At 42.3% G+C, this 1,138,372-nt stretch overlaps 12 protein-coding genes across 21 annotated transcripts in view; 7 read left to right on the top strand and 5 right to left on the bottom strand.

Annotated features, from left to right (window-relative positions):
- The first annotated feature begins 61,391 nt into the window (after positions 1–61,391).
- On the top strand, positions 61,392–93,030 carry PCSK1 (proprotein convertase subtilisin/kexin type 1). The gene is made up of 14 exons (XM_064438532.1): positions 61,392–61,726; positions 63,454–63,558; positions 67,028–67,138; positions 69,392–69,538; positions 69,979–70,055; positions 72,132–72,220; positions 76,254–76,426; positions 78,677–78,889; positions 80,065–80,165; positions 82,054–82,287; positions 84,012–84,169; positions 86,228–86,361; positions 88,195–88,356; positions 89,835–93,030. Exons 1-14 carry the CDS (start codon positions 61,544–61,546, stop codon positions 90,195–90,197), a joined length of 2,250 nt encoding a protein of 749 aa, XP_064294602.1. The 5' UTR covers positions 61,392–61,543; the 3' UTR covers positions 90,198–93,030.
- A 110,290-nt stretch (positions 93,031–203,320) lies between these two features.
- On the top strand, positions 203,321–244,707 carry ELL2 (elongation factor for RNA polymerase II 2). The gene is made up of 13 exons (XM_064438573.1): positions 203,321–203,430; positions 213,971–214,018; positions 224,666–224,787; positions 227,448–227,611; positions 230,239–230,498; positions 232,843–232,967; positions 233,109–233,196; positions 233,363–233,404; positions 234,732–236,076; positions 238,585–238,648; positions 241,164–241,335; positions 242,272–242,316; positions 242,455–244,707. Exons 1-13 carry the CDS (start codon positions 203,380–203,382, stop codon positions 242,596–242,598), a joined length of 2,670 nt encoding a protein of 889 aa, XP_064294643.1. The 5' UTR covers positions 203,321–203,379; the 3' UTR covers positions 242,599–244,707.
- Positions 244,708–270,566: 25,859 nt separating this feature from the next.
- On the top strand, positions 270,567–276,827 carry GLRX (glutaredoxin). Its single transcript, XM_064437992.1, has 3 exons — positions 270,567–270,836; positions 274,678–274,792; positions 276,610–276,827. Exons 1-2 carry the CDS (start codon positions 270,639–270,641, stop codon positions 274,783–274,785), a joined length of 306 nt encoding a protein of 101 aa, XP_064294062.1. The 5' UTR covers positions 270,567–270,638; the 3' UTR covers positions 274,786–274,792; positions 276,610–276,827.
- Positions 276,828–286,272: 9,445 nt separating this feature from the next.
- On the bottom strand, positions 286,273–335,831 carry RHOBTB3 (Rho related BTB domain containing 3). The gene is made up of 13 exons (XM_064439567.1): positions 335,767–335,831; positions 334,258–334,338; positions 331,349–331,667; positions 323,624–323,816; positions 320,718–320,869; positions 319,188–319,296; positions 318,005–318,361; positions 315,763–315,875; positions 313,984–314,095; positions 310,582–310,755; positions 309,250–309,416; positions 308,272–308,368; positions 286,273–289,852 (listed from the first exon to the last, which is right to left on the bottom strand). Exons 1-13 carry the CDS (start codon positions 335,829–335,831, stop codon positions 289,737–289,739), a joined length of 2,055 nt encoding a protein of 684 aa, XP_064295637.1. The 3' UTR covers positions 286,273–289,736.
- A 13,309-nt stretch (positions 335,832–349,140) lies between these two features.
- RFESD (Rieske Fe-S domain containing) lies at positions 349,141–352,851 on the bottom strand. Of its 2 annotated transcripts, XM_064438471.1 has the most exons (5): positions 352,400–352,851; positions 351,360–351,549; positions 351,235–351,269; positions 350,843–351,022; positions 349,141–349,323 (listed from the first exon to the last, which is right to left on the bottom strand). In XM_064438471.1, the coding sequence occupies exons 1-5, from the start codon at positions 352,526–352,528 to the stop codon at positions 349,264–349,266; spliced, it is 594 nt and encodes a 197-aa protein (XP_064294541.1). In that variant the 5' UTR covers positions 352,529–352,851; the 3' UTR covers positions 349,141–349,263. The 2 variants fall into 2 exon arrangements, with proteins under 2 accessions (XP_064294541.1, XP_064294540.1); XM_064438470.1 differs by having other exon boundaries at positions 349,141–351,022; positions 352,400–352,844.
- Positions 352,852–359,119: 6,268 nt separating this feature from the next.
- On the bottom strand, positions 359,120–384,580 carry ARSK (arylsulfatase family member K). The gene is made up of 8 exons (XM_064438671.1): positions 384,445–384,580; positions 377,802–377,931; positions 376,026–376,185; positions 369,399–369,681; positions 366,051–366,222; positions 364,391–364,615; positions 361,177–361,401; positions 359,120–361,095 (listed from the first exon to the last, which is right to left on the bottom strand). Exons 1-8 carry the CDS (start codon positions 384,565–384,567, stop codon positions 360,821–360,823), a joined length of 1,593 nt encoding a protein of 530 aa, XP_064294741.1. The 5' UTR covers positions 384,568–384,580; the 3' UTR covers positions 359,120–360,820.
- An 86-nt stretch (positions 384,581–384,666) lies between these two features.
- On the top strand, positions 384,667–439,198 carry SKIC3 (SKI3 subunit of superkiller complex). 3 transcript variants are annotated; one of them, XM_064438669.1, is made up of 42 exons: positions 384,667–384,785; positions 385,049–385,160; positions 386,566–386,660; positions 387,730–387,873; positions 388,923–389,014; positions 389,693–389,768; positions 391,136–391,276; positions 395,215–395,313; positions 395,410–395,518; positions 397,349–397,489; positions 399,174–399,275; positions 405,145–405,278; positions 405,884–405,970; positions 406,060–406,163; positions 406,276–406,402; positions 407,580–407,759; positions 408,572–408,696; positions 409,146–409,399; positions 411,812–411,914; positions 412,704–412,880; positions 413,842–413,986; positions 414,158–414,236; positions 414,363–414,424; positions 414,548–414,604; positions 415,694–415,762; positions 416,665–416,739; positions 417,366–417,507; positions 418,599–418,692; positions 419,260–419,337; positions 420,644–420,768; positions 421,615–421,738; positions 424,029–424,247; positions 425,066–425,138; positions 425,869–425,922; positions 426,034–426,145; positions 427,426–427,554; positions 428,186–428,307; positions 430,155–430,313; positions 433,010–433,162; positions 434,907–435,037; positions 436,703–436,826; positions 438,367–439,198. In XM_064438669.1, exons 3-42 carry the CDS (start codon positions 386,571–386,573, stop codon positions 438,442–438,444), a joined length of 4,689 nt encoding a protein of 1,562 aa, XP_064294739.1. In that variant the 5' UTR covers positions 384,667–384,785; positions 385,049–385,160; positions 386,566–386,570; the 3' UTR covers positions 438,445–439,198. The 3 variants fall into 3 exon arrangements, 2 of the variants coding, with proteins under 2 accessions (XP_064294739.1, XP_064294738.1); XM_064438668.1 differs by having other exon boundaries at positions 386,563–386,660; XR_010370655.1 differs by lacking the exons at positions 436,703–436,826; positions 438,367–439,198 and adding an exon at positions 433,803–434,090 and having other exon boundaries at positions 386,563–386,660; positions 434,907–435,029.
- Positions 439,199–443,200: 4,002 nt separating this feature from the next.
- Positions 443,201–465,749, bottom strand: FAM81B (family with sequence similarity 81 member B). Its single transcript, XM_064439566.1, has 7 exons — positions 465,435–465,749; positions 461,674–461,792; positions 456,213–456,342; positions 452,266–452,372; positions 448,530–448,665; positions 446,103–446,298; positions 443,201–443,307 (listed from the first exon to the last, which is right to left on the bottom strand). The coding sequence occupies exons 1-7, from the start codon at positions 465,747–465,749 to the stop codon at positions 443,201–443,203; spliced, it is 1,110 nt and encodes a 369-aa protein (XP_064295636.1).
- A 41,484-nt stretch (positions 465,750–507,233) lies between these two features.
- Positions 507,234–795,188, top strand: MCTP1 (multiple C2 and transmembrane domain containing 1). 2 transcript variants are annotated; one of them, XM_064438587.1, is made up of 21 exons: positions 507,234–507,948; positions 621,355–621,466; positions 638,890–639,032; positions 642,710–642,789; positions 643,338–643,446; positions 650,207–650,245; positions 664,108–664,278; positions 665,899–666,029; positions 677,353–677,539; positions 682,549–682,642; positions 694,596–694,698; positions 696,787–696,889; positions 697,240–697,341; positions 697,687–697,761; positions 699,567–699,686; positions 740,217–740,336; positions 756,154–756,207; positions 784,420–784,529; positions 787,627–787,736; positions 791,911–792,008; positions 793,112–795,188. In XM_064438587.1, exons 1-21 carry the CDS (start codon positions 507,361–507,363, stop codon positions 793,181–793,183), a joined length of 2,721 nt encoding a protein of 906 aa, XP_064294657.1. In that variant the 5' UTR covers positions 507,234–507,360; the 3' UTR covers positions 793,184–795,188. The 2 variants fall into 2 exon arrangements, with proteins under 2 accessions (XP_064294657.1, XP_064294658.1); XM_064438588.1 differs by lacking the exon at positions 650,207–650,245 and having other exon boundaries at positions 507,881–507,948.
- Positions 795,189–811,693: 16,505 nt separating this feature from the next.
- On the bottom strand, positions 811,694–851,394 carry SLF1 (SMC5-SMC6 complex localization factor 1). 2 transcript variants are annotated; one of them, XM_064439460.1, is made up of 18 exons: positions 851,264–851,394; positions 850,533–850,646; positions 850,302–850,377; positions 847,748–847,991; positions 845,425–845,587; positions 840,591–840,722; positions 839,108–839,161; positions 835,143–835,301; positions 834,402–834,568; positions 832,906–833,043; positions 832,010–832,175; positions 824,249–824,396; positions 822,110–822,255; positions 819,942–820,111; positions 819,321–819,448; positions 817,236–817,328; positions 816,664–816,846; positions 811,694–814,167 (listed from the first exon to the last, which is right to left on the bottom strand). In XM_064439460.1, exons 2-18 carry the CDS (start codon positions 850,644–850,646, stop codon positions 813,683–813,685), a joined length of 2,766 nt encoding a protein of 921 aa, XP_064295530.1. In that variant the 5' UTR covers positions 851,264–851,394; the 3' UTR covers positions 811,694–813,682. The 2 variants fall into 2 exon arrangements, with proteins under 2 accessions (XP_064295530.1, XP_064295531.1); XM_064439461.1 differs by lacking the exon at positions 832,906–833,043.
- On the top strand, positions 851,381–1,095,831 carry KIAA0825 (KIAA0825 ortholog). 4 transcript variants are annotated; one of them, XM_064439457.1, is made up of 22 exons: positions 851,381–851,465; positions 852,368–852,567; positions 861,713–861,806; positions 886,940–887,079; positions 898,213–898,381; positions 903,458–904,127; positions 925,404–925,574; positions 935,933–936,027; positions 937,752–937,979; positions 938,990–939,255; positions 940,495–940,645; positions 945,730–945,920; positions 948,060–948,242; positions 954,994–955,104; positions 960,256–960,395; positions 967,866–968,012; positions 969,585–969,818; positions 971,525–971,933; positions 975,862–976,018; positions 980,182–980,337; positions 984,317–984,411; positions 1,094,923–1,095,831. In XM_064439457.1, the coding sequence occupies exons 4-22, from the start codon at positions 886,949–886,951 to the stop codon at positions 1,095,035–1,095,037; spliced, it is 3,819 nt and encodes a 1,272-aa protein (XP_064295527.1). In that variant the 5' UTR covers positions 851,381–851,465; positions 852,368–852,567; positions 861,713–861,806; positions 886,940–886,948; the 3' UTR covers positions 1,095,038–1,095,831. The 4 variants fall into 4 exon arrangements, with proteins under 4 accessions (XP_064295527.1, XP_064295526.1, XP_064295528.1 ...); XM_064439456.1 differs by having other exon boundaries at positions 967,824–968,012; XM_064439459.1 differs by lacking the exons at positions 851,381–851,465; positions 852,368–852,567; positions 861,713–861,806; positions 886,940–887,079 and adding an exon at positions 901,168–901,256 and having other exon boundaries at positions 898,309–898,381; positions 967,824–968,012.
- A 13,567-nt stretch (positions 1,095,832–1,109,398) lies between these two features.
- ARB2A (ARB2 cotranscriptional regulator A) overlaps positions 1,109,399–1,138,372 on the top strand; it is a 282,286-nt gene continuing 253,312 nt past the window's right edge. The window contains exons 1-3 of one of the 2 annotated variants that reach the window (XM_064437772.1): positions 1,109,399–1,109,534; positions 1,133,102–1,133,224; positions 1,134,268–1,134,432. In XM_064437772.1, the coding sequence (XP_064293842.1) occupies positions 1,133,119–1,133,224; positions 1,134,268–1,134,432 (271 nt within the window). In that variant the 5' untranslated portion in view covers positions 1,109,399–1,109,534; positions 1,133,102–1,133,118. The remainder of the gene's footprint in view (positions 1,109,535–1,133,101; positions 1,133,225–1,134,267; positions 1,134,433–1,138,372) is intronic. The other variant, XM_064437773.1, reaches the window with a different exon arrangement.

Below are 1,138,372 nucleotides of genomic sequence, written 5' to 3'. Positions count from 1 at the left end.
GCGTGATTAATAACATGAAGCCAACCTCCCAGTGAAAGGGATTCAAAATGCAATAGTTGCCTGTAAGGCAGTACGCCCAGCTATGTTTGGTGCGTGCACACTCACACACAGAGATTGCGTGTGGGAATTGGCGTGGCTGACCAGCTTTGTCTCACTCAGGTCTTGTTTAAGTAACAGACATAGGCTGCTGGGGGATCCCAGGTTTAGGCTGGCTGGGTGGAACAGCCATTGGATGAGTTGTATTACACTCAAGAGGTCCCAGTAGCAGCAGTTCCTGGGCATGGACACATGTGAGGTGGCCATGCATAGCAGCAGGAGGAAGCAAAAGTGTCGGAGCCTGTAGGGAAGGCTCGCCACCTAAGCAGCTGCTCCCTGCTTCCTTTGGGGAAGAGGCAGGAGGACTAAGTCATTTAGTGGGAGTCTGTAAACCCAGTTAGTGCTTGTGCCCTCTCCTGTCGGATGGAGAGGAGACAAATTGGTGAGGGTGAACCCCTCGAGGCCTTGGGGAATGGCTTAACCTCCAGAGTGGAAGGTTAAAGCTGTCCCTGCCTCTCCTTTCTGATTAGCTCCACGCAGGTTTATGGCTGGCCTTTGAAGTATTTCAACCTGTGAGAGGTATGGGTTTTGAATTCCATTCGACAGGACACTGGCCTAAAGATCTAAGTACCCAGCCTTTACTTGAGCTCTGTATTGCATCTGGCCATGGAAGTGCAAAGCAGTTACATGGGATCAGCTTACAAGGTAATGCAAGGTGCTCCGGAGGAGACAAAGGGGAGGGATGGATGTGGTTAATGCACGACTTTCACACAAGGCTCTTGTGTGCTATTTTACCTGGGGTCACTCTGACAGGTCTAATGGATTGTACTGCATTCCTCAGCTGCAGCAGCGGACCCTCCCTGCTGACACAGTGCTCCAGGAAGCCTTCAGTCTGCTTCACCCTTCTCATTGCTACGTGCCTGATGACAAGCAACTGGAGCTGACAGTAATTGAAGTTGTGGGGTTGCACAGTAACAAGGCAGCAATACATGAAATCCTTGGTGTTGTTGGTCTGTATCATGCTGGGTGTTGAGGGTTCTGCTGACCCAGAAGCACAACATCAATTATAAGCCCCCCTAGTAAGAAGTTAGGTATATAGATGAGATTTGAATGCTGGATTGCTGCAGGAAGGAGGAGAGCCGTCCAGCCACTTGCTGGCAGCCACTGTGTGCTTCTGCAGTGTTTCGGAAAACGACTGGGCTCCAGCCTTGCAAGGAAATCTTGCTTTGGGGTGAAGGGCTTAGCACTGTTGTTTCTATTAGAAGGCTCCTCTAGTCTGCCACTGCTTTAAGAAACCATTGTTTCTTGGCAATTTCTGCATAGATTTATTCTTATCTAGTTGAGATTACTTTTATATGTAAAGGATGTAGAAAGCACGCATTTCCCAGGGGACTGAAAAGCAGATACTTGTTCCTCTAAAGAGTTGATCTCAGCTGACGGGTGCCTGAGTCAGCTCTTGGATTACTGCAGGCATAACCACCACTCCAACAGTTTGCTCATTTGGGTAAAAATTTGGGTATTCAAGTGAAGGAGTTGCTAGTAATTATCCAAGTAATTCTGACACTTAATATCTTTAATGAGGAAAAAAAAAGATTTTCTTGCAGCTTTCAGTAGCGTACAGGTGTGTAATTTGAAAGGCACATTTTGTTTTCTCTTGCATTTTCTACTTATTCCTTTACTCCTTTACTGCATCTGCAGGTGAACAAACCCACTACAGCTTGCTGAGATTTTATGTGGCATTGGTAGCAGAGTTCCTCACTGGGCTGATTAGAAACAGATTCAGGAGATGATGGATAGTCCAGACATATGGTTTGTTCAATGTATATTGGTTGGAGCAACGGCAGGTGGCCGCATCAGGAACACAGATTCTTTACTGTGATGATGTGTAACGCAAACAAGTATTTAAAAACATTTTGCATGCTTTTAATAGTCATCTAGAGATACGTTTCATGGATACATTCACATTTAATTCAAGGTATTGGGAACCTAAAATTGGAACCCAGAATCACAGGCTCATTTTTGCCCACCATACTCCATCTCCAAAGGGCACCAGTTGACGTCAAATGCCTCTGAATAAAAAGGTGCTCAAAATTCTGGCAGGATCGGATGAAATTTTTGCCAAGCATACATATTTTATTAGTATAACTTACATAACAGTACTACTGCAAGCTTATGAGTCATTCACCAAATTTACAAAATAAAGTTCAAAATCCCTTGTGTAATTGGATTTTTGTGTAGGGTAGTTTAAAATAAGTCTAAAAGTAAGTATAAAAAACAGTCAGACAAGTAGGGTTTTTAATCTCTTTCCTTTTCTTCTAGTTTACGAAGAAACATGTCACAAGTTTTCATTCTGTTCTCTTCCTCCCACAACCAAAACCATCAGGATTTACTTTTTTTTTAATCTGACGCATGCAGTCCCACCCTGTTCTAAAGCACCAACAGTAACAAAGACGGGCAAGTACATTTCATTTCTTCTTCTACTGTTTTTGTTCACAAAGTGTTCAGTAAATGGAAATTGGAATTTTCAGTTATGGAAATCCTATTGGTTGGTAAGATCAAATAGTTTTATAAGATCATTGCTCTATAAAGCAATAACTCAGATACTATTGAAAAGAAAGGTTTCTCTCTGTATATATCAATACCAATATTTTGTGCATGTTATAAATGTATTCTCTTTTATCATATAAATGGTATGTTCTCTGCTTGTTTAGTGTGGTTCAGAGATTTCCTGCTGGACTCCATCCCACTGCTGAATGGAAGTTTCCTTTCCCCAGGCAGAAATCCCAAGCTTTGACACCAAGCAAAAGAATATTAGATTTTCCTTGGGTTTCATTATTTTGTAAATCCTGAAGTACTGAGCTGGGCTTTAATTAAAAAGGTAACTTTGAAATTAACTTGAATAATTACCAGAGCTGAATTTGGGTGATATGTACAAAAGTTTTTACTCATCCAGATATTGTGTTTCATTACACTGAAATAGAACAAATACCACAGCTTCAGCAGAATGTATCACATAAAACCATCAGTGAAAAAAAGGTGTGCTGTAGCCTTCATCATACAGGACTTTGTTCCACCCCAAGCGTTTGGTCCTGTCTTTTCTCCACAGCCAGTTTCTACTGGGGAAGCCAAACAGTGCCGTCAGTTTTGGGACTTCGCAGAGATTCAAGGCAGGTAAGGTGAGACCACTGTATCCCCAGAATAGTTCTAGCTGTTGATTTAGGGGCTGTTTAGGAATGTGTGCTTTGAACCATTGATTTGTTTCAATACAAATTCAGCTTTTAGCAAATCACTGGCATTGCTCTGGACTGGTTACAGATGCAAACAGTATGAGGCTATGACTCCGAAGTAAGTTCCAAAAGGAAGCACAGCACAATGAGCTAGGCGTTACCCCGACGAATGTCAAACATCACAGCTATGCAGGAGTGGCTAACCTGCAGCTCATTTCTGTCTGCTGGTTTTATCTAAAAAGAACTTTCCTGAGATGAGGTATATTCTTTCAAGTGTACATTAAATTATTAAATTACAGCAAATAGTCTGTCCTGGATATTTCTGATTTTTATAAACCTGGAAGAACTCTGCTGCATGCAAAGTTAGATGTATGAAAATGACAATACCATTCCTCTCAGATTCCCAAACTGTAGGCTCAGATTGGTCTATAACTAGAAACTGCAGATAAAGAAAACTTTGGAGAACTTTGTGTGAGATAAGACAAAAGAAAAATCTATCTGTTTAGAAGTAAATTTTAAAGACTTTATACACCAGAAGGTTTCAAAATCGATAGAAAAGCATGGTAATAAAATGAAATACATAACTTTCAAGCACAGTTTACATTTTCAATATGCAGAATTTAGCGAAAATATCTTTGTGTCAGTGCTGTGTCTTCTAACTCATAAGACCCACGCATGAGATTAAAACTTTTGTGTGCTTCTTGGACATTGTCTTAATCTCCATTTGCCGCAGAAACAAGGACTTCCTCAGAGTAATAGCATTCCCTCCAGTCCAACACTGCACTTATCCCCCCAGGCATCAAGGTGCACGATGGTCCCCTCAGGGCAATACTCACCTTCAGGTGAAGTTAATCCTGAGATCCTTGGTATTAATAGAGGATTCACAGAGGAAGAGTTATGAAAAATAGCTGTAGTTTTCTAAAATGCATCCTGAAAAGAAGCTAAAAGTTGTTTGTATTGGTTTGCAAAGATGCAGTAAATCATTTATGTGGGTAACTTTTGATGAGTCATCCCAGGGTACCGAAGAAAAGGTTTTGCGTGACACCACAATCTCTTTTTCTGTTTTATATTTTCTTTTTCTTGGTGTCTTACCCATGCACAGGTACACATGCAACTCAGGCTGAAGAAGCCCAAGATAGATCAAAGTACAATTTACAGCTAATACAAAAGCAAAAGTAAAACCAGCACTCAACTACTTTATATACAGTATGTATATACATTCATACTTACATATATACTTGTATGTCTGTTTCTCAACTATTTGGTACAAGTATGTGATGTCATGCACTGTATTACTAAGCAGTATTCCCATGTTTCCTAGGTAAAATAAAAGACTAATGACTAAAGAATAATGATTTAAAGCAAAACAGTATTGAAAGATATCATTCATTTACACTGAAGTTACACAAGAAAATATTAAGCTTAAGACAGAATTTTGATACAAACTTAGGAGAATCTTTAGGGCCAGGAGAGGGAGAAAAATACTTCCTCCACCTGCCTCTGCTGAGCCTTCGTAAGGGGCAGGCACAGCATAAGCCTTCAGCTGGGAATCATCTGTAGCTACTAGTGACACAAGCAGCAGGCTGTGGCCATGACTCTTTTAATACCACAAAAGACAGTAATTTCTGTGGCTGTTCCTTGGAGCCTTATAGGAGCACGCAGCTGGGAGGGTACTGGACACTACTGCTTGTTAGACAGCACTGAATGCTGTTTTGCCAACACTGCTAAAAGATCTTTTTCGCTTCCTGCTAGTGTTTTGAAAACTATTCCCTGATGATGTGTTGGCTAGGCAGCGATGCTTCTTCTCATGTACTTCCAGCAGCTGCCTATGAAACAAGACATCAGTCATGGCAAGAGTACTTCCATAGTATGTCCCTTGCCACATGTGACAAGCTGCGAAAAAACCTCTGGCAAACAAGAAATTCCTGTTCAGATAAAAGAAGATTATAGTGCTGGTCTCTGGCAGCTCTCATGAGTTGTAAGACACCTACCATTCCTGCAGGGACGCAGCCCCTGCGTCATCAGGGTTTGAGGACCCCAGGCTTTCGTTTCCATTTCTTGGGGGGAGGCTGTTGCTGTTGCTGCTGGTAAGCTGAGGCTCAGCACCAATGAGGGATGTCCAGGGTTGCACAGGGTGCTTGTAGTGGATAAAGGCATTGATCCTCGGTTTTGTTTATGCACGGTCCTTTCAGTCACACCACATTTCTGATATAATTGTCGAGCTTAAAAATGGGGCTGTATCAACAATGAAGAAAAGTTATTATATAGCTTGTCCTTGCTGGTGTGCTGGCCATGAGAAACCTAATTAACTCTGGTTTTCATCTAAGCAGGCACTCATGCATATGGCATAATTATGTGTGCAAAATGTATTTGTATGCAGGTATGCACATTCATGCAATCATATACATATTTTAAATATATACACACACAAGTAAGTTATTAATTACACTCTAGAGTTAGAAAAAAACCCATACTTTGCCAATCACAGTTGTGTGATATGTCTGGAAGCAGGGATAAGGGCAGACAATACTCTTCATTCCTTAGGAGAGCATTGCATTGCTGAGTAATTGCAGATTGACTTAATCAGGTTTGGTGGGTGTTGTGCATTTAGCAGCCTTGTAAGCGTCTGGTTCATCCTGTACTTAACGTGGTTGACTAGTGCCTCATCTGAAAGTGAGACTAACATGTTGAAAGTTGCATGAATATTAATAACCACATCTTCATAAAATAGCTCTGCGTACAGTGTGACATCCCTGGATCTATTATAGCCATGTACTGCTTTGACACTACTTCCCTGCTCAGATGTTTTCTTGGTTCTGTAGTTCAAGCTCTTCTTCATAACTGGTGACTGCATGCTCTCTACAGTGCTGAGTCTTCACAGAATCAGAGAATGGTAGGGGTTGGCAGGGCCCTCTGGAGCTCACCCCGTCCCACCCCTGCTGGAGCAGGCACCCCCAGAGCAGGGGCACAGGGCCGCGTCCAGGCGGGGGGTGAATGTCTCCAGGGAAGGGACCCCACAGCCTCTCTGGGCAGCCTGTGCCCCTGCTCTGGCACCCGCACAGGGAAGGGGTTTGTCCTCATGTTCAGGTGGAGCTTTCTGTGTTCCAGCTTGTGCCCGTGGCCCCTTGGCCTGGCGTTGGGCACCGCTGGAAAGAGCCCGGCCCCATCCCCCTGACACCCGCCCTTCAGGTATTTATAGGCATTGATGAGACCCCCCTCAGCCTTCTCTTCTCCAGGCTGAACAGACCCAGGTCTCTCAGCCTTTCCTCCCAAGGGAGATGCTCCAGCCCCTGATCCCCTTGGCAGCTCTGCGCTGGCCTTGCTCCAGCAGCTCCCTGCCCTTCTTGACCTGGGGGGCCCAGAACTGGACGCAGCCCCCCAGATGTGGCCTCACTGGGGCAGAGCAGAGGGGGAGGAGAACCTCCCTCGCCCTGCTGGCCACGCTCCTTTCCATGCCCCCCAGGGCACCGCTGGCCCCCTTGGCCCCAAGGGCCCGGTGCTGGCTCAGGGTCACCTTGCTGCCCCCCAGCACCCCCAGGGCCTCTCAGCAGAGCCAGTCTCCAGCAGGTCCCCCCCAGCCTGTGCTGGTGCGGGGGGCTGTTCCCCCCCAGGGGCAGGGCCTGGCACTGGCTCTGGGTGAATTCCCCGAGGCTCCCTGGGCCCAGCTCTCCAGCCTGCCCAGCCCTCGCTGGGTGCCAGCACAGCCTCTGGTGCATCAGCCGCCCCTCCCAGCTCAGTATCGCCAGCGAACTTGCTGAGGGGACGCTGTGTCCCTTCGTCCAGGTCACTGATGGATGTGTTGAACAGGGCTGGACCCAGCACAGACCCCTGGGCAACACCGCTAGTGACAGGCCTCCAGCCAGACCCTGCCCCATTGATCACGACCCTCTGAGCTCTGTTGTTGAGCCAGGTCTCTGTCCACCTCACTGTCCTCTCATCCAGCCCACACTTAGTTTGTCTGTGAGGGTGTTAGGGGAGACAGTGACAAAAGCCTCACTGAAGTTGAGGTAAACAATATCCACTGCTGTCCCTTCTTAGCTTACTACTGTACTTTGTGCCTTTTAACAGGCACAACTTCCAGTCAAAACAACAGAAGAAAGGTCAAACTAAGACAGCCTGGTACAGAAGCATTTTGTGGTACATTACAACACTGCTTTGCAGGAAATCCTTTCCTGTTTAAGAAATGTGATATAGTAAGAAACTGGGATTGGTCTGAAGGGAAACACAAGTAATGTGGAAAATGTTCTACAGCTATATTCTGTTTGAAGGCAGTATACATTTTTCATAATTAAAAAAAAAAAGCAAATTGAACTAACATTGAGGAGAACCAGATATAAGTGAGCACCTGGAAATAGGACCACAACACTCACTGCAGCTTGGCTTGACATTTATCTCCAAGGAGGTGAAAAAAACCCCTCACCCTTAGTTTATTTCACTGTGTGCTAAATGTATTGCTCCCACCTGGGTAACTGCAGCTATTTTGTAGCTGCAAAATAGCACAATAACATAAACCATTGATTCGCCTAAGTGGCCAAGCGGCAGTGACAGGGTGAGAGCCTCTGTGGTGCATTGCTCAGGGACAACCATGTTTGCAGCAGCTCCTCTTCCTGCTCATGCTCTTCTGAAAACATACGTGGTGTTAATAGAGCCGAGGTGTGGGTAACTTCCTCTCAGCACACTGCTCTCTCTGGAGAGTAGTTCTTCTTTCTATTTTAAGCCATGCATTAGTTCCATGTTTGCCTGGACATGTGCAGTGAGGTAGCCCTGCACTGCAGCAAGACCTGTTTCTCTGCATGTTCAGGACCAGGTGTCAGTGCAGTAATGTGGAGGACTTGGGTTGCCGTGAAACTGCTTGGTAGAGCAACGCAGCACAATTTAAATGCAGCTGATGTGCAAGTCATTAATGAGAGGTCACAGAGTCCCAAGCACATCACAAAACCCTGACCCTGTCATTTCTACCTGGAGGAATGTGCTGCTTCTTCGAGGCAGGCTGATGGAGCCAGCTGGCCCCATCAGCTGAGGCGGTGCCCTACTGCCTCTGGGCAGTGACCATCCAAACCCTACGTGCAGGTGTCTGGGTGCCCCTTGCCGTGCAGCGCAGGCTGCCCTGGGCCTCCCAGGTGCGGGTGATGGAGGCTCCATTTGCAAACACACAGTGACTGTAGCAAATGTGGGTGGGTAGCACGTGTACAGGGGCTTGATATGAGATATGTGGGAACTTACATCAACTCCAAGTTTTGCAAAACCCAAAGTATTCCAAGTCACCATGGGGCAGCAGAGCAGTAGCATCTGAGGGGAAGTACTCCACTTGAGGAAATGCCTTTGTTTGGCGTGGAGTGACTTGTGATGACACTGCCCAGGGCAGCTACACCGTGCCCAGGCTTGTCCTGCTGAAACCAGCCTGGCCACCCCAGCTCACAGCAGCGGTGTGCTCTGCCCCTCCCCAGCCCCTTCCCCAGCCCCAGAAGTGCATCCCCATCCCATTTCCAAAACCCGAGGCATCTCAGGACATGGGGCAGAAAAGCCCCCTGGCAGGGAAGCGGGGCCAGGCCATGGGCATCCGTGTCGGGAAGTGGATCGCACCGTCGTCCATGCCTGCTGCTCCCCTCGTGCCTCTGCTGTGACTCACTGACAGTGAGCACGATGAAAAATCTGTCCTGCTCTGCTCTCGGGAGGCCCCAGGCCAGCAGCACAGCAGCTTCAGGGTGGAGTAATAAGCTAAAGAATTAATGTGTAGTTATTAAATGTGGCAAAAATAATAGCCTTGAGTGAGAAAATAAACTCTCCCTGCCATAAGACTCTGAAAACTCAGGTGTGACTTTTGTGAACAGTGTATGAGCACGAGTGCCCACCTCCTCTGCTAGGCTCTGGGGAAATGAAAACTGTCCCCACCACTCAGAATTTGGCATAACTGGAGGAAATGTGGTCACTTGCACTCCCCAGGGACCTGCTCCAGACCTCACTGTTGCAAGTAATGGCTTCCCACTGCCCCGAGTGAGTTTTAGATCAAGTCCAAAAAATATTATTTCTGCAACACTACTGCAACACTAAAGTATGCTAACAGTACTTTACGTGAGCCAAGTCCAGATATCTGCATCTGTGAAAATCCCCTTTTTCCCTGTAGGAGAAAAATTGGAAGAAAGTGTATAAATCAGGATACCAAAGTCTATTATCCTTTTAAACAAAAGTCCAGAAAGCTCTGCTAGCATTGCACACTGCTGTCAGAAGACAGTGGATCCTTTTTAATAGATGATTACACCCAAATCTGCTGTCAGCGCGTTGCTAGTGGGCTGATCTTCATGGTGAACAAGTAGTTAAGTGCTAGCGTGCCTGTATGGGTGCCTGGTGCCAGCGCATTTCCTCCACATCCTCTGCCCCTGCAGCCAAAGCACGTGGTTTGCAGCTAAAGGCAGGGGAGATGCTTCACATGCCAGGGAGTTAATCCCCTGTCCCTGGGGAGCCAGGACACCCGGGGAGGGCAGGGGGAACTAAATACAGCCCATAAACCTGGAAATGCTAAGGGCACCCCCAAAGCACAGAAAGGCTTGGAGAAATTGTGAGAGTAGTCTGAGATGGGGAGCAGCCTTGCTCTTTGCTCGGCCCAGCCCTGCTCTTCCAGGACGATGACATGTCTCTGGGGAAAAGTTTGTTTGTGCCCTGTTTCCAGGGTTTGCCAGAGCTGGTGTGTGGCTGCCAGTTGATTTTCTTCCCTCTGACCGCAATCCTGCTGTTCTCCTCTGCTTCCCTCTGTGCTCTGGCATGTTTACTGACGGTAGGGTTGCAGACCAGACCTTTAAGAGACGCACAAAGCATGAGTCACCCGCGGCAGTGCAGGGACTATCGCAGTGCTGGGTTGTTAAACCCGAAAACCTTCTTTCCATACCCTGACTCTGCTGGAGAGCTGGGCTCCTCTGCACAGACCTGTTGGTGTGTCTGCACTTGTACTCCTTGTTTTTCTTGTTTGTCTTCCCAGAAATCCAGTATGGAAAGGTTTGCTGGAGTAATTTGGGGTTGGCTCTGAATTTGTGAGCCCAGAGCAAGAGCATGTTTGGGGCGAGTCAGATACTGCTGCGCTTGCGCTGTTGAGGAGGGATCTCCTGCCCATCGCAGGGATTGCACTGCTTCCCGTCCCCTCTATCTCCCTGCCATGTGCACCAGGGCTCTGCAAACCACCCAAAAAGCCATCAGCTACACCACAGACCCAGGAAATCCCCACCTGAGATAGCAGGTTTTATACCCTTGTCTTTCACAGCTGCAGATGTCTGTTAAGACCCTTCTAGACTTCACCAAATAAACTTCACCACAGTGCTTTTCACCTCTTTTTGGACTGATAGGTGCTTAGAAATGTCCTGCCTGCAGTGTGGGTTCTTTCAAGGCGATGCATACCTAGGTTAGTGTTTGCTGTACATAGGCTTGCTGCTCTGCATCCCTTAAGTCCTTCAGAAGTGGTCTGTGAAGTACCCTGGTTTCAACCACTCCCACTGGGAATCAAAGCAATGTCAACTGCACGTCATTCTTTAATTTAAATATTATTCAGATTTTTTTTCTAATGCTCTGGTGACATCTGGGAGTCTCAAGCACACACACACACACACCCCCCCCCAGTAATGAGAAATATTCACAGATGTGGCAGAAAGACAGAATCTGAGGAGTTTAACCTGCAAGATCTAGACAGCTGTAAATGGCTCAGAACATCAGTGGCATGGTGGCACTGTGTTTTCCTTGTCCTGTGGTACTTTTGGGCGCAGCTTGCCTCTCCTACTCTTCAGGATGCCCCAGTCAGACGACAGGCTTTGATTTTTGCTGTCTCTCTCTCAGGCACTCCCTTTGCCTGCCTCGGGCCGTGACTCATTTCCTGGTATGGCTCATCTCATCCTGCCTGCTGCTGGAGCTTACAGCTTGCTCTTCACCTCTGCAGCAGCAAAACTTGTTACAAAAAGAAGAGAAGCTATCACGTTGTCAGAAATCTTGCCGCCTTCTTCTGCAGCATGCAGAGAGCCTTGTCTGTAGGAACCTCGGTGAGGCTTTGCATACAGTCTGATATATAAGTAAAGGTGGGGGAAAAATCCGGATATCTGCATATATAGAGCCATTTTATATTCCTGTGGTGCAAACACGCAGAGGGGCGCCAGCGACGATAACTCGATAACTCAAGAAGTAAAGTAGCCTCAAACTTCGGTATCAAAATGTTGGTATAACTATTAATACCTTACGTGCCGGAGTGAAGGCGGGAACCTCCGGGCTGGCAGTGCCATCTGCTGGGGTCCCTGCGGTGGGAGGCACGCTGCCCGACAGCGAGCTGGCACGGGCATCGGGGCGCGCGTTCTCCTCTGGGAGTGAGAGGCCCTTCCCTCGCACAGCAGAAATTCAGCAAAATTTCCTTTGCCGCGGAAACGAATCCTTTCTGGGATTGAAGACAATGCAATTTTAGTTATCTTCCTGCTTTCTTAGATTAATGTTCGCCCGTTACTGTGATACAGTTCGTGCCATTATTTATATCCATTTTAGGACAGAAGGCAAAGAAAACTGAGTGGTAGGAATCTTAAAATTGTGCAATCTCCATTTAGCATAACTAAACCCTTGGATTTGGCTTCCTACCACTATAGGGGAAAATAAGGATTTTTAGGGTAGATTTTTTTGCAGTTATTCACCAGTTTGAATAGCCCACTTGGTGATGTGCCAATGATTTTTTGTGCTTCTGTGAAAAATGATTAGACCTTGACACATCCAAAGCGATGCGCTCATGGATGCTGTGGCTGGGATTGAAGGACTGCTGACATGTTGGGCCTAATGCACGATGCAGAAGGATTGTGAAAGGGTACAGAAATGGAAGTCAGGCTGCGAAGTCGGTGTCCAGGCTGATCTCAGGTCGTGTTGAGAGAGACACCTGTGGAAACTAACTGCCCTATGGATGTGCAGTCCTTATAGGGAGACGGCAAACTGCTGCTGGCTCTTATCAGATGCATCCTGTTTTTCACAGTCTTCAATTCAGTTTTAACAGCTAAGATGTGGCACTATAGCAGTGATGGTTCACTGCTATAAATAAAAGCAGCAGAGACGTGTTCAGATGTGAGACTGAAGCAGTGTGAGCTGCCATACTGTGCTTCAGCGTGTGAGCATTTGTCGAACGAGCTGCTGGGGAGAATAAAGCTTTCCGGCTGGAACATGGGGCACTTCACTTTTTTAGGAATCATCCAGAGAAATTGATTAGACTCGCAGGGTGCCTTGGAGGTAAACAAACTGACCAAAACCAGACGAGTGCTTCTTAAGGTGGAAAACTCCTTGGAGGAGATGTTTGTGCTGGTGTATTTATCTGCAGGGTTCCACCTTCAAGAGAGATTGCAATTAAAATCTGATGCACAGAGAGAAGCAGTTCTCCCAGTACACATGAGAGGACACAGCTGAAATGCCAGTAATGCAGGCCCCATTTCATTTTCTTTTAATGTCTTTGCTACTAATTATAAACAGGAGCTAAACTGATAGAAGAGAGATTAGGTCCTGTTGGCAGAGTCTGTTGGTTCCTTATTTTCTCCTGAAATACTGAAATGTGTGCTGTCTGGTGAGGTCATGGCTTTTGTTTGCTTTTTTCTTTTTTTCTTTTTATTTCTTTTTCTTTCTCATTTTTATAATTTTCTTTCTAATTTTGTCTTTTCCATTTCCTTTTCCTTTTTTATTTTATTTTTATTTTATTATTTTTATTTTTATTTTTATTTTTATTTTTATTTTCCCTTTTCTTTTTTTCCTTTTTTATCTTTTTTTTTGTCTCTTTCTCTTTCTCCTTCTTTTTCTTTTTTCCTTTTGGAGGCAGAGCAAACAGGTAAAAACTAATCCATGGCCAAGAGGCTCCTACATGCAGCTATGTGTGTGCACACCCCATCCCTTATGCAATGCTTTCAGTTTCTTGCTGAAGAGAGCCAAGAAAAGCATTTATGCAGAAGCACACTCTGGAGCGAGGGAAAAGCTGAGCGTGCTGCGCAGCTGTGGGGAGCGAGGCACAGTTCTGTCTGGGGCCCAAGGAGACCCTTGCTGTGCTTCTGCTCCTGTGGTGCCCAGTAGGTTTAGCAAGCTGGTGGGCACAGGCTCTGCTCTTTCAGTGCCCGGTGCTAGCCAGGGAACAGGCTGCTTTGGGTGGCCGCGGGACAGGAGCCCTGGGAAGACAATGTAGTTTAAAGGAGCGCTCAGTTCTTTGTCTCTTTGTGTAATAGCCCTGGAGGACTTCCATTAAAACCTGTATTTCCTTCAGAATGGTGGCTGAGACACATCAAAAAGTTGTCCTGGCTTCTGGAAGGAGGATATCCTGGTCCCCAATCCAAACAAAAGTGATCGCTGGATCACCAGACAGACCTTTCATACTGACCTGACTGTTCTCAGTTACCATATTAGAAATGTGGCATTATACTCTTGGTCCTCTCGTGATCCTTCTTATAACTAATCGCTGCTTCAAACTGTGATTGAGTGATGGGGCCTGATGATATCTTTCCCATGTAATCAATGAAGAGAAGCCCTTGTGACCTCTTCTTCTTATCATTATTATACATTCTGTGTCAGGTTGAGCATCACAGCAGAGTGTGGTCTTTTCTAAAGAGCCTGTACTTACACCATAGCCTTAAAGGTAAAAAGATTATTAAAAGTCTAAAACTGAAAAAAAGCTTATTTTCAATCCATTTAAAAATATGTACAGATTATAGGTTGCTTTAAATGTGTGAATTCCTAGGCAGTATGGCAATAAGGAATATTTTTCCAGCACTATGCCTTCTGATGCATATTGCAGCTTGGTTTAAACATTTGGCCAACGTGACCAGCAGCACTGGAAATCCTCTGACTACATTGTCCTTCCTCTCTGTGTGCCTGCAGGACTTCTGGGGCTTTTTGCAATTCAATAATCAGCATTTCTCCGTCATTCTTTACTAATAGGTTGGGGGAAAACTGGCTGCCCCCAAGACCTGCCCCCCCCCCAGAAGGACTTCTGGGGAGAAGTAGTAGCTACGAGCTGTCCTGCAATCAGGCATGGCCAAAGGGTTTCCAGAAGCAAACAAGCCACAAGATGGCTAGCTGAACTGTCAGCTAGTGCAAGCCCAAACCAAGGAGTGCCACAGAGCATTAGTGTTTTGTTGTGATGCTTTGTCAAAAGCAGGAGACTGCTGTACTGAAACCTTTTCCCACCAGACCATTAGAAGAGTAGTGGCAGGGACTGTCTACATGACGTGAATACAAGTTCACAGTGGAAAAACCCTCTAGAAAAATGCCTGTTTAGGGGGGAAAAAAATCCTTTTGCCTTACCTCAGTGTCAGAGTTTCCCGTTTCTCCTGCTTTCTGCGTTTTGGGGATTACTTCTGTTTATGGGTATGCAGGGAAACATCTGCCCTGGGTCTGTTACTGCACTGCCATGCAAGCCACGGAGCCGGCATGTCTGGGTGAATGCAAGCCTGGGGAAGCACGGAATGAGAGATGGGGGTGCATCAGCTCCCAGCTCCTCCGGTCTCGGGGAAATGGGCAGCCAGGGCAGGAGAGGTGCAGCTGTAGCAACCTTCCTCCCCTAGACCCAGGCAGTGCTCCATGGGTGCTGCTGGCAGCTCTTTGATTTCAGGCGCACAACCTTCCCACGGGTTACACGCGTATATTGGCATCCACCCAGCCGGTGCGAGCCTTGCAACCTGCAGGAACAGGGGGTCTGCGTGAGAAATGCATGTTTTGCATCACTTGCCATCCTCCCTTCGCACGCAGCAATGTGTCTGTCACCTGCCTGCTCTGTACTCAGAGTTAATTAATTTCTAGTAAAATGAAAATTAAACACACATTACAAAAAATCTCAAGCGTGAAACAAATCTGTGTAGACTTTAATTTGACACATCATAAAGTTTTTCAGGCAAGACCAGGAAGACAGCATCTGATTAATCTAATATGCAAATGTAAGCCTGTTAGCAATTCATGTTATCAAATATGAATAAGACAGTGACAAAGCTGAGGTTTATTCCTGGGTGATGTCAAGTAATCCATCTCAGTCCTTAAGAAATAGCCAGGGAGGCACTGGCTCCACTGAGCAAAGACTTTGAGAGGGGTTTTCAGAGAGGAATCTCAGGGTTTACAAAGAGAATATTTGAAAGCAGCATACCCTCACCCACAAAGGACCAGCAATGGAGCAAGAAAATAAATGCCTGTGCATGCCGGAGGGATCTTTGCTTCCAGCCTGAATGGAGGTGGATGCTCGAGGAGATCCAGGGTCCAAATAACGCCTGGTTAGGAAAAAAAGAGAGGAAAAATAAAAAAAGGAATTGAAAAGCTGCTATGGGATCATAGCCATTTCCATTGCATTTTCCTTTCTCACATGAAGATTTCCTTAAGTTTTACCTTGTTTTTATTGCTGATTGATGGATGTTAGTCTTTAAATATTTCCCTCAAACAGTTCTGAATCCCCACTGCTGTAAGCTTGGTATCTTCAGTCCTCCACTTTCTGCCTCTTGCCTGCAGTGGAGTGGTACTGGTCTCCCATTGCGGCCCTTGGCCAGGGGGTTGGAATTCCTGCCAGGAGCCCCGGGTCAACTTGTGCTGCTTCATGGGAGGGCCAGGGGTCCCCGTGTTCAACTCCATAGCAGAGAGGGCTCAACATGAGAGATTGGGGTGCCCAGGGAAGGAGCTGAGGCAGAGAGAGGAAGGGTAGCCCCTGAGGCCCAATGGCAAAATATGCTGTGGTTTTCAGTCCAGGTAACACAGAGCAATTTTACTGATCTTTGGTAGGAGTAGGAAAAGCGGCATTTTTCTTTTGCCTTTCATTGGCACCGATGGTGTTTTACATTCGGCAGTGCTCCCGTCCCACACACTGGATGTGCCCGTTCTGTACGGAAACACTCCATGTGAATGCCAGGGCAGTTTTCATGGCACTCAAAATATTTTAAAAATGCAATATTAAGAGAAATCAAAACCACAACAATCTCAAATATATGCATTGGTGAAAAGTCAGCAGCATACAAGGCCTGGGCACCCAGCATAGGGAAGGAGCAGGCTTTTTGTCGACTTATGACATGGGGGCTGTTTTCCCCTATTTGTAGCATAAATTCTGGTGTTTGCTGTGAGGAAGACTGTGTGGGCTCCCCTTGCTGGCATAACTTTTCCTTGTCCCTTTTAAACTAAGTTTGAAAGGTTTAGGAGTGCATGTGAAGGAATGGGAAAATGAACTAATCTGATTTGAATTATTTTTTCCTAGGGCTCCCTCTGCCTGTGGAAATACACGTTCGACAACAAAAGCTGGAAGCCCTGGAGCTGTCAGCAGCTTTTTAAGGGGTCCGAGCTTTCCTTGTTCACCCCACATGAGGAACTACTGTGGCTCCGGCTCACTTGTAGGGCTGGCTGCCGACCGCCCTGCCACAGTACATCTTTTCCTTTTTTCCCCAAAGCGGCTCACCTTGTAGCCATGGCAACTCGCTGCCAGCCGCAGGCAGGCCCTGGAGCTGGCGCTGCCTGTGGCTTCCCACCCTTGGCGAGCTGCAGCATCCCCCCGTAGGCTGCAGCATCCCCCCGTGGGCTGCAGCATCCCCCCGTGGGACGCAGCATCCTCTCGTGGGCTGCAGCATCCGCCCGTGGGCTGCAGCATCCTCCCGTGGGCTGCAGCATCCCCCCGTGGGACGCAGCATCCTCTCGTGGGACGCAGCATCCTCTTGTGGGCTGCAGCATCCCCCCGTGGGACGCAGCATCCCCTCGTGGGCTGCAGCATCCCCCCGTGGGACGCAGCATCCTCTCGTGGGCTGCAGCATCCTCTTGTGGGCTGCAGCATCCCCTCGTGGGCTGCAGCATCCCCCCGTGGGACGCAGCATCCCCCCGTGGGCTGCAGCATCCCCCCGTGGGCTGCAGCATCCTCTTGTGGGCTGCAGCATCCTCTCGTGGGCTGCAGCATCCCCCCGTGGGACGCAGCATCCCCCCGTGGGCTGCAGCATCCTCTCGTGGGCTGCAGCATCCCCCCGTGGGCTGCAGCATCCCCCCGTGGGCTGCAGCATCCTCTCGTGGGCTGCAGCATCCTCCCGTGGGCTGCAGCATCCCCCCGTGGGCTGCAGCATCCTCTCGTGGGCTGCAGCATCCCCTCGTGGGCTGCAGCATCCTCCCGTGGGCTGCAGCATCCCCCCGTGGGCTGCAGCATCCCCCCGTGGGCTGCAGCACCCTCTTGTGGGCTGCAGCATCCCCCCGTGGGCTGCAGCATCCTCTCGTGGGCTGCAGCATCCTCCCGTGGGCTGCAGCATCCCCCCGTGGGCTGCAGCATCCCCCCGTGGGCTGCAGCACCCTCTTGTGGGCTGCAGCATCCCCCCGTGGGCTGCAGCATCCTCTCGTGGGCTGCAGCATCCTCCCGTGGGCTGCAGCATCCCCCCGTGGGCTGCAGCATCCCCCCGTGGGACGCAGCATCCCCCCGTGGGCTGCAGCATCCTCTCGTGGGCTGCAGCATCCTCTTGTGGGCTGCAGCATCCCCCCGTGGGCTGCAGCATCCTCTCGTGGGCTGCAGCATCCCCTCGTGGGCTGCAGCATCCTCTCGTGGGCTGCAGCATCCCCCCGTGGGACGCAGCATCCCCCCGTGGGCTGCAGCATCCTCTCGTGGGCTGCAGCATCCCCTCGTGGGCTGCAGCATCCTCTCGTGGGCTGCAGCACCCACACCCAGGGCCAGAGGTGCTGGATGAGAAGCCCGATTAAATTCAAGCAGGGGAATGGGACCGTTCTCCTTAGCGGGGCCATTATTGACATTTGGGCTTGCTGCTGTCGCAAACAGCCCTGTGACACAGTGCATATCCTCTCTGTCTCAGAAAAACTCCTGTTAAGATGTATATTCTGGGGTGAAAAAGGGATTCAGTCCTGCTCCAGCAGCAAGCTTAAAGGCATTAAAGGCATGGAGCCATGCAGCCTGGGATTTTGCTCCTAGGCTTTTCACAGTTTTTGTTATTACAGATATTTGTTATACTCTGCACTACTTGGGTTGTCTTCTTAAGACACCTCCTCATTAGGGCAGCAACCTTCCTTAGTGAAAACTTCTTAATGAAGATTCCTTTATGGAAACCATTGCTTAAGGTTTCCGCTAAGTTTCTCTTCTTCATTCATATGGGCAGCCCAGACCCTTTCCTTTAGTTGCTTTGAGAAGTCCTCCTCCTGAGGGCCTGAGGAAACAGAAGGCATAAGAGAAAAGCAAATTCCCGTGCTCTCTTGATCCAGACAGCACCTTCTCAGGGCTGGAGGGGAACTGGGGGCAGGTGCCTCAAGGAGGCCTGAAGCGGTGGGTGACAATCACAGGGACATCCTGACCCAAGCTGGTGTCAGAGCCGCCTCGTGTGAGGTGTGGCTCCATCCCTGCCACGCACCTCCTGTGGTTCATCTCCTGCAGCCCGAAAGCATCACTGTAATCAGGAGCTGCAGCTCCAGCAGGCTCCGCGTTGCTCCCCGGGGAGCCGTTCCAGCTTTGTTGGAAGAGGCAACGCCGCGCCTGCAGAGCAACCATTTCCAAAGCCAGCAAAAATGCTGTGCGGGAGCCTCAGACCTGCACTGCTCGTAGTCTGCAGTACTGATATTTCTGTGTGCCTAATTACCCACCCCTGGGTTTCATACCAAGCTCTGTTTCTGCTGGTATGGTATCCCTGAAAAAGGGCTAATCTCCAGATCCACGTGTTCATTATGACATCAGAGAGGGGAAGGGGAGAGTGGACTGGCTGAGAAAGAGGTGATACTTGTAAGAAAGATAGCAATCTATAGGATGATGTGATGTTATTCTGAAAAGAGGAGTCTGTGGATGGATTATCAGTGTCACCACATAGAGCAGAAGAGGCTTGTGCCTTCTGCTTTGGCTCTGTTTGTATCCTGTGAAAGTGGACAAATGAACTACCGTATCTCTGTGGCTGTAGTCACCAGAGGCATGCAGTAGTGTAAAAACATTTTCTAACTGTACCATGCCAGGAAATTAAGTCTAGTCTTTACTTAGCATAGAATAACTTCTTTCTTTAAATCTTCAGTGAGCTTGATCCTGTTCATATTTCTTCAGGAATTTCCTTTATACTCCTAGACTTTCTGTGGCATTACTTCTATTTAGTGACCATTAAGAGATATATCTGCTCAATGCTACGCAATAGCGAAGGGGAGGAAATCATAACCACATTTTGAGTGCAAATATATTGATGCAACTTTAAAGATAGGTGTCCAAAAATCGGATGAAAGCTGGCATTTTCCCTCAGAGGCATTTGAGCTCAGTGGGTACAAACGCTATGCCAATCAATATTGGTCCTTAATGTAAAAACGGAATTATCTCTTAAATTAAACCCTTGCAAGATGCTTGTTTTGTGAATAGTTCAAAGTAATTAATGTGAGATCATTTCTCAGGCATTTTTTTCTTGGTGAACAACAGAGAAAACAGCTGCAGTGATGAACAGCCACATACACTGTCAATACTGGGTGATACCAACACATTGCGGTACCACACAGGCTGTTCCCCAGAGTGACTGTAACTCTGGCTAGCATCACAGTTCTCCTCATTCTGCCTGTCAATGCTTTGAAAGTAAATTTGCATCTAATCTGCATGAAACAATTTACATGGAGTGATGAAACCGATTCTTTCATTCTGGTTGTTTTGTGGTTTCACTGGAAGCACCGGTGTCGTTGCCAGTGAGACACCTGGACTCCCGTGGACACATGGCAGCAGTAATGCGTCCTGGTTATACACCAACGGTTTCAGTGTATGCCCCTTTCTTGCAGTCCATGATGACATCTAATCTTTGATACACACTCCAGGCTTTTATTGTAACTATTCTGATGCTTTGAGGGCAAGGAAGAGTCGGAATACCTACGTAAGGACTTTTGAGCTCTTATTGCAGTGTTTGCATATTCTCCTGTAGAGGAGAAGAGCCGCACAAGAGCAAGCCAGCCAGCGATAGGGAAGGTCAGATTCCAACATGAAGACTACTCAGCAACGCAGCTGGTTCATAGCCCTTTCTAGCTCCTTACAAATACAACCTGGCAGAGTAACACATGGAGCAAGGGTGACACTCTGTGATAATGTAGGAGAAGTACAGGGCTTTTTTTTGGTTTGGCTATCATCTCCTTGTTGGTCAGGATGGTTACAAACCCACAATAGCTGGACTTTGTTCATTGTGGTTCAGGGCAGGCAAATGTCCTCCTCCCAGTGCCTGTGACTAGCCAGGGTCAGCGCTTCAGCAGGAATAAGCTGAGTCCCACAAGCAAGCGAGGAGGCCACATGCTGACCAAAGCACAAGCTCTTTTTAGCAAGACTGCATGCTCTCTTAAGGAATAGAAAAAGCCATTTTAAAATTTAAGACAAATTTTCCCAAGTAAAATCCAGTAAAACAATTTGCTCCACGATCCTCGGAGTGGAAGGCACATTATTCTCTACAAATTCGTGCCTTCTAGTTGTTTCTTTCCTACCAACTTATAATAAGGCTTCAGCAGAAGAACACGCCTTGCTAGATATTAAAGGATGCATATGCTGAAGATACCATGAGATGCATCTGGATACCAAAGTGCTTTTCTGAACATAAAAAGTTAAGAGAGAAACTAAGCAGAGGGTCCTCTAGTGCCTAACAAGTCACCAACTCTGAAGGAAAATTTCCTTTCAACTAATAACAGTTGTGACAACTGAAAACAGCTAGGTGTTATTCCTAGTGTGGACAGTCTACATGGCCTCTGTTACTATGTCTGTTCTACTTGTACCACCAGAAAAAAAACCCTTGAAACAGAATTTCACATGATTCCAAGCTCTTTATGGAACTAGGCTAAAAACACAGGCTAGAATTTGATTTAGGAAAATAATAGCCCAGAAAACATATACATCTAGTAGTGATCAGTGTCTTGGACAAGATTCAGCTGCATTTCAGCATTGCTTTGGGTATCAGATGTCTTTTAGAGGAGGCTTTAACTGGCATTTTTGCCATACATGAACGCTTTGCATCTTTAAATGTAGCAGGTCACAGAGTGTGGCTTCTGTGACCAAAGGTGTTGATGTTACATCTGGAAACTCAGCAGCCCTCCTAACCCTAAGGGTACGGACCATGTGTGCCCCCCAAAAAAGGGCCATGAGACTTCTCAGCATCCTTCCTGAGAAAAAGACCCTGAGCTGCTGCAGCTGGGTGATGATGAAGTAGAGCTGCTGATGTCTCAGAGCAATGAGAGTCTGATCTCTGTCCTGGAGCTACAGCTGAACGATGTTGCCTGATTTCTACCGTCTGCAGAAATAAGGAGGTCTTTCTGACAGACGAAGACCATCAATGTGTGGGAACTCCTTCCCTTGCATAAACTTAATTTTTGGGAGATTTTGTCAAATCAGGATGAGAAATCTGATATCAGTTCTCATCACGCCTTCCCCTGAAAAGCAGAGGCTTTCACAAATAATGTGATATTCATACTGACTGTATAAATAACTGCCATGCCTTTACTCTGTATCAGCTTTGCATTATTAACCCCTGCAGGTTTTATTGTGAAGCTTCATTGGTCATTTGCATCTCACAGAAGCAGCACAACCGGAGAGTAAAGTACTTTCACCACTGGTTCTGAAGTGATTTGCATTTTGCAGCTATTGGGATACTAGTGCAGAATAAATCTTACCTTGAAATCCTTTCCTCAGGACTCCCCACTGTTAACGGTACCTTCATCTCTTTCAGCACCAAATATTTTATTGAGTAATCCCAGCTGGTATTATGCTATATTTCCTTTCCAAATTCTCCTCCACTTTCAATATCACCCATTATATATTACTATTTTGAATGGCTGATGCCAAACTGTAAAAATTTTCCTTTATCTTGCCCTGGATCATTGCAAATGCTCCAGACTGTTGTTGGAAATGCACCTTAAACTATTCATGCTTTTTTATAGAAGATGTTATCCTGGAAGATTGAAGCTATTACCTCCCTACTGTCATATCTTTGGAAAGACAATCATTTTGCTAAGTAGGAGCAGAAATAATCTGTTCTACTCACCAGTCTTTTAATCAGTGGGTACGTTCATGGCTTGTTAGCAGAGCTCTGGCTGCCTCTCTGCAAGCTGTCAGCCTGCCACAGCGATTCCTTCCCCAGCCCTTTCCCTAAACCGCTGTGGGAGAGCTGTTAATTAGAGTGACCGGCCGCCCCGGAGGTTATGTGATGAACTTCTCTGCTGCGCCCAAGTCAAAGAACGTGGCTGTTTCACAGGGATTGCAGCAGCCTTGAATAGAGCCAGGATGATGTGCAAACAGCTTTTCTGTTAAAAACAGGCTGTTGCATTTGCTTCCCTTATACTGGCAGTCAAATATCTGAAAATAAATCAGACGGATCAGAGGAATTTCAGCAGCCAGCGCAGATCATCGATGATCTCAGGACAGCCCTAGCTGTACTCAGACTCTAAGGGCCAGGCTCGTCCTGGCACGAGCAGACACAGCACTACCGAGTTTCAGTGGGGATCTCTTGCACGGTGGAGGCACTTGGAGAAGCCCATGTGCAGCTATGGGGGTTGTGGTCCTGCCACCTTTTGTGTAGGGGTGAGTATAAGCACTGAGCAGTCTCGCTGGCTACAGCTGCATCCAGCCCTGATAAAAATATCATCAAAATCAGTTTCTACATGACGAGGATGACTTACCAGGCCCAGTTTGCTTCTTGCTCAGCCTGGTTCAAAAAGGGAGTTCTGGCCCAAGTGAAGCCAGTGAAAGGCTTGCTTCTGGACTCGTGGAGGCAGGATATTAACAACATCCTCCAGGCCACTGAGATATGCCTTCCAGCACTGCCTATCACCTCTGCTGCTCTTCTGTTAATATGCCTTTTACCCCAATTTCATTTAAGCTTTGTTCCTCTCTGTGCAGAAAATGTTTCTGCCCAGTAATCCTATTTCATAATCCCTTCCGTGCCTGTCTGATTTATATCGCCTCGGATCTCCTGTGATCTTCTGCAAAGCAGCAGTCAGATGTCTGCCGGCTTGTCCAACCCTATTCTCTGTTCTGTCAAGCTGCAAACATCTCAGAAACATCTGTGTCCTTTCCTGCCCTTTCCAGGCGCAGTTCAGACAGAGCTACACAATCTTACAAAGAGCGGCCAAATCGCACCGGTGCCATGAAACGGATGCTCAGTTCGTATAGCCGCGTTGCAAACCTTGAGTAAAACTGGCTCGTGACATCCCTAATGCACATCCCATTGCCTTTAGGAGGACCAGGAGGACCCAACAGGAATCACTGCTGCATTTCTGCTGATGTTTTCTCAACATTGCCTCGGAAGCATAGTAATGAAAGAGAGTTTTTAGTGTTTCGTAAAAATGTCTATAGAAAATTAGGTTAGGAAAGTTCTTATTCCACACGAGATGGTTTATTCTCTCTACACTTTGTCTGTGAAGATGACTCTGTGGCATTTTGGAGAACCTGGCCAGAAGGGGCTGAATTGTTTTACAGTCACAAATTTCCCTGATTTCTGCCTCAGCAGCACAGACGAGACGTCGGAGCTGTCTTTCTTCCCCAGGCTCTCTCCAGAGCGGGAAAAGCAGCGCCTAAGCAGCTGCACACCAGCTCTCTGGCCACAGCCCCCGCCCTTCTCGCCCAGCCTGAGGAAGGGGCTGCAAATCCAGCTCCCAGCTGCACCCGGGAGCATTGCTCTCCTCCGAAATGCAGTGGAAGGATTCCGGCCTCATTTAAATAATGGGTTAATCGGTGCTCCTGTGTTTAAAATTGCTCCATTTCCAACTCCATCAAAGTCTGTGAAAGCTTTGTCGTGTACTTTATGGGGATCAGGAGGAGGCATAATTTATATAAATTAGAAAAAATGAGACACGAAAGGGAGAAATTATTCCAGAACAGAAACAGTTAGTACGCGCAGTACAAATTTTTTTCTTCTATTTTAAGAATTTATACGTGTATTTTTGGGCCTCATTTTCTCTCCTAGCCCCACGCAGTGCCAAGGCAGGACCCGGCTCCATAACAGGAGGCACTGTGTGTATTGCACAACGGCTGGGGTGGCCTGGAAGAGGTATAATCACCATTAGCCTTTTTCAGGGCAGGTGGATGCTGTTGGGAAACGACGTCTGGCAGGCAGGGGGACAGCTCTGTGCTTTGTTTTGCAGCAGCTTCAGCAGCAGCAGAGAGGAGGAGGGGCTCTGTTTGAAGGGACTCTGTAGGTGGTAGGGAGAGCACATTTTTTTTCTCCCTGAGAAATAAGTGGAAATAAATAATTTAGCAAAAGAAAAATTACAGGGAGATGAATTTGTCACCGTTCCTCACAGGGCAGACTTTTAAAACACATAGTACTTTCTGCTGGGACTGGATGGAAACTTTCTGCCTAAATGCATGAAAATATATTAAGAGTCCAAGCACATGCATTTCTTGTCCAAACATTTTTACATGAAATTAAGCGCCAGTGGAGTCAATTACACGTTGCGGTATGGAAGAGACCTCATGAAGTTATTGCATAAATGAGGGCTGGTTAATTCAACCTGAGCATCTGCAAGGCACTGCCCTTGGGCATCGTGCAAGTGCAGAGTCTACGGGCAACCTAAGACCCCCCCCCGCCCCCCGCCTCCGCTGGCACTGCAGGCTCTGCAAGGCTGGGAGCAAACAGGAGGAGCCAAGGGCTCATCTGAAGGCACTAACTGAGAAGCCAGTATTTCTAAACACAGATAATTATCTGTTAGAGTCCAGTAACGATGTCAGGAGCACCTCTGTTAGTGTGAGTACTCGTGCCGTGCATGCTGGCCGTTCACTGTAAAAGCTATGCATGCGGCAGCTGCGCACAGGCAGCTGGGTGCGAAGGCAGCACAGCCCCACCAGGGTCTGTGGAGCCACCTATGAAGACAAGAGAAGGTGCTGGGCAGTGATTACCTTTGGGGATCTCTTGCACCAAGGCCCAAGTCACCCCCTGCACCAATGAGTAAGAGTGTGAGCTATCAGATTGTCTGGTTTTAAGGCGAAACATGAAAATCTGAAGTTAATTATTTTTTCTAGCCCACCTATGACATTTCAGTGGAAAAGAAGACCTTTGCAAATGTATCTTGGCACCATTTCTTTTAAAAAAATTGCTTTTGAACAGGCAGATAACAGCAACATCTTGGGTCGGATGGAAATTACCTGTGTTCCCAGGTATGACCCTGCTTCAGCATCTGATTATCACCTCTGCTGTTCCTTTTTATGCCGAGCCTATATACCACGCAAACTATCCAGGAACTTTGTCACGAGAGCAGATGTCCACTGCGGGAAAGGTAAAGCATATCGAAATGCTTTCGTCTTCACTCAGTTCAATTGGGTGGCCTTACAAGCCCACTTGTGCAGTCACAGCTGCAGCTGTACTCACCGTACTCACACATGGACTAGTTACAGCATGAAGAATTAGAAACAGCAGGGAAACCTCATCGTCTTGTCCACAGAAAGGGGCTGCGCGTGGTTTAGGGCTCCCTCCAGTCCTGGCTTTGTTGTGGCTGCCAAAACTGGTTTCCTTCTCTAAGGAGCATCTGCTGCCAGGCCGGGCTGCGTGAGGTGGGACCCTGGGCGGATACCAGCTGCAGAGCCGGGAGGATAAGCATATTAGTCGGAACAAGAGACGCAGGAGCACCTCAGTAATTCAACTCCCTTGACACGGGGTCAGTAACACAGGAGTGATCTCAGACAAAACCAGCTTCCATTACCTTGAAAACCCTGAAGTGCCAGGCTGAGGGATAATTCCTTGTTTGCAGAGATAATGTCAATGATTGGAATAATCATTGGCCTGATCCAGCTGGAAAAGTAAACACTTTATTTTCATGGCTAGAGCCCTGTTTGCTGAGCAGTAGTACCTGTGACACACTGGAGGATGAGCTCACACCCATGAAATATTTCTGTTCCCACTTCTATTGTCCTTTGCAACGGAAGCTCTCACCTTTGTTTTTACTATAAATCCCTTGTAGGAGAGAGATCATCCGCAGTTCTGACTCAGACCATTAAGAGCATATTGAGAAATAACTTAGGTTTCCCAGAAGGCTAATTTACGTCAGCAAGCAAAAAGATAATCACAGTCATAAATCTTTGTCCATGTCCGTATCTCCTGATTGCTTTAAAAATATCAGGACAATACTTTCTATACCTTAACCAAATGCAGCAATTTGACTTGTTTTTCCTAACGTCTGCAGTGCATGCTTGTTATGCTGTTTTATAGCAGCCTCATTTCCAGCATGCTGGAATTAAACGTGGTCTGTAAATTATGCATGACTTTTTAACATTCATGAATCCCATCATTTTACTTTATTGATCAGTTCTTTCCCATAATTGGCAACAATCCATGAGGAAATGAATGTTCTACATCAGGCAAATGGGAATTTTATTGATGTAATATTGGGAAAGTAATAGACATGCTTAGCAAGCTAAAATGTTACTATCCTTTACGTTTGTTTGAGAGTGGTACCGGTGTCCTGCCTGCATTTTGCCTGGCGTCCTTATGGGAGTTAAAAACCCTGCTCTACTTAAAATTTATAGGGAAGCTAGGATATCCACCTAGCCCCCTATCTCCATTAATATTAATGAAGGTAACCATATACCTTCCTTTCCTCCTATTAATATTAATGAAAATGAACACATATGTCAATGTAGGGATTCTAGAGTTTTTCATTATACCTTTGTTCTTAGGACTGGCACTGCCCCCGTCATCACTCCACGCATATAGCAAGTAGGCACGCACAGTCAGCTGCAACACGAGGCTCTTCTGCTGACCCCCCCCAGCCGAGGCACAGCAATTCCCTTCATTTCAGCAGAAACAAGCTACCGTGAATAATCTGGTTAATAAAGGCCACGTACTGAAATACAGCATTTGCCCTCGTGCCAGCCATAAAGACACATCAACAGCAACAAAAGTCAACAGCTGGGGGGGAACCACAGCCGTACCACCACCGTCCTTATGTTCATATCATAGGAGAAGAGAAACCAGTCCCTTCTTATCAAGAGCAAATCCAGCCCTTAATAAGATAAAATCAGTTTCCTGTAAAAATGGTTACTGGTTGGACATGATGGCACCATACCCCTTGCTGCTCTTAATTGTGAGGGCAGCCAGCCTTGCTGGTGAGCCACATAGCAGGCACTTTTAGATCCCACCAGGCTCCCAAAGAACAGTCATGATAACAAAACGGCTTCCCATGTTGATCATGACCTCTCACGACTCCATTTGTGCATCTGTGGAGATACAGACTCATAGTTCGAGGGCAGTTAAAGGAAATTTAATTCTCTACATGCACCTCCTGAATCATGTAAATGTGTGATTTGCATTCATTGCATTCTGCTTTGGGAAAAGGCCTGATTCCGTTGTATACTTTGATAAAAGTGATTAGTGCAAGAGAGTCTATTTTGCGTCAGTTATTGGGTGTACATAATGAGATCAATTCACTCATTTGATTTCCTGCTCGTCAAGGAACTTTATGCTTGTTGAGTGTTACTGAATTTGTGTCCACCAGGAAAAAGAAGAGCTTTAGATTTATTCTAATAAAATCTTGTACCAAGGTCAAATTAACCTGCAGAGAAAAATGAGAACTGCTCTAAATCACAATATTAATTTGAAGTGTGCGTATAGCAAAAACGCTCCTTCTTACAGCATAACTTCCTTTTTACTTTTCATATTTCTCCAGAGTGCACAGTAGAAGAAATAGAATGACCTCAGGGCTTTTTTTTTTTGAGGAACAGCTTCAAAATATTTGAAAAAAAAACCTTAATTGTGCTCTCGGAGGGTCTTGAGTGCTCTCACACATCATAAGAAGAACAAGTCCCAGAAGTTTGTATTAAAATAATAAAAAAGTTACTATGAAAAAAAAAGCCACTCCCCGCAAATATTCCTAAATGAAAAGTACACGGTGCATCTAGTAGCCGTGATGGCAGAGAAAGCTGGTGTTATATATCAGAGAGACGAAGAATTTCTTCAAAAAGCCTGGAAACCCCACAACATAGCAGATTATAATCCTAGCAATAAAGTAAAACGGCAAAGAAGAGTATAGTCTCTAACAGGTGCAAAACCTCTTTGTACTCTGAGATATCTTAGCAAATAAAGTCTAGAATCCAGAAACAGAGGAGGGCTACAAAGGAAACAAAGCAAATATCTGCCTTTGAATTGTGAAGTTTGCAAGCGGTTATTAGTAATCTCGTTCGGCAACCTGCCACCAGGCTATGAATGTGTGCAGTCCCAGGCACCAGAGCTGCATCAGCAGCCTTGTTGTGAAAATAGCATTCACGGGGGAGGGGGGCCTTTTTTGGGAGTCACGTAAAATACAACTTTGGCTTATGAGAAAAGGGATTCTTTATTACACGTCACGTAAGAAAACATATGTCTTGATCTTTGAATTTTTGGGTAGCCAGGGAATGCAGTGACTGGCTAAATAAATGAATTACCAACCATCCTCTTGGATACGGGGAATTAAAACAATTTGTTCTTTAAGAACGCTCCTTTTTCAATAGGACTACCTGACATGACACAGCCACAGCATCAGAGTGCCCTCACCACGTTGTACGCTTTTTCCAATATGTTTGATCTTTATAATAACTTTGTGGCTATGCAGAGCTCTTCATAAATATTTAATTCAAATTATTCTGCAGACAAAAGCACCGGGGAAGAGTCAGAAAGTGACTCACTGTTTCTTAATCAGAGATGAGTGACTAGGCAGCTCTGGCGTTGCAGTGGAAGAGAGTTATTGGCGTTGATTAAATCATGTGAGGATGGATCCCCTGTGAGCTCGTGGGTCACGTCCTGGCTCGAGCAGGTGGCTAGCTGTGCCGCGGCGGCGTGCGCCCAGCGTCTGGCACCTCCCTGCTGCAGTTCTGGAGCAAACTGCACAATTAGCCTTGTTCTTTGCGTGCAAGGCTTTGTGATTTTTAAAACTTTTTTCCTCCACTGCAGCAACCGAACCCCTCAGTTCTGGCACAGAAAAAGAGCAAGAAGACGTATGATTTCTTCCTAGTGTGCCACTTTCATTAGATAAATGCATATAGGTCAGAGCACCTTAGGCTCGAGCTGTCCTTATAGTTAACAGCTGACTCTGCAAGGCACTTAGCTGTTGATGCTCAAGCACCCGACTGCCTACCTTCTAGGCACTTGGTTTCACAAGAACAACCCACAGACTTAAACCAGACATGTGCTCACGTCCATTTAGGAAACAGAAATACATTTAATTTAAAAAATCCTGTTGGATAGAAAAAAGTATTTCTTGTACTGTCAGCTAGAGTATCTGTGAGAAAACAAGCACAGTTTGTGTACTCTAAACTAGCACAAATCACTTCAGTGGTAAAATAATGGTAAAAAACTGTAGGAGTAATTTACTTCAGCTTTCAAGAGCTTCAACCGTGATATCATAGATGGAAATAAGAAACGAAAAGTGGTCATACATTAAAATAACTGATGGCTTCTTAAACACTTTGAGCAAGGTACAGCCATTCCTGAGTTCTTGTGGTACAATTTAACTGACTTCTTTTTATACTCACACGCTTTTGGAATATGTTTTCATTGATTTGGTGGCCTATGGTAAACTTACCACATTTGGTTAATTGCAGGAAGGTTTTAACGTAACACCAAGCATTAGCTTTGCCTTTTGTGCTTAGCCAGTTAAATGAGAGTGGGTACACTGACAGCTACGGAGGTCCTGCAGGTGAGACCGGTGAAAAGATATTTGGCTGAAATGACACGTTCCAGCTACGGCTCCTCTGAGGTCTGGTTGTCCACAACCTGCCTCCCAGCCTGGAGGAAGCCAGCTCGCCCAGAGACTGGCTTGTACTCGTGGGTTCAAGCAGACTGGCTTTATCTGTTCTGTCTCTGGCTATCCAGATGTTCACGCTCACATTGGTGTCCTACAGGGGTAAAGGAGGCATCGGAGCTGCAGCTGGCATCAGCAACAGTGCAACAGGTCCTCCACCCACATCAGCTGCAGTAATTTCCTTGCACACACAATACCCCCAAGGGTGGACACATCTGACATACTCATGGTCACCTGGATGGTCCCAGGGTTTCTGTAAGAGGTGGAGTTTCCTCAGGACACGGGGCTTTGTCCCTTTGGATGTATATGGCGTTGTTGTTCTCCCGCTAAGAGATCACCAAAGCCTGCATGAGGGCTCCCATCCCATCCCATCCCATCCCATCCCATCCCATCCCATCCCATCCCAGGGGTGAGAAGGTTACAGACCACATTCACTTGAGCCAGACGCAGAGATGGCTGAGCTGTCTGTGAAACTACCTGGGAAAAGCTGCACTTACTATTTGTTTTAAAGTAAGAAAGAACCTTTTTTGTTTGTTTGTTTGTGTACTTAAGATACAGGTGTGCAAATGGCAGCAGGTCAGGGAGTGCTCCAGGACGTCGGTCACTGCTGCAGGGACAGCAAACCATCCCCGCTTAACCCTCTGTCTTGTGAATTGTCCTTTAAACACGCTTGAAAAATTACTTTAAGATGGTGTTAGCCATCTTTTTCCATAATTTGTGAAAATTTGCACTCTGTAACATAATAAAGATTTTGCTGAAAAGATGGCGATGCAAAGGACAGCTGAAAAATGACTAATCATTACATCAGCCTCCTTGGCTTATCCTCATTACATGACACTTACTTTTCCTGCATATGAAGATTTTCCTTACTTTTTGTACTCTTGTATCAAATTCTGCCTTCAAGGAAAAGTTTGAGCAACAGCCCTGGAAATAAATGAAACTATGGTCAGGTGTACCTTGCTAGAGTAACCACATATTACTATTTTCAGATAGGCTACATTTTGAGTTGCAACACTACCCTGGGAGTTATGGCTGTTGGGTGACAGTTATTGTTATGAATTGCTTTTGCAGGTCTTTCAAGCCCGCAGGATGCTATCAATTCTCAGAGAAAGCACTGAAGGGTAAATTAAAAATCAGTTCCCATTTTAATTTTAAATTAAAAGTATCTTCAGTGTGCAGAACCGCACGGCACATGAGCGTCCATGATTTCCATGTCTTGTTGGCCCCGCCATCATTTGTCCTGCACCTGCACCAAGGGCGGGCCACGGTCAGTGACGAAAGTTGACCCATCTCCGGGGGGATCCTGCCACGTGCTGCTCGGCATGATGTGAGTGCTGAACATGGGGACGCTCCTGGCTTCAGGTGGATGGAGCAGGCGTCTCCTCGCCAGAGCAGAGGGTCTCCCTGCCCACTGGTGACCAGCAGCAGGCTCCTCTGGCACATCTCTGCTGCCGGGTCCCTCGTCCCTGCTGATGAAGTCAGCCGAGCGTTGCACAGCCCATGCCTGTCCCGAGGGAGCACCGGGGAGCGAGCCGCAGGCGCCCGAACGCACCCCACCAGCCCCGAGAGCCTCGCTGGACACGTCTGGTAATGCTGCGGCTGGGCATCTCCACGGCACCCATCCTCTGCAAATCCAGTGCTAAAGCCTCTTATTTTCAGCGTACAGTGCTCCCATTAAGGTGGGATCACTTGGGTTTTTTATAGGCCCACTGGGCCACTGAGGTATCAGTCAACCAGGAAAAATGGAAGTACTTTCAGAAATAGTCTCTTCAATGTCCCCTCCAAAACATATCAGAAAATGTGATGATATGGTTCATGTAGCTCACATTTTATGACCCTGTCATTAACACTTATGGCTAGCGTGTCCTCAGGCTACCATAACAACTCAGATGGTGCATAAAGAGAAGTGCAAACCCTTCAATGTGGATTAATCCTTCACGTGCAGATTAATCCTTCATTTGTTTTATATCTGCTATAATCCTTACTTAGTCTGATGCTGTAATTCCACCAAGACTCGTTACATACCGCTGTATTACCTTGCCATATACTGCTATGTAACCTTGAGGAAACGGCCACAAATTCGGATGTTATCCATTTTGGATGCTTTGAAAAAACCAAACATTTCCTTTTCTCCTAACACTTCAGGAGGCAGCGGAGCCTTAGCAGCAAAAACCCCACAGTTGCCCGGGCTGTTTTACCAGCCAAGAGCGTGGCAGCTTTGGCAGCAGATCAGCGTACCACTTCCTGACAGGCCGTGCCGCTGCAGGGCACGACTGCTGACACCAGGACAGAAACTTTGCATCTGATTTGTAAAACTCCTGTCTGGCTCAGGACAGTGCAAACCCTGAGACGGAGGCGGGTTTGGAATGGTGACTTGGCTCCTGCGTGGCCTGAAACCTGCAAGGGAAAGCGTTCCCACGGCAGCCCGGTGACACCTCCCTGCCCGCCGGGGGGCCTGTGGCCTCGCTGCTGTCCAAGAGATCAAAATCGCATTTATTTTCCCTTGGTAAAGAGTGCTGTCTGTCTCTCTGTCTCATGCACATTCAGGCTTCCGAAGCTCTGCAAGATCTGAAGCAAGAAATTAAGATACAAAGCCAAGATTCTGCTGTTTTATTCCCCGAGTCATGCCAAAGGCGGAGGGGGGAAAGGCATTATAAATAGCTGCAGGCAGAGGAGAAGGCTGTTGTGCTCAACGCCAGTTTTATGATGCCGAGGTGAAGCTGGTATGAGTCACTCCTATAACTTACTTGGGCATGACACAGACTTCTGACATTCAATATTTTCTTTTTCACTTACCAAAAGTTATAATTACCCCTTGAAAGCTTGGATCCACTTTCTTTTCCTATCATTTAGTCTCTTTAAGTTTGGCACTTTGCCATTTTTCCAACACGCGTAGTCCATCCGTGCACTTTTCTGGCCCTTATTGCTCTCGTAGCTGAGTGCTCGCAAGATTTATAGATTTTTGTTCAGTCTGTATCTCATGTTGTCCTTGGCAATCAGAGACCCAGGGAGCCAACGCGCCAGGTCACCGTCACACAGACACTGTATGGCACAGCTAGCAGCAGGATCAGAGCAGGTGTATATTGTATTTCGGTTGCGGGATCAAGTCCGTGCTTAAACTCAACTTCCTTATTAACCCAGACCGCTTGTAAAGAACTGTGAGATCTCAAAAACAGGGTGGAGGAGAAAAGCTGGGCTTATTTCACCCATAAGGTGGTCCCCATTGCATCCCCATGGCTTGCTAACTTTTCTAAGCAGTGTTGTGTCTTAAAAATAGCTAACGTGCACTGCCTAGTTTTATTATAATGGCCGGTTCAAACATACTGAAGTGCAAAACGCAAAAATATTTTATGTTCTTCTTTTTTTTTTTTACCTGATCCTTTTTATACAAACCCTTACACAGAAGATACTTGCTAGGGTATTTTTGCTTTCTTTCCCTGTGTGACAAGTATACCTGTGCACGCATGTGCGCGCACATGCACAAACATATATATATATTTATAATGGTACATAGCATCATCCCTCGCAGGTGTACATCAGACAACATTTGGCAGACGAGTCTTGGTGGTACACAAAGACCGGTAGAATGTGTAGGGAGGTAAATCTTGGGCTCCTCTTGCAGCAGAGCCACGGTACTGCATGGAGGGAGAGGTGTGCTGGAGAGGAGGAGAGGAGCAGGTGGGACTCAGAACTGCATCTCAATCCGCACCGGGGCTTTGTCCTCTCCCACCCCTCGTAGGCACTGCCCAGGTCTTCTGATCTGCTGCCAACACTTGCAGCAACGCAACGTCCTCCCCAGGAGGCCCACGGCACCGCCCGCTCCCAGCTCCCTTGTGTCTGTAGGGCCCCGAGTGTCCTTGGGCTGCTACCGCCAGCTGCACAGAAACAAGCGGCAGGAAAATTGGAGTGACAAGTCACACGAAGGCACTGGGATCAAAAACCCCTGGACATGTAACCCCCTGGTTTCAGCAGAGAACTGTGCCACTGTATGAACCAGCCTGGGGTGGGTTTTACAGGTGTGGGGCTATGAGCTGGGTTCTCATGTCCTTTGAGGACCCTTACATCCCTAGAAAAAATGCATTTCCCCCATTTCTAAATGTATTTACTTTATCAGGGAGGTGCTTACTCAGTGTCAAAGAGATGAACATTTGAGCTTTCTGAGCTCAGAATCACCTTCCTACTACCTGCTTTGGGGGCAGAAGAGGGTCCTGGCCCAGGCAGAGCACCCAGTTGTTGCTTTCTTTCACAAGGAAACAGTAGAAAAGGGCATCTGAAGAGGATAGCAGTTTTTTGCTGCATGTGGAAATACAAGATGTTTCACTTACTTTGTGAGCCTCAAAGACTAAGCTTTCCAACAAGAAAATACCACTGGTGCTGAGGCAGCTCTTGATTACCAACAGACCGTGTATAGGTAGCCCATGCCTGGACTGCATATTGCTTTAAGACAATTGCCTGCCTCTCATTTTTAAAATTATTTTAGGAAGGGCCATTCTCCCTGAGAGAATCACATCCTGTGCACCATCCAACGAAGCTTCATTTCCTTCTGCTTGTGAGCACAGCTTCTCCCTGTGCTCAGGCGTGGACTGGGAGGACAGGCACAGGCGGGAAAGTCATTCCTTTCCAGCTGCTGGGGTGGCTCAGCTTTGTCCCACACCATCGTCCAGCAGCAGCACGGGGTCTCCAAAGACCCCCCTGGGTTTTGGTTTTCTGTGGGAGTGGGTGAGCAGGAAGAACGGGGAGCGCTGCAAGAAGCTGGCGAGTGCTGCACTGTGTGTTAAAGCTGCTCTGCAAAGACACTGAGCACGCTGCACAGCATCAGCTGATGCTTTTGCAGCCCCGGAAAAGTGACATTAATAAATTATGAAGAAGAAGATCTCAGGTGTGTCCTGGTGGGCAGAATCTGCAAGATGGACAGCTTGGGGGATGGGCTTTGGCAAAGCAGTTCAATTTTCTCTGCTCCTTTATCCATGAATGATGGATTAAAAAAATATAGTTCTTTTGTAAAATGCCTTGTAATACCCATTACTAGTAATACCTCTTACTATAAAATGCTCTGTGCGAAGCATGGTGTTTTGTAATCTATGGTTCTTTTTTAACCTAGGACATTCGCAATAATTTTGCATTCCAAATAACACTGCCTATTTTAAGGGACATTTAAAAGCTTCTTTTTTCTCATTCTCTATAAAATTGTCCTTTTAAAATGCTTCTTTCCCTACAACAGGGTATTAGAGTGCTGTGTGCACCAAGGATACTATTGACATATTCAGGAGGATATTTTTAGCATAGTGGAAAAAATAAAATCTTGAGAAAGGTCAGTTCTTTCACTGTGCTAATTAAATTGCTGTGGAAGGAGATTATATCACGACGGTGACCAGCAAGCTCGCCAGAACATCACATGGTAGCCTTGGTGAGAGGGCTGGTGTGAGCGTGGCTGGCAGAGATGGACAAACACGCTGACAGATCACCCGTGAGTCATTCAGCAGAAGATTTCTTTCTCTGATGTTTTCATTTCACAAAGCAAGGCAAGGAGGCGGATCTCTTAAAAAGAGATCATTTTCATCCTCTTTTTAATACATGTCCTATTAACTAAGTACAGCCTTGTATACACGCTCCTTAGCAGCCAAACGTGCCGACAAACGGATGCGTGCAGGGTGATGCCTGTTCATCACAGCCGTCAGCGAGCCCACACTTACAGACAGCGTGCAGCTGACACGGCTTCTGAGGAAAAACTGAGGATGCTCTGAATAAACCATGAGACACTAACTTCCCCCTCCGGTGTGGCGGTGTCACACAGCCTGTGTGCGGTTCACAGGAGCGGGCCGAACCCGTGCGTGTTTTCATACCCCACCTTTCTCGGGCTCGCTTGGTGGTAGCACACCCAGCTTCCAAACTGCTCATGACTTAACTTGTTATCTTCCCTCGGCCGCCTGTGCCGCTGCCTCCAGCACCTTACGTTGCCAGAATGGCCAGAAACAGGCTCTGGTTTGGGGGCTCTCATCCTCCCTTGTGCGGGGGCCCTGGCGGACAGCCGGCTGCTCCTCGGGAGGCACCTGCAGCCGTAGAGCAAAGCGAGCAGCTCCGCAGCCACCACCGGGGTTCGGTCGCCCACGGTCTGACCGGCCCGAACCGAGGGTCGTGCCAGGCTTTGCGTTTGTCTCTGCAATCCTCTGCGCTCCCGACGCATCCAAAACTATCTGCAACTCTGCCCAGCCACCTTCCCACCCCTGTGCCCACCAGGGACTACTCCAGCATTCATCCCAAAGTCCTGCTGCACCAGCGTGGTTCTCTTCGCTGTTTTTGGCCAGGGAACAAGCAGAGATTCCTTTTCTGAATGTGATCTCCCACAGAGCCGTGTGGTAGTTTAGCAAGGACCTTTGTGGCTAAAGACATTATTGGTTGGTGATCAGTTAATGGCAAAGGGGCCATTCACCCCCCAGCCAGGTGACTGTCACTTTCCAACAAGCATGAACACGTCTTACTCTTCCATAAGCAGATGGCGCAGGTTGCCTGGGATGAGTCTGTTGAGTGGGGGGATCCATCCTCCATGGTGAAACCATCACTGCCTTTCAAGACAAGGATTTTAATAAATATCTGCACAAAGCATTTTAACTCTAAACTGAATTACTGCTTTAAATAGAGCAATTAAGAAGATGAAGAGGGGGAGGGTATCCCACATATCATGTTAAGTGTCATATCCTTCACAAGAGTTCCCAGGGTGGATGTGATGAATCCACAAGCAAATGGGTCTGTAGAAAAAGACCAACAGAGTCAAACCCAGGTGCTACAGTCACGGACCCAGCAAAGGGAGGTTATGTCTGGGGATGCCAGATGGGTTGACCTGGATTTCATTTGGGAAGACTAGATTTAGGATCATAAATTACTTATGAAATCCTTGAACATATTGTATTTAAATACTTGAACACATTGTATTTAAATTTAAATCTGCTGTTGGTTTTCAGAGCTGCAGACGGTACGTCTTCACCCTTCTGGACACAGACATGACGGAGGCTTCCGAAGGAAATGTCTGTGGGTGAGCTTTCACCCCACAAACCGGGGACCACCGCACCCAGCATCACACCAGTGTCCCCTGTCCCCTCTAGACATCCTCTCACATACTTCATGGGTTGGATGTGCAGAGGAATCGCAGCCCAGCATTTCTGAGAACGTTTCACAGCAGCAATAATTACACGGTGAAATGCAAACTAACAAGCTGCATCTACCCAGTATTAAGGATTAATGATCTGAGCTTTAGTCTTTGCTTCCCTGCAGGGCAGCAAATTTCACCAAAATCATGCTTCAATAAATGCAAAAAGTGTGATATGCAGCCTATGCAGAGTGTATGTATAGAAATAAGGTTCTTATTCCTCTTCCCCATTATCTAAGACTAGACTGAATGCTCTGTAGCTTCACTTGCCCGAGGCAAAACAAAGATTCTGCGCAGACTTGCCATCACCTGTGACACAAACGCCGCTCTGCTGTCCCCAGGGGTGTTTATCCCATTTCTGTGACACTTTCACCAGCTCTTCCCCACCATCCTTCATATGTTTTTCATACGGGTGAGACGATGCTTCCTGGACGCTGTGAGCCACACCACACAAAGGACTTGCAACCCGACTCTTTCCTTTTGAATCCCCTCCATTGTGCCTCTTTTTACAGCAATGACGTGGTGCTTCATGCACCCCTGGTCCAGCTGTCTCTGCCTGGACCTTCCCTCTGAACCACGGGGAAACCCTGTCTATTTGCGCTTTTGATCTCGTTGGCACCCCTCTCCCGCCTGCCCGCTGATGGTGGGCTCCTCTCCGGCTCCCTGGTGCTGGTCGGATGGGTGGCAGAAGGCAACACACCCAAATGGCAGGGACTTGGCTGGCCGGTCTGCTTCAGTCCAGCCCAGTTCATTTTCACATCCAGGTTTTGAGCCTTCTTCAAAGCTACACGCAGGTACAAGGGTACAGAAGGGAAAATGAAAACAGAGCTGCTATCTCTGTGGAGTTTTTGATAAACCCACCTCTCCCACGTCACACCTCTGGTCGGCAATGTGCATGTAGAGGCTGGTTCAGGTTATCATCACCATGAAACAGAGGGGAGAGGGATTCATCCTCTCATTCAGTTTGATTTCAGTTTAAAAAAACTACCCACTTCATAGCAAGCCCCAATCTCTGTCTGGGGTCACTTTGGTCGGACACGTACCAGAGACAGCAATCTGCAGGCACTCCTGCAAACCCACGAGCTCATAAAACACTTCAAAGCAGAGTGTGAGCTCTAACCGTAAATGCAACTTAACCCTTCCAGATAGGGTTGTCCTGCATATTTTTGGTGAAATCTCCCTGAAAACGCTACTCTTTCTTACATTCCTTTCCTTGCCACTGCATGGAGCTTTTTATTTGCATGACTGTGGACGTGAAGTGAACCAACGGGATGTTTGTACAGGCATCCAACCAGACCAGCTTACCTGCACCAGCTCTGTGGGGAATGGTAGGCACGCTCAGACCTCCCCAACATATCCAAATTGATAATCTGGAGCCTGTTAGAGCAGGAAAAAAAGGGCAGGAGAAAGGAAAAAGTGTTATCTCTGAATGCAGAGAGGCCCGGGTTGTACAGGCAGGATGCACCAGAGCTGCCCTGGACTCCAGATTTTGGAGTCCCAATGACCACCTAAAGAAGTGGATCCCTGCTCTACTGGAGTGCAGACCCTCTTGCCAGGCTCCCTCCCTAGCTAGGATATCTGTATTCTGGAAATACGCTCAAGGTTTCTTATTATGTCGTTTCTGTGGCTGGTTGTGTGAGTAAATCTTGTAGTCAGGCAATGCGTGAATAGTTTGGCACATATAATTTACTCAATGTATTCAGATGTGGTGTCCTGAATACTAAGCACCGTGCTCTCATCAATGAAAAGCGCTGATTTTAAATGTTGGGTTTTTTTTCTTTTTCTTGGCAGTTGGGGTTATATGTAAATCTTTCACTTGCATGTATGTTTCAAATAAATTGCACTTTTTTTTTTTTTTTAAAAAAATAAATAATTTAGCCAGACTTGTAATGAGACAACTGGCCTGGCGAGCCAGACTCCAAGGGGAAATATGGGAGGAAGAGAAAAGGCAGCTCTGGACTGAAATGGGTATGTAATCTCTTGCCTAAAGGCTCGAAGAAGTGTGCTCTGTCCTAGCAGCCCTCGAAGCCAGAACATTCAAGCTTTTTTCAGCTTGTGGAAGGCAGTGCCGATTCTCTATCATTCACACCCAATTCTGTTAACCATTATGGGTGGCACTGCCGTTAACCTAAGAGTGCCCCCGGCTCCTTTCATTTGCACCGCTGTAAACCAGCAGCAAATCCACAGAATGAACAAAGAGCTAGAGAAGAGTACAAGAACCAAGCCACTTTTTATGAAAGCCTTGATCTTTCTGTTAGCCTACTCTCTCTCTAATTTCATTCTGGGATCACTCCCCTTAGATTTATACCATGGCACCGTGCGCTCCTCCGAGGATGCAGCGTGACTGCCCTGCTCTGGAAGCCTCTCGCTGTGGGTACCAGCAGCTCTGCTGGATGAAGCCCGTGGGCAGACCCTTTGTCCCGCAGATGCCCGAGGCACGATCCCCAGGCAACTTCAGACTCCGCTCCCACGGCCTGTCTGGCAACACTTCTGCTCCCCATCTCTGGTGAACAGCTAGAAACATGTTTGCATCCACGCTGAGAGATGGAGGGTGTTTAGTATGCTGAAAGCTTCCCTTCTTTTTTTTCTTCTTTTTTTTTTTTTTTAATTAGAGAGCTGGAGAGCACTGTAACACTGAGCAGCTATTATGCCACAGCCTGTCAGCTGTAGCGCTGGCAGGCGGGTGTCTGTGGGTTGCATCTTAGGTTTGCTGATAGGAACCTTGCACAAAGAATATCTCCTGCCTTCATCAGAACCCCTCTGAACCAGCCTGCTGGCTCGGGAACAAGGCTCAAGCCGTGATTGCAAGCCTCCAGCTCCTGCCAGGGAGCAAGGAGGGTGGGAATCAAACCCCGGGGCTGATTTCTAATTGGGAAGACAATGAGACATTTGAAACAAGACAGCTGCAATTAGGAAGAGAGGCACTACAGAGATCAAGAGAAATGCTTCTTCATAAGAACAAGCTGGTGCTTCTCTCAAGGGGAGCGTGCAGGGGAAAAGGTAGCCTGCTTGAAATGGACTCGCTGTATCAATTACACAGAAAGCTCAATATACAGACAGAAATCTTCTCATCCTTTGAGCTCGCAACTGATTTCAATGGAATCAGGGCTCACTGAAAAAATAAAATAATGTTATTAATGAGGCACCTTGTTTATCAATAAACAACTGTTATTTTTCTCTTACCTTCATGTTGGGAACAAAATCTTTAACTGCATTTATAATTTTCAAAGCTTCATGGAGGATCATGGGGCCAAGGCAACATTTGAGAAGGACGAGACAATATTTACGAATCCAGCAGTGGAAGGCAATGGTGTGTCAGGCAGCTGCCTTCCCGGGCCAGCAGCCCCAACGGCGCTGCTCATGGGGCGGCGGAGATGCCGGCGGTGACCCCACGTCACGCACGTGGTTGCCATCCCTGGCTTGCTTTCCTTCACCCGTGCCTTTCCTCTCAAAGGCTGCTCCACCAGCTTGGACGTGAAAGGGGCTCAGAGGAGCTGCTCACCCAGCCCTCACGCCTAGCACCAGGGGAGGAGGGTGAGTGTTAACTATTTAGCCATGGCAGATGACAACTGAGATCAGGGCTGTTACCAAAATTTCTGGTAAATAAACTCTTCCCAAAATTAGTGATAGAAGGTGTCCTCCATTAGCACACAGCTCTTACTGGAAATCTCACTTCACCTTCCTTATTTCCTCCAGTGGTAATTTTAGCCATCCATATTTAACACAGCCTGCAGGTTGCTGATATCTATAATTTTCTGATGCCACTTCAGTTGTAACACAGCTTGGATGTGACCTGTTCATCTTCCATCCAGGAAGCTGGAGATGAAATTTCAAGCATTTGAAGAATACTGCTTCAGCATATGCTGAATGCAGAGCAGCTGACATTTCCCTAGAAGTTACTTACAAGCAGCACTAATTATCTTATTTTTCTGAAATTTTATGAGTGGCGTCAATGCTTAAAAAAAATCAAGACAAACTGGAGGAGAAGGTTTTGCTGGAAATGTCAAGCAGAGCTCAGAGCTGTAGATGTTAAGGTCACAGGAACAGGGAGCAGAGAAGCTGAATTCCTTCTGACAGCCTTCCTGGCGCAGCAATACTGAGGATCATAGAAAAGCAGAGGTTTCCATCTCTAAAAATAAGTTCAGACAAGAGCATCATGAAAGCATCTTAGTAGCACAGTGCAGCAGCAGCTCTGGCACTTCCCTTGATCTCCCCAAAGCTCCAACTGGAAGGATTCAGGCCACTGCCTTTTGTATATTGTTTCAATTGAAACACTCAAAACAAGGAGCCAACAAACGTTTTGACATGAAAAAATTGCCTTCAGGACTTCTGCTTTTTCACATGCAATTATTTTTTCTTCCTTCCTACTTAAGCCTTGTTCTCCAGCCCTTATTAATGCAGCAGCATTGGATCCCCTCACAGTCAAGGAGCCAGAGAGGAGTCTCGATTTCACATCTATCATCTATTTCATCTATTTCACATCTATTTCACATGCTTTTTCAGGAAAACCTGCCGGTACCCTTGCTGCTGTGTCCCCAGGGGATGGGGAAGGGGGTTTCTGTCCTCTCCTTGGGGCACAGACCCACCCACATGGGCAGAACCTAGAGCCACCTAAGAAAAAACCAGGCAGGATTGCTGTCGAAGTGACGCAGCCGTGAATTTTCCCATTTTTAGATAACCACTTTCCTTTGCTTAAGAGACATACACATTTGGAGAGGTAAATCAAACCCAGCATCATTTTATCCCTGAAATGATGCTGCTGTGATGATAGACAGAGATGGGACTTGACATATCTCTAGTATTTTATCTCCTGCCCTCAATAAAGCTTAAAGATTTTTAAGGAGTCATAGAAATTATGATGCAGATATACCTAAATATTAATGAAAACTGGGTTTATGTTCAGGGAACGGATGCTCATACTCATACCCTGTGTGTGCGACCACCCAGGTACGCGGTGGTTCCCGCGTACGCCTGCTCGCCGCAGCACAGGGAAGAGCGTGTTTTAGTGACCTGGGCGATGGTGGTCGTGTGAACGTGAGCTGACCCAGATCTCTGACTTGCCCTCCCTTGGCCAGGAGCTGTAGCAGCAAGCTGTATTAACAGCTGTACAAAGGTTATTGTCCTCCTTCTCTGCCACTTTGCCCGCATAAACAAATGCTCCTTGCCCACATAAATATAAAGTCTGGCATTCCCTTCAGACATAGTCTCACCAGGAGTTTCAGCTGAGGCATTCAGCTTTGCTCTGAAGAAAGGCAAGAATGCATATTCCCCAGCGCCGGGAGAGAGGACCTCCACCGCGGGGCTGGGGCGGGCGGCTGGCGGAGGCACGATGCCCACCACCGCCGCAGCGAGGTTTGCAAGGTCCCCGTCCATCCAACCTCAGCTGCAAGCAGAGCTCAAGGGAAACACAGTGGTGTTGGTGCAATTTACTCTGAAGACGTGGTGTAATAAGAACGAGCTCAGGTTATATACAAGCTTTCTGTATGTCGTAACAGATTCTGTGTCTTTCTGCAAATGAAATAATCTCTTAACATTTTCAGTAGGTACTAGTACTTTTTTTTTCCCAGAGTAGAACTTATTGCTGCTGTTTTGTGGACATATGTTCACTTTTTTTTTTTTTTTTTTTTTGATACCAGCAAAGTGTACTGTAAAGAATGAGAATTAAAGCCTCTGAACAATGGTGATTGTTGTTTACCAGTAAACATCCACCTTCTCCTCTCTTTGGAGGGCAAAGATAATTTGCTCCAAAAGGAAAAATTAAGTACATTCTAAGTAAGCTATTTTAGCGCTTGAAAACTGACTTACAATGGATATGAAGAATGGAAACTACTCTGGATTTTTTATGTTAACCCGCTGGCCTGGCACGTGGGATGCCTAGACTCTGTCTGCCTTGCTGCGTGGTCCCTGGTAAGCCCCCGCTTCTCCCTGTTCCTCCAGCTTCCCTCTGCACAAAAAGAAATCACAATTCTGTTCCTCATTGTAAAGTGTAAGCTGGTGAATCATGCTGTTAGTGCTAGATCTGTTAACTTACCATTCTCCCAAAGGAAGTTATGTGAGAGCTTCAAAGTACATTTTTTTTTTTAAAAAAAAAAAAGGGATTTCTTCTTGCAATTTTCTTTGCATCTGTAGAATCAGAACATACGTCATTATTTTCTTCAGCTGAAACAGATCTTTGAATTTTGGCTTTCTTTCCAAACTAAGAGCTGACAATCTGGTGTTAGAAATGGTGGTGGAACCTCAGGTCTGAATAGATTTGGGGCTTTTTGTTTTTTCCTTTTAACACGCACACCAGTGTGAGACGTCTGCGCGGCAGCTTTTTGTTTTACTGCGCTTAGTCCCCTTGCAACGTTTGCCCAAGACAAAAGGCGAGGTGGCAATGGAGACTGACCACCTCCCCCGCCCCTGCCTCTCCAAATATCGTCACCTGGATGATCTGCAGCCGGTGAGGCATCCAGACAGATGGACACTGGTGGGTCATGGTACCAACCTCTGCAACCACGGACTGGGCAGGCGAGTGCCTGACGAGCGCGGCACAGAGAAACGAGGTCCTAAGCTGCCTGCCTGGAACCATCTATTGATCTGGAAACCAGATGGGTTTTCACTGGAGGAAGCAACTGGTAAAATATCAAGATTCTGATTCAAGTTGTTTTAAATTTAATCAGAAATTTAAGGGAAATTTAAGAAATTTAAGAAGGGAAGGAAAGGAAGGGAAAGGAAAGGAAAGGGAAAGGAAAGGAAAGGAAAGGGAAAGGAAAGGAAAGAAAGGAAAGGAAAGGAAAGGAAAGGAAAGGAAAGGAAAGGAAAGGAAAGGAAAGGAAAGGAAAGAAAAGGAAAGGAAAGGAAAGAAGGAAAGGAAAGGAAAGGAAAGGAAAGGAAAGGAAAGGAAAGAAAGGAAAGAAAGGAAAGGAAGAAGGAAAGGAAAGGAAAGGAAAGGAAAGGAAAGGAAAGGAAAGGAAAGGAAAGGAAAGGGAAAGGAAAGGAAAGGAAAGGAAAGGAAAGAAAGGAAAGGGAAAGGAAAGGAAAAGGAAAGGAAAGAAAGGAAAGGAAAGGAAAAGGAAAGGAAAGGAAAGGAAAGGAAAGAAAGGAAAGGAAAGGAAAGGAAAGGAAAGGAAAGGAAAGGAAAGGAAAGGAAAGGAAAGGAAAGGAAAGGAAGAAGGAAAGGAAAGGAAAGGAAAGGAAAGGAAAGGAAAGGAAAGGAAAGGAAAGGAAAGGAAAGGAAAGGAAAGGAAAGGAAAGGAAAGGAAAGGAAAAGGAAAGGAAAGGAAAGGAAAGGAAAGGAAAGGAAAAGGAAAGGAAAGGAAAGGAAAGGAAAGGAAAGGAAAGGAAAGGAAAGGAAAGGAAAGGAAAGGAAAGGAAAGGAAAAGGAAAAGGAAAAGGAAAAGGAAAAGGAAAAGGAAAAGGAAAAGAAAGGAAAAGGAAAGGGAAAAGGAAAAGGAAAAGGAAAAGGAAAAGGAAAAGGAAAAGGAAAAGGAAAAGGAAAAAGGAAAAAGGAAAAGGAAAAGGAAAAGGAAAAGGAAAAGGAAAAGGAAAAGGAAAGGAAAAGGAAAGGAAGGGAAAGCAGTGCACAGATGAAGGAGCAGTCACACAAGTCCCCCAAAACTGGGCACAGGGCACCGGGAGGGCAGCAAGGCTGGGGAATTGCAGCAAAGACCATCTTTGACCTGCTAAAGCAGGAGTGTGAAGAATCCCACAGAACTCGTTAGAAAAATATCCGGTGGCTGACACCCTGCTCGATTGCTTGAATGTCTCTGACACTTCACCCTGCTGCTGGAGAAATCCAGGGCTGTTTCCTTCACTTTTTTTTCCCCTTTTTTTAAATCTCAGAGAAAGGTGCCAGCCCAGAAACCCCTGCTCAGGGAAATGGTTTTAGAGCAGTCTTCTCTCTCTCATCTGCCTTTTGTTTTGAAATTTTCTCCAAGAACTGTTTATTCTGAGATGTGCAATAACAAAATGAACGACACGGTCACTTTGAATTCAGCAGCATCTTTTAACCACCCCCTCTTGTCTCTGAAGTCAGTTGGGTAGGTGATACACGCACTGCGATAGTGCAAACAAACATCTGCTTCAGTGGGTGTGCGCTTACTCACTCCAACATGCTCTTGAATCTAATTGGGAATTTCCAGGCATATATTGCTCACGCTCTTTCCAAAATAACTTTTATAAGTATAAAGTGTATGAATTAATCATCCTTTTAATCCAGCAAAAGCTGTGCTATATCTGCTCAATCATGAGATATTTATTTCTGTCCTGGGTATTCAGGATGGAATATTTTTGTATTTTCTTTTTTTTTTTTTTTTTTTCCCCACAAGTTCCAGGAGGAATTTCCAGCTTAAGGAAGTAAAGCAGTTGATTTTTGCACAGATTGGCAGGCAGCAGTGCAGAGATTTAGCAGCATGGTTGTGCTAGGGAGGGGGTACGCCGGGGCTGCTTCTGTTTGGTTGGGTTAGTCCAGAGCTTCACAAAACATCGAAGCACACAAGTACAACAGCACCAGTGTCCTGCAGCTCAGAGTTCGGATGCACACGCCAGGTAGTCAGGACTATTACTCCATTGTGCTTCCACCTTGGCGTGGCTGGGAGCGAGCAGTACGGCCATGCAGGCACCAGCCCAGGCGCTGGGATGCCATTGACCCTTCTGGCCATGCTGTTGGCCACGGTGCTGTGAATTTTGGCAGGTCATTTAAGACATGTCCACAGTGCAGAGTGCAGTGCGGAGAGCTTGTGGGTAAGGATGACCCAGGCAGGTGCCCGTGGCACAGCCAGTGCCATCCGGACGCCCCTGTCCGTAGGCATAAGCAGTTGGTGCACACCTTCTCGGCAGGGTTGAGCACAGGGTGAATGTGCCTGTTTGGTTCCTGTTCCCGAACTGCAGTCGGGCAGCAGCCAATTTGCCAGAGGGAAGTCAGCGATGCCATCTGACTAATGCACAAGTGTCAGAGGACCTCCAGGCCCACCATGGGAACCAGGGGTATGTATCCCAGCCCACTGACATGGACACAGGTTCACGTGCTCTGACTGCTCTGCCTGGGATGAGAGGGAAACGGCACACAAAAAATGCCCAATTCCAGAATTGCAGCGGCTTGTAAGAAATACAGTTTTGCCACTAAGGGACACATTGCTAAAGCTACTGCGGGTATTAGCAAATACACCTGATGTGCATGCCGAGCTGACCTGAGCAGGGCATCCCTGCTGGACCCACCGCAAGATGGATTAACCACCGTGAGAGAGCCCCACTCCTCTGCACGACCCTTCCCAGGCACGTGCCAGGCATCGTGAGCCCTCCCAGTCCCTTGCAGCTACAAGGCAGGAGATCGATCATTCACTGAGTCCTTCTTACTAAATAAAATGAAATGATACACAACAACAAGGAGTTTTTTTTTTCTTTATATGGAGAGTGAGGTTTTAAATGATTCTTGCAACAGTGAACATAAGGAATCTTTTACAATATAGCATTTCAGCAAAAGTTTCAGTTGCCATGATTTGACTGGAAGAAAAAGCCGTACAAATACTGGCAGATTAGAGGGAGGAATCTCTACTTAAAATTCAGCCTGTTTCAACTCATTATTCAGAGGTGGTCATTTAACAATGGAGGCTGTCTTAGCAGTTTCATTGAAATGGTACCTTTCAGTCAAATAGCAGAACTTTTTATGTGATATATTCTAGAAATATGGCGAAATACAAACTACTAGTCACAAAGTGATGTCAGATTTTTCCAGAAGAAAACTGTTAAAAGAAGAGCTTACAAGAAAGTGAAACGTCTACAGCAATTCAAAGATGAGCTGGTATGGCTTGCCTTCTATATTGATTTTGCTTTCTGCTTAGCAACAGGATTTCATGCTGGTTATATAAAAATACAGAGAAACCTGCAAATATTCACTTGCTGTTGCAAAAACACCCAACAGGTTTATTCAGGATAACCCAATCTAGGAACATTGCTGGTTTAATCTTAGATGGAATTGCTATTAACTTGGAAGATTTAAAAAATAAAATATAAACCCAAGCATTTGTTCTGTGGGGAACTAACTGGAAGCACTTGTTTGTATCTGAAAAAGGCTGTCTTTAATTTGATTAAATAAATATTTATATGGAGCTCTGTTTAAACATATCACAGACAACAGAAGATGGAAGACAAAGGAAATCGGGAGCTGGAAGGCAGCTTAGAAAAGCAGCCTGTCCATCACGGCATATTTCAGAGAAAAGCATTTATCAAACATTATATACATTTTCAAGATAAAACAAGTATTTCTGTTTATGTAGTTCCATGCAACTTCCCAGCAATGTATTGGTAGCATACCTTTTAGCCTAGATTATACTGATTATAAATAACACCCAATCTGATGGCTGTCACAGGACTACTGAAACATTTATTCGAGATGATTGGCCTGAAGTTGCATTGAATCATAGAATCATTGAATGGTTTGGGTTGGAAGGGACCTTAAAGATCATTTCATTCCCATCCCCTGCCATGGGCAGGGACACCTTCCACTCGACCAGGCTGCTCAAAGCCCCGTCCAACCTGGCCTTCAGCACTTCCAGGGATGGGGCGCCCACAGCTTCTCTGGGCAGCCTGTGCCAGCGCCTCAGCACCTCACAGCGAAGGATTTCTTCCTCATACTTAATTTAATTCTACCCTCTTCCCATTCAAAGCATCACCCCTTGTCCTACCACTACATGCCCTTGTAAAAAGTCCCTCCAGCTTTCTGGTAGGCCCCTTCAGGTGCTGGAAGGCAGCAATAGGGTCCCCCCACAGCCTTCCCTTCCCCAGCTGAACAACCCCAGCTCTCCCAGCCCGGCCTCGCAGCAGAGGGGCTCCAGCCCCCGGAGCATTTCTGTGCCCCCTCTGGCCCCGCTCCCACAGCCCCGTGTCTGTCCCGTGCCGAGGAGCCCCGAGCTGGAGGCGGCGCTGCGGGGGGGTCTCACAGAGCGGGGCAGGGGGGCAGGACCCCCTCCCTCACCCGGCTGCCCGCGCTGCTGGGGATGCAGCCCCGGGCACGGCTGGGGGTCTGGGCTGCCAGCGTACGCTGCTGGGTCACGTCCAGCTTCTCGCCCCCCAGCACCCCCGAGCCCTTCTCCGCAGGGCTGCTCTCCATCCATTCTCCACCCGGCCTGTATCTGTGCTTGGGATTGCACCGAGCCCTGCGCAGGACCTTGCTCTTGGCCCTGTTGAACTTCATGAGGTTCACACAGACCCACCTCTCAAGCCTGTCAAGGTCCCGCTGGATGGCAAAAAGTTACAAATGCATTTGCTTTGATTTCGCTAACCTTTTATGGCTCCTTTCTAATGATACTCGACTGAGTGTATTCCCCAGAAAACACATTTTTGCCTGTGGCTAGACACCATCATCCTGGAAGATGCTTAATGTTTTCAGCTGCCACTGGAATTAAGCCTAGCTTGCTGGGAGCTGAATTTTCTTTGCTTACACAATCAGCCTCATTTGCCCTGCTCGGTCCTCTCTCCCGTGTGCCCTGTCCCATGGCACTGCACTCTGCATGAATTGTCTTTTCTTAGAGGAGAAGCTGGAAGATTGCTCTTCCCTGGACCCAGCACTGGTAGCTAGGGAAATCACAACGCGCCTTTTGTATGCAGGAGCAAGAAATTTCTGTGATTGTTTGGCATGAGAAAAGTGATTTAGGGAAGATTGCTTTTAAGGCATGCACCCTTCTCCTTCTTTTGTGGCTTTCCCCAAATACAGGATGAGAATAAATCATCCAGTGACATCTGAAGCTGGCATTTTTATAAATTGTAACAGAAATAGTTCTTCAGATAACTGGCAGTCACCTTATGGCATTTAATATTAAAAAAAAAATGTCACTGAGCTGAGCTGAGGTTACATGCTCAATTCAGTAATCCTGATGTCTGTGCCTAGGGGTGGTTTTCCTGACTGTTTAAAGAATGCAGCATCTCCCAGCTCGTTGCTCCTTGGGTGATTACTGGTTCTGCATTGCTTGCAGGGATCAGCTTTCATATGCCAGCATGAAATGCTGTGACAGTAAAGGTGGGGAAGGGGTCTTCTATCCCTTCTTGGCTCCCCTGTCTTTAACTGCAAATGTTAAAAGTCCTAAATCTCAACATGTACAAAACTTTTGCGATGGTTTATATATGTTAATGGCACATTGTAGTGGGCTGGCCCTAGCCAGCAGCCAAGTACCCACCCTGCCTTCCACGCACTCCCTTTTCCTGGGCAATGGGGAGAAAAAAATCAAAATAAGGTGAAAAGACTTGTGGGTTGAGATAATGGAGTTTAATAAGGAAAGCAAAAGCTGTACATGTAAGCAAAGCAAAATAAAGAATTAATTCACTATGTCCCATCAGCAGGCAGATGTCCAGCTGCTCCCTGGGAAACAGAGCCTCAGCTCAGTTCATGGCTACTTGCAAAGACAAATGCTATAATCCCTATGATGTCCCTCATTCCTCCTCCTTTCCCTGAGCTTTTATTGCTGAGCATGACATCATATGGCATGGGATATCCCTTTGGTCAGCTGGAACATCTCCATGTCCTCTCCCAACCTCCATCCCACCCCCAGCCTCCTTGCTTTGGGGCAGGGTGGAAGAGATAGGGAAAACCTCAACGCCACGTGAGCAGTGATCATCAATAGCCTAAACCCTGATGTGTTACCCCTGACGGTTTAGCCACAAATGCGAAGAACAGCGCCGTACAGGCTGCTATGAGGAGAGTGACCTCCACCCCAGGCAGACCCAGTACTGGCACCAAAAAGGGCTGTGGTCGGTTGACCTTGGTTGTGTGACAGATGCCTACCTAGGCACTCTTTCACACCCCTTCCTCAATGGGGCAGGGAAGAAATGAGGTGGAAAAGCTTGTGGGTCAATATAAAGACGGGGATATCACTTAGCATTTATCATTGTGGACACAATGGACACGACTTGGTGAAAATTAATTTAACATTGCCAACTAGAAATGGAGAATGGTTAGAAACAAAGATGAAGAGTAAAGCCACCTCTCCCCTCTATCCTGGGCTCAACTTTGCTTCTTCATTCCTGACTCCTCTACCTCCTCCCACCTGAGCAGTGCCCAGGGATGAGGAATGGGGACTGTGGTCAGTTCCTAACATGCCCTCTGACACTCCTTCCTCCTCACACTTTTCTCCTGCTCCAGCATGGGTCCCTTCCCTCGGCTGAAGTTCTTCAGGATATACCTGAGCCAGTGTGAGTCCTCTCTATGGGCCACAGTTCCTGACTGCGAACCGCTCCCGCATGGGTGCCTCTCCCCACACCAAAACATTCCCCATACCAAAATCAAAGTATCATCATCACAACACCAACAGGTGAACAATTTACGCACACAGATAAACTCACCAGTTGACCCTTCAAAACATTACAACAAAAGATTCCCCACAATTATTCCACTCCCTGGCGATGTCCAGTCCAAGTTTTGTCCGCTATCTCTCCCAATTGCTGTCTTTATTTCAAATTCCTGATCAGACCCTTCCTCCTCCTAACTAGAGGGAAAGGGAGGCCCAGGTACACCCAGGTGCCATCCTCCGGTTCGTCCTGCTGACCATGGGTAGGACATGAGGAAGTCAGATGGTGAAGCCATCTCTAAGCTGGAAACCCACAACACAAACTGAGGGGGAAGGCAGCTGCTCAGAGGGGGTCACCTCTTCCTTACTAATCGATGGTATGGATCCATCCACCTCCGCACCCAGTGCTTCTTTGTGACTGCTGGGGAGACGACTGTAGTTGGGGCTTGGGTCGCTATCTCATCCATGGCATCCTCAGAGGTGGTCTGGGTCCCTATCTCAACCACGCTCCTCCGATGGTGCAAGGCCAAGCCTCAGCAGTGTGGTAAGAGGTCTGGGTCTCCCTGAGGTCAGCAGGGCCAGGGCAGCTCAGCTGGTCTGGCATGGGACGCTTAATCATGGGGTCATGGGTTTAAGCCCGTGGAGGGGGGAAGAAGTGTTTTACTTCTTATTTTTGCTTCTCACCATCCTACTCTATTTTCAATCAGCAATAAATTATTGCCAATTAAATTGAATTAATTAAATTAAATTAATTTTCCCCAAGTCATATCTGTTTTGCCTGCAGCAAAACTAATCTCCCTGTCCTTATCTCGACCCATGAGCTATGGCAGCTTGTTTCTCCCCACCACCCTGTTGAGGAGGATGAGTGAGAGAGCAGCTGGGTGGGTGCCTGGCAACCAGCCAAGGTCAACCCACCACACGTATGAAGATATTTATGACTTTGTACCCTTAATACTTAATATTCTTTTTTATTTAGGGTGACATTTTAGTTTTGTTATTTTGAAAGTATGTTTCCAGAAATGCAGAAGGTTTTTGAAAACCCGACTGAAATTCCTCTGGAGGAAGACTTCATCAGTACAACAGATGCAGAGCGTAGCACAGCAAGATCCAGGCATTTTTAGCAGGCCAAGTATGTGTATGAGAAAAGAGAAACATGTTACTTAGCATTCCCTTCTGGTATCTGGAAAAGTCTCTAATAAGCAGACAGTGCGGTCCCACGCAGCATGGACCAGGTGGACCTGTTGTTGGACAATATTAGATGGAAGGGGTGTGATCCTGTGTGAATCTGCTGTGGAGATACCCTGATTTTGCTACTGCATCTTTAAAGCGTTTTCTTAAATGCATTCCCTACCCTTAAAAACTGTATTTGCTTTGGCTACCACACTGCTCAGCAGTGGCAGAAGTGCTTCCAATGCCACGCACGACGCGCGTGCACAGAAGGGCTGGCTCTGTATTTCAACAGCAGCTTTGGTCAGGGTGGGTGATTTCCTCTGCCGTGCCATTGCTTTGTCATAGCTGAACCTCAGCTCAAAGAATATTCAAAAACTCTTATCCAGCTGTCAGTGGTGCTCCAGTAGCTCAAACACTTGCACCTTTCAAGCTGGATTTTAATCATTTGATCTAAATCAGCACTTGAGTTTTAGGTGCAAGTACACAGGTAGCCCTTGGAAGCATCCAAAAGCAGAACGTGTGGCTGAGGGTCACTCAGCAGTGCAGGATGCATAGCACAAACACCTGAAATACTGCCCCGAGGAGCAGCAAAGCACGGGCACAAGCCTTGCCTATCCAGAGCCTGGTGCTGCTTTGGCTGTATTGGCCAAACCAACGTGGGGACATTTTAGTTTCAGTTTAAGAACAGTTAGACGTAAATTTATTCTTCACTGACATAATGCAAGCCAAAGTTAAGTGTTTTAAGCTGAAATGAGGATGAGAGGAATTTTCTTGTTTGAACAGATCAGCCTGATTTCAGGCAAGTTTTCCAGAGGGTAGGTGCATCTTCCTGACAAGGTGACCTCGGACACTGACGTGGTCATCCCACCCGGTCAGGTGGAACGCAAAGAAATGCCCTGGGAAGATGGAGGTGAAAACCACATGCTTCCACTCACCCCACGTTCACCTGCGCTTGGGGTAACCGCCAAAAGGAACTTGGTAGGTGACAGGCACTGTTCTCCTCTCTGCAACAGGCTGACCATCTAACGTCAGCCAATACTTCCCATACAAAGGGTTGTCAGGCCTTGGAACAGGCTGCTCGGGGAGGTGGTGGAGTCTCCATCCCTGGAAGTGTTTCAAAGACGTGTAGATGTGGTGCTCAGGGACACGGTTTAGGGGTGGACTTGGCAGTGTTGGATTTATGGTTGGACTCGATGACCTTAAAGGTCTTCTCCAACCTAATTGATCCCATGACTCTATTCTGTTCTGTGATTCTTTTCCCTTAGGTGTGTACGTTATGGGCCCAGCACTGACTTTGGTAGGAAGCACCTGTAACTTAGTTTCTCCCAGTTTTCTTCAGTGAGACTACCCTTCCCTCACACAATAAAGCTTTCCTGAAATTTTAACCTAAAATCATCACTTATCGTCACTTTTTGTTACTCCCTCTTAAGTTCCAAAAAATAAGAAAGAGAGAATGACTAGACAAATTTTTCTTTATATAGCTTTTTATATAGCTCTGAGTGGGGCTTAATCTGTTTACCCATGTAATTTTACTATCCTCTCACGTATTTATGCTCTCTGTTCTTTCCAGTCTTTTCTCTTTTTCATCACACTTGAAATGAAACATGAAGAGGAAGAACACTGTATAAAAGCCATTTAAGAACAATTAATCAATGTACGTAGTCTTCTAAAAAAGACTTCTACAAAACCACCCCCTTTTAATTAAATGGGTAACGAAAATAGTAATTTTGAATTCTCAGCAGTGTTTTCATCAATGCTAAATATTATTTATGCTGTTATTAAAATACGTCAACAATTTATGAATGTATTGGTCCTTGCTTAGGGATTTATTGAAGAGCTTGCAAGTGAGGAACAACAAGGCCCTTTACTGTAAGTAAAGTATTATTAAAAGTATAACCCATAAATGTAGAATTTTAGAATGTTGGGGTTTATATCTCTGTAGCTCAAGTTGATGAAAAGTTCCCCTAAAATATTTCCTTTCTTTGATCACATCTGTTATATTGATTCCGAACAAACAGGATATGAACTTGCAACTGTGCTTCTTTCTATTGCCAGCAGTAAAATAATTTGGGGGGTACTTTGTCTCTTCCAAATAATGACATTATTGCTGTTTTTCTGGGGTTTTCCACCTCTCCTTCAGCCCTGCCTATGCATTTTCCAGGCTTTTTGCTTGAATTAGTTTGAGCTGTAGAGTAAACAGAATTAGCCGGGTTGCTACAAATGGATGGTTGTTCACCAACTGCTTCCTGCTTGCCTGAGAGCGTGCAGTGGGTAATGCGGGGTGTCATTAGGCCCCCATTTAACCGCACGTATGGCTGGGAGGGCATGTTTGTGTTTCATTTATACAGATATGATTAGCTGTTCTCAGTGTTCTTCTGCTGTAAAACTGAAAATGTGTCATGCGCTATTACCCAAGCAAATGTAATGCCCCCAAAATAAACATGCCCCACTAGTTCGCAGGCAGTAATTGATGGAAAAACAGGTGTTTCCCATATTCTATGTGATTGCCTACACATATGGCTTCTTTCATACTATCCTTCAATTACTTTGTAGTGTTGGCTCCTGCAGAAAAAGAAATAGTGTTGCCGAAAAAGAGTGGGTTTCAAGAGTGTTCTTTGGTCCTCAGCCAAATTAAATATAAGCAGCACAGCCCTTTTTAGTATTTAAATAATTAAACTACAGCAGCTACCACATCCACTTTAGCCATCAAACTGCGTTTCCAGCTACTCTCATTCTAAAATGTGGTGCTCTGACTTAGCAAATTAAAGCTACATATAACACAAATTCCCATTTGAACAGTGTTAACATTCTCAAAGTGGACCTTTCAAATAGCATCAGTAAAATAATATCGACCCCTGTGTAACCAGTTGGTTTCATACTTTACGACCTGAAGTTTCATCCTGCAAAAGCATTTAGTTCCTGACAGCTGTGTAAGATCTACTGATCTTGCGGTGTTAATAACGGGTAGATTTTATAATGAGACGCGGGCAGAAATATCAGCGGTCACTTTCTATAACAGGTTTTCTGCAAAGCGTTGTTCTTCCAGGCGAACGCACTTGGAGGAGAAATCGAAGAAGGTAGAAGGCATGGCTCCTCACGGATGATAGCACAGAGCTCTTCCTCAGCAGTCTGGGTGGAAGTTGGAGGTCTTCTGCAAAACTGGCAGCGAGCTTGGCCCCGGAGCTGCTCCCTGCACGCTCGGCCGGAGAACAGCCCCAGCGCCGCCCTCAGATTGCGGACGCTGGCGACAGGCAGTAGCCAAAACACTTTGACTAGGGTCGGGTTGATCTTCGATCCCGGTGTATCGAGCTCATCCCCCAAGCACGCGTCTCTGTCTCTGCACCGCTGTTTTCTCCAGAGCAAGACGTGCAGCGGACGGGTCTGCGCCGTCCCCAGCACCGAGGCCTGGGCTCACCTTTCTCTGCCGGTTCAGCGGAGAGCGCAGGCACACGGTAACACGTTCAGGACATGTTCTTCCTCCTTCGTACACATGCCTGGCTTCCCACAGTGATGGCTTACCCCATGAAGGACAACCAATATTTTAACCTAATTAAGTGTACATGTTGAAAGAAAGCTCGGTGGGCGGACAAAAATGCTTAGTGCCATTTTTCAAAACGAAATGGGTCGACTTCATGAAGTGAGATCAGAGATGAATTCGCTCTCTGGCTTTTACCTTGTGACTGAATTAAAATGAATTTTCATTACATAATGCCCTTCTTCATCAGGAGTATCCTTTCAAAATAATGAGATGATAAAATGGTGGCACTCCCCTTTTCCCAAATCTAAAAATGGTAAAGTTTTAAAATTATTACTTATTATCTTAAGTATATTATTTAAATATATATTTTAATGATATTGAAATAGTAATTTATAATTATTAAATTAAACATGAAATGTATGATGTTAAAAGTTCTAATAAAAATAAAAAACTTTTATTTTTTTTTCTGCAGACAAACTTAATTCTTCTACCTGCCTTTGGTTTTCCTTGTGCTCCCTTCCTATTTATCTGTGCTCTTTCATTATTTGCCTCAGCAAGAAAGACAATTGCTCCTCTCCTACAAGATGAAGGAATGCAACTTTATCTCTTTATAGCTTCCTAGGGTGCTTTCATTTCAGTGACAGCTTTCTCACTTCACGAGTTGCAGGGTTTCATGCCTGTGCTTCCCACCTTGCAATCAATATATTTCTCAGGATACCAGCTGCCATTCAGAGGGGATGAAGCTTTTGAACTCCCCAGCCTCCCCCGCGGGGCAGTCACCCCCTGACTGCCTGGTTCTGACCGACGGGACGGGTTTGTGGCCAGCAGGCACGTCGCAAAGCCACGCGGGAGCAGCTGCAGAGCCGTTCCCACGCCAGCCTCAGCCCCTCGTGCCGGTGCAGCCCCCTCCCCGCCACCACCTCCCGCAGCGGCCAGGAGCGGGTGTCCCGAGCAATGCCGCAGCAGTTAAGCAGAGAGCTGAGCTCAAAAGTATGGACTCGAGCCTTAAATAAGAATTGATCGGTTTAAATGTGTTAGCCTTACTAACGAGCAAGGAAATAGGGTGTTGTCGGTAAGGGCTTGGCTTCTTGAAACCAGTCCATCTCCCTTTTCATGGGCATCTTTTTTGAGGGATCAAAAATGCAGGTATAAAAACACAGCTATGGCCTGAAACCTTTACATGCCTTTTGACAACGAGGAAGAAAAAGCCCATTGGTTAAAGTCCTAGGCATGAGAGAGCGGGAATATTGCCTTTGGCTATAATGGGGGTAAGTTTTCAGGTGGGATGTGCAAGGACATCTCCAATACAATTTTCATCCAGATGTCCTGGAGCAAGTTACCGACTGTTAACACAAAGTTCCTCAATGTACCCCTGTGAGCTAAGTACACTACAGGGGAGGCACCCAGAACATAAGACAGGTGAAAATATCTTTATACTTGCTGAAGCAATACAAGTTTTAATGAGAGACTCCTGCCCTGTGGGTTCTGATTTTGAGTTCATTCACGCTGCTGTAATGTACTTTTCTTAATAAAAAACATTTTAGCCATTACTGCTGATTTACCCTTGTTAGGTCAAAATCAGGACTGGGGGGGGTTTCATTCAGGGCTACAGTCACAGAATCATAACGACTCACAGAACGTCCTCAGGTGGAAGGGACCCCGAAGGACCATCGAGCCCAGCTCCTGTCCCTGCACAGGACACCCCAAATTCACACCGTGTCTCTGAGGGCCTTGGCCAAGGCCTTCTGGAACATCGCCAGGCTGGTGCCGTGATGCCTCCCTGGGGAGCCTGTGCCAGGTCTCCACCACCCTCTGGGGGAAGAGCCTTTCCCTAATGCCCAGTCTAACCCTCCCCTGGCACATCTCCCTGCCGTTCCCTCGGGGCCTGGCGTTGGTCACCAGAGAGCAGAGACCAGCCCTGCCCCTCCTCCTGCCCTCGGGAGGGGGCTGCAGAGCGCCATGAGGCTGCCCTCGGCCTCCTCTGCTCCAGGCTGAACAAACCCAGGGACTCCAGCCGCTCCCCGTACGGTTTCCCCTCTAAACCCTTCCCCAGCTCCGTGGCCTCCTCGGGACACTCTCCAGTACCTTTATACCCCCAATGTCCTGCGGCGCCCAACGCTGCCCACAGCGCTCGGGGTGAGGCCGCCCCAGCGCGGGGCAGAGCGGGACAATCCCCCCCTCGCCCGGCTGCGATGCAGGGCTCGGTGCCCCCCAGGGCACGGCTGGCCCTCGGGGCTGCCAGGGCACGCTGGGGGCTCGTGTTCAACTTGCCGTTGGCCAGAGCCCCCGGGTCCCCGCAGAGCTGCTCCCCAGCCCCTCGCGCCCCAGGTGTCCGTACAGCCAGGGCTGCCGCGCCCCAGGGGCAACACCTGGCACTTGCCCTTGTTAAACTCCGTGCGGCTGGTGACTGCCCGGCTCTGCAGAGTGTCCAGACCCCTCTGCAGGGCCTCGCTGCCCTCGAGAGCACCAACAGCTCCTCCCAGTTTTATGTCATCAGCAACCTTAATTAGTATTAGTAATTAGTATTCCTTCCAGACCTGCATTCGAGACATTTACAAAGAGATTAAAGAGTACCGGCCCCAAGACTGATCCCTGCAGAACCCCACTAGTGACTGGGCGCCGGCCCGATGTAACCCCATTTACTGTGACCCTCTGAGCCTGACCCATCAGCCCATTGCTCACCCAGTGCACTATGTGTTTATCAGCTGCGTGCTGGGCATTGTGTCCAGGAGGAGACTCTGAGAGACAGTATTGAAAGCTTTACTGCAATCCAAAAAGATCACATCAACCGGCTTTCCTTGGTCAACTAGGTGGGTAACCTTGTCACAGAAGGAAATCAAATTTGTTAGGTAGGACTTTCCTCTCGTGAACCCGTGCTGGCTGGGACCAATGACTGTGTTGCCTTTCAGGTGTTTTTCAATAACTCCCAGAATAATCTTCTCCATAATTTTGCCAGGCACAGAAGTGAGACTGACAGGGCTGTAGTTACCGGGGTCATCCCTGCTGCCCTTCCTGAAGACTGGGACAACGTTTGCCAGCTTCCAGTCATCTGGGCTCTCTACAGATTCCCAAGAGCATTGAAAAATCATTGAGAGAAGTCTCGCTCTGATATCAGCCAGCTCTTTAAATACCCTTGAATGAATCCCATTAGGCCCCATCGACTTACAGGGATCCAGCTGGAGCAGCAAGTCCTGCACAAGTCCAGGGTTTATTAGGAGTTTATCATTCCCACAGCCATGGTTCTCTAGCCCAGGGCTCTGGGGGTCCCTGAGCCCACCACCGGTGTTGAAGACCAAGGCGAAGCAAGCATTAAACGTCTCTGCCTTGCCAATGTCCCCACTTGTGAGGTGACCATTCTCATCAAGCAATGGGCCAATGTTATTCTTGGCCTGCCTTTTGCAATTAATGTATTTAAAAAAGCCCTTCTCATTGTCCCTCACAGTACTGGCCAGCTTCAACTCTAACTGAGCTTTGGCCGCATGTATTTCCTCCCTGCAGCGGCGAACAGCATCCCTGGAGTCCTCCCATGTCACCTGACCTTGTTTCCACTGGCCATATACTTTCTTTTTTCTCCTTATTTCTAGAAGAATACCCCTGGTCTGCCAAGCCAGCTTTTTGCCTCGCCTGCTTGACTCCCTACACTTAGGGATTGCCTGCTCCTGTGCTTTTAGGAGGTGGTGCTTCACAAGCGACCAGCACTGACAGACCCTGGCATGTTCCAAAGCTTTTCCCCAAGGGACCTCACTAAGCAGTAAGTCCTTTGAGGGTTCGGATTTCATACTCAGTATTACACACCGTTATTGATGGACACCTTACCTATGTGCAAGGAAACATTTTGCTCTTGGTCTACAAGAAGACACTTCAGCGTGGGAAATGCAATGATTCCCACTCAGCTTCCACACACTGGAAAAAACCCCAAGAGCTCCTTTACCAGCAATTCTCCACCAGAAGCACGGAGGTCCTTACCAGAACACAGATCCCCCAGAAGCACGTCTATCCTGACTATCATGTTAAACTGAAGTGACACACTAGATATAGCACTTTTAGAGTAGCTCTTGTGTTTCTGATTTTACACACAGGCAGAATACCATTGGGCGCACCAGGGGCTAAATAAACCTTTCACTGATAAACAACAAACCTAAATTGTTTATGAAGCATGAAACAATTATCTTTGACTCCACCTGATGCTGTTGAGCAAGCTGTTCCTTTTTACTGTGCTATTATTAGAGGGGAATGTAGTGGGTTGGACAGCATCCTTCATTAATGGATAGGATGGCCAAGTTTGTGTGGCAGTTAGATCGTTCCCTAGCAGAGCTCAGGGCTCCGTACGCAGCCCATCTGACTGAAGTCCCGCACAGACGGCTATCCCAATAAATAAACATGCGAAAGAATTAATCATTTAGGATAGAGTACCAAGATTTTCAGAACAGTCTTAGGGATGTAGATGTTCTAACCACTACTTAAGACCTGGGAATATAAATTGTCATTATACATACATATAGCTCTCATTTCATCTCCGCACGCAGACAAAGTTTCTGCACAGTTGCTTAATACAAAACCTAAAATTGAAGCCAAATTGCAGTCTCAGTGATGAGAAATGAGAGGTAAAAAGCCCTTTGTGTTCTGAGTAGAACCGCAGCAGTGGTAAAACCGACACAGGAAAAACCCGCGTGGACCTGGCAGTTGCTTGGCGAGACAACTGCATTTAGAGAAAGCCTCAGAAACAGGGCTAAAAATGGAACAGTGGGATCTTTAAGGCTTCTGTCCAGGAAAGTGAAGAAAATAAATTTTTGGCAGCGTTCACTGAGAAAATCATGCAGTGAATACAATACATGAAAATGAACAGAAAACACATGTCCTAGCTGCCAGCTTGACTTTGACAAGCCCTGTCCTGTTGATGTACCATGTTGCAGAAAGTGCGTATGGGTGAACGCCAGCACGGTGCTGTGTGCCATTTTATTGGTATTCTATTCTATATAGACATTTATTGATATTCTATTGGCGTTTCCAGAATGCTTATTATATACTCATCCTTCTTCCTTTCCCTTGATCCACCCAGACTCCCATTTTCTGGGGGCTCCTGCACCCGCCATGGCCAGTACTTTACCTGCAGTGGTCACGATCCTGAGGGGAATGCACGGGTCCTCAGGAGGCTCTCAGAACTGCACCCATCCTGCCACAATGATGTCTGAGGCTGAGATTTCAGACACTAAAACACCGGCTTTTTACAATATTTCCCACTCCTCATTGTTTTGTATTTATGTTTTCCAATATCTTCCTATTTTGGAAGCCAACAAAGAGTAGGGCAGGCATACCTGTCACTCTGCACTACGCAGAAGAAGGAAAGCAGCATTAATTCACAGCTCTGATTCCTAAAAGCAACTCATTAAAATTCCCAGTTTAAAAGTTGGACGAGTCAAGCAGTGAAATATGTTAACTATAAACTGAAGCTGCTAAAAGGTTCAGTTTCAGAGGCAGAAGCAAGAGCATTTAGGGAACATGGGGAAATTTTTAGAGGCGTTTTCTGACATGTGAGGAAAGACAATGAAATGGTAGCAGGAAAGCTAAATAAAAGAGAAGGAGCTAGGGAAATGTGGTTGCAAAATGGAAATATGGAAATAAATGAGTACTTAACAAATTGCTGAGAAAGTGCAACGTGCAGACCACTGGAAGTGATTAAAAAAAAAAAAAAGAGAATTTAAAATATTTAAAAATGAGTAATTGTACTTCAGGATGAAGATATTTGTTATGTAATCAGACCGGGTAGCGGCGCCAATTAATGCCGCATACCTATGGTGTGTCAGAAGTATCAGGGGATGATGCACATTCATCAAGCGCAGTAGGTCCCGGGTTATTAGCTTAATTATTAAAAAAAAAAAAAAAAAAGAAAAAGAAAAAAGAGAAAAATATTTTACCCGCCCGGGTGTCCCCCCGGAGAGAGGCCGGGAGGCGAGCGCCGCTCCTGCGGGGCTGGGGGGCAGCACCCCTCCGCGGAGGGGTCGGGGGAGGAGGGGGGGGGTCCGTGCCTCGCCCCCGGCCCGGGGCGCGACTGCCGGCCGTGAAGGCGTCGATCGCAACGCAGCGCAAAGCAGAGGCTCCGCGCAGCCCTGCGCCCGCGGCACCCGCGACCCCCGGGCCGGGGAGGGGACACACGCACGGACACGGACGGACACACAGACGCGGGGACAAGTCCGCTAAGTTGCCGCCGCGGGGAGGGGCCGCCCCCGTCCCCCGGGACCCGCCCGCGCACGCCGCGCCCCCCCCCCCCGCCTCCCACCGCCCCCCCGGGGGAATTACCACCCTCCCCCCGGCTCGGGGGCCAGGTACACTTGACGTCAGGATGGCTGTCGTCGTTTTGACGTGTAAACACTCATTTCCATTCCGGCTCCGGAGGGTCTGGGCGCCGCGCAGCCCCGGGCAGCCGCGCCGCGCCGGCAGGCAGGGACCCGCGCCGGGCCGCCCGCCCGCCCCGCTCCGCCGCGCTCGCCTAGCAACGCGGCGCCCCGCCGCAGCCCGCCCGCCCGCCTCGCCGCCGGCCGCCCTCCCCCGCCGCCCCGCGGCCATGGACGGGCGACGCTGGGCCGGCCGGTGCGCGGCCCTGGCGCTGCTGCTGGCCGCCTGCTGCCTGACCCGCGGCGGCAGCGCCGAGCGGCAGTTCCTCAACGAGTGGGCGGCGGAGATCCCGGCGGGCACCGACGCCGCCAGAGCCATCGCGGAGGAGCTGGACTACGACCTCGTGGGGCAGGTACGGCCGGGCGGGGGGCGGACCGCCGCGCTGAGCCGCGCAGCCCCGGGCAGCTGCCCCGCCGAGGCTCGCTTCCCTCACGCCCTCCTCAGCGCTGCCCCGAAACTTGTGCCCGGCTGCCGGGCGCGGGGCTCCGGGGAGTTTGAAGCGCCTTCCCCGCCCGCCGCCCCCCCCGGCCCCGGGGACGGCTCTCCCTGAGGGGAGCGGGCAGGGCGCTCCTGCCGTCCCTGAGGGACGCGGGCAGGGGGGGCCCGGCTCTCCCTGACGAGGTTCACGCAGGGCACCTGGCTTTCCCTGAGGAGACCGCGCAGAGTCGGGCAGGGCCACTGTGCTCTCCCGGAGGGATCCAGGCGGGGATCAGGCGGGGCGACTGTGATCCTCCTGAGGGGACCGGGCATGGCCGGGCAGGCACCCTCGCTGTCCCTCAGGGACCGGGGAGGGTCGGGCAGGGCGCCCCTGCGCTGTCTCTGAGGGGACCGGGGAGGGTCGGACAGGCAGCCCCGCTGTCCCTGAGGGACCGGGGAGGGTCGGACAGGCAGCCCCGCTGTCCCTCAGGGGACCGTCCAGGCACCCTCGCTGTCTCTCAGGGACCGGGGAGGGTCGGGCAGGCACCGCCGCTGTCCATCAGGGACCGGGCAGGCACCGGGCAGAGCGCCCCGGCTCCCCTAGGGGTCCGGGCAGCTCTGCCTCCGGCCCCGCGCCGCCCCCAACCTGCCCCCCCGCACCCTTTCCGCCCCCGGCGGCTCCATCGCCATCTCGGGGCTGCTCTCCAGCCGGCCCTCCCGGCGCTTTTTTGGGATGCCGTGACGTCAGCGTTGTCAGGGATGAGTAACCGCCTTTAGGTAACAGCCTCGTCCCACCTCCAGACGAGGGTCCTGTGCCAGGCAGCACGGTCTGGCCGCGCTGGGGACCCCACTCCTCCACAGAGCCGCTTCCCACCCGCGCCGTGGCCCGCAGCACCCGCCGGCAGCAGACTGGGAGCGTGTGCTGCGGGTCACCTCTCCCCAGGTGTGCCCGGTGCTGAGGGCAACCCCTGCCACGCAGGTGTGCGGGACGCGCAGCCCCGCGTCCCAGGCACGGTCATGTCCTTCGGACTCTCAAACCGAGGTGCAGTCCCCCCTCCGTGCGTTTGGTCGTTCTGCCTTTGGAGTCAGTGGATTCTCCCCCACTCAAACCGTCCCTCCTTAGGAAAGAGGGGTGTTTAAAGCTGGCGGGGTGCACCCAGCTCTCAGGGTGATCAACCACTGCACCAGTGAAGACGCCACTTCAGTAGGTGCCTGTACAAACAAACCCCGCAGTGAGGTTTATGAAGCTACACGAAGCTTTTTACACCTGTTCAGCTGAACCCCAGGAAGAGCAGATAAAACTGGCATGTGGCCTTACGTAAAACCTGTCCTTTGAAATGTGTCGGTGTCAAGCCTTGTCTCCGAGTATGCTGGTCACTACTACAGGTACATCTTTACTGAGTTCTGTAGTAGTAACGACTGCTGCTTCACTAGCTTGAGTGAAATTATTCCCCCAGTTTCTTCCAGCAGCACACTGGCTGTGATAAGCACTTCTTACCTGAAAGAGTGTTTTTCAGATTAGATTACAATATCTAAAAGATAGTTTCTTGCTCTTTTCTTTCCTCTTTTAAGTAGAATGAATTTGGTCAGGTTGTGATTGTTGATGTTTGTTTGCAGTGGGGAAATACCTCTCGATAGTTAAAGTACGCCTCTGTCTTTTAGATTGGATCACTCAAAAATCACTACCTATTCAGACGTAAAAGCCATCCAAGGCGGTCTCGAAGAAGTGCCATTCATATCACTAAAAGACTCTCTGATGATGAGCGGGTGAGTGTTACGTTTATTCCTTTTCATGCCCTCTGTTTATTCTGTCTCCTTATTGCTATTGCTAGCTTTGTAATGAGGTCACAGGCAGGCTTTCCTCGTTTTGCAAGTCTAATATATTCAGCATCCATACTCGTGTGAATAATACTTTATTATTCTGTCATTAACAGGCAGAATCTGACCCTCTCTTACCAAATTTTTTTGCAAGTGCTTTCCAAATTAAGATTTAAGATCTGCAGCATTGCACAGGCTTTGAATTTCAGATGATGTGTGTCTGATGAAAATATGGATGAGGAGCCACAGGGCTCGATTCAAAGTAAAAATCCATAGATGCAGTAGGTTTAATCAGGCCACGTCTGTGCAATTACCAAGGGGATTAGATTTGATTTAAAGTGAATGAATATTTAAAAAAAAAAAAAAAGCAGCAGGGGAAAAGGCCTGAGGTTTTGCTGGACTTGCTTCTTCCTTCACAAGCCAAAACCCCTTCTGAAAGGATCCATCACAGGTTCTAGACTTGCAGCAGCTGGGTACACTGGGATCCCGCTGCAGTCAGAGACAGGCACACTGGAGAGCCGGGGCTCTGAGGTACGATCCGCTGGTGAAGCAGACTCCCCATCTATTTGCCTTTGCTTAAGAGAGAAGCATGCCTGTTTGTTAACATACTGAGAAAATGGGGTGGGTGACAGATTTAAGGAACAGACCAGAATGCTGTCAGCCTCTCTTAAAAACAATTTCTGGCGAACTTCAGAATGAGGAAATTTGAATTTCAAATCAGCATTATTGCAGCAATCATTGTAAAAATACGAGCAGTCCAAAACATGAAGTAACCCAGTTGTGAAAACCAGCAATTTATCACATACGGACAAATCACTTGAGAACGAGTAATCGGTTATCTGGAGGTTTTGGATGCAAATGTCATCTGGGAGGAAATATTTTATGCGTAGCTAGGAGACTTAAAGGAGAGGGATGAGGCAGGGTATTTGTTTTGCCTGTTCCGTTTCGAAACGGTATGCTCCCATCTATCTCCTTGCAAACGCTGGTTTAACAGTTAAAGTCCTCTAGGTGAAATAATTCTAAACTGGGGATGTTGAAAACCATAGCTTCAGTGTAAATTAGCGTTCTGATTTACACATACCAATGATCAGCTGTTCAATGCCAGGGAATGGAGTTTTGGTTGCAGTTCCTCCCTTTTTTGGACTTATTACATCGGATGCGTCTCTTAAACAGGGAAACATGACCATGTTTAATATACCGAATTCTAATGTTGTAAGCAGAATGGAAGCAATTGTGTTAACACACATTATTGCCAAACGTTATTGCAGGCTTACATGCTTGGATCCAAAAGCAGAGCTTCAAAGTGCTGCAGGTGATTTGCTAAATTTACTCTAATTTCCCTTTTATTTACCATCTAGTATGCAAACTAACTATGTGAATGAATGGGATGTAATTATGTCATTACGTAAGTATATAAACACAAAGCAATCATGTAATGCTGTGTAGTTATACACGCACCTTTGCTCCAAAGAGCTACTCTTGTGCAGCAGCAGCCTATTTAAAAAGATTTAAATTCAATCTTTAGAAAGGGAGAGAGAAGGGAATCCTGCATTTGTTTGTAACGCCTTCGTGAATTTTACGTTATGGTAAGTGTGAAAGCTGGGGTAAAACTTGGCTCTCATCTGAGTATTTATCTGCTTCCTATAGGTGTCCCAGTGTTTGTTGTAACACAGAGAAAGGCTGTGAATACATTGAAAGGATATAATTATCTGGTTTCCTAACCCCTTCCAGTATTTGCAGTAGTTTCTAAATCTACTTTCTTGCAAGAGACCTGAATCAAGATTTTTTTCACTGCTTTATATATCAGCGACTGGGGATTTGGCACAGGGCCTTCAGCTTTTGCCGTAGATGGAAGGTTGGAACCTCACCCAGCTGCTGAGTGACAAACATTTGGCTTGTTTGTCTGACATATGGGCTTGGTAGTTTCAGCTCATTTCCCTCAGTGCAGTTGTCCACATCAAAAAAAGTAACAAGCATGGAAGTCATTAATTGTTAATTACTGGTGGGTGATGAGGAGGCCAAGCTTTGCTCTGGGCAGGGAAGAGAGGTAAAGGTAATTGCTCGAACGTGCGCACAGCTATGTATGGCCCTGGATATCTATAGGGTACTTTCAAATACTTACACCTGCATGGGCGTCTTCATCTCCTGTGACTAACTATGGTTCGTAGGGGTTTTAGCACTAAATGCATAGCACAGGGAGCAGCGTTAGAGAGCTTTCAGTAAACATGCCTGGTGTAGCTATCATTTCTAAGTGCTTATGCTCTTGTAGTGAACTTTCATTAGACTCTCACTAAAAAATTATATTTTAATCAAGTCTACTTTTTTTAATCATAATTTCTGAGTCACTCATTATTGTTTCAAATATGGTGATAGATGTAAGGACCATAAAGCCATTGGATCACAGTGAAAAATAATGAAATCTATTCAGATGTTTGAAGTGAAAGGTTAGCTCCAAGGCATCCTCCACATGAGGCTTATAGCAGGATCTTGGCAATCTACGGAACCTGAGTTTGCTTTGCTGGGCTGGAATTTGGGATGAAAAGCACCGACTTGATCTGTGTCACAGTGACCATCCAGGTGCTAGCAGTGAACAGCGTTTTATTCCCCTTTCCAAAAGGAGCTCGCAGCACAGGGATGGGTTTCAGAATCAGGGTTTGATTTGAACTGAGTTTAGTAACGCATTCAAGGAAGCCAAGCAGGATATGCTTCTAAAACGCAGCCTAGTGACTTAGAGGTAGCTGTGTCCGTGCACAAACACTATGCAACTCATTGGACTGATGCTTTAGCAAAACACGCTGAAGCATTTTGTCTTTCAGTGGAAGTGCAATTATGCCAGTGATTAAGTTAATCCAATACTTGTAGTTTACTAACTTATCACACTGACTACTACAAACTTTGTAGCTTACTAACTGATCACACTTCAAAACACCACTGGGGAGGAGACTTGAAGGTCCAGCTGGGCTATGAGTAACAGCATCATTATGATTGTTAGAGTAAAGCCTGAGACAATCCTTCTTTTCTTTTAACTCCTGGTAGAAATAGGTGGGCATTAAAATGTAGGTAGGAGGAAGAAGCAGTTTTGCTTGTTTTGGTAACCACCACCGCCTAGATAACCTTCTAACCATACTACTCGTTTGATGTGAAAGCCTGCATTGTGTGGCACTCACAGGAGTTCTTCTGTCAGCTTGTACTTAATTAACTTCTATGAATTATTCTATAGTACTGTGATTTCACCAAGGCCTCTTCCCCAAAATACACTGTATGCTATGGTATAAATCATCCTCCTCTCTGCATCAAACATTGTTCCTTTTGCATTAGGCATCAAAATTCTGCTGTGTGAGGAAACCCCTTACCCTCTAGGCTAAGAGAGTCCTAACCTATAGAGGCTTACTTGTCATATTTATACAAATAATTATAGGTGTCATGGGCAGAGCAGCAATATGAAAAAAAGCGAACTAAGCGTGCCACCATGAGAGACTCAGCAGAAAATCTTTTCAACGATCCTATGTGGAATCAGCAGTGGTATCTGGTAAGAATTCATTTCATTGTGGAAGGGATGGTGAATTTCCGTTGTGCTGCTATCAGCTGTATTACTTCACTGGTATCAGAGTGATGGCGCTGAAGGGAGTAAACGAAGAGTCCCTCTCATTAGCATATGCTATAAAAATGATGGACCTCTGTGATAATATTTCCAGGCAACCTTCTATTTTCTTTGAAGTGTCATTTGTGCAGACTCTAAAAGCCAGTTCAGGCTGCTGCTTAGGATGGGGGTTGATATTAGAAAGCAGTGTAACAGTTAAATCTAACTTAATAGTAATTTTTAAAATATTTGCTGTTGGCATATAAGAAGTCCCTTACCGTGTCTGAGGCTGGCCATGTATTTCTTTATTAAAATTGGCAGTGCAGAGTGCACACTCCAGGTGAAAATAAAAGCATATGTGTGCACGTGACAAGCACCTTCAGCCTCTTGGACTAGGATTTAAACAGAAGAGGGTCTCCGTAGCTCACATGTTCAAAACCTCAAGGAAAAGAAATTTCCTGAGCTCTATAATTTCTGTCTGCATGTGACAACTCAGAAATACAGATGATAATTCATGTTTTATATGGTTTATTTCGAGAGCCTGTACTTCCACTATGCATCCAGCTCTACCTTCAGTCTGGGCTTCATTGCTTTCACTCAGAATAGGCAAGGGATTAAAGATGGGTACGACAAATCAAGAAGAAAGCTCAAGCTCAAATGTGGCCCAAGTAGCTGGGAATACCTTTCTCTTCTTCAGTTCAGCTTCGAGAAAACCGACCAAACTCTAGGCTTTTTATATAATGCTTTGCCCTCTCTTTCCTTTGTTTGAGCTAGGAAAAATAAGTTATAAACCACATAGGATAAAATATTTCCATGAAGATTCCTGCAGACTTCTTTTCAACATAAAAAATAGTTATCTTTAAGAATTTAACTTTTCTTTGAAGCTGAATATCTGTTTGCTTCTTTGCCTGTTTCCAGTAGGAAGCAGGAAATTTCCGAGATGTCTGTATGGGACAAGTACACAAACACACACGGAGTTCAGAAAAGCAGTTTTGTAAAAACAGCAATGTCTTGCTCTCCAGGAGACACAGTTTTCTACCTTTCTGTAGTTTTCACTTATTTTCCCTCTAGTTTTCCCATGTGAGAAACAGAAACATGATACTTACCCTTGTTTGTGGTACACATTGATTTTTTTCTGATTAAATGCATAAATGCATTAAATATCTTCTTCCAAAATATATTCCTTGCCTTGAAGTAATTAACTTATTATTACCTTATTATTATGATTTGATGGCAACAGTTTTTAGCTCTGTTCAGTGTAACTTCACACATCACCAGAAAAAATTATTATTTGATGGATTCTAGAGAACAAAATTTGAAATCTCAGATAATTCCCTGAGCAGCAACAGTCAGAAGAGAAAGTGTAAAATAAAAAAATGTCATTCCAATAACAAATTTGGTATTTTAAGCCTCATATTACATGCAACATTCCTTTGGAAACAAAGAGGTGAAAAACCTGCAATCAGCTAATGCAATTATGCACAGAGAAAGAGAAAGAAAATGCTTTTTTACATCTGTGTTTTTATAGGGCTTGTAAGGAAGTTTTCTAAATTAGATGTATGCACTGCACTTTCAATATTAGAGAGGAAAAATGACCCATTTAGGAGTTACTCTTCAAACTACTTGCTGTGGAAGAGAAGGCTATAGATGAATCATGCTTCCAGTTGATTTACCACAGGAACAGTAATGAGGGTAGTAAACAGAAAGTTGTGATTCAGCACAGTTGTTCCTAACCAAACAACTACCTTAATTGTTTTATCCATTAATTATTTTGCTCTGGCTAACTTGAACGTCAAAGGAGAAAACACATTTGGAGAAAACGCAGCTCACTGCACTGTGGGGTACTGCCTTGGCTTCTCATCAAGTGAAAAGCGCAAATATTAGCAGGTCTGATCATTAACTCAGTGTTCCAAGGCTCATCGGTACATCCCTACCATTTCCATGTTTCTGCTGCCTTCCTCCAATAAATACAAGGTGCTCTTTGTTCAGAGGTGGTCTTCAGGGATCTTCAAGTCATGGGGTAAACCTTCCAGTGCTACAAGGATTTGAAGAAACTAATTTTTGTTTTGTCTTTGCAAAATTTGAGCAAAATATACAAGTTCAGGCTGGGTTGTCTTAGAGCACCTTTAAAATACAAGTGTGAACCTGCATAGTATAAACGGATAAAAATGGTGATGTACTTTAATCCTTTCTGTCCCCCAGCAAGATACAAGAATAACTCCATCCCTGCCCAAACTGGATCTCCATGTTATTCCTGTATGGCAAAAAGGGATTACAGGCAAGGGTGTTGTCATCACAGTACTAGACGATGGCTTGGAGTGGAATCACACTGACATCTACGCTAACTATGTGAGTTCGGGCACTAGAATGATATGGAATAAATTAATCAGTTGTAAATTTGATATACAGACACTCTTCTGCAGCTTGCTGTCTGTTCTGTAAGTCAGCTCCTACAGTACAGAGACTGAAATATTTGCTCTGTGCCACAGGAAGCTGAATGTTACATAGCAATGACAGTGGGGGGTGTTTGTTTGTTTGTTTGTTTGTTTGTTTTTCCCCTCAGTGTATTTAGTTCCCAGGCATGTTCATATATAGTGGTTTAATGCTGAATTATTAAAGCTCCGTGAAAAATTTATGGAATTGTTAATGCCCATCAAATTCTACCATTTTGATTGCTGTCAACATGAGCCACACCAAATAAATAAATACAGACCCTAGAACCCATGTTGTTACATATTTTAAAATGCATTTTCCAGTGGTGCGAAATAATTCTTTTTTTTCTAATGTAGGATCCACAGGCAAGTTATGATTTCAATGACAACGATCACGATCCCTTCCCTAGATATGACCCAACAAATGAAAACAAGTGAGTAGTCTTGTTGTGTGAAGAGAACCAAAGTGTGTTATTAATTTGTGTGTTAGAACATGCAAATGCGGGAGTATCTATGTATGTTCCCTATGACAATCATATAATAAAAAGGAAGAATTTGTATAACAGAATGACGGGATGGTTGAGGTTGGAAGGGACCCCTGAAGGTCGCCTGGTCCAAGCTCCTGCTCAAGCATGGAGACCTAGAGCAGGCTTCCCAGGACCACATCCAGACAGCTTTTCAATATTTCCAAGAAGGGAGATTGCAGAACCTCCCTGGGGAACCTGTGCCAGTGCTTGGTCACCCTCACAGTGAAAAAGAGTTTCTTGGTGTTCCGAAGGAACCACCTGTGTTTCAGCTTGCACAATAGTTTACACACACCATTGGCACAAACACTGGAACCTAAGGAAATTAAGTTCCCAGATGAAGAGCTTCGTAACTGTAATCTGCCTATAATGTCCAAAGTTTCTTCATATCTGTGTATGTGTAAGGTACTGATATGTTTCTGTAAGCTGAAGGGAACACTCTCTTCATGTCACTGAGGTGTCATTCACCTCGCTAAGCAGATTTTGACTTTAGCTCTCTGCTTTGCACTGGGAATTTCAAAAGAAAATGTCTCCTATGAAGGGCTCTGGAAGAGACTGTGTCTTAGAGGAACCTACCAAGAAACCCATCCCTTCAGGTCAGCTTTTGTAGCTAAGGATGCTGTTTTCCAGTGTTGGCAGTACCTTTTGGGCCAACAGAATAGCTTCTAGCTCAGTGCAGGCAATCACAGGTGGAGTCATGCTTCTGATCTCCTCTCATGTGGGTATGACACTGGAGGAGGTTACATTCACTCCTGAGACAATCTTTCTGTCTCTTCTGAGAAATATGGAAGCTTTATTTAGACCAGATTTGGCCTAAATGTCCTCAAGGTAATAACCTAGGAAGTTTCAAAGGCTTGAACACGAGACAACCAGCCAGTTCACTTAGTGGACTTGTGGAATTTTCTCTGACACCCGCTCTAGAGCTACCTCTTTGATACTCTGTGGAACATCCTGATGCGTCTGTCACACCTTGGTGTAGCCATGGTACTTCAGGGAGGGATTTTGTCCATCAGAAAGGGAAGAAAATGGACCTCTTGAAAAGCTGGTACACAGAAGAAGTCAATTTCTTAAACCAATTAGCATGCAGCTACTCAACAAAGATACAGTAAGGAACTGATGCACTGGTTCCCTATTGTCTCTCAGACAATGCAATAGCATCCACAACACAAATCAGTGCATGGGGAAAAACCCCAGTCAATCACAGGTTAAATGTCCCGTGAATAAGACATTTGAAAAATTACATTTCAACTTTGTTACAAAGTTATTTAAGAGCAAGAAGCCATTATCCTCTTGTTCTGATGGTATTATCTCTTAAATCTACCTGTATTACCTCTAATCTTTATTAATAAGCAAATGGAATTCAGCCCAGAGGCATTCAAACACTTCATTGAATAACAATCTGTAGTATTAAGTAATATAACTTTTTTACAATTACACTTATGTGAAGGTTTTCTGTATTGTGGAATAAGAATCACCTATGGCAAAAAAAAATTGCATAGAAAATGGCTGGTTACAAGAAAAAATTAGCAATGGTGAGGATACTTTAAAGGCTGACTTTCTGAAATCTTAAATAAATGCAGTCATTAAAAAAGAGTATTTAAGTGTGTGATTAAAAAAGACTTGTCTCATATTTCTGTCTGAAGAAGTTTGGCAGCTTCTTAGCCCCATAATTTTATGCTACTTTTGCACTCTGCTAAAATACTGGTATCTAATAAATCTATGGACTTCAGTGTGACTTAGCTTAGGTATTTATCATCTCATCACAATGATCCCTTGATTGTTGATTAGGTAAAATTACATTGATTAAAGTCTAAAAGAAACAACTATTTTTGTATCATGTCAATAGAATTCAAAAGCTATTCAGTAGCTGCGTTGCATTCATTTAAAGGAAGACTTCCACCAAGTGAAGAAGGTCATTGATGAGTCTTTGTGTACGCTACACAAAGATGGTATGAGATGTTGTTTATTCCTACTATATTTATTCAGGCACGGAACACGGTGTGCAGGAGAAATTGCCATGCAAGCCAACAACAGAAAATGTGGAGTTGGGGTAGCCTACAATTCCAAAGTTGGAGGTAAGACAATGAAAATAATTAGATGTCTAATACGAATGGAAACCAGTCAGATCCTGTGAAGTGCTGAATGTTTTCAGCTGACATTAATCTGAAATATAAATGAGTGGTCCTTCTCAGAAAACACAAATCTTGTGGTATTAGGCTACAAAATCCTCTCTGTCCATAGTGCAGAGCGTTGCATCTATACAAGAGCATCTCTCGAATGTCAGCATACCCTCTGGAATTTGGTTATTAGTTGAATATATGTAGAATATACAACAACAGCAACCACAATATAGGTGGTGATGATGATAGTAGTAGTAGTAGTAATAATAATAATAATAATAATAGCAACAACCTATATTGTACCCAGAGGTAAGACTGTACCTTTTAAGGAATGATGGACTCACTTATAATTGGTTATCCTGTAATATCCTGGTGGTGTTGGGGAGGAGAGGGACTGAGCAGAGTGAAAGTAAGAATGTACAAATTTATAACCACCCTTGCTTGCAGCATATCTACGCAATTACATTTGAAAGGTCATGTCAGTCAAGATACTCAAACTGCTGTGGTTTTTGTTTCAACAGCTTACTTCTCTGCTATCATCATAAGTTAATTTTGAAAATAAGTAGGGTCTTGCTTGCCCGTCAATCAATATTGCCATATGAAGCAGTGACTAGAAGTTTAATCCATTAGAGGTTTATGAAATAGTCATTATCAAAGTATCAGTTGCAAATGGTTCTTTAGCTCAGAGGAAGATACTTGTACAGGCCCAGTTTTGGCATTACTCCTGTTTTCCGTTTAAACAAAGGGACGATGAATGGCAATTGACACCCATAACTGCTGTTCCCACTATTTTGGTCTCATGTTTGTAGGTTCCCATTTACTCTACTGAGCTGTCATAGATGTCAGCTTTGCAGTCTGCCTTTGCCAATATGCATTACGCTCTCATGCTCTGTTTAAATAAAATATCTCACTCATAAGACGAAGACGCCGCATTTTCAAAGCAGGGCAAAATGGATGAAGCTGCAAAGATGCCGGAACTCCCGCTGTGCCCGTATTTTAAGGCACTTACATCTACGGAGGAGATTCTTCCACAGCTATTTGCATATGCTCTGGTTTCATTTGCAAATGCAAACTACAGATCTGTGTGGGGTGATTTGTCTAGGAAAGGAAAATAACAGGAGGAGAAGCAGTCCAGCAATCCAAATTATCCAGAAAGCTGCTTATACCTGCATGGGGGGAAGGAGGAAGAATAGAAGAGTTGAAAGAAATTGTAAGCTGTTATTTATGACCAGCCTGATTAAGATAGGGATGTAACAAAAATGTGTTTAAAGAGCAATGGAAGATAGGAGAAGTCTTCAAAAGATTCAGATAAATTTGGAGTGGCTAAACATTGGAAGGCTTTTTTGATGTTCCAAGCTATACAAGATTCATTTCTTCACAGTTCTTTTTATCTCTTTTTTTTTTTTTAAATCCATGAAATGATGCATTACACACTTCTGTTTGACGTTAGTTAAGGATGACTTCTGTAAGTGGCTGTTTGCTTGTAGCAGTTGCCATACTGGATAAATCCAGCGGTCCACAGCCAACGCCTTCTCTCTGATACTCAGCAATAGCTGCTTTAGGGAAAGAAACCCTGACATCTGGAATACCTTGTTCTCTGATCTTCAGCATCAGGGGTTGGTTTAACTTTGCCTTGAGGGGTAAAACAAAACATTCAATGCAAAATTTTTTGTTTTCCATGAAAATACTGACTTTAATAATCCTGGGCATTCTTGCTAGTCACATCAATACCTGGCCTTATTCTGAAACCTTGATTAGTCTCTTCAGTACTTTGTGGCTCTGAATCCCATAGGGTTTTCTGTGTACTGTGTGAAAAAAAAAAATAATTCTTAATGCCAATTTTCAAAGTGACACCTTTCAGTGTCCTCTTGTTCTGCAGCCACCTCTCTCTTGTTCTGCGTAGAGCTAAGAAATGCGCGTGTATCAATCACCTTTGGAGTAAAGTGGGGTGAATATGTATATTCATGCGTACCTAACCATAGCACTGTGCTATGATATTTCTCTAGTGCTGCCATGGAAATCAAATGATTAAGAAGCTCCATTTTACAAAGGACTGGGCTGAGAGTTCCCGCACAGTGACGTGTTGCTAAAAATAGCCTACTGCCAGGCAGATACATGTATGTGTCTGAAATTACCTTGGGCTTTGCTCTTTGATTTTGTGGGACTGATGACGGGAGCAGACATGTGCAAGAATAGGAAAGAGTTTATGCAAGAGGACATAATTGGAGTCTGCTTAGGGAAATATCACTGCAGTCATCAGATCCCTGAGTTGACTTAAACAAGCAGGATTTTTGGAGGTCACAAAGACAAGACAGCAGGTGTTTTTCTTGAACTGTTTTCATCAGTATGTTGTCAGTGTTCTTCTTTTCTTATTACATTATTTATCTGTGGAGTTGTCTTTGTCTTCTTCTGTGGGAAATAGCTGCACACTACTCTCTGCATTCCCAGGATCTCATTATGTGTTGCAAGCTAGCACCCGGAGCTTGCAGTCGTTTCCACACAGGCAGATCTTTGCTCACAGCGCGCTGGTATGACAGAATCTCACCATTCTGAGCCAACTGAAAAATGAGTATTTAAAATGTTACGAGTTTAAGCCTATGCAGAGTGAGTGATGTTTTAGTATCTGAGGCTTAGCATGTACCTTGTTTCTTTTCCCAGCTTTGTGAGTGATAGTGGAGTAGCAGTGGTTGAGTGGATTAACTCCTTTGTCTGTTTTTGCCACTAATTAATATAAAATAATAAGCCCAGCTTTGTCTCAGAGGTATTACAGGTCTTAGAAGCCAGCTATTGGGAAGAGAATTATGCTCACAGTCTTTTTTTTCCTGCTTCATAGTATAGGAAAAGAACTAGATGCTGAGCTGCAGGGGCAAGGCTGTTTTTCTGGGGGTTTTGTTTTTGTTTTTGGTTTTGGTTTTTTGTTTTTTTTTTATAGAACAACCATATTCTGCTTGCCATGCTTTGGAAAAATCCTCATTTTGTGGAAAATACTAGAAAATGAGTACTCATAATTCACCAACTGCCAGTAATGGTGCAGCTGCTGTAGTACTAACTTGCCAAGTTCAAGACAACCCAGACATTTTTATTGCTTGAAAACACAGGCTGACTCCTGACTGCTGTGGCTCTTATATTGCTGCTGTTGCTGGGAGAGCCATGCCATAGTGGGAATTTTGCCAGACTTCTGCTGTTTCTATCCTCCTCCAGCGCTGGACAGTGGTAGCAATGTTACTGCAGAGCTAGGGATTTGCAGAGCAAGAGATCCAGTGCAGATGAACCGCTGTCTGCCACTGAATTTTAAGTACCACTGAGATCAGGCATGCTCTGAAGAAGATTAGATCATGCAGTTCCTAATAAAATGTTAATGGCTAGATATCTCTAGCATCTCTGGATTGCTCACAGTAGAAAAAACGTGGCAGTAAAACAACAGTGAAGAATATTTTGTGGTGAAGACAGAAGAGCTAGTCAAAAAGCACGTCACAAAGACAGCAAAACCTTAACAACTGTGAGGACAAAGTGTTTCAGTCAGAACATTCAGAACTACATATTTGAATTAAAACTCTTAAAACTCTTGAAGATAATGTTAATAAAAGCTATTTAATTTTAGTGACATGCTAGCAGTTTGAGAATTGTTTTTTACAGATTTAACAGAGAGGAAGAAAGAGTCAAGAAAGCTCAATGCAATAAGAAACAGCAGGAACAGTAAGCAAAACATCATCTTCTTGGCTTTCTGTAGAAGGAGGGAAAGAAGTAAATAAGAGGTAACTAAGATGTTAAGAGGGTTTTTTTTTAATGTTTATAGAGAGCACTGAGCTCTGCAAATAAAGGGTAAGTGTATTGTTTCCCACTGACATGGACTGTCCTGAGTGTTACATGAACAGCAGTAGGCTCTGGTTGCAATAGTTATTGATTAATTTTGGTGGAAACCTTACAAACAAAGACAAAGAAGAGGGAACAGAAAGTAAATCCAGTCTGCTTGTTTTCTTCTGTTAAGGTATACGTATGCTGGATGGAATAGTCACTGACGCTATTGAAGCCAGCTCAATCGGTTTCAATCCAGAACATGTGGATATTTACAGTGCAAGCTGGGGCCCTAATGATGATGGTAAAACTGTGGAGGGACCTGGGAGACTGGCACAGAAGGCCTTTGAGTATGGGATAAAACAGGTATGACACTTCGTAGAAAGATACCATAAAATGTGGCAGAGAACAGAATTTTAGAAAGGTTGATTTCAGGGAAGAAGTGAAAATGGTTTGTACTTTCTTTGCTCAAACATATTTGTAAAGGAGGCAATAGATTTTAATAGTACAGGTCACAGAAATTACCAGCCAGAGCAGGACTTTTAAAAAAGCACCATTAGAGCTTTCTAAGCTGGTTTTAAGGTGCCATTCTCCACAGATAAGCTTGCTTTTTCCAGCCTTACTTTTGCTGCCTTTGTCTCGCCCTACCCCCACCCTTCTCTGCTGCTTGTTTTGCACTGAACAGTAATTGGATTTCTGCACTGAAAGCCTATAAAATTTAATATAAAATTTCTGCTTTGTGAATATTTTGCTGTGTGAAAGAGTGATGCATTTTAGCACCCTGTGGATGGGCTTGTCTTACGTTAATTGCATTAGTTTATAAATTGGTGCGTATCATGATCCAGTTAAAATGAAGAGAGTGAAAATGCATGATGAAGAATATTGGAAACAATGTTTTTACAGTTCCTTTTTCTGTTATCCTCTTTAGATCTGTCCGGGTGATAAGTAGGGTGCAAACTGAGAGCTACCGAGGATGTGTTGATAGACTGGTCTTGCTTTTGCCAGTGAGGTGAAAAGATATCTAAAGATGAACAGGTACTAGTAGAGTGAGTAAGACTGAATCATAGACAGGAGAGGAGAGAAATGGAGGAGAGCTTGAAGGACAGAAGCAAAGAGAAAGAGGGTTTTGGAAAAAGGGCACTTAACGTTAGCAGACAGAAGGAGGCAAGAAGAAGGAAGGGTCTGACAGCTGGCGAACATTCTCTGAGGAAAGAATGGAGACCTGGAGGAGTGGGGTGGTGATAAACAGATCTAAGTCCCTAGGTAGGCAGCAAAAGAGGGAGAATTAAAGGCAATAATTAGGGGACTAAAGTTCAGTGGTCTTACTCTGAAAAAGCGGGCTGTTTGGTGAAGAATGTGTCACAACTTGTTTTATTTCTTAAGATGAGCAAATTTACCCATTAATTTGTCAGGCTTCCTTTCACAAGGATCTGGATGGTCTCCATTCTGCTTAAAGTCAGCCAGAGTTGGGGATGCCAGCAGCTTTCATCCCTGACACCCCGTAAAGCACTTAGGCGTATGCTTAACCTTAAGCATCTGAGAGGTGTTAGTGGCACTATAAGTGAAATCAAAGCAGGTGTTTACACATACCAGTCCTTTTCTGGACTGCAACAAAGGGAGATACTACCTCCTTCTCTGCAACTGACGTCGCTTGTCCTTCCCATTTTAGCAGTTGTATCACAAAGTGTACAGCTAACTTTTCTTTATTGTTAATGTTTTAAGTGCTGCAAATGTCTTAGCACTTGCATGAATAACATCAAATCTCTGCTGAGTGGGATGATAAAAATCTGTGTTTCAGCTGCTGTTTCCAGTGAGTGTACATATATTAATAATGAACAACATATGAACTTTTGCTATTTGCACAAAACAGATTTTTTTTCCACTGAAGAACTAGCACAGCTTAAGACTGGATAGGGTGATACGCCTTTCCTTTACGATAGCCGTGGTGGTTGACATGCTGTCAGCATCAGTTGTTAGCTGCAGCTCCCTCATTAGACTCTGGAGATCAAAGCAGGGAATGTCTGGAGACTGGTGGCGCTGGCCCACAGATTTGTTAGAGAAGGGAGGGTTTTCAGTCAGACATGTTTGCTGGTTCACTGTGTTTCAGCAAGTAAGTGCTAAACGTGAAAGGCTTCCTTAAAAAAAATAAATTGGTGGAAAAGTCACGTCATGCACGTCATTATACTGCTTACCTGTACATTGTGATTACAGGAAAGACAAATTAAATAAACCCTGATGAACTTGCCATTTCTTAAAAAAAAAAGGGCTTTTTTCCTAGAAATGTTCAGGACCAAAACATCAGCATGTGGGAAGAATTACCTGCTGAGCACAGACTCTGTTTTTAACTTAAAAACCTATTCTGAGGAAAATTGCTGTACCTACTGAACCTGGACCATGCAAAGTAAGAGATGTACTGTAGGGCATGAAGTAGGATACCCCAAGTAGCTCATTTTGTCTGTCTCTGTCTTCTACAGTACTCATGGAAAATTGTCCTTTTCTACCTGAAAATGTTGATATATTAGGTTTGGGTTTTTTTTGGGTGGTGGCGGGAGTTGTTACGAATGCATTACAGAGACTGAAATCTCTTTGATAACCACTCATTTCCATTTTCTCTAGGGCCGAAATGGAAAAGGCTCCATTTTTGTATGGGCTTCTGGGAACGGAGGCCGTCAGGGTGACAACTGTGACTGTGATGGTTACACTGATAGTATCTACACTATCTCCATTAGCAGTGCTTCTCAGCAAGGCCTTTCTCCCTGGTATGCAGAGAAGTGCTCTTCAACTCTGGCCACAGCATACAGCAGTGGGGATTATACTGACCAAAGAATTGTAGGTTGTTTTTACTAGATTCAGAACAAACATAGAAATGTATTATATATGCAAACAACAAGTGAGAGCTCTTAAATGCTTGGTTTCGAGTGCCTGCTTTACGTTATGTGTTACATGCTTAGTGCTTTTGCCTTGAAACACTGAGGGGTCTGTAATCCTAAAAGTGATTGTATTCCTGGAACACCTTCTACTGTAAAGCAATGGCTAAACAAAATCATCGTGTTAATGCAGTTAAATCCGCATGCTGAATTTGTCTGCTGTTTGTGCATGAGAGAGGGCTCTGCACGAAGTTTGATATGGTCCTATTCAGAAATGGCAGACAAAGAGATATTTAGAGTAAAAGGAAAAAGAACCTGTGAAGTTAGTGTACCGTATGAGTCAGTACATCTGATATACCCTGCCATTAGCTTTTGTAAGATTGTCAGCTCCTGAGTTCCCACTTACAACAGCAACGATAGTGTTTCCAAACCTGTACAAGGCATTCAGCAAGGAGGCAGAGCAGTCTGTACGTCTTCATTAACTGTGCAAGAAATAACTTGTACTGAAGAAAATTGCTGTGATAAAATAATGTTGAAGTACCTATAATTTCTGTTCAGCCCTGGTGGATGCTAATTTTATGATAAACTACATGGATGTGGATTAAAGCAATGTCATTCCAAGATAGCCAGGAGATAGTCTTTCCTAAGTGGCTTCTCTTCATAGCCGAGGTGTAGATACATGGGCAGATGAGTTTGGTATTTAATTTCCAAATAAAGCACGTGTTTCATTGCAAATTATAGTTCTTCTGTTGAAGTGGGAGCAGAACACCAATACTAATCCTATGAGTAATTTTCTAGCAAGCAGTAATTTTAAATGTTCTAGGCCCAACACAATGATCTGTTTTTATGATTCACCAGTAAGCCTAAAACACTTATTGTGAAACCTTAGAATAAAATAAGATATTCAGTGTGGGAGTATTTTGTTCCAACACAAAGTGTTTTGATACAAAAATTATAGTTGAAGTAAAAAGAGTGGATTGAAATACGAACGGATTTAAACATCCATCACTTTTTCTGCTGGTGAGGAATGTGTAATATGCACCAAGTAAAGGATACATGGTTATGTTTGTGAGTGTGGGCATGACTGTATTTACAACTGTTTATTCATGCAATCTGGTTTTTTTGTCTTTCTGTCAGACAAGTGCTGATCTTCACAATGAATGTACAGAGACTCACACTGGGACCTCTGCATCCGCACCACTGGCAGCGGGAATTTTTGCTCTAGCGCTGGAAGCAAAGTAAGATGTCACACAATTAGCTTTGAAACGCCTCTCTGTCAGCCACCCTGCCATCTTCCCCCAAATGTTGTCTATCTGAAGGTGGCACCATCTCATGCTGCTGCAGCAACGCTGCTTGTCAGTCAGACTTGCTCAGCCTGATGACAAAAATAAGCAGCTACTGGCCCCAACACCTTCTTAGTAAAGCAGAACCAATGTAAGTAAAATTGATGACTGAGGAATTTTAGTCCATTTTGTGCATTGGCAGCAATTGTTTACTGAGTTCTGGTCAACTGCACTTAAAAGCAGTGAGGCTGCATGTGTATCAGCAGAACATGGTTTGAAGACAATAGGTTGCAGGAGTTTAAGTCTTTAGTCAATTTACAGAACCTTTTCTGCCAAGATGAGACATAAAATGGAAGGTACCCAAGCTTGAGTGTTGGAGCAGGCAGGTTCCAGTCCTGTAGAGCTGATAGTCAGAATGTATGACTTAGAGAGGGTAAAAAGAACAGGACAGGACAGGAAAATGGCTTTTTCATGGAAGACACTTCAGGCATGCATTAGGGCGTAGGCTTAGTATTTGGTGTAGGTTCAGCTCCATGTTCTATTGCGCCCTCAGTAAGTTTGCAGATGACACCAAGCTGGGCGGGAGTGTTGATCTGCTGGAGGGCAGGAAGGCTCTGCAGAGGGGCCTGGACAGGCTGGATCGATGGGCCGAGGCCAGTTGTGTGAGGTTTAACAAGGCCACGTGCCGGGTCCTGCCCTTGGGTCACACCAACCCCAGGCAGCGCCCCAGGCCTGGGGCAGAGGGGCTGGGAAGTGCCCGGCGGAGAAGGCCCTGGGGGTGCTGGCTGACAGCCGGCTGGGCATGAGCCAGCAGTGCCCGGGTGGCCAAGGAGGCCACCAGCCCCCGGGCTTGTGTCAGCACTGGTGTGGCCAGCAGGGGCCGGGCAGGGATGGGGCCCCTGTGCTCGGCCCTGGGGAGGCCCCACCTCGAGTGCTGGGCTCAGGTTTGGGCCCCTCGGGACAAGAAGGGCCTGGAGGGGCTGGAGCGTGTCCAGAGAAGGGCAGCGGGGCTGGGGCAGGGTCTGGAGCACAAGTGTGCTGGGGGGCGGCTGAGGGGGCTGGGGGGGTTTAGCCTGGAGAAGGGGGGGCTGAGGGGAGCCCTTCTCGCTCTCTGCAGCCCCCTGAGAGGGGCTGGAGTGAGGGGGGGGCTGGTCTCTGCTCCCAAATCACCAGTGACAGGACGAGAGGGAACGGCCTCAAGCTGTTCCAGGGGAGGTTTAGGTTGGATGTGAGGGAAAATGTCTATACTGAAAGCATGGTCAGGCCCTGGCACAGGCTGCCCAGAGATGTGGGGGAGTCACCATCCCTGGGGGCGTTTAAAAAACATGTAGACGTGGCACTTGGGGACATGGTTTAGGAGGCCTGGGGGTGTTGGGTTGGCGGTTGGACTTGATCTTAGAGACCTTTTCCAACCTTAATGATTCTATGATTCTGTAATTCTGTACTCTGTTGGTGACATAAGCCAAGATACTTAGGGGCATATTTTAAATACTTAGGGGCATATTTTACTACTCTTAATCATGGATAGCATCAAATACCCAGTGAATTTTCGAAGTCCAGGTCCCATAAAGGCTGATGGGAAATACTAGTTTTGCTAGTTAACCTTAAATGCCTGAATAATTTTGAGGAGTTGGACTCTCATCTTGCTGGATACCCATCCTTCATTTACACAGAAATCTTGTCTACCTGGAGAAGTATTGTGAGGATAAGCATGCAACATGCTTTATATTTTAAAATAATAGGATGCCATATACATTCAAAGCATGTTCTGTTGCAGACTAATAATTGAGAAAAAAATGATAGATAGCCCTGAAACAATTAACCAGAAACATTTTCTCCACAGCCCAAATCTAACATGGAGGGATATGCAGCACTTGGTAGTGTGGACCTCAGAATATGATCCGCTGGCTGGAAATCCAGGATGGAAAAAGAATGGAGCAGGACTGATGGTCAACAGCCGATTTGGTTTTGGACTACTCAATGCCAATGCATTGGTAGATTTAGCTGATCCCAAAAGATGGAAAGGTGTACCAGAAAAGAGAGAGTGTATTGTCAAAGACAAAAGCTTTGAACCAAGGTAAGAATTTGCATCAGGAGTAACTAAGTTTAAGTCTATTTTAGTAAAGCCTGAAGGATAGTATTCTGCACAGATTGCTCTCAGCCAGATTCCATGATTTCTTCTGATTCATTTGGTTTTGCCTTCCTGTATTCCTCAGGGGCAGGCAAGCAGTGTTGGTTTGCTTGCTTTTTTTAGTGTAAGACTGATGGAAATTACTAGCATGAAGCCTTAACAAAGAATAAGATTATTATGTCTGCTCGTGCAGGCAGCGTATGGATGGATGCTGCTGTGATACTGAACCCGATCAGACAATTATGAATGTTTAGACCGCTATCAGAAGATGAATAAAAAGATACCAGAGTCTCCTGGTGATTTTTTTTAAAAAAAAATCAGTAATTAGTCTTAGTGTTTCTTTTCCTGTGACAGGCATAGTGTATTTGAAATCAGGGTGATATATTGAGCTTTACTCACATCCATAGCATGTCTCTTATGAGACACAAGTGTCTCAAAGGCCCACTGATAAGGCTTAGGAGCCACATTCACAAGTGCTCCCAGTGTAGTGTGAGCCTAAACTAAGCTTAGAACAGTCAACCCTTGGAATAATGTCCCCAGGGAAGGGGCTGACTCGGCCACGTTGGGCACCTTCAGGAGTCGGGTGGATGGGGTGCTGGGCCGTCTTGTCTAGGTTGTGCTCTTCCTAGAAAGGTTGGACAAGATGATCCCTGAGGTCCCTTCCCACCTGATTGAAGGGATTGAAGGGAATGAGTGATTCTGTGGTTAACATACGGGTAGGTTATAGTTAGTCATTAAGCTGGTTAATCAATAAGGATATCTATACTGTTTTTGTCTCCACTTGTTCACTTATGGATTTGTTGTCTAGGAGAAATACAGCTGTTTCAAAGATCGAAATGATACTGTATAAGGGCACCAAATATCTGCCTGTAGAAACATATTACAGTCTTTTGGAGTGTCACTGCTTGGTAACATTATTATTTATGCTATTTTACTGTCAATTTGCTTTTACGAGCTCTTTCCTTTCCACAGAGTGCTGATCCAGTACTGATGTATGTAATACTCGCTGTTTATGTATTTTTATTGCAGTTCTTTATGTTACGTTATAAAAACAAAGATCCCATTATTCTGAGTTTAGAATTATTTATGTGGAGATTTAGATACCCCTTTCTCAATAGAATTAATGAAAATAATTGTGCAGAGAAAGCTATGCATAGTAGCGGTACAGAGAATGTACAGAAGATACAGCTTATTTTTTCTTGAGATGGCATTGACTACAAAGGGTTGAAATGGCTGTGCCTGCTGCAGTATTTTAACTCCATGATAACAGCTCTTCTGGAATTCTGAATGAGGGAAAAAGGTATACCTTCTGATACAGTCCTGTGATGTAGCTGACAGCAAAGACTGGTTTTTTGTAACCTCTCTGGGACAATGAAGTATTGACAGAAACCCTTGATTATCAAACTTGCTTTCTTGCTTCCAGGGTGTGTTGCACAAGTCTGTCTTATGCAGCGTGTATCGCTTAGTCCACTTCGGTATTATCTGTGCTTCCAAAACTTCCCATGGTTTTTACTGGAGCATTAAAAAAAAAAACCAAATGTAGAATTGCTCTTTACTTCTTCTTTTCTCATCATTCTGAAATGGGTGTAAAAGTGTCATTTGCACTTAACATAATGATCCAGAATCAAAAGTGTCTGTGAGTAGTCAAAGAGCTCCTATAATTTTGCCAGATTATTAAGAGCAAATGAAGAAGTCATCATTGAAATTCCCACAAAAGCCTGTGAGGGTCAAGAAAACGCCATTGCATCTCTGGAGCATGTGCAGCTTGAGGCAACGATTGAGTATTCCCGCAGAGGGGATCTTCATGTCACTCTGGTATCTCCATCAGGTAGGTACAGGAGACAAAGACATGCTTTGTTTGTGTTGCTGTAGTGTGTAATTTTTATTTAATTAAAAACCACCTCTGTGTTCTTCAGTAGTTTAAAAAGAGCTGAATATATCATTGGACAAATCTAGTCACCTCCAACAGGTGAGTGTGAGGTCAAAGCATCCTGGGGACTAGAGAACTGGTTCTCTGAAACCCTTTTCCAGCCTCCATGTGTTCTGGGTTATTCTTGTGAGAAGAGGTTTGAAGATCATACTTCAGAAAATGAAGGCACTGTTTTTCCTATGTTTCTGTTCTGGCAACAGGACCTATGAAAATGGAGTTCTGGGCAGACAAAAAATTACAGTCCAATAGTGCTTATCAGCCTTACTGTGAGTTAAGAAACTGATGGAAGACAGGGTATCTGACTCCCTAGATTTCATGTGACTGTGTCTCCCCATTGGTGTATTTAAAGACACAGTGTCTCTTAGGCACTTAGTACAACTACAGTAAACATGCTAGGATATGGCAGGCTATCTTGGCAATGCCCTGAAATAACACCATAAGGAGTAAAAAAAAAAAAAAAAAGAAAAAAAAAAACAGAAAGGAGAATGAATATAAAGAACTTTGTAGAGAGTGAGATCTGTTAGACCAACTGATATCATTAGAAAAAACAGACAAGCTTTCAGGTAGGAATTTAAACATCAGGCTAATCTAATTTACAGAAATTAAAGGCTGATCTAGCAATTTACAGATAATAAACCAGTAGAGCCTTGTTCATATCATTATTGCAAGACCTCACTAGAGAGCAGGGTTAAGATACTGTACATAGAGTATATTTCCAAACCCTGCCTTGCCTGGGATTCCTTTTAAGCCTAACCTTAATTTTTAATTTTCTGAGTTTGCCTTTTGTCTTATGGGAGCAATGTTGCTGTGAGGTGTTTTACCCTTGACTCTGGGTGGTATTTTCAAATTTAATTCTGTCTTAGGTCAGTTTTAGTTTGGGAGTAAATACACGGACTGTCTCTAGGTACATCAAAGAGATGACAGCAACAGTAGCTTTCATTCTACTTTTATATTGGTATTCCCCTCCCAAGACACTGTTCTACTGCTAACATGTAGGAAGCATGGTTTCATCTTAGAAAAACTCCTCTTTTTGAAAGACTGACGACAGTAATATGTTCTTCATCTTTGTATGTATTTTTGTGGGTTTAGCTGAGGTAGCAACAGTCAAATGCTGCTGCCTGGGCTATTGTATCATGTTATCATGGTTAAGCTGTTCTTCCCTTTAGTTCTTACTGTTTTCCACTTTTCTGCAAAACAGTACTACCAAATGTATGTCATTCTTATTCTATATTTTTGGTGTTACTTTCAAATATATTTATAGCTTGTGATCAGGCTCCCTGGGCCTTCTCTGCTCCTTATTATGTAAATATAGCTCACTTGCTCTCTCCTTATAAGCAAACAAGCACAACAAATTTCCTACTGTGCAGTAGGATCTCTTCTGCTGCAGAAATACTTTGTGAACTGCAGCTTTTTTGTAATAATAACAACAATGCTTTTCACCCTGTTGGAGTTCCAGGCTGTAACAATTTACATCCACTCACCAAAAAAAAAAAAAAAAGAATACAGTCATGAAGCCCTTCCAACCTGTGATTCTGTGTGATTCTGTGAATTCAGGATAAGGCTTTGGTTTCACAGTACTGCGTGAACTGGTTTGCCTTCAAAATGTCCATCTCAGAAGGTTCCTCAATTGTTCAGTGGAAAATACTGTTTGTGTGTGACCTGTTTCTTGTGCTTCTTTATGTGCATCTCTACTTTTAGTGTTAGAGATCGAACACTAAGCAAGATGTTCCTTTTTAGTGGACCTAAGGTGTTAGCTTTTATGCTCTTAAATAGAGCTGTGGAAATAATTAAAGGAACCGCTGCTCAGAAATAGCATGTTTCCTGTTCCACAAGCGACGATCAAATAGTGTGTTTTCCAGGTTACCTATGCACTAGATGGTGTGCAAGCTGAGCAATATGAAAAGTAGAAGTGGGCATGTATGAACAGTCACTACTGTTGCTCTTGCACTAACACAGGGACCAGCACTATCTTACTGGCTGAGAGAGAGAGAGATAAATCTCCCAATGGCTTTAAGAACTGGGATTTCATGTCTGTTCACACATGGGGAGAGAATCCAACAGGCACCTGGGTTTTAAGAATTACTGATGTGGTAAGTATGTCTGTATGCTAACTGGCTATGTTTGGAAGCTAACTCAAAAAATTATGTCTAACCACTGCAAGGCATGTTGAATAGTGAGTCTTCTCATTAAGCAAGGTACAACAAGAGTTTGTTTACACAAATATCTTTCTGGATTAAAGATGAAAGAAAAAAGATAGGGTCAGATTTTCTTGCTCTTTTCATAAATGCAAAGGACCATCCTCATTTCACTGACATGTAACTGTCAAAAAAATATCATGCCTCTGTTTTTCACACGTTATATGTCACCGATAGAAATCACTTAATATAATTTTCTGTGATTCATGGAGTGAAATATGTAATTGAATTAACATACAATTAACTGCAGATTAGGATTTTCTGCAGAAAAGAACACAGGGTAGATCTAGCCTTCTCTTAGTGCATGTGCATAATTTTCAATAACACAAAACCTTTTGAATTAATGAGTTTCTGGTGACCTCAGAGAACTGTTAGATGTATACTTTTTTCCGTATCTTCTTTCTTAGAGTAATTACTGTTGAGCAACATTTAAGGATTAAAGTAAAAAAATCTATAGATATGAAATAGGTAAGTTTACTAGAACCACCTGAGGATATGGATTACAACAGTGAGACACCAGAATAAAGCTGCTTTATAGGCAACTGAAAAATAATTTTCTTCAGAGAAAGAGTAATCAAGCACACTGACCTCTGGAGAATTTCATTGAAGTTGTCTGTTAATAAGCTTGCATTAGGGGTCAGATCCTGCCAGAAACTTAACGCTTCCTATCGGATATGGAGCTTCTAACCCCTGTTGGCCTCAAACTGTAAACAGGAGGATAATGCCAAGTACTAAGCAGATGGACAAGGCAGTAGAAGTAAATATTATTATCAGGAGTGTAGTGTTAATACTGCAGGCTTACAGATAACCCCATGGTAACAGATACCCTACTCTTTGTAATTAATATATTGCATTTTTTGGAACTAAGTTAAGAAGGGCGTGTTGTTTGTAATTATCTCTCATTTTCCATTTTCAAGTGAGAGATTCCTGAAACTTACAATAAACCAAGGTTTTTGTCCTCAAGACGTAATGCATTCCTTCCTGAGCTTGCAGGGTTTGTGATTCCTGAAATAAGTTTTCACATTAATGACACTGACTGAAATCACAGACTCACATGCAGAGTTACTTATAATTTAGTTGCCGTGTAAGCTGTGTGTGTAAACTTTGGTGTAGTCTTCTGTTAGAAAAGGAGAGCTTCAGCAACTCTCTTCAGTCACTAAATGACTAAGCAAAAATTCTGAAAGAAGCATTGGTAAAATAAGGTTTCAGTGTTCTCTGTACTTGTGTCTTCCTCTTTACTATTTAAATACTGCTGCCAAAGCTAATGGGCAAAACATTTGTTCCTCGCTTCCACAAGCTGTGTTTCACATTGCTATTTTACACCACTACATAACATTATTCCTAATTACTTTTCCAGTGGTAACTTTTGTGAGGAAATTGCTGTGGAATGGCTTAATGGACAAATACTAACACAAAACACTGTTTTGGTACTTTTTAGCATTCTGTGTTATGACAAAATTCCAATGATGCTTACATGATTAATTAGTAATCGTGTTGCATCAAAACGTGAATATTTGGAGTAGTTAAGCCATTGTATTAAATCCCACATTTCTGATATATCCCGTCTCTAATATATCAGTCTTTTGGTGCTTACAAATCATTGTCTAAATTTAGATATTGAAAGCCTTATAATTTATTTTAGTCACCTTTGTGTACTTTACGATCAAGTGTCCTGTTCCCTCTTCTTATGTCCTGAGAACCTATGCTAATGCCATGCTTGTCCTTTAGTCCAGAAGAATAGAAAATGAAGGAAGGATTGTAAATTGGAAGCTGATTTTGCATGGCACTGCTACCCAGCCTGAACACATGAAGCAGCCACGTGTATACACATCCTACAATGCTGTGCAAAATGACAGAAGAGGAGTGGAGAAGATGACAGACTTTGTAGAGGTAGTGTTACACTATTTTTTTTTCCTTATGTATTTTTCGATTTATAAGAGAATGATATTTTTTCCTAGTAAGAAGATACATACTCATTCTGTATTCCTTTCGTCTAGCCCCCGACCACTTCTGAGTTGTGTATTGCAATTTTGTCCATGCCAATAACTGATAATTTTATTAGTCTCTGTTTTCATACACCAACATCTAAGGGCTTTAGCATGGGAAGAGGAAATTGCTACTAAAGCAGTGAACTCAGTAGCTAATGCAGTTGAGTGGTACAAGGAGGGAGGAATATACCTCTGACAGACAGAATAAATTGATGTAATTCTAGTGGGAACAAGCCTCGCATCCAAAAGGAGCTTTGCCTGCTGGAGTGCTTCCAGGGAGTTTGGAAGGAAGTTAGTAAGAGAAGACATGACAGAAGTCAGGGACTCACCAATTCAGAGGGTTTGGTTAAGTGGATCTGTTGCTGCTAGCTCCCTTGTCACCCCTTCCTTACCTTTCAGGTAGAGTGCTCTAAACATGCTCCGGGCTTCTGAGAGTGACCGTGGGTTTCTGGATGCATGGGGTGGTTGTATTTTACATTTCCACAATGCTTGGTTATGTCAGCATCTTCGGCATACTTTATGAATCACATCACATCAATTTGGCTCCCTGTTAAGTAATTAGGATGTCTATAAAGTATAGAGCGATTAACCTTCCTCAGCCAGGTTATGAAGGAGAAGATTGAGGGAGATGTGATTATGGTCTTTAAATCCGTTAAATAAGTGTCTGCAGGTGTGGCAGCCACGTGCAAGAAAATAAATTGGAAGAAAGTAAAAGTGGATTCAGGAGGTACTGCAGGACAATATTGGCGGACATAGTAAAAACCAGATGAAGATAAAACGAGTGTTCAGTTAGACTATCCTAGCGATGCAGCACATGCTACTGTGTCAGCAGGGGAGGTGTAATAGACACTGTTGAAACGAGGTCATGCCTCTCACCGACACTCTGTACATCTGTATCTGGCCTTAGTCTTCTAAGGTTTCCAAGATATGTGCCATGGCCACCTGTTAGCTGTAGACATCACTGTCTTTCTCTGGCTCCCTCCATTTCACAAGGGCACGTGGCACAATCAAAGCTGCCGTCATCACTGCATATACTGCCTTCAGTTAGACTGCTGAAGACCTGTCTCCCACAGTACAGCCAGAAATACCTCTTAAGATGGGGAAAAATCCTGCTGTAAAATGACAGGTACCATCCTGCCAATTGGAACCTGAATTTATAACTTCCTGTGCTGATGGGGGACTGCATATTTTATACAATATGGTCCTTTTGATAGTCTATTTTGGTGTATAATGGTCTAGTTTGTTCTGGATGGTAAGTGCCTGCTGAATGAAAAAATAGCATGTACCCACACATAGATGGAAATCACTAATCAGAGCAAATCTTAACCCAGTCAGTTTTTCATTGACACCTAACCTTTTTAATGCTAATCTGTATTCTAGGACCACACCACACAGAAGAATCTCAGTGAAAAACCCACAGTCACAGAAGATACCAGTAGTAGCAGTGACAAAGCAGAAGATAAAATTCCATCAGAAGCTATGCTACATTTACTGCAAAGTGCTTTTAGCAGACAGATGGCTCAGAAGCGACTGCCAAAGAAGACTGCAAGTGAGAAGTTAAATATTCCATATGAACACTTCTATCAAGCCCTCGAAAAATTAAACAAGCCCTCCCAGTTGAGAGACTCAGAAGAAAGTCTGTACAGTGACTACGTTGATCTTTTTTACAATGCCAAACCATACAAGCATAGAGATGATAGACTGCTGCAAGCCTTGGTTGATATTATAAATGAAGGAAACTAAACTATAGGGTATGACACTGAGTTGGAAATATTCATTCTCCCCACCCCACCTGTAGATTTTTTTCAGAAGTCTGTTGTATGCTCTAGTTGTGTGATTGCTGCTTTGATTGCTTCATATTTAATACCAATATCAAGGAAGGGAAAAAACGGGTGTGGGAGGATAAGGCAGTAAACGGATGCTTTTCAGTAATAGCTTTTTTCATAGCCTTTCTTCATTACCATCAGAGTAGATTTGCCCCCTCAGGCTTGAAATGCAATAGTATTCCCCTGAAAACCCTAATGCTCTATTTTAAACAATTTTCGTGTTACTTATTCTTCCACCCTATTCACTTAGCATGCAGTAGGATTCAAAGCCTGAATTACCACACAGTTTTGAACCGAACTGCCAAAGCTATGGGGAGATAGTCTCATCCCTGGATTTGTAATGAATATTGCAGTCTTTCTTATATTTGACATTTATTCTGATTTAATACTCACAGCCAATACTGCTTCCATCACAGGTTTTTTTGTTCCTTCTCCAAACAGCAATGCTCCCTTACCCTTCTCTTCTCCCGTTAAGGAGCAGCTGGGAGGCTGGAGTTGGATTGGAGCGTCAGTGAACATTGATGAAGTTATTCACGATCTAGGCTACAGACAGACATACAGTAATGTAAAAAAGCCCCAGATGAGGCATCCCAGACCACGGGATGTCATTCTCACCACCTAACTTTAACTACCCAAGTGAAGTGCCTGAATTACGAGCCTACTCTTGCTAGGCTGTACACAGTTAATGAATAGAGAGGGTCCTATAGACAGCTCTTCAGAGCACGTGGCTGGCCCTTACAATGGTTCTGAGTTACCTGATGGAGTACTGATCAATTTGTATCGACTATGTGAGCTTTGAGGGACCAACCTCCTGTCTGTGGAACCTCAGTTACATTCCTAAAGTTAAATAATATAAATGCCTCCTGAGGTGCCTGTGTCTGCAGTGGTCAGGACAACAAAGCTGAGATCACTTTGTCTTTTCCTTGGAATGGGACCAAAGTGGAAGAGAAAGGATAACTTTACCAGCAAAGTCCACTGACAGACTGGATCTTGGAGTGTCTGTGGTAGATTGTAACATTTCCCAAATGCTAGGAAGTTGAGGCAGAATGGGTGGGAAGAGGTGTGAGATAGAAAAAATACCCTGAGAAGGGACTCAGGAATGGAGGGAGAGAGTGCATGGGGTGTGGAGGAGGGAGAGGAACAGAAGGATGGGGAAGGTGGAAGAGGAGGAAGCAGAGGTGGCTGTCAGAAAGCCCCAGGGGTGGGCAGCTCCCTGGCATTAGCCATATAACAGGCAGTTTTCCACACATACCTCTTTAAAGTCACAGTCAGGAATGACAGGTTATTTTGCTTTTCATAATAATATATATAAAAAAAAAGCCAATGCAGTGTTTGATACTCAGAAATTAGAGGGGATCTAGAACAAGGAAATGAAGATTCCCAGGGGATAGTTATCTCACTGCAGATAATCCAAACAAGTGCTGACTTGTTTGTACTTTTCTTTTCCTCTCGTCTGCTATAGAAACGTGTTTTCTAGACATTCTAGAAATATTTGATTCTCCTTCACTGTCTATTCCTTAAAATGATGCAAGTGTCTCTAAGATGGGCATTCAGCATTTTGTTCGTAATTCATTACTTCGGAGAGAGATTTTTCAAACTTCACACTAAATTCTGTAATTTAAAGGTAAATCTATTTGCTGTAACAGTACTTAAGTCTTCTTTGATGGGAAAAGGGACTGCTTAAAGACAGCTTTGGAAATTGTCTTACCAGATTTAGGATTTATAATCTCTGCTTATTCATTCTTTGTGATGGGTTTATGCCTATCTTGGGCTTTGTCCACCTTTTTGCCAGCTTCAAATAGATTGAGCTTAGTTGATTTGAAGAATTCTTCCATATTTCTAGTCCATACTTCAAAGATATCAGCTCCACCATTGAATGTCTCTTTTACTGAATCGCTCCCTCTTTACTAAGAAATTTGCTTAGAATTAGAAGGGATCAAAAAAATCCCTGCCAGTGGTCCGAATCAGAAAGCTTTCTTGTGCTCCCTTCAACACACAAGCTCTGCGGCAATACAGAACTACTGAACAAGCAAAAAGTAAAAATTTCTAATTGCTGCTGTTGCAGAGTGAGAGCACTAACTTGTTTCCACTAATGTTTAATTTTCAGACCCAGGAGTTAATCTCTACGCTAAATATTCCCATCTGGTGAGGCAGGACCACTTTTAGTCCCGTGCAATGAGGCTCAGAGGCTGGTTCCCCCAGATAACGGCGATTTGAGCCAGTCCTCATTCAGGTGTGTTACAGCGGGGAAAGTACTAGGAACACTCAGTCAGCCCTTGAAAGAAGTTTTCAGGTTAAACAGGTGGAAAACATAGGACCCTCCTTTGTTTTAAGATCAGTTCCCATGTTTTAGCCAAAGTTTCATCAGAAGACAAGTTTAAAATCTCTCTTTTGAATGTTTCCAACCCAGAGTAGATTGTACAGGAGTAAATTATTTTTATTGTTAGTCTTTCCTTGGTGCCTGTGTGGGTTTTGTGAAAAATGTAAAAGGAAAAAATGTTTTCTCTCAGAATTTTAAATTATATTTTCGTTACAGGTATTTATAATATAGCAAAGATTTTATTGAACAGACAGAATTTTAAAAGGCATAATAATAAATTATATTAAAGAACCAGATTTTTCATGGGAAAGAGACAATTTCATCCAATAAAGGTATTTTTTAAAAGGCATGTTCCAACAGCAACCGCAACATGTATGTGATGTGATGTTAAAATTTGTCTACTAGTAGCATAATACAGTGTGTTGGCAGAGCTCAGAGTGTGTGGTCTTGACATTTGTAAAGAAAACAGTAAGATAAAGTCAAGCTGTTGACTTAAAAGGACTGGGAAATATAGTTTAGGATGGAAAATAATGGCTTGAGGAAGTCACGGGGGTTGGGTGCAGAATGTGTGATTTATTGAAAGTGAAGACTTGCAGAGGGTTTTGCCACCAGGAGCGCTTGCTTTTCACGGCCGCAGCCGAGTACGATTTGCTGCGGAGGTCGGTGGCAGCAGCACTGTCCGTAATTCAGATCCAGTGTCTCCGAATTACAGTATTCTGCCTATTTCGCATACAGGCGTGTGTGTCAGAAGCGCTATAATGAGATAATACAGCAAAATGGCTGGGGGTCAAGTGAAATAAGCAGGTCTTCATTTCCTTGCATCAAAGCACTGGCAGTTAAAATGTTCACTGGTTTTTTCCGTCCCACTACTCGCGTTTCAAGCCAGCGAACAAACAAGCCCTTACATACCCTTACATGCTGGAAATATTTGTGCAGAACTGCTTTTTAGCAGCAGCAGTGTGCCGGTCCGTCGCGAGGAGCGGGCTCCGTGGGGGCCGTGTAGCCGCGTGCACGCTTCAGGGTGTTCGCTGGGCTGCTCTAACCTGCGCTGGTGCCCAGGCGTGACCAGAAAGATGCAGCCGCCGCCGTGAAACCCCCTTCTCCCACGGCCAGGCTGAAAGGGCGTCGTGTCTGAGCGGACGCTGCAGAGGAGAATGGGTCTGCTTTCCAAAGCTGTAACTTCTTGGGGACCTGGAGATCACGCCTACATTCGGTTCGCTTCTCAAGTCTCAACTAACTGCTGCTCAATTAACAAAACCTGCTCTGTCAAATGCTCTAAGGATGATTAAGACTCCTTTTGTGCTTTCCATAAGCTACATCTCCATAGCAGGAATACTTTTAGTAAATGGGCATAGAAAATAGATGCTGAAGTAGCATAAAAATACAAATCTAAGCCTACATTCAAGCAATATTAACTTGCTTCCACCCTAAACGATGGACTTTCTCTCAAGTTGGCTTGCTTTTCAAATGTCAGGCTGCATCTGAACTGCCTAGCTTTAGCTGTTTTGAGCTATCCAAGCAGAGTTTCTGATCAGTCATACCTTGTAGCTCCAAATTTGGAAATATAGTTTTCAAAAGAAGTGTCCTTTCTATCCTCTCCCAGAGTCACTTCAATCTGAGAACAATCATAAGCTTTTTCAGTAAAAAGAAAATTGTTTCAAGAGAGAAAAGGGGACTTTACAAATACAATGCTAGAGCTATCTCAGTATTAGAAATCAGGAGTGGATGCAGTCTGTTCACAAAAAGAGCACATTCACAGGCAGGGGAAACACCTGAAGGTTACTTACAAGCAGCAGGAGGAGCAGCACTGTCCCTCCCTGCAAGGGCAAACCGATCCCTACCGCTACTGCAATCTTCCAGACATTACAAACCGAGGGGAAGCTGGCTCCTGCATTAGTTCTGTTCTGAAAATAATTAGTTCAGCTCTGAAAATAATTATAATTTAAAAATAACAGGGAACACTGCTTGTGTGTTTATGCGGATACAAAATGTCTGCACAGCCTAAAATGTCCCTGCCTGATCAAATCTGTCTTTTCAGGAAGGCCATTTCCAGAGCTCCCAAGGAGCCACGCCATCCACGACAGCATTTTAGAAAGGGACAACTCTAGAAATGTGTATTTTGCTCTGAACCAGCTACCCACCTCGCTAACACTTCTGACTGCAGACTGAAAGGGCTCAAACTCCAACCCTACCAGGCACTAATAGAGATCATTTCAGTAAACATTCTTCTATTTAGTGACACAAGTACTCATTAAAAATATTGCTTCTCTTATTGCAATTTATAAGGATAATGTAACCAGAAAGAACGAGAAATTTTGCTTCCAGCAATGCAGTAAATGCCCACAGGAAAAAATATATGTTGAATATGTTCCAAGGCCTACTAAGATACCAGAGAAAAATAAATAGATAATAAGCGAATATGGGTAGTTATCAGGAAAGCATATCTTAATGGTTATATCATTTCAGCTGTTTGACTACCTCCAATCAAAGGTAGCTGAGCATATATCTCTTTCTTTCTGATGTCATGTTCTTTCCCTAAAACAAATGAATCGGTTGCTGTTACATGTACCATGTTGTTTGACTATGCCCGCGTTATCAGTCAGTCTTTCAACCCGTAAACGTGCAGCATAATGCAGTGCCATATATTCTGATAAGGAAATGCACTTAGAGCTAAGGGTGCAGCTTCGCATACACTGACCCACCAAGCGCTCGTGTGAAGCAGACCTATAAAGGTGAGGCGAAGAGGAGAGCCATATGCCAGCTCCATTAGACCTGGCGGATTAGTCCTGCTCTTCAGAATAGCGACAGTGTGATGCAGAGCATCGCAAACAGCCAGGCCTTCAAGGCAAAGCCCGGTGCCACAGGTCGTGGTCGTGGGGATCTCAGTCACCTTCATGCTAGGTCACAGTTTGTGAGGGACATACTAAAAAGTGAGGGTTTAAAAAAAAATTGTGGCTGTTAGTTTCTCCTCTTTTACGCTGTATTTCAGTTGCCCCTCTTTAGAGTGGTGCACCACTCTTGAATGGAACTTTTCTAAGAATACCTGTAGATATCAAACCCCCTGCTTAACCAGTGACTTACGTCAGGCTGCCTGAAGTCAGCACAATTCATTGCTTATACCTTTACATGAAAATAATGTACGCCCATGTTTACATGACTCCGTGTAAGCTCTGCTGGATGGCAGAACATGAAGAGCAAGAAGATGCAGCACGAGCTTGCCATAACAGAGTCTGAAGTTAAATTTCAGCTAGGATTTTGCATCAGAGTAGCATGGATGATGCAGGTTGTTTTGGAGGGCGGTGGAGGAGGAAGGGAGATTTGTTCATTTGATAATCCTTTTAAAAGCTGAGGTACATTTTGCCAAAGAATTCTGTATTTCTGCAGTTGCACTAATGGAAAAAGAACCCTACAGTTATTGCGCAGAAAGTAGCCGTAACCCTGTAGGGAGCTTTGAGCAGTTTAGACAAGCAATGCTGGCTTTGTAAGACAACAGGTAAGTATTGTGTCAGGCACTGTAAATGCTGGACCTTGGGTCTCCTGTGAAAACACTGCAGTCAAAGTTCCTTCACGGCTTTGAACACTGAATCTGAAATTCTTTAGGGAAGGGTGTTCATAGTACTGTGAGTATTTCTTTAGATTTCTTTTACAATTAATAGAAACAGTCTCCTTTAGACCACCTGTGAGATTCAGAGGTTGTTCTGAGTCACACTGTAGAGGAGACTGTCTCATGAGGTACGTAGCAGCTCACTTCTGAATCACACGCCTAATTCAGGTGCTGAGTTTACATGTCCAAAGTCAGGCAGTGTGAATGCTGTCCTCGTCTCTTTCCCCCTCTTGCTCCCGGTCTGGTGCTGAGCACAGCTGGGTGCAGCTGCTCAGTGCTTTCGAAAAGCTAGGCTGAAGCTGTTAAGCATCTGTTCAGACCATGGGGACTCTCCAGGCCAGGGATCGCTACAGAAAATTTGCAAGGATCTCCCATCTCAGCCCAGGATTGTTCTCTGTAAAGACCATGCGTGACTCCCCAAGCTTGAGGAAAATCAACTCAGAAAACGATGGGCATTCTTCAGTTTAGCCAGTTATTTAAGCACATGCTGCAGGTGATGTAAAACTGTTAAAAGTGTGCTTAATCGTATACGCTTGCTTAAATCGCTCTCCTGCCCTGTTTAAGGCTATGTATGGGATCAAGTACCTGACCGAGCGCTTGGCTGAATCTGAAAGGACTGCTCCTCCAGGGTGCCTCTGCACAGAGTAAGGGGACGTGCTGTTAAAGTTCAGCTTAGCTATTGCAAAAGTCCGCTTGCAATTCTATATTAAGTGTCGTGAGTCATGCCTGGATTTCCATACAGTGTGCAGTGGAGTTTCATGAGTTGCTTACATTGCAGTGTACTGGGGCTCAACCTAGTGTGGTGAATCACTTTCCCTCGGGGAAGTGCATTTTCTCCATCAGGGAAACAACCTTTCCAGAGCCCCAGGCAAGCCCTGTACATTTGGAGACCTTACTTCCGTACAGCTTAACTTCATGTTCTACTAAATGTTTCAGATATTTAGGCATTTCGAACCTGTGCAACCTTAGTCTTCTTACAAAGTTCAGAGAACGCTAGAGCATCGGATATTACAATAATTAATTTAGTTTCATGTTACGGTGTGTGGGACTGAAGAACAGTCTGAAGACAGATGTGCTGATGCTAACTTTGACATAAATTTTGACTAACTCCAATGTCCTTGTAGGCTCACTCCAAATGTTCTCATGCACTTGAGAAATGAAACTACCTAAAAATAACTTGGGTTGGGTGTTATTCCGTACCAGTGGGAAGGAAGAGAAAGGAAAGAGATGACAGACTGGGAAAAGACCCAGACAAGAAAGAGTGCATTTTGTGCTTTTCTATTCTCTTTATTCAGGCAGTTTTCAGTTGCATTACCCTGGCTTCAAAGGACAAATTTTAAAGATCTTTCTGCTGCTCATGCTGATGAGTCAGATATCGTTTGTTTTGTAACAAAATTCATTGCTTTCTTGATCTCTCATGTCTCCATTTCCTACCAGAATTCTAATTATAAAATCCAAAGCCCAGCATTTCCAGTTATTCAAGGTTCATCAGCTCTGCAGTTTGTGTTAGTCAGCTCAGTTCCTTGACTTCGCCCCTGTAAGTTTACACCAACCAAGAGTCTAAGCCATTATCCATTTTTAGGAACATTCATCAGCCTTCAGAGATGCTTATGTTTACTTTTCTCAGCAAAGCTAATGGCAGTTGTGTCAGCTCCGCTTGTCACACCATTCAAACACCCTACACACACCTATCTGAGGCACGACCGCATCACATTGTTCCTGCAAAGGCGTGTTGGTGGAGGACTGTGTCATTGCTGAAACTTGAAAAAACAAAAAAGGAAGTAGGAGCCCAACTTCCTCTACCTTTTGATAGCAGCTGAGGACCTAAATCCCTTTGGGTTTTTTTAAACCCCAGCCCATATTGTCTCTCTGGAACAAAATATCCCTGCGTGCCTTGCGAAGTGTGGCTAGGGGATTATGCACTAGGCTGAGCATAATCATCCTCTGTTAGCACAAAGCCGAGGCTCAGCCTGCAAGTGTCTTCTGTTTGCCTGCATCTGCAGTGTGCAGAGTCATACAATTAGTTTCTTTGTGTGGGTGGAAGTAACAGTGGAAGAGGAAGAGATTTAATTTACTGTACTTCACCTTGCACATAAAAAAGGCTCACCCTGTCTCCTTACAGGGTCCGATCAGCTTGTCCTTTCCTGAGTCACGATGGAGCTGATCTGCTCACGCTCTTCGTTTCCATCAGGCAGTGCTGCTGTCACTCAGTCTGTTCAAAGAACCAAATCACAAAAAAGAGGTAACAACCCCATAGACTTTATAAATTTAAAAAAGAATGATCTTCTTGCTTCAGGGAGGCATCTTCCTTGCCCTCTATCCTCAGCGAATGCTTGAAGGTGATTTTCCATTAGAGGCTACCTGCGTGGAACTGATTACACAATGTACAAGAACTTAGCAAAAATGCATCTTTTTCCCTAACCTGGGAAAACTTGAATAACCTGTGAAACCTGGAGTAATTCTTGCAGTGTTGACAGAATCAGGCTGGTATTTCACCTCGGCTCAGCCCAACCCTGCCCAGGCTAAAGTCTCCTGCCAAAATGCCCAAATAAAAAGTCATTTCTCTCTGCTGATCTCCACCTATCTACGATCATAAAACAGCTGAGATTTCACCTGTGCTGGGTGGTGTTTGCTGGTATGCCTTGTCCAGGTGCACTTAACTATCAATGAAACAGTGATGCTGCCAGTATAATTCATACTGAGTCTCCAAACAGAACAAATTGTACCAGAAAAGCTCTTGTTTTACCGGTTTATGTTTTCACCAAGACATTCTAGCAGTCCAAACATTCCTCCTCTCTTTCACGTTTAAATAGAGACATGGTGTTTTGGATTCCAGGGCATTTCTGATGCAGTGAAATTGATGACAAAACACGGTATATCTCATGCATTTGGATATCATGACCATCAATAGGATCTACACGTTGTGTGTGAGCTTTGCGGGTCCCATAGTATGTGGGAATATGTTGGTTCCCTTGTGGGTACCAAAGCAGACTCCAGATTGTAACCAGCCTCAGATAAGGACAACCACAGGACTAGAAAGCTGTGAATTAGGCAAGAACTGTGAGATGTGAAACAGAACTACCCAACTTGAAGATAATGGCCATTCTCCTCTAGAATTATTGATAACATACACATACTAGCATGTATGAATCTATGTATATAACAATATAAACCTTAAACGGATAACCTTCACTAACTCCTCTCTTGGGTAGCATTATTTTTCCTCCAGTGACGCTGTTTCATGCTCCTTTGTAGGCAGCAACTGGAGAGCAGAGTGCCATAGCTGCCTTGTTCCACCAGCTGTCCTAGGGTTTAATTTTTCCCAGCCTGCAGATGGCCAGGAGAAAGATGAGCACTAGCACTTCAGCTAACCGGAAAAGTAACGCAGGAGAGGCAAGATCACCTTTTGTTTACCCTGAAAGAGCGGAAGGCTGAGTCATCTCCAGAGACATCACATGTTTAGTAGCTTGCTGTGCCATCTGTGTGACTGCTGTTCAGAAACCTTCCAATTCGGGGTTATTCTTGGCATGCCCTAACTGCTACTGCTGACAAGTAGGTTGCTTGGAAGACCCTCAGCCAGATTAAAATGTTATTTATGATGTTTTTTAGTTTAGGTAATATGTCAATCCACAGCAGTGCTTTTCCATGCTTAATAATACTTTGACTTCAAGATAAACACAGCCTGACCAAGATGAAGGTGTGCCGCATGAGGCAGCTAGCAGACAGACTGTGGGGACAGTGCCTACTCTGAGCGGGCTGGAGTCAGCAGAACCCAGTGGGATGAAGGGTGAAGGCAGGATACGGGTGTCAGACAACAGTGGGATGATTTGCAGAGACTTCTCTGTGCAGATAGATCCAGCCAGTCTGGCAGTAATCGTAATAATCACAACTCCTTCTCTCTGTCCGGTTACCCAACAGCTGTTCTTTACAATTTGGAGTGGCAAAGACCATGCCTGTGATTATGGCATTCACGTTTGGTGCTCTTGTCATGATCCTTCATTTTTTGTTTTCTGAAGAATCACCATCAGCCTTGGGAATTTTCTTTGCAAGAATGGCTTGCTTTCTTCTGCTGTGAACAAAAAGACTGCAAACTCTGCAGGGAACTGCCAGCTTCCAGAGCTCCTGTTCCCTGGGTGCTGCTCAGCACCTTCCTTGACACAGCTCTGCTTTCTGCTCAGGAGAGGCAGAGACACCCATATCCCACCAACATCCAGACACAGAAAGATCCTCACTGCCTTTGCTGCTCCTCTGCTAGGGCAGGGTCTGCCTTGCAGCGTCGGCAGTTTCAGACAGGCAGCTCCCTCCGCCGGCAGGTCTGCCTGAGTCCCTTCTCGCATGCAGAGATCATCTGAAAAAGGACCCCTGGGAACAGCTGGAGGTTTCTGATGACCCGTGGGAGGCACTTCTTGCCAATGCTGTGCAGCGCCTGCCATGGACAAAGGGGTTCCAGCATGTCCTGCAAAGAGGGTAAACTGGGGAAGAGGATGGTAGCACGGTGTTCACTTCCCCGGAGCCACCAGAGCAGCGGTTTTGCCCGCGGCCAGGTGACCATGAGGTCCTGGCTTGCACAGAGTCCTCGACCTCACAGCAAAGCTGGCGAAGACCCTGGGGAGGAGCCTCCCTATGGCTGTCGCTAGATGGGCAACATCTCCCCTCCTGCAGCGGCTGCGGGGCCGGCGCGCATCCTCGCAGGCAGCAAGCCGCCCGCTCTCGTCTGGAAAGCGAGGTGGGGAGTCAGGGCCCAGCAGCGGAGGGATGGCTGAGCAGCCACTGGGTCTGCTGAGCTCCACGGACTTCTGCTGTGGCAGCTCTGCCTGCTGACTGGGCTCCGCCTGATCCAGCCCAGGAGAGGGTCTGATCATTCCTGAGTTCCCCAGTTGGTCCTGTCGGCAGCCGAGCCTCAGGAACATCAGTGTGTACTTCTGACATTACAAATAACCAACAGCACCAAAGGATTTCTCCCTGCCCGTACGATGTGGAGGAATTAACTCTTTGCAGTACCTAATTTTTCCTGTGAATATGAATGGATTACTTCTTATCTCAGAGAAGGGCCACCAGGATGATCCAAGGACTGGGAAGCTGCCGTACGAGGACAGGCTGGGAGAGCTGGGTTTGTTCAGCCTTGAGAAAAGGAGGCTCAGAGGGGATCTCATCCCCACGTACCAGTACTTAAGGGGCAGCTACAAAGGAGATGGAGACTCCCTTTTCACATGGAGTCCCATGGAGAGGACGAGGGGGGGTGGACACAAGTTGCTCCTGGGGAGATTCCGACTGGACACCAGAGGGAAATTTTCCACGGTGACACAGTCAACCCTTGGAATAATCCCCCGGGGGAAGTGGGTGACTCGGCCACGTTGGGCACCTTCAGGAGTCGGCTGGATGGGGTGCTGGGCCGTCTCGTCTAGGCTGTGCTCTTCCTCGATGGGTTGGACGAGGTGATCCCTGAGGTCCCTTCTGGACCAACCTGGGATTCTGGGCTTCAATTTCTGTTCTATGAGGCTCCATTGAGATAAAAAATACCCTGTGGCCTTTCTGCCTTCTTTTCTAACTTTTTAAGAATTTTAAAAGTCTTGCTGCAGCTGCGTGGACATGTGGGGTGCCTGGAGAGGCGCTCCCTTCATGCTGACGTACTGCTATGGCCCTGCTGAAATTCAGAGCAGGGCAAGTAGAGGTGGGTGTACTGGAAATGAATTTGTGATACACCTGAATTACCTGACAGCGCTGTCAGGAAGCTGTTACTGAGTTTATCCAGGAATTTTTTTTCAAGTTTTTAACCAGCAGGTAGTGCTAATAAAATGGCAAAACAACACCTAATTCCTGCTGCAGCTCAAATAATGAACCGGCCCATTGTCCATGAGGTTTTGGATCCCAAATGCCCTTCCTTTTCCTGCTCATTAAAGCCCTGCTGCTGTCTGTGCTAGCCATGTGCCTGTGAAAGCTCATGCAGTTCACGAGTCTGTATTGAGGGATGCCATCGTTTGCAAATAATTAAGGTCCGACCCTGCAGAAGGTGGTGGCAGACAAGCTGAAGAATGGCACCAGTATTGCGGGGGGGGCTGCTCCCTTCATAGGTTTTCTAGAAGATTCTGGTTTTCCAAGGTATTCAGCAAGTGCTGGTTAATGGAAAGTTGTTCGTCTGGTGTGGCAGGGGGCTGCAGTCTGCCTCCAAGTCATCTGAAAGAGTTTATTATGCCTCTTGCATTACTTGAGCTATATGATCAGAGCCTGTAACCACCTATAACTGCTTGGAAATATTCTTTCCACGCTGTCACTCTGCCTTTCTTAGCTCAGATAAATCAGAAACCTTATTTGTGGAAGGCTGATCTTTTTCAGGCAGATATTAATGTTGAATCATGGCCATCTGGCTAACCATATAGGAATTTATAGGTTTTTGCCTTCAGTAGAATTTACTCAGGTTGCTCTTATATTCTCAGTGTGAGAATTTCTATATATGCTACGGCCCAAGTACTTCGGAAAGCCGCATCCTCCCAGCTTGACAGGCAAAGCTGTGCTTTCAGTGCTCTGAGCTGCATTTTGCCTTCCTACGCCTCCTCAGGCATCGGTGACGGCCGTGCTCCCCCGTCCTTTCCAAGCCGTGGCTTTGCCAAGCTGTGATGCAGCAGCGAAGCTGCAGCGCTTCCAGGCTTTTCCCGGAGACTGAGCCACCCGGGTCCTTTGACACCACTTTTATTGCGCTTTTCTGAAGCCTGGCAGCAGCAGAGATGCGCAGGACGGAGCAGCTGGGCACGATGGTGCCCTCCAAAACGGTGCTGAGACATGGGGGCGGCTGAGGTCCCCGCCAGGCAACACAGCCTTACGCGTCCCCGGCTTTTCCTGCAGCACAGCCTGGTGTGTAACCCATCTGCTCTCCTGATGAAATTGCTTCCCATGTCACTGCTTCCTAGGTTTCCTCTTACTGAAGTGATGTTTCCTCTGCCTGCAATTTCCTCAGGTTTCTCTTTATTAAATTTGTTTTCCACCCGCGTGCTTTGTGCCTTTTGTTGTTCTCTGCCCATGATCCTGGTGTCTGTTGCTTTGCATTAATTTGCAGCTCTCACCAGCGCTAACTAATCCTCCCAAGTATCAAATCTCATTACATGCTGCTTGTTTCTTCTTCTGGATCATTAATGAGGATGTTAAATAGAACGAGCCCTGACACCTATCCCTTTGCCATTGTATTAAACAAGCCCTCCCCACTTAGCTATATTGTCACTTATCATTTTTTTTTATAGTCTTTCAGCCAAATTTAAAATGAGAGTGTTCCTTCCAAGCCCAATTTACATTAATTTATCAGAAGGAAATTTCATTAGTGTGTCAAGTGTTTCACTGCAGTCCAAATCTGGTTGTTTTTTGCTCTCCTTCAACCTTGCCCTCTAGCGCTTATTTGGTGATACTTTCAAAATAAGAAAATCAATAACATTGTCAAGCAACACTTGTTTCTCGCTGCTCTGGGGGTTTTGGCCATCTAAATTACTGGTGGTGCAAATGACCGCACGTGACCTGTGTTTTATTTCTGTGTTAACGTTCATCTAGTCTTTCCAGTGACAAAGGTTGTCTGGTACCATAATCCGGTACATTTTATTGTTTCATATGCAAAACCTTTTTGTTGTCTTATTGTTTCTTACACACAACAAGATGCAGTATTTTCGCAGAAGCACAGCCGCAGAGGGCAGCATGGTTTTTGGGTGGCTCTTCATTTCTCAGCACGTTCAGCTGCAAAACCTTACCTGTGTTCCTTGCCGTGCCAGGTAACAGGGCAAGAAAAGCTGAGGTGGGAATGGGGAAAGGGTAAAAATGGGACCGTGGATGAGCAGATAGACGCAGGAAGGTTTTGCCTATGCACGTGGACATCCCAGTGCTCACAGCTCAGGTTTCGTGCAGTCTTTGCGGGTGCTACCGGTGTTACGTGTTGCCTTGTGCACGGCAGCTCGCGGTAACCAGCCCTTTCCCTGCTCCCCTTGCTGCTGTACTCGCTGGCAGCTAATCTGGTGGGAGTGACCGTGCCGTAAGCAAGGGACAAGTCGCCTTCCTCGCGCTGCGGACGAGCACCCGCCTTCCCGGGGTAGGCGTCCCCATCAGCAGAGCGTGCATCCGTGGGCGCGCGCGTGTACAGCACATCCGTGCTACCAACCGTCCAGTCTGAACGTTGCACCCAAAGTCATGGTATTTTTGGTGGTAGTTGTCCCCGCTGAACCACGCAGAGCTCTTTCCGCTGGGCTTTGTTTTGTCCTCTGCTAGGCACTGATAAATAATATGGTTTTTTTGGAGTGGAAAGTGAATTGGATAATGTTTGTTTTGTGTTCTGGTGTGTGAAATTGTGATGTCTTTTTCACACTCAGCAAGAAAAAACGCGCTCAGGTCTAATTTTCCTGGTTAGCAAGAGGACCGTGTATAATTATAACGCTGCCAGGTGCCTTCCTATTTAGCATGCTTACAAACCATGCAGAGCACCCAGGCTGCCTTGAAACTCACCGAGCTTGTTAAAACATAAAAATTGTACAAAATAATTGGACAATTACCAGTATTGAGAACATCCTTCATTTTACCACCAGAAAATTACACCCTTTACCGAGAAGGTAATTTTGATAAAATCAACACGTTAGGATAAGAATTTATTAAGCAAATAAAGGTTGATTATCACTACTTGATAAAAGCTTGAAATAGTCAATGATAAAGTACTAATAGCATGAAAACCTCTTGCTCTTTTTTATTTACCGAATCATCTTATCTATTGATGAAATAATTACAGCACACCGGTTCAATAGTAGTCTCAATTTTGCCATCAGTTAAATGGAGGAAAAAACAATATTACTGTGAAGAATTGCAAGATAATTTTTTAATTTTCATATCGCCTTGTGACCTTTGGAAAGAATTGCTCAGTAGCGTTGCTCATTTTCCTTCGGCTCTTCGAGACCATATGTTTCGTTTCTAATTAAAGCGTGAACTTGCAAAGAGGCTGACTGCTCCCTTGTCATTAGCTGCATGAAGTGTTTCTCCTCGCTTCCTGAGGTGCATAAATACCGTGATTTATTCAATCCTTCCGTATTTCTGTATAGCCAACAAGTCTCCTGCCAGCTAAAACTATTTTCCCTTCACCTTGGGCTGTGGTGCCCCACTCCTAAGGACATGCTATTTAAGTCTCCCTTGTCTCATAATAGTAAAATTGATATAAAACTTGCAGGATAGGGACTTGGGGGCTTTTTCTCCTTAGGTTATTGTGAAAATAATAATAAACTGTGGAAGTACATTTGAATCAATACCATAAGTCCATATTTATTTGCAATTGTTTGGTTGTGTCCGAGCTAAACTTTCAAATGCTTTCATCAGACCACAGTTAAAATGGAACCCCGTTTGCATGAGAGAGGGGAAATTTTGGGTGGACAACGGGGTTTGAAGGAACTACTGTGTGTATATGTTACATACAAAATGTGCTTCTCCTTTGAGCAGGATTTTCTGAGTGCAAAAAATTTTGTCCCTGCATGTATTAACATACTTCTGTTGGGAAAACTTCTGTTTTACTGACTAATATGACAGGTGTGAAGACGGTACTAATAACTTTTTGTCTCTGCCCTGTAACCTGTTATTCCTAAACAGGTGATCTCTTCAAGTACTATTAGATTATCTTCTCAAAACTTCGTCTTGGTATATGAAAAACAGGTTCATAAGTAAGAAGAATTAGAATTTTATGGAAGTTTTCTATACATGGAGTTAGGTTAAAAAAAAGGCTGGTATTTAGCACAACCACAAAAACCCAGGAATTGAACAAACAGAAAACTGCTAGCCACTGTTGCATACAAATTGCGTGAGGTTTTGTTTCCATAGCAAGACCCAGTTATTGAGAATTTGAAAGTTAATAGTCCTGTTTGTGGCGGCTCACCTTTACACTGGAGCTCAGCAATGACATGCCCTGACGATCACACTGAATACATCCTTCAAAGAAAAACAGACCAGAAGAAACATCTTCTTCCAGAGGGCTGTGCCACTGTGAATTGTGTAGGAAAAATAACGATTTGTTTTGTTCTTAACTTCGTTAGCTGGTAGGAGGACAAATCCTCACGAAAACAAGGTAGTTATAAATCGGACAAATTAGGGCTGCATCCTAGGTATTTGCACATTGAAATGCTCAGCAGCTTACTCTTCATCAGCTGGCTCCTGAGGCAGAAACCATCAAATTAGAGATGGGAGGAGAATCAGGGCAGAGAGGTCAGGTGTCTTGGGGTCATTAGACCGAGCAGGAACTCATGGAGAGGGGGTTTAACCTTAAATCCTGCTGCCAGGTTGCAAATCCTGGTCTAGCGGGAGGTGCTCGATGCTGGTCAGAAATGCCGGGACTTGGCACTGAGAAGTTTCCAGCCCAGAGCATGAATCCCCCTCGCAAAACGCAACGTAACTCAAAGCAATAAGCAAATACTCCCTGAAGAGCTGGCAACCCTTTGCTCTGTATTTATGCTCAAAGCCAGGAACTGCTGCTGTTCCCGCCGTGCTTTTAACGCCACCTGAGCAAAAGTTTGGGAGTGGGAAGAGCTGCATCGGTGAGGGCTCCCCTGCACAAGTTGCATGTTGTGAGTGGGATGAGCCCGGCCCAAAATAGTGGCAGACGGGGAGCAAGCCTGTCCCTGGGGTGAGGGCTCTTGCAGGTGGGATGAGGTCCTTCGCCCAGCCCCATCGGGTGCCATGGGGGGGGCTCAGCTGCTCTCTCCGGCCCGAAAGCAGGGACCCTGACCTGCACGGGGGTACTGTTTGTGAAACTGTTTGTATTGGAACACAGGGAAATAAATAAATGCATTTAAGGCACATGCTCCTCCACTAAAAGATGTAAACAGCCTTGGAGGCAGCTCAGCTCTCCAGCAGCGGGGGGTCGAGCCAGCGCTGCCCTCTCCCTCTCAGTCCTGGGGCTGAGGCACTGAAACTTGAACTGAAAAAAACCCAACGATAAAAGCAACATCTCTGAGGCATCATAACTTCAGCTGTTGGAAAGGAAGACGTTCAACCCACTGTCCTCTCGTCCCTCCCTCCCCTCTGAAGGCCTTGCCTGGGGAGGGGGCAGCCCCAAATATTGCTGTTTTGCAGGTGAATCGGGTTGTGGAGAGATCCATTGAGGTACAAAGCACAGGTATGTGCCTGAGATGGGGAAAATCCCCCTTATTCTGTCCTGCCCTGCTTAGGGACTGTGCCCCCTGGCTTGCCCAGCGCACGTCAGTTGTGCTCGCAGGGATTAAACCTCTGTGGCCGCTGTGAGTCTTGGGGACATTTAACCCCAGCTTGTCTCCCTGGTGCACATGGGGAAAGGAGCTGCTCTGCTCGCTAAAGCATGCCCTGCCTGCTAGCCTGCCTTCATCGGCATCACAGGTACGGGTACAGGTATGGGAATGAAGGTGCTGTCGGATTTGGTCACAGCAGCCGCAGGCAGCTTCTCGGTACCATTGCTTAAATATCACTGATCAATACTGAGCTTCAAGGTGTAAACACAGAGTGTAACTCCTCATTTAGAAAATATTTCATGTGTCTCAATCTTGAGATATGTATTTTATAAGATGTAGCATACAAGCACAGGTATGAGAGACTTGAGTGTCTCTTATACCCACGCTTTTAGCTCTTTGCCTTCCTTCTCCAACGTCCCATCCGGCTGATGTTATTCGGGGTTTTGGTGGAGGCTTTTTCAGCCCTTTGCTTACTTTTGTAGTCATGCCTTGAGCAGCTCTGAGAGGTCAGAGGCACAAGTCTCCGGTGCTTCGCTTCTCAAAGCGCTCCACCTCATCCCACACCTGTATGGGTGAGCTTGTACTGCAGAGATGCCTGACCCCCTCCTGACGAGTGCCTCCAGCCAGGGTCCGGCAGCACCAAAAGCCAGGCTCCAGTGGTGATTGAACTGGGTCCCTGAGGACTGGCTGAGCCGGAGGCATTCAGCAGGAGCTGTCGAGGTGCGAGTTATCATTCCCTGGCCAGAAACCAACCTTCCGAGCAAAGCACCTGGAATCAGGCACGAGAGATGCCAAAGGTCTAACCATGAGTGATGAGAGGGGTCAGAGCAAAATAGCAGCCAGCGAGGCGGTCTGGGCCACGCAGCAGGACTTGGGGTGAGAGCTGAAGCACCAGCTGAGGAGCAGAGGTCATTAGGTAGGATGAGAAGCCAGGGCACGAGAAGCAGCAGGTCTTGTCCAGAGGGCAAAACCTGCCCTCCTGCACAGGCTGAAATAAACTGTAATGTTTTCCAGCAGTTGGAAATGGAAGTGAATTAGCACCCTAATTGATGAGCCCTGATGGGAACGTCACCCTGCCAGTAAAGCTGCGGCCTCACGTGTTACTGCATTGCTTTGCCTCAGTGAGTCACTGCGCCCGTAACAGGAGGTCAGAGCCAGGTGACAGATACACAGCGGCTGTTCCAGCTGAAGGACTCACTCATCAAAAAGTGACAGGAAAATCAACATCTCTGTCTGAACAGCAGCAGAGGAATTTAAGCACATCTGGTGGGACGTACACCAGCGTACGGGGCTCTTTCAAGAGGCAGGGTTCTTGCTTCTGCCGTGTCCCTGGGGTGAGCAGGTCCCTGGCAGTGCCCCAGGGTGCTGGGCTGGCACTGAGCATCCCCGCATCCGCAGCCCAGCAGCCTGCAAGGGGCCTCATTCGACTCGCCTGTTTTTAATGGGGTCACGTGAAGGGTGACGGAGCTGAGCAGGGTGATGGTTACCCACCAGATTTCAAACCACATCTAATCAAAGTGGCTGTTATTTTGTTTTATATTAATTACAGTTGCCAGGAAAAGCAATGTGCTAAGAGTTTAGGACCTTGTCTCAGTGGTGTTTGAATGAGCAATATAATGTTACCAAAATGCTGACATTTGGGGTAGAGCCCACCAGGGCCAGCACCTTCTGCCCCAAAACCCACCAGGGTCCAGGCTCAGCGTGTTGATGCAGACCCCCATCCCCTCTCCGAACCAGTGCCGAAGGGCTGGGGTGATGGGCTCAAAGCCCATCTGCAGGGCCAGGCAGGCGCTGATAAAACAGGCTGAGCACATCTGCCTCATGCTCACGGGGCTGAGTCTCAAAGGTTAGACAGGGAGAGGGAGCACACGTAATATTGCTCATGGAAACACAGGAACTTTTCAGTAATCTGCAGAAAGAAAAATAACTTTCTGGCTTGCCTCTGGTGATATCAGCGCTGCTACGGTCAACCTGATGAGAAAAACAAGCAAAAATCTGAACAAACTGTCCCTTGTAAAGGTAGGTAAGATTAGTCTAATTACTCATTCTGCTTTCAATCCTTTAAAGTTACCGTGACCCGTTTGTGCCAGGGCTGCAGGAAAGACACTTACGTTCCTGCCACAATTACAGAAATTGGCTAGGTGGAAACTACTTAAAAATTTTCAGCAAAACACTTGAAATTCTTGAGCATGGTTCTGCCTGTGTCAGTTACCATTAACTGTCATTATCTACTGTCTGAATTAATCAACAATCTCTGCCTTCTGCAGCTTTCTGCATGAGAGGAAAGTGAAGCTGACCTAACACTGTTTGCTCACAACTGTGCCTCATTTTCTAAGATGACACTTGGGTTTGTATTTTGTATTTTAGAGGTCCTGTGATTGAACAAGAGTGCAAACTGGCAGTATGTAAAGTCAGAGAAACAGATGGAAAAGAAAACCCTCGAGGCTATTGTTTGAAATAAGCACTCATTTAATAAGAAAATGGATTACCAGCCACAGCTCCACAGTTCTGCATGAGGTAGGAGGAAGAAAACGCGTAACATGCAAGATGAAGGGTCCTTCCAGGGCTCATCGTAACGTCTGGAGCTCCACCTCGTGGATGCTGGTCACCCATAGCGGCCACTGGCCAAGGCTACCGAGGTCTACAGACTACTTCAGTAGCTGGGGCTGAGCCAGGCTGTCGGAGACATGGGCACGCTTTTTGGCGAACTCTTTACTATCATTTTTAAAGCTGATAAATGCAGAGAAGGTGCCATTAAATCGATCTTAAATATACACGTTGGAGCTACTGACAGACCTACCTCCGTGTTCTGGAGGATTGTCTGTTAATTCTTTCTGCTCTGTCATGAAACAGATGGATCAAAAGGGATTGCTTTGCCTAATTAAAATAGTTAATGTGCAAGCATTTGTCATCTTTAACTGAGGTGCTTACCTGGTCCTTCAAGGCATGTTTGTCTGCCTACGATGTTTTGAAGATGTGCACATGTCAGCTAGGAGATTCACTCCACCATATCTTTCACGGTGTTGTAATATATGCCAACATAATCTATAGCATTTGCTTCAGAGAGAATGAGGACAAGGTCATTGCAGGGTGTAAAATAGTCTCTGCCAGGTATGTCCATCAGTAACTACAGGGGAAGAAGTCAGTAGTGGGCTGTCAGATGAATGTAACATATAATGAACTGCTTAAGGTGCATCTCCTGCTGTACATCTTGGGAAGGGAGCGAATCCTGGCACAGCCTGTTGCGTCCTCGCCGACAGGCAACGCGGGCAGCACGGGCTCCTGGGGACATTCGCCTCAAACGGCTGGGGAGCCAGACAAGGATGTCCATGTTGTTGGGGCTCCTCTAGGTGAGAGGAGAACACTTGCAAAGAGAGCACACTTATGTGCTGTGTTTGCACCAGGGAACGTGGCAAGCAAGACAACAGAAGTCTGTAGAAATAAGAAATCTTTTGATGAAAAGAGATGTAAATAGCTGAGTTGATATTCACAACAGAAACACAGACTTAGTGGTGAGAAATGAGGACTTGGGGCTTTATGAACACAGTGAAGAAATTTTGTGCTGGAGAGAATGTATAATTTAATCCTCTGGACAGAGAATACCTTGTGGAGAGTACCTATTGCTAAACACAGTCAAGCTAAAATGGCTGTAGTTCTTTAATGGTACCTTTAAACAGATCCACACTAAACTACTTAGGAAAAAAAAAGCCACCCCTTTACAGCACTGACAGGGATGCAGAAGCTCAATGTTTTAAATGAAAAAATGGATTCATGGCAAATGTGTAGGACAGATCTAGCTGGCAGTGTCTGGCTGGCATCCCCTGGGTACGAGGGCCCTTCAGGCCTACAGAGCTGGGAGAAGATGCTGGAGCAAAGTTCACACACCAAAGCCCATGTGCTCTCTGAAAGCAGAGCTCTCGTTTTGCCATGTCATATAGATGTGTATGGCTACAGACCAAGCACTAAACAAAGTCCTTGCTGAACAGCCAGTTGGACCCTTTCCAAGATGCAGCAGAACTGATGTGCAAAACCCTCTGTGCAGGGGGAAATTCTAACAGCCACTTTCTCAGCCACAAAAGGTGGTGGGCGAGCTGGCTGACCTTGCAGGGAGCTTGCAAGACAGGCCACCTCACTGCTAGCTGTCAGCTTCCCATGGGCTGGATACAATCCCTGCTTCAACTCCATCGAGCCAACCTGGGAGCGAAAATATCTGCACTTTACAGCTGTTTTAGCAGAGACCATCGGCTCTGCTGGTACAAACCCCAGTGCCAACACGCCAGCTCCAAAGCGAACTGGTGTGGCAGCACGATGTGATTGATGTGCAGAAGCCCCAGATACATTTCCAGTAGTTCAATCACTTTTTAACTTCAGTCACACACTCAGTGTGGTCAGTGACGGGTGTGTGCTGGACATAAACTCTTGATCTGAACTAAAAACCTATTTCAGCCCAAATACTCTAGAGGGCACCGTGCTCCCGGAGTACGTTGACGTTTGTCACTCGTGCAGAGGACTCTGTGGCTGCAAAACTTGTAATTTAAAATCGCACTTCTTCATTCGAGATGGCTGGGAGATTCCCCACTGCTGAGACAGCATCAGTGCTTCCTCCTGAAGTACTTCAGCTCCACTGGACATCTGGCCTCATCAAAAGGTGTGTAGTACAGTGAAAAGTATATTTGCAGTTATGACTTCTATTACTAAAACTGGTTTTGCTGTAGTGCAGATCTGTGCTAATGAAGGACGAGCCACCAGCTGCAGGAATGGCCTTTGGGGTGGACACCTTCCCATCTCCATGTGTGAGCGCTGGTGCCCTCCCACCCCCTCGCCCTCTCCTGTGGCACCTGCCAGAGGTCTCTGCCTTGGCTGGCATAAGAGGTGGTTCATGAGCTGGACATAGGCAGGACCAGCTCCAAAGAAAGCTGGAGTCTGCTGGAGGCATCTTGGGAACCATTCCTCTTTTGTTTTGTTTTATATTTAAGTAACCAAGCCCTCAATTCAAACTACCAGCACCTACTTCTAGAATATCCTTCAAGAAAAGACTTCTGCCTGAGCACAGTTTATCTAAGTACAATGGAAAATTAAATGTTGGCTTCTTCTCTTTGACAGACCTTCCTCTGTTAACACCCTCCAGTGCTGCCTCCTAGCCCCAGCTGGGGCGAAGCACTATCAACAAGGCTTCACATGGTATCTTCATGCCATGTCCCTGTTTCTAACCCCAGTCCTGACTTTGGCACAGAAGAAAAGACAAATAATTTCATTAAAAATACTCTGTGTTTTTTTCTCTGTGATACAGGTGTGAGTTTTGTGCTCTGCATCTGGCAGAAGGCAATGAGCAGGTAAAGCACTGGGATTTTGTTTCTAAATCTCAGAGGAGATGGATGTCCAGGCAGTAAGGTGAGTTTTCTGCTGCCACCAGATTTATTTAGGCAAGTGTCTGAAGTCAGCTGGTTACTTTGAAAGTTTGTTTGGGATGGAATTATGAGTTAAAAAAGGAGCATGTTACAAAAACTGCTCTGACATTATTAGAGTCCACATAATTTTCTGTCATTTGGTCTATAGTTGAGCTATCGACTTGTAAGAGCTGTGATTTTCAATTGATTCACTGACAGTGGGTGCTTTGTTCACAATAGCTGTGTTCTGACACAATCAAAGTTGTCTTGCCTGGCTTCAATGCAACCTAGAGTGCTGGAGAGGTTACCCTGGGCTGAGTTTTCTCTCCAGTTCCCCTCGTTTATTGCCTGAAATGATCTATTTCTTTCTCTGGTGACATCTGAAAAAACCAATAATTAGCAGGAAGCTAATTTTAACAGGTAGATTGATTAGACATAGTGCCAGGTGAATCAAATGGCAGGTGAAATTATCTGGGTCTCAGGTGGTGGTTGACCCCCCCATGTGAGACCTTGTTAGGACAGGAAGAGGAACGGAGCTTTGGACAGAAGTTTTGCTTCTGGGAAAATCCAGGTAAACTTCCAAGTTTTGTAGACAAAAGATGTAAGCTGAATACCTCTTTTCCCTCAGCTAGTGGGAATTGAAAAGCTGGTTAGGGAGAAAAGGAGTGCTTGAAAGGGAAGCATCAGTGAGGCAAAATGAAAGAGATGCCAGGAAAGCCAGTGCATCTCTGTGATGTCCCATATCAAGATTCATATTTGTGATAATTGTTTGTTTGTGATAAAATGCATCCTTTTCTTAAAAGCAGTTCCTGAAGGGACGTCATCGACAGTGAATGACCCTCCACCAACCCTACTCCTGTCTGTGTGCTACAGCACCTTGCAGAGCAACTGGTCCAGCAGGGACCAACTCACCATACAGGACCTGCAGGTGTTTCTGTGCATGATGGTGGCCCTGAGCCGGGCAGAGCCAGAGCCCAGGCTGCGGGAGTGCTTCCTCCCTCATCCGTGATGCTCCTTGCAGCGCTTGCCCAGCCCCCTGCACCCTCCTGCTCCCAGGGACCTCCGCATGCAAGAGATTTGAATAGGTTGCCATGACACACACCACGTTGCCCAACTACCATCATCAGCAAATGCAGTCCAAATAAATATGTGCTAAGCTTAGGCCTTCGGGTAATTTCTTACAAAGGTGGGAAATGAAGGCTGGCAGGGTTGTCCGTGATCTGGTGGGGAGTCTGTCCCAGCAGGAGGACAGCCACCCGGCTGCCCATCATGGTCTGGCCCTGGGACAAGGCTTCCTTGCTATGTGCTGACCACTCCGCGCGGGTACAGCTGCGTTTGGCCTCGGTCCTGTGGGAACATGGGCAGTGCCAAAGGAAATTATACAGAAGAACTGTGGCCATCGCATAGCTCCATGGCTGGCAGAGCAGCATTCTGGCTTACTCTGGTCAGTGGAGTACCATCCTTGCACAGCTTTGTGTGAGAGATGGTTTTATTACTCCTCATTAAGTGACAGCTGGACGCTTGCTGGCACTTGCTGGCTGCCCGAGCCAGATGAGGACTAGGTGGAAAGCCAAGTGAAATGAGTAACTGAGGCAAACACAAGTTTGGCCATGTGTCCTCAAAGAATGGGTTTGATCTCAAAGTTTATCACTTAAAATCTAAACTGTCCCTATAAATACAGTGGAGCTAGAGCCCAAGATCCTGTTGTCTTTAAAACCACCTTGCTGGGATGAATCTGTATCATTTGCAGGATGGGATAAACCTTTAACAGTGACTTTGAAGTTTTCTCGGAAGAGCAGAACAGAAGCTTGCACAGAGCCATGGCCTTTTTGTCTCCTCACCGACCCCACCAGCGAGGGCCTGGGGGGGCACAAGGAGCTGGGAGGGGACACGGCCATGACCCCAGCTGACCCCAGGCATGTCCCACGCTGTATGACATCATGCTCAGCACATAGAGCTGTGGGAAGGAGGGGGAAGGGGGGATGTATTGGGAGTGATGGTGGTTTGTCTTCCCAAGTCACCGTTATTTGTGATGGAGCCCTGCTCTCCTGGGGATGGCTGAGCACCCCCCTGCCCGTGGGGAGGGGTGAAGGAATCCCTTGTTTTGCTTTGCTTGTGCATGTGGCTTTTGCTTTACCTGTTAAACTGTTTTAATCTCAACCCATGAGTTTTCTCACTTTTCCCATTCTCTCCCCCGTCTCACTGGGGGCAGTGAGCGAGCAGCTGCGTGGGGCTGAGTTGCAGACCAGGTCTAAACCATGACAAGGGATTAGGGTGGAAGCACCACACCACAGTCCTGTAAAGGGAAAATGTCAGATTTATAGACCAAGGAATAATTAAAATCAGTGTTTTTTCTCCTATAGGTGACATACGTCAGATTCAGCAGATGTCAGATTTGCGTACAGACGCTAAAGGCACCAAAACCATTCTGTGGGGTGATGGATGAGCTGGGAATCTGCTGAGCTGCTGCAGGGTGAGAGCTCATCATCATCAACAAAAAGCTCTGAAGGACTGTGGTGATGCTGCCTTGGCTACACTTCCCTAATCCGTGGCAGGTCAGAGCAGAGGCACCATTCAAACCACTGACATTAGCATGGTGAACTCTGGCAGCGACCAACAGCGCGTGGCAATGCTGGCAGCGGTGGCTGGAAGGGGATGACCTCTCTGGGAGCCACAGGCAGGCAAGGCTCTCTGCCTGAATCCCAACCATGCCCCATAGCTCGCACAGATGTGGGAAAAACTTCAGAGGAGGAGATAATTTGTTTGCCCAGGCAGCTGAGTAGTGCGCCTGAGTACTGCTCAATGCATTAATGGTCTGTCAAAGGGAAGATTACAAGGTGACTTGATTATAATCATAAAGTACTGATGGGGGAGGAATATAGGCATCCTGAAGGATTTGCTAATGTCACGAGCAGGATCACAGGAAGCTGTATATCATACATGGATAAGGAGGGAGGCAAAGGATCACTGAGGTCAGACGTCCAGAGAAAGGAGTGCTCCCCTGAAGTCCTGAAGTAAAGATGGAATCACTTTTTTGGAACACAGATAACTCAATAGAAATGTGATTATCTCTCTCAGTGGGGAGTAACTGGACAAAAGGGATCAGCCTGGAAGTTAGGCTGGATATTCTTGGTCTCCTTTGGCTTTGAGTTGGATGAATGCATTAATCCAGCATTAATCCAAATAAAGTCAGAAACCCCAGGAAAGGAAAGCCTAACCCTGGCAAGACAGAACTCAAGAAATTAACCTGCAGTTTGGCTTTTGTTTTCCCGTTCTCCAGCAAACAACACCCAGAAACGCTAAGCCTGTTCTACTGCAAAGTCACCCCATAGGTCGGATAATAGGCAGGTATAGGAAGAACTTTTTGGGAGATAGTGATCTTGCTCGTATCTGCACAGGAATGCAGAAAAGGCTGATACTGAATGTTGCAGGTGCTGAACCATCCAACAAGAACCAAAGCTTGTGCATGGACACAGAGCAATCATGTATGTCAAGATCCCAACATAATGTTCAGCTCCCTTATCCAGGTTCAATTACATACCTGTAGATGTTGCAAAGTTCCTACAGGGTGCAAGAAAGAGGCAGCCAAGCAGAAAAGCCTTTCAATGCTGCAGTTACTATAGAAAATATCAAACAGTTTTTTTCTAATACCCTGAAGAATTCATGCGAAAAAGACACATTATAAATTCTCTAGTGACAAGGCAGATTTCAAATGGAGCTCTTGCTTCCTTTTGACATCAAAGTCAATCATGCAAGAGATGCAAATCTGCAGGGAACTTGGCCTTGTTCCTTCTGGTGCTCAGGAAACTACTCTATTTCTTTAAATAAAACAAAATAATGGACGATGCAATGTATCTTGTGTTTAGGGATACCTTATAGCAAAACCCTTATCCACTAACAAAAAATACTTTGAGCTGAGCACGTCCACTGGGTTTTTAATTAGGGATTTAAAACAGGTAGGTCTGTGTGAGAGTTCTGCTGAAGTAAATCGATCCTGCTGCATGAGCAGCTCTCTACAGCCGCTCGTGAGCAGATGTTTCTTCCTAACACAAAACTTCCCAGCAGGAGTCTTGGTTTGACAAGTATGCAAAGTACTTCTACGTCTTGAAGCACACGAGTAAAAGCAGGGTGCAGAACTGATGTAGACTCATATGGGTTTGGTACAGGCCAGGGTCCAGCCTGAGTGGGCTGCCTGGGCACTTACAGTGGCTGAGAGGGGGTTTCTGAGGGGTTGATGGATGAGGCATCCTCTGACATGCCAGAGCCTGAAGTGAACATTTCCAGGAGCTTTGGGTTATACTTTCAAAAGTGATTTAGGCACTTTTTGACAGTCCAGCCTATCACCTCTATGCGTTCATTTTCATGCTCGGTGCCAGTTCCTACCTCCCCCTTAGTACCAGCAATAACTCTTTTGACTCTGAATTCACTTGTGTACAACTGAGTCTAACTTTCTATTTCAAAGTAGCGTGTCCACCACCAGCGCATCTCACAGAGTCATTAACCAGTTCCAGAAGTGCTTTCCTCATTTTACACCTGCAGAACTGAGGCCTGGTTCATCCTGAGGAAGGTTGGATGGGTGTTTCGCGGCATGGCTCTAGGCTGTTGACTCTGATACTTATGCCTGAGACCATCCCCTTCTTGTCACCAATCCAAGAGTGAACTGTCCACACGAACATCAGCGCAGTGTGAAGCCCATGCCTTTTCTTTAGGGCTGTCCTCTTTTGACTGTGAGTACCAACAGAAAGCCTCATGTGCTGTATTTGGGCTCTTACATTCGAATTACACCTGCTTTTGTGCGTGCCTTTCTCCGAGAAGTTGTCGTGTTGTCCAAAAGCTTTCCAGAACACCATGCCTTCCAGCCAAAGCTCTGCAACCTTTGGTGGCAGTGTTTGTTAATTTAGCCTCACTGTGGTTATCTGTAAAGGTAAGTAGGAACACAACTAGGAAGAGCTAGAGTTAGCCACAGACCTTCTGGCCTTCGCCGTGATTTTCTTCATGGAACCATCTGGGGCCCCTGTCCTGCCTTCACTTCATTTGAACCAACCGTTCCCCACAGGGCAAAGGCTGCTTTGCTGTCGGCATTAAAAAGGCTGCTCGATTCTTGGCATTTGGGGGGACATTTGTATGGAGCGGGGCTCTGGGCAGTGAAGAGCTGTGTCCTCAGATGCTGGAGGACAGGTTCAGGGAGCAGCTGGTACTTCTTTCTGCTCTTAAGGAGCTTTCACATGGCTTCATCTTACTCTTATCTGGACTAATTCAGGAGAAAACTCCTTCAATTAAGTGCTTCTTGACTATAGATGGTAAGGCAGTGGGTGGCTGGCTTCTTGAGGAGAGGGAAAAACACAGCAGAGCATTGTGATAATTTTGTATTCCTTTAATTTCTGAGGCTTTTGACAGCCACTTTACAAACTATGTCACGAGAGACACACAAATCCTTACTTCTTAACATGGTCTGATCTTGGCGGGTCTCAAAAACCAGAGCAATAACTTCTAATGGGAAAAGACTTGGAGGCAAAGTGGTGGGAGGGATGTGCCGCTGCCACCGCTCTCCCCTGCAGCAGGGTGGAGGCTGGGGCAGGGCAGGACCGTCTCCTTACCTCTCAGCACTCCCCTCCTGTCGCCCTCCTGCTCCCTGGGCCAGCGGCTGCCCAAGGCTTGTGGCTCCTCCTGCCCGAGGGGAGCAGGGATGAGGAAGCAGTGGTGGCCAGCGAGGAGGAGGAGGCTTCCGTGCAGAGCTCACAGAATCGGCTAGATTGTGCCCTGCAGTGTTGCACACAACATCCCAGGTGATGCCACCCTGGCTGGCGTGTGTCTGCCGAAAGACCCCCTTCAGCTGCCCTCGCTTGCATCCCGGCTGTGTCACCCCACATCCTTTTCACCACGTCTGGTTTCCAACGCCCACCTCGCTCGTGCTCTCTTCAGGGGTGACTGGGCGCTGACGAAATGAGGCTGCAGAGCTGTTACCTCTGCACTGTGTGCTGTATCTTTTATTTCAGGTTCCCCACTCCTCTTTAATTTACGTAATTTGATTACTTCAGTTCCAGACTGTGCCAGCAGCTTTTCTGAAATGAGCTATAAAAAAAAACAACCCCAAACCCTCAAGAAGCTGGACTCCAACCAGCTCCAAACACTGCACTGAGAGCTTGCCGTGTCCCATTTGGTTCAAATCCAGACAGTATCCCTTTCAGGAGCTCTGGTGTAAGGAGAACACCCCCTTCCATCTATAGCTAGAAATCCAAATACGTGGTGACTTCATTAGTGCCCAGCACTTCATCACATACACCTCAGTCTTCAGCTAAAACCATATGAAAGGATTCAAGGGAGAAAGAGGAGGGAAATAAGAGAAATTTAGAAGTTAGTGGCCTTGCAACTGTTGTTTTTAAAGGCTGCACTTTTATAACAAATGCCTGTATGACGAGCAGCTGTGATTAATTGCATTAACTGTGTGCTCTCTGCCTACTTTTCTGGAGGATTTTTGCTTTGCAATCAGTTTTATAGGTCTGTAGCGCAGTCGGCATTATTGCTAGTCTGCTTTCACAGCACAAAACACTGGTCCCAGAAGAGGCATTACACTATATACTGCCCATGAGGAATCATGCAGCCACTGCACAAACATCAACAAAGCTTTATATGCATGTGTAATAGTTCCTAATTACAATGAATTTCCATCATTTTGCAGGGTATTTTCATGCATCCGCTGGGCAGAGCAAAGGCCCTTTGAGAGGGAGAGGAGCGCAGGGACAGACCTGACTTCATCCCCTTGCCTGCCTCCCATGGCTGAAACCAGTTTGGCTCTTTTAGTGTTAATATTAGAAGGCAGAGCAACAGCCGGCAGACTGGAAGCATCCTGTTGATTGAATCCTGCTGAGGACAAGCCTAATTACACAGTGCTTAAACTGGTGTCACAGCATCCTGCCTGTATCAGGGCTCCTAAAGTTGCTGACAGCAGGATTTTAGTCTTTAATATCCCTCTGTAGACACGGCCCCTGCAACCTTGATGCCCTGTTATTCCTAACACAGCATCCACACTACATCACCTCATCAGGGTAAATCATTCTACCTATTAGAAATTATGCCACTCACAATTTTTTTTAAAGTTTCTCATTTAAGTGACAGTTTTAGTTTTTAAAAAACAGTAGCAGATAAATAATTTGTGGAGAAATTTCAGTGCAACCTTTTATTCTCCTAACACTTAAACCAAAAGTAAAACTAATACAATGCCAAGGAAGTTGTTGACACTGTAATTCTAGGGTAATCCAAGTAGTAAACTGGTAATATTCTTCCTATTATTGACACGATATATATGCATATATCTAAATACATTGATATATCTGTATGTAAAATAGCTATACAGATACAGGTGTAGGTATTGAGATACATAGATACAAAGATATATAGGTACATAGATATATAGATAGATGCTTTTTCTGAAATAATCATTAGTGCCACCTTCTTTAATAATAACCATATCCCATGGCAAATATAAATGAAGTTATTTTCACGTGTTAGTCTCCATCTGCTTTTGTTAAAAAAAATATAAGATTTTAAAATAAAGCAGAAGGCAACTAGAACTTATTTGACCGCGCCTCTCAAAACTGGCAGCAATGCCGATCGTCTGGAGATCCTTCTGATTTCAGTGGATTTAGTAGGTGCAAATCCAATTTGGAATGAAAGCAAATTCTACAGGATCGTTTCCAGCCTGTCATCCGACTCTAATCCCATGCTCTAACGCTGGAGCTGGCGCGTTGACCGGCAGCGCGCTGCAGACAGCGCCGAACTTGCTATGGGACAAGCAGAGAAAAGATTTATTGCACAGAACGACTCCAGGATGCTTTAATCTTCTGCAGCTGTACTTGAATCTGGCTGCTCCAGGCAACTTCCAGGCTCTGGGCTCCTGACCCTGGTCCTGCAGCGACGAGCGCGTTCTGGCAGGCCCTCGCACGTGGAAGATGCCGCGGTGACGATGAAGAGTTGCAGCCGCCACAGTGCGGGACGGAGAAGTGCCGTGTCTGTGCTCACGTTGGCCTCTCCGAGTTAGACAGCCAATATTTGTGGATCGCCGCATTCGATGATTTTGGAACGCACCTTTTGCGGTTGTTTCCAGAGGGTGGCCCCGTCATCAGAGGGGTCAACATAATGATTTTTATGGCCAGGTTTTCTTTTATGTTAACGTTTGACCTATAAACACAGTTTGTTAATTTTAAATGATTTAGTTGAACCATAAAAATCCCCGAGTGAACATCCTTTATGCAGTTTAAGCCTCTTATATCAGTTTAGCTTACATCATTACTTTCTTTTTACAAGCACAAGCCAAAGTCCTATGGCCAATTTCAGCCAGCACATGTAATTATTCACACAGAAGTTTACCCTGGTTTAACTACATCAACTTCAATTTTAACACCACAATAAAGCCTCACGATCCTTCTAAACATTTATGGCAATGGCGAATGAACTTTAGTGCAAATTAGGATCAAGTTCTTAAGTCTTGATTGAGCTTCATTGACATTAAACCAATTTAAAGGCATGTAAATTGGAATACCCCCCCACGTACACTCTTGCATGTGGCACGTCTGGTTTAGCTGAGTTTGCTCCTTGCTCTTCAGGGATTTGGGCTTTCAGCAGCTTCATCTAAACAGCATTCCCTTTCCCAAGAGATCAATAAAATCCTTCTCCGTGGGGAGCGGGAATCAATAGCGTCTTCAGGGAAACAAAACAAAGAAGTGCCCCTGAAATGAATTTCCTGCATGGACACCTGACACATGTGAGGAGCCATCTGGCATTGAGTCGGCACCTAAAGCAATTTGATAGGGATGGTGGGGAAGTGAAGCTAGAAATCCTGTAATTTATATTCGCAAACCTAATCCAACCATTAGCTCCTTTAAGTAGCAGCATGAGAGTGACCTCCAGCCTGTTGGAAACACCTTCTTTGACCAACTCTGAGAACTGGCAAAATTAGCATTCATGCCTCTCTTTGTTACTGGAGACTCCTATAAAGCACCAGCAGCCCTCCCCTTTGGCAGCAAAGGGAGAGAAGGGCAGGAAATTAAGTCTACTTAAAAAACAAAAGAAAAAGAGGTGTCAGCAGGAATCGTCCTGGTTGGGCTGTTTAAAGATGAAGTTACTTAGAGGCAGTCAAAAAAAAAAAAAAAAAGGTACAGAAATGTTCTTATGTCCTCAGGCAGAGGATTGGAAAGTCAACCCATCTTTGAATAGCTCCTTCCAAAGTAATTTCCAGTCATTTCAAAACTACAGAGTAACTACATTGCTTTCCCCCACCCAGGTGGCCTGTGGAACAGCAATATATGTCAATTCATGAGATCCAAAGTTTGTTGCTAAAACAGTTGAAAAGCTATGTGTGAACATGCTTATTGTGGAGAAGCACCAGGCTACAGCTGATCTGTGCATGGGCTTTAAAGGGCAAAGTCCCTTCCCCTGCAGAAGAGTCAGCTGCAGCTTCAAAATTCAGTCCCATAAATGCAAAGAACCCAGAACTTCAGTTCAGGCATAACTCACCACGAGGTGAGGAATAAAACTGCATGGATGGTGGGAGAAGAAGTGGTGCTGGACCCTTGGGTGCAACGTCAGCTACCATTATGATCCCAGAATCTCCAAAAAGCCCCAAACCTCTGTATTTCTTACAGCACAGCATCTTCTCCTGGCATGGTCCAGTACAGGTCACACCCACCAGACATGGGTAAAGCTCAGGGCCTTCAGGTGGAGACGCGAGTGGATCCCCTTCCCATCTCGACAGCGATTTCCTTGATGACCTTTAGCAAACTGGGAATTGCCGTGCCTCAGATCTCACCATCTGTAAAAAAATGAGGGCAGCTTTTCATGCTCATCTCGTGTTAAACAACATTTGTAGGTTGTTACAGAATGTACAGGCTGTCACAGAGGGTGAAATTCAGTTTAGAGGCGTCTTGTAAGTGCCAGGCAACAACTGGGGTTTTGTGTGTTTTAGCTGATGAGTATTGCTGCTTGTTAAAAGCAGTACTTAAATTTGCGTCTCATTTTCTCCTTCCTCAACTTTGATTTCTAATAGCAAGCAGGAACTTTATGTCCAATTCCTGGCAATTAGTGAACTTTTTTTGTCACGTATAATAATTCATCCTTAGATTTATGCGGTGAATGACCCCAAAGATCTGCCTTTAGTTGTGTATAGTTACAAAAGAATTTGACATTTTTTCAATAGGTTTACCCAGGGAACAGGATAGAAATGTAGAAAGGTGAAATCAAAGAACACGCACGGAAAGTACAAATTATCATATTTACTAATTAACTTTGTCAGCATTAATTCCTCGGCAGTCACGCAACGGACTTGGTCACCTCCCTCTGTCAAGACCACAGACCCAGATTTCCCCAGGTAGCAGGAGGCAGACTGCGTTTAAAGGACAGCAACCATTACCACAGGACAGCCCGGGGCTGTCACCGCTGCCCGGCACAGTGTGCGTGGTACGTCCTCGGCCGTGTAAAGGGGTGAACACTGCGAGCATGATGCTGTGCAGAGACGAGTGATCGGTGCTAAAGGGACGCTTTCGTGTCGTAGGCAGCACCTAACCCGGCAGGGTTTTGCTGCCACTGGTCCACCTGCATCTGCAGGATAAGGTAATCATTGTTCACCTTTCCCATCAGCTGCTCTACGTGTTCCGTTCTGTATTATCGTAAACTGTTGCTGTCAGGAGAGAGGAGGTAGTCTGTAATGATCGACACACGTGCTTACCCAGATTTCTTTCTGTGGTGTAGAAACCTGATCTTATGGAAATGCTGGGCACGTTCTGGCTCAGCTGCGCTAGGCTTGTAGCAGGTGAAGCTGTTTTGATAACTTTAATGTTCTTCCCAGCACGGAGAAAGATGTAATAAAGATAAAATCCTATGAGTTAATGAAGTTTTGGCTGAGCTTCCAAACCTCAAAACTCTGGGTTCATTTAAGCTTTAGATGGAGTTTAGGAAGGAGAGGTGCATCCCAGATTAACGTATTTTGCTTATTCCAAGATCTTACAACAACCGTTGTAGCCACTGAATTTTTGTAAAGTATTTCTAACAAGTGATGTCTTTGGTTCGTTAACATCTGTCTCTAGATGTGAGATTGTTTGTGTACCACTTTCTGTTCAGATGGTGTATTCCTGGATCTGAGTTACTACATTGGAGTATGAGATGAGTCACGCAGGGCCAGAGCAGCTGTAAGGTTTTGTGTTTCTTCCCGAAAGAGAAAGAGGGTTTTTTTCTGCAGACCTGGGCCAGCTCTTGTTCCAGAGACCCTGAACTGTGAGGCATGGAGGTGGCTCTCCAGTTTCTACTTCTTGTTTTCCCCATGACTTGTCACAATGCAGGCCTAGTTGTGACCATAAGCTGAACTGACTTACGATGTGGGCCCATGAAACAAATTGTTTGTTTGACCATCTGTGCTTCAGTTTCCCCAAGTGGGTGAATAATTATTGTCTCTCTCTTGGCTTGTAAACGTTCATTATTATAATGACTGTTTATAATGAAAGATGCCACAGAAGAGCAAAGAGGGGAAATACTTAATTCTGCAAATGAGTCTTCATATACTTCTCTCCCAGTGACATACCCTATAGCTCTGCTGGCCTTCCCTGTGCGAGAGTATCTAAGTGATTTAATGGGGCTGTTCCCAACATGCAAAGCGATAACCTGAAAGACTGCGCTCATGCAAACGCAGTTGTGTTGGTCGTGGTTGTAGGTCAGGCTCTTCTGCTGGCTTGCTCTTACCCCCATCAAAAATGCTTTTCTCGATATAACTTATGCCTGAGGGACCCATCCTTGTGTCTGTCAGTCAGCTTGATCTGGTTATGAATTTCCCAGATCTTTTAATTTCTGGAATGAAAGTCCTGCTGGAAGTGGGATGGTGGGGAGCAAGGAGAGAGTAGTTCCCTCCGTGGAGCTTTGTTGCTTCAGTGTGGGGGGTTTCTGCCAGCATGCCTTCATGTAATACAAGAATTGTGGGTCAAATCCATCACTGGAGGAAAGAAGAGGCAAGAGCGCAGAAGCAGAGGCCAATGCTGCCTCTGCAGGACCTATGGCTGCTAAATACTGGCTGACACTGACGCCCACCTCCCCAAACACCCACGGCCCTGCCTGTGCCCGGTGGTAGCCCTGCACCAAAGAACGGCCCAGGCAGAGACCCAAGCACAGCTCAGCTGTTGTTGGTCGCTCGTGCCTCCCTATAGAGCCCGTGGGAACAATGTACACACTATACATTTAAATCCAACTTGGTCGGATTCTTTCAGGGTTAACAAAACAGCTTTGTATGCTCCTGGCGGGGCTTTCCGACAAGCATTGGTAGATGTTTCAGCCCACAATATGTACCTCTAAAAGTGGCAGAGAGGGTTTCAGCTCTGGGTTTGGTCCTTGGTAATGCACTGTGTTTAGCTGATAAAGTGCTTGCGCAGGAACTGAGTAGAAACACATTAAATTAGACACGTCACTTCTGGGCGGGCCACACTTTTGCTCTCCCTTTGTGCACTAATCAATCCTTCAAGTATTATTAAATTGTTTACTATGCAAATAGCCCAGAGAAACATCTTGCACCCCTCCATATAAAAAGAAATAAAAAGCACATGCTTTTTCTGCTGTAATGTACAAAGGGATGCTAACTACGTCGCTGGGAAAGGAGCCCGGCTGCTGTAGTGGCCCTTTCTCCTAAAGGGTCCTATGGTGGAGGAGGCTTCTCATGCCTCTTCTCACGGGATATAAATCAAAATAGTGTCAAATAGCTGCAAGATGCCAGGTGGCAGCCATGCAGAACTTGGGCATCCCAACCCATATATCTTCCAAGTGGTGCGTCTCACTGAGGTATATCTGAACTCTTGAGAAACATCAATGAATTTCACCTCGGTTCTGCAATACACAGAAGGCAGTAAGAAATATCTCGGCACATAGACGGGGAACCTGAGTCAGCAAGAGAATGAGTAACGTAAGGGTCCTGAGCATATGGTGTGTGTCTGTGCTCTGACCACAGAGCTTCCATCCACTACACCCATCACAAAGTCACGCTCATCCTCTTGAGCCTTGACCGACCCAGGAAGGGATGCTCAGCCCAGTGCCACCTCTGTGGAAGCCACCGCTGAGAGGACCATGGGGTGGGCAATGCTTCTTCCAGGATATTTTCCTGGTGTTGCAGATTTGGGCTTGATGCCTTACTGATGCAGAAGTTTTTTCCTCTCCCCTGGAAATGGTGGCCTTTGCATTTCCAGAACCGGAGGGCACACGGTGGTAACGCTGCCCTCCCCGTCTTTCAGCGTAGTCTCCACTGACACCTCGTTATGAAGAAAAAATTATGCCTCCCTGTGAATGCCCGGCTGGTGTGCCTGCATCAAGGAATTCTGACAAATTCTGTGTGCTTGGGTGGGTTTTGCTGTTTTTTGATAACCAAAGAAAGAGGTGCCTACAATTTCTTTTACAAAAGCAGGAGCGCAGCTCGGAGTGATTGTGTGAGGTCTTGATGAAAAGCACCGCTGAGCACCTAAAATAAGGCTCATCTTTCCTTTTGGTCTGCTTCATTCATTACACTGTTAATAGACTTATTAAGGATTGCAAGCTACAGTATCTGTCCACTAGCCTGAATAACCAGCATGAGAAAAACAGATTTTAATAAGATTTATTTTTGTATGCATTCAAGGTCTCTCCAGCAAGACTAGAAAACAGAATATAATTAAATGAGATAGATTTTTCCTTTGTGTTTTTCTTTCGCTGTCATTTTATGTAAATATTTTGGCAACTGAATAATCTGTTCTGGAGACATTTTCCTTTCTTTTTCCTCCCTCTCCACGCATTGTTCTTACCTAAAAGTGTAAAGAGAAAACAGAATATCTGAGAAGGGTTGTTTTGCAAGGAGAGGCTTTCAAGGATGTTGCCTAAGAATAGCTTCTTATAATCTTTTTTAAAGCTGGTTTGAGCAACATGGGACTAAAGACATAAATATGGAGTAAACAGGGATTATTTTTCCTCTGTATATTTGTATGTTCAGATTTTCTGTCTTGAACAGAGAGTGATGAGAATAATTAGAACTAAGAGGCTGAAAGCTGAGTAATTGTGAAAAAAAAAACCCAACCCAAAATAAGAGCTTTTTAAACTCAATTTTTTGTGCACATATTTTCAGGCTCTATTTAGCTCCAGAGGTCACTGAGCATGATGAAGGAAGGCTATCTTTAAAAAAAACTTAAATTAAAATGCTGAAATTCTTAAATTAATGCTCACCAGGATGCCTCCAAGAAATTGTTAAGATATGAGCAGTGAGTTGGCCATATAATGCAACATTTCTGTTTTACAGAAGTTGTTACTGATTTCAGATAATTCCATGCAATGCAGGCCTAAAAAGATAGATGTCATTTCTTAAAGAACTTTTTGCTGATCTCCTGCACCTGCCTAATGCCAGTTCTGTCAAAATTGCAATCTGATCTCTTTTCCAAATCTAAGTGATTCAGTTTCAGAAGATGCTGAGTGACACCTGACATTACCACCCTGTGGAGATTCTGTGCTCTTACATTTTCAACTTTTACATTCCTGTTGACTTTAGTAATTCTTTTGAGATCTACAGAGATGCCTTTGGAAGGTTTTCCTGTAAAAGCCTCTCCAAAGATCGTCCTCCGAATCCTATTTCTAGAATGTCACCTAAGTTAGGAACAACATTTGAGAAATCTGCATCTTTCCACGGGCCTAGAACTCATGCTAGAACAGTTTTGCTTTTGAAATCAAATCAAATCAGGGCTTGTCCACAGGGCCGCGCATTGCACAGCACTTGGCATGACATTGCTTTTGGAGCAGATCAAAAAAAATAGACAGACACTCTTCTAAGTGGACGTCAGTAATGCTTCACACAGTCAGCCTCTACAGTTCACCAGGCAACTATAGAAACAACAGTTTATTCGCTGTATTATCTAGAAAAATTAAATTTAAATGATTGAGGGGTCAGAGAAGAGGCTCACACGTGGCACAGCCTTTCTCTAGCAGCTTGTCTATGCTGCCTATGCAGGAATCACGCCTGAATTACTCTGGTCACAAGTTTTCTTCAGAGATGCCTGCACAGAAGCCGTCCTCAAATAAAGCGGAGCAACACTTTCCAGCGGATCTCCCTTTCTCTAAATCAGCTGTGCACGTGCTTTTACTACGCAGGAAATGCAATGTAATGGCAAAGCTCCTGGTGTTTCCCTTAGGTGAAAAGCAGAGACAGTTGGTGCCGGGTAGCTGACATCCTGGGAAGTCATGCTTTACACTGCTCATCAGCAACTACCTTGCCTTGGCATCGGATTAATCCAGTTTGGTTATACCCGTTGCAAAGCAGATGGAGTAAAATGGGATGAGGGCAGAAGATGAAGAAGCATCTATCTGCGAAGAGCAGTTGTGGGTTTTTTCAAGTACGTGCACATACTCAGTCCTCATCTGCCCCAAGTTGTGTTCCCTGGGCCCTGTTGCTGACCTCCGGAGGACTGGTACCCTGCTCAGCCTCCATAGTATCTGCTGTGATGCTCTTCTCATCCACATATAACCTGTGATCACCAGCTGAATTAATGAGCTGCACCAGAACACACTCGTCTGAAATAAGGCTGTGACCAACGGGTTAAGGCCGCAAGTGTTCGTGCACAAAATCATTCTAGAAAGCCCGTGTCCGGTGGAAGAAATTGGACTACTGGAAACGCATTTCTTGAAGTACTTAATTACACAAAGTGAGTTAGACAGAGCGATACACACAATAGTGTAAAAACAGAAGCCTTGATTATGCCAGGTCTTCTACCCTGCTGCTTATTGTTATTAGTTTGTGTAGAATATTGCTTAACCTTAAATATTTTGTAAATTTCAAATAGCTTGCACACACGAGTGTGTCTTGGGCAGGTGCCTGTCTCACCACCACGCATTAGAATCGGGAAAGAAGAAAATGAGCTCAATGGCAACGGTTCATGTTTGGACCCATCCTTCCTTTCCTCTCCACCAGTATCCTGATTACCCATCCAAGAGGTTGCATTTCCACGAGGCACTTTACGTTTATCAATACTAATTGTAACTGCACAGAGGAGAATGCAGTCCCGATATTAGCAGCTGTTTTCCGCATCATTAGCTGTGCTATCAGTTCATGCTCAAAATGTCTAGCTGCACCTTGATCAGAGTGTGACTAATATTTGCTCTTTAGCAAGGCATCTGCTTGTAATGAAACTTTAAAAGCAATTAGTGACTCAGTGTGGCAGTGAATAGGCTTCGTACATCTGAAGAGGGGTTAAAATCTTGCCTATAGTGTAGTAAATTAAAAAGGTTTAATGGTCCCAGAACAGTCATCAATTACCTCCATTAGCCCATGAATTCTCTCTTGCAAATTTCTTTGCAAGTGTGGTGATCTGGTTCCTTAAAAATCAAGGCTGAGAATGTTTTCCAGGCAGCAACATCTGCTTCAGGAATGAACTGGTCGGCATCTTGTGGGAACATGCCATATCACAGGGCGCTGCTTATCACTGGGGCTGCCAATGTATTCCAGGTAGACCTAACAGGATTAGGAGGGGATTAGGAGAGGTGGTAGATTACTATAACCTGCCTTTACCCTATGAAATTAAAATCTCAGAAAATGTTTTGGTGCAGTTTGTGTCATTTTCAGTTTTGTCTTCTGCCCTTACTCTTCCTGAAAATGAACGTACCTTGTCTGTAGGGGAGATGGGCATAAATGGACGTGTGAGACCTTAGAATTAACTCAGGCCTGGCCTTACGGCTTGATGAGTATCTTGCACTGCCACTGTTGGCAGAGTTAGCCATTTCAGGTGGAAATGAACTGGAAAAGTACTGTTTCTAGAACACTAAAACCATTCATGCAAAGTGAAAAGCTCTGGACTCTAATGGTGCCTTTCCCATACATAGAGCTTCAGTGCCTGCATTGCACGTATTGGAAATGAAACTGCATCAAAACATACTCTCCCTTGTAAGAGTCCTTGCACAGGAACTGGATATCTCATAAGATTATGCCTTTTAAAGGAAACCTGGGGTTAGGCCACATTTTAAAATACTGTTTTTCCTCCTTTATTTCCTTTTTCTTTTTTTTTTTTTTTTAATTAATTTTTGGTTAAAGAAGACAACTAACTATATGGCTGGAGTTGTTTTATTGTTCAATTTTCCCCTTTTCAACAAAGAATTACTAAAAGCTTGAAGCCTGGGCATCTCTTAGTTCCTTAGCTGCAGTAACATTGGGGAATAATAAGGGGTAATTATTATTAGCACTTCACCAGAAGATAGCAGAATTGTGTCTCTGGCAAAGAAATCTTTTATACAATGCTGCTTGTCAGTGTACATTTTGAACAGATATTTCAGGGAAGGAAATAAGATGCAGAGCTGCACTTGTAACTAAAAATCCTTTCTTTTCTAAGTCGCTCCCTTTTGACTCTTTTATCTCTTGTACCATCACAGTTGCGATGGTGCTGGAGGCCATACAGGAAATTATGGCCCAGAAGATCTTGTATTTCTAATGCCAAAAAGAAAACAGATGGGTTCCCTTTACAAAGGGAAAGGCACTGACCCAGTTATCCCAATTATCCTCCCCACCCCTGCCCGGTAGTTCTGACTTGCTGCCAGCAGAAAATGGGGTGGATGTGAGTCTTGTGCTCTACCTGTCCAACATGCAGAAGTGCCACCGATTGCTAGCTCTTCCCGGCTTGCCAAAATAAAATCTGCTGAAGAAACTGCCGTTGTTACGCATGCAGGCAAACACCTGGCACATCTGTTTGCTGTACTGCTGCTAGGTACGCTTTTGTTTTGACTTCCCAGGTCACAATAGTCCCATGTGAAGCCAAAGTGGTGTAAAAAGTCACCGCTTGAAAGGTTGGAGGGTGGCACGCGCGGCGGTGGGAGCAGTTTCAATAATCTGCTTCAGTATGAATTCAGCTGGAGTTATTCCCAAACTGTTTTAAACCAAGAACAGAGGAGCACACGGCGTTTTCTTTGCCTGAAAAACTACTTCTAAAATTATTTTTGTTGTGGCTAAGCTGTTACTTGGCCAGCTGCCCCCTAAAATATCAGCACTATCAGAAAAGAGGGGAAGACACCAAGGCAGAAACGAGGGATAGAAAAGGGCAGTGTTTGTTGAGTCTGGTCCTGCTATGAGGAACAGGAGAGGGTGTCCCAGCCCAGTGACTTTCCACTAAAGCCATCGAGGAGTGCTCTCTGCAGCAGAAACAGCCTGTACTTGAGCAGAGACACGCTAGAGCTGCACGTGCCAGACTGTTCCCAAAACGGTTGTATGATGATAGTCCAATACATTCGGTGAGTTATTAAGGCAGAGTCCGTCCAGCTTTCCCCATTCTTTTAAACATTTCAAAATTGGAGTTATTAAGGCAGATTCAGTGTGCCTTTCTCCATCCTTTTAAAGGTTTTGAAATTGCATGGCTGTTTAGTACCCATTTAAAGAACAGCTGCATACTGCCATGTGTTAGGTAATTATCAATGGAAGGTACAAAATGAAAATATTCTGAATCTATATTGAATATAGAAATAAAACATACTGCCAGAAGAGATCAGTAAAACCAGGGAAAAAAAATCACACAAGAATACAGTAAGAATAACAGAATCAGAATCATAGAATTTTAAAAAACCTGACATTTTGACTCTTTGATTCAAAAAAGTAGTTTCTCCCTCCATGGTTTTACTGCTGCTTCAACCCAGCCATGTATTAATAACCTCCTGCTACTGAGTCAGGAAAACATGCAAGTTTGGGATCGCTCTTAAGGTGATGCTGAAGTGTTACTCTGCACAAGGTGAGATTTAGGCTCATGGATGGACAATTCCCTGAATCAGGAGCCGGCGTGATGCTACGACCGCACTTGGCGCCGGTCCTGTGTCAGAAATGCACGAAGTTTGCAGAGCCCCAGGTTAGAGGGTTTGTGCTCTCAGAAGATGCCCAAAAGCAGTTTGTAAGGACAGATTAAGCAGCCCCCAGTGCAGGAGTATTTTGGGGCTGCAGCGGCACCGCACAGTGCCGTGCGCGGAGCGTGGTCGTCCCGAGCTCTGCCTCGTCAGGATGGGTTTGTCAAGCTTCAGTGCGAGGAGAAAGTGGTTTCCAGTTATTTTACCAGAGTGGCGTGTGTGTGTGTGTGTTCTCTCCTCCACTCTGTGTGTGTGTGTAAGTGTTAGGCGTTTCCACCTCGCAGCCAAGACTTGGATTTTTAATTCTTTTCTTCTAGTTTTGACTTTCTATATGCTGAATTCAGCATCAAGATGTAACTCTTGTAGGAAGGTCCTCCCTCGAGTAACCACGTGGAGATCACTGACCATCCTCACTTTGGCTCAACGGACATGGATGAAGTTGTATTTGAGTGGCATTTTTAACTCTGAAAAGCAAGACTGCGGCAAAAGGCACAGGCACTCGTGTATTAAGAGTTTACATTTGTGATTGGAGCTACAGCTAAAGCCTTAACTGGAGGGTCTCCATGGCTCCAGGAGCACCCGTGCAGCCGTAAGGCTGGGCCGTGCCGCAGCGGTACCCCCGCCGTGGGAAGGGCTGCCGGAGCCCCCGCTGCTGCCCCGCCTGCAGACAAACCTGGCATTTCCAGGCCAAATGCTGGTGTGGGCTTGTGCCCTTCCCTGCCCGTCTCCTCACCTTGTGCAGCTCCCGGTCCCCATCCCCATCCCCATCCGGGGGGATCATCTGATCCTGGCGGTGGGGCATCGCGTGAGGCAGTGCTGGGCCGTGTGCCTCAGCACACCTGGAACCAATGCGATGGGAAAAGTTCTCTGGATAAATAACTATTCCCTTTCCCTCTTCACACCTGAGCTTGAGCAAAGATCTAACCTTTAAGGCTTGCAAGAGTTTGGTTAACTCCTTTGTTCCCGCCTTATTTCTTCGCATGCGTGTGTGATGCTGACCCCCAGCCAGACGCGATCTGCTGGAGGACCCCATGGGAGGCCGTTGCCTCTGGTGTTTGGAGCTTGGTCTCCTGCAGCTCAGAAAGGGAAGCCTCACGTGCCTGCTCTGCGAGCTCTGGGCTGGGCTCGCGGCCCCGGCAGCTCTGCCGACGGCTCTGCAGCAGCGCCGGGCAGCCCAGGGGAGAGGGGGTCTCTGCTGCACCCAGCTCCCCCCGGACAAAGCACCGTCATCCCCAGGCGCTCAGAAGCAGAGGCACATGCCACATTCAAAATGCTGTGTGAAAAATTAGTATTTCCCTTTCCCTGCTTTTCTTTCCTTCTTTGAAAGTAAGTTCTTTTATGCATCTCCTGACATCTCTTTTTCCAGCCTATTTGCTGTAACTATAAATAAATAAAAAAATTTCAAGTTAGAGTTTTTTTTTAGCTAATCACATTCCTACAGAAAAAAAAAAGAATATTATGAGCATAGAGATAAAACCAGCAGAGTTGATGACAATTTTGGTTTTATAAGGTCGCTGCCATTATGGTCCCTTCATCCTGACAGAGAGCAAGCCACAATGTATTAAGAGAGAGCTTGTTCCAAATATTATTTGCAGGGAAATAACAGAAAGGAAAGATGAAAAGTGACTTTGCCGAAGTCTCTCAGCAAGAAGGTGGAAAAAGAAGCCAAATATCCAGACACCCAGGCCTCTGCCTTCCCACCGCACCACAAGCAGATCATCACATTGCCCTTCATCAAAAAGAACTTTGATTTTTATTTAAAGAGGCTAGCTCTCTCCCTGAGGTTTGCTTGTGCTTTTTTTGTTTGTTTGTTTGTTTATTTTTCCCCAAACTCTGCAGGGTGATAAACATCTCCAGCTTCCTATTTCTGGAGTTCTTGTTGCAGTGGTGGACAATTGCTCTAAGACGTATCGAGATGCTGTTCTTATATGGAGTTCTTCTCCTTACCTTTAAGGAAAAGGATGAGGAAACACCAAGAAGAAAGATTATTTATTTGACTCTGTGAGGCATAAGTACGCAGCGACGTTTTCTGAGAGCTTGGGTCTACTTTCCCTTTATCGAGTGGACGTGGCAGCAAGCAACCCACCAGCTGCAGGTGGCATCAGCACCGAAAAATCTGTGTATAGGAGAGCTGGAATGGGGCAGAAATGGGGCAGGAAGTCTGCCGCTGTGGCAGGCAAAACCATATCGGCTGCAAAGGCTGGTGACCACAAATGGGACTCAAGGCATCTGCTGAGACGGGGGTTGGAAACCGAAGACAGAGGGAGACATTATTGGTGGGATGAACCCGCTGCGGGGTTGCTGCGCCGGGGTGGGGGTTGCTGAGTCATGGTTTACGGAGCGCTTGTTCCTGCTGTGCCCCAGCAATTTAATTACACAGGGCTCTGCCTCCACTTTTCTTTTTTTTTTTTTTCTCCTTCCTCCTACTTTTGCTCCAAAATCTAGCGATCTTCCGGAAGGAAAACACTGAGCATTGCACCACCATCACACGGCCTCGTTGCATCTTTCCTGTGGGTTGTTTGCTAAACAATCGGCTGTATAAAACTGCCAAAGGAAAAGAACTGGGCCTTGTGTCGTGCTGTGCATTTGAAATGTTCAGCGAACGCTGTGTACGCCACAGCACAAGGTCAGCAAAGAGGCACTGGGGCTCACGCATCTTCATTACTGAGGGTGCCCTTAGAGAGGGGAATCGGTCTGCTTAACGCATAAACGGTTTCCGACCCGAGGCTTCAAAAAAGCAAACAAGTTCTCCAGCATCGGCCATCCCTGATCAGGGTTACTGCACCAGAGGCCCCGATGCGGTCTCCCTTTGCCTGCCGCGCCAGGCGAGCATCCAGGCTGCCCTGGGGAGGGCTGCACCTTTCTGCGTCTCTGTTAGGCTCTGGCGCTGCTGGAGGCAAGAGGGTTATCGGCGGTCAGGTTCACCTTGGCAACTGCAGCACTGCCGCAGAACATACAACCCATCCAGAAAAGTGACCTTTAATTCCCAGGGGCCCTTCTCTTAGCAAAGAGTGTGTACTGACCGTGCGTGGGGGCAGCTGAAGCTGACTGTTCCCTTCTCTTTCAATACGGCAGGCAAACTGAAGTTTAACTGTGCACGCTTTGAAACAAAGTTAGTGGGATGGCACATGAAATAGAGTTTCATGCTTTTAGTGATGCTCCAGCTGCTTTGCATGTCTCTAGCAGTCGAATTTAATTAATATTTGTGAGTAAATGTGCATCATTTGATTCCGTTATATAGGCAGGCATTTGTTTCTGAGGTGGTGACCCACGCGTGAAAGGCGCCTGCATCCTACCTCCAGTCCTTATAGCCCACCTGGACAAGCCATTGGAGCGTCTAAGCTGTGCTGATCCCTCAGGTACCAATATTGATGACACTAGCCATTTTTAAAAGTGTTTTTAAAGAGAGCTGCCTCGGTATCCCACGACGCCGGAATTCTTCAGCGGTGGTTTGTAGGAGGTGTATAACCAGCACCAGAAAACAAGGTCAAAGCTGTAATGTGAATTGGTGGCAAATGGAGGAATGCTGCAGTTGGAAGAGATGAGGGAAAGCAGCACTTTTCCACGACTGCCAGGTGTGTTCATATTAAACGGATGCAGCAGGATAACAAAGGAGGGGGAAGGGGAAATATAGGGCCAAACTCTCCTTTGAATTGCAGGATGCTGTCTACTGCAACATCTCCGAGAGATCTTGGATGTGTCTCCTGGGGCTGGAACTGGGCAGGAAATAAGAAAAAAAAACTGTAAACAGAGAATTCCTTGTTCCCTTCACTTCCATGATAGCTCAGGAAAGCTTTGTCTGTGGCTCAGGTCACCCTGACTGTCGTTATCTGCACGCTTGCGACCAACGTGTGCCACGATTTCCATCAAAAGATGCACTCGTGCCCTCCGTACAGCCTCTGGACATGCCGTCAGCATGGCAGAGGGGCTGATCAAGCAGAAAGTAAACCAGCAAACGGGTCCATTTTAGTTCGTACCAGTTCTTTGAGCGGTTTGCTCAGTGGCCACAGTAATGCTGGCACCAGCACAGGAGGTACAGGATGGGGGACCAGGCATTAAGATTTCTTTATGCAGCACTACTGGCTGATGCAAAATTTACGTGCATGTGAAACTGCAGCTGGAGACCCCGGTCTATAGACAGAAACAGGAGAGGCTGAGCGTTCCTCGCGTCTCCTGCAGGCTGACTTACGTTGAGAGCTGGCCCCGTCTAACGGACACCCTGGGCACACGGGCCCCCTTCCCCGTGGATGGGGACAGGGACGCCACCGCACGGTCCCTCACCACGCCTCTGACGGCCAAGCTGCGACTGCTCCCGTCAGCTAAAGAGCGACAAGGAATATTTCCGTGCGCTGGAGCCCCACGGCCGACACCGTCAGGCTGCTCGAGCCGCCGCTGCGCCCCGGCGGGACCAGAGCATCCTGGCTGGCCCGTTCCTGGCACAGGCTGTCAGCAGCTGCTCTGCTCCAGCCCGTGTCAGGCCTGGGAACTGGCCTGCGTGGTTTTATTGCGTCAGTATGGATGTCATCTTCAGGTCTGCTTCGTTTGCCGCTTTGGGTTTTTTTCTACTACTTGCCAGGCAGGTATTTTTAAACCCTGGCAATGTCAGCTCTTTGGAAACCATCTCTTTGTCTATGGCGTATCTAAAATCCTCTGCTTCTCTGATCTGATAGATAGCTTCAGTAAAAACTTCAAAAAATAAAGTAGTAACCAAAACTTGCCTACTTGCAGACTGTGGCCCCCACCCATAATACATCTTTATCAAATTTAGAACAGCCGAACCAAGACAAGAGGCACTTTCTCCTTTTAAAACCACAACCAGTCTGATATAACCAGAATTGTAATTCCCACAGAGGCCCCACAAAGATACTTGTTTGACCTTTTTCCAGCTTCCCATATTATCAATAGCATGCACCTCTGCGGTGCGGCTTTTTCATTCCCATCTCCTTGGGACAGTGGGTACTCAACAACTGCTCCATCAGCGGCTGTCAGATCACACCAGTACATCAGAAAAACAGCAGGCAATGGGGAGAAAAAGGCACCGGGCAATGCTGGACAATCCTATTGCTGGCAGGGAGTTGCTTATAGGCATTTATAAGAGTATCTCCCAGAAATAAATGCTTAGAGGCAGATTTATTTTCCAAAGGAAAATAAGCACTTGTCTTTAGCAAACAGAGTTGCAACTTCTTTTCATGAGCTTTGTCCTTGCCTAGATGCTCTGCACCTGAGGCTTCCCCTGGTGACTGTGGGTGTAGGAACACACAAAACCTGTTGGGATCAGACCCTGTCCTTCACAGCAGGAAAGCGGCACCTGGGCTGTGAAATTCAGGCTATCACTTGTATACACTTGGAAATTTTCTGTTTGAAGGTCTCAGTGTTTCATTTCTGTACCAGCTCTGGACTTTCTGTTGGCCGGTTAAAGCTACCATTAACATGGCTCCACGTGCCTTGGCTTCTCTGTTCACAGCTACAGCTTTGGCGCTTTAATACAGAGAGTGGGTCGCTGTTAAATCAGTCTAATTGCTTGATTATTAAAGCAAACATTCTTAAAGCAAAAGCTGCCAAGGCTTTAACTTTGTTCGCTGTTTGCTTAGGACCTTTCTGAACATGCTTTCCTCTGCTAAAAGCAAGGTATGTTTGCCAGCTGCTGAGGTTAGCGAACACCATTTGTTCTGCCCGTTAGTTTTGTGCATTGCCGTCTGTTTTCATAAACCATCCATGGCAGGTATTCGCCAGCTGATTACTATTACTGAGCATTTGTACATGAAAACTTCCTAGCCTATGTGGCATATGCTGCAGTCTGACAATAAACTTGTGAAAGGCGGCATCTTCTCTACTGTGTGCCTCAACCACAAGGACCAAAAAGAAAAATAATTGCCATTATGATAAACCCCCAAAATGTATTCCACAGTCAGAGCTTTTAAAGCAGTTGGGTAACTTAAGGCTAAGTCCATAAGCAAGACTAACTTTCACCAAGTTCAAATCATTATTAAGCATTGCATGTTTTTTGTCCAAGAATGACAAATTTTTGCAAAGTTTTGCCTTTGTTAGGACTTTCGTTAGCCAAACCAGTCATGCTAACATCTCCCAGACTGTGCAGTGTGTGAAGAGGTTTGTCCTCTTCCTGGTATGAAATATCAGGTGCTCCAGCACTGATTTTTAGCTGCGTGCTTTTTCCTTTACATGTAAAGCAAATGCTGGTATCTTCGAGTATTCCTACAACTTCTTCCCCATGTCCTGAATAAACACTGCTCTTACAGATCCTGGAGTTGAGTCCTGAGCTGCTGTATTTCTCCTCCGCATGCCCCAAGTTAGGGATTACAGTGGAAACAAGTAAACTTTTCAGTATCAGTTTAAGATGGCATAGATATGATGCTACAGGCATAATGAAGATGAAGCAGGTAGACACGCTGGAGAGAAGGGATGCCATCCAGTGGGACCTTGACAGGCTTGAGAGGTGGGTCTGTGTGAACCTCATGAAGTTCAACAGGGCCAAGAGCAAGGTCCTGCGCAGGGCTCGGTGCAATCCCAAGCACAGATACAGGCCGGGTGGAGAATGGATGGAGAGCAGCCCTGCGGAGAAGGGCTCGGGGGTGCTGGGGGGCGAGAAGCTGGACGTGACGCAGCAGCGTACGCTGGCAGCCCAGACCCCCAGCCGTGCCCGGGGCTGCATCCCCAGCAGCGCGGGCAGCCGGGCGAGGGAGGGGGTCCTGCCCCTCTGCCCCGCTCTGTGAGACCCCCCCGCAGCGCCGCCTCCAGCTCGGGGCTCCTCAGCACGGGACAGACACGGGGCTGCTGGAGCGGGGCCAGAGGGGGCACAGAAATGCTCCGGGGGCTGGAGCCCCTCTGCTGCGAGGCCGGGCTGGGAGAGCTGGGGTTGTTCAGCCTGGGGGAGAGGAGGCTGCGGGGGGACCCTATTGCTGCCTTCCAGCACGTGAAGGGGCCTACCAGAAAGCTGGAGGGACTTTTTACAAGGGCATGTAGTGGTAGGACAAGGGGTGATGCTTTGAACGGGAAGAGGGTAGAATTAGATTAAATATAAACATGAGGAAGAAATCCTTCGCTGTGAGGTGCTGAGGCGCTGGCACAGGCTGCCCAGAGAAGCTGTGGGTGCCCCATCCCTGGAAGTGCTGAAGGCCAGGTTGGACGGGGCTTTGAGCAGCCTGGTCGAGTGGAAGGTGTCCCTGCCCATGGCAGGGGATGGGAATGAAATGATCTTTAAGGTCCCTTCCAACCAAACCGTTCTATGAATCTATGAATACAACACGTGAGAAACCTTGAAGCAAACTCCCAGCTGAACAGAAATGTCTACAACTTATATGCAGAACATACTAAACTGTAAGTGGCCAGTCCTTTAATAGGCACACCAAAAGGTACCACCTTTACCCGCCTTACCCATGCAGTCCTACACTCTTCTGTGAAAGGTAGGCTTTGCTTTCTGGGGGTGTTGCAAGTTCTGGATGGGTGCAAGTACTCCCAGAGCCCCTCTTGCTTCATGCCAGCCAGCTGTAGACACACTGCACCTTTCCCAGGCACGGAAAATTCAGGGTATCAGAAACTCCTGTACAGGAGGGCAGGCCCACAGCTTGATTTTTTCATGTTTCACAGCTGTTTCTTTATCTGACATTAATTTGAAGCTTCAGCTCTTACTGGTCAGATTTCTAGCACCTCTGGTCATCTTCAAGACTGATTCTGCGTTCTCCCAAATTCTCCCAAAAGACAGAGAGAGGTTCACAAATACTTTTTTGTGGTGCACAAACGAGTCTGTTCAAGGATCTCAGCGTGAGCCAGGTATCCACATAGTGGGTGTGGGACGGTGAAATTTTTGTTTAGCAATGGGCAACTGGAAGGGCTGGGGGGACCCCTCCGGAGGATGTGAGCTCAACCAAAAGCAGGCTGATCAAGTGTGATATTAGGAAAGATTCCTGAACATAGCCAGGTAAGCTCCCTCTGCTCGTGGGGGCAGGCATGGCTGGCTGAGCGGGGGGACACGCGCCGCACCAGCCACAGCCCCTGCCGTCCCCTCTGGACACACCTTGTCAGCTGCTCACATCCTTCCTGGGCAGTGCTACAGCTCAGCCATTAATCTGTTTTTCCTGCAAAGTGCCTCCGTGTGTTGCTCACGGCTCATGCTACAGGAGCTGCATTGGCCAGCACACGCCTGCTCCTGAGCCTGTCCTCCTTTTCTCAGTTAGGGCTGGTATTGGAGGGTGACAATGTTCTTGTGGTGCTTTTGTGTAAGTTACTGTCTGTTCCCGGGCTTGGGCAGCCGGTGAGGAATAGCACAAGCTGGCTCTGTGCGTGCCGTGAGCCCCCTGCCCCGGAGGTGGTATCATGCCCCAGGACACGCTGCCGTGCAGAGCTCGGAGCGGCGTGAAGGCGGCCACGCTGGCTCTGAGGGGCCACCGGGCCACCGGGCCACGGGCACTGTCTGTCTGTCTGCCTGCCTTCGCTCCACTGGGACACCCTGGGCTGCCCCTAGGCTGGCGGTTTGTGATGGGCGGCTAAGAGGAAAAGTCGAAAGGCATCGGTACTGCTCGTGGCTTCTTGCACCGAGTCACACCGCAGCGTGGGGGGATGCGTTTCGGTGCAAAGGCATGAAGGAAGGGGAATGAGAAAAGTTCACAAGTCCCAGGTTTAGGAAGGGTGATTCCTGCACACTGAATCTAGTGTGAATCCAGGAAGAATTGGTGCTGAAAGCATTTCTGTGAAGGACTGGGAGGGCATCCTGTACGCCACAACTCGCCTGCCAAAGCAGGGTCTCTGTCTGCCCTGGCGTCATGCAGCGCTGCTGCTGCTCGAGCTCTGTGTCGGCACGTCTCCCACGGGACGGACAGCCGGCAGCCCTCCGCCGCAGCCATCGCTCCTGCGAGCACACCTCCCCCCTCCCCGTCCTCCCTCCCAGCCAGGCTACCCCAGCTTGCACCATAATTTGCGTCTCATTAAGTACCAACAAGGATTTTAAGCAACTGCGAGGTCATTTTTGCCTCAGGAGTGAATGAATAAATAACGGTATTTAACATAATTAATGTGTCCGGATCCCAGCGCAAATATCAGAAGGGAGCTGTAAACCCACAAAGCCACAAAACGCGAATGCTGCGAGCCGCTCTGCTTCGCTGCCGCCGCAAACTCCGCTGCGCCGCCTTGGCCCCTGCTGCTTTCTGACAGCTCTCCTTTTCGGAAGCTGCTAAAATAAGTTGGTTTTTTTTGAAACAGCTATTCTATGCTTTACTCATTTAAAAAAAACCCATTTAATTCCACAGCAGCGTGTCAGGTGCACACACATGTGCAAGGCAAGCTTGTACCCCTTGGTGCAATGCGCCTACACATCCATTGTTCCCTCCAAGCGTTAAATACTGTTCTCCTGGCACAACATAAAATACAGTTATTTCCCCAAGTCTGTGTTTGCTGATGGTGCAGGTTATACGCCTGATAATTTTCAAAGATCAATGTTTATAAACTGATGAAAAGTCCCTGAGAGGCAAGTTTGTAATAATACTGATGTACCTTTATTTAAACTAATTTGGCTTGCCTATTTAATCATGATTTTGTGCCAAAATTTACTTTTCCACTTCACTCGCTTATGTATTATTAACACTATACTTTCTTAGTTAGCAACTGAGGACTGGATGACATTTCAAAGTATTAATTGTACAATATGTTTAATAATCTGCTTCCCCCCCCCCCCCCCCCAGTAAATACCCAAGAAATCTATTTGGAATATAGGCTGCAGTTTCAGGCGATTCAAGTCAATAACAAAGGATGAAATCAACAACCTGCGTTAACAATTTAGTAGTGAATTTTTATTCCCTCTTCAGTAGTTGGCGGGCTGATGTCCCTGGGGGGCTGTTTCGCTCCCTGCAGTCCTGCAGGAGGTGTCCCACAGCGCAGGTGTCTGCCGGACGGGTTCCCCATGTGCAAGGGGTCCGCAAAGTCGGAGGCGTGCAAAGGCAAACGCAACCCTCCACACAGCAGAGAATATCCCCTGCCTCTGAAAGATGAACTCATGTTTTGCAGAGGGGAAAATTACTTGCTTAACCGTGAAAACAACAGGTTGGGATCACTCCCCAAAGTCTACGGTCTGTAACCAGCATGAAATTGCTGATGGAGAAGAAAAAAAGGGATTTGGATTGTGAATTATTTTAGTGTGATATTCCTCTGTGCATTTTGGGTCAGAAAATCCGTCTCTCACTTGGATTTATCCCAGAACTACAACCACATTGGGAGAAATAGGTAACATTGAGACAAAAAAGTGTTTCATGCAAAAAAGCATGAATTATTTGGGAATCGTAAGACTTTTTTTTTAAAAGCCTATGCCATCTTCTAACACTCTTTGAAAAAACTTTAGAGTTTTTATTCTTTCTTACTGTATAACCGCTGTGTAAGACTAGTACTGAGCAGACTAAAGGCACCTTAGTGTAATTTTAATGTTATAGCGACCATAACATAAACACTTATTTCCCGGGGCCTGCTGCAATTCAAGGGCTGGTCCTTCACAGCATCCAAGCTTAGGTTTCAATATCAGAGTATCTCTTCAACACACTTTATTTACACGAACAGCAAATTGTACAATGATATGTGTGTCTTAACATTTCAATGAGTGAATTAATCTCTTCATTGAAATATCACTCGTATCAGGGAAATACCAGAGGATGTGGTTAGGGGAACATTGAGAGGTCTCCCAAACTTGGCTTCCCAGCAGGATGCCTCTCCTGGGGTACTGTGGACATGGTGCTTTGTAGACAAGAGCAGGAAAGGTACATCTTTTCCAAACCTCTGGCCAGTCTCATTGATTTTGTGAAAAGTATCTTCCTACAGTCCATATCCTTCTTGCATTTTCCGCCCAAAATATGGCACTTTGGTCCCAATGACACCAAATTATTGCCTCATATGTTACAGAAAGTGCATCTGTTTGTGCATTCTACCTTAAAGGCATGACTGCCAACCCCATACATCTCACACCACCTTATTGATTCTATCAAGAATCAAGAAAGCATCAGCAACAGCAGCATTTGAAATAATCAATTCAGGAGACGACAATGCACGCTGTCCGCATGGTTACCATATCCCACCTCCCGCAGCACGGGCAACTCCAGCACAGTGTGTTGTGAGAACCAACGGAAAAGAGGGAGCTGGGAGTCTCCAGAAGGATTATAGGTTCAGCTGTGGGAAACTTAGTGAAAAAAGCTGCCTATGGAAATAGCTGCAGGCATGGTGCAGAAAGGGCATGAACCCTCCGCTGTCAGGGTTAATTCCAAAGGGTGACATTAACGTTGCCTTGCATGATGCTAAACAGGTTTCCAACCTTTTCCTTGACTGTTTTGCTTTGATTTGATGTAATACTTACATCTGACAATGCTGCAGACACGGGAAGAAAATGAAATACAAGCGTTTCTCAAAAATAGAGTATAAGTTTCTGAGAAGACAGATCTTGAAGGGCTTCTCCGCCTTCATTTGAATAGTAAGTCATTGGAAAGGAGTGGTAGATATACTCCGAACGCAACAAATCATGAAGCTGTAAAACAGCAGGAGGAGAAGTCTTCATGGAGAAAGTGCAGAAGCAGGGCGGTCTTTGGTCTTTGCTCTCAGACACACTCAGCACGCAATATGGTATATATTTCAGTGTGGAAATTACTCCAAAAGGTATTCTTTGGGAAATGCCTTGTTAAAAACTGGGCAGACAGGACAGGGGACAGAAAAACGCAAGGAATGTCAAAGGAAAAGCAAATAAGGCCATCCTCTTTATATTTTCCTGTCCTTCAAAATGTGGGGGTTTTCAAATAAATTGCAAAGAAAAAATTGGTTTGCAGCACTAGAAGTAAACACCTTTTCAAGCAATCAGCAAATAAACTGTGAAGCTCATTACCACAGATATCAATCAAGAAAAAACCTGCAAGGAGGAAAATACTATATACGTAATATTACATTAGCATTTATATTAGGATAAAAACATGCAGATTATATGAATCCTGAACGTTCAAGGCAGAAGCCTTGATTTGCCCAGGGCACATCCTTCTGCTGCTGGGTTTCTAAGCCACTGCTTAAATTGTGGGTTGCTGTTTTCTGTCGAAACAAGGATGCCTCATTAAATGGGGAGCCCCTCTGAATTGCGGCCATTATACCTCTGTTTTTATGGGGGAGACAATGGGAAAACTTCTTTACAAAGTTTTTTAGCACAGTTTGGCTGCAACAGAGATGTCAGAATTAGGCCCATTTAGAATTTTTAGTGCAAACTACAGAAAACAAACAGAAAAAAACCCCTTTCAGACCAGTTATAACAGGCCTTACATATTCCCATCCAGGCAAAAGTTTCACAAACATTTTCTGAGAGTGCACAGTAACTTCAGCAAATCTTCCTCATCATTTTGCACAGATTAAGAAACAGTGACCTGCATTTCCATTTCAGTTATGTTCAGCTGCAGCCCCTTGATGATAGTGTCAGTCGTAGACACTTCTACATATTCTGAAAATAAAAAGAGTAAAACTTACTACAAAGAATTGTAAGCTAGTTTTTTTTTTTTTTAAGAAATGACTCAAATATGATCACAAGATGAGAGTAAGCAGTGGTGTTAGCAGCCCACTGGTTAGGCAAAGCGTTGAAAATTGAGTAGTTTACTTAGAATACATTAGAAAAACTTCTTAGAGTAAAACTTCTTGTGTACAGAAATGCTGGTTTTGAATATTTAATTTTTCTTCCAATGCAGTAGCTTTCAAAGCTGTCATATGAACCAGGTATTTAAGAGGTTTGTTGACAAAACACCCTCTCAGAAAAGGCTGCCACAGAGTTTACATGGATCATTCCACATTTCTGCACTGAGCTACCTATTGGAAAATTTTCACATCTTTTGGGTTTCATCTTCATAACCCTGGATGCTGTTTATTTTGGTTAGATGAATAATGCATTGCAACTTTAGTCTTGTGTCCTTCAGTTCAGCATATGTCAGAGCAATTTGCAAGCTAAAGTACAGAATCTACAAACACACGAGTTTAACATCGTGCATGAGGGAAGTAAAACAAAAACTCATGCTGCTTAGAAATATATAGAGGTGTCCTATCCAACAGCTTAACTAGTGTGCAGAAAAATGAAAGGTAACATGTTAGTATAGCCAGCAATGGCTCAGATACTCTACATCTGTTTTTCAACACTCAAGTAAAAAAGAAAAATAGAAGAAGTCTAGCAAGCATTTCTTTGTGTCACCCCTCCTCTAATCCTACACCTTATCATCTCCTTAAACCTGCCGCATCACGCCAGAGCTGCAGGAATGCGTTTTGCAGCTCTTCAGTGCAGCGGTGACACATGTTGGGTGTTGCCTGAGTGAAGATACTTCTTTTTTTTTTTAATGGTTTTCTCCAGCATCTTGAGATGAGCGAAAGAATTGTGGCTTCACGTGTCACCAGGCGAGGCAGCTCCCTCCTTTCCGTGTCAACTTGCCAGGACAAGATGCTGCTTGTTGAGACTGCACAGTGCTAATCTCGGCTTCATCCAAGGGTGAAGATGCCCCAACCTGCACCGCTCTGACACGGAGGCTGGCAGTGACCAGAGCACTGGGTAAGCCAGGGTGATGCCCACCACAAATATTTATGCTTTTCTTACTGCTAGTGAGTCCCGGGAGAGCTGGCAGAGGGGTTCCTCTCTCCTGGCAGGAGTATGCTTACCTGGAGGTGGATATGGCAGCTACCAGGCAACCTGAAGGCTGCTGCCTGGCTGGGGTATGAGAAGCTGTGGCTGTCTTCACTGAGCTCTAACGGTAGGGACACAGCCTGCAAGGTAGCTGGAGCGATCCTTCTCCCCCTGGAGAACCCTCTGTGGCTCTCGGTTCCGCATCTCACGCAAGTCGCGGGTGAGCTGAAGGGGTTCCACAATAAAGCCGCAGGCACAGTCAGAAACATAGAAAACGTGACTTTGAATGAAAGCCTGGAAGAAATGGGACAGCCTAGCCTAGAGAGTAGAGGAGAAATGGTTCCAAGCCCTCCAAGACTGTTGCGAAGGAGAAGACAGCGATGAGATTTCTCCTTCTGTGGCAGGCAGGATAAGAAATGCTGGATTCAGGGTGCAGAGAGATTTGGGTTAAACATTAGGAAAATCTTTCCAGCGGCAAGGTGCACTGTGAAACCTCTTCAACAGCAGGTCAGACAGGACCGACTTGTTTTGCTGCTCAGAGGAGACCCGGGAAGGCTCGACCTGTGGGTCCCCTCCAGCCTGAGCACTCTCCCACATCCCCAGGCAGGTAGGGACCCTGCAGCAGGAGGAAATCAGGCCAGTCGTTCTTCACCCAGGACGCCTGATACTGCACTAATAAGGGCACACGGAGGTACCCACCAGACACGCAGCTCCCTGGGACGGTGATGACCGAGCTGGCAGAGTGCTGTGCAAAGCTGTCCCGTCTCGACCCACGCTGCCAGGGCCAAGGCGGTGTGCCACCCGTGGGGTCACAGCACCCCTCTGGCGTGAGCATCGCTCTGGCTCCTCCCTCACTCTCTCCAGTCTGCTCGTAACTGCATCTTCACTGGCACCAACAAGTAAAGCCTTTGCCCCAACCCCTTTCCCTCCGTAATCTATCAATATTGCAGTCAGCAAGAGGCACTGATTTTGCTCAATTTGTTTTAAACAGGAAATTAATTTTTTAGTTGCTCAGCATAATTTTCTCTTTTATTGGGAATAGCCCTGAATTAATTCTATCAAATTAGGGATTAACCTGTTTCAGCTGTTGCAGAAGATGCTTTAGCACTGCTAACACGGTAACTTCTTTAGAGAACTATTGCTCTGGTGTGCTATCTGCCAAATTCAGTCGGGTGTACATTAAAAGCAAGTAGGGAGAATGATCAATGTTTCTTTTAAGACCTTTCTATTCTATTATCACTCTATAAAACATAGTGAGTGGAAGAGATCTTAGAGAAAATTAACTTTTTTCTCTGAACATTTCACTGACGAGTCAAAGAAATACAGTAACTTAGAGCTCAAAACTGTTTTCCAGTCTTCTATGACGTTTCACTTTTTATTAGCTATATGGAAGTCTATGAATAGATATGCAGTGTCCTCCCAAAAAACCACCACCACAAAGCAGCAAAAAAATGAAAACCCCAAAACCCATTGTATTCCCTTTCTATCAGGCAACAATCTAGATAAATGCCAAGCAGGCATACCAAAGGAGGAAGGAAATGTTCTATTACGCCTTGACTGCCATTGTAAATGAGTGGAGGTCTACTTTAGGAAAAAAAAAAAAGGAATTTAGATCAGCATATTGTAAAAAATAATTGAGGTGAATGCACATTCATGAGGAACTTATAAGCCTACCATGGGTTCATCTGTGCATACTTGAATTTGCACATCTAAATTATAATGATTAGAGTTTTGTAAACCATTTTTTGAGCATACACTTGCCTTGACTAACTTGTGAAAACTTACGTGCACAGAAAAATGTTGCATTCCGTCGCTTTTGTGCAAGGATGCACATTTCCGCACATAAAACCACGCTAACAAGCAGATTGGTGCCTGACATTGCACAACCCTGGCAGCCGATCTGGTGTTAAATGCTAATTATGGGGACATTTTGCCTCGTGTGTACAGTATCAGTATGTTGTACCCTTGTTTGGGAAGGGATAGGGACTCTTTTCCAACAGGGTCTGAGCAGCTTGATCCATCCCAGGAACAATCCCAGAGGTTTCCTCTGCTTCTCAGCCCAGCTCTGGGTATGAGGTGCATTTGACTGGTCACCCCCTACCACTCACCAGTAATCTTGTTTCAAACTCCCCAGGGAACATCCAGTCCTCTTCAGGGAGAAGTGGGACTATTGTTATTCAGAGGCTTCAAAAGGAAGGGAAAAAAGGAACGTTACAGATTGTTAGGGCTCACAGAATAACTTTCCTCCCCATGAAAAGAAAGCCCTCTGACACTGGCCAGCTTGATTTTGCCTCAGGGCGATAAAGGGAGACGGATGTTTGCTGGTGCATCAGCAATGATGTTGGCACATGTGTACAGTATTAATATGTACAGTCAAAATACATAACGTTGCAAAGTGCTTTAAAGAACTCTGTCAAGGGAGTATACTCAATCCGTAGCTACAATGCACAAAATCAAATGACGCCTCATGTCATGAAATAGCCATTAAAAAGCACATGGACAAAGCTCCATTTAAGGGACAATTTATTCCATAACTGCCTTTGCACAAAACCTGCACCATTTCTGGGGTGCTTGCGGGTGCCGTTGCAGGCTCAGGGTGCAGGACCGAGCACCCACCCGACCCACTTGGCTCTCCAGGATGTCCAGCTCTACCCATGGGCTGCGGCTTTCCCTCCCTCAGTCTCTTATACCCAACTCAACCTCATTAATCCCTTGTGGTATCAAATTATAATGCATTTAACATTAGGTGAGCAGCTTTTAAAAACAGTAAGGATTCTTTTAACCTCCCCATTGAAGTTTAAAAGAGACTGCAAATATTGCATAGACGCATTATGCCAATAAAAACTACAGGTGCCAAGAACCTCCTTACCCATAATGAAATGTTGGATTCTGATGGCACAGAGAAGTAGAACGGGAGCATGTCGTCATATGCAAAAAAGAGGAAAAATCTGGAGGAAAAACATTTAATGCCATCTTCTCTCTGAAGCAGATTTTAATACCACCTGTAGGCAGCAGAATTCTGGATGTGATCACAGAACTTCACAAACAGAGAGGAATACGTACATACTTTGTAATTGCAAATTTTTGCAGCGGTGCCGTCATTCAGCATGGTTAAAAGTAACAAGTGCACTTATTCATGAGGAGAATTACTCCAATCACTGCCAGCTTCAGATGACAGGGCTAAAAATGCCAGAGACATGGCACCATTCAAATCTCACCAAAGTCAGGGTGAATTTTTGGTGCTCGGCATGGTCTGCCTGCTAAAGTTGGTGAGTTGCCTTGTCAACGTTCGTGCAATTTCCTGGAGTTTGGCAGAACAGTTCTGGAGATGAGCTGAACTTACTTCATGCCATGTCATCTTGCAAGCAATTTAGCCCTAGTAAGACCACATCTGGGGGGCTGCGTCCAGTTCTGGGCCCCCCAGTGCAAGAAGGACAGGGAACTGCTGGAGCAAGGCCAGCGCAGAGCTGCCAAGGGGATCAGGGGCTGGAGCATCTCCCTTGTGAGGAAAGGCTGAGAGACCTGGGCTTGTTCAGCCTGGAGAAGAGAAGGCTGGGGGGGGTCTCATCAATGCCTATAAATATCTGAAGGGTGGGTGTCAGGGGGATGGGGCCGGGCTCTTTTCAGCGGTGCCCAACGCCAGGCCAAGGGGCCACGGGCACAAGCTGGAACACGGGAAGTTCCCCCTGAACATGAGGCCAAACCCCTTCCCTGTGCGGGTGCCAGAGCAGGGGCACAGGCTGCCCAGAGAGGCTGTGGGGTCCCTTCCCTGGAGACATTCACCCCCCGCCTGGACGCGGCCCTGTGCCCCTGCTCTGGGGGTGCCTGCTCACGCAGGGGGTGGGACGGGGTGAGCTCCAGAGGGACCTGCCAGCCCCCGCCAGTCTGGGGCTCTGTGATTTATCTGATTTTGAATAGGAGTGTTGCTGTACCTAGTTCACTAATAGCATATGATATTAAATACTATTTCTGCTACATTATTCCAAATACATGGACCTTCACAGTGATTCTCCCAGTGAGGGCCACAATGCCGTTACACCCTTGCCCCATAAAACTCTCAGCCAAAAAACCCACATTCATACAAGTATTATTTCTAACAGAAGTGTAAAGAACACATTTACCTTCAGCTGTATTTGAAGACATTCCACTTTCATTTTGAATGGTTTGATTCATGTGAGTGAAACAGTAAATACTATCTCATGTCTGAGCCTTCAGAAATAAAGCTCTTCTCTTTTCCTGGAGATGCTTGAGGGGTTGTGTTATCACATCGCCTCTGCCGCAGATAATTACTTCTAGGAAATGGGCAAGGGAGAAATGTTTTGTTGGAATCTGTATAGACTAACTTATTTTTACCTACCTGCTGGAGTTTATGTCCTTTCAGAAGGAAGAGGAGGGCTCGGGTTGGCAGAGTTGGCAGACTTCTGCTGGTGCCCAAAGCACACCTGCAGTTCACCCAAGCACCCACGTTGGTTTCAAACTAGCTGGTTTGGGCCAGGGAGCCTCCCCCATGGGTCAGCTGCCCAGGTGTATCCGTTGTGCCTGGGGTCCTCCACCCCATGGTGAGGAGGGGGCTCAGCAGCCAATGCCCTGACCTGAGCCAGCTGTCTCACCGGGAGTCTGGGCAATTCCACAGCCGCATCCTTGGCTACCATCAATGATGTGGTTTTTTTCCAATTTTATTTAGAATTTTTCAGTTTTCAGGATTATTGTTTTCAATAACTTTTACTCCAAACCTTCAAAAAATGTTCCCAGAATTTAAAATTGAGAACCACAAAAAAAATTATGCGTATTTTGTGTTTGCACGTGAAAGAATCTGTGCAAAACAGCTGATTGCAGAGAAAGGGTTTTTTTGAACAGTATCTCCCTTAGTATTTGTTTGTCAATTAATTCCAGCCTAAAAGGTATTCAACAAACTCTTCAGGTGATTAAATTACAAAATAAAATTATGATTACTGAATCTGTAAAAACTGAAACCAGGCATTCATTCACTGGAGGGAGAGCCTGAATATTTCAAAACCATCTAGCATATTCTTAGGAGACACTTCTGGCATATGCAAGAAAGTGTTTTTTCCACCAGCTCACAGTAACTCCAACTGAGCATCGCTTTCCTGAGCACACCAGTTCCTGCAATGTTCTCCTTTCACCATGTTTTGTTCACCCTGTGAATGTTGAGTAGACTTTGATGCCCTTTAGCAGTGACTTCTGAGGAGCCTTTAAGCCACCAAGGTGTAGGAGGTCTTCCAGATGACTGTCAGGTGTGGATGAAAGAGGTGTGCTCTCCCCGCCCCCTGCTACTTGTAGGTGGTTCTTCTTCAGGGATCGTTACGGGGTTACTTAATGATTAATTTGGCTACGAAAAAGCAAAGCCAGAAGCTGTTGTTTTAAAGAGGGGCTCTAAACCACAGAAAAAATATGTGCATAGACTAAAGCAAAGAGGGTGGCATGTCAACACCCAAACCACCATTAAAAGAAAAGGTATTTTCTTCATGTCATATAAAACACAGACATGCAGAGAAACCCTTCCGATGAGTACGTGGGTGAAGGGTTGTCAGTGGAATCATGTTTTGGAGGGTGGTCAATGGGTCTGGAGCTCTGCATGTCCATATCCCCAAGTAAAACCTCTTCTGCCTCTGCCTGGCTGGGGAGAAGGCGTTTTGCCGTCCAAGAGGTACTTGTCCCCTCTAAAGGAAAACCATTTAGACATTTAAGAAATGCTGGAACTGGGTGAACTGAAGGGACCTTTCTTGATCTCCCACCTGCTGTCCTCTACCCCAAAGCCAGTGTTGCCACATTTGGCGGAGAAGCTGGCTTATTTCCAGGAAAAGGAGACGTTGAAATCCTCCGTGCACTTAGTGGCAACAGAAACAGAATAAGTAGCAGAACAATTTGTTTGGCAAATGCAGATATTGTGAAACAATTCAAGTGAATAATCTGTTTTGGAAGCTGGATGTTGGTAAAACAGGTTATTGGCACAGCAAGTTCCTGTCGCGCACACACACACTTAATAATAACAAGTATATCACATACTTGTTTCTGCATGACACTGGATTTTTTTTCCCAAAATTTTCTGTTTTCCAGAAATAAGTTCTGCATTTACTATTGTGCAACTACAGTGTTGTGGCTGAGAAAGATCTCTTCAGGAATGTCTGTTTTTCAGACAAGATAATAGTTTCCGTGATGTAAAATAAAATCTAAGTCTATGTTTTAACAATAAAATAGTAATTTAAAAAACACCCTAAAAATAAATAAAATGCAAAATAGAACTAAAATAAAAAGTATGTGTATCCTGTAATGGTACAAATTGCAGTCATTATTCCCAAGAAAACTACAAGCCGCTTGGTCATATGGATTTACTAGAGCAGTGCGAGGTGGTTCTCAGCTGCCAGTAAGTGTGTCCAAGGGAAGCCAAGAGGTTACCCTCAGATGGCAGCTGTAGAGTTACGGCCTTGCTATTTTGTGTTTACTAGTTTGGGGTGTCTTCGTTACCAGGCGTGATCTCACCAGAACGTGGGACCGATCAATCTCTTCCAGTTTGGGGACAGCTGAATCCTACACAATGCTAGTGTGCAATTTTGCACTTTAAAGTTGTTCAGTGGCATGTGTTACCTTCATAACGTTTTCTAACTCACTTTGCCTCATCAGCTTCTGCGCACCTCTTAGAAACACCCAAAGATTCGTACAGGTTCACAGACAAAAACCTTGAAGCCACGTTTCTATAACTTTGCCTGGCTTGCGACTGAAGTGCAGATTACCCTACACGTGTGAGTACATTTGCCATGAGCTCTGCAAAATGCAGGTGTGACAGACATTCAGGCGAGCATACCCAAATCACCTCTAATGCTGTCGGCATCGGAAATAGGCTAAAAGCAGTGCAGACACTGCTGGCGTCCATGTCCCAGGCAGACACGTTGCTTGTTGCCCCACGTTGATGACAACGTTCCTGTGTATTTCACTGCTGGAATTTCATCACCATTTGCCGTGCAAACACAGCTTTGGATAGGGCTGTAGGTAAGGCTGTTTTGTACAACACTTACCAAAGCCCTCACATTAAAACTTTATGAAAATCTAGGAAAGCATTCTGCAGGCCAAAGCTGGACCATCTTTGCACTTCTTGAAGCTTTCTCTGTGCTAGAATTGTAAATCTTGTTATTTATTAGACATAAAGACAAAGACATATCTTTCCACTCAAGAAGAAATAGAAAGCAAAGCTTTATTTTTCTGTCTAAAATACTAGCAGAGAACACACATGGCTATTGTGACCTTGGCAAGGTTAATTTAAGTAGCTGGCTAAGCGAGGTCTAAGAGGCTGCCAGTGACACTGAGATGAAAGTTACTTCTATCTTCCTGGCTTTAATATTTTATATCAGCTTGCTTAACGTACAGATATACTTGTTCATAATTTCTTATTTCATTTCCAATCCTGCTAAGGCATAAGGATCCAAAACATTGCTTGTTTTAACTTAGTCCACTTTTAAGCCACTTCAACTTTTATTCTAACACATACAGCCTTTCTTTCTAGTGCTAGTAATTTCAAATTAGAGTGCTGAAGATTTTTTTTTATGAATCCAACTGTCTGAGAAACAAAGTTCCCATGTCACAAACACCGAGTCTGCTACTGACCTAGTGTTTTTGCATGTGATACCAGGAGATCCTACACCTCGTCGCTCTGTTGGGGGAAGTAGCACGTTCTGTATCCTCGCATCACTTCTGAGGCGAGGGAATAAATAGGTGTCACAAAGACTTCCAAAACCAGTATCTCCTCTGATGGGCAGATAAACACGTATCATCAGGTCAAGCCTCTCCTTCATGAAATGCTTCTGTTGCGCAACAATCTCTTCCCTGGTAGCTACATACATTTAATTACACTGAAGAACAAATATATTCCAGTGACTTCTGGGAAGAGGAAACTGAGCATGCACCTCACCTGCTAGTGCCAAGGAACCCTGGCTCTCCTGGTATGTCATTGCTGGACTGAAAAGACAAGGAGCAAGGTGCCAGGACCAGGTCCTTCACAGCCACAGGGGCACCAAACCTTGGTTCTCCTCTGTCTTTCAGATGAGGAGATTTTGCACTCAAGGGGAAAGCCCTGAGGCAAACACAAAGGCCAACCCAAGACAAAGGGTTTGCCCACCCAAAACAGTGCAGTTCGTCAAAGCCCACACTAAACTGACAGGAGCATAGCTTGTTCTGAACAGAGGAATGTCCCTTCCAGAGCAAATTAACTTCAATGAGACAAGAAGTGTGTGGGAGCGGGTCGTTTGTGTGCAGATGCAGCACAGTTATGTCCCATTAAAGCAAGGTTGAAGGTATTCTCTGCAGAGGAGGTTTCATGGCCGATTTAGGAGGAGATTGCTGCATCTACTGGTTTGTACCTGCATCTTATCAAGTCTAAATACATCACAAGGCAGGGCCACAACCAGCTGCTGCCCAAAATCCACGTGGAAATTTCCATGTTCCAGTAAGACAAAAAAGCAGCTGAGCCAAATTCCATTTTTTTTTTTTTGGTTGTTCTTTTTTAAGTGGATTTAAAACGAGGTGCTTATCAGATGTGCTCGAAGGAGAAGGCTTCCTGCATTTTGCAGCTGAATGAAGAGACAGGTTTCCCAGTGAGTCATGCAGCGGGGCTGAGGATTTTCAGTAGCAAACCCTGAATGCCTGAAGAGCATTGCACTGCTTGCCCGGTCATGCCATCAACACAGGTCTGTCTCTGGGCTTGAGAGGAGCTAACTTCATCAATACAGATGTCAGCAGGATATATTTGGAAACTCAAAATCTGTGCTGCCAATGGATCGACTTTGGGCCAACTTGCTGCAGATTGGGCTTTCCAGGGTTGTGATGCAAGAAAGCAGAGTAATGAGAAAAGGAGGAGAGGAGGCACTTGACTTTTTAAATGATGTTCCCTCTCTGCCAGATGTAAATATAGGGTTGCAAAGCATTTTCTGTTTGCTTTTCTTTTAATATGAAAGAAGTGCAGATGAAAGCCAGAGACAAACAGATATAGTAGCATTAGTCATTATTTTTTTTAAACTTTAAAGTCCTTCAGAAAAATGCTGTGATTTCATTTCCTGCATTCATTGGTCATAGGACTTCAAGAAATAATTTGGACAAAAAGATTTCTATTTCTGGGTTACTTACAAGCTGTTATTTTAAACATTTTCTATTTCTTCAGTGTAGGCTATTCAATATTCTGTGTTGCTTCTGCTCTCTTATTTAATAACTGACATAGTTTAAGCAAGAAAATAGCATCTGCATCATGACTATTAACTGATATAGTATATATGCTTTACACTCTGAGAATTTTACTTTATTTTCTTAAAAATCTTGAGAATTAAGGTAGTGGGAAATTTTCCTTCCCATAAGGAAGTGCAAATTCTTCAAAAAAAATTTCAGAAGCATAACAACTTCAGCAAAACCTGTTCTGGGAAAGGTTATTCAATACAAGCAGAAAATCTGGGGGAGAGAGAAAAGAGAAAGGGCTCCCTGAAGTTACCAGTAAGTTGTTAGAAGGGCATTCATGTGCTGTGGGGGGCACCAGGTCTGAGTGGCTGCTCTCCCTCATTAAGAGGAAATTTTCTTTGGGATTCCAGGCAAGACAGAGACAGCAAACACGTTACAAGACATCATTAAGTGTGTGTTTGCCATCTTGTGGATGCCCAAAATGAAATAAATAATAAGCAGCTTTCCCAGGCTTTTGTGTTGTCCTCTGAAAGATTACTTTCAACAACTTAAGCATGAGACAGAAGTCAAGTTAAAAAAAAAATGCTAGAAACATATGCAATGAAATATTGTATGATAATGCAATGCCTCTTTTTCATGCTCCTGAAGAGGCTGAAAATGGGATTTACCTAACAGCAAAATAAAAATTAAGCAGCTTTCCCAGGAGAAAAACACCTGCCTCTGTGTGTAATAATGTATGCATTACTAACAGCACTGGAGATATTTATTTTTGCACAAATTTGTACAGTATCAACCTCATTTTCAAACACTGGTGTTTTACAGTGAATTCTTAAAAGCATATCTATTCAGGGACATATTGGTATATCAAACTAAATATAAAGTCCTATCTGCAAAATTATCCATTAGCTTCTTATAGTTCTTATAATCCTTTGTTGTCATTCATGAGGAGCATGTGTGACAGAATGTGTCTTTTATTTGAGCGCTGGCTACGTTCAGCACATAAACATAACTATTGTTATTGAATTCTCCCTATTTAAGAGAAAACTGGGGGTTCTCACAAGGAAAAGCAGTTATTCCTGGAGTAAAGGACACACCATTTGGAAATTAGCTCAAAGTTGTTCAGTGAAAGAATTCCCCCAATGTGGAACAATTTCAACAGAAATAGTGGGTATCTTATTCTACTGTTGCAGACCAGGCAAACCATAAATGCTATATATATGTATATAAAAGCCAGCTAGGTTTCCTTATATTTTGCTTCTTTAGCTGAATATCACTTTTTCAGAAACTACAACATGCAATGCAGTCCCTATTTTAGCACAGTGTTCAGATTTAAATTTTTTTTTTTTTTAAAAAAAAAAACAAACCACAAACAAAAAAGAGAACATCATGGAAAGGAGGGGAATTCAGAGAGGAGCTATCTTTTGACAACCAAAGCCCACCTACACCATGCACATGTAGAAGGTTACAAGTCACGAGACAAGCGCCGAGGACCTTTCTCACCCCAAACCTGTCTGTGCTGCGATCCAAGAGCCGTCCTGAGCCTGCCTCTGCATCCGCTGCGCGCGTCTGGCGTCAGGCACATCGCGTGTGCTGGCGATGTGCTGAAAACACCGTCACTGGGGTTTTCCCCAGGAAGATTTTCATGCCTTCTGCAGGTGCCGGAAAATATTTTAATTTATCGCTCTCCTTGTAGATTTCTTTGCCTCCTTCTGAGGAGCAGGAGGGTCTCCTCCAAGGGTTACCTCCCAGTTACCGTGTCAAGCCCGGCGACACGGGCTGTGTGGCAGTGCCTCTGCTCCCTGGCGCTGGAGAGAGCGGAGGTAGGGTGGGCTGGTGCAGACTGTCCCTTTGGTCTCTGTCCCTGTCGCAGGCTGGGGACACAGACGGCCTTGTCACACCAAAGACCGTGATCGCACTCACCGGGTTGGCTTCACCACATTTTTGCTGTTGTGTTCTCAAATGGCAACAAACCTTGGCTAATTTTCCGCGAGTCTTAACCTTTTCCCATTGTGAGCACAGTTTGCTGTTCTAATGCTTGCCAAACAAAACCAGAGCTGTCATAGCAACTGAACAATTTATTTCACTTGACCCAATAAAAATTATCCATTAGTTTTGTGTACATGTACCCTGGCATCCTGTCAACCTACTAAAAAATGTTGCATCTTGATGAGCACAGGTACACCTTTTGACACACGTGGAGCGATAGCTATCCTGGAGAGAGATCAAAGGAAGGTAGAAGTAGACACAGAATTAGATAAAGACGATTGGGGTGACTCTGTGAGGCTGATGGATGAGCTTTTAACCTCTTTGCATCTCCTTTAAAGCAGTATGAAAGTGTTAGGTGACGGTGCACAAGTCTGGCATCCTGGGCAGCTGAGACAATGAGAATCTGGAAAATGCATGCTCTGTGCTGTCCTTTGTCGCTGCAATGCTTTCTTAGGTGGAGATGCCTTGTTTGCTCCTTAGCCTTCTCTTCTGGATGTTGGCGAGTCATTAGCTCTCACATTTCAGAGGACAGGTGATAGACAGAAATTAATGCGTTAACCAGTTCCACAATAATGTAAGCTAAGGTATCCCCACTGCATATTCTACTAGATCTTACATGTGAAAACCTTCAAGTGTTTTATAAATACGAAATAACACAGCCCTGCAGTATCAAATCTGTTTAAAGATTAACATATTTAGTCACAGAGGGGCGGATGCATCAGGCAAAAAGCGTACTAAGCCATTCAGCAGCAGTGCCAAGACTAACCCCACAAATCTCAGTTTCTAGTTCTGCACTACAAACCACGGAGACTTTCAGTTTTTCGCTGAAAGGTGAAAAAATTCTTATTGTGCTGTTGATTGCCTGGTGCAACCCCTACAGTCTGCTGACGTGAATATCCTCCTTTATGTGGGCAGTCAAGGATTTCTGTCAGCAGCTGTACACTTTACAATAAAGATAATCTAAGATGTTGGATCTTCCTTCTGGATCTTCCAGCTTCCTACATGATCCCCTCATTGCTCCTGAGCAACTTAACGACGATAACTGAGTTGCTAATGCCCCATTTAGGCCGCAAGTTGTTAATCTTTCCAAGGCTGATTGAAGGGACAACCCTTGTGACCTTGGATGGAACCCAGGATGTAGTGCACCCTACTGACCAAGAACTGGCATCAAGCTGCACTTCTGTTTCTTGTAATCTTATTTCATGTGGCAATTTTTGTCATCCTGGAGAAGTACATGAGGACTCTTGAATTACTTGTCTCTCCCGGTAAAACTTTATCTTGTGGGACCTTAACTTACCTGCTTCCAGAAGAGAATAACACTTTCTAAGAAAGCTGAATTAGTAAAACTGCACCTTGGGTTGGACAAGTAGTGCTTGCAGCAAGACATCATATTGCAGATCCAGGTGCTTGTGTCTTTGGGTAGCACCTGCAAGAAAGGTTGATTAGAGACACTTGGCAAGTCTCTATAACCCCGTATCAGTGTGTCCATGACTTTCTGTGAAGAGGAGATGACACCGGCCTGTTCCCAAAGTGAGATTTATTTTTCATCCATCTGAGAGAAAAATAACATACCTCCTTACAGAAGCCTAGTGAAGTGAATGGGGATGTTGGCAGCATCCAGCTGAGCACTGAAGTTCCCAGTCTAGTCCAGAGAGCTGGTGTGGTGGTCCTGCATGACCTTCACATGGCTGCTTAGTCCATGATGTATGAAATCCTGATGCGCTGGCTCAACTATTCTCAACAGTCTACTTGATTTGACTTATTCTGAGTCAGTGTAGCGATCCTGTAGAGAAGGGATAGGGAATTGCTCTGTGTCTCCTGCTACGAGACACCCCACACTAAAGAAACTCCAAACCAGAGGTACTATGAAAATATAGGGTGATCAGATGATGAACAGATACGTGACCGTTGCCTCAGCTGTCTACATGAGGTCTCTGAATTTGGAGGCTAGGCTCCTGTAGACCATGAAGCCTCTGTAAAGGGATCCAAAGCAGTTCAGTTGGAAGGCTTCCTCTCCCTGCCCACCAGATGTCTCAAACTGAAGCTAAGTGTCTAAAGTTAGGACATGTAGGTGTCACACCTCTCCCAGTGTTCACGTCGCTCCTATCTATACTGAGCACAAGTTACCTCTGGCACAGCGTTAGTCCATGTGACTCCTTCCTACCCGGTTCAAACATTGCCCCATTTCCGAAGATGGGCTCCCCAAGGCTGATTCCCATATGCCATGTTCGTATAGAATCTGCAGGAGTGAAGGTGGAAGATGTTGGAAGGCAGGAACGGATTTCTGCCTTTGTCATCCCTTGCTCTTCTGTCCCAGCCTGAGCCTTGAGCCAGACACCGAGAAGAGAGGCTCTGCCATTCCAGCCGTCTGAGCGACGATGCCCTTCTTCGCCCACCCGTCAAGCGCGCTCGTCCCCTTGGGTGCAGCGCGTGGCCCGGGTCTGTACTGAGATGGGACAACCAAGCACCACCTTCTCCACCACTTCTTCCCAACCCACACATCAGTCCTTCAGGTGATACACAGTCTTTGGTGAGGCCACCTGCAGAGTGGGGCAGGGGCAAGCAGAGACTCAGATTTCTTTGCAGAGGTGTAGGAGCTAACACAGGTGTGAGATGGGAGCACCGTCCTGCAGTTCCTTTTCCTGTGCTCTCCTCCTTGGGTCCTAGGACGTTACCAAAGGCCAGCCTCAGTCCTCCTGTTTGTGTTTGGTGTCTTCTGGATCGTAAGTTGCTTCACGCAGCCCATATGCGTGGACCTGTGCTCTCCGAGCTCCGCAGTTCTTCTTCCCGAGGAAATGCCATTTTTTTGACACCTGCCCGGAGGAGATGCCACCGCCACGCCACGGAGGTGAAGCGCGGCTGTTTCAAACAATCTCTCTGCTGCCAGAGGAGATGTGCGATTCCCTGCACACTCAGCTGAGAAAACCAGATGTGCACAAAGACCAAGCCAGGCAAGCCAGCGTGTCCTGGAAAGAAGCCTGCTCCTGCCTGGTGTGGAGGGAAGCCTTCTGCGTCCTGCTGGGCAGCTCCGACACAACATAATCCCATCAGCAGCTCCCGCTGCTGTGGGCTCCTGTAAGTTTGACGTAGGCAACAGGAAGCATCAGCAAACGTCTTTGCATCTTTAAGGCATTAGCTGTATCTCACATTTGAAAAAAAACTCTGGCTCCTCTCTTTTATCAGCCTTAATTGTAAGGAGATGCGTGTTGTAGGAGTTCAGCTCCAAGGTGTGAAACACACCGCTCCCCACCAGCAGCAAGGAAGGGGTGGTTGCTTTGTACCCTCTGTCTCCCTGAAGCAATGTTTTGCTCCAGTTTAGTCCAGTCAGCAAAGAAGTAACCCTCCTCTGCCTTGATCAGAGCCCCTGAATGCTTCATCCCCCCCCCTCTCTCCTCTGTGGCAGTGTCTGGTTTGGAGAAGAAATTTAATTCAATTTCTCCTGCCTCCTGTCTCCTTTGCCCGCAGACTCACAGACCTTCACAAGCAGCAAAGGCTGCTCGTTCCCAGAGATTATAAACCGTGGATCTGGAGTATAACACGGTGCTAATGCAGAGCGAGAGCAAGCAGCTATTTGCTGAACGGGACGTCTCTTGTGTCAAGCAGTCGAGTGATTAATTACAAATTGCATTCATTTTTTTTGGTTTTAGAGTAGGGTGGGTATGCATTGTACTGGAACTGAGTTCCAAACGTGTATACTTAATCCCATTCACCTCCTTGCAGCTCTCCTTTTCATAAATTTAAGAGCCTTCGTTTCATGCTTCTGAGAACGATCTTGATATCTTAAAATTAGGAACAGCAAAGACCATAAAAGACAAGTCAAAAACAGCCTCCAAACAACCCCCAAAACAGAATAGCAGAGTGGTTTGTGTTTCATGCACTCTTCAATTATAATCTCAAATCAGCCTTAGAGAAAAAAATCTGTCCTTCAGAAGTTTAGTGTCTTTTTCCAAAGAGTTTCAAATTCTGGTGCCGTGCTTATTGAGTGTATTTTGGGCAAGTAAAGGAGAGCATTTGTGCTTCAGAAATAATGCAAAAATTACTTTGGTTAGTTTTTTTTAAACGATGGGCTTTCTTAATACTTACGCTCTTATTGAAACTGAACAACAAAGCATCACAGCTTCTCTGATTTCTCTGCTTCCCTGCTCTCCTGCACTAAGGGCGAGATGTTGACTTTACCCACGTAAGAGACAGCAGAGCACAGTTTGGTCCTGCTACAGGATGCTCTCTCCAGCTCCTTTAGCATATTTCAGCTGAATTACATTTGGAGGACTTCAGGCTCAACCCACAATCAATGGAAGGATGCTGGGAGGGCAACCCTGTGTTGAATTAGGTTCAAGGCAGCTTTAATTAATGTTCCTTTAAACGTTTCTGTCAGGTAGCAAAATTATATTTTCTTCTTATGAAAAGGCCTTGCTGTCTTCAGAGGAAAATGTTATTGCCATTCCAGTTCTCTGCATACAGGATGGCACAATGGTAGCAGAAAAAAAATGAAAGCCTGCCAGTACCAAATTTTCTGAAACCGAACAGATGCAAAACTTCAGGGGACTGAATTTGTTTGCTAGACACTTATGTCTGTCATAGGCCAAGGATAGGGTGAGACAGGAGGATTTCATCACTGTAGCAGGACAAACGTTTTTGTCTGAGGATCTCTTCTCATTGTCGTACTTGCTATTCAGGCGCACGCAGATGGCTCACTTGGAGGCAGACACCAGGCTGCTGCGAACAGTCAGTCCCTGCTGTGACATAGCCTTGCAAATATTTTCAGTGAAATAGTCAAAATGCAAGCCATGGTTATTTAAAACATAGTTTAGTATCTAAAGGAGACACATAGATGTTAAGGTAGCACAGATTAAAGGATTCTCTGCTTTGCTTAGCCGCTTTGCACTTGCTTACAGTGGTGAAAAACCAGGACGCCCAGATTTAATGACGAGGAAGGATGAATCTTTAGTGGTAGGTCAGGGAGAATCCATCCGGGACATCTGCAGGAAAAGTCGGAGCGTGCAGCATGTGCCCCTCTGCCTCCCGCAGAGCGGAGCAGCCTCCACGCCTCTCGCTGGTGCCGCGGCCAAGAGGTGGGAACAACACAGAGCATCACTTCGTCTCTAAAACTGTTTAAGATCAGGATTTGCAGAGCGGAATCTGGGTGAGGAGTCTGTAGCATATCTGTGAAACAACCTGCAGAATAGTGAAAAAAAATAAAATAATGGATATGAGGTATTATTTGTGAGCTTAGGTTATTTCTCTTTGAACGCTGGGTGGATAGCCATGCTTATCAGCACTGGAAGACTCACTCATCCATACTAGCACAGTTACCTGCAACCTCGAGGGGACAGATGCAATACAGCCTGACCAGCTCCATGTCAAAGAACCTTTACAGAGCTCACAAAACTTGCCTTAGCCTCGTAGTTAAGTGCTTCCACTTTTTCCCCACTTCCTTCTGTGAAAAATGCCTGTCATTGTATCTGCACTTTGCAGATGAAGAATAAAACCAGTGTTTAACAGCAGACATAAAAGTGAATTTGGGGACAGCAGGGCGTGGTGCTCACGGCTGCATCGCAGATACCTTGTCCAGGGCTGCACGGAGGTGTGATAAAACGCCTGCTGTCCTGGGGCAGGTAGGGTCTCATCACTCCGTAAGGCACCTGCCAGCTACACCTGGAGCCTAATTTCACTTTTTTACAGGAAATCTGGTCTCACAGGACCCTCTGCATCCGTGTCAAAAAGGTGGCCCAGGCATACTCCTGCAGTCTAAATAACTTGTCTGTACCTGGGAAGAGGTGTGCTGCAGAGCAGGGGCACGGGTCGCCCAGTCTGCATCTCACAACCTCCCGCTCCATCTTTCCTCTCTTGTTTTTAATAGAAATTGTCAAACGAATGCTCACAAACCACACATAGTGTGTGGGAAAAGTGATTTTGCACAAGGTCCTCGGAGAAGGAGCACAGCTGTACGTCTCTGCCAGCCCCGTGCTGGCTGGTGAGAGCAGCTGTCTTAAAAATGCTAACTTTGAGCCAAGCTGTAGCACAGTTTCACAAGGGGCAGGTAGGCAGAGCCGAGACAAAACAAGCCCTTACACCACAGCCAGGCCTGCCTGGCTGGACCACCAGCCCCAGCTCCTGTAAATGATAGGCTGCAGTTTGCAGCTCCAGATTTAACCAGAAACCCAGGGACGCTGAACTGCCCGGGTCCGTGCAGCGTAGGCTGGAGCCACAAATACCTCTGACACCGGCTCAGCTGCACGTCCAGGGCATGAGGTGCCCGCATCGGTGCAGCTCAAGCCCCTCGCGTGCCGGGGGGGCTCCTCGCGAGAACTGCCAGCACACGTAGGAGAGGAGTTTGGGAGAGATGCGAGCGGCTTTCCTTTCGCCCGTCTGCTCCCTGGGCAGAGGGTCCCACACCTCAGCTGGCCGCTGCTTGCTGCCCATCACCTGCCACTTCGACGAGAGGGTCGCTGCGGAGAAGAGGCAGGCGGGATGCCCCGCACCCCCCGAGCTGCTGCTCTTCTGGGGAGAGGCTCAGCCAAGCTCAGAATATACTCTATTAATCCCTCAGGAGGCTGCTCAGATTACAAATGATGACTAATATGACTTGGATCCTTTAAAGCCTTAGAAACATTGTTTTATGAATGAGAATTAAAATTAGATGCTTTGATATTTCTTTTGAATGATGACACACTTTTTTTTTTTTTCATTAATCCTCCCTTTGTTTTTTTATTTTGTGGGTTGGGTGAGTCAGGCAGCTCTGCTGCGGTGTCAGTATTTGCAGGTACTGGAGGTAACTAACTTTCATGTCAGGCAGCTCCACTTCCAACCTTTTTTTTTTTGTTTTCTCCTCAAATGAAGTGCCGAGGAGGGGCATAATCAAGGGTCAGCTGCATAATTTACTCTGAGAGATCAGTTCATCTCATTAAAGAGTAAAAACTTGTACAGATTTTGTCCTGAGAGGGAAGGAATATCAAATAATTGCCAAGCCCTGCCTGTATTTCACTTGGACAGGCTACTAAGGTGCACGGCACTCTGGTGTAAGATTTATTCCATTAATTTCCTGGTAAAACCTGGAGGCAGCTTTACCAGTCTCCATCTCACATCTCTTTGAGCAAACCCCCAGCTATTTCTGCCTGCAGTGTGCAGCGGTGGTGAGGAGGAGCGTATCAGCCCCAAACGTGCTACTGGGGATGGCAGGGGTGGTTCCCCTCCCCTGCAGACACCACCTCGGACCATCCACATCCATAAGCCCTCTGGGTCCTCTCCGAGGTCGTTACGCAGCACCCCGGCTGCGACGTGGCCCGGGAGCTGCACAGGACAGGTGCTCAGAGCTGCTCCTGGCTCCCAGCCCAAAGGTACTCTGGCCACCAGAGCACCTACGTGTCCATCCATCTCACACCGTCTTCTGCCCTCCTGGCATATAACCCTGTATATTGACAGAAAACAAGCACACATCCTCCCAGCCTGCCTTTTCCTAGGCTAAACATCTAAACTCTCCTGCCCTCTCCTCCTGTTAAAGGTGTCCTCGTCAACTATCTAATACAAATATCATTAATTTCCAATAAAATATGATATATATAGCATGGGCTATGAGAATTCATGGGGAAAAATGCCATAGTATATACAAACCATGTAACAGGGTTAAGGGAAAAGAATGAAGCGCTGTCTCCTCACCGTTTCATTCTGAAACGAACAGCAAAAACTTTCTCAGCAGACTGGCAGTAGCACAATGCCCTGTCTCTTTTTATGGCTGGAAATCTGCTGATCTATTTCACTTTTACAATGAAAACGCAGCAGAGGTGCCACCTACTCAGCAGGTTCAGAGGTCGAGATCAGATAAATCTACCAACTCAGATGCTTATCAATAATGTGTCCAAATTTAGTAACACCACTTAGATAAAAAAAAAAACCAGCAGGAACCCTTGTGAGAACAAGTTCTCCAACAGATTTCCAGCAGCTGCCAGTCCCAGACAAGTTGGGATGCCCATGAAATAACGCATATTTTAGCAGCCAAGTGACAGGGCCATTGCTCAGAACTCCTGGGCTAAACCTGTCGCAGCACCACTCGCTCGCTCGCAACGCGCGGGCTTGGGCAAAACCTGCCCTGCCCTCACGTCTTCTAACGTGTTGACTGAGGAATGTGGAGAAGACGCTGGCGGAGGTGCACGGGTCTGGCAGGGATGGAGCCCCGGGACAGCCTCATGGCGGGGGGCTGACCATGGCATGCACAGCCCCGAGGTGTGCTGCACCATGTCCCTGTGAGGGCGCGTGATTGCTGGGGTGCAGTCCTGGGGGGAACCCCGCCAAATAAGTCTGTTCAGTTGTTATTCCCAAACAGATGAGCGAAATGCAGGTGTTACCTCAAGACATCGGATTCTCTGAGGTAATAAAGCTCAGATCAAAAAATAAAGCCCAGGAAGAGCAACCGTGCCCACAGGCAGCAATCCCCTGTGGAGCCGGTCTCAGACGGGACCAGGGTACCCTCCGATGGACGGGTCCCGTCCTCACCACTGTCAGAGGGGGAAATACACACAGGTGAAAACCAAACCCTGAGTTTTATTTTGCCAGAAACGTGCACGGAGACCTGCTCCGTCCAGAGAGCGCCCTGCTGCAAGGCAAGGCACCAGCGCTTCGCCTCCCCGGGGACGTGAGCCAGCGCCGGTGAGATGGGCAGGGCGGCACGTGCCGGCGTGGGGAGCGCGGGGAAGGACCGGGAGCGCGAAGCAGACAGGAGCCTGCGGCTGCGGCAGCTCGCCTCACCACGGGAGATGCCAAGCTTGCTGTTATTAAATGGCTATTTAAGGCAGAACGTGGTTTTGTTTCCCCCACGGGAAAGAAAAGTCTGCAAACAAGGAATAACCAACACGATCAGAGATCACCTGTTAAAAACCCAGAATTTGCTTTAAAAAAATCTGCCAAGAAAACTGGGTATAATGTGCAGCTGCAGCCTAAGCTGTACTCTGGCAGCTTTTGCTTTGCATAACTGCTGGTATTTATAGCGTTGTAGCACACAGAGCTGGGATCAGGAATACGTTGTGCTAGAAGGTGTGCCTGCCTCTGTGTGTGTGTGCCCTTGCCTCAAACAGCTCGTTAATGGAATGAGCAGAACAACACCCATATTTGACAGAGGAGTAAAATATAGGAGATGAAGACCTTTGCTCAGGATGAGGGTTGGATTCGAGCACGGAGCGGAGTGCCAATGCGCCGCACGCAAAGCAATGCTTGAGCGACCAGGTCTGCTCTCACCGCTCCTCCCATGCATGGCCTGGCCCCCTCACAAGGACAGGGGTACTTTTTCCATGGACCACCATGCAGGCAGCTGCACCCCTGCAAGACCTTTGTTGGCTGATCCCAGCAGGTCGCAGCCTTTAGAAATGCTGGCAATTATAAACACGTACTCAGAAGTGCGTGATGGAGAGAAACAATGTCCCTCTCTGCTGCTGGAAGCAAAGCACTCACCCTTTCCGAAGCAGAGGTTGAAGCTGATCCAGGTACCAGGTACCTCTGCAGGAGTCTTCCCACCCTTTCCAGTGACCTCCGTGAGAGCTGGATGGGGTTGAAAGAGAAGCAGGGAGAGAAACATCTCATATTTAAACTGTTCAAGAAAGAAGGTAGAAACATTTCTCAGTCTGTCTGTCTCTTCCTGGGAAATTTCTCAGCTCTGTTCTGTAACGTAGAGAAATAAGAAGTTAATGAAAGTTTTTGCCTGGCTTCCAAGCAAACCTGAGCTTTCTATCTGAAAATTCTGCATTTTCCTGCCCCTCACATCCTACCGACAGCCCAGCCCAGGCTCAGTCCAGCACCAGCTCACAAGCAGGTCACCTCACACCGTACAACCCCCTGCTACCTGGTTTCCTGCACCTTCCTCAGAAGCAGCTGACACGAGCTCATAATCCGGGACAGGAGACTGAATTTAACAGGTTATTGTTTTATCCATCCTGGCGGTTCTTCTGCTCCTACGCAGACAGTCTGTAGACACGTCAAACAAAACTCAGTGTACGCGCTTCTAAGTGCCCAGGCGCGCAAGGCTGTTCGTTAACCAGCGGCACGAGCCCGACCACCACCACTGCAACCTCCAAGGGTATTTTAGCAACCTCACTGGTGCTCCAGCTGATAAAGTACATGTTGGCTATTACCAGTACAACAGATGCCTGGAGCTGTACTTATTATAGCCTTATTAGCATTTGGCTTCAGCATCAGCTGCTGCCGTTTGTCATTGAAAAAGTGAGAAAGAAAACACCAACAGACATATGTGCAGGGGAGATAAAATGAGACAGGGGGCTTGGGCGAGGGGCAATGTGTATGTGCGTATGTATACGTGTGTGTGTGTCTATTGCTCTCTAAACTAAGGAAGGAAGGAGGAGGAGGCAGACGAGGAGACGTCCTGCAGTTCCTTGTTAGGAGAACAAGACTCTGAAACGCTGCTGCACAGTTATAGGAGTCCTGACCCAGAGAAGCCACCCTTCATCACCTCTCCCTTCCCCCTGGTGATTTTCCAGTTTATCACACCTGGGACGATGCCGAGACAAGACTGCCACACTGCGAGAGATGGTTTCTGATAAGCCCAGAAATGGCTCCTTCGTGCCCTCGTTAAACTTGGCTACAGCCCTTGTTCTTCTGCCATCAGTCCGTGCAGACATGCAGGAGAAGACGACAGAAGAAACTGGAACGTGAATGTAAGGATTTTATTTTAAGCCTTGTAACACTTTCGGGACATCAATCTGCATAAGCGGTGTGTTCAGACATTCATCTCAGCTTAAAAAACTGTTGCTATAGGCAAGGTATGGTGCCAGCCATACTACTAACACAGACATGATTTCAAAAAGCAGGCCATAAAGTTAATTTAAAAATATTTTGAGCAGAATACTTACCCAAGAAAAGTAGGAGTAGGAGTACGTGGTGTCTGTCCTTCCTGGGAAGAGTCATTCCGGTGTTCATATTACCGGATAAAAAGTGATTCCAAGTTTTTGGGCCCAGCTGCAGCCCTTGCCAGACACCACGTTGATGCTCAGGCAAGAGTTAGGAGACCAGTACTTAAACCCTGATTTAGGCTCTCCAAGAATGGAAGAAACGGTATCATCCAAAAGTCACAGATCATTATTTCACTGCAACAATGACAAATGCAACAGTCAGCGTCCCTGTAGTGACCAGTAAATAAAGGGCAAAGCAGACCGGAGGGTGGTTTCTGAGCAGCTCACTCCTGCCAGGTGAATACTAGTATGCAGCTCAGCCCGTCTTCTTTAGCTTTATTTTTTGTCTGCGTATTTTCCCCAATTTAGCAAGCACATTCTTTTTTCTGTGAGTGTTGCTGCTGCCTACAGAGGTACCGCCAGCCAGCCAGTCCTTGCTCCCCTGATGGTTCTTTTGCACAGGACTCCAAAAAAAAATAACCAAGGAAAGCCCAGAAGGAAAGGCGAGGGTGCACGGACACATTTCTTCAAGAAGTTCTGCTTGAGGCATAGGTCATGAACGCTTCCCGGAGAGCCACAGCAGCAGCAGTACGTCTCCAGCAGCTCAGACATAGGGCTGCTATTACAGTATCTGCCTACTCCTGTCATGTCCTGAGTGGTGGCTTGGCAGGAGGGCGATGAAGGTCACCGCTACGTGGTTGAACGTGCTCACTCAAGGCTGCCTATGACCCTCCAGAAGCAGCAAGAGGCGCGGGACATGCCTCCTTGCAGGGTCTCCCACCCCGGGCACCCCCGAAGTGGGTGAGTGCGGCTGCGCCGTGCAAGCCCCCCGTGCTCTCCAGAGGGCTCCTGCAGCTGCAGCACCATCGGCGATCCCAAACCCAGAGCGACCAGGACCCGCCTGCCGATGTTTCGTGCTCGTACGTGTGCATCTGGTGCCCCGATTGCTCTGAGCGGCTGTAAAACCGCAGAGCTGCCCGATGGCCCTGTGTCTCATTTCCAGCTCACCGGCATTTCACGACGCTCAAGCAGAGCGTGAAGCGTGTCACCAGGAAGTTTGAAATGGTTTTATTTCCCTTCTCGCTTCGATGGCCACTCTTGCAGAAGTGGCAGGTGTATGCAAATATTAACTTGGCAGAAAAAAAGAGTGAGAAAAGATGAACCTTGTGCCAAACGCTGTGCTGGTTTTTGCTCTGCTACGTGTCCAGCTAAAACCCCGGTGCGAGGACACCAAAGCGACCCTTTATGGCTATCCCTTGTTACAGCCATGCATTGAGGCTATATCTTCCCTGGCTCCCGTTTTTTATGCATTTGTGATGTTCAGTGGCTTTTGGGGCAGGCAATCTCCTGGCTGTGCGTCAGAGGGCAGGGCAACCCCCCACCCTGCCCAAAGCTGTACGATATTCAACCAGCAGAGCAGTATTTTGCAGCAGCAACACCTCCTAGCAAGCACCCTAAAGTGGGTGCTTCTAGAAAATGGTGCTACACTACACAAAGATGATGACTGTGCTTGTACCCCTTTGTATAAAGATGCCAGAGATTTTATTTTATTATTTACTAGACGGAGAAAACTACCAGTGCTCTACAAGACAGAGGTGGGGCCATTCCACTCCTCCAGGCTTTATCAGAATCAGGTATTAATAGCCTGAAATCTGGTGAAATTTAAACATCATCTGTATTTTGACATATACTAACTAGAGAGCCGGTCTTTGAAATGATGATCCCTGCTATCTCCTTGCAAGTTTTTCGGCTTGTCAGTAAGCCCATTTTCAAGTGAGTTAAAAAAAAAAAATATTGAAAAATAACTACGTTGAGGAAATCAGCCACTCTTTGGGACACATTCAAAGGCTGCGGGGAGCTGCTGGGACATACCTGCTGCCGAGCAGAAGCCAAGAGGCAAAGGCTGTGAAGTTCAGAAAGGCCATCACCTATGTCAGGGAGGCCACCTCCTCCCCTGGCCCCGCACGTGGCCGCCTGCTCCAGCATTCCCTTCCGAGCATCCGTGGGCGCGTCCCTGGGAGGTAACGGAGGTGCACCTCTCTTCTGGGAATTTGCTGGACGGGATGTAGAGGCGACCTGTCCTCCGCCTTCCACAGAAGCTCCAAAGCACCCGGGAATTGCAGTTACTTTGTGGGACAAGAGACCGTTTTTGGACTCAAGAGGCACATTCCTTCATGGTCTGAGCACAAACGCAGGACCCGGCTCCTCGCCTGGCAGCTTTCTGGAGGACACATTATCTGGTCGCCCCGCTTTAAATCAGATGCAGCATTTCACAGGAAGTCAGGAATAAGGGCTTTCCTGCTGAAAGTTTAATGACAGGACAACATTTGGATGCACACAGCTTCTCTCGGGCAGCAGGCGAAAATATTTTAAATGGAGGAAATGTCAGGAGCCATGAAGTAATGTATTCTCATAAAGAAAAAAAAAAGTGGCAAAATGCCACAGACTTTGGACTGTTTTCAGTAGCGTTTTGCAGAGCCTGTGCCCACATTGTAAGCTGGCTGCCACCCTCAAAAATCTAAGCTGACGTGACCAAGAAATACCAGAGAAAGTGCTGGTACTTGCTGACTGCTCTGACTGCATTCGACGGGCCGGCAGGATAAGGGGTTCAGTTTGGGGGACGTTTCCTGGCTGCAGCCGTTTGCTGGCCCGAGCAAGGACTGAGGGAGGAGGCGCACGTGCCGTAATTAAGTTTGCAATAATTATCACGAACCTATTGTTGCTTGGAGGCCAGGCACGTACGTCAGTAACGTCTAGAAGCAAGTGAGCTTCTATGGAGTGCTAATAATTCTTTTTGCACACTTGTTTATTCTGCTCTGTGGAAGTCAGCCCAAAGCAGAGTTTTACTCTGGTGGCACTCAGTCACACAACCTGGCAGTTCAGGATTTGGCAAGTGTTCACGGCCAGTTGCAAAATATTAAAACACAGGCTGCCCTCTCTGCCACACTTTCTGTATGCGTGCATTTTCCATCTTAATGGTATTTTTATGGGAATTCTTTTATTTTATTTTTTTTTCTTTTTTTCTAAGAGTCTGGAGATGAAAAGTGGCTGAGAGCAATAGGGGACAAACACACGACACAGGAATCTGACAGAAAAAAAATGCACAGCACGGCACAGCGTTGCTGTAGAGCTGAGCTACATTTTCAGAGAAAACCCTAAGCCAACAGGTGAGTTTCTGGAAGATTAAAGAGAATAAACACACCACTCAGCTGCTCTCCTCTTAATTCTAATGCTCGCTTACAGGAAACTGAAGCGCATGAAAGCGCATGCGAGGGGAGCCAGCGAGAACCTGCCGCCCCTGTGAGGCATCCGCATTTTCAGAAAGAAACAGGTGCCCTACCAAATATTGCGTTTGTCCCCTCTCCCAGGAGCAGAGGAGCAGAGAGGAAAATAGGTATTTTTTAACCGCAACAACTAGCAAGAGGAGGAAGGCATACAGCAGGCAGAAAGGGGATGACCCTGACGGGAACGGAGCACAGAGGTGGGAGCCGGTCGCCAGCACCGCGTTATCCGGCTTGCGTTCCAGTAGCCCTGATGCACAGAAGCCTTGCTCGCTCAAGGATTAGATAACTGAAGAAACATAACAAGTGGTGATCAAGTCCTCCACACTCTGCCTTTCATCTGGGGTTTATCTGGTGTGAAGGTGCAGCTGGCGCTCCCGCTGCGGCGTATTTGTGTAGGAAAACACGGGAGGTTGTAACTGTTTTAAGACATGAAGGACATGTTGTTGTTCTTGAGTTAGTTCTATTGTGAACAGCAGACTAGAGAAAACAGGAGGAGTGTAAGGAAAAAAACTATTAAACAGCAGGAGATGTTTCTGCTGCCACAAAAGCTGCCCAAATAATTGCTTAATTATTTCTGAAATGCTGACATCAGAAAAGGTTCAAAACTGTATGTGAAAAGGTAATACCTGATAGAGACTCCCCTGTCCCCAAAACTGCTTAACCATTTTTAAAGAGATCTGCCTTAGCTTTTTCTTCCTTTTTCTTCCTTCTTTAACTTTTTCTTCCTTTTTGAGGAACAGATGTGTTGCAACAGAATCCACCAGTCTGGCAGGAAAAGAGAACAGAAGCCATTGCTTTCTGTTTCAATGCAACGTGACTTTCTCTGGGAGTCCCACAGGCAAATTTGAATTTCGCTTCTTTCTCAGATATCTTAAAAATAAAAACTGCTTGAAATAAAACATAAAAACACATAAAGGGCAAGTTGCTATGAAGCTGCCGTGCTGCAGCGGGGATGGAAAGCTGCAGACAAACTGCAGCATGCCCTGCAATCCCTTCAGCCTGCAGTTTGCAAAATGCTACAGCGCTTTACAAAGTACTACAGCAGCGCAGCTCTGCGGGCTCCCTGCGAAAGGAGGTAAGCAAAGGAAGAACGACCACTCCCAAGTGCCTCTTACAACAGTTGCACCCTCAATTTTAACATGATTTCCATGAGAATCTTCACAAAAGACAAAGAGCTGAAAGCAGACCTGTAAGCCCAGAAGAGGTCATAAGTCGCTCAGGGTGCAGGAGGCTTTCTGAGACATGCTTCCAGGCACACACACTGCATAACTGAGTGTAACATCCCAGGCTGGAACTGGAAATCAAAAATGCAGGGACTGCCTCACAATCCATTTTGGCAAACTCCATTGCTTTATAAAAAATATAGTATCCTCTCATGTCGGGATGCTTGCCTCACTTTCCTTATACTCTGCCAACCCAGCCCATTTCCAGGCTATTAAAACTAGCCCTAAATTTATATTTTGGGGGTTTCGTTTTTTTTTTCACTCTCAGCCATTTTCCAATGTCAAAATGCAGTTTGAGGGATGCTAACACCATCTCTACGCAGTTCACCGAAGCGTTGCAGAACGGGGCTTACGGAACACGTTTACTGTGGGTGCCTTGGCACACGGCATTGCAGGGGTGAAGGCAGCACCCGCCCCAAAAAGGCTGCGATGTGAATTTGCTTCTCTGAGCGCTGCTGTGATGAAAGGACACCCAACCCTTTTCGGGCAAAGGATCTCCTGCAGCAAGAAAGTAAGTTTCGCAGATATGAAAACACAGCGTGCACACCTAGCTTCTTGTTGCCAGTGGGCGAGAGATCCTGGAAGAGACAGGTAGTTTTCTGAGCGCAATTTAACCCACTGCAGTTGTACATTTTCCTTCGGATCCTTGCTCTTGCATCAGCTGTACGCCAGCTAACAAGCGGCAAAGCCCCATCGGTAAATCTACTGCATGTGTGTGTGACAGTAACGGCTTGCAGGCATTTTTTCACATAGTAGGAGTTTCAGCTGCACTGAGTCATGCCTCGCGCAACTCAGCTCCTGAAACAAATAAATCTGAAATGTATGGTCAGGCAGGTTCAGCCACAAAAAAAAAAAAAAAAAAAGAAAGAAAGAAAAAAGAAAAAAGAAAAAAGAAAAAAGAAAAAAGAAAAAAGAAAAAAAGAAAAAAGAAAAAAGAAAAAAGAAAAAAGAAAAAAGAAAAAAGAAAAAAGAAAAGAAAAAAAGAAACATTTGGAATAGTGTAATTGATGAATGCAATGGAAAGTTTTAAAGACTTTTTTAGAGGAAAGCATAATGTTACTAAGCCTGTGCCACCCACATTAAGGCCAGCCAGCGCCGGGGTTGTCCCTTGCACGGTCTGTGCCCAGCGGTGCTCTTGGGAAGGGGCAGATAATGCTTGCGTGGGGCCATGCACGATGGCTGCAGCACACAGTCTGCTGGGGGTGAGGACTGGTGTCCCCTGTGCCCCCACACCAAAATGTCAAAGAAACAAGGTCACAGCCTAGAAATTTTGGGGGTGTTTGGGATGATTAGTGGGAAAGAAGGTCAGGGGCTGCGTTGTGGAGTGGTACCCATCGGTTCGGCAGCAGCTCAGGAGCAGGGGCCGGTGTTTGCGGGGACCCTGTGCAGGACGAGCCCATCACGGCTCCTCCAGGCTGGTATCTGCCGTCAGACCGTGCAAGGGGGAGCAGCCGGGCACGCTTGATAACTGCTTATCTCGGACAGACCCATTACGGCACAAACCCTGGGCTTGGCAAGGAATCTCCGTCAGAGACATCTTGGGCCTGCGGTCCTCTGGGGAGGCGTGAGGAGGAAACTGGGCAATGTCAGAGCTTCTCCCAGTGCTCTGCAGATGGCTAGAAAGGATTTGTGATTTATTAAATGTATGGTTTTTTGAATCTTGCATTTCACATGTAAAAAGATGCAGCCGCATGGCCAGGCTCTCGCAGCAGCAAGCCTGCGCAGCTGCCTGCTCCCCCCACTCTTTTTCCCTAATTTTTTTTTTCCAGTTTCTCCCTGCTATACTTCACTTTCAGTGATGCCCCAGTGCTACCTCTGCCTCCCACTTGGGGCCAGTCCAGGAAGAAGGTGCAGGTGCAAGGCCACAACTACAAAACTCTGCCAGGGAAAAAAAAAGTGTAATAAATCTCTTCTGTTTCTGCAACAAAGGTAGTGCAGCGGGACTGCAATTCCCAGCAGGTATTTTTGATCCATGCTAGTAAAAGCTGGTACATATTGAATTTTTAACAGCTGTGGCTTCATTTCCCCCAATAAGAGAAGCTTCTGGATACCCTGCTTTTTTTTTTATTTTCTTAGGAAAATCATTGTTACCGTCTTCCATCCTGCCTGAGAGTGCTTGTTCCTGATAGCTTGAGTAGGCATCGTGTGTCCCCAGCATCCTCTGGAAGCCCCACAATTCTTCAGACCTTCAGCTTCCTTTTTCACCTGTTTTTAAACTGGCTGGCTGACAGTCAGGGGAAGAGCTCAGCAGGCATTTTAATAAACATTTATCAGCATAACACCACGCTACGCTGTTGTTGGGGTGTGCACACCACCGTCGGTGGCTCGGGCACGCCGCGGAGGATCTGGTCCTCCTGATTTGCGCTTTCTGGGGATGCTTTGACTGGGACAAAGCAAGAGTGAAGTTTCACACTTCTCTCATGGAGCTGCCACCTCCTTATTCAGCTATTTGTATGGTCATGCAATTAGCTGATTGGGGCTAAAAATAACTGTTTTTACCACTGAACAGGGTTAAGTACGTTGACCTTTTCCAACCTGTATCCCATAAACAACTGTACCAGCAAAACTGAACCACTGACCTGGGGTGAGAGCAAGAAAAGGGAGAAAGGTGAAGCGGGGGAGGCTTTTTAATCCCATTTCACTACAGAATGAGATGTTCACCCACATACGGGCTGAACGCAAAGCACAGATGTTTCGGTGTGGTCATATTTGCCCTCCTTCGGACAGCTATGAGTGATGTTACAGCTTCTGCGTCTGCGTCGCTCCTTGCAACGCCGGATTTGTAATGTGCTGTTTTCTGGCAAGGCTGGATGTATGACCGAGGAGGGTCCCAGCACCACCATCCCTGGGAGCGCGAGCACAGCGCGGGTTATCCCCGGGCGAACCGGGGATGGGTGCTCTGGACCAAGGCTGCGCTGCTGCAGCTTCCCCTGCAGAGATGCTCTTGTACGCAGTGCACGGTAGCACACTCCCTACCTGAAAGAGGGGTAAGCTACCCAGTAAATAACGACAGGTAGGAGAACACCATAGGCAATTTTTGGAGCAGCTTGTGTGCTGGAACCCCAGACACTAACTTTTGCAATGCAACCCACCCGTGGGCCTGTATCCTCACTCAGCAGCAGGCAGCACAGCCTGTGGACATCTCTGCACGCGAAGGCTGCCTCGGAATACAGCAGTGTGTGGAAATAAAGTAACATAGCTGTGTCAAATTGATGTTCCTGTCCCCTCTCCGTCCCTGCAAAATGGTAACTGGTGCTGCTCACTAAAAAAATGCATAAGGTAATTTCAGGTACAACATTTTTTTTTTTCCCCAAATCAGAAGTCTAGAACCGTAATTTTTCTGAATTGCTCTGCAAAATTCTTTTTGTGTGTGTGAAATAACCTAAGCTTTAGGACATGTCGTGGTTTCCAAACTGGTGAGGACACTGCAGTATCACTGTTCAGAAGGCAGGCAGCAGAGAGGCGAATGGGATCCACCTGCTAGCTGTCCAGGAGTATGGGAGGAAAGGGAAAAGCGAGAACTGATGTGGCCCCATAAATCCGTACTCTTCCCTCATTTCACATCAGCTGATTGAATGACAGAATGAAAAAGTTAATTCACTGCTGAGAGTTGAGGCAGACATAAGCCTCAGTTGCAACCAACATGTGGATGCAAGTGTGGTTAGACTTGAAATTCAAGCCGGTTTTCGTTTTGTCTCTCTGTGACCACAGCTCATCTCAACTCTATTTAAGCAGATTGCTAAACAAACACTCTCTCCCTTTTAGCTACTTAAAATCAACATCTTAATTACTGTTCAGCCATATCTGCCAATTCCACCGAGAAGCAGTGCAGTTTTATTCATGAGTACTGTTTACATCGTTTCCAAGTAGAAAGTAGAAAAGACATTTTTAATATCTAGATGGTGCGCTGATTGAGAGCAATTAGTCATCAAGAAGTCAGTGTTTAAATACAAGCCTCACAATGACATAATCACAGATAAGAAACCTGCCATTATAGAAAGAAGCATTTTTAGCATAGCTTTTCCCTGCTAAGAACATCATGTCCTGTGCTGCTGCACTTTCAATGTAAGAGGTGATCTTCCTACAGCTCCCAATAGCGACCGCTCAAGACATGGCCCAAATTAGCACCGATGTGTTGATGTATCCAAACAGCCCAAAATCAAAAACTAAAGTAAGGTGGGAGCAAAGGCTGGCAATAAGTAATGGCACTCTTGTGGTCAGTTAATCTTATTCCATGCGGGGACTCACATTCACCAGAAAAAGTAGGAGCTGGAAATTTATGCACATTTGATTGTGAACCTGTCCTTCAGAGGAGAAATGGGCAAGTTATTTCATCACTACTTAGCTGATCTTGGCTAAACTCTACCTGCAGAAGTTTATTCACAGCTTATTAATTGGTAAAGCCTGTGACAGCCATCTGCCCTTCCGACTTCAGCTTAACTTGGTCTGAGTCATGGCTTTGGAGATTAAATAGCACCAAATCCAAATAGCATGACACCTTACAGGTTTGTTTCATGTGCATTTGACAAACATCCACTGGACTTCAAGGCACAGCAGCTCACAGTCCCTATCGCCACCACCCTCGTCGTAGCATGCCCAAAGCAGAAGGCGCACCTCTACCCTCACCAAGTTTACAGATGAAGCAATGCTGACCTTGCTGAATAAACAGCCCGTGAAGATGGCTTAGCATCGGTTCCTACAGATCCACTGCAGTGCCTCGCGGATTCAGGTAGATGCTAGTTTACGTGCAGGCACTCAGCTCAGGCTTGCACCCCTAAAATGGGGGGCAGGGCAGACCGGTGGGGTAGCAGTTGCTAAAAATGTGCTGGTGCACACCAGCACGAGGATGCGCACAGGGATGCACTGTGCTCCACCAGTCATGCCGCGGCTGTGGGCACTTCCAGGGTACCCATGGGGCCAGTAACTTCCCTCCACCTCTGCAGCCAGGCTCCCTCCTCTCTTTGTTCTGGAGTTATTTTTTTAGCTATCTCTGAATTCTGGCATTGCATTGCATATTTGCAGTTGCAACTGACAGCAGCCATCAACCTGCCCTTTGCAAGCCCTCAAGACTGTTCTTTCTTGACATAGCCTTGTGTTCTTCATCCTGCGACCAGACGTGGTCAGCCTGGCCCAAGGCGGATAACACAACGGGGCCAGCACCCCGGCCCCAGCCCGGCGGAGGGCGAAGCCCGGCTCCCTGCGAGCAGAGGCCGGCAGAGGCTCGGGGCTGCTGCAAACCAGCCGCGCAGGTCTCGTGCCGCAGGGCCTGGCTGCAGCGAAGGCGCTGGGAGCACGGCTCTGGAAAACCGATGCTGCACGGTCAGTATTTTACCGTGTGCCTGTCCCTGCGCCCGTATTCACCGTAATCATTTAAGCTTAGGATAAAGGGTTTTGACTTCTACAGCGGAGGAAAACTGTGGCTCGCTACTCCAACTGAAACTTAGTCTCTTTTCCTAATTTAGCTGGATTTTACAAAAGTCTCAGAGGTTTAGCCGTGGTCAACTGACACATTTTCTGTCACTCAGAGGGGGTAAATGGTCATAAAAATCTCCAAGTTAAAACATACTCTGAAGGGTAGTTTAAAGTGCATAAACATACTGCAGGCTGCCCAGTCAACATGTAAGCAATTTCTTTGCTTCCCAAGCTTTCTATTTGTGAACGTATGCAAAACGTATGGCCTCCAAGTACTTTCACAGCTCAGTACTTCCTGCCAGGTAGTAAAAAAACTGCAAAAACATCATGGCCACAAGTCTAGTTTACCCCTGCAAAGCATATTCATCTTATCACAACAGCATCTGATTTCTAGCCCATATCTCTGTGTCCTTGTCTCACGAAATACAGTTCCGAGGTGCTATGGAGGCAGCACTGAAAAGCAAAACCTGTGGCATTCCATTAATTGTTTCTGGAGGACTCCAGATAAATCACTTAACCTTGACTGGGCCAGTTTGGGGAGTTATCTTGAACCAACCAACCAAAAATCAGCACCAGAAAATCCGAAGTACTGTGGGTAGACTCACAGGGGCCTGAGTAACAGGCCTTTCTAAGGCCTTTGGCTTTCAAAACAACTACTGACCGTAATTCTCCATAATCAAAGCAATCAATTGCAAAGATTTGTCCCCAGTCAGAACCAAAAATATCTTCTGCTTTTTGGTCAGCCTTTGCTAATAATGCTCGCTCTGTAGCCGTGCTGCTGCTGGGGAACATCCCTGTGGTGTCAGCCAGTCTGATGCAGGCGAGGGAGAGAGAAAAGGAGCATCTTAAGGCTGGAATTTGCAAAGAGCCCTCAGCAAGCGCATGGAACAACTCGTGTGCATGGCACTTGCACAAGCACAGTTTTTTAGGACAACAGAATGATTTTTTTTTTTTAAATTGCAACACTTAGCACAACACCTTGTTTGGCGTAGACGAATACTTGTATTCAAACCAGTGTGTATCTGTACTCGGGGGAAAAGGCACCAGCACAGGATAAAAGTACAGTTCCCACTTGCAAAAAAACCAACAATCCAGTGTTTAAAATCAGAGAATAATTCAGGTTGGAAGGGACCCTTGGAGGTCAAATAGTCCAACCTGCTGCTCCCAGGCAGGTCCAGCTAAATCAGACACCTTGTCCAGGCAAGGACAGTTCAACCTATTGGACAAACTGCCAGCATGCTCTCCTGAACTCCCAAGAACGGCCAGCACGGCCCCGTGTTCACTGCCCAGAGGTCTCCACAGGGCTCACGATGTTCTCACAGCCAGCTCTGAAGGCAGGGCTCGTCCACAAGGTACGCAGTTAAACCCGGTGGCCGAGGCCGCTACTGCCCCACTGCCAAAGCTCCGTGGGCAACCCAACCCAAAACATATGTGAGCTCCTCAGAGAGACATTTCTTTTCTACTTTAGCCGAGGTATGTCTCACGACTTTTATAAAACGTAGTGACCAAATCCAAACATAAAAATTAACTTAGGTATTGGTTTTAGTGGGGCACAGACAGCTTAAACTGGGGACTCCAGACTCCAATCCTGCAATAATTGGAGCTACTTTAGGGAATAAGAGCAGTAATACAACATGCTGCATGAGCAGCTGCGGCCCAATTTATTTTTTAATATCCAAGGTCACTAGGAAAGCCTTGTCTACATGTTTACAGTTCAAGTTGACCCAGAAGAACACACAAATGGGTTTTTCACTTTCCCACTGTTTCCAGATGAAACTTATCACAGCTAATTTAAAGCCGTTTGTTCTTTTGCCAGCAATGCCCATTAGCTTAAGCAGCTCTTCTTCCTCCTGGACATGGACACTGATGCATTTATAGGGCATGATCCCTTGACACTGTGCTCAGCTAAGCGAGCGATTTCATTCACAAGGCTGCCACTCTGCTTCACAGAAGCAATTGCCACTCCACGCTGAACCTTTCCATGCATCTATCCTGACGTGACATTTTTATCCTTTTATCGTGGGCAACCAGGTTTTTTCAGGGCATTTTTCCTGTACCAGTTGTTCCAGTCCCTCAACCCATTCACTTCACTCACGTGACAGTTACAGCTACACTCTCCAAAACAACAACAGCTTCGAATTTTGCAGTATCACTATCACCAAATTTCGTTATTTCACTCTTCCCTTTTTTTGTGCCAAGACCATTAATGAAAATATTAAATAACCCTGCTTCCAAAACTAAGGTCTGTGCATATTTGCCAGTGGCAAATCTTCAACTCAATTTTGCCTCCAGCTCGAAGCATGCTCTCTCTTCTCTGCCCTATTCCTTTCCCATTTTACAGATCTTTCTACTAATCTCTGTATTGAACAGTTTGTTATATATTTATTGTGCCTGATTTTCAATGTATTATGATAGCCACTATTGTATTTAAGCCAGAAGAGGTTAGACTGACTGCATACCTTTTACCTAAATCCCAAACGTTTCTATCAGGGAAGGCTGCCAAGTAAGCCTGGCACAATCTGTCTTAGAGTAAAATCATGTTTCTTCCATAATTTTACATTTAATTCCATGCCCTGCTACTTCCGCTCTAGGGTCCAGCAAACGTTCGGACTGTGTGCCTGGAGTTGCTTGGGTAACCAGACACACTGCTTTTCCAGCCACAAAGCACCACTCCTCATTTCACGTCTATCTCAGCACCGCGGGTCCTGCAGTTTCATGTACCGAATGTCCTCCACCGTCCTGGGATGCAAAGCCGTGCGAGCCCCGGGTTTGCAGGTATTGTAATCTTTGAGTTTAACTTCAGATCTTTACGCAATTTCTGGGTATGTGCAAGGTCACAAATCTTATAATTCTCCCATTATTTATATATAATAATGCAAAATAGACAGGCAAGTCTTGAGTGTCTAGCCTGAGAACTTAAACAAAGCCACCAAACTCACAAATATTTTCATATCTTCTTAGCAAAACAGGATTTTACGGGTTTTAGCCGTTTCTTGTCCTTTTCTTATCACCTTCATGTTTACTGGATAGACTAGACAGTCTCCAACCTTGCTGAAGTTGAGAAGCACTTTGTTACTGATACCAGCAGACCCACCACAGGCATCACCACGATTTGACCCTATTGCTTGGGTTTTCCTGCAGCGCTACAAGGCTTCTCCATCTTTGTTTATCTCACTTCTTTTGTGCAACAAACAATGTTTTATACGTAGTTTATTTAGGAGGAAGGCTTTGCATAGTCAAAAGCATAGCTGAGGGCCCAGACAGAAATCTCATATCTGACTATTCCCAAACTTGATCTCAGGTTCAGAGAACCTTTTTCAAGGCTCTTTAAATTACCACAGAGAGCGTTTTTTCAAGTGTAGGTGAGATGGTGATTATAGGCATTACAAAAAGTGTACCATAAAAGAACACTGTAACTTAACGCAGAGGTCAGCATTTGTCATCCTGACCGACACTCAGAAAAACTAAGCAAAACTGTTTAATGGAGCAGGCATTGCTACAGTTCAGATCCTGACCTTAGGCTGTGCTTATGCAAGTCTGATTTCTTCAGCAGTACTTGTAGGAATGGATCTGAGGCAAAAGAATCATTCGAAAAGTAGAATGCTTTTCAGCGAACAGCTTTCCTTTGTGGTGAAAAGGAAAATATTTCAGTTTAAAACCAGAGGGGTTCATTTTGAAACGGTGCCACCAAGAGTCATCAGAAGCACAGTCTCATGTCTCTTGATCCTGCTCTGTCCAGGCCAGACTCAGCATCAGTGAGTCTCTACCTCACCCGTGACGGCTGCGACCTCACTGCTAGGAATTTGGAAGTCCCTGGTTTGGCACATCAGGGCAGTTGGCTCTGCTGAAGCACGGAGACATGGAGACATGACATACCTAGTTGCATTTGCCAAATCAAAATATTTTGAGTGCTGTGTAGTCAGTGGTTTTTTTCCAAACTTTGTTGAACAAATCAATGTTTCCCCTGGGGAAAATGGTTTTGATGGAAAATTTTCAACCAGGCCTCCCCTGAAGATACAGTTTCTCTTAAGACATCTAATTCTAGATTCCAACTAAAAAACTAATGGCCCACCTGAAGAAAACAGTTTTCACCACAGAAAAGCCCTGCGGACGAATATTAGCTTAGCCCTAAGAGGTTCAGAGAAACTTTCCTGCCTCTTTCCCACTAAGGAAATGAGAACCTACTGAAGATAGTAATCCACAGGCACACAGAGTAATCCTGACTCTATCTTAGGGGATATTGTGCAAACAGATGTCAGGAAAAATGCGTCTCCCAAGCAGGAGTCGTGCTGGTGAAGGACCATGCCTCCCAAGCACTAGAAAGCAGTGGCTTCCAAGAATCTCAGCTTTTGTGGTTATGATTTTTCTCCTCCAGTACGTGCTCTAGGTGCTTGTGGGTTCTTCCCCTTCATCATAAATAGAAATATTATTTGAAAACAGATTTTTTCTTTTAATTATTCAGGCTTTTCTAGTAGTGTACTTGTACAAGACCAAGATCAGCCTGGTCCACAGAAAGCCCCAAGGAACCGCATTCTCATTCTTCCATCACCTTCACTCCCAGAGGAAGGGGGACAGGTCAAAGCATCACCCTCAAGGCTCTTGCCAGCATTACACTTCACAGTAATACACTTCAGGCTCTAAAACTGTGCAGAGAGATGCAAACCAATTTCCCCACTGCTTATTAAGTCAGCTAGGACTGACAGTAAAACACTAAGGGACGAAACAGAGAGGCAAGGGAGAGCAAGAAGTTTTTCAGAAAGCTGGAAAAAACAACAGAGCATCCGGGCTGACAGATCTTAGGGTTTATTAAACCATAAAAATATCCAACAAATGACAGAGCAATTAATAAAATAGTGTGTTCAAGCTGAATTTAACCCTCCACACCTGTCCTAGGTGCCCTTTTTCCAGGAAACCAGCCTCAGCTGAGTGCTTAATAAAGTACTGTATTAAAATTAGTCCAGCTGTGCCATATTAAGAACAAACCAATATTGCAGAAGAATAGTCAGATACCTAATAATCCTAATTTGTACACAGTATATAACTTGCTGTAACAGAAGTACAGCACAGCTAAGGGTATAACCCGGCTGGATGTGACGGCTCAGCTTGTCCAGATCGTTTTTCCCCACGCAAACTGAATAACCAAGGCACTTGAAAATGCTCAAATGGACAGATAGGAGTTTCCGTTACTAAAAACCTTGCTAATTCCTGCTGAAGTCTTGCTACATTACGTATAAACCCGTTCTTCTACCTAGCCATCTGCAAGGCTCAGCACAGCCTGCTTGCATAGGAACGACACATAGCGCTTGTAAACCCCCTGCCAGACTTCATGGCGGGGAAGTTTTGCCATAAATAAGGACAGTCTAACGCAAAGTTCCCTGGGCTTCTGATGCAGCAAAGACAGGTAAGCATCTGCCTTATTTTTGAGTAAGGCAGGAGACACCTCACGTGTTAAAAAAAATTACTTGTTTTTGGCACTTTGCCTGTTAAACCTTAGAAAGAAAAATCCAGCCAACAGGGCTGAGCGTGCAAGAACAAACTACCCCAAGGCTGTGGTGGTCACTTATTTTTTCAGGTCTATAAGCTGAGACCAAAAGATGTGCTTACCATAGCTGGGACTCTAACCATGCTAATAATCAGTAAAAAAAATGCAACCATATAAAGCAGCATTTGAGTTTTACAGTGCAGGAGGCCTAGCTGGGAAGAAAAAAAAAAATGTTAAAAAGATGATCAGCTTTTTCATCAGGTTTAGAAATTCTGCTCACCAGTTGTGTACCTGTCAGTCATCTCAGAAACAACAGGTAGGGGTGGAACCTGCAGAACCTCCCCAGCTATGGTTCATAAAAGTTGATTAGTTCAGAGGCAGACCTTCAGTTGCTGTTGTAAACTCACCCTGTCTTTCTAGCACATATTAAACACCAGTGTCTAATTAATTACTTGGAGAAAAACAAGACAGAAAGATGAGAAAACATATTACTACTACTATTACTAGTATTAGTACTATCATCATCATCACCACCGTTATTATTTAAGACCCATGGTCTCTGCAGTGGGGGTGCGGAAGCCCCCCAGGCGGGTCTCTGACATTCCTCTCCCCTCGATCCCCAGGCCCTTCGGCAATGGCAGACAGGATGACCACCAGCAATCTCGCTTTAGAGGTATTTAGATGAAAAATAAGCCTACAAGAAGTCTTTCAAAATGTATGCAACACTGAAAAGAGGAGCATAAAGCCCCATATTTTTAACCCTTTCACTCACAGGTAGCCTCAGGCGGAAAAAAAATTAATTTGTACAGCAGCAAAATGCCTGAACAAGGGACTTTTGGCAGGCTGGCCTTCCAGATCTGGTCTGCGCTGGGAGAAGCTGCACAGTTTAACGCACTGACCCAGGCAATGGAGCGCGTTGACACGAGCCCTCCCAGGTGTCCCAGAGGAAAAGGTGGCCGTGCTGGTGATCCTCCCAGGGCAGCAGGTTTCAGCCCTGGGGCGGCAAGGCTTCACCATTCACCCTCATATCCCCTGGGGCTGAGGGCTCCTCAACATGCTTTTGAGCAGAGCCATTCCCAGTCCATCCCAGGACGCCCTGTACTACGCTTGCAAACCCAATGTCTCTCATTTCTCATACAGAGGGCTTTACACCCTGGCTGCTGTTGTCCCCTCTGCGATGATGCCCACAGCCTCCTTCGCTGCCCCAGACCACCTCTCCCCCGGCAGAGGAGTCGGAAGAGGCTGTGTGGAGCGGAGCAGCGGCGAGCGGCTGCCGGTGACCAACAGCAGGGGACCCAGTCTCAGCGCCTGCCCGGCGTGCAGCCCAGGAGGAAGCAGAGCCAGAAGACGTTACGGGGAAAGCGTCACCCCCTTGCCATCCCACAAAGATGGTGCTGTGTCAGCCCGAGGGTGGTGGGTTTGGGTGTGCCTCAGCCCCACTTCAGCTGAGGCAGTCTTACTTCCATAGGAGACAACACCAGGATAAGTAGGTAGGTTCAAAGGCAAATCTTGGCAGTAGAGGACAAACCTTTCCGTGCAACCAGCTACTTATTTTGCATTCCTATTTTCAAGATTTTCTTCACAATGGTTGAAAACACATGCTTTTCTTACAAAAAACTTTGTGATAACATTTGTTGTGTTGTTTGTTATGTGTTTGTATTCACAAGGCTGTAACCTTGCAAGGCGCCCAGTAGGCTCTGGACCCATAACTGCTGCTCCCAGCAGCTGCCCTTCTCCCGGTGGCTGTCGTCCCCTACCATGGTCATGCATAAAATACGTAAGCAAGCTTTCAGAAATATTCAGCATGAGTGTTTACATTTGGATTCTGCTAGGAAGCAAAAAGGACACAAAGCATTAACCAACATTTTAAGTTAAAGCCTCTAGATGAAGCTGCGGAGCCGCCTCGCTTTGCCCAGCGCTCCCCTCCAGCTCTGGGTGGGTGGCGAGCGGGGACAGGCTCTCCCTGCTTCGCTCTTATGGCCCACATTTCTGTGTCTCACTCCTTTTCCCAGCACCTCTGCCGTGCTGCTCTGCCCCTGCGGTGGGGATGAGTTACTTGCAGCTACTGAAGCCGTGTAAATAAAATAATTTCACACATTAGCCAGAAAACCGCAGCAGCTCATCTGCTGCTAAACCGACCCTCCAGCAACCGAGCTGGAGCCACTTAGGTTATCTTTAAGGAAGGTGTCCTCACCCATGAATCACAGTTCTAAGAGTGTCAGGGAAAAAAAGACTGAAAAAAAGTATCCGTATTTTTCAGTATAAAGCAAAAAGAAAAATAATAAGCCTTTATTTGGTTTCTTGTCTGACTACAGGGAATTATGAAGGCAGGAACACCACTGCACAGTGGTCTGCGTAAGCTGCCACAAGACAAACGGCCACAAAACAGCGAAGCAACAACTGGATGAATTAAATACAAACCAGAAGGATGACCTTCCAATTAGCCACATGAGAGCGCGCTAAGTCAAGTACTATGCACTGTAATGCTTTATAGCCTGTACTTCTAGCATGGAAACTGCCCCAAATCCTTCATTTAAGAGGATCTGTAAGGTACAGGTAGTCCACTGACATTTCTGGGGGACTCCATCGCCGCATCGATGCTGCTGATGCTGCAGGCAGGTAAGCAGGCTGAGTGGTGCATGGGAAGTCGTTAATCCTTGATCCTGGCTGCTCTAAATTCTCAGCCTGGTATTTAGCAGTGATCAAATAGCATCTATCTGCTATATTTTTTCAGCTGGCAAGCCAGCACAGTGAACTGACACCAGCTCAAGACGAGTGCCGTGCTCCACGCCACCTGCAGGAAGCCTGGCTTTGGTCCTTACAGTATGTTGCTCTGCTGGACGATGGGGTACAGCCTAACAGCACCATTCATCTGAAAAATCACATTCGTTTTGAATAGCTTATGTTGTAGTTGGAAAGCAAACATAAATTCCTTTGGCAACTGCTGCCAGTTTCAGCAATACTTTGAAAAATAAAATGGGATGTAAATGAATATAAACAGAAGATCAATTCATTTGCATGGAGTGTGAATCGTAGCATTTTTTTTTTTTTTTATTGTTGGGTTCTTTCTCTTCTCAGATACAGATCAGTATTGCCAATTACTGCTCCTGTCCCACCACATTCTCCCAGAGCTGCTCCTCTGGCCTCACAAACAGGACCATGGAAGGATGGGGTGGGATGTGTTCTTCCAACACTAACTGAAAAGTCTTACAACTCCTAAAAGCCTTCAAAAAGAGACGCCAAGAATGGCAGCACCAGGCACAGCTCTCTGTGAGTCTTTGCTTTGCTCTGCCCTGTCCTGTTTGCTCTCCCCAGCCTGGGGGAGCAGGGCCACCGTGGCCTTCCTACACCCTCTTTCCACCATGAAAGAGCATTTTCAGAGAATCAGTCCTGACTCATTTCCCCCTGCTGCAGACATCCAGCTCACGCACCGCCCACGGATGGCCCTGTCACAAATGAGTACTCAGGTGTTTGAAGATCCTGGTAAAAACTAACATCAATACAAACATCCTCTCAGCAAGCCCATCACCATGTTTCTTGCTGGAAGGAATAAAAATATGAACAAATTTTCTTAAGCTTATATTTAGCAATATCTTTTTCCAGGATGCTGCTGTCGGTTATTCACCAGGCTGCAATATAGCTGCTACTTATCCACTGTGCACATCACGACACGAACTGAATGAGGATTTCTGAAACATTTGTTTTAAGAGCCACTATGTACACTGCAATCCAAACCCTCATGAGCAGCTGGGATAAATTACTTTACCCAGCAAGTTTTAAAAAGATGATGTGTGAAATGGTTTAAAGCAACACAAGCCTTTAAAAAAGGTAATTGAAACATTAATGTAGCAAAGAGGCTCTCCAAATTCATATTTTACACTTTTTTCAAATGAAGCACAAATCACATGTATCATAAGGAATCAGACTAGCACAATGGAAATACTTGCAAAAGCCATACTATACCACTAATACCATATCGAGACAAGAAATTAGGTTTTTTTCTTTCTTTTTCTTCCCCCCCCCCCCCCCCCCCCAAGAGGCTGCAATTCCACAATTCCATCCTTAGCTCTGTGTCTTTAATTATTGCAGCATGAAGTATGTGGTATGTGAGATTAAACACTGTTTGAAGGCTACTGAAACCTCCGGCAAAACAAGTTAATCTTAACTCCTCGTTTCCTGGCTTTTTTTGTTCTAGATTAATCCAGTGAAGTTGATTTAGCAATCTTTCTGTGTATATTTTCTTTCTTGTTTTCGATTTTGATGTTTGAAATCCACCCTAAACGGACACTGCTGATGAACAAGGTCTATTGTGCTCTGTTTAGCCTTGAGACACAGTTTTCTGTTATGTATAACTTTTCTACATCCCAAAATACACCACTTCAACCTCCGCTGTTTTTCCATGCTATCTGTTCTTCTCGGTGCTGCACCTCCTCTCAATTTGCTCGTTTGTTCTGCGCGTACCAACGCAGACCCCGCTCCTTCCAGCAGCTATTCACATACCCACAGCTCACACAACTTGCGCGCAGAGCAGACGCAGCCCATAGGCACAGCTTAGAGGCCGACTCGCAAACCAGCGGAGCACGTTGCGGTACAGGACGTACGCACACACGCTCGTGTGGCACACGCACAGCGACCGTGCAGATGGTCGCCTTGGCGTTTCAAGGGGCTGGGGCAGGGAATGGAGGGGGAAAAACGCAGAGGCTCGTACTGAAGTTATGAGCATGTAAGGAAGCACCACGCCAGAGCGGGAGGCAGGGGATGAGGGCAGGGGAGCGGCAGGGAGTCAGGGATGCTCTACCCTGCATCCCACCCGCCGAGAGCAGCACACCCCTACGCCCGCTCCGGGGCTGCCCCGGCCCACAGCCGCCTGCCGGGGCTGCATCGCCCACCGACCCACTCTGCTGCTGCTCCTCCTCGGCAGGAGAGACCCTTCCGCGGTACCTGCCCTGCACCGTGAGCCGGGCACCCCTGTGCCCACCCTCCACAGCCCTGCGGCCCTCCTGTGCCCCCAGGTGCCCCAGAGCCGCTGCGCCGGGGCCATGGGGACGGCCGAGCCGGCGGCTTTTTTGCTGCTGGAAAGAACCCTTTGCTCTCAGACTGGGGGTTGTAGCCATGGGCCAGATTTTAGCTATGGAGCTGCATGGGTCCCAGAATAAGGGACAACAACAGATGCTGTGGCAGATTTGCAGCTCTAGGTGTGGGCTTCCAAGTTTAATAATGAGTAATAATACAATATCAGTATAATATAATCCTTTGGGGCACAGTCAGGGTGCTTAGGAATTTATTCCTATAGGCTTATACTGCTGGATCATTTAAAAAGTAACCATATTTTTCTAGTGTAAGCAGCAGATTTGCTTATGTCTAATTTGTAACAGTTTTGAATTGCTGATTAGATCACAAGACCTCACCTTTATGTACAACCGAAACAGCCCTCGGTCATGCTGATCTCTGTCATCTAGCACAGAAAGAGAGAGATATGCCTGTGGAGTGAATTTACAGCCCTGGGCTGGATCCCGCAATGCCGTCCGGCATGAGAAAGCAGGTCTGAGCTGGGAGGGCTGGGGGGAGCCGGCTGAGAGTCAGCCCAGGGCTCGGTTAAAGAGGTAAAGAACTTGCCTATTTTCTAAACAGAGCTCACTACATGGGAGGTGTAGCAGCACATTTGCAAAATAGTCTACTGTCCTTCCTATTAAAAAGAAATATTTGAATATATATTCGAAGTTAATTTATTGTATCTTGTATTTAGAGTGCAAAAGCTGTGGGCTATGGTGCATTTTCTGTTGGGACAGTGCTAGTTCAGTAAACCCTCAGCCCAGGGCTGCTATACAATCGCCCGCAGCTATCCCCAGCGGCAAGACATAAAAATTCTCCCATACCTCAAACCAAGCCGTAAAAATGTGACACGTTACTGGACCGGCCGCTGGGAAAACAGCCTGTGCCTGCCAGCTCCACCACGGATATTTGGGCAACTTTCCCCTGGAAGCCCTTCGCCTGCAGCGCCCGAGTCCGTCCCTGAGAGCAATGCAGGTTGAAGCACTGCTGTCTTTTCGTTGGGTAACCCAGCAGACTGAAACAACAGCAGCAGATCGTGTGGATTTCTCCCATACATGGGATTTAAGCTCTGCAGTCTAATCACGGCCACTTAATTGGCAATAACGTTAATCATTTCACAGCTTGGCTTCATTCCAGAACCAGTGTGCATTTGTAGGGGCTGGACTCATCTGAGTAAATCATGATGCTCCTTTCATTTGAAAAGGTACAAATATGCATTCGGAGGTTTTGGTGTAAGTTACAGAGAAAACAAAGCAGAAAAGGTTATAAAGTGAGGCATTCGCTACTCGTCCCTGCAAAGAGACTGGAGAATTCAGGATTCAAGACGTGTGGGCACCACGGGAGGTGGTGGGTTTATGTACATGTGTGTTAGTGGGGCAGAGGTTGTTCCTCTTCTGCTTAGAGGAAATAAGGAGATATGACATTCCCTATGATGTCGTGCGTATATTCACAGGTGTCTCATTCGTCAGCTCGTTGCACTGTTCAATTCCACCTCTGTTACCTAATGTGTTATTTGAATTTATTTAAAATGTCAAGAAATTAATAACCTCAACTTTCAACATACTAACTGGAGCATCACTAACTGGTCTATAACTTGCCATCGAAGTAACCTGTAATCTAGAGGCCAAAACTACAAGAAAGATCTGGTCTAACACTCGGATATTTTCACCCTCAAACAAAGGCTCAGCCTACAAATAGTCATGCAGGAATTTCATTATAATACAGCTACTGTAAGCTCTGCTGAGGAGCATCCACAGAGGAGCATGGAAGCTACTGCAGGTTTCCAAGGAACAGCTGTTTTGACTCTCACTCAGCACAGTTACGCACCATATCCCAAAAGGAGGACTTCACAGTTGAAAGGTCCATAATTGTACTTATATTATTTCCTGTATTTGCAAAGACGGTCATCTTTTTAATTAAACCTATATTTACTACTTATATCTACTGCTAATGGAATGAAGACTTCGGCACCCCAAAAAGGATTTAGTTGTTAAAAATACTAATGAACAGCTGGCAGTTTTGAGAGTCTGAGCATCCAGATGATTGACTTTTCTAGAGAAAGACCATTGTCCATATTAAAAATATTGCCAAGTTTTGCTGAATCACTCTCACACTTCAGTGCTCTCCTAAAAGAATTTCACTGTGATTAAGCTTACAAAACCTAAGCCAAAGACAGACTTTTCCTACAGCTGCGAAACCCGTGCTGTATCAATAGAAACCATCTGAAACTATCGCAGCAATCCAATGGTGGTGAGCTTGCAAGATTCTGACTTTATTGTCATAGTAACAGTATTCAGGTTGCTGTTCCCTGGAAGAGGTGCAGAGGTGTTTCCAGGGTTTGCCTAGAAGCCTTGATGCCAACCAAGAGACTGCTGCAGTTTGGTGCACTGGCAGGCTCCTGAGCTTTATGGAGATCATTAGTGGTTCAGACTGGGTCATGCTATGACATCAGCTGGGACTGTTGGGTAAAGCACACCCCAGCTGTGGGAAGAAGCTCCTTGCAACATCAAAGCCTTATCCAGGAGACCCGGGTGCAGTCAGCACAGTCCCATCCCAGCACGGAATAGGAACCAGTTTTGTCTCCTTCTCATGAGCTGCTCCCAGGTTTCCCAGAGGGTCTCCTATGTGCCTTGTGGTTTCAACCCTATGCAAAGACCTCATGAAAACCTTAAGTGTGGCATCTCAAAGCAATGATCACTCTTTGGCTACAGCCAGCCATCTGCCAGAATATCTCATACAACCTCTGAAACTGTTTGCACCAGGTGTTTCACAGGGGATCTTGCACAGGTGATAGGCTGAAAAGATAACCAGTGTCTACCAGCTCTGCACCAAATGCATACTTCTGCGTAGCAACACTAAAGTTTGGGAGGGTTTCTTCTGCTAGCCTAACCCCTGTTGATGCAATTGTCAGTGATTAGCTGGATGTAAGCTTGCCGGAGGACCAGACAAGGCTTTGGCCCACAAGCCACTCTGGTTCTGTGCGTGTATTGCACCCAGGCTCAGCACTCCCTACAAGCACTGCAGGACTTGCATGTTGTTGTTTTCTCCACCACACCTCTTGCCATGACCCCCTCAGGCAAATGTGGCTCCCCGAAGCAAGCGTACCTGTCCACAGTTTGTCTATTCACAGCAATCTATGTTTTTGGGCTTATTATGCTCACACGGACACTCGGGTTAGTTCTTTCGTATACAAGGATCCAGAGGGCTCTGCAAAACCTCTTGTGCTGAGATTGCAAATACATCAAGCCTGGAAGCTCATGTTTGTGATATGGAGTAACAGCACAAGGAAGAGAAAGTCAAGTGATGTTGCGGGAGGAAGTGCAAATGCTCAATCTCATTTATTCGATACCGCTTTCATCAAGTCAAGTGTTGTGGCTATTGTTCTTACCTGCTTCTTTCTGTGGCTGAGGTTTGTCCATTACCTCAACCCAACCCAAACAAGGGCTTTTAGAAAAAGGGCTGGATGCAATTTTTCTGCCCGGTCTCCAGCTGTAAATTCCACCATTTCTGTTTGTCTTTGCATTAGCAATCATTTACCCGCTCAGTCACCCAACGCAGCTTCCTGGCCTAAGTGAAAACTAGCACTTTTGGAAAGGTAGGTTTTCAGCGGGGTTGGTGAGCTGGTCTGGATGACCACGCAGTCACACTGTCATTGAGGCACAAGCAGTGTGCTGCTCCTGAAGACTTTCCCTCAGAAGAAGCAGATGGAAGTGGCTAGAGAACAGCTGATGACCGAGAATTCATGTGTCCACCGTGTTTTTCAGGTAAAACTTAATTAGACGTATGTATATGTGTACATCTGTTGTCATGTACAGCATTAATAACGTGAGGTCGCACTTTGCAGCTTCACATGCTTCAGTTAGCCTTTAGTTAGCAACTGGTGACTTTTCTCTGGCAACGTGGACATCACTGGACTGTTTCAGAGCGGCCTGAGTCAGGACAAAGCCTCGTAGCCGCGCATCCTGGCAGCGCTCACCCCTTGGCAGCCTTTCTAGGAACAGCTGAATGGTATCCAGAAAGGAAACTTCATTATAGGGAGATCATGTAGTGCTAGGAGCAATGTAAGACTACTCAGAGAGAAAAGACTTGTAAAAAAAAAAACCTCAAACTTTAAAAAAAGAGCAGCTTCTGGCGTCTGAACCCCCACTCCTCTGAAGAATGAGCTGGAAGGAGATTTGTTGCATGCCTGCTCACAAGGGCAGGATGGTTGAGCCACTCAAAAATGGACTGGAGAGTCTGTTCCACACAGAAAATCTTCAGATTGAGAAATCGGATGGTGCATGCCCGGCGAGGGCGGCAGGAGGCAGGAACTGGGGCTCCCAGCAAGGGTTCCTTCAGGACAGTGCCTGGCAGCGCCTGTGTCCCCTGCATGCCAGGTGTCCTTGAAAGGTGAGGACATTAATTTTATCTTGTCAGTGAAGCCTTTGGTCCAGAGAAAGAGCTACAGGGCCCTCCTGGTTAACACCAAGAAGCTAATTAGATTTGCCCCTAACTTAATGAAATCCTGAGCAAAGTCATTAAGGGTTTTGATGGCAATAAGTGACTTAGAAAGATGCTAATGAGATGCCACGGGGACACCTATGCAACTGAAGCTGCAAGGTTTATTCCACGGGTGTCCTGGAATCAGAAAGCATATATAGATACATATATAGATATCGGCTTTTAAACAAGAGCCTGCAAGCTCGACATCTCCATACGAGGCCCTTCCAAGGAAGTGGTCCACCACAGTTCTGGGGACTATGTCAGCCTAACAGTCTGATGGAGAGCTTGCCTCAGGATACTAAAGAATAAAGGTACTAGCAAATAGGATGACTCAGTGGCAGCCACTTACTAATTTTTCTAAGCTTCATTTTGACAATTCCCCAAGACGCTGCTTTTTAGTTCCTATAGTAGTGTGGCAATGACATCCAGCAGCGTAAGCTGCAGAGTGGCCTAAAAGGGATGTCTTATACCTTAACAGAAAAGGGCACATGTATTTTCCTTTCTTGGAATTATTTGCAGAATAAAACCTCAGGCCGCTTGTGAACGTACGGTCCTTCTCTGTGGGACAGCCCTCCCCCTGCCCCAGCACACACACCACCCGAGCAACACAGGCCTTTCAGGAACAATATTATTGCCAGAAAGTCCCTTTCTGAAGGCTGGCCCTTTCTTCATGATCATCTCGCATTATCTGGAGAACTAATTACTAATTTATCCCAATGTGGGCTCCACAATCAATGGCTTTCCAGCAATGAAACTACTCCCAGAAATGACAAATCGTACCTGGAAAGGTTTTAAGGGTTAAGGATAAAGCAATTACTGCAAGGCACAACGATACAGTTAATCCCAACCTCTTGTTCTCCTGTTTAGCTTCATAGTAAGGCAGACATTTTATAGTAATTGTATTTTTGCCTTTACAGAATAACTTCCATTAGAGTAATTCAAGACACTGCAAAGGTAGGTAAATCAGTGTTATGTGCCAGGAAATTATGTTCCTTGCAAGTCCCTGCCAGGAGCCGGAACAAAGCCCAGCTCCTTTTGCTATTTTATACTTGTATAATTGTAGCATCTACATGCTCCGAATCATAAGCCAGCTCTCCCTCACCCCAAGCGTCACTGAAACCTAGTCCCAAATTTGGTGTTTTCTTTTTGTTTGCTTTCGTCATTGAACTAAATCGCCTTTGCCTCTGCTTTCAGCCAGAAAGCATTTCTCCAGAGGGCATGGGGTGGGAGGAGAAAGGAGCAGAGTGGAGGGAGCCAGGTTTAATTTCCTTTGCCATGTCCTCATAGTCCCTAGGATGACACTTGTGTTCCTCTGCTGCCAACGGCACCTTTTCCAACAGTTTAAGTGGAATCGGAATTTCACCCCAACAGCGAGTGATGGCGGTGTTTGTATTTGGCCCCTTTTCCTTCCTCTCGTGTTTTCCGGTGTGGACATTTATCTATTTATTTTTTATTTATACAGTACAGTGTAATCAACTGTCTAATGCAGTGGATCACGTGGAGTACTTGATTTTTCTACCAAAACTCATGTCTTTATTTCAAATGCATGACAGAAATTTAAAGACCGGGGTCTAATGTGGAAGGCAAACATTCCAAGTTGTACTTAACTCTTCTGGATGAATGAATAAGCTTTACAGAGCAAATGTAAACCAAAACCAACTGAACATAAATAAGTTGGTTTCAGCAGTTCCAGCCTATGTCTAAATTTAAACTTCCCTTCAACAAAGTAGAAAAAGCTCCAAGCTTACAATTAAAAGAAGACAAAAAAGACGTGGGGGTTTGGGGGGTAGGGGTGGGGGGGAAGCTACTTTAAAATGCAAGAAAATAAAAAAAGAAACATTTTAAACAGTGCAACGTAAAATAGGAAGGGGTGACTAGCTAAAAATTACCTGATAGGATAAACAATAGCAAAGTGGGATGCAAAATCTAATTGTCAAAATTACAGTAACTGTGGCATTTTGACAGAGCTGGAGGCGTCTGAATGGTGACTGTGACTATTTCTAGCAAATGGATAAACAAATCTTAATACTACAGCAGTTAACAGTGCTATTTTGTAAAAAACCCTAGTGCTGTGTGTCCCTATTTCAAGAGCTGTATCTAAACATCTGGGAGAATTTATTTTTAAGAATGGTGCAAGGAAAGCAAAGAAAAAAAACTAAATCTCTTGCTACATACTAAGTTACATATAAATTACGGGTTGCAAGTCTCAAAGGAATTATAGTCAAGAAAAACATGTCTCTAATTGGTTTAATGATTCTGCAGCATAACAGAGGCATATAACACATGTATTATATTGCAAAGAGGCTGTATTTCTACTTATAGACTAAAATTACAATAAGGACTAAAACTACAATAAGGACTCAACCATGTATTTCAACAAGGAGCAAGTTTAGCAGCTGAACTCTTCCATAGGAAAGCACATCAAGGCTGGTGTGTTTCAAACTATGCAAAAGTAGTGCAGAGTAAAAAATCCTTCATATTCATAATTGTCTATATTTTATGCAAGCGATGAAACAAAATATACTTGATACGGAATATGATGAAAAGTGATATAAAAAGAAACTTCAAGAAATATGGGAGCTTTTTCTGAATCTGTAACATCAAAATAAAGAGAAAATTTGGAAATCAGGTGTCATTTTCGTAACAAAGGAAGTTTTACTTCTTACAGTTCACTATCACAGTCTGATTTTCCCCACTTTGAGAAAATTATGCAATTATAGTCTCTTTTCACCTCTAAAGCCAACAGCAAGGAGAGAAAGCAAAAGTCATGTTTATTTTCTTCTAATAACACTTGCCTTGTACTTGGCTATTTACAGAAAGTATAATCACAAAGAGTTCATTCATGAGAGAAACCAAGAATATTACAGATTATTACTCATATTTTCAAAGTGAATGGAGAGCAAAGTCAGGTTTGCCCTCTCTACTGCTCTTCATGAAATAACAAGACTGCTTCTGATTTAATTTTATGCCTATTTTTAAGTCTGGAAATACTAGAGAGGGTCCAGAGACGCTGGGAAGATGATCAGAGCTGTTTGCGAGGCAGAGGATGTGTAGACGCCGTAAGGTGAGCTCCTCTCCGCTCGGTGGGCAGGTAGCGTGGCCCAGGCCTCTGCGCTCGCTCGCAGCCGTGCCTGTGCCTCCGTGGACAAGCCAACCCTATAAACTCGGTCTGGGTGAAGCAGAAGTGGAGTCAAAAGAACACAGAAACAGTATTTGCAGCACTCTCACTGCTCATCCTGGAGCAGTGCTATCCCAGTGTTATCCCTTCTCTCCAATATTAAGCAATAATTCAGTTTAAAATCACTAGATAATTTCAGAGCACAGGCCAGCTTGTATTCAGCAGTTTGTATTGTTCACTTTTCCTCCCCGTGCAAGCGCTGGCACCACCGTACGGACAGACAGCCAGCAGACGCCGCGCGGGGCTGGCGCGGGCTCTGCGCCGGCTGCTGGGCACCCGAGCCAGCTCTCCTACAGAAAGAAAACACCATTTTCCTACACAGTTTCCAGAGCTGATTTCCCTCAAATCATCACAGTGATTTTATGTTTCGTTTTAGTGTGTTTCACCAGGGAGGCAGAGCGGGTTTGATTCAGCACCTTGGGTTGGGCGTAGTATTGCACAGAGCCACGAGGTGAGGATGAATTCAGCTGAACTGGTGCAAACCTCTAGGACCAGCATATGCCAGCTTAAATTATATTTATTTCAACAGCAATTAAGGTACTAAAGGAGATGAATTTTCATGACAAACGCTCAAGGATTGTAAACCACAGAGTGTGGCTCTTCTTACTGCCGCTGTGTGGAAGGGCAGCCACCTCCCAGAGGGCCGCCTGCTCTGAAGCGATGCTCCAGTCCTCCGCGAACAGCACCATGCCCAGAAAGCAGGGAAGTACGCAGACCACTGACCTCCTTCTCTTTGAGAAGCTGGGGAAAATGACCCCAGCCCAGGCAGGAGTGTTGTAAAAAGTGAATTCTGGGCAAAACTCATGTTTTCTAGAGAAGAACAGAGGGACGAAGCTAGGTGCTTTGCAACCTGCGGTTAACGAGCCAGGCAGAATTCAGTCGTGGGAAACCTGCCCGATAACAGCCCCGGTTTCAGGCACCGACCCGCTGATGCCGGCATTACGGCTGTGCAGAGCCCCTCGTGCCGCGGGCCGGTCCCTCCGCAATGCCCACCCGCGTCAGGAGTGGGAGCCGAAGCGGGGAGTCCCATGTGGGCTCTGGGTAGGGATGAGACTCTCATACGACAGCGTGAGAAGCAACGGGCCCCTGTCATGGCACCCACAGCATCCACACATGAATTAAAAAACATGACTGTTGTATCCAGTAAAAACACCTTAACCCTCTGTACTCCAGCCAAGGAGACAAATTTCATGCCTTCATGACTGACCAAGGAAATGGATGAGACTTGCACAGAAGCAACATGGTAATGTACAGAACATTCAGTTTGTTTACAGTTATACAATTTACAGTTATAAACAATTTAGATTATTAATTAAACTAAATTCTCACGTACTTGGTAACACTCCTGCTTTAGACATACAGGATTTTAGTTTGCCTTCCATCCTGCAAACACTTAACGTGCATACTGAACTATCAGCAGAAATGGTCTTTTGGGATCATGGCCTAAAATACAGAAACTTATATAAAACAGAGCAGCAACACCAGCAAAAAGAATCTTACAGATCTTTCTGTGAACTACTCTGTCATTCTATTCACCTCTTTCAAACATTCATATTAACATAAAGTCAAATCATAGTTCCTCCTGTCTCGGCCGTACACAGAATAAATTACAGCAGTGTTATCCCTTCTATGTAATAATAAGCAATAATTTAGTTAAAAATCACTAGATAATTTCGGAGGAGCACATACATTCATCCTTTTGCATCTGAAGCCAGTCCTTAACAAAAGCACAGCATTTGCTTCAGAAATGTCAGATTGTCATGACATGATGATGCTTGTGTATAATTGATTACAGAAGTGGATAATGTCCTACCACCAAACGAGTTACTGATTGGTTCTCCTACTTCTTTGTCCAAATCTCGGTTACCTTAGCAACTTCACATTATCCAGGGGAATTTAAAACACATCTCAGCCATGCAACTTCTGCTAAAACAAAGGCGGCATGCCGTGCTGTGGGCGGTGGGTGCTTCCCAGCAGTTACCATACCTGCGCAGCATGCCGCTGGTACACAGACAGAGTACATCCAACTCGTTCTTTGTACTTTTTTTTTTAGCAGGATAAAGAAAGGATTGTATTTAATAGCAGGAAAGATCACAGGATTCAAGCACAACTTGAAGCAGCATACATCGTGCAGGTATATTTCTGCCTCACGACTGCTGAATTTCAGCGGGAAAAGTAACAGTGATGACCAGTAGATTTAGGTTATTGCAAAACATTTTCCTGTTCTTGTATATTTTCAACAGCCTTTTGAAAGCAGAAGTCTTGCCTATGCTTTGGTATATATGGCACAGAAACAAATACCATATATATACACACATATATATAAATGTATGGATATATGCATGCAAACACACATAGGCACAAGCACCGGTTTAGGACTGATGGAAAACAGCATTACCATAAAACTCCATAGAGGTTAAATAAAATAATTCTACTTTTTAAAATGCTTCTCGATCTTCTCTGTGCCTCATATGGACCAATAATATGCCTGGAAATTCATCTGGCAATTTGAAAATGATACGCCTCTCAGCCTCACACAGCCAGTGAGCAGTAGTAAAAATAATCTACAGGACAGAAATTACGCCAGCTCAACGCTGGCAGTGCACAGAGGCAGAGGGCAGCTGTACCAAGGACTAGGACTGCACAGGAATTATGCGTCTAGACCCCATATCATCCCTGTGTGGGGCTCACGAGGAGGGATGGGAAGGCTTCGCTTTTTGCCTCAGAGACGAACGCCGCCGTACAGAACAGAGATTAGGGGTTACAGCAAAAGCTATAAAAACGCAGACCGTCTAATACGTAATTTGGCATGGCTTGTATGATAGACAGTATTTCACTAACTTACACTGACATTTATGAATGCAGTGGAAGAACCACATAAGTGGTTAAGTAAATTAAAAAGTCAATACTGCCCTGAATTTTAAAGCAGTATTTCGACGTTCTTATAACTAATTCACTGTTGAAAACTACCAAAAACAAAGTACAACCATTTCTTACGTACACTTAAAAGATTTTGTTTCCACTATCTGTGGGAGTATATTTTTAACCTGTATAAGGAGGAAATGGAGGTTTTTCTTGGCAGACCGCAGAATATGCCCGCATCATTCACCACTGCTCCAGGAGCATGAATTATCACTGCAGCCTCCGTTGCTCCATAAAGAGCTCACAGTGCATTAAAGAAGGAACCAACAACACAATTGGCTGCTTTGCAGCAGTAATTGGCTGATCCTCCCCAAACGCTGGGTATTTTATTTCTTATAAAAGCATGCTTGTTAGAGGAAGCGCTAGCCATAAGAGCTTGAGGGGTGCTGTTCATCCAAGCTGGCCACATGTTTCAGTGGGTTCGATCCTGCACCACAATAAGAGCACGCTGGACTGAAACCACCTGAACTTTGGTTATTGTGCCATCAGTTACCAAGCATAAAAAAAGAAAATCCCAAAACTTGGCAAGCTGGCTCACGGCAACCACCAGTGAGATCTGACCCTGCTGAGCAGGAGGAGTGGACGTCCTGCTGTTGACATTAGCGGGAGGAAGAACTTGTTGCTGTGAAAGTCCTTTGCAATTAGTTGTCTTCACCCGGCTCCTACCAGCCCACCCCGTGTCCCCGCCCCGCCGCACTCTTGCAGCAGCGGCACTCCAGGGGTGCTGAGCCTCCATCTACGCACCAGCACGGGGCTCTGGAGGAGCTCTTGCCAGAAACGAAGGGTTTCCAAAGCATCGCTATCTCCTTCCCCACTTCCTCAACACTGAGCAAAGCCATGGTGATTTTCAGCAACAGCCTCGCAGGAGCAATAGCCTGATGCCCGGCACTCGCCAGCTGAGCCGGTTACCCCAGTGGCATGCAAGCTAACGCACCATATGCCTTAAAACCGTTTACTAATGCTTGCTCTTTAATTTTGCGCGCGCATATAAATGCGCTACAGCGTTGAAACACCGCAAAGCATTTTTGCTCTTCTCAGTAAGGAATGAACTACAGGAAAAGCGGTGGCAGGAATGAAAACAGTCTGCGTTCACCTGCCATTTCCCCATGGTGGTTGTATTTTCTGTGAGCAGGATAGTGCACCTCTGAATCACACCTCTTTTTTTCCACGAGCACCCCCTGCCTCCTTTCGGCACACCCGCTGCTCTGTCACACCTCAATAGGCAAGGGGTGAATGACGCCGTTGCCCAGCTACCAAGCTTCTTCTTTTACAGCTCCTTTCTTCAGGCAGCTCTTCTAGGGCAAAGTAGACTATGGAAGAGGAAATAGTATACAACACCAGCAGTATGGTCAGCTCCTTTCTTCATACGCTCTCCTTTTCCTCTTCAAACAACAGCAAAAATCCTCCCAAACCTTACATATAGATGCTAGCCTCTGCTTGTAGGAAGTAACTATCAAAAAGAAGTGGTTCAAGCTTTTAAGGGTGAAATTAGGTTTCTCACCTTGCCATCTGAAAAAACTCCTGTTATCAGAAGGTCTAGAAATTGCACAAACATTCAAGCTCATCCAAGCACAGAATTTACTCTTTCAATGAGTGGAGAAAAGAAAAAAAGGCTTTCTTCCATACCTACCTGTGCCTGCGGGAGAAATGATTTCACTTATCATTTGCCACTAAAGCAGTTTGTGTCGACATTCCTTAATTCACTTTTGTGACACAAGCTTAAACAATTTACTGTGAAAGAAACCGCTGTCGTTAGCCTCAAGGTGTCCATGTGCAAAGCTGCACCAGTTTGAGTGGCTCATGCAATCACACCTTTAATTAACAAGGTGCAACTTCATACCTGGACAAGGCCACAGGTTGCTACAGGCAAGCCCCAAAGACCCGAAAATCCGCAGCGGGGAGAGCGCAGGGGTGTTGACTCCGGCGGGAGGCATGCAGGGCTGTCTTCTGGGGCGTTTTCCTGGGAATAGGGCCTATGACCTCACTTCGTAAAACCAAAGAGCGAGATGAGATACCGTCATCAACCTGGTACGCCGGCCATCATTTTCTTGCAAGTCTCTCATAGTCTCCTTGTTCGCTTTGATCCTGATCATAACAGGAGCTGGACCAGACCCTATTTTTCTAGTCATTCTGAATGACCAGAAATGTTTCATTTCCTACAAAAGGTTACTAACACTCTGCGCGTTCTCACGTGTGAAAACTAACAGCAGAAAGAAAATCTGCGAGTGAAACGAGCGTAAGTTAGGCTTTGGTTTTGCAATGGCTGAAAGTGTTTATTTTTCCACTATAAACTTTTGGCTTGTCTTAGTAAAGCTCCTACTTGTGCGTCTCAGGCGAGGTTCTCTCTGCTTTTCCTGGGGCTGTTGGCGGGCGAGAGGATCTGCCGCCTTCTTCCTGCGGTGATGTGTTTGGGAGGTTACTAACGGGGAAGCGGATGGGAAAGCCTCAGCTGGGAGCTGAAGCAGACTGCTCTGCTTTTATTCACCTGACACCTGAAAATACAGAGAAATATGTTATGTACACCACACACGCCCCCCAAAAAAACCAAGCAGAAGGAAAACAAAAAGCAAAGAACTCTGTGAAGGGCTAAGCAATGGCACAACGTGTTAAGGGAACAGAGCTCAGAGGAGGCGGAGGATGAACGCACTGGATTACTGAAAGCACGTGATATCTTCAAGGTGCTGATACGCGCATTTTTGCCTCTACTTTCTTCCTTTATTTCTGCCCCGACGCTGCATTACCACCTCCTGCACGCATTATGACCTGGTGAAAACTTCGAGACCGACAAATCGAGGCGTTTAGAAGAAAACCTGGGTGCCTGCTCTCCGTACGCTCTCGGTCCCTGAGATGTTATTTGTATAATAAAGTAGTCATGTTAAGAAAGATTCACATTCCAGAGAACCAGTCTTGCAAAGAAACGTACACGGGCAGCCTCGATTGCAACAGAACGCTGCACAGACGCACCTATAGGTATAACATTTATAGGACCCACTTAAGCCTTCCCTAAATAAGAAATCACAGAGTATGGGTAGAATTATACATTATATGGTCAAGAGATTGTTACCATTAGCTTCCTTCTTACTATATATTTTATTTGCTTAGTTTGGCCAGGAGATAATCGTCACAAAAAAGTGAGGCTAAACAGGTATATATTGAGAAATGACCTGAAGAAAGCGGGTTGCAGGAGGGTGTGTATATATATATGTATGCATATACGAGGGTGTACATATACACAGAGATAAGTGTGTGTGTTTACATATATCACAAAGATATTTTGGTCTAGGGCAGTATAGAAGAAAGAGCAACTGCTGGTGGAGGAAAGGAGCAAAACCAGCGGGGATGAAAAGCGAAGCGGTAAATTGCCATCTGAGCATGCCAGCGGGGAGAGCAGCCCAGGGCAGATACGGATGAGGTCTTGAAGGTAAAGACAAGATTTTAATTTGTGGCCTGAAAAAGGTGCTTTGGAAGGTAATACTCAACACATTTTAAAATAGTGTGCTTTTAAACCCTAACCCTGTTTTTTTCCAGTGCCAGCTGATTGAGATGGATCATGGAGCAGGAGTTAAGATTGGGTATGAGGAAAATGAAAGTAAAACTATTTTAAGTTGCCTGTAAAGTATTTTCCATGGATGTGAGTGACTTAAATGGCAGCCTGCAGTCAGCAGAACTGTCGGCCTATAATTTTGGTCAGCGCTAAACCTATCGCTCTTTCACGTCAGCTCCTCCAGCAAAGCATGTGGGAGCCTTTGGATGCTGGGGGTTTGCCTCTTTTTAGGGAGCCATGGGGTAAGAAAAGGCCTGGGAGGATTTTGCCAAAGAGACGAAATCTGAGCGATCATGCACCTGCAGTAATCCTCGCAGCCTGGCTTACCCAAATTAGGACCAGCCTGTGCTAGAAAGGCTATGCCTTGCTGTTCTGATTAGTGGGATTAAGCTGCTCCTTTAGCCACGAGACAATACAGCAGCAGGTCTCTACAGAAGGGCTCATTATCCTTGGTTCACGCTAGAAAGCCGCTTTGGCAGTTTGAATGGCCAGCACGCTCTTTTTTTTTCCTTTAAAAAAGCAGTAATTAGCAATAGCGGTGCAGCAGGTGAAGCCGGCGAGCCCACCCTGACGTACCAACACCCATCCTCACACACGATGTGTGAGACACCCAGGGCTGTGTGTGCCCCAATGTTTGCACACAAAATGGCTGGAGTGTTTTATTTATTTTGGGGCTTCTTTCTGGGCCTGGGTACTCCCCGTGCCTCCACCTGAGGTGGCAGGGCACGTGCGGGGGACCCAGAGGGGCAGCCTGGCGGCACTCAGAGCCCCCAGCACCCTTCATTACGCCTTATTTCTACTTAAAACCCTCCTGGCGGTGCAGTGTGAGGCGGGGCGGTGCGGGTCGGTACAGGGACGTGTGAGGCGGGGTGGTGCAGGTTGGTGCGGGACGGTATAGGGAGGCGTGAGGTGAGGCGGGGTGGGGTCGTGCGGGGCGGTACATGGAGGTGTGAGGCGGTGCGGGGCAGTACAGGGAGGTATAGGGAGGTGTGAGGTGGGGTGATGCGGGTCTGTGTAGATGGGTACATGGAGGTGTGAGGCGGTGCGGTGCGGTACATGGGGGTGTGAGGCGGTGCGGTGCGGGTCGGTGCAGGTCGGTACAGGGAGGTATGAGGCAGGTCGGTGCGGGTCGGTGCGGGGCGTTACAGGGGGGTGTGAGGCGGTGGGCTGCGGGGCGGTTCAGGTAGGTAAGAGGCGGGGCGGTGTGAAGCGGGGCGGTACAGGGGGGTGTGAGGCGGTTCTGTGTGAGGCCATTCGCTCCCCTTCGCTCCTCTCCCGCCCCCCGTGAGGAACGGCCGCCCCGCCCCGCCGCTTCGCGCCCAACCGCCGCCCTGAAGTCGCGCGCCGGCCCCGCCCCTAACGGCAGGCCCCGCCCCGCCGGTCCAATAGGCGCGGCGCGGCTGCGCGCGGCGGAGACGGTGGCGGGATGCGTGTAGCGGTTGACGGGGTCTTCGTCTTCGTCGTCGTCGACTGAGGGGGACGTAAGATGGCGGAGCTGCAGGAAGGGAAGCGGTACGGCGTGTCCTGCGGGAAAGAGGTACCGAACATCACGGTGGTGCACGTTAAACTGACCGAGAGCTCTCTGCGGGCTCTGGAGAGCTACCAGGACGGCAAGGTGAGGGGCTCGGGGCTCGGCGCTCGGCGGCTGCGCGCCGCCGCGCGGGTGCGGGTCTGCGTGCCTTCGCCTGCCGCCTTTGCGGAGCACGCATCCCCGCACGGGTCCCTCCCCGGCCCCGCGGGGTCCCTCCCGCAACACCCGCCGCGGCGGGCGTGCAGGTGGCGCGGCCGCCGCCGCCGCTCCCCAGCTCCGCCATCCCAGGGCATCGGCCGGGCGCGGCCAGGTCCCCCACTCGTGCTCCGTGGGCTCCCCGGCTTGCGGCCGCCCCACGGAGGACGGGTCCGAGGCGCCCGGTGGAAGTTGGAGGTTGTTTGCGTGTGCCCCGCGCCGTGACACTTGGTAAACTTCGAGCAGCGCTTCGGCGTCTCTCCCGGGCGAAAGCAATGAACTTGCCGCTGCACCCTCTCGGTGCAAGCGCTTGCCAAGCGCCGCGGTGCTGCCACGGCGGGGCGGCCAGCCCCGCGGGTGGGCAGCGGCAGGGATTTCCGTAGGGATGCGAAAGGCTCGAAGCCAGCCTGCGTCCGCGCCGTCTTTAAAAGTGACTCAGGTATTTGATAGTTCCAGCCGCAGCCGCGTTTTGCGGTGCCGGAGACCTTGAAACTAACCTAAAGTTATTAACTCGGGGTGAACGTGTTCTGTGCTCTCTAGGAAGGATGCCTTCCCGCGGCCGGTGGGATGCAGGTAAGAACGCGGAGCGCTTCCCTTGCCGATGGGAGCCGAGCGCCGAGGAGCCCAGCTCCTCACCGCCGGTGTCTGGCACCGTAGGTGGGAGCGGAGATCCCGAAACGCCGCGCACGCCTTGTGGAAGTGCGATCTGCGATGTTGCAGGTCGGAATCGCACGCTCCTGCGTGTTCAAACACAGGACAAGTTGGAAATTGTGCTGACTGTAATAAAACTGCCTTCTTTACTGCAGGTAAATACATCTTGGAAGAGGCTTAATTATTTCTGATTTATGAAACAACTCAGGTAAATTATTTACCTGTGTTTTTTTTTTCTAAACCATGATCAATTTCCAACTTAATGTAATTTTGCATGAAAATGAGTAATATGTGCCTAATCATCAGGATATTACAAACTGAATAACAATCTATTTGTAGTCATCGTGATCAGGAAAATAATTGAAATTGTTTTTCCTCTTTCACTATTTCTGCATCTCCCTAGCTGTAAGTGAGACTCGCAACTCTTCCTGCAGGTCTGCTTTCCGCAGCCGGGTCCTGCTCGAGCTTGAACGTGCTGTCTGCGCAGTGGCAAGCAGAAGGATAATAGAACATAAAAACTTCGTTATTCTAGCCTCTGTAATTTCTGGGTTTAGAACAGGTCATCTTTTAAACTCTTCAACCAAATCACACATTTCCTAACTTTTGTACTGGCAGAAGAAGCTCCTGTGGCACGATTCGGGAAGTAATCCTCAGAGTTATATTATTGCAGAGGCTTTTTTTCCTTGTGTTATTAATCTTTGACAAGAATATCAGCATCAGGGGAAGGAATGAGGGAAGAAGAAGAAAGTGTCTCTTTCTGTTCTGTCCATTTTAAATAGGTCTGGCTGTGATCACACATCTGTCCGGTGCCAGGGGAGCACAGGATTGATGGTCTGTACCCGGTGATACCTTCCTCCTCTCTAGCTTAATGCTCAGGTACGTTGCTGACCCATTTCGGTTCTGACCGCACAACTGAAAAATTTGCAACGAAGGTTAAAAGTCAGCATTGCCGAGACCCAGGGAATGCAAGTAAGGTAACCTACAGCTCTCCTGCCTCTGTTCCATGCTCAGAGAGCTTATCTGTGTAACACAGGTAATATCACAGAAAACGTGTAGAGGTGAGAAATCAAGGATAACCCTCCAATGACCTACTTATCCCATCACCTGTAGAATTTAGGCAGTATGTAATCAGGTGCTGTATACCTAATTGCTTAATGTTCAAGTTTAAACAGTCTGCATAAAGAATGAAGCACTCACTCTTTGTTCTTACCTCTGCTAAGGATTTTCTTAGCTGGAATGAGTTAAAGAAAACTCAAGAGACTCTTGAATTCTTACATTAAAAACATCTGACTTCAACTCCAGCTTCAGAAATACAGAACAGAGATTGTTTCTCTTCAGCAGGCCTGATCTCTGCAGCTGAGTGTAGGTGAGGGCAAATCCTGACTCCCTACTTGCTTTATGCGCTCCACAGCCGTGGCCTCGGGTAGGCTGCGTTGGGATGGTGGAGGACATTCTTCTTGCCTAGATTTCCTTCAACAGTATTGAGCAGCATGCTTTAAGATCCTTGAGCATCATCTGTAGCACTATTAATTTGAAGCATGGCTATTTTTTTTTAAATCAAATTCTATTTAGCAGGGTGTAATACTTCGGCTTAGTTCGTTTAAGTGCTGTGTGCTCCCCTCAGAGGCCAGAGTTGCACCTGCTCTGTAGGAGAGCGTGGCGAGAAGTGCAGGATGACCTGTCCTTGTGCAGTATCAATGGCCCGTACACAGGCAGGATGCCCGAGGTCCTGTTCTAAAAACAAGGCTGAGCTGTTCCTCCCCACTTCGGGCACAGCTGTGCCAGCTGGAGGGACCACGCTCCAGGGTTCAGTGACTCTGGTATCTTGCTGCTGCTGGGAGTAGCCCTCGTACCTCACCTCCCTCCATCCCTTGTTATTGCCTTCTGGGACTTTTTTAAACCAATTTATTTAGTTGTGGTGTTCTTTTATTTCTTTTTCCACACTGGTGGATGGAGAAGCATGAGAACTAATGCGGTGGGAGGGAGGTCATAGAGAGGACGTGGCTGGGATAAGCGGTGGGAGCAGAACCTCCCTTTGTCAGTGGCAGTTAACTGATTAGATTAGCTCAAGTTATAGCATGCAACTCCACCTGCTGTGCAGAAGCTTAGCCCAGAAAGGGAAAAAAAACAACAACCGACAAACCAAACCACCAAAATCACTTTCTGCTGGCTTAGCTGGAGAGTTGGCTCACTATGTGATCATCAGAACCAGTATAAAGGGAACAGGTTAAAGAGAAAAGGAGTCGTTTTATCTTGGTGCACACAGAGCTTCTCACCTGGCTTGGCTGCAGCACATAATTTCACACTCACTGGTGGTGGCCTGGCCTAACCTGCTGATTACTCTGAAGCAGATCAGAGAATACTGCATTGATTAGTGTCCACAGAGCAGTGGGGACCGTGCTGCCTTCAACTGATGTGGCTTTTTGCAGGAGTAGCGTCTTCTACAGTCATGTTTCAGCTGTGCTTCTCCAGGTAAAAGCAGCTGGTAAAAGGAGGTGTATATTTTATTCTGCATGCTGTTAAAGCAAAGGTTTTGGCCTGTAAAATCTGAGCTTCTCAAACCAAAGGGTAATAGTGACTCTTAGGAATCTGTTTTGCATTTAAGTTTTTATTCTTCAGTTGTTGGGATGTTCCAGCTGCAGAGCTGCTGAATCAGTAAGCATATGAAACGCAATCTTTGCCTGATATTTCCCCCACCCTAAGCTGTTAAAACAGAGTCATAGGGATCTGCCATCTTTCACTTACCAGGGTCGAATTTTCCCATGGCTTCTATCTGTCTCAGGTGGCCCTGGCTGGGGCTGGGGGTTAGGGAACTCACTTGTTTGAAAAGTTTGCCCTTTTGGGGAGCTCTGGCGGTGTCCTGCTGGGAATGGGGATGCACTTCTGCTGACAGATGGCAGCAGATGTCTTAGGCTTGGCTTAGCAGTGAGCAAAAGCATGCCTGGCAGAGGTTGCTGACAGAGACTGAACATCATCCTTAGGAACAGGAGTGTGCAGGAGAGTATGGCTCCTGCAGGGCACTTCCAGAGCCTACAGTGGAGCTGGGAGAGCCCAAGTCTTTCTGTTCTGCCCTTGGCACAGACACACTCTGCCACGAGCATGATTGCCACCAATACCCAAACTGCAGGGCAGTGATGTCCGCTTCTGTGCAAAAAAATGCATGTGCCTATGTGACATCTATGTGGTTTTGCCTCCCAGGTTGCCAGTCTAAATATACTCATGGAGAGTTGGTGGTAAGTTGTGTGTGTATTTTCATTTGATTTCTTGAAATCTAATATTACAGGTATCTTAATGTATGATGTAACTGATAATGCAGAGTTAATCGATTTGAGCAATACAAATACTCATTATAAATGCATTTGGATCAATGACCTGTCGATTGCAAGCTCTTTTGAAGCTGTTTTCTTATGGCAGCAAGGCCTGGATGATGTGGCTCTGTGTGTTTTTGTGTTGTCACTAACTTCTGAGTCTGATTTGAAACAAATCTGTTACAGGGGGAAAAAATCATAATCCCTACAGTTTCTTTAGGGCAGCTGGGTGGTAGCAGTAGTTTTTCCAGTGGCATTGATGCCTTACCTTCCCGCAGAATTCCTGCCTTGTCTAGTACACGGGACTGTTCCCTGGATAAATCAGAGGTCTTGTATGAAGTGACTAAGATGTGTATCCTGTTTAAGGTGTTAGAAGGTTGTGGCTGATGAGACATGGGACTGCAGGAAGAACTTAGGGCAGTTAAACACTTTCCTAGCAAACCTGATGGCTTGATTGTAGAGCCTTGCCTGTGCCCTGCACAGGTGATTGCTAGAGGCAGAACTGAGCTGAAAGTCCAGAGCAAAATTTTGGGACAGCTTGAACTGATTAGAGGTTTTGTGACTCTTGAAAGGTACAAGTCCTACTGCACTTCTTTCCATCAGAGAAAACTATCTGTTTAACTACTTTTTGGGAAATACCTTCTTCTAGGCTAGTGAGTTGAATGAGACTGTGGAAGAGACCAACAAGTGCTGGAGGGAACAGATAGCGGAAGAAGCCAGACCTTCCTCTTCCAGACACTGTGGGCTGTTGAGCAGTTGATGGCCATGCAGCAAGAATACAATTTTGTTTTCCAGTACAGTTAAGTAGATATTAAGTAGATATTTTTCTCACCTTCCCTAGGAAGGGCAGTCCCACCCTCTGAGCCAGCACCTCTACCGCTTTCCATCTCCTAAGGCTGCTCCTGTCTGGCCCGAGGGCTGCAACATCCGTGCTGCGGCTCCGGGAGATGGGGTGAGGTGATGAGGTGCACCAGGAAGGCCTCTTCCCCCCTGCATCTGCACACTGCTGCTGCTTTCCTTGTCCCGGTGCCAGTGCTGGCAGTCTGGTTTTGGCACTGGGCGGTTGAGCGCTCCCTTTGGCAGCACCGCTGCTGTGCGCTGGTCGTAGGTACAGTGAAGGGAACCTTGAGCCGCAGGTGAGAACGCCGAGTGCCAGTTAGTCTCAGTGAAAATCAGAACTTGGATTTTTCACATCTGACGCTCAAAACTGCCGGGGAACACAGATTGTAATCGTCTCTTTCTGTTACTGCTTGTGAAATGGTTGTCATGCCTGCTTACAGCAGCTAGGAGGATAAATGCACCAGTATTTGTGAAGTACTCTCGGTGTAATTGAGTGCTGTGTCTCCAGGGTTTGTATAGTAACCAGGTTGTGGAGCCCTGTGCTGTTCTTTTTCAAATATTCTGTGTTTTCCTGCTTATGGGGTACTGTCCAGATTATGCAAATACATTGTGTATTTAAAAAAAACTCACCAACAAAACAATGTAACTCCAAAACTAATCAGAACGGATGCACCAAAGGAGGCTAAACTCCTGTTGTACCTCCGTACACGTGTATCAAAATGGCTCTGCCACCCTACAGCATGGTTGTTCCAATACATGCCATGTCTGGGTATCAGCACTGGCCGTCCGAACTTCGCGAAGTGCAGCCTCGCTGGCTGCTTTGGTGCCTCAGTCCGTGCCGCCGCTGGGAAGTGCAGTGTGACTGATGCGCTCGCTGGAGCGTGTATGTGAGGAGGGATGCTGCGTGGCAGTGATACCCTGTCTGTGGTAATTTAATGGACTTTAGTACAGGTAGCCTTTCCTTCTAAATGCTTTTTCTTCTCCTTGCAAGGAGACCTCTATAATTCCTCAGCATAAGTTGTGCTGATACGTGACCATGCTCTGAATTGACAAATAACATTTTTGGGCTCCGTGGGTGGCTCTAAGCCCTGAGGCAGGGAAGAGAACCTGCCAAAAGGAGGAGGAGGTGATGGGGGAAATCCTTAGGCTGGCATTGCTAGAGAGTACCAGACTCTTGTCATAGCTTCTTTCTATATAATACAGAGCTCTTGAAAAATTATCAAAGCATATGAAAAAAATTTATTATACATCACAATTTCTAATGTGCTGATACTAAGGCATCTTCTGCTCACTCTGAGTCAACATGCCTGAAACACAGTAGATAATTGGCTTCATATACAAGGGTGGTGCCTTATAAGTATCTGAGTTATTTGCAGTGTGCCACGTGTGTGTGCAGATCTTGAGTCTTGCGAGCAAACACAGTTCCTGCCCAAAGACTTAAGCAAAACGGTGAACCTGGAGAAGTCAAGCCAGCTAGTTCTTGAGGTTTTGCCCCCAAATAACAGAGATTTAAGACCTGAATGTCACAGCTCCTCTAGCTAATTTTTCTTTTTAACCAGTCCTGTGGAGGGGAACTCATTCGTTTATCTTAAATGAAAGCTTCAGATGCAAATAAAGAGTAATTACTCTTTAAGTGAAGTGGGCCTGGAGCTGTTTGTAGCTTGGTTTTCAGCTGAGTTGATGCCTGATTACTCCTACTCTTCAGAGGTGATGCACACGTTGCTCCAGCTGTTTCTGGTGCTAACAGTTTTTCCAGGATCACTTCCTTTGATTAACTAGGTGGGACTCTGGAGTTTATGCCCTGGGTGTGGGGGCATAGGGTTTTCAAGTCTGTGCTGTTCCAGAAGTTTTGGGCCAACCTGGCGAGGGTGGATTGGGAGGAGGAGTCAGCTCAAAGTTAGGTGAGAGGTGATGCCAGTCAGGTTGGCACCAGAGGAATGATGTGCAGGAATGAGTGTGGCTTAGTGGTGGCTCTTCAGGGAGGAAGCAAGTCCACCTCTGATTTCCCAGATGTCAGTCCTGGAGCTGGTTTCTCTTAACATAATCACTGATGTCCTGGAGAAGATGCTGAGATGTCAAAGCTTGGAAGTGATACTCGGGTTTTCCAGGTGATCAGAAGCGATGCTGAGGAGTTCTGGAAAAACCTCGCCAATCTGGATCGGCGGCAAAAAGGGTGGCATATGGTTTTCATCATAGGTAAAATAACATTTAGGGGAAAAATAAGCTTTGCATAAAATGAAACTTGGAATAGGCAGTTGCAACTAGAAAATGAGAGATTGTGGAGTTGCAATTTCCCGTTCTCGGAAAGCATTCGTTCAGTGTGTGTCAGCAGCCAGAAAATCTAGTAAAGAGCTGTGTGCCATCTGGGAGGGTGTTAAGGGTGATGAGAAGGGTCCCTTTGGGACCCTTGAGCACCCACGTTTCAAGGACCCTGTGCGATCCTGGTGTTTGAGGGATGCAAGGGAGGAGGGCTGTCCTCTGCTCACGCTCTCTAGCTGTAGCAGCTGCTGTGCAAGGAGGCGCTGTGGTTCTTCACTGGAGAGTGAAGGACGTGGGGCTGTGGCTCAGGGAATTGTAGGTGATGTGGTGATAGAGCTGATACTGCTCGTGCCTTGCAAAACCGGAGCGAAAGGGCGCTTGATGGAGCCAGCAGATAAAAGTAAATCAGGTGGGTCTGTTCACCTGTTGGCTGGTGGACTACGGCACCTTGCTGTCATAGGAGGCTGGGGCAGGCAGTGACTAGAGTATTTTGTGGGCAGCAAGTGTGTGAGTGGTTGCAGAATGGGGCTAGAGAGGCATGCCTGCTCCGACACTCCTAACAAGGGGGGGTGGTGGGGAAGTTATGAGGGGAATGGGCATGGGAAAGTGGTGGGACTCCTGGGCTTCCCCAGGGAGCTGCTTCTCCAAAACTCCATCTTTCCTGTGAGAAAAGAAATGCAGGGAAACTGGGGGAGCAGAGGGGAGGGGGTTTGGAGAAGCAGTTCCCATACCTATCCCTGAAGCCTGAGGTCTGTGTAGTGGCTGCACAAAGCAGTCAGCTTGTTGGACACGGCTGGGTGACAGAGGGTTTGTCCAAGGTCCCTGCTGCAGCAGCTGGCTGCTCCAGACCACCTGCCAGCGGGTAGCTGAGACCTTTCTGCTTGATGCCCTGCTAAATTTGTTGTTTTTTTTTTTTTAAATATTTTTGAATGGCGTTTTCTTGTGCTGCAGTAGAGGTGGCTGGTGAAGCCAGCATGGTTTATCCACATCAACACCCAGCTCATGTCAAACTCTGTGAGCCACTGCACGAAGGTGATGGCTGCCTGCTGCATGGTCCTGTGCAGTCATGGCATCGCCTGCCTGGCTTGGTGTTTTGTGAAGTGCCTTTGTACGTTCATTTCTGCGCAGACCACTAAGCTTCATTCAGGAAAACCTCAGACAAGGGTCAGGATTCATAACTGTCCACTGAACTTTGCATATGTAACCCACTGCGTTTTTCAAATGAGTTTGCTTGTATCGGCTGGATAAGCAGATAGGTATGTTAAAATCTCAGCTCGCTCACTTCTAAAACTTTCTGGCTTCAATTCAGAAGGTTTGTGGAGCAGACAAATCTGCAGCAAGCCATTTCAGGGATTAAGGTTCTACCTGTTGTTGGCTGCTGTGTAACCTGAGATAGCGTGTAAGTCCCTGCTCATGGAAAAACAAGCATAGTCATTTTGAAAGACCCTGCCGCCGATTCGTGTTGGAGCTCCAGCTCTCCAGTGGTATTATTTCTGCCTGAGCTGCTCTCTGGGATTTCACGGTGTTGGGCGATGCTCACAGGTGGTGCGAGCACTGGCAAGGCTCGGCTTAGTGGCACGCTCTGGCTGCCTGCCCGCTGCCTGCTCCAGCACTCGCTGGCACCTGCCTGAGCAGCATCAGCTCATCACCAAGCCCAGCGTGGGGAGTTTTCCGCTGGATGAGCGAGATGGATTTTATTGCAAAAGGGTGACACAGGTGCAAGTGAAGGAAGAGGAACCTGTGGCTGGAGGGAGGAGAGGACAGGAGATGGACCTAACTCACCTTTCCAGTGATGCTGAGTCCTGAATGCTCCTGAATGGCATCTAAATTTTAAGTCCATGAGCACTTGCTTTCACTGGGATAATGTCTGTATTTATTAGGATTTCATCCTTTGGTGCAACCTGTTTAGCGTAAGTGTTTGCAGTGGGTTGGCAAACTCCCTGTAACACCCTGTGGACAAAGCCTCACAAACCGAGCTAGTCAGCATAGCTGCCCTATTTTTTTGTGTCCAGCAGCATAATTTCAGGATTCAGTAAAGCTGAGCAAAGTCAGCATTGCTGCTAAAATGGGATATTCTTATCAGGGGGCTCCTGCTGGCACTGGTGGTGTTGCTGTTTGGGCTGTGTTGAGGAGCAGATCTGACCAGAAGCCAGCTTGCAACAGGGAAAAGTAGTTTCCACCTAGCGAGCTCCTTGATTTCCCCTGCGCCTCCCTCGTCATAACACTTGCAAGTGTTCATGGACTGGGGTGTCAGCACAGAAGCAGTGCAAGACACATCCACCCTCCCAGGTCAGCAACAGGCAGCGCTTGGTGCATGAAATCATAGAAACAGTGGCTTTTGTAATTTTTGGCTAGGTTGTGTATTCCCCATAGCAGGTATGTAGCTGAAGAAGTGAAGATAGTTTGGGGGACCTCAAAAGTATTTTGGAGCCTGTCTGGTTGTGCTGAATCTCTTCTTGTCTTTAGGACGTGTGCTAGCTGAGGCTAGTTAGCTTAAGTTAAGAGCATAAGAGCAGAAGAGGAATGCTATTCCCTGCCTTCCTGAGGACAGTGGGGATGTCTGCACTGCTGGGAGCGGCACAAAAGCTGCTGTGGTGGCAGGCATGGTTACAAGCGTTGCAGGTGCTCCTGGTAGTCAGTACTGATGGGTGCATGGGGGTCTGGGCAAAGAGCGGGTCATCTGTGGTCGTGGGAAGCAGTGGTGGACTAAGCGTTGTCCTAACAAGGAAAGCCATCATTATCGAGTCCTTTCGAGAAGGCAGGTTGCCTGTGTTAATCATGCAACTTGAGCTGATACCCAGAACTCAAGTACATGTGAAAACAGTGTCATTGAATAGTATCTTCAGATACGAAGCCGGTCCCAATCCGTAAATGACCAGGACAGCGTGGTAGGGTTTGGAACTGGGAAAGCACGCTGTTTTGGACTCCTGTATTCAGTGGTACTTTGGGCAGAAGAGAGGTGCTTTTGTCTTTCCGTGCCAGCAAATAGCATTGCACAACTTCCAGTGTTTTCTCAGACACCCCGCAGCACCCATCCTCGCTGAGCGTGGTAAAGCACCAGCTCTCGGGCTGCTTGGCGCTGAGTGGAGGAAACCCTGGGTGCTGCAAGGAGCCCGACCTGGTGCTGGACCCCTGGCTGCGGCTGCCTGGCAGGGTCTGCGTCATGGTAGGGGCACAAGGAGCTCTCTGGCCTGCTGTGGGCGTATCCACCTCTTTCTGCAGTGAAATAAGTTCTGCCAGATACAGAGGTTTGTAATTTTGCTTACATTCTACTTATTTTCTTTCTCTCGTAGGATCATGTTTCTTCTCAACCTTCAGTTGAGTTTCAAGGATCCCAAGGGGTGAGTATTTTGTACTCTTGTTATATTGGAAAATAAATGCAGTTTAGACTAATCACTCTCACTTATTTAAAAAAAAACAATCCCTACAGACTTTCTTCAGGTCTGCTTAATGCCAGGTATGTTTCATTGTATATTTAGGAGTTGTAGCTGAAAGTGGAAGACAATCATGCTTTAGGTATGCTTCTTTTTTTAATCTTGTTTTCTTCACCTTTTAGTCTAAATTTGAAGGCAATGGGAATAACTTGCAAGCCATCAACTGAGCAGTACAAATTTAATATTTTAAAGTGGACTTCACGAGGTTGATCTGAAGGTGTGAAGCAGAACCGCAGTTTTAAGCGGTGGGGTTTTGTATAGCACAGACTGTTGATGGTCCTTGACCCTTCTCTGACACTCTACTAAAACAGAATATTTTGAGCCAGTTGAAGGAAAAGTATGAGGAAATGTGGCCTCCTAAAGGTCGCAAGCCCCCAAGTCCTGTTAAACAATCAATCAGTGCAGCAAATTGGAGAACAAAAGCTGAAGGTAAAATTAAATGCAGGCTATGATCTCTAAGTAGAATGATTTCAGATTTTGGGTTTAATATTTAGACTTTAAGGGATGGCTAAAAACTAATTTTTAAAGACTGAAGTATGGATTATCTGGGAGAATCATGTCTATAACATAGCTACTTGTACAGACAAAAGCCTCAACACTGCACTGGTAAGAAAATCCTTTCTTGTCACAGCTTATTTGCAATTTAAACTATACTGGCAAAATTTCCTTGCTAGAACGAATAACCATCTTAGTTAAGATGGTCAGCCAAAATTGTTGTGCCAGGAGGGAGTGGCTGGGAGCAGAGACCGACTTGAATTCATGCTTCCGTCAAGAGGGAAGTTGTACTTGCTAATTTGGCTGGGAAGTAATGCAGTAAAACGGACTGTCTGGCCCCACCGATTGGCTTCCTGACCCACCAGCTGTGGCTGCAGGCACACAAGCACTGCCAGGGATGGAGCAGGAGCTCAGTTCAAAATAAGCTCTCAGAGTACAAACAATTAACCTAGCTGTTGGTGTGAAGTTCTGCAAGTAGTACGCTGTGAAAGAGAAAATAGCACACTTGATCTACCCTGCACCTTCGCTTTCTCTAAAAAAGTTCATGTGCTGCTTTCTCCCACATTCTCTAGGAACAGCCTTAAAGCAGCAGTAGGTAAGGTGTGAGATGTTACTAGGCTGGGGGTTACAGTTACTCAGCTGTAAAAAAAACCTGGGGGTTTTATCAAAAGATGTCAAAATGTGGGGGTCACAAGACTGGTGGCACGGTAAGTTAAACCAGGACACGTGCTACTGCACGTGTGGCAGGAGGGAAATGGTTAGTTCTTAGCTCATTATTTCTGTATATTGTGCAGCCATGTTCTGAGTGTTTCCAGAGCACACGAATTGCGTGGCAGAGGACACCTGGCCATCCTGGCCCTTTGAAAGTCTGTCCTTCCTCTTCTGGACTGGTTTCCAGTTGGAGGTCTTGAGTGAAGAGCCCTCAAGGTACACTCATCAGTGCCAAGGCATTGCAGGTTACCTATGACAGCGAGATGTTCTTTCAATGCTGCTGAAAACAAGCAGATTTTTAAGATAAAATCTTGAAAACAAGACATTATTTATCTTTTGAGAATACTTCCTCTGCAATTCAGGCAACTATATAACTCCCAGCTGAGGATAAAATACTAGCATTTAAAAAAAAATTGGGGTTCTGTTTGTTTTAATATTCCATCTAATCACACACATTCTAGCCCCAGTCCTTTATGGATGATGGGGAGTGGAGACATAGAAGGACCTTTCTGGCTTGGGGTAGTCTAGGGTTACGTTAGATTTGGGATTTGAGAAAAGGAGCCTTATGCTGGAAGAGGCAAGGGAGGAGCCTTAATTTCATATATATATATATATGTTTAAGAAGACGCTAAGATTGGAGTCAAAGGGGTTCTGCAGTCACCTTGTGCCCCCCCCAAAAAAAAACCAAAAAGCAAGCGTAACTTTTTTGTGTTGTACAGTAGAGTTTCTCTGAAGGGGGTCTGAAAAGTGTTGAAAGTATATAGATGGTCTCAAAAGCTGCAACAGCAAATTCAGTAACACAGTAAGATGGTTCGCATTCAGGTATGGTGATAAATCATCTGTGCGTGCTGCAGGGTTAGCCTCTAGATGTTCTTTAGTACAAGAACCACCAAAACAGCGCTAGAACAGTTTGCACAAAACACAGCGAAGGACGCTGTGATTTGTGAATTAATGAAATATCTGTGATTGTTAAAACAAACATTTGCACCGAAGCACAAGTTGGCACCTGGGAGGGAGAACTTTTCCTCCTGGAACCTCTTACTCGCAGTCGACGACAATGCCTGCTGCTGTCTGTCATAGCTGGAGGACACCCAGGGACTGCGAGAAATGGATCATTATGGTGATACAGATTAATTTTTAAGAAATACCTTGTAATTAAACATTTTGGAATACACCGGGGCAGCCTGGAGAATGCAGCAGCTGTGCTGTGCTAGATACAGTAGCCCAGAGGAATGTGAATATTGGCAATGACTTGTAACACAATAGTGATATGCTTAAAGAAAAAAGGCTGTTCATAGCCCAGCATGCTTCCTCTAGCCGTAATAAGTTTTAAACAAGCGCGCTTTCCTTGCGGTGGCTTCCCTCCCATATTTTTAAGTCTCCTGTGTCCTGCTCCTTTCAAATACATTTCTTATACAGAGCTAAAATTTGCAAAGTGTGCGCTGTACCTGCAGCTGGTGACACCCTTGATCTCCCACTGCTGGGGCGGCAGCCACGGCGCCCAGCTCCTGTGAACACACAAAACCATTCACCTTTTCGGGGAATTGAGCAGCATGCTGGATCCCCCGGCTTCAGTGTCGGGACAGCTGTCGCCTGCCTTGCTCTCTGGCCCTATGCAAACCTTTGCTCCTTGCGCCAGAGGAAGGTGCCGCAGCCTGGCTGTTGGTGACAGCGCTCGCAGCTTCTGAGTGAGGAGCCTTTCTGCAGGAGGTTGGTGACAAATTCCTGCTGGGTGGCAAAGAAAGCAGCACAGTGCCCAGTGCTCGGATTCAGGTGGGAGAACTGGTGCCTAAAGGTGAACTGCATGGATTTGGGGGAGCAAATGTGAAGCTCTTAGAAAAAAAGGCTGGAGAGGAAAAGGAAGGAGAGGGGGAGAAGACTGAAAATCTCCCTTAAAGTTATCCGTTTGTCTACAGTAATCAGTAGAATGTAGACACTTGAAATGGTTTTTATGTTAGAAGAATATTTTTTTTTTGTGAGGCAGCCATGTGTAGTCACACTATTTCTGTAGAAAGGCATCTCAGTTTCCTTTTTGAGAGGGACGTTGGCCACTTTTTTCCAGCAGTGTAGCTATAACAGAGGAGGAGGTTTAGTAGTCGAAGCAAACAGCATTTTGCCAGAAGACTACTAGTCTTAAATTGAAAACAAAAAAAATCATTGCTGAGATTTATCTTACGATAAAGGGCAGAGTTTTTGAAGTTTCAAATTGGTGAAGCATGTTTCTGGAGCACTTTTGTCTCCTTCAAGGTGCAGGCTGGACATCTGCATTAATACAAAGGAGCAAAGTTTTAAGCTTGGGAGCAAGCTGGGCAGAAGCCACTGTAGCAAAGATCCAAGTGATGCTGTGGCAAAAATTGTCCCTCTTGTGAGTTGTAAAAGTGGAAGTTACATGAAACACAGCAGAATGTCCTGCTGAGCAGAGTAGTGCCCTCCTCCATTAGCAGGGGTTTGCCCCTTGGCAACAAATACATCTGGCCTGAATTGAGGGCACTATAACAGCACACGGTATCAGCAGGAATGTTGGAAAAGAGGAGGATGGAAGTGACAAGCCACGATCCAGAGAAATTGGAGTGAGTCCATGCAGGAGCTTCAGGAGAGAATTATGAAAACTGCTCTTACATTAGAGAGCCAACGAGGATGGTATGTCAGAGCGAGAGAGGGTAATGATAGATCTGGAAATCAATTACCAAGAGGCAGGGATTAAAGTCAAGGGTCTGAGTAGTTCTAGTGGATATTCTGTATTACTAAACCCATTAGATGGTAAGATATTGTGAGCCAGTTTGAGGAGGTAGGATTTAAAATGACTTTTTAAAGTAGGCTGCAGAGAGTCAAGAGCACTTGACACTCATCCTGAAGTGCTGCAGTCTGGCTGGTGGTGACACTGTGGCCAGGTCAAACCACAGCACCACATTTTTCACACATTACCTTTGACAAAGTCTATTAATCAATGGATTCACTAACAGGGTTTTTTTAATTTTTTTTTTCCTAAACAGGAAAGGAGGAGGGTGATGGTACAGATAGTCAAGTGATGTGAGAAGGCAGCTGTGAAGTATAGCAGAAACGAAATGTAGAAGGGGATGGTTTGAAACAAACAGCTGGTCACTACAGAGCAGAAAGTTTGGTCAAAACTTTCTGGTGGGAAAACTGTTGAGTGTTCACCTGTCTGTGCCTTAGGTGCATCGTAGCTTGTTTTTTTTTCTGCTTCAGTGCCTGCATTCTCCCGATACTATTTCCTGGCCATGCACATGCGTGTGGTACTGATAGCATTGAGGGGATGCTAAGACTTCTAGGCTTGAGTAGGCATTATTTACTGCTTTGTAAATCCTCATCCATCACAACTTATCTGTGCTAAGTTATCTTGTGAAACAGACAGGTGGTATTCTTCGAGTGTTTATCAGTTGTAAGCTTAGCTAGAAGGTAGCAGCTAAGGCAGGTATTAAGACCTGAGCTGGGTGTTCGCTGAAACTGGGTCACTTGCTGCTGAGCAGCACAGCGGCGGTGGGAAGAGCAGTGAGGGCTACACGTGTTGGGTGGGATGTAGGGGGGAGCTGGCACAAGGCTTAGCGCAGCTGCCTGCGTGGATGCATCTTCTGGTGGTGGAGAGAGCATTTTGTGTGATGGGCTTCTTGCATAAATGGCAAGAGAAACACACGCAAGGCTAAATGTGTTTGGGATGTGAGAAGACACATTTCCATGCTAGTACATGTTCTAGGAAGTACATAGGCTGTGGACTTTCCAACTCAGACCAGTTAGTTAACACATCTGAAGGTGGGCTATGTTAGGGGAAAGATGCATGGTTCAATTTACTAGGATGGTGCCTAAACCAGGGGAAGAGATTGTTGTGCTTTTAAGGTGGCCTCTTCCTCTGTCTGAACATGACCAGGGTGACTCTTTGGTGAAGGCGTGCAAACATGCATCTTCTCTTCAGGTCATCTTCTCTTCTTGTGTCCTTTCATTGCCCTACTTAGTTGGCTGCTGGTGAGGATGCAGTAGGTCTAGTGAGGGATTGCAGCAAGGGCTTCACTATTTCTGGAAGAAGAGTGTAGATCAGCTATAAATAGTGGTAGGTGTTTGCTGTTCAGAAATCTCCCTCTTTGCTGTAAGAGAATATAGCAAATTCCTTTTTAATGTATTGCACGCCACATACCAGCCAGGGTCCTCTTTCTATGTGGAAGGTTGAGTATAAATCAAAAGCAGCTTCTCTGAAACAAACATGCTAACAATGAGCTTGCAGTGCTGCTTCCTGATGCAAACAAAAGTTTATTTTCTATTATGGATTAATGTGGTTGCAATCTGTGCCTTCTTAATAAAGGCTTCTTGACCTTTTTCTGCAAGTGTTGCTCAAATAGGAAAAGCAACCTTTTTGCTACTATGCTTAACTCAAGCTGAATGCAGTATCTTAATTCTGATTAAGTCAAAAAGGCTTAAACTGCCTATTGCCTTTGAACTTTTCAGAACTGTATGATAGAAATTTACAGTGCAAAAACAGGACTGTTTATTCAAAACAGGAGGCTTATTAGCAGAAGTTGCTGAGACTATAAACTACTTCAAAGTGTTATTTTGTCTTGCAAGATACAGAAAGAAATGGCAAATATGTCAACAGCAGTAAAACTTGATCTTAAGTGTTTGAGGTGACAGTAGCTTTTGAAAACCTAGGTGTTGTCAACAAGTTTATCCGGTTCAAGTATTGCTTTCTCTAGGTTGCTGAAAATGTGGTGATATCCTAGGAGTACTTTATAGACTGAATATTTTCTAGCAAGAACCCCATGCTGGACAACCGTGCCTCTGTAAAATAAGTTTACTTGTTTTGTCAGGGGATCATAGACTTATAGAATCACTAAGGTTGGAAAACCGCTAGGATCATCAAGTCCAACCGCCAACCCAACACCCCCAGGCCTCCTAAACCATGCTCTGAAGTGCCATGTCTACACATCTTTTAAATACCTCCAGGGATGGTGAATCCACCGCCTCCCCGGGCAGCCTGTGCCAATCCCTGACAACCCCTTCAGTGAGGAAATTTTTCCTCACACCCAACCTAAACCCCCCCTGACGCAGCCTGGGGCCGTTCCCTCTCGTCCTGTCCCTGGTGCCTTGGGAGCAGAGACCAGCCCCCCCCTCACTCCAGCCCCTCTCAGGCAGCTGCAGAGAGCGAGAAGGGCTCCCCTCAGCCCCCTCTTCTCCAGGCTAAACCCCCTCAGCCGCCCCCCAGCACACTTGTGCTCCAGACCCTGCCCCAGCCCCGCTGCCCTTCTCTGGACACGCTCCAGCCCCTCCAGGCCCTTCTTGTCCCGAGGGGCCCAAACCTGAGCCCAGCACTCGAGGTGGGGCCTCCCCAGGGCCGAGCACAGGGGCCCCATCCCTGCCCGGCCCCTGCTGGCCACCCCAGTGCTGACACAAGCCCGGGGGCTGGTGGCCTCCTTGGCCACCCGGGCACTGCTGGCTCATGCCCAGCCGGCTGTCAGCCAGCACCCCCAGGGCCTTCTCCGCCGGGCACTTCCCAGCCCCTCTGCCCCAGGCCTGGGGCGTTGCCTGGGGTTGGTGTGACCCAAGGGCAGGACCCGGCACTGGGCCTTGTTAAACCTCACACAACTGCCCTCGGCCCATGGATCCAGCCTGCCCAGGTCCCTCTGCAGAGCCTTCCTGCCCTCCAGCACATCAACACTCCTGCCCAACTTGGTGTCATCAGCAAAATGACTGAGGGTGCCCTGGATCCCCTCACCCAGATCGTTGATAAGAAAGTTAAACAGAACTGGCCCCAGCACCGAGCCCTGGGGAACCCCGCTCGTGACCAGCCGCCACCTGGATTTAGCTCCATTCACCACAACTCTCTGGGCTCGGCCACCAGCCAGTTTTTTACCCAGCGAAGGGGACACCTGTCCAAGCCATGAGCCGCCAGCTTCTCTAGGAGGGTGCTGTGGGAGACAGTGTCAAAGGCTTTACTAAAGTCTAGGCAGACACATCCACAGCCTTTCCCTCACCCACCAGGTGGGTCACCCCGTCGTAGAAGGAGACCAGGCTTGTCAGGCAGGACCTGCCTTTCATGAAGCCATGCTGGCTGGGCCCGATCCCAGGGTTGTCCTGCACATGCCTGGTGAGCTCCGTCAAGATGAACTGCTCTATAATCTTTCCCAGCACTGAGGTCAGGCTGACAGGCCTGTAGTTCCCCGGATCTTCCTTCTGACCCTTCTTGTAGATGGGTGTCACATCAGCAAGCCTCCAGTTGTCTGGGACCTCCACTGTTCCCCAGGACTACTGGTAAATGATGGAAAGTGGCTTGGTGAGCTCCTCTACCAGCTTGCTCAGATGAGGTCATCTTTGCAAAGAAGCAAGGAGGGAGCCTTGAAATCTCTTCGGGTCAAAGCTGGTGGGTGGCATTTGGTAAAGGACGGTGCACTGGAGCTGGGATTTGTACCATCCGGCCGAAGCGTCATGCTTCCCTGGAGCAGTGTTGTGCGATGTGGTGGTGGGAGGGAACAAATGTGGTGAAAGCCTCTGGCAAGCCGTAAAGCAGATCAAGAGTGGCAAGACAGGTGTGCAAGTCTCACATCATTTTCCTGCAGTTCAGCTTGCTGTTTCTTGTCGCTGTAGTCACACTGGTGCACCCCAGTATCGCAAAAGTGTGATACCGCAGGCTGGGGTTGGCTGGAAGTTCAGCTGTGACCTGCAGATCGTTTTCTGAACAGCTGCACCCTGTGTTGGGTTTTTACTTCAAAACGAGGTACCTTGCACAGCCTCTTTTGAAGTATACACCTATTTTCAGGCCACCATTCTGGTTTTTCAAGACTGCTTTGAATTTTTACTCCATCCTTATGCATTTTGTCCCTGCCAGCTTTGTATTACCTGCAGATTCAATAATTATTCTTCAGTCTGTTCCATAAATGTTTGCGCTTTCACTTTTGAACCATAACATGGGAAATAGTCTTATCTGATTTAATTGCATTTAATATAACTTAAAATGCATTTTTTCCCCCAGTTTATTAAATGGAATTATCTGAATTATGAGAGACTTCAGTAAATCTTTTGACTGTGTGGATATTCTATACAGCTCCAAAAAAAGTTTACAAAAATGAAAGGCTTGTGTCTGCTGCATTACAGATTAAATAGTAAAACTTTGGAACTGAGGATGAAAGAGCTAAAATTTTATTCTCCGGTTAGTTGCACTGCCACTTTTGAAATATACCAGAGAAATATTCCCCTACCATTCTTCTGTTCTCTTCATCGAAATTAATGTATGCCTGAGGAATGCTCATCTAGTTCTTTTGAGGTTTGTGAAAAATATATCCTAAAAATTTGAGTGTGCAAGTAAACTTCTATACCTTTTCTTTGCTCACGCAAAGAAACCTGTCACAGTGATTGCAGTAGCTGGTTCCCTCATCATCGTCGGTGTCCTTCTTACAGAGTTTTTATGCGGTGGTGGGGAGTGGCTTTAAAACGTTCGGCGTTTCCATTCAAGTTTGCTCCTGGGAAATCAGTGTCTGTGATAAGCTTCATAGACGTCTGCCTGTAAGGAGGCAGGCTTGGTTTTCTCCTTAATTTTTCAGTGTCTTTTTCAATATCAGGGAGAAATAAGACCTCAGTGAAGAGTGGAACAGCAACAGACGTGTTTTAAAATGTGCTCTAAGGCCAGCTTCTGCCTTCATGTAATTGTATGAAAACACATCAAGCCACTCTGATTTAATACCCATGGCAATTCCTCCACAAATTCAAACATAAGTATTACGGTACAGAAATACCTAGTGTTTAAGGTGACTGCATGCATACATTCTTTAGGCTCATCAATGGAAAATAAAGATTTGCTCAAAATAAGCTTTGAGAATGAAGTCCAAGCATATACAGCAACAGTCAGCTGCTTCCCTCTGCTCGGCTGTATTGCTTGAGGGCCAGCCCTGGACTGATCATAGTATATATTGTTTTTTCAGAAAGTGTATCAAGCTAAAAAACATTACCTCTTTACAGTGGGTTGAATTAAAATTGTCAAATTTGTACATACACACCTGCTGTATTTATAGAAAAAACAGCATGCTGAAGCATTCGGTCAGTGGTAATGTTACAGGATGTAGAACAATTTTAGTGTCATCTGGGCCTCTTATGATCTTCTTAGGTTGATGGATAACCTTTATAATCGTTAAAAGTAAAGCTGCATACATAATCCAAGATCCTGTGTTTGGTAACTTACTTGGTTTATTTCCATTCTTATATAAATGCGCAGATTGCTCTTTTAAGCACACTAGAACTTTAAGTAAAAGAATTGGTGTCCAAGTGACTTGTCTTTCTCCTTCATGTCCAGTCACTGTCCCAGGCTGTTGGTAAGCTCTGCCGGTACTGATGATTAAAATACAAATGGCAAAGGAGTTGTTTTGGTAGCATTTTGTGCAAATGACATAGACATTTAGGAAGACAAGCAAAATATTGAGAGAAATATTTGTAATAAACTGTTGACTATTGCTTTTAAATACCTTTCTTTGTCAGTTGTATTTATTATTCCATTAAAAATTTAAGCAAATTTCAGAACAGCTCTTTATATTTACTGCAAGCTAATTCTACCTTCAGAATAAAGTAGTTGGATGGCAGTAGTTCTTTGTGCTTCAGTATTGTTTTGTATAGCAGCATATTGAAAAATGTGCTTATGCCAATGAATATTATAATGAATTTCTCGTATTTACTTTTTTAAGCTCTAGCAGAATGCTGCACGTTCTCTTCTAAATTATTAGTTCAGCCAGGAAAATCAAGTATTGTTACGTCTGACTAAACTTACAAGAAACTATTTACATTTCACATTTATGCGAATAACTGCATCTAGAGCTGAGTAAAAGAAAAAGGCTTTCAGCGCCTGCTGGAGCTGAAATTCATCTTTTATAGTTTAAGAAGTCTTTCTTTTGTAATTTGGGTGTTGCTGTTGTTTTTCTTCTTGGAGCTGGCTCCCATATGTGCTTCATTAGGACCAAATAAATCACAAAGTCAGGGCAGTGCCTGATGTGGTCAGTGCAAACTGCTCTCATCTGTTTTGTTAGCTGAGCTTTGGTCTGTTTGATTATACTCAGGCGCGTGCATTTAAACTTAAGCGTGTGCATATTAATTCCACTAAATGGGAGAGGATGACTTGCCACTTGAATGCTTTGCTGAACGGGAGGCTGTACCTTTTCCAGCAGTTACCACCGCGACAGACACCTAGCCAGCGCTGCGTTCAGAGGGAGTATTGTGCCAAAGCAGCCTTTTCACTGACATGGCTGAAATCATGTCAAAACTTTAAAAATACAGTTTCCCATTTAAAATTATGGTCATGGTTTATCACAAGCAAGGGAATGTAGACTGAAGTTTTTACATAAACTTTTTTTTTTTTCCTTTTAGCTTCTTAAAATTCCCAAAGTTGATTCGTCAAACGAAACACATACTTTTAACTTCCACATGACAAACGTTGGTAAAGATAATCCTCAGGGAAGCTTTGACTGCGTCCAGCAAATGGACTCAAGGTAAGTTTTACTTAACGTTTTCTTTCATGGCAAATTTAAGTAGATTCTGTGGCTTTGAGCATATAGCGAAAAACTTTAACAGAAGGTTAAGGCTCCTACTGATGAGCTGCAGTAGAAAATTAATTCCTAGCAGTAGTATGATTTCTTGCTAATTATAAATACTTGCTTTTACATAGAATTCTCTTTGGTTTTGCTCTTAAAAAAGTAACCTTTGAGTACTTTCTCACTTCTTAGTGCTATTTTTAAAAACTTTTGGAGTTCAGCATCGTCCAAGCTAGACCAGATCCATTCTACAGCCCTGTGTAAATATGATTATGGCTGGCAGCATGGTAGCACGCTGGCCATGATGGATAGTTGTCTTATTTTAAGAACCACATAAATCAGTGACCTTATCCATAATTGCACGACCATGGTGTTTCAGAACCCAAACGTAATACAGCAGTGCCTTGTCCCAGTCCTGTGAGTCAAAGTGAACAGTGTTAATGTCTACTGAAAAGGCAAGAGAATACTGTGCTTTTACATTAAGCTTGCTTCAGCTTCTAGAATATTATGTTCAGCGTAGCATCAGTGTAGTCCAGTGGTGCTGAATGGCTGTTTGTCCTATTTGATGAAGTAGGACATTGCAGGCAGAGTTTGTGTATTGATCTGAGAAGGTGATAGCAAACAGGCACACGGACACACGTCTCCAAAAGGCACTGCTCAGGTTCTCCATCACATGAGAGCTTCTGCCCTCAATTTCAAAACATGGATTCATCTGGACTGTGGGTTTTGGGAGCAATAATAAAAAGAGCTGATTTAATAGCTCTCTGCCTAACAGGAGATCGCTCAGCATCCTCAGCCTCCTCTTTCTCCCCTTGTGTTAGGTCTCATCTACTACAATACAGCCTTTCAGTGAACTCACTTAACAAATGGGATTGGCAAAAAGCCGAATGGTTTAGTGGCAGAACTGGGGGAGCCTGGGCCAGTGTGGGTTTTGGGTGGTTTTTTTTGTTTGTTTTGTTTTGGTTTTCTTTTTATTAAACTCTCTGAAAGGGGCTAGATAGCTGCTGAGGCTGGCAGAAAGCAAGCGGCAGGAGTGCGTGCCAGGGTGAGAGGTGCTGCCTCCACTCCTGCATTGCCTCTCCCGAGCATCTCCGAGGGCGCTTTTCTTCTTTGGAAGGAGCACCTTCAGTTAAACTAAACTGGATTCACTTTATAAATAAGATTAAATTTAAGCTGCTTTAGTTCTGAATAGTGTGCCTGGGTAGTTTTAATGTGGTTTTACTAATCTACTTCAAAATCTAATCTCAACTACCTTTCATGAGGTCCTTCGTAGCCAGCTCTCAGTTTGTGTAAAGTGCCTGCAGAGTTAATGCAAATGTAGTGTTACACTGAGTCGTTTTAAACCAGTAAAAGCAGAGAGGACCTCTGCAAGGTATCTTGTCTAACTTGTGCTCAAGGCAGGTCTGGCTTCAAAACTGGCTCAGATTTTGAAAATGCTCAGCTGAGGAGGGGGATTACACAGCATCTCAGTCAGTGCTCGGCTGCTCCTGCAGTGAAAAGCATATAAAGGCAGCGATGTTCAAGGAAATGGGCAATGGGGAAAAGCTATCCTTTTTAGGTGACAAGAGGGTCTTTTTTTCTGTTGTAAATGCACTGAATTTGGAGCAAGGGATCAAGATATATCTCTAGGCTATGGAGAAAACTGTAGCTGTATCATCTTGAAATCATCAGTGGCTTGGTCCAGCTTTGTGACTCTCAGAAACAACAAAATAAGTTGAGACATGAGATTCTTGACCCTTCTTCTTGGAACCTTGATGGGGACTTTCAGGGTGTTTAAAGTGTTTTGGGCTGGCTAAAGCCGGTGCCTTTCTCTGGTCAGAGCTGTTGCAATGGCAGGTTCCGTGCAGTGTACTCACTAAAAGCAGCGATAACCCAGTTTAAATGAAGCTGTTATTAGTCAGTCGAGGTGCCCTCCTGGATGGGTCCAGCGCACTGCAGGAAGGCATTTGGACTGAGCGTGGAGGGCCAGGTTCCCCCAGAAACACCTCATGAAGGCTAACGCCCGCGCTGACGCTGTTGAGGAGGCCTCGTGGTCCTTCCCCTCGTGCGGGGTTTCCTCCAAGTGCCTCTTCTCAAACAGGGATCCTCAGAAGCATGCGGGTGAAGCCCACGCACTCCTCGGCGCTGTCAAACGCGCAAAGCAGGTGACGAGGAGAATGGACATCTTTGAGGGACATCCCTTTGAGGGGAGGCTGGCTTGCCCACCCTGGGTCTCGCAGGGCCTGGGGCCACCACGGGCCTCTCAGGTGAAGGAGAGGAGACGTGTGCTGAGCTGAGAGCCAGCAGCCAGTGGAAAGCCTCCGGGGCAGGAGGTGCCCGCCGCTAGCGTGCCCGAGTTGTCCCCGTAGCCGCCATTGCAGCACTTGCCAGTGCAGCCACCAGCCTGAGTCTGCCTCTCAAGTACAGTTATGTGAGGAAATGTAATTACACTGACAGGTAAAGCTGATACAATTTGGATGTCTAGAGACAATTTGAAATATATTTCCAACCTAGCTAGCTGTCAGAACTGGAAAACATTATTCTTCACCCCTTAAGACAGGTTTTAAAGTTCCTGACGCAACCATACTTCTAAACCTGAATTGGTGCTTGGGCTCAACCTTTTTTCAATGTTTTTGTAGCTCTGGATCCTCGCAACTCAGTTGCCTGGGACTAATACAGAATAAAATTACGGTATGTGCAACAAGTGATTCCTACGCGATGACCAAAGAGCGTGTGACCCAGGCAGAAGAGGAGTCACGCAATCGAAGCACAAAGGTTATTAAACCTAGTGAACCATTTTTAGGTATGGTTGTATTTCATTTTTCTACTAGATGTCTGTAAGTTTTCAAACTCAGTAATTCATCTTTTCAGAATATTCTTGGGAAAGATGGTGTGTTCAGAGGTCTTGGGTGTCGGTACCTTGCCCTCATGTTAACCAATTTGCAGTCTCCTGGTGCTGCACTTAGACATTAGGTTTTTTAGACCCAGAAGGCCTGCCAGTCCTTCCTTATTCCCATATCACTTGAATAGCTGAAATTTTGACTGTTTAGGTGAGGGTTTTTACCACCCCATGCACTTAAATTCTCTGGTTTAGTAGCTAATGTTTTGGTTTTATAACAACACTTTTGAGTACCTGAATGCTGTGCTAAACCATTAACCTTAATTTGTAATCTGAAAAAATTAACATTGAAGAATTCTTATATACAAATTCATAAGCTTAATATGAAAAACATTGCTTTTCACACTTGCTAATGCTGATTAAATGTTATTTATTGTATGTCTTGGTCATTAATAACCAACTTGTACCACAAGACCATGTTTGTTTTTTGTTTTCCTAAAAAAAAAAAAGTTAAAGTAAGGTAACGTTGGCATCTTCCCATGGACTTCATATTTTTCCACAAAACAAAAAAGTGTTTAGGTGGTATAATTCATTATTAAACTCTTCTGGGGACTGTTTCCCTGAGGAGCCTGGAGCTGGCTGCAGATTGGCTCAAGGTGAGCATCCATCTCAGCGGCGGTCCTGCCTGCAGCAGTGAGCTGGTACCTCAATCCTCATAAAGTCAAACAGTCTCTCGCTTGGCTCCGGCTGCAGTCCTCCGCCAGCACGGACGTCCCCGATGGTGGCGGTGCAATGCTTGCTCTGCCTCAACTTACTGCAGAGCATTTTAGGCCAACACCGTCATGGCTTTTTGGAGATACAAAACTACGTGCGTGTGTCCTCAACACTAAGGGAGCTGGGCGCGGGTTAATACCAGGACGTGGAGCTTGAACTGCCTCCTCCCCCGGTATTGTCTAAACTGCTCTTCAGTGGCAACAGGAGAGGAGCCACTTTTATCCATTTCTAAGCTTCTTGTTGGGGAAGTTCTGTTCTGCATGTGAATGATCTGCATGGTTCTTGTCAGTTGTTTAAGCAGAACTTAAGTGAATGCTTAACATTCAATAAATGGGGTCTGAAGACTGGCAGTAGAACAGTTGTGTCTGGGGAAACCTCTGTGTCAGAAGCAGCATTGAAGAAGCTCAGGTAGGACAGCTCTAGTTGCTGGTAGGGCACAGGGGTGACTTTGCAATGTGCAAAGGAACTGGGGTTGTTAATCATGTTAATGCTTGGTTATGTTTTCAGGGGATTTTTTTATTTGGTTGGGTTTTTTAAGTACTTCAGAGACATGACTTTAGATGTTTTGTTTGAATGTTGCTTACACTCTCCACTGTGCTGGGAATTTGTGAATCTACATTGAATTTAACATGTCAAAACACTTGCAATTCATTCAATATACAACTGGCAAGTTCATACTGTTCTAAAAATGTAACGTAAGTACGTTTGCACGATCAGGTCTGTTCTTGAAAACCTGAAGGGCAAAGTCCAGGGAACATGTGGTGTGGAAAGGTTGTAAAGGTTTATCTTCCAGTGCAAAGTGAAAACAGATTTTTGCTATTCCTGAGGACAGGCAGTGCATAAGGACAGCCCAGTCTCCGCGTGTCTGACAGAAGAGAACAAGCTCCAGATTTTCTCACCAATACTCATTAAGTCTCCCTTACACATGTACCAAACATGAGTTGCTGGTTTCAGAAAAACACCTGGTTTGTGTCACATCCTCTGCTGGATTGCAACCAATGTTTACTACAATGATTTTCTGTAATATCCTGATATTTTTTTTTTAATTTGGTTTTTTCCCTGTCTGATAGCAAATGCTATTTAAAACCACAGAGTAGAGAAGTTTATGTCTTTTTCTGAAACGCTGATTTTCAGGTTGGGTGGTGTTATTTTTAAATTCTGGATGCATTGTTTGCAAATACTTGCATTGTTCCTCCAGTTGAGTAACATGTATTTTTATTGAGTTTGGTCTAAAATGCTGTGCAGGCCATGTTTTAAAACTACTCTGGCCAAAGAACTTAAATTTTTGGTGTATTGTTTCTGACAAACCTGGGCTTATTTAATAGAGGGGAACATTTCAGCTTAAAATGTGGTGTAACTTAGAGTAACTCAAGTTATTAACACCAAGCATTGGTAATTTCTTTAAGCAATGATGCAATTAATCATGTAGACTTGGTCTCCCTAGGCATTAATGGGGAATCTTTTAATTATATGGAAGATCTTTGCATCACACGTTAGTGTACTTGTCAGAAAAAGCCTGATTTTGGGTATTCAGTGCTTGAGCTTATAAACTGGAAAAATAATTAAAGCACCACCTATATAAATAATTGGTAAAGTATCACTTGTTTACCAGCTTTTTAAAATATTGAATATTTCTTTGTTAATGCCTACCTTGATGCATCTTTACTGCCTGTATACTCTTATAGAATATGAAATGCTAACTAAATACAGTTTTTAGAGTTTATTCAGCTTAGTAAATTCTTCTAAATCAACTTTCTTGTCTTCTCCCAACCTCCGGTGTCACACTTTTTTTCTTTTTTTCCCCCCCCTTGCTTCAGGAAGAAGAGCACAGGTCAGAAAAGCACCCCAAAGCAGTACAGATACTGCGCCTGAGAGAAAGAGGTCAACGCTCACGAACCCTGCAAACACAATACGAAAGAATCCCGCACGCAATACTGTTTTTCATCGACCATACAGGGACAGGGTGATTCACTTACTGGCCCTGAGGAATTACAAGAAACCTGAGTTACTAGCTCGCTTGCAGAGAGATGGCGTCAGCCAAAAGGACAAGAATTCTCTTGGAGCTATCCTGCATCAGGTGAGATCGTGGGGTTTGTGCCAGCATTTTTTCCCTCCTGCTATTCTTTTAGTTGTAATTTTGAGGTGTGTTACTCCTGTATTTAAATCAGAAAATAATAAACAACTTACATAATGCTCCTCGTTTAGGTTTTTTCAATCAACTTTTCACAGGTGCCAGGAACTGCAAGTCAGCATGAGAAAAGGAAAGAAATCTTAAAAAAGTTTTGGGGAGTGTTTTTGTTTCTCTGGAATGACAGACAATAATTAAATATTTCTAGCTTTGTTGTTCCTAATGTATTTTTTCCTCTCTCTTTTACTTAACTTCCACTTGCATTTCTTTATCATATCCATCAAAACTATTGTCAAGCCTTTAATGTTGTATAGGTGAAAGTTTTAAGCTATGTGTTCGTGTCGCTTACTAATTTTCTACTGAAACAGTTCAGAAAAGGCTTCTTAAAGTATTGTGAGATGCAGTGGCTCCTCCCTTATTTTTTAAATACTCCCTGAACCCAGAGACTGTGGCTGAATTATGCATGCGTTAATGTAAAGTAGGAACGTTGCCTATAAATCTAGGAAAAAAGTGGTTTTGAAACGATTAAAGGGACTAAAATTCAACATTTATACAGCTTTGGTTAATCCTACACTGACTTTTAAAAACTCATTTCTTGAATATGTTAAGTATTGTTGCTTTGTTTGCCCAGTGCAATGGTAGGTTTCTTTTATCGCGAAGACATAGACAATCTAACAAAAGCCATCTTCTTACATATGAATTGAAATAGTCAATTTATACTTTGAGTCAATTGTAAAATTCCAAAAGCTCAACTCCCTGGAGGAAAAAGGTGCAAGAATTGTGTCCCATTATGCTTGACAGTGTTTAAGGAGACTTTCCTGGGGTCAGTTTCCTGTACATGGTGTGAACTACCTCAAGGTACTGGTTTGTGTTCAGAGTGGTCACAGTAGCACCACTACAGCCCGAAAAGCCTTGCTCACATTTTTTTAGATTCATGATGAGGACTTTTGGTACAAATCTAAAATCAGCAGCCCGAACATGCTGAGATCTAATATGCACAGATTTGCTTCTCCGGGAATATGGCTTTAATTCTGTTTTAATAACTGAATTACTGTTTCTGGGTATCTGTTACTTTTAATTTTTTTTAAACTGGGGACAGACAGATGTGCCCACACACACACGGATTAGCGGTATTCATCCAACAAGTTTTGGAGTTAAAAATAGGCAAAGCTGCAAAAAGCAATGGTGGTATGTTGAGTTATTCAGCATTTTGTATCAGGCAAATTGATGGAGACTGTTATCTTTTTGAGGTTTTCTATGAAACTCTGAACAGGCGCCAGGGGATGAAGTCTAAAATGGAACTTTAGGTCTCAAGGTTTTACTAGCTAATTTTAACTTTTTGCACATTCTTTTTACTTAAGGAAGATAAAAGCTAATTCTGTTTTCAAACAGCAAGGCATGCACACGACCTGCTCATGACAATCGTTTGCTGTAAGGAACCCTGCATCTGCAAAATGAAGGGCGCGGCTAGGCCTGTGCACCTCTCCTTAGGTGTTTTAGCAATAAATCTTGTTTTCAAAATATAACTTGTTAGGTATGAGTACAGTTACTTTTTTTCCCAATCAAAACAACTTTGTTATGGCTTAAAACTAATGGGATAGATGAATAATTCTCTCTGTCTGTACTAAAAAATTTCAGTGCTAGTTAGGTTATCTTGTACATTGTTCAGCAGAAAGCTGTAGTTTCTTGTGGCTTGAGAAAGAAAAGGAATTCTGTTTATCGAGACAAATGACGGCATGCTGCAGTCATTCACGTGATGATGGAGAACATGTACTGTTCCAGGCACAGTCTGTGCACTGCCATCGCAGTACAGCTGTGCAACAGAAGAACAGCAGGTGTCCTCCTGAGGTTGATCAACTCTGAATTCGTATGTGGAGATGGTGTTCTTCGGTTCTTGAAAATAAATAAAAATAAAAACTAGGCCTTTCAGTGTATTTCATGCAGTGAAGATTTAAAGTTTTGGCATAGTTTGCTTTCATTCTCAGAGCTGTATTAAAAGACAAAAAAAACAGATACGTGGTGTGGAGAGAGGTTTTCCTAGAGTGCATTTTGTATGTGTTAGCAGCGGTTTGGGGTTTTCTTACATCCAAATTTCTACATCCTAAGTTGACCAAATTTTTTAAAATTGTTGCTCATTACCTGAGAACTGCTTTGATGTTCACACCTAAAAACCCTGGAAAACTGGTGTGCGATTTCATTTTCATCTTTGATTTAGCTCTGCAGTACCAATCTTATCTCTGTAGTTTGCATTTAGGTGTAATGAACACTTATTTTCTTAAATGTCTGCCTGTAGGTAGCCTGCCTGAATCCAAAGGATAATTCTTACAGTCTGAAGGACTATGTATTTAAAGACATTCAAAAAGATTGGCCTGGATACAGTGAAACAGATAAAGAGTCATTGGAGTTAATACTTTCTAGGTAAGTTCAGTCTCTAGGGGAAGGAAAATAGCCATTTAAAAAACAACTTATGGGAAATGAATGTCTGTCTTCCCTATAATGAAGGAACTATAACATATACATTTTTGCTTTGTAACCTAAAATGTTGGGTCATCCTTACAGAAAATTAAACCCACCTCAGAATGCCGCCAGCACCAGCCATTTGGACTCTTCTGAAACTTCTGATAAAGGCGCTGAATCAACCTCTCAGGTATTTTGGGTTTGTTTTTTTTTTACATTATTTACAGTGTATTAAGATTTGTCACACTTATATTGGTGTGAAACTTACGATGCTGTATTGCACTAATATTGTCTTTAACACATCAGAAACTGAAGTGCTTATTTCTAATTGGATTATTATTTCTTTTTTTTTCGAGATGGACGCTCTGCCAAAGACCACAGAAAACCGAAGGGCTCAGGTAGCTCAAGGACACATTACTTTCTGGTTAAATACTTAATACTGTTTTGTATTGCCACATAATTTGTTTACCTTGGTGTGTATCTTGTCTAAAGACAAGGTATGTGTATATTTTTGTTACATGGCTGCATATGTTCAAGGGTCTTCGTGATATAGTAGTTATGATACATAAAGTATGCACAAACATCCTTGTGCTACTGTGTAAATAGAACACTTAGGAAGGTCTAGAATGAGGACAAATTGCAGCAGTGATCCACTCAGAGGAATATTTTCTTTTCCTATAGGCATCATTTAAGCACCCATTTTGGTTCAGGGTAGCCCATGTGTGATAAGGCAGATCTGAATCGGCAGGTAGTACATCTCGCTTCCCCCAGCCTTTTCAGACTTAAAATGTGTACGTCCCATCTTCTTATCAATACAACAGGACAACGCAAACCCTTTCAAAAGAAGCTTAGGAAACCCTGCCTAAAAGGCATTACTTTAAGGGAAAGTTTGATAGTTTCTGTGACTGAAACTGCACTTCAGTAAATGCAACTAAAATCTGAAGAGCACGAGAGCTTGTGTGTGTGCAGCGATAAGCTGGGGAGTACAAAAAGTCTCTCCCCACTGAGATATTTATGTTTAAATAGAGGAGGGGGAGCACAACTCTGTTTTCCCCTAATTTCTTCCAGTCAGTGGGTGAAATGGTGCAGGTCCTGGGGACCTGCCTCTGTACACACAGAGTCTGGGTTAATTTCAGCAGGGTGGCACAGAGCCCTGCCTGGCGCTCCTGGTCCAAGCTGCCCTTGTGCATCAACAGGAGCAGTGTGTGCTTGCTAGAGAAGAGGATGTGAACCAGCATTTCAGCTGATGAACAGCTGGAACAACAACTGTAGCAAAACTGGGTGTTTTACCTATTCTTATCAGCTTTGCACTTCTCGCACTCTCATAAGCACACTGCTGCATGTTTCTTGGGGCTGCTTTAGCAAATGGTGTGGCTGTGTGACAGCAAAAGCTGAGTCTTAACCCAGTATGTCCCAGCTGAAGTCTCTATGTAAACAACACCAACCTCACCTCCTCATTTTGGTCAAGCCTTTGGTAGAGCTCCTGAAGAGAGCATCTTTCTCCCAAAGCCTTTTAGCTGTAGATTTGAAGTGCAACTTGTTAAATCATAAGATTAGAAACTAAGAATGGAATTAGCCATGTGTTTAGCTGCAGTAGTTCTTTGTTTGACAGCTATTTTTAGGTAAGATGTATTTTCAACTCTTGCCTGTCCAGAAATTCTTCTTTTTCAGAATGGGAGCAAAACTGAGTGGTTTTTTTCACTTTTGTTTTAAATTTTATTACAGAAACGGCCTTTGAGTTCCAATTTTATCGATCCTCTGATGAACAAAAGGCAGAGGATATCTCACCTGAGCAGTCGAGCCCAGCCATCGTGCAGCAGCCACCTGGTTGCCTCCAGCGAGAAGGCCACTGCTGACTCTCCGCCGCTGCTTCCCCGCCCAGCAGCTGCTGCTGCTCCCGCTTCTGTGCAGCTGCCTTGCACACTCCCTTCCACTTCCAACCCTCCTCAAAGTGCCAGCTCCAGCTCCCCCAGCACCCCTGAGGGGGGCGGGACACAAGACGTTCCAGTGGACAGCTTAGGTCAAAATAGCAGTAGCAAACATGAGGACCAGCAGCAAAGATGTGTCTTTCAGACTCCCACGTGGATCCAAGTGCCTGCTGCGTGGCGGATGAAACCTCCCAAGATCAAGGGCAAGAAGCGTAGTGTAACGCTGCTCCAGAGGCCCACGGAACTGTGCCAAAATCTCAAGGTGATGCCTGAGAAGCCCACGGGGATGTGCCGAAGGCTCATGGCGCTGCACCAGAAGACCATGGCGAAGTCACCGGCGCAGCCCCCAAAGCGCAAGGCAAAGCCGCCAGCGCAGCCCCCAAAGACCACAGCGAAGCCGCCAGCGCAGCCCCCAAAGACCACAGCGAAGCCGCCAGCGCAGGCCCCGAAGACCACAGCGAAGCCGCCAGCGCAGCCCCCGAAGACCACGGCGCAGCCCCCGAAGACCACGGTGCAGCCCCCGAAGACCACGGCGCAGCCCCCGAAGACCACGGCGCAGCCCCCGGTGCAGCCCCCGAAGACCACGGCGCAGCCCCCGAAGACCACGGCGCAGCCCCCGGTGCAGCCCCCGAAGACCACGGTGCAGCCCCCGAAGTTCGTGCCGCTGTCCCCGAAGATCAAGGTGCAGCCCCCAAAGTTCGTGCCGCTGTCCCCGAAGACCACGGTGCAGCCCCCGAAGTTCGTGCCGCTGTCCCCGAAGATCAAGGTGCAGCCCCCGAAGTTCGTGCCGCTGTCCCCGAAGATCAAGGTGCAGCCCCCGAAGTTCGTGCCGCTGTCCCCAGAGTTCGCGGCGCAGCCCCCGAAGTTCACACCGCTGTCCCCGGAGTTCGTGCCGCTGTCCCCAGAGTTCACGGTGCTGTCCCCGAAGTTCATGGCGCTGCCCCCGAAGCTCATGGTGCTGTCCCCGAAGTTCGCGGCACTGCCCCCGAAGCTCACAGCGCTGCCCCTGAAGCCCACGATAAAAGGGCATAAGGGCAAAAGCAAGATGCAGGACACTATGAGGCTGAGTGAGGAGGAGAAAGGCCCTGAAAAAGAAGAAACTGATAAGCTGAAAGAATTCTTCTCTTCGTATTCAGATGAAGGTATTAATGCTGCTGTTCCTATTACATGGGTAACCCTGGTGAAAAGGGACCAGTAAAACCCGGGACTGGAAATGGTCTATTTTTTGACTTGCTGTGTATTAAGTGCCTTGCCATTATCCCTACTTTATGGTCATGAAGAATCAATGGGGTTTTTTTTCTGCCATTGCATGATGCTGTAACTGTTGCTTTAAAATACAAAACAAAAAACCCCAACAGAAACCAAAAGCTGGTCTTGTTCTGCTGGAACCTTAGCTAAAATTAGGTCTGTTTTTAAGAGTTCTCCCTCTGTAGGTCAAAAATCAACAGAAAAAAGAAATCTTAGGTGGATTGCTATTGGGCAGAAACTGTTTACAAGGAAGAGCTAAGTACTAGAAAAACACAAAGAATGGATCTTATTTCCCTTGATTTCCAGAAAACTGACAGTTCACTGAAACTTACCGCACTTTCTCTATCAGCAAATTTCAAAGTCTGCATGCTGAAAACAAAAGCCTGTCACACTTACTTATTGCATACTAGTTTACTGAAACACATAGATCAGACATACATGTACCTCATCATGTATCACAATGTGATGTTCATCGAACTCTGCCTTTTCGTGGAAGGTCTAAAATCTACATAAAATGGCATGTGGTTTACTAGAATTTTGGTTTGAACTGTGCTGTAAGCTCCTCTCCATCTTAGCTACAGGACTTACGACTTTTGAGGGTTCCAGAGCAGGGGCACAGGCTGCCCAGAGAGGCTGTGGGGTCCCTTCCCTGGAGACATTCACCCCCCGCCTGGACGCGGCCCTGTGCCCCTGCTCTGGGGGTGCCTGCTCCAGCAGGGGTGGGATGGGGTGAGCTCCAGAGGGCCCTGCCAGCCCCTGACAGTCATGAAAAAGTATAGAAATGGTACACACTTAAAATGTCACTGAAAAGCTGAACAGAAACACACAAAGAATACTTAATTTCTTAACACACACACACACACACACACAATAGGGCAGAGTTCAGTTCCTTTGTTAAATCTGTGTGTTGTCTAATTTCAGAGGTTTGACCTACAAATTAGAAGTCAGGTTTAGCCCTTTCCTGTCACAGCCCAGAGGCATCTTTAGAGTATGCAGGGTGCCTCTTTGAAGTGGTGTTGTGCTTGTAGATAAGAGTGCTCTGAGACCAGAGGGTCTTTCACATTTACCCTGGACATACTGTGCCCACATGGCTTGGGATTGCTTTGAAAATATTCATGCTTGTGTTTATAAACCTGTTAGCATCTTCCTCCAGAAGCCAGTAACAAAAATCTGAACAGCTAGGGAAGGAAAAACCTGGACTATGTTTCAAGCTGGTCCTTACATTGAAGCTTTCAAATGGACCGAGCCATGCCAGCAGATGCACTTGAATTTTTGGAAATTAAATGCTCTCAGCAAAACTGTTCACATAAGTTGTATTGTATGTACTGTGAGTATCACTGTTTGCATTTCTCTCAAATTTTGTTCCCACTTTTACACTTCTTTTTATACTCCTGCTATACCACGTAATAGTTTTAATATTAAAAGCAAAAGAATAGAGTAGAACATCATATGATAGCTTTTTTTCCTCTCCTCATGACTTAAAGCTCAGATACCTTAGGAGCTGGCAAGAATGGCTGAGCTGTGGCAGAAATACTGTGTTAAAAAAATGGCAATGTAATATAATGATGAATATAAAGGGTTGTGTGTTTTTAAGCTTGCTGCAAAGCCCTAAATGAAAAGCAGAGATTACCAAGATCCTGAGTGCTCCTTCCTGTTCCAGCTAACGTTTCTTTACAGTTGCTATTTTTCTTATTTATCAAAAAGATAGGGGGCTCTTGAAATATTCCTTTAAAAAGCGGGATTAGAGATTAAGTGTGCTGTGCTTTCATAACGTCATTTAGAAGAGTGAAAGAGCAATTTACAAGTGCAAATAACTTTCAAACTCAGTATTGGCAAGTTAATGAGGAGCAAGTCTTTGTTGCAGGTTATTGAAGCCTGAATGCCAGTAACCCATATACAATGCTGTTGACTTTCCCGCTTAGAAGAGCGCTGAAATTAAATCTAACTTTGGATATCTGTAATCGGCAGGGAAGGAGGGATAAAAACATGGCATGAAAAGAACTTCAGCTTTCTACTCTATTTCCTGCTGGAAGCTGGATGTTGAGAGAGTGGTACATATACCAAGCTGTCTTCTTTTGTGCATCTACGTCTGTTGCTGAATAACTTGAATTGCTGTGCAGATGCCACATCATGTCTTCAAATAAGAAAAGCTGACCTTGGGTTAATATGGCAGTAGTGCAGAACCTGTAGAATAAAGTAGCCATGCCCCCTTTCTAAACCCCAGCACTGCCTACTGGGGGGAAGGTTGTGTGAGCACTATTATTAGCTCAGAATAAGCTCAATAAGTAATTTACTGTGAGAATAAAACTCTGAATGATTTTTTTCAAGCCCATTGGGTTGGTATTGTTTGGCTATATTAAAAATCTGTTTATCACAAGTGTCAAAATTCTGCTTTTTTGTAGGACTTCAAGCTTGCGCTTCCTCCGCAGAACCTCCTTCAACATCTGGACAACCAGACTACTTACTGTGAGTAAAATAACAATCACCAGTCTCCTGCCACTCATTGAAGCAGTTGAAAAATCACTTAGCTGCAAAACTGAAGAGTTACCAAAATACAGTTTTAGAATAATGACAAGGATTTTTCTCTACTGTTATAAAACAGAGAAATAGCTTCTTCAAATGCCCAGTGTCTGGGCCTTTCCCCGACTGTTTTACTCGTGGCCTTTCTTTTAAAACATGAAAGTCAAAGGAGGCTGCGGTGGAATAACTGGAATGACTTGGTCAGTGCAACCTGAATTTCTAATAAAATGCTTTCTTAGTGGGGAGTGGGCACAGTGGGGAGCAACCTAAAGCTCTTCTCGCGGTTGGAAGGGTGAGTTTGGGAAGGTTTTGGTGGCCCTTCAATGCTCTGAGCTGGAGCGAGCACCACCACAGGTAAAGGCAGGAGGCGTCTGACGCCCGCTAGCAGTGCGATTGCGCAGCGCTGCCCGCCGCCGAGCCCCATGCTCGTGTTTGCAGTGCGAGAGGGGAGCGAGAGCTCTGTCACGGCTCACCAGCTTCTGCCAGAGGAGTAACGTCACGGGGGGAGGCCAGGCATCCCCATAGCACTTCAGCTTTAGTGCGCCTTTGGTCTGCGTCGAAGCAGATGGCAGGGGAGTGCCCTGCATTGTATTTAATACAGTAAGTGATCCTCCACGGAGAGACTGAAATAGGTCTGGCCCTTCAGGGAAGCAGTTTAGTGCTTCGCTTGTTAGGCTGAGAACTCAAACCTACACTTAATTCCCAACCTCTGCTGGGTGAAAATGGGCAGGTTCAGCTCTTCACTGTCTGCTTCCCGATGAGCTGAGAGCAGTGATGCTGAGAAGTAAGGTATACGGTCATTCGATGTTATCTAATATTAAAGTTGGATGGCAATAGCCATTGCTAAAAGTTTAACAAGGCAAAACAAAAGCCTTCGTGCACGGTTTCATAAAGTTGGTTTAGTTCTCATTGGGAGTAAGAAACTTTGATGAAGAATCCTCTGTCAAAGGAACAACCTCTGGAACAATCTCACAGATAATCTGCTGGCCACAGTGTCCTGGGAAAAAATCAGGTTGTGCTGTTTCAGGTATGTGCCTGATCATTACAGAAAGATTGAAACCTGAGAGCACGTGAAGTCTGATGTGGTTTAAAGGACTTTGAAAGTTTATTCCATTTATTCAATTTATTTGATAGTTTATGTCTCTGAGTGCTACGTATTTCATGAGTATAATCACAGCTTTAGCATAAAGATACTTTACAACTTCCTATAAAGATTATAAGCGTAAAGGAACTGAAATTCTTTAAGCAAATTTTAAGCAAAAGCTAGGAAAACAAACCAGATTCACGTTTCTCCCCACTTCCACTCTCATTTCTCCCCTCTCCACAAACTTACATTGCAAGTGCTTTCCCGGGCTTGTGTGCTGTGCTAGGACTCATGCTGCGGGATGTAGCTGAGTGTGGGCCAGCGCTCTGCGCTACAGGTGCCTCCCAAAGTGTTGAAGGGCATCTTCTGTTTTCTTTTAAAAATTGTCTACCTGTGTAATTGGGTGCATCTGGCCTGGGATAAATCACTGACAAAAGTTGTTGCCTGTGTTGGTACAGACTTTCAACTTGTTAAACTTTTACTGCTCATTATAGTTAATCTAAGGGTGGTTTGAAGGATTTGTCCCCGCGTGGAGGTGCCTGTGTCATCCAAAGCGAATCGGGTCTTCAGGGTAGGAGGACCAGAAGTACTGGTGTGACAGCAGTGGGAAGTGCTATCTATTACTTGGCATTGCCGCTTCATCTTGGATTTGTATAATGAGCTTGTTAAATCTGCTCACATTGACTTGAGGGAGAGGGGAATGAAGAAAGTTTCAGTCGCATCAGTGACTTTAAGCATTTATAGGTTTTGCCCTCCTTCGGAGGTGATGTAATGGGCTGGTTTTAGTTTCAGGCTTCTCTGCGGTTTGTTTTTGCTGCTGTATTGCAACTGCCTTCGTCGAATGGACAGCAGTGGAACCGGTGTTCGCTAAAATAATCAATTTTTATCATTAGCTGTGCTTTGCTGCTAGATAGGCACAAATATAGCCAAAAAATTAAATTGCATCCAACTCCATAAATGCAGTCCCTTCCAAACATGTAATGAAAACTAATTTTCAAAAGTAAAGATAACTAAATAACCTGTCCCTCCATATGAAAGAGATTATAATCTATCAGTTTCTCTTCTCTCACTAAAGCTGATGTGTTTATCGGTCCTTCTCTATTTGAATGATTGCTAATGTTTTCTAAATGCTATGCTCTTTTTTTGCTCAGCTTCTGAATAAAAACTCTAAAAAGTTAAATATTAGCAAATAATGGTCACAAAAATATGGTAGACTTCTGTAATTACCTAAATGCCTTCTCTTGGGACACATGGGCTTGCACGTAGAAGCAAAGTCAGTCCCATAGTTAACTGACTTAAAGCTTGAGTGTCTGTGTTTGATATTCACTATGAAATGTCCTTGGTGTGAAATGGCATGTGTGCTTATTTTTCCATTAGAAAATACACAACTATAATCTCAGAAGAGCAACGCCAGAGTTACAAAAATGACTTCAATGCAGAGTATGAGGAATACAGGAACTTGCATGCTCGGATGGAGAGTATCACCAGAAGATTCACGATGCTTGAGGCACAATGGAAGTGTCTTCCTGCGGGGTGCAAAGAATATCAGGTAAAGAAGGATAAACCGTGAAGATTGTGTTTCATCTCCTTATCCCTTCCAAAAGTCCACATTTTCAGCACAGGCAGGCTCTTAAATATATTTATCTATAAAATTATATTGATGTGGTTTTAAAAGACTGGCCGGGCTCAGTATCTGAGACTAGGTAGCCAGTCGCATAGCTGGAGGTACCAGGCTGGCTCAGGCTCTGCTGACCGCCTCCGCCTCCTGGCAAGGTGCTCTACACAGGTGGGAGAGAAGATCGGAAGCGCATGGAAACCAGCGGCCATAATCCCAAGGCTTCCTGACCCTCTATTTCCCATGATCTTATACACTTAACTAAACCTACCGCCACAACTTACTCATCTTCCAGGTGGCTGATCCTAGCTACGATTTTAGCAGAGAAGGGTATTAAAACCCTGATATCCTGGCTTTCCAGCCTGAACTTATCTAATTTGGACATACAAATTCACCATGTTCAGCATCAGAATTCTTTAATTCTGTGAGTATACGGAGGATTTTTGGTTGATTTTATTTAGGTTTTGGCCAGATTGCAAAGGCACTTGTGAGCAGAAGTATTTTGCTGCTCAATCAGACAAGGGGTAGCCTTGCACACAAGCTCAACCCCTCCATGGGCTAGCTTTGATTTTTGTACCTTAACAAAACCCTGCAAAAAGTTCTTCAGCCCTCAACCCCCTGTCTCTGACTTCTCAAAGGGAATCTTCAAACGCATGCCTCTTTTCTTGCCTCTTTACAGATTTAATTGCAGACCTTGGGTGATACGGGAGGCTGGGGGTTTATTTTTGTAATGCTGGAGAGTGCTGTGGCTCATGGGTAATAAAGTTTCTTGAGTAAAACTGCGTGCATTTTTAGTGTTTTACATAAACTCGCATTTACTGGTAGTAGCGAAATGCTCTTCTTATTGTCTTCATGTTGTTTTTCTTGAAGGTCCTTCATGAAGAAGTCATCGAGGAGTATCAGAAGATAAAACGGGTATGTGTAACACCAGATTTGTGGGAGGTAGTAATCACTGAGACTGGCTCAAGGCTGTTTGTAGGCAAAGGACATGAAATATTAAACTCTGCAGAAATGGTTTCATGCCCTAATTTTTTTTCTGTCTCACCTTTACAGTCTGCTCCCAACTACTATGAAGAGAAGCATAGATGCGAGTATCTCTACGACAAGTTGGCTCATATTAAGAAACTAATAGGGGAATATGACAACAAGCAAGAACAATGGCAGTACGCTTCTGGTTCATCTGAAAATGGTGAATGAACGGAAGCTTATTTATGTTAAACCTTAAATCAGTTGCTTTAAGATTCTAAAAATTCACATCAAACTTTTGCATTACACAAGTTTCAGTATTAGCAGACTTAACTACATTTGTTGTTCTTGATGTTGCTTATATGCGTATATAGATATATGCGTATATATATATATAAGCTGCTTTTTCTGGTCCCTTCTTTTCTTCAAGTCTTATGTTTGTCCTTTGAAATATCAGTAGACATTGGGGATTCATTACCTTTACTATGAAGTTGTGCACAATTTAAGAAAATATTGTAGCAAAGGTAAATGCTTTTGGATAAGTATAAGGCTGTTTTCTGACCTTTCTTGTTAATGCGAACTCTTTGCCTTAAATGGTAGAAGATTTAGAAATTTGCACAAAATACAAAAAAAACCATCCCATTGTTTTGGAGGGTTAAAGAGGCATGAATATGTGCTGTATACAGCCCGTTCCGTTACAAAAGAAACTCACCTCTGCAACTTAAACCCTCCATTGCAGTGGTTGCCTTAAGGTGTTTGCTTGTGTGTATTTAGTGTAGTTAAATTATTAGCTGCACTACTTCCCACTTTGCTGAAGCACCTGGGAAGCACTACATGGCCTACCAGTGTCTGGAAGTGTGCACTTGTGCTCTGTGTGTGTGTTAATGAGACTCTGTGGGTGTGAGCATGAGTGATGGGGGAAAAAAAAAAAGCTGCTACTCTAACTAAGCCAAACACTCAGGTTAAAACAACTGGCGAGTGTTGCTGTAGGTTTTTTCCTATAGAATTGCTACTTCTGTTGTGGAAGATGAGAACATTTCCATTTCAATAGTTTGTCAGCTTTAATAAAATCGGGGAAATTGATACTTTACAAAAAAAGGCACAGATATATAGTTTTTGGGCAAGATTATAAAATTAAATATGTAACTTACCTATTTATATATGACTATAAAGTATTTTTTGAAGAGAGATATGCAAAGAAGCTATTGCCTACATGAAATGTATATTTAAAGATTTTTATCCTGGGTGCCAGGAATATAACAAAGACAAGATATATTTAACTATAAGATACTGTGATCACCGGACTTTCATTTCATGGAGTTTTTTGGTTTATTTTAATGTAAACCATTACTTACCTTATCATGTGAAAATGCAGGTTATTTGGTCAAAATTGAGCAACATCTTAGTGTGTCTTACTGTGCTTGTCTTTTCAAATTGCTGGCAATTGAAAAGGGAAGCATGGTAATTACAGATCTGATTTCAGACTTTTTGCCAAAATTTTGGTAGTATCACTAATAGATTTTTATCTCCAGCATAAAAAAAAACCAAAAACAAAAAAACAACCTGTTGTCTATCACTGTAAACCAGAAAATGTTTGATGCCCAGAAAACATGCAGTCAGGTAAATGGGAGCAACTGAAGTTTTGCCTTAAATTTGTGGGTTCAAAACACTACATCCATGCGGAGGGAACAGCAAGTGAGGTGACAGTGAGATTTGTGTTACCTACTTGAGACCAAGTTGATTTGGGGTCCCTTGCATTAGTACAGTTGTTTTCAACTTCACATTTCAAACTGGAGGATGTATCCCATTAAGAGCTGCATTCATCTGGGTTTGACAACCGAACTTGGTCCTTGGCGTGCACATGCGCTCATGTGCCAGGTGTCAATGCAGGGCTGATAAATTCACTGCAGCTCTGCTGCCGCTGCACTGGGTGATTAGCTTTCAGCTTTGAAAGAAAGTGGATGTTCAGATTAAAATAATGTGAAGTTGCTGGTATTGGGCACCATTTCAGCAGTTCTGTGCTGTTTAACTGAAGTGTGTGCCTGGATCTGACGTTAACTGCCATTGTGGGACACACGATGCTGCTACAGCTGTCCCGGTGTGTTGCGATCATCCCTAGCACTATCACTGTATCACTGAGGCCCAGTGCAGTTCATTGATTTCACCACCACCACCACCACCACCATCTTTTGCCATTGATCTGTATTCGCATGCATCTTCTGGTTTACAGGCTGCATATGTGTGGCAGCTGGAGGTTAGTGCTACTCCATGGCGTACCATCAGCAGACCTGACAAGCTGCTTGAGGGTTTTGTCCATTTGCATTGAGCACTTCTGAAGCCTTGTAAGTACACCGGACAGCCTAACACTGCTGTCAATGTATGCATCTCTTGTTTCCCTGGAGTTGACATTCCTGTTGAGCAAATGCTGAGATCTGAGATGTCACTGAAGTGGGGCCTCTGACGGCGTTACTGCCTTTCCTGTAAAACTGTCCTGCTCACTCAGAGAAACAAACATTGCCCGTGGGGGCACCTACTGGGGCTACACTACTACCGACCTGCAGCAAGCGACTGGTGTACAGAAGGGGGCAGCTGGGCAGCTGTGCATGTCTCCTTCATGGAAGCTGTGAATCTCACTGCAGTTGATATAAAAAAAAAAAAAAGATACATGGTCAAAAGGGATTCAATGGCCCTTTCCAGCTGGCTGAAAAAAACATAGGTTAGGAGGATTGGCTTCCAGGCTTGCTGGGGTTTGAGGGAGAAAAACTGCATCCAAAATAAATGTTTTTTCAAGTTGAAATATGCTCTGAACTGTCACCTGAAGCAGCTGACCTGAGTACTTGCAACCCTTCAGTTCACCTTGTCAAAAAAAAAAAGTAATATTCAGATTGTTTAAAAATGTTCTGTAAAACATGTAGACAACTGTTGGGGGTAAGTTACTTCAGGTATTAAACAGAAATTGGGCTGAAGCAGCAATATTGTAACTTTGCTCGTTTATTAGCTTTCTTAAAGACAGTGATGTTACAACCAGTCTTTCCAGACATGTGAGTGTTGATTTGTGCAAAGATCTATGGTCCTCTGAAGTATAGTTCCTTTTCATCAGTTTACTGTCATTCATTTATTTTCTTGATGGGGGAGGAACGTGGACAAACAAATCCATAACGTTCTTTTCAGGGAGGATATGAAGTGGCCAGTGGAGGGAAGTGTTTGGGAATATGAAGGTTTAAAACAGGGCTGTGAGTCCCCCTACTTGATTTTGAGAGTCTTTTACAACTTTTTTATTGCTTTGATTCAACTGTATTAAGTCTCTGTACGTGAAACGTCCTGGGGCGCTTTGTTAATGAACACTTGAGCCATTGCTGCCCCTCTGTTCTGCGTAAGTTTAAATTCAATAAAATGTTTACTTTTCAATCCTCAGACTTTGGTCTTTCCTTGGTTGGGGCAAGGGGGTCGTCCTACGTCCCTGCAACGAAGCAGTGCCGCGGGGGCTGCCGCTTTACTGCGAGAGCACGTGGGGAGCTCAGCCGAGGTGCAAGGGGTGGACCAGCGGTAGGTCACCCCGCCGTAGCGCCCTGCTCCCGACTGAGTGCTGCTGTCAGGTGTAGACAGAGAAATGAGAAAGATGCGCATTAAATGATTGCCAGTGAACAGGAGGTGATTTGCTCCGGCCTGTTCGAGCGAGCGTGCCGCTTCGGTTAGAGCGGAAGGCAAACGTATGTCGGTGGTTTCCCTGCAGCTTATCCTCTGTTCTGACCGCTCTTTCTCTTTTTGTCTCAAGTTTAATATCCTACCTGTTTCGCTTCCCTTTCCTATGCTGTCAGATGACCCGTGGTCCTTGTCTTACGGCCCTGGGGTCAATTTCTAACCTAAAAGAGCAGAATGTTCACATGCTGAATTCCACTTCTTGTTTTTCTCACTCTTCCAGGTGTTGTGCTCCTGTCTGTGCTTCTTTCTTACAAAGCTCAGGGCATAGTCATGGCAAACCGCTTTGATGTCCGGTGAATTTAAGTGTCTGGTACACTGTCGCAGGCCACAGGGGTTTTTCCCGTGCCGATACACGCGGCGCCACGCAGGGAAGGAGGCAGCGGCGCTGTCTTGGGCCCGGCTGCCAGCTGAACCGCCAGGGCTTTCTCTTCAACAGAAATTGCTTATCTCTTGCTCGCTAACCGCAAGGTGGTTGCACCACTATCATCAGTTAATTGTTGGTTATAAATATGAAACTGATGGACGGGTAAAGGCTTTACAAGCAGGTATCCTGATTCTGGTTCCCATTTCACCGGGCCCATAACCTATTTTAGGATGTATGATTTCCACACACTTAACAGGCTCATGTATTTCTGGCTGTCATTTCCATCCAGATCCCTAAAAAAACAAATCAAAACCAAAACAACACCTCCCCAGACAGAAAAAGAACCCACCACTCTTTTAAAAACCCTAAAGAGTAAGTTGTAGTTGCCTGAAAGGTGGAAAGCTGCTGAATGTCCCTGTTAAAAATCAGGTTTTAAGTGCTACACTGTTGGCTTCCGTTGGAAAGCACATTTTTATGGTGTTGTGTGTCAGGTCATACGTCACCTGAGGGTTAGCCTTCATTTGCACAACAGTGCCATGAGAGCTGTAGCCGTCAGTAGGCTCCGCACACCTTGGATCTAACTTTTCAAGCTCCTGAACCCCAAGTGCTCCTCAAGCACGTGTATTTCTATACAGTTTTCTATTTCAGCCCTAGTCCTGAACCTGGTTTACATTTTTTTTTCTGAAAGATATATGCAAAAGCTTAGGTGTCCCAGCTCAAGCAGGGGGTTGGACAAGCTGATTTCCAGAGGTCCCTTCCAACCCCTACCATTCTGTGATTTGATGCAGAACAGGTCTAGAAAGAGTCATATTTTTTCTTTGGACAAAGCCTTATGCAGGATTAGTGGATCAGCAGAGAGCAGAGGGCTCAGAGCAGTATGAGGGCAGTAACTCGGCCGTGCCTGGCTGCCCAGCTCAGTGCTGGTCACGCATCCCGGAGCTGAGGTCCCTGCCCCTGGTTCTTCATGGACTTGATGGCCAGCTGGGCGTTTCTACTGACACGTACGGGTGTGCTTGCGTCACCCCCAAAGGTGCCAAAGGCATCTCCATTAGAATTTCCTCTAAAGCCTGGTTGAAAATGCAATGTTAAGAAAATGTGCAATTATTCTCCAGAAGTCACACTGCAAGATACAGCTCTCCTCAAAAGCTTACTGTTTTTTAATAATGATTAAACTTTTCTACCTTTCAAACTCTGCCGATGCATGGTAGTAGCTGGGGAACAAAGCAGGAACATCCCTGAGGCTGCTCCAGGAGCAGCTTGTCCAAGCTCCAAGTCCAGGAGGCTCCTTGAGACCCCTGGGACCAGGGCAGAGTCCCAGGGGGAAGGAGGTGAGGGGGTTTGGCAGCCTGACTGTCCTGCTGGCACCATCAGGAGGCTGTCACTGCTCCCCTGTCCCCCACCAGCCCGCAGCTGGGGTCACCCGTGGTGCAAAGCAGAACTGCGCATCGCAGCTTGCAGCCCTGGTGGCGAAGCTGCTCCCGCGAACGGGCTGGTCCCAGCGGGCAGCCGGCAGCCTTGCAGCTGGCCAGTGCTTTAACAGCTCTGTCCCCCTGCCAGAGAGGTGGGGCTGGTTGTGGTTGTTGCAAAAGGCCAGCTAAGAGACGCGCTCTGGAGTTATTCAAATAACACACCGGTGCATTATTTGTTCCAGACTGGTTTTGGAGCCACAGGCACGTTGCAGGGCCTTCCTCGGCTTTACCCTGGGAGAGCTGTCAGACCGTGTGTGTTGCACACGCAGCTGGCAGTAAAACAGTGGGTTTTCTGGCAGGCTGATAAACTCAAGCCTCCGCCAGTTCTGGTTCTGCTCTGACTGCCTCAGCCCACTGCTTGAAAAATAATTACTGCATCCCAGAAAGAGCCAGGTGGCAAGACACTGATAAGATTTTCAGTGTAAGAGAAAGCAGATAGTGGCATGTACTTAAATAAAGACACCATGGTCTTTAGAAGTTCTTGTGTATGAACTTGAGCTTCTCTGCCCTTCACAGAGAAGGGGTCTGTCATGGTCCAGGCTCATCCACCTATTTTTTCGTGTTAACAGAGTGTGACTGGGAATTGAAAAGAACACATGGAGTTGATCATGCACTTACTGGCCATAACCAGCCCCTCAGTCTTTGTCCTGAGCAAAGAACGGCGAGAGCTTCATGTGTTCATCTTTGCCTTGAAGCTTCCAGGTGAATTTCCAGACCACACGGAAAATCTTTGAGCTTAAGAAATACCCAGCCTTCTCCACCCCCCAGCCACCAAAGTAAAAGTCAGGGCTGGCTTTCCTCCAGCCAAGTCTACCTCCCTGGCCCACAAAGGACTCATCCAGCAGCCAGCACAAGATGAAGATGGTTGCAGTGATGCTCTTGTTAACCTCAGCCATCATTTTTAGCTCCACCAGCCAGGTGTCCTCCAGACCACAGCTCTGCTGCTCCCCTTCCCTGTTGAAGGCTCTGTGCCTCTCAGAGCATCCTCGTGAGCATGCAGCTCCAACTTTCTCTAAAGAAGACAAGTACCAAAGCTCACTTACACGGTACCCGCTTCCTCTGCCTGTGCAGGGAGGGTCGGAGACGTGCCATCCTGCGAGCTGTGCACCGTGCTGCTCGTACGAAGGGCACCCTCCTCAGATGAGTCCTTCCCCTCCATAGAAAGTCGCACGGCTGCTCGGTCCAAGCCCTTGCTGATGCCCTGAGAAAACCCTGCTCAGCAACCTTCCAGGTGCTGAGAGGGAATGGGGTGAGATACACCGACCCCCCACCCCGACCCTCCCTGCTCAGGCAGCTCTGCTTTAACAAGCAGCTGGGACTGGGGCAGAACTGGGAAAAGGGAAGGGTCTCAGTACTGGAGGATGGTTTTTCCATCCATCACTAAGCCTGAACTTCCCCCTCCTTTCTGAATATGATGGCCATGTGCACCGGCTAAGAACAGCTTCAAGACTTAATGAAATACACGCTTTTAAAGTAGCCATTTTACCTGTAATAACGCTGAACGCTAAACCCAAGCAGTAAAAAAACTCTGTGAGGACAACTCCTCACTGGAAAGCCAAACGTACTGACCTAGAGAGGAAGAATAACTGGAAGCCTTTTAAAAACATAGCTTTGACTAGAACTCGGTTTTCCAGCCCAAAAAACCTGCTATACTTGGGTGAAGTGTCGCTGCCTTAGGGTTTTGTCTTCTCTGTCTTGCAATCTGAGGCTTCTGGGGCAGACCAGGACTGACCATGTCTGCCTTTACGCGGACAACACTTTTTGCAGCGTTTTCTAAGAGACTGGCTTATATTCTGACTTATTACATTGCAAACCGGCGGGGCACGGCAAGGAAAAATGCCCCAGTCTTTTTAATAACCAGGAGAGAGACGCAGAGGAAGCTGTTGGGGTAGTGGCAGAAATTGGGTGAGACCGAAGGGGACCTGAGGACTCTATTAAAGCTTCCCCAGACCACCCTCGGGTTCCAGTTAGGCCGGGGAATGAAACGATTGATTTTGTGACTGATAGTGGGGCCACCTATTCTGTGATAACTAGTAGCAAGGGACCTTTAAGTAAGACTAAAATAAGCACTGTTGGTGCTACAGTAAAAAACCCTTTAGGCTGTTTTTACAGCCTGCGGTGCTCATGATGGGGGATACTAAATTAACACACGAATTCCTCTATATGCCAGAGTATCCCTCACCATTACTTGGGCGGGATTTACTCTGTGAATTAAATGCACAAGTAACTTTCTCCAAAGATTCTGTCCAGTTGCATACTCCCCCAGAGAATGCACAGAGAGCCCAGATATGCCTGCTAACCGAGGAGGATGCTGCAGAAGGAAATATTCCGGACAAGGTGTTAGATGCAACCATACCCATGGTGTGGTCACCAGGAACACCGGGACGAGCCAAGAATGTGACCCTGATAAAAACGGGACTAAAACCTGGAGCCCGGATGGTAAGAAAGAAACAATACCCTATAAAGATGGAAGCTCAGAGGGACTAGAACTGGTGAAAAAATTTCTTTTTAGAGCATGGACAATTAAGGGAATGACCTTCAGAGTATAAGACAAAATTAATGGAAGCCCCTGCCTTGGGGCTCCTGCATTTGAGAAAACCCTTTCAATGATACATACATGAAAGACAACAAGCGGCGTAGGGAGTGCTGATGTAAAATCTGGGGAGCTGGAGCTTTTCCAAACGACCAGATGAGGTCAGTAAAGGCTGGCCTGCCTGCTTGAGGGCAGCAGCGGCGGCTGCAGCCTTAATCAAGGAATCTCGAAAACTGACCCTGGGCCAAACGATCACCGTGTTTGTACCTCACGCTGTATCGTCTCTCCTTGAAAACAAGGGGCACCACTGGATGTCCCCAAATAGGTTAGCGAGGTATCAAGCCGTACCACGAGAAGAAGATCGTGTCACGCTTTCCCTAAACTCTGCCTTAAATCCTACCACTTTATTCCCAATTTCTGAGTCTGATGAATTACAGCATAACTGCCTAAGCCCCTTTGAGCAAGTGTATTCCAGCAGACCAGATTTATGGGACAAGCCTCTGCCTGATGCAGAAGTGGAGCTTCTCACCGATGAGAGCAGCTCCCCGTTGGAAGGAAAACGCAGAGCGGGATACGTGGTGGTAACACCTACCCAAACACTGGAAACCAGAGCACGGCCTGGTAAGACACCTGCTCAAAATACAGAGCTGATGGCACTGGCTCGAGCCCTAGAACCGAGTCATGAGAAGGGAGTTAATCTATATACTCATTCCAAACAGGCATTGGGAGCGGTACCTGCACACGGGGCAATGTGGAAAGAAAGAGGATTCTTAAACTCACAAGGGGCTCCAATAAAATATGGAACAGACATTATGAGACTTCTACAAGCAGTTCTCTAGCCAAAGGAGGTCACAGAATTACCTAAATGTAATCAGTGTAAATATTTATTGGTATTAGTAGATACTTTCTCTGGTTAGCAAGTGATTAGGATTTTACTGAAAGAAATTACTCCTAGATTTGGTATTCCAGAGGAAACCTCCTCTAACAATACCCCTGATTTTATTACAGCAGTAGTACAGGGAATTTCCAAGTTTTTACAGATTAAGTGGGAATTACACACTCCTGGGGAGGCCTCAATCCAGTGGAAAAGTAGAAAAACTGAATCAGACCCTCAAGAGGCAAGTTTCTACACTTTGCCAGGAAGCACACCTTAACTGGATAGAAGCCTTACCTGTAGTGCTCTTGTGAATCCAAATAACCCCTGGGGTTAAGGAGGGCGCAAGCCCCTGTGACACTATGTATGGGAAGGAAGATCCCACCAACCTCTTAAACAAGAAGGGAGACCAAATGCACATAAAGGACAGGCTGCCATCAAGGAATATTTGATTTCCCTCTCACAGACTCTGTCTTCCCTACACAGGTACCTAAACCAAAGGGCTTCTCTTCCCTTGGACGCACCAGCCCACCCATTGCAGCCGGGAGACGCTCTCTGCGTACAAACTTGGAACTCTTGACCAGAGACCCTCGGTGAACTGTGCTCAAGAAACAGCACTTGTCTACGTAGATTAACTGCCTCTTTTCCATAAGGATAGTTATAGAACCCCTCAGAAAACGTTGTTAATCTAATGATGCCACAATGATAGTTATTTATTTAGTAGTTGTCTGTAAAGGAAATGTAATCGTACAATTAATCCAGCCAGTCGGGAGAACTCCACGATAGCAGCAGTTTCATTGCACTACTAAGATTTGTTGCCAGCCCCAGATGGGGGAATCTTAGTTCTAGATTTAACTCTAACCTCTGAAAATGTAATACTTAATAAGCCAATAACCGTGGTAATTTCATTCAGAGGGTATTACATGGTCATGCAGTTTGTGCGTATACAAATTTAAGTGGCAAGGATCATTGTGCTCACATCCCGAACATTACTGGAAATCTGTGTGATTAATTGGGCTGAATAAAGAAGTGGCAAGTCAAGCCAGAACCTGAGGGCTTCAAGAAAAATTGAATAGTTAAACAAAATATTACATGAACATGGATTCTCCCTTACTAGATGGTTGCAAAGTTTGTTACAATTATGATTTAATATTAGTTAGATTTAGTATGAGTGTGGAAGTATGAACTTATATACTACGTAGGAAAAGGAGTGAGACTTGTGAGACTTATTAGACTCATGAAAAAAAGGATCTCAGAGTCTCAAAGGGAGGAAAACTGACATCTCTAAGAAAATGGAATTTTTTGAAGTGTCGACTAAAGACTTAACAATGAACTAAGCGAGCCCCTCAAAAGAGAAGTTGAAGGCCAAGGACAGAAACAGAGATAGGGAAGCACCTGTTTTATGACTATATCCTTGAGGAGAGCTGAGAGGCTGATCAAAGCAAACATCCTGCCTCAGAAGCCGCTGAGAACACGGTGATAAAGTGAGAACAGGGTGATAAAGTGAGAACAGCTCAAGGAGAACAGCTAATTGGGATGTAGATAAGAAGTAAAACAACGTGCCCAGTATGGGAACTTTCCTCATAACACTAAAAATCAGGCCACAGGCCAGGAACTGCCCACCTCTGTAAGTCCCTTAATCTATAAGCAAGTGTGGTAAATTAAAGTGAGCTGTACTGTTACATCCAAGCGAGAAAGAAAGTAACTAATTATTAGCTGAAACATTTGAATGTTAGCTGTGATCGACACGTTTAACTGTATAAGTGCCTTGTGGTTTCTCAGTGTGGGGTGCAGCTTTGTGGGTTACCACCAATTTGGGCTTAAAAATGACTTGAATAAAATACCTTCACTCTGTGTGTGGTTGGCATTTTGCACAAAGGGCGGACAAATCCGCTTTTCTGGCTAACACTACCACTGCTGTGAATGGGCACAAACCACCCCCAGATAACCCTCAGTGGCTGGCTACCATGTCACAACCCCAGAAACAAGATGCCAGCTGTTATCGCTGTGATCCGCAGCAAACTTAGTGCTGTGCCACTGCATGATTTCTAACCATCCATCCAGCTCTTCCCACAGCAAATCAATCACAGTTGCACATTTTTGTCATAGCATGGTCAGAATTCATACAAGCTTTTGGGAAGTTTTACAGCAGTGGCACGGATTTACAGTAGTGGCAGCAAATATAAGACAAAACAGTCTTAACAGTACCCTTGGCTGAAACACCTCTTGCCTCCAAAACTGCTGAAAAAGGTCAACAGATGAAAAATGCAGAGAGGCTGATGTTCATAAAACTCCTCCAGCCCCAGCACTGTGCCAGGAGAACCAGCACAGGATAAGAAGGGCAGAACAGGGAGTGGGAGACTCACGACAATTTTGCAGATCAGGAGAGAAGAGACAAAACAAGTGCTTCAACAGAAGCAAAAGGAAGGAGGCCCCTTTCAAGGCTGTAATTAGCAAATGCAGATAATGCAGAACATTGTGGCGCAATATACACAGCGTTGTCCTTTCCAGCGCCTCTCAAGGCTGATGAAAACCAAAACAGTGGTGTCATGTGTGGGAAACAATGGTCACGTTTCAGAGCAGGCTTGCTGTGTGCTTTCCCAGTGAAAACCTCTTCCTAGCTAAACAGCTGAAAGGGATCATGAGTGATCTGGAAGAGTTTCCCGACCCAGAAGTTTTGCTGGCACCCCATCGTGGTGTGCCTGAAGTGGCTTGTTGCTCATGTCTCACGCTTACAAATGCCACACCACCACGTCCTCCTAAGGAGCAGGTTATTGCAGGCACTTGCTCTCATGATACATGACCTGTTCATTTGCTTATACCAGTAACTTGCCTGTGGCCATAGCCACGCTCCTGTCGGAGTCACAAAATTCTTTGAAGCTTGCAAAAACAGGAGAATAAGCCCAAGTCTCATGCAGTCACAGGTCACCCAACAGGACGTTCGGCATCCAGGCCAGAGACCAGAGCTGAAGGGCCACGGGAATCTTAATGGTATAAAAATAAGAGAAACACATTAGCTATTGACAGAGAATCAGCAAATTGTAGAAGCTGACCTCCAAAGCACCGAGGTCCTTGGGTAAGGCAACGCTCCACAAAGCGTTCCAGAAGCATCCCTGACGCATTGCACCAGGGAGTCATGAACAGGACAGACCGCGAGGTGGCTCCAGCCAAAACTGTCATGAGTAGAAAGGACCATAAACAAGAGACACTCAGGCTTGGACTCCTGAGAAGGTGGTTGTGGGATGCCACTGACCACAGATGCTTGGGCACTCTCTTCTCTTCTTCTACAAAACCTTCCCTAGAGGGGAATGAGGACGGTCTCCTCCTCTCTTTCCTGTAAATTGTACACAGGGTACCCGAAGCACTGAGAATGGTGGGGCGCAAGGGTGAAAAATACTCAGGTAAAAGGCAAAGTGGAGCAGCTCCCTGCGTGCTAGGCAGCTGGGTGGCAGCAGGGAAGGAGAAGGCTTAGAGGGACCAGCGCTGCCCTCAGCAGAGCCATTCATGCAGCACATCTCAGTGATGGGGCCAGAGACTAAACAGACTGGGAGAACAGACATTTTTTCATCTCTTATCATTCTAAAATGGTAGGAGTTGTATTGGTAAGCACTGCGAGGAAGCAGACCAGTTACTAAACGGGAGATTTCTATCTTCAAAGACTATCCATTGGCATCTTGCATAAACAGACGCTTCAGACCGATTGTCCAAAAATATACATAATCCTTCCAGGCTCTGCAGTTACCCATGAGCAGGATGTCAGAAGTGCTTTCCAAATATGTGGCATATTTTGTCCAGTTTTTGCCAATTACTTTTCATAAAAAGGAGTTTTCACTCACCCCTCACTGTATCAGTTCACATTTTAAATTACCAACTTTTCCTCTGAATAACAGAGTCTGCACCGCACCTCTGTTCTCCTGATGCTCGGCTCAGCCTCCTCTTACATCAGCAACCTGTCACCCAAAGCACACTTAAAGCAGGTATGTTTGTTCTGAGTTTTTTTTGCCGGTTAGAGGTGTTTCTCTCTCTTTTTTCCTTCCACCCTAGTCCCACTACAAATGCACAGATCATGCTAGTAACATAAAAAAAAATAAAAAGCAAGAAAAATTGTGTCTTGCCTTTTGCAAATATTTTATTCCAGGTGTTGCTGAGAGAAATGTGAAAATAGGAGGACAATGATTCCCGCAACGAATACTAAAGCTGTATATGATTCAGAGAGGGCTTATGTGGATCGCCCTTTGCTGGTGCTGGCTAGAACTGTGCCTGCCCATCATTCTCTGTGTGACCACACTAATTAAGAGAATTAGCTGAGGGCTTGAGTTAAAAGCTACGGTTACCATGAAGTACACAGAGCCGTGTTCTGACCTGGTGTGTTTTCTTTGGCTGACAAGACAACATACCTCCGTTCCTGAGTGTCTCTGCTATTATGGCGGTTTGAGATAAAGCACCCGGGAAGGAAAAGCAGTGTGAAACCACCAGCCCTTTTTGATCAGAGCTCTGAAAACCCTCAAGGATGTTTGCCCTGTGAAAAAAACCATACAGTTAGAATGAAGGTATAGCTGGAACAATGATGCCTCAACATAAAATGCATGTGAACTAAATTAGCCAATAAAAGCCAAAAGCCTGTCATCACACGTGGCCTGTCGCGGAGGATGCTGAGATCTGACCCCTCTTGGGGCTGCTGCAAATACTGGCTAGATGTGGCGACCTTGCACTGTGGTGGTCCCCTTCTCCAGACACCGATCCTTGTGCTTTTAGGCTGAAGAGGGTTCTTTGGGGTTTTCTATTATTATTATTGATTTTATTATTATTATTACTGCTACATTACTATTACTACATTACTACACTAATAGATTACTATGTTACTGTTACTCTTGCTATTAATTACTATTGCTATTGCTATTACTATTAGTATTCTAATACTGCCAGATGGGCTTCAGGTAGCACCTGACACCGAGCATCCCTCTGGGTGATAAGGATGTTTCTCTAGGCAAACGGAGATGTAAGTTGTTTCTGTCCTCGGCATGAACTTGGCGGCTCAGGGAAGGGCGGGTTATATACACACATTTTCCGACAGTGACCGTCGCTGTGATTCCCTCCTGGTCTTATGCGGGACATTGCTATGAAACAACCTCATGGACAACTGCAAGAGTCACAAGTGTTTCTATAAGATGGGCAGCAAATGGGATATTGTGCGACGGCCTACTGAGACCTGAGTAGGCAAGTTGTTTTATTTAAATATAATTCCCCTCAAACCCCAACTTATTATGGAAAATATTAGATTTTTTTTCCTTTGTTAGTATTTCAGTGGAAAAGAGGTGGGTTTGCTTCATAAAAAGAACCCCTCCATATCTTTCAGGGTTTTTTCTTATAGGACGTCTTGATTAATTCATTCAGTCCCCACCATAATGCTTGGAGCAAAGCGTTACCAATGAAGTTTTAGCCACGGTATAGCAGGGGTCTTGCGTGAGCGCGTCACCAAGGGAAGGAAGGGATCACTCTGAAACGACAGAAAGTGGAAGCCTGTGAAAGCACATATTGACCACCATGGAGGTCAACTGATGCAGAGCAAACTCTGAGCAGCGCCGGAGCCAATGCCTCGGCTGGAAGCCGGGCAATCATCTCACCTCTCCCCAGCATCTTTGCCCCTGCAGGGTAACGTGGGAGCCGACATGCAGCAAAACCCCTTTCCAAAGGCCACCCCTGCCATCTCCGCAGGCTGCCTTGGAACGGCTTCAACTGACCCCGCTCCACCTGTGTCCAAGGGACATCTCCTTCATACAAATTGAGGACCACCTCCCTGAACACATGCCTGCAGCCTCCCCTCCCAGGAGCTGCTCCTGCACTGTAACTGTGCCTTTGGAAGCACTTGAGTGTTTTTAATGTCTTTGTTTTCTTAAAATTTTAACATACTTTAACAACATTTATAGTGCTCTCTCCTCTTTCTTCTGCTATTTTTTGAAGTGGGGAGAAGGGGTCATAATCCACCGACCTTCCAGACCTCTTTTCTTCCCCTTGCTTCCAAGCTGATGCTTTCCCTACAAAAGTGATTGTTTATACACCTCTGCTGTTAAAGGCGACTGTTTCAGAAATCATTTTCTTCCTACAGATCACAGGGGACATTCACAGAACTGCTGTCATCTGTGTGCTGTCTTCAGCAGGAGGCACTCATGCCCCACTGTGTTTCAGAGGGAAAACCTGGGGGGGAAACTCCTTATAATTTCCCTTAGCCACAGAAAATAATTTAATTGGAGCTTTCATCCTCCTTAGATGCTCTGATGATAACCAGCCACAAGAGACAAATCAGTAGGAAGTCAGATTTGATAAATTCCAGTACCCACAATCCTGACTTTTTTCAGTTCAGATTACCTTGTATCTCAAAAGTGACTAATAGCATTTTCCCTTCCCTCCCCTCTTGCCTCGGCTGTGGAATATGAATAATAACAGTTAAAATAACAGTAAAAACAGTTAAAAATAAAAAGTTATGAGGAGGTACTTTTGGTGACACACCAGTGAGCATCCAGGCGTCTACGTACAGCATGCAGAAGGGTGCAGAGGAGACAACATCTGTCAAGGGGCTCATGCCAGTGCAAGGGTCCCTTCTCCCCTGTAACACAGCCCCCCCCAGCTCGCGTTAGTACCACGGGGTGTTCAGCTAGATGTCCAATTCACCTCTTCTCTGGATGAAGTGCTTTGAGAGGCACATAGCAAGAGGCCAAAATTCCAGAGGAAAAAGGGAATGAGAGCAATGAAATTAAGAGAGTCACAAGAAGAGTTCAAGAGCAATGCACAGTGATAATCCCCCCGGCCCCATGAGTGGCACGAGGGTAGCTTGCCTCCCTGAGCCACCCTGCCAAGAACGGGCACACTCCCTCCTAGAAGCCAGCCTTTTTCTGTGGTTATTGGGGCAGCCACGCGGAGGTTTGCACAATTTCCCAGGGTAGGGTGGCAGACGGCTGTAACGGTATTTATCATTGTTCTTCATCAGGAATTAGTTGATCACTGACTATCGAAAGGTTCCACTTTTCCCCAGGTATCCCAAAGTTCAGCCTGTTCCTACCCAAAGATCTGCTGGCAAGATCAGTCTCGTGGAAAGACCTTGCAGGAGGTTCAGGCTGCGGCTGAGGCAGGAGTCTTACAAAGCCAGCTTTGATCTCTGCTGGATCCCCGAAGCACTAAGGTGTTCAAAAACACAAATTTGGCAAAAATTTGCCATTTTTCCAAGCCTTAAAAAGCCAGCTCACCACGTTGGATCACCGAGTCAGTGCTGTCACCCTTGCTTCTACTGTGTCTGGCATGGCAAGAGCATGCACATGTGCTGGGAGCGATGCTCGGCAGCCTGCCCCTCTTTTCTGGACAATACTCTGTTCCTCCCGAAGGCAGCAGGTGCTTTTGCACCGACCCTGATTGCTTTAGGCAGAGAAAGCAGGAGTTTACAGCTATTTGGTGAGGCTGGGCCTGCCTTTTTCCCATAGTCGGGGTAAAATTTCTCAAGTTCAAAACGGGGTGTTGGATCCAGACCACAGGGATCTAAAATTGTCTGTAAAAGCTGCCTAACGTTTTACCCATAGAAAGCTTCCTCTAAGAGCGACGATGTTTTGAGTCAGTGACTCGGCACTTGCATAAAAAGACAGCCAGGGCTTTCCATGAAGGCATAATATAAAAAGAAAATAGGTCGGACTCTCTCTGAGAGGGGCAGCTGAATAGAGGTCAAGCTGCATCTTGCTGTATCTCCCCAAACTGTGCGTGCTCAGGTTTCAAAGCTGAATAGCTTCCTGCACCCATAACACACCGCTCTCCAGTTGCCGGCTGACAACTAGCCTGCGTTCAGCAGGGCTGCATAAAAGCACTTTACATCGAAGGTGCTGCTGTAAGTGCTGGAACTGGCAGGACAACAGGGTGTAAAGAGAATTAAATTGCTGTCTCCTCAGGAACAGCAAGAGCAATTTTCTTGCATGTCAATCTTGGGCCTTAGAAAGGCTTGGGCAAAAAAAAAAAATCCGAGCAAGGCACAAACTGTGTTGCACAAGACGGAAGCAGATCAGCCCGCCATGTGGCGGTGGCTGGAGAGGGAACAGCAAAAGAGCCATTCCTGGGCCATTCAGCAAGGGTGATTTTCCATGATTATTAAAAATGGCTTATCTTTGTCAACAGTTTCTACACATAAAAGTCACACCAATAAATATTTGCACGCCTTGCCCTGCCTCTGCTGCGTCACGACCTACAGCACTTTGCAAGGTGGTGCAGCTCTGCCACAGACAAAAGGGAAGACCTGAATCACCTAATTTATTAATTGTGCTTGGTTCTGATCACAGAGACTCTTCCTGTTTATGCACAGACGCATCAGACACCTCTGCCACCGGTAACACAAACGCTTCAGAGTGCTGCAGCATCGCTTGCCAGCCTCACAGAGGGTGCTTTGGCCCTCACATCGCAGTGATAACGGGATCCGCACACTATCCCCTTTGCCCTAACATTGCGTACTCGCGCTTCGTGCGTCACTTGAGAAAAGATATCAAACGACCCAAGAATACTGTAAACACCCAGGGGAAGCAATTTTGCCTTGTTTCTTTATAGATAGTGACCCTCACAGAACCACGGCGCCGCTAAAAACAAAACAATTTTTTGCTCATCAGCACCCTGGCTTGGCTTGAAATGGGAAGCAAACATTGCTAAAGAGTATGTTGCCTCTCATGGCGTCCAGGGCACAAACCTCGGCAGAGCCACGGTGTGATGTACTGTAAAGGCAGAGCGTCAGAGGTTCTGTCTGAGCCGCTTGCTATACTGTGCCTTAAATTGATGCTGCAGTTCGATGTTCTCTGCCTTCACCCCGATGTAAGTTTGCCTTTACAATATATGTAGCACTCGCCCTTTAGCTTCTGCCTGCCCCACACCTCACCCCCGATCTTATGTGTCCAGAAATAATCAGATTTTTATTGGTAGCGTGGTATACATTTGTAGGAAAAGTAACTTTAAAGATTCCTGTGGGGTTTCTGTGGCAACTTTTGGCAGAAGTTTGACTTGGAAATCAGAAATGAACCAAGGCTGGAGTTTATTCCTTTTACCTCTCGCAAGGAGCAAAGCAGAATCTCAGAGCTAGGCCTCATTTTCCAGCTTCCCAATACCCTGGAACAAAATCACAGCTTGGGGACTGACTTAGAGGGAACCGTGTTGCCTACTGAGTCGCTGCTCCTGCCGGGTCCGGCGGCACTGACCCTCACCGAGCCGGGGCGGCAGCCGGCACCGACGGCTTCGGGCACTGATGCCATGCCTTTGCCAGCTGCGCTGGGCTCGTGCCCGGTGGGTCGCATGTGGCAAGGCTGGAAAAGCTTGCTTGGAAAAGCAAGAATGCTGGTGGGATGCCTGTATCACAGCTCTGGCAGGAGCAGCGGCTCTGCTTCCCAGACAGAAGGGAATCTGAAATTATTGAGGTTGTTTTACCACTTCTTGCACTGCAGCTTTGTTTCTTCACATTTGAGGATTCCCAGTGGGAAGTGGGGAAGTAAATGTCAACACAAGATGTGGCAATGGCCACCAGTTCCCAGCCCCAAGAGGCCTACAAGCCAGGAATCTTCACAGGAGGGAGCACGAGCACGGGGGGCTTGGAAAGCCCACCAGTAATTAACCCCCGGGTTACTGCGTGCAGCGTCTCTTGTGCAACAGCGGGTACCCTGTTGCTCGAGGACTGTTACAGATTAAGTTTCATTCCAAGATCCCAGTGACTATTTACATAAATATCTGCTGTTACAACAAAGGCCAACCTGATGGGCTGCTGGAGGGGCATCTGCTGTTGTGTCAGGTCATGGAGATATGCCATGATAGCAGGATAAAGAGAAATGCGATTAAGACCCTCCAGCCTTCAGCACATACCATGCCAAACATATTTTTTGTTGCTGACTCCAGATAAAAGTGAAGGGCAGCCACGGCTACTGATTGTATGTCCTAATTATCTCCACGTTAAAGACGTTTATCATTGTGATGCTGCACGAGACACCACCTCTCTCTGCATCAGTTCCAGCCTTTGAGCAACAGCATAACCTGAATTGCTTCTAATTTCTGTCCATACAAAGTGTTCATGACCTTAGTAAGGCACAACTTTCCTTTTCGTTCAAAAATACTTAAAAATAAGTTATTTTCTCTGTAACACTAAAAATGCTAATTTAAAAAAATCTTGTTAATACTAAAAAAAAAAAGGGGAATGAAATCCTCATTGTGAACGTCATCTCTGTCTAACAGGTACGGCATATCTCCTTCTTCCCTTTCAACAGTGCTTTACCATTTTGAAACAGCCTGCGAGGACACCCTGTGCCTCAGCTCTGTGAAGGATTATTGTGCCCGAAAGCAGAGGTCAAACCCTCACCAGGAGCCTCCCTGTTGCTTGAATGTCAAAAAGCAGAATCGCATCTGACCTCAGCAGAAAGCGTTTCCTAGGTGTGACCTCAGGTGGACACAGCTTCTTCTGTGCAGGTGCTGCAACCCTCTGTAGGTATTTTGGAGAACTGCACATCTGCTGTGAGCTGGGGCAAAGGGACCCGGAGGGACCACGGGCAGCGCGACGCGCGTGGGATGATGCTGGAGTCCCTTGCACTAACATCACACTGTAGCTCGACAGGAGCATGAAAGCAACCTGAAGCCTTCAGTCTTGCTTTCTTTCAGGAAACCCCACCTGCCAAGCCAGTTTGGGGAATTTTTGTCCCATGTAATCACAGACTCCCAGCATGGCGGGGGCTGGAGGGGCCCTCTGGAGCTCACCCCGTCCCACCCCTGCTGGAGCAGGCACCCCCAGAGCAGGGGCACAGGGCCGCATCCAGGCGGGGGGGGAATGTCTCCAGGGAAGGGACCCCACAGCCTCTCTGGGCAGCCTGTGCCCCTGCTCTGGCACCCGCACAGGGAAGGGGTTTGTCCTCATGTTCAGGGGGAACTTCCCGTGTTCCAGCTTGTGCCCGCGGCCCCTTGGCCTGGCGTTGGGCACCACTGGAAAGAGCCCGGCCCCATCCCCCTGACACCTGCCCTTCAGATATTTATAAGCACTGATGAGACCCCCCCTCAGCCTTCTCTTCTCCAGGCTGAACAGACCCAGGTCTCTCAGCCTTTCCTCACCAGGGAGATGCTCCCATCCCCGAGGGTTCAAACATACTGATGGAGGCCGGGAAGGCTGGGCTCTGACTAGTGAGGGCTGTGCAGCACGAGCCAGTGGAAGTCCTCATTGCACAACGGCAGGTCATCTCTCCATGGACAGCTTCCCCAAAAACCTGGTTTAATTCCTTCTCCCCCCCGCTGAGAACGTCTCAGGCACAGGTCATTCCTGAAACTCAGATTAAATTTAAAATAATAAAAAAAAGAAGCCATGCTCTATGCAGACAGCCTGCTGTGAGCCACACCGCAATGACGCAACAGGATTTCTCTGATACATCCTAGTTTTCCTATTCTCAGCCGTTTTCCCAACGCCCCACTGAACTCTGTGCTTCCTTCAAGATACACAGCAGTGGAGAAAGGAAGAAATGATCAAAAGCGGGGGGCAAACACAGGCTCAGCACAGCTGGGAGCTGAGCGCTGGGTCTGCACTGATGTGGCACCTGAGGGGTGCTGCACCGCCAGACGCCGGGCTCCCCTCCCCTGCCTGCACGGCGGGAGCAAGGGGAGCCACTGCCCCTGGCCGCCCATCACCATGGTCCGGGGGCACTAATGTCAGGGCTTGGCTACAGGTTTCTCACCACAGGCAGGGTAATGCACTAAAATCCTGCAAATGCTTCATTTTAACAAAGTGCAAGCTATCTGAGGACATACTCAAGTAAATAGGAATCTACATCCACTCAGTTTTCAAGGATGACATCCAGCCTCCTCACTCCCTTTCAGAAAGAGGCAATAAATAACCTCTTCATAGGCAAATCTTCTGGTTTACTTCCTGGTGAGGGACCAGAAACAGCTGGACATGTCCCTCTGCACCACCACCTTCTGCTTGGAAGCTTTAGCATCCAGGTGATGGACCCCCTTAAATCACTCTGCAGGTGCTTGAATAATTAAGGCCCAGCAAAACAACCCACAAATGCAGTAAAGGAAATGGCGTTTCATATCCAGGTAGTTCACGCTGGGTTTTTTTTTTCATGTTTCAAAAGCTTTTAAAGCATTTTGCAAATTCCTTGCATATTCTGATAGCACCTACTCATTGCTGACCCCACCTGGCATCAGTGACAGGAGCATTACTGGGACACCTGTCCGGGAAATCCACATCCCGCAGCCACCGTGCAGGGCAAACATCTGGCTCCGTCGTCTAATGGGAGACACTTAGCAGCAGCTGCTGGGCTGCTGCTCCTGCCGCCTGCCCGCACCTGCCTCTGCAGCAGGCACCGCTCGGCACCGCCTCGGGTCGGGATTTGGCCAGTCCCAGCACCGCAGAAGGCCACGACTGAAGAAAGGAGATCCTTTGGAACCGTCTGGGCGAGCCAGCTCGTGCCGAGACATGTGCAGCTGGAGGTGTGATGACTAGCCTTAGCCAGGAAGCGAGTCCTTGGAGAAACAGGGTCTGTTTTTGACAGGCTAGTATCAGTGGGATGAAATCTAGCAGCAAGCATTATTTGAAACCAAGACAAGCAGAAATGACACACGCAACCCTTGTTCTTACTTATTTGTATGCACTTTTTTTCTCAGTTAAAAACAGGAGTGTCAATTTTGGAGTATATTGATAGGATGCTCTGCCTTCAGACCAATTTACAAAAACTAAAGGCGTTCTCGCGAACACTCAAGATCTGCTTTGGGAAGTCTTTAGTCTACTGTACTTGGGTAATGCAAGTGAGAATACATTTAAAAGTAAGGATTATTTTTAGCATTGATCTCTCAGCTCCAACTACAAACTGATTTACAAATAATTTTTCTATGCTCCAAAGCAAAAGAGGCGAGGATCATGTCTCCTTGTTTCTCTTCAGAACGATGCCTGAGCACAGCTTCCCACAACAGAAAAAAAGAAGTAGCCCAACTCAATCGTTCTACAAGAATTCTCAGAAATGTACGGTGCCTAGTAGTATTAAGCACGGATCTGTCTCCTCTGAAATACACAAAAATAAAAAGAATTATTGGCACAGAAGTCAAAAGAAATACTAGTTTGATGTATGTGTTGTTTATTTTTCTCACATTTTCCTTCCTCTTACCCTGCTCAGGTCAATTTGCCTATTACTAATCTTATGGCCCCAATTCTTCTTTCGCCCTCGCAAAGCCTAGCTGACTTCGTGTTTGTCAACAGGAGCGAAAGGAAAGACTGTGGACGCAAAAAGGCTGCAAGATAATGCAGCGACAGAGGCTCGGACACGCTCGCAACTCACTGCTGAGCAGTAGCATTGTCACTAGGAAATTGCTTTGACATTTCTATAGAATTACAAAAGCAAGAGGAAATGGACCGAATTCCAGCCCTCCAGCAGTCCAGTGAGTCAAATGGCTCCAAGCACTTCTCAGCTGCGGTATTATTCAATTAAACAAGTACTCCATCACCCAGGGAACATTATTACACTCAGAGAAACATAAAGATGGGAAATCTACTCCACAAGACAAACATGGACCAGAAACAGAGGGTGGAAAGTCACTAAGAGAAGCCAGGCCGAGGGGAAGATGCCCAACCAAAATGATTCCCGGAGCTGCGGCCCTGAATTCTGTGTGGAGACACAAAAGATTAACGTGGAGACACTGAAGGTTAACTTGGGCTCCTGCCTTGAGCAGCGCAGCCAAATCAGAACGCTGGCATTTGCCCAACAAGCAAACACAAACAAAATAGGTGCGGTTTTTTTTCATATGTAGGACAAACGTGAGGATTATTTATTCTGTTGAAAAAACACGGAGCAAGCTTCACTACAGATTTTGAAACTAGTCTGCACAAAAAAATGCCAAGGTCTAAGTCCACTGAAAGGAAGCCTTGAGATCTGCAGTTAACACAGTGGGAAGGGGGTAGAGTCTGGAGATCTCCAGCTGGTTTTTGGTGTCATCTGTAGTAAAGTCCCTTAAGCTTACTGCTGCTCATTTTGGGGTTTCTAAAACAGAATTAACCAAACTGCTGCGAGTGCTATGAAATAAATCTGCAGAAACATAGCACCTGAATGAGACCGATGCCCTAGGATTTCTTGATCATAACTAACAGAATTAAGATTGGTGAATATATAACCTATTATTACCAGAAAGACTTCATATCTTTAAAAAGACAAATCAACTTTTTAACCACCCTATACCAGGGCTTGTTGAAGTCCTTCAGATAACAATTCTTCAAAGAGACAGGGTGAAACCAGCACAGTCTTTGGCCTCACATACCAGCTACATTACTCAGTACTTAATACTTGCTGCACAGAAGAACAGGAACAGGTTGGGCTTGTGCCCTTTTTGCTTGCTTTTTTTCCCCATCTTGTTTGTTTTCACCTAGTCCTTCAAATCCTGCTTCTTTTTTAATATATCCTGCAGGACGGTCAGAGAAGAAATGTTAATTACCTCAAAGGTAATCAATAAGGGCCCAAAGCAGTGCCAGAGCACAAATCATGTGCTCCAACAAACCAGGCTTTGCTTGTGTGTCACCTACAATGACCAGCTGACAAAAAACTCACTTTTCAGGCGGCGTGTCCTGTGCCTGTGTGAAACCTGTTCCAGTCACCCCATGAAATGCTCCGCGCGAGGCGTGCCAGGTGGGGCAAATTAAAGCAGAAAAGTTTCCAAGGATGATTTCTTTTTTTTGTTCTTTTGTATTTTAGAAAGGTACAATACAGAGTGCAAGTTCCTCTCAAGGCTACACACGGTGAATTATGGCCGCACACACGTTGATTAGAAAAAGGCCAAGTCGTAGCCAGCTGGGCCAGGCGAGTTCACTGCAAACCGTGGGGTGTGGGTGAGCCTCGAGCCCTGCCTGCGCCTGCTGCCATGAGCCCCGGTCTCTTCCCCCGCATCTGCCTCCACAAAGACGCCGGATTTCAGCAGCCGCCTTTACCCTGACACTGTCCATCTGTCCGGACCCGGCTGCGCTGCCCTCCCATGTAACCCCAACCGCCTCAGTAGCTTCACTTTCTCCCTGCCCTAAAAATGTAACTTGCAAACCCTGAGCTTTCTGCCACCGGAGAGGCTGATGAGAAAAGCAAACACGCGTTTTCGCGGCACCCTCCCCGTGCCCTGCACCCGCACCGGGCCGTGCCCCACGCACCAGGGACGGGCGTCCGGGGACACCGCCGGGCTTTGCCCGCTGCGCCCATCCCGCACGAATCGTCCCTTTACAACCCCAAAACGGGGACCGTGCGTGGTGCCCGCCGCCGAAACCCTTCGCCCCGTGGCAGCAGCGGGGGCGATGCGGGGGAGGGGTGCGCGGGGCGATGCGCGGGGCGATGCGCGGGGCGATGCGCGGGGCGATGCGCGGGGCGATGCGCGGGCGTTGCTGCCGCCGGTCGGAGGTTGCGCCCCGCGCAGCAGGCCGGGGTCGGCCGGGCCCCCCTCCCTTTCCCCATCCAGCCGTTTTGGGCAGGGAGGTGGGGGGGGGGGTAACGTTTTCTCCCACTTCAGGGGGCGCAGGCAGGGGACGGGGCCGCGGTGCCAAGGTCACGATGTGAATGGCAGTTACAGAGAACCAAGACAATGGGTTATGTATCAAAATATAAATATTATATATCTAAAAATATATATATTTTATATATATGTTAAAAAAGCGTTCACACTTTGCTTTTTACTTGACTTTTCAGTGGAAGCTGGGGCTGGAGAGGGCACTGAAATATGCCAACAGAGCAGTTTGCTTTGCCTGCTTCTCATGCCAAAAACAGCTGAGACAAAAAACCCCCCAAACCGCAAAAACCTACCTGTCCAAGGCCCTCGCCCGGGGAAGGGGCAGCTGCAGGCTCCCCAGGAGCACAGCTTGCACCCAGGCAATAGGTTTCTGGTGCCTCTGTTGCAGTTGCATCCCATGGGGTCGGATTCTCTGTTGCTTGCACTGGCCATAGCCACATTCATCTCTACCAACAGGAGCCAAACCAGCCATCCTGAGGGGGTAACTGCTAGTATTCACTATGAACAGGTATAAAGAGTGACACAAGAGAGAAGATGGTCATCGAATGCTGTCAGAGACACATGTTTTTTCCTGGTCACCCCTGCCAGAGTGGCCTGACAGTACCCCTGACCACGCGAGGGGGTGGCAGAAGGCCTGCCTAGTCCTGGTAGAAACACAGAATTTACGGTTTATTTCCCAAGTCTAGACAATTGTCACACCATATGTCTGGGGAAAAAATTTTCTAAAGCCTGGCTGTAGTTGTAGGAGGAGAGAGCCTGAGACCATGTCAGTGTCCATGCTGTCTGTGTGTAAACCGGCTGTAACACTGCATTTTCGGCTGAAAGGAACATTCTCATTCATACACACAACCATTTACTCCTGCCGCATCACTGGGGTGTCCAAATAGTGTTAATTTTCCTGCCAGCTGCTTAGTAAAGGAACCGGCAGAGGGGAGCGAAAGTGTGAAGCACAGAGGCCAGCTGGCTTTCTAAATGCTTCACTTACCTAGGCAAGATTTCTCAGGTGCTTGATACCCATCTACTGCCAGTCGCAACAAGCCTCATCACACTCAAAATCCTGAAAACGAAATTATTCAGCATAGTAAGAGTAGTTGCATCTTCTCCGAAGCTCATAAACCACTTCTGATCACTGTGCATCATCCTTCAATAATTCCTACAGATACTCAGCCTGTCTGTCCCCTTAAGCCCTGTTTTTGACTGGGATCCCAAGCATTCTCTCCCCTAGGGTGAAAAGCCAACACGGAGGGAAACAATTGCAAAACTGTGGCAGTATTACTGTTTTTTCAACCCTGATCAACTGCTACAAACAGCTTTCAGCTGTGCATGTGGCTGTGTCATTGGAATTTTATTATTTTGGTGGAATTTGCAAAGAAGATATCCTGCGGGGTACTCCTCCACTACTTTGCCCAGCTCCGGGCTGTGACTCTCCTTTTGCTGGGAAGAAAAGAAAACTACACTTTACTTTTATCATTGGTTCTGTGCCTTCCATTAGGGCTTAGAAAGGTAAAATCCCTGTTCAGATTTTTCAGGGTATTACAGCCTTGCTTTGCTCAGCAGTGCAAGGTGAAGCCCTTGGGCCTGTTTTCGGCAGCGACCTGAGATCTGGACTGGAGTCACACTGAACTGTAATTCTTATTTTCTTGTCTTATAGCACAGCAGCATCTCTACATGGATTCATACATGGTTAGAGCTCCAGTTAACTCTATGCTGAGCACTGATGCTACAGATGATGATGTTTTGCTTACTGAGATTTAGTAGCATTCCTCTTGTTAATTTACTTTTCACCAGATATTGTCGTGTCCAGCCAGGATCCGTGTACTTTTATTATGTAGGAAAGTTAGGCAAACAATACAATAAGAATAAATTCAGTATTGAACCCAAGCAAGAAAAACCAGCAAACATAAGTGGTATGTCCACCATCCCCAGCTCCCAACCTGCTCCCTTTCCCCCCTCCCCCAAAACGGGGTTTTGGAGGTTACCTGCCAAAACACCTACACCATTTCCAATTAGTGAGATCACAAAAATCCATGATTTGTCCTCATAGCTCTTCTATGCTTAAGACAAGTTTCCAGGTTGGCCACCATGCTGCCTGCAATAACAGCAACATTGTCTGAAAGGTAAGAAAATCTCTTGAAGGGAAAAATCGCAAGTCAGGAGGATGTAGAGGTCCAGCGGTGGCCTCTGGGGTCAATCTCAGCATCAGCCAGGGGACACAGAAGTGGGGCTGTGCCCCCAAAGGCACCGGGAGCGATGGGTATCACAGAACCTGTGGTAGCCCGGCTGGGCTTTTAGCTTTTTCTGACTTTCCTTTTAGGATATTTTCACAGGGTGATAGAAACAGAAACTGACTTTTCTTCATCAGGAACAGAAATGCTTGTACCCAAAATTGGACAAATTACAGGAAATACAACATCAGTGCTTTTACCACTGCAGGTAGGATTACTTAGTTAACTTCACCCACTGTGTTTTCCCAAAACCAGTCACATTTTAAATCTGTTAATTTGACGTACGCAGATTTCAAAGGCACATTTAGGTAGTGCCTAACCTTTGCTGTAGTTTCAACATGGGAAATCAGGTACTTAAACCAGATGACAACTATTTGGAAAGCTATTGCAGACCAGCTAAACTGACTAGCAGAGAAAATAGTCTGGGAAGAGAATCTGGTCTCAGGACTCTTTTTTTTTCCTATAAACAATAGAACAAAAAGTCGTACTGAAAGTTGAAATTGAGGAGAAGTTATGCCGGCCAGGACTTTCTGTGGTGCAGCAAGCACGCGGCCGGTGCCTGACAAGCAGCTGTGGTGTGATGGTGCACAAAGAGCTGCCTAAACACAGCTGCCTGAAATTTGTGCTCTGAGGACTGCAAAGGAGAGGATTGAGCTCAAAAAGGACAGAGTGAGTTTCCTTCTACGATGCCGATGCTTCAGAAAACTGAATTTGGAAAGCCCTGTTTGGGGTACGGGCAGAGCTCTCCTGCCTGCCTGTCACATGCAATGTCGATTAACTGAAAAAAGACAGCATGGGCCTTGGCACTGCTTTTTCCCTTTCAGAACCATGAAAGTAAGCAGTTGAATTTCTTTATTCTCCTTCTGCATTAAGCCTGGTTATTTTAAATAGCTAAAATATGAGTGGGTTCCTTACATTCGGCGAGTGGCCCGAGGCACTGGCGGGGATTTCTCACCCGTCTAGGCCAGTCCTGGGCTCCCCAGACAAGAGAGATGTGGACCTGCTGGAGTAGAGGCCAGCAAAGGGCTATGGAGCTGACAGAGACAGAGGGATCAGGGCATCTGTTACCTGGGGGGAGGCTCAGAGAGCTGGGGCTGCTCTGCCTGGAGAAGAGGATGCTCGGGGGGGTCCATCCTTGGAGACATTCAAGCCCTAACGGGACAAGGCCCTGAGCAACTGGCTTGAGCATCGTGCAGCGGGTGAGCTGGGAGCAGGGCAGGCATGACCAAACCCGTGCGAGGCGAGAGGGACAAGAGTGGGAGCTCAGCCTCGGCCAGCGCATCGGTCCGTGAGCAGCTCCTGCGGACCCTGGACCACAGCACGTGCACTGAAATGGCACCCGAGTGCCATCCTGCGTTTGAACTCTTCCTTTGCTTGGCACTTTGGATTTTCCATAAAGCCAGATAGAAAGCAAAAGTGTTGCTGCCTTAAAAGGTATTGCCCGGTGGGGAGAGTACGACCCCCTGGGAGGAGTTTTCAGGGAGGAAGGCACTGTGCAGCCCATAAATGTCTCGGACTGAGACTGCTGCTCACCCATCTGCCTGTGAACTTCACTGGTGGACGGCAGCACTCCTGCTCACCTCGAAAGGGCAGCATGGCGAGCCAGTTTGTGGAGAGCAAAATCAGGAGCGGCCAAGTGACCGTGTTCATTAAGGCCGGCTGCCCTTACTGCAGGAGCGCCATGGAGATCCTCAAGAGCTACAGCTTCATGCCTGGAGGTCTGCAAGTGGTTGACATAGCCCAGTTGCCGGAGACCCTGGATTACCTGAGGCAGACTACCAATCAAAGAACCGTAAGTTCTCGCAGTCTTATTTCAGAATTTGCTGATCCTTTGTCCCAGCTGCCCGATAACCCGGCCAGCTGTTGCAGACACTAAAGCGAGTTCCCTCTCCCCACTGCTTTCAATGCCAGATCTCAGGGAGAAGCCTCACCCCTGCCCATTTTTAAAAACGCACCGTGTTTCAGTTGTTCTTCTCCTCCCATCGCTGGAGCCACTGCAGGGATCCATGCTGCCATGCCGAGGTCTGTGGCCTGCTCCCCATTGCGGGGACCGGCTGGGTGCACAGCTTTGCTTGCTGCCAGCTCCTCCCAGGGAGCTGCAGCACCGCCCAGGCATGACTTATCACCTCCAAACCCCCCTGTTGTAACATGCAGATGCTCACAAAAAAGCCTGATGTTAAGGCTTGGTTTGTGACTCAGCTGGATAAAGAAGGGCTGGAGGAGAGAGGCACCCTCACATGTCTAGGCATCTGATCCCAAGCTCCTTCAAAGATCTTCCTACGACGCTGCCCAAGGCAGCACAGATTTGCAGAGGAGCAAGAGCACAGAGCTGCAGGTGTGTCTGAATTTGGCCACTTGCTTTCCCGTTTGACTCTAAGCAGAAAGCATTTCAAATTGCATCCTTGCAGCTGGCCGCAAAGCAGATGCAGCGCTTACAAAATTTAGCAGCTACTTCTTTTGAAGCTTAGGGAGCTCTCTTAGGGAGTAATTTTTGTGCTTGAGTTTCAGGAATTGAATTCCTCAGAAACACTGTCACACAGGACACAGGTCAGGCAGTTCACCCTTCAGTGTCTGTTATACCTCTGCATAATGAACAATACTTTTTTTTTTCCCCTCCCTAATCTTCCTTGATGATACCAAAGTCCAGCAGGCCCTGTGAAGAGAAGCACAAGGGAAATGCTGGCAACCCTCCAGCTCCAGCATCTAGGTTTCAGGGTGGTTTTTTTCTGGGCTGGCTGCACATCTGGACGTGTGGCTGGATGCAGCCCAGGGAAAAGCCAAACCTGTACTTCTGCTTTTGGGACAGCAGGACAGCCGGTTGGCCCAAATGAAAAATGTCCCTGTGTCTGTCCCGTGCAGGTGATGGCAAAGCGCTGGCGCTACCGCTGCCTGTACTGCCCATAAAGTCCCATAAAGTTGTGTCTTATCCTGCCTGCTCCATTTTAGCCTTTTAAGGGGTGGCAGAAGGGCCCTTATTTCTTGCTACGCTCCCCGTCCCCATCGTGAGTTTGGGAAGAGGGTGGCAATCCATGGGCGCACCTGGATTCGGAGGCAGACAGCCCAGGAGGGACGCCTTGCACGGCGGGAGGGGCGGCAGCCTCGAGCCTTTGCTGGTCCGTCACGGTGCGGGTCGTCAGCAAGGTGCCGGAGGCCAGCCGCACGCGCCAGTTGTGGCGTGCGGTTTGTAGAGGGGATGTGCGTAAGACCATTAAGACCTTTTCTCCCTGGGGGCGGTCGGGCTGTTGCTCTGCGTCCTCTGCCCGACGCCTCGCCCAGCCCCAGCCTGGCACAGTGATCACAGAAGCACGGAATGGTTTGGGTTGGAAGGGACCATGAAAAGTCACATAGTCCGCCCCCCCCACACCGAGCAGGGACATCTTCAGCTAGGCGCAGAGCCCCGTCCAACCTGCCCTCGATCCCACTGAAAGCCCAGGCAGCTTCTCGTAGCTCACACAGGCCCATGGGAGGTGCCTTGCTCAGCTTCTTGGGGAGACCACGAGATGCCCAGGCGTGAGCACCCCACTACCCTTTTCCCACACCCGTTGTCAGTAAATACCTGTTATGTTTCTTCCCACAGCCCCAGCCTTCTGTAGCGCTGGACTTCTAGGAAAACCGTGTTAATTCGATTATGCCTTCCGCAGCCCCTGCCCGCCGTGCCATTTCTGAGCTTTGCAATATGCTGCCGCGTGCCGGCAGCCGTCGCTGCGGACCACAGGAAACCTCACAGCGCTACAGCTGAGCATCCACTGAATCACAGCAGCAGCGCTGAGCAGTGCTGGGATCTGGGATCCCGAAAGCAGAACTGTTTTTCTGGCAGGGGGGAATTTGAGGGCAATGAGAGAGTAAGGGAGGAAGAATGGCCAGCTTTGTTAGTGAAGCAACATGCTGAAAGCAGAAATGGATTTCCCAGCAGGAACTGGATTAATAGGATTAGTAGGAAGAAAAACCACAGAATGTGAAAGCAAATGTCCAGGCTGAAGAAGAATGGTGTGAGGTTTGCCAGCAAGAGAAGTGGGTTACTGGAAGCAGAAGGGAATTTCCCAGCAATAATGGGATGGGGTAGTGGCACAACAGGCATCAAGGGGACAAAGGGGTGCTGCAGAGGATAGGGTGACAGGAGAAGGCTTGTCTTAGCTGCTCCTGGGGCTTGGGAGATTTACGGTGATGGAAAAGCTTTGTTCACCAAGTTAGTTGTGCAGGATGAAGAACAAACTCCTCCGTGCTCTCTTCAAAGCTCCCTTCTTTCCCGGTCCCACCAGTAATATAGATGCAGGTGTCTGGGAGAGGACCATGCCCAGCCATCTCCCCGTCTCCAGGAGAACAGTGAGGGTGGGATAAGGGCTGGGAGTGAACGGGGCAGGGGTGGCTCCTTTGGGACATTTACCGGTGAAGGTCGGGAGAAAAGCTGGCTGAGATCAAGAAATCCAGGGTGAAGGAAATCAAGGGATCCAGTGAAAGTGGGAGGGTGGGCTGGTCTGTCCCCTGGGCTGCCATCGCCAGCCTGCCTACGCAGTAGGGTGCACACCGTATCAGTGAAGGGAGATACTGACGGGCACGGCTGTACACTTGTGTGGGTCCCCAGGGAGGGCAGCGGGGAGCTCACGGGGTGTGGGGGTCCCTCATGAGGTTGGGGGTGTCCTCCTGCCCAGGTCAGACCTGGCTGCGGCTGCAGAGGAGCACAGGAGAGGGCTTTCCCAGCTGCCGTCTTCCAACTATCTGCGTTCCCCCTTAGTATTTTGTGCCTGTTCTTGCCCACGTCTTCTGTCTTGAGTCCTTGAGCTATTACCATCTGAATAATTTCACTTCTGCCAGTGCTTTCATCTTCCCTGGCTTTAGCTGGAGTGCTTTTTCACAGCTCGACAACAATTTTCACTTCCCCCTGCAGAGAGTGGCACATGCATACCTCGAGGAAGTCTCACTTGGTGAGGTTCAGTAATTGTTCCTCGTCTTCAGGAGAGGGTTTTCCTTTTTTTTATTATTTTTAAAAATATTTTTTTGAAACCTGGCTCTGCACCAATTGCCGCTTCTCTTGACCCCAGGCGACCGTCATGAGACAGGCAAGAAAAGGGACCAGCTTAGGCAGGAAAGTAGCAGAAGAGACTGTCAGGGCTGTGAATTAGGAGCAGGACAGAGGGCCCAAAAAGGGTATGTAGAGAAGGGATTGTGCCAGAAAAATAAGTTTGTTGTGCCAAGTGTCTTTGGTAGTAACGGTGGCCATCAGGCGGCCGGCAGCACATCCCGCCTGCAGCTTCAGGTGCCTGGGAAGCGCTCGGGAGGACGGCGGGACTCCTCGGCGCTCGGAGAACCTCCCGCGGGCACACGGGTGCTCCGTACGTGCCGGAGGTCTTGGCTCTCTCGCTGCCCTGGGTTCATGTGTTTGGAGCCTATCCAGCACTGTCCCCGAGTGCGATTTTAACCTCCTGCAGCCTCTGTAAAATGCAGAGTATTCCCCTACCCCTTCTTTTCTAGCAGAGGATTTTCAGACAGACGGTGGGCTGGGGAGAAGAAGAGGAGGATTTTGTAAACCACGGTCTCCTTGGTGTGCAGTCTGCTTCCCAGACAAATCCTCTACGTGCTCTTTGCCTTCAGCAACCCAGCTCTACTGAGTAATCCATGGTGGTGTTTTTGTCCAGGTCCCTTACGTGTTCTTTGGGAATGAATGCATTGGAGGACTGTGCGACCTGCAGCAGATGGGCCCGGACCTCTCTAGAAGGCTGTATGCCATCGGTGCCCTCCAGTAACTGAAAGGTAAGTCCTGGGCAGTGCTTTCTGGCCCACAGCAACTCATTTTCAGTAGTAGAGACAAATTTTAGTGTTTTTAACACTAAAGTGTGGCTCGGTGGAGAAGTGTTGCGTGCCATTATGCAACAGCAAAGTGCAAAGTCATATCTGGGATTCCCAGCTGCAGTAGATACAATGGGATTTTCTTCCTGCATACTTGAAAGAAATGCCACCAAAATCTCTGGCAACACAGGTTTCAGTCAGTAGCCTTTGCCTAGGGTCTAGACAAAATGGTTCAGCTTGTAGATCTTCCTTCCTTCCTTCCTTCTTCTCTTTCTTTTTTCCACATCAGAAGATGGACCCTGTTCTAAAACAAAGTCCCTGAAGTTTCAGCCTGACTGCTTACAGAAGATTGGCTTTTATTACATTGAAATTGGCTTTTAAAAACATCTGGACTCTCTGCTGTGGACCCACTGTATGTTTCTGCTGGTGGGGAGTGTGGTGACCCTCAACAGGGCTCTCTGCGGTGCTTGTGTGCAGGCTCAGGGAAATGCTGCAGCAGGGAACCGCTCAGACACAACACATGGAGACACATGAAGTTTGTGCAGGTCCCACATGTGCGTGCTGTATCTTTTATCCAGGGAAAGAGCCTGCAGAGGGTGAGCAGAGCAGGGAAGAGCTCGTCAACATTTAGGCTAAGGTGTGCATCCCTCCCTCAGCCACGATGCAATCCTGATCCATCTGCCTGTGTTCTGCACTGTCAGGTTTTGGACAGACCGCTTTTGGAGGAGGGCGTTAGAGGAGAGGGCAGAGCAGCCTAAAATCTGTGCCTGTGGTAACAGATAGGAGGCACAGAAGAAACAGAGCAATAACCTAAACGAGCAGGGCAGAGGCAATAGAATATGAAGAGCAGGACAAGGCAGATGCTGCAATGGACCATCACGGCTCCTCACTGCACAGAAGGGCTGGGGCAAGGAATGGAGACAAGGAGAGAGTCATGCCTTCTAGGAAGTCTCAGATGTTTGGCTTTTTGCAGGAAAGGGTGAATAGGCGTTAGGGCAGCCAGCCCTGCAGAAAGGAGGCAGGCGCAGGGTCATGCACCAGCAAGTGGCACAGGGACACGCAGACGGTCATGACGTGCGCCAGCGCTGTGTTTGTGTGGGGCATGAGTGGGAACGGACCATGAGTGGCCTCCAAGGGGCATCGTGAAGAAAAACCCTCACAACAAGAGTGACAGCCAGGATACATGTAAGTGTGTGGGCTGTGTTAATCCCAGTGCAAGAAGAGAACACCTTGCTGTTCCTCTACAGCGTACAGAGAAAGACAGACACAGACTGGGGTCCATTGCTCTCGCTCATCCAGCATCCCTTCAACAACCCACTGCAGCATGTAGAAGTTTTTTTTTTTAACTTATATTCCGCTTCTTCAGAAGCTGTGATGCAGCCAGCTGTACAGACAGAGACTGGTGTGCTCAGTTCAATTGAACTGCTCTGTGTGCTGCGCCACAAGGAGCTTGGAACCATGGCAGTAGCTTAGGTCAAATACACGAGCACTCACAGGGCTGAATACTTGACTTCACAGAGCCAGAGGTCCTGGTTTTCCTCACCAGATAAAACTGACAGGTTCAGTAAGGTGGTTTTAGCAAAGACGACTGGGCTTATGTGTATTAGATACAATGTGTGTATCTAATATATGCAGAGAAGTGAAAGATATAGGTAGGTATACACGTATAAAAACACTATTTAAAAGGTCTCCAAAGTCTGTTCTATAATGGTGTTGTATTAATGAAGTAGTTCCAAACAGCAATGACCTCTACCCTTTATGTCTACTCTCTTTTCTCTCAGGAGGAAGACCAGGAGCTATGACCTTCTCTTTGTGGCAAACAAGCATGTTGGAGCAAATTCCTTGCAGCTGCCTCCTGTAGGGCCAAATGCATGTTTCTGGAGAGGACAGCTTCTTTTTCTTTCACTGATCACTGATTTGATATCTTAACTTCTCTTTATCCTATCTGCAACAATGGAAAAGTCTAGTGCGGCCCAATAAAATACAGTTGCTCCAAGCACCTATGTTCAATGTTGTGGTTCTTTTTCTACAGACCCATTCACACACTCGTCCTAAATGCCTCTTTTCCCTCTACAGTATTTTCATACCTGTGTCCCCCAATTACCTTCTAGAAATTCCCCGTGTTTTCCGCGTCCTGTAAAAGACGTTACAACGGTCTGAGCTGGAGGTACGCACGGGCTGCTGTAAGGATGGTGCCCCGCAATGCACGCCCTGCCCAGGCGACTCACCATCTTTTGGGTGATACCTCATGGCAGGGTCACGACGCCTTGGCTGAGCAGCACTTTTTTAGTACATGTTTTGTTACGACACAGCTGCCGCCAGGAAGCCACACTGGTTTTTCATTTTTTTGCTGTAATCATTCCAAAGGAAGAGCTGCTTGGGGCAGAAAATCCCTGGGGCCATGCGGCCTGTTGAGGAGGTCCCTAGCTGCAGAACGCCACGCTGAGATGGCACCGGCCAGGTTCAGACCTGCAGTCAGCAGCGCTGTGCCGGGAAACGGGTTGTTGGGAAATGGATTTATGGGAAATGCGCAGCGCAGCTGCTGCCAAGTCAAGCTGGGTGAAGAGCTGCTGGAAACACACAGTACTAAAATAACACTGTCTTGAAACAAAAAGTTTAAGGACTGTTTCAACTTGATGATGAGCCAAAAAAACCCACAGTATAAACCCCTTCTGAATTCTTCTCACTTTTATTTCTCTCATCCTTCCCCCGCCCTTTTTTTTGGTTTGTTTTGAAAGTTCATTTAAAATCTGTAGAGTAAAAGCTGTTGTTTATTTAAAGTCCAAAACTTTTATTTGATTTTTGATAAAGTTTATTCTTTCACATTTCCTGGGCAGTCCTCTTTACCCTAATTAGGAGTGAAAGAGAAGAAATCACAGGCTTTCTCCCATGATTGGAAATGAATGGGAAAGCAAAAGCTTCATTCTTGCCAAGTTTGAAGTCCTTTATCTCTTGGCAGAATAGCAATCTCGTATTTCAGCGAGCCCTAGATAAGTTAAGGTGACTTGTGCAAATTTCTGCAGGTTTATGGTTTTTCAGCACACCTTAACCCTCTCCTAGGCAAAGGGTAGTCCTTAAATATGAGAAGTTCAGTGCAGAGGCTTCCTGTATTGCATGAGGGGCTTTTTTGAAGCTGTTCTCACACTGAACTCGCTGCTTCCAGTCGTTTTATGCAGCCAGAGTTAGATAAGAAGCTTAAAATCAAATAGGAAAGTTTAATTGTATTACCATCCAGAAACAATGTCAGGTGAGGATGCTGTAGGAATTTTCTCATGCCTGCGCACACCATGAACATCTGGAGGTACAGCAGAACTGCTGCTGGAGAATGTGTTTTATAGAATTTGGAGATTTATTTTGGGGCAGTTTTGCTGAAGTTAAATTCTGTGCCATAAATAGAGTGCTCTGGCATTGGAGGGTCTCAGTGAAGAGCTGGAGTGCTGGAGTATTTGGCCTCCAACAGCACCTGCTACATGACTCTTTCCCAAGGGAAAAAAAAAGCTTATCTGTGCAGGCATGTAACTGCATATGTATTGCAAGCTGCACTGTGACAGGAAAACAGAAACAGCTAAGCACAAATGCTGGGTGTAAAATCCTTAGTCCCATGTAAACACAGACTCCCAGCATGGTGGGGGCTGGCAGGGCCCTCTGGAGCTCACCCCGTCCCACCCCTGCTGGAGCAGGCACCCCCAGAGCAGGGGCACAGGGCCGCGTCCAGGCGGGGGGTGAATGTCTCCAGGGAAGGGACCCCACAGCCTCTCTGGGCAGCCTGTGCCCCTGCTCTGGCACCCGCACAGGGAAGGGGTTTGTCCTCGTGTTCAGGGGGAACTTCCCGTGTTCCAGCTTGTGCCCGTGGCCCCTTGGCCTGGCGTTGGGCACCGCTGAAAAGAGCCCGGCCCATCCCCCTGACACCCACCCTTCAGGTATTTATAGGCACTGATGAGATCCCCCCTCAGCCTTCTCTTCCCCAGGCTGAACAAGCCCAGGTCTCTCAGCCTTTCCTCACAAGGGAGATGCTCCAGCCCCTGATCATCTTTGTAATACTGCAATTTTACCTCTGAAAAAGCCGTAATGCCTCTTGGTTGTGTGATTTAGTCTGAATTTACAGCTGGCCAGGCTATGGGCAGCTGGGACAAAGGATCAGCAAATTCTGAAATAAGACTGTGAGAATTTATGGTTCTTTGCCTTGTTCTTCACTTCAGGTAATGCTGGATGTCCTCCAGCACAGTCGTACCACACACTTGCAGACCTCCAGGCATGAAGCTGTAGCTCTTGAGGATCTCCATGGCGCTCCTGCAGTAAGGGCAGCCGGCCTTAATGAACACGGTCACTTGGCCGCTCCTGATTTTGCTCTCCACAAACTGGCTCGCCATGCTGCCCTTTCGAGGTGAGCAGGAGTGCTGCCGTCCACCAGTGAAGTTCACAGGCAGATGGGTGAGCAGCAGTCTCAGTCCGAGACATTTATGGGCTGCACAGTGCCTTCCTCCCTGAAAACTCCTCCCAGGGGGTCGTACTCTCCCCACCGGGCAATACCTTTTAAGGCAGCAACACTTTTGCTTTCTATCTGGCTTTATGGAAAATCCAAAGTGCCAAGCAAAGGAAGAGTTCAAACGCAGGATGGCACTCGGGTGCCATTTCAGTGCACGTGCTGTGGTCCAGGGTCCGCAGGAGCTGCTCACGGACCGATGCGCTGGCCGAGGCTGAGCTCCCACTCTTGTCCCTCTCGCCTCGCACGGGTTTGGTCATGCCTGCCCTGCTCCCAGCTCACCCGCTGCACGATGCTCAAGCCGCCTTGGGGACAGAACAGTCACTGGTGCCAAACAGCCATCAGACATCGGTTCCTAAAGTGCCTAAACAGCTTGTCAGCCTCGCTTCAGTTGCCAGTGAGTCTGTGTTTTACCCCAGACATGAACTAAGAACCAAAAGTGTTAGAAACTGCACCACTTCCTCTTTTAGTCAAAAAGAAGATTGTATTATATGCGCGTGGCAAAGGATATCTAACCTGAGAGAATATTGAGTGAAATACATAAGAAGCATGAGAACAAAAGATTAGAAGCTGAAAAAAAAGAGAGAAAGAGAGACGGTAAAGACAGATTTGGAAAACAAAAGAGGAAAATAACAAGTGCAGCGTTTACAGGTCTCGGGCAGGATATTGCCTTGCATGAACAGGATTTAGTGGAGAAAAAGGGCCCAACACAACCAACATGCCACGCGCGTTACCTCCCTTTTTCTGAAGCTCTGCGACTGCGCAGAAGACAAACATTCGCCAGAGCGATGCCCAGAGGAGCCCCGGCGCTGGGTCACACCGCTGGGGAGGGGCTGTGTCGCTTGTTCCGGGGCCTCCACCTGCCGCCCTGTTTCCATCAATGGCTTTTCCTTTGCTACCTCCTACAGTCAAAGCCTTATGTGGCCAAGCGCTGTGCTGATGGTGGAAGTCGGAAATAATTGGACCTGCGAGGCGTGGTTGTGTTTCGGGGACGGTGGCATTAAGTGTGGTTTGCGTTTCCCTTCTTCTCACAGTTCCACAATTCTGACTGCCTTTCAACTTGGCTCCTTCACTTTATTGCTACTAACTACCTCATCTTCAGTCAGAAGCCGGAATTTCAAGATCTTTCAGGTAATTTATCTCTTCCTTTTAAATGAAGAGGGTTTTTCTCAGTTCTGCGTAGATCACAAGCGAGCTACTGGACAAGAGCACTTGTGCGTGAGACGACGATTAGGCCTCCCTTAGGCTACGCAGTCTGATCCCGTGCAGAGCCCGGCTGAGCCGGGTGTCACCACCGACTGTGGCACCAGCTTGGGCACGAGAAGAGCAGCAGAGCCGGCAGCCGCCTGCCCTTGCCGTTTGGTTCCCGTGCTGATGGCCACGTTCCCACCCAGAACTGAACCGGCTCGGGCGGTTGGTCGCTGGACGTCAGCCCCTCCACCTCAGGTGCCTGAGTTTGTTTAGCCTGTGCGCTTGAATCAAGTCAAGAAGAGAGCCACGTCTGACGCCTGCTCCTTGAGGGTTGGGGCTTCCTCTGAAGGAAGCAGGACTCTTATGGTGCCTCCGGCAGATCTCACAAAATCAAGTAACTAACGCCCAGTAAATAAGCCCAGGTTCTTCCAGGGAACTGAGATTTATTTTCCTTCACAGTGTCTTGTTTCCTGACACGTAACTCTAGAAAGTCTTGCTCCGTAGCTGTGGGGTTTCTCGTCACCCCGATGAAGGTGATCTTGACGGGTGCATCTCTCTGACCCACGGTGAGCTTTCGAGCGTTGCTGGGGGCCAGCGTATTCCAGAAGGGATTCTTCTTAGCAGTGAGCCGAAGCTCTGCTTGCTCCAAAGGACACTAAAGGTCGTCTTCTTTCCTCGGTTGCGAGGCTCACGTATGTGTGTGTGATGATGGGGGACTTTGTAGTCGCCAGGACCAAGGACAGGAGATGCAGGCCCTCGCTGCTTTCTTTGGGCCTGGAATGCATCTCCCAGTCGCCCATGTGCGTGTCTTCTGAAACGGCCCTTTTGCACCGCCGGACCTGGATGAAACGCGAAAGAGCAGGGCAGCCGGGCTGGCGGGTGTCGCCCACTGGCGGGTTTGCTCCCCAGCGACTCGCTTTGCCTCCCTTCCCGCCGTCCAGGTGTCAGGCTGTGCTCGGCAACGCTCCGCGGCATCTTCCTCGCAGCTGGGCTCGGCCTCAGCCACACTGAGGTTCTGCCGAAGCGGCAGGCGTCGGGTCGCCCTCTCCATTTGGTCAAGGCGGGAGCTGACCCTGGCTCCCCCTTGCGAGGCAGGAGAGCACAGAGACCCGGTGGCTCAGGACCACTGTGGGGCTCAGTCTGGGCACGTCTGCTTGCCCGTTTCCCAGTTCCCCAGCGTGATATCACTTTGGCAGTATCACTTATTAATAGGGTTTTTATTCTGCTGTGAAATAGTAACAGCAGCGCTTCTGCCCCCACATTGCAGCGACCCTGATGGATGCCGGGCTGCGAGTGAGCCTGCCGTGAAACTTACGCGGTGCTGCTTCCCTTCAGCATCACTTACCGGCACTCGCCAGCACGCGCTCTGACGGCGCCCGAGCATCTGGGGGATGAGCTCTAGGGTCTCGCCACACCAAATGTCTGTATACGGACGTAGGAAGTAAAGAGAGGTGCACAGGGTGAAACCGCTGTGTCCCAGTTTGCACAAAAGCCTCACTGGCCCATTCCGATGGGTGCACGCTTCCCGGACAGGCAGCAGCAGTTATGGGTGGCTAAGCTTCCTCGCTCGGGACTGGACGGCACAGATTCCCGCGGGGCTCAGGGAGAGCAGTGCACCACGAGGCAGCGGCTCTCCAGGGGTGCTCCAGCAGCTGAAATCTGCAGAAGCAGCCCCGTGCTTTGCACAAGGCAAATGGAGGGCCCTGCCTGCTGCCCACCTATGCTGCACCTTCCCCGGCCTCAGCCACTCTGCACTGCTGGTCTCTGCGCTGCGCTGCAGGTTTATCCTCTCCGCTGCTGGTCTCTCCTCTGCACTGCTGGTCTCTGCTCTGTCCTACAGGTCTCTGCCCTGTAGGAGGAATGTAACTCATGTAAGCATAAGTTAACTAGATATATAGGCAGGTGTATCCCCTTTTTGCCTTCCCCACCTTCCTAATTGCCTCTGCAGAGCAGCGTGAAGGTCTGGATGTGGAATGCCCATCCATGGACGTAGTGGTTGATTGTCCTTTTATACCAGAGGTGTTCCATGGTCAGAAAGGCTGATCTCCTGTATCATGCCCACCTCCATGAGGAAGAAAAGGTGGGTTATAGTTGTAGACACTCCCTTCTGAGGCAAACCAATGGTCCAATATGCCGGTCAGACCCTCCTCTTAGGCAATTCTGCTGCCTCCCTGGGGCCCAGGTTAAGGACATCACTAGGAAAACTCCTAGCTCTTTATGGGCCTCAGGCTATTACCCATTACTGCTTTTCCATGTGGGTGGCAATGAAGATAAAATGCATAGTCCAATGGCAATAAAAAGAGACTTCAGGACCTTGGGACAGTTGGTGAGGGAATCCAGAACACAGATAATTTCTTCCTCTAGCCTTCCAGTTGTGGACCGCAGCATTGGAAGAACCAGACAGGCCCAGTCTACTTATACATGGCTCTGTAGCTGGTGTCACTGCCACAATTTTGGGTTTTTTGGTGATCTACATGGGTAGCCTCAGATGGGATTCACCATTCTCAAAGGGAGAAGACGGTCTTTGCTCATGAGCTAGCAGGGCTCACTGACAGCTTTAAACTAAACTTGAAGGGGGAAGGGGATGATATCAGGCCTGCCCATAATAACCACTGGATGACACGCCAAGGTTAGAGGGATGGGGTGCTAGAGAGGGCCCTCAGCCTGTTGCTCTGAGACGTGCTGGGTACACTGCAGCACACTTGAAGTGTTATGGAGATGAGCCAGGGACTTCTGAGGTAGTAGAAGCCAACAGGGAAACACTGGTGAAATACCTCAGAGGAACTTAGGGGTCTTCCTTTAAGAAGGTGACAGGGCTGACAGCCCAGCTGAGGTTCCTCTATGCCAATGCACACAGCGTGGGCAACATACAGGAGGAGTTGGGAGCCACTGTGCTGCTAGAAAGCTATGACCTGGTTGCTGAAACACGGTGGGATGAATCCTGTGACTGGAACGTGCCTATCGATGGCTAGAGGCTGTTCAGGAGGGACAGGGGAGGAAGCAGGGGCGGAGGCGTTGCCCTCTACATCAAGAAATCGATGCGGTGTGAAGAGCTCTCTCGGAAGAATAGCCACGAGCAGGTCCAAAGCTTATGGGTACGCATCAGAGAGAGCGGCAACAAAGGGAACCTTGTGCTTGGTGTCTACTACAGGCCGCCTGATCAAGGGGAGCCTACTGACGAAGCCTTCTTACTCCAGCTACAGGAGGCTTCCTGCTCGCAGGCTCTTCTCCTACTGGGGGACCTCAACCACACCGACATCTGCTGGAAAAGTAGCATTCCAGGAGATTCCTGGAGTGCACCGAGGAGAAATTCTTAAGCCAGGTAACAGACAGCCCTACCAGAGGGAATGTAATAATAGACCTGATGGTCACCAATGCAAGTGAGCTCATTGGTGACATCAAGACTGGCAGCAGCCTGGGCTGCAGTGATCATGCACTCATGGAGTTCGCAGTCCTGAGGGATACAGGAAAGGTGAAGAGTCCAGCGAAGACCCTGAATTTTAGGAAAGCAAACCTCCAGCTTTTCAAGGAGTTAGTCCGTACGACTCCCTGGGAGATGGTGCTCAGGGGCAAGGGAGCAGAACAGAGCTGGCAGACCTTTAAGGACATGTTCCATGCAGCACAAGAGCTGTCAGTTCCCGGGTGTAAGAAATCAGGCAAGGAAGGCAAGAGACTGGCATGGAGGAGTTGAGACCTGCTGGTCAAACGAAAGGGGAAGAAGGACATGCAGAGGCAGCGGAAGCAGGGACAGGTACCCTGGGAAGAGTATAGGGACGCTGCCCGGTTGTGTAGGGATTGGGTCAGGAGGGCCAAGGTGCAGCTGGAGCTGGATTTGGCAAGGGATGCAAAGAATAATAAGAAAGGCTTCTACAGGTACGTTAACCAGAAAAAGAAAGTCACAGAAAGCGTAACCCCCCCGATGAACAAGAATGGTGACCTAGTATCAACAGACGAGGAGAAGGCTGAGGTCCTCAACAGCTTTTCTGCCTCAGTCTTCGCTGGTAACCTCCTTCCTCACCCCTCCCACGCCAATGGACCGCAGGATGAAGACTGGGGGGATGAAGACCCTCCCACTGTAAGGGAAGATCGGGTTCATGACTGCCCGAGGAACCTCAACATACATAAGTCTATGGGACCTGCTGAGATGCATCCCAGAGTCCTGAGGGAATTGGCTGATGGAGTTCCCAAGCCACGCTCCACGATATTTGAAAAGTCATGGCAGTCAGGGGAAGGCCCTGGGGACGGCAAGAAGGGAAACACTGTGCCCGTATTTAAAAAGGGTAGAAAAGAGGAGCTGGGGAACTACCGGCCTGTCAGTCTCACCTCTGCCTGGGAAGATCATGGAGCAGATCCTCCTAGAAGCTCTGCGAAGGCACATGGAGGACAGGGAGGTGATCTGGGGCAGCCAGCACGACTTCACCAAGGGCAAGTCCTGCCTGACCAACCCAGTGGCCTTCTATGGTGGAGTGGCTGCATCAGTGGACAATGGAAGAGTTATGGATGTCATCTGTCTGGACTTCTCTAAGGCCTCTGACACTGCCCCCCACAGCATCCTACTCTCTCAACTGGAGAGATACAGATTTGATGGGTGGACTGTTCAGTGGATGAAGAACTGGCTGGATGGTGGCATCCAGAGGGTTGTGGTCAATGTATCAGTGCCCAGAGAGAGACTGGTGATGAGTGGTGTCCCTCAGGGGTCTGTACTGGGTCCAGTACTGTTTAATGTCTTCATCAGTGACACAGACAGTGGGATCGAGGGCACCCTCAGCAGGTTTGCAGGTGACACCAAGCTGAGCCGTGCCGTTCACACACCAGAAGGACACAATGCCTTCCAGAGGGACCTGGACAGGCTGGAGATGCAGGCCCATGTGAACCTCATGGGGTCCAACAAGGCCAAGAGCAAGGTCCTGCACGCGGGTCGGGGCCACCCCCGGTACCAGCACAGGCTGGGGATGGGGGGATGGGGGGATGGAGAGCAGCCCTGCGGAGAAGGGCTCGGGGGTGCTGGGGGGCGAGAAGCTGGACGTGACCCAGCAGCGTGCGCTGGCAGCCCAGACCCCCAGCCGTGCCCGGGGCTGCATCCCCAGCAGCGCGGGCAGCCGGGCGAGGGAGGGGGTCCTGCCCCTCTGCCCCGCTCTGTGAGACCCCCCTGCAGCGCCGCCTCCAGCTCGGGGCTCCTCAGCACGGGACAGACACGGGGCTGTGGGAGCGGGGCCAGAGGGGGCACAGAAATGCTCCGGGGGCTGGAGCCCCTCTGCTGCGAGGCCGGGCTGGGAGAGCTGGGGTTGTGCAGCCTGGGGGAGAGGAGGCTGCGGGGAGACCTTATTGGGGCCTCCCAGGGCTTAAAGGGGGGCTGTGGGAGGGATGGGAGCAACCTCTTTAGCAAGGCCTGCTGTGACAGGACAAGGGGTGATGGCTTTAAACTAAAGGAGGGTAGATTTCAAATGGACATTAGGAAGAAATTTTTTACGCTGAGAGCGGTGAAACCCTGGCCCAGGTTGCCCAGGGAGGTTGTGGATGCCCCATCCCTGGGAACGTTCAAGGTCAGGTTGGACGGGGCTCTGAGCGACCTGATCGAGTTGAAGATGTCACTGCTCATTGCATTGGTCCCTTCCAACCAAAAATATTCTTTGATTCTATGAACCTAATAAGTTACAAAAAATTTTCAGTGTAATGCTCACATCTTCTAATGCACATGGGTAAATAATCATGAGACTGACTAGAGAAAATTTTTTATTTTGTAACAAAATTTTACATACTCAGTCTAAAAAAGTACATTTAGTCAGGGTGTATTAAAAGAAAAACAAACAGGAGTTTCATCATGTGCCTAACAAAACAGCTTTTCTTCTAACAGTGTTTTTTCAAATCAAATACAACAAGGACTAAGGGACAATAGCAGAGACATTTTAACTGTCATGTGGAAAACATGATTAGTGCAGGAAGCTTTCTTTGTTAGTCTCTATGGGACAAGCATACATATATACCAGTACAGCAAGAATTATATGGTGCAATCCATTATTCAAAAAATATCTTCTAAAAGTGGTTTTTGAGCTCTATTGAAGGAGTCAAAACTCCACTTAAATCCAAGTCTGAAACTGTAATCCCAAACCCTCTAAGACCTGCTAGGGGCACCTGAGTTTGCCAATAGCCTTCTTCCTTGACCCCAACGTTGCCAGTGCCCTGGAAGTTGGGCAGATGCTAGGACCAGTGGAAACCTTCCTCTCAGATATTTTACTTTTTTCAAAACCACTAGCCTAAATCACTTTTTTGTAGCTGGTTCCTCATTTCTACTTCATACCACAGAAAAAAAATAATTACATTTTTTTAATACCATGGAGATTTTTACTTTTAACATACAAAGTTATTCACAATTAGCAAACTCAGTACTGCCCTAATTCCTGACTGTTCATGATGAGTATGGTCTTAAAGCCTCCACTAAAAAAATTACTGACAGCATCATGATCTACTTTCAGTCACATTTCCGAATGCTAAAGTATCAGTTTTAAAAATAGCTTTAAGATAATCACATTTTTGCAGAAAATCATCATACAGAATAAAAATAAGAATTTATAAGTCTAAGAATTTAAATTTATCAGATGTTCTGTGTTTGCAAGGACAGTACATCTGCACCTGATACAGGCAGCATAATGGAGATACTTTGTAACACGGAAAGCTGTTTTAATAGTAGTATGCATTAAGCTGTGAATGAATAATAAACATTTTTTTTCACTGCCTGGCTTCTCAGTATAAAACCTGTGGTTGCCACTGACTAAAAGACATAATAGCAAAATATTTTTCTTGGTTGGACAGAAAGTGTTTTTATTTCCATTAAGCCTATTTTTAAATGTCTATAAAACATTTTCAGAATGTTAAAAATAGTATTTTGTTGTTTGTTATCTGTACTTAAATTATTGGCAACTGACTTCTAGCAAAAAAACTGGGAAAGCTTGCAAAATATTAAAAATTTAGGGCTACAAGTAAAGGCAGACAAACATTCAGACAACTTTAGTAACAGTTTTGTACAAGAAGTCAGTATTCGGCATAGAAACCATAATTTTGTTAACTGAGGAGGCCGCTGGTAGAAGCCCATGCTGTGACTGAGCATGCAGTCAGGTGTCCAGGCAAGATGTAGCTCAGCTGTACGGTCATTTTTGTTTATGGCTTTATGCTTAAAAAAAAGTTTTATTCATATCTATCCAGTTAACATGTGCTTTAAGTTTTTGATTTCTACTATAATGATAGGAAATGACCTTTATTCACACTTAAGTTCAATACGTGTAACTTCCCTACTCATTTCTTGCTGCAATGTTTTCAGTTTTCTTTATTCATCTTGAAAAAGCAATGTACTGCTCTGTATTTCAGACTCCTTATATGCAAGACATATATAAGTACATCTCATCTTTTAAAGGACGTTAGGATCTCCGGAAGAAAAGTCAAAAATAAAAAAGATTTATCATTTTTACATAAAGATAACCTCAGAATTTGGAGGCTGCAGCAGCCAGCTGAGTCACAAGACCTTTTTTTTGTGTGTGTGTCCAAAACCATGACGGGAAGTACCCTCTCTCGACTGCTGCAAAATATCAACAGAAAAAAAAAAAATCACTCAACGCTGGTGTGGAATTTGAAAAGAGCAATGACCTATAAAAACATGTGGAAATGTAAAAAACAATTCGTATAAGCAGAAAGAGGATTTGCCTCCAGCAACCTGCTGTTCCATCGTCATCTCGCGCTGCAGTTCCCAGGTACTTTTGAGATGGGTCTGCTGTGGACATGGTGGAAACATGACTTAACTTTTTTCAGTGTCTTCTCTTTGTCTTTCTGGGCTCAGACTACATACCAGAATTGAAAGCGTCAGGCAAAGCAGAATTAAATGTACAAGAATGACAGTGAAGAGTTCCCTTCCTTGACAAGATTCCACTTACAGGAAAGCACCTATGCTCGGATGAGCAGCCTAATGTAAAGGCTGGGTTCATTTTGTCACTACCACACACTTCTAAGTTAGTGGCACGACAGAAGAATGATTTGGGGGAAGAGAGGTCTCAACAGCGTCTGCAAGGGTCGCCCCAGTCATAATACTCAGGATTTATCTGTCCTATCTGAGAGAGAATCCTTACAGCCGGCAGATCTGATCAGGTTTGCATCAGACGGTGTTAGCTGTGAGCACGGGAGGAGAGCTGCGTTTAAACCGAGTCCCTGCTGGGGAGGGTCGGGCTCAAAGTCCCGCCACAAGGGCCGACTCCTCGCAGGACTGGCGTACCCGTGAGGGTCGCCTCCCTCCTCGCCTGGCCGCCACGTCAGACACTTATGCTGCCCGTGGGGACCGAGGATTACCAGACCCACTCGGCCCAAACGAGTCGCTCGTGCCAGCAAAGTGTCTCCCACAAACCCTACAACTGGCTGTCGACCCCCTGCCCTTCCCCCCCAGCCCGGGACCAGCACCGTACGGATACGCTCTGAGCGGGCTCGGCTCTTCCTGACTTGTTTCCTTTGGGGTGAAAAACGCAGCATGACCAGAGTAACAACGGTGCTCTAGAGACCATCAAAACAGACCTTCTTCTGCTACGTACTCGGAAGAAAAATGATTTCATTTTCTAGGGATTTGAGAGGGACTAGAGTATATAGGGATGCTGAGGCATTCCCAGGGTTAAAACATCCACTCGTATGACCGTAAGAGTCTCGGTAAAAGGAACTGCAGGTGTGGCTCGAAGTAGAAAATGAGTAGTAACTAAGATGCTTGTTAAGCCTGCCCTTTATTTTGCAAACCGACAGAGGCTGGTGTCAATTTTTGCATGCTTTGGCATACTTAAGGAACTGAGGGGTGGGCTTCTCGGCTTCCCTGCACTGCTGCTGTGCCCCTGCTGAGCACAGGTCTCCAAGAGGAGCTGTTTTAGCAGCCAAGGATCACCCTGAAAACCCATAAAATAACCAATAAAGGAAGTAGGAGGGGGATCAGATGACCGTCATGACTCCGTCCCCCACTACATTGCATCCCCACGGGTGTGAAATCCTTGTGCTTGAACGAAATCTTGGTGATACATTTCTCAGTGCTTGAAGGAAAAAAGTAGCATGGTTTATTATCAAAGCAAGGAACATTAGTAAGTGCGCTACAGCATGGCATAGGGTGTTCCCGGGAGACGGTATCCGGTTTTCCTCTTGACATGATTTTTACACTCTGTATAATTCCCAGGCAGAGGTCTCCCAGTCGAGGTGCGCTCTGCGCATGCTCAGGCTTCTCTACATCACCGTGCAATGGCATTTCTGGGAGTGGACATAGTTCCTGTAGTCAGCAAGCTGCTTCAGGTACAGACTGGAAGGCCATCTGTGCATCTCTACAAAATGGCGCTCCTCCACTAAAACAAAGCAATAAAGGAAGTAAATGTCACATCCAAACACAGAGCACAAGTGCGCAGGCTGCAGGAAGTCTTTTAAAAGAGGCTAAAAAGCATTAGGGATAGAAACAGGGCCCGGAAAGTCAAGAGACCGCCGTCCGCTTTGCCGAGATCTCGCTATGGTGCAGACACAAGGGTTACCGCACCGTGTTCCCTCCCTGTTCAGTTAGCAATACGGGGGTCGCTTCACAAACGAGCACAACACTCGTTAAAGAGGGCAGTGAGATTATCCTAGAGATGAATATTCTTAGTCCTTAGAAGACAACGAGAGCTGCAAATCAGCTGTGAGGGTTCGTCTGCGCCGCAGCCGCACGAGGGAGGGTATCCCACGCCCCAAGCCAATCGCTTGTCTCGAGAGAATCACAGCAAGGAAGGTAAGGAGGGCCACTGAGAACTCAGGAGGAGTTTTATCTTTCCGTACGCCTGCTTTCTGTCACTGACAGGATCACAGCTCAGTGGCTGTATCCATCTTACTCAGAGCAGTGCCCTTTCCCTGAGCAGAAGTGTGCCTTTTCGTCCCCCAGCTGAGACTTTCCTGAGTTGCCGCAGCAGTGCTTGCCCCCTCCTTGCTGTGAGGCTGAGCAGGACAGAGGGAGTGCAGAGACCAGCAGCGCAGAGACCAGCAGCGCAGCGCAGAGACCAGCAGCGCAGCGCAGAGACCAGCAGCGCAGAGACCAGCAGCGCAGCGCAGAGACCAGCAGCGCAGAGACCAGCAGCGCAGCGCAGAGACCAGCAGTGCAGTGCAGAGACCAGCAGCGCAGTGCAGAGACCAGCAGCGCAGTGCAGAGACCAGCAGCGCAGTGCAGAGACCAGCAGCGCAGAGACCAGCAGCCCAGTGCAGAGACCAGCAGCCCAGTGCAGAGACCAGCAGCGCAGCGCAGAGACCAGCAGCGCAGTGCAGAGACCAGCAGCGCAGAGACCAGCAGCGCAGCGCAGAGACCAGCAGCGCAGAGACCAGCAGCGCAGAGACCAGCAGCGCAGCGCAGAGACCAGCAGCGCAGAGACCAGCAGCGCAGCGCAGAGACCAGCAGCGCAGCGCAGAGACCAGCAGCGCAGAGACCAGCAGCGCAGAGACCAGCAGCGCAGCGCAGAGACCAGCAGCGCAGAGACCAGCAGCGCAGAGACCAGCAGCGCAGAGACCAGCAGCGCAGAGACCAGCACCGCAGAGACCAGCAGCGCAGAGACCAGCAGCGCACAGACCAGCAGCGCAGAGACCAGCAGCGCAGAGACCAGCAGCGCAGAGAGCAGCAGTGCAGTGCAGAGACCAGCAGCGCAGCGCAGAGACCAGCAGCGCAGTGCAGAGACCAGCAGCGCAGTGCAGAGACCAGCAGGGCAGAGACCAGCAGCGCAGAGACCAGCAGCGCAGAGAGCAGCAGTGCAGTGCAGAGACCAGCAGCGCAGAGACCAGCACCGCAGAGACCAGCAGCGCAGCGCAGAGACCAGCAGCGCAGTGCAGAGACCAGCAGCGCAGAGACCAGCAGCGCAGTGCAGAGACCAGCAGCGCAGAGACCAGCAGCGCACAGACCAGCAGCGCAGAGACCAGCAGCGCAGCGCAGAGACCAGCAGCGCAGAGACCAGCAGCGCAGCGCAGAGACCAGCAGCGCAGCGCAGAGACCAGCAGCGCAGAGACCAGCAGCGCAGAGACCAGCAGCGCAGCGCAGAGACCAGCAGCGCAGAGACCAGCAGCGCAGAGACCAGCAGCGCAGAGACCAGCACCGCAGAGACCAGCAGCGCAGAGACCAGCAGCGCGCAGACCAGCAGCGCAGAGACCAGCAGCGCAGAGACCAGCAGCGCAGAGACCAGCAGCGCAGAGAGCAGCAGTGCAGTGCAGAGACCAGCAGCGCAGCGCAGAGACCAGCAGCGCAGTGCAGAGACCAGCAGCGCACAGACCAGCAGCGCAGAGACCAGCAGCGCAGAGAGCAGCAGTGCAGTGCAGAGACCAGCAGCGCAGAGACCAGCACCGCAGAGACCAGCAGCGCAGCGCAGAGAGCAGCAGCGCAGTGCAGAGACCAGCAGCGCAGAGACCAGCAGCGCAGAGACCAGCAGCGCAGAGACCAGCAGCGCAGTGCAGAGACCAGCAGCGCAGAGACCAGCAGCGCAGAGACCAGCAGCGCAGTGCAGAGACCAGCAGCGCAGAGACCAGCAGCGCAGAGACCAGCAGCGCAGTGCAGAGACCAGCAGCGCAGAGACCAGCAGCGCACAGACCAGCAGCGCAGCGCAGAGGCCAGCAGCGCAGAGACCAGCAGCGCAGAGACCAGCAGCGCAGAGACCAGCAGCGCAGCGCAGAGACCAGCAGCGCAGAGACCAGCAGCGCAGCGCAGAGACCAGCAGCGCAGAGACCAGCAGCGCAGAGACCAGCAGCGCAGCGCAGAGACCAGCAGCGCAGAGACCAGCAGCGCAGAGACCAGCAGCGCACAGACCAGCAGCGCAGAGACCAGCAGAGCAGAGACCAGCAGCGCAGAGACCAGCAGCGCAGAGACCAGCAGCGCACAGACCAGCAGCGCAGAGACCAGCAGCGCAGAGACCAGCAGCGCAGAGACCAGCAGCGCTGAGACCAGCAGCGCAGAGACCAGCAGCGCAGAGCAGAGACCAGCAGCGCAGAGACCAGCAGCGCACAGACCAGCAGCGCAGAGACCAGCAGCGCAGCGCAGAGACCAGCATCGCAGAGACCAGCAGCGCAGCGCAGAGACCAGCAGCGCAGAGACCAGCAGCGCAGAGACCAGCACCGCAGAGACCAGCAGCGCAGCGCAGAGACCAGCAGTGCAGAGACCAGCAGCGCAGAGACCAGCAGCGCAGCGCAGAGACCAGCAGCGCAGAGACCAGCAGCGCAGTGCAGAGACCAGCAGCGCAGAGACCAGCAGCGCAGAGACCAGCACCGCAGAGACCAGCAGCGCAGAGACCAGCAGCGCAGCGCAGAGAGCAGCAGCGCAGAGACCAGCAGCGCAGAGACCAGCAGCGCAGTGCAGAGACCAGCAGCGCAGAGCAGAGACCAGCAGCGCAGAGACCAGCAGCGCAGCGCAGAGACCAGCAGCGCAGAGACCAGCAGCGCAGAGACCAGCAGCGCAGTGCAGAGACCAGCAGCGCAGAGACCAGCAGCGCAGAGACCAGCATCGCAGAGACCAGCAGCGCAGAGACCAGCATCGCAGCACAGAGACCAGCATCGCAGCGCAGAGACCAGCAGCGCAGAGAGCAGCAGCGCAGAGAGCAGCAGCGCAGAGACCAGCAGCGCAGAGACCAGCAGCGCAGAGCAGAGACCAGCATCGCAGCGCAGAGACCAGCAGCGCAGTGCAGAGACCAGCAGCGCAGAGACCAGCAGCGCAGAGACCAGCAGCGCAGCGCAGAGACCAGCATCGCAGAGACCAGCAGCGCAGAGACCAGCAGCGCAGCGCAGAGACCAGCATCGCAGCGCAGAGACCAGCAGCGCAGAGAGCAGCAGCGCAGAGACCAGCATCGCAGCGCAGAGAGCAGCAGCGCAGAGACCAGCATCGCAGAGACCAGCATCGCAGAGACCAGCAGCGCAGAGACCAGCAGCGCAGAGACCAGCAGCGCAGTGCAGAGACCAGCAGCGCAGAGACCAGCATCGCAGAGACCAGCAGCGCAGAGACCAGCAGCGCAGCGCAGAGACCAGCATCGCAGCGCAGAGACCAGCAGCGCAGAGAGCAGCAGCGCAGAGACCAGCAGCGCAGCGCAGAGACCAGCAGCGCAGAGACCAGCAGCGCAGCGCAGAGACCAGCAGCGCAGAGAGCAGCAGCGCAGAGAGCAGCAGCGCAGAGAGCAGCAGCGCTGAGCAGAGAAGAGACTAGCAGAAAAGCGCAGAGACCAGCAACACAGAGACTAGCAGTGCATGCAGAGACCAGCAGAGCAGCGCAGACACAGTGTTAGCACAGCACAGCTACCAGCAGCACAGGGCAGAGACCTGTAGGACAGAGCAGAGACCAGCAGAGCAGCTCAGAGAAAAGCAGCGCAGAGAAGAGACCAGCAGCGGAGGACAGAGACCTGCAACAGAGCGCAGAGAACAGCACTGCAAAGAATATAGCAGGAGCATATCGCAGAGACCAGCAGCGCAGAAAGAAGCAGCTCAGGGCAGCGCAGAGACCAGCAGCACAGGGCTGAGACCAGCAGCGCAGTGCACAGACCAGCAGGGCAGCGCAGAAACCTGTAGCGCAGCGCAGACACAAGCAGCGCAGAGACCAGCACCGCAGAGACCAGCAGCGCAGAGACCAGCAGCGCAGAGACCAGCAGCGCAGAGACCAGCAGCGCAGCGCAGAGACCAGCAGCGCAGCGCAGAGACCAGCAGCGCAGAGACCAGCAGCGCAGCGCAGAGACCAGCATCGCAGCGCAAAGACCAGCAGCGCAGAGACCAGCAGCGCAGCGCAGAGACCAGCATCGCAGCGCAGAGACCAGCAGCGCAGCGCAAAGACCAGCAGCGCAGCGCAGAGACCAGCAGCGCAGAGACCAGCAGCGCAAAGACCAGCAGCGCAGAGACCAACAGCGCAGAGACCAGCAGCGCAGAGACCAGCAGTGCAGAGACCAGCAGCGCAGTGCAGAGACCAGCAGCGCAGAGAGCAGCAGCGCAGAGCAGAGACCAGCAGCGCAGAGCAGAGACCAGCAGCGCTGAGACCAGCAGCGCAGAGACCAGCAGCGCAGCGCAGAGACCAGCAGCGCAGAGCAGAGACCAGCAGCGCTGAGACCAGCAGCGCAGAGACCAGCAGCGCAGAGCAGAGACCAGCAGCGCAGCGCAGAGACCAGCAGCGCAGAGCAGAGACCAGCAGCGCTGAGACCAGCAGCGCAGAGACCAGCAGCACTGAGACCAGCAGCACAGAGACCAGCAGCGCAGAGACCAGCAGCGCAGAGACCAGCAGCGCAGAGACCAGCAGCGCAGCGCAGAGACCAGCAGCGCAGAGACCAGCAGCGCAGCGCAGAGACCATCAGCGCAGAGACCAGCAGCGCAGAGACCAGCATCGCAGAGCAGAGACCAGCAGCGCAGAGACCAGCAGCGCAGAGACCAGCAGCGCAGAGACCAGCAGCGCAGCGCAGAGACCAGCAGCGCAGAGACCAGCAGCGCAGAGACCAGCAGCGCAGCGCAGAGACCAGCAGCGCAGAGACCAGCAGCGCAGAGACCAGCAGCGCAGAGAGCAGCAGCGCAGAGACCAGCAGCGCAGCGCAGAGACCAGCAGCGCAGCGCAGAGACCAGCAGCGCAGAGACCAGCAGCGCAGAGACCAGCAGCGCAGCGCAGAGACCAGCAGCGCAGAGACCAGCACCGCAGAGACCAGCAGCGCAGAGACCAGCAGCGCAGCGCAGAGACCAGCAGCGCAGAGACCAGCACCGCAGAGACCAGCAGCGCAGAGACCAGCAGCGCACAGACCAGCAGCGCAGAGACCAGCAGCGCAGAGACCAGCAGCGCAGAGACCAGCAGCGCAGAGAGCAGCAGTGCAGTGCAGAGACCAGCAGCGCAGCGCAGAGACCAGCAGCGCAGTGCAGAGACCAGCAGCGCACAGACCAGCAGCGCAGAGACCAGCAGCGCAGAGAGCAGCAGTGCAGTGCAGAGACCAGCAGCGCAGAGACCAGCAGCGCAGAGACCAGCAGCGCAGCGCAGAGACCAGCAGCGCAGCGCAGAGACCAGCAGCGCAGAGACCAGCAGCGCAGAGACCAGCAGCGCAGCGCAGAGACCAGCAGCGCAGAGACCAGCAGCGCAGAGACCAGCAGCGCAGAGACCAGCAGCGCAGCGCAGAGACCAGCAGCGCAGAGACCAGCACCGCAGAGACCAGCAGCGCAGAGACCAGCAGCGCAGAGACCAGCAGCGCACAGACCAGCAGCGCAGAGACCAGCAGCGCAGAGACCAGCAGCGCAGAGAGCAGCAGTGCAGTGCAGAGACCAGCAGCGCAGAGCAGAGACCAGCAGCGCAGTGCAGAGACCAGCAGCGCACAGACCAGCAGCGCAGAGACCAGCAGCGCACAGACCAGCAGCGCAGAGACCAGCAGCGCAGAGACCAGCAGCGCAGAGAGCAGCAGTGCAGTGCAGAGACCAGCAGCGCAGAGCAGAGACCAGCAGCGCAGTGCAGAGACCAGCAGCGCACAGACCAGCAGCGCAGAGACCAGCAGCGCAGAGAGCAGCAGTGCAGTGCAGAGACCAGCAGCGCAGAGACCAGCACCGCAGAGACCAGCAGCGCAGCGCAGAGACCAGCAGCGCAGTGCAGAGACCAGCAGCGCAGAGACCAGCAGCGCAGTGCAGAGACCAGCAGCGCAGAGACCAGCAGCGCAGAGACCAGCAGCGCAGTGCAGAGACCAGCAGCGCAGAGACCAGCAGCGCACAGACCAGCAGCGCAGCGCAGAGACCAGCAGCGCAGAGACCAGCAGCGCAGAGACCAGCAGCGCAGAGACCAGCAGCGCAGAGACCAGCAGCGCAGCGCAGAGACCAGCAGCGCAGAGACCAGCAGCGCAGAGACCAGCAGCGCAGAGACCAGCAGCGCAGCGCAGAGACCAGCAGCGCAGAGACCAGCAGCGCAGAGACCAGCAGCGCAGAGACCAGCAGCGCAGTGCAGAGACCAGCAGCGCACAGACCAGCAGCGCAGAGACCAGCAGAGCAGAGACCAGCAGCGCACAGACCAGCAGCGCAGAGACCAGCAGCGCAGAGACCAGCAGCGCAGAGACCAGCAGCGCTGAGACCAGCAGCGCAGAGACCAGCAGCGCAGAGCAGAGACCAGCAGCGCAGAGACCAGCAGCGCACAGACCAGCAGCGCAGAGACCAGCAGCGCAGAGACCAGCAGCGCAGAGACCAGCAGCGCTGAGACCAGCAGCGCAGAGACCAGCAGCGCAGAGCAGAGACCAGCAGCGCAGAGACCAGCAGCGCACAGACCAGCAGCGCAGAGACCAGCAGCGCAGCGCAGAGACCAGCATCGCAGAGACCAGCAGCGCAGCGCAGAGACCAGCAGCGCAGAGACCAGCAGCGCAGAGACCAGCAGCGCAGCGCAGAGACCAGCAGTGCAGAGACCAGCAGCGCAGAGACCAGCAGCGCAGCGCAGAGACCAGCAGCGCAGAGACCAGCAGCGCAGCGCAGAGACCAGCAGCGCAGAGACCAGCAGCGCAGAGACCAGCAGCGCAGCGCAGAGACCAGCAGCGCAGAGACCAGCACCGCAGAGACTAGCAGCGCAGCGCAGAGACCAGCAGCGCAGAGACCAGCAGCGCAGAGACCAGCAGCGCAGAGACCAGCAGCGCAGTGCAGAGACCAGCAGCGCAGAGACCAGCAGCGCTGAGACCAGCAGCGCAGAGACCAGCAGCGCAGAGACCAGCAGCGCAGCGCAGAGACCAGCATCGCAGCGCAGAGACCAGCATCGCAGCGCAGAGACCAGCAGCGCAGAGACCAGCATCGCAGAGACCAGCAGCGCAGCGCAGAGAGCAGCAGCGCAGAGACCAGCAGCGCAGAGACCAGCAGCGCAGTGCAGAGACCAGCAGCGCAGAGCAGAGACCAGCAGCGCAGAGACCAGCAGCGCAGCGCAGAGACCAGCAGCGCAGCGCAGAGACCAGCAGCGCAGAGACCAGCAGCGCAGTGCAGAGACCAGCAGCGCAGAGACCAGCAGCGCAGAGACCAGCATCGCAGAGACCAGCAGCGCAGAGACCAGCATCGCAGCACAGAGACCAGCATCGCAGCGCAGAGACTAGCAGCGCAGAGAGCAGCAGCGCAGAGACCAGCAGCGCAGAGACCAGCAGCGCAGTGCAGAGACCAGCAGCGCAGAGACCAGCAGCGCAGAGACCAGCAGCGCAGCGCAGAGACCAGCATCGCAGAGACCAGCAGCGCAGAGACCAGCAGCGCAGCGCAGAGACCAGCATCGCAGCGCAGAGACCAGCAGCGCAGAGAGCAGCAGCGCAGAGACCAGCATCGCAGCGCAGAGACCAGCAGCGCAGAGAGCAGCAGCGCAGAGACCAGCAGCGCAGAGACCAGCATCGCAGAGACCAGCAGCGCAGAGACCAGCAGCGCAGAGACCAGCAGCGCAGTGCAGAGACCAGCAGCGCAGAGACCAGCAGCGCACAGACCAGCAGCGCAGAGACCAGCAGCGCAGCGCAGAGACCAGCATCGCAGCGCAGAGACCAGCAGCGCAGAGACCAGCAGCGCAGCGCAGAGACCAGCAGCGCAGAACCAGCAGCGCAGCGCAGAGACCAGCAGCGCAGAGACCAGCAGCGCAGCGCAGAGACCAGCAGCGCAGAGCAGAGACCAGCAGCGCAGTGCAGAGACCAGCAGCGCAGAGCAGAGACCAGCAGCGCTGAGACCAGCAGCGCAGAGAGCAGCAGCGCAGAGACCAGCAGCGCAGAGAGCAGCAGCGCAGAGCAGAGACCAGCAGCGCAGAGACCAGCAGCGCAGAGCAGAGACCAGCAGCGCAGAGAGCAGCAGCGCAGAGACCAGCAGCGCAGCGCAGAGACCAGCAGCGCAGAGAGCAGCAGCGCAGAGAGCAGCAGCGCAGAGAGCAGCAGCGCAGAGCAGAGACCAGCAGCGCAGAGACCAGCAGCGCTGAGACCAGCAGCGCAGAGACCAGCAGCGCAGAGAGCAGCAGCGCAGAGCAGAGACCAGCAGCGCAGAGAGCAGCAGCGCAGAGCAGAGACCAGCAGCGCAGAGACCAGCAGCGCAGAGACCAGCAGCGCAGAGACCAGCAGCGCAGAGACCAGCAGCGCAGAGAGCAGCAGCGCAGAGCAGAGACCAGCAGCGCAGAGACCAGCAGCGCTGAGACCAGCAGCGCAGCGCAGAGACCAGCAGCGCAGAGAGCAGCAGCGCAGAGAGCAGCAGCGCAGAGAGCAGCAGCGCAGAGCAGAGACCAGCAGCGCAGAGACCAGCAGCGCAGAGACCAGCAGCGCAGCGCAGAGACCAGCAGCGCAGAGAGCAGCAGCGCAGAGAGCAGCAGCGCAGAGAGCAGCAGCGCTGAGCAGAGAAGAGACTAGCAGAAAAGCGCAGAGACCAGCAACACAGAGACTAGCAGTGCATGCAGAGACCAGCAGCGCAGCGCAGACACAGTGTTAGCACAGCACAGCTACCAGCAGCACAGGGCAGAGACCTGTAGGACAGAGCAGAGACCAGCAGAGCAGCTCAGAGAAAAGCAGCGCAGAGAAGAGACCAGCAGCGGAGGACAGAGACCTGCAACAGAGCGCAGAGAACAGCACTGCAAAGAATATAGCAGGAGCATATCGCAGAGACCAGCAGCGCAGAAAGAAGCAGCTCAGGGCAGCGCAGAGACCAGCAGCACAGGGCTGAGACCAGCAGCGCAGTGCACAGACCAGCAGGGCAGCGCAGAAACCTGTAGCGCAGCGCAGACACAAGCAGCGCAGAGACCAGCAGCGCAGAGACCAGCAGCGCAGAGACCAGCAGCGCAGAGACCAGCAGCGCAGAGAGCAGCAGCGCAGAGACCAGCAGCGCAGCGCAGAGACCAGCAGCGCAGCGCAGAGACCAGCAGCGCAGAGACCAGCAGCGCAGTGCAGAGACCAGCATCGCAGCGCAGAGACCAGCAGCGCAGCGCAAAGACCAGCATCGCAGCGCAAAGACCAGCAGCGCAGAGACCAGCAGCGCAGCGCAAAGACCAGCAGCGCAGTGCAGAGACCAGCATCGCAGCGCAGAGACCAGCAGCGCAGCGCAAAGACCAGCAGCGCAGCGCAGAGACCAGCAGCGCAGAGACCAGCAGCGCAAAGACCAGCAGCGCAGAGACCAACAGCGCAGAGACCAGCAGCGCAGAGACCAGCAGTGCAGAGACCAGCAGCGCAGTGCAGAGACCAGCAGCGCAGAGAGCAGCAGCGCAGAGCAGAGACCAGCAGCGCAGAGCAGAGACCAGCAGCGCTGAGACCAGCAGCGCAGAGACCAGCAGCGCAGAGCAGAGACCAGCAGCGCAGCGCAGAGACCAGCAGCGCAGCGCAGAGACCAACAGCGCAGAGACCAGCAGCGCAGAGACCAGCAGCGCAGAGCAGAGACCAGCAGCGCTGAGACCAGCAGCGCAGAGACCAGCAGCGCAGAGCAGAGACCAGCAGCGCAGAGCAGAGACCAGCAGCGCAGAGCAGAGACCAGCAGCGCTGAGACCAGCAGCGCAGAGACCAGCAGCGCAGAGCAGAGACCAGCAGCGCAGAGCAGAGACCAGCAGCGCAGAGACCAGCAGCGCAGCGCAGAGACCAGCAGCGCAGAGACCAGCAGCGCAGAGACCAGCAGCGCAGAGACCAGCAGCGCAGCGCAGAGACCAGCAGCGCAGAGACCAGCAGCGCAGAGACCAGCAGCGCAGAGACCAGCAGCGCAGAGACCAGCAGCGCAGAGACCAGCAGCGCAGCGCAGAGAGCAGCAGCGCAGAGCAGAGACCAGCAGCGCTGAGACCAGCAGCGCAGAGACCAGCAGCGCTGAGACCAGCAGCGCAGAGACCAGCAGCGCTGAGACCAGCAGCGCAGAGACCAGCAGCGCAGAGACCAGCAGCGCTGAGACCAGCAGCGCAGAGACCAGCAGCGCAGAGACCAGCAGCGCAGAGAGCAGCAGCGCAGAGAGCAGCAGCGCAGAGACCAGCAGCGCAGAGACCAGCATCGCAGCGCAGAGACCAGCAGCGCAGAGAGCAGCAGCGCAGTGCAGAGACCAGCATCGCAGCGCAGAGACCAGCATCGCAGCGCAGAGACCAGCAGCGCTGAGACCAGCAGCGCAGAGACCAGCAGCGCAGTGCAGAGACCAGCAGCGCACAGACCAGCAGCGCAGAGACCAGCAGCGCAGCGCAGAGACCAGCAGCGCAGAGAGCAGCAGCGCAGAGAGCAGCAGCGCTGAGCAGAGAAGAGACTAGCAGAAAAGCGCAGAGACCAGCAACACAGAGACTAGCAGTGCATGCAGAGACCAGCAGCGCAGCGCAGACACAGTGTTAGCACAGCACAGCTACCAGCAGCACAGGGCAGAGACCTGTAGGACAGAGCAGAGACCAGCAGAGCAGCTCAGAGAAAAGCAGCGCAGAGAAGAGACCAGCAGCGGAGGACAGAGACCTGCAACACAGCGCAGAGAACAGCACTGCAAAGAATATAGCAGGAGCATATCGCAGAGACCAGCAGCGCAGAAAGAAGCAGCTCAGGGCAGCGCAGAGACCAGCAGCACAGGGCTGAGACCAGCAGCGCAGTGCACAGACCAGCAGGGCAGCGCAGAAACCTGTAGCGCAGCGCAGACACAAGCAGCGCAGAGACCAGCACCGCAGAGACCAGCAGCGCAGCGCAGAGACCAGCAGCGCAGAGACCAGCAGCGCAGAGCAGAGACCAGCAGCGCAGTGCACAGACCAGCAGGGCAGCGCAGAAACCTGTAGCGCAGCGCAGACACAAGCAGCGCAGAGACCAGCACCGCAGAGACCAGCAGCGCAGCGCAGAGACCAGCACCGCAGAGACCAGCAGCGCAGCGCAGAGACCAGCAGCGCAGAGACCAGCAGCGCAGCGCAGAGACCAGCAGCGCAGAGACCAGCAGCGCAGAGCAGAGACCAGCAGCGCAGTGCACAGACCAGCAGCGCAGAGACCAGCAGCGCAGAGACCAGCAGCGCAGAGACCAGCAGCGCAGAGACCAGCACCGCAGAGACCAGCAGCGCAGCGCAGAGACCAGCAGCGCAGAGACCAGCACCGCAGAGACCAGCAGCGCAGCGCAGAGACCAGCAGCGCAGAGCAGAGACCAGCAGCGCAGCGCAGAGACCAGCAGCGCAGCGCAGAGACCAGCAGCGCAGCGCAGAGACCAGCAGCGCAGAGACCAGCAGCGCAGCGCAGAGACCAGCAGCGCAGAGACCAGCAGCGCAGCGCAGAGACCAGCAGCGCAGAGCAGAGACCAGCATCGCAGCGCAGAGACCAGCAGCGCAGAGACCAGCAGCGCAGTGCAGAGACCAGCATCGCAGCGCAGAGACCAGCATCGCAGCGCAAAGACCAGCAGCGCAGAGACCAGCAGCGCAGCGCAAAGACCAGCAGCGCAGCGCAGAGACCAGCAGCGCAGAGACCAGCAGCGCAGCGCAGAGACCAGCAGCGCAGCGCAGAGACCAGCAGCGCAGTGCAGAGACCAACAGCGCAGAGACCAGCAGCACAGCGCAGAGACCAGCATCGCAGCGCAAAGACCAGCAGCGCAGTGCAGAGACCAGCAGCGCACCGCAGAGACCAGCAGCCCAGTGCAGAGACCAGCATCGCAGCGCAGAGACCAGCATCGCAGCGCAAAGACCAGCAGCGCAGAGACCAGCAGCGCAGTGCAGAGACCAGCATCGCAGCGCAGAGACCAGCAGCGCAGTGCAGAGACCAACAGCGCAGAGACCAGCAGTGCAGTGCAGAGACCAGCAGCGCAGAGACCAGCAGCGCAGAGACCAGCAGCGCAGAGACCAGCAGCACAGAGCAGAGACCAGCAGCGCAGAGACCAGCAGTGCAGTGCAGAGACCAGCAGCGCAGAGACCAGCAGCGCAGAGACCAGCAGCGCAGAACCAGCAGCGCAGAGACCAACAGCGCAGAGAGCAGCAGCGCAGAGACCAGCAGCGCAGCGCAGAGACCAGCAGCGCAGAGACCAGCAGCCCAGTGCAGAGACCAGCAGCGCAGAACCAGCAGCGCAGAGACCAGCAGCGCAGAGACCAGCAGCGCAGCGCAGAGACCAGCAGCGCAGCGCAAAGACCAGCAGCGCAGAGACCAGCAGCGCAAAGACCAGCAGCGCAGAGACCAGCAGCGCAGAGACCAGCATCGCAGAGCAGAGACCAGCAGCGCAGAGACCAGCAGCGCAGAGACCAGCAGCGCAAAGACCAGCAGCGCAGCGCAGAGACCAGCAGCGCAGAGACCAGCAGTGCAGAGACCAGCAGCGCAGAGCAGAGACCAGCAGCGCAGAGAGCAGCAGCGCAGAGACCAGCAGCGCAGAGACCAGCAGCGCAGAGACCAGCAGCGCTGAGACCAGCAGCGCTGAGACCAGCAGAGCAGAGACCAGCAGAGCAGAGACCAGCAGCGCAGAGACCAGCATCGCAGCGCAGAGACCAGCAGCGCAGAGAGCAGCAGCGCAGAGAGCAGCAGCGCAGAGACCAGCAGCGCAGTGCAGAGACCAGCAGCGCAGAGAGCAGCAGCGCAGAGAGCAGCAGCGCAGAGAGCAGCAGCGCAGAGAGCAGCAGCGCAGAGAGCAGCAGCGCTGAGCAGAGAAGAGACTAGCAGAAAAGCGCAGAGACCAGCAACACAGAGACTAGCAGTGCATGCAGAGACCAGCAGCGCAGCGCAGACACAGTGTTAGCACAGCACAGCTACCAGCAGCACAGGGCAGAGACCTGTAGGACAGAGCAGAGACCAGCAGAGCAGCTCAGAGAAAAGCAGCGCAGAGAAGAGACCAGCAGCGGAGGACAGAGACCTGCAACAGAGCGCAGAGAACAGCACTGCAAAGAATATAGCAGGAGCATATCGCAGAGACCAGCAGCGCAGAAAGAAGCAGCTCAGGGCAGCGCAGAGACCAGCAGCACAGGGCTGAGACCAGCAGCGCAGTGCACAGACCAGCAGGGCAGCGCAGAAACCTGTAGCGCAGCGCAGACACAAGCAGCGCAGAGACCAGCACCGCAGAGACCAGCAGCGCAGCGCAGAGACCAGCAGCGCAGAGACCAGCACCGCAGAGACCAGCAGCGCAGCGCAGAGACCAGCAGCGCAGAGACCAGCAGCGCAGCGCAGAGACCAGCAGCGCAGCGCAGAGACCAGCAGCGCAGAGACCAGCAGCGCAGAGCAGAGACCAGCAGCGCAGCGCAGAGACCAGCAGCGCAGAGACCAGCAGCGCAGAGACCAGCAGCGCAGAGACCAGCAGCGCAGAGACCAGCAGCGCAGAGAGCAGCAGCGCAGCGCAGAGACCAGCAGCGCAGAGACCAGCAGCGCAGAGACCAGCAGCGCAGCGCAGAGACCAGCAGCGCAGAGAGCAGCAGCGCAGCACAGAGACCAGCAGCGCAGAGACCAGCAGCGCAGAGACCAGCAGCGCAGAGACCAGCAGCGCAGAGACCAGCATCGCAGCGCAGAGACCAGCAGCGCAGAGACCAGCAGCGCAGTGCAGAGACCAGCATCGCAGCGCAGAGACCAGCAGCGCAAAGACCAGCAGCGCAGAGACCAGCAGCGCAAAGACCAGCAGCGCAAAGACCAGCAGCGCAGCGCAGAGACCAGCAGCGCAGTGCAGAGACCAACAGCGCAGAGACCAGCATCGCAGCGCAAAGACCAGCAGCGCAGTGCAGAGACCAGCAGCGCACCGCAGAGACCAGCAGCCCAGTGCAGAGACCAGCATCGCAGCGCAGAGACCAGCATCGCAGCGCAAAGACCAGCAGCGCAGAGACCAGCATCGCAGCGCAAAGACCAGCAGCGCAGAGACCAGCATCGCAGCGCAGAGACCAGCAGCGCAGTGCAGAGACCAACAGCGCAGAGACCAGCAGCCCAGTGCAGAGACCAGCAGCGCAGAGACCAGCAGCGCAGAGACCAGCAGTGCAGTGCAGAGACCAGCAGCGCAGAGACCAGCAGCGCAGAGACCAGCAGCGCAGAACCAGCAGCGCAGAGACCAGCAGCGCAGAGACCAGCAGCGCAGCGCAGAGACCAGCAGCGCAGAGACCAGCAGCCCAGTGCAGAGACCAGCAGCGCAGAACCAGCAGCGCAGAGACCAGCAGCGCAGAGACCAGCAGCGCAGCGCAGAGACCAGCAGCGCAGCGCAAAGACCAGCAGCGCAGAGACCAGCAGCGCAGAGACCAGCAGCGCAGAGACCAGCATCGCAGAGCAGAGACCAGCAGCGCAGAGACCAGCAGCGCAGAGACCAGCAGCGCAGAGACCAGCAGCGCAGCAGAGAGTGCAGCAGCGAAGCGCAGAAACCAGCAGAGCAGCGCAGAGACCAGTAGTGTAGCGCAGACACCAGCAGTGGAGCGCAGAGACGTGTTGCGCAGCACAACATACGGCAGCGGCACACAGAGACCAGCAGTGCAGAGGAGAGATCAGCAGTGCAGCGAAAAATCCTGTAGCGCAGTGCAGAGACCAGAAGCACAGCGCAGAAACCTTTAGCGCAGCGCAGAGACTAGCAGCACGGCGCAGAGAGCAGCACCGCAGCAGAGTGCACTAGCAGAACAGCGCGGACACCAGCAGCGCAGCGCACAGATGAGAGCAGCAGAGCAACGCAGAGTGCAGCAGCATAGTGCATAGACCAGCAGAGAAGAGCAGAGAGCAAGCGTGCAGTGAAGAGACCAGCAGCACAGACCAGAGACCAGCAACTCAGGGAAGAGACCAGCAGCGCAGAGACCAGCAGCACAGCGCAGCAACCAGCAGCTCCGGGAAGAAACCAGCAGAGCAGCACAGAGACCAGCAGTGCAGCGCAGAAAGCTGTAGCACAGCGCAGCGTGCAGCAGCGCAGCACAGAGGTCAACAACGCAGAGCACAGAGCAACAGCACAGCGAAGAGACCAGCAGTGAGGCGCAGAGACCAGCAGTGCAGCGCAAAAACAAGCAGCGCAGCGCAGAGACCAGCAGCAAAGAGCAGAGAGCAACAGCTCAGCGCAGACACCAGCAGTGCAGCGCAGAAACCTGTAGCACAGCGCAGCGTGCAGCAGTGCAGAGAAGACACCAGCAGCGCAGCGGAGTTTGCAGCAGCTCAGGGAAGAGACCAGCAGTGAAGCTCAGACACCAGCAGCGCAGCACGGAGACCAGCAGAGCAGGGCAGAGACCAGCAACGAAGCACAGAGACCAGCAGCGCAGAAACAAGCAGCTCAGGGAAGGGACCAGCAGAGCAGCGCAGACACCAGCAGCGATGAGAATAGACCAGCAGTGCAGCACAGTGACCAGCAACGCAGCGCAGACAAAAGCAGCTCAGGGAAGAGACCAGCAGCAAAGCGCAGAGACGAGAGCAGCAGAGCAACGCAGAGTGCAGCAGCACAGTGCAGAAAGTAGCAGCACAGCAGAGAGATCAGCAGAGCAGCACAGAGACCTGTAGCACACCGCAGAGAGCAGCAGCGCAGCGCAGAGACCAGCAGTGCCGCACAGAAACCAGCAGCGAAGAGCAGAGAACAGCACCTCAGGGAAGAGACCAGCAGCGCAGCACAGTGACCAGCAACGCAGCGCACAGACGAGAGCAGCACAGCACTGCAGAGTGTAGCCGCGCAGCGCAGACACCAGCAGCACAGCAGAGAGATCAGCAGAGCAACACAGAGAGCAGAAGCGCAGCACAGAGTGTAGCAGCACAGCATAGAGACCAGCAGCGAAGAACAGAGAACAGCAGCGCAGCGCAGAGACCAGCAGCGAAGAGCAGAGACCAGCAGTTCAGAGAAGAGACCAGCAGCCGAGGGCAGAGACCTGCAGCACAGCGCAGAAACCAGCTGCACTGCAAAGAATAGAGCAGGAGCATATCGCAGAGACTAGCAGGTCAGCACAGAGTGCAGCAGCTCAGGGAAGAGACCAGCAGTGCAGCGCAGACACCAGCAGTGCAGCGCAGCGCAGAAGCCTGTAGCGCAGCGCAGCGTGCAGCAGCGCAGCGCAGAGACCAGCAGCGATGAGAATAGAACAGCAGCGCAGCTCAAGACCAGCAGCACGGCGCAGAAACCAGCAGCTCCAGGAAGAGACCAGCAGCGCACAGCGGAGACCATCAGCGCAAGTGAGAGTGCAGCAGCGCAGCGCAGAGACCAGCAGCGAAGAGCAGAGAGCAGCAGTGCAGCGCAAACACCTGCAGCTCGGGGAAGAGACAAGCAGTGAAGCGCACAGACCAGCATCGCAGTACACAGACGAGAGCAGCAGAGCAACGCAGAGACCAGCAGAGCAATGCAGAGACCCGCAGCACAGACCAGAGACCAGCAGCTCAGAGAAGAGACCAGCAGCGCAGCGCAGACACCAGCAGTGGAGCGCAGAAACCTGTAGCGCAGCGCAGCGTGCAGCAGTGCAGCGAAGAGACCAGCAGCGCAGAGCAGAGACCAGCAGCGCAGCAGAGTTTGCAGCAGCTCAGGGAAGAGACCAGCAGCACAGCACAGAGACCAGCAGCGCAGCACACAGATGAGAGCAGCAGAGCAACGCAGAGTGTAGCAGCACATCGCAGACACCAGCAGCGCAGATACTAACAGCGCGGTGCAGAGAGCAGCAGAGCAGTGCAGAGGCCAGCAGCGGAGGGCAGAGAACAGCACTGCAAAGAAGAGAGAAGGAGCAGGAGCATATTGCAGAGACCAGCAGGTCAGCGCAGAGTGCAGCAGCGCAGCGCAGACACCTTCAGCTCAGGGAAGAGACCAGCAGTGCAGCGCAGAGACGAAAGCAGCGCAGGGAATAGAGCAGCAGCACAACGCATAGTGTAGCAGCGCAGAGACCAGCAGCGCAGAGTGATCATCAGAGCAGCGCAGAGACTAGCAGTGAAGAGTAGATACCAGCAGCAAAGACCAGACACCTGCAGCACAGACGAGAGAGCTGCAGCAGAGTGCAGAGACCAGCAGCGCAGTGTAGAGACCAGCAGTGGAGAGCAGAGAGCAGCAGCGCAGTGCAGAGGCATGCCACAGGGTTGAGAGCTGCAGTGCAGAGCTGAGACCAGCAGAGGAGAGCAGAAACCTGCAGCAAAGCGCATAGAGAAGAAGCACAGCGCAGGGACATGCAGCACAGAGAAGAGACCAGCAGCGCAGACCTGCATCTCCTGTCCTTGGTCCTGGCAACTACAAAGTCCCCCATCATCACACACACGTACGTGAGCCTCGCAACCGAGGAAAGAAGATGACCTTTAGTGTCCTTTGGAGCAAGCAGAGCTTCGGCTCACTGCTAAGAAGAATCCCTTCTGGAATACACTGGCCCCCAGCAACGCTCGAAAGCTCACCGTGGGTCAGAGAGATGCACCCGTCAAGATCACCTTCATCGGGGTGACGAGAAACCCCACAGCTACGGAGCAAGACTTTCTAGAGTTACGTGTCAGGAAACAAGACACTGTGAAGGAAAATAAATCTCAGTTCCCTGGAAGAACCTGGGCTTATTTACTGGGCGTTAGTTACTTGATTTTGTGAGATCTGCCGGAGGCACCATAAGAGTCCTGCTTCCTTCAGAGGAAGCCCCAACCCTCAAGGAGCAGGCGTCAGACGTGGCTCTCTTCTTGACTTGATTCAAGCGCACAGGCTAAACAAACTCAGGCACCTGAGGTGGAGGGGCTGACGTCCAGCGACCAACCGCCCGAGCCGGTTCAGTTCTGGGTGGGAACGTGGCCATCAGCACGGGAACCAAACGGCAAGGGCAGGCGGCTGCCGGCTCTGCTGCTCTTCTCGTGCCCAAGCTGGTGCCACAGTCGGTGGTGGCACCCGGCTCAGCCGGGCTCTGCACGGGATCAGACTGCGTAGCCTAAGGGAGGCCTAATCGTCGTCTCACGCACAAGTGCTCTTGTCCAGTAGCTCGCTTGTGATCTACGCAGAACTGAGAAAAACCCTCTTCATTTAAAAGGAAGAGATAAATTACCTGAAAGATCTTGAAATTCCGGCTTCTGACTGAAGATGAGGTAGTTAGTAGCAATAAAGTGAAGGAGCCAAGTTGAAAGGCAGTCAGAATTGTGGAACTGTGAGAAGAAGGGAAACGCAAACCACACTTAATGCCACCGTCCCCGAAACACAACCACGCCTCGCAGGTCCAATTATTTCCGACTTCCACCATCAGCACAGCGCTTGGCCACATAAGGCTTTGACTGTAGGAGGTAGCAAAGGAAAAGCCATTGATGGAAACAGGGCGGCAGGTGGAGGCCCAGGAACAAGCGACACAGCCCCTCCCCAGCGGTGTGACCCAGCGCCGGGGCTCCTCTGGGCATCGCTCTTGCGAATGTTTGTCTTCTGCGCAGTCGCAGAGCTTCAGAAAAAGGGAGGTAACGCGCGTGGCACGTTGGTTGTGTTGGGCCCTTTTTCTCCGCTAAATCCTGTTCATGCAAGGCAATATCCTGCCCGAGACCTGTAAACGCTGCACTTGTTATTTTCCTCTTTTGTTTTCCAAATCTGTCTTTACCGTCTCTCTTTCTCTCTTTTTTTTCAGCTTCTAATCTTTTGTTCTCATGCTTCTTATGTATTTCACTCAATATTCTCTCAGGTTAGATATCCTTTGCCACGCGCATATAATACAATTTTTGACTAAAAGAGCAAGTGGTACAGCTTCACTTGCTTAAAGCACACCTTTTCTGGCAGAAGTAACAATTAAGCTGAATTATTGCCACGTGGCCTTAATGAAGTAATTGCGTACATTTTGGTATGAGTGCACATTCCGCCATAAAAGGGTGACGGCCTTATTTTAGCTGACCTTGTGCCACCGGATACCCCTAATGAACAGATTGTATATCAATGTTTGTCCTTGGGAATGGAAATTATTAAGACCTTAATATATTATATTTTTAAAAACAAAAAAACCTAATTGGAGTCAAGATATATATTCTTATTTTATACACATGACACATACCTTAGCTTTTTTGAGCAAGCTAACAATGCTGAGACTCGTGGATGCCAGTTCCCTGCTGGGCATGCTCTGAAGCTGCGTGATAATGTAAAGCTCACAAATATGCTGGAGTCTCATTACTTGGTACATCTCTGCACAGATCAAGAGAGACATAGCTTGGAGAATACTGGCTGAAAAACAAGAAAGCAGAAGTTGCAGGTGGGTCAGTTTTTTGACAGGATGATCAACGACACTGTTCACAGAGTCACCTAACAACGAACGCGAAGTCAAACTGCTGTTGATCACCTTGCTTTACTTTTCATTACTGTCATTGTAAGTTTGCTATACCAGTCTCTTTTTTCCAGATAAACTATGTAATTAACAGGAAAAGCACAGTCAGTACTTTTTAGAAGGCAAGTGTAAAAAATTGTAGTCAGTATCCTGTATCTTGAAGATGCTGAGTCAAGTGCTGCTGGTCTATTTAAAGCAAGTGATGATTAATAAGAGGATTTAGCTTTCTAACTTCTCTTTCAAAACAGAACCTCTATGATATATGTGCCAGAAAATATAGTGAAAAGGCCAAAAAGAAAACAGAGCACCTGTATTTTTAAAAAAATAAGATGCAGAGTTTGCACATTTAATCTGACGGGCAAGGAAATGTTAGACTGGAAAGAGAAACATGGAAAACCTAAGAAGAAGGTAGAATTATTTGAAAACAAAATCAAAAATACATATCACACCATCATTCATTCATTCATTATATCAAAGGAAAATTATCTGTATTTCAATCATTTTTCATATTTAGTATGTAGATTTTCTTCTCATTAAAAAAGACAAAGGTTAAAACACAAAGAATACTTTAGCTCAATTTTTCTTGCCAAATAGTCCAGCTGACTGTTTTTTTCTTCTGGTTTTACATACAAATAAGGTATCCATGTGTATAAATAAGGTATTCTTGCAAATTAACCTTGTTTATATTAAACTTAACAAAATATATGCTAAAAAATATTACAATTTTGAAATAAAAACCAGAATTAAGATTAGAAAGCAATATTGTTTTGATGTAGAAAGAAAATTCCGAATATTGTAATGGACCAGAAATAAATCTCACAGTTTTTTGAGTCTTGCTGTGTAAGCACAGAACAGCGATATTTGTTCTGCCTCCAGTTGATTTTACTGGAAAAAGACTAATTAATTTTTTTATTGCACATTATGAACTAGTTCTCTTTCTTGAGACACTACTCGTGAAAATATTTGCATTTTTCAATGAAATAAATGCTGCTACATTGCTTTCCACCCATGCCCCACTGTGGAAAAATGAGTAACAGATATACGTGTGTTTTTAAATTTTCTTACCTGGGCAGCAGGAGTCGGTATAGAGATACTCTAGAAAGGACAGGAAAGTGTCTTTGGAAACCCCATACACTGGAACCAGAATATTATTTGCTTCTAGATAATTACCATTAAACATAGCTGCCATTACCTCACAGCGAGCTACCAGAACTGCTCTGTGGGCTGGTACAGTTGCACCTGCACGATGCAAGACAAGGTATATGATTATTTTAAAAACACTATAATATCTTTATTTTAAAGCTCATGTTTTCTTAGAAGACCTTCATTTTACTGAACATGATTTAAATCAATTTTAGGGTATTTAAAATTAACAGTATCCAATTGATAATTAATATACTTTGTACCAAACCAAGATGTTCACACCTGCCTAGAAGCCACCAGAAAAAAAAAAAAGGAATAACAAATGCATTATGACAACCTGCTCCCAGCAGCAGGTGCTCCAAACAGGGCAAGCTTTTATCAGTCAAAAACAGGCTTTCAACTGGTATAAAATGCGACACCACTGGAGTTACAACAGTTTACACTGACCGGACCTCTGGCCCATTGCATAAATATGCGGGGCTGTGAATTATCATAGAAATGAGTAACCTGTGGTCATCAGTGGTCCCGCTGGCAATGAATGTGTGTTCCAGAAGCCAAACCGTCACATAACCACACAAAGCAGAGAAAGGCAAATTATCACAGATGAAATTCCATTAAACCCATTAAGTATGAATTTAACCAGATTAAGTATTTTGCTTAAGTGAATTTCCTGGTGGTTTTCTTGCAAAGATAATGCCGATAAATTTTCCCAGAAATGTTTCCATTTTGTAATATTTGGAAGTGAATAATTTACTTTACTAGAGCATTTGTAGGACCTAGTAAGGTTAACAGCCCAGTGCAGCAGAGGTCTCACAGGCTCTTAATGAGAAATGGGGGCAGCCTGAGCTTCTGACTTCTGCAGGCTCCAGATGAACTTGACAGTCCTGTGTGCAAGGAAGTGCCAAACGACTGCCGGACAGGAGAGCAACCAAAGACAGAATGAGAACTTACAGTCAGAAATAAAAGTTTCAGTCAAAATCATAATAAACAGATCAACTGACGTGCAAGATAAATATACTGTAAATACTTACGTAGAAGCTACTGTCTTAACTTCCTGCTTATCCACAACCCTGCCACCTGCCTAATTACTTGAAGACGACTGGCACTTTTTGATCTTTGTTCTAATTCTGTTCACCTGTGCTTCTATTCCAAACTGTCTAAGCTGCATACAAAATGTATATATTTCTATAGAGAGAGAACACGTCAATGGCATTAGGTATTTATGCAGGTAACATGAGCAACAGGCGATGCACAAGTGATCTAAGATACACATGCAGTTCTGTACGCGCATGCAATCAGATATTTACCTACTAATTAGGAGGTTCAGTCATGTTATGAGCCTTTACACAGACATGATGGGCTCCCGTTTTCAATGTCATCCACGTACTTTTGTAAGCTAGAAAGGTCAAAGCAACCCCCAATATTCAAGGAATTACTTGAAGACTTAAAAATGTATTTGCCTGATCAAGACTAAAGCCTTCAGTTTCTCTTAGAAATTATTTAAATTTAATACAATTATTGTGGGTGATGAATTGGAGAAAAAGGCTTGGAAGATTTATCAAGCATTAGGAAAAGCAGTTCACATTTCAGTAGTGGATAAGCACATTTTTTTTTTTTTTAAATACTTGTCAACCCATTTGGCAGTAATATTTTTTTCTGTCAAATATATAGTGGTGGTAGGGTTTCATCAACTTCCCACAAAGCCGCTCTCAGGAGTGGGACACTGAGATGAATTGTTCGTGTCATTAAACTCAGCATCAATATTTCGTTCCTGTTTTCAAAGATCTTTTTGGTTTTTCTGCATATTAAACAGAACATCCAGAAAGAATCTGCTTGTCTTCATGTGCTTATGTTTGAGGGATTAATGCTTCATATATGGCTCTGAGATTTAAAGCTGAAAATAATTAAACAATTGTCTAATCCTAAAAGACCATTTCTGCACAAACAGCGGGAGTGGACAAATCGAGAAAACCATTAGCATTTAAAAACCATCTCATTCTTATTCTCACAAAAGCATGAGATGCTTTTTTCCACCTATATCTTTATTTTTAAGTGTGAATGCATTTAATTTCCATTAAAAATCAACCATGACACTGCAGCATATTGGTGCGCCCAAGCACATTCTTTGCAGACAGAAAGGGAACGGAAGACGCTTTCACCGGCGCGGCTCCTGCCTGCGCCTTTGCGAAGGGGCACGAGGCATCCGTGTGAGCAGACCTATGGAACAACCTTTGCAACTTCACCGTCTGTTAGAGACGAGTCAGCATGGAAAGCTAGCCCCTGCACCCCCACATGTCTTTAATCCTGGCCACAAAGAGGACTAGATTATTACCATCATCTCAACGGACCTTTTTTTTTTTTTTTTAAAGAAAATACCCAATAATTTAGATGTTTCTTTTCACGCTTGCAGGATTAAGCAATAGGCAGGTCTAACCTAGGCGCCTGCAAGGGTGGAGGTTGCTTTCGTAGAGTCACCTATCACACAGAAGTTGCAGAGACCTGTGACGGGAACACGAAGGTCGGTACGGGAGTGCCTAGAAGGGCAGCGAAACACAGCAGGTGTTGGTGGCACCTGGATTAGCAGGTCATCAAACCCCACACACAGCTCCGTGCCTCTCTAGGGATGCCCAGGCTGGGGAAAGAAGGGCAGTGAATAAAGCCTAAGGAGGCACGGGAGCGGGACATAAGCCCCTGTCGGCTGCTGGAGGGCAGAGAAAGGCACGTCCACAGCCAGCACCAGCCTGAGACAGACAGAGGGAAGGTGGTCAGGAGTCGGTCACCAGCACCTCTGGTCCTTTTGCTGGGGGCAGTGAGTGTAGACGTGGTGGCCAAAGTCCCTGCCTCTCTGAGGTCTGATGCTGGGCAGAGCCCTCGGGTACATCCCTGTGCTTGCGCAGGTGGGAATGTGAGTGAGATAGATAAATTTTAAAATAAAATCACCATCTCCTGTACTGCAATCCCTGGTTTAGCATTGCTACCTTGGTGCTATGCCACCGCAGGACCCTCTCCTGCAGCATGTCCCTCGTTTTGCTAAGCCTCCGAGGGCTGCGTGTGAATTAGAGGCACAAGGTCTACCACGACCGGCAGAGAGCATTCGCACACCTGATAAACCCCGTTGAGAGCGGGCATTACTGCAAAGCATCCACAGGGACAAGTGTTAGTTCTAAGCCAAAACTGCTTTCCACAGCGATAGCAAAGCGTATACATTTTCATAGGTGTGATGCAGCAGAAAATACATCCACCTCCACTTCCCGCTCTCCTGCAGCGGGGATAAATGCTGGGGGCACAGCGGTGCCCGTGCCAACAGGAGAAGATGTACTGTACCTTGTATTTTGAAGATGACATCAGCCAGGACAGGCGTATTAAAGAACAGCCTGAGAGAAGTATTATGCAGCCGTTTCATCTGGTGAGATCTGCAGTCCTTTACAGTGTTTAGCTGCAATATAAATAATTATATTATTAGAACATTGTCATGTACAGTTGCCACAGAATAAAAGATTACAAGGCATTATTTATATAGGGAAATTTAACAACAGACTTTTGCTTTCTATGTTGTGTTCCTTTGCTGATGCTACTCAGCCGTGCCTCTTGCATGTGCAACCCTCTGCAATCACCTTTATCATTTAATTTCCTATTTCCCACAGTGCAGCTGCTCCGAGTCGTCTCTGTCTCCTTCACTCACACCCCAGCTCTTGCCTTGGTACTCTCTGACCTGTGACAAAACTGCCCCCACCCGGCACCTCTGGGCAGGTTTGACTGCACCACGAATTTTCTGGACTCCAACCTTTTTCACACATGCCCTGCTCAGCCCCGGGACTGCAGAAACACAAGAGCTGAGGGCTCTGGGGGGAGCGTTGTTGGGACACACACCCACCCCCTGGCGCGATGCCGCGTACAGATGCAAGGCAGCCAAAAGATGTGTGTTTCTTGATATGGCCCTGGTATTGCCTCCGCGGAGGCAGAGGGAGCTCACAGGCTGAAGCACAGACTCCCCTTACAATAATCTGGGTATGTTAGCGTCAAGACCCTCCAAAACCCAGTACTTCCAGTTAGTTTTTCAGTTTTGTTTTTCTTCCTTTAGGAATGGAACCTAAAGCCACCAAAAGAATCATCATCAAAATCATATCGCTAGATTGTGATAAGTGAAATTCAGATGAGGTTGAAGTTATGGTTAAAATTTTATCTAATTTATACAGTTAATTCTTATCACAAAAATCACAATTCATTTCCACTCCTCACGTCTTCAAAGAAGAACTTTAAAATGTGAAATAGAAGTATCCCAAAGCATAACAAAACCCCAGAATAAACTACTCAGGCTTATTATCTTAAAAGTTTTTATGACTCTCTAAGTCCAACACTACAAAAGCTTTAGCTGTGGACGCTTAGGACTGGCAGGCCTACAGCTGAGTGATCATAAGCTTAAAAGAGCTAAGAAACTTTAAAAATATGTTATCTCAAGACAGTCTGAGATGATTCTCCACTTAAATTAACAGAAATACTTTATGCAAATTCTGTGGTGTTAGGGGATGTATAAGGTCTATCAGCAAATGGCTGTTAAAACCAATTCTATGTTGTAATTTTTTATTAACATAATAATGTGGTATAAATTACATTTTACTGTTAAGACATCTGGTGATTTAAATATATTGGCCTATAGGCAGATTTATCCATCGCAACACTTATAAGAGAAACTAACTCTCCCAATCTACTGCAGAAACATAACTTTTGGCACACACTCAGAAAAGCAAAGCTTTGCTGGGCAGCCTCTATTACATGAGAATTAGGAACACATAATCATATTGTCAGACCATGTGCAAAGCTGTGGGTATGAGTAATCCTTTTAGGATACCTACGTGAGCTTTTTACCGATTACAGTAGTTCTGCACGTTGCATCAGCATCTCTGTGTTTCTGTTCTGTACATGCCTGTGAACAACCCGCTGATTAAGTAATAAAAGCTGTGTAAGCCAAGGTGAGTTTAAAACAAAGACTGACAAGGAAACCTTGTCTACAAAGCATTTTCCTTTAAATATTTGTAAAAAACAAATTCCCTTTAGAGCTTAAGTAACTAATACTAGCAGTTGCCCCATGAGAGTTCGATGTACCTTCCCTGGAGTTTTCAGGATACATTTAACTTTTTCAAGCACATGCTCTGTTTCCTCTGGATCCTTCACTTTCTTTCTTATATCCTCTTCTAATTGTTCCCAATGGAAAGCACCTGTCACAAGACCAGGTAAAGCTGGATTATAGATCAATAAGGCACAGGCCTTAGCAGGCAGAGAAAATATATTATCCCTGACAAACAGGTTCTGAAGAAACTATATTTTTTGTACATAGATGAGCCAGATCTTTCTGCTTAGGAAGGGCAAGATGCAACTCTCGCACACCAAAACCTTCATGGTACTTTTACAAGAATGCCATCACGTACAGACGTATCAGGGCACCTCCCTCGCTTTCAAAATCAGTTTCTGGATTCCTCCCAGTTCAACCACTACACATTGCAGGTAGATATTCAGAAAAAAAATCCCAAATGTCTCAACATTTATGGAAGTCCTTTAGCTGCTGCTCATATCGCTGGTTGCATTGCTTTGCAGGTGTCTGAAGCAGAAGAGCTTCACGCACAGTTATATTCTGAAACTGGTAGCTAAAAACAGCGCAAATTTTGCAGCAGGATTTCCTTTTTTCTTGTTTTCAGAGTCAAAACCATGACATTCTCTTAGGTCTCTCCATAGCTTTCTTGGAAAAACTAAAAGTGCTGACTGGCGTTAAACATAGTTTATCCTTACACATTTTGCTGTAGTAAGTCTAGGGCTTTTTGGTAACTTTCAGCTCTGATCCCCAGGGCCATGCGGCAAAGAGGAGTCAGAGGGGGATGAAGCTCAGGGCAAGGCACAAGTCGGCAGAGCTCCGAAGGCACGCTGCCGCAGAGAAGGCTGGAACAGCACGTACAGCACATGGTGTCGTTAGCTCTGTCAGCTCCTACGTATACCATAGGTAAGGGTTTATAACCCCACGGGTGTAATGTCATGGCCCTGAAAGGCCCAAGAGGATGACGCTGCCTCATGATCTGATCTCTTCTCAGCCTGTGCCTTAAACATCTTTGGCAGGCCTTGCCACCTCTCAGAGGTGCCAGACAGCGCCATGACTTCTGGCAGTGCCCGCCAGGCTGGGAGCTGTGACTGGCAGCAGTTTCATCTGCAGCGGCGCAAACTTCCCCACCTCTCTGGCTGACGTAAGCAAGAGTAAAATTAATGCACAGAAGGCAGCAGACACACTTCTCCTTCACCCGCTGAAATTCCAGGTTTAATCCTCTAATAAATAATTAAAAAAAAAAATCAGTCCATACACACTGAAAAACTTCTGCATCTGTTCTTTATGTTTGACACTGGTTTGGAAAGAACTGGAAGGGATGCTTTCACTGAACAGGTTCTAACTGAAAGCTGAAAGAGCCTTCCTTGTGTCTTCACAAGCCCGTGTTCATGTCTCAGCTAAGGCAGAAACGCTTTTCATATGTCAGGCAGGTATCAGGCTATGGAGATTGTCTAAGCTTCTTTATGGATGCAGCTCTAGCAGTATAATTATTTGTGGTTTTATTTTTATTAGTTAAAATCAGCATGCATCATTAAAAAGTCTGCTGATTCTTTTGACAAGTATAAAATGTATATTCTTATGTACTGACATCTTGCAAAATATTTTGTAAAGGATAAACGGGTATCAGGTACTTCCAGAAAAAAAACAAATTATCTTTCACCTGAGGATTCCTAAGCAACAGTTAAAAAGACAGAAAAATATCAGTGCCATTTAATAGACCGCTGGGATTAGGTAGGTGATGTCGCTGCCTGTACTGAATTGTTAGCAAAACACATGCACTGTATCAGAGCCCCCGGCACCCCGGCCACTTATCAGTGTTTTCTCTTCAGCAGCACCATACCCAGCACAGAAATCACTTCAGTTTTCTTAAATAACCCTGCACTCTTGTCAATGTGTTTAGAACGTGCAACCATTTTAAATATTGTAAAAGCCTGTAACTGTCTCAAACTCCTTTTTGGCAAAGCCTTTTAATATTGTTCATGTTAGCCTATAGACTTTCTTCAGTAAAATATGGCACTTAATTTACGTTTGTTAGATCTAGAAAGACAAATAATTTAATGTTTATTGAATCTAGGCAAAGGGATTTTTTCATATAGACACTGTTGGTAATAATCACAACGGGTAATATAGATGCAGCAGCACGGAAGAACAGCATCGCCCAGCAGCAAAGGCTTGTTCCTTCGGGCGATGCACGTTCTCCTTCATGAGGCATCAGCTGCAAGAGAAATGAGTAGCCGGACCCACTCCGGGGGGTACCTGAATAGATGAAGTGGAGGATGTCTGGCAGGCAAGAGCAGAAGATGGAGTCCTTCACCACCACCCTCACCGGTGGGGCGCCGTGGGGGGCCGGGGCGAGGGCGGTCCCCGGCTCCACTGCGAAGAGGCTCCGCGCCATCTGCACGATGGAGGCGTCGAGGATGTCGGCGGGGCTCTTCACCTCGAAAAGCAGCATGAAGAGCTGGCTGACGGAGCAGAGGATGACCTTGTGAGCCTCCACCATCATGCTGAGGTCCTCAGGGTAGAACACCACGTCCGCGCACTGGCAGCAGCAAAGCAGGTTGTGCAGGTCCGCGTTGTAGTGCGAGGCTTCGCCCTTTAAGATCGGCATTTTTTCTGCAAAAGATAATGAGTCGGGCTGTGGAATTTAAGCAGGTATTAACCACAGGACAGCTCAATTCCCAGAGAACTGACCAAATGAAGGAGAACTTTTGAGGGAAGTGTAAGAAATAAGAAAATTTCTTCTATGCCATTTGAATATGTTTAGTAAAATACTCCAAAAATGGAAATATTTAGTATAGTAAAATAAGAAATACAAGAAATACTTAGTTTAGTAAAAAGCATCCATCCTTTTACAAAACCTCTTTAGGGACTTATGTTTGAAAGAAACCTTGCCTGTGAATCCCAGACCTAAGGGATCTGAGTAAATTTCTAGTACGTGTGAGAAGAGACAAGTACCTTTATAGAGGTAACTACTTGCCAGTAATTATTTCACTGAATAAATGCATCAGATGCTCAGGAATCATGTGCAGGAAATCACCTGCAGGGGCATACACCTCACTCTTATTTTATTTGCAGCAAATAAAAATATCACTTGATGATATTGTAGAATAATATAGCATGAGGTAATGACTTTCTTTTATAATTTGCCTGTAAAGCTTTTATTAATTTACATTTGCATGATTTCATCAAGTACACCAGAAAACCACTCCCATTATTTTTGTCTAAAATAAATTAGAAGTCCATTGCAATCTTACATATTGCTATACAGTTCTCCCCAAATTAACTAAACCGCCTCCAAGAGATGATGCAACTAGAGCAACATAACCAGAGCAGCTGATGACAGATAGCATAGCTCACAGTAATGATAACAAAACGTTAATTGCACAAAGAACATGACACACGTAATGAATTATACTAGACACAAGAGGTCAGCAAGCACCTGGCTGTTCAAGCTGAGGTGGTTGAACTCGACGGCCCTTCTGCGTCTTCTTTTTCTTCATTTTTTCAGATGACTTCTGATTCAAACTTTGGATCATAAAATATTCCAGCTGAAACACAAAAGGTATTTTTTAAAAATCCTAGTTATTTAAGAACAACATAGACATCAAACTAAGGAGAACGAGTGGGTGCAGTACGCAGGACTGAGGCTACCACTGCCATGAACAGTCATCCAGGTCACCAAGTCCCAACACTCCTTTACCAGCAGAAGGTACCAAATGTAGCTGGAGTTACCACAATTTAAAAGGCTATTAATTGAAATGATGGTGGTTAATTCTCTCACATTTAATCCTCCCCGATATGACAGACATAAAGATATTCAATTGGCCAATTTCTGCAGATGCTAATTACAGAATTAGAGAAGAATAAGACTTGATGGATAACGATCAGGTGCAAATGATGGAAATAACAAAACCACAGATGAGCCCTTCAGCCTGCAGCACTACGCAATGCTACCGCGTCCTCTGGAAGTCACACTACAGGATGCTCTTTGTGGGCAAGGTTTGTTTCACTGGGACAGACTACAGTGTCATCACTGCGATAAAAATGTACCTGAGGGGAAATGACCCCTTTTGCGGGAACAAAGAGGCACAAAGGGTGGTTCTGTTTGAGTTAATGCATGTCTTAAACACTTTTATCACCCAAGGTGTTACTGCAGCAGATATAGTGCTTTCTAAAAAACAGAAAAATACTGTGTCTGGACCAGATGTTGAGTGAATTCCTTGTTTTCAATTTGAAGTGAATGGATCCAATAAAAATTGGCTAACTGTTGTGCCAGATATTCCAAGTTACTATCAACTCCCATGGAAACACGCTATACTTACACACCAGGGGAAAAACTGTACAAACCATGAAATTACTTTGCCAAAAGAACTGCATTTTTTTTTTTTGTTCAAGCCCAAATGCCACTGGGAAAGTAACCAAACGGTTCAAAAAAAGGCTGAGCTTAAAACACCTCGTAAAACTGAAAATGGAATATCAGTGTGAAATAATTTTGTGGAGGAGACAAATACCTTTGAAAGACTGTATTTAGAGACCATTCAGTGGGCTTCCCTGTCTTCAGAGAGTGGAAAAAGATCAAGATCATTAGAGGTGGGGCTTTTCAACAAATCTGTCAGGTTCTGCCTTGTTCAGCTTCACGGCATCGGACGCAGGCTCTGCTCAGGATTGCGAACCATGCCACAACGCAGACTGAGCAGCCACAAGAATATGCTAAAAAAATCAGGGATTCAACAATCTTACCTGTCGCACTTTACATGTACAACAGCCATGAGAGTTCAAGCAACCTGGGCCAGGGTTGCACCACCCTTGTTATAAAAAAATTTCTTCCCAGTATCTAGTGTTAGCCTAGCGTCAGTGGGAACTCGCCCCCAGTGGGAGAGCTCGTGGTCTGCCCCTGCCTGCTCTCCAAAGCCCTGGCATTGGCCATGTGTGTGCCACCCTGCTTTTGAGCCAGGGGTTTCTCACTCACCACTCCTCCAAAGTACTTCTGTATGTAGAAGTCATTAAGAGTGTGCAGTTCGAGGTAAGTAGCTGCGAGTTCCTTGGCCAGCTGCGCTCCCTCGGAGGTGGTGACACAGCTCCTCCTGTCTGAAGTGCACAGCGGGCAGGTGCAAGGCAATCCTGGCGTAAAAAGTCATGCAAATACAGCCATGTTTGTCAAACAATCCACAATACTTACCTTCCTCCTTAATTGTAAAGATACATTATTTAGAAAAGAAGAAAAGGGAAATGGAAAAATAGTTATTTTATAGTAAGAAATCTATAATTATGAAGAAAAATGAACTTATTAATCTGTTCAAAGCATTAGCTGCTAAACAGCGCTCAGCTTACATTAACATTATTTTACATTCAGCTTTGTTAAGGCGGAGAAGTCAAGCAGGACTTCCAGAAGTCAGGTTTGGCCTAGGGCCTCAGGGTCCTTATATGCACAGGTGCTGTACCAGCCTGCAGGTGTTACCATCCATTAATGTTACCCTTAAACTTGTTCAATTATTGTGGCCTGTCCATGCAGGAAGCACGCACTGTAACAGAAGGGAAAGATTTCCACTGCAGTCCCGGCTGCTATGGGCATGCACGTACCACGGAATATGATTTCATTACACATATTTTACTTCTTTTTTTTTTAAGCCAAAATAGGTATTTTTTGAAGATTATACTGGTTAACCGACAAAAATCTGTTAGCCACCCTGGCTCAACTTTGCCTAAAGCCGGTAAGGACTTGCCAGCCATGAATGTGCTTTCAAATGTGCCATGCATCCTGTACACCAATTTCCTCTGCTCAGACCTACGGATAACATATAATAACAGAGCTCTATTTTACTTCTTTTAGCAGCGCCACAAAGGATTAAGATCTTAGTAACTTGTATGAGCAAACTGCTGTGTTTACACATATCTCCTATAAACAAAAGGGCTCTGTGACCACACAGCAGACTGCTCCAGCAGGTCCCAAAGCAGAACCGGGACTGAAGAGCCTGACTCCCCCCATGGTCACATTATTTAGGGAGGAAGACACAAAAAATGAGAGTGGGAAAGAGAAATGCCAGCAGCGGAGTCACTCGGATTGGTGGTATCTTGCACAAATAAGTGCAAGAAGAGGTGTTGGGGAAGGCAAACATTAGTTTAGCAAGACCGTGGTTTTAGAATGGCAGGTTTATTACCCCTGTGTAAATTAGACCATAAAACACTTGATCATTATCAGTGAATTGCTAAAGGGAAGAAAATAAAGATTTAATTGTCATAGAGTTCTTCAACAGTCCTTTCTCAATCATTGAGCAAAAAGATATATAAGTAGACCGTGGCAAAAAGGAACATTACGTCCACAGAAGATACACTTCATATAGCTTAATATTTCTTTGTACATCATCAAGTAAATGTCTACATCCACCATGTCCCTTACTTGTGACTGGAGGGGTGCTCAGAAACACTTGTTTTAGTCAAACTCGTAAAGTAAAAGACATTTTACTCATTGCTTTGGGAAACAAGTAATTAAAAGTCAGGCCCCGTGGCTAAAAGGTCCATATAGAAATCAACAAAAGCACAATGCAAAACATTTGGAAATACAGAATAAAGTCTGTACGTTTGTTCTATCGGTATCTGTGGTATTCATTCCGGACTTTACTTCCCTGGTGTAAACACACAGAGGTTACTAACAACTACCCAAACCGTGCACGTGGTCTCACCAGCATTGCCCTCGGCTGCTGGACACTTTGTAAGTCCACGTGGTCCTTCCACAATTGAGCAACTTTGATTTTCATATTGATGAGGCTGCAACAACAACTTGGTGCTAGCTAAATATTCAGTGTAAAATTGATTTGCATCATTCCCACAGCAGACTACCGATCAGCCTGGACAGGGCGTTGTGCAAACAGGTAATCTGGCCTGTTGAGGGCCCTGGTTGGGAGAGTCCCTTGGGAGGCAGTCCTGAAGGGCAAAGGGGTCCAGGAAGGCTGGGCTTTCTTCAGAAAGTCTTGCAGGCACAGGAGCAGGCTGGCCCCATGTGCCGTAAGAGGAAGTGGTGGGAAGACCACCAGCCTGGCTGAACAGGGAGCTTTTGCTGGGACTCGGGAAAAAGGAGAGTTTACCACTTTTGGAAGAACGGGCAGGCAACTCAAGAAGAGTACAGGGGTCTTGCTAGGTCTCGCAGAGATGAGGTGGTGGAGTCACCTGGAGGTGTTAAAAAAACATGTAGACGCAGCACTTCAGGGCATGGTTTAGGAGGCCGGGGGGTGTTGGGCTGGCGGTTGGACTTGATGATCCTAGAGGTCTCTTCCAACCTTAATGATTCAATGATTTTAGAATTCTATAGATTTTAGAAATCTATACCATAGCTATACCATAGCTACTCTGCCATGACTGGTCAGCTCTGTTGGCATGGCAGCATGTGGCTGGCACCCAAGGGGCTGGTATGTCCATTCATCTGATGACATCCTAGCAAATTTTGAGGCTTTTCCCACCCCCTTTCCAGCAGCTGCAAGCTGATGGCCTTAGTTTTCATCTCACACACCAGAGATATTTTATGCCTGAGAAATGACCAGAGACAACTCATAACCATTGGGTTTATCTCATGCACTCAGATGCATGCTGGTTAATCCAAAGCACAAGAGTTAATCCCCATGTGTGATGGCTCCACAAGAATAGTTGTTGCAGAGGTCAAAGCAGGATAAGATGCCTTTCATCACCAGGGTTAATTAAGCATAAAGTTCTTGCCAATACACCAGGCTACAGAACTGTAATACATGCACAAATTACTGTCTCCCTGACAGACTAATTGTTTCTTTTAACAACTTGGAAAAACACTCAGCTTCTACTGAAGTTATGGCATCTCTAACCTCCAAGTGAGATTTTAACTGTTACTACAGGAGACTGGATACGTACCGTTTTTTCTTGCACCAATAGCAGAAACTATTACTGGAACTGAAGAGTTGTTTAATGCTTTTTTTATCATTGGGATATAACGGTCCTTTAGTTCTTGAAATGAATTCTTGTCATTGACAGAGTATTTAATCACAATAATATCAGCTCCTCCAATGAGACTGCGAGAGGTGTACCAGTCACTGTCAAATATGTCCTAAATAGAAAAAACACTGATGAAGAATTTCCTGTCTATAAAGGAAAAGGTGAACTATTGAACAGTCTTAATGCAAAACCTTACAGAAGTATTTTTAACTGATAAGTTAATCTCTATTTGAAGACATGAAACAAATTGCAGAATTCATGCTTTGTAATTTCCTTGTTTGGAGAACAAGTTGTTTATTATAAAAAATGATAAATCTGTCTTCTGATTTCAGGAATTCTTCAGAGAGAAGAAAAAACAGGGTTTTTCTAAGAAAATGCTTTGCAGGAAGAAACTTTACTGGTTTACTTACTTATTTTTCAAACTTTTTAATTAAATGAAAGCAGCTTCAGTGGTAGAGTTTTGCAGCAATTCATACAAAACCATTATTTATCATAACATTTTAGGGAAAGGGTTACACGGAAGTATGCCATGTGCCTATGAACATTTAAATGCAATTTTCAACATTTGATGTGATTTTTATCTGCTTCGCAAGAGCTTCCATGTGGCTTTACAAGCATTTATGTCTTCAAGATAAGGACTTTAATCACATAACTAAACTTTCTTTTCTTGTCTTCACATTCGTCATTGTTCTGTGCTTTAAGACTTGCACTCTAAAATTATTTTGTGCCCTGTTAATTCACAACTATGCTGTATCCACATGTAATGCACAGTTATTACTTGTACGTTTGTCATTATAACTAGAATTTCACAATTTCTGCTTTAACTAAAGGTAGCTCATAAGTACCAATGGAAGCCATGGCTTTGCACATATGCGCAATTGAAAAATTCTTGATAGAAATCCGAAACGGGTCCAGAGAACTGAAAATCAACTCAACAAGCTAAAACAGTACTACTGCTTGGAACAGAGAGACCTTATCGTAGACTTCCAAGTGAACACAAAAGGAGTGACAAAAGGGACCCAAAGTTTGGGCTGGGGATGGTTGATGTGATTTTTGAAGAACAGGTCACGGAAATAAGAGCATTACAGATGGGAACCAGAGAAATACATGAGAGATTATTAACACCAGCAAGTGGCCTGCATTGTCAATTTCATTATTTTTGATCACTTCAAAAGGGTCATTGTTTCAAACCTGTGGTGAAGCAGCTGCCATGCTCTCAAGTACAAGAGGTAGCGTGAACTTGATGGGAACGTATCAGTGGGCAAATATTTGCCTAGGCTGTCAGTGCATGTCGCACCCAATACAAACCTTGCATTTACAAAGGAATTAGCGAGGACATAAAGTATAATAGGCCATTATTATGTTTAATAATGGATTTCTTAATTAATTATTTTTATTAATTTCTTTTGTATTATCTATTTTATATATTATCTATTATAATTATATTTCAATTATATACATATTAAAATAAAATGTTAATAATTTAAAAACAAATACACACCAGACACGCTCTGCTCTGGCCCTAGCCCTCATCCTGGCCTTCCAAGGGGAGCACTGACCTGTAAAACACCAGCCCAGAGACCCTCCATGCCCTAACCCCAACCAATGGCAGCTCTACTGCTCATCTCATCGACGGGAATCTCCACAGAGTACCTCGAAGTAGACTTGTGTTTGTCTGTGTGAGCATGCTCGTGCACGTAACACAACAGCAGCCTAAGAGGTCAATACCATAAAGAAAAATAAAACACCCCAAAGAACATCATAAAGAACATTTATTTTCCAATGAAAGTAATACTGATAAGAAAAGCAGTCGTGTTTTGGAACACAAAACAACAGAAGGAAAGCATGGCCATTACCTTATACAATTCCCCTACCCTTTCTGTATTTAGCCCAACTTGCCATATTTCCGTCTCCGCAGGTGTGGGGAAACTGAGCAAAAATCCGCACTGAAAACAGCCACTCAGCTGTGCAAATACACCTCTGTTTAACTATTAGGGGAAATAAATCCTACGGAGCTGCGGTGCAGGCTGTAACAGCTGTCCAGGTGTGGGTGGCTGCACGTTGCAGCAGGTTTGTGGAGGTCTGTGCTTTCCACTGCCCCGTGCCACCACTGTCTGTCTCTGTTAATGCTATCGCGAAGGTTTTTACCAAAGTTTATGAAGTTCTGGTGGGGCCGGACTCCACCTGCGCAAGGTGAGAGACAGCCAGGGGCACACCAAGAGGTGAAAAACACAGAGCGTGCCAACTGATGTCTCATGACACCTGATTTCTGCTGTTGTTCTGCAGTTCCCCTATGCCCTCACATATCTGATTTAACGCCCCCAAAGCCCATTCTTGAAGACGGATGCTACGCTTAAAAACACAGAGGGGAAAGAGATGCTCCCAGAGGTCGTGTTGCAATTTATTTTGTAATGTACCAGCATAGCATAGTCTGCTCTGCGATGGGAAAGTCCTCCAAAGCGTCTCTGACAACGAAGAGTTATCTATCCAAAGCATCACTGAGACAGATCATCTGGAGCCTTAGCCAGGTTAAGCTAGTTTACTTGATTCACGCTTTTAGGGAAGCTTTCATGCAAAAACGGCAGAGGGAGTTTCTTCAGATGATGAACAACAGTTCAGATTCTGGAATAACCTTAATTCCAGGCTCCAACTATGGAATGTATGTAGCAGCTATTCCTCATCATGCTTCCTCCTCTTGGCACAGTCCATTTCTCAAGACAGCCATTGACAAAAGGGAAAAGTAACTGCATAGCTAAGGTTATTATAATATGACCTTACTAATTATAATTATACTCCTATCGCTGTTCCTCTCAGGACTTATTAGAAAAAAGCTTCATTCTTTCCTTGCATGTCTCCATTATACATGTCTCCTAATATATTCTTGCCATTAGAAAATCATACTTCTCATGGATTAATGTTGAAAATAAAGCCTTCAGAGACAACGAAGATGCATTTTTCCTACACAGTCACATGAACCCTCAAGAGGACAATACTCGCTTTGTTAAAAATAATGTATGAATGCCTTTATGGAATGGCAGTGGAATCCACTGTGCCCTTGCAAAGCCCACACTCTTTCTGAAAGCTGCCTGTAAATGTCCCCAAGCCCACCTACCCTGGCCCTTGGTCTGGGGCATCCGCGATAGCAAACACTCTCTGGGAGGGCAAGGGAGCCTGGCCATCCCCAAAGACCACTGCTCTGGGATTTGCACTGGGAATACTGGGAAGTTCATCTCTCTCCAGGATCCATTTACTGACATGTTCCCCATTAACAGAGCCTTCTTTCCAGAGACGCTTTTCACACCACATACCAGAGCCTTCCCCTTTTTCTCAGGGTTTCTCTGCAATTTCTAATCAGTCGGGTCTGCAGCAGAACCAATTTTGCAGCTGTACCCTCCATAACTTACTACTCCTCTGAATTTACTCAGGATACAATCATTTACTGGAAACTGCCAACTTCAGACAGCCAAGCTTAAAAATGAGAAAGGATGACATGCTAAAAAAGGGAAGTTGCAAGCTACGGTTTCGTACTGAAGCAGTAATTTGACTTGATTTCTAAAAACAATACATAAAATTTAAAAGTGGATCAGATTCCTTTACCTTCAGACACGTTAAGGGCCAGCCAGCCTAGCGAGCACACGGAGCACAAGGATGCTCATGCAGGGAAAAAAGCCAGATAACTGCACCATGGATGCCACGGACATAAGAAAGCCACAGGGTTCAAGCAAATACTACTGTTGGTGCAGTGAAAAAAGCAGGCAGAAAAAAGTGAAAAGACTCAGGGAAAGAAATTGTTGAATGGGAGAATAAAAAAAAATAATAAATCACAGAACACCTTTCCAAAATCGCAGTTAATGTGTTTGAGCACTAGCGGGTCCCCTGGAGGTCTGCCGCTCTGCGCAAGCCCCTGAGCAGGCGCAAACACAGCACAGCATCCACCCCCCTGCGAGTGCCGAACCCAGCACAAGGCACTCTCCAACACCCAGCTGCAAGAGAGCAGTTTTTACAAACTAAGGGAAAACAAAAAAATTCTGGAGGTACTGTTCCCGGGAGGGGAGAACTCCCCACAACCAGGCAAGAACAAAAACACAAACCCAGGTGGCTCACAGCGGGGAAAAAATTACACAGGAGAGCAAGATCCCCAGCCCAGGGCTGGAACACCCCCATATCCCTGCAGTAACGCTCCAAACAAGAGAGGTAACGCAGGTAGGGGACACTCACGGTGCAGTTGTCATTGTGCCATTTCTTTCTGAGTATCATAATTAAATGTATCAAATCATGAATTATAGCTCCTATGCTATGCTTCGTTCTGAAGTTGAGGAAGGCTCACATGCCACCAGCTATTACGAATTTTGCCTGCACTTTTTCTGCAGTTTTCACTTGTATGTGTGCAAAAGCTTAACAAAATTCAGCATGAAGTGGTTGAAGCTGGAAGCTACACACAAGCCAATAAAATGGCAACTCGGTCCCCAAGACTGACAAATCTGATATAAATGTTAAATAAAGCAACATTTACCAAAGCAAATCTTAAAATTCATCTTGCAAATCACTCCTTGTGAGCTCCCATACTGAGGTTCACCTCCCAAAAAATCAGAAAAACTGGGACGAGCTAGTTCAACATGCTTTATGGGAACAACACTTGAGCAGCACGGATTAGCAACTCATCAGCTATTAAAATCACAATATTCAGCACGGATGTTAACACGAATACACATTTTCCCGAGTTCTTTATATCTCCTCTCATCCTGGGTCTGCATTTTTCATCAAAATGTTCTCCAGCCACATGAATCACAAGGATGTTGGCCCAATTGCGTATCCGTGCCCTGCACGCGAGAGATGCTGGCACGCAGCTTTGCAAACGTAGCTCAGGGCACAGCGGGCCATAGTGATATACCCAGCAACGGACACACGGAGACCAACGCAGTTTTGGGAACAGTGACATTTTACCTCCGGATTTTGAAAAGTCAGCTCCACCGCTATCTCTACAACCCCGTGTCATCTGCGATAATGACAGCATCCTCCCCAAAGCCGGCACTTCCATTCATCACCCTGCAACCGCCAGAGGAAAGAGAGCTCCTCGCAACGTGCTGCCGCGGGTTTGCACGTGGGCAAACATGAATTTATCCTTGTAATTTTCTAAGCCAATCAATATCAAAGAATATAGAACCTGCACAGGCAGTTAAAATATTTATGGAGCCTCTGTGTGAAACAGCAGTGCCACGGCAGGTTGGGAACACATTTCTCCCATGTCTGTCTGTACCATCTGATGGGCATGGCCTTGGGTAATCGTGCCCAAGAAGCCAGTTTGGCAGACACCTTCAGTAACACTCATGATATAAAACACCACGCTTTCACGGCAGCACTGCTGCTGTTTCACCAACCACGTACCCAGCAGGATGATGCCACCGCGCCACTGTTCACTGCGTGGTCCAGACCTTCCACGTTTCTCCAACTCATCAGTACCTGAGCACCTCAGCAGCTGCTGAGAAACCTGGCTGCAGCCATTTCAGAGAGACATATAGTACATAGTAAGATGGCCAGCATCATAGTATCACCGGGACGAGTTCTGCTGAAGGCACCTGAGCTGTTGACCCCTCCTGCAGACTCAAGAGAGTTGAGCAGTGTCCTGGGCTGACAAGACACGTGCAGCAGCAGACCGAAACACGAGCAAACGCACCCTGTACCACAACCCGCCTGATAAAAGAACCTGCCCATGCACTGGGGTGCTCTGCTTGGTACACTTGAAGCTACGCTGCTTTTCCAGACTGATAGCAGCAGAGGACAAAGAGCACTTTGCTGTCCTTGAGTTTGGAGACTCACAGCTATCAGCGCAGCCAGTTGCCAAGTCTATGTCTAGGACTGGCTTGCCTTAATCATATAGATTTAATCTAGATCAGATACACACCTCTGGTAAAATGCAAATCCACCTTTCCATTATGCTCAGATGACAGAGATGGAAATAATGCAAGGCCCACCACACCACCACCTCTATGTGTCAGTAACGTGCAACAAGAACCCTTTTCCATGACGAACAGGACATACCGACAACAACAATTCTTGAGGCAATGTCAGTAAAGATTTCCAACTGCCACGTACCATTTCCCAGGTTACCAGAGGTACAGTCCTGAAAGGACCTCTGTGAGGTAGCCAACCTCAAGCATCCAGCCTTTGGAAAGCAATCCTGCTATGCTTAACTCTCTAACAAGGAGAGTTTTACTCGGAACTAAGAGCAGAGTCCTGCTGCAGAGTCCAGTCCGCCTAACTGAGATGTCTTCTACTAAGCAAAACAAGCCAATTTTTTTCTTTATTATTCCCAGTAATAGATCTTGTGCCTCCTTCAGCTGATAAAGGGAAAAACAACAGTCCTCAAAAACACAAAGCTGCATACAATAACAAGCTGGCTTTTCAAGGGCAAAAATGATAAGGTCTCCTCAACTGCAGAACCTTGTTTTGTAGAAGAGAAAATGCAAATAAAACGACACAAAACCACATGAACTGCGTCTCTAGTCTAGGTCCTTTCTTCTGCCCTTCTGCAGCTACCCCTGCCTGCCCTCCCCCCTCCCCTACCCACCTCCAGTCCTCTGAAACACCCTTTGAAGTCCTAAAGCCTTAATTTATATTCAGGAGCTTTTACTCATTGCTGCGCTCAAATGACTCCGGCAAACTGCACGTGCAGGTCACATGTGGCTTCAGAAGCTAAAAACAGGATCCCCCAGTCCATCTGAACCGGCATCTGTACGCGCAGCTGACGAAAAAAAGCATGAGAAACAAGAGAACAGAAGGATAGTCACACTGGAACATTCCGTTTTTAAGATTACAGACTTCTGATCATGTATTCCTGGGGCTGTCAGGATTCCTGCAGATTCCAAAAAAAGTTTCCCTTACAGGACTGCAAAAAATCAACCTAAGGACAGAGTTACGGAGCTGAAATTGATTATTGCTCTGATTTTTAAAAGCTGCTAAGCTTAGTTTTTTCTAGGGCTACTAAGTAGTCATTAAATATTTTTAAATTTAGATTATCAGTATCATTTCTTACATAATCATTGATCTGCTCATACCCATAACCAAGTTATCTCACTTACTCACAAAAGTGCTGACAACCTGGCGCGGTGCCAAAATCCTTTTTTTTTTTTTTCTTTTTACCTCCAAATAAAGAAGAAAATGTTCAGATGTGATTACTCATAATAACAGAAGAAAAACGACCCCATATACCGTATTTTGCAAGATATCAGATCTTATAATCTGTCACTTTTCAAAGCTGGAAAACTCGCTACCTTTTCAGTTTTACAGAAAAAAAGTTTTGTTTTATTGCTGATAACTATTTGGAGAGAGTGCTTGTGATGCAGTGTCACAGAAGTGGGGTTCTCCTTCAATAAAGTTTTCACTCAACAGCACAGTCGAAAATATCACCTTCCCATAGAGGAGGTCGGCAGCGGCGTGTTAATGAGAAACTTTCTGTAGCACCTTGGGGACTTTCCAGCATTTGCCCGGTTTATATTTTACACGACTTTACTATTTGCAATAATTCAAATACAAATAAAATCCCACAATAATGAAAATAAATTAAGAATTAAGATATATCTTCATTTGTTTAAAACAGCTTCTACTGTTACGTGCAGTTGAGAATATCGGCGTGCGATCCCTTACCCAGACAGGGCAGTCGTGTACCACCAGTCTGACGTTTCCGAACACGCAGGCTTGATACTGGGTAAAAGCCGGGTTTCCAGCATGACCGGCAGACAAGCTGCTGTCGATCTGGGAAATCAGAGCGCTCCTCCCGAGATAGCCCCAGATCAGGCTCGGCTGCTGACTGTCCTCAGAAAAGCCGTCTCTTTCGTTCCCAAAGGCTGCAATGTTAACCGACCTAAAGTAAAAAAAAAAAATAAAATAAAATAAGGACAGAGCCGTGTTAACAAAGATGAAAGGCAGGGATAACAGGAAGAAGAGGAAAAAAAATAAAAATCCCCTTAGATCAAAACTAACATGTTAATCCCTCCAAATCCCCTTCCCGCCCTGGACGTCAGCAGCCCCGCCGCCGCCAGCGACACACGTACATCGTCAGACCCCGGCGCGGGGCGGGCGCGGAGCGGGGCAGCAGCCTGCAAACGCCGCCTGCGCTACGGACCCCCGCCCGGCCCCGCGCCTTATATGCCCGCGGCCCCCCGCGCCCCGCTCCCGGCGCACCCCCCCGCCGGCGCCCAGCCCGCCTACAGTCGCTGCCGGCGGGGGTGGGCGAGGGGCTGCGGCCGCCCGCCGGAGCGGGGGGCAGCGGGGGGCGGGCGGGGGGCGGCACCGCGGGCGGCCGCAGGTGAGCGCCCGGCGCGCCCGCTCCGTCACGGCCACCGCATCCTGACGTCACGCAGCCGGAGCGGAGCGCACGCAACGGGCCCGCGCGGCGCGGCAGGGCCGGCGGAGGCGGGGGAAGGCGCCGGCCTCCGGCCCCTGGGCGGGGGGCTTCCGCAGGGGACGCTGCTGGGGCCGCCCGGCGGGAGAAGGAGCGGCGTCGCGACAGCCGGTGGCGGCCGGAGCTCCCCTGCCCCAGAGGCAGCCGCACCGCGGGACTGCCACAGCTGAAGGGCAGCGGCGCACCAAAACCCCTGTTAAAGTTGTGGTTTGGGTTTTTTTAGGTGAATACGATCTCTTTCTTCAGTATTAGGCTGATAGTTTCTCAAATGCCCGCACAGACTTTTTTAGTGCCCTTGTGCTGCCTAAAGCACTGCTTTCAAAAACGGACGATCTCTAATTATAATAAAATAAACACAACTACCCGGAACCAAATCCCTTCTAAAACGGCACATTATCTGTCAGATACCACTACACACATGGGAGTAAAAAAAGAGAGTAAAAGTACTTCAGGCACATTTCATGATAAACAAACACCCTCTATTATGTGAACACATGCCACTCTTAATCCCACGGGCAAGAACTCATTCAACGCAGGTCTTGATACGATTATCCACAGAATAATTAACAGACCTTTGCCTGAAACAGTCCATACTCTGAGCAAGGTAATATCGCACGGTTGGCAAGTGTGGGAGATGAAAACTGATGTCACTGTCAAATTTTTAGACCAATTTTATATTGATTGGCCAGGTGATTTTTAAAAATCATAAGCATTACTATCTGTTGTATGCTATTGAAGTCAGGTATTACCTTTTATATTTTTATTATAAATTCTATGGGCTTTCTAAAAAACCAGAAAAAAAACCCCACCATTAAAAAACCCAATATAAAATTCACCAACTTTTTTGTTTCCCCATGTTTTTTCACATTCCAGTTTCTTCCACTTTTAAAGCTCACTGTGCTTAGAAAACTAATAAACAAATGACAGATGGGGGATTTGGTGTCCCCGTCCATGTGTCGTCCCCCCAATCCCTGTCCCCCCCCAAAAAAAAACCCCACCAAACTTTGAATCCATATTCCTTAGGTGAGTTAAAAAAATATAGGCAATTAAAGGAAGCCACTGTTCCCCAGATGATCCTCAGACTGTGATATGTCATATTCCACACCCAAATCCTCATTAGTGTCCAAACACTGGACATATGAAGTCCATTTTGTGACAGCTGACACAATCAGAGGCGTCACACTCTTTCAACCGTGCCTATTGATGTAGTTTTTAATGGGCACTGAATATCCCTTGGAATCCCTAAGTCTGAACTTGTAGTGGTCTGGATGCTGAAAGTGAGGAAACCTTTGAGAAAAAAGTTTTTTACAACACTAGTGAACAAAACCCAGTGCAGCTGAACGCACACGCATGCACGCACATATACCCACACAGAAATGCATATGTACACAGACATACACATACGTGTATGTATCTGCATACACCCGGATCACATACGTTTACGTACATATGCACACATGCAGGCGTGCACCCAGAGAGAGCTGTAACTCCAGGAAAAACTGGGCTGGTAAATGAGGCAGCCCTAGGAGAAGTGAGCCAATTAGCCCAAACTCCAATTAGTATAGCTTAGTCTTTGCTGTAGACCTAGCCCGGCCCAAAGGTGCAAAGGGCAGGGGTGCCAACGGAGGTGGAGGGTCACAGAAAACAGTTGTTTTCCTCTCACTCCTTCCTGGAGCCACCTGGGCAGCTAATTAGGACTGCAAGAAGCATTAATTCTGGCAAATTATGCAGATGGTGGCTGTGGGATTCGTTTCTCCAGGAAAACAGCACTTAAAGCTCACAGCACTAAAGCACCGTACTGTTTTAGTAACACTTCAGCAATCAGAAGATTTAAAACAACATTTAGAAGGCAAACATTAAAATTGGATGAAAACACTGCCTGTTCTTCTGTGAAAGTAGGTCCACAGTCCTATTTTTGTCTGCCTGGCTGAGGGACTGCGTAGATAGGTTTCAAACAAACAAATTTTAAAAAACAAAACGAAAGAAAAAACCAGAAAAGGAAATGTGTTTGCTTTTGAGGGGTAATAAACACCATGAATGGAGAAGTTGCTCGGTGCCACTACCTCAGACGCATTCTGCAAGTTACGTGGGCACTGCAAGGGAAAGCCATAAAAGATTGTTTAACTGAGAGAAGAGGATTACAGGGGATTGCCTGACTGTTCCCTGTTTGGCAATCTGGAAGTTAAATATCCTGTGATCAGCGAACACCTCAGCCAGGAGGCATTTGCCGTTGCTGCGGACAGACAGCGAAAAAACTGCAGAAAACAGGGAGTCTTTAAAGGGTTCAGAGAACAATGGCATATTTGCTCTCGTGCGCTTTACACTGGAACATTACTACTTTGTTTCAAATTATTTCTGTCGACGCTTTCCAGCAAGTATCTCAGATAAAACAATGAAAACAAGTGCAGAGTCTTTACTGACAAAGGGTAATGATTTTTTCCACGGCAAGAAGATAACTGCAGCCGAGTCAGAGAGGAGGATTTTTAACCTGTGGAGGCTGTAGCCTTTCTTGCGTGGTGGACTCACATGGCCCGTATTTTCAGGACGGTGAGGAGATCCAATACACTTGGATTTAAAGCTGTCGCCAAGGCCTCTCGTTAGCTGAGCTCGCATGCTGCACAGAGCTGCTGCTCTAGGTACATGAGGAACTGCTTTGCTCTAGGAGAGGTAAATTTCCAGGTTCTTTTCAAAGATAGGACATGGGCCCACATAACAGTAATAATACATTTTGGTGAATAGAGGGGTTTCTTCCTACTGTTGCAAAATATAACCTGTGATAGGCTTGACTTTATCGGTGCTCATCCGCACTACGGAGGATGCTGCTGCAAGATCTGCCAGCCGAGACCTCCTGCACAAAGCACGAGCTAACAAAAGGAGTTTTTCTGTCGCTGTAGCCATCTGCCACCATTCAAGCCAACAAGAGCTGCCTGCGGGAGGGAAGGCAAGGAATGAATGGAGGACAGAGTTGAGGACCGCTGATATTTTTCAGTACAACCATGACAGAAAAATAGTGTAGGGTTGACCAGGCCTGCAAGCACGTTTTTCCACCCGTACCTCCTGCCCATGAATACTCAAGCCAGTTTCAGGGACAGCACAAGCAGTCCTGGCCAGAGGTTACCATCCCTCCAGCTGAGCAGATTTCACTGCTGACTCCTTTGAGGAGGTCGCTGGTGGAGATATCAAAGAAAACCAGCACAAACCCTAAGGATTTTGTACCGACTTGTGGTATCGCTATCCTTGGAGGCATTCAGGGTTTCACTGGAAAAGTCCTTGTGCAATCTGAGCTCATTAGACGTGCTTGGAGTGGAGGCTGGGTTAAATGACCTCCAGAGGTGCCCTCCGACGTGAATTATTCCCTGACTCCACGAATCTGACCCCCCTCCTGGAGAGCTACTGCTAAGCCCTGTCCTTCACTTCCTCTTACACCAGATTTCAACCCAAAAACCAACCTCCCGTCCAATCTTGTGGCAACTTAGTTTCTTTACAAAGTTTAATAAGCTTTACAAAAAGCTTCTCAAAGGTCTTTTGAAAATGCAAGAGGATTATTATGCCCACACGACCCCCTTTATCAGCATACTTACCGCCCTTCCTCCAAATGCCAGTGATGCAGGGCTTCACCGGAGCCTCTCCGACACCTTCCCAACACACTGCATTCACCTACGTGTCCCTTGACTGATTCTCTGTCACAGACCCTATCGTCTCACCAGGAACGGCAGCCAGCCCCATCGCTTCGGCATGCCCTAGGCCCCACTGAAGTAGTTTTTGAACATACCACCAGCCTCCCACGGCACCTCCAGTGATAGACAGACCCCAGACCCAGTTTTGTGGTTTCTTATCTGAGGAACACTCTTGTAAACGTTACCTACTCTTGGATGTTTATTAACATCTACTTTCTCTATTTTTTTTTCTAGTGTTACTGTATCAGATCAAATAATGTAACATCAGCCCAATATTGATTCAAAAATATGAAGTGGAAAATGACCTGATGGGAGGAGAAGGACAAAGAAAAATGATACTTTTTCAACATAAGCCGGATGCAGTTTGGAGCAGAACAGAGCTGTGCAAGCAGCTACTGAGCTGTGGAAACTCACTGCTAGCACAGTGACGGTGAGCCGTGGATTACCAGAAGCCAGCTCTGCGGCTGCAGGGCTCCGGTGGAAGAACATCCCCCCAAGCTTGTTGCCTTCGGTGGTGAGGGAACAAGTTCCCCTATCACAAGGAGGGGACACATCTGCTGCCTACACACCTCACCCTCCTGAAGAGGTGAAGGGCTGAAACAACGCTACATGCGGCGGGAGAAGACAGAATCCCCAGCTGTAGATGTACAGCTGCACCGTGTAATGCTCACGTCATTAACAAGAGCTATTAATTGCATCAGCATGCAGGTCAAAGGATCAATGAAGTTTTTACATGCTATTTCTGCTGTTTTAGAAGCAGATGCCATTGTCCCAAGGTGGGCATGGAACGCCACGTCATGCAGAGGAGCACCAGCCTGCTCTCTTCTCCTTGCCAAGGCTCATTGTCTTGGCCTGGGGCCGAGGATGAGCTGCGGGGAGAGGATGGCACAGAGCAAGCACCAAGGGGCATGGGGAAGGGGCAGGTGCTCCCCTCTGAAGGGGTGGGGAAGGTCTCTTCTGGGGTGGCCCGGCCAAACATACCAAACCATGCCGCAGGTCCCTGCTGCCTGGGTGGCCCCTTCCACAAGGTGCTGGGAGGGGCGGGGGGCCACCTTGGCAGGAGATGCTCCTGTGGTTTGGGGGCAGGGAGGGGATGGCATATGATCAGCGTGGTTTTGAAAATTCTGGCCTATTTTAATCCACTTTATGATCTCCTGGATAAGCGCTTAAGGCTGAGTGACTCAGTCCATGATTTCTGCAGGGAGAAGTGCCTCAAAACTACTTAACGTGCTGCTGCAGGAGCTCTGCCCTTTGCCCACCCCCAGTTTTGTTCAGTAATGTGTAAAGTTTCTAGTTTTCCTTATTAAAAACGTATTGCAGGCGTACAGGTGGCATTCATTACATCAGGTAAGTGAAAATGATCTAATAATGTCAGCTCAACATGTGAGTTAATGTGCATTTTAAGAAGAGAAAATTAAAGAACACAGATTATACCTAGATATACAGATATCTACCATCTAGTATATGCACAACAAAAACAGTTATTCACCTACCAAAGTTGTAAATTCTCAATGACTCATAAAAATATTTCACCAGGATTAAGTTTCCCATTTAAAGTTACCTTCTAAATCTTTTTATACAACTGCAGTTCTCCAGAATTAGAAGACAGAGCACATTTTTAATTCGTTTTCCTTATACGGATGTTAAACATCTTCCAAGTGGTCATTGGGTGGCCATTTCGTATTTGAAAAATTGCTTTTGTTTCCAAAAATCCAAAGAACCGGTTCAGATCTAGGCTTTAAATCAGCTGGTTTTTTATCTTCTTTCTGCTTTCCTATTTTCCTTTCTGTAAGGATTTCACAGCTGCTTAATACTCCTAGTTCCCAATAGTTCTCAGCCTCCTCTGCTGTCTCTATACCTCTAACTACAAAAGCGTGTTTCAAGGCAGCAAGAGAGAGGGTGATCTGTGTGTGGAAACTAAATGTTTTTCATGGGTTTGAATGTTGTCTTCACTGCCTTCACTGTAAAAGAAAATCACTGATTTTTTAACTCAGAGCCTCCCACGTTCCTCTGCACATTTATTCCAAAACTGGAGCACACACTCAGGAGGTATTTGGCTGCTCAGGAGCCTTTGCTGGGTCATAAACTATACGTGCAATGTGAGAAATGGCATGTGATAAAAGGACAAAAACAAAAATGTCTTTATAATTGGATTTTTTAAGAGCAGAAGCCAGTGAATAAATATTTTCCTGCCTTAGATCCTGGGTATATAATGCATAGAATCATATAGAATCAGAATCACTAAGGTTGGAAAAGACCTCTAGGATCATCAAGTCCAACCGACAGCCCAACACCCCCAGGCCTCCTGAACCACAACCTGACGTGCCAATGCACAGTTACAGAAGGGTCCCTTTTTGGCTGTTGTCTCTTGTTACTGACGTCTCTCTACTGAACTGCCTATTTTTATATAACTAATAGGCATTTACAACCTTCAAGGCATTTCAACCACCATTCCACTCTAGTCAAAATTTGCTACTAAGAGCTGACAGACGGACAGGTACGGACAACGTGACTCTCTAAGTGTTGCTTCGTCTGGAAATCAGGTCTGCAGATAGTTCCTTCTGAAGAGGAGGGAGACGGAAATTCACAGCTCTGTGTCATTTTTTATTTTCACAATAGTTTATTGGAATTTTTGTTGTTGTTGTTGTCTTGGGGATATGGGTCTTTCTTAATTTGAAGTGGTCAACTGCACTAAACACCTCACCTCTGAAATCACTAAGGAAGATCAGGACGTATTTGCTAATTTTTCAAGTAAAAAGTTTTCAGTAAAATCAGACATTTATGAATGCCAGCTCTCCAAACTGAAACAGAAACCTTGACTTAACCCATACAACAGGATTATACTTTTAGCTGCACTTTCTCTAGGTTGACGTAAACAAAAGTAACCACAAATTACCTTGTATTTGCTGTTCGTCTGGAGTGTGCACAGGCGTAAACTGTCTGATTAGAACTAGATATTTTGTGGTAACCAGGTTCAGTGTTTATTGCTTTATCTGTAGTATTGTAGCTGCAAGAAAAATGAGGCCAAAAGGCCAGGCTGGTCAGCATGAAAGATGGTCTGTGCAGAAACAGTCAAAACAGATTAGCAGTAAGGGCCCAAAATTTTCATATTGCAAAGAAATAGCAAGAAGAGGATTTTTCCTATATTGTAACAATACGCTATTCTTGATACTGCAGAAAAATGGAAAGAATTGCCAGACAACTTGAGGAGGGAGCTGGCAAGCAATTGCAAAGAGAGTTGGTTGAGCTGCATGAGAAGAACGCACACACAAGTTACATACATGGTTTGTTTTCCACTTAGTGTCTACGAAGGTCTGGCAAACACTGCAATCAGTAACTTGCCTAAACTTCTTTTTTACTTCTTGTATTTCCTTTTTCATGGCAGGTGTGGTGCTCCTCTGATGGCAGCATATGCATTAATAGATTTTCATCTGCTTCTCTGGTTAACTGAAAGTTAACCTCATGGTAAAACATCACTTTTTTAATGTAAAAGATGCAATTTTGTTTAAATTTTAGAAATCTTTTTTCCTCCTTTCCTATTTTTTCTCAATTGAATCGTAAGAAAGAGCAGAATTGGTAATGTTTTCTAAAATCATGTTCATAGCCTGCTAATGATATCGCATTTCCCAGCTTAAAACTGAAGACAGAAGCAGCATATGACAAATAGCATCAATTTTATTGTGGCAAAGGCCCTATTATTGCCTTACTTTCAATTCAGAGGCACTGGATGTGTCTCCAAATAATTAAGATGCTCTGACATTCTTACAATTGAAGTATAAATAGTAAGTACTACTAAAAGATAACATTTCAGGCACACATTTGACATAGTTTTTTCTTCTCCAAAAACATTTACAAAAAAAAAATACCCGGGCTTTTTCTGTAAGAAAAGATTTGGCAGTTCTTGGGTTGGGGCGGGGGAGAGTTATATTTGAATCATCTGTAATCTTCAGTTTTCTACAGTGAAGAGTCTTAAATTACAGCGTGATTTTCAGTTACGTATTTGGCAGCAACTTAAGCCATAGTCTTGAGTGTAGATTCGTATCTCCAGAAACGTTGCCAGGGTTGCCTAACAATGCTTTTTCGTCTAACAAAAAATAGGAAAGTAGGGGCATGATGTTCGAAAAAGACCAAGTGGAGCAAAACATTTGGGAGCAAGGTAAAACAAAGTGGAAAACAAGCTACAAGGAACAAAATCAATTGTGTTTTCTCTTTAACAGCAACAGTGGTTTTCTATAAGCTTCTCGTTTTATAGACTTTCCCATGTGTTTTACAAACAGTTTTTTATTCAAAAACATCCCTCCAAGACAGTTTTAGTCTCTTCTTTGGTTTAATTTTGACAAAAATGTGTTCTGCTGGGACAGAATATTCCGATTTTACATTTAGTTTCCCCTTCTGGAAGCTCAGAAGGTCTGTGTGCAATGATTTATGCAGCCGGTGCTTATTAACAAAAGTCTTTTCAAGATAATTTAAACCAAAATAATATACAGCATACCAAAAATAAATCGTGCTTTAAGTCCAGGAGTAGAGTTACCTAATGGCTGGGCTTACCTCTTGCTACATGAAAACATGAAAATTTAAAAGAAAAAATACAAATGGGACTTACTTGAAAATCTTCAGTCTTTAAGAGTATTTTTGGTTCTCTGTGAGTCAAAACATTTGTACTAATCTAAAACTGAGCTGCCAGCAAAGTAATGGGTTAGTAGTATATAGAAATACCTTATGTGATATGTTCCTGTGTATGTAAGGATTAGGGCTGAGGTCAGTTCTCCTTGTACACACCGTGTGATGCTCTGCCTTCACAGCAGAGCCGTGGGGACACACAAGCAAAAAAAAAAAAAAATCAAATGGAGTACAGCGAAGAATGACAAAATAGTAAGAAACTTCAAAAATATCATTTTAAAAGGTATAAACACTGGCATGAAGTGTAGAGAGAGAATTAAAACAAGTTCACAAAGTGATTTCTTATTAGAATATTAATGGGTCTTTACTTCTATGACTTTAACAGTAATTAAATACTACCTTTACTGTGTCAAAATAAACAAACAGATTATCGCATACATTTTTTTCTGATTGCAGCCAGCACAAGTTTTACTTGTCTTGTCCTTCCTTTGGGTGATGAGCTACCCATATTGTCAAATTAACTGCAGCAGATACTCACACACTGTTAAATAACTGCAGTTCCTCAGAAGCTTCTCAGGTCTGATTATTAAGCCTAATGGCAAAAATGAGCATTAAAGATACAGTAATTAACATTATTATTGGGAAATTCAAGTGAAAAAGTTATTTCTAAGGAAGGGAAACAGCAGCAGAGTGATGTTAAAATGCTGTGTTTTAAATAGATCTTGTGCTGTTATTTCTTGTTCATTTGTTTTCAATACTAATTGAGGCCTTCCCAGAATTTTTCCAAACTCTCTGCTCTGCTAGAATCAACTAATATTCATTTATCTGTTCTTATTGTCCTTTCTTCCTTCTGGCCACACTACCCTGTACCTCCACAGCTGTATATTTTCAAGCACGTTTTTTAAAATGAAAGCTTAATTACTTGAGCACATTAAAGACATTTTGATGACAGAATTCAGTTTCTTTAGAGGTTACATACTCTGCTGTCGTTAGCTGTACACTAATTGTTCATCACATGCCTGGAGTGAGGTCTGTTGGGTTTCCAGCCAGGAGAGAGCAGCTCCGGGCTCTCTCGACCAGCGGTGCCTCCACCAAAGCCAAGCCGTGCCTGTCACCCCCCGACACAGCCTCTCTCTCGCCCCCAGACCTCCAGCTGGAGCTTCATCCATACTCCTGGGGCAGAGGGGTGCAGGGATGGTGTCACGTTGAACCCGCCTTCCAGGAAAGCGCCACGGCTCCCGACGGGACCGGGGAGATGCTCAGAGATCGGAGGGCATCGCTTGGTGCTGCAGCTCCCGTTAAGCAACCTGGGTCTCCATGAACCTTCACTTCCCACCTTCTCCTCTTCTCTGTAGCTTTCAATTCTCTCGCTACATTCCAGATTAAGAGGCAACGAGGATGTAGAGTCTCAAATCCATTACCGAGTTAGTAGCATGGGGTTGGGATAGTAACTATGACCATGACAGCTTAAAAAACATTCTTGTCCCAAAACTTTGCAGTTTTGAGCAAAAGTGAGCTGTAAGCTCACTTACAGCTTGAGTGAATGAATTCAATATAGAGGTGAAAAATTTCTAGTTACTCTTAATGAATTTTCTCATTGCTAGAATACTTAGATAAAATCAGGCGAGTCCCTTGAAACCAATTTTAATGGACAATGACTAACCATTCATCTCTCATTTTCTTGACACTTTATGCTGTGATTCATTCAAGTACACAGTGCTTACCTGAAACCACCATTGAAGAAAGCTGTTGTTTCACATAAAAGAGCTGTATGTTATTATGTACTCAGAGAAAAAAAAAACCAAAACACAGGATTTCAGCATCTCAGTTCAGAGATATGGGACTGGACCGAAGTAAACAAGCACCGTTTATGTTAATTTTTGCCTCATTTGCCAGGAATAATGGGGATCATTATCCTTTGATCTTGCTAGAAAATTGTGATAAGTTGTTGTCAATGAAAACTTGGACATTACGGCAGTACAGTTTGAGGCATACACAGAGCAATTAAGGCAAAACAAAGCTCAGCAGCCAGAGAATATTTAACACAGAAGTACAGAAGCGAACTACTGGACATAGGTCTTTAATCCTGCAAAACAGTGTATGTGCCTGCGTCTTTATTCACCTAAGGAATTTTGCTGAACTTGCCTTTGCATCAGAGGGCACTAATTGGGGGGCAGTATGAGATTCCCGTATCTTGGTATACGGACTTCCTTTAAAACCTCCTAGCCTAATTATTGCTCCGAAAGTTCTGCCCCTAACTTCAAGGCTGTCATGGGTTTGCATGTGAAAAAAGGTGGTGTGAGACTCGACTCCTTTCCTGCATCATGCCAGGAGAGGGTGAACTGTGCACGTTTGTTCGGTGGGATTCTCATGCAGCCCAGGTTGTGCTTCGCAGCCAAATGATGGCACTCTTCCTAAAAGTGTCGCTAAGTTGTGCCCCCGTAAAACCGGTTTTTCAGCTGCTACGATAACCCTAAATTGCAATGTATACGTTTGTCTATTGGAACCTGGATTATCAAACTCTGAAAAGGCTGAACATCGAATGAAGAAATGATGTCACAGCTACCCCATTTGCCATTCACCGTGTGCTATAGCCTAGCAGCTGGAGCTTTATTTACAGAGAAAGTTTGTATAATATGTATATACGCACATAACCACGTGCCTTAGCTCCTCTTAATCCAAACTGGAGGAAACCTGTGACTGGGTGCCATTCCCAGGTACCATGCAGCGCTGTGCCAAGGTCCCATCTCAACAGAGCAAGCATCACACGTGCCCCACGTTCAGCAGGACAGGACACAGCTACAGTCAGTTCTCAGATGTGTACACGACCAGGTGCCACTGGGTGTGCTGCTTTTGGCTGGGGTAGGGTTAATTTTCTCCGCAGTAGCTCGTACGGGGCTGTGTTTTGGATTTGTGCTGAAAGGTGTTGATAACACAGGGACGGTTCATTTCATTTGCATCATTTGCTTTTCTTGTTTTTTTTTTTTCCTCTCTGTTATTTTCCTTTCCATTACAAATCATTATTATTAATACTGTTTTATTTTATTCAATTATTAAACTATCTTCATCATAACCCAGTTTTCTCACTTTTACCCTTCCAACTCTCTTCCCCGATCCTGCTGCGGGGGTGCGATGACCAAGCTGCTGAGTGGGGCTGAGTTGCTGGCTGGGCTTAAACCACGACACTGGGTTAAGAAAGATCTTGCAAAAAGTGCAGGCTGCTTGTTTTGGAAACTCAGTTCCTCCCCTTTGAAACAACCACCTGAAGTTTTGCTGGCTGCTGGGCACGTTGCCCTCCATTGTTCCATTTCCCTGGCTTCAAGGAAACTTGGAGATGGGCGATCCGTGAACGACCTTGATTTCGTTAGCAGTATTCATTCTTTACTAACATTCATGTTGCTGCTGAGGTATGGAGATGATATTGCAGAAGGCTGTTTTATGTTAAACACCAGGATTTTGTCAGGGGTCCCAGGGTGAACTTGCACTTTTTATTTTACCTGGAAGAACTCTGGCCATAAAAGCTGATATTCTCACTGCCATTCTTCCCACCCGCAGGTCCTTTATAAAGGGACCGGGAGGGTCCTGCAGGAACCCCATCCTCCTCTGTAATCAGCCTGGTGACCGATTCCCAGCTACCCCGCAGCAGGTCCACGAGCAGCACGGCCACAGGAGCCCAGCCTTGCCACGCAGCCATCAGCAGCTGCTTGCAAAGTACCCTGAGCAAAGTCATCCAAGGAGCGGGCACAGACCATCCGCGTGCATTTCTAGCCTTTGCTGGCAACCACCTGAACCATTGCAGCTACAGCAGGAGCCCCCGGTTCTCGCGGGCGCATGCATTTCGTTGGCAGCTGGGGTGGTGGAATACACGGTCCCCCGGGTCCTGAGAGCAGCTCTGGGGTGAGCTCTGCAGAGCCAGGCGCAGGGAGGGTTCGGGAGCTGCCTGGCAAGCAGCCTCGTACGGGTTGGAAGTGGATAAATAGGCCATTGCTTAAGTAATGGAAAAGCTAGTCATCACTGTTAAAGAGCACACCCTTTGCAAGGGGCAGCAGCTACAAGCGGTGTTGCTTATCTGACATCTCAGGAAGGGAATTTAGAACAGCTCGCTTTTGTCTCTTTTGAACTTAAAAAATACAAGAAATCGGGTTTATTTTGTTTAGCCCAAAGGAGTTTTTTGATTCCTTTCTGTTTTGATTTTGCAATGAGGAGATGCAGGCAGAGTGTTTGGATGAATTCGAAAAACATATTTTGTATTATTTTTATTTCATTTTCAGTACTTACACTTTTTTTCCTAGCAGAATACTCACCTTTACCAAAGCCAGGGGACATTTCAAATGTTAACTTCTGCTTCAGTTTCACACCTATGAAGTAGAGCTGGTATTCACCAAGGAACTGACTGATCAAATTTGAAAATGCAGGCTATGTGAGGAAATAGTACTGACTTACTGTATTTTACTGCTACGAATGTTCTTGGAAAGGATTCCATTCTGCACAGCAAAGAAAAATTGTGTAAAAGATGTCCGTAGAAATGAACTAATAATTACTCTTAAAGCTTGCGTTGCCCAAATTACAGAAGCAAACCCCACTGGGATAAGAATCAACACATAAGGAGCACATATTTTTAAAAACCAGTATGTTTTGTCTATATAGTTAATCAGTTATCAGTTGTAAAAAAGGAATGGAAAAACTAACCAGGAGTACAGTACATTAAATCATAGAATCACAGAATGGTTTGGGTTGGAAGGGACCTTCATAGACCCTATAGCCCAACCTTCTGTGCATGGGCAGGGGCATCTCCAACCAGATCAGGTCGCTCAGAGCCCCGTCCAACCTGACCTTGAACGTTCCCAGGGATGGGGCATCGACCACTTCTCTGGGCAACCTGGGCCAGGGTTTCACCACTCTCAGCGTAAAAAATTTCCTCCTTATATCCAGTCTAAATCTACCCTCCTTTAGTTTGAAACCATCACCCCTTGTCCTGTCACCACAGCCCTGGCTAAAGAGGCTGCCCCCACCCTTCCTACAGCCCCCCTTTAAGCACTGGGAGGCCCCAATAAGGTCTCCCCGCAGCCTCCCCTTCCCCAGCTGCACAACCCCAGCTCTCCCAGCCCGGCCTCGCAGCAGAGGGGCTCCAGCCCCCGGAGCATTTCTGTGCCCCCTCTGGCCCCGCTCCAACAGCCCCGTGTCTGTCCCGTGCTGAGGAGCCCCGAGCTGGAGGCGGCGCTGCAGGGGGGTCTCACAGAGCGGGGCAGGGGGGCAGGACCCCCTCCCTCGCCCGGCTGCCCGCGCTGCTGGGGATGCAGCCCCGGGCACGGCTGGGGGTCTGGGCTGCCAGCGCACGCTGCTGGGTCACGTCCAGCTTCTCGCCCCCCAGCACCCCCGAGCCCTTCTCCGCAGGGCTGCTCTCCATCCCCCCATCCCCCCATCCCCAGCCTGTGCTGGTACCGGGGGTGGCCCCGACCCGCGTGCAGGAGTTTGCTTTTGGGCTTGCACATAAATGCAATTAACATCAAGCCTCCTCTCTGCTTAGCCTATGCTGGAGTAGCCAAACAGGTAATGAAAATTCACAAGAACACCTGCATCTCCAAACTGATGTTGAGCTTCAGGTTTTCTTTCAGTGCTGAGGCTCATGACAAATACCATGAGCACTGCAAGGTGACACAGCCTCCTGAACAGCTGTTGCTTTTCAAACGCAGATGACGGTGCTGGTTTCTTGGGTGCTGACCCAGTGTGGCACCAGGAACGCCGCAAGTCATGTAACGCACACAGGGGAAGGACAGCACTGCTCTGCTCTTCTGTGCTTCCCGGGGCCAAACCGCAGCTACAGAGGTATGCAGCTTCCCCTGGAGCTATCTGCACCAAACAAGCATGCAATTTTTCCAGGTTAAAAAACAATGATACCTTTTAATTGAAGGAGGTTATACCTATGTGTCTTGGATATTAATTGAAATCAGCAATTTACCTTTGCAAGCAGAGGTAACATCTCCTATTAAACAATTAATATTAATTAATTATTAATTAATTAATTAATTATTAATTAAACAAAAAGTCTACTCCGGAAATAATTATCGTATACGAAAGTTCTGGTAAAATGTAGGTTATTTAAAATAAAGTTATAATTAATATAACGCTGCAGATTACAATGGACTAATGAAATTATTTAATCTGTGGCTTTCCATGTTCTCTTGGTGTTTCGCTGAGGCTGTGGTTAACTTAGGACCCAAACAACACAGATATTACAGATGATAAAGGTGGTATCTTTTTATTAAGCCAGCCACTGAGGTTGGAAAAAGTACTAAAGCTTTCAGGCACACCAGAGTAGGGCTGTAGTACCCCTCCGGCAGCATTATTTCCATTCCCCTTGCCCTGTTCTCTGCAGTAACCTCCGAAAGGAGCTGCCAAGCCACGTGGGCAGAGCGATGGGACACTCGGGGATCGGTGGGCGCTGCCTCTCGCAGCCCGCCTTTGCGCGATCAGCAGGGGGAAAATGCGAATTACTTTTCCTAATCATATCACAAAGAGCAGGTCCAAACTTCAGACCTGATTTCATTCCAAAATGGAGCATGAAATTAGGAGCTGTACAGTGCTCTTGAAAAGGGCTTCAGTAGTGAAAGGTTGGTTCTGAAATTGCTTTCCTGCAGACTCGACATTTTTCCCTGCCTGGTGTGATCTCCTATCCTGCAGAGACTGCTCCACCGCTGTAGGTGCTCCATATGGGGACCGTTCATAAGCTTCTCAGTCCTGGCTTCCCAGCACTTTTCACATTGAAGCCGTCCTTCATTTCACGTGCCACACCAAGCAAAGTCAGGGGGACATCGCAGAGCAAGGCACTGCACGCAGAAGGAAAACGTACGGCGTCCAGCCTTAGAGTTAATGTTGTCTAATTAAGGTTTACGGTGCGGCTACATCAGGCCAAGGCTCAAGCTGCAGCTCAAATTACTACAGTCAGAGTTTTCACCTGCCTTTCTTGAAAAGATGGCCCCAGGATAGGATAAATATAAGTTGTTTATTCTGCTCAAGCTGCTTGTGAAAGCAGCTGAACATCTCACAGAGTCACCATAAAAGCTTTCAAACCAAAGCACAAAATATATTTCTCTGTTCTTTGCCTGGCTGAATAATGGTGGGAAAACAGATGATGTTTGCTCATTTGTCAAACTAAAGCCCCAAAACTATCACCACCAACAAGGGTTGATCTTGACATTGCTCTCATTAACACGTCTCTCCAGGAAGCTACAATTACCCAGCCAGTGACTTTTTGATCTCTTGCTCACAGCTTCTCGTTCCCTCATTCCTTCTGTCTCTTCATTATCCCTTAAATTCCTTAACTTAACCACCCCTCGTCTTCCTCCTTGTCCTGCTGTTAATCTCTAATTGCAAACAGCCAGGACCCAGCCGTCCTCCACCCCAACCAGTGGTTCCCTGGATGTGTCTGTCCATCCCCCCGCTTCAGCCTCCTTGCTCCCAAAAGTGGCTTTTGCTGCCTTTTCCAAATTTTCCCACAGAGATCACCTCCTCTTCTCACCTGTCCTGGCTCTCCTCGCTTCTCACCCAGCTCCGGCGCTTGCCCTCCCCGCTCTCCCATCACATCCAAGCTCCCCCGTGTTCCCCCTCCATCTCTCCCTACCCACCTCCTGACTCGCTCCCTTTCAGGGTGACCCCCACGTTCTCCATGTCTTCACACGATATGCCAGTATGACTGGAGACCTAGGGAGGGCTGGCAGGACAAGAGACTCAGAAATGTCCAATTCAGTATTTTCAAATCAGGTGCACATTCAGGCACTTCAAATCTCAGACAAAGAAAACAGAATAGTCCATATATTTTTTTAAGGCAGCAGCTTTAACACACTGTAGGTTTTGTTCTTTTCTGTTAAAAAAAAGAAAAGACAAAAAAAAGAAAACCTAACAGCCATCCAACTCACTCCTTTGCTCACAGCCACTGGAGTTAATAATTCTGTTCTGTCTATGATCATCAACAAGAAAACTGGGGGGAAATCAAACTAACTGACAAACTTTAGAGATTAAATTCATGCAGTCTCCCTGAGAATAGGAACATGCTTAAAATAAAAGCAGAAACACCTTAAAAGCTTGCAGGTAGTTCTTATTCTTGAGAAGTAGTGAAGAACAGGGACTTACCTAAGCCCGGACATGCAGTTCCTCCGATTTCATATGATCATTACAGTAAACAAACGATTAAAGGCTCTTCTGGATTTTAGCCAGAAAATTCAATTCTGCGAGAGCATGAGCACTCTTCCACTCACATGAACGTGTTTGTGAAGCTTGCAGGTAAAACTTCCTATTACTGACATTCTACTAAATGTCATACTGGCAATAGCATATTACTCATAATTGGTGCTTTCTTGGATTGAACTGCATCTTTATTAATTGAAATTTTCAATTTCTATCAACGCAATACTTAAAGAAAGAAAAAAACAACAATAAAAATACTACCTAAGTAATCACATGAGTCTACGCAGGTACATCTGAAGACCTTACAATACTTTGCTTTTACACAAACCATGTCTCTCAGTAGGACAAGACATCAATGCACGTGCAGGTGGGTGGGTGAGGAGGGAGGGAAGGGAAGCGACTCTCTGTCCCCCCCTGCACCACCCGAAGGGGTGCGTGCCCCAGGCCCCTTGCGGTGTCACCTCCCCACCTGCCTCACCTTCCTCCACCTACCCCGTGGCTGAGGGAGCAGTCGGAAAGGGAAGGTCAGGTATTCTTTTAAAAAACAAACAAACCAATAAATCCCACAGAACTGGTCAGTAAACAACAGCATTTTCTAGCAGATGATCAAACTGTGATTCATCTGACAGAAGGCAGGCGTTTGCACCTGGTCTCGTCGGCGCTGGCTGGCTGAGTGGTCAGCAAAAGGAGGAGGAGGAGGAGGAGGAGGAGGAGAGCGTTTCCATGCTGTAGTTCTTCTAAAATACAAAGCTGAAACAGGTCAGCTCAACAGCACCTTGAAGGTGTCACTTCTCCCTATCAACCACAGGAACTGTATAAAAAGGCATGATCAGAGGTGGGCAGCTAAATTAAAATCAATTTAAATAAATTTAAAATCAATCTAAATTTAAATGCAGTGAAATAAATTGATTGTGTGCTTTGCTTTTTTCATTGTGATCAGTCGGGCACAGAAGTTTTGCTCTGATACCTCCCTATGCCTCACTACTTTTAAATACATTTATAGGAACCGAGTTGACACAGACCTATTTATCCCCCAGATACATCAAAAGCAAGAGAACCCACTGCACGCAGGAGAGAAACTCACAGACCAGGCAACTTCACACCAACCCTGATTATGGCCAAACTTTGCAAATGCCAACAAATCACCCAAAAATACACCTGGAAGAACGGCAGCCATGCAAGCATCTCCGTACCCCAGACGCTGCAGGCTGGGAAGGAGAACCCACTGTGTCCCAGAGCCCAGTTTGCCCCTCGTACAGCACAGCTTGGGGGGAAACTTCTCGGAGGGGTTCTTGCGGCAAATCTGGTATCGTACATAGAGAAACCCAACTTTTGGCTCTAAAATGGAAGTACATTTTTTCAAAGGTTCATAATTCTAAAGTATAAAAACATATTTACCATAAATAAAACCAACCAAACAAGAGCCACTACGTTATGGATCATGTTTTTATACACAACAGCTTCTTTCATATCCAGGAGACTCAGGAAGCACAAGTATCCACGACAAATGCTCGTCACGATATTTGATGAACTACCACAAGGAGTTCAATGAAAGGGAGCATAAATACTACCTCAGAATCACAGTAGTAATACACAAATAGGCGTAAAGAAGGTCACTAAAATACAGACAACTTTTGTGTTTCTCGTTGTGGCACTTAATAAACACCCAGAGATTGCTCGCTTATCTAAAAAGTTAAAAATTCCCATGTCATTTATACTAAAGGCATCAGAAGTATAAACTGTTTGGGTATATAAACATAACCTTTACACCTAACTATTTGCTCTAGTCTCTCTAATGTCTTTTATAAGCAGTAATGTACTACATTCCCTCCTAAAAATTAAAACAATTCTAGGAAAACAGGATTTCTAAAATATCAAATATTATGAAGCACTCTGCTGTAAATAAGTCTTTTTGAAAGGCAAGTGACAAAAAAAAGAAAAAATCATTGGCACAAGATCAGTCACATTTTTGACAATGCAGAGCTTCTTATCTTACTCAATTCTACGTGTTTCAATGCTTTAACACAACATTAACACTAGAGTTTAATCTGGAGGCAATCTTTATGGCCACAATACATTTTTATCTCACAACAATAGTTCTTCGTTGGTGCATTCACAGGGATTCTGCTTTCTGGCCGCAGCTCACTCTGCCACTTGTGAGTTGCTTTGTTTTTCCATAGCTAAATCGCCATTATTTTTGTACTTCTCAGCAAAATAATCAGAGTCAAAGCTTACAGACAGATCTGGAGGACTCACATAAACATTTCCATTGTCTATTGTGACTTTATGAATCCTTTGTTTGACTCCCTTTGATTGCCACTGTGGTGTTGGTGATGGCTCCAAAGGGTTGATTGCTTCATATAATCCTTCTCCTGTTTCCAAAGTGATTTTATACTTATGCCAAGGACAAACAATACACGCTTGACCGTTGATATCCTGCAAGAAGAAGATAAAAATAGCAAGTCCCTTCTCCTGGAGGAATCTCTATGACGAAAGACATGTTTCATGATTTGGCTGTATGTCGGTCTGCTATTTTACGTATATATCCATTTCTTTCGAAGTTACGTTCATGTAAAAGTATTCAAAAAATGTATTGGAGCTTTCACATGACTCTACGCCACTACACTATTTTTATTTTGCTTACGTACCTCTATTTCTCCAAGACGTAAAGGGCCTCCTTCATCTGAAACATGGCAGAACACAGTATTAATTTATGCAGCAGATTTTATGCTTCACGGTTGCAACATTGAGATCAGATGTGCAAATATCTTACGGTAGCAGCGAGAGTCCATAGCATGAAATTTCCCTTCATGGTAGAAAACAACAACTTCTCTGCCATCGACTTTGGCCGTTACTCGTCGGGACCTCTTTATGTCATCTTCTTTGCCAATAAATATAAGACCATCCGGTGATGTTTCAACTGTTCCTGTGCTTGAGCTGCATGGATCTGCATCCTTAAAACACTAAAAATTCAAAAGGCCACCTTATGAAACAGTTTTTGTTTGAATTTCTACAAGCAGAACGGGTGCCTCGATCCTGGAGAAAACCCTGACACGTTTAACACGTGAAGCAAAAGGAGCAGAAGTTTTGTACTCAAGACTATCAACACGCACATGAAGCCGAGCACATGAGTTTGGTGATAACGTTTGGCCAACGTGTTCACTAACAGGACTGGGACTAGGAACACCAGCAGTTGCAAGCCTGACACCTGAGGCTGAGGCAAGATAAATCCTAAATCACTATTCATCTACTCTACACTTTAATTACCATTTCCTTGGGAAAGCTACATGCAAAAAAATACAAGGATGCTACTTGGAAAATACTATACAATTTAGCTATGCAATGGGTAAACCATTTACATGTGAACCCAATACTCTTTAAATAATGCTATGGCTAGAAATACAAACTGATGTAAGTCGATAAAAACCTGAAAATATAGCCTGCAAAATGGGAAACAAAATTGTTTATTGAGAAGCTGTATTCAACCTGGGCTTTTTAGCAAATGTATCTGCCTCTCCCTGCCTCCTTTCGTGTATTTCAAATGCCTAACAGCCCCTTCATCTCCCAGCAGAGGACGTAAGTCGTTTTACCACAAAAGCTCCCTTCCTATTGCATTTGCTTACAATTAGCTGCTATGTTCCTCTTCCCTCCGAATTCCCAGTACAACCATGCTATGTTCGCTTCCTTTGAAAAATCAGGCTACAAAAGGCCTTTGTATGTGCCGAGACCAAAGGAGAACCACAGGCGGGGGGGCTCCCGCTGGAGAGGGGTGCATAGCCACGAGGAGCAGCGTGGCAGCGAGCCACACCATACCTTAGGTCCATACCAGATGGCAACGGAGATGAGAAAGCAGATGAAGAAATGGAGGCTCAGAATAACGAGGTCCAGCATTGCCTCTCTTCGCTGTGCCGACCGCAACGGTCCTGCCTCGTTCACGCGCATAACGACGCGTGTCCCGGCCCCTCTATATGTGCAAACGGGAGGCAGCGGGGCCGGCCCCTGTGCGCCAGAGGCAGGATGTATGGAGGCTCAGCGCGGCGGCTCTGCCAGGACTGATAAGCAGCGGGGACACGCTGGGGCTGGCCTGATAACAGAAGAAGAGAGCTCCGGGTTCCTCCTGCCACCTTGCTCCCCGCGAGCCCATGCCACCACCGCCTTCCCCAAGTGGGACACGCCGAACCAGAACCCGGCTTGGAGCCACGCGCCACGTTATGTGTTTATTCAGGATCAGCGACCGCCTGTTTCCTAATAAACCGTTACACCGGGAAGACCGGTGTAAATAATAGTGTGGCATTTTCAAGGCCAGCTGTTATCTGGTTGATCATGCAATCAACTGTAAGGACCGAGTCCCTGCCTTCCAGTTTACAGGAACTTCCACCCAGTCTTACCCAGAAAGCGAAACGTCACTGTCGGACCCGCAGGACCACCCAATAAGGCATTCACGCTTCTTTCCTTTTGAAAATAAGCACAGTGTGTAGCAAACTAACCACAAAAACCAGAGGAAATCCCCAGTTTTTTACTATCACTTTTTGGCTCTCCCTGCGTATCAACTTCCCAAATTGGCCAAAATCTTAAAACGCAGAAGCCTGTAGTTAGAAACACTCTTATGAAGACACCTCTAAAAAATGTTATATCTGTATGCATACACATATAGAGATACAGACACACACACGTGCTCGTTTACCCACACACATCAGACACACACACACACGTTAAGTATGTCCAAACCAGTGTTAAAATAACACTTGGCACCAAACCCTGCGTTCGTTTAGTGATGACATTTCTACAGTCAGCCTTGTATACGTCAATTATCCGGGCACTCCAGCCTGAAACCTGGCTCAGACCGTCAGGACGTCGTGGACCCTACGTGGCACAGCTGGTGTAAATGATCAATAGCCAATGGCTTCATTTTACAGACAGAGTTTCACACTTATCTACAACTAACTGCAGATTAAAAACTGCCTTGGCACATAGGAGGTCCTCCAGAAGAAAGCCCTCGAGGCAACCTGCGCTTGTTAATATGCTAATGAGTTTGTTAAATGCATGGTGGCAAAAGACTTTGTTCCTTTAGAAAAAGAACAGGCCCGGGGACTCCTCATCGGGAAAGACCTGTAACTAGACCCTCTTACTGCAGGCCTGCTGTTGGCCACTTTCCCACCCACGAAGTGGACGTGTACCTGCAAAGTCTGAACAGAAAATGAGAGATTCCAATGCAGAGCAGCCCAGGAGGCAGCGAAAGCCCCGAAGGAGGCTGCAGTTTCTTGTCTAGAAGAGGTCCCTGAGTTTGGGATGGGACCCAGCATAAGGGAAGGGCAACAGACCTCCTCCAAGGTGGTTTTCACCCAATACAACCTTCTCCTCTTCCACCTTGGCCCCCAGCTCGGTGCCACCTGGACAGTGCTGCTTCCACAGCTGGAAGCAGATGAACAAAGACCTGCCTCCTCCTCCCTTTCTTCAAACAGCACAGGCGTTAAGCCTGGATCAGGGGATAGCTGAGCTGGCGACTGTCACCCGCCTATCATCAAAAGCACATTAAGGGGGCGATTTGTCTGCCTGCCCTCTCACAGTCCCTTGGGAAACCCTCACACTCTACCTAAGGTGAAACAAGAACCAGTTTTGCTTGCTCCTGGTTTTTCCAGGATGGTGACCATATTAAACCCACCCATTCGAACAAGGCACGGATACAACAGCCCTCATAACCCCACAGGTCCCATGACAGAATCCTGCACTACCGACCAGCTGCCAGAGCAGCACCTGCCAATGGAAGTGAAAACGTTTCAGTCAAAAAGAAAAAAGGCTGTTCACACACACACACAAAGTTGATTCCCTACTAGATTTTTCCTAATGTTTTCCTAAGAGTTCGGCTGCTTTGATGTTTTCTGAGTCAGTGCACTGCAGTGGATGGAGGCGTCCCTGTGGCCAAGTGCCATGTGGTGCTAACGGCAGCCTGAGGGGCTTGGGAGTGGCAGAAGAATTCGTTTTCCAGATAGAAATACAGCTGGGATTATGAGTCGTAGTAATTCTTTGCTGTACCCTGCTCTAACTCCTCTTCCTCCTTTGAGGAAAGGGGAAAAAAAAAAAATCACTGCTGTGTGGGGAGTGGGCCTGGTGTGCCCCAGAGACATGGGTGTTGGGGCAGGCAGCTGCCGGGGGCTGCCAAGGGTCCCGACAGCTCCTCTCTGGAGACCAGAACAAGCGATGAACCCCCCACCCCCCCAGCTCCCCCTGCTCGCCCCGGCTGCCCTCCTGGGGATGCTGCGGTGGGGATGCCGGAGGCGGGGTGCCTGAGCCGTCGGGGGAAGATGCTCACCGGTGCCTGGGTGGTTTAGGGGCTGGGAAAAGCCGGGGGACGGTGCCCACCGGTGCCCGGGGTGGGGATGCCCGCCGGTGCTGGCGGCGGAGGCGGGGGTGGGGGGGCGTGTGATCCGCCCTGGGCGCAACCCACCCCCCTCACCGGATGACGGGCAGCCCCTCTACATATACGGTGTGGCTTCAGGGAGCGCCGCGCCGCCGGCGGGGGAGCTCGGGGTCCGGGCGGCGGCAGGGTGGGGTGCGGCAGCGATGGAGGACGACCCCTTCCCCACCGGCCTCAAGCCGGCCGCCCCCGGCCGCCCCCCCTGCTGCTGGCGCTGGTGGGCAACGGGCCGGTGCTGGGGCGGCTGCGGGGCGGGCGGCGGGGGCACCTGCGCTGCCCGAGTTGGGGGGCTGGCGCTGAGCTTGGGGATATATTGTCTTATTTTTTCTTTTTCTTCACCTTTTTGGTGTCTTTTCGCGTCAAACAGGGCTTACGGAAGTGGGCAAGACCAGCAGGATGGCTGCCGCTATGCAAAGTGCCCCCACGTTGTTCCCATTCAGAGCCCGACTTGCTTGTCATCCTTACAAAGCCACATGAGTATTTCGGACGCCCTGTGTGGTTTTTGCGGTACCTCATTCAAAAATCGGTCAGCCCAAGAAATTACTCATTTTTTTTATTGTCGCTCTTGTTTAAATGCACTCAAAACGTGCAGATGCCACCGTTCCGTTTCAGGCGGGCTGGTGTAACTCTTGCATTATTTAACGACTGAGCTGTACAGAGCGAGCACGGGGCTGTAACGGGCACCCTGCAGTGGGATGTGGCTTGTAAAATGTGGCAAAACGTTCTAAAACACTGTATTTATTCCCGCCTAGTGGGTTTCAAGGCAGAGTGATGAAGGAATACTCCACTGAGACTGTATCCTCATTTAGCTCCACTTTTAGTTGCAAGATTTCCATTACAACCACTTCACCAGCTGAATATTTTTGTCACATTGACACTACAAATTAAACAAAACCTACATTTTTTTCTGAGACACGAGAGCTCTATTTCTGTAGGACCGGGCATGATCGATGTCCAACGTTTACAGCTGGTAGCATACGCGTGTCAATACCCTCAGTACGTTGATGATAGCGCACAGGCATTAAAATGATTGACAGACCAGAGCGGGTGACAGCGAGAGCTCCGTACCCGCAGGCGGGAGCTGTGTTAGGTGCTGTCATCGGACCCGGGAGGGACACCCGCATCCCCGCACCCGGTTGCCGCTGTGGATCCCTGGTCCGGCTGACACCGTCGAGGAGTCTGTGACGCTGAACATGAACCGAATCGTGTTGATGCTGTGATCACGTGAAACTGTTTCTCCCCCCAGAAGACCCTGGCTGTGGTGCCAGCGCAGGCGCTGCTGGCGTGGGGAACAGCGCGGCCGCCTGTGCAGCTTTCGGCAGCTGCAGAGCATTTTTTAATGGCAACGTCTCTCCTCACAGGAAGGTGCCAAGTGGGGCTCACCAGCTCCTAGAGCCTGCAGGCATTTAGGCTCTGGTGAGCGCTGCTCGGGCAGGGAATGAGGACGGTCAGTTCGGGGCAAGGCACCTGCTTGCGCAGGGTCTCGCTGGCTCTTACAGGGCCTTTTCTTGCTTATTCGGGGCAACACATCAGCACTGGCTCAGCGACACAGCACCTGAGGCTAATCACGTCCTTGCTCTCTCTGGCTCTTACCAACCTACACAATAATCCCTCCTCTGCACCTCGCTCCGTTCCATAGAAACCGCCTCTGGGTGGGTGCCCGTGCTGTTTGGTCACTTATGAAGGTACCAGGCGCTGCCTGACGCGTAGCTGTAGCACCTCAGTCTCAAACAGCTTCCTCCCAGGAAGCCTTCCATCCCAGGCTTGAGGTGACTTTTCACAGAAGACATCATCACTCTGAAAACGGTGGCCTCATGGCATGTTTTAACAGGACCTCATTACAATAATTCATGGCTACGCATAATTACTGCTGCTGCTAAGGCGTTATTGTAAAGGTGGGTAAAGCCGAAACTGGCGTGTGAATGGGACTGAACTTTGTTCACTAAGAAACAAAACAGCGGTGAAGCCTAAATCCCCTCCTGGCCCGCAGGAGGGGCTGCAAGGAGCATCCCACAGGCATTCGGTCCGCCCCGATCCGCTGCAGGACCATGCAGACCGCAGCCGTTCTGGACAAATATTATCAACTTATTTTTAATCAGTTCCAGAGACAGTTTAGACACTTGACGGGCTATTTTAATGTTTAGCCATTTCTGGCTCTTTCTCCTCCAAATGGCTCATCAGATCAGCCCTGCTGAGAACCAAAGACGTTTCTTTTTCTGCTCTCAGTGGCAGCATTTGCCGTGCTCTTACACGACCCTGATTCATGAAAACTTGTCAAGGCTTCTTGGGCAGCTGAAACAAACCTAGCATGATTCACAAGTCATTTATTTATATATTACTTTCCTCTGAATCCTTCCGTCTGCTTACGTCCTCCTTAAAACCCACGGCGGAGACAATACCCTGAGGATTCACTAGTGTTAAGAAGAAAAAAATAATTGCCTCCTGCACCTTACATACAACATTCCTTTAAGTCACGCTGGAACATCATTTCCTTCATCACCGCATCGTGTTTTTGATTCATACTCTGCTTCTGGTTCTCTAAAACCTCCAGGTCTGTGGAGCTTTTCCTCTGCAAAACCACAGCCCAGTCTGTTGTGCATCATTTTAATATGTTTTTTCCTTTCCCTTTTATTTTGACCGTTAACAAATCCATGATGAATTTTACCTGATTTCAGATAATTTTTTCCAACTCATGAGGACTACTTTGAATCTCAGCCTATCCTCAGAAGTGCTGGTAGCTCTCCCAGGGTGCATTTTCCCATATTTAATAAATGCCTACTCCTGCATTCAAATTACTTAAGAAAAAAAGTACCAAGCAGTATTACACCGAATCTTGCAGACCTTCTTTGATCAGCCTCCCCACTTCTTAATTTTTGGTATCTAATACTGAGCTTGATTTTAGCCAGTCATGGACCGAACTTAGAGTAATTTGTTCCAGATTCTATTTCCACAGCTTGCTTAAAATGAGATCAGGTAGGCCTTTGCCCAAGTGCATTCAAAGCCTGGATTCCCCCACTGCACCTTCCTTACCGCCTAGGCTAGTTATGCCGACAAAGGCAGCAGACGGTTGTTTTCATGTGATCTGTTGGCAAATTCACCGTGGCAGTCTCTCACCTCCCCAGTGACCGCCAGGACCTTGTATTTACAGAAACAGTTCCCATTTCTGTTCATCAGGACAGAGGTACCCCTCCTGCCTTTGTAGACACCTGAAGGTACAAGAAAGGTTCAGCCGACCGGGCCGATGCCCTCGGTCATCTCAGGTAAATCTCATGAGGCTGCGTGGATGGGCCTACAGCTAATAAACACGCGTGGACCCGCTGGCATTCCAGGCTTCCTTCGCCCCCCGGCAACTCAACGCTCATGCCGCCCAACTCGTTTAGCGTGATCAAAAAACAGATCTTTTCCCTTTGTAGGCAGCCAACATCGTTTGATTCCTGTTGCATTAACGCAGACGCATCAGCGTAGCTGAGGCAGAGCACCTGAATGTGACCGCACTGATAAACGTACCTTTTTTGGACTTAGATAGGCTCAGCTCTGTACCAGCACAGGTAGATTGTTTATTGCGAAGGGAGGCAGGAAGGCTTTCGCCTTCTCTCTTCCGTTCACTCACACACAAATAATAACTAACTTGCAAAAGCCAAAGGTCGGCTTTTAACAAACAAGCCAACGTCTTCTTTTCAAATAATCATTTTAAGGCGACCAGACACAAAAAGTACCAGGCTATGGATACTGACTCGGGATCTGATCACAGCCTGTGACCTCCTGAGCATCCCGACCTCCCGACGCTCCAGCTGGCGCGTTCCCCTGGGGTCTCCCCCGTCACCTGCGAACCTGCCGCTGCACACCACGCATCTCTGGACGGTCCGTGATACCAGGAGTTGTGGCAAGGAATTACAGTCGGAAGTTTGTTTTTCCAATGTGTTTTGCTGTTTCACAGAGTTTCACAAACTGCATTTTCGTAAGCCTAACGCTGATGACAAAGTGCATCTCGCAGGCTCGTGTCTTTACAGAAAGCAGTCCGCAGAACTGACAAAGTACAATTTTCCCTAGTAAATTCTTTAAACGTTTTCCATAATTTCTTTAAACAGTCGTTAAAAAAAGCACGCACATAAAACACATCCAGTTCACCACAATTTTATGTTGCTATGTCCCGCACAAGGTACTGCATTCTGTCCAGACCTCCGGAAAGTGCTCAGTCTATTTATTCTTTTCCCTGCTAAATGAGCCTTCATATGGATATATTTATTTTCTCTTCTTATGCAGCTGCTTTACATTACACTGCTGAGATGTGTTTTTTGTTGAAATTATTTCATCACTATCCAAACTCATTTTAGCAAGATTAATAATGACACGTGCTACAATGTTTGAAGGTTTATTTTGGCTACTAATTTGTTCCCTGCCTACCAGAAAGAAAAAAAAAAAGGGAAAAACTGCTACCGTAGTGGTAAGTAGTATAAAGCTTAGTCTTAATGTTCTATGAACACAAAACCATGAAACGGCTAAAATATTCATAAATATGTACCTAGTTCTAGTGCGGTCAGTAGCTTACGAAATGCATGTGGCGTGCTTAGCCACCAGAGAAGACCTGGACTTTTCATGTTTACTTTCTCTAGCTTACTGCTTCCGCGGAGCGTTTCATCGCCGATTCCAGAAAGCATTTAGGTGTGAAGGATCATGTCATCCTGAATTGTTACTATAGCAGCAACAACCGTGACCAAGAATAAGCAAATGCAAGTGCTGCTGCAGTTACATTTTTTTCCTTAAGTGGAACAGTTACTGGCTAAACGTTACCTTCTTCCCAACTGCTTTGGTTTCTTTTATCAGGTCCATGGGAAATATGTAAAATAGCATCTTTATGTTACCTTCTTCTACAAGCTTCAGTTGCATCTCCTCTATGCACACTGCAGGTTCCAGTTCTCCACTCCTTGAGGCACATCAACCTGCAGAATCTAACTGTGCAATGGAGATTTATTCAAGCAGTTTTTGTCTTACACTATGCAGGTCACACTATCACTTCTCAGGGGACTGCTCTACTCCCAGGCTGGGTCAGAGGGGTTTGTTTTGGGTTGGGTTTTTTATTTTATTTCAGGCAGTGACCGGAGACCAGATTCCTCTTCACTTGTGCACATGTCCAATTAATTAACTCACGCATACTGCGAAAATTTAAACAGCACGGAGTGGTGAGTACCAGATCCAAAAGCAAGAGATTAGAAGGTGGGTCTTGAAAAGGTGGAGTCAATCATGTATAAAACAGGAATGCCGACACACTACGTACTTCAGCAAGTTGCCTCTGCATTCAGACCAATACTAGCTGTTGACGACATTTTAACCGCTACAGCTTCTCTAAGGTGGACGAAAGTGCATTCACTGTATACTTAAAATCTGTCTGTATGGAAAGTTGGCTCCAGCACATTCCCCTGGAACTGGCATCCTGCTACACTACATTTCAAATTCTTTGCTTTAGACTGTCCTTAGAAATGGAAACCCCTGTTGAGTTCTAATGCTTAATACTCTGCATTTTTGCGACCAGCTAAATATTCCATACATGTAATTAGTACTTATGTACGATCCTTCCTATGTATACTTAAGTGTTACAGAATTATAACATGTAAAAGTCTAGATTTGTTGTGCTAGTTACATAAAAAGCTTTTGGCCTTCTAACACAAAGTGATAATTGATCAGGCATCTTTGCTTTCAATAGCTTATATAAAACAATAATTCTAACACTTGAAATAGAGCATAATATTACAAATGCAGAACGTTTGCATATCCTCAGTCATATTATAAAACACGTTATAAGACATGTAGGTTGTTTCCATTTACCGACTTTGACTAAGCCACTTGTCAATTGCATTCTCGTATTTTTTAGGTTCCTTTAACCAGTCTTGATGCCACCTAAGGTTGGCAATAACATTTGAGTAATTCTGACCCAAACTTTGTTTCCAACTGATAAACTGTCTCTTGTTATACTCCTGAACAGAAGAGGAAACCTTTGGATAGTTTACTATAGAGCGGAGCAGTTTGTCCAAGGAATGTGCAACTACCGGGAATTTTATGGCAACGTTTGTTAGCTCATCTGGATCGGCAGTAAGGTCTGGAACAAACAAAAAGTCAGTTAAGAGCCAATTTACATTTAAATACATTAATGAGCGAGGAGATAAAAGCTGTGACATACCAAACAGCTGTGGGAGTACTGAACGGCCATCTGCATACGCGATGTATTTCCATGTGCCGGTTCGAAGCATGTACATGGAAGAATTTGTGTTGCATCCGTGGAACTCGCTCAACACCCACGAGGGCCGAGGCCCTCTGGGTGACACTTCGTTTTCAGCCTTTCCACGTAGCAGTGGTGTAAGAGAATATCCACTGAGGTTTTGTGGGACAGGAATTCTTGCTATATCTAAGCAAAGATATACAAAGTCAAAACGCTACTGCAGTTACTGTGATTACAAAATCCTAACACGATGCTACAGGTGCCCAAACATAAATTCTATTTCAGTAATAAAAAATGCATTCCGATTTATTGTCCTTGTAGAACACGGAAACCCCAACGTACACAGATAATAAAAAAAACCTTCAAGAACTTTCCAAGGCCAGCTGCCCACCATCTTGATCAGAAGCAGTACCAGCTATGTCTACATCAGTCTTTAACAGGTGTTTGTTAAAAGTGACTGCAGTAGCCTCTGGTGATAGGTGGTGCTTTTTTATTTTTTCTAGTCATGGTTTTATACCCTTCCCTTCTGCTCTGACCACGTCAGGCAGGAGAAAGAGATTGTCATAGCATGAAAGGACTCTAAAAGCTCCATATCCAACATAGTCTACCCCTTAATTTCTGTTTTAATAATGGTGCTAAGCTCCTATCTAGCATCCTTCATCAGTGAATTATGAAACACTTCACAAAAGGTGGCCCTTACGGTTATCACCTATAACTGGTGGGGAAACTGAGGAACAGGGCCGCTTGCTTCTCTGGAAGGGATGGAGACGCAGGTGGTATCGGAGGTGGTATCAACACAGTGCACATATGTAGAACGCTGGATGACTCTATGGCCTACTAGATGGCCCCTAGAAGATGCTGTAATTTGAATAATCTCCTCAGGATCAACTTACATCACAAGTCTCTCTAGCTCCCAAAGATCAGGTCCATATTAAGAGGCTGCAAAGATCTCTCAGAGACATTCTGAAAAACACAGCTGAGAATCCCAAGGATGTTACCTAAACTTCGGCTTGTCCTAAAAACAGGGTATGATGGTACTCCTACGTTAAATCACCCTACTGAACATAGCATATAGTCATTCAAAACTCAACACTTCGCATTTCACAGAGTGCTGTGGTAGTGTTTTATCTTCTGTTCTACACCCATTGGTGATACTCGGTGCACACAGATTGCCCACAGGTGACTTCTTCCCTCATCAGCACATATCTTCCTTTCTCTCCTCTGCTTCTACAGCATATATGCCCGTCTTTAATCTGTAGTTCTTCCTCTAGTAGATAAAAAGGCCAGCATTTTAGCCTGTAGGAAGCACTAGGAAACACTGTAGGAAGTGAAGAAAGCCCTAGGAAGACCTGTAACATGTAAACGCAGTAGCTTCCAGTGTGTGGGCTAAAAACTTGAACAAACACATACTACATTTGAACAAATGAAGGGGGGATATAGGCCTTCCTCTTCTGTCATCCTAAACCAGTAATGCTATTAACTGGAGTAACGGCATTCTCCACATGCAAAGAATGCTCCAGGCTGGCACCTTCAGCAGCTCCTGCTTTGCCAACAGAGACCCAAAGGTACATCCATCCAGACCAGCAAAGCCAGCGCTGTCTGGAGGGAGGAAAGGTTATGCTATGTTCTTTTGAAAAATGGAAGAGCTGTTGCACTCCTGGATGAATTATCCGTATCACACAGGCTCTGCTGGCATCAAAGCACCTGTACCACACCGCTATAGGGTGTGCCTAATCTCAAAGTCAGCAAAGGAGGAAGTACTGAGCAAAGCATTTGGATGGCGTCTTAGGAGAGGTTATTGCCCTGAGACAACGCAAGGCAAAGCAATTACATTTATCACAAATAAACCAGACTTGAAATCTGTCCCTCACTACTCAGCAGTACGTGCAGCCTGAAGAGGTAACAGATGACAGAGATGATTCTTTGTGTTTTCACATTCATCTTGATGTGGCTTTTTTGACATTCAGATTACAGGGAAGGGGAACTGCCAGAACCAAAGGGAGGGACTTAAAAACACAAAGTTCTGGGAGGAAACAAAAGGAGGAAAAGAACAAGAAGGAAGGATGTTAAGCCACCTGACTGTGGGAAAAGGCACAAAGAGGAAAAACAGAGATTTTTTAACTCTTTATGTACGATACCACAACTTCTCTAAGAACCATATCTAACACAGATTACTTTATATATATATCTAAAAGATTTGACATCAGAATTTGGAAGAGAAAGCTACTCATATTATATCCTATTTTCAACTGGATAAGTGGTTCAAAAGTTTTGTGAAGAGACAGATAAATATCGTTCATCCTATTTTCAGAAAATCAACTTAACATTCAGAAAAGGATTTTTCACTGTCTTTTACTGACAGAAATACAGTTTTATCTACTGCCCCATGTATTCTCAGGCAATTGCAGTGTACATGTGACACTTTAAGAATGAGCTTTGCAGACTGCCTTGAGAAGAACATTTTTCTGATTGGTAGCCTAAAAGATCCCAGATATTGGAACAGGGACTAATGTTTAGTTCCAATGAGATTCATCTCTTGCATGCTTTATAACTGTTCAAAAATTCTCCCTTAAAAGTAATTTCCATCTGTGCCTAAGTAATCTGATGTCAGTCCTTTTTATTTGATTCTCTGCCCCAAAATATTTCCATATCCAAGAAGAATGGATATCCATATCCATCATCATATCTTATTATGCTTGCCCAGATCAACTGTACACTTCCTCTACAAAGTCTTTATCATGTTTCTTCCACGTGACCCTTCATAAAGGACATTCCTTTGGTAAGCTAATGAAGCTGCCATATTTTCAGATTTAATCTGACCTCTGGATGCAGTTACACTGTAATTTCTATAGTAAGCTGTTAGGTATGAAGGCTGCAACGATAATTCATATCTAAAACACATCTGATTGGTTTTTATAATAATCCTATATACAATCACTCACTGTAATTGTGTTGATGACAGAAGCAGTAATAAGAAACACCAGTTCCTTTATTTAATTTTAGAACCACCTGCATTTTGTATTGTCTGTATGCGTGCTCCACAGACAAATTGTTATCTCCTGTTGTGTTACTACATTGCCTCACAAAGTGGAGACGTAATTCTGACTATAATACAAATGCATAGTAATAATAATAACTGGGGGAAAAAGGTTTCACCTGAAATTACTTAACTCACCAAGCATTGTAGGATATATATCCACAAGAGATACCACATTTGGTACTTGCTGCTGTGCTTTTACGCCTGGCCCCATAACTAGAAGAGGAACATGGGAACTTCCTTCATACATGCTCATTTTATAGAACTGCCGGTGTTCCATAGCAAGTTCTCCATGATCTGCAGTGAATATGATGATTGTTTTTTTAAGAAGCCCAGTATCTCTCAGAGCTGAAATAACCTCACCTGCAACAAGGAAAAGATACTGAAAAGGATACCTTCAAAATATTCCTCCCAAGTTCTGTACCTGCAAAGCAGCACGCAGACCCCGAGGAATCCTAGATGGAGGGTTGGAAACTCCTCTCTTTGCCACAGAGGGCAAAGCCCAAAACTGTTCAGCCCAGAATAACATGCAGTGGCAGTGAGGGGTCTGGCTCCCAAGGAATTGTGGAGGGCACTGAACAACAACCAGAAGAATTTCGTAAGGGAAGGATGCACCACGGGACACGCTGCATTTTTGCTGTCGCCACCTTTGTTTAATTTCTAGTGTAGCTAATAACACTTATTTCAACAGCAGTAAAATAGGTCAGCAGAAGCCCTGACACTACACATTCAGAGTGAAGGACTCTTGGCAGTGTTCACCCCACACATGATCAGTGGAAGTCTCTCATTCCTGTGCCTATATCCCCACAGCAGCCCCTTGCATGTACATTTGTGCAATGAAGACAGGGCCAAGATCAATGGAGTCAGTAATGAGCACAGCGCTTGCACATCTTTAACTTTAAAACACAAAGAGGATTCTTGCTTAAACAGACTAATTGAAAACTTAAAACACATTACCAAATTAATCCCCAGTGCAGACACTTTGCAGTACCTTCCTTTCCTAAAACTGGCAGGCTCCCGTTGATCTTTTTTCTCTCATAAAATGTGGAAGACTAATTCTGTGTCTTTTAAATTTCTTTATCATTCTAACATTGCTAAAAAGATCAGCTTATCTATTCATTAATTCATATTACAGTGCAAGGAAGTTCTTGTTGTTTCATGGTCACTTTTCAAATTAAGAAATAAAATACTGTAAATGAACTCCAACTTGTATTATAATTTTTATGTATTTAGACCTTACTGCAAACTAGGAAGGATTCTGAATGCCTAATTAGGGTGTGTTTTTCTCCTTCCTTAACTTCCAATAATATGCTGCTAAGGGAGACTTCAAAGGTAACCTTACTGTTTAGCCTATGTGTAGTAGCTGTCCTCCAGCCTATGCATTTGAAATCAACCTCCAAGGAACATGCTTATGCCCTAAAATTTATCTATCCTTACACCTTTGCTTGGCTGGTCAGTCCCCTTCACAGTTGTTTCCATTTTTCAGTTAACAGTTACTCAAAGATCATTTAGCTCCTCTTACACAAGGGTCAAGGAACATTTTGCTGCAGTTACTGGGCTTTTACAGGGTCTCTGGCTGGTGGTTGTGATTACTGGTCAGAGTGCTCTGAATTCACTCTGCAACAGCCTGAAAAGCTATCCAGTTATTTATCATATAGACTGATTAAGGAACATCCATGTGACTTAATCCCAGACCTGAATTGTGGGTTTTTTTTCCAGAAGACCAGCCCTACCAGCGTTTTCTTAAAACAAATCAGAGCAAGAAAATCCATAAAATGCATAATAAAGCATTACCTACCCAGCATGGCATCTGTCTCAGCACACATAGCATAATAAAATGCTCTAATATTTTTCACTTCTTGCTTTGTAAACTCTCCTGTGCAATTCTTGGTGTAAGATGAGTAATAGTCTACTGGATGCATCTCTGAAAAAGAAGACCACTTGGGTATTTTAATAGCTTCATAAGTTACCTAAAAATAAGAGGAAATTAACATTACTTTAGCAACTGAATTAGACAAAATTTTTAAAAACAGTTTTAATTTAAACTACTTAGCATAAATTCACAGTTCTCAATTTGAGAAAGCACCAGCTGCTTATCTGTTACATGGTGCTGATACCTTCTTTGGACTTTGCCTCTGCTTCCACAGGTATCAAGTCATTTTAAGAGAGAGCTATAAAAATCAGCTAGAAACTAAGCCTAGGAGCCAGAAATATGTGCTTTACCAGCTGACTTTTTTTTTTTTTTCAAGCGAGATACCGCAGAACAATCCTCTAGATCTGTACTCTAGAGCAGGTACAGAAGTATTGGCATACTGTCTCATTAACTATAGTATAACTATAAAACGTATGTATCAAAAATATAAGGTGTTATGTGACCCTACAGAACAACACAGAAATTTAGTCTGGTAGGGTCTCCACGACAGTGCATGACAACTCTTGACATCTTGATAAAAAGAGTTCACTACATTAACCCAGTTTTCGAATACTTCTCTATTTCTTTCTACAGATGTCAATATGTTTTGTTACAAAGAAGTGTAAGGTCAGTTTGAAACTAAAAGGTAGGAGCCAATCGATTACAAATAATGCTGGATTTGTATATTCAAACCGGCATGCTCACAGATACTGTGCGCTGCAGTACCACCTCTATAGCCTCAAAGTTTGACGCACGCATTTAGCCTAGCCAGACACACTTGTAAGAATTCCCTTAAGTGCTGCATTTAACAGTTAATTACTTCTATATTGTAGACTTAAAGCACAAATTACCACAAAGCAGAGAAGATGTAATCTCGGTATGGACAACCTAAGTTTATTAAGTAAAACCACACCTGTTGCTCTCATTTACCTCTGAAAACCTTCTCTAAGAAACAGAGCCGAGGCCTAGATTATGCCACAGCAACTGGGGTGCCTGCGCAGCACGTTCCCAGGGCTGCAGCCACAGCTTCGCTCCTGGGCTGGCCTCAAAGACAGGCAGCACTGGTTCCTGATAAAATAACTGAGGCGCTTACAGCCCAAGGGGCCCCACGCAGCACAGAAGCAATCAGGCCAAAGTTGTCCCTAGCAGCACTACATCTGTTTATTTGTATGGCAATGTAAGTATTGATCCCTGCCAAACCTGGTTTGGTTTTGCCCCACACCTGTGTGGCACAGGTAACTAAGAGCTGTCTGGGGAGCTACTAGCGTAGTGTCTGTCTCTCGAGCACAAGGGCCTGTCTTTGACCACCAGGGCCGTTACGGCCACGTGTTCCAATACCTGCGAAGTTCCACCTCTCACAACAGCCAATGCTCTCTCCTGAACTGTCTAGCAGATGTATTAAGTCATCTAAACAGTTGGTAAGACCGCAAGAGTTAAAGTGCCCATAGGGATAAAACCCGGCTTTGTAATAGTCAGATGTACCAAAACCTAAGTTTCCTTAGGCCCTACAAAAAATAGGCTGCAAGAAGAAATCACAGAAGAGAAAATAATAGCAGAAAACTGCTTCAGTCATTTTATCGCTGAAGGTCCTTGGCTACATAAAGTCACATTTTAGACTCCTCAAATTGTATTTATTACTTGCTTAAGATAGCATGGGAGCAAAAAGTGCCCCTCTCCGTCCATGATTTGTCAGAAGACTGAACCCTTTTCTATAGGACTACAACCTTGTTTTAAGAATTCACAAAGTCATAATCCCTTTGTCTGTCTGTCGTAACTCACAGCTAGGGAAGAAGCCACATGCCCCCAAAAAGTGCCAGCTTGTGCACAATACAGGGGACCATCTGCTTAGCAACACAGGCTTTCATAAACATACCGTGTTGATACGCTGTTCTGTACTAGCTCCCTAGTGAACATATAATTTAACTCAAGTTCTTCATTTATGCACTCAAACTTCTTCACAAGATTGATCTCTGCCATTTTCAAAGACTGCTTCTTCCATGGCCAAAGCACAGATAGATTCCAGAAGAATCAGGCAATGGTGAATAAATGGTAATATGGGGTTCACATATCTGAGTATGTATATGTAGTAGTAGAAAGGACCTCAGCAAACCAATGAGTTTAAGTACTCTAACTGGATTAAGCATGACAAAGATTTGTCAGAGATGTTATAACTCTGTCTGTGACTTGGAAGAAGGCACCCCACTTCCCAGGACATGTCTAATCTAGCATTAGCACCTAGAAAGTTGTCCTTCATATCCAAGCTAGATCTTGCTTTTTGCAAAGGAAGGGTTTCCCCCATGCTCTTCCTTTACCCACAAACTTCTCACCATTCCTAGAAGAAAAGAACCCACAACCCTCACTGTTACAAAGAAATTCCCAACTCCCAGCCTTCACTTGTACATCTTTTTAACTAAGTCTTTTTATTTTTGTTGCATCTAGATAAAGAGATTTTGCAGTTCCCCAGTAGAAAGGCCAAATGAGTTATATAAATTGCATATGGGTTTTTTGAAGTAAGAATAAAGCCTTTTCAAACCTAGTGCTCGGTTCTTCAGCTGTAGACACTCTTAATGCCTTTATGCAGTGAAAGCTGTTGTAACCCATTTATACTTTTATGACAGATAATGGCACTGGGAGACCACACAAGACAGAGAAAAAATATTTACTTTGGAAGGGAGTGCTATTAGCTTTCCACCTACAGACATAATGGGACTTTTCTGCACTCTGAAAACACTGAAAAGCTACAGTAGCACAGAAAGAAGTTAACAGGAAAGAGAGACTTCTGCTGTGTCTTACAACTTCACATTCTAGGTTCATACTGTAAGAAAAGTCAACCTCTGTTTCTGAAACTCAGAATCATTATGTATAGCATCACTTATAACAAGCACAATACAGAATGTTATAAACAAAAAACTCCAGACCATAACTGAAAAAAATTTACAGCTAAGCATAGCAACAATTTCATTCTCCGCTTAATGCATTTCTAGCCACTGAACTCCAAATTTCTTTATTGATTCAGTGACTACTGCTAACAAACCCTTTCCTACAACAGAAACTCTTCACTTCTTTTTGCTTAGCCTTAAATCAGAAGTCTAACATCTCACCCAAGTACCTTCTTACTGTGTACTGAAACATCAAAACTAGGTCCAACTTGGAAAATCATGTGAGGAATAAAAAACTGCTCATAATTAAGTACAGTTATAAATAAATTTATATTCAAATTTCACCTTCACATACCTTTTCAAGCCAATAGGGAGATGTTAAAAATGTAGATGATCCAAAATTTTCTCCTGCATAGGGTGATGGATATGGGTGTGGTAAATTCAGTCCCAAGTAAAGAACAAACGGTTGAGTAAGGTTAGTGGCTTCTTCCTTTAGCCAATTTACTGCTTTGTCAGTATTCCGCCAATCTGCTTCCATCACTCTCACATGCTTCCTATCGCCAGTAAGATTTACCATTGGTCTCCCTTCTTGTCGGAGCAGGAAGTCAACATCCCTAGTCCACGCTTCCACACGGTTACTGAGAAAAAATACACAAGATACCTACTCAGTGGGAAATGTCTTCCTCACTTCTCCTCCAAGACAAGAGTTAAGAAATCCTGAAGAACTTCCCCTATACTTGTAGCTGCAATCTATTTGTAATGTCTGCATAAAGGAGAATTGTTATGCAACGGATCAATCAGGCGGCCAAGAAACCCAATGGCACCCAGGCTTGTGTCAGCGCTGGTGTGGCCAGCAGGAGCCGGGCAGGGATGGGGCCCCTGTGCTCGGCCCTGGGGAGGCCCCACCTCGAGTGCTGGGCTCAGGTTTGGGCCCCTCGGGACAAGAAGGGCCTGGAGGGGCTGGAGCGTGTCCAGAGAAGGGCAGCGGGGCTGGGGCAGGGTCTGGAGCACAAGTGTGCTGGGGGGCGGCTGAGGGGGCTGGGGGGGTTTAGCCTGGAGAAGAGGGGGCTGAGGGGAGCCCTTCTCGCCCTCTGCAGCTGCCTGAAAGGAGGGTGTAGTGAGGCACAGGTCAGTCTCTTCTCCCTAGTAACAAGCAATAGGACGAGAGGAAATGGCCTCAAGCTGCGCCAGGGGAAGTTTAGGTTGGTCATTAGGAAAATCTTCTTCACCGAAAGGGTTGTCAGGCATTGGAACAGGCTGCCCGGGGAGGTGGGGGAGTCTCCATCCCTGGAGGTATTTAAAAGAAGGGCAGACGTGGGTGCTGGAGGATATGGTTCAGTGGAGGACTTGGCAGTGATAGGTTAGCAGTTGGACTCGATGATCCTAAGGGTCTCTTCCAACCTTAACGATTCTATGATTCTATGAATAACTATTGTACAAGTATTTTATACTCAAAGCTTTAGCCATTGTCTTCTGCTCCTGAATCTCCTTTGTTTATTAAAACTTCATGTCAGAATGGCTCTTCTCACATCTACAAAATAATATTTAGAAACAGCACCTCCATCTTGCTGACCCTGATCCCCATTCTGGCATGGATTCACATACTATTTATCTGGCAAAGAGGGCCTTAGATTTTTGTTATTTGAAAAAGCCCTGTGGGAAATAACTTGCCTTTAGAGGCAACGTTCTGGTTCTGGATTGTACTATTCCAATATTTTTGAACTCTATCACAACAAAAATATGTAAGAGTGATTTAGCTTGTACAATTGCTTTTAATATAGTTGATAACTGCTGTCAAGAAAAGGGAATAACAGAGAAGAAGGCTGTAGGAAAAGCAAGAAGGGAAAAAAAGACAACACTAATGATAAAGTATTTTTGAACAGTTTTTCTAATATCATGACAGTTGTTGCCTCTCTAAAACACTGAGAAATCTGAGCTGCTGATGTCCTTATTTCTTTGCCAGACTGAATGACACCACAACTGCCATAAACAAGGGTTGGGAGAAAACAGCCCATTTAAGACCTTGACTAATCTTCATTTTGTTCATCGCAATTTCAATATAACCAGAGATTATGAAAGAACATATGAAGCTGCTCAAGGCTTGATCATATCCTTTCATCAAAATACATCATTATTATTATATAAAGAACATCTAACCAGTACAGAGTTATCTGTAACAATGATTTTGTATTACTGTTTTAACTCGTTGTTTAGGCTCACGCTTTCAAGGTAAACCGGCTTAAACAAATCTCCTAGAACAAGTTAAGGTCATAAGATAGTCTACAGAGAAAACACATTTCATAAAGATTAAAAAGAAATTATGGCAAAGGAGGGTGTGTGTCAAATTCCATCTAATGTCATAATACTGACTATACAGAAAAAATTATTATGTAGGCCATAGGCCAGTCTGACTATCCAATCAGACAGATGTTAGGATCAAGTTAAAAAAAAAGAAAATCAAACCCCCTAAAACTAAAAAAAAAACCCTCAAAAAAAATCCCACTTCAGACCCCTTCCATATTCTGGAGCAACAAAGAAGACGTTTTGACACATCCAAGAGGAAAACTAATACTTAGGAAGAGCAGGATAAAAAGATATGCCAAAATAAGACTCTTCAAAAAGCCAGATGGAGAGTTGAAAAAGGGGGCAATACTAGATCGGAATCTTGAATTTAAAAGGAAAGAGCAGGGACTTGACAAATAATTACTTAAAAGCTTCAGAAATTAATTTGGATTTTCAACATTTTCAGTGAGAATGAAGAGGGATCATATCCCCTTTGTGAGCAGCCAGTGCTCCAGCAGTTGTAACAAACATACAATGGGAAAAACAATGATAAATAAAGGATGGTAATAGAACAATGCAATACTGAAGATAAAGCTTAATGAACTACTATCATTATTAATCCAAGTGACAGTAATTACATAACAGTCAGTAACTACATCTGTTTTAAATTTTAATTGAAGATGGCTACTGCCATTCAAAAGGACATGTGGAGTCCTTTTGACTTGAGGAAGGATCGGCTTCACGTATTCGACAGTCCAGAGGCTGAAGATCGAGCTCTTCCTCTCTTAGTACAGATTTCTTTGTATCACTTCCTAGAAGCCCTCTTCCTCAAATCTCATTAATTCACAGCTATGAATAATTGTCTTAAGAGCAAGTCACATTCAGATGGATACTCAGTACATTTCACTATGTATTTGTATTTTTAAGATATGCAAACTTATGTAGTTACAAGGATGATTTGCGGTAGCAATCCACTATTTGCAATACGTTAGGACAAAGCAGAACCAATTTATGTCACACCACTAAAACATTGCAGCAGAAGAGTTAACAATTCTTTTTTTATCAGGTAAATATGGAATCAGGGAGCAGTGGCAGGTTTTGGTCTTGTTGTTTAAAGAAACAACATATGTGCTTAAGAAAAAGTTTTTAAAGAGATAATACTGCCTGCTGAATCTTGTACTGGCTGAACTGTTCTATATCCATTCACTAGACTCTTTTTAACAAGAAGTTAAAGCAGCAGGACATTTTAATTAACTCCACAATGAACAGGAACCTTTCTTAAAACTCCTCCACATCATTTATAGGTTACTTAATTGGCCTCTTGGAGTTTTTAAATGTCTACACAGATGCCATGCAAGGAAGAGGAGGAATTCTATTTGTAGATTTATTTTTTTGAATTAAAAACTGTGTAAACTGCTGTTTTCAAATTCCTCTTGTGTAGCCATGGAAAGGCTGACTAACCGTGTGTTTATTTTCATTTATTCTCAACCTCTACCCTCACTTATTCAAATAACAATAAGGGCTTGATCCTGTTAAGTACAGATCTCAAAGTCTCACTGAAGGGAAGGTAAGAAAAAACTTGTCGACAATTTGCACCAGGTGAGAACGTAAGATAAAGGCCTAAGACAAAAAATAATTAAAAACTGCAACACCATAGACTTCACAGCATTAAGAATTCAGTAATTGGACATTTAGTAATGACTAAATTCTGTCATTCTTAATGAGGACCCCTACCATCAACACTTTTCCATGTTTTCAATTTTAAGTTGCCTTTTCAAGGTCAAGTTACTCCTGTGTTGAAATAAAATGTTTAATGGATCATTTGGTGTCATTTCACCTTAATTTAGTCCCAGGGGACCATTAGAACCTTGGTTGCTCTCCCTTGTTCTTTAGGGTTGGGACATGACATCCTAATTTTTGGTTGGGAGACTTGAACCTTATTGCTGAAGTAGATAAATCTATACACGGCAGAATAAGAAAAATCAGAGTACATGATTGCAACACCACTGATACTGGTGGCGCCGCAGTTTTGCAAAATCCTGAGTTGTCTTTATTTATTTCTTATCTGTGGAGACTTGTACCAAAACATTTAGAATGGTATCAGTTCAACCATTCCAATGTGAGAGTACCAGACAAAACAGGTACATGAGCAAGGTTAAAGCAATGGCATGCACTGATAGCCAAGAACATTAATGACATCAGTAAAAAGGTCAGTACTGAGTAAGGCGCTGTCAGTGTTCAGGTCACTGTACGGATGACTTGCCAGCAGCATCCTGATAGACGGATGGCAACCGGTCACTGTGCACTCTGTGTGCCATTCCTCCTCCTGTTATTCCAGAAAAACAGAATACAATGATAGCCACGATAAGGAAACAAAGAGGCTATCTGCCTTATGTTCATGAAGGCTGGAGTAAGCAAGATTTCAAGGCAAAGTATGACACCATAGCAAATTTTCACTCCTGAAGAGTATAAAGTATGTATGCAAAATGACATTTCATCATTGCCAATCAACAGAAAAATAGGAAAGACCTCATCAGATGACATCCCTTGCCCTATCACATGCCAGAAATCCTGCTCAAGACTACTTGAACATGAATCTTAGCATTTATGGGTATGTTTGTGGGCAAGAGACTCTGAGTCGGCAGAGTTTACTAACTTAGAAAGTTAAGCAACATAAAAATTACGTTCCTCTTCTATATAGTCTCACATTAAGGTTTTCTTTGCATTAATTCCTACATAATAAAGTTTATTTGAGAACTAATGACCATCTGTTTGTTCAACTTTGTACTCCTCATGTGAAGGCCTTTGTACTGAAGCCAGAATTCACCTATGGTCTTCCGCTTAGGCAAATGAAAGCAAGACTTCTGGAATCCAGAGGTTTTCTATGACACCAGCCTTTTTTTCAGTGCCACCTTTGTGTTCCAGTTACCACAGGAGCAGCCAGGAGCTTCTGGAATTACTCAGAGCTGCTCTTCTTTAAACCTGGAGTGACTCTAGATTAGAGATAAATAGTTTTTAATGTTATAAAACATTTCTTCTATCTCAGTGAAGGACCGGGTGAGTGCATACTGTATACTATTTAATCACCACAGAATTTTCACTGCACAAAAGCGGTTCAGAAGAGAAGTGTAAGGGTCTGTGTAATACTGCAGATAATTTTAATTTTTCAGAGTAGTTTTAATTTACTGAAAATCTATTCTAGAAATGCTTAAGAATGCTGCACCCATAGAATCATTTCTGTCATGCTTCATTGCATAGAACAAAATCTGACCCTTTGCCTTCTCAAAGAACGGTCTGTTACTGGCACTTCACAGTTTGCTGTTAAGAGTATGCTCTTTTGAAAAGCACGAATGCCTGAGGCAGTCACGACAAATCACCTCTACACTACAGTAACACAATCACCTGCAAGCATTCAGTTATTTCTCACCCGAGAGGAAATTTTCCCAACATTCACATAAGCAAGCACAAAGAATCAGAATAATACTGTCGCAGGTGACTTTAGTACATTGTACAAGCACTTGTTTCTTACTGGAAAAAAAAAAAGAGTTTTAAGAATAATGCAGTCTTCAGAAAAAGAAATTGAAAGCAAAAGACCAGAGGTTGAACACCCATCTGTTCATAGTTAGATGCTAAGTTACCAAGAAGAGCTGCAGACAGAGACAAGAGAGAAGCATCAGTAGTACACAGATACGTACACTGTCTGATAAAGTACGTAAAGATGAAGTTTTTGTCTCTATTTGAACAGTCTTTTACTTCCAGTGGAGAACTGGTATATGGAAAAAGGGAAAAAGGCTTTCTTTTCTCTTTTGACAGTCTTAAACTGGAGACAGAATTATTACTTTGGCCAGTTCCTGAAGTGGATACTGTAATAAAGTGTTTTGCAGATAAAAGCAGTGTGTACACGCAACATACTATTAACTACTGGTGTGACCTTTCAACTTCTGATTGCTCATTTTAGGGAAGGGAGCAAATTTTAAGTAACTCTAACCTGTTTAATATCAAAGAAAAAAGCTACCCTTCATTATTATTTCAACAATAGACATCATAATCAATCAGGGAGATAGTGCATCTTCACAAAAACTACACAGACAGAAGACAACATATTTTGTCCCAACCATCCAGACACGTTAGTTTATTATTTTTTGAACATAATGCAGTTAGTCTCTAATATTTAAGTGTTTTTCACAAATTGCTGTAATTGTAGTCACATTTTTTTAAAAATAAAGCTTAACAGCGTAGGAAGTACAGCACAAGTCTGTGAAAACATATGGCCCTCAAAAAAAAACCCCAAACGACCTCATGCTTTGTGATGGTATATTTAATATCCAAGGATTATCAAGTATGTTTCTTAGTTCTGCTTTTCGTACACTGCTAATATAGTCTCAAGGTAAGGCAAAAACGGTTTATGAATTTCACTTAGGGAACAACACCAATGATTGAAAATAACCTTCGTTCATGTTGGGTAAAACCAGAGTCTTGATATTCACCTTCCAGCTACAGGTAAAAGCCAAAGTGCATCTGCATAGGACATGCTTGCTTCTGCGTAAAGTTGGAGGACAGACCCCTGCTAGGTTCCTAACACAATTTCTTCTAAATTAAACCTACTACCATTTCAGTCAGAGGCAGAAACCACTTGCCAGACCACTACGTGATTTATTCAGTCCTGTCCACCTTGTAGCAAGAGAATCTATCCGATTACCTTACTGAATGATGTCCAGAAGTATAGTCCAATTTCCCATACTTCTGTGTGCGGTAGCCATGCTTCTCCATGAGATCCATCCACGTTACATAGTCTGGATCTAGACCTTTGAAGTTATTCCAAGATTCTGTTAAATGAGTGAAAAGACCGCTCCACATAGCTGGGGGGCAGAAAAAAAACCACAGTTTTTGATGAGTAAGTGGTACTTCCTGTCTAAATATAAGTTGAATATACTTGAGAAGGGATCAATGTTCTCATCATTTTAGAGGTAAAAAGTCCACATTGTGATCCAACAGAGCAGGGAATTCAACCTATTACTCTCCCCTTACTTCAGGTAGATTTTAACATGAATTTAAGGTTAAATGCCTGTGGAGGGAATTAGAGTATATGATTTTTATAACTACCATATGCCCTCAGTTTTATCCTTTTTGGGTAATCTACTCTACTACCAGCTGTAGAGACAGAATGAGATTATTACAGAAGAAGCCAAGAAGAAATGAAACCAAGGGAAGAGTTCCAGAGGAACTATAAGGAAAGATTTTATTAGCAAATTCCTGTGTTTCTTTGCAGCTTATCAAGACTCTTTCACTCTTCCCATTGGTGATTCAGAATCAAAGGGAGTTCTAAGACAGAAGTAAGCTGTTTTATAAGCAATGGAAATATCCTGTAAGCACTGTGTGCCACCCTCAACCCCATACTATGGCAATACTACTTTCCCGACCCCGAAGTCTCCCTTTCCACCATCCTTCCTAGTATCATCCCTGACACCTCCATAACAGATGTACCCTCAGTTCCTTGCAGGTCGCCAAGCTACTGGCTAAACAAGAGATGTCCCACTCGTTCAGAGCTATACTCATGATGACTGACCACTGGTCATGGTGATGTTGGTGGACCACCTAAAATGCTCAACAGGATTGATGAATCATTGAATTCGTCATGCAGTCTCTTCCTTATTGGGAATGTTAGCTGCTATTTTCACAAAACTTCTAAAAATTAAATAACCTAACACAAGGTTATTGTTCTCAGCAACAAAGACTGGCTGAAAGAATCAAAAATCAAGAAAAACACAACAAGACTGACGGCATGTCACTTAAAATGTGACCCTGAGAAAAGAAAAGGCGACTAGGTTATCAATAAATGGAATCCTGAATCATAACACTAAATCTGACAGCCTGTGCACGCTGCAGTCAGGACAAGGTTGCTTCTTCCAATGTATGCTTGAGAGATAGGGGGATCTCCCTTTCAGCTATAGATCAAATTTTATTTATAGCACCTCTGGAGGGTCTTTGCAACAACTGAAAGGGCTAAAGACGTTTTAAGATGCAGCGTTTGAGTCAAGAATACAGCTTTCTTCTAACTTCCCAGCAAATTTGCAAGTGTGAAATTGAACACAGGACAATGATGGCAGCAAGTAAAGAAAAATACCGAAGTATTCAATTAAAGCTACTGAAGGATACATTATGTATTTAACAGTGTTTGGAATAAATGCCATCGGAAGGCACTGCTAACAGCCACCGATTTATTCAGCCATTATTACTTAATACTTTTTCCTGAGAATGAGAAAAAAAAAACGAAAGGAAGAAGTATGAGAAACGGGAAAAAGAAGCAGAACAAACATGAGAATACTGTATAAATTCAGACACAAACTAAAAAAAATGGGCATTACTGAAAAACAGAACAAATCCCCCAACATTAAATTCCTTGAAACTTGCTATCATTATCACATATTTAAACTGATGTGGGCAAGGATTTATATGATGTGTTGCTTGGTCTTACCTGCGCGGGAAGGACAACAAATTGGAGAATTGGTATAGGCATTGAGAAAGACAGTGCCGTATCTTTTCATAAAGTTTATGGAAGGCAAATCCACAGTCTGATTTCCTGGATAAAACGTCAAGCGTCCATCCTGCAATCAGAGAAAAACAGTATATAAACAGCATAACCCAAAGTAGTGGCTGCATTAATTCATAGATTTGTTAACCTGAACTTGTATTACTCCAATGTTGCCAATTCTACCCAGGTATGGAAAATAAAGTGTTGAGAAGCTTTAATTAGATCAGTATAAAATGGATTACTTATCAAAAAGTGTAATGTAAAAGATAACTGGACCTCTACATGGTAAAAAAAGCCTTTCTATGGCTATACAGATTCTAAGGTCCAGTTCTTGTAGGATTAGGGTCCTGCCACAACGCATTCAACAGACATAGGTATGGTGAAAGATGAAAAAGAGTCAGTCTGAACCTCGGTGCAGATGTGTGTGCTTGTACATATTTCTGTGAAACAAGAAGTGACCCTTTATCCTTTTTCTCTTTCCAAAGGTTCATCCACACCACATCTCTGTGAACTTATTTTAAACTATGGACTGGAAAAGTGATCAGCAAGCTGAAGGAAGGCTGTTCTCCCACTGAAATGCCATCTGCAATCGTTCCCTTTTGATACTTTATTGATCCTTCATTTCACCTATTTCTTTAGCAAGAGTTTTTAAGCATTTAAACCATTTAGCCAGTTTAATACTTTAAACAGACCCAAAATTTTGAATTGGTACTTTTACTGTACAAAATTCTGATGACATGAAACCAGGTTTCATGCAGACTGCCCTCTCTGAGGTCACTGTCTTTTTCTGTCACGTGTTATGTCCTTCCTGGGTCCTTGCTCAGCTGTAGCCCTACTGGTTGGCTCTTTGGTGAAGAGGCTGTTGACAGTGAATCTGCACATTGTTAACAGATCTCCCAATCAGAGACATTACTCGGATGTACGTATCTGAGTAACCCTCCTCTAGATGTGTGACAGAAGCACAAACACCTTAAGAGTTGTGTTTTGCACAGCATTTAGTTTGCAAAAGCATGTAAGCAAAGTGGCCAGGAGAGTGCATCAAACTCCAGTTACAAATTCATCAGCTACTAGCTCATTTGTTCTAAAGAAATGTACAAAGTACCTCATCAGCCTCTGCATAATAAACGCTAGCACGCAAATTCTTACCTCCAATCCATATATGGGCAACGGACCATCCTACCATGTTACTTTAAATTATTTTTATTATGTGAGAATAGTTCCTATGTGAGAAACCACAGCAAAACAGCTGGTATGTGATTGCTTGCAACCCTGCAGTAACTTCTTTGTATCCACACACCCTACCACCATCACTGGCCTACTAAAAAATGCTTTCCACGCTACACACTGAGCAAGCCTTTTTTGGCACAATGGGTTCTTGGTGTCTGCTGAAGCTAACCATTATCACTACATGACATTAAGTACGAAACTGCACTGTGGCTTTTACTGTAGTTTTTTTGTTAGGTGAGAAATCCTGGAAACAATTATTTAGTGAGCTTTACCTCTTCAACAGAAAATATTCAACTAAACAACCACTTTGCTCCTGCTCAATCATAACCAAAAACCAGCAGATATGACCAACAGGGGATCATGGGAGTTACCTTCTCTTAATACTGACTATGCAGTTTTATTCAACTAATAAAAACTCTGTGACTGCTTCAGATGGAGACCTGTGATCATCAACTTCCAAACATAAAGAATATGTAGTCTCAAGGAATGCAGGACCAAGGCCTTACCCCCTGTGAAATTTCACCTTTAAATAATGGTACATTGGAAGCAGGTACAAATGCTTCTCAGGCATCCTAGTCACAGTGAAAACTCCAAAGGACGACAGAAAATGCTGTTAGCTTAGAAGAAAACAGGTAGATGGATGCATGGGTTCTGAGAACTGCTAGCTTCTACAGTTTTTAATTAAGAAAATGCCTTTTTTTCTAATACTGCATTTGTTTTGAAAATAATGGTTTGAAACAAACATTTTGTTTAACATAATATTCTCCTATATGAAACATTAGGCAAGTTTACATGGAAATAACAATAGTTTCTTTCTTCTTTAGCATTTAAGAATACAGAGTAGACAATGTAAGACTTCCTATCAGTTTCATACTGTGTTGTTTCTGCACATTAGCAGATATGTTTCTGATTTTTCACTTCAGTTTTACCAGTTTAATTTCCTGGAATAATTTGTGAGAGGACAAAAAAAAACCAACACCAAAGATAAGCAAGAGCAAACCTGAAGAATGTAGTGTTACTACTTAACCATGACTCTCCAGTGGTAGGCACTAATCGTCCTGGTGAAAATTTACAGAGAATACTGCACAAAATCATAGTTTGCAACATTTCAGAAAGAACGCAGAAAACAGTTAAGCACTGCATAGTTGTGCTTCACAGTAGGAAATAATTCTTATGAATTACTGAAATATTTTAAGACTAGAATTATTCTTCCACTGTTTAAAATACTTTAACCTCACAGCACGAGCACTTCATTACCTCACTAGCCACCCAGCCATTGCTCATATACTAAGTCCACAGTCAGAGACTAACATAACTTTCTTCACTCTTTAGGGTCCCACGCAGGGACTGCATGCAAAAGAAAACAATTTCCTCCATTTGCTTCTGGCAGAAAATGCTATTGGATAACATGGCGTTGTGGAGAGAATCACTTCATTTGGTACCCGGAGAGCAAACTGTGGCATCCCAGCATCACACTGCAGCGACGACTACACCGTAAACCAGGCCAATGGAGTGCAGAATAGGATAAAAGACTGATCACTTAATTCTGAACGCTACTACCAGTGGCAACGAGAATAAGCATTCAGTAAGGCAAACTGGAAATAAAGCTGTAATCTGCAATGTGAACTTGAAAGGAACTTTGGGGGGAAAGTGCTCCTTATAAAGTACACGACTGATGTGCCACCCTGTCAACAGCTTATTCGCAAGCTTCTGCAACAAAGGTATTGTCTGTTTGAACAGCTGGAGACAAGAGTTCATGCTCTGACACTGGACAGGCAGGCCACATGTCTATTCAGTGAAGGAAGTAAGCTTCTTTACCAGGCTGAGATGGTGAAACCTCTACAGCTATTTCTGGAAATCTGCTCTCCAAGAACCATGCAGGACTTGTGGGTTTTGAAGCACCTGAGGCAATACAATTATTCTGAGTAACAAAAGCAAGCACATTTCACCCAGGACCATGAGCCGCATTGCAAGCAAAGCCTGTCATCGCTCGGCTAACCTCGAGCAGCAATTTAGGAGCTGAATTGCCTACCAGCACATTCCACCAGCGCGCCCTGCGAGGAGCGCGGTGCACGATGTGACGCAAGAGGAGAAAGCTGGCTGTTCAAGCAAGCGCTCACTGCTCTGGAGGCCAAACACAGTCCAGCATCACTGCGAAGAAAATTTCTGTCACACTTGGCAAAACAGGTGTGAGTCTTTCGCATCACCCACGACAAAGGCAGGCACACTTTCAAATGAAAGCCCAGACATTTTGACAGCCCAGGACTTAAGCATTTTTTTCCCTGAAAAACCTAGCTTCAACACTACCCAACTCTTCCTGTCCTCTACTAGCGATGCAATCAAAATGGTTAATCTATTTCTGCCTTCAAATCCATCTCACAACGTTCGTTTAACGTATTCTTCTTTGTTTGCACTACACAAAATATGATAATTTTCAGAAACAGCACCTTGTTCTTAACTGGTTTTGTAAAGAACATCACAAACATCTGGGGTTTTTTGTTTCATTTTTGTAAGGGTTACCTCACTAATCCCCATAAGATAGTCAGGAGAATCTTTCTGATAACAGGACGACATACAGAAGCCTTACTAAGATTTGTCTGCAGCTTCTGCTAGCATCTGGAGACAAGCTGGCCCAGAACCTAAACTGTAACAAATCTGGCATTTTACTGGTAAATAATAGTTTTAGTAGAAGCTGAAGATTTGGAGAAAAATTCTCATCTACAAAAACCATGCATTACTTTGGAATGTTAAGAAATATGATATTCTCAAATAAAAATAAATGAAGAATACAGTCAGAGGAAGGAAAGTAAATAAGGAGCTATTGCTTCATCTTTGAAATCACAGCACACGTTTTAAGAAAGGGTTTGAACAAGGATAATGCATGTTTACCAAATAGGTAGGAAGAATTCATCCCAAGAATGACAGGCAGCAGGCAAGAAGTCGAGCACTCTTACTGTGCAGTCAAGGATGGCATTCTGAGATGCCTGGGAGCCAAGTGGAGGTTTCTGAACAGGGAATGAGAAGTGATGAGATGTGGAAGTCCTCAGAAGTAATACCATGGAGTTTATGTTTGATTTAACAGAAAGGGGAGATCAGATGAGGTGGAGAAACTAAGGCTTTCCCTTTCCTTAAAGTAAAACCTTAATAAAAGCATTATTTCCGGTATGCTGAGTGGGCAGACAGAAGCATGGTGAGAAAAGGGTGAAAAATGTGCTGCATTTAGCTGTAAATAAGGAAATATGCTTAGTATTTGTGAACGGCTGAAAAAAAAAATTCTTTCCCAGTGTATGGTGGTTAAAACAAAAGTATCAATAAATCACTGCAATAAAGCTACTAGAAAATTATAAAAACATACCTACTGGTTCCTTTATACTTTCAGCTGTAGATACTCATCTGACAAGTTTATTGTACTATTTGTTATACCTAATAAAAGTCTAATTAAGTCAATATATCATGCTCAACAGCTTAACTTGGTCATTTCATCTGTGATAACAGAAACTCTCCATTTCACCTCTTGTGGAGACCTAATGTTCTTAGGATTTACAATGGCAAGAGTAACAGGGTTTAGTGACCTTCCTTTCCTTTCTGCTTTTCAGGCCAAGAGAAAAGCATTCATTCTACACACCAGGCCTGTTCTATGCACTGCTGCCCTCGCCCGAGTCCTGCTGACGTGCCTCCATCCACTGTCAGTCGTGGTGACAAACTGTATGTGACACAGCCCACCGCCAGAACAACCTGAGCAGAAGGTTCTGGTTATTATAATGCACCTGATGAAAACATGTAGCACACTCCTGGGAAGAAAGAGGAGTTTGGTTTAGATAACAAAAGCTGCCTAGAGTCTCAGCGACATGGGAGGCCTGCCCTCAATGGCCTGTGCAAGCCCTCCACCCTGTGGAGGTGGTGGAGAATAAAAAACAGCGCTATTTTCATGGGAAATGGTTCTAGTCCAGGTAAAGCCACAGAAAACCCTTGCCAACATCCTCGGAGGTCCCAGTCAGACAAAATGCCACTGCTGAGACAGCCCCCCAAACACTCTCATAAAATGATTAGGGTTGGAAAAGATCTCTAGGATCATCAGTTCCAACCCCCAACCCAACAACCCCCAGGCCTCCTAAACCATGGCCCCAAGTGCCACATCTGCATGTGTTTTGAAAACCCCCAGGGATGGTGACTCCCCCACCTCTCTGAGCAGCCTATGCCAGTGCCTGACCATGCTTTCAGCAAAGAAATTTTACCTAATATCCAATCTAAACCCCCCCTGACGCAGCTTGAGGCTGTTTCCTCTCATTCTATTGCTTGTTACTTGGGAGAAGAGACCAACTCCTGTCTTGCTACAACCTCCTTTCAGGTAGTTGTAGAAAGAGATACAGTCTCCCCTCAGCCTCCTCTTCTCCAGGCTAAACCCCCCCCGCCCCCTCAGCCGCCCCCCAGCACACTTGTGCTCCAGACCCTGCCCCAGCCCCGCTGCCCTTCTCTGGACACGCTCCAGCCCCTCCAGGCCCTTCTTGTCCCGAGGGGCCCAAACCTGAGCCCAGCATTCGAGGTGGGGCCTCCCCAGTGCCGAGCACAGGGGCCCCATCCCTGCCCGGCCCCTGCTGGCCACCCCAGTGCTGACACAAGCCCGGGGGCTGGTGGCCTCCTTGGCCACCCGGGCACTGCTGGCTCATGCCCAGCCGGCTGTCAGCCAGCACCCCCAGGGCCTTCTCCGCCGGGCACTTCCCAGCCCCTCTGCCCCAGGCCTGGGGCGCTGCCTGGGGTTGGGGTGACCCAAGGGCAGGACCCGGCACTGGGCCTTGTTAAACCTCACACAACTGCCCTCGGCCCATGGATCCAGCCTGTCCAGGTCCCTCTGCAGAGCCTTCCTGCCCTCGAGCACATCAACACTCCTGCCCAATTTGGTGTCATCTGCAAACTGACTGAGGGTGCACTCGATCCCCTCATCCAGATCGTTAATAAAGATAAATTTTATCATTGACTGATAAAGAACCAGCCCCAACACTCAGCCCTGGGGAACCCCGCTCTTGACTGGCCGCCAGCTGGATTTAGTTCACCACAACTCTCTGGGCTCGGCCAGCCAGACGGCTTTTTACTCAGCTAAGAGTATGTCTGTCTGAGCCATGAGCTCCAGGAGGATGCTGTGAGAGACAGTGTCAAAGGCTTTGCTACAGCCCTGGCAGACAACATCGGCAGCCTCTCCCCCACGCATGAGGCGGGACCCCGGCACGGGAGGCCAGGTCGGCCAGGCAGCGCTGCCCTCTACGAAACGGCGCTGGCCGGGCCCGAGCCCCGCCCGTCCACAAAGCCCTCCTCATGAAGGCGGCCGCGCTCAGCCGCTGCCCGGCCCGCCCCGCACACTCACCAGGGAGTCGCAGGCCACCAGCACCACGCTGTGCCTCCGAGGCTGCTCCCCACCGGCCCGGGACGCGGCGGCCATGAGGAGCAGAGCCAGCCCGGCCCGCCCTAGCGGCCCGCCGCCCCGCATCGCCCCGGCGCCCCCCGCCGCCGCCTCACGGAGAGTGGGGCAGCGGCAATCCCGTCCACCGATCCCCTTCCCGCCGCCGCCGCGGTGGGCTCCCCGTGGCGGAAGGGCCCGTCAACCCCCGCACCCCCGGCAGACTACAGCTCCCAGCGTCCTCGCGGCGGCGGGAGGCAGGAACCGCCGGTCCGACCCGGGGTGAAATGGCGGCGGAGCTGGGAGAGGTGGGTGGGGGAGCGTCCATGAGGCCGCTGAGGCTGGGTCTAGAGCGGCGGGGACGAGGGAGGGTGGTGGTTCGGTCCGTCGCGTCTCCTTCCCGCAGGGGTGGCCGGCGGGCCCGGCGGATGCCCCCGGCGCGCAGCCGGTTCCCCCACGGCCGTGCCTCGTGGGGTCCCGCCCGGCCGCCGCTCGGCCTGGGCAGCGGCGCGGAGCAGGCCGGCGCAGGGCTGCCCGGCTCGGGCTGACGCGGCGGCTTTTTGCGCTGTAGGTGAAAGTGGAGCTGGGGCTGGGAGCTGGCGGCCGCGGGGTGCGCTTGTGAGGATCACCGGGGCCCTGACCTCTGAGGAAGCAGATTTGTCGCCAGGAGCTGTCGAGCTAACGTAAGTTTGGCAGAATCTGTGGGTTTTTTAGGCTCCGAGGGAATACTTGAAATCCGCCCTCTTCCTTTGCCGTTTCATTACTAATTTCTCCCTACGTCCTTCGTTCACTCCTTGTCTTTTGCCATTCAGCTGCTAAGAGAATCACAGAATCATTAAGGTTGGAAAAGGCCTCTAAGATCATCAGATCCAACCACCAACCCAACACCCCCAGGCCTCCTAAACCATGGCCCTAATTGCCACGTCTGCACTGTTTTTGAACACCCACCCGCGGGATGGTGACACACCCCCCCGGGCAGCCTGTGCCAGGGCCTGACCACTTTTGCAGCAAAGAAGTTTTCCCTCATACCCAATATAAACCTCCCCTGACACAGCTTGGGGGCGTTCCCTCTCATCCCATCACTGGTGACTTGGGAGCAGAGACGAACCCCCCCTCACTCCAGGCAGCTGCAGAGAGCGAGAAGGGCTCCCCTCAGCCCCCCCTTCTCCAGGCTAAACCCCCCCAGCCCCCTCAGCCGCCCCACAGCACACTTGTGCTCCAGACCCTGCCCCAGCCCCGCTGCCCTTCTCTGGACATGTTCCAGCATCTCGAAGTCCTACAAAAGTCTAATGACCTAAAAAGGTCTTTTTGTTCTTTAGCTTGCCTCATTTTCAGTCTCTTCCAGTGCCTGCACCAGCAGTGTTGTTTCTCAGCCTCATCCACTTTAGGCAGTTCTGACAGTTGTGTTTCTAAACTTCATTTGAGGCAAAATATTTATGACACACCTCAAAATAGGGCATGATTATGTCAGGCTTCAAAAGCGTGAACACCTCCTTGGTGGGTCTTTAAATGCTTATTCTTTTTCACTGTACAGCTGTGGGAAGCAGGGTCTGCCGTAAGCGTGAGCGGAAGGAGGGGAGCACTGCGGACCACAAACAACCGGCTGGCAGAGGTGCTGCTCTAGAGAGCACACAACAAAAACGCTGATCCTTAGGAACCCCTTCAGCACAAGTGCAGTGCAGTAGGCCTCGTAAGCACAGCTCAGTGCTTAGTAATTCCTCTTCTAAAAGAAATTGTGTGCAGGGTGTCCTTCTAGGAGTCTATCTATGGTGACTGTCATATAACACATCTCCTCTCAGTTGAATTTGTCTTACACCTTAACCAAAAATTTTGTTTTAGGATAGCTATTTTGTGTCATGTAACTGTTTGGAGTATTGACTTAATCCTGTGTTGGAGCTAAACGTAAGTAACTAACTTTAACTGTATTATTTGTTTCAGCAGTTTTTAGTGCTGTGTGCGTTTTGGCATCTTGCACTACATTTCTGTGTTTAAAACGCTCTCTGTGCAATTACATGAGGATATAAACAATGTTTTAAGTTCATTGTATCTTTTTATAAGAACTGATTATGTGTCCTTTTTACTTAGTAGCCACAATGTCAAATAAGGAGGTGAAGGCAGCATTAAAGAGTGCTAGAGATGCAATACGAAATAAAGAATATAAGGAAGCCTTAAAACATTGCAAGGTAATTAATTTTTTACTTGAAAGTAAATATTTTTTGCACATTTTGTTTGCTGTTCCCATGCCCCTACAGCTGCATAGTAACAGTGTGGAGGACCTTATTGACATAATAGTTGAGACTGATTTTCAGGTGTAACTTCACTGATTGTTCAGTTAGTTGTCCACAGGTACACCTTTATTCCCCTTTGTCATGGTTTAGCCCCAGTCAGCGACCAAGCACCACGCAGCTGCTCGCTCACTCCCCCCTGGTGGGACGGGGGAGAGGATCGGAAGAGTAAAAGTGAGGCAACTCATGGTTTGAGATAAAGACAGTTTAATAGGTAAAGCAAAAGCTGCGTGCGGAAGCAAAGCAAAACTAGGCATTCATTCACTGCTTCCCATGGGCAGTGCTCAGCCATATCCAGGAGAGCAGGGCTCCATCACACGTAATGGTTACTTGGGAAGACAAACGCCATCGCTCCAAACGTCCCTCCCTTCCTTCTTCTTCCCCAGCTTTATATACTGAGCATGACGTCATATGGTATGGAATATCCCGTTGGTCAGTTTGGGTCAGCTGTCCCGGCTGTGTCCCCTCCCAGCTTCTTGTGCACCTGGCAGAGCACGGGGAGCTGAAAAAGTCCTTGACCAGCGTAAGCACTACTTCGCAACGGCCAAAACATCTCCGCGTTATCACCACTGTTCCCAGCACAAATCCAAAACACAGCCCCGTACTAGCTACTATGAGAAATTTAACTCTATCCCAGCTGAATCCAGGACACCCTTTCCTTTGGCTGTTGATTATATGTGGTGATAAGGCTATTAATACTATAATGATAGTGATAAAATCCATTTCTTATCCAGACCTTGATAGGAGTGCTTTAATTGCTGAGCTACAGATATGGTTACTGGCAGCACATTTCAGATATGAAGTATTATCTGGCATAAAAAGATGACGTTACTAATCTTAGCCTTTTCCTAAAAATAAGTTAACTTCTAATATTGCCATACAGAATAAATCACCAAATTGTGATGATGAAACTCAATACATGGATGCATTTCATTCATCATTTTCACTGAAAATTGTCTACATCTAGGCAGTCTTGAAGCAAGAAAAAAATAACTACAATGCTTGGGTATTTATTGGCCTGGCAGCTGCTGAGTTAGAGCAGCCTGATCAAGCCAAAGGAGCATATAAGAAGGCAATTGAACTTGAACCAAACCAGTTACTGGCATGGCAGGTACGTATATGTCCAGATTCACTTTTTCTTTCTCTGAAAGGTGTCACTATGGAGTTAAATAGGGGAGCAAAGCAGAGTTGAGACTTGTCGTGCATTCTTGAGGTCCTTAGTTCCACCGAAGCTTCATATTTTTGTGTCCAAAGTAAAGCCGTGGGTGGCCACATGTCTACAGCAGGGTAAACTTTGGTTCCAGTATATTTAAGTTTGTATTTCTTGCATAGACCAGATTGCACTGAAATATGCAAGGGAGAATGTGAATTGAAACAGATGCAGTAAGTTTGTCCACACTTAGGAATTTCCATGCTTGTAGCTCAAGAAACATTTGACAATGCTTCTCTCGTAGGAGAGAAAATGTTTTGTCTAACTTATTTTAGTAACTTATTTTTTGAGCTTCTAGCATGAAGTGGATCATTACTGAATTTTGTTGTTACCTAAAAACAATAGTATAAATTTAAAGTAGCTGTGTGCTGGGTGGCGTGTGGATGAGAGCCTATAACAGTAAGTAGTTAAAACACAGTTGTGTTACTTGGAGACTTTGTGAGGCATAAGGTGGCATATTAGGTCTGCCTTCCAGACCGCAGTAATTGGTATTTTTCTAAGCTAGTAAGGTTCTGAGCATTTTCAATATAAATAGCTTTTTAAAGTGTCGCTGTTGGTGCCTGATTTCAAGGTATATTGAAATTGCCTCAGCTTTGCAGTCAGATTCTGGCTTTCTGTTATTATACAAGATGGTATGATGCCTGGGTATAGATCTTCTATCCTGTGGCTTCATGTGCTTTGTATATTGTCTATTATGCAGACAAGATAATCTAACATATATGGGTTTCAAATATTTAGTTAAGAAAGTGAAGAAAGCTTTTAATTTAAAATAAGTAGATTCATAAGGCTGTACAGAAGTACGAGGGTAGATTCTGCTTAGAGATTACGACATTAACACTTGACCCCACTGAAGGCAATGAAATAATTTTTGTAGACTGTTGTTGCAGCATTCTGATAACACATAACTGTTGACAATAAGTCTTACTTATTTTTTATCTTTCTTTTTAAAGGGATTAGCAAATTTATATGAGAAGTCCAACCAAACAGATGTCAAAGGAGACTTAGCAGATGTTTACCAAAAGCTCTTGGAACTCTATGAAAGGTGAAGAATGTTGAATACCATAATTCAGTCTAAGATTTCTGGTTCAGTGAGTGCTTGTTGCTGATACATAGGATAGTCTGCAAGTTTGGTTTTTGGTTGTTTTTTTTTTTAAAGCCTTGTCACATCAGTGGGTAAGCACTTGTTACTAAGGTTTTCTGTGCCTGTATAAGGTTTCTTGATCCTATCCTTTTGATCAGACAAAAACTCTCGGAATAATTGAACGTGAGGTTAGTAGTGTAGAGGATTCTAATGTCACCGTGTGTCCTCTGTCTAAACTCACTGCCTTGATGCATTTAGCTCTGACAGTTAATTGTCTGCATTGATAAGTAGGCTTGTTTATTTCTGCTTTTAAGATCACAGAATATATGTCATCTGATTCATATAGGTACAATTCTAAACAAACCTAACTCTCAGCTTTCACTGTAACTGACTGGAGTGTCAATTTGTTCCTTAATTTGAAAAATTGTTCAAGAAGAGTATAATCCCGTAACATTTTTTTTTTTTACTCAGTTACAACAGAAGTGAGTAAAACTTCTCAGGCAATCTGTAGTATTTATTCTGAATATTTGTTGGGCAACTGAACCTACTAATAAAATATTTGTCAGAGTTAGAAAAAAGTTATACTTGTTTTATGGAAAACTTAGCTTGTTTGTGTGGGATTTTCTTCCTCCTTTATAGTGGTGACAAGCAGAAATGGTGTGATGTATGTAACAAGCTTGTGGAGCTATATCATCAAGAAAAGAAGTACTTAGAGGTGAGTTGACTACTTTACTTTTCTGTTTTCTGATCAAACGGGAGTTTCTTGTTGGGACTAGTTACTTTACATCAAGGAATCCCCAATCTTTTGGGCCACATACCAAAGGTCCCCTTGTTTACCATGACCAGAAAGAACTGATTTTAACTATATTCCTTTCTTTTCCACTGCATAAGACTTGGGTGCAAGCCATTAAACTGTCAAAACTTGACAAAGAATACAGGCTGAAAGGGTGCAGGCAGCTTCGTTCTTCTGCTTTATTTGCAGAAGTCAGGCATGATCCCAAATGCACATTTATGTGCAGTATGTGTGAGTCAGGTGTCCTTTGCCTGGCTTGGCCAGTTCTAGGTATCTGAATAGTCCTTCACTGGTGTGGTGATCCTAGACTGTCCCTGATACTTCATGCCAGAGGGTGAGGTGGAATTTGTACACGACCTGAACACGATTGCCTGTGGCTCATGTAGTGTAATCCATGCAGAACAAGAAGGGTGTGCAGTGCTGCTCCAGGGCAACCCAAGCTTCAGCGCATGCCCTCCTAGAGTCCACATCAGCATGACCGTTGCAGAAATAGTAATGTTCTTGCCAGCTTGCCACGAGGTGGGGCTGTTAAATGCCTGAATGGTTCAACAGTACATTGCCTATAGTCTCTGTAGTAATATTACAGGATGCATATTTTTGCAGTTATGTAGTTCACTCTTCCTTTACTCTTTAAAAAAGTTGGTTTTTTTACAAGGTGGTGCATGTCCTTACCTCATGTCATCTTCTCCTCTTTCCTCCACTCATGGAAAACGAAAAAATTTACGTATCAGTTAGCATCAGGCTCAAGACTATTAATAAGCCCCAAAGCCTCTTCATATACCAGTTTCTCAAACTAAATTCAATGTTAATATTTTAGTATGTGAAGGCAGACTTGCTCTGTGTGCAACAGGAAATCATAGGCTTCAGGGTCCTATTTATTTTCTTTCTCAGTTCTCTGGATTTTTCCACAGTGGAATTTCAACATGTGCTGCTGCTGTTCTGTTTCTGCTCCTAGTGCTGTAGATCAAGCAAGGCTTCCATTTTTTCTTCAGAGTTTATCAGAGGACTGCTTAGGTCTATTTTTACTGTTGATTTCCTTCAGGAGCCAGAGTCAGAATTGATACCCTTGATGTTGCCTCCCTTATTTACTGTACCTTGGAAGGTAGACAGGTCCCACACAGTGTTTTGGGACGTGTTATTGCTTTAATCAGAAAGCAGGTAAATCTCAGTTGTTAATTTAAATCTGTTGTCTGCCCTAGTGTGGTAGAGTTTACAGTAATGGAATGCTTGTGTTAGACCTCCAGTTCTTTAAACAATGACAGCATGGCTCATTTGTTTCCTCCTGACAGGTGGCTGAAGCATGGCAGAAACTAATACAAAAGAAACAGGAGGAAGGTGCGGAAAAGGCAGAGCTTCATCAGCTTTGGAAGAAGATGATCCAGCTACTGAAAGACAGTACACAGAACCAGGATAATAAGACTGAGCAGTCGGTATGTTTCTCACTCCTACTCATCTAGAATCGTATATGTGCACAGTGCAGCTAGGCTGCAGCTGAAGCCTTAAAAACCATACAAATCTTGTGACTGCTTGTCTCATTAATGTTCAGTAGTACTAAACTTCTCAGGAAAAGGTGGGTGATTTGTACCTCCCGGCAGAAGCAGTGAGGGAACAGCAGCCTCAGATCAGCTTTAGGTGGAATAAGGCACCTAAATCTGATGAGTTGTCCCGGAACTCTTTCATTAACTGCCTTCTGAGTTCTGAAGGAGTCCAAGTTTGTGCTGTAGCGCAGTGATGCGTTGTTCTACCTCTGCATGATACAAGAAGCATCACTCATAAGCCTCATGCGTAAGTTTTGACAAAGTCTAGAATGTAGGTTTTCTTCAGAGCAAGAAACTCCTCCGTTTCCCCGCCCACAGGGAAAGAGGCAGCTTTGTGCTGGCTTTTGTTTTCTTCGTACATAGTACTTATCCTAGATAGCAGTGTTTGGGTTCAAATTTTCCTTTCTTCTGTAGATTTTAAGCTCTCACTTCTTAGAAGAATGTCAAAGCTAATCGGAGCAAACAGCATGATCATAAATTACACTGATCCTGTGTTCTCTAGGGCCAAAATTAATTCAGTTTTATCTGATCTATCTGTTCTTGCAAGATGAACCTCATTCAACAGGAAGGGAGGAAATTTCTCATCACTAATCTGGTTGATAGCAGTGCTCTGGAAAAGTGGAAAATACAAATTGAAATAATTAGGGATAGAAGAAAATCGAATTTGGATCTCTACTTTTGAGAAGGCAAACGTTCTAACTTACGAGCTATTATAGAAAACAAGTACTGCAGGCAGCTCTGCTTTCCTTTTTGGTGACAAGGAGTTTAAAAAAGAAAAAACTGGCATAAATACCAGGAACAGGTTTCACGTGCAAATCTACGGTTTACTGCATTTCTGAGTAAAGCATCTGAACGTGGAAAGGTGTGGCATTGGAGGCAACCAAGTCAGTATTTCACTTATGACATGCTGTGGGCAGCTTTGTGTTCAGCATGTCTGTTTGGTAGCCCACACTCTGTGGTGCCTGTGTTCTCCCATGGATAAGGAGTCAAGAAATAAGAGGCTGGATTTCTAGAACAGAGCGGTGGGGAGGGCTGACAGCTAACCATAGAGGATAGTAACCTAGGGTTTGTGGTACGAAGTCCTTCTCTGAATTGGGATTAGGTGTGAAGAAGAATCTATGTTTTTAAAACTTTTGCCTCCCTTTTACCCCTCTTACGTTATGAAACAGTACCTAGCTGTTTCCTATTGTACTGGACAACTAATGTGGTTTGGATCCTATTTGAGTACTACTTCATGTTAAGGAACTTGCTTTGTGTCTTCCTTTGTCCACAGTACTAGTGTGAACTTAATGAGTAGGATCCAGATAGTAACATGTAACTGTCCACTTAACTGTGGAAGGACAGGAAGGCATGTCCTATGGGGAACGGCTAAGGACTTTGGGCTTGCCTAGTTCGGAGAAGAGGAGGCTGAGGGGCCACCTCATGGTTCTCTGCAGCTTCCTGAGGAGGACAAGGAGAGGGAGGTACTGAGCTCTTCCCCCTGGGATCCAGTGACAGGAGATGTGGGGAATGGTTCAAAGCTGTGCCAGGGGAGGTTCAGACTGGACGCGCGGAAGCATTTCTGTACTGAGAGGGTGGTCAAACCCTGGAACAGGCTTCTGGGAGAGGTGGTAAATGCCACAAGCCTGCCAGTGCTTAAGAGCCTGTTGGGCAATGCCCTGAATAACCTGCTTTAACTTCTGGTCAGCCCTGAAGTGGTCAGGCCGTTGGGCTAGGTGATTGTTTTATGTCCCTTCCAGCTGAAACACTCTATTCAGTAAAGATAGCATTTTCACAGGGTCATTGTGAAAGTGAAAAATATTGATGCCCAAGTTACCTTCTCCATATTGCCTGTTGGAGAAAATGGGTGAATAACACAAATCAACTCTTGGTTATGTGGCTGGTGTGAATGTGAGGGTTTTGGCTTTTACGACAACAGGATATTCTTCAGCAGCCATAGCCTGCTAAGGGAGGGATGGACTCCACCTGTCTGGAAGAGGCAAGGGAATCTTTGGCAGGAGGCCAGCCAGCTTGATGTGGAGGGCTTTAAACTGAGGGACTCGTGGGGTGGGGGCCAAAGTGGCAATGCTAATGCCATCACATACAGCGAGGGAATAAGCCACGTCAACCAGAGAAGTGATAAAGGTGCCTTAGCTGCCTCACAAGATGGCAACCAGGAGACCAACCACCTCAAGAGGGGTCCTTGCATACTCTTCCAGGAAAACCTGGGTGCTCAGGTACCTCTCTGAAATGCCTGTACACCAATGCACGCAGCATGGGGAATAAACAGGAGGAACTAGAGGTCTGTGTGTGGTCGCAGGGCCATGATCTCATTGCAATCACAGAGACATGGTGGGATAGCTCACATGACTGGAGTGTGGTCATGGATAGCTACAGGCTTTTCAGGAACAACAGACCAGCAAGGCAAGGTGGGGGAGTTGGTCTTTATGTGAGGGAGCAACTGGAATGCATTGAGCTCTGCCTTGGAGTGGAAGGAGAACAAACTGAGAGCTTGTGGGTAAAAATTAAGGGACAGCCAAATATGGGTGACACTGTTGTGGGTGTTGGCTGCAGGCCACCTGATCAAGAAGAGGAAGTTGATGAAGCCTTCTACAGACAGCTGGAAGTAGATTTGCAATCGCAGGCCCTGGTCCTCATGGGTGACTTCAACCACCCTGATATTTGCTGGAAAAGCAACAGTGCGAGCCGTGCATGACCCAGAAGGTTCCTGCAGAGCATCGAGGGCAAATTTTTGATGCAAGTGGTGGAGGAGTCAATGAGGCGAGATGTGCTGCTGGACCTTATGAACGAAGAAGGGCTGGTTGAGGATGTGAGAATTGGGGGTGTCCTCGGCTGCAGTGACCATGAGATGATCAAGTTCAGGATACTGTGTGGTAGAAGCAGGACAAGAAGTCAGATTACAACCCTGGACTTCAGGAGAGCCAACTTTGGCCTCTTCAAAGACCTGCTAGGAGGAATCCCATGGGCTAGGGCTCTAGAAAGCAGGGGGGTCCAAGAGAGCTGGTCAATATTCAAGGTCCACCTCCTCCGAGCTCAAGATCAGTGCATCCCCAGGAGGAAGAAGTCAGGCAGAGGAGCCAGGAGACCCGCATGGATGAGCAAAGAGTTTCCAGAGAAACTCAAACAGAAGAGGGAGGTTCACAGTATGTGGAAAAAGGGACTGGCCACTTGGGAGGAATACAGGAATATTGTCAGGGTGTGCAGAGATGCAACGAGGAAGGCCAAGGCCCACTTGGAATTAAATCTGGCAAGGGATATAAAGGATAACAAGAAGGGCTTCTTTAGATACATCAGTAGTAAAAGGAAGACTGGGGATACAGTGGTCCCACTGCTGAACAAGGAAGGGGCCCTGGTGATGCCAGAAGCAAAGAAGGCAGAGTTACTGAATGCCTTCTTTGCCTTGGTTGTTACTGCTAAGACTGGCTCTGAGGCATCCCAGCCCCCAGAGGGTGAGAGGTATCTCATCAGTACCTATAAATATCTAAAGGGTGGGTGTCAGAACGATGGGACTGGACTCTTTGTAGAGGTGCCCAACGCCAGGCCAAGGGGCCACGGGCACAAGCTGGAACACGGGAAGCTCCCCCTGAACATGAGGACAAACCCCTTCCCTGTGCGGGTGCCAGAGCAGGGGCACAGGCTGCCCAGAGAGGCTGTGGGGTCCCTTCCCTGGAGACATTCACCCCCCGCCTGGACGCGGCCCTGTGCCCCTGCTCTGGGGGTGCCTGCTCCAGCAGGGGTGGGACGGGGTGAGCTCCAGAGGGCCCTTCCAGCCCCCGCCATGCTGGGATTCTGTGATTGTTTGTTGCACTCCTAATTATTTCTTATTTCAGCTTTTGACTGCATTTGAACATGCAGTGAACTCTGCTGACACTATTCCTGGTGCAGACCACCAAAATCTTTACAAGGACTTTATTCAGTGCCTGTCAAAAGTAAGGTTATGTTAATTTATCTTCATTAGTGAATAGATACAATATTCCACATCTGATAATTCACACAAATAACTACTTTTTTTTTTTCCTTTCAAGTTTCCTGGTGAAACAGCTAGGTTGGAAAAGGCTTGTAATGATATGATGGCTTTGTATCCTACTGTGAGTTATCCTTTAGAAGTACTTTGCTTGCATTTTATTCAGTCCGGTGAGTAGGATGGGTTTAGACATTTTGGGGGCTTAAAATGTTTCTTTTATAGTTAGTTTTCTGACAATATTTTTGCTAGTTGTTACCTTTCACAACCTAATACATGTGCACTACTTACTTTTATGTTATATTTCTGCCTGTCTGGAAATGAAAAGTGTTCAGTCCTATGCTTTGCTATTTCCTAGCTCTGTAACTGAGTGGTGACTGTAAAGTGGCAAAAAACTTCTTTGAGTTAAGTCCAACTCTGGCAGTGTACAAAGTTGCAAAGAAAGAATGCCTTGCAAAACTCAAAAGCAGCCTCTCCGGATAGATGAAGGGTAGCTTCGTAGGCATAGAAGAGGGAATGGAGAATGTTAACCAGTGCTCTGAGGCTGAGGACGGGCTACATTTGGGTTATTCCTGACACAGAAATTCTCTTTTGGCGATAAAACCAAACATTTGTGAAACTTTTTTTCAAAAGAATGCCTGGTGAGTAGGGAATAGAGAGATCTGTTTATATCTGTTTAGATATTTCTTCTAAGAAAAGGAGAATCTCTGAAGAAAAAAACCCAAAACATGGTGTGTTCAGTAGTGCAGGTATCTGAACATATACAACTGCTGTTTTAAGTAGTTCACTAAACAACATTGCAATAGCATTGGACACTTCCTCAGCATTTTCAAAGATAACTACTAAATTCTGGTCTTTCAATTTATTGTTTAAGGCATCAGAAGTTGATTTTATTTCTTTTTAAAACAAAAAAAGAAAATGGGGAAAAAAACGCTCTGGTTTATATAAAGAGAAAAAACTTTCAGCTTAGGTAGAACAATGCCTTTTCCGGTTTTGAAGGTAGGCTTCGTGGAATACTGTAGTAACATAAAACAAGAGAGAATTTTTTGCTTTGGTTTGAAACGATGAAGACAAATGAGGCCCATACTCTCATTTCCACATAAGAATGCTTTACAGTTCAGAGAAACATGCAGAAACTGATTTCCAAAGGAAAAGGAGCATCTGGTTGGCAGAGTTCTTATATGCCAATGCTCTGACCACATCTCACCATCCCACAGGTATCTTGGGGTGAGGAGGGTGATGCTTAGGTTTTAGTGAGGCTGTTTGTTTATATATGAGTCATTCCAACCATGTCATAGTCCTTTATGCCCCAAACTTGTTGGCTTGTCACTCAGATGCATTGTCAGTCATCTTTACCAAATGTAAATCAAAGGCAACCTTTATATCAAATGAGTCCATAACTTTTTAAAGAAAACAGTTGTCCGGAGACTGTTGCTGCAAGACACAATAGCTGTTTTAAGCAAGGACTGCCAAGTCTACAGTCACAGCTAAACATAAGTGTAAAAAGCTAGTGGCATCGGTTAAAATTAAGCCAAGACTTTAAATTACATGTTTTCACAGCAAGACTGTTTCAGGAAGCTTGTCACAACGAATTTGCAGGAACACAAGGCCTGCTCAGGAAGGAAATTATTTTTATTTATTTGAGGCAGATTTTGACAAATGGGCATTCAGCTGGGCTTGCATGAAAAGCATTTGAAGGAATTAGCTCTTAATTAAGAATAATAGTATACCTGTAGTAATTGAACATGAGTGGTTAAAAATTCAGGTTTCAAACTGACAGTTTATTCTGTTTGGTGGTACCGCGTATTTAGATTACTGGTTGTTTTCTGGGTTTGGTTTTGGGGGTGGAGGGTGATAAGTATGGGGTACTTTTGGACAAAAGTTTAGTTATAAATTCATTACTTTGAGCTCAGAGGATAAAGGTCATATTTATGTAGATAAGGTATGCTGCAATATTTTATTTTTCACCTAAAACTATAAAATATTTCTTTTTCTGAAACTAGGTACTTTGTCAGAGGAGGCTCTGCACTGTTTTTCTAGGCTTTTGGAGATGGACACAAGCAGTGGTCCAGGAATCATTGGTTTTGGTATAAAATGCCTCCAAGAAAAGAAATACCAGGAGGCTGTTAAGAGCCTTACTGAAGGTAAATGTGTAATATGAGGTATAAGTACTCTATAACTTCAACACCAGCTAATTTATGCTGGATATTTTGGGCATCTTACACTTGCGTAGTACTTTGCCAGTTCTAAGACCAGCTAGATTTTGAAAGAATATTCAAGACTTTCTCTGACTGGGGATTGAATTTTTTTAAAATACAGCTTTAGGTATAACATCTCTGAAGACGGTCATTGCTGTTACTGTCTGCTCTGTAGTAGTTTAGTGTGATAAACTTTAAACCTTTTTTTAATCTGTTATTGGTGAAATACCTACATGAAGCAGTAAATATAGCAACAGCAATTGTTGAAGGAGTATGGAATTTATGAAGTAAAATGTAATGCAGCTCCTCTAATTGAGTCACTGCATTTCTATACCTGAACAAAAATTACTTCCTTTTAAAGTTACATCATTTTAAGACCTCTTTAACACTTACATTGGGTAAACACTTGCACTGGGTATCTAAAGAGAAATATCAGAGGATTTTTTTTTTTACAGTAGCCAGAATTGCTGAAGAGTTGGCTTACTAATCTGTAATTATCTTGCTTGTATTGAAATGGCAAAGCTCTTTGAAAATTATTCATAAGTATACTAGTGGGAAATAAGGAATCTCCGCTCTCACTGTGCTGGCCATGGATAAATCAAAACTGCTTGTTGAGAAGGCTGGGTAAATAAGCATCTGTGACCTAAGCAATCAGGAGTCAGTCAGGCTATGCTGTGATATCTGCATCCTTTCACCCAGGTTTAAAAAATGTTGTTTCTGAAATTGGATTTCAGAATATTCTACAGTAGCTTACCCACAGTGAAATAGCGTGTCTTCCCTAAAATCTAAAACAAAAATTTAAGTTGCTTAAGAGGAAAAAGGCTTCCATGGAAGGCAACTTCTTCTGACTTAAATGGCCTTTGGACGTTTTGGCAAAACATACATCCTGTTTTTGACAGAAGATACATCTCTCAAATAATTTTATTTATTTATTTTTACTTTTATGTGTAATACTCTGCTCATGAAGGGGAGAATGCAAAGGGCAGGGCTTTTGATACCAGCAAGAATGTTTAAAGCTTGGAAATAATGTCTTTCTCAGTAAGCCAAGTATTTGCATTTTAGTCATTGAAGCTTCAAGGTGTTATTTAGTAGTAAAACATACATATATATCAAGACTCAAATTCAGTTTTATTACAGAATCTTTAATTAGGGCCAGTTTATCAGGAAGTTTCAGTGAATCGTTCCTGCCACTTTTTTTTTTTTTTTTTTGCTGTCTTCAAGTTCTATGGGCCTTTTCTGGTTTCTGAGAAAAACTTTATAAAGCAGTCTAGATGCTCCTGATGTTAATGTCTGCTCAAAGTGTAGGACGCTTTTCTTTTTGAAACAAAAGTCTACCTTAAGCCAGTGTTGTATATTTCCTCACTTTTTCCCCCTTTTTCTAAGTGTACTGTTACATGCAAAATTAAGCCTAACAGAAGCTTATGTGCTTCTTAGTCTTTGGTTACTGCATGGAAGCCTGTATGTCTAAAATAGTTTAAAATAAGACTGAAAGAAAAAATTAAGTCGTATTGTTTGGTTGATAATGTGGTTTTGATGGCATTATGTGGTAATACAGCACCTGCCAGTTACAGTGTCTTTGCAGCCCTGAGCAACTTTTTTTAGTGCCTTTTTTAAACTCTTGTTTTATTAGGTTTGCAGAAGACTAGCCAGTGTCCAGCAGCATGGTATTATTTGGCAAAGGCACAGGTGAAGATTCACAAATACAGGGATGCCGTCCTGTCCTGCAATCAAGGTAACTGCCCGCTAATTGAAAGGGCAACTAGAGTGGTACACCACTTTATGTAGTCCAGCCACAGGGCTTTGCATGGTAGGTCTGAGTCAGCAGCAGTCATAGCCCTTTGCTTTTTGCAGTCTCATGGCTTGTGCTGGTGTCCTCTGCGTCTCATCGTTTTCTTGTCCAGGACCTTGGTGTTCAGAGGGCGGGATATCTAGCCTATTCTTTGTCAGCAGGTTCCAGACAGCTCCAGTCACTTGCCCCACCTGGTCTTTGTCATCTTCATCAACTATGATATCATCTATATATTGATATATGGGGGTGCCTGGTGGCAATTCCACAGAGTCGAGGAGTTTGGCTAAGGCATTATGGGCAATAGTGGGAGAGTGTATCCTTGTGGGAGTTGATTAAAGGGGTACTGTGTCCCTTCCCAAGTAAAAGCAAACTGGGATTTATCCTCCTCTCTTAGGGAAATCATAAAAAAAAAAGCCTGTAACATCCAGGGTGGCCACCTACAGGTGGGCAGCTGCATGTATTGCTGCCACTATTGAAGTTGCACTTGGGACAGCAGCAGTTACTGGTGGGGTATTTCTGTTTAACCTCCTGTAGTCGACTGTCAACCACCATTGCCCACCTGGCTTACGGACTGGCCAGACTGGAAAGGTGTAAGGGGAGTGTGTGCGGCTTATGATCTGTCTCTTCTCAAGGTCACTAATTACCACGTGTTTGTAATTTGTCTTGTTTGGCAGTGGTTGGTGATGGATATTGAGGGACATGAGTCACTCTAGATTATGGTGGTAGTGGGGCAACTTGCAAAGTCCCCACAAGGGTGGCCTCTGTCCCTCTGCGTCCAAAACTCCACACCCCGCCATCATTTGCCTGCCAGCACATCGAATCCCAACATATTCTGTTTATAATGGCTCAGAGCCACTTCCATTGCCGTCATCCACTTTTCCCTAGGTAAGCAGAGCTGGGTTCTAGCTAAGGGACATCTTTCTGCTACACCCGTAGAAGAAAGGTTTATGGCTTTCCTTGATGGTTTAATTTCTAACTCCTTAGCTTGTTCTCTATTTAGAAAACTAATTTGGCCCCCCGTGTTGATTAGGAGTTCTAAACTCATTCACCTTGAGCCCATGGTAACATGTTTACGAGGCTTCTTGTCCATGGGCCATTGGCAGAAATTCATCATGCAGAGTAGGCAGCCCAAACCCCAAACAGCAGCTCCTTCTTTTTTTTTAACCCTTTCAGCTCCTCCCTCAGGGGCAGGACAGGCTCAGTTGTGCTAACATATGGAGGGGCAGTTACCCTGTCCCCCTGGTCCCTAATTGTTCCCTTTAACAATTCCACCAGCCTCCATCAGATATGATCGGTGTAATGCCCATGCAACATATCACCCATGGTACTACCAGCACCAGTGCCTTTCACCAAAGATTTTTCCCTCCTGGACTGTAGGTTTTACCCAGGTTACTTCAGGAGGGCACAGGGTTGTGGGGGAGGGAAGGGCCATCCGGGGTGAGGTTTGCAACTGGCCTGCCTACTCAGCCCCACCTTGTGCTGTGGGTGGCTGTGCTGTGTAACGTCTCTGCCCACATCAGCACATGCAGGGGTGGACTCTGAGGGTTTTGCTGATTGTGTTTATTGGCCCTCTGAATCCTTTCCCTGAGAGACTGAACATGTATTTTTAAGGCATCCAGTAGCCCTCCAGTGAGAAGTCTAGGGTCCAGCAGTGCAGCCATCAGTACCCCTTGAAGCCCTCTTTCATACATTGCCTGGACGCAAGCAGCCTTTTGTACTTCCTCTATTCTAACAGTCCTTTCACCTTGACGGTAATAAGCTGTCCTCTTTCCGTGGGGTCCACACCCACTTGGGACGTTATCAGCTGGGCACCTGCCAGCCTGTAACTCTGAAACACTCCGCGCCCTATAACGCCCCTGCTTCACCATTGCTTGACAGTATTCAATCCCTCCCCCATGTTAAAGAGACTCACCAGAAATACTTGGTTTTCACAGAATCATAGAATCAGAGAATGGTTTGGGTTGGAAGGACCTTTAGAGGCCATCAAGTCCAACCCCCTGCAGTGAGCAGGGACATCTGCAACTAGAGCAGGTTGCTCAGAGCCCCGTCCAGCCTGACCTGGGATGTGTCCAGGGATGGGGCATCAACCACCTCTCTGGGCAACCTGGGCCAGGGTTTCACCACCTTCCGCATAAAAAATTTCTTCCTAATTCCAGGCTAAATCTACCATCTTTCAGTTTGAAACCATCACCCCATGTCCTGTCACAGCAGGCCTTGCTAAAGAGGTCGCCCCCATCCTTCCCACAGCCCCCCTTTAAGCCCCCCTCGATCCCACTGTCTGTGTCACTGATGAAGACATTTAACAGTGCTGCACCCAGTATGGATCCCTGAGGGGCATCACTCGTCACCAGTCTCCATGTGGACAGAAGTCTAGACAGATGACATCCATAACTCTTCCATTGTCCACTGATGCAGCCACTCCATCATAGAAGGCCACTGGGTTGGTCAGGCAGGACTTGCCCTTGGTGAAGTCGTGCTGGCTGCCCCAGATCACCTCCCTGTCCTCCATGTGCCTTCGCAGAGCTTCTAGGAGGATCTGCTCCATGATCTTCCCAGGCAGAGGTGAGACTGACAGGCCGGTAGTTCCCCAGCTCCTCTTTTCTACCCTTTTTAAATACGGGCACAGTGTTTCCCTTCTTGCCGTCCCCAGGGCCTTCCCCTGACTGCCATGACTTTTCAAATATCGTGGAGCGTGGCTTGGGAACTCCATCAGCCAATTCCCTCAGGACTCTGGGATGCATCTCAGCAGGTCCCATAGACTTATGTATGTTGAGGTTCCTCGGGCAGTCATGAACCCGATCTTCCCTTACAGTGGGAGGGTCTTCATCCCCCCAGTCTTCATCCTGCGGTCCATTGGCTTGGGAGGGGTGAGGAAGGAGGTTACCAGCGAAGGCTGAGGCAGAAAAGCTGTTGAGGACCTCAGCCTTCTCCTCGTCTGTTGATACTAGGTCACCATTCTTGTTCATCGGGGGGGTTACGCTTTCTGTGACTTTCTTTTTCTGGTTAACGTACCTGTAGAAGCCTTTCTTATTATTCTTTGCATCCCTTGCCAAATCCAGCTCCAGCCGCGCCTTGGCCCTCCTGACCCCATCCCTACACAACCGGGCAGCGTCCCTATACTCTTCCCAGGGTACCTGTCCCTGCTTCCGCTGCCTCTGCATGTCCTTCTTCCCCTTTCGTTTGACCAGCAGGTCTCAACTCCTCCATGCCAGTCTCTTGCCTTCCTTGCCTGATTTCTTACACCCAGGAACTGACAGCTCTTGTGCTGCATGGAACATGTCCTTAAAGGTCCGCCAGCTCTGTTCTGCTCCCTTGCCCCTGAGCACCATCTCCCAGGGAGTCGTACGGACTAACTCCTTGAAAAGCTGGAGGTTTGCTTTCCTAAAATTCAGGGTCTTCGCTGGACTCTTCACCTTTCCCGTATCCCTCAGGACTGCGAACTCCATGAGTGCATGATCACTGCAGCCCAGGCTGCTGCCAGTCTTGATGTCACCAATGAGCTCACTTGCGTTGGTGACCATCAGGTCTATTATTACATTCCCTCTGGTAGGGCTGTCTGTTACCTGGCTTAAGAATTTCTCCTCGGTGCACTCCAGGAATCTCCTGGAATGCTACTTTTCCAGCAGATGTCGGTGTGGTTGAGGTCCCCCAGTAGGAGAAGAGCCTGCGAGCAGGAAGCCTCCTGTAGCTGGAGTAAGAAGGCTTCGTCAGTAGGCTCCCCTTGATCAGGCGGCCTGTAGTAGACACCAAGCACAAGGTTCCCTTTGTTGCCGCTCTCTCTGATGCGTACCCATAAGCTTTGGACCTGCTCGTGGCTATTCTTCCGAGAGAGCTCTTCACACCGCATCGATTTCTTGATGTAGAGGGCAACGCCTCCGCCCCTGCTTCCTCCCGTGTCCCTCCTGAACAGCCTCTAGCCATCGATAGGCACGTTCCAGTCACAGGATTTGTCCCACAACGTTTCATAACGGCAATCAGGTTGTCATAGCTTTCTAGCAGCATGGTAATTTCCAACTCCTCCTGTTCCCAATGCTGCATGCATTAGTGTAGAGACATTTCATCAGGGCTGTGGGCTGTGTCTCCTTAGTGGAACACCCCTTGATTCCCTTGGGAGTTTCCTTGTTGGCTCTTACCTCCTCAGGAGACCCCAGCTCATCTGCACAAGACTTTGCACTGCAGTGCTCCTGGCACACCTCTGGGAAACAGGTTGAGGGCTCATACTAGCAGCCCATCCCTCTGACCACTGTGTATCACTCCGCAGCTTGTCACAGGCAAGCCTGATATGCTCCCCCTCCCCCTTTGTCTCTAGTTTAAAGCGCTGTCACTGAGCCCCACAAGCTCCTGAGCAAAGACCCTCTTTCCCCTTTGGGAAAGGTGGCTCCCATTAGATGCCAGCAATCCCTGTGCCATGTAGGCCATCCCATTGCTAAAAAACCTAACCACCACTGGGTCAAACCCACTTCTCTTTCACCTACCGTATGCCTGGGGGAGAAGGGGTGCTGCTGTGTCTCTGTAACAATTCCCCCATGGACATCCTGCCGACTACGCCAGTTTAAATGCAGCAGAGGTGCACAAAGTCAAATTAGGCAGGTGATGTAACTAAAAATAGGATTTGTTCTAGTCAAAAGGGCTTTGATACTCCGACAAATATTTGTACACCACAGTTTTGGGATGCCCACGGGAATTAATACGGCACAACTGACTTAATTCTTAAGCTTCAGAGTGATGGCTCAAGATGTACAATCCCTCACCCAATAAAGTGAGGGCTGTCAACCTCGAGGACTTACCTTGGGCAGGATCCCGACCCAAGGGGAGAGTCCCTGACCACAGACCTGCTGCTCCCAGGAGGACTGACACTATACACACCCTCGTCTAATCTGGGCTGTGGTCACAGATGGCCATGGCAGCTCCTGTGGGCTGAGGGCTCCGTCTGCTGGCGACTGTGTATGTGACAGCAGTCGCAGCAAGGCAGCGAGGGTGCGAAAGTGAGGGCACGAGAAGTATCAGCAGCTGCTCTGCTTTGACAGTGGGTGTGTGCACCTGCCACAAGGCCGGCAGGCTCAGAACAAACAGAGTAAGTTTTGTTTCTTGGTGCAAGGTGTAAGTTAAGCTATTGTGGCCTGCTAAAAGATGCTGTTAATGCAGAAAGTTTCCTTAAGACCAAAGAATGTGTGGAAAGAGGCAGAGAATGCTGGGGAAGCACTGCCTTATGCTTGTCCTGTCTTACTGGCTGTATCCAGTCAGGCAAAAGTTCATCATTTGTGAAAATAAATATAGTTAACTGAGTCAGTCAGAAAGTTCTCGGCTTTGGAGAATGCTGAAGCTCAACAGAGATGCCCTCATTCTCTGAGGTGAGATGATACTGTGTATTGGAGAAGTAATCAATACTGTGTGGAAAGGTAAAAAGCTACTTTTGTACATGCTCAGAGTTGAATCCCTGGTTTCAGTAATACTTTTTTCTTTAAACACTGAAGTGTAAAACAGCTTCTTTATTGAAAGGTCATTGATGGGAAAAATGTAGCATTCCATTTATAAGGCCAGCAGCTAGGAAGCAATCAGTCAGTCTCTCCACACACCTGAGAGGACCTTTCTGGACCTGAATTGATGTAGCTTTTCAACTTGAATGGATAGAAATTTCACAGAACAACTTCTTCAACATGGGGGAGAGCAGTCAAAAAATTGTTGTATTAAGCACTGTTCTGTTAGACTAAAAAATTGTAATTAGCAAGATTTAAAATATATTGGGAACGGTGGTGCTCTTTGTAGTTCCTTCTTCTGTTTTTCATTGATGAAAGTTTTCTCTTGTCAACAGCTCTTGAGGCTCTTGGAACTCCTGAGGGTCCTAGTCTTCGGTGGAAGAACCTTATCCTTCAGTTGAAAGCAGAGGCTTTGATTAAAAAAGCTGATGCTGATGCGGCAGAAGAAGCCATCAAAGCACTTGATCAGGTATTTTCATTGACAAAAATGTACATATAATTTTTTATTTTAAAAAGTGCTCTCATCTTTCTGTACTAAAAACTCAAGCTGTGTATTTTAACCCTTGCCTCCTTTTTACATTCTGTGTGATTTAGACAACTGCTACAGCTATGGTGTAATCCAAACACTCCTTTTTCACTCAGAATTCTAATTTTAGAAGCTTTCACTTTCAACCTTGTCTGGTCTTGCTCAGTGCTGCTGGGTTCTTCTAGTTCTATGGCCATTGTTCATCTTAATTCAAATTCTTGTTCTAATCCTACTCCCCATGTCCTTCAATCACTTGTCATTAGTCATGACAAGAACATATTACTTTAAGATCAAATGGTTAAGCTTTAAGCAGAAGTTGCTTCCCCTTTCTGCCTCACAGTTTTTTGTACACAATTTCTTTGCTGTTTAGACTTCTGTAATCTTCTGCCTGTTCCCCATCAAAATTACTCTGTCTAAGGCTTCTCAAGAGTATTCTATCTAAAAGTTTTCTTGTCTTTATCCTCATGCAATCTGCCTGCATTTGACACCTTCGATTTCTGGAACTGGGGAGAGAATAAGTTGGTTGTGTCTATTACTTGATTTTCTAGGTGGTGGATGCAAGCAGTGATCCGGTGCTTTTAGCTATCAGAGGTCAGGCTTATCTAAAGAAAGGTTTAATGGATCAAGCTTCCAAGGTTAGTGCTGTATTGTCATTCCTGTAAGCTAAGTAGAATGCTTGGTTTCATAGAGGATATAATTAGGGAAGAATGACGTCCTTTTCCAGATTTCACAAGAGCTTCTGTTGTCCCACCCTGATCTGGCTGAGTCCCACGCTCTAGAGGGTTTTATCCATTATTCCCAAAAGGACTACGAACAGGCGGAAAGAAGGTAGATTTATTTTTGTCTTTCCTCTAACAGGGAAATGTGGGGGGAGAACAGAACATGGTGTTCTGCAGCTTTTGAGAGTTTGTCTGATCTGACCTCTGTTCCTTTTATTTAGTTTTCTAAATGCTATTGAAAGAAACGCCGAAACTGCAGAGTATCATCAGTACCTGGGGCTCACATACTGGTTCATGAGTGATGAGACAAAAAAAGACAAAGGAAAAGCACTCACTCAGTTCTTGAAGGTAAAGGCTGCTTTAACTATTCATGTAGAACTAGTGTGTTCCTGTATTAAAAACCAAATCTGGAAAATACGGTGTCTGGAATGACAGACTTGAATATTCTGCTTGTTACCACTAACAAGCCTCCAGAGCCTCTAAACCAAGTTCAGCTGTGCAAAAAGGCATTGCAGGGAGCTGTTACCTGGAATCTCCCTGCTTTTGTTTTCCTCTTCACCTAATTCTTGAGGACTTTGATTTAGCCAAACATAGCGGTGATTCTCTCGATCTTCTCTCCTTGGGGGCTGTAAAGTTGAGGCTTCTAGGTGACCAGTGTGGATCTTTGAAGACGTATTGAAATGGGGAGGGCAAAATTCAGATGGGAAGAAAATGAGGAAGGAAAAAAAAGTTGAAAATGGTGTTAAAGTTTCAATATCTGTCCAAGAAAGTAAGTCTGCAAAACCCCACAATTTATATACTTTCCCAGATCTTTGGGTTCTTGGTGGTGGCGGCTTTTCCCCTGAACATTGGTAAGAATGTGAATCCAAAAGATTCAGTCTGACATCTTTATTGGGAACGTGGAAGTATACAAAGTAAGACTCTAGACACTGTAAACTCACCATATAACTTCATGACAGGTGCTGGCAACTCGAATCATTGCTACTGCTTGCACTTCAATAACAGGAGAGTGTACTGGAGAATGCAGTTAAAGTGAACAATGCTTTTGGTTCTAAACCATTTTATGTGAACTTTTTAAAAATTATTATTATTGTCAAAGCTGTCTTCTGCTGTTGGGAGGCTGTGGGTTTCTTAAGTATAAACAAATCTGCCAAGCGTATCTAAAAAAACTTAAACTTTAGAAAAAGCTGGAGTTAACTGTGATGGTAAGAGTATAAGCATAATGGTTGAAACCAAGTAGAACGTGAAAATAATGGGATGTAGTAAAGAATTGTTTTCTCTTAACACAACTAGCTTGTTAGTACTTCTTGTACAGAATGTTTTGTGTCATGAGGTTTATAGCAGATTCTACAAATGTTTAAAGCTCAGGTAATCTCTGAAAACTTAAAGCTTGTCACATGTATCACAGAAGGAGCTTAAATAAGTTGATAAGCAGAGATTGAACAAGCAGTTATTGCTGGACGGTTGTATCATCAGTATAATCCTTCAGAATGCTGTCTTACATTGTGTTCATATTTCCTTATAGGCTGCAAAACTGGACAGCTACTTGGGAAGTGTCTTTTGTTATTTAGGTAACTACTACAGAGACATTGCTGGAGATAAAAGTAGAGCTCGCGGTTGCTATAAAAAGGCTTTTGAACTGGATGGCACCGATGAAGAATCTGGAACAGCAGCTGTAGACATAAGCGTGGAGCTTGGAGACATGGTATTGTACCTTCAGGGCTTTGGATCACTGCTGTTTTGTTTTTCTGTTAATCCTGCTCTTTGTGGAATCACTTCAGGTTTCCTCTGGTATTTGAGAATAAGATCTGAAAACAGATGTTCTGTCATTGCTTAGCAGTTTTCATAGTTGGACCTGCTTCAATTTTATGCTCCAATGCCAAATTAAATCTATCTGGGAGAAGGGTAGGGCAGTGAAGCATAACATTGTAGTCATCACGTGTGATTTAGATGAATTATTTTTTTCAGTAGGGAAAATGAAGAGAAAGTTAGTTTTCTTTTCATGTTTAACTTGTGCCACTTCTTTTCTCCATCCTCCACCTTGCTCCTTTCAAGAAAAGCATACAACGTCGTCAGAACATTTTAAAAAATATTTTTTATATATCATTGTGTAAAAACTTCTGAGCCTATGATATTGCAGAGTAAGTGTAATCCATACTTTGACAGCCTCCATTGGAACATCTGGGAAGTCAGTCTCGGTATCTGACTTGCTGCAAATACCTATATCCTCTCTGGTTTAAAAAAAGAAAATAGTCTTTGCAAAACCGCAGGAAGCTACTGTCTATTTGCAAAGACAGGTACGTAAGAAATAATCATGTCTTTAGCTGTGATAATTTCCTCTAATCTGCCACTCAGCCTGCCAGCTTTGAAAAGCTCCTGTAAGATTTCTTCATTACAGTAATTAACAGATTAGACAGTTTAATGGTTTGCTGGATTGGGAGTATTCTTCGTTAACAAGAACTTTGTTCTTTGCACATGTATATGTTTACTAACCTGGCATTTTTGATGCTTTGTTAGGACGCTGCTCTGTCAATCCTGAATGAGGTAACTGAAAAAGCGAGTCCTGGTACAGCCAAATGGGCCTGGCTTCATCGTGGACTTTATTACCTGAGAACTGGTCAGCCATCACAAGCGGTGGCCGAGTAAGAGAACTAGTGGCTGGTTTAAGCCATTTTCCATAAATCCCGGTAAAACAGTCTCTGAGCTGAGCAAGTTTTGAAAATAATTTAGCTGGTTATAGGATGGCTTGCACTAAACAATGGGAAATGGGTCTGAGCAAGCTGTGCCTATCTTCACTTCCAGAATTAGTACAATGTAGTCTTTTCAGCATAGTGGTGTTCTGTGCTAACAAGCCTGGTGACAGGCTTGTCATAGACAAGCACAGTATAGCACTGAATAATGAGCCAAGATTAGGTACAATGTCTAAACTTGTATAATGTGCTCTGAAGATGAAAACACTGCTATGCTGTGTTTAAAAGTTCTGTATAATTGTGCATTTGTGTCCTGAGACTATATAATGCAAGGAAATAATTTGTTCATGTTAACTTGTATCATCTTGTATTTAAATGAATTTGTATCTTGATATCTTCAGTTTGCAGGCAGCTCTCAGGGCTGATCCAAAGGATTCCAACTGCTGGGAGTCTCTAGGGGAGGCATACCTGAGCAGAGGTAGCTATTCAACAGCTCTAAAATCCTTCAGGAAAGCAAGTGAGCTGAACCCAGAGCTCGTGTACAGCATTTACATGGCTGCAGCAGTTGAGCAGATTCTAGGCAAATACGAAAATGCTATAGCTACCTATCAACAAATCTTAAAGAAGACAGAAGACTATGTGCCTGCCCTTAAAGGTAATATGTCTGAATTTGAAAGTGTTAACTCCTTCTCCCTCTACACACCGTAGTGCTTCAGTGTTGTGGAGAAGTTCTTGGTGTACTGAGGTTTTCCTGCGTGGAAGGATGAGGTTGGATTTGAGTATGTAGAGCGCTGTGATCCCCTGCAAGAAAGCCAGTGTAGTAGCCTGCAAGTATCTGAAGAGCTCTTAAATCATGATGCGTGCAAGTGATTATTTCTCTTTCAAGTAAGTATGAAAGGTAATTATTCCTGTGTAGCTACTAGGCCAAATGGGTAGAAGAGTTGAAGATAGAGAGAGGAAGCCAGCTAATGGCGCTGCAGTTTCATCTGAGCAACAAAACACTGGCTTAACAGGCAATGGAGTCAGGCTGCCATTTCAAAGAGGTGGGCTATACAAATTTTCTGCTGCTCCTGACCATGCATTCCCCACTTTTTGTGTTAGCCCTGGTGATTGACACCCCTCTGAGCTTCTTCGAGTGATGAAAAATAGCAGTAAGGTATCCCAAGAGGTCTCACAAGTGTTAAAGGTGGCAGTAGGTGGAGGTCTTCAGTATATAGCTGGGAGCAGAGAGAAATGGGGGAACTGGATCTCCTTTCTGGTGATAAAACTGATTCTCCAGATATATAATATTTGGGAACGTATAACATTTTGATAGCCAATGAAAAACTGTTCAGTTTACATTCTCCCTGCCACCTAGTCACTCTCACCCCATATATCCATCTGAAATAGGTGCTGTTTGCAGTTTGGTACTGGTATGGTTTTTTGAGTTACAGAGTGTTCTGTAGTTGTGTGTAAGGCCTTTTGATTCTTGGGTGAATGTAAGCTGATTCTTGTAAGACTGAGAAGTGTTGGGTTGCTATTGCAACAGTAAGTTTTTCACCTGAAAGGTTAACAGCGTGGTTGTTCCTCTACCTCATCCTGCATAATTTTATTGCCTGGAGTTTGCCAGGCTAAAGTGACAAGGCAAAAGCTCCATGAGGGAGTTGGAGGGTATTTCAGGTAGGTGTTACTAGCTGTCGGGCAAGAAGGCAACACCTAACTGCAGCAACAGTTTGCAAAAGTGTTGTATAAAAAGGCGCATGTATATATAGCTTTTTTTATTGTCTGTAAATTACAGTTGACAGCATTACCTGGAATAAAATGCTTAGAGAAGACATAAGCACGTTGTATCAAGGCTTCCTCCCCTCCTCGGTTGCCTCTATACTTATTCTTTACTGAAATCTTCTAAGTCTTCTCTGATAATCCATCTCATCCTAATCTCCGATTTGTTAGCTCCAGATCCTACTTTGAGTCCCAAAACAGGCTTCACCTTCTTAGCGACTGTTTAATATTTACACTGGTTTGCTGTCTTTTGTGGGCTTTCTTAAAACTCTCTGAAACATACATCAGTGTACTTTTGCTACTGTTCTGATCAGCCTAGACAGTTTGTGAGTTTAGTTGTTGGAAGCAGTCTCCTGGTAGGTGAGAGAAAACTAAACTGATGTTACTTGAATGCGTCTTTATGGTGTATTTTATTTTTGTGCTATTAAATGTTATGGTTATTCTGCCGCTGCTCCAGCGTATCTTTTAGTGTATGACTCTGAGGAATAAAATCAATTTTGTTTTTAAATTACAGACCTTCTTGACATCTGAGAAGCTTATGGTCTTGGGACTTCTGTGGTCAAGACAAATACCTAGTGGGGGCAAGATAAAGATGCTTGCAAAACACGACTACTGTCATTAGTCGTTTGGTATACGATAGCATGAGAAAGGTACCTGCAGAACTGAGAACGAATGGTGCTCATAGCCAGCGACTTACTGTCAGGCAGACTCGCTGCTGGTGCCAGCAAGAGTATAAACCAAGCCATTACCTTGCTGGTTCCAAGACGCTAGAAATTGTGGCATTAGATGCAGTTCCTTTTTAACAGTTGGATTTCTTTCCATATGAAGTGAATTCTTACATGAATAGGATTAAATAATGTTGTTTTCAAGTCTTCTTCGAAGAATACTTCCCCTTTTGCCTATCTTTACATTCTTCTTTATGTGTTTCAGCAATGATGTTAGACTCATGTGAACTGGAAGTTGGTGTGTTTGTCAGAGACTTAGCAATGCAGAGCAGATGTCTCATCAGGGGTTTACTTAATCTTTGAGGACAACCCCTAAACTTAAATGCTATGGTTTTTATAATTAATTAGGTGTATTTTAATATTCAAAGTATTCCACAGTTCACACGTGACAGGATAGGTTAAAAGGAAAATCTCTGTTGTGAGCACTGTAGGTCTTTTGATTTTGGTGTAACATGTGCAGGGTATAAATCTTTGTATCAAGCAGAACACTGAGCAGGCTTCCACCCTTCCACCCCACCTCCTTTATCAAGCGTATCATTAAAGCATCTCTTTTCATAGAGGATATTTTCTCTTATTTTCAGGACTTGGTGAGTGCTATCTCATGCTGGGGAGATCAGCCCTTGATAACTATCTTGACAGGAAGGCTTTGGATTACATAGAGCAGGCTCTTGAATTTTTTACAAGGTTAGTACTAAATATTCAGTTATTTAATCTCCACAGGGATTGTGGGCTAACAGGCAGAGGAAAAAGAGTTAAGTGTTAGAGGATTTTCAGTTAAAATAAATTGAATGGACCAGGCTTCTAATCTAGAAGTAAGAATGTGTTTATTGAAAATGGTTTGAATAATGCATTCTGGACTTAGGCTGCTTAAATGAATGGTAATTAATAGAGTTTTGTTTTTTCTGCTTAAAGATACAGAGTCATTGATCATAACACAAGTGTGAAACAACGCACCATTCTCTCCGGCTGTCTTCTTATGTATATGGGACTGGGAGGAGGGGATTTCTACCAAAAACGGTGGATGAGAGGAAGTTGTTCCTTCCCTCCCTCAATCTTTTTGTTTTGCATTTCATACAAAATGCTTTAGTGTCCTAAATTAAACCTTGGGATCGCTCCTGTGACAGGAGAAGGTCCGTCAGGTTTCTGCAGCTAAGTCGTGTCTTGTAACGTAACGTGACAGTGCTCTGAAATGCAAGAGTGGGTGTAGTCAGCTGACATGTTGATAGATAATGGCTGATTTTCAGAACTGACTCTTAGTCCCAACGAAGTGGGGATACATTGACATTTTGTAGTTTCTCTTTTTTTCAGTTATTTTTGACCTTTCAGTCCTGTAGCTTGAATAGGAAGAAAACTGAACTAAAAAAAATCAAACAGCTCATTGATTAATTATGTTTGAGCTTGTGCCACTCTTTCAGAAAAGGATACTGAATTGTCTGAATGGGTGTTGTATGGGTTTTCTGTCATTAATTACAGCGCAACAAAGCACCGTTCTGATGTATCTTGCCTCTGGAAACTGCTCGGAGATACCTGTACTAGCGTGCATGTTATTTCACCAGCCAAAGTGAATGTTCAAGTCCTAGGATCCCTTCTGGCTAAAAATGCAAGCAAACAGAAGCTGAATAAAATTGAGCTGCTCAGACTGGGAGGAAGGTAATAATTTTTTATTATCAAGAGCTTCTGTGCAGCTTGAGACTGTAGAGTTTGAAATAGTCTGACTATTTCATTTCTAGAAAATTAAAGACATGCTGATCTGTCAACACCTGTGTATTGAGCAAAGATTAATGAGGTGGTAAATAGGGTCTCATGCTTCTTCCAAATTACACTGCTCATTTCAGAATATGTGTGCTGGATTGCCATAGTGGCTGTCAGCACTTCATCTAGCACCTGCTCTTCTCCTTGTTTCTGTCTCCAGCACATGGCTGCAGCCTGTCTGTCGTTCAACAAATTGTGCCTCTTTAAAGGGAGTGATTGCAGTAGTTGCTAACTCACTCCCCAGGACTACTAAAGGCCAAGATAATACTTCAAGCTTTCTGCCTCTACATCTTTCTTAGAAAAATGTCATCAATTCTTGCCCTACGTATGGGGTCTAGAGTACATTGGAAGAGGGAATTCCTTGTTTCTGGCCCTGGAAGCTCATGGTGGTAGAAGATATCTGTAGTATTTCTGTAGCCTCTTCTGTGTCTCCCAAAGAGCTTGTGCAGTTGGATGTGTAAGGCAGGAAATGCAGCTGCTTAGTAAATCCAACCACAATAAGTGAAGTCAAATACTTCCTAGGGGAACTCTTATTAAAACTATAAAAATAACTGATGTTTGTTTTAAGTGAAAGTACGCATATTGCAACTGACACAGCTTTGATTTAATGCACATCTGTGACTTCACAAGTGGTGGGCACTACAGACTGCCTTTAGACCAGGATGGGTTCTGTGAAGATAACTGTCTGAGTGAAAATCGGTTAGTTGTTGTTTGCTTTCCATTCTTGTCTGCTTTTGTTTGTGTTTATGCATGTTTGCTTGGTTTAGGTTTTTAAGCAGTCTTTTGAATGTTTTTTCAGCTTTCTGATCTTCATGTAGAAAGGCTTGGAATAATGCTTCTGTGATTCATGTTTCTGTAGGTGTTACGGGAGAGCTCTAAAACTGATGCCTTTGCCTAGCATATGGTGTGATCTTGGAATAAATTATTATCGACAAGCAGAGCACCTCACAGCAGTGGGCACTGACATGAATGAGATCAGTGATCTGCTAGAAAAGTCTCTACAGGTATTGCCTGGTTTTCCTGTTACATTCTTTAAAATTTAAATTGATCTTGGTGCTTGTCTGCACACCCCCTCTGTCCTCCCTCAATAAAACCTACGTCTCTGAATAAGTAAGTGCATGAATTCTTAATTTTTACTCTTCTAATGATGTAATCCACATTTGGTTTTCTTCCAGTGTCTCAAAAAAGCTGTGAGGCTTGACAGCAAAAACCATCTTTATTGGAATGCACTTGGTGTAGTTGCTTCCTGTAGTGGTAAGCCTGCAGTGAAACCCCTAGCTCCCTAATATTCTAAATTAGAAGGCAACCTGACTAACGGTGTTTATGAAATTCTGTTATATCAAGCTCTCCTTTTTTCTTCCCCCCCCCCCCCCCCGCCAGCTATTGGGAATTATGCTCTTGCTCAACATTCGTTCATCAAATCTGTCCAAGCTGAGAAAATCGTAAGTGCTGTAGGCAGCTGCCATCTGTTTCAAGTGGGCATTTAAAACTTTTTTCTCCGATGCAGTGTTATTTTTTTAATATAGTAATAATACAGCGGGTTTAACTTTATTTGTTCTGTCTAGAATGTTGTTGCCTGGACCAACTTGGGCGTTTTGTATCTGGTGACTGGAAATATTGAGGTAAGTCTCTTTCCCATCCTCAAATATAGTTCCTCCCCCCCTTTTTTTTTTTAAGGGAGCATATGGGGGCGGGAGTGCGGGCAAACAGTGAAGAATGTCCTTCTCAGATTCAAGAAATGTACTTCCTTTGATTGAAATAAAATTGGCACCTGTACCTTACTTGAGGCACACAAATGAATTAAATATTTATTCTGGAGGGGATAAGTGAACTTCTGAATTGGTGAGCTTGCTTTCCACACAACTGGATGGAATGGAAAGTATTTGGGAGGACTGAGAAGTAGTTAATCAAGCCAATGCACACCAGGTTTGACCAAGAACTCTTTTAATTCTAAGTCACAAACTGAACCTTGAGTTTGAGTTTCCCATATGTAGCTGCTTTCTGCTCATCAGCATGTCATATGATTCACTGTAATTCTGTGTAACCTTCAGAGTTTCTCTGAGAAAAATGAGAGTATATCTTAAGTAAAGTCCAGGGTTCTTATGCATTTAAAGCTACATCCTCTCCTATCTGCTGGTCAGAATTACAGAAATTTTGTTCAACTGGAAATGTGATGGTTAGAATTGTTTTCAATAAAACCTCGATACTGCAGACTGCTTACTGCTAAGACTACTAATGCTAAGACTTTGTTACCTTATGCCATGTTGAGGGAGGAACTCTAAACATAAGCAATCCATAGGCAAAAGATAATTTGTGGGTGGTAATCAGTTTTAAAATTTTGAAAATGTGTTTGTTTAACTGTTCGCGTGAAGGAAAAGCAAATTTCCAAAACTGGATCTTCTGAGAGTCAGATTTGAAAATAGTAATCATTCTAAGAGCTGTTCTAGCTGCTGAACTGTTTTAAGAAGGAAATGTATTCGGAAGGGAGGGGAGCTTTGATCATGTAAAAAAAATTTTTTTAAAAAACTAAACTGGGTTATTTCTCTGTGCAGTGCATTGTTCTTTATGGCACAGTAGGTGTTTTTAATAGCGGCCTAATTTTGTCATGAAATCTCTTCCAATACTACTGCATGTCAATACGTGTGTATACTCAAAAGTGCTCTGTTACCATGCCAGACAGTAAAATAGCGCTGTTGTCTTTGGTTCCACAGCAAGCTCATGAAGCCTTCAAGGTAGCCCAGTCTCTGGAGCCTTCCTACTTACTGTGCTGGATTGGCCAGGTAAGATGATGAAAAATTATAATACTGTGCACCAAAACCAGTTGTTAGAGAGGACTTGGACTCTATCCTAGTAATAAGCCGTTAATTAGTAAGCAATTAACATTTCATGAGAAGATTAAACGTTTTAAGTAAAGGGAGCTTCTACTTCCCCTGAGGGGGAATGGCACTCTCTGTTTCCATAATGGTAATACAATGGAAGCTACATTCATTAGGTATCTTTATATAATGTTTTTCTGGCTGATGCTGTGAGTTATGTAAGAAACTAGCTGTTAAAAAAGTCACTTTGTGCTCTGAGGCTTTTTACTGAGCATTGTCAACAAAGCACTGTCTTCATAAGGTGCTAGTTACCTCAGCTTCAGCTATACCTCTAGGTCATTACATGGTGCTGCTTTACTGTCTTCTCAGCCCCCCTCTTCTAACACCACTGCTAGAAAGAGCAAGTCTCTAATGTACTAGGCCATGTGTGAATCGTGGACATGCTTGTGACTCATACTTTCATGATTGCTGTAGGTGTGCTTCGTAATCCCATGCTGCTGACCTGCTAATAATATCTAATTGAAAATGGGTTCTAGGGAAGAACCAGCACCATCACAAGTCGAAATTCAGCTCCTGTCAGATGTTGTTAGAAGTTGTGCTAACACGCACAGAGTGTTTCTCCTGAAGAATGTGAGGTAGCAGTGGAAAACTTCGAGTTTTGAGTTCTGATACAGTGGAAACTGCTTGTGCTCCTTTTAATTGCGTTCATTTTAGTCCTAGAACTGATGTTTCTTGGAGAATATGAGGAAAAGAAAGTGTCGTCTTGTTAAACACTTAAGATGTGCCTGACATAATGTGTGCTGAGTTTCCTGTCAGTGTCATGATTTTTAAAGCAGCTGACCACAGCAACTCTTGCTTCTCTGTAGGCTCTAATTGCAGAGAAGGTGGGCAGCTATGACACTATGGATCTCTTCAGGCACACCACTGAACTCAGTATGCATGTAAGTATAACAGTTTTATTATCCTGAGGTTTCCGCATATTGAATGTCTCTACGTAGGTGATGTAATTTTTCTAAAAATAGGCACGTCTTGAATAATGAAACAGTTATGGTCATGTTCCAGATGAGTTTGTCTGACTTCTGTGTTGTTCCTGGCCTATGCTGGCACTGACAAGCAGGTAGTTATTTTATTAAATGCTTTAGGCCCAGTGGTTCGAGCAATCAGCTCTGTAAGTTGAGAAAAAACATTCTTGATGTTCCACAGAACTGGACAGAGATCAAAAGCATAAATTTCAACTATTCCCGCAGAAAGCAAGGATATTGCCAGTACCCTGAGTTCTAAGAAAGTGGAGAATTTACATTCTTTTATAGCTTTTTTCATCTGTCATCCCTCCAGTGGTGCAGGAAATCATACGTTAATGTAAGAATTCCCTTTGCCCAAGGGACAAGTTAAAAACTGCGTGGAGTAATTCAGTCTGGTGTTTTCCTCTCCCACTTAACGCTGATGCAGACTTCAGCAAAGACTCTGCCTTAAACCACAGAATTGTTATTATAATCTTTAATTATTTCACTGTTGCTTGAGCAGGTTTAATGACTCCTATTTTGGTGTTTTTTGTTTGTTTCTTGAGACTGAGGGAGCGAAAGGCTACGCACACTGGGTATGTTCAACGCTGCAGGATAAAAGCAACAGAAACACTGAGCTATACCAGTACAGCATTGTTCAAATGAATGCTATTCCAGCAGCCCAGGTGGTGTTGAGCAAATATACAGGTGGGTAACTTAAATGCCTCACTAACCTGTCAAGCTTAAGAGATGTATTCAGAACGAACGGATACACCTGTATGAGTTCTGGCAAAGAGTGATCTGGCTGGGCTGGGGAGAGGCTTTTGAGTGTAAAGGAAGTAGTCAAAAACAGGGTAAGTGGGCCACTGATTTTTATTATCACACAAAGATCAAAATAAGGACCCGAGCCTTGTCATGCTTGCCATCAGGTGTTTGCTGTCTGACATCCTTTGGGTGCATCTATGCATAGGTGCAGATAGATGCTAGCTCCTCTGTCCCCCTGCTGCTCCTCTGCTCCCGCGTGCCGTATAACTCCATAACCTCAAGCGTATGGTTGTGTTAACCTCCAGCAGGCGATGGACCATGTTCTCGGGCACGGTCCCAAGCCAGTGTGGCCTCGCTGTTGGGGTAGGCTTGTGCATGTCTAGCCCTGAGAGTAGGTAGGACAAATGTGGATTTCCTTGAATCTGCCTCTATTAATGTAAACAAATCATTTGAGTAATCTGTTGCTGATTTTTGAGAGCTACAAAACATGACATAAATGTGAGACCGTATTTCTTTGTGAAATCCCTGTTTATAATTAGACTGCAGGAGGGGCTTACGGGATCCTTCATAATCTAGGAAAAAAGGTTGGAAGTCTGGGGTGAGATGACAGCTGACAAATCTGTGCCTTAGCTACTCACAAGCATTTCAAAGATGTAGTATTAGAAATAAATTGTAAGATTCTACTGGTATTTTACTACAGTCAATACAAGCTGAATAGTTTCCTATTTCATTACAAAAAAACCCAGATCACTGTGGGCTGAAAAACTTAAAATATATGGAATGCATTAATGCTGCGTCATGAGGTTTTAAACATTTTTTGAGCCAATCTGATGTCGCGCTGTTGGTCTTAGTATCCCTTCTTTATTTGCCTGCAGCCTGTCAAAATGATTCCAGTGAGAACTGACAGAAGCGCTTGGCACAGTGTTCTGTATATGTGCATACACTGTAGCATCAGTGTAGAAATGTTTCTGTAATGCTTCTTCACAGCTCTCTCATGATCATGTTCTCCTATATTGTCAATTCTGATTTTCTAGAAAGAAATCCAGACGATGCATCTGCTTTCACAATGCTTGGTTATTTGAATGAGTATCTGCAGCTGAAAAAGCAAGCAACAGATGCCTATGAGAGGTAAGCTATACACCCTGAGAAGTTTACTGCTAGGAGCTCCTTGACCTCTTTTTCTGTGCACCAGCTGAAGAACTTAAGGGTTTATCTTTTCTGTTGGTAAACCTTACTTTCTCGATTCAACAGTACATTTCAACTAGGTGTACTGTATGGGGATGTTCTTATACCAAACTTGGAAATGCAGAGCACGGAACTGGAGAAGAAGAGGCATTCCAAAGCTTGAGTGTCTTACCAGCAAATTTAGCTCAATCACTGGATGGCATTTAAGTGAAATTTTGGTTAGCTTGGTTTTAGTTTTGGTCTGTACCCTGTTCTAATTAATGGAGGTGGTGGGGCTTTGTTTTGATTTTTTTAATCTCTTTTCAAATGGTAGGAGGAGGTGGTAGAGGAAACCATGTTTGGTGAACATGTTTGCTGATGCATTAAAACTGTAAAATAAGCTCTGTTTGTGCTTAATTAGCATAGAGAAGCTTCTGCATAAAACATTTGTCCATTCTGCTCTGAGAACTACTGTCAAAATATGCTTGAGATAGTCAGATGGTAATTATTCTTAATTGTGGTTATTTTCAGGGCAGCTTCATTGCTGAAAAACTCTGAGGATACTGAGAAATATAATATGGCAATGCAAAACTATGGCAGGTTACTGTGGTAAGTGTTTGTTGACATATTTTCCCTGCCCCTACCTTCAGCTTTGGGTGTAGTGAATGCAGTGGTGCAAAACGTGGGTGAGGCTTAAAGGTGGTTGCTAAAAATAAAATCTATTAAACATAATTCTTTACTATAGACAAGTGTGACTGAACTTTGTATGTGCTTCAGAAATGGGTAGTGTATTTAAAAAAAAATCAAATTGCAGGGAATTGCTGTATGTCTTCCCATTTTATAACGTATCAGTGATTCTGTCATCCTTAGCTTGATATTTAAGTGTCTTAACATAGTTTACACAATGTAGCTGTTGTATGGTCTCCAGAATAAACTGGGTTTTTTATGATATCTATGTTTGAGATATGTAGTAGGCTTAGACTGAATAAAATATCTGCTTCAGGGTTTATTCCAAATTCCTTCTACCTGCCCTTTGAATTTGTATTGACTTGTGCAGCCTGAATCATGTGGGGTTGGGGTGTTGTGTACATATATGTGATCTTTCTGGTAACTCTGCTGCAGTCCTACTCACAGTTCTGAGTTCCCTTCACTGTTTCATTCTGGTTCTGAGGGAATGCAGGACACAAGTCTTAACAGTTGAAGACTTTCAAACTTCTCCTTGATATGAGATAGCCCAAGGTCTGCTAATTTTCGTCAGATTTTTGTAGCTCTGCAGGGAAACTTCATATATTCATAAGTTTCTGTACATGACACTGGAACTTCTAGGCTGTGATAATGTGATAATTCATTCTTGAACTTCAAAGAAGGTTAAAAAGCAACTCTTCAGTTTCCCATAGTCTCAGATCCAAGCTGTATGTGTGGTGATTCTGGCGCACAACTTACACAAGAGCAAAGCTCCAGTAACTAATAACCAGTTCTAATAAACACAGTCCTGTATAATTTCTTCCCTAGTGGTCTTAGAACAAGAATGCTGTATCTCTGTTCGTACGTGCACATGCCTGTCTGTGTGCATGCATACTTTGATTTGCTTTTTGCATGTTTCTCCTTTGCTGTTTTCTCGCACTCCTTTGAGCGTTAGGTGACATCCTTAAATGTAGCTGTCATGCAGATGGGGAGAACTTTTTCCTAAAAATTATACTTCATACAACAGATAGTTGGAGAGAGTAACTGCTATAACAGAAGGAGGGTGGGAAATATTGCACATTCTTGTCCTAGTCTTGCTCTTTTCTAGATGTCTGCTTAGAACTGATGTGGAAAAGAGGATACTGGTCTGCAAGGGCAACTTGTCTGAGTCGTAGCAGCTGTGGCTACATCCTTCATACCAGTGACTGTTGTTTTTTTTTTTTTTTAACAGTGCTCTTGGTCAGTGTGATAAGGCTATTGAGGTCTACACTTCAACACCCCTGACTGAGTTCAACAGCCTGGTTGGGGTAGCATTAGCCTACTTCAAGAAAGGACTCTTACAAGAAAGTATCAAAGGTAAATATCTGCCTAACTCAAAGCGTTATCAGCCACTTCTCTTGACGTCAGTCTTCCCAAACTCTGTCTGACCAGCCTAGCTGTAGTTCAGTTTATGTCAGTCTTTCAGTCCTAATGCATAAGTACAAATTCCACAACTATTTTAATTATTAGACTGTTCAGCACAGTGCTAGAACTGTTAAAAAGTACAAAGGGATGCTACATTTCTTCAAGTGCTTAATTCTTGTCCATTAAGCTGTTGTGCTCTTAGCTTTCCTTGTTCTCAGATGAAATGGCTTTCCTGGAAAAATCAGTTCTGGGCAGGAGATTAATGTGTTGTTCAAAGCACTTTAGCGCTAAATGTAAGTGCTCTATTGCGTTCTGCACTCCTAAAATGTGAGACTTCGCAAAAAGGTATACTGAATTGTCAGTGTAGAAGTGTAAGCACTCACAAAGGACAGACACCTCAGCGTTTTAAATAACTCTTATTTTTTTAATTGGAGTGATGTGTACCCATCTGAAGTACTATTTCATGAATAAACTATCACAAGGGAGTATTTAAACTGTGTTCTTTCAGGCATTTTCTGGATATCCCAATATTGCTTTTCAGTTCTGTTTCCACTTGCTACATATTAAACAACTCCCAGGCTCAAAGCAGCTCTATAAATCTGGTATTTCCCAACACATAGTTGCTTCCAAAGTCTTTGTCAACTTTTATTGTCTTCTGCCTATGATTTGAGGTGTGAAAATACAGTGAACCTGAAATCAAAGTGCCCGTGTGCATTCTAATACTATACCTTTCTAGAGGCTTTATAAACATTGTGTTTTTCTCTCCTACTTCAATTCTTTGTCTTGAATTTTTAACAGCCTATGAAAAAGCTTTGTCTCTTGCTGAGTCTGAACAAGATAAAGCACATATTCTGACTGCCTTGGCAATAATAGAGTATAAACAGAACAAAGTGGATGCTGCGAAGACACTGCTGTTTAAATGGTAAGTGGAGGGAATAATAATCGCTATATGATGTTTTATTGTGCTGCCGAATCCTCAAATTTACTTTTTGGGGATCTCAAGTGGGTATTTTCTTTTTGCGTTGCAGAGTAAAAGTGGGAGCGGATGCAGTGTTCCTTTAAGCTTATTCATGTGATATATCTGTTTCGTTCTATGGCTTGTGTCTTCTTCCATGTTCTTAAAGCAGTATGGAGTGGAAGGGTTGGTGGGCTGGGCAGTTTGGATGTATAATATCCTTGAATGGTAGCTTTAATAGTTTTATCTTTTAAGATAATATTAATCTGTAGTTGTCCTAAGCACTAGGCAATATTTTTGCTCTTTGCTGTAAGAAATCTAGGTGACTAATGAAAGCAATTTCCATTTAAATAGTCAGAAAGCTCCAGTACAATTGTGTTCCAAGTGTCATAGATGAGGACAGTCTCGTAGTTTCCCCATGAAAAGAAACAGATCTGCATCAGTTGTTCACTTAAGTTTTGAATGTCTTTGTTTTTCAGAGGTGTGGAGGCTAAAAGCCTGTGCATCGCTGTTAGTCTCCTGGTAGCTATGGATTTAGAGCTAACATCTCAGCCTCTCAGGATCAGCTCTGTCAGCAGAGAGCTCCTGTAGTGGCTGTACAGTCTCTGTCTTGCCAGCAGGCTCCTGAAGTTACTGAAATAGTGAAGGTCCATGACCCAGTACACTCTAAATCCTGAGTAACTGATGACTGATTAGCTAGGGACCTGATATTTCCTGCGTCCTATTAATCACTGCAGGCTTCTGTTTTTGTCATGAACATCAACAATGAGAATTTTGCACATGACACTAGTTAGTTGTGTTTAAAAGAAAAAAAAAAAGTAGTAAATGGCTTAGGAAAGTAACACTACAGTGAGTATGTCTAGACCTGCATTGGAACACAGCACTGCGAAGGTATATGGTGGATTTTAGTAATAAGAAATAAATCAGTGCATTCTAGTCCAATAGACAGGAGTCTTTGTTGACTGGAATTCATGCTAGATGACTTAAAGGGCCTCAGCAGGGCCTTGAATAAGAAGCTGCCTTTCTTCTTTTCTCACAGCCAGCTTGGCACAGAGATTTTTAGCAGTGAGTATGTCTTTATAGCTAATATGGTATAATCCCACTTCTTACTTGTCAAAGAGCAGCACCTTTGCATGAGGTAACATAGCATTGGCTATTCAAGTTTATGTTTAACAGCTCTTAGAAATCTTTCTTGCTAGGGACTGAAAGCAAAGCATAGGATTGGAAATATACATTTTTGTCTTTTTTTTTTTAAGGCAAGAAATTGTCGTTAGAATCTTCATTAGGAGTCTAGTCACCTGATAAGTGAAAGTAAGCAGCACTTCATTCTGGAGTTACATTAGGACATTACAGTAAAGTAACTCCAAATTACTGTTGCCATGCACTGTTTGTTATTTGCCTCCATTCCGTTTGTGGTGCAATTTATTGAATTGCCTTTATTGTAAGAACACCTTCAACTAGTACATCCGCTGAGGTCTTTGATTTGCATTGGTTGTGCTGAGCTCGCTGTTTCCACCAGAGTTGAAGATCACGGGGTTAACCTGAGTTGAGAGTTCTCCCCCTATACTAGAAAAATTTGCTGAAAAGCATCAATAACTGTATCTAGCAGGTCTCCAGTAAAGTTTGCAATACTACTGATATGAGGTTAAACTGCCTCTCATAATGAAACAAATGGATCAGTGCAACTGATAGTGGTACTAAAACTAACAGATGGTGGAAAGTGTGCTCAAAACTACCTTACGTTGGAACAGATCTTGCTGTAAACAAGGCATAATTTCTCAGAACATCCCTATTCTCAGGAAGAGCAGTTTTATGCAGCAGGCTGATTCCTGGCTTGTTCCTTCCTGGATTTCTGTTGCAAAGCTGTAAGGAAGCACACTGCAACTCAGGATTGATGCTAGTTAGGAGTACAAACGTCTTCAGGAGAAGAAAATAGTTGTCAGTGTTACACGTTGTCTCTTACCATTTATTTTACAGCTGCTGCTGAAGGACACAATGTGTCAGAGTCTTGCCAAGTAGTTACACATTATAAGCTTGGGTGCTGAAATGGCACATAACCACTGCTGTTTTCCTTGCTCTGAGGTCTCAAGGAGGCTGATCTAGCTTGATCCACGATCCCACAGTGAGAGGCTGTTATTTCTGTATACCATACATGATACATGGGAGCAAGAGGAGTCAGAAGTAACAAGTACTGTAATGTTAACAGTAAGTTTAATTTATGCTCCAAACTAGTGTCTCCTTCCCTCCGATTCCACAGCTCATTAAAGGAACCTAATACGGAAAGTCTGAAGGCTTTGTGCACGCTAGGACTGGTAAAGGAGGATGCTACGCTTGCAACAGCAGCCCTAAAAGAATTACTGAAGCATGAAAAAGGAGGTGATAGCATTTATGAGAGGTGCCTTATTGCATCTGCTGTTTATGCATTGCAAGGTAGAAGTGTGGAGGTCCAGAGACAAGTCTCCAAAGCAATACATAGGTATGTATTTTGTCTGTCTTTAGATTGCCTTGTAAATGTGTTGCTGAGATTGCAATGAACAGTAAGCAAACCTCTGTTCACCAGCAGCGTTCTTCTAAAAGAAAAAAAAGTTGTTTTCAAACCTGAAGTCCTCACATAAGGTTGTAGCATCAGTTGACGGAAGCTTGCTTTCTGATTTATAGGATCAAATGGCAGAAGTTTCTTGGCTTGTTTGGGGTTTTCTTGTTTTGTTTTTGTGGCGTCTTTGGTAGCTAGATCAGTTCACTGTGCTATAAAAGCATTTTTCATTATATATAGCAGAACCTTCAACCTAGACAACTCTCTAGAGCTTTTATTTAATATTTAAGAGTCTCTGAAGCCATTCATTCCATTAGCTAAGTGCCTGTGTTTAAAAGTGTTTTGATTAGCCTTAGCAACATAGAAAGGGGGAACTTTAATCAATGTTTTTAAGCAAGCCACACCTCATAGTCTTTCCACATGTTTTCAGAAACTGTTATTTATGCAAATTTTTTTTCTCCAACTGCAGTTAAAATTCCTTGTTCTTCAGACTATGAGGACAAGACCTGTAGTCCTAGAGTTTATTTTCTTCCCGTGAATATTGATATGCATGTTGTATGTTTTATTTCTTTAGCCAGCAATGTAACATCAATATTGTGTTGTTTGTTTTAAATTATTATCCACGTCTATTTTCAACCACCGTGGGTTGTTTTCTTAATAGAAAAAAATCCATTGGGGATTTATAGCAACTGCCTGCTGAGTTACGGAAGACCAGGTTCACCTCTAAACTAGGAAGTCTAATATCCTTGTTCTTTTCCCAGTAACCCAGATAATCCTGCCCTCTGGTCTCTTCTGTCTCGAGTTGTTCCTCTGTATGCATCACAAAAGGCAAAAGTAAGTGCATTGCTGTAACAGATGTGTGCTGTTCACATCCTGAGTAGTCTGTGTTGTTTCTTAACTAAAAAAACCCCACCCTTCAGTAGATGGGACATTCACAGGTTAATACGAAAACTTAAGGCTTACATACACGAGCTCATCTGGAGCAATTCACAGGTACATAGTGAAATCAGATGTCCAATTATTTGATTCTTTCATGGGATAGCAATTCTTTATCTTATTGAAAGAAACTTACAGGAAAAATATATACTAGAGTTATTCCAACAAGAAAAGACTGTACTATGCATATTTTTTTGTTTAGTTTTATACATATGAATGTGTGTATAACAATATATATTAGGATTTACATATGTTGAATTCGATGGATGTAGTCAATTTCACTTTTCGGATTATCCAGTATTTCCTTGCCACCTTCATGCTTATTATTAGCTCTTCTCCAAATAAATACTCTTTGTCTTAATTTACCTCAATTATGTAAACAGAAGTAGCACCTGAAAACAAACCCCTTTCTATAAGGGGCTAAAATTAGAAGCATAGTGTATAGATAAACTCTAATCCTGAATGTCTCTTCCTAATTCTTCATCAAGGGATTATGCTGTAGGCAAGGAAAAGTTCTCATTGTGTAAACTCTCTATTTCTGATTAACAAAGATTAAAAAATCTTGGCATTACATTTTGAATAAAATCTCTTAATCAGTTGTATAACTAAGGTTTTTTTGATCATACAGGGGGGAGCTGTGGCAGGAAACATCGCACAAGTACTTGATGTAAACCATGGAAAGGTTTGGCTTTCTTAAAATGCATACTTTATAACTCCATTAACAATCCTAAAATTAATTCCATATGATCACTTACATTATAGTGTTAAGTCACTTTTATGTTCTGTTTTGTAGGAAGTCCTGCTGTATACTACAGTTAACCATCTGGCAGCAGGATGTTCAATGTTAGAAGATGAGAAAAACAATCCTCTGAAAAATATTCAGAAGGCCATCCACCTCTGTCCAGGTTACTCTTGTTCTCAAACACAGTAGTGATTATTTCTTTTTTTACCCATCAGAAAGAAAATTATTGCACTAACAAAAAAGTCCACTTCTCTTGGGTTGTTCTGTTGTTTTGGATTGTCCATGTATGTTTTGGAGAAAATGCTTAGAGTTGACATTTTAACTGTCAAGTTTAGACATGGGGAATTAAAATAGACAAGAAGGAAAAAATAGCTGAGTTTTAAGGCTTGTTCTGAAAACATGGGCAATGTGTTAATCCCTCAGCAGGAGAAAGAGGTAAGTATTATTTTGTATATTAGATAAAAAACTCCTTCACAGTCAGTATGCTGCACGAAGCAGGAGAGATTTATTCACGTAGCTTGAGAATTTGGATTGGAAGTGTTCTGATACAACATGCTGGTTATGAACTGCAGGCAACTGTTCACCTACTACCAAATGGTGATCTTCATGAAGCACAAATCTAGTGGGGTTTTCAAGTGCTAATTTGCACATGATAATGAAATACCAGAACTTATTTCTTCTGCAGTAATTTTGCTCTGATGCATTAATGTGGCTGCAAGTTAAAAATTTCAGTTACTTTCCTACAGGTACACACAAGAGTATGACTGCTATTCAAAACCAGTATAATTTACATCTTACTTTGTTAGATCTTCGAGCTTTGTTTCATTTTGCTGGCAAAATTCATTATCTTTGGGGTGAAAACTTAGATGGGAGAATTCTTTAACAGTACTTCATCTAGTTCAGGACAGAGACCACTCTTCCAGTCACAGTGGCTCTTCACAGGGCTAGGTCAGGGCAGAGCTAACACCGGAATTAGCTGACACTAGACGTAGACACCCGTCACCGTAACTTGCATGCTAGTGGTCAGACAAGACTGAGGCTGTATGACTGGAAACTGTGGATGGCATCCTGGGATTTTTGCTGCCACTGTTAGGCAGCGCTGAGCGATAGTCAGGTCTAATCTGTGTAGTCAGATAAAGATGGTACCTTCAGGTTAGCACATAAGTGGCTATGTAAAAAATATATTAGTTGGCTTTAGAAACAGCATCTTTGTCTCATAACGTGAAGAATCTTAGTAATTAGAGGCGAACAGTTGTCAGCTGCCTTGGGCTGAGCTGATGTAAGGGTCTGATTGAATTACCCGCCTGGTTCTTGCTATCTCTGTTTACAGTGGTGGTTCCATTATTTGCTATGTTTTTATGCTTAATCTGGTAAAGACCATTCCAGATGAACTACCAGCATGTTTAAAATGGGCACGAGTTGACTTTAACCATTGTTTCCTAGATAATCCTGCTGCCTGGGCAGTGCTAATGGCAGCTTGTCACGCTGAAAACACCGTTGTCTGTCTAAACAACACTCAGCCGAAGCGAACGGATCTAGAGATGACACTTGTATCTAGAGTTTCAGCAAAAAGTAAGCTATACAGGTTTTCTGGTTTAAAAAAATAAAATAAAAACTGAAATGTTCCAAGCTTGCAATGCTTTTCTGAATTTCAGAAACTTGCAAATAAGCTGAGAATTGCTCAGTAATGGTTTGAGCTGTACCTGTATTTTATCACATAAAAATGCAAAGTCCTAATGCACAGCTAGGGTTAATTACTTAATCACAGCCTGATTTCCCCTCCATAGCCTGCAGTGCTTTTTTAAAATAATGCTTCTGAACTCTGATGCCTAAATGGATGGATGGATGGATTACAGCGCAGGAACACTGCTTACAAGGAAAGGCAAAAGCACTCCTGAGCTCTGTAACTTTTCCAGTAGAGGGATAACCTCAGCCTCAGTCTTGCTCAATATCCATAGCAATTTGAAAAATGGAATTAAAATTTGATTGATTGTTCTCAAACCATTAACTTGAATGGTGTATTCTTCCCCCCCGCCCCCCCTTGCTTTTAATTTTGCCATCCCTTAATGTTCTACTAATGAAGGAAGCCTTGTCAGGTTAATACTCCTGAAAGGTTCTCCCTTACCAGATCCAGAGCATGTGACATGGTATGGCACTACAGCATATACAGTAATTGGGTTAAGTGTTATATCTGGTTTTGCAGCTGGAGGAAATAACCTTCCAAATAATTATATCCGGGCTCTTGAAGACTGGTGTCTGTGTCAAGCTGTTACCAGTCTAGAAGAGACTGGTAAGCTCTCAGAAGCCGAAGCTCTTTGCACCAAGGTATGATGGCATTACACTGGCAGATTGTGGTAGAATTGTACAGAAGTCATGATTTGTGTGCCTTTTACAAAGGTAATGTTTGAATTAGCAACTGTGTGTTCCCTCAGAGCTACAAGATACAAGAGTTGTGGCATTTTCGCCCCTCCTACTTAATTACTCTTGTTTGCAACATCAAAACTGTGATAATAGTTGAAACAAGCAGTGTATGACAAAGCTAAGTCTGCCCTTCCTGCCTTTATTCATTAATCTAGTGTTAAGCAAAACTTTTCAGAAATTCAAGGCAAGAAGTCCAGGTAGGAGTCTTGCAGGGGACTTAAATGTCTTCTGTTCTGTGCTGGTACTCCCATTTCAGAGCCACAAGTGGATGCTACAAGTTTAATTATTACAAAGTCTTGAGGCAGCAGAGTTGGGGAAGGGGGCTGGGGTGTTCCCAGTGTGTGCATCTGGGCGTGTTTCATGTGTTCATGGACAGAAGACTTGGCAGAAGATAAGCAAAAAACCAGTTGGACTCAGCAGGACACATCCCTGACTTTCATTAAGGAAAATGGCTAATCCCATGCAAATGTGCTTGTTGCTTATGGCATTTCTGTATTAAAGGGGAAGGGAGTTTAAAAAAAAAAACAACAAAAAACCCAACAAAGAAACGCTAGATTCCATGAACACACTGGTTTTCTAGGAGGGAGTACTTTCTTGTTGCTTTGTTTGCTTGGTGAAGAGGTGTTTTCCTCTTCTGGCCAGCATGTATACTGACCTGTCTTACACTCATAAGGATCAGAGATTTCTAGACATACAAGGTGGTATCTAGACATGAGGGAAGGTTATGGTGAGGTTTGTTTGGCTTTTGGTCATTAAGTAGCTTGGGGAGATCATAGTCAGTGCCTGCAATTTGTGAAGAAACGAGTAGCGCTCTCTGGTACCGCAAACTCTCATTAACAGTTTTGGACCCCAGAATTCTCAGAAAGTGATATAACTTGGAATGAGTCAGTTGCAGCCGTTCAGTTTGAGACAGGCAACATGATTCCACACTTGTCAGTGGGGGAAAATTGCAGCAAATACTAGCAGCTTCTGTTGTGTTTCAGAAAGCCTCTGCGTGTCCGTGCGTTCTTTGCAAAGCAGCAGCTTGTTAAGGACTCACAGACAACATATTTTGTTTTTAAAGAAAAAACGGGTGAAAAGTGTAAGTGTTGTTTCTAAGAACAGATCTGGTTTGAGTTATAAGTCTTGGAAGTCTTTTGATTTGAACAGGTAAAATAACATGTAATGTGACTTGGAGAAGCTTCACGTGCTGCACCTGGGGATGGTAAAGCCACTGATGGCTAGTTTTCTGTCTTTGCTTTTTTGCATGAGTTTGTTCCAAAAAATACTTTATAGGTATCTGCTGTTATTGAACAGGAAATATGTAGTAAAGTGCTTCTGTTCCAGTGAGAATAAAGCACCTTATTTGGGAGAACTGAAATTGCTTGGAACATACTCAAGGTCACTTCTAGCCACAAGACAGGTTTTTGCTTCCATTAGCCCAAAACTTCTGATGATTGTGAAGCCAAAGGAGAACTAGAGGTCTGCTATTTACCTATCTATCTTTCAGAAACCTCTAAGGGTAGTACCGGTACAAAATTTAGGATAAACTTCAAATGTATTTTGAGGACAGAAAAAACATTGCATATTTTCATGTGTCAATTCCTGGAACGCTCCTTTGTGCAGAGTAGGAGGAAAATGCCATGTTGCAAGCATCCTGAGAATGCTTCCAATGCTGTTTTCTGTAAAGACTGAAATGGAAAAATCAAAGTATCTTCTGACATTTGGAAATGAAAATTCTGATCTCATGTTGAGCCTTGTTTTGCTTGTAGGGTTTAAAAAGCTGCCCTGAGCACCCAGCTCTGTTTTTGCTTTTGAGACAAGTTCAGTGTAAGCAGCTGTTGCAGTCTCACAAAGAACTTCCAGACACCGTCCTGGAGGAGCTTCACAAGGCGGTTATGACCAGTTCAACTTCAGTTACAGCCTGGCAAGTAAGTGTGGATTCCCTCCATGACTTTGGTGTGCCACTCTCAGCAGGCTGCGCACTGTAAGTGGGTGAGAGTTTGTTTCACTGTTCGCTTTTATGTGTCTGCCAACGGCCAGTGACAGAATAGACAGCTTATATTCAGTTCTTTATGAAGTTGTAACATTATGGTAACTTTCTTTAATAGTTTAAATAATAAAGGCTGTTCATTAGGGCAAGCAGACATGGAAGCACGAGAATTACAAACTTGAGATAAACCCCTGGCACCTGTGTCTTTAGGGACCTGTGACATGGCATGTGGGCAGAAACCAGTGAAAAATTTCATAACCCATAAGAACAGATGGAATTAAATGTTTTCCTAATGCAGTGACACACAATTCCTTATTCAGGGTCTGAAAACCTGAAGGTGTCTCTTTCTCCATGATCTGGCATCAGGTATCACTGTTCCTTTGGGTGGATTGAGTCTGTAGGGGAGAGAAATCACTCCCAGTTACGGCGTTCACTCACTCCCTCCCATCACGAGAGGTCATTATTAGTTAATATGAAGGTGTTTATAACTTGCTTCATGTGCTGCTGCTGTGAGACAATCTGAGAAGTCTCTCACACATGCCAAGAGATCTTTCTGGTGATGCAGCACATTTATTTATTTATTTATTTATTTCCTAGCCGTTGCTGTTAGTTACGGTTACTGTCTTCCTTTACCAATGTGAGGAGCATGTTTAGAAACATCCTGTGAACTTCTATAGTCCTGTAAGTAGTTGCAGGACTTATGGTGCTCCCGTTGCCTGTTGAACAAATAAAGCCCTGTTTGTGGTAAGGTTCGCTGAAGTCGATTTCAGTCTTAGAAAATCGGTGCAAAGCTGCTGTGTTGATCATCATCTCGCCTGTTACAAGGCTGCATGTCCTCTTTGCTTGCGGAACATACAAGTATCATTTGTGGAAAGCTGCTTTTTCGATGCATTTTTCTTTGGCTTGTGAGACTTCATCTTTCTGAACCGCAGAACTCATTCAGATTGGATTTGCAAAATACAGGGGCATGCAGGATATGATCGTATGCTCTATTTTAGCAATATATCCTGAAAATTGAATTAGGGCTTTTATACATTCTTCAAGCATCCCTTGCGTAGCAAGTGTCATCTTGCTTACAAGTGGGGAGAGGTGAACTGAAAGGGGTGTGATTTAGGGAGAGGGAAGGGTTGTTTTATTTTTTTAATCCAGGCCACAGATAAGGTATCTCTGAGGAAGATCTTTTCAGTCTTCAATTAAACAAGATACTTCTCAGGGCTTGAATAGCATTCTGAAGTAGCCTGGCTGCTACATCTGTTCCTAACGGATAGATCTATGCTTTTACGTTTTCTGGCTTTAGACTTCCTAAGGGTTTGATAAATGTTTTGTCCTACTCATAAGTATCCATCCTGGTGCCTTATGGCTTTCCTAAGTGGCCATTAACTTTGTTCTTTTGCTTAAGTTTTTGGATTTTGTTTGAATGATTGTTTCACAGGATTTAGGAGTGCTGCTGAACTACTGTTCTGATGGCTGTTCTACTCCTTGTGCTGAGGCTTACCAGAAAACAGAGAAAAGCTGGTCTGGCAGAGCTGCAGTTGTACCTCTGCATAGGGTTCTCTTCTTCACATCCTGAGTGCTAGGTATCTTCAGCTGCAAAGAGCTGCTGCCAAGGAAGGGGTTTTTTTCTGCACGTGAATGGATGTTTTACGTTACAGAGCAGTCCTGCAGCTTGGTGTCAAGAATGCACAATCTCACTAGTGCTAATAAATACTTTCTAGTGTTGTCTCTCTTTAGTGATAAATAGCTTCTGTGCATCAGAAAGGGTTAAAGAATTTTTCCCTGTCTAACACCAGGCAGTCTTTGGCTAGCAAAGTCTAAGGACCTTTGCTTTAAAGCAAGGGAATTGGTTTTTGAGAAGTTGCTTTGTTTGCTTTGGTGATCCAGTAAAGACTATTTCTAAATGTGGCTTACACATCTTGATGCGTATCATGTACCTGTCAGGGATTTGCAAACTTGTGGCTGCATCTGCTTCAAAAAATGTGACATGTCTACCGAACTAAGGAGGGGGGAGGTAGAATCCTTTTCCTTGTTTTCATGAGCAAATCCAGCACATCTTGTCCTGTTGGAGCAGGCAACAGGAGCATGAAACTCTGCATGGATCCCAGTGTCTAATTCCTTAGCCCCATCTAGCTCCTCCCGCATGACCCTGCTGGGTCAGAAGCTGTGTAGCCCAACCCATCATCTGAGCTCAGGCTCACATTGTAATGTCTTTTATATGCCTGGCATTGCTCAGATGGGCTGGAAATACCAGAGGGAAAATTATCTTTTCATCTCTACAGACCTAGAGACAAAGGAGGCACCACACTATGCGCTTTCAGTCTGAAAGATGACTTTCACAAAGCCAGTCCTGATATTTGTTCAGCTGGGAGCAATCTCCAGAGTAAGACTGCAGTCCATGGGTGGTCAAGGGAACTCCAGAATAAGTTTCTGTAGTGAGGTGTACTGCCAGCTCTGCAGCAGGCTGCATTTTCCTGCAGGGCGGTGCGCAGTGTCTTGTTGGAATGAGGGCTGGCTGGGTGGTGTTGTTTTAGCTAATAGTATGCTGTGGTACTCTTATAAATTGAACTAAATAATATTACCTAATAGATGGGTGTTTTGGTGCCTCCATAACTGATTTTGTTGGATGTTTATTTTCAGTGGCTGGCAAAAGTATATCAGTCCCAAAGAATGATGGTTGGAGCAGAGATGTGTTACAGAAAGAGTCTGCAATTGGCATCACAGCAGGGCAGCTGGAACGGGAAGTTGTCGAGCCTGCTCAGGCTAGCTATGCTTGCACTGGAAATCTGCATGGTAGGATAACAAAATGACGTAACTGTGTGATTTAACTGGACTTCATGGGGTGTATGGCTTTTGCAGTCTTTAAATTAGGCCCCTGTTTAAATGACTTTGCATTTTATGAATGACAGGTAGAGAATAAAATGATACTGCAAGAGGCAGTGGACTGTTTTTACAATGTCTCTGCGTAGGAGAGGTTGCTGTGCAATAATCGTGTAGAACGACTGTATACATAAAGAGGCTTCGGTGAGGCTTATTTCTCTAGTAGCAGATTCAGTTTGACCATCCAAACTGACATACCTTCAAGTCTCTGTTGTTCAGACAACTGCCTTAAATGTTTTTCCTGCACTGGTGCCTGGAGACTTCGGTCAAGTTTCAAATAACTTTATGCTGCGTGGTCCCCTCTAGATATGGTACCTTGCCTTGAAGTATAAAAACAATCTAAGGGAAGTGTATCTCGTAGTATAAAGAAAATTATTCCACTCCTTGCACCAAGGGGCAGATGAACATAACTCAAATTCTTGGCAAGCGTCTGTTGTCTTTCAGCATTGTTATTCTAGAAGCTTGAAGTGCACTACCAGACTTCTTTAAAGTCTACTGTAAAAGGTAGATGCTGCTGTGATCCTGGCTAACGCTTTTTCATGTGTTTTAACAGATGATCGAGCTAACAGCCATAATCAAAATCAGGCAAAGGAACCCCATATTCCTGAGTGCTTGTGTAAGAAAAGGCAGTCAGTTTTACCGAGGATAAAGCTGCAAAGCTGTTGCTTCTGGTGGGAAAAGAGAATCCCCCTCAGTGTAGACAAGTTTCTTTCTCACAAGACATATGCTCCAAACGGCAGAAATTATCAAGTGACAGGATTTTTCCTCCCATGATTCTTCTGTTTTCTAGAGGTCTGCTCCCTGTTTCCTATAGCTCCTAAGTGTCTCCACAGGTCGCAAGGTACCCTCTAACTTAATTAATACTACTACTTCAAACGCTGGCCTGAATTGCCTGAGAATTTAAAAGACTTTGTTTAAAAATTTAATTAGTATGAATTTTATTATCACATCTCTACTTTTTACGTGAGCAGAGCAGCTGAGCAGTGGATTTCTGTTTGGCCTCTCTAATCTGCACTGGTCTAATGAAGTATGCAAAAGCCTGGTGAAAACTTTGCTCAGATCCAAAAAAGCTGTGTGTTTGAAAATTGCTTGTCTCCCAATTATCAGCCCAAATGAAAATTCGGGCTCTCCTTCAAGTACAGTAATTTGAATGCTGTCTGGACACAATGGAGATAATAAGATTTTTCTTAAGCCAGAATATACAGGGATTTGCTCAATAGTTGTTCTATTAGGTAATTACCATTTGGGAGTTGGTTTTTACTTCTGGTGAAATATCACTTCTGGGGCTAAGTTCTGCATTCTAGAATATTCTTCTACATAGACTGAGGATTTACAAGCTGAAAAGCAAACAAGGGTTTGTGATTAAAATAAGTATTACTAAAATATGTATGGAAAAAAAATAGCTACTTTGCATAAAGAAGCAAGTGGAAAGCTGGCAAGGCTGGTCCTAGAATATTTAACATGACTTTTCTAGGCTCTTCTAAATACTGTTTTGGTTTTGGTTTTGCTGATTGATTTTTTTAAAGTAATCTCTCTCTAACCTGCCAAATACTTTCTATAACTCAGAACAGCTTGAATTAAACCTCCTGTCTAGAGAGCTGCAAACAAAAACTGATTTACACTACAATAAAGCTTTTTTTTTTTCCTTTTATCGTAGACTGCTGCCTCAAATGAGCACTGGCCATCCTTGGTCCAGGAGGCAACAACTGAAGCTTTGAAACTTTCTTCTTGCCCCCTGGCAGCTCTCCTACAAGCACTGCTGCAGTATAATCGCAAAATGGGAGCAAGGTATGCATGATCTGTCAAATTTAAATGGAGCACACTATCTAAAACTACGAGCAGCCATTATCTGTGGATCGAACTCCAAGAACTAAAAGAAAATCGAGAACAGGGATTAATTGTTGAAGTAGTATGGCAGTTCAAAGGGAGAGGGGTGAAGGGGTTAACAGTGTGGGGAGAAGGAAGCAGCAGAATCTTCCTCCTTTTCTCAAAAAAACTGTAATGACCTTCATACCAAGAGAAAAACAGCTGTAAGAACTTTGATTTTAACAGCATGGTACCTAAATAAATTGATCAGGAAGATTATACATTTTTCAAAGATGTATCACTAGCCTGTCTACTACTGGGATTCATTTTGACCCTAAATTGGGCTCTCTCAAAGTTCGTGTTCATTCCCGAACAACCAGGTGCTCGTTGTAGCTTTTTGGGGGAGAAGAGGAAGATCTGGGGCGGGAGCTTGTAGGCCTCCTAATTTGGGAGGTTGGTTTTTAAGTCTAGTTTGTCTTTTACGGTATTTTTGCTTAGGCTATGGAAAATTGTGTGTTTGTTCAATAATTTCACCTGGTTTTATAGATGATTCTAACAAACTGGCTTACTTTCTCTATGGCCTTTTAAGAAGGTAACAGGCAGCCTGATGTGGTTGTGATGGTTGTCAATTACAAGAAGATTGGGCTGATAACTTATTTAATAAATTAAAATCAGTCTTATTACAATTTCAGATATTAACTCGTGAACAGTTAAGGTATATCACAAGACCTTATTGATCTGCCTAGGCGTTTCCAAATCCTGAAACAAGAAATTAATCTTAACTACCAATAGCAAACAAAAACCAGATGTAATCTCTCAACAGCCTGTTAAATCACAACATACTGGAAAATCACATCGCTTATAGAGGACAGAGTTCTTGAAACAAGAGCCAAAGCTGATGGAGCACCAGTGAATGAATATGACATCACTAAACTTAATTGCCAGTTTCTACCAGATTTCTAACGACACGTTGAATTTGAAATACTTGGTTAGGTATAAGCAGGTGGTGTTGGAAAGTAGTATCAGCCAAATAGAATTTTAGACTTTGTGTAGTACCCTGTTCCAATTTCCTCCTCTTCTGCAGTTTCACATCTTGCCTCCCTGTTTGCAGGGACGGCAGTACCTTTTGTGAGTGCCCAGATTAAATATATTTGTGCATAATATTAAATTCTGTTGGTATTATTAAGATTTATTGTAGAACCTGCTGCTCTCAGGTGCACTGCCTTCCAAAAGGTTTATTTCGTAGTTCTTAAACAGGAGAATACCTGCTGTACTTGTTCTGCCAGTCACGCACTGAAAACGGGGGTTGTGTTGAGTTCACAGGCAGCACAATGTTTATCGCGTTATAGTAGCAGTCATAGAATCGGCTATGTCAGTCTGATTCGGGTCACTTGCTAGTTAAAGCACTAACTTGGGTGTAATATATTAAGCGTAACAATGGTGGCAGTATTCCTTAGCATTCTAGATGCAGCTTCTTAGGAAACAACAGAACGTACAGCTCTGCTGCCTCACTCTCTTGGGTGGTATGGAAATATGGACCTTCCGTTATTACTCCTCATCATTGCTGCTTGTGCTGGGAAACTGATACGTTACATGCAACCTAGTCACTTGCGCTTGATTTGGTTAATATTTTGGTTATGCTTCTAGGGAGACTCGTCGAATGTTGGAAAGAGTGGTGTATCAACCGGGGAATCCAGAAACCATAGCGTCAGTGGCACGCTGGTACCTCCTGAAACATCTGTACGCCAAAGACGATTATGAATTAATAGATGTAAGACAGTCCATTTTATACAGAAATTCAATCTCTTTATGTTGAATACTGTGTTTGCAATTTGGAAGTGGGGTAGAGGGAGGCTAGGGACGTGCTGGCTCACCTGCTGCAGAGGTTACAGTGTTTAAGGATTCTATATTGACAAAAAGTACCCTGATTTTCAAAATTGCATCCAGTTTGTTTGAAAATCTTCCATTCCTCCTTGCAATACTAATGAAAAACAAACAGTAAAATCTCTCTCTAATCCAAACTGGCACGAACTCTGCTAGCAACTCTTCGGTGGAGATGAGGACCATTTTTTGAGAATTTTACCAGAACATATTGATGCACTAAAAATGTTAATTCCCTTTAGCCTGGCTGAAACAGTGTGGTATCCTTGACCCAAAAGATCTGAACAGTGGAGTGCTGCACTCCATGTACTGAAGATTTTTATTGTATCTGTAGTGGTACATAATTTTCAGTACATAGGAAATTGTACATTAGTTTCTATTGATAGTACTTCACAAATGGATTTGGTCAAGCTCACAGATCCACACAGCTCCTTCATGCGATGCAGAGGAGGGCGGTTCATTTTGGCTTGTGATTGGAATAACTTCGCTACTCAACTCTGAATGCACTCTCCTCATAGTCTCCTCACTGGTGCCACTGGCACGATGAGCCCTTTTGCCCAGATTAACAGCTGTTCCCTGGTGAAACGAATCTGTAACAAAGTACATTTATGGGTAAAATCATCAAGCAGGCTCAGTGTTGGCAAAAATCCACACACAGGAGCACAGGTTCATAAAAAAAGCTAGTATTAATGAGTTTAGATGATCTTGATACGATCTCATTGCACTTGCTTCTGACTACAAGAGTCATCTCTACTCTCTACCAATGAGTACAACAAAAATATTGGCTAGAGTAAATATTTCCTTTATTCTTTTAATTTTTTTTTTCCTTTTTAATGTGCATCATATGATTGGATTACAAGAGAAGTGCCAGAAGCTTATGAGCAACTGTGAACATTAGAGTGTCATGGGAGCTTTTTTAAATAGTAGAAGAGCTGGAAATAGGAGGTGTGGAAAGTAAATCAAGGAAGGGTAAATCTAAATGGAGGAGGCAAAAGGATACCTTGGCAGTTTTGTTTAAGTGGCTGTGGAGAATGCTTCTGTTTGGCAAATTTAGGTTTACAGAAATGTACTAGCAGGAGGGAACTGTGTGTTGGCGGGGAGGTGGGTCTCCTCTAGCTCTGCTTGTTTCATTGCCAGCAGGTAACTTACTTGTCAGACTTGGTCCCAGCCTCAAGTGACAAATGATGCTGTTGTACTGCTTTGCAAGTGACTACAGGTTTAGCAAGTCACTAGGGGGTGGGTTTTTAAGTGCCTGATGTTGTAAGGAAGCTGATGCATAATGTTGAATATTTCCTATCTGGGCTTATGGGTAACTTAATCTTTCATGGAACATGCATAGCAGAAACTAAAACGTATTTGAGATCGCCAGCAAAATACTAACACTAAAATTATTAAATTCTCAGGTTTTAATTGTTTGGTTTTCTCTGCAGGTGCTTTTAGAAAATGCCAAAGCTAATGGAGATGTTAGAGCTCTGGAACTAAACCAGAAGTTGTCAGCAAGTGCCTAGAGTGGGCTATCTCAAGTGGAAAATCTTCCATTCCTGCAACTTAATCGGTCAATGTTCCAGGAGCATATGCCATTTGGGCTTTTTTATTTGTTTGTGTCTGGGTTTGGGTTTTTGTTGCATCAATTTTAACTTGTCTTTAGTTTTAATATCTTGAACAGAAGTAGGTTATTTTCTTGTTTACATGGGTTCCAACATTGGCATATACTTTATTTTAAAGGAAAACCCTGGACTTTGTTTCTGTTTTCTTCCTCACTGAAACTTCAAGCGCTATTTGCAATGGAGAGTCCTTGTCTGTATGTCCCCCATGGCCACGCGCAGAAGGAAAATATTAACTTCATTGGCATGGAATCTTACTAGCTAAGTAGAAGCAAACTTCTCTCTCAGATATTGTAAAACATTCAGAGATTTAAAATGCCTTTACTCCGCTGATATACTTTGTTTTGCAGCTGAGACTCAAATCCACTTGGAAATTCATATGTGGTGTCAGTTTATATGTTTTTAAATACATGGTCTTTAGCTAATCTTAATTACAGCAGTGTATCCTCTTGGCTGCAGGCTTCAGTAAACATTCCCATCAAGAAAAGCTTGTGATCATCAGGGACATGGTCATATTTATAAACGTGTGTAGCAAGCTGTATTTATGTCTTGGTAATTCTGCTGCTGACTGCTTAATTGGATGAATCATGACAGTGGATTTTAAGACATGATGTTATTTTGCCTTTATGTACGTGAAAATAAAAAAATACAGCCACGATTCTAACCTGTTAGCGTTACCATTACGGATTTTCAGCTGTAGACAAGAGTCATGATAGCTGTCCATTTCCTGGTTTAAAGTTTCTTAAAATTACTCTCTGTCCACCACAGTCTTACGATGGCTCACACAGTCCCATATTACGGTCACGTCCAAGGCATGCAGTGGGGCTGCACTGAACATACACTGGGTGTTGGAACCAGCTGTACCGGCCTTAAAGAAAGCAGGGTGCCGACCTGGGGTGCACGCCTGCGCCCAGCCACGCGCGGTGGTTGCTGGAAAGCAGGCGAGAGCCACGAGCCTGCCATTAAAAAGTACAGCTAAGTTCAGTAGGCTGTGGTTTCTGCTCTGTGGAGGTGAGTGGAAACCTCTCTGAATGGCAAGAATCCCTCCTTGTCTCCCACACTTTCGTTCTCCCACCCAACTCGATGCAAAATGCCTTCCTGAAAAAGACTTTTTTTTTTAAATTTAGATCGATTGTGGTTCCTTCACAGCCTGCTGTCACATAGTCTTGAACTATCAGTAACTGCAAATATTAAAAGGGAATGTAGCAAAAGCCAGACTCGTGACTCTCAAAACTAGCTGTAACTTTTTTTAGCTTGCTGCTATTAAAAGCCTGGAAAAGTTCTTACAGCCCATAGTTCATATCCTTGATATTTGTGCCTCCTACTCGAGCGGTGGGAGAGCCGTCATCGCCAGCCTGACGACAGCACGGTAAGCGGCTGCCTGCCCTCGCTAACGCATTAGGCAGAAACGCTTCTACGTGAGCGTTAGCCTGTACTTCGTTCAGCACCAAACCTTGAATACTTCCTAACGCCTAGTGGAACAGACAGATAACAGCAGGACGGAGAAACCTGCTGCGTAGCTGTCAGCTGTGAATATTCTGTGTTAGAAAAAAAATAATACAGCGTTTTTTCTCTTCAGAAGACCCTGAAGTTACTTCTACTGTGATCAGCGATGAACTCCTTGAACAAGATAATTATACAGCCCAAAGCTCTATTACATGCCCTGTAGGAAGAAAAAAAAAACCCCACATCTCTCTGCCACCTACTCAGTGAAAAGTGCTCAGGGAACATGAGTTTAAATTTAAGCTTCTGCAAAATCCAGCAGTATGAGGTAAAAATCTTGCTTTCCTCATTCTTTTAACAATGTATAGCCTCTACGAACCCAGCAGTTGCAGCAGGTCTGCTGTAACACTGAGAAAACTTGTAAATCCATGCAGGTTGAGGCAGCCCTGTATTTTATGCTATCGTAGAACTCGCCTTCAGAATACCAAGGCACATAAGCGAGGTCAAGTTGGGGAACAGAGAGTTTATGGATTTTGCTGCTGGGGAAGTCATACATTCGGCTGCTATTACTGAAAGGGGAAAAAAAGACCGTTCCCAAACTAAATTGTTTTATTATGTTGGCTTATGCTGAAGGCAGAATGGAGTGAGATCTAATAAATTTCAAGATAGAACTTTTTGCTACTTCAGGTATGAAGGATTTTATATGCTTCTTACATATCCTTTTATACAAACATGAGGCAATGGCTTCCTTCTGAGAATTTTATTTATTTGTTTGGGTCATGCATGTTCTTCTCATTCTCTGTATTTCCCAGGAATTGCTGGATCAGATTTCTGCTCAACTTCTAAGCTTCTCTCAAAATGGTATCATGAAGTGCAGTGGGTAACTACATTAAGTTAGTTTTGTCTATCTAACCTTAGAGTTAAAAACACAGATGTGTACTCTCTCTCCAAAACGTTCGTTGTATACCTTTTATATTAAAAAAAGAAAATTCTATTTTTAAAATTCATTGTTTCCATGCTGTGCTAATGCAGTTTTTCAAGGAAAAGTATGTCCCTAATCCTGCAGCCCACTTGAACATGGTCTAGGATTTAGCTTTCCTTCTCTCCCAGTTAATTTGTTTTCTGCCGATTTAACTGAGCAGCTGACAGTTAAATAACTTAAATTCAGTGTTCTCAGGAGATAGAGGGCTCGGTTTGAGTTTGGTTGCAGTGTAGAGTGATAAATACTGAGATAACTCCCTTATGCTGTGGAGTGGCTCAGACAATAGCAGTGTTCCAGATATATATATTCTTGTGTGATCTGAATTTATAACGAGGCCCTCAAACCCTTCTACTCTAATCATGTGAATAGGTGTGTGGATGAAGCGACATTCGGTTGTGCCATACTGCCCTGCGAAAGAGCGGAAGGGTGGATGGATGGGTAGATAGATAGGAAGTGTGCAGCAATACTGCTCTCCTTTCCTCTGTTCCAGGGTTAGACTCAAGGTTGTCTTGGCTTTTTTCCTTTTCTTCTTTTTTTGGCACTGTGCACTTTTGGAAGCGCATTCATCGGTGACCTTGTATTTCACCTTTCTGCTGTTGCTCAGTGTACTGAGAGCCGCAGCCTCCGGGGTGCTCGGCGGCGAGGCAGATGCACCAAGCCGTACTAACCGCCGCTTCACCCGCAGCCAAGCACATGGGTGAAAAACTGCAAAAGTGCCTGGAAGGAGCCAGAGGAGGACAGTCGGGGAGGCTGCCCTCAACCCCAAATGCCTTTTTGTGACTGCACGAATGGACTTCAAGTCTACAGCGAAGGCAGAGCCCCCTGTAAGGGACAGAACATGCAACGAGACCAAAATATGGGTTCAGAGTAGCTCAGGAACTGCTGCACGTTATTGAGCTTTGGTGTCGCTGGTTTCCTGCTGCTTGTAGGAAACGTGGCAAACACAGACCTGCCCTGAAAGCCTGGGAGTCTTCCCCATGGAGTTTGGCTCTGAACAGCCTGGCCACAAACAAAACGCAGAAAGGTCGCCTGCGATTTTGGTGGCTGTTTTTTGTCATTTACAAGACGTGAGCGATTTCTCGGACTTCCTACTCAGTGGAGAAAGTTTAAAGGTACCGAAGTTTCTGCCTGCAGGAGCAATGTGATTAATTGCTGAAGTGGTGTTCACCACTGACGCCATCGATTCGGTTTCAGCTGCCACGCTGTGCAGGCCTGGCTTCTCAGAGAAGCCACCTGAAATCCATCTCTTTGAGAAACCTGCTTTTCTGTAGAGCAAAAAGCACAGTAGACTCGAGATACGGATTATTGGAGGAGCATTATCTGAGCCCTTTTGAACTTTCTTCTCTGGGCAATGGACTGTATTGGGCTTTCTGGAAACAAATGGACTGTAGAAGTTAAGGTTTCTATTGCAATTGCATTGTGACCTCTTTTTTTGGCCTCCCTGCTAAAGAACTCATATCAACTTCTTTTGGGAAATTATGCTGATATGTTTCTTTTGCTCTGCTCCTAGAGTTCTTTCCTTATTTCTGGATTGTTTTTCTTGTTTTTTGAAACAAAACAAAGCCGACAATCTTAATTACATTTTTGAGCATTCTACTGCAAACCACCACTAACTTTTATTCAGTCAGGCAGAGAAGATGAGAAATAAACCTTAATAATACATCTGCTAATAATTAACTTGCATTTTGTTATCTGTATCCAATTTATTAGCTACATTTAATGATCCAGTAACTTCTTATAATAGATCTAAATCATGCATCAGTAGATAGTGTGATACCAGTTTTCATAATGCTGTTACTATATACACCTTGTGTGCAGCTGGAGGAACTTACTAGACCTGATTTCAGTAATTACACCGATCTAAAACAGATATAGCTTATGGCAGGACTGGGCTAACCACACTTAATGGCTTTTCTTAAAGTCCTACGAATACTTTTGTGTGAAATCTCCCTGTAAAATTTTAAGTCAATACCTAAGAGTTTAACTTTTCTTTTACAGTGAAGCGCTCTGGTGTAACGCTGGTGTGAAAATGACCGCTGGTGTTACAGAGTTGTTATTTTTGTGGCTGCGCAGTACCGTAACTAGCAGTAACACCCTACAGGGGCAGAGGGGAGCAAAATCAGGTGTGTCTAAAGGCTGCGTCTTTCTGCAACTCGATGCTGCTGCTCACTGGAGAGAGCACCTGCAAGAGCAGACAAGGCTTGCTCATGGTGTTCTGCCTTCCAGGAGGTCACTTCATTGTATCTTTTTCATGTCTCTCTGAATTTTCTTTGCTTCAAGTTTCAGCTTGGTGTTCTGTATTTGTTTGAGCAGCTCCAGAGACTCATGAACAGATTGAAATCCTGGTAGAAGAACACGAACAATTAATTAATAGTGGTTTCTTTCAATACATTAAAAGATTCTTTTTCTTTGCAAAGGTTTCTGACCCATGTTTAATACAGAGCACATTAAAGCTAGTCTATTTCATCATTTTATTGAATACCATGGACATGCATTAGCAGCTTGGGTTGCAAGCTCTGTGCTTAGGAATCGTATCTTCCAATACGCTGGACAATAACAAGCATGATTACACATAACCCTAAACCACAATTGACATCATTTGTGGTGTTGAGTAAAGAAAATACTACGTCTGTCTTTAAAATGAAGGGTATTAGCCTTAATGCATATTGTTCTTTCGTTGAGCATTGGAGTTTTATGTTTGGTTTGGGTTTTTTAAGGCCACAGTCCTTATTTTGAATCAAAGGCTCTCTGTTCCCATTGGATACTGACGCTGCTGGTCTGCAGCCTGCCTACCAGATAGCCAGGTTGGCGCTGTGCTGTCCCGGAGCTGTGTATTACAGTTATGCTTCATCTGAGGTGGTCGCTGTTCTGTTGTGCGCTTCTGGGAGAGCGGGAGCTCAGCTTCACCAGCTAAGTGTTTGTGCTGTGTATACAGGTGTATAAAAAGAGAGAAACGGGACTGTGCAGGCACACTTTTTTCAAAAAAAAGGAACTACAGAGCACCTGATGCACCTTTTCAGAACCACTGTGCAGTCAAATATGGTCAATAAAGACTCAAAAGGTAGAATCATGAGCTGCTGTTACGTAGCTGCTCCCAGATTGCAGCAGCCCTCAGATTACAATGTCATCGTCTGAGGGGGCTGGGGGGGTTTAGCCTGGAGAAGAGGGGGCTGAGGGGAGCCCTTCTCGCTCTCTGCAGCTGCCTGAGAGGAGGTTGTAGTGAGGTGGGGGTCGGTCTCTTCTCCCTAGTAACAAGCGATAGGACGAGAGGGAACGGCCCCAAGCTGCGCCAGGGGAAGTTTAGGTTGGGTATTAGGAAAAACTTCTTCACCGAAAGGGTTGTCAGGCACTGGCACAGGCTGCCCAGGGAGGTGGTCGAGTCTCCATCCCTGGAGGTACTTAAAAGAAGGGTGGAAATGGTTGAATCTCCATCCCTGGAGGTATTAAATGAAGGGTAGGTGTGGTGCTTGAGGATATGGTTCAGTGGTGGAATTGGCAGTGATCAGTTAGCAGTTGGACTTGATTGTCTTAAGGGTCTTTTCCAACCTTAACGATTCTATGATTCTTCACATTTGTCCAGCGTGTCACATAGGTGTTAACTTGTTAGCAAGCAAGCAGCCTAACAGTGGGTTAAAATTAATTATCTTCCTCTTCTTTTTTTTTCTCAAGTGCGTATTGTAACATGGCAGCTGATGACATGTCTTTCTTTTTTAACTGTTGTTTAATGTCAATTAATTTTGTGACTGTTACAGTCTAGAGAGTGTTCAACCAAATCACTGCATAGTGCTTGGAGTTTTACAGATTCCAGACAGGCCTCTGATCTCCAAGATGCCAATCTGTGCTGAAGCAGAGGCAGCTGCCGAGACAGTCTCTAGGCCTCCTCTGTGCCCCTTGCGCTGCTCCACACCTCCTCAGTGGCCTCTTTTCCTGCTTTTCGGGGGTCAGCCCCACCAGAGGACTGCCATGGGAAAGACCAATCCCTGGACTTGAGTTTGAACACAAGGATGGCCAAAGTTTGGTATAAACAGATCTCTTCTGTCGTTAACTTCTGCAGGCAGGAATTTGCAGTTAAGAACTCTCTCCTTTCAGCACCAGAATCTTTTGCTCTGAAATTTCTGAGCCCCAGCTTTCGGTGAGGTGCTGCCTTGTGCTCACTCAGATGGTCTTGGAGACAGGCAAGCCTTCCCGTGTCAAGCTGCACAAAGACTTCAGCTAATTTAGAGCTTGGTTTGCCTCAGCCCTGGATCAGGGCTTGTCAGTGGGTTGCAGATAATGAAGGAATTGGAGCTGAAGTGAAGAGCCGGGGTCCTCAGTCACAGACAGCTTTGAAGAAGAGAACCAGATGCTTGAGTTTCAAGTGAGAACATGTAAGATGTGATGCCCTTGTGTAATGAATTTCAGCCATCTGTTCCTTTGGAGAGAGGGCTGAGTGATTTTTTTGGATAACCTGATGCGTCCGCTGTGTTACCGTTACCCGCTGCAAGTGGAGGGAATTGCAACGGATTAGGTTTGAGTGGCACAGGGGAGATTGCGGTGGGAAAAATGTGCTTAGTGCCAGGTGAAGGCCTTTCTAATTGCTGCTGGAAGTTCAACAGCTAGAATCATCTCAGGTTGGCAAAGTCGTGCAGGCCCTGTGAGTTACACTGATGTGACTGTCCCCACAGGAGGCAGCTGCCACGTGCCCAGCAGAGGCCTGTGTCAGGGAGCTGCTGCTCATCCAGGTGCCTCTTTCTCCCGCTGCTGTTAGTTGAGAATGCGGAGTAAAACACGAAAATCATATAAAACCATCAAACACGGTCTCAGCAGCAGGATCTGTGAAAATGGGGATGACCTGTACCTCCCAGCGAAGGTTAGTGACCTTGCTAACTCTAAAAAATCTGGAACACAGGTTGTGGAATTGCCTTTTAAATGATCTTACCTTGAGACTCGTAGGAAAAGGAAGCGCCCTGTGTGCAAATGTCGTGCTGGCTGTTTGCAGAGACAAGCGGGCTAACCCATACACCTCTGTATATGGGGTTTGGGAGAGAAAAATAGTCATCTTAATGTCTTCCTGCCTTTACTGGGAAGTATTTTCTGGAGCAGCAAGTTACTGTAGAAATTTACTTTAAAAATAAATTGCATGAAAGCCCATCCTCACCTGATCTGTATTCGTTTTGGATTTCCTCAAGCTCCTTCCAGATCTGTCTTTCAAATCTGGTGATTCTTGCATGCAGCTTTTTTTCATCTCTTTTCATCTGGTTCAACTGCTTTTCCTGTTTCTGTGGTTTATCCATTTGTTCTAGCTTTAGCGACAGAAGTAAGATCTTTTCTTCTACTCTTTTTTCTGCTCTTTCCTTTAAATACATAACACAGGTAAGACATTTTAAATATGCCCACATTAACCTGCCCCCTGCCACCCACGCATTCAGTCAGTCTTGCTTCCTGATCCCACGCATGACAGCACCGAATAAATGGAGGTGAAGTCTGCTACGCCGGGGGATGTGTCAATCCTCTTCCCTAACCAACCAAATGAACCGCGAAAGAGGGGCTGGGCCAGGAGAAAGGTGCTTTTTAAATTATTATTTTATTTATTTCCTCTTTTTAAGTCCACTGATTTGCTGTCACACTTTGCAACAAGACCAGGAACTCAAAACAACACGTTTCAGGTTGCTTTCGCATGCCCATCTCAAGCCCAAGCGCCCCAGCCTAAGGGGTGCGACGCTGTGGTGTGAACCCAGCTCAGTTGCTGGCGTCAATAAGGAGGCTGAGCCCCGTAAGAGCTGCCTGACTGAGGGATGGCAAGCAGTCCTCTCCCTCTGTTGAGCTGCTGGAGGCAATTCCCCCTCCTCAGAGGGGTGCTCAAACCTGAGCCATGCAGCTGCCCACCCTTCCTTGGTGGTCAAGTTGCACCGAGTCCTCTGGTCAACTCGAAATCTGGTCAAAATCCTCCGACCTTTAGCCCTTGCAGCTTGGGGGTGTCCTGTGGGCCCAAGATAGTGGCTCTGCCTCCCAAGGAAGGTGTCTGCAAACCTGGCAGAGTTGTCTGAGCCTGAACAAAGTTCAGCACAGTGATGGAAACACCCTCTGAGTTTACGTGGTGCAGCGCAGGTGGCTGCTGGAGTGCGTAAGCTCCGGGAATACCCACGCTGCTGCTCTGTGCTCCCAGACGGCTCCGGCACCAGCACGTAGCCTGTCGGATCCATCGGCCCTCGGGTCCGTGCAGCCCCCGCCACGTGCCGGGTCGCGTGTCCTCTCAGCCCGATGAAAGGACATGAGCAGGACTGCTGCGCTGCCAGGGCCCGCTGCCGAGCCGGGACGAGAGCCCTCCTGGCACAGGTTGAAGCTCGTCTCCAACCGCTTTGTCTCCAGGGTTCACGATGGGGTTTCCTTCAGCTGCCAGGGACTGAGCTGTGCTTCCACTGGGGTGGCACCCAGAGGACCACCAGCTGCTCCGAGCACGGGGCGTGCCTGCCTGTACAGGTATGCATGCATAGAAAACCAGATGCACTCATTCAATCTACCCGAGAGTGTCTTTGAAAGCTTTAACTCCCGTTAACACTCTGTTTTTTGGCACAGGCTTCTCCCTTTGGGGAAGAGTAGCTACATATACTGGCATGTTTTCTGCAAAATAATCACAAAAACTATTAGCAGAGGAAGAGGATTCAAGCAGTAGCTTTGAGATAGCGGCTGATGCGTCAGAAATGTTTTTACTATCTTCCTGGCTGCACTAAGTGTTGGTTGACTGAGTACGGGAGACCACCATCAGGCAGGACACATGGGGGTTGAAGCTCAGGAGCGTTTCAGTTCCGAGCAACTTCTGAATCTGGTCTTTGATCAACAACCTTCATCCTGGGGCTAAGACATGGTGATCGTGTGCCGATCGCTTTTGACCTCGGAAGCGGAATGAACTGCACACAGCAAAGGAGGAGAGGCTTTAAAAGCGGTGAGGGAGTTAATTAAAAGGCCTTGGTCCTGTGCCAAGTGCTAACTGCTGCTGTGGAACTGAAACGCGCTGCGTTTCGGTGCACGGACTGCAGGGCAGTGAGGGCTTCTCTGTATTTAAAACCAGGCAGAATTTGCACAGGCGATCCGTTCCTTCTCTGAGCTTGACCATGAATGAGGCTGGGCAGTGTTGAGTGGTGGCACCGATGCTCACCTTGGGGCAGGAAAATGCCACTGTCGGGTACGTCAGGGCGGCACAGATGTGAAGTGGTGGAATAGTATGGGACGGCTCTTTCCTGGGATGCCTGAGCATTGTGGGATCTCCATCCTCAGAAGCCAAAATCACTTGGGTGAGGCTCAAGCCCTGAATTTGCAGTTGGCCCTCTTCAAGTGAGGGGTTGAACCCTGCAACTTCCAGATATCCCTTCCAAAACAAATTAATCTATGATTACATGATTTCCAAAACTCATGATTTTGCTGGCCGTCACCTGAGGCACCCGCTTTTGTGTAAGATCTCAGGGTTTGTGTGTGTGATTTGGTACCTGCTGGGATGACAGTGATGGGAGCGGTGCTTCTCATTCCCGGTGCTGGGAGGGCTGGAGGCCACCCCGGTGCCCCGGGCTGCTCTTCTGGGAAGTCTTACCAGTCTCTCCTTCACCACGTTAAGCAGCTGATGCCTGTGCTGGGCTTGATCTTCTTCAGACCGTGTCAACTGCGCTTCTGTCCACTTCTGATGGGTCTGCATCTGATTCCTGAAGTCACTTAGAGCACTTGTCAACCTAAAACAATGATTATATTTTTTAGTAACAAGACTAAGGTTTAGTCAGTGTTATGGGGGAGTCTTGAGTCACTTGACTAAATTATCTAAATTACTCTAAATCTCTTCAACAGCTTCGTAGGAAGCCCTGAGCTCCATTATTTTATTAATCCTTACCTTAAGGGTTGTACCTACATGCCAAAATGTGATTTCTGTGGTGTGGTCTACTTTAGAAAAATATCTGAGGGCTGAAAAATGTTAATTTTCCATTCGAATTAACTCTATTTGAAATGGGATGAAGAAACTCCACTATCCCATTAAACATCAACTGCATTGCTGGGCATCAGGGAGAGCAGCAAAATCACTTGTGGTCTGAAAGTGAAGTTCACAGGATAAAAAAAGTTTGTAACTAAAGGTTTACAAACGAAAAGAGAGTGCAGAGGTGCCTTTCAGGCAGCGGTTGGATAGAAAGTCTACCCGAAGGGAATCGAGCAGGCAGGACCCAGAGGAGACAGGGAGCCGCAGGCAAGAGTGGCGATCAAACACTGCTCGCATCAAATCTGCCAAATGTCAAGTTAAGGGGAACTAGATGGTTTAGATTTTAATTTTCTTATGCTGCAACACGTGACTTACAACATGCACCATGACCAGACATGAACTTAGGTCCCAGTTGTAGTCATATACATAAACCTTCATGCTAATGACCTGACTGTAAGTTTCACAAAAAATTTCAGTGTAATTGTATTAATTTCCAAAACGTGCTTGCATACAAGCAATGATCCCTTGAAATTTGTTCGGGCTTCAGTCAGGATACAACCCAACAGGTAAAGAGCAGGATCTTGTAAGTAGGCAATGCTTATGGCACTTCTAATTTCTAATATCACTTCTCAAAAGGGTGTTTCAGGTAAAGTGGGTTTTATACCGAATGATTGATAACAGCTCTGTATCAGTCTCATGAAGTGATAATTAGCATCAGCAGTCACTGTAAATGTGGTAAAAAACCCCATAATGATAGCAAAATATCTCTCAGCGATATGTTATTGCCGTTGACTATAGACTGTCTTTTCAAGGTCTTCTACATAAGCAGTCAGTAGTCAGCAGGCAGTACATAAACAGACCTAACGCCAGTTTACCACTATTACTCATTTTAGTAGTTCCAAGATTTGATTTTTCAAGAATAAAAACTAGTGTTGCGGTTTTCGTTTTCAGCCCTACCATGCACACGTGAACATGCACACAGGGTTTGCTTCCCTGAGCACTGACCTTTGCTCATGAGCAAATAAAATTATGTTGTGAACTTATGCTGATGATATAGACCAGCATCCAACCTGAGCATGGGAAGGGGAGGCATAATGAGCTTTTCTCACAGCCAACCGTGAGCCAGCGGACTGGAATAACAGGAGCCGCCATCCAAACCTTCCGGAAAGGCCGGGTAGGGACGGAGACAGCGCTCTGTCGAAGCCACCGCTGCCTGCCCTGAGGTCATCACTCACGGTGCAGGATCGTCACGCCTGAGGATCAGTGAGTGGGCTGCTCATGGCTCGACCCCCACGGCAGGCAGTGGCGGGGCTGGTGCCTCTTCAGACAGTTCTTCCGTGCAGTTATTTTCATATATAAATATGAAATGGGATTTCTCCTTTTGTAGCACTAGTGCTTTATTGTAAAATAGGTGCAGAGTGTTCACTTGTCAAATAATTATGTATTTTTAATTAGGCCAAGTTGGGAATGGTTGTTCTTACATGATAAATACTAGAGTTAGGGTTTTTTTCAATTTTTGGTGCTGTTGAAATTAATTCATGTATTTAAGCTGTTTCTGTGGATGACTTTCAAAAAGTTTTGCGGGTTTATACATATATATGTGTGTGCGTGTGCATGTGTATAAAATAAGGACATTTTCATCCATGAGGCATAGAACAAAGTTGTCACGGCATTGTTTGTGTTAAGATTACTGAATTTGGGGAATATCATTTTAACAGGTGAAGAAAAATTAACCATGAATGACAGAACTGATGGTCAGCTTTGTTCAAAGACTCAAAACCAAACTTTGAGCAGCTGGCAGCTGGCACCTGACTTTGCTCCGGTTTCTCCAAAGCTGGAAAAGGGGGAAGAAGGAAATATTTAAACCTAAAAATGAATCGACTTTTCAGTAACAGTGCCAGTGTGTACTTTTACGACTGCCAGACTGCAGTCCAAGACGACTGGGTCACAGAGAGCTGCGTGTCATCTGGAGAGGTGACCTGGGGCTTTAAAGCTGATTTAAACATGCCAGTTTTATGGGGAAGCTCCAGTCTGTTCCAGAAGTTAAGTTTTATTTCAGCTCTATAAAAAGAATATGTAAATCTGGTAGGCTTTTAAAGGAGCAATGTAAAAGGAGACAGACATTCCCCAGAGGGCATGCTATTTTAATTAAATTTTATATTAACTGGAATAAAACCTCAACGTTTAGTAAATAAGTATTTTGGATCTTATGTTAGATACACAATGGCAGCACATCTCAGTGCCTTGAAAGCCACCTCTTTTTGAGACTCCTGTTTCTGATGACATTTCAGTAAGGTCTCATTAACTTTTGAGAAACTTAGCGTTCACTGCAGTTCAGGTTTTGGGTTTCTTTCTTTTCAGGTATTGTTCCATTTATCCTTCCCTCTTATTCTGGTTTCATTTCTTGTCCCTTTCACATCATCTTGATCTCTGTCATTCACTGCTCACTCTCTCCCTGTTCCTTCTTCCCTTTCCCCAATTTTAATTCATTGCCCACTTTAGCTGTTATTTCCTCATTCACCCCCGCTCCTTTTCCTGTTCTCTTGATGAGAACTTTCTTCTGTTTAAAGTTCTATCCTATTTTTACCTCTGAATACTATTCAGATAAAATCTTAATTAAAATAAATCTTTTTCAAATACTTCGCCATTTTAAGGAGGGGAACTGTTGCCTTTGAAATATCGTTATTGCAGGATTATTATAATTAGATTTTAAATTATTTGTGCTGGCTCTTACAGCCAATGCTGGGCTGTTTTGCATTGTTCTGAATATGGATGCCAGATATTTTTGTTCATTGCATCCTTCCCTGGAGCTCCCTCCTCTCTAAAACTCATCAAGATTAAAATGGCTCCCTAGAAGGACAAATATATTGCGTAAGTAAGAAACAAGTAAATCGCAAACCCGTGGGCACGTGAGGCTGTGCAGCTACTTTAGCCTTGTGCCCACCTTCTTCATCAGCAGCACCCCTGCCCGAGGCAGCTGTCTAAGAAATGGGCAGATGGTGCAAGTGCATAAAGAAAATGCCTTGTTCTGCACATTAACCGAGTCACAAATTAGCCCCAATTATAATGGTAAGTAGCGCCTTTGTATTTGGTGCCTTTCTTTTACTTATGGGAAGTTAATTGGTTTCATACCTTTCTTCTCACAGGGTGGCATTTAACGCCTCATTCTAATAATTAGCCTGCACGACAATATACTTTCATTATGTATTTTCATTATTTTATGGCGTAGATCTTCATTAACCTTCTCTCAGTGTTTTGAATGGATGTTAATTAATGGGCTTGTTTTGCTCTTTCATAGCAACCTGTTCATCACACTAAAGCATTCAGGGTGAATTATCATAATGAAAAACTCTCCATCACCTACTTGAAATCCAGAAGTTGCAATTCGTGTTGTTGATCTCCCTGGACAGTCTTTAAATTCGAGCTGTGATCAGAGTTGGAAGTCTCTATCTTGCCTAATAGCTGCATTACCTAATGAGAATTCAAGACAGAATGCCTTTAAGAGCCAGACTATGAGCACTTACATTTAAATATGCATTATGACTGCAAGCACGGGAGAAAACTGCTGACATCAGGGTACAGCTACACAGAAACCAGCTTCCCTCACAAATAATTTTATTCCGTACAGACTGAAGGCTTGAGCTCAGAGACACCGAGGCTGTAAGACCTGCTGAAGTCAAAGTCTTTGTGGATGCAGGCTTCACTGTCACGTGCACGGGTGAGGAACGCCTTTTATATCTGAACAAGGCACCGGGCACTGCTCAAATCTCCCCAGCAGCAGCAGGAACCAAGGGGTAAATCCCTGAAAGCTCACGCGTGTGGCGAAGCGTTGCCTGTCCGACACCTAACGGGATCCCGAGAGCGAAGAGAGGAGAGGCTCGCCCGCAACAGCGGATGCTTCGCTGGCGGCAGCACTAAGGTGGCACCTGGGGGACCCCCTTCAAAGCACCTGCTCCCCCCCCTGCATCCAGGCTGGGGTGTGCGTCCCCGGGGCTCGGCAGCCCTGCTCTCTCTAGGCCGCAGGACGTCCCGGGCACCCGACGCCCTCCCACGCTTCTTTGGTTGGAGACACCCCCTTCCACAGCATCGTTCATTGCTGGGGCGAGGGGAAGAGAGGCTGCCTCGGCAGCCTGACCCGCGGGCTGCGGGCCTTCAGCTGGCAGGCAGGAGGCAAGATGGACTCACGAGCGAAGCCAAGCGCCCCGCGTCCTGCGGGAACGGACACTCGTGCTCTCCCCTTTGGCCCGATCACACTGGGCAGGAAAATCTGGAAACATCTCCTGTGGGAGTGGTTGTCTCAGCCCTCGGGGAGCCTGGCGAGCCAGGGCCCTCCGCTGCTGGGCCGTCGTCTAGAAGCGTCTGTCCCTGCACATCACAATTAGCGTGAAAGTGCGATGCCAAGAGCTCCCAACGCATCAGGGATGTGTTGGAAACGCGACGGATGCCCCAGCAACTGCATCCGCTATTTCAAGAGCAGTTGAATGTCTCTGCGCCTCTGGAAGATGGACAGCGAGCGACTCAGGAGACTGGAGTCCACCATTTCTCACGAGACCTCACCCTGCAGGAGTTTTGCCTGGACATTCCGGGTTACGTTACCTGCTGCTGCAAGTAGGCACCTGATCTCGACAGGCAGTCTGATGTGAGGGGTGAAGGATTCAGCCTGCCTACCCCCAGTTCACAAATTAAAGGAGATGTGAAATCCCAGCAGTTCTTTTCAGACATTTTACACCAGATGAGCAGAAAAAATCCCTGGCAAGGAGAGGCCACCTCCTGTTTGGTAGCCGTGCCACACCAATGCCAAAAACGTGCCACTGAAGGCTCATAGCTTTCACTTGGTACTTTCTTCCTTTACAACAGATTACTTCTTCCCAGAAATAATTTCTTTTCTTCTTTCCTACAATCAGGTGAGAGTAATTTTTTTCCCTTTTCAGCTGAGGAAGTTTCTTCTGCATCCTGCTCAATCCCTGCCCTGACTTATTTTACATGATTTTGTGTACAGTTTTTTTTGTGACTCTGACACACAAAACTGCTCCATTCCCAGATTCTAGGTTAAGAAGAATATTTTTTGCAGGTATTCAAGGAGGCAGATGCCCAACGAGTGTCTTTTAACAGAATGCCATGTAAGGCATCTCCATTTAAGTTCTGTTATGAGTAATTTTTCCTTGGAGAAGAGGACCTAAAATAGGCAAGGAACATGATGATGGGCTCTGTGCCTTGTGCAGCAGAAGATGCAGTCAAAATACAGTAATGAGATTATATTCGATGCCAGAGTGCATTAGAAATTGAATGTCCCACGTCTGCTCAATCCTGGTGGGCCTGGGCAACGTCTAGATTGGAGCACGAGCAGGGAACCATCATGCTGTGGGTTTAGAAAGCTGAATTTTTCCAATACTTGTAAAATATTAATGTTAATGTTCCTAATCCTTCTAGAGGGTCCAAAACTGCTGCTGAGCATAGTGAACCTCTCACAAGGAAAGGCCAGCTGTAAGGAATGATAGGCCAGCTGTTATCCTCTGTTGGCCTACCCACTCCATGGAGAAAAAAACACTCTCACACAAAACACCATTTCCCAAAACATTTTCATTGTTACAGTTGCAAAAGCCTTTGAAATACTACCAAAGTTTATATGGAGCTATATATATGCTGTTAGCTGCCTCCCTGCCACCACCTATAAAACTAAAGAAAACCCAGCAGATTTAGATGGCCTTGTTTAGCTCCAGAATGCCTGCACCCAAAATTTCCAGAGGCACTTGAATATTAACCGTAGTGAGAAGCAGAAATGGGTCATTTATGATCTGAGGATCCCCAAATCCTAGAATTTTTTTTAATCTGTTAGTACCTTACAACTATTATAAATGCCACTACCAGATGGAGACTGGTGATGAGTGGTGTCCCTCAGGGGTCTGTACTGGGTCCAGTACTGTTTAATGTCTTCATCAGTGACACAGACAGTGGGATCGAGGGCACCCTCAGCAGGTTTGCAGGTGACACCAAGCTGAGCCGTGCCGTTCACACACCAGAAGGACACAATGCCTTCCAGAGGGACCTGGACAGGCTGGAGATGCAGGCCCATGTGAACCTCATGGGGTCCAACAAGGCCAAGTGCAAGGTCCTGCACGCGGGTCGGGGCCACCCCCGGTACCAGCACAGGCTGGGGGATGGGGGGATGGGGGGATGGAGAGCAGCCCTGCGGAGAAGGGCTCGGGGGTGCTGGGGGGCGAGAAGCTGGACGTGACCCAGCAGCGTGCGCTGGCAGCCCAGACCCCCAGCCGTGCCCGGGGCTGCATCCCCAGCAGCGCGGGCAGCCGGGCGAGGGAGGGGGTCCTGCCCCCCTGCCCCGCTCTGTGAGACCCCCCTGCAGCGCCGCCTCCAGCTCGGGGCTCCTCGGCACGGGACAGACACGGGGCTGCTGGAGCGGGGCCAGAGGGGGCACAGAAATGCTCCGGGGGCTGGAGCCCCTCTGCTGCGAGGCCGGGCTGGGAGAGCTGGGGTTGTGCAGCTGGGGAAGGGGAGGCTGCGGGGAGACCTTATTGGGGCCTCCCAGGGCTTAAAGGGGGGCTGTGGGAAGGATGGGGGCGACCTTTTTAGCAAGGCCTGCTGTGACAGGACAAGGGGTGATGGCTTTAAACTAAAGGAGGGGAGATTTAGACTGGATATAAGGAGGAAATTTTTTTTACAATGACAGTGGTGAAACCCTGGCCCAGGTTGCCCAGAGAGGTGGTCGATGCCCCATCCCTGGAAACACTCCAGGCCAGGCTGGACGGGGCTCTGAGCGACCTGATCTGGTTGCAGATGCCCCTGCCCATGCACAGAAGGTTGGGCTATAGGGTCTATGAAGGTCCCTTCCAACCCAAACCATTCTGTGATTCTATGATTTAATGTACTGTACTCCTGGTTAGTTTTTCCCTTGCTTTTTTACAACTGATAACTGATTAACTATATAGACAAAACATACTGGTTTTTAAAAATATGTGCTCCTTATGTGTTGATTCTTATCCCAGTGGGGTCTGGGTTTAAACTAAAGGAGGGTAGATTTAGCCTGGACATTAGGAAGAAATTTTTTATGCTGAGGATGGTGAAACCCTGGCCCAGGTTGCCCCGAGAGGAGGTCGATGCCCCATCCCTGGGAACATCCAAGGCCAGGTTGGATGATTCCACAGTATCGTGGAAAGCTTGCTTTTTTAATTAAAAATCCTGACATATAAATACTGATCAGTCTTTAATATTGGTCAGCAATTAGGAATAGCAGCTTTATCTATATATACGTAGTCACCACTCACCATGTATTTCACTGTGGGCTTCTCTACTCACCTTCTTCTCAAAATCACCAACACAATTTTTGAGGGCAGAGTGAAGGCCATAAATTTCTTTATTGGTCTTCTGGGCCTCACGCGTGATCATACTGATGTCTCCCGACAGCTTTGCAATGCTTGCCTCGCACCTGCAGTCAAACCAGAGACAAGAGAGCCTCTGCAGGGGGCTGCTGGAGGGTGGCTGAGGGCAGACGCTGGTCTCGGTGCGCTGCCGCCAGATCAAATCCAGCCCCCTGGGACCACCCCGGTGAGTAGCAAATAGGCAGGGGACACCCTGCTGCAGCAACCCTGATGCCCATTCTGGTTTCAGACATTACTGTCCATTAAAAGAGCTGCTGGCAGCGTCGGTGGGGAAGCGGGAGGAAGCCAGAGGCAATGCCCTCAGCTGCAGCAGCGCTGCCCACGGGCTCCTCGTACAGCAAAGCTTCTCGCGGTGCCGCGGGCTCCCGGGGAGCTGCAGGAGGTGTCTGCAGCTCACCCTCCCACACCAAGTGCCCCCTGATTTCCCACTTTCCCATCTCTGTAAATTAAATTAAATTAAATCTAGAGTCCAAACCAAGAGGCTAATCTGCACTGCCAGCACCCCCAGCTTTCGGATGCCTACCAGGAGAGCAGCGCGCTGCTCCCACAACCACCCCAGCCTGCAGATGTTGGGGGAGATCACTTTTAGAGCAAAAAAACCTGTGGTGTTTTGTAAGGAGCATTTGTCGTTTGCTATTTTAACTCTTTCAGTTCCATTCACCAAAATACCTCATCACCTTTTAAATGGACAAGCGAATGATGTCAGGGTGGTGGCATTAACTGAGTAGCCCAGGGATCAAATAGCATTGAACCAGCTGTGCTTTCCAGGTGGAACGAATGACCGTTTCCACCCTGTCTTTACTCTGTGATATATACACACACATTGTGTACGTATAGTATACATGTATAAATGTACATATAAAAAAATATATATTTTAACATAAGAAAGAATACTTTCTTTAATGTAAATGAAATTATACCTATAAAATTTTACATGTACTTAACATGAGCAAGCAGATGCAGACATCCCCTTCTCCTGCACGTTGGCCCCCCCAGGAGAACCGCCTGCACCAGCGCAGGCAATACATAAGTGTGTGGGAAAATACCTTAAGGCCACAAGGTAGTGCACATTTAATATAAATAATAGAACAAAAGTTGAGAGAGGAAAACAGCGAAGTTTTAAAATGCCAGGGAAATTATCCTCCGAAGCACGGCCACCAAATAAAGCTGGTGCTGTTGACAGATAAAGGATCTAGAGAGAAATTTTGACAGTTTAAATAGACCATTTTTTTGTCATCTCCTGATGATGCCTAGATATTGTGATACACCTACAGAGTGTGTAGATCAAGGAAATAATAAAAAAAAATGTTACTGCAGATAATAGAGGCTTTGTACAAAGGCCAGAACTATCATCAAAGGAAATCATTGATTTTGAAAACAACTACAAAATAGCGGAGAAGGTGAACGTGGATCTGGAGAAGGAGGGGGCTGTTCCAGAGCCGGCTGGCGTCACCGCTCCCCCGGCTGCAAACCTAGAAAAGAAGCCGAGAGCCAGCGAGGGGAGGGTGCGGGGGGACCGCGGTCCCGGGGGGCCGGGGGCTGCTGGCGCCTGCAGGGCTGGGTGGAACGGCTGGGGTACAGGGGCACGGGCGGGACGAGGCTGGTGGCTGGCTGGGCGCACACGTAGCCCCGCAGAGGCCGGGGTTCACCGCTCCCTCAGGGAAGTCCCTCCCCGAGACAACGATTGCAAGGCTTTGCAAGAAGTGCACAGTGTGAGAAAGAAGAGGATTAATGGATCTGTAGCAGTAAGACGACATGACTTCAGTTACAAGCGAAACAAACGTTTATATTCTATACAGATAATACTTAAAAATAGAGGATTTGACAATAGGATCCAAAAACCCAAGCACTAGGCTTGCAGCGTGGGATGAATGCAACTACCTCCGCGTGCCTGTGGAGCCTGGTGGGTCAGAGCTGTGCCTGGGGACCTGCAGGCATGGCAGGCTTTGCGAAGACCCTCAGCACTGCTGATGTGCCTTAAACCTCTGGGCCTGCTCAGATCTCACTGTCCCTACCCATAATGTTGTTGTTATGCGCAAAGTAGTTAAACGCATTACTGCCGTTTGGCAGATCGAGTCCTGACGAGAATGGGGATACCTGGGACCTGCTTAAATCTTGCTCTGGTTTGGTGTTTCATGTAGAGGACATTCAGCAGCTTATGGTGAGGTCGTGGCTTTCCAGTCATAGAAAACAGAGGCCAGAAGGTGTGCAAGCAGCAATGCAGGCAGACTGGAGTGGCGTGGAAAGTGTACTCCTATGAGATTTGCATACAAATAATTAAAAAATATAAAGAAATAAAAGCCTCTGGTGCTTATATGAAATTATTTAATTATAGACAGGAATATAGCTACCTGCTCTATGTTCAAGGAGCTTTATCCTCCAAAGACAGGGAGGGAACAGTATATATTGCACTGCTTCTCCCGGTGAAGTATTGCATTTTCTGAAGGGTCAAGTAACTTCACAGGAATGCACCAGGGCTTGTGATTGCCTAGTGCTACATTGGGCTTTTTCTCTGAGCAATGAAAAAGTTCACGAGAAAAATAAGTAAAACATAACCATCTGTGCAAAGTGCATTGTTTACTCATTCGTGCGTTCAGTTATTCCTTCATTGGTGAGGCTGAAGAGAATTAATTAATATTTATGAGAACTGTGGGGTTTTTTACAGTTGATTACCTAATCCTTATTACTGTAATACATATTCCCATGCCCGAAGGAATTCTTGTAAGAGTTAGTCTACAAATAATATATATAGTTAACTCAGTGGGAATGCCACTATAGCTGAGATGCTGAAGGCTGTTTTTTTTAAAGATCATTGCAATTTGACACATAAATGTTTACACAGTGTAGAAATGTAGTCATAAGGTTCAAGAATTAATGGACAACCACCTCAGTAGTTGGCAAAATGTCTCCACTTGTTTTTCAGGGAAAGATAAAGAATAGACACAATTTGAATTACAAGAGCTAATCCACATTAATCCTTTACACATGGTAGAATACAGGAGGATGAATCATCTGCTGTGAGAAAGAGCAGTGGCTCCATTTCAGGTTCATTTCATCCTAGATAGTCTTGGATTAAGCTTAGGCTACAAATCAAGAGGAAAACTGTCATTGCAAGTTTGCATTTGGAAGATTTCTATTAATTCAATAAATGTAAATTATATGAACACGTGCATTCGTCTCCTGCCACTCTGGGCTCTTTTTAATAGACACAGAAATTTTAAATCCTGAAACTCAAGGTCAAAGAAATGTGAAAAATCGAAATATTAATCATCAGTATGATGGCAGTCCTCTGTCAGTTCTGGCTCGCTCCTCAACCACGATGCTGGGGGCAGGTACGCAGTTAAGGCTTGGCATTTCCAGAGGGGAACTTCCGCAGCAAGAAAAACAAAGTGCTGGTGATTCATGAATCACATAAAACTATACTATGCTTTAGCTTAATGGTAATCTTTTGCATAAAACTACATTATAGTACTGGTGTTGAAATGCCGCTGAAATGCCAGCTCTGACTCTGCTCACCAGTGTTTTTGGATGAAGCTAGAAAACATGCTGTTTTCTTCTCTCTCGCCTTAAAAATAAATGGGGTCTAAGGACTCAGTTTCCAACATCGTAAAACGCTGGTTTTTGGCGCCCTCGTGATAGTTTTTTATGTGTAACGGCATATGTGTTCTTTGGGATCCTCCCCTCCACCCATTGGCAAAGGCCAACCAACCACCCAAAAAATAGAGGCTGAGGAAGAAGGACCTCACAGGAGGTGTTGTGGACCTCCACGAGTGCTCAACCTCTTGTCTCTTCTGGCTGTTTTTGTTTTTCTTTACACAAATAGAGTTGGATTGGTCATTTTTTCCTCCCATAATTACCCTCTTTTCTTGTTTTTCCCAAGTGCTTTTTCTTTCCTTTGCTTCTGGCAAATTCTGCACAGAAGATGGGAGCAAGCCCTGATGCAGCTGATGAAGGGAAGCATCACACACAGGAAAGCACTGGGGAAAGAGGAGTGAGACGCTTCCCCCATCAAATGTTATGGCTTTGCTTACAGCGTATTGTCTAGAGAGTCTGCCGACCCGAATTGGAAAGCATCAGGAGGCTCTTGCAGGATCACCTCCTACTTTGTTCCAATGCTAATCAGCCACGAGGTTAAAAAAAACCCATCTTTTTCCTGCCAACTTCGAATGTGTTGGCTTCAGCTTCTCATTTTGGATTCTTGGGTCTCTCTGCAGTAGTCTGGAGTCCTTCGTTACCCTGTGATTTTTCTCCTTTCTCTCCTGGTAGTTATACATGGAAATGAAGATATCTCAGGATTTTTTTTTCTATAAGCTATATATAGACGTAGAGTTTCCCAGCCAGAAATTTTCCTCATCCCACCATCACATTCCTGGCTCTTCTTTACACCATATCAAGGGTTTAATTTCAGAAAGGGGACTCTGGGCTCGGTACAGTATTCTGGTATCGATCTCTGCCGTACATAGAGCTAAAATAACCTCCCTATTTACGGGTCCTCTGCTTCTCTTGTCTGAGGCCATACTCCTGGCATTTCTGATGCTGCATCTTTGTAAGAGCTCACAGTCAGTTATTTACCTGCCATATTCCCCAAACTTTTCAGGGGCTATTCAGTAGTGGAACAGTCTTTTGTTGGGTTTATAAAATACATATTTTTTTCTCCATCAGCCCACATTGCCAATATCCCTGGTTATTCTCAGTTACCACCTTGTTCTCACTGACTAATTTCTGTGCTATGCACAAATGTCAATAGCAGCATTTTATATGAAAACATATGACTGGCCTCTGAGGAAAAGAAAAAAAATCAGAAACACACCAGTTCAGGGAGATTTCTTCCGTAATTATTGCTTTTTCTGATATATCAGTTCAGACAGTTCTTAATCTATAAGCTCTCTTGATATCACATAGCACAGTTTCACTTTGTCTGTCTTTTAATCATAATATTTTGCGTTACTAAGGGCCCCACAGAAGTCCACCTATGTTACATGTACATGTAATTACTTGTAGCAATGAAAACTTATAATCTCACCAAAAGAAGAAAAGTTTGCTCAGCAAGGCGTACTTTCCAAGAGAGGAAGTAAAGATCTTATTGAAACAACAGGAGAGTTTAAGTAGGAGGAAATAATCACTTCAGCTGAAGTCTAGCCAGGCTGGAGAAGAAAAAATTCTTTGAAACATTAAGTGTACGATGAAGAATGAGACAGGAAAATACAGTTATTTTATCCTGCCTTGACAATTTTTCTAACGTGGAGAGTGTGAAGCACAGATCTGGCACTAAAATGGAGATATAAAATGAGCGCAAAGTACATTCATGCCCACTCTGAATCTGCTCCGCACAAATGGACTAGCAGAGATGAAGATGAGGACCATCGTGCATTCCTTACCTTGCCACTCTTCCACGCAGGTCTCCGAGACCCTGGATGTATTTATGGTCCAGACTTTGAACAGCAAAATTAGTTTCTACCGCGGCACCATCCCTTGTTCTTATTTGCCTCTCCAAAACCTGTAAATTCAAGAAAATCAATGCACTTTTGGTTTTCTGCTTTGGATTTTTTTTTTGGTTGGCTGTTTTTTTTTTTGTTTTGGTTTTTTGTATTTGTTAGTTTCAGGGTTTTTTTATTTTTTTAAATTATTATTTCAAAATAGGGTTCAAAGCACCATTTATGGCAATAGATCAAAAAGCTTGTTTTTCTTTCCTGGGGAAATTAACGGCGTATTTTCCTTTCAAAAATCTATATCTGCATAAACAATATGTCCATTTTTCCCTTAAAAATGTGCTTTATGTTGAAAAGTCTAGCAGGCAAAAATTAGGAAATGTAAAAATTGGGAAATAAATTTTATTGTGTGCCCCCCCCCCCCCATCATCTGCAATAGAGTGCAGCTGATAATAAATACACTGGGGTTTTTTAAGTCAGGCACCTTTCACCAGGGGGTACCAGGTTCCTAGGAGGGAGGCAATAGCTAAGCTGAGTGTTTTGCAGCAGCCTGAGGGCTTTGCAGCAAGGCTTTGCAGGGTGGACAAGGCAGAGCAGCGATGGGCACAGGATCTCTGCCCCGAGACCAGCCTGCCCACACTGCAAGGGTGTGAATACTCGTGTCCGAGCTAATGCACCACGCTTGGCATGTATCAGAACACGTCCCTAACACGTGCAGTCCTGCACAGAGCAGGTTTTGGCTCCACCGAAGGCGTGGACCGGCTGCTAAAGCACATTACAGATATACCCACCCGGCCCCGAACGTGGGTACGGGTCCGTATAAGCAGCTTTTTAATGTCTCGTTTTACCCTTATTGGTCAGTATGTGGCCTCATTTCTGATTTATTGCACAGTATTAAAAGTCTGATCTAAAGATGGAAGGAGTAACCGCCCTGCAGGCTCTTCCGAAGTGGCTCATCTTGATGGAATCTGAATGTGTCAAAAGCATTAATTTTAGGAAGCCCTTATGCAGCCACCGTGGCCTTTTACAGATATGGTGCGGAAAGGGGGAATGATTTCTAAAATCTCACGCTTTTACTTCTCAGGTAGAAAGAAGAGGCCTGGGGCTGATTGATAGTTCAGCGTAATTCAGCACTACACGGCACTTCTGGTCAAATCACAGCTTTTACCCTTTTTAATGCAAATATCCTATTTGTGCAAAAATAGAGTGGCTTTTATTGGCCTTTTAGCTGAAATGTTCCCCACTGAGCAATATTTTTTTTTTAAAAAAATATATATAGGAAAGGCCAAATATCAAGGAAAATTTCAACTGCAAATACTTAAAGTTTGGCAAAACTGTTGCAGATGGGTTTGCCCATCCCACGGGTCACGGAGGCTGTGGGAGGGCACGGGGACAGTCCGGCTGGGTGTCAGCGGGGTTGTGCCGGTGCCCCGAGCTCGTGTGGCTGGACACAGCGTCAGACCCTCTTCCCCTGCGGCCGTGCCCCTGCAAGCAGCGCCAGGGCAAACGTTTCCCCGTGGGCTGCAAGAGGGGAAGGCGCAGTGGCACGTGCAAATACCCCCATCACCGCTGTCCCACTTCTCCAGCAAAAGGAGACAGCGTCTGTTAAAAGTGGGGCACTGGTGAGTGGGGAAAGCAACGATAATTGTGGTGTAAAATTTGTGTCAAATCTGTCATCTATGCAGTTATTCCTGAATAATCCAGGCTCCCCTGCACACAGAGTATGGATAACTGAAATACTGAGCCGGGACCGGGTATTCCTGTTTTTGTTCTGCATCAGAAAATACTGTTCTCAAAGGGTTTAATGTACTGTACAAGTCAAGTGTATTTTTGGCAGTGTATTTGGCAACACAAGTCCGATGCCACAAGCCCGCGACGGTGGAGGCAGAGAGTGGGATCATTGCTCCCTCGCCGGCAAATGCAGCGTGAGACGCTCGTTCATTAGGATGGAAAGCAGCAGCCTCCTGCTTATCAAGGGGAATCAATATTCCCCCTCTCCAGCTAGTTCCCTGGGCTGCTCACCAACCCTGGGCAAGAGAGAGCCACACGCACAACATCGTGCCTGTGACTGATGGTGACCCTTAGTCTGCGTGCAACCCCTAGGGGTTTAGCATTGATGCTTTCCTCTTGCAGTTTGCAATCCTCTCCTGGGATTGTCAAAGATATCTGTGAAGGGTCTGGTCATTTTCCACCTGGCGCTAATTGCTTTAACATCCCCAGTGCAGCAGCAGCCAGGGTGTTTTTCTGGCTCTGCCAGAGGGTTGTGTTCACTTGGGCTCAGCTTCATGCCTGGTGGCAACTGCACGCCAGCATCTTCCCCAAAGCAGGCTTTTTTGGAGGATATTCTTCCTGCTTTGGGGAAGATCTGGAGTGTGAGTGAGTCACATTTCCTGGCGGATCCTTTTTTTTTTTAAAAAAAAAAAAAGCTTGAGAAATCGACATTGCTCAGTCACTGTCATTTGCTGTGTGCCAGGAGCAATTCTCCAAACCTCCACAAATTCTGTAGTGGTTTTGGTTGACATGCCTCACTGCGCTGTTTTCTGTGCTGTCAGTGCTCTGCCCTTATCGAATCCTCACAACCAAAATACGGGAAGAAAGCACGCACCTGAGATTAGGACCTAGAGAAGAGTAATTTACAACCAAGGGAAAAGATGGGGTTTAGATGCTAACAGCATCTTAGTTATTCTTCTAGCAAAACAGTCCTATGCATACCTGGTCCAGAGGAATTGGATGATCTAAAAGAAGTAAGTCATTTTATAGCATTTCTTATCACCATAGTATCAAAATCTTGAAGATAAAATCAGTATGAAATGAGCACAGACCCTAGTTTTAATTCAGTTTAATTTCAGGTGAGCCATGATTGCACACTTCTTAGGATAAATGTACAGAAGATCAAATATTCCTCCAAGTACATGAAAAATAAGATGTATGGTGAATTTGGTGGCATTTGTAAGACTTTTAACACTTTAAAGAACAAAACAAATCTCTGGAGGATTCTATTTAATGATATTTTTGTATTTTACACCTTGTGCAAAAAGAAAAGCCAAACGGTGTTGGTAATTTTCACATATAAATTTGACAAATAGCAGCAAATAAGTCAATGTTTTTATCCAGAATAAGGGCATCACATGCATTTCCAACGCAGAACCATCAGTCAGTTTAAATAAAATGTGAACCTGATCCTCCATTTCGGTCTGCAGTGAGCTTTGTGAAGAGTTTCAGCAGTATTTGATTGTGTTTGCGTGCAGAAGTTATGTAAAGCAGTAGACCATCTGCATTAGGAAAACTGAGAAACTTGAGGAACTAAGAATCAAGAACTACAACTAAGAAACCCAAACTTGATTCTGGATGATTTATGTTAGATGAAAATACAGTTTACGCCTTATTTCCCTTGAGCTCAATCTCCCTCCCTCCAACAAAACTGAAAGCAAACAGAATCTGAGCCTTTGAATTAAAACCACCCCAAGGCTCATTAATCTGCTTTTAATTTCATTTTACTTTCCTTTTCTTCGCTTTACTTTCCCTAGTTCCCTTCCTTCTGTTTTCACAAGTAACTGCAAGTGCCACTACACAAGAAAAATCAGAATTTAACTACAACACAGTGGTCATGTTGAGTACTTTTCTTCCCCTGAAGCCAATATTACTGCTGAGCAGACCACAGTGTAGAGCTGCACCGCTAAAGCAGGGAAAGGGGCCTCGGCACGTGTTACCTCAATGTCCTGGCTGAGCTTTTTAACGATGCTCGTAACGGTCTGGATGTGGTTTTCCAGCAGCTGCTGGGCAGCAGTTGCTCCGTGCTGAAAACCTTTGCTTCCCTGGAGGCAGGAGAGGACGTCGTCTTTGATTCGGAAAGCCTGATGGAGGAGGAAAGCCGTAGTCCTCTCCTGGGTGGATAACCGCTCTTCCAGCAGGCGAGCCCTGACCCCAGGGCAAGGAGGAGGGGAAGGGTCTCTCCTGTGAACACCAAAAACTCTCATGTCACGCCGGTCAAGGCACGCAAGCCAAGGGATGCGAGTATTGGTCATCTCCTGCCCACAGTGGGACCAGTCTCAGCCCCGGCTGTCCAAATTGCATGTTGTACCAGGGGCTTTGATGCTCCCGTGCATTGTTTGTGCACCCCTGCAATGCCACTAGTAGCAACAACGTCTCAACACAGGGCTAGCTTTGGCATCGGCCCCATTAATGGCCTCGGCGACGTCAATGGCATTTTTGCAGCTATTAGGCAAAACCATTACAGTTTAAGGACCTGGACCGATTTTTCAGAGGCTTCAAGGTACTTCTGTAATACACCATCATTGCAGTCCTCATTTTAGCCTCTTCCTATTTCATTTTAAATAAGGGCAAAACCAAACACAGCCAGTGACCATCTTTGGAGAGACCCCGGCGGATACGGCGATGCTCGTGCAGAGCATCCCCAGGAACACACCCTGGCTGAGAGCAGCCAGAAGGAGAGCTCGAGCCAAGTACATCCATGCTTGTGTTTGGTTTTCCCTTGTATTATTTACACCTACCCAATGGAAACAAGCCTGAAATCCTAATGGTTTTCTTTCAGCTACCCACTCCCCATCCGCCTGCTGAAATCAGGGGAATGAGCCAGGGGCTCAAATACGATCAGTGAAACAGCGTATAAATATAGAAGAGAGGAAGGATGTTGCAAGGAACTGGCAGGTACAAAATGAAGCTCAATTTAGATAGGCACAATCTGGACTTTGATGGAAACTAGAGTCTCCACTTTTTTGTAAAAAGCCAGAAAGATATTTAAATACTGCAGAAATTTGGGCTTGTATGTTATCCAGGAAATGAAATCTGTTTTACACCTTAGTTCAACCTGAATGTAATTTTTTTTTAGTGCTTTCAGAGCTATATGAAGTACCCTTTCATCACGCAGTTTAGCTAAACTCTTTATCTTAATGATGAAGCAAAATACCCAGTTAGTCATTTGCGGAAGAAGTCGTACAGGTTTTCTCCGATCTCTGCTTTTAGACTGCTATAAATAAAAGTTCTGATGTAGAAATCATTTTTTAAAAAGAAAGGAGAAGAGAAGAAAGTTCAGCCACCCTACTCAATCAATACACAAAATGCAAAGACGACAGTTTAATGACTGAAGTGAGCCTGAGGATGCTCTGCAACAAATTTTACAGCCATATGGGCTGCAATGATGTTCTGCAGCTGGCTGATGTCTGTGTGTACCAGGAGCTGCTTTACATTTGTCTGCACAATTAAGGTTTTAAAAAAGACATAACCTTTGGCAGCCACGAAGTAACAGCAAGATCTGAAAACGTAATCTCTTCTTGGTAAAAACTCTAAATATCAAATCGACTGACTCTCTTCTCCTTGGGAGAGCAGAAGTCACTGGTTGAAAGTGAAGTGTATCCAAAATTTATTTTCCCCCTTCAGTTCACAAAAGCATCTAAATTCTTACAAACCACCTTAAAAAAAAAAATTCTGTAGAGGAAAATGGTTGTATGAGAATATATGTATGTTCAGGCTTGAGGTCTGGTTACGGCAGCCTGACCACTTGCAAAATCTTACCTACTTGCCCATGACCGTGACTGTAGACCGCAGTACATGTGGAACAGGACACGTTAACTCAATGCACACTGAGGTAAATCTGAAACAAGTCTTACCACATTGCATTTTTTGTGCACGTGCACCATGGCTCCACTGGTGTAAGCAGTGCAAGAGCACGGGCTCGATTTGAGCCTAAGCCCTTAGCAGGAGGTGCAAAGCACTTAAATGCATGGTCTCTGAGGCTTTATTACCCTCAGGCTCTGTGCCTTTTCACCTGCCTTGCAGCCAGTTTCCTCCTGAGGAGTCCCAGGGAATTTCCCTCGGACCCTTCACAGGTAGCCAAGCTGGTCCGGTGACTCCTGCGACCAGAAGGGATGGGTGTTGCTCTCCCATCCCTCTCTCCTGCCCTTTCCTCTGCTCCTTTTCCCCAATCCCAGTCTCTCGGTCCCATTTTTGCATCGAGATCAGTACAGAGGGGGGAGCTGAGGAAGCAGTAAACAAAAAAACCCAACAAAACCTGGAAACCAGCCCTGACTCATCCGGCTAACAAGAAGTTTTGCTGTCACAATTCCCTCCTGAAGGGCTGGAGCCTGCAGGATGGCTGTCACAGCCAGCACCCAAACTCGGGGGGCTTCTGAGCTTTTTCATTTCACTGATCTGGAAGCCCCCGCTGGCTGGCCAGACCCCCAGCAAGCTGTTGCTGGCTTGGAGTGCCCCTCTAAATGCGAATGTCCAGGGAGATGGCTACCTCGCATCATCTTCCAGAAATCTCTTCCTCCTCATTACGAGGCTGGGACTATCATCACCCTCTACCCTCTGTCACCTTGTGTTAGTTTGAAGGCTCGTATGCATAATCAGGGCAATAAAACACCATTGATCCTCTGTCAGCACGGGGAGATTTACCAAAGATCTAGAGTTATCATTTATGGAAACTATCTTCTGCTACAAATGTCATTGGACTTCTAATTTAATGATAATTTTTGTTTTGATTCATTTGTCTTTAGTAGAACTAACATGGATTTAGGAGGTCCAAGCCATGCTGATTTTTAGTGACCTCCTTCGAAAGACCTGAGTGTGTGCAATAAGCTAACCCTGAAATTTGCTGCTCTAAAACCGTCAGATATTCTTATCAGTCATAATTAACCACTGAGTGGAGAAGCCAAGAAGGTTTTCAGATTCCAAGGACTTCACACCCTCAGAGTACTCTACGCCGGTTGCTCCTCCCATGTCAGGGCGCTTTGTGCAGGCAGAGCCATCTCCTGTGGCTCAGGGCCAGCGCGGATGAGATGCTCCGTTCTCCAGCTGAAGTGCTAAAGCATACACGCTTACGGCCTTAAGTACCCAGGTATTACCAGCAGAGATACTGCTAGAACATTAAGGAAGCTGATTGAATAAGAGCTCCCTGATTGTAGATAAGCTGCGGTAGCTGCTCCCATGAGGCTGAGGTTTAGAGAGCCAGGAGGAACTGGCTGTATCAGACGACATCCCAAATCCTGAGCTCAGGTGCTGATGGGGTGTTCAAGAGAAAGCACATCAAGCAATTGGAAGGCAAAAACAAAGCAGGGAAGTGGGATCAGTTGGATCAGATCTACCGTCTGGCTCTGAAGACAGGCTAGCAGAGGCGATGGGAGCAGGCTGGAGGTGGGAAGAGGAGAGCTAGAGGTAGGTGAAGGCAATCTGGGTCATACTGCTCTCATTTTAAGAAGGAGAAAAATTATGATGCCTCTGTATGACAGTCCCAGCCTCTCTCCTACCCTCAGTAAGTGTCACTGGAGAGGTACAGAGAGTTCTGCAGGTCACAGTGCAACTCACTGGCATGGTCACATCCCTCTTTTGGGAACCTATTCAGCAGAGGCAAAACCAGGGCGGGCCAGAGGCCACTGGGGACCATGCTTTAACATTTTGTATTAAACAAAACCCCATTCAAAATGTTCTGTGAACAGACCGCGGTTCCCAAAGTCTGTAGTTCTACAGCCCTTCACCAAAATTATCCCTTTTCCTGTCCCTGTGTCCCATGAGCCAGGATGCCTCCGCTTCCCTGTGCTCCCCCTGAGGCCTTCCCTCCCTCCCAGTTACACAGCCTGCAGATCCGCTCCACCAGCCCAGGGGCAGCACAGCTGGGGACCTGCAAGCTGTGCTCGCACTTCTGCATGCTGCTGGTCAGAAGACCAAATAAAATGAAATAAAATGAAATAAATGACCCTCACTACACACTGAAGAGCAGCAGTGATGCTCTCTGTGTCTCTACAGGGCTACTGATTCTTTCTAAACTTGCAGGAAATCCAAAACTTTGAGCACTACGTTTCATCAAATCTCTTTGAAATGCTCAAGGAATTTTTAAATTTTTAAAATGATCAAAAAAAATTTAAAAGCTGATCCACTTTACTTTCCTCAAAACACAGACTAACAGCATTGCAGGGCCACTTGCAGGAAGCTATTACACAGAGAGAGAAAAAATACTCAAATTGGGCAAACAGTTCTGGATGCTTTTGCTTTACTTAATAAACTGTCTCTATCTCAGCTCACAAGTTTTCTAACTTTTACCATTCTGATTCTCTCCCCACTGCTGAGTGAGCGAGCGGGTGTGTGGGGCTGAGCTGCTGGCTGGGGTTAAACCACAGCAGTCCTTTTCAGTGAAAAATCGTGGCCGATGGTCGGTCACCAAAAAGGAACCCCCCCCAGCCCCTCACGGGTGGGGTGGGTGAGGGGCAGGAAAGGCCTTGGCTCTGTGCAAGCCCCACTCAGCAGGAACGGAAACACCCCTGGGGTATCAGCACTGTTTCCAGCACAAATCCACAACGCAGCCCCGTACCTGCTACGGTGAAGAAAATTAACTCTACGCCAGCCAAACCCAGCACAGGCTCCTAGGAAATAACTTCATTGCTCTGCCGGTGAGAATATGAGCATTTCCTAACACGCTTTTCCAGTGGCACTGCTGCAGTTTCAACTTTGGGAAACCAAGTTTAAGTCAGTGGCCTGTAGGGTTAAAGAGACCACAAGAAGAAGTCAAGAAAATTCAGAGAATGAACATTAATAAATGTGAGATCAAAGGCGGTTAATCAATTTGCCATTATTTAAAGTTGTTCCCTCAATTCTGTGAAAAAAAAAAAAAAGAGCAATCTACTGCGATGGCACGTCACGGCCATGAGTAATCAACATGCGCCTTCAACTCACATGAACCTTGAATGTTCTCACTAGATGCAAATCCATCCTCATTCCTCTGCTTATTCAGCAGAAGGCAGGCAAAGATATGGCTTAAAGAGAAGCTGGACTTTTTCTGGTCGAGCTGGTGGTATGGGCGTAGGAGAAAATACGTCGAAGACCTAAACACATAATGTATTTTTTGTGCATTGTTCCAGGATACCGCTGCCGTTCCTGACACAGGGACTTTCTCCCCTGCGTGTCCCTCCCTGACCAGCCACCCCCACCGACCCTGCACGGTGCTAACGCCAAAACCGAGCCCTGCATTGCACAATGCTCGCTGATTGAAGGACAGGGCTGAGAAAGCAGACGTGTTCCTCGGAGCTGAAAAGCAGCTCCTGTCCAACTGAGTTGTTGCACAACTGAGTTAATTCATGTATTGCATAAATCATTTCATTTTGCCTGTCTTTTGGGAATCCATATCCGAGGAAGACTTTTTATAACCACTGACGGGCAGTTTGCCAGCGACTGCCCGTCCTGAAAATTTCCACCTGCTGGGGGTAGAGCAGTTTGCACTTTTGATGTAGGTCATTCTGCCCTTCTGGCAGAGTTACAGTCACCCCTTCTTCCCCATCATAACCCAGCTGCTGCAGATTTTTTCCATCTCCCCTGAGAACCAGGGACTGTACCTGCTGTGCAGAAGCTCCGTTAAAAAATACCAAGGACGGTTTTAAGAATTGTCTGAAACACACAGTAAATCTGGCCACACAGAATGGTTTCACTGGAGCTATTTTAGCACAGGTCTTGAAAAAGCCTTCCAAACCTTGCGGAAATTTACTGCATAACAGTATAAATTACATGCAGCTGCTGTTGCAACACAGCGATCACTATTTACTTCCTAGCTCAGTTACTATAAACATCTCCCATACTTCAGCATGGGAAAAAATGTCTGTACAAAAAAGCTCAAAGTCGGCCCTGTATCATCTCGTATCTGTTTTTGCCAACTTGCAGCAATTATCCACAGCACCCTCCGTGCTTGCGGTGGTTCCAGACATGGTCCAGAGGGAGGGAACCCGGTGAGCTGTGAGACACGACTTCTCTGAGACAGGTGACCTTGAGAAGTCATCGAAGCTGATGATAGCTTAAAATGTGACACTTTGGCCAATAAAACAAACAAAGGAAAGTGTCCACATTTTAAGAAGAGTTCTTATTAGCTTTTTCTCCCGGCTAGTGACACTAGCAGCTCAAATGTCTGGGATACGGGCTTGAGACAGTAGTATTCCTCAAGCAGAAGCCACACGGCGCCAGGCAAAGCATCGACTTGTGGGTCTGTAGCTTCACATACAAGGTGGCCGAGGGACCGTGCATCAGGAGCAGCTTTCAGCATCACTGTAGGGCAGGAGCTCCAGCAGCACCCAGCAAGGGCCCCTGCTGCCCCTCAGCAGGACGCAGGTCGGGCTCATGCTTGTGCTACCTCCAGCGTGAAACTAGTGCCGTGATTTCCCCTTCCTCGGTTGCTGCAGTTCTTCCAGCAGAAATGAAAGGGCAGCATCTCTGCTGTGGAGGTGTAAATGTGGACACGTAGACGTGGACGCGAGTGATCCATGGGAAGGGAAGAGAAGCTAAAGTGCTTCGTCAACAGCCTCGCAGGTGGCTCTAGCAACCCTAATACAAATACGCGTGGGTGTGCAGAGATAAAAGCCTATCTGGGAGCTCCATATTCAGAAATTTCATGATGTTCATTGACGGTCTGTGAAACACTCCTGGTCTCATGGCAGGTGGTTGGTGATTGGCATGAGGAGAAGCCAGGAGCCGCGCATGACCCACAGCTCCCCAAAGAGCATGGGAAGCTAACCCTTGCCCAGAGGCACAGACCACAGTGATGATGGAGCTCTTACTGCAGAAAAATATGTTTGGTTGGTTCCAGCAGAGAGCAGAGCAGAGCCTGGGGCAGGCCAGGACAGGAGGTTTGGAAAGGGCAGCGGTGCTGCGTGGAGCACCATTCACCACAGGGCCGAAACCAGCTTTACAGGGTGAGGGAGCCACAGCAGCTGCTGCCACGCAAACCACGACATGGGGCTCCAGGGGAGCCTCAGAAAGTACGTTAGTGGACTGCAGAGGTTCATAATACTTCCGCATGAATCACTCAGCTCTTAATAACAGTTTTCATCCGTGTTGTAGAAAGGATGCCACAGAAATCAGCTCACCGACACAAACACTGTGCCACGCGGAGCAGCGCGTTTCCTAACCACGGTGTGATAACTGAGCTTACCCTGGGGAGGACTGTAGCCTGGGAGTCAATGAATACTGCGAGATGGTGAGCTGAATTTATTTACCTTGCTCTCTAAGTAAGTTGCTGAATAAAAAGACCAGTGGTGTGACTCATCCCTTGGTATCTAGATAAATATGGATGTAAATAGTGATGTATGTCTGAGAATATTGAACTTAAGGTTCCTTTTCTAAAATTGTTATCCCTTGTAGCTATGAGCAAGCCAAGGAAAAATTCATAATGTAGCTTCATTTAATATATTTAATATTAATATGTATTTAATATATTTTTCTTTATATCTATATAACTGCCATGAATTATTAGGTGGTTTTTATTTTATATATTACAGAGCACTTATTTCTACTGCTGATGAAATAAATCATATGAAGGCTTCTGTATGAAGAGAAATTAGACTATAAAATAGGCAAGAAATTGCATAGCTGTGGCATAGGTGCTCTCTTAAATATCCAACACACAGCAAAGATGCATACAGTTCCTCATAAAGTAAAAAGTACAGCGAAGTAACGTGAAATGCATTCCTGGAAGTGCAGCACAACGCAGCTGCCGTTTCAGTAGTGCACCCGGCTGTACTGATGGCTTTTTATCTCATGGGGATGTAGCGCCGATAGATGGGTCGGACCATCAGCGGAGCGAAGGTCTAACCTCCTCCATCCCACCCCCCTACCTCAACACCCCCAGCAGCTTCTGGCCATCCTGGAGTAAGTTGAGTGGGGATTTTGGGGTTGTTCAGCTCTTTCTCCACGTTGCTTCTCAAGAAGCAGCAGAGCAGAGTCTGGGACACAGGAGAAAAAGCCGTGGGCAAAGGGCAGGTGACCCGGAGTGGAGGTGAGCAGAAAGTATTATTTGATGAGTTTAACCCCAGGCATGCTCCTTGCTAAAACCAATAACAAATGCTTTGCAGCATAGCCACAATAATGATTTGTCGGCATTGCCTGATTGTTTCTGTCATGAATTAAATAATCCTGGTCCTCTTGTTAGCAATTCCTTGATAACATCTGTAGAACAAGAGATTTCTGAGCAATGAAAATGATCTAAGGAGTTCAGCAAATGGCTTGCTCAGCCCACTCCTGCACTCAGGTCCAACTCCTGAATTTTTATGTAAACCAGGCTGAAACATGAGCCATGTCTTCCCATACCAAATGAAATCCAGACTAGCTGGCATGCCTCACAGAGCAGGGTTTAGACTTTTTGAGTGTAGTGAGTGCACCAAGTGTCATTGAGCAGACCATTTAACAGCAGGAAAAACTAGCATCAGTGAGAACTTTCTGGGAAAATGTCTCAGACTGGGACAACTACCTGCAATCTCTGCTCTTTCGCTGAAAGCTGTGCTCCAGGAGCACTGGGCAGCTGCTTGGTGGGTGGCTGAAGCCCTTCCCATGGCCGCTTCCTTGAGCAAACAGGCACACTGAGAACAGTCCGCAGGGTCTGGGGATGCCCTTGGAAAGAGGGTGTACAGCTTCAGTACCGCTGTACCTTCAGTACCACGCAGGCAGCACAGGCACGGCAGCTGGGGTTTGAATGTGGGCTTTAGGCTGGGAGGATTTGGTATTTGCTTCTCGGTAGCACTCTTGGTTCATCCCTTAACTTACTTACTTTGGCTTTCTTAGGCTTTAAAACCCTGAGGGTTGCCGTGATTGTCTGGCTGGACTTCCCATATGGCACGTTTCATCAAGCGATCTTGCAGTGGCTAAACACAGGAGACAACCTTCAGCACTTGATCTCGACCTATATTTTGACATGGGATCAAATCTCCAGAACTGGAGCCAAAACATGACATTTTATTGCCTGTCCATCACGCATAAAATTTTAGCATTAATGATATAATTCCCATCACATTTTTATCACCACAGCAAATTGGTGGCACATATGCCCATAGCTGTCTAAAAGCAGAGATACCAAAAGCATGCAGAACATTTTAAAATAGAAAGTCTTTTGAGAGAAATCAGTCTGCAATGTTGTGAAGAACAGGATTCAACTAGTAGAAAATTGTGTTATTGCAGGTATTTCCCCCTTTTTCCTTGACCAGTTTCAGTCCCTATTTTACAAAGGGAAAGTTAGAAAAATAATGAACTTTTCCTAGCTGGCTCTGCTAGTCTGAGGCTGCTTATGTCTGCCTGAGCTTGAGAAGGATGCTGTCTGCAAATGTTTTAACTCATTTGTTCTAAGAAATGTAACTGCAGTCCTTATTCGCTGTGTCACTTAATTGTGTTTGCAAAGCACCACCGCATCACTTGCCTGTGACAGTTTCAGTGCTGAATGAAAACCACTTGCAAAAAGGTCTATCTTCAGCCCTCCGCCTTGGCACTTTCCAGGGCTTTCTTCTTTCTTTTTTTTTTTTTTTTCCTTTTTTAAGGGGCATCCCCATGGATGCTCTGGAGGTAAAGCCTTCCTTATTCTGGCTGTGGACACGCTCAGAAGATACAAATTTGTTCAGAGGGGTCACCAGGCCTTTGAAAAGCCTCTCAAAATGAGGCTGGAAATAAGGATTACCTAAAAGGCTCAGCAAAGGAAAGGCTCAGAGGAGTCCTGTGGTTCAGTGCATTTAGTGCCTGGAAGTGGGCAGACATGGGCACAGAGCACCAGGAGATGTTCGTGACACGGGCCTGGGGTACCAGCCCCTCTGTGCCTCTGCCCGATGCTGCCCGGAGCACAAAGCTCATCCTTAGCCCCATACTGCAGAAGGTGGGACTCAAATGAAGGGTTCAACAGCTTTAGCTGGGCTTTCAGCACATGCACCAGATGTTTTACACATTTCTGAGAGCAGGACACTGCCTGTGTCCACCCGGACATTCTCTCCTACCCCTTCACGGACACCGCGAGACCCAGCAGGCTGGCGAACAGGCACTGATTTCCCAGGGAAAAGTCTGGTTTCAGATCCAGGAGGAGTGACCTTTGCTTTTGTCTGGCCGAACTGCCTCCACACGGAGGATGCTGACGGGGAGAGCCACGCAGTGAGGACATGCTGTACAAACGAGCAGCAAAGCCCTCGGTTCCTGGGGCAGGGAAAGGTTTTCTTGGATAGCGCAAATGCAGGAAAACATGTTGGCTGGCGTCAGACAAGTCACGTCAACGAGGAGAATATCCAGACTGGTAAAGCTGGCAAATAATCATAGTCTAAAATCACACACACCAGGAAGAAATTCCGTTTCCAGTGATTCAGAAACAACTTTCCCAAAATCAGTATGTTTGCATTAGTGCTGTCACAAACAACACTTTCAGCCTGTAAATGTCTATGGTGACTTCAACACTGTAAAAACTTACAAGGATGTTGAATCAGAGTTGGACTGGATAATAAACATTTTCCTAACATTGCTAATGAGAAATCTGAGTAAATAACCACAACGGACTTCTGCCTGTCTGTACAGCATTGCTTGCACTACATCATCAATTATGAATGTATAAATTGAGCTTCATAATACACACAGTTATGATTCTGTAAGAAAAGCAATGGTAAAGGGTTTCTGGAATTCAAATGCCTGAGCTGGTGCTACATATGTAATATCTGCTTAGGCAACAGCACTTTTGTATATAAACTTAATTAAAAAAGGGTTTTTAAAGCACAGAGAATAGCAGAGCTGCAGACTGCAGCTTCTTGTATAAATACCACGCTAGCGCCACAACAGCACCAAACTCTCCCCTTCGACAGGAGCAAGCGAAAGCCACAGGAAAGCCACAGACTGTCCCCTTTACCCTGAAACTAACACTTTCCTCTCCCTTTGTCTTTCAAAACGTCATCTAGTCTTAATCTGAGGCAGCCGGAGGTCCAGAAGCAATTGGCAAGGCAACAAAGGTCATGCCCAAAACGCCACCGGGCTCCAACTCCCCCTGCAGCCACTTTGCAGGTTTGCTGGGCAGACCAGAAAATCAGCAGGCAAACCACAGACATGCCTGCTGCCAACCTCCCAGATATTCTGTCCCCGCGGAGCGGGCAAAACACCTTAAATTAAAGTAAGATCCGAAAGGTGCACAAAACTTGCCTCCTCAGCATGTTGCAGCAGAAGCAGCCAGGCCACCGGGTCGACAGGGACGGCTGCTGCCACGAGGTTTGTGTTTGCTCTTGTCTCCAGGAAACCCCGGTGCCTGATCCGAAGAGGAAGTGTGCTGAGGATTAGTAGCTGGGTTTCCCTTGATATCCCATCTAAACTACCGTGCTTGAGTCATGATCTCTCGCCCTCATCCAGGAGAGGGTGGTGGGGCTGAGGAGGGGCTGCTCTCCCAGCCTGGCCGCAGGGGAGCCACGGTGGGGTGCTGGGGGTGATGAACCCTCCCCAGCAGCACCGCACGGGCTGCTCCAAGGTGGGGGCTTGCCCTCATCTCTGGAGGTGTGTGGGTCCCCCACCTCCAGCTGAGAAGACCTCTTCAGCTCCATGTTCTACATCTACCCAGGGAAACTTCTGTGCAGCAGGTTCCCCTTCAAGTGAAATATATGATCACAGGTGAAAAAATTGTAAGGGACTCAGGGAGCTCGTTGGCATGTTTGCAGATGATTTCTCCAAGACAAGTTGCACAAGACCTTGCGGGAACCTTTTCTGAAGGCTGTTGTCATTACTGTTTACCTGGTAGTTGTGGTGTCAAAGCAGTGTCCAAGGGTTTGACAGCTTATTTGGCAGAAACATCCATTTCCAGGCTCTTCATTTCCAGGTGGGCTGGAGAAATGTGAAGCCGTAGCCCACATAAATGAAATGGATCACAGAATCACAGAATCCCGGGTTGGAAGGGACCTCAGGGATCATCTAGTCCAACCCATCTAGGATAAGCACAGCCTAGACAAGACGGCCCAGCACCCTGTCCAGCCGACTCTTGAAGGTGTCCAACGTGGTTGAGGCAACCCCTTCCCTGGGGAGATTATTCCAACAGTGACTGTCCTCAATGTGAAAAATTTCCCTCTGGTGTCCAATCGGAATCTCCCCAAGAGCAATTTGTGTCCACCCCCCTCGTCCTCTCCATGGGGCTCTGTGTAAAAAGGGAGTCTCCATCTCCTTTGTAGCTGCCCCTTAAGTACTGGTACGTGGGGATGAGCTCCCCTCTGAGCCTCCTTTTCTCAAGGCTGAACAAACCCAGCTCTCCCAGCCCATCCTCGTATGGCAGCTTCCCAGTCCTCTGATCATCCTGGTGGCCCTTCTCTGGACCCCTTCCAGCCTGGCCACATCCCTTTTGTACAGCGGGGACCAGAACTGGACACAGCACTCCAGGTGTGGCCTGGCAAGTGCTGAGTAGAGCGGGATGATGACTTCTTTATCTCTGCTGGTGATGCCCTTGTTGATGCAAGCCAGCACCCTGTTGGCCTTCTTGGCCGCAGCAGCCACTGTTGGCTCATGCTGAGCTTCCCCCCACCAGGACCCCCAGGTCCCTTTCCACAGAGCTGCTCCCCAGCCAGGTGGATCCCAGTCTGTGCTGCATTCAAGATGTCCAAGAAATGATAAATGCTGTTGTTTCCGCTCAAGGTCTTGCATGCATGCCAGCCAGTGGTAAGACCTAAGGGCAGGGCTGCATGTATGTGGTGCATGTCGTTGTCAGCATCTGGAGGTACAGAGAAGGATCAGACATGAACAGATCACAGCACAAGTGATCAGAGAATCGTATCTGACAGCCCTCTCCACGTCAGTGAAATCTCCTAGTGTTTTGCTTGTGTTATGCAGCGTGGCTGTGCAGGGGACAACACAGAGCTGATCATGTCAAGATGCAAAAATCCAAAACAACAGTCCCTTCCTTTTTGTTGATGCTTCTGCAAGTAGAAAACAACTGTGATTTTCTACAAACATATGTCAAAAGTGAGAGCTGAATACAGGAGAAAACTAAAAGGCCCTTAAGGAAATATCTCTGAACATAAAGCAATATTTTCCCTTGAGAAAATGGCCCACAGATCAGTTTAAATCCTTCTGTGACACTGTAGAGATAAAGTGTCATATAGTGACAGCTGGGTGGCTCCATGAGGGCAGCCAAGATGCCCCACAACAAAACATCTGGGCACCCCTTGTCAGCTCTGCTCTGGTGAAAACGACCTGCAAAACCATCCTAAGGCGGCATTTGAAGGTCAGCAGTGCTGAATTCTGGAAGAGGTGAAAGTCCTGTCTCTTAGCACCCATTTTGGGAAAGATCATGTGAAAATCAGCCTCCCAGCTAAAATATATCTGCCTTGTGACTCCTCCGGGGGTGGCGTGACCCCAGGCAATATCACAGCACTTGCCTCTTCTCAGAGGACAGGTGGCATTTTGCCCATAATTTGGATAGAGGGGTACAAAGTCAAAAACCCACCACAACTGACTGCTTCAGATTTACCTCTGTGCCCTATCGGATCCCCAAGGATCTCCTTTCCTCCCTCCAAAATATAACTTCCTAGGATGATCAGAAAAGGAACTTTATATATACTTTATCAGTTGCTGATGGAAAGGAACAGCCTAGAAGTAATGATATTGCCTAATTTACCAACCAAACTGAAGGTTAGCTATTACTCGAAACTCAGGTCCATTGCGTACCAAAGCTTGCACAGAAAGTTTGTGAATAGAAAATATGATAATCACCACTATTAAAAAAAAGACATATGCCATCTTTTAAATAAAGAGTTAAAAATATTTATGTACATTTTCCAAGACTATCTGTGCACCTCTGCAGCTAACAGGTTTAACCTACTTCTCAGACAGAAGGTGGATGACATATATATGTATATATAAGTTTCTTTCACAGTCACAACGCCCTGCAGAGGCATGACAAGTAATGGTCAGTGGTGGGATGATAAGATTGAGACAAGGAAGGCCCTGAGAGCAGTCATCTTAAAAATGAGGAGTCTGAAGAGAAGTTTTTCATGGGGAGTCAGACACTCACAGTTCATTTCTTTCTTTGCCTCTTGGGAAAGGAGGAAGTGGGGTCTTTTTTTGTTTTTACTTGCTGTTTCTCTACCCATCAAGGAAATCTGAGTTGTGTTCCCAACCCTGAAGAACTATATTTTGGTCGCAAAGAGAACCCAATTAAAAGTGCTAAACAGAGAACCTGAAACCTAGGCAAAAGCCAATGTTTTGCTTGTTGAGGGGAATCCATAGAGAAGACAGGGTAACTGAAAACTGTTATGAGATGTGGTAATAGCTATTGTATTCCGAATTTTTATCAGGGAATGACCTTGAGAAGTACTAGGTGAACCACACGTATTTGAGCTTTCTGGAATATGTCCTCAACTTGTTGCTTTCTTAATGGCTCCCACCAGTTCTGGACAAATTTTGCAGCAAGACAGAGAGACATGATGATTGGGAAATCCTGACTGCCTGAGCATTATAAAAGCTTGAAGTAAATAATTATCATAATAAATTATCTTTTTGACAGAGCTGGTCTCTCTTTCATGCCAAAAGTTTTTATTGCTTGAATCAAGTGGTGGAAATTCTTTTCCCAAACAGAAGAATTAAGAAAAAGTTAATCACAATTAGGTACTAAATTGAAAAGCCGTAAGTTACATTGGAAAAATCTGTGTCTTCCAATGTAAAGGATTATCTCTCTTTAGTTACTTCTAAGCAGCTGCAGTAAGAAGTTAAAGATAAAATTTTCGCTACTTATTAAAATACATTGCTACTGATATACCGTCTTAAAAAATGGAAAATCCGGAGTTGTACAGCATTGGATAAGGGGATTTTTAAAATATTCTTTCCCAAGAGAAGAAGTAATGTATTCTTAACAAATAGGGCTAAAGACTTTGAATTCATTTGCACTGGAAAATATTTTAGTGCTATAGTGCCACCTGACAACATCTGGATATTAGAGTAAATATTATTGAAATAGGATAGAACACTCTATCCTATAGCGGGTAGGATAGAAGACAATGGGGTAGAGTCACTGTTTGCTTAAGTTAGTGACTGAAACACCTGGTTTTTAGGCATCTGGTTGGCAGAGAGGCACCCAAGTTGCTGGGCTGGGTGGGCAGGTCCCTATGCTCCCTGCGGACCAGCTGCCTGCACTGACCTTTAAAAGACAGAACGAGAGGTGCCTCTTTGCCCCTGCAAGGGCAAGCACCTCTGGGGCCGGCACAGTAACACAGGTTGTGTTGCAGTCCTCCACCTGCGCCTTCAGAGTCTTCCAAAGGTCTTGCCCCAACCCTTCATTGCATCTCAAGGCATTTCTGATCATGCCTTTTCAGTCGGTGGCAAGGAGCAGCTTGAATACGGCACCTGCACTTGAATATTGTGTTCAGTTTTGGGGCCCCTCGGGACAAGAAGGGCCTGGAGGGGCTGGAGCGTGTCCAGAGAAGGGCAGCGGGGCTGGGGCAGGGTCTGGAGCACAAGTGTGCTGGGGGGCGGCTGAGGGGGCTGGGGGGGTTTAGCCTGGAGAAGAGGGGGCTGAGGGGAGCCCTTCTCGCTCTCTGCAGCCCCCTGAGAGGGGCTGGAGTGAGGGGGGGGCTGGTCTCTGCTCCCAAGTCACCAGCGATGGGACAAGAGGAAACGGCCTCAAGCTGCGTCAGGGGAGGTTTAGGTTGGAGATGAGGGAAAATGCCTTCCCTGCCAGAGCGGTCAGGCCCTGGCACAGGCTGCCCAGAGAGGTGGGGGCGTCACCGTCCCTGGGGGGGTTCAAAAAACATGTAGACGTGGCACCTGGGGCCATGGCTTAGGAGGCCTGGGGGTGTTGGGTTGGACTTAATGATCCTAAAGGTCTCTTCCAGCCTTAATGATTCTGTGATTCTATGAGCAGAAGGGCATGCACAAATACACCACTACCAGTTTCAGCAGCGTTACATGACCCTGAAGTCAGAGGATGGGTTTATAAGGGTCTGGTGTGGGTTTGGGTTTGCTGTTGCCCAGTCAGAGCAGAAGCAATGGGTTCCTGGCATCCAATGCTGCCCGACAAGACCCTCTGCTGCATTTTCCCCAAATGACAGTAGGATGAAGAGTGGTGTTCATGGTGCCTGTGACAAGTTGTATTTTCAGACAGATGGGCTCCCACATATCTTCTACCTCAGAAAACTCTCTGGGGACCTGGCAGAGCTGCTGGATAACCATGTGTTTCTGAAGGCAGCCCCTGCACGGCAGGCTCTGGCACGCTATGTTGAGCATGGGGATGAACAGATGGGCTGTTTGCACAGCACCCGTGCAGGCTGGATTCCCTCGGTGTGAAAATAATGTGTATCTTGTCTAGACAGGGTTTAAATGGAGACAGGGAGGATTCTCATGGAAGAGCTGCTTGGCTTTTCCCATGCCGGGTTTTCACTGATGGTGCACTTCTAACAGGAATGCAGGCTGCTCCAAAATCAGGTTTCTTGGAAGTTGTCCATTTACTGCAACTTTTCTCAGTCATATCCCTGTGCTCTTCATAGACAGTACTGTCTGCTCCTGTGTGTGGAGACCTGGACTTGGATCTGTGCGTCTACTCTTTCCAGTTATTGGGACTTTGTATTTTATTCCTCGGTAATCATCAATGCAGATTAGTGCAATTCTTTCTCTGTAGATAGTTCAATAAGCAACAAAGTCAGTAAGAGCAAAATTAAAAATACAAAATTTAATATCCATTTCAGTAGTGACCCATGTAAATTTATCAGGTAAATCCTTCCCATGTTATTTTAAGAAACCTTTTATTTATGAAGTTGGAAGAGTTGAGTAGAAAAATTAGTAGTGGGCTCCTGTTTGTATAAAAGAAATCCAAGCTTCAGAAAAGCACAATGTGTTTAAACCATGTAAATACGGCATGGCTAGCTCAGAGGCGGACCTGAGTTTCATGCAATCTGTGACATAAACCAGAGAACATCATGGAATGGAAAAACCCACAAAAGAAAACAAAGGTTTGATCTTAAAGCTGGTGGCTGGTTCAGTCTCAGGGCTTTTTCATCACAGCCGTGCACAGAAGGAGGCGGCCAGCAGGGCAGGAGCGCCGGTGGGGTGAGGTGCTGCTGAAGGGCAGAGGGGCTGTCGGTGGGAACCATAGGGTGGCTGGTCCTCCAGTGTGGGACCCACGAGTCCCTGCGGTCCCAAGCTCCCCAAAGCCAGCAGGAGCCTACCAGCACCACAGACTCAGGATTGGGAGCCTGGAGAAACCCTCAGGAGGAAAGACCAGAGATGAGCACTCATACAGGAGTCACAAACATGCAGCCTGGAATAACTCAGGAGAGTGGGGCAGGAGCTAAAGAGATTACAGACACTCACTTTGGGGTTTTTTTAACTTTCTTTTTTTTTTTTTTTTTTTTTGAATTGGATGGATTACTTGCATCTGAGTTGCACCAGGCTTTCAACTGTTCCAAAGGAAGACGATCTATTTGGCTTCACTTGGGAGCAGCCCATTAGTGCAGACCTGTTCTGTGAACCAGGACTTGATGGTTGGGGTTTTTTTTCACATTCTGAATGCAATTAAAATTATTGCTGTTTCTAGTTCCACGTAGAATCTGGCAATTCTTGCTTCTGTAAGCAAGAATCATGGCATTCTCTTATAATTGAACATGCTGAACTAAAAAGACGTACGTAGCAAGAATGCAGAGATGGAGAGTGTCAGTGGGAGCAAAGATGATACCACAGCAGATTGTACGTGTGTATACACATATTCAAACAGCGTAAAGTGCAAAATTTTGGAGTGTTAAGTACTTGACAATCCAGGTCACTTTATGTTAAAACGTCTAGAAGGCAAAGGTAGCATGATAACACAGCTATTCCCATGCATCAGACTACGAGGTCTAGTGCGATGTGCTGGTTTACTGTTTTTTATTTGCTGAACAACTAGAAAGTTATACCAATTAGAGTTTATGGCTTTCTATCTGAAGGGTATTAACTCCACATAAGTAGGAAATGTTGTTTCAATTATCTTATCTGGATATATGCTCATAATATTTTTCAATGATGAGCACTACAGAAGTATTTATTAAATTCAGTGAATCAAATCAAAATTACTAGCATACCTAACACAGCACAATAATTAAATAAATACTACTATAAAAGAACCTTGCAAGAATGCAACCGTTATAGTCCATAATTAAATTGAGACTTATACTGCATACGAAACATAGTAAAGCCCAGATTTAACTATACATAGGATATTGTGCTGAGCAATTCAAATTTTGACAATGCTTTTTTTATTTGGTAGGAATAAGATGCATTTTGTAAACAAACTGAGGAACTTGACTTCACAGAATCCCAGAATGCCAGGTTGGAAGGGACCTCAGGGATCATATAGCCTAACCTCTCTAGGATGAGCACAGCCTAGACAAGACGGCCCAGCACCCTGTCCAGCCGACTCTTGAAGGTGTCCAACGTGGTTGAGGCAACCCCTTCCCTGGGGAGATTATTCCAACGGTGACTGTCCTCAATGTGAAAAATTTCCCTCTGGTGTCCAATCGGAATCTCCCCAAGAGCAACTTGTGTCCATCCCCCCTCGCCCTCTCCATGGGACTCTGTGTAAAAAGGGAGTCTCCATCTTCTTTGTAGTTGCCCCTTAAGTACTGGTACATGGGGATGAGATCCCCTCTGAGCCTCCTTTTCTCAAGGCTGAAGACTTCATAACTTCTTTTTTATTATCACCTGACTCTTCTGAAAGGGTTACTTTGCCTCAGGTCAGTTTCCTGTTATCACTGCAGAAAGACCAATATATATTTACATTAACACAAAGACACACCTGCATAGCACGGTATTTCCCTGCAACTGTGGTCTTTGGCAGACATCGCTAGTATAGCCTACTCTGCTCCTCTAGGTATGCGTATTGTCCTCGTAACTTTCTATCAGTGTGAAGGTCTTGTAAATTCTGCTTGAAAGTAAGAAACATGAGAAAGACACATTTCTTGATAGAACAAGAGGGGCTGCAAATGTTTATATTTTTGTAGGAAAGTGAAATTGCTAAGTAATTACACCTCTACCTATTTTAAACATTTTTATCCTCATGATAGGATATTTATTAAAAACCATAATATTGAGTAATAAGCATAACAACTTTAGGGATTAATCTAGAAAAAGTTCAAACATATTTAGGGGCATGAGTGAAACCATCAGAGCACCCACGGTCTTTTATTACCTCTGATTAATAGTGTTGAGCCTGCAGTAGATGGCCAGGAAAATAATTTCTGCACTATGTGCTCTTGGAAGTAAAATCTCCTCTGAGTGTGATCCAAGACAAAGAGACTGAGAAAATTTTTTATTTTGTAGAAAGAAAAACAAATGTGCTCCCAATTATTATTTCTTGTTTCACTTCAGCTTGGATTCTTTCTAAGTGTGCTCTTTCAGCAGCGTAGACTGCTGTTTCTGCTTTTATTACAGAAATGAGTGCACTTTCTTAGCTTCATGTAACTCTCAAAAAAGATGAAAGCTGCTTAATATTAGCAGATCTAACGCTGATGAAATAGAAAAAAAAAAGTGACTGCCAACCTCAGTTAATCCTAAAAGGAGAACAACTATTGCAGCTATTACTGGGATTACATGCGTGCAGCGGGGAGGGCATGTTTGGTACAGTGCTGCAATAATAGCCTCACGATAGCCTAATCCCCATATTACCAGCAAAATTGCTCCATCATGAATATATGAGCCCTGAATCTAAGACGTACGGTGCAATTTGTAAGGTGTAAAGGTGTAATTTCACATTGGTGACATAATAATGTTGTTAAACAGACAGTTTCAGATACAGAAAGTATTTGAATACACTGTTTTGTAGTTGCTAGTCTTGCGTAATTCATCCTATGGCATATTTTTATCCATGATTTACCAATATCTGTTTGTACAAGTATGATACTAGCACTGCACATATCAACCCAAAACCTTAAAGTTTGGCCAGGTAACTAAGACATGCACTAGGAATGGCTGAGCAGCTCTAAAATAGGCCACCCTTCCCATAATCTCCGCTCTCGTTCAAAATCATTTGTTGTTCCAGTCGATGCTTAGGAGTGGAAAACACTTTATGTAATGAAGCTCAGCGCAGTGGCTTTAAGTCCCTTTTGGAAAACCAATTTATTTGTCACCCCTGCGACCCTTGCTGGTCCTCCCGGCAGGCAGCTGTAGGAGAGAGCAGGATTGGACCGGACGGGTCATCACCGGCCACCGTGGGCAATGGGCAGCCCCAGCTTTGAGACGTGCTCACGTGTGCTTGAGGACATCTCTCCATTAAGGTGTTGTCTGTGTGCTTTAACTCAAATATTACGCTGCTTACTAAGGCAGATGATTGATTTGGTCCCCTAGTAGTCATTGTAAGAATGACTAAGAATGACTACTACCACAATTACTTTAGAAATTGCAGTGCTTGCAGTGGTTGAGGCAGGGTCAGTTTTAGCCTGTGTCCCTCTGGTCAACACTTACCTTGTATTTCAGTATTATTTCTTTGAAAGATTCAGTGGAAGCATGAGACAGCCTGTAGAAACTCTAACGCAGAATGGGTCTTTTGATAGCCATGGAGAAAAGCAATTAACGTAGTTTAAATCTTGGAGTAATAAAAGTATGAAATCATCTCCACGGAGAGAGCGGACATGTAGTCATGTTCCTCTGAAGTGTCTAGAGAGACACAAAAATGACAAAGTGAAAGAGCCCTTTTTGGTTAGCAGGGAAACAGCAGCAGTTGGCTCAGGGAAATGTATCTTGTAATGTAATTGAAGGAAGAAATTTGGCCTAGAGTTGATGGCAAAAATGAAATATATTTGGTTTTAATAGTTTTCAATCAAAAATACAGAGTATTTTGTTGCCAATAAAGTAAAGCAAATTTGATGAAAACTGGCACAGAGTCCAGGAATGAAAAAAATGCAAAGAAGGAAAAACATAGGGGAGCCTAGGAGCCCTGCCTAGACACCTCCAACGCGAAAGTTGTGAAAGCTGCCAAAGGAAAGGGGCCCATTGCCGTCACGCTGGGTGGAAGCAGAAGAAAGAAGAACTCTCAAATCCTGTCCCTGTTCCAGAAAAAAAGAAGTTAGACATGGGTAGCAAATATACCAACCTTCGTCACAACTCAAAAATGACCAAGTCTTTTAGGAGACACCTCTGAGTGTATTGATTTCACATTGTTCTTCCATTTATAGTCCAGGGTTTTTTTTTGGCTGAACATAGTGATGCCTAACAAGAATTATGCAATATTATCCAGAGGAAGAAAAAATCTGCCATGAAAATCATATAAAGTTTTGCTGCACTTATAAATCCTGCTTCGGAAGATCGTGTCTTTTAATTGATTTTTGTTGAAATTTATGAAACATGACGTAAATATTAATTAATCTTTTCATTGTACAAAAAAGCATACTGAAGAATAAAATACACAGTATAATGAAGTACATGATATTCAGCTCTTCTAATGACTTGACATTTCTATTACATTGCTTTGAACATTTAAGTCCCCGTCAATGACAGGTCATCAGCTTATAAAGAGCAGAATGATGTAGGTATTATGTAGTCAGTTCAGATGGAGGTGTTTATTACTAATCCTTCTGGTGATTTGTTAAGCATTACTAAGTAAACATATCACCAACACATTTTTCCTAAAATCTAGGATATTTAATCCACTTGCCACATGTCAAACAACTTTTCAGTGAAAATATCATTCCAAAAGAAATTGTTGGGTGAATCCTCCAGACTTGTGGAGGCCACTGATCTGACGTCCCTTTCCATTGGTTTCTTTGAGGAGGTCACACAAGATGTAACCAAAGGCAGTCAGCATCTTCCTCTGATATTGAGGAAGAACAGACATATCCCCATTCCCACCCCTAGACAGTGCCGGGGCAGCCGGGGTAGCCTTAATTCCTGGTGCAAAGTACAACAGAGAGGGCTACATTATTTTCCCTACCTAACAGTGACTTTGCAAAGCTACAGTGATGGTAAACATGGAGAACTTTAAAAAAAAAAAAAATTATAATTGTTGTATTCCAGGCAAAAAATAACTCATGAGCCCTTTTATTGTTGTAGCACCTCTTTATCATTTGATTGATATTCTATACAGGAGATCTGTAAAGGACTGGATTTGTCTTTTTTAAGGTTTCTTTATGCTGCCCCAAACCGCTTGGTGTCAGGCGGTGGTCCACGCGTTTGTACAGGTACTGGGTATGGTTATCTTCCTATGCGCAACAAGGCGGCGAGCATGGTTGTGCATATTCAGTAAGGAAAATAGGTCCTGCATTAAAATGTCATTTATCACATTATTAATTCAGACGAATGCTTGACGATGTCTGAGACGGTTTCATCAGCTGCGGCAAGAGAGGAGGCACAGCAAAACTCGCCAGAAATTCCTCCCTAATATTGCTACTTTTATTGTCCTCCAGCTTGGCTTAACCCTGAAGTGCAGGTTGACCTGAATTCAGCTAAGAGAAATGTCATTTCGACTTAGTCCAAACAGGCATCATGCCGCCTGCTACGCGCATCCAGGCAGGCTGCGCGGCCTGGAGATCTCGGTGGATGGCAGGTTATGTAGGTCTCTGCAAGGAAGCGGCATTTGTAAACAATCCCCTGTGAATTCTAATTACAGGAGCTGCAAAGCGGGGGCAATGACGGACGTGGACAGCGGGATTTCTCAGCATGTCACAGCCCGCTGTTATTAACCAAGCAAAACCTGCAGCCTTGTTCGCACATACTGCTGATCGCAGTCCAGCGTCGCAGGGCTGTTTCAGGTGGGGAAGAGGTGGGTTCCCGTTGCAGAATTACTTTCATAGCGGTGAATTTACTGATATACAGATTATTCTCCTCTTATGGCATCAAGTATTCGCATTATATTTCTGATCAAACGTAGTCCTGTTCCCAATAGACACAGCCATCAAGTTTTGGACAAAGTAGATGTTGGCAGCATTTTGTGATTACTCATTGTTTTCCACCTGACTGTGAAAGACTGAATTAAGCCTTTCGACATCCCTATGAAGTAAGCATTACATTAATTAAAACATGCATGGCCCCAGAAAGCCTACTGCATATCTAAGAACTCATATTGTAATACAACAAAATACAGGTCGGCTTTCTGTATGTTAATGAAATCAAATGAGAAATGGATCTGCACAGCAGCTTATTAATGCACTCAAAGTGAAAGGCAGATAAATGCTTTTTTATGGGCTCTATTCCACACGCCATCTTCCATCAGAAATCCATGCCAATAACAAGACACTAGAAGGAGCAAGCCAGAAAGATCTACTGTAAACCTCAGAATAAAAGGGAAGGGTATGGACTTTTAAATCCATAGAGAGTTCTTTTTTGGGAAACTAATATGTTAGTCTTTCTTATTTAAAAAATAAAAATTATGCATGTCACAGGGAGCATGAATTCTACCAGACGTTTTATACTTTGTGTTTAAAATCATGAAGGAATCACTGCCTCAGAAACAGCTGGATTAGTTAGCTTTGGAGGCTAGCAGATAGGGGTCATGGCAGACTAGGCATACTTCAACATCGCACTCCCTGCGATCAATGATAACGACCATTATCTTTATTTATTCATATTGCATTTTTTCCAAAACAGTTTCAGGCCAGCGGAAGCACCTGCCAAGGAATTTTTTTCAGAGAGGAAAGACGCTAGTCTATAGCAGCTTCCATCTCAGATGTTTTGGGTCAGTAGTATTACCCCCGGGCAGTATTACCACTAACCCAAAACATCGGAGGTAGAAGATGCTGTATCTTTAAAGCCCTTTAAAGTACTGTGTTAGTAAGAATACGCATCCAACCCATACTGCAGCACAAGGGAAGATGAAGCAAGCAAAAAGGAGTGTTCCTGTGTCCTGTAGTTATTTTTGGGCTTACTGAAGACACTGACTGCTCAATAGATGAGGTATTTTTGGGGCATATATGCAAGGTTTTCTTCACAAATTCTGAATTTAGAAGTGTAATTGCTCTTCCATGAAAGCTGATGCAGGAGGTGGTGTCCTGTACGGCAGCGTATCAGCAGGGTACCATAACACAAGCCTGCATGAGGGCTGTGGAAACAGGAACACATTGGTTTGACAAAGGCGTGTAGAAATGCAGGTGGGATTCGTCTGGGGTGCCCTCCATGGCACTCCCCGGGCCGTGGGCGATCCCGGCTTCCCGCAGCGCCTCAGCAGGGACCTGGGGACCCCAGCACCTCCCAGCCCAGCACGACCCACGCTGCTGGGAAGCCGCCTCTGACCGCGACCCCCCCAGACATTCAGGGCTTCCAGGATTTCAGACGTGCAGCAAGAGGTCATAAACCCTGGGAGCTGCCGCTCACCAGAGATATTTCCAGCTTGGGCTCCATGATGTGAATTCATTTCCAGGTTTTTCTAAAATTCTTCTGGATGAGTTTTCTGTATGTGCCAGCGTATAGTTGAATGCCTCAAGGCCAAATGATCAGGCATTTGTATCACGGTACGGCTCTGCACATCATTATGCGAACAGTGCGCACCAGCCATCCTTTGAGAGTGCAAAGTCTACAAAAATGAACATTGCGGTAGCTGCCTGTGATCCTCGCTTGCAGTTATTTGTACATGTATTTTAAATGCTACTAGATATTTTTAATCAATTTGTTTCATAGACTGTAGCTGCTGTTTCAGGAATGCATTAAGCGTCAAATGATTTCCAGCAATATTCAATCATCCATTAGTCCGTTTGATTTATTTGAAACTATTCACATTAATTTCATTAGACAAAAATTAATTTTTCTATGCATAATTAACTTTTTGACCAGCTGTTGTCACTGGTTCTTTGAGAAAAACACATAAAAAGAGCCCATTATGAAAGAGAAATCGTTAAACCTAATTCCTAATTTCCCACTAGTGATTGGGTTTCTCATGGATACTTTCAAGGATGAAGAAAAAAAACCAACCTAGAATAAAAGCACATCTGTTACAAGTAAGAAACAAATGAAATATCTCTTGAAAAAATGTCTTTAAATGTCTTTGCAGTGTAATCAAGCAGGGAAATGTGCAAGTGTTGCTTAGATGGATTTTACTTTTTTACTTTTCATCATAATATTCCCTAAAGTGTTCTGACACTTTAAACTTCTTAAAGCTGCCACTCAGAGTTAAAATGTGGTATGACAGACTGTAGGACTGAATCCGTCAGAACTTCTGACTTCACTTGAAATGAAAAGGCAAAGACAACTCTGAAAATGCAAACAAGCCAAAAGAAGAGTGAATGAGAGAGATGAAATAACACCCAGAAAGGAATAAACAGAAGAAGGCAGAGAGTAATCACAGTGCTTGAAAGGATTAGTGGGAGTGAAATGATGGAAGAGGTATGTGGGCAGCGCAAGCACTTACAATGCGGGTAAGGACGTACCATCTCAAGAGGAATTTGGGTATTGGGGGATGAAGGTAGCTCGCTCAGTTCCCATATTTTGGGATGCTGGTGGAAAAGCATATCGTGCTGTAAGGTAGTGCTATAGCTCAACACAAATATGTACCCTTGAATGCTTGTTATAGCCCACATCTGCCCACGATGGCCCGAAGGAAGGAAAACACATGCTTATGGTGCTGCTCCACAGGGACCAGCAGAAGGAGCAAATCCATCCGGGGGAGTTTATCATCCTGCAACTACTCGACCTGTAAAAGCAGAGAGGGCAGCACTGTATTAACCTCGAAAGGCCAAATTCTTCCTGTGCAAACCATAAGGTGCGGAAAATCTTTCAAGTAAAAGGGTAATTTCTTGTTTACTTACAATGTCCATAAAAGAACAGGTGCTAAGGAAGCCTCTTGTAGTGCAACCAGATTCGGTTCATTCTAGAAGAGAGATCCGTGCTTGTTTTCTAAATGCCAGCTACTTTGGCTTTTTATATAAGCACAAGTCCTGCCGTAGGTAGCCTGTACAATTAGGGGTGGCCCTTCCCAGCAAGAGGTGTGGGACTGGTTTCTCACGCGGCACAGCCATCAGACAACAGTTCTGCTCCTCAGTTCTCTTCAAAACTGGTCCTTGTTCAGCAGAAAACACGGCACAAAGTGCAGGAAACACAGACGAACCCTTCCGAGCTCTGGGTTTCCTCTGTGTACATATAAATATACACATGGACACAGGTATAATTCCACACATTTAGTGGAAAAAAATGTGCCTTTATATAAGTAATAGACAAATAATGTGCTCTTTATTATATTCAAGAGGTAGTTCTTTCCTTCAAAATAAAAATTAGGTTTTTTTCACTTGAGAATATTCCCATTACAGATGACATCAATTCAGACTATCACACTCAGCAGATCGTCTTGCACAGACATACTTTCTTCCTTCAACTCCTTGTTTTCAGCTGCTCTACTTTTTCTAAATTTCTGCTTTTCCAACTGTAGTTCTCTGATCATAACTTTCTAGGAAAAAGGGATTTCTCAAATTATTTGATCAAAAAAAGAATGCCGTTCTGCAAAGTAGCAGGCAAGGGTTGGGATTACTTTGCTGCTGAATAACTGGTAGTTTTCCTTTTAATAGCTTTACAAGCAAAATGACTTTTATGTTCTGTAGAAAATTAGTTTATGTGAATTGAATTATGAGGCTGCTGCCAAATTAGAGGGGCTACTCCTCTCCTCTTCTTTGACTACCTCAGTTTTGCATTGCCTCCCCAGGACCAGGTAAATAAGAGAAATGCTCTGGCATCTCCTTATGACCTTCTGGCGAACACACCATAAACCGGAAAACCAAATTATGGCTAATTTGCAGTACTGCCTGGTTGCATTTCATGCAGCAGAAACCTCAGCAGTACAAGAGTCCTCTTTTAAGCTTCTCTACTTTTGCTAAAAACAGATTATAACAAAATATAGGGGGAAATCAGATTTATTAGATTTTTTCATTTGCAATGCATGAGCTATACAGAGATAAACGCAGAGGTAAATAGAGACACACAGAGATACCACATGGGCTCCCAAAGACAGCACAAATTCTGAAATGTTGAAGTTTTGAAGTAGGAAGTGGTTTTGTATTTGTGTGTGTTGTTGTTTAGATACTTAAAATTGATAAGGAAAATGTCAGACAGAGCTAATCCTTATAAAATCATCAAATCACTTTCCATAAAGTAACCGTGAGTTACCACAACTGTGGCATGCCCCAGCGATACATGCATGATGCATCAGCCCAGCTCTGTGACTCTTCTCAATTCAACAGATATGAACGGGCCGGAAATTTTCAGCAACGCTTGAGTCCTGCTTTCTGAGGCTTTACAGCATTCCCTAGCATATAAAACTGTTCAGACAGAAGCTAAAAGGTTTTTCAGCTTCACCTTCAGACAGTCTGCTTCACATCTATTCGGAGATGTAAAAATCCTGCTCTCCTAATTGCTGTGTGACCAGCCTATAGTAATTACAACGGTTGCTTCAACGTAAAGACAGCTACTTTGGTTTCATCTTTTATTGGTGCCTTCTTGTAGAAGATGAGTTAGCCCTGTCTGACAAAGAGCCATCTGTGATCAGTAATGAATACGAAGAAGGGTAAGCTGTAGTTTTAATATCACATCAAGGGAAACAGGTGCAGAATATTAGTAGGTACACCTATTTTTCACTGTGTAACACAAAATTCTGGGTGGACAACGGCATTTTAGCATGTATTTCCTTGCAGTTACCTGCACATTATGAAACGAGCTCACATGAGAAGGTATGTACCCAGGAATCAACATGTAAAATGATGTGCACATTTTGCACATTAGACTGTCTGGATTTTATAAAGGAATGATTTCAGTTGCTTCTAGGCCACTTCCACAACACAGACCAGCTTCCTGAAAAATTTTGCTTGGTGGGAAAATCCCAAGAGTCATGCCTGATCTCAGTGATCGGGTAATGACAGTTCAAGAATAATATATTCAGGTGACAATTTCTCATGGTGATCGGGGGAAGTTAATTTACCTGTGCCATGAGATTGCTGTAGTTTGAAAGGACTAGTGTTAGTTTCATGCTGCTGAAAAAAGGATCTCTCCTGTCAGAAGGACACATTCTTTCCAATGTATGTACTGTAGAAAATATACTAAATATGAAGCATTTTAACATTCAGAGAACTTAAATACTTACAAAAATAATTTCAGGTGAACTGTATATATAATCCATCTCCAGCTGTTAAACAGATGGCTAATGGGATTAATAATGGGCTACAAAGTCTCCCATTTCCCCTAAGAAGTCCTCACTGGGAATGGATGGGAGCCTAGAAAGGGCTATATTCCCCTTGCCCAAATAGCAGCCCTTCTGTGGCTCAGCTGCAGCTTCATTTTTCAGAGCTCTCGGACTTGTACTTTTTGGGTTCAGTTCTCAACGTGGCCTGCAGCTTGGGCACTTACACATGCAAATAACTGCACGTGCAGCTAAAGTGTGTACAAATATTAGTTGGCAGACATCCAGCCTGAGATTTTCAATGCTCAATTCAAAATATAAAGCATAGTAAAACATGCTATTTCCATACATTTTTTTAGACGATTGCATGGGCAGGCAGGTAATTAGATAACGAGCTACCACTGCTTGCACCTGTCATTTAAAAAGTTCAAATGCGTGAGAGTACCCAGAAAATGTGACATTGCTGTCACAGCTCTGAAAAATCCGTCGATGAACACTACATTCGCCATCTGGCTTCTGCGCTGCAGATGCTTTTGCAAACCCTGAAAAATCAGTTTTGTTTGGGCTTGTGCAGGATCCTGTGGCAGTTTTACTGAACTTGGCTCTCAAGTAGCTGGCCACAAATTACTATGTGTTTTATCAATGTAAAAATGCTTGTCATTAAAGGTAACTCTAGCTCGCCTTTAAAGTTTGTTACTCCCTCTTGATATGCAGTTCTCTCTCTGTCACGCAACTTGAGTACAGGCATTTACGAACCTTGAAAAGGTTGGCATCAGAAAATATACGGTAAAAGCAACTGAAAGAATAGGGCCCATAACATTGTATTTGTCATGAGTTTCATTCTGAAGTTATTGATGAAAAAAATGAAAACAAGGTCAAAATTGTATTAGGCGATATTATATACAAGGGAAACACCTATTACTTTTAAAGTGTCTTTGTCCACTGAAAGCATACTGAAAGTACAGTAAGTTGTATTAAAGTATTTGGTCTAAATTAGAGATAGGGAACAGACATCAGCTGGAGGAAAAGTCTAGCTGTGTAGTTGGAGAATAGACCTGGTCCAGCAGGACCTTTGCTTTCCAGGTGCCTAGGAAATGACCAGGGACCATTTCCATGTTATTGATGTCTATTGCAGCTTCTCTTTATCAGAAGCAGCACCTGCATTTCACATTGGCTGTTTTACATTGGCTACCGATGCAGACAAATACCTAATGTTAGGTATTTAATCACCTATCTGCACACGTGCATTCTGTCGGGACAATGCGGATCTTTAATCAATCAAAGCAGAATGAATTTAGGATTATATTTTTTTAAGACTGTCTCTGCTGCGTTTACATCTACGTCAGAAATTTTACTTTTGTCTGCTGCTGTATGTTTTATGTCCCCAATGAATACTGTGGACATAGCCTTGGTCCAAAAAAAACAGACTGATTTTGCCAGGTCAAGTATCTATTGTTCAGGAATGGGCAAGCCTGTGGAATATAGTACTAACAAGACCCAGAAACACATTTCACGTATGTGACAGAAATTAGGTTTTTTGCATCCTTTTCCTTGTAGGTACAAGCAACAGCTTTCTAAAGAGTAGCTTATGTGAGGCTCAAAGAAAGCCCACTGCATCTTACAGTAAAGAAGCACCAGTCTCATCCCCAGAACTATGGATCGAAAGCGTGTACACGTATATATTTCCCAGTGTGTAACACAGCCTGTGTGTCAGGGGTACTCATGTCTCTTCCCCACCCAGGCGAAGGGGGGAATTCGCCGTCAGAAGTTGCTCCATCCGCTGCTGATGTGCTGCCGCTCCCAGAGATGTCGTGGCATGCCGGACAAAAGCATCACCACATTAGTTACCTGTGACTGCAGTTACTCTTCTTACAGAAGCTTTGGTGTTTTAGACACATCTTAATTTTATACCACCTTTTCCTAGAAATTCACCCCACAAAATATCCAGTTATCTTCCTTCTTCCCCTGTCCTTTTAGACTTCTTACTAATATCTCTCCACAGATGCTTCATGTCTAAGCAATCTAGCCTGATTGCTCTCTGCTCCTTTTTCATTGGGTTCTGCCTCATGATCACTGGACTTGGTCTTCCTCATCTGGAATCATGGAAGACTAATGACATATGAATCTGAGCTATGCTTTTGAATCCCATCTGCCTGAACCTCAAATACATTTGCCTAATTCACCTGCATGTTCTGGTAGGATTTGGGGGGAAGATCTTTTATTTTAAAAAAAGCCAAACCACAGATCTCTTCCTGAGATCGTTATCTGTCATGTCCATGCTGATTCAGAAAGTGACTTTTTTTTTAAAAAAAAAATCTGTAAAACGCTCCTGAGGGAACAATGTCCAAAGGCACTTGGAGGAACAGCCAATGCTGAACAAAACCACTTGTTTTGGTCTTTCTTCTGATGAACACTGGGCTGTCTCTGACCTTGTTTCAAATAGTGATAAATCAAACTTTCGGTGATAATCGTTCTTTTAGTATTGATTTGTGTACATTGGCTTTGAAACACTGAAAATCGTTCTAATAGTTCTGTATCAGACACGTAATTCTCCAATAATCAAGTTCATCAAGTTGTTTCTTTCAGAAAGTTCTAATAGTCATCTAAGCCTACAGTATATACGTGGAGCTGAGGGTATACATTGCCCTGAATGTTGTGTTCATCTTTGCAGTCACTGGTAAACTCCTAAATAAGGTTATATCAGATTTTTGTGATAAGTCTAAGGAAGTAATTTATAAGTGAAATATCTATGTTTATCTGCTATCTCAAGTAAAAAAGAAAAGGAAGTATTTTTCTTCTACTCTGTTAAAAGCAGCAAAATGCTGTGATGTTTCAGACAAGTAAATAGGACTCTTTTTGAAGCTTTACATATGTTATTATTGTATTAGAACAAAATATAGATGTATCTTACAAAAAAATTCATTAAGAAAACATGATGAAAACCTTTATTTCCAACCTCAGTCACTTAATGTGTCAGTAAATGTTCTCCTTTCTCAGATCAAATGTCATCCACATGGAGACAGAGAAACATAAATTACAGGGAAACTTCAGAATAAGATCTAACATTGAAAAGCTTGGTCAAATGCCAGAAGACAAAGAGAAAATATCCAAAATACCAACAGAATTATCAAGTCCACAGCAGAAAAATAGTTAAAAAACATACTATAGTCACTTTAAAGCAACCCAAATCATAAAGCAGTTGTGTAGCAATTAATTTTAATGAAAAAAATGAATTGTTAGCACTTAAAATTACTAGTTATGATTTTAAAACCAGGACTGCAGTTTTACTAAATACGTACACTTCCCTGGGGTTACATTGGAATATGTATCATGTTTAATTGCAGAGCCATTACTAAAAGAAACACAAGAGTCTCACAGATGCTTATTCACAACTATATTTCTGATTTACCTTTTGAAAACTACAACTGTAAGAAACTCCTAGCAGCAAGCTGTAGTGAATAGCTACTGGATTCCCACAAGTAAACCATGCCAAATATGTCAGAAAGGGTGCAGAGTACAAAGAAGAGGTGACCAGCCAGGAGAAGGAGCACCATCCTGTCTTAGCACCGTACGCTGCTGGAGGATTGTCCGCCTGCTACTTCTTGCTGCCTGAACCTCTGGCAGGCGGCTCTCACTTAGATGTATTCTGCACTGGGGTTAGTTCGCCTCTGAATCGTAGAGGCACAGAATCATTAAGGCTGGAAGAGACCTTTAGGATCATCAAGTCCAACCCAACACCCCCAGGCCTCCTAAGCCATGGCCCCAGGTGCCACGTCTACATGTTTTTTGAACCCCCCCAGGGACGGTGACGCCCCCACCTCTCTGGGCAGCCTGTGCCAGGGCCTGACCGCTCTGGCAGGGAAGACATTTCCCCTCATCTCCAACCTAAACCTCCCCTGGCGCAGCCTGAGGCCGTTCCCTCTCGCCCTGTCCCTGGTGACTTGGGAGCAGAGACCAGTCCCCCCTCACTCCAGCCCCTCTCAGGCAGCTGCAGAGGGCGAGAAGGGCTCCCCTCAGCCCCCTCTTCTCCAGGCTAAACCCCCCCCGCCCCCTCAGCTGCCCCCCAGCACACTTGTGCTCCAGACCCTGCCCCAGCCCCGCTGCCCTTCTCTGGACACGCTCCAGCCCCTCAAGGCCCTTCTTGTCCCGAGGGGCCCAAACCTGAGCCCAGCACTCGAGGTGGGGCCTCCCCAGTGCCGAGCACAGGGGCCCCATCCCTGCCCGGCCCCTGCTGGCCACGCCAGTGCTGACACAAGCCTGGGTGCTGGTGGCCTCCTTGGCCACCCGGGCACTGCTGGCTCATGCCCAGCCGGCTGTCAGCCAGCACCCCCAGGGCCTTCTCCGCCGGGCAGAGAAGGAGTTCCTAGTGAAGTTCCTGGTTCCTAGTGAAGCCCTTCCTAGGTGTGAGGGACTCAAGGAGGAGGAATCATGGCAGGAGCAGGCAGTGGTAGTGCTCTGAAATCCTCCACCTCATTCTGCAAGACACGCTCGTTGAGAAGCAAAGAGGTGCTCCCTCAGTACCGGAGTACTCAGAAGAGAGAGCTTCTCCTCTTCCACCAGCCTCCAACTCCCTCCCCAGCGCAGGAAGGATTACAAGGGGATAACCTGGCTGTGGACAACAAGGTCTGCCTGTGGCACAGAAGACAGAACAGAGCAGTGGCCGAGAGGCTCATTCTGCACTTGTGCATATTAGCATTTAGGTGTGCAAGATAGGGCGTGTTTGGGTGGAAAACCTCCTCGCACCCATGCTGTTTGTGGTGCACAGGACGTACCTCTGGCACACACCAAAGGGTGTTTCTCCCGGTGAAACCTGTGCACCCGGAGCAGCACCACGCAGCATTTCCCACTGGGGCAGGACCCTGCCTTACCTGAGCACTGGTCAGAGCGGTGCGTCTCAGGACAAAGGGCTCTGTCTTCTGCCACTGCTGACACATCCGCCACAGCGTTAGCACAGCCAAGGGAGACAGCGTTCTTGTTACTGTGTAAGGGTTAAGGAAGAGAATAAAGATATCATTTAATTTCTCTGGTCTCTAGGGGCAAGAGACAGGCTCAGAGCTGTTTCTTCCTTTGGATAATTCCTGAATTCACTAGTTCTGTGGTACTAGGGCGATTGCTGTGGTTGCAGGGCATCAGTGAATGTTACGGTCATAAGGACTTGTTCGGTAGAAATAATTCTTTCCTTCCCAAATGTGCTTTAAGTTTGGATTAATGCGGTCACAAGGGAGGTGGATAACGGTGGCAGGCCAAAGAGGAACACCAAATGGCCTTGCCGTTTATCCAGCATGCAGGTGATCAGCGGCTCTGAAAGATGGAAGGAGTGGGGAGAGCAGAAAAGCAGCAAGGTAAACTCAGGGAACTTAGGCTCTGTAGCTGTAGGGATGGGAATGTGAGAGCCGCATCAGTAACTTCTGACAAGGTGGCAGGTGTTTTGGGAGCCAGAACAAACTGAAAATAAAATTGAAATTAAAATTAAAAGTAAAAAAAAACCAAAATCAAAGAAAATAGAAAAAAGAGAAGATCACAGTAGTGAATACTCAGTTGAATAAACCAGTAATGACAGCTACAAAGATGGGTCCTAGTACTGAGGAGGACTTCAGAGACAAAAGATAAGAAATAATAATAGCTCTAGAGTGTCAGAGACAAATACTAGGAACTTCGGCGCTGTGATGAAAATATTATTAGCATAGGACTGCTACAAGGGGCCAAGAGCAAATTGTTTGCACTGCAGCTTGAAACATGGGTTCACAAAGCCAGGAAGGTGGCAGTCAAGTAAAATTGCAGCTGAAAGGATACATCAGAACAAAAATTTTATTAGAGTACATTCAATTAGAGCACAGTTATGCAGTTATAGAAACCGCTTTTGACTCTCAGAGCTGCCAGAAAATTGAAAAAAAATAAGTATGGAGACAGCCAAATTGAAAAAAAAATAAGCACAGAGACAGCCAAGTATTCTTTTATTTAGGTAACCCGACAGGCAGTTATTAGGAAAAAGGCTGAATTTACAGGCAGCTAAGGCACTAAAACTCTCAGTCAAAATTAAGAACCAAGACATTTTTTAACTTCATACCAGCTAGCTTTCTATGTACTTAGACATGAAAACAGCCTAAAAAATACAACCCAGAGGCAGAATCAGGCAGCTATATACCACCAGATTTATAGTGTGCACAAGCCAGTGTAACACAGCTACTAAATTCAGTCCTCCTCCAAGAAATTAAAAACATGGCAACAGCAGCAGAAAAGCAATGGTTTTCCTAGAACAAAAGTTTTGCAAAGGACTGGGGGGAAATTTATGCAGAATACTAGTCACTGTGCTAGGAAAACCTGGGTAGCTGCAAGCAAATAGTAAAGTGGTTTAGGAAAAAAGCAGCAGTTGAGTATTTTAGGAAATGCAGAGCAGATTGATAGATAAAAGAGGAAGGCCTGGGGTTAGTATACCGTCTGATCATAGTATGTTCAGGCAGAAATGCAGTAAAGAGAGTTGTTGGAGTTCAAACATCAGAGACAAACAGACATAGTACTGAACTCATTAAAATAAGTTATGAAGGCTAGACAAGATGTATGTTTAGGATTGATGCAACTGTATCTCAGAGTGATACTCCAAAAGCCCAGCACTCAAGAAGTATTGCTTATTACTTAAAATGCACAACTTGACTGGTCTTGTATGAAGCATAACATCAGACCAGTCAAAAAGCTCCGAAGACTGAAAAATGAGATATTTACATTCTGTGCATGAAATCACTAAGACCAAAACTTCCATGGTCTATGGAAGAATTTATTTGGGAAAAGGCAGTCTGTACAATACATAGATGCAAGTCCTACGTTCAGAACAAGAAAGAGTGATGATATGAGTTTATGTAGATTGTTTCCTTTATTATTGATACTTCCAGAATAGAGGGAAACCAAAGAAGGTATTTGTATGAGAAATTATAATTAAAGGAGCTTGACATTTTGGTGATTGAAATAACAGAAAAAGGCAGTATAATTCAAATTATTTATATCATCATGGTCTGCAGCTCCCTCCCAAGGGCAGGAGGAGGGGCAGGGCTGGTCTCTGCTCTCTGGTGACCAACGCCAGGACCTGAGGGAATGGCAGGGAGATGTGCCAGGGGAGGGTTAGGCTGGGCATTAGGGAAAGGTCCTTCCCCCAGAGGGTGGTGGAGCCCTGGCACAGGCTCCCCAGGGAGGCATCACGGCACCAGCCTGGCGATGTTCCAGAAGCACTTGGACATGGCCCTCAGAGACACGGTGTGAATTTGGGGTGCCCTGTGCAGGCACAGGGGTTGGCCTCGATGATGCTTGTGGGTCCCTTCCACCTCAGGGCATTCTATGATTCTATGGTTCTATGACATGTAAGCTCCAGATGATTCTCCATTCAGCTTTTTCCTTTCCCACTTCTCCTAATGCTGGTGCTAGGATGGAGAAGGAGATCGAGGAGACCATATGATCCCTCCTCAATCTCTCATTTCAACCGGAATTGAAATTGCTCATTCTGTCACGGGACCCCATTTGAGAACCAAGAGGCAGTTCCAAATGTGAGCAATGCTAACGTGAAAAAAAAAAAAAAAAAGCAGCTTATGTTCTCTTGGAATAATGAAAGCTTACAAAGCAAGAAGGCTGTTGGGAGGGGAGATGATTTTAAGCAGAGATGATCCACAAATAAGGAAAAGTTTAAGAGAGAAAAAAACCACTAGCCTCTCTAAATTCATTTAAAGGCAGTTGAAATAGGTGAAGTGTATTGACTGTAAAGATCAGTAAATGTTCTGAGTACTGCAGTATCTGGAAGTCTAATTTATCGTCCACACAGTCAGTTCCCCATATAACTATACAGGGTCAATAGGAGACACCTGAAAGGACAAGCAGGAATGGAACAAAAGGCTCATGACTGGTGATGCTTCAACAGAGATGTGAAAGCTGTCAAGGACTACTGCCGGAAAGACTCACTCTGAACATCCAAGATGCTTAACATCCAGATGAACCTACAGAGATGCTTTTTTTGACCAAAGGGTAAAAATACAGAACAGTGACAAAGAGTAAAGCTGTTGTAAGAAGATTTAAGAGGCACTGTGTTAAGGTGGCTAAGGAACTATGCAGGATCTGAAGGATGAGATGCCTAGCAACAGAAGATGCTATAATAAGATGAATATGGAGAGTATCTGCAGTTTTAAAACAGTTTTTAAATTTCTTTTTGTTTCTAATGTTAAAATAAATGACATTCTGGTTCTAAGAAGACTGTCAACTCAGTGGTTACTGTGTGCGCAAAGGAAGAAAATAAAGAAGCCTGAACTCCATACCTGGAGAGATGCAGGAGTTATGGAGACACAGGTCCCAGCCTAAGAGAGAACCATGAAATTTCTCTGAAAGCCAGGGAAAGGCCTAAGATAAGCCCCCTCAGAAAGAGCTTTCAGATAGACTGGAAGGGGAAGGAGCTAAACCTGGCCCAGTAACCCTGACAGGTACTGAAGGAAACATCAAAACCAGTCCTAAGGAAAATGTTGAGGGGCAGTGGAAGCATTTCAAGGTTTTGCCATTGATCTCACAGCTTATGAACTTGGAATTTTGTAGTGACATAAAACTACTTGGGTCAATCAGCAAAGGTAACTTTAAAAGTCAACATGACTATTAGTAGTGAATCATAGGCAATGATGGGTTTTACAATACAGGAGTAAAAAACAAGGCTGAAGTTGAGATGAATCACAGAATAGAAAAGAACAATTGATGGGCTTATTTTGTTGTGCAAAAATATTTGTCATGCTCGCAAATGAAGATTAGACTAGTAGAGGAGGCCAAATAGTTAATACTAGCAATTCCTGAAGACCCTACAAGCATTTAAGGATATAGGGGTTTTTTAATAAATATTTGTTCACACTATAAAACCAGCACAGGCACAATCATAGAATCATAGAATCAAGGTTGGAAAAGACCCTTAAGGTCATCAAGTTCAACGGCTAACCTGTCACTGCCAAGTCCACCACTGAACCATATCCTCAAGCACCCCCTCTACAAATATAAAATAGGCGTAGGGTACTTTGAAATGTTGTATCAAAAGTAAAATTGTTTGTTAATGTTTATACACATTAGCTTAGAAATACTGAAAACATCAGACAAATTTAGAATAGAGTTGAAGCTTTATAAAATTTCTAAATAAATATTAGGATTTAGCACTAGCGTTATTGCAATTTAGTACTAACATTAATGCTGAATAAGTGAGCCAGAACCCACTTAAAGAAGAAGAGCTGTATACTCAGTGGAGAAGATCTGAAGGGGAAAAATACCTGCTGACATCAGAGGGAGAGACATGACTTGGGGCTCAGTCCCCTAGTAGGGGTTCTTCCCAGCCGTGAGACTATCTTGCTGGATTTCCCACCGTTGTGTGTAGGCTGGTGTATGGTCTGACTGCGTGGTTTGGAGTGCGGCACGTGGCTGTTGATACGCGATGCTGTGACTTTGTACTGACCTGTGAGCCTGCTTCTCCTTCCCTTTAGTCCCAGAGGCTGCATTAGACCTTCCCACACATGTTGTTAGAGGAACTGTGTCAGGCATCAACACCAACGACTAAACAGCTATTAAAGCTATTGCTAACGAACATCAGCAGAAGGCTAGCAATATGGTTAAAATATTAGAGACAAAGTTGTACACGGAATGAAGGGAAATCAGTCTCCAGAAAATTGACTCAAGTTCTTGTACCAGCGCATCCTATAATCTTCATGGTACTTTGCTAATAAAGAAAGGGGGTTATTTCACTTCAGGAAAACATTTTGAAGCCTGCACTATCCTAGGTTAATGGCTGAATTTGTGTTGTCATTGCTACACCCAAAAAACTCAATAGCTGTTTAAAAATACTCAAAACTGCAGCAAGACGACCAAGCATTTTGCACAGCTAAGTTGCGATTGGCTTTGTGAGACGCTATGTTTTGTCAAATTAGAAGAGCCATATGTGGTAGGAGCATAATTATCTGTATGAAATCCAAGAAGAAATGTACTCATTACTGTGTACTTGTGGGTGAAGACAGGACTTGTAGTACTGCCTATAGCTAAGGTTGCCTGAAGCCTCAAAGCATATGACATGGTTTCAATACTTTTTAAATTTCAAAGCCCTTAGCTATTTTGGCTGCAATACTCTGCTGGATTTCTGTTTTGTGCTGAATCCTAGTCAGAAAGTTTCAGGTGAAAATACTTCAGTGACAGACAAGAAGAGTTAGAGAACTTGTGACTGTATAATACAAAATTTCTTTACAACAGGTTGGGCAGAAGCTGCCCAAGATACTGCTTACCATGCCAAGACCTGAAATTCATCAGCGGGTTGCCTATGCCCCATTGTTACTGTGGGGGAAAAACATGCAAAAACCAATATTCAAAGCTGTACTTAAAAATTGTATTAGAGACAAGAACTTTGCTATTTGAAACTCAGGCAAAAAAAGGAGACACAAATTCATTATAATTCAGACTGAAGAGACACTGAGGAAGAATAAGACAAAATGACAGCAGTGAACATGTGCAAGTGGTGTTAAAGTGTGGTTGCAGGATGAGATGACCAAAACCATGTTCAGCCTTTGAGCCTAAGGCCATCTGCAATCAAATACGGCCTCCACAGTTGTCTGGTATGTATTTAAAAATATTACCATCTTTGCTGTATTTTAGATTCTGAATGATGAGAGAAGGGAGGGTGTTTCAAAGGGAGGGGTTAACTGAGAATTTAAATATATTTCCAAATAGAAATACATAGAGGTAATGACCTAGATATCAGAAGCTACGAAGGAACTTTTTTTTTTTTAAAAGAAATATGCAAAACCAAACCAAGAGATTTTTATTTGATCTAAATCACTGGAGAAATCTGGGGCTCTGGGTCAGTCTGCAAGACTGTTGCAAGATAAATTATGTAAAAACCACAGTTCTTAGCACTAAGCAGTACATTTGTTTTATCAGTTTAAAATAAAGCTAATTAGCGTAATGACATATGTAGATAGATCAAATACCGTTCTGAGGAGATTGATAGCTGCTTTTCTCAGAAAATGTTCTTCCTTTTTGACATGTATAACTGATATGCTGGAAATAAAAAAAAACCCAAACCCCAAAACATTCTTCACGATGAATCTCCTTGGTTTCAGATTTGAAATAGTGGATTTTTTTTTTGTTTTATGTTCTGTTTTGTTTTAGCTTACGAAACATTGAAGCAAAGAGGTGTAAAGAAACATTTTCAGATATTGTTCTTTTATTTCTAAGGCTAATAAAGGCTCATTTGTACATTTTGAAAAGTGACATTCCCATCTGTACACGTGTTACATCCATATTCTTGTTAAATGTTGAGATTTCCATTTGAATGTTGCTTGAAGTCTTGCTGTGATCTTTCTGCCAGGTTCAGCTTCAACTTTAATAAACGAATATAGCTCAGAGAATTCAATGTGCAGAATGACTCATTTTATTATAAAACTGTTTATGATGAATTGATTTTAATTAATGCTAGAATAATCCCACCCTGCCTGTAACAGCGCGGCCATGTACTGCCTTCTGGTCCCCGATCCACTTTGTCCCCAGGACAAGGAGTGTTTCTGCAACTCAACAGGATAAGCTACTTTGACCTTTTTCTTTTATAAGCAAATCTACTTTCTGGTTGGATAAAATGGATAAGAAGTAGATGGATTTGGAAATGATGATGTAATGACACAATTTTAATGTAAGGGAAGCTTATGCTGGTGTTTGTGCAAAAAGAATCAGGAGGCTTGCCAGCATGTTTTTCGGGACCACTCAATGCAGGGACCATAAAAATGCAGCACAAGCTGGACTGAAAACAGTGGTCTGCAGTACCGCGCCCTGTGTCCGCTCCTCCTAGACGATGAGCTTCCACATAGTATTGCACTTACGAGCTTAGTTGCTGCAGTGAATAGTTCCATACAAATAACAAATTTCTGGTCTTTTTTTTTTTTTAATAGGAAAGTGTGATCACTGCTGAAAGCCACTGTCATTTAGTGATATAAGCGTAGTTCAGTATTTTGTTGGATAAGCAGTTCTTCTCAATACAATGTTGTATTCTTCCTGTACATACTGGCCCTGTGAAAAGAGTATTCACTTTTCCGTTACTTTAATAGAAATTACTCTATATCTCAGAAGCTGTTTATTTTAGCACTGATTCAAATGTAATGATAAAATAAAAAGAGTAAGACACAAGGCAGATACACATATGGAATTACTTCTTTAGGTAGCCTCTGTCACTCTCCCAATATAAATGAAGAAACAAATTCATCTTCCCTTTCACTCTTTCGATTCCTGCTCATTGAGCAAATCCATTATTTACAAGAAAGCAAACCTTGTAAAGAGCTTCCGTTTCAGCACATTTCTTCCTTGATTTAAAGATGTTGTCTCATAGATTAAGACACATAAGCTTCCTCCAGGCCTTGATCCATTTGAGTGTTGCTCTCTGACGCTTTTGCTTTCAGGTGGTTAGAAGCTGATTATTTGTACTCACTTCCAGGGGTCAAAACAGGTTGACTTACGTATGATTTTCTATCTTCAATTTCTTTTTTTGTTGGGACTACGACTATGTTTGTTTTTTTCTTGTCCTGAAACATCCCTTATCTGACAGGACTTCTCAAAAAATAATCTCCAGTGGTTCAGAGGTTATTTTAGCTATTTTCTCAAATATTGTAGATTGAATTCCCAAGGCCCTGGTGATTTGAAAGCACCCATTTTATCTCAGTACTTCTAATTTGTATTCTTCCTGTTCTGTCCAGCAAAAGTTGTATTGTCCAACACCTGGGTGAAAACTTTTTGGGGAAAGCTGAATCAGAATATAGGTGGTGAAATCCTCAATGGTGTAAAGAAGAGGCTTTTGAAATGAAACCCAGAAGTACACTGGATAAAGCTATGGCGAGAAAGATGTCTTTTGCTTCAGCTTGTTTCATGAATGCATAAACCTGTTGTTAAATCAGCCTGCTGCTATAATTTTAATTAAAAAAAGAAACTTTAGTGTTAAGCACCCAAAAATGCAGCGAGGGGGCCACTAGTACAGCGTGCTACGGTGACAAAAAGATGTAGGTTTGTGTTTGGGGTTGTTGTTTTTTTTTTTTCCAAAAAATACGAGCGTGACGGATGAATCGAGGCGTTTTTGCCCGCATACTTGCAGGAACCTGCCTGGCCGGGCCATGCGTTTTGCCAGAGGGCCGATTTGCCCGGATTTGCGGGGTACCCAGGCCGGCGCTGCCTGCACCGCGCGCTGTGCGTGCCTGAGCAACCCCAAACCCCCGCCGCAAGGTCACCGCGGCCCGGGGCGATGCCCTCCCCCGCGGCAGGGCGCCGCTGGGAGCTGTGTCACCCCACGGCCCGGGGGACCCCGGCATCGCGGCTCCCCCCGCAGCAGCAGCGGCCTCCGGGGCTGCAGCGCCCGTTTGCCCCCCTCTGCACGACGCACCTGTCACAAATGCAAAACAAAAATTAAGGAAATAGGTGTGTGTGGAGCAGGATAAGCCCACTCCCGTATATCCGTGCACTGCCGCACCTATATATAAGCCGGCCGCCGCTCCGCGCCCCGCCGTTAACTTGCCGGCGCCCCTGCGCATCCCGGCTCGGCGCATCCCGCCCCCGCCGCGGGACCGCCACCGAGGGGCGGGGAGGGGGCTGGCGGCGGCAAACTTCGTGCTCCGAGGGGGGCTTGTCCTGCTTCCCTCACCCTGCACGGCGCGGCTCCAGCCTCCAGCCAAGCTGAGCCGGGCCGAGCCGAGGGGAGCGGAGGGGCGGCGCAGCGGAGCTCCGGCCCGCCCCGCACGGGAGTGAAGGCGCCGGGCTCCGGCGGGCTCTGCTGCTGTTGCTCCCGCAGCCGCCGCCACCGCAGCAGCAGAAGGAGGAGGAAGATGATGGGGCCAGGCAAGGAGCCCCGGGCGGCCGCGGGCGAGAAGCCCGGCGAGCCCGAGCCGGCTGTGTCCTTCCAGGCCCGGCTGTGGAAGAACCTGCAGCTGGGGGGCAAGGGCCGGAGCGGCGGCGGCGGGCGGGCGGCCTCCGAGCGCCGCACTGCGGAGCCCCCCGCCCTGCCGTCGCCGGCCAGCGGCAAGGGGAACCCGCCGCCCGCCGCCAAACGGAGCGCCTTCAAGCGGCGGAGGCAAGTGCTGGACCGCGTCTTCTCCTCCTCCCAGCCCAACCTCTGCTGCTCGGGCGCCGAGCCGCTGGAGCCGGGCGGCGAGTCCGCCTCCGCCCTGCGCCGCCTGCGGGAGCACCTGCTCCCCCTGGGCAAGGGGCCGCCGCCCGGCCGCCGGGAGGAACCTGCCGCCGGCGACGAGGGGCCCAAGGGCGGGAAGGATGGGCGCCGTCCCGGGGCGCACCTGTCCCACCAGAAGAGCTCCTCGCTGCCCAGCACCGCCTGCCTGGAGCAGCTGCTGCAGGGCTCGCCCACCGCCGGCGGGAGGACGGAGCCGCAGCGGGCGGAGGAGGGCGAGGGCAGTCCGGTGAGTGTCCGACGCCGCGGGGATGCGCTGGCGGGCGGCGGCGGGGCAGCAGGTGGTCCCTGAGGAGGCGAGGCGGGGAGGTGGCCGATGGGTGAAGGAGAGGCAAGGCGGGAAGGTGGTTCCCGGGAAGGTGAGGCAGGAGGGCGGCCGCTGAGTGAGGGAGGTGAGGTGGGAAGGTGGTCCCTGGGGAGGTGAGGCGGGAAGGTGGCCGATGGGTGACGGAGGTGAGGTGAGGGGAGAAGGTGGTCCCTGGGGAGGTGAGGCGGGAGGGCGGCTGATGGGTGAAGGAGGTGAGGTGGGAAGGTGGTCCCTCTAGAGGCGGGAGGACGGTCCCTAAGGAGGCGAGGCAGGAGGGTGTCTGCTGGGGAAGGGAGGTGAGGTGAGGGGAGAGGCAGCAAGGCGGGAAGGTGGCTGCTGGGTGAGGGAGGTGAGGTAGGGCGAGGTGGGAAGGTGGTCCCTGGGGAGGTGAGGCAGGAGGGTGGCTGCTGGGTGAGGGAGGTGAGGTGAGGAGAGAGGTGGCGAGGTGGGAAGGCGGCTGGCACCGGCACCCTTCTCCTCAGGCCTTCCTGTATAAGCCATATGGAGAAAAAGGAGTCCCCAAGGGTGAAGTTGGTGTTTGCTGCCCTTAGGGTGGGTCCCTTGCCCCTTCCCCAAAGCCACCTTGTGTCCCTGCCCCTCGCTGCTGGTTTCTCTCCTTGACGCTTCCATCATGGCTTTTGCTCAGGTAACCTCCACTTATTTCTTTGCCTGGTGATCCAAATTTGAATGTATCACTTTGTTTAGTTTCTGCAGGACACCTGAACGACGACAACTAGCACACATTTAATAGGAGGTCGATAATTAATTGGTGGGACATACCAGGCACCGTCGCATGCAGATGTCGGCTCAGGCTGATGAAATGGTTGTTCTTCCCTTGTTGTTGGGGGAAGGCGGTGTACAAAGCCGTCGCTCTTCCGACTGTCAGTTTTGAAATTAAGTGGCAAAGCTAGTGTTGATAGGGGCTGCTGAGTCTTGGAATAAATTTCCTGCGAGAAAAGTGCAAAACATATGAGTCATTCTAAGCAGTCACCCACTTTTTACAGGAATAGCTGACTAATACATATTATTATATATTGTCTTCTGTCATAATTAGGGATAAACGAGTAACTGAAGTAAAAGGCATGCTCTGTCTGTTTGGTGTCAAAAAGAAGCTGGATGAATATATTTGCCTTCTGCTAGGGCCACAGAATCTTGGTTGTGGGCTAGCAAAGAGTGGTTCTGGGACGACTCACAAACATTCCTTGGAGTCAGTGGGACTTTCGTGTGCCCCTGCAGAGTTCAGCCCCCATCTCTGCAAACACGGGACCTGGACCTGACGTTGTGTCAGAGTCCCACGGTGGTGGTTCTGGTGATAAGCACCATCCTGACTGGAAGCTGCTGTGGTTATCCCTTGTATAACTCTTGCTTTTCACTGTTTTAGGTGATTGCTTCTTGATGTGGGATTATTTTGATAGATGCTTATGACGTGGGCATTTCCCTTGAGTCATCAGTCCCTTTCTCCCCCCACCCCTGGCTCACAGAAATGTATTGCACATCTTAAGTGTTACTGTTCAGGACTACAGGATATTCTTTGGTTTTAAAGGCAGCTACATCTAGTGATTAATAAGTATGAAAATGTGAGGGTTTTTTCAGTGCTGTTATGCTGTTGAGTTCAGCAAAGAAACTGCATATTTATTTACAAAACATGTCAACTCTTACTTAGTGTTGAGGGCATTACTCTTGTTTTGGACAAGGTACAGTCATAACATTTGGAAGAAGTACTGCTAGCTAATCAAAACAATGTGGTACTGAAACTTGCTATCACTTGTCTTTAATTAGCAGAATTATGGCCAATTCCTCCAAGCAGTTTCTAGCATTAACTTGAACTGTGCCTGCGTACCAGACCTGCTATTTTTTATGTTAAGTAAAGCTTGTTATGTCCCTTGCATGTTGGGGGACTTTGCAGAGCTGCTGATCATGATGTTTGTTTTGGGGGGATGATTTTAAACAGCTGTTCTGCTATTCCATCATCAGCACATCCTCTAATTATCTCTAGAGGTATCAACTCATTGGATTATTAGATCTGATTTAATTCAACATCTTAATTGAGCCTTGGAATAGTTGGGGAAATGCGACTTGGACTGTGAAGTGGTGTTGGACTGTCTTCAGCTGGGTCTGGTGCTTCCATTGAGACTGACTGGAGTTTTCAATTCAATATATTTCAGGAGTCAAGGCTTGCACACTTACCTGCTGTACCACCGGGTCAGTAAGGTCCCTGCCTGACTTCAGTCATGGCATTTACAAACCTCTGAGTATTTGGGATTACAAGTCTGGTAACAGGAGTTTGGAATAACTTGCATTTTTCAAATCCAAGTTTTACTTGGAGCAGCACAGACTTTCAGAGGTGCCTGGATTTTTATGGCCCAGCAGCCTTATGTGTCCAGAGATCAAAAAAAATTCTAGTAATTAACAATCACAAAAATGAGATTTAATTATCTATAAGTAAAACAATATTAGAATTACAACTTGCTTTAAGATGTATTTGAGATTTGATTGAAATACAGGGGCAAGAAAGTGCTACTGCCTGTTTTGGTAAAAAATTCAACAGTCTTAATCCAAATCTGTACACAGAAAGACCTACTAGATATTTTAAGGCAGATGGTGGGGAAAAATAAAATCCCTTGGGAAGTAAAATTTCTTGTGCTTTTAAGCTGAAATATAACAGTTGTCTTCAGTGAAAAGGAGCACAAGTTAATGTGGTGGATGGGAAGACTTACAATGTAAGTTGCACTGCTGAGTGAATTTAATCTTGGAATGTACTTTTTGGCATAGTGAAGCCATTTAAAAATCATTAAAACTAATTAAAATGCGGTATAGCGATATTGCATGGGACATGGACAACCTAGCAGAGGCCTAGTTTACTCAGCGTTGAATAAAGCTTCTGTTGAAGTGAATGGGATTAGTAGCTTGATTTGAGTAAAGGTGCACACTTATGATCATAGGATTGTTTAGGTTGGAAAAGACCTTTAAGATCAAGTCCAACCGTAAACACAAACTGCCAACTCCAGCACTATACCATGTCCATAAGCACCACACCTGCATGTTTCTTAAAAACCTCCAGGGATGGTGATTCTACCACTGCCCTGCCTGGCCTGTTCCAGTGCTTGATAACCCTTTCTGTGAATAAATTTTTCTTACTACCCAACCTAAACCCCCCCTGACGCAGCTTGAGGCCGTTCCCTCTCGCCCTGTCACTGGTGACTTGGGAGCAGAGACCAGCCCCCCCCTCACTCCAGCCCCTCTCAGGCAGCTGCAGAGAGCGAGAAGGGCTCCCCTCAGCCCCCCCTTCTCCAGGCTAAACCCCCCCAGCCCCCTCAGCCGCCCCCCAGCACACTTGTGCTCCAGACCCTGCCCCAGCCCCGCTGCCCTTCTCTGGACACGCTCCAGCCCCTCCAGGGCCTTCTTGTCCCCAGGGGCCCAAACCTGAGCCCAGCACTCGAGGTGGGGCCTCCCCAGGGCCGAGCACAGGGGCCCCATCCCTGCCCGGCCCCTGCTGGCCACACCAGGGCTGACACAAGCCCGGGGGCTGGTGGCCTCCTTGGCCACCCGGGCACTGCTGGCTCATGCCCAGCCGGCTGTCAGCCAGCACCCCCAGGGCCTTCTCCGCCGGGCACTTCCCAGCCCCTCTGCCCCAGGCCTGGGGCGCTGCCTGGGGTTGGGGTGACCCAAGGGCAGGACCCGGCACTGGGCCTTGTTAAACCTCACACAACTGGGCTCGGCCCATCGCTCCAGCCTGTCCAGGTCCCTCTGCAGAGCCTTCCTGCCCTCGAGCACATCAATACTCCTGCCCAACTTGGTGTCATCAGCAAACTGACTGAGGGTGCACTGGATCCCCTCACCCAGATCACTGATAAAGATATTAAACAGAACCAGCCCCAACACTGAGCCCTGGGGAACCCCGCTCGTGACCAGCCACCACCTGGATTTAGTTCACCACAACTCTCTGGGCTCGGCCAGCCAGACGGTTTTTTACTCAGCTAAGAGTATGTCTGTCTGAGCCATGAGCTCCAGGAGGATGCTGTGAGAGACAGTGTCAAAGGCTGTACTGAAATATAGGTAGACAACATCCACAGGCTTTCCCTCAACCACTTAAGAGTGGAGTCGTATGCAAAGAATAACCCTTATATTTGAGTACTAAATACTGATCTTGTTCTCTCCCAAAGACTGAATACTTCTTAAAGCTGTCCTTGAATAGTTCTGGGGAGAGAAGGGCATCATAACTACTATATTTGTTGGCAGGAGACTTAGGTTCCTTTTAAAGGGTAGCCACAGTGTGAATATGGTTTATTAGGACCAAGAAATAAACACATGCAGAATTAAACATCATACTTCTTCCAGCTTCCAAAGGCTATATGGCAGGCTTGCTTGGCCAAACATTTTCCACCCCTAGGCATGGCGTCCAGTCAGCTTCATATAGCTGAGAGGTGCAGGATGTGGTCTGCACCCTTGAGGGAGAGAGCTGAGGGTGATGGGAGCCTCTTGGAGCTTTCCATGGGCAGGAGACAACAGCAGCCTTCCATGGGTTGTGCTGGTTTTCCAGTGGCTGAGTGTGCTACCGTGCCCCAAGGCAGTACAGAAAGGGTTTTTCCATTTGCCCCTTATAATTTGCATCTCCTTCCCAGCAGCAGCTCGGAATTACCCAGCAGTGCCTTTGCCAGCGTGGACTTTCTCCCGAATGTGAGATGCAGCTTTGCGTGGAAAGCTTGACGCCACTGGCAGTTTGTCATGATTATGTAGTGAAAACCAGGAGGGTGAAAAAAATCACTGTTTCTTAAGATTTGCAATAATAAAGAACCTACAAGTATTTCCTTGCGTTAATCAAAGAACATGGGTGTGGGCATATGTTATCTTGAATCAAAAGTGGACGTGAAGAGCGCTTGGGGAGAGGGTTCCTGACAGAGGGGCGTCCAGGCTGCAGTCTGGCTGCTGCAGTGAGAACTGTTGTGGGCGTGTTTCACCGCTGGGTTTTCTTGAAAGATAATGATTTGGTAGCAGCAAATTTTGTGACATTGAAGTATGTCACAGGTTGATGCATTAAGCTGAAAGAGTGGCCAGGTTCTTAACCGTTTCCCTCCCTGTCTTGTCTTCAGTTCTGTGGTTACGGGGGTAAATTGGAGACGTAGGTGGGCTCTTGGGTTATTGCAGGGGAAGAGGGGGAGAAGGCTGATGCTGCCACTCAACACCTAGATGCATAGCCATAGGAAATCAAGCTTTGTTAGTTTTGCTGCACATGGAACTATTTGCTTAATTAATAAGGCATCCTTCAGACCTGTATTTGTGGGTCTTCAGGGCCAGAGATTGGGTAACAGTCGTATAGATTATACAGCACAGCATGATGCAAGAGAGAGACAATGAGAAAAGCTGGAGATACGTACCCAGATACAGGGTCTCTCCCATTCTCTCAATAATGCATAAGTATTTCTCAATAAAGTTGGTGTAAGAGAGTGAACTGTGTGGCACATGAGAGGAATCTGCAGAAAAAGGGGAGTTTAGTGAGCCAGGTCATATGAAGAGAGGTTGCACTTTCTGGGCAAGGAGCATGGTGTTGTACTGAGATGTCTGGGAAGGAGAGGGGGAAGAGTAGTGAGGAAAAGGGAGCAGAGGCAGAGCTGTGAGGAAGTCTGGAGAGAGGAGGCCTTTGAATTTGGTGTGGAGGGGGGTGCAGAGGCAATGAAAACCTGACTAGCATACCGTGCATGTTTTTCTGCATATACCAGCACAAATCTAGATCTGGCTTGGAGCCACAGGAGTCAGTGAAGCTACACAAGGGAAAAATTTGGCTTGTTTATTCTAATTGCCGTATGTCACAGGTCACGTTTCAGTTATTGATCCAGCCAGTGAAGGCACAAAAGAACAAAATAAAGACAAAAGAAAAGGCAGAAAATGTCAGTGAAAAGCTACACAGATGACATCACCCGAGAGAATCTTAATTGCTGCTTCGGATTTCTAAGAAACTGCACTGGGAAAGGTGAAGGTGGTGAGGAAAATCAAACAATTCTGACTGTCAAGGTTTACCTTTTCCTGAGATAGTGCCAATACAAGAAAAAAAGAGTCGGAGAGTGCGAATTTGCATGAGTATTTGGAGCATGGTGTGAGGGCAACAGCGTTCTGAGAATAAGAAGGCAAAGTTTTAGGCAAGGGGAGAAAGCTTGCTTTTTGAGGATCTGGCCACTGACACACAGGGAATAAGTAGATGAGTAAGTGTTTAGTCTGGGTCAGAAGAGCCTGGAGCTCATTAACAGAAATTACATAGAAACAGAAATAGCAAGCAAGAGTAAAAAGCTGTTGCTAATATTAATTTCTTTTTAAGAAGGCTCTTGCAGTCTCTCAAGGCTGTTTGTTTCTCCAAGAGTTTAATTCGACATCTGATTTTATCAAGGGATGTTCTGCAATGCCCTGTTTTGTCATTGTATTAATTTTTGATAAAGGGTTTATCTTTCAGCAGTGTGCGATGCATTAAGCTGTTTCTTATGCTGTCAGCCTCTGACCACTCTGTCAACCTACAGTATGTTAATACAGTGTGTGGATATTACTGACATGAAAATCAAGAGATGGTACAGCAGAACTGTATTTAATTATATCCTGAATAACCTCTGCTTAATTAACTAAAGAACCTCTCCAGAGTTTTCAAAGTGAGCTGCATCTTTTTTTCAGAATTGGCCAGTTCCCATTTATCCTCCTGTGAAATACTTAGGTAGTTTAAAGAGAACTAGTATCAGCTGTTGATTTACTCTATCTGTGACCTGGTTTAAGCTTTACTTTCTCTTTTTCCCCCCCTCTGTCTTCACTGCTCGTGTGCAAAGGTATTCAGAGTAAAGTAAGTGTGTTGAGAATAATAGATAGTTGATGAATAGGAATTGCAACAGTCCTTGCTCTGAAGGAACAAAAAAATTCTTATTTTTTACTAAGTGATGCTGCTGTAAAGTGATTAACTTTCAGTGTAGGCATTCTAGCGGTATTTCAAGTGACTGTGACAACACTCTCTTACTTCAGCATACTTCATTGTGTGTATTCCATAACATAGTGAACTGTGTTGAACTTCTTAAATGTAAAAAACCAAACACCTAAACATGGCTAGGGGATTAAACTTTTTTCCAAGAAATGCCGAATAATGTTTTTTCCCTCTTATTAAGGTGTTGGATGCAGAAAATTATTAGGCATACCAATAAGACTTAGCATCAGTTACTATATTGTTGCAAAGAGAAGTACTTGTTAGCATTTTACAAAATATGACTAAAACAGTTTTCAAACTGCCAGTATGTCATTAAGCATCCATCCCTGTAGGTAGTTCTAATTCAGCTGTTTTATCTTGTGATGTGGTGCTAATATATTAATAGACGCAAGTGTAATATTTTTTTTTTTCCTCTTGGATGAATTGCTGCTCTTTTGCAAGATGCCTGAGAACTTCCATTGATCTGAAGGTTGAATTTGGCTTTTCCCCTCTGATCTTAATATCGACGCTGGATCTCAGATAATATAAGTGTTATCTTCTAGGGAATTTTAAGAAGGTAACTATTACATAAGCCCTGAAGCTGTAAGTTTAAAAAAGAAATGTTTTCCTCTTGCCTTGTGAAAGAAGGTAGAATTCCCCAAACTTTATCTGTGGTAGACCTAATTCATCAAAACTACAAATTACATTACCTTTATTCAGTATGGGGTTTCATTTTATGTAGAGTTTGAGTTCTCCTCAGGGATACAGCAGTGTATGGTCCAAGTATTTCTGTAATGGTGAACTGATAACAGACCACAGCGAGCACACAGAAAAATGTTCCCTCTGGACTTGTAAGTATTGAAGTCTTGTGGGGTAGCTGACTCACGCTGTGCCACCAAGCCAGAGGCTTCCTATTTCAAATACTGAGAGCTATGGTAGACCATCACTGTAGAAAAGTCTAGTTTTGACAGTTTCATACTCTGCGCATGAGAAATGGGACCTGAGGATAAAGCTATTACAGTACTCGCATATTTGTCAGTAAAGCCACCTTTTTACTCATGTTTCACATGAATGATTTTTTGGTGAAGAGGAGGACTATGTCTCAGCAAATCGGGTAATCAGTAAGGACAGTGATCAGTCTTCTGCTCCTTCATGCTCTGCTTGGATGTTGCTGATATGCTTTCCCGTGTAGTTATCTGACCAAACAGAATCTCTAGATTCAAATTATTGACCAAATCACATTTGTAGTTTCAAATTCTTAAAAGTTTCCAAGCACTAATTTCTTTTCTAAAAAGAAAGAGTTAACTATGTAAGTGACTGGAGGTGATTAAGTATACATAAAAGCCCTAAAATAGATTAGTTTGCTTGTTCCAAACAGAACTCTTAGTGATTAACACGGAACAATGCAATATAGGATAAAGATTTTCTTGAAAGGTGGTATTTAACACTGTGCTGAAAGACACTCAGCAAAGTAATGTTGAAAGCACTTGTCTTTTGGTTTTTGGTTGTTTTTTCTTTTGTATTTCCTTCCGTATTTCTTTTGCAGGCTGTACCTACCACTGTAGGGTATCGGTGCTGTAACGTAAATGAATAATTTTTGTTTCTGGAGCAATACATCTACCTCTGCCTTGTTTGTGCTTTTGCACAAGCGGAGACGACATAATGTTGCATTTGTCTGAGAAGAGATTCAGCAGTAAGTCATTAACAAAGCATATGATATTCTTCCTCCAAAAAGATTAACTGATTTTCCAGGTGGGCAAATCCAGTAACTTGACTTGTAATTTAGCTATGGCCCATTGGTGGAGCACGTTGGGGAAAGGGCTCTGAGATACTTGCAGCCTTGTTGGTTCAGATGTTTAGGTTTAGTTTTGCATCTCAATGAGAAAATGGGAGAGACAGTGGCACTACATGCAGCATACTGTGTTTGGGCATTGCATCAATACTTTCAGGGTATTGTCCATTAAATCCTATTGCTCCTAGATTTAAAAAAAATCTGTGGTTTTTCAACTTGTTTTTTTTTTTTTTTAAAAAAAGGCTAAATGTGCTTAATGTTTGTGTTAAAGTATCCCTAAGGGAGCAATGATTTGGCAGTCTATTTGTATTGTTGCTCTGTCATCAGATTTTTCTGTGGATGGTCATATGAGTTTCCGTCATTAGCACTGATAGCAGTCTGGTAATTACTTGGTGTTTTATCCTTGCAAATGAGGGTTTATGTTTACAGCATCCTTTTTTCGCATTAAACCTAGTTCTTGGTCTGATGCATTTGAGATTTAACATCACTGATGTGTAAAATAAAACTTTTGGCTGTTGTTGGATATGGTGTGGTGTTTGTGTTTTACGTGTTGCCACTTACTCGGGAAGCAGGTGCTGTAATGAGGTACCAAGCAATGGCTGCTGAATTCTTCATCAGTTAGTGAATATTTCTTTGTGCCTGCCTTACAACCCAGAAGATATGGGCTAATGCTATGGGGAAGTTGGAGATGATGTGTAAACACTACCACAGAAAGATCCAGTCCCAATGTTTCATGTCCCTAGTGAAGATTTTCTGACCATGGGTTGTTTTCTCTGGGAACTGTAAACGCAATGCAAGGCCTGTCAGGAGCAGTGCATTTGGTGGTCACAAGTTGGGGGGTAAAAGATGGAGTGCTTGACCTTATAGTCTTTGGGATTATGTAATTGCAAGGCTGAACAGTTTTTGTTCCCCACTAAGCGGAGAAATTCTGGAATTGATGACTGATGTGTTAACCACCTCTTGTCAAAGGGATTTTGATCAACTCACTCTTCCTCTGCCACTTCTCCTCAACTCCTCCTTTACTGAGAGAAATGTTATTTTCTTACTGATGTTACGTAGATAAACAGTTCATGTCTCCAGGACTGTTGCTCCCCTCCCTCCTTGGCCCCTCCAAAATACAGCAGAGCAAAAATCTGTATTGAATTTTAGACATGCTCTCTTGATAATGTGTCTTTTCACAGCTGAAATTCACACCATGAATGTTGGACAATGTTGAGGCCAGGTAATGGCACAGCAGAAACACATCTAGAGCTTTTGCTGTCAGTAGGAGGGGAACTTTAACTACTAAGGGACATATTTTGTTGAGCTGTCAAAATGTTAAAGCATCTGCAACACTTTTCCTGAATTGTGTCTTCATTTTGATATTGGGAAGTGTGAACCATTGTGAGCAGAATTTATTCCTTCCTTCAGCCTGTTTCCTCTGCCATTCTTGGCTGTTGATTCTTTTAGAGCTTTTTAAAAATAATTTTTTAGATCAAACCCTTCCTATTTTTCCCACTTCTGAATTAATTCCTTCATACTAAGACCACGAGTTGCTGTAATAAAATCCAGTGCGTACTTCTGAATGAAATACTGTATTTAAAATTTTGCTCAAATATGTGTAAATCCAGTTCTTTATAGCTTTGTCATTTTTTCTCTGGCTTCCCTCTGCTCATTTGAAAGGGGAAGGAGGAAGCACATTTCCTTCCAGAAATACAAAGCCAATTTAGTCAGTTGTTTAGCTGCTCTTAACCACTGGCACTGTTAAAATGCTCTGTAAAACTCAGTATCAAAACAGTATTTGAAATGCTGCAGTGTTCAAACTTTTGCACTCCTCCCTCCGTCCTATTCTGGGGAAGTTCTGTGACTGTTTCTCAAGAAAATTATATTCAAGAATGAGTCATGAAATGTGATATCAGGCAGATCAGACGTTTTTTTGGAGAGGCTGAGTGCTATTTACATAAGGAAGCTGGCTTTAGTCTGAACACCAGGCGTGCTATGGGTAGGATGCCATTTGGTTTTGATGTATCTGATCTGGCGGCATTCAGTTTACCATCTCTGCTCTGCTTCTGGTCAGGTGATCATGTTAGGCGAAGATGAATAATCCTTTGAAGGCTTGCAAACATTGATGAACAAGATAAAATTAACATGCCTCTCAGGCTCTTTGTGCAGTATATCCAATTAAGCCATTCACTACCTTGCAGTTAATGAATATCCGTATCAGTTTCTCACCTGGTGTGTTCTGTTTCCTATCTCTCATGTAAGAGGTGCACATACCTGTGAGATGCTCGTTTGCTGCTTCTGATGTCTGCTATTAAATCGGTGGCTAGACTGCCCTGCAGCTAATAGTAAATATTTTATGGAGTTAAATTTTGGACAAATACCAATCTTCTGTGTAGTGGCAGAGGAGTGAGAACCCAGACACTTTCCTGTGGCCTGTGTGCTTGGTGAAGGTGGCTTATGCTGCAGTTCATGTACTTGTAGGAGAACTCTAGCTAAAACTTCGATTGGTAACTGTAAGCCAAGTTCTCTTTCCAGGTGTTTTCTACCCAGTTCTGGATGAGGCACACGAGAGAGGTCACCAGCTGAAAGGTAGTTTCAGTCTGTGCTGGCTCTCTATATGCTGGCAATGCGTGGGAAAGGCGTTGAGACTTTTTCTGGAAACTAATTCTTGTCCAGTTTGGACAGGGCTTTGTCTTCAGCTGTGGCGAAACCCCTGTGCTCTGTCCACAAAACGTAAGTACTGTCCAGGAACTCTTAGATTCTTTTTTTTTTTCACCACCAAAGCTAGAAAATTCTACCTATTCATTTAAGCATTGTCTCAAAAAAAAAATTCCACAATTCTATTTGGCAAATGGCTCAAAATTCTTGAAGACAGAGGACAAAACTATTTCCAGCAGGAAAAAGCAAATATTGGCATCATACTGTTGGATTTTCTGGGTGAGGAATGATTATTAAATGAGAGTCTGAAGTTCTAGGAGGTTTGATGAAAAGTAAGAAGAATTATTGAGCTCTGTTAATTGAAGGTAAGAAATGGAGCTTCCACCTTTCATTTTAAGGACATCCTTACTCCTACACTTAAGGGCTGATTGCCCTCTTTAGCACAGACTTTTTATATTCTGTTACATTTTTAATAACTCAATTTTAAAATTTTGAACACTTTTGACATTAGATGCGTGTTTTGATGTTCTGCATTACAGTAGTCAGTATAATATTACTATGCAAATGGTTTTATGCCACAAGAACTGGGTTTTGCAATTTGATTTTCTACCACATTTTAATGAAAATAACAGTAATACCATGAGGGAATCAGCTGGAGTCCAGGAAATGTGAAGAATAAATGCATGCTCATAATGTAATCCTTGTGTGATGCATAAATATCCCTCTCTGAGTTACAAGAATTGGGAATTTTAATCTTTATCATGTCTATAAGATTTATATCTAAGATTCAGCTCATAAATGTAGTTCAGTATGCAGGGTAACAGTTAATCTTGTCACGCAATTTATGTGCTAAGATTTATGTTACAGTGTTTTCTGTGGGTTAGTGTGTAATAACAATAGGAATAGCTAATCATATTGATGTCTTGGAGATCTGCATTTCTGAAATGATCTACAGAATGAAGGGATTTTTCTTTTAAACTTGTATCTACACATTTTGGTGTGGGGTGTTTGTGGGTTGTTTTTGGGTCTGTTTTTTTTTCCTCCCCCTCCCTGTTACAGCAGTCAGATGCTTTGATTGCCTGGCTTTCAGACTAGAAACATATGGTGGATGGCTATGTGGTTCTGTGTGGGGAGGACACTCTGGGTGTGAGGCTGCAGCAGTATTTGGGCACATAGCATGCTGCGTGCAGGATTCCAGATGATATGTTAGGTGTAAGTGGCTTGGAAAGGTTTGTTTTGATACGCTCAAAATGGGTTCCTCAGCTTTAGAAAGTTTAAGTGTATCAGTCATCTAATTTGGAATTTCTGTGTTTCATGGGTCTCTCATAGAAGTAGTGTTTCTTAGTCACCTAATGCAGAAGAACTGAGCACCTTCCCTGTTTGCAGCTAACTCCATACATTAACCAAGACTAGAAAAACTCAATAGGAATCATCCTAAAAATTCTGATGTGATAGAAAAGGTATGTTTGTAGTATCATGAATTACACCTCTTTTTGCTTTTCCCAGTAGACCCTTTTTAGCACTGTATCAGCATGCAAAATGCTGCCCTATTTTGGTTCCAACTTCTTGCTTCTTTTCCTTTCCAATTTTCCTTAAAACTTGGGAATTTTGAGAAAATTCTGTTCCTTTCCTGTGACTATAAAGCACTAGAAAAAAATTGTCTCTAAAAAAAACAAATACAAATGGAGCTTTTCAAGGTTCCCCTGTGCCCCCCAAAGGTTGTATATTGAAGAACATCATGTATCTTGAGCCCTGTTAAATAATTTCAGATGTTTAGAAGCCAAATATTAACTGCAGCTGTACAGTTTTCTGCTTTCTGCCGGTGTTCTGTCGTGTTGTTCCTCCAGACAAACGTTAACTTCAGGCCTATTTGTAGCAATGTTTTGAATAATACAAGCTGTAGTTAGTCATGTATTGCCAGAAGCCTCTGTCAGCTGCAGAATTGCAGGCTAATATTGAATTTGCTTGATCTTTCTACCTAGTGTTTTTAAATATGCATATCTTGGCACTGAAGACCTGCCATACTCTAGATAAACCATTTACTAACAAAAACAAAGTAAAACCATAAAAAAGCATGCTTTTATGATTATTCCTGCTTGTTTCTGCTTATTCTTTTTTTTTGCTCTAATGGTCATCACAAATGATAAAACTCAGGCGGCGGTACATCTTATTATTTAGGAAAAAAGCACCAGCACTGCCACTTACGGGTTTATTGGCCAGGTACTGTATATACGTGATCTGTACTCAAACAACTTGTGTCAAAATCCTGGTGTCAGTTGCTTTAGTTATAGAAGGAGAAGCAGCTGCTTGTAGTACCTAAGAATATTCCTATTTCACAAATGATTGAAAATATTTAAAAGAAAAAGAAGAACGTTTATTCGTCCTTACATCGGCAGTACGGCCTGGGAGCCGGCACCAAAAGCGGTACAGGCGCAGTAGCCCAGCGCTTGCCGAGAGGACACACCAGGGCCTTTTAGCCATGCATGCGTAGCACGCCTTCGCTACTGGGATGTCTCTTCTCAGAGCCAGCTCTGGGTGTTCTGTGGGGCTCTTGGATGTGTACAGAAGCCTACAGATTAGTTGCCTGTGAGTGGAGGGGTGAGGAGGGCAAGTGGGAGAGGGGTGCCCGTGGTGTGCAGGCAGGATGCTGCGCACAGTAGTGTGTTTTGTTCACTTCTGCGGTAGTAAGTGATGCAAAAGAGCGAAAGGTGTAGACACCACTTAACTGCAATTAAGCATGGGGTGTTGTTTTTCTAAGCATAGAGATCTTGACATATTTACTTCCTTGACAAATGCACTGGAGAATCCATATCAAAGTTTTGAGACTTACAGTTTGGAGAGGTCATGACACCCAGGGAAATGGGTCCTAGACAACACACAAATCATTTTGAAAAGTTTTGCAAGACAAAGCTACTCAAAATCTTTGCAATTCCCTTTCTATGGAAAAGGATATCAGTCAGTTGCTTGCTCTGTCAGTCCTTTTTTTTTAGCAAAAAATGACTTCATTCTGTTAATTTGTTCTGATATCGTCGATGTAATGTGTGCTACTTTTATTGCTGTTGAGATAGGTGATGAGCCATGGAGAGAAAAAGAGATGGGGTAGTAAAAGTTCTGTTCTTGGGATGCAAGGTAAGATGGCCAGTCATGGACAGGTGCTTTGGTCTGTAAGACTGCTGTTGTCTGTTGCTGGGAAATCTGTATTAGCAAACCAGGTTTGAGTTGGTTTCAGGGTTAGGTGAAAACAGTGTGCATGTGTGTGCATGCATGAATGGCACAGTGGGGGAAGTGGGTGAAGTGGAGGGGAAGGCACAGGGAAGATGAACAGAAACTTTTGTATTAGAAGCCCCTTCTGATCCACACTCTGTCATTGCCACTCGTCTTCATCAGTGTGATAATTTCTGTACTAGTGGTTTATGTGCTAATAGCAGAGGCATATAAAGTCCCAAGAGATTTATCCAGTGAATTCCAGCAGCTCTTCTGGTAATTTTTTTCCTGGTCTCTTAATTCAAAGTTTTGGATGGAATGGGGGTCCTTCACTGCCCCAGCTGTTGTCATCATCAATATTTAATCCTGTTTTATAATGGGCCCATTCTGGACCATTTATTTCAAATTTTGTCATCATCTTGCTAGTATTGCAATGATAATGCAGTACTTTAAAGCATCAGTAGCTCTTCAGTCTTTCTGTCGCCTTTACGTAACACGCTTATTAACGGTTAGTGTTACAGGTTATGGGTTTCCGTATGTGCCCTGCAATTCAGTAGCTGGGTAAGGCAGATCTGTAGGTCTCAATTATTAAAACAGTACAGGCTCCTGCTGCAGAAGGGTGAGATGACAGATGGCATAGCGGTGCCAGATTGCAGAAGGGTTACACTAGTGTGTCACCGTCACATTGTTTGGGTACAGCCTTTAGAAGCTATGGGTCTGTTCCCTTTCACTACCCAGAATCTGCAGGCACGTTGTCCTTCGGAAAGCACTTGGGAAAGGGGACAGGAGAGGTTTTCTTGCGTTGCAGCTTTCTAGGGCATCCTGGCTCAGGTAGTCATCATTTGGTTTTTCTGAATTCATCAGGGAATGGAGTAGTTTTCAGCTATATATAGTGCTCAATGAAGTCAATATTTCAGCACTTTGAGGTTTGGCAGAAAAAAGGTCTGACGTCTTTTATTGACTGAATTTGTTAGGAGCAGGGCAGAACTACAGCCCATGAGTTTATTTTTAAAAATATGGAAAGGTTTATTACCATGTTGTTGAAATCTTTGTTTTATGGCATAAGATTGAGGTATTAGAGATTTACAGAGTAAGGCTATTTGACATTATCCTTGTTCTCAGTAATAAAAATGAAGATTGAGATTTGAGAAGGCAGCAATGTGAACACGCTTTTTTTTAACAAATCTTGTTGAAAAGTGAGTTATGACCAGCACATACAAAATCCTGAAGTTTTATATATTGGTTTTTTTAATCTGAAGTATTTGATATTTAGGGAAAAGCTTACCTATCTTGTGAAAAGTGTACAAAATATTTAATTTTTCCTGTGTTATATACGCTTATATCATGTACCCTCCTTGTCACCTGGTGGTGTCCCTCTTTAAAAGAAGCAATAGCTACTGCAGAGCTAGAGCGTAAACTTTCCACAAAATCCAGGATTGCTACTTAGTTCTCATTAGCCAGGTATGGGTATTCTGGTCAATGTGTTGCTCATTGTCCAGGTTATTGGCTGTGAATTATTTGTTATGTCATATAATTTAATGGAAATCATTGTTTCTGTGTCCATTGTACTGCATAGGTGGGAACCTGTAGATGTATTTCATAGTTTATCTTCAAATTTTCAGAAATTCCCTGGGATCCAGTGACAGGAGATGTGGGGAATGGCTCAAAGCTGTGCCAGGGGAGGTTCAGACTGGACGCGCGGAAGCATTTCTGTACTGAGAGGGTGGTCAAACCCTGGAACAGGCTTCCGGGAGAGGTGGTCGATACCCCAAGCCTGCCAGTGCTTAAAAGCCCGTTGTGCAATGCCCTGAATAACCTTCTTTAACTTCTGGTCTTATATAGTTTGCGTTAGCTTTTAACTTTAACATTTCATCAGCTGTGAAGTGGTCAGGCAGCTGGACTAGATGATTGTTGTAGGTCCCCTCCAGCTGAATTATTCTATTCCTATTCCTATTCTATTCCTATTCTAAATTTGATTTTAAAGAAGGGGGAAAAAATTGCAAAAGCACTGATGATAATAACAAGCAAAATAGCTCCATTCCAGTTGTTCAGCAAGAATAGGGGCTTCTGGTGTTCACTGTATTTGTTCATCAGAAAAATAAGTGCTTTAGTAAAGTTCTTCTCTTAGTCTGTGAGAGGAGTTGCTTTCCTAAATAGAGCTAAATGTCAGCTGAGTTGTGATTCTCAACCCACTGTGCTTTAGTTTGCTTAGACAAACAGAAAACCAATGTCATTTCTCCTGTTTGGGAATCTACTGTTGTAACCCACGGGAGAAGAATAAACTAGCATTATTTAGTTGTTTGTTTGTTTATTTAATATCGGAAAGGTCCAACCTGCTGTAAGTAACACTTACATTTTGTTTGTGCTGCTTGATTGTCTGTAATGGAAAAAATGCCTTGAGGCCTAAAATACACTAAAGGGTTGTTGTGGGTTTGTTTTGTTTTGTTTTGTTTTAATTTTTTTTTTCCAAAATGACACTGTGGCTTCCAAAGAAAGGGTTGAACAAAGTTACAGACTTCAGTTTTTTTCCCATGTGGAAGCCATGCATCAGTTCATAAGCAGTGTCTACATGAAGTGATTACAAAATGTGAAAGACAAGATTATTACTGGACTAGCCATTATAACAATGAGCAGGAGGAGAAATCATTTGTGCTTCTTCATGACGGATGTCTAATATTGTTTTCTGCAGTGCAGCTGTGGTTACTGTAACGGGTGGCCAGCTAGACTGCTCTCCTAATAACTCAGAAATAGATTCTGCATTGGCTCAATCATTGGTGCCCAGATACGATGTCTCTTTATAATTAGTAAATGTGAAAAAACAGACAGAAAGTCAGCCCTCTCTCTCTTTTACCACCCTTGTGCAATCGCAGCAGCTTTCCCTATTCTTGTAGGTTTGCCTTTTACAATACTTCATAGCAACAGGGCGCCAGAATTTTTTGGTAATCCAAAATGATTGTATTAATCTGCTCTGCATGTCTTTAATTGTAAAATATTTCTGGTTTAGAGGTTGTCTTCTCTTTGCGAGACTGTTATATTTATCTTTGTTGTATTCATATCTGTTTAAAAATAGACATGCATGTTGATCTGTGATGACCTAGTAGTACTTTTCTTAAGTATCACAGAATCAGAGAATGGTAGGGGTTGGCAGGGCCCTCTGGAGCTCACCCCGTCCCACCCCTGCTGGAGCAGGCACCCCCAGAGCAGGGGCACAGGGCCGCGTCCAGGCGGGGGGTGAATGTCTCCAGGGAAGGGACCCCACAGCCTCTCTGGGCAGCCTGTGCCCCTGCTCTGGCACCCGCACAGGGAAGGGGTTTGTCCTCATGTTCAGGGGGAACTTCCCGTGTTCCAGCTTGTGCCCGTGGCCCCTTGGCCTGGCGTTGGGCACCACTGAAAAGAGCCCGGCCCCATCCCCCTGACACCCGCCCTTCAGATATTTATAGGCATTGATGAGACCCCCCTCAGCCTTCTCTTCTCCAGGCTGAACAAGCCCAGGTCTCTCAGCCTTTCCTCACCAGGGAGATGCTCCAGCCCCTGATCCCCTTGGCAGCTCTGCGCTGGCCTTGCTCCAGCAGTTCCCTGCCCTTCTTGCACTGGGGGGCCCAGAACTGGCCGCAGCCCCCCAGATGTGGCCTCACTGGGGCAGAGCAGAGGGGGAGGAGAACCTCCCTCGCCCTGCTGGCCACACGCCTTTCCATGCCCCCCAGGGCACCGCTGGCCCCCTTGGCCCCAAAGGGCCCGGTGCTGGCTCAGGGTCACCTCGCTGCCCCCCAGCACCCCCAGGGCCTCTCAGCAGAGCCGCTCTCCAGCAGGTCCCCCCCAGCCTGTGCTGGTGCGGGGGGCTGTTCCTCCCCAGGGGCAGGACCTGGCACTGGCTCTGGGTGAATTCCCCGAGGCTCCCTGGGCCCAGCTCTCCAGCCTGCCCAGCCCTCGCTGGGTGCCAGCACAGCCTCTGGTGCATCAGCCGCCCCTCCCAGCTTGGGATCGTCAGCGAACTTGCTGAGGGGACGCTGTGTCCCTTCGCCAGGCCACTGATGGATGTGTTGAACAGGGCTGGACCCAGCACAGACCCCTGGGGAACACCGCTAGTGACAGGCCTCCAGCCAGACTCTGCCCCATTGATCACGACCCTCTGAGCTCTGTTGTTGAGCCAGGTCTCTGTCCACCTCACTGTCCTCTCATCCAGCCCACACTTCCTTAGCTTGCCTCTGAGGATGCTGTGGGAGACGGTGTCGAATGCCTCAGTGAAGCCAAGATAGACAACATCCACTGCTCTCCCTTCATCGACCCAGCCAGTCATGCCATCATAGAAAGTTTTCAGGTTGGTCAAGCGTGGTCTTCCCTTGGTGAATCCATGCTGACTACTTCTGATAACCTTCTTGCCCTCTGCATGCCTGGAGATGATCTCCAGGATGAACTGCACCATCACCTTTCTGGGGATGGAGGTGAGGCTGACTGGCCTATAGTTCCCCAGGTCCTCTTCTTGCCCTTTTTGAAGACTGGAGTGACATTTGCTGTCCTCCAGTCCTTGGGCACCTTTCCTGTCCTCCATGACCTTTCAAAGATGATGGAGAGTGGCTCAGCAAGAACGTCCACCAGCTCCCTCAGCGCTCACGGATGCATCCCATCAGGGCTCAAAGTATCTTCTGATACTTTTCAGTGAGATCCTCTGAGAGTCCTCTATCTTGAAATGCCAAGAGAAGAAAATTAGGCATGTAATAAACTGGCCTAGGAATAATCTCCTCTCCATGTTCAAGCAGCTCTCCTGCCCACAGAGGAGCTTTCCAGTACAATTCCTTTCAAAACATCAGGGATACTTGCTGAATGACCTAGTAATGGCAGCATGAGATTACTTTGCTCTGCTGGTAAACATGATATTGAGCGTGGTTTGGGAAAGATTGCTGTGCTTCCTGAAGTGTATGATTTGAATGGTCATAATGCACCTGTTCTGTCTAGAACAATGAGTCATGGATTTTATTACTGTTTCATTTAGGGGAGAGAAATTTTCTGATAATTGGTATTTTAGTTTCTTAGCAGATCAATAGATCCAATTAAAAAGCTTTTATCAGAAGTGTATCAAATTTCTATTTTAAACTTCAAACGGAAATAATCAATTTTTGTGTTATTACCTAGGAATGGTAAGGCACAGGCATATAGGGAAAATAAAGTTTTTATCCTCAGAAGGTTAAGGTGAGGTGGTATCTCATAAAATGTGGTGGCAGTCACAAGCAAACAGCAGAGGAGGACAGTGAGACAGTGAAAAGCAGCAGAAGAAACAACCATCAGCTACTCTGTTCAGTAATTGCAGTTTCTAAGGAAGCTACTTAGAAACTGACATATGTGATATCTTATGTAAAACTGTGATTAGTTTGTTTCCTTGCCTGTCAGTGAAATATGATATATGGAAAATAGGCCAGACTTTCCTTCAGGATGGGAAAGATACTGCTAAGATAATAATGAACTTTTTGATAAAGTAAGGAAAACTGCATTTTAAATTGAATGAAAGCTGGCTTTTCTCCCCAAGGTGCTTATTTTTCAAAACCGGACCATGTAAAAGGGATCTTCACCCATCCAGATCTGTCATCAGGCTTGGATTGTACTCATTCATTACACTTTCCCATCTGCCTGCAGGTTCTGGATGCCTTCTGTAGGATCCATTTTGTGCCGTCAGCGTGAGTTAATAAACTTGAGATGCTGGAAAGTGAATCAGTTTCTCTTAGTGGTCACAAAATTGCTTGATCTAATGCATGGGAAGAAAACCTCCCTTGAGAGTGATTGAGAGGGATCCCAGATGGCTTATAGCTGGGGCATTTAGATGGGTGGTAGCTGATGTTATTAAATTCCAGCCCCAAATCAGGCAGAACAAGATGCATTTGAACTTGTCTTAGCTACGTTTTAAGATTGTTCTGTGATGGTATGTTGTGTTTAAAGTGAATACGTTACCACCTTCTGTTCATTTTCTCTGATGTTCTGAAGGGTAGGCATACACCAAGCATTCCTGCCTTCGGCTTTGCCCAGTGTACCTGGGTGAGAAGATGCTTTCTGTGGAAGTACTGAAAGGGCTCAGACAAGGGTTCAGAACATCTCTGTGGTGTTGAGTAGCTGAAACCTTGATATCTGGGAGGCTTTGATGGCAGGAATCAAAATGCAGAATTCACACGCGCCTACATTTAGATGGCACTTGACAGGGACACTGAGGGTCTTGATATCAGTGTTGGGTATGGGTTCCTCCAGCTGTGTGTCTCATGAAATTCCTCCAGTGGTACATTGTAAGACACGACCTTGAGCCAAAAGGCCGTCAAGAGTATATTTGATAAATAGGAGTATAATTTTTTTTGTTTGGTTCGGTTGAGAATATTGCATAAGGACTTGTGACCTAAAGAGAAAGAACTGGTATGAACATCAGTAGCATCAAATCCCAGAATGTCCAACACTTCAGTGTAACAAAAGCATAGGTGCTGGCAGAGCCGAGTGAGACACACAGGCCTCACTGGGTTTACGCTGCCTCCCTCACCCAGAGATTTTACTTGGGCAATGTCATCTTCAGTTTGTGTCAGGAATTTCAATTGACCCTGTCCTACAAAAGACTTTAAAAAAGGTGATATCTGCAATCTTTCATTAACCAGTTCTCACCTGTTTTGGCATATTGCAGACTCATAAGGTAGCAAAAAGAAAAAAAAAAAAAATTGGCATCACGTTTCTGACCCAGTCCTGACAGGATATACTTTTGTAGTCTGTCATGTTGCGTGCACAGTATTTAATATCATATATCTTCTGAATAATTGTAGTCTGTGCGCAAACAGAAAATGTTTATCTGACATTTTTAATATCATTGTGCAGTCAATGATCTGCTAAAACAAAGGAGTTGATGTGATTAATCATATATTTTTGGTCAAAGTAGAACTCGGGAGGTTGAAAGTGGAAGGTTCAATATTTTTGTGCATAAATTGCTATAGATTCTTTGTAAAAAGGAAACAACAAAACCTTTCTCTCTGCTATGCTCTAGCGGCAGCTTGACAGTACGTGTGTGCAGGTAACGCGTAGAATATATTCCAGAGCCTTTCCACCCCAGAGCTTGCGTGCCCTTGATAACCCAGGAACCCTCTTGCCCCTGAGCTCTAATATTCTTTTGTTCAGTCTCAGTGATTCTCTTTCCTTGCCCCTCCTCCTCACCCACACATCTTAAGTTTTGTTTGCATTGTGTGGGATTTATCTCTATTTGCTTTACTTTCTGAGTTTTTTCACTTGAAATGTGGGTTATCTGAATGAAAATATGGTGAGTGGTTAAATGTAGGCTAATATTTAAGATGATACTTGTTTAATATACATGATTCATATTTTTACCATCACCCTCCCTTGTTTTTTTCCCCGTAAAAGTAAAAAGTTGTGTTGACAGTGAAACGTTCAGCCTCTGACGGTCCTAGACTGAAATGTGGAAATCATGGTCTTCCTGTCTCAGAGTGGTCCTGTCCTGTGATGCTGCTGCGTGCCTGGAGGTTTACTGCGGTGGTCTCCTCCTGGTCTGCAGCTGCAGACGGACTTGATTTACATGGAGGTCTGTCTGTATGCTTTTTCCTTTCTTTCCTTCCTCGTGTGGTTGATCTAGGCAGAGAAGAAACACAGATGAAATGGAGCAATATCATTTTAGCAGGCAATTGAAGAAAAGCTAATTAGCGTTTTAATTGTTTTGACTTTTAAGTGGCTTCTGCTTATTCACTGTGGGTTGAAGAACTCCCTTCTAAGCCTGACCTGATTATGTTAATTACTATTCTTAGTGTAGACTGCTTCTGTGACTGGGAATTAATTTTTATATAAGGTTAGATCCTCAGCTGGTGTTAATGGGTGTCCTTCTGTGATACACAAGGCAGAGTGGATCGGTTTTATACCTGCTCTGGATTTGGTCTGGCTTTGGTATAATTAAGTCATGCTCTGGGGATACAGGTACAAGGGTGAGGCATTTAGTTCTACCAGTCAGGAGCTGCCATCTGAGGAGTCCCCTCGTAGCAGGTGTTCAAACCCATTAAATGTAACTCTGTTTGACTTCAGAGTTCTCCAGAGGCAGGTGAGTCTGCCTTGTGCTCATCTGGAAGGACTGCAGTCTGAGCAAGTGGTTCTGTGTCTAAGTGCCCTGAAGAGCTTGTTTTGATAGACTGTTAGGCACTGCTCAGCAGTGAGATTGGGATCCCTACAAAAAACTGGGGGAACCTGCTTTGACATCATGTGGTGGAAAAGAATGTGGTTGTGTCTGCCTCCCAGCCCATCATGTTGTAAGAGATAAAACCTGCCCTCAAGGAGTTGGGAGACCTTGGTCCAGTACCTTCCTGTACAGAAAATATTGAAATTCTCACCTCCTGCCTCCTGTCAAGCTAGAGTCTTTTCTAGATAGTCATTTTATGTGCTTATGGTTAAAGGTGTGCTACTGTAAAGGGAAAAAATTAAAGATGCAGTGGTTGTAGAAGACACCTGAGTAAACACGAATCTATCACCTAGAAACTAAGAATGTAGGTGCTAACACTTGTTTTATTGTTTCTGGGTTTTGGGGGCGGGGTTGTTATTTTGGGCTTTTTTGGTTTGTTATTTTTTTTCTTCCATAAAGAGTACTTAATGTGAAATTAAGCAAGAATTGGTGTAGGGAAGAGAACTGTTCATGTTTTTGTGCAAGATGATACTGAAATTTTTAGTAGCCTGCAGGAAAGAAAATAGGGACTGGGCTGAAGGAAAAGCTTGGTTGCCAGAAATAGCTCTCTTACCATTTCAATAGCAGTTTACAAGACAGGTGAAATAATCTTTGTTTCTTTTGTATGTTAAGTATGTTACAAAAAATGAAAATACAATTTTATTTCATTTATGACATCACTGAAGTGCTCTGTTAGGGATTGATGCACACATGTGACATCAGATGTGTGCAGAGCCAATTCATAGTCAAAGCTATGACCTACTTAAAAATAACTTTTTCTGTGTGTGTTTTTTCCTGTTAATGCTGGAAACAAGCCCATTTCATTTGCTCAAAATTAAAATATCCTCATTCAAGAAGAAAAAAAATTACATACATCTAACTTTCAACTTGTCATTATCACTTTTTAAACTAAGTAATGAAAAGTGAGGACTAATTTACCTATATGCCATGGAAACACAGGTAATTCTTGATAACTGTTCTTATATATTTCATTGGTATGTGATACTTGTGATGGGTAGATAATTTTTCTTGTGTGTGTACATTGTCTAAACGGAGACAATTTAAGTAACAAATCCTGTACATAATCTTTGCCATCAAATGAAGCTTGTCCTGTCATGGATGAGTAGTTTATTTTTCTAATGTATTTTGCTGAAGGCAGCTTGTTGAAGTTGTCATTTTAATGTGTTTCAGCCTGGTGTTTGTAAAAGGAGGATGTCTGCAATGAACCTTTTATTTTTTTTCCCTCCACTTTATGTGGAGAGCTACTAATTTGGATAAGGCTTTTTTTCCCCCTTTTATTACCTAGCTTCTCAAGTTTTTATGTGTTTTTGTATTGTGTTTTATTGGAGGAACATATTGCTGTCTCCTTGTTTAGACTAGCAGATTGCCTCTCTTACCTGTGTCATGATTAACAGCCGTATGGCAATTTCAGTTGCTTGCATATAACAGACAATATTTGTAACATTTGTTTGTGTTTTAATAAGATTTAGCAGTGGAAACGATGGGGGAAAAAACCCAAAAAAACCCAACATACTCCCCTCACCCAGCAGCAGTATGTGACAAGCCAGCTGCTGACTGACAAACTGTAAAAGACTTCTGAATTGCTGTTGGTTTGTTTTCAGAGTCAGTTTCTTGCACCTCCTGGAGAAACTTGGAAAGAGTCACCTTTCTTTTCTTCTGTGGGAATTATGTACTATTCCTAGCCTTTCATGATCCATCTGTATTCCAATAAAGTGTCCACTAAGTGATTGAGGCAGCCCAGATACAGGCTTTCGTGGTGTTTGTGCTGCTTTGCACCATTCTGAAAATGCTAGAGCAGCCCTGAGAAGCTTGATGCGCCTCATCTCTGGCGTGACATATGCAGGTATCTTCTACCTGCCCAAAACCTGCTCCTTGGGTAGCTCTGTCGGATGTTCTGGGCATACTTACTTTCCAATATAATTAGGAAATACTGAGTTCTGATTAAGAAAAGAAAGAAGAACAGCAACGTGTAATCCCTCGGTAAATCTGCCTTTGCACCATAGTAGCCACTGAGACAAGCAGGCTTTGGTGCCTGCTGGCTACTGCTGTAAGCGTTCAACCTGATCAGTGACTCTCAGCGTCTATTTTCACATCAGTCACTGGAGCAATTTCCTCTCTCTGGCGTTGCCGGCTGTAGACATGCACGTGCTTAGGCTCAGACAAACAGGGCTCCTTTTTCTGCAACTGTTTTTACCAGTGTGAGTGCAAGAAGCCCTCTTGTGTGCCTCCGTCCTTGCCTGTGAATCGATCCCTCTAGAGCTGAGGTCCGGTTTCAGGATGTCTGGTGGTGTGCTTGTCTGGGGAACCAAAGCTGGAGGAGAAAATTCGTTCAAGATCTCCATCTGCCTGCAGATTTCTCTAGTTCTGCATCCTTGGCAGCCAAAGTTCGGCCTGAAGAAGCGTCCCTTATGTTCGTTGTTACTGTTTAATTTTAATGGGTGAAAAAGTTCATTCTCTTCTTGGTAGCAGTTTTTATTGCTGGTAACAATGCAGAAGACAGAGTCAAGCTTAATTTTGGTCTGAAGTTTTTTATAGGACTGGGGAGGAACTGCAAGCATTTGGTATGGAAAACACTGAAGAACAGTAAACAATTCCGTGCTGCAGCTTTTATTGAAAAGAGTATGGAACTTAACTTTGAAGAGGAGTTTTGCTTGGAAATATGATGATAAATAGCCGTGGAAATTTGGAATAAAGCTAACCTTTTTGTTTTTGACTTGGAGTACCTTTAAGCAAGAATTCAAAAAATATGGGAGAGTGGTAAGTAGAGGCAGGCCAAAGTTACTATATATTGAGAAACAGACAGTACAGAGATTAAGACTGTTTTTTATCCAGTGACCTATGAGGATTTGTTCTGAGGGCTGTACGTTTCATCTTGATAAATTCAAAACCATTGCATTTTTAGGTCAGAGCTGAACGCAGAGTTAGATTAATCTCCCTAATTTATTCCTTTGTGAACATTCATTACAAAGCTTTAGGAAAAAGACTTTGGCTTGTAAGGAAGAGCTGAACTAAAAATATCAGAGAAACAGTTCAATCTCTTGTAGATAACTTGCACAAGATAGCAGTAGTCTGGTTTTTTCCCCAATTTCAAAGTTATTTAAGTATAATTAATTTCATGTGGCCTTATAGTACCACTACTTATAATGTTCTTTTATTCCCCAGAATCTCAGAATCTTGGTTTTGAAGGAACTCTGCTTTCACTTGCATGAATATTTTTCCACCCAAATGTGCCTGGGTTCTTTAGCTGGTTTTAAGGGTGTCACCGCTGTTGCTGAAGTGACGTGTTGTGAATGATTCCTTCTGTCTTCCCCATTTTATTTGTGACTTAAAAAAAAAACAACAAAAAAACCCACAGCCTTTTTTTTTTTTAACTTAAAATGTTATCTGATATATTATGCAAAATTAATTGCAAATGGAAACGAGGTAATTTGCGTGCTGGAGTTGCTGAGGTACTGAAGTTCTTATCTACCTAAATAAGCTGTTACCTGTTTATATCTAGTGGATAAGTACCTAAGTAAGCATAGTAACCACCTAAAGTATATGTGTTTTGGATACATTTTGTTGTTAACTTCATGTTACTATGATACTAATTAATGAATATGGTAATAATATATCAGAATATAGAGTTTGGGGTCACCGGGTTTTATTTTCCATTGATGAGCAATCAGGTACTTAAGAGTATCAGGTGAATGTTACAAATAATAAATACTAGGTATCATGGAGTTTTTACACATTCTTTTAAGAGAACAGCACATGGCAAATGCAGTGGTAATAGACTGCAGCAGAGCAAATGAAAAAAATTAAAAACCTTTTTTTAGGAGAAAAGTTTTATTTTTAAATGGTTTTATTTCTCCAGGGAAGGTATTTTTAGACTTCATGCCCCATTCACCCCACAGACAGTGGCTCCTTTTCAGTACTGACTGTGAAGCCAGTAACTCTTTTTACCTTGGATCAAGGATATGTGTATACCAAAATGCCAGAAATGTGATACCCCAAAAGCAGAGTGATTTTTTTGACATATTACACCAAGCATATGCATGTGATATACATTAAACTTCAGTATGTTTGATGCTGAATTTAAAAAACATACCATATAAAAATTTTGTGGTAGTGTATGTACTCTCTTTATTCCCAGTGACACTGTGATACCTGATTAGACGTGCACACTTATTAAATAGGGGTGGTTTAAGATCTTATGCTCATGTTTTATCATTTCAGTAGGAAACCTGATTTTGAGAAGTGTTCAGCAACTTGTATTACAAATGGAGCTGATGAGGGCTCTGAATTTCAAAAACCAAGCTGCTTATTTAAGCTCTGAAATACAGACAAGTCTGACTTAGGCATTCATTTGAAAAACACCAGATCTTGTGTATAATTTGTACTCATTGTTAAGCAGTACTTCTGCTTAAAAAGAAAAGTATTCTTAGAAAATTCTATTGCTTGTCCAAAAGATGTTTTTTCCATCCTTGGAATTTTTAACCCAGAAGATAAATTGGCAGCGCTTGGTGCTAGCAGGGGTTGTACACAGATTTTTAATTTTTTTTTCTTTTAATGCAACTGACTGTTTAGTGAAAAGGCAAAGCAGTAATGGATACAAAAATGAGGAATTATCTCAGTTTGGTTCATATACTTCACGTAATCATAAGCTTTAATTAGTTACTAGCAATGTTTGTATTTGAAGGAAGATTCTGTTATGTGGAAAATTACCTTTGGAGCAGCTGCTGCAATTTATGTATTAAAACTGCAGTGTAGAAGAAGAAGGCAAGAGCTTGTGGCAGGAGAGTGACATGCAGAATACAGCAGTTTCCAGTGACACATCCACAACATTGTTTTGCACCTGGAGCTGCTGGTTTGTTATGACCCTGGTAAGAATGGCACTCTGTAAAGTTATTACTTAAAATGCCTTTTACTGGAGCCAACACTCTTAGGAACAGGGTAACACATGTAATTTTGAACCCCTTCAGGTGCCAGGAGCCCTGAGTTATGTAGCACTGAATGGGTCTGTCCTCAGGATGGGAACCAGTCTGTGGAAAAATTACAAGTTATTTTGGTCTTTTGAGCCCTTGAAGAATTTCCTTGAAAGAAAACACCTCTATTCATAATTTCTGTGATCAGATGAAAATGGTGTTCCCATGAGAACCTGTTGCTTCACTGTTAGATAAAGTCAGGCTAGGAGGGCGGTGTGTAACAGTGAGGGTGGGAGCTGCCAGGCTTTTCCCATGGCTGGGGACACGCACTTGAGCACCAGGGTGCGCTGGTGAGCTTTGGGGTTGTGCTGGCGAGCTCTGGGCTGCGCAGGTGAGCTCAGGGCTGCTGAGGTGAGCTCAGGGCTGCTGAGGTGAGCTTTGGGGCTGTGCAGGTGAGCTCTGGGCTGCTGAGGTGAGCTCAGGGCTGCTGAGGTGAGCTCAGGGCTGTGCAGGTGAGCTTTGGGGCTGTGCAGGTGAGCTCTGGGCTGCTCAGGTGAGCTCAGGGCTGCTGAGGTGAGCTCAGGGCTGCTGAGGTGAGCTTTGGGGCTGCTCAGGTGAGCTCAGGGCTGCTGAGGTGAGCTCAGGGCTGCTGAGGTGAGCTTTGGGGCTGTGCAGGTGAGCTCTGGGCTGCTCAGGTGAGCTCAGGGCTGCTCAGGTGAGCTCAGGGGCTGCTGAGGTGAGCTCAGGGCTGTGCAGGTGAGCTCTGGGCTGTTCAGGTGAGCTCTGGGCTGTTCAGGTGAGCTCTGGGCTGCTCAGGTGAGCTCTGGGCTGTTCAGGTGAGCTCTGGGCTGCTCAGGTGAGCTTTGGGGCTGTGCAGGTGAGCTCTGGGCTGCGCAGGTGAGCTCAGGGCTGCTGAGGTGAGCTCACGGCTGCTGAGGTGAGCTGAGGGCTGTGCAGGTGAGCTCTGGGCTGCTCAGGTGAGCTTTGGGGCTGTGCAGGTGAGCTCTGGGCTGTGCAGGTGAGCTCAGGGCTGCTGAGGTGAGCTCTGGGCTGCGCAGGTGAGCTCAGGGGCTGCGCAGGTGAGCTCAGGGGCTGCTGAGGTGAGCTCTGGGCTGCGCAGGTGAGCTCTGGGCTGTGCAGGTGAGCTCTGGGCTGCGCAGGTGAGCTCTGGGCTGTGCAGGTGAACTCAGGGCTGCGCAGGTGATCTTTGGGGCTGCTCAGGTGAGCTCAGGGCTGCGCAGGTGAGCTCTGGGCTGCTCAGGTGAGCTTTGGGGCTGTGCAGGTGAGCTCAGGGCTGCACACTGCTGGTTTCTGGAGGTACGCTGGCCTTCCAGACAGGGTCACCACGCACATCAAGTGCCACGCAAGCAGGTGATGTGACCCGGTGGAGCTGTTCCATAAGCCCTCTTCCCTGAGCATCGCCTGGGCCTGTCACACTGGTCTGGAAACAGTAGGTGGCAGAGGGTAGATACTCCTCGGGGTTGTCAGCTTTCGTTTTCGCTCTAGTAGATACACTTCAGTGGAACAGCGTTTCTCTGTGCAGTGGTACTGACTTTCACTTTCTCTTTATTTGTTTTTGTAAAAGTATCCTTCAGCAGCTGACTGTAGCACCACTGCTGTTTAATGCTGTGGCAGTGAGGGGAGGGTTGGGTCTCTTTTGCCCTGCTCAGTGCATCCATCCCGAGCTGCTCCCTGCGCTTGCTAGAGCTTCTATTTAAATTCAGCCTGAGGCAGGTCTCTGTGTCCCCATATGGGAGTGACCCCTAGAATCCAGCTGGGGATTAGGGGAGAGAGGTGTAACAAAAACCCATCCGGCCTTCCCCCTTTCCCGCTCTACTCTTGTGTCTCTCCTGTGCTCACTTCCCCTCCCTGCCTTCCCAAAACCTCTGTGAAGAGTGCATAGTTTTCTGTGAGCTGGTGGGAGGGTGGGAGGGGAGGAAGACTAGTTTCAAGCCTTGGTATACTTTTTGTGTGTGTGTGTGTGTGTGTGTGTGTGAGGTAAGGCCGGTGCGTTGGGCAGGGGTTATGCCTCCCATTGTATTTTTTCCTGTCTTCCTCTGCAAGGCGGACCTTCAGGTCGAGGATGCCATGTCTGCTGACCGGGAGAGGCCAAGCTGGGTGAGAGGGCCGGGTCACAGAGGGCGTCTCTGTTGGGGGGCCTGCTGAGGGATGCGCTTTGCAGGGGGTAGCGAAGGAAGCTCCCTGCTGGCAGCAGCGTGCAGCAGCTCCCAGGGAAGGGAACGCTCTGGTGCGGGGTGCGGAGGGCAGACTGCTGGGTGGATGCTCCCTCCTGGGAGTGCTGGGCTTGGGGTCTTGGTGGGACCCTCTATGTCTGGGGAGGAAAAGGCAGCAGGGATCATCATGCCCAGGAGCCTGTGGCAGCACAGCCTGTCAGGGGCTGATGCACGAGGCCAGAGAGAAGGCATGTCTGTACCTGTGTTGGAGTGCTGAGCAGGTTGGGGGGCTGTTTCATAACAAAAAAAAAAAGCACCATTTACAGTCTTCGAGTTCCTGTTTTACACAGTCTTGTGTGCCTGTTTCAAGGCTAGACATGCTTTTTAAGCATTTTCTTTTCTTTACCACAGGGGGACCAAAGGGTTTCTTTCCTGCTTGCTGGTCAGCAATACCTTGAAGCACTGACAGCCCTAACATGGGACACGTTCATCTGGACCAGCTCTAGTGCATGAGTCTGATGGGGAGCGGCTGAGGGGGCTGGGGGGGTTTAGCCTGGAGAAGAGGGGGCTGAGGGGAGCCCTTCTCGCTCTCTGCAGCTGCCTGAGAGGGGCTGGAGTGAGGGGGGGGCTGGTCTCTGCTCCCAAGTCACCAGTGACAGGACGAGAGGGAACGGCCTCAAGCTGTTCCAGGGGAGGTTTAGGTTGGGTGTGAGGGAAAATGCCTTCCCTGCCAGAGGGGTCAGGCCCTGGCACAGGCTGCCCAGAGAGGTGGGGGCGTCACCGTCCCTGGGGGTATTTAAAAGATGTTTGGATGTGGTGCTGAGGGACATGGTTTAGTGGTGGAGATGGCAGTGTTGGGTTTACAGTTGGACATGATAATCTTAAGGGTCTTTTCCAACCTAAATGATTCTGTGATTCTATGACTGTAATATTGTAAAAGAGGTTTTCAAAAAGTGGGGAAGTAAGGGGGTGTGGGTGTAGAAGAGGAAAGGGCAGAGGAAGAAAGAGCTGAAAGAAATTATTTGCATATTTCTTCCCTCTAGACTTTTAAGTATATCCTGAGCTATTCTCCTCTTCCCTGGGATGCCTACCTGCAACTGAGCTTCGCAGTCTGTGACCAGAAATTGATTTTTAGAAGAAATTAGTTGGTACAGGCATTCCTGCAGGAGAGCAAGATAGTTTTTTACATGGCTGTAGTAGCATGCTCTAAATAAGTAAAAAATAAACCAGTAAGTAACAAAAGGTTACTGAATCCAACTTATTACACTTCTAAACATTTGTGCTGTCATTATTTCATTTTTGAGGAATACATATCCGCACTTCAAAAAAGTACCTCTTAATTCAGGCTTCTGGCTGTGACTGTCAGTTACTTCATGTCTTTAAACTTCAAGTCCTGCTGTCTTACGTTACTGTAATGGGATCAATCTGCTAGGATAATTCATGCCAGCTCCTGGTGAATTCTTTGCACACGAGGGATTCCTGGGTGCTGAAGGCCGAAGCCACCATCAGCCATTAAGTCTGTAGCACAAGAGATGTTTTCAGAGAAGAAATTGTGCATAGGCAGCTGTGTATCCTGTCAGCCCCTGCTTCCCTGAATGTTCTTCTTGTCCCAGAATCAGGCTGCAACTTCATCTTACAGCTGCTTGGAGCAGCAGCATGGCTGATGTGGCTGGCCCCAGGCCAGAGTGGTATAAAGCTGTTGATCTGCGTGTCGTTGTCTGACAGATCCTGTAGCACATTCAGCTCGCCAGTCAGGAGAATCTGGTCTCAAAATTCGCTTTATATTTAAAAGTTGTTCTTGCACCCCCAGAAAACATAAACTCATGCTGTTTACGTGGAGGTTACTAGCCTGTGGACTAGCTGCTAGGTATGTGCCTGCCAGATAATTATTAGAGGTGTACTGTGAAGCACACTTTCACTGTGTCAGTGGTGCTGAGAGCTGTCAGATTTCCTACTGTTATAAAAATGGAGCATTCCTTTTAAAAGTTTGTTGCACGTTTGTCGCTGAGAAGACCAAAAAAGTTGCTGGGAAAAGTTGTCTATCAAGACAATTACCTAGAAAACACATGGAGCAAAAGTGCTATCCTGTTACGGTGTACATTTAGACTTGCCGTAACCACTGCAGGCGAAATGAGTGTTCTAAGAACTAACTGAGGGGGGAAAAGGTAATCATGCATTGATCGTGAAGCGCAGTGTTGTGCTGCCATCCTCGCGTGTTCAGGAATGACTCATGCTTGCTAGAGTCACAAGTGTAGGAACTGCGAGAGTGAAACTACTGTTTTGTTTTGGATGCATTCTGAGGCTTCCTGTTGACTTTCAGGAAACATCCATTTCTCCTGAATCTTCAGACTGAAAAGTGCAATGGTTATTACAAATAAATTTAAAAGTAATGAAAAAGATGGGGTTTTTTACCTAAGGTTTAAGATTTCCCTGTGATGTACTGATTCTTGGAGCTCGGAAGAAACCCTCAGTATATCATGAGGCGTGATAAAAATCGAGGTGTCTTTAACACTGAACAAACGTGTGTTGCATAGGACCCCGTGCAGTACAACAGGGGAAATTGCACAGTAAACTCCAATAGTAAATGTGAGCAGACAGACTGAAGGTATATTAATACCTTCTCCAGAGACACTCATGAAAATTGTACAAGTGAGGTGAAGCTAGTGTGCAAGTACAAAGCATTTAGCAGAATAAAAAGGAGATACAGATCGGGGTGAGCTTTCCAGTGCGTTGTTGCAGCTTTTCATGGTAAGACTCTTTCTCGTCTGGTATAGCCTTTTGGAGCTCTCAGCTGTGCCTTTGTTCACAGAAGTAATAATAATGTCCTGAGGACACAGATACAAAGTCTTCATGCAGCTGCCGATGTTTTTCTGCCACCAGCTACCGTCTGTTACTTGTGGGGGAGTTCTGGCTTCCCAGCTATCCCTGTGGCTCCCACTGCACCGCACCTGGGAGGCGGAGTAGTTCAGGCAGCCGGGACCCATGATTCATCTGCAGCTCGAACCTGAAGGCATTGCCAGGGCTCCGCTCCTTATTCCCTGATCCTTGGGCCATGGAGGGGGACAGAAAGGGATTCCAGCTTTTTTAAAGGGGGAAAAAAAGTTTTAGCGCGTGCACGCACACGCGTGCATGGATGGCACAAACTTTTCTCAGCTAAGTGGTGGGAGGGGGAGAGAGGGTGAGCAATCTCTGGTAGAAACCTTGTTTATAGGAAATCTGAAAAGTATTTGTAAGTAGTTTCCAAATTTTCCTTCTGCAGAGTGTCCTCACACGGTTAAGCACACGAACACTTTATTTAAAATCCAGTTAGAGTGCTGGCTTAGTGTTCTTACATTCCTTCTAACTGATGGTGTCGATATGTCCAAGGTCAAGGGTTAACAGCCACTTTTTCTGTCTCTTAAGTGATTTCTGAATGGAAAGCTACAGATGCTGCAGATAACTGCTTAAGTTAAATATTTGTAATCAGTATTTGTAATCAAACTAACATTAATGAATTAGATTGTACAGTAATATTAAGCTATTGCATATGATCATGCAATAGTGATAATAGATCCTGTGATCATTAAAAGTGCCTGAGAAAAGCCGGTTATGTTCTGAATTTTTTTAGTTCTTGAGGGTTTTGCTTTGTTGCGTTGAGGTTTTTTTCTTAACCAGGTGTTAGCTGTTGGTTGATGGTTCTTGGCTGATTTATCTGAAAGCATGAAATGACTTTGTTAAGAAGGGGACAGGAGGGAAACTTACACTGGAACTATTCACGGTGAAGTAATTTATCAAAAGGTATATGGGTAAAAAAATGAAACAAATGTTCAATAAAACTTTTAAATAATGTGAAGATCACAGTACAGCCACAGTTAATAATAATGTGAGCTGCAAGGAGTCATGAAACCATAGAGGGTTAAATTTATATATGCAAGCACGGCATTTAAAAAAGAAATTATACTTCTGTTTATCACCTGGCCTGTATTTTACCTATCTGCTTGCTGAGTTCCCTGCACACTTACAGAGCTGTGCAAATAATACAAGGGAATATGTGGGTATCTATATGTATCATGTATGATGCTTCCTGCCACTGCACACTTGTATATGGTCTACACATACACTGTAAAGGGGAGACATGTAGTTAGCAGGTGCTGGTAAGCCAGAATAGTGGGCATAACAGAACTAATAGAGTCCAATTTTCTAGTCTAAGCTCGTTTTCAGCTTTAGAACTATTTCTTTTAGTTTTTTTTTTCAATTGTTATTATATAATGCAAATTCTACCCTTCTTTAGACCTGAACCCCTATCCATTGTTTGGAGTCTTGTGGGATGTTAGTAGGAAAACTCATGAGCTAAGTATTTCTTGAGTAAGGTCCTGTTAATTTATAAAGAATGTGCAACAGTTCCTTCTGCCCCTGCATTTTGCTGGACAAAGTAGGAGTAAAAAAAAATAAAAGATATGATCTCCTTACTTAAAATTTCAGGCTAGCCCTGCTAGACATGACTTTTCCCAAATCGTTATTAGCTGTCACCTTGGATTTCTGTTTCTGTGATTGCTTCTGCCATACACACATACAGCTGCATCCAGATCAGTTCCTAGCCACTGTGTTTATATTCAGGCTGGTCATATGGCATTTGTCAAGGTTCCCTAGAGTTGTATTTTTCACAGTTTTGGCCAATAACTATCAAACCTCTCTTTCATCTAACTGCAGTGAATGTTGCTGTTGAATTTTCAGCTTCACCAAGGCTTGTGGTTCCCATGGATCACAGGCAGCCACAAGCCTTGTTGAGGCCTCGCATCATTCAGCGTGACAATGCCTTATGCTTGCAAGTGCAGGGAACACCCAACACAGCGAGTACCCCAAAGGAAAAAAGCCTACCTCCATATTTGGAAAAAATCACTGTAATGTCGTTGCAAAACTGGGGAATGAGCACGCGAGTCTGCAGCCAGCGAGGTTTCTAGAGCTTATTTTATTTTACATTTGCAGTGGGGTGAGGATGTTTTCCTGGGTCAGTTAATATAGGTCAGGTAACAGCCATCTATTAAACTGAAATAAGTCAAAAATATTTAGGTGATTTCTTTGTACCTCTGTGAGAAGAGAGAGAAGGAAGAACTGCTGAGCAAGAGAACCTTGCCTGTTGAGTCTGCAGAGAGTGAAAGGATTGCTGATGGGGCAGCAGCGAGCGCGGAACAGGAAGAGGACCAGGAGCTCAGGTGTATGCTCGTTTCCTCTTGCTGCATGGTTTCAGTGAAGCTAGCAGAATCTCTTTTGCTGCCCTTTCCTGGTGATCAGGAATGCTGGGAAAAAAGGATAGACTCTTAACTCTAAAAATGTCCAGGTGAAATGCTACTTCTGTTCATTTGTTGTTACCGATGTCTGTATAAATATAATGTTTGCAGAGACAAGGGTTAAGAGACTAGAGGGACTGGAGATTAACTTGTTTTAATACAGAAATGGACCTCTGAGAACGAATTGGGCATGAAGGAAAGGGAGCCGCCTCTGTTAGTGGCTAATACAAACTCCTTTTCAGTGTCCCCTTAATCTGGTTCATTTCTTCCTTCTCACTCCTGACCATTGCTCAGAAACTTCTTACAGTGAAAGTGACTGAATATTTTAGATGCTATAACTTTACCAATCACTCCATAGATTATGGTGCTTGTTTAGGCCAAGCACTGAATGAAATAAATTTTGTTGGCTCTATTGATCAGCAGTGGAGTTGAAGATTTTCAGGCTATCTTAAGGCTTCAGGATAGTAAGCTTGTTGTTGTTGTTAGGGTTATTTTTTTGAGGTCGGCTGCAGCTATCATTTAATTTTCAGATATTAGGAGCCTTCATTTAATTTTTGTCAGCTGTATCTTTACTTATTGCTGAATATAAGAAGAGTTCCAAACTCTTTGAGTGTGTTGTATAGACACTGAAATCAAAGCAGTAGAACAAAAATCCCAAATTACCATACCTACTTCTTGTGGACTCTCTTCCCTAGCTTTTAAAGTATTTTTTGATGCTTTAGAGGCATATTTCACCTAGTATGTTCTAGGGTGGTCTGAGAAAAGGATATATTGCTTAATTTCTACCAGTCTCTTTTGTGCCTGTGATCCAAGGTTGTTTTGCAGTTTTTTGCGCGGACTAGTTTTGAACCACCAAAGCCTTGCAGGCAAGGAATGTTGTATTTTTAAAACAAACCTTAAACATTTAATCAGACAACGTAGATTCTCGTAACTACCAGATACTGGACCTCCTTTATCTATTGAGTCAAAATGTTTGTGTTATTTTGTTCCTTTCAAGGTTAACATGGTTTACATGTCTTCAGACATTAACAGATTTTTCACACGGTGGAAAAGGAAAATAATACCATGTTTCTTACTTCAGTTGATACCAGCTGGCGATGAGCAATTTTTTGTGTGTGTTTTAATTGAAACTAGCAAAATAGATATCTTAACAAGCCAGGTCAGCTGGAGGAGCTGATTAGGTCATGCTGCTCTTTCTGGATGTGAGCTGTTTGTTCAGCAAAATACAGCTGTGTTTTTCACAGTGTTTTTCAGCAACATTATCTGATTTGTAAATTCTGAGGTGTTTTCACTTCAGGATCACTAGTTATACATCAGGGGGTTATTTTTTCCAGTTACTTTATGGGATGCATTTTTTAAATATATGCCTTGCTTATGTCTGCAGAATAACACACGTTGCTATAGGACTGGCTGTAGTTAGCTGCCTTCTGTAAATGCTGCTGCACTATTTCCAGCACTGAAAAATAATTGTGATGCTTTACAAGGTGTGACAGTTGGCTCTGGCCGCTATATACTACTGTGGAGGGTACGGAAGACATCTGTATGGTATCCATGAGTATGACTCATTTGCCTAGCCATTCTTAGGTCATGGGTGGTACTGAACGGGGGAAGGGGTTTTTAGGATGCAAAACGAAAAGTTAACTGTTCTGTTGTTGAACGCTTATCCAGCTGAAAGTTAACTGTTGCGGAACGCTTATCTGGCCGCAATGTAAAATGGTTAGCAAGGAGGCCCAGAATCCCCCAGCGAAGGACAAGTTCTTGATAAGGACAGAAACTTGTCTCAAGAACCAGCTAAAACCGACTTTGCAATTTGGACAAGAGTCAAGGGATAACTGAGTCTGTGCAAAAACAAAAGGTTACTAGCAGTGACGAAGAGGAATCGTCAGCCTTCATCCCCAAGACCCCCTGTGACCACCATGAGGAGGAACTGCGCAAGCACACTTGGGAAAGATTTATGGAAATAACTCTTTCAGGCTAATTTGAATACGAAGCGGGGCAAGGTCATGCATATGTATAGGTGTGTTGGGAAATCTTACGTATATGTAATGCTTTACTGTATAAATCCAAGACAAAGTATCATGCGGGCGCGCATGACTTTGGTGGGACCACCCCCCGTGCTGCCCAACGCTGAATAAACATACCTCCTTTACAATCTTACAGATTGTGGAGTCCGCTTTCCGCACATCAGTACAAATTCAAGGGGTTAACTCTTGCTTCAATCTGTCCATCTAGGAAACGGAGCAGTGAGGTAAATTGTTAAGTCCTGCACTACTCCCTAACCCTAGACGCAATAAAGGTAGTAATGGGTCAAAATATGTTTTCTGTCTTAAAAGTGAAGCTGGGTATTTGAAGCAGCAAAGCATGAAATTGTGAGATTTGGTTCTGTTGAAGATTACTGCTATAAATATGTAACATGCAGTTTTTGCAGATAAAAGCACAGAGGCCATTGTGGCGTGGCAAGACAGGTAGGGACATAATGCTTTCTGGTACAGTGGGGCACAGGGCAGAGGCCTTCAGTGCTGTTACGGAGTGGAAACACCCCTTTACTCTGATACATGCTCATGTTGGGGGGGGTGTGGAAATGTCCTGCCTTGAAGAGGACTAATGAACATGTTCATGGCAATCTTTGGACATAGCTATACTGTCTCCTGTTCTGGAGTTGTTATAGTCCTGCCAAGGTGGTTCAGGTCTCTGCACCAGGCTCTGCACACCCCGAGGAAGGCATGGGCATGTCCTAAGGAAGGAGAAACTGGAAGGTAGCTTAAATCATGAGCACAGATGTTCTTTATTACTTTCATCAGAATCTCTAAGTTCTGTGTTTCTTTGGGTAAACATGAAGTGAAAAGACTGGGTTCTAACTGTGCAAGTTGAGGACTAAGGCTGTATGGACCCTTCTGGAGTAGGCAGGTCAGTAAGCGAGAGGGGTGAAATTCAGAGAGGCTCTCCAGGAGTGAGAAGCCATGGGACTGTTGACCAGGCCCCTGAGGAGTTCCTTTCAGGAGGAACCAGATAAAAGAAGCAGGGTGTGTGCTGCAGTCTGACTACTACAGATCCTTGTGTTTCTGTTGAAGGAGAAAAATTAGCTTTTAAACTACCTTCATAGAATGGCATTTAACCTGGTCTTTTAATCCCCGAAAAAGGCTCATTTGTTGGTTCCAAATACTAGTTTTGTAGTTCCTCAATGTTCTTCTGTGCTTTCTAAACGCGGAGTGTGTCTCTGGTGGCAGCTGAGAGCAGTGAAGCACAGAATTTGCCCCTACCCTCAGAGTTCAGGCTCCTTGCTTTCAGAGGAGGGTTTCTGAGATAATGGAGCTCTGTTGGCCATGCTATGGATCAGGATGCTGGGGAGATGCATACAGGGCTGTGGGGTGCAGCACTGCCACCCTTGCCTCCTCCTCAGCATCTCCTGCTCCGGAGATGACCACCCCTAGAGAAGCCCTCCTGACCTGGAGTCAGGTACCATTATATTTATGCTGCTTTGGAGCGTCTGCCTGGCAGAGAGGGACTGAAGTGTAACATCTGAGAAACGTGCTCAGAATCTATTGTACGGGTGAGCACAGTCACTAAACAATATAAATGGCTTGTCACGGGTCAGCAGTACTTCTTTTAAAGTATTTTACATAGGTTAGCTGTTCATCATGCAAAAAAGTGTGTGCATTTGCTAGTACGTTGGTGTGCTTTTGTAATGCAAAGCATTACAAATGTGCATTGCATTGCAAATAATTCTTACAAATAAGAAGCTTAACTTCCATGGCAAGCAGATGTTAGTGATGTTAGCTTTGTTTACCCTTGGAAATATGTGGATACAGTTCTCAAATGTGGGCAGCAAACCAGAGCCAGGTAGGTGTGAGCTGAAGTTGATGGTAATTTTTCTTTTTTTCCGGCGTGGACTTGTAGCACAGCATCCTTTTTCTGCTATCTCTGTACCTTTATTTAAGTTTGCATTTCCTCTCAAACTGCACCAGACTTGTTAAATTCGAATTTTTACAGATGTCATCAATGTTTTGTTGTTCATTTCCCTCACCCATCTAGGCTGGAAAACTTCCCAGGGAAAGCAGAAAATATTGTTGTGAGCCCTTCTGGGTTTCACAAACTGCACTTTGGAATGATCCCTCCTGTTGCTAGTAGGCATAGCAGGGCAAACCTGTATTGTCAGGAATTTTTGGTAATTCATGCATTTCTGGCTGTAGATGAGTTCTTTCTATTCTTTTCGTTATACCAATTGCAAAGTTGTGACTATTTTTAGGTACATCCATATTAAACAAAGGAGGGGACAAAAGTAGTTTTGCTTTTTTAAATTTTTTTTTTTTTAACAAACTGGCTGAGGCTATTAAGAAAAGTCAGAAATAGGTCTGCATGGCACAAACCAGAAAAAAAGCAACTTCCTCAACTACAAAATCTAAAAATGTTCTGCCAGTGTGGGAGTGAATCGGCATTTCTGATTCTCTGAAACCTGAAAGCTCCAGGTACTACTGAAGAAATCAAGGCAGAAGATACCTACAAAGCAAAAATTAGTTTTGTCTGTCCATCTCCCAGGTAGACTGAAGACAGGAGCACAGATGGAGCCATCCCTTGCTGGCTTCTGTGATCTGCCCCCCTGCGCTGTGGGTCCCACACAGGTGTGGAGTGCTGTGACAAAGGGCAAATGAGCAAGGTCAGCAGCAGGGAAGGACTTTGCTTTTTTCTTTTGCTATGATACTGTTGCTGCCCTCTTCAGAAAATAAAGCTGTGTTTAGTAAAATACTTTATTTGCTTATTATCCCTTAAAAGATGCTCTTTTACAAAGGCTAAGGTTTAGGTCTCTATGGGGCAGGATGCTTTGCTTGCTGCTGTGACAATATCTAACTTCCTAAACTTCCACAATCTAAGGTTTAGTGGATCCTCTGAATAGCTGTCCTAGGTATCAGCTTCCTTGTTTTTTCTTAATAACTTTGAAGTTATTAAGAAAAAAATTGATGTTTACAGGTTCTCGGATGTTTTCACATACTGTGAAGATCCTTCCAGGAGCAAAGAAGTGGAGGAAGAATAGAAACAAGGTGAAAAGGCAGAGCAGTCTGGTAGTGTGAAGCACCGAGCAGGAAGAGAGGGTAGCAGTGGAAAGTATTCCCATTCTATTTGCCAAGTAATGCAATCTTTCTAGGTGATTGTCAGGGTGCCAGAATGCTGTTTTCCTGGTCTTCATATGGTGTCTCAGGCCCCCCCTTCTTTTTTCCCCAGGGATGAGCCCCATACTCATAGGCTGGGTCGTTGCTTTGAGCAGCTTGGTTTTATTGTCTCATGATTCTTCTAGCAAAAGGACTTGAACTCCTGTGCAAGATTTAGCCTCGTTGGGAGGTATGCGGAGAGCAGAAATTTTACAGCAACACATGGTGACCTTTTCAAACCAAGCCAATGTTTATTAGTCAACTTGAACACAGCATGTTCTGTTCTTGAGCGGCAGCGCTGAGGAAAAACTTTTGTCTGTGCTGGCAGTGTTACCTGCCTCTCTGGCAGACACGGCCGGGCTTTGTCTGCCGCGGTGTAGGTGGAGCAGCCGAATCCTCAGCCAGATACGTGTTTCATGTCTGAAGCCTGTGTGTATGTTCCTTCTGTGAGCAGATGATAAAAAGTAATGTTTAGGCAGCTATATGTTGAGAGGATTACTTCAGAAGACTAGTTAGTTCGTGTCAGCCAGGACTTGATCTAATGGGGTGTTACCCATTGCTTTTTTCATCTTCTGTCCTACGGAAAGGAATTTAACTCTTCTATCACACAGTATATCAGCGTACGGATAAACTGAGTGATAGATACATTTACCCTATAATTTGCAGGATGGCATTAACCCCACCACCACCCCCCCAGCTTTCCTTTACGGATTTGAACTATACATTTTCTGAAGTGGCATAAAATCAAACCGTGGAAAAAATAGTAATTGAATGCAAGGTTTCAGAAAAATAGTGATTAAAATCTTGATGCTTAATTGTTTAAGTACCGTTTATGTAAACTCATACATGGATTTACATATAAACACATATATATGGGGGAAATTTGGTCTGTGGGATATATCATGATTACAGTGTACAAACTCTATTAGACTAGGTAAGGTAAGAACTGCTGGCATGGTTCAGACTGAAAATTCATCTAAATCAAATGGAAAAACATTGTAAAATCTTACACTGAAACTTTGTTTGCTAGCGTGGGTTTTAATTCTATTAAAATGCATGAAACATTTGGCTTTTGAGATGCAAAGGCAAAATGACTTTTTGTGACTTAGAACCTGATTAATATAAGACAATGTTATATGGATAATCTGACATGAAGGAATTTTTTTATAATTAGGATAATAAATCCTAGGATATGTTGATTCAGCAGGATTAAAATATATCAAGTAAAAGGAAAAATAATTGGCATTTATAATCAAATTTTTGGATAATTATTTTAATAAAACATTTGGCATGTATGTTCAAGTTAAGTGAAGTAATACTGGAACTCTGTTTTTGTGCAAGCATTAGATTAAACCAATAGGATATTGTATCCCGAATTTACCGTGTGTCATATATACAATATATGACCAATTTATGTGAATACGTGAATATAGTAGCTGTGGGGGGGAGATGCTGGAGTGGTTCTTGGGATCTGTTCTTATGCGTATGTCTTGGTACCTGCTTCTGCTGTTAATTTAGGCAATGAATTTGGGTAACCCTTTTGCTTTTTAAGGTACAAACTCAACTCCCTATAATATTTTCATGTGATCATTTAGCAAGAAAATGACACACACAAAAAAAGAACTTTGATTAATAAACAATTACAGTTTATTCTGGTAAATCCTACCAATCTCCACTAATCTTGGACTCAGAGATTTCTGAACTACAGCATGTTGTGTTCAAATCGAGTCACTTTTTTTTGATGTGCTAATGCAACACTATGAGTTCTTTTTGTCTTTGAAAGTTTTGAGTAGACAAGATTTAGTAAGCAACAGCAATAAACTACAGGGGAAACCCTGGCAATGAGTGAGGCTGACATTTCTGACAACAGAAAGTGCAAAGCAAGGGGAGCAGGGAAGGCAAGAGTGGTATTGATATACACTTCAGTAATGTCGAGGCAGAGACTGATGTGTGCAGCTTTGGGAGAACTCCTGCTGGTTGTCTTGAAGGATTTAAAGGAGGTAGCTAAAAAAGAAGAAAAACTCCAAATAAAAGCAAAAAGATTTGAAATAGGTTTATAGCTTCACTTTCACCTGCACAATAGCTGAGCAAGAAGCAGAAATCCACAGGACTCACTTCACCAATGAATGAGACAGCTAGTCTGGCACTGCAGGGTTTTTTGTGGTGTCGGATACCTACGTAAAGGCAGGAGATTGACTTCCCACGTTACCACAGTGTATTCAAAATCTAGGTGCAAGGAATAAATTAAGGATTTTATAGAATGGTTGCTTTTTATTGAAGGGACAACAGGAAGAGTCTCTTTTAACAGCAAATAGTGTCCTTAGTTCAGGAAAATTGATAAAATTGAAGATCAGAAAATTCTGTCATACCTCCAAGTGCTATGTATCATTAAGTTTCTGGAAGAAATAGAAAAAGGGAGAACTTGTGCATTTGAAGATAAATGCCTAAAAATAAGTATGTGGTATGCTAATGTTTTATGAGCCCAAGAAGAAAAAATATTTTTAAAAGCATAGAGAGTGTTTTTTTATTTTTCTTCAAGCATTTTCTTGCATGTTAGGAAGCAAAGTTTTTACCACTTCATCTTCCCAAATTATTTAAATTTGAAAACACAAGTAAAGACATTTATTCTTGGAACAAAAGTCATTTGGATATTATAAAATTCAAAATAAGAATGGCAAGTAAAAAAAAATAAAGAGACTGGAACACATTAAAGCCAAGAAGCCAGATATGACAGATGTGGCAAAAAGAAGTAAGCCCTAAACTTCAGTGAGCTCTTTTAAAAAAGTAATTTCTGAACGTGCATCCTCCCAACTTCCGTTCATAAAATCTGTTTATTGGCAAAACATAAAACGTGTTAGATGAGATGAGAGATATTTGGCACATTTTTGTACACATACGTAAGGCCAATGATTACAAAGATGACTATGCTTTTGTAGTTTAAGAAAAGAAAGGGGTTTCAATAAAATTTAAAATCTTTTAGAGTTTTGATATGCAAAATAATGTTTTCATGCTACTAACTAATTTACTGCTTAGTAATGACCCTTCATTGGAAGGGTGAACTCAAACACCTTTCACGTTTTTTGCTTTTCGTTTGTTTGGTTTGGTGTTTAAGGTTAACATGTAGAAAAACAACAGAAAGGAAAATAACCAAGTTTTAAATGCTTCCATTACTGCTTAAAAAAAGAAATCCCCCAAAACCCCAAATAACAAAAGCACAGATTTGAATGAACCCCTGGTACTTAGGCTTTTATAAGGCATTTGGGACCCCGAAGACTGGGACGTTAACCTGAGTAAATATAATCAGACACTCTTCAAATTGGGAGTACTTGTTAAATTTCCAGTACTGCTTTTATCTGCCTGAATTCTTGGTAGTATCAGCGCAGGTCTGTGTGAGCTGAATCCCTTTTATCAGTTTTTCACATACCAGTCTCAGTTAAGCATTGAAAAATGTCTGTGATTCCTGTTTCTGAAGCCACACGATGTATTATTTCTACAATTCCCCCTGAACAGCTAATTCGGAAGAGATGGCAGTAGATCGCAGTTCAGCAAACTATTTGACATCAAAGCATACCTAAAAGTGCTTTACTGATACATTGTGCGGAGCTCAGTATTGTCTCTTTGTGGAAGATGTGGCAGCCTGTGGTTCTTCACCTGCTTAGTGGCCAAGTATGCGCCCGTGCTGGTAGAGTGCGTGGCGGAACACTGTATCAGAAAATCAGAATCGTATCTGGCAGAGTTTATTATTGCCTGCACCTTTGCATTTGAGTGGACTGTTCTAGAAATAAAAGAATTTGCATCAGCCAGGCATTGCAGTTACAATTTTGCTTTTTTTGCCAGCTGGAAGAAGTGGAAATCCAATGTGATGACCATGTGTCTGCTTGTTTATGAAGAACTTTTTTAGGGACATAATTTCTGTGTTAGTATTTTTTAAATATTGTTAATAAGGTATTTTTCGGGATGGCAGGGCGTGGGGTGGGGTTGGACCCAACTGAAAAAAATTGCAGGACCAAAGTTGTGTAGGGAGTTTTTCACTGATCAGGTGACTGGACTGCAGAGTGTCCACACGCCATCTCATAGGTGGGCTGTTTTGCTCACTTGCCAAGTTTAGCTCATTCGAAGGTCACAGCTGCTGTGCAGCAGCCAGAACTTCAGAAGAAGTCAGATCGCTGCACGGAACACGAGTGGCAGAGCTTGTACCTACATTGCTCTCAAGACAAACACCGCTCAGTGCTGGAAGAATATTTGCAAATTTTAACTCCACAAGCTCAAGCTAATCTTGTTTTTCCTTGCCTACGGGGTAAGTGAAAGTCTTTACGCAGGCTACAGAGCTGAAGGAGGAGGCAGGCAGTGCACGAGGAAAGCAGCTGCGCTACGAACATGCATGAATACATGAGCGCTTCCAGAAGTAGTCTCCAGCCTCTGTGGACATGTACGAAGAGAAGAACCTTTCTGAGAGGAGTAAGTGGATAAATAAGTAAACTGAAATAATTGCATGGTCTGCTTCTGATGAGTTTGTGCGAACTTTTCTGTGAGGATATTCCTCTTCATACGGTCGTATGAACTAACGTAATTTAGTAATTGCTTCTCTGTGTGATGTTTAGGGGTTTTTAAAATTTGTTTGTGGGGTTTTTTTAAAAATCTTTTTCTCCCACACTTTTCCTGTGCTTTGGTAAACCTATTTTGTTTGTGTAAATTCCATCAGTATTAAGGCTCCTCCATTAACAGGTATGGGGTTTCTGTGGGAAGGGTGCTATTCCCTCTGCTGGAAAACCTGGATGCTGCCACTCACTCCCTGAAATCGTTTCACCAAGTCCTGTCTTTCTGCTTCTTTTTCTGTGATAATAGTATGCCTTACTTATCAGTGTTATAGTGGTGAAGTTGAGTTAATTATTAACCACCAATTTCTCTATCAAGGGTTGTAGCTTCAACAGTGAGGATCTTGGCTTGGGTTCGCCAGCACGAGCATTGCTGCGGGCTCTCTTGGCTGGGGCGAAATGTGGCTCCTCCGTTGAGTTACCTAGCTAGCTTGAGTTGAATCTCAGCCAGCTGCAGCCACTGCAAGGTTCATCACACCTAAAACCGATGGCATTTTGGCCAGGATTAGGAGACTTGATTCTGCTTTTGGAAAACCGTGCAGCTTATTGTTGAAATAATTGCAAATGCCGAACTTTGCAGTGTACCATCACCCAAAATAAAGTGCGGTACAAATTTACTTCGTTAGGTCTCTGGAGTGGAATAGAGTCTCAAAATAAAAAATTTTATTTCAGTGAGGCAAATCTTCCCCTGTATAAGTTCACTTTATGACTTTGACCTCAGTCTAGTGAAATACCTTAACATGTATGTAAATTTAAGCATATAAGGGAGGAATTGCATGGATTTGTATTCCGGTGCCAAACAACAGGAGGCCTTCATTGTTTCTTTACTCCCAGAAGTATTTTTGATCCTTCTGATTTTGTACTCAAACCCAGTAGAAGTATTGTGAATCTCTGTTGAATAGATAAATAATGAAAATGCTGAATTTCACTGAATTACAGTAATTCTGTGGCGATGATTCTCTGAAAGTGAACATTTTTCTGCGTATGCTGCTTCAGAGAAATTTTGGTTGAGTATTTTCAAAGTTGATGTAGAAGTAGTTTACATTAAACATAAGGTCTAGTTAGTAATCTTCAAGAAATGCACACTGCTTTTCAGAAAGCGCATGTTGTCAAATGCGTGGTACGTATTTTCAGATTTATGCATAACAACTGAGAAAATTCCAGCTTTATGTGTAACAGCTAGGGCATTTCTATTTCTTTTAAGAGTAATGCGGTGCAGGGGACAGAAGTCTTTATAATAACTCTTCAAGAGAAGTTTTCTTTGAACGAAACTCCCCAGAAGGAATGCTAATATTCAGTTTCAGGAAGGAAGAGGTATATAGTCTGTTACGATGCAAAAGTGTCACGAAAAATGTGTATATGCATGTGTGTGTTATTAATTTCTAAGTAACCTGACAAATCACACAGTTTTGAAAGCAGATCCATTCCAGATCGTGCCTGTTAATTTATGTTTATGTTGTTGTTCTTGTGGTGTGCAAAATGTACGGTCAAGATGTTATTTCACTTTTCAAGAGTATTCTTTGTCTGAGGTGACAAATTGAGTATATGCTGCGTTAGTTATTTCACCTGATCATATTTATACTGTCTTCTAAAATCTTAAGAATGCTGTCAAATAGTTGGGAACAAGTAGAGCAAACATTTGTCCCGGTTCTAAAAAGGAGGCAAAAAGCCATTTAGAAAAGGAACGTACTTCGCTAGCAGTGAACCTACAGTTTCTCTATCTCCATCGTTAAACCTTCGAGACTTTTTGCACAAGTTACAGGTCACCAGTATCTCAAAATGAAGCACTTCTCTGTCTTCCATCCCCAATATTTTGGTGATTGGCAACAGTGGGTGATTCCAATACCCATTGCTTGTAGGGAGGTGCTCCGCTTCCATTACCTTTTGTTCGGGTTACTTTATTACGAAGTCCTTGTTGCAGCGAAGGAGGCTCTAACATGTTCACCCACGGGTTTGTGTTGGGAGTGATCGTCTCCTATGGTACGGGGCACCTGGAGAGATCAGTATGCAAAGGGAAAGCAGGCTTTTTCTTTAACTGTTGAGTTGGCAGAGGGCAGCTTACAGTTTTAAATTAAACAAGTGTGCATGCACATCCGTATGTTTGCATGCAGGGTATGCAAATGCATAAAGCATATCTTTATTTGTGTACCTCAGTGCTACAGCAGAACGAACTTGGGGTTTCACTGCTCTCCAGTTATATGGCATCGGGAAGAGTCTACTCTCAATCCCTGTCTCTTCTCAGTGGTGATTTCATATTTTTATCAGTTATTTTCTGTGGCGCTGTCATACTCTGAATTTCTTTTGTGTGATCAGCAACGGAAACTGTTTTTCACAGAGCTGAGGAGGAAGAGCAAGTGCCACGAATGGCACCAGGAGAGTGCTGAGACATCCCACCGTTCTTCTCTACCTTACCCAGAGGAGTTTGCTGATGCTGCTGTATAATTTAGATGGCTGAGTTTCATGAGTGTGCTGCATTTATTTAGCCCTGGTCCTGTAAGAGGATTACCTTAAAGAACTGGGACAGACTTCTGGCAAATACTTCTTCTGTGTGGGGTGAAGTGCTCTGTTCATCAGTAGCTTTTTAATATATCTCAAGCATAGTGGAGGAGATGTGAGCAGTCCATTGTCCTAAAGTATAAATTAATATGTTAAATAGATACCGTTGGGTTGCATTTTAGTGGTAAAATAGTGCCTCATCATGCAAATGGAGAAACTGATTCACTTGCTGCCTTTACGAATGAGGGAGAAGTGACTTGACTTTAGGATTGCCTAGATCCAGAGGCTCTGTGGACGATGGTGCTTCTAATGCTGTGGATAAATGGATGTGAAAGTAGAGGGTAACTTCTCCCATGTATCTCTGAGTAGCCAGTCCTGAGTATGAAGGCAGCGGTCTCCAGCAGCAGCCTTCTTAAATTAAACAAGGGTCAGGGAGAAGAGCTCGGCTTGCTACCTCTCAGAAACTGGATCTGATGAGGAGAAGCTATGTTAAGTATGCAGGTTTTAAACCTGGGCTTTATTTACAGTGAAAAATCAAAACTCTTTCAGCATTTCTAATCTGGTAAGGAATTCTCTGAGATAGGTGCTGTGTACTTTCCCAGTTAGTAAGTATCTCGCTTCTGTGTGCAAGACGCAGGAGTGGTAGTGGTGGAGAGTTTCTCAGCCACTGCTTTACTTTCCTCTCTTGTAGGACATAAAGCGTGTTCGAGAGAGATGGAGATCTGTTGGAGCTGTGGTGCTCATGAATAAACTCTGCCATTGTTTCAGTTAAATTTAACTGTATCATTAAGTAGTTGTTCTGAAAGAACCTCCTAATGTGTTACATAAGTTAATGCTTCTTCATCCTAATTACCTGTTTAACTAAACTTGCTAGAATTCTTTGAGAGAAAATAGTTTTTTAAGAGTGATTACAAATAGTTTTTTTTATATTGCCTGTCACTCGAAGATTAACGTTAGTAAAATGAAGCACTACTTACTTTTCAAAGCAGGAAAATTATATTATAGCTGTATTCTAGAAAATATTTCGAACATGCTTTTCAGGTAACCGCAGGAGCAAACGCCAGCAGACCATTCCTTGTGACTGATGAGAAACACAATACTAATATTACTCACTAAATCACAGCTATTAATCCTTCAGAAGAGTACGCTGCTGACACAGGAATTTCAATCTGACCTCTCTTCTGTTATTTTCATCCTCTGTTTCTAACAAATGAACGGTTGGGATTTCTTTGTTGTTTTGTTGTTTCTTTTAAATTATTTTTATGGTGGCTACAGCAGCAATTTGTAAATGAATGACAGTGCTTTTATTGGTAACGTGTATGGTTTCAGAGGTGTCATACTGTAGCACTACTTTAATAAGCATCAGTAATTAATTATTACTGTTGTAAACATCTGTGTCTTGCAGTGCCAGCAGTGAGCAGATCCTGAAATTTTTCCCCAAGTGCTCACTGAGGTCGTAAGTGACTGCAAGGCTGCGCGTGCCTTAGCAGAGCTAGCTAGCCAGATGTGGCACCCTGTTTCTTCTATGAAAATAAGTTGCTTGATGCCCCGTGAAGTTAAAAGCAGAACTACAGTCATGCGATTTCAAATTCTGCTGCTGTAATTGCTGACGTTTTTATCTTTGTTCCTTATTTCTTTTTAAAAAATGGAAATAGTTTTATGAATATCTGAAGATAGAAACCTGTCTGCAAAGTGAGTTTCAACGTATTGTGTCTGATTAGAGTACTAGATAAATCCATACTGTTCATGAAAATGTAGAAAAAGATCTTGTGAGCCATTTAAAAGTACCTGAGGGAGGAATATGTGAAAATAATTTAATCTTTAAAATTTGCTTGCAAATTTTCTATTTTTTAATGCTATTTTTTAACGCTATTTTTTTATTGCATGGATTCTAACAGAACAAGCAGATTGCTTTCTTTCGTTGTATATTTTGCTAGCAAGCACAATCAACCAACTCTTTGAAGCACTAGCTGACATTTTAGATTCTTATGGATGCTGTGCTTCGCCTTACATTTGTATAGGAAGCTTATAATAACCAGAATTACTAGGTAGTGAACGGGAACTTGTCTAAACACAGAGTATTTCATTGCTGCAGACCTTCTCTGATGATTTTGGTCAGCTCTTCTAGTCTTTGAATTCCTTTTCTGGTTGGATTATGTTCAGTGTTTCCGTGGTCTCGTGGATGGCTGTGTGAGTGGATACTGTGTTTTCTGAGCGAGGTTTGGTATCAGGAGCACCCAGTTGCAGCTTCTTGTTGTTAGATGAAAGGACTTTCTCTCAATCTCACATTCTCTCTCATTTACATTCATGACTGGTTATTTTCTTTGGGCCGTGGAGTTTTGCCATGGTGCCATATATCCTGATACCAGTTGTTTTTTTTTTTTCTCCTTCAGGTTATTTGTAGGGGAGAGGGCATTTTATTACTACTACTAGTTTAAAAATATTTTAATCATGCATGTATAGGAAGTCCAAATCTGTGCATCTGATGCTGCTCACGTTTCACACAAGGCACGTGCTACTCCTTCGGTTAGTTGTAAGCTCCTGCCCTTGTCTTTGCTTCTATAAAGGGAGCTATAAACTGAACCGTTCACAGCCAGCAGCTTTATTGTGAGGCCTGATAAGTCTTTGTTCTAGTCACTGATGAATTATGAAAAAAAATCCTTTGACAGGGCAACTGTCTGTAAAGAATTGCAATGTATTTGTCTTTGAATGTGCTCAGCATGTCATGCTGGAGTTCATAATTTGATGTTGATGGCCTGTAACATTTTCTGCTGTGACTGTAACAATATTTTCCCATTAGAGGGCATAACTAATACAAGGCTTGGAAGGTAATGTAGCTTATTACAGTTTGGTTTTTTTTTGTCCAGGAGCAGAAACTGGTCTTAATTACATATGTTCGAGTGACTGCTAAAAAACACTTAAACAGAAAACTTAAACAGTTAATATCAAATGTTAAAGAATAATCTGTATGAGAAATAATGTTGACAAAGACAAAATGTTGACTTGCAGTTCACCTGGCGTGTATGATTCAAATAATAATGAAAGGAACTCCGTGGCTTCGTGTTACAAACCCGGTGTATTCCAATACAGTATACGATTGCAGGCCGGACAAAAGTCCGTAACTGGTGCTCCTGTATCGAGTAGTGTTGCTGAAGCGTATCGGGAAAGGGATCACTAACGCGTATGCCAGGGACATCTATTGAAATGCCTTTGAAACGCGTGATTTTAAATGCAAGATGCAATCCTCTCCGTGTACATCTGAGGACGTACAGGAGGTGCATGCGCAGGCTGCTCTCGGGAGCTGCTCTGACCAGGCGGGCGAAATGCGGTGAGCCGCGGGCCCACAGGCGCTAGGCAGGGAGACGGGGTGCACCGGGGAGCTCTCCTGCCTTGCTCTGGATTTAGTGAGCTTGTGCTGAGCGCAGGAGTGGGAGATTTGAGGCAGAAACTTAGCCTTTTCCTTTCGTGCCAGTGACAGCATTACAGGGAGCTGATCTGCACAATTGTATCTAAAAATTTTTGCTGCGCAGCATCATTAAAACTCATGTTAAAAATAGTCACGCACAAAAAATAGTCGTTTTCTAGCATCACTGAACAGAAATATTTCTACTGAGGTTTTTCAGGGCATTCCAACCAATGCTTTCCAACACTTCATTTAATGACCTAGAAGTAAATACTTTTGCTGTTAATAAAATCGGCAAGCGACATATTGCAAAAAGGCATAGATGACAGCTTGAGTGACCTTATAAAGTAGCCTCATTTAAACAAAGATCAGTTTTTAAATACAGTCAAAATTGGTATTTTCCTACACACCACCAAGTGATGAGAAATGCGTATCTCGTCTCCGTAAGAAGGGAATAGTATCCTGGAAAGGTGAAATTGTAAAAGGGATCTAGGAGCCATAGCAAGCAATACGGCAAGAGAACCTAGTGTAACGTTGCAGCAAAATCATCTATAGTGACCCTGAGATTTATAAAACCACGAACCCTAACTGTGAGGAGAGTTGATTTCACCTGTGAGTAAGGAGAGGCTGAGAAGGACGTTAGAATATTGCACGCAGTGCCTGCATTTTTAGGAAGATGTTGAAAAATAGAGTCTTGGGTTGTCATAAATATGTTTTGCAGGCTGAAGAAAATGCCAGAGGAAACCTTAGAGGTCATTATGCTCAGCTTAGCTAAAAGAAGGTGAATTGTGATCATCCAGGAGCACCTCAGCAGAGCAAAAAGGGTCTCTTCAGTAGATTTTTCCCTGTAAGAAAAGGGGAAAAGGAGACAGTATCTTGCTTGCTTCTGCAACATTATATAAATGTAGGCACGTCAATCAAGTACCTTTGGTTCTTTTTATGTAAAAAGACATATCTAACTTATTTTTATTAGGATGGTTAACTTTGAGAGCAACCTCTAAGGTGTATAGCAGACTTGCTATCTCTTTGCACCTCGGGAGGATCCATTTTGTCCAAGCAATGTGACGGACACAGTGGCAGGCCAGCGCATCCCGGAGTGCTGCAGAGCAGCCGATGTGGGTCATTTCGTAGTCCTGCGAAGTCTCAAGTTCTGAAATTGGTGGGTCAGTGGAAACTTGCACAGGTTTTTCTGATCTTTTTTCCTTTCTGAATGTTATGCCGTGGAACATCCTGATTCAGCCCATGCTTCCTTGCTCTGTTTTTCACAATGTGTATCTTATATTGTATGTTAAAACCTGATTGAGTCTAAAGGGCATTCTTCTACAGAAGACATATGATATCCCTAAATACGTTTGAGAATTCTTTTGAAAAAGCTGAATTATTTATACATTGTACTTTCCCTGACATTTCTAAAAAGAACTTGTAGTAGCAGTGATATACTTGCACCAATGTTGACATGGTATTTTTGACAGATCTGTATGTTACTTAAATGAGCAGGTAGCATTTAATCCTGCAATTTATATAACCAAGTTGGAACTTTAAAGCACAAGAACTCCTTTTGCACTGTAGACAGAATAGTTCTGTACAGCAAGGGTAAGTCATTCAGTATTCATGTGTTTATGAGCTTGGATTATGAAATAGATTCCTCTTTTTTTTCTTTTTTCTTTTTTTGGGTTGGGTTTTTGTGTGTGTGTAGGCTTTTTTTGTCCTGGTTTTTTGTTTGTTTTCCCCTGTGTCCCAGGCTATGAGTTGCTGAGAGCCTAGTTGGAGAGGCTTTGAGCTTCCACAGGGACTGTGACACTAGTGGGGTGTTGCAGGTTTCTGTCTGTGCTTCAGTGATTGCTTCAGTGGTTTTAAATGAATATCCTTCATCCTAGATCTGTTAGCTCATATAATAAGTTTTACTGCAAATATTGTACCTTATGCAGATTACTTGAATTGAATGCATTAATTTGTGCCCAGCTTATGGCTAGTAGCTGGATACATTTAGAAGGATATGCAGTTGATACTTTCTAGGCTAGGAAAACATTCAAATAAGGTTAGGTACTTGTTGGAAGATGGACAGTTAATAATAGGAACAGGTGTCCTGGTTTTGGCTGGGAGAGAGTTAATTTTCCTCCTAGCAGCTGGTCTAGTGCTGTGTTTTTGATTTACTGTGAGAATAACGTCGGTAACACCGGGATGGTTTAGTTGTTGCTGAGTAGTGCCTGCACTAGGCAAGGGCTTTTCCAGCCTCCCACGCTCTGCCAGGGGCACAAGGAGCCGGGAGGGGGCGCAGCCGGGACCCCAGCTGGCCCAAGGGCTATTCCATACCATACAGTGCCATGCCCAGTATATAAACTGGTGGGGGAGTTGGGGGGGGGCGGCAGTCATTGCTGAGGGATGGGCTGAGCATTGGTCGGTGGGTGCTGAGCAGTTGCATCACTTGTTTTCTCTGGGTTTTGTCTCTATCTCTCACACACACTGTTTTCCTTTTTATTCCTACTATTACTACGACCACCACCATTATTATTATTATTATTAAATTATTAAACTCTTCTTATCTCAACTGTAAGTGTTCTCACTTTTACTCTTCCTATTACTTCTTGGGGCCACCCCCAGTACCAGCACAGGCTGGGGATGGGGGGATGGGGGGATGGAGAGCAGCCCTGCGGAGAAGGGCTCGGGGGTGCTGGGGGGCGAGAAGCTGGACGTGACCCAGCAGCGTGCGCTGGCAGCCCAGACCCCCAGCCGTGCCCGGGGCTGCATCCCCAGCAGCGCGGGCAGCCGGGCGAGGGAGGGGGTCCTGCCCCCCTGCCCCGCTCTGTGAGACCCCCCTGCAGCGCCGCCTCCAGCTCGGGGCTCCTCGGCACGGGACAGACACGGGGCTGCTGGAGCGGGGCCAGAGGGGGCACAGAAATGCTCCGGGGGCTGGAGCCCCTCTGCTGCGAGGCCGGGCTGGGAGAGCTGGGGTTGTGCAGCTGGGGAAGGGGAGGCTGCGGGGAGACCTTATTGGGGCCTCCCAGGGCTTAAAGGGGGGCTGTGGGAGGGATGGGGCAGCCTCTTTAGCAAGGGCTGTGGTGACAGGACAAGGGGTGATGGCTTTAAACTAAAGGAGGGTAGATTTAGACTGGATATAAGGAGGAAATTTTTTACGCTGAGAGTGGTGAAACCCTGGCCCAGGTTGCCCAGAGAAGTGGTCGATGCCCCATCCCTGGAAACACTCCAGGCCAGTATGGACGGGGCTCTGAGCGACCTGATCTGGTTGCAGATGTCCCTGCTCACTGCAGGGGGGGTTTGGACTACTTGACCTCTAAAAGTCCTTCCAACCCAAACCATTCTATGATTGAATGATTCTTCCGATTCTCTCCCCTATACCACCGTGGGAATGAGTGAGCAGCTGTGTGCTGCTTGGTTGCTGTCTGGAGCTAAACCTTGACAGTTCTTTTTGGTGCCCAATCTGGAGCACAAAGGGTTTGAGATAATAACAGATTAACTAGAGCATATTAAGGAATTTATATCTGTTAACAGCTGCAGATCATGATATTGATTCATCTGTTCTTGGTATTAGTTTAGCTGGTTTGCATCATGCTCTGTTTGATGCTGTACATGTTGAAGATTGGTGTTGGTTTTTGCAGTCTGCTGTGCTCTGCAGTGATTAGTGATGTTTTGCCTGGGAGATTTGTTATTGAAACACTGGCCTTGATCTTTATCTAGTGTTTAAGTTTTGTACTGAAGCCATTTCTGTACTTTGGGTACCACCTTGTGGAGACAGTTAGGAATTATACCTCTTCCCCTCTTCCTCTGAGAGGTTTTTTTTATGGAGGAAATACAGAATGGCATCTTCGCTACCTTCTGCTATGATGTCTCCGCCTTCATTCCAATAGTGGACACCGGTGCACAGTGCACCTTAATGCCATCAAACTACATAGGGGCAGAGCCCATCAGCGTTGCTGGAGTGACAGGGGGATCCCAGGAGCTAACTGTAGTGGAGGCCAAAGTGAGCCTAACCGGGAATGAGTTGCAAAAGCACCCCATTGTGACGGGCCCAGAGGCTCCGTGCATCCTTGGCATAGACTGTCTCAGGAGAGGGTATTTCAAGGACCCAAAAGGGTACAAGTGGGCTTTTGGCATAGCTGCCTTGGAGACAGAGGAAATTAAACAGCTGTCTACCTTGCCTGGCCTCTCGAAGGACCCTTCTGTTGTGGGGTTGCTGAGGGTCAAAGAAAAACAGGTGCCGATCGCCACCACAACAGTGCACCGGTGGCAATATCGCACCAGCCAAGACTCTCTGATCCCCATCCATGAGCCCATTCACCAACTGGAGAGCCAAGGAGTCACCAGTAAGACCCATCACCCTTTAACAGTCCCATAGTCAGTGAGGGAAAGGCTGTGGATGTGTCTACCTGGACTTTAGTAAAGCCTTTGACACTGTCTCCCACAGCACCCTCCTAGAGAAGCTGGCGGCTCATGGCTTGGACGGGTGTCCCCTTCGCTCACTAAAAAACTGGCTGGTGGCCAAGCCCAGAGAGCTGTGGTGAATGGAGCTAAATCCAGGTGGTGGCTGGTCACGAGCGGGGTTCCCCAGGGCTCAGTGCTGGGGCCAGTTCTGTGTAATATCTTTATCAGTGATCTGGATGAGGGGATCGAGTGCACCCTCAGTCAGTTTGCTGATGACACCAAGTTGGGCAGGAGTGTTGATGTGCCTGAGGGCAGGAAGGCCCTGCAGAGGGACCTGGGCAGGCTGGATCCATGGGCCGAGGCCAGTTGTGTGAGGTTTAACAAGGCCAAGCGCCGGGTCCTGCCCTTGGGTCACCCCAACCCCAGGCAGCGCCCCAGGCCTGGGGCAGAGGGGCTGGGAAGTGCCCGGCGGAGAAGGCCCTGGGGGTGCTGGCTGACAGCCGGCTGGGCATGAGCCAGCAGTGCCCGGGTGGCCAAGGAGGCCACCAGCCCCCGGGCTTGTGTCAGCACTGGGGTGGCCAGCAGGAGCCGGGCAGGGATGGGGCCCCTGTGCTCGGCCCTGGGGAGGCCCCACCTCAAATGCTGGGCTCAGGTTTGGGCCCCTGGGGACAAGAAGGCCCTGGAGGGGCTGGAGCGTGTCCAGAGAAGGGCAGCGGGGCTGGGGCAGGGTCTGGAGCACAAGTGTGCTGGGGGGCGGCTGAGGGGGCTGGGGGGGTTTAGCCTGGAGAAGGGGGGGCTGAGGGGAGCCCTTCTCGCTCTCTGCAGCTGCCTGAGAGGGGCTGGAGTGAGGGGGGGGGCTGGTCTCTGCTCCCAAGTCACCAGGGACAGGACGAGAGGGAACGGCCCCAGGCTGCGTCAGGGGGGGTTTAGGTTGGGTGTGAGGAAAAATGTCTTCACTGACAGAGTGGTCAGGCCCTGGCACAGGCTGCCCAGAGAGGTGGGGGCGTCACCATCCCTGGGGGTATTTAAAAGATGTGTAGATGTGGCACTTCAGGGCATGGTTTAGGAAGCCTGGGGGTTGTTGGGCTGGGGGTTGGACTTGATGATCCTAGAGGTCTTTTCTAACCTTAGTGATTCTGTGATTCTTTATGGCCAGTGCAGAAGTATAATGGAGAGTGAAGGCTAACAGTAGACTATCGTGACCTGAATGAAGTCATGCCACCACTAAGTCCTGCCATGTGAAAACCCACAAGTTTTCTGACTTATGATCTTCTGATTCTCTCCCCCATCACATGGTGGGAGGGCTGTGTACCCTCCCTGAGCACAGCGAGCAGTTATGTGGTACTTGGTTGATGACTGGGGCTAAACCACAACAGGTGGAAGCAAAATAAGACGTGCCAGAAAGCTGAGTCTTCAGTCTTGAAAGGTGTGACCTAGTGTCTTTTACTGTACTTATGGTGTCCTATCTAGGCCTGGCATTTTTCTAAACGTTGGAATTCCTTCTAGCTTGCAGAAGTCATGCTTTTGCAGGTGATCAGGAATTCATCAGCACAAATTATTTTATTACGGATATTGTAATTCCCTTAAAATTATCTCTTATCAGAGCAGATCCCTTCTATGTGCCCCCACCCATGAGCCGAAACTAAAGGACTCTGGAGATGTTCAGCGTCCCTCAGGAGTGGCTCGTCCACCAGCAGATCTAATTACAGGGACAGTAGCAGGAACCAGTTTAGAATCTGTTCCTGGACTGGCCGTTGTCAGATCTCCTCCAGTGTCTGCCATCTGTGAACTATGATCAACTTGATTCGTACAGTTCCTTTGATACGCCGAATACTGGAGGATCTCACCAGTGTTGTCGTGATGGCTTCAGCCTGGGTAAGACAACCTTCACTTTATTTGTGCCATGGAGGTTTTTGCAATATCTTGACAAAAAGGCTGTCTGTCCTACAGTTTCTTTCTGCTTGGTAAGAAGAGAGAGCAGTATACAGGCCATTTCAGCTCTCAGTTTATGCCATTACAGTTTCATACACACTTGAAAGCTATAATTGCCGATACATTTTTTGAGGCACTCTAATTCCAAAACTAATCTACTGTTTTCTTTTGTGTCTTTCCTGCTGAAACATAAGCAAATCTTACAGCCTTTTCATTCTTCGGCCCATCATAGACATTGTGGATTAAATTATATCACAAATTCTGAGCATCAGAGACGCATCTGTTATTTAAATGCCCAATTGCAGTTCTATGTGTAGCCTACTTCTGTGTTATGGTGAGGTTTTTTGCATTTACTGGGCAGTAGCTTTTTTGGTGCAATATAATTAAATTTATATCTCTGGAGCAAATGAATTGAAAATAACAAACCCAACCCCTTCCCTGAACAGAGCTACTGATTAAACAGTTAGAGTAACTGTTTTTAAATCACTTTGAGTGTCAAGCTCACATTAAATCATCTTTAAAATGTGCATATATGTAATGTACTTTGAAATTGTCTATTCATAAACAAATGCATCATGTACATATTCAAAATGAGCAGTTCATAAAAATTTTAGCAGAGAGGTGATGCACTCCTGTACATTTAAAATTATATTTAAAAATTCACGTTCTCTCAGGAATTAGGCTAACTGAATATTTGATAAGGACTCCCCAAACTCACATGGTAGACTGTTGTTCCTGTCCAGCTCCTTTCAGAGACAATGCAGTCTGGAAGCCTAGCTTCTAAGAGCAAGTGCATTAATTTTTAATACATTACAGTTTTAGATACATGAAAGTAGAGACTTGGAAGGGTTTGTAAATGAAGACCTTGAGATGCCTGTTATAACTCAATGCTGAAGAAAGAAAAAATCCTGAAGGAGGTTGGACTTGGCAGTTTTCCTCCCTCTGTACAGAAATGGGTATAAGTAAGCTTGAATGGTTTCAACGGTCAGCTCTGTTGAGTACTGGCTGACACATCTCCTTTACTGTACCGTGGCATTTTGCCTCTGATCAATTTTGGGTTTACTCTCTGCTTGGGAATAATCAGTTGCCAGGTTTACTGTTTTGTTATTTTTAAATCTCTCATATGAAAAGTTCTTAGTTGTTGTGGATTTCTGCATTCCTGGAAACGTTTCAAAGATTAACAGATTTACTATATGCTTCCTGCCCTTTCAGTACATCACAACGTTCTGTGTGCGTTTCTTCAAGAGAAAGGTATGAACCTAAAATTAAATGCAAATGTTTTGGACCATGTATTAAAGAACGTCTCTGTGATGTGTCCATTGTGATACAAGTGTGGGAATATATTTAGCTGTCCTGCCTTTTTAGTCTTTTCTAGACATTATATTTTGGCTGAGTTAGGGGTGAGTATCACTTGTATTCTAATATTAGTGATTGCAAGCTAGCTAGCCAGTTAGGTAGTACCCTTACCACCCTTTCAAGATGACTCTATCTACCCAGGGTAGTAGTCCACTGATTGTGCCTCTCCCAGATAACCGGAGTGCAGAGGAGCGGCAGATGAGCGTTGGTACACTGCTCTGGTGCATGGTGGGAAGGAGCTTGGATCTGGGAAGATGATGAAATACCTTAGCCAGGACAGGACATTGCGTCCCAGAGTTCTTGAATGGCTATTGTGGTCAACCCTCAAAACACCTTATCAGGGAACTTACATTTGAGAACACTGGAAAATTGATTCCTTGGGTCACTCGCCAGGTGAATCATTGGGAATATTATATGAATGTAGCTCTCATAATATGATGATCAAAAATGTGTGCAATTTCTGTTAGAATATTATGCATTAGTGTTCAAGTGTTCTCAATAGATTAAAAAAAGGGTCTGGGCTTGTAACTCTCTGAAATAATTGCACTGACTCTGCCGTCTCCTACTGATCCTACAAATTTATGTAGAGTGAAACTTAACATTTGACCACTGTAAAATATGTAGGCCTTTTATTCTATGGGCCTTGCATCTCTATAGACACTTGTGCTTTGTCTGTAAGTTTTGCACATAGTCATTTCTCTGTACCTTTTGGCTGAAGTGGCCTGTTCCCTACTGCTCGCTCTGTCCTTTCTGCATAGCTGACACAAGCTGCTTTAGGTGTTGAGTCTGTTTTGGATGTAATGGTTGATGGGTACAAATGCGAACACCTCTCAACGTCCCATGGTTCCCACATGTCTTAGCGCTCTGATGTATTCTTCCAGCTTGATTAGAAACTCTCACTGATAGATAATCTGCATGCGTCCTTAAAATTTGGGAAAGAAAGATCAAGTCTCATAATGCTTTTTGAATTCTCAACAAACTCAGGTAATAATATGAATATTAGAGTGTGTAATTACAATAAAAGTATCGTCAGCTGGCTGAGACATGCAGGAATAAGTTCCCTAAGCTGTTACTACTGCCACAGAGTATGATTTTTAAAATTTGGGGGTTTTGTTTGGAACTTCTAGTTGCTATCTTCAGTTCATTTTCTGGTCAGAGGTTTACCGAAAGCAAAGTTGGTACACCATTTAGCAAGTGCAGAGAGTGCGGGGGATAGTCAAGAGGAACCTTTTAAAGCTCTGAAGTGTAGAAACCAGCCTGACTAAAGGGATGGTTTCATCAACCAGCACCAAAAAACTCTTTCAAAGGTATGTTTTCTATCTGGCAACAAAACTTGTGTTGCAGGAGATGACACCTTTCCAAAGCCACTTAGGGGTAAGAATGTAATTAGCTGAGAGGCAGGAGAGCAGCAATTACTGACAGGAGCCCTCCATAAAGGTCCTGGGAATACAAGAACCAGCAGGGCACGCTATGAATGTTGTAAATATACACAAGCTTCTAGGGACCACTAAAATAAGATGTTTCAGGGTTTAATAGGTTAGTTTTAGCATTACTAGAGAGTAAAAGGTATGAGATGGATGATTCCTCAGGGTAACTGTTGTGTGTCTTGATCACCAAAGGCAGTCAAGAATGCGTTTTTGAGCTCTGGTTTTACTTCATTAGGCAAAACTTGACACAAACTTCTCATGTTATGTTATTTTCTTAGGGTGTATGATTTTTACACCACTGTGAATTACTGCTCTCAAATGTTTTATTGTAAGAGCTGCTAAATATTTGTGGGAATGTGTTCTTAAGTTAAAATTTTTACAAAATAAATGCATTAATTTTTTTAAAGCCAACTTGAGACCTTCAGCTGCCATTGTTCCCTGACATATAGTATTACTTATTATTGTCTCAAAAGTGCTGCAGAGTTACAGTGGAGCAAAGTGATCATTAATTTATGGAATCTTTTGCTATACTAAAAATTTGAAATAAGCTAGTTAGGACCAAGGTTCCAAGGTTTTTCTAACAATTTTGGTTCTTACAGGAAGCAGTTTCTGTTTGCATTTCTGTTGGTGCTCTTTGCTGTAACTGAGAAAATTTTTCCGGATCTGAGACCTGAGTCTACTCATGGGTTTAAAATGAGAATGAGGTACTTTCAGCACCAGCTGTTGGTTACCTCTTACCTAGAAAATCAGAGTTTTCTCAACTGAAGAGGCTAACGAGGCAAAGAAAAAGGAAGAAATTGTATCATTGCCTGATTTGTTTCTTCAATTTCATATTTTGCTCTACTTGGTCCTCCAAGCATGTTAATTAACTTGCTTATTAAGTCTAATAATCATGGTTTGAAGTTCCCTTTGGGATGGGTATTATGGGATCAGGTTCCTCAAACACAGAAATCATTTAAGTCAGACTCTTAAGTCAGAGGAGATGCTGCAGGGGGAAGGGGAGGCCCCTTTCCCTCCAGCTGCAGGGAGCCAGGTGCATCCGCTTGAAGAGGTCTCTGGAGATTTAGATCCTGGATCATGACAGGTGCTTCCCTGCACCACAGATGAGGTGCTTAAATCTATAGGAAGGGGTAAGCAATTGCCTTCCCTCATCAGCATCAACTATGAGACATATTCCCACTTAGCTGTCAGTTTATGTGAAATTTCAGTCAGAGGTGCTTAAATTTTTTACTATTTGTGGAAGTGAGACATTAACTTGTTTGGGGTTGTGCATTCCACAGACAGAGGAAAATTCACCATTGCTGTGGTGAGTCAAAATTCATTTTATTTTCTTTTTTTATGATTCCCTTCATGCAGATTCTCCTCGGTGTTTATTGAGGTACTTCCTTCCACGGTCTTTGTTTCTACTTATGTTCACGTGCTGGCTTTTCTGCTTTGAAGCACAAAAAAGATTTGTAAGAGTTTCTCTGGGGGACAGAAAAAAATATGTACTGGAGGGTATGCATTTAGTGGATCTAAGGTCCTAAATTTAGCATAGGCCACTCAAACTCAGTCTGCTTCCAGCTGGGCTTGGGGAATGAATAATGAGAGCAAGAAAAATCTGCGAGCCTCTCTGGAGCAGGGCCGTGGTGCAGTGTGAGCTACGGGACAGAGGCGACTCTCCTGCTGTTGTTCCTGTGCATGGGAAGCTCCAACCCAATCACCACCCGCAGCCCTGTGGTCTAAACCTGGCTGTAAATCATCTCAGGTGCAGCATGATTCTGCATGCTTCTTGGCTTAGTGCTTTGTTACCTCAAGATAAGGTGTACGTTTGAGCAGGGCTGACTGTTGGGCGCATCACTCGGAGCACAGCAGTCAGTGTGCATCCAGTACTGGAGGGAGGGCATCTGATTAGGGAGCATTGCTGGCCTCTCTGCAGCGTTCCGTAACTGAGAGGTAGGAAACGTGTTTTAGCTCAAGTGTCAGTTCTAGTCACCTCTTTGTTAGACAATGAATTTCCAGAACAGCAAATCTAATGTAGAGGCTGTGTTTTAATTATGGTAATGTTGCTTTTAGTATAATGTGAATCACTCAGAAGATTTTTAGTTTTACCTTAGCATTTTTCACAGAATTTTAGCACTAGTTCTGCTAACGGGCTTTACTGGTCCCCTAGTAATTAAGACATCTTATATATGAACTAGAGTGTATAAATGTATCAAAAGTTTATATTTTCAGACACCATGATCTTTCAGTAAGTGTAAAACCCATTGTTCGAAGGAAAATCAAGGTAGAATGAATGTTATAGCTTTTCTGAATTTTTGTGTATTAATGTAGGGGAAGTATTTAGAGGGTATTTGAAGGTGAAATAACTGGGAGTTCTTCTGTAGGCATACAGACACTTATCTTGTGAGGAAGCTTTCATTCTTTGCTGAGTGGCATTCAGCTGCAGCGCGGGAAGAAATTCTTTACTTTTGCGGAGTTACTGCTAACACCGTGCAGGGAGAGCATCCAGCGTAATGCACCAGTGGTACTCCGTTCTCCCCAGACTGCCGGCGTGTCTGTATTCCTGCTGGCAGGAGCAGTGGTTGCAGCCTGCGTGCACTCAGCGCCAAAGTACCGTATAAATGAGGAGCAAACTCTTTTTCTGGTGGGCCAACGAGGCAGCAGCTTTGCCTGAGATGGGTTAAAGAGCTCTTATAATGAAAGCTACCGGAGTGTGATTAGAAATACAGAACCAGTTTCTGAAAAGATTTCATTTTATGGGAGGCCAAAAATGAGGTTAACAGGTAAGTGTTAGGTTCAACCAAGAATCTCCTCTGTGTGTTGAAAACTGCAGTGCACTTTCCTTCACTGCTTGGTTCTCTCACTGTCCAATCAGTGTAGGAGCTTAATAATTGCGGGATGAAGTGTTATTCTAGGTCTAGTCCAAGGTACAGGGGAGGAAAGAAAGAATTATGCCAATATCCTTTTCAGGTGCTGGTTGACATTTTACTTAACACAGAAGTTACAAAATTTGCACATTCCACGAAAGAGACTTCCGGAAGTTACTGAGAACTAACCAGGAGCTGAGGTTTGCTCAGAAGAAAGCAAGCTTGTTCAGAATATGAGAAGTATAACAATCTGTGTTTCTGGAGAAGGTGGGTTTTTTTGATGATGTTGGTGATTTAAAGTAACGTCTAACAAATAAATTGATTTTTTACTCTCTGAAATCTGGTAACTTCTGTACTACCAAGTTTTATCTTTCATCTCACCTTTGACTGAAATCAAATTGTTATCGAAAAAACTTCAGCTGTCATTAGAAAAGAAGAAAAAGAGCAAGTGACAACCCTGCTAAAAATCAGTAAATAGACATTATTTGAGGTTTGCTTCAGCCTACTTAATAGTTCTTTGAAATGCCTGGGTTTTTTTTGCAGTGGCCAGTTACAATAGCTGTTTCTGGTGCTAGTGTGCATGTGTCATCAACAGGTTGTCACAGTACTTGGAATTTCCTAAGCAGGAATGGGACCTGCCTCAAACAGAAACAGATGAACAGAGGTGGAAAAAGGACACTTGTCCAGCTGAGATGAAACTCGGGTCCGAAGTACAGAGAGGACCCCAGAGCAGTTCAGGAAAATTATTTTCGCTTTGTGAAAAATGCCTGGTGTAAGTTTGTTTACTTCGGGTATTTTCTCACTGCCAATATTTTGAAGTATTTTGTCTAGAAGCATTGACATTTTTATGTGCTCGAATTCTTTTTTCCCAAAACAAAGTTTGCTTCAGCAGCACATCAGCAGCTGCCCTGGGGTCTACAGCAGCTCAGAATACTGGGCACATCACTGGCTCAGCAGCCTGTCTGTCTTGCCTGGTTTGTTCTACCTGAAAGTTGGAGCAGAGACTTTTCCTGGCATGTTTCTGTTCTACTAATTCATTTTTTTCCAGTTGGAAATAGGTTCTGGAAGCAATTCCCACCGCACCCCCACACCCTTCCCCCCAGCTTTGACAGTCCTCAGTACTGTCAGAGCTACAACCGAGCTTTTAGCGTCTGTAGGTTGCTTTGTATCCGTGTCGGTCGCTGATTTCTTTGTCCTTGCTTTGTTTTGCTGGATTTTTAAAAGGTGTGTGTCTGTGTTGTTGTTGCATAGGTGCATGATGGGTTGCCCATCCTTTTTCAGAACCTTCTGGCAGACTCTCAGCTCAGGTTTGAGAGAGGAACAGGATAGGAACGTGAAGTGCCCATTCTACCAGGAAGAGGTTAGGACAACGGAGCTTTTTATTGTTCCTACCTACTTTTGAGAGACTGGAAGACCCAATCTCTCTGAAGTATTCCTCTAGGAAGTATTAAGTTATAGTGATAGGTTACTCTGATCATTTTATATAAGAAAACAGAATTATAGTGTGAAGGAGGTTCTCAGTAGGGGCTGAAAAACAGTGGGAACACAGAGGGCGTGGATGGAGAAACAGGAAGAAAAGTATTAATTTGGTAGGAGAGCAGTTGGCCTGTTTTGAGACCATTATGTGCTAGTAGTAAATCATTACTCACCGGTAAGGAAAGGAGGGAACATCCCAAGCCTCCCTTTAAAACATAAAAAATGTCAAGTCTCTTCTGTCCCTGTTCATGTTTAAGCAGCCTCTGAAACCTCTAGGTGGTGAGGAAAGACCGAATGTGGCTTTGGGCTTTTTCCCCTGTTGGTGCCTCTTACCTGAGTGTTCGTCCTCTGGGTGAGCTACTGCCCTGCCCTCCAGCCCGTACACGGAGACACCGGCGCACGGGATAACATTCAACCCCAGAGAAACACACACAACCCTTTCTTTCTGATCAGCCTTTGTGGTATAGTTAAAACACAAAAAATTGATCCAGAATTCAGGCCCGTTTGCCTGGGAAGGAGGAAACTGGCTATCCTACTTACCAAATGTGAAATGAAATTTGCGGCAGCTGAGGCTTTTGTATGGCAGTGATCGCCGTTGTTGAGTGATGAGTTCTGAAGGCAGTCACACGTACAACTTCGTGTTTCCTGCTGGATAGCTGTCGTTTCTTTTCTCCCTGCAGGAATGGGGCTGCTGTTTCAGAAGTCAATCGGCTGCTCGAATAGTTGCAGTTTACCAGAATCCATATCCTCAAAACATCAAGATATGGCAGTTGTTCAACATAAGTAGCATATCTGACCATGCTACACACATTTTCTTCACCAAATAGTATTCCCTGTTATATACTACTTATTAATTAATTTATTTATATGTTAATTACTATCTGGAGAAGTATTCTCTTCAGCCATTCATCTGTTGCTGTTGGCTGACAATCACTTTTCTACCTTGTAGCCCTTTCAGAGCCTTGCTGTTGAGGAGAAGGCATGGCTGAAGAGTCCTGAGTCTTTCTGGCCACGCAGTTCGAATAAGTGTGATTTATGTCAGGAATGACCTCATTTGTAGAAAGCAAAGTAGCACAGTACTGTGCTTGTATGTGACTTTCGATAGCACAGGGTTTGCAGCATTTCCTAAGGGCTGTCAAATGTTATTGTATACTCATGAGGCTCCGCAGTGTCACTGGCGTTCTTGCTGTCTCACCATTACTGTCTGATTTAATTAAGTATTTTGTGTGGTAATTGGAATGCAATACACTAAGAGCATCAAGTATTACTTGTAAAGATGAAAACCTACTTTTTAAAAATGAAACATTTATGACCACATATTAGGTTAGAAGTATCAATTTTAATAAGCCAATTTTTTTTTATTTTTAGCTATATTTTGTAAATACTTCTAACAAAATATATATATCAGAAGTATTTTGTTGGTAATTGTGCATGAAGATGACAGTGTGATAAAATATGGCATGTCATGCAACTGTGCAGTTTATATAATATTTAAAAACTAAAGCATATCAATAATTTCAGTTAAGAATTCAAAAAGGAGTATTACTATCTTTAGATACAAGATCAGGTGCTTATTTTTTGCTGCTTGTAGTATCATGCCACACCTACTAGAGATACACCAAGTAGTCTGAAATGAGCTGGAGCTCTATGTTTGATGCTTTTCTGTGAACCCTTTCCTTTGTTGAAAAAATGGAAATAGGGAAGCAAATGAGAGAAGGAGGTCACGAAGAGATTGATGGACAAGGTTAGAGCTGTTAAATGCAGAACGGAGAATATATAACTTTCTTACTTTCGTTGCAGAGTTCCTAGAAGGTGTTTCACTTTTTTTTTCATGTGCTGAACTTGGAGTGTCTGGACTCTGATTTGCACCAGTGCCACAGGGTTCGTTGGCCCAAAAAATTTACACCCATAAAACATGGATACCTTAATTCATCACAGGATTTCTGTGACAATAAAATGATGTGGTGAGAGATTAGTTACTGATTGCCTATTGGGCAATACCCATCAGGAGGCAAACTTGAAAGAATAAATTTGAATGAGCGTTTTATTTTGGTCCTTCCTTGCCTTTGAGAGGTTAACTTCAAGATACCATAGAAATGTTCATAGGTACCCCATAATTTGGAAAGGATTATCCAGCCATACCCATTCACCTGCTACTCATTTTTTATAGGATAGTGCCTTCAGCTAACTTTTGTGATGGATTTTTTTTTAATATGTTAGTATTATAGAATGAGTAGTGCAATTTTTATGTGCTTGGCTAAACAAATTTATTGCAAATACAGATAATTAAATGTGACTCTCCGAAACATTATAAAGTAGTTTCCTTATTAGTATAACCAATAGCATGAATTTAAAAAGTTCTTACTACCAATTCAAAGGCTTGTTTCTTTAAAATAGGAGACCTTGCTTTGGCTGCAAATTGAGGAAGATGTTTGCATTTCAGGTGCATTGTGTTTTATTTGCTAAAGCACCAAGCTACTAGAAGAAGCTTTGCCGTGTGTAAAGAATGTCTCAAGTAAATGAAGAGGTGCAGAAGATTCATAAAGGCAGCTGTAGGAATCTGGTTTAGATCATCGTGTTCCAGTACCGTTGTTATAGATCTGTGGTAGTTGTTTACAGGATGATCCCAGGAGATCTGGACCGTGCAGTCTACTTTACCAGAAGGACCCAGTAGTCTCTGAAGTAGGTTGACTACTGAATGCTGTCCCACTCAACCCTTTACTTCTGTTTTCCCAGGCAAAATATCAAATGTCCTGTTACAACTCTGCATTACTGTAATTGAGGAAGTCTTTCCTGCATTATTCTCCCATCCTGTAACAGTAAATTTCGAGGTTCCTTAGTAGAAGACTATTTTTTCTGTATTTCTGAGTTCTGCATTCCTCTGCATAACTGAGATGTGAGTGTTTCATTATGGTTTAAATTGGTAGTGTAGCTATTATGTGCATTTGAAGTATTGCGGTCGTAAGTGTGACATCTCACTCACAGCTTGGTTTGTGTAGCATAAAGATATTTAGTTGTTACACCCATCTTCTAGTCAGCCCCACAGCGTTTCAGACAGTGCATCATATGCTTGTCTTCCTTAATCCCTGGGATTTTTTTAATTTTCCAAGAGATTTCAGTTGTCTCCAAAACTGCTTAGAAGGAGGACTGTGTTGCAGTTTTGCTAGCGTTTCTATTTTCTTGTGTGTTAAAGCACGATGCTGCACCTTCTCATGCCAAGAAGAGTTCTTCTTTAAGTAAAATTATTCATTTGCCTGGGGTGATGTTTGCAGTACCAAACCATGGTGTATGTCTATCCTTTTATGTTAAACGGGAAAATTACAAAACACAGACAAAATGTTCCCTATAAAAAAAAGGGGGAGGATTGTATCTGTTGCTATTTTCTATGTCTAAGATCAAGGAGAATATTCTAGTGAATAAAGTTTATGTGGGACATAAATGTATGCCCTAAATTGGTCTGGAGGGTAATTGAACATATTAGACTATAAACAAGTAAGCTGTATACGACAAATGGGTCTCACTGTTTAGTCACTGACAAATTTGGTGCTTAAACAGCTGCAGACAAATTACTTGGTTGTACATGGAAGCATATGGAGCCTCCAAAGCTTGAATATGAAATTAGCACATTTAAGATTTAGTATGTTTTCAAAAAGACGTGAAAGAATTTATAATCAAAACCAGCAACTTGTTACTGAGTGATCGATGTGTTACTGAGTTGGCGAAGGGAGAGCAGTGGATGTTGTCTATCTTGGTTTCACTGAGGCATTCGACACCGTCTCCCACAGCATCCTCAGAGGCAAGCTAAGGAAGTGTGGGCTGGATGAGAGGACAGTGAGGTGGACAGAGACCTGGCTCAACAACAGAGCTCAGAGGGTCGTGATCAATGGGGCAGAGTCTGGCTGGAGGCCTGTCACTAGCGGTGTTGCCCAGGGGTCTGTGCTGGGTCCAGCCCTGTTCAACACATCCATCAGTGGCCTGGCGAAGGGACACAGCGTCCCCTCAGCAAGTTCGCTGATGATCCCAAGCTGGGAGGGGCGGCTGATGCACCAGAGGCTGTGCTGGCACCCAGCGAGGGCTGGGCAGGCTGGAGAGCTGGGCCCGGGGGAGCCTCGGGGAATTCACCCAGAGCCAGTGCCAGGCCCTGCCCCTGGGGGGGAACAACCCCCCGCACCAGCACAGGCTGGGGGGGACCTGCTGGGGAGCGGCTCTGCTGAGAGGCCCTGGGGGTGCTGGGGGGCAGCGAGGTGACCCTGAGCCAGCACCGGGCCCTTGGGGCCAAGGGGGCCAGCGGTGCCCTGGGGGGCATGGAAAGGCGTGTGGCCAGCAGGGCGAGGGGGGTTCTCCTCCCCCTCTGCTCTGCCCCAGTGAGGCCACATCTGGGGGGCTGCGTCCAGTTCTGGGCCCCCCAGTGCAAGAAGGGCAGGGAACTGCTGGAGCAAGGCCAGCGCAGAGCTGCCAAGGGGATCAGGGGCTGGAGCATCTCCCTGGTGAGGAAAGGCTGAGAGACCTGGGTCTGTTCAGCCTGGAGAGGAGAAGGCTGGGGGGGGTCTCATCAGTGCCTATAAATATCTGAAGGGCGGGTGTCAGGGGGATGGGACTGGACTCTTTGTAGAGGTGCCCAACGCCAGGCCAAGGGGCCACGGGCACAAGCTGGAACACGGGAAGCTCCCCCTGAACATGAGGACAAACCCCTTCCCTGTGCGGGTGCCAGAGCAGGGGCACAGGCTGCCCAGAGAGGCTGTGGGGTCCCTTCCCTGGAGACATTCACCCCCCGCCTGGACGCGGCCCTGTGCCCCTGCTCTGGGGGTGCCTGCTCCAGCAGGGGTGGGACGGGGTGAGCTCCAGAGGGCCCTGCCAGCCCCCACCATGCTGGGTTTCTGTGAATAAAAGGCCTAGTATTTTGCGAGAAATTTTAAGGGTGCAGGGTGAACAGAGATTCATTTATTTTGGCAAAAAAACTCAGCATGTATGAAAACTTAAGAGTGAGATGGAGGTACATGCACTGTATGTAATTTGGGGGGGTGGGCGTGGGTGCGTGTCTGGCAGTACTGATAACTTGGTCAATCATTCGATCACGTTCAGGGCCACCCACTTCCCTGGTGGTGATGCTCAGCCTGCGGAGTCTGTGCCGCCTTGCCACAAAACCCTGCTGATACAACAGGCAGCCTGGGAAGGCTGCTCTCTGCTTTTTACACCAAGCGCCTTCAGAGGGCAGTTTTGGGTGACTGCCCCTCTTCCCCAGGGGTGGATCAGAAGTCAGGCGTGTCGCCTTTTCTCTCCCGTGTCTGTACAGAGAAGCCAGGAAGGCTTCTGACGTGGCTGAGGGACGGCACTTTTGGAGGCAGCGATCCGGTGGGTCAGACCGAGCCTTTGTCTAACTGTGTCAATCTGAAATGGCTGTATCTATTATTATGACTCATTTTCTCCTAGTAACATCATTGTTATTAAATGAATTTAATTTAGAGTAGAATAAAGTAGGAATAAGTACAACAAGTGAGATTCACAAGTCAAAGTATGAAACTGGAGAGGGCCTCGAGATGTAGGATTTATTCATAGCTACCTGGCAAACAGTACATGATATTAATCCCTTTTCTAGAACAGAGCATCCATACAGAATGGAGGATACTTTGCTTTTAAAGGGATTAAACTGTTAAACAGTGAGAACAGAGTAATGATAAAGCATCTGTCCAAAGTTGTCCTGTGAGCTGTTCCACTCTTCTCCTAAAACTTTGCGCTGCTTGAGGCCAGTGATCCTTCCCGATCCGGCCAGTTGCAGCTCTTCCATCATTTTCCAGGTCAAGCTCAGGCAAAGAACAATATTAGTGCACATACTTCTGCAAAAGCTATTTTTCTGCTACTGTTATATTGTTGCTTTTAGGTATTGTATAGCTTAGGGAATATTATATTTCTCTGCGAACTCACAGCAGAAGTGAGGCTAAGCTGAACTGCAAAACAGCAGCAGCACATATGTTGTGCCATGGATCTGGCTACTCTGCCCATGGAGATAGAGGGCATAAAAGAGATGAGACAGGAGACTAAATGGTTAAAAACATTTACAACTATTTACATGTTTTTCACAGGAATCTACTCTGGAGAAACTGTCTAAAAAGCTACACTCAAAGGTACATTGTAAACTATTTCTTAAATACTTTTAATCAGCAAGATTGGTTTATTGGAAAATATTCTAGATTGGATTTCCTATCGGGGAACCCTTCTCCTTTTTTTAAAGTAAAATCTTACTCATACTTAAATTCCTCACCTTTCCATTTATTTTTACTACAAATTTTACTCCAAATTTCATTTTACTCCAAACTACTAAAAATAGTCATCATGACTTGTCCCTGGATTTTCTGAAAAAACTCAGAATGCAAGTAAGCTCCCGAGCCAGGTATTTTTGGTGTGGGGGTAAAAGGCTGGTCATAACGCATGTGTCCTGCTTCTTCACCAGGTGTACTGCCCCGCTACGTCTCTGTCTCTTTTTCCTAATTCCTGCCAGTTTGGGAGCAGGGATGAGCAAACTGAGTTCATATTTTCCCTACATGACCTGCATGGTTGAGGTGAGGATTCCTGCCATGGTACTTCACACCTCTCCTCACATCAGCTCTCATAATGTTCTCCTAAACCACTCAGAATCACTCTTCTGAAGGAATATATTTATTGTACTATATCACACAGAGGATCTGCTTGATTGCGTACTCTCTGAACCTGAGGATTCACCTATTGGCTAGATCAGCCTTCTTCACTGGTGAGAAATAAATGGGAAGAACACAGACCTACATATGCTGAGTTTGAGAATTTAGGTAGTCGTGTGTTAGTTATCTGTCTTTACAGTAGCTGTGGTTTTGTGCAGGTTTTGTACTGCGCTGCTCAAGGTTAAGTGTCCTGTGACAAAGCTAAGCTGACAGTGATGAAGCAGGGCATCCACACTGAAAGCCAGTGGCTTTTCTGAGCTTTTTCACTTAGCGTTAGTGAAAGAAACAGACCTGGCACAAAAAAAGGGATATTTTTTCATTTCCTGTTTTCTATTTTGACAACAAAGCTCATTAGACAGTTAATGGCATTGTATGGCTGCTGTATGCTTTGTATGGCTGCTGCATGCTCAGCATTGTATGCTGAGGAAGACTTGATTAGATGTTCCTAGGGAAGAAGCTCTTGAAGGCATCTATGGAAATACAGTGCGAAGGGAAGATTTGAAAATGAGAGCAGATGTTCCTGATGTCAGTGAATATGCTTGACTCCTTTTTATTTTCCTCTGTCTTTATGGGTTAGTCTTGAAAATCTCAGCAAGGTTTTTGGTTTAATCAGAACCAGATGATATGAAGAATAGATAATTAAGATGGAGGGGATTGAGGGAGTTCATATGGAAACTGAGGTAAAGAGCAATTGCCTACTTTTATTTGAAGGGAAAAGGATGAGGTAAGCAGCTAACATTCAGGTTTGAATATTCTTGTAGTTGAGGTTGTGTTTTGTATGGCTGGATCAGTCTGTTCTCTGGTGGAAAATGAAGCCATAAAAATAAAGCAAGAAAGCTTCTGGACTGTCTTCTGGAGAAGGAAGGTGCAAAAAGGTGATGAGTTAGGATAATGTGCTGGGAGATAATCGGTGAAAAGCTTGACCAGGAGAGGAGTAAAAATTATTGTGGCCACCACAGCAGTTGATGTGTTCTGTGTCCCTTTGAGACTGAGACCTTGAAGACCTGAAGCCTTGAGACATTTGAGACATGAAATCTTGGGGGCTTACTTTTCTCAGGAGCAGCTCAAAAATCTCTGCTCTCTGAGCAGCTCCGGAAGTCCTAACAAGGAGCCGAGAAACTAACAAGCTGGTGCTTGCTTCTGGGGGATGGGAACGGATACAAATGTCCTCTAAATAAGCACTTTCTTGTTTCGCTTTGCAGGTGTGTTTGGGAGAAGTTGGTTTTTGTTTGCTTGTTTAGTTTTCCTCAGTCAGTGATCTTCTGAAGGAAGCTTCAGCTGATGTTTCAGTTGGATAATGGTGACTCCTGCCTAGTGGCTCGTTGCATTTTTGAGTGTTTTGCATCACATGAGTGGAAGAATGAATATTATGTTCAAATACAGCCAATGATGTTTTTGAATTGAGAAAGCTGATGATTAGAAGACTGACTGTTCTGAAAAAATATGTCTTCTTAAGGCATGTGAGATTACTTGTCTACAGAGTGTCGAAGATGCATGTAATTAATTGGTTCTGATTATTTCACAACTATCATAGTGTTGTGATTTTCCCTGTCCACAATATTGCACGTGCTGGTTTTATGTTCTCTTTCTAGGTGGTGAATCTGTGTTGAATTTTTATAAATGTTAAATATATTAAGTTTCAGAGAGACTGAGAGAATGAGAAAGAAATTAATTGGGTTCCCTTACACCTCACTTTCTGTTTGAAAGGTAACTTACGCTTCCTGAGGTCGGCCTTTTTTTTTTAAAAAAAAAAAGGAAGATAAAGCAATCATCAAACATACATAACATTGAAAGGTGTAGCTGAATCTGTAAAGGTAATGCAGGACCCTCCAATGTAATCTTTCTGAAGAGACAGATAATACTGTACACAGGGGTTCAAAATCAGTTCAAGCCAAAATAAAATTTTGAAAGTTTCTCCTAAGAAGAACAGCACACAAAATCCATCTCCACGGCCTCACCTCCGCTGGTGTGAGAGGGTAGAATTTCCTGTCCAGTGAAACTCCAAACTAATCTGTTCTCTGTGTGTGTCTGGAGGTGTTCAGCTGAAAAATTTCAGTCTGGGCTGCCAGTTGCATTTCCAAATGGATCCATGCATCCGACTCTGCAGCATTGCTTGCATTTTCTGCCCCCTTCTTTGCCTATAATGGAGCAGCTTTCCTTTTGGCCTTATTCTTGCACTTCGTTGTACCTTGGTGAGTCCTGAAGCAAGCATTTCGCTCCCAGGGACTCTGTGTAGGTGTGCTGAAATTTCTCTTTGAATTCTAGCACTCCAGAATTGCGACCATCGCCGTTCAAATATTTATGGAAGAAACACTTTGAGTTTCATTTTAGTGTATAATCCTGAAGGTAGCAGTGCTGGAACGAAATAGATGGGTTTGATGACTTATAAGCCAGATACTGAAAAAATTGAGTGTCCTTTTATTGCTATGCTGTCACTTTTCTTCATCTTCACCAACATGAACTTGTCTCTCTGTATGATTCAATTTTTATTCTAACTTGTCCTCTTACGCTGAGTACAAACTGTGCCAGATTGTCAGTTTTATAAGTGAATCCCTAATGAATATAAAACTGTACCTACTCTACCATGTGAATTTGATGGATTAGAAGTATAATTTACAAGGTAAGCTTATTTCTGAAGAAATGATACGGGTTTCTATAGAGAATAAATGAGCTATGGAGACTTCATGTTTTCATTACATTACAATTACAAATGTAATTCAGTTTGTACTTTTGGAATAATCAGCAGTGAATAGAAGAGATTTGTCTGACAGTCTTGCTTAAATAATGCTTTCTGCCTTTTATACTTAACTATTTCTCTTTTTACAGACTAATAAAATTCTTAATAGGAAAATAAACGAAGAAAACTTTTTTTAAAATATTAAAATTCTCACAGCATTCCATCTTTTATGTTTAAGTGCTGATTTCATAACTGTTAAAGCTGGCTGGAAATGTACAGGCAATGAAGACGGAAGAAAAATGTTATAGAAAATTACTTACTGTTATTTTCCATTAGTTATTTTCCATTTTTCAGATAAGGTCTAAAATCTAATTACCAATTTTTGAATGGTCAGAGGAGGGCACAGAAATGCTCCCAAAGGGCTGGAGCCCCTCCACTGTGAGGCTGGACTGGGAGAGTTGTGTGGGAGAAGGGGAGGCTGCGGGGAGACCTTATTGCAGCTTTTCAGGGCTTAAAGGGGGACTGTGGGAAAGGTGGGGGCAGACTCTTTAGCAAGGCCTGTTGTGATGGGCCGAGGAGTGATGGTTTTAAACTAAAAGAGGGTAGATTTAGACTGGATATAAGGAAGAAAATTTTTACACTGCGGGTGGTGAAACCCTGGCCCAGGTTGCCCTGAAAGCTCAGGCTGGACGGGGCTCTGAGCAACCTGATCTGGTTGCAGATGTCCCTGCTCACTGCACAGGGCAGGACTAGGTGGCCTCTAAAGGTCCTTCCAACCCAAACCATTCTGCGACTCTGTGATTCAATGAAGTTTCTTTTCCGCCTGTATCTTTCCAAAGGCAAAAAGCTCTCCTGCTGTCTTCTCTCAATCAAAAGTCGTACTAGGGTAGAGCAACTAATTTAAGAACGATACACTTCAAAGGTTTAGTTTTTGTTTTAAATGGAGCTGTAATCTCAGCACAGTTAAACTGAGCTGTAAAGTTAGTCCACATAAAAGTAGAAGAATAATATCACACCCTCAAATCAGCGATGACATTTTTAATTTTTGAATTATGAATATTCTAGTTGTTGGTTCATGCTCTTGAATGATACAGGCTCCCACAATGGTTTTTAATCTCACCGATTAATTTTTTTGTCAAATGAATTTATGTGCCTAATTCAAATTTTAGGATCGCTGTTACTTACAGTGCCAAGATTAAGTGCTAGAGAGCATATGTTGCCATTGTCAATAGCAGTGCATTTAGTTCAGTGATCTGATTTTTTTTTTTAACTGAGCCTCCTGTAATATCTTGAATTGAGGGCTATTGAATGTCATTGTCACATGAGGAATTAATATTTTTAGTGGCAGCTAATTAAGAGATGTGAAGAGCTGAGCCTTGATGCTTCAGTGAGTAATTACCTCCTCTTGATACTCACGTTATTTTAAATTGGGCTTATAAAAAGAGTAATTTGTGGCTTTCAGCAGAAGTGTGGCTGTCCCTGGAGACGGGGGCTGCTGAGCCATGAGGAGCTGAGTACCGCTGCATGAGCTGCTGCTGCTGGTGACGCCGTGGGCACCAGGGAGCTCGTGCGTGTATTTTTGGGCTGGCTTTTGTCAGGAGCACAGCTGATCTCCAGCTCTTTGTCGGGGCTCGGGTCCCTGCTCCCCTCCTCCCCAGGGTCTCGGTGCTAATACGGCTAGCTTTCAGCCATCCAGGGATTACTGCCTGAGGGGGAATCCTCCCCTGGCTGGGCTGCTGGGTTTCCAGTTGCTTTGCGCTGCTGGGCGTTGCAGAGCGCACAGGTCAGAGCTGGAGAACAAGGACGTGAGGATTTGCTCGTGTCAGGTGTTGAGTTGACTGGAAAGTTACTGTGGGACCGTGGCCTTACCCTTTGCTGCGTGCAGCAAGAGGCAGAGGTAAAGAAACTATTTCTGACGTCTTCCATCCACATAGTTCCCCTTTTGGCCATTTATTTAAGCAGTGTGCATCAGTTGTTCTATTTGTAAAGTCTGGACAATTTCTGAGATAATGTGCAGTTTAATAAAATTTTAATAATAATGCCTTTAAACATGTTTCTGTAATTTATCAAGTATATACATAAAAGAGAGTAATTCAGAAGAAATTCATTACCATATAGCTTTTGTGTAGCACTTTCTATTAGATATGCTATTAAGGTACCATTTAGAGGCAAACAGCGCTTCAGGATTTAAAACATTGCTACTTTATTTCATTCAGTGCTTATTTGCCTGCATTAGTGTGTTCTGCTTGCTTCCTGCTATTTCACGGGTAATTCGTACACTTTTCTGTGTCCAGGCACAGTTTCTTTTACAAAGTCTGCTTTTGGGGAATGCAGGTTTTAAGTATCAAGTACTTATTTTTCTGCTGTCTAAAATTAATAGTAAAGAATATGAAATGCTGTGTGAATTAGCTTTGGAAAGTAGAAACGATGCTGTGACTGGAAAAGAATAGATAGTTGAGGAAAAACTGTACTTGAGAGGATTCTGTAACCTTGTGGGACAGAAAGAACGTGGATTTCATTGAACGTAAATGTGAATGGCAGTAACTTGAACTCTTTGAAGATGATCGCTCCAAAACTCTTCAATACGTCTCAGAGTTTCTGTAGGCATCTGCGGCCCATAAAAGCAGTACTGGATCAGAGCATTTAAAAACCACTTCTGCAGGAGGGGTGTGGAAGCATCCTGTGTCAGCGTTGTTCATGGCCCTTTCGGTGCCTGGCAGCAAAATCAAAGCGGTGTGAAGTTCTTCTGAGGCAGAGGTGAGGCAGGCTGGAAGCAGCGTGCCAGCTACGTACTGAGTTATGTGTGGATAATACTAACATTTTGTAATTTACAACATGCTTTTTGCATTATATTCAGTAACAGCCTCAGGCGCCAAAGCAGTGATTGAGGTTTTTGGTGTGGTGAGGGAAAACTCTCTTCTCTCTGCAGAGCAAACCTTCCCATTCGGAGGGTGAAGGAGTGCATCAAGTGGCTGCTGTCACTTGCCAGAGGCCTGTGGCAAAGTGTGTAGCCGGTCATTTTGGCTGCCGTGATGAATAGGCAGCCACTGCAGTTGGAAGGTTGTTACAGATTTCAGTGAAATAGTTAAATGTTGGCCTTTGTGTTTCAGTGAAGCAGAATTAACATCCTTGCAGCACTTCTGGCCTGGCTGCTCAAGGCATGGTCTTCTCTTGACCCTTTGGACTTCACGTGTAGGCAGTTTTCTGTGTTGAAAACCACAGTAACTGCAATTATGTGATATGTTAGGTCCTCTGTGTATATGCTTTGGCATTATTTGTGAAACCGGCACTGTACTTAAGCCGCAAATAATATTTGAGCACTCTACGTGTCTGGGCCAATGGCTCAATAGCCTTTGCTGGAACATCTGAGATCGTTGGCTCTAAAGCCGGTCCTTGGATGAGTGGAGGAAGTACAGTGTAGGTACAGCGTGTGGGTGAAGCAAAGCAGTAATTGTGAATTCTGATGAGCTCTCCTCATGGTTTTTCATAGGGACTTAAAATAACTGCGTTAAATGCAGTGTGGGTAGAAGGAGAAGCATAGTAATGATTTAAGGGTTGCTTCATGAGAAAATTTTCTGCTGCTTAGCAAGCATGAAGAGTATTCTCTCTAGTGGGTACTGACAGGCACGTGTGAGTTAGCATTTGCTATCCTATACAAGAAACCCTCATAATTTGTTTCACTGAGGTTTTAATCAGGATTTCTTATCATAGGTATATAGGAAAATTATGGAGGAAATTAATGGAATATATGGAAAACTTGGAAACAGAACCCATTTTTTTTTTTAATTTCCTGGAACATTTTGAATATAAGACACTGGTTGGTCATTTACTGCACTGTATACTCTACAATAATGGACTGCTTTAAAGACAAATTCTGCTTAACTTTATTCTGTATTCAAGAATGTTTGCAGACTCTTATACAGGAGAAAAAGATGATTCAAAGCAGTTATGAAAATCAGTATCATTCCTTTATCATGTAATTGATTTCTTCTTTTTACTGGCTGTTTGGATTCAAGATCGCCTGGCAAAAGAGTTCTTTTTCTTCATTCTTATTCTATAAGCTTTTCTAAAACTCAGGGAAGTGTTTCTGTCAGTAGAAAGAAAGCAAGAACAGAGCACGAAAGGAGTGAGCAGCTGCAGATCAGAAATATTAAGATTGTTACTGTTCATCCTTGTTCTTAGAGCTAGAAAATTGGCTAGAAACCTTCGAGAAGCTCAGGTCTCCAACAGAGATACTTAGCAATGGTTTGAACTAAGCACGGTGAAGGCGAGGCCCAGAGCCTTACAGAAGCTTGTGAGGTGATATTATAGAGCTGAGAGTGTAAGACAGGTGTAAGTGGATTAACATGAATGACTTATCCATGGACAGGGGAAAAAAGTTAAAAGCACAGAAATACAGTCTCCCCATTATGTTTGATTCTACCATTTGGAGATAGAATTGAAACGTTGGGATGCAGCTTCCTGAAAAATCTCTTGGTTTAGGTAAGATTTAGTGGAATAAATCAACAGACCCACTGCAGTGATAAAGCAGTTGATTTGTTGGACACCAAGTTCAAGAGCACTATGGTACCACTGGATGCGTATAATACCAGGTGAATTATGTGTGTATGTATAGATGCACTTCGGAATTCATATGCATAAGTTAAATTTACACTTCAGTTTGTCTCAGAAGAGATTTTTTAAGACTACTGATATAAATTTTTGGTGTAGAAGTTTATAGTTTTATTTGCATATTCTCGCTTGTTCTAATACAATGTTCTAATACGACTGTGAAAACCTGATGTGCAGTTACATACTTTTGACAGTCAGCTTTCTTGTACTTAATTTTAGCTGCACATGAAGACCTCTGAATAACAGGTTGCAAAGTTTAACAGCCACCATGCATCTTTTTTTTATACACCAGACTTCAAAATTTATTTGAGTATTGTTTGACTGAGAAAACATTCTGGTGATTTAAGTTATATGGCAGTAGCATTTCAGTGATTCACCTTGCTTTTATAGATCCATTTTTACTTTAGGAATGGGATTTAGTGGCCTCGTAGAATGCAGTCCTCCTCTGACATGTCTCATTTCTTTCTTTTTCACTTCAGTTGTCTGTTTTCGGATAAATTATTTTGCATTTCTTAATACATAGGAGAAAAGGGCTAGACTTTTTAAAGGAGGGAATGGAAATAAGCATTAGGAATGTGAAAGCAAAAATTTGTACAGTATTTTCTTAACTCTGGAGCACATTTTATTGTAAGTCTGAAGAGTATCACAAAAATTAGATAGCTGTAATATATGACATATTTTCCTCCCAGGCACCTGAGACTCTTGGATAGCTCTCCATAATAGTCATCTCAGTGATCGCTCTGGTAATGCCTTTTATTCCCTAAGAGGAAATCAGTGCAGTGTAATAAATTAAGATTTCGCTAATGCGTGATGGCGGCGAGGGATGTTCATTTCTAATTGCTGAGGTAACTATGGTTTCTTAGCACCCTGCAGAATGAAATCCATGCAGAATATATCTAGGCTGTGATCTCTCATTTCTCATGAGGTTTAGCAGAGTAGACCCTTTCCTCCACACACAGGCTGTGGCCTCTGCTTATGTGTAACTTTCTGCAGAGTTGGGCATTTGCTTGACGGGGAAAGCAAGTTCTGCAGAGTGCTGAGCGGATTGCATCCGCATAAACCCAGCATTTTACAAAACAAATGAATCCCTGTTCATGTCTTAGTTGTTTTCATCCATACAAAATGGAGTTGTGGAGTAGTTCAGCGTGCTTTATTTAAGTTGCCTACTGTGTGTACTCTCTCCATCTGTGAGGCAAACTGTCGAATCCGTGTTAAGCTTCTGTTCCTGTAAATCTAAGGGACAGTGATTAATTTTCCGAATTATCTTTCTCTCTGCTTAGAAATTTTACCATTTTTTAATCCAAATGAAAAAAGAATACACAGGTAGTACTGAGACAGGTACTAATCTTTAGGCCCAAAGCTTGTGTTTTTTAGAATGTATAAAATAACAGGAAACCAGGAGAGATGTATCAGCTTTGTTGGAAATGTGTCACAGTGCATACAAGTACGTGTGTGCACATAAATATGTATTTGTTTGAAATGAGAGATCGTAAGAAAGTATTACTGCTAAAATAAATGTGCATAGAGTAAGTAATTCTTACAAAGAAATACTTGATGCTTTTGTTTTTTCTGTGCACAATATTATTTCAATATTTACATTTGAGGGTGAGTTCGAAATTTAATTCTTGGCTGATAGACCAAATAACACAGACACTAACCTACCATTTTTAAATGAGTCTGCATGCTGTGAGCGTGGTACAAGATGGACCTAAAATGTTTCACTTTAAAAAATCTCGTATTATTGAGTGTTAATTGTATTCTAGACAAAATAATAGGCAAGAAAAGCAATTTGCTGAGTAGGATTTGGGAAAACAATGTGTCTTGCCTGTTTCCACTGTAATCTAAGACTGCTGTTTCCTGTAACAGACTCCTTTGAATATTCTGGATTTTGGAAGTACTTTTCTTGTCCTGCCTCTCCCATACTTTATGTGGCCTTAATACAGACGACTCAGATTGCTTCTGGGAGGTTTGTTCGCCTTTGTGAATTGTTTAGATCAGGGAGTGATGCAAACTTATAGGTTGATTGTCACTGGGAACAGATACGTCACTTAAACTGTACTTCTGAAGTGTATTATATACAATTTTTCTCTGTTTAGTCACTTAGGCTATAAACGCTTATCACTTCAATGAAAAGTATAGCAGTTCACAAACTTTTGAAACACATATTAAAAGTTTTAATGTATAGTGCAAAATTTCGGTTTGCTTGGATGAAAGAAACCTCATTTCCAGATGTTCAGACTTCAAAAAAAAAACCACAACACCTATTACAAAAGTTTATAACCATTCTGCATTTATACTGTAATTTTGAAGGTGGTGTCAAGTGTGCATAGTCATTTTGCAAATATATATAAAATACAGAGGTTTTCCACAAATGGGGTGATAATAGATGTTACTGCATTCTGGTTTTTTTTTTTTTTCCTTTAAGCCAGTCATATGCTATAAAATATAAGATTGATGGGTGACAGCCTGAAGGGCTAGAGGTGGAGCAGTGATTAGTGAAAGCAGGTTGAAGGTATAACAGGTGTTACAGAAGCAAAAATCAAAAGAGCTGTGGCTTAGTCTTTGAGCATTAGGTAGAATGTCTAAGTGACTTTGAAAGCTTTCCTTGGTGAAGGTTGGGGAGTCTAAAAGTTAGTCACCAAGGAAGAAGTGAGGAATGACGGCTTCTCAGTGTAACAACTCATTTCCTGCAGGTGGAGGGCATCCTGAAAGAGAATGTGCTGTCGTAGGTAAATGACTAAAGATGTTCGCAGCCTGCGGAGTTTTTCTGATCTATATCCCTTCATTTTCTAGGAGACATGCACCTGCCTGCAGTAGCAGGTTATTGTTTTTTTTTTTATTTTTATCTCTTTACTGTGTCTTGGCTATCACCCAACTGTCTATTAGTTCTTGAAGTGCCAGAAAATGAAGAATCGTGTCAGATATTTCATAAAGAATCAGTGCCAGCCTTCTTATTTGTGTCCTGTGAAAACTCTGAAATTGAACGCAATGGCTTTGGGCTTATGGGTTTGCAGAGATTATGTTCAGTCTCTGGTGAAGAGATTGACAGTGCCCTTTTGCTGTTTGCTCCTTTTGGGAACTTGCTAGATGCAGTTGATCAGTGCTTTATTTCTGATGATGCCTTGGGAAAAGCTTATACTTGGCAGCTCTTATTCTTTTCTTGTTTCCCTTGCCTTGTACAAGGAGAAAGCAATATCTTCTGCACGACTGTAATCAGGCCTCCTTCATCTTTCTGAGATACCGAGTGTGAGTCAGTACAGTTTGGTTTTCATGGTATGGTTATGAAAAATGGAGATGGACGCCAGTGGTTTGCATTTGAACACTGCAGTTAGGAAGCAACTGGCACACAGTAAGTGATGATAACCAGTAAGAAATGCAAGCTGTGGTGCACAAGGCACTTACTGAACATAGATGGAGGGGAAGGATATGCTATATTCATTGGGTTCAGATTGTTGGTTGGATGGGTGGAGGTCACTGCGTGCTCTTTGGTCACGGGCATAGTGTTTTAAGGTGCATTCTGTGTGTACACAATACTGAAACCTTCTTGCCATGGCTGGGGTGAAGTCCAGCTGTATGGTTAGTCAAAGCTGAGCGAGCCTGACCTTAGAGAGAAGGTGGAACAGACCTAAGAAGAGCTAATTGTGCCTTCCTCTACCCAGTGGTTCAAGTGGTGGCTACGGTCCCCAGCAGTGCCAGCCCTGAATCACGAGGAGAGGCAGGTCCTGGAAGGAGCAACCAGCAAAACGTATCATGGCACTACCAAGTATAATAGTATTTAAACTTAAAGTCATAGAGTCAGTGAGGCTTGAGAAAGCAATGAGCAGGGAGAGGAAAGAAGGATCTCTCTTTTTTTTTTGTTTTGTTTTTGTTTGGGTTTTTTGCTTGGTTTTGGTGTTTGGTTTTATCCCTTATTGATGCGTTGCTGCTCCTGATCAGGTTTGTCTGCAGGATTTCTGCCATAGCAGAGGCTGCAGTGCATCACTGAAGTCAGTGCAATTCACTCGGTCCCTCCTCCCTGACAAGGACAGGAAGCCCTAGTAAAGAAAACTTCCATTTCATTCACAAGGCTGCTGTCACGACTACCGCTATATTAGCACCCTGTGGCTTGCAGCTTATTATTTTAGTCTGTACCTTAAGAACTGGGTAATCCATTGTTATATTGGTGTGTAACTCGTAACTGATGGCGAAGATAGTGGCAAAACTCCTCCTGTAAGGTCAGATGCTGCTCAGTTAGGTAATGCTTTACTGGGGAACTGAATTGCTTACATAAACACATCAAAAAGTTCCCAAAGAGAGAGCATCTAGAGCATATTTTGACCATATTTGAGCAGTGTCTGACTTTACAGGAGGTCACATAAACATATCAAAAAGACTCTGCCAAGGACTGTTTTAAAAACTGTTGTTTGCTTTTGTGCAGTGATAAACAAGGGGCCTGACATAGGGGTTTGCTGTAATATTGTTCATGGACAAGTTCTGAAATGCTTGAGCTTGATTACTGCAGGGTCGTTCTGGTCTCCCTTCCTGCCTGATATGGATTAAGATCATGTTTGCCCTTTCTCTTTCTTTGGCATATTCAGTGATTTTTATGTATATTCTCAACTGTCTTAGGGGCCATAATAGAATATATTCAACGTAGATGAAACTCTCTTTTTGCACAGCTGTTATAGGCAGAACTGGGGTTTTTTTTCTGCAGAATGTGACCCAGTACATGAAGCTGGGCTTCTCTTAGAAAGAGTTTGCAACTTGCAGAGTGTGGAAGGGTTTTTCCTAGATGGGAAGCTATCTCTCGGTTTCAGCCTTCCTACAGGTCTATGCCAAACTGTCCTGTGAAGCATAGAAAAGCCAGGCTATCAGGTTTTTAGATGTATTTGGATACGGTGCTCAACCTCTTTGTCGCTTAATTGTACCCTATTGAAAGGTTGGAACTAGTCATTAAGATCGCTTATTGTCATTGTCATCGATCCATCAAGACACTGTCTTCCCTTTCCTGTTTATCCCCACAGCTTTGGAATAAACTCAGGTTTCCCATCAAAGAAAATACTCAAGTGTTAGTTGGAATATAGACAGAATATCTCCTCCTCCTCGATTGTTCTTTTCCCTCTCGCTAATGGCTGTACTGAGATGCCCAGGACTGTGTGCTGTTCAGGAAGTACTTAGACAACTGTTGCCTCTGTTTTACAAAGCGCTGCTTATATTGTCTGCAGGGTACATATACTGGGTTTGAATCCGGTGCTCGTGGTGGAAAGCAGCAAAACAGATTGGCTACAACTCATTTTGGTGGTCTGAATTGATAGTTTTTGTAAGGCATTTTTCTTAGGAAAAGTGTCCTTCTGATGTGAGGCTTACGGAACAGAGTACTGAGATGTGACAGCTTGTGTGCCGAGCTGGGACTGCTCAGGCTGTGCCTTTCAGCAGTGATTTACTGCTGTCCACCCGCACCACTGTCGTGAATTTTTTTCCAAACAAATTTGTACTGCAAGAAGGATGTGCAGAGATAGCAAATCCTTTAACCTTTTGTTTACATTTTGTATTTTTTTATTGTATATTGTATTTTTTTAAATGGATTAAGTTACAAGTACCGTCACTGCAGTTTTGCCTTGATATAATCAACAGAAGCTCAAGGCTGTCAGTGCGCTTTTTCTTGTGTATCTCAGCAGTTGCACTAAGACAGATGATTTTTGCATGACTGGCTGGTATCAGCTCTAGTTAGAACAAGGAGTTGGGTGTGATCTGTCAGCATCCTACCTGTTGTTTCCTTGCATTATTTCTACATCACCTCAGGCTGCTGAAAATATTGTAAGTTTCACATTTGTATAATATTTGGAGAAGTACATTTATGTTTTGTCAGATGTTGGATTAACTCTTTACAGAAATGGCTTTTTGTGTGAATAAAGAGAAGACAGGGAAAATTAATTTGATTTTAACTGATGGAAAAATGCTAGGAAATCAAATGTGCCTCTTTTGTGCCCTGAGGAATACAGAAATGGTTGTAGTACTCTGGGTTTGGTCTAAGTAACAGTAGTGGAGCATTAATAACCGAATACTACTGTGAGTTACCGTCATTCGTATGAAATATTGGTAGCCACAGGTTGTGTTTACTAGAAGATTTATTTATGGAAAAACCTAATAAAAATTATCATTTAAGAAACACATTCCTATTTCTATTAATTCTCTTTTTTTAATGAAAGGTACAGCACACATTAGTAGCTTTGGCTGAAGAGGTGGCACTTCTGTAAAGTGTTTCTAACACCCCATGGTTTCTTACACAGTTCTATTTCTATTTTCTTAATTTTAAAAATGCTGTTCTTTCACATCTGTCAGGTTTCATGTGGGGGCAGGTGATGTCGGTAAGAATGCCAAATACAATTATGAAGTACCTAATTCAGTCACATTTTTGAATTACCTGCCCATGGTCCACCATGTTATTCATGATTCTCAGTCCTTCCCATTGTGCCAAATGAAATGGAATCAATCTCGTTCTGTACAGATCATGCTCAAAGTCAGGTTAAAAAAACGGTGGAAGAGAGAAGGCCTGAGTGTTATTCATGGAGGACACGGTGGCGTGCATTCCAGCAGGTAATCCTGACGCCCAGTCTCCTCTCCCAGGATGGAAATTAAAAGAAGGTTGGAGGAGATGTAAAAACAGAGAGAAAGTGGGAAGTTGGGGGTGACTCTTTTCCTCCCCCTTCTCCCTCCTTCCTGCACAGCTTCCGCTGAAGGGGCTGGGACCGGCGGTGCTCTTGGCGGGTCCTTGGGGCGGTGTCTGTGGGGTACAGCTGTGGGACTGGGGTCCCCCGTTCGCACCCTGTGGGCGAGCCAGCGCCTCTCTCCCCTGGGGTGGCGGCGTTTCGGAAGGCAGCCCCTGCCATCGCAGCCACCTCCTCTGCTTTTCCGATGACTCTGAGGGAGCCCAAAGGCTGAGGTGAGTCCCGCCAGTGCCAGGTAAGCTGGGTTTGGGTTGCAGAGGCACACATAGCTGTCAGGTTTTCAGTGCAAGTGAGAAGGTCTGTGCTTGTATCTAACTTCAGAGGAACAGCAGTAGGTAACAGCTGCGAGCAGGCACCCTCCAAGATAGGTGGCATATAAGGAGGATTTGGAGGGCCCATGAGGTTGCAATGCACTTCAGCCTGCGAGGTCTGAATTCAGCCTGCATGCTGATGGAAATTCCTACTCGCTGTTGGAAAGATAAGTCTTTCTTATTTTGATCTAGTACTAGCTGCTGATCCTAGCAGAATCCAGCTGCGTTAGTTTTTGTGGAAAATACTTCATCTGTTTCTTCAGCAAAATACTATATTTGCAAGTGTAAATATAAGCTTGCCATGTGACTGCAAAACAAACTGCCTCTCCTGGCCCTTTGATATGTTCTAAGTCTTGTTTGCTAAATTAATTGGCTAATTAGAGCATGAGGATGGGTGAAAGCTGATCATGAGGTAGGAATACTTCCTTCCCAAATAAAATCTAAGTTCTGTTGAAGAAAAGATGCAAATACATGAATTTACGTTCGGATGGCTTTTTGTAAATGATTAGTAGTGCAATAAGCTTTGGACTTTTTTAATCAAAAAGCCATCTCAGCATTTCTTCCTGAGATTGTTTGTACAAATTGTGTGCCTTCCTACTTACAAAGAACAAATTAAAATGCAGTCCTAAAATACAGCCTGTTAAAATGATGCTTTTACAAGGTGCCTTTCTTCAGTAGAGGAGGTGAAGAGGGTTTGCACTCTATTCTCTTCCAGGAAAGTCTGCAGTGTTCCAGTGAATAGAATGTGCTGTACTGTACAATGACTGTGCTTTGAAAAACACTGAAGCAACTATTTGATGTAATGCTGTCTCCAACAGCCCATCGTGAATATTTGTATTTTCAAAGATGTTGTGAAACCAGCACAGATTTAGGAAGAAGCCTGGGGAAGTGTCATAAATGTGGTTTTATGAGAGTAGAAAAAGGAGCTGCCCTTCAGGTTTCCAGACGGGGAAATGGCTATTGTAGCAAATCAAAGCTTTGCTCAGTCTGTTCAATTATTGAAACGTCTTGGGTCCAGTCTTTCCCTGGAGCTCATGATAAATTCTGCTCTCTGGTTGTTTGGAAGAAATAGTTATGGAAATGAAGAAAAAGCCATACCGACAATCATAGAGACACTCTCTGAAAATAAAAAGCATGCAAGCTACTAAAATGAGAAAATGCCCATTCCCTTCTTCAGGAATAAGACTTAGCACAAAAAAAAATTTACATTTTTATGGTGGATTAGTTTTATATTTTTGCACTGAGGTTGTGCAGGAGGAATTCCCTAAAAATTCATTGAAAGATGGTAACAGAAAGAGGATGAAGCATTCTGATACCGGAGCTTTGTAACAACAATTAAACAGTACAGAAAGATTCCAAAAGTCACTGAAGCACTTAAAGGTTTCTGAGAATACCTACAGCAAATTCCAGAAGTGCCCGGTCTGATAGCAGAAAGCACAGTCCTGAGCTGCACGTTTATGCTCCCTGTGTAACACAGGTGGCTAAAGCGAGGCACCTCGTACTAACCTGTTAGTTAGTATTCATGCCTCATTATTGATATTTTACTGACAAGAAGCTTAACAACCTGCATCTCCTCGAGCTGAAGAGCCAAATATCAGAGAGGTGCCCTTGGAATTCACAGACCAGCACTGCTTCTGAAAGTGAGCATCTCTGCTCTCTCTTTGAAAGAGACAAAATGCTGAATCCAGGGGAAGAGTCTTCCTCCTTATCTCTGCACAATACAGCGCTGTTTATAACGGCCTTCCTTCGTCAGAACTGCACACAAAATCAGACGCAAATTTGCATTTTAATACAAAAGTTAAAATCTGGTGCCAGATTGATTTGCAGGAAATATCTTTATGAATTTTGTATGACTTCTAACGTTTTTTATATCCCTTTCTGTTTAGTGGCTGTGCCCCAGCTTTCATCCTCTGTGCTGTTATTATAAAAGGAAAGTCCTGAAGGTTAACTGGAGCACTGTCGTGGTGGTTGTGTCTTTGATGTATTGAAGAAGACTGCTTTATAGTGAAGTGCAAAATATAACCCCCTTTGTAAAGTCAAGGGATGCAAAGGGGCATCTTAGGGGAATGAGATGCTTGCGCCGTCTGAGGTGTTTGTCCCATCAGTTCTGGAAACATAGTGGTCTTAAGTTTGTATGCTGTGTAATTGATGGACATGGTGCATCCTACAAGGTGATCTGCACAAGTCTATAAAGCTACTTAAAACCCCCTACTTTTAGGTACTTTAGCATGACTTCAGGTTATTTTAGATCAGCACAGACCTCTTTTTTTTTTTGTTTTCCTATAGGGCTTTTTGTGGCAGAAGAGTCCTCTGTCATGCCACTCTCTGGGCCTTCTTCCTTGTCTCTTAATTTGGGATTCTGTCATAACCAAACACCTGTCGTAACACGTGATCACGTGGCATCTGAACCGTCCCTTTTGCCATAATATTTGTAAAATAAAGTATTTCTAACCAGAGGAAGAGTTGTACAAACACAGAAACGGCCCGTTGTGCCTATGAAGGTGTACTGTGTTTTTAGTGGTTAAAATAAAGAGGTGTGAACCAGCCTGGGTTCTCAAGAACCTGCTTATACCAAGTTTGCGTCTTCAACAGTTACACTGCACCAGGGCTACAAATCTAAGCTGAGGTGGTTCTGTCCTTCATAGAGCTTTTTCTTAAATTCCATTAGCATTTAGGAAGATGGTAGCTCCCTTAGTACTTCAGTATGTAACTCTAAGTGGATAGTCTCATTTACACAAATAACTGCTTATTTCAAAATCCCTAACTATTTTTCAAATTAGGTAAAATGCAAGACCTTGTGAAGTCTTTTCCATGTCCCCATTAAAAATGACTCCGTTTGGCTATTAGAAAGAAGAAATCATTAGCAGAATTGCAAGTGGGTGCATGTAGATTTTCAGCATTTTTGCATCCCCTGGTCCTCCACACAGACATGAGCTTCATGCTTCAGATAGTGGATGTTCAGGTTGGGTTACAAAGTGCTGATGCATTTCAAAATTGTGAGTTTTAAAATGGAGAATCACTGCTTTTGAAGATCATGTTTATAGACCTAGGATTTCTACTAAGATGTTTGTCTCTCATTTGGGAAGATATAATGACATCAATAAATTCTAAATGAGCACCTGCATTAAGGTTTATTCTTGACTAGGAGTTCCTTTTCCATAAGCATTTCAATAGCTGTTTGTCATGTGATCTCTGGTTAGTTTTTTACTCAGCTGAGCTGGAAGATGTATTTTATAGGTGACAGGAGCAGAATCAGAAATTTCAAAAGAAGAGTGTATTTACTAGTTTGGAAGGAGTAAGGATTTAATCTGAATTTGTGTTGTTGCATGTTAGCTGTGGTTTCCACTTAGTTTAATAAGGACAAACTGACTTTTTCAGGTCTTCAGGGCAAAATGCTATGGCTTGTATTATGAACTGAAAACCTATGAGTCCTACTATCAAATCAATGTGCAAAAAGTTAGACAGCTCTTGAATTAGGGGAAGAAAGCTGTAATTTCCATACAATAGGTGAAATAAGTGTTAAGGTCTATGGTAGCTTTGCCTGTCATGCTGCTATCAAAATAGATTTCTTCCCCCCAGAATTCTCATGATTTGAAAGATATTGGGGTAGGCAAAAGAAACACGTAGAAGAGGTCTACCCAAAGAAGGTTAGAAGAAACATATCAAGTATGTTGTGTTAGAAGTATTCCAAGCCAGAGGGCAGGAAAAAAAGTTGGGATGTGAATTCTGCCAGAAATGCTGCCAGATCTTTCAGCTGATAAGAATTTACTTATCCCATTTGTGTGAAGATGTGAAAAGAGATATTAACTCAGTTTGCGCGTGGATTGTGACAGAGACTCAAGAGTGTGTTTATGGGAGAATATAAAAATGTAAGTATCGTTCTGAACTGGCTCCTCCCATTTACGTGTCACTTACAGCTTCATAGATCATCAGAGACTAGTGTAGAAAAATAACATTTTAAGGTCCCAGGGGCATTTATATGTGTGTTAGCACAGAGCTGCTCATCCGTGCCCAGCTCTGAACTCCGGATTTTGGAATGAGGCGGTTCGTGGCTGGCTAGGGATTTTTGTATGGTACTGACTGTGTGTAGCCATACCCGAGAAGATTGTCTGACTTACAGCAAGGCAGCAGCATAACCAACGTCGTCTCCAGTGGTATTCAGTTGTCCCACAGACATGGGTGAAGGCTTATTTTGTAATGATGCTCTAGAATGGGTTTCAATATATGTCATCCAGAAAGACCTGGAGGAGTATTTCCAGGAATTAATATAAGTGCTATAGGCATTATCTTCCATTATGGATGAGCAATGAAACTAAATTCCTAATTGAGTATAAGTAAATGTATTCTTAAAAAGATAAATAAGTACAACTCCATTAGCTGTCATCAATCCCTTTTCTGGACCTAAGTTTTAAATACCTCAAAATGGATTTTGCATTTGCATGATTCAGCACTTCTTTAAAGGAAGAAGTGATCTCTTTTTTTTGCCAGCTTTCCCTGGTAACAGAGGAAAAAGAGGGTGTCTCAGTAAGCTTTGGTTTTTAATAACTTGGGACATGGTGAGTCTTTCTAGAGTGCATCTGTCTGCAATGTGTTTATGCCGGCGTAAATTCCCTATTTTCTAGTTCAAGCAGAACTGCATTTTGCTCTTCAGGAGGAACATGCAGTGCTTTACCCCTTTCTCTCTTCTGTAAACCGCATACACTTTGAGTTACCTGAAGTTGTGAAAAGATTAGGTCTAGTGGAAAGGAGAGAAACTACATTTTCATCTGATTCCAAGCATGAATTTACTGCAGAGATAGCTTTCTCTGTAGGTTGTACTTATTTGCTCCCCTTTCTGTAAGCAGTGGAAGCATAGAGTTGCTGTTACCTTGACTGCATCATAGCATGGCAAAAATCAAATGTCATCCCAGGATGACTCTTAGAATATGTATACCCGTAATGTAAGTGAGATTTAGAAATTTACAAGTATAATTGCTAAGGATTAAAAAGAGGCCACAGTAATTTCAATTCAATAAGTTATTTCCGACAGTGTTGCACCGCTATTGGATCATCATAGATGTTATCTTTTTGCTAAATTTAAAAAAAAAAAATTTTACATGTAAGTTCATGTTTCAAGTTGACAAAACTTGGTGATTTATGAAATCCTACTTCTCAGTTCTCAAAAGTATCAGTATCTGATAATTAATAATAATTAGTAATGAGGTCTAAATACAGTCTAAGTTAAATAGCAAATAGTCTAATAGTAAAATTTGTCAAAATTTGTTTTATGAACAACCAAGGTCAGCTTTTATAATAAAACTATTTATGAGAGTACGTGACGGGCTAATCTTATACTGTAGCAGGCATAATTTTATCAGATTACCGAATCCAAAGCCTGCTGTCCTTGTCCCTAAGCCTGCCTACCATTTGATCGTTTATACCTTTAAAGTGAACAAGCTGCTTCAGAAACACAATTGTAAGTAAAACAAAGCAAATCTTCAAATCGTCGTGCAGATTCACGTCAGAGGCTCATGGCGTGCATAGCCTCCCTGCACGGGGTTTATGAACAAGCCTTTGAGCTCTGAACACGAGCGTTGTGGTGAGCGATGGGCCAGCGTGCATGTTAACGGTACCAGCGAGCATTTCTGTGCACTACAGCCTGTTCAGCTGAAATGAGAAATTTCAGAATACCTTGTGGAGCAAGAAAATGCATCATCCTGTCATCTTTATCAAAGCAGTCACTAAATGATTAACGTGCATGGGAAACCAGTGTCTTAAATAATCTAGTTTGTTACATATTTGAACATATTAGTTCAAATGTTTGTATTACTGTACGCATCTATATGCAAAACCATCTGTATACAGCTTAGAGAACAAAAGTCCAAATATTTGAGTAGCTTGTAATAAAATAACAATTGCCATCTATCATTTCTTAATATGCATTTTCATTGGGCCTACTGTTGGCTTTTTAATGGACCTTTACTATATGTTTCCTTAATTTATTATCAGTAATTACTTCATCGGCAAATGTAGGAAGAGTGTTAGTTTGAAATGTCTTGAAAAATGAGACTCTAATCAGCAGGCCCCCGGCCACTTATTTTCTTTTTTGAATTACCAGGCAAAATACAAAGTTTTTCACAGAAGCACCAGGTGGGTGAGGTTGGCAGGGTCCTCATGAGATCATTCTGTCCAGCCTGCTTGGAGCAGGGTCACCTGGAGCCAGTGGCCCAGGACTGTGCCCAGTTGGGTTGTGAGTGTCTCCAAGGATGGAGACTTGGGCGGGCTGGTGCAGTGTTCGACCACCCTCACAATAGAAACATTTTTTCCTTGTGTTCAAACAGAGTTTTCTGTATTTCAGTGTGTGCACGTTGCCCCTTGCCCTGCCACTGGGCTCTGCTGAGCCCAGGAGGCTGTTGGTTTGCTTTGCTGCAAGGCTGGCTCACGGCCAGCTTGGTGTCCACCAGGGCTTTCTCTGCAGAGCTGCCTTCCAGCTGTTTGGCGCCCAGTGTTTACTGGTGTGCGATGGTGTTCCTCCCGAGGGGCAGGGCTTGGCACTTCCCCGTTTCTCCAGCCTGTCCCAGTCCCTCTGGATGGCAGCAGGACTGTCTGGGGTGTTGGCCGCTCCTCCCAGTTTTGCATCATCTGTGAGCGATGAGGGTGTGCTCTGCCCCATCTTCCAGCTGATTAAAGAAGATACTAAGCGTACGGGCCCCAGTGTTCCTCCTCAGGGTACACAGCTGGTGACTGGCCTCGCGGTGGACCTTGTGCTGCTGGTTGCACCACTCTGAGCCTGGCGGTGTAGCTGATCTTCAGCCTAACTTTCTGTGCACTTATGCAGTCCGTGCTTTGTCAGCTCGACGAGGCTGTTATGGGAGATGGTGCCAAAAGCCTTCTTAACCTGGAGATGAACACCACCTGCTGCCCTCCCTTCATCCAGCAAGCCATCCCTCTCATCGTAGCAGGCTATCAGCTTGGCTTCATGACCTCATTTAGAACTTACCAGCTTTGGTCTCTCTGGCAAGCAAATACACTTTTTCAGATGAGGAAAGCAGAAGTGGGTGCCACTAGGTACCAGCAGTAGGTGGGCAGAACTGCTGTGTTCCTGTGGAATTCCCAAAACTATTAGGTGTTTATATACCACAGAGGATCAGATAAGTGGTATAAACTGCATTAGTAATGTAAAGAGTGAAAAACATTAACCCCCTCCCCACTCTTTGGTTTTCTGGTGGTTTGATGTGTTTTTTCGCAGATGATCTTTTGTACCTCTTCCAGACCTGCTGCTCCCTATCTCTGGGATTTGTTGTGAAGTTCTTGGAAGGACAGCTGTGGCCTTGTGTTTGAAACATTTGCCCTGATTTGTATCAAGGGCCTCTTCATCTTCACCACCCTTTTGTATAGCAGGCAGACAGGAGTGATGAGTCCGGTCTTCTCACCCTGGAAGATGCACTCTCATGGCTGCTTTTTGGAGAAGCGTGCTCACAGTGGGCAGGACTAGAGTATTCATTTCCAAGGCTTCCACCTGTACAAGGAGTAGCTGGTTTCAATTTTATTTCCAGCTGGCAGCAATGACTCCTCAGTGGTCTGTAGGTGTAAAGTTGAAGACCTGTAAAGGCCTGCATACTCAATAAAACTATTATTTATTTTTTGGTTGGGTTTTTTTTTTTCACATTTTGGTAAGAAACTCAGTATCTGAGGAAAGTATATTTGATTCCACTTACAGATGTAATTAATAAGAAATTCAGAGGAAGTATGTTGTCACTAAGGCTGCATCATCGTTTTGGTGCCAGTATTTGCAGGTAGCTGTTGTTGCTAATGGTTGCCGTACTGTCTCTCGGTTATGAGATTAAGGCCCGCAGAGTGAGCGAAGGAAGGAGCGTTCTCCCCGCCCGAGGCTGCGCAGCCTGAAACGTTGTTCTGCTGCACACAGGGCACCTCAAGTGCTGCGAGATGTGCCTGTGGTTAGAAGATTAGGCATTCACCAGCAGTGAAAGTATCTGCAGTTGGTGAAAATAAGAGGAAAATGCTATCTCATTAAGCAAGGTTCTTGAGTTGAAAGAAATACATCTCGTGTCTGTTTAATACTGAGTGCGGGATGCTTGTTTCCTTCTAATCAGATGTTGTTACAGTGTTAAAATCGCTGTCTTTTCATAAGCTGAAAATTACTTTCTCCTTATCATACCAGTACTAACAAGAGCTATCTCATTAATGCTGTATTAATTTAGAATGCTAAATCAGGAAATAATGCTATAAACCTCGTAGGTAGTATTTTCCTTCTGAACAGTGCAGCAAACCCTGGGAAACTGGATGCTGCTCATGAAGCTGTAAAGTTTTCGGAAGAAAAATAACACCACTGTTGTCTAAGTGGAGCAGCTGAAATAAGTTGTTCTACTTGTTCAGGTCAATGAAATTGAAAGGTATAATACTTTGCTCAAATGAGTAGATTAGGGTGTCACCAATCATTAATCACAGTTTATTATTTCTTAATATGAGTAAAGAAACTTTTCAGATGGTTGTTTCAAAAGCTAAGTCATCCACATGTGTGCACACGCATCCTGTAGAAAGTGTTTTTATTGTGTGTGTTTGTTGGCCTGTGAGCATCATCAGAAAACACATTTTAAACACACTTTACTCGGTGTCACAGATCTATTGTCCGCTGTTTCATTCTCATGGCAGAGAGCTATGAGACTTCTTTTGCCTTCCACTTCTCATCCATCCTAAAAGGGTTTCAAGAAACCAAGTTTGCAAGACATTTGTTAGTGTAACAATGCATCGTCACGTGCCTTTAGAGACTAAGGAGAGAGGCACATTCTGAAATGAAAAAAAGGAGACCAAAAAAAGACTTTCTCCCCCACTGTGGGAGATGTGCGCCGCTGCGTGTGTGCTGTAGTGTGGGGAGCTCAGTACCATACCTTTTCATCCAAGCATCCGTCTGAGCACTCTGGATGGCCCTTCCCAGTCCATACTCATTTCCTTCCCGCCTCCACTGGCATGGTAGAGGAGCCATCAGTGGATTTGGGGGAAGCCCTCAGTGTGAGGACCCGGGAGAGTGGCTGTTGGGACTGGCTGGATGGCGAAGAGTTCAGAAGGCGTCAGTCAAGAAGGGGATACCTTCCCAGGAACACGCCTGATGGGAAATTTAGTGATCTCTACCTCCCTGCTTTATCCACAACTCTAAGGGGCTCGTTGGGGTGGATCCCCAACAGCAGCATCCCCGCTTCAGCATGTTGTTGTGGTCTTGAGTAGCAAAGTGCTTTCTTTCATCATCATGAAAAGTGATGGCTGCTTTACTCTCTTTCAAGCCACTGTGGCAAAGAGCTCTTCCCAGTTGGATTTTGACCATATTAAAGACCTGTCTTTCAGTATTTATTAGTTTAGAGCAGGTGGGGTTTACTGCTTTGAAGGCAGACAGCAGTGATACTTCAAAAAATGTACGCCTTACAATTTCATACTTCTGTAGTGCTTTGTCCTCCATTGCTTACTTTTCCTCTATGGAAAATATGTGAGGTTCTTTAGAAATTGCCATTAAATGACAACCGCAACATATGTGCTACTTAATGAATTCATTGTTCTCCAGAGCTGCAGTCAGGGAGATAATAAATGTTACTGTTCCTTTCATGGACCCTCTCACAGCAATCTCTAAGTGCTCTGCTGTTCATGTGCAAAGTAAGGGAGAATTATTAGGCTGCTTCCAGTGGTCGAAAGCGGGGCGTAGAGGGATTAAACGGTAGGGGCAAGGGCAGGAGTGTGTACTTGGAGCCACAAAAGCGACACAGATCCTTATCTTCATAACAAAACCATCACTCCCTATAATTTTTTAAAATAAAACTTTGCTGGTTTAGGGAAAATACAGTAGAGAAAGAAGATGGTTTACTCCGTATTAATTGGTTCTCTTAAGTTACTTCTGGGTGCTGGTAGCGAGAAGTATGCCAAAATATAAGTCACCAAACTCTTCTGCTCTGTAGCAAGGTGCTGTTGAGGGAAGAATCTGGAATTCTTAATGGTTTTCCATTACAGCCATGTAGATATGTCATGATATATATTAAATTGGTTATTTCAATGTTTAAAATAACTTATTTCAATGACTTCCTGAGGGACGTTTGCCTGTTCGGCTGCAGTCTGCTGTGTGCTTCCTGATTATCCGTGAAATTTAAAACCAGTATTTCAAAATCGTACCACTGGATTTAAATCTAAACTTGCATATTCCTGGGTGAACAGCACCAATCTGAGAGGGGGTCCCAAGCACCCAGGGGCATCCTTCTGGAATGGTCTTCTCTAGGGAGAGAGGACCCATGTTTCCAAATGGTGCTCGTTTCTCATCGGCTGCGGAATATTATGTTTACTGCAGAGAAACCAAACCCTAAAAACTGAGAACCCATAGATGAGAAGCAGTCCGTTACAGAGGGATGTTAAAGGAGCAGAAATCACTACAAAATCTAGAAGACGTGTAAAGATTTTAGGGAGAGCTGTATTCAAGATTCAAGCTAAATTAGAACAAGATTTTCTTCAGTGTGTAGAGATTAAAGAAATAAATAATGTGTCATACTAAAGGTATGTAAGACTGGACTGGCTCTAATGTCAAACTAAGAGTATGTATCCAGTTGTGGAATACTTACACTTATTTGGTTATAACTGAACGTATATTGAAATTCAGTTGGATAAAATCTACATTTTTATCGCTTCCTTCTTATCTCAATTCCTTCTTTTTCAGCTTCTGAAAGTTCTATAATGGCCAAGAAGGAATTTTTCTGAAGTTTTTTGAGGTTAATATCGGGTTGTATCTGAGTACTGCTTTAAATCTCAAAATATCTTCAGAATAATATAATAATATATATAATAATATATAATAGTATAATAATATACTAGGATAGAAATAGGATAGAAAGTATGTGTTTCTTATTTTCGTGGAATATTTATACATGCATTTATTAAAACAGACATTTCAGTTTAGTATTCCTCCACTCAAGGTATTATTGGGAAAAAGGTCAGTGTAGGGATATCTATAATTTAGTGTTCACCAGTTGAGCTTTGATAGTTGTTTCACCCCAGTATTTAATAAATAAACCACAGAACCCTTCAGTTTACACCGTCATCAACAGTGGGGGAGGGGGGAGGAAGCAGCTTTCAGTGTTTAAAGATGTGAAGATGGTTGAGTCATTTCCTCTGAATATGTGTTGAAACATATTCACATATCAAGACTTATCTTACTTTCGTTCTGAGTAGCTGCAGTTCACAGCAGTAGTTAAATGATAGTTGCACAGAGCTGTTGCTACCAGCTGGAGGTGAACGGTATTACTGAGCGGTTGTCAGCTCGAAAGGCTTATTCAGTTTAGCAAGTATCTGTGTGAAGCAAGAGATGTTCAACTCGCTCCTGTAATACTATTTTAGATAGGTGGAAGCTGGAGAAACTTCTCAATTTGGACCTGTTAAGGTAGGAATTTAGGTTTTTCATAAGGTCTAATGTGCTGTCATGTAGTATTATGTGCATCCTGCTTTAAAATGTAGGTTATTTAGATCTCTGTTCTGAAAATCATTAAATGTTTGCTTTTGATGAAAACTGCATGCCCCAAGCGCATAATACAGAACAAGGAAGACTGATTCTTCACTTTTAGAGTATGCAAAATCACATGGAGAGAAGCATCACCCTCTCACAGGTAGACTAATATCTGCACAGAATGCAGGAGATTTTCTGAAGACTCACTGTTGTCATCCTTTTGCTGAATTCTCCATGTTAACAGACAAATCCGTTTATTTAAGTACTTACGGGTTTGGTAGTTTGAAGATTGTCAATTCTTCCTTTTAAATTGCTCTCAGATACCTGCCTTCTGCTGAGTAGTTTGTGGATTTTTATGGGGTTTGTGGCTGTACCATCACAGACTGACATTCCGTAATGGCAACGGAACATATATAAATATCTAGGCAGAACATGGCCATGTAAATGTAGCTTTGACTCTAAAACTGGAATCTTATTTTTAAAATGTTGTTGCCATTTGTATTTAACAGACTAGTGTTATCCTCATGACGTTGGTCTTCTGAACTCCGAATGCAACAAACACTAGGGAAGTTCCTCTTAGAAGCAGTTTAGTGTTGTTTTAGTGGAAGTGACACTACCGCTGAATTTGCTTTTAAAATTTATTAAAAATAATTCAAGTGCCATGTTCTAATAGTTATGTTTCCACAAATTTAAAATACAACTTTTTAATAGAATTTAAATATAGAACTACTTCCGAATAACCTATGTTACATAAGTGTGTGTATATTTATGTATACAATTGATTACGATTAATAATATGGAGAATTAAATTAGGAATATTTTAGTGTAGTTTTCTGTTGTGAAAATGTGAACAGTGTATTTTTAAATACAATGAAGATGATTTTTTTTTCTGAGGGAGTGATGCATATGGCATCAGGTATTTATCCCATTTTGAAATGGAGACAGCTAAACGTTCACAGATCATCTTTGATATGGATGTGACACCTGCCTCCAGTTCCCAACTGAGTTATCCTTCATGTGCCGTGTTTGACATAACTTGCAGTGTAATTCTGCACTCTTCAGGCAAATGAGAGGATTTTTGTGCGTGATACTGCAAGTTTCTCTAGAGGTGATAGAAATGCTCATTGTCAGAAATTAGGGTAGTGCTGCATCTTCCTGAGACTTAGTGTTTAGAAAAAAACAGAAAAAGGAAATGCGAGCATCACTTTAATGCTTCACAATTTGATAGTTTTAAGAATTTAAGGTTTATTTTGGACAGGGAAAACATGTAAATATTTGGGGGTTTTATTGGCAGTGTATTGTCATCCCCTTACGGTCTGCTTTTATTTCCCCATTTACTTTGTGCATGCATCGTGTTCATGAGTGCAAGTGTGTGTGCACTTGCAAAAATGTACTCAGACAGCCCATGTAACTTCCAATCATCTTCCTAAAACCAAAATGGCACAGGAGTGCTCATTCTTTTTGCTTGTCCTGGGAACTGAATAATTCTGCACAGATGAGAGTCAGGTCTAATGTGTTTCATGATGACTTCAATTTATTCTGCTTAAATAAGCAGATTTTTTTTTTTTTTTTCATTTTTGAAAAAGATTGTACTCTTGTGATTTTTAAGAGTGTGGGTAAAACCACTCTCAAGTGCATACAGGAAGCAACTTCATGTTTATATAGACATACATAATATGTCTTGCTGTACCTTTGAAAAGAATGGATTTCTTTACAGAAGAAGATGTGAATGTGCAGGGGGAAGGGTTAGGGTACAGCACATGTGAGCACTGCAGCATAATTGCAAGGCATATATATATAGGCTTGTTTTGAAGTGTTCAGGGTTTATGCATATCTTGGTACCTTGGACGTACTCTTCTCTTACGGAGAGGATGGTACTTCTGAATGCCAGCTGCAGCACTGCCATACCAGTCCTACCAGTGCTTAGAGGAAGGGTAGCTGAGGTCAGCATATACATTATTTATTATGATATTTCAAAGCAACGGAGAGTCACAGAATGGCTGAGGTTTGCGGGGACCTCTGGAGACAGCCCAGCTGAACCTCTTGCTCAGAGCAGGGTCGCGTCAAGCAGGTTTCCCAGGACCACGTCAGAGCAGGTTTTGAATATCTTCAGGGACACTCTCTGGGAAACCTGCTCCAGTGTTCGACCACCCTCACACAGGAAAAATAGTGTTTTCTCATGTTGAAAGTGAAATAGCCTACATGCCTCTGCTGTCACGGGCCACCACTAAGAGCCTGGCAGGTATTATACACACGGGTAGGACCCCTGGCTTGGATAGGAAACTCCTCCAGGCAGAGCAGTCATCTCTCATCCTCTCCTCATACAACAGATGCTCCGATCCCTTCATCGCCTTTGCGACACGTCGTTGGACTTGCTGCAGTATGTTTGCGTCTCTCTCATACCAGGGAGCCTCAGTACTGCAGGTGTGGCCTCACCAGTGGTGAGTAGAAGTGTTGAGTGACCTAAAACTGACAACAAGTTGTTGAAAAATGAGGAGGAGTCACGAAAAACTCCCTTTAATTAACTTTTTCTAGGGTTTTATTTTACACTCAAAATAGATTTTGAAGTGTTAACTGTCTGTTTTATCAAGGCCCTTTACACATTTAGTATATTGTTTCAGATTACCTTTCAGTTAGAGGTGATCATTGTTCAAACAGTTGTGGGGAATTCTGGTAACTAAAGATTGAGGCCAGTAATCAGCTCCACGCTCCTGTGGGATGAGTTAGCCTGTTGATAACTTTTTTCACAAGTAAGATGAATAATCTGATAATAAAATTTGCTCTAGAAACAGTTTGCCTGCTGTATGTTATTTAGTAATTAATGAAGAGTTGTATTTTTCTTCCTAATATTATCTTCAGAACTAAGAGTAAACCTTTCCCCCTTTTGATTATAGGTTTTCCTTATAAGCAATTTTTGCTCAGTTTCCCCCTAAAATAAAAATAGACGAAGGGGACAGGGTAGGGAATGAGTTTAGGGGGAAGGATGCCGCAGTAAATTTCATCAGGCTTGACCAAATTGCCTTGAGTTTCAAAGTAACTCCCATTCTCTTTAACAAGCCTCCTTGAAGTGATTAACCCAGGTGGAGAAACCACAGAGACACACATAGAGCTAGGTCAAATGAAGTATATCAGTAACGGTGCAAAGAAAGCCTCTCCCCTGGGAGCCCGCTTACATCTGAGACAGCTAATTACCTGGGCATATCCATGGGATTTCCAGCAAGCTGTCTGATTGTGGAAGAAAATAAATTCTTCTCCTTACTCTGCTGTGCTTGGGCACGTCACTCCACTTGGATTGAAGAGCTTCCTAGTCAGCGGTGATGAATGAGGCAAACCCGGAGCTACCACATCCAGCATGGGTGCTTTAGAAGGAATAACTCCCGGGGTAGGCTGGTTCCTTCTCCAGCTGCAGCTTGAGCCAGAGCACTTCATCGCTCCAAGTCCTTGACTTCACTTGTCCTTATAAATCGGTAATTAACAGTCAGTTGATTTGCTTATTTCTTTATTTTCTATTTTACCTTGTGGAACTGGCGTTACGTCTCCTGTTGTGGGATTCACTGCGAGGCTAAGTGACAGAAACACAAGACGTCGACTTCCTCGCTATCCGATGGGATGTCTGCGTGCCTGTGGTGGGACAGCAGGTCCCCTGCCTGCAGCTCAGACCCGGGATGAGTACGTCAGCAGTCCGATCAAGTTTATGGCAGGTGTTTGGGGCGTGGAGAAGAGGTGTCTGTCATTTCCGTTTCTGCTGGGCCCTTCACCAGACGTCGTCCTGTGCCCCCCTAGGGCCAGCGTGGCTGGGCAGGGACTGCACTGGTGGAGATGTAAGGTGGAGCACTGGTGTGTTCATGTGTTGTTCCGGGGAGGATGAATAATCTCATAATATTTATTTGCTTCACAAGGGTGGGGGAAGTTCAGGTGATGTGAACAGCAGATGCTGAAAGGAAGGGCATGTTTGCCCGTAACCAGTGCTGATACTGGTTCTCCTGAGCTGAGTGGTCAGGATGCCTGTGGGGGTCTTGCCACTGGTGTGAATCCACTGTAGCAGAACTGGCCTGTTGGCACTAGGTTATGGCTTTGACAGAAGACTCGAACTGATGGGAATGTTTATTCCAAAGGTGCTGACTGCACATGAATTTACAGCTTGATTTCCTGCTATCGTCCATCCACATTTACCTTCCCTGGTTGGAATGATGCTGGCTTTGTGGGCACTTACAGATTATTTTGCTTCGAGCAATTTCTCAGTTACTGTGCTGATACTCTTATTTTACTCAAATATGATAAAACAAATCTTTTGAGAGTTGTGCATGATGATTTTTGTGATAATGGCACTATTTGCATTGACGAAGGGACCAAAAATTTTTTCATGGTATAAATTCCTGAGAGAAGGTGAGCAGCCGCCTCCTGAAAGATGACATTAAGCTATTTTTGTTTTCCCATTCTAGGAAGAGTTTCTTAAACTAAGAGCTGACAAGCATGGTCATAGAGTCATAGAATCATTAAGGTTGGAAAAGACCTCTAGGATCATCGAGTCCAACTGTCAACCCAGCACTACTATGCCTCCTAAACCATGTGCTCAAGTGTCCATATATGCTTCATAATTGCTGGTGTCATTTAGAAATAGTTTCCAGCACTTGCAAGATTTTGGGTCTCCTTGGGCATCATTTTAAGAACAGATTATATTTACAAATTCTTTATGAATCAGAACTGTATCTCCATGAGATGAGGAGGGAAATATCTTTCTGAAGAGTCAATTATTGAACTACAAGCTGCCCCCCATAAAAAACTCAAGGCCTAAACCAGTTAATAACTCAGATTTCCTCATCTATCTCTGGGTGACAAAGCTGTGGTAACAGAGCATGGTGTCTATTGGACAGTATTTTAAGATCTTCAGTAACTGATGGAGGAGAATAGCAACACTGCCTCATACACTCATAAAGAAACTGCTTGCTCTGAGACTGTTGGCTGTCCACACTTTTCAATAAATGAAATTCTCTTAGACTGTGTTTTAGTGAAAAACCGTTGGAGGACTAGAAGAGAACTTGTTTCAACCTGAAAAAGAGGCAGCTTGTCAAGCAGCCTGAGGTGGAGCGGCTGCTGGTGGCATTCAGTACAGACTTCAGAGAAACAGCAGCCACTGGCACCCGGGAGGGTTGGTACACAGCCACGGGTTAACAGGCCTCCAAGAATTATCGGAGGTTAGGCGTCAGTTCCCTGCCAGAAACTGGGGCATTGTAATATATAGCTTAATAAACATTTTGCATCTATTTTAGAAAAAGAACCTATCACTGGAAATCACCAAAATAAAAGAAGTAGTAAAACTTCTAAGGTTAAAATGCTCCACATCTGCTACTCTCTCACCTGAACAGCATCATCATTGCTTCACCGGTCAGCAGACAGGCATTCTGGTGGAAAGCTTCCTGCATTTCATTTCATTTTCTTTGGATTAGTTAATTATGATGGCTGGAGTTTATTCTGGAGCTGGGAGTTGTCTTGTCACTCTCTGATACTTGCCAGAGGTGCACTGCGTAATGCCTACCAGAAAGCACTTTCCCTTTTTATCTGGCACTTGGTGCTACCAGCCGTATCACCAAGCAGATGTGTGCACTGCCAGAGGCTTGTGTGCTGTGGTGGATACCATGACTCACAAAGGTCTCATTTCTGCTTAGGGAATCAGTACGACTGAGGTGGGTGGGGTTTGTCTATTCTTTTTGCAAAGGTATTTCTCCCCCCCGATATTTGATAAATCAATTTGAGATTCAGATGGATTCTTGAGGGGTTTGGTACAGTCCCGTCCCCAGTTTCATAGGATTTCAGGACCTTTCTGAGAACCGAGCAGATTACTTTCTTGCTTCTTTCACCTTGCAGCAGCCAGTGATGGAGCTAAAACATGAACAGTTTGTCAGGTCTCTGAAAGACAGGCTTGATTTTCTGCATCAGGTGTGGACCAGGCAACAGTGGGCTTTGCTGTTAGAGGACTGGGCCTCCCCCTGTTCTCCAAACCCAAAGCACCACGGGTACTTTTCCTTGCAAACTGTATTCCACCCCACAGCTGATTTCTCTCCTGGGAGCAGTACACCTACTACAGTAGTACTTCTGAGCTGGTTACAGCCTCTTCTCATCTCACCACCTTTGTATCCACCCTGGACCTTGTGGTTTCTGCCATCCCCAACTACTTCTCAGGGCGACAGAACGACGGTAGCAACTGGCTGCCGTTACTGGTGCCTCCATGAAGTTCTCGAAAGGCCTGAGCAGAGAATCCATGCCTGCAACTGTGAAAATGCTCGCCTTAGTGAAGAGCTGTGATCTTGTGTCATAGTCGCGCGTGTTGGCATCAGTTGTCATTCCCAGTGTGTTCTGCATTGTTGATCATCAGTAATGTGAAAATTAGGTATGATACGCTTGGCTGTTGCGGCTTCTGCTTTATGGAAAGCAACCATTAAATTTTTTTCTGTACTTAGACAGTTTTTGGGCCAGTCAAGACAAGTGGAGAGTATCTTAAAGTATAATGCAACAGTTCAAGGCTTCGCCATAGATGGGAAGAAAATGGGATGACTTCAGTAATGGCTTCTTTCAGACTGTTAAGCTCAATATTACACATCTTTTCAATACGAAATACCTACTTTTTGTCTTGTTCAAAACTGGGAACCTTGAATTAATTCTTAACTAGCATCTTGCAGGCAGGCTGAGGTTCTTGTCCTCCAAGATGCTCAAATATGGACATCTGGATAGCTGTTGGATAGATGACTGCAGAAAATGTGTGTGTGGTCATGACTTTGCATCTCGTTCTTGTATCAAAGGTTATGCAACAGATGTCTGTGTTGAATTAAGGAGTTTTCATGAGCAATATGATAGCTGAAAGGCTGTGGGGTTTTTAGGAAAAAAAATGTGCATAAACATATCAGAACTAATACCCGTGTCTTAGATGTTTATAGACTTTCCTAATGAAGACCAAAGATTGCATGGTTAACATTTGGCAGTCCTCATTACAAGTTGTTTTTTTCTAGGAGATTCTTCTTTGACATTATTTGTTGCACTATTTACACTGGATTTTGGTTTAACTATTTCTGGACTTGCCAGTTTAACTGCTGTTGGTAGGAAGCCTTTCTGGACCAGCTGGTGCAAAGACTGTTAAAAATAATGCAAGAAAATGTCTTTAAAAGAACAAGGACTCTTAGACACTCTTGGTCTTGTTTAGACACTTTGAAGTCTTCAGTAGTGGAGAATCTTGCTCTGTGTTTTTGATTGTGGACTTGACCTGAATACGTGTTAAGACGAATGTAATTTCCTGGTTTTGGAAGCGTTTTCTTCAGATCAGATCAAAGTGATCTTGATTATAGCTGGTGCCTGCAAATTTGTTTGCCCCGTTCAGCTGAAGTCCCTGGCAAGTAATTATACTAATGATACTGATATTGAAACTGTGTGGCTGTCTTAAGTAAAGTTACTAGTTTCCATGCAGCAAGGAAAGATATTTCTGGAAAGGTACTTACAATACATTCCCATAGCACTGGTTAGCTGGAGAAGTTTCGTACTGGGAACACACCAAAACGAGTTATTCTATGCTTCTGAAAAGCAAGTTATTTCTGGATGCCAGAAAAGAAAGATTTTCTTGTGCTTTAATAGAGGTAACACCAGAGAACTATATGCAGTCAGGACTAAATTATTTTTCTGTAAACATAGCTTTCAGTCTTAAATAAACAAGCATCTGAAATTTTGTAGGCTGTAAAGGCAAGGCAAGGTAGATAATGTATTTAGAAATTTTATTCCTCGAATACACATAAAGCTTCAGCTTATACGGGATATTGCAACCATGTTGTGGGTTAATGATTTTTGTTGTTAGTTTTCTGAAATGGTAGTTCACAATGTCAATTTTTGCACAAATTAAAACATAAGAAGAGCTCAGTGCTGTGAAGGAATAGAGGGTTAGTAGTCCTGTGTTCGGTTGTGTTCAGATATGTGCATTTGCAGGGCTTGGGCCACTGTGGCTGAATGCTTTGTGTTGTTTGCTGCTGAACAGCTAAAAGTGTGACTTAGAAATCTGGATATCTTCTGCAGAAAATAGTTTTTTTTCTTTTATTTTAAAATAAGTAGATTGTTTCCTTATTCTGTGTCACAATGGATTTTTTGAAGAGAAAGCAATAGGAATACCCTAGCCATCGTGCTGATCTGCGGTTTTATTGGATGTCCCTGCTCACTGCAGGGGGTTGGACTAGATGACCTCTAAAGGTTGCTTCCGTCCCAAACCATTCCATGATTCTGTGATATGTCAGATTGGAAGTGCAGTGATTTATCTAGCATACCTACTTAATTTATTCCTGATCTCCTCTGCAATGTTATACAGAAAGGAATTATACACAATGCATCCCTCCCTTCATCTTCAGCAACTGTTTCTCCTGAACCGGCACCGGCAGTGGTTAGGGAAGCTTTCGTCCTACTGCAAAGGACGTACAGCCGCTGGTAAGGACACAGGGGTTTCTCTATATCAGCCCCCACTATGAAAGCTGTTGAAGAGCCTGCTCTGGGTGTGCTGCTTCCTAGTTTAATGAATAAGCATTGCAGCGAAAAAAGTGCTGAAAGAACTGGTTCCAGCGCAAACCAGTAAGTTGTAATAAATCACAATGTTCAGAGAATAATATCTGGGTGTTAAACTAGCTGAATTTTTAGTTAAAACACGTTTAGCTAAAAGCAGTAGCTATACTGGAATGTGGGGCAAAAATAGGTAATTTTAAAGGCCATGGACTGATATTGATACTTCTGTACTTAGGATCTTGATCAAACTCTAGTTACAAATTCGTAGCTCAATAGTTGAAATACCAAATATTGTCGTTTTAAACTTACGTCTTCTGCAAAAGAATTGCTCATCAATAGTAGATTAAAAAGCCTTGAATTTATCAAAGCAGTACCAGGCAAGGGGGAACAAAGTGGTAAAATGTATTTGGACTTTCAAAAAACCTGTTACACAACCTGTTACAAAGAGGTTGAGGCAGTATATTTTAAGGATGAGAAGAGGAATAAAAGTTGGAAAATCCAGCAAAGAATTGTCTGCTCTTACCTATATATGAAAACAAAGGATTTCTTCATGAAAAGCATACAGTCTAAATCCCTGTGCTTAAAATTCGTTGTATGTAGGTGAACTGTTGTGTCTGTAGGAAACACCGATAACGCGGAATGATTTGGCATGATTACAGCCATTGCTTTTCACAGAAGAGAGCACACAAGAGCTTTTAATTTGTGGTATAACAAGGGAGAATAATAGCATGGAGGGGGAAGGCGAGGAGGCCAGGATGGAGTGTAACAAAACCGGGGAGAAAGCTGTGGTTGCTTTATTCAAGAATAAATTTATCATTTCAGTGGGATTCTTTGTTTTTATTTTCTGTTTGCTTTTCTATTTTAGTCTCTATAAGTGATGCTGCACTAAAATTTTATAGTAGATTAGAATGAATAAATGACAGCAAACTGAGTTTTCCATCCCCAAAACAGGATATGGAGACAGATGGAAGGAGGAGCAACTTGGTGGAATCTCTTCTGATAGCTTTGTCAATATCAATATTTACAGATAATACACAAAATTGCTTAGATTGGAAAAGACCTTTAAGATCATTGAGTCCAACAGTTAACATTACACTGCCAGTTCACCACTAAACCATGTCCCTCCGCGCCATGTCTGCATGTCTTTTGAATACCACCAAGGTTGATGACTCAAACGCTTCCCTGGGCAGCCTGTTCCAAAGCTTGCCAGCCCTGCGGGTGAAGAAATTTTCCCTCACACCCAACCCAAACCTCCCCTGACGCAGCCTGGGGCCGGTTCCTCTCGTCCTGTCCCTGGTGCCTTGGGAGCAGAGACCAGCCCCCCCCTCACTCCAGCCCCTCTCAGGGGGCTGCAGAGAGCGAGAAGGGCTCCCCTCAGCCCCCTCTTCTCCAGGCTAAACCCCCCCAGCCCCCTCAGCCGCCCCCCAGCACACTTGTGCTCCAGACCCTGCCCCAGCCCCGCTGCCCTTCTCTGGACACGCTCCAGCCCCTCAAGGCCCTTCTTGTCCCGAGGGGCCCAAACCTGAGCCCAGCATTCGAGGTAGGGCCTCCCCAGGGCCGAGCACAGGGGCCCCATCCCTGCCCGGCCCCTGCTGGCCACACCAGGGCTGACACAAGCCCGGGGGCTGGTGGCCTCCTTGGCCACCCGGGCACTGCTGGCTCATGCCCAGCCGGCTGTCAGCCAGCACCCCCAGGGCCTTCTCCGCCGGGCACTTCCCAGCCCCTCTGCCCCGGGCCTGGGGCGCTGCCTGGGGCTGTTTGCCTTCCTTTGCTGCCAGGCAGGGTTCATGCTTGAACTGAAACAGGTGATTTGAAGTGTACTTCTGAATACCAAAACATTCAAAATGTTAACATGGTTACATCTTTTATTATTCTTATTTCTGCATCTATTCATTACGCTTTCAGAAGGAAGTCTAGCAAGCTGTTGACAGTAATCAGTTTGATACTGAAAATTGGCATTTGCTTTTGGTTACCTTTATATAAAATCCAAGAACAACAATTAGTACAGGTGTCACCAAAGATATTCCAGTTTTGCTGCAGATGTAAATGGTCACTATTACTATTTCTTTCTTAAGGGTGTTCTTTAATAAGCAGATTAAATACCTCTTTCAGACATAGCCAAAAAGCTCAGGAAAGAGGCTTAATCTTAGTCTAGGCACTCGTGACTGTTATTTAGCCACAGTGTATTTCCTGATGATATAAACTGGTCATCAGATGGTCATATCCAGAGCATACTGACATATATAAAAATGTGCCTGTGCAGCATGTGCTAACTTCAAAAATATCTTTATTCTGCAGAAGTAATCTTGAATTCGTAGTTCTCTGTAATCGAGACATTTCAGACTAGCACATATGTGCTGTTGTCATTATGTGGTAAAGAGCACATATGCAAAGCCTGACTTTTGCAGTTCATCAGTACTTGTTATCCAGTTCAAAATCTTCACAGCAACAGTTGAGGTTTTCACATTCAAAATAAATACTCATATCTTGTCTATGGACATGTCTGTTCTACGACAAGCTGTTACGAAGTGGCCAATCTCATCTGAAGCACGTGTGGTTAAGCAAAATGGACATTATTAGCGCATATAAAACATTACTAAACATTTCTGCACATTTCCAATAATATTTAAAATCCCAGAATGTTCTTTTATATTGCTGTTGAAATGGATTTACATCACAGACCTGCCTTTTTAGTTAGGGTATAGGGAAAATAGAATGAATAAGGGTGCTGTGTAACTGGTTTTACTCGGAAGTGCCACAGTTCTTCCTGACTTGCTATCTGCCACAACACTGGCATGTAAAGTGTTGTTTAGGACATGATCATTGTAACTCTGAAGTTAGATAAGTAAATACTTTCAGCGAAATTAAAAATTGTCACTTGACTTTATTGTTGTACCTTTGAAGCACAGTCAGTTCCCATTAGTTGCTCCGACAAGGAGTTGACAGCCACTTGGATATTCAGAATTTCCAAATTTCTCGCAAGCAGGTGTTTCCAAAGCATGAAGCTTTGACAAATGAAAATGATCTGAAGAAATCACTTTGAGACAGGGAGTAACTGGAGTGGAAAATTCTGCTTATGCAACATTGAAGACACAGTTACATTACTTCAAATTTTTTGGTATTTTTTTTGTTTGAAAGCTAGTAATATTTCATGCCATGCTGTGAACCGTTGACTATTGATGTTCTGCTGCTTCCTCCTTGAAGGGCACTTATATTTAATTTCATCTATTGTGTGCAACTATGAAAGGAATGCCATTTATTTCATTACCCATTTCCTGATAACCACAGCAGGACAGTTGGTGCAGCCAGATCTCCAGCTTCTCTTGTCACTCCTTTTATACAACTCCTATTACATTTCCCTTTTCCTTTGTCTGCTGAAGGAAGCATTGATGCTGATGCCTTTGTTTCATGGTGGAAAAATTAAGTGATTTTTGCTATATTATCAGTGTGTCCTGGCAGAATATTGAAATGGAACAGCAAATCAACAGAGCTGTAACCTGCTGCTTAAATGACTCAGATAAGAATATTACTTCAGTCTAGTTCATATGCCTTTCCAAAATACAGAAAAATTATGGTTTTGGGCTGTACTGCGAAAGATTTTTTTTTTCCCCTTTTTGGAAGGGGGATTATGTTACAGGTGTAGATAATTGTTTTTAAGCTGCTGAATATTTTCAGTTTTGGCATTGAACAAAGTGTATAAAATTTGAGGATCTGTTCCTTTGAAGTGGCAATTGTTTTCTGCAGCAGAGTGTTCCTTAAATCTCTTATATCCCCTGGACTGCAGGCACAAAGTCATGCTAGAGTATGGTGTACAAATTGTAGGAGAGCAGCAAAGACATTGATTTCTCAGGTTGGTTTAGCTGTTTAATTGTTAAAATATTAAGAGCTTTGGAGGAGACTGTTGGTATTCATGGTGATATAAAAGGGTATACATAGTTTTCAGTGGCAAAAATGGTAGTAAACGTCAGGGTCTTAGTCTGGGAGAAGTTAATGAGTTAGCCTGAAATTTTGTGATGTAGTTTGTAAGAAGAGTAAAAACGATATTACTGATTGCCATCTTTTAGCCATAAATTGCAAGTCTGACTTCAGCAGATTTACCCCTGACTTCGGTAATGACTAATGACCAAAATCAGGTTCACTGTTGTCTTTTTTTTTTAGTATGTTTTTAACAAATGGTGAAAAATTATATCATGTGGGAAAGGTGGTGATTTTAGCCATCCTGTCAGTTTCAAAGCAGCATCATTTTTCTTGCAGGCTGAGATGGAACTGAGTTCTGACCAGTGAGCACTTTGTATGGTGGATCCATTTTATGTACAAAAAATTAGACAGCTTTTTCCTTTTTTACTGGTGTGCGGCTACTCATATGTACCTCCCCGTCGGCTAGCTCACAGTCCTCTTATGTGCTCGACATTTGTTCAGCTGTAAAAAAATAGTTTGTTCATCCTTGTTAAGCTGCTAAATCTGGAAAAAACAGTGAAGTGTCTCTCTTGGTGTGAACAACAGAGGTGGAACTACTTGCCTAACTTTTCACACCAGTGAATTGCAAAGGGTTGAGCAGTCACGTAGGGACATAGCTGCAGTCAGTTTCCAGCTGCTCTAGAATTTTTTTTGAGAAAATTTGGTAAATTTTTCTCTTTTTCACAGAAATGGGAGGTTGTGGGGTTTTTTTTGGTTTGGTTTTTGTTTTGTTTTGTTTTAAAGCCTTCAATTACCCTCCCGACAATAGTTTGGACTTTTTTGTCAGCTTGGGTAGCAGAAACTCCTCATGGATACTAGTCACAGGCATCAGAAAACTAATCTTTTTTGGTGCTGAGATGCACAGGCCCTTTGCATCGGTTCCTGTGTGGGCCATAATGTGGCAGCGGCACAAGGCCTCGGCAAGGGCACGTTCCTCCTCAGCTCCCTCGGGCTCGTATGTCTCCAGAATGGCGGATGTCTCGGTACATGTTTAAATCCAGAGCTTCTGTAAAAGTGAGCAAAGTTAGACTAACAGCTTAGCTCCGTAAGTGTGCTTTATACACACTCATGTATTAATGCTGTCTTTCATTTTTTGACTTAAAATACAGTACTGAGTGTTTTCCAGTTAGAAGTTACCTGCTTTGCTGTTTGTCGGTGGTTGTTCTAATAGAGCATCCCATGTCCATCATGGGCTTGCCGTGTGTACCCCTCTAACATAAAAGGGTTCAGCTGACTTAGAGCTAATAAATAGCCCAGCTGAACAGCGGTTGTTGGGCTAAATTGGAACTGAACTGAAAAATTATTTTATCTCTCCTTCATGGTTGTGCTGGAAATAGTAGTATTTCAGATTTCAGATGAGTTTGTATAATATAGAGATAGTTCTTGGAAAAACAGATGCTTATAGGAGGAGTGCCACTCACAGGGGTCATCAAAAGCGAGGCCATTGTGAGCTCTGTGTTCAGTCAGCTCAACGAAATGATGGTTTTCTGGGAATGTTAGAGCATCACTTGACATGCTGTGAATCAGAAGTAAGTTCCAGCTACAGATTCAATTAAGTGCAGGGTATTGAAAAACTTCTCCCAGATGTCTCGCTGAAAGTGAACGCAGCTCCTGTTGTTGCTGTCACTGTTGGGTAAGAGAACAGCCATGGCGGGTTTGGTATCTGTTAAACTTCTAGTCGTGATGATATATTTTTTTTTGCTAGCTACAGAGAAGTTGATTTCTTGGCATTATTAGTTGGAAAGTAGAGGTTCAAAAAATTTGGTTTTGGAACTGTTCTATGGTTAGGGCAATTGTAGGCTTTCATGAATGCCCTCAAGTTTCTTGTCCAAACATTTCTAGCTCTAGTTCATTACTGCAGACCACACAGAACTGGTTCTTCCTTTTATACTAGTTGCCATTTTACCTTTTGAACTTGTTATTTAAAAAAGGTCATTGAAAAAATGATTTCTTGATAGTTGCGTTTATTATGGCAACCTCGAGTTTTATTCACATACTTCAAATGCTGCTGTTCTGATGCAGACAAACTGGTTGGACTTTCTAGTACTTAGGGATACTTAAGACCTATTTGCTTTTTATTTCATTTGTGTAACTGTTTACATCCTGTAGGCTTGTTACAGTGCTCACCTAAGAGTTTCTAGCCTCCTTGAGCAGCTCTCTGAAACACTAATTACTGTAAATGTTAAAAAAGAATGAAAAATAAAATGAAGTTCCACTGCAAGAAAAAAGGAAGGAAAAGCATTAAAAAGGAAGTGAGAAGGGGAAAAGAAAGGAAAACAATGGCACTGTTTAAACCCAGGAATTTTAACAAAGAACTGGTGTTGTATCTCAGAGGGGAAGGGAGAGGGGGGTGCCACAAGGGAAAATTGGGGAGGAGGTTATAAATTTCGGGAGACATCATGTTTCTTTTGGTCTGCAAATTGTTGTAGAAGGGCAAGAAAGGGGAAGGAAAGTTTTGTTATTTATCATTTACTGCATATCACAAGTTTCTTCTTTCACAATCCCTTGATGAATGCTGGGGCCTAGGATGAGGCAGAGGATCAAGCTGGAATCCAATCTTTTTCTTATTTCTGTCTGGACTAGACACTAAGCATTGAAGGGGTGGGGTAGAAATTCATTATTGTCAACCTTGCGTGCTTCTGCGGTCGGTGCATTTAAAAAAAGTAAAAAAGAGATGGTGAGCGAGGTGTTAGTCATGTAAAAGAAGGTGGTGGGTGCCTTCTGCAAGAGTCTAGCAAGGCCTTTTGACAGTTTGAGGCATGCTTCAGCAGTTACTTTACAAGGACAAAATTAGAACATAAATGCTGCAAGATTTCAAAAACAACAACCCCCACCATCACCGAACCATTTTCCCTGAAGTGCACTAGTTTTGAACAGTTTAATTGGTGTGGAAGTAGGGAACACACATCATTGTGCGGTTTGGCCAGCGTGGTACTCATTGCAGCAAAGATTAATATGCCAGGGCTCAGAGTTGTGACTCTGAAATAACAAGAAGAAATCATATGTTAAAGGTGCCTTCATTTTGTGGCTTCCTTTGTGCTTTAGCTTTGTTATTACCTTCAAAAGAAAACGGGTAGTAGGAAGAGAATCAACCGAAGTTTCTTGTTGAAGTGGTATAGCACTTAGTACCCATGTGATCTCCGAGATATTTCTATCATGCTGGTTTTTTTTTTCTTGCAGAGAAGCCTTTATTGCATAATAAAATCTTAATAGCACTGGTCTTCAAAGATTTAGTTCCTTGCATGAGAATACGTAACAGTGGTGCTCCGTATGTATAATACATGAAGCTCGTGTGTGTACTGTGAATGTATAATAGATACAGTTGTTCTAGTCTTAAAATTAAATGTGTTGTTCCAAGCTTGCACTGTAATTAGATGCTACTTGCAGAGAAATGTGTTAAAAACTGTTTTGCAAAAGCTTATACATACTAAGAAATATAATTTTTCTCCATTGTCCATTGGGACAGAAATGTGGTTACTATTCATGCGGTCCAGAGAGTTCCGTTCATACTGACTTCCTTTTTTTTTTTTTTTAATTTTTTATCATACCGTTTATACAATTAACTACTCTAAGAATCTTTTCTTTGCCCTGGCATACTGGCAAACTAAGAAGGCATGTATTACAAATGAAGAGATACAGCTGCATTTAATGTCTTTATGATTTTTTTGTTTCCCCCATAACTCTGTGGAAAAAGCCATGTGTCTTGCAAAGTACTGCAGTAGCTGACAAAAACATAACTCATGTATATTTATTCAATGCCTAGACTATCACTGTTGATTAAATGCAGGGTTTGAGGGTACTGGTAATGACTAGTCCAGGTACTACTGTAAGGTCCAGGGCTGTCTTTTCTTACTTATCCAGCTCTAGTGGGCCAGGAGTGTATGTGAATTTAATTAAAAATAGAGGTTGCCATAATAAATACACGTATCAATGAACTATTTTTCAACCACCTTTTTCAATTAATAAATTTAACCATTGAGATGTCAAGCAGTTGTTTGCTATTTTTTTTTTTAAAAAAAAAAAGATGCTCAGGAATTGTCATACTGATGGCAGGAGCGGGTTCCTTGGTGTTGGGGTGTTAGCTCTGAGGTGGGGGAATGGGGTACGGCCTTCTCTTCGTTCAGCAGGATGGTGATACCAAGGAAAAATACACCTTGCATGAAACTTTTAGTAACGTTAGCTATTGCATTTTTATTTTTTTCCCCTCCAGAAAACACAAAATATAACAAGTAATGCAGATTTTCTCTCTGGAGATTCCGGAATGTACCAGTTGGACGTTACCCTAAGAAGAGGACAGAATTTAGCAGCACGGGACCGTGGCGGTAAGCACTGCCTTAATGTTTGGGAAGTTACATGTCTGTTGGGTAAATTTATATGAGGGTATTAAAGTTATTAAGGTTTGAATTGTAAGTGTGTTAGTTAAACTGTGCTTAAAGCTTTGTAGGGATTATTTGGCTCAAAAACATAAAGTAAAAGGAGACAGGGCCAGCTAAACCCACACAGGAGGAGAAATAAGATTTAGCTAATATGAGTTTGATTGTTCTGCTGATTTTCCTCACATTTCTGAATGTTTCAAACTAAAAAAAGGTGCGATAGATTTACTTTAACCATGCAAATTTGTGCTGTCTTGTGCACCCAAGTGGTGTCTTGCTACTTATTTTGTTCCTTGACTGTTTAGCTGATAAATACAGGAGCCATGTTTAAAGACAACAGTAAAACCCCTTTATTAGGTATGTCCTTGCTTTACCTGTTGGTCAATCTGCTGATCACATACTGGCATTTTACAGTCTGCCCTTAGACCTGTATCGCACACATAGTTCAGGCATAGAAAGGATTCTTAAAAAGTATTTTGGCCTGCAGGAACACAAGAGGCTGACTCTGTGACTCTGTACATGCAACTGTGGTTAGTATTTAAAATCAGATAAGTCAGTAATCCACTTCTTGAACAGCAATGTGAGCATGATAAATCTGACTAACAGCCTATTTTTGATTTCTCGTAATATATTCCTTGTAAGAGAGAAAAAGCTGCAGTAGAAATTTAACTGCAAAAATAGTATTGCACGGGACCTTTCCATGCTTACCTGATGACGTTACTTGACCGATTTCAGATCTCAAATATAGTAGCAGAAACCTAGAAGGCTGTTTACATTGATAGGGAGTTACTCCACTGATATTTATGTCACTGAAACTGAAATTTTAATATGCTCACTGTTGCAAGAATAAACTTTTATGTATATTCTTCCTCTAGATATATTGATATTCTATCAAGATTTGCCTGACATTCATTAAAAATAGATGCCCAGATGTTTTTATTCCATGAGCTAGAGACTTGCCCAGTTTCTGAATGATAAGTGTTATAATTCAGTCATAGCCATCATTCATATTATTTATAAATAAAAAAAAGTAAATGTAAATGTGATTATTTGCATGCAAGGAAAAAATCCATTTTTTTCCCCCATAATATAGATGTCTAGAGTAAACAAAGGATAGGACATCTGTCCCCTAAGACGGAATCCCAGGTTCTGAAATGAGTACTAGGTGCTGCATAAAATGTCAAGATCAGTTCAGAAAGCTGCCACTTGAGCAGCAAGGAGACCTCCTCAAGCTACCTGAGAGGCAATGTGACAAGAGTTACTAGTCCAAGAGCCTAGGGTTGCAGTGCACGGTCATCACCCACCCTGTTTGGAGCCTGTAATTCACTTGGATGGTGTACACCTATCGCCTTTCAAAAGGCAGAGCGAGTGCTGTTTTTCTTTTGGAAGGATGCTGGGGAAGAAGGTAGTTGTTGGGCTCTGGTTTCACAGAATAGTCTCATAGCTTGAAATCTCACCAGAAAAAGAGATGCCTGGGTTACTTGCTGCTCCCTCTCTCAGTTTTTTCCTGCCCCTGGAAAAGCTCAGCTCTCCCACCTTGAGCAACCAAGAGAGTGTTTTACCAAGCCACTGCGAACTTGTCAGGGAGGAGAATGTGCATTGTGTCTTAGTGAAGTGTAGAAGATCCGTCAGGCTGGATGGGGAGCTACAGACGTGTTCCCTCCTGCACTGACCAGGTTTCAGGTCTCAACTGGGTTTGGGCTTCCAGGACTGAGCCTTTGCTTCTTAAGGGGAAAATACAGAAAGAGTACCTTGTAACAGGACCCCAAGCTAGGACCCATCCGCTCAGGGACTGAACGTCCTTGCTGTCATCCACTCTGTTTCTGCTTGTTTTCCCTTTCTCTTGGAGCTACGTGGTGGAACTACACTGTGGAACTTGAATCTAGGGGACTTCACAGGCATTAGGCAGGGTCTGGTGAATTTGGATGGCTAGTGAATGGGAAGTGCACAGAAAGGGTCCTGGTGTGGGAAGTCAGCGTCTAAGTCCTCTCTTGAGTGCAATACTTGCTCATTTTTATTTATTGTTTGAAGTATCCCTGTGGTAGTCCCAGTGGTGTTTCACTAAGAAACTGAGCATGTAAAACCGAATTCTTACTGGAGGTTTGTGTGGGTGCAGGAGGAGCTTCAGTGAGTTCATGGAAGGAAAATCCACAAAGGGCACTGAAATGCACAGAAAACACGTCTAACACTGAAGGTCTCTGCCAAATTCTTGATGCCTAGGAGGACGCCTGAGGGCAATAATAGATGTGCCTGTCCTCTTGTTTCCCTGTTAGCATCTGCTTATAGCCCCTGATGGAGACAGAGCAGTGAGCTCACAGGACCTTTGGTCTGAGCCAGTACCTGGTCTCTGCTGCACAGCCTGTGTGCCGCCGTGGCGCTTGGATCAGGGGTCATGAGCCAGAAGGTGGTCACGGGACAGGCCGTGGGAGGCACTGTGTAAGGATATGTACCCAAATGCTAAATGCACCTACTAAGACAGAGTGTTAGTTATTAAAACCAGAGCTTGGAAGATTTACCCCAGGACTATCTCAGAGGAGTCTTATACTGTAAGTTTGTAACAGTGCATAACACCCCATTCCTCCAAAACTTTTTCCAGATCCTCCGCTTGAAGCCTAACGGTTGAATTTTCTCCAAGCACTGTGAATGTCACTCTAAAAGAATACTTGAACTACACGGTAGAAAAGAATTTTGGTTTAATTTTAGCTTTTTGTTCTTTAATTTTTGAACTGCACTTTCACATATCTTCTTATAAACCTGCTGCTGAACATATTGCAGTCTTGGAATTCAAAGTTGAATTCTCATGTCAGGAATGTTCTGCACGCTTTGTCTTCCCCAAATTTATAAAAAGAAACACCATGACGTTCTGAGAAGAAGAGGGGAAAGGCTGAAGCTATATTTATGTGGCTAGCAATGCCGGCATTAATCATGGCTTAGTTGACAAATGACACCGTTGATAGGCACAACAAAAGGGAAACAGAACATTCCGCATGAGAGAACCAACGCCTTGCTGTTGTCTTCTCAAATGGTTGAAAATAACCCTTCATTATAACAGGCAATATTTATGCTCTGGTGTGTGCAGCATGGCAGAAGGAAATGTAACTATTCATTTTAACTCCTCATCTTCACAATAAATGCTGTCTTCAGTCTGATCCAGCTTTCCTTCCAAGTACCGCGGAGCTGTGGTACCGTAACTTTGTCTCAGCTCTGTGATGAGACAGTTTACATTTTTGCTTCTGCCAAAATCCTGTAGTGACCACAAGTGAAGTTTATAACGTATGCTTTTTTTAAGCCCATCCTAAAGTAAACCGTTCTCTTAGATCTAAAAAATTGTTTTCTGAGACTTTTTCCCACAAGACTGGGAAAAACTGTGTCATGTCAGACCTGGTAAGTTGGTAATATTAACAAGGTAAGCTTATTACCTACGTCATCATGTTTTCCTTTTCAGTTTTAATTTCTCATTTGCTTTTTGCTATATACAGTTTTTGTGTAATATCATGTGTATTTTTAAGAGGTTTTTCTGGAGTCAAAATATTTAGGTTAAAAAGACCCATCTGATTTCTTGCTGATTTCTGACTTCTTGCATGTGGAGTTTATTTATGTGGCTACTTCGTATTTGTAACATGCCTTTATAGATGTTCTGCAATATCTTAACTATTGTTTTTCAACAAACAAACAAAAAACCCCTGTGGCTGAACATTTTTGCTTTAAGAGAGACTCATTTTGAGATGCAAACTGAAATGTTACAGCACAACTGGTGAAAAGGGGAATTAGTCATTGGTGTTCTATGATTCTTTTCAGTCAAAAGAAAGATATCAAAATATCCTTTTATGTGTTTTAAATCTGTTGTCCTCACAGTGTTTGCTTACTTCACTGGGGTCCGGAATCCACCCCCTTTTGCGCTTTTTGAGAAGTGTAGGATGCTGGCTGGCTGCTCCACTTTAGACAAAGTTGGGAAATAAGTAGAACGGGTTAATCCCAAGGGCTTCATGTCATGTAAAAAAACAGACTGGATACACGATGAATTTGATCCCTTCTTGCTTTAAAATATATTTTACTTATTTATTTTTTTTACAAAAGGCATGAAGATTGACCCAATCTTGTAAAACAGCACAAAGAAAATACTTTTTTGAGCATCAGTGAAATGTCTGTGGCTTTTCATGATGATCAGAATTACTGTATTTCCTGTGTCAAATATTACAGCAAGAGTTCCTCAAAACAGATATTTATCATCATCTAGGGCATTGACCTCTAGATGGGTAATATCACCAGATCTCTGTGCTTGTCTCTGCAGGAAACAGTTCAGTAATGCTTCCTACGACCAGAGGGTCTGTCTTTGTGAAAACAGCTGAGGGGTCGATCCTCAGTGACAGACTCTGGTACTGAAACCTGCACCCAGAGATGGCAAGAAGTAAGCCAGAAATAGTGTGCAATTACTGCCCTTGTGCAGTGCAAAGACTGCATTTCAGTTTGATAAATTTACCATTTCTGATATGAAATATTTCTATCAGTATGAACCGAGCTGCTTAAATTGGGAATAATTGGGAGAGATGACGGTAAAAACCAGGAGAATCTGAAGAACCGTAATAGTGCTAGAACATACACAAGGACTTTGCATTTTGTCTGGTGAATTACTCTGTATAGATCTACATTTTCAGGATCTAGAAGAAAAGTAAGTGTCAGTAGGATAACAAGTAAAGTGAGATGATTAAGTAACCCTTTAAGGTACTCCTAATTTTGTGCAACAACACAATATTGAAAGCATACCCGCGTATAAGGCAAGGCATTTAAAATTATTGAAGACTTCATTTAAGCCTAAAAACAGAGCATGTCATTTGTTTGATCTGTGGGTTTCACTGATGTAGGATACTGAAATTCAGTCCTTAACTTCATTAAAATACAGCGTATACAGTATAGCTTTGGAGACTGAGAAGCCCTTCATTCTTATGATTCAGGCAGACCAGGAGTATGGAATACATTTTGCTTATTGTGAAATATTGCTAAGTCTGTCTCACATTTGAGAACAACAGGAACGTGCCCTGTCCTGTTTCCTGGAGAGGTGAGATGCCTGTTGGCATAAATCAGTAGTGTAATGCTTGCCCCGTCTTCCAAATGTGACACATAGTCACAGGGCAATAACCAAGGAGAAATGCTATTGATGCTAAAACAGGTAGCCAGATGCCAAATTATTTTTAAAAGGCGTTTTGGATCAGGATTTTCATGCCACTAATTGTGAACATTCATTGAAGTAGCTCTTTAATTATATTTTTATTTTAACGTATTAACTAGGTGTGGAATTTGAATGCCCTTTAATACGAAGGAAATCAGATATCACTAGTTTTTGGATGCAAATCAAAGGATTTATATTTAGTTTAAATCAGAATGTGCAAGAATATTCTCCTTCCCTGGAGACATTCACCCCCCGCCTGGACGCGGCCCTGTGCCCCTGCTCTGGGGGTGCCTGCTCACGCAGGGGGTGGGACAGGGTGAGCTCCAGAGGCCCATCCAACCCCCACCAGCCTGTGGTTCTGGAGTCTGGTTAGCTTAATGAAGGTGTTTCAGAAAGGTTATATTCAGTTTTATCTGAGCCAAAAATACACTTAATAATTTTTAATAACACCTGGGGATGTGAATGTCTGGAAGAACTAATTTTTAAATGCTCTGTTTCCTTATTACAGAGATAGTGAGCATAAGATGCTGAAACAATAAATGGCAGTTTACTCTGGAATTCATGTAAATATATTTAGATAAGTCTGCCAGCATTCATAGTGTGTAAAAACATTTACAGGATGCTTTATTTAAAGATACACACTCATTAGGTAGGCAGTGCCTTTTGTCTGTGTTTAAGTAAAGATGCCTGAGATTTGGGAAGAGGCTAGTGGAGTTTCGTGTCCCCAGGGAGAGGCTAGCTTTGGTTGAAGAGAATTGCGACTCTGTATTTCATTCTAATTGCCAGCTGGTACAGATCGGTGTTGCCCAGTGTAAAATGTAGGCTGGGAAAGTGCTTCTCGGTTTCCTTTCTGCTCCGCCTTGGCCTTGCTGCCGTTGTTTTACTCTCTGCAGCAGCGGGGTGGTTTCTCTTCCCCGCGCAGCCTGGCCTCGTGCCGCCTGGCAGCTCTGGAGGCCTGTGGCAATATTTTCTGCTTGCTGAGGGGCAGCCAGATCCCATGCGGGGTCCTGGCGGCAGTGACTCATACCTGATGGCGGTGAAGAGTAGCATCCTTTCGCAGTGCAGAAAAACAAGGAGGAAAGAGCAGAGAGGAGCAGAGGGAGACGGGGCTGCTTGCTCTGCTAATGTGCTATGAGCAGCTTTGCCCATCGGGGCAAGTCCCTTTGCAGAAGGTGCCAAAGTCCACTGGAGGATGGGGTCAGGCGTTTGCTTTGGTTCCCTCTGCTCTCAGCTTGACTTGGTGCCCGCTCTCACTGCCGGGTCCCTCCCTGCACCTCTCCATCCAGCAAACACCTTACGTTAGCCTATACACCAGCTCTACAAGCAGCATTTTCCTTCTAAAGTGGCTTTCTGTTTCTATCATAGCCTGGAATTTGTACCCACTCTAGGAAGTCCTCACCTGTCGGTGGTACCCTCCCATGCCCTTGAAAACTGCGGAGGGAAGAGCTTCTCCCCTTTGCGTGGGAAGCTGGGAAAAAGTGAGTCCATCATTTGCGCCCCACTGATCTCTTGTTCTCCCTTGTATTTCAGTAAGCATCCGACCTGTCATGTTTCTCTTATCACACAGTGGCCCTTGGTTTTTATCCTCCTTTCTCCATCCCGAGAGAAAGGAAACAGCTGAAATGGCATGACAGCCTTCCAAGAGGGTGGCTAAATGCTCTTTCCTAAGCCTTTAAGGGGAAGTCTGTTCCCATGGGAAGATGGACCGTCTCAAGTAAATTGTAGGATTATTAAATAATGTGAGAACACGGCTTAGCAGCCGTTCCTTGGCATTTTAGAATAAAAATTTCTATGAGAATTCCAAAATAAACTCAGCCCTAATACCTCTGGAGGCAGCGACAGTTGCTGTGCGTTTCCCCATGGCAAGCTCTGGCAGGAGCTGCCTGCGAGTGCTGGCTCCGTGCCACCCTCAGCAGAAACTGGCACGTACAGGCATTTTTCAAACACCGCTGTCAGCTGGCTCGTATACTCTACCAGCTTCGTCACAACCCTACTGTTTAGGTATTCAAATAAAAGACAGGTTTTTTTGGAGCTGCAGAGTACTTTCAGCCAGAATCTGCATCTGTGGGCAGCAGCCTGTTTAATTTAGTGAAAAATTTAATAAAAAGCCCCCAACAATAATAATTCCCCAAATAGAGATTTATTTGTGAGAATTATGGGGCATACACAGAAATGTTTATTGGTATGACTGAGTGGATATTGAAAAAATATAATTATGAAATGCAAAAATAACTCTAGGGTTTTTTTCAAACATTTTTTGATTACTTGGTTTTAGACACTCAAAATTAAAACTGTCAGTTTGCAGGGCACTGGGAAAATTCATGTGCAGCAAAGATCACAGTTGTACTGAGATGGACTGTGGGCTAAATAGGTCTGTTGTAGATTCAGAAATCGCAAGCCTTATTGAACAGCAGGCTTCCTGAGCATTTTATGTACACTCCAGATTTTTTGATTACGTCATTTATTTCTGATCCATTGAAGTTGATAGTAGAATCTATTATCTCAGTCTGTCACCTAGTTACACTTTTTATTATGTACACTTTTATGAATAGCATTTCTAATTGCAAAATGTTCCTTCCCTTTTGTTTATGTTCAAGAAGACATTTTTAAAATAAAAGAATGCAGTCCATTAATCCCAGCTTCTGCAGCCTTTTTGGACTGATTTCTCCATTGATATCCTGGCAAAATGTTTAGGAAATGAAACAAGGCATAATGATAAGCAGAGCAGTAATTTTTCATTGTTATGAAAATCGGTTTGACTGGGAGCATTAACTCATCTTCATAGCTGGAGTAAGAAATTAGCTGATTTTCAGGCAGGATACCGTGTCTTGACTTCTGATGATGTTTGCCTTCTGTATTGATTTCTAGCTGGCTTGCTACAGGCACATTCTTGGTAGCTCTCACTGTAGTAAGAAATGAGAGTTTTGCCAGTAGGAGAGGTTAATAATTCTGCTGTAAATATTCCTTTTTCTGATTGCTCTCTGTCATTGGTACTGATACTTCTTTATCATACAGAGTCTGGTGAACGAATGTTGCCGTGTAAGTTAAGCTCCATAATGCAAAAGGCAGCAGTCATGGGAAATGAACCTTCTGGCTGAGAGCAGCACAAGTCTGTTAAGACCTGGCAGAAAAACGAGGTGAATGGAAACCTTGCATTCCTGAGGCTGTTTCTCTCTCTGCTGTGTCATCCTCTGTGAGGTCTTGTGACTGTAAAAATTCAGAGCCTGTTGTTCTCTGTCTAAAGATGATTTCGGCATTGACTGTGCTCAGAATTTGACTCCGGCCCAGGAGAACAAAACTGCTGTCCTTACCACAGCCCTAACTGGACTGCAAAGAAGCTCAGATTCATGAACAGGACTTGCTGTATTTTTCTCTGAAAGTATATAAGGCACCTGGTAGGCTTATGTTTTTATTTGTTGCCATACCCCAAACAAGGAAGTGAATGACGGGCATAATCCGTCCCCAAGTGATCTTGATCTAAACATTTAGGCATGCACAAAAGCCTGATACAGACAGATGAGGAAGCATAAGGAACTTCATTTCATCTGCAGAATGGCCCTAATTTTCATAGCAGTAGCACGATGTGGAGGCTTTGGGGTGACCTATGTGGCATGAGATTGAGAAGGAGGGAAGAGCTGGGCTTCAGTGAGGGCAATCTATTGTAGACAAACACAAATGCCTGTTGGAGGCCAAAGTTTCCTGCTAGTCCGGTAGGAGCAGCGGGAGATGCTTAGAGGATGTGAGGTGGGGTTTCCTCTTGTGTTACCATGATTCCAGTCCCTTAGGGCTAATTGAAGTGGGAGCCACACTAATTGCCTGCTGATTGTCCAATACTCTTCGTCCAAGGAACGCATGACATGGCTTTATACTTGTTCAAGTTCTTCCTTGTAAATTATCTTAGTCTAGAGGTATAATTTGGAACTTTTTTCTCCCAAACTACAAAACTATAGTTGTGATTGCATTTTTTAATACCAAAAAGGATAAAAATAATGAAAATTTAATGGCAGATTCTAGTAATAACACTAGGGGGTCGGGTATTTTGGCGATAGCTTTTTAATCTTTGTGGTTTTTTACCATCACTTAGAAATGGCTATTTCTGGTTTAAGATCAGTACTGAGAATAAAGTGTGCTTTTCTTTTTCTCTTCCGTGATAAATGCACCAGGGAATTGCTTATTCAGCAAGTACATTTCTTTAATAACAAATCTCAAATTATTTCCATTTTGGTTACATTGCTGTAATTCTTATTCTTTACGTCTTGTAGGAACACGTTTATCATTCACATTCATTTGAAATGACAATGTATTGTGCAGTCAAATGGATTTTTCCTTTGCTGGATGTGTGGAGCATAGTACTAACACTGCAGATTTATAAAACGTGCTTGTTTACTGCTGGTGTTTGTAGAGGCTAAGCTTTCATTTGTTTTTAATGGCTTTTGTTCTCAAAGAGGGTATGAATATTCATTAAAGGGTAAAAAGCATATACGTTCCTGGATCCATCTCTGGATCTTTGTATGAGTGTGGGTGGTCACTGAGTAAGTCTTCCCAAGTTGTAAACGTCTCACTGAAGCTTTGAATCATCTTAGAGCTGTAGCTGTAGCTATATAGCTCTATATATTGTCTTTATAGGTAGCTATAAAGTAATGGGGGTAAAGGAAAAGGACTTTGACAGTGCTAAAATAAAGTATAAAAAGGAAGTTCAGTAGGCTGTCAAGTCACCCCTCGTGCCCCTGCACTGCGATGGCAAATGCCTGTGTCAAAAGTTGAGCAGTGGTCCTGAGTAGCTTATTGCAGAGGGAATTCATGCCAAGACTGAAAAGATAGATTCCTCGGGTCAGGTGGCCCGTTGGCCAGGGACAATGACGTAGCACTTCAGCGGCCTCCGCCACCCCGGCAGCCCAAATCCCCATGAAGCTTTTTAGTGGTAATGCAGGTAAATCGGTGGAGCATTGGTAGCAGCAGCTTGGCTTGGGACCCCCAGACCATCATCCTCTGATGATTCAGATGGAGGAATCTCGTCTGTGGATTCCAAGTCATCAGAAGGCATTGAACGCCCCTGTGCCTGGTTGTTAAAAGGGAGCAGAAAGTCCTGCCTTGTTAGCATAATTCTGCTATGTCCATTTTTTCCAGGTGACTATATGCAGATAAGGAAATACCAACGTTAAGGTTTTCTAGCTAGTAAATTAAAATATTATAGTAAGGCAAGATTCACCTAGCATGTTTCTATGAATGTGTCTTCGTAGTGTAGGTTTTCCTTCATGTGACTTTAACTGGGATTGCATATGCAATGAGTAGCAGTTTAAACCAAGATATTAAATACACATCGTACCTTTTATGTTGTGCCAAATGTATGCGGGCTGCGGGGTGCTAAGGCTTCTATGTTTGCTTTACCTAGCATTTTTTGTTTTACATTTTGAGATTCAGCTTTTATTTCAGCTTGCATTTAATGTGTAGTAAATCATTATCCCTAAGGAATGGAGGAAAACTTGCACGTCTTGCTGGAGGCAAAGATCATTGACTGAGTTGTTACATTGACAAGGGCAGCTCACGTGTTCATCAATTGCAAGTATACATCAAAAAGATTATTTCTAAAAAACTGGAAGGTATAGTGTATAAGACCGACAGTGAGCTGTGGTTTTTAGACAAAGCAAGTCAGAGCCTTCTGTCTTTGTCCCAGAAGAGATGAGACCTCTGACTGATTTTGCAAAAGCTGGCTGTCTTGAAAAACAAATGATCATGCTTTAAACAATTTCAGGAAGATTTTAAACAATCTCAGGAAGATTATAATTTCAGTCCTGAGGTTTTAGGGGCAGAGGAAACAGTGTGTCCTTTGATTAAGGGATGTAATGCTGTTTATATTAAAGTATATTAACTAGGATAAAAATTTGAGCTGGAAGGAAAACATTTCCGTAGCATGCTTAAACCCTGTTTAAATGAATCTGACTTCAGCCATGCTTAAAATGAAATGTAAATATTTTCTTGAAATTAAGCTGACCATTGCGTATTTGCTTTTTGTCTGTTCTGTCCTGTGCCAGTAAGTTTTTTCATTCTTTCTATTTCACAAGCATGATTAGTATTTGCTTAAATGAGTATCTACTACACTAAGTGAAGATACTTATCATCGGCTACGTTGAAATGCAGTACAAAAGCAACCTTTTTTTGTGGCAGGAATGTGTCTTCAAAAGAAAAATAAAAAAGCTGTGATTGTTAAAACCAGTATTTTTTAATGGGCACTGGATAATTAAAATTTTTATTCCCTGTTGACATTTGAGTGAAGGAACTCTGCGTCCCGTAGCATCCGTGTGCTCACTGTGAGTTTGTAATCGGCATCTTCATTCTTGGGATATTCGTTTTCCAGAAGTCCTTTATATCATTTAAACTAATTAGTGTCCTTTTTGGGTGTAATGGCTGGATAATACTTTGCTAGGTGGATAGAAGGACAGAAAGTAGGAATATTTATGAAAAAGCTGTAGTTTTTAATGTTGTAGTGTTTAGTTATGGTGTTTAGGGGATTGCTGAAGACCAATGAGAAGATAGGCTGGACAGCTCTTGTACAAGACAAATAATAACAGTAATTGTTTCCATTTGGTAAATTAATATAAAATAATTTGTGGTAAGTAGTTTCCCTGCTTTTCAGAATAAAAGACTGGACAGAGCAGACATTCTTCTATGTTTCTTTTTATGAGATCCTTCATATTGCAGTTTGGAGGTAGAAAATGTGTAAAATGCAATGAACTGATACATGTTTTGCTTGACATACTCAGCTGACACATACTTGAGAACTCTCCCCCTGCTTTTTCTTCTACCTTCATTGTAATAATGAGAATAACTGTGGACCGAATAACTTTGTTAAGAGGGGAATGAGTGAGGATGGAGTCAGAGGGAAGGGGAAAGAGCTGGAGGTCAGTGAAAGAGCTCTTCATGCAATCCATCCGGAACAAATGTTTGTAGTAATAATTAAGCTTCTCGGGAATTGTGACATCAAAGTTATTACACATCTGCACCCACCTCTAGTGGCTTGCCTTTTTTTTAAATAATTGTGGATCAAATGAAGCAATTCCAAGACTGAACGTAAAATGGAAGAACAGAAAGCCCTGACAGAGGTTTAGTTTTAGTTCTAAGTGTAAATGAATTACAAACATGCTTCTACCTTATTTTTGCTTCTAGAAATGTGTACATTGCCCAGTTACCTGCAGTGATGAAAAGTTCCATTCCCCCGTATTTATTGGGTGTTTACTGCTTTTCTACGTTGTGCTCGTTCCTGCAGTATTCATCCTGTGTCCTGTACAGCAGCAAATCTTATTTAATTACTGTGATTTCAGTTAATATTATTTGAAGCTCTATTTTTTCAAACCACTAGCCTGAAATTGGTCTAAGTGTGTTAGTATGTGTGGTGAACCCACAGGAGATTCACGATACACGTTAGGAACTGGATGGGGCCGCAGCCTGTGTAACGTTACTGGTCAGCCTTAGTAACTCTGTAGGTAGAAGAAAAAAGATCTTGTGTCGGAGTGCTCCACTTTGCAGCAGCGATAACTACCTACAGGAGACCTTAATGGATTGGTTGGTTTGCTTTTTTCCCTGTGACTGAAGCCATAGGGACAGGAGAAGAAGATTTTCTGACTTGCTCTGTTTTTCTTTCTGAAATCTTTTTCTCCACAGGCTGAAAACCTGGTGCTCCCCAGGGGAAAGTTAGTTCTTTTAACTTTTTTAAAAAATTGAAACTAGAATTTGAATTGCACAGCGATGAGCATCTGAACTATGCAAAAGCTTTAATGAAAAACAGTTGCGCTTGTTTTTCAGAATGAGTTTGGATACAGCTTTCTGTTCAGTTGCGAAAGCTAAACTGTGAGTGAACAGCAGCGGCAGAAAAATGAATGCATCTAACCGTGCTGTAGTTAAACAGTTTTAATTAAATCAGTTAATTAGCTTGTGTAATAAAGGTACTTGCTAACTCACCACATTTCTAAAATGTAATTTCTTTCATCTTGTTTTATGAGGTATAAAAACATCTCTACCTGAAGCAACAGCTGCAAATGCTGCTTTTCAGTATCATTAATCTATATCATATTGGGGGTGTTATAGCCTGTACTCTCTCTCTTTAGTGCAAGATTTTAAAACGTGCCTTTAGGATTTTGGTGTCTTGTTACCGTATGCTATAGGTAGATCTGCAGCTGAGGTTCTTCAGGCGTGCTGGTAGTTTGATTTCATTCACACTGAGTCAAGCACAAAAATGTAGTAGAGGACTACGGAGACTTTCCCCTCACCCTTTCCTCTCATTAGCAGCAGTTACGGGGGAGCAGCCTCGGGCTCATTACTCGGTCTCATGGTTACATTCACCTCTGTGTTCACTGGTGAATTTTCTTTGGTTAGCAGTTTATCACATTATATTAAATAGGATTTCATTAAGCAAAAAAGTCTGTTCAACGAGTGGCCTAATGAAGGTGAAGAGTCTGTTATGAAGCCTCGGGAACCAATTAAGTTATTGTATATAGTTAATTGAGAATGCACGTTCTTTCTATCCAGTACAACTTTGATTGTTGTTCTGGCCAGATTTGCCTTTGCTGTATTTCCACTCTCTTACGCTGCTCTGGTTCCTTTGAAAAGCAGTTTAGCATTTCTTTGAACAAACATCTTGAATACTTCTCCAGCAAAATATTTTTTTAATCTTCTTTTATATCTGCTTACAAGACCTAATCTCTCTCCTAAACTTGCAAAGCAAAATCCATTATAGGAGGTGTCAGCACAGAAAGAGAGAAGTGTTTGACCCTGGTGTTGGTGCTGGAGCCGGACCTGCCGGACTGGAGGAGTGCTTGCTTCTCAGGGTCTCTTTCCTGAGAGGCACAGCTTCTCTCCTGGACTTTGGCAGCAGCTTAAGTGTCTGTTAGGCCAACGTTTCCTAGGAAAGGAGAGGCTGCCACCCCGTGCAAAGAGCCCTTACTGCCTTTATACAGGCAATGGTGGTGCTTCCGCAGGAGAGCAGTGTCTCACGATTTGGTTTGCTTCGAGAGAAGGATTTTAATCTCATGAGTGAAGGCTCATGATGATGTTCGTAACTGCTATAGATAAGACAGATGTTTTTGCAATTAGGCCTTAGTGCGTTGGGTTCGTTTGAATGGTTTTGTAAGAAGGAAAGCGATGAAAAGTCTGAGACTTGATTTACGGGAATCTGTGACGGTTGTCTGGTTCTTGCAGGTTTGGTCTTGAGTGGTCTTTGATTTTTTTCTGATTTTGTATAGTGAACTTCTAAACACTGTTAACAGTAAGTTCCCAAGTAAACTGAAGTTATTTTTCTCTTTGAAAGAGCAAAAATATGAATTGAATTGTTGAGGTTGATTAAAATTGCGTATTAGTATAGTACGATGTAATATATTTAAATAATACATTAACATGTTTGATGTGTTATTAATAGTATCATATTAATATGAATGTGCAATTATGATATTAAAATTATATATGTAAAAATTGTTGTTATCATAATATATATTAAAACTGGGGCCCTGTGACATAGAGCAGTGCTGGAGATGGCTTGATGCAGTTTTGGTCTCTGTTCTGCACCTCTGATTGCCCTCCCGTTAGGTGAAGGTGTTACTGAACAATTGCATAGCTGATTAAATTAATTTTTTTATCTTGTCTTTATTCATACACATGCTTTTAAAAATCTGATGGTCTCTCTTCAAGCCATGGAAAAGGTCTGTGAAGGGCATGGAGCTTTTACCTAAGCGGACCTGATGCGTTCTCAGCTTTAAAGTAGAGATGTGTTGAAGCAAGCTGCTTAGTGTTTCTCAGCATTCACAGCACAGAGACACAAACCCTGAGGTTTTGCAGTGTACTGTAAGTGGAACTAACATTTGACCCACCCTACTACTAAACTTACACATAAAAATGAATTAATACTAAATTATCTGACATCAGGGTCCTCAAACATTGGTTGGGTATGTATCTCACCAGAGTGTTTTATACTGGTTTCAAATTTCAAAAGAGTTTTTGAGATTCGTGAAGTCTGCACTATAAAAGTGCTCAAAGGCCGACTATCTGCGCCTCATGGCAACCGTGAGGAAAACCAGCAGGAGAATTACGGCTTGTGGGGGCATCATGGCTTGTGTTACTGTTGTTGTTTTGTTGGTGTCCATGTTCAAAGTATTCTTCGATTTTCAGAGGATTTTCAGAGAATCAAAGAATTAATTTGAATGTGTGATCTTTGCCTTAAAAAGCATCCCCAGTACTTGAATGACCAAGGAACAAGTTAATTGTGCTAGACTAAACGTTTTTATGCCACTGAAATTCTGCCTCAGTAATTTCAGAAGGGAATAACCATAACGCTGTCACATGTGAGATCAGTTTTCCACCTCTTTAGTTTTTTGAGTGGATATATAATTTTAGGTAAAGAATGCTGACATCTTGTGGCTGCATGAAATAATGCAAAGAGCTCTGGTCGTACCAGCCTTTAAGTTTTGAAGAGCGTGTCGCAATTTTAACAAAAGCTAATGAGCATTTCCCACTGGATGTAAACACAAACCTCTAGAATATGCGAGCCTTGTGCATAGAATATGCTGGTCTTGTGCAAAGCATTAAAAGTAAAAAAAAAAATCTGTCATAATTTTGCTGTTGCTCATGAAGATACAATTACTATTTGCGCTAGAATTATTCTTTAAGATAGACCTGGATCAGTGAGGCTCAAATATTACTAAGGCTCAGAAATAGCTGAGAGAGAAATAGAAATAGTAATATTAATCCCATCAAATATTTTTCATTAAAAAGAATTTCACTTAGGTAACAATGAAATCTTACCAACTGGCAGGGAAGGTATTGGTTTGAATTTTCTATCCAGCTTTTTTTAAAAAAAAAAAATCTAACTGTATTTTTTGTAATCAAAATATGCAGGAAAAGACAATCTTTCTTCAGTCCATCACATAGGCGGTGGTTTCACGAGGGCCATTGCAGGCACAACCTGTGAGTCTTGTGGCTCTGCCCCAGAGCCCATGCGCCTACAAAATTACCTCCTTTCTCAGCTGTACCAGTTGCCAAATCCATTTGCTGGTAGTTCCTGAAATGTTGGTGCTGGCGCAGGGCAGCGGGCAGCGTGGTCACAGCGACGTAGCAAATCGCAGTGTGAAACCTTGTGGCTGAGGAAAGATTTTCTTTTAAATCAGACCTGATTTTGATCATTTGCTTTCACGCTCTCACACCCGCATGCTCACGTTCACAAGCCTAGATGTGTTGTCTGGGTCTTGAATGATGGGGAGGGGATGGGTGCCAGCCAACAGGTCCTCCTTACGTCTCTGGGGCTTCTGCTAGTGGGGTGACCATGTCTGTGCTGGTTTGGGGAGTGCCACTTTGTACCTTCTGGCAGTGATTTATCCTCACTCTCGTCACAACCACTGCGTGCACCATCAGGTTTTCGTTTGCCGTCCTTTGTCTCCCCGCATGGGTGTCTTGAGAAGAGGACAGAGGTGTGCTCCCAGATGGCTGCTAATCTCTGTGCACCAAGACTCCTCCTTACACTAGTTGTTCCTTCTGACACTTGCACACCCACATCCCATCCATTCTCCATTCATGCCATGTTTAACTTTTCTCTTTCAATTTCTTTCAGGGTTTTCTTTTTTGTCATAGTTAATTGATATTCAGTTGTATCGGGGGCTCTCCTGTGGGTCGGTGACGGCTGCAGGAAGCATGTGAACTTCCTGGACTCACTTTAGAGTTGATTTGCTCATCGCGAGTGTCGTAGGAAGTGTGTCTTCATGGAATAGGGAAGCCTGGACACAATAAAGTCAATGAAGAGTTACACCTGTGGTGTCAGTGGAGCCCGTGCCTTTTCAAAGGCATAAGATAATTAGATTAATATTTTACAGAAATATTTTAACTTTATAATCTAATTGTTGTGATTGCGTTAAGATAAAATCCTAGTCCTAATAAGGACATAATTCTGTTAATTAAAGGTAGCCAGTAGTTCATTCATGACATTGAGTATGGGTGGCAAACAACAGAAGGTGATGCAAGCACAGTTTGATGTTAACACAGTGAATTACCTGAGTAATGACACTGTGGAAAATCATAAATTGTGACAATAGAAGTTTCTTTCCTCAGCTGCTGTTTTTAATTTGGCGATTGGTAGGAATTACATTTAGGCCTGTTTAAGATAATTTAGTCTCCGTTCCCTTCATGTATTACAAGGACATAATTAACAGTATGTATGTTTCTTTAACAGGAACCAGTGATCCGTATGTCAAGTTTAAAATTGGAGGAAGGGAAGTATTTAGAAGTAAAACAATATACAAGAACCTCAATCCTGTGTGGGAAGAAAAAGCTTGCATTCTGATAGATAACCTAAAAGAACCGTTGTACATAAAGGTGAGACACGATCTTACTTATATCTGTCAAATTACTACAGAGGAGTTATTGAAAGAATTTATATTTTGTAATATTTGTTTAGTGAAAAATTTATTGTGCAATAGCGCATTGCTAAAGACTATTTAGAAGTGAAGGTTATTTAATTGACATCTGTATAATGATGATGTCAAAATTTTTAAAAAATAAATAAATAGAGGTATTTTTGTTAATTTCAGGCCAAAATAGTTTTATACTTTTTTAGTGTGATCTTAGGAGAAGAACAGAGAAAGTAAACTGTGTTTCATGATGATAGCGTCCATTTTATTTATGGAAACATCATTGCATAATTCTGATATGAAGCATAACATATCCCATTAAAAGGAATTCTATGCTGAAGTTAATTTGATAATTTCTCAAGGTGTGTGCCCAATCTTTTTTCTATTTGTACCTGAACACAGTGAGTTTGCTTATATGCTTCACAATGCTTTATGCTCCTTTTTTTTCCATTGTAACTCTACTTATATATCACAGGTGAGGATGATTTTGTCATAAGAGAGGGATCACTTATTCCAAAATAACAGATAGCTTGAGTTTAAATCAAAGAGAGACCAGCAGTGCCCAGAGTAATTAGCAGCAGTGCTACTAGTACTCCTTAGCTATCCGTCTTGGAATGGAAACTATTAAAGCTGTGATCTTGTTTTATAGGCACAGAATGGAAAGGCGCTTTTCTGGCCCCAGTAGTTTGTGGTGATCGTTATCCAAAAGAGAACCTTAATTGTGTAAAATAAAGTAGATAAAAATTAAGTTCTAGAAATACTGTTGGAAAAAATATACTCTTAGGGTTCTAACTAACATACATAAGTCAAAAATACTTTGAGAAAGCTTGGAAACTTAAGTCTTACCTAAGTAATCTTTATAACTGGTCTGAAATTATATAATGCTTCAGATCAGTATCAGTCTTAAGTAGGTGAACAAAAATTTTGACTGACATATGGAACTGTAGATTTATTTTTAGTGGATGAATGCCACTTAAACAGCCTTTGAGTATCAATCTGTACTACATTTCATATATTTTGCTCAGATAAAATACATCATTATTAGAAAAGCATAAAGTTAATTGTAATTCTCAGCTGGCATTTTCCTGCCCTTATTAAGCTTAAGTGACTCATATGGAATGAACACGTGCCCAGCACTGTAAAAGAAGGAGATTCAGAGAAGGACACTTAAAACATAGTGACCTGTTATGATTTATCTATGCCAAATATCAGCCCTGCAGTAGGGTCACAAGGGAATAGGTGTGTGTTATTTTTTTTTCCCAGGAAGAGCGTGTCAAGTGGTATAATGACTATCCATGTGTGTACCCTGAACACATTGTGTGAAATATTTCAGGTTTTATAGTTTCTTCACATATTCTAAGACATGATTAAATTGTGGTATCACAGAATCATAGAATCACAGAATGGTTTGGGTTGGAAGGACCTTCAAAGGCCATCTAGTCCAAACCCCCCTGCAGTGAGCAGGGACATCTGCAACCAGATCAGGTCGCTCAGAGCCCCGTCCATACTGGCCTGGAGTGTTCCCAGGGATGGGGCATCGACCACTTCTCTGGGCAACCTGGGCCAGGGTTTCACCACTCTCAGCGTAAAAAATTTCCTCCTTATATCCAGTCTAAATCTACCCTCCTTTAGTTTAAAGCCATCACCCCTTGTCCTGTCACAGCAGGCCTTGCTAAAAAGGTCGCCCCATCCCTCCCACAGCCCCCCTTTAAGCACTGGGAGGCCCCAATAAGGTCTCCCCGCAGCCTCCCCTTCCCCGGCTGCACAACCCCAGCTCTCCCAGCCCGGCCTCGCAGCAGAGGGGCTCCAGCCCCCGGAGCATTTCTGTGCCCCCTCTGGCCCCGCTCCAACAGCCCCGTGTCTGTCCCGTGCTGAGGAGCCCCGAGCTGGAGGCGGCGCTGCAGGGGGGTCTCACAGAGCGGGGCAGGGGGGCAGCACCCCCTCCCTCGCCCTCCTGCCCGCGCTGCTGGGGATGCAGCCCCGGGCACGGCTGGGGGTCTGGGCTGCCAGCGCACGCTGCTGGGTCACGTCCAGCTTCTCGCCCCCCAGCACCCCCGAGCCCTTCTCCGCAGGGCTGCTCTCCATCCCCCCATCCCCCCATCCCCAGCCTGTGCTGGTACCGGGGGTGGCCCCGACCCGCGTGCAGGACCTTGCACTTGGCCTTGTTGGACCCCATGAGGTTCACATGGGCCTGCATCTCCAGCCTGTCCAGGTCCCTCTGGAAGGCATTGTGTCCTTCTGGTGTGTGAACTGCACTACTCATTAAGTCAGCTGAAAATATTTATTTGACATTTTCATCTTGATAATTTATAGGGGGAGAAAACAAGTCTATTTTGCAACATGAACTGAGATTTCATAATTTGTTTTCTTTCCCCATTAGAGTGAATATTAGACAGAGAAAATATGAAGGTACCCACTCAGGTAGATCAATGCATATGAGGGAGTTGTGCTCACAGACTTGCATTAAGCGCTTTGAGTCCTGCAGCAATGCTGTAGCCGCTGGGCTATGGGATTTCTGGTACTACTGTGTTAACCCAGACCATATTAAAGTATTTTTAGAAGGTGAACAGCTTTAATTGCCTCCTGGAGAAGAGTTCCTGTAATATAACAGTTGACATATTTGTATAAAAATTGAAGACCTTGAACCTGGGCCTGTCGCATCTCAGTTAAATGTTCTCATTGCTAGCTGTTCACAAGTTTAACTCTTACTTAGAGCTGAAGGTATATTCTGGTCCTCAGAAATTCTTATGACAATATTTGCTGAGAAAATTCAACTTACCCAGAAAGCTTGATTTTGATAATTGACATTTTCCCCATTTTTGTTTTTTGTAATTTTGTTCCACAGCTTTTCTTTGTTGCCATCCACCTTTTTAGTTTATTTCCCTCTGAAAGCCATTCCCAGTTTACTGTTTATTCTTCCTGCTGACTTGGGAAGGCATAAATAATCTCAAACCATTGATGCTCTTCCATGTACTGGCCACAGATTTCTGTCTGGATGTCATTAAAGTTGTCAGATGCTTTCTTTTTTTAGGAAGCAAGTTAGGAGGCAGGGTCCTCATAGTAATAAATGTCACCATTTCCTTACACATATCCATTAAGTTTTCACCTTAGATTATAACATTTCTAAACCGTAGAAACTCATATGACCTTCAAAACCCGCAGTTTTATCATTCCTAATGCAACTCCTATAATAACCCACTTTTCACAATCCTGCCATCTTGTCTGTATTTTGCAAAATTGATAAAGGTATCAATTAATATATAGCAAATCAATGATTCTGCTTAACTTCAGTTATTCTTCTGGTCTTCCTTCTTTTAATGACTATGCTTATAAAACACTTTTTTTGTTTTTATAAAGTTGATGTTGTTCACATAAGCGGTCTAGTAGCAGTAGCATACCCCCTTGCCTGTACATGATGCATTCTGACTTTTACATAAGCAGTTTCAAACTTGATTTTGTGGCCAGAAGGTTGCAGGTTATGCAGTTCCAATAGTCCTGGTTTGACATGTGAGAAACACGGCTTAACTCTGGGAAAGGAGTTTCAAGAACCATTCATAAAGCAAGAATATTTTTTAAATATATATATATATAAAGAAAATATTTCCAATACTGAAAAATGCCTTTATCTCCTGTGCATCTTAGGTCTTTGACTATGACTTTGGACTTCAGGATGACTTTATTGGTGCAGCATTTTTGGATCTCGGTTCATTGGAATTAAACAGGTATGGCACAAACAAGCCTACAGAGTCATTCTTTATGGTTGTCTGCTGATACTATGTTTATGGAATTGCAAACAGAACATTATGCTGGAAAATAATTATATAAACCTACACCACATAAAACTAGCTGAGGAAAAGCACTTATGTTTAGAGAATTACTGTAATATGAATGTTAGTAATATATTAAATGATTGTGCATAGCATTTTTATAGTGTTAGTTTTATAACCACTTTAATAGTGTTTTTATATTACCTTCATTCACAGCATTACCACCTACTGTTTAATTTCTTTTTTTTCTGTTTTTTAATCCATTAACGTTACAGTTCAGATTTGATTACTTCAGTAAGTGAAGTACTTAACACACAGTAACAGTATTTAGTATTTATTTATGAGTGTTTAGACTGCAATACTTAAAGTAGAAATAGGGTATATTTGTGACACTTTTCAAGTAGTTTCGTATAAATGCAGATGCCTTTAATTTCATGATTCAGAAATTACATTATCTGAGAGCATGAAATAAAAAAAAATTTGCATGTATTTTTGTCTCCTAGGAAAACAGATGTTATCTTGAGACTGAAGGATCCTCATTACCCTGACCATGATCTGGGAAGTATATTGTTATCTGTTATGGTGGGTCCTAAAGAAGAACAGCAAGAAATGGTAATTTTAAATATTTTAATATGTGTTGTCACTCTTGCAATTATCCTATGGCTGGAGGACTTAAAGCACAAGAGTAAACCACATGTTCTGAGGTTAATTAGATTTTTCCAATTCTTAAAATAACACTGGACAGTGTTTCTGGTGTAGTACAGCGTAATTCACCTGAACTGGATTCCCCCTGAGATAGTTCTGAGGGATCCACCTGGAACATAATTGTTCAGCAGTCTCAGTTACGGTCAGTTGCAGGTGAATGTTGCTGATTAGTATGGAAAAATATCAGTAAATCACTGTTTAAGGATTTTGGACCTAGTGCTGCCATCTCTAGATAAGAACATTTGAATCCCATTCCACACCATGAAAAGACATGTGTCTTGAAGAAAGGTAGTATTTCTGCTTTTTGGCATCTAGTGATGAAGTAGTATTTGATGCTTTTCAACTTTGTGACTAGATTTCAGTTTTAAAATTTCAGTTTTAAAATTGTGTGGTTTTCTAGGTTTCTTGTAATTAATTCATTGATCTTAGTTTTCTGAGCTGCTTAGTTGTAAGTGAAAATAGTTTGCAGTTTTATAGGTCCTGTTGGGACAAATTCTGTCTCTAGTTGGATGTATTTTATGAGCTTTTTGTTAGTTGTCTTCTGGCTTGAGGGGTAGTAGAAATGAGAGAGATGACATCTTGCTCAGAGGTTGTAAAAATGTGCATTCCTTTGGCTTCAAGGAGATCAAGAAAGAATTATTAATCTGATTAAATTTTCCATGGATATGGTCAACTATATGGTTTTTGTAAGAGCATGTATGTTTCTGTATGCTGCAGTGTGACCCATCATACTGTTGCACACCTGAGGTATTGGTGGGCTGTAATATTGTTCTTTTCCCACTGATCTCCTAGCTGTTATTAAATAGCCTAGTAAGTCAGTTATTGGAATTAGGTGTTTGGTTTTTGGTATGACAGAGATGTAGAGCTTTGAAAATATGTTTCTCATCTGTTTATTTTTTTCATCATCATATTCTGTTAGAACTTAACAAAAATAATGGAAAACGGTAGTAACGTGCAGAAGTTTATTTAAACAGTGCATCTTTCTTTTAGCAATACATTCGTCCAGACAACTCAGAATGTTATCTTGCAAATTTACACCATGAAGCGTTTATTACTTAAATTGAAAAATGTATTTCATTCTGGGATTTTTTTTTCTGTGTGTATTTGAGTAAGATCAGCATTTCTGAGTCAGCTGGTAATAGCCCTGTTTTTCCAAGTGGCTTTGGCATCATCCTGCCATAATCCTGTATCACACACCACAGAACTATTGTATTGTTATGTGGGAAAACCATTATGCGGACAGCACGGTAGTTTCCTTTCTTCATCATACAGAGAGGATAGCTACCATGCCGCCAGTGTTGTCGGGTATTACACAAAGAGCACTAAAGAAAATCAAGGTGAGAAAGTGAAGACAAGACACTACAGTGTAACCTGTCTTTCATATGGGTATTTACTCAGTGAAGTTGCTGCATGTCAAAAGTAATGGGAGCACCTTAGACGTGCTGGGAGGCAACTTTTTCCGTATCCAACTGACTGGTTGTCATAGGAGGAATAATTGTTTTTGTGCTGTTGTGCATTTCATTATTAGTTTTCTATTTAGTAAGATAATTCTTTTAGTTTTCTCAAGTGACCAATTTTTATTCCCATTCAAACTGTTATATCATTCTGAGGGTGCCCAAGATTCAGATTAAGATTCTGATTCCTAAGCTGAAGCTTTATATTTGTTATTAGAAACCAGTCTTCCCAAGATACGAATCTCAGCAGTTCTAACAAAGTTGGAGTAAAATCAGAGCATTTCTGTCACAATGCAGATGACCTACAAAATTAATATTGAATAGCTGTATACGAATGTGTGTGTGGTTTAATAATTCAAAGCACAATTATATTTTATTCAGTTACCACATGTAATTATTTACTTATTTATCAGATTTTATTTACTCTCTAAGGAACAGATAGGTTTCCAAATGTCTCGCTCCAATTAGACTGTCATCCTTAGTTATTTTTAAAAAGGTCTTGTAATAATGAGGATAATTTTTATTGAATTTAATATGGTCGAGATCAATACATTTTCAAACGTTATGTTGGCGGATCAAGGCTAATTCTTGTCCGCTCTTGAAATGTGCACCATATAAACTAGTAATTAAAGCGACTCCTACGTTCCCAATCTGTGTAGCATACTGTTTGAATAATTACTGCTTCCCTTCTACTTGGATATCTCTGTATAGGTAATAATTCAAATAGTATCATTGAAATATTTAGATAAAAACCTGTGAGCACCTTTAAATATGCTTTAATGACTGCTGCATAGAAGACATAGAAACACTGTCTTTTCACATCAAATGCATTTTTTTCCTAAGGCATTGAAAATTTTCTTAAATCCTGGTTGTCTGATAACCCTATATAGCCTACATTTCAAAAATATTTTTTCTTCTTAATGATTTTTCATTTGTTCAGGTGATAACTCTAAATTGCTTCCACATGCCGCTTGTAAGTGGTGTAAAATGGTTAAGTCATCAAGCTGAAGAATTCAGAAATTAACTGCTAGTACTGAAATTTCAGGTACTTTAATTCCATATACTTAAGACAAAAGTGTTTGGTAAAACCATTGGAGAATTAAAAAAAGGAATAGCTTCAACAAAGCAAGTATTAGCTTTCCCAGATAGACACAGAAGCATCACTGTGTCTGATCCTGTATTTTGGGCACCTCTGTAGTCATAATCCAAACCCGGCCCTGGTGAACAAGACTTGCAGTTTGTGATGTCGTTTGGTAACTTTTTTAAGCAGATTAGGCTTCTCAGAGAGATCCCTTCGCTGCCTGAGCTGGAGCGACTGAGCGTGTTCTGGAGGTCATGCTCTGATGTACAGATCAAGGGAGAGTCTTCTGGCAATCCATTCGTGTAGCAGGGGACAGGTCGTGTGGCAAAGAGTTTTATTGGCATATCAAAATAATGTAGCTGTATAATAGAGGAAGATGCATCCTGTCACACGGCTTCAGACATGTTGACACTGCTGGAGGATAAGATACTCCAGTTGGAAGTTAAATGGTACAAAACCGGGGGCCTTGCTGTATGTTGCCACCTGTCTGTGAGAGAGGTATTATTACAAATTATCTAAAAAACAAGGAATCACTTTGAAAGAGTAATAGTTTATTTTGCTTTGGGTGGAACTAACTTTTGTGAAGCCTTGAGGTGAGCAAAGAGAGATATCTGGCACACACAGGAGTATCCTCTTCCTTATCTCTCTGACAGGAATTCTGATGAAATGCAGATTTTCAGTGTGCTGACTGATGAGATGTTCTTTAGAATTTATAGCTGGAAGGTGTGGTTTCCTAAGATCAAAACAGATTACATCTTTGGATTCAGATATCAATTAAGAATATTAACGTATGCATATGTTCGTGTAACTGTATGTAAAATTATATTACAGACTAGGGGAGGGGAATTTGTCTCCTTGAGTCCTGGTGGATTGTGAAAAACAGCACTTAAGTAGTTTACAATTTGTGTGTTTCCAGTAGAGGAATATCAGGCACGGTTTCAATTAAAGGAGTTTCAAGATACTTGTTCCATAAACTGATTTTTGTAGTAAGTTTTCATGGAAGAAAATGCAGAAGTAGCCTGCAGTTATCGAATGTTAACGTATGAGTTAACAAATAGGTGAACAAATGAAAATTTCTATGAAATCCTGCATGTATTGTTGCCTTTTGCGACCTAGTGCATGTTCTAAAGGAATGAAAATGTGAACTTTAAAAGTCATAATCTTGTAATACCTCATTCAAAATATGTACATGAATAGGTGTCCTATTCTTTTGATTTTTGGTAAATGAAGGCAAAGTGATTTGTTCTGATTTTTTAACAACCATTAACGGTGAATAAAAGTCGATGAATTAAATATTCTCATGCAACCGTGAAAATAAGAATGTCTTAGTATTCATGAGAAGTGTAAACTTTTTCCATCCTAACACAATTAACTTGCAGTAGCACTAGTTCCAATAATTCTTCTGCTTTTGCTCTGTGCTGTTAACATTGCTTGTCCTTTAGATAAACGCAGCATTTTTAACTATTTTGCTTTGAGAGGACAGGTAACTTAGATAACTAGTGTAAACAAAGACGACTGGAAATAAAAATGTATGGAAAAAGTATGTATATTTAAAGATGGTAATGCCTGTGAGCGCTAAAAAAAAATGTTATTTTTAACACTTCTTTTAAAAAATAATGTGTTTATGATGTACTTGCTGTATCTTTCATTAATTTCTCCTTTTGATGACCAGTTTATAAGAAGTCAGAACTAGGAATGGCTTGTTTTTTTTCTTTCCAGTGGCATTTGTTTTGTGCATTTAGTTCAGACACTATTGTATTTATACTTCCCGTCGGATACTTGCGGTGCTGTGCATGCCTGTGTACCGTTTGTAGCTGCATGCATGCCGATTAAAAATGTGCACGTGATGTCTGCAGGCTCTGTGCTCGGTGTTGTGGTCATCGGTGCCGCAGTGCATGTGAGTTTTTTCTGGCTCTCTCTCCGGCGGAGTTCAGTGCACGGGTTTCATCTCTGGAGAACTTGCGGAGCGGCCGCGGGTTCGTCAGAGCTGCATGTCGCCCATGTCTTCGCTACAACAGTTGTTTCCAACCTTGGCCTTAACGGGCAACTCTCAGCTACAGGGTAATTAGAAAGTTGGTAGCTTGATGAGAGCTGTTGCCTTGGGGCCAGCAGAGATTGGGGACTACTGTTCCACCACTGCCAGAGGCCTGAGTAGCATAGAAAATGGGAAAAAAGGAAACATATTGAGTGCTACTTGGATGTTATTTAGCGAGAATAAAATTCACGGCATTGCTTTTTCCTTAAATAATTTATCCCAAGTGATGCTTACTACTTTTTTGCTTCATATGAAGATATTAACAGCATTAATATACTGTCAATTTGCTTGCTGCCTTAAATCTTACCATGCAATCTTATTTTTTCTTTTATTTACCAGAGGGATAATAACAGCATAGGAAAAAAAAAGAATGGCAGAGATGGACTCAGGGCATGGAATATTTTCAGATTAAATAGTTCCATGTAGATCATCCATCATAGAACCATCGAATCATTAAGGTTCGAAAAGACCCTTAAGGTCATCGAGTCCAACAATCTGCCCTATGCTATAAATTTGATTTATTGGCTCCTAAGGATGGTTACGATGGCTTCAGCTTACCCTGCTACAGCTGGTGATGATGCTGATGCACTCAAGAGGTACGATCATACATTTCTGTAGCTTCTGCTCAAAGTGAACTCCTCAGAGCTGAGATCGCAGTTGATCCATAGTTAAGTCAGCTGTCAGGCCTTGTTCCCCTCCTTGCTCACAGCCTGGTCTGAAGCCCAGTGAGGCTGAGTTCGTGCTCGTATTGTGGCTGTGTAGGATTCAGCAACAACTGCGGTGTGTTGCAGGAGCTCAGAGGTCTTCTCCAGGACCTGCTGTGGGCCTCAAGCTGCTTAATTCTTATGTGCCTCTTCCATAAAACTGAGTTAAACGGCTTTCTCCCGCTTTATAAAATGTTCAGTGTCTATGTATATTTTCTAAAGCCACAGTGCTACAATTATCATTAACTTACTGCTGAGGCTTTAGGCTTTAACTGTCCATAGGGACTTAAAAATTTTCCTCAGCATCTAGTTCTTTTTCTTCTCCCAAAAGCCTGTGCCTATTTGAAAAGTTTCTGGATAGTTCAAAAACATAAAACCCAGATATTTGCTCCCACTTTCATTTGTTCCCCAAATAATATTTTTATTTCTTAACAAGGAATGTATTTGCATTTCAAAGTTTATTTCCGTTATCTGAAAAAGTTTTTTGCAATAGTTAATAAGAAAAAAAAATTGTTTTTCATAGCATATAGCTTCCAGAGAAATTAATGGCCTTTAATTTATTCTCACTCAGCATCAACAGCAGGCTGCTAGGTGTTATTAAATTGTACAAATTAATTTCTCTGTGTTTCCACAGAACTGCTTTAAGCAACGCTTGTGTTCACAGATCAATTGTTTGCATCCATCTTGACCGGTATGTCTTTTATTTAATGATTAGGAATCTGCATCTGTGGACGTTTTGCCTCCCGGCATGTCAGAGCATTGCCAAGGCTTTACAGGTTATTTAGGCAATGGGATAGGGCTACTGCATTTTGGGTTTTTTAAAGAGTCACGGTATTAATTTTTTTCTATCCCATGTGCATAATTATCGAACAAAAGATCTATTTTTACTGCTGTGAAACTAATTAGCAGTGGTAACCTTGAGGGTATTGTAACAGATGCATGTAGTCGAAGGAGCCTTATGCAGGGTTTCTCTTACGTGGCTATACCTGTGAGCCGAGCAGTGGTATTCCGAAAAAAATGGAGTACATTAATATTAAAAAAACTGTCATTCAAGTATCAGTCAAAATTTAAGTCACTATCAGTAATGGCACATTCATTTTTTTCATTTGCTTCTCTAATTCTTTGTTTCTTTCTTTCTTTTTTTTAAACAATTTCACGTAACGCACTGTCTCGGGAGTGAGACGTTCATACCACCCAGAGGAGGGTGCCTGGGTGCGAACAGTGCTACCAGTTGTGTGGGTTTATTTCAGTCTTGTGTAGCTGTCGCTGGAGTGTACGTGTTGCTGCTTCAGTGGTAGTGGTGGTTAGCTGTGGATTGTCCCACTGGGGACAGTTGGCCTCCTTTTCTGTGTTGCAGAGAAAAGGTAATTAAAATGCTCTATTTTATTTTCAGACAATGCTAATGAGGAAGAGTTGGAAAAGATCAAGTAAGGTAACTTTTAGCATGTGGTCTTCTGGCTTTTTTTTTTTAAGAAAAACTATGATGTTTTACCAAGCATGACATCTAGGACTGCAAACTTGTGCAACAGGATTTATCCTCCTTCAAATCGTGTTCTAATGACGTTGTTTTGTGTTTCATCAAATCAAAATCATGAAACAGTTAATGTAATCATTAAACCTCTCAACTTCGTTATAGCATTATAGCATATCTTGAAGTCATCTAGTAACTTCATGTAAGTGGCAAACATGACCTGATTCTTTTTCTAAAACCTTTAATTTCTTCACGTGTAAACAATTAACTTAAGCTTTCATGTTAACAAAGAATTTATGCAAAGGGTAACTTTCATGTTCCTATTACTGCTTTTTCTGGTCAGAGTTTTTATATGTGGAAGTTTTCAGAGTGATGCATCTCAAAGAGAAATTTCCCCGATTGCAGGCCTGCACAGATAGCAACTGCAGCAGCCTCCCCAGGAGCAGAGTGCTTAAGGAATCATTCTTGGTGTCCACTTTATCGAGGTCCACAGATACCTCCTAAAGCAAATTCAGTATCTGGCTTTTCTCCTCGTAGGAGTTGTGCGAGTGGTAAAAAAGGAGCAGTGTATGGTCTTTTCCACTAGGGAGAGACTGGGAGTTTTACTGTGGTAAAATACAATTAATTTTTACCTTTTTCCTGTATATGCCTCCAAAAAGACAAAGAAAATCTGCATAGTTTCTCAGCAGTTTTCTGGCCACTCTTAGCTAATGCTACCATGCTGCTTTCAAGTTTTAAGCCTTATTATTTGCATGATTAAAAATAGCATTAGAATTCCTGAAAGTCTTGAGTTGGTTTGGTAGGTCTGGGTTTTTTTGAGATACTATCATGTAAAGATGTTAAAATGAGACAAATGAAACAGCTAAATAGGGTCATTTCACTTACTTTGTAAAGCTATTTACTTTTCTAGCATATTGATACAAAAAATTAAATAGAAGTTTATTAATGAACAGTGTTGTACAAACTGCTCACTGACTAATATTTGCAAGCGTTTCTTAACCTTAAGAAACCTTAAAAAAAAAGAGCAGGGTTCATAATTTTTGGGTTATGCATGGGATTTTGACACAGTTTGCCTCTGTGGCACAGGACAGTACTCAATCTCTGTTGCCTTTTTGAAATCTGTGAAGCAAAGGTAATGGTGAAGTGGTGATGTGTAGTATTCTGATTCTCATATGGTTTGTCTAACTTCTCCTGGAATATCTGAGATACTCAGACTTCTGAAGAGTTAATGAAGAGGTGTGAGGATGGTGAAGGACACAGCTGTTTTGCGTCATGCAAGTGATGAATTAACTCCTGATGTGCTTTTGTAAAACTAGTTTATTAAGAACTTTCCCTTACTTAAATTGACACAACTGTGAGCTTCGGTAATCCTGAATGAAAGTCACAACATGGTAGTTGGGAATTCTTCAGAGCGGTGCAAGTGAATTATTTATCCATGTTCTCCTTCGGTGCATTAATTTGGTAACATTTCACTAGTTGCCGTTTTTGCAAAGGGGCATATCAAAAGATTTGGCAAAAGATTTGAATGTATTATTTTAAATATTGCATTTTTCTACATCTGTCTCAACTGAATAGTTTTACCTAGAGATCTAACGCCTGTACAACCTCTCACATGCACTGCTGTGTGCGTGATTGATATACAGAAGTATCTCAGTTAAACCATGGAGCTTGTTTGCCTTGTGGGGCTACTCCAGAGTTCCAAATCTTTGGTCTGCTGTCAGGAAACAAATTTAAAATATTTTATTTACAAAGGATTCCTTCCAAAAAATTGCTGTTCTCTAGGGTGCAGGATAATCGATATTTAATAGGGCATCATTTGCAGATTTAAAAAAAGGATCTAGAAATAGGGGCATAATGCTGTAAAGTAATAGAGAAAGTACCCTAAATGATATCCTTCTTCAGGAAGTGCTTGTCTTACACTCCTGAGAGCTGAGAAAAAACAGAATATTAAATTTTTTTAGAGATATCATTATAAAATTTCCTAATCCTACTTTTTTTAGCTCTCTAGAGTCTTTAAAATGGCACGTTTAGTAAATGAATTTGATTTTACAGATTACGACAATGTATTTTACTTCGAAAATTCATGTGCTTGAAGCCTACCTTTTCTGTAACATACGTAGCTTGACGTGAAGATATGGCAGTGCAGACGGCTGTGGCATTGCTTGTGTTTGAGAAGGGCCCCACTTGCACGTAGTTGCTTGGGCCCATGTAGTGGCTGTGAAGAGAACAGTAACTAATATTCTCTCTTACAGTATTACGGTATTCATGTACCTCCAAACAACTACTTTGGCCAAATCCTGAGTCTGTACTTCAAATACTGCTCCCCCTATGCACCCTAAAGGTGGAGTTAAGGTCTCATAAAAAACCCAGGTCAATGCAGATGTACATTTTATCTCTTTGGTGTGTAAACCAGTGCTTTCAAACACATTAGCATTGAAAACCCTTGTTGGTGGCGTTGCAAAAATGCAACCCCACTTTTGCTGTTGCTGTTAGTTTTTTTCCCTTCTGTTACTGCTGAGTTTTTTGGGGGTTTTTTGTTTTTTTTTTTTTTTAACTTTTCCATATCATGTTTGCTTTATTCCAGACATAGTCTTGATCAATATTCAAGGGAGCTAGATCACTCCCTGCGCTGTCTAGGTCAGAGGGAATACTCATCTTTCACTGAATCTAGCAAAAATGAAATTCAAACAGTTTTGAAGTCAGAGCATTTATATGTTTTGTGAAAAGGAAAGTCAAACTTCCCGTCTTTAGTGAAAGGAGACCCCCAGTGGGATAATTAAAAAAAAAACCAAAGCTGTTTTTTAAAACAAAACAAAACAACAAACCTTCTGCTGGGAAGTTACAGTTTGCATTCAGTTTCAGATGGATTGTTTCATTTCATCCACCACAAGCTTGGTGTTGCCTTAAAGCCAGCTGGGTGATTATGACTTCGCCGGTGCGCCTTTGCTGCATGGTCCAGCAGGGAAGCAGCTCCATTTCTACCACTACGTCTGTACTGAGGTTCACTACACCTCAGGTAAAGGTGGGAGTGGATTATTCAATGTTCCGTGCATTGTTCTGTGATCCAGGTGTTTCCTCAAGAACCTCAATGTACCCGTGCCTCAGTTCCCGTGATTTAGAGCTCAGTTTGTTGGCTATTCCGTGCGTTCGCAGGCAAGTGCTACAGGAAAAAGGCAGTGCTTGTAGGGTCTGGATAATCGGTCATTCATTTAAACCAAATACAGGAATTTTTAGCTTCATTTTTATTTTTAAAAAGGTATTGGAAAAACTTTGACCTGTGCAAAATGGCTTTCTTCTATGTCTATGGGTCTGACCTGTTCTGCTTTTGTGGTTCTCCACATCCACTGCAGTTTTCCTTTCGGGCAGATTTTCCTTTTTTCATCAATTCTTCTGCTGAAGATGCAGACTTCGCTGATGTCTCTCTTCCTCTGGGTAGAAGGAAACAAACTTCCTGCTTCTCTCTTGCTTTCTAAACTGTCTGGGTACCAGATCTAATTTAGTAAAAATTTGTTGTGGTCTAGGTATAAAAGCAGCACAGAAAATCCCAGGTTTGCAAGAGAGGTAATTTATTACTAATAGTCAACACCGTTTCTGACAGTGCGATGAATAGTGCTAATTGCTGAAGTGATTTCCTTTACAAAATTCGAGGTGCCAGCGGTCCGTGTGGTGAGAAATAAAGCATTGCCATTTCCAGCACGAGCCAGCACAGACGAACTGGCAAGAGTTGTTTTCTCCTTTTTCCTCTGGTTATGAAAACAAGAAAAAATCAATTCTGATTTCTTATTTACTAATTCTCCACAGCACAGAGGTTTAATCAATAGCAGAGGAAAGGGTATGGGAAGGGAGCCTATTAAAATGTTGGCAGCATGAAATTGAGTTAGAAGTGCACGTACTGCTCTTCTCCTCGTAATTTTTGTAGTGTTCAGTGCAGTGCTGTCAAAAATAATAGTTAAAAAAAGCTTAAAATTTTCTTAACCATTATTAAGCCTAAAGCTGATGGCAGAGGAAAGAAGGGACTGTTTAAATGCACTATATTCTCTCGTGTAAAAAATTGTTTTCTCTTTAATGGAGTACTTCCTCCTCATGCTTCTCTTAGCTTCTAATGATTAAATTTTTATACTTTTGCCATGGCTTTGCTAGCAACATTTTTAAAAGATAAAATCTTACTGCTTCTAGCACTTTTTAATGTGAAATGGCGTCTAAGTTGAAAATCAAAAGCATAAATACTAAACTTGGTGTCAGTGTACCTGTAATTATAATTCAGCACTGATTTACATATGTCTATATAATATACATATAGACGTATGTATTTTCCAGCAAAAATAAAAACTTTCGTTATAAATGGAAATGGGAAAGGGCAAGAACCTGCATGCCTTTTTTTTTTTTTTTAAAGGTGCTTTTGTTGCAAAACTTAAGGTATTTTGTGGTCGTTGTGTCCTTCTAGTAAGGGTTGCCTTTGCAGATGGTGCTCCCCGGAAGAGTTAATGTTACAGGTTTTAGATAAACACAGTTTGTATTTTTTTTTTTTAGAGTTGTCAAGTAGTTCCACCTGCATTTGGCAATTAATTGTTTGCATTAGCTTAATCAGAAGCATTTCTTTGGGCGCTCTCTCTAAAAGAGCATTTCGTTTCATTTAGAGCAGGCAGGCTTTTCTGTGGAGAATCTGAAGATGCCAGTAAATATTTTAGGAAAAATCACCTGTCCCCTCTGTTGCTGTACACTTTGGTGTACGATTGCAGGAGGTTAGCTCAGAAAGGGGTAAGGGGCAGTGCATTGAGGTGGTGCTGTTTGCTTATAGGGTGATGCACACAGAGCTTGCTCTGGAAGTTTTGTCCTCGCTGTGCTGAGTGGGAGAGGTGGAGGCAAAAAAATATGAGGCAAAGACCTTGGGAAGGTAACAGGAATGTCTCTGGGAGAGAAGGCCGATGGCAAGGCAGGTGTTGTTGGTAGACAGACCAAACCTCGCTTCCCAGCACTTCAAGTGGCTGGGATATTTAAAAATCTACCTGTGTGCAGGGTAGGTGTGAAAAAGACAGAAAATAGGAATAACAGCCTGAAAAGTCGTCTTCCTACCCTGAAGTGGGAACAGTGACAGCTAAGCTGTGTTTGACAGGCATTTGTTTAGTCTGTCCTTAAAAATCTGCAGTGGTGGATATTCCACAACCTCCCTAGAGAGCTGGTTCCAGTGCTAAACTATCATTTCCATTAAAGGCTGGTTTTTTCCCCTAGCGTCTAACAGTATCTCTCATGGTGGAAATTAAGCTCATCGCTTCCAGTAACACAGATGCATATGTTTTATCACAGCAATTTTGGCACAATTTATATACCCATTTTAGAGAGAGTCTGAAAAAAATGGTCCTTTGAACTAGAGGTGTGTCTGCATATATACTTAATTTAGAGGAAAGTTTTGAGGTGCTCAGATACTAGCGATTAGGAGCGTGTAAGAGGGAACAAAGCAGTGGTATTTGGAATGAAGTTTTACTGTAAGCAGAAAATAAGTCAGAAGGAATAGTGAGAAGATGGGGGAAATAATTAGCAAGTGGGGTGGGTGACGCGCGCCAGCACGAAGCCTCGATGCCACGTGAGCACTGATCAGCCGTAGCCAAAACGTTGCTGTGTCAGCAACGCTGGGCTAGCCACAAAGGCAGCGCACGGCGCTGTGTGGCCCCCTGTGAGGGAAGTGACCCCAGCCAGACCCAGCGCAAGGCCCGGTGAAGCTGTGTGGTCAGACTGGTCTGCTGACAGCCATCGCTGGACGAGCACTCGCTGATCGCGTAGAGCGTGGAGGAAGCCTCTTCGTAAGGACAGGGACTGCGCTAGCAACTGCAGGTACTTTATGTGTCTCCCCACTTCTGCTGTGACACAGAGGGACTTCACACAACGTGGATTTACCGGCCGTTCCCAGAGGAAAGGAATGTGACAGATGAACGTATTTTGCTTTCATCTGAGAACCTTCATGAGCTGCATTGTTTGTAGTCCCATAAAACAGAGTACATCATCTTAAGATGAGAGCACTGAGGTCTGACACCTGCTGAGAAGTTCTGGTAGTTTATACAGGGCATGTAGAGTACGCTACACAACTAAGAAAAATACCCTTTTTTACTCAATAATTAAGGCAAAGGTGCAGCACCTGAGCCTTCATAAGCTTTCAGGACAGAAGGCATCTGGAAATTAAGGTTGGTTTGTTCAATTGTCAACATATCTTCTCTTTCTGCTTACTTACTTTACAAGACAGGAGTATGGGAGTGACTGAGCTCTGTCTTGGTATTAATTTAGGTCTTCCAAACTCGAGGTGAGGAGGTGTTGGTGTAATTTTTGCCCCACTGGCAACAGTTGTCCTCCCTGGTTGTGAACTTGGGTGGGAACCCTGGTATCTCATGTGCTCACTAGGCAGTGTACTGATGAGTTAGTGGTCCTGCAGATACACATAGGGAGGACAGGTAACCAAAAGCTGTAATACTGGCTGAACAGGTTGTTTATATTCCTTGCTTTTGTTCCAAGTTCTGGTGAAATTGGCGCATTCTCACATAGAGGTTTGATTTCTTCTGAACGGCATTTGCTGATATCCTGAAGACATTATTTATTGGCTCAGCTACAGGGTGAGTGAGGTGCTATGCCATATAAATAGTTTAATTCAACAAATCCTACACTCATGGAGAACTAATTAGTATACTCACTGTCTCTGATTACCACTTGTATACAAAGAAATAAGATTAGCTCACATTTTCCTGTGTAACCATAACTATTTAAGCAAAAGGTTTTTAATAAAGACCGTACCTTTTGGCCAAAGCATACTGAGAGAGAGCGTTGTCAGAAAAGTTGTTCATTTCACCAAAAATTATTTTCATCTGAATAAGGGTCTACTCTTGCCTTTTCACCTTTGTGGGAGAATTGCCATTAAATTGTGTTCAAGCGTGATCAGACCCCACATTAAACTTGCGACATTAACAGCACATTAAGAAAACACCAGAGAAATCTTGAGTGCCTTAGTTTATGGACAGAAGAACAAGTGGTTTGGCACCTTTAGCAAAAAATTGTAGGGGAAAAGGTATTTAATAATTACCTGCTATTCCCTGTCAGGTCATGGTATTCCAGTTAAATCTGGAGGAAAAGAAGAGATGTCACCTTCTCTTCTCTTATACCTTCTCTTCTGTTCTGTGTTATCAACGCAAGTTTAGAACTGGGAATACTCAAATGCACTAAAATGTAATAATACTCTTAATTTATACAATTAATATGTGATGAGCTGTTTCAGTGTGACTTTGATCAATTGGAACCAAGGGTCTGTTCTCCCCAGAAATGAAGATGAATTAGTCTGGGTTGCAACAGGGTGTGTATAAAGTAAGAGTAAGAGTACATTATCTTCCCAAAGTCATAACTGAGAAGCTACTTCTGATTAGTTACAATTGGTGATAAGAGCGTATTTACTGCCTAAAGCAAGTGAATTAAAGTGATTTTTAATTTGCATTTAGATAACATTTTTGCTGTAATTCAGCTTTAGAAATGTATGCATATACCTTTAAAAGGAAAAATAGAATTTTTGAACACTTTAAACAAAAATGAATAGTAAAATATAACATTTTCATCTCCTAACTGCTGACTGTTTATCTTAGAAGCTATCTAAAAGTATGTGTGTTCCCGTTGCACAAACTGAAGTACCAAAACCTATGGCCTTAATAACTGGTTCTTTTTTGCCCAACTCGAAATATTTAGTTTCTGTGACTCCTGATTTGCCTTTTCCTAATATCAAAAGCCTTATGATGCCTTTTTTTTTTTTTCAGTTTTAAAATAGAAACAAATGTTTCCCAGTGGACTGAGATGCTTCTTGGGTAGAGACTAAAATTGGAAATAGCACATCATGGTCTAAAGATTGCAAGGACAAGCAGAAGCAGAGGGTTGTATGATATTTCTTAATTGAAGGGATTTGCAATCAGTTCAGTCTTTCAACGAGAATATTTCATCCAAAACTCTGTGGAATTTCAGAACGGAAGCTGGACTTACTGGGTTTGGGTTTTTAAGAAGAATCTTTTAAGCTTGAGAAAATACTTGCTTTTGTAAGCCATGAGGTTATAGATGTCAACTGACTGTCAGCTGTAAATAGTGCTTGATGGAAAGCTACTAAATAATGGAATAGAAGTAGAAAATGTCAGAGTAGATATACCTGTCTGTTAGACATCTGGTTATAAAAATTATGCAAATATTTGGTGAGGCTTGTATTTGCATTACTTGTATGTGAGTGATAACAGCTGATAATGGTTAACAATCAAAACAGAAGAGTAGCATTTCCGTGTGGATTTTCTGTCTGCAATTCCGAAAGCACAAAGTGTTTCCATCAAGTCTCGGTGGCCACTGTCCTTATGCTTGTCACATTCATGTCAGTGTTAGGGCCGTGGTGGCACCGGTCATCCCAGGCGACAACGGGATCATCAGGAGACGCGCTGACTTTCACGTATTGCAGCCACAGTTTCCAAGAGGAAGGCAAGGGTGAAGGTTAGGGTCGTACTGACGCAGCCTCTCTGACAACTCCTGCCGGCACATTGTTGTCTCCTATGAATATTTCCACCCTTTTCCAGAAAATGCAAGTCATAGTGGGCACTTAATGGAGTCACAGCCTTCATCATGTAACGCCAGAGCTGGCTCCAGCAAGCGCATCTCTGTAGAATGCACGATTATTAGATTTAGCAAACCACAAAAATGTGTGAAATGCTGCAGAAGTATCAGCTTTTATTAGAAATATTGTAACGTCACCACAGGGTTCCTACTACAGTGACAATATCAGGTTGTTAGGACAAAGATCTTAAACCAGATTTAAATGGCTGTCATATTGAAAACACACAGGGTATAAGGCAGTGTAAACTTCTCAACGACAGAAATCTAGGTTAGCTTTACCTAGATTTAAAATATCCTAAAATGTAAAATATAGCTGATAATAGAAATGATCTTTCATATTGCAGTAATTATCAGTGGTTGTCCATTTATAAAACTTGCTTAGTCACAACAAGCAAACATTAAAAAGGAATCATTGTGATCCCATTGAAGGCGTTTTTGTAGATCAGTGTCCACACGTCGACGACTTCTGCAAGGTTATACTTTGTGTGGCTTCTGACAGGGGAAAAGCACTGTGAATGCGTACAGCAGTTCTTTGTATTTCGCTTTCGTACATGACTGTTCCTTGATTTTTTTCATCATGTGGACAAGGCATGTAGAAGGAGCAGATGTATCTATGGACATTCTCAGTCTTTATTTTAAAGCTTTTATCCAAGCCACGTAAGCATCCTAGAAATCTGGGGAGAAGAATTCTCTTTGCTTGAGTTTGCAGCAGTCATTTAAAACGCTGGCTTTGATTCACTCTGCTCTTCTTGTACATCTACGCTTTGCTCAGTGGTGAAGACAAGTAACATTCTTTCCTATAGTCTTTCATTATTTTCTGATTGGTATTTTATTTAAAGCTTCCAAACAAAAGTAATTCTTTGGGTAGAGATGCCTTTGCAGGACACACAGCTGCATTATTTATTTGCTTTTTAAAACTTAAAAAAAAAAAACCCAAACAACTTTGTGGTAGGCACATTGTTCTACTTCTGTCTATTGTTGAATTATTCTTAAGCAAAGGGTTTGGCGTTCAAGGACGCAGAGAAGGAGGAGCGTGCCCTAGTGGTGCATGTAACGAGGAGGAGATTCAGTAAAAGCAGGGTCTGTTCGCGCGGGCACAAGTGCATCAAGTGAGAGAGGTGGTGCTTTGCAGGACATGAGGTCTGACTGGTGAAAAGGTGAGGTCAGGCTGGGAGAGGACAGATTGTGGGGATTCTCCAACTCATGGGCTAGAGTTCAAAGGTCGCATAGATACCCAAAGATAAATACTGACGGGGTTTTCAAAAGTATTTACTAAGGCTTCTCCTCCAGAATGTAAAAATAAAGTTGTGGCAACTAATACACTCATCAAGAACATGGTCTTGATGACCCTAGGAACAACGGCCAGGTTCCGGCTAAGCCTAGTTGGTTTGCCACCCCGAAGCGTTAACCGGTAATGTGTGACCATAGACAGAATATTAAGCCATGCTGTAAGATCGTCTTTCAGCTCTGCCATAGTGTTTGGCTAACTACATTAATCATACCTAATAGAGGATACAGTTCTGTTTCTGTGTCAGAAGATCTGCTGCTGTTGGCATCCCTAGCCCTTCCACTACCCCACATTTAGGCAGAATAGGTGGAACACAAATAAAAGCTGATTTTATCACGTAAGAAAATGTTGGTTTTGCTTACTGTTTATAGCAGAAGCATTAAAAGAGCTTATGGATATGAAAAGATGTGAGGTTTTCTTTCACAGGCAGCTTTGACATGAAAGATTCCTTTTCAGAAGTCTAATTTTTATATCGTTTTGGGAAAAGAGAGAAACCTTCACAGTATGCAGGCTACAACTTCTTTTTTTCTTTTTTCTTCCCTTTGTTTTTGGTTTAGCACATGGCAGGTGGGAGTCTCCATGGCTGCTTATAAATGCATAACAGTAGGAATAGTAATCCTATATTAATGATGATCAGTTGTGGCCTGAGATCTTGACCTATCTCCTTTCAAATTGTGGCATTATATAGACAGCATGGCCAGTTTCAGATGGAATATTTATGAAATATATAACTTTCCGTCTATTCCCAGAGAAACTACAGGCTGTGAAGTTTCTTCATGTTTCTGTCTGTTTGTGGCAGAAGAGTGAAGCCAGAAGTCAAAATGCATTACCTGCTTTCTGAGGGAAACGTGTTATCTAGGAATTAGTCTGGAGAAATATTCCTTCATAGCAGAAACTTGGAAAGATCCGTGCTCATGTCTTCGTTTTACTCTCAGTTTCCCTTCTGACTTTGTAACTAGCTGACTGCGGGCTGGATTACAGAAGGTTGCTTAGATACCTAAAAATGTACCTAGAAATTATGTACCTGTCTCTCACTGTGAAATTAACTTCATAAGAGAAGAACTCTAAAAGGTGAAATCAGTCTTACCATTCTTTCATCTATTAGCTTTTTGTCAAATTTTACTTGAAATCTAAACATTCATATTTATTTATTTTACTTCCTACAAGAAAGACTATGAAATTAGAGGTTCTGTCAGTATCTGTAATTTCTGAGGATGGCTTCGGCGGGAAGGAAAGCGTGTCTGTTCAGATGCTGTCCAGTCTTGCTTGGAAACAAGAAAAATACCAGTTGGAAGTTACTCTTGCTGGAGAAGACCACATAGCCCTTGCCTTTCGTGCCCAGGAAATCTCAATAGCTTTAGCTCCAGCTGGCCATCCCCCGACCCTTTCAGTACGTCTCCCTTCTGCTGTTCCATGGATCTGCGTTACCGATAAACACAGGGAGAAAAGAGCACTGCCACGGTTCACGTTCCCCGCCGTGAGGAAGAAGCAGCCACCACCAGCCCACACCGCTCTATTTTTAGCAGCCGGTTGCTTTCCTTCCAGCGGATTGAGATGCAAACTCCGGAGCTTCGCTATCGCGCAGCCGCCGGGCTCTGCCAGGCGCTTTGCGAGCCGCGGGCTGTGGGGTCTGGCTCTGACCCGAAACGGCTTTCCCCAGCAAAACGTGCGTGTTCTCGGGGTTGCTGCCTGACCCTTGCAAACTCCCGTCTGACCCATCTGTCAGATCACACTCTGCGCATGGTCGCTTAGATCTTGCCTTACCTCCTCATACGTAAATCACCTCCATTGATGGAAGTCCCTGCTGGTCGTAAAAATCCAGCATGTTTTATGTGGTGGCAGCTGCTCTAATGCAGCAAATTGTTTTAAGAGCCGTTGAAAATACGGAATTTCCATCAAGTATACTCTCTAAATGATTTCACTGTCATTTGATTCATTTGTGATTAGCGGAGAGCTGCATAGTTATGCTTGAGCTTTACTTTACAAGAGTTTTAAATGCAAGCTCGTGCTTATTTTCCATGACAGTACCCTAGAATTCATTTGGATTCCCACTCAACTCTCAAAAATACCCCAACAACTGTGTATTCTTTGTCAAAATAAGTCTCAACTAACCACTGCTTCTATCCCTGTAAGAAATATACTCCTAAATGTGCCTTGTCTCTTCTTCCTTCTGTATCCTTCATCACCTTATGCTCAGGGCAGAGTCAGTTTTGCTTATTTTCTATTCAGTCTTTCTTTTCCTCTAAACCTTTTAAGAACCTTAAGAAAAAAAAAAATAATCTACCCCTTCTTCACAAGACAAGTCCTTGGCAGTGTTGCCTGCATACGCCCTGCGAAGGGATGTTTGTGCTCAGAAAAAATCTATGAGGTTTGATAATGTTCCCGTGTTGTAAGTGAAATTTCTTCTGTCAACTGAGTTTCCCGGTTGTGCCCTAACTTCTGCAGAGGTTCTGCTGTCTGGTGTCCCACTGCTACTTCGTGTCACAGGATAAGTTGAAGGTTATTCCACTTCTCAGCTGAAGCCCACAGTTCCGTGTTTGCCTTTAGAGAAACAGTAAGTTTGTGAGAAGTTTGTCTGCAGTCAAATCCCTCACCTCAGGAAGATGAATCTTTAAAAAATCCAGTGAAATATTTGGGGAGTAACCATACTGCTTGGAATGAGTAACCATTGGAAAATACAAATACATGCCAATATAGTATCTGTAATATTGTAAAAGCATGTTATTGAGGTTTCTTCTAAGCCCAGTGGGCCCAGTCCTCACGTATAACACTTCTGGAGTCTGGTGAGTGCAGATTATACTCCAGCGTACCTTCTATAATCCTCTCTCGGTAATAAAGTCAAATTCCTGCCGTGGGCACTTTCATCGCTGTAACCGTCCATCTGTGATTACCTTCCGAAAGACTCAAACCAAGCTGACACTGAACACCTCTAGCAGAGACGCTGGAGGTGTGCAAGGGATGAAGCCAACCACACAACAGTTTTGTTTTATGGAGGGTAGCTGAGCCCGTAAAGCCCTTGTTGCTCAAACTACATCACGCAGTAAAGAAAATGCATATATTTGATACGTTTACAGCTGAGTATCCTTGCAGTCGTGCTTTTTTGTTATTCCTAGAAAGAATAATTAATGAGTTTAAATACTGTTTAGCCATCTCGTGTCCTGATTTTAGATAAGGTAACCTCGAACCTATAACGCCCACTGTCCGGCCGCCAGTGGAGTTCACTGGTGAGTGCTGTGGCCATCTGGTTAGTGTGGGTGCTTGTGAATTTTCTTCTAACCCCCAAAGTCAGCGGCTGAGGGTTCACAGACCACAGATTTCCACTCGCAGACCAGAGGCTCTGCAATGTCACTTTCTGAAGCTCTTGAACTAATGTGTTTAATCCAGATTTCCTTGCTGTTTCTGAGAATATCAGAATCGTTTTAGAGGCTGAGTTAGTTGTCACGAACACGGGAGTTTACTGATGTACTTTTCCTTGGCCCATGCTTCTCGTGGTGGTTTTATGTTATTTTAATGGAAGGTTCATTTTCTTGTTGCTTTTTATTTTAGTGTCTGTTCAAGTTCACGCAATCATGTGCCACTAATATGAGAGACTTTGTAATATTTATTGGTAATGTTAGATCTATCAGCAGAGCGAGAAGTGAAGCAGGAAAAAACACTTTTATTTTTTCCCTGAATATTTCCTTAAGTAGCATTTGTTCTGCTTGCTTCTGCAAAAGCAGCATATGATGTTACCTGTGTATTTGTCACTGTTTTGTTTCTCTCCAAGTAATTCTTCATAATATAGTTTACACAGGTACTGTCAAATAACTTCAAAATGGCTTAAGACGGTTGTTTTGCATTCATAGTTATATAAAATTGAATGTTAAAATGCAGGGAACGTTTTTGGAATTGTTTTAACTAAATCTATTTTTTTATTTCCCTGAAGTGTCAGAGCCACAGCTTACATCTCTCAGACCTGCGCGGAAAATCTCAGCTATGGAGAGGGATAGTTAGTATCACCTTAATAGAAGGACGTGGACTTAAGGCGATGGATGCGAACGGACTAAGTGATCCTTATGTGAAGTTCCGGCTGGGGCATCAGAAGTACAAGAGCAAGGTAATTCTAGCTGTGACCTAAAACGCGCAATGGCTGTGTTCGAAATGTTTTGTTCCTGTTTGTATTTTTTTTCTGGCTTGCGTGACCATTTAAATAGTGATGGAGGTTTGTTGTTGTTATTAATTAGCTGTCAGAGCATCTGGGGCTTTGTCTAGATGTTTCGTTTTATTTCATTATAAGCAGTTATAATACTAGATGGGGGAAAATGCAGCACTGAAAAATGCGGGGTGGCTGGGAGGCACGCCTGATTCTCCAGACAGACTGTGTTGGCTTTTGTATCCTGTTATGGGCCATTCATGGCAGGGGAGAGACGTGGAGTGGTTCTGACAGGCACGTACCACCTTTGTGCCTTTCTGGCTTGATGCTGGTAGCCTCCTGGATGCTTTGCTTGGTCTTATGCTCAAACCATGTCATGCTTATATTCTCACTTTCCTCATTGCGTCCTTAAGGAGAGTTTCATTAGTTTTGTATATGTATGAGCTTAACAGGCAGAAAGGATTGATCGGGGAGAAAATGTTTGTGGAGAATCGCTTGGCTTTCTTGCTATTATTTTTTATGTCCATGATCCCTGTTGGTTTGAAAATTGCTGTTTATGGAAGGTGCTGGCACTGCCAATGACACACATGACCTTCCTCTCCCAATGGCCGTGACAGCCCATGTGTTTTTCACAACCAGACAAAGGGCAAAGTGAGGAAGAGGCCAGGAGCATTTAGGTGCCACACCTGAGCCTGCCTAAGGGCCTCCAAATCTGAAATTAGAAGAAATCAAATTTTATGCTTTTGTGACTTAAAAATTTTCGTAAAATTTCTTCATTTCAATCCTCTCTGATTTTTCCATTTTTTCAAGCCAGTGAACTGGTGGATGTTGAAAAAAGCGATTGCTTCACAGGGAAGGTACTAGGCAGCTTCTATTCTTGCTCAGGACAGGGATGACTACACCAGCTACTGCTTTTGCACTGTGGTAGAAAAATGTGCAAGCTTTCTGTTCTGCAGAGCGTGGTCAGAAGAACAGGGACTGAAGTCCACTGAAGTTACTTCTTTAGTCAGAAGTAACTGTGCTGAAAATGATTGAGAAAACGACTTTCATCTGAGTTGCAAAGAAAAGGAAGTAAAATACAGTTTGGAGAAAAAAAAAAATAAAGTACTATTCTGTAAGAATTAAACTGTAGTATCATCTTTGTCCCAGTATTACTGCAGCTGGGGAAAGAGGACATGATAAAATGGTTTTTGCTTAAATACTTACGGCCGTCATCTACTTGTCATTGCAGGTGCTTTGTTTCCCTTTAGGCTCAGACACATAACTTTGCAGCTAACTGGCACTCAAGAGAGGGCATAATTATTCTACAGAAAAAATGGATCCATTCCCAGGGTAAATCCTTTGTTCAGGAGGCGTTTGAAGGTGACAGGTTGCAGGATTTTGGAGGTTGCTGTTGTATCAGAGAGACATGAGAGAACTGGCCAGTAGCCTTCTCTAATTACTGTGTTTTAAGTCTCACTGCTTTAGATACTTATACTGCAAATAGAAAAAACTTCCTGAACAGACTGTAAAGATGAAATTTACGATTCAAGAAAGTGTATGCCTGCACGATGCAACAGGACTTTCTTTTTGCTTTTCTTTTAGATTGTGCCAAAAACTTTGAATCCTCAGTGGAGAGAGCAGTTTGACTTTCATCTCGATGAAGAACGAGGTGGAGTTATTGATATTACCGTGTGGGACAAAGATGCTGGCAAAAAAGATGATTTTATGGGCAGGTTTGTGCAATTACAGCCTTCTTGTTCCCTGGGGTTGAGAGCAGATGATTAAAATGAGCTTTGCCATTGAAACTGTTTCTTATGACCATTTGTTCTTGCCTGTTTGTTTTTTTTTTAAAGGTGGGGAAGGATTTTTCACACAGTATCAGTCCAGTTTGCTGCATTGATGTAATTCTTCACTTTGATGGTGTAAAATAATTTTTTATTGACCAGTAGGTGGCAGCTTTTACCAATGGATAAACTTGGGTTTTCCAAAAGCAAGGTTATTTTAGAGCAATAATCAAGATGCAGGAGGTTCCATATGGCAACGTGCGGCTTGGAAGAGAAGTGATTCTCATGACTTGTAATAGGCACATAAGACCAAAATTATGTATTTATATTTTAATCTGTTTGGTAAATGAGAGTCTTGAAGGACTACACAAGTTTAGGGGCAAGGAAATAAGATCATTCACCTAATTAATTTTCAGGAAAAGTGAATCTTTGAGATCTGTCCTAGAGTTCAAGAAATGGTATAAATTTTTGTGGTTATCCTCCATTTTCCTGTGTAGGAAAAAGAAAGATGCTAAAGTTTTCTAACAATGTCATTAGCTGGTAGCTAATAGGGGAAAATCTGTCTCATGCTTATAGACACTGTATAAAGCCAGCACAATTTTGAAAGCTCAGATATTTGTTTACATCATATGTTAATTGATATCCATACATTCATAATAATAATAATTATTAATACTATGTATTTTAGTTGTTTGTTAGAATATTAGTTGTAGGTGCTTTCACTAGGACATTGATACTATAAACTAGTGGAATTACTTTTTTTTGGCATTTAAAATCAGGAATGGAAATCCCAGAGACTGAGCCATGTACTTTTGATGTCAATGTGGTTCTGCTAACCTTTTCCTCCCTCCCATTCCGATTAGGATAATGGGTTTCTTTATCAAATCAGATCAGTTGGATGATATTCTGTGTACATTTCCTACCATAAATTGTGGGAACTCAGAAAACATATGGAGTCCGTGGCAAGTAAACAGCTTTAATATTGGACAAAACGACTTTTCAAAAGTGTACACAGTAGGATTTTATTTTATATGATGAAACACTATGGATCAGGTGGTATGTTTATATTTGAAGTTTACATTGTATTTTTTCCCTTGCTTGATTTCAGTTGGCACATATGGTAACAGTAACTATTTTTCTGAAGTAACATAATCACTTAGTCCAATGACAACACGTGCTATACCTTGGGAATTTATTCCTATTGCCTGCTTAACTTTAACCTTCTTACCCAAAAGATGGTGAGATGCAGTTTTCACTGATTTTTCAGAACACTGCCATCAAAACAGCACTTACGTTGTTACTGTGACCAGTAATTATAAAGACTTTTTAAGAGCATTGCATAAAATAAAAGACACCATTTTTGCTCCAAGGCACTTGAAACCTCAATAGGAATGTGATAGAGACATTAGGGAAGGAAAATTTGTAACTTCAAACATAGGCTGCTCGGGTAGCTTTTCAGATACCTAAAAAAGTTGTACATCTTGAGTGTGCATCTATTTCTTCTTAGTAACTGCACGCTATTATGCAATTAACAAATGATTTCTACATTTTATTTAGGTCCCAAAATTTGATAGCATGATAAATCTCTCTAAGAAGAATGCTTGAAACCTTTAGCATTTTTCAGTGGGAGAACCTTGTTTTGTTTTATTTCCTATCATTTTCCTAAATAGATGTAATTCTTCTATATACCAAAAAAGGCGGTCCTTGGACAAAGCTGATCTGTAGTGCTTCTGTAGTATATAACTGATTTTAACAAAATCAGTGGTATTTTTCCCGAAATCTTGCTGCTCTTGATTTTTGTGACCTCTCTGCTGTCAGAGTAGGTATAATCTCTCTTCACTTTGTCCTTTCAGACACTCTCATTTCACCTTCTGTAGGTACCTTATCTCTGGATAATTCAACCTGCAAACAAATTCCTCTCCATGAAGATTTCCATGAAAAACTTTGTCGTTTGTCAAGCTCAATCTGAATATAAAAATAGGTTTTAATACTCCTCCTCCCCAATACTCTTTTCCAGTCACTGTGGATAAAAATCACCAGCACCTGACAGCTCCACTTTATATTGACCTTTCTTCCCCAGTTTCTCCTTTCGATGCTGCCTCTAAAAGCTGTAAATACTTCGGTGCAAACACTACGGACATGCTCGCTGTATGTGTGTGTTTTGCTAGGTGTATATTAATTTTGTAAAGCACAACTGAGTTGTGCTCCATGACTAAGGCTCTGCAGCTCTCAAGGCATGTGTAATATGTAATAAATTGAGTGTTTTGATTCAGGTTCCAGGAAAAGTGATAATGGGGCTGTGGGAGGGAAACAAAAGACTACCTGGTAGTATTCTAGCATTGCTCAATGATGGAGAGTAATCCCTTTCATCTTATTCTGATCTCCCCACTCAAGCAGCAACTATTTCATTATACAGGAATATTTTTATTAAATGGAAATGAAAAAAATTGTTTTTTGCAGATGTCCTGCCTGTCCAAAGTATGGTTAGGGAGAACAGACTGAGATTGAAGAGATCCTGCTCGTTGAGGGAGACAGCAGGCCAAACTGAGAAGAGAGAAGAAAAAGTTTGTTTACGGAGCAGTTCTCACCTCTCATCCACAGTGTTGGGGTTTTGTGTCCTCCATATTCATCCTCTTGCAGAGCACACATCCTGGTCAGCAGAATTTCCCGTGCAAAATAGGCATTAACCAGCTGCTTTGCCAGGGGATCTTTTTGAAGAGTGCCCTCCCCAAAAGAGGTTCATTATTTCCAGACTGAGCTGGCTGTGGGAGAACAGGGTCTCTGGGTGGAAGGCTTGAAGGGACAACCTCCAGGGCCCTCCTGGAAAACAGCATGGGAAGACCCCTTGAAAGTATTCTTTCTGTGCTAAACCCTGTAACTTGCAAATTTTATTCCAAAGCAGAATGTCGTAACTTCTCCTGGAATTATACTCTCTCAGCTGCAGCACGTTAAGGGCCAGGGTGAAGCTGGGAATCTGACAAGGTGGCGATGGCTTGCGTGCTCAGGCTGCAAGGGCTTGGGCTTGCAATCCTTTTCTGAGGGCAGGGAGGTGAAGGGAAGATGTTCAAGAAGGCTGAAATCTCACAGGCAAGTGAGGTTCCGGCTTTGGGGTGAGGGGACGGGAGGAGGATGGAGTGGAAGAGGTGGCTTCTAAGGGGGAGGAAGGTGTTAAGAGGGTGAGAGTGACAGCATGGCATCCTAATTCAGAGAAGGAGAAAGATATGTCTGTCACAGAACTAGTGTAAAGCTCCGGTTTCTTCCTGGTACCCAGGCACATTCAGCAGGCGGTTCCTGAAATGGGAGGCTGACTGCCTGATTTCCACCCTTAACTTTGAGCATTATGCATTTGCAAAATTCATTCAAGTCTCAGTTGTGTGCATTTTCCAGGACAGTATAAAGGTTGTAGCACCTTGTGAGCCTCTGTCTTAGAATACCCTAAAAAACTGAAATCCTAGAACCATTTCAGTGTTTCTTTTGGGATTTCAAAAGCCTGGAAAAAGACCTTATACAAAAGCTTCAGGGAAAATACATTTCCAGTCCTATGCTGATTTGTATGAGGAAACACTGGGCTTGACCAGAACTGAGTTTCATCATGCAGGACATTAAATTCTGGTATTTTTCTGGATATAATTTTTTTAAAAAAAAAAAAAGAAATATTCCAGCACCAAAGACATGAGGTCTAGAAATCCTTTGTTTTGGAAAGCACCAGCAGCTAAAGGCACCAGGGATGCTGTCTTGCATTCACATAAGCATGTGGACTTGCATGAGCAGCATTAGTCGTTGCTTCATCTGATAACAGAAATACATATGTATGTGTGTTTATTGTTCAGTCTGAGTACGTTCGATATTCATGTTTTTGCTATGAGTAAATCATTCCTCTTCTGTAGTGAGTCAATATACTCCTGTGATTAAAAACATAAACTGCAGTAAGTTTATGTAGATAATACTAAGACCAAAATGAAGGTGAAATGATTTTAATCTTCATGTAATTATTTAACTTTCTTATCATCTGCGTTTTTGAAGGCGATCCTGTCACCTTTACGATAATCAGCTAATAAATCCTCATGATTGTTACACCTTTATGCATAGCAGTAATCTGAACAAATTGGCTGCTGACAGCTGCAATAAATTGCCAAGAATGAGTGCTGTCAGAGAACAAGTTGTTTCTGTGAACATACAGGATAAGTAAATCCCATGTCAAGCAGTTTTATTCAGTTGAAGTTATTTGCAATCCAGTACAGCAGGATTTATAGCATTATTTATTGGTATGAAAAATGCGTGTTTATCTTTAAAATGACGTTGACTTTTACTCCTATTTTGTGCCAGGAAATTACTGTTGACTTCATCTATATCTATTTTCATCAGTATTTATAGATGCTACTATCTTTTTTCCATCTGATGCAAATTAAGAACAAAACAACTGGTGTATAGTATATTCATTAAAGCTATGTATTAATTTTTATCTGTAGAAAACTGAAATGTCCCAATATATTGTCATGAAAATTCAGATAGATTTTCTGTGCAGATGTGTATCGGTACACACTATATAATGGATGTTATGAAATACAAAGGTTAAATATTGAAAATTAAGTATTTAGGTTATCAACACCTAATCTGCTCTGTCTCTTTTTAAGTTGTTTTTTTTTTTTCACTGAAATTTGGATAATTTCACTGTGGGAGACCGCATGTTATCGGAGAGGACTGGGTGGTGCTCTAAAGCTCTGTAGGGGTACTCCAACATGCATATAAAGTTGAGTGGAGGTCTGTGTTAATGTTGACGTTGATGAATCTTGAAGTTTTCTCAATTTTGCAAAACTCTACAGAGACAAAATGGGTTCCTCTGGAACTGTAAATAGTACTCTATTACGCTGGTCTTTCAAATATTTTCTTCACATTGTGGTTTGAAAATTTCTGCATGTTGAAGTAACTTTGGAGGGATATTACTATTTTCAAAGTTTAAATATACTGGTCAACATGCTGTTGTAATTTGAGCTTTGAACGTGTGAGTTGCACAGCAAGTCTGTGCAAACACAGACAAGCACAGAACCAACAGCCTGTGTGTGTAAGAGTTTGTTGATTATACGTGGTGACTGAAGTTAAATTATTGCAGACGCATTTCTCTGTGTAAAAAGAAGGTTTCACCTGAGGCGTTAAAATCTAGGAATGCTACTGGCAGGCCTGCCCTGGACGGATCCCGAGACGTGCTGAGCCGTCTCCATTTCTCGTTGTTGTCAAAAGGAGTTAGATGTAAATACTGCATCTCAAAATTTGGCCTTCAGGTATTCCACACCTTATTTATTACCAGCTCTGCACATTTTACCTTCTTCTACTAATGCAGAGGCACTGCTGTTCTGCTAGGAAGCCAAAAAAGTTCAGTTTTGGCTCACAAATCCTCAGTAACTTTCCCTTACCAGATATTTTATTATTTACAGCTCTTACTGACAGTTGTTGCTGTCAACTGTTGCAAAATTGATCCCATTCCCCAATCTATTCTGAAATACAGAATGCCGAGCACAAGCTGGGTGATGTTTATGGATCCTTCTTCCGACCCTGTGTCCCCTGCGTACGGAAACGCACTCCCCTACACAAGTAAGAGTGGCAAAATAAGAGGAGGGGAGAAGGAAAAGCGGAAAGTCTGCCAAGATACGAGGAGCATGACAGTAAGCGTAAAAAGCGGTTAGGGGTGTAGACAGGGTCTCATGAGGACTTCTGGAAGGCACAGACTGGAGCTCTGTGCGCACTCTTGCGAAGTTGCTTCGACCAGCTAGAGAGGGGAGAACCGAGAGGGAAGACATCATGATCATGAAAGCAGTGCACTGGTTTAGCAGAGGAACGTGTCCATCTTGCTGCAGAGAAATTGCCCTGGTGACAGCACTAGCAGTGCACGTCTGTGGCGTGTGGCCGTGCCACAGGGATAACATATAAAATATCACAGCATAAAATAGCGGCAAGGACTTTTTTCTGCCTATGCGAATTGAAAATTAAGTCTGTACGTTTGTTGTGAAGGGTATGCTTAGGAAAATGTTAATCAGTCCTTTCAAAATACATCAACAGGATTTTGTGGCACGGACCGTATTTCTTTCAGCAAGCGATAAACACTTGTCCGTATTCAGGTATTGCTCAGCGACAGGTGAGGTTGTGCTGTATTTCCTGCAGCTCCCGTATTTCCGTGACCAAGACAGACTTACCCCAAACTGCAGGGCGCTCTCCTGCTTCCCGCGTGTCGCCGCATGGCACCTGGCAGCACCGCTTCCCACGCCCTGCCAAGGCCCGCGGCGAGGCCGCAGGCTCCCAACTTCCCGGGGATCCTCTCGGCTTCCCGAGCTCGCCACCGCACGCCCCCCGGTCCGCGTCCTGCTTAGCGGAGTCGCAGTCTCCAGCCCTTGTGGGAGCTTTCCTGGTTTTCGGTCTATCACCTCTATCCACCACCTATCACAAGCATCCTGTGGCATCTGTCGTTTTATTTCTTTCTCATTATCTTTACACTTAAAAACGCCATGCTCTGGTCCTTCCGAGAACTTCACATTACTGCAGTCCTGCCTTTTTGAGCCGTGTCATTTTCTGACGGTGCTTTGCAGAATTTCCCCTCTCCATTTGTTTCTTGGTTTTACTGGAACATTGTACTTTGCTGATAAAGGATACGGAGTCTCACAAATTGTAGCAGTTCATGCCTCGCTGCTTCTGATGTGTGTCCAGCTCAGTTCTAATTGCAGAATCGCACAGTTTCCTCTCCTTGGCATCCTTTGGAGCAGCATAGACCTGGATCACAGTGGAGTTAAAAGGCTGTCTTCCTGAACAAGTCATGACGATAATTAAGTTGCCTGGGTTGTAGCCAAGTGGTGCTTTTCTGTCCCTATCACTTAGGATTGTGCCAATTCCTCTTTTATGCTTTATTTTGTCATGTGAGAAAATGATCTCGCTATCTGCTGTCTCTCCCTTGCCTGGCCACCTGGCTTTTAAGAGGCCTTCTATGTCATGTCGCTACCTTTGTAATTCATTCATTAGCAAGGATATTTCACCAGGGTGCCAACGCGGTCTTACATTCCAGGTTCTGTTAGAACTAGAGAGGGGAGGTGATTTTTACCTCTTAGACATGCTGATAATAAAATACTACATATAGTTCTGGCTTCCACACTTTAAAAAGGATGCAGGAGAATTTCACTGGATCAGAAAAGTTACAAAAAGTCATTTGAGGGCTGTAGGAGATGTGTTCCAAGGAAATGTATAGGGAGCTGAAGGTGTTTAGCATATCAAAAGGAAGATCAAGAAGAGATATGATTATGGTATATGAGTACCTTCACTAGAAGAAAATACGGGGCACTAAAAGCTTTTTCAACTGAGTAAAGAAAGGCATGAAAAGAACCAAAGACCAGATATATTCAAATCAAAAATAAATCAGAAACGTTTTTCTAACAGTTTGGGCAATTAGCACACTGAACACAGTTTCAGAGAAGTGGTGGGTTCCCCTCGAATCTTCAAATCTTCCTCCATGGGAGCCGTACCCTGTTTCTGCAGCGACTTGCCTGCGATACTTTGGCACATGAGCTTGAGGCACTTGCGTGGCATTTCTCCCTTCTGATCTTGCAAGGCCTGAAAACCCAGACCGACCCGATGCCTGGTTCTGTTCATGTGCGGAGCTGGTGTGGGGGGACGTGCCTCCGTGCCTTCCCGAGGGCTCAGCCAGCCACCGGGCTGGTTCCAGTGCCCCGGCCCACCGCCGCTAATGCTGACACGGGGGTCAGGAGCAGCGGAGTAGCGCAAAACGCTCAAACTGCCCTAAAAGTGAAAATTCCCTGAAATGTGATTTTCTGAAATGTGCTTGAAAATCTCTCTATGGCGTTAATGGCTATTTTTGCCATAATTCGTCAGGCTGACCTCTCCACAGGTGGAGAACTTCTTTCAGCAGCAGCATGTAAATAGCAATTCCTTAAGAAACTGAATTGTCCAAAATTACTCTTACCTCTTTCTTTAAATGTGACAGCTGCCGTTCACATGCAACTTACGGCCTCAAAATGGCTGTCACTTTTCACGGTCCTCAGTTTGAGAATGCAGGACAAGAATTTCTGCCACCACGATGCTCCTTCTGCACCACTTTCTGGTAACATTCGAGTTCATCTTCATCCTCAAAGCATCTTTGTTCTCCATGGAAACAGTTGTAGGTGACGAATGTGTTTTGAGACAACACCTTAAATGATGTAAAAGTCATCATTGCTAAAGCTTTAAAGCTTGGAATACTTGTATATGCTCTCAGTGAAGTGTAAAGGGGTGTTGTCAGCTAGAACTTTCCAAAGCTATTTATCTTCAGCAGTATTTTGTTAACTTCAGTGCTTGCAAGGAAATCTAAGCCAAAAAGGAGTTTTGTGGGTTTCCTGCTGATGTCTGTAAAGGTTATTCTAGGATAGGGGTAGCGCTTAGGTAATGCCTTAATAAAACCAGGCTTCTTCCACTGTTTCAGTCCCATGCAAAGGTCTGGTGAGGGCAGAGTAGATCTAACAAGAAATGGATTCATTTCTTTTGCAGGAAAATTTGGTGCGAGAGCAAACAAAGTTGATTTTTCATTTAATGGAAAACTCAACTATTAACAAGGAAAAAATTGCAATTTTTCTTACAGTCCCTGTAAACTGGGAAGTCTCACCTTCCGGCTGAAGCGCACGTGCTGCCGGTGCGCTCGCCCCACGCTGAGCGCCCCTGGAGCCTCGGCACCTTCGAGCTAGGCGGACGCGAGCTGCGTCTCCTGCGAGGCCAGAGCAGGGGACCTGCAGCGGAACGTGCGGTGTGCTTTCCCCAGCCGTGTTTGCGTGGAGATGCTCTTAACCTAGATTTCCATAAAGCGCAATGGTGACACTCCTTAGTGGAATAACCCTAGTTTTCCATCAAATTATCTGTGGGCTCTTCAGAGATTTTTCCTATAAATCGGTTAAGGCTGTTGCTGGAAAAAGCTTCCAGATCAGCTTGCATGATTTTAGGAAATAACAAGCTGGTGACGGGCTGTTCATGGGGATATATCAAGCAGACAATAGAGACATATTTCTCAGGTAATCAGTTCTAGATGTGGTGTTATTAGGAAGATTTTATAGCTGTAAGAAGGGTGCACAGGTAGAATCAAATTGTCAGTTGCTTCTTTTAGGCTAGATAAAAAATAGGATGGGCTACTAATGTCACAAAGTGCTGTAACTTCAGCAGTTGGAGAACTTGGTGCTTGTGGCTCTGATGTAAACCCTGTAATTTTACAGTCATTGCATTTTTCTGATGCATGCAGGGTTTTTTTTGTTCCAGTGGGAGTAGCTTTTGTTGCCTATTTTTGGGTGAGGGGTGGATTATTTCTGCGTTACTTGTACCAAAATGACTTTTGGATTCTTTTACTGACTTTTGGGCTGGTTCTTTCAATGATCATTGGTTAAAGTTGCAGTATTGTTGCAGAGACATATTTTTGAGGGGTATCTGTTTTGAAATAAACTATCAAAGAATGCTTAATACCAGGGGCATCTTAACCTACTCCAGCTTTGAATGCTTGGTTGCAATAGTTGTTATTTTAAGGAGAGCTTTATAGTCCTCACTGCAGCCTAAATAAATATTTGGCAGCCTACGTACATGTACGAAACTTGTATTGGCCATCACTCTGCACTGACAGCAACAGCTTTATTCTTTCCTTACTGTTGTTAATTTGATTTCTCACTCCTTGTCATCCAAAGAGTTCAAAATAAAAGGTAAGCATTAAGCTCAGAATGCTATGTCAGTTAGAAATTTTTTTCATTGTAAAATCATTGAAACTTGTTACTGTATGAGCTTTGCGGTGGTTTAATATTGACAGCTGCACAACACAGTAAATATTTTTTTAAAAAAATTAAGAGATTTTCCTGTAGCAAATCTAATCTGCCTGTGATAGAACAGTGCCCATTTTGAGACCACGTTTATTCTCATAATTGGCTATTTCCTGCCCTTAAATGCCTATTTATTCATGCCCGCCACCTTTTTCTCAGTTTATTGGCCCTGCGGTCACCACATTATCTTTATCTTCAAAACCAATTGATATTTTATGAAAAGAGTTTGCTAGATGCTTAGTTTAGTGAGAGTGGCATATAGAACATGTGCTTGTCACATTAAATAATTGATGCTAAAAATAGAGTGTTCAGTGGCTTCACGGTATTTGGACTATATTCATTTACTTTATTTCAATATTGTTATTGTTTTTATTTGGAGTAATGAATTGGCAAAATATTACTGGGAGGTGCTATAAGTAGAAGCGTTCCAAATAGTGCTTTTTCGCATAAATTCCTGGGCAGTGGAAGCCGACGTTACATTTGACACAGGTGCTGAATTTCTACGTGTGCTCAGAGTTGCAATCTAGGGAAGCTGAAACTTGCGATTTATAGAAATTAAAATATTAAAACTTCTAATCCATGTGCAGACCAATTACTAACCGCAAGGTATTCTTGTTTTAGTTAGAAGCATACGGTCAGCTCTTGGTTAGCAGCGGTTCTGTTTTTCCTTCCGTGCTCTACTTTTCTTTGCAAAGGTGTTGCAGAGCTATCTCTGCCGGCCGGCGCGTACGGAGCCATTCTTCATTAGCTCAGTGTATGGTGCAGCCGGGGTTATTCAGGAAGGGATCAAGCAGGGTGGATTGCCTACAGACACTCTGCGCAGTTATAAGCAGTCCCTGCTCATTACAACGTGAGACGTCTTATTATATAGGGGGTTGTGGCATCAGATTTTATCCTGGGTGCCTGTATGAAGCTTTGACCCTGAGCCACGCTCAGCTTACTGCAAGAGAGCTGAGCCTTTTGGGTGGTGCTCAAGTCGTGTTTTTCTATGCTCAGTCGTGTTAACTCCATCACAATTAAGTCCACACAGATATTTTTTTTTTTTAAGAGAGGATTTTTACTGTTATTAGGTGAATGTTGTCAAAAACATTCACAACAAAACCTACGTTTTGTGTTCATACAAGGGGAGCAATTAAAAAGTGCGATTTGCATCTGAAGATGGATTTTTAAAATTCTCTCTGACGGCGCTCAAGTAAGGCATATTAGCTAAACTTGTCTCTAGTGTCTGTACATTCTTTTTCCTATTTATTGTTCACATGCATAACAGGTTGTAGCATTAAAAAAAAAAGAGTCAAGCAAACAGCGCGGGTTGAAGCTGAGGGAAATCCTTCCTGAAGCAGGGAAGGAATTTCTTGTGATTTGGTTTTTTGTTCAACTGAATGCGAGTAAGCCAACATGCTCTCGTTTGATGTGCAGAAAACCACAAGCTGATGGAGAATGTTCATTCCTAGGTGCCAGATTGACCTGTCAACCCTGAGCAAAGAACAAACCCACAAGCTGAAGATGCTGCTGGAGGATGGAGAAGGATACCTGGTGTTGCTGGTCACTCTCACAGCGTCACCTGCACTCACTGTCTCTGACCTCTCCACCAGCTCCCTGGAGGACCAGAAGGAGCGAGAGGAGATACTGAGGAGATATGTATGGAGTTCTTCTCTTTTTCCCTTTGTTTGCAAAATGTTTGCGTATATAAATAATAAGTATTGGGGCGGGGGGGGAGGGGAAGAAATCTAAATATAACCCTATATCCTTATCACACTCAGCCAATGACAGTCATTTAAACTAGTTACTAACATTATCATGGCTGATACAGGTAACATCAAGAAGGCTACAAATCCTATTTATGCAACAAGGTATTTTTTCACATAATAATTCAGGTATTTTATATGATCATGTGACATAAACAGTTAATATTAGTGCCTTGCAGACAATTTTTAGCAAGCACAAAATAACGAAGGGGTCACTCAGTGACTGTACGCTTTCTGGCGAGTGTTTATGCCAAACGGTTTGATGTGCCAATAGTTTTCGGCTGTTTTTTGAGCATCAACTACAGGGCAAGAAAACTTACTTTTTATCTGCACATTATGGGCTGGAGCAGTATTTTGTATCATAAAAATGATTGTTTTAAACCGTATTTCCATTTCAAAATATTCTGAGGCAAATTGTTTTCATTTCCCAGCATCCTCATATTACACAGAATCTCTGCAGTTTTGTCAAAGCAACAGAGAGGGGAGCTCTTACTCCAGCATTTGCTAACATCTGAATCACTAAAAGTAACTATCTCACTACACATGGAGAAAGGGGGGGGGGGGAAAGCTATTTCCACTTAAAATTACAAAGCTTTTATTGTACAATGCTGCCAGGTGTTTAGAAAGGCTTCTCTAGACACTCAGCCATTAAACCAAGCTCTGACTAACAAAGAGCCGCTTAATTTTTTTTTTAGATTTTAAAATATTCCTATTCCATGACTGACATCCTTTCAATAACTGAATTTAATAAAGATGTACCTTATCAGGCTGTGCAGATAACATGAAGTGCTAGTACTAATGCTGTACAATATTCTTCAAACAGATTAGCAGGATGTGCGCTTCAGCAAATTTATTCTGGCTATCTCCACTGAATCAGCTGTCTGCTAATGCTTGTACAACTCATACACCAATAGTGTTATCATAAACACAGTTTAATAGAGGTGACTTAGTGAGGCTAAACATAATATTCCTAAACCAACCGAGAGCTAAGGTATTGTGCACCATCTCTGAAAACTAATTACAATTAAGAGAGTTATTGCACATTTTGGAATCCACCAAGACACTCTGTGGTCATTAGAGTAGATCTTTATAAATATAATACATTTCTGATGGATACGTTTTTGAGGTGACGTACTTCTTGCTACCAAATGGAAGAACACCACGTTTCTGTGGATTACTGTGTGTGATGATACGGCAGTCAAGGGATACCGATGGTTTTGATAATTTAGTAGCAGTACAGAAGCGTATTACGACTGTGTATTATTAATCAGTTTTCCTAAATTCTCCATTTTTTGTCCCCAGTGTAAAGCATAATTATGTGGCGTTAAGACTGATCTATTTATTTCTGTTTCTTACATGTTCGTGGATAGGCGTTTTTGCTTATATTTACATTATTTTATGCATTTGCAAACATTTGTATTTTTGGAAGGTGTTCATATTGGAGAAGCATGGATTTCTCATTATGTGTTTTTGAAAATTGTAGCATCAATATACCTTTTTGATAAATTTTACTGTTTTTCTTAAGATGGCCAGTGGACAGCAGAAGAAAGAAATGGCAAGGATTAACAAAAATCAAAGAATTTCTTTTCACTGGTGTTTGATTTGTCTTTGGTATTCATATCTCTACTTCAGAACCAGTACAAAGAAAGAGTATGCATTTAGCAAGATATACTGTTCCCTACTGAGTGGCTGTATTTTGGGGTTTATTTTTCGTCCTCTTAAAAAAATCTAGCTTCCACTTGAGAAATGCATTTTGCACCCTTTCTGCAGCCAAAAACAGTTAATGAGGTGACCTTGCCATCAGATCAAATAGCCTTGGAAAATGACTCTATTACTGTCATTTAACCATTTGTAGCTGAACATCAGAGCCTTACAAATTAAACAGGCATTACTGTTTGAACCATTATTTTACCACAATTGTCTGAAAAGATTAATTCCTTTTGGGGTGAGGAGGGGGGCGCATTAATGGGTACAGACCAAGAGAGATTGTGTGACCTTTTCAGAACGGGTGTGCTGAACCCGCGGTCCCCCTTGTCACAGTTTAAAAACCAGAGGAGCTAGTTTAGAGAAGAAGTTGTTAGCATTCCATTTTTATTATGACATTTCACAGTCATCCGATTTAATGTCCCTTGACCAGATTGTCCACCGTGAGACGATGGGCTTGAAATGTTATTTAGAGCATTGATAAAAGGTGAGCAGTTCTAAGATGACAGCGAGTCATAAGGCTGGTGGTGTGACATTAATTTTCTCCATAACAGAGATGGAATAAGACGTCATGGTGACAAGCTGTCAATCAGTACTGGCCCCTCAGTGTATCTCAGTGCCATAGGATGGGGTATTGCTTCTCCCATAATAGAGCTGAACTGAGATGCTCTCCCTGACAGCTGCTGCAGCCATACAGAAAATATATTATACAGCCTTTCATTAAAAAAATAAAGAGGACTCATATCCAGAGCATTTCAATCTTTTCCCATCTATTGAGGGGCTGAAAAGATTCACAGCAAATCATGGATTCCTCTGCTATGGAAATTTCAGGCTTCAGAAACCGTGCGGGTTCTGAGGCCTTCAACAATAATCATAAATAAGAAGACAGAATATCATCTGATAAATCATTACTTAAAGTTATGTATTTAAAGTAACGCATTAAAGTAATTCGCTTCTCCCAGAGTCTCTGCTGTGCCATTGTATACACTTGCAGCAGCCTCTGCCGTTGCGATGTGCAGAGATGAATCTGAGCCAGCTGACTTGCTGGAACTAAAAGTTCAAAAATAATTATTCTGCGGGAAGCTAACAGAGGTGGCAAAGTGAAATACAGCACCGGTGCCTTTTTGCAAAATGAGCTTACCAGGGTGAGATCTGGAAAAAGGGGCACGGTACAGCGTTGCAGGCAGGGGGGCAGTTGCTTGGCTTGCTCTGTGTTTGGTTTTTGCTTTGTTTTCTTTCTGCAGCTTGGTGTATGTTTTGGTCATTGGGAAACTTGGGTAGAATGTGGAAAAATTCTTGTAAATCCTTTCACTTTCAGCATGGTCTCAGAGCAGAATTCTCTCTCTTGTGGTACCAGTTCTGATAAGAAGCTTCCAAACCTTGTTCGTTATTGCAACAAACGAGGGATGGTGCCAACATGCTTTTGAATTACAGCACTGCTATCTGTAACACCGTCTCTGCCACCCTCGGCTTGTAAGCACATAAGCAGGGGGTTGAGTGTGTGCTGCTTAAAGTTGACCATCAGTATTTTTAAGCCATATTTTGATGATTAACATACTTAAAATGATAAAAATTTATTAACCATTATCCAGTGATAACACGCATGCCTGCGTTCGTACGTACGTAGCATGCGGGGTACTGCAATTAACTGGGTTCCTTGGTTCAGTATACCGAGGTCAAACCTTCACTGTAAACAGTGAGTGGTCAGTTAGGGCTGATGGAATTAATATCAGGGTGTGATTTAACTGCTAGATTTGTCTTATTAATAATAAGACCAGGATATATATTATATGTCTAACATTTTAATGGATAGGTTATCTATGCATAAGCATACTCTAGTTTTTGCAAGCTGACATTTAATATTTCATTTAAGCATCACCTGTCTTTCTCAGATCAGTGGTGTTATTTATTCTGGTTTTCCATAACGATCGATTTTGCCTTCATAATAAATTAAAGAATTGTTGACTTGGTGTTTTACCTGATGTTTGCGTTTTCTAGAAATCTGGACATTATCATTAGCAGTGGGAAAGGTTTCACCTGTACTACAATAAAATTTTAGAAAAGGCCACAGTCATTAAATGCATTAGTCCAGATTTTAAAATACTTCAAAATGAAGGTACATGCTAGTATTTGTGAACAAGACTGGCAAAAAAACCGACTGAAAATTAGGCCACATATGTACACAGTTTAAAATTGATTTGAAAATCTAATTTTAGTCTCCTCTTTTGGAGTTCCTCCCCAAGGTTATCTAAAAACTGAATGATAATGCCAGGTTTGTTATTAATTGATTGCAGATTCAAAGTTTCATTCGATGTGCTATCATTTGAAACTCCTCAACTTTTAACTTATATTCAAAGTTAGAGCTTGAGAATCTTAGGCTATCACACCTCACTGGTGCAATACTCCCAGTTTGTTACTTTTAGTTATCTGCAAAAGTGCAGCAACAGAACACACTTTCCAAGCAGCTTTCTAAAACTGTGTTGGATGAATAAATGCAAGTGTCCATCTACTCTCTAATTTTTTCTTCCTCTTTTTATTATACACGGATATTGCAGAAATTTATGTTAAAAAATTATTTATAGTAAGAGCTTTCTGCCACGGAATTGGAACCATCTTTTAATTCTTTTTCATCTTTTTTGCACATGATTATTTTGAAAATTATTCAGTTGTTATAATCCTCTTTTGATTGTATTTGCTCTTGTTATTCGCAGGCTATCTGCAAGCTTACGTACCTTATGTGCAAGCTTGCATGTAACGGTCAGCTACGACGACAACAATATTGGCCCCAACTCACTGTTAAAGTATTATTGAAGCCACCAAAGGCAAAATGTGAACATAGATCTCAGAAAAGTATTCAGGGAGAGGAAGTGTTTTATTGTTTGTGTTAATTTTCTTAATACACTGCTATCATTTAAAATTTGGATGTTCATGTGCTATTAGGAGATTAATTCAGTAGAATTAGTGTTCTGTTTAATAATTCATATTCTAATTCTTCCTTTGCATTTTCCATTGGTAAGTTAAGTTGTGAAATACTGAAAGAAACACTGAGAGCTGTAAATTCTTTGGAAAATAATATTTAGAGTATGAGTACCTTAGAATGACACTAACTTACATCTCGGCTGGAGGGGAACTATTGGTATTGCTTTTGGTTTGTCTTTTTTGCAATCCTGAATAATGTTTCTTTTTATTATTTTTTAGAGTCCAATGATGATGTTCCGTAACTTGAAGGATGTGGGATTTCTTCAGGTGAAGGTCATCAGGGCAGAAGCGTTGATGGCAGCTGATGTTACAGGCAAGGATTAATTTAGTTTCTGTGACAGTAAATACCATAGTAAGAGCAGGCCCTTTTAGAAGTGAGAAAAAAAAAGGGTTAAACTAGAAGTTTATCTAAAGATTATTGTCTGTTTACGCAGTCTCACCTTCTACTCACGAAGAAAAAAATCCAGAGAAACAAACAAAACTTTTGTACACAAGGCAGCAAGTCATTCTAATGCTAGCAGAGCCCGACACAGGTTTTTCTCAGAAGGGTGAAATGTACACTTTTCTCCATCAGAGGTCCTGGAAAAAATACATAGAAAATACATCTTTTTTCTAGTAGATAAAAATATACAAAATTATCCAAATAAAAGCTGAATTCCAGAGGACAAGGCAAACGAAAGGTGATGGACTTAGATACTACTTTAAACTTGTTGCCAAAAGAACACTTGATATCTGCCAGATATTAGCAAGGCCGCTGTTGGTTTCAGACATTTCAAATAAATGCAGTTGCCTGCAACTGCTGCTTATCTGTTTAAGAAGGGAAATAAGAAAATATTTTTTTTTAATTTTCAATTTTATGTGATATAAGCTGAATGGATAATTTAACCTCTTGCTTTTCAAAATAAGGAAAAAGTATTTCAGCCATACCGAGCATATTTCTCGAGAAAATGTCCAAGTTATCTCCTGTAAGTACAATCACCTTCACACTGCACAGGTTGAATGGAGCAAAATGAGCTGTTTCTGTGTCAGAAAATAGCCATCTCTGCTTGAAAAAAAAAGGAAAAATAAGGAAACTCTACTAGTCTAGCTGGTGTAACTGCACTACTGCAATTTGGACATAAATGTTCTGTTACAGGAGCAGATTTAGGTATATAGCAACATACTCACTTTTTAATAGTTTTTTGTAAATTAGCATGAGTACCATATTTATTTTTTTTCTCAGGAAAGGTAGGAGAGCAAACATTTTCTTGCTGAAGCTGATCGTCCAGTTTGTGGCATGCAAAATAACAGATTCTGTTTTCGGGGGGGTTGGAGAAATGCTTCTAAAGATTCCTCTCTCTGCTTTGACCTTATAATCCAATGTGGTCTGAACAGAGAGAGAGATTAAGTTATTCAGGGGCAAATGGGATAATTCAGTCCCTGACCTCGTTCAGTCTTCGACTTTTCCAGATCAACATGTCATTTGTGCTGGGTGAACAAATTTTTTGGAAATATATTTGATTCAATTAAAGCTGTACAGAGCTACCAAAAATTCTGAGGTATTGCATTTCAAATGACACTCAGGAAGACAGGGAAGAACACTAGATACCTTTCTGTGTCCCACATACTTTGTTCATTAGCAATACAAAACATCCACATCCCAGATATGCATTGTAAGATGGCTGTGGATTCCAGACTTTATGGAAATCGTTGTATATTCTGGACAAAAATATGTGGTATTTTGAAAAGAGGACAAAGGGGGTTTTTTCTAGTTATTTTTAGTAACTTGGGGGTACGTACAGATGATTCATTTCAGATTAAACATTGAATAGTAATGTTGAGAAATACCTCAAACTAGTTCAGCTGGTGATTGTCAATAAAACATCTTCGCAAAAATTGTATAAAACTTGGTGCTCCACCTTTTTTCAGCGGAGCAATACTTACAGTGTGGAGTGCGCTGTCATTGCTGATGTAACTTACACGGCTAAGGGCTGCTTGTGTGAATAAAAGCTAAGGACAGTTTTTTTGTTCTTACTGTACTGTTTTTTCAGAGTTAATCCTTTGCCCTCCCCTGGGTCTGAAAAGTAGGTGAAACACCTGTATAGTACCTGCGTGATTTGCTCTGTTTCCTGTCTGCTGAACAGATCCCATTTCGCTCTCAGGAATCTTTTCATGCGAAGTAATAAATCAAAATTTATTAGTTTGGGCTGAACGGATTTTAAAAATCCTTAATATTCCATCATTAAGCGTAAGCGTAGATGGAAAAAGATTTCTGTAATCTTTTAAGTAGTCATCAATCTCAGTACAGTTGCAAGGGTTTTTTTTTTCCTTTCAAAATGTGAAATTTTTCTTTTGTTACCATACATTCATTGCACAGCATTGTAATACTGTATTAACTCTGTGTGAATAAAGAGCAATTGAGACTCCCATTGAATGAATGCGTAAAAGGCACAAATTACTTTTTAATGAAACCCTCAATTCTTCTCCTTTCCACAGAAAGCCCATAGCCTTGTTCAGCTGAATGCTACTACAGTAGGTCACTTCAGCTAAGCCCCTAATAAACTGTTGATAGTCAAGGGCAGTTTTCTCTCCAGTCTCAATAGCCCAGTGTTGGACAGTGCACTTCAGATCATTAAGGTTAGTACAGGCGTTTTTTTAAAAAGAGAGAGATTAAGGGTGGTGCTTCAGGCCTCTGTTTAAGCCCCCATCCCCCACATACACATGCGTCAAACAACATGCCAGGGTGGGCTGAAATTTCGGTGAAGCTTCTACCAATTTGAAAATGGGGTGCTGCTCAAATGTGCCATAACCGGGTTTTAAAAACACCCGAGCAAAGAACAAAGTGAGACTCCCCCTCGCTCAGCCCGCTTGCAAGGAAGTCTGGGAAGGGGAGGACTGTGGAGGTGTTCAGAGGTTCCCTACTGGTGCTTGGAAGCTCACCTTGATTTGGGGGAGAGCTGAAAAACAGGGCACCTTCCAGGACTGGGGCCTTTGAGAGAATTGCCAGGTCTCTGAGGAAAGAAAAACATCATCTTTCCATGGTGAAAAAAACAATTTCAGGGCTTCCACCAATGCAAAATCATGTTCTGTTGGGAACTGTGGTCATAGCAAATACCCCCTCCTTCTTGAAAATATGTATTTTTAATATGTTTTTTTGAATCTAAAACAAATGGAAAGACATTGAGCGTGGTGTTTACTTTTTCCTTGTCTTCCTGAGAAGAAAGTTTCATTTAAATCTTCCATTGTACTTATGTGAATGTAGCTGTTCAGTGCAGGGCTCTTTTTTCCCGAAATCCTCAGCTAAAAGAAGTTACATTTTCCCTTTTCCCCACACCTTTGCTTGGTTGTGGTTCCTCTGGAGGATGGGCCGACCTTCTCGGGGGTCCCACCTAGCGGCGTGTGTGCCTACAGTTTTACATGAAGAATTATTCTGATGGTGCAGTGAAGTGTAAGGTGCAATGGACTCATCACACAAGTTGGCCTCTGAAATTAATAGATATCCAGTTCACCTCGCCTGGATGAGTTTTGGAAAGCAACAGACCCTTCACCATGGCATAGTGCCAGTTTAGGCAATAGTCGGGTAGGTGTATTCCTTCTGCAGCTAAGTTAGGTATGGGTGGGTTTTGGTGGAAGGCTGCTGGCTTTGCCGGCAGTGCTTGCGTCTCCTCTACTGGGGCAGGTGCATTCCTCCTTCTCCCTTGTACCACAAAATAAAATTCAAAACCTCTGCCTTATTATTGACAAGAAGCAAGCAGGGTGGGAAAAGATGTGCCACAGGTTTGATCAACTTCAGCAAAAGTCCTATTATTTCAAGGAATAATAGTGAGCAACTCAGATTCATTAGCAGAGCAAAATCCAAGCTCCATGTGACGGCCTGCCTAGAAAACAGTTTGTTTTGCTGTCTTTGGGCTTTAATTAAGACGTGTTCAATTCTAGCCCCCTGGCTCCCCTCTCCCCCTGCCCCCACCCCACTTGCTGTGTCACAGACCGGCGATCAGACTCTTTCAGATGGTCCAGCCCATGACTTTGACCTTCTGCGCGGTCCGGCGTTCCCTGGGGAACCGTTCAGCTCATGAGGTCTGATTTCACACTTCCAGGATGCCTCGGCTCTCTTAACAATGACAGGGAGACAAAGCCCTTTAGAACGGGCCGCATGGGGACTTGTTTAAATTGGAAACTAGAGAGGAGTCAAGGAACAAGGTTACAGGCTACAGAATAGTGCTTTTAATAAAGAGCTCACAGCTCTGGTTCAGCTCAAAGAGGGCTACCTCTGTACAATTAATTGAGACATTTATCTGGAGCATCTTAGGCCTCTACTTTCTCACAGAATTATGTGATAAATATCAGCTAAGAGGCAAATGAGATGTGCATGAAATGAATTTTTAACACTTTGATTACTGTGTCTCCAGTCTTCATTAGAAGTAAATTTATTTGTATTTCTGACCTCATTATTAATCAATTGTCTGCGGGTTTTTAGGGTACCGTGATTTCAGAACCTGCTATATCAGACAGATTTTATTAAAGAGCTCAGACATATTTAGGTTTACAGTCAAAAGGTTTTCGGGCTTCTCCTCTGAAGAATAGAAACTAAGCATAGAAAATGAGGCAGAATTTTTTTTCTTCTTTTTCATTTTGATGTCTGGAATTCAGCCTCTCTTCTAAGAAAATTCCATGTTAAAATTTTGATTAAATTACTTGAAAGTAGGGTAAAGATACCAAGATGGATATATGTGCAGAATGTAAATGAGTTTTCTAAAATCTGTTCTACTAATATGTCCTAATACCACATGTACAAAAATAGTCTTTGAAATTGTTCTTCAAATGCTGGGAAATGTCAGAGTGAAGTATACAAACGTTAAATTCACAAAGGTATGGAAGCCCATGCATGTAAAATTGAAGGAATAAATTCAGAGGTCCTCTGGAACTATGGCTGCAGAAGTAATTTTCTCTGTCAATTAGTGCAACCAGATTTCAATATACACTTGAATTATCTTCAGAAAACACAGAAATCGGCTAGATGGGCAGTATTCTATGGCAGATAAAATCTCACCTGGTCCTATCATATAGGTCTTCTGGAGACATTGGTGGAATATCATGTGCTGCAAAATTTTTTTTTGAGAAAGTAGCAGTTTTAGGATGGCAAAATTAGGATTTAAAAGACATTTTTGGTTAACTGTAGCACTTAGGATTAAATGTACAGTGAAAGGATGACTTGTGATTATTAACATTATTTTTCTGTAAGTATTCTGTGGAAGTGAGTTTAACAGGAACGTGGCACTGCACCGGTAAGACACCTCACGCACTCACAACTCGGTCCGTTGCAACGTGTTTGCAGCGGCACTGTTAAAGAGGAATTATCATTTCCATTTTAAAGATGGAAAACTAAGAAAGGTTAACTGACTCAGCTAGGGCCAACAGAGCAAGTCCTTGTCGAAGCTGGCATTTGGCTTGGGTCCTGTACTTAATCCATTAGATAAGGCAGCTTCTCATGCTATTGAGCCATTTCTCCTCCTGGCCAAAGGTCAGACCGACTGCTCTGTTGCAAGCAGCTGGCTGGCAGGGAGCTTGGAACAACATTAGTGACATTAGTGTCTGCATGAGTGGCACTGCCCCCCAGAGTCATGAACTGGCTGTCTTGTCTTCCCAAAAAATAAAGGCCTTTTTTGGCTGTTGGTACTTAGATCCGTAATGGACAGGCATGGCCAGCAGTAGGGGAGAACCATAATAGCCTATGAAATATTCAAACAATATCTCAGCTTTCATAACCACGTTAAACTTGGTTGAACTCTGTGAAGTTGTGATTTGTGAACTTGACTTTTTAAAGTAGAAATGGAATTGAAATCTCATATTAAATTTTTAAGCTATCCAAAACGTATTTATTAGTCTTTGTGATCCTGGTTCAGTTTGGATAATGTAATTTGAACAATGCAAAAAGTCATGTAATACTTAGTTCAGAATAAAGTTAGTGATTTGCTTAAAATCTGTTCATGGTCTAGCCAATGACAGAGTTGGATTTCTGTCAGTTTATATGAGTTTAGGGACCCATCAGTGGTGGGTAAATGTTAAATGCCAATCTATATTTAGCCTGCCACATGGTTCCTTTTGTTGAGAAGACTGCTGAAGAAAGAAAACTGGGAAATTATGTGTGTCTTCGGACATACACCGAAGCAATGCATGCTTTCTGTAGATTCTGTAGAAAGATAGATATAGATATGTATAGAAGGATACTTCTACCATGGTAGAAGTATCTCCACAGGACTCACAGCGAGCCAGCCCCATGCTATCTGATGTTCCTTGCAAGTTAATCCCTCAGAAGGGCAGTAATTTTTTCAGGGGTCTGCCATATGCTTCTTGGCTTGTATCTACTCCGAAAAGCAATTGCATCAATGGTAGTTCCTTGTAAGAGTCGATGGCAGCTCTGATTAAGAAACAGAGTCATTCCACAATGACTGATGGTGATTCTGATTTTTTATTTTCTTTCCTACAAGCTGGATTTTTGAAGATTGAAAACAGAAAAGCATGATGGTTATGACTGTACACAGGTGTTTCTTTCCTATCTAAAACAGGGAGTCGTCTTACTGCATAAAATATGGATGTTTCCATACCTTTGTGTACTGAAGTCTCCTTTTTTACAATATTAACCGAATAATATGCCATTTTCTGGAGCAAAATGCATGTATTAAATTGAGTTTTATAAGAAAAGGACATCACAGTTTAACTTGTACAAAACATGTCAAACAAGAAATGTAAATTTACGCTTTGATGGCTTTTCATAGAGGAAAACTCCTATTTCTGTACACATGGAGCTAGAAAGTGAGTACAAAAGTGCAATTATGTTGAACTGAAGCCCATGTTTGGAAGAATTACAGTGCACCGAAGTGATTTTTTTGCTGGGAAAACAAACTACCAAGAATCAAAGATTTTTATTGGACAACTTCCCCCTCAGGGACCATTGAAGAACATATCTGTTTAACTTGTCCTGAAATACGAATTGTACTGTAATGCAGTTTGACAGCTCTAATATCCTGGTAAAGTTCGTATTTATACAAACAAAAGATACTTGCATCTGAACTGGTCACGTCATTCCATCCCTAGTCAAAAAGCAGAACTTTTGGAGTTGAATTTGAGATGAAGGCCAAGTTTTTGTTGTTTCAGCTGCCCACTAGGCTGGGCAGAGTCCAGCTCAGCCCCAGCCACGAAGATGGGCTGCAGTGGCATGTGCCTGAGACCGGTCCACCAGCCCTAGTACATTGGTTCACAAGGGCTCACAAGCCCCCTAACATCTCTGGGGCTTGCTGATGAGTTCCAGCATAGCGAGCCAGCTGATCTACAAATGTGGAGGTCCTGGGGTCTTTGCACTGATGGGAGGGGCCTTTCCCAAGCGTTTCCAGGTGATAACCACAGCAAAACTGTTAGGCAGTGTGGTGCTGTAGCTACTTGAGAAGAAAATTCAGAAGCTAAAATTGTGTGGAGGTTGAGGTTTTGCTGTTTCGATTTTCCAGGTACTTTGAGAAGCAATTAAAAATGGTCACTATTCAGGTCTCTTTTCTATGGTGAAAAAGTGTATTTTTTATAGTTACAGGAGAAAAAAGTTGATCCAGCAGCCAACGTTCGGAGCTCCAGATAATGAATCTGAGCTCCAAACTTTATTTCTTTTGTGAGGGACTTCCTGGGCTGTGGGGGGCTTTGAGTTTTTAAGCAAATAACAAGTAAGACCTCTCTAGTTCCTGGTTGGCCTCTCTCTCGTTGCAGAGCTGGACTTGTTTGAGTTGGTGGGTGTATAGTTCATCCAGGGGCATGCAGGTCGTTCTGAGAAATAAGGTGACAAGTAAAAAACTTTAGGTTTTAATTAATGTGTGTACAGTGTGCAGCACGAGGGACACAGTGCTGGTTGAGGAAAAATAATTTATGTAAATCTAAGTAAAGTAATCTCAGTTTCTGCTCTGCTCTCACCAACTGTCTAAAGGTTAAATGCAATACCGCATAGCACAAGCAAGGATATCTGTCAAACTAGATGCAAAGTGTGCCTTGATGAATAAAATGGGAAGCTTCGAAAGTAGTTCTTTAATTTTTTTCCAGTGGGACCTTACATTACAAAGTAGAATTCCTTCTAGGGGACATTCTAAGATAGTCAAGATCTGTAATGGGTAAAGGGGACAAAAAAGTGAGGGAGATCCATCGAAAGGGAAGCTGCTTTCCCTTCCAGATTATTATGGGTGTTATGTAAATTAGCACTTTATTTCTGTCATTTTGGGAGCCTTTAAGACTCTATATGTAGAGTCCAAAAAGCATGAGACATTACATTACAGAATGGATTAATGAGATTTGGTTTACTTCTAATTGAGGTTTACTGCAGGTCTGATTTTAGTCAGTGGGAGGGTGTCCCTCACTGGTTTTACTACATACTTGTCTGACGAATTCCTTCAAAGAGCACTAGGTGCAATAGTGATTAATCCCACTGAGGCCACGGGATTACTCCTAAGTGGTGTTTTTGTGGGTGCTGGGAGTATGCTTTTAATATGTAAGTGCCTTCAGCAGGTGGTGGGTCTTCTAGTCTTTGCACAGCACTGAGAGCACGTTTAGGGCCGTATGCAGAATCTGTTTGTGGATGTTCTCCTGATCAATAGAGTTAAGTACCTCTAAAGTCACTGGGAGGGTAGCTGGAGGCCTACGAAAGGCACAGAGCAGGGAGCTAGCTAGAAGATCCTCAGTAGGCATAGGGATTTGGGTAGAATTTCTTGACATATGGCAGGTGTTATACGGTGATCCATGACAGTTGTGATTTAGTATGTAGTGAAAGGCATACTTGTGGTGACAATTTAATTTAGAATGATGTAATTGAGCCTAGGCAGCACAAGTCTAATCAAAGGTTTTTCAGTATGCTTTTAGAACTGCTACATGGGCAACACATACTTTTCTGAACACTAGTCGTTGTTTTTTCTAAAAATGAGAAAAAACATTTATCTATCGCTTGTTTGAAATTGCTAGTTGCATTAACCAGACAGTTGTCTGAGGCTGCCTTGATCGGAGAATGTGTTGTGCTTAGGGTATGAGTTCTGAATAATATAGCTATGAATATATGTAAGTTCCTGGATTTCCTTCATCCTCGTAGAGACCAAGGAGATCTAAGGACAATGGCTTTTAATATTTTAGTGCTCTCTTAAAGCTTTCATTGGGAATGATCCCGTTATTTTGAAGACTTTTGCAATGCAGCAGGTTGCCGTGGCTGTCAGTGAGAGTTAAGATTGCACTTATTCTTTCTACTAATGAGAACTTGAAAGATGACAGATGGATATGAGTTTCACCAAGTACTTTTGCTCTGGCTTTGTCTTTCTGGATCATGTTCGCTTATTTGGGTTGGTATCCAAAAAAACGTTTGCACATACCATATGTTTAGCACGTCAGCAGAGAGTGTTGTCTTTCAGATACCCAGGCTGGTTATGAGTGTTCTAGCATATGGAAGAAGTGCCCATAGGCAACGGTGAAGGGCTTTGCAGATGGGAACTTCGTAGCCTCCTCATACAGTACGAACAGGATTCCTTAGAAGAGATGTTCATAGCCGGGAAACTTCTACCTCTCAGCCATGATATTTGGGCCTTCCCTTGTAACATTTCACAATATTTCCTTTTCTTAAATTTGGCCTTGAAATTTTTTCGTGTTATGGGAGGAGGACACATGAAATGTTGAGTCCTTTTGTTTCTGAAAACCGGTTGTCTTTGGTTGATTGAGGACCTCTGTGATTGATGTTACATATTATTTAGCTTTCTTAAGTGGATTGATATCCATATAAATCTATAAGGGGAGTCATTGAAAAAGTGCATGTCAACAGATGCAGAAAATAGATGAATGTAGTAAATACCTTCTCTTTGTTTACAGAAGATGGCCTTTAGACACTGCAGTGCATTTTTCTGTGTCTGTATATGATTAATAAGCACAAATCACATTGTACCATCACATGCAAATACAATTGATGATACTTGAAGAAAGGAGATAAAGTAGTATCACCTAGCTCACCTGCTGTGTCAGTTCTACCTTGTTATTTTACTATCTTCTGGGTGTTTCTTTTTCAAATACTGAAACCTAAAAAACTTCAGTAAATATTAATTGTTTAAGTTTCCGACCACCTTGTAGGCTTGTGAAGTAGAACATCAAGAAGTGAGATACATTCATCTCTGCCAACTAACGAATTAACCATTTTTCCAGTTTAATGGGAAAGATTCAGAAGTATATTGTTTTCTACAGTAGGTAAACATCAGCTCTAACTGTAATTCACAATGTGTTTAAAACAATTATTCTTTATCATTAAAGTTAATAATATGCACATTAACCTCTGATGTAGTCTGAATCAATACTGCAGTTTGGGAGATGTGACCCCTGGACAGCTTTGTCTAAATATTGATTTCATTGTCATTTGTATAAGGTATGAAACAAATTATATGCCTCCCTAATATCATTAATGTAGCCCCATTGAGCTACTCAATTTGTGGCTTCTTATAACGCATGACAAAGCATTACGGAGTTATTGAAGACATTGTGAAATACAATTGCTTAGCATGCTAGATTTGATTGTGGAAGGCCAATGCCAACACTCAATAACTTTCAAACACTTTGCTGTCCAAAGAAAGTGCAAAGACAAGAATGAGCCACTTCGTAGTATGCAGCTCAGTTGCTAATTTCCATCAGAACAAATTTCCTTGGTTTCTGGGAGCAACAATTCATTCTGCAGCTTTCTACGTATATATTTGTAGCCTTATGTGAAAATAACACACACACTTGTATTCTGTGCCAAAGGCAAATGTTGTTCACTTGATTACTGGAGGAAACCAAAATAGGTAGGAGGGATAGCATCTCTCTGTCTTGTCCAGCATTTATAGTGGTTGTCATTACTGTCGTAATTCGAAATATGAGCTAAATAACTTACTCCACACTGTGATTTCTCCCCTTTATTGTCTCTTTATTGCAGCTCTCTTCTCACCATGCCCCTCATGTTTTCATTACTGCTCCTTCCGTCATAGCTCTTCCTCAGACCTTCCTCACAATGCCTTCTTACCCTTCCAGGAAATTTAAGGGTTGCCCCAAAACCCTGGAGGTGTCAATCTTCCCTTCCTTTGCTTCCTCCCTCTCCGAGAGCTCCTTTTTTACGCAAGCAAACTGTTGTTTGGCACGAGACTGGGGTGTCTACTTTCTTTCTTCTCCTTTCCAAATACAAACCTTGGCCTTGTGGACATCTAAGCAAAAGCATAGTACTCATGTCTTCCCCCTAGACTTCCAGTCAGGATGATTTTTCATGTTCTTTGCTTGGTATCGAGGCACGGCTCACCTGCTGTCGTTGGCTGTAAGCTGCTTATTTCACATTCAGGGGCCCCCACACGCACACACTTCCTCTCCCCATTCTTTTTCTTTAGCTTAAAAAAAAAAATCAACTCCCACATCCAGTCTAGGATACCACTTCCATTATCTACATATTACACTTTCAAAGCAGCATCTTCATACTTTCTCCTGTGGTGGCTTTCATGCTGAGGGACCTTCTTGTAAATATATGCAAAGCTACTTCATTGTGCTTTAATGTATACAAAAAATCTCAACCACGTTTGAGCTTCTGCTGTGCTGAGACTACAGCCCATCATTCCAGCTGATATCGTCTCATTGTTTAATTGTACTTGCCCATTTTCTCTGCTGTTAGGCTTTTATCTGAAGCTGTCTTTAAGGCTTTTTGATTTTGGGGAAAGGATCTGTACAGCGTGAAACATGTAGGGCATAGTAATCTTTGGATAAGTATCATAGGTGTTATGTTATTACAAATAATACGGAATAATAAATTTCCTACATATCAAAATGCTCTAATTATGTTATCGTTACAGTCAATGCAGGATTGGTGCCATTAAAGTAAAGTTCTCTTAGCTGTCTCAGAAGGGTGCTCGGCACCTTTTAGGAACATGCTGGTTTTTCATCAGAAAAGTCTGTATGGTGGTTTGTTTCTTTTCTTTTCTTTTCTTTTTATTTTTAAAGACAAAAAAAGATGTGCTTTTAGTGAAGAAGGTTAATAGATTACGGAGATGAACAGACCGTTATGATCATCTTGCATATAATGCAGACCATAGGACTTCCCTAAATTAACTCCTGAGAGAATTACAGTGCAGCTTAGGAAAGAAAACAAAACAAAACAAAACAAAACAAAACAAAACAAAACAAAAACCTGCAACAACAACCCCCCTAATTTTTATTTAAACCTTGCTCATGGTGTTTTTTCTTAGTTCATAAATTTTGTTCCAAATATTCTCTTACAGGTAAAAGTGACCCATTTTGTGTAGTTGAATTGAATAATGACAGACTTCTGACACATACCATCTACAAGAACCTCAATCCAGAATGGAACAAAATCTTCACATTGTAGGTGTTTGGATTTTCTGAGTGTTTTTGGGGGGGAGGGGGGTTGGGGTGCCTTGGGTGGGGGGGTGTTTTGAAGGGGGTGTACGTGTGAATCAAAGATACCTGCTGCCGGTTCTGAAGGAGGATAGTGATGACATACTGATATATCTAAACCAAACAGCTGAATATTTTTTTGAGGAATAAAAACATGAACAAAATAGCAAAGATAAAAAGGTAAAGGTAAAAAAGCCAGGTCTGTTTCTTGGAAACCAGGTATAAGTAACGCTAAGCACTCCACACTCCTGCCAGCTTCAGTGAGAGTTTTGGGTGGAAAAAAGAATACCGTGATTATGACCTTCATTAAAATGTGGCTGTTAACTTTAATGACTATTCAATAACTATATAAAGCAAGGAATTTTAAATTCATTCATGCTGCTCTGAATTACGATCAGACACTTTCACTTGTTCTTTCCATTCACCAACTGCACTTTTCACAATACCATCTAGCATCAAACTAGGACCAAGCTGCTACTGGGTAAAATGCAGTCTTAAACATTTAGTTTATTGGGAAGCGCTGCGGTCGGGCTTCTTTATCCTTGTCTTATTCTGAAGACAGTGAGAGGCTCTGAGAAAACAGAAGAAGGTGTTCCACAAACAAAATGTGCCTGTTATTTGTCTTGCTCACTTGCCTCCTCTTTCTCCCCGTGTCTCTCTGTCTGACGGCAGTGTGACACCAACGAGCAGAAATCTGATCAGCTGCAGGCTTCCCTGCTGCCGAAGTCAGCTAACAATCCACTGCAAAGCCAGCAGCAGCTTTAGCTTTGCGTGCACTTGGTTCACTCTGTCATAAATGAAAATACTGTGTTTCGCCCTTGATCTCAAAACAAAGTCTGACTTAAATTTTCTTTTTTTTTCCCCCCCCCCCTCTAAATTTGTCGTTCATACGTTTGGCATCCGTAGCTTTTCTTGCCCTGCAGTGAGCTCTCAGGAATGAACTCGGAACAAAAGACAAGAATCTCACAACAGTTGTACTTCTCGTTAGCTTATTAACGTAGTTCTCATTTATGTATCTGCAAAACCACGCTAAATTCTTCATTAATTTATTTTTAATGATCCACTAATAGAGCCAATAAGTAATCAACCTCTACTGCTCGACAGTGTTTTCTGCATAAGAAATTGCCTGGTTTTATAGAGGACAAAAGACTAATCAGGAATCAAATAGAAAAACTCAAAAGGCCTTCAAGGAGAGTTTTCACCTCTCTTCTATGTATATTTGCATTGACTATTTTATTTATCCTCAGATTTGTTAATTAATTCTGGGCTAGCAATCCAGTTTCATCTGGAGGCATATATTTTACTGAAGTTAAACCGCTTTGCTTGAATTCATATTTCCTGGATCAGCCATTTGATCAAAGAAAAGTTCTCTCGAACAATTCTGGTTTTTTTCTCTGAATAAGGAAAGTGAATTTGAGAGTTTACAATATACAGTGACATTTGTTGTGCATGGTGGTGGAGTGTTTAATAGCTCGCAGGCAAGAAGCAGTAGTAGCTGAAAAATGCGTTGTTTTCTATCGCTGCTTCCTAATTTGTTTTAATGACTGCTGTATATTTGTAATTAAGCAGGGATTTCAGAATTAAAGAGCTTGTTCTCGGTGCAAGGATGTGCTCGTGTAGCTCGTAATTGTTTCCTTTTACAAACCTTCAGATTTCACAGAGTTTGCAGTAGGAATTGCTGCAGGGATAGCAGTGTGTCAGGGAGCGTCGTTAAAGGCTCTCAGCCCTGCTGCTTGCGGCTGTAAATCCCGCAGTGCTGCTCCGCACGGGCTCTCCTCGCAGCTCCTGCGGCGCAAACGCCAGGTGGGAGATTTAAAGCAACATCCTTTGGAAAACTTCTGCTGGGGGAGCCTCGCAGAGCGAGCGAGCGGCCGCCGCAGCCCTCAGCATTTCGGTTTTATGGGGGGATGCCTCATTTACTGAAGTTCTGTTCTCTGCCGTGGCTTGGAAAAAGGGATGGGTACCTGTTTTTGCTAACCCTTCCCGGTTTTGTCCTTGGTACCCGCTGGTGTAGGTGACTTCTCCTCTCTTCTGTGTGTGCTTCTCCCTTTGTAGCAATATTAAAGACATCCACTCGGTGCTTGAAGTGACAGTTTATGACAAAGACCGCGATCGGAACGCTGACTTTCTAGGCAAAGTTGCTATACCGTTGCTGTCTGTAAGTTTCATTCACCTGACACACCGCTCTGTATTTTTCCTGCTGAAGCCGGGGCCGGCGGGGGTGGGGGGGTGGAAAAAGATTTGCAGCTCTGTGTCTGTCATTTCTCAACCAAGGTCTGTAATAAGAACACTAAAATTTTAACATACTCAATTCACGGCCATGTTGAATCCCATGATAGTTAATTTTGCCTGACAGACTCGGTCCTGGTAATGAACAGGTACTTGTCAGACTTGCCACAGTTGTTTTGGGTTCTCTGTCAGTTTCAGCAGCTGGGGGTCAGGGGTCACCCGGGGGGTGTATTCAGTGGAGACCGCGAGACAGACGGCTGTCATGTCCTTTTCCTGCAGATTCAAAATGGTGAACAGAAAGCCTACGTCTTGAAAAACAAGCAGCTGACAGGGCCAACAAAGGGGGTCATCTATCTTGAAATAGATGTGATTTTTAATGCTGTAAGTCTTAACTTTGGCTTTTTTGTACTGCTAAAGAGTTCAGTTTCATGAAAGCTTTTGTCCCTGATTTGTAGAGAATTTCTGTCATTCCTCATTTTCTCTAAACCTTGATGTATACTACAGAATACTCTTCTGCCACTGCCTGGCACACCCACTCTTTTTGTTGCTGCTGCTGCTGCTATTGCTGCTAATGTAAGGAACAGCAGCTCACGCTTCTGTGTACGCTTATGTGTCGCGGGCTTGGCAGCCATGACTTTGAAACTTCGTAATTTTTGCAAATTGAAGCATGTGTTATTAGCAAGGAGCGAGTAAGCTTGAAATATTGACACACCTTTTAATGCGTAGGTGAAAGCCAGCATACAAACCTTAATGCCCAAAGAAGCGAAGTACATTGAAGAGGAAAAAAGACTGTCTAAACAGGTAAAGAGTAAGGAAACACTAATCCTTTCCAAAAGCCTTAATAACAAGTGTGCACATCCAAATATCTGGTATCATACTGCTGAGGGTAAAGAATAACATTTTCATTACCTGTTTACAAAAGAATATGATAGGTCGGAAGAGGCAGAAACAAAATAAATGGGTTTATTGTGCCTGCTCTATAAAATGCAGCTTAATTTCCATGAAATACGTGAAGAAGAACACAGTTGAAACCATCAGGTTCCACACATATCAGATTATAGCACAGGTGCGTGTAAACTAAGTCTTGCATAAATTTTTGCAGTTAACCTTGACCCGAAAGGTCCCCATTTCTTGCAGGGTACAGAGTCTTTCAGCATTCTTTTAGCCAAATTCTAAATAAGTTAGTTCAGCGAGGTTTGAATCAAAGGTGAAAGCAGACTAGAAGTCTGATTTACTTTTGAGAGTCCTGCAGGTAGGAAATGTCTGGAGCCTTTTTTTTTTTTTTTTTGCTGAATATTTTTACCAGTCACAGTTTTAATGTTTTGGTAAAAAAAAATATTAAACACACATCTTATCTTTTTAGCCACTGGAACTAGCTTTGATTCAGTTTTTCACGTTCCACAAATTATCTCTTTTATATGGAGAGAACCGGGCTTTTGGATGGCCGGTGGGAACAAGGTATTTGTCGTTTGCAGTGAAAAGGCAAACGTCTCAAAAATGGTTTTTATTTTCCTGAAAGCTTATAGTTTTCAGTGTTACTTAAATTATCTGCTGGATGAATTTTTTATCAGTTGCATGATGTATTTCATTAAAAAGACTTCAAGAGGCAAAATATTTCTTTCTTTACCGTTGTGAGTAGTGCAGTTACTAAAGCTGCGCTTTGCACTGCTACTCCAGCAAAGGTGCTGCAAGGCCTTTCATTCAAGATTCATTTTCCCCACTTCCATAGCAGGAAATGGCATTGTGCTTTTTGCAGATGGCAGGAGGAGTAAACTCTAAATGCCACGTGGGGTTGTTGGTTTTTTTGTTTTGTATTAGCTTGCATGGGATACCCCACTTATGGGGGGAAGAAAAAGGAATCTAAAAGGAATCTTTACATATGACTGATGTGGATGCCGAGAGTGCTGTGTCTCACCTACCTAGCATTTTCTGTGCTACTCAATACACAAAATAAATCATTCACCGGTTTGTTCACCTTTTTTTTTTTTTTTTTTTTTTTTTTTGTGAAGTGTATTGCCATTTTGGAGCATCTTGATCTAAACCCAGCGCTCTTATGTCTCATCTTTATATAGATTGAATGTATGCAGTTAAAATTACTTTGATAAAAACATATGGTCAACATACATCACAGCAGACAAATTTGTGACAAATGGAAGAAAAATTGGATGTAAAGGGTGCAGGTGATCTTAATTAGATTAGAGCAGTGATTTTGCCCAGGTTCAGGTTAGTGCACTACAGCATCTTTTTATTAAGAAGGGCCACAATTTGTTAAGTACTTGTGAATGGGGAAAAGTCTTGCCATCTTAATAAAACTCTGAAATCTTACTAACAATATAATTCATGAAATTTTGCAAGTGGCTTTTTAAAATCAAACAACAATTTGTTTACTGTTTAGAATGAAATTCAACAAATATCAGCTGACACAACTAACAAATTCTCTCTTCCAAGTCTCTCAAATGTTAAACTTTCTCAATTTGTGAGCAATAGAGCTTTACATGTTTTCTCAATCTTCACTGAAATTAAGAATGACAACATTTTAAGTATGAACCTTTCTGAAGCTTTTGAAAAGGGTGTTGAAAATTTTTCTTTTTTCATCTTTTTAACAGCTACTGTTAAGAAACTTTATCCGGGTGAAGCGTTGTGTCATGGTGCTCATAAATGCCGCCTGCTACATTAGCAGTTGCTTCAACTGGGATTCTCCCGCAAGAAGTCTTGCTGCTTTTTTGGTATGATCCTCTTTATATTATTGTTAATCACCCTGGTGTACTTCTGTTTTAGACTGAGAGATAATACATGTTGATGGGGGCAGGCTCTGATTGGTTTTTTTTTTTATTTAAAACTTGGCATTAACAAGATACTGCAGATCATGTTTGTTCACTTTTTTTTAAAAAAAGGTAAGTTTAAAATGTCACACAAACAGGTACTTTTTTTTTTTATTTATAATTGTACAGATAACATAAGCAAGTGATACAACTCAAACCACAGCAAGTGAACTATGGATTTATTTTGAGCTTCTCAAACATTACTTCTGTTAGACTTTGTTTGGCCCCCTTGTATATTGCATATTTACTGTAAAATTTTCTTTGAATATTTCATGAATTCTTTTACATATCATGAATATAAAATTAGTGTTATTTTGTCCTCCACATATCAATATATGTTACGCCTATAACTGTTTTAGAACTACAAAGCTCTGAACCCAAAGAGTTGCTTCCTTATTAAAATTTAGTGTTCTTGGTTAAAAATAACCAAAAGAAACCCAAAACAAAATAGAACAAAACCAACTTTAAAAATATTAATGCAGACAAACTAGTACCTTTTACATATCAAGCTCTGGTCATAGTTCAGTTTTTAGTGAATTGCTTTTTCGTGATTTAAATGAAACTGCTATTTCTCCATAAACATTAGCTTCATTAATATTAAGCTTTATTTTCTTGTTAAATTTTGAGAATTCCAGGCATAATTATAGGTTACATTGTGTTTCCCAGATGAATGTCTTTTTGTTTTCAAAATCATATGAACCAGAAGCAAGACCAGAGTCCCTGTTTTTTTTTTGCCTGAGGGAGTCCCTCCAGGAGTAAAAATGTATGGATGGACACACTTTCTGGAATGTCTAAATTTATTAAGTTGGCTGAAATACTGAAGTTGTGACCCTCTCCACCATGGCTGTGAGCAGGGAATGTTGTCAGTCTTTGAATAATTACAGAGGGAGTCTGCTGACAGTACTCCCACCGTGGGAGCCTACAGCTCAGGTGCCTTGATTTTGGAGACATCAAACCAGGCATTGGAGCTGGCTGCACTGGAGCAGTAAAATGGGGAACTTTGGTGTGTCACTAAATCGTGCTGTTCTGGAGGAAGTTTCCTCTAGCAGGGCTCAGTCTGTACTGACTCCCTGTAGCCTGTCAAAGGGTGGCAGCAAGCTGTCGGTGTCTGGCTGCAAAGTTCATCGAGAGAACAGGAGATGCATGTGTTGTTCAAACTCCCAGGGTTTTTATACTTCTACTGACTGTAGTAGCTACAGTACATGATAACTACACTATGTGCAAAAATCTAAATATACTTGATATTGTTTAATATAGAAAGATGATCTGTTATTACTTCCATTTAAAATGAGCAGAATTTCATAGGAAAATGCATGTTTCTACGTAAAACTCAAATGTTCATGTTGCTATTACTGGTCCAGTTAGTAAATACTCATCTGTCCAAGTCTGATTTTAATACGGATGTGAAACACCCACCTGTGATCGGTGGAGGAAAGGAAATGGAAAGACAATCATAGAATCATTAAGGTTGGAAAAGACCTCTAGGATCATCAAGTCCAACCATCAACCCAACAATACCATGTCTCCATCCTATTCTTTGGAGCATATGAAATTATTTCTTCTCATGGTGCTCTGCTGTGGCCATGGAGGAAGCTGTGTTGCTGTGAAATAGTAATTGCATCTGATCATAGAAAAAATTCAGTGTCATAATAAGTAGTGTGAAATACATAAAACACAGAAATTGAGTGGGGATGTCTGTAGTGAGTATACATCATTATTGTAGTTGTAATATAATGCAGTAGAACCATGTTCCTGATTTTATTTATATACATATTCATATATATTTTCATATTTATATCTCAAAATCCTGCTTTTCTTAGTTTCCTTCTAGTATTTACTTTGCTATGTGGTGGTTGTGGCAGTTATGGACACATCACGTCTGCAGCAGTGCTGTGACTTCACAGATGTGTTCTTGCTCTGCATCTAAAATGCATCCTGTGCTTTTCAACCTGATGTAATTATGTCCACGGATCAAATCATCCCTCTGTTGGGCAAAACATTGATGATTTTTTGTTAGTGAAGCCAAATCTACATGAACTTCCATCATGAATGTAAGCTTTGGGTTTGGATTGTTTCTAGAGCTTCATGGCTATCGCAGGCCCTTGAGAAATCTTGAGAGTGGTCCATGTGCATGCGTAGTGGTGAATCTTGCTTGCACTAAGGTTACGCTGGAATTTAATAGATTCTGTAAAAAAGCTGTACTTGCATGTATCATTTTCATCACTTCACTATTTTACAAATCGTATCTCCTCTTGAAGTTGTCTCCGAGAGGTTGGAGAATGTCACAGTGAAATGTCAGTGCCAGAAAGGAGATGAGAAATAGGCCATTCTGGATGTTTCCAGCTCTGTAGGCAGACTGATAAATAATGTAGGAGAAGTAAACTTTTAAACTAACCACTTCTTCCTTCCTGGTGGATTTGAAGGCGTACCTTGATGGGTAATGTCCTGATACAGATCTACAGCCATTTCACAGAAGTTACATGTGTGAAGGTTGATTTTTCAAATGTCCCATTGCCCCAGGTTCTTGGTGTTACAATTACAGGTACGCTTTTCTTGTACCTCACCCCATGTCTTTACTTTCTGATGGGGCCACTGTCACAGAAGTCCACAGGTGAAGAAATTCCAACAGGCTAGATGAGTTTTCAGAGAAGTAGTAAGTTAGCTGTAATGAAGGAGAGATCTGGAAAGGAAGACTACTCTTGGAAACCCACAGAAAGGCCTGATTAATATGGTAACCCTATAATGAGCTGCAGTTATCGGCTTTGTGCTCTTCGCATGCTGAAGTGTTCACTGCAGCTCTTTTTAAAATCTTTCTCCTTGGAGAGTCACAGTGCTGGTTGTCAAGACTAAAAGTGCTCATTGAAAGGGCTTGCTGGTTATTTGTGCTCCAGAACCTAGCTGTCTCAAATCTTTACATTATTTGGGACATTTTAGGAAAGGAAATGTTTTATGGACGGTTCTTTCTCAAGTCTGTCCAAAGGCACCAGCTCAATGAACAGTGTTGCCCATGCTGTACCTAGAAGTAAAGAAAACCTAGAAGTTATATTTCTAATGTTCTAGATTATGCATTTCCTCAACTAAGCAATATTTTACCTGTATCTGTTGAACTTCATAAGCTCATCACCTTCACTGAGAACTTTGCCTGAACGACTTAAAGTTTCTACTCCATTCTTTTCTGTGCCTCAGTACTTCACAGCTGAAGAATAATTGCTACCCAGATATAATTTTTGCATTCTCTTGCTCATATAACCGTGACATATTATTAGCTGCTGGTTTTCAGACACTCAAAGGTATTTGTAAATAGCTCATGAAACAGAGGTTGATCTCGCTAGAATATGACTTTGGATTTGAACCATCAGAAGATTTTATACTCTGTCCTTCTTTTTCGTATTTATTTCCTCTTAAATAAAGGAAGTTTATAGCAACAATATTAAATTAATGTTTCAGTTCCAGAACAGCTTTATTATATTACATATATCCCTGTTATGTCTAGAGGCGAATCAAAAATGTGTTAGGTGTTTGTGTTTATGCTTCTCAACCACCTAAATGCAATGCAAAAGAACAGAATACATAGAGGGAGCATTTTCTGTAAATTCACATGATTTTCTGTATTTAAAACAGACCTTTTGAATATTTAGCAGTTAATTTTTATATTTTTTCTTAATTTGGTAATTAACATGGTATGTTTCAGGCAGGAGAGTTTTATTAGAGTATGCAAAAGTGGATGTTTTTTCCTTAGATTAATCTACTGTGGGCACTGAAATGTCTACTAAATTGGGCCTAATTTCCATCAGCTTCTTGACCAGACATTTATGTTCTTGCAGATGTCAGTGGGTGCAACGTAGGGGGAAAAAAGTGTACACTCTTTTTTGCCAGTTCTGTCATTTCTCACTGTAATGAGCACAAAAATAATTGGACAACTGAGCTATCAGTAAAAGGACACACTTCAACGTGAGTCAATGAATTATTTTACGGGACAAACTTTAATCTTTAAATGTGATTGTAGATAATTTGTGCTACCATCTGTCCATTTGGAATTCTTTTAGCCTTTTCAGTCGTTATACAGTAAGTGCTGCTGTGTTTAACATTAACATTTGATATTTTACACATTTAATTTCTGTACTGCTGCGTGGTCCTTGGGGAGCTTCGCTCTAGTGCTACATGAGAGAGACAAAGTATTGATCAGTTAACATTTCAGCTACATTTATGTATGTCGCAAAATTAATGAAAATGCCAGACAAAAATGTCAGAGTGCACAAAAAGGTAGAATTTAAATTTGGTAGTTTAATGAAAAGTTTAAGATGTGCATTATCAAAAATGTCCCCTTGCCTTTAAAGTACAATTCATAACTGAGTAACTAAAGGGGACCACATATGTTACTTAGAGGAGCATTGAACATGAAATATGAGGGGATAGATAATCTTCAAAGTGTTTGGTATCCCAAAATGCCCTCAGTAAAGTGCTGTAATTGCCTGCTTGAACATTTAACTGTTACTCATAACATAAACTTGTTTCCTTTCTCATTTGGAAGCAGAGTACCCTCACCCGATCCCACACAGCCTTTTCAGAACGTCCCCAAATTAAAGCTTTCCATGAACGCGTTCTCCTATTCCTGTTCTGGTTCCTCTGAACCCTGCTACACGTGTGTATGCATGCACATAGGAAACTTCCCTTTCTTAGCCTTTGAAATATTGATGGAATGACTCACCCTGCATCCAAGTCATTTGTCAGGTCTAACTCACCTTCACTTTGTCATCTGACATTACACAGTTCATGTGTGAAAATGACATAAGAGTGTCCCTACCCTTTGATTAAGTGTTAGTTCTCTTGCACGTACACCATTTAGTTGTGGTGGTGTCATGCTAATTAATTGAAACCGAGAAGGGAAGAGGAGAAAAAAGAGCTGGTCCCTAGCAGGAAATGAGAGAGTGAAGTCATTTTGCCAACTTGCTTAGCTTTTCCCTGTTAAAAAGGGAAACGATCACTACTGTGTATTTCAGAAGCAACTTTCACTCAAAGCCAAAGGACAGAGATCATGTTTCGGGAGAGACTTGGTATGATACCGTCAGGCGTGGGAGTGCACTTGTGGTAGTTATTAAATATTTTCCTTTTTTTCCACACTGTGATGGCAGGAGAATCAGAATTTTTCAGGTATATTTAAGAGCTCATAGATTTTGTCATTGTTGATACCATTATTGAGGATATAACATATAAACAACTTCAGAATGCTTTTTACTAAACCTGGGTGAAGTGGACCATCAGGTTGTCTTTGCCACCTGTTGTCTTGAATTTGAAGTCGGAAGAAGTGCTGATAAGGTACTTGCAAAAACTTCTTGCATCCTAAAAAAGCCTTTCCAAAAATTCCTGTTGCTGTCAAAACTGCCTGTTCTCAGAAGAGAGGTATCCAGAGATGAAGTGACATGGCAGTGGCGCGGCCGGGTACAAGATTCATTTCTGATGCAGGTAGCACACGTGCAAGAATCTTTCAGCTTTTTTGTCACATGTATCTTCACCTGCAGGAAAGAGGATGAAGTAGTCCAGACTGCCGTGCTTTGGGGATTTTTTTCAGAAGTAAAGCAGAAAAATAGAAAAATTATCTAAATCCTGTTTCTTCTTTCCTAATTTTCTATAGACCAGCAGAACTAATGTGTGACTGCTGCTAAAATACAGTGGGATTTGATCTTTCTGCATAGCGTAGCGATGCCATGTGCCAGGTTTGAGAAAGTGTGATAGGAAAGAAACAGATGTGTAGTGGATCCCGGTATATATGACCGTTGAGATCCATTAACCATTCATACACAGAGAACATACCAGCTCCAGCAGTGATTAAAACCCCTCCGTACCGAACTATAGCAAATGAGGAATGACGCTGGTGTGGAAATACTTGGTTTTATCAACCCACGTCTTGTGTTTGACACGTTGTGTGTTTGCAAATCTGATACAAGGAAAGACGGGGCAATATTTCTAGGCTTAAAAAATTTCTTTTAGTGTTTTATTTTGTTTTTAGAAGATCACTTTCATTTTACTTCCTTCATCACATGAATGTGTACTTGCTAAACCAGTTTAGCAGTGTGTGCAGGCTTGGTGCCCTTTTAGGTAACCCCAAGCACCCTGTGTGCTGCCCAGCTGCTGTTCCAGGAGGGCGTGTGTCTGTCTTAGGTGTCACTTCAGCCATCACCATCCACGTGTCTGGGGTGCTCACCCCAGGCTGTCTAAAGTGGCACCACATCTACCTGTAGGCACAATAATGGCTCTGTTTGTTAGGTGTTTATTTTGCCTGCATATCTATTTTAAGTACTCACATAGATTACGTTCTGAGTTCTTCATAATCTTAAGGTGCTCGGTCTCAAAAACACCAACACATTGTGTAGAAATACTTTCCTTATTTTACATTGCCAACTGAGGTGAAGAGATTTTATGACTTCTCAAACAGGAGATACACAGCAGAATAGAGCACTGGTATCCCAAGCCTTGGACTTTTCCCTTCACCACCAGACCATTCTTCCCACCTATTTTGCTTTTCTCTCTGCTTAGAAATCTGACAACTTTTCACCAAAAGTATTTAATTATCAAAGCTTTTAGAATGCTATTATAGCTTGGTATACCAAAAAGTATAACGCACCGAAATGTAGCTGATCAAAAGTTATGAAGATTAAGAGAAACTATTAGTTACTGTCCAATATTGAGTGTTAGCCAAAAAGTTCTAAAAACAAGCTTATATTTCTTCTTAAGGCAGTGGTGTGACTCAAAATCCAGGCAGCCAAACTGTGCGAGTTGTAATCTTGGTCTGGAGTACGTCTCGCAGTGCGAGTCACGTACAACGTGATCCCCAGCTGCCTGATGCTGCCGCGGCCCCACACGCGTGGTGCTGCTGGAAGAGTTGCAGGACGGCGGTGTCTGACCCAGCGTGGCCACGGGTCCCAGAGGGGCCGCTTTCCGTCGCGTACTCTCGCTTGCGCTCTCCTCTTGAGCGCGCAAAACTCTCTGAATGAAAATCTTTACACTTGAAAGACTTCACATAGCGCCGGTATTAAATTTGGATAATTATGTAGTAACGGTGCTCTAAGGAGAAAGTAGCTGTGTACCTTATCATCACCGGCTGCCCCGAGTTGCTGTTTGACAGTCGTTGCAGGGAATCTTGGCCATTTAAACTTTCATTACTTAAATGGTGCACATGGGTGGATTGTAAAATATCTTACTTTTTCATCTTCTTTTAGTTATGAGTTATAAGAGAACCAACACATTATAAAATCATGTTACAGAGAGTCTTTTACTTCCTTTTTATTTTAGCAGCGGTAGGTATTACAATGAAGGTTTGCCTTGAAGTGGGAGGACTGTGGGCCATGCTGATTTTACTGGACTGTTCAATAGTTAATATAATGTAATATTTTGCAAAAAGTTTCAGTGTAGTAAAGAAAGAAGCGGTAACCAGGTATGTTGTATGCTAGTGAGGAATGCCCGAGTCGGGAAAATCAAATACAAAAGCGATATTTCAAAGCTTTTGAAAATATGATGTGGGAAAGGATTAGAAGGGCAGCCTGTTCAGAAAAGAAGCTACCAATTTTTTCGTAATGCTCCTTAAGGAATTATCAGTGTGCTTACCCCTGTGGAGTAGCTGCATGTTTAGTAGGTATGTAGCTGGTAGGTGATACTATAAGCATCCGTGCCTGGGTGGAAGAATTAAGGGAAAACAAGGAATTTTCAATATGTCGGATTTTACTGCAGTGAAAACAGGCTAACTTCATACTGTTTCAAATACACATTGCGGACATATTTGTCCTGCTTATATAGTTTAACATGTAATTTTATAATTTCAGTTTTGATTGTAGAATGTGAAATCCAGACCATTCCTATAAAAAAGGCTTAGAACACATTTTGTTTCTACTAGTGCCGCACATGCTATATGACTATATGGGTTTATTGGTGTTGTAAATAAAGCCTCAAAAGAAAAACACCCCTAAATAACCATTGCAAAGGTTACACGGGAAGTTTTGTCCCTTTTTCCTCAATGGGGACGGTCTGCCACACACAGCTTTATCCTACATTTTTGGCAAAAGGGAGATGCTGCGTGCTTCCCATCCCAAAAATGCTGGTTCGGACCAGAGAGAGTTTGAAAGCTTGCTTCCCACTTGGAAATAACTGGCGTGTGGCAGCGCTGCTTGTGACGACGATACCCCAAAGCGGCAGAACCGACAGGGAGAATGAATGACTCGTCTGCTCCCCTCGGGACCGCAGGAAGCTGAAGTGAAAAACGCCCGTGTCGTTCTGCCGTCACCTTTCAGGCGTCCCTCTGCTTTCCCCCTCAGCCTAGAGGTGGGCTTACCATGCAAGAAGCTTTATTTTCACCTGAACTCCACTGCGATGTACGTAGGAAAGTCCTGTGAAGGAGCTGGGTGGTTTCAGCTGAACGAGGAAGGCTGCTTATTTACGCCGTTAGGGAACCTTCCTCGAGACGGGGTACGAAGAAGCAGTAGCACTAGAAGTTGTCCTTTGCTTGGGGATAACGTGTCTCTGTGTTTCGAGTCTGTTCAAGTGGACAAACTGCTGAAGCCTGACGTTACAGAATACTTACAAAGTTTACAAGCGGTGGCTTTTTTTGTTTTTCTTCTGAATTAGGCGTGAGTTACACAGCTCATTATTAACACAACCTTTATTATATGGTTTAGTCAGGGTAAACATTGTTTCCACCCAGGGTGTTTTCCATACCTGAAGAACTAGGATTAAATCCATTCTTTCAATAAAATGATGCTCCCCTGAACTACCTTTCCGCGTGCTTTTCCCCCGTCCCTCCTGGGGGCTGGCCCGAGGCAGTGGCTGCAGATCTCTGTGAGAAGGCTGCACGGAGCAAATTACCATCTCGGCAGAATGTTTGCTTAAATTTCTCAGTTAAAGGCCAAACCGATGGTTGCAAAGTTGTGAAGAAAATCCTCACGTAGCCTTCGCCATGTTATTGGTGAAGGTTGGCTGTTTGCCGTGGCATGTCTGGCACAGTAACTTTTCCTACTGGTCATGGCAATATAAAAAGGAGCGAAACCTGCCCTGATGATCCCTTTAGTTAAGTATTATTGCAAGAAACAATGTTGTCTAGGTAGTTTTTTAATACATGAAGCGCTCAGGGTATGGGCAGAACGTTAAATTTTTACCAAGTGCCATGCTTGAGTAATTTAGCTTCTGCAGGAAAGGAGAATTTCAGTGGACCTTGAAATAAAAAGCCTGTAAATCTCATACCCACTTGTTTCATGTAAGGTGGTGGGAGCTGTTTAAGTTAATTTAATTTTCAAAAGAAAAAGGACAGGTGTTTATAACCCAAAATACGTTTATAACTTTGGAATAAACAAGGAGAAATAATTTAAAAATGTAATTTAGTTTGGTTTCACTAGCAGATTTTATTTATTCCAGAATAAGTGTTAACACTTACCCAGTAAAGATAAATAACATTATGACAAGAATTGTTACTGAAGAGAAAAAAAAAATGTGAGCCAAATGGCTGCAGCTGATAATGAACCTCTTGCAACTGCATGGCAGAACTTTGGAGTTTGTACATTTCCATGAATAACACCAGCACAATTACTGTAGCTCTGAAGTTACAAGATACCAACTGCTTTCTGGAGATACAAGTACTCTAGGAAGAACCCACTGATTTGAAAAAGCAAAAAATTAGCATAATTTACTCTTGTTTATTTGAGATTGACCGCTGCTCTCACTGCTATTGTTAGGACTGCAAAGTTATCTGTTAAAACTGGTATTATGCAGTTGGAACTTCTTGGGCAATTAGTGTGCAGCAACGGCTGAATAGGAGACATGATTTTCTCTCCGCAGCCGTATAGTAGCTGTGATTAGATGTTCCTGTATTCCAGTTCTAATTGACTGGCCTCCGTAAGTAGACACTGCTCATTAATGAACAGAGACAGACACTTCCTAACCCCATTAAAAAAATAAAAAGGTAGCAAAGAAATGTGCTCAAAAATGAATAAAATTAATTCTGCTTTGATATACTGAATACATACTTTGCATCCGACGCTACGAGAAGTGGCACTGTGTGCTTGGGAAATCTATGATTAAAAAAAAATCAAGCCAATATTAATGCATATCTCTGATTCTCTGCACTCAGTACATCTCCTCTAAATCATAACTTGAGGGGTAAACATGTTAAGCTGAAGCTAAATCTGTACTGTAATAGTAGCCCTGGCAGGACTAATGCATGAGGTTTTGCTGTTTCCTTATATTTCTCCTCAGTCTTTAAGTATACGAATGCATGGTGTCTGTTTAGCTTGAAATGCTTCTTTCTGGACTATTCTGGTCTTAATAAAGTCAGCTTGTGTGGTATTTCTGTTCTCGCTCTGTCTCTCCTGAGGTCTGTCTTTTTCTGGTGCTCATTTATGAGGGAGAGGGAAAATCTCTTCCTTATCTCAGACCAGAAGGCACAGGTGTACGAGTTTGAAACTCTATTTTCCAATGGCAAATTCTTAATTTTCCAGGAAAAGTGTCTTTTTGATAATTAGAATCAGCTAATTCATTTGAAAATGAGGGATCGGTACTGTAAGGGATACTGTTAATGATTATTTAAGGCTGTTTTCCTTAATAAAGAAAGAATTAGTATTTTCTGCTTGCTATACAGTACTCTCCTTGCTGTTTTCCCTTAAAGAACCTCTAGTACCAGCAGATACTTTATCCCTTTAACGTGAATGAAAAATTTAAAAGTAGGTATTTTTAATATTTGCTGCCATCTTAATTATTACTTGCTTAAAGCACCACTGTTAGCAGAGGGATTATGAGTTAATAAAAATGTCATAGTGTTAGTATATAAAACACAACATAATTTTCCCAAGATAATGATTAACAGCATAAGGCCACATTAATAACACTTAATGCTTATTCCCTAAAGGTGCTTGATTTTCAAATTTTAGGAATAGTATCACAATGTTGTAGCAAGTAAACTCGGACACGTTTCGGAGTGATTTGTTTGAGAGAAGAGGTAACTAATGAAATCTGTTCCTTGAGCTTTGTTTCTGCATTATGTCAGTAACTTCACAGCATTACAGCTTCACATCTATCTGAATACTGTTTTTAATACCGGATATTAATATTCCCTGGTGCAACTCCACTGAAACGCATTAAAAAGTTATTTATTCATCACAGTCTATTAGCCAGAGCACTTGGAAAATAACTGTAGTACGCTGGTAGGTCATTATTATGTCAGTACTCCTTTCACACAAGAATCGCTTTGTTCCAAGGCTGCTTCAGGTGTTTATTAGCTGCTTTGATTCCATCAGTACGAAGAAGGCGCATCTCTATAAATTATCGGTCGGCTTGAGCGTACTGCGTTGCTCATTCGGGGTTGGCGGCTCCGTCAGCCCGGCCGGTGGGAGGTGAGCGCGCTGGAGTTACCTACCGCAGCCCCGGCCGGCCGCCCGGGTCAGACGCCCACCTGAGCACCTGCAAGCCGAGCCGCCCCCCATTCAGTGCTGCAAGAACTGCTCTATTGTCGCGGGAAGAAACGTTTGTTTCTCAGGGAAAATTATTCCAGTTCTGCTTCTGAATGAAAGACAAGGCTGTTATTACTCAAGGGATATTAGGCCTCACTGCTTTTTTGAGAAAACAAATTTGCTGTAACTTTATCTGTAATTTAGTACTGCACGGGTGCAAATAGAGTCTGCATTGTATGGAACTGGAGGCAGAAGTAAGGGTTTGTTAAAGCCATGAAAAGGGTTGGGTAACCATTAGATTTCCGAAAGCGGCCTTAACCAGAGTCATAGGTTAAAAAAAAAAAAAAAAAAAATTTCCATTACGGCCTTACCATCAACGATCTGTTTTGGATTTGCTTTAAAATTAGTGTTGAAGAAGTCAGGTTTCTGTCTATATGGAGAATATGGCAGAGTTACACGTTTCCTGACAGGGAATGTCCATATTTTGCCTTGACCAACAGCCTACCCAGTGAGTGGTTAATGTAAACTCCACTCAGATATTTTTCTGAAAGGTTTTTTTATTTTGTCCTTTCTCACAGTAAACGTAGCAGACTCTTGCTGTTCTCGAGTTCTGCTTTCTTGAAGAATATGATGTCAAAATGCTTAAATAAAATTTCCCTTTTGTTGGTCAATTCTTGGTTGTCAGCATTTCGTGGGAAGAAATAATATTAATTGTTTAAAACTTTTGTCCCGTATAGGAAAACTTAGCCCTTGCAAATGATGCTGTTGAAGCTGGTCCAAATCAGTCAGGTACTTCATTCCATCAAAGTTCATTTTTTATGACTGTATGACTGTTTGCTGCCTTACATTCTGATCAGGCGGCAAACATGCAAGCTACTTTCTTCATATTCTTTTCTTTTTTCTTTTTTTCTTTTTTTTTATTTGTTTAAATAAAGAAAATTTCAATCCGGTTGCAGGAGTTTGGTCTCGCTGATTAGCAAAGTTAAAGTTAAGAACTTAATGTGGTTTCTAATCGTCTGGCAGCTGTCATTAGTGAGTGACAATGTAGTTAATCCCCCCCGACACACAACCCTGCTCCTCCATTCTCCCAAAAGCAGAGCCAGCCACCTCCAGGCACACTCCCAGCTGAAGCCGGGAGCAGGGAGTGCGTATCTGACCCCGGGATCTAAACCTGGGAATCTCTGGTTAGTATGCTTCGTTGCCTCCGGATCACTGCACTCGCCCTTCTGCTCCTTTACTTACAATGTCTAATATGCCTAATTTAAATTAAATTATTTTAATTAAATCATTCAACTGTTTCTCACAGCGCAAGGCAGTTGCGAACTGTAGCTGCCGGTGTTTTAAATCAGGTGTCTCAACTTGGTCGGACCAAAGTTAGCCAAAGGTGACCGTGGGTTTTGGCATAGGCAGAGTGAAAGGCGTGTGTGAAAAGGCAGTCACAAATTAAGCTAGAACTGGGAGCCGTAGCAGTTGCTCTTACAAATACGTACCTCAGTAGCATTCCTGCTGGTTTGTTTCCTGCAACGTTGTGCCACAAGCAGTGGTCTCACAATTGGCAGAGAAGGCAAAAGGCTGAGCAGGGAGTTTGTGATTTCTGGGTGGAAATAAAGCTCATCTCGGTTTATCTCCTGATTTGAGCAATCCTGTCATTTGCCAGTCAGTGACTGTAATGAATCCTCTGCTGCATCACCGGCCAGGGTTTTTCATAGGTAACCCCTCGACAGCCGATGACACTGCACCGTGGCTGGTATTTATTTTATTTTCTGCAGGCATCCACTCTTTCTCACATTTCTTCTATTAAAAACCACAAGTACTCCCCTCCCCCAAGTTACAGAGAGCAAAGTAAACCCAAAACCCTGAAGGATTCTAATGGTGGAGGAGTGCTTTAAAACAGGCTGTCTGTGCTCTAAAATGTGGTTATAGACTAATTAAATTCTGTTGTCTGCCTGGCAATGACAAATACGGCACTTCTTTGAGACCGCTTTAAGATCTGGATGGTAGAACCAACACCCCCACGCACCTCTGAAGTGCAGGACTATCTACTGGCTCTGTGATGGATCTAGTCTCTGCTGACTTCTGATTTTTAGAACTGATAGTTGAATATAAAATATAAATTGGTTAAAAAATGACAGATTATTTCTGGGGGCGTTTTCAGTGTTCACCTTTATGATAGTTGCATTTTTTTAAGTTAATGCGGTTTAAAAATCATTTTAAGTTCCCCAACACGAAGGAAAGAAATGAGATATTGGATTTGCAAACAAAAGCTTTATTGGTTTATGACAAGTAATCCATCTTTTTGCATTAGTGTAGCATTCCACCCTAGATTATTTTTCATAATTGATAATTTGTGAGTCATATATTTGTTATCTATTCTTTTATGGGTTTCTAAATAGTGAATGATGTCAAAGGTCATGGAGCTTTCATAAAGGTAATGTTTTTTATTTTATTTTTTAAGTTTTTATTGGTGTTCTGAAGAACTTTGTGAACATTTCAGGGAAAAGTACAAAGGGAAAAAGTGATAGTGGTTTGCCTGGTAGGAACTTATGCAACATAATGTTACAGCAGTTCAAAGAAGTGAATGTTAGGGCATACATGAAGTACTAAAGCAGGGTAAAAATGCCTAACTAGAATTATTTCCCATTAGAAGTCGGTTATGATTCATGTAATAGCAGTTAGGTTTTAAAAGTTGGAAATGCGTGTACTGCGTATGGATGCAGCAAAATTAAGAACGATATTTGCATGTGAGTGATTCAGTTTTATTTTTTCCTCATCAGAAATATGTTTACAGTATTCAACAAGCCATTACTTTCCTTCTACCCTAAAACCAGGGGTGTTGTAGCCATGTGCCATCCCCTCTTTTGGGAAGAATCTAGTATTGGTTATAGATTAAGAAAATGTAATGAGGGAAAAAAAACCCTCTAAAATATTAGAAAGCACCAAAATGATGATTCATTAGTTTGTCACGGGCAAAAGATGCGGGCATATGGTGTAAAATTTAGTTATCCTAATGAGAAGGCCAGTAGGAACTTTTTCCTTTACTAATGCTTCTCTAGCAACCCATGAACATTACCACTGACTGTGCTCACAGAGCTTTCTGATGCAATTAAAAATTGGGAGAACTGAGCAAAATATGAATAAGTTCAATCAGTGGGAAAGGGAACTTAAAATAATTTTCAGACAACTATATAGGAGGCATAAAGAATTTTAAAATTAATTAAATATTAATTTCAGAGCTAAATTGTAATGAATATATTGTTACAGCTTGTGTGGTTCTCTCTTCAACATCCATTTAAATGTCCTCTGAACTATTTAATTATAGTGAGACATTTCTATTTAAAAAATGATTCAGGATTATCTTAATTAAAATAGAATTGATCTCATTTAATTGTGATGTAATTATATTATTATATGTAGAAGGTCATTAAAATAATGTAAACAATTTTTTCCCCAATTTCTAAAAATAAAAGAAAGAATAGCTGATAAGTTTTGGAACAGCTATTCTTGACATTTTATCTGAAAATCATGAATAATTGAAAATTTTGCAAAATAACTCGAATCCCAAATCAGTAACGATGTTAGTAGGTTCGATATATTTTGCCCTTAAGAGATCCTTTAGTTGCATAAGAATAAAGCAAAAGTTATGTATCATTACTGAACACTTTTCATTTCATTCTGTAGCATACATCGGTACTGTTGGTTCTTCTCTATTTTTTAACCAAACCTTATGTTGGTTGTTTTTTCTTTCCAACAACATTTCTAGTCAAGCTGGAATTAATTAGTAATGTATCCTAACTGTTTCAGGAAAGTGCTTTAATCTAGGTGCTTTGTTCAACTGGGACTGTAAAATAAAGCATTTTTTTCAGCTCATCAGATTAATAGGTTTGACTATCATAATTATTTGATACAAATAAAAATATATCTTGACATTTGCTCCATCAAAAGTATTCAGGACTTGGACAAATGGACACAAAAAAGCCTCATTTTAAAATTCCCCCTTTCGTTGTGTTGCAGCGATACTAAAATGTATCTAATTGTACATGTGCCAGGGTGATGTCCTTCCGTCACTATGGATATAAAAGTACAGCCTTTAAATACAGACGTGCTGAATTCTATATCTGGAAGGAAAAATATTCACAGTTATTACTCGGTTATGTAATATGAAATGTCTTTAATAATCTATATATTTTTCCTTTTTTTTTACTACCTGTGAAACTGTTCCCTCCTGGAAAAAAAAAAGGCAAAACCAAAAAAGAAACCACCAAAAAAACCCAAAGAAAGGTTATCAGAATTTCTTTAAAAGCCAGAATGTACTACTTTCAAATTGCTTGGCTTGCCTGAACCTTAGCCGATCATACATGCGAGAGGACGCTGCTGCTACTGCTGGTTCTGCTGCTGTCATTATCTGCTGCTGTATACTGCAGTGGTGTCTGCGGGGTAGTGGCCACACCGCAGGGACCCCTCTTCTGAAAAGTTAACAAACTGAGCCTGTGCTGTTAAATTCATATCATTAAGTTCAATTCAAATCAGTAAGGCTGTCCCCGGGAGTAAATTTACACATATGCATAAGTATTTGCCACATCCGACCTGCTTGGGGAAGAGACGAGTGTGTAAAAGATGCAGGGAAGAAAAAGCATGCCCTTAGATTAATGGAGCTTCTCAAGCATCTCTTCATTATTTCAGAAATATTGGAAATACTGTTGTATTTAGGCCATTTTAAGTAATTCTCAATGCGGTTGCACTGTATTGAATGAAGCATTGATCATAAAAGAGATATAAGATAGAGATATATTTAATGTGGTAACAAATGCTTGCTGTCTAGCAAGTTAATGTTAGCAAGACCGAGCACTGATTGTGGTCTTTGATGTGATCTTTCAACAGTCATGGCCAAAATTACCTGTCATGAAAAATATGCCTGGAATATGCATTTCGGAAGAGCGTAGAGGCTATTTCATTTTTGTTTGCTTAAAAAAAGAAAGTTAACCTGTTTTTCTTGATATTGGAAATGCTTTAAATTTAACAAAATGGCAAAATACAAGCATCATTGTAAGATTTAGGATTAAGTTGGGTTAACCGAAAATCTTTGGGATTATGGATTTAAAAAAATTTTCAGTTAAACGCATGTTCTTAAGCCTGAAATTAAGAAGGATTTAGTTTAATGATAGTGCTAGTTCTGTGCTATTTCCTCATAAAAACAAGATCTTTTTTCCTAATCTCCCTTGGATGTCATTCTCCGCTCAAGCCTGTAGGTAGCACCCTTGCACCACACAAAAATTCACTGCCTTTTCTGAGACACAATTACTATTTAGGTCGGGAAGTCTTCACTTGTGCAGGCCTCTAAATGTAGCTGGTACTATTTGCATAATTTCCAGACTTTGATGACAATCTGTGATCTTAAAACAGTAGCCTAAAGATTACGCATTAAGTTGTTTGGCCTTGTGACTCCCTCCTCTCTTAAGACATATCCTTTTTTTCTGTGGGGAGGGAGAGAGAGGCACAACGGATCACTCTCACGAGGAGGTACAATGTTCTCCCGTAATTATTTGTTTTAACATTCTGTCCATCAGGTATTAACACGTGAGCACAATTCTACATCTCTGTTTCATATTTTCTTATCTGTTCTGCAAAATAGTTGACACTCGTGGTCTCTTTTAGCTGCTGGGTAAGGAAAACTCTGCAATTGTAAACACACTATTCATCCTCCTAGCCGTGGGCTTGATCCAGCACTTGTTCAAGCCAGCAACTGTCCCTCGAGCTGCTGGCTGCTCCCTCGGCGGTGACCAAGCTTCACCGAAACCACTGCGGTGCAGGATCAGGCCACCCCAGGAGGGTATCGACCCCGCTGCCGGTACGGGGGAGGTGACCCGTCACCAACGCTGCTGTTACTTGCTTTTTCGACTTGTAAAATATGCAAGAGCAAAAAGTGGAATGTAGGCATTATTTTTAAATCCAGGGCTGTTCGGAGAGAAAATTGTTCTGCAAATTATCTTTAGAGTTTAACTGTTTTTTGCCTCAGTATATGTTTCATAATATCACTGCTTCCATTTCCAGAGCGCAGTGGTAGCGTACCATCTCTTTAAATGACAGTTTATTTTCCTTCGGTGTTGCTCGTATGTCACTTAATGCAGAGTGTCTCTAGGCTCTTTTTTTGTTTTTTTCCTAAGAGGTCATACCAAAGGTCTCGTATTCACCCTCACCTGTGATCACGGTGTGCTGAGTAAAGCTGTTGACATTTAGTCTCTTTAACTAAGGTTGTGTTTAATTTTACTGGGAGTCAGTAAGCAGGGTTTAACAAAAAAAAACAACCATACAAAGCTCTTGTTAATACACAAGTTTATGATTTTGTCTGTGTGCTGGAGTGGGATATTTGAGAAGGGAACACTGAACGTCTGAGAGAGCCTCCCGCGAACAAACTAGTTTTTAATCGTATTGTCTGAATGCTTGGTTGTGTATTAGAAGAAGCAAAGTGGGATGCAGGTGGGAGGGAACTAACCTTTGACTCACTGTAGCAGCAGAAAAAGATCAGGACTGCCAGCATGGGAGTTTCCAGCCTTTCCCTTTCTCGCCAGAATAGAAGGCATTTTTGTCGTGGAGGAGAGAGGCACAGATTGAGTTCCCACACACACCGAGCCACTCTTTGTCTGCGTTGGGTTGGTTTTTGGTTTTGTTTGGTTTGTGTTTTTTTTGTAAAATGCAAACCTCCTCATCTTTCAAATTGTTACAGGAACTCAAGCATTAAAAAAAAACTAAGAAAAGAGTATTTTTATTCGTTGTTTTGCCTGGGCAAGCGCTGCATGGCTAACAAGAAAAGCTGACTTGTTTTTGAAGGCCCTGCTTCAGCTTGTTGAGTCGGTGGCCAAGTTACAAAGGCATCTGCTGTTCGTAGCAAATGCTCATATTGTAACTCGTTAAACAAGGGAGTAATTTTCCAGCACGAGGTCCCTGAGGGAAGCAGGACGACCCCATCGTGACTGACTTCTGTCAAACCGGAGCATATACTCGTATAGGCAGGAGAAGGAAAAAAAACTAATGCGAGGGAAGGAGGCTTCCCCATCTAGGCACTGAAAAGAAATTCTTTTTTAAATATAATTTTATTTTCTTAATCTGTTACATCCTCACATCAGCGCACATTCTCATGTCAGATGTTTTATGTGCAGGTCATACATAGGTATCTGTTCGTGTAGCGAGGAAAAGCTCACCGGGTACAGGCATGGCCGGTAGTTTTTTTCTGTATTTTCTGTATTTCTGTTCTCCATGTGTGGAAGAAATAAGGCTCCACAAAACATGACAGGAAACCGTTTAACGGCCTGTCTGGAGGATACGCTATAAGTTATCTTTTTTAACTTTTCATAGTTAAGAGCAGTAGGCAGAAATCTGTTGGGGTCTGTGGCAAAACGATACGGAGAAATACCCTTATATGCCTCTGCAGTAGACTAGTCTAAACTTGACAGAAAATCTCAAGTAAGGGTATAAAACAATACCCTTATTATAAACTTTTGCTAGAACTTCTATAGTGCAATTTTGGTTTTTTCTACTCTGTTTTCTCTTTCCGCTTTTTTTTACGTGAACTAATTATTTTTTAAGAACTATTCAGAATGTAAATACCACATAGCTCTCATTGTGCCTGCGGTATTACAGTGGTGTAAAACTTGCATTTCACAGATAATTTTGAACAATATCTGAAGAAAAATAGGCATTTTTAATGTTTGAAGTTGTTTAAAATTTACCTGGTAATCTATTTTAAGATGTTCTGTCCTAACATGACATTCAAGCAATTAGATCAAACTCTTTGTCAGTAAAGGGCAGGCTCAGTCCATGTGAATGTGTTTACCTGAAATATTCCTCCTCTTGGGGAAGAATATCCTCTATTATCAGGAAGGTCCACTGAGCGAAGAACCAGCGATTTGTCACTGTCAAGACACATGATCAAATTTTCAAAGGAAAAAACCGGAATGCAATCAGAATCTTTCACGAAGCAGACACTGAGTATCGTGGTCCTACTTCTAATGTATTTTCCTCTTTGAAATCTGACACAGATAAACATTATTGAAGTACTGTTTTAGGGGATTACTGGTATTACTTTGCTGTATGATGTGAAAAACCCGAGGCCGGATTCTGTTCTCGTTAGGCTGCTTCTACATGAGGATTTTAGCTATATTGGATTTTCCACTTGCTCACACCACTTTTTGATAAAGTTTCAGGTATTTTGTTGCTGAGACCGGTTTGCTGGGGCAGATTGCTCGCGATGTTCTTCTTTTAGGAGAGAAAGGATGACGTGTTTTAGCAGTGCCACTTTCACTCAGCTCAGGTGCGTGCTGACGGGGTCCGGAGGCTGTGGCTGGGTCTGCGCCGCCATCTGCCTTTCGGTCATTTGCATGGCGTTGTCGGGGCTAGGAAAGGGTTTTCTCTTTTCTAGTGTTGGGATGCCGTTGCCTGAAGTTGTAGCCCAGCGGAATAAAGATCCAAGAGAAGAGGACAGAAGAGGCTTACAGCCAGTTCTTTGGGATCTGAAATCTTTGATCTTAGTGTGGTGGTATTTGAGGGTGGGTTGTAAACACTGCTCTGTTTTCGGCTTTCACACTCTCAAATATCTTGACCCTGTCAGGTCATCTGTCCCTTCACAAGATGAAGGTCGCCAGAATTTTTTTTCACCCATTTGTAACAACAAATCTATTAACTAAGAGCCCCTAATGTAAAATATTCAGCTGTTTAAAAAACAACGAACAGGGTTATTTGGAAACCTTGCGGTTCCTAAAAGTTTGCTACAGGTTGATCCATGAAAGACCTTTCTTACAGTACTCCTCTCCAGTTTCCCCTTGATCCTTGGTGTTTGTGCAGAAGTTACCATCTGCCATGGGGGTGCCAAGATGCAATCCCACCACGGAAACTTTAAAATTATTTTGGCGTGTTTGCTGAGTGAATTCTTCATGATCTAATCAATGAACCGTGTGTTCCTGTTTTTAAAACCTTTTACCAGTTACTTACTGAAGTTCTTACTGACCTGAAGCCTTAAAAAGAAAACCAGTCAACAGACTACCATGTTATAGCTTGTCCTTTTGCTCACAGAGTAGAGCAATCGTTTTACTCTGAAATGGAGTGTATTAACTTCTGCCATCAGTCAGTGAGTTTGCTGCTCAGATTTTCCATTTGCACCAGTAAACATCTACCTGCAGCAGGAGAAATAACCAGCCCTTTAGGTAACTTAAGGACAATCATGGTTAGTGATACTGTAATTAGCAGAACAGTCTTTCCAAAATTGCTTTTTATAGTTCTGAACCTTGCTTCCCTTTATATATACTATGTGAAACATCCTCCTGTTACTTCTCTTTTAGTGGGAAGATCAAATGGTCCTTCCAGTAAAAAGTTCAGTTTAGTTTCTCCTCCTACTGGGATGAAAACTAATGGTTCCCCTTCATCCTGGTTGCCCATAACAGACTCTCCTTTTCTCCCCACATTGTTAGCTGTAACTGACTAAATGGCGAAGCATCATTCATTCTGTTGCCCATGTCCTTTTCTCAGACTGTTTGTGATGAAGGCACAGCTTTTCTGACAAAAGAAGATGACAATAGTTGTTAGGAACTACATAAAGAAGGAGATGAAGTGAAAGACAGCTGGCGGTGAGACCGAGCGGCTGCCTAGTGATGGTCCCAAACATGAGAACAGCAGATCAAAGTTTGGTCCCTGCCTGGCCCTGGACAATCAACTCTGCTCAAATTCCGATGGACTAAATTTGCTGGACTAAAGCATAATGGCTCGGGTTTCCCGCTGGCTGCTGTTAGACCTTCAGAGGCGCTTAGCAAAAACAACAGCCACCTGACTGTCATGGAAGATGCGGGCTTGCTGTGGCAGCGGGTTTGGAAAACGGGGCCAACGCAGTGGGAAATACTCATTGCTGAGGCATTACCCGAACACGGACTCCCTCACCTCAGCCTGGTTTTAGCTGGGTGCTGGTCGTTCACGACAGAGCTTCACAACTGCTGCCAGCTGATTATGATAGAGAGCGTATGATTTATCTGGGGATTTCCAAAAATTACTGCTCCGGTTGGATATTTTAATGCTTTATCTTACTGAACTCTGAAATCTAATGTTTTGGACGTAGGGAGTTAATTTTGCATTTCAGAGTTGCATATCTGTGTCGGAAGATACCCTTTTTAATCAATGAGGATTGTCAGTATTTAGATTTGTTTCACATTCCCATACGGTAGGTAGCCTTGTTCCCCTCCACCTTTACCACACGGTGCTCTCGCGTCTGCTGGGGTCTCAGCCCCGAAGCCCGTGCTTCGGCGAGGCGGGGGTCTCTGTGCCAGATCCCGCGCGCGCCGCTGCTGCTGCTGCACCAGACGCAGGTGCCTGGGGACGGGGCTGTCACTGGCTCAGACGGTAGCCCTGCCGCTGTGGTGCGCAGCTGGCTTGAGCACAGCCCTGTGCAGAAGTCAAGCCCACCTGAGCACACCCCAAAGTCCTGTAGATACCACCTCCGTTTCCCTTGGATACCTCTGAGACCCCTCCTTATTTCTTTGGTTTGTATTCTTGCGTTAAAGCTTTTCTGGGTGGGTGAGCAATCTCCAGCTGGTTATTTTTTTTTAGTCGCATCTATTTTATTACTCTTCAGTAGTACCTGTGAACTGTCCATGAAATAACTAGAGTTAAGTTAGCAGGCCAGTCCAGAAGTGCGTGAGATCTTTGGAATAATTTCAATTACTATTTAAGAGTAGTAAAAATGCTTTAAAAGACATGTAGCTGTGAACAATTGGAGATGTGCTTTCATGTCCTACTTTTGATGTCACGTTGTGTTATTTTCTTTGTGTGTGTGTGTGTGAAGAAAGTAGAAGTTAAGAAATGGCATCACACTTTCCCATAACAAGAAAAATTGAAAGGTAAAGAGGATTGGGTTGGGGAAAAAGAGAAGGAGAGGAAAGAGAGGTACTTCATTCTCTCATGCTAGGTGGTTTCAGGCCAAGTTGTTTTCACATATTGATTATATTATTTTTTTTTTAATGGAATCACATGCAATGTAATACCTATCTGGTTTCTACCTGCATTTTAAATCACAACAATTTCTACCTCAGCAGCCAGTGTTGTCGCTAAAAGATACACTCTATTAACACAGGTTCACCTATAAACTAAAAAAATAATCTTTATTGCAACTTGGAGCTGAGGGTATTAGTATTGACTTTGTCAAAAGCAGCATTAAATTCAAGAAGGGGACTGTACCTTTTGGATATTTATTATAAAAAGAGTACTGATGTCTTTACATTGTCTTGTTATTCAGTGGAAAGCTAAGCCATCAAGTGAATCGGAGCCTGTTTATTTCACAGCTGCTTTAATTTTACCTTTTTTTTTCCTCTCTGCCTGAACATTTAAATAGACCTTTTCTTTCCAAGTCTATTTAAGCGATGCACGACCTAAATCAATCCTAAGTGGCAACCACTTCTCAGTGTTGTGTGTGGCTGTGTGTTAATTAGCTGAAATAGATTATCCCCTGGTGTGTGGCGTAGTGTTTGTGGTAACTTTTAGTGTGCAGAGTTTGCAGTGGATTTCATGTTTATTTTCATGTACCGAGGCAAATTCTCAGTATGTCTTCAAATTATCTCCTTGGGGGTGTTTTTTCCTGAGCTAATCCTGACAGACTCTCCCTGCCAGATATGCCCATCATCAAGAACAGGAGAACACTACACATGCAGGAACCTCTGTGCTTGGGGCTGTATGCAAATTTAATGCCCAGCTCATTTCTGTTTCTCTTACATGGATGACAGACATTTTAACAATAACTTTCACATTTCCCCGTGGAAATCCCATTGTATTACTGTATGTATATGAGCGCATACATGCATTTACTTTGTGTATGTGTTTGAATATGATATCGGGAACACCTGTACTTGTAAATATGTTTTATGCCCTTTTTGTGTATTTACATATAGATAAAATGTATGTGAGAAAGCTTGTGTCAAGAATGCAGTCGTCAAACAGCTCTTTATCAGAGATGTAGCTAGATCCCGGGGAGACTTACCAGATACTAAAAAATAGATAGGGTGGAAAATGTGATAAACAAGAAATTGACACTGAAAATAATTCTACATCATTTGGGGGTTTCATGGCTTCATGTGGTAGCGAGAAGCAAGAGCATAGGAAATAAGCTGTTGTTTTCTGATGTTTGAAGCGGGCACAGTCAGAGCAAATGATATTCCAGCAATTGCAAATAGAGCTTTCTCCAGATATGTCACAATCTTCATGACTGAAATGAATTCTCGCTGGTGCTACAGATTTTCGAAGACCTGGGAGTAGCTGAAGAGCTACTAACTTATTTTATTCCGCGTTTTAAAGGCAGCCAGCGCATTGTGGGCACTTGGACACCGACATTTGTGCGCAGGCGCTGCAGTAAAAAGTGACTTGACCGGCAGGTTTGCAGCACAGCGTGCCCGCCGTCCCTCTCCTCTTCCTCTGTGCGCGCTTGTGTGTGCGCATGGTTGCGTCTTCCCGAAAGGGATCGCAAGAGGCAAGGATACAGCCTTGTCCCACACCGGAGACGGGACACGTGCACGTTCCTCGGTTTCTGTGAAACCAACGCGCCGTCATCCTGATTTGTATGCTCGAATTTAGGTAGCACAAAAGCCACTCTTAAGAAGATCTTTGAAACAGATTCCAGAAATATGGAGAGAGGTTTTAAAGAGATTTTAAGAAAGATAATTCGTACAGACAGTAAATACTATTTTATCTTTCGATGAGAATTCTTTTTCCTCTGGAATTCCTGGTCTACCTGTATGCCAAAGTTGTGTTTCAATAAGTCTTTTCTTCTTTTTTTAGTCAGCATTCATGTCTCATTTTGGGGTTTAAAAAGCCATCACTATTGCAATACTACTTTTTTACTTTAGTGTGCTATTAGAAAAGTTATTCTGCTTTTTTTTCTACTTGAGGTGGGAATGACAATTTCATGGTAGTGGTGTAGAGAGGGAAAACAACCAAAAACACCCACCTACTAAACTATTCAAAGATTGCCATCACAGCTCAAGAAGAAGTTCTGTTAAAGTAATAGTAATATATTCAAGTATAAAAATACACTGTAGAAGTTAATTCAACCAATTGTCTGTCTTTTTATTCTTAGTAACAAAATTGTTATTCCTATGGAGAGATATAGCTAAACCTATGTGAAGTTGTAGTTGCAAAATAGATATATATATAAATTTGGTTTTCTGTACTTCCTGACACTACCAGCTCTGAAGTTATATTAAGGAAAATTAAAGAAAGTATCGCATAACTGAGGTTCATTCAACATAACATGTTATACCTCATCAATTTTAATGTTATTTCACAAATAATGAATACTATGTAGTAGTACTGAATAGTGTGTAATAAAGTGACAGGAATGAAAGAAGTGATATAATTATCTGATGAGGTTTTGACACTGCCTTTATTTTTGTAGATCCATGGGTTGATCAGTTTTAAAACATAAGGAGTACATACAACTGCCCAAAACATCTGTTGCTTCGGCATCTTTTATACTTATTGGCATTACTTCTTTTTTTTTTTACCTCATTTTTGTGCCCTCCTTTTTTTCAGGTTGTATTTCTTCTCTTGCTTTATCTTTCATTGTACTATATAATAACTTGCTACACCACTAGTTCTCAACCTGTGATTTATAGTCGCTTTCGATAGTGAGTGCTTCCCAGTTATAAATCCGTATTAAGCAGCATGTATTTAAAAGTTTGGTGGTGAGTATATGTGGTAGTCTGGAAGAAAATGTGATAACTTAAAATGGCCTATCATTTCAAAAGCTTGAGAAGCAGTGCTCTAGGCAGTACAGACTCACGGAGGTATAGCCACGTCTTGAATGATTTGAAGGCAAGGTGAATCACTCACGGCATGCTGTCTCCTCCTCACATAGCCAGCTTCACAGTCAGAACACGTCTTTGTCCCTCTAACGCAGAAATAAGGGAGGTTACCCAAATTTCTTGGGGTGGGGGAGAGGCCTTGGAGAACATGGCAGTGATTCCTAAGGTACATCTCGTACAAGCGCTTTCTGATTAAGGATTTTATACTCTGCTGTTACTAATCATAGTGGGGTTGTGTTTTGGGGTTTAGGCTACGACGTTATTTAATGTTTTTTTTTTTCCACCTCTGTAGTGGTCAGGACGCATCATGGGGGTTTGTTTCCTGGAAGTTGTCATGCTCGTAAACATACATGGAGCAGCACTGGTGGGAAATTTCAGGTAGAAAAGCTGTATAAGGATATGAAGGATATGAAAAATTCTGTGATGCTTTCACAAGATTTGTGTTTTATTCAAAAAAATGCTTTCTACATTGTTTCTATACCTTGCTGTCAAATCTTTAGGGTTAAATTATTCACATTCCCTTAATATAGAAAATTTCATTGCAGTGGACCTTGATAGAACGTTGGATTATACATATCAATATTTAAAGAATTACGTTAAAGTGTGCTGGACGGTAATTAAATAGAGTTTTAAGAAACTCAGGTAGTTTGTGGATGATTTTTCTCATGCACTGCAGGATGGGAGGGCATCCAGCCAGATTTTCACAGAGGTTTGTTGCCTGTAGCATGACAAAAAGCCTGCAATATTCAAAGAAGATGGTAAAATACTTACTGTTTGTCACTAAATTTGGAATTTTATCTTTGTTTACCCGTATCTGTAAAGCCTTTTTCCTGGTGTTCTCATACAAGGTTCCAAAATTAACTACCAAGTAGTTAATTTTGTAGCTGTAGATGCAGCATCAAAACAACAACCCCATGACTTTTTAATACTGTGTTCGGCACTCTGAAATCGTGTAGGAAAAAAAGGATGTTCTAATAAAGCAAAAGGAAAAAGACCAAAAGAAATTTTTCCAGCCCCGTCTGTAAAATGAGAGTTGTTTTCCTTTTAAGAGGAGTAAATGTTATGTATCATTTTCACCCAGGCAGGACAAGTACAAAGTAGTAGACAGCTTTTCTACTTTGTCTCATTTTTTAACTATGCAGAGATGTAAATGATCAAATGAGGTACCGAGCAATGAAACCTCATCCCAACAGTAGTATTACTAAATGATGTATGTGGCCCAAAGGACCTGTGTAGAAGGTGTAAAAATGAAATTTAAAAATATGTGCAGGAAAGACTACTGTGCTATGTAAATATATAGTTGTATCTGTGTGTGCATACATATAAAATCATGTATGCACATAATGTATATTTATCTCTTTATTTGTAGTTCATTGTCATGGTTTAAACCGTCAGGCAGCTAAACACCATGCTTGTTCTCTCCCCCCCTCGGTGCGATGGTGGAAAGAATCATGAAAAAGAGTAAAAGGCATGGGTTGAGATAAAGACAATTTGATAGGACAGAAGAGGAAGGGCAAATAATAATAATGATAAAATAATATATAAAACAAGTGATGCAAAACGCAGTTGCTCAGCACCCACTGACCGATGCCCAGCCAGTTCCTGAGCGATCGCTGCCCCCAGCCAACCCTCTTCTTTTGTTCAGCATGACATCGTATGGGGTGGAATGTCTCTTTGGCCAGCTGGGGTCCGCCGTCCCGGCTGCGCCCCCTCACGGCTCCTTGTGCCCCTGGCAGAGCGTGGGAGGCTGGAAAAGCCCTTGCCTAGTGCAGGCACTGCTCAGCAACAACTAAACCATCCCGGTGTTACCGACGTTATTCTCACAGTAAATCCAAACCACAGCACTGTAGCAGCTGCTAGGAAGAGAATTAACTCTCTCCCAGCTGAAGCCACGACACTCATTCGTTCCTGTTTCTAGTTGCTATGTACTATTTTTGGTGCCGTGACAGGTAACTTCCAGCTGTAGTGATTTCCACCTCACCAGTATTTAAAAAAGAAAAGGAACTGTGCAATCAGATACCGATATCTCTTTACTAGTTAAATTCCACTAAGGGTTTTCAAAGACCCAATAAGAAGGTTCGTGCTTTTAAGATGTGAAGAGGGACTGTGAGAAGGGACTCTCGATAGTTTGTTCTATTTTGGATGAACTGTGCATCTGTGAAACCATTAATGAGGAAGACAGCTTTTGTGATTATCTCAGATGTCCTCAGAGACTTTTTCCAATAACTCAGATCCTGTCCGGGTAATATACCCAAAATTCCTTCTTTCTGCCTGATATTTGTTGTAGGCTATTTCAGCAGTGCTGCCTGTGCTTAAGATCTGTCTGTAATACCCTCAGTTGCCTTTGACTGCGTCAGTCTTCGAATTCTAGGTTTGAAACCTTTCACAGAGACAATGTAGTAATGTAGTTTATTTGTTTCTGGATTAGAAAAAATGTGTTTATGCTCACCTTAAAATATTTGCAACCACTTTGAAGATGCATTCTTGTATTTTTAAACTTACCAGGACTTCCTAGAAAGGGGTCAAGTTCCGATGTTGGTGTTTTGCCCATTGCTTTCTGCCTGCACACTGATGCATTTTGGCCAGCTGCCCTGTCTGTGCGTTGTGAGAGACACATTAAATGTGTCCATCTGGCTACTCTCTTCTTGTACACACTCCTTTCCCCTACTAGCGGCCTTGGTTCTCCGTCCTGAAGCACTGAGGGCTGCAAATGGTCCTCCAGAGCCAGTGCAGGGGAAGAACATATGCAGGAATCGAGAACTAGAAAATCCCCCGTGTTTTCTTTCTCCCCTGGTTGCTCTCCAGGCAAAATAAAGGAAGAGGAATTCAGATTTTAAACTAGGGCTTTTGTGTCAGGGAAGGAGGGAGGGAGCAGAAAGGCATCCCATTAAAAACAATGGGAAAGGAGACCAGGTATGGTTCTGCTGAGCATCGTGCCAACCTGGGAAGAGAAGTGAGAGCAGGAGAGGGAGACCTGAGTGCAGTTGGTGAGGTGAGAACCAGCCGCGGAGGATGAGCCGGTTTCCTTCCAGCAGGAGTCAGGTAAAGACAGAATAGGAAGAAAATGGGGGCAGGATGTCAGTCAGAGCTGGTCAGAGGTCTGGTGAGAGGGAGCAGTAGAAGGGTAGAGAGCTCTCTACCTGCTGGAGTACGCTTTCCTAGAGAACAGGTAGCTGAGTACCTGAGCCTTGCAAATAGCTTCGGTGAGCATCAGCAAAACAGTTAGCCCACTGTTGTGAAGACAGCGGCCGAGCACTGCCATTGTGCAGGGCATTGCCTTAAGTGGTAAACACTGAGCCACTGCTCTGAAGAGCCCAGGCTGGCTCACAAACCATCAGTCTACTTCAACTTGACCGGTCAATTCTATAGTTCCTTGCAGGATTTTTAAAATCCCAGCTGAAACTACCCCTGCCTTCCTCTCCCTGACGGCAGCGAAAGCTCAGGTGGAAGTTAGCTACTGGGGAGTTAGGGAAGGAGGAGTGACGTCTGGAGGAAGGTCTGCTCAAAGCTCGTCTGCTGTCTTCTATATTAATAAAAACATAAGGCTAGTAATTATACCAAAAATTCATCAGCCACTTCAACTATGAAAATCACCAGGTCAGGTCTCCATCTTGGGTTTTCAAGGTCATTATTAGTTTGATTTGCTAGCAAAGCAAAAGTGAGTAGGGAAGTGAGGTTTTTCACAAGTGTGTAAGTCAACTAAGCATTAGTCATTCTGTGTTTGGGAAAGAAAATGTACTCCCTTTGCCCTAGGGACAACTTCTTGCTGTGTTTCAAAGACCCTTTGTGATTAATAAATGCATTAGAACTCCTATAAAATTGCAAAAAAAAAAAATCTTTTAGAATGGGAAGTGGTAGGTAACCTGATAGTGAGAGCTTCTGTAATACAATATTCAGCTGGTTGGGTTTGACTGAAAGATTCTGAGCCTTGAATAGGCTGTGAAGGTATAGAAACCACATATTTATCATTCCAAGTCTTGAGTTATGCTCACTTAAAATTTGTGAAATGCATAGTTCCAGAGGTTGGTCCTTTCAAGGAGAATAATTCTCTTTCTGGTATGTGTAGCACGGTTAAACACACACAGACGTATAAGATCCGTCCTTGTTTTGACACCGTTGGTCTCATTGCTACGTTATTTTGCAAAAAAGTTGAGAATGTAGCAATGGCTATTAAGAATGATGATACACTGTTCTGTAGATAGCAATAAAATACTCTGCATTCCCCTATTCACCTTTTAAGGATGTGCTTTGAAATGAGCATCTATAAAATGTACTATTCTTCTGTGGTTAGTAAATGTTATTGATGATGCTGCTGGCTCAATAAATGGTTTTTTAGAGCTGTGGAACATTTCTATGTTAAAGTGCAGCTGAACATGTTGGAGTGGCAGACGTCTAAATAAATGAAGTGTAATGTTGCTGAAACAATGGACTAGTGAAAGGTGAGGTAGATTCTATGAAACACCATATATCTGGAGTGCACAACCGCGCTTCCTGCAAGCTACTACAGCATGGAGAGCGATGATTGTAAAAAGGGAGACAGCTTGCATTGCAGCATTTGCTGGCTGGCAAAAGTAACTATAAAAACAATAGGAAAGTTGCCAAGGCACACCTCTCTGCGCTAAATATGATTTAAAGTAGTTTGTGGAAATACAAATATAATTAAATTTATTACAGAGAAACAATTGGAAGGGCATGTTTGTTTCTTAATAGCATGAAAATATACTTCTCCTGGCAGAAGCATTACCTCAACAAGAAGCTGCAGGAAACAGTTTTCCACTTAGGATCATAACAAAGAAAATCTTGTTTTGTTGAATTTGTTTGTCTTGACAAATTACATTACAGCTCATAGATTAAAAATTTTATTTCTCAATATATCTGGCAATGGTGAACCTTAAAAATCAGATTAGAAATATCAAAAATTTTCATAGGCTGCTTAATTACGTGGTGTGCTTTTTCTTTGTTTTGGATGGGTTGTGCCCTGTCTGGCTTTCTGGTGTCCGTAGAGCCTGCGGTTACTGCTGTGAACTTCTGTTGTCCACCTTTGCTTCTCCTTCAGCTTTCACCTCACTTCTGTTTTTCCAGTGCCTTATTTGAATGGTTACTTAACACCAGACGGATTGTGAGTTTTTTCCTGTGGTTTATTAGCAAAAAGAAATCACTTTTGTTTTGCAGCTCTACCTTTGACGTTGTTTTTCTTCATGCAGCACCCCTGGTTTCTCCAGGATGTCAGTTTTGTGCTCACCCTCATTAAGTGGGGCAGTTACACGGGTATTGAGAGAAACTTTTCACAAGACCAAAAGTGCATCAGCCATTGTTAGGTGTGACTAGCTTATATCTTAACACCAGGTGTCTGACTCCATTTCTGGTGCACCTCCAACAGTTCAGGGTGATGCTCTTGCCGGAGATGCTGTATGAATCTGGTGCCACTCCTCAAAGGCACCTGAATGGAGCTCTGCAGACCAGAGAGGTTTAGGAAAGGCACGAAGAGGTAAACTCAGCAAAAGTTTGAGTAGTGATACAGTAGCAACTACTTTACTTTTTCTTTAAATTATTTTTATTTATTCATTAATGACTGATTCTACCAAATTGTAAAGGGATTGTTAATGGCCATCTTTCCACTCCTTTGTGCTGTGATTTACAACAAAAAGAGTCAAACTGGAAATTTACAAGACGATAGCTTACATTTCATGGACTATATTCTGAGCACTGTCATATTTATCTCATTGAAATATTTCAAGTTCATACTGTTTATGCTAATAGCAAAAGTCATTGTTTTATTTACAATGCAAATTTTTTAACTTTTACCTAGAAGGGTGTGAACATACTTTAGCTTTCTTGGGATCTACTGTAGTTTACTAGAGAAAACTGCCAGCTGAAAATGAACTTGGAGACTTTTATTTTGCATTTTGTTTAAAGAAGGCGTTGCAGAATACAATTATAGCTATTTTACCAGACAACTAAAAATACTTGCTTGTCTCAGTGGCCTCGGTGCAGGGACGATCTTATAACTACAGAATTCAGGTTGTTCAAACACCTGGAGCTGCTTTGCTCTCCTGTCAAAACTAGTATTCTCCACTGAATTATCATTTCTACTGTCTGCAATCTGACTCTGCACAAGAAAGTTGAGAAGTTTGGTAAATACAAAGGAAAATGTACGCCTAGCATGCTAACACGTAGGTATCTCTGGCATCTAAGTGAGTTTAAACAGATCATGTGGGGCAGAAGGGAGGGATACTATACAATGCCCACACAGAAAGAATAAAACGCTTTAAAGAAATGAGATGTCAGGAATATCAGCCCTGGATTAGTATCATCAGAGTTGCAAATAGAAACAGGAGCACGTTGCTAGAGGTGCCACACATAGCTCGGCAAGTTTTCAGAACTGAAGTTTGGGGGGTAAGGCTTGAGGCCAGTGAAGGAGAACATTAGAAAATTACAGGACAGTCTGGGAGGTGAAGTTACAAAGAGTGGTAAGGTAACCGAAATGTATTACTGCTCATTAAAATGTATTTACAAAGAAGTGCATTAAAAGGTAGACATTTTCTTATATTGTGTGAGCAACTTGCAGGGTTAGGCCATATACTTAAGGAAAGCTGGTCAGTGAAAGGCAAACAAATGCTAGACTGTTATTTATTTATTGTTTTACAGTTACACCCAACCAATACTCCGTACATCACAGAACAACAAAATTAAGCAGGTTGTCAATCACTAAGGTTGGCTGATGGTCTTCAGAATATTAAATAAGCCAACATTAGGCTAAGTTACTTGATATGAAGTGAGAGTTGATGGCAAGTGGCACCTTCTAAGGTTGCTCCTAATACATAAACCAGATTTTAAATAAATCACTCAGGAAATTTGAATGTCCGCATCTACTAATACTCTAATGAATGGGTGTTCTCATAATTTTGCAAAGCAGCGGCCCGGCCTCATGGTGATACTTCTGTCATCCTTCTCCTTGGTGCCTCTGTCTCCTCTTCCAGAAGAAAAAAATACCCCAAAACACATCAGAATATTTTTAAGAATAGAGAAAAAAAAGGAAGCAGAAAGATTGCTTGATTCAACCTTAATTTCAGCTCCAAGTGAAGGGAGAGACTCAGCAAGGAGTTACAGTATTTAACCGTAAGGAAAAGCTGAAGGCAGAGTACTTTCAACGTAATAAGGGCAGTACGGTTCCAGTCTGTGAAATGAGCCTTTAGAACAGCTTAGGGAAGTGTCTCTGCTCTTCTGTGGAATCCAGTATTTCTGTCTGTTCCAGACACACGGGTGGTTATCAAACCAAAAATCAATATTTTTTTGCATTTTATCACTGGAAATCACAGGCTGCCCATGTACCTTTAACCATGTGATTTTAGTCTTGATTCATACCATTTAAATTTCATTGGTGTCCCTTTCACTTCTGAAAGACAGTTGGCAAAGCGTAGGTTTTTCTACAGCCAAAGGGCTTTTTCAACGGTCAGACTTCCCGATACCTAAGGATCCGTTTATTTTGATGGTGGTTATTTGTGAATGAATGATGAGGAGGGGTTGCTTAGTTTTTCTGTAGTACCAATAAAAATAAGCACAATTTAAACACTTATGAGGTTTAAGTAGTTCACATTCAGCTTTTTAAAGTACGTGACTTATTTTTCTTTGGAAAAAGGTCCGCAAGTCTTTTATTTTCCAATGTTTGGGTAATGCTGACTAATTCTACCCTATTGCACTTTTTATAACATTTGTCTTAAAACGTGGAATGGTTTCCCTTGATCTGCAAAAATGGATGGAGGATAAGGGAGCAAATGAAGAAAAGGTTAATCTGAGGCAGGATGGGATGTAAATGAAACAACAGCACTTGGAACAGCTTTCAGAAAGGATGTCTGGAGAGCGCGTCTGTTGTTTGGACTGCAGTGGACGGACAGTGAAGCCATTCTCAGTCAGCTAAAGAAGATACCCAATATCTTTTCCCTATACCCAGCTTAATAACTTTTGACAGACAAGTTAATTTTACAATCTTCAGGAATTTGGGAGGAACAGGAGGTGGGTTCAAAGCCCGTCAGCCTCTGCTCTGTAGCTCAAGCTGTAAGAAAGGAAGGGGGCAATCCATTACACATAAATAGCTGTAGTCATCTAGCGTGATCCATGTTGTGATTTTACACTTCTCACAAAGTCAACACTTAAGATTTTTCACCCAAAGTGACACATACATTTACACTTTCAACAGTCCCACCCTCACAGTAGCGCAATTGTAACAGAGAAATCTGCCAGATTCCAAATTTCTGTGTAAAAGGAACATAAACAGATTTGTGACATAGATCTGTGTGTGCAAAGAAAAAGTAAATACATGAAATGTACTTTTTATAAATATCTTCCATAGTATGACACTTCCAACAGAAATGGCATGCACAGTTGTGTAACTGTTAGCCAATTTTTAAGGAATTTTTAAAACTGGGAAGGTCGGGTTTGATTCCTGGGACAGGAAGAGTATCTACAATGGGGAGAGGCCCAAAGTGCATCTGTTTAAAAACCCAGAGTAAAACTGGACACTTTGAATTACAAAATGGTTTGGTTCTTTCGGGTGGTGACCACCCCTCTCAGCAGAACTGTGGTAAAAAGAATAGGGCAGCCCGAGAGTTATACATTAAAAGCAAAGCAAAATCAGTCTGCAGACAGGCATTAAAAGCACCTTTTCACTTGGAAAATAATTAATGTGTGTGAACAGTCTTCAGCTTCTAATGTTGCTGAAACAAAGACATGGGTCATTCAGTAAACAGTTGGGAATTGTTCAGAAAATGCAGTATTAAAACGGGACGGAGGTTCAATGAACCAAATAGCCCCGTTCTCAGACATGCCTTTGATCTAATGTATCCTACTTGGGCATTTGTTACCTGATAGCAGGTGTTACTGCTTACAGGGAAAATGCTATCAATTTCTCTTAGTTTGTCTGCATTTTAGCAGTCCGAGAGAACAAATTCATGTTGAAGTGCCCAGAGAATGCAAGAGGCTGCGTGTATGGGAACGGCCTCAATGAGCTGCACTTTCGCCCTTCTAATATTCACCTGGATGCAAACTACGCAGCTGTAATAATGCAGCTCAGACACTCTTAAGTGAAGGGAAAAAAATGACCCACGGTTTTCCACATTTTGTAAATAATTAGGGGGGCGGCCATTTTTATTTCCAGCTAACTTTTGCTACATGAAACTAGTTACAGCAATATGAATTTTGTATCAGTAACTCCTGTGCTGTTAAAAATGGCGCTGCATTTGTGGTCTGGGGTTCATGTTCTTGGAATTGTCAGTGTTTTCAAAGCAAAGTCATAGCCCTTCTGGAAAATGATGTGAAACGTCACTTAAAAGTTGTAAGGAAAAAAGTAAACAGGAATAAAATGAACATTTCAAGCTTTTGACTAGAACACTTTAGTGGTGCTGGCAATCTTGTAAAGAAAGGTTGCACTAGACGATCCCTGAGGTCCCTTCCAACCTGGGATTCTGTGATTCTGTGACTCAGATAGCTTACACTGTGATGCAACTGGGCGATAGTATCGTGAAGGTTGTTCAGATGAAGTAAGTCTAGCTGTAGATGTGTTTTAAAAGCAAGCTGGGTGGGTTGAAGGACATCAGCTGAGTCACTTGTCAGATTTGTTTCTTCACTAACTAGCAATACACCACACTTAGATGAAAGAAGTGAGGTGAAATGGAACTGTGGGTTTGTTGTACAGGTTATCAACATGGGAAAGCCATGACCAGAAATGTCCTTGCCAGGAAGAAACTGATTTATTTTTGCTGAGTATTCTTCTAGATATGGGACCCAAGAGCTCTAGCAAGAGCTACCATAGGTCTTTCAATACGCCAAAAACCCCATCGAGACTGGGTTTAAAATAATACTTTATGCAATCTGTTAAAAGATATAAATATTATTTGTCATGGAAGCATCTGCATTTGCTTTTTCTACATGAAATAAGTAGAAAGAATGAAAGTAAAGATCTAAATCGCAGTGAACTGGACTGTTCTAATTCCAGCAAAAACAGAGAAGATACAGGAAATCGTGTAAGTTTGTTTCTGAGTTAAAGGAAGGGTTCTTAGAGGATAAAAAAATACTAATTTTTCAGCATTTCCCGGACTACCAAGACCTCAGGCTTTTAAAAAAGACAACCAACACTAATTCAAGGTTGCACTGGAAATATGTTAAAATAATGCAGGCAGGAATTACATGAAATTTTTTTCTGTATTTTTTTTACACATTCCATGCTTTCGCTATTTTCAAGTTGACTTTCACCTATTTAAAGAAATGGAATAACAGATAATGTGTTTTAGACTCAAATCTTTCAGACTGCGCCTTCTCCTGGCACTCAGGTAATTGGAACTGAAATTGCAAGACTGCTGAAAAAAACCGTTGGAGGATGCTTTAGAATATGTTCAAAAGGCGCATTTTCTTCCAGACTTACCTGAATGAGGGCACTGCGTTTGAAATGGATTCCCATAAGTGCTTACATTAATACTCGTGTGTTTGAGGTCTGATACAGCTAGAAGAAATACTTCCTTTTTAATTTTTCTAATAAAAAAGTGTCATACAAGATGAGAGGAGCTGTGATCACCAGGGGTAACTGACTAATTTTGTAATGGAAGAAGCTACTGACTCTCCAAGGTACAAGGAAAAGTATTTTTCAAGTGTTTCATAGTATAAACAACATGCAGGATTTTACTGGAGCCTTGAAACCTGCAGTACTGAGCAGACAGTCTGTACCGTGCAGATATGTGGGTTATCTTTCATTCTTTCTACTCTTCTGAGAATACATCCAAGGGACAAAGCCTCAGGAAATACAATTGTCCTTTTAAGCTTAAAGGGTAAATGGATGATCTTGTGATTAGAGCACAGTGTTTGGGGCTGCAGATGTTGGCTCTGTGATCGTGCCAAAACGCCGTCCAGACAAATTTTGCATTTCCAGGATACTCAGGTGTGGGGTAATGCATATAATGCAAGGATGTAGGTAATACGTGAATGAGGCTGCGAGGATCCTCTTTGAAAACGATCAGAGGAAGACACGCCTTGAAGAGGAGGCTGCGGCGTGAGCGGTGATGGGAATGGCCGTGCGTGATGCCAATGCAAACCTCAGAGGCTCTTTCTTGTGCCAGCCTGGGGCTGCCTGGGGTGGCTCATCCTCCCGAGGCCTCCCCTTCCCCATCGCCGCCAGGAGAAGCCGGGGGAAGCGGGAAAGCTGGTGCTGTCAAGCCCCCTTTTCATTTTTGCCTGGAGGTAATCGACGTACGAGGGTTGCTGCGAGGCTGCCGGTTCTGGAAAGCTCCCTGCCGGCCAGCTGGGAGCATCTTTCTCTGGGCCCTGTGACTTTCACTGAACCCAGGCATTTCCGTGGAGTGAGTGGCTTCTGGTTTTTGCCAGAAAGTTCTCAAACAGCGGTACTCACAGCCCTCCCTCGTCCTGTGCTCTGCTCTCTCCTGCACCTGAGGATGTGGGTCAGTGTCTCCTGCGTGGGGTGCTCCTTTTTTTATGTGCACTCCTCTGCTGGCAGTCAAAACAAAAGCAAAAGGAAAAATAAAAAGAGCTGGGAAAAGCAGGTGTTAATGCTGTGAAGCCTGTGGGTGCAAACAGGGTTCTGTTAAAAATGAAACGAAATTGGGTGGAGGTAGATAAAAAGAAATTTGAAATAATTGTTCTGTAGAATATGGCCTTTCCACATAGGCAGAAGTCTTTCTCTTCAATTCTGTCTGACGAGACAGTCAAATAGAGAATCTCATCTCTTAATTAGAAAGAAAAATACTCATCAAACACATCTCATCACTGGAAAGCTAATGATCCACAGCTGCTAGTCTGAAAGGGCAGGCTTTTTTTCTGAACAGTAGGAAGTGTTAATCATTTTGGATGAGATTTCTTTTTAAAATATACTGTAGTTTGCAAAAGAATAGGATATTCAATATTCTAACTTAAATTATTTTTTGAAGTGTTGTACACCAGGGATAGTGTCATGTGTCTCCCTGAATGATCATTTAATACATGTGTCTTTCACTAAGAGTATCAACTGATGTGATGTTGTAAATGGCCAGTTCATGGCTGTGACTCTGAAAATCTTGATCTCATGGGGGAGAAGAAAAAGAGTCCTGCCTTATATTCTTCTGTGTAGGAAATGGCAGCTATATTAAACCGTAACCTTTGAGACTCCCACTCCTCCCTTAAAATAGTTGGCTTGTTTCAGTAGTGATGAGGTTCCTTTTTTTAGACAGTTAGAGCCATTATTTCCTTGGAAGAGATCATACCAGATACAGGCAATGTTCCACTCGATGTTTTATAGGCATGGGCAAGTCCCAGAACTGCCCTTTTATACTTGTTCCTTAGTTTTTCTGGATTTTTTTTTCCCCCCATACTTTCTTACTGGATGGATATGTAGATTTTCCTCCCCTTCATGAGGGAAGTGAAGGTTTCTACATACCACTTCCTTTCTTCCCTCTGCCCCCAGCTATGAGGCCCTTTATGCCTAAGAAATGACTTTTCTTTTTTTCAAGAAAACTGGATTTTCTTGCTGTTCTGCACCAGATTTTGGGTTTGCTCATGTTTACTTAAAAGTTTTGTCTAGTACTGGGAATCTGCTTGTTTTCTCCCATGTGGATTTCGTGAGTGCATTTCTCTTCTGGGGAAGATAGCGAGGCCATTTCGATTGCAGTGCCATCACTGTACTGGTCTCACACAGCGCACATCTTATTTGTGTTGCAAATATAGAGTCCCTGTTGTCCTAGTGCCAGAGACAGGTGCCTGAAAGGAGAAATGGTTAAAATTCAGCCAGACTAGATGGAAATGAAGCTGGCAGGTCAGCGAAATCATCTACAGGAGATGGCAGAGATAATGTCCACATTTTTGAAAGGTATGTCCATACAAGTTGTAAAGAGGTAATATATTAATATAATATTTTAATGGCCTACAGATTACAGTACTGTAAGGAATTAATACTCTTAAGTACACGGAACCTCAAGTGAGGAGTGTTTGCACAGGAGCTCATTGGCGTTCTGGAGTATGGAGCACAGGGTTCATCATGACTGTGCTCCTCAGTCTCCGGTCAGGTCTGTATCTCCTGAGGCTGTCTAAGTTTCTGGATACCTTTCTCTGGAGCTGGGGAATGTTCGGATATTTCTTGATTTTCTTTCCATCTTTCTTTCTAACTGAAGTTCAGATGGGACCATAAGAAAGACTATATACGTTGCCATTTCTCAACAGGTGATCTCTAGTATTTGCTTTTCTGATAGTTGGCTGCTGTCTGTTGACTTCCAGAGCTCCCTTCGGCATGTATCCGCTGACTCAGGGCATTCCTGGGGTTAAAGGGTACAAGGATTTTTTGTTTTTCTTTTGAGATGTGAATTCTGTTGTAAGTTGGCTATATCGAATTTACCGCATGGAATCCCTGTAGACCTTGCTCTCGGAAGGGCAGTTAGCTCATAGGACTCTCAAATTCTGTGGGCTGTTGTTTGCTTCTTATTCATTAGCATTTCTAACAGATTTCCTTTTAAACTGAACAGCCTAAAAAAGACAGTCTTCTTTCAAATGAAATATTAACTGGTGCCAATATCCTCTTTTGTGTGTCACATGCACTGCTTTTTCAGTTCGTTCAGTATTTATCACCTTTGTCTTGCAGTCTCACAGGACGTCCGTACACATAGCATCTGGTGGTAGATAGTAGGGGGGTGGGGTAAGTCAGGTGATCTTGAGACAGCAGATTGCTTAAAATACAGATATTTATTTTCTTTTATGTGGGAACTTGTATTTGATAAGAGCATTTTGTTTTAACTCTAAAAAAAATTCATCAGAAGTCTATTAAAATCCCCATTTTCTTCTTACTCAGCTTTATATACATCTTGGTGATTGGGAAACTGAGCCTTTTTTTAGTTTCCCTAGATATTGGCATTGCTTGAGGTCTGCTAGCTCTGCGGCGCAACACCTTCATTCATTTTAGTAGGTAGTAAAAACACAGATATTGAAAAGCTTGCCTATTTGGATGAAAAAGGCTTAGCAAGATTTCCGCGTGTACGTCCAGCTGTGGTACATGGCGCGATTTGCTGTAGCACTTTCATTTTTGGTTTTTGTCATATTAAAAGAAAACAAACCCAAGTTATGGCTAGAGCTGGCAAAAATAAAGGGGCAATTTGCTCATAGGGAAAACGGGATGTAAAAATTATTTTAGTGTGACCCCTTCTAAGTCCATATATTTTTGGTTCTTTCCTGCAAACCCATGATTTTGTACCGGCACCAGCAGGGAACAGTGTCTAGCTGGACGTGTCTCTGCCAGGCAGCTACAGGCCCTGGCAAGCGCTTAGGGCTTCCAGGCTTCGTAAGAAGTCAGCTCTGTACCGCCCGACGGGTCTGAGGCTGGACTCCTGAAGCCTGTGAGGCGTGTCAGAGGTTGGCAGCAGAGAGCTGTGCCATGCGGGGCTGGCGGCGGAGAGGGGCTTCTCCTGGGGCGCGATGCCCGTGGGGCCCCCGGAGCGGGAGAGCAGCCCCGGCTGTCGGGGGGCACACCTCTGGGCGCGTAACCCGGCCGCGCTTCTGCCGGCCTCCAGCCGTGGAGCGCCTCAGGTGTTTGGAGGAGACACATCAGCAGATCAAAGTTCTCGAAGGCGTGGATTTAGGTGGCTTCTCAGCATTCCTTGTAATCCCATTTTTGGTGGGTCTGTAGTCAGTACTGTTTTACTATGCTTTCATTAAGGTACTTGTACGTTTTTACCTTCTAGTGTGATTTTTTTTTGCTAGTTTTCTATGCAGAAGATGTTTTCAGATTTAGTTGTAGTGTTTACTTCTTCTTGTTTGTGTGACATTACCACGAAATGAACAAGTTCTTTCTTCTAAACAGCAAATTAATTTTTATCCATGGAAGTAACTAACCTTTTCTTTCCAAATTATGATCTCATTTTTATGCATTATTTTGCATTATTTTGGCCACATAGCCATTATTTTACAAAAGAACTATTAATATTCTTCTTACACTACGCTACATCAATTTTCCTTTTGCAAGAATTAAGGTATGAAGCAATGGGAAGTGCAGCAGTTGTTTCCTGCAGGTAAGAGGCCAGTCAGCAAAGTGGCTAAACAACTTCCCTGCCTAAGGAGAGGTGGGTTTCTTTAGAATTGTTTTAATTTATTGGTCTTAACTGTGCAGAAGAGTTTAATGTAATGCTGATTTGAATCCCTTTTTTTCCTGCTCTGTCTTCTAGCTTTTCCTTTTTGTGGTCTGGAACTTTGAGCTCTACATGATACCGCTGGCTTTGTTGCTGCTGCTGGCATGGAACTACTTCTTGTTCATTTCAGGGAAAGATAACAGGCAACATGATATGGTAAGTCTTCTCTACTTCAAGCGCATACATGTCCTTTTCTTTTTTTAACTAGATAAAATTTTGTAACTGGGTTTAAATATGACATCTTTTTGAAAATGTCTCGGTTCACAATGCTCGATGGACAATTTTCCCACCTGCAATTTAATTTTTCTCCAGCTGTCCAATAAATGTGTCTGGTTTTGTTGAAAATGTCATGTAAAAAATACAGTAGAACTTGTACTATCCTCAGAATCTGGTTTGTGCGGGAACAGAGATGAGGTTTATTGGTCAGGAGAAGGCAAATCCTTTGAAAATGGTTTTGTGTGGCTAAGTCCTTATCTTGCATTTTTTTATTTCTCGAAATTAAAGGTTATAATGATTCCAATTTGTTACCAGTTTCAGAATGTATCACATTTTACTGTATTTCACATTTTATCATTAATATGTTGCCATTCACTGAGCTTAATATAAGCCTTTACTAATTTTCTTTTCCTCATCTAATGCCATCATTTAATTAAATGCATGTAGTTGGGATATAAAGTAGTGAACATTTACTAATAACTGGCATTTATTAATAATAAAAGCATGGTTCAGATTTTCAGAAGTACATATCACAAGTTGAAGTTATATTCTATGCTGTGCAAGTTTTCTAGTATCAAGGCAGCTTAAGGATTTTGCATGTATTTTATTGCTGAGCCTTATCAATTTGGTATTTGTACCAGTATTCATATCCCAAAAGCAGTGTGCTGGTCAGGACATTGCGATCTGGATGGATACCTGGATGGGTGAAAAAAGCCAAAAACGGGTTAAATAATTGGTCTCAGAGGAGAGTGCTTAATGGAGATTGGTGACAAGAGGAGTGCACAAGGACCTGTCCTGTTTAGCATCTCTCTCAGTGACCTGTGAAGGTGACCGAGTACACTCTCATCAAGTTTTTTGGTTATACCAGGGGTGTGGGACCAGTAGATAACCTGGGTCTGCCAATGAGAGACCTAGTTAGGCTGGAGGAATGAGCCAATAGGAACCTCATAAAATTCAAGAAGGAAAAATGTGAATTCCTCTCCTGGGGAGGGATAACCCATGATACGGTCTGGGGATTGACTGCCTGGGGATCAGCTCTGCTGAACTGGGCCTGGGTATCCTGGAAGACAGCCAGGTAAACCTAAGCCAGTGGTGTGCCCCAGCAGGGAAGAGCCCAGCTCCCTGGGCTGCATTAACAGGAGCACTGCCAGTGGATCGAGCGAAGCGGTTCTCCCCTCTGCTCAGCACTTGTTAGGCTGCATCTAGAATAGTGTCCAGTTTTGGGCATCCTGGTGCAAGCATGACGTTGATTAACTTGGGCGAGTTCAGTGGGGGGCCAGCAAGATGGTGAGGGGGCTTGAGCCCTTGCCCTGTAAAGAGAAGCTGATGAAAGAGCCTGGAGAAGAGAAGGAAGGCTTTGGGTGACCTGAACAGCAGCCCTCCACTACCTACAAGGAGGTTATCAGGAAGGAGCTGGACTCTTCACAGTGACGTGTGGTGGAAGAGACAACAGGCATAATTTGAAGCAAAAGAGGTTCAGACTGGAGAACGGTGTTTGCCATGAGGATTGTTAAGCAGTAGAAGAGGTTGCCCAGGAAAGTTGTGCAGTTGCGGTGGGAATTTTTCAGGACCTGACTTGATAAAGCCCTGAGCAACCTGATCTGACCTCATGGCCGACCCTGCTTTGGGCAGGATGTTGGAGGTCCCTTCCAGCCTGAATGATCCCATGACCCTAACGTCTAGCAACTGCAGTTATTAGCCACCAGAGGAACTGATATAGCCCTGATCCTGGCACTGGCATTACCTGTCTACATCGCTAAGACTGCTCACTTCCAAGGGTCATCTAAATTTAAGGGTAGGAATGATAGAAGTATTCCCTAATCCCAAAGGTTGTTACATTCATGGAAAAAGCCTAAGATCAAGATTTAAAAGATGCATTATTTAATCACAGCCCTTAGTCTCCTGCTGCCTGAAATGCTTAAAGCTTCTCAACCTGAAGATTTTATGAGTAACTGAAATCCCTTGTGAAAGGAGAGATTTCACTTGTGAGCCGCAATACACTTCATTTCTCTCTGAAATACCACCTGCCTGTGAAGATTAATTGGGTCACGTAACTTTTCTAACAAAATAATGAAGCCATTGATGGGCTCTCTGTTGAGGACACCAAATGCTGCTCTAAAAATGTTCCTCTTGCTGGGATTGCTTAGGACCAAGCTATACAGCTTATATCAACCAGTCATATTCTTCCCAAATATTTGATATCTGTGCCGTTAATTACTATTTTTTGCTTAGGTTTTATCAAAAGTAAGTTGGGACCTCATTTTTAATGAATTGAGCTTGGTTATCATCACGTTGAGCATCTGTGTTCTGTGAAGTGATCTGCAGACTTATTGGATGCCTTTCTAATTAACTCACAAATCTCCAGTAATATCACAAGTCCTTAGCTCAGGTCATTAGCACAGTATCATAAGATTAGGAGTCATTTAAATATTTCTGTTTTCCTACGCAGAGTGTAAATATTAACTAAATTAATTAAGCAGCGTTTCCTAGTGGCTAGAGAATGCTTCAGGATTCACATGATCTGGCTTCTGTTCCCAGGTCTCCAGAGACTCCTTGTGTGCCTCAGTGAGATCATTGACTTGTCTTAGGAATGTCTTCTATCTTTAGAAGTTTCTTTGTAATCCTCAAGCGAAAGATAAGACAAAAAGATAAAGATATATGTTAACTTCCCTTACTCAATTAACTGTAAACTTGTAGTTAAAAATCGTATGGGCTTTACACTTGTGTAATGTCTGTGGAAAACACTTAAATTTGGGACCTTAAACGTAGCTCAGAAGAGATAGTTTCCATTGTAATATCCCTACAAGAAAAGAGTTATCAATTGTTTCATCAGCTCAGGCATTAGGGACCGCACTCTTCTGCAGGTCAATGCAGTAGTGAACACTAAGTTTCTACCGAGATATGGCAGACGGTCCAGCCTTAACTGATCCTTGTTTGACTGCCTCTATAGACAAGGTATCATTTGCTCTGTCCTCTTGGGCATCAGTTTCTTTGAAGTAGTTTGGAACTTGTTTTCTTGTGGAATAATTCGCCTGCCAAATGGTCTGGGCTGGTCTGTCATAACGTGAGTCTGCGCTGCTCATTTGAGTGTAAGTATGATTATTTGCCATTTATTCTGACTCTAATAAGTTATATGTGCAAGTCCTTGCATTAAAGTGCAATGAGGTTGGGGCAAGGGGGAGACCCGAGTGTATTTACTAGCAGGACGTAAGTCTATTGGAAAGCCCAAAGGCGAGGTGAGGCGGCATGTTAGGCATTATTGCTTCCATGGATTCAGCTAGGTTCTCTTTGTAGGATTGATCACCATTGTGGTTTTAGTCGCGTACTGGCACAAACTTCAAAGAGAAGCATTGGATTCCCTATCTTTTATACATTTAGATCAAGATCAGTTGTGTTTCTGAAAGATATGCTTTAATGAAATACGAACTCTTGGGTTAAATGTTGGTGCGGTGTAAGCGGATGTAGATGGATGTAGATTTAGTGGATGGTCCTTGAAATGAATCTGTGAGAATTCAGGACTGATCTAAAATAAATGAACTTCTGGCACTGAGTCATGTGGCATGTGTAAAAAATCACAGAATAAATATTACCTTCCAATGTCAAGCAAGGGAAAAAAAAAAATCACTAAAACGGCATTCTTAATGCTTTCCTCTGAATTTTGCAGTAGCGCTTTTGCCTAAAGCCTCCATAGCTGCTTTCTCCAACAATCCTTGCGATTCCTTATGATTGTACTCCTCAACACCTGACCTCACAAGATAATTTATTTTTAGCACAACTGCCATTCTCATCTCAAACCATCACCACCTAAACTCATGAGAATAGAACTGAGTGGATCTTACTGTTTTTATTTTTTCCCCCTGCCTTTTTTTCAGCCTTTTTCACATCCTCCGAGGGAGAGGAGAGGTGGCACCCGCTGCCACTTCTCTGTCCCCGCTGCCCCTTGCCACCCGGGCTGGATCCGTGGAGCAGCGTGGCCGTGCTGCCCGTGCCCGTTGCCAGCCCCGTGCCTCGGGCAGGGACGGGCTAGCGGAGCGCGGCACGGTGACAGACCGCTCGGGATACTCGGGGACAGCGAGGGTGGAGCGAGAGCAAAGGGCTGGCTTATTTCGTAGCAGCCTTGACTCTGGGAAACCCAAATCGTGTCTTGCAATAGAAGTGTTTTGAACAGGAAAGTTCATCCCTCACAGCTGTAATTGAAAGGCTTTGGATATATCCAAACTAACAGAAAGTGTGCTGGGGTTTACAGCTTCTTTTCAGTCTTTTTAAGAAACTACTTAATATTTTGATGTTTTCAAATGGGTTGTACAAAAAAAACCCCTCACCTTTATAGCTTGGAGAAAACAGCAACACTGCTGTCTGGGGTCTTTTTTTTTTTTTCACTTCTATTTCTAAGCAAAAGTCACAGTTATTAGAGCTACATGCAGTTAATGGAAGAAATCTCTGTTTTTCTTCCTGCGTTCCTACTTCAGGCTGTGTTCTGACTGCCTGCTGGAGCTGCCTGACTTAAGGAATGGTCAGATAATCCCTCAAAGTAATTAAAAATGTTCGCGCTCTCCAGCTGCTCTGGTCCCCTTCCCTGAGATGAAACAGTTGATTGTGTGGTTGGAATGTGTCATATTGCAAATGAAACTGGTTTGCGTGGTTACCAATTTATAATTTTTTTTTTCCCTGTGTATGTAATCCTGACTACCACAACTAGGACAAACTGTGACAGTCTCTCAGCTCTTGGGCCATAACACTTAACTGCCGTCGCAGGCACATCAGATCTCCTCTGGAGGCACCTGTGAGTTCTTGTTCTTCCTTGACTAAACTGGTAGCAGACAGGGAGCCCAGTGGCCTTCTCCTTGATACTGCCATTGAGGAGGAAGGGCTGGAAGAAGAGTGGACAGATCTGGCTTGTCAACAACCAGTTGTGGAGCTGGTATTGCCATCAGGGACTTGGTTTTTACAACCATGGGGTCCTTCTTGAGGACAGAGGACTGCTGGGAAGAGGAGAGATCCACCTCACCAAGTGGGGCAAAACCTTCTTTCGCAGAAGGGTGGCCAACCTGGTGAGGAGAGCATTACACTAGTAATGGTGGGGGAAGGAGGCGATGGTGAGCTACAGTCAGTGGTGACCTGACCTGGCAAGCAGAGGGTGCAGGGTCAACAGGAGAGGCCTCAAAACCAACCAAACAGGTCAGAGAGAGCCCACTGCAGGTACTGGCACACAAATAAGGAAATCCCTCTCTGGAAGAAGCTCTCACACGCCTCTAAGAACCGAGCATGCCAGGGGACTCTCCCTGGAGTGCCTGTACATTAGGGTGCACAGCATAGGAGCTAGTAGGAGTTACGAGGTCCACGTGTAGCTGGATGCATGCACGGTCATGGAGACGTGGGATTGCTCTCACGACCGTCATGCAATGGATGTATACTGGCTCTTTAGTCATGAGAGGTCAGGAAGGCAAGGGGGAGGAGTTGCTCTTCAGCCCAGCAAAGGGAAGAGGGTGAAGGGATCAGAGCATCTGGCATACAAGGAGAGGCTAAGCGAGCTGGGACTGCTCGGCCTGGAGAAGATGAGGCTCAGGGAGGATCTTGATGATGTGTATAAATACCTGAAGGCAGCGGAAGAAGAGAGAGACGGGCACTTCTCAGTGGTGCCCAGTGACAGGACAGGACAGGACAGGACGGGAACAAACCAAAAGACGTGAAATTCCATCTGAACATAAAAAAGCACCCTTACTATGAGTGTGGTCAGATGCAGGACCAGGTTGCCCAGAGAGGATGTGGAGTCTCCATCCATGGAGATATTCAGGACCATACTGGACATGGTCCTGGGCAACCTGCTCAGAGGTGACCCTGCTTGAGTAGGGGGGTTGGACTTGATGATCTCTGTGTGAGTAGGGAGGTTGATCTCAAGATATCCCTACCAGTCTCTGCCACTCTGTGATTCTCTGACTGAAGATACTAGTCCTTCTCTCCTTTTGGTCTATTGTTTGTTAGGGTTTTTTTCCAAGCAATTTAAAATCTAATAGAAGAACAATGCACATGCCTGGAGTTACCTATGAATGTTCTTCTGCCATATATACCCCTATGGAGAAGAGGTTTAATCACTTCAGTTCACATCTTGCATTATAGTTAATACTTAGAGCCTTTAAGGAAATATTAAACAGCTAATTTCCTCTTGAAGTTTCAAGTTGCACATGTCATTGCATAGAAAATGATGGTGAGCAGCTGGGAGTTAATGTGCCATACAAAAATTCTTATGAATCTGTATAATAGAGTATATATACATATTATTAATCTTGTTAGAGTGATATAAAATGGCACAGTACATCTTTTAATTTCACTGGAGATTTTTTGCAAAATAGGCTTTGATGACTTATGTTTCTAGAGTATATGTTTCTATTAAAAGTTAGAGCTGGACATGTTTAGGGTGGAATTTTGAGAATAGGAGAAAGATAACTTGTTAAAGACAACCTTTGATTTTGAGATTTTAACCAGTTTCTGTGGGTACTTTTTATGTAGTCCTCCAATACGATATGTATACTCAGATTTTTTTATTTGTCCTTATCTATCTTCTGGAAATTACCACGCAAATTAAAGCAAAAGATGGAAGGGGAAGAAGGATGCTTATGAATGTCTCCATCTCATTCGATTCCTTCTTCTCCCAGGAAAGGGTGGTAAGCAGGACAAGCTTGAGTTGGTTGTGCAACCCCAGGTCTGTTGCAGCTAGAACAGCTTTTCTGCTTAGAGACCAAATCACATTCTTCTGGGGGCAAGTCAGCCGTCCTTGTCAGAGCTTTTGGTGAATTTGTTGCTGCTCCTGTTTGAGAGAAAGAGTATGGCTTTGCTGTGCATTCAGAGCAGAGACCAGCCCCACCAGGAAAGGGCCTGACTCTAACCACCTGTTCTCATGCAAACTGAAAGCTGGGTTATCAAGCAAATAAAGTAGTAACTTGATTTTTCTGTCTTTGTTTACATTATGGTCTTAAAGCGTGGAAACACGAGTCCATAAAGCTCTTACTGTGAAGGGTTTTCAGAGGGTTTCGTCTGCAGATGAATACAGGACAAAACCCAAGTGCTCCAGATCCATTGCCCGTGCAGTAGTGAGGCATTTTCTGCTTGAAGTCCAGAAGTCTTCGTCTGCCAGGGGGCCAGCAGTGATTTCTAGCCGAGGACTAAATGCCCGCTATGAATTCATGGCCAAAATAAACATCATTCTCCCGGTGTTCTAGCTAGAGTGTCTGGAATATGTCATTTGCACAAGATGATACAAAGGAGCGTTGTTGGGTTGGCAATTATATCCTGACTTTGTTTTAATTGTACTTTCCTGAGAAGTTTTGCTTCGGGTCTGATAGCAACAGCAGCAGCCACAAAATCTGCAAAACCCTATGTTTCAGTGTTCTCCTGGTGGGAGAATACCACTGTTAGGCATAGAACAATATGTGCGTAAAAGTAGCCTGATGTATAAAACCTGTAAAAGGTAAGGAAAATACAGTTGTTTTTATAAAATTATTCCCAACGTTATGCAGACAGGATTTTACCTTATGTTTGCTAACCACTAACTGATTTTCTCATCTGCACCTTGAAATAGAAAGCGCTTCTCCTGGAGCCAGGTGGCAATCAGCACATCGCTCTGAACAGTGCAGCAAAGTCCACGAGATTTTCTTAAAACGTGCAGCCTGCCTCAGTTTTTCCAAATTAATCAGAATCTCAAACCTGCTCTCCATTTGTTACCATCAAGAGAATAAGTTAGAAAGGCTTTTGCAGGCAGGTCATCGCCCGTTTGTGCGTTCAGTCTGGGGGCTCTCCGAGCACAATGACCACCGGCAACACGTGCCTGAATATTAAGTACCCTTCTGAGAACTGTTGCCGTCTTCATGCAGCTCTTTGTTTTTTCTATACGATCCATATAGTCACGGAGGAAAAATTCACTATAGTGCCCCACTACAGGACAGAGGGTTTTTTTAATAAATCAGAAAAGAAACATGAAAATGTCAGCTTAATCAAGCATTTAAATTTTATTAATCGAGTCTAATTTTTATGAGTGCAAATAATCGCTGAAGCTGGACAAATTTGCTCTAGATTGCATCAGAAACATAATTTTAATATTTAATGGCCTGCTGAATTTAAATGGAGAATTATCTTTATGAAACATGCTCTTCATAATTTGCCATTAAATGAGAAATGAACAAATCAACATAAATCTTACATAAAGGTTATTTAACTAAATGTTGGTACTATAAATATTTTAAATGCATTATGCACTAATTTAGCAGTCACACGCTACACTATATAAAGATATAAGTTGGGCAGAAAGCGTTTCTCTCCTGCAGAGTAATAGAACGTGATGCTGCAAGTGGGCTACAGTTAAAAGAGGCTGTCCGCACTGCAACTGCAGTCCCTGCGTCAGAGGTTCGCATTCAGTATCAGAGTATGTAGAAACCCCCTGCGAAAACTTTACGTGGCCATTCTCGTCCCGGCAGCAGTTACTAAAAAAAAACACAAATGCAAAACAGAACTGGAATATTTTGGCTGGTTTTGATCACCTGAAGACAAAACACCAAGGCTGCATCCCAGATATCTCCGGCTTTTAAAAAACTTGGGTTTTTTTCTATCATGAGCCAATTGATTTTTTTTTATTTAAATTTTGCCACATTTTTTCAAATGCAGTCTTCCAATATTGTGGGCACCTAAAATAAAATTGAAGTTCACTGCACATGGAGGCCTTTTCTTCATGAGACTGTTCTAATGATTTTTTCTTTTTGCATTTACAACAAGATTTACACGTCAACAAGATTCACTTGGCAGGTTGTAGTGGCTATTATAAATAATCAATACTACATAAACTAACATCACTTTAGTTTCTAGTAAAAATTCCCATAGTTATGTGAGATTTTTGTTCATCTTTAGTTTGGTTTCCTTTTGCTTTACTACATTTTAATTCAGCGTAGACTTCAAGGACTTTGGGATTGTACTGCAGTTTTAATGTATTTACCAAAATGTATCAGCACCTGGAAAAAAAAAATTAGCGGAATTACAATAACATGTATATTACATACTTTGCTACCTAAAATACATAACAGCTTTATTTTTCTACCAAAAAGCTTGTCAGCTCCAAATTTGAGTATAATAGACTGTGTCACAGCCACAGGCTTAAAATTATTTTGATAAATGCTGTTTTCTAAGAGAAGCATGTCTGGTCCTACTAGAATCTGAAAACTATTTGAAGGGAAGTAACAATAACTGTGAAAACCGATATTGAGCCATTGTGTTGTTAATAAGATAGTTTATGGTGAGGTTTTGTCCAGGAATTCTAGCTCACAAAACTTTGTGGTGTTTCTTTTAATAGTCCTGCACAGTAAACTTGCCATTGATATTTAGCCAAGCAAAGAACGGGTCTTTTTTTGGTTCTGCTGAACTAAAAATGAAGCATTCTAAGAGAGATCTGACGTTTCAAGTCTACAGTACATGTTGAAGCCTTTAGATGGAGACATACTTCAAATAAACACCTAATATTCAGTTCACAGTGCATTGTGTAAATACAGGAAGGAGGTAAAATAAACGAGTACCAAATATTGAAAGAAATATAGAGAAAAAGGCCTACTACTTGTGCCGTTTTTATGTTAAAAATGGCTTAGTCTTAACTACATTGGCAACTGAATATTGAGGGCATGTAAAGCTGACTACAGGAAAAGGTTTACATGTTCTTGTATGATAAACTGTATTTATTGCCCATGTGTGTTGCCAAGAAATGTATTATACTGCAAATAAAAACTCTGTTCTTGGCGTTACAGAGCTACATGTAACCAGTGGCATGCATCAAAAGGCATCTGATAGCCATATTAAAGTCTAATTTCCTATTAAGAATTAGACTAAATTACGACGTGAGCACTTCCCAGAATAAGCTAACAAAATGCATTCTGTAAGAAGAAATAATTGTATTTGAGCATCTCTGTAAAAATCAGGAAGTATTTTAGCAGTAATGTACTAATGCTTTTCTTTTTAGTCTGCTTTCTTCTGTACTGCAATATATTCAACCTTATTGGCAAGCTTATCACACTAATTATTATTACATCTAGTAGTTCAGTTATCTTAGCGATTACTGCACATGAAATACCCCAAGGTCAAAACATGAATAGTATAAATCAGGGTTGGTTGTATTCCAGGTATACCACACTATTAAATCCGAATCTGTTAATTTGATTTTTATTTTCCTTATAACTGTGGTATAAAAAAGGTGAACATTTTAATTAAGCTGTATCATCTCCTGTAAAGTTTCTCCTCGACAATCCCGTGAAAGAAGCAGACGGCGTGTCGTGAAAATGAGCCCCAAACTGCTGCTGTAGCAGGCTTATTGACAATGGACGTCTTTGCTTCAGCTTGAAGTACTTGGAAATGACCGGAGAGCACCCAAGTGGTTTTATGCATCCTTCTTAATCCGCGCACGCCGCACAATTTTATATTTCATTTACACATAAACACTGAATTGAGAGACACCCAAACATTCAGTACAGTTTATGTCGGGACAGTACAAAATAACATGAAAACTAAACAGTCCTGAACAATACAATCCTGATCACATTCATTGCACATCTAAAATGTGTTTAATTCGGAACCAAATCTCATTCTGTCTTTTATTTTGCCTTATGAATGTTAATATCTTGATGTGAAAATGCAGGTGTCTGCATATATTTTGACACCGTATCGTGATATAGCACAAAAAGCGTTTTCTTTGGTTTTTCATTTGAAACTCCCTATGCCTGAAGAACTACATCAGTTAAGATAGAAGCAAATCTGGAGAAGTGCTAATGGGAGGCGGGGCGGGGGTGTGTGTTGCTTCACATTAAAGAAGAATATTAAGGTAGCAGTCGTCAGGGTTATCCGCGGTCTGGTGGTGCCTCTCCTGTCCTTTATTTTGCATATTAGTGCAGAGCAGGTATCTGGTATTGCTAGCGTGTAACGACATCCAAGTGTCTTATCTGCGGGTGTTTCTGTCGGATCCGCCAAAGAAACTAGAGCGGAAGACGGTTCATGAAGCGACTTGCAGTTTGCTCATTTAGTGTGATAAACAGCCGGCTGACACCAAGGGAAGGACCTTTCATTAAAAGTGGTGTTAAGTTTCAATGTGTCGTTCCTCCGCAGAGTCTTTAGATCCAGGAGGTATTTTAAAGTTCTGTCGTGGGGTTTTGATTCAACGTGCTTGTAAATAATTACAATCCAACCACACTTTGCAGGTGTTGAGGTTAGAAGTCAGAATTAATTACTTTCTCAGAAACCCTATCCTGCTTGTTAGTCAATAGATCATCTTTGGAATAAATGCAAGTCGTACTTAATTGCCAGCTTCCGCAGAAGACTGCGTTCTAGCCCACAAACACTGGGGTCTTCTCTGGGGTGCGGACGTGGTGGCTGTGCTCCCTTCTGGTAACCTGGTGTAACGTGGCTGCTGCGACAGAGCAGACGCTCCTCCAGTCGCCTACGGGTCGTGAATCGCGCGGGGTTTATAGCCTGAGTTCCTCAAAGAGGCTGGGGACGGGTCAGGAGCAATGGCAGCACACACAGGAATTAGGCTGCGTGCTCCTGATTAACGAGCTTTTAACGGGGCTATTTTGCGCAGGAAGGATCTTACTCTGCAACATTTAAACATCATCTGCTTACTGTTTGGCCATGAAGTAGCTGAAATGCTGCACCTGAGGCCGTCTACGTGTGTTTTTTAAAATGTCATCTATATTAGTATTACATTCCGGAGACAGTACCACGAAACAGGTTCTTTCAAGACCTTCTACCAGTTGCGGCATATGAGCCTGTGACAAGTGACATTACAGAAGGTCATGTCACTTTTAACTGCTTGCATTAGATCTTTCTGATTTCCCCAGTGCCCTTCTTTTGTTTGATTAATACTACTTGATTTCAAGCAAGGTATCGGAAAGCATAATTTAGAGCAGGGCAATCTAAGATTTTTGCCATAGAACTTTTAATAAAATAACTCTAATGTTTCATTTTATCTTCATATGCTTTTTCCTGTCCTCCCTCTCTCTGCTCTACCTCCTTCCCTGTCTCCTCCCTCCCCTCATCATTCCTCCCCCAGGTACAATGCTTGACATAGAGATCCGAGTAACTACTGTGTTCCTTCGAACCAAAGCAGCACATGTGCACTTTATTTGAATAGCAACAAGGCAGAATCAAAGGAGAAAAAAATCCATTGTGCATTTTTTTCCTACAGAATTCTTACTACAGTGTTACACTGAAATCTGTTGCTCAGATTCACTGTACCCCTCTTGAACAGCCTTGCTTTGTTCTTCAGTATATGGCTTTTGTAAGGCTTCAGCGTACCTATTCTCCCTATATCGTAAGATTATGAAGGATCTACTTTCCTTGTTTTAATTTGTGTCAATGTTCTGAAATAATTTGTTTTGGTGGTTTAAGAAATAGTATTATTGTGTCTGTATTGTCTGAACGTTCCTGGTAGTTTTTTTGTGGGTGCTTTTTTTTTTTTAACTCCTCCTTTTAAATTTCAAGACAAGTGAAAGCATGGGCTCAGTTTCATATACTTTAAAAAATCATTTCTGCATCTTGGACATAGGAACACTTTTACTAGATTTTATTTTGCTACAGTAATTGAATTCTGTTTTCTTTTCCAGACAATTCAGTACTCTAAAGCTCAATGTAATTGATGATATGACTAACCTAGAACAAGAGCATAGACTGGTAGTGGCTTTTGAACTAAAAAATGGAATGGAGGAGCTGGAAATCTGGGCTCAGTCCTGGGCTTCAAGCAATTTCAAAGGACCTTTTATGTCCTTTGAACAAGTTAGCGTTTTGCCACTCTATAGAAGCTTGTAAAGTGGTTTGAGATCGTTAGATGGGGAGAAAAAAAAGTGAGTTTGAAGTATTATTATCCAGATAATTTAGAATGGGTATTGTCATGCAAGTGACTTCAGCAAGGTGCCATCATTTGCAACAATTTAGAGGTTTCTAATTCAGCTAATTGTCTCCATGCTAACTTGAGCGCTAACGTGAGATAGGCATTCTGCTGTTCAATCCTGTCAAGACAAGGAATTTCTGGATGTACATAAAAGAGATCTTAAAGTGTTTGGGGAATATTAACATTGAAAAGTAAGGCACCTAGTGAGTTTAGTCAGCTCCAGGTGTAGGCAGATTCTGAGTCGACAAATTCAGGTTTATACGTTGGGTTTTAGTCACCTAATGATGTAATTACAGACATTTTTGCACGTGGCAAAACTGTTTTAAGAGGCTTTCCATCTCGCTACAGCCCTTAACAGCTCAGTAGAGCTGATCCCAGCATTTCTGGAGCTGCTCAGTAAAATGGGTCGCTGAAACCATCCACATTAAAAGTTTTAGGGTGGGTTTTTTTTAAGAACTTGGTCGGTCCAGTGACATAGTTTACAGCTCAGCTCCCCAAACACTTGAACAGCCCAGAGAAGATGACAGTGAGCTGCCAGGGAAGGAGAGGAACGAGGAGGTGATCCAGGTGCATGGGATACTGAAAATGCCTTTGCTTCACAGAGGCGTCCATGAGGATAGCACCTCTCAGGCACCTCCGAACAGGTACTGAGATAAGCAGGAGCTGACAAGCGTTTCAACAGCACGATCTCAACATCTCCCTCTCTGTGCTGAGCGGTGTCACCATCCCAAGCCCTCTGGGCACTCTATCCTATCCCCGTTCTTTAAGAAATGGAGCAGAGCTGACCTAAAGGGGAAACATAGGAGCAACGGGTGAGGGAAGCTTCTTCTTCATGGATAGTGGCTAAAGCCCAGCCTTGGTTCTTTCTTCAGCTTGAGGGGATTCACAGATACATCTGCTTGGCTGGCATCAGGTCAGAGGCTGCACAAGATTCAGTCAGCCAGGCTCTTCCTGATAAAATTGTTTCAAGAATTCAACAGTAATTGTTCCTTAATTGCTCCGGTCATGCTTCTTCCTTGGGCTTTCGGACATGCTCGTGCTTTACGGTTTGTGTTTCCAGTCTTTCTTTTGATTCTGAGCTCCAGGACAGAGTAGCCAGTAGACAGCATTGGAGGCTTCTTCCCCTCCCAAGTCCCAGGGTCATTGTTAGAGGTGTTTTGGGACTGGGTTCAAACAAGGATGAGCAGCTGAAGCTGGAAGTGTTTTGAACTGTGCAGTTGACTTGCATGTATGCAGAGTGTTCTGTGCATGTCAAATCGATCTATGTGTTGTTTACATTTTGCATGGGCCCAAAACATGGATTCATCACAGATTCATAGAATCATTAAGGTTGGAAAAGACCTTTAGGATCATCAAGTCCAACCATCAACCCAGCACTAGCATGTCTCCTAAACCATGCCCTGAAGTGCCGCATCTACACATCTTTTAAACACCTCCAGGGCGGGATTAACTGAGATTTTCCTGATGGTTGAACTGTCTCAGAGAAAGGCATCTGATATACTTTCTCAAGTTCTTCTCTTTCCTGAATTTGGCTCTTGGATAGTGTTAAAGTCCCTTTAGTTCTTGGGCATGGATTGGACGTGGATTTGGACTTGATGAGAATGTCCCTGCAGCTGTGTTTGGGGGTGATTATGAAGTTATCATTTTAATGTGTTGTCTTAAATGACAAATAAACTAAAAGTATTTGTAGCTTCACCTACATAACAAACTAAACTATCGTTTTAGCTGCTGGCAAGTCTGTAAAATGGGCCAAAGTATTAATGTTTCATTTCAATGAGTTTTCCTTCTCATGTCCTTTTTATGCATATTTTGTGACACATAGTATACACTTTCTGCATCCATACTATGGCACTGGGCTAGGTGGATCTTTGCTGACCTTTATTATGGATGTTCTTACATCCTAATAAGTACTTACATATAAATAATGATGTAAAAAGGCACATTATTTTATGGTTATAAAGAGGTTCAACTTTATTTCAATTCCACCAACTGAATTTTCCCCGTAGGGTAGGCTGAAGACTTGATCACAGTGTTACAAGAGGGGGATTTGTGAGTGTTCAGTCTGAATCTGCCACTGACCATCTTTCTTTGGAAAGTCATTTAATCTCACTGCAAACTAGATGTAACAGTGGTTCATGTCATGCCTGTGCTGTGATTAATAATCATTAATATTTGGAGAATTAATTGAATGTATGTGTATATTTCATAGTCTTAAACTGAAAAGACTTTAAATGGAAAAATACATAGATGCAGGCGTGTGGCAACTTCAGCTAGCAATGAATGTGCAGAAAGTTAGATGCACAGATTGTATAAAACCACTATTAAGAAACATACTGCTAATGCTGATAGAGCATATGGTATATATCATTGCTGTAGATCACAGGCAGATAAGCTAGTATGAATTTGTTCCCAGCTTTGCGTTCTTCAAAAATCTCTTGGTGAATGCTGTAAATTCGATTAAAAATGTTGCATGTTTCTGTAGGTAACAGTGCATTTGAAGCAAACGTTTGTGTGTGCTGCATAGACGCTACTGGAGCTGACAAAGGTTTCCTTTAGTTAAAAACAATTGTACACTGAATTTTGAACTACCTTTTAAATACTTAAATTGTCAAGCAAGCATTTTGTACAGGAAGGGTTTTCACTATATAATTCCCTAATGTAAGTCAATTAAAGCTTAACACTTTCCTAAATTTGAATCTCTAGATCAAGCGTTTTTTCCTAGTTGTACATTTTTCTTCTGTGCATTTATTTCAAATGTTAATAAAGTTTTCATCTACAAAAGGTTTAGAATTGACAGAACAAAACTCTTCCTTTTTAAATCATGACAACTACTACTGTTTCTGTCTGCAGGTAGTGGAGGACATACTAGAGGACGAGGAAGAAGAGGATGACAGAGATGACAAGGTAATTATCTTTCCTAGCACTTGGGTATCTGGGGATGGGAGAATTTAGACATGACACTGTTTTTACAGACAGTTAAAAAAGGAGTTGAAGTGTTTTAGTCCAGAAAATTGGACAGAGCTGTTTATCATCCTAACAATGCTACAGCGTGTTGCAGGAAAGGATAGAGGACTATAAATCCTGCTTTTTTTTTTTTTTCTTTCTCTTGGTCCAGAGCTGGGTCAAATATTTTTTCTGCCGGGAACAAAAATAATTCAGCCTGTCTGGAACTTGATAGCTCTTGTGAAGATAACTGCAGTGACAACTGTTTTTGAAGGACAAAAATTTGTCCTGTCTTGAGTATTACAAATAGGGCTGCACTTTAGGGGAAAAAATGGTGTAGAAATAGCAACTTCATACTGGTTAAAGATGGGATATTGACATCTATAATTTTCAAATAATTACTTGGTAGAAGAATGGCTGAGATGTTTTGCACCCTGTATGACATTTAAATAATCACAATTCTCATAGACGTCCACTGGCATTGAAGCTGGCATTGTGGCCCAGCAAGCCGGGAAAATTCAGCTATATTTGAGCAAACACGGTTCAGTTTGGAGGCTGCTGGTTGGGTTGAGGATTGCAAACACAGTAAATAACAGCTCATTTCCACATCTTATTGAGCCAAGCTATGGGACCGCTTGGATTGGTTGTCCCCTAGGGAGGGGGAAAAAAACAGAGAAAAGAAATTAGAATGACCTTGCAACCACTGAAGCAATGGCTAGCGCTGGCAGGACAGCTTTCTGCCGAGACGAGTGCAGTGAAGGCAGTCCCGTTGTGGCTGGTATTTTCACCAGGAAGGTGATATTTGTGGAAGAAGAGAAGAGGGGAAAAAACCAGATAATTTTACCAGGTCTCTGAATTAAAATACAGATGATTTTGACCTTCACAGATGTTCCCCCACTTCTGTTGTAGTAAAGCAATGAAATTTTTTTTTTTTTTAGAGGAGAAAAACAGTGTATCTTAATTTATGCCCTTGACCTTTGTTTCTAGTTGAGATGTACAGTTATATACCACTGTAAGAATTCATATGCTGGCAGCAGCATTTGAAATGTCAGAAAATTCACCGTGATTAGTTAATCCCCTGAATGATTATTTTTCTGTTAGCTAACACCTAAGATCTGAGAGATGATTAAAAAAAGAGTATTTTCCTCATTCCATTGCCAGCTCAAACATTTTACAATTGACAGAAAGTTATTATGTGAAATTTTTCTATACATCACTTAAATCGTTAGCTACATCATTTCAGAGTCAGCAAACACTGTAGTAACAAAACCTTCTTTTACAAAACATGTATGTGATGGTTTTTAACACTAAATGATATGAGCATACACTTCTGGCAATAAAATATATGATTTATTGCAAAGGTCAGCCGTGTAGCTGTGGAGAGCTTGTATTTCCACTGAACATGCTGGCTTTGAATCATCATTTCTCTTCTGATAAACACTGATCTGCCATCCACTTGAAGCCATTTTCTCCCATTTCTTCCTGCTTTATTATTAGAGCTGGTGCAAAAGAATCATCCCAGTAGTGTGTGTCCTCCTGGTTATTTTTATAACTGCGATTAGTTCACAAAGAATAGTTCTTGACTGCTAGTAGTGTAAGCCAGCCTCTGTAGTTACCACGTCGTGATTTTTGGAAGCTGCTAAACAAACTCCTTTAAAAGGGAAGATGAGGGTGGGGGTCCGCCCTGCCACCCCCCAGTTCTCTGGCGATTAATCAATGCTGGGCAAAACAAACCCAATTAGAAATATCACTCTAGGTTTTAGTGTTGTGATCTAATATTCAGCTTTCTCAAACTGACACCAGAGTTCAAAGATTTTTCTAGATCTAGCTAGCAAGGTTGAATAAAAGTGAGTACTGACATTACCGTGTGCATTCAGTGAGCCCTTGTGCTGAATATTTAAGAGCTGTCTTTCTATACAGAAGGTGTTTGGGTTGATTTTTGTAAATTCAGAGCTGTCTTCATTACTGCAAACATTTTGACTTCTCGTTATTGAATATGCTGTTTGAATGGAAAATTACACTTTTTAAGACCAGCATGTACGGACTGCCATGTCTATTCAGTACCCTTTGCAGCGGGTATTGTTTTGCGCTGGGCTAGCCTGTAAAAGGTGAGTGCGTAGTTAGGACTGAGCTGTTTGCTAGGCGCTGGTAGGGTGTTTTTTCCCTTCTGGTGTACTCGACTTGCTCTGTTAACTACTGCTGTTCCTCTTACCTCTTCCTGTCAAAATAGAAGGGTGCAGTTTTGTGTTACTTTAACTCATATATGTGTTTTCTTAAAGCTATGTGCCGAACGAAGTTGTGTGAGAAAACAAATGCACGTTTTCTAACACCAGCTGGTAGTGGCCTCTGGCTTTTATTATTTCTCTGTTTTTTCATACGGTATAATAGAAAAGTCAGGTAAACGGGTCTTCTTATGCGATAAAAGTAAAAAGATTAATAAATGTGCCAAAGCCTCACTTTAATTGAAACTGAAGCATATGTTGCAAGTATGTAAAATATGTCCCAGATGTTTGACCATGGCCAGTGTCTTTGCTTTCCCTGATTACCACAAGGCAGCTATTAGTCCTGTAACCTTTGGACTTAACGGTAAATGGGGTATTACATGGCACAGAACCGGAGCACCTGTTTTCCATTCAGCAAAGACCCCTGGCAGGCTTTACCTAAGCCTATCCATATGTTTTCTCTTAGCAGATTGTTGGGCGATTATGAAAAGTGTCTTTCTTCAGAGCCAGCTTAGATATTAGTCACTTGCTCGCAGTGAAAGGGCAAGTCTTTGGCTACTTGATGAGGTCCGTGTGGGCACGCACTGATGTAGGTTACGGGATGTGTGGTGAGGGACGTTGCTCGACATCCCTGAGTTGCAGAGTTACAGAAGTAATAAACTGAGGATGATGAATGCTCAAATACATGCAATTAGTTAAAGTAATGCATTTTATTAATAGTGGCGTGCAGTACTGAGAGGAGTTTGACAAGGTGGATTTGCGCTTACCGTACTACTTGGTCTCGTTCTAACGTTCTGGATTTCAGTAACTTTATCCTCACCCTCTGCCTCAACTAAGGTAGACAGGGCCGTCAATTTAAGGTCATAGGATGTTTTGGGTTTTTTTTTTTTACTGGAGAATATTAACTTTCATCTTCAGCTGCAGTATGATTAATAAACTGAAATGGCAAGTATGCTTCTTGTTATATCAGTTACAAAGCGGTGCTTAGCAGTGGAACACTTTTCTCCTGATTTTGTTTCTTTGCCCGGTTATGTATTTAGGAACCGAAAAAGATGTTGCAGTTTGTTTGGCCCAGGCATTTGTCCTTAGTTTAATACTAGTTTTTCCCAGAAATAGCACAGAATTCTGCATTCCATATGTTCTGTACCGCTTTCTAAACCTATGCCAACCACAGATTTACAGTTTAATCTGATTTCTCTCTCTCTCTCTCTCTCTTTCTCTTTTCTGGCTCCGCTCCAAACACTGGCTTACACAGTATCTTAGCAAATAAGGGTCAGTTAAATTACATGAAGCCAAGATATCAACAACCTATCGAAAGGATTTTTACACAGTTATGTTGTAATAATGTAGCAGTCAATATGCGTAATCTATGTGTATAAGATTTTAGTTTGTCATTTTAAAAGTTCAGGTATGCTTTTCACATGACTTTATTCTTTGAACAAGCTCCAGATAACATTTCAGACAATCAAAAAGAATTTCAGCTCAGCATTTTGCGGGAAGCCCTCAGCAAGCCACAGAATCAGGCCAGTGAGCAATGCTACTATTGCACATTTAAGTGGAGGAAGATGCACGATATGAGCACTATTTTATTTTACATTTTTAGTAACGATAACAGCATTTTATTAATACAAAATATTCATATCGTTTGCAGCTTCGGCTACTCTCTCTCTAGGTTTTCGTTCTTTGAAAAATTCTTTGCAGTTCTCAGTCAATGTTATTATGTTTCAAGATAACTAGAAGCTTTTATAATGAAAGATAGTTGAGTCAAATTAAAATATGTTTTAAAGCTTTTAATCATCCCTGCTGAGAGGTACCAACTTTGTTTTCAAGCCAAGACATGTTCATAACCCATCTCAGAACCATGCCCTGCATTTTTACCATGAGTAGATCATGAGGAGGAGGAGGAAAGGTAACTCCGATATAGGCTGTATTTTTATATTCTATAAAAGAGAAGATTGTAATCTCTTGTAGTGGCAGTTATTTCCTATAAAATAAATGGTGGAAAAACAATAAAGAAGTAGGGAGTGAGTGAAGATAAAATTCCAGAATTAATAAATCCGTAGGTTCACTTATAGCTTGATTCAACCATTAAATTCTACATGAACATAGCACCTAAATACCAGCTGTAAATAAAAAACTAACAACAGCTTCCAGTGAAAACTGCAGCTGCATATGAAGCTGCTGTCCCCTGAAAGCTTCGCGAGACTATGTGTACTTATCAAAGAAACGTAACCCAGGGCAGCCCAGAGCACACGGCTGCAGGAGCCCAGCTTTTCAGCGCAGCTTGGTTTCGGCTCAGCTTAGTTATTCATATGGAGGTGGTGATGTGTGTGTGTGCTTTTTATCGAAACTGTACATAACAGGAGGGATGATAGTGTAGACTGCTTCAGCCCATGCGCTGGAATACCAGCTGATGCTGTTTCTGATCATTGGATCACCCCGAAGGCACAGCCGTGGAGTGGCTTTTGCCTGGATACACCTTGGATCACGTGGAGCCTTTGCACAGGAGGTTCCACAAAGGGCAGTTTTCATCCTGCCCTGTACCAGGGCATCGGATAGTCGGCTTCGTGATCAAAGTGTGCACCTTTGAAAACAGGCAACTTGGACAGCCTTCTGAGAGTTCAGTTTAGGCTTCTTCATCCCAGCGCAGTCCTGAAACACAATCAAAATTAGTGAAGTAAAGTAAGTATTAGTGAGATCAGAATCTGAGATTTATATCTGAAGTTTGGCACTCAAGGAGGTGTGTGTGAGATGGTCCCTGGGGGACCGTGGGTCTATGAACTGTTGAATGAATTACACTCATCCATGTACGTGGTCTTTTTCACCTGTGACTAATACACTGTGGATAATGTTCCTCATTTATTAAGTAATGCAAGTATAATTCCATAAATTAGTAAATCAAATGAAGAATATATCTTAATTATGTTGGCTGTTTCAGAATGTGCCATAATTTTGTCCTACATTTTTCCTCCAACCTTAACACTATTTCTTAATATACCTACGCACATTGAAACCCTGAGACCAAGCAAATGTTTGTTTTCACCTGGCTCCTCAAAAAGTAACTTTATAAAATGGGGTGTAGTAAAAGTGTCTATACGGTCTTCTCTGTGACTCAGGGGAGGGACATCATGACTGTTGAAGGAAATGCCTAAAAGCTTTTACTGATGGGTTCTCGTTAAAACCTTCTTATGTATGCAGGTTGGTTTATTCCTAGCTCCAACAGCACCTGTTATGTGGTTTCAAAAGTGGTGAGAATGGACCATTCCTCATTCTCTAACAGACTTTATTTAACGTAGTATCACACAGAACCATGAGATCTGGGTTCTGTTCAAGACACTGCCCTGAATCATTTGCAGCTCTAAGCAAGCCGTGTAGTCACTGGTACACAGGTATTTGCCAGCCACCAGAATATTTCTTCAGGTTTATTCATAGCTCCCCATTTTAGGCTTCCAAAGAACAGCCCCACACTCCTGTCTTCGAGAGGCACCTTTTGAACTTGCTCCACAGCAAAGCGTAGAGCCCGTAATACCGAACGAGTCACATCTAAGTCCCACAGAGAGCAGAGACAGTCATGGGTGTGAGGCACAGCGTTGGAAGCCTGGTCGAAGAGAAGGGATGGCTGAGACGTGTCAGCATGAGGATGAGTGCTGCACGGGCCCGGTCCCTGACGGCAGACGTGTGGCTGGCACAGCGCACGCGAATGGGGATGAAGGACCGGCAGCGATGATGCTGTTGGAGAAGACAGTGCCCAGCAACGTGGCTCTCTGCAAACTGGACGGCATGTCTTGGTCTGGGTTTTCAGCGGAGGTTTGATGCTGAGGCTCTCAGCACAGCGCAACTGAAAACCTACCTTTTCAGCTAGGTGCGTGCCTTTTGACTTCACTGGAATGCTTGTAAGAAAAACTGCAACCTCAGCTACAAAAATTTACCAGGACAGGTGATCAGGTATTGCTGTGCTCTATGGATAAAGACACGGGAATATGGGAAAATAAATTGCAAGGTCTTTTATTGCAAACAACAGGCTTGTATTCTGCGTGCAGTTTGAAGTATCTGTGTGTCGGTAGATTTTATATTGCTCGCATCGACGTGTGGGTCAGTGATGAAGTAGCTTGGCCAGATCATCCCGGCAAAATATAATCCCGGCAAGATGAAAGAGGCACCCCTGCCCCAAGGAACTGATGTGCAAAGCTCCTCCTAGAGGAGAGCGGTGTGGAATTACAAAGTTGGCATTGCGCAGCAGCATCCACAAGGGCGCAACCTGGCATGTAGAGAGCAGAGTCTGACGCTACTCAAGTTTGTATCTGCTGGCGGATAAAGGGGTGAATTTAGCCTAAATAAAGCTTGTGGACAAATAGCACATATAACTAGCTTCATTCTGATTCCTTTTCATTTTGTGGATATGAATTTTATGCATTTACTGATAACTACCAGAAAAGCTCCGAAGGTGTGGCAGTTTGCTGGGGCAGTTTGTCCTCTGAATGAATTACTGTGATCATCTGTGTCAGAAGGCTTTAAATATGCTTCCATTCAGAAAAGGCAACTGGTTCCACCCATCCCAGCAGAAGTTCGTGGACATACAGCTCCTTACGAGCAGATACCTGTAGATCCTAGAGGCTTTCCAACAGGAATTTTGTTACCAGGCATCTTGCCCTCCACTGCCCTGGAGTATACATGCCTTTCTGGGGAAAAAAAAAAATATTAGAATACTGATAGATCAGATGACATCATCTCTGCCAAAAAAAGGCTTTGCCCAGTCCTCCTTCCTGCACTATCTCTTCCCACTTTTTGTTAGAACAGGTGTTAAAGCAGCCCTTTGCTGCTTTGTTTTTGTACCTTCTTGGTTTTGGTGTCTGTTGGCATCAGGTGTGCACCATCTATGAAATGTGCCCGTTTTCCAGTACTCACAGTCCAGCCTTAGAGACGATTCCTTAATCACGGGAACTTTCCATTTAAGTATTTCTGTAGATTTTAAAACGTAAGTGCAGGGAAGAATATATTGGGTTTCAGTGTGGAAAAAGTATATATCTGTGTTGATATCTATCCTCCTGCTAGCAGAGACTTGAAAATAACCACAGAGACAGGTGACTGCTATGTGAAGGATGAGGCTTTCCTAATTCCTGTGAAACTCTATCTCTGTTTGGACAGTTTATGCAGCTTGGTGGGAGGTCTGGATTTGGGATGGTCTGGATTTGGGGGGGGAGGGACGGGACACGACAGCAGTCTGCCTACCTTCAGTAGAAATTTGCTGAAGCCAAGTAGCTGATTTGTGAATTCCCACCTGTATCCTCGCAAAGAGCATCCTTCCAGCGGGGCAAGGACCTGCCACCGCTGCTCCTGCCTGATGTAGACTCAAGAAAGGCCAAGAACTGGAACCGAGTGCTGGCGGGGGGCAATGGATTTTTCTGTGGATTTACTGGCTTTTCTGTTGAGTCACACTCTGAGGGTACAGATGCCCACCCGTGAGCCTTGCGGGAGCAGCTCCGAGTCGAGGGGCCTGCGGGAGCAAGAGCTGGAACAGGCAGAAAGAGATGCATACATAAAGGGAAAATAAACAAGCAGCGACAACTTAGGGAGCAGGGGTGGCTGGGTGTCGGGCAGGCAGGGACGTGGGGAAGGACGCTAAGATCTACGGCAGAAGAAGACAAGGAGTCAGGGAGCGGCCACGAAGCCCCGGGCAGAGGTGGGCTGGGGGAACAGGCGTGGATTGAGCATCCATGGAGGGAAGTGCAGAGCTTGCCTTAAATCTCACATATATTAATTTTGGAGCGGTTGGCTTCATGATCTCGGTAGTGCTTTGAATGAAGTCTTTTAAATACAATTTAGATATACTCGAAAATTAGAATTTATGGCATATGGAAAAGAAATAAATGGTTGTTTTAGCACTCTGGCTTAGTGTTAAATGTGACTTAAGGACTGGGGTGGTATCTGCGTTATCTGCGTGATCAGCAAATGCATGTTTGACTGGTTTGGGAGCAGATGAGGTAATACGATAGGTTAACATACAGCTGTAGCAGTCTGATAATGCAGTGGTTTTATTGATTGTCTAACTGAGTAACTACACTGGGTATTAGGTTTGCTTGTCACAGTGCTTAGTGCCTGGGGTAGTTGAGCAAGTTACTTTTCCACTGAGTTGACCCCAAAGTCCCAGAGTCTTTCAATCAAACTCCTCAGATTTCATACACTGGCAATTCCTTTCCTTTTCTAATGGGGTATATTAAAGAAAATGTGTCACCTTTCGCACCATGTAATACTAAATCAGATCAGAATTCATGCACAATTATGTCAGTGGAAATCTAATATTACAGACCTGCTTATCTCGAGATAGCACATGGAAAAATAAACTTGCACGACTGACAGATTTACTTGATTCTACAGAGAAGTTATTTGTAAGTAATTGAGCTGAGGAATGTATACAGATTATTTTCATACGTCTCAAAAAACATACAAGAAAAATGGCTAATAAATATTTAAGTATTGTTTCTTTCTTCTCTCTCTTTCTCATATTTCCTTTCTCTTTTTATCTTTCCTTGGCCTGCTCAAGTGCTAAAGTAACAAAGTCCAGGATGGGAAAACAGATTTTATGTTAGCAAACTGTTTTCGTTCTGAAGGCTAACAAGTTTAGAAAAACAAAATGGACACCGCTCATTTATGTAACGTCACAGATATCTAATGGCATCTGGGTAACACAGAGCTCGGAGAAAAAAGCATTCTATTGAAAAAGTATTGCTTTCTGTTTTTCTTTAACAGTGTGAAAAAGTCAAAACACCGTTGCTAATCTGAAGCTTTCTTGCAATCAGAAATAGTAATTTAAGATCGATTGCTCAGCAGATGTGATTTTTAGTAGTTTACACAAAAGAAGGGTGCAATTCCTCCTACCCTCAGCATATATGGCAGTGCATTGTTATCCCGTTAGTGTATGGTGTTAGCTATAATCTAAAACAATCTAAATCTAAAATAATCTAAAATAATCTAAAATTAAGTATGGAAAAGCTGTTTGTTGGCCTCTAATTACTGCTTAATTAGAATTTTAAATAGGGAAAGAGTAGATAGAAAACCTTTGGAACACCTTGTCTGCTGATGAGCAGGAGGCCAATTTGTGGTTGCCTTTTTTTTTTTTTTTGGTGGAATTTGAAATTTGTGAATTTTGACGTTTTAATGCATAAATAAGGAAATGTCATTTCCTGAAGGTGCTGAAGATTTTTTTTTCCCCAGTGAAATGTTGTCGGTTTATTTGATAATGGACTAAAAGTGTTCAGATGACAGCTGTATGGTCCTTTTGTTGGTTTGCTTTTGCAAATCAATGCCTGCAAGCTAAGGAGAGGAACCACAATAGCTCACTGAAAGTTGTTTTCAAACAAGACTAAAGGTGCTTTTCAAAATAACCTAATCAAGAATGTAACTAACTCGAGCATAACCCACCTGAAATACTGGTCTTTTGGAGACGCCCTATTCCAGGAGGCTGGGACTCGCCCCTGTGCCCAGAGTCCGTTGGAGACTCCTTGTTTTTCAGGCTGGCAGCCTTTGAAAGGAAAACACAACGGCTTGGACCAGTGTTTGCCTCTGACAGCAGTCAGGCTTCAGGGGCTGCTCGTTCATGGGCCACAGCCCCCAGAACCCCAAACAAAAGCCAGCAGGTCGGTGGGAAACCCCTTGGCTAGTAATGCAGCCGCGTCTATTGATGTAGTCAAAGAACAGCACAACCCCTTCTTGGGAGCCTGCTGGAAGAGTGATATAGGAAAAGTTCAGCATGGTTTTATGTCTCCAAATTACTTCTTTGATAAGGAGCTCGGCTGTCACCACAGATAGACATAATCTATTGAGTTTGAAGAAATACCATTTGCTTTTAAAAGCAGGTCAGCATTAAAATGCAAGGAAAAGTAGAAAATTGTATAAGACTTGATGAAGTATGTCGAAGAGAGCCAGAATTTTGTTGCAGATGATGAAATCACAGTAGTTGCACAAGGTAGAAAGTCATTATCGAACCCGAGAGAGTTTTTGGAATCAAATATATTGGAGTTTTAACTTATTTTCCTGCCAATACACTGTTTATTTTTTATTGTCAGAACAGTGGAGAAAATTTCCTTTGCTGCTGCTTTTTTTTTTTTTTTCTTTTCTGTGGCTTGGGGATCGAACCATTGATTTTTCCACCAATCCTCAAATTTTTGCTCTGCAATTTATTTTTTGATGCCAAGTGCTGAGGTCCTTGACTAGGACACTAGAATATCTATTTTCTTCAAAGTTTGTTGGGGAAAAGAAACAGTTTTGATATTGAACTTCCAGGTCATTCACAAGCACACAGGAATGTTTTACAGGCTTCTGGTCTTTATTCTCATTCTAATACTGAGACATTTGATGTGTGGTTTCAGATTGTTAATACCCAGCCGTCTATCCATGTGTCCTGAGCTGCAGTGGAGAAAGAAAGGTCTTTTCTCCTTCCTTTAAGCATTTCTTCTCCTATCTGCTTCCTTCGCGTTGGCTAAGCGCAGCGCCAAAGCCCCGGGGGAGTGAGTCTGTGAATGGTGTCATTTGTCACAAGTATTAATAGTTCTAGGAAATTACTGTTTGATAGGGAGCAGCACAGCAGAGTAACTCTTTGAGCAAATATGGGGAGAGTGAGTCAGGGGAAAAGGTACAGGGAAGGCAGAGAAGAGAGAAGAAAGAAAACGCCTTTATGCTGTGTTTCACCCGGATGGCTGGGGGCAACGGATGAAGAATTCGCAAGGACGTGGCAGAGCTCTCTATTTGTGGAGCACTTCCAACGTATGGATATAATTCATGTGAACTAAGTCTCTAAGATGATAAGCACACAGCAACTTGGAATTTGTGGCCAAGTTAATACAATTCAGTGTACATTTTGGTTTTTTGCCTCACAAAATAGGCTCAGACAACCTAAGTGATCTGTGTTCACAAATCCTTTGGGTGGAAAGGACAGACAGAAGCATCCGGTCTCTGTAGTCTCACAACAGGTTGCTTTAGGATCCAAGGTTAAAACAAAATTCTATTGAAAAGAGATAACAAGAATTTGACCAAACTGGACTACAAAGTCAGTTGAGACTTTTTAGGGAAAGAGTTAAGGAGGGAACAAATTAATCAGCTGAAAGGCAAAAAAGCAATAGGAAGGGATTTCTGCTTTAGCAATGAAGAAGAAAATGCCGAGGGAACAATGTATCCCTACTGTATGAGGAGGGAAATAAAACTAATTGTTTAAAAAATGCTTAATTTTGGACATCCTTTAAAAATGTTTTCAGCAATAGAAAAAGGCAAAAATACCATTTGAAAGGAAAACGCGCTACATTTCTAAAGACTATTTTGGGGAAATACTTGGAAGCGATGCTGAGACTGTTAAGGGAATTATCTAATAATCTTATGGCTCTACTGATATTTATTATCCAAAAGTCACAGCAAAATACAAAATTGCTGAAAGACAGAAAAGAAGGCGTTATACTTCCATCTTTAAAACTGAAGTGGGGATTGATCCTGACAATTACTATTGGTTTAATCTGTTCTTCTGCATAGATGATAGGATAGGCTTGAAGACAAAAGTGGCCAAACATGTGGGTTTTTTTCCCATATTCAGGCAGAGAAACTCAGAAGACTTCACGACCAACCCCTGGAACCACTGACTCAGTGAGCATGGCATATTCTGTGCGTGCTCTCCATGGTAAAATGCACTTTTGTGTCTAAAAGCCTTAAACTACTTGCAGGTCATGAGTCTTACCACACATATTCACAATCCCAGTCACCGCTGTTAGAATTGTGATATAAATCTGTGGTTCCCTTTCAAACCCTGTGATGATTATTTTTTATACAAATAGTCCCCAAAATCAGTATGAGGACCTGGACACCCAAGATGGTTTCTGTACCTCGCATCATCTTCCTGGGAAGGTGAAGAGGGTTGGAGGAATTAGTTTTCACAATCTGAACATGGAAAACATTCAGAAAGTATAATACTACCTTTTAAAAAGGCACTGAAAAATAAAATAAAAGAGTCTGAAGTTGGTGGGATCCTACCCCATGTTCTTATTTCAGTACTCCTTTGGTTTTTTTAATTATTGTTTTGAATAAGGCTGTTTACAAGGACGAGGTCTTGTAGTGGCTTCCAGGGAGTCAGAAAGGATATATTTCCTCAAGGATGGAAGTAAACAGCAGAAATATTGTTACAATTATGCTCTAGTAGTATCCTGCTTTGCTTTGTCCATCATTTACCTAGAGAGGGGTTAGTCAAGGACGGGAAGCACTCCAACACTCCTCTGCTACTTTGACATGCATCGTGTTGCTCTTGCCCTTCGGAGACGTCAGTACCATCCCAACACTATGCATTTCTTCTGGGCACTATCAATATCTTTATTCAGAGTTTTATCCTAACAAAGCGTGTAAGGGCAGGAGGCAGAAGCGTAGCCACAGACCTGTCACGAGCTTATAAAGCACGATATACTAGACAGGTTACCTGCTGTTAGCATTTTGAAAAGTTTTTGTTCTTAGGAAGTCTTTATTTTCTTCCTTCTCCCTCCTCTTTTCCATGTATAATTCTTCCTGCTCTTGTGCTCTAGGAGAAAATTGGAATGGTGATTAGATATGCTAAATTACCTCCACCATAAACTACATATAATTTGCAGCGTTTAGTTATTGCTGTTGTTTTACAGGTTTAGATGTCTATTTAAATCACTTCAATGGTGGTTGAGCTTTTTAAAATGTTTATTGAAAGTAATGTTTGTAGTAACAGTAAGGAAAATTCAATGTGGAGTGGGTGAGATTAAAACATTGCTTTTTAATAATATTCGAGGTGAATAATTTGGATCTTTCTTTTAATAATATACATCCTTTCTAATTAAGACACTTCTGGTTTGCTCCATAATATTAGAAGGGGATTACATGGTGGGGAGGGGAGAGCTGAGTGCAGCTCTGTCACTGGAAGCAGCCAAGAGGATTTATGCCACGTAAATAGAATATAAAGAAGTTGGAAACAAGTGACCATGTGGAAGGGTATAATAATTAATAGCCTCTTGCCATTGAGCAGATCTCAACCCTTCTGACGCTGGGACTGGATGTAATGACACAGTGCTCTGCATCATGGTGCCCTCATACTGAAAGGGTCTTTTAGGCACTCAAAAAACTCACCTAAGGACATGACACGGCAACAATGAGGAGCATAAATAGAGCCTGTGTGCAAAAATAAAATAAAAAAAATTATGATTACCAGCTGTGAAGAAGGTGGCTGTCTTTTTATAGTACTTTTCTGAGCAGTGGTGCCCATTTTACATTGGTTTAACTGGGCTTGCTTTGTTACCTTGCATGCTCAGAGGTAACTGATAACTTAGTATTTAATGCTCTTTTACTTTCTTCACCCACCTTCTCTGGTGCAGCTAATTGCTTTTCTGCCCCCTGCTTGAAGGTAGCCTTGTCCTCTGGGGATGCCGAGACCCACCAGGCTCTGCTCTGACACGTCTCCCTTCCCCTGCCTAGGGCAAACAACAAAAAAAGTCTTCATAATGATGGCCATTATTATTAATATTATTAATACAATCACATTGCCGTTAATAAGGCTACCAGTAAAGAGCTTGATCCATCTCTCTGTGGTGGGGAGCAATCTCAAACACAACCCTGGAAGGGCCTCTGCCACCTCCAGTTGCCACGGGATCTTCCTTATACTCCCTTTGCATTAACATAACACATCGGAGGAATCTCCCAGGTGCTTGCAGGTACTGAAGAGAAGTGATTTGCACACGACATGCTTCTATGCTCCCCGGTTTCTGAGGGAGCCTTGTTAGTGAAATCCCTCCCTCTCTTTCCCCTGTAGCACTATATTAATATTTTCCACTGCATGCATTAGTATTTTTCACTGCACAGGAATCAAAAGCACTGAAGTCAATAGGAAGGGAATACAGGAGGATGCCGTGCGGGAGCTGTGCGCTCCGGAGCGCTGGCTTCTCCAAAGCTCAGAGCCCTTGTGAGGGTGAAGCTCAGCACCAAGAAGAAATTCCTGCAAAATTCCAAGCACTGACTGGTAGGAGATGATTCTTAAGCTCTTCTATCACATAAATAAAAAGTAAGCAAACTCAAAGGAAAACCCTGTCATGTTTTAATATGTAAAGCGGAGGTTCTCGGGTGATTTTCAGTTTGAGGTCAGGTTGAAGGTATTCACATTTCCCCTCCTCCCTGAGAATGCTGGAGATTTTCTTACATGTTTGTTTTTGTACACGCTGTTGTACAACCGTGTAATAAAAATGAATCTGTCTCAAAGCACGGGTTTGGCAGACTTCAAGAGAAGGAAACATAAAATAGCTGTTAGGACATAAGTATTGGTGTGAGTGACTAATGTTGCAACCATGGTATGTCGTACATTCTCTTAACCCCAATCTCTATAACCAGGAAAAACACAGTAAAATTAACGATTTAGTCATCTGGGATGGGAATGGTTAGCCAAAAGTAGAATTTTTTCCTTCTAGAAGAAATCAGAGCTGTAGCTGGAAAACACTTATGTGACCCTGTTGGTTCAGAAAGTTTATTGGAAGTTTATTTTCACTATATGGATGAGGTGAAAGAACAGGGGACTTTTTTTTTGTGCATATCTGTGCAATCCCTTCTAGCAAGCCATGGACTGTACTGCTCTATATTTTTTTTCTTAGGCTACAATACCAGTAGTTCCATAATTCTCTCTACTGATTTCTTGTTCTCCTTCTACTGCTCTGACATACTTTAACAAAGATGCAAGTATCTCAGATAATAAACAGGAAAAGTTTCAGCTCATGTACGTATTGTATATGCCTAATTTTCACAGTAACTTCGGCTCTCCATTCTGACTCAAACTCTAGTTTGGGTTCCACAACAGTTTTTAACTCTGTCGTATTTTCGTTTGAAATGATGGATTGTTGTTCTACTGACTATTTTGATAATTTCACAGGAAAATTATGGTATATGTGCTTAATTCTGCTATTAGTTTGATTAAGCTCTGCATATTATGCTGTCCTGGCAGCGGGCCCCACCAGTGAGTTTTGCATTGTACAGGATAAAGAATTTATTTTTATCAGTTTTACCTCTGCTGCCTTTCAAGTTCATGGAACATTTCTCTCTACCACCTTATGGCAGTAATTAAGAGTCCCAATTACTTTCTCTAAAGCATTCATTGTTTGGAATATCTTGATTATGTTCATTCATCTTCTGTGTAAATGAAAATGTCCTAGTACTTTCTGTTGCTCGTTGTCTTATTTTTCCTCACACAATTTTCATTATTTCAGTAGCTCATGTCTGCAGTTTTTCTGGATCATCTTTTTTATTTTTATTTTTTACCTTGAAATCAGTACTTCAGCTGAAATTGCCTCATCAGGTTATATAATGGTGCTAGGTCAAGTTAAACCCCTAGTGTTAGTCATTCATCTAACCTTGCTATATTCCTCAGAAATTTGACATCACCTCCATCACTTACAAGCTCAGCATCTCAGCCTTCTTTCTTTGTGATCTGGATTAAGAAATATATTAAACATCAGCTCCAGTACCAAATTTTATGCTAGTTTACTATTAATCTTTTGAAATTTAGCTGATCTTCTACTTCCTTCACCTTGCTTAGTTACTTTAATATCTTTTTTCTTTTAGGAACCCTCTAAAAGATTTCTTTTAAGCACAATGTAAATTATCATTTGCTTTCCCGGTATTGATTTGACTGGTTTTAAATTTGAAAAAGTTTGTCATAAATAATTTAAAATGTTCTGTGTACAGTACTAGGAACTTCTTAAAACAAGCTACCTGCGGTCCTTGGATTTAAGCCCTGTGCCCAATTTCTTGCATGTGTACTCTTTGTGGAACAGCCTGGGGAGGTTTCCGTGGGGTTTGCGACAGAGGATCTGCCTCAAACAAAGCGTTGGTAAAAGAAGTTGTAGAACAAATCAACAAGATGGACAACAACAAATTACCAGGACTGGATGGTGTTTGCCCAGAAGTGCTGAAGGAAACAGTTGAATCACTAACATAACTAACTAATAACTAACTAATCTCACCAAATGAGAGTAGATGAACTCATGGAAGAAAAACCCACTGAGAGTCATTAGGATCAAGGAGCTGTCCTTTTGCACTGGAAACTTCTGAAACACAGTTCTCTGAAAGCCTGAGACTATTCTAGGAAATCAAAGTACCTGTTTGACCTCTGCTTCCTCATTTCTGTGGGTATCTGCTCTTGGCTGCACTCCATTTCTGCACAGGTGTATGTCCATCCAGTGCTTCGTTGTGTTTAACAGCAAACAACCGTGGCACAGTCAGGTTATTTCTAAATATCACACAGATCTGGCCTTTTAAAAAAGCTGGTTTCATCCAGTACAGTTGGTTATTGCAGTCTCTTTGCTAACTGTTGAGCCACAAACTCCAAATGCCTCAAGTGTCCATGTGCTTAATCTCAAACCGTCAGGCTAGAAAAGCCCAGCTCTTCTAGAGGAAGCACCTGCTCTCTTCCATGTTTTCTTTGCAAAAAGGTTGAATACAGTATAACCTCCCAGCCCGTTGTTTCAATGATGATAAAAATTTCACAACCCTCCTCCCTGTTTAGTTCGCGTTGCTGTGCCCTAGATATGACAATGTGTGCAGATCCAGGAGAAATAAAGAAATCCGTGGAAAGCAGGCACGCAGGAGAAAAAAGACATTTGCGATGTCAGCTTTATTCCTTGCTGTTGTCGGACCACAAACAGGTACCGAGTTTGCAACCAAGGCTGAGAAGCATTTAAACTTTATTTACTAGACAAGAAATAATACGAAGACTGCTTGCTGAAAGTTGAAGAGAGCTGGCGATGAATTCTTGCACTGTGGCTCGTGGTTGTGGCTTTTCTGAGTGTCACTGAAATAAGCAATGAGTTTAAAGTTTTGGAAGAAAGAGGGCCTAATTTGAACACTTTGCTGAAAAGGCCTATGGGAATAAAATAGGTTATTCTGAACAGACTGCACCTTGTTATAGGTCACGCACTATACAACACCCTCAATTAGATGGCAGCGGCGGAGCTGGAGAAACAGGAGGTGGCGCGGCGCTCATGCATCTGTGGACAGCTGGTGCCAGCAAACCTTTGAAGCTGATGTCATCCTACATGGGTCTCTGGCATTTGTGAAAATGTCAGGAAAGGATCAGGGATTTAGGAGGGGAGAGATGCTCTCCAAGTCTCTTTACAGTTTCCTGTTTTCTATCCTGAAAAATAACTCTGTGTTCACAAGGGTCCCCTTCCAACAGGGGTGCATCATGTGCTGAAAGCCAACTCTTTCTGCAGCTTTTCAAGCTAAATGCTGTTGGGTGCCCCTTTTGCTCATTCTAGAGTCAGTCTCATTCACTCATTTGCTTAATGCCCAATACCCACTCTGAATTGTTAAACAGCAACGATTTGTTGGTTTGCTGTCAGGCTCATTATCCCCCGCAGGTTTCCCAGTCATCCTCCTCCAGCGTTTGTATATCTGTGGATCTTGGTACTTTAAAGTTTTTAAACAGGCAGTGCGCAAGTCAGGAGATGATGAGAAAAAGGAAATTGGGGAAATGCACGCCACATGGTGACTGGTTAAAGTACTTGGTTTATTTGTTTCTTCAGGAAAGCGGATAAATTCCATTGAATGCCTATTTTCATCTTCTGTAAATTAGGTATCTCAGCTGGTTTTTTTCTTCTTTGTTTGCTGTATTCAGTACAAATAGTATCGTCTGTGATCCAGTATACTTCCTATGTCATGAGTGCTTAGTGGTCAAGTTAATATTGCCTGAAGAACGGCCAATTTTTGTGTTTCCTGCCATTTATTTTTTCAGCTGTCATTCCAACATTACAGTAGTCATCTGGATTTTGTATTTAATTTTGAAAACTTTCCTTTTTCATTCTAAGGCATCTCCATTCGCAATCATTTCAACTAAGTAAATTTCATTATTAATTTCTCAAAAGTAAATTCACCTAAGGTGACTGAACACAAGCTGGTAGCGTTTTCTACACCATCTTTTGTTGTAAAGTAACAGATACGTACATGCAGTACACAGCCAAAGCTTTTACATTAGCTACAAGTCTTTTTCTGAAAAACAAATACACATTTGTGTAAATATTTGGCTTTGAGCTACTCTTTTTCTTTCTGCTATTGTAGACTGCAGTACAGTACCAGAACCTGAGCACCTCTCACAAAGTTTCCAGCCAGAGTATAATTTACTGTGGTCCAGCATAAAAATGTGCTTTTTTCCTTCTGAGACATCAGCATGCTGGAGCATATTTAAAAGGAACGTAGAACAGGCTATCGTAGCGGTTAGACCTTAAAACAGCGTTGTTACAAATTACCCTTCGTTGTAATTTTGCGTATTCATGGACCCACCCCATCTTCACTGGATGGCTCAGCTTTAGATCTTTTCCAAAATTTCAGTACTTCCTAATAATCAAAGGGGAGGTGGGTGTTCCCCATTCCAGTGAAATAAGCATACACAGAAAATCAGCATTTGAGCCCTTCCAGGCTTTTCTCTGCATTTTCTCCAAAGGGACCCGAGACTTCTTGGTTCTGTCACGGCCCCTCACCCACTGTATTCCCTGGAGTACCTGCAGGAATATTTTCTAGGTGCTGCTCTTTTCTTCCTTTTCATATTGTTTTGCCCCAAATGCCAAAACATTTTTCTACGCTACATAATTTTCCAAAAGCACAGCTTGAACGTTTATCCAGGGGAATTATGTAAAAAGGGAGTGGTTTTGGAAGGCTCTCTTTTTTCTTCAATTTAATATTTTATAGGTTCCTTAAATAATTGTTGCTAAAATGATACATGCATTGTCTTTGGAACGTTACTTAGGCATGGCAGGATTTCTTCTGAGCTGAAGTAGCAGAGCTAGTGACATGATAACGGCGTTGTGCTTTTAGGTTTTGATTTTTCATGGTTATTCTGACCATCATCTTGTTCACCATCATGGAATTCAATCCCAAACTGCTTCCAGGGTGATCCTCTTTAAACATCAAACTCAAAAGAAGAATGTCGCCCAGATCTTATGTATTACTGTTTTCATCTTCATTATGGTAGGTTCATGTTTGGAATGAAATATTTCAGATAACCTACACTTGCTGGCTTAGCTGAGCATGAGGCCTAAAGTTTTCCTTTTCCAGATCAGGTTCCATAAGAGAGGATTTTTGTCTAATCCTTGAGCACTTTAGGAATCAAGTGTTTCAGATTTTCGGGTTTGGTCTTCAGCTCGTGTAAACCATCAGGGCTCTGTTGACCTGAGGATATGGCAGCAACATGCGGCCGCTCAGAATCTCGCCTGTTGTTTTCACATCTCTCTGAGCTTGTCCCTAAGAACACAGGTTAATTTGCCTTTTTTCATAGCAACTTGCCATTGAGTTAAATGACTGAAATCTAAAACAAAAGGTTTGGCTTGACTATCCCCAAAAAAGCACAGTTTGAGCAGCAAATACCAATGGTAAAGGCATTTCTGTAGTCCTCTGTTCAGCAGTCTGCTTGACCAGGCATAGGTAGTTTAGACTAAAACTGTGTGTGCTGGTTTGGGTAAGGAAATTTCAGGGGAGGAAATCCCTTTTGATTTCTGTAAACCAAAATCATGAGGAGTCCAAGGCATGATCACATGAATTTTAAATACAAGATTGTTTTTCTATGTGCTTGATCTAAACATATTATTAATAACTGTGAGCATAAGAGAGAAACATGAGAGCAGTAGCCCTGCGTAAAAAGGAGTTGGGTTTTTTAGCCTGGTAACCAAAGGCAGGAGGGAGGGTTTAAGACTCCTTTCACCAATCTTTAGTGATAAGCAGTTTAGTTATCTTACCAGTGGTAGCAATAAAGTAGAAGGATAGAGGAAGACCACATTCCTCTTCCTGAGGAGAACAGTACCAGAGAATAGTTCGCATTAACTTTAAAACAGAAATCTGAGGATGGGGTCCTGAATCACCTTCTAGATCAGTATTTGACTCCTTTTGCTGGCTCCTGTGGTGGCAGTTCACCTAGTGGTGGTGACAACCTTGAGGTTACCCTTTGTAGTCCCACACTGGAGATGCGGGTCTTTGGCAGCAGAAGCAATTACAGCTGCTATCTTTTAGGCCTGCCAGGTCTGGCTGATAAATTAGTGTAAAATCATTATCTCTGTTTGTTTAGGTGAACAACTTACGTAAGAATTATAAGATCATGATACCCTGTCAACACAGGACCAGGGAAACTTCCAGAGATAGTAAAGTAAATCTAAATGCAGGCTTTGGTACAGAGATTGTGTCCTAGCCCAGTATGGAGGTGATTGTGAATACTTAGTCTTTATCCTCTGCCCAAGAGCATGTTTATCATCATCATAATCTTTTCAAGGAGAAAATGAAAATTATGTTTTACATACATGCACTAAAACATCAAATTAACTTTTACATCTGCTACATGTGAGCCAATGTATTTCCAAACTGCAACTGAAATTTTAAATGACGGTAACTCCAACAGAACACCATAATCTTCCTTTCATATCATTCAGTGGCCACTGTATAGACATTTATTGAAAGATAAATCTTTAGTGTAGTTTAAACTTTCAGAACAGAGCACTATATTATTTGGATGAGGCTCTTGTTGGTAACGAGTGGACAACAAAAATGTGTGGGTGTGATTTAGGTAAGCATCTCAAAAATTCAGGTGTTTCACTAACCGCAATCCTTCAACATTCCCTTTCTGGTTTCTCTGTTTCTCTCACCCTGACCTGAATGCGGAATTTTTATACTAGTTGGTACGACTTGTTTTCGCCCTATCATCCTTCCATGCTCTTGCACGGCAGGCCTGTCCTTCTTTCAACTAACTCTTTCCAATAGAACTAGAGGCTCTTCCCTTACTTTTTTAGGATTATTAGGGCTTTGAGATTCAACTTTTAAATTTGTCATCCCTCATATTTGTATCACAGAACTCATAGGGTTGCATTAATAAACACATTATTAATTGCAGTTTGGCATTCAGCGTAGATAGAGGGTAAATGCTGTTAGAACCACTGGAATTTACAAATCCAGCTATAAAATCATGGGCAAAGTTTGTTCATTAGTAGAGCCTCAGGACTGTATTCTAGCAAAATTAGTTATTGCAAAGATCTGCTGGACAATACACCAAGATTTCTGTGTTGGCCTCTGTTGGACAACATCGATGTAACAGGATTACAAGAGGAATATTAATGAGATAACTGTCAAGGTCCAGTATAGTTCTGTCTTGCATGAAGTAAGAAACTCTCTCTTCCCTTGTTTAAATCTAGTAGAACAGGGTGAAGGGGAGAAAAAGAGGGAGCAAAGAGAAAAATTTCAGTTCTTTTCAAATTTGAACGTAAAGCAAATGCACCTGGTGGGTTCTCATCACCCCAATGCTTAACCACACAGTCCTTAATTCTTTAAGTTTCCTTCCAAAATAATATCAAGAAAGGCACAGCACTATTTGGCATCGTTGACTTTTTGCCCTCTGAATGTATCACCATAAACAAACAAGCTTCCACCTTTTTCAAGCAATATATTTGCTTACAGTTATTGTGAAGCGAACACCTCATAAAGGTTTAGCATTAGCCAAAAAGGTACCATGCAAGGAAAATCTAAGTTTTTGTTCCCCACCACTAGATGGCCCTCCAGTGAAATGGCACGTCGCTCCACCGGCTGGCGCTGCTGCCTTCCTGTTTCTGCGGTTTATCTGGAGTGCTGTCTTTACACTAACTATTGAAATGTGCAGTGAAGGAGAGATCAGGAAAGAACAGATTTAAGCAGCACTGGGCAATACCACGGAATGTAGTAGGGAGAAAGAGAAAATAAAAAGCAGTGGCAAAAATTTCTCCGTTTAATAAGAATTTACATAAGAACTGCCATTAAAGTGTTATTTCTCTACTTTATAGAAAGCTTGCAAAATCGTCTTTTTCCCTATAATTATTACTGTAGCTCCTGGCTTTTTTTTTTTTTTTTTTTGCTGATTTTATATTTATGTTCTAGCACTGCAGCAGTTCATTACACACGAAAAAGCCTGATTCGTTGTATAGGTGGTAGTGCCAAAAAGTCACAGAAGGTTCAAAATGATTTTTATCAACTCTCAGTGTATGTTTGAGGAAGAACAGATTGTTGTAATATTCATGCTCGCAGGCATGGTGTCTTCATAAACAGTGAATCTTCAGTGTTTTCGTCCGCATGTTTATGTGGTTTCTATTGTGTCTACTTTCTGCTGGTTTAAATATGGAATGCTTACTAGACAATAACATTTTATTGCTTCCTTATTTAATAATCGTGACCACAAATATCACTTCCCTCTGTAAAACCCTGCTCTCTTAATAATTTTGTGGTTTTCTCCATATTTGAAAATCCTCAGGCTGATTTCCATTTGGGCATGAGCATTTATGTTCAGACCTATTCTCCATGCACACGTAAGGACCCCTGTTAGCAGGTATACATTAGGGACAACATATTGAGCATTTGCAAATAGCTGATAGTGTCTTAAAACTGTGGTGTGGTGCCAGGTCATACGGGCCAAAGTGAAGCCTACAATTTAAAAGCTCAGTTCTGGTTATTGACGTAACCCTGGGAGTCGATGTCCGATGTGAAATTGTGCCAGCGCTCTAACGAAGCCTGCCCCCACTGTTCCTTTTCAGGATGGTGTGAGTACCAGCCAGGCCTTCTCTTATGTTGATGCTAAGGGGAGAACATATGCTGGTACCTGTCTGCCTGGCATGCCGTCAGTCGCTATTTAAAATAACTGAAAGTCTGAGGAGTTACGAGCTGGTTTACTGAAAGTGTGGAAACTTCTAAATCATTAAAGTCCCACTGAAAGGTTTTAATGTCTCCAAAAGTCTTCTTCCTCTACTTCTTCAATTTAAGAAGTGGAAGACTGGGTGGTTATAGTGCTCCACAAGTGGCAGCCTTCAAGATGGAAGAGTGGTTAAAACAACCTGACCCTCTCAGTTCATTATAGACTTAACGGAGGAGGCCAGTTTCAGGTCACCCCGTGCACCTTTCCAGGTCCTGTAGACCATTGATCCTTACTTCCTGATCTCACTTCCACAGTCAGCTTTAAGATAACAATGTCATCATGGTTGTCCAACCTCTTTCCATTTCCTTGAGCAAATGATAAAATGACTTAACCCATGTATCCATCACCAGGTCTGAAGATAGGGGTACAGAAGACCTGGGGGAGATCAAACGCCTGCAGAGCTAGAGCAGTGTTGCCTTACTATCATCTTCTTAGTGACCTTCACAGCAAGCAAGGGAGTCTGGGAGGTTATTCCTGAGGCCATTAATCCCAAGCGGCAGGTTCTGGAGCAGTGGCCAGACCATAGGACAGTATTCAACAGCTGGTACCTGCATGCTTTCCCTGGGAGGAACCAATGAATCCTGCCAGTGAAGGGCTAATGCATTTCCTACTGACACGTCTGAGTCTGGTTTGTTAGTCTCCAAAGGGAGGTCTGCCAGGGCATTACAGCCCTGCGAGTGGCTGAGACTCATGCTAGGAGATGGCATGGCTGGGCTCAGCTTTGGAGACCAATTATGAGTTGAAATAATCCTCAGTGTTTCCTCACGGAAGTAGCATTCTTCTAGTCAAGTAATAGAGATTTGCAGGTTTGTTACTAAAGGTGAGGGGGTGATTGGCGGGGTTCCTCACCGATAGCTGTGGGGCTGTGCCTCTATGGCCATGGGTAGTCCACTGTGACACAAGAAAAGAAGAGCACATATGTCTTCTGGTGGCCAAGTGATATTTACAGCCTGCCAGGTGAACTTGCTCTCGGTGGCTCCATATCCTCTCTTTGTACCTATCACAAGTTAGTCTGGCTTTGTCTCAGTCTCTCTAGTTTGCACAGAGGTGCTCCATAACACCAGCTTGGGCAACAAGGGGTGTTTTTGGAAGATCCATCTGGAGTCTCTGTCTTTCCCAGACACCATCTCCTAAAAATTTCAAAATTTACTTCTATTCTTTCAACTGTCCTATGATTATTTTTTTTTTAAGATCCGTGCCTTTGTCTCCAGTTATTAATAGGACAGTTATCCACCATAAAATTCTCAGAGCTTTATTCTCTGTACTAAAAATGTCTCCTTTCACTTCAGTTAAAGCTTCTTTTTTTTATTTCCCTGACTTAATTCCATTAACCAGTTTACTTTTGAGTCTGGCTTATTTATTTCTCCTGTTTTTCCTTGTCTTTTGAAATGTTTGTTTGGTAAATGCAGTTTAACCTAAAGAAGAGAGAGATTTGGGGTTAGGCATGTAATCCTTTCCTAAATTACCCCATTTTATCACAGGATTGGAAGCCTAGTTCACTGAACAGGGTCAGACAACGTGGGTTGTATGCAAGGTTTCATGTGAATTAGCTCCACACAGTCTAGAGCCAGTCACTTTGGTTTCGCCAAATGCAAAATATAGTTATGGCTGAAAATCAGTATACAGGAGTTAAGCAGTATTACTGGCCAAGAAGTATATCAATCTGTAATCTACAATTTCCTATGAAGGAGGAGGAGGACGTGGTCTCAGTCTTTACTTTGGGTTCCTTCCCTTTTGTAAATTCAAGTCAGGCTATCAACATCAATTTTACTTTGCTCTCACAGTTTATGCTTAAAGCCATCCCCTAGCAAACATCTTGCTCTTCAGATACCTTAAGCCTGCTGCAAACAAACAAATAATGGAAATTAAATAGTAATAAAGCTGTTGTTAGCTATGTATAATATATTTTTTCTACTATTTAAATGGCAATTATTTCCAGAAACTTGGCAATTGTAGCCATACAAATGATGAAATTGATTCCAGTCACAGCCCATCTTTCTCTGGAAAGGAAATACCAGTAGTGTTTGAAAAATGGATTATTAAGAACCTTGGTTCGCTCAAGGTGGCTCATATGTTGTATTTGCTAACACAGCATTTTGCTGGAAGAAAATAAGCGCAGCTTTTCCCTAGCCCAGATTATTTTCTCCACAAATCTTTGGAGCAGGAAATAAAAAACAGCTAATAGTTGTGGGGCATGTGGAATTAGTTTAAGCAAAGCCAAGCCCTGATCCTTCTGACCACCTTCTCTTTCCTGTGCTGTTTTGTCTATTCCTGCCTCAGAGTATGTCAACAAACTTTGTTTAAGCTCAGAAGGTGCGGGGGGGGTGGGGGGGGTGGAAGTAGTGATTCTTTCTGTCTTCTGAGTCTTTGGGGGTGGGAGGGTGGAAGAATGATTTAAAACAGAAGTTTTCAAGAAAAGGTACAAGTTTATCGTGTAAAATATTTGAAAAGAAAAAAGCCTCAGGACCTCTGAACGTAATTGCGCTTGAGTTCTGGAGCCATCACAAAGGGTACTGGTTTTGTTACAGTGACATAATTCTTTTCTCACACAGCTGAATTATATCTCACGATAACTTTACAGAGAGGGCAGAATCTGTTAAACAAAACTGAATAGGATGCATATTCGAAAAGCAGAAAAATACCTTATGATTTCTGTGTGGCTTATTGTTTGCTCCTGGTGTATGAGAAAACAGATTGTTTTCATGTTTCTCCAGTACTGGAAGTATGCATTTTACATGAAGGAATAGAGCAGGTATCTCCTTCCTGATGACAAAACCTGAAACACACCGGGTATATGCTGCCCCTCCTCTGACGCCTTATACCTGAGGACAGTAGCGCTCTCATTGCCAAGGCATCAATAATGTAATAAATATTAAGGAAATAATTCCGCAAATGACTTGGTGCTGCTGTGCAGCACTGGATGTGGTTGGTATCAGTGGCTGTTGTTATGATCATCCTCAAAAAGCAAAAAATATTTCTTTGTGATATAAATTATTATTGATCTTGATTGAGCACATGAGCTCTTTCACATTTCCTGAGAAACTGGTGGTTTTGCTGTCTCTGAAGAGTTTGGCTTTTTAAATTACAAGTTTTGCCATCTCTGCCTCTACCTCTCACTCATGATTGTTTATTTTCAGTCTGTGTTCTGTAGCTAAATACTTTCAACGTCTTCGCAAGAAATCTTGACAGCATAGTTGCAGAACTAGTGTCGCTGAAGTAACTTCAGATGATTAAATGTTCAATGATGTTTTCCTCATCCAGTCTGGTTTATTAAGACAGCAAAAATTATGACAAAATAAGTTAATCAATATACTGTCTGCTAATTAAGCATTAGGAGAAGAAAATAAAGATGAAATGCAATATATGCTAATTTCTTAGGTGCTGGACTTTGGAGTCAATTGCAGAGACTGTTGTATTGTGTGGTTTGTTATAGCAAAGTCTTGAATGACATTTTTATCAAATATTTTGCTAATTTTGAAATATTTTTCTTTCTATTTCTTATTTTGCAAAAACACTAATCAAATCCAAACTACATAGGGTAATATGGCATCCACTGGAATCTGTGGGAAATGTTGAACATACACTTTTGACTTCTGTGTAGCCTGGGAAAAGAATGAAGATAAATTTTCATTTTTTCTTTGGTGATGCTTCAGTTTAATCCCACGTAACACAGCATTTTTTTGAGAGTGCTGTTGGCTCTGTGTGGATTTGACGCTGCAGCCTGTCTGGGTTTAGAGAAGGCTTTTTGGGGAAAAAAGAAGAGATTGTCAGAGCGGGAGGAGGCCCAGCTGAGGAATGGTCCATGGAGTGCATTGGTGCACCTGAGTAGAACCTCGCTGGATTATTCTAGGAGGCAAAGACTGCTCGAGTTGCCAGAAAGGACAACATTCGTTGATGGCAGATCTGTCAAAGAGGTGGTCTCTGCTTTTGAGGGACAAATGATCACTCTGTTTTTGAAAATAAACCAACACATTTGTAGGGGCACAAAGAGTCTTGATAAATTTAAAAATAATAAAATTATGGTTAGACTTTTACATTATCATAAATCGATGGCTTTGTGAATAGACGTCCAACAGTGCATAGAAACCTAAGTAAGGAGGTAATAAAATTACTTCCTACAATGACACCTCCCCTGTATCTTTCATTTTGTCCATGGCTGTCATTTTATATGCTTTTGGAGCCATGGGCTGCACTAATCACATTGTAAAGGCAGTCAGAGCTGCATCTTCCATATATTTCAGGTGCAGCAGCACTTGAATATTAGTAAGGAAAAACGAGAAAGCGAGAGAGCACGTGCTCACCAGCCAAGCAAAAAGGTAGATGATGGGGGGCACGGGTACATCTGACAACTTAAATGCATATTTATATTGAATGAGGTGCACAGGTTTGCCTGGGGTGGGTGCTGGCAGCTGTGCTGTGGGTGTGTGGGGTGTCCCAATGCTGCGGTGCCAATGGGTGGCAGTGTGAAAGGAGCACAAAGGGTGTGTTAAAGGACTTGCAGAGTTGCCATGTATGTTATAGACACGTAAATCAATGTATAAAATAGCGATGTGTGAAACAAAATGCCAAATATGAGTGTATCTTCCTCAAGCTAAATGAAATGCCTCTGATGGTCCCAGTGAAGCAGAAGAGCAGCACATCATATCATGTCCCAGTGACTTTGTCTGGCATTTTCTGTTTCATCCTTGTGGTCTGGCCCAGCGTGGTCTGAAGGAGGAGGGAAGGCAAAATCCCATGCGGAGCCTCATGAGCCGGAGGGGATCGTGTCTGTAGGAGACAAGGTGTTCCTGGTTTCTCGCTCGGTGCTTCCCACGGGGAATGTTTACCCACGGGGAATGTTTACCTTCCTAGTGCCTACATCAGCGCAAGAACCAGCATTTCAATAAACCGCCCTTATTCCACCATTTTACCCTTATTGCTGGAGAGAGCGCACAACCTATGAGGCTGCCACCTTCAACATGCTTATAAACCAGAGACCCAGCTTATGGAAATATAGTTTTAGAAACTAATGCAACGACAAACAAAATGGCATGGTGCTCAGCATATATACTAAAATATGCTTATTGTCAATATGCTCTACTTAAAGGACAAGAAAATTTCTGATTGCCAGGTTTTACCAATTATTTTTAGATGAATCTGTAACATGTGTGCTTTTCAAACTTAACTGATGGAGACACGGTCCTTTTTCTACAGTCAGAAATTCCTGTATTCAACTACTCCTAATCTTTTCTTTAGGACAGTGAAAAAAAAGGATTTATGAATAGACTTTATGCCATCCAGGAGGTGTGTGTCATCGTCCAGAATACCCTTGATGAGGTGGCTTCCTTCGCAGAAAGAATCAAGAAGTAAGTGCTGACACAGGTGCTGGATTTTTCTCTGATACTGTTCATATTTTCTCCAAGCTGAGGTAAAAGATCTTAAACCTTTTCTGTTTTTTTCTTGGAGGGGGGGAGAAGGGGGTGGGGCAACTGCAGTTTTGGATGATCCACTGTTGAAACTCATCTATATTTACTTTGCTTTGTGGAGGCCCTCAGTTAATGAAAATTCTGTCATATTAATATTGGCATTTAGAAATGTATTGATCGGGGAAAAAATCACAACTAAGGCTTTGAAGTAAAACAGGGAATCTTGTTGTGAGGCCTAACAGTAGTTCTTTAAAAGTAATAACAAAAAATGCAGCTTTGATAAAGGAAATCAGCAGAGCTGAATAAGGGTTTCAGATTTTAAAGATATACATATGTTCAGTTGCTGGAAGTGTTGTATTTATGTGAGTTAGCAAAACCTTCTTTCCTAGAGCATATGTAATTTGTAACACCTAATACATGATATATAAGAATTGCCAACAAATTCAGGCCTTAAGCAAGAGAGGTTCTGAGATTTATTGCAGGAAGTTTGGTGTATTTTCAGCATGGTCAGTGAACAGCAGTGTAAGGTTTATTATTTGAGATCAGGTTCCACTTGTGAGCCACAAAGCAGGGAGAGGATTTACTGGGCTTTCTGCCCCCAGAAAGCGGAGAGCATCTCACTCTCGCCGGATGAGAAGTCGGGAGCGGTGCCTTTGCAACCACCGTTCTGCTGCGGGCAGAGAGGGCAGCCAGAGAGATGGCCCGGGAGCGACGCCGAGTTAGGAAACCTTCGCAAGAGGCTTTGCTGTAAAGCTTCCATTGGCGCACGCAGCGCACCTTACAGGAGGGTTAATTCCGTGTGTTCCCTTGTTCTGGGTGCGATCTAGGGGCACAAGGCACCTGTCTCGTTTGTTGCCGGTGCCATCGGCAGCGCACCGGTGTTCCACACCTAGGGGACAGTAGCCCCTGCAGGGCATACAGCCCCGAAAGAAGTACTGGCTTTTGGAAGTGAATTTTAGGAAACTGATGTGCTGGGTGGAGGCCAGCCTGCAGGAAACAGGACGATTGTCATCATGCTGTTCTGCCTTTTTTTTTTTTTTAATCTATCAGTAATGGCAAGCACATCAGAATCAGGATGAAGAGGAGGTTGCCGTTTATGCGCTTAAGAGCAAAGTCCCTCATAGGAAGGCCTGGGAGCATTCCCATGGGGGACACTTCCAGGCAGGCTGTGTTCACAGCAGCAGAGGCAGGCGCAAGCACATTGTATTGCAAAAGTTTTCCAGACAAGCAAAATGATCCTCTGAAAGAAGCCTTTAATCAAAAGGCTGTCCATGGAAGTCATCTTGATGATTAAGTTTCTCTAATTGTGCATTTTGGAAGTAGGGTTTGTTCTATTATGTGCCAGATGAGAGCAACAGAATTTTCTAAACCGAGTGAGACCGAATCTTCCTATAAATCTTTGTAATTTGTTCCTAAAACTATAATGGGAAACCTGTACTGAATGCTGTGCTAACACAGCACATAAGGAGGTTTGCTAAGTGAGGAGCCAGTGTTCCCACACATGGCGTGTCTGTGATCCATTGCACAAAGCGGAGTCACAGGAACACGAGCAGACCCTCAACCTTCTGTTCATCCCAAATGCATGCAGAAGAGGGGAAAAGAGCAGGTGTCCCCTGAGGAGAAAGGGAGTGATCCTACACCAAGTGACACTAACATAATGTTCACTCTGGAGACATGTCAAAATTGCCAGGGAGAAAAGAAGACAAATAAACACAGGAAGCCAGAGCTCATTATGAAAAATATGGCTAGCAATTCAGATAATTGCAATTATTCAGTCAGAGAAGCCAAAATAACGTAATCACACTGATTGGGCATGTAGCTAGTGGTAATAATTTAAAGAGTATCATCAGACTATTTAGAGCCAAAGCCACATTTTCCTTCTGGATAAATGTCATGCAACACCTTTGACATGGTGATGCCTTCATGGAACCATCCCATTGAGCCAAGCTCCCTTTAACCAGCGTTCCCGTGGGACATATATATGCTGTGGCCATCTGGACTCTCTCTCTTCCCTGCACACAGAGGTTGAAGAGCCACAACACGGCTCTTTCAAGGCTTGTTAGCTTTCACTTCCTCTCTGCCCACACCTCAACCTCTGCAAAATGAGGTGATCAGCCGTTTTTTTATCACAGTGTAATGTTTAGGACCCTTGTTAAGGATGTTTTGATCTGGGGCCTTTTTGGAAAGCTGATGTCTTAAAATTCTGATGGGGTCCCAAAAGTCCTCTTCATTTATCTGTAAAGAAAACTTTGTTTTTATCTGGAATTATGAACTTTTACTTTGCTTTTCCTGCAATCTCCTGTATCTTATGCCGCTCCCTCCTTTTTTTCCCTCCTTCCATACCTATTCTCCTTTCTTTTTTGCCACCCAAAGTGTTTTTATTTCCTTCTTTCAGCCACTGCTGTTGCATTATCCCTGTCTTCAGGACCAACTGTTCTGTCCCCTCCGTTTCCATAACTCTCTCCCTCTCTAGGTGCATGAGTGAGTTTCCAGCTTTGCATACCCATGCACTTGCCTCTTCCTGAGTCCTGGCCGGGGAGTGCAAGTGCACACCAAGCAGAGGGGAAGGTCCCTGCTCAGCCTTTAACTGCTTGCTCTGTCCTTACAGCAGAACAGGAGGAGGTAAAGCAGAAAGCCTCAGCAGGCTGACTCTTGTATCTTACCTCTGCACTCGAAGAAGGGAACCTGGGTTGCCTGTGTGAGCACATTCGAGGAGAAAGGAAATGTGTTTTGCCTGAGTCTGGCATTGGGGGTGGGCAGTGGCGTTTCCGAAGAGCGGAGCAATGCGTAGGCAGCGGGGCCAGGGAGAGGTGCCGTTCAGCGGGCGAGTGCGGGAAGCCAGGACCTCCTTTCACTTCCACTGGGAGTGGGTCCAAGCGCAAGCTCACCCTGATGACCAGCATCCATGCATTCATTTGTAGTTCCAGTTTGTTCTTGCTCATGGAAACGGGCACTCCTAACCCTGTCCTGCCCATTTTTTGTTGTGTTGGCTCTGTTGGGTGACCACAGTTCTGACTTTTCTTAATTTTTCTTTTAGTACATGCAACTGGACTGTCCCATTCCTGAGCTGGCTGGCGATTGTTGCCCTCTCCGTGTTCACCATCATCCTGTATTTCATTCCACTGAGATACATTGTCCTTGTCTGGGGTAAGTAAAGCCTTTTTTAACTGTCTGTGCCACTTAAAAAAAAAAAACACCTGGTTTTTAAGGGATGACTTACATTGTCAGTACTTTTCTGTATTTATGGTCATGAAGCTGCACCATGATGGAAACAGACAGGTTAGTTAAAAATCACAACTGTGTAAAGATTTAGGCCTACCTGCAAAATGCATTTTTCTTGGCTGGCATTCTAGACTTCATCATACTATAAACATGTAGCCATGAGGATTTTTCATATATCAAAGTGTAGCTTTGTCTAGATATTACTCTGATTTATTTTCACCACTTATACACAAACAGAGGCATTTCAATCTATATAGTGCATTTAGGACAATATGCCTTTTTTACTGCAGTACTTTATCTTGGGAAAGTGTATGTAAACATAGCAACAAGAAACCTGTTTAAAGGGTCACCTTTAGGCCGACAGAAAGGTATATGTGGTATTTGGCTGGTGGATAATGAACAGAAACTGGGCGGGGGGGTGTGGAATCGTGATTGATCCAACTGTCTCTACTTGTCCTTATGTTTATTCTTTATACTGATTTTAAACAGCTACCATTACCACATCTGTTGTAAATAATGCTCCAAGTTTTCATTTATACATTTTCTGTACACTTTACACCACCAGCAGCTCTACCCTTATTCAGTACCTGTGAAGAGCACTGTCTCAGTTAAAGCTGTGGCTAGATTTTCTTTCTGAAGAAAGGAATAACAATCATGCCTGTGTAAAAACTTCTGAATTCAAGAGACAAAATCATTGAACTGACTCCTATTAATATATTTGTTATGTATCAGTCACTATTAGTAATATTCTTACAGAGTCTTCACAAATAAATGTAGCAGAATATACAAAATGGAGAAGAACCAATATGGAGGCTTTGAACATATTTTTTTTTAATGGAACTAAAAGGAGCAAGCATTTTTTAATGTCTTGGAATTTCACTTACCCCCTACATACCCAATGTCACTTGGTGCAACCCAAATTCTTAGTTTGTTCCCAAAATTTCCTTCTTCTTAGTGGACACAAGATGGGAGGCCTCTTGATACAGAAGTTAGAGGTGCTTGGTCTGTGTCCTTTTTCTGTTGTTTTTCAGATAGATACTGCATCTTGTATGTTTGCTTTCATACATCCCTTGGTTTCATGCAAGAACTTGAGATGATAATGCCCACAAGACCCACAAAACTATACAGTCAGCGCTGTTGCTTGAAAAGCTCCTGACACATACCCTATGATACCCAAGGAGGGGTCACGCTCCCCTAGAAATGTGTCTGTGTCAGGTAGGGCAGAGACTTTGCTCCCAAACTGGAGTCCGTGCCTCCCCAGCCATGGGTGGATAACGTAAGCACAAATGATTGTAAATGCACCTTGCTTTCTTTCCCTCCATCCCTTCCCTCCCTGCCCCCAAATTATCTAACCTGCCTAGGTGCGACTTCAAGCACCTTTGCTCGCGAGAGGTTTCAGCTCTGCATTTACCTCCTCCATTTTAGTGTAGGTGGCTTCTTGTTCAGCAGGGTTCTGGGGTCCCTTCTTTAGGGACCTGGTTCTCTTGGGTCACGCTGGGGGACCAGACAGGTAGCGCAGGGCTGCAGCCCCAGCAGTCCAGACCTCCTCAGGGTGAAATGTGTTTGCACAGAGCCATGCCACGCTGCGTGGAGCTTTGAGCAGCTGTCCCTGTGGAAAATGTAGTATTCCAGACACATGCCTGTTTTCTCCATTATTGTGTGTTTCTAGCCTCTCCCATGTATATCACAGAATCACAGCCTGGTGGGGGCTGGCAGGGCCCTCTGGAGCTCACCCCGTCCCACCCCTGCGTGAGCAGGCACCCCCAGAGCAGGGGCACAGGGCCGCGTCCAGGCGGGGGGTGAATGTCTCCAGGGAAGGGACCCCACAGCCTCCCTGGGCAGCCTGTGCCCCTGCTCTGGCACCCGCACAGGGAAGGGGTTTGTCCTCATGTTCAGGGGGAACTTCCCGTGTTCCAGCTTGTGCCCGTTGTCCCTTGGCCTGGCGTTGGGCACCACTGGAAAGAGCCCGGCCCCATCCCCCTGACACCCGCCCTTCAGATATTTATAGGCACTGATGAGATCCCCCCTCAGCCTTCTCTTCTCCAGGCTGAACAGACCCAGGTCTCTCAGCCTTTCCTCCCAAGGGAGATGCTCCAGCCCCTGATCCCCTTGGCAGCTCTGCGCTGGCCTTGCTCCAGCAGTTCCCTGTCCTTCTTGACCTGGGGGGCCCAGAACTGGACGCAGCCCCCCAGATGTGGCCTCACTGGGGCAGAGCAGAGGGGGAGGAGAACCTCCCTCGCCCTGCTGGCCACACGCCTTTCCATGCCCCCCAGGGCACCGCTGGCCCCCTTGGCCCCAAGGGCCCGGTGCTGGCTCAGGGTCACCTCGCTGCCCCCCAGCACCCCCAGGGCCTCTCAGCAGAGCCGCTCTCCAGCAGGTCCCCCCCAGCCTGTGCTGGTGTGGGGGTATATACATCTCTTCATCCCATTTGCCCATCCTGCACTTGAAAGCAAATGACCTCTGTTATCTGACTTCCCTCCGCAGGGAGGTTGGAGCTGGTCTGTAGTAGCATCTGCCCACCTTGTTCTTTGGGGAGGCAGGGTTTTTAAAATGAAAGTTCCTCCATGTTATGGCTGTCTTTCTTCTGAGCATCCATATGACTGCCTCCTTCAGCCTGCCCTGGCAAGACATTCTCAGTTCTTTCCCTCCTGGCCGTGTTTCCCCCCACAGAGGTTACTGGTCCTTGAATGGGTGGTGGTTAGCCACGGTGGAGCAGGAGCCACCTCTGCACCCCCATCCCATTCACGAGGGTGCAGAGTCCTGGTAACAGCTGCAGCTGTTTATGTGGGGAAGAGTATAGAGAAAACTATTTTAATCAGAAATTTTTCAAGCTTTTGGGAAAGACCTAGCCGCCTTGTTGTGTTTTACTTCTCCTGTAGTGTCCCATCTCATCTGTTCAGCTCTTCGCTTGAGCCTTGACCGTGATTTATTCATGCATTCACTTTGATGGGGTGACTGATACTTTCCTTTGTCAGACGTGACAAGGTGAGACCACATCGACTCCCAAATTCACCCAAGGGTGGTTCAGTGTCTGTGTGCAATGAACAGTGGGGTCGGCCTCGAATTTCTCAGTCACTTGCTGATGCAAAGGATCTTCCTAAACAAATGTGTTTGAATCTCAGCTATTCTTTCTCAGCACTCGCTGTTCAATCCCCAGATAAAGGGGTGGCACCTCAGAACTGAGAATTCGTGCAGCGGGAGGCCGTGGGTGTTGCGTACTCTGTCCCAACGCTTCATGTCTTCGCTGAAGCTTTCTGAAAGGCCAGGGCACCAAAGGCTTAGTGGGAGAGAAACTATATTATCTTACCTCTCATACAGCCTTGATAAATTACACAGTACAGCACATTTTTCTTGCTGTCCTGGCTTTCTCCCACTCATGTGAGAGTCTGTGAGGTTTATACCGTTCCTGCCCATGTTTTAAGTGTGTGTTCCCAGAGGTCATGCATGAGGTTATTGTGTGGAAAGTGTATGAATCTGACCCAGTATATAATGATAGGGAAACAAATCTAATTTAAAATCCTGCTTTCTGCTTAGCTGGGGAGGATTTTCTTGGTACTTCTGAACACTAGTTGCCAACAGGCATCATAAGACCGTGATGTCTAAGGGAGACACCACATCCCTTTTCTGCCCTGCCATCTGATCACCTTTACCTGCCCCTCCTGGACAGAGGTTTGTGTAAACTCGTCCTAAAGTCTTCACATAATGCAGACTTCACTGCCTCCCATATGCGCCACTGTCCCTCACACTGGAAAGGTTTTCCTTGTGCCTAACCTGAATCTTCTGCCCTGCAATTAAGCCCATTAACGCTCATCCTCTCCACCGCAGAAATGGAGTACACTTTATTCCGGTCTTTTTTGCAGCCTTCATGTAACAACCATGGTTTCTATTAGTTTCAGAAAAAAAGTGTTGGCGGAATTTTGAAACAGAGGGAAAAACAGCAGCAGATCCTGACTTTTAGAGTCTGAGTTTACATTCATTCATTAATTCAGGGCTAATGTCAGGCTTTGAAATGTATTGTAAAATTTTATTTTAGAACTTTGCAAAAAATATATAGATATTTTTAAATATGATAGTAACATTTGAACTTTCACTTTTGCAGGCATCAATAAATTTACAAAGAAGCTTCGAAGTCCATATGCAATTGATAACAATGAGCTACTTGACTTTCTATCCAGAGTTCCTTCAGATGTGCAAGTGGTGTGTATATTTTTTAAAGTGTCCGTGTGGTCGTTAATTTGATATGAGGCATCATGACTTTCTGGTTTTTTTAAACGAACTGTAAAGCAGTTGTTTTGATTCAACTTTATATTCTTTGGCGCCAAGAAATTGAAAACTCAAGCTGGGGGTAGCCCATGAACCCTAAGGAGGCTTCTAGGCTGCAGTGAGGAATTAGCTACTGCCTCCGTTGTGCCTTTGAGGGTGCTTAAGGGTGACCAGTAAACAGACAAGTATTTGGGGGATGGTGGCGGGTGCTAGAGCTTGCACTGAGCGGCCCCCAACACCATGTGAATCTGGCTGGGACAGGGCACTGTGCAGAAAATGCTGGAGCGAGGCCGTCGGGACATGCAGGGAGGGAGCAGGAAGGCCGAATGATGCCAGGAGCCGCACCGACACGGAGCCAGCCGTGGGTGGCTTTGCCCAGCGTCTCCTGGCAGCACGCGGAGCACTTCAGCCGTTCCTCTCCTGGAGTGAAAGTTTTTGCTGTGGCCATACTTCAGCTGTGCTCATAAACTCCATTAAAAATAAGCTGGTTATGAATTGCAAGCTTTTGTAATGCAGTACACAGTCTCTTGAGAAGGTGCAAGCATTAAGATAATGTCAGGCACATAAATCACCTCCAGCATCACGAAGATTATATACTTCCTGTATTTCTAGGTAACGGTTTCAGTTCAGAGCTGGTATAAATAGGAGGGATGGGCGCACATACCCACTCTATCTGATCCCCTCTGTGGCAGGCCTTTGCAAAGAAGCAAGTTTTTAAGAAACATTGCAAAGAGTGTTCATCCAATTAAAGAGGACACCGCTTATTCTCTGTTGAAGATCATGGAGAAAACAAAAAGAAGTAGCCTTCTTAAAAGTTTACATCAGCACACTGTTTTACATCCTGGCAGGATTCTCCTAATGCTGTTTTTCCTTCTTATTCTGCAGTTGAATCACAGCTGCAGATCCCATGTAGTTTGTAGGGGCATAGTTTTCTTTTTCTTTCTGTTTTTGCCCTGGGGAAAAAAAAAAAAAGAAATCTTTCTCTTTCTAGCAAGTGCCACCTGACCGGTTTCTTTCTGAATGTTGTGTTTAAACAGGTGCAGTACCATGAACTGAAACCAGATCCCAGTCACACCGTGAGCAAGAGGAAGAAAAACAATCCTGCCTAGCCAGCTTCATGTGTTGAGGAGACTAGCATCTGCTGGGGGAAGATAGAAGAAAAAAAGCCTACAGCCGAAGCAGCATTTCCTTTCTCTAAGCTTTTTATTTATTTTGCCTTTTTATCTATTGGGGAGATTTTGTAAATATTGTAAAAAGTTGTTTCTCATTGACTATATACTTCGCGCTGTAAAGAGACATTTGGTGCAGGTTTCAAGTAGGGGTTCTGCCGTTTGAAAGCCATGTTAGAAACAGCAAAACACGCGAAAGGAATCGATCTAAAATGGTAAATATGCACTGCTACTTGACGGTCAAAGGTACCTGAAATCCTCAAATCATGCCGACTAAATCTGCAAAAGGTGTAAATCCAAATCTGACTCAAAAATTCAGTCAGATTTTATTTGTGAGCATTAATATTTTTATCCAGTAAGTCACTGTTACGCTTTTCTATGTTTTATACATTTCAAAAGAAGTACAAAGTAGTGGAGCCTACTGCACTTAAGTTTTAGCAGGTTTTTTTGAACTCCAGACCCTGATGTTAACTCCTGGTGCAACATTTTCCTGTGCAGTGGGCCTGCTTATAAGATAATGAGAAACACCAAGTGCAAATCTCTCTCTGGGGCTCCAAAAACAAGTTCCTGCCGTTTTTATCATTCCATTATAAGACCTAAAAATCTCCGTCTCTCTCAAAATACTGCCAGGTTTGTAACTGACTGCATATCTGATTTTTCTATACGTACCAGTAATCTTCATTTGTACTACATAGTTTAGTGACTGAAGTTCATAGTTCTGCTGCGATGGAAATACTATCAGACTAACTCCATATTGCTTCGGGTGTCATGCTGTGAACACCTTTCGTGCACATAACTATTTTAATATGGAAATCTTGCAGGAAAATGTTTTTGCTTTCAAATCACAAGATCATATTAATACGCTTTATGATCTAACACATTACCTGTTACCAACGTGAAATATAGTGTAGAGGAGAAAAATGCAGCTGTGGTAAAACTGATAGACCGGTTTTATTTCCTTAGCTAACAATGTAGTCGGTCCTTCTGATACGATTGTGCCCTACTGCATGGAAACTGCATTATTTTATAAATTACATGGAACGCAGATGAGAAATGTTTACATTTCAAATGTCTTAGTGGCCACTGCATAACGAGTACTTGGGGATATATTCTGATAGCTGCATGTAGACTTCCATGCTCAGCTCCCCGCATAGTGAGCAGAGACTTCATTCCCAAGGGACTACCTGTGCACAGCTCTTAGTTGTAGCTCCTGGTGACACTGAAGGGGATTTTTGCCCAGGGGAGAACAGCAGGACTGCATCCTCGAGGGGCGCCGTCCCCGCGGTCCTTGCTGGGTTACCTCTCATTGGTTGCAATTGCTGACAAAAAAGTTATATTGCACTACTCTGACGATACTTTTTGAAAAGACTATTTAGAAATACTTTGCAAGCAAACATATATATTTGTCTAAAGAATTTTATGTCAGCTGCATTGCTCATGAAAGATCATCCTGGATTTGTTTATTTTACAGATACATTGATAGCTGGTTTCCAATGTGATGGTTACGTTGAGCTTTCTGTTTGTGTGTTTGAGCAAAGGCCAACCGAGCGGCTGCTTTGCAGAAAGTCTTGGACCCAAATATGCTCCTGTTACATCATGAGTTTAAAAGAATTTATTTGTGACGCTTGTGTAACCACCTTTGCACTGTATGAGCAACATACAAATGATGAAGTCTGAATTACTGATGAGCCTGTTTTCCTTAAAAAAAAAAAAGCCAAACTTTCGACTTGACAATGTGCTAATGTTTGTTGCCAGCTGTCAGTTTTGCAGGGTTCTTCTATATGCTGCAAGCCTTGTACCTTCTTGATGTTTCCCATCAGTCTGCGTGCACCTTCCTGTTGTGTTCGGGTTTTTTTCTGTACTCAATTTCAAATGTCTGCTTTGGCGGTAATGTCTGAGTTAGTTATACACATTTACTGCATTAAACACAGTTTTGAGCACTTCTGCGAGGTATTGGGATCCTCTTTCTTTGAAGTCCTACACTACCTTTTTCCCGTGAGCGTGGTGAAGGGCAGGCGAACGAAAGCATCACATTCCTGTGTGCAGGTTTTCAGTATTTTAAGCCCCAAAACATGTAAGTGGAGGGGGCAGGGGAAGACAGACATCTGTTTGTTGAAAATTGGTGAACTACTTCTGACGCCTCAATCACTCCAAATTGATCTCACTGAGAATACAACGTGCAGAGGCAAGGCTAAGACTGCGTGTTGATTAAATATGACTCTCCTGCCACAACAGGACATTTTAAAATCACATTTTGAAATAATCTGTCAGTAAACCAATTTTCAGCATTTGCAGCTTGTCTACGCTGCTTCGTGTGGGAGGCCTCGGCACAGAACTAGTCCTGCCTTACACCGTAAATATTTCAACCTTTCCTCCTTTCCAGATTGGCTCTGAAGTCAGTTTCTGAGCTGTTTGATTTGCCGGGTATTATTTTTAAGAAGCTTGTCCATTCATAAGCAATCACGAAAGGACAATGCATCTCATGATCATGAAACTCTTTCTGCTCTTGGAAAATAAAATTTAACAACTTTATTTAGGTCCAGTGAAAATGAGTAACTTAACTGGGGGCCACACTTAAAGGAGGTGTCAGAGCACTCAGGATCCATCGAGGATAATTGTCTGAGGGGTTCTAGTTACATTTCTGCTGATAATTCACAGTACAGAGCTTGCTTACCCAAATTTTACAGTTGCTCCTCTTTGTACTAAGGAACAACTAACTAAGTGTTTTTTGTAATAGCAATGAGCTTTACCTTGAAGAGCTACTGTACTGTAACTTATCATTTTAAATCCAACTGGAATAAAACCCAAGCTTTTCCTATTGCAATTAAAACAGGAGTGGAATAATCAGAAAGCAATTAAGCAAAGCTGCATACAGTGTGTCTGCTAATGTGGGCACCCAAGAGCTCAGGCTTTTTTACCAACAAGAGGAAGAGCTGCTGGACCTGCCAGCAAATGTACTACATGATGCTGAAGTATTTCGTCCTGGGACACCCCAAGAGCACACAGCGAAGGAGAAAAAGAAAAAATTATCTCTCCTATTAGCACTAGGTCACATACCTGCCACGCGAAATGCAATAACGCTTTGCAGCTCTGCCCAGCAGCCAGGGATCCCTACCTCGTGGGAGAGGGTCTGCTTCTACCTGTGCCTCCTTTCCTGCTCGGCTGCAGGAGTCTTGCGCCAGCCAGACACAAACTTCTTTCTGTTTCTGAGCCTGCTTCTCTTCTGAGGGCAAACGGTTTCCTCCCAACAGGGCTAATTTCCAGATTGCTGTGCAGCTGCTTCTGTTAAAGACAGATCATCTCCCACCCACCCCCACCCCCACCAAAACTGCTATTGCAAATTTTCAACAAATACCTCCTCCTCCAGAATTTTTCTGAAATCTTGCAAAGGTGAAAAACGAAAACGTTTTCCTTCAAACACGGTTGCCATTATAGCTATTTTTGAGTGTCACACACCGGATTTCCATTACTTTCTGCCTAATTAAGGTATAGCATAAAAGGAGTGTATCTTCAGATTCTGAAAGGGGAAAAAACTACTCCCAGATAAAGTGCAATCTTTAGACATCAACCTAGAAAAATGTGAAAGCTGAAACGAAGCAGAGTGCTACTCTCTCACTTGCAGAGGTGGGTGAAATGCAACTGGTTGAAAGGGTCATGCAACTGGTGAATCACCCAAGGGAGAGGCAGAAGGAAAGAGGATGAGGAGCAGCCTAGAGAAGCGCATTTGGGCCCAGAGAGAGACATTCACAAGGGCTCACCTCGAGGTGGTGCTCTCCCTCCGCACTTGGTAGAGAAAGAGAAGATCCATCATACCAGGCTAATGTAAATGACCTAACCCACCCTTAGCTCTCCAGACTTCCTCACCCTGCAGATACGGTGAGCTGCTCCCATCGGCTGGACTTGGCCGTTGTGAACGCCGCATCCCTTCCCTTAAAAGCAGCCGCTTGCTCAGGAGAAGGGAAAAAAAAATGGTACATAGCGCAGCCGCTTCCAGCCGTGGGAGGTGTGAGCCAGCGCGGGTCAGGGCGGCACATCAGGGGGTTGGTTACTTCTTGCTGCAAGAGGCGTTAGAAGTTTTCTACTTCTTTCGTGTCACAGTAATCAATCAAGGAAAGGCATGATTTGCATAAACTAAGGATTTTAGATCTTAATTTAAAAAAAAAATCCACAAGTTATCATTGTGCAAAAAATGAAGTAACTCTTAACTATCTGTTGCACAGGATACTCCACTTCTAGATAATGTCTTTTTCTTTGTATGAATGCAATGCTCAAACAAAGTCAGATTTAACCGTACTTCAAGGAGGAAAAATTCCCCATCAATGACTCTCGAGTGTCCAACTTGAATTTCTGGAAGTTTGAAATTGAGTCCTTTTACCAAAGGGGCCAAGAAAAGTATGACTGGGGTTGTTTGTTTTTTTTTTTCTCTCCTCATCAGCCTTAGTAGTGAGTGAAATTTAAATGTGGAAACTTTTTTCTGGTTCATGTTGCAAGTATAGAAGCCTGAAAGTCTTCTTTCAGAGAAGAAAGAAGCCTTAGTCACAATTCATATGGTAATAAATATTTCCCACTTTAATATAACCAAAAGAAACTTAAAACTGCTCTTCTCACTCAGATTAAAGGAAAGGCTAAAAAGTTGATCATTGATATATATTTTTTTGATTTAGCAGTGCTGATAAATATTTTCTGAAATAATTTCATGTCAATGTTGCCTGACCCGCTTTGTCCCTGGCATGAAGACACAGTCCTAAAAGTTTACTTTTTGCATAATTGCACATGATATTTTTTTAGGTACCTCAACAAAAAAAACCCCAAAGCCTTTTAGATCTACAACTGATGAAGGAAGACACCCAGAGAAAAGTTGGCAAGAACACGGTCAAATTTGTAGGGAGTGCTGAGCACCGGGCAGCTTCACGGAACGGAGCAAGAGCCGCAACCCGTGGGCGTCCCGGCTCCTCTTAGTGCCCCCGCTGCAACTGCCACAAGTACCAGAGCTTGGAAAAGAAAATAAAAATACCAGACAAATACCACGTTGCATCACACCATTCCTAGATGTTCATGGAAGAAAGGAGGAAAGTGGTTTAACTAGCTTGCAGTGCGGGTAGTGTAACGCAGCTGGAACGCTTGCCAGCAGAAGCGCCTCAGTTGACACCGACACATTTTAATCTGCACCGCGGCTGCCGGAGGCGGCTCTGAGCCTCTACCACCGTCTCACCTAAGGGTAACAGAAAAAGGAGTTGCCTTTTCGCTCAACTGTGTGCTGGGAAAGAGCTTTTCCAGTGCTGTTTATATCATATTCTACAACTGGCCCTGCCAATTCCTGCTGCAGCGCGCTGGCCGTTTCTCTCACTTGCAAAAAGTGATGTGCTCAGCGCACATCTATCCCTGGGTTACGATGTAAAGGCATTTTTTTGCTGCCTTTGGGACAAATATGGTAAGAAAAGCAAAAAAATACTCTCCTTCCCTGTTGGATTTCTAGCCCTGGGACACGTAACAAGCAAAACAAGCGGCCGGACTCAGGGGTGGCTCTCGGGAGGATCTGGTGCTCACAGGCATGAGGGAACGGCTTCATCAGAACAAACGGGCCTGCGGACTAAAGCAATTCCTTCCCCCAGCTACGTGCCTGTTCCTGAGGCTGAGGCTCCCTAAACATGCATATTGGGGAAGGGGGAGAGAAATGGGGGAGGGCCTGGGGGGTGTAAATAAAAGATTTACTTGTAAACTGGATAACTATCAAATACAACTTCAATTCTTGCAGGATTCTTTTTTTAAAGGCTGGGATTTATTTAAAGGACAAAAGTCTTTCTGCACTATGTTTCTAGATGTAAATGCCTCTCTCACTTAGAAGAAAGCCCAGTCACGGCAGTTTGCTGTGGCAATATAAAGTTTTGGGGTAGCAACTTGGAAAAGAGCTGGGGAGGAATTACAATGGATTAGGAGGCTTGAACCAGCCTGCTCGTATTTTCCCTTCACAATAGAGACGCAGCCTTTCCCCTGGCATCCTTGTGGAGAGCCACAGCTCAAAACCAGTTACATCCATACCTTTTCCAGCTGCCGCCCTGTTTTCCATCGCTTCTCAACTTCAGATGCCACTGATGCTGCGCTGTGGGGTTGGTCCCACACCTGCTGGTGTGGAGGGTCACTCTTTCCTTTCTCCCACCGTGGCTGCAGTCTCTCGGTGACCAAATTCAAGGCTATTGCACCATCTCTCCTCTCCTTGATGTCCTGGTCACTGCTGATAATAGCACTTAAACCTTACTGGAAAATCTCACTGGTTTTGCTGTCCTACTCTCCTGCTCCTTCTCCCTGTTTCTCTTGGGTTTTTTGGTGGACTTCTTCCTTTCCCCACCCACAATTTCTTTTATGGCTTATTCCTTTTGTTATAGACCTAATTCCTTGGCAATGATGTGCTCACAAAGCTTCCGCTGCTGGTTTTATGTCAGCACTTCAGGTTTTCCTAGGTTTCTCATCACTGCGTTCCTGTTTTTTGGCAGTGCTGCTTCTCCTGGGCCTGTAATGACTCTCACCTAGAGCAACCTCTAAGTCCAGACCTTGTCCACCACCCCCACCCCCCGGCTGTGACACATTTTGAAGTTGTCAGTGCAGAAAGGAAAAACACTGAAATGAAAATATACTTTTAGAGGAAGGAAATCTCCTCTGGAAGTGGTATAGCTGCTTCTGCAACACACACATATTTTGCTGTTGGTCACTTGGTTCTATCTGAGCTTAAGAGTTTTTCTTTGCTCCATTTAAAGGACTTGGACCTCTGTGTGGCTGGAATTAAATCATAATGGGCATTTATTTTGGGGGGGGGGGGGAAAAATGTAAATCCATACCAAACCAGAAAACCTGTAGTTTGTGAGGAAGGGGACTATGTTCAACAGGCAACTGCAGCAACTATGGGTTGTCTGGGCTGGAGAAGGATTGCTCTAATGAATTCTCCATCACGGAGAATGGGGTTTCTGTGCAATTTGCTGTTCTTTGTTAAGTCCTATTCTTCATAATTAAATACAGCACTATGATTTTTGCAGTTTGACCTCTTCTCTGCAGGGTAATGTGGAGGCTGCACTTTGACGGGACGCTTTTCAGAACAAACACTGGCATTTCAAAAATAGATTAATTTTTGAAGCAGTTGACACTTACACTTGGTGCTGAAGCTGTCAAGTGCCAGGAAGTTTAGAGACAGGGTTTCTGCTTACTTTTTGATTTAACTTGTGATAAAGCAAAGGGTGAGTTGAAGAGAGGATCCAGAGTCATGCAGTGAGTTTACACCTGCCTGCAGCGGTAGGAAATTGGCCTCATATTACTGAGGATACAGAGAGTTGTGCCGTCCCGGAGCCGCAGATGCTCTGCACGGCTGACATGAGCCGAGGCAAGACGATCAGGGTTGTAAGAGGGGCATGAGACATGCTGCTACCTTCCCGTGTGTCGCAGTTCAGCCTCAGCTGGCAACTGAACACCCGGCAGCCGCTCGCTCACACCCCCCCACCCCTGTGGGATGGGGAAGAGAATCGGAAGAGCAAAAGAACTTGTGGGTTGAGATAAGAACAGTTTAATGATTACAATAATATAATAATTATAGTAATGATATAATACTGATTATGATAATAACAACAGTAAAGTTAATATAATAAAATGGAAAAGGAAGGGAAAGAAAAAAAAGGAACAAAAACCACAGAAACACGAACGATACAACCGCTCACCACCCGCTGACTGATGCTGCCCGTCCCCGAGCCGCGATTGCCGCCTCCCTCCCCCGGCCAACCCCTCCCAGGTAACACACTGGGCATGATGTTACATGATATGGAACATCCCTTTGGTCAGTTTGAACCCGCTCTTTTAGCTGTGCCCCCTCCCCTCCCGGCTCCTTGTGCGCCCGCCAGAACACGGGAAGCTGGAAATGTCCTTGACTAGTACAAGTGCTACCAGCAGCAGCCCAAAACATCTGTGTGTTATCTCAACATTTTTTTTTCCATGCTAATTTCAAAGCCCAGCACTATACCAGCTAGAGTGAAGAAAATTAACTCTATCCCAGCTAAAACCATGACAGTGTCCACCCCTTATTCCATATCATTGACATCATGCTCAGGTCCCATACTATTCAGTACAAATTCAATAATCCCTACCCACCTTCTCATCCTTTAACAGAATATACAGATTTCATTTATCATCCCCCTAGTCTATGGACCACCCCTGTAAAATGCCTGTGAAATGTCCATTGAGTTCATTTAGTCCATGACTTTGGGTCTCATCTATTGTAAGAGTCTTTCAGAGAGGTGCTGTGTGTGGTGTCGGCTTGTTTCGTGCTGAAGTCAGTCCTTGTTCCATCACCGCTGCACTGGTAGTTCTTGTTCTCTCACTGCTGCACTTTTCTTGGTTCAATTGAAAGTTCATCTGTTATTATTATTAATTGGGAGATTCCCACCATGAGACCATTGATATGACATATAGCAACCATAGTAGTGATGACATACAACATTATATAGCAATTAACAGCGTATTATTCAGTTCATTGGCTGTTTTCACCGAAAATCAAATCCCCTTGAGGCACACATTGGATTTCTCCATCCTCCCACATCACCCACCAAGTGCACCCAGATCCTCGAGCAAACGCAATCCCACGCGTGGGTTTGCCTCTGCCTGAGGCAGGCATAGCCCAGACTGGTTTGCCCAGCATATTGTTTACATTCACTACAGGGACTCCATCCCCTTCCACAGCACGTAAGGGTTCTGACTGGGCAGGGCCAGCTCCATTGGCAGATCCCCTCCTGTTGACTATCCAGGTGGCTTTGGCTAAATGTGCATCCCAGTGCCTGAATGTCCCACCCGCCATGGCTCTCAGGGTAGTCTTTAACAGTCCATTGTACCGATCCATTGTCCCAGAGGCTGGTGGGTGACAGGGGGTGTGATACACCCACTCAATGCCGCGCTCTTTGGCCCAGGTGTCTATGAGGGTGTTTTGGAAATGAGTCCCATCGTCTGACTCAATTCTCTCTGGGGTGCCATGTCGCGACAGGACATGTTTTTCGAGACCCAGGATAGTGTTCCGGGCGGTGGCGTGGGGGACAGGAGATGTTTCCAGCCAGCCGGTGGTTGTTTCTACCATTGTAAGCACATGGCGCTTGCCTTGGCGGGTCTGTGGGAGTGTGATATAGTCAATGTGCCAGGCCTGCCCATAGTTATACTTCAACCATTGTCCCCCACACCGCAGAGGCTTTACCCGCTTCGCTTGCTTGATTGCAGCGCACGTGTCACATTCGTGGATAACCTGTGCAATAGCATTCATGGTCAAGTCCGCCCCTCGATCACGAGCCCACCTGTATGTTGCATCTCTCCCTTGATGGCCTGAGGTGTCATGGGCCCACCGAGCTAGAAATAGTTCACCCTTATGCTGCCAGTCCAGATCCACCTCAGCCACTTCACTCTTGGCAGCCTGATCCACCTGCTGGTTGTTGCAATGTTCTTCAGTGGCCTGACTCTTGGGGACCTGAGCATCCACATGACGTACTTTCACAACCAGGTTCTCTACCCAGGCAGCGATAATAACTTGCCACACATAGCTAACGAGCCTTGGGACAGATCTCTGGATTATATTCTTAACTTGCTTATTAACCTTAGACAGAACTGACACCATCTGCCAAAGCAATATCAACAGATATATCTTGACTACCCAAGGATGTTCAAGATACCGAAAAGTTGTTGTAATGAAGGAGGAGACGTTACATAAGATGGTAGCTACAGTGCCGTTCTGTATTTCCGCCATAAAAAACCATTCACAGGAGGAGGTATAATTGCTAATTGCCTCCATGAAGTGATAGCTGAAGTACAGTAACGGCTTCCACGCAAGACCTAAATAACCGATAACGGTCAAGGCCAGTGTTTTAATAACAAGTCTCATAGGCAAAACACCTCTGGTCACTGCAGAGCACAGCCAACTGCAAAAACCAACAGCAAGTTTTAACATGTACTTTACAATCAGCATGGTAAAGACTGCACAAACTAATACTGCGAGCAGATGAATCAATGCTGTGACCAGCAACTGTTATTATCTCAAACCCTTCGTGCCCCACGTTGGGCGCCAAAAAATGGACTGTCGCAGTTCAGCCTCAGCTGGCAACTGAACACCCCGCAGCCGCTCGCTCACCCCCCCCACCCCTGTGGGATGGGGAAGAGAATCGGATGAGCAAAAGAACTTGTGGGTTGAGATAAGAACAGTTTAATGATTACAATAATATAATAATTATAGTAATGATATAATAATGACAATAATGTTAATATAATAAAATGGAAAAGGAAGGGAAAGAAAAAAGGAAAAGAAAACTACAGAAAATACGAACGACACAGCCGCTCACCACCCGCCGACCGATGCTGCCCGTCCCCGAGCCGCGATTGCCGCCTCCCTCCCCCGGCCAACCCCTCCCAGGTACCGCACTGGGCATGACAGTACGTGATATGGAACATCCCTTTGGTCAGTTTGAACCTGCTCTCTTAGCTGTGCCCCATCCCCTCCCGGCTCCTTGTGCGCCCGCCAGAACACGGGAAGTTAGAAATGTCCTTGACTAGTATAAGCGCTACCCAGCAACAGCCCAAAACATCTGTGTGTTATCTCAATATTTTTTTTTCCATGCTAAGTTCAAAGCCCAGCACTATACCAGCTAGAGTGAAGAAAATTAACTCTATCCCAGCTAAAACCATGACACTGTGAGAAGCTTTGCAGAGCTTTCTTGGTTTCTTGGTTTTTCTCCGTCTCAGCCTGAATGTTAAACCCTCTTTCTGCTTTCGATATGCAGCTGAGGAAATGTGACAAACACCACTGCAGCTATTTCGCAAGTTATGGGCTTTTAGAAATACCAAGTCCTATACTGATACTTCAGCTCGTTTGCACACACGCCTACAGAGTGCACATCCAGCACTGATGCTGAATAGTAGCTGTTCCCCTTACAGCACCACTCCATGCAGCGAGGAAAGGCCACACATCTCAAATTCTCTCATTGAGTAACATTCAATGACAAACGTGGATTTCCAAATAACGTGTTTTAAAAATAATTTCTCAGTCCCCACTTCCAGCGGTGGAATGCAGTTGACAGCTTGTCTCTTAATTTCAGCCTTGTTGAGCCCACTACCAGAGGCAGATCTTTAGCCATGCAATGAAGAACTACAGGCATCAACCATGTTTAGACTCCGTATCATAGACTCTGCTATTAAATGGGGAAATAAATTTTCAGTCTTTACCCAGAATCAGTCTACTTAAGCCAGAGAACGCAGATAAACTTAAGAGGTGCACAAGTAGCATGGTCAGGCCTGTGGCGTGGTCACACACTATATCCTCATTGCTAAACTGGAGAGATACAGATCTGATGGATGGACAACTTGGTGGATGAGGAATTGGCTGGCTGGCCACATCCAGAGAGTGCAGTCAATGGTTGGGTGTCCAAACGGAGATCAGTAACAAGTGGTGTCCTTCAGGGGTCCATCTTGGGACCAATACAATTTAACATCTCATCAATGGCATAGCAGGATCGAGTGCACCCTCAGCCAGTTTGCAGATGACACCAAGCTGAGCAGTGCAGTTGGTTTGCTAGAGGGACCAGATGCCATCCAGAGGGACCTTGAGAAGCAGGCCCATGTGAACCTCATGGGGTCCAACAAGGCCAAGTGCAAGGTCCTGCACGTGGGTCGGGGCCACCCCCGGTACCAGCACAGGCTGGGGGATGGGGGGATGGGGGGATGGAGAGCAGCCCTGCGGAGAAGGGCTCGGGGGTGCTGGGGGGCGAGAAGCTGGACGTGACCCAGCAGCGTGCGCTGGCAGCCCAGACCCCCAGCCGTGCCCGGGGCTGCATCCCCAGCAGCGCGGGCAGCCGGGCGAGGGAGGGGGTCCTGCCCCCCTGCCCCGCTCTGTGAGACCCCCCTGCAGCGCCGCCTCCAGCTCGGGGCTCCTCGGCACGGGACAGACACGGGGCTGTGGGAGCGGGGCCAGAGGGGGCACAGAAATGCTCCGGGGGCTGGAGCCCCTCTGCTGCGAGGCCGGGCTGGGAGAGCTGGGGTTGTGCAGCCTGGGGAAGAGAAGGCTGCGGGGAGACCTTATTGGGGCCTCCCAGGGCTTAAAGGGGGGGCTGTGGGAGGGATGGGGTGACCTTTTTAGCAAGGCCTGCTGTGACAGGACAAGGGGTGATGGCTTTAAACTGAAAGAGGGGAGATTTAGATTGGACATAAGGAAGATATTCTTCACTCTGAGGGTGGTGAGATGCTGAAACATGTTGCCTACAGAAGCTGTGGATGCCCCATCATTGGAAGTGTTCAAGGCCAGGTTGGACCGGGCTTTGAGCAACCTGGTCTAGTTGCAGATGTTCCTGCTCACTGTAGGCGTTTAAAGGTCCCTTCTAATCCAAACCATTCTATCATCCCATGGCTGCTGTTGGCATAGCTGGCAGGGGCAGCCTGTTTCCTGATTGATACTTAACATAAAAATGTGAATAACTTGGAATTAGCAGGTAGATGCACAGCAAGTGGCATCACAAGGCATTGGTAGAAGTATACCAGGTCTTGAAAATCGAGTATCTTTTGACTGATGGAAGAAGAAGGCGGCTTAAAAACTTGCAAGCTTTAGGTTCAGAGCAGATCTGAAGGCATCCTACCACCCAGCCCCACAGCTGAAGTACTAACAAGGGTTCAAGCAGAAGAGCAGGGGACATAGCTTCCACACTTGCCACTCATCAAAGGAAACATGGGTGGAAAGGCAATCTTATGTAGTAGCTCGTCTAAAATTAAGTCCATGGTTCCATAGGGACTGATAAAACACGGTCAGTTTCTCATAAATTGTAAAAGTTTTTTGGGGTGATCTTCCCACATCAGAAAAATGTCTGGCTCTGCAAACAGAGGCAGGAGGCAGCAGCTGAGAGGGGTGTTTGCTGAGGCCCTGAGCACGCAGAGGTCGGCTTCAGCAAGGCTGCAGGTGGGCAGGCACGGACGCTCAGGGCTGTGGTGGCATCAGCCGCAGCTCGGCTAACATGGAGCTGACCTCGTGTGCAGCACCTTAACTTCAGTGTAGTGGGCATGGCGCGTGCCCGAGATGGAGGAGAGACCTGTTTTACCTCCTGATTAGTCTGAGTGGACTCAGACCCATGCTGCGTGTTTCCTAAGAGGATGATGGGGTAAATATGAGGCTATTTGGATGTGGGGGAGAGGGAGAGGGGACCTAATTCATTTGAGTGTTCATCCTCTTGCAGCTGCAGCTTGGTGCAGAAGAGGACCCAGGGCTGGCTGTACAAGAGACAGCAGGAGATGGCCTGCAGCCTCAAGGGTGACAGAAAAACTTGGAAATAAAACTGGTAAGTATTTATGCAATTTTCACGTACCTATTGCAGAAACAAGAGTGTGCACATGGTCCCCGGCAGGAGAAAAGAAAACAAATGTCTCCTCCCCTTGAGAAGATGCTCTAGCCTGTAGAGGTTTCTGGGGGGTTCAGTACAGTTTTGAAAGACAAGCATAAGCCTCATTCTGCTTTGCCAGGACCTCTGCCCCCCTTCATTCCTGCTCAGAAGCTTAGCAGGGACTTGGAAGGTTTTCCTTGGGTCTGGCACTTGCCAGCAACTCGATGTGTTATTCACCTGTTGCTTGCAGGCCTTTACTTCAGGATGCTGCACAGGGTAAGGAAAACCTTTTTTTTCCCCTTAAATTTATAAAAGAGAAACATTTGAAATGGCAGCCTGTTGTCTATTTGTGGTCTGCCATGCAAACCAAGCATTTTCCTTCTTTCCCCTTGGGCAGCCTGAGACAGCCCCCTCCAGCAGCCCAGCAGCCTGTCGTGCTCCTGATGGCTAGCACTCACTGTACGCAAACAGGACAACCCCGTATCAAAGCTTCGTGTCCTAAAGCTGGTGCTGCTGTGGCACAATATGCATTTGAAAGGATTTTTCTGGATTTGTCAAAAAAAAAAAACAAACCCACAAAGCAAAAGCAAAAAAACCCCAACCTGAACCTTCATTTAATAATGGTGGTGAAGTCCCTATAAATATAGGTATGCTGGAGCCTTTGATAGCTGTACCTATCATTTCATCTTATCATTTCCCTCCCTGCTTTTTTGTGTGGAGTTTGCAAAGGCCCATCAGGGGACAAGTAATTCTTCGTGTTCTATGAACACTCCTGAAATCAGAAGGGGTTGATAGAGAAGATACGTTATCATCAGTCTGCATGGCATCCATATGAAGTTCAATCTTCAGTAGTTCAAGAGCCATTATAGATAGCACGTCCCCCGCGCAGAGAGGGTGTGCTTTGAACAGCTGAAAGTGGTGACTGGTTGACCACCTCAAACTGCCAGATCATGTTTGTTCTCAGAGTTAAAATTTCAGCAGGCAGGGGCGTATATATTGGGGTAGATAGCATAACATCACTAAAGAAAATCAGAGCTGGAGCACTAGTGAGAAGTAGAAAATGTAACTTTCAAGACTAAATGGGTAAGCAAGGTGAATAACAAACCAAGAAGCTGAATTTTGCCACTGCCCTTTTATGATTTTTTAAAAATATAGGTGTCTCTAAATCAGTTTAATTTTTCACTTAGCTTTGCCTTCCTGAATTTTCAGAAGCACTGTTGTTTAAAGATGAGCTGTGTAGGTAGTTACACACCTGAACAAAACATCCACTACCCTTAAATACAAGAGCAATGTGATTTAGGTGCACTGGGAGCTGCACAAGATTGGGACCTTCTTTACATGACTCTCCTGAATTTAGCAAATTTATACAAGCTCATTTAGGTGAGACAAGAATTAGATTAATTAGGCTTCAGCTGTGTGCAAGTGACAAGCCACAATAGGTAAACTTCCCTGCGTCAGCAGCCTTAACAATTTGTATAAGCTGACTGTTCACTCTTCCACTGTTTTATTTTCACTTCCCCTACATTCAAGATTAATGACAATTTTCCAGAATCAATATGACAAATGTCCCAAAAGATTAATGAAACTTGCATTGAAAGAACACTGAAGCTGGATCTTCATTTCTTAACTGGACTTGAGTGGAATATTTTTGCACCATTCTTTGTTTATTTCCTTCCCTCTCTGCCCAGCAGTTTCTCTGAATGTGGGTGGAAACAGCATTTCCCAATATAATTAAAAACTAACAAATAGTCTAAATTTTTTACGTGTATATTATCAACAGCTTTAGGCAGATAGAAGCATTGTTTCTAAATACTTCTCATTATTTTTCGAGCAACTAAATCGTGCTGTCCAAATGCCTGGTTCACAGATGCCTGTGTAGATACTGTTGCTGCAGCTTTACTGTTCCACCTCTTCTGTGTGAGACTCCCTGCCTGCCTGCAGGACGAAGTCTGCTGAACAGTCCTCAGCTCATCCTTTTTTAAAAGCAGGTATTTTGTGTTTACAAAACTGCCTAAATTATGCTACTATAATAGTTGCTATTGATATCCTGACTTAAAGCACCTTCTTAGTGCAACCAGAATCTGTACTTTTTTCACAGAGATTACAAGTTTTGTTGATAAATTAGGTGCATTTTCACTATCTTTAACTGAATATGAGAGCACAGATGAGTATTTTGCAAAGTGTGATTTTTAGAGCTGTTTTCCTGAAGAAGCATCATTTCATATGCTGGTAAATTTGATGACAAATTTATGAACTTGTAAGGATCTTTATATAATACATTTTGATGACTGCAATTGTTTAATGTGCATTGAACAGATTAAAATGAGTTATCTGACAGATTTTAAACGGTATGCATTGGGGAATAATCACCGAGCGTGATACGTTTCTCATGGTGTTCCTCTGGGATCGGCACCCAGGCTGGCGTGTTTCACCAACAGAGTAAACACAGAGCCATTCACATTTCGTCTGCACGTGGCACAGGAGGTGATGAAATGACCGCTCATACGGATAGGTCTGAGTCCGTCAATAAATTGGATCCCCGCTAAAAAAGTGTCCTGACGCAGCCAGTGCAAGGTAAATGTAAGACCACACAATGAAGGCTGTACTTACCTGGCACTGAGCCGGGGGTGGGTTCCTGTGAGCCAGCTGAGCGCTCCTGACCGCCTGGCAGCATGGCATGGCGCTAAGGCAAAAGGCTCAGCGTGGTCCGTGAATGCGTAGGCAAAGGGGCAGTCTGTTGCAGAGCCACAGCATCGTTTAGGTTGGAAAAGACCTTTAAGATCATCACATCCAACCATTAATCCAACACTGCCAAACCCACCACTAAACCATGTCCCTAAACCATGCAGAGCACCACATCTACATTCCTTTTGAACACCCCCAGGGACGGTGACTCCCCCACCTCTCTGGGCAGCCTGTGCCAGTGCTTGACAACCTTTTGGGTGAACAAATTGTCCCTAATATTGAACCTAAACCTCCCCTGATGCAGCTTGGGGGCCGGTTCCTCTCGTCCCGTCACTGGTGACTTGGGAGCAGAGACCAGCCCCCCCCTCACTCCAGCCCCTCTCAGGCAGCTGCAGAGAGCGAGAAGGGCTCCCCTCAGCCTCCTCTTCTCCAGGCTAAACCCCCCCAGCTCCCCCAGCCGCCCCCCAGCACACTTGTGCTCCAGACCCTGCCCCAGCCCCGCTGCCCTTCTCTGGACACGCTCCAGCCCCTCCAGGCCCTTCTTGTCCCGAGGGGCCCAAACCTGAGCCCAGCACTCGAGGTGGGGCCTCCCCAGGGCCGAGCACAGGGGGACGAGGCAGGGGTTTGATTCCAGTTCTGCCCGGGGCAATTGTGATGCTGCTGTTTCGCAGCGCGGCCGTTCAGCATCAGTCAGGGTTGTAGCTGGTGCAGGAACGAGCTCCAGGACTCCTCAGAGTAGGAGAGCTTAAGGGAGCTGAGGCTCTAAGGCTCAAACCTCCTCTCTGTTGTAACAAATTTTAAATACTCGTTGAAGCCACAAGATTATTTAAATTTTATGAGCTGACCTTTGCTCCTGAACAAAAATAAAACAAATCAACAGCAACACTCCTGAGCCCAGACTCGTAGCATACTGGCAGTAGTGATTTGCTAGTGATCGTGACCATTTTGAAATCAAGAAACACTCTGTAAAACGCCTTACAGAGACTTTTGCACGTGAACTGATGTGCTTCACATCTAGCAACGGCAGTAGCGTGAGACGATGTGCATCAGAGAAGACATAACACAGAAATTTGACTTAACGTAACCCTTTTGGCAACTTTTGAAGCGTGACCGACGTCTCTGCGGGCTGTTACAGGTCCGGGCTGCAGGTCCCAGCGGGCTCTGCCTTCTGTTTTGCTGCTCCTGAGCACCCACTGCCGACGGCTGTTACTCGCCGGTCTGGCAGGTACATTCGGTCCACATGCAGGAGGGATGTTCTCCAACCGTACGCAGAAGGTGCAGTAACGAAGGGTTTTTTAAAGGCCTGGGAAAAGTAGGATCGATGGAGGACAAAGATACACCGTCATGCCTGAGGTGTGTCAGCCTGTGAAACGCAGGCATAGAGAGAAAAAGGGAAGGGGGGATGGTTGCCTGATTTGGGTTTTTTCACTGAGCCGGGAAGTGGGAAGCACCCTACGTACCAAGAGGGATTTTAAAAAGCAGACAGTTTAATCACTTAATAGATCTCATTTTATCGGAACCATGATTTAACGGGAAAGTTTTGCTGTTCTGAAACAGAACGAGTACTCTCTAATAAATTAGATGAAGCACATAATTTTATGTTAAATATGACTGAGGTATATTTAAGATTTTTTAGGGATGTGGGGTTTGCAAACTTGAGTATAAAACTTAACTCTGTGAAGAGCGTAACTGGGAAATCACAGGGAAATTTTTGGATATGATCCTTAAACTGTGAGAGCGTTAGAACAAAATTGTGTCACCATATAATAGACGACTGACGATGCACACGGACAACACTTAAGTCACGGCTATGTGTGGAATATTAATTCAGACATTTGCTCATTTTTGAATGTTTCGTTTTGTGACGTTAATGTTCATTTAGCATGTCATCGACTTTACAGTATCTTGGAGAGAGAGATATACTTGAAATTAGCTTAAATAGGTACGACAAATGATTCATGTGCTTTTTCCTCTGCCTAAATGACATAATAGCAAATAATTCTGGGAATAACTTGGATATACCACCAGAATCACTCTTTTTACCACACCAAAATAATGCTTTTCCTGCTTTCATTTCAGTCGCTAAGTACTATATTAGGAATAGATATGAATATTCTGAAGCATTTATTCTTCCAGGTCAACCAGAATTTTTTTTCTGTGGTTCTCCAAGTCCCAATTATTTTAAATTCCCAATTACCTATCAAATTAATGACTAAAGGCAACGTTAACACTGCCAACCTAAATGCATTTTTTGCATTCTTTTGAAAGTATGTGCATAGCATTGCTTTCATCATGTCCTGCAACAGGACATTTGTTAGTCCATCTCATACACGACACAGGTTTTTTTGGTGTTGCTTTCTTGCTACAGGAAAGTCCAAAGAGCACAAAGAGAAACAAATCCAATATTCGCCAACCATTTATTCTACTAGAGCAGGCTGTTCTACATGCACGTATAAAAATAATAATCAGTCATTAATAAACACTGAACATTTGTAATGAAGGTCTGGTTCCAAGACCAACTCAGTCTGAGCATCTTCAGTGGATTAATTGCTATGAGATCATATATCTCAGCTGCAGAAAGGCTAAATGGAAGTTTTAATGTGCTGCAAGCCAGCTGCATCAATGTAACTTATTCCCTCTAGTCAAGGAACATCAATTTCAGAAGCAGCTATTACCCACACCCTTTCTTTTAGGGTTCTTTCTTCAATATTATAAATTGCTATTACAGAAGAATCAGGACTGGAAACATTGCTAATTAGTACCTTCCTTTTGAAGGCTAAGATTTTAAATTACTCCTGACCTATTACTGAATCTGTTAGAAAAAAATCAGGGATCCTCATTCTAAAGCATCACTTCCTTCTCTTCCCTTGGAGAGGAAGGGATAAACTTCCCTTAGAAGCGTCTCCCTTCCCAGACCCCAGCCTGGAGTTAATTTGGCACCGGATCTCTACAAAGATGCAAGGCAGGAGGAGTGGTTGTTGCTGTGTAAACGTGGAGTCAGAGCTCTCCAAAACATGCAACTCTTCTGCAGCCCCAACCCCATGCAGCACAATTACATAGTTCAGCTGCCTTGTGAGCCTCAATACCTTTAAAGAACAGCACAGGATTTTCTCTCTTTCTTAATTAATTAACAGGACCATCTGATAGAATACGTAGCACACAATCCTAAATTAGGTTAGAGGATTAGTTTAGAGGATTTATCATGTGTAGTTTGCATGTATTCGCAGAATGGAGAACAAAATTCTCATATTAAATGGGGTGTAATTTTTAAGGAGATCCATACTTAGTGTCAGAATCTGATGCCCAGTACATACTTAAACTGCCTTGCCTAATCCTTCGTAAATTCCCCAGCCAACATAACTAGATTTGTGCCACTGCTTCCACCGGCATTTTAGTTGAGCAAATCCCAGGGGTGTTACCAGATCATTTTGCACACTGCCAGCGTAACGGATTTATCAAACCACCGCAAGCCAGCGCGAGTCAGAGCAGAGCCCAGGACACCGTAAGTTACGCGGAGGGTGGATTTGGCCCTTCGCAGCACCGCTGTCCTGGGAAGCACCAAGATGACTTGATCATTTTAAGCTCTGGTCAGTGGTACCCACCGGAGTTCTGCAGATTGCCCGAGGATCTGGGACAGCCTCCTCAAGTCGGTTGCTGCACAAATGGTCGTCACCATGAGCGCCGCGGTGCTGATGGGGGAGAAGATGGTTTTTCCACATGCCTTTGTGTAACCATTTCCACCAAAGACGTGGCAAACGCTAACATAGTGATTCTGTAGATATAGATACGCTTCCTTCTGGTTTGGATGTTAAATGATGTAATTAATTTACACAAAGTCATTTTAATTTTTACAAGACAAGGATAAAGAAGACAAAAATGGATAGAAGGAATTTGTTTTCCCGCACGGTTCTATGACAGATATTTTTAATATTGGTTTTATTAAAAGATATTAAAATATGCAGGCACAAGCCTTTCTTGTTGTAGTACTTCAACTCATTTTAGCTTGAGGTCACTACCTCTGGAAACCAAAGTAAACTATGGCATGAGATGGGTAACAAAGATTTCCAGGTCAGAAAATAGAAAGTTTAACTTAGCACAAATGATATAGCACCCTCCTGAGGTACTCACAGGCATCCAGATCTGTCAGACAACTACAAGGCATTGGTATTGGAAAAATTTCGCCTATAATTGCACGGAATTAATGCATCTGACTTGGGGGTTCTGGTAGAGAAAAGCATTTACAACATGGGAGATACTAACACATAGGGCTCGTGTAGGGCTGTGAAATGTGTACTTCAGCTGCTGGAAAAAAGTTAGCCCAATATCAAGGGTTAACAGTCACGATTCAACCATTGTGACTTGTTTGGAAGCTAACTGTTAAAAAGATTTAAGTGAGGGGCTGATATGTCTGTACCATAGTTTCCAGAGTTGCTAATAAAGCCTTCATCTGTTCTCCAGGGAAAATAAACATGGTTGCAGATATTTCTTGAAGGAACTGTGGTAGCTTTTGAAAAGTTTCTAGCTCTCCAAGATATGTATCTACTAACCAATCTGCAGAAAATGGGGGTTTCATCTTACAGGTATCACGGGGCATTACCGGAAGTACACTTGAAGAAGCTACCTCTTGGAGAGTTGAAGTAAAGGGTGAAGACAGATTATAAACTGAACAAAAATTCAGGAGCATCTTATTAAATAAAATCAACCACAGTTCCCTCTGCTCACTGCAAAAATCTTGTTCTAGGCGTTCACAGAAGCTTTCTATGTTCTCTTCTGGAAGAACAACATTCAAAAGTTCTTGCTTCACTGGTATGGACTCAACATAATCCAGTGGCAATTTTCCATTGCAGTCCCTCTGCTGTAGAAGGACTGGTCCTGCAGGGAAAATACAAACATTAATTATAATGGCACATTCGATTTGGCAGCTGAACAAGGTTCTGGTGTGGTTTTTGCCAGAAGCTAGGAGTCTGTTTAAATTCCTTTTTCTACTAAGTTATGTTGATGTAACTGATGAGTTACACATTTGCAATATAATCTAGAACATGTAGAGAGACCCTTTATAGCAGTTTCTTTATGATATTGTCTTAATTTTCTTCCCAGTTTTGCTAGGTTAAACGCCAAGGATTATTATATAGAAATGGAAAAGAAATTGAAATTATGTTTATCCTAAAACTTCCAGTAACAATACGCAGGGTGTGTAAAAATGTAATGTTATTTACTGTTGTAAAATTCCACTAAGTATTTTATACACCAGGTTATTTGCTGACACTGACTCCAAATTAAAGGCACGTTACTATGATGGTCTTTATTTTACTTTTCTGGATGGTGTGTTCAACTTTGTCCTAGGCGAGACAGGAAGGTAACCTATAGAGGTAGGAGTCCTAGTCTCCCCTAACAACCGAGTTTCAAAATTTGGTCTTAAGAGATTTCTGAAATGCAACAATGAATTACTCTAATAAATAGATTTAAAATAAGTAAATGGGACATGTTATACTTGTTTAGATTATAATACATTCTTTTGGTATTTCCTGTTTATTAGTATAATGGAGCTATTAATATTTAAATAGTTTATGGATGTCTTGATAAGTTTATGAAAGGCTGCATCAGTAAGAAAAAATGAAGGCAGTTAACACACTGCAGGTGGTGTTTTTCAAACATGAACACATGAGGAAACTTCTTACGTAAATTTGGGCTACTCTGCTAAAGCAAATTTTAACCTGAATACATGTTCACAAATATATTTGAATTACAGAAGGTAAATCACCACATTACATATCCATTCTAGAGGTTTTAACTTTGCTGTATTGTTTTACTCCATCACTGATTATGCAATATAATTACATTTCGCAAGCTGCAGGTTTTTTAGGGAAAGAAAGTGGAAAAAAAAGTTTTTGCAGACATGTGTTCTAAATTACTGAGCTCAGTAAATCCACACTGAGTGGGTAACATGCTTTCTGCCATAGTCTCGTCAGCTATTTGACAGGCCAAAACCCAGAGTGTGACAAAGGCAAAGATAAGGGTACCCGCAGCCGCAGAGTGGCCGGAAAACCTTGATGAATGCAAGTGCAAGGAGAGCTCTTCCCCTAGGACAACAGGATCATCCACTACCTACTCTTCACAATAGCCTAGGAAAAATGCACATCTGTCAGGGCAATGCCATTTCCAATTGCGGAGCTGGGCTTACTGTAATATTGACTATTGCATCACTTAGACCGATTGAACTGAGCCCAGGTATTGGCTTGGCATGTCAGATACATGGCTCAGTAGATATATAAAACACCTGGCAGCCACAGAACTGAAGCTCAGCAAACACAGAGGTAGAAGTGCAGAGGAATGTATCGATTACAAGCGGTGCTTGCACAACAGGCACAGAAATAGCCTTTAGGGGGCAGGAGAAGACTGTAAATACAGCGGGTCTTATGCCAAGAATGAAATAAAATTTTGTTTCTCTACCTTAATTAAGTAATAGGCCATCTAAATACAGTGCATTCTTCTGCCTCATGGCGATATGCAGAATGATTTTTATTGAAAAAATTTGGTCTCGGCATGTAATGCACAGAGATTAAACTGACACAGTAGGTCAACGGTAAGGATATCGCAAATACTCATTTCAGAAAATGAATTAAAAGAAGGAAGAGTTGATATCCAAGACCATTCTTCGCAGTTGTTTTTTTAAAAAAACATGCTAAGTTAATTATACTGATACAGTATATTTCAAGGCAAGATACGAGGCCCCTGTCACTGAACAAAAATTATTGCTCAAAACATTTATCATGTGTCTGCCTAAGGGGCAATGTATCTTTTTTTTACAAACTAAGGCATCCCTCCCACTATTATCCCTAAACAGCAGTTATCACAATTACAATATAGACTCCTTTCTTAAACTAATTACCAAGCTAATTGTGTTCTTCAAAGACCATCACATTAATTTTCATAAATGCTGAACAAATTTATGTTGAAATACATGATTATATAGAGATTTACTGATCTATTTTTGCATTGTGGTAAAAATAGATCAAACCAAAAGAAAATCCTTAGCTTTGCTTGGTGACTAGGTAATTCTTATCTTCATTAATGAGTTTGGAGAATACAGTTACAATGCATATGGTGTAAAATGCAGAATAAAAACATTACCATATTGGAAAATAATGTGAAAATCCTGGTTAATTTCATATTCAGCTGATTGAGATAAGTGTGAAAACAGTATTATTTTTATTGTGACCAAACCAGCTTGGCTTAAAAATGTTTTAAAATAAATATTTCATAATAACATTGTATTTTAAGCAACTATTAAGAAAAACACCATGAACTTCATCTGGACTCAGAACAGTGGATAATTTCCCTAAACCAGTTTAGCATAAATGCACTCACCCCCACGCTGAAGTAGCAGCTTGCCAATTTCTACATGTCCATTTGACAGTGCATCATGCAAAGGAGTCACCCCGTCCACTTGACTGAGCAGGTCTACCTCTGGACAACGCTGCAAAATTTCACGGACACACACTGTGCTGCCATGGTTACAGGCTTCATGCAAAGGCGTCCAGCCAGCATAGTCTGAATTATAAATCAAGGGAAGTTTTAAAACAGCAGAAGTAGTACTAAAACGTTAATAATGTAATTCATTAGACAGCAAAACACTCTACTTTTTAGTATTCACATGGCTACAGAGGGAGCTTGTGATTTCAAACAAATTCTACTGAAAAAACCTGATAAAAATTAAATACAGTTTTTAAAAATCAATAGAAAAATGTGATGTTAAAACACACTTTAGTTATAAATTAACCATTCCTCAATTTTTTGCTAGGAAGTGCTCATTTTGTGTTGTTTAAAATAATAAAGACAGTTTTAAGAGTATAAATACAAACTTTATTACCAAACAGATATTAATACAGTTCTTTCTCTGGCTTAATTTCTTAGTTACGTAGAGAAAATTAATAACTTACCTTTAGCATTAATGTCTGCTCCTGGGGAAGAGAGAAGCTGAATCAATCTCTCCACTTTGTTACTTCTGCAAGCTTTATGCAGGACTGTCTCTCCTACAATAAAAAAATAATAGATTACACTAGACTAGGCAAGATAGCAACTAAAGAAAATAATCAAAGTGCCTGGAACTAGGAGACCTGGCTATATGCCAGAAAATTCAATAATGAGTAAGATTTTCCTTTATCCTGTTTAACCATCTTTTAAGAAAATTCAAAAAAAAAACCCACAGAGCTTCTGTTCCACCAGAGATCCAGCAATGAAATTGTATTGCAAGCGGTTTAACACAGGAATTATCTCCCCCCAGTTCAAGGTTTAAAGCTTCAATCACACTATAAAAGCACCAAGTGATCACAGAACACCAAAAATACTGGGTTTTGAAGCAATAAAACTTTAGAGTGCAGTTGCCCTCCCTTAAATTTATTCATGAACCTACGTTAAAATGTATGGTTCTTTTTACACAGCATTTATAGCTTAATTCAAATGAATGTTTCTGGCTAAGCACGAGTGCCTCTACACACTGAAGTATAATTCAGAACTTCAAATCCGTTAACAGATGGTTTGCTGTTTCTCAATAGGCTGCCTGACTTGGCTACAGTAGCAAGGGAGGGGGGAAAGAGAGAGAAATAAATGAAGGGGTCCTAATAATAAAAATAAAAATAATAATAATAACAATAAAGAAAATCCTCTGGAAAAAAAAATCCCAAGCATTAGTACCATGTAAAGCTGAAGTAAGTGTGAAAAACTGAACAGCAAGCAACTGAGAACTGCTGTTTATGTGTAAAGACACCACTAGTTCCTGCATGATAAAAACTTCAGACCCATTCTAAAACACTGTTTTGCTTTCACTAAATGATTAGGTTCGAACAAGAGCCAGAGGAAAATCCTGATGCCAGGTGAAAGCTGATGCAACAAACATCTTAGAAATGAAAAATATCTCAGGCTAAATCTCTTGGCCTTTGTGATAAGATTTACATGGTATATTTTGTTATAATAATACCTTCACGATGTAAATCTGTCAGCTCCATACTCATTCTTTCAACAGAAGATACTACTTACAATTTTGGCAGGGGAGAATTGAAAAAAGCCGTTGTTTTTTTTTTTTTTAGCCCTAGTCCTTCAGCTCACTTTTCTTTGTAGAAGTCAGCATGTAATAATTCACATCAATTTTACTTGCAAAAGCAATAAAGGGAAAGGGAACCAATTTTAAAAATGCATGGTCTGGCTCTGTTACTGAAGCTCTCTTAAATCCCAAAAGAGGCTGAGGTTTTTTTGTCCTTCGGTGTTCGTGATACAATTCTGTTTTTAATTTTTTGAACAATCCTGGCTTGCTTTTGCCAGTTTTTTCTAAGCCTTCTCTTGGGTGCCATGATTAATATAGTTGTGTTCTAAGCGATAAAGGTAAATTTCTGATGACGAAGATGACAAAAAGTAGTTCTAGCAAGTAATTCTGTTCAGGTAAAGGCTCATGTAAAGTACAATTTATTAAATTTGTGTAATAAGTAGGAACCAAATGAATTACTGCAGTGCTGTTTTATTCCTTAGGTACTTGGGTTCCAGTATAGTTAAGACAAAAGCCAAATGCCTTTCATAGTCTGGGCTGAATGCCTGGAAGAAAACAGTCCATATGCTTAACACAGCTATGTAACATAGCATACTCCTCAGTCTTTGTTCACAAAATGTCTAGGACTGAAAGAGATGAAGACTGAATTATACTTTCAAATCAGAAGACGTTGATCCTACCAAGCACAGGTTGAGGTGGATTAGCAAAGTAAGGCGGGCAAGACTGGAATGAGCTCACACAAGCTGTACACTGTATTTAATATCTGGGAGGGGGAAGGGAATGAAGAAGGCAGCTTTATTCCACCATATATACAATTCCTCCTTTTAAATAGACATTGGAAAAAAGGAACACGAACCATAAGAAAATAATTCTTGGGCATAAGCCACCACTTTAGTTCAGCATTCAGCAGGACAAGATTTTTAAACCTGAAACTGTCAATTCTAACCATATAGAGTTCTTAACATAAATTAGATACATGGAATACCTTTAGTGTTTCTCTTGTAAAAATGCACCTCTTCAGCCAAAAGGCAGCAATTCTCTTTGGTGTGTGAAGTCTCAACTTCTGCTTTTACTCTAAGCTTCATCAATGGAGGGCACTTAGAGATTAAGTCGCTGAAAAGAGAGCAAAGGGGACACCTCTAAAATCACTGTATTTTAAGATAATATGTAGCTACTTCATGCTTTTAAATGTGCATATACAGCATACTTAGGTCTATCCATTTCAGAGTTACTTCTGAAATGTCTGAATTACATAATTTCTATGTCATTTAATTGTAACTGCATTTAAAACAGAAATAAAATTAGATTACCCACAATTAAACTTTGTTTAAAGGTAACTCTAAGAACAGTTCAACTTCCCTATGTACACTTTAAATTTAATACTGGGAAAATATAACCACATCAGTTTGCACATACACTGAGACAGAGGATGGGGAGAAAGGGGGAACCCCAGCCCAACGGTGTTCCAGGTTTACAACTGAGCTCTCTGTCAGTTGCAGTAATTTGCAGACAACAAAACAGGTCATGTAAAGTTCAAGAAATGTGTCAGGTCAGAAGCTGTCCCCCAAAGCAGAATAAAACTGGTGATGTTACAGGTATTACTTACGGTAGATCAGGCAGCACTTTGACTTGGTTCTGCTTATCACCATTTAGCATCTGTAATGCCCTTTGAGACCCAGGGCATGGCCGTTTCCCTGTTTTCTTTTTCTTTGCTTTATGTGTCTTTCTTGTCTCATTCATCCCTACCTCTCGCAAAGCTGGCAAATAGGAACAGACCTGTTGTGGAAGTAACATCTTCATTGACTTTGTATACAGTGAATTAAAATGCAGTCATTTTCTTTTGTTGCACCTCATGCAAAGCAGTTATCCACCACCCACAGCTTGCTGTATCTAAGTTTTGAAAAATATGATCCCTAAATGATTCCATATCTACATGTTTAAGGTTGTCTTCTGCCATCTTTTTCATATTCTTGTAAGTCAGTCTTTATTCTGGCCTCAGAAGTGAGTTTGTTGTGCCTGAGCCCTGAAGTGGGAAAATCTAGACCTCTCTCTTGGTGTTTTGGTAGCTGAGAAAATTTTGATCACTTTACCTGGACACAAGACTGAAGTAAAGCTAATTGATTCTCTGGTACTTAATGGAAGTATTTACAAGTTTCCTGCTCCCAACCTAGGGAGCAAAACCCAGGGAGCAATTTGGTAAAGAAATACTCCTTCGCCTCCTTCATCTCTTTAAGACGAAGAGTCGGATTAAGACTTTGAGCATTGTGAAGGCAATAAGATAGTTATTTCTTAGGTGCGCTCTCATTATTAAGATAGGCTTGGACTCTGTAGATATTTTGGCTTCTTTTCTTTAATATAGAGCTTCCAACCCACCTAAAGCACTCATTTTAAAAAGTCATATAAGTTTATGCAGTTTGGCAAAAGCATAGAAGAAAGTCCAGTGGGGGGGACTCATTCAGTGGTTACACAGTGGTTGTATCTGAAGAAATAAATTAAAGGAGGCTTTGAGCACCTAGCAGATCACTGCAGATTCTGCAGGCAACTTGGAATGGGTGAGGAACACCTCACTTGTACCTTCACTGTACATTTACCACCAGAGAGTAGGGGAACACTATCTGAACCTATAGAAAAGCCTACCTGATGAGATGCTGTATGAGAAGAGCTGGGAGAATTGGATGATATATATTGCATGGAACAAGAAAGGAGGCACAGCAATGCTAAAGAAAGCCATAAAAAGCAGATGAACTTGTTTCAAGCACTACAAAAATTTACATTTAAGTAGTTGCAGAGAGTGATCAGTAGTCATGGCAATACTAAAAATAGCAATTGCTGCTGTATGTGTGTTGGCAACATATGTTAAATATTAGATATATAGTTGATTTATTTTTAAAATTCTGACAGTTTTTTGTTTGAGCTCTGTTTAAACACAAAGTATTAATAAACAACAATCTCTGTTCACAATGAACCCTTGGAAAATACATGAAAACTTATGTATGGAAAATATATAAGGGTGTAAATTTGTTTTTCTTTGACTCTACCTGTAGAATTCTAGGACATGCAGAAACAGTTATGGATTCCATATTCTGTTTAGTCCTCAGTATTCAGATTGCTGAAATGAGGCTCTAAGTTAGGGCATGTCATTTCTGCGTGATCTCCCTGATTTGCCTGTATCCTGCCAGAAGTCATGGTTTTGAGAATTTCTTTCACAGCTTTCATCATGTATTTCCTCACCAACAATCACAAATCGTGATTTGAAGGCAGGAAAAGGTTTGCAAGTAGAAGAAAGTTTTTAAGAGAGAAATACACAGGAATACACGGTGGTTCAAAATCATAAAACCTTGTATATAACAAAGGCTTGTATCCAGTAGAATAATAGACTGTCACCTCCTCAAAAAAACTGAAGGAAAAGATAACCCAGGAAAAATCGCACTATATTGGCCATTTTCCTTAATTATAGATGTAACATTGCAAGTAAGTATTTACATCAGAGATTATTTTAATAAGCTTTCATTGTGACTTTTCATGTTAACTGCATGTAAACAGAAGAATCAGGTGTTACAAATTCTCTGGCAAGAAAAATCTTACCATTGTTTTGAACCCAGATCTTGGGAGAAGAGAAATTAAAATGCACTAGAGTATCTATAGGTGGAAGACAATGCATGCAATGAGCATGACCTTAGACTACAAAAGGTATTTCCCAAGACTTTCATGAACCCAATTACTTGTAAAATACTTAAATGTAATAGATTATTAAAGAGCAGCAGAGTTACTTACTATTTTCTGAAGAGAAAGAGGTTCTGTAGAAACAGTTATACTCCTCTGTAAGCACATGTTTTTAAAAACTGCTTCCGCAACAAACATTTGAAGCCAGAGGGATGGTATGGAACCAATGAATGTTTTTAAGTCACATATCGAAAAATCTGGATAAGAGCAAAGAGGGGGGAAGAGCCTTAAAATGAGGATATATAAACCTGTACACCTAGAGTTATCTAGAAGATAGCTCTTCCAGACTTTTTTTTTCTGCTCTTGCAGATTCACAAGCTATTCTCATCAGAGCTACTAAAAATACTCATATTAAAAAAGATTTTATCCATCATCTGATAATAGGACCAGCTTCTAAGAGAATGGTCAACATATTTTAAAAGGCAAAGCACCACTTTTTCATGTGAAACCTTTTTAAAAAAATACTCTAAATACAATCTTATAAGAAGTTACATTTTAAGATTTTAAGAATGAAATTATTTATTTGGAAAGTTAGGCATGTGATCACCGTTAAACCTCTAAGTAACAAAATATAAACACAATTCAGATAAAATGTATAACACATGAACAAAGAAATCTGCAAGTAATGCAGGGTGACCTACAAATTCTGTATTAAAAGTGTCCGTAAGGAAATTTCAACCCCGTTCAGCTGTACCAAATAGTTCATACTGTTTTAAAAAAAAACGAAAACAGACAATGGCAGAAGAATACATATCTATATCTATCTCAATATACATCAGACTTATGTCTGGCCTAACTCTCCTTTTTTTGGAAAAGAACACAGAATGACTGATTTTTCTTAGGTCGATATTTATATTTTGATTCTAGCAAAATAATTTTGTCAAAATAGCAACTGAAACAGGTGGAAAGCAAGGTCTGCCATGAGGAAGAAAGTCTTCACTGTATCAAGGGAATATTCTGTTCTGCTAAGAAGTGCTCATACATTAACCAATCTGTAGACTCAATCAAAACAGAAACACAAGGTTTGAAAGTACAGATGTTTTCCCCTCTGAGAGTAGCAGTATTTAGGAGAAGTCTGCAACAGTTTTTTGGGCTTTAAGTGCTGTGGACTGACCTGGGTAGCAGTGATCACCAAGAGGTCAAAGAATCTTTAGTCTTTATCACCAGACTGCGAAGGTTGTTCTTGTGAATGCTCTCAACGAAGGAGCGTATTGAGAGTATAATTTTCCATTTGTGTACAGGAAAGTACGAAAGTCTTACAGAAATATATACCCAAGATTCTCCTTATTATATTAAAGCTAGAAAATCTGTTGGGAGAGGTGGCAATAGTAGTAGATAGTAAAAGCTCTATTGATTAAATACTATAAAGTTCCAACTGACTTGACCTTCTAAGAGCTAAGGGAGGCTATAATGGTTCTGGTAATCTGCTTTCTGTAAGACTGGAGTGGAACTATTTGTCCAGAGACTAAGATTTTAGTTTAATTTTTTCAGGATAGTTCTTCCCAAGTGTCCAGGTAACAAGAGGCCAGAACACTTTAAATGAAGCCTACGTACACCTTTCTTTAGAGAAAATGATGACTGAAATCAGGATATCTATACAGGTATAACAGCCCAGTTATACCTGTATAACTTTGGTGGGACTTAAGTTTGAAAATGAAATAAAAAACATTCAGTAGTTTTCCTGAGATTATTTTTTTTTTGGTCTTTTGAGTTCCTCATCCCCTAGTTCCTGAAAGGACAGATACCTCAACAAACATTCCATGTTAAATTATAATGGTTCATTGGAGTTGTGCCACTTGTGGAGTGACAAATTTCACCTGAGAATTAGCCTGAGCTAAGGCGTCTCCAATTGTCTCTCTGAAGTTACGGCTTATTATGATAAGATTAAAACTCTCCCTAAGCTGACAAGAAAGCTCCAAAATCTTCTTTCTTCTTCACACTGTGTAATCTTGCTTTCGCACTGACACCTATTCAGATTTATTTAGACGCATTTTAATAAGAAAGCACGTTTTATTTGGTCTTTGCTGGGGACAGACACATACACACAATAAAACAGCTTCCTGCGTACCTACACATCACACCATGATACTGCACAGCTGCAACAGAAAGTAAATAAAGTAAACCGAGGATTTTAGTTAGGACTTCAGTGTATCTGATTAAAAGACTTTGAGGGGCTTTTCAAACACTTACCATTGCATGAAATGGCAAGGTGCTGTGCCAGATGATCAGCTATTTGAAGAAATACATTTCTGTCTATAAGCAACCTTGAGATTATCCAATATTCCACTACAGTTCCAAGAAGGGCATTTAACAGACCAGCTATTTCACATCTGAAAGCCTAAATGAAAAGAAAAAAAAGTATAGGTACTGTATAACAAATTCACACTGATAATGTGCCAGTAATAAAATGAGAGAACTTCTTTAGATAAAGGCCGACTCTGTTGCCACACTGCTTCTTCACTGGCTCTTCTTTTTCTGCTCAAAAGCTAACTGTTGCAGTCAGGTCAACAACATTAGGATGCCACTGATGCCATATCAGTTAAGGTTTGGCATTGGAGAAATACAAGTTATTTGAAAACATCCTGTCTAAAACAACATGGAAAATGGGATCAAAGCTTACAAGTACGAAGTGTGATTTCTATTTAAGTTAGGTTTTGTTTAACTCTAAGTTTTCAAGTACTGCATTTGTGCTAGTTAACCTTGTGTTTAACAATTACAGGGATCTTACCCTCCCTGCTTTGCTAGGATTCTGTTTTCTTAAAGATTTCATCATGACATTAAAGCTCCTTTTGTGACTAGCCATGTATGTCCACACCAAAAGGGAAAAGGATGCAAAGTGTTAGTTTCCTGCACAGAAAAAACTTTGGCAGCCAATCTGCAGGATCAGGAAACTTTCTTCTGCACCAAAAATTCCAAAGAGACTACCAGCTGCAAATTTAGAAAGAACATGCTTAGGGATATTAGCCTTACCTTCTCCTCCCCTGGACCTGCACAAAATGGTCATGCATAGATAAAAAAGCCAGAGTATTTGCTCTGGGAGGCATCAAGACAATATACAGCACTTTAACACGATATCCAGAAAGTACCATGAGGCAAACTTACTTGTTCACCCACATGGACACTTCACTTCATCGTAACTGGCTGGGTAAAGCACTGCTTCTAGTGTCTGAGTTAGCCTGTGCAAAGAAAAGCCAGATCTGTCTACTCAACACCTTCCTGTGCCATGCAGAAATAATTTATGCAACAATTCTGAACCAAGTTGTTCCTCTGACCACTTGTACAACCACAGAAAATTCAGTATTTGTATATCAGTTTTGAAAGTGCAAACTGCAAGAATACATGCACCATTGCAGGAACACATGAAATTCATTTGCCCAAAGACACCTACGCAAGGCTCTACTGGAGAATCACTATTGTTACACTAGAGCACTAGCCTATATATCACATTCTACTGAAACAGAATGAGTACTTCAAAATCGAAAATTTTGGATGAGAAGGAAATTGAACTGAATATGTACTTACTTATTTGTCAGCTTCAGATTTTAAAGAATTAATGAAAGGAAGGATAATTTTCTGTCTTTTTTTTTGTGTTCTCACACCACAGTCAATCGTTTGTCTACTACTCCTTTGAGAACAAAATATGCTCAAGGTTGGCTTAAAATAATTTAATAGGATTCCCTCAGGAACTGGAAAGCACCAAAGACTGAAACAGACTGAGCTTCATCAATAAATCAGACAGACATATATAAGAGCAGAGACTGTGATGTAGATGAGATTTGTTATAGAAAGATTACCAAGTAATTTGTCGAAAACCTACACAAATACTGTCCCCACAGTTAACGGACTTACTTGTCATTCAAAAGAAAAGGAATAAATGCAACCCCAAATAAACCTTTTGTGGGGAGGCAATATAATCTCCATCACTGAAGGCTTTTAAGAACCGGCCAGGGAAAATGTTAGGAATGTGATCTCTGAGATTGCTTCCAGCCCTGCTTCCTCTTACTCTCTTAAACTCTACTTGACTTGGTTTGTCCCTTGCTTTAGTGTACCATAACACTTTGCTGTAGATGGACTGTGTGATCTCATAATAAAATAACCTGAGAACATTGATATGACATGTCAACAACATGAAAATAGTTTTTCAACTAAAATATAAGTATTTTAAAAGCTACATTACTCCCTACCTTCTGAGGATTCAATAATAGAAACCGAAGAACTAATTTAAACCAGCTGAAATGCATTTAAATTTCCCTTAAGTATGCATACCTCTTTTATCATTGGACCCCAAAGCAAAATACTGAGTGAATAATTTAATTCCATCAATAGTTCTTTGCAGGAAATAAATTATACAAATGCAGCAAATAAGCACAATTTTAACAGAAGTAAGTGACAGGATAAAGGACATTTAGTTGTAATCTGAGATAGGTACAGATGTAAAGCACAAGTATTTACATTATTTTTCTTGTTTCTCAATCACAAGCTTGTGTTACTTCATCTATGAAATATTTTTAAGGAAAGGGGTGGGGAGTGAAAGCTGACCTTGAGGCAGCAGATTGAAATAATGACTGTTAATATAGCAAGTATTAATAATGTTTCGCAGGCATATATGTAGCTGCATATTAAATATAGCTGACATGCTAGCTGCAGCTAACGTTTGCTCAGCTAAGTATCTCTGCACACTGACAAAGACAAACCAGATACTGCTAACTGGTCTAGGCTTGGATGACATTTTGGTAAACAACAGTAGTACAAACTGAGAGCTTCTCCTTAATATTTTGAAATAAATGGTTCAGTGCTACAAATGAGGGGGAAATACTCAAATTTAGTGAAAGTATCATCCGTTCTAAAAATATTAAAATACCAACATCTAAAAAATACTTTCATTTTCAACCACAAAACAATACAAACATAGCAATGAAAACACATGCAATATTAAAAAGGAAAGAGAAGCAGGCATTTCTATTGAACACGGGAATTGCTACCATGTACGACAAAACATCGTTGTGCACATAAATAGCTGCTGCCATCAAACCCAAGAGGCTAAAGCTTAAAAAGAAGTCTCTCCTACTGCTTTACAACTCTACTGGTGGTTTAAAGCTGCAGTTTTTCTGAAGTTTAGATGATATTTTTCATTACCAATCTAACATAAAGGGAAAAATATTAACAAATAAATTTAAAAAAACTTTCAGCAACAATATTTTTAGAAAGAAAGAAGAAAGTCTTAAAAAGCGAAGTGATCCCTGTATATTAATCAGTGAAAAAAGTAAATGCACAGGAGCCACCTGATTTTTTTTTGTAGATATAGAAAAGCAGCATTCAGAACATTGTATGGAAACTCTTATTCCTGGATATGAAATAACGATTTACCCAAGTAAATGACATGAATTGCTATCTTATTAACAGATGCAATTTTGGATTAAGTAAAAACACATTCAAATGAGAGGTTTTTGTTTACACAATCATTTAGATAATGGTGTGACTACTGGTCATTGGGACATGAGCCTTCAAGTTAACAAAAATTGAGAATACCCAGAAACCACTGATTTTGGTTCTATCATTTACAACTTCAATTTTTAATCAAACTTGAGTCTGATTCAGTTTTAACAGCTTGTTTCTTTATAAATAGGCAAACAAGAACATGATTTTTGTAGGTATATTATAAGCTATTCAAGTCTCTCCCTCTTCCCCATAAATAATATATTTCTAAAATCCCTAAAAATAACATACTACTACAAAAAGGAGTATTTCAAATTCTTAATAGAGCTGCAGTATTATTCTCCCTTATAAACTCAAGTGTACCGGGATGTTTTAGCCACTGCTGAGCAGTGCTTGCACAGTGCCAGGGCCTTTTCTTTTCCCCGCTCTCCCCACAGCAAGGGGGCTGGTGTGTGCAAGAAGCTGGGAGGGGGCACAGCTGGACCCCACCTGACCCAAGGGGTATCCCATGCCATATAAACGTCGCGCTCAGCAATAACAGCTGGGGAAAGGGGGAGGCAGGAGGATATTTGGGGTGATGGAGTTTGCCTTCCCAAGTGACCGCTGGGTGTGATGAAGCCCTGCCAATGGGAAGTAGTGAACAGACTCCTTATTTTTCTTCACTTGTGTGGGCAGCTCTGCTTCGCTTACTAAACCGACTTTATCGCGACCCGTGCTTTTATAGTTTTTGCCCTTGTGGTTCTCTCCCTCATCCTGGTGCGGGGGTGGTTGACCGAGTGTCTGGGTGGGGGCTTGCCTGCCAGCTGGGGTCAACACACTACACCATGCACAGCCAACTAAGTAAGATCCAGATAAACGTTTTTTTCAAAACTCTCTTCCTTGTTCTTATTGTTGAGAATCAAAGCTGTTTCTCCAAGAAAAGCACTGAAGTGGGAAGAGGCTGTTGACTGTGTTAGCATACAAAGGTCACATCAGTACAACCGATGTCTGCCAGCTTAGCAAACGCAATTCCTACATTGCTGTTCCATTTAATGCTTTGCCAAGTCAAGTGCTGCAGTGACAGAAGTTTCACAGTGTGTTTCAGTACACATAAAAGTTCTTATAGGAAAGCTTTTAAGCCTTAGGAAAATTCATTCTAACTTTTTTACTTTGAATTACAGAGTTATTTCAGAGTTGTTCTTTAGAGTTATTTTTCACGTGGTGTAAATGGTTTTAGGTTATGTGGTACTCCAGAGTGGCTAAGACATACCTCCAAGAAAGCCACTGGAAGTGACAGATAGGCCAGAAAGACATTTAGATCTCCAAATTTATACCACACAAATTTATACCAGGTAACGATACCTGAAACATGGAAGAAAACAAAATAGAAATATGCAAGATTATGTAACTAAAAAACAGAATTAATGCTTTTTTCACTCCTTTGTCATGCTGTGTAAGACAGCTTTTTTTAAAAAAACACCAGTAGTATCAGGGATGAAAAGCATTTCTGATACCATCTGTGACTTTGTGAGAAGCCATGCAATAGCTCAATGCTACTCGAAGTGTTATAAGCCATATACACGTTCCTTTGTAAATTGTAAAACTGAATTAACAGCTTTGATTTAAGGAACCTTGACAGCAGTTTCTGCATCAAGCCTATTTAAATAATATAATAAATAGTAGATGTTATTTATATTAAAATTATATTCAATATTGATTTGAAGATCTCAAGTGATGGAAAAACTTCTATGCTCTTTGGCAGTGCATTTTTAACTACACGGATAGTGTATCAGTTTTATTGCACCAAGTCATCCCAGCAGATTAACACAGTGATGAGCGAGGGCATCCAATTTCCTGTCACCAATTTTATTCTGGCACTTTTAAGATAAAGTAAATTTTATCTAACTCAAGAAAGCAAATGCACTCATACATGTAACCTAAATCTTTATAGCCCTTCAATCTTTATTCTTCTTTTTTTCTGATGTAGTTTATAATAGGCCTGAAAAGTGAAATACCTTCAGAATATGTAAGGTAAGGAAACTGGTACCTCAGAATTTCAGCATGGGTTTTCTCACTTAGAATACTATAGCTGTTTCTGGATTGCTCTTTTTACACACACACTTTTCCACACACATATATAAAAAACATAAGTTTGCAACAAATCAGCACTAGAGGAGAGGAAATGCACAGATGTTTTCCCTCCACTCTAGTGCTGATTTATTGCACTCTCTTTGAATCATAAAAAAAGATAATCAGATTCTGAAAAGCTAAAAAATCCCCAAAATAAACAACAACAACAAAAAAATGCCCACTTTTACCACTTAGAAAAGAACGTGTTAGATACACCCCCAAAAAGAATTTAATTAAATTATTCACCTGTTTTAATTTACAGATATTTTCACCGGAGAACTACACGGAAGTTCAGTGTATCGCAATTGGCAGGTTTGTTTCTTCCCACAAGCTAACATGCTTGTGTAAGCCGGGAAACATGGCCACCCCTCTACACTGTGCTATAAAACACTTAATTTTGTGCCCATGAATATTGTAAGAATACCCAAAGCCACTCCTTTCATTTGGGCTCCTAAATGGCCTTCTGTGTTTCTTGCCAATGTCTCTCAAGCAAACAGCTTTTAAAAACCGAAACTGGTAACAATGACTCACACCCTTAAACTGAAGTCAGGAAAGAAAATTTTGCACCCAATATTTATGCATCTCTAACATAAGAAAAAAAAAAAAAGAAGGCAAAAAGAAAACACTGCTCTGCCTGCACAGCTGGGGAGATTCTGCTCCTCTGGCTTTCTGAATGACCTTTTCAACTATGTCAAGGAATTTTAAATGAAGTTTTTGAATATATAGAAAAATCAGTATATCAAGTTTTAGTGTAACAAAATTGAGCGCGGAAAGGGATAATGACGAGTTTTGAATGTACAAACAAGGTATTCTGGTTTAGAGTTTATTTCTGCCAAAAAAATGCAAAGCGGAAGAAAATGCAATATGTAAATATGAAGTTAAAGAATAAGGCTGTAGGAAAGCACATACAACGCTACAGATGCTACGAGGGAACAAGCCGCTTTTTAAGGCTAGAATTCATATCTGCAGGGATACTGTACGTTACAGGGCATAAGATCAAAATGGGAAAGCAACAGGCATCTGGGTTTTGTGCTGAAAGTTCAATTCTTATATGTACGTATATAAAGCAAATACAACTTAAACAAGAGGTCTCTATGTTTTATATTATGTTTCATTCTTTCTTCTAAGTTTATTTTTCCTGTATGTTCTATACTCCTGACACAAGTGATTATTCTGTTTATGCAAAGAACTGATTATGAAAAAGGTATGGATTACCACGCTGAAACTTGTCAAAAGAAGGCATAGTAGAAAAAAGAAAATGGTGTCTACACTTAAACTGCAGATTCAACACCAGGAAACATATGAAAGCAGCCTCATTTTCCAAAGAAACAGAATGGCCACTGACACCAACTGAATGCAAGCCTGCTTGGTGCTCAGTACCTTTGAAAAGGTAGGTTGTTTAAATATAAATATGGGTATAGAAGCCTAATTTTAGGCACTTTTTTAATATCTTGACCAAGGATAAAAGGCAGCACTGTTTCAGAATGTCTTGCTTTGATAGCCCTCAAAAAAGGTAGGAGGTCTGGCTAGGTAAGATGAGTGAAGCTCTCATTATGTTTAATCTTTCTGCTTTCTTAACATAATGAAGAACTACTAGGTATTCTATTGAAAGTGCTTTTTTCTCTGGCATACTTGATTTTCTATTGTTGTTCTGTTATTGTATTGAAAAAGTGAATGAAGTACCTATTTATTCTGTGCTTTCACAATAATTTAAAAGAACGCAGAGACAGCAGTAAGTTTGTATTTTATGTGAGAATCTAGAAGTCAAAGATGTTTTACAAGGCCTCTGGCTTCTGAAAAGAAAGAGGTGGTATAGAGGACACTCAGTATCTTTCAGGTCAGTGTCCTGCTGGTGAGCAGGTCACAGAACAGCAATTAAGTTGCCTTCAATTCCATTTTTATGAAAAGACCTAGGGAAGATACCAAATGAAACTAAAGGACTTGGGAAGAAAACTGGGGCAATTATTAAATTAAAATAACGCGTATCTGTAGAAAACAGCAAAAAACTAGTAGTTTTGTTAGCTTTCTCCTTCTAACATTTCCTGAATACAATCACTGTAAAGTTAGATAATCACCTCTTTCGTTACACCTTATTGTTTGACGGGATGTGTTAAGCTGGTGTCCCTAATGACTACAGTAATACCTGCTGGTAAGGGCATGTGAACATCTGAATGTAGCCAACAAGCTACTCATGACTCGTTTCTTCTCTACAGATCAATATGAGAATCTTATGGATCAATTCATTTCCTTTAGTGGAGCAAAAACCAGCATGCTTCACAACAAAAGGCAGCTATAACAAGCAGCTGTGATACTTACATATAATTCCTCACAAAGGAATGAACAAAGGAACGCCTTTAAAAAAATATGTCAGTCTTCATTATTTTGAAGTATAGAATTCATACTCACATCATTTTTTCTGTTCAATTCTCTATGGGAAAATATGACCCAATCTGCTAGAATATTTATGTGTTTGGTAAAAAGCACTGAGGTTTCACTTCCCAGCCAAAAGGTCTTCAGAAGAACTGTCTGTGGCATGACTTGCTGATGCTGTGAATTGGTCCCTTCAACCAAACTGTAAAAAAAGAAAGTGAAAAAATGTAAATCTTTATGCCACTGATTACTATAGTTACCAGACAGAAACCTTGTCTTCTGTCAAAACACACACAGGTTTGGCAATTTTTAAGTACGGAAAGATCAGACACAATTTCTGATGAATAATAAGTAAAATAATGATGACTATTACAGTCAGACTGAAGGAATTCTAATATTGTGCTAATATTACATAAAGTAAAGGCTGCCTTTGCTATATAAAGGCAGAGCAAAACCAAGACTTTTTTTTGTACTTCATAAACTAAGGAAAAATAATTGTCTCCCTAGCAAAAGATAACAGTTAATTGAATTAAAAAAAAAACACAAAAAACCCAACAAAAAACCAGAAATAAAACCCACAGAACCCACTATATTCAAAATGCTGCTTGTCTACCTTAAAGAATGAATACTGCAGCACTGCAAAGCTAAAAATACAACTTTATGAGCAAAATTAAATGCTTACTGAAACTTGTAATCTAGTGAAATAATAGGCTGGGAAAAGTTAGAGGCCTTAAAACACAATTAGAAATCTGTCCAAATTACAATAAATAAACTAAGAATTAAGAATATAAAAGGAAATGCTAAACTGCCATCTCTGTAGAGCAGTATCGTATTAGGGATACAGACAAATCAGGACACAACCTGCTACAGATCCAGAAATGCATGTGAAATTGTGAGAAAGTAATAAAAAAGTATTATCCTCTAAACCCCACCTTTTTGTCAGAAAGTCTACTTCAGCTTTTACTAAATCAAAGAAAAACTTCAATAATGTTTTGTGAACTATCCTCTGTTCATCTCTTCCCCCTGAAAGTGGGACTGCATGACAAATGGTTTTGCAATAAAGGCAAGACCTGAAAAATAAACACCAAAAAATCCATTGGTATGACAGAAATTGTAGTCTGATTTATCGGCAAAAAAGTCAGCTTTTATTTCTGACAAGGAATTACCTTGCTCTCCAGCAGCATTCATCATTCTAAAGCCTAAACTTTCTGGTTTTAAAGTTGTATTTTCCAAAAAAAAGTTAAGATGTTTGTGACTGGGCTTTGTGTTGGTAGATAAAGATTTTGTATTATACTGTAAACTGAATAACCATATTTAATTTTTCTGTCTCTACAAATTTAACAGAACTTCTTCAAAATCTTTTAATTGCAAGGCAGCCTTGTAATATTTTATAGACATTGTAACATCCTACAAACCTTAGTTCAGAAAACAGTTCGCACACGCTATTTGACAGGACTGCAGTTTGTGACCAAGTGCAATGATTGTCTGACACGATGGAGATAATTTTGAAGTAAAGTGTGAACACATTTTTCTGGCTAGAATTTTGAGTACTAGAACCAACTGCTGAGTAGTCACATTCTGCCAATAAGTACTAAAAAATTAAATATTTAATCTAAAAGATAAATTCTCTTCCATTCCACGTGAGATGTTCCTAATAAAAACTATTAAGTGTCCAATTACAGTGATTCAAGTACAGTGATTCAATGTCCTTCAAGACTGTAAGATGCGCTCACCATCATACACATTCATATATCTGTAATCACAGTTGTAGCAAAGTATTTAAATATTACTTAAGATTTTATGACAGTAACAAGAAAAGGTACAGTTTCTCTTCTGAATGAGCAAAGAATTAGTTTCTATTGATGTAAATTACAAAAAAAAGTAAGAGTTCTCAAGCTAAAGCATAGACTAACTATCCAAACAGCTCCTGTGCACTGAGTCTTGTATTTGTAGATGTATAGGACATAATCAGACTTCCTGAACAAGATGGTAAAGTTTATGATTAAAATCAAAATACAACATGAAGCTTCGTGTTTGATAAGACTGGAATTTGCTTTGTAATTGCAGATATATATGTGTGTATCTGTATATGTATATACACACACCAGAAGAGCAATAATACATAGATTACTACAGTTTGTGGAAAGCTTAAAAAAAGAAAATAAATAATTTTTAAAAAGGAAAGGAGGACAAGAAATGGGCTTTTTTTCCTTTCCAAAAAACCCCGCTCTGCCTGTGACCTAACACTTACTGAAACATAAAATGGAAAGTCAAAACCTCAGTCACAATTCTAGACCTTTACGTACAGTTAACTTGTTCTGGTGAAAATGTGACTTCGATACAACAGAATTCCAACCCTCCTCCCTTGCCCCTGAGTTCAGAGTAACGTAACAACTATCGCATCCAACACCTCATTAAACCTTCTCACCTTACAAGCATCTCTATCAAGGACCATGTGCCTTTCTTACATATAGGACACTGAAGAAGATCCAAATAATACTTTAACATAGATGGGGACTTCCAAGGAGGATCACGTTGGAGAACAAGGTACAAAATGTGATGAAGCTTAGCACAAAATATTGCATCAGTATTTCCCTGTAATAAAATGAGAAATTAATATTGGCTCCATACTGGCCAAGCATCCATAATCACTTAAGAATTTATATATTTTCTTTATTCCTTACAATCCCAAGTGACCAAATTTAATCAGGGAAGTAGCATGCAATTTAATGCATAACTACAAGCAGCAAAATTCAGAGTTTACAAAAAAAGGAAGCAAACAGGGAGAGCTTGCTCTAGTGTGATATTCCAGATGAATGCATCACTGCTTAGAACAAACCTTCTTCTCAATTGAGCTCTCTATCTGTGGCCCTATTACAATAAAAAAAAAAGTCACACAAGTGCTGCTCCTAAACACAACAAAAAAAATTCTGGGCCAATTCCTCCACAACATTTAGTGCACTACGTTCGTACAACTTCTAAATAAATTATAATTTTTAAAAATCCTTAAGTGTTTAATTCTTCCCTTTTTAACACAAACACACTGATGAACACAAAGTGAAGGGTGAACACATCAATAAAAACCAGTAAAAACAATGTCAGAAGCAAAGAACATAATACTTCCATTTCTTGCTTTAATATTTATAATACTTTAGTCTTCATCTCTCACCGGTAGGACATATTCTAGAAGTGAATGAAGGAGTTGCACAGGAGGTGTAGAGCTGTTCTGACCTGCAGCAAGTTCTGTGATTACATCAGAAAATAAATCCTCTTCCACTAATCCTTCCAGTACATACTGCGTGCCCCTGGACAGGCCAGTACTTTTAACCTAGGAATGAGAGATCTTTTTAAGTAAAAGAACAGCTTAATAAAAATGAACCTTTAAAGAACTAACCAGAAATCTCTAAGTAAAATGTTGGTAATATAGTAGAACAGGGAGGAGACTATACATTAAACCAGAAACATTACTTATTGCCCCATCTAATAAGCTGCTGTCATCTAGAATGGCTTTCACTCTTACTGAACTGGGCTTCCATTGAAAAAATAGCGGGTTTCAGAATGTGCTACTCTTCTTAGAACATCTGAATATATCTACTGTTTTAAAAAAAAAGTTGCAATTCACACATTCAGTAACTTATCTATAATTTATTCTGGAAAGGTACACAAAGGAGTGTATTTCCAAAAGTGCAGAGTACATCCAACAGTATATGGCTGGAGCAGTAAGATGATTAGTACCACTGAACAGCTGAAAAAACAGAGAAAAATGTAAAATCACGAAACACATAATTTACAGATACACATTATGAAATCATAAGCCATGTAACTGTTTTATCTCCCTAGTCCTCTTATTCCCATCGTGTCAGAGAAGCAGCTAACGCTACAGATAGCACCGGTATTGATCCCAGTGGATTTCAAAGCTCTGAAGATCTTCTTAATGGCGCAGGGCTTCCGTCTTATTCTCTGCCACTCATGACAGCAGACACTTAACATCACAAGCTTTCAGAGGACCCAGAAGGACCTAATGGCTTTCATGAAATGCAGTATCTGCCCTGCAACTTCCCTGTTGCTGTCTGTAGTCTCAGCTTTCCAAACCTTTATTTCCACAGATTAATGACACAAAAGAGGAGCTATTGAAGATCTCAGCTACATTGCTATTTACATCTTTCCTCTAGTCCAGGTTCAAGCCAAAGCAAAGATGCACAAGCCAGTTGCAGCCACACTGCTAACTGAAGCACAGCTTCCACCTGCCTGCTACCTTCTGTTCTGAAACCCAGGTACTTTGTCTGACCACTCAGCCTGAGGCTCCGGTAAACTCAAAGAAACTGGGACAGGGAGTCACAACGGAGAGAAGCAGAGTCAGGAAGATCACTGATTGGACCTCTGGGAATTAAACAGTTCATAAATTTATTGTTCCTTTAGTCCCTGACAACTCGTAGGCTTTATGATCTCTGCCAAAAAGCCTGGCTCCTAATGTGCGTTAGATAAAGCTACTCAAGACATCCTACCAATTGTTTTAAAATTAATTAAAAATTTAAATTAACACAGACTTTGAGTCCAATTGTGGTTTTTGAGGTCAACGGAGTACACTGCTCTCAGCGAGATAGTTCCCAAAAGTGTTTCAGTAATAAACTTCAATCATTAGGCGCTCGGGTCAAACCTGGAAAAGGTTTGTCATAGTTAAATCACAGCTAAGTCTCAGTGAATGAGCTCCACCTTAGTGTTAGATATTAAGTTTCTCGGCAAATGTTGAATTTCTCAGATTCCTAATGTATACCCTTGTTACGTTAACAATAAAGAAAGCCGGGCATCTAGACAGATTTCTTTTAATTGAGTCTTTGTGCATCTGGTGTTTGCAACTCACATTTATTTCAATTTTCTCATTCATACTCACACTACTAAAACCTTCACTTTATTTCCTTTGGAAATAATGGTTGCATTCATACTTTTGTAATGTTAATTTTATGCAAACAGCACACTTAAAGGAGCAATCACGAACTTTTTAATAGTAGTCAAAGAACAACCTCTCTGTTGCCTGGATTTAAGATGTGTGAAGATGACTCAGTACACTGTGCGTGTACAAGCATGTTACTACAGGCCCTCAAACGGTGATCGCACCAGCATCTGTATTTTTATACTGTGATTGAAACTGATATCTCTTCAAAATTCTGGTGCTAGAAGAAACAGCAATATCAAACCATGATTTGGAAAGCACACTGAAACAAAGCTGTTTGGGGAGAGCATGAGGCCCTTTGCACTACATTCAAAATAAGGAGGAAGTGGAGAAGTGGTTTTCTGCTTTTTGTAAGGGGTAAGGAAGGATGACAGGAAACTGGGGTGATGAACAGGTCAGTATCAGCAGGCAGCTTTTGTAGGGCCTGAATATTCCATAAGCTGTACCAAACTGCACTGGCTTGCATTCTGGCTGATGAGGAACTAGCAGTTTCTTGTGAAGCACTGCTGGTACGACCATCAAAATTCTGAGCAGAAACAAATGAAAAATGAAGGCCCACAGACAATAAGTTGTGTTTTATATAGCATAATATGGAAGACAAACTGACAAAAGAGAAATAAATATTTTAGGGAAGATGACATAACAGAATGCTTAGCCAAGTTAAACCTTCCTAGAAGATGCAAACTGAGATGACTGAATATAATATGTAGTTCTGTTAATTTAGCTCGCAGGTTTTATTTTACTTCACTTGTATTTTTTGAAATGTTTATTGGAACTGTTTTTAAAAGCCATAAACATACTGCCTATAAAAGTCCCATATCAGATGCAAAGGCTGGCAATGGATCAAAGCCATAAAAGACAGTGGCAGGTCATGCATAAGAAAAGTATTAGAAATAGGCTTAAAATTTCCAAACAAAAAGTTATATTAGGAGTACAGAAGAACTATTTCAGCTTACATATGTTAAGAAAGCTGAAGTTTTTAACCATAAACTCAATAAACTAAACATTAACATTAAATTTCAATGCAAATCTGTTCAGTAACAGAAATGCATGCAGCATTTTGCCCATTAATGGTAGTGTTGGATAATGACGAAGGAATTTTAGTGCTCATGTTTGGAAAATATCTTTTGCCTCCCTTCCTTATTGTGTCAAAGAATCAAAGAAATCAAATAAAAAGAGACTTCTGTGGAGCCTGAGAACTCATTTTGTCAGACTGGGACGCCATGTATATATCAAGTAGCTATTTATGTAGTATGGCCCATGAAGATATCAAATCTTCAGCTACCACAACATACAGGAAGCTAATAGATATTCTTTAAGTGTTTCCCATTTTAACATTTAAATAACACAAGTTACCACATAAGTACAGTAGCTCATAGCTACTATGTATAATGCTTTCTAAGTACTAGAAGGTAACGTTTCAACATTAAAGATTTATTCTTAGGATTATAAATAGAACAGGGAAAAGTTTCAAATTATTTATTACTTAAGATATAACAAAGACTTAATAAAACCTGTTGCTGACCTGTACCTGATTTATGGCATGGATTTGGCTTAATGGGAAGAAAAATGAGAAATCAACTAAATACTACAAAAAAATAAAAAAAGAAATTAAGTCAAAGTAACTACGAAAACAGGACTGAAAAACACCATGTCTTTTTCTTAAAAGCCATGCTTAGGTACACTCTGAAACCTGCATGATGATGTTTAAGGCTTATGCTGTAAAGAATAACTACTCTTTCTTTCTACACTGAGACAACCTTTACCTGAAGTCTGTCCCTACTAGCAAAACTATGTGAGCACTGCAGGAAGTAGTGTATACATACTCGTTACTGCTCTGCATAAATACAGTGCTTGATTAATTTAAGATGCTCTAAATCACATTACAGCATCTTTGCTTCTTTTCTTCCAACATGAACAGGTAAACCTCTCTGAACCAGCAGGATTAAAGAGTTTCTTTGTAATAAAAGGGACAGTATGGAAAGCGTTGTAAGAATGACCAAAATTCAACAGTATTCCAATGATGCTCATTAACTCCTAAATAATTTTCTTAAGAGTTTTGGGTAGCATAAATATTTTTTGAAATGTTTCTTCAATAGCTAATTTCATGATGAAAGTATGTTTGCCTAACTTTGTTGTAAAATTCCATACATGCAACGTGCCATCTTTGTAAGAATGCTTACCTCTGGACTGCATTTATTCAGCTGGCCTTTTTGAGCAAACCTGTGCTTAACGGCCTGTAAAACAGGATAAAGTCAACCTGCACACTGGATACCAATAAACATATTCAATAAATACCATATTTTAAAACAAAATCAAAATGGCAACTTCTTTAAAACACAATTCAAGCAAAACATTCAACACAGCAATCTATTAATACTCTTTTTAATATTTGGATGGCAAAATTATGAAAAAGAAGATTAGTGACCTAAAAGGAAAATCACATGGGCAATTTTTCTCCTGTCTTTCCTGTTATTCGCTGCTTCTTGTTTATGTGGTTGCTATGGAAGGACCACTTTGGTCCACTTAACTACATTAAAAAATAGTCAGTGTTTTCAGTTTTTCTATGGCAAAATGCACCCTTTGCATTCCTCTTGCAAGTTATCTATAATGTGAAGATATGGCAGTAGGTGCAAAAATGTATTACTTTTATTGCTATATTTAGTTATGGCCTAGCGTTACAATCTTACTCATACATGTTACCAAAAAAGTCTTTCAGGAGAGATTGGTTTTAGGATTATGCTTACTCCATCTGCACATAACTACATAATAGTTTGGGGAAAGATAATCTGATAAGAAGTGCACTTGTGTGCAGTATACATGAAAAGTCAAAGACATTTTTTAAAGGTCTGGAGGGTACAATCTTAATAAAATGTCACTGATAAAAGATTGAAAGTTTGTACATTTAAGCAGCATGAGTCTTCTATTTGTTGATCTCGTGTTTAAACATTGTGTACACAGAGAACTTAAAAATTCTAATTCTTTAGCTACTACAAACTTATGTTAATATACATGAGGACCTGATTTTGCAGTTACAAAATCATACAGTGCTTCATGAAAGCAAGCTTCTACAAATATACTTACACACCATCACCTGCATCATTGTAACTGACAAAGATAATATATCCTAACTCAAAGCATTTAATTTTTTCTAGATATGAAATAATTTTTTAATTACTAATGTAGCACATTTATCAGGATTAGATATGTAACAAGAATAAAAAACAAAGGAGTACATTCAGCTCTGCTTTTTACTTGTAATAAAACCGATATGAATCAACAAAATACTTGCTCTAGAACATGGTCAGTTTTAAAAATGTCTTAGTAATTCAGCTAGATAACAGGGAAGTAATAGAAAGACCCTAATCTAATGACATTTTGTTGAACAATATTAGCTACTGTTTATCTCATATATTACACCAAGATTTCAAGTAGTCCCTGTCTTCCACACACCTACGTCTACCGATTACCACTACTAAATTGTATTTTAGCTCATGGTAGAGGTAGTAAATATGGGATTATTAAACACTGCAGGTTAAAAGATATTACTCTTTCAAAAGATGTTCAAATATCTACTTTATTAGCTCAGTACTATAATGAAAGATAAATTTAATAATATACATTTTATATTTTCTGCTAAGAAAGCATTAACTGGTTGTTACTTACCACAGAAAAATACATATGTTTTATAACAGCATTTTTCATGTCAGCAAGCTGCATGTTAGACAAGATTCGGTTGGTTTCTTGTGCAGCCAGGAAATGTTTCATTTGGATATCTTCAGTATTTTGTATGTCATTCTGTGCAGAGCAAAAAAAACCCCACTTTAAGTTTCAAAGCTAACGCTCTAAACCAGCTTATATGTGCTAAGTCTTTCCATATATTCTATGGTAAACCCTTGTGTGCATACAAACCACTGATGTTGTAGGAAGCTACAGCATACCATTTATCAATGTAAGCTTCCGCATAATTATTCTCCCAGCTGACTTTAACCTAACCCTCTGTGGCTGAAACAAGAACTCTGTTTCCATAATGGATTCTCTCTTTGGACTTCTAAAAAGCTAAAACCAAAGCCCACGCCTTTTCAATTAGTAAAAAACATAATAAAGATTTTTTAAGACATCAATTTGACTATGACCATAAATTAATTTCATAAATGCCACTACAATGAAATCTTCAGTACTTGCCTGTAAGCCTGAACTAAACTAGTAATTTTAAAGTTTTGGGTTTTTATTTTTTAAGTAATCTATTCTCTAAGTCCACTTATCATTTCCAGTTACTTCTTCAGCACAGGGAATGAAGAATTATTTCATAGACTGGTTTCTAACCCATTCTAAAAAGACTCTCAGCAAAGCCACAGATAATTTTTTGTCAGTAAAAAATAAATGAAAAGAATTTAGAAGTTATTTCAGGATATGAGAATAATACATTTCAGTAAGAGCTTCAATGTGTACTTTTCAAATATACAGACTAAGAATCTTGGTTTTTTAGGCAAACTACAAACCCAGCCTCCTCCTGCAGTGCAGTAAGAACGCAGATACAAGTGAAGTGTTCCCCTTAGTCACAGTACTGATGGCCATTTTTTTTTATTGGGAGCAGGTGTGGAAGGCTTGGAGTAGCTTGCCTTCTAATTCAAACACCTAAACCTGACAAGTGAATCAAATATGGGAAATGAGGGAAATAACAGTAGGCAAAACCCCCATACTAGTGCATGCAATGGTAGGGTGCAAGCCACGAACAGCTTATACTCTTAAGTTTTCAAGATAAAGTTTCAAACACTGCATGTTTCATCATGTTTTCGTATTTCCCCTTATATGTATAACTGAAACCAAAAGCATTTGGCTTGTGTAAAACTACAGTTCTAAACAAATACTGAGATTGTTGCACATTGCAGAGGAGTTAAGTATTTTTGGTAACTTGAAAAGAGCTCTAAATAGCTTTTGATGAGCCAGGGGTAACTGAACTCTGATGCATTAACTAGTTACTTCTTGTGGCACTTTCTGCATATTATGTTCAACATGCTTATAAAAATATTTATATTCAACCAATTTATAGTACCATCTTAGCAAAGTTTTATGAATTCCAGCATGCATCCAACAAAGCATTTAGAGTTTCTGTTAAAATTCAAGTGAGACTAACTCCCTAAAATCATGCATGTGTTTTAATATCTTGAACCATTAAATTTGACACTTTGTAGGATCAAATCATTACTGACAATCCCACAGAGTATTTTAATACTAGAGTTACGAAGTTCAGATCATAAGCACAGATATTGAAATAAAAAGGCGAAGCAAAGACTTGGTTCAGAAAAAATCACATCAAGAACAGTCTGAACATCAGTGCAGTTCTGCTGGGAAAAAGAACATAATACTGTTTTACTGAATTCAGCATCTGGACATATATGTGGGTGTTCAGGGGAGGAAGGGGGATATTTATTTTTTTCTAGAAGTAGCAGTCAAACAGCAGGCCTACAAATTTCTGAAGTTGGAATGTTCTAATGAATTATATGCCAAGTACTTCTGGTAGGGAGAGAAAAGAGCATGTCCATAACATTCTTTGATAAAGCCTAATATATTTGGACAAGTGTTGTGATTCGATTGCCTATGTTTTATCCTTTTTCTTTTAAGAGACTAGGAATCTTGGCAGTTTTCTGAGTTCTTTAGATGCATTTAAATAGAAAGCTAATGCTCCTTTGCCCTCTGAGGTGAGTTACTTCAATGAAATCTAAGAAAAAAAGATACATGCAAGTTAATAGACTGGTTAAGATGGAAACGTGTTATCACACCTGGGATGAATTCAGGGTGCATAGCAAGAAACACTTTATTTTCATAAAGATCAATAAAAGGTGAGGTAGCCATACAAACTTGATACAAACTTGACACTTGTTCCTCCATTCAATGTATATGTCTGTCTTCGCTGAAAGGTGTAACAGGGAACTGTTTCCCCAAACAAGTTTCATTATGAGAGTAAGCACTAGACCGAGATCCCACGTGGATGTGTGTTTTATTCAGGGCATTAACATTAAGACCTTTCAACTGTGTTCTCACCCTTCTCTAACAGCTTTACTGCTCATTAAAACAAGAAGAGCAAAGTATACGCTTTGACCTGAAGAATCAAAAGCATTTTCAAATTAAGTAGGTTATTCCTAGTAATAAACATAATTTTAGCTCCTACTTGCTTGAAAGCTAGTATTTTCCATCAGCAGTTGACTAAAATCACCCTATATGCTGAGGAACTACCAGATTAAAGGAATCTTCTGAGGCCTTTGAGTAGTTCCAGGTCAAAATGCTAATAAGTTCTGAACTGGGCATCTGGTAAGCAAACAACTATGAGTCATGAGGCATCTCTCTCTCTCCCACTCTCAAAGGAAACACTAAAAAAAAAAAAGAAATCTAATTCCTAGTTAATTCCACATATACAGGAAAATTCACTGAACAGTGACATGTCCCCTCATAGTTCAAACGGAAAGGTGAAAGAGAAACAAGCTGCGTTTCTTGCTGACTTATCTTTTGCATCACTGTACCTTTAACTCCTCATCCAGTTTTGGAGCTGAATGGTAAACCTAACACTTTGAACCATGTGATACTGCACTGGATGCCTCACCTGGCTTAGCCATTCCAACAAAAACCTGCGTCTCTCTGAAACGATGACTTTTAGCAGGGCTTTTCTCTTCAAATAAGATCCATACAGGCCTTAGTGGATCTGATGATGTACTGTCTCATGTTCTAGTTTAGTTAACAGAAGAAAACTATTACAAGGATTTTGGAGAATCCTCTTCCACCAATCAAGAAATAGAGTTTGCATTCTCAAGAATTGAACACTTCTGACTAGTAAAAGAGAAAGTTGTGTCATGAATGGAGACAGCTTTTCTAACATGGAAACAAAGTTGAGTCTAGTCTTTGCACACGTGAGCATCATGTGATTTGATTTGTAAGGACTCCTAACACTTTCCTCAATGCAGCCAATTATGTCCTTTCTGACTTCATGGATCATAGATCATCAGGTCCAACCACCAACCCAGCAACCCCAGGCCTCCTAAACCATGGCCCCAAGTGCCACGTCTACATGGTTTTTGACCATGTCCAGGGATGGTGACTCCCTCACCTCTCTGGGCAGCCTGTGCCAGTGCCTGACCACTCTGGCAGGGAAGACATTCTCCCTAATCTCCAATATAAACCTCCCCTCATGCAGCTTGAGACTGTTCCCTCTCGTCCCATCACTAGTGACATGGGAGCAGAGAGCAACCCCCCCCTCACTCCAGCCCCTCTCAGGCAGCTGCAGAGGGCGAGAAGGGCTCCCCTCAGCCCCCTCTTCTCCAGGCTAAACCCCCCCAGCTCCCCCAGCCGCCCCCCAGCACACTTGTGCTCCAGACCCTGCCCCAGCCCCGCTGCCCTTCTCTGGACACGCTCCAGCCCCTCCAGGCCCTTCTTGTCCCGAGGGGCCCAAACCTGAGCCCAGCATTCGAGGTGGGGCCTCCCCAGGGCCGAGCACAGGGGCCCCATCCCTGCCCGGCCCCTGCTGGCCACCCCATTGCTGACACAAGCCCGGGGGCTGGTGGCCTCCTTGGCCACCCGGGCACTGCTGGCTCATGCCCAGCCGGCTGTCAGCCAGCACCCCCAGGGCCTTCTCCGCCGGGCACTTCCCAGCCCCTCTGCCCCAGGCCTGGGGCGCTGCCTGGGGTTGGTGTGACCCAAGGGCAGGACCCGGCACTGGGCCTTGTTAAACCTCACACAACTGGCCTCAGCCCATCGATGCAGCCTGTCCAGGTCCCTCTGCAGAGCCTTCCTGCCCTCAGGCACATCAACACTCCTGCCCAACTTGGTGTCATCAGCAAAATGACTGAGGGTGCACTGGATCCCCTCACCCAGATCACTGATAAAGATATTACACAGAACTGGCCCCAGCACTGAGCCCTGGGGAACCCCGCTCGTGACCAGCCGCCACCTGGATTTAGCTCCATTCACCACAGCTCTCTGGGCTTGGCCAGCCAGATGGTTTTAACCGAGTGAAGAGTACACTCTTCCAAGTCATGAGCAGACAGCTTCTGTAGGAGGATGCTGTGGGAGACAGTGTCAAAGGCTTTGCTAAAATCCAGGTAACATCTACATGGATGAGAGTTCTGCAAGTGGAGAAGCATTACAGTATACATAAACTGTTGGTATATGAAACATTCTTAAAACATCTTCTTGGCATGCTAATCTATTCTCATAGGCTGACTGGTTGTTTACAGAATCCTTTCGTTTAAATTAATTTTATTTAATTTTGTCTACTAAATTAAATGATCTTTCTACAGTAATGGAGAGGAGCCTTCTCATCTCTTGGATAAACAGTCCCAGAATCAGAAAGCTGTATTACCTTTAATCAAATTACAGAATATTCAGGCTGACCATATTGCCCTCTATTATTAATGCTGCATTATCTACAGTAATCAGTAAACCAGAAATAAATTGCTATCAATGACAATGAAAAGCTAATTTTAGATACATTTTTTAATTTACTTACCTCAAAAAGGTAATCTCCTAGATATTGCAAAGGGTAGTATCGTGCTTCAGAGAGATATTTTTTGTTTTGCATAGGAAGAATTTTATTATTGATGAATATGTGAGTTATAATGCACTCTGCATTTTGAGATGAACATATGGTTGCTCTTCCAGCTTCAAGAACTCTAAATAAACATATTTGGAAAGATGTATTTACTGCATTATATTAATACTGCCTAAAGCTACATTATAATTCACAAACTACAAGCATGAAAGCACAAAAGAATAAGGGTTCTCAATGTATGACACTGCCGCACCTTCGTTAGGATAAAAGGGTGCTTAATAGTCTTCAGAAAAGGAAAGAACCCACTTTGAGACATCCTTCTCTTCACAATTTAACACCATTAACTAAAATCAATGTACACCTCCTACATATGTGACAGAAAGCTTTACCTGCACATTTTTTCAAAGATCAAGTTTGGTGATAGCAGCTAGAGTTCTTTGCACTACATTCCCCGCAATTATGATGGTCTTTCAGTTAAGTTTTACAGTAAATTAAGTGGTTTACCGAAAATGGAACGGTGCTTTTCTGAACTGTAACATGACATTTTCATAATGCAAATGCACTTTTTGACTTCATTTTGGAGACACCTACAGCATTTTGTGCTGTCCAGTATCTTACACAGAGAACAGGTTTGTCTTTGGGACACCATTACGTTTAACAGTCTCCCTGGAGGCAACTTCCAGAGTTGTACTGCTGCACCTATTCCTGTCTTTTAGAAAAGATACCAGACAAAAAAATGGTGGAAGAAATAAGGTTTCTTGACATGGTGGATATATGTTTTATTTTTCATAATCCAAGTACGTAAGAAGAAAATGATGCTGGTCTCACACACTTACCCATTCAACAGCTAAGCTCTAAAGGCAGGGAAAGCACAGAAGAGGTGGGAAAAAGGTAGTATTGTAAATATTAGAGAAAATCAACCTTTCCCCACTGCTACAGTGGCCTTTATGACTGAAGATGGTACTTGCTGGAGACAAAAAATATCTACCTTTCACTCTTTTCAGACTAACTAAAAGGATCCCTGTGTTGGTGTATGGGAAACAGTCTGGAAAAAGATATCCCTTCTACAAAACTGCCTGTTCATCTGTCTTGCTGATGTAGCTCCTGTTAAAGGTTATTTCTACTGCGAACAGGGAGTTGCGCAAGACAGCATTTATCAGGAAGATCTGCATAAACAGTTTTTATGGAAAAAGAAACAGCATTTTTCACAAGTGTAGCAAGACGAGTGCATCCTTCTGCAAGACAGCACACAGTAAACTCTTCCGCTCAGCCAAGAAAATAGCATCCTTAGAATGTCTTCAGTTGGCAAAATCAGAAGCTGGTAACTTCAGCTGCACCTCACTTCATCGTTAGGAACTGCAGACAGACAGGCATTCTGCAATGCAGCCTGCAGCCCTGAACCACCATCAAGCAAACTATGCTTGCCTTCTTGACTGTGCATCAGTAGCATGCCCAGACCTGAGAATGATGCCTAACTGGGATTTCAACAGAGAAGGAGACTAGGACAGCATCCGCTCCTGCAATAAACGTAAAGCTCTAAAACAGTGTCAGGGGACATTTGCTTTTATGGTGCCAGAAGTAAACATTAATTAACATGCTCTGTTTGCGATTCAATGTAGTATTTAAACCACAGAATCCAGATGTGTAGGAAGTGGGGGTGGGGCGGGGGTGGAAATGTAGTCCCAGAATTCTTGCACTTCCTTTTCTCTGCTTTTCCTTTACACTTTTGTTCTTTCCATTCTGAACTATCTGTATTTACATCATATCAGAAACATCTGTTACAGTACAAATTAGGTCTTTAGAACAAGAAGCTGTTGCATCAATGTGACACAAAAACCGATCAGGTGAGCCACAGTGCTGCCCAGACCCATAAGGCGCAGTTCACAGCTGTCTCAGGTCACCCAACTTAAATAATGTATCCTTTTCCAGCCACTGTTTAGATGTAACATACACACAAAATGAACAATTACTCATGAAAAACACAAGCCTGTGTATCTTGCCTCATGAAGTAAGTTTCTGTAAGTGGTTTACTTAAGATGCAAACCTATGGGAACACGTGTTATTTTTGACACTGTAGTGGAAGAAAGTGAGAAAAGCAGTGATGTTAAAAGTAATTTATTATTAAAAAATATGGAAGTATGTTAATGAAAACAATTCAGAGTTTGACGAGCTGGATGTTGCTATGGTCCAAATTAACTGGGATTGAAGAACAAAAATGCGTTCAACCATAAAATAACTGTTCCATTGTTCATTATTTAAGCTTTAAGACATATCCTCCTACCTTCTAATAGACGCCATTCGTTTATCACCTTCCTTAACAGGGAGGACAACTTTCCATCTGTGGAAGGCCCCTGGAGCACCAGAGCGTTTCAGTTGTTCGCGCCATCTTTTAGGTGCAGATTGCATTTGAGGTGAATAATGGGTGTGTTTTTCAATTTTATATCCCCATTCGTACGTTGTTTCATCAAGCCATCTGCCACTTTCGGCACTATTAATTATGTACTCCTTAGTTAGTATCCACTGTCCTAAAAAGCAAATGAACTGTCAGCCACAAAAGATTTTTTTGTGCAGACAAGCAGCAATCAACTGAAGATCTAATATAAAATTAACTTCAACCTTTCTTGTGCAAATAAAAGCTGGAATTATAAATACCATTTTAAAAATTTCTTTCTACAACAAGAGTTCTCCTCTTCACACTTCAAAATCAGAAATCTCACAATGCCCCTGAAAATTATCATTTTGTTTTCTTTCAATGATGAAGTACCTTTTCTCATCTTCCTAGATAAAATACTTGCATATCCCCTCAAAAATCTGCAAATGGAATTTTTCAGCTTCCCAGATTTTGTTCCTAACTTCCACAGAACCTTGGTTAACCCTTTATTTTTAGTATCATTCAACACTTCTACAAATGTACTAAAATGCAGTAAACTGAAGAAATATTTTACCACCAATGATTCAAAAGAGGAATGAAGGCTTTATCATGTAAGCTGTTTCTTTTATATCTTCTTAATATTACTTGAACTGCGACTGTAGTGAATACCAATATCAGGGGGATACGGTTTTAGACTTTTGTCTTTCCCCTTTCTTCTTTTCATATCCTTTTCTCTCATCCCTTGGCTCCACCTCCTCCGCCTCTCCTCTTTCATCTTCTGCATGTATGCTTTTGATACTGTATGTAATGATCATCCCCTTTTTCTCTGTCTCTCTCTTCTTACAGGTTTAGGTCAAGAGCCATGGTTAGTACCCTGCTCCTGTATTGAAACACTACCTACAGAAGATACTGTAAGAGAAATTGACTTGAATTGTGTGAACCTAATTGGTTTCAGAGAACAGCAGGGTTGACTGGTGAAATGTCTCAGTGCAGGAGCACAGATGGTACTTCTGCACAACCTAGCATAGGTACCAGTAGACTTATGACTGGAAAAGGTATGCTATGTACAACCTGTATGTTAAAATCACTTTCATTTCAAAGTTTCCATCTCAAAACTTCTGTCAGCTAGGAAGTCTGTGAAGACTGGCATCCTTGCTACTGTTTCTGTTCATCTCTAGGAAGTTCTAAATGGGTTTAAATGTGATCTTTTAGACTTGGGAAAAACTGCAGTTGGAATGAACACACTCAAGAGCAATGATAATGCAAAAAAAAATTACCTCTTCCAGGATTAAAATGCACTAGATGGTATTGGGGATGATTTGCAAGTACAGAAACACAACAGAGTTTTGCATTGCCATGGGGACATGACACATATTGTTTCCACTCAGTTCAAGAAAACATCTCCAGATGTTTTAAAACCCCAAGTAAACATTAACTCAAAGGCTTATAATAGTTAAAAGTAAGTGATATGCCACAAATCTGTCTACATTTTAACACTGCTTCCCTCATGGAAACTTTTGGTCTATTTCATTTTTGATTAGAGTGTGATCAGAATTTTATATTAGTACCAGGAATCTTCCATTCATATATATTCACACATACCCCTAAATTCTAGCAGCAACATATGACTGAAAATGCCTGCTAATACGGGATATAATCACAAGTATGAAATCAAGAAATTTACTTATATCTTTAAATCCAAATCTAGGTTTAGTTATTTCTGTCTGTTATTTCTTAAATTTAAGGTTATCCATCCCAAAAAATTGCTGTAACATTTCGGTAGAATACGATATGGGGAAAATAAAGCTCATGTTTAACAAGTTAACAGATCAGCACTGTGAAATCTCGTAACTCCGCAAGATTTCTCTAAACTCATCGTGAAAGCCTTCCACATATCTCTCTATAAAGAAATCCTGAAATACAGAATTCTCATTCTAAAAGCATTTTAGTTGTCTGTGTGTGAGATTTCAGCACCAGGCCTTAGGTAAAAGAAAAGCCAGTGGAAAGACCAGAGGCTCTTGTCAGAACGGCAATAGCCTGGAATCTTCTCTTGCTGCATAAACAGACAATGGTATTTACCAGTGACTGTTGTGTGTGAATTTGGTGTCAAAATTCATGCTGACTGCATGTGTCCATACTCTCTCAGCTCCCTTTCCAAGTGATCCATTTCTAACTGCCTACATCACTTGGATATGACTTCATGATCTAACAAACACGTAACAAAGCTTTCTGTTTGGGAACGGGTGCAGATCAAATATAGGAAGATGGCAGGAATATCATTTAAGAAAAAATCCAAACCAAAAGGAAGTGAATCCGACCTTGAACGTAGTACTATGTTAAAAATCAAGGTTGTTCAGAAGACAGTTCATTCACAAAATGAAAAGAGGGAACTAGAAACCTTTTAAGAGTCCCTTCCAGTCCTACATTATGATCTTATGAAATTTTACAGCAAATTTTTACTCACCTGCAGCACAGGCAGCTAAGAACTTCTCACTCCTGCACAGCTTTTTTGCTATAAGATGTGTACAAGTTCTGTACTTCTAATAAAACAAAAACAAAACACTCTTGTAACACTGGAAACAGTTTCACTTCCTTGGATATTTATACACAACTCTAGGCTACCAAAGAATCCTTTATTTTGAGGCTCGCATTTTTTCTTTCTGCCCTAACCATCCAGTATTTCAGTGTACAATACCTTATCATCTAAAAAAACACAGTCCAGTTTGAACAGCCATTGGAGTAGCTCCCTTTTCTCTTGATTTTTAAATCCAGTTATTTGGATTATCCGTTTCTGCCTGTCACTCGCCATCTGTTAGAACAAAAACAAAGGAAAAGTAAACATTAACACATAAAATACACACCGTGAAACATTTCCTGCATGATCTTACTAGTAATCCCTACTCATTTCCGGAGAAAGTGGGAAAACACACCGCAAGACATCAATGCTACCTAACAGCGGTGCAACGCTCTTTGGAGCTGTTACTGCCTGCTCCAGCCGGGGCACCTGAAAGGGGGTGGCGGGGCAGGACAGGGACCCCCACCAAAACTTCAGCAAGCCGGACACATCCCCCCCCCCAACCAACTGCGGGAGGCCGGAGACCCCCCCCCCCAACCAACTGCGGGAGGCCGGAGACCCCCCACCACCAAACAACTGCGGGAGGCCGGAGACCCTCCCCAAATAACCGCGGCAGGCCAAAGATCCCCTAAACAACAGCGGCACGCCGGAGACACCCCTTCCCCGCCGCCAAACAACGGCGGCACGCCGGACACCACCACCCCAATCCGCGGCCTGCAGCAGACCCGAGTCCCCCGGGTGTCGCTGCGCCCCTCAAGCCTCCGCCCCACAGCCAAGCGGGCCCCGGAGGTTGCGGGGGGCCTCCCGCCGCCCCCGTGAGGATAAACCGCTCTCCCTGAGGGGAGCCCCACCGGGCAGGTGCCGCGGAGGCGGCCACCCCGCGCCGTTCCGCGCCGTCCCGTTCCGTTCCGTGCCGGCCCCGCCGCCTTCCCGCCTTCCCCCGCTCCGCCCCCGGATGTGGCGGCGCCGCCGTTCCGGCCCGTTGTCACTGACGCTCCGCCGTCGTTCGGGGCCGTCGGGCGCGGAGCCGCGGGGGGGGGGAAGCGCGGCCGGGTAAGTGTCCCCCGGCGGGGCCGCGCCTCTCCGCCCCTCACCGTGCGGCCGAGCGGGACGGGGCGGGGCGGGGATGGGATGGCGGGGCGGCTGCCACCCGCCCCGGGGCCCCCGGCGGGGCCGCCTCCCCTCACAGCCGGGCGGCGGCGGGAAGGGGAGGGAGGTGTTCACTCGGGCTGAGGGGGCTGGGGTGAGGCGGGCTGGGGGCGTGAGGCGGAGGGTGAGCTGGGAAACGCCGCCGCAGGGTCTCTTAAAATCACCGTTTCTGGTTGCTCAGCAGAGTTATAACAAGAGCAGAAAGAGGTGTGGTGGGGGACGGAAGAGACCCCGCTGGGCAGAGGAAGGCGGCGGAGGACGAGGGACGGGTTGGGTGTAGGGGCAGGCTGAGGCGTCTCCCCTCTGGAACAGGCGGCCTGTGAGAGTCGGGAGAGGGGCCAGGGGTTTCTGACTCTCGGTACCATTTTCTCTGTTTCTCAGAGAAACTTTGGCAGTGCCTCACGCCGCACGACGGCTGACCCTCGGGGCGGTGGCCGGGTGCTGCTGCAGCCGCCTAAGCGAGGCACGTATTTTGGTGAAGGGATTCCCGCCCCGCTGATGGAGTTGGAACTGACTCCTCTTAGGGAGGTCGGGGTTCGGCCTTCCTAAAATTACAAAGCAACATGAGAAGGGCAAAATAATATTCAGATTGTACCTCAAGCACTCAGGTTAGAACGTAGAAATGCCAAGATGATGATTGTTTGTGAAACTTCATTTTGGTCCCTTGCGTAGTTGGGAGGTGACGTGATTTCCATGTCGTGTAATGCACTGAATGGGTAACGCACAAGAAATCTATTAGTTCTTCATAATGAATCAAATTCGCTTTGTAGAACGCTTTCCTTTTTATTCATTTTTTTTTTATACAGTTACAGAGTAGAAGGCACGCACCCTGATTCAAGCATAACAAAGATGTTTGACTTGCCTCCTTAGAGAACCGAATGCTACTCTCTCCCCTTCCCTAAAATTCTTCCGTGATAGTGGTCAAGTCCCTCTGTGCCCACTGAGGTAGCTGTTTTGTATATAAGACCTGTAAACTGAGAAATGCATGGCAAAACTTTCGCAAGTGGTGAGTATTTGTCACTGCAGCTTAGGTCAATAAAGGTAAGGCATACGTAGGTGTTCCCGTGGAACGAAAACCAAAACCACCTAGCTTCAGGCACCTGATATTTGGCAGCACATTGGATGCCTGGTTTTAAATCCGCCTGAGTTTCCCAAATATCAAAATGGAAAACTGCATCTGCGGGACCTCAGATGGGTCTTGCATTGCTGTTCATAAAGTATTCTGGTACCCTTAATGCTTACTGAAGTTGTTCCTGGCTTCTGTTTCCTTAACACTGCAGCTATATTTTTGTATGCAAGCATGAAGAAGTAACCATCAACAGCCTCTGTTGTTAGCTTTTAATACAAGTGGCACTGTAAAATCTTCAAACATCTAGAATATTCAGAGTTAAATGGCTGTACTTACTGCTTGCATTTCTTGTTTGACAATGAAGATTGGTTGCATTTTCTATTTTGTACCTGTTGCACCTTTAGACTTTCACTATTGAGTTACCTGCACTGTAAAGGTATTAATTTTAATGTGTGCAACTGGAGCGCAGAAAATAAAAAAACAGTGTTTATTTTATAAAATGTGATTTCAAGTTTAGTCCACACTTAAAAAATATTTAGGGACAATAGATTTTTACTTGATTGTCAAAATTTAGCTTATTAAAAAAAGTAGGAACACAGTTCATATGAATAAATAATTCTGGGTTTATGTAGTCTGGTAAAGCTGAGCTAATTAATGCTTGGTTTAGTATTTTTTAAAGTTAACAATTTAATTTGTATTAGCTCCTACTAACTACTGTCGATTACTTAACCAGTAACTATTAGAAGTTTTATGCCACAGGACTCATAACAGGCTCATAACTGAGACCTCAAACATTCCATGTCTATTTTCACTTTAAAATACAATGTTACTGAAGCATAGCGTTAAGAAATAGAGATGTTTTTACCTTCATTTTAGTGATATCTGATAAGTTTGGATTTCACTTATTCTCTCCCTCTATTATTTTTTCATAAAAAGCCTGAAATATTTTCTTCTTTCCCATCCTTGTAGTGATCCCAATATAGTAGCTAGATATCTCTTAATTCATTATCGGTTTTCTTATTTAGAAGGGTTAATACTAGGTCTTATAGGTCTAGGGAGCAGTCTTTTTAAATGTATATTTTTCAGTACCTCTAGGTTTCTTTGTTCTTTTAATGTGTTTGTCAAAGATATGGTTCAGTTGCTAAGTATTTATAAACGCTATTTAAGCTGTTTGTGGGTTTTACATGGATATCCACTTCTACATTTCTTCTACACAATATGTGATATCTTTTCTAAAAATTCGGAAGTGATTTTCAGAGCCACGCAAATGGTATTTCAGTTATAAAATTTCTAATTACATTTTAAGGACTATCAAGAATGACTGTACGGCTCTCACGTTCTCAGTTCTTTAAGAAGCCAAGATCAGAGAAATAAGTATACCTTTTTCACAAAAAGAGTTTACTTAGTGTTTCAGGCACCAATCTCTCTCACAATGTGTAGGTGCCTCTTTCTTAATTTTTTTTCCCTAGGGAGACAAAAAAAAAAGAGAAATCTTGTTTTCGTGCCACTGCTCAAGCTTTCTAGCTTACAACTTTTGTTTCCTTCATGTTCTACACATAATTGTATTACCACCATGTCTTCTGCCTTGAAGTTTCACTTTTTACATTTTTCCATAGATAGCTATTTTACTTCACACAATATGTGCAGCTGTCTTTCTCCAGGCCTCATTGGTGTAGCCGTCATCAATGTGATCACTGTTCAATGTTGTCCTTAAATCTCACAACCTCTCTCTGTAAACCTTCACCACTTCATCCTCAACTTTGCAACTTTGGGTTTGGGGTCTTTTTTCATGATTTTCTGTCCCTTACTAGCCTTTTGTCTTCCTGTGTTGAAAACGATATGTTATTTCTTGCAGTAATTGTGATACGATCATGCATAAACATTTTCTACATTGTGGAATATGATCTGACAGATTTTTTTATCAGAGGAAGATATTTTGCATCACGTGCTTAAAATATTTTCTATCATGCAAAGAAGTTTATCAGTTGACTAATGAAAAATTTCAGTGTTTAAAAGATGATTCATTAGAGCTTTTTCTAATATTGCCACAACATTATGTGTGTATACTTGTTGAAGCAGTATCAGTTGACAAAAATCACAATGCCATAGGCAAATTTTGCTCAAACATTTAGTAGTTATAGCTTTGTAAAAAAACGGTAGAAGCTACACTGAAAAGTCAGTCATAAAAGCTAAAACAGTATGAAGTGTCTCCACACTGCCTTCATGTGGAGAAAAGTCTAACTTTGTGCCCTGGTTTAAGCCCATTTTGTAAGTCTGTCTTCAGTGTGAAGCACTGACTCTGGCTTTGTCAAAACAGTGAAGGAATTTAATTTTTCTTCTATAGTGATAAGGGATTACAAAAATTGGGAATAATATAAACATAATATAAATCCAGAGAATCTAATAGCTTCTTGAGAATAATTGTTCTACAAATGCACCTGTAGTTTCTTTTGTGAGCTGATGAATATAGAAGTGGCAGAACAAGCATTGTGAAAATTGTTGCTTTTCTTCAAGCCTTACTGATTATGAAAATGCTCAGTTATCATAACTTTGTACTTTGAAACTTCTTTATGGTCTTTTCAGGAGGTATCATTTGTGCTTCTTCCGTGTAACCATTTTTGTCGTACATAAAGCATTTATTTCTTTTTCTGATCATTGTAAGCTTGGCCTATCTTCCTATCTCCTTGCATTCATCAGCCCTTCTGCCAACTCATATTCTGTTAATGTATGTCAGTGAATAGTGTTGAGGGACAAATATTGAGAGCACAGCACAGCGTTCAGCAACTTGTTCAATAACTCTTTTGTAAATGATGCCAAGGTGTATGCTTTATGTGTGTTAGTTCGCTCATTAATGAATTAATGAACTCAACTGGTGCACTTTCGGTCACTCATGACTTGGAATAAGGTTTTGTTTGCTTGTTTCTCTTTTCTTTTAGAATATAAGTAGTGAAATGGTTTCATTTTGCCTTTAATACTTACCTTTCCTACAACGTAAAGTTCGAGTTTTATGTCTTTGCCTAACATGAGTTAGTCCTTGGCTCCTTGGACCTTCTTTCTTAATCATATTACTGTTCTCCTGCCCTGACCTAAATCCGCTATACCTGCCTGGAATACCGAACTGACCTAATTTGCCGGCTGACCTTCTGATATTTTCTCCTACATAGGAGATGCAGTCTGATGTCATCAGCAGATTTTCCTTCATCAAAGTCCTTTCACCTTTTTTTTGAGAATCCACATAAGCTCATTCAGGTTGTATTTGTTGATTTTTTTGGGGGGGGGGGGGGGGGGGGAGGGAGTGTGTTTTACAATGGATTTTCTTTGGTTTTTTTTTTTTTTTTGTATCATTCTTCCCTAAGTAACTGCAGTCAAAATGGTGAATGTGTGTAACGGTAGCAGAAATTATAAATTTTTCTTAATAATTGTGTTGTAAATAACAATGTTTATACTCAGAATGTTCCAGAATGGGTTTCTTCTTTGCAATAACCCCTCTTTCCCCCCAGTTTTATTTCTTACCAGGTAACAGCCAACAGCATGATTGATGCCCCACAGTGCAGATAAACATGAACCCTGGTTCACAGGCATTAGAAAATCAAGTATGATGTGATGTAACCAGTGGGGTAACATGTTGCGTGTACACTTTTACCTTCTCTGCTGTTGCCTGTACTTGAGGTCAGTACAGAGGGTGGGCAAAAGGTGTAGATGGTTGTGGATGGAAGGAGAAAACAAAAGCACTAAAAAGAAGTTAGGAGAAAGTGTGGCATACATTGTAATAGGCAAGATAACGAAGGTAGCACAAGAGCAAGCTAGTATCAAAATACCCTACAGTATGTTACAGTCCTATGTATTTTATCAATATGTAACTGGAAGAGTATATAAAATTGTGACATACAAGTATCAGATATAGATTTGGTACTTAAGGTGAGGTTAACAGAGCATCATTGCAGTTCCTTCTAACTGTTTAATTGTCCCTTAAGTTAAGGTGAAACCCCTGCCATCAGCATATCTTGCAGATAACTATTGTATTGGTACAGCTTTGTCATCCATCCCTAAGAATTCCAGGTCCCTGCCGAAGGCAACTTACCCTGGGGTATCAGTGTCTTGTTAGTGTCTCTGAGAGATTGTAATAGAAACATTTGGTACTAAAAGAATTTGTTCATTGGTGCTGGGTTTTTTTTTTTTGTTTTCTCAGAAATCATTGTCTGCTAGACTCAGAGAGCAGACAGCAGTTACCAAAGAATAAATCCAAAATTAACTGTCAGAGTAACAGCAAAAGATAGATTATATTAATGTAGTAACCTGTTGTGTAAGAAAGTGGGTTTCTCTTCAGATATGCTTTGAGGTCTGTTTCAATGCAAAATAAGCTGAACATCCAAAATTTTTGTTTTCCTCACTGAGTCTCATGAAGAATTTATTTGGATGAACATGAAGTTTTGCTTAATGACTGATTGTTTCCCATCACACTTGTGGACTTGGGATTTAAGAGAAGTGGAGTTTTGTTATTGCAAACACTACTGCGTGATTCTGCTTGGCTTTGGCATACCTAGATGTAATACAAGTAAGTTGTTCTCTCATCCAGAGACACCACTCTGTGTTATGAGGGAAGTGTTCCCTCAAGGAAAGAGACAGCAATGTCCTTTTGGGATCTGTAGTCCTTCCCAGGGGCTTTATGAGAGTTGGTGAGGTTCTCCACATAGCTCCCTGAAAATGATCGAAGGATTGCAGAATTGGCTAGACCTTTTGCAAAAGGGGTTCTTCAGTGGTCCCCTATGCACAGAAGAATAAAGGACTTCCTTTGAAGCGGTGACATAAATAAGGTCTCCCCATGTTCGTCCACTTTCCCAATAAAACAACAACATTTATTAATGTAGAACGTTTTTGCCATCAGTGGTTTCTCCCACATGGAGTGCCAGTCTTGACAGAAGGGCTGTGCTCGTAAAGATCATCAGTATGGGCTGAGGTGAGAGCGGGACTGAAATCCCTGACTGGGAATAGAGCATCGTTTCAGGAGATGTTGGGAAGCATGAAAGCTTCCTTTTGGAAGGCACTATGGGCTCTTCTATTTAAGCGTAAACTCTCGATGGATGCCGGCCCTGTTTCTGTCCTTTTCCTGCCTCCCCACTGCCAGCAGCATCCTCAAAGCTGTATTAGGCAGACCAGAGTAGAATTCAGGTACCCAAAGGCCTACTTCCCTGTTTAGAGGTAAACAGAAGCTCCCTTCACAGAACCTAAGAAATGACTTTACAAGAAGAGTTGCTAGTACCAGCAGTCAATGGGATACAGATCTTCTCAGTGATAAGAATGCTGTAAGTGGTATGATTTTGAATTCAGTTCACTAAGGGATTCTGGAGACAGGTGGCCTTTGAGATGTGTCTCCTCAAGTGGAGTTACCACAGTACTCTTGCCCATCTGCAGCTAACTCTTCCCATGTTTTGGTGGTGGAAGGCTTAAACAAATATGACTGTTCCACCCATGGGATTGTAAAGACAGTATGGCAGGAGAGGGAACAACATGAAAAAAGAGCAGGATGAGGATTAATGGGGAGACTAATTAGGAGAATTGCATGTGTAGCATATTGGACATACATGATGTAAATCTTCTGAGGTAAATGGTAGATGCTGATTGAAATGTGGTAAATTAATCTGTCAGTTTTTACTTTAAACATTTAGAGCTGCTTGCAGAAACTGATTTGCTGCAATCCATGGAGGCATAAAATAGGCCTCTATGAATTATATTCGGAGGTGTTCCCATATTTAAGTTACTTATATGCCAATTTTTTCTCAGCAAAATGTCCACCTCTTAAATTTTCAGGGTGTTATATTGGAACAAGCTTATCTCTGCAAGAGACAAAATAGAATTAAGCTGAAACACTGCATCTAGTTAAAAATGTGTATGTGTACATGTGTCTGTATAGAAATACATAGGATGGCATTATGTGCTATACATGGGCTTTTCTTGAACAAGGCAAAATTCTTTGCTAATCCAGCTAATTCATTACAAAATATTTGTACAGAGTATTGACATAATGAAGTATGATTATGCATCCTATGCAAAAATTTCTGTATTTTTTAAATGGATAGATTTAGGTCTATTGATAAGGAATTAAAAAGAAAATTATGTTACAGAAAGAATCCTTGATCAAAAATCTTGATTTTTTTTTTTCAGTTTCTGTGTATACAATGTAGTTTAGAATTTTGCTGAATATGTGATTAGTGGAATATAACCATAACTTGGTTATATTTAGTCCTCAAAAGCATTCTTTTTCACTTTATTTTTTAATCAATTCAGTGAAGCTCCTGCATGGCAATTTGGGTTTTAAAGACCACAGTGATAGAAGCACTTCATTCTGTCTGGGCTGAGGAGGAAAATTTACATGTTCTCACAGGCAGCGGTATTCTAAGGAGTTTGATCAGTTTTTGACTACTTATACATGTTTGTCTGTTGGAAGGCTCCTCAAGGAATTAACCGCTCTTATGGGCCGTGCTTCAAATACCAGCTTAACTCTATTTATGGACCCCTTCTATAACCTTTAGTTCTAAGACCAATATTGGTCTTTACCTAAAAGTCTGAGTAATATAGTTAGCAATTCTTCCTTTTATAACTAAATGTGTCAGCTAGCTGTCAGCTTTGTGATATGCCTGATCTTCTTCTCTTGCAGAATTCAATATAAAATCCAAGCCTTCTGAATAGCAATGCAAAATGGTGCCAGAATGTTACTCTGTTGTACTTTGTAATTTCTTCTTCTCTTAATTTTTAAATTTTATTTTTGATAAAGTTGAAACTCTTATACATCATTGCTTAATGTTATTTCTCATTTGTTAATATAAGTGATCGTCAGTGTGAATGTTTCTGCTTACAATTTCAGTTTTAGCAAATTTGCTACTTATTTAACTTGTCCAAACATGTTGAAGGTATTGAATTTTAAGGCAAAAACATTCGCAGTCTGAAAAGGGAACACTGACAAGTTCAGTCAAAAGGGAAAAGAAGAATAATTTATAAAAGGAACTGTAGATAATGATGCCATCCAGTTGTTTTAAAGTGCATCTACCTCACCTTTAATGAATTAGATTTGTCAACAGCATATGTTTTATGCACTACTTCTAATGAAGTGGCATACCAGCACTACAGTATACTTTGAGGTTTATTCCATCAAAGCTTTTTGCTGTCGTAAAGCAGACCTTTTTAAATAATAGATACTAAAAACTACATTTAAATAACATTAAGGTTGTGACACAAACACCAAATGACAAAATTCAGGCAATTCAAAGTTAGGGCTGACAACTTGTCATTAACTTGCATTGTTGCTTTTTAAAAAAGAAGCACAATTGCATGATTTAAGGATTGAATGTCAGACTCATTTTAAATTTCTTGGCTTTTGTGGGCTGGAGTTACAACCTTACTGTCATTCTTGATATAGTTTTTTTGCATAGCCTCTGTTTTCAGAAAAGTAATAAAAGCAGTGGAAAAAGTACAGGCTTTGTTGGCTTTGTTCTTTATTTAAAATACAGATGTGAAAGTGTTGGTCAAAGAACAGGGGCTATACTGTTGTCAACTTACATGTGGTTCTTTTAAACTTCCTTTGCTCTTGTCTTTGCTGATTCTTTGGCAGAACAACTGAGTAGAGGAGCTTTAGTCATGGGGTGCTTTAGCTAAAACCCTGGAAAGTGCTAAGAGTTTCCAATCCTTTTCCACATAAAGAGCCACTTTCTTTTTAACAAACTACTGAACAAAACAAGAGTTTAATACATGCAGGAAGCCTTGTAAAAATATTTTTAAATACTTAAAATATTGTGAAACTGAAGTAGGTGAACAGGATAGTTCCTGTTACTTCTTATGTAAGAAATTGCTTTCCTATTCTGTTGCTGTTAAACATAATGGAACTTTATGTTCAGGTATGTTAGCACACACGTGTAAACAATCCTTTCACTTCCTCTGTAGAGGTGATTTCTGAAGGTCTCTAGGGCAAACATTCTATCATTTTCATCATAGTTTTGTTAATTTAATCTATCATGAACTGGTACTGCTGCTAAGTGGTCAGGGCTGCACCAGCCACCCACTGCAGTCACCTACCCCGAGCCACCATCAGTGCTTATACAGTGCAGTGGCCTGGTAAATGGGGATGAACGGGCTTGCACAGGGAAAGGGGCTGGTGCAGAAGGGTGGTAGGATGCTGTTGCTGAGCTCGTTTTTGGCTACCTTATTTGATTCATTATGTTAGTGTCTACAGCCACTCCTGGGTGCAGCAGTCACTCTTCAGTGGTTTTACTACAGTCAGGGAATTATACAGTCACAGAATGCTCTGGGTTGGAAGGGACCTTTAAACATCATCTGGTCCAAGCTCCCTGCTGTGAGCAGGGACATGTTTCACTAGATCCATTGCTCAGAGTCCCATTTGACCTGACCTTCAACGCTTGCGATGATAGGGCATCCACAACTCCAGGCAACCTGTTCTAGTGCCTCACCACCCTCATAGTAAAGAATGTCTTTCTTACATCCAGTCTAATCCTACCCTCTTTCAATATAAAACCCTTGCTCCTTTTCCTGTCACCACGGGCCTTGGTAAAAAGTCTTGCTCCATCTTTCTTATAAGTCCCTTTATATACTGAATGTCCAAATGTCCATCTCAAACTTTCACCTCTTCGGTTTTCTAAGTTGCGTGTTCTACAAGTGAGTCACCACAAGGTAGCTTATTCTCAGTGAAACTACTGAGCTATGTGGACCTTGTCTAAGCATTTCTTATAGCTGCCATATGGTATTTTGGGAGATTCTGTGGCCTTCTAATGTCCCATCCTGTACATACCTTCTCTTCATTGCTTTTATATCTTTGGAACAACGAAATGAAGTGTTACGTAGCACTGTGGTTTGTGTGATGAGTATCAACAGAGATGGAGGCTCCCAAAGTTAAAGACTTTTTTTTTAACGCTTTGAACTTGGACTGTTATTTACCAGCTGGAACTAAGAAGCATACTGCCTCATTGTATAAGCAATTTTATATAATACCTAAGCAATTAGGATTTTTATCTGTGAAAGTGTTAGTTCCTCAAATACTACTTATTAGTAATTTTACTACCTTCTTTTTCCGTAGGACCACTGATGAGCTATTGACTGAATGTTATGCATAGTGCCCTAGAACTGACAACAAGAAGATTTTAGTGACAGAAAGAACATATTGACTGAAGGTATGTATTTTGTAAACTGTACATTGATATGTTCTGAAATTGACTTGCTATTACCTATAAGTGTTTAAAAAGTTCTAACTGGGTGGCTGGATGAGACCTGTGATGTTTATAGGAAAGTGCTTATTGTTACTAATCAAGAACACAAATGAATTTTTATTGATTGAAGAAAATGTAGGAGATGTTACATTTAAATTTAGGAGTTTTTAAAAAGTTCTAAGCAACCTTTGTTCAGATTAATCATTTCATAAATTCATATCTCTTTACAACAGCTATAAAAATGACTAGCTGTTTTAGCTAGTATTAACATGGTATTAACTTTGGATCCGTGTAATTTTGTAAGAAGTATGAATAAGGTATCTCTTCGTAGTAAGGACTTACATGGTTATTGCAGGAGCTAATTTAGAGCACTGTGTTTGAAATGCATGTTGTAATTTGCAGCATTTGCTTAGGTGCAACAATCCCTCATATTTATTGCATTTGGAGCAGAATACAACCAGTTCTCCGATATACAGAAAAACCTAATAACCTCTCTTGACCCTGTAAAGAAAGGGTCAGAAAATGTGGCCTATCTCTCAAGTTGTCTGAATCTCTTTTCTCAGTACAATCAATTTCTCTCTACTCTTTTTATTGTGTTGCCATTAGTGCATAATAGTACAAAAATCTAATTAATAAAAACTTGTAATTGTTCCAAGAAAAAGTGGTTAAGGGAGCTATATCATCCGCTAGTACAGATAAAGAAGTGGATTATTTGAAATATGAATTGTAGGCTCTACGATGTTTTTAATTCTTACCATGCCATTTGGCTAGGAGCATGTAAGTTACGTCAGGTAATGCAGATAGAAGGGGTGGTGAGGAATACAGCCCACTTGGGCTTTTTTCCTATAATGAACTTATCCTGCTGCACACTGTGATAGAAGAGAAAAATTGAAATATCTTACCCATCTGCCTTGATACTAAAAATTAAATTATTTGTTCAATGCTATTCCATGATATACACTTGCAAAGCAATAAAATTTTGATTCTCTTATTTGGAAGAAACTTAAACTTTCTTAATAATGTTCAGCTCCACAGATTAACATGAGACAGGATATTGCAGTGCTACTTATTACCAGCTTGTCTAGGAATAATATGTCCTTTCAGTAAATGCTCCCTCCCTTCTCTATCCCTGAACTCTTTCTTCATTATTCAGAATACATACCATGAACTACTTTTCTCATTGGATGTTTTGTTTGTGCTTGTAACATTCTCCACACTGCTTCTCAGTAGTGTACCATTGAAGGGAATCTTGAATTGGGACCACCTGCTGTTGGCTGGGTGACAACAAGCATAATTTCTCTTACAGATTAATAGAGTAGAGTTGAAGCCCTAAGGTTCACTGTAAAACTCTTGTATAAAAATAGATTCAGTCACAACTAATGCTTCTGAAGATTATTCTGGTAGAGTTGTTAACTGTACTCAGTTTTAGGCAGTTAAATTAAAAAATATATTGATTGAACCTTAAAAATTTGATGGTGTTATAAGTTTCCAGCTTGAATCTTACATGGCTTATTAATTTTTAACTTTAAAAAAGTTGTAAAATGCTATAAAATTAATATAAGGAAAGAGAAATTTGCTGAAATGTTAATGTGACCCTAGAAAAAAATTTTTACTCCTTTTTTTTTTTTTTTGTAGCCTGTGTTGTCCGCCTCTCTTTCTCTCTGGAAACTTCAAATATAATGTTCCTTAAAAAAAAAAATAAATGAGGTCTTTAGTTTTCAGTCCAGTTTTGTTCTGAAGCAAAAGATTTGTTTCATCTGATAGGCAAGTAGGGCACATTGTTTACACTGTAGTTCCACTTCTTGGCTGGTTGCACAACTCATTTGAGTCTTGTAATTATGTAGGAAATAACACAGTGCATGGTGTTCACTTGTAAGATATTTATGAACAATTGCCCTCTTAATCATGAAACTGAAGGCTAAGTGCTTTCTGTGCTGGAGAATTCAATGTAGTATCTTTACAGTAGTTGTTTAAGATGATAGGGGGGAGGAACCCTTTTCTGCATCCCAGATCAGCTGATTGTCTCTCCTTTTTACACAGTAATTTATGGCGTGGTCTGGTTCCAAAGAAAGATTTCTTTTCCCCTGTGTGAATGTATTTTGTTACGATTCCCTCTCCCAACTTTTAACACCGTTGCCTCTATCATATTTTGAAATAATGTTCTTGGCACAACACCTTACTGGAAGAGATGGTAAAAAGTATTCGAGTTCTCCATGAGTATTCTTGACTCATACCCACATGGCACTTCCATGGCATATACAGACTAACAGTATAGAGGTAAATGAACTTTGTCATGAGGTACAAGATGTTTTTCATGGGCTGCATGACTCTCAGTTGCCCAGCGTAAAGGACTTTCAGGCAGAAGTGTGACAGTATCGTTTAAGAGACCCTTGAGAAGAGGAAGTTCCTTTCACTAAAACTGTTCCTTTATTTTCCTTTCTTTCTTCTTCAGCAGCAATGGAAAGCTATTGTGGATAAATATTCTTTAAAAATTCCAGTTTGTTATGCATTTTTTTTGCTTTTGTAGTATCATAGTTGTCACTTGTACCTCCTCCCAAGAGATGAAGAGGTAACATCTGATAATGTAATATATCAAGTGAAGCAAAACTGGATTGAAATATAGAGAGGATGTGCTGGAAAGATAAAGGCTACCTCTGAGCAACTAGTTGAAAAAATCATTTATATATGGCTTATGAATTAGTAAGATGCTCCTGTCTTAAAAAAAAAAAAAAATTTAAAAAATCTGGCCTCCCTGGTAGTTACAGAGCTGCAAACCAGTTAGACACAAGGTTTAGTTTTTTACAGTTATTTTTATTACCATTGAGTAGATGTGGTGTAGACATACTTTCACATCAGGCAGTGTATTTGTAGTTTAATATACTGTTCTATGGACATCTTTCCTATCTCCTATTTCCATTGTGTCTGGTAGAGCTTAAACCTTAAACGAGATATAATCTGTGCTTTTTTAATGCATAAAGCTGGCTGATCTCAGTTATGAGTTCTGCTCTGGATTGAAACTGATAGTTATGTAGAACTTAAGTGCTTAGTCTTGACTACATCTTAACTTAAAGAGGCTTAAATCAACATCCTTTTAATTAAAACTGAGAATACCATTGGTCTTTGTGTTACTCATACAATTTTTTTTTCTCCTTTAAGTGATCTTCTGATCAGATCTTTTTTTTTAGCATAAAAAATCCATACAGGTCCAATCTGATGCAGACCAGATATGGTCAAATCAATATACTGCTGGGTATCAAAATTGTGTTTTGGCTGGCAGTGCTAAAGGCGAAAAACACAGTAAGGTGTTAAAACTCTTAACTCTTCACTAGGAGGAAAGACAGAATAAAAAGGCAAGCAAAATGATGTCTGGGCATGAAGGCGAGTGATCATGGAGGGCCAGTTGCCAGACCAAACTGTTAAAAGAACACTAAAATGCTGCTGTGTTAGTAGAAAGAGTTATTCTCTTGCTGTGAAAGTCTAAACACCACCTAGGCATGCGCCTCTGCATTTCACAACGATTTTATGGATCCTGCAAAAATAGGCTTTTTATTTATTTGGTGTATTCTGACTAGTTACCAAAGAATCTTTTAAACCAGTTTTGATTGTTCTTAAATTAGGCCTGTGCTGGGGTAGGCAATCTGAGGTATTTAAACATATACTTACATGAGGCTTCTGATGGGAAGCCTCTGTTGTTCTGTTTTCTTCTTTTATAACTAGTAACACTTCAAAACGTGATTGCAACTTTAAATAAGTCAAAGTACTAAGAAGCAATAGACTTCCAGATTATTAGAGACTGGTGTGTCTATGAGAAGAAAATATTTTATGTAAAAATGTATTATGCTTTGATTAATCCACATAAACTTCAAATAGAATGCTAATTATACAATACCGTGCCTCATCAGAGAAATCAATTATTTTTAAACTGATATATGTGAAGCAGTGAGTTATGTTATCAAGCTTACTTTGAAGGCAAGCCAACAGAGAGAAAAATGATTACAGAGCATATCCTTTTGCAGAAGCTTATTTGCCTTGAACATATTTCCTGTTGTCAAATGCTAACCTTTCCTAGGCTGTTGCTGATGTAGTTGAATGGAAAGTTGTCCTCCTTGAAATTCTGATTTATATTAAGTTAGCAGCAAACATGTGGTCAGTCTTAGAAATGTAAAGTGATCTTGAAACAGATCCTGTGAGATCTACAAAATTGACATTATTTGTATAATCTTTTTCTTAATTCAGTTAGCTTATGACCTGGAATTGTCACCTTTTGCAAGCAATTTTTTCTTTGACTTGAAAGTGCTGGCTTCTTTAAACACAATTACAGTTGTTGGTTTGCTAATCCTGCGAGTCAATCTGCACTAAACAAGAAGCTTATATCAAACCCTTGGCAGCTTCAGTGAAAATTAAAAAGCATGCTTTACTGTAGAGATTGTCAAGAGTGGAAATAATATTTGTCCAGTCGGACAGCTTGCTTTTGTAGTCGCTAAATGAAAGTTGAGATTCTGTCTCTTCCTTGAAAGCTTCTGTGTCAAGAAGGTAATTTGGACTGTTTGTGGTTTGACAGGGATTATTAAAATCAGATGAAGTGAAGGGAAGGAAGTGTGAGAAAGCAAAATTGACAGTGACACTCTCTATTATTTGCAGCTTGGATCATGATGACTATGGTGATATGATAGATTCTAAATGTTAGGTTCACTGTTGGGATATGTTAAGCAGCAACTACAGTAAAATGCAGTTACAGATTATTTTTCTGACTTAACACAAAGCCATCCATCATTTATTTTCATTGGGAAATTGGTGAGGGGGAGTGTAGCAGAAAACAAAAAGACTAGAGGGGCAAATGGAAGGAAAAAGGGAATGGTTCAGAAAGAATTTAATTTTCTCCTTTGTGACTTGATTTAAGCAAGAACTCTTTATTCTTTTTTTGAGTTCACACAGCTTGCTAGTATACTTCAGAGGGAGTAAAACGGAGGATTAAGAATTGATGGAACAGGTCATAAAATTTGTTTTTCCAATGACTTGAATTTTGGTAGGAATTTTTTAGCATTAATAGTTTTGCATAAAGTGAGCTCAAGTCTTAAAGATTGCTGCTTCACATCAATTTTTCATGACTTGCATCTTGCATGTTATTTTTAAATAGTGATCTTTTCTGCCACTTTGAGATAAATAATTTAAAAACTTAAATTATTGCAATATTCATATAGCTGAATTTTTAATTGCTGAAGATACATTAGCTGCACACTCTATGCATCTTTTGGTGTCTAGTGGATATACAATGTATTATTTAATCTTAATCCTTTGTTTTATATCTTGGTTGTATAGGTAAACTTTCAATTTTTGAATAGGCAAGTTAGAGCAGAGGTAAAACATCCGATAGTGAAGCTTGAAGGTTGCTCTCATTTCTATGTGGTTTCCTTCTCTGTTTTCCAGTACAAGAACGTCACAAAAAATTCTGTTTTGGGGCAATTTTCAGTGTAGTCTTAGGATTTTATAGGAAATTAGAAAACTGAAAGGAAAACAGGTGACACATGAAAGCCTTTGCTGTTATTCAGCATAGCCATAGCTTCATAGCATAGCTTCATATCTTCCAAACAACATCATGCAGCATTTGAACAGTTAAGCCATGCCAGTATAGCAAGTCCTGTCTCTCATCTTCACCTATCTTTGCAGTAGAGTGAAACTTATTAGCATCCAGAGTGATTCATCTCCTAGAACAAAAGGGGAAAGGGAGCAGAATGACTGAGGGAAGAGAGGTTACATAGAATTGTTCACAGACTTGCAAAATAAGGACTGTCATGAGAGAAGAGGATTGTGTTGAAAACGCAGTGGGGATACTGGTAAAGGAGGTGCTCCGATAACGGAGCGCATGAAACTCGTGATGTGAGAGGAGGGTGCAGGCTGATGTCAGCTGGAGGGGGCAATAGGAAACGCAAACAACCACCCTGAATCAGACCCTGAAATAAAAGAGGATTCAAAATGTGTGTACAGGACAATCTTGGAGGGTGTTGAAAAACACATCAGTGAGCTACTCCTGTGCAAGAAATTAAATGTGTAGTTCTGTAGTTGTACCTTTCAAAAAGTTAGATTAGCATTACAGTTTTCTGTTTTGATGGAAATAGGACCTACCAGCCTGAGGTCCTGCCTTGGCTGTCATTGATGCTAGGCATAGTAAAAGGCAGTCTTTAATCGGAGGAGCTCACAATATAAATAGGACAAATGAAAGGGAAGGAAATAGTATTCCCATTTTAATGAAGTTTAAAGAATAGGAGTAGGTGATTTACCCAACTCCTGGTCTATAGCAGAGTTAGTACTGTGTGGCTAGAACTAGGAATTGTACTACTCACAAGAGCGTGGCACTTGCAACTGAATATAAGTGTGCGCATATTTATCGTTTAGGGAGTTAGAGATTGCTGTGTTGGTAGCGTATAGAAGACAGATAAATCAGGGCAGTTTCACTCTTTGAAGCAATACTTTACTAGTTTGACATTAATAAAAAATACACGTAGTTATTAGTTGTTATCAGTCCTTATCATACACAATTAAAACAGCTAGTCCTTAACAAGCTTTCCTGAACTGTCAGTACCCGGTACCGCAAAGCTTATGGAGCATAGCTGCCATTGATGGCTTGGGTCCTTGGTGGTCTTAGTTACTGAAGCAGCCAGCCTCGAGATCTTAATGAGGGAAAACATGAACCCCATAAGCAACTTCCCCCCAGAATTTTTCCTTTGTATTTTACGCTTCTTACCCTCCTCCTCAGAGATAGAGAAGATCTCATTTGCTCTCAGCATATTTAATTTTATTTTTTAGGACGAGGACTTGTTCTGGTTTTGCTAGAAATCTTTTCTGTTCATTCTACCAGATTATTCTGGTTCCAACAGACATATTTCCTGCTTTATTTGTATACTTTTCTCTTATCCTACCCTTTTCCTGTTTGCATGTTTTCTTCAGCCCCTTTTGTGCAACCATATCATAAGTTTCTGTTTGCTCCTTGGTAGTTGTGTGCTTCTGCTTAGCTGAGTTACAAAATGCTGGCACATTTTCACAGGTTATGGTGTTAGTAGTGTTACAGTGCTATAGGACGCTTAGGCACTGTCAGCAGATATGCTGTTTTAGTGACCTTGTGTCTCTTTTCAGTGCAAGGAAATATTAACTGTGTCGCACTTAAAATGGTGGAGGTGGGTTTGCTGTGTCTCAAAGCGTGGGTTCAGCAGTCGATCGCAGCTGTGAGATGGCATTCTGATGTTAGCACGGACTGGGAGGTGACGGGCTATGCTTGAGCCACAGCAATTCATCACCTGCAGAAAGCAGTACTGAAGAAGTTAGAGACAAGCAGTGTTACCCAGGGAGAGGGAAAAGCCAGCTAGCTATCTGCCATTTCATGGCCAAACATTTATTGGTTCTTGGCGATATAGATACTCTTTGCCTTCTTCAGCTGCTGATGACATAATTCCTTGTAAACATCATTGTGTTATAGCTGTGCATTATGTAGCCCATTGTAAACTATTAATCACAATATATAAATTGTGCAAGTGAAAGACTCACTTTGAAGGAAATTGGAAGGGTTTTCCTTCCCCCTCCCCTGTAAATGAATTTCGTTAGGGGACAAACAGAGACAAATGTCAACTACGTATCTTCATGTTTACTTTTGTATATCCATGTCATCATTCAGCGGTGGTATTCTTTAAATGCTCTGTGTGCACAAGATCAGAAATAAGAAAAATAACAGGAATTATAGAATACTTAATTAGAAAAACATTTAAAATTCAGGTTACAGTTTCTGTGGACTTGTTGTAGGTTAGTTAGGGGGAGAGCTGCCCTTCCGGAATGTGCACATTTTGCCGTGTTACTCAGCTAAATGCTCATAATTTTGAATATATCCCTGTTCTGTTGGAATCCATCTCTGTGTATTCTGTCTTGGATTCTTCAGTGGGGAGGTTGGTTGGACCATGCTATGTTTTCTAATGTCTGTCTATGGAAGTAGTCTGAAGAGCAAGGAGAGAAAAACAAAAACTCAAAACCTAGCATTTCAGTATTTACAATGTTTTCAAGTATGAAAGGTAAGATATTTATTTAGAGATCAAGAACACAGCAGATCAGAGGAGGTGCTCCTGGCAAAAGTGAATATGAATTCTTTTGCATAGTTCCAGAGTTAATTTCAGATTCCTCATTGCTTGCTTATGTTAGTGTGTAGTAGTTGTACTGAGTTTTATTCTTAGTATGAACACCACAAATGCATTTCAAAATTTATACAATGTAGTATTTTTACTGCAAGTACAATACATATATTTACATTTTGGCATAGTTTAGTCTGTGAGTTCCTACTGAAATATATAGTTCAGTTATGAGCTGAGACACCTTTGACTGTGTAATCGATTTTTAGTGTAGGGCTTGTGGGAAAGTTCTGTCTTTTATTTAATATTTTAAGAAATGATCATAATGTCGTGCTAGTATTTGTGATTAGGAGAAGTCCACTTTCCACACCACTGGCTCCCTCCAAGAGGTTTTTTCAGCGAAATGTAAGGGAAGGCACCTGGAATCTTTTCCTAAAAATATCTCCTAAGAAATGGAGATACAGGTCGCCAAAGGCTTTTGGTGGGCCTGTACAGAGGCCATGGTCAGCAGAATCTAGTGCACAGAGTGATTAAACACTTCTTTTTGATTTTTAAGGGATAATCTCCACATTTTTGTCAGTGTTTTATGTAAAGGACTGGTTTGTTTTGATAGTGTGTGGTGGCTGTTATTTCCAGAACCACTGAAGCTAGAAGCTAATGCTATATTTTAGTAAAGTTACATGTTAATCTCCTGCTCTTTTGTGATACCAGCTGTTAAAAGCTTGTTGAAATAGAATAGTAATGTAAATAGAAAATTTCTTTAAAACAAGGACATTATTCTAAATAAGTATTTTCAGTATTTTTAAAACATTTTGGTAGGCTGTCAAAATCAAATAAATGTCCATATTTCAGAGGTCACATAAATGAAATTTCACTTAAATGAAATTGAGTAAGAAGTATGTGACAAACATCAACATTTTGTATTTTTCTATGCTAAATGCTACTGTCCCATTATAGTTATTTTTATGCCATAGCCTCATATTTATCTAGCAGGGACTCCTATATCTGTCACAAATGTTTTGAGAAAATACTAAAAAGTCTTAATAATTTTAAACTGAGATTTTTTGAAATGCTGAGAAGCTCTAAAAATTAATATCTGAAAGAAGGGATTCCTGTTTTGACTTACTAAATTATTTTCATCTGCAGTAGTATGAATAACATCCAAATTCGCTAATTACATCTTTTTGACCAATTACCCAGGAGAGAATTACAGTTATTTTCTGGCACCATTCTGTTGTCTGTTGTAATGATGCAAGCATGATGACTGGCACATGGAGGACAGGGAGGTGATTCAGGGCAGCCAGCATGGCTTCACCAAGGGCAAGTCCTGCCTGACCAACCTAGTGGCCTTCTATGATGGAGTGGCTGCATCAGTGGGCAAGGGAAGAGTTATAGATGTCATCTGTCTGGACTTCTGTAAGGCCTCTGACACTGCCCCCCACAGCATCCTACACTTTCAACTGGAGAGATACAGATTTAATGGTTGGACTGTTCAGTGGATGAAGAACTGGCTGGATGGTGGCATCCAGAGGGTTGTGGTCAATGTATCAGTGTCCAGACAGAGACTGGTGATGAGTCATGTCCCTCAGGGGTCTGTACTGGGTCCAGTACTGTTTAATGTCTTCATTAATGACATAGACAGTGGGACTGGGTGCACCCTTAGCAACTTTGCAGATACACCAAGTATGCGGTGCAGTTGACAGGATGCCTTCCAGAGGGACATGGACAAGCTGGAGAGGTGGGCCTGGGAGAACCTCATGATGTCCAACAAGGTCCCTGCATGTGGGTTGGGGCCACCCCCAGTACCAGTACAGGCTGGGGGATGGAGACAATCACAGAATCTTAGGTTGGAAGGGACCTGGGGGATCATCTAGTCCAACCTTACAATGTTACTCAATGTTCTTCAACAATGTTATTCAACATCTTTATAAGTGATTTGGATGATGGGATCAAGTGTAGCCTGATGAAGTTTGCTGATGACACCAAGTTGAGTGGGGAAATAGACACTCCAGAAGGGAGAGCTGCTCTGCAGGGAGATGTGGATAGGCTGGAAGAGTGGGCCAAAAAGACCTTTATGAAGTTCAACAATGAAAAGTGTAAGGTCATGCACCTGGGAAAACACAATCTGGGAGTGCAGCACAGACTGGGATGCACCTGGCTGGAGTGCAGAAATGCTCTGAGGGCTGGAGCCCCTCTGCTGCGAGGCCGGGCTGGGAGAGCTGGGGTTGTGCAGCCTGGGGGAGAGAAGGCTGCGGGGAGACCTTATTGCGGCCTCCCAGTGCTTAAAGGGGGGCTGTGGGAGGGATGGGAGCAGCCTCTTTAGCAAGGGCTGTGGTGACAGGACAAGGGGTGATGGCTTTAAACTGAAAGAGGGTAGATTTCAAATGGACATTAGGAAGAAGTTTTTTTTACAATGACAGTGGTGAGGCACTGGCCCAGGTTGCCCTGAGAGGTGGTCGATGATGCCCCATCCCTGGAAACATTCAAGGTTGGGTTGAACAGGGCTCTGAGCGACCTGATCTAGTTGCAGATGTCCCTGCTCACTGCAGGGGGTTGAACTAGATGGTGTTTAAAGGTCCTTCAAACACAAACCATTCTGTGCTTCTATGAATAACTTGTATATTAAGAAAGGATCAGGAGTGGCAGCCTGAAACTGTGGGTGATTTAAGTTAGATCTGAGAAAGAAATTTCTAAACACTGAGTGAAAATCAACAATAGAATTTGTTAGAAAAATGACACTGAATATGTGGGATTAATAAATAAGAGTTGCTTCAAATGAGGGTATATTTGTTGTCAGTAAATGGACTAGACTTTGACGGAGGAAGTCCTTTGGACTATAACCCAGACAAGGCCTGATTTCTTGTTTTTGTTGTTTACACTAGTTTTGCAGGTTCTTACCACATTTCATGGCATATTTTGGAAAAGACGTGAATGGTTTTATCTACAAAGATTTTATGTTTATCAAGTCTTAAATTTTGTCTTGATTACCATTAAAAGCTGAAGTTTAAATAATAAAATGTAAGCCCAACACAAAAAAATACTACAGTCTGTGAAGGATTAGTATCCGGGGCTGGAATGTTGTTTAAATGGACTAGGAGCTTAACTTTCCACATAAGTACTGTATCTATTAGTGAAGTTTGTCAAGTGTTGCCTTTTCTACTTCTATTTACCTTAAGCTAAACTTTTCCATCTTTGCCATGTCCTTGAGGGTATTGGTTTTAGAAAGTGACTTACTACACTGCTTTCTGAAGCTGAAATAGGCCTGTGGATTGAAAAGCTACAGGCCACAAACTACTCTGTGATCTAGGAAGCCAAGGTAAAGTTACATATGGAATCATATTGTCCTCCTCCTTCAAACAGTGCTTCCAGTTATGTTTGGTTGAGTACAAGAGTATATGATTGTCTATGAAAAATCTTGAGATTCAGAAGAGATCTTTGGGTCATACAGCAGCTATTCCAAGGTGGAAATACTAGCTGGATGAGAGGTTGAGAGATAAGACGGCTTGTGAACTAACAAATAGCCTTTCAAAACCATATAAGTGTCTTTTTTGGCCTCCTCCTTTTTGGTAGTTACTGTCTATTTTTTCCAAACACGTATCAAGCAAGGAGATTCAGAATAGTTCTGTTCTTTCTGCCTTTGTTATGCTACTTCAGCGAAACCAGGTAACTTTACTTTTACTGTATATACATTCTCAAACAGAAATAGACTTTTCTCTCCATGAATATATCTCAAAATAAGAAATAGGAAGTTTCACACTTAGGCTTGGAAATATTGAAGACAATTTTTGTATTTTCTTCCTAAACAACAAAGTCTATACAAAACTACAGTAGCAGCCTGAATGGAATTCACAGGTTTGTTAAAAACTCCCCCTCCTGCAATTTCTTCTAGTCAGCTGTTTGAAATAATCTGACTGGAACGTGAACATAACACAGATGTCTTTGTAAGATAGTCTAAACATCAGTCAGTGCTGCAGAAGTTAATTTCTTTAATGTATATACTTTAAGAAAGTGTAAGAAAATATGTGTGTAATTGTGTAAGGTTAAGAAAACGTGTATTTGTGAACTATTCATGTTTTCTGTATTTAATCACCTTTCTAAAAACTACGTAATAGTTCTTTAAAGTTATAGTTTATGTAATTTTCCTTTATTCTTACATCTTCCCTAGTAAGTATTGTACCCAGATTATGTGTGAATGGACTGTTCAGAAGTCCAGCAAAGAAACATCTGACTCTAGTTTCTCATTATGAGCTATCTATAGCACCCATGCTTAATATCTTTCATGCCATGGCAGCCATAATCTGTTGCACTACTTATCTATACTTGGGCTAACACGTAAGTCTAGGCACTAGTGTTTTGTGGTGGGTGAAAATAAAATGCTAGGTAAGAAACCTGAGCGTTTGAGGATTTGCTTGCCCATTTAGCCTGCTGTATTCAACAGAGTTGCAGCTGGATGTGAGGAACACAGCAGTGAAAAACATGATATAATTTAAAAGACTCCATAACCCTGGGGAACGCCAACAAGGGGTGTAATTGGATAGTTCTGTCAGCGTGGCAGCATTTGGTTATGAAGAGAGAAAGCAATGACATTTTATTTATAACACATTTATTTGCAAAATGTATATGACTTATTGCATTATGTTTTATTTGAGGAAGTGTACTATTTCTTATGTATTATAGGAGTTTTAAAGAAAAATTGCCTTGTCTAAAGAGGTACACCCAGTGTCTCATTTTTAAAAAAAAAAAAAAGTGAAAACTGAAAACATTGGTAGTAAATATTATTTCTTAAGGGAACAAAAAGTTGAATATTTAAAATAATATGATGTGCAAAGTATTAGATAAAATGTTCACAATATAATCAATAATGCATACAATATAATTAAAGGTGTCAAAATACAACCTTTTTAGTATGATTTTTAAGTAGGCTTAAACAGGAACGAATCAGAAGGATATACAACTCTCTCTCTCTTTTCTTCCCTTTCCCTCTTCTTCCCTTTCCCGTCTTGCATACTGCTTAATTACAGAGATCTGGAAATCTTATTTTGAAGAATATATCTAAGTTAAGGTGTAAACAATGTCTTTAATAACCGTCTTTCAGAGTAAAAATGAAAGAAGTAGTGTTCTGTTTTGGTAATTAAAACTGTCTGTTAACTAAACTAAGAAATAGTACCATCTAAAAATATCTTTTATCTTCTTTTTAAGATCTTATTTGTATGCCAAGTATTAGCAAATCATCTGGCAATTTTTAGAAATATAACATGACTGTGTTTCATTTTAAGCACCTAGGAAATGACTAACAACCTTTGTCACAGAACAACATTTTGATTTTGATAATTTATCCAACTTTCCACAGGAATTTTAATAAGGAAGAATGCATAAGCCTTAACAAGATCATAATTTTTATTTAATTCTGTTATTTATTATGTACCTTCTAACTTCATTGATGACTGAAGTAGAAGTCCTTGACTCAACAGGTTTTATTAAGCAACCCAGATTTGTTTCTTGATTTCGGCTGAAAGGAGTAGAGTTCTTGTGGGAGAGACTTGGAGGCCAGTATTTTGCAAACAGTGTGGTTAAAGGCAATATCCCTTGCAGTTATGCCCTCCCATTTCTCATACTGTTCGTATTAATGTTGAGGCCACTCTGCACCTGGCATTGCTTCAGTTCCTCTCAGTTATGTACAACACTGATGCTGATCTCAACCACATCATAGTCACGAGAGTCTCATGTCTGCAGTTTTGGCACTTAATTTTCTCATGATTTTCAGGAATAATCCACACATATCTTCATATAATTTTATTGACTTTTTTGTTGTTTCCTTCCTCTGCATCTGTGTTTCTGAATAACTTTTTATGCAACATGAGGCAGCAATATGCAAATTAATGTTTTGAGAACTTACTCAGAAACACAGACATAGAAGGTGAAACGGTTCTGAGATTCAGTGGAGAAGCATCTTTTTGACAGCTACCTCTAGGTCTTTTACCCCTTTGCAAAACTTGACTGAAATTGGGAAGAGGGTGCACCTGGGATGGTGTGGAGAAAGACAGATTACATAGACAGTGGTTGTCTACACCCCATTTCTTTGGAAAGTAGACTGAAAAGCAGGAACACAAAAGAAATTGAAATAGAGGAATAGAAGATGAGAAGGCAATTAATGTATTAAATAGAAAATAGTTTTGTATAAGAAAGAGCAGGAAAACTTTTTTTAACCTACATTCCACATATTTCTGCTTTAAAGAAGAAAAGGCTGTGGACATCGAGGAGGAAGATGTTATTACAGGCGGTATGCCATTGTTGTCACTTCTGTTATGGTGAAGAGCCTTTTTCTGAAAGGAAGTGATATAGATGTCTTTAAGATTATTTAGTCTTGCTTTGCTGTCCTCTTAATGCTTTGCATGTAATCAAGTATTCTCAGCCAAAATACTTTGACTCTTCTGGCTTCATCATGAATTTGTGTGTATATGTTGAATAAGAGCAGTGAAGGTCTCTTATGAATTCAGAGATGGAAATTGCATCCTTAAGATAAGCCTGATTTGATCTATTGGCTGCTTTGAAGGTTTGGGTGAGAGACTGACTTAAGAAGCTTGATGTTTGCATTTCACTCTCCTGCATGTGAAGTATGGGGAAAGCAAGCAGATGCTTTTTATTAAAACAAGACTTCATCTTGCAAGCTTGAAAATACCTAACACATTCTAGATTGTGTTCACTCCAGTATATATATTGCAGGGTACACGGTAAAAGTAAGTAGAGTGTCATTACTTTACTTATGGGTTTTTTTCCAAGGAGAGAAAACAGAAGCTTAACAGTGCTTTTTAAGTTGAAAATCATAGGTGAATGAGAAGCAGTATGTGACTCCATTACCCTGTAGTATCTTAATGATGTATTGAGCATTAGGCAATATGGCATGAAACCTTTACAGGTTGAGTTATGCTGGCAAAAACAAACCTAAAATTTTTATTTAAGAAATGAAAGATTAAAAAAAAAGGTAATTTAGTGGACGTTTACAGTTGTCATTAAAATGTTTCATATGACCCTGTGTAGAATTCAGTATGAAGCTTTAATAATAGTATTTAGGGAAAAAAAATCCATGACATATATGCCTCTAAACAAGCCTTTAAGACTGTGACTATAAACTTGGACCCACTTAAGAAACATCTCTGTGGAGGTTCTGTATTTCATTTTTATAAAATTGACATTTTTCAAACTCTCAGCTTTAAATTGAGAAGTAATGGAAGAAAATAGAATGTGCAGGAGTGAAGGGACTGAAATGCAGCCTACATTTTAAAAGCTGTGGTTGCAGACTTTTTATGTAATTCTTTTAAAATATAATAGTTTCATTGGAAGGCTATTTCCTGTTAAAATTCTAACAACTCTCTATCTGATCTACTGAACTATAAGACCTCAAAGGTCTTGAAATTTCTTTCCTTTAAATACCATCGTCCTCAAAGAGTATTGTGTCAGGATGGAGGATTTTTCCAATAAACAAGAAGAGAAAATGCTTTTATGGTCTGGTATAGAAGTAGCTAGTATGTATTTGTAAGGTTTTTAGTTGAAAATGGTATATGTTAGGTTCTTTACCAGTGAGTTAAAAGATTAGTTCATTCAGTACAGTCCTTATAAATCTGTGCAATTTTAGACATTAATGACAAGCAAGATTGGAATGCTGTAGCAGATGTTTTTGAGAGCATAGTTCTGAGAGGGATTTGGGGGTTTATAAAGTATTGCCTCTTCTTCCTGAGTTTATAAGTGACAGAAAGTGAGAAAACTCACATATTATCCCTAAATAGCATCTCTTATTGCCACAATTGGAAAGACAGTTCTGCAGTAGAAGCATTGTTAGTCTCACACATAGGAAATACCTTATATTATTGCCCCTCAGGAAAAAACACAATGCCATGAAGTCTTTCTGGGGAAAGTAATTATTGGTCTCGGGCATTTTCTCATACCAGTATGCAAAATTTAGACAATACTTATGATCCTTAGCTGTAGCTGTAGGAAATAAATACTATATGCTATTTCAAAAATATTCAAATTATTGTGTATTTTCTTGGCAAATACCATTAGCCAAAAAAAAAAAGAATGGTAAGAAAACATATGGTAGCTATTTCAAATATAATCTTATTTTATGTGTTTATTATTATCATATAACAATAAATATATAATATAATCTAGGTTTTTAAGACTCTCTTGTCTATGCATTAGTGATTACTGTAGTCTACTGATGGGTAATTATTGTTGTAATTGAAAAGTATTTTTAAAACATCCATCATTCATAAAGCGTATCCATTTGACAATGAGATTGATTGATGTAGTGTTAATGAGGACAATGGCAGAAGAGCATTTTATGTTGTGTATATGGCAGAAAAGTGGATTATTTAATATATTTTTTTTAAAGGCCTGAAACCATATCTAAAGAAGGCAACTTTGCACCAAGTTTATCCATTTTTCTAACTTACTATATATAATAGAACTACAGGCACAAAAAAAAATTCTGTGAGAAGAGACATTTTGAATTGTTCTTCTATCTACTAAAGAAAGCCAGAAAAGAGGGGGGGGGGAAGGGGTACTTGAGTTGTCATAAATATGGTTTTAGTAACTGTGAAGACTAATAGGAAGACAGAGAAAGCCACTGGCTTTTCACAGGTAGGATGGTTAATGTTTGTGGACTCCTTGTCAAAGAATGGCTTACTTGTAGATGTTGAATCTTGGACGTTGTACTCTGTGGGATGCCAGCTATGGGGTAACTAGCTGAGTGACAAGGATGATATAAGGCTGTTTCAATGAAGACCTACTCAGAAAATGGCCATTTCTTCTCTTCTGAAGGTTATGAAATCATGTTATGCTTTATTCCTTTCTTCTGACATAATTCCTCAGGAGTTGCCTTACAACTCCAGATGGCATGTTCCTCTTTTGAAGTCACTGCCTTTGACCAATAGTGTTTGATTAAATTTATGTAAATGAGAATTCTCTCTCCTTGTCTTTGAACATCTCTTAGCAGTCCCAAGTAGCAGGAAATCTGAAAAAGCCGTGCTAATTCCTTTGCTTTATATTCTCAACATTTCACTTTGTGTGACTCAAGGAATGGGGGAGAGGCAGTAGGGAGAACTCATGGATCTTAGTTTTAAATTCTTGCATGTACCTGTGCCTAAAAAACAGGACTATCCAACATAGTTTGAAAAACCCACAGATATTAAAAATAATAGTATATGGTAGTTGTCAGAAATGTGCATTAACTGGTTTTTAGTATAGGAAGATTTCTAAGAGAGCTGTATATCCTGTCCTTTTTCAAGGCGTTAGTATTGATGATTCAATGGCTGATATAGCTGCCTTAGATCAGAGCACTGCGTTCTTCTATTACAGCTTTAGATAAGAGGCACAGCTTTCTGCTTCATCCACAGCGATGACTGTGTTTCTTCAGTTCCACTGTGGGTTGTGTCTTATTCCCACTCTCTTATTTGCTGTCTCTTCTAATGGCAGAATTTGGGAGAAAAACTGTGTTCGATACATTTACAAATTTAATTATAGATACTAAGAACCTCTTTGAAAGATATAAAGGAAAATGTGCTATGTGTGTGGTAAATAATAACTGATTAATATAATATTAACATTTAAATATAAGTTTATGACAACAGCAAATGTGGAAAGTCTGCAGGAGGAACACTACAAGATGTTTTTAATAAAACTTGTTTCAAAGTTATTTGTGGCATTCAAAGTATTTTGTAAATACAGCCCTCATGAAGACCCTTTTTTGTATGCATTGAATGTTTTTGTTTTTTACTAGAACAATATGGTGTTTTTGTAAAAGCTGTGTATGCTTAAGCAAAGACTGGGAAATAGGTGAATATGAAAGGTAAATTGGAAAATCTAAACAGAGATCTTCAATACCTGCCTATTAACAGAACCAAAAATTTGTTATATTCTTTTACAGATGGAATTTTTAATTTCTTCCTTTTCCTTTACCAGTCTTTATTTTAAACAGTGATACAACTCTAACAGGATTTTTACTACAGAAAATTGGATAAGAATCTTTCACCGTGTCAGAGTAGAGCTCAAGAAATTGTCATTTTAAAATGTATTTCTTGCGTAAGCTTTATGTGGTTTCCAAAAAAACTTTAAATATTCAGATGATGTGGAGTCCAGAATAGGAGGAATTTCACATTGAATAGTGTTATCTCAAGCCATTGCCATTGCTGTTGCTGCCTGCTGTGCGGTTGCAGATGACATCTTCTGTGCTGCGAAGCAGCTGGGAACAGTTGTGCAACTAAAGATAGATAAAGGAAATCATTGTTAAGATGATGGCTTGAAAGTGTAAGCTGAGTGATGAAAAATCTTGTCAATTCTCTCATCCCCTTTTAGTTTTGCAAGGGTGCTAGGGCAATAAAGAGATATCTGCTGTAAGATAAGAAGCAGTATAAGAAAAAAAAAAAGCTGCAATGATTTGGCTAGCTTTCTGTGCATGTAGTGCTGCAATTCTTGAAATACCCGTTTTCAAATCACGGGTACATTGACATCCTCTTTTTAAAGTAGTGCTGATGGTACCAATTTTCTTTTATTGTCCTGAATATGGGTGGGGTGAGAGTTCTATGGGTAACACTCGTCTAATGTTGAAGTAAGTTTTCAAATATTTAGATTGGCTGTAAAGTAACAGTCCAGAAAATTTTACTGCCAGGGTGCTTGGTTTGCACTTAGACAAAGCATTTAGTGCCGAAGTGTGGAATATTATGTGGAAAAAATGTTGCTAAAGGAATAAATATATCAGTTAATAGTTTATAAATATTTTATATGTACAAGTTATTGTTTAAATTCAAAATACAAATAGTTGTCCCATTATACCAGAGCTAAAATAGTATGTTGGCATTAACCGAATGAAATTAATGACAAGGTCATGAGTTCTTTAACTCTTGAATGCGTTTTTAAAGACTGAATTGTGGGATTGTAAAATAGATGCCCTTTATACAAATCTTGGTTTAGAAATCAGTGATTTGAACAAAATAATATCAGTCCGCTGGTTTTTTATCCACTGAAGGGGTTTGTTTACACATGTATGTTGGTTGTGGTGAATAACAGAAGTTTTGACACAGCCAAAACATACTTTTCTCTGTAACAAATAGGGAAGCTAAATTATCTTAGGGAAATTGAAGAGGTTTTTAATTTTTATTCTTCAGCTATTAAACACAATTTCCTATTTAATTCTCTTATCTTTGTCAAATCTTTTATGTTAAAATTATTTGGGGTTCATTTAATTACTGTTGTTAATTGTTAATTTTCAGTCTTCTGGAATAAATCTGTTACATATTTTTTCATATTCTGTCCTTAACAGGTCAGAAATACTGGGAATTAAGACCTTCTACCCAAGTATACATAATTTACTTAATGTGACACCCCATAAATTGTTGGTTCCATCAAATATCTGCCAGTGCTTAAGTAGTAGATGCTGTTTAGGTTTAGGTAACTTCTTTAGATTATTCAGTACACTGTACTGTGTGTATAAAAGCCTACCTCTGGATTTTATTGAAACCTTAATGGTTTGTTTTGTCTTTTTTCTGAAAACCTACTGTGTAATTTGCTCAAGTAGGTGCTGTAGTGCCCAAAGACAGATCTCTTTGGATCTGCATTGTATGAAGTGGTATACTGCCCCAGGCTTCTTAGCTTACTCACAGTTTGCATAATTGTGTACAGGGCATTTAAAAACCCATGAAAGTTTAAAGTTTAGCTTGAAGTTTAACAAAGTGTGATCAAACATTATGAGAAACCATGTCTAACTTTAAACTTCCTCCTTTAGTTCTGCTATGATTTTCTTGAACAAATATGTACTACAATTTCTTTTCAAAGGCCCTAACAGCCCAGCTAATTAATTTTCCATTAGGCTTAGGCAACTGATTCAGAGGAAGCTCCAGGTGAACTGAAGTTTAAAACTGTGTTTAAGGTTTGGGGTTTTTTGCCCCCTGAAGTGTTCCGTGTAACTGTAAACCAAAATTTGCCTCACATTCTCCATGGTGGATGCTGTCCTGTGGTATCTGAAACCCACTGAAGTCAAAACAAGAGTCTTAACTGGCTGAAATGCCATAGGGAAATAAAGGGGTAACAGTACGGAATATTTGGCAATACGTAAGTCTGTCAACATTTACAAAGTTTCTAAAAATGCTGGAATGGATTTGTATCCTATAAACGTGACCTTGTAATGTTTTACCCAGTGTAATGGAAGACCCAGAATTTACATTTAGAAAGAATAGTGTTTGGGTCAAAAAGAGGATGTCTGTTAGCTGTGTAAACTCAACAAAAGTGCTTGTACAAAATTTATTCATTTTAGGTCAACACAACTTTTATGAACTGTATGTTTGATAACAAATGCTTATTACAGTAAACATAAACATTACACATTAATCTTAGAAATCTGGTGGAATTTCCCACGCATGTTGTAGTGGAAGGTTTTTACAACAACATTCATTGAATTGATCAGAATGAAGAAATATCCAATTTGAACTAAGTATCTTTTTATAAAGGACTTTGAGAAGATTGCTTCCTTTTGATTGACATTGAAAAAGAAAACATGAAAAAAAAGAAGGTGTTCTTCAGTGGTAAACACTATATGAATTGAAAATGCAAGAAATACCTGTTTTATCAACTTGAAAGTTTCATGATGTTTTTTCAAATAGGCTCTTAATGTCAGGCTTGTTAGGAGTAGGGAATTGTTACAGTGAAGTTAAATTGCATTGATACTGTGGATTAAAATAAGAGACCTGAAAAATATTTCTTTTTAAGCTACACTGGGCATAGGTTAAGTTTCTAGAGTAGCTACCAAACAGATTGACAGGTACATCATTTTAATGGTGATGAGCGGTCCTCTAATATGTTTTGAGAAAAACTGTACCTATTACAGATAGGGATGCTTCGAGCTGCATCTGAAGCAGGTTCTCTAAGACCGTTTGTCTCAAAACATATGATACTTCACTGTAATAGTAAATAGAAATATGATGGGATGATACTTTTTACGCAGCATAATTACAAGTGTTAATCTCCTTTGCAGAAGTGGGTTATTACTATCTAAAATACTTGAAAAAAGTTTGCAGTTTCAAAACAGAGCTCTTCTCCCGTGTCATGTTTAGTGAACAGTGTGCTGCTGCGGCCAAGAAGGCCAACAGGGTGCTGGGTTGCATCAAAAAGGGCATCACCAGCAGAGAGAAAGAAGTCATCATTGCGCTCTACTCAGCGCTTGTCAGGCCACACCTGGAGTCCTGTGTACAGTTCTGGTCCGCGCTCTACAAAAATGATGTGGCCAGGCTGGAAGGGGTCCAGAGAAGGGCCACCAAGATGATCAAAGGACTGGGAAGGTGCCATACGAGAATGGGCTGGGAGAGCTGGGTTTGTTCAGCCTTGAGAAAAGGAGGCTCAGAGGGGATCTCATCACCCTGTAGCAGTACTTAAGGGGTAGCTACAAAGAAGATGGAGACTCCCTTTTTACACAGAGTCCCATGGAGAGGGCGAGGGGGGATGGACACAAGTTGCTCTTGGGGAGATTCCGATTGGACACGAGAGGGAAATTTTTCACATTGAGGACAGTCACCGTTGGAATAATCTCCCCAGGGAAGGGGTTGCCTCAACCACGTTGGACACCTTCAAGAGTCGTCTGGACAGGGTGCTGGGCCACCTTGTCTAGGCTGTGCTTATCCTAGAAAGGTTGGACTAGATGATCCCTGAGGTCCCTTCCCACCTGGGATTCTGTGAGATAATGAAAATTCTAAAAAAAATTGTTTTATTATATTTATTTCTGAAAAGAAATTAGTTTTTGCCATCAGAGGAGGGCTGCATTGTACTGGCTATCGGGGCAGTGATGACTGACTGCTCTTTGAGGGATGGGAGAGAAGGGGCATATCCCAAATGGCAGGGGAGGGACCTTGCCAGGCAGTGCCCATCCTACTGCCTGCAAGGGAGGCAAGTGGCGTGGGCACCGGAGTGATAGTTTAATTCCACTGAGAGTCCAGGCCACCAGGCAGTTAAATCCTATCACTGCATTCAGAGCCCTGACACGGGATACACTGAGTAACCACTGGTTACACTAAGTAAAAGTGGAATTTCTCCTCAATTAACAATTTATATCTTGACATATTTATTTTTGTGTTCTGAAACATTTTAGTATTTTGCTTTTTCATATGATAGTTTTGTATCACAGAAATACTTAGGTATTCATAAGAAGTCACTATTGACCACCTAAACCAAAATTTGAAAACTGAATAATCAAATGTTGCTTTTCGCCCCCCCCCCCCCCAATAAACCAAGACTGAAAGGAATAATTACCTTGTTTTGACAAGCAAACTGACGAAATATGACATAGAAGTCTTACAGGAATGCATACATGAAAACTCAGCTGTCATGTTTACAAGGTGATTTTTTTCATATGATGAATTTTTTAAGCAGTAAGTGGTCTGTAAACTGTACTGATATTTTTCTGAGTAACATAAGCTTCTTTTGGCTATCCTTCTGGCTAAGGAAGAGAGTTAGGAATAAATATAAAATTTTGATTGTGCAGCTATTTTATGAAAACTCTGAATCATTCCAAGCTGTTCTTATTTTTGCATTACATGTTTCTATTGTACAGTACATTTTACGGCAATCATTGACTGTTCTGTGAGCATAGCTGAATAAAAGATGGGTTTGAGTTATAGCTATTGAATGGAGTTAGCATCACATTCTGTATAAACTCTGAGATTTTTCTGAAGAGAAAAGGGAATGGATTTGTGTGACCATGTCTGAATACAAGTATACATGAGTGAACAACTGTATTTTCAGTATTCCTTTTATCTTGATTCTGTTGCAAAGCACTGTTCAGTGTTTTTCTGTTGGCTGCAGAACCGTCCCAAGTTGACCTACTGTTTTTTTGCCAGAACAACTGACTGAAGCATTTCAGCATTTGGGAGAGTCCTTTTAATTACAGTGTCTTTAATTGCAGTAACATCTGTTAAGATACTTGAGTCTTACCTTCAAAGACTGATCTTCCCTCGATGTGTTACGTGATGTATTTTGTTTACATCCAAACTTTTTAACCAGAAAGGTGACTGAGGTTCAGATGTGTTCCAAAACACGGAAAGTCTTTGAATTGTTATTTGCAAAAGGGTACTCTATAGCTTTTGAGAATTTAAGAAAATTGTATATCCCTCAACTATGTTGTAGTAGTATGCTGTTCGTACATATGTGCAAGATACTAGGCTCTAAAGGACATTTACATTTGTTCTAACTTTGTTTTGAAAGAGCAAAACCAGACTCAGTAGTGTCATTTCTGCTGAAGAAATGCACAGCTCTGCTACTTGTAGGTCTACATTCATATTTGATCAAAACCATCATCATGACCTTGCATCTTAATGTAACACTCTTTTTGAGCATGTGTCTTGTAGACCATTCACTCAGGAAAACGGTCTATCTGTTTTTCTAGTAGTGCCTCTAGGTAAATTTTCAACGAACACTGTAACTGCTTCGTAAAAGATATTGCCTGTAAGAAAAATAGTGTGTTTATTACATGGCAGGCAGGGTGAGGGAGGGGGTGCTGCCCCCCTGCCCCACTCTGTGAGACCCCCCCGCAGCGCCGCCTCCAGCTCGGGGCTCCTCAGCACGGGACAGACACGGGGCTGTTGGAGCGGGGCCAGAGGGGGCACAGAAATGCTCCGGGGGCTGGAGCCCCTCTGCTGCGAGGCCGGGCTGGGAGAGCTGGGGTTGTTCAGCCTGGGGGAGAGGAGGCTGCGGGGAGACCTTATTGTGGCCTCCCAGTGCTTAAAGGGGGGCTGTGGGAGGGATGGGAGCAGCCTCTTTAGCAAGGGCTGTGGTGACAGGACAAGGGGTGATGGCTTTAAACTGAAAGAGGGTAGATTTCAAATGGACATTAGGAAGAAGTTTTTTTTACAATGACAGTGGTGAGGCACTGGCCCAGGTTGCCCTGAGAGGTGGTCGATGATGCCCCATCCCTGGAAACATTCAAGGTTGGGTTGAACAGGGCTCTGAGCGACCTGATCTGGTTGCAGATGTCCCTGCTCGCTGCAGGGGGGTTGGACTAGATGGCCTTTGAAGGTCCTTCCAACCCAAACCATTCTGTGATTCTACAAATAATTAATTAAATTTTGTTGCCCAAACGTTGTGTGCATCTGAACACTTACATTTGTCCTTCATGTTTCTACTGCAATATGAATAGCATTATTAAATACTAAATAGCAGATATGTAATATTCTGGTTACTAAAAAGTTTCCGCTTTTCATGTAATTTTTTCTTTAACTTCAGTAGCAGGTCATCACTGTTTGTAAAAGCGATTTCGTTGTTTCTCAGAAAGAGAAAACAAAAAAACCCAAAACAAAACCAACAAAAAAAACCACAGAAAAAATAACTCTGCTAATGCTTTGCTTCTGATGTAAAGACTCCTGGGATTTAGTGTCTTAGTTTGAGTAGGCCAGTGGATTTGACCTGTGTTTTGGCAAAGTATTTGTTGAGTAAAATGTGTACAAAATAAGGTGACACTTGTTTTCTGGTACAATATAGTGTTTTGGTCTGCATTTTTATTTTCTAGTTATTTGCAATGATGTGCTTAATTTCCAGAAAGCAGTTACTCCTTGGACAGAAATGATAAGCTCACAGAAAATAAATTTGTCCTCTAATGTATTTATTTATTTTTATAGTTTCCAGATACAAATCTTAAAAAAAAAAAAAAAAAATTGAAGAAAGCTACTACGCTGATTAAGGTAAAAGAAGAGATTTGGTGGTTTTTTTTAACCAGAAAAATGCAAGATATTATTAAATTTATCTCTGCTTTTGTTTCACAGGTGTCCCATTTTATAGAACTCTACTCAGAAGTGTGCACAAGGTTTACTATTCAATACTGATTTTATAATTCCCTACATAAACACTTTCTGTATTAATCTAAGTATTTCCAAGGAACAAAATGTTGTATATTTTGCTACTTAATAGTGTGATTTTTTTTCATTATTTAACCAAATTTTTGTATCTATTTTGCAGATTCTGAAAATGGAATGGGGAGGAGAGTATTCTCTTGATTCTTCCAATTTAGACTGTTTGTTGAATATCCTTCCTGGAGAATTGGAGTTTCAACAAATCCTTAATGATCTAGATGAAAAAATAAAGAAGAATTCTTCTAGGTAAAGAGTATTTTATATGTATCGAAAATATTAGTGACAGTCATTACATTTAGGAAGAAGTACAGCTTTTCTCTTCTTTCTTTTCTAGTTGCAGGTTAAAATTTTGGTAATTATTTCAGTAGTAATTTTACCTTAAACACTTGAGCATTTAACAAATTTTTAATGCAATATAATTTTTATGGTATAGTCTTTCTCTGGATGGTATTTTTAACAGTTGAATCATCTTAATCTTAGGAATTATTGCAGTAGGAGTGATAGTAGAGAAAGAAAACGTATATTCCCCTGACAGTTGTATTTCCTACAGCTATGACATAGAGTTTTTATTCACTGAAAGAGCTACAGAATTTTACAAAAACAGTAAAATTTTAACTCAGTATGTTCTTAAAGTATTTCTAATGGAAGTAGAAAAAGCAAGTAAGTTAATGTATATAATTTTTCTTATATAAGCTGTTATTTTATCTGTTTCAGTTAAAACTGTTTTGCTGTAATAGAAGATTTTCTAACTAGAATGGCTTTTGTAATATATTTCATTGTCCACTTTTTTGTACGACACTGGTTTCCAAATGTCAATACTACAGAAACACTGGAGTATTGAAAGAACAATTCATTGATGCAGATTTTTTTCATGACCACAAAAAAAATTGGCTCAAGGGTTTGTACCTTATTTGAAAAGCGGTGGTGGTGTTTTTTGGCTAAACTCTTCAGTATCTTTAAAATACTTTGATCTGTGAAAGATACTCTTAAGCAAATAAATTACCCCCTTAAAAAAGTAAGTGTACATTCAGAGGTATAACAAATAGCAGAATTTTGTATTAAATTTTGAAAATTCTTGCCTTTGGATAGCAGTGCATACTACAGAGTTGTATGATTTTAAAGAATGTACTTCATGACATCTGTTTTAAGATTTTTTTAATTTTAATGAAGCCCACATTTTGGTCCTCTACTTTGGAGGTCTGTGTCTGCTCCCAAACAGCTTCCTGAAGAATGGAGATAAACCACTGCTTTATTGCACTGGAAACTTATTTAGGTCATCTCTGAGTTTTTTTTATATTGCTTATGCCAGGCTGAGACATTTTCCAGGCTTTTTATTCATATTCCTCATATCTCACATTTTGAACATTTTCATTTAAAAACTTAGTGTTTACAAAGGTAGTTGCGATAGTAATAATCCCGTAGTAGGAATGATAGTGAAGGTCTGGGAAACGTGCTATTGTGGACCACTGCATAGTGCAATTTCATGTTACAGTTTTCCAGCTGTTGACATCAGTGAAATGTAGATAGTTGCTTAGAGTTTAGTTGATGTCATAACACACTTATAGGTACTTACATTTTTAGTTTCTATGTGCTTATGTATCTGGGAAAAAAGTGTCAGTGTTTTTGGTAGATGTGTTGTCACCTCTTCAACTACCAAATAAAAGTGATTTTGTCATCATTATGCAGAGCCAGCCTGAGAGTTAGAAAAGTTACTATCAAGATGCGTCTTTGGAATGCATGCTTTGCTACTCTTTCAGGTTTTAATGTGTGTAAAATGTATGCTGCTGGTTGAGAAAACTTTTGGCCATAGGAGAGCAGGCCAGCTGTTTGTTCCTTTTAATGGTACTTCATATCAGTTAACATTGTACGTTACATTTTACATTAACTTCATCACAGTAGAACTATTTGTACATTTTTAAGAAGGCTGATGGCCCCCATCTTAGGGACATAGTCCTTCTGAATTAGAAGGGCCTTTTTTCTGTGGGTTTTGTAAGATCCAAATGGTATTATATCCAAGGAGAGCAGGAAGTTGGATTAGGGTGTGGTACACAGCAATGCGTGTCATGAAGAGCTTTATATTTCTGCTGAATAGATACTTAAGCTAGTTTTTAAACTAATTTTCACAAGGAAAAATCATGAAGTAGCCCTGTAGTAACCAGGTGATATTTTGCTCCTGTAATATGTCAGTTTTAGAAATGGAGAGGAGTTTAAAAGAAGATGGACAGCAGCTGATGTGACTTTTAAATTAAAAAGAGTCCTTTTATTGCTAATATATTAGAGGTAGCATGGAATGAAATCATTTTCAAGTTACCATTGATCTTTGTAAGTGGTATGATAAGAGCAGCTCTATGCGCTACAGTGATACAATTGGAATACAATCCATTTTTCATCAGATAGATTTATGATTTTATTATACCACAGAGAATAAACATAATAGTATACAGCATATATATATTTTTAAAAATAAAACATTGTATAAAAAATTATGATCCAAAAGTGTGTAAATCACTTGAATGCTCATTTATTGCCTTCCAACTGAATAGCTTTTATAAAATTGTGTGACACGACAAATCAGATATGCTTTCCAGCAGTTGAATTACCTTCAGTATTTTTGTATTGTACCAATTCTATTTGGTGCTATAACAAAAAAAAAAAAGGTCCATCTGTGCAAAATTGTTTTATTTGTAAGTTTTAAGGGAGTAAGTGGTTCATTCATTCACTATCATATAACACAGCCCTTATTACACTTGAACGTTTATTTTTACAGCATTTTATAAAGGCAGGTGAATATGAACACTCAAAACCATTGTCATTGCAGGCCAGTTTTATATGCAATGGTAGTCTCGGGTTATTCTAAAATGTAAAGTTGCATTCATAATTTAATCAGAGCAGCCATTTCTCTTCAGTCAACCCCCTCACATTTGCTTTCACTTTTACTGTTTATCAAAACTGAGATTTGGGATTTTTTTTCATAATATGGAGGATTAAGAATTAGTATGAGTTAATTTTTGAGCAATCCACAGAACTAAGCTTTCAGCTGATATTTAATACTTCTAAGCAGAAAATAAGGTACAGATCTTGAAACCAAGCTCGTAGTGCATAACTCTAAAGTGGTTGTAAGCATGAAACCTCTTCAGCAGTTGATTTTTTTGTGTGTATTCAGTGAGTGATTGGCTGCCTTTCAGTGGTGATAGTGATAAATTCAATAGGCTGTAGGACAGTGTGAGGTATTCCAGGTCTTCTTCAACAGAACAGGTATTCAAAATTCAACAAAATTGTTTATTAATAGTTTTAACACCACAATACACTGGGGACTATATCTTTGTAAGGCTTTCTGCAAAGGCTTAATTTGACTTCAGTATGATAGAATTCAACCTGATCTTCTGTCTGTTTAACAGCAATTCAGTCATCTGGGGTTTTGATGAAGGTCTTTTTTCAAGGGTTCCAGTGAAGTCAATACTAATCAGTGCTTATACTGTTGCATCCTGTCCCATAACTGTTCAGTATAAATTGTCATCGTTGTTTGAGCAGCTAACATAATCCTTATCTCGTGAGTGACAGGAGTATCTGGCGAATTACTCAGTAAGGATGTTAGTATAGCATTTTCCAGTCATTGATTATAACTTTGCTGGTCTGGGTAGAAATACTTCCCACTATCAATACCTCACAGCAAAGGCATGGAGTCTCAAACGGGGCGTTAAGCACTCCTGTGTCATTCTATTTTCCCATATCAGAATTGGGGCATGCAAGGGCTCGTGTGTTTTTTAAACTGAGATGTGCTGCAAGACTTACTTTTCTCTATTTTATTTTTAAGAAAATCTTGGCTTATTCATCCCTGGAATTTTCAGGAAGCAGCTATACCTCACTTTTTTGGTACGCAAGAGAATTATCAAAGTCTTGGCATCTCCATCCAAAATCCCAATAGTGATTGAGTGTTTGGGAGGATTTCAAGTGAGACCTAATAGTAGAGGAATAAAATTGATAAATTTATCTGATTTACTCAAACCAAGTATTTATCACAGCTCTCAAAAAGAATTTGTCTCTTCTGTGTGAATGTAACCTGCTTGTTATACAACTGCATTACTGCAGTATTTACTTGAGAACTTAGTACTTATTATGATACTATAAAATGTTACAAATCTTTGTCAAAACAGTATCTCTCTACCCACTGCCCTGGACTAATTGCTAGGAATGAGTAATTAAAATGAGAAAGGTATGTAATTTTATTCCTATTCAGCCTGTGTTGTGTTTGTGTATGATCACTGAGTTCAGGATAGTTGTTTCTTATCACCTTACTAGCTGGGCAGCACAGAGTTTCTCAGAGATTGGCTATTTTAATAGACACACAGTTTCTTAACTGCAATCTGCAGTGATTATAATTATCTTAGGTAGTTAGTTAGCTGTCATGTACCTCTACAGGACCTGTAATCAGATCTCTTACTGCATGGCAGAATCACAGAATGCCAGGTTGGAAGGGACCTCAGGGATCATCTAGTCCAACCTTTCTAGGAAGAGCACATCTAGACAAGATGGCCCAGCACTCCATCCAGATGATACAGGAGACAGTGTGTTTTTAACCATTCTTTTTCACTACCATGTTTTTGTCAATGGAGTTGAAAGACTCCTATGTTTTACTGCCAGTCTTCTGAGACAACTTATCAAGGCAAAGCTTACATCTTGTGGATTGAAATATCTCAAGCCTTTAAAACAGGATTGGAGATTAAAGGTAGGCAGTGGTTCAGTTAGAAGTGGTGATTCTCATGTGGTTAAACAGTTAAGTAAGCTTCTCTTGCTGAGCTGCAGCAAAGTCATCACTATTCGATTTCTTTCTGTTTTCAGTGGTATAGTAATTTACAGTTTTGGTGGGTATGCTTTGTAAGTAGCTGAATGAGAGATATGAATTAACTTGCAAAGTCCTTGAAACAGGTGCTGCATTTTTGTTCTGTGTCTTAAGGTCCAAAATTACAATGGGAAGAATTCGAGGAAGTGAATTTTTTCAAGGCTTTTAGCTTTATAATAAGCCTGTAAATTTCAGACTCATATTTTAAAGAATTGTTGTTTTTACAAACAAGTATCAAAAGACATATTTGCCTTCACAGCATTTTTCTGAAGAGGTAAAGTTTTTGTAGTCGGTCTTTCCGTCCGTTTTGTATTATTACTTACAAAACAATGTTTAACTTCATGCTTATTGGACTTATCTTATTTTGAATAGAACTTAGATACAAAACATTAATAAGAGAATAATATAGTCAAGCTATGAAAAAAAGTTAACATACACACAAATATGAGGTGATAACAAAACCTGTATTATTAGCAGTAGCAGCTTTACTTTCTAGCTTTCTCCTCTGCTGTTGAGGTCACTGTTGTAAAGAACATAAACTATAAAAAGGAATTTAATGTTTTTATGCAGTTGGGTTAAGGAGAGTAAGAAAATGGACACACCAGAAAGCATAAGCTGATGTTGAGATAGACTAGAATTCAACAGCATAAATGTTATAGGCCTGGAACTCTACTAATCCTGTGTTTTTCAGAATTTTAGAAATCCTAAGAGAGATGTTATACTGTAGGTTATCATAAGCATTGTGGGAACATGCTAGATGAAGAAGAGCTATTTTTGGTAAAACCTCTTGTTTCCCTTCCAGATAAAGTTTCAAAACATTCTTTGCATGAATCTATGTGTGTTTTTCAGTTAGACAGTATCTAGCAGTTTGAAAGTCACTAGAAGATAAGTTATTTGTATTTATGCTTAAAATGCTGTTTATTAACACAAAGTATTGCTGAGGCATCAGCAACGACCTCATGAAATTGTCCATAGATCATGGGAAATTTTCTTGATATTCCCTTTTTGGCAGGTCAGCTTTCATGAAATAAAACAAAATGTTTGTTTCCATGTGGGAGAAAGTATAACAAAGGAAATGCCTGTGGGAATTATGCTGGTAAAAGTCTTTCTCAAAGATTTCTTACTACTCAAACTGTACAGCAGGTCCTCTGACACACAGGTTTCCAAATTATATGACTGATTTTGTATCAGCAGTCAAGATTGTTCATGAATATACATGATAGTAACGAAGTAGTATTGTGTTAGTGCTTCTATCTTCAAAAAACAGTGGTAACAATTATTTCATTACTTTTAAAATGAACTGCATGTTCGTAATAAAAGACATGTAAACTCTGATTCTAAAAGCAGATTTCCATAAATATGAGGATCTTAAGCATAAGTAACATGAGGTTTAAAGATAATTTCACATTATAGCTTAGCAGTTTAATTTAACCAATCTCATTGTCATTTTATGGCTGTTCCATATGCTATATGAAATAAATTGAAACAGTCCTTGTTAGAAATTGAAAGGAGTTAGAAGATCATCCTTCAACTTACTCATAGTAATCTTAGGCAATGGAAAATGATCTATGGAGACAGCAACCCTCATTTTGATACTGTGCTTTTCAAAATAATGTTGTATCAGTATGACAGTGCTTATACTATCAGTTCCATTATAGCACTTGGTTTGTAACTGTTTGCCCATTGATGCAGCCACTTAAAAAGCATTCTGTCCACATGATAAGGTTATTCCTAAAAACTGTCATTAACTTAAAAAATAAGAGCACCGAGGAGTTCTCAAATAGAGACTGTGTCTCTACAGTGGGATTACTTTCCAAATGATATTGAAATGCTACTCCAGAAAAGTACTGTAGTGTGGACACGGATAACATAACAGAACTTTGTGTGGTGTGTTTAAAAAAAAAAAACACAACAAAACACAAAAAACTAAACAAACAAACAAAGCACCACAAACAACCCCTCTCACCTGTAGAAAGGAAAAGCTATTTCAGTGAAATCATTTTGACTAGTGTAGTGGTATACCAGTAGTACTAACCACAAGCATTGATGTGCTCACAAAGGCTCAAGGTACTCTTTGTGGGGGACTAAAGATTTCTGTCTTGAAAAATTGGTCAATTTTACAAAATTATCCATATAAGCATAACCATCAGATTTTTTTGCTAGAGACAAAGGTTAATTTTTCCTTTGAGCTTTTATATTCCACTCAGTGACTATTTTTTTGTGTTCATGTCTGAACAGTTCCACAGGTTCAAAGAAAAGTGGAATCATCTGTGGAAGAAAAATTACTTGAGGGCTGTTAAATACGACGACACTATCTGATTTAAGTCCATGTGTCACAGACTGCCAGAGATAATTAAAATGTTCTGAGAAGTCTTAACATCTTTTCGTTTTATTTTGTTTTCGTTCTTCTTTGACATCTCCGAACAACCATTGTCAGAGACATGGAGACCTTCCATCTGACCAGGAACAGCTATTCTAATGTAGCACAGTAGGCTAATTTCCAACTGAGGCATTAAGCACCTTCTGGTTACGTTCACCAATGTCTCAGCATTCGTACCCGAGCACCTAAAACATTTATTCTGTGCCTCACGGTATCATTAAGGTTTAGAGTTTCGGAGGATGTTTCAGAAAACGTACATAGAGAACACAGAGACAGTTAACAATAGTAAGCAGGGAAAAAGCAGTTAAGTAGTGAACTGTATCTGATTTCCCTGTTGTACTCCAGATCTTGTATTCCTGATTTAGATAGGGTTGCACACAGACATGGTTGTATTCTTCCATTGTCATATTTTAAGAAAATATACACTCCCATCGTACATGTATAGTGTCAGTTGATGTAATCTGGGCTGATGCCTCAATTTTTTCAAAAAAAGGAGCTTACTTACTGCACTGAACTTACTAAAATATATTTACAGTTAAACCTTAATGAAAAAGGGTTATTTGGGAGGAAAAAGGAATTTTGCGCTTTACATGGCTTTTTGTAATTGTACTTTTAAGAAGAAGATTCATTAAATACATTAAGCACATTTTTCACATCAAAATTATATATTTTGTTTACAGTTTTTAAAGCTTCAGCAAATTTCCTTTCTAAAAAAGGAAACAAAAGTCTCATTCTCCCTATACTGATGTGAAATTATAGTTTTAAATAGCAGCCTACATAGTGAGAATAATTTTAATTCTATTTTGGCAGAAGTCTTTTATTTAAAATGATTGCTTTCTAAACTCAGATAACACACAGTAAAATATTTTTTCCAGTGGTATCTAAATTCCTAAATACTTCATTTAACGATGTAGTTCATGTAAAGGAATAAGTATCTACAGTTAACCATGTTCATGTAATACTATGTGTTGGCTAAAATCTTAAAAGAACTGGCAGTGTTTTTGAGACCATGTTTACCAACAGTATGCCATAAGTAAACAGGATAAAAATATTTTTATTCAATGAAAAACAGGTTTAGTCCTAATTCAGTGTTTACTTTATTGGAATAAAAGGATTAAATAAAATGAACAGATTTAACATTATTTGTACCTACAGGGAGCGCCACTGAAATTTATCCACCTAATCCCCTTATCAGTGTTGGGACAAATGACCAAAATACCTGGTCTTGAGAAGGCTGTAGCCTATTCATAGCTTGTAGGTTATTGGCTTGCACACAGATTCCTATGTCAAAGATGACTGTAAAAACTAGTTCCTAATTGAAGCAGATTGGCACAGACTAACAACAGTAGTCCCTTTTACAATGCACAGTGCTGTAATCTGTTGGGTATGATTGAACGAGGCACATCAGCACACCACAATAAAAGCCTTTGATAGTGTCCCAGGAGTCAAGGTGTATGAACAAGGCATTTAGTTTCATAGTCCTGAGAACAGGTTTCACAAGTTAAAAAGATACATGCCAATCTTTTGTCAAGTTCAGAATTGGTATTCATGGCAGGGCTGTCCCTCAGGAACCTGAGTGGGCCACAGGCAGAGAGCGATTGTTTTTCATGGAGGTCCTTTGTGCTCCCGATAAGGCCCTTTGATGATGGGGAGATAGTTGTTTCAGTGCATTTCATTCTGAATGCAGCCATGTTCAGGAAAAGTGTTAAGACTTGCATCAATTTTATAGGAGTGTTTTACAGGCCACCCATGTGTTCATAAGTTTTAAAAGTGTTCACATACTTTAGCATTAGTTGTAGTTACTGAATTTGTTTTCTGAAAATAATGCAGCTGTAAAATGTGGTGGCTTCATTTTGGTAGAGTAGGTACACTTTGTATGGTTTACCTCCTTTCTTTAAAGCATAAACCAACATACCCATAATTCTTAATGAACAAAATTAAATATGGGAAAATAACCTGTTCAGAATACCTACTTATTTTAATTAAATTTTTTTTTAGAAGTTGTATAATCATTGTTCTGGAAACAATTGTGGGTTTTTTCTGACATTCAAAATGCTACACTTCTGCACTTACATTCTTATGATCGTCCTTGCATTCTATAATTGTAGCTTGTGCAGTTTTCACATTCAGTTTCTTATTATTTAGTACAGTATTTTAGACAAAAAAAGGCACAAAGCGAAACCTATCATAGATGATAAGTCTTTGTGGCATTCTCAGAATAAATATACTTCTCTCTTTTGTGCTTGTTGTAGGTATCTTAAAAACAAAAGGAAAACACAGACTACTGTTTATCTCTGAACTTAATGTAGTGTGATCATTTGTTTGGTTTTTTTTTCCACTGTTTTTTTCAAATGTCAATTCAAACTAACAGACTCAGTTCCCAAAGGTACAGATGACACTGATTTACTTTATTGCTGTTGATCAGAATGAGACAGCTAGTAGGAATTCAGGGTACATTGCATAACGTCTGTAAAAGAATAAAATGCAAATCATTCAATAAAGGAGAAAATCCATTAGAAAATCAAATAAATACTTCTTCCACATCCTGAAAACAGTACTGCAGGCAGGATTAAATGCCAAAGTATAGTCAGTATTTGATATGCAGAATGGTCTTTCATCACTGATTTCTTGTTACAAATTTATATGGGTTAGTAGTGTTTAAGATATTTTTTTTATTTCATATTAAAAGCAGATAATATTTTTAATAAAAATACTTTCCTCCAAAAAAGATGACATTTCATGGAAAGTGAATCTTCCCTCCCAGAGAAGTTATGCATAAAAATTTAAAAACTTTATTCAATGTTAGTGATTAAAACAAAATTTTCCTTTTTTTAAACCGGAGGTCTTTATTTGGTATTTTTAGCATGGCTTGTAATACACTTAAATATTTGATTTGTTTTCCAGTTTCTTTTCTTCCCTGTCCTCTCATTCTCCTTTTCTTCTCTACCTGTCATCTTTTCTAGTCTTCTCTTGTCCTCTTTTGCCAAAACTAGTCAAGTTTGAAAATGTTAGAGAGCAGTTAAACAGCCATACTTCATCTCTATAAAATAGAGAGGTGAGTGGCAGTAGTAGGCAAGTTTGTTGTTTGGTTGATGTTATAAAAGTAGAAAGTAAGATGATCAAAAGTATCTGACCTGTAAACAGCTGATCTCATCTAATTCCGTAACTCTACAGAGATAGAAAGAACTAAATTTTAATTTGTGTTAAGCCTTGCATTCCTCGTCAGCTGTAAGAACATAAATGGAATAACTAATATACTCCAAAATAAAAGTTAAATAGTAGTGAGAATCACTTTACACTTCAATAAACGAAAACTGGCATCAGTCTTATTGCTTGCTTTGTTTGTATTAAATGTAGATCTGTGTAGATCTAGTCACTACTGTTTTTCTAAGTGAAACTATATAAAATTTTAAGCATTGCTCTTAAAAAAATAGAAATAAAATAATTTGGGGTTTTCAGTTGTTCTTTAGATTTTTGCAATGGAAATCCTTGTGGTAACCATACCAGCCTCATCTGATTTCATAAACAGGTTTATGATTCCAGATGAATGTTAAGGAGTGGATCAGCTCCCTGAAAACAAACTCTGTTTTCTTTAAAATATTCTAATGAGAAAACCAAGAAAGAACAGTTGTTCTTTCTCAGCACAACTGGCTCTAAAATTCTTTTCAGCATTTTCTGTAATGTCAATGGGTCTTTAAGAAGTTGTTAATATATGTTATGTATTATAAAACAACTGATTGCTAAAGGAGCAAAATGACACATTCGCCTTTGAATATGGCAGTTGATTCAGTTTATATTCTCTGCTTTAGCTAATTAAGCACGAAGGACCAGATTTTAGGTTGGATGATGTCTTATTCACTAACCACTTCATTAAAAAGTACAAGATTGTTTTGAGAAGTGAGGCAGTACTTAATCTTACTGAGGATGGTACAGTCTGGCCTGAAGGAAATTTACTTTACCTCTAGCTCAGCTGTATTTAAATGTTAATCCTGCAAATTCAGGCCTTATTTTGTGAGAGTAATGAAGTGTGTGAAGAAGAAGGACTAGTGTTACATCAATTCAAGGTAGTTTTTCTTTTTAAAATATAGAATATATAAAAGGCTTTTATCTCCAAGCAATGAAAAAAAATTATGTGGGGTTTTTTTTTTTTTTTTTTTAGCATAGAACAGTGTCTTAAAGACCTACAATCAGAAGTAAATGAAATATGTACGGATGAAATACTACAGAGCACAACTGACTGCCTTCAGTGGCTGAACAACTGCAATTTTAGTTCTCTCAGACCTTCTTCTACACACCATGGAGAGCTGATGGAGTTCCTTAGGACCCTGGTAAAATCTGTTTACTAAAGACTTTAGTGTTTGGGGAAGTTGGTTATATGATGGGTGGGCGGAGGGTTTTGAGGTTAATTAGTTATTTCAGTCCTGACTGTGATGATGATAGTTCAGAAATTTTATTATAGGGGTTAGTCCTATTTTTATGCCATAGCAAGGGGTTATGTTTCCTTTTGGCCCTGCCTTAAATAGACAAACTTGGGACAAAATCTTTTCATGATAACTACCACATGTTCAGCACTGCTAGGACTTTTTTATAAAAACGTTGGTAAAAAACATCTGAAGTTACTGTCTACACAAGTCTGTTACTGTTACTGCTTGTTCTTTAGTTGTATCAGTATGAATTTAACTTAGCTAATACAGATTGTTGTCCTTTTTGCATTATTTAAGCATAACTTCCTGTCTACTTTTTCTAATTAGAAATGTGGGAGCTACATCCTAGCAAGCTGTACAATTAGGCGTAACCAGAAATTAGATTTCAATTCAGTGAAAAATTCCATCATTTTAGAAGGCATTTTTGTCCAAAATTTTTATTAGAAGTTAACCTTAGAATATATGTGTGGCAACGGAAGTCTGTAAAATTGAATTGGCTACATAAGTGAAGGATGATACCTCAGTAAATGACAGCCTGCAAGTTTAGATAGAAACCATGTATATATGTGTTTATATGATATATGTATGAGTGTCAAAACAAATAAACAGTATCCAGTGGATTGTTCTTTGTCACCTCCATGTCATGGTTCAGTTGTAGGACATGAACACCTTTAGGTTACAACTGGCTGTACTGGCAGCGGAAGACTGCTGTGGAGAAGTGGAGTATTTACTCCTTTGGGACTATGTCCTGACTAAAGATCAAGCTTCATCAAATTGCCTCTCAGTTCTTTAACTCTTAAAACTGGTTGTTGATCTTTCTGTCACCCTTGAATCCGCTGGATATTAAGCTGTGTCAAATGAGGAAGTAATCTCTAGAAACACCAGGTCTTTAGTGTTCATGTGGCGAAGAAGTGATTTTGTGCCCTTCTAACACAGGTGATCAACTTGAATGTTGCTGTTAATAATCACCCCATTCAAGGGTGTCAGAGACTGCTACATGTCATACTTGATCTAGACAAAATGAGAGAATCCTGGAAAATGCTGACTTACAGAGTCTTCTCTTACTCCCTTTAGTCCAGTTAGATCCTTACTTAAACACCCTCAGAAGAAGGCATGGCAGTGATGACCTGCTTGTGTCCATTCCCTGCTTTCTTCCCGCTCCACGGTCTATTCAAGCCATATACCTGGACACCAGGTGGCGGCATTTGTTTGGGAAACACCAGCATGTCCCCATCTCTGGAATACGTCGGGTGTATCTTACACAAAATGTGCTTTCTAGCTCTTCAGCTTCCCACGAGTTTACTGACTGCATGACTGTGGGCTGTAGAGTCCGGTTAAGCCTTGAGAATGGCTCTGTGGCAGGCTGCTAAACAAACAGCGAAGTGTGAGAAGCCTTAAAGTCTCAATTCCGCACAGCTTATCAAGAAAACGTCTGTGGAGCTCAGGAACTTGGCTATCACTGTTTCCAGGCTCACGGCGTCTTAGATAATCCAGCCTGTTGCATAGATGAGACTACAGATGAAAAGTGTTTATGTATTAGCATAGACAATCCATCTGTAAGAAGTTGTGCTCGCAGTGTATAATCTTCAGCTCCATAAACAAGTCTGCAGTAAACTATTTTCAATAATATTCAGCATTAATGAGATTATTACGATCTGACCTTTCTTAAATGTGTATCTCCGTCCGTTGAACTAATTACTCAGTTGACTTAATTTCTCACTTGCAAGCTTTTAATTAAGTACTATATAATACATCTTCAGTAATAGTAACCTTCCTTCTAATTCAGGACAATATCCCGATTCATTGTTATCCCTTATTATGTGTGTTTATTTTGCTATGGATTTTGTTTATCTTTTAAGCTGCTGGGACAATTAAAAAAAATAGTGCAAAGTTCTGTATGTGCTTTGGCTGAGGTGCTGCACTTAGGTTTATTGTTAGCAGGGTGTTCTCATGCATTTGTGAACTCTCATGGAAATACTGAGGCTCCTCATGAAGCCTCAAAATGTTAATTATGTGAAATTTCATCATTCTGTGTACTGTTTTGTAATTCTAAATATTTAAAAGCTGAATATGTACGTGAACACATTTTTATTAATTTGTGATTCTGCTAAACTAATGACATAATCTTTTTTTAACATCTTCATCTGTTGGGTTTGTTTATGGATATGATAGGTAGTAGTCTGTATAGGTGGTAGTCCAGTTGGTAGACCGCAAATGTTTTCCTATATATTATTATCACTAACTTTCTATGCGCATAAAAGAACTTTTCATGCTTCTCTAAAACCCTTGGTTACTAATTTGGATCTTTTCTCTTGGGTAGTTTTGGCATCATCTTCTGAAGCATTTTTACAGGTTAATTTTTAAATGGAAAAGCCTGTGTCAATCAATACAGGCAATGTTCAAAGAGACTTGATGACCCTGTTTCCAGGGCTTCAGAGTTCACTTCAGGGGCTCTTTTTCTGAATAACACAAAGTTGGCATCTGAAAAGTCCCTATTTTTAATGCTTTAGTTTAGGTTCTAAAGGGCTTGAAACAATACTTAGATTCCTATTGGCTTTCATGAATAAAAATGTTTCTGCTTAACCTTAAACAGCAGTAGGGATTTGCTTGGAAGATATTTTGGATGCATCATCCAAAGACATCAGTTACATTCACTGTTTTGACAGCTTCTCTTGTTTTGTTCATTTCAGAATGCAGTATTTGAGCATGATTCATAACAAAAACTTTGTCTTTAAACTCCAGGAGTCTACCTGCGGAGACTCGACTCTTCAGTATAGTGGTTAGTGACTAGGGTTTCAGTTTACACACAGAGACGCGTTCTCTTTGGGGCCACAAAACTTTATTGAATACCTCAGTAATAATAAAAGAAAATAAAATCAGCCTTCTATATATGCATATTGATATGTATGGTGAAATATTTTAACTAGTTATACGTATTTCTGTCACATGCAGATGCTTTTATAGGATGATCATGCTTTCATAGGATGATATTTGACTGATAATTTCCTTTATTATTGTCTTCCACATGTGTTTCCTGCTTGTATGTAAAAAAATTCGTAGGAGGCATTCTGAAATGAAGATGTAAATTGGAAGAAAAATAGCTAGTCTATTATATTTAAGACTTTCTATTACGGGAGGCAATCATGCTCCCTGTCTTTCGTTCAGAATTAGCTACTGTGGTGCTAAAGTCTTTTAATTTTCATCCTGGAGCACTCCACGGTAGAGGGCAGTAGGAAGGTTGAACTCTTGTTTTCTTCCAGAACAGCACAACAGTTTTGAATCATCCAGAACAAAGAGTAGGAGTTCTGATATTGAAAATTTTTGTGATTCCAAAGCATGAGGGGGGAAAAAAAGCAGCCCACTGAGATTTTTGTTCAAAATTTTGTCTTTTTTATAGATTATTGATAAAAGCTTGCTACAGTACAAAATTGAACATTTTGTATTTGGAAATTATTATGTATACGCAATGCAATGTCCCAATTTGATTTATTTCTCTGTCTTTCAAAATGGGAAAAGAAGGAAAACTAATAATTTCCTTCAATACCATAGATTAAATAAATCAGTAGTTCTGACCGTGAAAGGTTGACAACAGTTTCTTTACCAGCCTTGCTCTATAGGATGGAGTATAGCTGGCAGACCCAGATATAGGACATGCATGGAAAGAGCTACACTCACGCGATTTGCAACAGCACTTTGTTGGAGAGGAGTGACAGGAGGTGGGGGAGCAAGCAAGTGGGCTTCTAGACCCTGGTTCATCTAAGGCTTGCCTGCTTGGTTCCTGAAACCTAGAAAATCAAGAGTACCACCAATTTCACTCAGTTTGCTTGTGACTGTGATGGGGAAATCGGTAGTCAGCTCTAGTGCATCTGGAGGTTTGAGAGCAGGTCTTCACAAACAAGAAGTTGGTGGGCTTGGGACTGTGGCCAAGGCCAGCCTGCAGTAGGAAAAATTCTGAGGAGGTGGGAGATGGGTTTTTAACAGGTAAGTTTTCTTCTCTGAGAGAGGAGGGAGATTTTGGCGGCAAGTGACCGTGGGACTTTGGGGTTGTCTTCTACTCATATATTGGACACGCCTTATTCATGCAAATGATTTGTCTCACACATATTAACGAAACCTGCAGAGTGCTGTTTAAATTAGCGTCATTCAGGGCCAAGTAGAAAGCACTGAGCTGTGACAAGGCCTGCTATTTGCTGCATGGCCTCTTGAACCTGAAGCAGCTCTAAGGTCAGAGATCCTGGCCCTGGACCAAGCGGGAGCTCTTCAGGCTCAGATGAAGTAGGAACAGCACATGCATCCATGTGGTTTCACCTGCTTTGTTAACTAGCTGCTTCTCCAGCCCACATAGCGCAGATGTATTTAGAGGTTGCTATATTGTTTATGTATCAGTCTGCGTCTTGGTTTGACAGGATACACAGCTTCTTATTCTTCTGCCCTGTGTAATCTAAGCCTGTTCAATTCTTAACAAGTTTTCAATTTTAGTTCTTTAAGGGGGTCCTGGGAAGATTATTTTGTCTTTAGAATGGCCTTTTCGATGGTTGCCTGCTGAGCCAGAACATAGAAAGCAACAGTGGTTCATTTTGTAAATTTCTGGCCTGGTTTTATAGTTTTTTGGTTTTATTTTTCATACCGTTTTCTTACAAAGCTCTGTGTGTGGACCACAATGAGCAGGCTGCCAAGCCTTTAACTGATGAGCTTTCCAAAGCTTTTGTTTGAACTGTGGGTTAGAACTGATTGAGAAAAGAGGTTGAAGATGTAAGAAAGATGGGAAGAAGAATATGAGTTATTGGAGCAGGTAGCCCGGGAGGTGGATTGGTGTGTAAATCCATGGGAAAATGTCTGTTGTTTGTATAGCAATTTGAGTCTCTAATTTGCTGGTAAGAGAATTAGCATTGGAAACGGTACTCTAGCATGAAGCTGTTCATTTTATGAACCAGAAGTAAAAAAACATTTCTAAAATACTGTCTGATTTACCTTTGTTAGCAAAGCTTGCTGAAGAATGAGCAAAATCAAGAAGAAATGATACTTCACTTCCTTCTGGATCTCTCTAGTCAGTGTGGTGTCTCATTTCCCTGTACTCCAAGTGGGACGTCTTTTGAGTTAACATCTTCCCTTCATGCTGTTGAGGATGATTCAGCTATGGATGTGAAGTCTCTCTGGGATGACGTGAGATTGCATCTTCGACGATTTTTAGTAAATAGGCTGCAGAGTCAAGAAGAAACAAATACTAACACTTTACAACCACAAATGGAGTTTAAAACTCAGTGCATACAGCAACTTTTGTTTCTTTATCCCGAAGCAGAAGTCTTAACGAGGTATCAAAATATGCAGAATAAACTGGTTAGCGATCTTCTACAGAACTGTATTTTGTCTAGTTGTGGTGAAACAAATTTTGATAAGGTGGTTCATGGTTACCAAAGTTCCATACCCACATTGTGCACAATGATAAAAGAGGATTTGTATATACTAAGTGGAACTATTGATCCTTCTTCTTCATTGAAGTTTATTAATGAAACCTATCTGGACACCATCACTGAAGAAATGACAGTTCTTCTTGAAAGACTTTGTGAGCTGCAGTTCAAAGAAAATGCTCTACACATAGTTAAGGCAAACAAGATTTCAAAGAAGCAGAGAGGAACAGTTCATGCTGTGGGTTAGTAGCCTTATTTTATGTTCATTGTAGTTAGATATTATTTTAATTCTACTTTTTTCAATATACTTGATTATTTCCTGTGAAGAGAGAGGCCTGAGATTATTAATTATGGCTTTATGTTTTAACCATATGACTACAGTTGAATTATAGACTGTGTCAGAATTGTGATGGAAAAGGTTTTAAAGTAAGGGAGAGTATCCTATGCTTATTTATATAGAAACCCAATTATAATTCACTGGATAACATTGTCATGTCATAGTAATTTTTTTCAGTCTAACTCATTCCGACTGATGAAATATATAATAGAGTAAGAACTCTTTAATCCAGATTTAAAAAACACAAGCTCTTCGGTCTTCTAGCCCCACTTTTTTCAAACTGTCAAAAGTTTATAGGAAAGCCTGTATAATAATGTAACCATTAAATAGACACAGATTCATTCAGCAGAGCTGACCCAAAAGATTACTATGCAGATTCCAATTCTAAAAAGAAAAGAAAAAAATAATTTAAGTTTTCTAGTCTTGTGTGAAAGTATGGTAAGTTAGAATTAATGCTACCTAGTAATTTCTTCCTGTTCTAAGGAATCGAAGGCAGGAAAGGAATCTGTTATTGACATGGTATTTTCTGTACTTTCTTTTTACAGTTGGTGAGGCTGACATGCTAATTTCCAAAGGGAGGAATCAGAGCTTTATAAAAAAATCATACCGAATGGAAACTTTCATAACATAATTGCATGATTGTATGTAATTGCTTTTTCAATGCAGAGTTTTGAGCACTCCTCTGTGCAAGAGCTGTTTGTTTAAAACATGGCCTTCCACAGGGGTGAAGTAGTTTGCAGACAGAAAATATTAAAAGTTTAGAATCATGTGAAAAATACAGATACAGAAGATAGATCTTTGGGTTGTACAACATATACAGAGGATGAGTGAGGTGATGATTTGCCAGGTCTACGGAGAAGAAAATTACACTCTTGTGAGTTTTAAAATCAATATACATGTTAATGTAAGTCAACTAGAAATTCCACAAGAAGAAATGGAGAAATGATGTTTCAACAGGAGCTGAAATACGGAGGAATATGTGGAACATACGAAAGATAAGGAAACAGAACAGGCATGCAGACAAACAATGTGAAAGGATGAGCAATTCAATGTAAGGCTGATGTATTAGTGCGATGGTGTGTTGGTGGGAAACAAGAAGTAGTACAGTCAGAGTCATGTTGAGTTACGAAATTAATGACAAGAAAAATATCTTTGAGTTACGTAGTGAGATGGGAGCCAGTGAGAGGATACACTGATGAAAAAATGACGGGTAGGGAAGTTAAGTTTGTAACTTAATTTTTTTTTGCACTCTCAAAACAGCTTACAAATAAGGGGAGGTTCAGTTATCTCCATTTTACATCTAGGACATGGATATTAAAGTGACCATAATGGTTGCTCTAAAAAAAGCACAGATTAATTGCTTCTATATTACAAGAAGGAAGAGAACAGATCTTCCATCTATTAACATAGTATTTCCTCTGCTTAAATTCTCTTTGCCACAAGATGTGTCTTTACATGGTTTTGTGCCAGCACAGGGCAGAATTCCAGTGCACAGTTCTATTGTATATTCAAAAGAACAGAAGATGATGAAAATAAACAAAATAAATCTTGGGACTTGCTTGTAACTTTTAAAACATTTGCTGCAACTAATTTAACTAATTTAAAAAAAGAAAAAAAAAATATCTCTATTTCGTAAATCCCATAGAAGGTTTTCTTTTTTAATGCAAAATATATTAAAGGTCAGATTTACAGGTGCAGCAGCTGTCCTCTTAGCACCCATAAAATGTGTTTATAGGTGGTGTTTGGTAATATCATTTAATCCTCAAAATTACTTTCTTCACAGTGGCTGTCATGCTCATGTCTTCATCTCTTCACTGTACAGTACTTCATATTATTTTACTTCAAGAGGTTGGTATGGGAGGCAAGCATTGATTCTCCTGCAGTCTCTCTTAGTAGTTTTCTGCAGAGCCTGACTGTTCTAGATGATCCGTGGTTATAGACTGGAGGCAGCCAAACAATAAAGCAGCAATAGTGAAGTCAGCAGGATAGAGCAAAATAGGGGGTCAGAGTTGTGAAGGTACATAGGTTTGGTCTCTGGTTTGGGTTTGTTTTTTTTTTCATTTTGCAGATATGTCATAGCCTATTATTTGGTATTATTAATCAACTCAAGTAAAACTTACGCTTGTATCGTTACCAAAACAATCATTATTGAATAGTTAATTGTATGTGAGCTGACATGTGAAGAGTCATTTCTGGAAAGAGATTTCTCTCTTCTCCATGTTTGAATGTACTACATTTGCACAACACTAAGTCAGAAAAAGGCCCTTTTCCTTTGGAATGAAAGTGTTCACAATGTAGTTCCACTGAAGTAACTATTCTGGAAAAAATTCTACAGAATAACTATTTTGGGAGGTCTATAACAGTAGACAAGTTCTTAGAGTCAAGTGGCTTTTCCTGCTTGGAACTGATACTAAATTCTGGTACCTTTGCTGCCCTCCCACAATTGAGGGTGGGAGTCTGTATTTATACATAGGTTAAGTTAAAAGACAGCTTTAATAGGTTGCATTGACAGTGATACCCGGTTTGCTGAGTATCACAAAACAGCGTGCTGGTGTATGGAGGGAAGGGGAGAAGAGGAAGGATATTTTTTTTCTTAGCTGAAAGACAGTTATACCAATGTGTTTCTTATTTTTTTGATGCATGTTGCCTCTGCCCTTTGGGAACCAACAAACAGGCACATTTCAGAACAGCAAAATAATTTCATCTAGGGCATTCGATTGGGAATGTTATCCCAGAGGTGAAAAAAGGGTTTGTGTTTACTTAGTCCACCCTCAGGGAAATAAGGTTTTTGGTTTGTTAGGGGTTTTTTTATTTCCATAATAACTGTTGTAATTGATCCTGCTATATAGAAGAGGAAAGAATAACAGAAAATAAAGAAAAAATGCTACAACCTCAGAAAACTTTATATAGATGACCTACTTCTGTCAGGAAAATATAGGTAGTCTACAACAAGCTTTAACAGAGTTATAAATCTTTAAAATATTTCATATATAACAATCTATTTAAGAAGTAAGGGATTAACATTTTTTGTTTTCATACTGTATTAGAACAGTTATTTGTAAAGTACTGTATTGAGATTGTTTCTGTTTATCAGGATTGAGAATGAGCATGGTTTGAGAGAGAACCTGGCAAATTGGTAAGTGAGAAGAGGCAAATTCTTTGGAACTTGGCATCTTTGATTACCAGATGCAATGGACGCAGGTGGTTTTATGTTATAACTTAATCCTGTTCCCAGTTAAATCAGTGACTCTTATTATCTTCAACAGTGCAGGATTTCAGTCATTAGTATTTGGGCTACATTATTGTAATAGGTTTTTATCCAGCATGGGACGTAATTTCTCCGTACTCTCAGCACATCGTTGATGTTTCCAATCTGCTAAAATAATATCCGAGGAATGTTTCCCAACCACCCCCCTAATATTTTTTGATGGAATTCCGTAAGATGTTGTTTCAGCCTTTCTATCGTATTAATCGTATGTGTCTTTCAAAAGTTTATGTAATGTTACAGGATGTAAAAAACCACTAAAAATGCTATCTATCTGTTAACATACTTAGCATGGAACTAATCGTGCAGACAGCTGGTTTTCAGCTTATCTCTTATGATTTTTTGCCTCAATTTCCAGTGTGATATTTCTCAGAAATTACTTGCAGTAAGTCTAATAAATGTGGATTGTATTTTTACCTTTTGAACCTTTTTTGTGTTCCTTTGTTTACAAAAATGTTAAGCTCGTTTAATCGGGCATTACTAACCTATCTTAATCCTTCATCTCTTTTAGATGAAGAAACAGCAACTCTTATAATTGATAATACATCAGCCAAAGAAACTTAAAACCCATGAAATTATACACATTTTATGTATTAGTGGAAGGTTTTCTTTGGGTTTGTTTATATAATATTTTATATATATACACACAGAGAGTGTAAATACATGTGTAGACTAATTAGCCTGTTCTTTAATTTCCTATGGTGAAAACTGAATAGAGATTAGAGCTTTGAGTTTTATTTTTTGTGACATATTAAGATTCATTGGCTTAATATTTTCATTTAGTCACAAGCTTGCCAGAGACCCTTAAATAGACTCTCAAATCTAATGGCATTTGCCAATAAAATGTATTTTTAGAATATTTATATAATGAATAACTTAAAAACAAATTTCATTTCAGATTTTAAAAAATCTGAGGCGATACATAGTGTGTTCGTCAAAATCAGTAGTTGATTATTTTTAAGAAAATATTATTGCAAAGTGGAAGTAAACTGAAGTGATGCAGATTTGACTAAGTACATTTTTAGCTACAAAGTAATTAAATCACCTTCACTGATGTACTTGAATATTCATATTTTACACTTTTACCCCAGTATACCATCTTCTTATTTATGTGTCCAGCAGGCTTCCTTTCTCTTTTCTTTCTCCAGAGTATGACCAACACTTCTGTTCTATTCTAAAGATAGATTCAAATGCAAGCTGTGATTTAAATTGTGATATTTTTAATCTATTAACTTTAAATATTCATGACTTCCTAAGGAATATATTGTGTTCATGAAACACCTAATGTGAATGTGGCATGTATCTAAACTTGAATGGAAGGACTCAGTATCATTTAGAGAACCTGCATTTGTGCAGTGGAGTTGAGAGCAAGAAGAAAAACAGGCTTTGGAGGAACTTGTTGAAATGAAGGTAACTTTGGGGCGTTAAATGAAAGTACTTGTGAGGAAAATCTATTTGAGGTCACTTATCCTTACATATTCTCAGCAATTTGCTGTGCAGCTAACTTGAAATATGAGTTTTGGGGTTTGCACATTTGACTTAAATTTCATTTCTCCTCTACATTCATGTGCACATGGCTTTATTTCCCCTAGTTTATAATTTCCTCCCTTTGAAATAAAGAACCTTAGTTTCAGACTTGCTTTTATCCTTCCATTTAATTTGAATTCAGTTGGTTTGTGATCTCTTGAGCCACAATTATTGCCTACAACCAATCTCCTATGCTCTTCATCTTATCTATCAAAAATATGCCTAAAATAGCATTGATACCTGCTGGTTTAGTGACTGCATGATGAAAAAAACAGTTATTCATGTCTGGGAATAATTAGGATTTAATAACTTCAGTATAATTTATTCTCCCATTTATATTTGGAAATTAAGAATCCCAGACTCGGTTCCATGTAATTAATATTTATGTCTTTGAACCTTTTTTACGATTTCGGTCCAGAATGCAATCTATAGTGGATAATTCACAATATTTATGTTATAGTTACGATTCCTTTTCCATCATGTTTTCTTATCTGTAGTCCTTTGTTGATATCTGGCTTTTTAGAAGTATTAGGAGGAGGGGGTAAAGTGTCTCAGTCACCTGGCTTACTGCTCTTCCGTACTGGCAAGTCCTGCTGCATGTTTCCAAAGTGCTGGTAAGGCATGGTAATGTAAAGTAGCCTGTATGGATTACAGACTGTAATATTAAGTATCACATCCTGCCTCAGCAGTTCGAGTTCATTATATTGCCCAGACCCTTGCATTAATAAAAGCAAGTTTTCAGTTATGTCTATAATGTGTCGCTAACGGCCAAAGGTTTTAGAAATAGAAGATTTTAAAAGTTAATTATGGAGGTTTATTTAAAGTTGGGTGGTTTTTTTTCCAATAATTTAAGCTTTAAAATGTTTCCAGACCTACATACCTATTGCAGTCACTTTTAGACATTATAAGACAAAAATAAAGGAATGGTAACAGAAACTGGAACTTCACCCTCCTTGTTAGCTTGCACGTCCTTCTCTTTTTTTTCTTACTCCAGCAGGCCCACAGTAACCTGCGCGTGTCTTCTGATGGGCGTGCTGGTTCTGGTTCTGGTTCTGCGTGACAGCAGTAACTGATGGGCTTCCATGATATTTCTGCCTGCTTGGCATCTCCTTCTCTCTTCTATTTCTGCTTTATCACTCTGCAAAGGGCTTGGTAACGTAACTTTTATAGGAGCAGGGCTTTAGGGGCCTGTATAAAGCGAGATAAGGAGCAGCTGCTGCAAAGAAAGGTACCTGGATGCAAATGGGCTTTGCAGCTACTGGCTCTTGAGCTGCACCGCACGGGGTGACGTGTGGCACCATCTTCCCCATATCTTACACAGGTGGAGTGAAAAATCCTACAGTTCCCATCTGTGAAAGACAGGGAAGTAACACGTATCAAGTAGAATCATAGCACTTTGCTCTTACGCGTATGTAACCTTCACAGAAAACATGAGGAACTCAGCGAAAATGGCATGGGCGCTACATTTGTACTGGGTGAAAATGCAGGTGTCGTCATTAGATTTTTTTTTACTTTATGAAGATCAAAGATTCCTCATTTTGTATTTTCAGACAATCAATACTGAGATATTCAGTAGGTTTAATTGTCACCTATTTAAAATAATGGAGCAAACAGTGTTGGTGGGGATTTATAATAGGAAGTTAAAATTGAAAACCAGTGGACTTGCAGATATGATGCAGATTTCTGCAGTTGTCTTTGTTCGTTGGGAAGCCTGTAAAATTTTGACAGCCAAAACAAGATCCTATTACTCAGGGGAAACAAAATAAATGTCTTTGCATTTAATATAGGAAATAATGTGTTTCATAGCCTCTTTGTCACATATTATTTATTTCTTATCCTTGCAAGTATTGTATTTGATTTCTACAGCACAATTATATTAAATGGAAATATGAGTAGTACTGAGGAGAAAATAAAACCATCTGTTTGAACATACAGAGTTGAAGTTTTAATAAAAAGAGGTACTTCTTTAAAGGCCACATGAACATAATGCCCTAGGACCACAAATGTGTTTCTAGTGGGAGAATGACATTTTTGTAAAGATTACAAAAGCATTAAGCTTGTTACTTTTTAAGCTTCTAGTAGGGGGTAAGATAACAGTATCTAAGTTACTGAAATGTCAGTCGAACTGACAGAATTTCAAAGCTGGTAGCATGCCTGAATACCTTCCTTCTTTTTGGAGCAGTTGCTTGAAATGACTTCTTAAGCCATAATATGAAGATGGGCAGTGAAATCTCATTATTGAGTCTTTGTCATATTGAAAAGATGCCCATTCCAGAATTTTATTATCATGTTGTTTATTTAATGAGTAAACACTAACTTTACTTTTCAAATCAATTATATGTTTTAAAACATAAAATTCTTTATGTTCTTTTGGGTTATATATTTTTAAACTGTTGTGTCCTAAAGAAGTTCTTCCACTTCATCTTTTCCAACAGGAGCTCAGATCTGTTTTCTGAATTCTGTAGAGGGTGAAAGGGGCATAATTCCATTCTTGGTGGTTTTTTTTGCTTTCAAAATGTCCACAATTAGCAAACACCAGCTAATTATCTTCCTTTTTGCTCTCTCAGCACACCTGCATGTTCTTCCTCAGCATGAAGAGAGCATTTAACTCACTATGCCCTCTAATTATTGCATTCTCCTCCCAAGTTTAAAAGATGAAAGTGATTTACTCTCCAGTCTAATGCTTTGTGAGTGGTCAGAGGTCAATTTGAGATTTATATACTGTAGTATTCTGTTTAATAATAAAAAGTGACAAAATCTGAGAAAGAATTACTAAGCCAGGCTCCCTTTAACTTCAGAATACAGGCCTGTATGAAGAAAAGTGTGTAGAACTATGGCAGATGAGAGAAGACTTCAAAAATATCTTTTAAAGAGGCTCCTGAAGTATTGATTGAAAAGGAAGTTGTTACAGGAGTCTCTTCAATGTATGCATCTACCATCATATAATCACAAGTTAATTAGATGGTCCTGGCTTTGATTTTTGTCGAGAGAGAGAACCTCTTCTGTCACAAAACTTGTATTTGGAGAGCAAATATATCTTCTAAAGGGGCAAAATTATTTTAGTCACAATAGTTTGTATTGCAAAAAATGTGTGTTTAAATCTGGGGTGTGTCACTTCCACAAGACAGATGTTACATGCTAAGTTAGAACATGAGTCTCCCTTTCACTGTGCATTGGGCTTAGAAATTTTAGAACACCCTCCATCTTCAATCAAGGGGATACTGAGTTTTTGAAAAACAGAGCTTTCAGTCATTTTATAGTAACTTTATGCTACATTTGCTGAATATAGCAAGGCAATGGAGATAGTCGTGCCTGTCTCATCTAGAGAGAATAAGGGTGGTTATAACCCAGTCCAACTTCTCAGCTAGAGATTCAGCAGTTTACTAACTAAATCTGGAGATTTTTAGTGCCCCTAAGTGTTGGGGGCTGTCTGGAATTGGATCAGTTATTGGTCTCAGACTTTCAACAAGAACTTCCTTTTCCTTGGTAGCTTCATGCACTGATCATCCTCTGGCTAAGATCCAAATCTTTGTATGTACGTGCAAGGGCTGGTGTACGGACTTGCTGTTGACGTGCTAGGAAAGTCCAGCAATTTCTGTAACGCAGAAGTTAGCAGTTCTGTTCACACAGCTCATCTATAAAAAGGTGTTTTAAAAGTGTAGTCTCAGCTCAGTGAGTAGGAACCTATATGTGTACATTTGCGACAATCCTTGATTTGTAATAGAGAGGATATTCTAGCCTTTCTACAAAATATTTGTTAAAAAGATATTAATTTCCAAACTTATTTCTCTAGAAGTTCTTGCATGGCAGTGTCTGCCCTTTTTTCTGTATGCTTAGGCTTATTTCTGATTTTTATATTCCATGTAAAAGTAATCACGAGAACTTTGTGGTGACTTTCCCTAACTAGGGTTTTGAAATATAAAGAGGCAGGAAGCAGAAATATGAGTATTGACTCCAGCTTTATAAGTAATTTTTTGAGTGTTTTCTCTTATTAGAACAAAAGCTGTCACTGTCTGCCTCTGTTACATCTTGGAAATTCCAAGGAGCAAGAGAAGCAAAAGTGACAGAGGCACTTTAATCTATTATTTAAGGAAATACATAATATCATATGTAGACTACACAAAGGGATGATGAACACTTGATAGAAATTCCTGATTGGTTGAAAGTTTCTAACAATCTAATTTTAATAGAGTGGGTCTGATGTAATGAATCAATCTGTGAGACACCCAGCCATTCCACTGAATGTAAACGCAGGGGATAGAAACGAAGCTAGCAGACATTTTTATATTTGCAGACACTAAAGAAATTGCAGCCAGATTAAAATAAATGCGTTGCTGTGTTTTCAAATCCAAATTTCAATTATCTTTTATCAGCCACGTGTTTTAAATGGTTTACAGGGAAACATACGCAAGTCCTATCAGAGTTAGAATTTATGAGAAAGTTTGACAGACCTGGCAGTACTGAATTTCTCTTTCAGCAAAGATTGAAGAAGATCAGCTTCTTAGAGTTCCTCAAGAACTCCTCTGTTTCAAAACAGGTGCCATCTCCCTCAGTTTTTATGCTTTCTTCAATTGCTCTACGTCGTCGTTTGTGTGTGTGTGTGAAGACGTCAGGGAATGCAGTGACTCCCTGCGTCCACAGGGTAGGCAAGAAAATTCAAAAAAGGTGTGGAAACAGTTTCTGTCATTGGTAAGGCCAGAATATGGTTTCAGTCCTACTGTGAAATATTGGAAAGAGTAGCATTTTGTCATAGGATAATTCTTGCAGTTTTTTGAAGAGGATTGTTTGTTATTGTCGCCTCTTCAGAAGAAATTGTCAGTTATAGCACCTTAAAAAATCACAAAACATAAATGCTATAAACAACTGCAAATATAGTCTTTGTACAAGTTTTCTGACCATTTTAATTGAAGCAAAACTTAAAAAATGTCTGCTATTTCATTATTTTGATAATTACCAGAAAATCATTGGATACTGGCTGATAAATTCTTTAAATGGACATTATCAATTAATTTTAATTCAAAGACTAATTAATTTGTTTGCGTTTGAATTCTTTAAGATGTCATTGTGTACCAGAAATTGCAGGGTATTATCAGAATGTCATGTATTTTTTACGAAGATGCATGTGGTTTTGAAAATGAAGGAGCCAGTTGAGTCCGTGGTTTCAGAGCAAGCTGAGGCAGATATCTGGGTAGAAAGTAGTTTTATTAAACGTTGCTACAGGGCACTTTGTCCTCGGAGCACTTGGGGAAGTCTCTGTAATTTGTTCAACAGAGTTGTAAAGTAGCTGTATGCTGTGAAGGAGTCAGGCCAGCGAGATGATTTGCTCAGGATTACTACATAAATTTGGTGTCAGAGCACGGTCAGGTGTTCTTGCTCTTCAGCCGGTGTTTACAGCACTGGTCTATCCTTTCATCAGTCTGTTGGTGAACGTGATTTCAAGTAAAGATTTAATTTTGACAGACCTGTACAGTCGGTGTTAACAAGGGTCTTAAGCATGTGGTAGCGAACAGCTAGCAACCTGCTACGGAATCAACCTTCATGAGGAGGTGAAACTGATCTCATTTAACTGGGAAGACATTCCAGCGCAGATTTGATTAAAATTTCATGTATAGCGAATCTCTTTCAAAAGATTAGTGTAGTCTTCACTGAGGTTGTTTAATAGCTGGCAGTGACATATCTCTTCCTATGACAGACACACTCTCTTGATTAAATATATGCAAATTTATACATGCTTACCATGTTTATACATAAGTTGAGATTTCTTACTTCATTTGTTTGACACGTGCACAGTATGGATGTATAGTATAAGCACTTACAAAAGTCACGAGTTAATGGTGATGTCTAATAAGAAAATGTTTGCTATCTTTAGATCTGTGACCATTTTTTTTTTTAAAAAAAAAAGGGACAAAAGTAAGCCAACATGTAGTCTGTTTGCATAAGCTGCTTTGTCAGATTCTCGTGGCACCCCTGGGTTTCACTGGAACTAACAGGGAGCTGCAAAGCAAGACAGGTGTTTAAAAAACCTTAAACACTCGGATAACAGTTTGCATCCATGTGGTTTCCTTTGCTGCATAGGTAGTTCTTTATGGGTCTGTCAGTTTCAATCAGCAGAGAGTACATGTGATCAGTATATCTGATAAACTTGTCAATGCCTTTTTAAAGCAGGATTCCCCAACCTATTCTATTCAACTCTCCTCCCCCCCTTCCCTTTTTCATCATTTCAAGTAGAATCTTGATAAGACAGATACGTCACAGGCAGCTGTGTATAGCTAGCTCAGGCTACAACTAATTTGTGCAGGAAAAAATTAAATCAGGAGGTAAATTATTTCATGATTGCTCATTCCCAACAGAGTTGGGCATCATTCTGAAGAAAATATCAAGTAATTGGTTTCAGGCCATGTCAGACACATGCAATTCCCTTCACTAATGGCTATGTGAGGTAGCACTAGGCCTCAGGGGTCACCAAAGAACCGAAAATAGCTTAGTGCCAGGCTCAGCAATAGAGAGACAGAGCACATAGGAAATGAAGTGGCAATAAGTGCAATCTATAGGGGAAATGTGCTTCACTTGGAGTTTAATATATTGGCTTAGAATCTGGCAGTAAGCCATGCAACAATTGTTTACCTTTTTGTCAGCATCTGCATCTGTTCTGTTCTGTAAACGGCACTTAACTTTCAGTCAGTAAATGCTGGAATCAATAACAACTGTTAAGGGATTTCCTTTCTTTTTTTTCATATTCCATAACAAATGCATGTTACAAACAATGTTTGCCTTAGATTAACAAGGAACAGGCATTAACAGGGTCAAAGGGATTTGGTTGGGAACATTTTATAGCTTCTTGGGTTTGCAGTAATTGTATCTGTGTGATTTGAATGTATCTTGTAACCTATCCAAATTAAACTGTTAAAAAAATGCTAGCATGCAGTAATGAAGATGATTTTTTATAATTATCTTAAGTACTGTGTATAGAAAACTGCTGGCACTGTTTGTAATAATTTAGTTCTGCGTAATATTGTGTATTACATCTGCTATGCAGAAATATTAAGTTGCCTCTTACAGTATGAGGAAATTAGTGATTATACCCAGCAATACTAATTATTTAAACCTAGCAGTTACATTAAAAAACATACACCAACATGCAGTTTGAGAAAACTGTGAGCAGATGCCCATAAAAATTGAATATATCATTACTAAACGCAAGTGAAAGAGTAATACAGTTTATATACAATCTCTGTTTAGGAGATAGTGTGCAGATGAATGCTGTCATAAATGCAAGATTGTTATAATAGTTATAGCATCACTTAAAAGTTAATATCACTGAGAGCTGAGGAATACATTATTGTTAATGGAATTTATGTGTGTAACTCCCTGTGCACTGCTTTGAAAATTTACCCCTTGAAATATCCCTGTACACAGTGACTATCAGTAGCTGAATTTCTGTTGCTTTATTAAGCTATTTCTTTTCAGATTTTCACAAAATGTTAGTTCCTTTTATGAAAAGGCTTTATTTTTTGTACACAGGTTGTAGTTAGATTTTTAGTATTACACTTTTTTCGATTTTTCTTCCTCGTATAGCTTTATTGCATGAAATCCCTGACATCGCTTTCTTGTGTCCCTTGTAGAACAATATTGTAGATCTATCTTATATGAAATTAAGCCTTATAAATGGGGGCAGGGGAATGATATTTAATGTATTGGGAAGGTATTTTATAGAAAAATTGATTAAAAGGGTTTTAAACCCTTGGTTCCTGCTGAGGGAGAAATCCCCACTGTAATCACTGAAGAAGACAGTCATCAGGTTGCTTTCCAAGGATTCCATCATGAGTCTCAGAAGCAGTTTAGCCATGTGGCTCTGTACCCTGAGCAGTAATGCTAATTAATCTGAGAGCAGCGCTGTCGTAGCGTAGCTATTCTTGAACATCCACGGCCAGCTCACCTATGATGCAGGGGTTTCTGCACCACACTTTACTGTGTCACATCCCCACATGGGTTGAAATGACCAGAATTAGCCATTCCGTTTTTTGAGATGTTGTGAATTCCACATTGTTTAAAACATACAAGGTGCCACGCGTATGAAAAAAAAGAAAGAAAAAAATCACAAAAGTTGCATTAGAGTTATGGGATTCATTTACATGCATATTTTCTTATGCCTTTTGAGATTTTAAATGCTTCCAGGCTATAACCAAGGAAATTGGAAACACTTTATTTAATGGTTTCAATAGCTACAGCTTTGAGGAAAGTACCACTTTTGAAACTTGCTATAAAATTGCAAGTTAGCAGGTGTACACAGGTCATTTCAATCTAGCACAGCCTTATTTCTCATGCTGCTTCATTTTTAGAGATGAGGGCAAATCTTTTTAAGTGGTAAGATAAAGGCAGATATCTTGCTACTGAATTTAAGTATTTAGGAGAAGCTCAGGTACTATGATCAGGAACTTTATTGAATATGTGTCTTTTGCTCTATGTTGCTTGAAAAAAATGCTTTAACTTATTAGGTGGCTTAGAATTCATATGGATACTTCACAACTTCATGACTGGTGAAGTGAAATTCTCTCAAACCATCTTTTTTTATTCCTAAGAGCTCCCAAGCGGTCAAATTATTTTGCAGAAAATATCTTTATATACAAATACGTAAGAGAAGCCTGAGATTCAGCATTCAAGACATATTGCATCCACACTGAATTTAACCTTGACATTTGAATGACATGCTGATTTTTTTTTTTGTTAGAATTAATATTGAGTAGAATTAGCTCTACAAGGTATTTAATTTATCTTCTTAGAAGTTGAGGTATTAATTTAACTGCTAGTATTGCAAAGTTGTCCCTGATTTCACTAGTAGTCCCTATGTGTCTCTTTTTACTCAATTAATACTGTCTGTTTCACTAGACTATATCCTATATAGGCATATTTTTTAGTTGTTGATGTAGAAAAAATCCAAAAAGACTTAGACAGGGGCAACAAGGTGATAAAAAATGTACCACAGCTTCCATATAAGGGGAAATAATTCTTCAGTTTGAAAACAAAATTAAGATGGTAGGATATGATAGATGTCTATAAATTGAAGGGAGACATTATAAAAATGAACAGGTATCAACATTTGATTCTTAAAACTGCTTGGCATCAGATGAAGCTAGAAGATGAAATACACAAGCTAACAAAATTACCTATTTGTTAACTCAGCGTAGGTAAAGTGCAGAACTTCCTTGCACAAAATATTATGGATGGTAAAAATCTGTGTGGGGTGAAAGGGTAGCAGGAGAAATTGGTGAAATAGAAACCCATTACAGATCATTAATATATGCCACATCTGTCTGTTTAAGCTGCCCAACTGCAAGTGGTCAAGAGCTACGTAATCGCTGAGGAAAAAAATATTGTGTGTAGTTTCCTTGTTGTGTTTTTATTTAGTCTTCCTCTCCCAGTCACTGTCCAAGCCCAGGATACTGGGATAAAAGACTCTAACTGAACCCAGTATAGCTACTCTTACAATATTATGCTCTTATGTTTATGGTACGTATAGACTCTCGTTTCTTACCCACCCCTATTTGAGTTGCTTGTAATTTTTTGAATTATATAAATTTTGCACTAACGTTTCTTATGATTAGTCTAAGTTTAAATCATTTTCTATTACTCTCTGTTCTCAGGATTTTATATTAAAAACTACAGAAAAGTTACCATTTACTTGTTTGGAGTGTTGTGTTTTTCATACTCCAAGAAAAGTGTTGAGTAATGCATTTTTATTGTTTGTTGGTAGAAAGAGTGGTTTGCCAGCTAGCTAAGTTAAAGTCGTTTTCAGTCTAGCATTTCAAGCGTAAGTTATAAGGACAAAGATAATGCAAGGCAGTGTGCTTATCTGCAGCGTAGAAGTCCTGAGGCCTTAGAATGCTATCAAAAGTCTAAATAAATACCTACCTGAATTTCGTGTGTGTGTGTGTGTGTTTGTGTAACTTCATCTGCACGGAAACAAATGCCATTTTTGCTGTTTTCTGGTTGATCTTTTTCGTAAGTGTATCACTAAACCTGGTCATTGGAAATTACGAGTGCGTACATTTTGTAGGGTGCGTTTGCACTACATGCTCATCTCGAATTCTCAACAGCTGAATCTAAATATTTACTGTTAACCAAATGTCATCATTTGTGCAATGAAACAGCACAACCTTATGTATGTTACTGATTCTTGACTGTTTCAGCAGAAATTTTTTTCTGAATGTTACCCAAGCTCTTTCTGTCAAGGTTCTTTCATAATCTTTTCTGTATACCTCCTCCAATTGCAGGAGAGTTTTCCAGTCTGAGGGAGGAGAGAGAAAAGCAAGAAACTGTGGGATGATTGTTGCAAGAATTTCAGGTTTTGAGTGATTCAGCAAATTAGCATAGGGGAAGACGTCCCATAACCTGGGTTACAGTGGATCTTCTGTTCTGAATTATACAACAGCTGAGTAAACTTGTTTGGGTTTAGAACATTTGAAAATGCAAGTGAAGAATTTTTCTGTATGGATGGTAGAACTATTTTGGCTTGAATTTACCTCAGAACTTGGATTAATTGTATATTAAAGAATGCAAGACCCATGGGTTTTATGTTAAGATGGTAAAACACTTGTATGAGAATTTTGAGAACTAAATTAGTATTTAGGTTGCATAATAGGCAAGGATAGAGCAGAAGCTTAGAGTATTTTGAAAGGCTTTCTAAAAAGAGTAGGTCAAACTTGATTTGTGCTTTATTATTGATGTACATTTATCATAACATTATCTTAACTTGGAGGATATGGGACCTGGAGTATTCTGCTTGCTTCATGTATTTTTACGTTTTTTACTACAAGGCCGCCTTTCCCCTCTCCCCCTCCCTCCCCCCAATGAATAGCTTTTATTACTTATGGTTGTGGCATTGATGCCTTCACTCAGGGTCTCTCCTCAGGTATGTGATACCTGCAGTGGCCATTTTATCCTTGGACTTGCCAGCATCTGAGGCTTTCCTGCTGCTTTGGAAAGGGCTATGCATTTGCCACTTTTCTGATGTCATGAGGCTTGGATGAGATCTGAACAACTATTTGAGATGTAGCGTAGGCCATCTCTAACCCGTAGTTTAGCAATATGGTTGATCTGCTAGGTCACACGCTCATTCCAACCTCCTGAAGACTAATAGTATTCTTCTGTCGTACAACCAGCCAAATGCTCTCTGCTAAGATAGGTTGCTTCATTCTTCAACAAGTGTGACATGTCCTTCGGATCTTAGGAAAAATTCTTCAGCTTCAATCCATTCTCCTAAAGTGAAATCTGAAACCTGAAAATACGTGTCCCCAGTTTCTCTGATGCTGTGTGACTGCATCAGCTGCTTTGGCACCAACATAGTCTGGCAAACCTTGCACAATTTGATAGACATTCAATATTAGTTTTACCTGGAGCTCCTTCTTCTATAAGCAAAGCTCTCTGAGAGTCACCTTGTTTGGGACAGCAGATGCCTGCTGCCTGTCATTTGTTGGTTGGGGTGGTAAATCAGCATGCCAGAGGAAATGAAGTACCCTTTATGCCCCCTTTGCCTCTGTGTCATAGGAAGTCAAAGAGTACAGATTTTCTAAATGTAGGGATGTTAAGAGGATAAAAGTTTTGAGGTTATTTGTTTGCTTCCTTTCAGTTTTGTGTAGTGAACCATCAAGGTTTACTTACTTGCCACAAATAAATGTGGTGCAGTTTCACTTTAATTCAAGTAAAACCTTTGTCTTCTCCACCTCTTCTCCCCGCTACACCCCAGAAGGGACCGCGGTCTATATAGCAGAAGCCTAAAGTACTTTCTCTTCTTTTCTCTTAGGAAAATAATTATGCTGTCCTTGGAGAAGCAGAAAGACAGTTTTTCAGAAATGACCTGTTCTTCTGTCGTTTTAGTCTAAAAAGTTAAGCTCTTTAAGGGCTATGCAGAAAAGGCCTGGGTGCACTAATGGGCCTTTAAGAGCCCTGACCAGCCTCTTCTGGGGCCCCCACCACAGTCTGCCCAAGATAACTTTGCCAGCCGAGGCCTGGGGCTTCAGCCCCTGCCTGAGCTGCATCATAGGCGTCCTGATGTCCATCTCCACCAGAGCCATGTCTACGGCTGACCATGGACACTATTAATTCAGACTTCCTGTTTGAACTTGAACCTGCCTTATCACCATGATCCTGCCTAATTATCACTGAACCGTGCCTGACGCTTGGTTCCCCGCACCAGATCTGATCCTGACTTCAGGCTGTGAATTAACCTCAGGATGTGTCATCACCATGAACTCGGCTGATGATCTGGACCCTCGGTTGAAACCTGACTATCATCTCTGGGTCTGCCCTACTTACCTTGCTTAGGGACTGCAGGACAGGGCCCTGGCTGGCAAGGAACCTGTGCTGATGGCCATATTATCGTGCGCTACTCTGCCCCTCAGGGAGCAGCCAGCCTTTAGGGCTCCTTGACACTGCGCTAGCCTGGGATCTTTTTTGTTGTGCCTAAAGATAGCTCGTTGTACTGGCTTAGGATTGTTCTGCTGGCACATTCGGCCTCCAGAGCAGTTCAGAAATCATCGGTATAGGCAATGGTTTTGTACAGCAGTGTTTTTGTGATTCTTGTTCTGCACGGAAGGAAGCCTAAGGCTATGCTCAGGAGCTCAGAACTTATTCTCTGTATTTGTTTTGCTCCTGACCTCACCTCTATTTGAGCAGTATTTGCAAAATCAGCTCATTAGTACATTGACAATGGCTATATGATCCTCTTTGCTTCTCTGTAGCCTCTGTGTAGCCTTTCTGTCCCTTTTCAGAAATTCTTCTCACAAGGTAGTGCTTTAACAGGAGGTCAGCGTGTCCTGTTGTTAGGACACACTACAGAGGTCCTGTTGACGTATGCCTGTAGCTACAGAATCTGCTGCGGCTATTTCCTTGAACAAGGACTACATGAATTAAACTCAGACATGCAGAAAAAAATCAAATTTAGAAGAATGATAGTAGCAAACTGCAGGTAGTTCAGGAAAGAAATTGGTTTGTGTCATGTCACTTGCTACACGCTTCCTTCTATTGTGCAATTAGACTGGAATGCCATCGCTAACTGTGATTCACAGCTAGCTGAGGTCAGCTTCGTATACTTGTGGTCACCCTGTGCACGGTCCTCAGTGCCCTGGCTAGGGTGCTGTCAACAGCTTTAGACCATTTGTGTCACAGAGGGATCTCGCTTTGCAAACGATGTCACCTGGGTAAATGAGTTAGGTGAATTCTCTGACCTAACACCGAAAGTCGTGATCCATTCATTAACTTTTTCAGTACTCTGTGAGTAGGGCTGATTTTCCTCCAGCCAGGTTCATGACACTAAGACTGGGTTGAACATGTAATATCACAGTGAAACCCCATGTCTGTTTCACATCTGTCCACGCGGTGGCCTGTAGTCTTCATGACAATCTTCTACAAGACTTGTAAATCTGTTTCCACATTTTCTGTATGTCATCACATTGGCTGCTTAACTGCTGTTACACGGTTCTTAAATATTGCCGTCCTGTGGCTGCCCAATCAGATCAGTGTCTGAGGAGAAATGCCTTTTCATCCCTCTCTGCTAAAAAATAGGCGATGAAGTGCTCGTTCAAGCAGCCTGGTCAGTGGTCTTCAAAGCTGAACGGTGCCATCAGTGTTCTGAAACCTGGCACTCTGGGTTGTATATAAGATCTTTCAATCAAACTTTGGATACTCAGGTGTGTGCACACTGTTTGGTCGTCAGTCACTAAATAAGTGAGTTGTAACTTCTGTGAGAGACAATAAAACTGTGGACACAGAAATGATCATACATGAAAGGAAATTAATTTCTGGTCGTTCCCCCTGTCCAGTTCTTCCAAACTGCTGTGGATGAGCTAAGCAGAGTTGAGATTCAAGCTAACTTCTTCCAAAAGTTGCATTATCTGATAACATGCTTTTTATTATCCAAACCCAGAAGAAACAGCACCAGTGTTACACACGAATTAGTCTGTGTCTGTGTTTCTCGCATGCTTATGCTTCTGCAGCTGTAGAGACTGCACTCTTCAGGAAGACCCATAGTTTCTGTGTGAGGAGAGGGAGATGGAACAGTGCCTTGCAGTGGTAGTTGTGGATAACTCAGGTGAGTAGTTCGAAGGTTACTGCCCCGAGTCAAGAACCTCAGAAAACTGAGCTGTGCAGAGTAACACATAACTTTATGTGAGCTGGGCAGGTCAGCCACTGGGCGCTGTTACTAGACCAGCACTTGTCCTTTCAAATACCTACTTCATTATCGCCATGGGTTTGGTTGGTTGCCATGTTCAGCGATACAGCAGCGTGATTTCTGCTTATTGCTAATGTGAGAGTATGTGGCTCGACCTGTCCATTTTGTATCAAAAAGCTTGTGTAAATGAAGCACAAATATTTGTCACATCTGGATCTTTGATATGCTTTCATGTGAAATATAAGTCTCATTATATTTTCTTTATCACAACGGAGCCTAACAGAGGACAAGAGGAGAATTAAGAATGGGTTACCTGTAGCATACGGAGCTCTCTATAAATCCCATATAGGCATTTTTTTGTTTATTTAGTTGGTTCATTGTTTTTCTCCTCCCGGAGAGGTCTTCACATCTGGGTTGTGTGATGCATCCCAACTTCAGGATAATCATCAACTTCCTAATGGCACGAAAAAAGAGGACTCTCTGAACTTACTATCTTTGGCTTCCAGCTGAAATGAGCTTTAAATGGTCATTGAAAGTAAAAACAAAAAGTTTTTACTTTTTTTCTGAGTTCGGTAACATCTTCTAATATTACTGCAGTATACCTTGGCTTCTAGACCCACTTCCTTTCAGTCTGAGGAGGACAATATCACTTGGGGCAATCAAATAATTGGAACGTTTCTTTGTTCCTCAAGAGAGGGGGCAGGAGCATCACAAGGTTTCAAAATTATAGCAGATAGAACTAATGTTCCATTGATTTTTATGATGTGATTTGTGGTTCTTACATCTTGGATCTGTTATTTCTGGCTGTCTGCAGACTCGGGCAGTCATTTCATGTCAGTTAAAATCTGTTTATATTATCTAGTTTTTACGTAAAGGAGAAAAATTCTCTGAATAGCAGAATGTCTTTTTTGGAAGTTTAAGACTTAAAATTGGAAATCCAGTGATACAGATATTATTTATCTGTTACTCAGAGAGGAAAGGCACCAACAGAGGCCATTAGGCATAACACTTTCTTTTGCCATTCTTAGAAATGCAAGGGAGTAGCGTGCCTACATCTGTTTGGAACTTTGAGGAAATTCAAATGTGGATGCAAACAGTTCAGTCGCTAAGGCTGCAAAGCTGGAATAGCAAATTAGGGAATTTGTATTGAGAGCTCAGCTCTGCTACTTGGATCTGTGTCTATTTAAAAGTGATTTGTGAATACCTAAAAAAATTATCTATGAACTTTGAGGAAAAAGGGAAGTCCTGAGTACTTCGGAATTGCAAAGGTAAGAGAGATTTGACACATAAAAGTGTATTTCAATCAATTTCTGTTTGTTTTCGTCTTTCAGAGCGTCCCTTTCAAATTACTCTGGCTCGCACTCAGACACTTTCCACATAAACTGTTCTGCTGATGTTACATCTGCAACAGAACTGCATAGGAACATGGTATCAGCTCTCCACAATTTGCATAGAAGTGCAAATTTGTTACGTTTAAAGAAGTTATAAAATTAAAATACTTAAAACCATGTGGTTTGGTAATACTGAATTGGAAACAGCTCACTCTTTTATAGCCTGACTGTGCTTAAATCAGAGTTCCCTCATTGATGTGACATGATTATATGTTATGATTACAAGTGTTAACCTTTCAAAATAAAATGTTCAGTTTCTTCTTTTCAATACCAAGTGCTTATAGGTATAATACTTGCTGATATTTGTTCACTGACAGTCTCACTTGTTTTCAAACCCCACATATTTAAAGTTGTGGAGTGTTAGATTGATGTTTCTTTTCACTCAAATGTCATATTCATCAACTGTATTGTGCTAGCAGATTGTTAAACAGACAAGGTGACTTGCAGAGTGACAGTGTAGTGATGTGATGTCCCAAACCATTAAAATATAGTAATGACGTGGGTTTTTTCCTTTTGTTCAGTCAGTTTTTGCAACACAGTGTTTTTTCTGTAAAACACGGGTGAGAAGGTTTCTGAGTAGATGTGTTGCTTGGAAAAAATCCTGATTAATGAATAACTAAACCTGGAATTCAGTTGTAACTTCCCAGTTAGTTGAGAAATACCAAAGATTTAGGAAGAACTCATGTAACGCTATTTTATAATGAAGAAAACCTATATTATGCTATGAAAAAAATGAAATTACTTGACATGTTATACTTTCTTACATATTCAGTCTCACAGGATCATTTTCTTAGCAATAGTAAAAGGTATTTTATGATTTTACTTGAACAGCCTCCCAAGAATACCACAAAAAAGGAAGGAACTTCTGCTTAACACTGTATCAACTCAAATGTCTTTCTCAACTTACCAAACTCTTTTTACTAATGGAAGAAAAAATTGAAGAGCTCTCTGCAGAAATTCTGTTGGTGCCTTCATTTACGGAGAAGAATAAGAATATTCAAGGTAATGAAAGCTTTTCCTTATTTATTGGTTCTACTTTGTGCAATTTTATATGATTTTCAAAATTACCAAATTTATGTCATTGCATTTTATAAACAAGTTTATTACCGTATCCACTGAAAATCTTTTCAAAATATGCAGATTTACATTTGGGCATGATGACTCAGGGAAAAGAACTGATAGTTGTGTGTAAAGATGTGATGTACAGTAGTTATTGATGGAGAATCATAATGAAAACTATCTAACACTGTAACATAATATGCTCTGTTGAATTATCTGTAAAATCCTGTGTTTCATGTAGGAAAAAACAGTACATGGACTCTGAATTCTTTGAAACTGTGACTGTTCCTGAACTTGTCCTTGAAAGCTGCCTTAATCAAGTGAGAAAAAGGCTGACTCGCACAACTAATTGATCCTAGAATACATGCAGCTAATGTTTTAGTGTATAGTCCTGCTTTAACCTATAGTTCTCACAAGCACTTAGTAATATGTACTGTGTTTATTATCATGTTTATTTCACTGGCTTCAGTGGGTATTTATAGAAGTAGACTCTACATCAGAAACTAAACTGCTTCACGATCAAGTCTCAAGTCTGCATTTGCTTTAGGTTCCAAGCTCACTCCCTTTTTCATGTAATGGCATTCATGTCATATGAGGAGAACCTGAAATCCCAAAAATTCAGGTGAATAACACCTTCCAGGTCACAGTATGTTCATAAATGTTCTTCTACTCTGCTACTTCTGCCAGTAGGGAGATTCCAGGTCACCAGAGAGCAAGTGGTTTCAAGAGCTTTGATTATATTGCAGGAAAGGATCAGACCAGAAATGAGGCCAGGCTGCTCAGGGAGAGAGGATAGGTGGAGTCAAATACTCGCTATCTCTGTAGTCAAGCTGCAGGCAGAGAAGAATGGTGTTTTGGGAATGTGGTCTCAGAATGCTAAATTGATAAAAATAAAATAATAATTAAAAAAAAGATTAAGAGTTCTGAGGCACACACTTTGTTGATGGATTCTTCATCTGAAATACTGACACTCTGAAATAAAGAAATACAGGTTAACCTATATATTTGTAGAATATACACCAAACCTCAAATAAAATTTGCATTCGGTTTCCATTTTTGCTATTGGTTTCAATGTATTTCTGTCTCCTTTAATCTCACAGCTTTACTAGTTCTCAAGAAGTGCTAAGCTGTTACACACTGTTTTACATTTTATGGCCTTGATCCTCCAAAGAGATGTTACAGTAAACTTCTCATAGGGGTAATATGGAGGATAGGATATACATTAGGTAAGGGTAATTTTGAGTGTTCTTTTTAGTTATATATTCTGTGATAAAATATAACAAAATTTAAAAACTCTCAAATGGGAAATTTGTTTGACATGTTTAACTAACTACACTCTAAGGCATGTGATCTCCAGTAATTCAGAGACCTTAATGATTCCAATATTAACCAGAAATATTTTACTTTCCAGGAAGTGTATTTAGGGCTCTATTCTGCAAGCATTTCTCCAAGCTTAATTACATCCAGAACTGTTCCTCAAAAGTGTGTTAAGCCTTCTTTTTTGAGGAATATTCTTTTAGACTAATTGTGTCTATAGCAAGTAGGTTCTTACATGGTAACTCTACTTAATCAAACCTGAATGTGGAATATTGCTAGATCTTGTTGTAGGATGCAGTCCTCTGGGTACAAGGCATGCTCCAAAGAAAACATAAAATTGCTTTTACCCTGAAACACAGGTGAAGGTAAATCTTTTACAGGTGGTGCTAGTGAAGTCATCAGACATACCTTTTGTTTTTAGTGTTGTGGTTCTGATCAGGTGGGTTTAGTCAAAAACTTTGCCCAGTTATAGTAGTTTCTGGAGAATACGTGAAGAGAAGACATGGCCAGAGAAATTTTTTTCAAAAGTCTGGCTAGAAGAAGGGTTTGTTGGTGTTATTTTCACTTCATATTGTCAGAAATCTCAGTTGTAGTGATGAAGTGAAAGATGATTTGATATGGGAGAATGAGAGCTATGTTCCCAGTAGTTCCAGGTTCTGTGAAGTACCAAAAGGGATTTAAGATTTTCTCATTTAATGTTCTATATTGGTCTGATAATCTTATTTTTTTTCACTGATGAAGGCTGAGTTTTTATAAGGATTTATTAGAATCCTTGCTTTATTTTCATCAGAAAACATTATAATATGTGACTAGAAAATATAATGGCCATCTCCTGTGCTTATTTAGAAGCATTCTTACTAGAAATTATGTTTAATTTAACAGACTATAGAGTGCAGCTCTGTCCAAAGCAGCTTTAAATTAGCTGAGGTACCAGTATCAGGTTCAGAGTGCAGCGCAGCTTGCAGAACCAGCCTAAGAAGCAGAGCAAATTAGCCCAGATTGAACCGTGCACTGCTGTTGCCTGACAGTTACCCGTACTCTTTCTCACTGGTTTAAAGCTAGGTCGGGTGTATCCAAACTACCCTGCAGTCACTGCAGTGTAGGCATATCTGAAGTATCGGTCCTCTGCAGGTAGTACTGCTGGTAAATTAAGGGAAGCTGGCCAATTCATAAAAGGTAGGCTAATATCCAAGTGAGCTAAAGTTTCCCTAGGCATCACATAGATTGGAACCTTGCACTTGCTTCCTTTTCTTTTTGGTTGCTTTTAGCATTCACGGGAGCCTTTTTATCTATGTAACTCATGCAGAGATGCAACAAAAATAATGTTTTTTCATGTGCTTGTGTCAAATGTTGCGTTTATGTGTATAGCTGTTTCAATGGCAGTTTTAGTTGATTTTTGTTCAGCATATCCCATAGTACTTCAATCTTGATATATAGAACATGTATAAAGTTCCGTCAGAAGCGAAGTAGTTCTTTGGATGGTTCCTCTTTTTAAATTTTTTTTTTGTCCCAAAGATGGCATCTGAGTTTTATCTAAACCAGACGGTTTCTTGGCCCTCATTTTTCCCTAAACCCAGCGATGACAAAGAGCAATGGCTGCATAAATTGGATGTAAGAAGAACACTTAGGGTTTATCACAGAAGAATCAAAGATTTCATATCTTCTGACAGATTGTTTGTACTCTTAGGGGGTCTTAAGAGGGGTCAAATGGCTTCTAAGAGTTCCTTAGCTAGATGGTTAAGGGATTGTATTAGGGAGGCGTATGTAGTTAAGGGTAAAGAGGCTCCCAGGGTTTGTAAAGCTCATTACACTAGGACTATAGCTGCTTCTTGGGCGGAGAGGTCGAAGGCTTCCACATTGGAAATTTGCAAGGTGGCCACCTGGGCTTCTCTTCATACTTTTTCATAGCATTATCTCTTGGATGTAGTCTCTTCTGCGGATTCTGCTTTTGGTAGGAGGTTGCTTGTGAACCAAAAAAAGAACAGTGAAGAAAAGAAAGACACGTAGTTCACAGTTCTAGCTGGCAACAAGACAAGTTTCTTTGCAGTGTGCACAATGGAATCCTATGAAGACCAATTTAGGTGGTTGAAAATAGATGTTAGAGGGAAGTACTGCCTACCAGTGTTCTCTGATGGTAACCCCATGGCAGACAATAGCACCAAAGGAAACAGTGAACCAGAGTGAACTCTGTAGGGAGATGGATGTAGAGAGGTTTTTTAGGTGATACGGATAGTTCTCTGAGTTCAGTTTGAGAGTTCTGTATCCAGCATCTTCTGAAATATAGTCAGAATCCTCATTTTCCCAAATTGTTATGCATAGGTTGAAAAAAAATTCTGTGAATTGAATTTTCCACTCTAACTTCTTTTCACTATTCTCCATCCAGTCCTCCTGATTTTATTTTTTGACTTTCCTTTACCAGGCCTAACTTAGCATGTGTTCCTCATGAGCAGTATGTACATGCCAAGTTTTGTGCCTGATTTCAAATTATATTCGTGTTATCTAAGCACAACTTTAAAAGGTAGTATAAATACATATTTTATCTACTAGCAATGTAGTCCTCAACTTTTCTCCTAAACAAAATAAAAGGAGAAAATCATGAAAAGTTCTTGGACAAATAAATGATGATGTGGTTTTGATCCATCCCTGAACTTTAGTGTGGCTTCTGGACAAGACTGCTACTTTACCTTTCTGAGGAAATGTATCCATATTTTTCTAACATTTACAGGGCACTTACTCTAAGCGTTGCATAACTTTGCTTTGTTCCACTACAAGCAAGAGGTTTCAGAAAATTAAAGGAGTAATGACCTTCTATTTTTAGCTGGCTAGACATTTAACCCTTTCTTCTGCAGGTATCTTGTCATGCCTAGTGTGATGAGATAGTCTACTTCTCTATTCATATTGTCTTGAAATCCCTGACATGTTCTGACATACCTAGTACGTGCAGCATCACAGGGGTTGTTCTCTTTGAAGGAATCTGGAACATTCAGCAGCAGTCAAGGGTTAAGCAGGAGATTTTGGTTTAAAATCCTACCAAATTGCATTCTCTTCCCTTCTTTAAGGTACATTTCTCTTCCCTCTGGCTTTTCAGAAGCCTCTTGTTGAGACTTTTAAAAAATCAAAAACATCTAACGTACTTTCATCTGTCTCTCACTTTTTTTTTTCCATTCCAGTGAGAAAGGTGAACTTTGGACAGATCAGATAATGAGTACCAAGGAAAGCTTTTTCCAGTGGAGCTCTTTGAAAACACTGTGGGCAAAGTTGTCAAGCCCTTAGGTTTACAAGCTTTGCCTCAGGGGACTGGGAAGATTTGCAAAGGTCTTTCCTTCACAGCATAAGAAGAAATCCTTTACCCTATATCCATTTCTGGAAAGTGTAATTAAGGGAGCATGGAATAAAATTTGAGGTGCATCCTCTTCATGGATTTTGAAGTTGTGAAGATTCAAGAAAGAAGGGTGTGATTTTTGCTTTGATCTCAAATCAGGGTGTTCAAGAACCTTCTTTAAGAAATTTATAGCTTCAGAAGATCAATACAAAGTGAAGATGGGATTTACACTAGTAGGGAGTTTGGTTTCAGATGTACGTTTTCTGTATTTGCATTATTACAGTTCACTCAGCATAGTCCAACAAATAAAAAGTCCATTACTGAAGATAGAAAGCAGAAGCTTTATAAATCTACAGCTAGCCAAATATTTTTTTTTGTTTCTTCTGCTTATTTGTATTTGTGGTGGAGTGGTATTTCCATTTCTGCAAGGTGTATTATTTCCAGTACAGTTTCCATAAAAGTTCTGGCCGAGCTGGCCGAATCCAACGAGTAAGCCACTTTGATGGCACTGTTACTTACCTTATTCACAGTTAGTGAACACTCATACAAAAGCTTTCCTTGGTGCTTTGCTATTCTCTGCTGCAGGCAAGACGATGTCACAGTGACTGTTCATATGACCCTAAAAGCTATGAAAAAAATAGGAAAGCTGTGGAATTCTGTAGAAAAAAATCATTTCATACAACTCCTTAAGGAAGAAAAAGAATTATATTAAAAATGCAAGAGGTCTCACTGTCATCTTTACAAAATCAGAAAAATGCAGAACTGGAGAAAGAATTAAATGCATTGAAGACAAAGAAGACATAGGCAAAAAAAATTGCTTTAAAGAGAAGAATAATCCCAGACAAATTTTGATACACCTAAGAAAAGTTGGCTGAAGAGTTTTGATTTTAAGTGCAGCACTTGATATATTCTTGTTTTGAATATTTACTGTCAAACTGGTTCAAGCTGCCTGGCTGGTAAGTTGTAGGAAGTATACAAACTGAGCAGTGTACCAAGTTTGTAGAACAAAAGTTTAAAGAAAGATGTAGCAAGGATTTCTGATTAATCCAGTCTTCCCTAATTACCAAGAACGGTGGAGGTGTAGGATATGCTTTGTGAAGGGAGCAAATATGAAAAACTGAGAGGTTTTCCTTCCGCCTCTTTCTTCTTTCATGACATTTGCTTCTTTCTGCTGTCTTTCTGCAAATTCTCTCCTCTAAGCAGCCATGTGAGAAGGTTTGCATAGATTTCTGCCTATCTTTGCAAACAGTGTTGAAGGTTTGGAACCTGGGAGGAGAGAGAAGTCAAAGAATTTGTGTAGAAAACTGTGGCTGTCTAGGTAGGGATGCTTCCCCCGTCCCAGTGCCCGCCTTCCTGTCTGCAATGGTAAACCAAAAAATGGTTTGAACTGAGGAGCTTTACTACAGCAGCTGTACCAGTCTGTTGAATAAAGCTGCACTTTTATTTCCCAGGGGAGTTTGCTGATTAGGGCAAGACAGTCAGAAGGCAAATGAAGAAGTAGGAGGACAGGAAGGGGGTAATTTGAAGTGTCTCTGTGGAAACAATGTTTGAGAGGAAGGCGGTGGTAGCACCTGAAGTGTAGAGGCTTTGGGGGGGCTGTGGCTATGTGCAGTGATCAGTGAAAAGCATGAAGGGAGCCCTTGCTAGCTGGAGGTTGAATTGAAGAAGATGAAGGCCAACTTTACCTAGATGAGATTTGGGAAAAGCAAAAATTCTGGAAACCAAAGGAACTCAGTAAAAGATAGGAGGCTTGACTTTGGGCCTTCTTTCGGAAGACTAGAAAACATTTCCTATGTATGTGAGCCTGCATGCACATAGGTAGGTGTATATGAATCTGGGGCAAGAGTGCCCAGGCTGTTAGTTAGAAAAGGAGGTGGGAAGATCTAGTAGAACCTGTTAATTTAAAAATGAAGGAACCTTTAAAATGGCTGATGCTGGCAGAAGCATCATTTGGCTCTTCGCCTCCGGTCCTGGAGACAGAAATCTACACTCAGCTAGATACTCATTATTAGGCTGGGTTTTATTTTTTCATTCCAGAGTAATTTTTAAAGAAAACCATAGGAAACTTCATCATAAAATACATTAAAACATATTGAAAAAATCAGTAAGTTTATGGTGCTGTCTGTAACATGTGTTGAATGGTCACAGATCTAGAAGACCTGGTTAGTCTCTTCTGGTTTTATATTCTACCATTTTATCTTTCATTTTTCCCAGCTCAAATCTGTTTTTCCCTGATGTCTTTTGAAAATGCAAAGGAAAACAGTGATTGGGAAAAAGCCCACAAAAACCTTGAAGCTTTAGAGTGCTGTATAGGTGTATGAAAAGCAGAGTCTTCATTTTCAGAGGATAAATTGTTTAGGGGAAAGATAAAGTCCACTTCGGGTAAATGAAATCCTATGTATGTGCAAATGCTGCATATTTCATAGAAGGAGAGAAGCTCTTTAAACCTTGGCCGTGTGTACCACCAGTAGCTTCAGGTGACTGAAGACCTGTAAGTTTATGCTTAGAAGATAATCTTTTAACAATGCTTGACAGCACCCAAATATTTAAAACTTGGTTTTAATTTCACACGTGATACATTAAATTAGCAGTATCTGCACCTGTGTTGTTTTCCAACTCTATGCTAGAAGACAAATTTTTATAATACCATATTGTTCGGTTTTATTCTCATATTCCTTTTGAAACATAGACTCACAGAATTGCAGAACGGCTGAGGTTGGAAGGGACCTTTGGAGGTCATCTGGTCCGACACTCATGCTCAAGCAGGGCCATGTACAGTCAGTTGCCCAGCATCATGTCCAGACAGCTTTTGAGTATCTCCAAGGACAGAGACTCCATAGCCTCTCTCTACAACCTGTTCCAGTGTTCAGTCACCCTCACAGGAACAATGTGTTTCCTGATGTTCAGAGGGAACCTCCTGTGTTTCCATCTGTGTCCGTTGCCTCTTGTCCAGCCACTGGGCACTGCTGAGAAGAGCCTGGCTCTATCCTCTTTGCACCCTCCCTTCAGGTATTTATATACGTTAATGAGATCCCCCTGAGCCTTCTCCTCTCTGGACTGAAGAGTCACAGTACTTTCAGCCTCTCCTGATATTTAGGATGCTCCAGTCCCTTAACCAACTTCATGGTCCTTTGTTGGAAACTCTCCAGTATGACTTTGTCTCTCTTGTACTGAGTAGCCCAGAACTGGACACAGTACTCCACGTGTGGCCTCACCGGTGCTGATCCCCACCGGGGAATGATCACCTCTCTTGACCTGCTGGCAATGCAGCCCAGCATACCATTAGCCTTCTTTGCAGCAAGGGCACATTGCTGGCTCATGGTCGACTTGGTGTCCACCTGGACCCCCCAATACTTTCCAGTAAAGCTGCTTTTCAGCTGGGTGGCTGCCAGCATATATTGGTACGTCAGGTTGTTCCTCCCCAGGTGCAGCACTTTGCACTTCTTGTCGAACGCTTGTGTGCCCATTTCTCCAGCCTGTTGAGGTCCCTCTGGATGGCAGCATGGCCCTCTGGTATATCAGCCGCTACTCTCAGTTTGGTGTCATATGCAAACTTGCTGAGGGCACACTCTGCCCCATCATCCAGATCATTAATGAAGGTGTTAAACAGGACTGGACCAGTACTGTTCCCTCAGATAGATCACTAGTTACTGGCCTCCATCTAGACTTTGTGCCATTGATCACCTTGCTCTAGGCCTCGCTATTCAGCCAGTTTTCAACCCACCTCACTGTCCACTTATCCAGCCTATACATCAAGAGCTTGTCTACAGCTTGTCCCGTAAAAGGATCTTGTGGAAGACAATGGCAAAGGCCTTTCTGAAGTCTAGGTAGACAATATCCACTGGTCTTAGTCTACCTGGTCAGTCACTTCTTCACAGAAGTTTCTCAAGTTGCTCAAGCACTACTTCCTCTTGGTGGAGCCATGCTGAGTACTCCTGATGATTTTTTTGTCCATAATGTACCTGGAAATGGTTTCCAGGATTAGCTGCTCTGTCGCTTTTTCAGGGACTGAGGGGAGGTTGACTGGCCTGTGATTCCCTGATTCCTCCTGCTTGCCCTTCTTGAAGACAAGAATGACATTTGCTTTCCTCCAGTCTTTGGACACTTCTCCCAGTTGCCATGATTCATCAAATATTATTGACAGTGGCCTTGCAATGACATCTTCCAGCTCGCTCAGCACTCATGGGTACATCCCATCAGGGCCCATGGACTTATCTATATCCTGTCTGCTTAAGTATTCCCAGATCTGATCCTCTTCCACCAAGGGTACATCTTCCTTGCTCCAACCTTACCCCCTGGTCTCTGGGACCTGGGATTTAGGAAGGCTGGTCTTGCTAGTAAAGACTGAGGCAAAGAAGGCATTCAGTACTTCAGCCTTTTCCACTGTCTGTGCAACCACATCCCCCATCTTGTTAAGCAATGGGCCCACATTTTCCCTAGACTTCCATTTGTCACCTGTGTACATGTAGAAGTCCTTTTTGTTGTCTTTGACATCCCTGGCTGGATTTAGTTGCATTTGGGCGTTAGCTTTCCTGCCTTCACCCCTGGATGTTCAGACATTGTTTCTGTGTTCCTCCCATGTTACCTGTTCTTGTTCCCACCCTCTGTTGGCTTCTTTTTGTGTTTGAGTTTTGTTAGGAACTCCATGTTCATCCATGCAGGCCTCCTGGGATTTTTTCCCAGCTCTCTTGAGCTTCAAGGAGGTGATTCTTGAATATTAACCTGCTTTCTTGGGCCCCGTTTCCATCAACCGACTTATCCCATGGCACTCTTCCAAGTGGACATTTGAAGAGGCCACAGTCTGCTGTCCTGAAGTCCAGGGTTGTGAGCTTGCTTTTAACCCTCCTCCCTGACTTTGGGGTCTGGAACTCCACCATCTCATAGTCACTGCAGCCAAGGCTGCCTTTGACCTTCACATTCCCTGAAAGGCCCTCCTTTTGTGTGAATATGAGATCCAGCAGAGCACCTCTCCTCGCGGGCTCCTCTGTCACTTGGAGGATGAAGTTGTCGTCAGTGCACTCCAGGAACTTCCTGGATTGCTTGAAACACTGATCAGTAGATAGAAATATCTACCCCAGATATTGGTTTGTCCTTGTCAAAACTGGGGCAATATTCCCATTACTTGAAGATTTATGAGTGAGCTTTGTACCAGCCCTTCTTAAGGAGTTTCACTTGTTCTTTTTCCTGTCACCATTATTTTGCATATAATAACTGTACTAATTAACTATCTTTTTATTCTTATCATATTGGCATTTCCAAATAAATAAAAACTATAAAAATACATTAGTGTGCAATTCATGTAATTTATTGAACAAAGAATAGAAATTAATTTCTACACAGCTGTTCTAATATTATCTGTTCTCCCTAGGAAAAGGTGACTGCACAATCAGTATAAAAATGAATTAATGACAGAAGAAACTATATTTTACACATTATGTGTGCGTTTGTATAAAATATGAATACAATGTGATGTGGATTTCATCATGTTATATAAAAGGAGCTGTGTATAACCTGAATTTGACTTTATCATAACATTAGTATTCCCCTACATCTTGTTGAGGGGTTTTTTATGCTTCATATTGATATATCAGAAGGTGTTGGAGGCTGCTGACTTTTCTACAGAATTAATCTTAACTTTGATCCCTTTTATCATACTGTGCAGGAGTTCTGAAGAAAGCTGGTGGGGAGCTTTTAATAGGAGAAACTAGAGCAAATGAAACCAGTGTGCTTCCTGAACAGTTACTTCAGGTAGAAGAGGTGAGTATGAAAAGAGTCTTACACTTTGTAGGGGATTTTCTTTTGTCTGTGTCTCCAGAGTAGTCTGTCACCATGTTCATTATAAACACCTTTTGCCATGGTTTCATTATTTAGCTACCGCAATTAATTTTAGGTGCAAAGTCTCAGTTAAGATGGAGTAAAATCTTTTGACATCCATGAAGAAGTGGCTGTTATTTAAGATTTAATAACAGAATGGATTTAACATCAGAAGTATAAGATACCTCATAACAAAACAGTAAACGCTAAAATATGATAGCTTCCTCCAGTACTAAATATATTCTGAAATACAGCAAAATCTTAAAAAAATCTATCAAGTTCTTAGCATTTGATTGTAACGATGCTGCCTATAGGTATAAGGACTCACACGATGTCCGGTTTCTTTGATGCCCGCAAACTACTGTGTAGTTAGCACTATGCTTTGTAGAGTGTATGTACAAGATTAAGTTTTAGTCTGGCTTCCATTTACTACTAAACAAATTTTTATTGTTGAATTTATGGTACCTAAATGCTCTAACAAGCCTGGTATTTTAAGAAAGTGGAATTTAATTTCCTAATGGCTTAATTTTAATGCTAAAATGATTTTTAAAATGTGCTTTCAATCAGTTTGTGAGACTGATGTTCCTGTACCTTGTAGATTACAAGGAACAATGTTTTGAGAGGATTGAGCTTTACTTGACCCAAGATTTAAAAAATTGAAAAAAAGAGGAAGTGCAAAAATGGGTGTCCATGGGGCTGCCTCTGTGCTCTTTGGAGTTGAGTGTTGGGAGTGGGGAAAGGAAGGAGGAGGCAACTTCTAAACTGGAGTAAGCTGGATGGCTCCACTTTGTAGCCCTTCATTCTCTTCCAGTTTAGTGTTATAGATGCAACTTGTTAGGAATCCTTCTTTTCTTTTCTCCTACTATGCCCTCGTAGTGGGGGTCTTTACTGTATATCTTACGTCATTAAAACATTTCTCTTACAGTGGTGCAATTCTCAGTTGGCCATTTCTGGTAAGGTTTAAGTCTGCTGTATGTCATATGAGCAATGCAAAGCAAGATTAGTGGAAGAGTAATGACATCCTACTGTGTCTACTTCTCGCAACTGTTATGCTTCACATAACTTCAGAAGTCTCTGTTTATAGACTGCAGGGAACTGATGTAAACTGTAGTTAAAGCCAGCATTGGCTAAAAAGTAGAAATCTCTATTTAAACATTTTAATCTTTGCTAAATCCAGCTCTAGAGAAGTGAAATCCAGTGTGGCTGTGTTAAAACCAGCTTCTCTAAATATTATCCATTAATATTCACGGTTAGTAGCTTCCAGTTGTTACCTTGCATTGAAAATTATTACAGGGTATCCATTGCTGGATTACTTGTTAAACAATTGAAAATGTTTATAAATGTATTTGACTTCATTAAATAGATTCCATGAAAGATTATAAATAATGTAAAGATGAAGCATGGCTTTTAAAAAGCAGTCTTGTTTCAACAGGGTTTTTTATGAATGTGATGACAAATTTAATATTGTTACGCATGTTCATTTTTGTTGAATCTATAAGCTGCTTTCAATATGATTTCAAGGCTAGCAGATACATTTTAAGTTACTAAATTGAATTTCAAAAGATGACGGTGTCCTTTAATTTAGTTATGGATATTCATATAAGTTTCAGACAATAATAACACTCAATAATTAATTTGGCTTGATTAAATATAAATATCTGTTTCAGCCTATTTTTCTGAATTTTGGATGGAGAAATGCATTTAAAGACCTGTCTTCTTCTGTGGCTCACTGTATAACAATAGCGATTGAGGATTTTTCAACTAAAATTCTTCAACACGAGCAGAAAGAAGAGTGTTCGGCTGCAGGCTATGCAATGAGTCTTGTAAACAACCAGCAAATGAGGGAGTCCTGCGGAGCAGTCCAACATGAGGAGCAACCAAAACGAATTGCTAAGGCAGGTATCAAAAGATCTGAAGTTTGAGGGGAGACAGAATGCCAAGGCTGTTTGCCATCTACACTTTGAAGTACTTACAGTACCATTAATATTCTATATCTTATATAAATGGAATTAGGAAGAAAGAGAGAGGCATTACAATATGAGGCTGAGCAGAGCTTTATACAATAGCCCATAGTCTATACTTGAAAGAATTAACTTTTAAACTTCGCTGGCATTATGTTTTTTCATCCAAAAAGTTCTGAAACATTCTGATTAGTATCTGCTCTGTTACCAAGTGGTTCACTGGGAAAATGCTGAAAGCTTTGAAGCATAGCTGTAAAGGGATTTCCTGTATTCATATCCTTAGACATGCCATTTAACTAATCAGCATAACCAATAATATGGCCAAATTAGAGTTCTTTGATTTGGCTGAAAGGTCATTTATGACAATTAATTAAATTGTTTTTCTAGGGGATTATATGTTTGAATTTTTTTTTTTATTTAGTAAGCTTTGCAACTGTTCTAGCAAATTTGGAATGCCGTTAATGAATGTTTGCTTAAAATAACACATAAGCTTTTGGGAGATAATTTTAGGGAGAACAATGTATGAATTTACTAAGAGATGACAAGTTTGTTTTCAAATTCAGTATTAAGAAATGTGTTTGTATTTTTTAAAAATAAATTAGTTTAGAAAAATTATCTTTGTTTACAAAGAATTAACCTTACGCTTTGAATGTACATCTAATGAAATCATAAACAAAATGAAGGCATTACTAGCATAAGATGATTTTAAATTTTTTCCCCAATACATATTATGCAGCTTTAAAGCAAGAAGAAATGAAATAATAATTCATTTACTGTAGATAAACGTTTCTCCCCTGTATAACAGAACAAAATATTTGTAAAGCTGATTTAATATATTTATGTTTTATGCCAATTTCATTATTCAGGAATCTGACCCTAGTGTGTATAAATTAAACAGTGCTGTCAGAATACTAATAACTTGATGCCACGTTTATTTCTCTCAGTTTTGTTCTGACATCATGGAAGAACTTGACACATTGCTTCCATTGGCTCTGGCATGCAGAGATGATTCTCTTCAGGAAATTAGAGCAAACTTTTTAGAGGCCTGCAGCAAAGTGGCAACAGCTGTCCTGGCAAGGCTGGAGGAGAAAAGCAAAGATGTTCCCTCCAAGGCTCCCCTGCAAGACTTGTATGCTGCCCTTTCCACAGCGATATATGTCTTTCAGCATTTTACAATGTATAGCAATTTAATGAGAGAAACGATCAAAAAGTGAGTCCCTTTTACTTGTAATGCTTTAATTCAAACATAAATAATATAGGACCTCATTCCATTTTGGTGATACAGTATGGTGGTAGTTCTCCAAATTGCATCATATTTTTTAGCACACACACTGTGTGTACTATTTATGGAAAGACCTGAATCAAAGCTATTGATAATCTGAAGCAGCCGTTACAAAACAAGTTATTTATGTTTAAGATCTGCATTTGATTTGCAGATCAATATTTTTTATTTATTAAGCTTGGGTAAATAGGATTGTCCAGTGAAGTGAATGTACTCTGCTGTCATATAAATAGAGGGCTGAGGCCTTAATTTCCTTTTCTGACCTTTGCAATAGCTGAATTTTCATAAAATCTGATTTAGCACATAGCAATCTTAGAGGACAGTATGAATATACATTCTTGTGCTTTTTCCTTACACTGCCTGTATCAGAAATGTGAACAAATACATCCAACGTAGTTTTAGAATTTCATCTTTCATTGCACACAGCATAAAAATTAGAGAAGATAAGAAGTGGTAGGGTAAAGTCTAAGGCAGTGTTTGACCTGGTGGGGAAGCACAGCACATTTGCTGTGCTTCTAGGAGATTTTGACTTAAAATACTAGGAATGTCTTTATTGGTCCATGTGTTTCTGGCCATGTGTAATTTATAAGTAGAAACTGGGCCTTTTGTGAGGGATGCCTGAACTAGCCCAATTTTCAGGGCATGTATGATTTCTAAGGGATTGTATGCACTGTCGAGCTACTTCTGTTTTACTCTCTCCTACATGAAGTGTATCTTTGTGAATGGGAAGTCTGAGCCAAAATATTGCTCAATAACTCTACTTATGTGTATTATGAATGAGTTTTAGTACATACCTACCAAAAGAAATCTCTGTGCTCTGTGTTTATGTTTTCTTTATCACAGTCAGTGCTGATGCAATTATGCTTCAACCCAGAATCTCCCAATAACTGAATGACAAATGTACTTTTATCTCAGAACAAGGATTAAATAATGTATTTCTCAGGGACTTGGTTAAATGAGATTTTATAGATGAGCAGATATATTTAAAGAACTTGCAAAACAAAGACCAGATATTTTTCAAAAGTGAATGCTAGGTTCAGACTCAAGGACCAAGAGGAAATGAATGATTGATACCTAATAATCAGAACCGTTTGCAGTACTGGGGATTGTTACCTCCTACTGCACAGCCTTTCAATCTTTGCCTCTTTGATCATTCTCTCCGAACAGACCCCTGTTCCTAGTGCCTGTGCAACAATATCAGGAATTCATCAACGTTCTCCAGTTTCAAGTTACGAACTACTGCGTCAGAGTTTGTGCTACAAGCATTTTACAGGATGCTGAGAGCCACCACTGGGATGACTACAAAGCTTTTTATGAGGTGTGAGGTTAAGTTTACTGTGCCTCTCTTCTACAAAATGTGTTTTACTGGTTGCCAGCTCTCTGTCTAATTAGAAGCGTAAGATCAGCATTATTTTTACATAAAGATTATCGGAATTTTTATTTTGAAATATCTATTATAGGCGACAAATTTCTCAGTAGAAATTACGTAGGAAAATGTAGTTATTTAAAGATGAGAAAAATAATTACCGTGGAGTGTTTGTGTCATTTGCTTAATAAAATATTGTGTGTCAAGTTCAAGACATTTATAGAGAACTCAGTAAAGAAGACACCGTCATTTTAACTCTTCTTCATATAGAAAGTGTGACATGAAAATGAAAGACAGCTGTTTTTCTTCTGGAAATTTTTTATCTGATTCTTTGACTTTTGTTTTCAATTGGTCCCTTTTTTACCTTTTGTGGGTGAAGGATGTGGCAAAGAAAGATGGTGAATACAGTTACCTTCAGCATTCAACAATATGTTTCTGAAAGAAGTAGTGTCATTTCACCTGTATTTTGAAGTCACAAGTCTGCTTTTAAACTATAATCCTAAGGATCAAGTGAATTATAATTTATTGGGGTTTTTTCTTTATCCTAGTTAAGTGCAGACATAGACTGGCATATACGGTTTGAAATTATTTTCACTTAATTTCAGGATGAAATTAAAGTATTATGTTTTTTATCAATAATAACCGAGAACTGTAGACAAAGTTCTGCCCTTCCTTATATCATTTGCTATGGGAGAGAATTAGGGTGTTTTTATTAAGCATTCTCTAGAAATCTTACATAAGGGAAAACTCTGTGATACAGGTATTCTACAGATGTAATATAAAAAGCTGCTGAGTCAGTGACAAAAATTTGTACTGGAGAGGTGATGCAGACCTTAATATGAGTAATCTGTGAAAATGCCCATTCCTCAAAGACACGTAAATACGCATTTTATTTGAATGTGAGCCCAGTTGTGGTTGTTTGATAAGAAGGTAAGAAATTCAGTGGCTTTTGGCAACTGATAAATCAAGATATGATCTTCACTGTCTGTAGTCCATATGGTGCTGTGTCCTGTTTATTAGTGGCATAACAACTATTCACCATGGAGGAAACCTAGTTGTCAGAAATAGCTGTCTCAAGAAGAAAGAGAATGGATTAGCTAAACAATTTTATCATTACCGATCAGAACTGATGTGGGTAGGAAGGGATGAAGAAAGCTGGGGTCTCAGCTCTGTACGCTTGCAAGACTTGAGGTGGGAAGTATGTAATTTAACATCATCACTCTGCTCCTTTTACTGGGCCACGGGCCATGGCCCGCGGATGGACCGTGATCTGCTCAGAGTGCCTTCAGGAGGCATGATGCTGAGCATCTGCTACTTGCACTGAGCTCTTGTAGGCACCCCAAATAGAAGAGGTTGGCTTAAGACCTGTTGCTTGTTCCAGAGGCAGCATCCTGCTGAAACTTGTAGCAGGGAGAGGTGGCTCCTCCTGAGGTCTAAGCTCAGCAGTAAGCGTGAGGCTCTGCCTCTTAAGTCACGCAGATCCTGCTGAGTTCAGAAAACTGGAGTAGCTTGGAGCAGGCACCAGAAGACCTTGCCGGTCATTAGGAGCAGGCTCTGGTGTGAGCTCCTCCTCTCTCAGTGGGAACACACTCTTGCGCTTGTGCAAGTCGGTGGCTCACAGCCTTTGCTGTGTCTTCATTGGCATCCACTGCCCTAAACAGCATCATGATCTTCCTTCTTTAAGGGGAAGCTGCTCTCTGCTTCTGCTTGTCACTTGGGTAGCCTAGCTCCTGAATCTGGTTTAGGTCAGGACCCTCACGACCATTTCCCCTTTGTTGCTCAGGTTTGAGTGTTACATGCAACTATAGGAAATTCAGTCCCCATCTGTAAATCCTGAATGCAGTTTCATAAAGGAATAAAAAACGTTCCCTTGTGCTCCCACAAAATAAGCAAAACATTGCCTGTCCTTTTGTTTTGTGTGCGTGAATAGGGGAGAAGGAAGAGGAAGAAACTTTTCTTTCCTCATTCTTGTATTGGATGCTTAATTACAAAGTAAATGGCAATCCTGCACTTCAGGGATCACATGAAGTTACTCTCTTCTTTTTCCCCAATAATACAGGACATTCAAGTGGTATTAGAAAGAATGTGTGGTAGCCTTCCTTTCTATTCCCCACTAATGACATATTGACTAATAAAACTCTTTGACTTACTTGATGTGTAAGTCATCGAGAAAGAAGACAAAACCACTGAAAGACAAAGGAAAAGGAGGAAGGGGCAGGGCACAGCGTCTGAGTTTGATTGCACAGAGCTGCAGTTTCCATATCCATTTATTTGTTTGTTCGTACAATGGTAACATCTGAGGAGAACAAGATCGGTAGCAAATGGTTTTTGCATTCTTCAAAAGAATTTTCTACATTGTTAAAATAAGAATAAAGTATTTAAAAAGATTTTGGGACTTTCATAACCAATTTCAGTAGGTGCTCACCCATCCTCCCTCTGATGGTCACCTGACTCAATAGTGGTGACTGGAATTAAAGGAAAGGCAAAAAGAGCAACTGTGATTAGAGGAAATCACTGTGAGATCACAGAAAGTTCTGAATATCTTTTAGGAAGGTTAAGCAGAGATTTTGTGAGGTACAAGTAGCAAATTTATGGTAACGTGAGATCCGAGCTGAGCTCTACGAGGGCAGTTCGGAGGCTAAGCTGCCATGGAGCGAAGCTCTGCGGGTTCAGGGTCCTGTTGGTAGAGTGCACTGAACACCCACCATGACACCGGGCCAGCTCTCCAGATTATGTTTTTGAATGGAGCTTTTAGTGCAGCAGACATCTGCTGTAGCTTTGAGAACTTATGTTTTCTAATAGTCAAAGAATAAAGAATTGTCTGTTCAAAGATAATATTGAGTGGCTTATGTAATAAAGCGCAGCTGCTTGTTTCCTGATATATAAGCTAAATAAAAGCTCACATCTGTTTATATTATACAAAGCCCTCAAAAATAGCAGATGTTTACCAGTACAGTTGTCTAGAAATGGCAACAAATAGAAAAACAGGTCAGAAAAGGGGAATGAATCTCATTTAAATCTTCGGTGAAACTGTTGCCTCTGCAGTGGAGGTGCAATGTTAGAAAAAGGATATTATTCCAGTTACTGCTTTAAATTAAATAAAGCAGAGAAAATGAAGCAATTCGTGTTTACAGTTACATAGTTAAAAAGTAAAACTCGCCAACATTCTGTTGCTTAAAAACAAAGTACCCTACATTAGAAAGTGAATTTAGAATTATAATTCTGGTTGTCAAGTCTGCATGGTTTTTGAAATTTTTTTCTGTTTTGTTTTTGGGTTTTTTTTTTTTGGTCAATTAAAGATATGACCAAAATAAATTAGCTTCCATTAGGGATTCAAGCTAATTATTTATTTACCTGGTAAGTTTATTCTGTAACAGTTGAAATGCTTTTGCAAAGAAAGGGAAATGTTGGTAAAATGTTTGTAAGGTAGGGTTAGGGGTTTATTTCTGGATAAATTCTCCTGGAGTAGTCATGGTAATGTATCTAAGAAACCCAGACTTATAGAAACATATTAACGTTTAAGTTATGCAAAGTTATGAAATTATGTTATGAAGTAAACTTTTACTTTCTTATTATGATGTTTCAGTATATCGTGCAATAACATAGCAATTTTTTCATATAAGAAAAATAGGAAAATATTTTAATATGTCCATTATTTTATTGTATCCATTTTTGATCAGTATAAGACAATCCTTTTTTCTGTGTGGAAACACTTGTCAAGTGCTTGATTGTGTAAAACACCAGAGTGATAATTTTTGGTTTGCCCATTGAAATCTGCTTAAAACAGTTATAGCCATGGTTATACGTACAAAGAAAATGACACATATAATTTTCTTCTAAAACTTATCTGTATTGCGTCTTTCTGCTTTAGTGAAACCTGGAAAATTGGACATCTTAATGATTTGGTTTTTTCTAAATGAGATTTTATAGGTGCCTGCGCCAATCATAAATTTAATGACTGAAGCAGTGGTCACAAGTTTGGTGCTTTTGTTCTTTGTCATAATTCACCACTTTTTAATATAAAATACTCTTCAAATATTACAGCAGAGAAATACTGAAAAATGACAACTTCTAATAATCTGCAAATGTGATCTGTATAAAAAGAAGCCATATTATTTTGGTTTATTATTATTCAAGAATGCATATCAAACTTACAGTGTTTTAAAAATCATGGGGTCGTATATTTCTGATAATGCTAAAATATCAACAAATTCTTAAAGTACTTCTCAACTCAGTTGGAATGTGGGAGGTGAAGATTCAAGTCTTTGTTCTGATACAGCTTAATCATAATGCTATTTTCTTAATAGATATTAGTTGAAATATTTAAATGTAAGTTGAACTCTACTTCTTAGAGGCATTATGGATCAACCACAGTGATTTTGACTCCTCTGTATTTATCACTGGGGTGGTTCTGATAGACAATGAAATATTAATACCAATGCTGATTCCTTCCCGGTAAATGTTTAGTTTCAATGAGTTACCATTATAAGATGAAAAAGAAAAAAATATTACTAAAAAATTTGGTCACCTCTTACTATCATTTTAGCTGTTGTTATTTTTTTCTGCTCTTATTGCATGTCCATTATATATAACCAAAGTTTCATCATTACAGTTACGTGTGGCAGTTATGAATCCGGGGAGATACTTAACGTTGAAGTAAATATTTACTTTCTTTTGAGGACAAAGAAACTGTTGTATGCAATTCATCTGACTATTCTAGCGAGTACAGAATACTGTGTATGTTTTTAAACTAGACATAACACCATGGGTTTTGAGAATAGGTTAATTAAGGTTATAAGAGGTCAAATGCTGTGGTTTGGTTTTGTGGCAGAACTCTAGTTTTGTTACTGAAATGGAACATGTGTTTCCTTGCTAATAAAGATGTTTCACGTCTTGTCAAGGAACATTTTTTGGTCATCGTGTGCCTGAAACTCTTCAGCTATTTCCTTTCAGGTTGAAATAATTAGACTTACAGGAACTAAGCTGACATTTTGGAAGATGTGTTTTTACTGTTTAATGTGTGATGGTTTTGCTAGGGGGAAAGATGCTCATTCTCTGTCCAGATGTGGCATTACTTCTGCTGTGCTCTTCATCATGACCTGTGGACTATTCTACCTCCCAAGACAGCCCAGGAGATTCTTACAGATGTACTAGAGGAATCTTTGTCTATGCTCTCCTCCAGATATTGTCAGGCCTGTCCCAGTTATAAGAGAACACCACAAATCAGGTAACGATCGTATATTTAGTGCACACTTTTAATGGATAAAATAAGTAAATCTTAGTTTTCTGTTACGCGCTGCTTTGATTCAAATTTAAATGTTACTGAACACAGCAGAGGGGATGGACGCAATTTGTGTATTATGACGTTCATTTTAATTCAATATATTTTGTATATTTTAAGTATAGTTGGTAGTCATATACTAAACAGGGCAGAATCAAAGACCTCTTTTGAACTCTTGGTGAAATTGTTCCATAAACTACTTGATTGGTTTGAAAGCCTCATGATGAACAGTGCCTTGAGGACTGGTGGCACAACCAAGAATGTGGGCAGAATTGGCAGCATTAGCCTTAGAAATCAAGCCATTGATTCATGAAAAAAAACTCCATGTGTTCCAACAGGATTTGTGTTTTCATAGGGCTTTTCAAGTGCAAGAGCTATGAGGTCACATAAAAAGGTTTGCCAAAATGAAGCCAGTGGTGCAGGAGGAGAGAGGAGGAAGAGGCTGTTTCTCCTCCTGTCATTTTAGGAAATACGAAGCTGAAAGTTCTTGTTGGTATTCTTATGTTTTGCCAGAGAGGAGAGTCTCTTTAAGAAATCCTAAAGCAGGTGTCTCCAGATGGAAGCTTACCCTATCACTCTCCTTTCTCTTTCTATGCAATGTCTTGTTTGAGTGAAAAAAACCTGGTGTATTTCTCATCCTGCCCCTTTGCCTAGTATCTTTCATAAATGAATATCTTCCTCTGTTTAGATTTTGAAAATGAGATGGTCCATGGTGGCCACGTGAGTTACAAACTTAAGAGCCTGTAATTTTTAGGAGATGAGAGACACTCAGCAGAGATATGTTCTGTGTGAGCTGAGTGTTATGTGCTGTCATCTTAAGTTTTATTATGAAAAGGGGGACTGTAAGGGAAGCTTAAGTAACTTGCACAAGTTCACATGCTTGGAACAGGTGAGGGAAAATCCCAAAGTTTAAATCTACATATAAAAACACCTGTTTGTATGCTCTATTCCTGCACTAATTCACCGTGATTAAGCCCTTCTATGTCTTTAGGTACAGAGAGGTTTCCTGGGAAAAAAAATTTATATGTTTTGATTTATTGATACAGTATTTCTTAAACATAGTATTAGTCAATTCTGTATTAATTTGCTCCACAATACTGAACAAGAACTTTACATTGTAGTTTTGTAGAGAAGCTGTTTTATTTAATAAGGTGATTCTTGAATTTGTTATTAAATGGATTGAATTATCCAGTCTTGCACAAGTGAAAAAAAATTAGTATCAGTCAACATATTTTTATCACAGAGTTTTACATACTTTTTTTACAATATTGTACTTTGGGAGACTGAGGGGGGATTCTCCCAGTGGTTCTTGAAATATTAGAAATCTGATCTGTAATATAGACAAATGTTTGTTAATGTATGCCTAGATTTTCCAAAAATAAGATGATCCTTAAAAATGCAGATGGTCACATGTGCATCCATTGGCTTTTAGGTACTTAGGTGCTTTTCTCAGCCCAATTTCATGTCTGCCATATATTTTGTGTTATCCATCTGTTTCCTATCTTTTGTATGTCAAAATAGTCTTGTGAGATTATGTTGTTGTGGTTTGGGTTCTTGCTATTGTTTAAGCCAATGACCCATGATGCTCTGCCAGCCAATATCAACAGGCAACAGATTACTGACTCAGAAAAGTTCCGCATCATAATATGTTGCCTGGCAGTTAGAGTTCCGTAAATTGAAGATTTAGGTCACTTGTCATTACTTTTTTGCTCCAGCAAGATTTGAAAATAGTATGTACATTCTAATTATACTTTATCGTAAAGAAAACTAAATTTAATTTTATTTAGTTGTATTTTAGAAGATGAGTTGTTCCTATCTAGTGGCATTGTCCTTTGGAAGAGGAAATTTCTGTATTTTTTAAGTCGTCTTTTGACTAGTTTCAGTCACAACTTTTCTATGGAAGCACTTTGCAGGAATCTTTGCAGGGTAGCAGATTCAGAATTCCTACACCACTGATGGAAGGTGAAATATGAAGACCATGCTATGATTTAGCTATTTTCTGTTGTCAGAGGAAAGCTCTATTTAACTGAAATTTACCACTATCCTGATGTCCTAAGTAATGTTTTCACTTTTTTTTCCCTACAGAATTGACATTGCAGCAATTTTGATGTCCACTGAAGAAATGCTTTGGTCAGTTTGCAGCTCTGTACAGCAGTTTCTGAATCCACGTGAAGACAGAGATCTGAAGATCTATAAAATACATAGCCACTGCAATAGTCTGCTCTCCGTCTTGGCTATTTTAACTTCACCACTGAAGAACTTGTATGAGTAAGTATGAAAGAAATATTCAGTTTGACATAAAATTCATTCTTGAGCTTACATGGATAGATCTGCAAGGTGAATAATTGTGTTGAAATACAAATGCAAGGCATAGTGTTGACATATTTTGATAGCCTTTGACTATTTCTTGATTTGTTCTTGACCTTATCTATACAATCTTTCCTAAAGCCCAATTATATCTGCTGGAATTTTATTCACTTTGGATCAAACTCCTATACTGCACGTTTTTTTGTCTGGTGATAACATAAACCATAGTGAATGGTTGGTTTGATTTTCTCTGTAACACAAACAGCAGAATTTCATTAATAACTGCTCTCCCAAATTTGCAATTTACTGTTCAGTTAGGACACATTTCGTTAGAAACACATTCTTATCAGTCTAAAAACATTTACCTCTATGGTACCAAAGCCCTTGTTAAGTTTTGCAAGGAGTTAGTCACTCATACAATTGAAAAAAGTTCATTTTCTTAGTACTTCAGGTTTATCTACCTTCAACTTCCAGGCAAATTAGAATGTTCTGCTGTCAGCCCTTAATAATTCTGTAAGTACTGGAATTTAAAGATAATTTACTGAAATGGTTGTCTGGTTACGTGATCAGTATGCTTCTACAAATATTAAATATAGTTTAAAAGAGAAAGAGTACAGAATGCCCATCTTTATAAAATTATGCCTTCACAAGTCACAGCTGTAAACAAAATGAGATGTCACTTGCACTGAGATGGGGTCCAAGTCTTTCATTGCTTTTTCATGCTAAAAATTCTGCTGTAAATTCGGTGTAAGAGACTATACAGAATAAAGTCACAAAGTAAAACAACAACAAACCCCAAAACTAAGAAATCCAAATCCTGTTCAACTGGCTTGTATTTTATTATTCTAAATAAGTACTGTCGGTAATACTAGCGGTACAAAAAGGAGGGTAGAGACCTCCTGCATTTAAGTGTCTTTAAATATTTTCTGTCATGCCTGGGCTCATTTTAGTTTTTGTGGGCTCTGAGGAACATGCAAAAGTGGATTGTAACTGGATATTCGATCTTATACAATGCAGGCTCATGAAAAAGTAGCAATTGAGAAGGTGGCCCATGAGCAGATTAGGTACTCTTGCTGCGGCAATAGTAATGGAGGCAGGAATGGACATTGTGGTAGCTGTAACTGCTTCTACTGTCAGTTTTGACATTTCACTTTCCTTTATGAAAGCCCTTAGAATGGTGGACTGAAATAAATATGTAGTATATTCTGTTCCTTTTAGCTGTTTTAGTCTCCTCCCCAAATCCGTGTTGTTTACAGATTTATCTGTACCTGGAATGATAAAAAATGTGCGCTAACTTCCGAATTCACTGAGTTTCGGAACAAAGTGCCAATGGGAAGAGTGAGACAGAATATTTTGTATTTTATGTAAAATGCTACAGAATAAAAACTTGGTCATATAAGTTTCATATTTAGGCATATAAATTCCAGTATCCTAATTTGCTTTTCTAGAGGTCAAAAACTTGACATGCGCAGGATGTAGCAACTTGTTTAATTTACTACAAAATAGTCTGCAAATCATAACCAAAATCTGGCAGCTTTATTTAAGAAGGATACAAAAAATGTCATATATAGTTACATAGTTACAAAAATAATATTAACAGTAAAACACATTGTTAGAAAGATGATGCATGTTTTTGTGTAAGTAAAAAGGAATATTTTTTATTAACTGTGTATTCAGAACTTTTATTTTCAAAACCTGGGAGATTCCATTATCAAAACAGTTCTTTTATATTGTGTGTTTCATTACAGCCAGTATTTGTAACAGGTCACCTAACCCAGTGTCCAGAATACAAAGAAAAATCAGATTTACCAAATTAGCTTCTTTAATTACTATATGTAGTTGGAAACACTTTCTCATACTGAATTTTATGTTGAATTTCTAGGTCTGTTATTTACTGAGTTGTGCATAGTTCATCATGTTAAGAATCTATCTATAACGAATCTAGAAGTTATGCATAATTTTAAAGGGGCACTAATCCTTCATCAGTTCTTTTTACAACTGCAGCTGTATCATCAAAATTTCCATCTGTTAGCTTGGCTCTATATCTTTCAAAACTTTGGTAAAATTAACTGGAAGTGAAATAAAGATTTTTCTTTTAAATCTATCATGCTGTCTTTTGGTACTAGAAGATTTCCCTGCAGGGGCTAGTTTTAAATTAATCTTTAGACTGCTCAGGAAAGTTTTGTGTAATCATAAAAGCAGTGATGACAGAATATTGTTTTCCAGGAGTTGTCTAATAATAGGACTGGCTCATTTCCAACTTACTAGAGATGTTGTATTAACTATTGCTTCCAGGGAATTAAAATTATTCAAGATTCTTTATTATGTTGTTGAAATGCAACAACATAGTAGGGGTGCTGAAAAATTAATAATATCCCTAACTTCAAATAAAGTGATTCTGGCACATGCTTTCTCCTTCTAATTTTGTGATCAAACGTTGTTCATTCTGATATCAGAGTTTCTTTTTTGCATGATAAGTCTACTCAGACCTGGTCCTAAATTCACCTATGAATCTTGGGTCATCAGTTTTTAATACTCACTCATTTTTGCTGTGCTTCATTTTCCTCCACCCTTCTCTGGCCTTCCTGAAGTAACTGTAGCATAATAGAAATCTTGGTTGGAGAGGATTGCTGGAGATCATCTAGTCCAACCTCCTGCTCAAAGCAGGACAATCACCAAGAGTGGTCAGATATGACTGTGTTAGCTGACCCAGATTTTACAACCTCTCCTGGAAACCTGTTCCACGGCTGCACTGCCTTAGTGTGAAGTATTGCCTAATATCTAACGTGAACCTTAATGCTGCTGGTTACGACTTGCTGTATCACACCAGTCCCCACTAAGGAAAGTTTGTCAATGTTGTCTTTGTAATTACTCTCTGGGTAGTTGTAGGCTGCCATGAGATGACTCAACCCTTTCTTTAGTCACATCTTCACCAGAGTAAAGGAGCCTAGATCCCTTGACCTCTTGTCATAGATGATGCAGTCTAGTCCTTCCCAGTTTCCTCACATCCTCCTTGAGTTGTAAGCCTGACACCTGGACAAAATATTCTAGGTAAGGCTTAACTGTTGCCAAGTAGATGAAGTGAACCGCTATCTTTAGTTTGCTTGCCATACCCCACCAGTGCAGCCCAGTATGCGCTTTGCATTGTTTCTAATTAAATTACACTGTTGACTCGTATTCAGCACCCCACTGGCCATAAACCCCAGGTTGGGTAGGGTTGGTACTCAGTCAGTTCCCAGCCCAGCTTATTGTACTTGTGAGTTTCTGTTAGCCCAGTCATCCACGACTTGGCATGCTACTGTGCGTTGTGTTTACTATGGTGCCTGCTTCCTCCAGTTTAGTGTGACCTGCAAATGTCCTGAATGTGTGTTCTGTCTGCCCTCCTTTGTCCAGGTTGTTGAGGAAGCTGTTGAACAACAGCAGTCTCCAGCATGTGCTCACCAAAACGATCAGGTGTTGCTATTTTCTTGCTGCTGACCAAAACATCTGACATAAGAAGATTTTCTTCCCTCAGAATTTCCAGTCGTATTAGTCTTATTCACTGACAAGGTTGTTGGTTACTTGTTCAAGTAGCTGGGTTTGGTGCAGTGGATCTAACAGTTTCAGTTTGCTTGTGGAGCTCATCGGAGAATCCAATGCTGTTCTTCATTCACTATCTTTTACAGGGTGAAATTATCGAGGAGAAGCAGGCTTGTACAACAGACCCATTTATGACTTCAGAGTAGAGACTGTCTTCTGCACCAGGTTGAGGATTGCTCAAGTTGGAGCAGATATATCCTTGTGCTTTTTTCTATATTCTTTAGGTTTTTGTACTGAGTAGGTGATGACAGTCTTTCTGTTAGGGAAGATCATACAGAGTAAGGTGGATGCACCTTTTTATGATTTCGTGCTATGAATTGTTATGCCTTACTTTCTCAACAAGAAATCAGGTGAATGACTTGAATGCTGAGAGAAGGATTTAGAGATTATATTGGTAAAATTGCTGTCTATTGGGTAAAAATATCTGTCATTCAGTTTTAAAAAATTCTCTCAATTTTAATATATAAGAGTTATCATTTATGAAGTTGCTTTTTAGTCATGTTTATTCCTTATTCAGAGCTAAATCCTTCAAAGTCTACAAGGAAATACCATTAGGATGCATCTTGTTGGCATCTAATTTTTTTCACACCTGCACTGAGGCTTACAAGATCAATTCTCACCTTGTCATACTCCACTGAAGAATAAAACTGCTGTAACTTAGAATCTTGCTGTGGTATTAAATACTTTCACAGATGCTATCCACTGCTCTGAGACTATAGGCAGCTGCTTTAACATAACTTGTAGTCAAAACAAATTTCCTACTAGCTATTATTATATTTCTGTCAGAGGAGTAGTTGAATTAAACTGTCTGGCACAGAGTTGGGTTTTCCTGGCAAGAATTACATAGCCAGCAGTGGACACTGAGAAATGGTGGCACCAGAATTATTGTATTATTATTAGACACTCAATTTTTTAATAGTATTAGAAGTTATTCTAATATTTAAACAATCTAAAGCCCATATTATCTCCATCTCAGTTTAAAAAATTGTGTAGAGGTTTTGTTATAAGCCTCAGAGTCCCAAAGTCTACCCTGTGCTTGTCCATAGGAGGCAGCTAAGAAACCATACTTAACAAGCTGCTTTAGCCCTGAAGTATCTCAAACAGTTCAGACGTTAGCAGTAGACAAGATGTGGTCTTTTTTTGTTAGATTACTATCCAAACTCTGTCTATCATGCTTTCTTGTAGGAAGTTGCCTCTGTGCTTTGCTATATTAAGAAAAATATTACAGAGGATGAGGGACAATAAGTGTTTTTTTCTTTAGTTTTCTCACAATGTTGAAATTACTGTCTTTAGAATAATTTTTTTCTAGTTTAAGTTCTCCCTTTATGTTACAGTCTCAGCTTTATTTTTAATTTTCAGGTTTTCATGAATTCACAAAGACCGCAAATTCACTACGTGATAACCCTTCTGCTCAGATACTGCTTACTTAAGATCATTTTGAAGTCTGTAGTAAATTCTTCCTACAAATTTTATTTGATTAGTAAATTTAATTTCCAAATAAATCACCCTATCTTTTGGAGGAGTTCAGAAGCTATACACCTGTCTTACTGAACAGTGAAATTCTCTCTGTTCTTTCATCCGGGGTCTTACAGGCAGACAGTGACTTGCAGCTACACTTCCAAACTACTTATATGGAGCTGTGGAAAAGTTTAAAAGTAATTTTAAAAAATTAAATCACAAAACACAAATACAATTAATGCCGTGGAGACAAAGCACCCTATAAGCAAGAGGAGATTAAATTTTCAGGTTAGGGCTTCCTGTATTCCAATGGGTTTCCGTTCTGTCTCCAGTTTTAGAGTGTTTAGACCCACCCTTGCTGTTTCCATGTCATGGCAGCGGCTTTTTTTATGTCTTGCAAAAAGATACTCTTGTCCTGAGAAAGTCCTCCTGTCTTTTCCTGAGGTATTTTTAAATGTCCTTCTATGCTTACGGCAATAGAAAGAGTACTGACTCAAAAGTGGGAATGACATTGAATCGCTCCAGAAAGTAAAGAAAATATACCATAAATGAGTTCTCTAGAAGTGGCACTTTTAAAGGTGATTACCTTCTTTATACAACTTAGAAGATCCCAGCCATGATACACAGAGAAACAAGCTTCAGAGAAGGAAAGTTATTAAGATGAAAAATTCACAGCCAAGTAAATTGAAAAGTAAGGTGCAAAAGAAGTGATAATTGATTATGGTTAATGGAGGATGGATGCAACAGACTATGTCTTCTTTCCTGGCATTGTGTTCAGTGTAAATGAGAGTAAAAAGGGAAGAGGCCAAGCGGCATCCATTCCTATCTCACCGTATTGCATCCTAGTGGTTGCTACAGAATTGTACAAATATGAATCCATTTATTATTATTTATTATGAAATAATAATTAAAAGCAAATATTAAATTATTTAATCCTGTTCTTAGAATTGTATCTTTATAATCATATAATGTTGATAATTATTAAAATAGTTAATTTTTAGTGTCGGTGGATTGGACACGTCTGATTTTTGCCTCTCACATCATTTGATATAAGAAGTAATGCAGAAGTGGCATAAAACTAGCTTAGCTAATTCTTCACCAGTCTTTGTATTTGCAAACAGTGTTTTTTCCAACCAGTATTCCGTTTCTCACAATCCAGTGAAGGTCCAAAGCTTCTTGTTCAAAAGGTGCTCCAGTTTAATCCAAAGTCTATATGTACTTGCATGCTATTAAAAAGAGAACCATTATCATTTCAAAAGATATTTTACTTATGATTACGATAAAAGTATTGCTAATATGGTGCATGCATTATGCAGAAAGAAAAGAGCTATAGAAATGAGTGACTGAAGAGCAATTTGCTTATTCAATACATTTTCAAACATAGCTTGAAAACAGTTTGAAAACGTGCTATATAGGAGTAAAAATATAAAGAAAACTGCTTTAACAGAACTAACAATGCTAGATATCAAGTTTCAAAGGTTGAAAGTAAATAAGATATAGAATGACATTTTTAACAGTACATAAGAAATAAATTTGCAATTATGTGAATGCATACGTATATTAGTGCTATTTTTCTTAAGGGCTTTTCTGTCTTCTATTTATATATATTTATTACTAGTGATCCAAAGGGATTTTCAGTCTTCCATGCAATTCAGAAGTATTTGGTTTTTTCCAGGACTTTTCTGAACAATTCCGAAGAACGTCTTCCTCAAGATTTTTCAAAAGTCTGTTATCATCCATTACACTGGTTATTTTACATACCATCATCCTGTTCTTCCTTACTGAAGTGAGTATCAGAAGTTGATTGTTGTAAAAGAATCACCAGATAGTCAATATTAATCAAATAACTGATTTTATTATCAATTGAAAAGAATATGTCTGAATAAATGTCTGATTAATATTCTGATTTTAAAAAACATAGAAACCTTTTTTGAAAATCAGTTGAAGATTTCACTGACTTTAAGAGTCTGAAAGGAAGGTCACACTGAAAGCAGTGCACTGTATAGCTTTTTGCAAGTATGTTAATTATGTTTGATATTTGAATTATCTGTAAGGTTTTCTTGCTTTAATTAAAGAGTATATAGCTCTTGACAATAATGTAGTTCAGCACAGTTGCTGTTTTGAAGGACTTATAATTAAAGGGGAGACAAAGAATTTATGCCTCTGTGTTTATGATTGCTGGTTAAAAAAAAGGTTTGATATATAAATAACTCATTGAAAAATATGCTGCTTAATCGTGGTTGATTTTTTGGGAGATTACTGCATGATTAGAGGCAAAAGCTTAATTTCTTTTTCTGTGTCACTGCATATAATGACAAGTTACGTATGAGACATATGCTACCAGCTGTGCTGTCATTCCCTTTCTAATTTTGAACCTGAAGCACTCCCACACCAGTGTCGATCCTCTCCTAACCCCTTCACCTCCTCCTCCTCTTCAAAAGTTATTTCCTGAGAGATTTTCACTCTCCATTTTCATGCAAAGCTGCTTTTGTGAGTTGCTATTGTGATTTCTGAGAAACTATTTTTATATTTCGGAGGAATATGTTATCACATAAGTAGTGACCTATGGTGACCTACTGAAGACCAGTGTGCTGTGGATTTATTGCCTCTTACCTTGTACACACGGTATCTTGTACCTTGTACATCACAGTATCTTCCCTATGATTTTGTCCAATACTACACAAAACACGCTGGTTTTCCTCCACAGCCTTCGCTCCTAAGGACATGTCAGCAGTTTTCTCCTTCCCTGGTGCCTCTGGTACCAGCTGAACCAGAGGCAATAGATGCTCTGACGTGTTCAAAGTTGCGTGGTTGGCTAACCAAGATGCCAAACGGGGAATAACTGCTGAATTCAGAATGCGTCCTTTTCCCTGCTTGAAAAAGTACTTCAAGATTTTCTAAAGCTTGGGAGATAATGTGGTTTTACCTGTCAATCGAGCTTCAAGGAAGTTTGTCAGTGGCTTAATAAGTTATGCATGGGTGGAGAGAAAGGAGAGGAGAAGGGGGGAGAGAGGAGAGGGAACAACTGTATGATAACTTAAGAAGGGATCTACTCTGGGAAAATTTATGCTTCATTAAGGACTCATTGTAGAACAGGCAATAAGCTTTTTGTTGCCCTAATCCAAGGCCAGTACTCAAATTATACTTTGAATTATGAGTTTTGGAAGATGACTTCACAAGTGAGTACCCTCTGCTGCGTAGAAGAACCTAAAGGAAATGCTGGTGCCATTTCAGTCTAACGTAATTCTCTTTTCTGGGGTGGAATTAGGTTTTTACAGATGCCTTTTAGGACAGATTTTTTGTGAATAAATAACAGAAAACTCTTCCAGAGCTATCCAGCATTTACATATATTCCCTGCAAGAAAGGGGAGAAAATACACATCTTCTTGGCCACCCAATGGGAAAATAAGGAGTCCAAAAGAAGGCACATCTCTCAGAAGATATCATTAGAGTACTTCTGTGAGGACAGTCCATATGTATAAAGCCATATGTACTGTGCTGGTGATAATGGGTGAACTATGTTGGTAAAATATTTAATGTTTTCTTTTAACAAAACGCCTTTCAGCTGCCCAGAAGAACCAGTGGAAGATCGTGTGTATAATGAAGTAATTTGAGGGACATATTCTGAGGCGTTCGAATTTTCTTAACAGTTTTACACTGTATATTTATGTCATAGAAGTTTTGTTTCTTGAAATATTTCATTTAGAGTTTTAACCAGACACATTCTGTTTAAGTACTGCAGAAAACTATTTTTTAGAGCATCCTAATTCTTCCTGGATTGTTTTACATTTTTACTTCTTACATCTAAGAAAAATATGTATTCACTGGCCATTGTACACCTCACAACTGTGGCCTCCTACTTTTTAACTGGAGACCCTAACCTGGCATAAATGTACTGACTAAGTATTTGCTCTTCCTAATCTTGATACTTCAAGAGAAATTTTTCCTATTTCCTGAAATGATTTTGCTTACAATTTCACTGATTAACCAGATTTACTACATTATTTTTTCACGCCTAAAAATGGCCTCCGTTCATTTTCTTTTATCTGATTGACTTCAAAATCTTTGTCAATGGTGATAAGATGAATTAGTGTTAATGTTTATTTGCCTTATAAAATCTTGACCTTTTTTTCATATGAGGTTTTCTTTTTTTCAGTGTTGGATACTAACCAAAATAACATAGCTGGTTATCAAACTAAATAATTACTGATAATTTATATTAGAGTTCCTTTAGTGGTAATTGCGATTCATTCTTTGCTTCATTTGGGGTTTATAATCATACCATTTGCAAATCAGAGTACCGTTTTTTTTCTTCTACTGTACAAAACTGAACATTTATATGTGTGATATTTATATGTACTTCACCTTTTGTCACTTTTTGTGAGGCTAGTCTTATTTTCACTAGTACTGAGCTACGAGGATGGGAGAACATATGCCTCTCCATATGCACGTTACAAAACTTCTCAGTGCATTTATTGGTGCTAGCTTCATGGCTGTAGGGAATGTCTGCTATATTTTATTTTTCCTCCAAGTGAGTCACACCATTGTACATTTCAATTTGCAAGAGGCTTAAAGAGCCAAGAACTGGTGTATATTACAACATGATAACTTCCCATCTGGTCAATGACAGACAAGTTTTATTTCAACTCAGATATTCTAAAAATTGGCATTTATTTCTAAAGTAATTTAAAATATTATCCTTCATAAATCTAATTGACCAAACTTGTCCCCCTTCTTATAGTTTGAAGGCAATGAGTGACCTTATTAGATACAATAACGTGGCATTCTTGGGAGAAACAAAATGAACCTGGCTCATATATTTTAATTGAATTAGCAAAGTGATGAGTTTGCTCTCAGCCACAGCGCTAATCCTGGTGTGAATATAATAATTGTTTTAATTCAAACTTTAATTACTAACTACTAATTAGTTCTTAACATGTGTTAGAGTTTATATATAAAAAAACCTAATTTTGAACATACAGAAATTACGATAACAGTATTAAGAATACGAAGCCCTGATGTTGAAAGTTTGACTGCAATATGTGTTTTAAATATGGAAAAGGTATTTTGGCTGCAAGTTCTATCAAGATTTAAACATATATGTATATGTATTTTTTATAAATATTATTAGAATCCTGTATGTGCTTAATATGCAAAAATATAATTGTTGAGCCAGTGCTACATAATCAAGGATTGTATAAAATGTACCAGATGAAAATCACAAAAGACGTACATAATTTTTCATGTCACGTACCTTGCTTATCAACTCATGGGTATTTGCTTTACTGTTAAAATCCCAAAGGCTGAGGTGTATAAAATCCTGTAATATTATTACAGTATTAACAGTGAAGTTTTGACGTAACAGTATGATGTAAAGTCCTGCTGGGAGGCGGGGCTGTGGAAGCTTGCTTTCCTTAGGTTGCTTTAGGGTTGCCCTGCAAGATCCGTGGCGTACTGCTTCTCTGGTATTGGAGACGTACATATATGTGAGGGACTAAACTAGAGGATTTCGGCTGGCGTTTTCATTTCCAGGCGCTGTAGGTTTGTGTTATTTGCTGTATGGGTATATTGCCTGTACAGCAGCCGTGACCGAACAGCAGAGTTCTTGTGCGGTCGTCTCTGGTGTTTCTTCACGCGTGCACACAGGCAGAGTTGGGTGATGGCACGCTCGGCTGAGCCAGGCAGCGGCAGAAGTGTGCAACCTACAGAGAAGCTACAACAGCCGAAATAACCCATTTTAGTTCTGTCCCAACAGTTGTGTGGAAATGGCACATAAGGTATATGTGCAGAGGTATATAAATCCTTCTGTAGTCTGACAAGAGCGTGTAGCTCCTGATGAAGGCGGCTGTAGCTGATGCTGCAGGCGTTGCGTGTGTACTGGCAGGCAACGTTTATGCCTGCACAATTAACGCATCAGTGCACATGTAGTTTTCACACTGACCCATGTAAAATTTATGTGCATAAAAGCTTACATACGCGGTGCATATACTTTCAATGTTAGCAACTATTGTTGTGTAAACTTGTAGACAAAATGAATAATTACAATGGCTAAACATCAGTTGAAATTTAATTCTAAACCTTCAAAATAATGAAAAATTAAGCTTTCAAGGAAAAAATTGCCCACAACCCAATTTTGAAAACTTTGTAAAAATGTTCAAGAATTAGAAAATAGTAAATAAAATGGGTGACAAATATCTTGCAGGACGAGATTTATTTTTTTTTTTTAACTTAATTGCTCCAATCTTAGTTCAGTGGCTGGTGTTGGGTCATTGGCTGAGTTCAGAAGCAGCCCTGGAATATTTTTGTTTGGAAACCTAAATTTTTACAGAACGTGGAAGCTGCAAACAGAAAACAAACTGCGGTGTCCTTCAAAGCCAATGAATTTGTACTACGCTTTCTCACATCTCTCTGCTGGCAAAGCAGTTATCCAACCAATCTAACATTTCACGTGAATTTTTCAGGACATGTAAGAATTGGTCAGCCTAATGTGGAATCTTGCAGCCCCTCTGAGCATTCTCTCTGTTTTTTAATTAAAAGCTTCATATACTTCATCAAGGACACTTCAGAGCTCTTACTAAACAATTAATGTAATAGTGAACTAAAGAATAATAGTCCTAAATTTATTCAAGCACCAAAAAAAATCCTTTTTGCCTTGTAGAACAAGGCAGACATGGTTCCGTGAAAGAGATAAGTGAGGTTGCTTTGTATCAGTTATAACTTTGGCACACTACCAAATGTTAATTTGCTTTTAGCTAGTTGAGATTAAATGTAATTCCTTCCCCGAGCTGCCTTAAAGTAAGCAAGCATGAAAGCGTTTCCAGAGTAATCTGGGAGGAATTGACATTTAAGGGAGTTAGCATTACATCTGCACTTTAAGGATATTAATTTCATAGATAAATTAACTACATTATTCTGTCTTTATCTTATATTTTGAAAGGACTCCATCAGCCAGAGAAATGGCAGCCCAGGGTCAGCTGAAACTGCTCTTATCCCAGCCATACTGTAATTTGAACTTGCTTTTGGAAACATTGCTACATCGTGATTGCCTCTTAGTGAAAATTTTACTGAGGAGTTCAAGTAAGTATTTATACTGCCGATCCTTATAAGAAAATAAGTGAGAAATACAAATTCGTTTTTATCTACTTTAGTACGGAAGGAAGGCTGTCAGCCATTTTTGGGGGTATCAGTAGCCATTCTGTTATCAGTAGGACACTTCTTGAATGGGTAAAAAGAAAGAAAAAATCACCACTTTTTTAATGAGACTGTTCTGCAGTCAACCTGACTATTCATAGTTTCAAAGCAGACTGCAATTTGATAAAGTAGGCTGCTATTGTAAACGCAAAGGAGTCAAAATGAATTCAAACTTAACAGAGCTTTGATATCACAACTGCTTTACACAGATTTTTGAAAGTGTGGATTAGTAGTCTGAAAGATCATTTTCAAAATTATCTTTCAGCAGTGAAAAGCTTCTTAGAGGTTTTTGTATATGTTTGTCACCGTAGGCATTCTAGAAGTACATTTGTAGGCTTCCTCACATTCATACTCTCATTAATGCCATTATGAAAGTAGAACAAATAAAAGAATGGTTTTACAAGGTTTTCTTTTCATTCTGCTAATACTGTGTTTGAGGCAACAAACTTTATCACGTCTTTCCTTTTAATAGCTTTCGGATCAAATGATTGGACTGTTGAAAAGCTAATGGTATAATCACCTGTTTGAAGTAATTTTGCAGTAATAGTGAATGAGGGTCTCAGTTTCCATCTTTCTTTAGCAAAAGAATTCTCACTACTTATCAAAAAAACTATTAGGTCCACATAGCATTAGATATAACATAATTTACTTCTGTCATTTTGAAGTGGTCTAACATTTGTCAGGGGTACAACGTTGCTTCCGCTTCTGTCATGCGTCTTACTGAGAGCTGCACTGCATCCACTTGCCTATTCAAATACCTGTCGTCTTGTACAAAGACTGACAAATGTTTGATCAGGATCATATTCTTACCCTAGTGTTATCCAGTATTGAATTTTACTAGCAGCTTAAATTATCAGAGGTATTAAGTGATGGAATGTATTAATCTATTGACTGACCAGCCCCTTAAGCTTCAAGGAAATACATGCTACTTTGAATTAGAAAAAGTGCTATTTACACAGGCTTAATTAATGTAGTTACAATATTGGTACAAATAAACTTTCAGTTCAGATAAAGCTGAAACTTGCAACGATCCATATTGTCTAAATTAATTACAATAGGGTTAATTATCTAATCATAAAATGATTGTATTCTTTATTCCTTCTCCTACACAGCAGCTCTCTGATGCTGTATAAGCTGAATTTTCTTTATTATGTGAGCTCTTACATATTAGTACAAGGAAAGTTGGACTAATAAGCTATACCGCAGTATTAGCAATGTCAGTTTGGGATTCTGGTGTTCAGAAGGTTAAAAGGCTTACAGAATCATGTACTCATCCACAGTAAAATTTTGCAAAGTGTAATATGTACATGAAAACAGATAAAAAGCTAAGTATACCATAGTTCTTGAATTATTTGTCCCAGTGATATCAAAAGTCCCTGGTGTTTAACTAGATGATAAGAATTTTTGGAACAGGAAAAGCCTTCTCACATTTTTATTTTACCCCCAGTACTATTCGCATATTGGACCTCTACAATTTAAACTACAAGTCTAAATAACCTAGGTGTACTGAATTGCAGTTAATTACAGTGCGATATTATCCGAGTCATTTTCTATAGATCCAACATTCCGAAAATTTCTTCTGAGACATGTTCTTGAGTGAGTGAAGGGTCTAGGGCCTTTGCTGTGCCTTTGCAGAGAAAAATAGCGAAGGTAGCTGGTACTCTGTTAATTTTCTGACAAAACAAACTGTTTTGCAATTTTCTTGGTGGAATTTTTTACCAGAATTGCTTCACCACCTATGGATATGAAACAGAAATGCATTATTTTGACAACTAACAAATAATAGAGGAACAAAGAAAGCGATGCTTGCCTAATAGGAGTTATTGAATCCAGCAGATGCTGCTATGAAGACGGGAAGGGTGAAAGTGAACTCTGAGAATTTGTGCTAGATTTGCTCTAAATGCACAGTATGGCAGCAGAACAGCCTGTGACTTCTTGTTTGAGACTCTTTATTTCCAGGAACCAGGAATTATTCTTTACATAATAAAGCAAAAAGCAATAGCTTTATTGAATTACACTGGCCCAGCACAGGATTAATACCAACATCAGCAGACACCTCACCGTTTACCAATAGCAGATAAGAAAGAGGCACCTGAGAAATCATCAACAAGGCGCATCGAGGCCTTCAATCCGTTCTTGGTCCTCATACATACTTTTGTTTAAGAGGAGATGATAGCACCAAGTTAATGATGTACAATAGAAAAAACAATTAATTCCTTTTAAGAAGCATCTTATTCATTACAATGAATACATGAGACTCCAGTTGCTGCAGAGATTTAATTTCATTTTCTGCACACAACTTTAAAGTGAATACTGGCATGTGGAGATAAACTGGAAGAAAAATGCTTTCACAGCAGGGCAAGGCCATTGGCAGTTTCACCTAATGTTTTTGGCTTGCACAGTGCATATTTGAGAGGCTAATGGAAAAGAGTATTGTGTAGCCTAGGTGATATCCTGGTCCCCATTAAAACTTTGAAATAGGAACTGATAGTAACATTTGCAAATGTTCTGTGATAAGTTTAAGGCTACAAATCTGAAATTGGACCCAAAGAAATGTGAGTTGCTTCAAAAGGAGACCATTTACCTCGCACAGAGAAGCAGGGTGGGGAAGGGAGGATTTCCACTGAGAAAATAAAAGCGTGGTGCAGTTGGTGCCAACTCCGCAGACACGAGTAGATCGAAGAGTTTTCTAAGACTGTGCTTTTATAAAGTGATTTCTGGCAAGAGAAATTACTTGAAAATATATTTGTAGAATGGAAATAATTTTTTTCCCCTCTCCAATTCTTTGCCCCTTGTGAAGTAACTCTTTTACTGCCACAATACATAATGTGCCATTTTAAGGTAAATTTTAAGCACTACTTTAATTTTAAGTGAATTTAATTGAATTAATTAAATTTTTGGCATTTAAATAGCACTGATTTTTTAAAGTTACCCTAAAAGAACAGCGAAAGGAGGTAACTTTACTACTGGCCTCACTTAGGAATCAGACCGAACTTTTAGTGACAGTAGTGAGTTATTACAAAAGGAAGTGTACATTCCTTAATTAAATTACAATCTCCATTAAAATCCTGGCATTGGCTAAATCTGTATAACAATTCAAAACTTGTATGTCAAGTACTTGAAGGTCATTATTTTTGTACTTCCTTCTAATAACTCCTATATTTAATAATCCTGAGACACATTCTACCAGGCAACTGGAAGAACTATCAGCTGTGCTAGTCCCGTGGTTCAACCACAAACAGTTTGGGGGAAGTACGGTCTTGCAGGTTTTTTGACAAAACTTGGGGGCTAATCTGCAACACTGCCCTCATTAGGAGAGCAGCGCTAAGTGTCTTAGAGGAATTCATTAGCTTGTGCAGCTCCAGATACTTGTGGATCAGCCAGGATGAGGCTTGTGGGTACAGACTCCAGAACACCTGAAGGTTTTCTTAGCTTCTTTATGAGAGCAAACTGTATTGTGGTAGCCTAACAACAAAAGATCAGAAAATTATTTTAAAAGTGGCATCTCCTCAAAATATCCATCTGACCACTTATTGGACACCGCACCTGCATAACCAATGTGGTAAAATGGTAGGAGGGTTTGCTGACATGAAGTACTTCTACCTGGAAGATCAATAGAAAAGGGACCTTATTCAGATATCGTATTCCTTTTGATGACTTTCCAGTGATAAGCTAAAGAAAACAGTAAACAGATTTTATGGAGTTTCTGAAATATCAAATAGGAATTTCCATTTGTACTGTAATAGAGCCCTGCTGAGAATCATAGGTGATATAAAGCTTTTTAAAGTCTTTTTGTCTTGTGTTGAGCTTTTTAGTTGTCACAAATTTAGGATTCATTGGATCCACAGGTAGCAGCTAATACAGGGCAGATTATTATTTGGGTTTTGCTAAACTGAAATGGGTAGGGTTACGATCTGCATTTCATTCAGGATAGAAGTAATATGATCTAAAAGTTATGTTTGGAATTAAAACCTAAAATAATGTTTTTTTCTGCCAAAATGAAGTCATATTCAAAGTTACAATAGATTCTAGCTGTCAAGACTGAGTAGAGAATGATTGCATTGGAGAGGAGCAGCTCTGTAAGAGTTCTACTAGAACAGATACAGAAAAAGAACAGACGATCCAGTGACAGAAGCAGCACTGAGAATATAGTGCAAAGAAGCAAGTAGTGCAGAGTGCCTGCTGAAAGAGTGGGTTCTATAAGCAAATAAAATATATACTTTTTGCATTATTTATATCCTCATCAGCTGCTGTGATTTAAACTATTAAAAAAAAAAAGCAGAAGTTTTATGGTCTTCACAAATAAAAGAACTCTATCAGGTATAGCTTTCTCCATCTTCCATTTCTCTTCCTAAATGAAACAGCCTGTATAAATTTGACTTCCTCTTTTGGTCAAAAAATGCAGCATAACTGCTTATAGCTTGTCTATCTTTTAAGGATTCACTAGAGAAGGGGAAGTCTAGAGTCAATAACAGAAGATTTTCTAAATTCAGTAAGATTCATTTCATGGCTGAACCAGTAGCAGATAAGAGCTGGATGAGTGTGATAATGTCAGCAAGTTACTGGGAGGTATTTCTATCGGTAAGAAAGAAATATGGATAAATTACACTTGTAAGTCTGCCTCTCTGAAGATATGTTTTTAAAATACATGGTACTATCCCAAGAGGTTAAGTCCATTATTTTGTCATAGGAAGAATAATTCATTGTGACTGGCTAGGCCATAGCTGTTATTCACCAGATAGCATAATTTTCTTTCAAAGATATTTATTAATAATAATATTTTTATATATTTTGGCATCCTCTGTGTGTATGGAACACTATGCTATATGGAAATAACAAATAGCAGATTTTCATTAACAGGTACCTAAGATAAGTATATAGCCATATTTATGTATGGATGTTAGTCCTGCTAAAATGAAAAAGAAGCATCTTTGAGTTACCTATAGGAGCTTTAGATTCTCTTCACAGATTAGCTTTTGATGTACAAATGCAGTGAGTGGGAAAAGAGAAATCTATAAGGGAAGCATCAGTGGGCAATAAGTATGATGCTTATCATATAAATACTGTTCTTATGTGATGATTAACAAGAAGGCTGCATTGGAGTTCAAACTAAGATGAATATTTAATGTTATGACAGGTGAGCTAATAAACGTTAAAGAAAAATTCTAAGGCAAGAGAAATCTACATATCTTTCTGTAGACTCCTACTTCATAATATTTAACCAGCTATACTGATCAACTAGGTAAACCTTTCAACCAACTGACATTATCATTTAAGGCCCCTTCCAACCCAAGCTATTCTATGATTCTATGATCCATGCCAGTTTATCAGTCAGAAAACTCATTTCAACCTGAGCTTTGAAGGGTCAGCTATTCTTACAACAAGAGCGGCATCTACTTCAGGGTAAAACAAGAAAAAGCTGATGAAAGCTACATATCATGTTATGTTTAGCCTCAGAATGGTTTCCCGGGGGATTCCTGAAGATCTCTGCTTAAAAGCACAAGACTTATACTATACACTAGTTAATAAAGATATATGTATAAACCCCTGCAGAATTCTTTTATATTTCTTTCAATTTGTCTAAATTTATTGTAGCACTAAGTTGGTTAGAAAAGTTATTGATAAGTTGACTCAAACTTTCCATGTGGGACTACCATACAGCAAATTTAAGCTTAATTTCAAGTCACAAGCCCTTTAAACAAAGCAATTTCCCATCATGTTCTGCAAAGATGGTTTACATAGTACTTAAAGTCTCAGCAAACCCTCCTCCCTAGAAGTTGGTTGAATTAATTTTAAAGGGAATACTTGTAGCAGTATAACCAAAGTTCAATTCAAATTTTCATCTCACAATTTTAATACATCTGGGTTTTTGTTTTTTGGACTGATTTTCTGCTTTCTTGGTTCTTTCTTTGTCATATCGATATTAGAGGATGTATTACTGGTTTGAGTGAATTAGTAGAATCCACTTGATTTTTCACTCAGAAGCATCTGGCACTGGAAGGTGTCTCAGCAAAATATGCCAGCTCACTCGACTCATAGGAGAAAAAGCTGAGTAAAAAAATTCTTATTGCTGATCTGTCTCCTGCCTTGGGGAGAAAAACCACAGCTTGTTGGTTCTGAAATCACTGGTCTTGTTTTTCAGCTTCTACATCCTATAGGCTGTTTCTGTTAAGGTTTCACACTACACAGACTGAATGGTTTACAAGAAAGTGTGAATTAAATTGTAGAAATTCAGAGAGTAAAATGAGATTTTTTAAAATTTTACAACATTCTCAAGTCATTCAGAGCTGGGTGAAGAGCAACAATTTTCCACTGCGGTAGATTTCAAAGGTTGCTTGAACCACTAGAAAAACACAGCCTAGAAATTTAGTCTCTCCCATCTTTCTCCTGCAGAGGTTGCTAAAGATAAGGGCAGCCAAACTGGCAAAAAACAATGACATTTTCAAGTATAATTTTATCTAAATCAGTTTTACAGAAACTTTCAGGTTTGCAAACTCGAAATTTATAATAAAAAGTGTTTAATTGGTTCTGGCTTTGGTGATTTGTTATGATTGTTAACATCAAAAGCATATTCCACAAATAGGTGGGGAAGCTGAGGTCTTTGACATTAACACAAGTCAAAGCCATTGAGTTGCATTTGTTCCAAGAGGTTTAAACACATCATTATCTTTTGGCTGGGAGAATGCTTTACAATGATTATGAAACACATTTAGAAATACATGTTATGTAAGCTGTTACCACTCCATGAAAATCACTAGTTGTCTTTGAAAACATAGGTATCTGTATCTTAGCAGGGCTAAGAGGCTTTGTCTTGCAGAACTGATTTCTTCCCAGTTTCATCTTATGCTGAAAAACAAAGCCAACTCATTTTGGGGAGTATGCAGCTGCTACTTTATTTTATTTTATATAACTAAATAGAGTTCTTGTTATTTCACGACTAATATGTTGGTAAGAGGAGTAAAGCCATCATAACTTTTGGACTGTGATTCGACAGAAGAGGTACAATTTACTTCTGGATAATATTTAGTAAGTAATCAAATTCCAATTATATACGGAATGCATTTTGAATTAAATAGGCATATTCCATAGTTTGTAAACATGCTTGAGTCTTTTTTTAAATGGCTACATATAATTCAGGCAGACAGTCGAATGTCATTATGCAGAGGAAGATCAGGTTTCAGTATCTGTAAGTATTATTATTGTTTGAAATATTATACACATACAGTTTGCAGTTTGTTTTGATTAATACTGTCTGTTACTGTGAACTTGAATTACTTGGAAATTATTGTAACCATGTTTTTGTTTATTTTGAAGGAAATGGAGTATTGAATCATGATGAACAATGTTCTCTCTTAGAACAGATAAATAACAAACAGCCTACTCTGATTGAAACAATCTTCACAGTATTGTCTTACTGCACTTTATCACCCAAATCTCTTGGCATTGCTTTTGAGACGTACATGGAAAAAGAGCAGCTGTGGAATTGCTTATGCAATATGACAGGTATTTAATTTATTAATAAGTATTTAAAATCTGATGTTAAACCTTGTCAGTTTTCAGACATGTAGTGCATATTGTTTTTACTTTAATAAATCAGATTAAATGAATGAAGTTTACTTCAAAACTATAGCTTAATTGAAGTGTTTTGAGCAATCAGGTCACCATAGGAGTGGTGAAAATTTTGAAGAAAGCAGAGGTTACGGAGTGGTGTGGTCTGCCTGGACGCTGATTTCCTTAAGTGTCTGTCCTACCAGCAGGCTGGCAGCAAATAGTTTCTGTGTCTCTTTACTAATGCAGGTCCTTTGTCTCTGTGCATTTAATAGCTCCAGACCTTTGCCAAGATTTAAGAGCAAGAAACGGTTAAAGGAGACTGGAAGTAGAAAAGGAAGGACTTCGACTGAGGGGGACGTAGTCGGATGGGGCTACGGACTCTGCTGTCAACAGGCAGACAGGCTCCTAATTTTCCATGGAGAGGGAGAGCCGTACTCACAATTAGAGCAACTAGTAGTGCCCTTAAGGAAAAGTGGTATTCAACCAGAAAAGAGACGTGAGGTTTAGAAGGGTGATCTTGCAAATGACGGCTAAAATGCCAGAGAGCTCCAAAGAAAAGAAAGAAAGAAAATGGGAGAATGTAAGAATCACAAAATCACAGAATCACAGGTTGGAAGGGACCTCAGGGGTCACCTTTAAGAGGGTTATGAACATCACAAAATAGAAAGCAACGGTGGTAAAAGTCCTCAGGTATGCCTCAGAGAAAACTGGAATTGCAAAAAGTAGAGGTCTAAGGTGTAAGAGTAAGAAAAATAGAGTAATATTGTATGGAAGTTTCCAGAAAGGCCATACAGAGAAGAATAAAACTTAGATCAGCAAAAAGTATGGACAAGCCAAAGTGTGAGCAAAGGACTAACATGTCAAAAGACCTCTCTGACACATGCTGCAGCACTCTGCCTGACAACTGCTGCTCGACGGCAATGGAGAGACTGCAGTCCTCTGTGGATTAAGAATGTGGAGAAGATTGATACTTGTGATGTCAATAGCTGTATTTAGGGTGGTCTATTTTCAACAGGCAGTCCCTGATAACATGCTATGTCTCTGTTGATGACTATTATTTGTATGCATTTCTGTTTCCAAAACATCCTTTTTCCCCTTGCCGTTAGTGTAACAGTTTGGGTATCTAAGAAACGCAAGTTCATTACTACTATCAAGACAAGGAATTAGAAAAACATAGGTATACCTCTTTGCCTCATTGATGTCTACAAAGTAATTGAATGTACTCCATACAAAAAGGAAGACATCAGTCAGCTTAAATTACATTTTTAGAAAGGTATTAATGGAAAATGAGGCTGAAGGAAATAAATTGTATTTTTGTCAATACTGTATTGACATGGTACAAGACGCTGCATTGTTTTTCCTTTATACCCTCTTTTAACTTGTAACAGACCAATAGGTCTAAGTTATTATGAATCATAATGTTTTTAGTTTACTTTCCATAAGAATTCTGAAACACTTCTTTCTGAAACAGTTTTACACAAATGACTACACTTACTGAATATTTAATAATTCTTCCTTCTGAAGTTTCCAGTTGTGGTGAGTCGGAGCCAGAGGTTATCAGATGTTTGAAGTTGACTTTGATTAATTCAGTCAAGGGTATAGTGAAGCAGATAATTTCTTTGATGCATTCATGGGAGGCAACAGAAAACTATGGAACGTACCAGCACAAGCAAATAGTTCCTGAAAGTTTACTGAAAACAGTTCCAAAGGAATGGAATTATACTCCTCGGGAAATGAAGAGAAAAGAATCTGGGAAATGTGGGTGAAATTTATACTTTTTTTTTTGTAAATTTGTCATAAAAGCTTGTTACCCCCTTAATGAGTACATGTCAAAATTGAGCGGTTATAATTCATGAGCATTGCAGTTTGACAATGAACAAAACAATTTCCAAGCAACCTGTGGGGTTTTTTTAAGTATTTAGCATTAAAATTCAGTGTGTCTTTCTTGAGGCTTACACCCATGCATACACAAACAAGCTTTTTAAAATAATCAGTATTGTGGTACTGATAACAATAGCACTGAAAATGTTTTTAGCGTCTGACAGTAGTAAGGTGGGATTCCAGGCAGGGTAAAGCATAATATCTGTGCTCTTGTCTTAATGGCTGTAACCAGTTCTTTTCTTAGTTATCATCTTTTAGGTCAGGACTGTTTAAATTTCAATACGCAGTGTTGTCTGAAATGATAGCAACTTATTCACCTCATCTTTACAAGAGCAATTTATGTTTGAATACCACTGAAACTGATACGGAATTTGCTCCTGCTTCGTTGCTGAAATACTTACTGAAGAAAGAGAAATAATATGTGTAATAGGAGGTGTTTTGAAGGTGGTTGGATGTAAGGATGAGTTCTGGTATGTGTCTTCATAGCTTACAGTGCCTAAAACCTCCATCACTTCAAAAGGCCAACTTCTGGAAACATTTCACCATGAATTTATGGCCACCGAAATATTATCTAATTATCTTCAGAACAGTAGTATCACAGTAGTATATTCTGGCAAGAAGTTTTGAATATGTAGATTGTGGCCAAGCCAGGGTATCAGTCCATTCTTTCTTTGCATATATTTTCTTTTCAGCATCTTGAGGCACATTTATGCAGCAGTGTGCTCACTGCAATCTCAGTTTAATCTAGAAGTTGTATGGCTAGTCTAGGCTATCGCTAAGCCTGCACTGATACTCAAGCTGAGAGGTAAGGCTCAGACTTAGTGGCAAATTAAATTGGCTGACACCTAGAGCAGGTCTGGCTTTGGGTTGGTTTTTTTTTTTATTAAACAAGTTGAGAATTGAGGTGCAATGTGTCAGGGGTTTTCTTGGGTTTTGGGGGTTTTATTTATGTGGGTTTTTTTAAATCTTGACTTGACTCTGCATTGTGGATCACCTTTAGGTGTATTTTTTCATTTTAGATATGTTGTGGGTTTTGAGCACCATGTTTCCTGTAGTTACTTCTATAGCTGCTTTTAATATCTGGAATGTTTAAAATGCAGTGCTCTATAGTGTGAATGCTTATATGAAAGTTGATATACTGAATTTTTGAAGGTTTGAAGATAGAAAGGGATTGATAGAAAATGAAAGATTATGAATATATGCAATATCCTGAGACACTTAGTGCAATGCTCCGCTCATGATGTGAAAAAATATTACACTACAATTTTGAAGACAACTTTTTTACCATTCAGAATACCTGGGTGTTGTCTTTTTCATTTATTCTGTAATAACTGTGCACAGCAGGCCTAATTATTAAGAGAGTCACAGTCTGATTCTAAATTTTGTAGGTTCTCTGTTTATAATTCATGTTAGTGTTTAGATTTTGTGGGATTTATGTGGAGGAAGCACAATAGAAGTCAAGCTACAGTGTCCCATTTTCAGTACAAAAGAAAGTTAGAAATTATCATACAACATTCAGAAGCATGCTGTGATAGAACTAGAATGTTAATGTTAATCATATCTTCTTTTCTTTCTTTTTTAAGGCTTCACAAGGCTTGCAGCTCAGGCAGTATCTATTGTAATCAGCAAGTTACCTACAGTGATTGCATGTTTGCCTCCCCCAATTAAGTACTTCTTTTTTCTGGCTGAGAGAAAAATGTCAAGAAACTTTGCTGAATTGAAGAAAGCTGGTCTGCTTGTCTGGAACTTGATTGTAATTATATGTCGGATATTTGAGGATGGAAATTCTGCAGAACTTTTAACAGGTGCAACACTTGACAGATGGAGCAAAGAAAAACTCAGTTTAGTTCGTGTGTGCTTAGAAAGTATTATGGGAAAACAGAAAAGTGGTCCTAAGCAAGTGACCCAGAAGGTTATACAAAGCATTGAACAGCAAAGACCAAACTGGATTGAAAGCCAGTTGCTGAAGGCAAGAAAATTGAGCACAGACTGGTAAGAACGTAGTATTTTTCAAGTGCTGTTTTTTGTTCCTTATTTTACTGGATTATGGGCATGTTTATGGCTATTATTCAATTAAAAAAAAAAAAAAGATGAACAGTGATCTTACATAAAATGGATTAGTTCTTAATATTGATGGCGTTATAGTATGTTTTTGCAACTCAATTGCAGTGTCGAAAGAGTAAACCTTGGTTGTTCCCTTGGAACGGTGTTTTCATAGTACCTAGATATTTAATATTTTTGTGATGATCCAAAAATGTGGACAATTTAGTTCGTGCGTCTTCAGAATGTGAACAGGTACGCTGACTAGAAGGCACCGCCGTGTATTTATAAATTAATTTTGCTATGGTGATTAAATTAAGTGGGACTATGAAAAGCTTTCAGTGTTCATCTGTGATTAAAAAGTAAGCATACTTCATTTTAAAACATAACAAGCCCTGAGGGCAAGTAGGATATATCAAAACAGGACAAGGAGAGCACCCTGCTGTGCCTTTCTGAGGAAATATCAACCTTCCCTGCAGATTTGACATTAAGGTCCAAGGGTTTTAAGTCCTTACAATGATTTTTCAGGGAATTGTGTACATGTCAATGTGTTCCTAGTCCAGTCTGGTTTAATGTTGAAAAAGTGTACCATTCTGTAAAAATACTATTCATCAGATTTCCAATATTAGATTTATTGGAGTTACATGACTTACTGAATTAAATTGTTGACTACTGGAAGATTGCTTTTTTTTAATGAATGTTCTTCCAGGTTGCAGTCGTTGCTATCCTGACAGTAATTGTCCATATAAACAGAGGATGATTGTAGGTTGGAATCACCGATACCAGTGAACAGACTTTCGTGCTTTAAGGGACAGTATCCTGTTTCTGCAAGTAGTCATTCAGCATGAGTAGCACTAAGCAGTAATAGTGTCACACGAAGGCTCATTGACATTGACCTTTCTAATCTTTACATTTCCATTTAATACTAATTTACAACCTCTAATCCGATGATTAAAAGATTGAAGCCAGATGCCAGTAACTGAAAGAGTCATAGAATAAAAAACCCATAATGATAATGTGTAAATGGATACTTAACAGAATGGTTCCATAATACAGTTTCTAATGTCACTGAGACAATAGGTGTTTCCTAAAAACTACAAATGCAGAGTAAGAGAATATTGTGGAACACCTCTAAAAATCAAAACTTCAGTACTTGCACTTCCTGAAGCTGAAAATTTTAAATTAATATACTACACTATTTTCATTTCTAATGTACCACAAAAATGCTGTATTCTCCATCACGTATCAGACTGTGGGAAATGAATGTGAGAAAATGTTTTCTGTATGTGTACAGTGTCAACCAAAGTGAGAACTAGTTTGTGACTCAGGCTCCAAATTTTAAGCTTAACAAACTGAAGAACATGTTATCTGCTCTCGGAGTGAGTAGTTATGTGATGCAGTTATGAAACCAAGTCCCCATAATTCAGTGGGATCTCTGCAATAGAAATCTAGCATAAATGTTATTTTTCCATTGTATATTTAAATATCATTAGTCAATTTCTGGGAAAATAATAATCTAGTTAATAAATAGCTGAGATATGCAATGTAAAGATAAAATCTAATAAATGCAAATTATAAAATTTATTAGAAAACTCATATATTAAAGCTGAAATTCAAATATCAGTTAAACTAAGTAGCAGTAACATAATTGCTAAACTAGAAGCAGATCTTTCAAGAGGAGACTTGTGATGTTTATGTGTTTTTTTTTGAAGTAGGAATTATTATATCTGAAAATCTAAGTTGGTGTAAAATTATGTTCTGTATAACATTTTCATAATTGAAGGATTTTGTGGATAACAGCACATGCGTTTATATACAGTCATATTTACAAATGTTTATAGTCCTTTAATAGATACAGTTTATGGAAGAAAATAAAACCCATACATTTAAAAAATTTATTTGGCATTCACTTACACCATTGTGGAAACATCTTTGAAGTGCACTGGGTTTTTACAAGCAAAAATCTTGCTTGATTGTATGTTCTGGTATTGTTATCAGGACTGCTAGCTACATAAAAAGTCTAAATATTATATAGGTTCTTCCATTGTGGCATACAGATTTAAGTTTTTAGGAAAGTTAAAAAAAAAATAAGTTCAGTGAGAGGTTCTGAAAGTGGCAGTTGTATGCATTGCCTGTCTTGTGTACTGCCTGAAAGCATTACTATTCATTAAAATAACCTTCACTTTACGGTAGCACCAGGGCTGTAAACAGTCACGTTAGATTCTGAAGAACACACGTCCCAAGAAGAAAAGGAATGTCTGTCTTTGCAAAGTAATTTGTCGAGTTGAAGATTATTGTTTTTCATCATGGTGACCCTGACTTGGCTGGCTGGGTGCATATACAGATTAAGATGAATGCAGTTATTCCTTGGCTGAGGTCTGCCTCTTTCAGGGCACATTCTTCCTAATGACATGATTGATAGGCAGTCCCAAATCCAGAGAGGAACTCATTAATCATAGCACTGACTGAATCCAATCATCTGCTTCACCTGCACAGTGACGGACAGGAAAGGATACAATTTGGGCGCTGACACCGATACACTCCTTTGTCAGAGGTCCTCAACTTTTTCAATGTCAGTCGCTGAGAAGTTTGACAAGAAATTCAGGTTGTGTCTGTACATGGCATCGAAAGACCAACCTTAAACTGCGCTTTAATTCTGAAGATCAATTTCTTTGAAGCTTTTCTGTAAAATACACCATAATAACAGAGTATCGCTCACTTCCATTCAGAAAAGAACAATATTATAGTTTATATTCTGAAACTATTTACTCTGTAGGACGTTCTGAAGCTGCATGTGGAAGCAATATCAGCTTTAATGTCCAGCAGCTGTGTAGTATTTAAGGGAGCCTGCAGGTCAAACAGCAACTTTCAGCAGAGCTAACTTCATAATCTTGACACATTTTCAACAGTAAACTGCAGCTTACAACTGAGCATACCAAAGTATTTTTGGGTTTTTTGGTTTTGCTTCTAAAAAATTAAAATAATGCTGCTTTTTTTTTTTTAAATTCAGAATCCTCCTTTGGTAGATTTTAAATTAATCCAGTAATGACTGTAGAGGAGATAATATATCCTTGTTGGTTTTTCAAGTTCTTGACACATCTGTGCCAAGGTGCCAACATAGATCTCTGTTGCAGCTCTAATATTTAACGAAAAGAATTAATTTTAGTACTTTATTTCGTAATACTTTATCAACGTACAGTACTGTGCAAGTACAGAGCTGGTGGCTAACGTTTGCGTGCAGAGAGAGGAGTCTGACAGCGGTCAGAGTTTGGAATGCTTCCTACAAGTCATCTGGGCCTCCCTCCGTCAGACTTTTTGGTAGCAGTTTCACACAAATGTTTTTAAGGAAAACAAGAAACAGTACAGGGCAAAAAGTGCAACAAGTGGCAAACAGGTACGTTTGAAATGGTTGCCACCATACCAGTGGGAAGAAAAAGACTTCAGTTTAAAACTTCTAACCTATACTTAGAGTAATGGCTACCTTTCTGACATGTTAATTAGGCTTTAATCTGTGCGGAGACGGGCAAAGAAAAGTGTACAAAAGATTGCATGCAAATGCCATTTCTAGTAGCAAAGATACTTCTCTAGTGGAAAGAAAATAAAAAAATATTTGCTTTGTGTACGTCCTCAGAGTAAAGAATGTTTTATGTTTTCATCTTTCAGATTAAAATAATTAAATTTTTTATAATAAAAAACATTATTTAGCATTTATTATGTGTTTGTATAAAGGCTTTGGAGATGTATATACAGCAACCTTTGTTTTGTGCAAGTCAAGTCTTAGGAAGTTATTTTAACATGTAATTTTAGGTGAGTTTTTATTAATATTTTTTTTTTTTTAGAAATTTAACTTAAGAATATTTGTGTCTTTTCTATATTCTAGTGCCTCAGTCACAGTAGAAGGTGCAACGTTAGAGGAAGGAGGTACTGCACTTGGATTCACTGAGCAGAAAATAAACATGATGGTCCTGGATATCTGCCACAAACCAGGTGGCAGCGAGTACCTGAGGCAAATTTATCACATCATCCGGCTCAATGAGGTAGGGAAACGGCCTTTTTACCGAGCAATTAGGTGTGTACTGGCCTGAGGCAGCGTCTGCTGGCAGCTAAGGGTTAGTCAAGGAGGTGATAATGCTTCTTAAAGTCAATATGAAATCTTATATTGTATTGTAATAGAATCCATTCAGTTTAGGCTTTTCTGCATTTGTACAGAAAAGATTACTTTATGGGAAACAATGTAGATTTTATTTATGTACTTAAACAGTAGTATGGCTCATAAACTGCCTTCAGATTCATATTGTAGACCATAGATACATTTTAGGAGTTTGAACACAGTAAAATAAAATTTAAACAAAAAATTAGCAAGGCTATTGAAAAATTGACTGTTACAGGAAGTAAAATTAAATATGATAAATCAATTCTCCCGATTTAAAAACAAACGCACACTACGGCTCTACTGAGGAAGTAAATGAATCCACCTGAAAATGTTACTTAATCTAGATAGCTCTGTTCAGTTAAAGTGCTTTCAAAATTACAGTAAACAAATTCAGATTTGTTTGCTGCACGTGGAATTTGGGCAATGTGAAAGAATTATCTCATTTCTGAGGCTGTACTAAATTGCCTCAAGTTACCAAAAGCATTCTGATTTTATGCACTGAAATAAACACAGGTTTGTTTAAATTGTATGATAACACAGATCTACACAGCTTAATTAAGAAAGTTCTGTTTATTAGCTGTAATTACTAAATTACTATTCCTTGAATGCATAAGCAGGTGCTGTTAAGACCATTACAAGTGTACAGAAGTGTTTATAATAAAATGCAAAATAATGCAAATATAAGCATAGGCCAAGATTTTTCTTTTTAAAAAATAGGATAGCAAAAAATAAAACCCCAACGATTAGGCATCTCTGTCTGTATGAAGGCAATAGAGTGCTCACAGTACTGGCACTGTGCTTCTGAAAATCAGATCAACTGTTTAGTTCCTAAGTATAGACTTAAAAGCAAGCTTTGTGCATCTGCATTTGGAAGCTTTAGAAGCAATGTAAGCATGTATGTAGAGATGGCAACCTAATATTAATACAATACAGAATCTTTTCAAATTTCATCTCAAACAATTAAATGGTTCAGGAAGTGAAATGAAAATTATTACTGTAATACAGTTCAAACAAAACCTTTTCACCTGGAGCACATTCAGGATTACTCTACGTATAACAGAGTGAGGAAAAGATGATGAGCAAGACCTCCAAAAATAGCATACAACCCAGTAGTTAGGGCAGTCACCTAGGGGACAGGATACGCAGGCTCAAATCTTTATTCTGCCTGGTTTAGACCAGGGAATTAAATCTGCATCTCCCACATCCAAATGAACTCCCCAAACTGCTAGACCATTAGCTACCAGCATGGAACTTTGTCCTTTTCCCCTGTTGGACTTGTTTCACCTTGTAGAAATTGTTGTAAAAATCCATTCTGTAGCTTCTAGGGTCAAAAATAGAATCATACTCTAGCTGAAGGGGTAGAATGCCCATATCAGGTTGTGGAGACCCTGATCCAAGATCTGACTCCTATGAGTATTTGGTTATTTATACAAAGTAGAGCAGCTCCAATAGGAGGTAAGAGGCTGAGAGAATTAGGTGGAAGAGGGACTTTAGCCTGACTTTCCACATCCCAGGTGTCTCCTTGAATTTCTGCAGCTAGTAAGAGCTTTGTTAAATATAGAACATTTCTCAGTGGAAAAAACTGTCTTGTTTTTTTTAAAAAAAAAAAAAGGGAAAAAATCCCGACCAGCTTGACTCACAGGAGGACATAACCATGTTACTTCAAATTGCCTTTGAAACCATTATAAAACATTTTAATGCTTCTCATGGTATTATAACAATGCACTTTTCAATATTATTTTTCATAGCTCCTGTTCTGTCTGATGTGCCCGACTACCAAGAAATAGACTTGATTGTTCTAAGGTCCATCATTTTGTTTGGAGACTCCTTGGACTATCAAGGGATCGTGTTCTTAAAATTAGTTTGGAGATATTTATGCTACACTGCTTAATAATAGTGTGCGAATAGAGAACAAAATGATGAGACAGAAAATTGTTTTTCTCGATAATTTTACTTAGAAAAACGGGGGAAAGGGATATAGATTCTTGGAAGCTGTATTTGGAAATACAGATACAATGTTACACAGATCTATAATAGATACTGTAGAATTCAAAACAGCCTACAATGCTTCATGTGTTTGTTGAAAAGAATACTCATTTTTAAAAGCATTTTTGACTAATGGCTACGAAAGACAAACCAACTCTCCTGGGAAGACAGGCTCAATAATATTCTGTCTACTTCGTTTCATGCCCAGTCATTGATAGTGAGGCTATAGCACACATGTTTACAAACACGATTTCATTTCTCTTTATTTTCACATTTTCGAAACATGACCCTTTGAGGGTCACCAATATGTGCTATACTAAAGAGTTCATTTATCACTGTTGAATAAGTCTCTTTGTCAAAACATAAATTCATGCTCTTCCAAAGACAGAAAAGCACCTTTACTGGGAGGTGAGCTGTGTACCACTTGGAAAGTTCAAATCCTAGCAAGCAGGGACAGCGATTTGCAGTATCTCTACGGAAAACCCAACAGAACCTGCTTCTGCTGGCTCCGTGACACCCACAGGGCTGGGTTGCTTTAGAGCTGCCTACAGATTTGGTGAAAATGTGTGCATGGAAGGCAGTAGCTTTACAAAAAATCGTTAAATGTGTAGAAGTAGCTTTTAAATAACCCCCTTCACCACGACTTTAAAACCTTTGTTATGGCATGAAGTCATGAATGAATGGGAAGAAAACCCTGACATTTTTGTAGGCTGAGAAAAATTAGGTGAGAGACTTAGGGTGTGTTTTCACAGCTGGATTACGCTATTGTCTCAGTGCAAAAAAGTTATAACTTTTTTTTTTAATACACTTAGATGATTTTGTGATTGTCTGAAGCAGTCCTGACAGTCAGCTGCAACCAGCAGAGAGAGACAGTCCTGCTCTTTCTCTCGCCCTTGTGCTTTCCCAGTCCTAGGCCCCGCTTTGTACTAATACGAGAAATTGCATGGCTTGCGTATCTGGCTGAAACCTTTCTTTTTTCTGCCTGATTTCACAACATATGCTAGTGCCAACGCAACGGGGAAACAGCTACGGTCTGTGTGGATTGGGAGGGAACTCGTGCCTTTCAGGCCAGACCCCAGTTTGGTCAGTTTAAACTGGTGATGAAATTACACCCTTAGAAAGACCCACTGAGGAGCACAAAGTTCCCTCACCTGCGTCTGAAAATTTTTATCATCTCAGTAGTACTTCAAAGTAAGAGGAGCGTTTGCATTCACCCATCTTAATGAAGACTCACCTTGCGTACTTGCTCAATGTTATGGCAATCCTATCATTATGGTCTTCATTTTAATAACAATAAACTGTTTAATCACAGTAGTCCTTCCAGCAAATAGATTTCTTAGTGTTTCATTATCCAGCTCTTCGTAAAATGGTTCTATTTAATCAAAACACTTTATTGGCATGCAATGATGATTTATTTACATAGTAGTTTAAGAAGTGAAAACAGAAAAGATTGTGGCCAAAATAATCATGCGTCTGTTACAGTATAGTTTCTAAAATTGCCATGTAAATCATAAATTTAGTCTCTGAAATGCTTAAACAATTAAAAGGATCTTTGAAGAGTGGGAGAATATTTCCTGTGTTTAAACGGGTTTGAACATGTTTATCAAATCATTAATTTATAGTCAGGTAGTAACTATTTAATGCTATCCAAAAAATAACTTTAAATAATCATGTACGCGTTATCATGTAAAAAAAGCCATATGATAGCCATCATAAATTAGAACAGCCCATAGAAAACATTTTTTTTCACTCCCACATATACCTAACATTACATATCTATGTATAAAATGAGAACTGATGCACATAATTTGATGACAATTTCAAAACAATAGCTTAGATTATTCTGATTTACTTCAGTTGGATGGATGTATGTGCAGGTTATTAACTGTTGTAAAATGGAGTTACTCTTAAAAAAGTTTCTATTTTGTAAGAGAGTACTTATTCTCTACTTTATGGAACTTCTGTCAAGCACACTGCAAAGTTAAGGTTGAAGTTTAGGAGAATTTCAGTTAGAAACCTAGGTGGCACATACTGTTTTGTGGTTGTTTTTTCTTCTAAAAGGAATATCTGAAACAGCAGCTGTCTTGTGAGAATTCTTCTGAAGATGGCGTCAGCTCCAGTCAGTGCCTGCCTTTGGCACTGAAGGGCAAAGAAGAGCAGCCTGTCTTCAACCCTTTCCAGGTCTACAGACAATCTTGTGCAAGAGTGTTCGATCAGGTTTGTGAAAATCTGAAACCTTGGGTATAGCATAATTTTTGCTTGTCGATCTTCTTACGATCATGATAATGACAGAGACTGAAATTATGAAAGCAGAATTAATTACATGTGTTCACATTTGATGAAGTGCAAAGGAATATTATTACTCAGGAATCTAATGAGGGCACCATCTACAATAGCATGATGTTAAAAAAGCCATTATTGTCCTTTTCTTTTATCAGAATTATTGCATGTAAGAGCAATTTGCATTTACTTAGACTTCCTGTGTTAGTTCAGTATAGTGAAGGAAAGCCCATTAGTAGCATTGACATTTATTACATCTGTGTAATGGTACATAGGGCTAGTCTTAGTCCTTTGAAAAATCATGGCAAAACTCCAAGTGCACATTTAGAATCTTCCTGATGAGTCTTTCACAGAAATGTTGAACAGTAAAGGGTGCTTTGGAAATACAGAGATTTAGCAGAACAGTGAGAATAAGCAGGGGAAAAAAACACCGGAAAATGAAAGCATCCACTTCACTGTTTTTCATTCAGCCATGTTAGCGATATGCAAAGGATTATAATTTACTTACTTAACTTACTGTTAAATAAGATAGATCTAGTTGCTTAAATCTCTGCCAGAGCACCGCATGACCAATTCACATAGCACAAAATGCTGTGTAGTTTCTGATAGCACTCGGACACTTAAAAAAATCTTACACCATTGTCTGTCAAATCTTCGTAATCCATGATCTACAGTTTTGATTCTATCCCTCAATTTCAAATATTTAAAAAGAAATGGTATTACATTGGCATGAAATTCACATTACTGACTTGTGGTAGAAAGGCATCCCTTTTCAGGACAAATCTGCTTTTAAATAATGTAATCTCCTTTACCAGTTTTGAGCATTTTGGACTATTTCACCAGGTAATGCTGTAATGTATATCTGTTTTGGTTTTTTGGTTTGTTCTTTTTTCCTTTCTTGTTTAATGAATGCTTAATCGTCATCATGTTGCAATAAAAGTGCTAATATCCTGAAAAAGGAGATTAATGCCAATTTCACAAGGTTTCTTACTCCAGATGAATATGCTTTAAAGGTATCTCTTCTTTTCTTCCACTAGGTTCTTTATATATATATATCAAATTGATAGAATTTAAGGGGCTAAAAAATCACTTACTCCAATTCAAAATGCAGAAAATAGTTTACCATGCCTCAATTCTCAATTCATTAATAGTGTGGTAGAATAAGACCTTCAAGTAGTGACAACTCAGGGCAGAATTATTCTGCTGCATGACAGGTTTGCAGTGCTCTATTAATCAACAGATGACAAGGGATAGTTCGTATTAAATTGCTTTGGATTTTGTAAACTTTTGGCATGAAGTCTATTACCTGAATGTAGAAAAGTATCCTAAAATTAAAAGAAAAAATAGAGTAGATCATAGTTCTTAAAGTACCATGTGCCAGCCCTGTTGTTGGCAGTGACAGACTTATTTCCTGAGCTTAATAATATTATTAAATAACTTAGTTCCCTTTACCGTAGAATTGCACATTTATGTGGTGATGTGGGACTGCCTATTTGTAAAATAGTGGTCAGTGTAGCTCAGTGGCTGGTGTCCTGTGAAGACTATTGCCAGTGCCTGTAGAAGATGCCAGGGCAAGGAACAATTATTCCTCTCAAAGGATCTAATTCTTTTTAAATTCATTTCTTACTGGTTGGCAACTGCCATAAAGCTTAGGAGTTTAGAATCCATGATTAGTTGCTTGATTTTCTTTAAATGTATTGTAACTAGATATGTTTTTAATACATCAACTAACATTTTACCCTTTCAAAAATAGTTAAGTCCCAACAAGTTACTGGTTTCACAATGTATTTTGTCAACGAATTAATTATGTATTGCTTCTTAAAACTTTTCTCTCAGAAGGGCCAGTTGGAATAGGCATGGCAGTACTGCTTGTGAGTCCAGAGGGCTGGTTCAGCTCTAAACAGAGAACGATTGTGTTACACTGTGCTATATAATATATAACAACATAAGAGCATGTCGACACCACGCAGTGTAGACATGCTTTTAGCTTCCTCAGTAGAGGATTTCTCAAAATAAATTATTTCAAAAGCTTTCTGAAAGATAATTTGTAGTAAACGTTCCATGTATTGTTTGTTGGTATTTGTAAAAATGGCAGTATATTAGGGTGGTTGACTTTTCTGTTCTGAAGTTTTGCTAATTTGTCCCTATCGTGTCAAATTTTGCAAGATACTCGATCATAATTTGTACGAATTTTACTGCTCCTGAAACAAAGGCCACTGAACTGCTATTTTGAGACCGACTCTATCATTTTTATTAATGATATGTAAATTTCTTACCTTCCAACCACGAGTTCAGTAGCTGATTCTAGGAAGTGTGTCATTTCTGTTAACAATTCAGCCACTTCATTCTTACATTCCTGTAAAAATCTTGAATAATCACCATCTGGTCCTAGTAACTTGTTGCTCTTGATTTTATCAATTTGTCCTGACACCTCAATCTCTGCCAGTGCTGCTGCTCCTCTATTGTCTGATAAGATTAAGCCTACACTATGCAACTCCTCAACAGCATCAATGAAGAAAAATGCTACAAAGACATTATTTTCCTTTCCTGAATTGACTTTTTTCAAACTCATCCTTTCTTTTTTCACAGAACTGGTCAGTCTGGTGGACTGAATTTTTGTCTGGTGTACTTACTAATTTTCCTATTTGTTTTTATGACTATTGCTACTGGCTGTTTAGCTTCTCCTTTTTATCCCTCTTGATTTTACGAGTTCTTACTCCATATTTATTTATCTATTTTTAATTCAGTGTATAGAACAGTTACCTGTTTTCTCTCCTGTGTTCTTCTGCTCCCACTCTTCTCAGTTGACTCTTTCCTTTATTTCTCGTTTATCAGATGTTCACTGTTATTTCTTCATTCACTTTCCACTTTCACACTACATTATTCTTTCTTTAGCTACCCTTGTCTCCCTTTCTTACTCTGTATTTCACCTTTATTTTTCTACATTACTTTTAAGTGCATGCCAAAGATGAGGGCTAGGGAGAAAATTAAATTAAAAGGAGGAAGAGAATTAAAAAAAAGGTGGAAAGAAGGGGAGGGATTGCACCGATTCTGCTCTCCCAGGGAACCAAGTGCTGTCTATAAGAAGAAAAAGGTGCACTGCAAGATATACTTTACAATTCTTATTTAGGTTTATTTCCATTGTTTTGACTTACTGCTTTTTTTTTTAAAGTATGCAATGCTATTTTAGTGTTACAACAATAACTTTTTGATTATTTACTCCCAAGAATGTTGAATTGTAGTCACTACTTGACCATTACTGACAATGAAAATTGATATTATGCCACAGGAGTTACTGTTTTGTAAACATAAGAATGTTCTGTGTGGTCTTTAGTCCGCACACCATTATTGCAGAATGCTTTTATTTACCAAATAAGCAATATGGCGTTATATTTGTTCATATTGTCTCAACTTACTGCTGTTTATAATAACCATCTGGTGACTGGAGTGCCTTACAAAACAATAGACGAGTAAACCATCACTCTAATTACAATACAGGTTACATCTTGAATTCCAGCTATACCAAGTTTTTCGTGAAAAACTTTTTGCTGACAACAGAAAATGTAAATTGCTGTTACATAAAAAGTTGCCAATTATTTTGCTTTTCAAACAAAGAGTCAAGCTCTCAGACAAAGTGGTTGGGCAGAATGCCATTAACAGTTGGAAGAATAACGGTTCAAAAAATTGATTTATCTTTTTATAAATAATGGCTACATCCCCAAATGGATTTATAAATTAATTGCGGTCTTATTGGGATAAAAACCTTTTTCTGTGGACATGATTGATATCATCTGTCTAAGTCCTTGTTCTAGACCCCCCTCCTTCTTGGTTAGTATATCACAGCTGGAGCTTTAATTTACTGATCATATTAACACTGATTAATAACTAACAATAGCTTCTTGCCATGTATCAACAGTCAACCATTACTGAATGGAACTGGGATTGGTCAAACTTGCTGCCAAGTTATTTGGGACTGAATCAGATGACCTTCAGGGTGCTGCTGGCACACAGGTAATGGGATTTTGGCAAATAATTGCACTTTCCTGTTGTCCTTTATAATAGTCGATACACAAAGATTTTATCGAGGAAATGTATAAAATATACATTTATTTTTAGATATGCAATTTTAAAATGGAGTTACTTATTGTATAGTGTATTTGATCCATACAAAGATGGTTTTCAGTTCCTATTTTGAGGAACATGGTAGGTTCTTTCTGTCAGAGTCCTGAATATATGTTGATATTGCCCTTAAATAGTGCTTTAAAAAGAATTAAGTAACTTTTGCAAACCTATACTGCTCAGGGAGATTTCAGCTGTGTAGCACAGAACTTAGGGGATGTTTACTCAAGCTGCAATGAATCTTAAATTCAGTTAGGTCCATGACAAGTGTAGCTAGAAAAAAGAAAGCATTTCCTTAATAGTTTTTAACTAACAGAACTTATTTTAATATTTTAACACTTTTTTACTTGTAAAATTTAACTGCTTAATTGATAAGCAGATATTTTAACGCAGCATTGATACTTGTTAAAATCAGAACTAGCAATTTCTTAAATTCAGAAAATCATAGGTGGGAAAAATTGTTATTTTATATACTTGTGAAAACTGGAAAACATACATATTGCAAATTAAGAAGTTTAACATTCTCTTCTTAATTCTGAATCCTCCTGGTGATATCTAATATGGTCATATCATTCATCTTTTAAACTGAAATTTTTCTCTATTTAGAAGCTAGAGTGACAATTTCAAAAGTGTGTGAATTCACATGTCAAAAATAGTTTTATGCCATTTTCTCAATTTATCACTAGAAGTTAGTCTTAAACATTTAATTCTTCCTTCATTTTATATATAGAGTATTTGCACAGTCTGTTTCTAGTGTTCTTTCTTAATTGTGCTATGATTAATTCTTTCCCCATCCAAATTGTTATTTGCCAAAATTTTAATGCAATTGCACAAAAAATGATGCTGGCAAATATGTGCCATTCAATTCTCCTTGTGATGTCCTCTGTTACCCACTACCAGGCAGAATACAGGACTTCAGAGGCTTTCTGGTCTGTACCAGTAGTGTCATTTTTATGTTAAATGGCAGAGACAATTCAGTACTAATTTTTTTTCTTTGATAGTTCTCCTGCTGATTGCTAACACTTGTCCTTCATTAAAAATGGAGTAGTTTGCCCTTTTAAAAGAGGTTCTAATAGAAAGTCTTAGACTCAAGCTGGTTCTTGAACTTCCCTTCATGTTGATGTCATCAGTATGAGCCAAAGGGAGCAGAGAGGACTGCTGTGATTTGCAGAGGGAACATTTTCTGTGGACATTTCATCTTCTCTGATATCTTGAAACACATTTCATTTTTCTTTTGATCTCTTTATAGAGTTTAGAAAGAAGTCGCGTATGTGTCTTCTCTGTCCTTCTCTGTATTTCGTGCCTTTGTCATATCATCTATTGTTGCATCTTTTTTTTTTTAATTTAATAAGTGCCCTAATTGTTGTCATCCTTCCTAATTTGAAACGTCTCCATCCATTGCCCTTCTACATGATATGGAAATTCTCATCTAGAAGTGACATTATGCAAGCCATTACTGATTAGTCTATGGATTTATTATTTAAAACACTCTACAGACCAACAGATCATTTAAACCCATGTGATCATTAAGTAGAATTGCTAATCCAGTATCTGCCATAGCAACCAGCATCTCCAACATGGCTTGTCTCTACGTGACTTAATTTTTAGCATACCTAAAGTCCGTCTGCTCATGTTTTCCAACTGGCTAGGCTAATTCTAGCTGGGCTCATGGCTACTCAGGTAAGGTTGAAACGATTCAAGTGGGCCCTATCTCTAGGTGGTTCTTCATGCTCCTTCCTAAAATTGCATAAATCTCAGCCTTCGCTGTGGTCAGGAGTTAAGGTTCAAGCTGAATTGGTGTGTGATTATTTTGACCTCCTGTGTATGATGGATCCATTCTGTTTCTGCTATTTGCCTCCTGAGAGGAGTTAAACAAAACTAAGGGCACCTCTTGAAAAGCATCAGAACCAACAGTTTGTGGAATGTTGTAATACTTTAATTACTCCTTTCTTTGACACATGCTAAAGTTTTGCCTTATCAGTCACTTCTGTGCCCACAAAGATATTTTTACCTGTTCACAGTGATATTGGGGTCTATTTCCTTTTTCTTCTATTTAAAGAGAAATACTGTCTGTTGCATGTGAAGTAAAATAAGTATGCTCTGCTCTCTCTTTGGTGGAAAAAAGTAAAAATGCTTAGGGGACTCATTTACAAGGGAAATGCTCCCCTAACCTAGTTAATGACTGAGTTAGGTGGGAGAGAGTTATGGGAGCATTGTCCCAGAGCCAGCAAGTGGTAGGCAAATTAATTGGTTGGTGGTTAGGGGAAAGTAAAAGGCTTTTAGGACTGGTTAAAAAGGGAATGAATTGTTGTGTACTACTCATTGTTGGCTCCACATGAGTGTGTAAATCCAATCCACCTATTCCGATGATCCTCAAAGTAAAGGTGTTTAGGAAATTTTTAAAATTAAAGGAGTGGATGGTTAATGATATTTTATTTCAAGGTTATTGAATATAAAACGCTTTCAGGAAAAGTTGAGCAGTAAGCAGTAACGTAGAAAACTTAATGTTTATCTGTATTTACAGTTCATACCTTTAGAAACTGTAAAGAAGTTTTCCTTGCAGGAAGAAAGGGAATATATAGATGGATTCCTTTCCTTTCTAGTTTTACCTCTGATTGTTTTTTTTACATCTAGTTTGAGCTGCAAGAATAAAAGTCAAAACATACTTTTCAATTATACTTGAAATAATATCTTTTAATAATAAACCCATTAATATTCAGCTAATTTATGGTACTTGATTTACCCAAGTTTTAAAAAATGTCCTGCATACTTACACAGATACCTGCTGCTCTTTCGAATCTTAGCACTCACTTGTACATCCTTAGATATTCCAAGACCAGGTGGGAGTTCCTTACCTCTAATACATATATTTAGACAAGAAGACCACATGCTTTTAGTTGTTGTTTAATTCATGTGTACTCAACTTTTAATCCCTGTCCTGCTCATAAAGGAAAAATTGTTGTTGTCTAGCTAAATCAGCATGTTGAAACTGTTTCTGCAGCTTATAGTATTAACTATGATCTCTTCTTCTTAACTGTCTGGCCCCTGGCTCTGTGCATATTATCACATTTGAAAACACTTTAGTGACTGTGTGAGTTGACCCCGGCCAGCCGCTAAGTGTCCATACAGCTGGTTGCTCACTCCCCCTGCAACGGGATGGGAGGGAGAACTGGAAGAGCAAAGGTGAGAAAACTCATGGGTTCGGATAAAGACAGTTTAATAAGTGAAGCAAAGCAGCACACGCAAGCAAAGCAAAATAAGGAATTCATTCACTGCTTCCCGTTAGAAGGCACACGTCCAGCCGCTTCTTGGAAAGCAGGGCTTCATCACACATAGAATCATGGAATGAATCGCAGAATGGTTTGGGTTGGAAGGACCTTTAGAGGCCATCTAGTCCAACCCCCTGCAGTGAGCAGGGACATCTGCAACCAGATCAGGTTGCTCAGAGCCCCGTCCAGCCTGGCCTGGGATGTGTCCAGGGATGGGGCATCAACCACCTCTCTGGGCAACCTGGGCCAGGGTTTCACCACCCCAACAAGTTGGTGACATAGTGGTCACTTGGGAAGGCAAACTCCATCACCCCAAACATCCCCCTTCCTCCCCCTTTCCCCAGCTGTTATTGCTGAGCGCGACGTTTATATGGCATGGGATATCCCTTGGGTCAGGTGGGGTCCAGCTGTGCCCCCTCCCAGCTTCTTGCACACACCAGCCCCCTTGCTGTGGGGAGAGCGGGGAAAAGAAAAGGCCCTGGCACTGTGCAAGCACTGCTCAGCAGTGGCCAAAAAGCTGGTGTGTTTCCAACACTGAGGCACAAACCCAAAACACGGTACTATACATTACTGTTCTTGTATTAGTTAAATACTTTCTGATCATTTCTTTTCAGAGAAGTATCTCAGCAGCTTGTACACCATTTTATTAATATTTTGCTGGGTTTTGAGATGTGACCTCCCTTCTGCAGTTCTACAGGACTTCTGGGTGCATCAAATGCATTACTATAAAGAATAACTACATTCCACTCGCTGTAATTATGAGAAACAGCCCAGCCACTTTTGTAACACGTGAAGCCATTCTCCAGTATTGCAGTAATTTGCTGTTCTGAGGTCAGGATTCCCTCCTTTGTACTCAGAGGAGTTTCATGGAGCACTGGTGCCAGTGCAGGGCAATAAGTAGTGATTTGGTTGGAATGATGTGGGGGATCGTGTGCGAGCAGGAGCACTCCGGGAGCTGCAGGAACAGAGAACTCATGACTGCCAAAGCCAATGACGGTCAGGTACAAGATCTTAAGAATAGGAACCATAACAACTTAATAACTGAGGGGGGGAAATGTTGGTTTACCATAAATGCATCAGGTGAGAAACAGTACCAGGTCAGAAAAATTATACAAGTTGTAGCCAGTATTTGTTCAAGTGGATAAGAACTACCATGAAAAAGGTCTGGACTGGAAATTGGATGATGATTTCCAAGAGATAAGCCAGTGTAGCTCAAGAAGAGTTCCAGAAAGTGTTTGCACAGTGATATGAGTTTAAGTAGTTTTAAGTTGAACCAGGGTAGACCAAGTGGTTTACTTCCAGTCATGTGTTCCTTTGATAAATATTCTCAATTACCCAGCAGCTTCTCAAAGCAGAGCAGAAAACCTGGAATTATTTATGTATTGGCTTTAAGGAAACTATAAAAAAATAGTAAGTTTGTTTTCTACTAAAACTGGATAAAATATGTAGGCTTTCTAGTAATGTTTTCTGTAAAATACACATGAAGTCTCACGTTCTTCGGACTCTGGAATTTTTCCTAACGTAGTCCAGACGGCATTCCATCTGACAACCTACATTTGCAAGTGAAACTGCTTTTTAGGAAGGCAAAAATTATCCTTGGCAGCAGCATGCTGCCCTAAGATTAAGATCTCTTTATGCTGTGGAAGCTGGTCTTGTACCTGGTACCTCTTTTTTTTTTAAATCCTTTTGACTGTATCGGGTGAGGGCTGTCTACTTGCCTTTTGCAAATAAATTTGTTAATGTAGTTGTGGCATTTGTTCCCCATACAAGAGTTAGGTGACAGAATTACACATTTTGCCATTGATTCCGCTTAATAAAACTGAAATTAAGTTAAAAATTCTTGTTTAGAATTTTGAATGATTGCAGGGCAAAATCTGCATAGCTTTTGTATATTCCAGTGGATACACAGACGCCATCTGTTGATAATGGTAGCCATATGGTGAACTATTTATAGAAAATGTTTATATTCATTGTGTTGTTGATTATCTAGATATCCAGAAAATGCTCTTTTTAAAATCCAGTTTATCAACACATGGTAAAATGTATTATGTAGTTCTGAAATTGAAAAGAATGTCAGCAAACTGCATGTACTTTGTTGTCTGTGAGAGGTTTTTTTATGCAACTCTACAAAAGCCCAAATCTGAGTAATGAGTGAAAATACGAAGGATTTGAAAAGGTAGGAAGTTCTTTTACAATTTTCCTCAGAGGAGAAACAAATGGTGGAAGAGCAGTCACTGGCACAGTGCCAAGACAGAGACCATATCTGAATGGCAGAGGATGCCGGTGTTACGTCTGGTGTACTTCTGGATGTGTCAGTCCTTCTTCTAAACTGCAGGTGCTCCTAGACCTTTTGTATCCAAATTGCTGGGTATTGGAAATCCATGTTGCTGTTACGGCTACAAGTCAACTATTAATGATGTGTTGGTGAAGAACTGGGAAGCTATTAATACTGCAGTAATCACCACCTGCTTGGTAAGACTATAATGGATGCCCTTATAATGCATGTGAGAACAGGCGTTCTAAAAGGCATGGGAGGCTGTGAAAGACTGTATCCCATTGTTCCTGTATCAGAAGAACCAGGTGAAAGGTATTAACCCATTATTGCATATCTCTTGGTTGATCACAGAGTCAGGTTTAGACTCTACTGCTGGATGTACCAAAGAAAAGCCACTGGGATTTTGAGGAAAATCTGACTTTGACCTTTCTGGATAAGCAAGGACCCTTTTCCATAAATGAGTTGGTCAATAACAAGGTATATGTCACATCTGTCAACATAGGGATTATCCTCCACCTGCTTATCCTCTGCTGACATAGCTAATGAAACTGTGCTCTGACCTGAAAGGATCTGTCAGAAGTAGGCTTAGTTCCCTGCCTGGCAGTTTTAAAGCACTGGTGGCAGCATGGAGATCAGTAAGCAAGAGGGAAGACAGTTCCCTGTATTACATACTGCTTGAATCCCACTCCAGCCACTATTATGTATACAGTTATAGCATGAATGTCACACGTAAGTGAGGCTAAAGGTGAGACTTTCCATATGCAGTACACTTTAGACTTTTCTGGTTGTTAGCAGTCTCTCTCTCCTGTAGACGTGTTGATGAATCCTATGAATAAAACAACATTCCCCAGCAAAAGATGCTAAAAGGGAAGGGGCTGCCATATCCCAGTTAACCTTAGTTAACATGAGCTCCTTTTTAATACTTGGAAGTCCTTTATGATGAGGTACATAGGGTACATAGGGTATGGAAGTATGTACTTATCAGCTCTCTTTGAAGTAACTATAAAATTGCTTAAATAAGGTTTCATTCTAATATGGTGCTATTTCTATTGCTCAATCTAGAAAACATTTTTTAAAAAACAGTATTGGCATTCAAAAGTGTGTTAAGCATAGCTTATTGGCTAGAGCACAGGCCTGTGAGCTAAACCCCATTCTTCTCATAATGTTTCCCCATATAAAATTAGGAAACATTTGTCCACATTTTTATGCCCTTTGATATATTTTGATGAAAAAAAATGCTAAGTAAACACAATGTATTAGTGTTAATAATGCATATATGCATTTATTGTTAGAATTCACGTTTCACTGGTTTCTTTAAACGTATGTAGCTTTTCATTGTAACTAGATATTTTTCTATACTGCAACCATGAAGCATTATTTGGAAGTGTGACACTTTGACATTTTATGTCATTGTCTAATTAACCTGGTGATTGGCATTCCATGACCTGGCTGACTTTCCTTAAAAACTGATACTTCCTTTCGTCTGCAAATAATTTGCCTTCCTTTCAACTCTGTCTCACATCCTGTTGCTCACTGAGGATTCTTAAGTGGAGATAATGATGTTTGTCTTCTTATCTGTTCTTTTCTTCTTCCTTTTTCTGAGCCTTTCTGATCCAAGTTTTCATTCTTAATAGATACATAGCGATCATGAGTGTGTACAAAAGCTCTAAATATGTATTAACGCATGCAGAGTACTGACTACCCTAATGTACACGCTGGCTTAGCTACTCATCTCACCTATAGGCTTTCTTGCTACACCTACAAAGGAAGACACTACAAGAAACAAGCCAACAAGCTAAGTCTGTTTTGCCCACCAACCCATTGTTTCTTCCTTCTCCTTCTTTTAGATAATGGATTTTCAGCAAAGCGCAAGAAATGCAGAGTAATTCAATTTCCATACAGGAATCTTAATTTCTTTGCAAGCTGAAATGAGTTGAGGCATGCGAATACCCTGCAAGGTAGAGGCGGGAAGTATTAATACTAAAGTTAACAGATAGAAAATCTGGTCCTTTAAGGACCTTTAAGGTCCTTTAAGAAACCTTTAAGGTTTCTTCTCTATTGCAGAAATAGTCTGTAGCAAAGCCAAGGGTAGAACCTAGCTGGTTGAGTAAATTTTAATCTACAAAAGCTACCATACAGTGTTTGATGTGCAGGAACTGTTGATGTGCACAGTCCTAGGTGGCAACAAAGGGGAGGTGGCTCAGATTTATACTTAACTGCCTAGCTAATTTGAATTACCTTGTGGTCTTCTTAGGAGGTGGTAGGCCCATGAGTTTTCCTCCAAAGGAGATGAGGAACAACTATGTGCTTTCTCCTGACCTCAGAACATTTGCTGTTGCTACCACAAAGCAAGTGGTAAGGATGGGTGGCTGCTACTGTGGAGATTACAGACCTTCAAAGCTGTAATCGCTCTCTCTCAGAGCTACAGCTTTCCCCCAGGTTATTGGCATTCCCACATGCCTTTCCTGGATGAACTTCCTCTGTCCTGCCTGGCTTACCCTGACTCAACAGCTAATTGTTTCAGACAGGATGATAAGTCCCAAGAATCTTATGGCCTCTTCCCCAGGCCCAGCTGTCAAAGTCAAAACGCCCTTGAAAGTTTTGTAATCCTGATACAATTTTGAAGATAGAGCAGAGTTGGGCAGTTTCGCGTGTGCTCTTAATAGGTTCTGTGATGTGAGCAGGCAGCTTAAAACTACATGGACACAGTGGTTTGGAGGTTTCTGATGCTGACTGATAATACGGCCTGGAAAAAGCTGTTTGTTGATTTTTCCCCCTGTAAACTTCTTTCTGGGATCTAACAACAAAATTTAGTCTTTGTGAAGAGTGGGAAACCATTATGCATCCTGCATCATGTAGCAAAGAGGGAATTCAGAATTGTCATTCTAATAGTTGACACTGGAAAATGTCATTGAAGAAAGCTTTTTTATGTTAGTCTTTAGATTGACAGGTTATGACAAAACTGCATTCATGTTGCTTGAATACATCTTTTGTCTAGTTTTACATGCTTTTTGACTTGTCTAGAAAATGACATATTGAGGTTTTCATTAGCCTTATCCAGGTGTGATTTTCTTTATGGAAGATACCTTGGTAGGACTACAGTTGAAGGCGAATAAACCAGTGAAGCTTAGAAAGGCCACGGCCCTTCTTCAGATGGTAGCGATGAATTGAAAGACTCATTAATCAACAACCAAGTCACAGGTGTGATGGCTTGCCTGCAAACTGCCAACAGACTGTGAAAGTCACATCCAACACATAAAACTGTTAAACTAGGCACATCTATAAACATTCTTAAACTTTTGTCTTTCCATTTTAGTTGAAAAACACAACCCTGGAATGTTTTCCTTTTTTAAAAAACAAACAAACAAACAAAATATTTGGGTTTTTTTTTCCAAGGAGTACTATCAGTTTAAAAAAAAAAAACAACAAAAGAAAAACCTGGTACTGTTTTCATCTTTTGCTCCTTTTAATACAATAACAAGTTCATTTAAATGGGAACACAGTAAAGAGTTTTAATATTGTACAATTGTGTACCTGTAAAATGTGCACAAAAGCTTTAACAGAAAGTATTAATATAGGGATTTTCTGCATATAAATGAATGGCCATTTTCTTTATGATTTTCCAGTCCTTTCCTCTAATACAAAAATTATCTGGAACAAAGATTCAGCTATGCTGTAGTGCTGCAATGTAGACCGAAAGTCATAAAACGTTTAAAGTGAAATGATTTATAAGGTTTTATTATTTAATCTACCTGCACTGGATTTTTCACCTGCACTGATGGGAAAAACCCATAATAAGAAGCCAAAGAATGAAATCTCCATACAATTTTCCACATCATTCTTTCTTAAATTCTGTGGATCCCCTGGAATGAAGGAGAGTCTAGTCAGAGGTCTTATACCTTCCCATTAATTTTTTCCCCCAGATTATCCTTAAATTGATAAACTCCCTGTAGATAAAAATTAATTTCACTCTGTCAAAGAAGATTGAATGAATTCACTTGGATTTTTACATTTGCTAATTCCTTGGTCTCCCTAATTCTCATTTTTTTCCAAATATGGGTGCTCAAGTTAATAAAAATTCTTTAAAATCTGAGGCAGATGAGAGCAGTGTCCCACCTTCATCTGGGATGAGGAATTTCCTTATAGAAGTAGTCTGATCTTCTGTTACCCTCTTTAGCACATCTGTCTTAGTTTTGAACTTCATATTTAGAAATTAATTTTAATTTGCAGTCCGTATTCTCCACTTTTTTTATGCCCGGATTGCCAGTTGCAAAGTTATTTTGGTCTTATTCAATTTAAATCAATGGAACCCCATGTAAGTATAATGCCTGCTGGCTCAGCAGCACTAATGCATGCAAAAGGCAAAGAAGCAATGGTGCTGCATTTATTGATGAAGTAATAAGGTATTATAATAGTGGTATATCAAAAGTGATATCTGCTTTGCCTTTACGAGGCTTTGTAAGCAGATATTTGAATATACCTGTCTTCAAGATATATCTGTAACAGATTTTTATCTGATTACTCGATGTAGTGCTACTGCTTGTTATTGGAGGGCTTGTTAAAGTATATACAGCTGTCATGTCATGTCACCCATTTTAGAAAGAACTGTTGTAATTTCATTTTAATGGCAGAGTATTTTAAAACAGATTTTACTATTGGGATCAGGGCAAATTGTATTTTGTTTCAAGTTTGACCATAGCTGATTGCCTATATTTTTGCCTATTAACTTTCTGTTGTTGCGTTAACTCAGTAATTGAACACCCCCACAAAAAAAACCACCCTCTAGAATAATACAGAAATGATCCCTTTAATTGTACTAATAAAGACTGTGACAGCTGAATTTAAATACAACCAAACTCTTCCCACTAAAGTGTTAATGAAATTAACAATAAAAAAGTATAATGATTTCTCTTGGGATAATTACATGGGTAATTTAACAGCACATTTGGATAAAAACTGAAAGCATTTATGTGATATATAGTTAAATCTCTGTAAATGGTATATAGAAAATCAAAGGCTTTCTTATTGTCTCTCAAGTACAAAAGAAATCTTTAAAAATGTTAAGTAGTAGCTCCTCTTAAAAAGTAAATTTATCTTTCATTTCTCTCATATTTTCAACATTGCTTTATTTATTGTTTCATATGGATTGACAGATCATGCTGTAGAAACAGCATTTAGTATACTTACTAGTGTATTCACTCAAAGTGAATGCATGGACAGTTGGGTGTTCTCTTGCATAGCTCAGTGGAGAAACAGTTTGTTGTGTAAGAAATTTTGATACAGTATTTTCAGTATTTTAGCAATCAAAAAGAACCATATTTGAATAGTAAATACATTAATTTGGAGAAGAAGGATGTGGCGGTGACCTTACAGGCATTTTTGTTTCAAAAGAAATAAGCCATAATTTCAAATGTGAGCTGACTTTCCCTTAATACAGAAATACAGTATTAAAGATCTGTGGTGCTATGTTGGCTCTTTGCATGCTGGTCATCAGGCGCTCTGATGGCCCTGGGTACAGAAATCAAGCTATCCTGGTAGACGTTCCTCTGAATTTTTTTTTTCCTGGGAAAAGAGATTCTTCTCCAGCATGCCTCTGCTGCGCTGAAGCAACTGCAAGTCACAGAGGGAAAGGTAGCTCTCCAGTAGGCCAGGCACAGGTTATTTATGACTTTCATTAGGTCATAGTCAGCACCTTAAACTCATCCAGAGACCAAGGGGCTTTCATGATGATCACAGAACATCTGATAAGCATATACTCTGTCCATTAAGTGAATTGATGCTTGCTGCAAGTGTCATTTTTCTAGTTGTTTTATATTATAGCCACAAGCTGAAACGTGTTCACCAGCTCTCTCCTTCCACAACGCCCAAATGTGGTTTCAGAGAAAACAAGCAGAAGCTCCCTTTTCAGAATAAATCACACTTATGACTCAGGCTAAAGCCAGGCTCATTTTTTTAGATACAGCCCCAACTCTACTCAACGTTAGTTGAAGCATCAACCTACATTAAGCAAAGACAAGCCAAAGGCACATGATCATATGTCTTCCAAATATAAATAGCCAGTGCCCACAGCAAATATCTCTCTCTCCTCTTTCTAATAACCTCCTAAAAATTTCCATGTGTGCCTTGAAGATCAGCAAAAACAGAATGGCATTTTATGGGATTCCAAACGTGAGACCTCTCCAGGAAAAGGCATAATTACAATTACTATCAGACACTGAAAAATTAAACACACTCTCAAAATTGCATGTATTAGGCTTACAGAGAACAGTTCTACTCACTTTTGCCAATACCTGCAGACAGCCTAACAATGTCTCAAGGAATGACTGTAGGTGACAGATACAGCAGCAATTCCCTGGACAGTTGTTCTCTCTGTGTCATAAAGAGATCATTGACCTCTGTCTTTCTAAACGTCCACCCAAAATTGTCATAGAACAAGGTGATATATGACATTCAGATATTCTCAAGTTATTCTCCAACATCATGCCCGCAGCAGAATGGTTTGATACCAACCGCTGAGTTAACCACCTTCAGGCTATAATTTTCTGAGCAGGAAAGGTTCAGTGACAGTCAGCTGGCAAAGGTCTGACTCTCAAACAAAATGGCTGACGGACAATCGGAAGGCTTTTTCTCTATTACTTCTTCGCCAGAAAAGGTAGTGGGACTGGGACAAGGTTTGTGTAATGAAGCTTTCATAGTTTTCGTGGTGTCTTCATTATTGGTAAACATTTCTGTTAGAAAATTAACATTCTGAGGTATTAAGACCATGCTTCAATTTATTTTACAGCAGTTGCTCTGACGCTTTTAGAAGTATAGATGTTGTCAATTTGTTGCTTACTTCATTGATAGATCAGATTGAGTTCCTTTGCAGACACTATGTTCCTTATACCATGATCTTTGAATACTTCTATCAATTTATTTCCATTCTTTTGACAAGCCATTTTCCAGCCCTATTAAAAAAAAAAAAGCCCCAAACATTTCCTATTTGAAAAGAAATCAATCTTATTATTTCTTGTACTTCTAAGAATTGTTTTTGTTCTTAAAATTCTCAGAAACTCATGTGTGCTCCCTCTGTCCTTGATAAATTGCTACAGTTTTAGGTCTTCAGTTTAAAGTCTTCTGACCTCCAGTCTTTTGATGGTGCATAACACATATCATCTACTGAAACAAAGAGTGATGAATTTTTTCCTCCTGCAGAAGATGGAATTGTATTATAGTACAATCTCCACTGCTTAGGTCTCAGCTGTTTTAATTTTTATTTCAGCTTCTTGTATTTAATTAGATTATATTAACAACAGCTTTTCGTTTTATTTGCTGTGCAACCAATTCTTCCACAAAATAATCCCTGAAAGTGTGGAAATTGTATTTCCGAACTATTTACCACTATATTATTGGACCATTTCATATGAAAGTACCTAAAGTCATTCTAAATACCATGGACTTTGGTATGATTCTTTTTGGGTAATAAATATCCTTCTTCGTAAATCTCAATTTGGTATGATAGCTCTAGAAACATACGTGTATTCTAGAGGTCTGTCTACGTACTTTTACCTAAATGGTTTTATATTTGTGAAATTTGTTATATTTATCACTGTATGTTCATCTTTTCAACATAATCAGTCTATGTAGCTTATAGGTAAGTATTCTGTCTCCCAAAACCATGAACCATTCCATTAAAATTCTGTAGTACCTTTTTTTTGTCAGGGGAGGAGGTGAGGTGGAGTGTCTCCCTTTTTCTCCTCTGAGTATTTATAGATGTTTGTAGAATATGGAGGGATGGCTGATTTGGTTTTCAGTTCATTTTTGTATTACTCCTGAATTTTATAATGCTGACTCCACAGCTCCTACCAATCCTAAATGTATTTGTCTTCTTTTCGTGTCAACAGTCTCATTTACAGTGATGAGGAGAGAACTCTTTCTTTTCATGATGGCCTTTTCATGACACTTTCTACTGTGTTTTCTTAATTTTGTCTAATTTAGTTTTCTCATTTTAATCTATCTTTGCTGTCACATGCAGAATTTTCCTACATGGGGATTAATGAGTGATTAATCTTTTTATTCCATAATAAAACATAATCCTGAAACAGCTTATACATATCCGTAATCTAATGAGTTGTCTCTGTGAATTCAATACAATAACTGGAATTCAACATGTTAGACTATATTGTGTGTTTGCAGTTCTGGGGCTGAGAATGAGACTACTTGGAATTAGCAGAGTTTCTTTGGCCATCTATTTGTCTTGCGGTTGTATATCTGTGGTTTGCAAACAACCATTTGCCTGCCCCACAGTATGTGGTCTGTATTTTGTCCATGTAAGTACACTGAAAATACAGGCTGTAGAAATTAAAAAAATTAGAAGTCGAATGATAGCTTTTATGGGGCCTGCTAGGTATTCTGAGGGTGCAGTACTCTTGTATTCTGTAAAATCAGACAACAGTGAACTATACCGTTAGACTATCCATTAAATCTTGTCGGTCCCAAGAGCAGTTTCGAGAGATGACTTTTTCCAATTTGGTTCTGTTATGTTGTATTAGAAATTGTTCTTGACTGTCGGTAACACACACTACTTATCTGTTCATACGAGGGCAAACCTACGTCCCTACAAGATATTGCGTTACTGGTTTCAGAACAGTAAAGTGTTTAAGTGAATACTTACCATGAGGCAGCAAAACGAATTTAAAGTGATCCCCATATCACAAGGAATATATTTTGAAGTGCTTCGTTTTCAGCTGAAGAAAACATTCTGTTGCCTTTTTTCTTTTTATTTTAAAGGAAAAATATTTAGTAATATACATTTAATCTTATGGTTATTGTACCATCTATTGTTTTGGAATGTTAATTGTTAGAGCAAGTGAAAAATAGAGTTTAAACAACATACCAGTTCCTCCCGCTGGGCTAAGAATTAGCAAAGTCACGGTTTCACAAAGTTGATGTCAAATATTCCTGCGGTTAATGTAATAAAGGAATCAGAATGAGTTTTTCCTAATGCACTGAAATAGCTTAGGAAGATGGATGAAGAGAGGAGGATAATTCTTCTGTTGCTTAAAATACTTTTCTCATAGTTTATTGGAATGATAAATAATAAGATAGAAACATGTAGAACAAGCTTCGGTATAACTGAATTAATTTTAAAAGAGCTGGGGTGTTACAGGGAGTGTGCACCCTGTGAACTGAGTGGTTTTTTTCTTTAATGACATTTTCTCAGCATCTGATAATAACATTAAAATAAAGCTTTTATATCTTCTGAAGCAGGCTTGTCAAGTTCTCAGTGGCATCTTATAATTGCAAAAACTAAAGGTATGCTTTAACTCTGTTAAGCATCTGTATCGAGGTCTTTGCATGCTTATTTTTCTCTATAGTTTTAAATGTGTGGGAGAATTTGATCAGTGTCCTTTTTATATTCAAAATGAGCCAGCTTCTGTCTCAAAAGTGTCTTATTGTCATGATGTCACTGCATCTCAAGATTTGTGACCTTTTGCTCCATATGGATTCATGGTAGACCTCGTTGTGTTTTTGCAGACTAGATTGCTTTTGTCCCCCCGCTAGGGGGTATCAAAGCCTTTTGGACTAAAGATTCACATACTGGTAGGTTTGCAAATAAAAAAATAAATTAAATAAAAATAATATACTAAAAGTACCCAACAGCAACTGAAAGCACCCAACAAAGAAACAAACCTAAAGTTTATGTATAATAAGGACCGCCAGATGTCGCAAAGGCATCATTGATGAAGTGTTTTTTTATCCAAAATGTGGCACTTATATGAGGAATAGTAGTATTGTGTTTGAGAGTTGCAGAGGCCATAACAGGTCAGTGAAATGTCCTTCAAACATTTGATTTTTACATTTGAGAATAGGCCAAGATGAAAAGATAACCACATATCTGACATTGATGTTACTACCATTTAGACAACCGATGCAATTGCCTTAGTCGGTGGGATCAATCAGACCTTTATTACTCTGAAAAACAGATAAAAGATTTAGTTTTGTTTTTTTTCTTATAAAAATTAAGGTTTTGAACCTCATCAGATCACAAACTTCTAAGTGTATAAATTATAATATGTGTATAGTTTTATTTTCTCCTTGTTCTTTTAAAAGTTGAATACTATAAAAAAACATTAAAAGGAATAACAAGTAGTCTTGAAAGAATTTGAGCTGAGTTGAACAGTATGCATAAATTGGCAGTTTAACAAGTAGAACTTGGAAACAAGTATTTGATGATTGATTTTTTATTGAGACAGAATGAGAATGATAGTGGATAAAGTGATTTTCCTTATTGAGAGAAAATATAGTGTTTTTCAACATGTCTTCAGTATGAATGGAAGCCCTGTCAAAAAAACTGAGCAACACATAATATCTTTTAAAAGGTAAATTAACATAAGTATATCACTCAGTTTATGGATCAAATTTTACACTTGTCAGTTTTATTCATAATGTCATAAAGTTTATATTGTAAAGATAGTGTTATTACCTTTGTTATGTCCTGGAAAAGCCTAATATTAACTGAGTTCATTGTAGAATTTAAAGTATATTCAGCTGAAGAAATGCCAGTGCAGAAAATTAAGTCCAAAATATGTATTCATGTGCAGATCTTAGTCAAATCCCTAGCAATTTTAAGTACTTGAAATACATTATTCAACAAGTAACCTGGTGTACGCTTGTGTTTAATGGGCTCTGCCTGAGTATACAGAAGCTGTCAAGATAAAATACAGAACATGCATCATTCTAATTCAATTATGATTATTCTTAAAAAATAAAATAAATGTGTGTCCATGTGTGTTTGTGTTGTATGTGGAAATGTGCAATCTTTGTTGCTAAGACTGGATTTGAATTAGTTTTGTATGATTCATGCTAATTTCTCTTGCTCAGGTATATGCGTACACCACACACACAAAAAACATAAATATATAAATTTTGTTTATTCAAATGTTGAAGATGTTCAAAATGTTGATTGAGTTTATACTGAACGTGTGTGTAAACTTACTTTCTGCTTCCCCATGTTATATAGAGAAAAATAAATTAGTGATATAGTTATGCATATATGTATTTGCATAATTGTAATAACACAAGTTAAATAGGTCCTAGACTTCCCTCTAACCAGGTAAAATGCTTCTTGAGAACTGACGTATGGAAGCAAGCGTGCCTTTATCTCCGATTATGATTTCGATGACATTTGTCTTTTATAATTGTGATGTCAGTGGAGTTCTTAACAGTGAGTTCCTAACTTACTATACATAGTTGCGTAATAATTCACAGATATCAAATTCTTTAAATCTACCTTTGAAGTCTTTGGGTGACAGTTGAGGGGTTTTTTGGTCATGGGTTTTTAAACGGAGATAGATTTATATATGTGTGTGTTTGTGTACTCTGCCTATGAGCTACATACATATGGAATACTTTGTGTTTTGTTCTGAGACTTTATGTATATTTAACCTTTAATTTAACTAGCAGGTTGTAAGATTTCCATAAAAAATAGATGAGCTTTGAACTCACTGAATGTTATTGGTGTAGCACAATCAATCATTTCTAAAGGTTAATGGTGTTAAAAACAATGAGAACATATGTCTTATTTTTAATACTCTTATATTAGTAAAATTATTTAGCATAGGTGAGGAATTTGTGTCCTGTTCTTTGTGTTAAATCAGGATTTACAGTTTTTGAATAGCAGATTATAGGTTTTATTATCAAAGTTGAAGGGGGAGAAAGACAAGTAAGTATTTATAAAAACTTTTTTACTATGAATAAGATAATTGGTGATATGGTAGCTGTGGCATCTTTCTGGAGCTAAGTTGATCTGGAATGTATTACAATTTTTTGAAATGTTTTCCCTTTTCTCCAACCCATTCTGCTATCTTTTAATAAAATATGACTTATATAGGTGTTATCCTAATTACATCATACACACAAGTCCTCAATGAAATAAAAAGTCAATACTTGAATGACAGTGGTGGTGGGGGGGCACAGGATTTCAAATGGTAAAAACCTGCTGTGGTAACAAAGACTGAATCCATCCCTATGTTGCATAGCTTCCTGATCATATCTTTAAAGCTGATAGTAACAAAGAATATTTATTTGTTGCCAAGCTATTGTAGGATTTATTTCTGAACTCAAATCCCAATTATCAAGAAAATTGCATCCTCTTTATCTCACAGAAGGGTATACTGCATCATAGCATATTTGGTTATTTGGTACTATAATATTATTACCTTGCTTGAAACACATGGTCCCTCTTGATATACAAGAAAAAAAACTGAATCCATTTCAATAAATTAATAGGGATGAGAATCCCAATCCATCGTTCTTTTCAGAGGTTCACATACATTGTAATGAAATGCATTAGGAGTTTTCTTCACTTGAAATCCAAATGAGACCCATTTTGGCTCACACCCTTGACAGTCTCTTTTATAAGCACTGCTGTCTCCTGTTCATGTGTGGGCTTAGTAAAATGCTTCCTTTGTAAGATGCACAGAGACAATATAATGCCATGAAAGACGAAGGTGTCAAAACACAAAGTTAGAGGCAATCTAATCAATGCCTCCTGATTTAGCCTTTGAAGGCTCTCTTCATTAAAACTCTTTAATTGTGAGGCTTATCTTGAGGTAGAGCTGTTACTTAATATTTTTCAGTGTCATTCTTTGGACAGTCATTTGTACCTTTTAAACGTAATTTCAATATTCATTGTTTAGTAAATTGGATGCCTTGTTAGCAATAGTGGTGGTATGAATGACTTGCATTCAAGTGATTGAAGGTAATAGTGTATAAATGCTTGGTTCTCTCCCCCTGAAGTTTAATGTGTTTTATTTTTATGTATGTCATTATAAAATATATGGTTTTCATTATGGGTCTTTTTATTTTTATGTATAGGAATGCAGCTTAGAATATTTTAAAATTATTGATAGAAAGACTTCTAGCTGAATCTTTTTGAAATTTTTAGATTTTCAGATTTAGTGCAAACATAAATTCTATATAAGTGGTGAAAAATGTGATCTCGGATTATATTATTCTAATTCTGAAAAGGTATGAGATAAAAAAAGATGGCACATAGGTATTTTCTCCACAAATGATCATAGAGTTGGTAGTGGTTGCTAGAAAGCAACTTCTTGAAATCGTTTGAAAACAGTGTCTCTGAAAGCACCTAATTTGGAAAACGCTTTTAAAAGGAATACTTTCTTTCCACCTGAAAACTGCCAAAATAAAAATAAATGAAAGCCTATAATGCAAGTAATCTTTTTTTTTTTTTGTGAGCCAGATGACATATTTCGTTTATTAAAAAGATGCATATATATAGTTTCTGTGTGTGTGTGAATTGGGCTGTAGTACCACGTGTATATGCATTTCATGCATGCATGTGCTATATCAGTAAATGCGTTTTCATATTACAGTATTTGCTCATAGTCCTATTAAAATTTTGAAACATGTACTAGAAAACACACATTGCATGTTTTTACAGTCTCATAAAACGTACATCTATTTAGCGTCTGGAATATCAGGAAAGCTAAAACTGTCTGATGTTACTCTTTTAATAATTAACAATAAAAATAATTTTAACATGTGAAAAAAGCAAAAAGATAGAGACTATAGAATTGATTTGCAGAAATCCTTGAAAATGGAGAAAGAATTGAGGCAACTTTGACCTGATTTTTAAATGACTAGTGTGGTGAGTACAGCTGCTCTAGCTTAGTAATTATTTGTGATAGGTTGTTTTTGAGTCCCATATGTATAGGAGCTCCAGGCCCAACTACCTCATTTGCTGGCACACAAACAGATTCTTCCAGGTGCTGAAAATTAAATTTTAATATATTATTTAAATATTAAGGGAATTACAGTTTCAGTAATTTTACTGCTACAGCTGGAGTGCAAAGTGTGCCTATACACTATAGAGGTTGTTGCATAGGCTACCAGAATGAAAATTCCCATTGGCTTTAAATACTTTCAAAGAAGTAAATGTTCGATGTAAAGAGAAAAACATATATTTGCTATACAGTATATTTTAAGAATATTGTGTGGATCTTGATCTATTTATAGACTAAGATTTTAAAATGTGTACAACATTGCCATTTATATGAATTCACATTATAAAATGGATAAAAGTTTAAGAAACAGTAAGGGAAAAACTTAGTTGCCCCTGTGCTGAGGGCTTGAGTAAGACAACAGTTCCAAAAAGCTGTCAAGCAGATGGTTGACCTAAAACATGTATTTAATTATGGTGATACCAACTTAATATATTTTCTGGATTAAAGTTCAGGCATGTAACTTTAGTGCATTTAATCACATGGAAAATATGTGTTGCCGAACTGGGGATCTCAACCCTGTTTCAGGGTTTAAGAGAAATCCGTGGAGCTAACTGACTGCCTTACATTGATTTTTTTATTATTATTATTATTAATATTTTTTTACCCTCAGAAAATTAGGAAGGTTATCATAAAAAGGTAAAGTAAGTTTTAGGTAAGTTGTAGGAAGGTATAATTGCACTTCAACTGAAAATACCATACAATGCAATGGATTTTTAATTCTAAGATTTTTCTGTGATGCCTATCCCTTCTGTTTCATCATTGCAACATAGTTTTAATTATTCTTGGAATGAGCAGTAATATCCAAGTTCAAATGTAGGTTAAGCAGACTTGGAATGCACTTCTGAGGTGTTTTTTTTTTTCCTGGTTTGAAACATCCTAACTAGTTGAAATGTGTCCTGAAAAAAACACTGTTCTACCTAGATTAGCAGTTCACAGGGTGATCGTCTAAGGGTGGTATCTCCTGTAGTTCCGTGGTCTTCTAATAAATATTGTAATACAGAAGCTTTTTAGTATCACATCAAATAATTCATTAATTTATTTATTTTCACTATGCATGAGTAGAAATCAGTGGCTTATTGGAATAACTTCAGCCTTGCACAATACTCTGTCTTACCCAGTAAACTTTTATTTTCACTTTTTAAAACCTGTCCTGCTTAAAAGGGCCTTAAGCAGGACTGTGTTGTCAGCAACCTGCTCTCAGTGTCATCTAATTTCTTCCCTAACTGTGTGAATTCTGAAAGGTTGTTTAGGTGAAATTAATTCAGTTATGGATTTAAGTTCCCCTCTGATTACTCTTTGTAAAGGGAAATTCTTTCATTTGTTTTGATTATAGTACTGGATGTTGATTGGGATTCATTTTAATAGTGAATGGATCTTTTATTCCATTGTAACAAGATCATCACTCCAGCTCTTTTCCAAAGTCTGTCTCACTAAATCCATTAATCTTTGGATTAGATGATTCTTCTGAAAATAGGATAGGCTGTGTAGTTTTATTACAAGGTCGTGCTTAAGGCAAAAGTTATAGCAACTTTTAAAACACATTCTGATCTTCACAAAATCATTTTGGAAAAAAGTAAATTGCAGTGCTTTTATCTTAATTATGTAGCTGTATTTCAGGATGAATAGTTCACAGTTCCTATTATACCAATATCTTCTACTGTTTTTAATGGTATGGAATTTCTTCAGTTGGAAAGTCCCAGGCGGAACTGATTTAAAACAAAACACCAATATAAAATTAGAGAAATTAAGTCCAGAAAACAGAATCGTCACCACATGTCTTTCTTACAATCTTTTACTCTCATCTATAAATCTGAATTCCTCCATCTACCCAGTGCCTTACATTTCTTTCAAAGCATCCGATCCCATGTTTTATTTTGACCTCTACTATGATTTAAATATTTTTATATCTGCTAAATTAAAACAAATATTCCTGGTTTATGAATAGCCTTAATTAATTAAGCAGCCATGCATTTTGCGTAGGTTACACACTGATTTCATCGATACAGAATCAGTCCCTAATCTTCCATCCTATTTGAAATACCTTTCAAGTGTAATGAACTATTGCTGTTAATAGTTAGCATAATGTATTTTTGAACAGTTCTTTTGACTGCCATAAGGTATTTCTTCCCCTACTGAGAGATTCATTTTCTTGTAAAGGAGGAGTATGTGATTCAGACTTACAAAATACATATACGGTCCTATATTCATGAAATAAATTATGACTTCATGTTCCTTTTCAGATCCAGCCTCACGTGCTAATAATGTTACTGTTGAATTTTGTACCGTGACAAGATAAATTCACTTGATTTCAAAATCAGATTATTAAGGGCTGTGATGGTATTTTTTAAACAAGGCTTGAGGGGATGTGGACCCCTTTGCATTGCCTGGTGGGACGTGTTCCCCAGCCCTGTGACACACAAGTCCGCACATGTCTCCGGTCAACACCACGGCTGCCTCCAGCCTAATGATGGCTCTGATCGTTATCCAATCAGATGGTTACACCCTGCAATTTGATGAACGCCACTAATGAAGATAAAATAAATTACATTTTCTCTTCCACATTGTTAACTATTATTAATGTTTACATTGACCAGAAATGAGTTGTCTTACTGGGGTTCTCTCTGATAAGTGGTGCTGGGAAATACAGCCGCGTCAGCTGTTGCCTCACGCTGCCTGATGTTGTGCAAAATATTTTTTTGCTGAGATAAAGCAAATTCTATTTTATTAAAAATAGAGAACATATGATTAAAAACTATCAACAGACTAGGTATTTCTACGTATAGAAGAACATAGAAGTAAAAAAGTAAAAAAGATAAAATTAACCACAATCAAAAGTATCATGCTAGAAATTTCTAAAACAAGTGCCACTTTATTAAATTGAAACAAAGTGATTTATAATGTCATTCATGTCTCCTTTTAAGGCAATAAAATAAAAAATTGCTACGTTAGGAATCTGTCTTAAGAACTGAAAATGCATTACCTGAAGAAAATCCAGAGCCTAATTTTGTGATCTCACCATTAGAAGACAACAAACTGGTAAAGCAGAATGCTTTGCTCTTAAATGGACTTTCACAATGGCCTGGGACTTTGCTTTCCCTTGATTTAATAGGAGACATTCCCAGACTGAAAGTGTGAGTCTAATGAAGACAATGGCAAAATTTCAGTAAGGCTATGATTTCCTTTTGGGTGACAAAGTATTACTGATTTTTTTTTTTTCCCTTTTATTTTAACATTTGAAGTATTGTAAAAAAAATTCTTTGAAACTGTAGCACACATTTAAAATGTACTAAATTCCTTACATGTAAAATAAGCAGAGGAGGGAAGAGTGACAAATCAGAAAATAAAAGGAGGTTTTTTTGCTTGCTTTCTCTTCCCAGTAAGCAGCATCTTGAGAATGTAAATCCATACATAAGACTCACAGAATTAATATACTGGAAGAGGGGTTTTAAGTTTTTCTTCACCACATTGTGACTCATTCTGTGTGATTATGACCCTGAGACTTCTTAAAACTATCTTTACCTTACGACAACTGCAGATATACTGTAGATTTCAAGTGAAATACTTAAAACATAACCTTATTTCTCAGGGAATTATAAAATTTTAACATTTAACTGGATTTTCCTGAATGCTGAGATACAAGGCATTGACCCCTCAAGATGGAACAAGTCTAATTGGAAGTAGCATAAAAGATGATAATATCAATGGGTTTCAATGTAGTCTAATTATATGTTGAAGCAGAACCCTGAAACTCTATTACTGCACATTGACAGGCAGTATCTTAAAAGCCAAAGTCAGGAAGCTAATTTCCAGGGAAAATAATAGTAGACAGATTAATACAAAATATGTATTTTAATTACAAGCCATCATAGCCTAATCAGCAGAAGCCCAGTTTTCCCTCTTTTCTTTTATATTTTCTTTTTATTTATTTATTTAAACTGTTAGGTGTTTATATTGTTTCCTTGTATTTCAAATGAGATTTAGTAAGAGCTAAAATCCTGGCATTCTCAGATTGTAAGGGCCTACAAAACTTATGTTCAACATCTCTCCCTTTTTCATGCTCAGTAATTAAAAATGGCTATGGGCATTTTTCATCCTTTGAGATTTACCAACTGCTATAGCATTTGTAGAATGATTTCTTCACCTGCTTTTACATGGAATAACCAAATATCGGAGCAGCTTGAAGTACTTTAAAAAAAAAAAGTTTACCTCAAGGCTTCTCATCTTCAGCACATAGGCGGCTATATCGCTATTCCACCATTCAATTAATTTTGAAATCCTAAGAACAAAAGTCATTAATAAGTCTTTTGTCATGGATAAAAGAAGAGAGATTCCTTTTTAGTATTTGTATGTCATCATGCCAGGCCTAGAAAATTAGCCTAATTTATTATTTAAAACACTGGTGGGATTCCTAATTGCATTCATCATTAGATATGACACGTTTAGAACCGAGAACCATATCCAGTGAGAATTTTCCAGTTTGAATTTTGAAATAAAAATATTTTTCAAGAGATCCCTAGCTATCGCTTGTTACTATGGCAACAGCCCTATTTGTCTGAGAGCTCTGCCCGCTGCCAATGGGAGCGCGAGCAGCGTCAACTAAACATACGAATACATCAAAGACAAATTCATATGCTCAATCTGATCAGCTCAATTAATGTAAGAACAGAAGCTGAAGGGGGTTAAAAGAGGGCATCCATTCAGGATAGATGAAGCCTCTTTTAGCAGAATATATACGCCGGCCTTTTGGGGGAGGAATTTAGCACACTGTCAAAAACATTATCAGAAAAGGAAAGTACTAGGCCTCCTACACCTAACAGATATGAAGCTGTCAGACAAAGAATAGCACTATTCATTAAATGACACTTATTTTCTCCCACTTTACAAGAATACAGTGAACAAAACAAGCAGGGGAGCAGCTGAGAGAGACACTTTTTTCTTTTCCTGGTGATGACAGACATGCAGCAATTATGGTGATAACTAAGGAATACTAAACAAGAAGCCAGGCTCCATTCTGTTTATCACCTAAAATTTTATGTTACTAAATTTGCATGCGAATCTTGTTTTGTTTTATTATTTATGTCTAAGACAAATTAGATCCTTTTGTTTTTAACATGGTGCTTTCAGTTTGGTGAAGAATGCCACTAAACTATACGCATTCTCCCGTTTTTCTTGTTAAATGGCCATATCAAGTTGAAGTGCTTTTGAAGTGAGAGTTTCAAAGCACAACAAAACTGCTGTTACCAGTGGGGGGGGAAAGAGAGCATTAGTGTAATGGCAGGTATTGTGTACTATTTCTGCTGAACATATCTGAGACGGCAGTTAGTGAAAATCTCTCCCTAATTCTCACCTTGACTTGCAGAACGTGGTAGGGCTTTGTTACGTATTTTTAGCTTTGGTATTTGCATGGTCCTGCAAAGTTTGTGGGTGCTACATAAGTTAGTTTGGTTTATAGCAGATGGAAGCGAGCGGAAAGTCCCGCAAAGCCACCAGCTTTTAAGAATCTTACACTTAAGCCATGATGATCTGATTTAAGTCCCATTATCAATAGTCTGCGACTTTTATCTGCATGATCATGGTCTGATTGATACTGACTTCGTAGCCATGTACTCCATAATATGCTGTCAGGCAATGCTGACAGCTGCAATGAAAGAACAATAAATGTGGGGCAGCAGTAATGTAAAGGTCCAGCCAGGCTGTATGAAAACTGATAGCTGCGATATTGGCTCCTATGTTACCACATACACCAGCCCCTTTGAGAATTTCTTGGTGAGTGAATTAAAACGGTCTCCTGATACACAGAGAGAGGGCAGGGGGAAGGTCTTCACTTTAAAAACCTGCAGATTGCTCAGTTTTGCAATAATACATTTTCCCTGCATTAAAGTTGATGGGTAGACGTAACCTTACTTAAAAATCGATGGAGAAATGTTTTTTCTCTGAAAAACGGGTGCACAAAAATTGCTGTGGGTATTTCTATACTGGTACACATGAGTACGTAATATGATTAAATTTAATGCAATAGTTTAAACTCGTTGACGAGACATCTTTTTGTAGTACTCTAAGTTTTTGAGCAACGTTTTGATTTTTAGTTATTCCTACATGTTAATTACAATGCAGCAAGAAATTTGCCATTTACAATGTAATTAAATTAAAACTCCCTAACCTTATACCTCATACTCTAAGACAATTCATAATGACTTGAACTGGGCCTTGATTTCAGCTAAGGCCTGTGACATACCGAATTCAGTGCTTTTTTTGTATGTGTGTCCACTATTAAAGTAAAGAAACAAGTAAAATGAAAATAAAGCAATCAGCATCTGAGTTCATAATAGAATATTATCTTCCTGTGCCTTTGGTTTATAGCATTTTTGTGGTGCCAAACACTTGAAGAAACTGTAGGCCAAACAACAACATCTACCTTGTAAAGACACTAGAAAAGTGTGTTTTCTTGCATTCTCCACCCTCCTTACCAAATAAATAAATAACACTCAGGTGTCAAAACCAAAATATAAATAGAAATACTTCCATTTTGTTGATTATTCTAGTGTTTAAGAAAATACAGAGACACTGAGTCCTCAATCACATTCAAATCCAGGTTTTGTGAAAGGGTCCTTGCCTCAAAGACTTAATGGTCCCTGTTATAAATAGGTATTATGATAAGAAATATGTATGAGAACTACAGTCCCTTAGAAATATATTTATTTATTTTAATATCCTTTTGCTGTGGTAAGGCTCAATAAAGCATTACTTTTAATAAAAATTAAAACTACGAATTTATAATTTCATGGTGAAAATACTAATAGATCTCTCCACTTTGAAATAAAAAAAAAAACTTTGTTCATGTGCTATGGTTTAAATATCCTAATCTTGATAAAATATATCAAATCAGCACTCCTTTTATAGAGTTTAAAGGTCTTTCTCTGAGTTCATGTGCAGTAAACTCGGAGGATTTCACAGAGCGCTAGCCAACCTGCACTAACTCCTTGCACGACCATGCAGGACCACGTCTAGTTTGCTCTTTGCTCTAGCCATCTCATGTTTGGTACGCACTGTGGACAGTGTGTGTTTGCTGCTATGTGGGACAGTTTGTGTGCTGCTACCAACGTCCTGAGTTTGTGGCACGCTGCTTTCTAGTGTAGACAAAGTCAAAGTTTGTGACTTTGTGGGAATCTTCTTTATAAACATTGTAAAGCATAGGGCTCACAATGCCATGGTATATATTATTTACATAGTCCTGGTGATGTGTAAAGATATTTTCTATGACAGTGTGGAAGCAGTCCAAAGGAAGAATTAGAGAGTAGAGTATTACCAAGACTACGTGCAAATACGTAATCTGCTGATCAATGAAACCATAAGGCCAACTCACTCTATCCTTAATCATGAAATTGGGTTCTTTGTCTACGGTGTGATTAGTTGAATTAGGAAGGCAAATGAAATGATTTGACTTAAATGCTGCAATGGTGGTCTTTCTTGTACATTTGGATAATCAGTATGCAGCATTCAAGTTTCTAAAACAATAAGCTGCTTTTATATTACTGTCATTTAGAAAAGCATATGCTGCTACTAGTTCTTTCCTTTTCTGTAGGTGCGGGTTAAAATGTCTAAACTTGATAATTTTAAAAAAATTCTTTAAAAAGGAAAAAAAAAAAAAAGCCAAACAGTTCTAGCCTGATACCTTGCACAATATGCCAGGAATCAGCCTGAAGCAAATTTTAACATTCACATTATAACCCTCTGAAAGTAGGGATGTATAATGGGAACACTGACAGACCCTGAATGACACTTACGTTGACAGACAGTAGCACCACTAGGCACCCATAATTAGATCTTTTGTGTGCTTGCAGTTAGCTAAAAAATGCTCCCCAGTTTATTAGAAAAACTATTTCAAAATTAATCATCAAAAGGTAAATTGTGTACTGATGATGGAAATAAAAAGGAATGTAAAAATAACGTTCTTAGTTTTGAATTCATTATGGTGAGGTCTGTTAGATTTTCATTTAAAGACACCCCATTGACTAAAGATTTCATTCAAAGATATCTGACGCAACGTATCAATATAATGAATTTACCTTTTGGAACGTGGGCTTTACTTTTTTTCTTGAATAGATGACACTGAGTTTAGGTTATTGTGGAGCTTATTAGACACTGTACCAAATAGCTTGCTGAGATGCATGTGTGTGTCTTTTGCATAAGTTCTTACGATAGTTTTGGCCTCTTTGAATTCCTGAATATTTTCAAATTTGCACAGGTTTTCAGTGAGATGCATGTCAGTGGAACTGTGAGCTGAGGTATTTTGTACATAATAGTTGCACTATTAATCTGTAATACTCTTGTATTCTTAAAAATGCAAAAGCTTTTGTAATACCTTTATTAATTTTAATTAGTCTTATTCTAGAAGAAAAATTTAGACTGTGATCATCTGCATTTGGACAGGAGCAAGAAACAAATTTTCCAATTTTTCTGTTTATCCGGGTATTCTTTATAGCATTCCCTATAATACAGAGAAGCTCAGAATATTATCTGAAAATCACAACTCAAAGCAGAGGGCAATGTTTTGTATTTCTGTGTTTTACACAAGAAATAAAGTAAATATTTGGGTTTGTGGGATGATCAAAAAATAGTAGGCCAAGAAAGTAGTTTGTTACATGTAAGATGTAATGACATAAACTTATTGCACACTGGAGGTCACCCTTGCTACTCCAAATTTTTTTATGTTTTTGTAAAAAAAAAAAAAAGCAGCAAGTGTATCTTTTAATATGCACACTGAGCTTGTTAAAACACTTCAAGCAATAAAAGAAGTATATGTTTGGGATTGTGTTAACTATTTTATTGGTTGAGCAGTATGCAGTATAGGTGTAGACCTTTGGAAAAACTTTTTGGTGCGTGTGTTTTAAAGTCCCATGAGGATTCTGTTGCCTGCATTGAAACCCCTGCTACTGGCAATGGCTTTTATCACTCTCCAGGAAGGCTGGTTTAAAGCTGGTTGTAGGACATCTAGCTAAATTGCCATTACTTTGGTGGATTACCATGAGGACCCACCCATAGCTGTATAGAAGTATTACATTACCATCAAAATAACTGTTACGTCCTTAGATAGGTACAATTAAATGTTTTATTCAGTTGATGAGCAAAGTGCAAGTTTTACTGTTGATTAGCATAAGAACAGAGCTGAAAGGTCTTGAGAAAGCCCGTCCACTGTAGCCATAGCAGTCTCAAAGGAGAAGTTTAAAATTAAATCAATGTCCTTATATTTTCAGTCTTTTCCATGTCAGGAATCCTTCTGACGGATCAGAATGCAAATGGTGTGTTCTCCAGGTTACAGCCTGGTAAGGTCTGGAACTGAGAACCTACATTCTGCAAGAGTCGAACAAAAATATTAAAGCAAAGTGTTCTCTTTCTCAGTGATATGAGATACGGGTTTCTCACTCACAGGAAAAAAATCTAAAACCATAGAAAGTCAAGCTTACTCATTTTTAACAAATCTGATACAAATAATTGCTACTAAAACCTTGTGTAGAACCTTCCATTAGAGGAGCAACAGCACTTAACGAATACTGATTGACAAAGCCCTGTAAAACTTTGTGAAGTTCTTTGGATCTGTGTGGCAAGTGTTTTCACTTTAGCGAGTAAGACACAAATTCAGACTAAGACAAAGTCAGATTCCTCCACAGTCTGACTGCGCAACCTGTTCGCTGAAAGGACGTAGTACAACGCGGGAACACCTGCCTGGCCATACAACGTCAGAGCTGCTTTGCTGAATCAGAGCTCTTGTGCTTGGTACCAGTACCTTGTCTCTAACGGTACCTCATTCCAGTGACTTCAGAGGAAGCTGTGATAGTTTTTCTAATAAACTAAATATGATTTAACCATTGTGACTATCAGGATTATGACCCAGGTTTTGAAGCATACTGGCCTGTGCTTGTGACCAGGAGTAATTGACTTTCTTCAGGGAGCCATTTGTGGCTCTCCAAGGTCTGTGTTTTCATACTTCAAATTCATTTTTTATGGGAAAAATATTTGTCATAATAAAAGATATGTCGGAAGTGTATTGCTATTATATCGGAAAATATACCTTATTGGAAAATCTTGTGATTTTTAAACAGAAACATCTACGGTTTTGGTTTTTTTAGGAAGTAGGGGCACATTTGCCTTGCATTCCCCTAACTGTCAGTCTTGGTTGGATGCGCTCAAAGAATTAGCTGCTTCTTTCCTACCCTAGCAGTTTAGCAGCTCCCCCGATGCCTAATGCGATAGCTGCTATGAGTGCTGTGTAGCACCAATCCTCTCCAGGGTTTTTAAGTCTTGGAAGGAGCAGATTATAGTCTTTACTGACTTCTCCTGAGTCTGTGGGAGGGCTAGCCAAGAACAAAATATTCCCTGCTCTCATCCAAACCCATAAAATATCTTTTCTCTTGCTTTTCAGAAAGAGCAGAAAACTAGCATTCTACCAGTACCACCGGGTAGTATTCTCTAGACTGCAACCCAAATTCGAAAAAATACTTGCCCACAAATAACTTCTAGTGTAAACAAAGCATGTCTTATCAATTAATCTACAATAAAGGCAGTCATTTGTCTTTCCTAGCACATGTTAGCTCAGGATCCTGTGGACTTTCCAGCTGGAGATATTTAATCACTCAACACCTGTCATCCAGACTTTTCATGCTGCTCCACGTGATGCTTCCCCTTTGCAACAGAGTCGGTGTGAAGGGATGTGTAGGAGCTGAATATCCCAGTTCTCTGCTCCTTCATAATGCTGGGTGAAGCCAGGACAGGGTCTTACTGGTCACCTTCTCTGAGAAGACCAAGTAGAGAGAAACAGACCAAGGGTTCAAAACAGATCCAAAGTATCGATTCGCTCTTTATTTGAAACAGTTGAAACCATTACTTTAAACCATTCTGCCTAAAAATGTATGCACAAATGCACAACCTAAAGGGTTATTTTCTCATACACTGCAAAATTATATCAGTAAAGGTCTCCCTGATGCCCATTGTCCTCTGCTATGTATTTCAAACCGTGTTTCTTACATCACTTACCAAAATGCAATTGCTGATATATTGTCCGGTTTCTTAGAGTTTCTGAAACAATTATTTGAAAGTTTGAATTGTGTTTTCTCATCCAAGTGCTTTTCTCTACCACATTCGGGTAGTGTTTCACGACAGTTAATGTTGGTGCTTAGTGGCAGCAGTGCTAAACTCTAAAAATCTGGCTTGTGTATTAGAATCACAGAATTGTAGAATTGTTTAGGTTGGAAAAGACCCTTAAGATCATCAAGTCCAACCATTAACCCAACACTGCCAAACCCACCACAAAATCATGTCACTAAGCATCAAGTCTACACATCTTTTAAATACCTCCAGGGATGGTGACTCAACCGCTTCCCTTAGTAGAAAATCTAAACCCTTCCTGAGAAGTGAGCTTCAGGTCCCATGTACCTACCTGGAATTCTGGAGCCACCAGCATCCAGGAGGGAAAACCATCACTGCTGGACAGAATGTCAAGGACAGGATAGTCTGTAGTTACTCAGAAAAATGTGTGACCAGCCACCCTTAGTGAACTTAACTAGGAGCTAGAAGTAGAAGCAACCTGGAGCTGTAGCAGAGGGCTCAAGCACACAATAAAATGACTTAATATTTAAGACTTCTAATACCATAACCTGTAACTGTCAGCATAGAAGCAGTATAAGGAAAATGTCCTCTCTTTTTGGCTTTCTGCTTACTCACAGTAACTCAGAGTTAGTCTTCAGTAAAATACGAATTAGTTTTGGAGGATAAAATTGGTCCTGGTTTGTAGCTGATGTGCTACTGTAAAATACTGAAAACATGGCTGCACTAACCATGTATAATTTTACCATGAATTTATTCTGTTGGGATGGAACAATAAAGTCACAATTCTGAAAGAGGCCTGTAAATGTTATGTAATATCATCATCATCAATTAGCAAAAGATGCTTTTCCAGTAGCTTCAGCTGAACACATAATCAAGAGGTGGAAGATGGGAGGAGAATTTGTCACTGACTGCGGAGCAGGAATGCATTCCTTCCCACCAGTTCCCCAAACAAGGACTTTTTTTTTGTTGTTAATATTCTGGCAGCACGCCAACATGCCACAATTTAAACTGTTTCTTCGGAAGATTCCTAGACTATTGAGAATGAGTTTTTTTCCCTTGACTTGAACCAAAAAAAATAACAAACCACAAAACAAAAGACATAAAAGAATTCATTCTGAAGGTGAGATTTCATAAGATCTATGGAAATGTGATATCTCAATGTACAAATTTCAATAAACTAGTAGTAAAATTTTTTAGCTGTAATTTCTTTAAAACTGCATATGAATTGAGATCACTGAGTCATACCTAAAACCAAAATGAAATCTGTGAAAAGTAACACAGTTAAATAAACTGTATTCAAGACATAAAGTCAATCAGTATTCTCCCTCAGAAGAGGGAACAGATATACACAGTTAGTAAAACTTAGACAAGTGGAAGAATCGGTAGTATTCTCATGGTATTGCAAAATAAATTAGCGTTTAGTTGTAGATTTCCAGAAAAAAATGGAAAGACGACATAGAGAACCTTCATATTCCATGACAATATGATCTCTCATCTTAAGAAAGCTTCTGAGATACTTATCATGTCTCTGTAAATAGGACTTACTGCATCACAGCAAGAAATAATCAGAATCTCATCGTTAGATCAATGTCAGTTCTAGGTTTTCATAATAATGAGGCGAAATGAAAACTTAAAGGGATGTGTTATGTGTGTCTTATGGTACTTGTCATTTTATGATGCATAGCACATTAAAAAGCCGCGGATGACATCAAATCCATGTTTTTAGTTAGTCTGAGTTCTCCCTTCATATTAAGATGGAAAATCCCTAGCCAATATTTGAGTTATTTCCAGTTTTTATAATCGACAATTTAAATGATATTTTCCTCAGTGATTAATTGTCATAATTAGAAGTAAAAGTGTTGATGTAAGTAGACAATAACTCCATTACAACAGAATGGAACAGTCAATGAATTTAAGATGAGGAAATCTAATAAATTGCAGGTGTTGAAATAAGCTAAATTTTTGCAGAATTAAGAATCTCATAGGAAGAGGTAACGAAAATGCTCAGTGATGATGGAAGTGGATTTAATTATTACCCAGTCTGCCTGGTGGCCGACATGGTTATTTTTGCAAAAGAGTCTATCGTAATTATGGGCAAATAAAAATATTAAGAATTTAAGTATGAATAAAAATCCATTGTCGGTGTCATTCATGCCAGCTATTTACATCAAATTTATCAAAAATTCTGAAGATATTATAGTGGTAGATTTATTCAATATGTGAATAAACCAGTTGTACAGGTTAATCTGGCTCTAAATTTGACAGTACATACGTAGTCAATACTTGAGGATTTCCTTCATTTTTTCACAATATTTTACTCCTGATCCAGAACATCATGACTGTAAAGAAAAAGTTAAGGCAGTATGTTTTAAGATACAAAGTTATATATTTTAGGTCTTCACAGAAACAGTTTTTTCTTCCTCTGAATGACTACAGTTTAGGGCAAAGCTAATATTTCAATGTGCATATCTATACCAGATATACTATTTCTAAATATCCTCATTATCTGATGCTTCTCTTTGGAAATTTGCCTCATTTCTGTGCTGGTTTCTCAAAGTTTCACTTCTGAAATCTTTATTTGCTAGTAATTTAAAGTTCTTACCTGGAAGTAAATCAGAGTCAAGTTATATATAAATAACAGATCTATAACATATATATATATATATATATATGGTGACGGTCATGGCTTTGAAACACAAAGCAGAACATTTTAGTACTGTATCAGTCTATGAAGCTAATAACTGTGGTTATTCTCTCATTCTTTTACAAATGGAAATGAGTGTTCAGTAGAATACTTAAATATTTATAATGTTATTGGGTTTTGTTTAAAACACACTAGACTGTAAATTTCTTGAGCAAGATATATGTATCAATAAATATAGATAGTGTTTGTCATGTTTAGAAGTATATATAAGTATACATATTAAGTATAACGATATGGCATCACAGAAATTAACTTCATACTTGGAGTGATGCGTTTTCTGATGATCCGTAGCTCCTGTGGGAAGGCATTTCGCAGTGTCAGACTAACCCCAAGAAAACTTTTCTTCCCTGTTGTGAGAGTTTCTCTAGGTCAGAGGACTACTGCCTAGCTTTAGTCAGTCTTTTAGGTAAGCTGCTGACATCTTTTTAATATTTGAACGGACTTTGAACATCACTTACACTCCAGGGGAAGCCACTGTGGCAAGTGGAGATGTTCAGAGTTAAGAATACGGCTAAGAACACTAATGCCAAGAATGCACATCTTGTTAAGGAGAAATGCACTGTACTAGCCAGTTTTTAGAATGAAAATGTTGTGTCCAATTATTGCGTGTGGCCCAGCCAAGAAATAGATGTAATGAGGCTAGGACATCACTCATTCAGCCATTTTTGGATAACCTGGTCTGACCTCATGGCTGACCCTGTTTTGAGCAGGAGGTTGGACTAAAGACCTCCTAAAGTCCCTTCCAACGTGGATTTTCCTATGATCTTATGATCGTCCACCAGGACTGGAAGAAGTTTCCTAGCAACAAGGAATTGAAGGCGTTAGTAATGGATGAAACTTAGTGTCAGGGAAAAATCCAAGAGTACTTCTAATCTATGAATTGAATTGACCAATATTATGTATGTCTCCCTTTAAGCAAAGGAGACTGTACATTCTCTGTGAATCCTTTGAAATGCTTTTTCTCTGCTTATCTGTCATGGTCTTCATTCGTCTTCACACAGCTCACTCTCCCTTTATTTCTGATCTGATTTCATCCATTGACTGGCTGGTAGGTGATATTGATATAGCTGTAGGTGGTGATGGATAGGTAGCACTGTAGCATCATCAATATACTGCTGGTCCTTCCTCCTGTGATATTTCTTCCAGATCATTCAATGGGTGCATGCAGAAATGAAAACAGAAAGCTGTGGGACTTAGTGTATTGCCTGGTAATAGAGGGAGGCACGACTTCCTCCATTTTAGTAAGTTAACTGAGAATTCATGCGCCTCTCTCAAGAGAGGTAGCCATTATTTATAGTCATTGGTGTTATGAATCATGGCAATTGCATTAATGAATGTCAACCTCTATCCGCTGCTAGAGAAAACTACACAGCAGTTCCACTTCCAGCTCCATAGCCCGTCCCATTTGTACGGAGCCTATAACGTTATTCATTAGAAACACTTCTTTTGGTCTTTCACTAAGCTTTCCAGGAGTTTATCTGAGAAGGGGGAAGTTAATGGTAAGCAACAGTTACCATGGATTAGTGTAGTCGCAGTGCATTTTTTGCCAGACTTTCATTCTGGCATTCCTTCATTTCTGAAAGAGAAAGGGAAGCTTTTTTCCCTATAGTAATATGTTCACTATTCCGGTCAGTACTGACAACTGGTATTTGTTACTCAGTTTTAAAGCAGAAGGACACTAGTGAGGTTCACAAATATTCGACAGATTCCCTTTTGTTGCACAGTACCACCTGAGGAGTGGATGTAATGAGCTGTGAAAATGTTAGATCATAGAAAAAAAATTTTTTTGAGAAGTATTCCTCAGTACTGGGTTGCTATTCTACTTAGAAATGAATAATAATTTCACATAATGGTGGATGTTTGGTTCTCTTGCAAGTGGAAACTTCTCATGATTGATAAAGAACGTATTTTGAGTAACTCATTGATATAGACCTTGCCAAATGCAGTGGAGGCTGATAAAAAAATAATCTTGGCCTATAAAGAAGCTTCGACATAGCCTTTGAGAAGACGACTGCATCCTCACTTTTATGCTCTGCTGTTTGTGCGCAGATTTGCCACATTTTATCTTCAGTGCAGAATATCAGTAAATAAAAAGTATCTGCTTATGAAATGCCTCTAAATACATGCAAAGTGGTTAATAGAGTGATGGCTGAGGCTAGTGTACAAGAGTTAACTTATTCAGTAAGTTCTTGCTCCTTAGTTTATGGGCTTAATGCTTTTTTTCTGTAGCAAGCAAAAGAATGTATTAGAATCGGGGACTTCTGGTCAAGCCAGAATCACTAATTGCTTTTCTTGTCATGGAGGAGGATAATCTTTGCCCACTATTTTAGTATGAGGATAATCTGTTTAGAAGAGTGGCTGGATGGCTGGATTGTAATGTCGTGAATTTTGATCTCTACAATCAGCATTCACTCTGGAGTTCAGCTGTCGGCTTGCTTCGATTCAGAACTTGGTTTATAAAGTCGTAAGATGCCAAGCAAGGAAATAAGAATGCAGATGAATAAACTCCTTGAGAATTACTGTTTGTTGCAAAACTGGTCGGTTTTTCCTTAGCGCTGGTATTCTGAGTGACATAGAAAGCTCGTGGCTAAAGATACATGTGATTTAAGCGATGGTTTAAGGTTAAGGTTTTGAATATAAAGGATGTATGCTTTAATATAAAGGACAAAGGGTGGAAGTATTTGAACTATATAGAAGGTGTTGTAAGTGCTGCTTTTTTTTTTTCCTCCCCACCCCCCCCACCCCCAAACCTTAATAGAAATATTTTAGGTTAAAATATCTGATGTCTCAGCCTGATCTTGCTGCAGCGGTTTTACCTTGGTTACCTCAGTGTGACCAGGTTTATAAGTCCCTCCTAACCATGCAAAGGTGTGCACTATGTTCTTGAATAACCAGCCCGATTTCTGTTCTTGCTTTTCCATTATGATTATTCTTCTCTTCATAAATCTTGAAGAACCTTCATAGATTCAAGAAAACAAGAAGGATTCACTACAGTATTTAAAGAAAGGTTTTATTACAACTTTTCTTAGTCCCAGTACTCTCTATTACAGTTAATATAAAACTTTAAATTTCTGTTAAAACAGTAGAATATAATCAGTGCACTATACATATAGGAGGAACCATTTTTTTCACTTTAATTGAAGACAATATGAAGTTTTTACTAGTGAAGCAGTAAAAAGTGTATTTTTGTTAGAACTACTTAGGGAAAAATTAGAGTAATAGTGTCAACTTATAAATTATTTTATGACAAAAATTTAAAACAGGCCAAATATTTTGGTCTGGATTGCCAAATGGTTAACCCAAACTTTTCATAAAGCCTCAGATTATGTTTTGGAATGTGAAACATCCCTAATATAGGCTTCACTGTTATTCAGGTTTCTGTAATGACTTGTGATATTGTCTGCTCACTACATATTTAAGTATGTCAGGTCCAGAAAAAATATTATTTTTCTACCCACAGTACTACCAGCCAATCTTCTTGTTTTAAGAGTCATCCCCATCTTGCTGAGAGTAAGCAATAAAGAAATGAATAGTGTCCTAATGCCTTACAGAGTAGGCTTCAGTTAATTTAATTGTTCTTCAAGTTTTATATTGTTAGACGGTGCCCATCAAGTCAGAAATGTCAGAGGAACAGGTGTCTGCAGACTGTTACTATTCACCTGCCTGCGCAGTGCAGAAATGTTTTGGGAGGGATGAGACTGTCTCGAATCACGATAAAAAGTTCAAATGGCCTCTACAGAAATCACCAGCTTTAAATAACTGTAATTTTAGCATGAGAGAGGAAACTTGCCATGAAGCTGAACTCCATAAAAACGTACCATTCGTGTATCCTACTGTGGACCAGGACCTGTGTATGTGCCAGCAGGTCTTTTTTGGAGTGGGGTAATCAATGTCTCAAATGTTTCTGTGCTGACCCTCCCACAAACTCTTCTACACAGTTATAGATTCATTGCCTTCAAATGTTCATCTGTAGTGCAAAATGGTGGAAGGTAAAGGTAAGCAGCAAAATCTTTGGGGTCAAGAAGAAAAGTTAGTAGAAAATTTAATTATGTATGTGGACTGTCTCAGCTCCACTTTTCCTTGCAAATAGGAGTGGCCTATGATCTGTGCTGCAGCTGGGACACTGGTGTCATGTTTTCCCTTCCATTGTGTCTCTGGTGGACAGCTTGGGTTTATATTGTGTATTTAATAGCAATATTAATAACAGTATATTTAATACAATCTAGATTATTAACATCTCAAGTGCATGGTCTTGTATGTGCCCCCGGAGTTCAGGTGTGTTTAGATCTCAGGTTCAGAATCATTTCTAGTGCAAGGTCTTGTGAGAAGGAGTTGTGAGTCATCTTGTTTATTCCTGGTCTGATCCTTTTTTTTTCTACAACTCTAGTGGTGCAGGGTTCGGACATTTTTAAGCACTGAGAATATGTTTTCTCTTAGTCTCCCTTGATGGATGTTTACTTTTGTTTCGTACCCCAAAGCATATTGTCTTCTTCCCTCAGCCTCTGTAGAATTGTTGGTTGAATATCATGCCCCTTTTTCTTCATGAAAGATATGAAAACGTGTTACTTCTCGTCAGGAAGCAATTACTATATTATACATACAAAGATGGATATGTAGCAAATATTCATAGAAGACAGCTGCAAGCTAAAAGATGTTACTCCCAGATCAAAAGTTTCTTGATTACATCACCGTAACCAAAAGATCAAAGATAATGTGATTTAATTTGATCACTGAGTCATCCAAATAAGCATGGAGCTCTATTGGCAGTTTTTCTGAGGTAGCAGATTGCAGTTGGCATTTAATCAGGAAAAGTATTTTAAAATAATGCCCATAATAACATTTTAAAGTATTAAAATAATCTCTATAGTTTCCTAGGGTTTGATAGAGTTTAACCATTGGCATAATGATGTTTTACTGAGGCTGTTCCTAAGATATTTGCAAGCACCTCGCTGAAGGGTGTAGGTGTGGTGAGTCACCCATTCAGCACACAGCTCCCGTTCATTCATTCCCACGCTGCAGCCTCCCTGATTTTGCATAACCTATGCAGCGTTCTGTTGTCAATCAGCCTCGGTTTTGTACAGTAAACTCTCTGGCTCTCTCTTGACTTGAATGAATGGTGCCATTCATTCACATCATACTTCTCTGCAGATACCGTTCCAAAGTGAGGATCGAGCAGTTGGCTTTTAACGTGCAAGGATTGTGAGAATTGTAAGGCGTTGGAGTCAAAGAATTTGGTATGTGTGCAGACCAAATAAGAGGTGGAGGAGAAGAAGGGAGCAGACTAGTTAATTTCACCTCTGCTACTACAGGCCCATCAGCTAGAAGCAATGAATTTTTCACAAGGGAGCATGCAACAGAGAAGGCAGAGCAAGCATAATCGTGTTTATCTGCCACTTTGTCATGCCGTGCTCCTCTGTAAGGGAAGGCAATCTTGACTTCGTTGTCTTTCAGGTATTCGGAAGTTACAAAAACGTTGCCCGACACATTTACATGTTTTATTTTTAGCTTTCTTCTGGAAGAAACCAAGAGTTAAGCTTTTACCTCTGGTATTTTTTTAAGTTCTTGGATATTGTCGCCCTTGCTACTGCTGCTGTCACACCTAGCCGTGCTCAGCATAGCTCAGGTCCAGTCACAATCTGCAGGTCCTTCAGGGGAATGCAGAATAAGATCCTCAGGCAAAGGTAGTAAGAGCAAGAGAAGTGAGAGGCTTCTAGGAAAGGATTGCGGTAACAGAGGAACCGATCACGACCCGTTAAGAGAAGAGGAAGGAAAGAGCTCCTGCATGCCGCTATCTGTGGCCTGGAAGTGGAAGGGGGGGTCGAGTATTAGAAAGGATAAGAGCGTAAAATGGGGTGATTCCCCCTTCCTGCCAAACACAGAAGAGCACTGACTGTTGATCCCACAGGGTCCATTATTTGAAGTTCAATATTCTCCATAAAATTTACCTGATTTACAAGCAAAAAGTCTCTGCATCGTCTACAATGGCAATACAAGATATCTCCTAGCTGATGGGAAGATCTTTGCGATTTGCGAATGCCCTTGCTGATGCCTTCTTAATGATCAGCATCATCTTCTAGCTTATCCCTTTAGTGAAAGTTATCATTACTGAAACTCTTTGCTTATTGAAACATCAGATAAGGTATAATTTAGTGTACCTCTCTGATTGGCTATAATCTTTAATCCTTGTGATTCTTTAAAACAAGCTAAAGCTGATCTCTGATTGTAGTTGAGTACTGTAACTAAGCAATATTTAAAATGTTGGGAATGTGTCTTTCTTAATTGCAATGTGTTTATTATGCTGTTAATTGGAGGGTCTACCCAAACTTTATTGATACCTGCTAACCTAAGAATCAGTTTCTTCCATTTCCTTAGATCTCTAATTATATAACATGGGTTTTAAAAATTAACAGCATTATATGGTTCTCTTCTGTTTGGAGTTTCTAAGGAAAACTCTAAATACAGATATGGATAGATCAGTAGATAGCTACAAGTTACGTATCTAATTAAATGTAACTAATAAAAATATTCATAATTCTGTGTTATGTATCAACAGCTTGTGTTAATGGTTAAGTACAAGGCTCTCCACTAAGTCCAACTCTTTTAGCTTCTGTTTCTCCCAACATCACCTCCCAGCACAGCTGGATGGCAAAAAGACGGTGGCGGAATCTCTGGTGCACTAGAGAAAGCTTGGATACCATGAGCAGCATCTCCGTCTAATGGCCGTAATGTGGTGATTTTTTATGGCGCTTCACTACGGCAATGCAAATATATGAGGCAGCAAACAGCTAACTGGAAACTCATTTTTTGGATGATCAGTGAAAATTACAAGTTTAAAAAAAATTACAAAGAGAGGTTACTTTTTGAGTGTAATTATGTAACCATACGCTGGTTTACCTATCTCTGTGGATATTTACACTTGAAAGTTCAGATCTCCTTCCAGTTACGCTGCAGCTAACCCATAGTTTACCTAGTAAGGGCTATAAGGTAGAATTTTTCTAGATAACTAGTTTGGACTGACAGTTTTTTTCTGTGATCTTGAACTTCAGTCTTTTTATTAAATGAAAAACCAATAAGAATTCTCAACATTAAACTACACTTTCCTACTAAATGGAAATGAAATTACAGGATTTTTTTCACCTACAGGTCATTATAAAATTTAATTTTTTCATAACTCTTTTTTTTTAAAGTAATATTTTGATCAGACACATATACATGTTAATATATATTATATATACTCTGTATTTTGCTATGTAATGTCTAAACTGTAAACTTTGATATGCTGGTAAGCAGTTGTCAACAAAACAAGGGATTTAATATTCTTTGTTTAAAAATATTCATATCTGTTGTTGAATGAGACAGTCTATTCAATCTTATAAATATCATATTTAATAAAGAACAATCCACAGCAAAGAGAAAAAATGTCTTTATCCATAAGCAACCAGATGAGAAATGGATTTTTATTCAGTCAAATCCTTTTAGTCAATGAAACAGCACTTTCATGCATACTGCACTCAAGTGATAATTAATATAGCCTAATTCCGGACATGATGCCTGAATTGATGTACTGTCATCAATACCCCATGTTAAAATCAAACCTTGACAGGGACTTAACACCCTGGAACAGGTCATCATATGATAATACTCTTTTTTCCTTTCAGTATTTGTCTTCAGCCAAGCAAAGTATTACAAGATGGGGAGAAAAAAAGGCAAATAATTACAAATGAAGAGTGACGCAGGCTGTGAATAGAACATATGTTAGGCTAGGCAGAGGCATCAGTGAATTATATCATTTCATGATGAAGTGGCAGTGGGGCTGAACGGACCTATTTTAAACCTTGATGTATTTTATCTCTACTGTATTTGGACTGTCATCTTTGGAGAAAGACTTTGTGTAATTGAGAGTCAGCTCCAATCTGCATGACTTGAGCATGAAGTGTAAGCCAGATGAACAGTGTTATGGAAGAAAGGGAAGCATCTAATAAGGTATAAATGAGTAATAACCTTTACACCTCAGACATTTAAATGTCTTTTATAAAATATGATGTTCAATGGTATTAATTTCACCGTACTATTAATAATACAAACAAGGTTTGAAAATACTTAAGAATTTACTTCGTTTTACTTTGTTATTTTAATAAAACCTACACATTCATAGTTGAGACATCCTTCGTTACAGTGAAAATACAATTATAACAGAACCATTTTTTCCTTACATAATTTTTATGATTCTAGTGAATTTTTATTCTTGAATTCAAGCTTCATCTTCGTAGGCTGAGATTACAGTTTTATAGTTATTTTGAGGGAAATTTCTTCTGATGGTGTCTTTACCTGTAATACCATAAACAATTATATTTCTGAAAGAGTCCTCAGGGAGTCTGTATTTGTGTATATTTTGCTTTTAGTGTGGTAAAAATGTATAATTTAAAGAAAGGTAAGTTTTTTAGTTTTCAGTTGTTGCTCAGCAAGAAGTTGGCATATAGGTAGTGTGTGATACATAATTGACCCTCAACAGTGATTTTATAGGAAGAATTTGTGGTAGTTCTAATAAGGCTTTAGTCAGTCTTCCAGCAGGTCTTGATTTCTGATGGGCATGCCATGTAGCATGTCCGGCACAACTCAAGGAGCATATTACAGACTTACTCATGTGAATTTAATTGTATCCAACCTTTGTTTGGACCTGGTTTTGTTAGAAAGTTTCTTCAGACAGTTCACCTCTGGAGACTGAGTAATTTTTTGTTACGGCTGTGGATAAGGACAAGTGATGGCTTCTGTAATGCCAGCTACTTGTTCTGCATACAACATTTTCTTCTTAGGTCACTGTAGTTACACAGAAGTGTAATGAGCATTTTACAATCTCTTGTGCTTCCTTTGCATAGTTAGCCAACAGTTTCAAGCTCAGAATAAATGTTATTAACACTTTTCCTCTCATGTTAAAAAACAGCTATTCAGAAGAAACAGGAAAAAAAAAGGGGGGCATAAAATCCAGTATATGAACCTTTGTGCTGGGGAAGACTCTTATCTGTTAGCCAGATTCACATTGACCAATACCTGCAGGTAGGGCATCCTCATAACCCAACAAATTCTATATGGGGACGAGACAGGTCTGCCTGCATAGCTTTGATAGCGGGATTGGGGTCACAGAGGTTTTGGAAGAAGTCTTTGTGCCCAGAACCTGTGCATGAAAAATGGGTTATTGCTTAAATTCTTTTACATTGCCTTCTTAGTAGAAAAAAGCTTTCCTACAGTTGGACTGGATGTCTTAATATGGCAGCTTTTTTGTATGAGCCATAGCTCTAACCTGTTAAAGGAAATATTTTACTTAAAAAGTCTGTGATATCAGACCAAAATGCTAGTGTGACCAGACAATCTTCTCTTTTTTCCTTGCTTTTGCATTGTTTTGTTAAGTTCACCTCATTCTTCCCCTTACAGTTTGAGCTCTGTACAACTAATTTCTCCTAGCAGTCTGTAGATCCTGCATCCATTAATGTTGTTACACTACGTCAGGTATGAATAAGTAATTTCCTGTGACTAAAACGATGTGGCACCAGAACACTTGACATCTTCACATTCACTTATAGGGATAAACTCCATAGTGATCTACAAATCAGCAACTCTGGTCCAGCACACGTAGGAAATCCAGGCTATAAAATTAAGCAGGTGTAATGATATTAAGCTTGCTTAAAAACAGAGCAGAAGGCTCTATGTGAACAGCAGAAATGAAAGCTGAGAAACACTGATAGAATTATAGAGGTTACAGCCTTTTTTTGGCATCAGTTTCACTCTGCCCTGTGTACTACTGGTGTTTCAATTTCCTTCGTACTGATGGTCCTGTTGACTTTTTTGCTGTGCAGCTTTACACTCTCATTTTACTACTATTTTAAGACATTGTATATGACTTTTGAATAGCTTTCTGCTGACTTCAGACAATATATGTCTGCATACATGCATATAAACACACACATTTAAAGGACAGCTGTCATAAAAGTTATGTTATCCAAAGACTAAACATGTTGCTTTTGAACTGCATCTCTTCTTTATATAATTCCACTGTGAAAATTCACTTGAATCTGATATTCTTCTTGCAAACCAAAAAGCAGGATGGTTTCTGGATGAGTAGAAAAGGGAAACATGAGCAGAGTCAGCAATACATGGAGATTGGGCAAACGAAAAATGTAATTCTGCTTTAAAATGGCAATAAACTTTTGTGCCTACAGAGCTGAGAAACTTTCCAAAAATACTGTTTACCAGTCGACAAGGAAGAAAATAACATCAATAAAGCTCTTAAGGTAGTAACAAAAGCTGTTCACATATAAACTTAAGGTAATGTAGCAATTTTAATAGATATAGCAATATAATTTGATCACATTTGTGAAAAATGTATTTATGGTTTTGCAGCTTCTGAATGAAATGTCAGTTCCAAATGTCTGCTGGTAAAACCTGCTACATCTTTGCCATTACATCTATGACTTCTGGCTGAGATTTCCCTCAGTGTGTTCTGCTTTTCTTACGTCCTGTGTGATGTGAAACATACTGTCTCCACCCAGGTTCCCTCCCACCCCATCTACTGTCTTATCTGGAAAATTCCTATGCGTGGTTTTGGTCTTCTGGGTGGAGATGCCCTTGTGTGGCCACCCTGGCCATCGTATTCTCAAAAGACTATCATTTTGCAGTCCGAGAATACAGTATTTCTTAGGAAAATGGGCTTATAGATGTATTTTCGGGCACTCTGGCCCACTAAGGCTTAATATCCTTAACAGAACTTCACAAATTTCACAGCTTGAAAACAAAGTTGACTGAGTTGCTAGGCAGACTGTGAAGCTTTTGCTAGTCCAACTGGAGCTGTCATCTTCCTGAAAACTATTATGCAGTTCAAAGCGATTTGGACAAGTGTTTATTTGGGTTCAGTTCCTATGAAGAGAAGAAAACAGATACTTAAATATAACTTCATTTTCCCTTCTGCTTTTTTTTGACCTTTCAGATGTCTTATAGTAATGAGGCAATATCCTAATTTAAGAGTTGGTGACTTGTGGAGTTATGTGGTTTTGACCTGCTATCAATAGCTTAGTCCAGTTTTCACAGACAGTATTGTAACGGTTTGATTATTTTTTTTTAAAGTATGTACATTTAGTGTAAAAATCTGTTTGAGAAAATGCATAATGGTGAATTTGAAGCTGTTCGTTTTATCTGTCAGCGCATCAGTTTGTGATATTCCTTGTGAGTTTCACCCTGAAGAGTGGCAAAAGTTTGACCATCGGTGGCAGCCGGATTAGTAGTAGTGCTATTGTCTGTCTAGAAAAACACACAGCATACACAGAGCTGGTTGACTTAGAACGTGACTTAAAGAGCAAAATCAAAATCACTGCTCTGTACCTTAAATTTTGGAGAGAAAAAATAATAATGAAACAAAAAAAATCCAAAGGAGTGAAATTTTAACCAGAGAAAAGCATACAAATAAGCTGTGCTTGTAGATTTTGTAGATTACTTTCATGGCTTGAGATTTATACCTGTTTTTTCACATACTCTATAAAACATTTCTATCCTTCCTCCTAAGCTTTAGATGCTACAATTGTATTATTAAAATTACTACTAATAATGTTAAAATTGGGCAAGAGGCAAATTAAAGCTTTTTAGTATGTAATTTTTAGATTCTAGATGTGGTGACTTTTAATCAATCCAAAAATGTTAGTATTAGTAATTGAGAAATAGCTTTAGTTTACTTTTGCTTTTACAGATCAATTGCTCTTTACGTGAAAAAAACTTAGAGAACTTGGGAATTTTATAGGAACTTGCTTTTAATATTTACCTTGCAACTTTATAAAAAGTGGTAGCAGCAAAGTTGTGAAAGATCTTTGCATTCTTTAATTTTTTTAAACTTGAATTCATTAGTATGATTCACAGTCTTTCTGAAGCTTTTTAAAGGATACCTTAGTTTTGTTGTTATTATTGAATTCTAGGAGCTGGAAGCAAAATTATCCACCCTTTCAATAAAAATGTCCACATAATAAATATATAAATAATAGCAAGCAGTAGCTTTCCCAGAAATGTTTGTTACTAAGTTTGATAATAAAATATGTTGCATTCAAAATAACCTTAGAGATTTTTTTTTTCTCTTGAGAAGGTAAAAAATTAATATAAATCATCAAAGAAAAATATTTGCAAAGGAAAAATAAGCATCCAGATCTGTGATCCCTATCTTTCTCTTCTGTCATTAAAAAAAAAGCAAGCTGACAAATGACCAAGAATAGGCATACATTTAATTCAGAAGTTTTTATTGTCCAGTTTTAAGCGAGCTCCATTGTCCACACATATCCGTCAATGCATAAACAAAAAGAACGATTAAGCATTAGCATTTGCTCTCAGATTAAATCCCCTCTGATTAGCTATGAACTAGGAAGTAGAACTGTAGTGTAGGACAGAAAACTCGCTTGGGGATTGACCTTGATAGCACAGTATATGATGATGATGATGATCAGCTTCTACCACACTTCTTTCCAGAAGCATTTTTATTTCTTTTTTCCCCTGAACAATTATATCTGTTGCAGCTACCACAGAGAAATATCTTCCTTTCATTTATATTTTATTTTCCCTGTACCCCTCTTTATCCCATGCCCCTTTTGCACTAACGGAATATAATCTCTTATATTCTGTATGTATGTTCTGTACTTGGTTTGTTTATAACAGAATTCTCCTTCCAGATTCCAGTACTGTAGAGCAGCTGGAAGTGTTTAGTGGCCGTCTGTACCAGTACTCCCATCTTTTTAGCATTAAAATTAATTTTCCTCATCTTGGCATATAAAGAACCCAAGTGCGCCCCTTACCTCATTACCTGAAATTTTACAGTGACACCAACAGCAGGGGATGTGGTGGAGCAGCTTTTTGGATATCAGGAGTAGAAGCTCTGGGAGTATCCGCTTGAATAGACACCGCAGTTCCTGTAGCCTTTAATAGGTTCTTCCTTCGCGGCTGCTGATGGCTGGAGCAACGTGGATGGATGTCATCCAGGTTTTCCTGTCACTCTGGTAGCTTGCAGTTTTCATACGAAGGCAGGAGAACAACTAGGCACACATCTGAAGTGTATACTTGGTACGTAGACTAATCAGCAATCTTGTTGACTGTCACAGAGGAGGCTGCATAACTGAACATGTTTATTTATGTGTAGCGCAGTGTAGTGACACGAGGTAAAAATGGAAGTATTTTGTTGACTATATTAGCTGCTCTTCCAGTAACACAGTTTTGTGCATGAATATTGATTTTCAGTTTGGAAAACATACTAAGCACCATAAACTGAGTATTCCTGAGCATTATTTTTTTATAGAAGGCAGTGTTTAGGTATGGATAGATATAATTGGATGCATAACTATGGGGGTGTTGGATCCCAGTTGGATGCAAGCATGTAGTGACACTGGTGCTCAGGCTGGGGAAATTCTAGATGCTCATGGAAATGAGTAGTGGGCCTTCCTTGGGAAGAACGTGGGACATCATAGGTCGTTAAGGCATTTCAGGTTATGGTAGCTGACCCTTTTTCATATTTTTGTGGTAGTGGGCACAAGTATATTTACATTATCTTTTCACCTGGTCAACGTGCCTATTCCACTTTAGGCTGCTGTTTCAAAGCCACAAATTCACATGAGTTTCTTCATTTGTGTCGCTGTATTTTCATATTATTTTATGATGTTAGCAATTTTTGGGGTAAACATCTGTATTTTTATTACACAGTTTTTCTTTTGTTTTCAGTAAACTTTCCTAACTCTGAATTATGAACAGAACCTCTAGAAAACTTTCTATCCTTTAAATTTATGGGTGAAATTTTCCTTGAATTCCTAACAATGGAATGATTTCTTGAGAACTTTGATAAAAAGCTTCCAAAGTGACCAATTTTGAAATAGAACTTTGAAAAGACATGGTTGCAGATACTGTTAGAAGCAAGAAGTCAAAAGATTAAAAGAAAGTCCTGAGAAGAGAAAGCGAGGAAAATAATGTTCTAAAAACTTAAAAAGGGATATAGAAGAAATTTAATGCTAAAGATAAAATGGACTGGGGTATGACAGGAAAATCACAGTGGAAAGAAAGTTACAGAATAAACAATTGCATAACGAAGTTTGTATTGTCACTTGCTAATTCAGTGTCAGAAAGATCCTTTCTTGGACTCTTCCATGCTCTGACTAAAAGCTGGTACTCATCTCCGTCTCAGATGTGTGATCTATGATAGCGACACGAAATCATGTAATTTCCTCCTAAAAAAAAAATTAGCATGATTAGTTCAATAATCAAAGCACTATTGTCTCTTATTGTCAGTAGAGGTGAGGGGGTAGATTTACAGACAGTAGAATTACACTGATACAGATCTGAAAGTTAAACTTACGGGATCTGGGGTCAAGTCTTAACATCACTGACAGGAGTGGCTGTTTTGCCATTGACTTCAATGGTGTAGGGATGCATGTCGTTTGAATGCCACAGAGGAAACTCTGAACTAATAATTATGTTTTCATATAACCTTAAGGATAAAATGCTTCTAGTTAAATACGTTACACAGATTTATAGTTTTAAGAGCATATTGTTTAAGTATATATTAATTATTTATATCTAAGATATTTCTTTACAATGTTTGAAGATACTGCCCTTGCATGTAGTCATAAAAATACGATCTTTTATTGTTAATATATACATAAAATACTGTGAAGCCGTTGTTTGAAAATATTAGGCTTTCTAAGATACTTTGTTAGATCGAGATCCTAAATTTGTTGTTGAAAAGGTGAATGACATCAATCCATACAGCTGCCTCTAAAGCAGGTTCGTATTTTAGGGAAATGTTTTCTTTAAACATAAGAGCAGTCTTTGAGATAGCAGTGTTAGAGGAAAGAAAAAAATTAATTAAGGAACTTTAGAGAGTACTTTAGTTAATTATATAATTGTAATCATCATCATTTAGTATCATCATATTTAATTTGTTTAGTGTAATGAATAAAATTTAAATATATCTCTTGAACGTATTGGCATAAAATTAGCTCAAAATTTATGGGGGAAAAAGGAGTAGAAATAATTGGATTCTTTGATAGGAATTTAGTCCTGGAAACTGTCTGTATATTCTTTTTTTTATTTTTATTCTTAATATAGGTTAGAACTTTGATTAAAGTAATTCAGTCTATGCACCTGAATAAAAAGAGGTGTTTGAAGATTAAAGTTCCATTTTGAGTGCATGATTTTGTATGTTCCTTGCTTCAGCTGATAATTTTACAACCATCCAAAATATGCAAGAAGGACTTGTAATGATTTATTTTTTTTTTTTAAGGAAAAACATGGAAGCATCTATTTTGCTTTTTACATGTTCAATGACTTGGTTATCAATAGGGGAGGAGACAATTACAGAGATCACTAAACTGAAAAATAAATGGCAGCCTGTCTGCTGTAAACACCATATCCAACTGACTCAAATATTTGCAGAAGCAAGATCTTACAACAGAGTAGCCATTATTATGTAGTTCAGCATTACTTTAGATTTTTTGAATGAAGCTGTGGACAGTATTTGGAAAATTGAGACATCTTAATACATTTTTATGCATAGAGTACTGTGAAATGCACACAGGCTTTTCCCTTCGTTTTGCTTTTTGCCTTGGTTGTGTATTTTAAATAAGGTCCATTGAAATGGGTAGTAATATTTTATTAAAAGTTGGTTGTTTACCTCACAACCATTATCACAGAACCCTCTCCTAATCTCAGATGCACAGGCCTTGTACCCAGCTGCCTCATCCATACCTGCTTTGTCTGTCATTTGTAATAAAAGTCAATCAAAAATGATGGCTAAGATGGGGCCATTTTTTTAGAATGAAAAAGAGCAATAAAAAGAAATGGAAGGGAACCGTGGATATCAGTATGGTGATGTGACTCAGAATTTCTGTGAACTTACTTTCACTATTAGTGTCTTCTTTTTCCGTTACTCAAATTCCTCAACTCCTCTTCTAATCCACCTGTCATGTGGCTGGCACTGTAAACATATTTAGATGTCAGATTACCATTGAAATACCTTAATGCCGTTAAAAGTGTGCATCAATTTCTCTGTGACAGAAATAATGTCTTCCTACAGCTCTCATGCATGAGCAGCAGCTTCTGGAGAATACTTCTATGCAGAGACATAGTTGTAATAATAATAATGTGGACTGTTTATGATGCAAATTTTTTTAGTCACACAGTGTGCTACAAAAATCTCTCTTAGTAGATCACTTTAAAATAATACAATTCTGTTATAAATAAATCTTTATCAATGTATACCTTGGTATTCTGTTCTGGATAGACAATATTATTAGCCAGAGCTGTGAAATAAACTCCCCCATGTTTTCTTTCAAGTATCTTTCCTATGTTCTGCTGAAATTAGACTTCTATACATTGATATGTATTTAATAAGAACGTTTCATATTTTTCCTTCTGGTACATTTCCAGAGCTCTAGCATGCAGTGAAGGTTTTATAGTCAGTGTGCAGTGCAGCAGATGTCATTCCATTTGCCTAAGTCCTGCTGACATTTGGAGTTGTGGATTAATTGAGCTACAGAATGAAATTTAATTAAAATTAAATACAGACTTGGCCATTGTATCTGTTCATTTTTTACACTCTAGTGTGTACATTTGCAGTCAGCGCCATAGTTAATTTGTTTAATCAGGATGCTATGTGGGAGAAGCTGCACTTTGTTTTAAGCTAAAATTGTGGCAGATGCCAAGTGGAGCATCGTTTCTATAATTTCATGTGATACACGTCATGTAAATGATGCTATTGATGTGCCTCAGAACAACCTGAAGGGTGCAGATTATTCTATTTGTGAAGTTATTGAAAAAGAAAAGACTGTCTAAAAGGTGGGTTTGGGTTTGGGATTTTTGAGGTAAAGATTTTGTTTAGACTGATGTTTTAAGTACTCTGCTAATTTAGTTAGCTTATGAGGAAATAATATACTGGAAGTGAAAGAATTACAAAAGTGCAATTTATTCCTCTCATAAAATGCCATTGTTAGAGTTGGTTTAGCCTTGAGATAGATCTGTAATGGAAATGTCAACAGAAGGCATTAAAAAATGCCAATACTGGATTGTAAGAATTTTTTTCTTAATAGTTGCGTAGGTATGTATGTGGGAAGCATTCAGATTTTTTTTCCTTCTCTCTGACCATATTAATAGGTAGCAAATACTGGGTAAAGTAGAAGCAACACTGGAGGGAATATTTATGGTTTCTGTCTTTATGCATTTAATTTAGGTCCATCTGGAAACACTTAGTTCTGCTCCTTTATATGTAGGTAGCACTAATTTTAGGTATTCTGACTCAATCTAAATTAGATGCCTAAAGCAGCCAAAGTAGATGGCACAAATACCTCTCCGTGTATTAAAATAAAGAAGACATTAGTAGACGCCATCCTGAATATTGCATAATAAACTTAGTGACACATTTCTACTGTGAAAACTGAGGACATAAAGTCTCTCAATTATAGTTTACTGGATGAACACCCTTCTTAAAAACTGAGTCTGTTTTCTCAACTTCGTCCTTCGTTACTACAAAGAAAAATGTTCGGGCATGGCGTGCTTTTCGAAAGCCTACTGAAATATCCCAGGATATTCACTCAGTTTCCAACAACTTTTGTCTCAAGCCTTCCTTTAAACAGAGCAAGTATCTTTATATTTAACACGTAAAGAAGGTTTTATCTCACATGAACTTGTCCATTCTCCACTTGAATCCACGTAAACTTTAGGCATCCACAGCAATCTTCACTGCATGTTCCATGAAGAAACCCTCTTGTTTGGTTTTAACCTGCTGCTGTTCTCTGTGCTTGAGGCTGACCAGCTGCTATGTTGGAAGAGGTGGTGTAAAGACCTTGGCTGTAATTCCAAGTTGCTCGAGGTTTTATGGACCTCTTTTGTATCTTTCTCAGCCATCTCTTAAACCCAGACTAATCCCACCTTCTTTGTACCTTATTCAGTTCTACTGTTATTATTTTTTTTAAGATAGAGGGATGGTAGAACCAAAAATGCATATGGTATTCAACATGTGAGCAAGCCATGGATTTAATCCATTGCATAGTATAATACTTTTATACTCTTCTTTATTTTCCTGCTAAATCTAAATGCTTAAATTCCAAGGCTGCCCCCCCCCCCCTTTTGACTCATCTTTGAACTTATATTTTCCTAGCGCAATTTAAGGCCTCAAGATCTTATGCATCGTTGGCAATAACCAGTTCAGAGCCCAGTACAGTTAGGATCGAGATTCCCATGTACATCACATTTGTCTTTGCTGAATTTCATCTACCATGTTAACGCCCAGTAGTTCCGAGCCATAAGGGCTGTCTTGATTTTTGCACCATCAGTTCTTAACTTTACAACTTGTGTGCTGCCTCATCATCAAACTTGGTCATCTCACAGTTCACTCTCCCTTTTCTCATCATTCATTAATAAGTTAAACAGCATGGCTCCTTGTGGGATGTCTGTGGCACGCACCATGCAAGATGACCATCCGTCCTTACCTGTCTCTTGTGTTTTTAACCAGATTTATCCATGTTGCTACCCACCCTTTCTTTTCTGCCATGACTGCTTAGTTTCTTTACAAGGCTTTGGTGAAAGACTTTGTCAGAAGCTTTTGAAAACTGCAGCAGGCTATATTGACCAAATCTCGTTTACAAACTGGTTTGTTGATACACATGACTTCCCTTTACAGGGGCAGGCTGACTCTTACCTGGTATAGCAATTTATCTATCTCTGCACAAATTCTGTTCTTTAGTATCCACTAACAGGGCTGGTGCACCCTTGAGGCTCACCTGTTTGCAGATACTCCCTGGAACACACGTCAAAAATAGGTAGCACATTTACCACATTCCAGTCCTTAATTAAGTGGTTTTAAGTGGCAGGTTGTGCACTGCAGTTAGTGGTTCAGCTATTGCATTCCTGAGCTCCTTTGAAACTATAACGCAAATACTGTAGTTTGATACCTACCTTTTTTTCTCCTTTATTTGCCACATAATGTTTTCTGCTGACATTCAATTTCAGATAGATTTTCTGCTGAGACCTTTATTAAGAAAGCTTCAAGTGTAGGAACCTTCTCAAGTTTTCCATAGCTGATTCAGAAGGAGAAAAAAAATCAGCAAAAAACCTGTGACATTTGCACATTGATTGTCTTCTAGCTGTGTGAACATTCAGGCAGAATTCCTGCTCCTGATGTGTTTGAAAACACATTATTGTATTGTAAGCTGTTAATGCTTTGTGGGCATTGTTCCTCAAACTCTCTTCTGGACTGTGTCACTCTGTTTTTATAGCTAACTTAGCGCAGCTTATGATACTCTCTATTTTCAGCTTGCAGAATGATACGTTCTTGCTTTTAATAACTTCCTTTCCCTCCTGTCTAATTATTTTAAGTTCTTGCCATATCTGTCCTCTGAAGTGACCGTTTGCTTTCTGCATCCAACAAGATGTCCCTTGTCTTTGCACTGCCTACAAGCATTGAACTCTCTTAAGTGCCTCTCTCAGGGACGTAAAGCTTTCTGTCTTCATCCATAGCAGAGCTACAACATTGCTGAAGTTCAGCACAGCTCTTTGAGGTGTGGCACAGGAGTGTGGTATTTTGGGGATTTGTCCAAGAAGGTTGAATTCCAGTGCATGGAGCTGCTGATACAGAGTGGATTTTTGACAATAACATTTCAGATCATGTTTGGCTGGAACTTCCCGTGTTCCAGCTTGTGCCCGTGGCCCCTTGGCCTGGCGTTGGGCACCACTGAAAAGAGCCCGGCCCCATCCCCCTGACACCCACCCTTCAGATATTTATAGGCATTGATGAGACCCCCCTCAGCCTTCTCTTCTCCAGGCTCAAGCCCAGGTCTCTCAGCCTTTCCTCACCAGGGAGATGCTCCAGCCCCTGATCCCCTTGGCAGCTCTGCGCTGGCCTTGCTCCAGCAGTTCCCTGCCCTTCTTGACCTGGGGGGCCCAGAACTGGCCGCAGCCCCCCAGATGTGGCCTCACTGGGGCAGAGCAGAGGGGGAGGAGAACCCCCCTCGCCCTGCTGGCCACACGCCTTTCCATGCCCCCCAGGGCACCGCTGGCCCCCTTGGCCCCAAGGGCCCGGTGCTGGCTCAGGGTCACCTCGCTGCCCCCCAGCACCCCCAGGGCCTCTCAGCAGAGCCGCTCCCCAGCAGGTCCCCCCCAGCCTGTGCTGGTGCGGGGGGTTGTTCCCCCCCAGGGGCAGGGCCTGGCACGGGCTCTGGGTGAATTCCCTGAGGCTCCCCCGGGCCCAGCTCTCCAGCCTGCCCAGCCCTCGCTGGGTGCCAGCACAGCCTCTGGTGCATCAGCCGCCCCTCCCAGCTTGGGATCATCAGCGAACTTGCTGAGGGGACGCTGTGTCCCTTCGCCAGGCCACTGATGGATGTGTTGAACAGGGCTGGACCCAGCACAGACCCCTGGGCAACACCGCTAGTGACAGGCCTCCAGCCAGACTCTGCCCCATTGATCACGACCCTCTGAGCTCTGTTGTTGAGCCAGGTCTCTGTCCACCTCACTGTCCTCTCATCCAGCCCACACTTCCTTAGCTTGCCTGTGAGGATGCTGTGGGAGACAGTGTCAAAAGCCTCACTGAATTAGAGATAGACAACATCCACTGCGCTCCCTTCATCTAGCCAGCCAGTCACACCATCATAGAAGGCTATCAGGGTGGTTAAGCATGATGTCCCCTTGGTGAATCCATACTGACTATTTCTGATTACTTTCTTTACATGCCTGGAGATGACCTCCAGGATGAAATGCCCCATCAAGTCTGTTGTTCTGCTCAAAACCAAGTCAAAGGTTGTTTCTTCTCTACTGGGCTGCTAAACAGACCACTCCATCAAACAACTGCTGACCATGTCTACAGATTTTCTCATATCATCAGCTCACAATATGATATTTTTCAAAAAAGTCCACAGTGTGAGAGAGTTGCCCCAGTCACCCATTACGACAGCATCCTCGCTGTCTGCTCTCCCTCAGCACATCACAGGCAGTGTCACCCAATTCTGGTCAGGTAGTCAGCAACATCATTCCAATACTAAGTTTTTCCCATTTAGATCTTGAATTTCAGTGATTAGAGGATCTATCTTCCTTCAGAGATCTGCAGTCAAGACCAAATGTGTTTGATTTCTCTAAGCAGACTGAGCCAGTATCACAGCCAAACTGGATTCTCAGCCTCCCCCCAAAACTCTCTAACTGCAGTATCCATAAAAGTAGATGTATTCTGAAGATTTATCCCATATAACATTGGTTTCCTCTGCACAGTTGTGACCACTGGACTTTGACTTCTTTTACTGTTCTTATTTCTATCTTACTGCTCATTTGTAGAGTAACAAACAGGAACATGTCACTTTACAGACAAGAACAGACAACACTGATGAAAGACTGTCCCCATCTTGGCACTTACAGACAAATTCAGAAAATGCCCTATAACTGAGTTTTTAAAAACATTTTAAAAAGCATTAAAAGGGCTTATGTGTGGCTTTCTTACTCATGAGGTAAGAATGGGATTAGCAAAGGGGTTAACACACTACTGGTGCTATTAAAATGTTGATATGCATCTTGATAGCACATGAATTAGGATTAAAGAAGGGTAGCTGGATGGAGGGAGACACCGTTGTATGGACTCAAACCTGATAGAGGGTGGAAAAGTAAAAAGACTTTACCCTGAGGGTTAGGAGAACCAGTAACACAGTAATTTAGAAGGGGCCATTGGAGTAAAAAACGTTCTTCCCTTTCTGTACAAGAAAGTGACACTGTGACCAGTGGGTACATCGCTGCATGAGAGAGTCCTCTTACAGTGAGATGTGTACTGAAATCTGTACTTCTTTTCAGTTGCGGACATGGAAAGGAAAGATTTGGTGATGATATAAATGGCATATGTCAGGAACAGGTGGCAGTCTGGATGAAAAACAGTGAAATAACAAGAATTATTTAGAGGATGCTGGGGTAATAAAGCTGGGTAGTGACCCAGCTGACAGAATGGTGGGTTTGAAAATAGAGAGAGATTTATTACAGGGAACAGAAAGCTTTTTACCTAAATTCCAGGACAATAACATGACATTCAGGAGGAGGCAGTAGAGAGACAATTGGAGAGAAGACACAAAAGAAAATTGGCAAGAGGGGGTGGTTTGAGGCAGTGGTCAAAACAGAGTGCTAGGACTGGCAGGAGGAACAGAGGACTGATATTGAGAGTAATAGTTTTAGATCAGAGGTGCAACTGTGAAAGAAAGAAGGGGAATACATGAAGGGACAAGACGTTACAGATACAGGCTGCAGATACCAGAGAAGAGCGTTCAGTGGTAGATGGGGCATGTGAGAAGATAGTTGTGGCATCAGAGGTGGGAAAGACACTGGAGAAGAATAAGATCACAGTGCTGAAGGTGAGAGTAGGAGGAATACAGTGTGTATATTTAGGGGTGTTGTTATGTACAAGTTATATAGCTTAAGAGATGCAAGAACACATAACAGGAATATTTTAGAATTTTTTTTTAACCGTTGGAAGGGAAGAGGCTAGTTATTCACCATGGCAAAGACCCTGTGTTCAGCAAAGGTCAGTATGATGTGGTTTTTTACCTCGCTGAAGGGAGACATTGGAGGACGATCTGATTTTAGGGGAAGCATCTTTCAGGGTATAGAAGCAGTGGTTCATTTAAACCCACAGCACAGTAGCCCTTGTAGAATGCTTAGTTTGTATACTTTTTTTTTCAATTATAGCTGGTTTGTTCATGCAACATCGATTGTTTTAAAATTTTGCTCATCTCTTAGTGTCACTTACCTTATGATCTTGAGCTCCATGGTAGCTACTCACTCATTTTCCTTCTAAAGTTTTAAACCGATGATCAGTTGGAGTCATTATGTGCCTTTTCATTCATCTATTCAGGATGGTAAAATAACCTGCACTTAAAACTGTTGCTGTATCACAGGCCTGCAAAGTTGTGGATGACTTATTTTGCAATCTACATCCTTTTTAACAACTTCAGAAATGAAGTCGTCTGCTAATACTGAATAGGTAGCCAGTAATTCTCCCTGGATCCATTCTTCACTCTTGTTCATTTAAGAGTAAAACTAATCTCTCACCTTTCCTCATTGCAAGCTTGCAAATATGAAGCTTGTTTAAATAAGCTTTACACTGTGTTTCACCTGAAAGCTGAACTAATTTTAGTGTCTGGTTTTGATGCTTAGAACTTTCATATATATAGGAGCATTACTCAGTGTGACAAAGCCTCCTTGTCCTGCCTTACACCCTGGCTCATGGTGCTGCGGGAAATACACAGATACACTTTTACATTAAGAATTGGAAACTATGATAATGTGAGACAAAAAATATCCTGCTCTTAGTCCACTTAGAAATTAATAATCTGCATGTATTATACCCCTTTGTCTAAGTGATATAGAGTCTAATACCTCTGACATTTGCTGCAGAAATTGCTCTGTGGGGTTCTCTGCTTCACATAATTTGGACTTGCCCCAAGATTATTTAATTATGGAAAAGAAATTTGTGCTGTCATTGAACCAGTGTTGGCGATTTCAAGTGGAACCAACATATGCTAAGCTTACATAAATTATTAAACCAGATTAAATTTAAACTTTTTCCTTTTACACGTTGTGCATGGCCATGTGTCTAGTCTAGAAGATATAGTCAGAGCAACTATTCCTATCCTGGAGTAGCTATTGTATGAATAGATATAATTCCGATTTGCTTGTACTGAAAAAAATATAGTGTCAAAAGACAAAAAAATGGAATTTCAGAGCAGCCTCCTAAAAGTATATGATTGCACTGCCTAGTCTTAAATTTCTGTAAGATGGTCTTGTAAGGATATACTCCTGTTTTAATAGATTTTGTCAGGTGAACACTATGGGAACATTTTTCTGCTGTATTATTTAAGATTGCGCTGTTGGGCTTTAAAGTTGCATACTATCAGAATTGTTTTCATCAATCTTGAGAACTGCTACTGCAGTATAGTTTATTTTCTGGGTTTTTTTTTCTTGTTCTCTAGCATAACGTTACGTAATTCATAAATTATCTTGAGAAACCGACAGCCTTTTGTTTTCTCTCTAATAAGTATTTTAGTTTGGTGACCTCTGATCATTAGGCAGAATATTTCAGAGGAGAAGAGAATGAAAGTCTGTGAGAAATGCCATTCTTTGATGCCTTTGATGAAGAGATGCTTCATGGAGTCAGTGTGACACACAGCATGGGTGTAATCCTTGACTACGGGCTGACTTTAAAACATCATGCACCAGCTGTGGTCAACTCTGCATTTTTTTAAGGGTGCTTTGGGGCTGCACTTTTTAATGATGTAAAGACTATTGCAAGACTGCAGACCTTCTTATATTCTATGCAGTAGCCATAAGGCGTGGCTTTGTAATTGCACAGATGCGTTATCATTGTCTATGCTGTAAACTGTTCTGAAGAGTGTGTATGGGCCGGGCAGAGACAATAAATAGAATTATAGCAGTATTCTTGTTGGAATACCTGAGAACAGAAACATGGGACTGTTTTTACTGACTCACACATTACTACAAGTCTTTTTAAACAAGTTGTGCCAGATATGTTATCTCACCATCATGAGGAGTTAGTGTATGTAGTTCTGGCTGTTTGTGAGGTTTTAAGAAATTTTCCATTAGTTTTTTAGGAATGCTAAATGGATATTTATAGGAAGGGTTTCTTTTTGTTAAGAAAATTATCATTTTACATTGGCAGGCTGGCATGAAAAGAAGGAAAGATAATGAAGAGATAACTTTTGAAATTTCTAACATCCCCAAATAATTTTGGCCGTGTAGCTTGTTTTAAACTAAGTTGGGCTCTGAAAATGCATGAGGACAATAAAAAATATTCACAGTTTGAATCAGACCCCACAAAGCGGTGTATTTATCTGAAGATAATGTTAATTTATGGGGGTTTTTTCTCCTTTCGTTTGTGTGATTGCTTTTAAGTCTGCAGATGTGCATGAGTCACATTTTTCTGTTAGTTTAAAATTTTACTTTTGAGGAAAATGAAAATTGTTTTTCTTCACTGAGGTAGAATGAACTATCTCAAGCCTTGAAAAGTAATCATTGAAGCAAGTAATGCTCTACTACCTCTTCTAGGTCACCAGTAAAGATCAGGTAGTTCGTTCTGTCCCCATGTCCTTTAAGTGATGTCTTCTTCTGCAGATGAAAGTGGAAAAAAGAATAGGCTTGCTTGTCTTCAGCTCTTCTCTTTTAGAAAGCCATTTTGATTAACTAAACTTTTGGTTCATAACGGTATAGCATGTCACATTCTGCAGGCCTTGTTATGATCATCTGGTTCAATAAACGTGCACCATCCCCAGGAAAACGATGGGAGAAGTGTGGGGTAATGTGTGTTCATTCACATTAAGCCATTGACACAGAACCATTTCTTGATTTCTGTCTCATAGACCCAGAGTGTCTCTCTCCAGCTGTGTCTGTGCTGCGGACTGCAAGATAGCAAAAATAGTGCAGGGATATTATAAACGAGGTACCTTAGGTACCAGAAGCTTAAGCAGTCTGGAGCTCCCCACAGGCTAATTTTCCTTACTGAAGCAGAGTAAATTAGCCCACATGAAGCTTGTGCTGCTGAGAGTAGAGTGCTTCTGGTATCCAAGTTAGTTCATCTAAAAATAGCTTTGGAAACTCTCTATTCTTTCCAAGCTGCTGTCTGGGCATGCGTTTATTGTCTGGTGGTGGCTGGGGCATGCATGGTGAAATAGTTAAAGATCAGAAGATACTCTGACTATCAGTAATTCTAGACACAGTTTAAATGGTCAAGGTACAATGTAGGTGAATATAAACTTAATCTCCCTCTCAGAGATAATTGATATAAATTTATTAAGCATAATAAATTTTTTAAAAAAATATATTTATTAACCATAAAGTAAATGTCCAATTAACTCTAAATGTATTATTTAAAACAAACATTTACTATGACTATTTGCTTTCATATGCTGGTGTTTCAGTAGATATCTGTATCGCATTTCTTTATGCTGGAATTAGAAGTTTTATTTTCATCTGAACTGTCTCTGCCAGCCTTCTGTTTATTGAAAGGATCAGTGATAGGAAAAAAAGACCCCAAACCATCAACCCTGCATCCACCAGTCTAATATATTGATATAACAATTTTTTATTAAAAATGTGATTCACAAAATAAAAGGGGCACCGAATATATGCATTATTTTTACGGTAGATGTAAAATTACAATGTAGGCTATAAAAACTAGAGTTTTTCACAGTGATGGCATAAGAAATGTTATCATTTTCCACTGCTGTATGACAACTTCCTGAAATCCATATTGGCTTATTTCTCATCATTTTCCCTGAAGTGTCTTTTTGAAAACATCCAGCGGTCTATGAAAGTGTGTGTGAACCAGTCTGTAGTTACTTAAATGTGTATACTTTGCTTTGCTGTAACTATGACATAATTAAAGCAAGAAGAGTACAAATATGTCTCTGCATTTAAGAAGAGTGATTAGGGGAAGCAAGCATGAATACCGATTTTATTTTACCTTTCTTGTTGGACATCTTGTCTCGTGAAGTGAAAGTGTTTTGGTGATGTAGAGTACACCACCTTAAGTAACTTCTACTCTGAAATGAAGACATGCAAAACTATTCTAGAAAGATTTTGAACCTCTCTAACTCTCTGCAGTTATGAAGACTTGCTGTATTTCTGAGCTATAACAAGGAGATTTTTGTAAAATGTTCTTCATAGTAGAACTTGTTTTATGTAAGAAACATACTTAAAAAGCTAATTTCTTTTCTCCTTTCTGCACTGCAATCCACAAAGTGTGATTAATAATAGATTTAAATTTGCTAAGTGCATTTACTCCTTTGTGCCATCATAAAGAGAATCTATTACTGTAAAATTGAGGCTTAGTTCCAAATTGCGCCATTATGAAGTTTTCTTCCAGCAATGTTTTGTCTCTAATACACTTCCCTCATTGTAATTCTATTGCAAACCTGATGTCTAGCATCAAGTCTCACAATAATTATTTTAAATTGCTACTAGGAACAGTAGTCCTGGTGGGATATATTACTACCATTCTAACAAGATGAATTTCAATGCACTTGTAACCATATTATAGTGTATTATGAAAGAAAGAAAATCTTTGAGTTGTAGGTAGGCAAGCAGGTTCAGAACACTGAAAAATTATTTTTATCAGCTTCTCAGTACTGAATGTTGCACTTTTATATTACCAACTTAAATTAGTATTAATTATATATTAAAATTTATTATAAACTGTCACTATGTAGTGGTTTTAAGTAAAACTTACCAAGGAGATAAGGTGCAGCTTTAGAAATGGAATTGTTGCTCTGCTGGAATTGCTACTGGACCCAAAGCTTGGAAGACTCCTGAACTTGTGCTAAGAACAAGTAAAAACTAAAAAGCAGTGTAAACTAAAGGAGTGTGCTGTAAGCATTCATTTCAAAACGACAGGAGCCGGGAAGCTCCGTGCCTCTACTTCATAATAACGTCTCAGATTAGCTCCTAAATTCATCTCACTTTTAGCCTAGAAACTTTAAGGCAGATCTTTACCGGTTGTTTTAAAATGAGCACCCAGCTGATGTAATATGTGTATGAATACAGTAAAGCACTGGCTGTAGATTTATTATACTGTGCAGTTCCAGAATTAAGTGCTTATGCTGTAATTAAATTATAATGGCTAATAATTTGCACACCAATATTCAGTATCATTCTAAAGTTCTAAACAGATAAATCTCTAATATCTTCATCTAAAATGAGCTCTTATGCAGCAGTACTCAGAAAACAGCTAAGATTTCCAACTTCCTCAATTTCATATTTAGGAAAGTCAGAAATGAATGTTGTTTAAGTAATATTAAAATAACCTCCCTGGGCAAACAAGAGAATAAGGCAAACTTTTACATCACTCTATCTTACAAAAGGAGGCGGGTGGCATGGCATGGCATGGCAGCGGTCATTATGGGAACACATGCCATGGTCTCATTTTCTCAACATCCTTAACAAGAGAAGGCAAAATGCGCGCAGCACGTGGTGGAAAATCATCAATAGCTCATCACCTTTTGTTTTAAACTGGATGGGATTTATATTCTGAACGTGGTGCTGACAGCTGAATCCGGGGAAGGGGCGTGTTGTCAGTGGATGTTCAGTTGGCTACGCGTCCGTTTTGAGGGTGGTCGCATCATGTACAGGACTACCCGCAGTGACCTCATCCATAGATACAGCTATAAAAGACACACCGCGCTTTCTTGTTTTGGGGGAAAAAATGTCTGGGTGATGGAAAAATGATTAGAAACAGAAAGTGCTTTGAGTCTAATGGTCTGTTTTCTTCGACTGCTCACATCCCTTTTCATAAATGTTTTACAATGCCTTCCTCTTCCACCACCCATTTCTGAGCTGCAGTCTTTTCTGTGAATTTAGGAAAGAACCTACAGTCCAAAAGTGTGCATTGAAGTTGTTTCTCTAAAGATGTGGCGTGGAAAAAAAGTGTGTTACCTTCTAACTGCCAATTAATTTTCAAACGACTGTTGACTTAAAGCATTGGTGCAATGAACTAGGGATGATTTTAGATATTCCTAACAGGATAGATTCTTGTATTTGCTTTTACTTGTTTCCTCTGTTACTTTAATTCCTTGAATCCTACATGCCTAAGGGTGTTTCAAGTGCAACACTTCTGTGTTTGCATGTTTGCACTTCATTTTATATATGTATCAGCTCACAGTTACCATGCCCAGGTTACTCATACACTTCGACACAGTTATAGAATGAGATTGTAATGTAACTGCATATCTTGCCTTCAGAAATTAAATCAAAGAAGGCAAAAAAGTATGGAACTCTCCAAATTTAAGCAGCAACGCCACATTTGGCCATCGCCTGCTGACTCGTCTGGTGAGGACACTGCAGACTAAAAATTGTTAAAATTGATTAAAAGAGCTCAGATCCTCAAAAGTATGGCCTGACATCCAGTGCGAAGTAAAGTTAAGGAAGAAAAGTAAAGGTCTCTGCTGGATCGAGGCTGAAGTATTTAGCACCTTGCAGAGCTGGTGCCATAAACTGAGAAGCGAATTGCCAATAACTACGCCGCTGCCATTGGTGTTGCTCCATTAAAAATAAATACGTAGTTTTGCTTTTGTGCCTTGCCAGCTTGAATTGCTGAAAGTAATTTTGTTTGTTTAGGAGAAGTACAGAACGAGTGCAAATGAGTGTCCTGAGTGCCGATGTCACGCAGCTCCGCCAGTATGCCACCGTCCATTACAAACGTACAACTTCTCGGTGGAGGTGAAAATAGTTCAATATTCATATTCTACCTTTTTTTATCTGCTTGAACTCTTAGTAGAAGCGTTAGAAACGGCTTATGACAACTTATTATACACAGTCCTTCTAAAAGTTCTTCAGTGGTGGTGATTTGCACCAGCTTTGCTACGAGTCAAGGAAGCAACTAGGAAAATGCTGTACTTTCCCCCCTGCCAGCCCTGGCAGGCATAAATCACATTAATCCAGCCACCATCCATTAAGCATATCTTTCCGACTGAAAGTGCTCACCCCAGCCTGAAAAGGCCAGGGCGTGGAGCAGTACCACATTGCCTTTGCATGGGTGTTTCAGTGCTTCTTGATGCTAAAGCACTACCAACCACTGCTCAAACTTATTTTCAAGTTTGTGTGAAACGTTTTGACAAATTATTATATTCAAATCAAGTATTGTACAGTGACATTTTTTTCCCCCTTAATTTAATTTCAGTGTATGGAGATTAGTATACAGATGTACATATTCAGAGATGGTGCAAAAGTAAAAAATATTTTTACTTTTGACTGGACTGAATGTATGGTGTGCCTGAGAGTTTGCTGCTAGGCAGAAGTCAAACTATGAATCTCAAATATTTTCCGATAAATAAAATGCTACCATTAATGCCAAGAAAAGGTGTATTCCACAGCACATTTCCTTATCCAGCAGAGGCTGTTGGAGAGAGATAAACAGAATTTCATCCGAGGCCCTCTGAGTGTTAATAAAGTAAAACTGAAGATGCAGAGTGCTACTAAAAACACTCTTAAGTACTAAATAAAAAATTCTGTCAGAATGAGCCCATAACGTCACCTCTTGGGATTGATCACATCCGTCGGCTTAAAATATGAAGTGAGCCTTAATGAGGAATTGAAATTAGCTTGGAAATTTTTAGTAATTCTTACTTCTTTGAACTTAGGAAAAGAGTAATTCATTTGCTAGTTCAAGGAGTAAGGCAAGAATTTGTGCTGTTGAAATGATTTTAATAGTACTTAACTTGCCAACACTAGATGGCAAGAGACATATTCTATTTAATGTTAGGAAAGTACTACGTGAATTTACCAATATGTGTATCAACCCCAGATTTCAAGAGTGTTGAATGGATTATTGTCCAGAGCTAGATAAATTTGAATTCTGCAGAGCTGAAATGTTGAAAATTAGATGCATGATGTATGAACCCAAATAATAGTGTTCCTGACGTAGGAAAAAGTGATGGAAATTAAACATCTACTTATGCACAGTGTGTCTGCACAATGTGCTGCATGCACCGCATGTGTTAGAATTTCTTCTCAGTTCTTTTTTTAATCTTTTATTCATAGCATTGCAGGTGATGAAAAATTTATGCCTTGAGTCTGGCATTGAAATTAAATGCAAAATGAAAACAGAAGCAGTTTATACTGACAGCTTAAATATCTTTATCTAGCATACGGTTGCACTATAAAAATCACTGGGTGACTTTTAAAATCTCCCACGTGCAAAAATGCAAACATTGTACAATAAAGGATAAAGTTAGGACTCTCTGTATATTAACAGAAAAGTTTCCATTCATTATTATTCACTACTAATTTTTCAGCGTTTTTTCAGGTCAGGTGAGTGTGAATACAGATTCCTACATAGTCCAGCTACTGACACTGTTACCTGGTGTAGAGAAAACAACTGAGTTCTGCTTTTCGTTTTATGAAGACAATGTCTATACTTGACTTATTTTAAATTGAATGAAAGTCAGGCTTCTTGTACTTGCATACTGCTAGAGTAAAAGGTTAATTATTCAGGTGAATCAGCTCCTGGATTGTGACAGCCATGGTGCATGTATTCTGTAAGATGAGCAGGGTTACCAAGAAGCACACGTATATTTTTAAAGTGACAATCTCTATAACACATACTTAGAAAAGTATAAAGTAGTTTTTTAAAAAGCTATTTTTACTGTAGGAACTTCAGCTGTGAATGACTATATTTAAAATCCTGTTTTATTTTGAGTCATTCAAAATCTCGCTTTTTGAGACTTGGGGTTTTTGTTGTGTTTTTTTTTCTTGTTGTTGCTTTTGCTGTTTATGTAATGCCAGGTCATAAATCATCATTTTCAAATTAAAATTAATATAAAAAATTGCTATGAACTTTTGTGACGAGTGCATTATTGTGCATCACCAGATTGATGTACTAAGAAAAATAACCTATTTTTAAAATATTTTAATAACTAAAATGTGGCATGTATAAGTCTATTTGCAGTCACATAGAGTACTAACAGTAAACTACCAATTACATTTTCATATGGGAAGCCTGTTCTCCAGGCTTACCAGTTTTACATCCAGTTTCTGATTTGTGGCTTTTTACAATGCCTTATATAAATGTTAGTGTGTATAATTATGCAGATAATTTTATACAATATTAATTGTGCTAAGAGTGTACTGAAAGTCTGTTTAATTCAGTAATTCATTTGCATTTTAATGATTCTAACAGCATAAGGTTACAGAGTAAAATTGAAACATCTCGGTGAATGTTACTGCAGTGTGAAAAGAGTTGAAGCTCTTATTTTGTGCTCTTAAATCTATTAAATATATCATTAGCAAAATTCGCATTCAAAAACGTTGGAGAACACACGTTCAATGAGTTACCAAAATCAGCTGCAACATCTCTTAAAGTCCATTATAGAACAAAGGATATTTAAAACATTTTGGAATTTGATACCTCTGGCATTTGATTGCTGATTTTCATATGTTCACTACAGGCATTCAGCACTTGAGCAGATAATTCTGGTAGTGATGGTAGACTAAGTATATCAAATGCACTTGACAAAAGATGCTGAGATACCTTTCAGTGGGAGGAAGGAACATGAGAAACAAATACTTTTTTATTTTTTAATCAGATCTTTTAAAGACATGAGATACAATTTAGGTGGGGTGGGGTTTTTTTGTGCTACAGGAGTGAAAGTGCTAGCTCTCACTAATACAGGGAATAACATATTCTGTTGATCTGTATCAATAGATTTTAAGTTAGCTGTGTAACATTTCTCTCATTTCCTTTATCATATACAGATTTAATATCAGCATGAATAAATCTAAATTGTTTGCTTCTTTCTTCCTAATTCCTGAAGCAATGTAAAAGCCTGGAGAGGTTTGAAGTGACAGGATTACAAGCAGTCTTTTGCATACATGGCCTTTAGGGATGAGCGGCTACCTTGCATCTAATAAACAAGAAAGTGAATTCGTTGAATAATGAATTAAGTGGCATAAGTTGTGATAACAAGGAGCAAATGTAACTTCAGACGAATGGTATTTGCTTTGTGTGGGGTTATCTGAGAGGGCTGATGCTTCGCCAAGGGATATCGAAAAAAGGCTCATTATATTAAGATGTTCTTTCACAGAACAGAGCCTAAAATGCTCTTGCAATTTTTCCGTTTGCTGAGCTCCTTTGTGTGCCTCTATCAAACCAACCGTCTCCACCAGGGGGATAACTGGAATTCTTTTAGGCCGCTGAGTTTTGTTTATAATGAAAATTCCTAGTGAGTTTTAGATGGGTCACCCAACAATTAAATAGAGATGTCTAATTGGTTGATACATATTAGGGTCAGCAGCTGGTTACGGAATAAAAGCTCGCAGTGCCCCACTTGCAGTGTTCTGAACCAAATTAAATTATTAATCTACTCCTTGTTTCAATGTAGCTTCACAGGGATCCCTAACCTGCCATACCGAATAAAGCAGAACTACTACTTTACATTTTCATTATGATGAATTATATTTTAAATTGCAAATACATTCCCATTTAGTTTGCACAGAATATCTCATTCGATACCTTGAATTTATTCCGGCAGTTAGTGTTTCTGTTTATTTTGTTAATTCTAGTTATTAAATGGACCTGGGGACTCATGGGCATACAGTTAGTGTAGATGAAGTATGGAAACAGTCAGAATATGAGAGTCTGAAAGAACTGAAAGGAAAATATTTGTTTTCTTCCACTGATACTTTTTAAATTGAGAAGGATTTTATGTGTTGAAATGGGCTACAATTTAATTCACAATTAAACACAGTTGTCTTCGTTGTGGCAATGAGGAAGCAGGTCTTTTACCTTTTCTGTCATCGTATGTTTATTTCAATTCTGTGTTATTTAATTAAAGCTGATGCACATAATGTGTTAGAGTATACTTTCAGCAAATCGTTACTGTATGAAGAGAACTGTGTGTTCTCGAATAAAACTTGCAATTTTTCTTTTAACAGTTGCACTTCATAATTCGTAAAGAGCAACAGCTGAGATGAATCAGACTCTTCATTATTGTTCATTCTAGTCCAGTGAGGAAGATTATAACTTGAATTACTCTTTGTGAAATAATGGCAGGAAATACCCAGCTATGTGCTTTTTCATTATTTTTTAATTAAGCTTTTAAAGATACCTAGTCCAGCACCCGGCTGATTAAGTGGTCTTGGCGCTACATCCTGTTGCTTTTAAAAATATATGTATTGATATGTACTGCCTTTAGCGATAAAGAAGCAGGTCTTGTTTTAAAATTCAGTAGAATGAGGTTTCAGGCTTTAATGTCACATGAAATAGAGCATGCCACTTGTTGAGAATGGGACCTGGGAAAGAGGTGATCCAAAGGGGTTGTTGTTTAAGTTGTACCTTGAAATTTGGTCGGCTGTTCTAATGATTGTGCACAGTGGCTGACATCGGTGGCGCGCCTGGGCCGGTTCCAGCTGACACTACCGTAAGAGCAGGATTAGTCCAGCTGCGCCTGTGTGTGAGTTCTGTGCCACTGAAGTCATCACAATCGTAATACAGAATTGCAGTTTACACCTAAACCAGGCATTAACAGCTGTTTGTTATGCCGTGGATCCCCAAATGTGGAGGATCCTTTGATCACAAAATGGTTTTGCTGACACTTTCAAACTTGTTATTCAGCTTTTGGATGACAAGTTTTAACCTTGCTTGATGTTGATGAGCTTGGCTTTGGTCTTGTTTCGTTCGTGAGAATCTAGCCTTTTTTCCTTTTTTTTTTTTTTTCTTTTTTCCAAGTTCGTCAAGTCCAGAGAAGAATCATGACGAAGTCAAACAAATAGTCGGCACAGTGTCAGATGAAGTGCAAAGTAAAGGGGGAGAAAAATGTGAAGCATTCATATACTTTCCTCAATTCTTACTGTATTAGCAATATTAATTTAGAAGAAGAATGGAAATTTCTGTTAAAAGTGAGGTTGCTGTCAAAAAGAAATTAGGGTATGTAAAAAGAATAGGCTAGAGAATAATGCAGAAATATCATTAGAGAAGTTCTGTCTCTTTTGAATGTTATTTCCCGTGGTGGATACCCCTCTCATGATGGATATGGCAGACTGGGGGGAGCTCAGAAAGAGTGATGCAGGGTTAGAAAGTTCATCGTGTACCTGAAAACAGTATTTCATCAGACTTGAAATATGGGTGTAACTAATGTGTAAAGGTTATAGTCAGAGCTTCTCTTTTCACTATTAGAAAAGAACACAAGGGAAATGGGAAGGTGGCAAATTTAAAACTGGTATAAAATATATTTTCGTACAACAGAAAACTAGCCTGAAGGTGACTGCCACACAATGGTTTCAGTAAGCAAGTTAGGTCTTGGAAGGACAGAAAGTTTTTTTCTTCAGAACTGTGCATTTTAATAGGTTGTGATAAGGAAGGGACAAACTGGATAGATAAAATTAGCCTTGCGCTGTTCTCTAAGTAGTTATGATTGGAAGTAGTAGTTTGTGGAAAGGGATCTCAGCATCCTACATTTGGTTTCCTGTGCCTTCTTTCCCTTTTAAAATGTTTCTGGAAAAATTTTTGCAAAAGAAACTCCTCTTCCTAGCATCTTCTAAAATAAGTTCATGAACGGAGCAGAGCTTTGCATCATGCCCGTCTTCTGTGGCTGGCTAGCCCAGTGCCCCCTCCATACCCCTTGCTGTTTTCTGCTCTCTCCAAAACTGCAAACAATTTGCAGGTTGTGCAGATTATTGTGCAGATATTTCATACATATAATTTTGTTAATTTATCTTTCTGCTCCCAAAGTAAGAATATTTTTGCATACCATATTCTAAGACGTTTTAAACTGCTTTAAGTCGTCACTGATAGCGGCATTGCTACAGCAACAGATAGTTTAGGGTCACTGTCCTTGCTGGGGTTCTCCAGTAGGTTATGTATGTCTTGCTAAGGCCCAGTATGAGATAACTGTGGTTTGGTTGATACCTACACTGTCTGTTTGAAATCTAGTTCACCTATGACCATGTAATCTATCATCACACCTCCTGGCTTCAGCATAAAACTACCCTAGCTTTTGGATAAAATAAAATGGGTTTTAGCTCTTGTCTGCTAGCCTCTCCTTGATAAGGGACAAATTAAAGATAAGAAGAAAAGTTATCATTGCTAGGTAGATAGATCAAATAATCAGCTGTCTGTATTATACTTTAAAACCTTAATATATAAATAGTTACAAATGTAATATTACTAAATTCAATATGACTGCTTTTTATCAGCCTATGAGCTATTGGAGAAAAAGTTCACTTCACATGGGGTAGAAGATTTTGAGTTTTTATATATTTGCTTAAGTGCCTGCTCCCTAAGAATGATGAGAAAATATGACGCTGTTAGATTTCAGCGATGTATTAGGAACTTTTCTCAGCTACGAGTGCCGTAGTATATAAAGCCTAGCATAACATGTATGGATCCAAAAGAACCATTGAAGTCTGCAATGTTTGTATGGACTAGTTTTTATTTTCACCAAAATATCATTCTTTACAGGGATAAGATTTTGGATTGTTTTTGAACAAGAATAAATAGAATAGTCCGGTCAGAATCAGAGTTTCCAAAGAGCAGATTCATCAAAAGGAGAATTGCTGAGAAATTAATTGTATTTCTGTTCTCACACATAAAAGTACTACAGCGCTTAGTCTTTCTCATCTGTGATAAACTTTATTTAGACAATTTTTTATCAACACTGAGAATTAAAACTGTTGTTTTTCCAAACCAGAAGGTTTTGAAGCATTTTCAAGCACAGTTCAGTATAGAGCATCGCTGAGCTGATCTTTTCATGGCTCCTGTTCCATTTTCACTTAAATGGAAATGTTTCATTTGGTTCATTTTAGCAATGTTGCACTTCAATCTCCTGTTCACTAACCTAAAGATTCATGTTCAGCATAAAAATCTTCCCCATAAGAAATAATGAGAGATATGAGGCATTCAATCCACAGTCCATCTAAGGTGTAGGAGCAGCTCAAATGAGCTTACATTATTGCTGAACTGACGTAAGATGAAACAGTTGGATTTAATCAAAATAATGGACAGAAATGGGACTTTTTTTTATTCTGTTCTTCACTTTAAAAGTAAGAAATTTCAGTGAAAAAAAAAGTCTCCCTGTGAAGGACTTAACTTTTGCTTAAACAACATTTTCCATCAAGATATGTTTTCAGTAGAAACGATGAAGTTCCATGTCAGCTCTACTCATTAATGATGGTTAATGTTATCAGTGTTTTTCATTTTGATCAACGCTTGTAATTTCTAACTTGCTGTTCATTTCAATGATATTTTTCTAAGTAGCTCTTTGTGACATTTTGAGAGAAATCTGGAATGTTTCCATGATTATAAGTATAACAGTGTTATCAAAAGTAGACAGATCTTGTACTACTGAATACCCGTAGGTGTGTTCTGAAAGCAAGTTACTCATAACGATGATGTTATCTCAGTCACTTCATTCTCAAAAAGTTAGTGCTAATTAGAAAGGCTGGTGTTTGTTTCCCCTCTTGGCCAAGAAAACAGCTCAAAATAAAACATTTAAAGTTAAAAGCGTGAGTAGGAGAAAGCAGACCTTCCTATTGAGTTTGATGAAGATACAGTTCCAGAGACTTGTGATTCTGACTCAATGCGACCTGCAGTATTAATAGGCATGTGGGCTTCTGGCGAAAAGAACCCAAAGTTCCAATACCCAGCAGGAAACTTTTGTCCTCTTTCTTTAAGTAGAATTTCTTCTGGACTGGAAGAGAAATTTTGCTTACCACCATTTCCCTAAACCATACCTTCACTTGCGATAAACGTGCTGTGATCAGGTGATCGGTTTGATTTTCTACAAGTTCATGTATCTCGTTATAACTGCAGTTGTGAATGACGATTTCTTACCCAGGGTCTTGTTTTTGTCATTTATAACATGCTGAAGACCTGTGAGGGGGTTCTTTAGGCCACCCTGCTTGGGATTTTCTCTCCATACAAGCCTTGAAGAGTGAGAGATGAATACTTCTAGGATGAAAATTGGTACAAGCCCTGATCACTGAGGGAGTTCCCATCCTCATCCTCTCTTTATGGATGATTCAGAAAGAAAATTGCCTGCCTGAAGATTTGGCAGAAGTGCACTGACTAAATTATGATAAAGCACCATTGGAATGTACCAAATCCTGATAGTTTATTTTGTATTTTCTAACTTGCTGATTTTTTTTCCCCTGAAAATGTATAGAATTAACTTGAAGCAACACATTACACCACTGTAAAATATTAAAACAAAAAAATAATTAAAATGTCTTCTGGCCTTATGAGTCCAGAAATGTTTTCAAACACCAACTAGTTGACACTAGTTGATAACTCTGCTTGGCCTAATGCTTTAAATGAGATGGATTCTGTCATATTGAAAGAAGCAGGTTAGTAACAGGACTGGATGCTCTGGGCAGCTGAGTAAATCCAACACCTTCCTAACCTGGGAGGTTTGCAGTAAAAAGAGTAATAATATTAAGCAATAGTACAGTGTTTATACACTGTAACTTCTTTCAGTTTGGGAACTGTCAGCATTTTAGAATTTTTTTTTAACATTAACACCACTACATTATACATAATTAATTTAATTCTTTGGAGAGGGTAGCTCTTAACTAAAACTTAAAGACATGGAAAGATAATATAATTTGCCATAATTGAATTTTGCTTAGTTTTTGAAAACAGTATAATAAGATGCCTAAGAATTCTGAAAATGTTCTTTAGCAGCATCCCATGCTTTTTAGTTCTGCAGGTAGGTTTGGGATTACCACAGTTTCCTCTTTTGTTTTGTTTCAAGCTCAGAAAATTCCTCTGAAACCTCATGATAAACAGCGCAAATGCTCTCCTTTATTTTTCCATAATCTTCCTTAAAATAAAATACGATTTTGCAGTAACTAAATAGAAAGTTTGTTGATCTCAAATGGTACTTGATAACATGCATGCTGGATTTTAGGTAGTTCTTTTTAATTTTGTGGCTAGCAGGAAGCATACCTTACCTTACCTTACATTTTGACAATCTGTGGAAGAAACCATCAAGCAAGATGTGCCTTACTGCGTGTTAATCTACCGTCAACTGCTCTGATGTGTATTTACCTCTTGCATGTTTTCATGAAGGTATTGAGGCTTGGTCAGTTCATAGCATTCTGCAGTTTTGTTAGGTCTCTTGACTCCCCGCCTGGATGCTATGGCCAGGTTATTGATGGCTACAAAGGAAACTCCATCAACCCTGTCATCCAGGAGTCCCTGTCACTGAAGGGACCTCTTAATCCTGTCTTTTCTGCTTCTACAGCAGAAGTGCAATAGTGACAGGTTTGCATTCATCCCTTAATTTCAGTTTTACTATTTTTTTTCTGAATTGCAGAATAAAAGCTAAACAGATGTAGCCATTTTGTTCCTTGATATTCACATCTTGATAATGCTTTATGAGCAGCAATCTTTATTATGACTAGGTATTAAAAGAAAAAAATGAACCTTCTTAGCCAAGTCAGGTATGTGCCTTTCTCTGAAGAAAAACAGAGTGAGACTGGAATTGAGAGATGTTTACCATAGGAAACCATCTTAGGAAGTTATAGACGGAATGTCAACTAGTGCTATTTTACCTTAAAAGAATGTTGAATCTTCAATTGTGTTTCGATAGATTGATAATGCCAGCATTATTATTCTCCTAGTTTTCTCATATGACAGATGGTTATGAAACATTTGTTTTCTTTTTGCTGGAAATCCAGTGGACACTGAGTGAAAAAATAAGGCACTTCTTTTCAAGCATTCAGATAGGTCTAGTAGTCATAATTAATAACATTTTAGGCAAACAAATAAATATACTGGATCTTAAAATCAAGAGAGAGAAACTCATATTAAAACGAAAGATATTCTTTGACATATCCAAAGTGGAGAAGTAGTGTTTCTGCTGCAATTTTCTTTCCATTGTAATGATTGATTTCTGTCACTAGTTTTTAAAACCTTTGACATGAAGCAACCAATTTCTTCTGTTTAAATTATTTTGTATCTTTTATAATAATAATAGTTGCTCTCACCAATCACAGGGAAAAAATGATTCCTTAATTTGCTAGAGAACAGAAAGGTTTTGTCAAGAATTAAGTAACGGGTAGGTTTATATTGTTTCCTGGTTGGAACTGGTAAGGTCTTTCTGAAAGATGTCTGAGATCTCTTTACACTGTTTCACTTAGAACTGATCAAGAGAGTTAAATCAGACATGGACCTGACACTAATTTCACAAAAAAATTCACAGATCACAATGAGCATATCTCCGAAAGAAGAACAAGAAATATTAGAATATATATATTCTTTATCAATTCTGACAGTACAGTCTTAGAGTTATTAAAAGTCAAAGAACTGAGCAGATGTCTAGCAATGCTGAATTATACAGTCTGAATAACTTTTATAACTAGCAGATCCAGTGCAATCTTTTCTTGACTGTTAAATGTCTGTCAGTAAATCCTGATGCTTAATATCAAGTGGTTAACAGAGCCAGCTGTGTACTGTTCATGCTTAATAGAAATGAAAAAATTGAAGATTAACATGCAACGTGTAAATTCCACTGCTTTACTGAAATTATATGACATATAATGGGTTTCATTGTATTTTTAGTGAATATTCAGAGAGATCAGCAGTGGGTCAAGCATGTTGGGGAATGACTGCAAAACACCCTTGCTAATTTCTGTCTCTTTTTTGCAAATGGAGACCTAACAAGAGAAATTATTCTATTGACCTTATAGTACTCTGGACCGTATTTTTACTTTTTAGGAATTACAATAATTGATGTAGGAATGCATGGATATAATTTTATTGGTTTGTCAAACTGCTTAACAGACAGTGCAAGTTTTGTCCAAGATTTTGTGAATAATCTGCTTCCTTGGTATTACTATGTACATACCAGGAAATAGTGACAACTTCTAACCTGCATTTTGAAGTCCAGAACACGATACTTAAGGTACCTGTCCATGAAGGAATTCAGATAGGGTAGCAGATAAGTTTCCAAAATAAGTGTAAGGTATATAAAATATAAAAGGTTTTACTGCAGTATATAATAGAAAATTTGGTTTACACTGAGCTCTTGATCTCTGCTGCCACGATTGCAAGGCTCCAGGCATGAAGGCATGAATGATGATTAGCTAAAATAGTTTATAAGGGTTGTTTCTGATAGTATTACCACAGAGGGGGGAAAACAAAAAGGCAAACAAACCAGAAACCTCTGATAAGAATCACTGAATCATAGATTGGTTTGGGTTGGAAGGGAACTTAAAGATCATCTAGACCAACCGCCCCTGCCAGGGGCAGGGACACCTTCCGCTAGACCAGGCTGCTCAAAGCCCCGTCCAACCTGGCCTTCAGCACTTCCAGGGATGGGGCACCCACAGCTTCTCTGGGCAGCCTGTGCCAGCGCCTCAGCACCTCACAGCGAAGGATTTCTTCCTCATATTTAATCTAATTCTACCCTCTTCCCATTCAAAGCATCACCCCTTGTCCTACCACTACATGCCCTTGTAAAAAGTCCCTCCAGCTTTCTGGTAGGCCCCTTCAGGTGCTGGAAGGTGGCAATAGGATCCCCCCGCAGCCTTCTCTCCCCCAGGCTGCACAACCCCGGCTCTCCCAGCCCGGCCTCGCAGCAGAGGGGCTCCAGCCCTTGGATCATCTTCATGGCCCTCTTGGACCCGCTCCAACAGGTCTATGTCCTCCCTCTGTTGGGGGTCTCAGAGCTGGATGCAGCACTGCAGGTGGGGTCTCACCAGAGAGGAGCAGGGAGGGAGAGTGACCTCCCTGGACCTGCTGGTCACAAGACATGAATACAAGACACGAATCAACGGGTGCCAAAGTTTTGTCGCAAACTGGGTGCCATGTTACCAACACTTTATCTTAAAACTACCAATGAAATCACATGCATCTGTATGGATTTTCAAGAGCAGTGGATGGACCTAAATAGTTTGCAAGCAAGATTTCTAAGTTTAAAGCTCAGGAAGAAAATGAAAGGTTAGACCTAGCAGAAATTGGATGAATTCCACAAACCCGCTGTTCAAAGATCTATTTGATCTCTTATCAGCTGATAGGTATAATGGATCAAACTAACACAAGCAGCCACACTGAGAAGTTCATGTACTCTAGTAATTCCCTTTTATTTTATAAAATAAAACAATATTTGGTGTATGTTTATATTTAAGAATCAACTTACAGACAAAGCACTGGGCCATAAAGCCATACGAGCAGTAAGTACAAAATTGCTGTGACTATCACCGTTGATAATGCATTAGTAGGCAAAGTAGGCAGATTAATTTACTTACGGTAAGCTAAGTGCATTCTTGGCTCGTAACGGGAAATCATTTGCTCACTTAAGCCAGATATCTGACTTTTGACGGCAAATGTCACTGCCTGGATTTCCCTTTGACAGTTTGGCAACCCTGCACCCCTGTTATAGTATCCACTTATTTGTCTTGTTTTCAGCCAGATTAATCCATTCTGTTTTGACAAGAAGACTGATGGGTAATTGATAACTGTGATAGACACAAACAGAAGAGTTGGATGCTGAATAATTCAGCACTTTTCAGTATCAATAAGAGAACAGGTTGAAGAATTTGTGTCTCTATTTACACTTAAACTAAACTAAGTCAGCCCAGACATTTATGCTGCCAGTCTATCAGAAAACCAAACAGTGTACATTCGGTTTCCACCCGACAAAATGTTTTATAAGCTTGTAACAATATGTGTGAAGCTGCCAGAATAATAAATAGGTACAGCAGCCCATGCATGCTAATGTTATGTTGTAAGCAGTTTTGTTGACAAGTGCTAATACTTCTTTCATACTATCATCAAAAGCAGCTAATACAACAGCCATTATTTGCTGGCTTTCCAAGCAAGACATGATGGATTGTGACCTTAATATGGGTTAGCCGAGTTTTGAAAGTTAAACAACTTGCAATAAATCATAGAATTATTACAATGCAGTTTAATTGGTTAAGGACTGTTTATTTCCTAAACAGGGTGAAAAATTTCTGTTTCGGCACTTTTAATTTGCAAAGTGCATTTTCATTATGAATGGCAGTTTAATATTCTGCTCTTTTGTCATGCAAAATATGCAACACACAGGCAATCTATTAATTGGACAAAAATGCATTGCAAGCGTAAATTATCCTTTATATCATCACTTGTGAGCTTTTACATCTATTAAATGCGTTAAATGGAACATAGTTAAAGGTTTTACAACTTGCAGGTTAGTTCTGAAATCTAAGTCAAGCTTCAAGATGATTTTAATGACCTTTATTTTTAGCAAAGTAAAGTAATTAAGTAGTAGTAAATATAAAGAACGATTTAAGTGATATTATTCTTAAGAAGTAGGTACACTGATTCTATTGATTAAAAAGTCATAGAAATTTTAATAATTGTCTGTATTATTTCTTTTGTAAAAATAGGGGCTTTTTTTCTGCCTCCTTTGTTTTCTTTCTCTAAACCAAAATGCCAAATATTGTAAAATTAATTTATACAGAGTGATTCAGTAAGAAGCAGAAATTGCAGTAGCTTTCCAAAGTTTTGCAGCATTTGGAACTGTATTTGATACACTAATAGTAATTTTGGTCATAATGGTAATGGAAAGCTTTGTCTCGGGATTATTACTGGTCAAAGTCTGAAATACATGAGAGAGAGACCACCATTCATCCACCCACATGGAACTGAGCTCATGTTATCGTTCATCTGTTGGGGTTGCGGTTGTTTTTTTTTTTTGCTTTAAAGGCAGCATTTTACCTATATCAAAGAGAACTGCTTCCGTTGCGCTTTATTGTGCCAACAAAACTGATCCTTGGATCAGTTAATCATTGGATCCATCAGGCCCATTATTAACCATTTAGTATTATAAGCAGATAATTCATGCACCAACGTTCCTCTCCTTCACAGCATTGTCTGTGATTTTCCCTATGATGTATTGCAAGATACTTATCAAAACCTACAGATGTTCTGGGAAGTGTTATTGGTCCCACTGATGAATGCAGCAGTCACGGATGTGCCTTAGGATAGCAGACAGGCAGATGGGTTTGGCTCTGTGTTTCTTTCACCTTTATGGGTAAGTTGGGAGGGGGAAGCAATGTGGAATAAATTTACTTGATGAACCACAGCTCCTGGGTTTGTTCATCTAACCAAGAACAAGTAATAATTCATGACTACTGGGATTATCAGCGCCAATGGACTATGGGGTGGATGAAGACCATTGTGCAAAAGTGTGTGAAGTTATTTTCCAGGAGCTGCTGTGTCAGAAAGTCACTGTGGGATTTCCTTGGTCAACTTTTCTAGCTGGAAATTTACTACCCCTGACTGCCAGCGCCGATAGCTAACTGATTTGGTAGATTTAAATATGAATCTTGTGAAGATGTTTGTTATAGTTGGTCACAAAATTCGGACCTGCCATCCGGGATTGCTGTGGCAAATACAAAGTGGTAGTGGTTTGACCAGGACTGAAGTTGTATGTCTAGCAAAATAATCTTAAATTATAATGAACAGAGGTCCTGGAAAACATTGAGTAAATTTATATTTATTACACATGTTTTATTATATACTTATATCTGCCTGTGTCAATATCCACTATTTTAATCTCTCACCTGTTTTATATTTAAACTGTTGGACGTCCAGTTTTCAGCCCCAACTCTTTTTAAAACACTGCTTTTGTAGCCAACGGCCTCTAAGCGCAGAGTATGGCTTGTTACATTCTGAAAAGGACAAACCTGTGCCTGATCTCTTTCCAGTGTTGCATGTTCTTTGGTTGTAACTGAAACCTTTTGCCATGATTTTCTATTTCCCTGCCAAACTCATTTACCGTTGGATGACACCCAGCTCTCAATTTCATCAGTATGCATTTGCCTCTTTGCAAGTTGTCAAATGACTAGTCAAGCCTTAAAAAACGCCTCTGGAGAGATATTTTCAGGTAGCTGAAAATTAGCAATAGCATTTCTACCTGTGGCTATGAAAGAGAGTGTGAGGAGTAATGATTATCTGATAGCAAAGAAAGGCTGGTTGACAAGTTGTCTGGGTTGTCTCCCTGACCATCACTGACTGCTGAACCTGTAAATCAGTACTCCTGACAATTAGCAGCAGAATACTGTGGACATTGCTAACCACATGTAATGATTTGTTGCAGGTATCAACACGTGATTCTACTGACATTTCTTTCACTAAGGAGACCACCACGAAAGGGTCTGCTCCTTCCCAAACCTGTACTTCTCACACTTGTGCTGGTGCAACTCATGTCAGTGCTGTGAGGCTGCCTCAGGAAACTATCCTGAGTTAATCTCCTTGCAAAAACAAGCAGGCAAGACAACAAGCCAAACAGAAAACTGAATAAGCCATGGAAAAATACCAAGATTTTTCTTTATCACTAATAGAGTTCATATCCCAAACAGTGAGAGGCATAATGCAGCACGTGCTGATAAATATACAGTTTCTCCATTAAAAAGATATAAGAGATCCTCCATAAGCTTCTCTCTCCTTCAGTCTAGATTGCTTTATTCTGGAAATTCAGTGTGCTGTCTTTATCAGCTTGGTGACTTTTTAGCTGCTGACAGTCTTTGTCGGGAGTAGAAAGGAATCAATACACAGACTTCCTCTGGTTTCTGTTCCGTAGGGATTTTTGAGGGATTTTTCTTCTGTCTGCGCTGGGAGTTGAATCTGATTTCGAGATAAACCCTTCTGATCTCATGACTGCCTACAAAAGAAGCCAAAGGTTTCTCTTGATTCCAAGGGTCTGAGCAATATGAAAGTCAGGAGTGAGGAAGCTGGAGAAGCCAAAGGGTATATCAAACAGAAAGATAAGGTAGAAAACTTTATCAGAGGCCAGCATAAGGCAGAAGCTTCCTGGACATACGTGCTGCAGGATGAGATGATTTCAGGGCTGGAAAAAGAATAATTAGGACAGAACTTTGGGTGGACGAGGCAGGGTAAGGGTAAAGGAAGCAATGTTAAACTTCAGCCTGGCGCCGTGGTGAATAGCAGAGAACAATCAGCTTTTGCATACCTGGGGCCTGCTAACCCACTAGTCAAGAGGATTTCCTAGTCTCCAGCACTACTGATTGTGGCCAGGTGTTTGGTTGGAGAGCTGTCCTTCCAGGCAGGATCTAATAAGAGCTGACAGCGGCAGCTCAGGGAGGTCTTCTCTTGGAGCCTTGTCCTTGGAAACGTCTGGAGTTGTTTCTTTGGTTTGAGTCATCAGTGACAGAGGCCATTTTCTTCATTTTCTTATCATAGTATGTGATTCTGATAAGCACTGTAGACATTTCTAGAGGCTGTTCAAGTCCAGAGCCTCTGAAGGGGGCCAGCCAGCCAGGTGGGGGACACAGGTCTTTCTTACAAAGGGAGGCTAAACATGAGGCAGTGGTATATACCACACCATAATGGAAGAGTTTTGGATGCTACACAGATAAGAATGGGCCAGATGTTAAAGCAAGCAAACTCTACAAAGTGGTATTTTTTCCTTTTTCCTGGACTAGGTGATTTCTAGTAACAAAAGAAGCCAAACAATTTTGTTTAAAACATGCTGCTTATGTAAGGCATCCTGTGAGAAAGCTATGTTACTGAGAATCTTTGACTGGAAAAAGCCTAAGACAATTATTTTGGGGGCTGGAGGAAAACTATGAGGCTCTGCAACTCACAGAAAGAAGTGGCAGGTCCCTTTATTTGGGTACCATGAAGAGCTACTCTACAAAGCTGCCAAAAATGTACTAGATTTTTCTAGGGATTTAGGGCCATATTTGAAGGCAGGAACATACATAATTTCTGGGTGCATAATTATGGAGAAATACTTCCAAGATAGGATACGGGAATTACAAGCCCTGGGTTTTATCTGTGCTTCAGAAATGTGAGGAAAATGTTATCCTGGTACTACCATGGTAATTTCTGAAGGTAGCTTTTTGTATATTTTCTGTTATTTTTTGGGGGTAGGTTCTGGTATGGGCCAAGAAGTAACTCCTTGGATCTTTGTAACATCAAGCTGAAGTTAAAAACAGGTGTGCTGTATTGTGCCTAGTCTCTCAAAATGAAAAAAGAACTCTATTTCTGCCACAAAAGAGCATAAAAAGTTCTGTTTGCTCCAACAAAGAGATATGGTGAATTCTGTTCTGCAACATGTTCTTATAGGACTTAGTAATAATTTTATATGCTAGATAACTCATATATATACATGTTGCAACATAGAATAAAACCCAGCACAGATTTACTTGAGTTTTGGGACCAGAGATTGAGTATTTTTCTTAATATGTTACCTACCTTGAAAATGCAGAGGGCTGCCTTATCACTGTGCTTTAGTGTGCAGCCCTAAATAAACTCTGACAATGCAAGAGCTTTCTGACTAGATAATACTACGAACTGTTTTTCTTGCGTATCTTTTGTTAATGCAGTACTTTGGTTTGTTGTATGTGCTTATGAGTGTGGATTTTTATGTGCTTACGTTAGGTTTGGTCAATGAGACTATAAAAACCCATAACACTTTCAGAAGACCTAGCCATGGCTCCTTGAATTCAGTTGTCATGGCACTGCACTAACAAGTTACTACAAGTAGTTTTCCTATAATATCATCTTTACAGAGAAAAAATTGTCTGAAAAAATAGAAATCGTCTTATATTCTACTGAAGACACTGAGTTCCTCTAGAATTTCATCCATGTAATAATGCTGTCCCATACGTTACTGAAATTTGGATCCTCATGACTAATTTGATGTCCTTTGAGAGATATAGGTGAAATGAATTGTAAAACAAGCAGAAATACAATATCAAAAGTGCCTCAGAGCATGCTGCTTCTGGATTTTGGAACCGATGTGATAAAATATTCAATCTATCAAAAAAATCAGTCAGAAAAGTTATTTTACTAAATGTAACATGATACAGTTTTGCAGTTTGTATCTTCTGCCTTATGTATCCATTTTTTAAGCTGTTTTCAACAGATTTAGCCTTGGTCATGCAAATTACGCTGCTTCACAACATACAGTCCAAAAACGACTTGCAGGAATGTAGCGTGCAGTTGGTTGTCAAAACGAGGTTATTAAATCTGTGCTTAATTTTATCTCTTGGTATAAGTGGTGACATACTTGTAAATTTAGAGACGACTGTGCACTGGTGCAGAGTAAAAAAATATCAGCCGATCGTTTAATTACTAAAACCTGCAGGACAGAGCTTCTGAAACTCTTTGATAGTTTTAAGCAAATTTGTCTGATGGACTTAGCCATGAAACATGGGGGTATTTATAGTGCATATCAAGTGAGGCCCAGCAGCACTCACCAACCGAGCCAGCCAACTGAAGGAATAATTTCAGTCCATTCACCAGTTCATTCTTAAAGGTGGTCAGAAGACAATCCCTGTGGAGACAGTGAGTAACTGTCCGGACTTCCCAGTTACACTTCAAAATGCAGAGTGACACACAACATCATAGAATCACAGAATCACAGGATGGTGTGGGTTGGAAGGGAACTTTAAAGACCATCTAGTCCAACCTTCTGCCATGGTCAGGGACATCTTCCACTAGATCAGGTTGCTCCGAGCCCCAACCAACCTGACCCTGAACACTTCCAGGGAAGGGAAATCCACAGCTTCTCTGGGCACCCTCTGCCAGTGTCTCACCACCCTCACAGTAATTAATTTCTTCTGCATGTCCAACCTAAATCTGCCCTCTCGCGGTTTAAAACCCTTGCCCCTTGTCCTGTCACTACAGGCCTTGGTAAAACGTCTCTCTCCATCTTTCTTATTAGCCCCCTTTATATACTGCAAGGCCACAGTAACATCTCTCTGGAGCCTTATTCATGTAAGGTGTGAGTCTATTACATCAAATTAAGTTTACACTGACTGTGAATAAGCAAAGCTACAGCTGGGTGAGATTTGATCAGATCTTACACAAGACTGCAGGAAAGTCTGGGTTCTTGCAGTGGTTTTGAGGTCTCAGGATATCCCTTGCTGCTGTCAGAGCCTTCTTGTGCACAGAAAAACCCTCTAGCCTGGTCACCACAGGTTAAAGGCGCTGATCCGACGCAGGTCACCGTATGCATGGAAATATGTGCTCCTATATAGCAGCAAATGATTATGTCTGTGATTTTGGTATTATCAGAGCCCATACTGCTATACAAAGATTTTAATGCTATTTCAAGGAAGCAAAATAGACATTCTTTTATTGCAAAAATTTGCATTGAGGAATATTTTATTTGTATCTTACATTTTAAAAGTGCCATGGCAAGAAATGGGTTTGATTTTGAAGAAGAATCATTTTGAATAATTAACCATGAATTACTCTAATTAGAAGAAAATAATTATAGGTTGGACATAGCTGCTTCAAATGAGATGTATGGAGTTAGTGACTATTGGAAAAATAATGCCACCTGATAGAAGCTGAAATAAATCTAAAAAAGAACTTTCTCTTACAGTCAGGAATTAACTATGGTATTTTAAAATGTCTCCAATTTAAAACATGCAAATTTCTTCTAGACAGAATTATTAGTAGGACTATATTGTTGAATTACAAAATCCTCAGTGTAATAATTAAAGAAGGTAGTTTTATCCTTTAAAAGAGAGTTGTGATTAACTCTTGTCTTAATACCTGAGCTCTTGCTCAGAACTACTGAGAATACTATAGGTAACTCTTCAAATCATAAAAAGGTTAATCTTGCATAAACCCAAGGAATTTTTACAAGTAAATGTTATATAATAACATTATTTAAAATATACATTTGTATTACAAATATAGAGACATATATATCAGCAACATTGCTGTCTTCAATTTCAGGCGTAAGGGATTTAGCATCCAGACACCATTGACTTTCATTATATTGAGAAGAATAATTTAATCATTTCCTTTAAAAATCATACTTAGGAAGACACACATAGGCTGAATAGTCTAAGATTACATACTGTTCTTCAAAGACTTTTGTTTCTTTGAAAATCACTTGAATACTGCAAGAAGAAATCCTTGTAATTTAATTTTTTAGCTACTTATTCAGGATTAGATTTTTATTGTATAAACATGCTTACACCTTTCGTAACTTGAAGTTTGCAACAGAAGACATAAGTGTTACAGTGAACTGATGATTTTTGGTGGCTCCGAAAATGCCATTCTTAAAGTGATTATTGCATGCCTGTGAATAACCCACTGTACTTTCTTTCTGGTACTTCTTAAAATCTTTCTTAAGAAGCAAGATGACCTTTTTGACACAACGGAAGACTAGCCAATCCATTTCTGGCTGAGCATCAGGGGCAGCTAAACCTGAGGTTTTCTAGACCACCATGCTGGCAGCAATGCATCCTCTCCAACGAATTTTACTGCCATATATTCCCTCATATGACATTGCTCATGCACATTATTAGGCTGTAATGCATGGCTGGAGCCCGGTTATGGAAGCAAAAGTTCTCTTGAATATTTATCCTTATTATCATTTTCATGCCACTTCTACAAAACCCACTGATGTTTTGTTTTGATGCCACTACAAGTAATGTAGTTTTTTCCAGCTGAATCTTCTCTTCCATTTCTTGCCCTAAACAGTGTGCTTTAGAAAAATGTAGTAGTGGCTTGAACTCAAAAGCAGGAGGATGAAACTTGCAACATGAGTGGTCAAACACACAGAAATACTAACCTTTGCTGTTAGGGAAGTTAAGATGATTGCCGTCCTCTAAAGCTTAAAGCCAAAAATTATTTCTTGGTGGGGGTGGATCATATTTGTTATGACAAAAATGTGAGGTATTTTTCATTAACTGAAACAAGCACAATGTGACTATCACATGCGCCTCTTCAGTGGTACCCATTTCATTTTTCTCCTTCTCACCTTTTCATAGCACAAGCCAGGACACTAAAAATGAGCCAATCAGAGATTGTTCAAGTGTTTAAATTGCGCATCCTTATGAACACGGTATCTGAACGTTAGTTGCGTTAACTCACTCCAGAGCCAATGCGTGTTACGTATGAGAGAGTGCTCTCGTCTTTTGTTAGTGTTGAGACTGCTGTCATGTTTGCCCATCCTTTTAAATGTGAATAATACTTTCTGGTTTTTGTGTCACCTTCCAGATGCTTCTAAAAGGCTTGACTTTGAGCCTGTAAGAAAATGATGTTGAGCATCTAACCACATAACGCAGACCTTCTAGAAGATCACTTAGAATTTCTGAAGTCTATAGTAATTTCTGAACATAGAGGCTGCTGGGCTTTTTTGAGATTAAATTTGTTTAAATATATCCTATTCTACAGTAGCTACTTCGTACCTGAATAGTATTAGCCACGCTTTCCCAATTTTTTACCCAGACTGTTGTCATAAACAAACCTTCCTTATAATCTGGACATTAACGTGTTGTTATTTCACCTCAGTGTTTTAGGATTTTCATTCTTATTTGATCTAGAAGCCTGTAAATTACAAGCAACTTAAGCAACAAAAAGTATTGTGAAGTTGTAAAGTAAAGCTTAGGAAGAGTCATTCTTTTTATGAATAGCATAATCAGATCACTCTGGGTAAGGTCCTCCACCTTTCCAGAGTGAATAAATCTGTCTATTCTAATTCTTTAGAAATATAACTTTTAAAAAAAAAGAAGAAATAAAACTCCTTTCAGAATTTAATTGCCAAAATGCATTTATAAAAAAAAAGCAATGAAAAAAATGGGGCATTTAATTATGATTTTAAATGATTGAAATTCCAGTGCACCTGCTTAATCAAAAGAAAATAATGTAGGCACACTAAAACCTTTTTCTATTATGCTTCTGATGACAATAGCAGGGTATTAAGAAAATATAATAGGAAAAGTAATATCTAACATTTTGGTTTGTTACGTCAAGAGATAGAATAACTAATGTTATCGGATAATTTTTACAAAATTCTGCTATATTAAGCTATAAATTTCCAATTCAGCTTCACCTGATTACCACCTAAAGTTAAATGCTCACCCAAATATGCAAGGAGATATCTGGTATACCCCTGGTATACTCTTACCAAGAATTTATTATCCTCAGATACCTACATCTGCACAGAGTATTGCAAAGCAATACCAGACACATGAGCGTTTTAATTACGGGATTCAGTACTTTTTCATTCTTTTCATGTAACTACACCATCACTGTGTGAAGAGCACGGGCTGTGCCGTTGCTGGACCGTGGCTGTACAGCGGACAGAGCCGCTGTACGAGTAACCTCTGCTTCGCCACTGCCGAAGCTGGAATGCCCGACCGGGCAGACCGCTGCGGAAGGAGGCGGGATGCCAGTGCCTGAACGATGTGCTGAATGCTCTCGCCTCGTCGACAGCGTTTGTGCGCAGCAGGTTACGCTGAGTGGAGGATGCGGCACGTTATTTGGAGCAGGCGTGAGCATTCACAGTTGTAGATGAAATCACTGGAAGATGTTATTTCAGAAGGGAAACCACTGTGAGATGCTAAGTATTCTGCAAGGGTGCGTTAATGGTGTCTCAAACTGGAAACTCAAATTTGGTTTTAATCTCTGTCCCAGTTTGGCGATACATTAAATAGGGTAGTGTCTGTTCACCTCTAAGTATGTTGTATAAATATTTTCTCTAGTGTTTGTAAAGCACTCGGAGAGTGATTCCTGGAACCGAAAAGCCCAAGAGAAAATTAATAATAATGAGAATAATACAAGCTTTGAAGTGTGTGGTAATTTAGATAGAAGGTCATCCACTGAATGCTTAGTGGAAAACACAATGTTGAATATTACACAGTAAGAGATTTACCTCTGCTCTGTGCCCCAGAAAGACAGAGGTAGGTAGAAAAACGGTGGGTGAAACCTAATTATTAAAATTCATAGTTAACCTTAACTCCAGCATTTTCAAACTTTTTAAGTACTTGACTTTAAACCTTTTAACAAATCTTTTCTATCTCTGAGAGAATTTGTACACGTCTGGTTATGCTGTAGCATTATCTAGTAGGTAAGGGGCAAAAGCACTTCTAACTGGGTTAGCCTTTTGTAGGATGAACTGAAACCAGGACACTGAATATCCTGGACAGGCTGTTCAGAAGGTATTTGTAAAACAGGAGGAGGATTTATTTTCTCTTTAATATAACTTTTGTCTAGCTGTTTCTCTCTTTCTGTTGCGTACCTTGTTTTCAACAACTTCAGATTGCTGAAATACTTCAGTTGGTAGGTACATGAGAACACATCCCTGTGTAACCTTTGTCTGGTTCTTGAATATAATTTCTACCTTAGTTTTTGCCTCCAGTTCTGCAACAGACTACGTATCTGTACAGTCTTGCAAATATTCAAAATAACGACCTCCCGTGTTACAGTTTTATATATTGTTTTTGCATCTAAAGCAATTAGAGTCCCAAGCAGCAGTTGAGTATATTGAGATTTAAAGAAATAATTTTCGTTTCTTTTAACTTGTCTTCCTATTGCTGAGTCTTTGGCCTGCACGTGTCTGTCCTTTTCTGCAAGTACGAGAGCAAGGTTTTGTTACACAGTCTCGTCACTCCAAGGAGAGCAATTCTATGGGCACTTTTTCTGTGGGAGCAGTCCGTTGTGGACGAGAGTCATGCCACTGATCCACTATACATTGGGAGTACCTAGCGCCAGGTGCACATACCTTATCATACATCAAGTCCTTTCACACACCGAGCACCCGTTCAGTGCACTACTTCTAAGGCGTACAATGGCTGATGTGTTGTAGGCTGGCACCCCTGTTTTAACAAAAATAGTAAATATTTTGTGATGGTATTGTAAAGACAAAACATTTGCCTGAATTGCTGCCTTTAGAAGAAACAAAAAAAAAACAACACACATTTCTTTGAAATATACCAAGTAACGATTGATTAAGTGCATCATTTATACAGTAATTTCCCCCTTAACAATTCCAAGTGCTCAATTAGCAAAACTTGATCCCTTAATTGAGGCTTTGAATATTCACTATTGTTGAAAATATACGTATAATTGTTTAAAGAACATCTCTCATTTTGCCTAATGCATCTTTACTGAATGGAACTGAGTGCCTTTTTAGTAAGATGAACAGGAGACGTTTCTCCCTCTGAATACTGCTACTGGTCAATCTCTTACAAAAATATTTCTAATGTAAAATAATATCGTGTATGGTCTCAAACCACGTAATTTATGTATGGCAGATTAGAAGATGTAATCTGGGGCTTCCTTCCACTGTGGTCCAGATGTATCCATTATGGAGAACATCCTATCCGTGCGTTTGCCTACGTGGTTACAACGGTTACCTTCTGACCTACAATGTCTTTGAATTTCAAAATCCAAATTAATGCCATCTGCGTGAGCTATATCGTTCTCTTTTCTTTGGCCTAAGGAGAATGAAGTGATTTTTAAAAGCTGATGTATTGTTACAGCGTTCATTCAAAGAGGTCAGCTACAAGTTCTTGTTAAATTCAGCAGGAAAAAATCTAAGCAAGCTGCTACTTCAACATTTTTACAGCCGTATTTATTCAGGCATATTTACATGTCTGAGAAAACTACAACTGTGAAAACAAATTTAAATTAGCTTTTTCACTTTTACATATAGTTTGCCTCTGGTTTGTGATCTTGCCAGGGTCATTCTCCTCACTCATGTTTTTGCGCTGTGGCATTACGATACGTCGTTTGCACAAGCGTGGATGCTGCAGCCTTGCACTTACTAGTGGCACTGAAACGAGCAAATACGTGTCAGAACTGAACCAGTCTTGACTGTCAGATATAAGCTTCTCTAGCATTCATGGCTAATGCTCTAATCATCGGTGCAAAGCACTGAAATAATTTGCTTTCCCTACATGTTTTTACTGGCCAGGATGCATAGGGGAGTAGTGTGCTCAGTCATAATCATGCTCCACAAAGGCTGGAAATGTTCCCTCTGAGCCTCCAATCATTAGGCCAGCCGAAGTGAAGGCAAGCCCATTGACAAGCGGGAACGGCAATAATTTATTTTCTATTGATGGGTTGTGACAAATCATGTTTGGAGCAGTGGCTGCATACTGTGGGGCTACATGAAGAAAGACTGCGATGGCCCTAGATGAAGCTCTTCACAGCTCATTTAGTCCAAATGTAGCCACCTGGGTGGTGAATCGGTTCAACGTACCAGCCCAGGCATTCCCGCACAAAATTAGATCACTTACAGGCAAGGCATATAGGGGTTCCTACAAGGCATTAATCAAGGGGGGGGAGGGGACGGGGGAAGCTGTCAAAACATGGATTTCAAAATTAAGGAACACAAGAAGGATTAAAATGCAGCCACATCAGAAATTCAGGAATATCGTTTCCATCACACAACTCCAGGTACAGAAAAGAGCTTGGAAGAAGAAATAAGTGAAATATTAAGGGTGCTTTCAGTGGGGTTAGATTTTTACAGATGTTAATTAGTAAAGGCAGCACGAGGATTTATTTAAGCTTGGGCACACCCCCTTCAACTTTCAGCTGACAGGTCAAATTAATTTATGTGCTTCCTACCAGTGCATAACACAGTTCATATCTTATTTAAATTTACTTTTACCAAGGCCCACTGATGTGCTTAGCATCTGACATCTCATGCTGTTTCAGAATACAGACGGGTATTTTATTTTGCAGGACATGAAAAGCCTGCCCTGTTTACTTTATCAACTCTATTTATATTTTATTTCTACAGAAAAAAGAAAAAAAAAAAGAATAGTATTGAGAACTGACTCTATGGGGTTTGCATACATTTTACTCTACTTTTTTTTTTTTTTAATATTATTTTTGTTTCCTAAGAAATTTTGCTGTCTGTATTTAAAGTCAGATATCCTCTTAAGCAGCAATCCTTGAATCCTCTGAATGGAAGCATCCTGACCTGACCAGCTAAGCATTGCTTCGGACATTGTGGGGTTTTGCACTTTCTTCTCATATTGTCCATTGCCCTGGAGGGAGAAAAAGGGGGAGAAACAACCAGAGGGGCAAAGTTCCTTTTATCTTCAGAAAATTGATAAAGTAGACATGTCTGGCATGCAGGGGAACAAAATCTCCCAGGGTAGCCCCCTCCTTTGCCTCCTGCATCTCCTTCCATTTTTATCTTGGAAAAGTGGAGAATCCTGGTTGTCTACTTGAGGGGAAGATCGCTAATATCTCTGAAAAGCTTCAGAAATCAGTAAATGAGCAGGGGATGTCTCAGTGCCATCAGAAATACCGTGCTCCTCTGTGCCACCCGCTTGCCGATGGCCATCAGAGTGGGCATCCCCCGCCCCTGCATCTGTAAGCAGTGGTCAACCATTTGCCACCCACGGCTTCCTCTTCCAGAGGTGAGCAGCCCACGGGGGATGACAGCCTGCTCCTCTGGCAGTTGCTACTTACTGCTCGCACGGACAGCTCTGCTATGGCACTGAAAATTCAGTGTTTAAGCCCTGCTAAACGTACGAAAAATAGTTTGTGCTTAAACAAGTAAGGACTGTATATGACAGGATAGGTCAGAATTAAGGTTTTCCTGTGTCACACTAGTAAAAAATGGTTCTATTTCATTTATTAAGACAATATTTTTGTATTTATTCAGACTGAGGAGTCCAAGGCTTTCATATCTAGTAATACGGTTTAAGTGACCTGAAATTTAATGAGCAAATACATATTTGGCAATCTAAATGTCTGTAAAGTCTATTTATTTATCTTCTAATCAACTTATAACTTAAGAAAATGCAAAAAAAAAAAAAGGGGGCAGAACTAGAGCTATTACATCTTTTAGGTAATCTTGAATTTCCTGCTTGTATATTACATCAGGAGATTTGTGTAAAAATGTCAAGGGTGATGATAGTTTATTATCACAACGTGTTTAATACAGAGGCAAATATATAACTTCTAATGTGCCAGGTAATCTGTGAGAAGAGCTGATTATGTCAGTGTATTTTATATACTGTCAAGCTTCCCTTAAAGGCCCATCTCCATCTCCTCTCCTCCTTTAAGGTAATTGTATCACATTGTGATCCTTAGAAGCACACTGATAATACAACGGTTTAAAGGTAAAAAACCCCCAACCATTATCTTTTAATATACAGACATATTATGACATAAAATACATGTGGTTTGTTTCTACTAGTTAATAATTTTTGTAGGTTTCCTCTCTGGTTTTGTTTCAGATTTTTAGTGCAGCTAAACTAAAAATAGTATCAAAACGGTGTGCCCTGTGTGCAACTTCAGCTCCATGCTTCCTGCACGCGGCATTTATATTGGAAATATAGTAATGAATTTTTCTAAATAATTCATTATACCAGGCACTTGAAAATTTTATTTTTATTTGGTATTATTTTGTCCTCAAAGGTAACATGACAGGATAACTGTCTTGCATAAAAACCAAGATCATCACTCTTTTTCACTGCCTATCAACCAGTTTGTGCTTAACCAAGCATTTATTTATTAGTTCTTAATGGTAAGGTCCACGAGGTTACTACACCTGAGAGAAAAATCTGTAAGACAGGCTTTCTAATTAATCACTAGGAGGGTTCAAGAAGGTCTTGTTATTTCTGTGTACAGTAGAATTTATGTAGTCTATTACAAGTGTTGATTGCTAAAACTGCAGTTCACTTTTGTTCCTTCAGATCTGTAGTTCTTTTTGTGCTAAACTGTACCATTGTTATTATTCTGTCCGTAAACGCATGCATAAGAAGGTGTGTATAGAGGGAGGCAGGTCTAACTTGTTGCCTCTTTGTCCCCAAAGCTTCGGGAAAAAAGGCTGGCGAGAAAGAAAGGGGGAAGGAAAAAAGAACATCAAGGGCAGCAGTTTCAAACATGGGTGGATTGGGCAGGGGGAAATGACAAAGCAAATATCCCATATGGAAGCAACAATCACATAGTTTACAAGGTAGAATGAAAATCCTGCAAAATAATTCAAGATATCATTTACTCTGCATGCTACCTTATTTTGTTTAAAATGTCAGAATCTGGTAAACATGGCCATTTAATGAGATCTGCTAGCTGGTATCCTTCTTTTCACTCAGGGTGGGCAGAGCTCGTGCTGCTGGAATCCGGGCACTCAAGAGCCAGCAAAACCGGGGAAAACTTCTGACCTCTGACACTATCCATGTGCTGAGATTCCTTATTAAATATCCTTCTTTTGAAATCGAGTTCAGGAAATTAATCTTTGCCACACCAGCTTCCCCCCAGCCGAACTGCAGTCTGGTTTTGGAGGGGCTCGCCTGGCACCGTGACCAGGAGGGATGGGGAAGCCAGGGGAAATAACTCTTTAGTCACCACTATCATAACAAAGTAAAACTGCCCAAAATGATCCTTATGAATGTAATGCCTCTTTATTTCTAAGAAAATCATTTGCAGCAAAAAGAATAAGTTGAGCTTATGGGAAAATATGGAGCTGAAGGGTTATTTCCTTCCTTTACTTCTTCAGCGAAAACCAGAGTGCATGTTTTAGAAGACTCTGAACTCTGGGCCACTGTAATATTTCTGTGCCTTGTTTTCACAGTCTGTTAAATAGAGATACATTTCTCTATGTGGCTGTTTTGAGAAGAATATATAAAAAATTCACCTATATGGGTTTCTGGTGCCACTGGAAATCTCCATACTGAAAGCAGAAAAACTGCGTTGCCGATGCTCTTAGAAGGCAGCAAAAAGTCCCTTGACTGGATCCCCTTCTTCTGAGCTCCTCAGAGACGCCCGTTTTTTCATCCCATTTTCATAGATCAGTGTAGCTTAGCCCTTACTTAGGTACAAACCTTCTTCCTTTTTCATCTTAACGTGTCACTCTTCTTTTGCCACCTTATCTGCACGCCTTCGTCCTATGCCTCTGGAGCTCTGTGAATTTCAGTCTCTTTTGAATAGGTCTTTCTTTTTGCAAAAGGATGTCCTCACCTCTTCTGCAGGTGATGTTTCCACAGGGAGAACTAGCAAGGAAACTTCCCCTTTTTTACACTTTGCTACCTGAGGTTTCCCTCGCTTCATCAGATCGCAGGAGAGAGGCTTCGTACTCCTGAGTATCACCAAATGCCAGTGAGAGCTTCCACACCGGATTTCTGCATCCTTAAACAAAGCTGCAGCTTGAATTGCTGATGTTCATTTGAAATATATGGAGAAAACCCCAAATTTTGCCATATATCTCTTTTTTACTGATGATAGAAATTTCTTGCACAGCTAGTGACTACAGTCTCGTTCACTCATGTTGCCTAGTCCATTAGAATTGGATCTACAATTTTTAAAAAATTAGTTAAAAATCATTATATGCAGTTCAGCAAAGGTTGCAAATAGGTAGGGCTAGTTGCACATATTTATTCTGGATTTGAGGGGGGTCACACACTGGAGCAGGTTTCCCAAAGACACTGTGGACTCTCTGTCCTTGGAGGGGTTCGAGGCTTCACTGGGCATGGACCTGAGCAACATGATCTAGTTAGACCTGTTTTGAGTGGAGGCTTGGACCAGATGACCTCCAGAGGTCCCTCCCAACTTCCATAGTGAACGGCAATGAATGTGTTCGGACTGTGCCAGAGAATGTTTGCGTACGGTATTGAGCAGCTTTAACCTATGGACCCTGGCTGAAGACCGGGGTCTTGTGAAAGTCCACTGGTCTTGTCCTCAGTGTAGGACAATAAAGAGCTTTACCAGACAATTAATCTCACACCAGAGTGACACCACCAGGGACAATGAAGGGAGCAACGCTATTAGGTTCAGGTAGAGCAATGCTGTTGATGAAACTGAGAAATGGTAAAAAGCCATATGAGAAGAGGGAGTCTCCTTGAAGTCTGGAGATGATACAACATGAAAGAAGGGTACTTCGTGGCAGTCCGTACATGAGTATTGCTGGACCATCCCAATGCACTGGACAAAAGCCCAGTTCCCCAGTGCCTTGGCTGGCAAACAGGTGCCCGTGACTGAAACGGGTAAAATGTAGTGACTCAGAGCCCAGAAGAGTGGATGCTTGTGCTTCAGACTGGTTTTGACTAATACGAACACAGGTCCTCTTCCCCCTCTAATAGCATCAATTAAATCAGATGTAAGGTAATGTTAACCCTAAGAGCCCACTTGCATCAACTGTTAAACTGAAAAGTTACTATTTCCAGAAAAAAAATATTATTGTGTACTAGAATAATATTTGGCATGTAAAATTTCTTGAAGATTGATTATTTTATGGACAAGTTTTGGCTAAAGATGGATATAACACAGTAATCTTCCATTTTAACTAAACGGCAACCGCTGTGCCCCCATCATTAAGCTGTAATTCTTACAAAAACTTCAATTAATTGGATTTTTCACCAGAACTTTTTTGTTTGATTTAAAGTACCGTGTAGATGCGTTATAGAAACTTCATTTAAATATGGATTTAATTAGAAATGTTTTATAATTTTAATGAGTCTTAAAAGTCTTTTGATGAGCAGTCAGTGTAATTATGGTATTTAAAATGATTGGATAAATGCATACTTTATAATTTACCTTCCTCGCAACTGTGTTTTCATGCCGGTTATTTTTAACATGAAGAATTGTTTCATTTTGTGTCAGTTTATCCTCCTCTTCCTTCCACAAAATGTTTTATCTCTGAAATAAAATTAAATATGCATGATACTAGTAGTATTGGATAATATTGTAATAGCACAGTTAAAAATCAATCTAGGAGAGCAAAATTATTTTGGTTTTGTTAGAGAAGTGACTAAATTGATAATTTGTTATCCAGAAGTAAATCACAGACTATCTCTGCCCTATATGTGTTGTCTCTTTTGTGTTTGAGGAAATTACCTGCAAAATTGCTGCAGAAGACATGTTGCACTAGGTATTGTGCTATCAGCAATCTGCTTCGCTACCACAACATAAAGAAAGAGAGAGGCTCAGCAAATTTAGGAAAATAAAGAGGTTATAGAACTAGCAGTTAAAAGGGGGGGAAAAATGGGCTTTTTAATGCGTCGTGTACTTTATCACACAACCAAATGAAGACCAGTAACTGCCACAGGCTGAGCCTTTCAATTCATTGTTCAGAAACAGCACACTTTAACTCCTGCATATCTAATAAATTGTTGTTACGCTGGTCTGCGCGCGCGTGTTTGGATATATCTTTGCTAATGACAGCTGAGCTCATAGTAAGTCGAGTCTTTAACACAGAACAGATAAGCTAATATCAGCGCAACCAGCCCAAAGAAAGCGGCGAACAGGAATTCTACATATTGTTTCTCAGGACGGCAGTACCGCTCTGCAAATCAGTCACCTCTCTTCTGCTGGCGTGCTGCGGGAGGGTGGCATTTCCCCATAGTCCCCAGATCTTTCTATTTACTCAGTGAATGAGCACTTCAGGGGAAAAATACTTGGCTATGATGTAACGCACGTCAGCAATTCCCATCCTCTGATTTGATCTCCTTTGGCTTGTAGATCGCTGGCCTCGAGGTAGCCTTGCCTGATCAGCGCAAAGCTTTAGTGTCTCACCCAGAAAAGACTATAAAAGAAGGGTAAACATGCAATGATGCGTGCTTAAAACATTCACCCACATCCAGCGCGTTGAGCTCTTACTTCCTAGCATTCTGTGGCTCTGCGTGGGGGTTTCCATCTTGCAGCATTAGCCAGCAGTTAATGCAAACTCTGTTCTTCTGTCAGCATTGGTAGGTTCAGAAATTTTCTTCCTCCTTTTGCAAAAGAGTATGAAAATAAATATCCTGTTCTATTAGTTGACTGTTCTCCATTCAGTGTCCATCTTCTAAGTGTAGGGAGAAATTTCACTTGCACTCATGCTTTGCAAGTGTATACTTGTATAATTTTGTATGTGTACTGTCATCTTCATATCTCATGTGACCTGTCATACGGCAAGGCATAAGACCTAATTTTTGTCATAGTGCATGCCTATTGGACTTTTCTTACAAGTATTTAAACTTATTATTTTAAACATAATTTATTACATAGTCAAGTAGTCTGGTTCTCAGATTTCCACTCAACTTCCCAGCAGGTGCTAATTCTATTTTGCCATGCAATTCTGTGAAACTTAGTCGTACCAAATATAGTTCTGGATGTGTTACTACAATTTTTTCTCTTTTTTTCACATTGAGGCACACTTAAAATTTTAATACCATTTTTTCCACGACCCCATTTAATTGTGGCTCTCTTGGACTTACAATAATATGCTTGCAATAATGTTCCCTTTGTGAAAAATGGTTAATAGTCAAATTGTAGGCTGCGACCTATGTTTGTCTGGCGAACACTGATTTTTACATTCGTAATAGCTTTATGATCTGCGATGCCATTTTTGGATATTGAGAATACTAACCCAGAACCATCATGTAATTTTTTTCTGGCTTAAACAAGTAAATCCGTGCTGATTTATGTCACTGATACACACCTTCTGTGAACATATTTAAGATCAGAATATCAGAATCTGATTGTTTCTTCCTTTATTTTCCTAAATATGTGTTAACAAAATGTTTTTTGTGAAAACAAACTTTTAAACAGTATTAACAGAGTCTTAAACTTTTCTGGAAACTCCTTTACTCTTCTTATGTTTTTGTTTCATTCCACTTTCTGTGTACATAGGTCTTGTTCTTTTTATCTTCATGCCTTCTTTCTTCTGTGATTTCAGTGAGTTCCATGAAGTTGCAAAACACTTTCAGTCTTAGAAATATTTTCATCCCTGAAATAATGGCATGATTTATTTTTTCCATTTACTTACTTTTCCATCTATTTAATACATTCCTCCAAGATAAATACTCTTCTAAGGTTTACCTGTTTATGACTCTTTTATTTATTAAAACTTTACTTTATCTTCAGATATTACGCTGACCTTTAAGCCAGTGCTCAACTTTAAAAATATTTAAATTACTTACTTAAGCACTTACTTGTCCCAGTAACAGCCCACATTTGGGAGGCCTATTGAGTAGATTCCACAAGGAAGGCCCCTCATTCTTCACCGATGGTGCTACGTTGTGCACGGAGTAGTTGCACCTTGTTTCTCTCCAAGGGTAAATACTCCTAGTTAATAAATTTTTCAAGACAGCGCTGCTTGCAAACGCAGCGCCTTTGCCAAAACGGAGGCACCTGCTGAAGCGTGCCTGTTCCTGTGTTTCTGCCCCTTCCTTTTCCCGTTTTGCAGCGTCACTGCTCCCGTCTCTTCCGTTTTGGCTTCTCACAGCTACCAGTCGCAGCATTTACAGCAATAGTCCTGGATTTGAGGAACAGGGGAGTTTATCTGTGGTTGGCCCAAGCGTGGGCAAAACTTACACCATGCTTTATACGTCAACCTTGCCTCTTCTGCTTTGTCAATTTTATGAAATTTTAGGACGGCAATTTTATGAAACTGTTCAAAGGCATTTTACACAGACTCCATCGTATTTTTTCTACAGACCTTGCCCACTTTTCATCTCTTCCACGATAGCTATACCTCCTGGTCTTCTAATGGATTTTTCTGGGTGGATTTTAGGGTGTGCAGCTTTACAGCAAAGAGAAATTTCAAGGCAGGAATGAAATTCTACACAAGCGCTATTTGTTCTTATTATTCATCTTCTATAAGAGAGAGGTCAGAGTCTTTTTGACTCTGCACCTGAGAAGCAGAACAGGGATGTTAGAAGTCTCGTGGTGACTATGTAAGGTAGAAGAAGTAGGTGTGGCATTTATTTAACCACGATTTGTATGAGCGTAGGATAAAAATGAGCCAGGCCTGTAGTCGTTTTGTGCTTAACCTCTCAAAGGTTCTTATGCTCGTAAAAATCTTAATGTAGCCATTACAAGCACTTCATCTCTTCCTCTGAAGTGACTCAGTCGCTAAAAAATGCTGTAAGTAGATAGAAAAGGCATACTTTTACACGGTGCCCTCTTCTATCTATCTTCATGGTTCCAGCCATATCTGTGGCTGCTTCAGATACTTCAGAAACAGAAAAACTGATGCTCAGGATGAAACAGGCATTGCAAGTGCCAGCCGCAGCAGACACTGCAGGTTTTATGATTGTAAGGCTCTTTGTAATTTCTAAATCTATCATTCTTATTAAAAATACTGAATAATTAAAACCATTTCAATACATTTTCAACAATTTATTCTTTTAATATTTTATCCCAGAATAAAGTTCACATGACGCTCCACAAATATGTAGGAAGAATGCTGTTTGCCTTGAGCAGAAAAAGAGGGAATTAGAATTTCAAAAAAGAAACATTGCATTAACTTTGGCTTCATGGTCTCATTTATTGTAATATCCATCATTTCGTTATTTCTTTGGCAGCTCTTTATGCAGGAATTATTCTTTTTTTCTGAAAGCACTGAACTTTGTGCTGATTTTTGATTTTTAAAAATAAAAAGTGCATTACCAGGAGTTCAAATATGGCAATGAATTATTACATTTTTTAACTCTTTGCTACCTCAGGTCTATCCTAATCAGGGTTGAGCAAATGCCATTGCTTAGCGTCATGTTCTCTGAAATGTGTAAGCAGCTGCAGAGAAGTTAATAGGCTATGGATTCCTGTTTCAAATGCTGAAAATGGCACTAATTGATGGGCATTCTGCCAGAAACCGTAGGCTCCACCTGTATGTGCTTCTTTGGGCATCTTCCAAACCTTCATATGTGATACCTGGATGACATATAGATTTTATGGGCTTGATTGTGGTACACTTGGCGGGTAAAGGAGGGGAAATTATATTCCTGTCATGAGAATATTTCTGAGATTTAGAAAACGTTCCCATCCCGCATCAAGATGAAATCCAAACCTTTTAAAGTTCATCCCGCAGAGACACAAAAGCCAGAAGCCTGGCAGGTGGGGATTTCACCGGTACGTGGGAGACCCTTCCTCTGTCACTCTCGCATGTCTCCTGTGAGTCATTTGGATTAGAAAGATACAGACCGTCCCACAATGACACTTTCTCTCTCCTGTGTTAAGCAATTAATAAAATCCTCACTGAGTCGCTGTACTGCAGCCCGGTAGAGCGCTGCATGCCTTCCCTCGTCCTCCCCACGTCCCTGACCAAGGTGGCAGAGTAGGGATGTGAGCCTCAGTCCTGGCTGGCAAAGGCCAACCTGTTAAACTGTCTGAAGGTATTTTCTTGACTTGTAGCTTTGAAATGTGTTTTCCTTTTGAAAGTGATGTAAAAGCGGGTATACATCCCTAAGAAGCGTTCACCAAATCGGTGTTTTCGCGTCAGTAGAAGTTGTGAACATATGTCTTCATGAGCTTCCTGGTTGCAGATATATGCACGTAATCCCAGGCAAGTTCCCAGTTCCAACAATCAGTGGGAATAAATATCATTTAGATGATAGCAACAACAAACCTGTGCAGTTCAACCGAATCTGCATGTCTCAACCAAGTGTTGCATGGTGTTACTGTTTTCTTACGTGTCTTTTTCTTCATCCATCTCCTCCCTGCTTTGTGACTGCCGCTCCTGACATCATATGTGTCTTACACAACAAGATGTAAAATTGCCTTTTTTTTGCTTTATCTGTTGAATAACGCCATCCTTAGCTTACATGCCCTACAAAGCAATGCCAGCAGAAAGTTTGGCGAGTAATTTGCCAAGTGTTATTCTCACTAGCCTGTTAGGCAATGAATTAAATCTTCACTGGAGGACACAAAAAATTGGTACTACATATATGGTGCTCGGATCATTTAAGCTTTATCATATTATATTCACGTTTGGTTTTTTTTTCTTTTTGTACCACAGGGTTTTGGCTATTGCAACGCTAACTGATTAATGAAAAATAACGTAATAGGCTAATTCCTTTAGTATTTATATTAAGTAGAGGAAAATTCTGCAATCACTGCTTGCATTAGTAACACAAATATTATAGTTTGAATTATTCTACTGGATGGATTTGAAAACTAAAGCCTCATAATCTTTAAAACAATATTTTCACAGTAGTATTTAAGTTTCCAAAGAATGGAGGAGGGGAAAAAAGCTACAGTAAATATGAGGTATATTAAGACATTCCATCACGTAGTATCTCTGTTTAATCGACCCCCTATTTAGCAACTGTTCTAAATATGTGTCTTGAAATATAGTAAACGCTATTTACAGTTAGAGGATTTCCATGTGTATGCCTGTTGAGTAAATTAATTAATCAACACGATTTAAAAATTTAATACACAGCTTTATGAAGTTAACTTTTTATAAATGCTTTCCTCAAGATCAGTTTTAAATACCAGAGCTCAGCGTGCTGTTCTGTAGAGTCACCATTCTTCGTAATGGGTCAAAAACAGACAAAAATTGCCTTTGTTTATTCATCTTCTTCCAGTTAACAACGGTTTAAGGATCGGACCTGAGCTAAGCAGAGAAAGCACAGCTCTTTGCCAATTTATTCAGGAGGGCTACTGGGGAATTCCTTCTAGCGCTCGCCCCTGCCTTGGTTGCAAGATGTTGGTCTGTATGACTGATTCCCGATATTTTCAGTCCTCTTTTCACTTCCCTTTCTCTTCTTCGCATTTGTGCCTTTCTGATTTCCAGATTTAAATATTAGTTACACTGATATAGGCAACATTATCTTGCATGGAATGAAATGGGGAGAATGACTAGTTTTTCACTTCCAAACATAAATAAATACTTTATTTATTTATCTGTTTGTTTGTTTTGCATGAACTTTTCTGTGAGGGGCAGCGATACAGCAGTGAGAGACCTAAATGGCTAACAACAAAGCACACGCTGGCCAGAGATCCTGTTTATGTATCTTCATCTCCTCCTCTGTATTTGTTTATTCACCTGCTTGCTAGCCTGAAATTGATTTTTTAGGCTATGTAGATTTTTATCTACAGATTATTTTATTCTTCTTTGAGATGGTATCTCTGCATCAATTGGCTGTTGCATTTTCAGTCTGGCCCCGGCAATCCTCAGGGAGAGTAAGACAGGGTTATACAGCCAGTTACTAAGTTTTGAAAATAAAATAAGAAGCAGCTGCTAGGCTTCCGGGCTTGTTGAATTCAATTTTTTTTGTATCTAACAATGGAAACCAGCCAATTTATCCCAGCCTTTCTGTCTCTTATTTTGTTTTATTTTTGGCATATCCTTTCCCATTCTTTACCATTACAGAATTCATCCTGACTCAGTATTAGCCATTGCTGGTTATGCTGTTTAGTGCACAATTTCCATGCAGTTGCCTTTCAAAAATGTACTTCCGAACTTCAAAAAATGTAGATTTTATTATACCAGATGCCTATTTTCTATAGGACAAGACACACAGGCACTACTCATATGCTGTTGTTTATTGAAGGGGACCACATTTACCCTGCGAGTGTCAGGCAGGGGAACGAAGTACTGATGTGCCAGCACACCCAGGGAACCCCATCTCCCACGCCACCAAGCCTGGGGCACTTCGCCTCAACGACTACACCGTCCCAGGGAGCCCTACTGAAAAGCGCATAGTCGTGCCATGAAAGAGACCTGCTGGGAGAGCAATAGTTAGATCCCAGTGGCAGCTGGATTATATAGAAACATACGTAGGTGTCCTTTTAAAACCAACAAGAGACACTTATTTTACTTGTCTATGGTATTGGGATTATATCCCCTGTAACTCGGTTTTCCTTATGCACCATCTTGCGATATTCTGTATTGGACCGTTGTCAGCATTTTCCATAAGGCACTCTCTACTTTTAAGACACTGTATAAACGCACTAACTTCAAAGATTATTCAAATTGCAAGCTGAAGGTTTGGAATCTGTAAAAGGCCACAATTAAGGTCACCTGAGCAATCTGAAGCCTGCCCTCGTCAGTGTGGGTATGGCCTCCTTCACTTGAGCCAGCAGCGCGCGACCGTAGCCGCGCCGCTTGCGGAGCGGGGAGCAGCTCGCCTGGTGCTGTCGCTGGCATTTATCTACAGCACTCTGTTATGCCACGTGGAAATATCCCACGATACCATCTTTAGCTTACAGGAACATGCAGCAGCCGGAGCTAGATGCAGCTGCAGCGTGCACGAGGAGGGACAACTGTGCCATATGGGACAGCGCTAATGACGGGGCTAATGTTTCCTCTGGTGCGGCTGCCTGCTGGGATTTCTATAGGTGTGAAGGAGACGTGGTGTTTGTGTGCCATCTGGGGTAGCGCCACACGGTACGGTGAAACACGATGGAACGAGGAGAGGCTGAGCGAGCCGGGACTGCTCGCCCTGGAGGAGAGAAGGCTCCGGGGGACCTTATCCATGGGACACCTGATGGAGGGCATAAAGACGATGGTCTCTTCTCAGAGGTGCTCAGTGGCAGGACCAGAAGCAATGGGTGCCACAGGAATGCAGGAAATCCTGTCTAAACACAAGAAAAAACGTGTTTTTTTAACTCTAGGGGTGGTCAAACGCTGGACCAGGTTGCCCAGGGAAGTGACAGAGTCTGTCCGTGGAGGGACTCCACAGGGACGAGGCCCTGGCCCGCTCTGGGTGGCCCTGCTCTGGGTGAAGACCAACCTCAGGCGCCTGCGATAGCCCGGGATGGGGCATGCCTGCTCCTCACGGGAGGCAGCGGGGTGCTGCCACGCAGCAGTGGGTTTTTCTTTGCTATGAACACGAAAGGACGTAAGATTTTTCGGCAGCCCATCACGTGCTCGAATTTGTATAAAACCTTTTGGCACCGATAAAAGTCAGCTTCATGGATCCTCTAAATGTTCTGCTTAGATTGCACATTTTTCCTGCAAGTAATGAACTGAGTAGACTTCTTCTAAAGGAAAGAAAATTAAAATTTTTAAAAAATTCAGTACAGTAAGAAAAGTAGGGGATTATATTACTCCCGTAATAACCTGTCTTTTCAAAATATTCATCTTTCTATGCCATCAGAGTAGCCCCTTCTTAACAAATGGAGGAAGTTTCTTGTTGACAAAATATGAATTTTTTATATTCCTAAGCCACAAAGCTGTCAAATTATCAAATATAATTTCTCAGCAGATATATCTTGTGTTTGTATTTACTGAACATACATATGCCACAGTAACCACATTTGAAAGCTTAATCCTTTAAAGTATTTACATTGGGTTTTCAACATTCATTACAGAAAGCCTTTGTAAACTGAAATAAAAAGGAGAGGGGTGAGGAGAGGGAACAACTAGTGCATGATCTGAAAAGCAGGATATTTCTAGTAGGTGCTTTTTTGGTTCTTAAGATCTACCATGTAACCATTTGCAGGTAAAGCTTACATTTACTAAATGGAAATGTTTGCAGCACCTGATCATACGATACATCCTTCTGTGAATTTGGGCCTCTTGATTTTCTTGAAAGATCATAGTGATGCTCAAAATAATTAAATTAATTTCATACGATGATTACCAAGTTATTTAAAATTATTGAAAATATTAAATCCTTTGATTATTCACCCCCAAGCACTTAGCTTTGGCATAGTGTTATTGACCCCATTCTTCCATAAAATCTGCCCTCTTGAATGCCTGCATCATCACTCTGTCACTTGCATGAGTAGATGTATATATATATGTGTATATAGAGGTATGCTATATGCATATATATTTGAAATATTAAATGCGTTTGCACAGTCAAGCATACAATGTTCTTAAATCAGGGAGTCAGATAAGCAACTTCATGCATGCACCAGAGGCTTTCGGGACCGTCTAAAGAAGAAATCAAAGAATGGGGGCAGGAGACAATCTGCAGGCAATAAGCACACGTGCTCTCAGCACAATTGTTTCTGTGATTGTCATTATAAGAAATTATCCATTGTGAATAAACTTCGCCTATGATTCTAAGCAGTTAGACTAAGAAAGAATGTGTTTTGGTCCCAATCTGAGTAAGGCACAAGTCCAACAAACTGAAACTGTATAAATTATTGTTATTAGGGTTTGGGATATTTTTTTTTGTTTAATTTATTTAAAAAGCAACAGCAAAAAATCAAAACAGTTTGTTCTAAACATAAAATACTTAACAGATACTTGGTTACCTGAAAAGCTGACAATATCAGCTTGGGCTAAAAAAAAATAATTGTGAAATAATTTAAAAAAAAAATCCACATTGAAATATTATTTTGAATAAAAACTTACATCATTTACTTATAAAAATATCAAAACCAAATGCTTTTACATTGGATTTATACTTAGGAGGCTCACCTTAATTAAAATTACTTGACAATGAACAGGTCATTTAAAATCTGTCCTGTTATTTGAGATCTTTCAGCCAAAATTTTTCACCAATTAGGATAAAAAGCCATATTTATCAAAATGCAGAGGAGTGGCAGGCGCCTTCCCTAACCCTGCCAGCTAAGGGAACGTGCCAGCTTCATCTTGCAAAAGCACTACAGTTCTGGGATTGTGCCCATATATCTATATTTCTATTGGCCTTTTATTCTTTGTGCATGTAATTCACCCCAGAATCCACTCAGGGGCAATAACAAGTCCCTGCTGAAGAAGACACCTTCCCCGCGACTGACAGGGGAGCGGTGGAAAGCGAGTGGGACAAGGTTTGGGACACAGGCAGCCTTATGGGAATTTAGATGCCTTAGTCTGAGAGCAATATTAGTGGATTAGATCAGTGTGGGGAAAAAAAAATCAGAATTTTGTGATTTCTCTCTTTTGTGTCCCTTTCTTACTTTAGGGTTTACGCAAACTAAAATCCCAGGTTGCTCTTGGAGTAAATATCTAGGTGCCCAAAAGTTCTGGTTTCGTTTCACCCTAGCTGTGCTCATCTACTGACAGCTTGCCACTCTCAGAAGTGTATAATTAGTCTTCTGTTAACTGTTTAGTACATTCCATTTTCTCTATCAGTCTGTATTGTTATCATTTATTAATTAGAAGTGTCATATATATACATGTATACGTATATGCATACGCATATATATGTTTTCTCACCCAAGTTGGAAACACTAACCAAACCTTTACTAAGAGCATCTTTCCATTTTTGACACACTAACTATGAGATCAACATTATTATAAATGGTGCTGGACCTAGAGCAGTGGTATACAAGTGTATAAAACAAGAAATCTCAGAAAACGGAAAATAAAATTAAAGAGGCATCCTGCTGCTGCAGAAACGTAACAAACCGGACTATCTTCAGAATAAAATATGGTGACAGCTTCAACAAAGCTGGGTCAGTATGAGCATAATCCTGTCAAATGTCCATTATTTAAAGCTATGCAGTTAAAAAAGTGTTGTAAGAATGCCCTGAAAAATGGAAATTTAACTTAATGATTTTTTTAGAAGAACCAACTGAAATGTTGAGAGTATAGATCTTTTCCCATTTTCTACCGTGTTAGAATTATGAACCAAAAAGTTTAAATTAAAAAAAGATCTAAGAGAAAGGCTTCATCCTGTTGCAATATGTTCCCGCTGTCTGCAGCTAATGGCTTGGTGTCTGTGAGGCTTGATTCAGTGGTTTTCAAAGATGTGGGACAGCAAACACCAATAACAGGGAGGCTGGGTAAATACTACCTCTCCTTTCTTATTGCAGATGGAAAGCTTCGAAAATTTTTGCTGTGTGCCTTCCGCTGCCCTTGACAACATCCTTCATAGCTGTGTTCTTGCCCTGGAAAAGGGTCTTTCATCATTTTATTCCAACACTTGTGAAGCTTCTATTTCAGTTCAGAACTTCTTAAATATCCTTCTAATGTCTTAACTTCATAGCTGGGACAGGTTAACCTGTGAGTCAGAGCTCTGTTCTCTTCTCTTCTTATGACATACTTTCTAAAATGTTTCCCATGTACTGATTTCTTCAGCACAGCGAAACACTCTCTCTTCTTTTGGTTTGCTCTTTGGAAGCAGGAGCATAACTCTGTTGATCCCTTATTGTTGTATCGTCCTTTAATTTTTTCCCCTCACTCCCCTTCTTGTGGCATATAGATAATTGAAAAAACTAACAATTTTCGTAGCATCTTCCTCCATGTCCTCTAGGAAATAAATGAATTTATTTTATTGATCAGGAAAATTCTGTGAGGGCTTTTTTCATGCTGTTTGTGTATACGTAAGAGAGAGGAATTTGGAAAAATTATACTGAAATTTTCAGTTTTGATTTTTTTTCTGAATATGATGTAGGACACTGATTTTCACACAGATTGTCCTGAAATCAATATAACTTTTCACTACAGAGGGATATTTTGTATTTCGGATGAAGAAAGGCAAGTGAACTGTTTTGCACTAGGTAGACATAGAGGTGTTGTCCCTGTTGGTGTGATTTCGGCGTGAATATCACCACCAGAACCTTTACATGCACTGCATTGTTCCTCTGGGTCTTGTTCAATAGTGCAGTACTTGCGCATTTGATGGCTGCCCACACAACCTCTTTTTTATGTCCTTCAGGGGAGTATCTGTTTAGTAGATGGATTAAAGAGAGATCAAAAAAATCTGAGACAATTACTACACAAACGATTGAAAAAAAGCAGATTTTTTTGAATGGTTAATATTTAAGGAGTAAAAATGTTAATCACAGTCTTAATTAAATAATTTTAACAAAATGCAATCTGATTAAACTACCGGAGACTTCCCTTTTAACTTAACATTACCATTGGAAAAATAAAACGTTGCCCCACATAGAATCTGAAAGATTTCTGAGGGCTTGAGATTACGGACAAACATTAGATTTAGCTAGCTGTCTAACATTGATGTAAAATGCATTTCATGGTCTATGATTTCTCATGTTATAAAAAGTGTGTTTACAACTGAAATATGAAGTGAAACTTACAGAGATGTATATTCTCCTATTACTTAAAAATGGCAAACAAGATTTCTTGTCTCATGGTGAAGCGTAACATGCTACACATTGATAAAACAATTGTTTCCCTGCCTGCAAGAGCTTAGTCCACAGCTGTGTCTCTCATGAACTTCAGGAAGCAAAAAGGTAATTCATTAAAATGAATTACCATGTGCTGGTAGCAAGTTGTTATATTTTATTTAACTGCATGATTTCTCTACCTATTGCAGCTCAGTGTAGAGAACACTAATGACTTTATTGGCAGTATTCTAATACATGTAAGTGCACAAATTTATTTTGGATTAAAAATCCAGAAAACCTGCACCTATTAAACAATGGGATGAATTTAATCTCAATTTCTTAAAGTTGCATGAATTACTATTGCTTTCTTTTGCCTCCTTCAGCGTATAGAGTTATTTATAAATACATGCATTTAGACAGAAGTTTGACAATCACAGCAAAACAGTTTATTGAAGAAACTGAAGGCGAATATGTGGAAAAGAATTTCCAGGCAAATTACGTGGTACGACTCTTAAATCACGTTAACATAAAAGGGAATGTAAGTCAAGTTTAAGCACCTTTTCTGTGTTCTTTTCCCACTCTTGCCTTCTTACATAATACTTGGCAAAAAAAAGACCTTCTCCACTTGTGCTCACTGTTATCAAAATTGCTCTTGAAAATAATGTGTCTGTAAAGCTTTCCAGTGGTAATTCACCACATTAAAAATAGATAAGCTTAAGAGCTTGCGGTGCTTGAAGTCTGAATATTTACCCATGTTAGGATGTTTGAATGGCACTGCGTCTGATTTAGATTAGATGTCAATTATGTTATCTTCTTAGCTCAGTATCAAATACATTGCTATTTTTTGATACATGGCAACTATTAAGTATAGCTATTATTCAATATGGAAATGCGTATTTTCAGCTGTCTAATGTACAGCTGTACAGTTAATGTTTCATCATTTGCCAACATTTCCCTACAAGAGGATCTGAGATATTAGCTTTTCCATAGGAAATAACAATGGTGTCATTGGTTTTGTGGTTTTTTCTTCCTTCCACAGAGTTTTGTGTGATGTAAAGTTCTTCAAGACGTTAAGAGATGCAACAGATAGATAACAAAATACTGCATAAGCACTATAGCAATTAAAAAAAAAAAACTCTATAAATTTATATTAGAGTGACGCCTCCTGTAAACTGTTCACTTTTTAGGCATTGTTTTTTTATAAACTTTAGAAAAGGGCATGGTTGGGCTCACAGATAATACAGATAAGGAGATTTTTCAAAGTTCAAAATACACCTGAGTTGAAAAGTATTCTCACATTTTATTTCAGTTTTGTTAATGTTTATTCTTGCTTGCAACTCTTCACGATTTTCCCCTCTAATTTTTACACAGTTGTTATAACTAATGAACTGTAACAAAACAAATTTGGTAACTGATCAAAAAGGCTCTGTTAAACTTATTAATGAAACTTTTAAGACGTGGCAATCTGCTACAGGTAGAATCTGCGTCACTTACAGTAATGCCTCTATGCATACTACTGTGTGTGTTTTATTTTTGATTTAATACACTACTGCTTTGGTATCAACTGCATATACTTCCTTTTGATCTGTACAAGCACCTCAATGGTAATACATAGTCCCTATTATGGTTTTTTAAAAGTGCTTTCATAGGAATATATCCACAATTTTAAAAATAGATGCAATAGCGCAAGATGCAAGAAAATCAAAATAACAAATGCATCACCGTGTATTAAATCCAGCCCTGCTAAAATATCCAGCATGCTTTTTAACAGATGCACAGATTTTTCTCTGCATCTTTGCAAGCACATTTACTGTTCTTTACCTTTTATAATTCAGTATAGTGGAGAGGTCAAAGTACCTCAAAACGCAGTCCTGCACACCCGTTTATGTAAATGGGTGCATCGGTGCTCATTATGAGCTGGGACGGCACCTGCACGTCGCTAAGGATGAGCTGGAACCACTGGATGTTCCTGAGGCACTGAATACTTCTCCCCTTGCACTCTGCTACCTTGTGGATGTGCAAGCCAGGACTTCTTCTCTTGCCCCTTATTTATGAGGAGAAACAGAAGCCCTGCCAGTGCTAGTTATGCGCTTTGACCTCATGATCTGAGGTCTAGGCTGACCAGCAGAAAACTTCAGTGATTCCTGTATTTATCTCTGCTGACACCTTTTGCTGTATCTATCTGAAAAAATATACTCCTAGGGCTTTTTTTTTCCCTTGATCAGCCCCATGCAACACAGAGAGGAACGGTATGCAGAGGAAGCTTTTTAGGCAATTCGCTTCAGGTGCACACCACGTGTCATTTACAATTCTTGATATATCAGCATATTTTGAAAACATATTTCAAATGTTTAATTCTGTAAATACGTGAGTAATATTGGCCTGAAAACATGAAACGCTACCCTAAAGATTGCAAAGGTGATGGCATTTTATTCTAAACGTATGCTTTCTTTTAAATATGAAGAATATGCCAAAAATTGGGCTTTCTGGACACTCTGACTCCTCTTATTACGCTTATATGAACTCTAAGCAAAATGTAGATGATGATATGATGGATTGGTTCAAATAATTCCAGTACCCTTTTGAAATGCTGATTTTATTTCATCTTCCAAGATATAGCCAGACTAAAATAAAATATATGCCACCTATGCATTTGGAAATTTTCTCTAAGAGCTACGCTACTAACAATTTGAAGCAACAGGGGCGTGCAGTTGGCTGTTCCACTGAGGAAGCTTGCATTTCGAAAGTAATTCACGATGGTAATTTCATTCACATTCACGTTACTTGAACTGGCTAGTTGGATTTGTACCAATTACTATTGCCAAAACAATTGTCACACATTTTAGATATGCTAGTAAAAACATGCTCCATTCTGGACAAATTTTTGAATAGTAAATGTTGACTCTTTTTCTGCTTGAACACAAACACCTGATTTCTCATCCCATTTACAGCAGCGAAGCTATGTTGTGGCCTTCTCGCTTACTGCCCAGTGGTCTTCTGAAAAACAACACTGTCCCCAGACTTTAAGCGTAAGAGTGGAAAGATTTCCACATTAGATGAGGGACCAGGTGTTTGTCAAGCTCATTTCATAGATCTTTAATTCATGGATAATGTTAAGCGAATGCATAGAAGACTTTCTTATCCTCATTGGACCTGCTTAAATGCTTTAAAAATAGACTACTTTTTGATAAAATGATAATGTAATGTATTAGTAATAACTTGTTATAAAGTGAACACTAAAGAATGTCCAAACTGGATGACATTGAAGATTTTTACCAACACTAATGTTTAAGATTCAGTGAAATGTGCTGACAAGTATGAAGTCACTATCTTTAAAAGGAATCTGCTGATTTATTGTTAAGCTTCCATTAGCCAAGACTGCTAGATTTCTGTGTTATACCTACAGCAATAACTGTTTTGAATGTATCCTGTTTAGCATTTTCAGTTGTCGTTCCTCTAAGCAAACAGCTCCTCTACTTAAAAATATGCAACAAATCAAATTAATTGAAATGAATCAATTTGGCTGGTAAAGTGGTGTTTTGGAATGACTCTGAGGACCATGAATTCAAATTAAGGCTTGCACGACTTCTTCCTAGGTTTGAAGAGGCTCCTTGGTACATTAGGAAAAGGAAGAAGGGAAACCAGTCACCCTGTTTGGCAGCATTCACCCGGGGTGCTTGTGCTGAGGGCTCATATCGCCAGATTTCATGAACGTATCATAAACCAGACAATGAAGCAGGCAGGCATAATAGCAATTAATTGTACGGAATGTTAATATTCAGATAAGGTTAAGTATTATAGTTGTCACGTATGAGTGGAATAGTAGGAAGTTAATTATTGCAAACCTTTGATCACGGACTTACACTGTTTATAATTTTATTCATAGTATGCTTTCCTTGTTCCGATACTTCTTCACTCCAGGCAGTAATGTGGGTTGTCAGATTCAGTTCTTAAGGTAAAGGTATGATGGATATATGCTAATTTATACATGTTCATTGAATACATTTTTCCTAACTGTATCTTAACGATCAGATTGTACTACAGAGCAGTCGTTCTTTTTCTGGTTTAGGTAAGCTTTAAAATAGTTACAAAAAGTGCTCATCATGTTCCACTGCCAATGACGACTGTCCTCGTTTTGCAAATACGATGAATGCAGTATACTCTTCTCACCATCCTGTATTGCATTTGATTTATTTACCAATCTAAACTTGTATATGGCTTCTGGGTTTTGCAGCCTGCACGAGTACCTAACAAGGGTGAGGCAGGATTAAAGTATTGCTCCTGATATTAGTTTCCTTAAAAGCATGCTTTGTTCTGCTGCTCCTCTACACGTCTCCTACTTTACAGGATCATCCTGTGGCTCATTTATAATCTACTGGATTTAATACTTGAAAATATGATTTCTGTACTCAGTAGTCATGCCTTACCTTTTGTCTTCAGCTGGTCTGAACTAGGAGCCTACACGTTATTATCTACTTAGAACAGAAAGAGATTAATATTAAAGGGATATCAAACTCTTAAATATCCACAAAATCTGTAAAAGAGATGGAGCCACATTACTGAGCATTATGTACGCATAATTAGAATGATACAAAGTTTAGCTGACTATGTATCAGCACTATTTCTGCATTTATTATCCTGATTTTCTGCAAGAGAATGCTGTGTGACTCTTAAGGTTTTATATTTAATTGACTACTAAAGAAAAGCAAAATCACCTTCATGTTCTTTTTCAGTTTTTCAGTTTTAATGGTATTAGGACTTTATCCTAAATTAGAATGGAGTATTCACATGGATAAAGGGAAGAATCTGATAAGTTATTTCTTGGTGTGATAGGTATACCTGATGGTTAAAGAAACAAAGAGCCATCCAGTTTTGTGGTATTTTGTAATATAGGATTGCCACTGCAAGAGAACGGCGACCATTCACATTAAATATTTGGGTTGGACACCATGTGGTATTTGAGTTTTCACTGCAAACTTACGAGTGTTGAGAGCATCTGCTTAACTTCCGAAACACTTGTTATCTCTTCCGCTTTTTCTCTGCTAGTTTTACAAGGCTTCCACCTCTACCAATGTGTGCGACAGAAAAAGAAAGCACTATCAGAGTAACTGTAAGAATTTGTGGTAGTTTTGACAATTTGTATCAACTGCCTCACGGCCGTGCCAGTTCTGCAGGGCGAGATTTTTGGGGCTTGTGTTCTGTGTGATTCACTGATCTCAACTGCTGTGCCCCACTATTGGGGCAGGCCAAGGAAGTGACAGTAACGAGTTTTGTATTGACTTGCTTATCTTAAACACTGGTTTAAAACACATTAAAAGATCAATAAAAAGTTCTTTTCCTTTCAGGTGGGAGATGAAAGAAGGTGCAGATCTTGAAGACGAGGAGAAAGTTATGGTGGAACACTTTAAAAATGTTTATTTGACACAGAGCACTCCTACCTCAGAGGATAAAGAAGAATAATTACCTTGACAGGTTTCGGGTAGCACCTTTTTTCTGAATTCAACATGATTAACTTAATGGCTTAGTTATAAGTGACAGGACTAGAAAGCTCAGGAATATATATCTTGAGTAGGAGTTTTAAGCTAAAGAACGTTCCCCTGTTATTGTCTAGTCACCCCATCCAGGCAGCAATTGTTCACACATGCATAAGGCGAGCAACAGTATGTGAAAATGTCAATGTCTCAAACCAAGGAGGGTGTATCTCGGTACTGCGGAGGCACATACCTCAATGCCAGACCAAGAACGGTTTCAGAAGTATAAAACTCTCTCTGAAAATAAAGCCACTTCGGACACGTGCTGTGCTATGCTTCCATCGACCCCTTCGGAGTCAAGTCAGCCCACCCCCGGCTAGTGTCACCCAAGGACCTTTTCTCTCCCTTGGTGCTTGTGTTCTTGTTAGTCCTGCCATTAAATCACGCAAAATGTATGAAAAAGAACAGGTATAGGCCATAGGTCCACAGTCCTTTGTGAGTTTCTCTGGGATGAGCATGCCTGGCCATTATTCCCACGTAAAAGTGCGTCGGCTTTATTGGCTTCACAAATCCTAACTTAACATGCAGTGTATGTTATGGCTTAAAAGACACATTATAGGGAAACTTGTTAGCAGCTTTTAAAGTTTTGAGAAGCATCTTTTTATTGAAAAGAATTGTTCACAGGCATTGCTCAAAGGACTATCTTAACAGTGAACTGAGAAGTGAAATGATAAAGAATGTAATATTTATTTCTGATAGAGTAAAATTTCATTTTCAAAGTAACCCCTGATACTCAGATTTTCCGCTATTAAATGTTTTTCTTTTCAGTAAAGTTTCTTCCTCAAAGGCTAAAAATAGCTGAGTTAGACAGGTGGCTATTGTGACAACGTCTTATATACAGAAGGTGCAGTTCATATTTCCTTAGCTCTACAGAAATACCATCATCTTTCTATCTGTTTCTTGCATTGGAAGTCCAAGGGAACTATTTCCTCTGCCTGATGACGGAGGCTGGCAAGGTCTTGCTAAGGCTGCAGTCTGAGCTGCAGCTACTCCTGTCCCCACCACATCTTCTCGCAGATGCTATTATGGACATAACTCAGACCGCTTGAATAGGAGGAAGGCATGTTTTTTTCCTTAGTTCAGCAGCATCAAGGGTAACCACAACACTAACGCTGCTGTAGGGTCTAATGTGAAATGCAGTTTTTCCTTCTCTTAATTGCTCTTAATTGCTCTTTTTTTTTATCATACATATAAAATACCAGACCATTTAAAATGAAAATGGGGACCACTGCATCCTACAAATCTCCAAAGATCTTGTTACAACTCTGCATCAACAAAAGGGCTGTGAGGCACCGGTGCTTCAAAAATGCTAAAAATTCTATTTAAAGAATAAAAAAGACTTTTTTTTCTCTGCTGCTGATATAGTCATTTCAGATCATAAAGGCGTGATGAAGTGTAAAAACAATTTTTCTTTGCTTTGTATTTCAACTTTGAAGATCAGTTGTGGTCTTAAAGCTTAAAGCATGGGTACAGGGATTGCCTGCGAGAGCAGGTATGGTATTCTGGCAAACGAGGCACACGTGCTCCAAGCCATGCTAATAATGTGTTAGCGCACGTGGAAGCTGGAGTTCAGAATATTCTTTCCTATTTTGTCAAAATCTATTGTACATAATTAACTTTTTGTATAGTCATATAAAGTGGATTTCTGTCTATATGCGGTGAAACTGACCGAAATACTTGTGAAAAAGCTCCCCTTCTGGGAAACACTTGTTCCGAATAGGATAAACTTAGCAAGTGAAATAAGCTAAACCAGAATAAAAACCCTCACTTACTCTGAAACAGAAATGTCCAAATGGGGACTTATTCCAAACTGGTTATTATCCTTTAAATTCACAGCACACCTGATTCTGGAATAACCTGTAAACAGTAATTAAAAAAAAAGAATAATTGAAAAAAGAAAAAAAAAAATTCTTCATGCCCCTTTGTCCCTCCTCTCCCTGCCAAATTAATTCAGCAGTAACCCACTGGGTAGCACTGAGACAATTTTGTCTTTCTAAGTGAGAGTATATTTATAACCTTTACCAATGTGGAGCTGACAAGACAGAGCAAGCAAGCTGAATAAAAGCTGAACCTTTGCACAATATTTTATTTGGATATTTTTTGTATCTGAACCTCTCTCTCTATATACGGCTTTTAGAGTGTCTGAATGCAAGCTTATGTGTGTTTGAAGCTGAACTTGTCCCTCAGACCTCTCTGAGAAATAGCAGGGCTCGGTTTGTTGGCAGGGTAGCGATCCTATTAACTGACCTTCAGCGTATAAAAGAAACATCATCTTGGCAACATCATTTACGCTAAATAGATGCTTTTGCAACATTCACATGTGTTCAGTAAAATTACAGTAATAACAAGAGTTGTAAAACTAAGATTGCTAAATAACATACCATTAATTTATCAAGGCTGCTTAGGTTAAGCTTAAACCCTTAATTGAAGAAAAATGAAAGACACTTGAAAGAGCTGATCGTTTTTACACTGTAAGGTGTGTAAAATCAGGAGTACTTGTATAAAAGATTGCTGCTTTCTTTGGCTTCTCTTAATAAAACAAAAGTTCTATAGCCTTAAAAAGTTCTGCTGATTCTAAAATTGATTTAAGATTAATTTCATTTTGGAGAGTAATGGGTTCATAAAGCTGCAATGTTTTGCTTTTGTATTTTATGCCCCGGCTCTTTGACACTACCTGTTGATCCAAGAATGTCTCACATTTACATTTAGCCTCAATAAATGGAGGCAACGGGAGCCAGATCTGCTGCCTGCAGCGTGGGCTCTGCAAACTGACCATGTTAACTGCTCCTGGAAAGGCGGTCAAAGATAAGGATTAAAGTCTGTAGTGTACAGCAGACCTCTCTGAATGGGCAAAAGCTGTCCTCATGGGCTCAGCCGAGTCAGCTTAAAAGGCAATTATTATATTTATAGAACTGAATTGGATCAGATAGCACAAACTAGGTAACTATGCATTGTCACCAATGCTTACACTTAATTCTCATTTAACGTTTTCGTATGCTTAGCTCGTTTTGTGAAATGGGCTTAACTGGGAGACTCCATGGCATGGAATATCTCTAATTACATTTATTTAGTATCCACTTCATAGTGCCCCAAATCTTAACATCTTGCTACAGTTGAAATGCAGTTAATAAAATTAGAAGCAGGGCAAAACTGAGATAGCATTAATAGTAATGAAACTGGAGAAAGAGGCAGGAGAGAGAGAATTTTGGGAAAAGGCAGGCATTAAGACATATCCCTGCCTTTTAGTGACTGCTGTCCTGACAAACTGTCCCGCAGATCATGCTTTATTCCAGGAGAGAGCTTTTGTAGAGACCACAGGTAAGAAAGCTATTTGTTCTGGAAGTATGCATGGCGGCAAATGGATGTTCTCTAATTCATCTCTACATCCTCACAGCAGTGCAAGGTAGGCATGAGGCTGGCTTCTTCCAATTAGCTTCCTCTGACAGAAACATTCCGTTTCCCTCTCAGCTGGGAGGTCCTCACAAAGTACTACTGAGTCTTACCTACAGTAAGATACCAATTATATGCTGATATAAAACTATTTAGTGGAACTCCTTAAAAATATGTGGCTCATTTTTTGTGGCAGACACTATTCAAACTTCCAGAGCAATAGTCGAAAGACTGAGGAATTAGACCCATTCCCCACGAAATGAGAGAGCAACTTGATGGCATCGGGGACAATTCTGAACGAGCATATGGATCTTGAGGAGGCCCCGGGTGGTGCAAAGCCGCTTCTCTGTAGTAACTGTCCATGTTGTCAACAGTGTCAAGAGTGGAAGAAGAAGCTCTAAAACTATTTTAAGTGTAAGGCCCAGAAAATGGGCAAGGGTGAGCTTGCGTTTTCCTCTACCTTTGCACTCCAACACTTGGGAAGCAGACTAAACCGACAGACATTGCCAGGCAGGCAGTACACAAAAAGCATGCACAGTCTTGAGCAGGCTGGGCATCGCTGAAGGCCTTCTAATACCCATCAGTAAAATGACAAAGGGGCCAGATTATTCCTCTCTAGCAACAGCATTTGAGAATATACTGTTAGCTATTACTGCAGCAAGTGATCAATGATATAGAGCTGGCAAAACACACTAAAAAGCAAGGAACATGCAAACAAGCAAAAATAAATCCAAACCCTTTTTTCTTTTTCCTGAAAAAAATTATTCTCTAACAAGTGGCTCAGGAAGAACTGGCAATTACCAAGACCTAAGTGATCATCTGAATTAAGATTGTATGTCTACATTTAGTAGACAACAATCCCTAAGTTTACAAGGAGCCACTCAAGTCATAGCTAGCACAAATCTGATGACTACCAGATCGAGCCCTTCAGATCCATGACCGATTCAGTGGTTAGTAGGTTGCAATCACCTCTGAGGAGATACTTTATAATATCTGCTACTGAAGAAAGTGCTTTAATGTTAAAATAGATCATTATCCAGTTTCTGCAGTAAATCCCGTCTCCAACAGAAAACAGTCTCAGTGTCTACACACTGAGCCGCATCCATTCTCCACCTAGAAATGAGGCAACGAGCCACATAATGGTGATCCTGTTCAACAGCTATGATCTTCTCCAGTACTAGCTCAAAGAGCACACGTCTGCCACGACAGACGCAGGTTTCAACCTTGGTTCAAGGTGGTGGTTTGCTGCAACAGCACATAACTTTTGTCTTTTTCTTTTCAGGACAGCTTTTTAAATAATTAATCTCAGCTCTCCCAACAAATAAATACATTGATTAAAATCACTCTTGTAAAACAAGCACTCGGTCATTAGAAAACACCTGATGAATTATTACCAATGTATCCATGCGTGTTCCTTCAGATAACTGTTAATGACACGGTCATACATATTTTGTCCCTAGATGAATTTACTAGAGGACAGAAATATAGTTACACAAGCAACTTTGGTAAATTTGTAATTACCTAATATCCAACTACTTTACTTTTTTGTCCCATAATCTGTGTTTTCTATGTAAAAAGTCTAATAACTTTTGGATATTTGGTCTCCTTAAAGAAACAGGTTCACACAGCTCTTCACGTGTCATCCTGACTCTGTTTTGTTTTCCACCTCAATATTGTCTTCCAGGCATCCTTGAAAAACTTAGTGGTGAATGTTTGTTATCATTTAGAATGTGGGTACTGCTGGCACCCAGTTATACGTGGGTAGATAATTCATTTTCTAGACTAACTGTCATATAGACTTAAAACAGTATAGGTCCTAGATGGGCAATTATTTCAGGTTTAGAGTTGTCTGAACGCTTTTGCTCCTGATGTTCCACATGCATTTTGTAGTATCTATGTGTTTCCATTGTTCTAAGATACCTGTGTTACCTGGGATAGCGGGAGCTACGTGTATGCATTGCTGTTTGTGAGTTATTTCAGGTTTTTTTACTTAAACTGATGTGTTTTCGCCCAGGTTGTATTTCCTTTATGTACTCTGAACTCGTAATTTACACCTGGAAATTCATAGCACATCTGTGTTCACAACCTACAAGCACAGATTTACTTATCAATAAAGCCTATGCTTTCTCAAATTTGATACAGAGTCTTAGAGACCAAGAATTTAATACATATAAACTTCAAACCAACCATCTGCAAGGTTATCATTCAAGAAATGCAGTAGTCATTTCCACTTGGAATTTTACCTCTCTGTATATTCCAGAAATTACACCTTTAAGGAGTTGTTTGCTTATGTTCTGGACTCTTTATTGGTATCTTCCATTCTAGATAATAAAGGTGACCTAAATGGGTTTTATTATATAGATTAAGATTACGCTTTCCCATTAGAGAATGGAACGAATATTGGCGAGGTAAGAGGTTGAAATGGCAGGTGGTTTTTGTTCTGGCGTATGGGCTAGCAAACAGATCACTTTCCACAGTAAACCAGATGTGGCTTTGGGAATGAAATAAAGTTGGCAGGAATCCGACCTGCAGGTACGTATTACCTTCAGGAAATTGATGGCTGAGCATGTGCCATGAAGAATTTCTTCCGAGGCAAAAGGACTAGGCCTCTTCAAACAGCAACAGTTTCTATGCCAGTTAAGCCTCCCAAATTTCACACAAGCCCATCCACTTCATGAATGGACAGATTGATGGAGGTTGTTGCATTCATGCAACGCAAACGTGTAACGTTAATCATCTGGCCTCCTCTTCTCTCCAGACAAATAATTAACCAGAGCATGGTACGCTGTTCTGTATTTCCGACAACTACCCAGGGTCCTGATCAACGTTACTGAGCAACATCGTACCCCTACCAGACTTGGGTATCGGAGCACCCAACTCCACACTAATGAGCCAGACAGGGTGGTTTAGTTTTTTGTGTTTCAAAGGTGCTGTATATGCCTGGTGCGGTTCACAGAATCACAGACTCCCAGCCTGGTGGGGGCTGGCAGGGCCCTCTGGAGCTCACCCCGTCCCACCCCTGCTGGAGCAGGCACCCCCAGAGCAGGGGCACAGGGCCGCGTCCAGGCGGGGGGCGAATGTCCCCAGGGAAGGGACCCCACAGCCTCCCTGGGCAGCCTGTGCCCCTGCTCTGGCACACACCATTGGTGGTTCTTGGATTTGTGAACCAACACCGACTAGTCGTGCGACCCTTTGATTTTCACTCCCCCCGCGTCTCACCCTTCCCCAGTGTAGCCTGAGCTGCCAGTTTTATGATCATTCCTGCTGTTTCCAGGTGAGGCTGTGACGACACCTTGCGCAGCGGTGCACAAAACACATACAAAGCGATTAACTGCCTCCAAGAGCATCCAGTGCCTAGTAGTGAGACACTTTGGATTAAAGCTTTTGCATTTTAACCCTTTTCTCTTTGACATTTGGGCAGACCTCCAGCCTGACCAGCTTCAAGGTGAGACATCATACCTACTTGTTCTGTAGGAGACTGGTAGCTTGGTTTTGTTTTGCTTCAAGGGGAGGAGAGGAAGGGATTGTTTGTTTACTGTTATGTTTATGTGGTTATGTTAATTCTGTTGTTCGTTGCTGTTTTGGTTTTTTCCCATCTGGACTGCTGACTGGTCAATACAGGGTGGTTACAATCCACTTAAGTAGGCTGGGCACTGATGTAGTCGCAGTAGCTGCCAGTAGCAGCAGTGATTTGTAAGTTCAGTCTCTGCAAAAAGCACCTATCGTGGCAACAGGCACTAGAGGACTTAATTCTGTCCGAATCTTTCTGCTAAAATGGCCTGTCATCAACATGATTTCTTAGTTGAGCTTTGTCAGGTCTCTCCCTCATAACCATAGTATTCCTTCTATGGTTAGAAGTGGGAAGAACAGAATAAAAATGCTGGTTATCTTATGTGCTGTGCCTTTTTAGGGATCTCATTTTTCCAACTCGAGATCCAAGAGGTGCGCTTAAACTACATAACGGAAAAGGTACATGTATTTGCTTTTCCATTTCATGTGTACACGAGTTGTTTAGATGACAGTTGTACAATTTTTTTAAAAAGTTATATAATACCCTGGAGCAGTCATCTGCTCTCACATGCATAATTTATTCAAAAATCAGTTGTGGAGTTGAGGGATTGATAGTTTGGAACAGAAAAATTATAGGTATGCTAAGTACGTTCTTGCAAAAATAAATCACGCAATCATATATTGAGATCCAATATTTCAAAATTCAAAGTACAATTAAATTGTTTGCACATGTAACAGCAGTGGAATAACTTTGCAAGGTTTACATCGTAAACCCATATATCTAGAGAGTAAATAGAAGAACACAGACCATAAAGTTCTGTCAATAGCATTGCTTTCAATCTTTGTTTCATTCCACCAAAACTTTTCATACCAGTCTGGCATTTTTTTGAACAACTATATACGGGACCAAAGAATTAGGAGTGGTAACTTGAAATATAGATCATATATATTTAATCTTTACAACAAATGCAAGAGCAGTACGTGAAAAACAAAGACATAACAGACTGTAAAAACTCTCGAGAACATGTAATGAAGCATAAGAGTGAATGTCACGACAGATTTATGTATGTTCTAGTTTCAGCAAAAACTGCTGAAGACAAATTTGAGAATATTTGTGTATCATACTTTTGGCACAATAGCAGGAACCAAAATAAATTATCCAGGAATAAGACGTAAGAAACAGATTCAGGGTGTAAACAGCAAGCCGAATGAGAATTCTGAATTAAAGAAAACTTTCAAGCCAAAAGCAAGAGAGGTTTTTCAGCCTTGCAGAGCACTCAAGAATAATGTTGGTTTTTCATGATTTTTCAGTATTTCACTTTTTTTTTTTAAGTTTCTAATTTAATTCTTGTGAAAAGTGTTTCTCAGAAGGTAACACATCTTTGTCAGGAAAGCGAACATATTTTTATTTTTCATGAAATGCATTCTCTGTATTTATGCACCATACATGGTACACAAAAAGCCTGTGCCATTGATGTCAAGCCAAAAGAACAAATGAAAAGAAACTACAAAGGGAATTCTAAAGAGATTTTTTTTCTCTCTCTCTCCCACTATCTTTTCTTTTGGGCTTAGTCTCAGAAGGAATTTCTGTGTCCCAACAGACATGGGATAACTTTTCCCAAGAATCACACATCCTAAAGGTTGCTGTTTTTAAATGCAGACGCTAGATGACAAGGCTATACTTTTTTTTAAAAAAAAAATAATAATCTGGTAATTACAGCTGTCATTGACAAAAAAGTCTTTAGGTTTAAAAAAATTAGTATCTTTCTTAGCTCCGTGTGTGACAAGAGCTTGGCTGAGGTTGCTCAGGCCTCTATTGTGCACATCCTTTTGGCATTAAATAATATCTTGTGATTTTCACAAGCCGCTGACAGGAGATGGTCAGTAGGACAGAGCAGAAGCACAATGAATTTTTTTATGTGATTATTCTCTACCCTGATAACCCTTGGCATCTTTTTGTCACAGCAAATGACTCCTAAACTGGACCGCATCCTTCAGTTTGAGGATTCAGTCCGAAGCTCAGGTGGTGTAAGCAGACCGCTTCACATTTATTGCAAATGCAAATCCAACCCGTGTAAAATGAAAGCGATCGGTCTCAGCCTACCTGGGCGCTCCTGTTGCGAACTGCATTTGCGAGGTTTAGCGTGCCCTTAACCAGCAGTAACCAGACTGGGAACTAAGGATGTTAATACTTCACGCTGTCAGGTGCCGAGGGCAGAAGCACAGGTGCTTCGGAAGCAGGGGCTGCGGTGTTCTACCAGCACTGAACCACAGGAGGATTTAGCAACTGCTTATGAAAGTTGCATTGCAGGATAGCTATTAAAATCAGACATCCTACTTGCTACAATCATCTATCAGCTGCTTCTAAAATCCTGCCCACCTTCTGTGTGTCATCTGGAGGAGATAGAGTTTTAATTGTGAGCGGGTGGTATAAAAAAAAAATAGAAAAAAAAGACAAGGCGCCTTCTGTCATTCCAAATTTCTTGTCCTGTCTTGCTTTATGTTTCAGTGCCTTTGTGCCAGCTGAAGTTTTGCAGGCAGCATTTAAAAAGGCAAAAAATATAAATAAAATCAATAGAAACAAATAAAATCTAGGATGACAAAGAGCAACCATAAAGAATGTACTGCAGAGAACAGGGATTAAAAATACTGCATTTTGCAGCTTTTTCCCTTTTATGCTTTGACTCTTTTCTCACCTAAGATTCAAATAATTCCTAGTTTCCTTGGTATCCATTACCAAACTCCCTCTTTGTCTGTTTATGCTACATTTATAGTTATGACCTGAAGAGTTACTTCCCTGTTTCCACCAAGCTACCGTATTAAACAGCAGAAGCTTGCGTTTTGGGGTTCAAATAGGTTTCATTCATATTTTCATTCAGCTTTTCTGTTCCATTTTTTGAGTTGATGAGACTTGACATTTTTTTCAGCCATTTGAAGTAAGCCTCGTTAAAGCAGTACTTATGTTACTGTAATAAGAACTGTCTTCAGACCATGATCACTTGTCATAGACACTACAAATATTTGGTTCCCCTGGTGTGCTCCTCTTTAGATATGATGATGAAGTCTTAAAATAACTTCTCCCATGTTCGATACAGTTCTTTTGAGTTACATTTTTTGCCTCTAAATTAAAAAAAAAAAAAAGTATTTTCATACTGACAGCACTGCACATTTCATGCTCCGTCATGCAGACTGCAGCCCTCGGTGAGAACAGCTTCTCTCCTCTCCGTGCCGCAGGCAGACGCTTGCAGAGCCACACGCCCAGGTCGGTGCCTCCTTCATCAGTCGGCTGGCCGGCTTATCACACCTTCCCGGGCCATCCCAGGCCTCCTCTTTCCGAGGTATTATTAGTTTAGTGGCTTTCTTGAAAGTCTCTGGGTCCTGTTTCTGAGTTTCTTTTTTTTTTCCCCTCTCTGTGCCGTTTTCATGCAGTGGCGCCGCTACTTCACATGAGTAGCTGTTGACAATTTTTCTCTTTGAAACTCCCTCGCTTTCAAATTCAATTTCCTAATTGTTTCATGGGAAAGGAACAGAGTCTCTGGCCTTTGTTTTATTATTTATGTTTTGGGAAGGAAAAAACAAAGGCATGGTAACAGAAAGGACTCCTTTAGGGATCAAGTACAGGCAAACACATGATAGATGTCTAGTTCATACTAGAAAAAAAGAGAAATGCCTCTCTGCTGCAGATCCGTGACCATCTGACTGTTGGCTTAACCATCGTGGCAAGACACAGACAATCAGGTCTCGGCGAGGTCTTCAAGAAATCTTAATGTCCCTGAAAGAGACCTCTTTCCTCCTCATTTACCCCAACTGAGTCCATAGCAAAGGTTTTCTGTTCCTTCCGTGCCTGACTTTGAACTTTGTGCTGTTAAATGTCATCCAATTTTTCTCACTCTAGTCCAGATCACTTCTTGTAACACCTTTCAACTTACTGTCATCTGCAAATTTCACAGATGCACATCCAATTCTTATCTCTGTCTCATTAATGACTATATTGCACATATTATGTCCAAACGCTAATCACTGTCCCCAGAGAGTGTTCCTGCTCACTCTTCTCCTACCCGATAACTGCCTTTCAGCTCAGGCCTCTGCAGTCTCCCCCTCAGCTGCTCCACATCCACCTTACCAGGTAAATCTGAATTACCATCATCCCCACCTTCAGTAATACTCCCCATGGGGCACCGTATCAGATCCTTTACCCCAGTTTAGATGCATCAGAGTGGTGATTTACTCGTGGAAGAGCCTGCAATCATATTGGAATGACGTGATCTGCTCTCGGTAGCACCATGCCGCTACTTACTACACTTTCTATTCATATCTATATTTACAAGTGTGTCAAAACCTGGTCTAACTCTGCATGGTACTGAGTAACCAGGCACTCTTAAGGGGAGTCATCCCATCTGGGTACGAGTTTGTGCAATTCACCTAATGTGGAAAGAATTTATGCAAAAAGGATGGTTTTTTTCTAAGCAGTTTTAACCCCTCCATGTTCCCTATGCTTCCTTTACAGCCATGGAGGCTATCTAGATTTGAAGGACAACATAAAAAATGCTGAATCCACCCATCAGTTTTAACTAGGTCTGTAACCTCCTACGGACTCGAGACACGCTGGCAGTCATTAACACCATGCAGCCCAAGACAGTTTTAATTACATGACCACACACTCTTTCCTACAGAGGACTGTTGCTTCCTGCGCCACACGGGATGAATAGTGCTATCGTAATAACCAACAGTTCAATGCCTTGTCTTCCTTATGTTCTTTGAAATGCAGCTCCATTTACCAGATGTGCATAAACCCCTAGTTTTTGGAGATATTTTAGGGGACTTGTTTCTATTGCATCTGAGAGTTTCAAACTTTAATTTACCTTCACATAATCTACATAAGTAAATGATGATTTTGCTTATTGGGGACTGAAATGAAGGAAAAGCAGTTTTGATAATCTTGGATGCTCAACTGAAAATAACGCAGACCTGACTTTTAACACATCTGAAGTTCTACAGCACCTTGTGCAGGCAAATCCGTCCATTTCAGATGCAACTATGAACACTTAATACATCTGAAAACTGAACTCAAGGACCTTAGTGGGCATTCAACAAGCAATAAGTAGGGAGGTCTAGAACACCGGGCCCCAGTAACACATCTGTAGCCATCTATGAATGTTACAGCATTATGAGAGATACAAGACTGAAGAAGAAAACACAGATTTTGGAAAAGAATCAAAGCACTGCACAGTAAGCAGGCAGGTTAGTATTGCTGCTAGTATTAGCCTATTACTGGTATTACTGTAGATCACAGAAGTCTATGAAGACACCAAAACTCGACGGTGCTACGTGCAAACGGAAGATAAAAGCTCAGCTTCCAGCACAGGACTATTGACTACACACTACTGCTGTTTCCTCTTCACTGCTGATATTTGGAATTTTGGGGTCAGCCCTCTAATGAGACTTGAGACCTCCCTTTTCAACCAGCTACCTCTTTGTAATACGAAGAGCTTCAACTATATGAGCAATAGTTCTTTGCTGATCGGAAACCACTACTCACCCCCTCAGACCTGCCTCGTTTTTATAAACTTCTCCTTGAATCCTTCCCTGGATCTGTAATTATAAAGAGCTGTATCAAGATAGGCACATTTTTTAGCCGTCTTGCTCACGCAAGCTACCCCTGAAACTCCTTCCTGATGCCTACATTCTACAGGTTCATTTTTGTTGTTGTTTGGATTTTGGTTTTTCTTTTCATTCAGCCTGTAGAAGGTGGAGAATGATAGTGAACCAGATGAAGAAATGGATCCAAATTAAAAATAACACAATAAAAAATACTGACTGCTGGTCTTAACCAGCTTGCCTTTGCAACCCAGCACTACTTGTGCAGAGAGACGGCATGAACTTTGAGTGAGAGGGAAGGGTTGCAATGCAGTTACCAGTGTTCATCAAACATTTCCCTCAATATCCTCCCCCAACCCTGAGTTCTTCGATTCTGCTACAGGTCACAGCCGGAGCTGGTGGGCTAGAGCTCAGTCACAGCACTGTACCATGGCATCCGTATGTCTCATCAAAAGACATCTAAGCACTGCTTTTTTCTAACAGGGGAAATGCAAGGAAAGGGAAGTCTCAGTACAAGTGGCTCAACTCAAAATGCCAAACATAATTTGTAAAATGTAAATAGACAAGTTCACCAAGATGTTATAATATCTTCTGCATTGAAGAAGGAAATTATTTCACTTATTCCTTCCTTGGGCGTTGCAGAAAGCCACTGAGAGCAAAACTTACAACCTTGCTGCTTTCGGCCATAATGGAGAGAGCAGCTGGGAGCAACCTGGATGAGAAATCATAGAATCATAGCATGCTGAGTTGGAAGGGACCCACAGGGATCATCGAGTCCAACTCCTGTCCCTGCACAGGGCAGCCCCAAATTCACACCGTGTCTCTAAGGGCCTTGTCCAGGGGCTTCTTGAATATTGCTAGGCTTGGTGCCGTGATGCCTCCCTGGGGAGCCTGTTCCAGGGCTCCACCACCCGCTGGGGGAAGAACCTTTAGGGATACCCTACCTAAAATGTTTTATCTCCTCCCATGCAGTCCTGCCCATGGCTCTGGTTCAGTGGATTTGGCTGTCTGGGATGATGGGGCAGCTGAGAGGCAGCGGAACATTTCAGTCGCGTGCATGGTATGCCGCCTATCTCGGTTGTCTGTGAGTCGGGAACGGCTCACAACCTTCCCGTGCCGCCAGAGCCATGAGCAGTGCAAGCCTCCACCGAGCACCTGTATAATGCAGGTTTTCAGCAGTCCAAATCTGGAAACATTTTCCAGATTGACCAAATCTGGAAATATTTTCAAGGGAGCAAGACCAGGCACCCCTGAAATGAAACTCAATGTGCTTCCTCTCGCTATGCCAGAGCAAGGATCTGCTCGTGGGGGTCAGTGTTTCAGTACAGGCCAACGCCACACTGTATTTCTGAAGATGGCCAAAACATCTGGCTTGGCTAATTTTGCCCCAGATATTTTCATTTTACCAATTCCTAAGCTATCAAAATGGAAACACGACCTTCCCAAGGAGCTGCACCAGCCCAAGGAGCGCCCGGGGTGGCAGGCCCGGGTGCCGTTACCCGCCGGGCCCGTGCCAGAGGCGCCCACCGCCCTCCCGCTCAGCCCTTCCTCAGCCATCGCCCCCCGGGCGGGGAAAGCAGGGCCCGGTGCTACACGGGGGGTTGTCTGAGCTCCTCAAAACCCGCTTCACCGGGGGAGACGCCGCGGCCTGACAGGCTTCACCTCCCCGTTTTGGTGGGGGGAGGCAGGGGACGAGGGGGGGAGGCAGGGGACGAGGACCCCGCTGCCGCGCCACAGCCGCCCCTTCTCGCCACGCTTCCGGGTTCCCTGGGCGTTGACGTCACCCGGAAGTGCAGCCGGGTCGGGGCGGCACCAGCAACCGGAGCGGCCGCGCGTTCGCCGGTGACGGCGCTCGCGCCCACCCCATCCAGCCCGGCCCCGCCCCGCTCGGCCCCGCCCCGCCCCGCCCCGCCGGCGACGGGCGCCAGGTACGTGGTGCGAGCCCGGCCCGGGGGCGGTGGGAGCGGCGGCGGGGCCTGGGCCTGGGGCGGGAGGGGGGCGGCGGGGACCGGCCTTCGCCCCTCGGTGGCGAGGGGACGGCGGGGGTGGGCGGCCCGCCTTCCCCGGCAGCCCGGCCCTGCCCGGCCCTGCCCGGGGCCCTGGGCCCGCCGCCTCGCCTCGCCTCTCCCGGCGGCCCGGCCCGGCCCGGCCCGGCCTGGCCTGGCCGGGCCGGGGGCGCTGGGCCCGCCGCCTCGCCTCGCCTCTCCCGGTGGTGCAGCCCGGGGCGCCGGGCCCGCCGCCTCTCCTGTTGGCGGCGCCGGGGCGGGCAGGGGGGAGCTGGCTGGGCCGGGCCCCGGGAGCGGGTGTAAGAGCAGGTCGGTGCCGCCGGGCCCGGCAGCGCCCGGGGGGCGGGTGGAGGGTGGGAACACGGTCACGGTGCCGCTGCTCCACGTGTTTGCACCTTCCTTCCCGTGGCGAGAGCGCCACATCAACCACAACCGGCATAACCGTAGCAACTTCTGATCTAAATAATTTTAAGCATTTTTCTTAGGGTTTTTTTTCCACAAAAGACGCATGCTCACAGGCTTTGCTGCAGCTTTCTGGTGCTGTCTGCTGCTTTCACCAAACTAGGCTTGTCCATTTTCCCTCTTCCCTGGTTCAGGCTTTCGTGCAGTCATGAATGTCAAAAAGTTAATGATAATTCTCCCAACGTAACAATCCAGCTGGGTTTGAGCAGCAGTTTTCATTCTGACTTTTGCTGTCCTGGTTATATGTGCTTAAAAGTTCTTTCTGGAGCGAAGGTTTCATAGTTGGTCTGGCAGCTTAGAAAGCTGCGTGAAATGTTTGCCACCTCCATGCTGCCCAGGTGTAAATGTAGGGAGGTAATTTTTCACTTTAAATTGTTACCGTTGCTTGGCTTTGCTTTGGCAATGGGGTAACTCAAAATCGCTCCTCTAAGCCATCAGATGTTGCACTCCTGTAGTTCCTTTCGAAAAAAACATGCGCTTTGCTTTTTAAAGAAACATTGGCTCATTTTTTTCTTTCAGAGCTAAGTACTGAAGCTTTTGGTAGAGAACAACCGCTTCCCTTCCAGATATTTAACTTCTGACTGTGGCATTATATGAGCCAGGCTGCTCAGTCTCGTCTAAGCTGGCTCAACAAGCCCTCTCAACACGTAGCATCCACTTCGTGCTACTTCTGCATGAAGTTTTGGCTGAGGTAGTAAGTTCGAATAAGCAGGTAACACGCCTCGGCCAGGCGATACCATTGTTGGCGAAAGAAGTATTATAAAATCGAGAGCAATTACAAAGCTAACTGGATACCTGTGGTCTTAACCACGCAGTGGCTCGGTGAGGCAGTGAAGAGTAGGGTAGTGACAATATTTGCCTTCGGAGAAGCATAAATGCCACTAGCACAGCAAAAAGGTGGTGTCCTTTGGTAATAACTAGTATTTATTTGAATCGTTAACAAGACTGTGGGTGAAAGAGGGTGGTGACATGTTTCGCTACCTATGGTAAAGCTGCCTGATGAGAGCGTATTGGTTAAAGAATGTCTGTGGGATGGTAAAATTAGGTATTTTGTAATTAGGTAGGGAAGGGTAAAAATGCTCTTGTGTAGAGAAGACTAAAATCTTGGCAACTGAAAACACTTAACGGCTTAGAGGGTATCACAGTGCTACTGATGTAAAATGCAGAAAGCATGTCTATATGCTCCTCTGGGTTTGGGGTGGAACAGATCTGGTGTCCTGAGTGCTTCAGGTCGAAGCCCCAGGCGCCAGCTGTTGCTGTTGCTGAAGTCACTGCTGTCACGTACCACCTGCCCGTCTGCCGGGGGGTCTGATGTGCCACCCTTGGCGTTAGTCTGAGCACGCCCCAGCCCGCTGCGGTCAAAATGTGGTGGGTTAAGACAGGTGTCATATTTATAGCATTTAAACTGACCTGGCTCTTTTTGTCTGAAATAGGTTAGCGGATGCTGGTAGGCGTAGGAGCGAGATGAAAACTTCCAGCAGGCCGACAGTACTTAGCAGCTGGAGGCGGACAAGGGCATCATCATTTCAGAAGCATAGTGCACGCTCAGAGTGCTGTCTACCTTACTGAAATACCTTTAATTATTGGAGTTTTCTCACCAGTGCCTGGATTTTGTCTGCTTTCTTCAGATTGCTTTTTCAGTGCTTGTAGCCAATTATGACTATATGTTAATCTGCTAGTTGACTTGACTGTGGTTTTTACTGAATTGCCTTTTATGTACTAGTTAGCTAATGTTTGGAGGAGCCTCTTCGTATAATTACTCAGTGGGGATTTATCTGTTGGTCTCTTTTCTTTTAAGTTCACAACCCTATTTTTTTTTTCCCCCTGAAGACTCAGCGCTGACTTTGGAGGTTTTGTCCATTCCAGGCTCTATAGAAAAAGTTCTGAATGCGACTCTGTTGCTGGTACTTTGAATTTGACCCACTGTTCCTTTGGGGAACAATGTGCTGTGGTGACTGAGGAGTTTTTTAGATTTACAATAGATTCCTGGGATTCTTTGAAGTAAAGCATATATACAAAGAATGAATGGATATAGTTTTTTTATTTTTTTCTACTCGCTGACTGAAACAAATTGGTTAACAGTGGGCATGAAAACATCTGTTTATGAAATTTAATGCTGCCCTATGAATTTTTCTGTGCCTTAGAAGAGGCACTTTTTGCTCTTTATTAGTGTGGTCGTACATGTATCTACTTGGCTTGCAGATCAGTTTTACAGATTTGCACTGAGTGGAATTCCTGAAGCACAATTTAATGGGTTTTAAATGGTTACTTTTCATGGATGTTGTTCAGTGGTTTAAGTGCTGTAGTTAGAATGTGCGTTATTTATATATACACACTTTGTTTTTGAGAGGAAGACTCTGGAGCAAGGCCTCTGAGAGCTTAACTACTCAGAGTATTCCTTACATGGTTCTCATAATGTGACCGAGTCTTACTGGAAGGTGAAAAGGTTCAGCATTCACTTTTGTATAATCCTTGCCTTTCTGCTCAGCTCTCCACCAGATACCTGTTAGTGCCATCTTTGGTAGTGATTTTTGGTTTATGGCTGACTGCCTCTAGGAGTAGGCTGGGACCCCAAGTCGCTTCCCCCCAGCTACAGACGTGCTCTGTTAACAGAGTGCCCGGGATTTCACTGCCCGTTCAGGTCACAGCCCACACTGCTGGAAGGGGCAGCACTCCTCGCCCCTGCCTGCCCCATACGAGAGGTGTGAAATGCGCCTTTCTCGTTGTGTCAGCTCACCCGCTACCATGAGTGCCACCCTGAGAAAGGACGTGGGACTGCGGTGGGGAGTGGAGAGGCCAGAGGAAGAAGGGCTGAAAGTGTTCCATCGTATGGGCTTCAGCACATGATGGATCCGCAGCCTCAGTCACCTTGGAGTTGAACGGGCTGTGGTGAAGGCCCCTCTACCAGTTCCCTGAGCAGCCTGCTCCTGTGAGTTAATTATTAGAGATACTGCTGGTGAGGATGGTGTCCCGCTCTGTGGGCTAGTGCAGTCTTCATGTAACTGCTTTTATTCCTCTTACACTCTCCTGGAGTGTATAAACTTCCAGCTTGATGAAACCTCTCTGGTACTGCAGAACGAGTGTCCGAAGAGGACATGTGTAGAGTTTATCAGGCTAATTTTAGGTGTTTCTGCTTTACAGTTACTGTAGTTTCTGTATTTGTCCAGCTTCCTATTGCCCAGCAGAAACTGAAAGGGACCAGTCTGTGGTAAGCCTGCTATATAGACATTTGAGTCTTGCAGGCATTGCTTTTTAATACCTGAAATAAGTATTGTCTTAGCAACTATAATATTAGCTGAATCCAGTATATTTAGAACAGTGGTAAATCTGGGAAAGTGTTATGTCAGCAAATAGGGTTTTTTTCTTAGGCAGGCAAATGAAAGAAAATTTTCTTTATCGTATGTCTAGAAAGAGAAATAATAGTTAAAATAAGAATTGGCTGTACATGTTGTTAATTGGACCACAAATTAGCCTCTTCTGGTGTTGACTGGAAGTGAGTCCATACCTGAAGCACTAGTGATTCTGAACGTTGGTGTTTCTTTCCTGATGCTTGTGCATTTAAAGCCAGACCCACCATATTACCTTGTTCAAGTTTTTGCATGTTTTCTGTAGTTTATTATCGGTTGTTCATAAGGAAGTTTTCTTGTTTACTGCCAATTTCAGGTCAAGGTTTAAGCTAAATATTTTTTTAAGGGGGACATACTGAAAAATGTTTTTGACCGTATTGAAAATATTCTTGATTACTCTTAAGTTCCCCTAGGCATCTCCAAGATGTAGATAAGAAATACAAAATTTAATAGGAAGATAGCTATGGAAATTGTGAAATATTTCCCAAGACGGCTAGTCTGGATTTGTCTGAATTACAAGCTTCATAAAGTTTTCCATTTGCAATTAAATCTTTTAAGATATTTGTTTTGAATTCTCTGGATGTTTCGGCTGCAACGTACATACTCTGCTGGCCTACTGAGCTTTCTTCACCATGTCAGCTTTATGCAGAGTGTATGATGAAAGCTCCTGGTGGGACACTGGAAAAACGGGTTCTCCTGTTTCTTGTCATCCCTTAACTGAAGCATATTTTGGCTTAGGAATGGGCATAGTGGACCTCATTTGTGTTTTATTTCTGCTACATGCTGGGAGTCAGTAGCTCGGTTGTAATTTGCAGCCATAGTATACCTCTGTGCTTGAATGAAAACTGTCTTGGTTTTTAGAGTAATAACTGCTTGTCTGAGAAGATGGACAAGGCAATTCTGATTGATCGTGTTGTCAGTGTGCCAGGTACACTCCAGGTTGTCTTGAATGTTACGTCAAAGACCAAGCCTGACAGATAACATAGTGGTTATAGTTTCTTTTAAAGTTCTGCAAGCCAGGCTTCACAAAGCCTTGAAATGCTGGTTTGAGTGAATGTCATATTTATGCATAACACCATTAGCATATAATGCATGCAAATCTTGGTCTTCTTGTTTACCTGAAGAAGATGCTAAACTGTGTTCTTTCTTTGCTTTCCTCCTCACCCTAAGCACTAGAGCATAACCAAGGAAGCTTGAAAACATCCAGCTTTTTTTCTAACAAATGAGCATGTAATTCCTCTTGCAGAACATGTGTGTTGTAAACCAATCTTGAGAAATAAGGTGTTGGGTAAGTGGATTAGATTTAAATAAGAACAGGCCCCACAGTCAAAAACAAAACTGGAAGTATTTTCAAAGGAGGAATATGTTAACAGGAAGACTTGGTAGTGAAAGAGCTATTATATAAAGGCATTATGGAAATATGGTGAAATGAGGGATAAATAGGTGTGCTCATGCACACAAACTGTATCTCTCTTGAAGAATAATAGTCCGTGTAGTGAAAGAATATCTCCCCACTGAAGCATACGATTAAATCTTGTGGAATAAAATCTGAACAGCTGGGAATTGTGTATCTATATGTTGGTGACTCCCAAGTTTCAAGGCTGTGTTATCATAACTGCCCACCTGCAAGCCAAGAAGTACTTCAGAGTAAGCAGAGCTGTCGAAATCAACAAAGCTATTTGTGGTGGTATAACCCAGCAGGCAGCTAAACACCTACCAGCTGCTCGCTTACCCTCCTGCCCTGTCCCAGCAGTGGGATCAGAAGGGCCAAAGTAAGAAAAACTCATGGGTTGAGATAAAAAGAGTTTGATAATTAAAATAGTAATAATAATATTGGAATGAAAAGGAAAACAAGACAACAAGAGAGAGAAGCAAAACCAAGGAAAACCAAGTGGTGCAAGAACTCAGCACCCACCGACCAATGCCCAGCCCGTTCCCAAGCAGTGATTGTCTGTCTGTCTGTCCGCCCCCTCCCCCCCCCCCCCCATTTTATATACTGGGCATGATACTATATGGTATGGAATGGTATAGAATAGCCCTTGGGCCAGCTGGGGTCCTGGCTGTGCCCCCTCATGGCTTCTTGTGCCCCTGGCAGAGCATGGGAGGCTGGAAAAGTCCTTGACTGCTTAACACTGCACTCCTCAGCAACAACCAATGTTATTCTCATCTTAAATCCAAAACACAGGCCGCAAGGAAGAGAATTAACTCTATCCCATCTGAAACCAGGACGCTATTATAAATGCAAACTCATGTTTGATACATGCTAGTCAATAAGTTAAAAATTATTGGAGGTTTCTTGATACTTTAAATTTTTGTATTTTGGAATAGCAGAGCTTGAAATTTAGAAGAATGAACTATTGCCTGTCCTATTGATCATTTATTGAGCCCTCCTTTTGCTTGGTCTATTTTTTGCCCACATTGGCAAATCAGGCTAAAAAGTTTTCAGGCAGCAGCTGTATGTTCTTGCCTTGTTGTGTCACCTCAGTTGTACCAGGCAACGAACTAAATCTGCGAATTGGTAAGTTAAAAGTGTACTTTAAAAAATAAAAGCAGGGAGGAGGGGGGAGAAAGGAAGCTGGTTTTAACTCGGATCAGGTCCCTGTTCTTGTTTCATTCATCTGATTCCCCGGACCGGTTCACGATGCTTTGCTGCGAACAGTTCTGCCGGTACAGCTGAGGGGGTAGCATGGGTAGGGGGTGGGACCGCTTAAGTCATTTTGCAAAGATGTGTTTGGGAATATGTCCTTTGATTCTAGGACCTGGGGGCAGGAACGGTCTTTGTTCTGTATTTGTTCTCTGTGACACAGTGGGGTACTTGTTATCTGTCCGGATGAAGTCAAACACAGCTTTCCCTTGGGTTGGATTTAACATTTCTCAGCATAAGAAATTGTCCTCAATTTTTAGAAATTTCAAGCAGGTTCTGATAATGGCAGCATGAAAGCTCCAGGTTGTCTCACTCAGTGTTACATCCACTGTGATAATGAAACTTCTATTTCTAACAAGATGCAGTAGATGCTTAACCACCACGCTATGTGAGATTTCCTGTCTGCAGCAAACCCCAGCTAGTATCCTGACTTGTACTTTATTTCTTAAGACATGATTTTCTGTTGTCAGTGACTCAGAATCAGACAATGACATTTTTGGCACACAGTGCCATTTGTTCTCCATTGTTGCTCTTTCTAAATAGGTTATATCTCTTGATTTCTAGCATTACATTCATGTGAATCATCCCAGCAACTTCACTAGTATCAGATAGGTTGAATATATGTTCCTGCAGGAGTGCTTTAAGTTCTTGTTCATTATCCTCCCAACATCATTCTGTGGGCAATTAAAGGTTTTTTTAAAAATTTTGTCTTTTCATTCTTTGTTCTGTTCTATTCTCGTTGTCTTTCTGGTGAATATTTAAGTAGTGATAAAGGTTAGGATAAATCCCTAAGGAGCCGTTGTGAGAGGACCACACCAAAATAACCAGGAGTTTGAATTCTTGTCTGTGTGAGGTAGTTGGTCAAGGGAGGAGGGGAGGAATGGAAACATGCTGAGGTGGGAAGTCCAGTTCCTTAATGATGCCAACCCGTGCCTGTATTTTCTTGGGATGAGAGAGAAAACTAATACCTGGTTTGTGTCAGAGAGAAATTGGATTTTTCAAAGCTAGTAGCGCATTCCATTGAGAAACTTAGACCTTGCCTACCCAGTGATGTCCAGAGGAAAAATGTAAAAGAGCATTATTTAGAAAATTCTTGAGAATTGCAATCTTTAGAGAGTACGGCTAACGGGAATGTAAGAAAGCTTTATACATGTGGTAGGATTAAGCTACCTAGCATTCCAGAAAAGGAGCACGGTGTAGATAACGTAGTATTTTTGTTTGCTTGTTCTAAATTGTATTTATCTGCTGTCCTATAGCAGTATAGGATAGCAGAGAAGTATATTTTATTGTTTTTCCTTATGGGAAATGTTGGTAGTTATACCCCCAAAAATCAAACCACGAGGGTGGTCAAACATGGGAACGTGGCCCAGAGAAGCTGTGGAATCACTGTTGTTGCACATGTTCAGAACTTGACTGGCCGAGTGCCAAAGTGGCCTGTTCTGATAAGACCTGCTTTTTCAGGAGTTTGGTCGAGTTGACCTCCAAAGGTTCCTTCCAGTATATGTTATGCTGGGGTACGGTGCCTCTGTGGTGTGAAAAAGAAAAATGATACTTGGTAAGGTCTACTTTTGTGTCGAGTATCAACGTCAGTTTCAGAACGCAAAAATATCCAGTGATACCTCCTCTACGAGGCGTGCTGTGCCCTTTTGCTTGTTCGGACGCATGCACCAGAACAACCACAGCACAACCGAGCCAGCGCGTTCCACCACTTTGTGGTGACGGTGACCAGCGCAAGTGGGCAACAGGGAGTTTGAGTGGAGGAAAATGCTCGATGGCTTTGTTATTCCCACACTCGTTCTGTAATGGCAGGATGAATTAAACAGGGGACTGGAGTAGAGTGGATGAGAGGAGGTTTGGAACGAGGAGTTGAGTTGGCAGTGCCTCTGGGAAAGCACTTGAAAGGACGAACGAGGACAGCTCGGGGAGGGAGTGGAATGGCACTAGAAGCTCTCAGGGTGGAATGCAGCCAAGTGGGACTGGGAGCTTGTGAGAGAAAAAGGAGAGGGAGATTGAGAGGCACTTAAATATGGGGGAGGAGGAATTGAGGATGGGAGAAACATTAGGGTCATACTTAAAGCTGAAGAGGGGAAGGTCAGACAGAAAACTGAATAGCTCCTTATCAAGCAAGCACCTTCACTCTACACATTGACGAAGGCAGAAGTGCAGTGGAAAAAAACAAATCCCTTCATTTTGTTAATGACTTGGATGATGATGGAGTACATTTATTAATTTTACAGAGAGTACCAGGCCAGGAGAGGATTCAAGTTCTGTGGAGAATAAATTTAGAATTTCAAATGGGTTAGAAAAATTAGAGAAACAACGTAAAAGAAATAATGCCATTTTAAAGGACAAATGCAAAGTACTGTGCTTAGATTAGATAGTTCCCTACATAAATACAAAATAGCAATAATTCTAGAAAAAAGAATCCCAGATTTTTAGGTGAATCATAGTCTGAACATGCGTCAATAGCACTATGCTGTTGCAATAAGGGTAATCATTCTTCTGGGATGTATAGTTAGAAGGGACATATTTAAATATGTCACATGATAATTTCATTCTACTCCACATTGCTTGGGCTTCATCAGTTTTGGGCATCACATTTAAGAAATGGTTTGAGCCCATGGGAGGGTCTTCTGGGAGAAAGCAAAGAGAATCTTCGAAAGTCCAGAGAAAAAGAGTGCCATGTGGAAAGGTGGAAGGAGTAGTTGGCTCAGGCTAAAGGAACAAAGACACGATAGCGGTCTCCAGGTATGGGAAGGGATGCTACAAAGAGAAAGGACATAAACTTCCTAAGTGTCAGGAACTAAAAGGCTGTGGCAGAAAATAGGGAAAACATTCCCCTGAAAAGAGTAGTTTGACATTAGAATAGATTTCTATTTACAGCCAGAATATGTATCCTATGTCAAACAGGGCAGTTCAGTTGTCAGTAATACTGAGGGATGTGGTTTCTCTGTCATAGCTGGGGAACGTTCACTGCCACCCACCTTGCGTGGGGAGAGTAGCTTCAGCTTTGGCGGGAGGTTTCCCCTTGCCTTCCCTTCCGCAGGGCTCTCAGCCACAGCTGGAGGAAGCAGAGCAAAAGGCAGGAGGTTTGGCAGGTTGGATGCTCATTGAGGCACAGGGTGAGGTTCAAGCATGAACTTAAGCTAACAACTTGAACTTAACTCTATGGAGGTTGTGGAGTATTCATCATGGGTATTTTTTTAAAAGAATTTAGACAAGACCACACTGGACAGAAACTTATAGATGACACTAGCTTAGAAAAGTAGGAGAGAATGAGGTGACTTCTTTCCTCTTTGTTTTTATTTTCTCCATTTTTTTTTTAATAAGACTGGAGTTTAGTGCTTGAATGCTATACTAACTCTGTGCAGGCAACCTTATTTTTGACATTTTCTGGTACCTGTAGACTTGACAATGTTTTAATAATGTTGCTGGGTAAGGAAGGCACACATATTAAGCATATGCTATCACCTATGGAACGGGATATGGACACTTCTTAAGGTTTTATTCATCTGCAGGGTGATTTTAACCAGCTTGAAGGTGTTTTAATTCACTTAAAAGAATAGTTGCCAAGAGAATGAGTAATATCCAGTGTTGTCAGCTTTCACAAATTTGTCATGGCTGTGGCCCTGATGGTTTTGACAGTTTCATGATGATAAATTTTGGCTGTTTCACGCAAATTGAAGAATCAGAATCAGAAGGAAATTCCTAAGAACACAGAACTGAAACCCTTGAGACCATGAGCTCTAATTCTTGCTCAGCCACATGCTGCTCATAAAGATTCTCACATCTCTTGTTATAAGCTGTTCGTTGCTGTTGTGGGAGGTAACTAACATATGTATAAATACACACACGCGCACACACGCTTTTTGCATATTCATTTGTTGTACACTTTTTAATTTGTCTTTGTCTTTGCAGAATGACAGAGTGGTTGAGATTGGCAGGGACTTCTGGAGAATGTCTAGTCCAACCTCGGTACCCAGAGCAGATTACTCAGGGCTGTGTTCAGTAAGTTTGGAGTATCTCCAAGGGCAGAGACTCTGTAACCTCCCTGGGTGCCTGTTCCAGCCTTTGACCACCCTTAGAGTAAGGAAGTTTTTCCTTATGTTCAGATGTCCAATTTGTGCCCGTTGCCTGTTGCCCTCTCACTAGGTGCTACTGGGAAAACTCCAGCTCGGTGGTCCTTTAGTAGGCATTGGTAAGACTCCCCCCACCCTGCTCTGAGTCTTCCCTTCTCCTGGCTGAACACTCCCAGCTCTCTCAGCCCCTCCTCAGATATCCAAGCCCTTAAAGGTCTTTGTGGCCCTTCACCGGTCTCGCTCCAGTATGTCCATGTCTCCGTTGCACTGGGGAGTCTGGAAATGGACGCAGCACTCCCGACGTGTCTCAGCAGCACAGAGTAGAGGAGAAGGATCGTGTCCCTCAACCTGCAGGCTGTGCTTTTCCCAAAGCAGCCCGGATGTCATTGCCAGGATATTCTTCTCTAATTTGTTTCTTCAGGTCTCATTTTAAATTTACAACATCACATTTATCGTCTAGAAAATATTTCCTACTTTGTTCTAAATTGTGGCTTTTTCCCTTTCCAAACTATAGTAGCTTGAAATAATATTCATTATGTTTTGTGAAGTTTTAGAGATGGTAACACAAAAGGTGTATCCATTGGAATGGAGAAATTTGCTTCATCTGATTCTTGCAATATTGAGAAATATTTTGAAGTTGAGTCATTTTTAGGTATAGACTTATTTTGGTAGTTGCTTTCCATTTAGTTTGAAGCCTATATCTATTTCTCATGCAGTTAAGCACCTGGCTAGTTAAGACACATTTTACCAGGAAAATAAAAATAGCATTTCTCTGCTATACTGGGCTTGGTTTTAAAGCACTCGAGTCCTAATTTCGAATCATTTTCGATGTGAAGTTCATGCTGCCTAAGTGTTTAGGTGCTTTTAGTTTTGATTGTCTCCAAGGACAATGCTCTGTCCCCAGTCCTTCTCTCCATATTTTTTTTTGCTCTTTATCAGATTTTTTGTGTCACCTTCCAGATTTGTACCAAGTCTGCTAAACTTCATTTACATCAAGATAGCATATATTTTGTCTAGCACTGCTGATCTTCTCTTAACAAGATTTGATTGGGGTTTTTTTTAATAAAATTACTTTCCATCTGCTTTCCCCCCTCATTTTCTTGATTTTTTTTCTGTATCCTTTTTTATGGTTTACAGTACAATTTAGTAACAAAGGATGGAGAGTCCGAAAATTTTGGTTTCCCTAACATTTTCTTTCTCTTCCTTTTTCCTCCTTCAGCAGAAGGAATTTAGGACAAAAGGTTTTTGCTTCTTCGGACTATGTCACATCTTTAAGCTGTTGTAACTGAAATGTTTCTTCTGTTTTCATGTGGGAGTAGGTTAAAAATGTAAAGGATTGGAGGGTTGGCTACATTATCAAGAGGATTCTTGCGACATTTTTTTGCTGTGCTGTAATTGTTCTTGGTAGTTGATGCGATATTTTTCTTTGCAGATTTTGTCCTGTGTTTGTACTGCTAATGTGACCTTACAATGCTCAGTACAGCTTTCATTTAATTGCAAAAAAAGAATTCTTGTTTATGTAAGGATACTTTAAAGGTAGTGCTATTTCAGTACAGACTTTATTGAAAATTGTCAGTTATGTGAGAAAATGTTTGTATTGCCTATAATGTGCTTTTCAGGAGTCTCTTGTTACACTCAATTAGGCTGATGCTGGTTCGTATTTTTTCCATGTGACACACTGTATAATGTATCTCTGTTTTTCTCGTGTTAATTCTCCTGTAGTCTTGGCAAGCAATATGATCAGCTGCTGTAGAGGCTGACATAAAATTAAGAGCTTTGACTGGGCAGATCTTAGTAGCAAGTATTTTGTTTACATAAATTTTTAGGATTGGGCTTTATCCATCTGATCATAAGGTGACATGAAGGTAGAATAAAGCAATGGATTGCTTACCCTTGTCCTGTAGTTACTGTTCTTTTATCAATAAACTATGTTGTAGCTATTACATTTTTCAGCTTCCACACTATTCAAATCAATGTTGTGCTTAACAGCAGAATTCCTCCTAAAAGGCCACCTAATCACAGTCTGGAAGACTTAGGAAGAGTCTGATACTTCCTGTGACTTAATGATTAGTCATTGTCTTTTCTGAGAGTGCTTATTTATCAAAGTTGGCCCAGAGAATTATAAAAGATGTTTTAAGGGAAGTCTTTTCTTACGCGTTTTACATAGTACTTGGAATGATAAGGAGATCCTAGAAGATGAGAAAAGTGCTGATGGTGTGTCAGTACTTGGCAGAACGGAGTGGTTCAATCCAGACAACAAATAGATTGTTTAGCTGACTGTTACAGATGGGGTAAAATAAGGGGATCCTAATGGAAAATTCTGTTGATAATTAAATAACAGAATAAACTCTGTTTGTACAGATAATGAGTTTGCCTGATTACAGTTACTGCTTCAGTATAATAGATTTAAGATTTTGTAAAGCAAGTGCTTTAAGATAAAGCTCATTCAAACTTCGAGACTATTTAGTATCCATAAAAAAGCCACATCAGGAGGCATTTAGTCTTTATGAAAGAGTTTTAAGTAACGTCTTTAGGAGTGGTAGTCCTCTGTAAATACTGCTTAGGAGTGATCTTGGGAAATAATGTTAAATCATTACTAGTAACATTTGTTTTAAACTCAAGATCAATAAAAAGATAAACAGTAAAGAATTAATTTGGTATTATCCAGTTATTTGGCAAGTTAGGTCTACAGTCTAAAAAACTAAATTAAAAAAGCCAGTCAAGTTTTCAGAACTGAAACAAGGAAATTGGGAAAAACGAGGAACTTCCTGAGAAGCTGCCACTCCTGGTGGTGTTTCTCCTGTGGAGTTTGGCTTGTGTAATGCTGTCAGTTGGGATTTCAGAAATTGAAGGGGACAGAGAAACTGGAAAAAATTACTTTGAGTTAGAATCAAAATTTCATAAGAAAGAGACTCTGCTAAGCTTGTTTAGTTTACCAGAAGAAAGAGATAGGACTTGACTGTAACATCTAATGAAGTAAGGGAAAAACAGAGACAGAATGTAACATACAAAGGTATAGTAATAAATAATGAGTGAAGCCTGATGCCAGAGTAATTCAAGCTGGAGATAAAGTGGGAGAGACAGTGACTAGCCTTTCAGACCATCACAGCAAGCGATGGACCCTTTAGCTCTTAATAACTTGAATTTGGGAGTGGATGCCTTTCTGGAAGAACTGCTGTGATTAAACAGAAGTTATTGGTCTCAGGGATTGGAGCTCAAGGAAATAAAAGGCCTCTGTTTAACAGGAGGTAATACTGACTGATTTTGTGGGCCTGTCTGGCCTGAAACTGTGAACCTTCCAAGCAAAAATAATGAATTTATGGTGATGCTATTTTGTCAGATGAAGTTGCATCTCCAGCCTCTTTCTTCCTACTCATCTGCTGCTTTTATCTGCACCTTTGAGTTTGGCAGTACTTGAACTCTGCTCTATCACGCATTCTGCACCTACAGAATGTAAGACACTTCTCCTTCTTGGTAAGGATTCATTCAAACTGGTAGGAAATATAATGTTTTCCACAAAATAGGGAAAGAATTTTACAAGGTTGTTTTAGAATGTTTGGTGAAGTTTCTTTAGCCCTTGTCTTGGAGTGGTTACTACTAGGACAGAGTGTTTAGGCTTGAGGCCTAATGAGAGCGTTTGATACAGCTGTTCAACGTCAGTGAAGCAGTTCATGTAACAGGAAGAACTTAATTTTTTTCAAGGACTGTTTGGCTAACTTTGCTTAACAGCATGGCAAATGAAGCTATCAATATGTATGGCAAAAGGATACACAATAAAAAGAGAACAGTCATTCCACCGTTTTTTTTTGTTCTGAGGTTCAAATTGCAGGTGCAAATGAAACTTTCGGATTCACTGTCATATTTTCATCTGGTTTTGTGCAGAGTAATCCGTCACCTGTCACGCAGGGTGGAGGACTAGGCAAGGAGGAGTTGCCTAAGGTTTAACAAAGACGGGTGTAAAGCTGTGCACTGACAAAGCTATAACTCCCAACCAGCAGTGCAGGCTGCGGTATGTCTGGCTGGGATGTAGCTCTGCTGAAGGGAGCTGGAGGTGCCGTTGGACGGCAAGGTGAATAATGCCAGCACTGTGCCATGTGGCAGTGAAGGCAAACAGTGTCCTCCGTTGTGTTGGTAAGAGCGTACCTAGGGTGCTGCGTCTGGTTTGTCCCCTGATTTCAGGGGAGGTGTTGAAAAATTGGAGAAGGTCCAGCAGGTGGCCACCAGGACGTTAGAAGGATGATTAGCATGATAGAGAACTCAGCGTTTGGAGAAAGGTTCAAGGAAGTTTGTAGAGGAGAGAAGGCTTGGAGAGATTTCCCCAGTCATCCAATAACTAGAAGGTAGTTATGGAGGGCGAATGGGTTTTTTGTTCACAAGGATGCATGGAGAGGAGAAATTTCATCTGGGTATAAGAAAATCTGTTATTGGAGTAAGTTCCTCAAAGGCATGGTGGAATCTCCCTACCTGGGTATGTTGAAGCCTCATCTTGGCAGCACCCTGGCTTACCTGATGTAGGGTCCTGTAAGGCTGAATGAAGTAAGGACCAACAGAAGGTTGGAGACCAGATAATTTCCAGAGATCTTTTCCAACCTAGACTGCTCTGTGATGCTGTGGTGAGAGCCATTCGGCAGTCTTGGCTCTGGGCAAATGCAGGAAGGTTGTAGATTAGGCTGTAGCAGAGCTATCTAAAGTCTGATTACAGTTACTGACTTAGGGAATTAATGGAATATTTTAAATGTAAATATTAGATTTTCAATTTTTAAAACTGAACCAGTAAATCTACTTGCCTTGTTTTTTTATCTTTGTTCTTTTTATTGTTTCTTAGAACAATAGTAAAAGATCTACCAATGTGAAAAAAACCAATAGTAAAAGCAGGTCTACCAATGTGAAGAGTTAAAAATACAAGTGTGATGCAGTTAGAATTTTAAGATCAAGTCAATCTTAAATAATCAGCTAAAAGAATAATGTGTTTACAGTATTCGCATTGTTTATGCATATATTATTATGTGGTGCTGTTTTATGGCAGTCCAGCAGAAGCAAATCTGTGGACTGATGTGTTTCACGTGGCTATTTGATTTGCCCACCAGATAGTTGGAATGAAGCAGTACTTCTTGGTTCAGCTGTTCAACTAGCATGGCTGCCCCTCAGGTAGAGAGGGCAGAGCAAAGCCATTTGAGATACTGGAGAAGGGGAGAAATGGTGAAGTAGGAGAAATGGGTGGGCAGAGCTGTAAAGCAGATTTCTTGAGGCAGATGCTGCTGCGAAGAGGAGGTACATACATTATGGGAATTTGGGGTATTTTAGTCTAATTCTGATCTTGATGTCTTGGTGTCTTGATGATGAACTGATGTCTCAGTAGCCCTGCGTGCTGATATCCGTTACTCATTATTTGATTCTGCATAGCATCCATCTGTTTTGGACATTTCCATGTCATCGGAGTATCTGCATTAGATGCAGAGTAGTCAAGTGTGTGTGTGTGTGTGGTGTTTATTCTTTGCATGTGCATGTTCTGGAAGGCATTGGAGGAAACAGGTGTGTCACAGAAATCTGGGTGCACCTCTTACCTGTCCCTAGTCCCTTCTTGTGCACCTCCTCAGCATGGCGTCTTCGGCAGAATTAGAAATATCTCGCTCTGTTGAGGATCTGAGCTACCGACCTGGATTCACTGCATTTCGAGCCAATTTGTCTGTCTTCTTTTCAGGTGTCTTCAGTTAATGGCAGACAGCCCTCCTGAAAGTTGCACTACTCTTTAAGAGCAAAGGGGGAGAGAAAAAAAGTTATTTTAACGTACTAGACACATATGCATATGTCTAGGTTTTTTTAGCAGCTTTTGACGGTAGCCTAAGCAGAAATCATTTCCCAAGAGATTTCTGGTGTCTCTCTTTCTCTCTTCTTGTGAGGCTGTCCTGCAAATTACTTTGGTGTCTGTCCTAAGAGAAGGCTCTTTTAATAGTCTTTGAGTTTTTCTGTGTTCAGAGGCCTTTTTCTCTCCCAGCTGACCCATGGGATTGCTTAAGAGAAGATGACATTAAAAAAAGATTAAAAATTCTGGCTTTGTCCTGTAACTGCTTAGTATGTACAGAGATGTGGCTATTGAGGGTCAGTCTTCTCCATCCCATCTTTCAAGCCAGCATCCTGTTAAAACTAACAGTTTAGAACAATCATCTTAAAATCTTATCCAAAACATGTTTTTTATAAACTATAACAGAGCAATTTCAGGTATATTATGAAGTAATGTTGTGCCAAGTCCTTATGACTTATCCTCATGATGTACACTGACAGGAAAATCCAATTCTGTAGTTAAAGAGTATTTCACACAACTGTTTTCCAAATAATTAACATTGCTTCAACATTTTTTTGTCCTCATCAGCTGAGGTGTAGCCCATGCACTAACAGAACAGCACAATGCAAATCTAGCACTGAATATAGTATTATCACACGTTACATGGGCTTTTTCTGAAGCTTCAGTTGCAGGGTGTTAGTTCTTCCTAAACATTAATTCCTTGAATTTTCCCTAGCATCTGCTGTTTGCAGTGGATTCTTACTGGCCTTTTAGAGGGAGGTGATGGTGAAAGATATCTTGAAATTAATGTCCTGCTTATCAGTGTACGCTCCTCTTGGTTACTGAGATTAGGACAGCTAGGGAAGGTTCTTCTTAAAACAGGAATCCAGTGGGCCATAATTCTGAGCATTGAAGGAAACCATTCAGCCTGAATGCCCAGAAAATGGTAAATATACAAAAAGAGGTTATATGAGAACATTTTGGTTTTGAGGAGTTGAGTAGTCCGTAAGAACAGCTGCAGATTCATCCTGTGAACACAGTTCTCCCAGGCAGCATTCTCCTGCCTTCACTGCAGGGTTGCTTCTTCTGTCCCCAGTGTTGCTTCCCTGATTCATTAGATAACTATCCACCTGCCTGAACAGATCTGCCTGTGGTTCTACATGCACTTAATTATTGATATTCTGCATATTTGAGAGTATTGTACTATGAGTTGTTGTGGTTTAACCCCTCCAGGCAGCCAGGTCCCCCTGCCCAGCCACTCTGTCACTGCCCCCAGTGGGATGGGGGAGAGAGTCAGAAGGGTAGAAGTGAGAAAACTCATTGGCTGAAATAAAGACAGTTTAACAGGTAAAGTAAAAGCCACACATGCAGGCAAAGCAAGACAAGGAATTGCAGGTGCTCAGCCATCCCCAGGAGAACAGGGCTCCATCACGGCCAACGGTGACTGGGGAAGGCAAACGCCATCAGTCCCAGTGTCCCCCCTTCCTCCTTCTCCCCCAGCTCTATGTGCTGGGTGTGACGTCATACGGTGTGGGACATCTCTGGGGTCAGCTGGGGTCACTGTCCCGGCCGTGTCCCCCCCAGCCCCTTGTGCCCCCCCAGCCCCTCGCTGGTGGGGTGGGGTGAGGGGCAGGAAAGGCCTTGGCTCTGTGCAAGCCCCGCTCGGCAACAAGAACACCCCTGTATCATCAGCACTGCTTCCAGCACTAATCCAAAACACAGCCCCGTACTAGCTACCGTGGAGAAAATTAACTCTACCCCAGACAAAAACAGTATGGGTATTTAAAGCTGTTGCTGCTACAGAGGAGTTCTTGATGATCATTTTGAACCTCATGTTTGGTTGATGGTCTTACCATCATGCTGTAAACCTCCCAGAGGCTGTGTTGAAGTTGTGCTGCCTCTTTTTGTATTATTTTGACCTATTTTGATCATGTGTACATGCATATGTTTATGAAGGTCATTTCCAGCATTTCAAGGAAGTTGAACAGAAATAATTAAAATTTCAGTGTGTGGAATCGTGTTGACTCTGCCTTGTGTAAACAACTGAGTCGCTGAGGTGGTTGAGACGCCAATGCATATCGCTCATAGTCCTCTGGTTGTTGAGCTTATGGGGTAAAAACACTGGAAAGTAGCTGCAGTGCAAATAAATCAAACTTTAGTGTCAGCTGCAGTTGTGTGCTTTATCAGCAGGCTTCACTGCCATTTGGTAGCATGCAAGAGGTACTAAGATTCTGGGACTTTGGGATCCTTGCCAGTGTCTTTGTGTTCCAGTCGTTAAAGATCCTGCTATTCTAGCATTTACTACTCCCCTCCTGTGCATCTCCCCTCTGGCTTTTTGCAGCTCTATGGAGCAGGCTCTAGGCAAGAGGGTAAATTTCGTGGAAATTCTGGTGAGTCTTAGTAAGTCTATATTAAATGTGTGCAAAAAGCAATTTTTACTGGAGGAGATCTGGGAAGGCTTTAAGGGTAATGGCAAGAGGCACACGCTACTAAGCTGACCCTCTGGCTAAATTTCTGATGTCTGCAACACAGAGGTGCTGTAGCTGCTCATTAACATCAGCAGAACTGAGCAGAAGGTACTGCCTCTGAACCTGCTTCTTATACAAGAGGTAGACATTTTAGCTGAACTTTTTCAAAACCATTTAGTCTAAAGCAGACTGGGAATAATTGGCTTTCAGTGCTGAAGTTTGGCAAACCTGTAAGCAGTAGAAGATAGGGTCTTACAAGTGAAGGTAAGCGAAGTACAACCTTAATTGAAGTCGGTGTTACTGATGTCATCCATAGTGCCCTAGAAGCAGGAACAGATGAAATCTAATTAGACAGAAAATTCTACTAAGATTAAAGGATGTATTTTTTGCTTTGTTGAGCCAATACAGAGAAAGGACTAGAGCCAAACTGTCACCCAAACTTCTCTTTGAAGAAAAACTGGTTCTTAGTCATCAGCCACATTGCACAAACCTAACCCGAGCTTGTTCCTGGCTTGCTTGGGATGTCAGTTTACAGAGGACAAGACTCTTAATTCAACTGTATTCTAATAAAGCAGTGCAACACAAAGAAGCATTCTCATGGCTCCCATTCAGATTATGTCCAGATAAACTTGGTGGACTTGTCCTGTTTGAAAATACTTGTGGATTTTCTTCTTACGTTGCACTTGCAGAGGGTTAGCACTACAATTATGTGTAGCCTTTATTTGGAACATTTGTAGCGTTGACATAACTTCAGGTGTTGCTAATGTAGAGCAAAATCATATAATATGGGGGGTTTTTTTGCCACATTTCTAGCTGCATTTGCACAATGAAGAATAATTGAAGTCTGTAGAAATCTGTGTACGTATACATTTGTTTCAGAGTGGGAATATATGATACGATGTCTAGTTTTATTTGAAGACCAGCACTGTTGTGCAATCACAAGCTCAGTGGTCCAAACTTCCAGTACCACTTTAGAAACAAGAACGTGAAACATGGATGTATATTTCCTTAAGTGTGCCAGAGTCTGTTGGATTTGGTTGGTTTTGGTTTGTTTTTTAAAATGTAATTACTATTTGTGAATCCATCAGTTCTGTAGTTGCATTAATAGGGATATGGTGAAAACACAGCCTTGTTGTTTCACATGAAACCAAGAAACCAGAATATTTCTGCTGTCAAATTATTTTAAGTATTACTGGGCATTTAGTTGAAGAGGCACAGAATATGCATAAGATATTTTGTGATATCTCAAGTTTGCATGGGAAAGCAAGATACATGCAGATAAGTATGCGTTCTCTTGGCAATAAAGTTATTTACTGTAAATATTTCTTCAGGTGAAATAGTAACTTGTTTTTTAGGAAGTATGCTTGCTATAGCTAATGCAAAAAACAATCACACAAAATATGTTTTTAAAACAATCATCTAAGTAATTGTACAGAATAACACGTTTAAAATAATCTATATTTATTGCGGGAAACTTGATGGTATTTGTGAGTTATGTGGAGTGGTCAGCTGAAGATCACTAGGGCTTAAGACTGATGCCTAGAATAAACTGCAATTCCTTCATCTGCCTATAAGCAACCATTCAGAGCGCTTTATCATTTTCCCACTGTTCATTTCTGCACCATCAGACTATGGTTGATTTGACACCTGTCTGTCAAGGAAAGGAAATCCAACCCTCTCATCTAACTTCTTCTATTTGTCAGTTAAACAAATAGCAGTGAGGGATTCAACAAAATGCTGTGCTCACACAAACAATGCATAAAAATACTCTGTGCTTGTTTCATCTTCATTTTAATACCAAGTCCTCCCTCCAGTGGCTGCTGGAACAGCTTTTTGCTTTGTCAGAAAGAACTGGAAATTCTCTCTCGCACAGCAGAAATCAGATTTATTTGTTTATTTTGGTGCTCCTAGCTTGGCAAGTGAACCCGTTAAGTTCTCTACTCTTCCCTCAGTGGCAGGGTCTTCATCTGTTAAAGGAAGAAGAAGGGTATCCATTGTAGAGGCAAGAATGCCAGGGATTCTTGGTCACTGCTTTTATTTATCTGAAGAGGGGATGGGGCTTATTTTATCAGGGTTAATCTGTTCAGATAAATTTTATGTTTCGTCCCTTGGGTAATAACAAGTCTTTGAGCACCTACATGTATTGTGTAACTGCATTCATTAACTTACCCATACCCAATTATGAATTTTCAAATCTTGTGTAGGGAGGACTACCTGATTTGTATGACTAGAAAAATTTTCACCTGGGCTATTACAAAACACTACCAATGTAATTTCCTAGCACTTCTGGTAATTTTAACTGTAGCGAGTAAGTTTCTTTTCTAAATGATATACAAGAGTGTACATGGTTTTGTGCTGCAAATGTACACGCTGATGATGGACAAGATTTTGTATTTGGTGATCTTTTGGTGGTGGACTATTTGGAATCATCTGAGAAAAGTCTACAATACCATCCACGTGAGTGAATCAATGTTTCAGTCATTTTAATATTTACAATGAGTACCTTATACACTAGAAAATAAAAAAAACGTCTCTGGATTTGCTGTTATTTTTGTTGATTACTTTTGTTACGCCTGCCAATGTGATTAAAGTGTTAGCCAAAAGACATACATTTTAACGGAATCATGTTGAGTTGCATCATAATTTAAAAAGCACACAATTTAAGCAGAGCTTTCCTTGAGGAGTTGTGTCCTTTTAAAAGACTTTTGGCAGTGTGCTATTATTTCCCATCAGCTTAATATGAACAGCCTTCTGCAAAAGAACGTGTCAAAGTCTCTGCAGGTCCAACTTGTAGAGTGGATTATTGGACTGTCAAAGTTTTAGCTGGGACAGAGTTAATTTTCTCCAGTGCAGCTGGCCCAGTGCTGTGCTTTGGACTTACTATGAAAATAATGTTGGTAACTCACCGATGGTTTGGTTGTGGCTGGGCAGCGCTTGTACTAGTCAAGGGCTTTTCCAGCTTCCCAGGCTCTGCTGGGAGCACAAGGAGCCGGGAGGGGAGGGGGCACAGCTAAGAGAGCAGATTCAAACTGGCCAAAGGGATATTCCATATCATGTAACGTCATGCCCAGTGTGTTACCTGGGGGCAGCTGGCTGGGGGAAGCAGCGACTGTGGCTCAGGGACGGGCAGCGTCGGTTGGTGGGTGGTGAGCGGTTGTATTGTGTGTGGTTTTTTGTTTTTTTTTCCTTTTTTCCTGGCTTCATTTCTCTATTATAATGATGATAATAATAATAATAACAATAATAATAATAACAACAACAACCACCACCATTATTACTGTTGATTTTTTAATTATCAAACTGTTCTTATCTCAACCCATGAGTTTTCTTACTTTGGCCCTTCCGATCATCTCCCCCATCCCACTGGGGTGGGGGCAGTGAGCGAGTGGCTGGTTGGTGCTTACTTGCTGTCTGGGGCTAAACTGCAACACGGACTTTCTGGGACCCCAACTTAAAATAAACAAGAATCAACCCTCCCACCCTCTGCAGAACCCCCTCCTTAGGAAATAACTATCACCCCCTTAATTGGTGTATTTTTCCTTAACCTACAAGAAAATGCTTCATGTAACAGGTTTTCTCTAAAGACAGTAGAAAAATAGCCTTTATTATGCTTTATTTTTAATTTTTTTTTCTGCTGACTTTAGAGTGAAATACTGTTAGTTAAACAATTTGGGGGCCTTTCTTACAGGTCTATGTATTAAGGAGCCAGTAGTACAGCGGCTGAATCCTATTACTCTTTGTTTGAAAGTTACAAATTGCTGCAGAGATACAGTTCATGCAAACTCATCCATGATAAAGTATATTGGGGAGCAGAATAAAACAAGTTCGTAATGACTGACAGATAAAACAAAGAACCAAAAAAGATGAAGGGAAAAAGAATTCACTGCGCAGAAGTGTTTTTATTGAGAAGGAAGCAGCGGTGATTGTGATGTGGTAGTTTGCTCCCTTGGTGTCAGATTCAAGATGAAAGAGATTGCAGATTTGAATGTCTGGGTTGCCTTCTGTGCAATAAGAGAAATTTGGAAACATATTTTGCGTGTAAATTCTCACCTTTAATATATTGAGGTTAGTTCTATAGCTGGACATTTATTCTATACATTTCAATGCTGGATGTATTGTAGAAATCACAGTGGTTCTGCATGTGTACTCCATGTGGCTTTACTAAAAAAGAGCTATATAGTATAGTAAGAACAACAAAGTGGAGTTAATTGATGAAGAAAATCCTCAAAAGAAAATCCTCAAAGATCGTGGAAGTTTTGTTGATTATGTTTTTCCTGTATCTTCTGCTTTGGATTTATAAGTGTGGTGCTTTTCCAAAGGGCTTCTCATTTACTGATGTTACATTAGAATCGCAAAACAGAAGTATCAATTAGACAGATGTCCTTTTCGGATTAGGGAGAAGTTAGTGTTCGTTCTGTGAACTTGAATCTTTGACCAAACTTGGTACTGGAGTGTGTGTCACACTTTGTTGTAGAACTTCTTAATCCAGGATAGTGTGATGAGACTTCAAAGTATCCAGTATATCTTTTGAAGGAGAGGAAAAGTTAATTTAAATTTACCTTACATGTCGCAGGGGTTTATAATACTCAGGGAAGTTTTGCTTTCGGAATAGATTCTGGGTTTTTTGTGATGTAAGCAGTAGCAAATGGGATCTACTGAAGTAGAAGTCAGTAAATTTGTTAATTTCCAACTCTTGTTGCTTTTCAGTTGCCGCTTGGAGGTTAATGCACATTTACATCACTATTTTCAATCTGTTGACACTTTGTGTAATGATGGCTCAGCTCCAGCAAGGAGGCCCAGATGAAAAAGAGAAGACTACTGCATTAAAGGGTATGAGTCTTTTTGCTTTATTTTTACCTATATTGACATTTCATCAACAAATATTAAGGAAAGGAAAATAGTTTGATGTAACTGTGGGTTAGTGTCTGGGAACTGCAATACTGGAGGAGACTGTTAGTCCATCTATGCTAATGCTTTTTGTCTATTGGCGTGTCCATGATCAGTATTTTCATAAGATATATAAAAAATAATCATCTGTGGTAAGGAGTAACAGAATAAGATATCCATTACTTATTTAAATTTTCATAATTACTCTTTTAGGAAGTTGACTGGTGCTTTTGTGTTCTTACTTTCTGGGAGTTATAATTTAATTTTTATGCCACTTATGTTTTATAAAAATGCAACCATATTACAGCATTTAAAAATCACTTTGACTAGAATGTTAGCAGGGAAAACATTTTCAGGACATTGATTTTGTCTTGATTTCATAAATTTTTCTTTGTATTCTATGTTTAAAAAAGATAAACGGACATAAGTGACTTAGTGGAGTAATTTTCTTGAGGAAAAAATGTCAAAACTGCAGTAGGTATGTACAGAGTTGAATGTGTTACTAACATCTAATATTCACCCCCCCAGCTAGTCACGGGTTAGCGTCTTTCTCAGTTCCTCTCACAGGTAGAGCTCCTTGTAATTTTACTCTGCATGCTCAGAGAATAAGGTACTTATCTGAGTAGGGGGCTTTTTCTAGTTAGGAGGTGTGGTTTTCCTATTAGAATGAGATGGTTTGACCTTGTGGCATCAGTTTAGGACATTTTGCTGATTTTGCTAAGCTGGTATGTAAACAATACGGATCCTTAAGGATGTGTGTCAGTTGTTTTAAATTTGTGTCCTCCCTCCATTCCTTGAAGTTCCTCTAGAGTTAGTTATCTCAGTATGCTTTATCTTAAAGGTTGAAATAACCTTAAACAGTCTGTCATCATTTCCCCACTTTGTGACCTACAGAGGAGACCTTGAGGTTTTTCTTGTATCAGTCTCATGATTTTCTCATAAATTTGTCTTCTCACTAGTGTTACATTTGGGATTATTGCCTCTAGGGTACAAGCTCCTGACCACCTTTTGGAAGAACTTTCCTGGCCTTTTCCCAACAAATCCAGTACCATCCCTGGCTGTAAGGAACTGGCCAAGAGGAAACCTTCCCATTTACAACAGGAGCCAGCACATTAATGGTGCGATTGCACCGCATGTAGTTTCCTGCAAAGGTACTCCTAACTTCCAGTCCAATTTATCAGTACCCTTTGGTGGATTGTGTCTTTGCATACACGTAAAATATTTTTACTGTGCATCTGGGAGATCAGCTTCTCGTTCTTGTTACTCTAATCCTTGACTCTCATTAAAGGTTGTGTTCCTCCACAAATTTATCCAGCTTATATTAGCAGGTATAGTGATTCCAATTAATGATATCCCCTTTCTTGAATGTTCTGGGAAATATGTGCAGACCCAGACATTTGATTTATTTGCAATTAGAACAGGTTTTTTGGTAGTAATTCAGAATGCACATTCCTTCCCCATGAATTTCCTGGTTCCTCAGTAAGTATCTTAGAATTGCCGAATCTTAATCCATAAGCAGCAAAGTAATAACACTCCCCTTAGGTTCCTCTCTTATTTCCAAGAAACTGGTATACTTGTAAGGGTAAATGAAGAGGATTATGCCTATTATCAAGAAAAAGCAACACAAAAATATAAACCCTTGAACACAGTCTATTTCTATATATGACTTTCTGAAATACCAGGTGCATTCCATCAAGATTTAGAAATTTTTTGTTTTAAAGGTCCTGTTTCCTCAGAAGTCCACTTCTTTTCTTTCTCAGGAGCTTTCTTCATCTGTGTATAATGAATCCGTGAGTCTATGCCCTTCACTTCTATGGCAGTATTAGAGGAAAGGACCAAATAAGGGCCTTTCCACTTTTCTTTCAATGGTTTGTCTTTCCACATGTGAATATACAGTTTGTCACCAGGGCTGAATTCATTCACAGGTGAATCCAGAGGCAAAGGGGCTCATAGATGAAGATACTTATACAGGGATGATAAAGTTGGTGATAATGACAACAAATAATCAACCAGTATTCCTTCTCTAATGTGCATTTGATCCTGTTTCACCATTACCACATTTGTTGGATATGGTTTTCCATATAAAATTTCAAAAGGGCTTATACACTCCCTTACTCTGGGCCTAATTCTAATTCTCATTAATGCTATCTATAGAACATCAATCCACTTCATCTGAGTTTCCTGACAAAGTTTTGCCAGTTGTCTTTTTAAAGTTTGGTTCATCCCCTCTATCTTCCCACTTGACTGAGGTCTCCAGGGAGTATGTAAGTTCCATTGCCTCTGTAGGAGTTTAGATATCCCCTGGACTATAAAAAGAGGCCCATTATCTGACTATATTCCTTCTGGGACCCCAAATCTTGGGATAATTTCTTTAAGTAGAATCTTAACTACTTCCTTAGACTTAATTGGTGCAGCATGGGAAAGCTTCAGGCCACCCAGAGAATGTATCCTCTAAAACCAAGAGGTGTTTGAATTGGTTACTCTTTGGTAATTCAGCAAAATCTATCTGCCAGTATTCTCCTGGAGTTCAGTCTTGCTTTACTTCCCCTAGTGGAGGTTTTCTTTTGATTTTAGGATTATTCTGGCAACAGTACTGGCACTGTCGTACAGTTGTATCAGCTTGCTTCTCCGTATCTAGTCCTATTGCATATCTTTTAACACTAGCAACCAAGGCATCTGCTCCCTTATGAGGCTCCTTGTGTGTTTTCTTTAATATTTCTCTTACCATTGGGGTAGCGATCAATACCTGACTGTCTTTCATTTACCCACCAACCTTCTGATGATTTAACATATTGTAAATGGTTGGCTAAACAATTGTCCTTTTCAGAGTGTCTTGGAGGTTGCCATTGCCTTTTACTGGTATCAGTGATCCAACCAGTGATTTTTCCTTTGCATTTCTCTTTGCTGCTTCATCCACTTTCTGATCTCCCTTCATTATTTTGGTCTGTCCCTTTTGATGAGCTTTGCAGTGGATGACAGCGACTTCCCTTGGCTTTAGCACAGCTTGTAATAGCCTTAAAATCTCTGCCTCATACTTCATAGAGGTTCCTTGGGAGTATAGTAGTCCATGCTCCTTCCATATGGCTCCACATGCATGTAACACTCCAAAGGCATATTTAGAGTCTGTATAGATATTTATTCTTTTCCCTTCAAATAGCTGTAAGACTGGGGTTAATGCTATAATTTCAGCCTTTTGGGCAGATGCACTAGATGGTAGCACCTGATATTGAGCCAGTCTACTCGGGAAAATCTAGTGGTGTCCTTTCTGCTCAGGCATGGCGCTTACTGCATGTGGTAGTTACAATAATAGGTTGTCCCAAAGTTAATTTCTGAGTCTCTTTTACCCACAGTACCGCTGTGGCTGCTGCCCTTAGACACGCAGGCTCTCCTTTATTCACTGCATCTAGCTGTTTGGAGAACTACGCCACTGGTCTTTGCCAGTCTCCGACAGTCTGGGTCAACACTCCTAGCCAGTTGCTTTCTTTCATGCACATGCAGAGCGAAAGGGTTACTCAGGTTGGGTAGGCCCAAGGCAGGGCCTTTGAACAATTCTCTTTCTATAGTGTTGAATCCCACACAACACTCTGGAGTCCATTCTAAAATTTCTTCAGGCCCCGTGATAGCCTCGTATAATAGTTTGGCAATCAAGCTAGAATTGGGTATCCAGAGCCTACACCGTCCAGCCATGCCCAAAAATCCTCCCAGCTCCCTTTCAGTTTTAGGTGCGGCTGTTCGACAGATAGCTTCTTTCGTTTCCAGTCCCTATTTTCTTGACCCTTGTGATATTTCAAACCCCAAATATGTCATGTTAGTCTGTACCAGTTGTGCTTTCTTCTGAGACACTTGATCTCCTCATAGTTCCAAGAAATTTAATAAGTCTATAGTTGAATCCTTACATCCTTTCTTAGTTTCTGCCCCAAGCAAAATATCTATGTATTGGAGTAGAGTAGTGGAAGGGTTCTTACCTTGCCGTATTTCCAACTCTTTAGCCAGCACATTACCAAATAATGTCGGACCATCTTATATCCTTGTGGCAGCACTGTCCAGCAAAGTTGTGTCCTTTTTGTAGCTGGATTTTCCCATTCAAAGGCAAATATTTTCTGACTTTCTTGTTCCACTGGAATGCAGAAGAAGGCACCTTTGAGATCCAGTGCTGTAAAATAGGCACAAGTCTCAGGTATCATAAACAGTAAAGTATATATGGGTCTGGTACTACTGGGTGTACATCAGCTGTGATTTTATTAATGTATCTCAAATTCATAACCAATCGGTACTCTCAAGTTCGAGGTTTCTTAACAGGCAAAATTGCAGTATTATATTCAGACTGACATTCCTATAATAACCCATACCACAAGAAAGTATTAATTAATAGTTCTAGACCGAATTTAGGCTCAATTTTCAGGGGATATTGTGTCTTTCTTACTGTTTGGACTCCTGGTTTTAACTCAGCTTTTACCAGGGTTACATTTCTTGCTTTTCTAAGTTTGTCAGAGGCCCATACTGTCGCTATTCCTGCATCTAGGATTTTTTGGGGGATGGTTGCTCCATTTTCAACTTGTTTGTTTTGATTGTCATGTATTGGTATCTTTTATTCCTCTTGCTTTCCCCTAGTTCTTGTAGTCAAACTGACTCATCAGAGAATAAATATAACCGAGCCTTCCATGCTGTTTCTTCTGGTACATGTAACTGAATAGCTTTGTCAGAGAAAGTCAGTTGAGCTCTAAGTTTACACAATAAATCTCATCCCAGTAGTGGAAGAGGGCATTCTGACATATACAGAAATTCATGAGTCAGTTTAGTATTCCCAATCTTGCATTCCATGGTTTAATAAATGGCCTTAAGGTCTGCTTTCCAGTGGCCCAGTAACTGATACCCATGTTTCACTTAATGGGCCCTTACAGCTAGTAACTACTGAGCGGGTTGTCCTGCTGTCTATCAGAAAATCTATAATTTCATTCCCCAGCTTTATTGGAACGAGGGGATCAGCTGGGGAGATGGTAATACTCTCCAGCTGTCCTCTTCATCAGAAGTTTCCAACATGATCAAATTGGGGTTTGTGTCTGGCCCTAGCCCCTTTTCCTAGGGTTACCT

Source organism: Phalacrocorax carbo, chromosome Z (assembly GCF_963921805.1).
Source record: "Phalacrocorax carbo chromosome Z, bPhaCar2.1, whole genome shotgun sequence".
Taxonomy (NCBI): Eukaryota; Metazoa; Chordata; class Aves; order Suliformes; family Phalacrocoracidae; genus Phalacrocorax; species Phalacrocorax carbo.
Note: the sequence above shows the minus strand (reverse complement) of the source record. Positions and strands in the feature narration are given on the sequence as shown.

Coding starts and splice junctions, on each gene's coding strand:
- PCSK1 (XM_064438532.1), top strand. CDS start 61,544: ATGGACGGGCGACGCTGGGCCGGCCGGTGCGCGGCCCTGGCGCTGCTG. Junction 70,056..72,131: donor GACCCAACAAATGAAAACAA/GTGAGTAGTCTT, acceptor ATATTTATTCAG/GCACGGAACACGGTGTGCAG. Junction 84,170..86,227: donor CACTCTGGTATCTCCATCAG/GTAGGTACAGGA, acceptor GCACTAACACAG/GGACCAGCACTATCTTACTG.
- ELL2 (XM_064438573.1), top strand. CDS start 203,380: ATGGCGGAGCTGCAGGAAGGGAAGCGGTACGGCGTGTCCTGCGGGAAA. Junction 227,612..230,238: donor ACCTAGTGAACCATTTTTAG/GTATGGTTGTAT, acceptor CCCTTGCTTCAG/GAAGAAGAGCACAGGTCAGA. Junction 236,077..238,584: donor CTCTTCGTATTCAGATGAAG/GTATTAATGCTG, acceptor GCTTTTTTGTAG/GACTTCAAGCTTGCGCTTCC.
- GLRX (XM_064437992.1), top strand. CDS start 270,639: ATGGCGAGCCAGTTTGTGGAGAGCAAAATCAGGAGCGGCCAAGTGACC. Junction 270,837..274,677: donor AGACTACCAATCAAAGAACC/GTAAGTTCTCGC, acceptor GTTTTTGTCCAG/GTCCCTTACGTGTTCTTTGG.
- RHOBTB3 (XM_064439567.1), bottom strand. CDS start 335,831: ATGGGGCTGGCTGCCGTTCCTGGTGAGACGATAGGGTCTGTGACAGAG. Junction 331,668..334,257: donor GCCAAACAGGGAACAGTCAG/GCAATCCCCTGT, acceptor TTTTGATCTAAG/GGGATTTTTATTTTTTTTCC. Junction 315,876..318,004: donor CCTCCACTTCATCTATTCAG/GTACCCCCCGGA, acceptor GTCTTGTGACAG/GTGCTTTCCATTGGGAACAA.
- RFESD (XM_064438470.1), bottom strand. CDS start 352,528: ATGCGCGTGAACGAGGCAGGACCGTTGCGGTCGGCACAGCGAAGAGAG. Junction 351,270..351,359: donor TATGGACTCTCGCTGCTACC/GTAAGATATTTG, acceptor GCCATGTTTCAG/ATGAAGGAGGCCCTTTACGT. Junction 351,023..351,234: donor TACGTCTTGGAGAAATAGAG/GTACGTAAGCAA, acceptor TTCTTCTTGCAG/GATATCAACGGTCAAGCGTG.
- ARSK (XM_064438671.1), bottom strand. CDS start 384,567: ATGCGGGGCGGCGGGCCGCTAGGGCGGGCCGGGCTGGCTCTGCTCCTC. Junction 364,616..366,050: donor TGAGACAGATGCCATGCTGG/GTAGGTAATGCT, acceptor TCCTTGTTGCAG/GTGAGGTTATTTCAGCTCTG. Junction 361,096..361,176: donor AGTACTCCCACAGCTGTTTG/GTATGTCACAGC, acceptor TGTTTGTTCCAG/ACCTTACTGCCGATCCAGAT.
- SKIC3 (XM_064438669.1), top strand. CDS start 386,571: ATGTCAAATAAGGAGGTGAAGGCAGCATTAAAGAGTGCTAGAGATGCA. Junction 386,661..387,729: donor AAGCCTTAAAACATTGCAAG/GTAATTAATTTT, acceptor GTCTACATCTAG/GCAGTCTTGAAGCAAGAAAA. Junction 395,314..395,409: donor TTATTCAGTGCCTGTCAAAA/GTAAGGTTATGT, acceptor TTTCCTTTCAAG/TTTCCTGGTGAAACAGCTAG.
- FAM81B (XM_064439566.1), bottom strand. CDS start 465,749: ATGACCAATACTCGCATCCCTTGGCTTGCGTGCCTTGACCGGCGTGAC. Junction 448,666..452,265: donor TTGCAACTTCTGGATTTCAA/GTAGGTGATGGA, acceptor TCATTGTTTTAG/GTTGACAAGTGCTCTAAGTG. Junction 443,308..446,102: donor CCAAAACGAATACAGATCAG/GTGAGGATGGGC, acceptor TTCTTCTACCAG/GATTTCAATCTGTTCATGAG.
- MCTP1 (XM_064438587.1), top strand. CDS start 507,361: ATGATGGGGCCAGGCAAGGAGCCCCGGGCGGCCGCGGGCGAGAAGCCC. Junction 639,033..642,709: donor AAGAACCGTTGTACATAAAG/GTGAGACACGAT, acceptor TGTGCATCTTAG/GTCTTTGACTATGACTTTGG. Junction 696,890..697,239: donor TTGCTATACCGTTGCTGTCT/GTAAGTTTCATT, acceptor CTTTTCCTGCAG/ATTCAAAATGGTGAACAGAA.
- SLF1 (XM_064439460.1), bottom strand. CDS start 850,646: ATGGCGAGTGACAGGCAGAAACGGATAATCCAAATAACTGGATTTAAA. Junction 840,723..845,424: donor TAGGAGATTACCTTTTTGAG/GTAAGTAAATTA, acceptor TGCTCTGCACAG/AATGACATACAAAATACTGA. Junction 820,112..822,109: donor CTCTTTCTCTTCAGAAAATA/GTAAGTAACTCT, acceptor CTTCCACAACAG/GTCTGTTCCTATTTGCCAGC.
- KIAA0825 (XM_064439456.1), top strand. CDS start 886,949: ATGGAATGGGGAGGAGAGTATTCTCTTGATTCTTCCAATTTAGACTGT. Junction 904,128..925,403: donor AGGAACAGTTCATGCTGTGG/GTTAGTAGCCTT, acceptor TTACTTGAACAG/CCTCCCAAGAATACCACAAA. Junction 936,028..937,751: donor AGTTACTTCAGGTAGAAGAG/GTGAGTATGAAA, acceptor TATCTGTTTCAG/CCTATTTTTCTGAATTTTGG.